Source organism: Urocitellus parryii, chromosome 5 (genome assembly GCF_045843805.1).
Source record: "Urocitellus parryii isolate mUroPar1 chromosome 5, mUroPar1.hap1, whole genome shotgun sequence".
NCBI classification, from domain to species: Eukaryota; Metazoa; Chordata; class Mammalia; order Rodentia; family Sciuridae; genus Urocitellus; species Urocitellus parryii.
Genome location: NC_135535.1, coordinates 196,682,206 through 197,701,843, shown reverse-complemented (window position 1 = coordinate 197,701,843; position 1,019,638 = coordinate 196,682,206). Strand labels below are relative to the sequence as shown.

Here is a 1,019,638-nt window from a genome sequence, read left to right as displayed (position 1 = left end):
GGAGGCCACCGGGACTCTATGTTGTACTGTGTTTCTGGGTTTTTCCACCTGCAGAAGATGGATCATGCATTTATCTCATATCCCTGGACCTCAATTCCCGAGGACACCTGTGCACTCTCCTGAGGTTATCCACGCTTCTTCCTCACACAGCTGTTCATGATGAGCTTCCTGGGCAGCACCCATGGAGGAACAACTACACGTAGAACTACAAGTTTTGCTATTTGGACTTCGGAAGTGGTTTTGTGATGTTTGAATTTTCTGTTAGCCTGTTGCTCAAGCACTACAGAGTGTACGTAGACCCTTTGGCCACCTGTACCCCAGAATATCCTAATAAACATTGTTTTCTTTTTTAAAAAAAAATTGATGATTTTGGTGTCTTTTTCTTTTATCTGAATTCATTGGGGAAATTGCCAGATATTGGGATTTGGGACAGCAATTGGCCAGGACTGAGGGTGAGTGACACAGGCAGATTAATTATTAGCCTGGGGAGAATGGGTTTGTTGGTCCTGTACACTGTCATTCGGTAGCATCCCTGGGTAGCTTCATCCTCAAAACATCTCTAGACATTTTCAAGGGTCCCCTGGGCAGGGGCACAATCACCCTGGTTAAAAGCCACTGCGTTAGACCAAATCTAATACCTCCTGTATGAATACAAAGAGGAATCACATTTATTGTAGAGCCATATATGACAATTATTTCTTGTCCCCAAAATGCAGTTTTATACTTAGAAGATAGAGTTGGTGGACTCTTTAGTTACCATCAGGTTTTTACTGAATGATTTGTCCAGACTTACAGATAGGACATATTTTGATGGAAGATAAAGACTCAGAGTGGGGCTGTTTTTCTTATTTCCAACGTCTAACTCAGTACCTAGTCAAGAGGACATCACTTAAGGTCACAAGGCCAGATCTTATCACTCTGAATTAGGATCGCAGAGGTGGTGGCCCAAATTGTGAGTTCCCCACTTCCCAGAGGAAGGAAGTGACTATCCCCCGAGTCCTTATCACCACCAGGCCTTTCTAAAGCAGAATATTAAAACACCAAACAGTCATTAATTGCATCACAATTAATGTTTGCCTCTGGATGTGACCTATGGTCCAGAGGACAGCAAGTAGGCAGAAGCCTGCAGTTTTACTTGGACTCCACAGGACATATTTTTGTTGTTGTTCTTTTTGGGATTGTTCCATTCAGCTAAGCTCTCCTATTGCTTTGCTTCCTGGGCCTGCCTTCAAATGTCCAGGTTTAGAATGAGTTTGGTCAGATGCCACAGTATCTCCAGGTTGGTTTGGATAAAAGTCTGTGAGCATTTGGACCTGGGTCTGGTGTTTTAAAGGTGTACCAAAAATGCAGGAAAGCCCCCAGGTTCCCAGGCTCACGAAAGGCTCTGCAGAAGTCCCCAAGTTCATTCACAGAGAAATAAACCCCTGCCAGTCAGCACAGGTGGGGAGAAATCCCTGTGGACAGGCAGGAGAACATTCCCAGACACTCCCAGCAGAAACCAAGAGGAAGCAGCCACAGCAAGAACCCAGGGGCCTTGAGGTCCTCCCTTAGTGCCACAGGTTCATATTCTAATCATCTTCTGAATATCACGAAGTCCCCAGGATTCAGGTGATAGAAATTTTAGGAGCTGAAACAAGAAATGTCTAATAAAACTCAGAGAGAAATGCCAAGAAAGTGAATAAAAACTGTGACAGAAACAAGATACAAGACTGCTCATGTTTGATGATATAAATAAAGCATAAACGAAAACACAGTGATGTGAAAGATATGAGCAGGGGTGGCCATAAAAGTCACATAAACTTGCAGGGCTGGCACGTGGAGGGTTTATCCTCATGGAGAATTCTCCCATGCAGACTGGCAGGGAGAGAGAGATGAGGTGCACCATGACCTGGGGATGCTTTGGATCAGTCTATGGATGGGACATTCATTTTAGAAAACCATTGGACAATATGTATCATAACTTAAAACCCACATCTCCTCTGAACTGATAATTCCACTGCAAAAAAATTTGCCCTTCATTCTTACACAGGGTGCCAAGTTCCCTGTGTACAAAAGTATTGCCACCGTGGGGTGATTTGTGATAGTAAACTACTCGAAACAACATGACTATCTGTTGATGGTGAAGGGATGGAGGAGATTCTGGTGTGGGGATAAGAGGGAATGTTGGGTAACTATGCAAACAGGTAGATGTAGCTGCTGATCTACAGTGTGTTATATGAAAAGGCAAGGTCCAGAACAAAGAAGACACGAAGATTACAGTTTAGAAAGAAAGATGATGGACAGTGAATAAATGAATAGATATTGATCGACAATAAATAGGTATAGACAGATAATAGATATCAATACATGATAAGTAGGTGGTAGCTAGAAGGTAAAAATCAATAGATGATAAATGGACAGGTGAGATAGAGATGATAGATGAATAGAAATTGATAGATAAATACATAAAGATACAAGAATATCAACATCTATATGTAGATGTTATAAACGACAAATAGATGACAGATAAATAGATACTAATAGATGATTGATGAATAAATCCCTAGATACACAGTTTTTAGCATGTCCATACAGTATCTTTACTGCTGTGTTGTAGAGAATACAGAGTAAAGGAAGGGTGAGCTGTGGACTTCTGGGAGCCAGGTGAGCGTCTGAGCCTCTGGAGGGGGAAGGCAGTGCAGCCCCGGCTCAGAGCACTTCCAGGGCTAGAAGCAGCAGCCAGCAATGCCCTGCACAGCCCACGAAGCAACCTGCACAACCCCACCAGCAACCCTGATCACCTCCATTTGGGAAAGAGGCACCTGCTGTTGCCCTGTGTGCACAGAAGGGCTTAAAACTCATTCCTCCCCCTGTGGTTGGCCAAAAGAGTCATCTCTAAGCAGAGCCTGGCCAGCCCAAGTGGAGGCTGGGTCAGCTCTAGTACGGATTAACCCCACCCTGCAGATGGTATCCTGAGAAGGCCGATGGTAACAGCTTCTACTGGTTCTTGGATCCTTCCCACAGGCCAGGCCCAGGATGAATGGGCTGTGTGCACATGATCTGACTCAGTCCCCACAGCAACCCTGAGATAGAATTCATTTCTTTATGCAGCTGAGGAGAGTAAGGCTGAGAGAAGGGAGGGACTACTGCAAAAGTTGCACAGCCTGGGCAGAACCTGAGTGCTTCTTCTAATGCCAGCACCCGTTTAGACTATTCTACTCCATTCTCAGACCGCATGGGGAGACCGCCTCCGGACTTCCGAGCAGGAGAGCTCCCGGGTACACCCCACATCTCCACTTCCTACTATCTTCCCTCCACCCACTCTTGGGGCTCCATTCTGAGAGCGGCCCGAGCTGGCATATTGTGGCAAAAGCTTGTCTTCAAAAGATAATTAGATTACCTCCCTCGCCTTAAGGAAAAGAACAGCAGATTAAAAAAGAACTATGACAAGCCATCCAAGTGCCAGGACTGCTCCCCCGAGAGTCACACTTCCATTTCAGTCCTTCATTCCAGACATGGAACCAATTAAAGGAGTTGCAACATACACAGTTAAACCAAGTGACAAAGCCTGCCTAAGTGTTTCACGGAGCTACTTCACCCGCAGTCTGTGCCCTGAGAAATGAGCTGCCTGCTAGTGTCCAACCTCAGGAGTGTGCTCCCCAGCTCTGACGTTGTGGGGTGCCTGGTCGCGCTCCTCACCTCTCCTCTGTAGCCATCACCTCCTGAGCCTCTTTTACCTTCCCGGTCTTGGCAGCTCCCAGGGGACGCAGTGTGGGCCAAGGCTTGTATTTCTGACATCTGGCAGAGGGATTGGCTCAGGAAAGCCTTTTCATTCCTCGTCCCTTCCTGCCCTGGATTTTGACCTTTTCCACTCCTGCCCCACAACTAGTGTTTTACTCAGCTTTTTCACTGCTGTGACTAAAGGATCTGACCAGACAATTGGAGGAAAAGTTTATTTGAGGGCTCATGGTTTCAGAGGTCTTAGTCCCTAGAAGGCTGCTTCCATTCCTCAGAGCTCAAGGTGAGGCAGGGCATCCTGGTGGAAGAGCATGGCAGAGGGAAGCAGCTCACATTGGATCAGAAGGCAGAGAGAGACTCCACTCTCCAGATACAAAATATATACTCCGTAGCCACACCCCTATGAGCCACTTCCTCCTGCCACACGTCACCGGCTTCCAGTTCCCACTCAGTTAATCCCATGAGGAATTAGCTCACTGATTAGTTTAAGACTATAACCTAATCATTTCTCTTCCAAATGTTCTTGCCTTGTCTCACATATTGGCTCTTGGAGGACACCTGAGATCCAAACCATTACACCTAGACAACTTGAGGAGGAGAGAGAGCACTGCTCCACCTTGACAACTCCCACTAAACAGCCGACACAGTTCCCTTTGCCTTACTACCTCAGAACCGGGGCACAGAAAGTGAGCAGACCAAGATCAGTGTGCAAATCAGCTTTCTATTACTGTTACGAATACATGAGGTAAATCACCTTAAAAAGAGAAAAGGTTCATTTGGCTCACAGTCTGGGGAGTCAACTCACAACCGGTTGGCCTCATAGTTTTTAGCCTGTGACAAGGCAGCACATTACGACAGCAGTTCTTGGCAAATCAATTTGCCTATCATTAGGATGCACAAGGGTCGGGGGTTGGCTGGGGTCCCATAAATTCCTGCAAGTGCATGCCCCCCATGACCTAAACCTCCCCCTAGGCTTGGTGTCTTAAAGATTCCACACCCCTAAGGGCTGGGGTTGTGGCTCAGTGGTAGAGGGCTTGCCTAGCATGTGAGGCATTGTGTCCATCTACAACTAAACAACAACAACAACAAAAAAGATTGCACACCCCAACCCAATGCTGCCATGCTGGGGGACACGCCTTGAACACATGGGCCTTTAGGGGATACATAAGAACCAAACTAGAGCAATCAGTGACAGAACGTGGGCATTGACTTGCAAGGTTTTCATTCCAGCTTGAGGAAAGGATCTTCGAAAACTGTTAGACTGAGAAACTGTTAAAGTGAGAAAAAAATGTTAACCAGGTGATAAGAAAAAGGTTACCATTTTGGGATGATGCGTGAGTCTAGTCTCAATTTGCTTCACCGTCCGGTCATTTCAAAGCAGATCCCTAGTCCCCATGGCTGTCCATGAGCACTGGATACCAGAAGGAGAAAGCAACCATATTCTACACCCAGACACACTGGCCTGTGTTCATCCTTCCCAGACATTTCTGTCTCCTGAGCAAGAACTCAGGAGGTGACTCCTTACTGAGAGAGCTTTACTGTTTGCAGGGCACCTGCCAGTATTCTCCCTGGCTCCTCCCACGGATGGTGAGGAGCCAATTGGGGATCATCCCAATTCTGTGGATACAGAAAGAGGCCTGGCACAGCTTTGTGTGGTCAGTAGCAGAGGAGACCCTGCAGCCAGCCTCTCCTACCCCTGTAGTATGACCATCTCCTTTAGCTTCCTGTCTCCCATTAGTGGCATCTTGCACCTCACATGGGGAGTTTCAAACTTTTTTAATGCCCCGTTCACTTCTGCAGAGTATGTCTATGTATTCTATATTCTATATATATCTATTTACTCCTCAAGTCCTTAAAGGCAATTTTCATAGGATATGAATTGTTCTTTGAATAATTGCTGCTTTCATTCAGGGGACAGCCGACTTTAGGCATGCAGCACAGGGCTGTTAGCAGTCTATGCGATGGCCACTTGCTCACAAGCCTGGTGGGCAGGCAAATAGAACAGAGGGTAGGACAGTGACTTCCTTACTGGACACTACAATGCCTCAAGTTGCAAACCAAGGTGTGGGGGTGAGGCAACTAGGATGTTGGTGCTGCCTTTGCTGGAACTCGGCCTCCAGGTGCCGCTGAGGGACCACCCACACCCAGCTTCACTTCACCAGCAAAGCTAGCATAGAGCCAGCAAAGCACAGACTACCCAGGCACTGCCCGGGACCTCCAGATCTGCCGGCAGCCCCCCCATCATCGAGTCCACTTCTGAGTCCCTGCTTGATCTCTCCATGCATAACTAGAGTCAGAGAGTCACTTCCCTAAGGGCACCTGGCTCACCGACAGCTCAGGTAAGCGCAGACTCCTGAGGAACTCTGAGGGTCGCACTGGGTCTTCACAGCTGCCTCCGAGGCAGGTGCTCTGCTGTCTCAACTCTTCTGATGAGAAAATAGACTCAGAGGTTAAGTCACTTGGTAAAGTCCCTCAGGTCAGAGGGACTCAGCATTCAAACCCAGACAGTCGAATTCGAGAGTCCGCATTGTGACCTCAGGATTACCCTGGCTCCAGAAGAGAGTCCTGCAGTTCCCAACATTTGTCAAAGCCACAAAGGGAGTAGGTTCTTAGGGGAACTTGAGGAATTAAATTGGTAATGCTCTGGAACTATGAAGAATCAGTGTATGTGCTTGAACATTTTTCTTGATTCAAGTTTACTGAGAGGGAAGCTGCACCATCCTAGACTCCATCATTTCACTGGGGACATTTTAATGACTTCTGACCCCAAACCTTGCCTCTGTGTCTTCACATACAGCACTACAGTCCAGGAAGTTTTGGCCCCTGTTCCTCTGCTCCCTGAGTGACCTGTCCCCTCTGGAGAGCTCATGCATTCCCAGCTCCTAGTTTCAATTGCCACCCAAAGCCAATGACACACTGCCACCTTCCTTGTGATCTCACCTGGCTTCCAGTACTTCCAGCCTCCCTAGGAGGAACCAATTATCTCCTTGATCTGCCTGACCCCAACAGATAGCACTGTCCCTCCTCCCTCCCCAGCCCCCCAAGACTCCCCACCTCCTAACATATAGTAACCCCTGCCCTCTGCAAAGCAACCCTTCTGGGTGCAGGGGTATAGCCGAGGACATAAGAGGATGGTCCTTTCTTCCCACTGAGCTAACAGTGTAACAAGAGGAACATTTATGATTGCAAGCAAGTAGGAAAATGTGACAATGACAAATGTCATTTGTCAAATGACAAATAAGACAACATGTTGTCAGTGTTCTTCCCTGTGAAATAGGATGCTGAGAGCACCTACATCACCGGTGGTCCTGAGGATGATGGGAGACGATACAGGTAAAGGTGCTTGCAGTAGGAGCACCAGGTCAAGCACTAAGTAAATGTCAGGTGATTATGACTCTAAAATAAATAGGGTGCTGGGACTGGGAGGTGCTTATCTGGGTGACCAGAGGAAGTCTCTCTGAGGTGTCCCCACACTTCAGGTCTAATTGTTAAGAAATTTCCAGAAATGGAGAAAAAGCACCCTGGGCCAGAGATCTGCAGGGTCAAGGTGCTGCGGTAGGAATGCGCATTGCCCTTGGAAGAGAGAATGGCTGGCATGGATCTAGCAGAGGGAGAGACAGGAGCAGCTGGAGAAGCCGGGACCTGGGGTACCAGAGATGTCACAGTGCTGTAGGCAGGAGAGCATTCTCAAGGCAACCCAACAGGCCAAGAGAACAATTGGGCTGCAGCCTGGGCTCATGCAAGAGAGGATGGGGCACATTCTGGGAGGTCACAGAGCCGAGGCCTGTGAGAGCCTATGGGAGGAGAGTGACGGGATTCCATGCCCAGAGGTGGACGGTGGGCAAGGGATGCTCCCTGGGTGGGCTTAAGCTGTCAGGTGCAGGGTGGCCCCTTTGCAGAGGAGGGTACACGAGGGAGCAGCAGGTCCTAGGACAGGGTGAGGAAGAGGCCCACCAGTTCTGTTAAGCACCCATAGTCACCAGCCCCAAATTCTATCATTCCTCTTGCCTCATTCCTCTCCTTCACTGCCGAACTCCCATTGGCCGGCAGCGGGGCCTGCTGTCCCTCTGCTCCTCTGTCTTGGCCTCTGGGTGCTTTCTGTGCTAGCCTCTGCTCTTTCCTATGCCCACTCTTCCTCCTAACTGCACTGTCACATATCATCCTGGCTCCCAGTTCTGCCTCCAAGCTGCCTCCCTACTTTCTCTCCTACTTCTCCGTGTCCAGTGTGTATACCTACAATGCTGCCTTCCAAACATGCCCTCGCCACGTCCATGTTCACCGCTTGCCACCACTTACCCACCCTTCAGTGCGCCTCTGGGAAGCCTTCCCAGTCACGCCAGTTTGCAGTGAGCTCTCCCTCTGGGGCACCCACAGTGCTCACAGCTCACCTGAGTCACTGCTGTGCTCCTGTGTGACCTTCTCACTCCTTCTGTGAGCACCATCTCTCCTCAGCAAGATGTGTAAACACCCCCACAAGAGAGGAGAGACTCCTTGATGCATGCCTGTCCACAGACTCCAAGACACAGACGCCGGAGATAAAGTTGCTTGACTTCTCTGAGCCTCAGTTTCCCCAACTGTCCTATGGGGTAGATAATAGCACATGCTCTGGGGGGTTCCTCTCAGGGGTTGCTGTGAAGTTCCTCTGTTGGTAGCAGCTGCTGCTGTACAGAGAACAACAACAGAAACTGAAGATGACTCTGGGCCAAGCTGGGTGTTGTCAGAGTCTAATCCTGTGCTGGCCCCCAGCTCGATCCTCTGCTATGGTGTGCTCTGACCTCAATCTCTGTCACATGATGGACACCCTTTGGCATGTACAGAGTGAAAGCCATGTACTGAGGGTGGGGTGGACCCTCTCTTTGGAAAACAAAGCTGATCCCGGCCTTCATGGATGTCCATAGACTTTTCCTTCTTCCCTCTTTCCAGTCCTGGAAGAATTCCAACTTCTCAGGCGCATCTTGGGACAGGCAACAGAATCCATGATATCCCAAGGGACTGCCGGGTCTTATAAATGGGATTAAGATACTTCTAAGCTACAGTACCTCTTAAACCCTTGTCCACTGATTTTGTTAGGGGAGGCCCATGTGGAGAAGATTGCCAAATCCCTGCTTCCCTATCCTAAATTCTTTTGAGACAGACTCCTCCCCTAACAGTGCCTCCGCATGTTTTCCCCGCCAAATGAATGACATTGCTTCTGCTCTTGATAGAAAAGAGCCATTTCTGTGTCTACTCACATCCTGTCACTTAATTGTCATTGTGTAGGAGTTCATTAATGTTCCCTTAATCTGTTGTGAAGAGTTAAAAGGCTTTCAAAGCTAGTCAAACTCAAAACAAGTTTATTTGCCTTTTATGATGATTGAAATGATGTGCACTGTAAATAACCTTATGTTCAACACTCGCGATATTAATTTCACTTGACTTCTTGACTTAAGGTCAAATACGTTAATCAAAGCCGCTGTCATTAGCGCAGTTTCCTTTTCTATTAAGCGATTATGATCACTTACTATTAATGAGTCGTGAAGTTTTAATAAATTTTTGCTGGTGTGAAATTGCAAAACAGTAATTATGACACGTACTGTATGGATGGCTTGTTCCACAATGTAAATTTGGTAAAAAATACAAAAGAATGGCAAATAATTAATGAGTTGCTGCCATGGAACCCAATAAGCTTTACCATGACAGAAAGGAAATGAGAAATGAAGAGCTCCTGTCGTTATCAGTGGTCTGTCCAGCAGTGTCATGCAGACCCTCCGAAATACCTGATGCCTGCAAAAGTGGCATCCTGACTTAAGCCAAGGAAGAAATAATTTTGCATACAATTTTTTTTCTTGGTGGAAGTTAATATTTCTGGCTTGCGGCTGCATCTATGACAGCATGGGCCAGGAGGAGGCTTTTGAAATAAAAGCAAATGTTGCAGATGGGTTGATGGCAATGGTACCAGAGAATGGCTGTCTCAAGGCTCAGAGGACCTGTGAGCCAGGGGGAGTCGACACTGCACTGAGAGTTCTCTGCAGAATATATAAGAATCACTACAGGATTATGCTAAACGCAGATTCCTGCACCCTGCTCCTAGAAATGTTAGTTCAGGGGGTCTTGAATGGGGCCCAGGCTCTGCATGACTCATACTTATTCTTATATGGGTAATTTCTAGCCTACACTTTGAAAAATAATTATGATCTAGAAGCCTAAAACCACAATTCTGCAAAACTACAGAGGAGCCATAAGTCTCAGAGTAAACACTTTGGACCAAATTCCCCACATTAAGCTCAAGATTATAAATTTTTGAGATTAAGTTAATAATTCAATGAGACAAGATATGATTTATATAAATAATATATCAATCCAAGATTTCCTGAACCCTTTTTATAGGGTGCCAAGACAGAGCTGAGAATGTTTCATGCATGATTAGGCTTGACCTCACCCAAATCCCATTTTACAGATGTGAACCTGAGTCACAGAGAGATCAAGTACCTTTGCCCAAGGTCACCCAGCCAGCAAGTGATAATGCCAAGAAGGGGGCTCTATTAGGCAGGCAGTAGACAGTGCTGGACATGTGTGGGTAGGGGACGAACACAACCAGGGCACTGAAGAAGGCATCTCTGGTGATGGGGTATACAGCAGAGCCAGGTGACCCCTTTTGGAGGCAGCGGCCTCCCAGAGGCTCCCTGGAGTTCTGTGGTGTGCTCCAGGTCAATGCTGAAGTGAAGGGTTAGGTAGAGGTTCTTATGCCATTGCCCTCCCACCCCAACCCCCCATTCTCCTTTGTATGTTGGCTATTGGAGAATACCACCGAGTGACAAAGTACCTGAAAATCCTTGGCTTAGGGTAAGTGAGGAAAGGAGGAGGAGGTGAATTAGCGATGAATTCGCTAAGTCTAATTCTTAGATTAGCGATGCTTCCAGAATGGAATCGGGCCAAGTTGAAGGTTAGAACTGAGGGTGTCCAACCTGCTGCAGAGAATTTGGGGGGAAGTTACATCTGGAGATTGGGAGACGAGGTAGGAGTTCAGGGTGGGAGGTTTGATGTCTTCTTGGGAATCATTTGAGGCCATGTAACTCATTCTTCTAGAAAGCAACCATATCAACTAATTTCTGAGTGAGGCCCAGAAGGACCCAGTGCCTGCTCCATGCTGGTACTGTGCCAGGGATGGCAAAAACCTATCTCCAGCCCTAGCAGGTCCCACTGTTGCTGTATCTACTGGGCAGAAGAGGCTCACTGAGTCCAGGCACCTGGCATGTGCCACGTGCAGGCAAGGCACTTTGAACAGCATCTCATTGACTTTTCAGAGTGGCCCATGAGGAAAGCACAGTCCTGACCCTATTTTACAGATGAGACTTATAAAGGCTTCTTGCTCTTAAGTGAGAACATTGGGACGTGAGATTCCAGTCACTTGTGTACTTTCCTTTCTATCTTGATGACAAAAAAGAAGAGCTCAGTCTTTCATAAGAATTAAATGACAAAAGGCAGAGCCACTTGAGTTACACAACGTAACCCGTTCAGGTGGGACCTGCCAGTTACTCTTAATTTACAATACAGCTCTGTCACCCAAGCATGTATGAAAGCCCACCGCAGCTTGAGGCCACCATTCCTGCAGAGACACGGGTTGCCCAAACACAGGAAGAGAGGAAGAGGGCCCAAGAAGCAGAAGTCCCACCCAAGATGGCCAAAGGAAGAGAGAAGGGATACAAAATCCAGCAGAGAACAGGCAAAGGGTGTCCTAGTCCCCACCAATGCCTCGTTCCACCCGACAGCTTGCCTAGGAAAGGATGGGTTCCCCTTCCTCGTTGGTCACTGGCCAGGTGAAGTCATGCGTCCTCCCAGAGTTGGCTGTCAAGGTCCTTATAATAGGTCTCAGACCTCACAGCCAGGACCACAGTACCCCTGCTCCTCAGATGCAATCTGAACGGATGCTCAGCAGGGTTGCCAAGGTGAGGGGACAGCCAAGCCACCTCTGGCAAACCCTGCCATCTGTGTTCCTCGAAAGTCGGGTTGTCTCCCTTTTCCTCGGCAAGACTAGCCTCATCCGGCCTTCACTTCATCATGTTTTTCTGGAGCTCTCCCCATCCAAGAGGCAAAACTGATAGATGACTTGAAGACAAGGTCATGCCAACGTAGAAACAAAGATAATGGGGCTGTGATCTGCAAATAGCTCAGGGAAATGGGTGGATTGCCCCTGTCTGGCTGAGGTCACCACCTAGGCTGGAATGGCCATCGGCTTCACTTTAAATGGTAAAAACAGATGCTAAAGGCTAAGTTTGGAGGGGCACTAACGATGTGTACCAGGAACTCTGCTGAGCGCTACTGGGGGCATTTCCTCAGAGGCAGGGGCCACAAGGTGCTGGCCGGCTTCTCTCACAGGAGACTCCTTGTAGCTCCCAGGCCTACAATCTCTGTGGGGTCTCCCAGCCCCAGAGGCCTGCAGGAGCTGCATGACATTAACAGTGGTCTCCATGTCCAGCACCGACGTGATTTCTCTCTACTTTTCTATAAATTCTAAATGTTCAATATTAAATGATTGTACAATTAAAAGAATACCAAAATCTACTTTTAAAATATATATACCTATGAACTTACCAGCTACATTAAAGACCAAGAAAGAGCGCTTGCTCATGAGAAGACCTAAGAACAGCAATATCCCCCAAAGCAGCGAACACACCAGCTGGTTTTGATCTGGGCTTTGAAATCCCATTCTTGATTGACAGCAACTGGAGAAAGAGCAGATCGTAGAAGGGAGAAGATGAGCCTGGACTATTTTGCTGTGTCAAAAGTAAGGAAATACTCAAAAAGTTATGGGGTCATATTATATGAAAGGGAAACCACTGGCTGCATCTGGGAAAATATGGCTGTCAAGATATAAACATAGGAATAAAATAGGAAACCATTGGCCAATATTGATAGTACTAACTATCAATACTAAACTATTGAAAGTTTGGTGAGGATTGGGGTTTTTGTGTAGACTTACAGAATATGTCCATCAATTAATACTTGGTAATTACAAGGCAGGAGGCAGGGAGGGTAACTGAGGTAGAGAAGCTTGACAGTATCTGATGCTGACGTCATCCAAAACTGGTTAAATGAGTGCTGCATTCCACCCGGCAGGAAGCTTAGGCTCAATGTCCGTCACTTCTGAGATGTTCCTGTTGAACACACGTGACTATTGCGGGGAGACCAGCACCCCGCCAGGGTAGGTTCCTGCTCAGGAGGTGTGAGCCACTTGAGAAATGAAAAGTCTGAAATAATTAGTAAGAAATAGAGACAGAGCAAAAAATTAGATAAAAAGAGGAGGGCCTAGTAGGTCTACCAGTCCTGATAGGAGCTGGGACGGAATGACTGAAAAAGGCCCGGATTCTTTATGGAAGGGGGAGCACATCAAAGGCAGGGATGAAGTTTCAGCCAGAGGAGTCTTGCTTCTTGGTTTGGCAGCAGTCTCGCAGAAAACAGGTTGATGGGCATTTGGCAAGCCACACCCATCTCCAAGAGGCTGTGTGGCTCCAGCAGGTCCCCCATCTCCAATGCTGTGCTGAACCTGTGACAGAGCTAGGTAGGAAGTCACATGAACTGGGCACTCTCCGATACCAGACTTTCCTGCCTAATGGCTTCCGCGTCATTTTAATTCACATCACATCATGGATGGCTCATGGATGGCTTCCAGTACATGACCTAGAATAAGTCATGGGGGAAAAAAAATCACACAAACTCCAAATTCTACACACTCCATCAAATACCTGACCTGTGATTTTCAGAAGTATTGTAGTCATAGAAGTTGAGGAAAGATGAAGGCAAAACACACTAAAAAGACAGGTTGACAAAATGTACATGTGGTCCTGAGCTGAATGTTTCCAGATGAAAGATATCATTGGAACCATTCATGAAACTCGTTATCAAGTCTGAAGATTAGATGGTAGCAAAAGAGCAACACTAACTTCTGATTTTGCTCTTTGTACTCTAGTGATGTGGAAGAGTGTCTTCAGGCATGAGAAAGGACCAGAAAGAGTACCTGGGAGTGATGTGGTATCATGGCCACAACTCATTCTCAAGTCCTTAAGACAAAAAAAAAAAAAAAGACATTTTTTAAACTTTTATTAAGGTTTGAGATTGTTTTTACCAAATGTTGAAAAAAAAATCACCAGTGAAGCAGAATGGATGGACCGCAATGGAGGTCCTCAACAAAAAGAGGAGGCCTCTCAATTTCCACTTAGAGGTGACCCTAAGTCCTACTGAAGAGTCAAGATTTCCTTACAGCCTGTCTCCAAAACATCCTCCATGACACACAAGAAAGGGTGGATAAAAGTTTCCTGGCATGTAACAGCTGTAATAATTTTATCTTTGGGCATTTTTTTGTTTGTGATACTGGGTATCACACCCAAGGCCTCATGCATTCTAGACAAGAATTATATCACTAAATGACATCCCTCTTTGTTTTAATTTTTAAAATTGAGACAAGCTCTTACTAAGTTGCTGAGGCTGGCCTTTAACTTGCAATCTTGATTCCTCAGTCTCTTGAGTAGCTGGGTTTACAGTTGTGTGCCAGTGCATCCCACTGTCTTAAGACATTTTTATAGGAAAAAAAACTAAACACCTACCTCATCCATAAAAACACACCTTTGGAAAGCCCGGGGGGGGGGGGGGGGTCAAAGTTGATAGCTCCTACATGAGCTAGTTGCCAAAACTCACTCTAAGAGACCTGAGTGAGGTGAGTTTCTGAAGGGTTTCATTAGCAATAAAGCAGTTATTAATTAATTTTGATTCTGGTAATAATTAAAAAAAGCAGGGCCAATTGTTCAGATTAATTAGATGAGACCATCTAACTGATTAATCCAGGTAAGTCATGGGCGTGGCCAGTGGTCCACAGGTAAATACTGCTGTCATCATCATCATTGTGCTCATTACCATTATTATTATTTCTTGTTGTAACAGAAAAGAATCTCCATGGCATATGTTTTTTCTTCTTCATTGCAGGTGGGCACACTCCAAGCTCATGCCAAAGTGGCGTGCAGTCACTGAGGAACATGTTAGAAAGCTGTGGGTGTGCCAGAAATTGTTTCCTTGATGCTGGAAGTTATTAAATGATCAACCCAGCAACCATTTGTGCTGAGATAGTGATTTACCCAGTGATAGCCCCGTGCAAGCCTCAAAAACCAGGAGACTACATTAAGTTCACACATGTTGGAATATAATTGGTTCCAGCCACAGAGTCAAAGGCGAAGGAAAGGTCTGTGAAAAATAGCAATCTCAAAGTGTTTCTAGTTTATTTCTCCATCTGGAACTCCTATAAAACACTGACCTAAGAAACTCAGGCTCGCTGTGTATTGAGGATAAAACTGGTAGAGTTTTAAATGGCATGCCCAGTAAACTAACTGGTTTGTAACAAGGGAAAGGAAAAAAAAGTAATTCAATATTTATTGCCTGAGAAATAAATAACTAGGTGCCTTGACCATTTTTTCCCTCACTGAAAATAGCTAAAAATGCTGGCAAAACATTGTAAGCACCCTCTGAAGTGCATTGATGAGCTGGCAAGAAAATAAGGAACACTAAGGTAAAATAATGAAGTGAGGATGTGAACCCAAGAAGTAGGTGGAAAATTGAACAGCTTCCTCCCTGGGGGCATTTGTAGAACCAAGTATATTGAGCTTAGATTTTTTTTTTTCACAGCCTCACAAGACACCAGAGAAAAAAATACCAGGTCCACCTGGGAGGAGGGAGTCAAATAAGAGATCTTAACTAATAAAACCAGAATCCCAGGAGAGAGATTTTCAGTGTAAAGTGAATTAGAAACAACTCCTCTACTTCCTTGCCACCAAGGGGACTATGGAAAATGTTAGCACTCTTGAACCCCTGGACAGAGGGAAGGAGGAAGAGAAGTCCCTGAGAATCAATACTGATAAGCTAGCCCTTATTCAGCTCTGTATCCAGAATTCTTAGGAGCTGGGAACCTGAAAATCCTTCAGCCAACAATGTAAGTGATCCCAGGCATCCATTGGATGCTAGATTAAATCCTCTCTGAAGAAGCCCACCTTTATCCCACAGATGAAGACTTGCCATATACAAATTTACAGGGAAAGTGAGCAATTCTTGCCGCGCACACAAGGAAATAAGGGACCTTAAGCAAAAAAGAAAAATCAATAATGATAACATCATATGCTAAAATTACCAGAGACTGAACATAAAATGATAATGTTTGTAGAAATAAGGGATACACTTGAATGTAAGCAGAGGCAAAGAGACTGCTAAAAAACAACAAAGAAGATACAACTGAAGAGAGATAGTGCTGAGGTGGAGAATTCGAGGTCTACGTGGGGTTCCAGAAATGAAGAATAGTGGAGGTGGAACAAATGTAATATCTGAAGAAGTAAAATAAATCAAGTTCAATGAGTTCCCTCAAAAAAGATACTTAAAGGGTTGGGGCTGTAGCTCAGTGGCGGAGTACTTTTCTAGCATGTGTAAGGCACTGGGTTCAATCCTCAGCACCACATAAAAATAAAAACAAATAAAATAGAGGCATTCTGTCCATATACAACTGCAAAATTTTTTTTTAAAAAAAGATACTTAAAAAGAAATGCACAGATATGAAACTTTAACACACTAAAGGAAAAGAGTAATTATTCAAAAATTAACTTATATTAGGGTTCATTATACCATTCTGAATTCTTTGGAATTTTATGGATTATGAAATTAAATAAATTAAGTCCACCCAGAGAAAAAGAAAAACAAAAAACAAACAAAAGCAAAAACAGTAACAACAAAAAACCCACCACCAACAACAAAAACCTGATAACTAACTTTTCAGCAGTAAGAATGGAAACTAAAAGGCCAAGGAATGCTATTTTCAGTGTGTTAAGAGGAAAAAATACTGTAAGTGGAGTTTTATGCCTAGTGAACATATATTTCAAGAATAGGAAGAAGCACTTTCAGTTAAACAAAAATTGAGCTTTTCAACTATAGCCCCTCATTAAAAGAAATTCTGAAGTATGTACTTAAGGCAGAAAGAAAAGGATTTCACATGGAAGGCCTGAGATGCAAGAAGGATTAGAAGAAGGAATGTGTTTAAATGTAAGCATTGATTTCCAAAGTGATAATAGTAATGCCCTGAGGGTTAAATTCCAATCAAAATTTTATTTTGAGAAAGCTTGTGTATAAAACACTGCACCAAAAATGTTTAACATTTACTTTTTTTAAGTACACATGAAGCATTTAAAAAATTCATCACATACTCAATCATAAATATGGTAAGAGACATTCTGGTTTATAGCGTGGTATCAGCTTGTAACTCTTGTCTTAATATCTATCCAGTTTAGCATTTATTCCAGACACAATTTTTTTTGTGTTTGCCCATTGAATTTTATGACAAATTTTAAATAACTACTCTTATAAAAAGTCTATTCTTTTCATAACATAATTAACTCAGATGTCAATTAGTGACACCAAGAGTTTGGGGCTCCCTCCTTAGTTACTAAAATATGTCCCAACTCCAGGGGGGGTGGCCCTATGTTAGTCAAGATTCCGTGAAGAACACTGGGGCCTTGCTCATTAGATGGAGGTTCTGTGCCATGAAGAGCAAACCAAGAGGACTTACTTCTACCGACCCCAACCCCTCACCTAGTGCTCAGGTCCTAAAGGTGGAGTTGTCACTCAGAGAAAACTGTGCTATTGCCCATCCCTCATTGCCAGTTCCATGACTATAGTTCAGAGATTTTTGTCTGGAAGTTGAAGCAGGCCATAAAACAGTGCTGCTAATCTCTTTCCAATGAGACTGACTGACCTCATTGGCAATGGAGTGCGGAGAAATTCAAGCCTAAAGTAGCACTCAAAAAAAGTGAGGGTGGTGAAAGACATTTGGAAGGAGATTTGTAGATTTGTTAGAGAATGTAGGGTAAACTGCTTAGGGAACCAGGAAAAGAGGCAGCTGGGAGAGCCAGCCTAGTGTCATAACAAAGCTAAAGCACTCACCCCAGGAATCTCTTCAGAGCCCTGTAAATTGGATTGAAAAGAGCATGCACATAAATCTATGCCCCCAGGTCAATGAAGTCAACAATAGGACCATCAACTGGTAATTAGTGGAGTTGAATAGCTGGGTAGATTCAATCAAAAGTAGCCCTAACAACAAAAGAGTAAACGCAGAGTGATTGTGGGTGCATCTGTGATGTCCCCAGATAAACATCAGAGGTCTACTCTGTGAGGGGAAGGGAGGGCAGAAAAGGATGTATAGTTACTAAAATATTTCCTCCAGTCATTAAATAATCAAGCAAAGATATCAGTCTCCCCTTATTTATGGGGGTTGTGTTCCAAGACCCCCAGTGGATGCCTGAAACTGCAGATAATACTGAACTATGTATATCTATGTTTTTTTTTCCTAAGGTGTAATTTATAGATAATACACAGTAAGAGATTAACAACAATAACTAGTAATAAGACAGGACAGTTATAACAACATGCTGTACCAAAAGTTTATGAATATAGTCTTTCTTTCTTTCAAAAACATCATACAGTATTGCAGATATGGGGGACTTCAGAATATGATTTCTTTCTTATTAAGTTGAGAAAACTTTTACCTTTTCACTTAAAGAAAGCACTTCATGGCTTCTCTTTGACATACCCAGATTGCTAGCACTGCTACTCTTACACTAAAAGTAAAAGAAGCATTACTTAAACACAAGAATTTGGGTGCCTTGGCAGACCATCTGATAAGAAGAACAATAGAGTTGTACAATCTGCAGAACAGAGAGAAGAAAGAATGAAGAAAAACTAAAAAGCTTCAGAGAAATGAAGTTTCATTAAGTTCACCAACACACAGGTCACAAGGGAACCCTTAAAAGGGACTATAAAGAGAAAGAAGCAGAAAAATATGTTTTGATGAATAAGTGGTAGAAACATTTTTAAATGTGATGAAAACCTTAATCTACAATCCAAGAAGGTTTTGATGTATGCAAAAAGATCCATAGACATATCATTGATAAAATGTAACAATTCAAACACAAAGGAGAAACCCCAAAGCAGAAAAAGAATGACTCATTATATAAAAAGGAACTCTAATAAGACAAACAGCTGATTTCTCATTAGAAACAATGGAGGTCAGAAGTCTGTGGTATGAACATATTCAAAAGACTGAACAAATTCAAAAACTGTCAGCCAAAGGTTTTATGTCTAGTAAAATTAGCTTGCAGATGAAGGGGGGAAAAACAATTACAAGATAAACAAAAGCTGAGATAATTTGTTGCTAGTTGAACTGCCTTACAAGAAATGCTAAAGTTAGTTCTTGAGGCTAAAAGCACATGACTGCCAGTAGTAATTTGAACCTATGTGGAAAAAAAATAGAGTGCTAGTAATCCTGTAAGTAATTATAAAAGACAGCATAATTACATTTATTTTCTCCTTTCTTTTCTTGATTGATCTAAAATGCATTGAATAAAACAACATGTATGTAATTGTATTGTTGGAGTTATAACCTACAGAAAGATAAAATCCTTGACAATAACAGTTTAAAGAAGGTGGGTAGAATAAAAGCCACATTGCAATAAGAACATGACACCAATTATTCAAATCCACAGGAACAGCCATCCTAATGAGCAATGAACAATAACCCAGATATAAAATATCTGCAGAATGATCTGTATCCACAGATTCAACCAACAGTGGGTCAAAACTATTTGAAAAAAAATTCCACACATACATACATATGTAAAGACCTTTTTCTTGTCATTATTTCCTTAAAAATGCAGTATGATCATTATCTGCATAGCATTTACATTGCATTGGATGTTCAAGTAATCTAGAGATGAAGTATGAGGAAGAGTTGTGTAGAGTCTATGCAAATACTATGTCATTTTATAGAAGGGACTTAAGCATCCATAGATTTTGGTATCTACAGCAGTTCCTGGAACCATCCCCTGTGGATATCAAGGGACAACTGTAAAAACTGTAAAATCACATGCTTTTTCTCCATTCTTCTCTTGACCAATTAAAAATGCAATTGCATAAAACAGCATGCACATAGTTTTATGTTAAGGACAACATGCACAAATATAAAATATTTAACAATAGCAGCTCAAAGAAGGCGGGTGGGCAAAAAGTTGCATGGGTGAGAGAAAATGACATGAATCAAATTCCCAGCAACAGCCATCCTGAATGAATGAGGGGTATTTTTTCAGATTCTGTATGTTTAAAGTGTGGTGATTAAGAATGATCTCTGAAGAGATGAGGAGTGATTGCTGATGGGTAACCTGTTTCTTTTGGGGGTGATAAAATACAAGTGATTGGGATGATGATTGCACAATTTTAAGAACATGCTAAAATCATTGAATCGTATACCTTAAATGGGTGATTGTATGGCAGATGGGTTACATCTCCATGAAACCATTAAAAACAAAAGTATAATAAAAAACAATTACAGAGTAAAAAGACAAGGACAAGTCACCAGGCAGAAAAAGATATTTACATCATATATAACTGACAGAGTGATAGTACTCAGAATATAAAAAGAAATTCTGCAAATGGGTAATAAAAAAGGGGGGGATTCAATAGAAAAATAATTGGGAAAAACTACCACAGCTGTAGCCCATAAACACATGAGATGATTAAGTTCATTAATAATCAGGAAATGTGCATTAAAACTGCAGTGAAATGCCATGCAACTCACAAGATAGGAGAATGTGTGAAAGTCCGACAAGACCAAGCCCCAACAAGGATTTAGTCCATTGGGACCATACAATGGTGGAGCAATTGTAACTACTTTGGAACATAGTTTGGCATTATCTAGTGAAGAAGAACACGCACACACCCCACAATCCAGAAATTTTATTTTATTCACATTCTCTAAAGCAGTCTAATTCTGTAGCTACTAGCAACTAATGTACCAATGGAGTTGCTGAAATGTGCCTAGTCAAAGTTGTGATGTACTGTAAGTGTAAATTACTAAATTTCAAAGTCACAGTATGAGAAAAAAGATAATGTAAAATATCTCATTAATAATTTTTGTATTGGCTACACTTTGAAATCATGATGTTTTGGATACAATGAATTAGATGAAATATATGATTAGAACTAATTTTATCTTTATACATTTTTAATATGGCTACTAGAGAATTTCAAGTTACATACAGCTTTCATTTGTGACTTACCTTCTATTTCTATTGGATAATGCTGCCCTAGAGAAACTCCTGCACAGGTGCATCAAGACACATATAAAAAAAAAATTTATAACAGCATTGTTTACAGCAGCAAAACAAAACAAACCACAAAGAAACTGGGACTAACCTAAATACCCTTTAGCAATAAAATGATTAAATAAACAGCAGTATATTCAAACAATGGAATGGTATACAGTGGTGACAATGAAAGAACCAGACCTACTGAATCTGTATAGATGAATCTTAAAAACCATTCCAACTGAAAACCACAAATACCAGAATAATATGTATACCATGACTACATTGATACCATTGACATAAAAGTTTAACTAAACACAGGTATTTCAGTCAGCTTTTTGCTGCTGTGACTAAACACCCAACCAGAGGAGGAAAAGTTTATTTGAAAGCTCATGGTTTCAGAGGTCTCAGTCCCTAGAAATCTGGCACCATGCCTCGGGGCTCCAGATGAGGCTGGACATCACAGTGGAAGAGTGTGTCAGAGCAAAGTGGCTCACATGATGATCAGAGAGCAGAAAGAGAGATCTCCACTTGCCAAATACAAATATATACCCCAAAGCCATGCCCGCAATGCCCCACCTCCTCCAGCCACACCCTACCCACCTTCAGCTACCACTCAGTTAATCCCTATCAGGGGATTATTTCACTGATTGGGTTAAGACTCTCACAACTCAATCCTTTTTCCTCTGAACCTTCTTGCATTGTCTCACATGTGAGCTTTTGGGGGACACCTCACTTCCAAACCATAATAACAGATGTTCAAAGTAAAGAGATTACACACATCAAGATAGAGGTTGTCCCTGGGAGTGGGAAGGAGAGGGACGCCAACAGACACAAGCACACTTCTCGTGGAGGTATGACATATTTCACGACAAAAAAGAAAAAGAAATTGCCTTTGTCTATAAAAATAAGTGATTAGGTAGGACCGTACCTGTGAAGTTGGAAACTACCTATTAGAAAGGACTGGAGGCCACAGTGCTTGATGAGCTCTCTAGGGACTAAAAATCTTACCTGGGCATTTCTAGAGGTTTGGCTTTTTGATCGATCACACACTAAAAGATGACATTATTTGACCTCTACCAGTTCTAAATCAATAACCAGACTTGGTTTGTAGAGTCCCGGGTGTCATTCAGGAGCTCGGTCAGTACAACCCGGCAAGTTCATATCAGTTAACTCTGGCCCAGAAAGTTCTCTCAGGACTGACATGACCATCCAACTCAGCCTTTCTGTGGGGGAAAATTTCCTCTGAGTTCTTTGGGGGAATAAGAAATATTTGGTAAACTTTTAATTTTAGTAACTTGCTAATGGCCACTTCTGACTTTCACTTCACTTGTTTTAACAGAAACCTGGCCCACTGGTAGTTGTTTTGATTATTTTGATATTATTGCTGCTGTTACTCGGCTACTTGAAGTCACTGTGAAACCAGGGTCAAAGGGAGGGGATGAAGTTTTTCTGGGAGACATTGCAGAGAGAGAGAGTTTAGGTCATCCACAGCTATTGGCAAGCAATGAGAAAGGAACTTGTAACCCTGGGGATAGTTGTGAATGGGTCTTTGCACAGGGCCATGACCACATGTGAAGGTGTTTGGTCCATTCCTTTTCTGTTTTTCATCCTCCTAATGGGCTCTGGTCCAGTGACAGTATGGACAGAAAGGAGAGAAAAAACAAGCATGTCCCATCTATCCTTTAAATTTAAAGATGGTAGACAGTAAAGGGAGACTGGCTGTCCCTCAACAAATGTCCTCCTGTATCCCATGGAAATTTCTTACATGGCCAGCCCAGTGATATTAGTACACAATGATTCACCACTCACTTGTGTTTCAGATGTTCCAGGACAAAATGAGCCGAACCTTTCACCCTTCTCCTGTGTCCGGGAGGAATTTAGGTGACAGCTCTGGGAAAGGCCTTTTCTCTCCATGTGGAGTCCCATTATAATGGAAGCCTGGTCAGGAGGGTGTCAACACTGATTCTGGTCAGTAAAGGGATGGTCAATTTTTATACATTGGTCTTGTGGAATAGGCAATATAGACTTTGAAGCCAAATGAATTCCTAAGGACAGATATGTCATTTGAGAGTAAAACTGATCACAGTATTGTAGTCAGTGATGTTTTAAACAAGAAAAACAGCATCGCCTAATCCTGTGCCTAGATTTCAAATATAAGAGCCTATCACTTACCCTTCTAAAAATCACTCTGCCCTATCTATCCATCCATCCATCTATCCATCCATCCATCCATCCATCCAGTCAACCAAAAAGATATTTCTTGAGCATTTCTGTGCTCATCAAGTTCTGGGCACTGGGAATGCAGTGATGAGCAAGACAAGGTCCCTGTCATATTGGAATTGACACTGCAGTGGGAGGCAGTGGATAGGGACACAACCTAGATACATTATCAAACAACAAAAAATGGAGAAATAAATTGTGATATGCTGTGTTAGAGCTTTTTCTTGCTGTTACCAAAATGATAGACACACAGACCTTAAAGGAGGAAAGGTTTATTTTGGCTATTTCAGAGGTCTCAGCCCTTTTCAGGTGACTCTATTGCTCTCGGCCTGAGGTGAAGCAGAATAACATGGTGCAAGAGTGTCTTGGAGGAAGTTGTTCAGCTCCTGGCAGCTGGGAGAGGAAGAGGGGGAGGGAGCGCGGAAGAGAGGTCACCGGTGACCTACTTCCTTCATCCATGCTCCAGAGGCCTAGAGCTTCCACTTCCTCCCAGGAGCCCATTCAAATTATTAACCCATCAAGTGGATTAATCTACGGATGAGGTCAGAGCCCTCATGACCCAATCACTTCCCCAAGACCCACCTTCGGACATAGCTGCCTTGGAAACCAAGCCTTCAACACCTGAGCTTTGGGGGGACATTCCAGACCCCATAACAAGTGCTATGTAGACATTAAAATACGGTGCAGTAATAGACCAGGGAGCTACTCTAGGTTTCCCTGAGGAGGTGACATGTAAGCTGAGACCTTATTGACAAGAAAGAGTGTCCCAGGAAGGGAGAACCACTTGCATTGGCCTTTGATGTGCTCAAGTAACATGCAGCTTGGTAAGAGTGGCCAAGTCCAGTGGGGGACTAAATAAAGCCCCAACCTCCAACCCCTGGAATACAGTCTGCACCAATTTCAGTGGCTTAAGGAAGGACCTGCCCAGCCTTGGTCTGAGAGACATCTGTACTTGCCCTGGAGCACATGAAGGAGATGGTCACTGGGCCAGAGCAGAACTACACAGTCCCCAGATGAACTGCCAGCAGATGACCAGGTGGTTATCCATCAGGCTCCTTCCTCTGATCTTAGCACATCCTCCTTAGAGGTGGCACGGAGGGGCTGGCCATGTGGGGTATGTTTCAGGAGGCCATCTGACTCTCCTCTAAGAGGTGGTTCCATTGGGCAGGTCCATGTCTTGGTCAGTCCATCTCTCATTGTGGGCAACTGAAATGCATACCAATGAATGGATGTGGGATTGGATTTGAGGACTCCTGGGGAACCTTCCTCCCTCCTCACAGACCTGCCTTAATAATTTCCCTCCTGGATGGCTCAAACACACCCTCCTGCTAGGGTTTGGATGTGAGGTGTCTCCCAGAAGCTCATGTGTGAGACAATGCAAGAAGTTTTGGAGGAGAATTGATTGGGTTATGAGAGCCTTAACACAATCAGTGAATTAATCTCCCAGTGGGATTAACTGAGTGGTAACTGAAGGCAGGTAGGGCGTGGCTGGAGGAGGTGGGGCATCAGGAGTGTGCCTTTGGGGTACATATTTGAATCTGGCAAGTGGAGTCTCTGCTCTCTGATCATCATGTGAGCTTCTTCCCTCCATCATACTCTTCCACTATAATGTCCTGCCTCATCTTGAGCCCCAAGGAATGAAGCCTGCTATCTATAGACTGAGACCTCTAAAACCATGAGCCCTCAAATAAACTCTTTCTCCTCTACAATTGTGCTTGTCAGGTCTTTTAGTCTCAGTGGCAATAATGTCACGAAAACAGCTCCCCTGTCAGCACATCCATGTTCCCCACATGTCCTGACGGATTTAGAAATACTAACTCATGCCAGCCTCAGAACCACCTTATGAGTGAGATCCTATGTTATCCTATTTACATGTAAGGAAATTGAGGCACAGGGAGGCGAAGTAACTTTCCCACAGTTGAGAAGCGGTGATGCAGAATCTAGGCCAGACACACAGCCCCTAGTCCCTGCTTCTCTCTTCTGAATAAGCCTTGAATTTTTCAAGCCTTGAATGCTTTCAAGATTATAGATTCCTTTCCAGGTATTCCTGAAGTGACAACTAACATGTTAAATTGGCACCCTTCAGACTAGCTGCTATTTGTCACAAGGATCATTCACTTCACATGGATCATTCACTCTAGGAGGGCCAGGTGGAGTGGCCAGGGAGACCTGGCACAGTTGGTGGAATATGAGCAAGAGGGGGATGTGTGGATTATGTCTTTAGAGGGCAAGCAAAGGCCTGAGAGGTTTTATCAGTTCTGAATTTTGAAGGCTGAGAGCAAGCCCAGAATAGGCATGGGGTTTGGTAGGGTAGGTTGATTGAAAACTGGGAAAAAAAACTTCCAAACCTCCCTGCATGTGTGTCCTTTGTAAAGACTCCTTATAGCTCCTCCACCCAGAAATGACATCCACTTTGCCACCCATGAAGCAGGGCTGGCCTTGTGATGTGCTTTGGCCACTAGAGCACAGAGGGCGTGATTCACCGGGGGCCAGTGCTGAGCCCAGGCTCCAGGGGCTTTGAACACTTAGCCCCTGCCATGTGCATGAGTGAGGGGTGGCATGAGTGAGGGGTGGCATGAGTGAGGGGTGGTATGGAATAGCACAGCCATCCCAGCTGAGGCCATTCTAGAGCAGGGAGCCTCACTGTCCTACCAGTTGACAGCATGGGTGAACCCCACCGAGTCCAGAAGGACCATCCTCTGGGCCAGCTCAAGTTACCAACCCCAAGAATTGTGACCCACAGAGATGGTGGTGGTTGCCAGCTCCCTAGGGCCGAGCAGCAACAGCTGTTTGATGAGGCTGGTGGGGAGCAAGGTCAGGTGCAAGTGAATGCAGGAACAGGGTGAAGTGCAAGGGCCAGGCTGAAGAGGCCTGGCAAGGCGGGACACTTGTCCCCTGCTGGTGTCAGTGCTACCAAGGTGCAGGGGGAGCGGTGGGGAGAGAAATCCTGGAGACTGCTGGTCACCTTCCTTCCATCTGGATGGACTTCAGGCACCTGTGAGCTTCTGAATGAAACCAGCCCTCGTGCTGGTCTGGAATCTTCTGGAATGAATGTTTAGCAGGACCTTCCTTAGTGGTGAGTTTTGGGCAGGCATCCAGAGGAAGGTGGGTAGCCAAAGACCTCAGCAACCCCTGCTTCCCAGATGGGCTGGATGCAGCTGACCCAGACCCAAGTCCCTGACCGCAGACTGCTCCCGGATCAAACCTCAGACAGGGGCCTGCTGCATGTGATGAGTGGAGGCTACTGAGGGCCAGGGACACCACCAGTCGCACACTCAGGACATTTTCCCTGCAATTAGTGGAATGGAAATGTGCTGCTCATAATCAACAGGACCAGAGAGCGAGGTTTGCTCTTTGCAGGTGCCTCTCTGAAGTGCCATCTGCTGCCCCTGGCCTCTCTTCTCAGGCAAGCAGCTTTCTGATGAAAAGAACAACAGAGAAGAATCAGAAGGAAATTCAACTTGTAACACATTTGTGATGCAGTGGGTGGGTCTGTAGCGGGTTATGGAGTTGGTGGTGCACAGGTACAGCTCTTTTGAGCAGGCAAAAGGACCAGCCAGGAGGGTGGGGTGAGCCTTCACAGGGTACCAGCCTCAACCTCTCTGCTCTCCTGAATCCCTCTGTGGACATCAGCCCTGTAGGGCTTCACTTCTCCATAGCCCTGCCCACTCCCAGATGCCAAGGAACCAAACCAACCCATTGGAGTCAAATGGTCTGGACCAGAACCTTGGTTAGCTGAGTGACACTGGAGAAGTCACTTCTCAAGTTGTTTTTCCTATTCTCTAATGGATTTGCAGATGGCAGCTGCTCCTCCTCCTGGGGCTGTAGTGTGGACTAAGTGCACAGCGAGCAACACACCCAACACGGGCCAGCTGACCAAACCCACCCTCAGGAGGTGTGCGGTCAGTTCATTATTCCAATACCTGCTGAGAATTGATGGAGGGTCAGGGGTCCACAGGCTGGGGGTACATCAGATATGGTTCCTCCTCGTGAAGGCAGAAGGAGTTTCGATTTGAGTCAAAAGGCTGTCTGCTGGCAGAATTCCTTCCTGCTTGGGTGAGTTGGTCTTTTTCTATCAAAGCCTTTCACCGATGAGACATGGCCCACCCCCATTATGGAGGGTAACCTGCTTTACTCAAAGTTCACCAATAAATGTTGATCTTATCTCCCAGAAACATTCACAGAAAACATCTAAAATAATATGTGAGCAAATATTTGGGGACTGTGGCCCAGACAGATTGACACATGAAATCAAATGTCACAGGTCTACCCTTCATTATATGGCAATGATGACTAACCACCTACTATGAACAGCGCCAGGTGCTGGGGATACTGAAATAAATGGGATCACCCTCAAGAAGGTCACAGAAATGAAACAGGGACAGGCACAGTGCCTACCTCATAGGGAGATGACAAGGAATAAATGGGGAGAAATGCATGCTTTGGCAACCAGAACCTTGCCTGGTGTCAGTGGGTGCCCAGAGCAGCTTCTACACATTAAAACCCAAAGAGCAAATCAGTACCAGGTGGCATTTTTCGAGATGATGAGAATAGTCTTATTTTCAGAGCAATTTTATACACTAAGCCACTGCCACAGCCATCCCCTGGTACCCTGGAAGAAGCCCTCACCCGAGAGAGATTTACTGCCATAAAAAATATTGCCCTGCTGGCCAGGAGAGCCACGGTGCCTGCTGTACCCGTCGGAGGCCCACTGCCCGCAGCCACACACACCAATCTAAGTGGGATTATTAAAGCATAAATCCCCATCGCTTGTCTCCCGCTCATTGGGCCCGAGCATCCCCATGTTCATTAGTGGGAAATGTGAGGTTATATAATCTAATTTTTATAACTCTCCAAGGAGAGTGTGGGTCATACATTAGACTGAGATTTCAACCTTTAAAGATAAGGGGAATGTCATTTTTATTAAAAAGGACCACAAAGCATAATGAGAATTATTACCCCAAATAGGCAAAATATCCCAGAATCCACACAGAAAGGAGTGCTTATAATTCTCTCTAACACTGTGATCTCTGAAGCAGAAGTGCCTATTAGATAGCTCAAGGGCATTGGCCGGGGCTGCCTGAATGGCACCTGGGCCCTGTGCACAGACCCTGGAGATTTGGTGCTGGGAATTTCTGGCTGCCTGGCAGGAGGCTGCATGGCCCCCGTCTACATTCCTTGCCTGAGCTGGGAAGGGGTGCACCCTGCAGCTGCCCTGACCTCTCTCACCCTGCAAGAATTGAGTGGACTCAACTGAGGCACACATAGCCTGAGGAGGCTGTGGGGCTCACCGAAGAGGATGTGAAGGTCCCAGACTTCCAAGCATGGAAGGACTCTCTGTCCTGCCCCAGGTGAACTGCACAAGCTGATGGTGGAACTCCCAGGACCAGGTGAAAGTGCACCAGGTCAGAAGCCACCCGGACATGGACTTCAAGGCACTCAAGGGAATCACCAGCATTTGGTCTGCCTGCTCTTATGTTCAAAGGACCCCACAACAGGTTTAATGGCACTTCAACTGTGTACAGAACTGGCCATGGGTGGCCAGGATGTTCTTGACCTACATCATTTCAAGAGATTCTAGAAAACTCTTAAGAATCCCACACGTTCACCTAGCAGTCAATGCACAGTGCAGATTTCCCTGGAACTCCCGGCCGTGGGCCTGCCTGCTGGCTGCAAGCCCACCATGCTTGGAGTCAAGGCTTCCCACCTGGGCGGCTGCCCTCTGACAGGCATCTCCTGATCCCCATCCCTGCAGACATGGGTGGGAACTCCTGAGTTAGCTTCTGGCTCTCCCCTCTGACCTGTCCCTGGTCCCCACCTGCCTGCCCTTCAAGGTCCCTACTCTCTGGGTGAGATATTTCTTGAGTGGTGGCCACTGCCTGCCATATTTCCCCCCTGTACTAAGCTTGCCCACAGCTCTGTCCATGGCATGAGCTTGCTGTGCCACCCATGGCTTGCCTCCTTAGGGCACCCTGCACCTAAGAGAAAGAAGCTCAGGGTTCAAGGAGCAGAAGAGATGGAAACCCGAAGGCACACAGGTCCAGCTCAGAGTGTACTCCCACCCCACTCTCCAAACCCAGAGCTGCTCAGCCAGGAAGTTCTGCCTCGGCCAATCTGAATCTTTCTTGTTGCAGTTTAAGCCAATTTCCTGGGCATCTTGATGCGCTTTTCATCAAGGACACATGGGTGGCAATTATCTTTGAGAGTGGCTATTACGGGCAGGCTTAGCGGATGACAGCCTTTTAAGTTTTCAGAAGTGTTGTGTGTCTTTATTCCACGCCATATGGACTTCCTGCTCTGTTGTTCTGCATATTTAAAAAGCCATCTTCTAGCTTATCTATTTGAAATACATTTAATCCATCGAAATAGTCAGGACATCAAGCAAAACTCTATATGCAGCTTCTGATCGATACCCCTCCAAAGGAAGTGCTTAAGTAAGGCTGACTTGTGCCCTAGCCTCGGAGCTAACCTGAGCAGGGCTTGCTCAAGAATGTTCCAGACCTTCACTTCTCTAAATCCCCCAAATCCTGAACTCCAGAGACTTCTGATGAAACCCAGAAACAAATATTATAACCGGATCATGCTACCTTGGAATGCACGTCTCCTTAAGACACTTCCTGCAATTTAAAGTAATACACCATTTCATACCATATTAAAAAGTCATCCTAAGGGAACGAATGTCACTGGGATTTTGGTGACTCCTTTGTCACAAAGAACTCTAGGCTTTGAAAGCAGACTTCTGTAGAAATACAGGGTGTAAAGTAAAACCTCATGTCATCTGTGCGAAATGCTCATATGAAACCGAGCATTTTAAGAAAAATGACTCGATGCTTTAAAACAGATCTGGATGGAGGGCTGATGCTTTAATTAGAAGTGTCTCCTCCACCCTCACTTAGGACGGCAGGCCTGTTTTCTGTCGGGTGGGCTGATTAGGGATATTAATTTTTCATGTTATGTACATGCATATGGGACAGCTGCTTGTTGAACTGTAACAAATCTCTGCTTACTACTCAAAGCAAGGAAAAGTGTTGACTTCTCAGAGCAAGTTTTAAGGGGTGTGCCAAGGCAGCCTTCTGATCTACAGGTGTCAGGCCCCACAAGCTCTCAGGACAAGGTGGCTTCCTGCAGACTAGATGGCATTATTGTTCATTCAGAGAGGGGACGGTCTTCTTGTGGTCATGGAGTCTTCATGGTGTCAGGGGAGGTGTCGGGAGAGTGGCTTTTGAACCTCGGTTCTGGAACATACAAGTCACAGACTGTTCTCTGAGCGAAGAGCTGGAACTTCTTTGAGTTATAGCTTCCTTGAGTGGCCAACCCGTTCTCCTAATGGATCCATGGGAACAAAGTGCCCATAGAACCGTGACAGAAAGAGCACCCAATCCCAGGCAGGAAACCACACCACCGATTCTCAAAGGGAATGGGAGAAAAGACGGAAATTGTTATTTTCCTAATGGGGCAAGAGAGCATTTTTCAACTAGCTGTGACTATTGAAACAGAAATCCTGATTGTTATTAAAAATCAAAGGGATCATTGGTCTCTCGAGGGACGCCATTGCCAAGTCTCAGATCTGAACAAATGGGTTTGGTCTTGGTCCGTTCAATGGAGAGCTGCTTAGTTACGGTGAGAAATTTTGAAAGACTGTGTCCTGCCTGGGTTTTCCTTTTAATTTTCAACACTTTTGCCCTCTTTTGAATTCGCAGCAAATCAACACATATCAGAATCCAGATTCACCTCAAAGTCCCTTGAAAACCCGAATGTGTTTTAGTTGTGTTAAGTTCCTAATAACTAAATCTATCGGTTAATACAAGTAGAAAAATATTAAAATCAAAATCACTTTATACTAAAATATTCCCTTATTTCCTCTTCGCCTCGACCCCCTTTCATTCTACTTTATTGTCTTTATTATAATAAGCACAAGGAGATATAAGATGTGAAGGCAAGAAATTCTGGCTCCAGAGAGGCAATTGCATTTCCAAGCATAAGAATTGATCATCTACTCTTCCTATTCACGCTGTTCAAACTCATATTGGTCTTTCTAATTTTAACAGCAAAAGTCAGCTTGGAAAGAATGAAAGAATGATTCTGTGCATATTTTCACAATATGTTAACAATTCCAACTGTGAGGAGTCAACAGTTACAGCATACATCATAATCGTCGAAACTGCATTAAGGGAAGATCATTATGAATGGAAAAAAATATATATTATTTGTGTCTAATACTAGCTCTGAATGACGAGAGTGGGGCCTTGCTCATGAGAACACATGTTTGGTAATTGAGCTCTCATTTTGAAGATTAATTGTTCGGTGACAGCTGTCAGAGACTCATTCTTGTCACTGACGGAAAAAGGCCCCTCTGAGTCTTCTCTTGCGGAGCCCTCAGCTCTGGGCAGACAGTAGAGCAAAACCACTGTGCAGAGCTGGGCTTCTGCAGGGTCCTGGGTCATGGTTCTGCCTCAGGTAGACTAGTCTCTCCTGGAAAATCCCACTTGGCCACCAGGCTTTCAGGGCTGTGTCCCCAGAAACGTGCTTTGCAACTCAAAGGTAGCAGACAAGATCATTTTTAGATGAGACTCATGTGAGTTTTATTTTAATCGCTATGTAGTTACTTTCTTGTGTATTATTAAAATACAATTAGCACATCCACATGTAATTTCAGAGGTAGGATCGCTTAAATGAAGCAAGGAAACGAAAGTCGGCCTATTAAAGTAACTGTAAAGATGAGCAGTAAGTTAATAACAGTCCAGGAATTGCTCAGGCCTGGCAGGAAACACGAAAATGGTTTGAAAATGGCCTGGGTCTGGAAACCATATCATGAAACTCTGTCCTCTCCTGACATCAGGACAGAATCCCTGAGTCCTTGCACTGGGACAGAAGTCTGGGATGAGAAGAGAAGGTTTCGACTGCCTGTGTCCAAGTTCACATTGAACTCAGATACGTCAGTGGTCTCTCATGGGCTTAAAAACAACAGGAGTCAGCACTCCCAGGGTTGTCAACGTGTGGTCCTCAAGATTACACTGCAGATTTCAATTTTGGCAAAGAAATGGGGAAAAGCAGAAGGTAGACAATATGGGTTGTCTTTGAATTCTGCTTTCATGTCTCCCAAGATCTGCTTCTAAGAATCCTGCTCTCTCAGATCCAAACCCTCAAATTATAGAAACCAGTGGGAACTGCTCTGACAACAGGGCCTGAATTGGAGAGAACTGGGCCTGGTCTATGCCCAAATGATCTCACTCAAGGCCCTGACACTCCTGGAGTCGGTCCACTTTCAGGATGAAGAAACTGGACACCAAGAACTGGCCCAGGAAGAACCTGGACTTGAACCCGGATACAAAGGCTGATCTCAACCATTTGCAGATACAATACTACCTTGAACTCTGGTTCACCTGTCCTCAAATGCTCTGTCCTGGAAATTCATCGAAGCCCGAGCCAGGACCACAATGGACATTTTAGCATCCTCTGTTCTCCCAGTTGCTGGTCCCTGTCCTCAAGGTTGTGGTCCTGGCTGATCTGCCACTTTTTGAGAAGAGTGAAGGTGAGATCCTTGTAGGAAATTGATGGGTGAGTGTTTCCTTTCTGTTTTTAATTTCTGGTCAGTAGGATATTTAATGTTGGGTGGTAACGTGGTAAAAAATGTCTGACCATTATGTCTCAACTTGATCAGGGAAATGAAACCTCTAGCCTTTTCTTTTTTTTCAAACTTGATCTTCTCCCCCAGGTGCCATCCCTTCAAGATACACCTTATGAGAAAACATGATTGAAGAGCGTCTACACATCATTTCTCAGCTTTCCTTGGCTTTTCCCAAAGAGAGCGTCTGTTCGGATGCACAGAGGTGATTCTTCAAATCTCCTGTCAAGTTGCCTATAAGAACAGCTCCTCTTTCAAGGTCAGATTGGCCTTTGAAGAATATTTGGTATCACTGAAGGGAAATTACTGTTAGGCACCTAATGATAGGAAGCAGTAAAAGAACTCCAGTTCCTTTTTAGAGTTATTATGAGAATTAATCAAATGCTAAACTCAGATAATGAGAAAAATATGCACTGCGTGAAGAAAGACACACACACTACTTGAGGTGGATGGTATTCGGGCTTCAAGTAAGTTCTGCTTTGGCCCCAAGGCTGGTTAATGACGACCTTTACCTTACACATGGGGAGGTGGCTAGACCAGAGGCCCTGTGTGTGTTTTCAGGTTCTATAAACCCTGTTAAGTCAGGTTGCAAGAAGCACTCTTGTGCTTGCCTTGGGAGGAAGACAGGAAACTCTCATAGGAAAAGCCTAGAAGCCAATATCCTTTCCCTGCTTTGAGCAAAGGTATGAAAAGGACACTTATAAAGAACCAAACTGTGCAGTTAAAACAGCCCAGTGGAGACTTAACACCAAGCAGCTTTTGACATTGGCATATCCTCCATTCTCTTCCTCCTCTTCTGTCATCTCCAGGTCAAAGCGGCTCCAACCAAAGGTAAACCCCAAACTACATGACCATTCCCCACCCTAAATTTGAGGGATTTGAGGGCCACTTGGAAGAATGGACCTAAGTGAAGGGCATAGCCAAGTTCATGGCTCTGAGGCTTCTTATTAAGGCAGTTGGATGACCCCTGTAGATTGTCATTAAAAGCCCCTAGTGGATTCAGGTTGGAGTATTCAAGTTGGACAATAACAACCCCTGACATACACATTCTCAAATTCATGGATACCAAGAGCCAGCTTTACCCCTATGGTCTACACCTTTCTAGCACTAACAGAATTTTCTAGATCCATCCTGTCCATTCAGAGGCCGAGCACCTCCTGAGCGTGCACTTGCCAGCCAGGCAGTTCTAACAACTTTGCTGCTTTGTCTTTTTTCTTCTCAACAGTGAAGACTCTCCTTTTGCAGATGAGGAAGGAAACTGACCAGGAGAGGTCACCTCACCGCAAGGCACCTAGCCACTGGGCAACAGATACAGAGCCCATGCTATCAATCCTGGGCTCTTGGGGAGTGATTGGATCATGAAGGCTCTGACCTCATCAGTGGGTTGATCCATTTGATTATTAGGAGGTGGTGGAGCTGTAGCAGGTGGGGCCTCACTGGAGGGAGGGAGTCCTCTGATGCGTGTCCCTGGGGACTGTATCTTCTTCCTGGCTCCTTCCTCTCCCTCTGCTCCCAGCTGCCATGAGCTAAGACGCTTTCCTCCACTACAACCCTCAACTGTGAAGTTTCTGCCTTAGCGCAGCCAGCTGACCATGAACTGAAACCTTGAAACTATGAGTCAAAATAAATCTTTCCTCCTTTTAAGTTATTCATGTCCAGATTTTTGTCACTGAGATGGACCAATATTCCTGGCTGGTTCAAGTCCAGCTGAAATTGAGCACCTGAGGTTGGTGCCACCAACCACCATTGTGCCACATAAGTACTTCAGGAAGACCCGCAGTGGAGGGAGGCAAAGCTGTCCTGAAAGCATGCTTATCCATTCCTGAACTCTGCAAATGGATGAGCACCTCCCATGAACAGAAGGTGGCTGTGGACAGGGGTGAAGCGGCAGTGAGATTCTAATGACCGCCCATTCAAAGCCACCAAGGGCATCTGTCCTGAGTCACAAGGCCAAAAGGTCTTCCCTCTTTTATATCTAAGGTCTTCTTTTGCCTCCCACATTCCTGTCCCTTATTTCCCCCTCTCCTTCAGTGATGTGGGATGCAGGTGGGAAGGCCAAAAGCTGGGAAACAGTGGAGGACTGGACAGGAAGGCCCTTCTTTAGGGGCTTTGGGGACATTAATATTTTAATTCCCCAGGTGTTGTATGGGTTTCCAGGGCTCAGATCGAACTCCTTTTTCTGGACTCCATTTTTTGATGTGGTCTCCATTTTTTTCATTGGACTCAAAATCAGACCCGAGTTACCTAACTACACTAACTACCTGTCTCAAGAGGGGCAGCTGCACTAACTGCATTTAAGTAGCTGATGGTTGTCCATCATCCTCCAAAATGAAAGAGACAGAAAGATGCACCTCAAATAGATGTGGGGTGGGTTAAAAGGAGCTTACCTCGGTGTAGATCTCAGGGGAACCTCCCAATGTAATACTGCCAGTTATTGGTTATGGGAGTCCTGCTTCCCCACATGTTGAAGTCTGAACATTAGAGAAGCGCGCCGAGGCAGGCATATGAAGCAGGTTTATTTTAAAGGGGTAACAGAGACTTCTCCTGGGAGGGAGAAGGGGGCCATAGCTGGTATCCTGGTATCTCAAGAAGCGAGGTGTTCTGCCTTCTTATATGTCCTCAGTTTTCTTTGTTCTCCTGCCTCTTCCCCCTGATCTTTGTCCTTCCTGCTTACCTGACTAGGCCCAGGAATGTGTGGTGGGGTGGCCCAAAGGTGGGACACAGGTGGGCTGAAGGGGAAGGGCAGAATAGAGCAGCCAAGGACACTTTAATTAACAACTTCATAACTCCCTGTAGGGAGGGGCAATTCCAGGGACGCGTTACCTTGGCAACAGGTTAGAGCAGGGGAAGGTTCTTGAACATTTCAGTCCCTCAGGGGACAGTCTCCTACTTGCAGAACTCACTCAGAATTGGCCTGACTCATCTGACCTGACTGGACTTATCTACCTAGACTGACTGCCTGTCTGTTTCTGGCTTCAGTCTCACTGGTGACCCAGGGCACAAAAACCTGGAGGATTTTTTCGGGGAATAAGAAAGAACAAGTAGAAAATAAGTCATAAAGGAGAGACAGAGGAATCCAGAGATACCCCCGTGGCCTGAGAGTATCCGAGATAATCTAAGAAGTGCAATGCTTCTTGGCCTTCAAGGATGATGGAACTCAAAAAGTAGAAATAAGGAGGAAGGTATGTTTAGCGCACAGGAAATGCTCAATGAACACTAGAGGCACAGACAACAAATCAATGAATGGGGAAGGGGTGGGAGGTAAAACTGGAAGCTAATTGTGGTCATATCTTACAGAGAGTTGAATACCACTCTACAGCATTTGGTGGAGAATTAAGATATTTCTGTTCATTTTGACCTTTAGAACAACTATTAATATACTGTGTAAATCGTGATCTTATTTTTCATAATCAATCATTCTGATTATATATAGGCTGCTAAGGCTAAAAAGATATCCATGAGTTTAGATTTTTCTTTCAGTGGCTTTGGCCCAACTGTCATTAATAAGACTGGTCAATAAAATCTCGTGATCAAGTTGCATTTTTCACAAAGAATTGGGAGGCCAGGCAAGGCCCAGATCTTATAAAGGAGGCACTCAAAAATTCATAGATAATTGCTTCAGTAGCCCCAGATTCCTGCTAATGTTAGGGATGCATGCCAGAGTAGATTTAAAGTGCTGATAGCCCTGTTTTTTGGACAGTGTCTTCTAACACAATTTTAACACAATTCGATTACACCAAGGCACTTGAAGGAGACTAGTAGAGTCCATTCCATTAGGTGGGGAAATTGTGTTGTTGTTATTGTGGAAAAAGTCTCAGGATAGGTGAGCTGTTCCAGTTCCCCTGAAAAACCACCGCAGCATGTAAACTTCAGAAACGGACCATCTTCGTCCAACTGTCAGGAGAATCAGTTTTGGTGTGAAATTGCAATTTGAACTGAAGACCAATATCTTGCATGCCATATTAAATAAAACATCACACAAAGCTTGGGAGCAGTCAGACAGAAGTGGGGGAAATGTCTGAGAAAATTTAACAGAGTCACAGATGCCAGTTAAACCCAAGACAGAAGCTAACTTCCCAAGACACTGCATTATGGCCTACTGCTTCTAAAAAGGAATGCATAAACATGTGAAATTAAGCCACTGTAGGGCTAGGAACTATTATAGGAAAAAGCGATTTGTTTATTTGATCAACAGAACTCTCTAAAAGCAGCATCTGCACTGCGAGAGGTAATTCACAATCAACATCACTAGGCACTGTGGCTGAACTTATTAAAAATTTCTTAAAAATCAACTACTCCTTTTGTCAAATTTTTTCTGAGGAAAAAAAAGGCCGGGGTTCAGAGTTTCAAGCTTGTGAGGTGAGGTGATAATGGTAACTGCAAAAGTTAGCTTTCCATTACTGCAATAAAATACCTGAGATAACAAGCAAAGAAGAAAGGTTTGTTTTGGCTCATGGTTTGGACAGTTTCAGTCCCACATCAGTTGGCCCTTGTTTGGGGCCTGAGCTAAGGAAGCACACCATGTTGGGAGCCTGTGATGGATCCATTGTTTTCCTCTCCACTGGAATGCCAAAGAGAGAGAGGAGGAAGAGTCTGCTGTCCCAGAATCCTCTTTGAGGCCACACCCCAGTGACCTAAAACCTCCCACCAGGCCCTAGCACCTACAGCTTCCCACTGTTTTGTAATAGCTCCAAGCTGAGGACCAAACCTTTAATACTCAGCTCTTTCAGGAACTTTCAAATCCAAACTGCAGCAGCAACCCCAAAAGAAAATGGCGGGGAAGGCAGACTACAGACTTTTGTTTCCCACCAAACCCACTGGCCTCTCCTTTCCCCAACTCAATGAGGTGAGTCCAAATGCACACCCCCCTCCCCCAAAAGGTCCTGTGTGAGGTCAACGGAAGTGAATGGGACGCTTTTCTCATCTCTTCATTTCTGGAACACTCTCCATCACCAGCAGCCAATCCAGGCGTGGATGCTCCTGCCGCTCTCTGTCCCACCCCACTGCCTCTAGCACAGCAAGAGGACACCTGCCAGTGAAGGTCCCATGTGGATGGGACGCTTGGCTTTCCTGGGAACAATAAAGCAGCTTCTATTTTTGAAAAAGCACATAAAAGGCTAATAAATGGGCGCATCCCCATGCCTCCTCAGGGCCATGACTCAAGTCTCGGCCCAGGAGAGTCAGATTTGATGGATTTTCAGGAGATTAGAGTCAACGCTTCTGTGATCCATCTCCAGAACCACGCGTCGTTGGGGATGGAAATGGGCATATTTCCTGTGCTGATGAGGACTTTATCTTCCCAGGACCAGGAGGAGGAAGAGAAGCTCGACTGCTCTTTCTGATGATGGCATTATTAAAACTTTCTGCCTCCCCTCCCATTCCATTTCTCCCTGAGTCTAGTGACCTTTTTATTGGGTGGTGAAGAGAGAGGCCTTAAACTTATGATCCATTGCCTCGATTTAGTATTCTATTTACTCAAAAACATTATCTATTGCCCAGAACCTCCAGCAATATGTTGGAAATGTGGATGGCAAAAATATGACTCTTATCAGTTTAAGGGCTCAGTCTAAAAAATGGCCCAAAGCATTATCTAGCAAAAAATATCGGACATTGTATGCAATGTATTGTATCCCAGGAGCAAAAAGGTGAAGAGGTGGGGTGGTGGCCAGGAGTCGGGCTGTTGTGTTTACCAAGGCCGCAGATGAAGTCCAAAGGTCCGACGGTACCAAACTGAAGGCAAGGATTTACCCCTTGTGGGTAGATCTTCATTTCCTAAATCTTTTCTCCTTGATGCAATTGTCCCATTTGCATACTGGCTTTGATGAATTATAATAATGTCTCTGAATGGCACAACAGTGCTTACGACATGTATTTATAGAAGGCTAATTTATCCATCTTACGCTCTCCAGGGAAGAGGGCTTGATTGATGGTGTGTAAATCCGTACATAAGAATAAATAACTTTTTTTTTCCTTCTGGTGGAAAAAAATAAATGTGCATTTCTATAGTGACCTGTGGATTTAGAAGTTCCAGGTAGAAAAATTCAACTTGAAAAGCTTGGATCTTCCCAAGAGTGTCTTCTGTGGAATCTAAAACTTGGAAGTGTGTGATTCTTCTAGGCAGTTAAATTGAACTTCTGGTGACCTTGGAGGGGAAAGACAGTGGGTGGGAACCATCCTAAGATCCAGGTCTAAGGAAACCATGATCTTAGGGGCAGCAATGAGGAAATGAAACCAAAGAATCAGAACTTCTGGAGGCCGTCAAGCCTCTGTTTAACATCAGCTCTGACAAGCACATCTCAAGTTCTTAAATGCCTGTGGTGGGAGGAACTGTGAAAACAAAACTTGGTGGCTTTTATCCTGGCCCTCTTGGTGATTATAGAGTTAGAGAGATAAAATTACTGAGGTTTTCACCGGGGTTTTGTTTTTCCCTGAATTAAGATTTGGGGCAGAAACAAAACAAAACAAAAATTAGACAAGCACTTTTTCCAAGACCCTTCTGACCCTAGAAGATCCATATTTACCACTTCATTTTTGTTTATTTGTTTTTAATTGGCTGGACAAGTACTCCTAGCATGTTAGGATTTACAAAGCAAGTGCAGGTCAAGAGAAAGAAGGAAATTTGGGACACAGATAGGAACTTTTTAGATTGAAGGCAAGTTCATGGACCCACTTAAAATTGAAACAGAGGGCTGAGGTGGTGGCTCAGTGGTAGAGCGCTTGCCTGGCACATGTGCCACTCTGGGTTCGATCCCCAGCACCACATAAAAATAAATAGATTTTTTAAAATGTGAAAAGAGTGAAGAAAGGAAGGAGAGGGGGAAAGGAAGGGAAAGAGGCAGGGAGGGAGGAAGGGAGCTGGTTCCAAGTACCAAGGGTTTTAGATGCAAAGGTATGGGGAGAAAAAGTGGGAAGCAAACTGATCTCTGTGCAGGGTGGGTGGCAAACCAGCATGCCATTAGAACACTGGCTGACAGTATCACTGGATTGGAGCTGATGTCTGGTACACTGTCTAGTAATGAAGGCTTCTCTACAGATGTTCCTCCAATAGGTAAGGGTAAGATCCAAGACCAGGCTCCCAGCCTTCCCACTGAAGCTGTGGTTAAATCTAAGCTACACCAGGATCTCAAAGGAGAAGAACTTGACAGCAGGACCTCTTCCTAGGGCAGTGCACTGAGAAGTAGAGGTCAGTTTCCCCCCTTGAATCAGGGCTGGTCCTGTGACTGCTCATCGAAGTGACAATGAGCCACATCAGGGTCTTAAAACTGGCAGCCACAATTCCTTCCTCCTGGAACATGTGTGTTTGAGGGGGGCTGGGCCATCAAGTGCCAAGTCCAGAGACCAGGCTGGAGAGAGCACGAGGAGAGACTGTGAAGAGAACGGCCCTGGGACCACGTGGAAAGGGAAAGAAATCCCACCATCCCAGCAGCCCAGTCGGCCTCCGGACAACTCCAGCCCCATTTACTGCACCCACCTGGGAGACCCAAGTAGGACAAGCAAAGGAACCTCCGTGCTTAACTCAGTGAAACCATACAGCTGTGAGATATAATAAAATAGTTGTCGCTTTAGGCCACTAATTTGGCCTAAAGTTTGTTACACGATGTTGGATAAGTAAAACACAAAGCCACCAGAATTTTTGTTATTTTTTTTCCCCGTCTATTCACGGATTCATTCATAGATTTATCCATTTGACCAATACCTGCTGAGTGCCTGCCGTATACCCGGCATTCTGCTAGATGCTGGGAATCAGCAGGAACAGGACATACCTGATTTCATCTCCCTTAGAGCTTCCAGCTGTACATCAGAGATAGCCATGGTTTTTAAACAAGCAGTTGTAGCCATATGATGCCACGGGAGCTCAGAGCCAACCTGCTGTGGAAGGAGCACAAAATATTCAGCCCCAAACAATGGAAAGTTATAGTGTCTGGTATCTAATTAAAAAATCACCTTGCATGTAAAGAACCAGGAAGAAACAAGCCGTGACGATTATGCTCAATAATAGAAACAGACTCAAAAGTGACACAAATGATAGAATTAAAAAGCAAGGAAATTAACACAAAATTATATTCCATGGCAAAGGGGTTATGAGATGTATAAAGAAAAGACCCCAAAACAAGCTTCTAGAGACAAAAACTACAATGAGGTTGAAAATACACGGGTTGTTATTATTAACAGATTAGATGATGTAGAAGAAAAAATTAGGGAAACTGAAGACAGAGCAATAGAAAATGCCCCAAATGAAGGATATTTAGAAAAATAGACTAAAATCAAAACAAGACAAAAAAACACAGTAATCTGTAGGACAGCAAGTCCTCTGGGGAAAATGTTGAATACACAAATGTTAAAGCACATATCATAATCAGGTAGTTTAAAACAAATTATTTTTAAAAATCTTAAAACCAGCCAAAAGGAAAAAATACCTTATGTATAGGCAAGCAAAGATAAGAATGACAGCAACTTCTTTGTCAGATGGTCAGAAGTCAAGCAAGTCAGAAGACAATCGATTGACATCTTTAAAGTCCTAGGGGGCAGGCAGCAGTGAGCTTCTCAATCAAAAATTCTATAGGCAACAAAAATATCATTCAAAAATGAAGATGAGAAGCTCAGTCAGCTCTTTGTCTCACATCACTGGCTTCATAATTTTTCTTTTGTTGTCCAGAACTGGTAAGTTGATTATAAAATTTATACAAATGAAATGCAAATGACCTAGAACAACTTTGAACAAAAGGTTAAGTTGAAAAATTCACATTAGATTATTTTAAAATTTATTATAAATTTAAAATATTTACAGCAGTGTGGCACTGGAGTAAGATGGACATGTAGAGCAATGTTACACGCTGGAGTCCAGTAATAGATTTACTTCGGTCTGATTCAAATAGTGATATCAAGGCAATTCAATGACAAAAGTATAACCTTTATTAAAAATGGCATTTGATGGGGCTGAGGCTGTGGCTCAGTGGTAGTGCGCTTGTCTGGAATGTGTGAGGCACTGGGTTCGATCCTCACCATCACATATAAATAAATGAATGCCCATTGACAACTAAAATATATATATATATATATATATATATATATATATATATATATATATATATATAAATGGCATTTGAATAACTGGATAGTCATGTGTAAAAAAGTATTTCAACTCCTACCTCGTACCATATACAAAAATTCATTCAGAATGGATGATAGACCTAAATGTAAATATTAAAACTATATAAAACTTTTAGAAGAAAAAATTGAAAAAAAATTTTAAGTGACCTTGGGTTTTTATAAAATTCCTCAAATAGTATACCAAAAACACAAACTATTACAAAAGAGATAAAATCAATAAACTGGGCTTGATCATATCTGAAGTGTTTTTAAAAGACACTATTATAAAAAAAATGGAAGTCACAGCCTGGAAGAAATATAGTAAAACATATACCCTAAAAAGGACTCACATACTGATCATAGAAAGAACTCTTACTATTCAATAATAAGGCAAACAGGCTATTTCATTAGAGAAGATACCTGGATGACAAACAAACTCAGGAAATGTGATTCGACATCATATGAGGGGAATACAAATCAAAGCCATACTGATACACCACTATACCCCAACTATAATGATTCAAATTACATGCAAAATAGTACAACTACTTTGAAGAACTATTTAGCAGTTTCTTTAAAATAAAAACATGTGGTTACCACATAACCAGCCATTCAACGCTTGACCCAAGAAAAATGGAAATTTAAGTTTAAGAAAACTTTTAAATAAATAAATGTTTGTGGCAACTTTATTTGTAATGGGCAAAAAGTGAAAATAAACCATAGGTCAGAGCTGAGTGTGGTGGTGCACACCTGAAGTCTCAGCTACTTGGAAAGTTGAGGCAAGAGGATCTCTTAAGCCCAGAAGTTTGAGGCCAGACTGAGCAATTTAGCAAGACTCTTAAAAAAAATCAAATGTTCATCAAATCATGATATGTCTGTACAATGGGATACTATCATAATAAAAAATGGAATGAACTATTGATAAACATAACATGGATGAATCTCAAAATAGTTACGTCCAGCTAAAAAGACTAACAGGATATATACTATATGATTCTATTCATATAAAATTCTAGAAAATGCACAAATTGATACAATTTATATCAGCTGTTTGGAGGGCAAATTGGCAACATGTATAAAAAGATTAAAGTGCACCAGCATTTAACTTGGATACTCTCCAGACAGGAATTTATCTTCTAAATGTGGATGAAAATGTTAGTACACAATAACTCTAATTTAAAAATGAAAAAAGACTGAGTTCTTATCCAAAAAAGAAGATCTACAGATGGTCAAATAAGTATGTGCTAAGATGCTTAGCATCATGAATCACTACAGAATTGTAACTCAAAATCACAGTGAGATAGCAGTTCACTCCCCCTGGATGGCAATGGCTATTGTACAAGCCACAGCAAGGAAGCATCAAAGCCAGTGTTGGTAAAGGACGGTGGAGAAATTGGAACCCTTGGGCGGTGTTGGCGGGTATGTAAAATGTGGTACTTGCTGTGGAAAACAGGATGACAGTTCCTCAAATACTTAAGTATATAGTTACCGTATGATTAAGTAATTCCACTTCTAGAGATGAATCAAAAGAACTGAAAGCAGGAAGTCCAATTTGTATATCCACAAGTTGGATATACAAATCCATTATACAAATCCACTATTTACAATAGTCAAAAGGTAGATGCCACCCAGGGTCCCTTGACAGGTGACTGAATAGACTAGACATGATATACATGAACAATGGGATATTATTCAGTCTTAGAAAGGAACAAAATTCTGACTTATGCAACACCATGGAGGAACCTTGAAGACATGGTGCTAAGTGGAAAAAGCCAGTCACAAAGACAAATACTATATATTTCACCTCCGTGAGGTGAAATTGCCATCCAATGGGAGTGAAGTGGGATCTTACTGTGATTTTGAGTTGCAATTCTGTAGTGATTAGTGATGCTAAGCATCTTAGCACATACTACCTAGAGTAGTCAAATTCATCTAAGGTAGAATGGTGGTTGCCAGGAGCTGGGTAAAGGGAGAAAATGAGGAATCATCATTGAATGGATGTTTTGTAAAACACAGCATTCTGGAAATGGAAGTTCACAAGGATTGCACAATGGTGTGAATGTACTTAATGCTACTGAATGGCATGGTTAAAATGGTTAAAATAGTCAATACAATATTATGTGTATTTTACCACAATTACAAAGGAAAAAAGTGTTGGCATAAGATATTCTCTGCTGTGTCGTGTGTAAAAAAAAAAAGAAAAAAAGAAAGGAAACAACGTAAGTACTTGTGAATTGAGGCTGTTTAAAAAATTACCACACATTTAAAAATCATAGCCATTAAAAATAATTAGATGGCTGTCTACATACTGATAGAAAAGGATCTTCAAAGCTTATTTACAAGATGAAAATAAGCAAGAGGCAGAATAGTGTGCTCTCCCAATTGTGTAAATATAAAGGGGAGAGGGGCTGAGATTTAGACACACCTGAATGCACACAGAGTCTCATATGCATGGGGTATTTCCAGGAGGATACATAAAGAACGGGCACCAACAGTTGCCTCTAGGAAGGGTGAGGAGACCTCTTTATATACTATGAATTTTTACCATAGGCATGCATCACTTTTTAATTAAAAAAAAAAAACAATTAACCCACTGGTCACCCCGACACTAAGAGACGTCGTCCTGCTACGGCTTCTGGCGAGCTTCACTCCAGTATCAGCTGCTCTCTCCTCGGGAGCCTCCCCAGCCTACCCACAGCAGCCTCTCCTCCGGTCTGCTCTGTGCTCCAGAGATCCCTTTTCTCTTCTTCCTCTTGCTGACATGCCTCCTGCAAACGTGATGCCACCTACTGTCCCCATTTCCTCCTCACCCATCACTCCTGGGGTCTCCTGCTATCCAGCTTCTGTCCTCTCGCTCCCCGTCATTGTGCCCACCCCCGGCAACTGCCATCTTCTTAACAAGTGACCCCAGGGCTGCTTTTCCTCTCTGACTTCCTGGCAGTCTCAGGAAGTCAGTCTTCCTACCCCTGAATACTCTCACCCTCCCTCCTGGACCATGAGCACCAGGAGTCTAAGAGTTGGGTGGCCTTTGATCGTCACCGCCATATCCTCTGTACCACACAACCCCTGGCACGTGGCAGGAACTCAGGGACTATCTGCTGAGCTGGCCAAGCCTTCCTCCTCCCTACTCCTGTCCACCTGCTCCTTCTCTTCTGCAGATTCTTCTCCTCCCTCCAAACTGTGGGTGCCCTTCTCCCCTTCTCTGCGTCAACACAGCTGTGTACCTTGACCCCTTCCATTGCCGGCCATGGATGTGCCAGTTCTTCCTGGGGCTCCTTCTCCAACTCCCCTTTCCAGTGTTGGATAGAAACCACCCCTTAGGTAGCTCACGACCAACTCAGAGTCCAGAGCTTGTCTGCTTCTCTGTTCCTCCTCAGATGTCACCTCTCCACTTTGCAGGAACCCGCAGTTGCTGATTTGCCCCTTTCCATTACACAGTCCTTATGTCTGATGGGCTCTTCCTAGTGATATTGAGGACCCTTCCTCACCCATCTGGCCCCACTTCTGCCTCCCTGGTACCAACTTCTGTCCTGCAAACCTTCAGTCTCTGCTGTAGTCCCCTGCAGGAGACCTCCAACTGGCCTTCAGGTCTCCTCTCTCTAGCCCCGCCCATACACGGATCCTCCATACAGTTGACAGATGGAGGATTTAAAAACTCCTTCTCAGCCACAACTCAAAATTAGACCACTCACTTTACGTTCTTTGAATTTCACTTCAATTTTAAAAAGTCGATTACTGAACAGGTTGTAACAACTTCCATTTTCCTTTCACCGATTAATGAATTAAATGAAATCTTGAACATGTATTCATTAAAAAAAAATTAAGCTCCTTTACCCTCATGTAACCTGCTTAACTGCAATCATTTCCCAAGACACTCATAAAAAAGTCAGTATCCTCAGATGTATGTCAGAACGTTCTGTGATGCTGGAAATGTCCTACTAGTGCTCTGTCCAGTGGGGCCACTAGACACCTGTGACCATGGAGCGCTGGCAATGTGACTAGCGCAACCAAGGAACTAAGCGTTTTATTCATTATCATTTTTATTTTAATGAATTAGAGTTAAATTTCAACAGGCACAGAGCTGTGACTCCCGTATTGAACTGCAAATCTGAGAGATATTGGATTTTCCTTCCCACTATTTCTCACACTTGTTTCCAGCATGAACTCTCCTTCCCAGGCAGGCTGGTCTCTTTTCTCTCTTGTGGAGCAATTGTGTCATTGACGATGTCCATCCTTGGCTTACTCCTTCCCTCTGGCGGCCCCCCTGCACTGCCCTGTCACAGCCAACCCAGCCCATGATGTCTACTTCGTACCTGCCCCTTCCCAGGGGCTTCACAGACATCATCTGCAATACTCACTCTGGCAGTGAGTCTCTGCTCTTGAAGAAATTCAGTGTTCTGGGTCAGTCTGGTCCAGCAGGCCGAGCTCTTGGTGGAGAACACTCCCCGACCTCCCGCGCATCCTGCACCTCCAGCCTACCTACTGCTCACCCTGCCAGAGCACGGCTACAGCACAGCAGCAAAGTGGACAGATGACAACAGTGAGACCATATGCTCCCCTCTGCACTCATGGTGACCTCTAGGATGTGCAAATGAGTGTGCAGTGTTAATGTGAGAAGACCTCCCTGAGTTTCTGCATCCAGGAGGAAAAATGTTTGATAGAGTTGCACGTGGTCTTCCTATTTTTTATTTGTTTTAATTAGTTACACATGACAGTACAATGACCTTGACATATCATACATTTGAATCAGAGGGGATTATAATATCTCATTTTTCTGAGTATACAGATTGCAGAATCACATTGGTCATGCATTCACATATATGCACACAATAATAATAATGTTTCACTCTACTATCCTTCCTATCTCCCCAACCCCTCCCCTCCCTTCCCATCATTTCTCTCTACCTGATCTAGGGTAACGCTATTCTTTTTTTTTCCCTCACATCTTCACACATGTATTTTGTATAACAATGAGGGTCTCCTTCCACCATCCATGCAATTCCCTTTCTCCCTCCCTTTCCCTCCCACCCCTCTTCCCTATCGGAAATCCAAATCCTAGAAGCCTACAGGATGCCAAATGTACAAAACCACAAGAGACCCACACCAAGACACATTATAATGAAAATGCCCAACATACAAAACAAGGAGAGAATTTTAAAAGCCATAAGAGAAAGGATGCAGATTACATTTAGGGGTAAACCAATTAGGTTAACTGCGGATTTTTCAACACAGACTCTGAAAGCTAGAAGATCCTGGAACAACGTATTTCAAACGCTGAAAGACAATAGGTTCCAACCAAGAATCTTGTATCCAGCAAAATTAAGCTTCAGATTTGAAGATGAAATAAAAACCTTCCACGATAAACAAAAGGTCTTCCTACTTTTGTCTAATAGAGGTTTCCTTCTCAGTTTAAACCCCAAGAGTTGCTAAGCGTGTGCCACTGATCATGGTGTTGGGCAGAGTAAAGGAAACAGATGCAGCTCAAGACAGGCAGATCTGTGCTTGGAACCAAGCGAGGGTCAAGCTTGGGGCCACAGGAAAGGCGGGCAGTGGCGTTTTGATGGGGGTGTTTGGAGGAAAATGAAGTTTCTTTAAGTCTGTACTTAAATTTGAGCAAGTTCACAGGCAGAGACAGAGTAATATACTTAGTATCATGAAGTAATATCTGACTGCCAGGTGGGAAAGAAAAGGACAGATCACACACCCAGAGAGAATTGAGAGCTTGGACCATGCCCCCAAAGTTGTCTCCACCTTTGATCACGGTAGAGCTTCTCCTTCTAGTTCTTTTTGTTGACAAAAGTACTCATTTAAAATTTAGTGAACAAGGACCAGGAATTAATCAGACCCTCACCAAACACTACTACTAGGATTATAATATATTATTATTATTATTATTAAGGAATTGGAGAAGGAAGTGAAGAAAGAAAAGGAAGGAGGAGAGAGAAGAGAGACCAGAGGGGAATACAAGAAGAACAGTGTCTCGTACTAAATATCAGAATGGAGTGTAGTCAAACGTGTCATTTCCCTCCACACTGAAGTTTCCATTGCCAATTAATCTGTTGGGCTGTTTTTAGTAAAGATTCCAGAGAAAGAATGATTCTGCTTGCTGTTACAGATAAGTATCTGAACTAGGCAGACCCTGCCTGACATTGCAGTCAAAATTATGGTGCCCAGAGCAGATAAATGCGGGGAAGCAGTCAATTCCCCTGCAGAGTGGTGTCTTAACAAAGCTTATTTCTCTCTAGATAAGTGTAACTCAAAGGCTTACACGGGAGTAGCCCCAGAAGGTACTGGCTCATTCCTTTGGTTAAAGACCTATGTAGCAGGCCTAGCGATCCCCACCTTGTACAATGTTAGGAAGATTAGAGAAAATCCTAGCAACTGTTTGGCATGTGGTAAAGGCTTAATAAGTGGTTGGAGATGATAATTCCAATGATGATTGCTGGGACTTGGCTGAGGAGTGGTAAGGGCCTGTGTACCCTGTGACCCTGGAGACCTGGGCCAGCTTTCTTGGCTTTGAGAGGTTGTGTCAAGCCTGGGTCAGGCAGGAAAAGACACTCTGTAGAACGAAGCCCCCAGACAGAGGGGAGTCGGCCCCAATCTGCCTTCTTTCTAGGGACTCCATGTGGAGGTAAGGAGGTGAATCAGGCTTCCAGTGCAGTTATAGCCCACGCAGGTGAGCGGAAACTCAAGGTGAAGGAGTAGAGAAGAAGTATAAGCCCTGTGAAGGAGGGCATAAGCCTCAGATTTGGCTCCTGTTCAGACACACACACACACACACACACACCCCAGAATGAACATTCCCAATACCCCTTTCCCTTCCATTAATTAGAAACACAAGAAATACATTTCTCTATCTCAGCTACCGAGTTTGGAAGAGGATTAGATGACAAAGGGAGGGCTCAGCAGAACCCAAGGGATCCCAATGAGACCTAGATTCAAATGGACCAGCCTGGGAGGACGAGAGCCACCCAACTGCTGAATGACCAGGAGGCTCTATCCATCCAAACAAACAGGAAGCCACCTGGTGGCCTGTGGCCTGGCTTTCCTCAGGCAGGACAAGGTCTGACGTAGACCAAAGGCACGCATGGCATCGACCGGTGCTGCCCGCAGCAGGAGCGCATGCGTCCTTTTAACAGTTCTGAACAAGACAGAAGAGCCATCAGGAGGGGTGCCAGACTGGCACCCAGGGCTCCGCCTGATGCTGTCAGGTACCCTGTGTGGCAGGTACCACCTTTGTCCTTGACTTCCCTACAAGGTCAGTCTACCCAGGGAGGTGAAACCATTTTGGAAGTCTATAACTCCTGGACAGTAAAGCCAGGATTTAAACATGGGACAGCTGAGTTGAAGGCCTGCTTGTCACCGTGGCTGTGCTGTGTTGAGAGAGAGCCTCCAAGGCTGATGTTCCTCAGTGTTGCCCCTTGGACAGGCTGTCCCCCACCCCCACCCCCATGGACCAGAGGCTCTCACCAGGTACCAGAGGCCTGCAGGCTGCTGGGAAATTGACTTAGGGTGGAGGGTGTGTGGGGGTTAGATGTCTTGCCTCAGTTTCTCTGCCACTGGAGGCGCCGATGCTGCCAGCCCAGTTTATAATTTCCTCTGTCCTCTGTCCTTGGTTAAATTATGACATTTTTTTGTGTGTGTCGTGTCCTCTCTGGGGACGTTTCTTGGCAGACCTAGTCTCCAAACCTTCGATGTCCTATTCCTTCCTCCTTAATAATTCAATGCAAGGACACACCATCTAGACCCCAAGCTTACTCAGCACCGTCCATAAGCCATACCCTGACCGTTCCTGATTGGCTGGCAGGCCCTGAGAGGGTGGGAACTCTTCACTGAAGGGCTACACTGCCCCAGAGGGCAGCCCCCGCCCCACATGGCTCCTGAGCCCTTGCAGTGACTAGACTGAACCGAGATGTGCTGTTAAGTGGAATATCTCATTAGGAATTTGTTCATTTCATGTTGAAATGATGTTTTGAATATATTATCATTAAAAATTTTTACTTCTTTTAGCATTTTTTATATATCTATGAAAAAAATTAAAATTTCATGTGTGGATCACATTCATTTATGAAGGAATAGCTCCAATTTGGCCTCAGCATCCACCTCCCCTAGATCTCAAGGGTGAAGACTGTCCAGGGTGACAGGTCCTGAGCCCCAGGGAGTTAACGCCAAGAGCCCTCAAGGGTCAGCCTCTAGGCATATGAACTTAGGCTAACCTGGAACCCATTTGCTCAGTATATGGAACCAGAGAGGAGTCAGGGACAGGGCAGCGTGGGGTTAAAAATCCAGAAAAATCCACAGGAGCCTCTTACAAACTTTGCCTCCAAAGGAGTTTTGAATAATGAACAAGGGAAATAAAAACTCAATTTGCAAAAATAAAAAAGAGAGAGAGAGACAAATTAAACTAAATTGAAAAAAATAACTTCTTGGGGCCGTCAAACACCAGAAGAGAATTTGCGAGAACATATTATTCTAGTTTCTGGGACTTACCGGATAGATTGATTTGGTGATAAGGGGCTCCGAAAGCTATTTTCTCAGCTTCAGCAGAAGTTAACCACCTCAGAATGCCTCAGTATTTAGCTCTGCGGCTGACAGCAAGCGTGTCGGGGAAAAGCAAGATAAATGAATGAACATACCGGATCAGAGCCCCTAGCAATCTGTACAGCTCCGTCCCATGGGGCCCTGATTAACACCAAGGCCAGTTGAGAAGTCTCACATTGTTATTCTAGGAGCAGGACAGCAGCCAAAGTTCAGTGACATGGAACCTGTTGTCAGCAGCCCCACAAATGGGCAGGAAAGTTTTAATTGGGTTTTTTAGTCGGGCAGACTAAAGGGGAAGTGGGTGCTTTATTTTTATTCTTTTATCTTCTCCCATGAGCTCCTCACAGGCCCCAGTTCCACCTGCCAAAACACACAGGCTCAGTTTTCACTCAGATTTGCTCCGGGTGGAAAAGCAAAGCAAAATCGTTTATTTATGTTTCTTGCCCTGAGACCTAGCCACCGATACACCTATAAACATTTGTTCTTGTGGGGAGAAAGAGAAACCTAATTTCTTTTGTGACACTTGTACAACCCCACTGTGTTTGGATATTTTTGAGACAAGCTATAAAAGCTTTGTCTTCAAAGATGGGTTTGTTCTTGCCGTTTCTAGAAATAAAGGTACTCTCAAGTACACCTCCACCAAGTGCTTGCAAATTCTAGGTGACAATTTCATTCTCTCTTCTTTCCTTCTGCCCAGCCTCCCTGGATAAATTACTAATTTCCCGTCAGATCTCAAACCTCAGATATATAATACTGTTCCTCCAGCCACCAGGGAGAGGGAATGCCTTTTATTAAAGGCTGATAAATGGGAGTGACAGGTTGGAAGGTCTTGATGGAATTCACAAGTCTGAGTGTGTCCCTGGCTCTAGTCATTCTATTTGCCCGGGATGGCTGTCATTCTGACCTCTGTGTGACCCCCAGAATATCTGAGAGCAAAATTCACTCTACTCATTTCTTCATCAATTGACAAACTTGAATGAAGTGACAACTGTATGCCACACTCCTAGGAGACACTGAGCAAGGCTGCCAAGTTTCTGCAGCAGGATGAGCTATGGAGAATGTGTATATGGGGCCCAGGGTTGAACTTGAACATCAAGGGCTTCCAGTAGGCTAGTCCGGGAAGCAATGAGACTTTTAGGATCCATGATGGTGGTATGTGAAACACACCCTTCCTCCAATAGCCCATGGGTGGGCTCTAATCCCTTGTTTAGAATCAAAGTACACTTAGCAAGTCATAAATCTGAGAGAATGCAGTGGTTATGTGTATAGCAACTAGAGCCAGACAGACTTGGGGTCAAATGCCAGCTTCTCCAGTTACTGCCCATGTGACCTTGAGTCATTTATTATCCTCTCTGAGCTTGATTGCCCTCGCTTGTAACTGGAAATAATAGAAACTGTGATGTTGCTCTGAGCAGTCCTGTCCATTGGAAATGGACTAAAATCCAGAAATGTAAACTATACATATAATAGTAAATTTTCTAGTAACAACATTTTAAAAATAGAGAAGATAGGTGAAATTAAATGGTATTCACCTAGCCCAGTAGATTAAAAATAGCAGCCTTTCAAGCCTTATGGATCCTCTATTTTATAACCTAAGTGTTTCTCAACATATATGTAGACTTTCTATGCATGGTGAGTGGCTGCCATATTGAAAAACAGAGCTCTGAAGGTTAAGTGGAATCGATCAACACAAGCCAGGGCACATAAATAGTATTCAATAAAAGCTGGTCACTATGACTGATTGCTAAGTCTGCCCAAGAAACCATGGCCAAGGGATCAAAATCTTCTTTCATGGTTCTGGCTACAGTGGGACAATTTAAATCCCACTCACTCACAAATCAACCAGCAAGGACTTGCACAGTATCCACTAGTGTACTTTGCACCCAGCTTGGTCTCACAGGGTGAACTATACCCACCCAGCACAAGTAAATCTACTAATCCTGCCTCCAAGAAACTTGAGATTAGCTGATAATAGGAGTTAAATCATCACAGAAATTCCTATCAAAATGAAAATAGAACTAGAGAGGGGATGGGACTAATTTAAGGAAGCACAAAGAGCTGGAGGCCAAGGATAGTTGTTGTGAAACAATCAGTTAATTAAGTGCTCAGTGGAAGACCACCCTGGCTGTAAGAGGACAAGGACAGGTAGAGCTGAAACTAACCCCTGAGATTTGGAAAGAGGGAAGGGATAGCGTTGGGAAAAGCCACTTGCATTTGGGTCCCTTTGATGTCCTCTCCTTTATCATCAGAATTCACATGTCCCAGCCCATGCTGGGGAGTGTCCTTGACTGTTTGGGTAAGCACCCCAGTGTCCACCCCAGATATAAGCACACAGCATCACCCTCAGCAGGGTGAGTCTTCTCCACAAACATAACAGTCCATTAATAAATCCAAGTCCCATTGTATTAGTGGAAATCCTGGCCCTGGCGCAGGTCTGTGGGCGAGATGCTTTGGGCCAGGGAGACCCTGCAGTCCTGTCCCATGGTCAGCTACTCTGAGCAGTCCTGACAGGCCACTCAGCTTCATACCCAGCAGCTTAAGTGCCTCCTTCCTTCTTCAGGGGTCAATGTTCTCCTGAATTTACATCCTGAGCAGATAATGGTGCCTGACTACAAGGACCAGGCACGAGCGAAGGGAGGGAGAGTGCATAAGCCAAGCAAATCAACAGCCTTAAACCCTACTCACTGGAGGAGCTGTAGACCCTTCACCATGCTGCCCAGTAACCACGTGTTCTGCCAAACCGCGAATGCTGCTTTGTACAGCACTTTGGAAATACCAAATGTTTTATTTGAGTCCCACGAAGCCCTTATCTCACAATGGAAGAGTGATCATAAGCACTTTTCTAACTCCCGTGTTTCTAGGCCTCTGGCCAGGAGTCAACATAGACCAGGTCTTTTTAGAAACAGATTTGGGCTACCAGCTCTACCAAGGAATGTTTGTGTGTGAATTTTCATGAAACCCCTACACCATGTATAAACATGGAATCATATTGAATTATGCCTATAATAAACCTTACCGAAAAGAAGAAGAATGTCCTAAAGCGTGGCTCTCCTGTCATATCCAGGCTGTGGGACCGCAGCAGTAATATCAGAGGCACTATTTCCAGGTGAACTCACCTGCAAGGATGGGAAGCAGTGAAAGGTGGTTCTCCTGAGCCCAGGTCAAGGTAACCATGGCCAGAGCCTCAAGGAAATCCAGATTCTCAAGGAGGGATCTTCAGATGCCATCAGTGCCACTAGCCCTTTGGGTCAGATCTCCAGCTCTGTCCTCTTCCACCCTTCTCCTATATGTGGATTAAAGGAAAGAGATTGTAGGGAGAGGAGAGTTATTATGTGGGCTCTCTGGCTGGATTTAGGAACCCAATCAATACAGGAGCTGATTAATAAAAAGAAAATCATGGGGCTTGGGATATGGCTCAAGCGGTAGTGTGCTCTCCTGGCATGCGCGGGGCGCTGGGTTTGATCCTCAGCACCACATAAAAATGAAATAAAGATGTTGTGTCCATCGAAAACTAAAAAATAAATATTAAAAAAATTCTCTCTCTCTCTTAAAAAATAAAAGAAAAAAAGAAAATCAGAAAAGTTTTATTAAATTTACATACACATGGGGAGCTTTACATGAGAGTAAGTCCAAAGAAATGACCAAACATAATGTGTGTTATGGTTTGAGTGTGGTGTATACTCAAAAAGCTTACTTGTGAGACAGTACAAGAAGGTTCAGGGGAGAAATGATTGGGTTGTGAGAGTCTCAACCTAATCATGAATTAATCCCCAATGGGATTAACTGAGTGGCAACTGGAGGCAGGTGAGGTGTGGCTAAAAGAAGTGGTTAATTGGGGGTGCGGCTGTGGGGTATATGTTTTGTATCTGGAGAGAGGAGTGTCTCTCTCTTTGCTTCCCGATCACCATGGAAGCTGTTTCCCTCTGCCACACTCTTCACCTTGAGCCCTGAGGAATGCAGTCAGCCTTCTATGAACTATGGCCTCTGAATTTGTGAGCCTTTAAATAATGGCCTGACTGGCTCTGAACAGAAGCTCTGTCCAGCCCCTCCCCGACCCCTCCTTGGAGAGTGTGGAGAGGTCTCATTTGCAAGGTGCAGGCTTGATCCTGGATGGTGACCAGGCTACCTCAGAATCCCCTGCTCAAAGCCCAAGTCACTTTTATAAGGCAATCTTGTGCTGTAAACAATGGGCAATGACTGGATATATGGCCACCCTAACATGGGTTGGGTAGCTCGAGCTGATTAGCACATCTCCCCCTGTTCCAGTTTGCCCACCCTGAAGCTGTGAATCAGCTATGAAAACCAGGTCCTCTCACCCCGTTGACTCTTCCAATCCCGAGATTGTTAAGCCATGAATATTCATTGGGCATCGACCATGGGGTCTCAGGACTGTGTCCCCAGCTTTTGAGCTAAAGATACTTCTGACTCTTTTTATGCCAAATCATATTGGGTAGGAAATGAATGCCATGACATTGCCATCATCCTCTACAAAAGTGTCCAGGGCCCACTATCTTTGTGGCCGTTCTAGCAAGTGCCACCATGGAGTGGCTAAAACAATAGAAATGAATTCTCTCACAGTCCTGGAGCCAGGAGCTTGAAATAGAAGAGTCAGCAGGTCAGGAGGCTCTGGGAAGGATCTGTCCCTGCCTTCCTCCTAGCTTCTGGTAGTTCTTTGGCTTGTGGTTGCACAACTCCAAGGACACTACTCATCAGGGTCCACCCCAATGATCTCATCTCAACTCAATCACCTCTGCTAAGACTGTCTCCAAATTAGTCACATGATGAGGTACTGACGTTAGGGATCCAACATAACTTTTCAGGGGACATGATGCAACCATAATTTCTACCCAGAAGCCTCTTTGCTTCTGGCCTGTTAACCCCAGCCCACTCCCCTCTCTATGCCCAAAGTAGTTTCCAGCTTCTAAAACTATAGGTTGAATCTCAAGGGCTGACATTTAGGAAAAGATTCCTGTCCTTACATATCTATAACTAAAGTCTCCTCCGCAGTGTTTTCCCCAAACAAAGAAACCATTCACCCTACAGGAGTTTCTATATCACCACTTCCTAAGAAATGATCAGTTTGGGCTTTCTTTCTTTCTTTTTTTTTTCAATCATTTATTTATTTATTTATTTTCATGTGGTGCTGAGGATTGAACCCAGGGATTTACACATGCTAGGCGAGTGTTCTACTGCTTAGCCACAACCCCAGCCCTCAGTTGGGGCTTTCTGATGCAAGTTGGGGTGTCCTGGTTGTTTTTTGCCTTTAACTCGGTAAGATTTCAGAAATTTTAAGGTCTAGGATTCTGCTTAAGGATTCTGCAACCGTAATATAAATTTATTTCCTAAGTTCAAATGAATAAACATTTGTGCACATAATGAAGTCAGTCAATGAGAATAAAGAGGCTGTTTTTATGAACATAAAAATCTGAAATCTGGGTTTATGGAAGAAAACGGCAATCTTACATCAGCCTCAGCATGTAATTTCTATATTTGATTTAAGTTGCACGAAATGGGAAAAATCTTGCTTCACACCGGTAAAACTGATACCATAGCAGCTTCATAGCTCATGTTGCAATCTCAGAATAGTTTTCCATCCAACAGCAACAGCCAGAGTTTCATTCAGATAATTGATCTGATAGCTCAAGTTAACCCACTGGAGGTCGACAATGTGTTAAAATTTACTGGGAACCAAATTTGTGTGTGCCGGTGTAATTGTATTACTGTTTAAAATATGTAATTTGGAAAATTAAATTTAAATTATTTACAGAACTCCTGAAGCGCCTCTGCAGTGCCCTGGGGTTCCTGGGAAGAACATAATTAGAAAATCCCTGACCTGCTCAGCCAGGTCCAAGCTCATCTGCATTTTCCTTTCCCCTTCAAACTCATTCCCCTTTTGCTCCCCAACATGCACTTCTGATTCCAGGGGCCTGGGTTCTCAGAGCTCCTGGCTCAAGCTCAGAGCCAAATCATTTTCAGGCTTCTGTTTATGCTTCCATTGAAGCCTGCCTGTTTTACAGGTTCAAGTCCATCCATCCACTCACTCTTCCCACCCACGGCTTGCTGCACACAGAGTGGTACAGAGACAGTAGACCATCAGTCCTGTCTGCAGACATAAGGGAGAGACCCAAGAGGCAACAAGGTGGTCCGAGGAGGGAGACATTGTAAGCAGGAGGGTGTTAAAGGTGCCCTGAAGGCTCTTCAGTATAGCACAGAAAGACATGTTAGTCCTCCCAGCGTGGCATCTCATTGGGACTATTTGGTTGTGCCTTTATTGCTGACCCCAGTGATGATGTGACCTTGTTCTCTCAGGCCTTTAAACTTCAATTTAAGATTTTGCACCTTCAGAACAGATGTGATTCATCAATCCAGAGCCAGTGGTGTTCTGGGAGATGATTAACAAAAGCCCAGATGGCTGACACTTGCCAGTTTCTGTGGTGTAAATACTCCCAGCATGGTTAAGTTCATGCTACCAATATGGCTTCACTGAACAGGGAGCTGGGAAGATAGGCATCCAGTTGGCCAGTGTGAGCTGGCCCAAGCAACTGTTTGGAGTTAACATTTCATGCAAGGCCTCTCACTCAAGGAAGGCTTCTATAATCAAATAGGACATTCTGTCTTTGATTAATTTCAATTGCACTGTCAAAAATAGAATATACAAGGGCTTATTCATAGTACAAGACAGAGAGACAGCCTAATGCCTCCCTTCCTTCTAACTGTCTGTTTTGATGAGTAAATAATGACTGGCTTACAGATGAGACAGATCAAAACCAAGAACAAGATGCTGGGCTTTGCAGGACTCTGAAGGTCCTGACTCCCGAGTGTCTCATTATATTTGTATTCTAGAAACAAAGCCTGTTTTAAGCACCTTTGCAATATTTCTGGAAGTGGGGTGTGCAGACCAGCCTTTGGAGCTGGGAAAATGCAGGTTTTAGTCCCCTCTGAACCTCACTCTCAGATGGCAAACCAATACACCTGTGGTGAGGCCAACAAAATACACTAGAGTTTCAGAACCACTACTCCACAGAAAGATGGTGGGAAGGGATGTGAGAATGTTCAGGAAAAAAACCTACTATGGGCCAGTCTTTGTTCTGCCTAGTAGGGAAACACTGACGAAAAAAACAGACACAGAACTTAAATTTTAATGAGGAGAAGGTATATTAAAACCTGCCTGCTCCCCTTTCCCCACTCCCCCCTTACTCCACCCTTCACCCCACCTACTCTTATTATAAGATCCTTTCTCCCCAGAGGGCAACTGGATTGGCCTTCCCAAGGACCAGAGTGCTGGACATGGCTCGTGCTGCCCATGGAGCTGAGAACCCATCCAAGAGTGAGAACAGAGGATGTGCTCAGCCCGCTGGTTCCCCATGAATGTGCTGCCAGCTGGGGAGAACAAGAATCCCCTACTCCAAGTTCCAGCATCTTTCAGAGATATATGCCTTGGGAAGGATCGGGGCTCCTTTGGGTCAGGTCCATCTATCAGGAAGAAGAATTCTCTCAGGAAGATCCTGCCACCCCAAGTCCTCAACATCCCACCTTCTACGAGGTCGGTGCAGTTCTTCTGTTAGCCTCATCCTCTTTCTTCTCCAGGTCACCAGTGCCCACACACTGAGAGTAGCTCAGTGGGCTGAAGTGAGTTCAGAGAGGTAGGGATCTGTTGGCTACTCTTCAGTGCCGGTTTCTGAACACTGCCTGTAACAGTTGTTGTTCTGACAGATGAGCCCACCTCCAAGAGCAATGAACAAAAGTGACTTCTGTGAGATGTTTATTCCAACTTCTCTTTCAATCCCCGAGCCTTGTCTGCAGTGACTTTGAAATGCAGATGGCAGACATAATTGTTCTGCATCCAGATACTCCCCGTAGAAAGCCTGGTGGATTTGCTTCCCCACCATGGAGGAAGAAATAATCCTCTGAAGTACATGCATTGAAAGCCCATCTGTTGGAGGCCTCCTCTGACAGGCATCACGACGGCACAGGCACTCCTAATTTGTCTATGTCTTCACTGCTGCATGAACCCAAATTCATGAATGGGATTCTTCACTTAAACCTCCTGTAATTAATCTGTGTCTCATTGAGATAAAAACCCAGTTAGTAACAATGCAGTTTGTGTATCTGCGGGCGGACACACCACACCTATTAGAAGTGCACACACCAAGTTCATTTTCCCATTATTAACTCCCTCAGGTTTCTAAAACCAGACAGCTGGGTGAGCAAACCCATGAGCCTGTGAACTGCAACTAGGCCACTTGGTGCATCCTGGGGGAGGACACAGGGTTCAGTGAGCAATGGACGGTGTGCATCCTGCCGGAGGACTTTCTGCTGAATTCCCACTCAGGGAGCACTTTCCTCTCGGCATGTGTCTGCAGCTGAGTGGAGCAGGACTGGGGTGCAGGCTTCATTCAGAGGCAGGAGACCATGGCTCCCTTCTGTGTGTAATGGCCTCTCTGTCTTCCCCTCCCGATTGGCAATTAACGTAGCAGCCATACTGGTTTTTAGGAGGTGCCATTTTTCTTAAGTGGGCTCCATCTGTGAACTTTGCTGAGCTCTGGCACCCTCTGTGGGAGGCAGGAATAGCTCTGAGCTTGGCCATTAACTTTCTGGTTGGCAATTTCTGCTCTCTCCTATCCCCATCCTGCAGGACACTTACATCAGTGCTGGGGAGCTCAGGCACAGTCCTGCTCTATAACATGGTCCCCATGGCTCAGACGTTCACTGCCCAGGTCCATAGGTCCTGCAAGACTCCGTTTGGAGTCTCTTGGTTCATGGAATTCATTAAAAGCAGAACAGATGGGACATAGATGTGGGAGGGGAGGAGAAAAGGTCTTTTCAGAACATGGGTGTTTGTGACTTCAGCCTGACACATGCAGATTATTTTTTGGAGGAAGATTAAAATGGAGACTTTAAAGTGTTTGCCTCCTTAAAATTCCTCTGGACCTGACCTGCTGTAGGGTACCTATTCTTTCTCTCTGGCCCATTCCTCCATCTTTATCTAAAGATTCTTTTATTACTTCCTCTAAAGGACGGCTTGCCTGCTGTGGTCTGAATGTGTCTCTCCAAAATTCATTGTCAGAATCCAATCTACATGGTGGTAGTATAGAGATGAGGGGCTTTTGGAAAGTGATGGAGTCCTCAGGGCCCCACTGTTATGAATGGGATTAGTGTGCTCATGAAAGCATGGAAAGGAGCAGCTTTGTCCCTGCCACCCAGGGTGAATACAACCAGAAGGCATCATCTTTGAGTGGAGAGAACCAGCCCTCACCAGACCAAATCTCTTGGCATCTTGATCTCAGACTCCACAGTCTACAAAACTGTGAGCAATAAATTTCTGTTATTTATAAATTATCCTGTATCAGGCATCTTTTTTATAGTGTCTTTTTTTTTTAAATTTTAACATTTATTTATTTTTTCTTAGTTCTCGGCGGACACATCTTCGTTTGTATGTGGTGCTGAGGATCGAACCCGGGCCGCACGCATGCCAGGCGAGCGCGCTACCGCTTGAGCCACATCCCCAGCCCCTATAGTGTCTTGAATGGACTCAGACACTGCCTTTAAAAATTTTTTCCTGTATTTCAATCAGAGTGAGCTGCATTTTTCCTCTTGGTGACCCACAAATCCCATCAGCCCATACATGCCCCAGACGGACTGATTAACTTCCAGATATTTATCCTACCCTCCATAACCGCTCCAGGTGATTGGTTCAAGATGGCGTGCCATTTCATTGCATTTGCTATTGACTGGCTCAAGAACAGATATGTGGCTCAATCAGAGACAAGATTTGAGGGAAAGCCTTAGAAAGAAGTCGTATCCTTCATTCATCAGAAGCATCCAAGTCCTCACCCTGGCAGGCCAACATATCCTCAATCTATATCCAATTCCCAAACCTACACTTTCAGTCTCAATTTCTTGCCTGAGCATCAGCCTCCTGTATCCAACTTGTCACAGGAATTCCAGTACAATGTCATGGAAAAGCCATGGGCTGGTGGTCATAAGAACTGCTGTCCCCTAGCCTCTGTGAAACTGTGTATCTATTAGATTATTCCATATGACTCATGCTAGGTAGGATTCAATTTTTACAATCCAATTTGCCTCCTACCTTCCTAGCCTTCAGTCCCTAAAGCAACTGGCTGTTCCTTCTGTCTGCCACTCTGTTGGTTAATGTCATTCTATTCCTTCTGTCTCCCAGGCTCAGGTCTAGTTTTAACTCTGCCTGTCCTTTATTCTACTACATTTAACCAGTTTACCCAGGCAGTGTCCTTCCTCATAATTCAGTGGTGATTCTGCCTCTGCCTGTGGGATCTGCATCCTCACCTACACATAAAGGGGACAATGATAACAACTCCTGAATTGGGTGTCGGTACAGTCTCTTTCCTCTCAATTAATCTACCTCATGAATCCCACACAGCTTCTAAAAGCATTGATAGAACTCCCTCTGCCTTGTGTCCAGAAGCATGGAGAGGCAACCCATTGCCTTTAGAAAAATCCCCAAAGTTGGGCACAGTGTTCATAAATCTGTACAATCCAGCACCAATTTACATTTAATGTACATGTCTAGCTTTATCCCATTTTCTTGAGGCATTCTTTACAGAGGCTGAACTTGGTTGAATACTGTCACCCTCCCCCACCAAATTTGTGACTACGCAGAACCTCAGAATGTGACCTCGTGTGAGAACAGGGTTTGTGCAAAACTCATTCGTTACATTAAGATGAGGTTATAACTGGGCTGGGGTTGTGGCTCCGTGGTAGAGCGCTTGGGTAGCATGTATGAGGCACTGGGTTCGATCCTCAGCACCACATAAAGATAAATAAATAAAGTAAATGTCTATCAACAATTAAAAAAAATTTTTAAAAAGAGGTTATAACCTAGGTACTATAGCACTGGTGTCCTTATAAAACTATTTGGAGATGCAGATATGAACAGAGGGAGTCGGCCATATGGAAAGGTGGTGGCGATCAGGGACATGCCTCCACAAGCTGAGCAACACCCAGGATAGCTGGAAACCACCGGAACTAGAATAGGTAAGGAAGACTCCTGCCCACAGCTCAGAGGGATCACAGTCCTGCAGACAGTTTGATTTCTGCCCCCTGAACTCCAGATACGTGAGACGAGTGTTTCAGGCTAAATTTCTGCCGTTTCCATCCAGTCAGTTTGTCGTGTAGCCTAGAAAACCAACACAGAGCCTTCCCACGGGTACCCTGCCTCATCTGTCCCACCTTCCTGCTTTGTTCCATGTCCCCGGAAAGGCCCTTTCCTCTTGTCCTTGATATAGACATATTTCTCAAAATTCAGCTGCAGTGTTATCACAGTCCTATGTGCCTGGAAGGGTCTCTCTACCTACATGCTCTACAGGACGGATTTCCCCAGACTGGGAGCCAGACACCTGCAACCTGCGACTCCACCTGTTTGGAGCCCTACCACCTAGTGTGACCAATAAGTGCATGGCCTTTGGTGGGATCTCCAACAGTAAGAGCTGGATAGAAATAATGAGCAAGCAAATTTGCTCCAAGCTTTTTTTGTGTGTGGAAAAGGGAATGGCACATATGCAAGAAATGTAACATACGTAGTAGGGAGGGCTCTGCTCATTTATTTAGTGTTCCAGGAGGTGAACTTTAAGTTAATTTTTTTTCCAAACTCATAAAAAATACATGTGGACTTCATAAGGATCTGCATCTTTATATTATTTATTAAAATTCTCTTTTTTATTAAATTTTCTAGACAGCTTGATTTTTTTTATATAATTGACACAGAACAAAGTACATGTTTAAAGTATTTACAAACTGAGGCTTTGACATTTGCAAACACCGATCACCATAGTCAACACAATGACCACATGTCATCGCTCCTCAAAGCTTCCCTGTGTCCCATTTTTTTTTGAGAGAGAGAGAGAGAGATAATCTTTTAATGTTTATTTTTTAGTTTTCAGTGCACAAAACATCTTTTATTTTATTTTTTATGTGATGCTGAGGATCAAACCCAGCACCCCACGCATGCTAGGCGAGCACGTTACCACTTGAGCCACATCCCCAGCCCCCTGTGTCCCATTTTTAAATGGTGATAAAATTTACATGACATAAATTTTCCTATTTAACCATTTGCATGTGTATAGTTTGCCAGCATTAAGTATATTCACATTGTTAAGGAAACTCTTACTACTACCCAACTCCAGAACTTTTTCATATTCCCAAACTGAAAGTCTGTGCGGGTTTAACACCAACACCCCATCCATCCCTTTCCCCGGCCTCTGGCAGCAGAATCTTTCTATTTCTTGTTTCCTTTAATTGGACTACTCTAAGAACCTCTTGTGGGAGGAGTCAGACAATGTTGGACTTCTGTGACTGGCTTATTTCACTTAGCATATGTCCTCAGGATTCATCCACGCTATACTATGTGTCTGTTTTAATAGTGAATGATATTCCATGGTGTGAGATATTTGGTACGATAATCTCAAACTGCAGTATCAGCAAGCCCCAGCTCCTGGTCAGCCAGGATCAGGAGAGTAAAGTGTGTATTGTGCTGCTGAGTAGGTTGGGTGCATTCAAAATGTTTTCCACAAATTATTTTCAACTTACAATAGGGTTTATCTGGATGCAAACTCAACATAAGCTGAGAAGCATCTGTACAGTGACTTAAATTGCTGGATTTCCAAATGTTAAACCAACCTTGAATTCCTAGTATAAAGCCCACTTACTATAATGTATAAAGTATCAAATACATTGTTTAATTCTTTTTACTAAAATTTTAAGAACATTTATGTACATGCTTATGAGGGATATTGGTCTGTGGTTTTTTTCAGTGGCTTTGTCTAGTTTTGGTATCAGAGTAATGGCCCCACAGAATAATTTGGGAAGTATGTTCTCCTCTACTATTACCTGTAAGAGTCTATATAGAATTGAGCTCACTGGTTCCTTAGATATTTGGATATAATTCACTATGAAGCCATCGGGGCATGGAATTTTTTGTTCATTTCCTTTGCTTTTTTATGGGAATATTTTAAACCATAAATTTAATTTATTTAATAGTTACAGAACTATTCAGATTATCTGTTGCTTCTTGAGTGAGTGTTTGTAACCTTTGTCTTTCAAATAAGTCTTCTATTCATCCAAGTTTTATATTTATTAGCATAAATTTGTTTGTAATACACCCTCATTATCCTTATAACATCCATAGAATCAATGGTAATATCACCTCTCTTGAGCCTAGTACCAATAATTTGTGTCTGTCTTTTCTATTTCTCTTTTCTTTTTCCTAATTAGCCTGGATAGAGGATTACTAATGTTATTGATTTTCTCAAATAACTAGATTTTGATTTTATTGACTTTTTAAAAATATCTTTCCTATGTCATTAATTTTCACTCTGATTTTTATTCTTTCTTTTCTTTTCTTTTCTTTTTCTGGGGATTGAACTCAGGGGCACTCAACTACTAAGCCACATTCCCAGCCCTTTTAATGTTTTATTTACAGACAATGTCTCAATAAGTTGCTTGGGGTTTTGCTAAGTTGCTCAGGCTGGCTTTGAACTCGTGATTCTCCTGCCTCAGCCTCTTGATCTGCTGGGATTATAGGTGTGTGCTACCATGGCTGGCTATGATTTCATTTCTTCTGCTTACTTTTTGTTTAGTTTCCTTTAATTTTTTTCTAGTTCTTAAAGTAGAAAGTAAGGTCATTTATTTTAAACTTTTCTTCTTTTTCTATGTAGCATTTCACACTATAGTGCTTTTTAAAATAATACTTTAGTTACATTTCACAATTTTGTGTTTATACTCTCAAAGTATTTTCTAATTTCCCTTTTGATTTCTTCTTGGATCCATATGATGTTTAGAAATAAAGTCATGAATCACTTAATGTTGGGGATATATACCTAAGGAAGGGTCAGGTGATTTTTGTCCTTGTACTAGCATCATAGAATGTAATACAAACTATGATGGTGCTGAGGGTGATGACGTCATTTGGTGATTTGACTGTATGAGACTATGATGTACAAGTAGTTTTATTGGTCTACTATTGACCCAGTCATTGTTACACAGTACATTACTGTATGTTATTTGGTTTCTAAATATTTGAGGTTTTTCCAAATATCTTTCTCTAATTGACTTCTAATTTAATTCCCTTAGGGTCAGGGAAATAATTTGTGTGGCTTAAAAGCTTTTGTATTTATTGAGTTTTGTTTTGTAACCCAAAGTATATTCTATCTAGATAAGTGTTCTTTGCATACTTGAAAAGAATCTGTATTTTCCTGTCTTGGGTTCACATTTCTACAAAGGCTACCTGAGTCAAGATGGGTAACAATTGTTGAGATATATAATATATCCTTTCTGCTTTTCTGTTCTTTTTATTCCTTCTTCTATCAATTATTGAGGGAGGGGTGATGAATTCCAAGCGAGAAGCTTGGATGTGTGGACTTCTCTTTGTAGTCTCATGGTGTGGGAGTGTGTAGGCCAGATGCTGGGGTGCTGCACCCCACATCAGGCGTTGAGAACAGAATCCCATGATGTGGCAAGAAGAGCAATGTTTGAGAAAATATGGGAATTCGAGGAGTGAGGAGGGACTATCTCTTCCAGAGGAAGGATGCCCCATGCCTGGTTGGGCTGGAATCAGGGCTAAATGCTCTCCAGTTCCTCTAATGGAGTGTTCTTTAAACAAGAGTGTGCGTCCCTGTCATCTGAGTGCTTGTTAAACTGTGGCCCCACCCTTACAGCTTACAGCTTCCAGCACAATTCCACCAAGTCACAAGGGTCCTCCTTGTGACATTGCTCTAGTGCCACAGCCTTCCCTCTTCTTGGGGTAGCACGTCTGCTCTCCCTTTGTCTGGACCACACCTACTCCCACAGCCCCCGCCCCGCTGACACGTCATGTCTCCTTCATCCCTCACACCCAGGTGAGCTGCACCTCTAGGGACCCCTGAAGCCCCCCTGCACATCTCCATACTGCATTAGGCAGCGATTGACTGTCACCTGCCACCTCCTCGTCCTCTCCATCCCTGGCCTGTCAGATCCCAGAAAGAAACTCTAGAGGTCTGTTTTGTTCACTGTGGGCTCAGAATTGTGCACACATTGAAATACATGCTGCACGATAATGAATAATTCCTCCAAGTTTGAGTGGCCACACAGCCTCGCCTGAGCTTCCCGTTGATTCTTTGAACTGAATATTCATTTTAATGTCGACATTTAAGATATGGGCAAATGGGACCAGAGTGCGATGAGACCATCCTTTCTTTGGGGGGTTAGACTTGGGGGACAGATACATAGAACAGGGTTGAGGGTTTGTAATCATCTCTCTCTCTCTTTGCAGTTTCTCCCCGAAGGCACACATCACGTGTTGCAGGGTGCTGTGGCTCCCGCTCAGAGGAGCTGCTTCTGTCATTTCTTAGTCCCCCAGGGCAGCGTCTGCTTTGTGTCGGTGGCAGCTGCCAGGTCTCAGGATGAATGCTCCAAGGTTCTGCCTTGATGGATAGCTGCCCCCAACAAATTGGCGCATGATCTACAGAGATCTTCTTTAGAAAATGTGACAAATGGTGACAGATGAGGAAGGTGAGCTGCACTTCTGTTTCCAGATATACCAGCTCTAAGAAAGTTTTCTTTGGCGGGTGAAAAATAGTTTACCACACAAGATCCAAAGCAAAACAAAACAAACAACAACAAGAAACCCTGGTTCTAGAGAAATTCCCTTCACTATGAAATTGGGAAATTTTGTACTTCTCCAAGGTGCTTTCACTCAATTTTTATAATTAGCCAGTGAAATAGACTGAATAGGTAGTGTTCTTCCCGTTTTTACTGTGAATAATCTGAGCCTTGAAGACGCTAATGGTCACCATCAAGGTCACATGATATACTGGGAGCAGAGCCAGCTTTCTCCTGTTTCCTGGCATATAATTCCTAAAGTGCTTGGAATCTCTGCAGCGGTGACATCCTCTGTATGTCAATGAGTTGGCTGCTGCCAGGCTGACAGCTCCTAGGAAGCTTCTAGATGGGGCTGGTCAGTGAAAGACCAAGGCAGGATTGGAGGGTCTGGACTTTCACCCCACCTTCCAACCTTTGGGGAAGGTGGAGAGGCTGAAGGTTGAGTAGATCACCAAGGGTCAATAATTTAATCTGTTGTGTCTATGTAATGACACTTCAGAGGACCTTAGGGCAGGACTCGGGTGGCTTCCAGATGGCCAGAACTCCTGGAGTTTCTGGAGCAAAATGGAAGCTCCACCCCACCCCTGCCTCACCCCGTGCAGCTGTTCATCTGTATCATCTGTAGTATCCTTTATAATAACTGGTGAGTGAGTTTCTCTGAGTTCTGAGTCACTCTAGCGAATTAATATTGAACCTGAGGTGAGGTTAGGGGAATCCGTTTGCAGCTAGTCGTCAGGAGCAAAGGTGAAACACTTGGGGCTTAGCCTGGTGTCTGACAGGTCTTTGGGGGAAGCTAATCGTGAGGACCCTGCCCTTAACCTGTAGCACCTGATGGTCTCTCGAGGCAGAGTTTCCCAACAGAGTTAGTCGTCCAGGTGGCTGCTGCGACAGTTTTCATTCCTTACTGGCAAGGAATGACCTCCACAGTTTTTTAAAAAAAATTTTAGTTGTAGATGGACACAATACCTTTCCTATTTTATTATTTTTATGTGTTGCTGAGGCTCAGACCCAGGGCTTGCATGTGCTAGGCGAGCGCTCTACCACTGAGCCACAAGCCCAGCCCCCACCCCCACACTTTCTGAGGTCACAGAAGTCTTCCATGTTGACGAGGTGTGAAAGCGGAAGAGAACAGTTTGTTTTTCTTGCACCCAAGGCCACAGCCAGTCCTTTGATTCCCCATGCAGTGCCCTGGTACCACTGGCAGGGCAGTAGGGTGGGGACAACATTGTCATTTGTTTGACTTCAGAGTAGTAAAGGGAAGTCTCCTTGGTCAGGAGCGTTTGTGTATAGATGCTTTATTCTTGTGGCTGATTTATGGGAGAAAAACACCATGGGAAAGAATTCAGTTGGAACTGAGAATTAAAAAGAAAGGTGGTTTTTGTCATCTCGGGTACTCCAGCGCACTGCATTACCCAGCAAGCCTGAGGTGGTGGCAGCTGCGGTCTCTGCTGCACACCTTTGATGTGGCAAACATCCAGGCTTCCTCCCTAATGGAAAGGGGCCTTGCAGAAGCTGTTCATCCGCTCTCAGACTGAAAAGCCGTGTTCATGGCTTGAGGGGACAAAGCTGGGGACCATGTACTAGCCTCGGGCCAATTAGGCCTAAAACAAATTCTTAGGCTCCTAGAGCACCGATTACGCTTGAAGAGCTGCAGGCTCCATCCCGCAGTGGAAAGCCTGCTGGACGTGCCCCAGTAATTGGGCTGATGCACGGGCTCACCATCCGTGGCTTCCCTAATGACCAGTGGTTCGGCTATTTGTTTAGCAGCATTTAAAAAGCAAAAGGGCTAGAAAATGCAGCTGGTGAGCCAGAAGCCTGCCTCCTCTCCAGAAACCATTTGCTGGACACACACTCTGGATTTTTCTACCAAGTCTAGGTGGCATAAGTGAGGGAACAGAAACGAAAGGTCAGAGAAGCCAGAGTTATTAAAGTGAGAACTGAGAAGTCTCCTAGGGTGAACAGCAGCCTTTAATCAGGTGGGAAAAAACCAGGGATTTTTCATCAAGGAAATACAAGCTCAGCATCGAAGAGGAAACAATTATTCCTACTCCACATGTTGTGAATACATGACCTCTCATCCCACGGGGGAGGGATTCCAAGTGGCTCATAGCTTTGTGTTGATTCATTTGGGCTAGATTAACTTTGTGCTGTAAGCGGATCAAATCCACACACTTTAGAGGTTATGAAGTTGTTTGTTACCCCCAGTGTCTTTTCATAAGCAGCAGAAATAAGAAAAGAAGGCTTAAGCAGGACATAACCCATAGATGTTTCCCCGGTACCTACTACAGGTTGATGTGAATTATGTCTACCCAGGGAAGAAGCAAGCTCCCGCGAGCTTGCCTCTTGGGCATTGGCTGCAACTAGATCAGAACAGATCTTGACAGACATCTCTGCTACCAGAGGTCTCCACTAAGGGATGTGCATCAAAATACACCTTACCAAATCTGTGTTGGGCCCCTGCATGTGTGTGGTTAGCAAACCTCCCCAGGTAGCTCTGCTGGATGCCAAGCTAGTCTAGTTCTTTCATTGTCCAGACAAGAACACTAAAGCCCAGACTGGGGAAGGGTCCTGACTGAATGAACTACTGCAGCCCTGCTGGGGTACAGATTTTAGAGCTTCTAGCACCCTTCTCCCAAGCCCAGCACTCTCTCCTACACCTTCTGTCCACTTACCAACATCAGGCAGAATGGGATGCCCATAGAGGTGAGCCCCACTGACAGATCAGCAAAATTCCAAATGGGCAGATCTGAGAAGGCTCCTTGGCAGAGGTGAGATCTGAGCTTCCCCTTTGTGCATGGGTACTGATAGCAACAAGGCTGTTATTACTAATGACCTGCCTGTCTGATCTCCAGCTCCTGCCCGAGTCCCCCACTGCATCCACCAACACCTCTGCTGACAGGCAGCTCTTCTCTCCTGCTCTGCTTTTAAAGAGAATCTTCTTAATATAAAAATGCCTCTGGAAATCAATAAGAAACAGGCTCTCAACTGAACAAACAGGCAAAGTGCAGGCCACAGAGATCACAAAAAAACACAAATGGCCTGTATGTACACCTGAGAAGATGTTCTGCCTCATGCATAAAAGATTGAGATCATGCTGGGATCCCGGCTTCTTACCCGATAGGCCAGATGTCCCCAAACCTGAAAACACCTAGGGACCTTAGCCAACTGGGCCTTTGAGGGTGTTTTGTTGTTGTTGTTGTTTGTTTGTTTGTTTGTTTTTTATGGCAGTGTTCACTGGCATGATCCATGTGCAGATGATTTGGTAGCATCAACCCAAATTACAAATCTGTTTAACTTTTGATTCAACAATCCCACATCTGGGTCTATATCCTTTGGATGCCCTCAGGCATGTATAAAATCACATAAATACAGGCAAGTTTGGTCAATGAGGCTTTTTTTTTTTTGTAGTCATAAAAGACTGGAAACAACTAAAGAATCCATCAATAGAGAATAAATAAATCATAGTATCTTCACACAGTGAATCTACCACAAAATCTGCTAACAAATAATCTAAAAATCTGTATAGACATGGAGAGATCTCCAGGATGTATTTTAAGAAGAAAAAATTAAACCACATGATGTGTGAAGCAGTGCATAAAGTATGCTAGATTTTGCACAAAAAGGAGGAAAATCGTGTTGTATTTGCTCTGGTTTGCATGAGCAAACATTAAGGATTCTCAATAAATTATACAAGTGCATTCGAGTGTGGCCGGGGAGGGGTGAGAACCAAGAGCAGTGGGGGGTGAGAAAAATTTGTGTCTCCTTTCTTACCTCCTTTTGATTTTTGATCCATGTGAATAAATTACCTTCTCTGAAATACTAAGTTTAATTTTTAAAAGTTCCTCCTCACATTCAGTCCAAATGTCTACCTGTGCCCTGTGATTTCTGTCCCCACCCCAGGTCTGGCACAGAACACTGCACACAAATCCCCTTTGGAAGACAGGTGTAGCCTTCAAGGTCTCTCTGGTAAGTCTTCTTTTCACACTGGCCCTTAACCCAGTGTTCCCATTCCTAAATGTTTCTGGTCTCAATTTCTGTGCTCCAACTCACTGTCAAGACCAGTTGAGCCTTTCTCTACGTGTCATTCTAACCTATGTCACCTCCTGCATCTAGTGACTCCTTAGCCCGCAGGTGGCAGGAGACCCTAGATCTTTACCCCTTCTCGCCACCTTTTAAACATCACTTTTATTTTTGTTTTTTATTCTGGTGCTGGGGATTGAACCCAAGGGTGCTCTACCACTAAGCTGCATCCTCAGTCCTTTTTATTTTTTATTTTGAGACAGCATCTGGCTAAATTACCCAGGTTGGCCTCAAATTTGCATTCCTCCTGCCTCAGCCTCCCAAGGAACTGGGATTAGAATTGCAGCCACAGCACCCGGCCTAATCATCACTTTCTTACTACCTCATTGATGGTCACCTCCAATGTCAGGAGGTGAGACAGAAAAGAACAAAGAGGTCGCTTGTTCAGTTACCTCCCATGACTTGAACAGAAGGAAGAACCGGACTTTATGCAGCCACTGATCCTCTGTGACTTCCATGTTCCCTGTATCCGTGTTCCTAGTGGCCCCTGGACATCTGGTGTCCAGATGGAACTGGGGACCTTAGACACCTGGATGGCCTGTGCCCCCACAGCTCTCACCTGTGGTCAGAGCTGCCAATGTGTGTTTTGCTCATGACATTAGAGCGCCTTATTCTCAGAGCTGGGGGCAGGGGGCAGCCTGAAGGGAGAAGGGTCATTTCCTCTTCTCCGTTTCCGGTTGATGTTCTACGTGGCTCAGGACACATGAGGACTATTAGAACTGAAAACCAGGAAAGTGACAGTGCCAGTCTTCCCTAGGGTTAGGGACTGTCAGAGCCGGAGCTGCACAGCAGGCGGCAGGCCCCTGGGAGCAGAAGGAACCTGGGACACAGAGTCAGCTCCAGGAAACTAAACTCAAGAAAAAGCCCAGAGTCAAGTAAAAACTGCATTTGTTAAGAGAATTCATGGGGAAAGAAAAAAAAAAGGCTTTACAGGAATAAACATGATTTTTTTTTTTTTGACACTCAAAATTCGCCAAGTGTGCGGAGCTCGGAGTCTGATTATTGTCCACAGGGAATTTGAAAATCAGGGGGAAATAATGCACCGAGGAAAAATTGCTGGATCAGGGTTTTGCAGCGGAGAAGCTGCTGCGGGCTGGGAGGCCGGTCATTGCCAATGCAGGGGAGGGAAGGTGTCAGGGATCGGAATATCATTTGGGAAGCTCTTGGGGAAAGGCTTGGAGGGAAGTCAGTGTGCCACCCTTCATCTGCATATTCCCTGCCCTCCTCTCCCTTGCGGCTGGGATCAGAGTCCACCTCAGCCCGTCACTTAGCAAGTCCAGGAGCCCTTCAGCCTGTGAGCATCCTGTCCTTGTGCTCCTGGCAGGGACTATCCCGATCAGGTGGAAAGAGAACATGTGAAAGCGTCTGGCCCCACACCTGTGCATTCCAGGAATTCAATGCCCATCCCTCCGTTCCTTCCTCATCAATCCCTTAACCATTTTTATTTCCCCCCACTGGACCCTGGAGGGTGTGCTACACATTACCAAATAAAGTTTAATTTAATAGCAAATTGAATAGAAATCAACCAAAGTTTATCCTAATCTCTCCCTTTTGAAACACAACCAAATGCGGTACGTGCAGTTGCTTCATGTATAACAATTCTGCCCAAGTTCCTTCCAGCCTCAGCCTGTCTTTCTGTGTGTGTCTGAGATAGATGAGTTAGTGTGTGTCTTAAGAGTAACAAACACTGCTATTTGTAGCATGTTGCCCAATTTTGGGAGCCCTGAATTCTGTGAGCTCCCCCCCCCCCCAGTTACTGAGGAACAGGATGGACAGAAGAGGAGGAACTGCCGACTCCCCCACTCTTGGCAGGCAGACTGCCTCCTCACAGCCTGTCCTCTGCCACCCCACAAATGCTCAGGTCTCCCAGAGTGGAGTCATCTAATGGGGACACGTCTCAGGGTGGCATGGATTCATCCCTCTCTCCCAGAAGCACCTGCTGGACACATCCCTAACAGGGGCACCCAACAGTTGGCTTTCAGCTGACGGAGGGTGAATTGATGCCATGGCAAGACGATCAGAGCCCCATAAAATAGCATCTTCAAATCTTCGCAGATCATTAAATACTTAATCTGGGGTGAGCTGGTGGAGATGTTCCAGATGACTGCTGATTAAACAATAATCAGATGTTGTTAAGAAAATGAACTGGCACCATAACGAGAGCAATGACAAAAACCCAAGAATCGCTCGCTCACACACAGACGGGAGCCACGCAGGTCAGGTTTCGCTCTGTGTCACTTGGTAGTGCTTAGAACCTGATTTACTTACTAGATAGTGACACAGCACACAGGGGTTAGCTCTAGGGTTTCCTTGTAGCACCCCACCCTGCCTCCAGCAGCTCTCCTGAGTTGGAGCCCACCTAGCCCAGGCTGAGTCCCGCTGCCCAGGCCTAAGGAGTCCTTTATTGCTACCAAAGGCTGAGTTTCTGCAAGCTGGCTTCCAGAAGGGTCTTTTGAAAGCCCTTGAGCTGAGAGGCACTCAGAGCTGCTTTAGGCTGAGGGTTTATAAATCCCTTTTCCCAGGAAGGAGCAGAGCCTGAGGAGCATTTCCAAAATTGGAACAATTTGGGACCATGGGATGTTTAGTCTAACGGCCTTCCTTCTCACAAGGCACTTTCCAAAAGTGGGGAAGATTCTGGCTACTTCCACAGAGCGTCCCATAAACTTTCTCCCTGTGCACCCTGTTCTCCCATAGCGGATAGGATCCTTTAGAAAGAACTGAAAATCCTTCACTCTGCAAGCCCTAGGAGCTGGCCCATGGACCTCTGAGCTCTGGCCACAGGAGCAGAGGGAGGCCACCCAGATGGGTGGGAACCAGGAGGTGGTGAGGATCAGCCTGGGCAGGAAGCAGAGTGCCCTCCCAGGCACCTGCCAGACACCCAGGCCTCTCACAGCTGGGGCAACGGCATGGTTAAAAAGAAATTCGCCCCAGTGAGACCAAACAGTCAGTCAACAAGCTTTTAGGAGCATCTGCTAGCCCGCTGGACAGACCAGTCTAGACACTGGCAATATGGAGGGGCACAGAGACCCTGACTCAATGGAAGAAGACAGTGAACATGTGAACTCGGAAAATAAATAAAGACCACCCAAATGAGGTCAAGCAGAGGCTATTTCTGTAAACTTACTCTAGCCAGGGGGTCAGTCTCTGCCACGCACACTTGGCAGGTAGAGGAGTGCTTCACAGGAGGACAAAGGGGGGCTCTAGGCATGCTCTGACTGGAGGCCATTTTCTGGGTGCTTCCTACAGGATTGATTAGGGTTGGACGTTTGATGTTCTCTGGTTGGTTCTGAAGCTGGTACTCATACACCAAGTTCTGACCAATTTGGGCAGGTTGCTGCAGAGGTTGAGGGTCAGTTTAAGTTATGCATGGCCTGGCTACATCTGTTTATATATCATAGATAGATAGATTTTTAGAAGAGATATTTGAAACCTAATTATGGGACCATGAGGAGGCACCACTACACACTGGTTAGAATGGCTAACAGAAACAAGACAAAACAAACAAAAACCTGACAATATCAAGTGTTGGCAAACTGTAGCTCTCGTCTATTGCCGGTGGAGATGTGAAATGGTCCAACCATTCTGGAAGAGTTTGCCAGAACACAGTGATCCTATTCCCCAGCATCTACCCAAGAGAAATGAAAAAAACTGCACAAAACGTGATCACAGGTGTTTCCAGTAGCTTTGTTCACATTCAACCAAATCTGGAAACAACCCAGTTTTCTTCAGTGGAAAAAGGATAAACAAAGAGGACCTATTCACACAGTGAAATGCTATGCACCGATGAAAAGGAATGAAATGCTGGTAACCAACAACACACCTCACCAAATGCATTATTCTAAATGAAAGAAGACAGATTCAAAACTCCACATGGTACAGGATTCCATTTATATGATGCTCTGGAAAAGGCAAAACCGTAAGGACAGAAAAGAGACCATGGTTGGTAAGAAAGAGGTAGATGGGGGTTAACTGCAAGGGGCCACAATGAATTTTTGGGGTGATGTCTTGACTGTGGTGCTAGTTACAGGGTCCTATATTCTTGTTAACACCCACGTAACTATACAGACACACACAAAAAAATCAATGGATTTTATTGTGTCTAGGTCATATGAAAAGTGGGAAAATATAATTGTGGGAAGTTACAATTGAATAAAAATAAAGCAGAATAAGGAGAGGGAAACAGAGAGAGATGCATTTGAGTTTGGCGGCCAGGAGGCCACTGGGACGTGGCCGAGTGAGGCGAGTGGAGCGTGTGACTCTGGGGGGATGGTGGCAAGCTGAGGGTCACAGGGCAGAGCCTCAGGCACATGTTGCAAGAAAGGCGGCTCAGGAGCCGAGGCTGGAACTGCAGGGAGGTGAAGCCAGGGCTGCAGGCAGATCATGGCGGAGCTTGAACACCAGCCTCACTTCAGATTTGAAGGTGGCAGGGAGGGCCAGAAGTTTTCAATCAGGAGAGGGGCATGGTCCAACTTACTCCTGCAACTTGGTTCTGCATGAAGTGTGGCCGGTGGAGGGAGACAGGCAGGAGGGAGTGCCCCGACTCCAGGTGGTGGGTGACCTTGGCTTGACGTGAAGGTGCCCCTGGAAGGTGGGGCACCTTGGGTGGTGGAGCTGGGCTTTGCTGATTTGAGTCTCTGTAGGTTGTGAGAATTAGAAGAGAGAGGAGCTTGGGGAGAGTTCAGCAGTGACACAGGTGGGGGACAGACTGGACATCAGAAATGGCAGAGCAAAGGGCTGCAGGCAGAACTCAGGCCAGAAAGCCACACGGAATCCTGGGGACAGAGGAGGCTGGCAACCCCCATGCCTCTGACTCCCAGGCTCCAGAATCCCCCCTCCTCGCTCCCAGGAAGCCCCACAGCAGCTCACATCCCTGCTGTCTTCTCTGCCCTCTCTTCTCCCTCTCAACCCTGCAGACCCCACCAGCACTCTGGGCCCCAGGCTTCTGTGGCCCCACACCTCTCTGACCACGTTCTCCAGTGCACAGCTGTGCACTTCTTCCAAGCCCGGCCCCTTTCCTATCAGCTGCCTTGCAGCTTTTGCCCAGAGGAAGCTCCTCCATTCCTCAGGGAGGTTCCCTAAGTTGGAGAACTCCAGGGCTAGACCTCTCAGGCTGCACTCACCACCCAACACTGTCTCCCGGCTCCCTCCCTCTTTCACTGACCATCTCCAGGATCCCCTCAGTCTGGGCATCTCTGGTCAAGAGCCTGTTGCCTTCCTGTTGTTGTCACAGTCATTTTCTGGGCTCAAACCCACACCCTGGACCCTGGCCATGACCTTCTCACATGTCCTTCTGCCCCCTCTCTCTTCTAGAGCCTTCCACGTGGTACCAGGACAACCCTTTAAAGTTCACATTTGCTCCCAGAACCTTCCTTATAAATTCTGGCTTCCCCACCTTGCAGGATGAGAGTTCTATTTGTTATCAAGAAGCGCCACCCCCTTCCGGCCTCTTCAGGGTGGTCCTGTACTTCATCACCCAAACCAGGACACTTCTGAGCATGGAGGGCACCAGTAGAAGTCATGCAGTGTCAACGGGCATTCACTGGAACCTGTGGGCACCTTTCTCTAACCTCTCTGCAGCCTCGTCTCCCACCTCTACCCATCACGGGGTCATGGTCATTAGCTCAGCCAAATTCCAGACCAGCCACTGGGTCCCTGGGCACGTTATTCCTTTTGTTAGAAATGACTTTCCTGCTCCTGAGCTAAATTCACCTCTGCTCCGCCCCCAGACCCGGCTCTCTCTCCACTTGTCTGGCAAAGTCTGGAAAACCATCAGGGTGCCCTCAACCACTCACCCTGCTGCCTCTGGCTCCTCATCGGTGAGGCCTCCTGCCCTGAACTGCTTCTGGCGGAGCTACAGTCTGAGCACTTCCTTGAGATTCTCCACCTGTTTCCAAACCCGTGACTGGAACCGCAGCTCCTTCCCCAGGCACGCTCCTGGGGGCGTTGAATGAGGTCATGGGTGTCAATCACTCTGCTGGGTTGGGTGGGTAGCAGCTCTTAAATGCTCACGGCCTTATTTTCTCCTGGCACTTGACCACACTGCACTGTCAATGGTGGTTTCCTCCAGTAAATAATACAAACCCTGTTTCTCTCCCTGCAGCTTTGGGTACAGTCCTGACTCCCTAGTAGGGGCCCAGTAAACAGCTGAATTGTGGACTACCCTGGAGGGAAGGGGACCAAGAAGACAGGCTGCCTGGTTGACCCATTTGGAGACTCCCCAGGAGCCAAAAGAATAATTAGCAGGAGTCCCAGGGAGGAGCTGGCATCCTGGGAAGGTCTGCAGAGGAAGGGACAATCTAACAGGTGCAGACTTGCATAAAAAGTCCACCAGTCCACCGGCAGGATCTCTCCTGCGGGCTCCCCTTCCAGCCATGGCAGCCAGGTACCCTGAGCTCCTTAGCAAGCTCAGGTCATGGTCTTTAGTCGTGTCATATTTCCCCCCAGCCTTCTACACACCCCTTGGATGCCACACTTAACTGTCCTTAATTCTGTTCTCAGCAGAACTTGTGAACGTTTCCTACCAACTTCGACCACCCCAAGCATCCTGTGTCCTAAAGTGTTGTGAGGTGACCAGTGGATTAGGCCAGTTCAGAGGCCAGTTTTTTTACAGTCTCGAATCACCATGGATCACACAAAGTCCTTAATCTAAAAAAAAAAAGGAGAAAAGGAGAGCACTCAGCGCTCTAAATAGAAGCAGAGCTGTTTGCTATTTTGCTAACGCTGGAACAAGGGGGGCTTCTTTCATGGAGGATAAAAGAGTAAAAATCAATGTCAGGGTTGTGTGAAGGCTCAGTTTCATTTTATTTTGGGGGGGGGGAAATCCAACAGGAATTGGCTATTCTAGTCTTTCTCTATTAGATTTAGTTCAAAGATGTCACTCGCCCTGTCTGTCAAGTGGTACAGGCTATTTATTTGAGGGCTACTTGATAATCCATTTGTTTATTGATTTGGTTAAGCAGGTGTATGCAACCCTGTGTACTTGGAAGGAAAAGAGTTCTTGTATCCAGTGAAAGAGAAACTTTGCATGGATTAAAAAGTGTCCTGTTAACATAAAAAGGAAAGAAAGTTTTGGGGGTAGAATAACAAAATCAAGTGCTGTCTAAGCTCTCAGGAAATTCAGAAGAACCCAGAAAGTCACAATGAAATAGTGGCTTGCAACGAAGGGGTAGACTCTCACAAAATCCAGAAATGGAGAGAGACGAAGCTGACTACCTGCAAGTTCGGGGAGTGGAGAGCTTGACCCAGTGGCCCTCGTTTTTCACATTTGATGCCTGCAGACATGAATTCTTGTCAGGAACCTGCGGAGGGAGTTCCAGACTCAGCCATAAAAAAGGTTTTTTACACTTAAGCAAGGTGAGATGTCAGTCTAAAAGGAAGAGAATGTGTTGGGGAACAATCCAGAAGCATCATAAAAGAAAAAGTCAGCCATTTCAGAAAACAGTGGATTTGGGTTTCTTGAAAATCTTTAGGACATAGAGGGCTACGGAAAGTCCTAAGTCAGTGCCTTTCAGCAAAGACTCCTGCAAACACATCTTAGTGACGTGGATGGTCACACATCACAGTGAGTGGCTGTCTCTCCAGGAAGAAGCCCATTTACAAATGACTCCCCAGCCTGGCTGTAAGTTCTGCCCCTGGCCATCCAGAGCCTCCCAGGGGCTTTTCTTATTGGGCTCATAGGTTGGAGCCGTAGTTACTGTGGCTGCCACATCAAGGTGTGGCCATGCACACACCACGGAGCCCAGAGCCCAGGACGGAGCCTGGGTGAAGGCTTTCCCAGGCCTCCTGGCAGGGTCTCTGCCTCTTCATCCCTGGGGCCACTGCTCCTGAAGTCACAGCTCTCTCAAGGGGCAGGGGGCTAACATCTAGACCCAAGCCCCTGGCAGCGCCCAGCCTGCTTCCTTCCTCCTCTGACCAACCCCCTCCCCAGACCGTCCCTTGACCCTCCTCACTCACAACCTCGGGTGCACTCTTGCCTCTGGCCACCTCTGAGTCACAGCAAGCCAGGGAGAACAAACCTTCTCCACGATACAGGCCACAACACGATGGACCTCACAGAACCAAGTGTTGAGAGAAATAAACCAGACAGGAAAGAGAATGGGTCTTGTCATCCATTTATCTGAAGTTTTAAAATAGGCCCATTAATCTGCTGTGATGGAAGTCAAGAGTGCCATTGCCCTTGGCTGGGGACACAGAGCAGTGACAGGAAGAAGACTCAAGGGGTGGCCTGGGGTTGCTGGAGTTCTGGGGGTCTCCATCTGGTCACAGAGTTAGAGGTGTGCTTGCCTTTGTGATGACCTTGAAATTTCATTGAACTGTGTGCTCTTCGGATTTTCTCTTCTGTATATATAAAATGTATCTAGATGTGTGTATACACACACACACACACACACACATATATTTATGCACTATCCTTCAATAAAGCATATGATATTTCAGATAATTGCATAGGAAAGATTAAAAGTAGACGGTAATGAAGATCATGAAAATTTGTTTTATATGATATGTGCATATGAGAATATTTGGAGCCAATTTTGAGTACTTTGTGCCTGAGATACATAAAAACAGTATTTTTAAATTAGAGCTATTCAGGATTGTAAAGGAAAATCCATACTGATACTACCTTCTCTGCACAATGCTTGTCACGCTGCATGTTTTTGGTGTTTGTATTCCATATAATATTTGTAATGGAAGGTTTTGAGGCTGTTCTATAAAATTTAATTCAGAGTATAGAAAGACTAGTTTCTTGATATCTTTATCCAATTATCGTGAATATGGTGGACAGTGAGTCAGGTGAGTTGGTGTGTTCCAAACCTCCCAGGGGTTCCCGCTTACTTCGGTGCAGACTCACCCCAATGCTCTGCCTGAGCCAGGCCTTCTGCTCCCCTCACCAACTGGCTCTCTGGAGCAGTGGCCTCTAGAAAGCCAGCAACTCCCTTGTCTCAAGGCCTTTGCACTAGCTGGTGCTCCTTCTAGAACATTCCCTCTCTGCAATTTCTTTCCTAGCCACCAGCCCTCCCTCCCTCCTTTGTTTCTTCTCTCCAGAACCCTGAACACCTGTTTTTACACGGCACTGTTTAGCTGCTTGGATTTGTGGACTTCTCCTCCCACTAGAATATAGACTCCACGCGCTAGGGCTTTTATCCGTCTGTTTTGTTCACTGCTTTTATTGTTAGCCTCCTTATCCTTATAGTCTAGAAAAGTCTATTTGACCCATTCTAGAAAATTAGTAAGTAGATGATAAATGAATAGATTAATTAATGTTTGTAATGAACTTTGAATCCAAAGTGGCATGAAGCAAACTAGTAATGAAGGCAACATCTAAGTCCAACAAATCAAAGGATTTAGATTCAGATCAAGTCGGATCAGGAATAACAGGAGGGGAAAGGTGTCTTCCCTGAACACCCCCTGAACTCCCAGAGTTCTCACTGGGTGCACCAATGCACCCGTGGATTTACACAAAACATCTCAGGGCGCCTGCCCTATGTGGGACGTGCATGGGCGCCTTGTGAAAGATGCTGAGGGCTGAGAAGGGGTAGGAAGGCTAATGCTTTTCTGCATTATTCACCGTCCCACCACCAGAACCACAGGAGCAGACTACTGTCTCCTGGTTTTATATCCTCATTTTGCAAAGCTTTTTATAACATTAAGTGTCTCATCCCATGTCCTGGGGGCCAGGAAGTGGCAAAAGAGGGGTCTGAGTCCTCCTGCTGGGCTCCAAGCTCCACAAAGCCATGATTCTCTGCTTTTCCAGTGAAGGAGGAGATCTCAGCCAGAGCTAATTTAGGCAGGACTTGCAGTGCCCCTGTTTAAATCAAATGATATGGGCACAGACCAAGCACTGGTCATGGGGGTTGTCAGGAAATGCATGGTCAGAGAAAGACCTTTGAGGGGACCATGAAAAATCAACAGCATCCTAACCACGGTGTAGGAGGAAGGGGCGCAGAATCAAGGAGAGAATCTGAGCAAATGGAACCCCAAGTAAAAGAAACTCAAGGAAAGTCTTTTGGCACCCCCCTACAGTATACATACCACCATTCTGCTCTTTTCCTGAGACTGTTATAATGAGTGTGAAAAGGGTCTGGGACTGGCCTGCATCATTGGCCCTTCTTCCAAGGCTCCAGCTTCTTGGACTGAGCAGCTACTGGCTCCTCCAGCCAGCAGACCGCCACTGTGGGTGAAGCTTCTGATCCTGTAAGCCCATCTAATACACCATGTTTTGAGAATCATTTATATATATCCTGTTGGTTCTGTTCCTCTAGAGAATCCTGACCAATCCATCCCCCACTACTGTTTTTCTCTGGTGGCATCTCTGGCAATGGCCACCCTCCTGTCTTGCTCTGACCATCAGTGTCTATCCCGTTGGTATCTGCTGGGATGGTTAGGCCTCCACCGTCTTGGGCTTACATGATCCCCAGGCTGCTTCCAGTGCCCAGACTTTGAGGCCCCTCCAGCATGCACCTCACAGACACACACACACACACACACACACACACACACACACACACACACACACACACATCTTCCCTGGTCTTGGTCCAAGGACAGAGGAGAGCAGGCAGAGCTTCAACTCCTTATTGAACTCTCTCTCCCACTGATTCCTCTTGGAGTCCAGCCATCTATCATCACCTCCTTCTATGGCTGAGAGTGGGGGACTGTGGCTAAATATTCTGTCAACTCTAGTGCTTGTGTTAGAACCTGGTAATATAAAAAGAAACTGAATATCACTGTATCCTATTTCTTTTTGTACTCTAACCTGGATCTTCTTTCTCTGGGGATGAGGAGCCCGGGGGTGCTTCTCCTGAGGACATCTTTGTCTGGAGAAGTGTACCTCCACGGTGGTATAAACAGGGGCTAAAGGAAAACCTCTGCAGACTCCACCTCTCAGCCCTCTCCATTGGTGGAAGGCGGCACTGTAAGGCTCAGATGTGCCCATGAGTGAGCTGAAGATTGGAAGGTGAACCGGAAATTTTCTCAAACAAAAGAACCAAGGACCAGGAGATCAGCAGAACTGGAGGTGGAGAAGATGGTTCGGGAGCATCCAGACTCACCAGCAGTGACAGAGTGGCGAGGGTGGGCAGCCCTTCGTGACAGCCATTTAGAGGAACACGGAGCTCAGGAGCAGACTTCAGGTCTGAGAGCGCATTTCTGAGAAGAAGCTGTGCTTGCAGGATTGTGACAGCTTCTTCCCCCTCCTTCCCAGCAGTGAAAACAATTATTCTTCACATTAGTCTCCCTCAGTTCAGACCCTCATCCATCTCCATCCAAATGGCCTGAGATGAACACTGTCCAAGAGCCTCTTTAAAAGCCTCCATCAGCACAAACGTGCCAATGCACGAGCAGCTCTCTCCTTCAGGGGGCTCAGGCCTTCCTGTCTGCAGAGTTATGGTCTCCTTGGGCCAGCCTGAGCGGTGGCCTCTGCCCACTCGGCTGCAGTCACCACTTTGCACGAGACCTTCCCTGTCCCCCTAACTCCTCGCCAGAGCCATCTGCTGCCTCCTCGAGGCCACTAATGACCACCCTCTCTTCATTCCAGGGGCATGTTCCGTGTCCTCAGTGCTCCTCTCTGACCTTCTCCGTCTTCATTGTCCCGTCAAATGGTTTAGAAGGAGAAAAGTGCCATTTCCCAGCTCGCCATGGGGTGGAATGTGGACGGCACATGTTGAAGTGGTTTTTCTCATCGGGCCCCTTTGTTTGCATCCTAGGATCATCCGAAGCCAAAGCAAGCTCTGGGTGGGGGTGAGGATTGCTGGTCTCAGGATCCCCTCCTATTGCCACCTGCCCTTTCTGCTACTGGGGCAAGAGACGGTGGCAACCGAAGGCCAGCAACCATCATGGGTGAGGAGAGCACCACTCTAGGGCTTATTCTGACTCTTACCTGTCTAATTCTTACTCTAACCCAATGCAGATTTTATTGTAACTGTGTCTGAAGATCACCTACAAATTATGTTATAATAATTAAAAAGTAACATTGCTGTTTAAAGTTGTGGTTCAGGAAAAGTCAGGGACTGCAAGATGAGTGTTCATTTCTGTGGCTGTTCTAACAAATGATCACACGCCTCGAGCTGAAGGCAACAGAAATGTCTTCTTTCACAGCTGTGGAGGCCGTAAGTCCACAGTGAGTGCTACGGGGCTGGCTCAGGTTGTTGATGGACCAGCTCCTTCTAGAGACCTCAGGGGAGAACCCATTCCTTGCAGCCTCCAGCTTCTTGTGGCTGCCGGCTTTCCTTGACTTGTGGTGACGTTATTCCAGTCTTTGTTCCGTTGTCTGCCACGCTGCCTTCTCCTCTCCTGCAGACAACTCTCCCTGCTTCACGTGTGAGGACACTTGGGGTTACGTATAGGGCCCAACTGGATAGTCCAGAATACTCTTCCCATCTCAAGTCCTCAGGTCTGTCACACCTGCAAAGCTTCTTCTGCAGTGTCAGGTTGTGTGCACAGGCTCCAGGAAGGGACTTGAACTTGTGAAGGCTGATTTCCAGCCCATCACCACGGGAGGCCAGTTTCAGTCTGGACCCTACTCAGAAAGAGATTGTTCCCACTAAAAGGATGAAGGGCAAACAGGCCCATTGCCTCAGCACTCAGGAAGATTATGGTCATGGCCCAAAGGCCAGCAGACAAGGGAGAGAACTGCATGTCACTCAAGGGGACCAAACCGTTCCCTGGCCAGCAGGCAACGTAAGCAGCCAGGATTTTGCAGGACTTTTTGGAGAGAAAGTTGTGGTCCACCTGGTGAAGATTAGAGGCTTGTGGCAACACCAAAGGTCCCCACCTTTCTTGCTAACATGAGCCTGATTTTCTCAAATTCCAACCTGCCCCGCTGTAGGACTGCAGGTGATCCTTATTACCCAAAGATGACGCTTCACACACCTCCACGTGCACGCCATCAGCAGGAGGCCCAGATTCCGACACAGTGGGTCTGAGGTGGTCTGGGACCCTGCCCTTTTAATAAGCTCCCAGGTGGTACCAATGCCCTTCCCCTGAATCACATTTTGAACAGAGAGGGCCTATTCAGACATCACATTCCCCTTTGCCAGAGGCTGGTCCATGGCAAGTGAGTAATTCAGTCTTAGCTATGGAAAGCTAAGGGAAGATATGCTGAAGGGTAAGGTGAACTTCTAAGGAATACTTTCTCCTTCCTGATGAAAGAAGAGGATTTTAAAGGGAAAGGCAAAATGCCCTTTTCCTTACCTTCCTGCTTTGTATTATAAAGTCACGTGAGGATGGGAAGTGTGGAGCCATGGCAGCCATCTTGTAACCAAGACGAACACACTTGAGGGGAAAAGCCAATGCTCTGGAGATGAGGTACAGGGGAACATCTTTTAAACTGCTGACTTTGTCTTCAAATATGCTCAGAAATAAAATGGTAGATTTTCTTTTTAAATTTTTTATTTATTTATTTTAATTAGGTATATATGACAGCAGAATGCATTTTGATTCATTATACACAATTGTAGCACGACTTTACATTTCTATGGTTGTACACAATGTAGTGTCACACCATATGTGCAGTCTTATATGTACCTGGGGTAATGATGTCCACCTCATTCCACATCTTTCCTGCCCCCATGCCCCCTTCCTCCACTCCCTCCTCTATGCCCAATCATATTTCTTCCATTTTCCTCATGCCTCCCCAATCTCTGTTATGGATCAGCATCCACTTGTCAGAGAGAACATTCAACCTCTGGTTTTGGGGGGATTGGCTTACTTCATTTAGCATGATATTCTCCAACTCCATCCATTTACCTGAAAATGCCATAATTTTATTCTCTTTTAATGCTAAATAATATTCCATTGTGTATATATACCACAGTTTTTTTTTAATCCATTTATCTATTGAAGCACATCTAGGTTGGTTCCATGGTTTAGCTATTGTGAATTGAACTGCTATGAACATTGATGTGGCTGTGTTACTATACTATGCTGATTTTAAGTCCTTTGGGTATAGACCAAGGAGTGGGAGAGCTGGATCAAATGGTGGTTCCATTCCCAGTTTTCTAAGGAATCTCCACACTGCTTTCCATATTGGCTATACCAATTTGCAGTTCCACCAGAGATGTATGAGTGTGCCTTTTTCTTCACATCCTCCCAACACTTATTGTGGTTTTTGTTCTTAATAACTACCATTCTGACTGGAGTGAGATGAAATCTTAGAGTAGTTTTGATTTGTATTTCTCTAATTGCTAGAGATGTTGAACATTTTTTCATATATTTATTTATTGATTGTATATCATCTTCTGAGAAGTGTCTGTTCAGCTCCTTAGTCCATTTATTGATTGGGTTATTTGTTTTTTTGGTGTTAAGTTTTTTGAGTTCTTTATCTATCTTGGAGATTAGTGCTCTATCTGAGGTGCATGTGGCAAAAATTTGCTCCCAAAATGTAGGCTCTCTCTTTACTCCATTGATTGTTTGCTAAGAAGAAGCCTTTTAGATTAAGTTCATCCCATTTATTAATTCTTGATTTATTTCTTGCCCTTTAGGAGTCTTGTTAAGGGAGTTGGGGCCTAATCCCATGTGATGAAGACTTTTCCTCTATTAGGTGCACGGTGTCTGGACTAATTCCTAGGTCCTTTCTTGTTAAGTGAATTATACCTTCATAATGGCTTATTTCTGACACTCAGGTGTCTGTTACAGCTCAGTACACCCAGATAAAACAAACAGGATCTTAAGAAGAAACCAACAGAACAGAGACAAGGCACAGGACATGGAATCGAGACGTGCTACCAGAAGGATCCTAATACCCAGCACTTCTTTGTAGGGAGATGAATTCCCATCTGTCACTGTATGGCAATGGGGCTGTGGTTCTCATTCCTGAGTTTGTAACCGAGTCCTAGAATTCTTTAATCATCTTTATAAGTCACAGTCCCAAAGGTCCCTTCAAGTACGGTGATACTCCAACTGGGTAAATCCTGCACAATGGGGTCTGGATGTTCTGTTGAACTGCCCAACCATCTGTGCCCCTCTCCAGCCCCTGCTCCTGGAGACCCTCACAAATGTCCTTTGCCCCGGGCTCATTTCAGACCAGTTGTACCAAGGGTCCTGCAGGCGCTTTCCAAATAACGGTGATGTCCCTGGGCTGCCCACGTCGCAGCAATCAGCCGCATGATTAATTAATCCTGGGTGTAATTTAAACTACTTTAAAGAAAATCCCAAGCAAATAGACATAAAATACCTATTTTTCTTCCTGAATTGTTTGTTTGAATTCCCTCATTGGTATCAGACTTAATTATGCAATATCTCAGAAATACACAAACATCTGCCATTTTATTTCTGAGCATATTTGAAAGACAAAGATTCCAGTGCCCTCCGCGGCTTCAGGAACATGATGGATCTTCCTGAGGCTGAGTGGGGAAGAAAGAAAAAAGGAGAGGAAGAAGAAAAAATAGGTTCCTTTATTCAAATGACACGGAATTCAAAATATTTCAAATAATTGAAGGAGTAGGACCTTGGCTCATTTTATGATGCAGATTTTAGGTGCGATGCTGATTTTTCTTTTAAGAAATAAATCGTAAAGAAATCACTATCTCCCCTGGGCCTTGGTTAAAGGATGCCTGTAGCACTGATTAGCGACATAACTTTTAATCTAGAAGGCTCCTAATTTGTCTGACAACCCCCTACCATCCGGCGCTGTCCTCTTAGTTTCTGAGTCAGCACACTTCTCTAGAGCTCTGCCTGGCATAGCTGTCACTTCTATCAAACACGAGGCCCTCGGGGCTTATGCTCATCATTAAAGAAAGAAACACTTGTTAGAGTATTAGCCAGGCCCAGTGCAGTGCTGTTAAATTAATTTTAGAGATGTATCTAGGTCAACGTCAATCCGCATGTTGCATACAAACACACAAACTAGTTTCCTAGTGTTTGCAAGATTCTAAATTGGTACAGCCCTGCTTTCCAGAGAATCACCCTGTATTTTGGCCCTAAAAAGGAAAAAAAAATGGCTAATGCTGTTCAAGATAACCATAGATTAAATCTGGGTTTTCTTTTGAGAGTTGGCCTCCACGAAAAATATTTCCAACGAACTTTTAGAAGACTGTTCCTATAGGGCATTGCCATCCCTGCCTCTGTTAACTGGCAGTTCTTTATATAGAATCATTTGATGCCCAAATAATTTATGAATTCTCTACATCTCATTTTATCTTCTGAGTAGAAAGAATGTATTTCTTTTTTTTTTAAATATTTATTTTTTAGTTGTAGTTGGACATAATACTTTTGTTTTATATTTCATAAAGTCCCCTTAGAGGTAATGAAGTTTCAACATAGAACTGAGACAATCAAGTTACAATATGCAGTCCTTTGGGCAGAAATTAGGCTTCTCTGAGAAATAAAATAAAAATGTAGGGTTTTGGCAGTGGTGAGTAAAGACTATCTGAAGAGTGCAAAGGTTCTCTGTCGGAAAAGATAAAGAAAACGTGTGAGGAGTTTGCCATACCCCTTTCTCTCTATACCCTCTGATGCCAATGTGAGCTTAACAAGGCTGTCCCCAAAGTATAGGATGAAGCTCTGTGACCTTGTCAATGCCACTCAGGAAGATCATGTGCCATCTTGGGAACATGTATGTCCTGTGAAGCTGAACTGAAGTGACAGGTTCTAGCACCATCTGTTAAGAGCTGATTCCACACCAAGCCAGGAAAGCACAGTAGCATTGTCACCAGGTAAGAATTCAGGCAGGAGCAGCCAGTATGTCCTGAAAAGGGCCTGCATTGGACAGATGAGGAAACCCAAGCTGGGGTAAGAAAAGAAGCCAACTGCCTCGTCCCCTGGACACACTTGAATCAAAATGTGTTGCGTGTCAATTGCTGTCATTAGGGAATCTGTATAGCGGAGACTCGATCGTGTTTATGATGGCAAAGCTAGACAGAGTTCAAGGACAAAATTGTAGTGCCTCTCACAGTGACCTGCGGTGCGATGTGACCTGATGCAGATAGTACCTAGAGCACCTGTGAAAACTCGGGCTTTATTTCTCCAAGGCTGAGAGAGAGAATGTGTGTGTGTGTGTGTGTGTGTGTGTGTGTGTGTGTGTGTGTGTGTTGGGGGGTGGGTAAGAGATGGGGCTTGCCAGGGCTGACTGCTTAGTCAAGGTCTGCAGAGTGGAGAAGGGCTTTGTGCTTAACACAGAGGTGGGAAAAGCACAGTGAGTCTCCAGAGCAGCCATGACCACCGACTGTGCTGGCGAGTTTCTGCACCGGGCTGAGCCACACATTGCAACTACAGTCTGGAGATTTATGAATCCCTCTCAAGTGGAATACCAATAATATGATTGCATCACATCAATATGTAACCTGTAATTGCAAAAGTCACATTGGATTAGATCATTCGCACTTTTGTGACCCAATAATATGACATGATTAGGTCTGAAACCAGCCCATGAACGTGCAGGATGAAGACTGGGTGGTTAACTAGCCAACCCCTGGGTACTGTGGGTCATGGGCATCTGAAAGCTGGACACCGGAACTGGGAACTAGGAAGAGACAGAGCTCGTTTCCTTCCCATGGGAACAACACCAGAAGATAAGGTTGCTCATTAGAAAAAAAGGAGACAGCCCTTCTGTTAAAAATGCTTCTGTCACTGTAAAGTATGATAAGGGAAGGAGGGCAGGAGCTTCACACATCATTTTCCCTGTCGTCCTGTGATGAAGGCATTATGTCAGGGAAGCACAGCAGGTTTGGGGGAAGCAGCTTACGGTGGGAGGTGGGAGAGACTTTCCTATATCTGATACCTGCTGGCCACGTGAGCTTAGGCAGGTCAATGGTCTAAGACTCAGTGAAACTAGGACTCCAATATTCTCTTAATGATGGTAGAAGGATAAATAATGCAGCACAGAACCTGGACCATAGTAGGTGCTATTGAATATTTGAACGCTTAGAAGATGTATTTTACAACAGGGTCATCTTTTGATTTGGTTGCATGTCTACTAATTAATTCCATATTCATGAGTTAACTTTAAGGGAAGAGGTAAATGAAATTAAAGAGCCATTCAAACTTGGTACATGAGAACTTAGTTCTCCCCATCCTCAAAACTACCTTATGATGTGAGAGTCGGAAAGAAACAGCAACATTGACAGACCAAAACACATCATAATTGAACTTTCACAGCGTGTGATGATTTTACAGCTGAGAGACACCCAGGTCCAATTTATGTGCACTAAGGCTATTTTGCAACATTTTAGGCCTGAGCAGGTAGGAGCACCTGCCCCCACAAAGGCTTTATGAATGGCCTTGCCTCTGAAGCTCTAGATAGGTAATTTAAACATCTTTACAAAGAAAAGTTGTAACGAAAAAGATTTGGTGTCTTCAAAGGTGTTCCCCATGCAGAGATGTTAAAATTAATTGCTAAGCCATGTTGAACATAGAGCGTAGCGAAAAACGAACGTTTGTTGTCTCGAATAAAGAATTATCCAGGGCCCTTATCAAAACCACAGAGCCCCAAATCATTCTTTTAACCAGAGGGCTAGGGAACATCCTGGTGTAGCTTTCCATAAGCCGATTTGACTCCTGGCATTTTCCATTAGTAAGGTGTACCAGGTCACCATTTCCATTTAAAAGTTCATTTTCAAATGTCTGTGATTCCTGCAAAGGGATCTGCATGGATTAAAACCCAGACACTAATGTCAACTCTATTAAGCGAGTCTGCCTCTTAACCCCTGCCCCACTCCCGCCTGACTCGGGCCAGAAATCCAGGAGGCCATGTCAGAGTCATACGGAGGCCTGCCTACTTTTTGGCAGAGAACCTGTGGAACCAGATAATGCTGGAATATAGGAGGAGTGCAGCTTCTTTGTTTGCTCAGTACTGCATTTTAACCAGACCATGACCTCCTTGATTTGTTCAGAACAAGAGTTCTCAAATTGGCACCCTGAGTCCCAGCATGGAGATCTCGTTAGACATGAAAGTTCTTGGGTCCCACCCTGCCTTACGGAATCAAGTACTGGAGATTGGAACTCAGCCATGTGTTCTAACGAGATTCCCCCCTCCCCTGTTGATTCTGGTGGCCTCTATAGTTTGAGAACCACTGGCTTAAAAAATCTTTTTAGAAGCCCATTTTTCCACTTACTTCAATTTAGAGAAACGGAAGTTTTTAACTAGTTATGCCTCTTTAGCATTTGTTGGGCTTTTTCTACATTCAGGTAGAGAACGGAAAAAAAAAGTCAACCTTGTTTTCACGTGACTGACATTCTATAAAGCAGCATTGATTTGAAAACATTAGAATAAGACTAAACCTGATCATTAGAAAAGAAAAACAGCGACTCTAACTTCCCTCTTTTGAATGTTGACTTTCATAAAGCAAAGTCATGTGCTAAAGACTTTTTTAAAAAACTAAAAACTAAAACCTAGGGTCTAATCATTAATGTTTCTATGTATGTATTGCAATTTGATTTTAGCTGCATAAATTGATTTTAGCTGCTCAAATTATGAACAGCCACTCAGAGACGGTTGTCCAAGGGACGAAAAGAATGTTTTAAATTTAATGCTCATTCATAATGCATCTTCCATCATTCTTTTGCTACATATATGTAAATATACTCTTACATATACATTTCCTACTTTTACTTGTGAGTATAATGAAGGGGATTAGATGCATGCATAAATATATTCTATATATAGAAAGAAGTGAAGGTTGAATGTAAATTGGCTGTCCACGGGAGAAATTGAAATCCATTGTATATACACACAAATTCATAAAGAAAACCATACTGTGTAATACAATATGCTCTTTTTAATAATCTCGCATTGGTTTATAAAACCAAAAGAACATAGTGAAGTGAACAGGAATCGAAAGCGTATGATCGATGCCTCCCTCATAGCATTTAAATCCCTTCCACTTGATTAAAAATTCCTAGTTCCTCTTCACTGAATTGTTTAGAGTTTTTGAGCAGAGCCTCTGCCCTGATTAAAACAAATTAGCATCAAAGATCCCCTGTTGAATGAGAAATCATTAATTGAGAAACATGCAATGCTCCTTAATTACCTTTAGAACAGTGAGAGAACAAATAATCTCAGGTTCCAGAGGGGCCTGCCGGCTCTGCACTGTGGACTCATTTTGCGTAGCTGCTGGAATAAAAACTCAAGTTGCAAACACTATTGGGGAATATCAATGTAAGTTTCAGTAAACACACTGTAGATTGTTTATCTAAGAGAAAAATATCTAGGTAATGACTAGCAGGAAGAGAGGAAAATGTAGCTTATTATTTTCTTGAGAACTTTAAAAATGTTTTACATATGCTGATATTGAGAAATCATGTGAGCTATTCTTTTGATACAAATTGCAGTGCTTTGTGTGAAATTCTTCATTTGTGTAATTACCTGACGGGAGTTCAGATGCTGATGTACTGAGGAGTAATTTTATCATTTAACAGTGGGACAGAAAGTGACAAAGGGGAAAACTTCACAAAATCCAGCAGCCGATGGAAATTCAAATTGTAGAAGGGCACCGAGTCCTTCACCCCTGTATATATCAGTACAGCAGTTAGACCCCTTCTGTAGGCCAGTGGGCTCTGCTGCATCTCTCCACCTTCAACATTTGGAAAACGTGGAGTGATACCGTGGGAATGTCACTGGAAAGCCATTTTCTTGGTTTGGTGTTGCGATGATATAGTGTCACTGCTTATTCACAGAGGCATAGGAGCCCTCTGATAACAGCCAGGCTGTGGCTGTAGCCGAGCTTCGGAAGGCTCTGGAAGCACATTCCTCATGAGCCCCCACCCCCAGGAGGAAGCAGTGTTCTCATCCTTCAACAAGGGTACATAGCAGGGCAAAACCTGGTTATTCTGCTGGGAAGAGAACCTTGGTTTCATTCTACTTTTGCCAACTTTCCATTTTAACCACTCGATCGTGCTTCCTTGAGTCTTTGAAAAATTGACAATTGGTTCGATTTCTTCTATTTCCCTGGGTATTTTTGGTCATGGCATAGATTATAAACCATTTCACATCAAATAAACATACAATTCCCAAACAGTGTTGCCATTTTTGATCTGTTCTATTTATTAATATGATTAAGATACAATTTGAGGAATTTGCATTGAAATTTTAGTAGCATGAAGTGACATGTCTTACAGGTTAAATTAAACTTTACACCAATAGACTTAAATTCCAAACTTAGCAAAAGTTATTAATCATTATGCTTTGTCATGCATTCCGCCAAGATGATAAACTTGACCTTGCTGCAGTCTTTGCAGATATTATGAATAGTCCCTTAGTGCCTACAATATAAAGACAATTATCAAGACTCCATCAAGAATATGTGATTTGCACCAAAAAAGAGAATATTACTGTGAATCGTATTAATCCTGGAGGACTGGATTTAATAATTTAATAATTGTATTAATTAAGAAGAACTCTAGATATGGTTGTATATATTTTGAAACAGTGAAAAAAATCATTTTTACCCCAATGAGTTCTCACAAAGGTATAATATGCCTTGTTGGATATTCCACTTGATTATAAAAGAATTCTCAGTTCACTACTGTGCAAAACCAAAATGGTTCAGTGATATAATCACCTATGAGAATTCCTAATAAAAAGGCTGCCACATAACCATCTTCTGAGTCTTGTTCAGAAGAATGTTGCCTATGTTGTAAAAACAAATGATACATCCTTGTATGTCATTACCCATCTCCAGGTTGACAAGCTCATCAAAGAAGCAGCCTTCTGAGAAACAAAAATGGTACCATTTGGTGGTTGTCCTTCATAGAAAGGCTGCTTCCTTCAGCAACTGATACATTTTCTTACATTGGAAGGTCAAAATGGAGCTGTCACTTCAGAAATCAGCAAGGAGTGGACATTGTGTGCTCAGTTTGTTCCCTCCCTTCTCCGACGAGTTCATCTGCACATGGAAGTTAGGGAGTCCTTCTTCTCTGACCTGCACTGGGCAACGAGCTCCAATTGACCAGGAGTTCTGAATCTAAGAACTTGCTAAGCATCATATCCTGTTTTCCGGTATATGTTTGTATGGCAAAGCTAATTCATTTCAGGTTGAAATCAAATTGTTTGAGGCTGTGCTAGTGTTTTTACTGGTGTCCTTCCAGCTGGCCTTCCCTTTTAAGTGCCATTGTATTTCAAACAGGCTGATCTAAAGGAAGAGGTTACTGCTGCCAGCGTGCGTTGTCACCAGGGAGCCAAGAGCTGCGACACCTATTTTATGTTATTTATTTATTTTTAAGCACTGATAGAGGTATGAGCTAGTCTGCAGCTGAGGGGTAATGAGCCGACTAGTCAATGAAGGGTCAGGAGAGGGGTGGAATGATGGGAAAGAAAACCTAACAAAATCTCTTAGTATCTGCTGCAAAATGGCCATTTAAAGTTGAGGAAGGGAACTTTTAAAACATGTCATAGAAATTGTGAAAAACCATCCTGGGAACACCTCTAAATCACTAGGCACACATACATTATGGATTTCAGTTACAATTTAATTATTTGAGAGCTTTGGCACATATATGCAGTTTAGTGTCACCCCCAAACCCTGCTTCCCCAAAAAAACAAAATTCAAGGGAACCATCAATGCTCACGATTCACTGGCATTTTAGATCTTTTCATAAGTAAAAGAAAACACTTCCCTATGGTCTATTTCCTATATCAACACCATCGACAACAAAACCCATCATAAAACTTAGGTAAAGTATGTGTTTTCATCCCAGTTTACTTAGAAATGGTTTAGACAATTGGCCTAAGGTATTAAAAGCCAGAGCTAGCATTTAGAGTTTACATTAAAATTGGAGTGTCCCCACTCGGGATCTATTCTGAGATACCCATTATAGTACTGGAAAGCACAAGATTTTAAATATCTTTTAAATAGTCACAGGGGCTATTACATAGAAACTATTACAAGAGTTTGCTTGCTTCTGCTCATTCCTGGGTGGGTTTTCTGGAGGAGGATCCATCCCCCAACTGACCATGCACATGGCTGATTTAATGCTTTGCCTGAGTGAAAATACTACTTCTGCCGAAACCTTTTGCTGGTGAGTTGAATACAGTGTTTCTGCCATGGTCTTTGAGGAATCTGGTTTCTTGTTCACATCCAGTCCTTGAATGAGGAGAATCACATCAACAAAAGGGAGAGAAAAGGCTGGGAACAGGCAGGTTAGAATGTGCGCCTGAGGGTGGTGGGGAGGGTATTAGTTTGCAGAAGCTCATTCAGAATAGTAATGTAAGCTTCATGTTTGGAAAGCAAAATATTTCACTTCCTGCTTCCACAACAGGGCTGGGGAAGCGGAGGGTCACAATGTCCTGCCTGCTCTGCCCAGGCCAGGTACAAGGGAGGAAGCACTTAGAACTGGCAGAAGGAATTGTATGTTCATCCAAAGGGCTCTGGGTTGCAGCTGTAAGGATGCCTGCCCTTCACATAGGCCACCGGCATTTCTAGGAGAAACCTATTCAGGACAGAGAAAATCAGTTTTGAGCTAAAATTTCCTAATGTCAACTGAGCCACTTGTCCACCATCAGGAGGAGAGTGAGAGGGTCCTGGGGCTTCAGAATGGCTACTGCTCACTGTGGCTGAGGAAAGGGCTCCAGGATGTGGCCCTCAGCTCTACCCACGTTGGGCACACCTTCATCCAGGTCTGTCCCAAAGCTTCTCTCTTTTCTAAAGTTCCTGGGAGATGCCAGCCAGGCTGGGCATCTTTCTCTGGGTTGGATGGGCCTTTTGATCCCAGTCCTTTCCCCAGCCTGACCCCTGGAAGGCAAGACAGGTCTCACAGGAGGAACCCCCACTCTATCTCTGAGAGCAGAGGCAGAGCCAAGCTCAAGGTGAGGCCAGAGGTAGGATCCTGGCAGATGGCCTGCCCAAGAGTGCAAGAGGGATCCTAGGGGCTTGATCTTCCTGTGGTGGGTGGAGAGAAGAAGGTCTGGGTCCTCCTTGACTCGCTCCTTCCCAGCAGTATCAGTCTGAGGCCCAGCAGAGCAGCACCGTTCCTAGGAGGACTGGACCCCAAGGGCCACATGGGGACTAAATGCAAAGGTTAGCAAAGACCTTGGAGAAAGCTCCTCGGCTGTGCTGTGGCTGCACTGGAAAGCTGACTTAAGTCAGAACAATCTCTGTAAACACAAGCGTGTGGCCGTGGGCCCAGACCCAGGTAAGAGCAAGGGGGATGGATGGACAGAAAAATGTATTCTGAATGTGGAAATTCAATAACACAATTTTTATAACCAAGTCTTAGATGGGAAGGGGTTTCCTCCTATATGATCTTGGAAGAGTAAAGGGGGGGGGAACCAAAAACAAAAAGCAAAATTGAATTTGGCAGTGGGCGTTGGAAGAGCTGATGATGTTTTTATTTCCAGACTAATAACATGGTATATCCTAAGTTTTGGCTTTTTGAAGCGGATTTGAACTTTTGCACAATCTGTTAACACTGGCATGCACACCTGTGTATGTGTATCCTGATAGTAGCTATGATTCTAATTCTTAATTTAAAAAATTTGATAAAACTAAAATGTTAAATGAAAATACTGATGAACACCAACCAGATGGCTGGTATTCCTTGGGAAATTATTTAAAGCATTTTGAATTGGAATGACAACTTCATTATTTAAAGAACTCCTAATGCTAGCTCTAACAGGCAGCTCTCTGGCCCAGTGCAGTGTGTCCCTGATTTGCCTATTGGTAAGAGTCACTGAGGAGCTTATGAAGTACCAGTCCAGGGCCACCCTGTCCTTCTGAGTCCCAATGTGGGAATCTGCACAAAACAGGGGATTCTTATGATCAAGTAAGTTCTGAGCTCACTCTAATAAAGAGCAAATGGATTTTGGAAGTGAATTTTGTAAAAAAATGTGGGTAGTTGAATTAGTTCATATGATCAGTTCTCTTTTTAGAACTTTTCTAAAAAATATAAAAGACTTTCCAAATCATAATTTTATGTATAGCAACACAATGTAAGATTGACCCCTTCTTGTCTAGTTTGTACATGAAAGACCACAACTGGTGTTCCTTGTCCCAAAGTCATCAAACTGTCATTTAAAAAAAAAAAATGTTCAGCTACAAGTGACTTAGAAAGAATCAAAGTTCTATTGACTTAAATATCAATGTCTTTTTTAGGAATCTGTATGTCCTAGAAATATAGGATTTTCAGGAAGTCTTTTTGTAAAAACCCAACTTTCACCTACAGTGAAAAGATGGATGAAAATTAATAGAAAGATCCATAAGTCCATTCACAGGGAAGAATGTCCCCGGGGTCTCATGATTCACAGCAGCCAGGCTGCATCGAGGGCCTGCTGGCCTGGGAGACTCACATTTGTTGTCTTCTGGTGTCACAACTGCTCTGAAAGGTGGGCACCATCACCTCCCTCTACAGGTAGGAAGACGGGACACTCAAAACCTGCCCAGTGCCTACACACTTCAAGGATGGTCCCAGCATCTGGGCTCCAGCCTGTCCACCAGCTTGCTCTCTAGATGACCCCATGGCATTGGCTAGAGTCGGTCACCTCTATCTTACTGACACCAACAGAAAAGAAGTATTGGGAAGTACAGCAAGCATCGATTACATATTTAAATTTGTCTTAACTCGAAGTTTTCCTATTAAGCAGAATACTGTGGTATATGTCATCTAGATTTCTCCTCTGTGTTTCACTAAAGATAACTTTTCACTCATTTAAAGCAATTGTGAGATTCTTAATTCTCCCAAAATGTATTAAATCAAACTTAAGCCCAAGCAGATTATTTTTTAACAAAAATGTTCCAGTTGTCCACAAAGTATCCCTAGACACTTCATCTATTTAACCAAATATTTTCATGCTTGGCAGAATAAGAAATTCTAAAATCTAAAGAATGTTTCAAAGTCCTTCTTTACTGAAATTTTCAGAATTCCATCAAAGTAAGTTTTCAAGAGAAATAGTCAATTTAAGTGCTAACTTTTCAGAAAACATATGTGTAGTTTGATATTTTTTAAATGAAGACATCCAAATTTGAGTATTTGGGATGTGGGGGCTGGGGGTCTAGAGTAAGCCATAGACCAGTGATTATTCTTGATCCTTGATGTCTATTAGATCCATTTCACCTGAGGGCAAAGAATTTTATTACCTGTGAAAAGCTTTGATACATTGAGAATACCTTCATGATTGGCCTTGGAATTAGCAATGTTTGGTCCAGAAAGGTACGGACGACTTTAGTATTGCATCATCTCCCATAATTATCCAAAATTCAAGTTTGTAGAGATGGGTCTCAAGGTGGATGAAACTTGACAGTTTTTTCATGGTAATACCATTTGCTTAGACTTCCTGAAAAATAGAGCTGAGATAGATTTTATGTACATCTGTATATTTTTGTATTTTCATTCTGTAAGCTTTCTTTAGTGACAATTGTGAGCAAGCAAAACAAATTGGGCAACTGCTTTATTTTAAAATGATTATAGCTTTGTAATCACCAGTTTTGTCAATTTATTTTTAAATGAAAAAAATCAACATTTAAAGGGTCCAAAAAAAAGGCGGATAATTTTTTTTTGTTTTGTTTTAGGAGACATTTACAAACTTAGTCCACTGTTTTTTGGGAGAGAAAATATCATAGGGAAGTGAATCAACCAGCCCGCCCCTTGCCCCCAAAACCCCCACAGGCTATAGATAAAATTACTAAAATTAGTCTAAGAATTTGCATTACTTTTAATGCGTGGAAAATAGCGAAATTATCATGCCAACATAAGGAATAGATACTATAATTCATAAGTGCCTAATTATCAAAATAATGACAGTCATGGTTAGATGCCACCTAGCAATCTTTTATAAGATGCAACTACATATTATATGATCATTCCTGTTATATATTACATTCAATCCTCATCAAATTAAGCTATGTATAAATGGCATCTGAAATAGACATTTAATTTCACAATAGGGTCGTATTCCGCTACTGTACATCCATGGCATGCAATTAACTAGGCATTAACTGTAAAGTGTCATTACCTTCCAGAAATCCAAAGAACATGAAGAGTACATATATAACATATATAGTACTATACATCAATTAGATTTGAGTGACTTTCCTGTTAAACAAAACTAAATTGTATACAGCAGCTTTGGATATTTCTGTCATTTTTCTTATATATTCTGTAGTCACCCCAAAGTCAAAAACTGCAAATCCAAATTGGATCTGTTAATGCTACAGAGCTTAATGAACTGTTGTCAATATTGGGACACAAATGATTCTATGTTCCAAAATAAAATCTGTTTTATTTTAATTTTTCTTTCTGCCATAATTCAGAATCTTGAATCATTAAGAATGTGCTGCGCGTGGCCAACAGTGGACTTAATTTTGAACTGTAGACTCACTCCCATGACACGGGTGTGTTCATGTTAGAAACAGGGGTCTGCTGAGGCCTGCCCAGCGATGCTCTTCTCTTTGTATATGCTATGTGAAATGGCTGGCAGAAAGGATTTGGGGGTGTCATCTCAAAATGCATTTCATAATATTTGTAAATGATAAATAAAATCTAGCAGCTAGAAGAGGAAGGCCCAAAGAAAATGACATGTTCTTATAAAAATGCAGATAGATCATTTAGGTCTGATCCAATGATTCCTAAGCAATTAGAAAATTACCATACTGGAGCAGAAGCTTGCACACTAAATTTCAATCTCCTCAGATTATGGTATCAGAGGCTGTTTTTGGAAGGAGGGGAAAAATTGATTGCTGGACAGGCTTTTCCATGCTCTATCAGCTCTGATAATGACTTAGGCAGTTGGCATGGACGACAGGAATGTCCTCTACACTCAGAATTCTAATAAACCTCCTGTGAAGTTGCACATACCCATCCAGACGGTTCATTCTGGTCTGCATTCCAGGTAGGTGGAAGATTGTTATGTTCTCAAATTGAGTTTGAACATGATATGGTTGTGTGAAATATTTAAATATCTTACCTACATGCTACTAAATCAAAAACTTGCTTTCACATTTACAAGATAAAACAGCATTTAAAGTCATTGTGATTTGTTCATTTCCTGTTCATATACAAGTGACCTAAGTTGGCTTCTGAGGCAAAAACTGTACAATTCTCATCATTCAGGCATTATAAAATGTCTTTCTTTAAAGTCTTGGGATATAAACAGTTGATTTATATGAATTACATATTTTTCATCTGCATTAAGAAACAATATACATCTTTTTCCAGAGTAATTTAACATCAGCTATGATAAGCCTAACAGTCATAAAAACTGACCCTATCACCTGTGACCACCCATACTGTTACTTTTATAAAACTTGTGAACATTCTTTGGCCACTTGGGACATTGCCCACTTAGAGGGAACTGCACTTGGGCCCTGGATCCTACAAAGATTGGCCTCCATAAAACCTGAGGCCAAAGGACAGCTTTAACGGAAGCCAGTTGTGAAGGAAATCAGCGTAGAATATGCAGGAGTGGTTTCCATTTCTCAGACACAAGTTCCTTGACGTGTGGAGAGGTGTTTTCGATTTCGGACCCCTGAAGTCTTGTCTTTATTATCTGAAGGCTTCTGCTGTGAAATATCTATCAGGGCACTGGCAATAGCAAGACCTGGAAGGGAAGGAGAAGGATATTTAAATGCTTGCTTCCCCATTTCTGAATGGCAAGCCCTGTAGCCCAGGGTCCTGCTCACTCTTGTTTTCTGTTAGTTATGAAATGTTTTCCTGATCATTTGCCATCAAGTAGTTTTCTGTTTTCTAAAATATTGCTTAACTTGGTCATGTGCACTTCACACCTGGACCACAAGGATCTAAAAACATTAGTTGACTCTGACTCTGGACAGTCAAGTTCAGTGTTTGACCAACATCATGATCAGTGGTGCTCCCACACCTTCGTCTTTGTGCCTGAACACATTAGCTCTGGATGTATGAAGAATTTTCACTGTTAATATAGATATTTTTTTGTTTTACAAAGTTCATACAAAGATTTTTAAAAACCTGGAGCAGTTTTAGGTTTATCGAAAAACTGAATCAATATTGATACATGATTATCAACGGAAGTCCACAGTTGAATTTTTGGTTGACCCTTTGTGCTGTGCAGTTCTGTGGGTTTTGAGAAATGCCCACTGTCATGTGTCCCCCAATACAGCATCCCACAGAAAAGTTTCACTGCCCTAGAAATCCCCAGTGCTTCACTGAATCATCACACTCTTCCTCAAAGCCTCCAGCAGCTACTGATCTTCGCTTAAAGTCGTGACAGTTTTTCCCTTTCCTGGGTGGTACATAGTTGCAATCCGACAGTGTGGCCTTTCAGATTGGTTTCTTTCACTTAAAACTATGCACCTTCTAGAGTTTGAATACTGAATGTCCCCAAAGGCCCATTGTTAAAGGGTTAGTCCCCAGCGTAGTGCTTCTGTGAAGCAGTGGACTCTTCAGGAGGTGAGGCCTAGTCGGAGGTCCTTAGGTCACTAGAGGACTTCACTGAAGGGGACTGTGGGACCCTGACCCCTTTCTTCTGGTTCCTGGCCATGAGATGAGCAGGTTGCTCCATGAAGTGCTCCCTGCCATTGCTATGCAGCATCCACCACAGGTCTGAAGTCTGCCTGATCATGGACTAGAGCCTCCCAAACAAACTCTGAGCCAAAATAAACCTTTTCCCTTTATAATTTCATTACCTCAGGTATTTTGTTATAGGGAAAGAAAGCTGAGTAAACACATTTCAGGTACTTCCATATCTTTTGGGGAAATGATAGCTCATTTTCTTTTACAATGAATAATACTCTGTTATATGGATGTACCCTGATTTGTTTGTCCTTTCTCCTATTGAAGGGCATCTTAATTGTTCTTACTTCCAAGTTTTGGCAGTTATGAATAAAGCTGTTATAAACGTCTGTGTACAGGTTTTATGTGGGCATAAGTTTTCAGTTCATAAATACCTAGGTGTGCTACTGCTAGATCACATGGGAAGCCTATAACTTTGTAAGAAACTACCAAATTGTCTTTCAGAGTGGCTGTATGTACCTTTTTACATTCAGCAATAAGGAGAGTTCCTGTTGCTCCACATCTTCACCAGCATTTGCTATTGTCTTCATTTTGAATTTTAGCAATTCTAATAGTTGTGTAGCAGTGTGTCATGGTTGTTTTAATCTGAAATTACTAATGATATATGATGCTGAGCATATTTTGATGTATTTATTTACCATTTGTTTACCTTCTGTCGTGAGGTATCTGTTCATGTCTTTTGATCACTTTTAATTGGGTTGTTTTCTTATTGTTGAGTTTTAAAGTTCTGTGTACATTTTGGATGCCAGTCTTTTACCTGATAAGGTTTTACAAATATTTTTTCCCACTCAGTGGCTTGCCATTTCATTCTTTTAAACTGTTTTTAACAAAAAAGCACCCCGAGGGCAGAGCTGTGCTATGCACAAATGGACTTGGAAGAAAGACCACCTGTTGAAGTTTAGTTGATAAATCTCTTAGAAAAGGACTGTAGGTATTATTGGCAGAATATGATCCAAAATGGGTCTCCAGCTATCATAGGCAGTTCTGAAAAATCATTGTGTTGTTATAGTAAATAATTGTTACTTTGTTTGCTCATTGATTGACAGGAACATTCAGTTAGAGACTCGGAGACAATAGACTTTATTAAACTTACACAAGCAATGGTTCAATGGCGGACCCTGCCTTAGCACAGCTACAAGTGAACCACTTCAGTTTCTGTCGATTCCCATCATTCTTGGCTAAAACAAAATATCTCAAATCACCATCCTACATCACAGGGCAGGCTGCTTAGGCTTGTCTAAGAAGTGCTCACTGAGGAACTTCTGACTCATTCTCTTTCTCCAAGGTCTTGAGGCTTGACTTCCAAGTGAGCTGACCCACCCCAAGCCCTCACGGCCATCATCTCCACCTGTTGCTCTTAGATGAAGACTTCTGTTTTGGATCTAACCCCACAGAAGATGTCACTGAATTATTTTATCCCTGTAGGTCAATTTATTCTATGTAAGCTTCAAATATGATCTGGCAAGAACAAAACTCCAGAGATTTATGAATAGAAAGAAATGCCAACAGAGAGGAAGGTCACACAGCCCAGCCCAGGTGTCAGGGAAGTCTACAAAAACGTGTCACATTGGGCCAGCAGGCCAAGGCCTGCAGATGACAGGCTGTTAAGACGCCTCGAAGAAGACCCTAGTGATCTTTGTGCCATTTTCATGCCTGAGGAAGGAAGCCTGACGGTAGAGCAGGGCACGGGGTGGGAGGAAGTGTAGCCAGCAGACATTAAGTCCCTCGTTTAAGATGTTCAGCAAAGGACAGAGACATACAGGCATATCTTCTTGGCAGAAGCAACAAGCCCAAGTGATATGTTGTGATGATGCATGTGATTATATGAGCACATGTTCTTTTAAAAGGAAAAGGTAGACTCAAGTACATTTGGAAACAAAAGAGAAGGTATTGGGGGAGAAGGAGAAATTTATGGAGTCAGAGGGAGGGTTTCACAACATTAATAATGATTGGTGGCTAGCCTAATAATTGTATACATTTACCTTTTAAGGCCTGCTGTGGAGTGGCTTGCTTTTCTAGGATATTAAATATTATCCTGAAATACTTAGAGGTAGCACAGGTTCCAAGTTTAAATTAACAGGGCGAGGTGAAGGACATTAATTATGCTCTATAAAATGGAGGTGAAGGACATTAATTTTTTAAAAATCACAGACTGTGCTTGTGCTCACTGAAAGTTCAGTTCAGGCAGACCTTCAGTTTCTCCAGCTCTCCTGGTATACTTCCGTCGTAACTTACAGCTTCCTGCTCTTTCGTTCCTGGCACCATTTTACGCAGAGACAGCCAGATATGACAAATAATGTATGTTTCCTTTAATGGGCACAGAGACCACTTACACTAATTTCAATGATCACAACATCCAAAGATGAAATCATTTTATTCATTAAACTATTGCATGACCTGGGCCAAAGAAGCTCTGAAAAATACTTTTCCATTTACATATGGCAGCAAATGTTGTTTTCCTTACAGAAGATACAGAGCCAGAGAGGAGTGAACAGTTTTGAGTTGCCAAAACAGGAAATTCTATGCTAATTCAAGGCTGTCACAGTATCTGTGTATTTCAGGGTATATGAAGTCCAAAGCCTAATTAAAGTAGTGTCTCTCACAACATGTCCTGGGTTTACTAATGATTCTGAAGCTTGGAGACACATTCAGCTGAAAAATCAGAAGTCATAAACCATATTTCAGTTCTTAATTTACAAATAAAATTGCAAATCATGCTGATTTTTTGTTTGACAGCTTTTTATCTTTCCCCTGTGAAAATGGGACAACAACCACATTTTCAGGTTCTGAATAAATGGATATAAGTGGTATGTGAATGTCCACCCTGTGCCTTCACAGAGGACTCCCTACCCACTTGCTCAGGTCTTATCTTTTTGATGGGTTCAAATGACAATTTCATTCAGATTTAAGCTTGAGTGCTTTACTAGATCAGTTTGTAACCCACCATGAGTTATCCTTCCTTATAAATCTTGTAATTTAATGATGAACGACACAATAATCCTACTAACCACATTGTGCGTGTACTTACCTAGAATGTCAACTTGAGGATAAATTTTTTGTTACTATTTTTGCATATTTTCATGTTTAAAACATGATGAACTTTACAAAGACAGAAAATAACTAGAACAATCCAGAAGTTCCCAGATCCTCTTTCATCCTACAGGAGGACATGGTTACAAGAATCAAGGTTCCTGTCCTCCCCAACTGCAAAGTGTGGGCAGAACTCAGGGGGAGGGGGAGGAAGCCATTTCTGCCACTGCCCTCAGCTCACTCTGTTATTGTAAGGAATCTAATTTTCTTAATTGATTTAAAGTCAAGTTAGTAGCTCTTTAAAACAGATAATATTCCCTCCCCAAATCCCTAACTGAACTCTATGTGGGGAAGAGACTGAACATACAGATAATGGCAAGACTATATAAAACAACAGAGTTCTGACCAGTCAGCAGCGACATGCTCAGAAAACCAACCCATTATCTACAATGACCATCCCAGGAAGCCAGCCTGCTATAAGTCAGACCAGTAGGAGTTCAAACTGCTATCTCTAGTAACAATCCATGAAGTCAAACAATAACCCTGGTAAGGGTGTGGGGGGGGTGTCCAGATGGCTTGCACTTGATTTATAATTGTCATCCCTAATTTGTCCCTACTTCCAATTTAGGACAACTAGAGGGAGGGAAATGCACACCCAACCAAATGAGCAGAAGGCTCCACTTGTAGTTAACCTGCCTCCAGCTCCCCAGAGCCAGGTGCTCCAATCTCGACCCACCTGGGGCTTGCCTGCTCCTCTGAAAGCTTTCCCAAGCCTCTGTCTGACCTCAAGTGTTTGCCAAAACACAAGCGATGGTGGCTCACTCCCCCTCTATAACAAGCTCCTAATAAATAGCTTTTGCTTGTTTCCATTGTGTTGGTCTTGGTTTATTTCCACACTGGCAATGAAGAGATAAGGGCAACTTAAGGTCTTTCCTGGATTTTTCAAAAAGATACATATCGATCAAATAAAAGCCACCTAGAAGTAGTTTCATCTGGTGCCCCTTGCCGTGCGCTCTTTCTCCCCGGCTAGAAGTCCCAAGGAGCTTTCCCGACGGGAGTCTTCCAGGCCAGACCCTGAGCGCCTAGCGCCCTGGGAGGAGGCGCTTGGTCCCAGCCAGATCCTGCGCAGTGGCGCGTGCTGAGGCCGCGAGAGTTCCATTAAAATCAGGTCACTCCTGAAGATCATTTTTCAAAACGTCACACAAATCATCTGATGAAATCCACTTATTGTGTTCTCTAGGCCTAGCATAGTTCCTTGTTATCAAAGCAATACAATTAACTGGGGGAACAATTCATTATTTTAGACTGGCGGTCTAAAGGAATTTCATTTACCATGTCAAGATGATGCACAGACGCTGCGGGCTAGCAGAATTTACATCAAAATATACCGGTAGATTCAATAAAAATGCTGGGGCTTAAAAATTTATTATAAACTTTACCTCTTTGTACCTTTAATTCTTAAATACCAGACACTGTGACATTTAGATTATTTAAATATGAAGTATAAACCACGTAAGAAAGAAAGTCCATCTTCTATTTCTTATTCCATCTTCCATGTCTCTTGGGGTGTCAAACTGGTCTTTGTCAATGCAGGTGGCTGCTCTAGGTCACCCAGGGCAGGTGAACTGTGAAGGAAGCAGGTCCCCTTGGAACCACCAGAACTGCCTTCAGCAAATGGGCACAAGTCAGTAGTCACAGGTTGGTTGCCAAAAGTCACCACAACTATTTTGTAAATAGGTAGAACAATGCAAACTCAAATCAGACCATTACTCACAGTCTTAAAGAAAAACAACATTTGCCTCCTAAAATTTAAGAACTTGTTATCTCTTTGAACAGGTGCAAGTAGGCTCTAAAGAGAAAAAACATAAATGACTAACAGCTAAATATTTAAATGGTAAATACATCTTTTTCAATTGCCAAATTTACAACAAAAACCACCAAGGAAAAACATCAGGAATTTAGTTCTTATTAGTAAAACTCTGGTTCTCCCTAATGGAAGTGAAATAGTAATAGTAGACTCTAGCAGTAACAATCTAATCATAAAATTACTGATGTGTGTGTTTTTTTTTACAATTATGCAGAACAATTAATAAGTACAGTAATAAAATACTGCACATCAAATGAAACTGCCTTGGAAAGAACATTCCTGCTTTCTATACAAACATAGCACTTCCATTTTACTTTTGAACAAAAGCCTTAGAGAAGTCATTGGTTTTGAAATGCTCTCCTCCCAAGTCTCTGCAAAAGCAGGCACCACTATATATTTTAATTTTCCAGGAAAACAGCTTCATTAGGCGTGAAAGGTTAATTGCAGGTTTAAGTGGAGTTCAGGGAACGGTGCGGGGTCTGTGGTGAATTGCACAGTCTGCGACTCGAAGACTGAATGAGTGCTATAAACTGTTTGCCCTGCTGAAATGTTTTACTACCTCATTTACTATCTGTCTTCTTTTACTGCTTGTATTTGTAGTTCTTCTAAACCTTTAATGGCTACAGTTTTATTTCACTGTAATCAGATTTAAATGGAAATACCATGCTGGGATGTTTAAATGTTTTTCCTCTGATTGTATATAGCCACATACTACTGATCGGAGTCCTGGCTATCCTTCACATGATTAAGAAAGTGACTTTGGGAAACTTTGATGTCACACAGACTCTTGCTATTGTGCAGACTTCATTTAACATTCAGTGTGGCCACCCTTGCCAATATACAGCGAGGTCTAGATGCATAATTAGAAAATACGCATTTCCATTTCAATTTATCTGTTGGAAGGCCAGCACGACTGAAGTCATTATTAGGCAAAACTCCAAAGGTTACATTGTTGGATAAAAATTGAAATGCTTCATGTGCTGAAGACACCAAAATGACAAATGGACTAGTCATATTTGTCTGAGAGTCTTAGGAAATGCTTCCCCTAACCTACTTAAAAACCTACTTAAAACCAATGACGGCTGCAGATGCCAGTGTTTAAATACAAAGAATCATCATATTTTGGTTATAAAGTTGTACTTGGCCTTCAACCCATCATAATATTTTAGAATTTCATTTAAAGACATGCTCTTCAAGTTGCAGAAACTGTAATCCTATCCTAGCACCACAGGCCCCTGATCTACCATTTCCTGTGATGTTGCTGAACACTCTCGAATAGGAACTCTTCCCCCATTGGTTAGGACATGCAAAGCAGATCATGGCCATTACTGTCTCAAGTCATTGTGAAATGAAAATCCTCATGGCTGCTAGCAAATTAAGCTTCTTTTAGATTTCGTCAGTTCTAGTTTTAATTACATACTAAGAAATATTATGTGGTTTGTTTGAAATACTTTTTTCATTTTTCTTTTCCTTTAGAAACTCAAAGAATCAGCCTTGCAGCTACCTTTCCACATTGGTTTATAAATTTGGCACTCAACTGAGAATTCCCTCTTTTTAAGCAGAATGGGGCAATTTATTCTAGTATTTTCTTCTTTCAGTAAAAAACAACAGTTCTAATATATGATAATTCTTTCTTTTAAACCCTAGTCATCCTTAATTTGAATTAATTTAAGTGTTTATCATTCATTGAAGAAACTGGACTCTTGTAATACACAATGATGTCCATACTTTAGTTTCATTTGGCAGAAAATTGTATTTTAGTGTTTCTAGTGATAAAATGTCATTGGTTGCTTTACATTAAATGAAGTTATGTAAGGGAAAGCATTTTATAAAATATTATACAAAATTAGGTACTTAGTGGATTACAAGTACCCAGAAAACTCCAAAGTCCTAAAGATCAAAGTCATTTGAAGAGCAAATTGCTTCATTCAACAACCATTTCTTAGGTGCCGACTATATGCCAGGCTACTGTTCTTGTCCCTAAGGAGAGATAAGATATAAATGATTCTGTCCCTCATGGAGCTTACAGTGTAGGGTGCCAAGCACATGTGTTCTTTGGACCAAGTAATGGTGAAGATTAAATGTAAAAGGCACATAAGAGGTCAAAATGTCAGTTCCTGTCCTTCCCCACCACACCCTCATCGTATCACCATCCTCATGTTGTCATGTAAGAGGGTAAAGCCAAATAGAAAGCAAATAAACAAAAACCTGAGCACCGGAAAATTTTACTGTATCCTGGAGTAGCATTCATCCATTTACTCATTCCAAAACCAGTGTGGCTATTGTGGGGTGAATGTCAATTAAGGGGGAATTGATAGAAAGATGGACTCAGAGACCCGAAGACAATATCAATGCAGGCAGCATTGTCAGGATGGTGACACCATGTGCAGTTCTCCAGGCCAAGTTATTTCGATGCCTGGGATAAAAATTTGAGGATGTGCCCATGAAGACATATAGCACTTACGTCAGTTGCCCACTCTCTAAGGAATGTGGGAATGGCTGAAAGCCATAAGGACCCAGCATTCCATAGAGAAAGCATTACTTACTGTCTATGCTATTGGAAATACGACCAACCAATCATTTACTTTTGAACATTTTTCAGAGTTAATAAAAATGCTTTCCTACCATGATCTAGGTTTTTCCTCATAACTATTCTGTTGAAGTGGGTCAGGAAGCTATTTTTGTCCTAGTTTCACAGATGACCAGAACGAGGCACAGAGCTAGTGAGTGATCCGTGGAGCTCACACAGTCGGGGGTGTGGGGGGACCTCAACCCAGGGCTCTGGGCCCTTGACTCCCACTCTGCTCACTTTGCAGTCCTGGGAGGAAAGTTGTGGCTTGAGCACAAGAATCTACTACAGGATTTGAGCCAAAAGAAAAACTAAAACTAGAAGATATGTGGAATCAGTATGGTCAAAGGCAATAATTAATGATGATAGTAATCAAAGCAACAACAATAATAATAAAAAACCCAATTCTGTCAACACTAGCTGAAAGTCTACAATAAACCAGGTGTTGCCTTAGGACTTTGTATCAATGTATGCACATAGGAGTGGATGACAGTACTGGTAAAATCCATGAGCATGCATAGAGGGCATATCGCAGATAGAGTTGTAGTTGGTTGTTCTTAAAGAACACTAAGCTAGGGCTAAGATGCAAGAGCTCCTAGGTTTGCTAGGGACTGCACAGTCACACACTATGTGAGGGAGGGATAAGGTAGGAGGAAAAGAAAGACAGGGGCAACAGCTCAAATGTGATTGTAGAAATTGAAGATTCCCAAGGGAGATGATCTCTGAGCGGAGTCAAGCCCTGGCGTGAGGGTGTGGTGTGTTCTGGGTAGAAGGAGCACAAGTCCAACAGCACGGCAGGGAAAGGTATTTGGAAATGTCAGGACCTTTGCTGTGGGCAGAACAACAAGAGAAAATGGTGAGAGAGAAGCCAGAGAGGTGGGCAGAAAATGGTCCAAAGGATGGCCTCACATGCCAAACCAGGACATTGAGTTTTAATCTTTAAGGCATGTAGAGTCCTGATCTGATTTTTATTTCAAAAAGACAACCCCTGTCGGTAGCATGGGAGAAAATGGGAGGAAATGGGAGGAGGGAGCCAGGCTACTGTTATTAAACCGGATGGGAAAGCAGCCATCAGGAGAGAGAAGGGGGTGTGCAAGGTGGGTGTTTAGGAAAGGATTACTATGGAGCATGAAAGTAGGGTGGAGTCTGAGAAACTCAGTTTTCTGGCTTGAGTCCCTGGGGCTCACCATCATATGATGAAAAGGAACACCCAGGGTGTTTGGGAGGCAGTGGCTCAGTTGTTTGGTTCTAGACTTAACAAGTCTAGAACATTCTAGGACATTCTTCTACAAGAGCCAGAACTGACCTAAGGGACATCATGGGGGCTATCTAATTGGATATGTAGGGGTGAACCTCTGGAATGAAGTCTATCTCATAGGGCTAGAACTGGGAGTTGTCTGCATGGATGGGATCTGAAGACTTTATAATTGCATGGGTGGGGGTAGTGCTAGCTGGTGTAAAGGTTAAAACCTAATATCTCCTTGGCTTAACAAAATAGAAGTTCATTTTTCACAATACAAAGTGTTCCTGGTTGGTGTCAGAGTGTGTGAAGCAGGCACAACTCTGGCCTATATGTTATTCAAGGATGCAGACTGATGACATTTCTGTCATCTTTGACCCAGGTTGCTCTGAGCATTGACACATAGGTAACTGGTGGGAGATGAGAGGGTAGAAATGGTGTATCTCTCCTTAGACCACATTGGGTCAGAAAAGTCCACAACACCCTTCCAATGCCATTAGCAAATGTTGCTTCCTGGCAACACCTCTCTGATAGGGGTGGGGATAGAATCTGGCAGTCTCTGCCCTGGAGTGGATGAGTCCACCTTGATAGAATAGAGTGAGGAGGGAAAACTAAGCAGGTCACTGTTGGAGCAGAAGACAGAACACTAGGGTGGTGGGGATACCCCCACTGAAACTGGCTGCAGACTCTGTAGGAAGACTCAGCAGTAACTGGTTATAATCTGTGGGTCCTATTTCTGTTTGCAGCAATAGCCCCCAATTTCATGGCAACTCTAAGCCAGAAGAGCTTGTGGCTCCCAAACTTTTCCTGATTTGAAATTCAGAGCATCCCTTGAGAGACATCTCTTGGAAGGAAGTTGGAGTAGGTGGCTTCTAAGGTCACTTCTGTCTACAAACGTATAGTTGCAGCTGCCCTTCTATACAGCAGGCCATCAGCAAGGTCCCAGACATGGCTGTTGTCCCCTGTCACATGTGCTGTCATGTGGTGAAGTCAGGGACTTGCTAGAAATGTGCATTCGGTCTTACTAGTTAAGGATTTGGGAAGGAGTGGACATTTTTCTACAAGAGCCAGAACTGTACTGATAATATGAGCTATGGTTTGTACTTAGGTGAAGGTTCTATGATGTCAGCCATACTGGTCAAGAAACTGGCTGTGAGTCTCAAAGCAAAGAGGCTGAGATCTGATCTTAGCTCCAGTAATTTCTGAGCAGCCTAATAGAGCATACGCAGGTGTGTGTGTGTGTGTGTGTGTGTGTGTTTACATAAATTTAGTTTTCTAACTCTTTATGTTTTAGCATGATTTTTATCTTTATAACTCTGCCTATTCCTTTTGATTGAGAATACCTAAAAAATAGGGAGTATTTACTCTCGGGTCCCAATGTTTATTTATCTCAAGTAAGACAGGTGCTGGATCAATATTGCTTGAATGGGAATGGAGCAAGGTGCCATGGAGCTGTGTGCTGCTGAGGGATTGGATCCTGAAGAGAAGTCTCAGGTCTCCTTTACTCTAAAGTATGTGGAAATACAAGTCTGCCTCCTTCCATCTCTCTCATCTAGTACTTGGTTTCAGTGGGCAGGGTGGGGATAAGTCAGACTGGGGTGGGAACACCGTGGCACTCCTTGGCATCAGTGTGACTGGTTCATTGTGTCCACGAGGGTGACCCAGGTAAGATGATCCTGCAGGTGCCACTGTACTCCCAATGTGTTGATGCCCCTTCCCAAGAACAAACAGGACAGGCCACAGAGAGAGAGAGAGAGAGAGAGAGAGAGAGAGAGAGAGAGAGATGACATAATTATGCTTCTGGCTCGGGATCTTGGTCCACATCATCTCTGAACAGGTTTTAATATTTGTGGCTGTTCGAACAAGATGGACGAAATACAAAAACAGCTGCCACCCTGGCTTGGTGTCAAAAGCCCTAGCAACTCAGCTCTCCCCAGATGCCCTTGGAGAAGCCTGTGGTATTTTAAACCATGTTTGGAATTCCCACCGCCAGCTCCCCTCAGCTCCTAAAAGGATCACTTCCCCAAGACACAAATTAGTTCACCTTTCATGGTCTTATCTTTCTTGGGAGATTTGGGCAAAATTACAGCTGACACACATGCTTTTTATTATTTTGTTTTGTTTTTAGCTTAGATACCCATTTTCAAGAAATTACACTACAAATTTAAGTCAAGATTAAACAGTTTTTGGTGGCAGTGTGTCATTATTTTCTATAGCTTTTTTGTGAGAATATGGGGGAGTGTAGGAGACAGATACAAGGCTTACAATATGACCAGCACAGATATACCACAATGAATATTAAAAGACAAGCTATCAACTAAAGCAATGAATTTTAGTCTTTTCCAAGATGATGTTCTTGCTCCTCTAAGCTCATAGCAGTATTTTTAAAGTTTCAACATTAAAATAAACAGAAAAATACAACTATCTCTGCAAAGTCAAAATATTATTTTAACAAATTCCATTAGTAAAGCAAATTTATGGCTTCTATATAAACACAGATTATGGCAAAAATGGGGGAAGAAAACTAAGTAAAATTATGCAAATCCTCACTCCTAGCCATTTAGATAAAATGGAAGGGAAAATGCTATAGAGAATCATGGCTTTTCCATTAATATTATTTTAAATTGCTTAGACCTTCCTAAAAGTTATTACAGATAACTTAAAGGCCAAAGGCATTTTAACAAAAACAGAGGTGTCTATAGCCACATTGATCCTTGATAAATCTTTGCAGAAGGAAAAGGCCGTATAGTTGGACAGTATGTTTCTCAAAACAGCCTTGAAACCCTTCTCTGATGTTTGCTAAGAGATCTAGGACCCTGATAGTTCACATTCAATGCAGTAATTCAAAACAGGGACTTTTTGGAAGTAGTTTGTTTAACTGACCTTCTTTAATCTGATAGAGCTGAAACCTCCATTCTCTGAAACAATTTTGAGAATCTGAGTCTGTCCCATAAATGCTGACCTCCCTGAGTGGAAAAAAAGTATCATTTTTGCTCTACTTTGCCTTTGGGAATAATCAAAGTGGCCTTTGAGCTACTATAAATTGAGAAGTGTCACAGAGTCAGCATTGGTGTGAACCTTTCAAACTCTATAGGCAGGTAAATCATAGAGGGAAGCAACTTTAGAGTAACTGGAACTTTCTGATGTCATATCCAGGGAGATCAACTGCCCTGCATCCACACCTGGGTATCTACAGACAGGAGTGAATTCTCTTACCTGGCTTCCACAATCCCTGCCCACCTAACTGATTTGCCAAGTGAGTCTGAGAAGGGGCACCTTGCTAAGCACAGGTTCTTCGTAGAGTGGTGATGGAATGGGTTAAGAGATGGAGGAGAGAGGCACTCTTATTATCATGTGTCATTACAGGATGCCACTCGGAAGAGAACCAAAATGTCATCTGTGGGAGAGAAGGGAGACTTTGCCCTCTTCATTAGGCATATTCAGTGTAGATGCCATCTACCTACTCTCTGTAAGTGCCTTAGCTGGCATGAAGATGAAAAAAAAAATATTTTCAGGTCAATAAAGGAAACCTCTTGGGATCAATGGTTGATTAGAGTGAGATCTTCTGGGTTGTAGGCTGTGAGCTATGTTCTATAAAGGGTTTCAAATTAGTCTTGCTCTGAGGTCTGGGCGAGAGGCCAGTTCACCACCCAGCTGCCTCTGACTTTCAGCCCAGTGGTCGATGAGTTCCCATAATTAGAGAAAGTTTTTTTTTTTTTTCCAATAAGAAAAACAAACTTATTATTACATTTTAGAGGCATTAAACATAAGAACAGGTTAAAAATTATAATCTCATCAGATTCAATCCAAAATTTCTCATGTTAGAGAAATACAGATTACAATTTTTTGATAAAGTTATTTATAACTTGCCCCAAAACAATGTAAATGGGGATCTCGAAAGGACATGACTTATTTAAAATCAACTGGTAATTTTAAGTCTATGTCCTTTTTTGTAAAAGTATATATTTAAAGCATTTTGACAAATCTGGATCAGAATTATCAGAACAAATGCAATTAGCACCCATTTTAACTAAATACATTTTATTCCGATTTAATTTTCTAGAGTTAGAAATAGCAAACCAGTTGTTTTTACTTCTTCCTCAGAACTAATTGAGAAGTGGATGGAGGAATTAAAAAAATGCGGACCATGTGCGGTGCACCAGAACACCAAAGGGCTACCTAATATTCCTAGAAAACCAGAGTAGTCTGCGGAAATGGAAAGAGCGCACAAAAAGGAGGTCCTGATGCTCATGATGACAGCACTCTGCATAGGGGATGATAAGTAATGTCACCTGCACAAAATACCGAATGAGCTGCTGGAGACGAAATGTGGCTGTGCCTTTGAATAGAACTGCGTGTGTGACTGGCACGGGCTCAGCTGGAGATAGTAACTCCACCAATTATATTCCAAATCTAATTTTAATGCCAACAAACCCAATGATTGGAGCGAAGGTGGCTGAACTGCGTGGCTGCTTGAACTGTGCCGATCAGAATCCAGTTGTGGCCTCCCCCCTTCATAGCATGTAGGTGAGGTCATGTCCGGAGGGTTATGATCCCGCCAGAGGAGCTGTTCATTCGAATTCTGAGCACGGCCTCTATTTAGACACGTGATTCAACATGGCAGGGTCAACCTCTGGGGAAGGGAAAAGTCCCGCACATCCCTAGGATTACCAGGGGATGAGACAGGCTGCTTAGCAACTTCAACTAATTGGGGGGAAAGGCCTGCTTAAAACGAGGAAGCAAGGAACACAGCACAACAAGAAAAGCATGGAGCACTGCATTGGAATGTGAGCTGCGCTTGGCTTCTCAGCCACAGCCACAGCCCCAGCCCAGGCCCAGAGGAAAGGCCTCCCGCACTTCCTAGAAGGGCCAGTGTTTTCATACACGAGAATCTATACCACATTCCACAGAAGGATTTAGAAACTATAGCACCAGACTTCAAATGGTGTGTCTTTCACAGGGCATTTAACCTTTCTCAAACATTTATATTGAATTGGCATTTGAAAAGTAAGGTGAACTGAAAAGAGAAAAAGTGTATTTTTTAAAATATATAAAAGCAATCTGCTCAACTTTCCATCATTAACATATTGACATATGTTTTGTTCTAGTATTACTCAAAATTAGCTTTCAGATAAAAGTTCATATTAATTATCCCATAATGTAATCTAATCACTGCTGACATTTTGAAAGAAGATGTTCAGACAGACAAGATAAAACCAAAAAGTGGGTGCAAAAATATTCCACGTGTTCATCACCAAAAGCCTACAACCCCTTCCACCAGTTAATTTTCTCACTCTATAGTGACCACATCCAAGGCAAATGCACTAACTGGACTCTCTGATCTACTCGGGCGGGCTGTGTGTTCTTCCCTACTTCACATTTCTCTGGTTCATAGGAACATAAGCCAAGATGATTTTGGATAATGTCAGCATTAATTTCATTATTTAATTAATTTTCATGACTTTTAGTATGAAAAATAAGTTCCAATGTGTCAAAAGATTTATGCTTTAGATTTATCTTTTGAAGTTGAAATGATTAGTCCTAGAATTAAGTGAGCATTAACTCCAATGTACTGAATTTAACAAACATTGAAAAATTTAATATTACAAAAGGAACATTTAATATTACATAAAAATTATAAATCCTAATAAGAAATTAATGTAATCAAACATAGTGTCTCTGAATTTTTCCTATTTGAAATGTGAGTATACATTAGCCACTACAGTTTACATTTAGTCAATATAAAAAGTTGAAATTTCCTTTTGCTGAAATGAGTTAAAACCAAGCCTAAATGTGATGGTGGTACAGAAAGCAAGAGAAGATAATGGTTTTTATTCTCTTATGTTGTTCAGAATAAGTTTTCAAATGGAGTTTGTGAATAGTTAGTCAAAGGACACAAGGATTCAATGGACTTGTAAATATTTTTTGTTGTTGTTGTTTCTTATAATCCCAGTGTAGTATATATAAATCATCTTAAAAATGTGAGAAAATCAGGTTCACAAAGCATGTTTATAAAATCATTCTTAAAATTCTCATTTACTGATAAAGATGTATTCCATACACACACAGAGAGAGAGAGAGAGAGAGAGAGAGAGAGAGAGAGAGAGAGAGGATTAAGCCATATGAATTAACAAGTTGTTGCGAAATATCAAATTTAATTTATATTTGGCATTCTCTGCATTATCAATATAAGCAGAAGCAAAACATTTCCCTGTTTTTTTTTTTTTTTTTTTAAAAAACAACGTTGTACCTCTGCTTTTGTTCAGGATATTCAATCCAGGAAAAAGAAAAGACAGTAATCATCACCAGCTGAAACTGGGACCCCTGATTTGAGATCATTAACTAATCAATACACAATTCTCCTTTCCAGGGACACACAGAACCAGACATTTATTAAGGAACTCTTCAGACTTTCATGCAAGGTAATTAATACAGGCTCTGCTGTAGAAAATTATATTTTAATGACTTTCTGTTGAAGTTACATGAATTTTATGTAAGGAAAATCTTATGAAGTATGAGATTTTCTTTTTACCAGAGTTATTAGAATTTGTGTTTGAATATAGTTCCTTTCATTAACACTAAGTTGGTTAGCTTTAATTTGTGAAAAAGAACGTTAGGTTTCCTACAATAGTTTGTAGAGCTTTAATTTACATTCATGAAAAAACAAAATAAATTAATTTTCTTTTGTTGAGAAAAAAATCTGACAAATGCATTAATCATGAAGGAACTAAATTCAATTTTCTTCACTCTTTCTCAAAAAGATAGATATAGATAAAAGACAACTGATTTAACATTCTTTAAGCAAAATGAGATGTGATGATAATAATGGGGATATTCATAGACCAGAGAATTTTATCATTAGAAGAAAACTTAGAAATTCTCTAGTATAACAAAAAAGGAAAAAACATTTTGGTTCCTAATGGTCCATGGAGCCAGGTAGTGAAGAAGGATTATTTTCATTTTCTTTGTTGTAACTACCACCAAAGTTAGAATTATTCAAGTACTAAGTTGGCTTTTAAATTACTTTGGTCCCTTCTGCCCCACACTACTTGGCCCTAACATTTTGCAAGTGTAGTTGGAGCTCTGAGGAGACCACACTGAATCACAGCATGAACAACTTTCTGCAGAACTTAGATTTTTTTTTTTAAACAATAGCCTGAAAACAGCACTAAAATTGTTCCCAACGCCTACTTTTTGCCCTGATTCTTTTGACAAGACAACACAAATATTGTCAAATATTTGTATCACTGTGAAAAGATCTGGATACAAAAACATTCAACAGAAATAAATCATATTACAAATATTTTTTTATTTGCTGCTTGTTATTTTACTTTTTTGAAGAACAAAACTCTTGCTTTTATATATAGTGCAAACTACAGATCAACTTTTTAAAAATTTTTTTAAAGTTGTAGATGGACACAGTATCTTAATTTAGTTATTTTTATGTGGTGCTGAAGATCAAACCCAAAGCCTCACAGGTGTGAGGCAGGTGCTCTATTACTGAGCTACAGCCCCACCCCTACAGATCATCTTTTTGATTCCACATGTACACACTGCTTGGAAAGGCCCTTCCTACTCTTAGAACAAAGGAAGATCCTTCTATGTTATTGCCCATTTTTCAATTTTAATTTGTTCTTTAGATATTCCTAGGCAAATACAAAGGAAATTACTAAAAACAGTAATCACAATATTCTTAACAAATGTTCACACTATTAATCATTTTTGAATGAAATGTAATTTCAAATTTTGACCTACAGCATACATCTGTATGTATTACCTGTATATGTATACCATATTTTATATATATAATAAAAATATTTTAATATTTATATTATATATAATAAATATTATAATAAAAATATTTAAAATATATATACATATAATTACTGGGTTACATTAGGATGTTAACATACTAACTTGTAGGTCCACTTTAGTAGAGTTACTTCACTATCATTAGAAACACTTCAATCCTTAAGTAAAGGTTTAGACAAAAAAAAATACTGTGACAACAGAATGATCTTAAAAAATGGAAAAGCATTTTGCAATTCATCCATTATGTTGGATTCCTGGGAATAATTCATATTCTCCCTTCACTGTGGGATAAAGAAACACTGATATCCTTAAGGAGAGGAAGAGAATAACTTATGTGCCCCCTCACTGTGCATATTTTCCTTGTGCCAAAGATTCTAAGTTCCCTTATCCTATCAGATCTTTGTTTCTGTAGAAATAAGCTTAGATTCTTCTCCTCTTATTCTGTGTTTTTTTTTTCTCTGCGCATTACTTTTTTATAAGAAGAGGTTACCTTATTTCTTATTTTCTTATTAGTTTTTAAAATCTGTTCTTATATCATCATGTATGTCAACTTGAAAAAGTCAATACTGATGGAGTGTTTTTGCTAAAGATAATCCTTACTGACATTTGAGAAAGAAAACTATTCTGGTTGTTTATTTATATATGTAAAAAGATTGCATTATTTTATTTTAAAGTGTACTTAATTTTGATGAGCTATTTATCTTCAGAAAACTTGAACAATGTTAGATTTTAGCTAAATGATTGTGTACAAACCTACCCTTCATTCCATCTTTTCACGAAAGCACACAAATCTCAGTTAACAAAGGTAAGTATTACAATAGAAATATATCCCCTAACTCAGACATGGTCAAACTCACTAGGAATACGTGCAGAATTTCTTCAAGCAAATGTTAGTGTTAAGAAACTGGTGAGCATGGGGCTGGGTTCAGAGGGGTGCAAAAAAGGGTCCAAAACTTCTGAACCTTCAGTCCTGGGTCATGTGTGAGGAGCAGCCTCAATGGGCTGGTCTAACCTTGACCATGCCTTTCTAGGTGAGCCAGCAATCTGGAAGGCAGGGGAGCTCACAAATGTTTAAGGAGCATATTCACACCTAGGCTTGAAACAGGAATTTTTGATTAACCCTCAATTATCCAACTCCAGTTAATCCTTTTTTATTTTATAATATTGGAAAATGTAGAGTTAGGAAAAGGTTATTAAATTTAGATAACCCATTTAAAAATGATGGGATTCACAATTCTGACACAAATCTTTAGAAAATCAATTGCTACATGATGTGAAGTTTACTAATCCCAGAAGTTTCTTCTGGGATTGAAACTGGATGTGTTTAGGTGGCACCTTCTACTTGTTCTCAGCACCTGAACAATGCCTTTAAGAATCAAACCCTAAGCATGGGGAACAGCTGCCACTAGAAGGTAACTGAGGAATGTATTATTATACTCCAATAGAGTACAAGCCAGAAGTGCAGAGGTGGTAGTTGTAAAGGAATGTGAGAACCTTAATGTTAAAACTCAATGTAACTTGAGCCTCTCTCCTCATCCTCTAAAAAGTGCTTATTTCTAAGATGGGAGCTTTGGTGACATCTGTAATTCCAGCGACTCCAGGCTGAGGACTACAAGTTCCAGACCAGCCTCAGCAACTTAGTGAGACCCTGTCATACAATTAAAAAAAAAAAAAGGCTGGGTGTGGCTCAGTGATAGACTGACATATGAAAAGCAAAGTTTTTATTCTTTAGTACACTTTAGTTCACATATAAATTTCTGAGATAAATGTATTTTATAACGATACCCTACACCCATCTTCTTTAGACTATAATTATTTTCCACTTTTTTGTCATTTATCCTTCTTCTATCTCTTTTTAAGAGACCTCCTTTAGTTCCTAGCTTCCTTTTCTTGAAAAAGCAGGTGGTTGGTGTGTGATGGCTGGTATTTGACATTTTGATTAAATAATGGCATTACCTAAACCTCCTTCTATTCTTTAAGAACCTCCTTTTGTGAAACTACAAAAATGTCTACTAAAATCTCTCTGTATTATACCATCGTCTGTGAGCCACTTAGATTTTCATATCATTATTTGATACTGTGGAACACAGGAAATTTCAGATGGTTTTAATAACCATTTCTGTGATTATGCTATTCCTAACTTCTCATTTTAGTTCAAAGGTAATTTACATTTAAATATCTTCTATATATACACCAGATATAGAAATAAGTACTGATATTTTGATACTTCTTCACATCTTCATTTTTCTCTTGAAACTTTTTTTTTCAATTTTAGTACTAATATCTATACAATATTGGGTTTATATGACTGTTTTATGTGGACTGACTAGAGGAGCTCCCTGTTTTATCAATGTTTTCATGAATTCCATGAATATGATTGTTTTTAAAAGCATGGTGGAAATGAATCGGATTTGGCTAACCACACAAGGTCACTTTAAAGTTCAGCTCTGTCTATTCTAGGCTCTTTGGGGGCTGCCCTTTCCCTTCTCAGAGCTCCTCTGTGGCTCTCTGGCAAACGCCTCTCATCTAGCTCCAGATAGTTCCTGTGCCTCTGAGACTCCACGTACCTGTGGCACAGGTAATCACTTTGTTACAGTTTGGATCTGGATTGTCCTCCCAAGTCTCGTGTCCAGAGGTGGAGGTTTGGGGAAGTGATGGACATGAGGACTCTGACCTCCTCAGTGGGTGCATCCTTTGGCCGACCGGCCTACTGAGAGATAGGACCTCCTTGGAGGGCGTAGGTCACTGGGTGCTGTGCGCCTCCCTCCCTCTCTCTCTGCTCCCTTATCTCTCACTGGGTTTCTCTATTGTTATTTTTAAGCATGACTATTGTTAGGTTTCAGAATCAAGCTGGCATCTCACCCAGCACACCTGAGAGGAATGAACTCACTGATTTACTCCTGACAAGGCATAAGCACACCGACTTGCCCATTACACAGCAGATCACAGCACACACAGCACGTGTTGTTATCATGCCCGACCCTGGGCCCAGCACTGTCTTGAACACTTCAATACATTATATCTGACTCTTTCAAAACCATGAAGTACTTGCTTGTCTTAAAGATGAGAAAATAAAAGGCTGGTAACCCAGGATGTGAACCCAGGTCTGCCACACACTCTGCCGCTCTGCCTCTCAACACAGCTGCAAGCAGCCTGAGCAATGGATCTCAATGCGGAGACTTAGTACCCTCCTTTCAAGGGTTTTATAGTGCTTCTTAGTCTCTGAAAAGTCACAGAACATGTACCATGTCTACGTAAACAATCTTCATTAAAGCAAACAGTGCTCAAACTGCAATATACAGGAGAAATAAGTGGAAAGCAGTTTAAAATAAATGAATGTACATTTCATTAGGCAGTGCTTACATATGGCTATATTAGAAGTAATCTAATGCTTTCATCATTTATAGAATCACCAAGGATTCTTCAGGTAGAAATGCAGATGATACAACTGTCTTTTCCACCATATATAAGTAACTTAATATAATGTTGTCCCTGATGGGCTTTGAAAAACTCTAGAAAGATTCTAAAAAAAAAAAAGAATATAAACTTCTAATGTTTTATATAGTGATTCTATTTCTGGAAAATTCATTATATATTGAAACCATTGAAACATTGAGGTTAGTGTAAAATAGCAGTTCTAAGTTCAGACAACTTTGAGCAGTTTTTGTTTTTGCCCTTTTGAGTGTCAGCAGGCTCTCACTGGCTCTGTCCACATGGCTCAGGCCGGGCAGGGTTCTGGGTCCTGGCTCCTTGCCAGCTCAGCACCTTTGTAGTGGCCCCAAATGTTAGAAGAACCTAGAAAGCCTGAAGCTTTCTGAAAAAATGTAAAAATGGCAGCTATAAGTGTGTGCCTTTGACATGTGTTCTTAAATAGGAAGCAGTGGTAGGTCAAGGTTTGTTTCTTTTCTTTTGGGAGTCAATCTAAAACTAGGGAGATCTTAGCAGGCTGCAGTGGCTCATGCCTATATTCCTAGCAACTCAGAAGACTGAGGCAGGACAATTGCAAGTTTGAGGCTAGCCTCCACAATTTAGTGAGATCCTATCTCTAAATAAATAAATAAGTAAATAAATGACTGGGGATGTAGCTCAGAGATTAAGTGCCCCTGGGTTCAATCCTAGTATCCAAAAAAAAAAAAAGGGGGGGGGGAATTTGGAATTCTTACCTCTTTGTGTAGCTTTTACTTCAGGATGCCACGTTACTCTGTACGTCCCTTTGTATTAGCTATCTATTGCTACATACCAAATCACCCTTAAATTTATGTGCCTAAAATATCAAACATTTACTGATCTCAATTTCTGTGGATCTAAAGTCAGGAGCTGCTTGGCAGAGTAGTTCTGCTTGAGGCCTCACATGGGGTTGCTGTTAAGATATTGACATAGCATGCCTGTAATCCCAGCAGCTCGGGAGGCTGAAGCAGGAGGATCCTGAGTTCAAAGCCAGCCTCAGCAACTTAGTGAGGCCCTAAGCAACTTAGTAAGACCCTATAACAAAATAAAAAATAAAAAGGGTTGGGGATGTGGCTCAGTGGTAAAGCACCCTGGGTTCAATAACTGGTGCCCAAAACAGAAAGGCACTGACAGAGCCACTGTCATCTGAAGATCTGATTGGGACTTGAGGATCCACTTGAAACTCACTCACATGGCTCTGGGCAGGAGCCTCTGCTTAAGTGTCCTCATGACCTGGTATTTCGATTTTTCCAGAGACAGTTGTCCCAGAGAGAGAATGAAGAGCTAAATTGCCCTTTATAATACAGCACCCAAAGTTGCATACTATAACTTCTGTTTTACACTCATACACTGCTGGTGGGACTGCAAATTGGTGCAACCACTATAGAAAGTAGTATGGAGATTCCTCAGAAAACCTGAAATGGAACCACCATTTGATCCAGCTATCCCACCCTTTGGTTTATACACAAAGGACTTAAAATCAGCATACTACATTGATACAGCCACATCAATATTTATAGCAGCGCAATTAACAACCTAGGTGTCCTTCAATAGATGAATGGATCAAGAAAATGTGGTGTATATATATATGTATATATATATATATACATATATATATAAATATTTTCAATGAAATACTACTCAGCTTTAAAGAAGAAGGAAATTATGGCATTTGCTGGTAAATGGATGGAGTCAGAGAATATCTTGCTAAGAGAAATAAGCCAATCCCCAAAGAACCAAAGGCCAACTATTTTCTCTAATATGCAGATGCTAATTCACAATAGGGGGGACACTAGAGAAGAAGAGAGTTACCTTAGATTAGGTAGAGGGAAGTGATGGGAGGGGAGGTGAAGGAATGTGGGGATAGGAACTATAGTAGAGTGAAACAAGCATTATTACTTTACGTATATATGTGACTGCATGACCAATATGATTCTACAACATGTACACTCAGAAAAATGAAAAATTATATCCCATCTATGAATGTTATATCAATGTGCATAAATGCATTCTACTGTCATGTATAACTAATGAAAACAAAAAATTTAAAACAACCCAGTACCTATGCAATTTCATATAGCATAAAGAGCACCAAGCTCCAATATCTTCATCATCCTTTTATCCAAAGAAGATGACATTCACCATGTTCTTATGTGTGCACTTTTCCATGATAATGCAGAAAATAATTAGACATGTGGCAAGTTTCCAATATGCCTTCTGCATCTATCACTGGAGAACTCTGAGCTGAGATCATAATGAGCACAGCTCTATGGGAAGTCGTTCTCCATTCTGCTGTACCTCCTCAGGGCTGAGTGAACCCGTCATTCCTTACCAAGTTTGTTCTATGTCACATTTCAGCCAGCTTTCCAATTTAGCTAACTTTCAGGTTCTCTTCCTAACTTATTTGCTTGTGCTCTTGAATAGAATTTGAACACCTCATTTGCATAACCACAATCTGTTGACCCCCTTATCTATTGAAGATCCGCATGTATAACCTTGAGCATACTGCATACCAACTGGAGGTGGGCCTCAGAAGAAGTGTTTCTTTTTCCTGTGGGGTTATATTTCCTGGAGTTTTACTGCTGAGCCAGGTCCAACCATTTTAGCCATTTGTAGTCAAATTATGAAGTTTGCAAATTATCTCTTCCAGATGATACCATGAAAGAATTCATGGATGCCCACTAAGGTCTAAAACACTTCAGGAATGTGTTACCTTTGCCTATCTGCTGTAGTTTGGATCATGATATTCCCCAAAGGCCCATGTGTTGAAGGCTTGGTCCCTACCTATGGCACTACTGAAAGGTAATCAAACTTAAGAGATGAGCTCCCTGGAAGGAAGCAAGGCCACTGAGGAGGTTTCTTTGAAGGCAATATGGGGATCCTGGCCCCTTCCCATCATCTCTCTCCTTGTTTCCCTGCAGTCATGAATAAGCAGATTTCTCTGCACACACTCCCTCCTTGACGTATTGCTTTGCCACTGGCACAAAAGCAATAGGCCCATTGGCCATGGACTAAAATATCTGGAACCATAAGCTAAAATAAACCTTTCCTTCTCCTAAGTCAGTTACCTCAGCTATTTTGTTGTTGTAACAGAAAGCTGATTAGCACACTAGCTTTTATGGTTTAGACATGTGTCCCCCAAAATCTCATGTGTGAGACAATGCAAGATGGTTTAGAGGTGAAATGATTGGGTTTTGAGGTTTAACCCAATCAGTGAGTTAATCCCTTGATAGGGATGAACTGGGTGGTAACTGTAGGCAGGGAGGGTGTGGCTGTAGGAGGTAGATCTCTGGGAGTGTGCCCTTGGGGTACATTTTTTTGTTCTTGTTGAGCACAGCTCCCTCTCTGCTGTGTGATATCTTGAGCCACCTCCCTCCACATTCTGTTCCGCTGTGATGTCCTGCTTCATCTTGCAAGAGCTCAGAGGGATGGAGCTGGCCTTCTATAGACTGAGATCTCTGAAACTGTGAGCCCCCAAATAAACCTTTCCACTTTAAAATTGTTATTGTCTGGTCTTTTAGTCAACAGTGAAAAAGCTGCTAAGCCAGTAGCCAAAGTGTGTTAACTCCTCCAGGCCCAGCACAAGATCTGCCTTCTCCACCAGCTGTCCTGTTCCCACTGACTTCACTAGAATCTCTCTCCATCTGCGCTTCTTTAGCACCTGAAGGCTGCAATATGATTCCACCCCTGGAGGTTTACTGTTCATTGTTTCATCAGCTAACACCAAAAAGGGTCTGACTATGTGTTTTTTTCCCAGTTTAGCATCCTCAAATCCCTAATCCCTGTATACCTCTACTATGTAAATACTCACTGGTTAATTTTTAAAGATCTCATCATTTCTTAAAAGTTACTGAATTAATTCTTCAAATTATTTAAGCTTTCCCTGAGAACCTCTTAACCTTAAATTTCATGACGAATGCAATTAGCACTATTTGTTGACTATTTAACTATCTAGAAGACAGAGAAGACACTAGAAGATAGATTGCTATAAGCTAAGACACACATTACTTTAATTTAGATTATTTTATAGCAAGCAAGAGACATTCTGAAAACGTTTAAATGTCATATTAATTATTATTTCTGAGACCTATTATTTACTTTTTAAAAAATGATTAGAAATGGGATTTTATGTAAAAAAAGTCAATCAAAAAATACACATTAATAATTATAACAGGCATGATTTTTGCTGTTCCCACTCATTTTGTTACTTGTTTACACAGGGAATACTGGTGAGTCAGCACTGAGCTGACATGAAATAGTAAGAATCAGGCCCTGCAACAGATTTCCCTCTGAGCATTAGTAGGAGCAAAATCTGGTCATAACTCTCTGGTATGCTATTTCACAGGGTCTTTTTGTTTCTTATGACAGTTGTGAAAAACAAGTAAGCGTTTTTGTTTCTTTAACATGTTAATCACATATGAATTTTTTACTCCAGGGAAAGTCTGTAATACACTTAAATAATATCTCCCTCTGAAAATGCAACAAAATGAACAAAACCCAACAACAAATACCACCCCCTCAAAGCCCCACTCTGGTTGGGCAGACTTTTTGCATACTTCGTCATATATAGTTCACTCACTCTACCATGTAGATATCATGGCCCTGTTTTAGAGGAAGAAACTCAAAACTCAGAGATTGCTCTAGGTCTTGTAGGTCTTGAAGGCAGAGAAAGAATCCATCCCAAAGCCTGGACAATGTTTCCTCCACTCTGCTGCAAGGAGATAGCATCTGTAGTGTTGCCACATGTGGGGTGGACTGTCCCACCCGCATGGCTACAGATGGTAAGTTTCTTCAGTTGTATTGCAAAAGCAGAACTTCAAACTAAATTTTTCTGCCATACCTGAGACAATTAGTGACGGAGGCCAGTCCTGATCCTGGTCCTACTAAACATTGTAAATAGCCAGACAGAAGGAAAAGGAGGAGTGTTGGAAGTGTGAAGTCAGGATATCTCAAAGTATAGGAGAAATAACTTTCTTTGGTCAAAAATCTCCTAGCAAAAAGAGGACTTTGAGCTCCCAGGGCTATACTTCTATCAGCCCTGAGAAGTTCTTGGCCAGCACAGAGCAGCTAAGAAGCTGGGGTGCCTGGCTGTCTGCATCATTAGAATCTCTCCCCAAAAGAAGTTTTCAAAAAACACTTTCATTGATTCTAATGCTCATGGTATCACAGAGCGGAAATCATAAAACTTGGATTTGTTTTCTAGAACTTTTCTACGCAGCCAAATGCCATAACACATAGCCCATAGGATGAGGGCAACCTGAAATCATAGCATCCTGCTCATGCTGTGCAAGTTCACTTGCTTTGAATGTTATACGTGCAACCATTTTCCCTCTTTGATCTGTGCTGGTGCATGACCAATAGACCAAGACTATTTGGAGAAAAGGTGTCTGAAGGCTAAGGCTATGCCTTGCTGGGTGGAACAGCAGTCCGAGTTCAATAGGCACTGTAAAAATTTTAATGTTATTTAGGGTTGGTGATTATGATTAGGCAATAGCTTAAATCTGAAGCATTTCAGCAGTAACACTGAGACTAAAATGTGGGGTCATTGCCTCCCAGCATCCACAATCAAATTACTGGTGCCTGGATAAGACACTGAGATTTTAAGGAAGGAGATCACCCTTTAAAATGCTGTGTAATGTTTTGAACGACCAACAATAAAAAAAATAAATAAAAATAAAAATTAAAAAAAAAAAGAATTCTAGCTCTAAAAAGAAAAAAAAAATGCTGCATGCAAACTGGAAAGCCTTCTGGACAAACGAGAAGGAGCTGACTCACTAATGTGCCTGAAAACACTTTAACACTATACTTTAAATGATGCTCTGCTTTGAACAGATAATTGGCCCAATTCTTCCCTTTCTCTGTGTCTGTAACTCCATTGAAATCAATGAGAATTGCATATTCAAAAGGGACAAGAGAACAAAGTTGCAGGTTGAATTAATGGGATAAAGGACTGCAGATCTTTTAAAGCTTGTGCAATTAAATTGTGGCCTCACACAATTCTCTAGGGTCACCAGCAATTTGCTGGCCTAGGAAAGCCAGCTGACTTCACTTTCAGAGGTGTCACAATTTATAGAATGCATTTTCTTAGACATCAACATGTGACCCTTCTTAGCTCAAAATCTACCTTCTCACTCAAATCTCTTAGAACTTGATACCCTGAGGTCTGCAATCTCATTCACGCCCCTGCCACCAGATCATCAATCACTCGGGAGGCAGTCTCCATCAAAACAGTCATGAACAAGTAAGCGCTATGAATATCTTATGTTTCTATAAATATATTTCTTTATTGTATGCCTGTGTATGTATGTATTAATTGCTGAAAGCTCCAACTGGCAAGAATTCTGTCTTATTTTATATCATCAGCACTTGACCTTAGGATTGTGCTTCTCAATTACCTGGTTGTAATGGTCAGATATTTTACTCCTCAAAGTATTTACAAACATATTGACTAGGTAGTTACAAAGCACAAGAACAACATTTTACATTTGCCTTTAAACATTTTTTTCCTTCCACCAAAAGGGAAAGAAAGCATCATTTACTAACCACCTTTTATATGGCTGGTTTCTCACCAAATATTTTTTAATGAAATCTCACAACATGAGGTGGGATGTTATATGTCTGTATTTTTTTGTTACCAATCTAGAAATGGAGGCATAGAGAAATTAAATAACATTGCCAAGGCCACAAATAGAGGATGTAGCAGAGTTGAGCTTTGACTCCTGATTCTGTTTCCCTTTGTCTCACTGCTTGATCTTTGAAGAATCAGGAGAGGGAACGTATTTATAAATTGGAAAGTGCTCAACTAGTCGACAGGAATTAAAAATGAAGATTACAAAATGGCCATAAGCAAGGGTGGGGTACAGTTAAGCTGAAAGGGAATCAGGTGAGGGGAAGGGAAGGGCTTAGGCCTGGCCTTCCAGCAGGAGTCCACGAGGCACCTCCAGCCTTGCATGTCACCCACTGCTGCAGAGGCAGAGGAGGCCTCATGCTGGGGACATTGCGGCATAAATGTATCTGCATCTGCCTGGACAATTGTCAGCCTCTTACAGACTCCAGAACCCCCACTCTTGGGCCAATGTGACTGCAGATTACCATCATTTCCATGTTTTATGGAACATACCAGATGACTTCCTCTCCACATCCTTCTCTGGAATGTTTCTCCTTAAGAAATGTTTCAAATGCTAACTTTATTCTCAACTTGCACTTATACTTGAACTTTACATTGGGGTTGAGTCCCCAATTGAGTATTCACAGCTTGAGAATGTCCATGAGCCGTCTGGGCATCAATAACCCTGTACATCATTGCTGCAAGTTGTCTGCCTTCTGCATGAGCTAACTCTATCCTGAACTCTGCTGGCTGCTTCTAGCCTCCCTCACTGGACCAAGGTGGGAATGTTGGGAGAGCGTGGGCACTGTTCTGTAACTGGAAGCCACCTGTGAGTTAGAGGCAGGGGTAATAATAAAGCCTGCCATTCATTTTTACTCTACACTAACTGTGGCACTAGCTGAACAGTAAGCCCTTTACCTGGATTAATCCTCTTGTGGACCCTATGAAATCAAGGTTTCTGATCCCTTCTGATAGTGCAGAAATGTGGTTTTACAGTAGCTAAGCACCTAGGTTAAGGGTTTGCAAGTGCTATGACAAATTTGGGCTTTGAACCAGGTGTCCTGACCCCAGGGCTGGTGCTCTTAACCACAGTGTTGTCCTGCGGGGTTCTGAGTGGTTCTGTAGCCATCTTTGGGAACTGGTGTTGGGACTGATCAAAGGACTTGGGACTGTGTTAGAGGAGGGCATCTGCATAATTAGGCAATTGGAATTATGTTTAAGATAACTGATGACAGCTGGGGTATGACTGTTCTGTATGTGGAAAGGAATGAAAATTAGGAATCTGTTAAAATATTATCTTATACATAACTGCAATTTAGCTTGTGAAGTACTTTCACAGTTTATTATCCATCTCGCTAATAATTTCCTCTCTCCAGTGTCTGCATTCTGTGCCAACAGCAGCAGCAACTGCAGCTTGCTCGCCACATTATCTCACAATTCCTCTGCTAAGGTAGGCGTAGGGCATACTGGAGGGACTTGGGAGCTCTGGGCAGTCTAGTGACTGCCACAGCCATGTGGCCAGCAAGTGGCAGCAGCCAGGCTCCCTGGACCTCAGCCACATGTTCCCTCCCTGTCTTGTATGCTCACTCAGGTGCAGAGCCACTTTGCCACCACTATCATGGGAAGGGCGATGACACTCTCCCAAGATTTTAGGTGAATGAATTGTGGCTTGACATTTTTCCAAGTCCTTAAATATTCTTGGCATTTTTGTGAAATGTCATGTAGCTATATGATAATTCATGTAAAATTTTCTTAGTGTTGTTCAGCTTTCCTTTCTCCCCCTTACAAACAATGCTGGCTGGCCATCTCTGCTTTGGAGCATTCAACAATACTTAGGATGGTTTTCCCGAGGTAGATACCTTAAAATGAAATTATGGAGCCCAAGAATAGAGACAATTTTGATACACAGCCCGATTTGTTTTACAGAAAGATCTATTATGTCATACCTCTACCAAGATATCTGTTTTATCACATGTCCCCCCATGTATCCGTGTATGTAATATCGATCTAATTTTTCATTAATTTGACAGGTGAGGATTACTGTTTATAATCTATCTAGTAGTCAATAAAATAGATGTTAAAACAGTAATCCTCACTTTTCCTCACTTTCATATATTTTATTCGTTGCTAGTCTATTTGTCAATTGCTTCTGTGAGTATTTTGCCCTTTTTGTATCTGCAGGTTAGGTTGTCCTTATTGATTTGTAAATAAAATCATCAATGTTTTATGGTATCTGTATCATTTCCCTGGATTCCCTGCCTGCTGTAGCTGCCTTTTGCTATCTTCATTATCAAGTGATGACTTCTAGAACCGGGCTGCACTGTCTCCTGTAGCTCTCCAGCCAAATGCTTCCTGTCATTTGAATGGGTGGGAAGCTGTTTAAGTCAGAAGCATGAGATTAAATCATTTAATAGTCTTATGTTAGCACATGGTGAAGTGGTGAGAAAAATAGTACATAAAGGAAGCGCACCATACGGAGCTCTGTTAAGGTATGCAGACGCAGGAAATGAATCATCATGATGACTTCCTAGACTTCAAACTTTCCAACTGAGCATGCAACCAACTACTAAAATAATAGGCAGCTCAAAAAGGAGGCAAAGGGAGGAACCCAGGATGGTTCATGGGAAAAGCAAGGCAGCAGCTCCCAGAGGGGAGCAGCCAAGCTCTGTTACCTGTGTCTTCCTCTTGCTGGTTTGGTGTCATCACATGGCAGATGGATGACCACATTTTCCTCTCCAGTTCCAAGTCATTTGTAGATTTAGATAAGTCATTTGCCTTAACTGATGAAATTGGGCCTCGGTGTTGACATCTATAAAGTGTGCACTGCATCAGTATTATGAAACAAAATGCTTGCCTGTTTGCATTTTATACATAAAGAAAGTGAGGTACAAAAAGAAACAGAAGTACAAACAGAAATAAGAATTTGCTGAGGTTGTCACAGCTACCCAGCTCTGATTAGCGGCATGATCAAGATACAGTGGTAATGATTATGAAAACCTGTGTACTATAAAGCAAAAAGGAAATAATAGTCATGCATTTTAGTAGACTGTTGCTGTAATTGTTTAGTATCTTAAAAGAAAAATTTACTAGCAGGCAAAATGAGAAGTTGTGATTTTCCTCTGTGGTTATCCCCACTTCTTGCCCCTTCATATACATTCAAATGCCTTTAAAAGGCAGGTAACTTGACTTTTATCACAACCAGTTATAGCCCACTGCACAAAATGTTTTCAGGAAAAGTCTGCTGGAAAGCTCTGTCATACACATACATCCGAATAGTACATTAAAGGCTAGCATACAATATTAATTAATGACCTTTCTTTGCTGTGTGTGTTGGGGTGTGGTGGTCATTAGGAAAATCTTCACAGGATGCTGAGTACTGACAATGGGCAGGAACCACCTGGTGTGAGTGGGGAGGGCAGGAGGGAGGTTCAGTTACTGGAGTGGCAATTACAGAGGCCTAGAGGTGTGAAAGGCCAGAGCCTGGATCCCGGATGCTTTGCTGAGAGAGAGAGAGAGAGAGATGATTGTTGGTGAAAACCACCCGTCAAAAATTCATCCTACCCAGAGGGATCAAATGGAGCACCTTGACACAGCTCTTAAAAAGTAAAAGAAGTCCATGCAAAGAGTATGAGGACAAAGAGTGAAGCTGAGGATGTATGGACAACCCCTCTCCCTGTTCCCACAGTCCCCATCCTTTAGGGTCTGGGCACGCCCTCCATGTGGGAGAGACTTTGGGCGGGCATTGTGGCAATGCCCTTCTTGGGTTGTCTTTGGTGTTTATACACCAGGTGGTGGTGCTAAGAAATTGGGGGAATAAGAAGAGGGAACTCAGGAGTGCCATGCCCTGCCCAGAGGTGAGACTTCTCATAGTCTTCACCCCCCAAATCAGAGGGAAACACCCCAAGTAGAAGATGACTTTCCATTTGTTTGCTCACACCCAATGCCCACAGAGTGAAGTGAGGATCAGGCTATCCCAGCTCTCCCATCTAGTATATTTAGGGAAGATAAGATTCAATAATGCTTAAAACATCCTTTGGGCCCTGTATTTCTGACCACCACACAGTCACCTCTCTGACTAGCTGTGTTCTAAACTGAAACATGCATTTTAGCTGAATTTAAACACATTCAGTATATTTCTTCTTTCTCCAGGCAAGATAATTCTCCCTGGGAATTCTAGAAAATCCCTCTAACACTGTTTGACACTTGCCCCTTCCACTCCTCTCCTATTTAAAATTTATCAAAGTGAAGAACAAGAGAACAAAGAGTACATTTACTCATCTCCTGTCTTTGGCGTGGTGGGGGTCTGGCCAGACGTGTTTTGTTGGAGGATGCAGTGGAGGAGGGAGTGGTGGATGAAGCTGAAAGCTGGGTGGGTCTGACTGGGAGGACTCCCATCTAAGCTGAGGCATTTGGCCTGCCTCTCCTGGCTTAATGGTTTTAGGAATCAGATATGTTTGAGTGAGAAACAAAATACTGTTCCCAAGTCTGGTACGAAGTGGAAAAGCTACCCTTACTTACATTTTACACATAAAGAAACTGAGGTACAAGGAGACATAGGACTTTGCAGAGAATATCATAGCTATCGAGTACAGATCTGACTGGCAGTTTTATTCAATGGCTGCCTTTGACACTGTTAACCCACAGAAACAAGGAAAATGAGGAGTGGGATGGAGCACAGGGAGAGAGATCAAGTTCACTAATGAGGTCAGAACATAAAAATTTGAAATGTGTGTGACCATTTTCTAAAAAAAATAGATTTTTAAAATAAAAAGTAGTGAAAAACCAGAGGTAAGGATAGGACAGAAAAATATAACAGTGTGTGTATATGCAAATGTCACACACCTCTCTACACACACTGCTCTCCCCATCTCCTGGGTCTGTCTCACAAGGTTTCATTACCAAGAGAATAAGAGAAAGAGAGGGAATCATACAACTTTCCTATCACTAGTTTAAGAGAACAGTAGTGAGTAGGAAGAGAGGCAGCCGTCACTTTAGAGGCAGACTATGCGCACTAGGGAAACCCTGGCAGAGAATGCTGACATGGATGGCAGGCCCCTGAGAGTCATTTGGCAAAGGCTCAGGTTCCCTGAAGAACCTGTTCACCTAGGGTTGCCAAGTGGGTCTCTGGTAGTCAGAATAACGCCCCCCAACCCCGCAATCCCTGGAATTTATCTTACATGAAAATTCATGGCAAAAGGAGTTTTACAAATGTGATTAAATTAAGCATGTTGAGATGGGGAGATAATCCTGGATTATCTGGGTGGACCCCTTATAATCACCAGGATCCTTCAAAGTGGAAGAGGGAGGCAGAAGAAAAGGTTAGAGCAAAAGTCTCTCCTAGAGACTCCTGGCTATGAAGATGGAGGAAGGGGGCCTCCAGGAGCTGAGAAAAGCAAGGACAGAGATCTTCACTAGAGCCTGGAAAGGAAGTTCTGCAGATCCATTTTAGACATCTGACCTCCAGAGTTGTAAGATGATGCTTTTGTGTTGTCTGAAGCTGCCTAGGTCATGGTAATTCCTTACAGCAGCTTCAGAAAATTCATACAGCTTCCTGAGTACGCAGATGCTGTGCTAGATGCCAGGGAGACAGGGGAGGTTCAAAGTTAAGCAGATGGGCTAATGGAGGGAGAGGGTCCTGTGTGCTTGCAGGACCCTAGGAACTGCTCTCTATTGCTTCTTGTAAGAAATAGTGCTTAGAATCACCAAGTCAAGCATATGCATGATAATGTATACAAAAAACAGCTATTATTTTTTTAAAAATTGGTTACTTAAGAAACCCATAAATAAGACAGTGTATGCCTTCTCCTTTGCCTCTTTCTGTATGAGTGCCCATTTGCAGAGAATTGGGCAGCTTGCTGGCTAATGTGTTGAGGACTGAAGTGACATGAGTCCTAACAACAATACTTAAGTCCTTCATAGGTCCCTCTTCAAGTCACGTCATGCATAGCCAAATGTACTCACATTAAATGTATTTTTTGTCATAAAGAGTTTGAATATTTTAAAAATATTTACAATAAGTATCCTATAGAAAATATGACTGATTATCCTTCAATAGTGATCCTGCCTACTTGAAATTCTAATATAAGCAAATTCAACCTATAAATTGTTTACAAGTGTATTGAAATCCTTATGAAAATTAAATTTTACAATGTATTAGGCAATACATGACATTTAATAGCTATTTCCTAATTTCAATTTTGTAACTTTTTTTAGAGTAAAAAGTTTATTTCAATTCTCAAACATTTTTGCAGGTCAAGGCCTTTGGATTATAGTTTCTGGTTTGGTCACTTACAACTAGCTGAGCTCAACCATAGGAAAGCCTCTTTCATAATGTACACATATGGAAAAGAAGAGTTAGGGTTACTATAGAAACCATGATACAAAAATTTGAGCACTGAATTATTCCTAATTCAGCTTATTACTGCAACTCCCTTTTACATGATGACAATCATTTTCATTAAGGGGAAGCAGCACTGTGCAAGGATTAGGAAAATGGACATGGAAGCCAGGCAGTGTTGGACTTCGAGCCTGGCTCTATCATTTGACAATCTGTGTGACTTTGGCCAGGTCACTTAAACTCTCTGTGCTTCAAATTCCTCATCTATAAAATGGGTATAATAATACTACCTACCCCATAGGGTCATGAGGATCAACCAAGTCAATATCTGCAAAGCACTTACAACAGAGACTAGTATGTAAGATGTTTTATATACATGTTTTCTTGAATTTTCAAAAAATATATATTCGTTTGGCATTTGCTGAGCATGGCTATCTGCCCCTTATTGTGAAGATGAAGGCTAGAATATAGTCCTTCCCCTCAAGGCACTAAATTCTAGTAGGAGGCAGAGGCTGGGACCAAGAGATAGGCAAAACAATTTGAAATCTTAGAAGAAATCAGTTAATTCTAATAATGAAAACTGCTTTACCAATTTAAAATTTATTTATTTAAAATAATTAAAGTATCTCCACGATAATAAATAAAATAAGTCAACATCTACTAAGGGTCTATTTTGTTGCACACCTGTGTTTATACAAAAACATTTAAGTAAGATAGAAGGAGGGCTGGGGCTGTAGCTCAGTGGCAGAGCACTTACCTTGCACTGTGAGGTGCTGGTTTTGATCCTTAGCACCACATAAAAATAAATAAACAAAATAAAGATATTATATCCATGTATAACTAAGAAAAATTAAAGATAGAGAGGGGGAGGGGAAGAAAGAGAGAGAGAGAGAGAGAAGGAAACAATATAGGGAGCGTGCTCTGTGCTTGGGGCTTTTAAGATTTTTTGATTGAATTCTTCTCAGTGCTCAGACAACTTTGAGGTATATGTGATCCTTCCCATTTTATAAAAGAGTTACCTGCAACTCAAATGTTATGGCAGGGAGGAACTTGAATCTAGGCAAAACTCCCAGGCTCAAAGCCAATTTTACTTTTGCTGAACCAGTGGTTTTCAAATGTTATCCACAGAAAGCAGCTTTAAAATAAAATTGTGCATTGTTAAATGCACAATTTTATTAGTAGCTATATGTTATGTTTATCACTTTTTAAGCCAGTTATGTTATTACAACAAACATTTGTTTATCATAGTCAATGAAAATAATATGCCTCTTATGATGAACATAGAATCTGAAATCAGAGGTTATGAATGACAGAGTCATACTGGTCTTGGAATCTGATTTATTTCTATTTTCATTTTTGTTGCATAGTATTAAGGACACTTGATCACCTAATTTTACATTGAAACAGATTTTTAAGGTCCCCTTATAAATAGGTCCCCTGGCTGACATAGAAGCTTGAATGGCATAGGTGGGAATTAAATTCTATTAAATTCTATTTTATTATGACAACTGTTTGTCAAGCCTCTTCTATATTTTAGTAAGCCACTACATACGAGGGTTCCAGGGAACACATGACAGCCATGGTTCATAGCCTCTCAAGGGGGGAAGTACTGGATCAAGAACATTTGCTGGAGTTAAACTTACGTGGTGGGATTTTCCCCCACAGGTATAAATGTACAGGGTCTAACTAGCACGTGGGAGAGATTTTTCTCAGTTGAATTTCTACTTAGTGGTCATGGGTTCTGGGCATCTGGTATTGAGTGGCATCCTTGGAGAACTAAAAACGAGACTTTCTTCATATGCACTTCTTCACTCATTCACCCCGGGCTCCCTGATGCAGTTTTAGTAACATTGGGTATGAGGATTAGTACTTTAGGGGCTGGACCCGTGAGGGCAGGATTGTACTCATTGGAGTGTCTTATGGATTTTCAGATCCCTCAGAGTTAGGCTGTCATTTGTGAAGCATTGAAGGAACGAACTATAGCCACTGTCCTGATGGACACTCCAGGCTGAAGCTGCTAGAAATGCTCACTCCCCCTGGATATCAAGAACCCCAGTAGCTGGCACTGAATAATATCAGAAATCAAAAAGAATGAACTTTGGGCTTTAATTTTTGAAATTTAGCTCATTAGGACAAGAGGATCTGATTGCAGACTGTGTTTTCTTTGGGCTTTCCTTTGTAAGGTGATTAAATATTTAGGCTTAAATTACTCTCCAGGGATTTGAAATGGTAGGGGGCTTGTGTTCCAACTTAGGGCACCCTCACGTGGAAGTCTATTATTAAAGTTTCTCAGAGGACTTGATCTCTGCAACCCATCATGTGCTGTATTAGAAATACAATTGTACATAATCTGGAATTAGGAACAGGAAGTAGATTTTCAGGCTTAGACTTAATGTATCATATAGTTCTCACCGATTTCAGAGATTCTGTGGTTTAAAAAACAAAACAAAACAAAACTATACAAACCATTAGTTACCCCATCGTAATTCCCAAAGGATCAGTAGTTGGTATTGGGAAAATGGCTAGTTGGAGCAAGACTGTCCTGAGAGGTAGATCTCCTCCTCTGGGGGCAACAGCCACACTATAGGTGAGAAAACTAACCACTGGGGGTGGTGGCCTAAAAAAAGTACCAGTCAGCTCCCCTAAGGAACCCTATGTGGCCCCTCTGGATCTGGCACCATGTTCACTGCTGCCAGAGTCTCCCAGGATAGTTCCAGCTGATGCTGAGCAGGGTGAGGACTGGTGCAGGCCCTTTCTGCCAACAGGGGACTTCTCCAGCAGGTCACTGGCTTGAGGACTTCCCATTGGCCTGACTAAAACTTTCTCAGAACTGCCCCCTGCCCACTCAGCCATTCTTCCTCCTGTGCTCCCCGAGCAGGAGCTAGACACATACATCCTGGTCTGTGTTCTGAATCATGCTTCTTCCTGTGTCCCTGCCCTTTACAGGCATCTCCCCCAGGAAAGCTCTTGCACATCTCATCTCATCTTGGTGTCAGTTTTTCAGAATTAACACACTGAGGAATGTTAAGGGGACTAAAACAATTTTCAAAATACAAAATAAAAATGAAATGCTCATTGGGACCTCCTAGCCACCTCTTCATTGCCACCCACGCACACCCAAGTTCCTTTGGAAACATTCTGTAAACCACTCCACAATACCAAATGTGGAAAAAATCATCAATATAGTTTTGCTGTGAAAAGAAAATTAAGATGATTCTTCAAGGAATTCTGATAAGAGCAGATCAAGGTCAAACTGGATCCCAAAACAAAAGGGAGAATATTAAAGGTGATAGATAAGACAGCAGTACAGAAACTTTAAACTAAATAAACAGGAACTCTGGCTAAAGGATTTGAATGTCTCTTGGCTCCAAGGAAAGTCACAGGTAATGCTTTGAAGCAGGGAATTTGTCATAGTTAAGAAAGGAAGCAATTAAAGTAGGAAAATATCTCAGAAGCATTTTCCAGGTCAGTATGAATAGTAACAACATTCCAGAGATGGTGCTAACCAGTCATGGGAAGGGAGATATGTGGAGCAGAAAGTAATGCTACTGAGCCCAGTTTTTACAGCTAAATGCAAGTTGAGGCTAAGGAAATGGAGGTCACATGGAAAGATACCAAGGAGCCGCCTTGTACTCTGAAGACTGCTTCTATCTTTGAAGTGCATTTTCAAAGGTTAAAAACCAATATGAACTTGAAATCTGCCAGATACAAAATGAATGTGTAAATGTTGAGAGAGAGAGAGAGAGAGAGAGAGAGAAATGATAGCAGGGAGCTAGACACACCTTAAACAATTAACTCCTAAGCAATCAACCCAAGAAGGAAATCATAAATAAGAACCTTCCACAGTTTGTGACTTATTATGTTAGTCTAAAATTTTAAAATCTCATAAGATGCACAGGGGACCAAGTGGATCACAGATGCAGAGGCTCTGCTGAGAAGTCAGAACCAGTTTCCAGATTTTGATAGATGTCAGGGATCGTGTGTCAAAAGAGGAGCTTGACACTGTCAGCCAGTCTCCCTTGAAAATTAGGCTTCCGTGTACAGAGTTCGTCAGGTAACCAATTTCCACTCTCACCTCTGCCTCCAGAAGCAGGTCTCCCAGGACGGCACTTCAGCAAAGACCTGTCAAATCCCCCGGATGCTTTTCATCACTGATTTCCTTCTTTAAGTTGTGTCATTCGCGTTAAAATAACAAATTCACATCCAATTGATTTCTGAAGGAAGGAGCTGCCTCCAAATTATTCACTGATTTTCGTGAATGTACAAACAAGCAGAAAGCGTAGGGGGAAAATGCACTTGCAAATTGAGCTGTTTGCTTTTTTGTAGCTTCTCCTGTGGAAAACAGGGAGCTGTTCCTTCCAGAAGCTACTGTTTGGCTAATACAATGGCTTCACTCATCACCATGCAAGGGGTTCCCTTCCACTAATGTTAATGGAAGTCACTCTGGTGTATCAAGGGGAGAACAGACCCCTTTGTCTTTTTAATTGGTCCTATAAAACAATAAAACTCTGTAAGTTCTATCTAGAAATAAATTTTGCCCATGCATACTATGCTGCTTTAAAAAAAAACACTTTTTTTTTTTTTCCAAGAAGATAATAAGTAGCTTCCTGGTTGGACACTAGCTAGGAACCAAACCCATAAAAAAGTACATCAAGATTAAAGGGATAATAGGTAATTTTGTTCTTTAGGAAGATGATGTTACTAAGTGTGCCTGCAAAGCATGGGGCAGAATACAAAGCACAAAGAGCCTGGTAAGATGAAGCAATTGGAGCCGCAATTTAATGGAGGACAAGAAAGCAATTAACAGTGTAAAGTCATTGATGCGAGGGATAGACCTGGAGATTAGAATCTTATTAAAACAAAGGCTGGTACAACTTGATTATAATGAGTTAAGTTGAAAGAGCTCCAAAACAATCTCAGCGTGCAGATGTGGAAAAGAAAACATAATTTACCCTATTATTATACATTGGGCTCCATAAGGTGCTGGTGGCATCAGGATCTTTTAACATCCATCTCTCAACTGAACGGGACAGGAGCTGTCTGCAGAACTGGGCTGGGCTGAGGGGACTGAAGGTCATTGGCCCTCTTTCACTACTAGCTATTCAAAACAACAGAGTTCAAAGCATGATGACTTCTGTGCACTGATGTTTGGAAACTTTCTAGAAAAGTAAGGCTTTTTTCTTCCTTCTTTTTTTTTCAGTTTTTTCCCTCGTTGGTGGCCTTTTAATAACAGCACCACCAAGACTGTTTTGGGGTCAGTCTATGGATATGCTATGGTTTGCAAAGAACTAAACTGTAATCTTCTGACACTTCCCTTACTAGTTCAATATTTTAAGTAAATATTATACAAGGAAAAGTAGAGAAGAGACAGAGGACACCAGATATCGTTTATGATGTAAAACCTACAGCCTAAGATCTTGCCATGAGTGAACAGTTACCATTTTGGTGTATCAACCTTTTCAAGTTGGAATAAAAGTTCTTAAGTTGACATTTAAGAATAAGAGGGCTGGGGTTGTGGCTCAGCGATAGAGCGCTCCCCTAGCATGTGCAAGGCCCTGGGTTCGATCCTCAGCACGATGTAAAAATAAATAAAATAAAGGTATTGTGTTCAACTACAACTAAAAATCAAATATTAAAAATGGGGGGGGATAGGAAGGGTAGCAGAATACAATAGACACTAGTATGGCCCTATGTATAAACGTGGCTGTATAACCAATGTGATCCTGCAATCTATACACATGGAAAAATAAGATTACGTACCCCATTTGAATCAAATGTATGATATGTCAAGATCATTGTAATGTTTTGATCAACTAATAAAAAAATTAAAAAAAGAATGTTAGAAATTTTTTTCTCTCAAATATGTAGTCTGTTTTTAATCAAAATAGACCTGAATGAGGCTCAATTTTTAAAGTCTAATTTTATATTTTATAAGCCATTTAATAAACTCCAAATGCATATTTTATGAATTAAAGCATATTTTCTTCTATTTTAAATGGAACTATTTCATGTGTCCATATGAAATAAAATGTTGTGTTACATTTTAAAATTTGCAACCTACAGAGGTTTTATCCACAAAAATTTTAGATGGTAGGACCAAAATATTAGTGAATTAACTCTTATGAAAAAGATGATGTTTATATATTTATCCTGTGACAGTGTGGAGAAGTCCATGTTCTCGCCATTATTTTACACCCAGAAACTGCCTGTTGACAATTAGGTGGGTCTGATTTGTAGTCCACTGATTACTAGTAAAATTGACTACTATTTAGGTTTTGTAGTGGAATGCCTGTTAAATCTCTTGCCCCTTTACATTGAATTACTAGTATTTTATTATTGATTTATAGCTATTCATATATTTTGCATTATCATCCTTTGTTTAATATACCAGAGTCAGTAAAAATGTAGTTTTTTATTTTTATTGGTATCAGGGATGGAACCCAGGGGTGCTTAACCACTGAGCTATACCCCCAGGCCTTTTAAATATTTTATTTAGAGATAGGGTCTTGCTGAATTGCTTAGGGCTTTGATAAATTGCAGAGGCTGAATTTTCCATTCTCTTGCTTCAGCCTCCTAAGCTGCTGAGATTATAAGCATATGCCACTGTGCCCAGAAGTATAATTAGTTTTGAGTGATTAAAAGAGGGGACTTTGGAGCCAGCCTACCTGGGTTCAAGTTCCAGTCCTACCACTGTGTGCATTGAGCAACTTTCCTAACCTCTCTGTGTCTCAGTGCTATCTGTAAAATAGGAACCATATGCTACTTGTTTCATAGGGTTGTTGTGAAATTAAATGTACTATTATATGGAAAGAGCTTCCTATAATATCTGTCACAGAGTAAATATTAGAGAAACAATATTATTTCTTATTTTATAGTTTATCTTTTCATTTTTCTAAATGAAGGCTTTTGATGAACTGAAGATCTCAATGGTAACTGTTGAATTCATCAGCTTCTTTATAGTTTAAAATTTATATTTTTAAAAATTACCTCCCTTTCTCCAAAGTCATTAAGATCTTTTGTAGACTGTATAATAAGTGTTTTTTGATATTACCTTTCACATTTAAAATTTTAAGCTACGTGGCATTAATTTTGATTTACCATGAGAGATAGGGGCCCAATTTCAGGGATTTTTTTTTCATATGGACAACCAATTTTTCAACATTATTTATTGGAATGTACACTTTTTTCCTTATGTGTCTGCAATGCCAACAGTTGTGAATCATTTCTGAATATATATATTATATATATATATATATATATATATATATATATATATATATATATAATATAGACTCTCCACTTTTTAAAGTTGGACTATTAACTGTACAGCCAATACCACATTGTCTCAGTTAATATAGCTTCACAGATATTCTTTAAATTTCAATAAGCAAATATTTGCATTGCGATCTGTTTCAGAAGTGCCTTGGATGGTCTTTGCTCCACAATGAAGCTTTTAGAAGTAGAAAGATATCTACTTTTTTGAAGGTAGAAGCTTCTAATTAGATTATTTTATATACTGCTTTACGTGGCTCTTAAGCATCTTTCAACCATAGATCATGTAAAACATTATTTTCATTTAACAGGAAATCCTGAGTTTAGGGAAGTGGAAAACCAAGTGAAAAAATGTCCTGTCTTTTGGGGCTGGGGTTGTGGCTCAGCAGTAGAGTGCTCCCCTAATGTGTGAGGCACGGGGTTTGATCCTCAGCACCACATAAAAATAAACAAATAAAATAAAGGTATTGTGTCCAACTACAACTAAAAAAATAAATAAATAAATAAAATAAAGTTTAAAAAAATGTCCTGTCTCTCAACATAGTCACTATCAATAATTTTTGCATCTCTTCCAGACTTTTCTTTAATACATATACCTGCATGGGGAGGGTTTATAAACATGAAGAATTTCACCTTATGCATTCTGTTTTCCTGCTTACTTCCCCCTACACTCAACAATATATTGTAGAAGCCTTTTCATGTCTACTAAAATAGCCATATTTTAAAAATTGCTTAATAGCTTTGCTGTAATAAATTCAACAAGTCAGTGACTTTATAGCTATAAACATTTATTTCTTAATTGCACAATATGTCAAGGGTCAGGGGTCACCTACGTGACTTTGCTTCACACAGTGTTTCACACCAGGATCCAGGAAGTTCCTATTGAGGACAGACAGAATGAAAAGTGCAGCGAACTCTTGCAATGGCTCTTAGAGCTTCTTGGATACACTGTGTCACCTCCACTAATACTTGTGTGGCTGAGCCTGACTCGTGGGTGGGTATAACTGCACACACTCTGCTATGCAGTTCACGTATATGTATATGTAGGTGGGATCCATATAGTGTTTCATGATTAAGAATCATCATAATAATTTAATAATTATTATATTTTATAATTTAAGAATCTGGGGGTGGCATCCTCAAATTTCTAGCTTCTGTTCCAGAAAAATACAAAGTCTGCCAGCCTGGCCCAGCAACTCCTCATGGTAGCAAATAGCTGGAGCTGAGAGCAGCTGTGCCCTTGTGAAGATGCTGTAACATTTTCTACAGTCCCCACCACTCCCTATTGTCTCACACCTGACCTATTTCGCCCACTAAACAAGCTCTGTGATCCATGTAGGCATTTAAGCCTTCACGTTTCTCCTGATTAACATCTAGGATATTTCTAATTTTTCATTATTATATACAAAATTGAAATCAACAGGCTTGAATTCTTGTTCAAATATCCTTAATTCCTAAGAGAGATTATTGAAGAACCTTCCAAATTTTGAGATAAAATGACAGACGGTTCCTCCAACAGTGCTTGTGTGCCTATTTCTCCAAATGCTGCCAACACTGGGTATTATGAATTTGTTTCTTCTTGGCTTATCTAATAGGTCACAAGTGATCATTCATTATAGTCAAATCTTACATTTCTTTGCTTATTAGCAATCTGAATATATTTTCATATTGATATAGGTCATTCCTATTTCTTTCTTTGGCATATATGTATGTATGTGAATTACTTATTCATATCCTTTGCCTAGTTTTCTATTGGCACATTTATTTTTTTAAAATTTAAGTTAAGGATATTGACTCTGTCATAAATGTAAATAGTTTCCCAACTATCGAATTTATGTATCAGTATTGTACTCACCAGTCATTAGTCTTTTTTCTTCCCATATATTCCTTATTAAAAGTCTGCAAAAATATTTACTTATATTTTGATCTAAGGTACTTACATACGTCTTTTTATAACATACTATTTGATCCGTCTTAATATAAGGGATGATGTCTAAATTCACATATTTTAAGAGTATCTCACCAACTATCTATTTTATTTACTTTATTAGTACACTGATTGAACATATATATTTCTATTTCTGTATTCTTTATTTTAATGATTAGTATAGGCTAATCTCCACATGTTTTAACCTCTGTAGTTTTATGTTTTAATTTCTAGGACAATTATTATTTTCCATTATTCTTTAAACTGTTTTTAGTTGTTGATGGACCTTTTTATTATTTTATTTATTTATATGTGGTGCTGAGAATTGAACCCAGTGCCTTATACATGCCAGACAAGTGCTCTACCACTGAGACACAACCCCAGCCCCTCATTATTTTCTTTCCAGAGTTTTACTAATATTTTTGTGCCTTTGCTCTTTTATATAAACCCATGACCATTTTTTTCAGGGTCCTCTCTCTGTGCTCCTTTTGTTGGGTTTGGCTGCGATTTCATGGCCTCCAGGTAAAGCTGACATTTTTCTCTGTGCTCTGAAACCATCTAATGGGCAGAGAAAATTTTACTTCTTGAAGGTTTAAAATAATATCCCTGTAAGACCATGTGAACTTAGCACCACTTTTTAGGTGGTATATTAAAAGAGCTTTCCAACATTACTTCATGATGATTGGTCAATTTAAACTTTCCTACTTGTGGGTCACACGTTTCTTTATAATTTAAAGGTATCATATAAGTAGAACCATAATCAAACATTTTATTTAAGGAAGACAACGCATCACTGAATCCAAGTAAAAAGGGGAATCCTTTTGTTTTTCCATCAGCATGGCTGAACATAATGGGGGAATTTTCAAATCTGGTTTGATGACGACGATGGCCATGATAATGACGATGTAGAGAAAGCTAACTGGGCTCCTACACGTGTCCCCTTTCCTGTTTCCATCCCTGTCATGGATCATGGCGTCCTCATGCACCTGGGAGATGTGGGGGGCAGACACACAGCCATGCTCTCTGCTTCTGCACAGGCCTCTTCTCTGTCTGGTCATGTCTCCACTCCTCATCTGGTCACCTGTCAAAGTCCTTGCATCTTTCCAGACCCCGTTCAAGGCTCGGCTTTTCTGTGGACTCTGATTCCTCTTCTGCACGTCACCTTTGAATACAATTCCATGTTCCCTTTTCAATGAAAAGAGTTTTTATAGTTTAGTGAAATTACTTGTCTAAATGTCTTCATTTAGACTTTCCTACTTGTGGGACAGTTTATGCAGGGTCTGGATCTCACTCAGCCTTCATCTCCCTGGAATTCAGCAGCCTCTGGTATGTAGTAGATGCTTACTACGTGTTTGCTCAGAGTACAGAGCCACTCTGTGGCTTTCCTGAGGGGAGATGGACAGAGGTGGGAAAAGATGTTTCACTGGGGTTTCTCCGATGGAGGAGTCTCAGGAAGAGGAAGTAGGAAGTGATCTTAAACTCTTGCTGGAGATTCCATACAGCTTGAAATAGCATGTTCACCTTAGAAGAGCAGAGGAGCACAGTCACGTGCCACGTGTTGCTTTGTGACCCACTTTTTGGCACCTGGGATTGAATCACACTAGAGAATACTGGATTGCAGCAAGTACTCAGCAGCGTCCCCAGCAGGTCAGAGCAGAGTTGCTCCTTCAGCGCACACAGCCCCCTTGGACTGTCTCTCCTGCTTCATTTCAGATCATTTGTGTGCAAGTTATGAAGTCAAAGGTGTTCTTTTTATTTTATTTTTTTTAAAGAAATGATCTTTAGAGGAGTCAAGAGAACATTAACAATATAACAGCAATTTAAAATAAGAAGCTTTTGATGAAATCGTGCTAATTACATGGCCCACTCTGGCATACTTCAGTTTTGATGGTTACTCTGGATCTCATGCACGTGGCAATTTGAGTTTTATTTAAGAAAACAAGTAAACTAGAATTACCACACACAGCTTGCCAGTGAAACCACAGATACTACTGAGCGATTAGGAGCCATCTAATTGACCTAGAGGTATAGTAATTAACTACCAGGGGATAAACCTAAAAGCTCATTTTGTGGACTCCAAGTGTTTCTGCACAGATCCCACATGCTACTTTAGCTTGCCAGAAGCAACAGCCATTATGGCTGCCTGACTATAAGCAGAAGGAGGTGAATATTTGTGGTGGATTTTAAAGGAAATAACTTCACCTCTCTGTCCAGGTTACCGTGGTAGCTTCACAGGTGCCATGATTTTGCTGCTAACTTAAACAAATAGGACATATAAGAACACATGTCGACCATTATTGCAATGCAACAATGGTCAATATCTTTGTAGGTACTTCAAAAACTAATTTTCCTTGATATTTTTTTTGGAGATTACCAGCACATTTTTATTACAACTCCAGCATTTTTCAGACGTTTGGTATATGTGTTTGTAATTTTCGGGAAGGAATAAAAATTCTCTTGGGTGCTACCTGCCGTACATATATTGCACCTGTCTGCAGCCAATTTCAAAGCTCTTAGATTTTTGTAGAGGTGAGACTAAAGCATTGCTTACTGGATAAATCATGACAAGGCCAGCAAGTTCCTGAGCAAAGCTCAACGTGACTTCCCAAAGAACAACAGAGTCAGAGGAAAGCAGAACAGTGCCAAAGCTCTCTCTAGTTATTAACTGAATGGTCTATGACCCCCACATATCCCCAAAATACACACACACACACAACCATCATTTCAGTCTCATTCTACAACCACTTTGTGGACAGTGGACCATCACCATCACAAACACCTCTGGTGCATCTTCCATCAATCACACTAATTAATACCATTGATTCCATATCAATCATGTTCAAAGCTCTAGGCATTATATGTAGCCTAGGAGTCAGCTCAGGCCTTCCTTGCCCCCTGAGATCTTATTGACTTTTCCTTATATTTCCCTTTACTCTTTCTTTACCCTATGTGTGTCAGCTTTCTGTCATTGTGACAAAATACCAGAGATAACCCAACATATAAAGAGGAAAAGTTTATTTTGGAGGTTTCAATGCATGGTCAGTTGAATGCACTGCTTTGGGGCCTGGGACTAGGATAGTACCTCATGGTGGGAGTTCATGGCAGAGGAAGCTGCTCACAGAATGCTAGCTTGGAAGCAAAGAGAAGAAAGAGGAGGGGCCAGGGTACCCGTATCTTCTTCAAGGACAAGCCACAGTACCTAACTTCCTTCCACTAGGCCTGCCTCTAAAAGGTTCCACCACCTCTAGTAGTGCCATGGCTGTGGCCCACACCTTCCATGCATGGCCCGGTGGGGACATCCAAGATCCAAACTATAGCCCTGCAGAAGTGCAAATTCCTTCTAAAGATTTTTTTTTTTTTTTTGTCTATTGAAGATCAGATGATAGCTGTCTCCTGAATTTTCCTGAATTCGGGTTCTTTAGGAAATTTCCTTTGCTTTATTAATTCTGGTCCTTATTTTGTTCACAGTATGTCCACACTGAACATTCGTAGTTCCATAGACATTGTAAAGTTTATTTTGGAAGGGGATCCTAAGGAACGAATCCCATTTCACACCATGCCAGTTGTTTGTCTCATTGCTGGCCCTGGCTCCCCTCTGCTGCTTAGCCCTGGCTCCTAGCCATCTTTGGGAGTGGCAAGGTCTCTGTGCTCCAAATGCCTTCCCCACAGCTACTCCCTAATTGCTACACTAAACCATCAATGTGGGACACAAAGTCTTCATGTTGGTCAAGACTCTGCCATATAATCTACATTTAATTTTATCCATCCAACACTCTTCTGAATAACGCATCATTATTTAAGTTTTACAGAATCAGGAACAAATAGCTATTCCAGGGACTAAATTCATTGCTTAAAGTCACACAGCTTGCAAATCCAAAGCCTTGCTCTTGCCTCTGCACCACACTCTCAAAAACTCTTCTCATCCCCTTCTGAAACCTTTCCCAGCTATTGACTGTCAATGTCTGTCACTTCTCCCTCTCCACTTGACCTGGCTTCTGAAGGACCCACACAGTCATAGTCTCCACATCCTACATATACTTCTCTCCATGTCATGCGCATTATCTTGAAATCTAGCCTTTCTCTCATCCACATAATGGAACTCTAACCTGCAAGCTTGGCACTGGTTCCTGATTGCCTGGCCTGTGGTCTTTTCATGTTCTCTATCTTCCTGTTGTTGAAGTGCTGACACCCAGTGAAACACGGCCTCCTCCTGAAACCCTCTCTTCCCTAGGATTCCATCTGTGTTTCCTGAGAGAATTCAATAGCAATTTTAAAAAGCAACTTATCTCAATTTTTCTAAAGTATTAATATAATTTTAATAGAAACAACTTATGAGCTAACATTTTATCAGTTTATGAAATATTTAATTAGATCACTTCATTATAATATAGTACAAATATAATTAGAGTTTACAATCACAAGCACAGGGGCACAACAGGCTGGTGAAACAGCTGTTCTTATCTGTTCCCAATCATCTGAAGGTTCTCTATCTAGAGTAAATAGTTCCTGATTATGAATGATTTGAATCAAAATTGAAATTTGTTACATAATATACAAGTGCTGTTTAATACAGGTGGCTTGAGGGGATTAGGTTCTCTGTAATATCCACAAACATACACAGAATGATCTAAATGATGGACTTGTCATGCTGCCTTCAGAGTCCACAGGTCTGACCAAAAACGTATTATCAGCATGAAATGTCCTGAATTCACTATTCTTATTCTAAGACAACAAGGAAAGCGGTATCACATGAAAGTTAAGAACTGACTACACATATTGAAAATACTGGTAGCTCCCCAGGACAGAAAGTTTTCTAACAGACATATAAACCACAAAGAGAAATTCAAGAAGTTTTTTACATTACACTTTTAGAAATGTAAATCCCCCTTTACTGGGTACAGAGTTATGCAGAAGTTTACCATGTTCCTTCAGCAGGAAATAATTAACTCACTGCCATTACTGTCTGGCAAGTCTGTTAGATGAAAGCCAACAAATTTTGCTTTAACAAAAACCAAACCACCTTTGCAATTCCATGAAATTTCAGAAATATTCTTTTGAGAGAAAAAAGGAAAAAGCTCCCAAAGCCCGATTTTAAACTAAATGGAGTGAATACAGCAGCAGAAAAAAAAAAAAAAAAAACAAAACCTATCTGGGGCTTCAGCCAATGCAGTGGACGTTTACTCCCGTTCACATGAACATGCTCTTGATTCCTGAGTGCGTCGAGCTGGACTGGCTTTGCTTGGCCTGTGCCTGTCACTCAGAGTGTGTGAGCCTCGGCACCACTCATTCGTGATGAGTTGACAAGCTGAATTAATAATGTCCACTTGCACTGTAGCATATTTAGAGTATGCAAGGTTAACTGGCCGATGCAACAAAGTCATCTGGGTCTTACTGAGGAAGAACAGTTTTATTAGCTTTCCTAAGTTACGTGATCCACAGTCACGTCGTCTGATCGCCAGAGAACACTGAGGCTACTTCCCTTTCTTGTGATATTTGAAAGTTCCTGTCCATTTGAGGAGACAAATTCTCTAAAACAAGTTACTGAATGATCTTATAGTACTTGGAGGAGATGCATTTTAAAAGAAAAGAAAATGGAGAATAATGTCTACTGAATGCATCAAGGACAGAGGAGCGCCTGAAAGGAGACCCGCAGCAACTCGCCTTGGTAGCCAGCCGACTGCTCCAAACACACATAATTCTCTTTCTTTAAATTATTGTTTTCCCACCTTTTCATTGGTGCATTAGAGTTGTACACAGAGATGGGATTTATTGTTACATATTTGTACTTGCACATGGTATGACAATATAATCTGCCCAGTATCACTCCCCAGTATTTCCCCTTCCCTCCCTTCTTCCTACCCTTTGATTCATTTCCTCTATTGCTCTCCCTTTCAATTTCATGAGATCCACCTTCACCTTTCTTTTCCTTTTTCCTCTCTGGCTTCTGCATATGAGAGAAAACACAGGACTCTTGACCTTCTGAGTTTGACTTATTTTGCTTAACATAATGGTCTCTGGTTCTATTCATTTTCCTCCAAATGACATAATTTCATTCTTCTTTATGACTGAATAAAACTCCATTGTGTATCCAGTCATCTGTTGATGGACACCTGGCTGTCCAGAGTTTGGCTGTTGTGAATTAGGCTGCTGTAAACATGGGTGTGCATCACATGTGCATAATTGTACGCACAACTTATCTTGCTGTATTGTCTGCATGAAGTATTTACATGAGATAATTAGATATCCCGTTCTTTAGCCAAACTCTGTATTTCTAAAGAGAAAAAGCCAGCAAGCCCAGACCCAAGTCTGTCCTTGGATGAAGTTCACGGGCTTAGGCGGGTTAGAGATAACAATCAGACTTTATCCAGAACATTACCCCTTGCCCTCTGCTTCCTGACCTGATGTTTCCTTCTGTGCATATCCTCACTCTTAATTTTCTTCCTCTGCCACTCAGGATTTGAATATAATGATGGATGCTTCTTCACAGATCACAAGCTTTCATTTGCCATGAAAACAATGTGTTTAAAAGAAGAGGAAAATATGACTTGTTTTTTTATGGGGCAGAGAGAACACATTTTACAAAAGAAAATGCCCGTTGATGCTATAGGCAGACGGTATTCACTATCCTCACCTGCCCACACACCTTGATTAGCACCTTTAAAGCCAAACAAGAGTTCTTGGGCATTTCACGAGTCCCCAGTCGGCATCAGCAATAAAAGGTACCAACTGAGATTAAACCAGAGTGACCACCTCCAACTTGATGGCCATAACTCTAATGCATACACTGAATATTCTTCTCATCAGAAACCTCCCTCAACACTAATTTGGCACAGAGGCAAACAGGCCATTGAGCAAACCTGTAAACCAAAGGTGTCAGACACTAAAAGGTACCATTAAGCTGATAAAATATCTCTGCATATGAGTAGGCATCATTATGGGGCTATATTTCTTCGAACCTAAAGTTTATTGGCTCATTCTCCAAACCTGACAGTGTCCTTCATGAACTATCAAACATATCATAACACTAGCTATTAAAGGAAATAGAAAGTGTACATTTCTCTAAATAATCTTTTCCAGTAGCAGGTAAACTTAGTGCACTTGAAAAAAATAATGTGAAATAACAAGCAACAGCAATTTTGAAAAGATGATTTGAGGGAAAAAAACATTATTTTATAGGCACTGTGAGTCACATAAAGGCCCTTTATATGGCACCATTACTGCAAATTTTAACAAAGATACGGAGAATATAGATGATGAATGAGAGGGGTAGAGAAAGATCCTTACTACCAAGTGCTCAATCAAATGTTTCTGTGTTCCATAAACAGTTTTAAAAATTAACTGTATTAGAGCTGGTGAAAAATGAGATCTTTCAACTCCTCATTCTGTACTTAATAGGTTCCACATTGTTAATATTACACAGACTGCCACTTTGCCCCGTGAGCTCGGTAGTCTACCACCTTCAGTGATCTGGGTGCACAGAAAATGATAAAAGGACTTCCGAGGGCTTCTCTGACTTTCCTGTGATGGCCCCTCCATGATTTAATGTGTTAAATAAACACAAAGCTAAGCATAAAGCCAGAAGCTGCTCTTATTTGTGAAACACAAGATGAGTATATATATCAAAGGAAGAAATGACAAGGGACTTTGTGGTCATTGTTCCAGCTAGAAACTTGCCCTCCTACACCTTGGGTCCCACACACCAGAAACACATTATCCAAATAACATTACCCATCATGAGACTGTCACCTTGGCTTTAGAATATGTAACCAATTTAATTAAATGCACGGATATTCTTTAGAATATGGATATAGTCTTGGCAAAATTCTACAAGTGTGCCCTTCCTTCTGGTCATGGGATTACAATGGGTAGGTTAATTACACTCGCTTACATGTACTCATTCTCAGGATTGATAAATAGTTTCATGAACTGCAGTGTGGTGTGATGGTAAGAGCATAGGTTGTAGAATCAGGAAGATCTAAATCCACATCCTGAGGCAGGTGGTCAGGAGTTGGGTGGTCCAGATCAAGACACACAAGCTCTGAGCTAGGAATGTTGTATTGTAGAACGACCACAGTAGATGATACCTCACATACTGTCTAGCATGTAGATGTTATTTTTTTTAATATTGCAGCATAGGAATTTGCAATATTACAACTTGTTTTAGTGGGGTCAGCAGACTGTTGATCAGCTTTCTTAGAATTGCCCAGATGTGTGTCAGCAACTGAAACAAACAGCAAAGGGTTGTGAAAGAGAGGTCTGCTAGAGCTGCTTTTCTGTTTTTTTCTTTCTTCTTATTTTTGTTTCACCCCCCCCCTTTTTATTAATCATGTGAATTCTTCAACTACCCATGGAACCAGCAATTTGTGTTAATTGCCAAATATGTGAAAGGTTGATCACATCAGTGTAATGGTGACTGAGATTTAAACCTTATCTTCTTTCAAGGGTTTATAGCATGGTAGAAATTACTATTTTTTCACTCATCTGGTTCTATGCACCTTCCTGGGCATATGGGAAGACCATACTCCTTTGAGCCATTCATTTGGGGGGGGTCACATTAGTAGTTTCAGCTAATGGAAAGTCAGCAGAAGTGACATGCCATTTGTGGGCCAGAGCTTTCAGGAGATTGTGAGAGATTTCCATGCTCTGAAGCACCCTTGTCAGTAACATGCTAGGACAATGGCATAACTTAGAAGAAACCTAAATCCATGAGTCACTTGATGGAGTGCTTCAGTTGGCTGACACTAAACTGAGTGAGTGAAATTAAACATGTTTAACTTTTCCAGCAAGTTAATTGGTTACTTATACCAATTAACATTGAGAAAAAAGTATAGTAATAATTTTAGTAGAGGGAAATAAATACTATATAAGGATGTAAAGAGAACTTAAGCTGGGAGAAATGAAGGAGAAATAATTTTAGTTCAGTCTTAAAAATCAGGTATTATTTAGCTATGTGACAGTAAAAGAGAAGGGCATTCCCATTCCACATGTTAGAATCACTAATGAACAGAGTTAGGTAAGTACCTGTAGGAAATCACCTCTCATCCATCAGGCCTTACCTGTTGGACTGTCACGGGAAGAAAAGGAAAACATGCATGGTCCCTGCCCTTTTAGAGTTTATTCTCTCATGGGGAAGTCAGATATTAATCAAAGAATCAAATATACCAAAAGAGAAAACCAACATTGAGTTACACCTGTGACAAATATGCATCACAGAATAAGAGGAATGGATCTGAATGAGAGGGACATCATTAACTAGGTACACGTATGAAGACATGAATGGTGACACTCTACTTTGTGTACAACTAGAGATATGAAAAATTGTGCTCTATGAGTGTAATATGGATTGTAATGCATTCTGCTGTCATATAAAACAAATTCAAAAAGAAAAAAAAAAGAAAAAGAAAGAAAGGAGGAATGGATCTAATTTGGAAGGCCAGGAAAAATCCCATGAAGACGAAATGATTGACCAGGATCTAAGGAAGAAGAGGAGTTGATTAGGTAAGTTGCAAGGTGAGGAGAGAGCAAAGTTGAGAGGACCGCTACCTGAGAGAATATGGCCACGAGTGAGGGAAATAGGTCTCTAATATGCAGGTAGGCTTAATTTTTATATAACTTCACAGCAGTCCTGTGATTGATATGCCATTAAAAAGTGAGTATTTATCCATTGTTGGACTTGTCTTACTGTCCTTAGGGGGAAGTTCTGGATTATCGTTATGTAGTATACTCTACATTTCTTGTAGAAAAAAAAGAAAAATAATTTTTGCTTTATTCCCTTTTCTTTGCTAATAGAGTGGTTATCAGAAAAAAGAAAGAAAGAAAGAAAGAAAGAAAGAAAGAAAGAAAGAAAGAAAGAAAGAAAGAAAGAAAGAAAGAAAGAAGAAATGAATAGAATATGGCCTTGGACAAGTTCAAGAGGCAGGTAGCAGTGAGATTTCACACGAGAACATCACAAGTTTCCATCTTTATTATGAGAGCAATGAAAGGTCATTGGCACGTTTTAAGCAAGATGGTGACAAGATCCAGCATTTGTACCTAAAAGATAACTCTTTTCCACAGTTTATTTTGTAAAATAAATTGAAGGGGGCTAAGGATGGAAGAAGGGACCAGTTAGGAAGATTCTGCACAATGTCCAGGTAATAAACACTGGTAGCTTCAACAAAGATGGTGGCAGTGGAGAGAGAGGGAGGAGAAAGAGGATGAGAGCTTGGTCACCTTGGAGATAAATTAGACATGAGGTATATGACTGAGGAAGTGTTCTGCTTTATGTGAGAGAGTGGACAGACAAAAGAGACTGGAAAAAAGAACCTTGTAAGGTGGAGAAAAAAATGAGTGCTGTTCTAAACACAATTACGGCTTGGATGTTCGTGTCCCCCAACTTCATCTGTTGAAACCTCCCCACACCAAGGTGATTGTATGAGGAGGTAGGGTCTGTGGGAGGTGATAGGTCACAGGGACAGAGCCCTCAAGAATGAGATTTGTACCCTGACAAAAGAGGCTCAGAGAACTGTCTTGCCTCTCCCATCATGTGAGGACGCAGTGAGAAGTCATCCCCCCGTGAAATAGGGACACTGGCGCTCACCACAAGCTGTCTTCTGGTGCTTTGATCTTGGGACTGCAGAGCTGTAAGAAGCACATTTCTCTTGTTCATAAGTCATTCCGTTCATGGTGTTTTGTGACAGTGGTCTCGACACACTAGAACACACATGCTGGATCGAGGTGACTTTACTGTGAGCATGCGGAGGAGAGGCAGTCCAGCTCTGGGTCTGATTCTTATAATAGTTCGTCTCAAACAAGAGTGTGTGCTCAGACCACCTGGGGATCTTGTTAAAATGCAGATTCTGATGCAGTAGGTCTGGGATAGTGTCCATGATTCTGCATTCCTAACACATTTGCAGGCAATGACAATGTCTGTTATTTGTCAAACTAAAATCAATAGGTATTGTGGAAAGTATTAAAAATGAAGACCAAACTAAAAGGAAAAAAAAGTAACTTGAGAAATCTGTACTCAAATTTGACAACATCAAAAGCCTTAGAATGTTTATAACATTTGACAGTAATTTTCTGTTTGAGAAATTTCCCTAAGGAAATAATTTATTCTAATGCTATGCATAATGATATAGCTATGAGAATAGTACTACCCTAGTTGAGAAAATGTATGGATCCATTTTAAAAGAAAAAAATTCTTACCCCCACAATGTTGACTTAAATTACTTTTAGTGTTACTTAAATGTGTAAAAATATGAAATTACATACTGACTGTATAAATTATGGTGCTTATACAACCCAAACAAATGTAAAACATCTACAAATTAAATACAATATTTACAAAACAAAATTCAATCAACAACATTAATTTAGGGCAACTGATGATATTTATGTGAACCTTGATTGCTGCTGGTTTATGTGAATTTGATATCAACCACATGGAGGCTTGGGAGTTGATGATTCCCTGCTACTGCCATGTAATGCTCCACCCTGACACCCTTCCCTCTATTTGAGCTTGTCTTCGTCCTGCACACCATGAGGACTTCTGGTGTCACTCACCTGAGAAGGCCAAGCACATAATCATTTACTTATTAAGTAGATGCTGCCCTTTCTCACCAGTCCACAACAATTAAAGTGACAAATACTGCCTCCAGTGGGCTGTGAATCCAGAAGACAACCCAGGCACTGAAGTTGCCACAAAGTAAGTTTTTGGAATGGATGATCTTTAATATGCTTTTCATGAAAACTCTTTTAGAAAATCCTTCACAAGGATTTTCTAAATCCTAAACAACCTAAATGACCTTTAAAAACGGTGGGGAAGAAGGCCAAGCAAATTACATGTATGTATGAATATGGCACAATAAATCCCACTATATGTATAATTATAATGTACCAATAAGAAATGAAAGAAAAAATAAAAGAAAATAATGGATAAATAATTTAGGGATTATCAATATTACAGTAAATAATGGGATCCTGGGAAATAAAAGGAAAAATATTTCATTAGAATGTTCATAATATATTGCTTTTAAAAAGCAGGTTACTGCAGAGAAAGATTCTGACAAAATTCAGAACCCATTAAAAATACTGAAAAAGCTAGGGATAGAAGACCTACCTCAACACGATAAAGGCTATATACAAAGAAACCAAAGTCAATATCATGGTGAATGGGGGAAACTGAAAGCATTTCCTTTAAAATCTGGAACAAGACAAGGATGTCCACTCTTATTACTCCTATTTAATATAGTACTAGAAATTCTAGCCAGAGCAATTAGGCAAGAGAAGGAAGTAAAAGGGATAAAAATAGAGAAGGGAGAAGTCAAATTATTACAGTTTGCAGAAACCAACCAACACATTTCTAGAGCTAATAAACAAATTCAGTGAAGTAGTAAGTTTTAAAATCAGGGTACAAAATAAGTAGCTTTCCTATAAACCAATAATGAATCTTCTGAGAAAGAAATCAGGAAAACAATACCATTCAAAATAGCCTTAAAACAACAAGAACAACAACAAACAAGCCGAGTACAAAATTAACCAAGGAGCTGAAAGACCTCTACAATAAAAGCTATAGAACATTGAAGAAAGAAATTTAAAAAGAAACAAGGAGATGAAAAGACCTCTCATGTTCATGGAATGGCAGGATTACTATTTTTAAAAATGACCACACCACCAAAAGCAATATAGAGATTTAATGCAGTTCCCATCAAAATACCAAAAATATTATATTTTCACAAAACTAGAAAAAAGTCCTAAAACTCATTTGGAAGAATAAGAGACCCATAGTAGCCAAAGCAATTCTAAGCCAAAAACAACAACATCAACAACAACAAAATCCAAACAAAACAACCAAAAACCAAAAACAATGCTAGAGGCATCACAATACCTGACTTCAAATTATACTACAGAGCTATAGCAACAAAAACTGCATGGTACTGGCATAAAAACAGACACATAGACAAAACTGAAGACACAGAGACAAACCCATTCATCTACTGACATAATGATACTTAACAAAGGTACAAAAATATACTCTGGAGAAAAGATAGCCTTTTTAAACAAATGATGCTAGGAAAACTGGTAGTTTATATCTAGAAGAGTGAGACTAGTCCTGTAACACTCAGCATGCACAGAAATCAATTCAAAGACCTAGGAATTACATCATAAATTATGTAAATCCTAGAAAACATAGAGTCAACACTCCAGCATATAGATAAAGACAACAACTTTCTCAACAGGACCCTGAAGCACAGGAAATAATGACAAGAGTTAATACATGGATGGCATCAAATTAAAAGCTTTTGCTCATCAAAGGGAAGAATTAAGAATGTGAATAGAGAACCAACAGAATGGGAGAAAAGTTTTTTCTAGCTACTTTTCTGACAGAGGATTAATATCCAGAATATATAAAGAGCTCAAAAAATCTAACAAATAAGTAAATACATAAATAACCTAATAGATAAATGGGCAAATGAACTAAACAGTTCATTTGAAGATAAACAATACAGCTAACAAATATATGAAAAAAAGTTCAACATTGTTAGCAATTAGGGAAATGAAAATCAAAGTTATACTGAGATTTCATCTCACTCCAGTCAGAATGGCAGCCATCAAGAATACAAACAATAATAAATGCTGGAGAGGGTGTGGAGAAAAAGTAACATTTTTACACTGTTGGTGGGATTGTAAATTAGTACAACCACTATGGAAATCAGTATGGAGGTTCCTCAAAAGAATAGACAGGCAACTACCACATAAACCAGCGATGCCACTCCTTGGTATTTATCCTAAAGAATTAAAGCCAGCATCCTAGAGCAGTACATGCAAACCTCTGTGAATAGTAGCACCATTCACAACAACCCAACTAGGGAACCAGCCTAGGTGTCCATCAGTGAATGAATAAAGAAAATGTGATGTGTGTGCGTGTGTGTGCATGTGCGTGTGTGGGCACGAGAGCCATTATAAGTGAGACTGGAAGCAAGCATAGTAAAAAGCTAACACTGACATGGAATTACAAGTGAATTATATATTTTTTATGTGTTTGACAGTGTTTTTAGAACTTTCTCCAATGAATTTACAAGAACACTGTGATTAGAAAGCAACATTTTTTAAAAATGAATTTTTATCCAAAGCGTCAGACACAAAACTACTAAACGTAATAGCTTAGAGATAGGTCGTTTTTAATGGATGAATTGCAAGGCCTTGATATTTTGATGCACAACCAGGAAAAAGGAGTGAGGAGGTACAACTCCTCCCTGGTGGTGAGACAGACCATGGCAGGCATCTTCTAGACAGTAGGGCAGTACCATTTTCTTCCTAGTTCTGGGGAACTAAGGATATTATTGTAAATTCTTGACATGCTATATAATCTCCTTGAGAAAAATGAAATTTCAAAAAGGTCTGATTCTTTGAATCCATTCACTTATTTATTTATGGATAAGATGCACATTTCACATAAGTACTCTCTACTTGTACAGTCACTGTTCATCACTTAATTATACAGCAAAAGCCATGGATTACAATTGGGAGTGCACAAAGATGTAATTATAGGATAAGTACCTGGTAATTTCTATTCTCCAAAGTGAAAATTGAATGTTAATTAGCCTTAAGCATATTACGGTAGGTGCAATTATCAGGTAGTATTTGGGAATGTGTATTTTTTGGATCAGCATTTATTAAGGGAATCCCATGTAGTTGCTGAGGAATATGATAAAAAATGCTGCAGACCTTTGTGCATGGATAAAAGAATAATTAGCAAAGTCAATTCCACTATCACCTTATTGGTATTATTCTATTCCCATTGATCCCTTGTAATTCTGTCCTTCTAAGTGCTCAATTATTCACTATTCCCAGCTTCCTGGGAAACTGGGAAAACCTGCACATGTGATACATACTTAAGCACAGAATGCCTGAAGAAGGCAAGCCCAATAAATAGAACCTGTTTTCAGCAGTTTTTTTCATTTAAATATGAAATCATAATGAAGTGTCCAGGTGGCAAAATTTTTTTGCTCCAGCAGCTATAGCACCGACTCAGGAATTCAAAAACAGAAGCCCAACAGATTAACGCTTCCCCACAATATTATCTCTGTAACATGCAATTTGTTCTCAATGATAATTAGATATTTAGAGAGAGACATAATTAGGAAGAAGCAGCTTAATGCTTTTTGTTGTTGTTGTTGTTGTTTGCTGAGAATCTCCTGACAGCAGAGGATCCTCTGTGGGAATAATGTGATTCTGGTACTGGAATTTGCAATAGCCAGCTAGGTTGAGATACAGCTTGCACATTTTGCATGGTGAAATAAAACCACCCTAAATTCAACTCTTCCTAGTTAATTGGTGTGTTATATCTCCCATCCTTGAAAATAGGCCAAGATCTGTTTATAAGTGCTTCACAAGCATAGATTACTAAAAGAAATATTGAGCCACATATAAAGAGTAATGAGATGACATCCAGGTTCAAATTCATTTGGAATGATGGTGTTTAACACAGCCACATAAAGGAAAGGTCCAGATGGAAACTTCCTTTGACCTGTTATGACAGCAGGTTTTCTTCTTCCTCAGCTGTAGTATTGCTGCCATCAGAGCCCCAATCTAAATGCACACTATAGTCCCTTGGAATTTTATTTATAGACTCAATCACTAGGTTCCTTCCAATGAATGGAGTGGAAACCAAGCTACTGAAAGTGTCTTTTTCTGTGTCCACCTCTAATGTCCTGCCATGGGCTTTGAAGGGATGGTTTGTAAAGATATACTTTATATCTAATGTCCATCTGACCATTTCTGTATGGGTTAGAGATCCTTACCCAGGCAGAAGACCCAAGCTTTAGTCACAATGTTTACCCCCAAAGTCATGGTTCTTCCTACACCAAAAACCTATAAGAGCCTTTCTGTTCTCTTCTCCCCTAGAGGGACTACTAAACTGACTCCTACCACTATTGAGTATGTGTCCTTTGTAAAGAGCATATAGTGGAACCACACAGTGCATCCTCTTTTGTGGCTGGCTTCTTTTGCTCAGCCATATGTATGTCAGACTGGTCTGCATTGTTGCATGCAGCAATAGTGTATTTGTTCCATTGCCATGTGCTATTCCCATGTGTGACTATATGACATTTCATTTATCCATCTGTTATTGATGGAAGTTTGGCTATTATAAATTAGGTTGTAATGACTATTCCTGTAAAAGTCCTTTGGTACCCCATATATTTCCATTTCTATAGGCTAGATACCTAAAGATAGAGTTGGCCTACTAACTCTTGACAGATGTAATTCACTCACTCATGTACGCAAGAACTTTGTTTCTATAACAGAAGGGAAGAGAGTTTTAGTAAGGATGGGTTTGAGATGGAGTGAAACGCAGAGTCTTTCCCCAACTCAGTCTTACAGACTAGATATGAGCCCCTTGTGCAGGAGGGCAAAGAGGTTATCATCTGGATGTGGTTCATGGTAAGATGGAAGAGAGTCTGAGATCTAGAGGTTGCATCCCTAATTCTCACCATCTGCACAAAGCCCAGTTTAGCTTTGGTGCTTAAGAGAACAAGAATTTGGGATTATCTGACAGCCTCAGATAGTTGTTTTCTTCTGTTCCTGATAAGCGATAGGAGTGCTGTGACATCTGTAAAGGGTTTATGGCAATGGACATGGACAAGGGACTTCTGGAGTCGAGAGCTGAAGTTACATGGTAACCTTGGTTTATTCCTTTGAGACTCCCAGAAATAACTAGTAGCTCTTTGGGAGTCAGTGCAAAAGACTTGCCATCTGTTGGGGTTGAAGGACCTGAGGACATCTCTCTATTTATAAAACTAGTCACCATACAAAGAGGCTGATGCTATAGCAGCAGAATGAGCAAACACCTGAGAGCCCTGTGTGGAGCACGTTCCCTACCTGCTCCTCACTCTCCAGTCAGGCCCCTCCCTGACCAGAAGGCTCTCTCCTTTCTGTTTGGAAACCATACAGCAGCATTTTAACACTACCTAGAAGGAGTCTGAAAGGCTTCACAGAGGAGGTGACAATGATACGTGATCCTGGAGAGTGGTGGGATCTTTCCAAGTGACAAAAGGCCCTAGAGGCTAGAGAGTTAGCATGGGTGAAGAGATGGAAATATGGAACTATGGGTACCCGTAGGGAAGCAGGACTAGGTCAGCCTGGCTAGGCAGTGCCAGGCAGGTGTCAGAGCCCAAATGGGGCTCTTAAGGCCACTCACTTCAGTGAAAGACCTGACTGCTGGCCTTCCTCCCTGTGCCTCCACACACCGTTTCCGTCTGTGCTCCCTGCAGCCATATGCTTGCACTCATTGGCTCAGGGTTTATTCCAGGCCTTTGTGGCTCAGATTCCCCATCCCCAAACCCCTACCTCAGAGATATCCCCTGCTCGTGAATGCTGAGTGCTGATCCTGTGACATCTTCAGGATCAGGACCTCGGTGTGTTGGTCTGTGTGGTGGTATTGGAAATGGGGCCTGAATGTTAGAAAAGGAGGCTGAGAAAATAAGTAAAGGCTGCGTAGCCTGCTAACTTTACCTTTTTAGGAATGGCTAGCCCTAGCCATCCTTCCGTGACAGAATACATTGTGTGTATTTAAGAAAGTTCCCTCTAGCATGAGTGTGGAAGACGGCTAGTGGAGATTAGTTAGTTCTGAGGTTAAGAAATTCATCTAGAGGCAGATCCTGGAGCAAACTGCTGAACAAAGCAATGCAGACAGAAGAAAGAGCTTGAGAGAATCAGACTGACCTGGGTAGGGAGCGCTTAACAGCTCAGGGCCACGTACACAGTCTTCACACTTCAGTTTCCATATTTACAAAACGGACACAATAGCAAAAGACATCTAAAGCACCTAGCACACAGCAGGGTTCTATGGATGCCTGCTCTCTCAATTTTTGAACCACAGAAATAGTGTTTAGGAAATGAGGTGGTCTCAACCCTAGAGTTTCCTGGAGTATAAAGGTGTGAGAAGAATCAAAGATGGTTTAATATCTTGGTTAGCTATAGAGTGAAGTTATGGAATTGGTGGGCCTGTAGGTTACATCTCCCAAGGGAGACATCTGCAAGGTGCTCTGCTGAGATTATCACTGCATGGGGAATCCCAGCTAAGGGGTAAGCACCACTGAAGCTCTATGCCAGGCTTTAAACTCAGGAGCAGGAATACATTTAGTTGAAGGCAATGAACAGGTAATCCGAGACTCCCATGGATGCTGAGAAGCAGGCCCTTCCGGTACTTCCTCTGTCTGGTCATCACAGGTCTCTGGCCAGTAAGCTGGGATTCCTTTTCCTTTCTCCTGGGTCCACCCTCATCCACAGCCAGACTCATTTTGACCCCTGTGATGCAAGTCCTTTGTTCCTTGCAAAATCGGGCTTTCACTACAAGCTACAGGTCTTCTCCTTGGCTGACAGTACCTGCCAGTCTGGGTGAGCACTCTCCTCGAAGACTTGAGCAGGATGACTTTATGCTGGGAACTAATTTGGGCTCCTGGTCTAGTACATAAGATGCTTCCTGTCTGAGGCTCTCCTCATCTCATTTCCAAACACTTCGGCATTACCTCTGTTGTGCTAGCCTTACCAGCTAGTGAATTTTGATTTCTAGTTTCTAAAAATGTGCCCCCTTCCAACCCCCAGGTTTCAACATACTCTTCTTCTCATTTGTTCCCCTCCATCATCCACAGCTGCTTCTTGGCTCCCCTGCTTTCTTGGTGTCTGTGAGTGAATACAACCCAGTTTCAGGGTGAAAATGCTTTCACTACAGCCATTTGAACCACAAAGACCAAATCTCTAATGTTCCTTAAAAAAAAAAAAAAAAAAAAAACCCTCATGGTGATTTTTATTTATTTATAACTCACCCAAGATCTATTTTCTAAAAAAGGATTTAAAGTGGTTAAGTGAGTATTGTGTTTACTTTCAGTGTTAAACATGCTGGTCAGGGTCTGCCTTTTAAGCTTCTCCTCGATTCCTCTCAAAGTCCCCATAGTTCCCTTTACCCTGTTACACATCTTCTCGGAGACTGTACCCACCTCTTCCTCTGCCCACACACAGGGCTCTGCTGACATCATGCTGCAAGACTGACTTGATAACCAGACTGCCCGGGTTCAAATCCTGTCACTTATTAGTCATGTGATCTTGGGCAAGGCCCTTCCCCATCTACAAAATTTCAATAGGTATGTTTATTCCATGGAGTATATTTATTACTGCAGTATTTAAGTGATCATTTAAATCAATGCACATATACCTTTTTAAAAAGTGCTTGGCATAGAATATGTGACATGTATGTGATAGCCATTATCATTTTCCTCTTAAATACTTTTATGCCTCAAAGGCTGCATTTTCATCTTTTCTCATTCCTACCAATGGAATGTCCCTATTCTCCAATAACACAATTTTTTTTAAGTTGGAAAATATGTTATAAACATTTTTTAAAATGTTTATTAGTTATTGATGGACATTTATTTATTTATTTATTTATTTATTTATACGTGGTGCTGAAAATGGAACCCAGCACCTCATACATGCTAGGCAAATGCTCTACCACTGAGCCATAACCCCAGTCCCAGCATTTTATTTTATCAATACTGAAAACACCTCAGAGACTTTGCAGTGGAATGTGTACATGATGCCAGTCCATTTAGTTTCATTGAATCCTCTGAAGAATTCCCTGAGATAGCATTAGAATTCCAATTTTAGTGAGGTTCAGAGAAACTGAGTCATTTATTCAAAGTCACATAGCCAGTGAGTAGAGGAATCAGGCTTTGTAATGTGATGGACATCATTATTCAAAGTACATGTATGAGGACAAATTGATGTGAACATACTTTATATACAAATAGAGGTATGAAAAATTGTGCTGTCTATATGTAGTATGAATTGTAATGCATTCTGCTGTCATTTATTTTAAAAATCAATTAAAAAACATAATTAATATTTAAGGGGTTAGAGGTAAATTATAGGCTATGTTGCTGCTGCTCCAAAAGCAACTTGTAAGCCTCATTTATACACAGTCTCAGGGGCATTAGTATTAATAGCATTAACAAAACACAGAGATTATGCAGCAGAGACTCTTGAAACCATAGGACCTCAAGACAATGTCATATAGAACTTTTTTACCCTAATCATAAAAGAAACAGATCCTTAGTTCTCTGTAATACAAAGACGTCTTGGACAGCTAAGAAAGTGCAAGAAAAGTACTTATAGCCACAGAAAATAGAAAAATATACCCCTGCTCCAGATTAATATACCCAGACTAGAGATATGCCACTCTGTCTAATTATCTAATTGGCAAGTACAGAGTATCAGGTTCACAGCATTTGATGTGTGTGTGTGTGGGGGGGCAGGTATATCCAGATCTCTTGTTGTATCTATTTTTATTTATAGTGTCTTATAGTTACCTAGTTACCTATTTCTAATTATATAGTGTCTTATAGTTACTTAGTTACGTGGTACTCTTGCTGGCATTCTCTCCTGCCTAAGACATTGTGATAAATACATAATGACAAATGGTGTGGCTTTCAGTTGGTGACAATTAAGTTCTGTGTTTTGGTTGTGTGGCCAGTGTGGTGAGGCTGACCAGGATCTGATGTAGAGTTAGCCAGGATGGCATCCTGTGCAGCAAAGTTTCTTCCATTTTTTCTGCAAGCCAGGACCACATGTGAAGTGGTTTCCAAACTAGATCTGCTGCTCCTGACAGAGGTGTGTGGAGAGCGCAGCGAGAAGAAGGCAGCTCTCTGGACCTGCAACCTCGAATCACAGCTTGTCCACTTCCATCTGCTGGATTCCTCTGAGGAGGGAGGCTATGGGGACACCATGTAATTCCTGTCTGTCTCCCTACAGGTGGCCATTTAGTAAGGTATGCCTGGTAGCCCATTTTAGTGTAGGTGTGTACTCCTTGCATAGTACTTAGGAATATGCTTTTGTGCAGTAAATATTTTTGAATAAATGAATAAAATATACTTGAAATCCTCCTGTCAAAGGGAAAATACTGCTGAGTCCCTAGAAAGAGACCAACATGGTATTTATATAGATAGGAAATTGACTGAAATATTTCAAGTTAATTGTGTAAATGTATGTTACTATTTATATTTATGAGATTTAAATATTGTTAAGTAATACTTTTGTTTCTGAAGTCCAAATAAAATAATTTCATTCAGATATTATCAAGGGGAAATAACTGAATACCAGTATACTCTGCCAGCTTCTTGCCACTAACCTATTTGAGCCAACATTTTACACAATATGCATATACATACATGCATATATAGGTATATATAAGGATGATCTGGATGGGGTTTACCCCCATTTCTGGATTCTGGAGGTTTCAGTATCTTTCACAGACATTGTTGGTCTGAGAAAATCTAACCTTCTGCTGTGATTTCTAGAACAGTCTCAGGGTCTGATCAGACTCAGAGATGTCTAAGGTTATGCAGACAGGTTCATTTCTAGTCATATGTATCCACTACCGATTTTCTTTCTTTCTTTCTTTTATGCAGGCTATACTCTAAAAAGAAGTGATATCTCCATTCAAATTTATACCAAATAAAATGACTGCCATTTTACCTAAAGTGAGGCACAATGGAAGGAGCATCCTAGTTTCAATCAGATAGAGCCTCCTTCTCAATTTTGTTCTCATGCTTCTAAGAAAGCCGGAAATGTCTTCTATGATAATGGCAGCTCAAAGCAGAGTCTATTACAATATACCATTTACTCATTGTAGTTTGCAATTGCTTATAAAGCACAAAAGTTGTATGGCTCTTGGCTTGGATCCATAAGGCAGAAAATTTACTGTACTATGCCTCTAATTGTCTACTATTCCTTTTAAAGGGAAAATCATTCTAGATAAATTGTTTAGCTGAAATGCTAGAAATGTTTTAAACAGAAAAAATGTTTCCTTTCCCGGAACTGTCAGAACAGTTTTCTAATTAAAACATGGTAGACATATAGCTAAGAGAATGTTCAGAGAGCAAAAGGTTAGAATTTAGTTTACTAACCACTTAAAAACACAAATTACCAAAAAATGCTTTGAAATTATTTTCTAATGTACACTATCTTAGCAATTAATTAACTATGCTTATCACTGTCAAATCTCTATTATTATATAGTAATCATTCATCCATCAAATGTTAATTAAGCACACCCTAAATTCTATGTCTGAGTGAGTAAATTTACATACCAATCCCTTCACCCTCCCCCCAACCTGGAGATTTTGCTTCAGAGCCTCAAGAATATGAAACATAATTACAAATTGAGCAATAGGTAGAAAAGACTCAGAAGAGCTCATGAACAGCAAAGAAAATGCCAGTTATTAAGCTCATACTTTTTACTAGGTATGTAGTAAAATCTTCAGGTTATTGCCCAGATAAATAAGAACCAAGCAGAATAGTAAGAGAATTGGTGACATGGGAAGGAAGAGCACATATTGTCCATCAGACACTGAATGCGGTACATTATAGACATTATCTCGTTTGAGCCTTTCACAATCCCCAAGAGAGTGGCATTATCCCCATTTTACAGGTTGAAAAATTAAAGCAGAGAAAGGCTAGGCGTCTTCCCAGGATAAATCACTAGAAGTGGTCCACAATTATCCAGCTATAAATCTGAAGCCATGATGCTGTGGCCATTAGATACCACCTTTCCCATTCAGCTCATCATGCTTATAGATTTTGGGGGCAGGTGATAAGAGGACATTTTAGTCATGAAAGTAGAAGGCAGAACAATAGGATAGAGGAAGTCAGTAGGGAAAGGAAGGACAGGAGGGTAAGGGGTGTTACTGGAGACTGAAATTGATCAACTACACTTATACACATATACAGTACACCACAATGAAACCCACCATTCTGCATAATTAATAATGCAACAATAAAATCCATCAAAAGAGAAAACAGTTCCGGTTGTACCTTGTCCCAAAAACTTTAGCCAAATTCCCAATTCCTTCCTTCCTTCCTTCCTTCCTTCCTTCCTTCCTTCCTTCCTTCCTTCCTTCTTTTTAGGTATTTTGTTACAGTATGGAAAGCTGACCAACGCAGCGAGTAAAAAGGTTGCTATTCCTTCTTTATAACTCTATGCATTACCTGCCATATAAGATTATATATCAGTTCATTTTTCCCACCAATAGACCATAACTTTGGGAGGATAGGGGTTTTTAAAATTTTTTAAATTTTATTTACTCTAATTAGTTACATATGACAACAGAATGAAATTCAATTCATATTACACAAAAAGAGTATAATTTTTCATGTCTCTGGTTGAACACGAAATAGAATCATACCATTTTCATATAGGACTTGGGATAATGTCCATCTTATTCCACAGTTTTTCCAACCCCCATGTCTCCTCCCCTCCTCTCCCTCCCCTTTGCCCTATCTAAAGGTCATCTGTTCCTCCCATGCTCCACCCCCATCCCCATTATGAATCAGCATCCTTGGAGAAGACATGTGGCTTTTGTTTTTTGGGGATTGGCTTACTTAGCATTATATTCTCCATCCATTTACCTGCAATTGCTATGACTTTATTCTCTTTTAAAGCAGAGTAATATTCCATTATGTATATATGCCACATTTTCTTTTTCCATTCATCTACTGAAGGGTATCTAGGTTGGTTCCACAGCTTAGCTATTGTAAATTGTGCTGCAATAAACATTGTTGTGGCTGTGTTCCTGTAGTATGGTGTTTTAAAATCCTTTGGGAGTGGGATAGCTGGGTCAAATGGTGGTTCCATTCTCAGTTTTCCAAGGAATCTCCATACAGCTTTCCAGATTGGTTGCACCAATTTGCAGTCCCACTAGCAATGTAAGACTGTGCCCTTTTCCCCACAGCCTCACCAACACTTACTGTTTTTTGTATTCTTATTTTTATTTAAATTTTTTTTAGTTGTTGATAGACGTTTATTTCATCTATTTATATGTGGTGCTGAGAATTGAACGTGATGCCTCACACATGCCAGGCAAGTGTACTTCTGCGAGCCCCAGCCCCAGCCCCATGTTGTCTGTATTCTTGATAGCTGCCATTCTGACTGGAGTGAGATGAAATCTTAAGAGTAGTTTTGTTTTGCATTTCTCTAATTGCTAGAGATGTTGAACATTTTTTCATATATTTGTTGATTGATTGTATATCTTCTGAGAAGTGTCTGTTCAGTTCCTTGGCCCATTTATTGATTGGATTATTTGTTTTTTTGGTGTTAAGATTTTTGAGTTATTTATATATCCTACAGATTAGTGCTCTATCGGATGTGCGTGTGGTAATAATGGGCTCCCATTCTGTAGGCTCTCTATTTACCTCACTGATTGTTTCTTTTGCAGTGAAAAAGCTTTTGAGTTTGAAATTCCCAATTTCTACTGCAAGAATCCCAGTGTATGGTTTTCTGCTTTGCCCTTCACTGTCCTCTCACTGAATCTGGCCCTACCCAACCCCTGCTCTTTAATGATCAGCTTGTTCTAGGCCCTACACTCAAGGAGTCAGCTGTCAATAAACTTGTCTCTTGATGTACATCACATCTTTGGGATGCCAACAGCCAGCCCTCTACCTCTGCAAACCCTGGCCTCACTTTTGCCCAAAAATCTTCCTAAGAGTCTTTGGATAATTTCTGATCATACTTCACGGTTTCCCCTGGAATGTCATTTACTCAGGGAGGCTTCTCTGTCAGTTTCAATAGGCAGTCCTTATTTACTCCCTCCTGCACTCTGTCATTTCCTTCACTGCAAAGGTCACAATTTATATTTTGCTAAGTATTTGTGTGATTATTCTCTTGAGGCCTCTCTCCTATACCAGATCGTAACTTTAACAAAGGCAGGGACTATGCCTGATTTGTTCACTGCTCAGCTCTTACCTGGTTAGTGCTTAATATTTATAAATGAAACCCCCAGCACCAAAAGAGGTACTCAATACACATTAGCAATATTAGTGCCTTATGAATAAATTAACTACAAAGCTTTGGATCTTTACTCTCACAGCACATTCCATTTTCTCTCAGGGACTGATATTTTGGTTTGGGGGAACTCTTTTGGAGTTCCTTTTTTGCCTGTTCTTAGAAAACTTGACTCTGAACTTATTCCTCCATTTGCCCCTCAGGATAACCTAATAATGTGCTACCTGATCTGGCCAATACCTCTGCTTTCCCAAGCGAGGTAATGACAGCGAGTTTTACTTGTCCAAATACTTTATAAAGATCACCTACATTATTTTTGGTGATGGCAGAGAAGATGTCAGTGCCTCCTTGTTTGCTAAGATCCTTAAGGTGGTAATCCCAACAGCTCACTACCTTATTCAACTGGAAGAATTCTGAAGTGCTTCTCTAAGGAACTTTGCTATTAACATAAAAATCTCTTTAATGAGTATACTAGTAGAAATGTATAATGCTGAGATACACAAAGGAATAACTAATTTATTAATCAATTCAACTTTGTCACTAACTCCTGTCAATTCCCTTTTTGCAAAAACTTTCAAATTCATCAGATCCTCTCCTTTTCTACAACTATCAGGACACTTACCTACCTGGATTACTAACTGATCTTTATCTTCTGGTCTTAAAGTTATTTTACAACTGAGCTTATATACTGAAACAAAAGTAATTTTCTTAAAATGATGCATTTGAAGGTCAGAAACCCATAATGGTTTCCCAATTCCCATTAGGTCAAATCAAACTCATCTTGGGATGAGGGCCTTCCTACCATCTTCTTTTGCCTTAGTGATGTCCCACGTCCAAAGAGCTCTGATTCCCTAGCCTTTCTTGCTCATGTATTTCTCTGCTTAGATTTTCCTTCTATTTCTATGCTGCCTGCCCAAGTTCTACCTAGCACCGGAAAAATCTCAAGTTCTGCTGACTCCACATAACTTTTAGTAAGTGTTCTTTTTATCTTACCTATATTTTTATCTTTTGCAGTAACTAGAAGTTTTATTTATTTGTTGCCTCCCCAAGGAGATTATACTTTCTTTCAGAGAAGTTATTATCTGAATTTTATTTTGCATTCCTAAAGTCTGCATATAATTAACATTAATTTCTTTCTCCAATAGTGGCTAGTACATGAGAAGTGGACTCAAGTGGACCCGAAACCAAGCCAGTACCACATGGTAATATGACTACTAAAAGGTGATATTATCACCTCCAGTTAGTCCTGCTGGGTGTCAGAATGGAAACTGCCATGGAGAGGCAAGGGTTCAAGGAGTAAGAGTAAGACTAGAAGGGCTCGACCCCCAAAACACAAGGCTCCTCTAGCCAAGGACTCTGGTTTGTAAGGAAGCCACAGGGCAGATTCAAGGTCCCTGGGAGGGTGTCACTGATCCTGGGAAAAGGCAACGGATCCTTTCTAGCTGGTTGTCAGAGAGACGACAGCTACATCTGTCCCAAGTTGAGAGGCATGGAGATGCATGCAGATCTGGGGATGGGAGAGAAGAAGGCAGGAGTGGTATACCATCCCAGGCACCAGTACATTGTCTCACTTTGATTCTCGCAGAGAATCACCTCTAGCATTTCCTAGTTTGCCTTCAGAATCTTGACATTGGCCATCCTAGCAGTTATTTGCATCCAGGTGAACAACCCTAACTGATGAATGGAATTACTGAAAAACCTTCTTAGAGAATTCACAGTATCATTTCTCTTACCTGCACACCAAAATTAATAAAATCATTAAGTAAAATGTTGGGAGATACTGCATAGGTGTTTGGCAATTGGCCTTTGAATAAATGACTGAAAAATTGCCAATATATTTTTCTCTGACATTCTGATTAAAAATCAAAATGCTTAACTAATAGAAAATCAATAGAATAAATCACAGGCCAAAGCTTTGGAGCAACACAATGTCTTTTCCTGCTTGTCCAGAGGAGCCTCACTCCTCCCTTCCCTGAGGAGGACCTAATGAGCAATATGCAACTGTATGGTAAAAGGTTAACCAAGCCTGAGCCAAATAAATTAATTGTTAATTACAGAATTTCATCCTCTATCAAGTTAGGGAAGTGTTTTATGGATTGACTAAGGTCATGAAGAGACAAAGGCCACAGCCCTCAAAACCATAAAAAATCCAACCCTTCTTGCTGAAATAAAGCTTGTGTAGTTTTCAGTCCTACTAAAAAGCCATGAAATACTCCCAGGAGACTCTTCTATCCCATGTCTGCCACTTTTGGGTTCTGGGTCCTGGTTTTTGGTTGTCCTTGCCTTGGCAACAGCTTTCTCTCATTGTGGCATCACAGTGACTTACAAAAACAGTTTCTCTGCTAACAGCACCGATAGCAGCTCTATGAGGGTCACAGGCAAGCAAACAGGTAGACAGATGAAGGAATGTGGCTCTGAAGCCAGCCACATCCGGCATGTAAGTCTCAACTGCTTATGCTCATCTGTCGCATGGCTTGTCCCTCTTATTTCAGGGCACTTATCTTATGAGGAGGTAAACGATGAAAGGACACGGTGAAACATGATCGGAAGGATCTTCTCAAATGGCCAATAAATAGTGTGCATGGCTAGAATTTAAGGAAGAGTGGCTCTGCTGCAAAGCTTGAATATTCCCAGAAAATCTAAGCTTCCCAGAATTCTGGCTTGATCTACATAAACAATGCAAGGAAATGTTTTACTCCGGGCTCTTCATTATTTCTCTGACAAATGCTGGGAAAACTGGCAAAACGAAGCAGCTGCCTGATTTGCAGTTGTTCTTTCTCCGCGCTCCTGCAGTCAGGATATAACAACAACTCCAGGAAACTGCAAATATTCACTTTATTTCAATTAGTTCTCTCCACACAGTCCACTGCCTCTTCAGCCAGCTCAGAAAACATGACTTTTAGCATTGCTTAAGCTGCTTGACTTGTGAGATAAGCACTGAACTCCTACCTAGTCATTCCTAGCAAGATTGGACCCTTTGTGTCTTATCAGTTTACCAGCTGGTATTTATTTAACACCATTTGTGATGAGCTCTCACTTTTTTTTTTTTGTGGTCCGTTTGAATTTTGACTTGATATTAATTTATCTTTATCTTCAGATTAACACAATTCTACCTTTGTGACCTAGAGTCAAATTTCTCATTGAATAAGGTTGTCAAAATATAAACCTTGGAATTGAACAGTACCCACTTTCGAATAAGACTTTTAAGCTGGCGCGGTCCCGAATAGGCTTTTGAACTTTTAACAAGAGAAAGCACTGACATCTCTCTGTCAACATTTTCCTGAACCACAAATTGCTCATGCATTAGAAATTCTCTAGAAATGACATAAAAAGGCTATGAAGCAAATGTATTCTTGTACTGCAGGTCTGCAACTCAGGGTAATTTCGAAATATACCACATAAGCTGAAAAGATGGCAGATGCAAGAATTGGATTTAACCATAGATGATAACCCAATTTTCTCCCTAGCTCTGTAACTCAATAAGTCTTTAATGGCTTCTTAGATAAACAGATGGATGTCATCAAAAGGCACAGGATGATAAATCTGATTGGTGTCTGAAGAATTTGCACTGCTTTATCCCCAAAACAAGTAAGGCAGGGGAAAACGGGAGAACCCACACTTAAGCCCCAGCATGGGAGTTTAAATTATTTGATTAGAAACGGTTGTATTTTCCCAGTGGCGTAATATTGAAAATAACCAGAATGGCAAGGTCCAGGAAGAGCAATATTTCTTTTTAATTAGAGTTCTTCTTCTGAAGATTTATACTGTTTAGTTTAGCTGTGTTTATTCTGATTTAGTCGACTCAGTTAATTTTTATGCAGATTTCTACATATTCAATTAAAGCCCTTTGGAAGATTATGACTTTCAATTGTCTATGATGGACCAGAGTCCATAGATTCTCGACTCCATGGCCCAATTTCTGCTGGTCAAGCAGTTCCTGACTTTTTTGAACAGCTCCCTTACTTGGATGCTATTCATTCAGCATACTTGTTCCTTAGGATCATTCAGTGGAATTAGATTTCAAATGGTTCATTGTCAGAAGTTACGTATATATGAAGAATCTGACAAGCCTCTCCAGGGCTGATGCTGTTGAATTCCAGACACACTCTGATAACCTTAACCATAGTGAGATTTGTCCAGGTGAATCCAAGAGAAAGGTACAGTTCACAAGAAGTTCTGAAAGAAAGCCTGCCTTTTATTGTTGCTGACATTGTTATATCCGCGTTGTGAGAGCAGGGGAAAATTGTATCATTCAAAAATGTTAATTCAGGACATTCCTGACAGAATACAGGGATAGATTTTATTTTTTAATGCCTTATGATGAAGTACATCATTTGTCTTTGTGTGGATGAGAAAATCTCAGGTGGGATGCTAATGCAAATGGTCCTCACCTCCAGCATAAGATACTGCTTTCAAATATTTCTGAGAGATTAAAAAATACTAAATATAGTTATCATTAAGAAAAATTTTCCAGGAAAGAACTAAAATATTCTTGGGAATCTGATTAAGGAAAAGTTTTCCTTTTATCTCCAAAGCTCAAGCAATTGTTTTAAAATATTTTTATTATCTGATATTAGTTCCTCCGTTGAAGTTATTTTTTAGCAACTTAAATAATAATATGCGAGGTCCTTCCATAGCATTTACTATGAACCCCAAATTATTCCTAGTACTTTATCTTATTATTTTTTATATATGACAGTGGAATGCATTACAATTCATATAATACACACAGAGCCCAATTTTTCATATCTCTGGTTGTATACAAAGTATATTCACACCAATTCATGTCTTCATACACGTACTTTGGATAATGATGTCCATCTCATTCCACCATCATTTCTAACCCCTTGCCCCTCCCTTCCTTTGCCCTCCCATCCTCTGCTCTATCTAAGTTTGTCTAATCCTCCCATGCTCCCCCTTCCTACCTCACTATGAATCAGCCTCCTTATATCAGAGAAAACATTTGGCATTTGTTTTGGGGGGAGATTGTTTAATTTCACTTAGCATTATATTCTCCAATATTCCTAGTACTTTAGATGTATTAACTCATTCTCTCCTCATGACAACTCCAAAGGAAAGGACTAGTATTATCCTCAATTTATAGATCATAAAATGAAAGCACAGATAGATCAAGTAACCTGCCTAAGATCACACAGTTATTAAATGGTAGAATTTAACTTCAGACAGTCTGGCTCCAGAGTTTTTGCTCTGAACCATTTTAATATTTTACTGCCTTTCATAAAAGCTTGACTGATGTATAAAGATATCCATGATATTGTCAGTAATCAAGTCAAGATGAAATTGGTTAGGTCACACTGAACATGAAGGTAATAATCTCTGCTTTGGAATCTGGTTACTCAGTTATGCAGGCTGGGGAGCTCCTGGGAACAGTCCACCAGGATGTTGGGTCCTAGGAAACCATTGCTATTAGGGTGCAGGTGTGTGTCAAATAATAAATAAAGTGCATGTTATAAAAGCACTAGACATAGAGAGGAAAACTTTGCTGCCAGGTCTTTCATATGCTGAAGGGTGACCTTTAGATGGCTTCTGTGGTCTTCTTCCTCTGCAACGCCTCTGCCAGGCTTCTGGTGTGCTGGCTATAGAGGCCTGTGAACCGTCCATTACGATCAGCCCCTTGATTGCAGAACCCGACTGTCTCTCCATGTCCCAGGGGTATTCTCATTAGGGAGGGATGTGGCCATAATTTACTAGAGGGGTTTTTATGGCATTTAGAATGTCTCAGTTCACTGAATAAACTGGTAAAGTTTTCCTAAAAAGCAATTTAGCAATATGTATTTTTAATAAATATGGTTTATATCTACCAGTTTTAGAACTAGTAATGTATCCTAAGGAAATAATCAGAGATGTGGACAAAAGTTTTCTATGTGGATCTTTACCACAGCATTATTTATAATATTAAAAAGGCCTGGGAACAACATAAATATCCAAGAAGAGGAAAATAATTAAGATGTTTATGATACATCCATAAAATGCAATATTATTCAGTCATTAAAATAATGTTTCTGAAGAATTTTTAATGACACTGAGAAATACTCATTATATAACATGCAATGAAAAAGCAGAATACAGAATTTCATTAAAAATGATGCCACTTATACAAGAAAGAAATCTAAAGTTTTCTAAAATCCTGAAATGAAACATGTCTATTTTGGGCTATCTCTAGATTGTAAGACTTTTGTTTCTCTTCCAATTTTTTAAAAATGAAAGGACATTAATTTTATAATCAGAAAGCCAACCAATAAAATATCACAAATACCCACAATTGGGAGGGAGAAGAACTGGCAGATATTTGTGTCTGTGGTTATGGTGGACAGTGGACAGAATTGGGCAGCAGAAGAGAAATGATGCCTTCCTTCCACAGAAAAATCCCAATTCCCCTGTACCCTGCATGTACCTGTATGTGTTCACGCATGTGCACACATCTATAAACACCTGGCTATCAACATCACCGAGCTCTTTCCATAAAACTTGGGTTCCTGGCAACCAAAGTTTTGTGGAAAGACAGGAACTGCCAGATCATCTCATTGAGTATTTTTATGCAAATTAACCTAGCGGAGACCTGAAATCCTGTAGGCTCTAACAGGACAGGACAGGACTATTACACATGGCTTTACACATTTTTGTAATGCACTATAGGTTGTGACGCTCATTGTCTCTCCCTCTTTACTGAACACCAAGTTGCTATACATCTTCCAGTTTCCATGTGGTGAGATCAAATAAAATATATGCAAACATGAGTTCTTCTCCCTCCCAATTCATTTCCTTCCTCCCTCCATCTTTACACATCAAATACTTGTTTTGGAAAGAATATGAACTGAGGTAGGAAGTTTTGGCATTTGGAGAGTAAAAGAAGAAGGGCATCCTGCAGAAGGATCATCATGAACAAAGTCCTAGAGCTGGGGACACCAGCTTTGTGTTATATTTCTGTGGTGTGAAGCCCAAGCAGATAGTACAGAAAGGTGGTTCGAGGCCAGATCATAGAGGCTTTAGGATGAACTCAAATATAAAAGGCACCAATTAAATAATAAATATTTGCTACTACATAGTTTCAAAAGATCTGGACTTTGAAAGAAATTGAAGAAAAGTCAAACTTTTTCATATGGTCTGACACCAACTGGCCTAGGAGTTATGGGACTTAAGACTACCTGTTAAGTTCTGGTGATAATCAGCTGTACAACTTGGGCAAACTGCATGCCCTCTTTAGGGCTTCTGGTTTAGTATGTATAAAATTAGAGAGATGGAATATTCGAACACACTCATTCATTCCTTCAGCTAAGTATTGATGGTCTGTGGTGGCAGGGACCCTGCTATACATAGATGACACGGTGATAAGGAAAGTTTGCCTTTACCTCTGTGTTGCTCATGGTTCAGCCAGGAAGGCAATAAAATAGATAACTGCTGTGCGATGACTGGATTAGGGGAAATGAGAGATCACTAAAGAAGCCCTGTTATGGGGGTCACTGGTGACCCCAGTAGGAAAGTTTGAATAGAGAAGTGGATGCTGAAGTCAAATTCTGGTGGTCTGGGAGCAAAGGTGATAATAGATACTAACATAAGGAGTTTGCTGGGAAGAAGTTGAAAGAGAAAGGCAAGAGCTAGGATGAGTTCCAAGTTCCAGAGTCCTCCCATGTCTAAATGCCATCTCTGCAAGAACACCATTTAACCTCGCAAGGTAGCGGCCTTGAGGGGGCAGCAGCCAATTCAATGTAAAAGCTCTAGTGCGTGTGGATGAAAATCAATCACAAAGTGGCCACATTCCAAACACTAAAAGGAAATTAAGATCTGGAAATTATTGCTGTGAGAACCAGTATAGTCTCAGTCTGTGGAGATGTTAAAAATATGAGATGGAAGCAGCACAGGACGGGAGAGGGGGCTGAACAGGAAGGCCTCTGTCTGATCCTGTTATGCTAATGAGGCCCAGATTGCAAGAGGAAAGAGGACCAGTTTACTGGGAGAAAAGCATCCCAGGAACCCTGGCAGCCCTCAAGGCTGCTGCTTGCAGTAAGAAGTCTCTGTCCTTGTCACCATCCAAAGGACCTCTTTCCACTACAAATGGTGGGGGAAAAAAAAATGGAAGTGCCCTCTGACAATCTGAGACAAAAGGGATGCTAATGCTTCAGCAGTTAGTTGCCTGATATTTCTAGAAGTGTTATCAAGATGACCTTAGAGCCAAGAAGTGGCAACATGGAATTCTATTGTTTTAAGACCATGTAACTATCAAATTAAATTTGATGAACCAGCTAATGTTTTCAACTAAGATTTCTGGTAATTCTCCTATTACAAATTTAGCACTGATCATTTTTTAAAGGACAAATATGGGTTTGCTTTTTTTTTAAAGAAAAAACAAATAGATAACAAATAGGTTTTTTTTGTCTTTTTTTTTTTTTAACCTGTAAAATATAGGGATTGCAGAAAGACAGTTACATTAATCTTTGTGGTCAGAATTCAGGGTTATTAAGGTAAAGATTTGGATTTATTTTCTCATTAGCATTTTATCGATTGAACCAATTAGTCTGAGCAAGACTGAAATTCCCAGTATTTCCTAAAACTGACATCTGTGCCTTCTTAAGCTGCTGGCGACATACATGATGCAAATTTACCAATTACGAGACCCTGCGGCAGACGCGCACCAGAGGTCCTGAAGCCGTGGGAAGCACTCTGGGACAAAGAGAAAATCATGTTTGATCTCTGAATCACTTTAAAATCCTGTGTAGCTTTTCTTCTGCAATTTTTTAAAAACATTATAAAATAGAGCAGATTAAATGTAAGCTTACCATATTTTGTGTAAGTACCTTGGTTTCTTTTTTAGTTCTCAATGCTGTTTTTAATATTTGCTGGTCAGGAAAACATTAGAATACAGGGATTAAAGCCATAAACTAAAGGAAAGAAAAAAATAAACCAGGTTCACATCCTGGTACTTTCCATTATGAGGTCTATAAATATTGGTGAGTTTTTGAGCCTTAATTTTACTGATATTGTTATGGCAGTATCCACCTTACAGAGGTTATTACTGAGAAATTAAATGAGAAAATATAAGAAAGAACTTATTATAGTGATTGACTTAAAAACACTTGGTAAGTGCTCTTGTGGTGTTGTTTTGTTTCTTTTTTGGGATTTGTTCTCTGTGTGGGTATCTCTGCTTATGTGGATACTTAGACTACTTAAACATACTTTCTAAATTGACAAAGAGTCATAATAGAAATAACATTTGCATTAGAAGCCCCGCTCCTTATAATTGCTCAGTACACTGTGTTCATGTCAACATATTTTATGGATGTTTTTAATAGGGAAGAGCTTCTTAGTCTCATATCATGGTCTTGACATGCTTAATTATTTAAACATTTCCAAAAATTTTAACAAAAAAATATGGTAACAGATTGTAAGCACACTGTGATTCAGTAAATATATTTCATCTTGTTTAAAGCTTTTATGAACCTTGTTCCTAATGATGCATTAGAGATTCAACACTGATTCATCTATAAAATATGATTTAAAGATGGAAAGCAGAATTAGAGAAAAAATCCATGAACTATTTAAAATTCAATATTTTGAGAACAGGGCATTCTCATGAACAAAATAAAGGTGAATGTGTAGTTTTAAAATCAAGGGAGTAAAGAGGAGAGCACAGAGGCATCCATGAGATCTGTTCCTTTTCAGGGTCTTGAATTTGTGAACAAGAAGGCTGTCAGACGAGGGGGCCTCAGGTACTTCAAAAATAGTGCTGCCAGGGGGTCACACAGACCTGGCTCTAAAATCAGCTCTGCAGTTCTCTTGTTCTAAAGCCTTAAAATAAAAAAAATCGGGGCAAGTAGAGCAACCTCTCTGAAATTTCATTTCTTTAGCTTAAAATAGGGATACATTTTTGCTAAGGGAACACAGCCATAGGAAATTGTTCACGTTCTAGAATACAATGGGACTAGGAAATAAATAGAGACCACATGCACACCAAATTCCAGGCTAAGTAAGCTTCTGAGGTTCACCCTGGAACCAAATAACCAAACAAAAATTATTTCAGTGATAAAATAATTGCAGCCTATAATCTTAGGTTAACCTTTGGAACATGACCTACTTGCAAATGAGGCCTGAGAAAATACTTTTTATTTTGAGGACATTTTAGACAAAGAAAAGTTTTAAAAAGTTCTCATCTGTTCTTCACCCAGTTCCCCCTAATGAAACATTTTAAATCATTGGAAAAAATGATCAGGAAATAAACATTGATGTAGTATTACTGAGTAAGCTACAGACTTTATCTGAATTTCACCAGTTTTCCCACTTATGTTTCATTTCTGGTCCTGAATTTAATTCAGGATCCCCCCTACATGTATAATCATTACTCTCTAATCTGTGTTGGTGCTTATGTCTTTGATTATCTTTCCTTTCTTGGGCACTGTTCAAGAGTTCTGGCCATATTGTTTTGTAGACTGTTCCTCAATCTGGATTATCCAATTGGGAGATTACACTGGTGTCATGAATTTACTGAGAGTACCACACAGGTGATTTCTGCTCTTCTTACTGTAACATGAGAGAGGGGCCGGGATTTCTCTCATTTTCTATTGGTCATCTTAACCTTGTTCATTTGAATGAGGTTACACCTGCTATGTTCATGCAAAAGTTTAGTTTTCCCCTCTCTAATCAATAAATGACTCCTGGGAAGATATTTTGAAACTATGAAAATATGTTTTTTTCTATCATATTTTGTCCTATTAATTTTATATTCCATTAATGGTTCTTGTCCTTAATAATTACTATTGTGGTTTTTGTCTAATGGTGACCTCTCCATTTCCTTCATTTTTTTCTACACTCATTTGTTAGAATTCTATGGTAAGGAGGTGCTTCCCCTTCTCTTCCACTTCTTTATCTAGTTGGCTTTACCTCTGTTAGTATGGATTCATGGATATTTAATTTACTCTTTGAATTATAATCAAACACTAATTTATTTTGTTTAAGTTGTCACAGCTTTGGCCATCAGCTGGCTCCTTCAGTTCAGCTTCTGTGTCCTTTCAATATGTTCTCATATTGAGTGCTAAATTATTTTTCTGGAACCATAAGGTGTTCCAAGCTCAACTTGTATCTTCTCTTCTTAGCTCGGATTTAACCATTTACATTAAAGCCCTGGTTCCTTTGATTGGAGAACAGTTGTAAGAAAACAAGATATTGGGTGTTAAGTACATTCATTGCTATGGACATTTCATTGCTTCTAGTCCCTCAGTGGACAGAGCTAAGAAACACAGATGTACACTACACCCATTGGCACATCTGTATTTCTATAAATAGCTGCCTATGGGTGAGTGCGTTCATATTGATCTCTCCAATTCCTATCTGACACCCCAGGATTATCTCTAGTCTTCTCACTTTTCTCACGTGCCTCTTTTTTCCCTGACAATGAGAAGCCACAGTGTTTAATCCTTTGTTTAATCCTAGCGTAGACATAGTAGTGTCAGAATCACACCCAGGCCCCTGTGTGTAGAAGAAACAAATGTACCAGCACTAGTGTGTTCGGATATAGTTCTTTGTTGGTATTTTTACCTTTTGCCTTACATAATTCATAAGTAATTAGATCCTGAAGTAACTTAGGTTATTCTTTTCTCCCTGTCCCTGTAACACACTTGTTTATTTATTTGTAGTATAATTAGTTTCAATTTTTAGTTTGTATTCCATGTTAGTTTCTGCCTCATCCTGATTATGTTTACAGATTTTCTGGATTTGTAAAACTTCATGTTTCTGATTTGCTAAGGGAACAGAGCCATAGGAAATTGGCATACTCAGCAAATGTCACCCCTCTGCCCTCTGCTCCCTTTCACTGCCCCATCTTTATAACCCACATCCACTACACTTTCTTCAGTGAACCAGCCTTCTAATTTCTGGTTTATCATTCTTTTATATCTTTTTTTTGAGTAAATGAAGAGATATCTTCAAATTTCATATATTCTCTATTTTGTACATCAAGGGCAACAGAAAATACTTTTAAGAACCTTACTTTTCTCACTTAGCAATATGTTCTTGGAAATGATTTCATCTTAGTTCCTAGCGATCTAGCTTCCTTCCTTCTTTCCTTCCTTTCTTGTTCTTGTATAGAGCCATTTATGAGTTTTGTGCTGTTATAATTTGAATATGAAGTGTCCCCCAAAGGCTCATGGGAGACATGTGCTTGGTATCAAATGCTTGGTCCTCAATGCAGTCATGTCCAGAGGTGGGGTTTTGGGAAAGTGCTGGGATCATGAATGCTCTGACCTCACAGTGACTTCCCTGATGGATTTGTAATTTGATGGCATTATCTGAAGGTGGTAGAGACCATAGAAGGCAAACCCAGGTGGAGGAAGCAGGTCACCAGGAGCAGCCTGGAAGTGCATCTCATCCCTGTCCCTAATCCCTACCCTGCTTTCCGACTACCATGGGATGAGCATTTTTGCTCAGCCGTGCCCTTCTGCCACAATGTACTGCTTCACCGCAGGCCTGAGACAATGAAGCCAGCTGACCGTAGATTGAAACCTCGGGAAACTGTGAGCCAAAATAAATCTTTCCCTATTTAAGTTGTTTTTACTTGGTTATTTTGTCACAGTAATGGAAAGCTAACACATGTACTTAGAAAAAATATTGAGATAACCACTGCATATGTATTTTCATATTGCTGGAGCAATATTACTACAATTTTGAGAAGTAGGATTGCTGGGACAAAGGAATACCTGTGTACTTTTGTTAGATATTTCCAAATCCCCCTCCAGCAAGGCTATACCACTGTGCATTCTCACCAGTGGTATGCTGTCATAATTTTTAACTTTCACCAACATGAAAGATGAGAAGTAGTATCTGAGTAGTGTTTTAATTTGCATTCCTGAGTAATATTTTTAATGCAGATGAAAAAAGAAGGTTGAGGGGAGTCTTGGACAGATAGGCAAGAACTGCATAAAGAGGTAAAATAGAACTTAGGAGAATCCCAAAAAGATTTCAAGTTACCTAAGAAGCCTAGCAAAAGAGATTTCAAGGCACTGGAGAAAGTAAAAAGCAATAATAATACAAGAACTAAAATGGTCTACTAGAGGTGAAAAGGCAAACAGGGAAAACTCTGTGTTGCATTAGGTATGAAATAGGCTTAAGAAGATTGACTTGTTTTTACATACAAGAGAAAAGGCTAATAATAAACAATGCTTAAAACATACTTTTAAAATATTTGCAAAATCTGCCTCAAAGAGCAACTGTGATCTAATAAAAATCCTCAGCAAAGCTATATAGTCAAGCCATAATAAGAAGAAGCTGTAAATGGATGGTCCAGGCATGAGAAGCAGTCTGGTGATGCACCCGTAAGTCACCAAACAAAGAGTAGGAATTCTGAGCCTGCTTTAAGTCATGAGAAGGAAGAAGAATCAATGAACCATTCATTTTCCAGAAAGGGAAAAGGGAGTTTTATAAACAATCAAAAAATGCTCTTATGAATAATAAAAACAATCAAAGTGATGGTTTTTTACATATGGAAAAAAGACTCAAAGAAATCCATTTAACATAGAAGAAAACCAGCTATACAAAATGACTAACTAGTCTTTTGACAAACATGATGGGCTAAAATGACAGACCCAGCAAATAGTGAGGAATCTTTAACCTCAGTAAAGTTTTCAGTCCTAATTTCATAAACCGAATTTGAAGTGAGAGACTTAAGGAGGCTTTTCATTTGTTTTTCAAACTGAGAGGCACCTCGAATTAATTTATATCAAGGCACATAGACCAATTACATGATCAAGTGCAGCAGACAGTATGAATTCACAGCTAGCTCAAGAGGTAGACTCTGGGAAGTTAGTGTCAACAGGTGCAGGTGAGCACAAGAGGAGGAAAAAGATTGACATGCGCATTGACTTCTGTGTGCCTTAGGTGCCATTTACCCCTGGGGATATAATAATCAGGGGAAATTCCCACCCCTAGAGTGCCTAGGTAGGATGGAGAGAGTATAATGAACATTTTACAGAATATGAAAAATCAAAAGTAGTGGACAGAGAATGGATGGAGAAGGGAATAAGTTTCACAGGAGAAGCTTAAATTAGAAATTCTCTTGGAGGAAAAGAAGAGGGGTGTGTGCAGGGGGCCATTGGGAGGCCAGTCCAGGCAGACAGACTAGTCCATGCAAAGGTATAGAGGTGTGGTACTTTTGGAGCAAGGAGAGTTGCATTTTTTTTCAATTTTTAGTTGTATATGGACACAATATCTTCATTTTGTTTATTTAGTTTTCTGTGGTGCTGAGGATCAAACCCAGTGCCTCATGTGCAAGGCAAGCAGTCTGCACTGAGCCCCAGCCCCAGCCCCAGCCCCAGCCCAGGACTGCATTTTTAAAGTCACTCTGGAATCCAGCTCTTTGAGGCATTTGATTTCTCCTAAAATCTTTGTATTTGCAAATAACATCAAAAGGGTCATGGAAAGCCAATGGCATTTTGGATAGGATAGGATAAATTTCAAAAGTGACCCTGGAATATCAGAGAAATCAACTGCCTCTCTTTTCTTGAGCAAGAAAAACAGTGAGGCATATATACAAAATGCAAAATAGCAGAAAAGCCCAGGAAGGAACAGAGAAGTCCTACTGAACTGCCAATGGGAAGATGGAACCAATGGCAGTTGGTTTTAAAGCAGAGGTTAGGCACTGAGAAACAGGGCCCTTGGGCTGGCTCTGCCACACAGGAGAAGGCAAACTCTGAGGAAGTCTTTTCAAGGTGAGCCACAGTTTCCTCATATGTCAAACAAAGGTACAGAACTACCTCTAGAGTCCCTTCATACCCCATGTTCCTGGAGTCAGTGACATTTGGGAAGATTGAAGGGCTCTGAGAGTCAGAGAGGAGAAGCTGGAAGTTGGGCCCTTCAAGGCACAGATGGAAGAAGACTGGAGTCTTGCATGGGACCTGAACCAAAGGCTGGGAGGTGATTTCAAAATTGCCTTGTACACGTGATAAATTATTTAGGGAGCATAATCAGCTGTTCTCTGTTTCTGGAGAGATGAGAACAAGAAGAAAGAGAACAAAAGAGAATAGGATCAAATTGCATGGAGACTGTTAAATAACAGGATGATTTAGCCCCGGAAGTCACAAGCACGCCTTTTGGGGAAGTCTTTAGAAACAGTCTGTCTGTCCAGGATGATTCTGGACAGGGTCACCAGCTGTGGCTACAGGCCATCAGAGGAGCCAGATGTCATTTCATTGCCCTTCCTAGCTCTCTGTTTCTGCTGTTGTATAATATTATGCATAAATAGAGTAATACCAAATTACCCCATTTATACATTTTATGTATCTATTAATATGGACAACAGCTTCCTTTCCATTTTACCAGTAAAGTTTTGAATACAAATGCAACTTGGCCTCTCCCCATTACAGCTCTGCTTTCAGAGCTAATTGCCTTGCAGAACACTTAAGGAGTCATTTTTCATTATGATGGTGAGCAAGGGGAAGGCAGATGGCACAGTCATGTTATTGATTTGATGATCCTTGCCTGGCTTGTTGGATAAATGGAACTGAATGTATGGTCACTACATCCAGACTTTTAGGGGCTTCAAGGTTCAATTCAAATTATATCAGACAGCAGGTCCAGGGGACAAGAATCCATTTATTCCCCAGGGCTTCTAAATGATGATCCTTGGGACCATGTAGGAATCCTCAAACCACTTCTCTGGAGTCCTGTGGACCAATTTAAGTCCCAGCTCTCAAGGAAGAAGCTAAGGAACTCTCTTTTGAGTTTTGCCAGTGTTTTTCAGGCATGACTGCTCTGGACATGCTGTCCATCAATTAAGGAAGTTTGCTTAATTTGCATGAGCTATGCTCATTTGCAGATTATAAGTTGGACAAATGGAGATGAATTACTCATTTTTCTGAGGGCCATTAACTTTTTCCCTAAAAGCCCTTTGAGAATGATCATTGTGGCCTTAAGGTGTTGATGCAATTATAGCCAACGTTCAACATTTGTAGAATGACGTTTCTACTGCTGGTGCTTGCTCCTCCCCTGGGACTTACATTAAGAATAACGGATAAAAATACCTTTGGTAAATGCTATTGGCACCATGATACTATATGTGACAGGATCTGAGATTCAACCCAGAACTTTTATCAAACTTGAACACACTCCCTCTAGATATTCTGTGGAACCTCTGGCCTAATGACATGGTCCTCAGAAAAATGTTTATGTGGGAAGAAGAAAAACCTTATTTTATTAGCATTTCAACACTTTGCTGGTAAGAAGAATTATTTTCTAAGATTACTTAAATTTCTTTTATTATCTAGAAAGTTTCTGTCAGCCTTTCTGGGCTCTGTGTGGCAAATATTGTGCAGTAATGCCTTGTAAGAGGTGAATTATTGTTATTTTCTTTTTCTAGCTAGATTTTGCAGCATGGTACAATAAATGTGAGAGAGGGATAAAGTCCTTTCATGCATGAGGGATTCAGAGATTTTGGTTCTAGTCCCTGCTCACCTACAAACTCACTGATCACAGATGTATCTCTCCCCATCTCTAGCTCTCCAGGTTGGTTTTCTTTTCAAAATATAAAGTAGGAGGCTGGGGTTTTGGCTCATTGGTAGAGCATTTGCCTCGAATGTGTGAGGTACTAGGTTCAATCCTCAGCACCACATAAAAAATAAATAAAATAAAATAAAATAAAGGTATTATGTCCATCTATAACTAAAAAAACTATAAAAATATGAAGTAGAAATAAATGACTTTTAAAACCATTTCCAGAGCTCTAAAAATGCTAACATTCTTTGACACTTACAATTACCCATCCATCCTTAAAATGAACAAAGCAGCCACTATGGACTGAATGTTGGTGTCTCTCCTCACCTTCCACCCAGATTCACGTGTTGCGGGGTGGGGGGGGACTTTGAGCAGGAGTATATAGGTTTAGATAAAATCATGAGGATAGATCTTCATGATGGGATTAGTTCCTTTGTAAGAAGAGACCAGAGCCCTCTATCTATCATGTGAGCTTACAGAAAGAAGGTGACCATCTGCAAACCAGGAAGAGGACTTTCAACATATACTGTTATGCCAGGTACCTTGATCTTGGACTTCCTAGCCTCTGGAACTCTGAGAAATATACATCTTTGTTAGTTAAAGATTTATTTACCCATACATACACTAGTATTTTAATGTACAGATCAACTCACTGAGACAGCAGCTTTCTCTTTAATTCATGACCAATTAAAAGTATAAATTACAATTTAAGTAATAGGCAGTTTCATACAGACCATGGTGTTGGCTATTACAAGAAATACCAGGGGTGGAACTAATTTTTCCTTTACCTTTTATCTAACCATGAAATTCTTATTTTGTGATTTTTGCTTCATAGTTTGCTTACTGTAAACAAATCTTGATTTTCTCCTTTAGCTTTGTAAGTTGAACTTTACTTGTTTCCTGTTTTCCTCTTTGACCACAATAATTTATTAAACCAGTCAATTATTATTTACCAGTCATTTCTAGAAGTACCAGAAAGAATGACAGGCAGGATAGAAGGAAAGGAAAAGAGAAATGTGTTGGCCGTGTCTCAGAGCTGTTGGTCTCATTTTTCACGTCTTAATCTCTGACTTTTCATGTGAGTTTGTTTCTAACTGCTTATCTTGAAAACAGTTGAGTTAACTTTTAGGGCTAACTCATTTCTGCAGCATGTTTAATTGATTGTGTTTTCTAGTCTTTGAGTTTCTTGTCCTTATGTTTTTCTTTGCTTGCATTATACATAGTTCAATTTCTCTTGTGGTAGGGACTTTCTCCAAACAAAGGAAAGATAACATGGCACCATCAGTATCAATGTGCACATACCACAACTCTGTTGTAACACTGTTGCAACTCTATACTATAGAAATAGAATGCCCAATCAGAATGTGTATTACTATATGGGAGACAAAGAGCTGGCAAGTATGGAGGAACTAATAAGAGGTATATAACCCAATGCCTTCTGCTTTCAGTGCTCAGCCTTTGGATGTGAATCTGTTGGGCCAGTGCTGGCACTAATAAATGCTGCTTTCTGCTGAATGTCCTTGTGCCCTGATTCTCTGTGAGAATGCCACAACACTTCAATTAGTCATCACACAAAGATAAAATTTAAAATCTCGAATGGGAGGACTATAACCATATCATGTCACAGTGACACTAGTCAATAAGAAGTATGTGCTATGCTCAAAAGTAAGAGGATAATTTCTCCCCTCCAGCTAAACAAATAAACAAAACTGAAAAGCTTTAGGAGAGTACTTTGGTGTGAGTTTTTCCGGTCTTAAATTCTTACTCCCTAATTATTTACTATGTGGCTACAAGTAAGTTTCCTAAGCCCTAGGACTAAGCAATTAATGCTTTTGATCTATCAGCTATATTTTGTGAGATTATCTGTCCTGGATGTAACTAATATGTGACCTTTATTCCATGAGATTCAAAATCATTTATTTTTCTATTCATAAAGGGTGGAACTCAGATGTGCTCTTTCAAGTTTAAATCTAATGGTTTTTAAAAATTATCATCCAAGGAATAAATTAAAGTTCAAATCATGAAAATAGAATGACTATATATTTAATATGTGCTACATTGAAAAATATTACTTGCTTTATTGTTTTATATCATCTTTCATAATATTCTAATTTTCATTGAGTCTTAAATCTAAATAACGAAATTTTAATAGATATATCCATCAAAAGTACTCTTCTAGGCTTGATTTCAGTTCCCAAGATATGTAGCTTGAATTCAATATGTATCATAAAAACAAAATCTATTTTACCAAGATTATGGGCTTGAGGTGAAATACACGACATTTGTGCATATATATCTTTTCTGTGTCTTTTTGGAGGAAGAAGGTCTATAATTTATTTTACTCATCAATTAAATATTTACTAAGCAATTACTAAGTATCAGGAACTTGTTGGTGAGTCAGGATTCAAGGATAAAATAAGACATAGCCACTGGCCTCAGAGAGCTTACTATCTGGGGAGAAAGTGAAGAAACATACACAGTGACTTTGATAGATGTCAAAAAGCAGTAAAGAAGTGAACCAGCAAATCCTATGAGATTTCTCAGTGAGCAAGGACACTCTTGTATGAGGGGACTGAAATGGCTTTGTGGAAGAGGGAGTGACATATGAACTGGGCTTTGAAAACAGGGCACTGAAAGGAAGAAGGCATTTCAAGGACACTGGACAACAGTAAGTGTGAGAACACATATATACACAGGATCATAGGAAGGAAAACAGGTCTGGACTTGTAGCAGTGATCCCAAAGACATTCTACTAAGTCATCTTCCTCACTTTGTAGATGAGGAATCTGAGGGTTTGAGAGGCTTAATAATTGCCCAAGGGCCTCAGCTGGCCAGTGCTGCTGTACAGGTAGGTGTAGTGAGGATTCTGTGGTGCAGTCTAGAAGGGGGGCTGTAAAAGGCCAAGGATGGACTCATGCCCCAGAACAAATAAATGCCTCGACTTGGTTCAACAGGCCATGAGAAGTCCACCAAGGTTCCCGAGGAAAGGAGTGATGTGACTGGGGTTGTGCTTTCCTTTGGCAGCTTGAACAAAGCCACAGAGGGAGGAAAAATGGAAAAAAAAGATGTGCTTTCTATGGTGCAGGGGTCAGGTCTACAGACCTGCTTACAAGGAAAAGGGGAGAGAGAAGAAGGAGGACTAACTCCAAGGTGGCAACCTGAGGCACTCTGAAGTGGACTTCACAGAAACAGTCAAGGCCGGGGAAGAGCTGGTCTGGGGAAGGGGGGGAGGTGACAGGAGAGGAGGAAGGGAGGGTGACGTCACATCCAAAGAGTAGGAAAGCCAGGTAAGGTGCTGCTGCTCAGCAGAGGTGAGGGGTGTTGGCGACGCCCCACAGGGTCAGGAGCTAGCGAGAGCAATATCCCTGGGAGTGCAGAGGGCCTTCCAGCCCCTGAGGAGGGCCCTGAGGACACCTCCTGTGTGTAACTGGGCAGGAGAAGTGGCCCCACAGAGGGGAGGCACTCTGAGGCCAGGGCCTCTCAGCACATTCCCCTAGGTCAGTGCCTGAGATCCATGGGGGCACCAAACACCACAGGAGGAGGTTTCTGGAAGTTGGGGCCTATTCACCAAACACTAAGAGACAGGGTGACGAGAGAGGACTCGGGAAAGGGCTTTTTTATTTATCACTCTCACTAGAAGAGAAAACTATTTGACTTTCCTTTCTGTTTTGTGCTAGCACCTACCACAAACTTGTCATTATGGGTTTATTTGGGTGATTGTGTCGTGTCTGTATTCACACGGGCTATAACTTCCCCAAGGGTGGAAGCACCGTTGTGTTCATTATTTTATATCTAGGGCTGGCGCTGAGCAGATGCTTTCAAATATTTCTTGAATGAATAAAGGTAATAGATAAAAATCCACATGACCACATTTTGGATAGAAGAAAAAGTTTTTCTTACTGTTGATTTCAGGGTCTTTTGAATATTAGATATTTTTTGAAGCAGAGTAATATTTATCAATAATAATCTCAGACACTTATTCCCATCCCTGTTGTCTTGGGGGCCTTTGGCCTAATTTTATAGTTTATTTTGCCACTTTTTTCTTTCTCCTTTATTAAGACACATGTACTGGCTATAAGAAATATTTGGATTTGAGGGTAAGAACATAACATGCCACAATTTTTATAATGAATTCTTGATACAACTCAGTAGTTCTATTTCTTATTCAGCTCCCTCTAACAAAGGAAGTGCTAAGATTAGATCAACAGATGTGTCTCTACAAGTGTGAAGATATTTATAGAGGCAGAGTTATGAAGGAAAAGGAGTCCAGAGGGACAGAAACTCCAGAGGCTTCTGGAAAATGGAGATTTGCTTTTAAAAACTGGCTTCAGAGGAAAGAATACTCCACTGAAAACCCGCAGGCCTGGAGTCTGTCTCTGAGATCATGGAGAACATTCTACCTCTCACTGGCATTTTGAGATTCCTTTCACTCCCTTCTAAAATAGGGGCATTGTTATAGTTTGGACCTGGAATGTCCCCCAAAGGTTCAGTTGTTGAAGGCTCAGACCCTAGTGAGGCAGTGTTCAGAGGCGGGGCTTTTGGGAAACCACTGGATCCAGAGGGCTCTGATCTCATCAGTGGGTGAATCACAATGGAGTCATCATTTGATGGCAGTATTGAAAGGGGGTGGAGACTGTAGGAGGTAGGACCTACTTGGGGGAAGTAGGTCACTAGGGTGTGCCTGAAAGGGTATATGTTGTACCCAGCCCCTTCCTCTCTTCTTTCTCTGTTTCCTGGATGCCACCAGGTGAGAAGCTTGGCTCTGCCACTCCCCTCTGCCATGAGAGTTGGCCTCACTGCAGGCCTAGAAAGGGAGCCAGCCTCTGAAACCATGAGCAAAATAAATCTTTTCTTCCCTAAGTTGATTTTCTCAGGTACTCCATCACAGAAATGGAAAGCTAATGTTAGCACTATGAACTACTTACATCTTTCAAACATATATTTTATTCCTTATAAGAATATTGAGAAATAGACTTTATTAACAGATTATTTAGATTTTTTTTTAATTTAAGGAGTGATGCTCATTAATTTTTGTCACTGACAAGCAAGGCATAGGAAAATAAGGTTTCTCAAGTAGTCTTGAGTAGTTGGAAAGATAAGTAAAAATACAACTTAAAAGTGAATTACTTGGGGCTGAGGCTGAGCTCAGGGGTAGAGCCCTTGCCTGTACATATGGGGCACTGGGTTCAATCCTCAGCACCATATAAAATAAATAGATAAATAAATATTTTGTGTTCATCTACAACTATATATATTTATTTATTTATAAAAGTGAATTACTTGCTCTTACTTTCCCAATATGTCTTAACATATTTGGCAGTGAAACTATACCAAGGGGCTGGAGTGAAATACATCTAGGAGTCCAACCCAATCCCATCATTGTATACATGAGAATACAGGGCTCAGATACTAAGCAACTTGCCCTGTTCACACAGCTATCCAGTGGCAGAGCTGGGTCTCTATCTCCAGGATTGTGACTCTAAGTCTGTAGTTAAAACTTACAAGTTTAAATTCTTTTCCTCTGACTGCCTGCCCCTGTTGCTATTACATACAGTCATAGTTTCATTAGCAGATGTGCCACAGCTTGCACATATTTTACCTAATTGCTGCAGTTAAATCGCCAGGAAAGATAAATTTGTCCTCTTTGCCCCCTTAAGCCCAGTGCTCAGCAGAGATCTTATTGGGCTTTCCTCTTTAACTGGGTTTAAAGCTTCTTCAAGAATAAGGGCAACCCAGAATATCCCTGTCTTCATCCAGAGAAGCACTGTATCGTTCAGGCTGAGGATTCAATGGCCCTGGGTTTGAATTCTGCTTCACTCAGTCAGTGGCTATAATGGCCATTATAGTGGCCTTGGGCAAGTCATTTAATTCCTGTGGGAATTCAGTTTTTCATCAGTAAAAGCAGCTTCTCAGAGTCATTAAGAGGGTTAAACCAATGAATATACATAGAAAGCTTCTAATACTAGAATTACTAGTTCTCTTCCTCCACCTCTTTCCATTTGGGTAAGACAAAGTTCTTTTTGTCATTGTTATAAATAAGAAAAGCATTCATGACACAGTTGGGTAGACTATTATTTTAAACATTATACAGTGTTTCCAAATTATTCTAAAAAAACTGATCATCCTGCTAAAACTTCTAAGCCTAAAGTAGAAAATTTCAAAACCCTAGGCTTTCCAGCAGTATTCTCTTTGGTAATGTCAGAGTCAATCATACATGGGACAGGATCATGGCAAATTTGACTTTTAGTTGAAGCACATAGCTTCTTTGCAACCATGGACATTTGGGACCCCGGGATTTTTAATCCAAGTGAGAAAAGTTAGTCTGTTTCTCATTAGAAAGGATCCATAAATTGTGAAATCCATAATCTTCCATCACAAAGTGACAGTGGTCATTATCATTTTCAATTTATGCTTTTGAAGAGCTTTATTTGCTTTAACCACATTTCATTGTAATATGACTCTAAAATGCGTGGGGACAGTGCTGTCCAGGGTGACTGGAGATACGCGTGGTTGTCCATGTCATGCACCAGAGTTACTTACTGTGTCCTGTTTTCATGGGAATGCCAGTTTTGCAATGACTTTGAGGTCAGAGGAGAAAGTGGCTGCACAATGAACATGTGCCAACAACAAAGATCTGCATGAGCCCACGAGAGTCTGGCATGCTCCTTGGGGCTTGCTCACAGCAGAGCAGAAGGAAGCCGCAGGGCTACTGGTCGGGGGAGCAGGGAACTGATGAGTCCAGCTCTCAGAATGCCACAAAACCTGTTTAAAATCTTCTGCTTTACTATTCTCAGCCACCTAGAGGGAGAATTGCTCACAAGCACTTAAATTCATTATATTAAAAAAAATTAAAAAGATTAATGCTTGGGTAATCTAAGGGATGAATCCGTAGAGTTTTTCTTTTGATCTCTGATCAGTTGAAAGCCATGGGGAAGGTGGTTCACACGTGTCAGACAGACACTAACAGGGCCATGTCTAATTGTTGCTTGTTAAACATGACTGAAACAGTTGTTAGGAGAAAGAGAATGAAGTCCAAAGACAATGCCGTTTTAAATTTGAAATAAACCACGAGGTACTACTGAAAAGAGATGGCCAGACTAGCACCTGCATGTTTCTAAGTCACTCATTTTTTGGTGCTAACAATGTTGATTTTAATTGTCAGTTTGACTGGGATCAGGGAATACATAGAAACCTGGTAAAGCAATGTTTTTGAGTGGGTCTATGAGGCTGTTGTCAGAGAGAGAAGAGTGTGACTCTGAGTGAACAGGATGGGAACGATCCAATTGTGTGGGGACTCCAAGAGAACAGACAGGAAAGGTAGATCTCTGCCTGAGTATATCCTGGAGACGGGACACATTCCCCTCTCCTCCACTTGGATATCAGAACTCCAGCTTTCCATCTTTTGGATTCTCAATACCAGTGGTTCCCAAGTTCTCATCCTTTGGCCTCAGACTGATAGTTAGACCATTGGCTTCCCCAACTCTGAGGCCTTTTGACTTGGACTCAGCCATAACCAGCACCACAGGATTCTGCAGTTTTCAGACACCGGTTGTAGGACTTCATCACACACACGATCCCCTCTCAGGTACCTACGTGTAAGTTCTGTTGGTTGGGCCTTTCCGGAGCACCCAGACTAATCCAATCTCCATGCTCACAGGTGCTTCTGCTTCCCATATCCCCACATTCTCTCCTAAATGTTTTTATTCATGGCAATGAATAATGCATATGACACTAACATTTAGGGAGGAACATTTCAAAGAAGTAGAAGATTTTTAAAAATATTGTAAGAAGACTCTTAACCTAAAATAAACACTAATCCAATCATTGAATAGCTACATGAATATCTGAAGACATAAATGGCCCAGATGCCAAGAGAAAACTCCTGGGCTCTGCCTTTCACATAGCGGGGGTAAGGGCAGGTATTTCTGTCCATGAAGACTCTCCTGTAACTCCTCCTCAATGTCCCCAACCTCCTACCTAGCATCAGTCCTGAGGGAGGCTCTCTAGAATACAGGGATCTTAGGAGAGGAACCTAAGAAACAATGAATACATTCTATTCCAATTGTTCATTTCATTTAAGTTAACTGAGACTCAAAGATGGAAGTGCTGTTTGAGAGTCACATTTTCCAGGCTTCCGATCACACCACTACCACCACCACCATCTTCATCAACAAGAGCATTATGAACATCCTTTGATAGCAGGAAAACATGTATGGACTTTTTGTTACCAAAAAAAAATACAATAAATCAAATTTTAGCAATGAAATAGCTAATGGCCACCTTTCCCTCCCAAGCTCCCAATAATCATTGGAATGTATCTCTGCTCAAATATTGGGTGGCTGTAGGTTAAGTTTTAGTTTGGTATATACACACCAAACATTTTGATAAAGAGTGGAGAAAATTATCCATTTGGTTTTTATATTGATGTCACTATTTGCCTCGTTCAGGGAAAACAGATGATAACATTAGAACATTTCTTTCTATACATGCTGGCTTCTTTTTGCAATGAAGTCAAAAGAGTTTTTGTTTTGTTGTTTCCTGACATTTTATTATTAAAAAAATTCAATGATATAGAAAAATTGAGGGAATTTTATAATCAACACCAGTATATTCCCATCACCTAGATTCTATCAACAGTTTTCTTGTTTTATATCTGTCCATCTACTCATCTATCATATTTTTACTACATTTCAAAACAGATTCAGACAAGAGATAATACTGTATTTTAAAGGAATAGAATCAAAGAAGAGTCTTACTTCTAAAAGTATAGCTAGAAAAATTATTTGATTTTCTAAAAGACAAGAAACCAGCTCATCCTGAATTATGCACACAGTACTTAACATTCATTCTTCTGCCTCTGGAAGATGCATGTTAGCTGTTTCAGTGTTTTGTCTCCTTTTATCAACCTTGTAGACATTTTCAGTACTCATCCAAGTACTTGGCTTTCTGAAGACCTGAGCTGTCGACTGTAGAGCAGTAAGTTCTTTGCCATAGATCACCAGGAAGGATTACTTGGAAGGCAGGCAGTAAGTATTTTTTGTTCTTCACTATACCCTCTAGTATACCCCCCATCACCAGTCTTTGAATGTAGAAATACAGTGCTTTCTATGCATCATTCCTCTCATTTATGAAGAGAATTTTATATCACCTATTTATAGCCTTATCAAGGAGACCAAATGTGAAAAATAGGAGAATTTTTGCAAAGAGTACAGTTCTACACCATTTAGGATGGCATCAAGAGAGCATTAAGAATCATAAAGCATCTGTAAAAAAACAGCAGAAATGATGGTCCACACTGCTACTTGGCTCTTTAAAATCAGCCAAAAAGGATTTCAAAGGTTAAAGGGACAGAGTATTGGCAGTTGTCTTCACTCTCCCCATCAGTAAGTCATCTTTTCAAGGATCTAGAAGAACCTTGGGGTATATCACAGAGACTTGTTTTCATTAGTAAACTGTTTGTTTTGGAAATCATCCCAGCTTTAAAACAATACTTCCATTAGCTGGGCACAGGACCTATAATTATCCATCTTATCTGACCAGGGCCAAACTCTTCTACTACTGCATGCCATTTACTTTGGTGCTGCTGGAAGGAGAAGAGCAAGACATTCACTCAATGTACAAGAAAGTGCAGAGAATGTCCATTTATTTGCATAAACATCTAAAAATGAACTTTGGCTAAAAATTCCTGCAACAAGATATCATTAGGTATAATGAATGATAGAAACCTTCTGTTTCCATGTATGGGAAACATTCTGCTACTTGAATAGCTAAAGCTTACAAGGTATAAAGTAGTATATTTTTCACTTTTAGTGTGTGGATGAACACAAATCAAGAAAAGTGAGGAGCGAGGTCAAAGCTAACTGGGGCAGCAAGAAAAGATAAAATAATTGGGGAGGCAAGTTCATCATCAATTACTGCTGCTGAGAACCTGCCAGATCTGAGGGGAACTGAATAGAAATATTTGAAATCCCCCTTGCCCTTCAAAAACATCTATTCCCCTAAGAGTTGGGTAGAGAAAACAGTAAGGAGAGAAAAAATAGTAGAAATTATAAATAGATGGAAGAGGATGTATAAGAAGAAAAGTAAGTGTGGCATGTGATCTGACTGTGAGTTATACTTACAAAATGGACAATGTCACAGGAATGAATAAACATCCACAAGGAGACATATAATTACGTCCTTTGCTCTTCAGGTAGCAAAGGAGAATCTGAACAAAAACTGGCTACACTTATTCTAAGGGCGAGTTCACCTGGCCCAGGGACTCCACTGGTCTAGTCTTGGGAGCAAGAATGTGTCATAAATGCACTGAGGTGGTTGTATCAAGCTATCATTCTCTGACGCCACTAAATACCCCAAATGCACAAGTCCCCTAGGGTGAAAGTTTGTATGCTAATAAAATTTTAGCATGCTCTAAATTAGGACCTGTAAAAGTCCTTACTGTGCTATTTAGCAGTACTCTTTCTTCTTTTCAGTCTAACTGCTGTTGGCTCCTCCTTTACCATACCTGACTGCCCAGGTGGTGGGGCCCCTGATGATCCTCGTGGTAGACAAAGAAACACCGTCAGAACAGCAGCTCTGTTTCCTGCACAGGGTTCGATGGCTATGGGTTTGGGAGCCCCCTGAAAAAGAAAACTCAAGTAAGTTTGTGTAGTTGGCGCGACATTACTGTTCTCCTTTCCACTCTGTCCATCTTCCAGTCAGCCCAACTGCACAGTCCTAGTCGTCAGGGACACACCCTGGGTCATTTTAACTCTGCTCCAGCGTAGACATGCAATCCCTTTTTATTAGAACAAATGAATGCACCCCTCTATATCTGATGTGCGGCTAGTGAGCCACAAAGTTATGCAATGTTTGTTGTTTCTTCCCAATTATTTCCCCTCACTAATAACATTACACACAACCCCATTTATTTAATTAAGTGATCACCATTCCAAATATTCTGTTGGCATATCTTTATTTATTTATTTATTTTTTACTTTTTAAATTTATGTTTACTGTCTGTATTTAAAGTGTACAACATGTTTTGGTACATATATACATGTTGAAATTATTACTATGGTCAAGCAAATTCATACATCCATCACTTCACATAGTTAACATTTTCCTTTCTGTGATAAAAGAACCAAATGTCCATACTCTTAGCAAGATTTCACTCTGCCACACAATGTTATTCATTATAGCCCCCCTGCTGAACACCAGATCTCTTGATTTATTTTTCCTATGAAGTACAAGTTTATATCCTTTGACTCCCTGTTCTCTATTCCTCTCTGTCCTGGGGGTACTCCATTCTCCTCTCTGCTTGTATATACTTGGCTTCTTTAAAAAATTCACATGTGAGTTCATGTTGAAGTATCTTTAATATCACTTTAGTGACATACATATTTAATCATCACCCACAAATACACTGGTATATGTAATGTAATAGAAATTAATAGAGTAAACGAATATGTGATAATGAGAATAATAGTAAGCCAGGTATGGTGGTGCACACCTATAATCCCAGTGGCTCAGGAGACTGAAACAAGAGGATCATGAGTTCAAAGCCAGCTTCAGCAATGGTGAGGTGCTAAGCAACTCAGTGAGACCCTGTCTCTAAATAAAATACAAAATAGGGCTGGGATGTGGTTCAGTGGTGGAGTGCCCCTAAGTTAAATCTTCAGTAAACTCCCCACCAAAACAAAAATAAGAATGATAGTAATATTAGTGTTTCAGTGCTAATTATGGATGAGAGTTAAAAGTGACTTACATATATTAATTTACGTAAATCTTACAACAACCTGAATACAATGAGAACCTGAAGGAAGAGGTTAAAAACACTTCCTCAATTCATATAGCTGGGAAGAAGTAGCAAGGCTGGCATTTAAGCTCAGGCAGACTGCCTCCTGAGTCTATGTTCTTAAAACACACAACACAGGGCTGGGGATGTGGCTCAAGCGGTAATGCGTTTGCCTGGCATGCGCTGGGCGCTGGGTTTGATCCTCAACACCACATAAAAATAAAATAAAGATGTTGTGTCTAACTGCAAAATAAATATTAAAAAGTCTCTCTCCCTCTCTCTCTCTTTAAAACAAAACAAACAAAAAAAATCCACACACAACACAGCTTATGACATGTGCCACCCCCACATAAAGATATGCTCAATCACACACGTGTGCACACCCCCACCTGCACACAAATGTATACACAGAATTTAAATACAATGTAATCTTTGAAACAGTGAGGATATCATTTTATCCTAGGAAAGGCTGTTTTGGCTCTATCATTCATAGAACTATAGGTGAGACATGGCTGCTATAGCAAAGTGACATCTCTGCAAAAAGGCAAAATTAAAAAGAAAAAATGCTGCGGCCTTAATCATTAGAACAAATGCTTTATTCAGATTTTTTCCCACTGATAATATTTGAACTTTTCAGAAGAAATATAGATGTATGTAGTCACTCACCTAGAATATTCTAGAATATTGCCATTTCCAGAAAGTTTAACGAGGCATTAAAGATAAAATATGTCCCCTTTCATGTAAAACTTAGACTAAAATTTCTGGTGACAACGGTTTTATGTGGTTATAAAGGATTTCTCCTTTATAGCAACATAAATCTCATGTTTTAAAATTATCCTCATATAGATACATTTTGGGAGTTTTCAATATAAAGGTGAAAGTGGCCATGGTAGTAGAAGCAAAGGGCATTAAAATGTTCCAAGAAAATGCTCTTGGCCATGTTGCATTACTTACATCAAGTGCATGAACTACGGTTTCATACTTTAAAGCTTACATTTAATTTAACAGACTTATTTTTGAAAAATGTTAAGTCAAAATCAGCATAAGCACATAGATATTCTCCAATGATGTAAATATTTAGAGAATAGGCATGTCATAGTCCAAGCTAAAAGAAAAATACTATGAATGTTTCCAACCATATTTCTAGGCAACTAAAATTTATTTTAATTTAGTAAAAGCAAAGTATATTTAAAGGTCAATTGGTTAAAATACACTAAGAGAATGTAAAATGAAGTCAAAGTTTAAATAATAGTAACTTATTAGAAATACCCAAATCCCTTTCACTATGTCTAAGAAATAACTGATAGTTTCCATCTCCAGGCAAGGTTATCTCTCTTAGTTTCCAGTTTTCTGTGTAACATCTGACATTACTTAGAATATACAAAGTCATGGTAAAAACAACTTGATTGCAAAAATTAGAATAAAATTTTATGATTACAGAAAAAATGTTGAGAAACTAGAGTTTCTTGGTTTAGGGAATTTAGAAAAATAGTAAGATTTGGTAGTGTGTCAGCTGATCATGTTGCCAAGCTACCTTAGAACTTTTTTAACACCAGCACAGAAAGATTTTAAATATCAAATGCTGGGTTTAAATATCAAAAGCATCAATGGAGAGAAAAATTAGTAAAAGATAACTGTAATTTCCAGTGGAATATGGCCTAATTATTTAACACTTCAAACTTCAGAGACTCAGTAAAGGACTGTGAGTATAACATCTTGACCTCAGAAAAGGAACAAGGCCTACATAAAAGCTAATTCTGTAATATCTCCCTTAGAGTAATTCTCTCACTCTTACTTGCATTATACAGAAAACATTTTAAAATCTCTTTACATTGATAAACTATATAAAAGATTATAATTCTATCTTAAAATCAAATTGGCTTAAACTTGGTCTATATTTAGCTATAAGAACTTTTATAAGAGGATATTTGCAAAATCATGAATTATTCATTATGTTTAAAATATTAGTTGCTAGCACAGTTCTTTGGCAGTTCTGGAAGGAATTCACATAATTTGTAAAAATGATTTCCAAAGACTTTGTGGGTAATATCACTTTCAGTAAAGGATTCAAATTTTTTAAAAAGGGACACTTAGCACTTGGATTTTACAACAGAAAACAGCAAAACCCCACAAATGATAATATTTCTAGTACCTTGAGGTTTCTTAGTTGTTTTGCAATAAATACATAAGCGTGAATCAGAATCATTTCACAATGACATAACATGTTCACTGAACTGTGCAATTTATCATGCGTTTTTCCATGGCTGCCTTTGAGAGAGATAAGGCAAGGGTTGGTTTGCCTACAGCACTCAGCAACTGGGATTTACTTCGAGGCATTTTCATATTTGTTGTACTGCAAAGAGCTGGTGTTAGACTGTGCCAGAAAACAACCCTGACAGTTATGTAATTAGTCCTTGTTTATTAAGCACACAGCACTTTTACAAAAGACTTATCTAGATCACTCTGGTGTTTTTGAAACTGCTGTACTCTTATTTTCAAGTCATTATTTTCAGGGGCAAAACATTTTATGTTAAACTCTTTCCATTTTTAGCTACCAGAGACAAGTTACCAGAGAAGCTTCTGGAAGCTTAGGGATTTTCAAGATTATGGCTCTTAAAATGCATAATGTGTTCTGAAACGGAGACTGCCAGCTGAACCCAAGATCTGTCCTGGAAACTGCCACCACATGAGTTGCTGCAGGTCTGAGAAACACCAATGGGCAGAGCTGGTTCCCTGTTTCTTCTGCTGCTGGCCCTTGCCAAGGGTGGGTGAGCCAGTGAGCTGCTTCTAGAGATCATGCTGAGGCTAGTCACTGGAAACCTAGACCTCGCAATTAGGGACTCAACAGAACCATGTGGTGCCTTTGGACTAGCCATTACAATTAAGCCAGGTTAACTCTTGATACTCAAGGACTCAGAAGGTTACAAAAAAGATGTTATGTCCCTTCTCAAAAACTTTCAATAGTCCCAAAGTAGGACTTGCAAACTCAAATTCCTTCAAGGCCCAGGTGGGTAACTTAATAATAATAGCTAATATTTATTAAAGGCTTACAATATATCTGGTGCTCTACTAAAATTTACATGATCTAATCATACCCCCTAATGTGGGACTGTTTCCATTTTACAGGTGATGAAACTAAAGCTCAAAGAGTAAACTCTTATATTAAAAGTAATATAACCAGGCTGCCAACCTGGTAGGTGGTAAAATCAGGATTTGGCCTATGCCAGTTACCTTCACAGCCTGGGTGACTAACCTGAGTCTAGACTGTGCATACCAGTTAAGAAGACTGACTTAATTTTCCAGGTAAGACAATAAAAAGTGGTGGGCACTGATTAGCTTTGAAGACATTAAATCATAAACTATCTGCCAACCAAAAGAACATCTGGGGTCCAAATGGACTTGAGGGATGACCCTTTTCTGTGGACTGAGTTCAAATGGCATTCCAGGGCCACCAGTCTTAGGTCTACTCCCTTATCAAACTTTATCTTTTATTTTTGACAATTTCTGTCCTACAATCTCACTGTCCCACAACTGTGTCCAGGGATTCCAGGGGTTCTGCGCCTGCTTCACTCAGAGTCCTTCCACTGTCTTGGACATCCTTCCCCCAGGTCTCTTACTTTTTTGATCTTAAGCATCCCTCAAAGCTGGCTCAGCTGTCACCTCATCCATGAGGTCTTCCCTGGTCTGAGGTTCTTAGTCCTCCCTTTTTACTTTGTTTTTCCTCTTATGATTCTCTTTATTTTTCCCTTGAATGACAGTTGTGTAAACAGTCTATTGACCCATTAATCAAGCTCATCGTGGGTGGTCCTGTTTTTGTTATACTCCCTGTACTCACTTCTCTTTGAAATGCCCATACTCTGTGCCAACTTTTGGGGACTTGTGTCTCCCCATCTATTATTATAGGTATTGATATACATGTCATATGTCCCTGATCCTCTAAGGCAGGCACCATTTTTGATTCTTCTTTGTCGTACCTGTAGCATCTATTATGGTGCCTTGAATGTAGATGAAAAAGCAAAGGGATGAATGAATGAACTTGTCACAGAGGCCACACAATGAGATTACTATAAGGCATGATAATTTCTATCTAAATTATTAATATTAAAGAAAGACGTTCAGAAGAGAAATGAGAAATGATTGGGTTGTGAGAGTCTTAACCCAATCAGTGATTTAATCTGCTGATAGGGATTAACTGAGTGGTAATTGAAGGGGTAGGGTGTGGCTAGAGGAGGTGGGAATTGGGGTGCGGCTTTGGCTTATGTACATGTATCTGTTGAGTGGATTCTCTCCCTTTCTCTGCTTTCTGATCAGCATGTGGGCTGTCTCCCTTCCATACTCTTCCTCCGTGATGTTCTGCCTCACCTGGAGCCCCCAGGAATGGAGCCTGCTGTCTGGGGTTTGAGACCTCTGAAACTATGAGCCCTCAAATAAACTTTTTCTCCTCTGCAATCGTTCTGGTCAAGTCTTTAAGTCACACCAGCGAAAAAGCTGACTAACACACTGACATTATGAGAGGTGAGATGATATTCTCAGGGCAGTACAGCTAGTGAGTAGCACATTCAGGATTGGAACTCATATCTATGTTCTAACTATACCCAATACTAGTGATGCTAGGTTCTAAGTATACATATTACTAAAAATATGTAACTTAAGGCCAAGGAGCTTCTCATTCTCTCAGCTTGGCTGTTTATAGCAGAAACCAAGCTAGGATTTCAGTAATGAAGTTTATACACATATACATGTCCCATTCCTGACTAGCATTCAGAACATATGAATCTAGGGCCAACTTTGGTATTGTCTAGGTGGGTGATCCTGAGTATGTTACTAAGTCAACTGCCCCAAAAGGAACATGAACGATAGATTGGATAATTTTTAGGGTCTCTCTCTTCTTCAACATTCTGTGATTATGATTTATGGATAACCACCAGAGTCAGTGACATACCAATACCTCATACCATGTCTAAATGTAGTGAAATTTAAAAATTTCCAATCCTTAGTAATTTTTTTTCCTGCCCAGGCACTTTAAATGGCACATCTAATTATAAAGAGCGTTATTATACCATATGATGAATACATCACATAAGACTAAATGGCCACCATCGCATGCCAAAAAAGCAATTAGAAAATTGAATCAAAGAATTAAGGATTGATGTGGATATGTTATACCTGTCAGCAGTAATAAGTGTTTTGACAAGAACAGAATAAAGTCTGACAGTGTGCACAAATACTAATCTGATACATGAGTGAAATATTAAAAATGCAAACAACTACACATTAATCATGCCAACATTTCCCTTCTAAAACACATTTAATGCTATTCTTATCAGAACCCATCTATAAATAAAAATGAGTCCTTTTCAACAGTTTGCATGACTTGTCAGTTGCAGTTTAATGAATGTTTATATTGATATGAAATTTAGTTTTTAGTCACAATAGTAAAATTGAATTAATTTACTGAACATTGAATTAAGTCAGACCAGGGCTAGGCTCACAGCTAATCAAGTGTGTTGATCCTGTAGGATCAACAAATACCAAGATTCCAGATCTCAAAACAGATTCTCTGATTTCATTGTTTAGACTTGGGGAAAAAATCAAAGTGGAAATCATATTGTTTCCTCATTTACTTTTTGTTTTACATGAAATGATAAAGGGGAAAATATATTAGCTGGCTTTACTCAGTAGGAGAAAAATTCATACTAATAAAAGAAATTAACCTAATGGGCACTTCCAAAAACAGGGTTAAACTACATTAGAAGCCAATTCAAAGGGAATAAAGTACTACATGTGGGAATAGGTAGAGGAATAAAATATAACATTCACAGAATTAGTATGCAGTTCCTGAGATTCTAAATGTACTCAAACTGTAAACTATTTTTATATCACACTAAATATTTTTCCTTGTTTGAAATGCCTCCATGTTCAAGCTCTGTTCTTAACAGACACAAGCATATGCACAAAAATACACACAAACTGAAGATTTATATTTGCAGTATGAAGATTTATATTTGCAGTAGTTCTTATTTCACTGAGTTTTACTGTCATTTTAACTGTATGGCAGTGACTTGGAGAGTGAGGAGGCCGGATTGTGACAGCGGCAGTGTTGCCATGTATTTTCCCAAGGCACTTAGGTCCCAGAAAAAGTAAAATGGGAAAAACACTATCTCTTTTAGAAATTTAATCATGCTTTTCTCAGAGTCGGTTATTAAATAAGAATGTTCACAGAAGGTGACTTTGAATAGATTATCTTTCAAAATTCATTCCTAACAATATTTTTCAAAATTTCAAAATAGTTATCTATGAAATAATTGTCATAGCTAGATTTTTAATAGTCTGTACTTTTCTCTATAGTTCAGTGCAAAAAGGAACTTAATCACTGTGGTTCATGTGTGAATTTCTTTTAAAAAAATATTTTATTTTTTAGTTGTAGTTGGACACAACACCTTTATTTCACTTGTTCAGTTTTGTATGAGGTGCTAAGGATTGAACCCAGGGTCTCGCACGTGCGAGGCGAGTGCTCTACTGCTGAGCCACAACCCCAGCCCTCATGTGTGAATTTCAAAAGTGACTCCATCCTTTCTGGCCTTGAAAAGTACTGTTAAGTGTGAGGGACCATGTCTTCCCAATCAACTGAACTCCCATGTTGCTCATGCCCAGACTTGTGTTTCTGTCCACCTGGACTACCTGCTCACACCTACCATTTCTGCAAGATCAGACTCCAGCCTCTCTGTCTGAAAGAAGTTAGCCCAGGTCAACCTAGGCCATGCTTGCACCTTCTCTGCTCTATCTCAGCAACTAGGAGTAAATCACTTTCCCTTTAACCAAAATTGAGAGACAGTATAACACAGTGTAAGAGAACAATCCTTAGCTCCCAGCTAACCAAGTTCAAGGCTGTGCTTGCTTCCAGATGTGAGCTTGGTCAAATCATTTAACCTCTCTGTACCTCCAGTTTCTCATCTGTAAAGTGGATCTAAAATACCTTATTCCCAGTGTTGCTATGAGGACTAAGAGAAATGTAGATATAGATATATACTTCCATTAGTATATCTATATCTTACAATATAAATGTATAAACATATAGTAAGTAGTACTTGGTAAGAGTCAGCTATTATTGTTATACCTTTCTATCCAGTTCTCACTTTGCTTTGAAATTGTTCTTTGTTCCATTTGAAGATGCTCAACTCAAAAGTAAGTCATTTGAAGGCAGAGGACATATTTGGAAAATCTCTGTTAGTGGCTTGAAATCAATCAATTAAGAAATTTAGCTGGGCTTGGTGTATCATGCCTGTAATCTCAGCAGCTCAGGAGGCTGAGGGAGAAGGATCAGGAGTTCAAAGCCAGCCTCAGCAAAAGCGAGGCACTAAGCAACTCAGTAAGACCCTGTCTCTAAGTAAAATACACACTAGGTCTAGGGATGTGGCTCAGTGGCCCTAAGATCAAGCCCCAGTATTCAACCCCCACCCCGCAATCAAAAAGAAAAAGAAAATAAATTCAGCCTCCAGGAGAAAATTCTTTTGGGTGTTGGGCGCTTATAGGATGGAGAAAAGCTAATCCCAGTGCCAGCCTTCCTTCCCACACATGGCACATCAACGCTGTCATGGAGGGTCTGCCTACTTTCCCACTCTTGTTCCTGGTCTTACAGTCTTAGCTGTCAGCCTTATCTGTTGCATAGAGTAGAGTAGACCTTCCCTGGCACCTATGACTGGGTTGTTCAATAAATATTTCATGAATAAATGGGTATTGGCTTTTTCCCTTTTGGAATAGTGTATAAGGTAAATCGTAATTTTGTGGCAGAACCTTATGAAGAAAACTTTAATCTAGAGCAGACAGATGTAAACAAAAGGAAAGTTAGAAAATCCAAATCTTAGTATTATTCCCAGAATGGTCCATTTCAAAACGTGTTATGCCATTAATGCAGCATCGCCTTGGGAACATAGCCAGTAGGTCAATTCTATTTAAAAGGCAAACACACCAGCTACTGCGTTAGAGGCCACAGAAGCCACAGAACCCACTCTGGTGGAGCATCCTCCCAAGCTGACTGCCACTCAGATGACTTCTGAGCTGAATGCCCAGCAGTTATGCTCTGAGCTCTAGGCAGGGGAGTGGAGAAGGTAGGAGAGGATCTGAGAAGTGCTGGAAAGATGTCACCTTGCAGTGGATGGCCAGGAGTGAACAGGCAGATGGTTTGTCTGGGAAACTGCTGGGAGTTCTCTGGGGATAGAGCCTTGAAATTGTTCTGAAAAGAGTGATGAGGCCTGAGGGTACAATTAGGGCCCTCCAAGCAATTCAGGCCCTTCATCAGCCCCCTGGCACTCTCCTGGCCACTACTGGGATTATTGCTACCTACTTCACACATCGTGGTGTGTGGTGAGCTGCTATATCAAACGTCATCCCAGAAAGACTTGACAAACTATCAGGAACTTGGCACTCTTTCACTAAACCATTGGCCAAATCTGTTACACCAAGTGCACATTAAATTAAAACATTTACTTCTGAAACTTGAATCATAAAAGTAAATCAAGAAGCGCTATGAAAACCACTGTCAGCAGAAAGAACAAAAGTGCAGATTTGGCAATATTCTTAATGAGGAATCAAGTGTTAATAGATCCAGCATAATAAATGACTTTCTACTATGATTGCTATACCAATCAAACCTTTTATAAGTAACAAAAGCATGGGCAAAACTCCGAATGAAAGAGTTTATTTGACTTGTTCCAGAAATACAGACATAATTACCATTCAGTAAAATCTGTCTGGGTCTCTCAGAAGGGTCATTGTGGATGAAAGTTCTCCTAGAAAACTGAACATTAACCCTACAAGGCCCAAGACATTGCCACTTTAAGTTTTTTTTTTTAAACTAGTGTAAAATTGCTTAAAATAAATATCCTTTGTTTTTCTACCAGACTATAGTACATTTAATATTGTCTTGATGCTCCATGATCAACATTACAAGTATCAGTTTTCACATTCTGCTGAAGATACATGGAACTGCTTATGTGTACATGAGCAGCTGGAGCCTAGGGAATTCTTCTCTTCCCTCCCTCTGCACTGCCCCTGAAGCCACCAATGCCATCTTGCTCAGTGCTTATAGTTTTACTTTATATAAAGGCAGTCTTAGGATCCTGTGGCTGCCAGTGAGTGACATGGCTGCTTTTCCACAAAACACATCCATTATGATGCAAAGGTTGAAATGATATTTGCAAATGCAAATGTTTGATATTCAGAAGGACTTTTCTTATCCTCCACAGTACCATCTTCCTGTTGCTGTGGGCGTAGTAACCTGTCAGCATCTTTCCAGCACAGCCTCATTTCGACATTCCTAGACCCACGGACCACACACATCTCCTTGACAGTTTGTAACAATCCTCATATGTCCCTTGAAGTTCATAGGCAGATGAACCTAACTAGTTTTAAGATTTTGACAAAAGACTTTGGAAATAATCTTACTCTAAAGTCTAGTAATGCTTCACCAGGCCCAAATGGCTTTATGGCTTGTGAAGCAGGCTTAGGTTCAAATCTTAGGGGATCTCAGGAAAATGATTTAATGTTTCTGTGCCTCAGCTTCTCTACATCAAAAATAGAGATATAATAACTATCTTCAAGGTTATGCTGAGGATTATAAAAGCTAATACATGCATAAGACACTTTGCATAGTGACTGGGGAAAAGTAGTTGCCTAAATTTTTATATTAGGTCAAATCATTTACTTATATAATTTCTGTTAGTTAAAACAATTGAATATCAGCATTTTTTATGTTTTGGCCTTATCAATTCCCTTCCTCTTCCTCTAAATTTGTTTTAATGACCCATGGTAGGCAAGTAAGAGAGATTTATATGTCAAGATGTTTTCTGATCCCTCTCTCTCTTCCTGCATCATTTCATTCTCTCAGACTTGGTCCCAAAGTCTGGGAGCAGTATTCTAGTGTGTGTGCATTGAAGTTGGAACCAAGTTCCAAGCTCAGACATTAGCCTATTATGGGGAAGATGATCATTGATCAATGCAAATGTTTGAAAGTTCAGAGGCAAAAGTCATTTCCAACGATACATATTCTACCAACCTTTCTGCTTGCACAGCAAAGAGAAAAAATATTTTATGGATGGATATGCTTAGAAATGCCCCTAAGTGTGTTCTTAGGTGCCTCTAGTTGGCCCAGGAAGTCTCTTTGTGTGCCAGTTCTCTCTCCACTATTTGGTAAATTAATATTTCCTTAATTTTATAATCAAGTGGGCTAATGGGAAAATGAGAGGAAAGATGACAGAAGGCAGAGAATGCTTGTTACACATTTAGCAGTACCATGGGGTCCTCTTGCAGGCACATGGATCATTCCCAGATTCCCTGGAACCCCCAAGACAGGACTTGCTACTCTTTTCTTTGACTTGAGATGTGTGGATTTATTTCCTGTGGCCAAATAAAATATATTCACATAGCATCCCTTTTGATGTTTTCCTCAAACTACTTGATTGTGTGAACTACCTCATCAGAGCTTGCTTTGAAAAGCTAAGTATATGAGAGTGAATAAAATGTCTAAATCGTTTCCTTCCCAAAGCTCCTTTTTGAGTATGACTAAAAATTAATGGCCAGAGTCTGTGTAATGATGCTTCCCCTGGTTGTACTCATGCTGCCGAATCAACTCCCTCTTGGTGCTAGTAATTACCTAATTGATTAAGCCTGGAGGAGCCTTCTGTCACTGGGTGTGGCCTGCTGCACACATCTGGCTCACTATGTTTTCTTTAAAAAGGATGGCAAGAGGATTAAAGTAACCACAGCACAAACACAGATATCAGTGGGAACAAATCTTGCTCATTTCCCCAGCTGGTCTCTGTAGTAGGCTAATTAGTTCTCCCTAAAAGTTCACGTCCACCCAGAACCTGAAAATGTGACTTTGTTTGGAAATAGGGCCTTTGCAGATGTACTTAATCAAGAGTAGTTAACAGGTCACACTAGGTTAAGGCAGAACTGGTACCTTTTTAAGAAGAGGGGAGACCACATAGGGACAACACTCAGAAGAGACTACCATGTGAAACAGAAAGGGACTGCAGAGGTATGTCCACAAGGCAAGGAGTACCAAGGTCCGCTGGCAACCACCAGCAAGCAGCTCGGAGACCAGCAAGGAAGAAATTCTCCCTCAGGGCCAAAGAAGGAATCAACTTGGACAACACCTTCATTTCAGACTCCTGGCCTCCAGCACTTGTTTTAAGCCATCAAACTAATACAAATTAATACAGTTTCCTAGTCTTAAGCCAAATTCTGAGAGAATGGTCAGGGAATATCAATTGCTTGCTATCTTTTTGTTGTGTTTTGGAAATAATCATGTAGTGTGATAACTGGAACTATGACCATTCCCAATACCCCAGCACATTTCCTCTATTTGGGGATGATTCAAGCCACTTTCATTTGAGAAATAGGAAAAATACCACATAGAATAGCAAAAGCCAATGGCAAAATTCATTTAGTTACCTAAGTTCTGTGATCATCATACGATTAATGACATTTATAAAATTGAAAATACCATAGTGACTTCTCAGAGTGTAGACAGTCTATGTTGTATGTTGGAATCTTTAGGAATCAGATTCTGAGACTCGCAGATGAGTGCAGCAGGTTTATTGGGAAGTAGCTTCGGGGACGACATCTGCCTAGAGCGACAGGAGCAGGGATGGTGGAGGGAGAGGTCGGACCCGAGCAGGGTGGTCCTTCCAGGGCTGGTGACCTCCTGGGTGGGGCCATGGGGGGGGACAGACCTAACTCTGGGAGGGGACAGCTTTCCTGGAGGATGAATGAGCTCTGAGCTGTGAAGAGTCAGGCTCAGTCATGAAGGGAGGTGCAGGGCCGCACACCCAGCCCCATTACCACATTTGTGATTTTAAACACAACTCTGCTCATTATTAGCTAAGGAAGTTCTTTGGCCGCACACAGTTCAATGTCATGCTATGGAGAATACTGCTGGATATCTACACTTCCATTTCTCACAGAATTTTTTGAAGCTGCTGTATTGTCACCATTACTATCCCTCGAAGAAGAGGGCTTACTTTTCGAGACCGTAAATTTCTTCTTAAATTTTCTTACCCTATTAACCAGAAAGGTGATTTTTGGCCTCCAAAAAAAAAAAAAAAAGGGATTAAAAATTATGATTTCAGTGCCAGCACCATAGTTAGGTCAATAATCCAAAGAACTGAGTAAGCAGCACTCAGTATTTTATTTCTCATACTTGGTATCAAACTGAGTCAATTATTTTACTTTTTGTAATTCATGAAACTTCCAGAGAAAGAGGCCATCATTATTCTGCGTGTGGGTACAGTGGGGGATGACATCATTTATTACTCTTACTGAGGTCTGTAAGGCATCAACAGGAATGGCAGAGGACAGACCCATTTCTTCAGTTTGCCTAAGTCACATTCTTTTAGGAAATTGCAACTTTACATGTCTTTTCTCAAAAATCAATAATAATGGCAACTGTTATTTATTGGCATTTATTGGTTGTTGAGCTCTCTCTTGGGCTGGCAGAGGAGCAAGAGCAGTTGCTGGACACTGTGCCAACTAGTAATCCATGTTCCCTGTATTAGCAAGGTTACAAGATTTTCTGAACCCAGATCATGATTCAGTCATATTGATTGCCATGAAGCAGATGAAACTCATCAAAGGCAACATTTCCATCACCACTTTCAAGATACAGTTGGTTCCTACCACAGGAAGGCAAAAGGATACACTCAGGGTGGCTTCACAACCTCGAGGAGGGACACGTGGGGAGGCAGCTGGTGCAGTACGGGGTGACAATGCTGTAGTCCTATGAGGCAGGCTTCCTGTTGGAGAAGAAACCAGGGCGGTGCTTTCCTAATACCGATTCCCAGTCTGGCACCAGCTCCAGGCCTGCTGTGAGGCTCCTTCGGGGAAGGCAAGTGGAACTAATCATGTCACCTCACTGAGCTGGCTGGCAGAATGAGAGAATGAAGGAGAGATATCCTGGTCTGGTTTGCACCAGCAGAGTACGGAAAGGGCACATGATAAGAACCTTGGGGACAGCGACCATGCTTTGCTAGGAGTTACAACCCTGGACAAAAGCAACCTATTCCTCCTATAGATGCTCAAATCCAACTTTGCACATTACTGTTTCAGGCCACTTCAGCCAGGGCTACCAGGAAAGACCTCTCACGAGTGGAATTTGAGCATATCCTGGATGAAGTGAAGGAGTGAAGCCAGGAGAAGGCCCGGGAGGAGGAATAATAAAGGTAAAGTCCCCTGGGAGGATGGGGAATGGCCCCTTCAAACGCCAGCAGGAAGATCAGTGGGTTGACTTGGGAAGTACAGGATTTGTTGAAGGTGTGGTCATGAAGTTGAAACAGGGATGTGTTCTCTTTATTATTTTTGTTTTGTCTTCTTCTCTGGTCTCATGTTGCTGCTTGGGTGGAGGATTCAAACAGAGGGAGAACTGGCCAGGGTGGGTTTAACTCAGGCTACAGTGATCATGGGGGATGAAAGGAGCAGGAGAGAGAGGGACACTGCTCCTGGTGTAAACAAGAAGAAGTAAGCAGGCTCAGGAGGAGAGGAAGAGTGAGGAAAAGAATGTGAGGGGGCTGATGCACCCTGAAGTGGTGGTAAGGTCTGAGGACTGGAGGTCTCCATGGAGAGCAGAGGCTCTTTGGGGACAGGTGAGCTGAGTAGGTGAGTTGGAAATACAGAGAACGGCATCAGAGAATAGCGAGTAGGAAATCCAGTATCTGGGGGCCTTGAGGGCATAAGTTTCAAGGAGTCAAAGAAACCCACACCCCACTTTTGATGTACGACCTGCAGGACCAATACTCATGAGAACCCCAGGGGAGTGTGTTCATTAGGGAACAGTCAGGCTTTGATTAGAGCCAAACAACAAAGGGGGTATTCCAATTGGTTGAAGAGGCCTTTGCCTAATGACAAGCCATGAGTTCTGAAAACAAAGAGGGAGAGCCTGAGGGGCTAGCAGGAGGGAACAATCAGGTTAGAGAAGAAGAGGTGCTGAGGGCTATGGATTCAGACAAGTGTGCAAGAACCCAGGAAAGTGGGTTCCAAAACATTCAGGAAAAATAAAATATCGCTATGATCTCATCACTAGAGAATCTAAAATAATATGGCTCAAGGCGTAGCAAGTTTTAAAATGTTACCTGAAACACAATAAGAAGATCAAGAAGGAATACTGTTGTTGCAGAAAGTAGTTTCTAATGGAATGGCAGAGAGGTAAGCTAGTGGAGTACACAGTTCCAGGACCCCAGGGGTGGAGGGGAACATGTTCTCCTAGTGCAGAATGGAGGATGTGAGACAGCTGGCTCTCGGAGCACAGCCACAGCACCTAGATTAACTGCCACAGGCAGCCATTATGTTCAGGAGTGGAGAGCTCTGGTAGGAACTACGGAAGCAGGGCATGTCGGACAGAGGTTCAAAGAAGGGCTGTGGTATAACACCATGATTGGATTCCTGACTCCGCCACTGCAGTGTGAACTTGGGCCTGTCTTTTAACTCTGTGTTAATTCTCCCCATCTGAAATTGATAATAATTGTTAACATCTACTGTACTGGGTCCTTGTATTAAATAAATTGACACAAAGGATTTAGGATGTGGCCTAAATTTCATTTTGTCATTTTGTGATGGTCTGTTTAGCTTACTATGGGATTTTAAAAAATTTTATTCTTATAACTTAATCTAAGTCTTCTGATTTATAATGGAATGGCCCAGGGGCATATATGTGGCTCTGGCTGACACAGACTGTGAGGCAACTCTAGTTCAACACTCTGTACGATGAAAAGCAGAACTGAGTCTGAATCCTAGCGCTGCCTCTTGTATACAGGGCACCTTTAGGCAACTACTCTAATCTTTCCAGTGCCAAGTCTCTTTAGCTATAAAAAGAAAGTAAGAATAGTGCCAATAATTCCTGGGCTTTTTCAATGAGTAAACTAGATAACTTATGTAAAGCATCTAGTTTAATGTGTGGCATACAGTTGGAGCTTAACAGATGGCAACTATAATATTATTTAGCCCTTGCCCTCCTTAATTAAAGATATCTTTACTTGCCTGTTTATTAAAGTTGACCACCATAAATTCTTCTTCTGCTATTTCATTTTTATTCTTCTTTTTTATATATAGTAAAAGATTTTTTTTTTAACTCAGTAAAATGAAATACGGGGGAAGAAAATACTGATGATGCTCGTTTTCCATTTAGAAAACTTAGAAACCTTGCTGCTTAACTTCCTCTCTCCACCACAGGGTCTTTGGTGTTGCAACTTCAGCTCTGGTCAGGGCTGTGACCTGACTCAGGGGCCAGGTAGGCTCAGCCTCAGGAAAGAGGCAGTGGCTATGGAGCCAGCAGGACAGCACAGGTAAGGTGACAGGGGTGGGGAGCAGGTCAGTGTGGGCTCAGAAGTGACACACTCAGAAGTGACATAATAATGGCCATGTTGGCGGCTCTAATGGCTCCTTTGCCTGTTCCAGGAAAGTAGACAAGGCGGGGCTTGAACACAGGTCTGCCATGATTCTAGCATCTGGCTCTTTCCCCCTCTATGCCAGCAGCTAGAAGAAACAGGAGGCCACAGGTGACAGCCAGACACACAGTAGTTAAAGGCCTGAAGCCCCGAAGCCAGCCTCTATGAGATTTGAAGGAATGAAACAAGAGTAAGAATATCAAATTATGAGGAAGTGTTCAGGAACTTCTGAAGACAGAGTGTTTCTGTCCCTCCTTCAGCATTGTCCTATGGCTCTAGGGACAGGAGACAATCTTCCCACTGAGTGGGAAGAGGCTCTGCAGCTCCTGACCAAGATGGGGACTCCAAACTGGAGTCATCAGCGCTGGAGAGTGGCCAGAGAACTCAGGTCTCTTCCAGGTTTACCCTGCCTCTCCTACTGCTCTCTGACCAGGCTTCAATTTTAATTTGAAAAGGCCCAGGCCCCCTTTCCACAGCACCTAAACAGTTTTAAAATGAAAACATAAACTAATCTCTCCAATTGTAGCAACCACAAGCTCTCAAATTTTCCATGACCTTAGCTTTTTTCCCCTTTATTCACCTGATAAAAGGAAAAGTAAGACCTATTAATCTCTGTAAATAGCTCTATATTTTCTGAAATTACCTCGAAAGAAGACTGTTTGAATAAGATGAAATTACTGTTTGTCAGAGAATTTAATCATATTATTTTTTTCTTATATTGGTTGTAAAGTTTCTTAATACCTTTAGTTAATAGCAGGTAGAGAAAACAATTTTAAAGTGTCACTTTCATTGATAAAAAAAAAAAAAGATTGTTAACACCTAAGAGTTGAAAAAACTCTTTAAAATCTCACATGAAAAAAGAATATCTCATTTGACTCCTATAGCTGCTATGGGGGGTGAGCAGAGCAGTATTTTTCTCTCCAAACTTTACAAATGACAGCCCTGGGGCTGTGAGAGGGAAGAGCTTTGTTTGGGGACACAGTAGTTAGTGAACACCTAAGTGCCACTCCGGGGCTCCTCTCTTTACCCAACTCCGTCTCACCCCAATCTCCCTCTACTGAAGGCATTTTTCTTATGAGTTCTTTGGGGCTCGGGGGTAATCATGCAGATCCGCCATCTATTCTTATCTATGAGATATTTATTTCTTTTTTTTTTTATTGTTGGTCGGGGAGGAAACAAGGACAGGGTAGGGACGAAGAGCTTGAGAAGAAGATTTACATTATTTCTGTACTTGAAAGAATAATGGCAAATGTCATCTGTTGAAAAGACTCGAATCTCTAGTCCTCCCTTCTCTAACGGGTCTGCAGGTTGTGGGGGAAATGGAGAGAATGAGGGAGAAGGAAGGACCTCAAGCTGAGCCCTCTGTCTTCCAACTCCTCCTTTCCTAGAAAACAGGGAGTGGTGCAGGAGCCCTTGAGCCCCCACAAAGTAAGGAAGGGACACTAACAGATGAACCACTCTGGGTGTGGCCTAGTGAACAAGAGGGAGGCAGAGCATTTGTTTTTGTTCTCTCACTTTCCCCAACACACAAAATACACCCCTGGGAAGTCTGTGGCAGGTGGGCTGGGGAGGGAGCGGCACACAGGACGCTGTGGATGGCTCCCTGGTAGATGGCTTTCAGCCCTGGAATGGGAGGGCAACTCTTCAACCGTTTACAACTTCCCATCTGCACGTTTTCATGCAGACTAGGGAAAGTCACTCAGGCAGTATGGCTGACATCAAAGGAGCTGTCAAGATGCTATCACAGTGCAATGGGCCAAAGATATTCCATATTCCATGGGAAATAACCAGGCAGCTTTGGCCAAGCTCCCCAAAGAAGAAACTCAATTGTGACTGATTCTTCCATTATGTTTCCAAGTGTTCCTGGTTCTACCTAAAACTGTCAGTGCAAAAACAGCTGCACCTCTGTACCCTGTAGTTGATAAGTGGTAGCTTTCCAGATACTGCTGCATTTTCTGACAGAGGCCTATATCTACCTGGCGTGCATTTTAGGAATTGATGAACACACGCCCAATGTAAACTGTCATTGTCACCACTCATCCCACTCAAGCAGATGGTCAGACTAAAGCCCCTAAAGCTTATTGCTGCAAAGTCTTGGTAACAAGACAGTCATTCAATAAATGTTTATTGACCATGGCCTGTGTGCAAGATCCTGTAGCCACGCCAGATTTCTTATTACTCAGTGTACTGCCCCATATAATGAGAAAGTTGGTCTTGCTGCATTCCTAATGAAGAGATGTTTCAAATCTTACTTCAGTAGCTTCCAGTGATGTAAGCAGCAAATAAGAATTTATTCTGGTTGTAGTTCCACCTCTATATATTCTTAAGCCATTTAGCCAGATGAATTACTTTTTGCTAAAAACCTTTTTTGTTCATTTGTACATCCATACACCAAATATTTACTGGGATCCTATAGTGCATCAGGCACTTCACATATTCATCCAGAGCTGCAGGCTTAGGAGTGTTAGGTCAGGAGAATTTTGCAGTAACAAAGACATACCTGTTTCAGGTCTGTGGATTAGGTAATAGTAGCTAACACTGCACTTACTGTAGACTACATTCAGTCCCTAAATTAAGTGTTTTATGCCTCATAGACCATGATGGAGATGAGTTTCCTTAATGTAACTAAAATTATGGAGTATTAGTCACGCAAAATCCAGAGAAAGTGGGGCTTAGGTACTCCTTTAGGAACAATTCTGGGGGCAAGTAGACAAGAGGTTGAGCTATTCAGAGCACACTTCTAGGATCTTCTAAAATTGGCTGTTTTCCGCTTTAGCTCTTGGGGAGTCCCCAAAATCATGAAGGAAAAGAAAATCTCACCTGTTCTGGCAACAGCTGAAGTGAAATTCCTTAGTGGCATAGATGGAAAAAGGATTCCAGTTTGGGCTTAAAAGAATAAGCTAGTGTATGGGGAAAAGGCACTACCTACACCAGGGAGCACCATGCTGCTCAGCTCTTATTGTAAACAAGCAGTGCTTTGCTTTCTAATTATTTTTAACTTTTAAAAAGGAAAGTATACTGAAATCTTCTGAAGATACTGCGAAGTGGAAGTCAACCAAAACTTGATCATATAATGCAGACTTGACTTTACTTTCTAAAAATTCTCATCTGCTAAAATTTATCTTTGCTCTCTCCCTTATGAAAACTCCACCCAAGCTGAGACTGGTCTCCTTCATGCTCCACCCTCCTCCTGAAACCTCTGATGCTCTCAACTCCTATCTGCACAAATTTTCTCCCCCCACCCCCAATTTAGGGAAATTTACAGGAATAAAGAACCCTGCATATCTGCTCATTTTTTTGCATTTCCCCTTTAAATACTATCTGGCACATCACCTCGTGTTCAAATCTCTTGTAGGCCATCACCTATGATGTCTGGTCTTCATGTGATATTTATAGAGGGAAATTTTGCAGACAGGAAAACTGAAGAAAAGCAAGACTACAAAATAGTGCCCTTCTGCAGCAATTAGGCCCCTTTCTTTATTCCAAGACCCTCTCTCCCCAAAATATTGTCAAATTATATACCTCCTGAGGTTTCTAAAAACACTAGGAATTTGGAAAAGGCTAATAATAGGGCATTACACTTTTTAGAAAAGGAATTTAATAGCATTCTTTTAAATTTGTTGTAAAACTCTTCAACATGCTCTTTATAGGTTGATAAATGTATATACATTTCACTGCCTGCACAGGCTAAAGGTGGAACTTGGCTGCTGTTCAATAGACTATTGTGAAATGTAGGTTTGCAAATAACTTCCCCCAAACTGCTGAATAGTAATAAAATTTAGGGAGGTAAATATAATGACTACAATTTGAGCTTCTTTCAAGAAATCAAAAAGGTGAAACACTAGAAAATCCTGAGAAATGAGGCAACAATGACAACAAAAATAGGTAGACAGCTGCCACCTTGCTATGCAGCAGAGTGAGAAGCAAACATCATAACGTAGCTGCCCCTCTGTCCAAGCCTTTCATGGCGATTGAAATGTCCTTTAGAGTAAAATAATTGACAAGCCATGAAGAATCTCCGCTTTATTTCCTTGATTTCCATTTTCCACAGTGCATTTCCACGCAGCCTTAACAGCTGCATGCATCTGCTGTCCTAGGCCTGAGCCAGGCCTGGTGTGTCTTAAAACACTCATTCTGTCCTGCATGAGGCGAGGCCTTAATGTCCCTGCCCTCTGCTGCAATGAGACTGCTGCAGTTCTCTCTGGTTGACTTCTTTTGGGTGCTGAGCAGGAAATGGCTCTGGGGTCTGCTTTCAAAGGCAGCCCCTTGGGAACCTTCTTTGGTCATGATTTCATTGTGACCACAGCTTCAGGCTGGTCTGAGTTTCATGTCTGACCACTTGCAAGCTCACTGAATTTAGGGTAATTCCTTGTGTCAGAATTTGACAACTGTCTTTGTTCTTATGTCATCTCTTACCTATGCCAACATGTGGCACATGAGGCTATTCTGTTGACAAGGCAGCTCTCATCCCTTTGCTGGATTTAATATCCATTCCGGGCAGCAGGCTGCTACAGCTGTTAGGATGTTGTCAGATTTTTTTGCTCATAAGAAAAGTGAAACCCACTCCACATTGAACAATATGTTCACGATGTGGTCATTCCATTGGATAATCATCAACAAAAACACAGACCAATACCCGGCTCTGACCTCAGAAGGCTTTAGACCCATGCAACAAAACATGGGAAACATAATCTCTGTGACAGCTCGAGGCCTGCTGGCATTGTCCGCTAAAGTGGTATGTGTATCCTTAGATAACACATTAATTGTAGGCACTCGTCTTGCATATTTTAAACTGTGAAATCCCAGAGCACAGGCCAACATTATGACTTTTCTCTCCAACAACAGTTTGCAGGGGTGCAATCTTCAGAGTTGGAAGCCCAAGCTGTAACACTTTGGCTCTTGCCTCGTTAGTTTACATTTTTCATAAAGCAATAAATTTGAGTTATGGTATCAGATTTTTAGACTCCCCTGCCCCCACCTTCTGTCCCATGGCTGGGACACTGTCTTCTGGAGTTCTGAGTTTGGGCATGTTTATTTTGCCTTGTGCGATCCTTGAACAGAGGGTGCCAGTGCCCATCAATTCAAGAAAAACTGAGAGACAAGCAGATCTGATAAAACCAGGATAGTATACTGCTGGATATATTTCTGAAAAATGCATTAAGGAGATGGTCCTAGCCACCCTGACCAGGACAGATTCCCTAGGAAACAACTCTCTAGGGGCGTTTTCATCCTTTGTGTGTATTTCACATTAGTCATCCTTGCAAAAGGCTGTAAGATGCATAACAATAAATGACCAAAAGCTAAATCAATAAAATTTAAAATCTCATGTTCATGGCCATATGTGCCAATTCTGTATATAGCACTAATTTGTTCAGAAATGCATCATCTGTGTGTCAGACTCTGTGCTAAGCACAGAGCCCACCAGATAAAGTAGCTCGAGTAGGAAAGAGACCCAAAGAAACAAGGGGTCGCCATGTAACAAAATATGGGATGTGCGAGCCTGCACTGACAGGCAAACAGTTCAAGGTTGGCTGCTGGAGCTGGGGATCATCCCGGAGAAGACCGCATCGGGCCAGAGGACCAGGTCCCAGGTCTGAAAGGACTAGTATTTATCAGTGTGTGGGAGGTCCAGAGAGAGCTTTGTGTACAGCTTGACACAGCTAAAACACAGGGGTGATATAAACAGTGAAAAGGTAAGAGAAACAGCTGAAGAGGCAGAGTGTGGACAGACAGGAAAGGGACTTGGAAGGCCTTTGTAGTCCAAGAATTTATAACTAACTATCTTCTAGATAAGGGGGAAGGCGGGAAGAGATCATAGGAGGAATAAGGATGATTTTAAGCATGAATGTACCATGTTAATAATGTCCTGGGTGTAGGAAGTTCATTATGTGCTAGGTACTTTTGCAAGGTCAATGAACAAATAAACATATTTATTTTTTGCAGCTATCTGTGAGACAGAAGTTTTTCTCTTCTCTTTTGAAAATGAGGAAATTGAGGCACAGAGGTGAAACCAAGGTGACAAAACATGATAAAGCCAGGACAGTCTGACTGCAGAGCCTACATTCCTTGTCATGACCCAGTTCTTCTCTCAGATGAGGATCTGGTGGGCAGCTCTAGAGATCAGGAGGAATGAACTGGATAGAGCAAACTCTGGAATTAGAACCTTTTGCCTCTGGAAAGGGATAGTCAGCTTTTGGTCACTGTGACAAATAACTGAGAAAAGCAACTCAGAGGAGGAAAGATTTGTTTTGGCTCATGGTTTCAGCCCACAGTCTTTGAGCTCCATTATTCTGAGCCTGAGGTGAGGCAGAATAAAACCAGGAAGCAGGGTGGGGGTGGGGAAGGGACCAAGGACAAGATAATTCCTTCAAGGGCACACTTGCAGTACTTCCTCCAACCATGCCTGTTGTCCATTCGCTATCAATGGATTATGGATTCGTCCATTGAGGAGGTGAGAGCCTTTATGGTCTTATCTCTCCCCAAAGCTCTGGGGAACAAGCCTTCATCACATGAGTCATTTGGGGCCATTTTGTATCCAAACCAAAATAGGCGACAGTAGTTACTGTGTGTTATAGTTCAGGTCTACCAGCTTTCATTAGAAAACAATGAATATAGAGTGAGAGGTCAGCCATTAACCCAGGAAAATCCAAAGTTATGACATGAACTGCAGAAAGCACACAGTGATTTCCTCAAAAGATCTCCTTTGTGGATCCTGATGAAGGAACTGCTTGAGACACTGCAGTTCTGGGCTACCCAGGTAATGGGTTCCCTGCAATAAATACTGTGAAAAACTCGACATGTACACAGTTGGGGAATTCAGTCAATGTATTTTTAAAATTGTTTCTGGTTAATTTACACACTAATTATAGATATTCATGGTACAATGTAATTATTCAGTATGTGTGTGTGTGTGTGTGTGTGTGTGTGTGTGTATATATATAATGCATAACAGTCAAAGTAGGATCATTAGCATTTCATCTCCTTATATTTCTTTCTATTTCTTTGTATTTCAAAACTGATCTTCTCTCTTCTAGTTCTTCATAAAATACATAGTAGATTATTGTAAACTCTTGTCATCTCACTGTGCTGCAGAACACTGGACTTATTTTTCCTATCAAATATATTTCGGTATCTGTTATCCAGAATACATGTGCAATGGAATATTATTCAGTCATAAAAAGAATACAACCCTGTCATTTGTGGCAAAATGAATGGAACTGGAGGATGTGAGGTTAAGTGAACTATGCCAGACACAGAAAGACATAAAAACCACATCTTCACACTCATCTGTGGTAGTTCAAATAGTTGATCTCAATTTATTCCATTGTAACAAAAATTCACTAAATCATACTAGCATGCATTTGATGGGCATGAGGGTGACCTGCACTTAAATATGACAGGATGACAAGTACTGTGTTCTGATACTCCATAACACTTCTATCAATATTAATACCGTAGCATTTTTAGAGTGAGGCTCCCAGAAAGAGGTGTATCCTACCTGTGATTTGAAAGGGGTTTGCATAAATGATAAAGAGAAGGCAGCCCTGCGCTGGGCCAGATTCTGTAGGTCAGCTCTGCCTGTGCTGTCACATTTTCTGGTTTCATCTCCCAGTGAACAGCCTCACTGCTTCCTCCTGGGCCACATGCTATTCCTCCATTTAAGTTAGATGTTAGAATTTTAAAACTTATTTCCTGGAAATAGATTTCTACTTCACAAATGAAAGAATAAGAGCTGCTTATGAGATGAGGTGGTGCTTCATGTTTAGTGTTTGTGGGGCCAGTGACTGAGTGGGCCGCCATGACAGGATCTGTACACTCAAACATCTGTACTATTTTATTTTATAAAATAAAATTCATTTGTCACATAAAGCACATGGATATAGGTTGCTACTGAGAGAGACAGAAATATGGGAACAAAAATAGCATCTTAAAAATGTAAAAGAGTTAATGACAAGGTGATGAATCTCTAGAGAGATTTTGGTGGTATAGTTTGTAGGACTAGAGGTTCAGTTGAATTAATTGCCTTAGTGGTAAGTGGGGCAAGAGAGTCCAGAAAATGTCTTCATTGACTCAGTAGGTATTTGAACACCTAAATATATTAAGAAGTGGAGATCCAGTCCTGGTCACAATAGTTCATTGTCCTCACAGAACTCAGCAGTGAAGATATTTTCTACAAATAGTGATGCTATTTTCCAAGAGAATGAATACAAGTATAATAGGAAAAACAGATCCGAAGAGCAGATGTTAAAGCCAATCTAGTGTGGTGGTGCACACCTGCAATACAAGAGACTCTGGAGGCCGAGGCAGGAGGATTCAAGTTCAAAGCCAGCCTTAGCAACTTAGCAAGACTGTAAGCAACTCAGTGAAACCCTATCTGAAAAAAATAAAATAAAATGGTAAAGCACCCCTGGGTGGTTCAATCTCCAGTTTAAAAAAAAAAAAGAAAAGAAAAAGAAAAAACATATATATCAATTCAAATATATGTTACTATAGAGTAAAAGCTCATCCGTAGAAATTTGAACATATGTAGCTGGAGGAGGCAAGGAGAGACCCTGAGGTGGTGCTAAGAGGTGGTGCTGTCCAATAAACTATAAATTGCAAGAAGAGGCATCGCAGGTATATGGATGGTGGTTGAAATCTGATAAGCAGATATGAGATTCCCCACCATCCAGGGGTGGGAGGTGGAGGGAGTCAGGGGACCTAGGGGGAAAGCCTCAGAAACAGTAATGCTGAACATAAGGAAGACTCATTAGCAAAAGACCTTGAGATAGAGATCTGATAAGGTAGATAAAATCTGGATGGAATGAAGTCATGCAATAAAACTGAAGGGAGCTGTGCATGTAATTGCTTGTTTCTTTTTAAATCTCCCACTGGTGAGAACTCGGAGAGGGCAATGACTATGGCTATCTAGTTTACTTTTCCCAATGATTCCAATGGCATCTGGCACTAAGGTAGCATTCAATATAGATATATTTTAATGACTTAGTGAAAGAGTGGCTTGTAGCATAAAATGCAACAGCCAGGAGGAGTTAAGATAAGAACTGGAAGCATCTACTGGACTTCCAGAGGGAGATCCCTCCTGGTATGAGGAAAGAGTAATTTAAATGGCTAGAAGGAAAGAAGCAGAGTAAATATCACTGGCTTTCAAGATATGAGCAATGTAAAGAACTATGAGGAAAGGCATAGCAAATATAATTTCTAGAAAATAACCTTTTTTTCTGATAATTATTTACTAGAATGGAGTCTCATTATATTAATTACTTGGTGATTGCTAGACTAATATGAAAATAGAATACTGAATAAAACAGCTATAATAAACATATTAATTTTTTAAACAGAGCACTCAGTCATCCATATAATGCCTAGTCATTTTTAAATCCTGAAGAATCAGTAACACAAATAAGCTCCTCCTAGGTCCCCTGACACAAACAGGTTGCTTGACCTGAAAGTCATTGAGGAATGTAACAGGCGAGACTTGCCCTCAGTGTGGCTTCGTGGACCAAATGGAAATCTATTCCACAGAGCCTCAGCAGCCCTGTGCTCTTGGTGTTTATTCTCAGAAATTGAAACGAGTATGTAAGGAATTGGCTGATAGAGAAAAAAACAATAAAAAAATTGAATCAAATAAATCCTGGACTTTAGCTTGGACTTAAGAAAATTTGTTTCTAAACAAGCACTTAGAAGCCCAGGAAAGCAATAAAATGAAAGGCAATTTGCACAGACTAATGGAGCAGCTAAAAGGGGAGGGAGAGAATGGGCACAGTATGATGGATAAAAAGTTTTGTTTTAGAATTTCGTTGTAAAATAATCTCTCCCTGATGATAAAACACTGGCTAATGAAATCTGGAATTTTCTGTTGTAGTCATGATCAATTCAAATATATGTTACTATAGAGCAAAACAGAAAAAAATATACAATCAGAGCCATATATTAAAATGGTATATTTGGGGAGGCAGCCTGTGTCACAGGGTTAAGCATCTCTCAAGTAAGTGACAAAACATTTTTTAATGGGCCATTTAGCTTAGACATTCAATGTTAGGTTAATTCAACCTGTGAAACACCTTGATAGGTTTTTGTTCTTTTCTTCTCCTTGTATAAGAGGCAATTTTATTTTCCTACTTAAATACCCAGGGTAGAAAAAGGAACACTAAGATGAATAAGATTTGTCACAACATAGTCACCCCTAAGTGCATGCTGGGGCCACCGGCATGGCTTAGTCTTCTTTCACAGCCTTGGTCATCTATGTGTATTTCTGTCTTTATCAGACTATAAATAATGTTCAGGGCAAAGGCCATGTCTCATTCATTTTTGCCTGAGCCATAGCACCCTATGTTATATGTAGTGGTCAAACAAATATTGGTTATATAAAGAAATTATGATCATTCAGGTGCTTGGAGTCTTCAGATAACTTAGTTTCATGAAATACTTCCTGGAATCCAAATCATGTTTATTATCACATCATAATACAGAATTTATGATTTCTTTTTTTCTGGAAATTCTATTTAATAATAATAGCTTAGGATAATTGATTGCTGCTCAAGTCAAAGAATTAAAAAAAACCCTTATGTTCTTGATTATTTAGATGAGACTAGGAGAGGGAGGTTAAATTCCTGGCTTTAAGGGAGCCTGGTAATAGGAAAAGAAACCTTGCTAAGTACCTGCTCTAACCTATGTGCCACTCTGGACATGATTCTATTTTAATTTCTGATAAGAGCTGAGAGACATATTATATAGATCAGAGGTACTCACTTTCTCCCTGTGTTCCTCATAGTGTGTGGATGGACTATGATGGAGATATAAGAGGACAGGCAGCACAGTCAGAAAGGTCTGGGTTTGAAATCATTCTCAGTAACTCTGTGCAAGTCACCTGGTATCTTACAAGGTAGTTGGGCTCACCTTATAAATCTTTATTATCTTCAATTGGAAGTGAGAATAAAGTAAGTCTTGAATAAGTATAGGAATGTACTATGGATTTCATACCACATCACAAAAGGACTGATTTGTTTTTTATTGGTGGGTGTTTGTCTGTTTAATGGCCCCTGCCTACTCACATCAGAATTGTGTAGGCAGATTATCTTGGAAATGTGCGCCTCAGATTTTCATCTAACCTGATCATGTATGTGAGCTGTAACTAATATATGCACCATGATTTCCCAGTGGGAAACATTTTCTTTTTCAAACAATTATAAAATTTAGGCAACACAGTATCTGTGTAAAGCAGATATTATGATTATTCTTTAAAATAGATGAAGAAACAGGCCCAGAGAGGCTTGATAAATAACTTGGCTCACATTTTATGTCTAGTAGGTATAAGAGCTAGAACTCAGAACTAATTAACCCCTGAGTGTTTCTGACTCAGCTGGACAGTAAGATTATGAGTATGAAGGCAAGGGCTTTGTCCACAACCATGCCAGTGGGGCCTCCTCTTTGTCCTTCTGCCTTACTCTCTTGGTGGAAGCCCTCCCTGGGTCCTGAAGTTCAGGCTCTGTAGGACCTTCAAGGGGATGTTAAATGTCATGATTCACAACCACAATGAAGGAGGAAAACATTCAGTTTGCCTAGTACAGTGAGCAAAGTGCTCTTTTTAACACTTGGATCTTAGTTGCTTGACCTCTGCATTCCTAGAACACTTAGTGCCCTTTCAAAAATTTATTTTCAAGATTTAAACTTATTTTCAAAAGTTAGAACCTATAGTTTGATTTGAATAAGATCTAATAGATAGATTAAATGATTAAAATGAACATACAATTTTTTTTTTGTTAAAGGAAAAACTGCAAAATTCCAATGTCTAGACAATGCTAAGTTTTGAAAAATCTCTTTGGAAATACTATTTTTAATTAAAAAATATATTTGGGGGAGGTAAATTACCATTGCTGACCATATTAACTTCATGATATTTTCGCCAATGTGGCTATAATGAGGCTCAAGTAGGATGAAAAAGCATTAATTAATTCACTAATTTTACTTTTGTATTTGCTCCTAAATTGAAGTACAGCTATACTTAGAAGGCTGAACATTTGATCATTTAGTTACTTGATCTTACATTTATATGATGTCAATGAATAAATTTTGACCTAATTTATTCATTTTTAAACAAGATGTAGTTTTATCCTCTTTGCATAAAAACAAAACATAATGGGAGCTTCCTAGCACCAACATAATGCAAATGAGATGCACACATGGGTCAAATAAAAAATATGAATATCTCATAAAGTTCCCCTTTTCAAAGCATACTTGATTATCAAAGAATACATTTTGTAGGTACAAGATGTTCTATGAGTGTCTGAATAAAGCTATTACAGTGAGAAAGAAAAATGTGTACTTTAAAAATATCTGCTATAATTATTTTTTCTATAGAGGCAAATCATATTTTTATCAATGCCTATTGCTGCAATTTGCCTTTTGTAAATATTTCTAAACTACATATTGTTTTTTGGATATTTGTTATTTAGTACCATTTTATAATTGTTGCCAACTTGATGTATTAATGGTGATGAATTTGTTGGAAAATTAAAAAATAAAAGACAATAGAATCATGGCATTTGCAGGTAAATGGATGGAGTTGGAGAAAATTATGCTAATTAAGCCAATCCCCAGAAACTAAATGCTGAATGTTTTCTTTGATGTAAGAATGTTGATCCATAATGGGGATGGAGGTGGGGAGCATGGGAGGAATGGAAGAACTTTAGATAGGATTGCCATGGCAATCTTACTGCAGACTCTCCTTTTCAAGGGGAAGATATGTGGATTCATTCTCCAGCATACTTCCTTCTCCAATCACATATAAAATGATATGCCATGACTAAGTGAGGTTAATCCTAAAAAGGCAATGTCAGCCTGACATTGGAAACTCAATCAATTCAATTTGCCATATTATCAGACTAAAAAATTAAAACCACAAGATTATCTTTAAAAATGCAGACAAATATTTCAGTCAATATTCACTCCTGATAAAACCTTGGTATACTAAAATAGGGAGTTTTCTAAATATAATAAAGAACATCTTAGAAAAACCTATAGTTTCATTCAGGGTGAAAACCTAAATGTTTTCCCCTAAGATCTGAAATGAAGCAAGGTTTTTGGCTGGCACTGTTTCAGTTCAACAGTGTACAACATTCCCTAGCCAGGGTAACAAGGCAGGCAAAAGAAATAATAGGCATACTAATGGGAAAGGAAGACAGACATCTTGGTTATTTTCAGATGACATGATTAGTTACATAGAAAAATCCTTAGGAATCCACAAAACACTATTAAAATTAATAAAGGTCACAGGTAACAGGTTAATTGCATTTTAATATTCTGTGGCAACAAACAACTGGAAATTGAAATGGAATAAATAGTACCACTTATTATAGCATCAAAAAGTGACATATATACAACATTTAACAAAATCTTCACTATTTTATTGCTGAGAGAAGTTAAAGAAAACCTAAATAAGTGAAGTGGTTTTATGACATTTGTAGATTAGAAGAAACACAATGCTTAAGATGTCAGTTCTCCCCATATAAATTCATAAATTCAATCCAATCCTAATCATAATCTCAGCATATTTTGCTTTTTTTTGAGAAATTGAAAAGTTGATTCTACTATATTTATGGACATGTAAAAGATCTAGAATAGTCTATTTTTTTTTGAAAAATAAGTACAAATTAGAGGTTTCACACTACTTTAAGACTTAGTATAAAGCCACAAAAATGACATTGTGGGATTGGCATCAGGATACATGTATATCTCAATGGAATAGATGTAGTCAACATAGAAACACACACACACACACATATACTTAAATTTGTGCATATATATATCTCATCTCACACCATATTAAGAAAAACGGATGAAAAACTCACAAAATAACTACACAGACAGACCTACATATAACGGGGAAAGTAATAAAAACTAAAGGGAAGCATAAGAAAATCCCTATGACCTTGAGTGAGGCAAATATTACTTAAATTTAACATTAAAACATGATCAATAAATGGGAAAAAATCAATAAATTAAATATCATCAAAATTAACAGACATAGCCAAGTTATATCACTGGCCAATAAACAAATGAAAATATGTTCAATATCAGCAGCCATCTGGGAAATGCAAAATCAAACCACAGTAAAATACTCCAAAGAATGGTTAAAATTAAAAAGTCTGATTATTCCAAGTGCTGATGGGGTATGGAGCAACTGAAACCTCCATACATTTCTGATGGGGATGCAAAGTGGTATAGCCCCTTTGAGCCGAGTTTGGCATCTCTCATAAAGGTAAACATACTCTTATCATAAAATCTAGCAATACCATTCCTAGATAAGGGAAATGAAAATATTTGTCTACAAAAAGCTCTGTATACAAAGGTTCATAGCAGCTTTATTCATAATAGCTCCAAATTAGATACAAGCCAAAAGTTCATGAAGAGATAAATAGATAAATTATGGAATGTCCATGCTAAGCACATTTTACTACTAATAAAAAATATATATACTAACAATGAAAGAAAAAGTTTACTTCCTAACACTGGCTTAAGTGTTCTACACTGAGAAAGTCATCACATAGAAAATGTTAATGTCGTTTTCAAAGTAAAAACATAACAAATTACCAAATAAAGTCTTTCTCAGTAAAGATCACTTAAACTGGTTCTAGAAAGGGGAAATATACATAAATTTGGTAGCAAATGTATTCTAGTAACTTTAGTAAGATTTATTGCAGTTACTCTTTATTCTTACTTAAATGAAAAGTAATAGCTGAATAATTCATACAGCAAAGATAAATCATATATGATGGAATGATAAAAGTTACTACTCCTCCAAATGCCTTCTCCCTCCCTCCAGAAAAAAAGTTTCTCAAGCTATGGAGCCTGTAAACATAAGAGAAATCTTTAATTAACTTGGGAAATTAAAAATGACTTTTATAAGGCAATTCTAGTAACAAGACATGCTCAGATGAGCACATAAGGACATAATAATAAAGAAGGAGAAGGTATTCCAGGTATGTCACTGACTACTAGGCAGCATTTACACACAGTTCAAATGAAGCCAGAACTGAAATTTTTTAATACTATCAACTAGATAAACAGTACAGTCAAAGAAGTATGGGACTTAATTGCATATTTCATGAGGCCTTTATTTAAATTTCAATGCATATTGATTGTAGGACGAGAAAGAGCATAACTTTGAAAAAGAAAACATAGTTTGAGAAGCCTGCCATCCTCACTGATGTGTCTGAGCTACAGAGCTAAATGCTTGTCACTTCTGTGTTTCTTTGTATATTCTGGCCAATTGCTAACATTTTTCCAAATATTTTTTAACCACAGTTTTATTTTTTATGTTTTTATTGGTGCATTATAGTTATACATAAATTAGGCTCATTCTGACATAATCATGCAAGCATGGAGCATAATTTGCTCTACTTCAGTCCCTAGTACTTCCCCATTTCCCTCACCCCACTTTTTCCCTGTTATAGATATTTTCTCAAAGTTTCTGGAATCTCTGCCAAAGAAATCCTTTTGCTCACTGCAGAAAATGATCAGACACTTGGAATGTGATAACATGATATTGACATGTTGTTTTGTGAGCACAACCACACACACCCTCCGTAGCTGAGGTAAGTTTCCTAGTAGGCCAAAAGATTTTGGGTCCCAGAAATACAAACAAAACTTGGAAGCATTTTTAAATCTTAAGTTTCTTGTCAAAAGATTTTATTTTGGTTCTTGTAGAAATAGATAGCTAAATTAAAAGATAATTTTTCTTATTTTATTTATTTGTGTGTGTGTGTGTGTGTGTGTGTGTGTGTGCATGATGTGCTGGAGATAAAACCCATGATGGCCGTGGGTAGGCTAGGCAAGTGTCTACCACTGAACTACATTCTCAGCCTGATATCTCTTAAGTGTTAATATTGAAGAAAAAACAAATATCAATTATGGTCAATACCTGTGCATTGCTTTCCATGTAGCAATTGTTCATATTAATTCATCTAATCTTTGCACCAGTCCTGTAAGATAGGGATTACTATAATCTACATTTTGAACATAAAGTGGTAGAGAAAGTAAGTAAATCTGAAAATCCCATTGCTAGTAATGGTATAGCCACAATTCAAAATCAGGTTGTTTCCAGAATATACTTTCTTAGTCATTAAAACTATACTGCCTAGAAAAATTTTATATCCTAATCAATTAACTAAAGTTATTGCTTCTATATTATATTGAAATTGATCCCTTCTGGATGTCACTGTTTGTCAATTTTGCCTTAAGAATTGAAAAACTTCATACAATGTATTTTTTTTCAAAAGCTGTGCAGCTTAATTTATTCTGATGAATTTTAGTGACTTGCAACAGTAGCGTGTATTTATTCTTGCCGGCCACCCCCTACTTTCATTTTATTAATTTCCTACAGGAAATTGCAAGTTAATAGAAAAAGCAGCACTGGAACTGCCTCACATCCTATAGTTATTAATTAAAGCAAAGTCTGGTTCAGTAACTTGGGATACTAAAAATATAGAGTTAAACAAAGCTGACTGCCTCTTGAAATGAAATTTCAACTTCAATAGTCTGTCTAAAAAATTTATGCATTAAAATCCACATCTTCCCTTAAAGAAATTCTCCACAAAAATATTTAGTGAATAAAGCGATTCAATATTTAATATTTAACCATTCTTCACTCAGACTTCATAAGTGAAAGGAATCCCAAAACCACCAAAATAAATTACTAACGTTTAAATAAGTATCTTTGAAAAGCAGTAAGTCACATCATTCTACTATATCCCATCCACAGGTTATTACCCACAATCAATAAAGCAAGAAACTGTATAAACTGTCTTATTAATTTTATATAATGGTTAGTAAACTTTAAAATACTGTACTATAAAACTTTTAAATGTTCCTGATGGCTTTAGATGGCACTAGATAATTTATCATTTTATGTGGCATAAAGTGGTAGGTAAGTGGATACCATGCTGGGAAAATGCGCGTAATTTCTGAATGTGAGAATCCATTCCATTGTGGAGTTTTTTTTTACATGATATAAAGTTATTATTGGGATGATTTCTAGAATCTAGTTCCATAAAAGTCCCTGACAACCACGCCAGATGTGTCTTCAAGTCACACAGCTGCTTATGTATACTTGTGTCACTCACAGTCCCCCACCCAGGACCTGTCAGTTGTGTCTGGGTTCTGTCATGTTACAGACTCGGTGATACTCTCTCATCAAACTTTTAGCAATGTCAAGTAGGTGATGCTGTAAGGGAAGGAAACAGATGGAAAGAAATAGTGAACAGTAAACATTTGACCCAATACAGCTAAATATGAGTGGTAGGAAGTGCTCATGTCCCTAACCACTATTTTGAGTTTTTATAAAAACTTCCCTTAAGAATTATTAATGGAAGAAAAAGAGAATGAACCTGCAGAAGTAGACAACCCAAGATGTATATTCAAGGAAATGAGATGAACTACTAGAATCATAGATAAGGCCACTCTGGATTTCTGGACTAAATAACAAGAAAGCATATTTTTCAACCATCAGTAGGGAAATGGAGAATGTTTGGGTGTAGATTGTGCCCCTTGAAAAATACTAAATTTTTCTGTTTTCCTAGAAAGCATACTGCATTGAAATCAATCCTTACCACCCAGTACATACAAATAACATATACAATTTGCAATTTATTCTCTAGACTTACCCTATACTTTGCTAGGCCAGTCTATAAAAAAATAAATGGAAACATGTACATAAGAAATGGTACAGAATAAATTATTTGCATATTAAATAACTTTTTATGTTGACTTCCCTATAATTTTAAAATATTTCCCATTATGGGAGAGAGGAAACCTATACCAGTACATGATAGTCCAACCTACTGAAGTTCTGGCTTTTATTTTAAGGTTCCTGGTATCTTTGTGCTTAGTGTTATATATGAAAAATCTATGACAAATTGCTATAGACTAGGTGGCTTAAACAACAAACATTTATTTCTTGTAGTTGTGGAAGCTAAGAAGTTCAAGATCAAGGCATGGGGTGCTGGCCGACCTGGTCTCTTGAGGGTTCCCTGGTTTAACAATGACCTTCTGCTCATTATATCCTCTAGTGGCTCTGTGTCTCTTCTAATAAAGGCACTAATACCTTCCATGAGGCCTCCACCCTCATGACCTAATCATCTCGCAGAGTTCATTCTGGAGAATGAAAGTTGTTCACCGCTATATTTTAAAGTGAATTTCAGGTATCTGAATACCAGCGAGAATATAATGTAATCTCAAAATGTAACTTCAAATAAGTTGTATTTATAATATAGTTATTGAGTACCTTTTACTTGCTGTGTATCTTAGACCAGCTACTTAACTTTTCCTTATTTTATTGTGGTCCTTTGGAAAGTAATGATAATAAAGGTTCCCAAAAGAACTAAAGAAGACAGTCATGTATCATGCTTACCATAGTACCTGGCCCATAGTGAAAACTAAATGTTTTTAGTTAAATGTCAGCTACATGAGCCTAATCCTTTCATTTAAAATGTATATCAATAATTATAAAAAAACCCAGATTTCCTAGTTTACAGACATCTTTCCTGATCTTTATGCTTTTTGGCAAGGCCTTGAGCCTAAGTACCAAGAGATCTTCATAACTCAGAAGAACATAAGACAAAAAACTGGAATAAGCGTGCTCGTACATAACATCAAATACCTGCCCTAAGTTTGCAGTTGCTAGAATCTATTTAGATATTTGTTATTTTGGTTCATATTTTCTAAAGGAAAAAAAATGGGAAAATGTTCTCTACTGAGAATTTCATTAGAATTCAGTCTGTAGTAAACAATGTACTTAATCATAAAGATATACAAAAATCCAATTTTTTAAACACACACACACACACACACACACACACACACACACACCACTGAGACAAAAATTATGCCAGAGTAAATCTCCCTCTATATTTGTAATGGAAGCTATATATCAGGTGAAATGAAGAACAAAATGTGATTCTATTTTTCTCATTAATAGTTTACATAGTGATGTTTTATCTGCAAGGTCACATAAAATCAAATGTTTTATATATTTTGGTGAGGGGTTAATTCAAACCTTTCTTTAGTGACTGCTGGTAGACTTTTGTCATTACAATACATTGTATCCATCCTTCAGGAAAAAAATGATGCATCATTTAAAAATATTAATACATAAATTTCATTGTATGAGAATTAGGACCAAAGTAATCCTGCTAAATTAATTTGGGTAAGTATATTAGACAAATAAATTAGCACCCTTTCCATTCTAAAAGCACTCCAAGCAATTTCCAGTCATTAAAAATACTTTCAGCTGCAACATGTTGCCTTCTCATGTGGTCTTGATGGTTGCCCGACAGTATCTCTACCACTGGTGGCATGGCTTTTGTGATGTCCTAACAGTAGCTGCATTTTAGAAAACTACAAATAAAATGAAAATCAGGAGTAATTCTGGAACAAGTCTTCTAAAACTGTTAAATAAAAAATGACATAATTGGTGTAAGCTCTTATAAATTCCAATGTTATATATTCTTTTTTTGGGGCCAAATATTCATTGGGAGATGAATTTCTAAAAGGAAATATAAAACTGGTAACAAATTGCAAAGGAGTCCCTGGATAGTGTTCTGGGAAAGTTTTAGGAATCTATCTGATTTGCTGATTTATGAACAAACCTATAGTCTTGTGACTTAATTTCTCTTAAGTCTATGAAAGTCTCTTACAGATGAGTGTCATTATGTTTTATATCTATGTAGAATAAAAGCCAGGTCCCACAAAGCAAGCTGCATTCAATTATTTTCATTTTATACTGCAATTATAAAATAATGCTGGCTTAAAAATGTACTTCTGGAGAAAGAGAATTGTTCACCAACATATTTTAAAGTGAATTTCAGGGTCTGAATGCCAGAGAGAAAATAATTTAATCTCAAAATATAACTTTAAATTAACTGTATTTACAGTGATTTTTTAAAAAAGTTTCCCATGTTTCCTCTGATGAAAATTAATTTTTCCATCTCTGTGATTACTCTTGCAAGCTTATGATAGTATACTTTCTTATCAGAGAAAGATATGATGAAACTGTAACACCTATAAGATAAAGTTGAGAAGTTTCTTTTTTTTCTGGGCAGAAGCAGACCTTTAGTTCAATTTCATAAGTTGAAAGGAAATGGCTTCTAATACTTCCATGTGGAATGGCGGCATTTTATAGCCCATTGCTAAAACAAAGTGAGTTCACTGTTATCACTACAATATAATTCCCTTAACATAGAAGTCTCTGGAAAGAGGGAGCACAATGTTGGGATATTTAATAAGATTTGTGGGGAGGGCAGTATTTCTGGTGTAAGGTGGGTCTTCCAGCAGAGCAGGGCTCAATTGGGATTAGTTCAAGTGCTGTACATGATTTAGGATTGATGGGCACTCCAAGTAGGGTTTTCCAAGTAAACCTTGGATGGTAAACAGTCACATGATGCTATCAATTGAAAGAAATTAATATTCCTTTCAATGGATTTTCACAAAGTTCCTGAAAGGAGCAAGAAAGTTATTCTCAATTTTTATCTTCCTGGGCAAGAGTTTCTTAGAACAGTAGAATCAAGCTGATGAAGACAGTAGAATAGTAGAGTCATTTTAATGAAGACAGCTAAAAAGTAAAGTCACGTTAATGTAGACAGGAGGCTGTGTGGGTGTAGATCATTTGGTTCTTAACCAATATAGTCCAAGAACAATATCCCCCCATCTACAAATTAGATAAAGAATTTTAAAAAGCGAACAATGGTTAACTACATAATTTGCATTTCAAAGATAATAATACTCCAATATCTTTATTACAAATGAAGGGCATAATGGTTTATTAGATATAATTGGAAGCAGAATAATTCACTGAAATTTCAGAACCTTCTGCAGAAAAGTTTATTTCTCTCTTCCTTTCGCTGGCCTCTAATCTTTCTCTCCTTATTTGCTGCCTAAGTGGCAAGTTAGCCTATCTCCCCTTAAGGCCATAATGATGATAGTTCCCAGAGAACTCATATTTCCTCAAAGTCAAAGCAGGCAATCATGTAAAGTTAGGTAAGATGGGGTTAATTAGTTCACTGTTATGAGAGATCTGAACCACTAACAATGGAAAATATAGAGTGTTAAAGCAAATTAGAGAAAGGGTTACCCTTACTAATTACAAGGACCAGCCTAAGACTACATATGGGTAAGCCTTGGGATGAAGTGCTGACAATGACCATGGAGACAAAAACTTCACTGGACGACAGAGATGTGAACCACCTTCTGGAGACAGTACTAGTTGAGCTTATTTACAGAAAGTCATTGCCTTAGCCTGCCTGGGTTGTTAGAGCAAACTCTTGCAGTTCTGGAGGCTAAAAGTCAGAGGTGGGTGCTGGCAAGCTTGGGTTCTGGTGAGGGCCCTCTTCCTGGCTTGCAGATGGCCACTCTTGTCAATTCACATGGAGGAGAAAGGAGAGGAGAGAAACACCACCCTCATGACCTCATCTAAACCTAATCACCTTCCAAATGGCCCCCTTCTTGTTATTATAGCATTGTGGCCTTTGGCATGAATTTTGGGGGGACACACACATTCAGTACATAATGGTACTAGTGAGTCTCTGGTGTGGAAGAACAGGAGGGAAGGAACAAAGATAAAGAAGCAAGCAAGAAATCTCTCTTTCCTGGGCAAAATCAGACCTCTAGGGCATAGAAAACAGAAATGGAAACACACAGCATTTGCTTTTCTCCTCTATTCTCTTCCTGTTTCTTTTCTTTTTTCTTTCCATAACTTGACTACTCAAGGACTGAATTCAATTCTTAGGTCTGCCACTTACTAAGCTATACAATATTAAACTATGGAGTTTTCTTCTCTAAGCATCAAATTCTTTACCAACAGAAGGAAAACATTAATGCCTGTTGCCTTACTGGTTATTGTGAGCATCAGAGATAATGCATGTAAACTGGCTGGTACAATATCTGATCTGTTAATAGAATCTTGGAAAAATTGTTAATCAAACTCTGCCATAATAAAATAAATGATACTTCAAAATTCTGCCGTGAAAATGTAGGGCTTGTTATTTATTCTGATGTTAGGTAAATGACCAAGGTGAACTTGTGCAGCTGGCCATCTTGGAGCTCCTTTTGATCCCAATTCCACCTACCCTGGGCTGAGGTTTGCTGCCACCTAGTGGTGACTGCTCTAGCTTAAAAATTGATGGGTAGGATTCTGAGTCCAGTAACTGGTTGGACTTCTGGGATAGCTGCAGTGATTCTAGAGAGTCAATGCACATCTTGTTGGCCTGATCCAGAGAGACTGGGCTGGGAGAACACAGGGGACTAACCAATGTCTCAGTCCTGGGGTGGGATTGCCTGACTCCCCATGGTCTGGTATCACTTAAGCCTCTAGGTTGCCCTCTCCTTCCTAAAGAATTTGAATAAAGGGATCAAGTAGAGGATAAGAGACAGTTGCCATCCATTCTGTGTTTGAATTCAAGTTATTCTAATCTGCATGTGTATTATTCCATGTGTATTATTCCAAGATTTATTATCATTACAATTAATAATATTAGTTATAATAATAATATTCAATTAAAAAAACATTTTAAGTACCTACTATGTGAGAAGCAAACAGATAGGTATGATGAATGTAAAGATGAATAAGATTGGATCTCTAACTTAAATAAAGCTTATTATCCAGTGGGTGGAGGAATCTTTAGATAAAAGTGAAACCAGGTTAAGCCATTCACTCTAATTGGAGAGATCTAGAAACATTTCAGGGATAAAATACCATTGGGGCTCAGGGTTGAGTTAAGAGTAAAATTTCAACAGTGTGAGACAGAGTGAAGATATCCAGGAGTCATAGGGCTCAGAGTGCCAGTGGGCAGGTGGTACTCCAAAACAGGACAGACTGATTGGCTAGCATCTAAGGCAGGTCTTCTTAGGACAGCCGGAGATGACATGTGGTTCTATGCTCCTGTAGTTAGTTTGTGAAATGTGTGAAAGCCACATAACAAACTAAGACACAATCAGCTGTGTCTGAGACTGTAGCTACAGGAGTAGAGGGGGCATTTCAAACATTTGAAATGGGGAAATAGAAGCCTCTTGTAATGGGTGAGAGGAAGCTGGAGTCTCACCTAGGGTGACTAATTGGGAAAGGAGAAGATGGAACAGATTCTAAACAGAATATTCATACTATGGGGGAAAGGCAGAAGGTGACAGGGAGAAGTCGAAGATAACTTGAGAGAAATCGAACTTTATAACTGAAATAATTGTAGCATTTACTAAAGAGAATGTAAACTTGCTCTTCCCTGCCTGCAGCGTTCTTGTCCTAGGAATCCCCATGACTGAACCCCTAACTGCTCTTGGGTCTTGGCTTGAATATAAGCTTTCCTAACCTTCAGTGTTAAACTGCAACCCATCTGTCTGCTACATTCAATGCACCAAATCCTGTGTTCCTGATTTGTTTTTCTTATTGTCACAGGTCTTGGCACTACATAACAGATACTACACACACACACACACACACACACACACACACACACACATTTTTTATTGAGTTTTCCACTAGAACGTACATTCCCTGACCCAGGAACGTTTGTCTGTTTTGTTCACTCTGGTGTCCTCAGAGACAATCCAGTGGGGGGCAGGAGGAGGAGCCCTGAACACGTGGGCCCTGTGCGTGTGCACCCCATTCCCTACTCCGGCCCCAGGTGAGCCCCAGGGCCCTGTAAAGGCTCACTCTTTCCTGGTATGTATGCCAGTGCTGGGGAAGTGTAAAATTACACAGCAAATGAAAAATGCCACTCAGGTCAAAAACAGACTGGGAAAAAAGGAAAAGGCATCACATTTCAGAACTTTCAAGGGCAACTTCTTCCTATTTCTTGAACATGGGGCCCTTTCTTTTCACTTTGCACTGAGCCCCATAAAATATGTGGTTGGCCCTGAATTGTTAACAATTATGTTTTGAATAAATAAACACATTTCTCAGGAAGGATACAAATAAAGAGAAGCTTGGTCTTGCCAACAAGAGGAAAAGGAAAGACTAAAAGGAAAGGCCTTATATTTCAGAATAAACTCTCCGTTGGCCATTCCAATGTAATACTTCATTCCAAACACCATTTATTTGAGTTCTCCTTCAATGTATTATGTTTATTGAATTTATATAAAATTAAACATATGTAAAAACTACTTTATGCTTTGAAAATAGAGAAAATAAGGCATAATTATGATCAACTATGATTTTGATACAAAGTAAGAATAAAAGCTGAGTATTTAATTAAAATTGTTATTCTTAAACTTAAGATTTTAAAATTAATCAGCAGATTTCATCCACATTATAGTGTATTGCATACCGAAGGCTCAGCTTCTGTGACCAAACAAGATCATTTTGCTGTACTCCTTCAGAAAGGGGTCCTCTTGGGCAGACCCACTGGCCAAATTACTTACGATTCACTTTCTATTAACAAAACTCAAAAGGCTTTACTGAGATCACTGATAAGAGCTAAAGCCCGAAATTATGTAAGTTCTCAGCTTTCAACTGGGCTGAGGCTAACTTAACAAGCAGTTGTTGAGTTCCTAACTCCATATGTCACATACTCTGTTGACAGATGAGAACAAAAAGACGTAAAAAATGTGGTCCCTTCCCTCACAAACTTAGGATTAGTAGGTGGGAAAAACATGTCAAGTTAAAATATAACATGAGCCTTTCCCCTTCCCTTTCCATTTTTTCTCTTTCCTTCCCTTTCTGAACAATTCAGTCCTAAAGTGGGACAGAGAAGGTGTACATCCACCCACACGAGGGGAAAAGGGCATCACAGGGTGCTCAAACAGGGCATCAGAGCCTCCGAGGGGTCAGGGGGTGTCCACAAAGGGGGAGAGATGTGACATCAGAACCTGGGTGGTGACAGGGGCATCCACACGTGGGGGGCTTGATATAAAGCTGTCCCGAGCTGGGTGAAGAAGGCATCTCCACAGATGGCAGCCTGGGCGGGGGTATCAGAGCCCAGGAGGGTGGGGATACATGGTCCAAGTGGGGATCCAGAGCCTGAGTGGGGTGAGAAGTGTGTATCTGCACTGAATTAGGAACCTAGGCACCTGGGTAGAGTAAGGAGAGGCACAGATGGGAGTGGCCTGGCATACAGCACGAGAACATTAGTAGATTGAGAGTGACCTGGGTAGAGTGGCAGCCAGTCAGGCCTGGAGTGTTGGAGACCAAGTAGGGGAAGAATGCGATCTGCACTTGGAGGAGGACAACTGAGATGACAGACTAGTTACATAAAAGCGGGGCTTGAAAGAATTAATAAGTAAGTAACTATATTAAGGACAACAGAAAGTAGTTTCATCATCTGGCTAGAGAAAGGAGTTATGAATATAGAAAAAAGATAAATGAACTCTGGATACTAAGTTGGAATTATAGCTATGTGTAAAATAATGGTTTTTCGATATATAGATAAATAAATAGACATGTAAATGTACAAACACACACACATATATATATATATGTATATATATATATATATATTTTTTTTTTTTTTTCTAGCTCTGCCCCCAGAGAGGCCTGGAAACAGCAACACTTCTAGCAATGAGTACACCCGATGCCAGACCATGGCTTCTAGATCATTCTTCATGAAAAGAAACCAGGGCTTCTTGGAGAAATGCTGGAGGCAAAGAAAGTAAAGTACAAAATGAAACCAGAACATCTTGTGCCAGAAAGCAAGAAAGTGCTCAAAGCATGTGGACACTTGTCAGAAGAACATAGAAGCCACTATAAAGGGGCTTTCAATGTTGATAACCTGGGCAATTTCAACATCATCTTAATAATAGTAACATTATTATTCAGTGACTAAAATGGGGAACTGTGTCTTAAAATAAATAAAAAATTTGAAAAGGGAATGGGCCAATTACATCATTTAAAAATATCTTTGATAAAATACTAATTTTAAAATGAAAATAAGTAACTTTACATTGGAGAAGCCTGCATATATCACCTTCCTCAAATGATCAAAATGCCCATCATCAGTGATGAACAACTAAAGTTTTGTGCATCCCCATGAGACCCAATGAGGAGACCATGAGCTCACTTGTGCTGAAGTCAACTCCAGAAAGACTTCATTACCTGAATGGAATCATCAGGAAACAACGGACAAATCCACATGGAGGGACATCCTAAAACCCATTATAAAATAATTCTTCAAAAGTATCAAGTGCATCAAAGTCAAGGAAAGACTCTGAAACTGCTCCATACTCAGGAAAACAAAATGTGTTACCTGGTTCTAAACTGGATTCTCTGGCTATAATTTTTCTGTAAATGATTGAGACGACTGGTGAAACCTGAATGCAATATGAGGATTAGATGATAGTAATATGTTAACAGTAATCTCTCTATTTTGATGGCTACATTGTGATTATACAGAAAATGTTCTTGTTTTTAGGAAATATACATTAAACTAGTAGAGACATAAGGAGATCTCAGGTGACAAATTATTCTCAAATGATATGACTGCAAAATGTCTTCCTACTTAGTAAAAAAAACAAAAACAGTTTACAGAAAATCTTTAAGTGTAATGTGTCACAAGCCTTCACTTCTTTATGCAGAGAAGAATAAGTGCTAATTCTCAAGTCCAAGTGGCCCAACTTCTTCAGGACTGCTTCTTCATAAACTGATGTACATTCACCTAGTTCATCAACAGTGGCTGAAAGCCAGTAAATAATACTATGATCAATATTGTTAAGATATTGTTGTCTTTCATCAGTAAGACTTTGACTTTCTAGATAGTTTTGCTGAGATACACCCTAAAACCCACCTGTTTAAAGTGCATGTGCATGGTTGACTAGCTACTTGGTTCATTCACAGAGTTGTGGAACCCACATTACAATCTAATCATAGAACATTTCATTCCCTTTTCTCCAAAATCTCACACCCATCAGCAGTCATTCCTCCTTTCCAACCTGACTAACTTTATATTTAAGACTTATTTCATTTTCTACTGGGACAGGGTGAAGTAGCTTATGTTTATATTAGGTAGTCAATAAATGTTTTTTTTAAAGACTGTCATTGCAATTTTTTTATAACTTTATTTTATTTATTTATATGTGGTGCCAAGGATCGAACCCAGTTGCATGTGCATGTGCATGTGCGAGGCGAGCGCTTTACAGCTGAGCCATAACCCCAGTCCTAGTCAATAAATGTTTTATGAATAAATGAATTGCCATCTGATGGGTATTATAGCTATGTCTGACTGGCATCTTCATGGTTGTTTTCCATGTGTTACTTTCTGTATTTTCATTAAAACAAAGTAGTCTTCAAGCATCTTTTTACTAAACTAAATAAAGCTTTCAGTTTATTGAAAGTCATTTTATAGTATCTGCAGTAGGGCTATTCTCTATTGTGCATTAACAGAATATAGATGATGAGCTACTGTTATATCAATATGCTTTGGAAATTGTTGAGGTCACTTTAACAGAGACAATAATAATCAGCATGTGCCTTTGTCACATTGGCCACCTACCAGCAATTTCCTTGATAAAAGACTAAGTAAAATACTACAAATGCAGGATAACTTTATTACATGATTGAGCTGAAGACAAATACATAAAAGAAACTGTCTTCAAACATAACCTATGACAAAAAAAAGCAGATGAGGCACAGACAATGAAAAATCACACAATACTTTTCCTATGTTATTCTTTTTTCATTGAAGACTGGCATCAAGACTTTCTTCTCTTGATCAATTCAGTGCGGAACCCTCAAAAATGGTCAAATTATTATTTTGTGGTAATTACAAGAAATGTTTAAGCCTCTTCTTTAAAGTATCTCCTTAAAATTTTATTGCTTATCTGGATATAATCATTTGTAAAATTACATTATTTCCAAAACTACTTATTCAAATGTGTGCCTGCAACAAATCTCTCAAAGAACTGTATTAATTTGTTATCAAAAGTAGGCACCAGCTCTACCATTTTTCCTCAAATTTAAAACAGTTTCAGTTTCATTTTTTGACATGAGAATTTTTTCTTGTTGTTGTTGTTGTTGTTTAGTCTATTTAAATTAAATTGAGGTTATAATAATCTCTGGTATCATTTAAAAATCTTTGAACAAAGAAAGAAATGCAAAATACTAAAGAAAATAAACAAGAATACCAAACCTTAAATTTCATTTTTTCTTATAAAACTTCAATATTTCTATTATGAAACGAGTTCCTAGGGGCTGGGGTTGTGGCTCAGTGGTAGATCGCTGGCCTCACATACATGAAGCACTGGGTTTGATTCTCAGCACCGCATATAAATAAATAAATAAATAAAGGTCCATCAACAACTAAAAAAATATGTTTTAAAAAAGAGTTCTAAGACTGCATAAGGATAATCTATGGCTCCACAACTTGTGTTAATAGTTAAATACACCCAGTGTAGAAAGAAGGCAGCACACTGGCAAATGCTGCAAGGTAGGTTAATATGTCTACATATGCGGTTACACTTAGTGCACACTGCTTTAAATGGCTAAAACGCAACATTCCCAACAGAAGATTTAGATGCTACACCTAATATATGTTGATAGTGTAGTGATTGCCGAATCTAAGAATTCATTTCAGGGGCCACTGACACAGTGATTGCAGCTATTGTAGAACTCAGATTATAGCTGAATGATACATCTAATTCTAACAACATAAAAAGGAAATGAGTGTGCTTCTTTGGACTCTACAGTGTACAAAAGAAAGGTGGACAACGTTCCACCGAAAACTCTGTCGACAAGAATAATAGCTACCGTCAACCACATGAGAATGAAGGGATGCTTACAAACAGGCAGAGGTCCCAATGATGATAAAGTTTCATTTGCATAACCTCTGATTACTCATTTTGATTGTATATGAAATGATTGGGCACATTATCAAGACAAGATGAGATCATCTGTGAAGCAGTATGTTTGCTGGAATCTTCGGAATAAATCTAAATGGAAATTGTGGCTTGTTCATGTGATAGCCCTAAGCAAAGCAAAGTCACTCTGAGGATTGGACCAGAGAACAAAGAGAGTGGGCTGTCAGAATCAGCCTGTGCTTTCATGTTCCTAGAATGGGTAACAAATAACAGAAACTCTATAATCACTTACTTTTGTTTTGAGAATGGAAGAAATTACTTGCTATTTGCCCAATGGTTACTTTGGATCCTGAGGGGTGAATTATTTTCAGTAAAATCAGAATACTATGGTCAGTTGATCCTGACCTAAGTTAAAAGTGAAGATTATCCCTGATAAGGGAATTGAGGAAGACACTAAAACACCTTTCAGGGGTGAATAACAGAGGTTATTGAAATGAATGTCAAGTTAGTGAAGAAAAAGTTGGGAAGGGAGTTCGGGGAGATTGAGGAGAGGAGATAGAGCCAAGATGGCTGGCCAGGAAGAATGAATTTGGTCCAGAATTCATTTGTACAGAGAACTCCAGATATCATGGTCGGTTGTTGTAGAAAGTGCATTTATTTGGGAGATGGCAGAGGAAGAGGAAATGTGTTTAACTCAGAACCCCTAGCATGCCTTTCTTTACTACTAATGAAAGTTCTGGACACAACATGAAGTATGTGTGAGGCAAGCAACTGAGAATAAAAGAAAAAGGTGCCTTTTAATTTTTTCTACTGTAAGCTTATTAAAATAAAGAGTAGAGAAGGAAAAAAGAAAATGAAACTAGAAAAACAATGGAAATATTACCTAAAATAGGAAATTTCTAAAAATATATTCAAGCTAGGTCTCTCTGACACCAAAATATTCTGTTAAAAGATAGTTTGATTTTTTTTAAATAGTAAAGTTGCAAGTTTTTACAGCTAAATGAAGCAGAGTGTTTCGTTTTTCCTGTCTCCACCCTCTCCCCACTTTGAATAATGTCCCTCCAGTTGGACATAAGCTTCAACTAATGTTTGGCCACTCTTTAAGAACAGATAGGAAAGCAGCTACGATTGAACCTTAAGGAGAGGCCAGGGGATCTGGAGGAAGGATTAGCACAGGAGCCTTTGGATATCTGATAGACGTCTTTGACTAGCATCAGGACCTGCCTGTGGCAGCTTTAGGCATGGGAGTTACAATGGACAAGTCAGTTTAAAGTCAGGAACCTCCTTCAAACAATAAGAGCTTTAAAAAATAATCCTAACAACAAGGCTGCTTTGGGGGCTCCATGAGGTAGAGGACAGCTGCTCACTTGTGAGATGGTCCTATCTGGCAAGACCGACAGGACAGCCTAACTGACAACACCTCAGATCCCACATTCTAGAGTCCCCTGATGAATTTGGGAGACACATACATACACACAAACACAGAATGAAATGTGTTTTGAAAGACTGAAAGCATGAAGAAAATATTTAATGGAACAAAAATATCTTTATTTTCTGGCTAACAAGACTGTTTGATACTGATTCAGAGTAAGTTCTGCTTATTCTTTATCTGTCATGTAATTAATGCCTTTAATCCTTCTCCTATATTATCCTTCAATCATTGCTAAATTTTAAAAATAACCTCTTGGTGCATATTTATGTTGGATACATTTTCTCAGATTTTAATCCTCATTTGTGCTGCAGCATTTAAACTGCTCAACCATAATAGCAGATTTGCATTTGTTTTGACTTTTACTTCAAGGGAAATTTTTCCCAGAGTCCTGGGCATTTTGCTCTGGATTGCAAGGCAGGAGGTCCCGAAGGAAGCAAATGATTAAGACTGCACAGGAGGAGTGGTGGGGAAATACAGGGCAGGGCAGAGAGATTTTAAAATTGGAAAAAATGACAAAGTCGTTTCCCCCTTTTAAATCCCGGGTAAATCACCAATTCTCCTGACACACTCACTCCATATTTAGAAATCTTGACCTCAGCTTTTGCAGGCATCTATCCATGCACAACCCACGCAGCTGAACCCTTTTAGCAGTAGAACTTGAGCTCTGGGAGGAGCGCTGGGTGCTATTACCACCAGCACCATCAAGCACACTATAATTTGTGCTCTGTATACCCATTTTGAAATGTGTCAGGAGATGCAGTGATTCTGGCTTTTTCATTTTGCTTGACAGCAGATTTAATTTTTTCAGGTATTCAGGGTACCAACTTTCTCAACAAATTTTATTTTCTTGTTACTTGAGAGCTAAATTGGTTGACTTGCTGTCAGATAAAACATATTTTCCTCTTTCTACCCCTTCTCATTTACATGGAATAACGAGTTGAGAAACAAAGAACAAACAGCACAATCAGAAGCATCATGGGGCACGGAGCCCGCAGGGATCTCAACAGCAAAACCTGCCAACCACTGGAAGCTTCCTGCTACAGGTGAACTCGCTGAAACGTTTAGCTGAAATCCTGATACTTGAAGAGCTGGTCAGGAGCAGCTGAAAGCAACAACAAAAAAACCACAAATGGTGTGTTCCCAAACCTTTCATTTTACAACATGTGAAAAATGGATGCTGATAACATATCAACAAAAATTGTTCCTCTAGAAAGGACTTCATAATATGCTATTTCCAGAATGAAAGACCACAGTGTCCCCGATGCGGATAAAGTTCATGCCCAAGTTTTCTGGCAGTTTCTTATTGGCACTGGGGATGCTTCCCCAGTTGCAACACTTTACCACAGACCCTCACAGAGGTGGCCTATGGACCAGGGAGGTCCATGACTTGTTTTACTGCCTGAGTTTTAATAGTGTCAAACACATTAAGTCTCCTGCCACTTTCCAGAGACTGGTTTTCTACCAGGTAGACACTGGTACCATTTTGGTGGGCACAGTTTTCATTCTTGTAATTAGTTGTGGGCATTACTAATTGCTTTTCTAATTACCTGCTTGAGAACACCAATTATCTCCTTGCCCCCACAAAAGCACATGCAATTGGCTAATTAGACCTTCAAGTAGGCAAGCAGAAATATAATTAGCCATTTGAGGAACAATTAGTTGTTCCACTAACGTTGCACCCATAAAGGAAGGAAGCTTTGGTTTAATCTGATTTAACTTAAAATGGGAAATGAAAATTGAACAGAACTTGAGGGCTTACAGAGGGAGGAAATATGGAATATGTTGTTCATACCCAGGAAGATATGCCCCCTTTTAGAAGACATCACTGAAACAGTCTCCCGACTTAAAAAAAAAAAAAAAAAGAGTCCTGTAGGGAAGCCCAGAGTTGATTTTGATAGGTCGGGTATTTCACCTAAGGTCAAAGGGAGGGAAGCTACTCAAAGCTTAGTATTGATTCAGGGGATGTGCTCACTACATAGAGCTACTGAGAAACATAACTGTCACACATAAATTCATGATTATAATATACATGTGAACTAGTATACATTTTTGTTAGGAGTATAGAAAACTTACATCTGTTAAGGCAAATATCCCATACCTGTATTAGTTTTTCAAGACTGTTGTGGAAACCCAAACTTGGTGACCTAAAACTATATTTATTTTCCTCACAATTCTGTACACCAAAGATTTGAGATCCGTTCACTGGGCTGGAATGGAGGGGTTACCAGAGCAGCACCCTCTCCAGAACCTTCCAGGGACCATCAGTTGCTTGCTTCTGGCAGTTTCTGGCATTCTTTGGGTTGTGTGCACAATCCAGTCTCTGTCTCTGTGGTTACCCTGTCACTTCTTCTACCTCTTACCAGGTCTCCCTCTGCCTCTGCCTCATAAGGACACCAGTGATTACATTTCAAGTCTACCCTGATAAGCTGAGATGATCTCCCATTTCAACATCCTTCAAGTAATCACATGTGCAAAGGCCCTTTTGCTGAACAAGGGAACATTTACAGCTTCCAGGGGTTAGCATATGATATGACTTTGGGGGAATAAAGGGACGAAAGAAACATTCAACCAGCAGGAAAACTCAAATTAAAGAGGAGCGTGGAGCATGTTTTCATCCACAGCCTCAAGAAACAACTCTGCAGCACAGCTTACAGCAGTCTGAGATGGAGTTTTTAGAGTTACAACCCTGGTCATGGACTGCTATTAAGATAAGACAAGTAGACTCTTACAGGAGTGCTATGAGAGGAGCTACCTGAAAACAGAAAAGACCACTGTTTCATAGGCTTCAAATTGATAAGACAGACATATTTTCTAAGTGTCAAGCAGGTAAGAAATAACATTCCTGGAATTTGCTGCACTGAGTGAAAATAATTAAAACTGTGAGCATTAGTTTTGGTAGTCTGAATGGGAAAAACTTGGCTTCATATCGATGTTGCAAATCTCCATTCTCAAGGGTTCAGAAAGAACGATGAATTTACAGCCATAGATACCATTCTTTTCTTAAAGAATGACCTTCAATTACAAGCAAGGTATAAGACCATTGAATATAAAGACACTTCCAAAATCACTACCAGCTTACACATTGACTTTGCCATTGATTGATATGTTAAAGTAACAAATCCCAGGCTGGGTAGATACGGCAGACCACGTATTAAATATCAATTCACAGAATCAGTTACAGAAACTTGATGATTTCAACTTGAGCAAGTAATTAACCATGAACAGAAACAAAGATTATTATTTGACCACAGTTAGTGGCAGCAGACAAATTAATCCAATGAACTAAAAACAATATTTTACTGTTTCTGACCTTATTTTGGAAAAAAAAGTTCTCATCTCCAGACAAACATAATGTTTGGTTTCTCAAGATGCTGCCATCAGTCTATCTGTCAGTTTAAAGGTTTAACATTTAAGAAACACAGTTTTAAAAGAAATGGGGGATTAGAATGAAGACAGTAGGTCAAATGAATAAACTATCACCATAGCAACCTAATATAGTGTTGTCAGCCTAAAAGAAGATCAGAGAAACAGAAATCTATAAGAACTCATATGGGGTTGAATAGTGCCCTTTCTCCCAAATCTGTGTCCAGAGTGTGACCTTTACCCAAATGATTACTTAAGAGGAGGTTACACTGAATTAGGATGGGCCTTATACCCAATGACTTCTTTCATTCTAAAGAGGCCATATGAAGACGTACAAGGAAGAGGACAAGAGCAAAGCCAAAGAATGCTGAGAACTGCCAGGAGCCACCAGAAGGTAAGGAGAGGCAAGGATTCTTCCTCAGAGCCATCAGAGGGAACATGGCTGACACCTTGATTTCAGAATTCTGGCCTCCAGAACCATGAGCGCATCAGTATCTGCTGCTTTAAGCCCCCTCATCTGTGGTAGTTATGGCAGCCCTAGGAAAATGACTCAGATGTTTGTTGGAACCTAGAAAGGACTGCTGCTATAACAAACACCTAAAACATCTACAAATGGCTTTGGAATAGGGTAAGGGGTAGAGATAGGAAGAGTTTGGGGGAATATGATAGCAAAACCCCACATGCCTGGAAATAGCTATTAGTGGAAACATGGGTGTTATAAAGGTGGTTCTGGTTCAGAACGAAGTTAGGAGGGCTGTAGAGAAAGTGCCTGTCATTTTAGGAAACACATATATTGTCAAGAACAGAATGTTTCTAGAAATATAAACGTTAGAGGCGCCTCTGATGAAATCTCAGATGAAAATGAGTGGCATATTATTGGGAACTAGAGGAAAGACAATACTTGTTAAAAAGTGCCAGAAGAGTTAACTGAATTGTGTCCAACTCAATTGTGTTGGGTGGAAGGCAGAATATATAAGGGATGAACTTGGATAATTCACTGAGATTTCTAAGCAAAATATGGCAGCTGTGGCCTATTTTTTGTTTGTTTGTTTTCCCCCCTTTCCTGCTTATAATAATGCAAACAGAAATAAATAAATTTAGAGGTTGTGGTTATAGCTCAGTGGTAGAGCACTTGCCTAGCATGTGTGAGGCATGGGTTTGATCCTCAGTACCACATCTAAATAAATAAATAGATAAATAAAAGTAAAAAATATACAATAATAAAAAAATCATTCAAAAAATAAAAACAAAAAGAAAGAAAGAAATGTAGATAAAAACTGCTAGGCAAAAAGTACAGGCAATTAATGATTTGGGAAATCACCAGGCTAACTGGATAATAAAAGGTAAAAAAGTGTTCTCTGGAGACAACACAAAGGTTGTCGATGGACAACATTTTGTTGAAGAAATTAAGTATATGACCCATGGATAGAAGCAATGAATCTTCTCAGAAGATAGCAAACAGATGTGGAGTTATATGGGGAAGATCTTTGGAGAACCCTCCCAGAGGATGGAAAATCCTTGTGAATTGGATGGAAAAATCAGCACAATTTTGAGAATTATATACTGATTGACACACTGCCAGTTTTCATTTTGAATTGACAGAGACAATGAAGGAAGAATCAATCACTCTAACATGGAGCCATGGATGAGGAGGCCAGAGAAGGTAGGAATGTGTTGAGGGCCACAAACAAGTCAAGATGGCACCTGGCACTTTGCCAGGAGGAGTGGTTTGAGCTAAAGCCATCGAGCCATTAAAGATGATAGAGATTCCATAATGACTGACTGCTGTATCTAATGATGTTAATTAAGTTAAGCTGTGTATAATTATTAAGATGATGAGGATTCCTTAATGACTGATTGCTGTAACTGGATGATGCTAAATTGAAACAAGTTGTGTATTCAGTTATGTATATATACCTCTGCTGTCCTACAATAAATTGGCTCCCGCTGTTTCAATCTTCACAAGTTGCTTGTCACCCCTCCCCCCCCCCGTTATTTTGCCCAGCCAGACTGGAATGCCCAAAAGGGTCTCAAGATAGGACATCAAACCAGAGAGGATTATTCTTAGGCCTTGAAACCTAATGGAATTTGCTCTCTGGGTTCCAGACTTGCTTTGGGCAATCATTCCTTCCATTCTCTCCCTTTGTAATGGGGATGTCTAAGCTATGCCTGAACCACCAACACATTTGGGAAAAAGATAACTTGTTTCTTAGCTTCACAAATACACAGGTTTAGGAAAATTTTGCTCTAGAATGGATCATTCGCAAAGTCTCACAAACACTTGATTTAGATAATGAGGTTTGGAACTTTCTGAATTCTTCGGTAAGAATTTGGATTTGGACTTAATAGTGGAATGGGTCAAGACTCTGAGGGTTGCTGAGATGAGACAAATGTATTTTTCATGTAGGAGAGCATGAATTTGAGGGGATCTGAGGGAGACTGTTCTGATTTGAATACTGTCCACCCAAATTTTGTGTCCACTCTTAGAATGTGACCTTACCTGAAAGAGGTGCTTTGCAAATTTAGTTAAAATGAGCTAAAATTGCGTCTAGGGTGGGACTTATTAAATCCAATGACTAGTGTCTTTATGTGAAAACACACAGGGAAGAAGGGCATGTGAAGACCAAGACAAAGACTGGAGGGATATAACTAAAGCTAAGGAAAACCCATGACTGTCTGCAGCTAGCTAGAAGCAAGGAGAGAGGAATGGAATGGTTTCTTCCTCAAAGTTTCCAGAAGGAACCATCCCTGTTGACATTCTAATGTTGGACTTCTGGCTTCCAGATATTGAAAGAGAATACATTTCTGTTGTTTTTTGTCCCTAAGTTTGTGGTAATTTGCAGTGACAGCCATAGGAAACGAATATAGATCCCACCTTGCAACTGACACATTCTGCTCTCCTATCAACTCCCAGTTTAGGAGTGGGACTCGGAAGTCTGTTCTGACTCCACCACTCTCTGCACTGTGGGCATGCCTTTTTCCTTTTCTCAGCCCTTTCTAAGATTTATTCTGTATCAACATTATTGCTTTATATATTTTCTTCACAACAGTCTGTGGATTTGAAGGTTGAGCCCACGTCTTTACCTAACTGTAGCCATAGCATCTCAGACAATATCTGAAACAAATAAAATATTAATCCTGAAAGCTTACAGGTTCTATGTGTTGTGACTATACAGATAATACAAGATTTTTAAAATTTTACAATGCTACTTAAGGTATATTATTTCAATTTTACAGTAAAGGAAAATAATGTTCAGAGAAATTAATTTCTTGTTTTAGTGTACAAAATAAATAAGTAACAAAGCTAGGTTCTCCACACAGTTTTACTATAAAGTACTTTATAACTCCTTCTCATTAATATCTGAGCTAGGTTCCTGCTTATCATCTGTCAGTAATTCACCAACACAAATCTAGTAAAGAATAACCACTTTATGAGCCTAAATAAAATTGTATTTGAATGTTAAAACCCAAAGGTTATCTCAATAATATCCTACATTTGTAGGTACTTTGCAATTTATACATATTTTAACATTTATTACCATAGTTAGTATTCACAACAAACTCTCAGGAATTACTGTTCTATTTTTCAAAATGAGCTGCTGAGGCAAATAGAGGTTAAACGGTATGTTCACAGTTATTTAGCTAGTAATTCTAAGAAACTTGAAGCTCTATGTCTGAACTTTTATTCGATCACAACTGATCTCCATATCCCTATGGATCATTATCAACCTGATTTAGAACAGGAAGAGCATTTTTTTTCTTTTTATTGCATACCTTTATATACACTTAAATGTATATGTGTTTACTCTTGTGTGTGTTTAGTATAGTAGAGGCAATAGGAATCCATACATTCTAATTTTTCATCCTGTTCATAAACTACTGGGAAGAGATAACAATTTACCATCACCTTTACAGAGCCATTAGACTTCAGGTGTACAGTTAATTATATTCATTATCTGTTTCTAGGAGAAAATAAATCCATATTGAGTAATACCAACCAGATCATGAAGCAGTTTTCATATCCTTAAATGGAATATCTAATATTTGGAAACTTTAGTTATAAGAGATTAATCATATATACTATTAATAAAAATGCCTCTAACAAATACACTTGATCAATTAACATGCTAACACTTTTCTGAATCTTTCATCACTATCCTATTTTTAAAACACTGTGTAGCAAAAAGATTTGCCCCAAGAGTAAACTCCTAAAACCCGTTTTATTAGCTTTAATCATATTCTTATGACTCCTGCTATGTTAAAAGCCAACATTCAAGACATTTCACTGCTAAGGATTATCACTAATTTACAGTTTGAAAATCTGAAGGTCAGGGAGGTAAAATGATTTTCCTAGAAGTCCTAATAGGGTGAGCAATAGAATCAGGAATATGATAGAGTCCCAATTTCAACCTTGCGGCTCTTTCTCCTTCCAAGCACTGAAGAGTCGCATTGTAGGATGAGCACAGTTATACGCAAGTGGCCTACCATAGTCAGATGAAGGAAATTGGTTATTTCATAACCAGGTAAATGGAATCAGATGGTAGGAAATGGTGATTTGCCAATTAACAGAATGGTAAATTATGATCACATCAACTTTTCTTCTTTTTCGTATAATTATTTTAACTGGAGCAAAGTCAATGTTGGGGATAAAATGTTAGTTGAACCTAAAGGAGTAATAATTTTCCCTTATTGTTTCTTTGATCCAAAATTTAATATGGGCATTTAAAACACATTCTTTGATGTTCCTGCTACAAGTTACTAGGAGCTTGGTTAAATAAACCATGAAGCTGAGGTGGTGAGGTCTGAAGCAGGTAAAGCTGCTAAAGATTTCATTGACGAAAGTTTCCCCAGTCAAGAACATCTGGGCTCCGCAGCTTGTGGCCTCTTTACGTACCATTTTGTATGTGTTAATACAAAGACACTTGAGCCCAGGGACTTTTAGTCCTTCTGTTTTCAAAAGCAAAGTAATATTAACTATTCCTCTAATCTTTCGCGGGTTCATGGATCATTGTTTGGCACAAACATCCTGAATTATCTAAATATATTCATGGATCTACAGGGATTGTACCCTGGGGTAGAAAGGCAACAGAATGAAAAGCACCGAGGGTTAGAGATGGTGGGGGAGTTGATAGTGACTATCCCACCTAGATTTGAGCCAGTGGTGAGAGATTATTACTTTTTATTTGTTCTTTTATGGTGGTGATTGTGGTAGGTTGTTATTAGAACATACACACACACATACACACATGCAGAAAGGAAACTACAAAAGTCTTAAAAATACGGCTTGATAAATTTTCAAGAGGTGAACAGACCTATGTACTGAACAATTCCATTATCCCAGAAGCTTCCTTAGTCCCTCTTCCAGTCATTCCCTCCTCTCAAGGGTAACCATCCTGCTGACTTGTATTATCGCAGACTGGTTTTCTCTCTTGTTGAACTTTATATAGGTGGGATACTCTTTAGTGTCTGGCTTCTTTGCTTGTGAGATTCATCCTTAATGACTGCCTGTAGTTGTGACTTGTTCTCTGTGGTACTGCCCTATGTGAATACATATAATTTATCAATTCTCATCCTGATTGAATTAGCTATCATACACAATGCTGCCATTCACAATCTTGTACACAATTTTGGTGAGCATTTGTATTCATTTCTGTTCAGCTTATTAGGAGGGGAATTACTTTGTTAAATGGAATGTATATGTTTAGTTTTTGAATATATGGGCAGTATTTCAAAATGGTTGTACCAATTTATACTCCCAATGCAACGAGCATTTATGAGGAAGTTATTTTATATCCTTGTTGAGACTTGGTAATGGCTGTCTTTAATTTAGCCATTATTATGGATGTGTGATGGTGTTGAATTATAATCTGGGTTTGTTTTCCCCTGATAACTAATGGAACTGAACATCTTTATAGGTGTTTGGATATCCTCTTGTGAAAAGTCTTCTCTTCATCATATCAACTCCATACTATCTGAACTAACACTTTTTTTGTTGTTTTAGGCTTTTTAAATTGTTGTTATTAATTTACATTTTTTATTTTTTAATTAATTTTTTAAATTTATATATGATAGTGAAATGCATTACAATTCTTATTACACATATACAGCACAAATTTTTCATATCTCTGGTTGTATACAAAGTATATTCACACCAATTCATGTCTTCATACATGAACTTTGGATAATGATATCCATCATATTCCAACATCATTTCTAACCCCATGCCCCCTCCCTTCCCCTCCAACCCCTCTACCCTATTTAGAGTTCGTCTATTCCTCCCATGCTCCCCCTCCCTATGCCACTATGAATCAGAGAAAACATTTGGCATTTGTTTTTTTGGGATTGGCTAACTTCACTTAGCATTATCTTCTTTAACACCATCCATTTACCTGCAAATGCCATGATTTTATTCTCTTTTATTGCTGAGTAAAATTCCATTGTGTATATATGCTACATTTTTTTTATCCATTCATCTATTGAAGGGCATCTAGGTTGGTTGCACAGTTTAGCTATTGTGAATTTACATTGATGTGGCTGTGTCCCTGTAATATGCTGTCTTAAAGTCCTTTGGGTACAGACCAAGGAGAGGGATATCTGGGTCAATGGTGGTTCCGTTCCCAATTTTCCAAGGATTCTCCATACTGCTTTCCATATTGGCTGCACCACTTTGCAGTCTCACCAGCAGTATGTGAGTGTGCCCTTATCCCCCACATCCTCACCAACACTTACTGTTGTTTATATGCATAATAGCTGCCACTCTGAGCATCTCTGGAGTGAGATGAAATCTTAGAGTAGTTTTGATTTGCATTTTTTCTAATTGCTAGCAATGATAAACACTTTTTTTCATATATTTTTGATTGATTGTATATCTTCTGAGAAGTGTCTGTTCAGTCCCTTTGCCCATTTATTGATTTGTGTGTGTGTGTGTGTGTGTGTGTGTTTAGCTTTTTGAGTTCTTTATATATCCTAGAGATTAGTGCTCTATCTGATGTGTGAGGGGTACAAATTTTCTCTCAAGATGTAGGCTGTCTATTCACCTCACAGATTGTTTCTTTTGCTGAGAAGAAACTTTTTAGTTGATTCCATCCCATTTATTGATTCTTGATTTTAATTCTTGGGCTATACAAGTCTTATTGAGGAAGTTGAGGCCTAATCCCCCATGATAGAGATTGGGCCTACTTTTTCTTCTATTAGACACAGGGTCTCTGATTTTATCCCTTGGTCCTTGATCCATTTTGCGTTGAGTTTTTCATTTTGTTACATATGGATTTCCAGTTTTCCCAGCATCATTTGTTGAAGAGGCTATCTTTTCTCCAATGCATGTTTTGGCACCTTTATCTAATACAAGATAATTGTAATTTTGTGGATTAAGATTATTACTGAGTCTATTTTCAGCTTGGGGAGAATTAAAAACATCATTATCACACTAAGTCCTCTGATTCTTGGACATAGTGTATTCCTCAATTTCATAGAATATCTTTGGTTCTCTTAGTGATGTTTTTAGTTTTCAGCAAAGACCTTCATACATTTTTTGTGTTATATTTATTCCTCCATACTTGATAGTTCTGATGCTATTATTATAAATGGTAAAACTTAAATTACATATTGTATTGGTTGTCTGCCATCTGTTTGATTCTAGCAGATTAAATTTGAAAGGTACCTTAGAGGCCCAAAGAAAATATCTAATAAGTGGTATATACATATTTTGGATATATGTTCTAAGGCTAGAGCATTGGATGGGTAGGTGAAAACATGTTTTTGGAATTAATGGGATCTTTGATGAGTCTCAAGCTTTGCCACTGTAATAAGTTACTTGCTCTCTGAACCTTAAATTTCTCACCAATAACATGGGAATAATGTGGTTACTAGACATAATGCTATAAAGTACAGTTGCTATTGATGTGTAATAAATGGCAATTATATCATTACTATTATTATTTGGATTCTATGGACAGTACTTTTGAAATATACTGTGCTAATCATTCTGATTAATCCTTTTTGTATACTTCCTCAATCATATATTCTTAAACAATATCATCAAACCTCACATTCTCAACTATTTATTGTTACTATATATAATCTATACCTTGACAGCTTCCCTAAAATTCAAAGGGTTCTGAAGTCATTAACAGCAAAACTCACACCAGGCAACTAAAAAAAAAAAAAAGGCCTGAAAAAGCAGTCTATGCCCACACAGGCCAACTGGGTTGATTGTTTTATCAAGAGTTTAAGATGAGGGGGCTAATGCACTTGATCATTAAACACAGTCCCGAAATTCCTAGCTGCAAAGATTGAAAGGTATCTTCACTGCTAGACAAGAGGGAGCATACTGGCTCCTCACCTTTCCCAAGGACATGTGTGTGGTATGTGTATAACAATGTGTTCAACACTAGTTGTAGACTATGTTGACATTTTCTACATGTTTCCTACCAATTCTGAAGGAATGCTAGGGAAGGACATTACCCTGAAAATCACTGGGAGTATTTCCTTGGGAAGCTAAGTTCTAATGTAGTCAATGTAAACTATTCTCTGATGTTTATTTATTCTGGTACAAATAATAAATTCAGTGGCAGTGATAGAATTTAGGAAAAAGTGAAAAGAATACATTTACAATTTTCTTAATACTTAGCTTTCAAGTACCAGTGATCCTGTACTTTGGCAGGAGCTGAAAGGAAGGCAATTCAAGATGGAGAGTTCTGGCAGGTGCTCCTGACTACACACATTGAGCACTGTTTGGCTTCGATATGTGGGTGAAGCAAGAAGCATTCTGCTGGCCTTGGTTGCCACCTGTGTGCAGATGACTCCCCACCCTAGGATGTGTGCCCTGACGTCAGCTGAGTTATGTCCACTCTCACATTTCCAATGTTGGCTGTTACTATTTGGCCAGCCCCACAGTAACTCACATTTGATGTGTACAAAAACAAACTCATTTCCAAACCTTACATCTTCCCAATTCCTGTGTTTATGAACACACCCTCAAACCTCCAGGTGCTAAGCTAGAATCAGGGAGCCTTCTTTCAGTGCTTCCACTCCCATGCAGTGGCCTAGCACAAGGTCCCCATGGTGGGGACAGCGGTGTCAAACTGGACTGGATGCACCTAACAAAGTGGGCATTGTTTGCGGGGAATTTAAAAACAATAATAAAACTGACTAAAAACTTGTCTGCCTTTTATAATTCCCATGTATCGGGCATTCTAAACAAAGCCAGTCCCCTACTGTAGCACACTTGGGTAGGCTCTGCTTTCCTCTTGTTCTTTACAGGAAATTAATTTTATCCTGTGAAATAGCTATCAATGACGGCCCTGGTTCAGGCCCTCATTACCTTTGGTTATGTGTCTAGATTTTTCTTCCTCCAATTCATCCTACACAAGCTACCAGATTAAAAATGAATAACAAAAAAGTTTTGAGCATTTCATTCCTTAGCTCGTAATACTTTAATGGCTTCCTATTGCCAGTAGAGTAAAGCTCAAGACATTAAGGCTGGTATTCGAAGTCCTGGTGCTCTGGCCCACTGTCCCTCTCCAACACCTTTCTCACCATCCAAGCAACCGTACTGCTCTTCCGTGGGTGAGCTTTACTTGGCTAGCTGGGTTCTTTTCCTTCTTCTTACTCCTTCACTACATCCCTGGCCACATTCTACTCATTCCTCTTTATAGACAAACCAGGTTTTCTCTTGCATGAAAGCTTACTCTATTTTGTGTAACAACTGCAGGAAAATTTACTTTGCTGAACCTACCTGTTGGGGACCACAAATCAAGTCAAGATGGCGCCTGGCAGTCTGTCAGGAGGAGTGGTTTTCGAGGCAATGCCACCGAGCCATTAAGTTGATGAGGATTCCTTATTGGCTGACTACTGTATCTAGATGATGCTAATTGAGACAAGCTGTGTGTAATCAGTAAGGTATATATACCTCTGCTATACCGCAATAAAGCGGCTCCTGCTACCTTGAGTTCCCATTCAGTTTCCCCGAAATAAAGCAGTTCCCACGCTTCAACCTTCAAGTTGCTTGTCACCTCCCAGTTATTGTGCCCAGCCGGACAGCGGCACCTACCTATCATTTTACCTAGTGTCTTTCCTTGACATTAGCCATTTTATGACTTCTCTACTGCAGACTTTTCTAGTAGAGTGTAAACTTCAACTAGCTGGCACACATGGCATCTGATAGATAACTTTTGTTATTGTTACTGATAAGCCCCTTGAACTTAGGCTGGATGCCATTCATAGTAGCCTTCAGCACCACCCTGGGGCTTCTCATTAACTAGACTCTAAATCAATACTTCTTGAAATGAGGAGGGGTATAGCATTTAGCTGCAATTCTTAGCTGATTAAAGCTAAATATTCTGTTCTCATTTTTCCTTCCTGGCCATAATCTCAAAGAAATCCTGCCCTGGAACACTGTCCTCTGTTCAATTGTGTTTTGCCTTTCACCAAAACCACACGTTCCCAATAAGTTTCTTTCATATTTCAAAGGGCTTAAATAGGCATAGAATGCTCCAGAATGTTCATTTCAAGGCCATAATGATATTTTTCCTCTTCTGAACTTTCAGCTCATATTATCTGTATTATTCATTTGATTCTTAATCATTTACTTCTTTGTTGCATGTTTTATATTTTTAACTCATGTATTGTTCTTTTTTTCCAAGGGCTGGGTATTTCTTCCTAACCACACTGAAAGTCTTTTGTGGGTAAGGGCCTTGTATTAAGCTCCATTTTTTCTCACACAGCAGTGAACAAGGGTTATTTTTTGTTGAATGAACTGTTTTGTTGGAAACAGCATGTTCAGCTAGAATTTTATACTGGATATATTTTTTCTTTTTTTGGTAGTAAACTAAAGTTAAGTTTGAATTTGGTAAAATTAATCTCAAACACATCAAACATCATGGAATTTATATCAATCAATTTGCCTTAGTGTTACAGAATTATTACTGAACTTAGAAACATATTATAGGAAACACAGTGTTTACTTAGTAAGAACTTCATATTTCTTGATGAAACAGTTATAATCACAATTCTTATACTGAAATTAATAGTCTTAATTTAGAGACATTTTTTAAAGAAAGGAAAATATATAAGTAATTTAATTTTATTCTGTTACTGGTCAACATAAACACTAGTTTCAATTAAGATCACTTACACTTTTTGGAAGTTTACTGGTTGTCAAACACCTCATGTTTGTTTACATCCTTCATCTATACTATATGGTAGGTATCATTACATTCCTTTTGTAGAGGACCAAATGAGAGCTTACTGATTTAAATGAACTTGACCAGGATCACACAGTTAGCATGTGGAAGGACAGGAATTCAGCTTCCGTCTGTCTGACTTTGCCACTAGAAAAGGACAGCTTCCCTTTTCTACTGATGAATGTTTTCCAACATTTCATTTTAAAAATGTTCAACTATGCAGAAAGGTTGGAAGAATTGTGTAGTAATTACTATTTACCTGGCACCTCAATTCTATAACTCTTAATGTTTTACTATATTCACTTTTTAACAACTTCATCAAGGATATGTCCATTTATCCATTTATCATTTCTTCTTTTTTTCAAAAGTAAGTCACAGGTATTGGTACATTTCAACCATGAGATCTTCAGTGTGTACTACTAATCGGTATTCTTCCTTGTTCTGAGGAGAATTTCTATTTGATCCGATGGTACTTATTCCTGAGTACATAGACTTTCAACAGTCTTTGGAAAGCCTTTTGTTGGTGTGGCAATTCAAATGTTCCAACTTTCTCTACAGTACCTTTCAAAAAACATGCATCTGTATGAATGATTTAGAATGTGATATGAACATTCTGGTTCTCATTTTTCTTTAAATAAGGGAAGCATTCTACTGCCTAGTTCAATTTTGAGCTGGTAGGCCCAAGATTGAAAATTATTGCTTCTTCATGTTGTTTATTCCCCCAGTTTCTTTGATTTTTTTTTTTTTTTTGTGTGTGTGTGTGTGTAATTAGTGATGTTATGATGTCTCCTTGGGAATCCAATCCAGCAAGAATCCAAATAACATGATCCACATTTTAAAATGTTCTAATCTTTCTGGCCATTCTGACCATATGCACATTATCCCTTATACCTACCCCATACTATGATGGTAAGTTATTTGCTTACTTATATCTGCCAGCAATGTCATATTTATGCTAATATTGGTCTCCTAAGGTCTCCGGAGCATTGTCTTTAGAATTTTGTGATGGTGTTGAGATGACAAAAGTGATCCATATTCCTCTTCAATGTGGGTTTCCCAGAGACTGCTTTTTCTGCTGTGCCTGTCATTATTGTACTGATAATTGTGGAGGCAGCTGTGAGAGAGATTTTTCTAGAATGTTCCTGTTGATCTTATTTATCAGAGTGCCCAGATTACTGCCCTGCCTGGGGTTCCAGCTCTGGCCATGGTGCCTGCTGAGATGGGGCACTTCCCAGTTGCCATGCTCACTAGGGTTCCAGTAGGGAAATCTTTCATTACTTCTTCCATGAAATGGGTCACAGAGGGCAGCTGCATCTGTGGCTGGTTTGCATAGATTGGAGAATCGTGGGTCTGTTCCACTGTGTCCACCTGCTTTCTATTGCATACTCTGGATAATTCAGCAAAATCCTAGAGGAAAAAGTTCTCTTTTTGAGTATAAACTCCCAGTGGCTCGAGGACCTCCATCAGACTCCACAGGGATGCTCACTGAAGTGTAGAACCCTACTGGGGATCAGCCAACACCTTAGAGGAGGTGAGGCTGGAAAGTCACCACTGTAACAGGCCTTTCCCTGGGGATGCTAACGCACATTAAGACATGAGAGTCCACTGGTTTAAAGCAGCAGCAGGCTGCTTCTAGAGAGAAAATAGGTAAACCTCAGTCATAATGTAGCAAAAGTACAACTCACAATGACTTGATGGGCAAATCTCAGAATGAAATCCACAGTTAACTAAGCTGTTTGGAAATGTTTAAATTTTGTTCCTAATGAATTCCCCATAAAATCTGTGGGAAGTGACTCCAACACCTTGGAGTGAATTTTCTTTCCCTACTATAAAAGTGTCTTTAATCACACAGTGAAGAAAAATATCATGCTTTTAAACCTATTTAATTTGTTATTTTGATTTTTTTTAATTAAAAAAATGTTTTGGCCAGGTACAGGGGTGCATGCCTATAATCTCAGTGACTCGGGAGGCTGAGGCAGGAGGATCACAAGTTTAAGGCCAGCCTCAGCAACTTAGCAAGACCCTGTCTCAGAAAATAAAAAGGGTTGGGGATGTCACTCTCTGGTAAAGTGCCCCTGGGTTCAGTTCCTAGTACCTAAAAACAAAATAAAACAAAAACGTTTAGTAGGTCACTGAGAAGTTTCAGTAAACATTTTGGTAGATTCTGAGATGAAAAGGAATATAATCCTATGTAAAATATTTTGTTTGATCATAAGAGAAAGAGATAATGTTATCCTTTCTCATTTGTAATGCAAACAGAATCTAATTGGGTGCCTTCATTAAGAGTGAATGTTCAATCAATGAACAAGTCATTAAGCATCACTCTGTTCAGCATACTGCTAGATGCTGTGGACGATTGCAGAGAAGTTAATTTTTACCAGTCTTTCAGAATATGGTCTATTTAGAGAGATGAGATGTGGATGGAAAGAAATATACTTTATAAGAAACATATAAAATATAAAATACAGAAATCTGTTTTTTCAGCGGTATAGAAACGTATAGGAAATGGAGAAGGAAATATCAACTGCAATTGGAATGACTACAAAAATTGAATTGTCTTTTGATATTAAGTAGAATTTTTAGGAGAATAAGGAAATATTGAAGACTGAAATTAGCAAGAGCATGGCACAGAGGCACACTGAGGTTTAATGTGGTTAAGAAAAGAGGCTTGGCCTGGAGTGTGGAGGGTGATCAGGCTGAAAAGTGAGTAGTGCCTGACTTTAAAGGCACTTAAATGCCAAAGAATTAGAGGAATTAGAACTTAAAGGTTCTGGTCAGCCCTTTGAGAGATCTGGATTAAGAGAATGATTGAACAGCATGATCACATGGCATTTATATCTCTAGGAAGATACAGCTAGATGGAAGAAACCTCTATTTAGAGAAGCTGTTTTGCCTAGGACAATATAACAGTATCCTAATTATCCTAACTATCCGTTGGTGGACTTAATGCCAATTTAGCATTTGAAACCTTCTTGAATTTACCAAAAAAAAAAAAAGGATTATTTGACAACTGCATATTATTGGGAAGGCTTCTTCAGTCTTCACCAGGTCACATTCTTTCAGGAAGGCCAAATGACACTTGTATGGTGACATGTAATATCTAGTTATAGCTACTCCATGTTGGGATCAATCTGTGCCTTGTATAATTGGAGGCAAAGGTCTGCTTTTGTAAAAACCGAGCTTAGTGCTGAGTTTACTTCCTAGATAACACACTACTTATTCTTAACTATCTCATTTATTTAGAAGATGTGTTATCTTGCATTTATGAGTAAGCTGGGCAACTGAGAAGATCATGACATAATTGGCCATGTCACCAAGAAGGCAGACAGCCTGTGTCACTCTTACTAGAGTTCCTTCAGTAAAACAGTGTTTGCCTTTTCTGGAGATGCAATTTCTCCTTAAATACTTTACCTTAAACAAATTATTATACTGACTTCTACTGATTCTTACATATTTTGAAGTCCATATAGCATACTGTCCTTTTAAGCTCAAATATTTTAACATCATATTTTGTTTTGGGGCTTTGGTTTCATGTTTATTTTGTTATATTGGACTATAACTAGAAGGTTATAAAATCCTAGAAAAAGGTTCAATTCGGAAGAATGCTCCAATACCATAAAAAAGTAGTTACTGTACAAACACTTTCTGATTTAAGAGAAAATACTATTTCCTAAAGTCAAAGTAATCTATTTATAATGGAAGACTATGTATACAACAAATTGAATTTTTAAAATGAATATAGTTTTTGTTAGTGTTTTCTATAAAATAGACAAAAGAATAAAACTATTTTTAAAAAAATCCAGCCAGGTATTTAAAAGCTAATTCAACATTATAAAAATGGAACTATTTGAATTCACATGCCAGCAAGCTTCCAGGCTAAGGTGATGTGTTTCAGAAGGGAATATTTGGAGGCAAGCATTTCAGAAGTATGCACTTAGCATTTCATTAGACATAATGAAATTACTCAATATATATGACTTAGAAAAAAAAGGAGTTTTAAAGGTTCAACCCTGACCAAAGCCAGGATTTATCTTTTTTTCCTAAAGTGTACTATTAAAAATTAAAATAGTAGATCACTCAAAACTTGCTGCTCATTTCTCAGTTAATGTTTTAACTCTGAGTCAGCAGCATAAAAATTGCCATTCTTTCATTTCACTTCCATTGTTGCCTGTGGGATAGGGTCAGGAGGAAGAAAAGACAGTCTTACATTAAAACTGACTTTGGTTACTCCAAACCAGTTAGTAAATGATTAGGAAGAAGACTTATGAGTGAGTGGTAACTGATCTTAAAAAAAGAAAGACAGTTAACGAGGGAGAGAATCCTGGAGCCTTTTGTTGGTGGTGGCAGGATTAATGATATACTACTAATTACCATGGTGTGTGAACGAAAGACAAAGAAAGAAAACTTAATAGAGGACCAAAAGCATCCTCCTGTCTGGCTGGACCAGAGATGAAATGTGCTACAAAGGAAATCAACATCGCTTTGCACAGAAGCGCACTCAATTTGAGTTGGCAGATGGAACCTCTTCTACCCAGAGGTGCTTTTTGTAGCACAGGTGACCAAGAATCCTGTATGCTTAATTCCCCTGTTTCTGGGCCTCTTGGACACCTTGCCCTAAAGGACCCCTACCTTTCATCTACTCTCATCCTAACCCAGACCTGGAGCTGGGAAATGGCTGGTTGTGTTAGTGTGAGTGCTGGTTTGGAAAGCTACAGAGAGCAGTCCTTGGCCTTCCACAACTGGGTGGCTCAGGAGTTAGAAACAGTAAATGAAGAGCAGTCTTTTGAACTCATGTTTGAGGGGATGGGCTTGGAGTGCCAACTTTCTAAGAAGATAAGGTGGGAACCCATGAATCCTATAATTCACACAGAAATCTGATAATTAAGTTATAAGAAAGATAGGGCTGGGGTTGTGGCTCAGCGTTAGAGCGCTTGCCTGGTGTGTGCGAGGCCCTGGGTTTGATCCTCAGCACCACATAAAAAAATAAATAAATAAAACAAAGGTATTATGTCTAACTACAACTAAAAAAAAAATTTTAAAAGAAGAAAGAAAAAAGTTAAATTTAGAGATTTCTAATGCCCCACATTAAACTAAAAAATGTTTAGGTTTAAATATTTGATATTAGGATTGAGGGTTCACAAGTCAAAATATTTCAGTAATCTTTAAGGAAACATTCTCATTAACCAAGTTTAGAGTTCACTCTTTCCACCACTACAATGAATAAAATGAGGGCTGACTTCATGGGCAGGTAATCTGTGACCTTAGAAGGACCCCAGGCTTGGCTGAACACTCTGCTGAAATTCCTCCTGTCTTTACATGTTGCACCACAGATTTTGTAGCTGGTCCTCTATAAAATTCATTGTGACTAGGTTATATTCTATTGATTAAAAAATAAATAAGTATTAAGCAAAAGTGGAAGGTTGGCTAGGCTCAGCCATTTTGTGATTTCTTTTGAGCACTTCATTTTCTGCCCCCCCAGAGCTGGGAATCAAACCCAGGGCCCCGATAAGAAACAGCTCTACTACTGAGCTGCGCCCCCAACCCCTGCACCTCACTTTTCTAAGGCTTGATCTCCCCAAAGCAATTTTCTTGTGTTGCCTCTGTACTGAGTTTAGATAAGAAAGGGCCTCCTGCAGGAAGACTTCAAACCTTCTGGGGATGTGAATTTCAAAGGTAACTGACTAGCAAGCCTGATGAAGAAATCTGAAAGGAATACATTGCTAATGGTAGACATTTAGGGGAAACTTTTTGGTAATGGATTTTTCTTCATCTTTCCTGTATACACAATGCTCACTTGACTTACTTTTAATGCCTGAGCTGAGCAATATTAAAAAGAGCGATTCAGCCTGTGCTTGCTCCCTACTTTGATTTCATTTTTCATAGCAAAGGAAAGTCCCTCTCTTTTCTTGCTTCCCTACAATGGTTTTCTTTACTGAATTTTCTCTAATGTTCTTTGCTAGGTCTCTTTATAAAGGGTGGCAAGAAAACGATGACTCCCCAATCAAATACCAATTGAAACTGCCTGTTGGCTGTGGTTGATTTTTACCTTAGTCACTAGCCACGATTCCCAAGACAATTTTCCTTTATCCCCTTTTACACCACCCCCAAATCTCTCCTCTCCTAGCATTATGAATCTCAATGCAGCTGAATCATGAAGGTCTGATTTAGCCTGCAAAAATGTCAGTCAAAGCAAGCAAGATGTACTCTTTGGCCTTGAGTGCTCTAAGCTGCTATGAATCACAGGTTTAGTTTTTGCCAAATGAAAAGCAATTTCACTTGCAAAAAATATCTGTGGAGATACTTATGGCTTTTAGCTCCTGGGAAAAACATACTAAAATTGTCCAGGGAAAAGGAGATTTATATATCTATATATAAATTATATGTGAATTTATAGGTATCATATATATGTATTTATGTGTACATATAACCTTAGTATTTTTATGAAATTACAGAAAAAAAGAGCCAGCATTTACTTCATTTGCTTTCAATTAAAATCTTTTCTTTTCTGAGCTTCATCAAACAGGTGTTAATCAGTAGACTAATAAATTGCTTCTTCAAATGGACCATATCAATGAGGTAAATACTTAATAAGGTTCAACTTTTTGTAAGGAAGCAATTCAGCAAGACTTAGGAAGAATTTGGGTAATTGATTGCTAAAATATTGAGCAACATGATATTTTCTTTAACTCCTACTTACGTACCAAGCATAGCAGAAAAATGCCATTGTAAGTACTGTAATCAATTATTTTGGAATTTCTGTTATTGGGAAAGAAAGACTTTACAAAAATTGTTCACCTTGTTTTTTACCTTGGAATCCAAATGCCACAAAATGAAAGCTTTGTTCTGTTAGTCTGCACTTCATCTCTAGCCACAGAACATCTGTAATGGTCAGGAGCTTCCATTTCTTAGGAGGACTGTCTATCCTGACTTGTAAAGTGCAGCTTCAGACATTGTTCGATATGTTCCGTCTTCACTAGCCTTCAGCTAATGGGGGACTGCTCTAAACAATGGTTATCTAGCACAGTGGCAGCCCATTAAGCTGTCTGAAAGATCTCATCTTATTTTTTTTTTTTTTACCAAAGATTGTTCTTGTTATGAACAATTTTTGTGATGTAGAGAAGAATTGTGAAGGAGTAAGCATTTCAGATAACATTTCAGATCCAGCTATTATAGTAAAATTGAACATCCCAAATCAAGTCATTGAGCTTCTGAACTGATTTACTACATCTATGATCTTTTATGTTTTTAACTCGTTGGAAAAGACAGAAAACTGTAACTGATTTCTCTCCTAGAAATATTCTTCAGGAAGGAAAGCATAGAAAAGAGAGAGTAAAGCTAGTATATTAGAGTCACAACCTGCTGAAAACACAATAAAAAGGGCATTTCCTAAAAATGCTGAGAGCTGATGCAACCTAAAAGGATTAGGAATCCTGTGAATGCCAGTCTTGGTTGTACCAATAACCTTGGAAGAGTTGCTCACCCCTGGTTGCTCTGGAATTGCTTTGTCTTTAAGATGGTAAGGATGTTTCTTATCATAGTGCTAGCATAACATACTTGATGAATAATATAAGTCTTTTCTTTTATTAATTCTATGCTTCAACTTGTTTAGGACCCAACTTCTTAAAAAAAAGCCTTCTATTTTATAAGATTGGAATTTCATATTTTTTAGATGAATTATTTTAAACACTATTTTGAAATGGATAGAAACTTTAATGGGGAGGGCACACATTTTAAAAGTTCTTGCCTTGCACATCAAGGATATTTTTCTGAACTGTTTTGCACAGTGAGTTTTTTTCTTCAAGTTTTATACCTACCAAGCATATAGGAATAATGAAAAAAAATCCATCAATTTTTTAAAAAAAACAAATATAAATAAATCACAACTTATTTCCAGTGGTTTTATGCTAACTCACCAATTGATGTCACAAGAGAAAGACCTAAAACTTTTTTCTCAAGGTTTTGAAGCTATCAATTTTAAATGTGAATACAGCTGTGGACTACAGCTTATTTTTAAAATACCAGAGTTTGTCTTATTGATTTCAAATATGTAATTTTCTCAGCTTCAATTATTGAATGTGTGAATAATAGATGTTTAATTTATAATTTGTTGGAAGATCTATGCCTCAATATGCTTTTGACACACACTGATTTGAAGAGGGCTGATATTTATTTTGAATAAGTTTAGTAAGTTAGCTTTCTCACTGATCTGCTAAAACTGTCTTCCTTTACTTTGGAAAAACAGCTTAGAAAATATTCAGTAAACAAAATTAGACAATTCTACATTATTGATTGAGTTTTACTGACATATCCAAGTTATATCTAATTTTCCTTGCTTAAACATGCCATTTTTGCCTTAGATATCATTTTGAATGGCCATAATAAACTTGAGATTTCGGCTTAAAAATAGCAGTTTAATGTAAACATTGCTATCATTAGATGGCATCAATTTCCCTGATAATTTTCAGCTTAAAAAAGACACAAAATCTTCACAGTATTATAACATAGATTCAGCTGAAATGTTCAGAATTTTGTAGGTCTTTTTTTTTAATTGACTTTTTTTCTTAAATACACGACAGCGGAAATGTATTATAATTCTTATTACACATATAGAGCACGATTTTTCATATCTTTGTATAAAGTATGTTCACACCAAGTCATATCTTTATACATGTACTTTTTTGCATTACAATTCTTATTACACATATGTACCACAATTTTTCATATCTCTGTTTGTATATAAAGTAGGTTGACACCCAATTCCTGTCTTCATACATGTACTTTGGATAATGATGTCCATCACATTCCACCATCCTTGCTAATCCCCTGCCACCTCCTTTTCCCTCCCTTCCCTCTTCCCTATCTAGAATTCATCTATTCGTCTCATGTCCCATGTTCCCCCTCCCTCCCCAATATGAGTCAGCCTCTTTATATCAGAAAAAACATTCAGCATTTTTTTAAAGGAAAAAATGTAAAATTAAGAATGCAATATTAAGTACCAGTTTGGAAGTGGCCTGTACAAATGAGGGGCTTTTGGGATTAAGCTTATTAGCTTCAAAGTCAATCTACTCCTAGGACAGTACTTATTGGACCTTGTTCAAAGACATTATACATAAGGAAATCTGGACCCCAGGACACTCAGTTGACCAGTAAAAATAAGAGAGATCATAACTACCACTTAATGAATGCTTACGCTATGTCCTAGGTACTGGAAGGTTCTTGAGAGGTAGGGTCTCACTCACTTCTTAACACCAAACTATGATGAGGTTGCAGTTACTCATTCTGGGGTTATTCATGAGGAAACTGAATTCAGACTGTTTGCCCACATTAGCCCACCATCGGGTGAAGACTTGGAGTGTGAAGCCAGATATGATTAACTCCAAAGTGATATTCTCTCCCCAGTCATCTTCTCAAAACAGCAGGGCCCATTATTATAGTGTCTGAGTACCATGTGCCAGGCCCCGTGGTAAATGCACTAAACCTTTTAACTATTTGGTGAAGTGAATATCAATATGTTACAGATGAGATGAGACTCATACATCTGTTTGTCCCCTTATATACACTGAAAGAGTAATTTATAAAATTCCTTAATTATTTTCTTATAAATATGATGCCACAGTGCTATAGACATCTGTATAAATTTCAGCTACAATTATTTTGGAACTGAAAATGGGCACTGTTTAGCAACATTATAATTTTAGGTTTTGATTCATTTTAGGAACAAATTTAGTGATTAATAGTCATTTCAAGGAAACCTGTATAGTTTCAGGAGGGGCAGGTCTTCATATGTTACTTTACAATTTTGAAACTGAAAAGATCACTGGTAAATGTAAATGTCTCTGGTTGAACAAATGATTTATTTCTTTTAACTGCTTTGGAAATTTTGACAATGTGCCACTTTGGTTATTTTATTTCTAATAGTCTTCACCTAACTTCATGGTGACAAGTCACTAATGAATACTTGTTTTTTTTTTTTCATTTGTCTGTATTTTTTACTTAAAATACAGTTTTAATTTTAATTTGTAAATTAGTAAGAAACTAAGATGAAAAATGACTCATTTAAAGATACAAAACTTAATAATAAAGGTAATTTATAGACTGTCTTCTTCAGAAAACAAAGTACTTTATATTTTCTTGCTAATTCTTGTAGGAACATTATAAATGCATTTAAATGTAATAGAATAGTGTTATTATTCCATTAATTTCAAAATTAAATGAAAAAATATACATTAAAATAAAATGGGTTAAATTAGCAAATTAAAATCTTTCTTTAAAATGCAGTTTAGGATTAATAAACAGCCACTTAATAATGTCAGGTGAAGTAAATGAGAGATGTAAACTTAGAATCTTCATGGTTGAGAGTTGCTGCTGACAAGCTAAAAACTAATGGGGCCTATTTTCTTTTGACCAAGGGAACAGTCAGTGGAGAAGTGAGTGGTTAAAAATGAAATTTTCTCCTTGAAGTAAGAAAATGTAATTAGATATAAAAGACATAAAAATTGCACTTTGATTTGATAGGACCTTAATGTTGTGTCTTCTTAATCCTGAAATAATGTAAATTAGTAAATTGGCAAAGCATAAAATAGCAAACTGTCAAAGCAAGCAAGAAAAAAAGGTTTTAAACATCTTGAAAGAGCAGAAAGGATATATAATATTAGTAATAATAAAAATGGCCACTACTTAGCTCTGATAGATGATTTCTAGGTCCTAGTTCTACTCATAATTAACATAAAGCAACATATATGTTATTATTCCCATTATCCCTACATATGGAGACCTAGGCTTAAAGAGATTAGGTAACTTATAACATCATGGAGCCAGAAACAGGACACAAATCATGGGCTTTGCAGAAAATGAATAAGAAACATTTGATATTCAAGCTATTAGTACATAAATTACTGAATATGTATCTTTAGCATCTTACCTCCAAGAAACTCATAAACTTTTTTAGAAAAGACAGCATTTAAAATATCCATGAAAGTGTTTAAGGCATTGGCATCGAAACTGTAATGGGCAAATTCCAATGAGAGTTAGAATCATCAATGTGGTCACAAACTAACAAAACACTCCTCAGATGATTCTAATGTGCAGCCAACATTGTGATCCACTATGACACATGAATTGAAACTGGCTAGGAACAATGAGTTAAGTGGTAAGAGATCTGAGAATGCTGAAATATCAAGAAAGGGAGAACATGGACTAATACAGATGATGCAGATCTTGAAAGACAATGCTGGCTTATGGGCAAAGGAACAAATAAAGGAAATTCTAGGGAGGAGGAACATCATGAATGAGAGCAAAGGTGCAAGAAGGAGTCTTGTGCAAAGTCAGGAGAACATACTGATGAGGGTAATGAGCAGTGCTGAGAAAAACACTTTGTGAGTTTGATGTGGCAGCTAAGGGAGGACTCTTGTGGCTATAGTGAGAGGGACTGGAGAGGACTGCAGGAAGTCGGTTCTGGTGCACAGGGTCAATGCGACAGGGAGCACAAGTCTGCAGATGACTGTGGAGTTCTGACCCTCATGACTGGGTTAATGAACGGTGTTGACAACAATGGGGCTATTGGGAAGGAAATGCAGTTTGGGGGGAAACTAATGATGCTTATTTAATGTACACTGAATGAATGAATGAGTGATGAATCTACCTGGAGTATGGAATATTATGTTGGAATGCATAATAGTCTGAAGATAAAAAATTATAAAGCTTAGGTATTTTATGAAAGGAATTGCACTGTAATGATTTAAGGCTACAAAGCTGAAGCTACGGTAAGGATATAAAATGCCTGTGTTTAATAAATAAATGAGTGAAAACAGTTTGAAATGATTGCAGAAGCACTGAGAATGGAGAACCTCTCGGGACACTACGAGCCATGAGATACAGCACTGGGTCATAAAACCTTCATAATAATTATCATAAGCCCTTGCAATTGTGAGAGACCTTGCAGCCTAAAAAAATAATTCTTACAATAACTCAATGATGTACAGAGAGCAAATGTTATCCACAATTTTCACATAAATAAATTGCAGCTCAGAGTTTATGTGACTTCCCCAAGGTAACACAACTAGTAATTAGGAGAGCCTGTATTTAAATTCACAAGTCTTTTGAATCCAAATTTTGTTCATTCATCAAGGCCAATTGATATAATTCTATAGAATATTTGGCCCATGAATGCATAATGGTCTGAAGATAAAAAAATTTTATTCTTCATTAGATATTTTAACAAAGGAAAATGAGAGGAAAAATCCTTTCTTCCCAGTCAATTGTGGATTTCATATCTTCACTCTATCCTAGTTGCTCCACAATGGAAAACAAAACTACATTTATCATTTCATGTACAATGCTAGGATTTGTCACAGAAAACAAATGCTTTTGTTTTATAGCAAACAAAAGTTCTAACCAAATGTGAATCCAGATGCAAGTTAAAACTATGAGTACTTGTCACCATCAGATTTCAAAGAGCAAACTGTTTGCTAAAACATGACATTTGCAAGGCTGTGGGGGAAAAGTCACAGTCATAATTGTTGGTAGGGACCTAAAGTAGTATATAACATTTATAGCAGTACTTCTTAACAGGACATTTAGTAATGTCTGGAGACATTTCTTTTTGTCACAACTGGGGATATTAGTAGCATCTGGTGGGGAGAGACCAGATATGCTGCAAAACAGCCCACAGTGCACATTCCTCCTCAACAAAGAATGATCAGACCCCAAATGTCAGAAGTTTCAAAGATGAGTCACTCTGCTCTGTAAAGATCAATCTGACAACATCTGTCAAAATTACAAATGCATAGTCTTCTTGAACTAGCAATCTCACATCTATTATTTTCTCTCTATATAGTTTTATCTGTGCAAAATTCATTCTTTTTTTTAACAGTTTTTCTCTTTTATTTTTCCCCCACTTTTTAAAAAAATTGGTGCCTTCTATCTGCATATCCTAATGAGATTTATTGTTACATATCCATAATGCACATAATACACAATATAAGGACATAATTTGGCCAACATGATTACCAATCATTTCCCCCCTCTCTCCCCATCACCTTGGGTTCAAATGGGATCATTTGATATTGGTGATGACAATGGTATTATCCTCGTGTTACTATAATAAAATGACATACTTTGATTTTTACTAAGCATTTGACAAAAAGCACGTGATGTTATTCCTGTGGACCAGTGGGAGACAAAAGGTTTGGGTTGAAGTGATAATAATTCCTTCGTTGGTATTGCACACCAGGCTACAGTGTATGCTTGTTTGCTGTCTTGCTTTTTTATTAATATAATACTTTAGTAAGGTCGTCAGAGCAGATGAAAGTATTCCTATTTTTCAGACAAAGAAGCTGAGACTCAGGGTTGCCTCAGGTCACGGTCCCATTGCTAGGAAAGTGATAGAACTGGGATTTCAACCCAGCATTTCTGCCCCTCAGAATCCCAGGGCACAGCCCCATGTGGGACAGTTGTGTGCAGTCATACCAAAATTCATTCTTTTAAGAAATATTCTAGGAGCTGAGGTCACAATAGGAAACAAACCAAAGAAAAACTTCTGCCTTTTAGAGCTAACATGCTAGTGTGGGGAGGACATCGCCAATGAAACAAATAAGGAAAATAAATAGTGTATTAGATGATGATAAGACTTTATGGAGGAGGAGAGGAAAGGTTAAAACCATTCTGTCCCATTGTGCCAGATGTGGAACAAGTGAAATATAGCAAATAATATAAATCTATAAATATGTAATACAAAAATATAGTTACACATAATAATATGATTATGAAATATAATTATGATAGCATAAAATAATTAGAATGCAATAACATTGATATTAACTAATATATATATATATATATATATATATATATATATATATATATATATAAATTTCAAATTATGATCTCCAACCTATTTTAATGCTCCTGGGTTGATTTCACTAAAATATTTGCAGGATTGAAAACTTGAGATTTAATGGTGTTTTAATAAGAAGAGAAGGAGAAGAATATTTACTGCAGCATAGATATAAATACTAGAAAAAGTCTACTGAATATCAATGGAGGACTAGTTAATTATAGTTCCATGGAATACTACGCAACTATTAAAATGAGCTAATTAATACTTTACACAAAAATTAACTCAAAAAGGATCACAGACCTAAGTGAAAACACAAATCTATGAAATTCCTAGAAGATAACATAGGGAAAAATATTAGGTGACAGTGTTAGTTAGCTTTTTCTCACTGTGACCAAAATACCTGTCCAGAACAACTTCTTAGAAGCACATGGTTTCAGAGGTTCACTCCACGGTCAGCCCTGCTCCATTGCTCTGGGCCCTGAGGTGAAGCAGGACATCATGCTGGAAGGATGTGGTAGAGGAAATTCACTCAGCTTGTGTCAGCCCATACACAGAGAGTACAAGGATCCAGAAACAAGTCATACCATCCCCAAGGACATGTCCCCACCGATCTACACCCTATCTGCCTACAGTTACCACCCAGTACAGTAGTCCTTTCAAATTATTAATCCATCAAATGGATCAATCTACTGATTAGTTTATAGCTCTCATAATGGAGTCATTTCACCTCTAAGCATTCCTGCATTGTCTAACATGAGCTTTGCAGGGAACACCTCTTATCTACACCATGACAGTGACCTTGGATATGGTGATGACTTTTTAGATACAGCACCAAAGGCATGATCCATGAAACTGATATATTGGACTTCATTAAAATTAAAAACCTTCTGACAATGTCAAGAGAATGAGAAGCCAAGCCAGAGATGGGAAGAAAATGTATGAAAAAGAAGTTATTCAAAACACAGGATGAACTTAAAACTCAACAACAAGAATGGATCAAACACCTTAACGGACACCACACCAGAGAAGATATACAATGAATAAGGAGTATATGAAAAGATGTTTCACATCATGTCATCAGGAAAATGCAAACTAAAACAAGAACCACATACACAACCCCAAACACCCCAAAACACCCCAGTAACTGAATGTTGGAAAGGATGTGCAGCAACAGGAACTCTATTCATTGCTGGTGTGACTGCAAAATGGTACAGTCACTTTTAAAGAGAGTTGGGCAGTTTTTTACAAAGCTAAGCAACACTTACTGTATGATATAGGAATTGCACTCCTTGGTATCTCTCCAAGGGAGTTGACATTTATTCCTGCACAAAAACTTGCAAAAGGATGTACATAATGCATGAGATATGGAAACCAGGATACCCTCAATTTGTGAATGGATAAATACACTCATTTTTCAGATAGTGGAGTATTATACAGTATTAAAAAGAGATGAACTGTCAAACCACAGAAAGACATGGAGGGAATTTAAAAGCATATTAATGAATGTAGCATTCAGCCAGTCTGAAAAATGCTACATACTATTATATGAGTCATACTAAAATGTTTCAAATTATATGACTTTCTGAGAAAGGAAAAACTATGGAGACAATAAAAAGATAAGATGTTGTCAAGGGCTGGTGGGTGGGGTGGCAATGAATAGTCAGAGAGCATGATTTTTAGGGCAGTGGACACATACTGCAGACTGGTAGATACATATCATTATAGACTTGTCCAAATCCCTAAAAATGTACAAGACCAAGAGTGAACCCTAATATAAACTATGGATCCCAGCAAGTTCATTCCCTGTAATAAATGTACCATGCTGCTGTGGTTGTTGGTAACAGGGAAGGCTGTACATGTATGGGGTTAAGGGATATATATGGAATCTCTGTGCCTTCCTCTCAATATATTTTTTTTTAATGATGGACTTCATTCTTTTTTTTTTTTTGTCAATGGACCTTTATTTTATTTATTTATATGCTGAGAATTGAACCCAGTGCCTCAAAACATACTAGGCAAGTGCTCTGCCACTGAGCCACAACCCCAGCCCCAGGTGTTGATAATTTTAATGCATTTTTTTTAAACAAATGAGGTAGTTCCATAGGTGCTGATATGGAGTTATTTAGCAAGGCGAAGAACACTGTATCTGACCTATAGTTGGAAATCCCATATTTACTGAACTAAGGAAAGAGTGAATGAGTAAACAGTTTGCTTACTCTGGTTTCTTCCCTGACCTAAGTTGTAGCCTCCTAACATCTTTTTCCGCCTTTAGTCTTTCCTTCAAATTTATTCCCCATAACCTTGCCACCGGGCTTGATCCAAAACACGTATTAACCATGCTGGAAATCTCGTTTCCCATTGTCCACAGGACCCAGGATCTTTGTGACCGCCATCTTACTCACGTCTGGACTCTCACCATTTTTCCTGAACTCCACATGGCAGCTAGACCAGTCATACCATGCGTCCTCTTGAAGGGAATGGCCTCTGTTCCCCAGGAGAACTATTTCTTTTCTTTTCTTTTTTATAAGGCTCCTGTTTAAATATTGTCTTCTCACTAAAATAATGACTCCATGTCTCTGAGCATAATTAGTTTCCCTTTTCTTTCTGTTCATAGATAATATGTACATGTCTTTATTTTCTGTCAGTGGCCAAGTGTCTCTGTCTTTCCCTCAGATTATGAATCTCAGAGACAAGATCTGGCTTTATTTGTGTTTATATCTCCAGACTCAGAATAGTACTGGGCCTAAGACAGTTGTTCAAAAAATATTTTTAATGATTAATAAATGAATAAATAAATAATTCATGGATGAATCGTAACCTTTGATACAAACCACAGTGATAGATTAAAATGTATATATAAACAAAACAAAAAACTCTGATAGAATTTGAGAATATATATATATATATATATATATATATACATACATATATATATATAGCACAGGTTCTGCGATTACCTTTATGAATTATGAATTATTTAAACATTTATAATCCACACAAAATTGTATCCAATATTACCAAAGGCCTTAAAAAGCATATTTTAATATAATGCCTTTATATTTTAACCATCAATGCTTCTAAAGACCTAATTTTTATTTAAGTTGAGAGAGAACATTTCAATAATTTAAACAAAAGTGGGCAAAGGTATTTCAACACAACTAGAAAAATTATGAGCTTTCATTCTCCAAGCCCCTGAAGAAATTTTAAAGTAATGTTGTTAGGGAATGATCATTTTAATAATTAACTGGTTACATTCAAATTTTCTCTGTAATTAGAATCTGTCAATATAAATTATTAATAGTTTCTAAAGTATAATTTTATATTGTTTTATAATAATTATACAGCATATTTTGAGAGGCTTACTTTCAGGTAAAATATAAAAACACTCTTTCTCTCTATCTCTATCTCATGTTACAATCAAGAGAAATTGGATAAAGTTTCAGTCTTCCTGGCAAGAATTCATTAAGTTGTGATTTTTAAAGATATTGAGTTCACTGTGTTGTTTCCGCTCACATTAAGTAACTATTCTATCAATGAATCCTTAGTCTTGAACTTTTCATTACTATCTAGGAAGTACTAGGTTTTCTGCTTTAATTAATCTGTCTCTTCTATATACTTCCAACCAATATGGGCGAGGTCATGAGAATTCTAGCAAATCTGCCAAAAGACTAGGCAGGTTTTTTTTTTTTTGAACAAGTTGGCACTGCAGCCAGGAGGAATAAAACTTCTAAGCATAATGACATGTCTACTAACAGTTTTCAAAACAGGAAGGAAGAAGGAAACCTAGTTTTTTGAAATTCTTTTTTCCCCAGCAACAAAGATCTCTCTGCTGGGGCTGGGGAAGGCCCGCTACTTCTCGAGTTCCCCACAGTTCTCACCTGAGGGTCTGACCCCGAGTAGGTGCTCAAAAAGCTCTGATGAACAAATGAATGCTGCGATGGCCCATTTCTTTCATACATAATTTGGACACTCTTTCATTATGATGATCTTAGATACTTAAAAGGTAATGCTTTGCTGGAAGACAGGGAGAAGGGCTGCCTGAGCTGCCTGAGGAGGAGAAGCAGAGGGAGGGACTATTTATTGGGGGTGTCTATTTTGTTCCAGGAATGAAGCTAGGTATGTCATGTATTTTAGTGCATTGAACCCTTGTGACACCCTAAGGTAGTCCTTATTGTACCTGCTCTTATTTAAGGAAACAAAATTCAAAGACCTGAATTAACCTGACCAAATCAAACAGCATATTAGAGAAAAAGCTGGGGTTTTTATCCAACTGTTTAACTCTACAGTTGACTCTAATATGCCAATCTTTCAAACAAATAAAACAAAATACTGTCACCATCAACACAACAACAACAAATGTGTTTTTATTTTGTCTGTCCCTTTTATTGTAAGTCACATCAACTCCTTTGGGGAAGTAGCTAAGAATATAACAGTAATCAAAAAAAAATCCTAATGCTTTCAAAAAATATATTGCTCTTCAATCTCATTTGCATAAGTGGAGAATTTAGATCATCAGCAATACTTAGAGGGGAAAGTTATTCATGCCTTTTTTTTTGTCTCATCAGCACATACACTTGGACCACTGGGTGGGTCCAGTCACAGGGCACTGAGGAACCCTGTGCTAACATTCTGCTCATCTTGCCCATCTGTGTCTCCCACCTCTCCCATTGTTCCAGGAGGAGATGATGACAAAGGGTGCCGACAAACAGGCAAATTTACAAAGCGTAATTATCGTCTTCTTTAATATGTGCTTTAATATTATTTGAAGCCAATTTCAAGCACTTCACATAATGCATTATTATAATAGAAGAAAAGTTTTCCTAATAAAACCAGCCTTTTGCTATCATTTTCAGCTTTCTTTTGATAATGTGAATTGATTTTTTTAAAAAAAGAGCTCCAGCAGCTCAGTCTTTGAAACTCTCCCTCAAATAGGTCAGAGTCTTACTTCCCTGGTTGTGTTGTACAGCATGAAAGGCTGCCCAGGTTTTCTCAGGATTTTCCTCCTCCGGGGACCTCCCATGGATCATTTCTCTTAGTAAAAAAGAATCCATTGACTGAGCCTATCCTAAAGCTAACAAACTGAGCTTTCCATGGGGAAACAACGGCAAATGGAGTGCAGCTATTGACCAGCCCTCTGTAGTTAAAAATACAACAAACTCTACCTTGTCCGATTTACTCTTGAATTACTGGTCATTTTCATGCTCTGCTGGTAGTACTTACCAGTTGATAACCTCTGAGACAAGCAGAGCAAAAGTAGCAGCTGATTTTTGTTTCTGTTATCTGTTATCCCATGTGTGTGTATTTAAAATTATTTCTCTTACTCATAACTAATAAGCAACTGTTTGATAATTCATAAATACATGTTCTATTTCAAAAGAAATGTTTCTAAAATTCAATCGATTAATTACACAATGTATTTATCTTTCTTCTGATCCAGGATAATAGGATAATAAGAAAAGATATACCTTAATAAATGATTCAATTAAGCTATAAATTGTTTTATTCAGTATTTAAATATCACTAAGACACTCCATCTAGGGGTGTCTGAAATTAGTTACAAGTTATTTTTATTTAAATTTTAGCACCAATAAAATATATTTAAAAATACACATATTTTGCATTTATATACTGATTTTTTTTTTTGAAGGAGGGAAAATTTGGTGTTACAGGGTCTTATTACATGTACTAAGGAAGAAAATAAAAATAAACTTCTTCCCTCTTATGAGGAACATTCTAGAATTATTTTGTATCAAGCATTATCTAACCAGCATTTATAAAAACAAACCAAAACCACAAATATATGTAATTTGCATAATTTGAATAAAACAAAATACTGTTTGAGTCTTTTTGTTTTGTGATAAGGGTGTAATGGACAATGTATTATGGGAAGCATTAATTGAACAAACCTTTTGTAATGACTTATATGGAAGAAGGAATATATATATACTTCATTTTGAGTAAAATTAATTTTTATTTCTGTAAATTTTATGAGGCCAATGTCATATGTTCACAATGAAAGTCCTGTTTACCCAAATATTTAGTGACTATATCACAAGATAAAAATTGTCATGGTTTACTTACTAGTAAAAAACAAAACATTAATCAGAATCTAACTAATTAAAACTTTGCCATGCTACAGTTTAAAGCACTGGTTCTCAATTTTTCTTACTCATTTGTTCAGGACATCTCCAGTATTTGGAAGGAACACTTGGGTGTCATACTGGAGCAGGGGTGCTACTGGCATCTAGCCTTGCAACAAAGACCCACCTCAGTGACAGTGCATATTGAACCTGGCTTAAGGGCAAAGGCAGGCAAGCAGAGGTTTATTTAAAACACTGGGTTCCCCAATTCAGAACACATTGGGTCTGACTACTCAGACCTCCTGTATTTGCGTAAACGGTACAGTGCAATGAGCACTAATTTTTAGAATGAAATTTTACTCATGTGTGATATGAGGAGGATCTATAATATAAAGCCTATATTACTGGGCTGCTGTGATGGAGCATTGTAAAATGAATAATGTACAAATATATTGTTATCAATACTATTAAAATAACAAAAAAAGATTTTTATTAAAAACAACTTATTCTGTTACATGTACTCTACTTGATAAAGTATGAAAATGGATTAAAGCATTTTAAAATTTACACAAAGCCAGAAATATGAAAGTATAGGTAAAGAGAAGATTTTTCTATTGATAATAACATGTCATGAGTTGCTTCAACAACTATGACCTGTGCATCTCCTCTCCTGCTCACAACATCACTGAGGACAGATGTTACCATCCCTGTCTTCTAGATGTGGAAATGGAGCTGTCGGTAAACAAACTCACCTGGTGTCACCCCACAGCAAGGGCCAAGGGGTCTCCCATAATTGTTCCTGCCCTTGACCAAGCTCATGGTAAACAGTCTCATGCAGAACACAAGACTTTAATTTATCAAAGTGCTAGAAATATTTTGCTTTAAGGAATTTTATTGACAAAGCAAATCAAATAAAAAAGATGACTTCCATACATTCTGCTGAAAAAATAGGTCTGTTCCCAGGGAAGACTCCTGAGCTATAGGACAAGAACCCATAGGGTGGGGATTCTGAGGAACATTCTAGAATTATTTTGTATCAAGCATTATCTATAGATTAAATTAATAATACAGCTTTCTTATATATGTCATATTCTTTTAATATGTATATTGGGACAAAGGCAAATTAAATTACTTTTTACAATTATTGCTAATTTTATTCCAGCCTTTAACAATTGTTGACAATATATTTTCATTAATAAAATGAAACAATTAATATATCTAAAGAGTTGCAAGAGCAAAAAACAAATTGACTTTTTTTCTTTATTTTTCTTTAACTTAACAGTAAAATCTTGAGTTGTAAGACTGCTACACATGACTGAATAGTTATTCACACATATCACTTACATCCATGTTATTAATAGATTTAAAATTTATGAATTTAATTATTTTGATATTGAAAGATCTATGATAAAAATTATTTCTAAGGCCATAAGGTGTTGATTGTTCTTTGATGAGTAGAAACATTGGAATTTACACTTATTGAGTATTGCTATCTATTAAGTGCACAATATCATGAAAATTCTAAGATCTCTTAAAAAGTAGAAGGCTTATAGTACACTGCACAGCACTTGGTTATGTGATAAGCATCCATGTCCCCCTGCAGGGATTCTGAGGGTCTTGAGGACAGGAATGTGCCATAGTCAACAGTGATCTGCACAACACTAAGCATAATGCTCAATTCTGTTTTCATCTTTTAAAAATTGTCTGTTGCTCTCATCCCACCAGCATGCAAGCTGTTCAAGAAGGAGTTTTGAACTGCTTTAAAAATGGGTGAGCCCCAGTGCCCACAAGAGTTGTGTCCATAAGATGTGCTTAGCAAATATCTAGATCAATTACTGACTAAATGAATATCGCCTTCCCCGCCACTGTCCTGGGTGGAGGTGCTCTCTCCTTTGTCTGAAAACCCATCACACTCCTCTTCTGGATGTTTCATTATCTTCCCTGTAGAGTACTTATATATCACCCAATTCCCTTTTTTGATCAAGAGACCCTAATGGGTTCTGAATAAATATTTCTTAAAGAACTCCATTCTTTATTGATTCTGAGAACTGTTTTCTAAAAATTCTCATAAACTGCATTCTTAGTTATGTTCATTCAGATAATAATTTAAACTTTTGCTTATTCATTAGATTTTTTAACCTGGAAAACTTTACAGTTTTAATATATTTAAATAGTGTTAGGCCCAGATCTACAAAATAAAGTACAGTTATAGAGGTTCACTTTCCATATCTGCCCCCTTCATAATGTTCTCTTTTCAGCCTTCTGAATAACCACTAAAAAACACACAAGTAAAAAAAAAAAATTTAATTTGCCCTTTCATGTTTTTAAAAGCAACTATGTGTGTCTGCATATGTATATTTATAATCTCTGCCTGCTTAATCAAATAATAATATACCATATGCACTTTTTTCCACTTTGCTACTTTCATGTAATGGTACTGTAAGATCATTTCACAGCAAAATATAGCAACACTTGTTATAGCTGCACAATATAGCATTATATCACACTCAGTTTTTTCAACTAGTACTACTGATAGATACTTGGATCACAGTAGCTTTGTGCATATCTTTTTTGTATTTTTGACAGTGGCAGAGGTGGGTCGTGGAATCTAAGGGTAAAGTGTATATGTAAATAGAGTAAAATTCTCCTACAGAGGAGCTATCCAATTTTTATTCCCCCAAACATATGAACATATCTGTTTTTCTACAACCTCTATCTTAGGTTATTGTATCAGTTGTCTATTGTTATGGTAACAAATATCCCAAAATTATCCCAAAATTAACTAGATTAAAACAATACAAATTTATTATCTTCCAGTTCTGGAAAGCAGAAAACAGATCTTGATGGCTAACATTCAGGTGTTGGCAAGCCTGTGTTCCTTCCAGAAGCTCTAGCAAGGAGATGTATTTCCTTGTGTTCTCCAACTTCTTCAGATTGCCCACAATTTTTCCTCATGGCCCTTTTCATTTCCTGCACCAGCAATTGCATCACTGTGGCTTCTGCTTCCCTCGTCACATCCTCTCCTCTGACTGACTCTTCTGGCCCCGTTTTCACTGACCTTTGTGATCACAGTGAGCCCATCCAGGGTAATTTCCACAGTTCATAAGTCTTATACTCCTTATTTTAATTGTATCTACAAAACCCCTTTTGCCATGCAAATTCTGGGGACAAGGATGTGGACATCTTTGGGGGTCCTTTTTTACCAATCACAAGTATGCTGTGAATCTTGAAATTCTGTCAATCCTACTGATAAATAATGGTAATCTCAGTTAATTTTAATTTCTTAAAATTAAAATTACAAGTAAATTTGAATATGTCCTATGCTTAAGGGCTCTTGGCATTTCATTTTTCTATGAATGGTCCATATTTCTTGCCAATTTTTATAGACTTGTGGGTCCTTTGTTAATTTTAAAATTCTCCGTATTTTTAAGGCCTATCAATGCTTTGTCCATGACATAAATTGCAAATATTTTCTACATTTTTCATTTATTTTACTTTTTTTACCATAGAAATTTAAAGAAATTATGTATGATCCACTTTATTAATGTTTTCCTTATTGTCTCTGAATTTTAAATCAAAGTTAGGAAACTTGGCAACTCTGAATATAATATAAAGTTCCTATTTTTAAATTTTGGATCTTTTCATCATTTGATTTTGTTGTATTTGGAATAGATTTAGTTACGTTCTTCCATAAAGCTATTCCAATCCCACATACTGAGAAGCAAGCCCATCCTTCTTCTACTGATGGATAGGCCACTTTTTCATATACTAAATTTGCATATATAATTTGACCTATTTATATTCTAATATGGCTTCATTTTAGATTTTTTTCCTTAAACCATCATAATATTTCTTATTATATTACAATTACTTCAACTTGCAAGCATTCAACCAACAACTTGTCAATTGAATCAATGACTGAAATGAAAGTATTCTATTTTCTTTCATATGGCCTTTCTTCCTAGAATTTGAGGTGTTTGGGTATTATCTAATTCCTTTTTATTTCCCTAGTGTATAGCAGTGTTCCTTACACATTGAAGGAAATCAATAAATCAACATTAAAAATGAACAAATGAAAATGGTTGACAGTAGATCTCTTCTGGAATGCTATATGTTTAGATAGCAATGTTAAATTTGACATCAAAATACAGCAACAAGATCCAACAAGAAGACTGACACGCAGAAGGGCATTTCTTTCCTTCACTTTATAAGTGAGGAATTCGAAGCTTAGAAATGCTTAAGTTACTTTTTCAAGGTCACACAAGTGCAAAGTAGAACTGGAACTGGAATTAGGTCTTCTGATTTCAAATTTAATGATCTTTGTGTTAGAGGTAAGATGACTACATTTTTTTTGCCTTGATTTCATTTCTTTTTATATACCTCTCTTTGAATTCCGAAATAACTTTCATCCTAGAGACATACATGCTACTAAGTTCTGAACTTGACTGATAATGAGATGAATCAATTTATTCTCCACAAAAGAATGCATGAAACTGAAAGAACATTTATAAAAGATCACTTTTAAACATTATTCTGAGGGCAATAATATTAATTACATGTCTAAAGAACATAAAAGATTATAAAAGACACAGTATGAGGGTTTTGTTAAGTATCTTTGCTGTACGTGTGTTTTTTTACCCACTTCTCTATGTCACTTATTTTCTTACCAATAGATTATGAAAACTGTAGATCTATGTGTTCAGATACTAGTACCACACAAAAGTCTCAGAAATGGCAATACTGTGTTTCTAAGTAAAATTAACAGGACAAAAAGGAAGGAACTGGAAGAAAGACAATTAATGAGGATTAGTGAGTTGTCCTCATTTTGAAATTGCTGGTTTATTGTTTCTAGTGATAAAAGGAGAGAAAACAAAAGAGGAAGAAAAAAAATAAAATTATTTAAACAAGATTGTTAAAATCCACCATATTTTTACATTTAAAACATTAACGATCTGTTTAAAAATTACTCTGACAATCGAGTATTATGTTTTAGTTTGTTAGACAATATATTAACTATTTAATTTAAGAACATCAGTTTTACATTAAACTCTGTGGCTCATCTAGAAAGATTTACTGTAATATTTGCAATTTAAATCAATTTCATCATGATTTAAAACCATCATAGACTCTAATGAAAAGACTTATACATTTTATTGTTACTCTATGGATCTAACATTTAAATATATATTGTGTAAGCAAAAATATACTTGTATTTTATAAATGAACACTCTGAATCTAGTGGAATGCTCATTTCCAGAATTAAGGTTCCTAAGGGAAAAAAGAAAATTGCTGCTGGTGGAAGCTAAACATAATGCTGCATAATCGATTGGTTCACTTAAAGGCATCAGCCATGCTCCCTTTGATGATAGATTAAGTAAATATGAGAGTAGACAGCACGAACATCATGGGTATTATACAGCATATTGTAGTAAAGACTATGAAAATTGGTCACGCTCTAGAGCAAGCAATATGGATGAAAATGCTTTATGAGAAATATATTTATAAAGAAATTGAGGGAAAACATTTGTATTAATTATGTAAGTGGTGAACAAATAGTGATATATAGGGTAAATTAAAACCAAATTAGTCTTCAGGGCTTTCTGGAGGCAAAAAAGACTTTCTAATCTTAAAAATAGCCAGAATGAGAAAAAAATCTCTATTTGAAAGTTTAATGGGAAAATCCAAACTGAAGAAGAAACTACAATCCCTGAGAATTTACAGCAGAGAGGCAAAAGAGATGCAGCTAATCACTTCCACCAACTGAATGAATTATAGATCAGATAAACAGGAGGGCTCTTAGCCTTCCTTACTGAGATGACTTTAAAGCTTTGGGGCATGTCAGGGTGTGTCAGCACTGCTGGATGCTTAGGGGTAACATACTTGGTGAAGCCATTTCCAGAAAGCAGTGTGAACTCTACACTGTACAGGATGCATGGGCTTTATCAACAGGGCCTGGGTGTAGCCACTGTACAGTGGCTGAGTGCTTAGTGGCTACAAAGAACCAGAGCTCTTGCTATGGTCTGCATGTTTGTGTGCTCCCCAATCCTAATCCCAGTGGGTTGCTATTAGGATCTGGAGCTTTGGGAGGTGATTAGTTATGATGGCAGAGCCCTCCCTCATGAATGAGATTAGTGCTTTATATAAGGTGAGCTTATATTTGTGCGTTTATAAGGAGAGATTGTTTACTCCTCCCTCCATGTGAGGATACAATAGAAAGCTTCTTCTATGAACCTGAGGTCGCCCTCACCAGACATGAAGCATCAGGGCCTTGATGTTGAACTTTCCAGTATTCAAAGCTGTTAGAATTAAATTTCTTTTGTTTATAAGGCCCCTGTTTATGGTGTTTTTTGTTACAGCAGCCAGAATGGACTAAGATAGCTCTTGATGATAACCTTTTCCTCCTCTGATTTTATTAATCCCTCCTGTGATCTTCATTAGCTACCACTCTGAAGTCAAAAACAAAAGATGTGTAATATACAAATACAAAGAATGATACAATATTACATCTCCTCTTGGTTAAAAACAGTCCTCTGAAGAAGCACACAGTGATCTTTCAAATAATCTATTCCCCATGTCACCACTGAGACACTGATCCCGTTTTCCCACCTGCAAGATGGAGCCAACACCTTGATTCCCTTTCTTTCTTAACAAAGATATGATGAGAGCAAATGTGAAAACATGCTTTCAGCTATTTGGAAGAATGAAGCACTATTGCAACTGAAGGTGTTCTAGCTGCAAATGGAAGATAACAGGACCATCATCCTAATGCCAGTCTGGGAGTATGAATAGAAATGAATTTGAACCCAAAGCTGTTATCAGTAGAGGATGACATGACCCAACAGGAGAAGGCTGCAGCCTGTGTTTTGTTTCCTTCCCATCTCTGATAACTGTGTGCCTTATTGAAGCAAAGACCAACTCCTACTGCTCATTAAGACTGTCATGTTTTTCACAGTCTCATCTGCCTTATAATTGAAATTCTTATTTTAACGGCATTATCTTAATGTTATTGCTAGCTATGGAATGTCTTGAGAAGAGTGCAACATTAAAGTTAATTTGGCCCTACATCTTTGGTAATGAATACTGTCTGGAATATAATAAACTACAGATACTCATATTTGAACTGAAATGTGTCAAGGTTACTTCCCCAATTACTGTAGTTTGTTATAGGCAACCCCTAACATGGTTATCATTTCTTACATCTTACTAATCTCATATTGCTCATGGTCTTTTTGTTGTTGTTGTTGTTAGAGAAGCAAAAATCAGAATTCCTAATGATGTGGTTTCTTTTTTTATTCTTAATTAAAACCAGTTATACACTTCAGTTGAGCTTCCCAGTGAGAAAAATTAGATCAATATTGTAAAAAGAATTAAGAAAGTACTCCTAGGATTATAGTCAATGTGTAATTTAAAAAATATATAATATAGTAAATAAAAAATCAAATGGCCTATATTGTTAACTTAAGTGGCAACTTCCATTAAGCAAAACCTGCAGTTCTTATAATTTAATGTCTATACAGTGCTATTAAAGAAACTATATACACAGTATGCTAAGTAAAACAATCTCACTTAATGAGCTTTTATTTCCATTCAGGTGTTGTGGTTTCCCATAGCATACTGAATCAATACCTGAAAAAAACTGCACCTAGAAAATTCTTCACATGTAAATAGGTCAAACAAAGAGATCACTGAACCTTAGATATTAATACTAGAAATTAATTTTTGAAATTTAAACACTTTTAAAATAATTATTTTCAATACTAATATGATAAATCAAGAAATATGAGATTCAATTAAAATTTAATCTTTAGATGCCTGGGATTTACTTCAAATAATCACTGGTGAGGTTGCAAGAGACAAAACTAGATTGGTATGAGTCAACTGTAGAAGCTGAGTGACAGGATTCATTTCCCCATTCCTAAGTATGCTTACATTTTATTATTATAAAAGTTAAAAAATTCTTAAAAAGTTAAAAAAACTTTAATATATTATTTATTATTTAATGTCATTATTTCATGAAAGAAGGCTTCACAGGAAGCTGGAAAAACACAATTTTTTACTTTATGAAGATTTTTTTTTCCAAAGGGACAGTTTTGGATTCTTGTTTTAGGAGTTCATCTAAAAAGACTCCTGACCCTTACAGCTGAGTCCTCTAAAGTCCACATACAGAAGGCTTTGGCCCCAGGGTGATGCTCTTGGGAAGTGGCGGAACCTTTGGAGGGGGGCTAGTGAGAGGTTTTACGTCACTGGGGGCACATGCTCTCCAAAGGTAGCTTACCTAAGAATTCTTAGTAATTTTTATGTGACCTCTTGAATTCTTACAAGACTATCTTTATAAAAGGAGCAAGTTTGGTTCTGCCCACTCTCTTTTCTTTCTGTTCCTGTTCCAGATATGACTGCTTGCTCTCACATGATCCTGCCAAGATATGCAGCTATCTGCTGCCCTTGCCAAAGGCTAAACCAATAGGGCCAGCCTGATTGTGGACTTTAAACCTCTGAAACTGTGTGCTAAATAAATCTCTTCTATTTATAAGTTAGCAGTCTTAAGCATTTTGTTGTAGTAACATAAGGCTGACTAATACATTCATCTATTTTTTTCTTTAGAATATCCCTCAGTTAATGTCTATGCTATAGAAAAGTTAGAATTTGAAGATATGTATACCTATAAATGGGTAGCCAGGTCCCACATAGTTGGAGAGTAATTAAGGCCTCCTCAAAACTAAATACAACAATCAGATAGATACCACCACGCCCCCATGAGAGTATCAAATAAAAAAAACAAACAATACCTAGGGCTGGAGAGGATGTGAAGTCATTGGAATTCTAATACGTTGCAAATAGGAATACAAAATGGAATATCCACTTTGGAAAACTGCTGATGTAAAACATACCATTACCATAAGACCAACAACTGAAGACACATTGTTTTTACTAAAGAGAAATGAAAACGTACTCCCTTAGAAAAATCAGTATGAAAACATTAATGGCGAATTTACAATAGCTCCAGATTGGAAATAATACAAATTTTCATTACCTGGTGATCGGATAAATAAATTGTGATTCATATACACACTGGAATAAAATCAGCAATAGAATAAACTACTGATAAATGCCTTAAGCTATGTGAGGAAAAAGTCCCAAAAAGCTACATAGTATATGGTTCAATTTATATTATTTTCTGAAAAAGAAAAACAAAACAAAACAAAACTGTAAGAATATAAATCAGCTCAGTAGTTCCAGAGGCTTAGGGCAGAGGGGCAGAGAAGCACAAGTGAACTTTCCCTGGTGATGGATATGTTCTAGATCTAGAGAAGGGGGATCACTATACAACTGCACACATTTGTAGAACAGATGGAATATGGATGAGAATTTATATTTTTATAACATGTTTTCTGTATTTTTTAAAGTATTTACAATTAGAATGTAATAATTTTCTGATCCAAGGAAGAAACATCACTTAAAAATTAATAATTGATATGATAACTATAATACCTTGACAACTCAAGAATGCACAGGAAAATAATCAAAGCACATCAGGCACATTTTCTCTCAATACTTGATAAAATCTGTATAAATATATGTGTTTTGCAAGCATGTGTCACCTCATTCAACACAGTGGAAGACTAAGTAAAAATATTTTGTCAGTCAAGTATTATAGCAGAAAGAGAGCTCAGATAGTAACCTAACTATAAAAATAATTGCTACTAATTATACCAAAATTAGACTTCCATTGATGAATATTTTGGAATGACATGGCATTTCAGATTTAGCATCATAGGCACCGGATAGAATGCATGAGAAATTATGGGCTAACAATTAGAAAAAGAAGAAGAAAGAAGAAAATGTAGCAGAAGAAGGGAATAATTTGAGAGGGGAGGCAATTAATGACATTCCTAGCAGATTCAAAGATATTCATTCAGAGACACCAACTGTATCATAAACATCCTGTGATGACTGGAATGCCTAGTTTAGTGCATTTTTTGGTTAATTCATTATTGTTGTTGAATAAACAGGGTCATCAAAATTTAATGTACTCTTAATAAAACGTTATCTGGAACTGCTTGAAATTCAATTTACATAAGCTAAATTATTCTGTTGTGCAAACGTACATTACTAAAAATGCCCCCAATTTCCCCAAACACAGAGATGTCATATTGAATCATTTCAAAGAGAGACTCAAGCCGGGAGTGGTGGAACATGACTGTAATCCCAGTGACTGGAGATGCTGAGGCAGGAGGATTGTGATTTCAAGGCTAGCTTCAGCAACATAGTGAGGCCCTAAGCAACTTAGTGAGAACCTATCTTAAAATAAAAAATAGAAAAGGCTGGGGATGTGCTCAGTGGTTAAGTTTCCCTAGGTTCAATTCCTGGTAACAACAACAAAGATTCAAGAGGCCACATATATAATACCTACTTCAAAACTTTGAAAGAGTGACTCTTCTGATAAGAAACTATAAGCCAAAAATTTATTTTGGTTTAATAATATTCAATATTTACATACTCAATATTTATCCACATTTACTCTTGTTGAGTACATATTCACTTACACTTACTTCCTCCCAGAACAAAGATGTATGGTGCATGAGTACCACAGACTGCTTGAACAACATTGTCCAAAAGTATTGGTCTTTTTACTTAAAATCACTATATTCTCTAAACAAAGTTATTTTATTGTTTTCTTCTTATTTTTTTAAGTCTCAAATATTGTGTGTACATTTTAATGGATTCAAGTTAAGTAAGAAAGTTTACAAAAAGTGAATGTTCTATAGAGCACAGGTCTACCTAATTGAGACTAATCAATCAATAACTCTATTTACTATCTTAAACTCTGAATTCCTTACTCCTAAGTCAATTATTCATAAGAATAGGGACCAAGCTCCTATGTTAATGTCTCTATCCCCAAGTTTCCAACAGGGTAGTGCAAGTAGATTTGCATGCTGGAAAGGTCACTTCAGTTGCAAGTGGAAGACAGCCTGGAAGTGGCAGGGAAAGGCAGAGAGCCAGGAAGGAGGGTAGCAGGACAGTTCAGGGAAGGACGGTGGAGACCTGCTTGGTGTGTGGAGGCACAGAGCACATGCTGGATTAGTGAGTGAAGAACAAATGGGCTAATTAAGGAATCTCAAGTCTAATCCGCAGTCATCCACTCTGTCAGCCATTCGACATTTGCCCTCACCACCAAGCCTCTGGCCCTGCCTCCAGCAGTGAGTTCAGAAGAGGCCCTCCTATCAGTATCCTGAAGCCTCTGGAAAGCTGGACTCTCTGTCCTTCCTTATCTTGTCATTACGGAACCTTTTAATTTTTTTCTCATTCAAGTGTATGACCTAAAGAACAAAAAAGAACTTCCAAAATTCAGATTCCTCCTTCTGTCCCAGACTCTTTCCCTTATTCAGTTTGTTATTTAAGTTCTGTACCTTTTATGTTGTCACAGTTTAAATTAAAAGATTTACTCCTTTACATTTTGACAACCACTGCTTCGGGGAACAGTCTCCCAACTTCCTTCTCTGCTTTAATTATTCTTCAAACCAACTGTTGCTACAAATTATTACCCATATAATTTTTCTAAAACCAATTGTAAAACTCTTCTGTTCCAAACATTTTGTGTGATACTTGGCATCTTGTTAAAACCTACTCACTTCCATAATTCAGGCCTATATTTTCTAGCTTAACCCTTGCAACTATTTCCCCATTCAGGAATGCCACCCTCACACTGCTTCACCTACACCACAGATGTCTGTCGCAGTCCTTGGCTTACTTTGCTCCCAACTAGGCATCATCTTTACTCCTCCCAAATCCCAGTCTACTCTTAGCTCCACCTACTTACCTCTTACCCATCTTTGAAGGCCCAGATCAATGTCTGTAATCTTTCATGAAAGGTTGAGCAAAACATGGAGTATTACATTCTTTTTTTCTCTTTGTGTTTATTGTCCCTTTAGCACTAATAACATTATGTGTTTATTTATTTGTTTTTTTTTTCCTGTAAGTCCATACGTTTTTGGAAGAGAAAGACAATGTCTTGTCTATGTCCTCCTCCTGCACTGCTTTGCAAATACTGTTTAGTAAATGTTGAACCAATTATTCTGAGTATATAGTGTTTCTTTATAAGGTAGAATTTCTAGTATGAAATATGGAAAAACAAAACTGGGCTAGCATTACTTTTGTTTTCTGAGATGTGTTGGGGATAAGAGAAGAATAAAAAAATACTTCCTAAAAAATTGTACCCAAATTTATATGTATAGCATTTAGTCTTCCCCATTTTTATGTCATTAAGAATAATCCAGAGTCATCTTTCATGAAGCAAATTAGAGTCAAATAATAAATATGAACAAAATTACAAAGTATAAGTATGAACACAAAGGTCTCTGGTATGAGAAGTACAGGAATTACAAATTGATAAAAAAAATTTATTAAGATTTGAGTAAATTTCCAGATTCAATACCTTAAATTTTGACCAATATGTTATTTTATTTTCCAAGAGAGCACAGTATGAGAACACATGAAAATGTTTTCTTGGCTAAAGTAAAACATTATTGGTTTCTTAGCTTCAACATATAAAATATCTAGCTCTACATTTCCAATATCTTGTATTTTACTTTATAAGATTTCTATTTGATTTAATAGCATTTTATAGAACTCTTATAGTCAGTTATTCCATTGAAGATATAAACTTGAAGGGATTATTTACTAATGTATGTAATGGAAAGAAGAAAATATAAGTTAAATTAGTTACTGATTTTATATGAAACATAAGCAAAATGTATTAAAAATAAATTTAGTGTAGAAGCAACTGTCTTAGGAAATGATGCCTTTATAAAATATTTAAACAAGTATCAGAAAATGATTACTGAAGCAAAACGAGTGCTTCAAAACAATCTAAAATATTATAAAAAGCAGCATAAAATATTATGACTAGCTTTTTATTATTCTTACTGACAAAACTGTATTGATTAAGATATTAATACTAGTCATGTCCATATATTAAACACATATTTTCACATAGATAGGGATGAATATTACGAGAGTTGGAGAGCACACAGATCCACTCTACCATATTTCCAAGACACTGGAATATTTTGGTTACAGCTGACGTAATCTGCTTATTCTGTTGAGTGCACCCTTATCAGAGAGTAGGGATAATTGGGGATAGTGTTGGAAATTCAGTCTTATTTACCCAGAGCTGGAGTAATTCCCCAAGAACTGCTGAACTATATTTATAACTTTCCAATAAATTATATTATAGCCTTGATTTACATAGCCACTTTTTGAAAAATTTTACTGACTTATTCTTTTTTAAAAATACTAATGTTCATTTTTGACAAGGATGCGGGCAAACAGGGATGCTCAGTTTTCTGAGGATAATATGAATAGGGATATTTCTACAAAGTAAATAAGCACTATGTCTCACGGTCTATAGAAGGTCATTTTTTTTTGGCAGAGCAGTTTTTCTTTCATAAGTTCAGATCAAGAATTATATAAACATTATTTACAGTTTTACTGATAATAGTGTAAAATTAGAACATACTTAATCAAAAGCAAATAAATTATGGTATACTACAAAATAATTAAAATGATATTTGAATCAAACATAGAAGTGAAAAATATTCTTAATATAATACAGAAGCAATGCAAAATCATATGTGTACTGTTTCTGGTTTTTATAAACTATGGATATACAAAAGGAAAATGTTATTGGAAAGACGTAAACAACAAGATTTCTGATAGTGGGTTGTAGAAATGTGTAAGATTTTAATTTTGATTATTTCTGCATTAGTTTGTTATCTAGAATGAGAATATTATTTATATAGTCAGGATATGATGATAAGTGATAATAAAATATTTTGAAAATCAAATATAATAAGAAATCTAGAATACTGCAAAAGAGGAAACTCAGGAAAATGAACTAAGCTGTGCAGGCCAACCACTGGAACTGCTGTCTGTGAAGATGCCCAGCCAGGAAAGAAGAACTGGAGGGTCAGTGGTCTTGGCCAAGGGCAGAGAACTGAGCCTGTGCTGTTCTGGAAGGGTAGCCACCAATGCTCTTAGCAGGAGAGCTGCTTCACCGTGTCTGGCTTAGATTTGAACAAAGTATTAAGTCACCTTGGGAGAGGTTTCTTACATAATAACAGGCAGAACTTCTCAATAAGCAGATTTCAATGCAGTGTCAACATTAGCAGTGGTATGGCCACCACAGGGAAAGTAGATTCCAAATTAGACTATTCTATCTAGAGGGGATTGAATTCATCAATACTTTTCATATATCCAACATGTTTTTTTTTTTCAGATTGTTAAACTTTTATTTTTTTTTTATTTTTTATTTTTTTCATATGTAAAGTAGATGTTTTAATTTTTTTTTTATTGGTCGTTCATAACATTACATAGTTCTTAATACATCAAAGAAAGCACTCCAAAGTTATAATTTTCTTTACATGGGGGAAAATTAAGACATTACAAATATGTGGGTTGAAAACTCGGGTATAAAGTGGTTAAAATATATGCCCTGATATACTATTAAATTTATTAATTTGGTCAAAATTAATCATGCTGTATATACTGTCTTTAAAATTGTTAATAAGCCTACTTGACTATAATGACCAAATAAATCTGTATTATACTTTGTTTCTAAAGCAAATTACAGGACGACTCTGATATTTATAGCATAGAAATAACTATAAAAGTTATTTTAATGAGAAACATCTAATATAAAAAAATAACAGAAAACTTATGTACTGAGTTTATTGTGGTTTAGTAAACCATCCTAACTTCTTTATGGCAATTTAATTACAACTGCTGGAATTTTTGATCTACTATGTCATTCTATAATCTTCCAACTGGATGTTTTTAAGATCCACAATTATCTATGACTATTTGAACACATGGAATCAAAGAGACTACATGGACTTTCAGCAACTTGTGATAATAGCTTTGCAAGAAAAAAAAATTCCATTGCTATACAAGAGCCCAAGTTATATTTTCAGTTTGAATTTAAATCAGTGTGCATTAAATAGTGGTGTGGGAAAGGAACCTTAGGGGCATCTGCAATTCCAAATTCGAGTATTTGCTCTACTGACTGTTTAACTTTAATGAAGGTCTTAAGCTCTCTGAGCCTCAGTTTCTTCAAAAGTAAGGGAAAAAAGGAAACCAGCTTTGCTTATAAGATTGACCTAAGGTGCAAATGGTTGAGACAGAAAATAAATTTTGAAAACTCAGCATTTTAAACTTGATTTAAATATTTTAATTGTCTGCATGACCTGGGAAGAACAAAGTCAAGCTTCTTACCTTGGCATATACAATCTCATAATTAGAATGCTTTTTCAGGGCATGCTATGTACACTTAAACACTAATCTTCTAGAACATATCCCAAAGGACATCTATATTTTCAAAAATTTGGAATGTGGATAAATTAAATATCATGAGTTAAAAGGTAACAGAGCATTCAGTGTATTTACAATATGCCTAAAAGTTTCATTTCCTAATGTAGCAATAGTAATTGGAAACACTCATTTTGAATATCTGGAAAGATTCCAAACACTCAATACATATGAAATCAATATATGAGGCTAAAAAGTGGGAAAAAAAGAATCCATGATTTATACTTTCATCTCACTCTTTTATTTTTTCTTGTAAAAACTAATACATGTAATTATAGAAAGGATAATACAGATATTCAAAAAGAATTCCACATACATACTATCTATGAAGATACAACTATTAAGAAATTAGTGAACAGATCCTTTTCTTAGATTTTAATAAAAAATTAGATTGCTATATATATATATATATATATATATATATATATACACTATTCTATAACATATAATGAATCAATTAAAAATCCTTAATTGTTGGATTAAATCATTAAAAGTAGTTTCTAGTTTTTAAGTATTGAAAATAGTAGAGTAAAAATAAATGTCTAGAATATTATAACTAAAAAAAACACACAATGAGTAATCTATCCTGGTGAAAACTGTGAATGATGCTTACAGACTCATAGAAGGTTATATAAAGCTGACAATTCCTTAACACACATTGCCCTGCCCTTCCAATGAAGAAAAAAGGAAACAGGAATGGGGGATGAATATTTTCAACATTTAGCCTTTCAACCTGACTGCCTATGAATAACTTATTTTTATGATGTAATTTTAGGGTCACATCAGATCTAAAAAGCTCAGACAATCTAAGTCATTTAAGGGCACTAGGTGCTTTTACCTAAGTTTCTTATAGCATCTTTTATTTATTTAAGAAAAACACATGCTGTGCTATCTGAGTGGATGTGCTGGCAGAGACTGGTGCTATTATCCATTACAACGACCAACAGACAACTAGAGCATCAGAAGCTCTAGGACTATTATGGTGCCAGTAAAAGAAATAAAATTACTACCATCTTGCTATCTTGACCTTACAAACATAAAGTCACTGGATAGATCTTGTAAATGAGAACACCATACTCATAATAAACCTCAATTTTGGTCCAGACTCTGACCATTTCCCATGGCTCTGCTGTTACCCTGGTCTTGCCACCATCATCTCTGGCCTGGATTCCTGCAGAAGTCTCCTAAGGAGTTTCGCTTCTTCTCTTGTTGCCCATGCTGGTAGAAACTCCAGGATGATTTCCAATCCCTGGCTTGTATATGCCAAAATGTCTGGATTTCTTCAAATAAGGGCTTTCCCTGGCCTCCTACAGAGTATGCCTCAACTAGTGACCACAGGGATGTGGGATATAAGTACCCTACACCAGCATTCCCTGGTGTCAGGGAGTTTGAGCTGTGTTTGACCTTGGCTCTCGGGGTTCGCCATGGGTAAAGCTCTAGTCATCCACAGTGGAACAGGCTCCTTCCATTTCCCCTTTCTTGCTTTCCTTCCTTACCAGCATATTTTTCAAACCATAGTGAGAAAATTGTCCTTATCTCACTTCGTACTTATCAGGGAACTAGTTGAAAATATCCCTCATTAAACTATTGTTAGTCCAGAAAGCAAGTGATTTTTAAAAAGCAAAGTCAGATTATCTCCTTCTCTCAAGACCCCCCAAAGTGGCTCTCTTCTCTTGGAATTGAACACCAACATCAGTGGTCTATGAGGCCTGACATCATCTGCCTACACCTGCCCTTCCCTTGGCCTTGCTGATCCCTGGGTTTGCCAGCCATGCCCACTTTTGGGCCTCTGCTCTAGCAGGTCTCTTAGTCTGCAACTTTCTTTCCCAAGACTTGCTGGTTTCTCACTGAGTCTATGCAAAGTGACCCTGCCCCCCTCCCATTTGACACAGTCCACTCTCCCCAACCCTTCAAACCATGTCCAATTGCTAACATTAAATAATTTCCTTTCTCTGGCTAGAATGTGAGCTCCAACTGGACAGGGTTCTCTGCTGTGTTCCCTGACATTTCTCAAGTGCCCATACAGTGCCTGATGCATGGGAAGCATTCCATAAAAGCCTACTGAGCAACAGCTATAAATTCTCATGTTATTGCTTGGGAGAAAAGTGACAAAATATATACTATGGGTCATGTGGCTGTTAAAAAAGTAATTTTTTTTAAAGTAAGTTTAAAATCAAATGAATTATATTTGTGGATAAACTCACATTCTAAATGCATTAATGAATAGTATAATAATACATTTTGTCACTATAATAATATAGGAAAATACAACAATCCAGATTTACCAATAGAAAATTTAGAGTGATTATTCATTCATATTCATAGTATAATTATTTTTATTTTACTCACAAAGAATTTTGCACCTTAAAGGTCTTGTAAAGATTCAATACTTCTCATGCACTAAAAACATATAATTACCTTACAAAACATTTTTAGGAACACATCCACTTCAGAGAATAGGACATTCTAGTGTGTAATGGTGCACAATCACCCAAAGATGTATAAAAGGTAATTCATTTCTTATTCCTTAAATTTCCCCTCTGCCTGTACAGAATGAAACTCAAGAGCTGCACATGAGAGTCAAATCTAATTTAAAGAAATACTTCCCTTAATTTACCACATCATGAGTAGTCAATAAATGTTTACATAACAGAAACAGCCATTGCTTTATGTTGAGTTTAAACATTGAATTTTAAAAAGTCTAGCAGAAAACATTAAAATTGCTTTAATTTTTAGATTTAAACAAAACTTATGATTTCAGAATAGTCCTATGCTAGCTACACATGCATGTAAATCCAGTAACTTGGGGGGCTGAGGGAGGAGGACTGCAAATTTGAGGCCAGCCTCAACAACTCAGTAAGACCTTGTATCAAAATTAAAGAAATAAATAAATGAAATAAAAGGATTGCAGATATAGCTCAGGGGTGAATGCCCCTGGGTTCAAACCCCAGCACAAAATAATAATAATAACAACAACAACAACAACAATAGGCCCAGGCTTCAGAATCTACTATGTGAGAAAATCAACACTAAGTTATTATACTAAGCATCATGCTAAGTTATAAATATACAAAAGAGATTTGGGACAGGTTTCATTGTTCTGTAATAATGGAAAACAAATATCACATATATGTGGATATGTATGGATTTGTATGTATGTGTATGTAGATCAGCTAAATAACTTCTACGTAGTAATTATTACAAAATGCTTAGCAATATAATTTTAAACATTCTAATTCTATCTCTATTATTTTCTAAAAGATGTCAAAGGAAGGAATTAGCAGTTAGCTGCTGAGATTTACTTTGATGTTTAATTTTAATAGGAAGAAGTAAACAACCAATTTAAACTCTAAAAATATCTACTGAACAAAAAATGTTTTCAACTTGAATTTATTAGAGAATTTCTTAGTTGTCAATTAACTTGAGATCATTGGATATATATCGCCATAGGGAATTTAAAATATCAGAAATCATAATTATTTGCCAAGATGAAGGAAATCTAATATTAAATTTAGGATTTTGAGAATGGAGCCCAAAGGTACTTAATTAACAAAATTACCCCCTTAATAAAGTGAATGTTTGAAGTGATGTACATATCCAACACTATCTCTGTCAAAATACTAGCAGTTTTCTTGACAGAAATTAAAAAATAGATCCCAATATTTACATGAAATTTCAAGGGACCAGAAGAGTTAAACAATCTTTAAAAAGAACAGCATGGATAGCTGGTATTTTCCAGTTCTAAAACTTATAATGAAGACATGGTAGTCAAGACAGTGTGGCACTGTTGTAAAGATAGACATGTAGATCAACAGAATAGTTCAGAAACAAACTCACATATTTATGGTTAAATGATTTTGAACAAGGGAACCTGAGACCATTCAACAGAGAGTCTTTTCAACAAGTAATGCAAAGATGTCATGTGTCCTAGTAATTCACCTTTAGGTTATAAACCCCCAAAGAAATTTAAACATGTGTCCACACAAACAATTTTCCGCAGATGTTCATGGTAGTACTGCTCAGAATATCCAAAAAGTGTAAACAACACAAATGTCCATCAACTAACTGATGTAGTGGAAACAAAAGGTGAGGCTTGCATGATGGAATGCCATTTTGCAACAAGATAATGAAGTGCTGACATACGCCGCAATGCGTCATTTCGCATTGTGCTATGCAAAAGAGCTAATTACCAAAGACCACATATTATATGACTCTATTTGTATAAAATGTCCAAAATAGGATAAACGATGAAGACAGGAAACATATTAGAGCTTGCCCAGGGCTGCCAGGGCAGAGATGGGAGGGCTAAAGAAAGCCTGGTGGATGCTAATGGGCATGGGATTTCTTTTACGGGTGATGAAATATTCTAAAGTTGATTTTGGTGATGGTCACACAACTCTGAATATACTAAAATTAAATTACATGGCTTAAGTGGGGGAACTATGTTACATGAATTTTATTTCAATAAACCTTTTTATAAATGATGTACATTAATAACTAGAACTTTACTCACAGATTAAAAAAAAGCTTAGCTAAATGAGAATCTACATGTAATTATGTTTTTTCTTTTTTCCTTTGACATCTTGAAATTATGTTTCTGAATAGAAGGGGTACAAAAGGAATACAGGCATGCCAGTTATTCAGAGAACTGAGTATTAATAAAATTAAGAAAAATATCAAGAATTCCAACATTTATGTAATGCTGTAAGGTACAGAAAGCACTGGCACCAATGGCCTTTTAGTCAACGAAACAGCAAACCAGAAAGTTGCTTGTCCCTCCCCTCACTGACTTTGAACAAGGAGATCAAATAAGAGAGATAAATTTCACAAAATCTTCAGGAGAAACTTAGGAAAAAAAATACAAGGAAATGGTAGCCTGCCTTAGGAAAGGGACAGAGTCACATTGTCCATGATGGACTGATACCTGCTCCACCTGCTGTGCAGCACGGAAGCAGAACCAGCCAGGTGCCAGCCCAAGGCTACGGAGTATCCATGTTAACTCCAGAGGTCAGCTTGGGTGAGAATCTCACAGCCATGAAGGCAGAGGGCTGGACCACTCCTAAGCCTTCACTTCTGCCCACCTCAACTGGGGGCTTGGTGATTACATCAGTGTATGTGTACACTGTCTAATACTTAGGAAAAAATCAAATATTTATTTTGATCCATTGAAGCTAAATTTAAGTATTACTAAGAGAAATTCCAGAAATAAGATGGAAACTGTTTATAAAGGACACTCAAGTTGACATTAAACTGTTTTTAAATTTTTAAAGAAGGAAACTTTAAACTGAGTTTTACATACCATTAAATTGTTTGTATTTGTGTGTGTGTGTGTATACTCACACACATGTATACACATTTGATCTTGCAAGAAGAATGCCACATTAAAAAAAAAATCTCTAGGAGGGTTATACTAGTGAAAAATGAAAGAAATGAATGAGCAAACAGCTAGAAATAAAAATAATAAAACATTCATTGTTATTAAAATATTCCATAATAAAGAAGGAAGTACATCCAAAACATTAAGATCAAAATTTTCAGGTAGTGTCAACATCTGGAAGGAGAAACAAGGAGCTGAGAGCATTCTAAGCATTAATCTTGTTTGAGACTGGCAGTGGAGGAATGTGTTTGTAAGGTTTAGACTTGCTAAGGAAAAGTAACCACTATGATGGATCTTGCTAAGTAAGGGGTACTATGAGAAACAAAAATATGATATGAAATACTTGGTTTGGTAGACAAAAGTCAATTTATCCAACAGAAGCTGGGAAGAGAATCACAAGGAGGCATGCTAATAACACGCACGTGCACACACACACACACATTGGATAGCTGAAATAAGTATTGTTCTTGGTAAACAGTAACTTCTGTCAATGTGTACACCAAACAGAGATTCACAGAGTAAAGGGGGAAATATAAACCAATCGTCTCCTCTACCAGAGAGAAGTGCAAAACAGAAGGACACAGAGAAGGAAGGACTGCCAGCAAATAGAAACTGAACAAAGGTGGGGTCGATACTTCTAACTCCACAAAGTAAAATTTAAGGTTAAAAAGTCACGGTGATAAAGAAGAAAGAAAAGTTTGGAAAAACTGAACAAGAAGATATAATGAACATATGTGCACTTGATAGCAGTTTCTCAAACCCCTCCAGGGAGCAACTGAGACACAGGCAGGACCTGTGTGAGCTTCCTGGTTCTGATAACTCCTCCTGCTCTGGCTTATGTCTGCACTACTGACATTCCTTTCCCCTTTGTTCCTTGGCTTCAGCAATATTTGAGAATGTTTTAAACAGATGAACAAATGAGAATTTGGATACAAATAGTCCAGGTTTTCTATTTGCTAAGGGTTTTGAACTAACATTTGAACCAAGGGGCCAAGATGAAATGACAGCACTCGCTGTAACTTTCATCTAATCACTGTATCTCTTTTCCAATTTCTCCCCAAGCAATGGAAGAGACACACATAAATTTCCTAGTGTTCAAAGCTTCCACGGCAACCTGTGATCTAGAGTAGTAAAAAGTCAAGAACACAAAAGCCAGACACAGCACACATTTTATTGCCTCCCCGAACAGGCCTTTTGGATAGTATCCATGACGCGTAACAGTTTCATTTTTTCAGAATCACCAAAAATGTTACAGAATCAATTATATTTGTACCTAGATTTGGGGAGGAGTTTAATTTTATATACCTTGCTTTCCTTAAATAAAAGCAAAATCTTAAAAATATCAACATATAATTATTCAAATGAGAGCATTTAAAAAAGGGAATAAAATATTTCAATATGAGAGTGCTTTAATTTTTCTACTTAAATATTGTGATACAAAGAAAATAAAAATAAAATAATAAGCACAAAATTGAATTGGTGTGCTTCAAAAGCACACCAATAATTTAATCATTAACCACAATCTGTGAGCTTTTACTATTTGGGGTTTTGTTCTCAGAAACCATTTCATGCATTGTTTGGGGGTTTTGACACCACATTTACCTATGTATGATGATTTGTTTCACTGTACTCTATTTCTGCACAGCCATTCTTCACACACAAGAAAAAAATTATACTTCTCAAAATTTAAAAATAAAACTATAGTGCTACTCATGTCCTTCCATTTTTTATGGTAAACTTTGCTAATAAAGGTAGAGATGAATTGTTAACTAGGGGCCAGTGGATGTACCAAGGACTAAGTGTCTGTGCTTTGTTTCTCCCATCATAACTATATCTTAAATTCCTTCAACTCCTACCTGTCAGGGAAAGGCTGCCAGGTGAGCAGTCTGTCAGTCTTGCCTAGGCTAATAGATTCTCCAGTGGCTTTTGTTACAGTTCATGTCATACCATTAAAACTGTGTGCCTTGAAAATGGCATAACATATGTAGCTGAATCTTGTCAACTCTAGATAATCAGACTCTGTGTGGCTTCACAAGCAGATGCAGATTAGAGAAACAATATAAATATGTAAATCACTGTGGTCCCCTTTCGGCACCACTGTTCCTACCTCTAATGGCCCTCGCAGAAAGTCTGTTTGTTCGGCTCCTACTTCCAGTGCTACATCAACAGAAGCAAAGGGACGGCTGGCCATCTGCTGTCGTTCTCGAAGCAGTTGCTGGAGGGGGTTAAAAATGATCTGTTTAAAATAGGCTTGAAAGCACATTAAACTCAACAATATCTGGTTTCATTTTTGAACAAATGGCACTGAAAATTTAGGAACCATTTCATATACACATCCATATCAAGAGAGATAAAGATGAAAATTACCTTCTCCCCATGGCCTGGGTTATATTTCCATAGGGACATTAAATGTATAGAGCCTACAAATAACTTTTCCCCTGACCTCCATCCTACAAGCTTAATAAAATGTTCTCAAAAGCACTTTGAAAACCTTGGGTGAGACGTGCTAGTTAAATAATAATAAAAAAATGCTATTACAATGACAGCTTATGCCAAATTTTCCCACTCAAAATAACCTATGCTTTTGTCTTAGCTGAAAGAAAATAACAGTACAAATGTCTAAGAAATGATAATGAAAAGTTGTCAAAATGCATGAATAGAGATTAAAGGAACATATACCCTACAAGACTAAGTATTGTAAGATGTCAAGATCCCCTGTCAATTTCTATGGAACTGGTAGGAATCATCATTGTTGGTATTTATAACTTTATTCAAAGCTTCCAAGTTCATTATTTTAAATTAGAAATGATTAGTAAATTGTAGAAGTTTTGTGCCTGTGCTTCTAAAGCACCCTCGATATTTTTTCTTTCTCCTTGTACTTATTGTGGGATTTGCCCAAGTTAAAATCAATAAACCTTAAAGTCCCAACCAACTACCAAGATAATTCATATTTCTGCCTCTCCTTGTAATTATAAAATTCATTAAGTCATGATAAGAAAAAATTGATGGCCAGTACTAGATATTGCAAATCTTGCCCCTCTCATTCAATACAGCTAATAAAATTATTATTAAATATTAAAGGAAGATGAGTGATGCAATTAAATATTCTTTCAAATGAGAAGAGAATCATATCATTGGAAGAAGGCACAATCCTTGAACACAATGAATGGCTTTATTATTTATACAGACTTTTAAAGATTCACTGGCTTTAACTTAAAACGTTAACTACTGGGCTCTGCATGCAAATGGATGCAGCCCTCTGATGCATCATTCATAAGATTCCCTGTGGAAGACAAGGGACACAAGGCAACACCCAGTGGCAGTTTATTATTTACATATTTAACACTTGTGACATAGTGGTGATGGTATTCATGAAATGAGGATCTGAAATATAATCTCAGGCTTTGCTTAACCACTATTTAAAAGAGATATCCACATAATAATATAGGATAACAGTAATGCAATCATTAATAGCTTAACTTACTAAATTATACTTTTCCTAGAAGTAATAAATCCATACTAAAAACTTATTCAAAGTAGATAGTAAATGTGATTTAATTATCAAATTATTCCTTTAATATAAATTAAAAATTATTTTATTAAAAATGTAGTTGTTAGCAAATAGAATCTGATCTGCACCTCTCAATAGGAGTGGCTAATGGATCTGAAGAGAAAGACTATGCAAAATATCAACACCATGCTGAGTGATACTAAAAGTGGAAGACACTGTGCTCTTGGTCTTTGGTAGAAATATACACACAGACCAACATGCACACGTACCCCCCACCACACACACAAATACACAATCGACCTTTCCCAGAGTAATAAACAATTAGCTCGGAGAAAACTGCAAATCATAGTTTGTGTTCACAGTTTTCTAATTTTTATATTAACACATTTTTTCTTTTTTTTTAAGAGAGAGAGAGAGAGATAAAGAGAGAATTTTAATATTTATTTTTCAGTTTTTGGCAGACACAACATCTTTGTTTGTTTGTGGTGCTGAGGATCGAACCAGGGCCAGATGCATGCCAGGTGAGCATGCTACCGCTTTAGCCACATCCCCAACCCTATATTACCACATTTTTCCATTTGTATAGGTTCTCCTTAACTTGTACAGGGCATCTCACATGATTAAGTGATTTTTTTAACAAATGAGAAGTTTCTGATTCCTCATCTTGTCTTTTCTATACACATGAAAGTGAAAGGTCTGGAGTACACAATCAATACACACTACCAAAACTCACAATGTAAATTGATAAACATTCCAAATTCACTAACTTTAGATATTCCCTGGAATATCATATATTATTATAAACCCTAATCCTCACAATAAAGAAAAAACAGTGATTAATACTTCTGTTTAATTTTTGAAATTTTATTTGTAGAATGCCAAACTATTTTTAAAGATTCCAGTTTGTCCTCTGAGCTTTGAGTTTCTATCACATTTTAAGAATTGAGTGCTTGCTACAGTACTTTCTGCATAGACAATGTTTGTTTTTGCCCAGACTTTAACATGGTAGTTTGTATAATATAACATGATGAATGATGATGATAATAACAATAGTAATAATTAGGGCATAAAGAGAGGGTATCAGTAAAGATAGAAACAGAGAATAAGACATACAAATTTCATCTGGGCCACTTAGCAGATTAGTTTGGGGACTCTTGCTGACATAGCTGACTTTCTGACTTTGGGAATTAAGGCAACTGTTGTTCCTGCGAAATGGATGAAGAGTGAATTGCATTCTCCTGAAACACTCTTGCTTTGCTGTGGTGACCCAAAAATAATAAAGTGGAAGAAATTACAATTATCTTTGCTACCAATTTCTGGCTCTAGTCCTGTCCTTAACACCTGTCCTCCTTCTATCCAATTAATACCTGGATGTATTACTTCCTGCATTTTGCAGAACAAAAGGAAATGTCAACAACATGCTTACAATTTAAATTTGTCAAACAGCATAAACACCAACAGGTGAGTGACACAGACTCTGGATCTGAAGAGCCTGCCTTTGAAGACCAGTTTCTCCACTTCTTAGTGGAGCACAGCCCAAAGATTCAGACCTCTGGAAGCCTCACTTCTCCCCGTCTGTAAAGTGGGGTTCACCATAGTACCTACACCTACACCTGTACCACAGAGGACCTGCTTTGAATCCCAGTATCTCTACTCACTCACTATTGGACCATAACCAAATTACTCAGGCTTTTCAAACACTCATTCCTTCCCTCTATGAAAGGGGAACAACTAGCATCTTCAGGTCCTAAGGTTAGAACTAATGAAGCTATGAACTTGGACCCCTCAGCACAGAGGTGGGCGCTCTGTGAGCACACAATGACTCTTCACAATCATGCTGTTGAATTTCAAGCATTAGTTTTGTCTTTGAAGATGACACTCTAATTACCACAAGCCCATTTTCTTTAGCACTGGTGACACATTTTGCTTTACGAGTCTCCCTTTTACCAAATGTTGCAAATTTATGAGACAGTTGGAAAATGTCATTATTGTTGTAAAATGAATTTATATTTGGAACTTCTTGGTGTGCCATTTGTGATGAAAAATGATTAAAAACACAATCTGAAAATTAGGAGAAAACATATAGTACTTTAAGAAATTTTGCAAATTAATTTACTTTATGTGATTGTTTTTTTTAAATGAAGTCTAAAAATGTACATCTGTAAGAAGCCAAATAGCACATGTATCTGTTTGTAACTATTCTTCTACTGCCAATTATGCAGCAGAACTCTAAAACCAAGAGAACAAGTTGATCATAATACAATAGATTATAATCATGCTGTCATAAACATTGATGTGAGGAAAATTTAAAAATTAAAGAGATGATCTTAGTATCATATTAGTTGTCCAAAATAACTATTACTATTCAAAATCTCTTACAGACCACACATGGAATTAAAAGTAATGTGAAAATCCACTTAAACTTGACAACTAGGTGTAATAATTGCTCCCGTCAAATTTATACATGAATACAGATAATTCTTCCTCTTCCTACCTTTACTTCAAATCCTGTATTATTTCCCAAGTTCACATTAGACACATTCCAACTATGACAAGGCACATAGTCTCTAATAAACTGTGGGACAATGACCTTCCAAATGCACATGCACAAAACACACTTGTTCCTGCCCTAGGCTCCTCTCATCTCTGTGGGGAGAGGTTCCCACACATCCTCCTCCTTCACCTCTAGATACCCTTCTGTTTCACCTCTGCTACCAGTATTCACTATATTAGCATGATGCTGCTTCTTTGTATCTCTATTCTTTTCTAGAATCTTCTTTGAGGTCAAAAGTTATTTTTGGCTATTTCTTAACCCCCAAGCACTTAGTGGATATTCAATAGGAATGAACTATGAACATGTGAATAATTTAAAGCATAAAATTTTGCATCATATAAAAATGGGTAAAGGCAAGTTTTAAAATTGATTTTAATTATGATTAAATTTAAAAACTAGGATGCATCCTTTGATATTATGGACTTTATGACTTATATTCCAAAGTAGGTTGGCATTTTTTTTAATGGGGCAGTTTTGTGGATCTGTATTTCAAATCTACATACGGCCCCTATTGTTCTTCACCTACCTTATTGTAATTAAGGATTATGGGAAAAGCTGTCATAAAACCATCACAATGTATTAGTATATCTAACAGCAATAAATTCCTAAAATTTTAGAAAGTTATAAAAGGAGAAATTAAAATGATTTTTCATTGGTCTTGAGTTTATGTACTGAAATGAACCAAGAGCTTGAATCAGTGATTAACAACAAACTTTATAAAACGGTGTTTCTATTATCAACACAAACACATCTAACAGAGCAACAATAAAAACAGTAGTTTTTCCTTTGGTGTTACAATAGTATAAAGAAATAAAGAGTTCTGAAATACCTTTCAGAACCCTCAAAGCAGGAGACTATATGATTCTATCATTTTACATAACTAGATCTTCAAGGCACAAGGCTCTTGTTCAGAGATATTGGGAATCTTTTGCTTCCAGTCTTCTAATCTAAAGCTGGTTTTTCTGGAAGTGGTGTTAGTCCTTTATGGTAGTGGTTTGGCAAAATGTCTTTATTCAGGTTACTCTGATTACTTTTTTCTAGGTCTCTACAATTTTTGAACAACTGGGGATGTGCTTACTTTTGAAATACTGTTGTCTACTTAGAAATGAAAAATTTCAAGTAGCTTTCTGATGGGTTCTCACTGAGTTTATTGAAAATATTCACTTCCATTGATTTTAAAATGTCTTTGCCAATTGATATTTTTGCAATATTTGTACTAATTTGTAAAATAAACTTCAGCGACTGCCCAGAAGAGCCCCAATCCATGGTAGTACCTGCTCTTGGTACTACTATGAAGCATGCTACCAGAGAAAGAATAAAGAAAGAATGGAAAATGTTCCCAGAATTTTCATTAAAATGTAAGTAAAATAAAGTGATAATAGTTTATGTTAGCTCATACAGGTGCACAACACATAATACACACACAAAAATATTGCCAGGGCATGCCAATGTATGCGTGAAAGCAAAATCATGAAAATGCATATAAATTATACAAATTCTAATTCAAAGTAAATACATTATAATTCAAATTAAAACTTGGACATGTGAAAGGCCAAATTAAAGATTAAATAATGTCAGCAAATGTCTTTGCTGTCATTTGGATAACACTGATCACATTCTTGGTATGAGTGAGACACAATCTTCATAGATTTTTAGACCTGTAAGGAACCTCATAGATTCAGTAGGCCAGCAATTTTCAACCTAGACACCAAAGACCTCTAAAGGGCACATAGACAATGCATACAAAGTCCATAAACTTGTCACTAAAACCTTTTTTCCTACAATTTCAGTAGTTTCAATCATTGAACTTAGTGCTGTCTTTGGCAGTTAACTGCTCCTCAGTCAGAACCTAAATATAAGTAATACTATACCTTTAAATTCTTTCAACAAACAAGTCAGTTCACATGTTTTAAAGCAAAATAGAGTATGTTCAGAAAGCAAGTGAGAAAGTCACTTTAGAATTTCTGACATCCCTATGTGTAAGAAATGAACTTGAAAATTATTTTAAAGGCAGAATGGATTTAAAAGTCAAACATCTAATTCTAAAATTCCCTTTCATTTCTTTGCTTAAGCTATCTTACTGGTTCTCACACGTTGGTTTTTATGCAAACTTTGGTGTACATGCAATGTCACCTATACTGTGTGCAGAATGATCTGGTCTATACTAGATATCAGACTTATACACTCATTTTAGATTATAATTTCAACGTAAGATTAGTTTCCTGGAACTCTGGAATTGTCAATATTAACAAGAGCATGATGGTAAAAACTATCTGGTCAGACCTTATTTTCATGTAGTAAGGTCCTTAAAAGGCTTTTTCTACTGATAGAAGTGAAATACACTATATCTGATTTTATAAGTATGGTCATTTTAAATATGGGCTGTCTTGGTTTAGGTTATTTTAGGAACTATCAAAGAAAATAAAGTATAAAGATCCTCTTCTTCACATATTCATAGTTACGCATTTTTAGTTAAATGTCCTAAGATTGAAAGCAGTACTTCTTTCATGGATGGTTCTTCCCCATGGAAAGTTGAAGTCAAGAAGATTGAGGAAACACCTGCCAACTGTCTGTTGATATGTCAATCACCATAAGTCTTCATGGAAAATGAGTTTAATTTATCAGGGAGAGTTTACCAAAATTTGAATTTTTCTCAAAACAAAAGCTGTATCTTGAAGCATTACACAAGGTTGCATATCAAATAAGTTGAAGCTTCATATCACTGTATAGACCTCGGTAACATTTTGTTTGGAAAGATCAAGTTGGTTATTGATGTGAAACAAACAGCAAATAAAAACCAATATCTCTGTCAAATGATCGTATCCGCTCCTGAAATTGCAAATATTTGCTTCCATTTTTTCCTAATATTTTGAAGTAAATTAGGAGATAATTGGAAGCTTCATCATTACCCTTTAAATGAAACACCAACCCTCCTTATCATAGCCAGCTCCTAGTTTTCATCAACTGTGTGTCTGTTGACTTCATTTATAAATATTCCCAATGCATGAGGACTTTTGAGAGGTGTGTCATCAGGGGTGGGCCCCGGAAGGGCTCATCCTCCCGAGGCCCACCCTCCTCTCTCTGCTTCCTGGCTGCCAGGAGTGGACAGTGCTCTCCCTGCCCTTCTGCTTCGATGTGTTACCTCACCCTGGACTCAGAGCCATGGACTTGGCGGACCATGGACTACAACTCTGAAACCGTTAGTCAAAAACAAATTTCCCCTCTTCTAAATTGTTCTTGCCAGGTATTTTGGTTACAGAATTTTGAAACGTTAATGCAGAAATACACCTTTTTATCCCCCAGTGAGAAAGGAAGCACTGTAGATCATGTGGTAGATCTCTTTATGAATTAGCAATAACAAAATAATTCTCAGAAAGTTTTATTACCTTGTCAGAAATCTCATTATGGATTGGAAGCGGATTATGAAGTTCTTTGCTTAGCATTCCAAAGGAAGATTTGAAGAGTTTAGACTAAAATCATGAGCTGATTTTTTTCTCTGTTTTCTTTCTATTAAAAACTAAAAGCCCATTCTTAAAACAATTTTATGGAGAGTACTTTCATATCTGCACTTGATGAATAAATTTTACTATAATCATTCATTAATTAAACTCATTTTTAATGAATTAATACTACATGCCAGATACTTCTCTAGGAATTGATCACACACACACACACACACACACACACACACACACACACACCTACATATCGTAGACTTTTCTAAGGCATCTACTGGGAGGCTACAGGCATACAAGTGTCAGACAATGTATTTTGATATTGAAGGAAGGATTCATGTAGCCTTGAGTTGAGAGTAACAAAGCCTCAGTGGGAAAAGCCTGGGCTATATGTAAAAATTTTGTACAATTTTTCAAAGCTTACTTTGGGCAATTTAAAAAATTAAAATTTAGATTCATAATCCCTTCTTTGTTGACATAAATGTCATCACTAACACAGACTTTGCCAAAGATGACCTCATTTCAGGATAAAAGAAATCATACAAAATGGATTCATCCAGAAGAGTTTTAAAAACTCTGCCACTGAATGATGCAAGACTGTCCTTTCTGGTGAACAGTGTGAAATGCAACAGACCTATGCAAGAGAGTAGTAGTTTTGTCTTGTTTTTATTCTTGTTGACATTAAGTCAAAAAGAAATGCTATTACCAATTTCAAAGATTACTCTGGCTGGGCATGGTGGCACACACCTAGAATCCCAGTGGCTCAGGAGGCTGAGGCAGGAGGATCCTGAGTTCAAAGCCAGCCTCGGCAACTTAGCAAGGCCCAAGCAACTCAGTGAGATGCTGTCTTTAAATAAAATACAATAATGGGCAGGGGATGTGTTTCAGTGGTTAAGCCCTCCTGGGTTCAATCCCAGTTTAAGAAAAGATTACTCTTGTGGGCACTTAAAAATCATATTAAATGGCATATGTGTGTTTTATTTGTTCAACATTGACTCATATGAACAAGTAAAGAAAATATTACCAAAAAATGTAATGGGAAATGTAAGATGGTAGGGGGAGAGTGGGGAGGGGAAGTACTTGGAGTAGGGTAGTAACAGTTCTAATAAGAAATGGCATTTGCCCTGAAACCTTGAGTAGTCAGACAGAGTAGGCAAGCATCCCTCAAACCCCCAATAGATTAATATAGAAAAGTTTACTTCTTGCTCACACAGGATCTATAGGTCTAGCTAATGCCCAACTGGTAATTCAGCAACACCATCAGCATCAATTTTGTGGTTTTCCAGATAAACCCAGAATTCCATAGTATCTTGACAGAAAAAGAGATCAATGAATGGTGCATAAACTTTTCAATTCTTCACCCAGGAAGGATGTACATCACTTTCCAGAAATAGTCACACAGCTCAACCTAATTACATAGGAGACAGAGAAGGGAGCAGAGCAAATGGAATACTAGATGAGTGGAACAAAGGAGGACAGAATAGAACATTTCAGGCAGAAGAGTCAGCAAGCAAGAAAGTTCCTCAGGCAAGTCAAACTTGAATTTTTCAGAAACAGAAAGAAGGCAAAGTCTAAATAAGCCAGATGGAGAGAAGCAGAATGGCCCAACAACAACATTGGCTTTATCAATGTCAAGAGAAAGCAAAATTACATCTCTACATTATCAGGAACATAGGAGTTGAATAAATTATATTTGTTAGTTTTTAAAACATAATTTCTCATTACAGTGATCAGAGTGTACATTCCTATGTTGTTAAAAGTAGCTTGGCACAAAAAGGTGCAAGAAATAAGCTTTATCATCCTCAAATAAAGTAATTTAATATATAGCTAGGAAAACAGCAACAGCAGTTAATCTCAAATACAATGAAGCTAGCTCTCCCAATAAGTATCAAAAGGTCATTTTTTGTACATAACCTTCTTTAATACAAAAGGCCAGGTGGTTGTAATTTACCTGAGCAAATCAAAATGAGCAAAGGATGGGTACTGAAAAGGTCATTTGAAAGCTAGATCCCCAGATTGGATGTTAATACTCAGAACTCCTCAAAGAGCAAAAAAATGGGGAAGCTGGGTAATTTCAAATTTTAAAACCTACTACTTAAAAACAAATGTTCTCAACTAGAATGCTTCACTGTCATGCTGTAGTATATTACTGGCCCAACTTAGAGGTCTGAGTTGTGAGAGAAATGCTTGTCCTGCTCTCAAAAAGAAGAGCAAATGAATGCTGTGTTTGATGTCATGAGGTGCGTAAGACCATCCAGACAGCCTCGATGAGTGGAAATATAAAAGCAGCTGATTATAACAGAAACAGCACGAGGACTCCACTTGCCTGCCAGTAATTTATGACTAGAGGCTCCTGCTACAACAGAATCCCCCAGCAGTTCCCCTTCTCCTCTTAAGAAGTAATTTGTGAAAGATCAACCCCCTCCCCATTCTGAGAATCAACACAATGCTCAGGATTCTATTCTGAACCACTACATTAGCAAGCTTCCAGGTTATGAAAATCTAAATGCACATAATCTGGTTAGCTTTTTTCATCAAGTGAAGGAAGGAGTTTGTGTTGAACACTTGAGTTACTTGTGACTATAATTTTGAAGTTCTTCAAGAGATAATTAAATCTCCCTAGGTAAGTAAATGACCCAAATGCTGGCAGTTTCCCTCTTAATCACTATTCTAAAATATTTTTTTTTCTTAAAAGGAAAATGTGATTATTTTTCAATTAGCTAATGGAGTCATTTTCAGTTCAATATTTAGAAACTTTAAAAATGGTTCTTTTGTAAAATGTTCCTTTGTTAAAACATCTGCTAATTAAAGTTTTTAAAAGCCTCTGTTAGAATATACCTATGGTGTTCATTGACAAATGGGTGTGATAAATGAATATGGAGTCTTATATTCAATATTTTGTGAAAGGAGGCATGATATAATTAAAATAAACTAAATTCAATTGTTTGAATTTTTAATATGATGGGCATTTTAAGGCAGGACTAATACAAATTGGTTTTCTTATGTACTTAGAAGAGTGTGTTAAACCACAAAAGTCAGAATGTAAGAAAGTCATGGTCATAACAGACTCACTGGAATGACTCATTCTCTGAGACGGATGGACTCCTAGGGGTTACCTAGTCCAGTGCTCTATGCAAGCAGGGTCAAAGCTTTCTGAGCAGTGGTCATCTAGCAAAGGACCGCGTTTTACTAAGTTAGCATAGCACTATTGTTCATTATACTAAACAAAAATTATATTCTTGAACTCTTTGTAGATCATTAAATTTAGGCAGTGTGTTTCCAATTTTATTTATTTAAATTCCTTTGAAAATATACTAGATATTTGAAAATTTTTCTCACATTCAAATTAAACAGTCCTAATATCTTAACATTTTCATTCATTATTTATGTAACAAACAGTTATGGACTATTCCAATGTTCTGGGAAAAGGGCCAGGCACTGGCATTTAAGAGTTATAAAACACAGTCTTGCCCTCATGGGGCTTACTCATCGTCTCATGAGTACGGCAGAATTGTTTCTCATATAACATAGTTTTCACTGTTTAGTTTTTAAATGTTCCTCTTAAAATGTAAAATGAACATAATATTCTAGATATGATCTGACTCGTATAGACTATGATAGAAAACTACATCTCTTACCCTAAACTAATTTGCATTTTTTTCCCTTATCAAAATAGTATTTTTATGTTTTACTTTTAGAATCATTCTGTTTTTGGCCCTAATCAATGTTTCTAGGTCCTTCTGACATAAACTTTAATCAAGACAAGTCTTCTCCAGTTAGCACTTGTATGAATGAATTTTTAAAACCAAATTCAGAACTTTTCATTGGCATTTATAAATTTTTCATGTTTTCTTATTGTTATTTTGTTAACCCATTTTTCCTTGAGTGTAGAATTCTCTTTGAATCTTGAATTTCTGACATGTTAATTTCGTTCCTCACAGAGTCATTTGCGTTGAGCCTCTCTATGCCTTCCCTCGATTAGATCAACATCTTCTACTGGCAAAGAACATTCAGTACAGTGAGCTGCCATACTCCTTGGCCTCCAAGGCAAACTACACAATTCTCTAACAGAATGACTTTGGCCTTTTCACATTCCAGGGTTCCCTCCCTACAGTTACACAGGTAGAACAGATCAAGTATACAGATTTCAAAGCATTGACTTTGTTTTCACAGGCTATGTGCCCTCTGAAAAACAAGACACCTATGCTACCTAAGGAGATCCTTAGCTAGGAGACTAGGTACACTTTCCTTTATTTTCAAACCTAGTGAAATCACCCTTTACTCACTGCAGAAACACCTACAAAATGTATCCTCCAAAACACTGCCCTGAAGTCCACCTTTTTGGATCATTTGTTGCCTAATTAAAATTTTTATTCTTTGTATACCTAGAGCATGAAGAGTGGGTCCCGAAAGGGGGTAACTAACTGTAACAGGGTCTATATTTCTGTCTTAGCCAATCTCTCAGCAACTGATGACTAAGCAGCTTTCTTAGCTCTTTCAGTCTCATAGACTAAGAATGCATTGGAATACTCAGCCTCTCCCTGTATATCTCCACTGCTTCACCTATTGATGGGTACACATCTTCCCAGATTTACAGATTTATGACAATTCCTATTGCCAAGAAATATCTGATGATAGAGTTGTTTTTCCTTTACCATACATATTTTCATTTCTCACCAATATATTCTATATAACTAATAATTAATCTATACTTTCCCTTTATTCTTATCTAATATATTTCCTCTCTAACAACTTGCCCATAAATCTTTAAATTTTATAATCAAGTCATTTATTTCTTAGTTGATGAAAATTTTAAATGGATCATAGAAAAGAAATGAATCCTTTATTACCGTATTAAAGCCCTTTCTCTAGAAACAGACACTTATGGAGCAATCAGCAATGAATCTATTGACCTGTTGGGGTCTCTGGTAAGACTTCCATTTAAGTAGACCTTATTATCCACCTGGGATTTTGAACAAATTGAAAAATAAAAAGTGAAGATAATGACCATAATATAATCTTTATTATTGATGCTGTTTACTGCCTTCAAATTTACAAATTAAACAAATGACTCCACTTCCTATATGTCATGGGCAGTCTAACAAAGATGATCAGTGGGCTTCAACCAGGCCCAAAGCCTTAAGGTGCAGCTCTCCCTCAGCAGGTACAACTGAGGCAATGACTTAACTTGTAGAAAAGAAAGCCTGAAATTATTGGGCAAAACAATATTTGCTATTATTAAACTACAAAGAAGTCCAGATACTACATCTAGATCTAGCTCTAGCTCTAACAGAACCAGAGAGAGTTACATGGTTTGTATTAGGCCTAAGTAGTCACACTAGTTACTTTGCATAAAATTTCATTTTGTGTTTCTTCCTTGACCACCCCATTAAAATTTCAATTTTTCTCTCTTCAACTGCCAATATTTCTCTTCCCTCTTTTGTTTTCTCCATCGTATTCTTCGTAGAATGGCATGCTATGTATTTTGCTTATTGTTTGTCTAAAATCTGTCTCCCTACTGATAGTACAGGGATTTTTACTTATGTTAAAATCTCCACATCTACCAAGAATCTGATCCATGGCAGATGCTCAATAGATACTTGCTGAATTAAAGAATTCATTGAGAACCAAGGAGCAACCTATTGATGATCATTAAAATAAAGTAGCTTGAGCACAAGTTCAAGATCATTCTAAACCGTGTGGTCTCAGGTTGTCTTTGAATTCCATAATTATATATGAAAAACATATTTACTGTCAAAATGTCACAGTAAATAAAATAAAACTGAAGTGCCTTCTGGTTTGTCACAGTTTAGTCAGTGCTATTCACCAAATACAGTCACTCTAGATTTAGCATTGGGGTGAACAGAAAAAAGGAATCTGAATGAGATGTATTTGGGGCTGAAACCATTATGAATTTCTAAATTTTGCAAGATGGCAGTAGTGACTTTCTAAGAAATAAGTATAGAAAATGTCCAATTACCATTTGCTTTGGGGTTGTTTTCCACTCAGATATATAAACTCATAGGACATGAGTTTAGGACAGTTTTTAAAGACTGATAGGCAACCTGGAAAGATTAAAACCAAGACTTCTCAGTCTAGCCTTCTCCCCTCATATGTCTCGAGTCTCGGGTATGGTGTTCAACCATACTAAAAACTAAGTATAGGCAACATTGTTTTGCCTAAGATAACTTGTCTAAGGATTGATTCTATTTTCTAAATTTTGTGAGTATGAGATCAGTCACAAAATAATTAATGAAGTTGCTTAATATATCCCGTTCCAACCCATTTCAGAGGCTTCCAAGTATAAAATCAAAACTGACCATAAATGGGAACCTGGGAGAATACCCAAAAAAGTCAATGGACTTGGCTCCTGAGTGCCAAAGGCAAAAGAGCTGCCTTGTAAAACTGCTGGTCTCCTCCCTCAGGGTGTATGACCACTTCCATGGTTGACTACAGGTCTTGTGCTTAAGTCCAGGGTGCTAAGACAACAAAGAGTTGGGGCAAAGCTTTTGCCACTCCTAACTCCCATGAGGGGTATTGTCCACGAACACTCCCCTAGCTTCTCTCTGGTTCTTTATTGTGCTCATCAGGAGTGTTGATTTCATAGATGCATTGGGGTATATTCAACCCACGTCTGCCTTTCACCCCCAAAGCTAATCAGACTGTAAACAATGTGGTTTCTGCTCTGATTCTCTATCTCAGAAATTCTTCTCTGAGAGGAACCACATGCCATAATCTCACATTATCCAGGGTAGGTGACTAAATCTGCCTAATTCGGGGGTTCAGAGTCAGCAAGCTCATTGGTTTATGGACCCAGTCATATCCTTCAGCATGGTCTTTATCAGTAATAAAGATGATTTATTGACCAATACTTGCCAATTAATTATTTAGTTTACATTTGTTTAGAATCCAGAGAAGGGCTCTAGTTTTTGTTTCCCGCTCCCCACCTGAGAAGCCACCAACAAGAACTCAGTGTCCACATTTCCATCTATTTTAGGAGAACATTGTATATTCTTAGATACCTTGATAAGATCAAGATGAATCACGGCTGCAGCACACACACCGCGCTGTTTCAGTCATGTTATCCTAATTATCCTAATGTTTGTACGTTTTGACTTTCTAAAACTTATTGTTCTTATGAATAAATTAATACATGAATTAATGATTAATTAGGGTACTTTATTTTAGAATTTGTTGCCATGTGATAAAGCTTTTCTGTAAACATTTTGAAATCAATGTTGCTAAAATCTAGGATGTGTATGACCTCCCTCTATTCCTTTTCCTATTATATATTCTAAATGACATGATCAGTTTTCTCTCTCCCAGGAAGTCCACATCCCCAACCTACCTGGTCATTTCTTTCACTATTCTCTCTGCTTTCTGAAAGTTGGGGCTGTCGGCCCAGCACATCAAGAAAGAATCACATCTTCAGCTTTCAGAAGTATGTCCAAACACTTTCTATTCCCCTACAATTACTATATCTTGACTCACAGCCAGTTTTGTAACCTATCTGTGGGACAAAGACAATTTACCACAGGTCATACAATTAATGATTATACTTTCAGCTCAAGGGAGATATTTTGGAGTGAATTCAAGTGCAATACTCCTAAGAACAACCATCTCTAAAATGTAAATAATCTGATTCATGTTTCCTTTTCCATTTATTGTACTCCTATCAATACTTTCTTGGCTCAATGACCCTCCACGTCAGGACTATCACACAAACAATAAATAACTTAGTGATGAAATACATGTTTCAAAGCTTCTAAATTGCATTTGATTCTTTGCATGCTTTTAGTGCTATTTTATCTTTTTCTTTTAATATAAGGTTAAGTGACTTCCTTGGGTGAAGAACACTCTATATTATAGCCAATCAATCATCAGACAATTGAGACCCCCTCCACAATGCAAGCCATTTTGCTAAGACTATAGAGTATAGTAAGAACTAGGACAAAGTGCTTGTCTTCCAGATTTATAGTCTACCTAGAAAATTGAGATTTAGAGTTAAATAGATGATTTTAATGACAGAATAAGTCAGAAATGCAAATGTGCAATCAGATGTCAAATATGTGGCACAGCAAGTGCTGTGATTTCAGGAAAAGCCATTGCTGTGCATGTGAGAAGTACCATGGCCTGTGATAAGGTGATGCTTAAAGGATGCATAAGACTGAAAAACTACTATCTGATAATTAAATGATAATTTGGGTCAGAATTATTCTTTAATTTCACAATTCTCTAAGTTTTATGAAAGTAACTGAATACCTTTATGTTTTTCTTAATACTACAAATGCCTGAGCATTATTTCTTCTCATTTGTTAAACTACAGTTGTTTTTTTTTCCTCCCTTCTTTCTTTTCAACTCTCTCAAATTTTCTCATCTATGAATCCCATAAATCTTTATTCGCCCTGCCACAGGACATAAGTTTTCACCCTTTATACTACTGGTATAAGCATATGATACCAGTATTTGAAAAACCTAACTAAATTTGCATCTATCATTTATTTGACACAAGCTTTGCTGGCCGTATGATGCAAGCTATAGTCATTGAACATGCAAGGTATCTGAATGTGTGACATGTCCAGATAACACCTGAATTCTACCACTGTGGTGGACGTTTTAGGGTTTCTTAATTAAGAACCACTTTTTTTTGCTTAATGAAAATTTGAAGACCAGGGAGGTCAAAATTTAAAAGTAATATTAAAGTTATTGGAAAATGAATTAATTTTTATAAATACTATTAAAATGTTCCTGAAGATCTAACTGGTTTTTGCTAACTTTCAACCAACTCTTCTCTTCATCAGTAATAAAATTAATGAACATAACATAAATTATTATTAAACCCATTGAATGCTACAGTTATCAACAAAGCACATGGGTTTGTTTCCTTTCTGGGACTCCCAAGTAAACAATTATAATTTACTTTCCCAATTCATTACCTGCTTTCCTTAAAAAAGTGAAATTAGCCAAGCAAATTTTATTCTAATTTCAATGTTGTCTTGACCTCAAGATCGACTAAATCCATATTTTAATTCAAGTTAGAAACTGCTGTAAGCTCATCAGTCTAACATATACCACAGATACTAGCAAAAAAACAGAGCCAATAGAGTTTAAATGCTACATTTTAGCAATTCTCTTAGTAATATTTCATCTTGAACTTACAATAACATTTATGATAATTTAGTATATCCTGATGACATAAAACATTTAATTGGAAACTATGCAAACCTACCTTCAGAGAATAAATGTATCAGATCTGCTAAGATTTTCTCTAGTGCAAATGAAAGAAGAGGAACATCAAGTATAATCTCACTGAAAGTATGCCCCCTTCCTTTAAAAAAAACTCTCAGCCTTTTCAAATGAAGAGCATGAAAAAGGAAGCAAGAGTTTATAAATACTCAAACATATTTTCTTTTATACTTACACACCTTTTTGTTAATATAGTAATTCTCGTTAGGAAGAGCATAGTTGTGAAAGTGAATGTGTCTTCACAAGAACCTTGCAAGTTCAGGCTCCAATTTTTGCAGTGAAAAGTGAGTCACACAGCAAATATGGGACTTGCTAAAGGTTAAGGACAAAACAACTGATGTTAATATTGAGTTACTTTTACTCTCATTGTCTTTCTGTTGCAGAAACAACACCTTGGATCTGCTCAAAATAAGAAACTAGAGAATCTACACTGTTTCATTCTGTGATCCCTGCCACCTTTAGAAATGACATTGATCTTCCCAAATATTTACTTTCTTTCATAATATTAGTGCAGCTGGCTGACTAATGATGATTTTATTTGCATTTTATTATATATGTAACAACTTAAAAGGAAAGAGATTAATAAGACAAATTAGTAAATAAGAGCACATCAAAGAATATTTTTAAATTATTTTTTAGTTATTGATGTACCTTTATTTATTTTTATTTATTTCTATGTGGTGCTGAGGATTGAACCCAGTCCCTCATACATGCTTTCAAGTGTTTCTGCCACTGAGCCATAACCCCAGCCCCTCAAAAAAGATTTTTATCTAATTCACAGACTTAAACTAATGAGGCACACTGTTAAAGAGTGCTTAGAGAATGCAACTGACTTGGCCCTTTTAGAAAGCCATTTACTAACAGGTATCAAAATTATCCAAAATGCATGTCTTTGACCTAGTAATCCCACTGCTATCAATGAAATAATGAGAGATACAGCAAGATTAATTTCTTCCTTAAACAAAATAGGGGAATATTAAAAAGGAAAACACTGTATTATCATTAAAATATTTTCAAAATGTAATGACATTCTGAAATGTTAGACATCTAATTTTATGCAAAAATGCAGAATAATAAATAAATTAATATTTTTATGCATTCATAGATATAAATATATGAAATCATATATATTATGATAAAAATAAGATTTGGAATGATGCTTTCTTTAGGTTGAAGGACACAGAGAGATATAATAGAGAAGGATCAATAAAATAAATCTGATATTTTCAATGAGGTTCAAAAGAAAAACTACCACTGTAAAAACATGAAATCAATTATATACCATCTACAACTATATCTTTATGGCTGGAATATACAAGAAAGTTTTATCTTTAGAACATGAATTGGAATTTATTTAAATTTATATTTTGCCCAACTTTTCTCTAAGAGGGAAGAATAATATTATTTTGTGCCACTGAATTATTTACATTGTTACTGTAAGAATGCAAGATTTGGGGGCTGGGGTTGTGGCTCAGTGGTAGAGTGCTTGCCTAGCATGTATGAGGCACTGGGTTCGATCCTCAGCACCATAAAACATAGATTAAAATATAATGATAAAGGCATTTTGTCCATCTACAAGCACAAAAAAAATTTTAAAAAGAATATAAGATTTGGGGAAACAAAAACAATCCAGTAATAATTAATAACATCTGCTATTTTAAAAATCTGGCATATTTACATCTTCTACTTATGTATTATATGGTACTATAAAAGTGGCAAAGGTTAGTACCTCCCTGAGATTTCTAGAAGTCTTGTATATGAATACTTATAATTGTGATAAATAATTGACCCTATTCAATAAAACTTAGTAAACCCATAAGAAGTTACTAGAGAAACAGAAGGATGCAAAAAGATTGGAATAATCTGTGAAGTAGAAAATGCATAATAGTTGATTTTAGAGCTAAAGTAGTTATTTGTTTCAGAGAACATTAAAGTAGCTCATGGGACAGTTCTTAAATCTGATTACGTTTGGCTGTCTCATCAGAAATGGCCTAGTATGGTAAAAGTTCACTTGAATCCAAAATGCATGTCACTATGACTGTACATTGGGGTATTTAACAATGTACGCTAAGAATATAGTGACAAAGTTTGCCATCTGGTGGTCAGTGTGATACAAGGGGACATTTTTACATACACTTGTTCATGTCCAAACTTAGAAAGTGTCTAAAAATAAAAAGGTAATATAGGTACTAGAAAGTTCATGGATAAAATTGAAGCCAAGGCAGAGAAAAATGTGTGCTGTGACTTGGTCAGAGAGCAGCTGTGGCAGGCTGAATGAATCATGCTCCTCAAGGATGGACAGGTCCTGATCCCTGGAACCCATGAAAGTTCTCATGTGGCAAAAAGGATTCTGCAGAGCATTTTGAGATGGGAAGATTTTCATGAATTACCTGGATGGCTCCTAAATGTGATAATTGTGCCCTTATAAGATTGAAGGCAAAGAGAGATTTGACTACAGAAAATGACAGTAAAGGCAATTTGTCCACTGAAACAAGATGTAGTACTCTGAAGATAAAGGGTCCAGAAGCCAAGGAATGGATTCTCCACGAGAGCCTCCAGAGGAGGTGTGCCAGGCACACACCTCAATTTCAGTACAGCAAAACTAAATTCAGAATTCTGATCTTCAGAATTGTCAAGGAATACACTGCTTTAAGCCATTGAACTTGCGGTGACTGTTACAGTAGCCTGAGGAAACCAATGCAACAGCAAAGTGGAAGGGGGTCTGAGGTTGGGATGATATAAGAGGGTGTCAAAAGAGATGTGAAAAGTTAACTCCGTATATGGACTAGATGGTAAAGGCTAACAATGCAACAGTACTCACACTGACTTTTTTCCAAGCCTATAAAAAGCTGTCAATGCAAAGATGACCAGGAACCCACCAGAAGCTGGGGGAGAGGCATACATAGCCCTCCAAAGGAACATACTGATATCTGGATCTCAGATTTACACCTCCAGAACTCAGAATACATTTCCATTGTTTAAGGCATCTAGTTTGTGGTATTTTGTTGCAGTATCTCTGGGAAACCTATTCAATCATACAGTGATTATCCAGTCTTATCAAGTGTTTCAGAAAGAGAACGATTGGTATCCTGGAATTTGGGTGCATCTCTCTCTTTCCACATGAAACCTATATCTAAGTACTGTGGTAATTTTTCACTTTGTTTTTGAGACGTTTACCCATATATACATGTATTGCTAAATGATCTTATTGCTTAGCTGTGGGTGGGTGTCTTCTTTATGTGTTATATACATCCCTGATATTTACTCTCATGTACGATCATCTATTTGAGATTTATTCATGTTGACACTTATCCTTATAATTAATTCTTTCTTAATATGACAATATTCCACTATATAAATATAGCATAGTTTATAAATAGATCTCTGCTCTGCTTCCAGGGTTTTGGCTTCACAAACAACATCACCAAGAATATTTCTGAATACTTTCTTCAAGGTGAATGCGGGAGCATTTTATGTATATCTTCAATTTTGCAAGAGAGCTCTGATTTATTTTCCAGTCATACCAAGTAACATCCCCACCTCTCTATATAGACAGCAATATTTGCATTGTCAGATTTAAAACTTTCCTAATATTGTGTGTGTAAAATGGTTTTTCAATGTCATTTTGATATGCTTCAGTAATTTTGATGACTGTCTTTTCATCATTTGTAGGGTTTATAGTGTAACTATTTGTTTCTGCTTCTGTGATATGACTACATATCTTGCTGAAACTTCTGTTGACCTAAATGCTCCCTCTCAGTGACACCTCCCTGCTTCCTTGCTGCAGAAACACCACTGTAGTTTTGTATTTTTTACTTTGGATATTTGTAAAAATGTTCTGGCTTTATAAAAGCTTACTTTTACTTAGGCTTATGTTTCTAACATCCATCTCTGTAAAGCTATCACATTCATTTTTTTACTCAACGATTTACACTAACATGTCAAGTTTCCAATTTTGTGTGGGTTAGCTGTTGACTTTATTCTGTTCCCTTGGTCTCACTGTCTATCCCTGTGCAAAATTTTAACACTTCCTTAATTAACCTAGTTTTATAATAAGGCTTGATGTCTTGCAAGGCAAGTCATTTCCTCTTGTACTTCTTTGTACAGAGTGTCTTGATGCTTTCCTATGTAAATTTTAGTATTACCTTTCAAGTTCTACAAAAACCTGTTGCAATGGGAATTTCGTTAGGTCCAGAGACCAATTTGAATAGAGCGGATAATTTTATCATAAGGAATTTTCCTATCCATGCAGATGCTGTTTCTCTCCATTTAGTTTGGTCATCATAATGTGTCTTAATAAAGTTTTATGAAGTGTTATAATTTTATAACTTCATAATTTTCTACATAAAAATCTTGAACATCTGTTTTTATCTTGAACATCTGTTTTACTGGTTAAAGGAAATACTTTTGTATTTCTCCTTGGCTGAAATTATTTTCTTAAATAATTATTTTCTTAAACCTTATGAAAGATATTGAATTTTCTACATCTATTGAGATGATCATGTGATTTTATTTTATAAAAATAATTGACATTAAGATTCAGGAGTCCAAGAAGGGAAAAAAAAAAAAAACCCAACACTGAGGTAGTTAAAGAACCAACACAGCAGGAAGTTACAGAAAGTAAGGGGAAGGAGCTTCCAATGATAAGTCTGTTGGCATGTGGAGGTCACACACAGCTGCTGCCCTCTTTTCTTTCCTTGACAGCCTGGCGGACCCAAGCACCATGCCTCCTACTCCTCCTGACATTGCTCTTGCCTGGTATCTCCAACACCATCTCTTTCACTCTTGCTGCTAGTATATAATGCATCTGCTTTACTGAGATGATGCCAAGGTGTTTTTGAAATTTAGATTGGCAACATGTTGTTATTTCTTAAAGATTACTGCTTGCTTGGTTTGAATTTTCTTGGTCCAGAACTGCTACTGTTCTCGCGATAACTTAGGTGTTCGATAGGAAGGGCTTGGTTCTCTGCCCGTAAGTTTTCAGACAAGAACCTGCAATGCCCGTAGGCTGCAGTTGCCCGCCAACCCCTCGATGCACTCCTCAGCCCTTCAACAGCACTCACTAGTTCCTACTGTCTAGGACTCTCGTTGTCCATGTGATTTGGTATCATTACGATTGCTTATTAAAAATGAAGCTCAAGGGCTGGGGATGTGGCTCAAGCGGTGACACGCTCGCCTGGCATGCGCGGGGCGCTGGGTTCGATCCTCAGCACCACATAAAATGAGGTGGAGATGTTGTGTCCACCGAGAACTGAAAAATAAATATTAAAAAATTATCTCTCTCTCTTAAAAAAATGAAGCTCAATACAAACATACATATGGCAACAACAACAAAAAGCAGTTACTGCAGAAGAGATCATGGTGGATTTTCAGGTTTTTTTAGTATTTATTTTTTTAGTTATAGTTAGTCATAATATCTTTATTTTATTTATTTTTATGTGGTGCTGAGGATTGAACCCAAGGCCTCACAAATGCTAGGAAGCACTCTATCACTGAGCCACAATCCCAACCCAAGGATTTGCAGTCTTATTTATATCGAATAGCTATTTAATTAATGCTTTGGAGGTTTGGATAAAATGTTATTTTTATAGAGTGTCACTTACTGAATGTACCTCATTTGCATCATAGAAATGTGATTTCTGATCATATGATTAAAGAAGAGCTCCAATATCTGAATTCCAATTTCCATGTACTAACAAATTTAATGATTAACAGTGTTAGTATAGCACCTAGCACTTCTGTCAAATACCAAAAGGTGTAAGACTAGAGTTTGAAAAAAAATTTTTTTTTCTTGTTCCTCTCTGTTAGCTAGCTATCTTGTAAAGATCATGTGAGAAGAAATCACAATTATGTGCATGAGCAGTATTGATGATCTTTTTGAAATAACCTAATGGAAACAGCACTGAAAAGAATACTGCTGTTACAACAGTCCCCAATAGCTGCCAAGTTTTTGCCTTAACACATTTCTTCCTGATACCAGAAACAATTATAGCATCTTACAAGTTCAACTGAACTCTATCAGTGTGCCATATGCTAAGAAGACTCATCATGCTGAGATGCCTACATGATCTAGTCTCTCCTTACTTGAAAATTCTGACATATATTCTGGTTCAAGAAATTCAAATTAATCCAAATTCTTACAATTCATGATCATCCAAGTCTGGTAGTACACCTGGAATTTTTAATCTCTTTCTCTTTTAGATTATTTGTTTCCATTGTATCTAACAATTGTATTAGCATCAAATTGGTAATCTCCTATTGCTAAATCATGTTTCTCTTCTCTTTTAAACTGATTGCTCTCACATTATATTTATGCTGGGTTCATTTCTTTGATTGGAATAGGCATATACACAGAAATGATAAAAGTCTCAAAAAGAGTTAATTCCCTTTTATCTATCAAGTACAGTGAGTTTTCCAATATCATTGTGACAAAGAATATAAATCAAAATTCTCCGTCTGGCACTTTAAGCTCTATGCGTTATGTTTCAAAGGGGAAAAGTGAAACAATTTATAGTTCATCAATTATATCACATTAAATTAGCCTCCATCATTGACTTGGCTCGACAGCCTTCATTTATTTTAATTTACCACAAAAAAGGACAGCCAAGTACAGGATGGTAGCAATGACACAGTTGAAAGGAGGCTCTGTCTTCTTAGTTATGAAAAATGCTTTGTTTTGTAGCATTAAGAGGGCATTAAGATAAGAGTTCCTAATTGAAAGAAAGTTTCAAAATACTATATAATATGTTCTATAGTGTTCACATTCAAAAACGTTGATTACAGTAGAATTCTATGTCTAACACATTGATATTTTTCATGCATTTAAAAAATATGTGATACTTGCATTATAAAGTACAAACTCCAACTATGATATTGTATTCTGTAAACATGGCAGAACACATCCAGTTTTCCACAATATTCTCCACTCCGTTTCTTCAAGAGACACATACTTCTCATGGAACACAAACAATACTGTATAACAACCACTGGATGATATCAGCCTACTTATGACACTGAGCAGGAAGACTAAAATATTACTAGTTTCGATAACAGGAAGAAGCATGGCAAATGTGAATAATAGCCAAGACAGGTTGTGCTGTCTTGGTTTGTCATGGAGTTCTTGGCTTTTCAAGTTGAATGATAAAAGCAGATACATGGGGAGAAGATGACAATATTAACTGACAACTCCCAGAGGCAAAGGAATAAAATATTTTGTATAGCAAGACTTATTGTTACATTTTACATAGTAGAAAACAAGAAAATTCAGGGAGAGGATAGTTATAATCCTAGAAAGGCTGTAAAATGCGAAGCCTTTGTATATTTAAAAACAATTTGAACAATTTAATAATCATTAGTTGAATATCCTGTTATATGCTAGGTACTGATTTTACAAAGGTAAATGACACACAGTCCTTGGTTTCTAGGAAACTCACATAATTGAGTGACAAGAAAACACATAATTAGAATATAGTACAGTAAGTGTGATGTGAGGAGCATGTCCCAATCTAGAGCTCCACACTACGTCAGCATAGAAGCTTAGCAGCCAACATTATAAGAGATTATTTTTTATGAGATAGCACACTGATTGAAAATATTTAATAAGTGTTTCTTACAGGCTAATATTTAAAATTATAAAAATTCTATCTATTCTTTATGAAATTCTTCTGTGTGTTGGTATTTTATTTCTTATGGTAATACAGTTTTTAATATTTTAGTATTGAAACATTTATTTTCTAAAACTTCATGATTCAAAACTTTCACTAATTGTATTAAAATGATTACCTTTTCTCATAGTTGAGTTCTCTCCTGGTTTTCCACAATAGTTTTTCTTGGGAAGGTACTTTGCTCTAAGATATTACACTAGGATACTCACACTATTTCTGATCTTCTAATCCTGAAGATTAGTTATCTGTTCTTATAGCAAACTGAAATATGTCCTATTCTGGTCAGATCTTGAACATTGTTTTTTTCCCTGGAAGCCCTATTTTCTTTGTGTGTGTCTGATTCCTCTTTTAGCATGATTCAGTACTCAGTTCCCCATGAATCCCTTCTAGATATCCTTCCTTGCGTTGAGTATGAAAATGCTAATCCTAAATGCCAAGTCATTTTCTCAGTGCAACAGAGCTGCTATTCACCTCTCCTCCCTCAGAATCATCCTAGACTATATTTGCCAGCCTTGCATAGCACAATGAGATTATGTGACAAGTTCTGCTTAAGAAAATGTGGGTGCCAGTGATTTCAATCACCTACAGGCCCCCACTGCACCTCTCCTTTTGCTTCTTGTCCGTAGGAAGCATAGGTTGGAGGGGATGACTTGGAGGATCTACAGCACTACTGAGTGCCTGATGGAAGAATCCGGCATCCCTAAATTACTATGTGGCTGTTTCTACTACTGTTCCACCTTGGACTGTGTCCTGTGTCCTGTGTCAAGCCCCTAGGAGTGTGGAGTTGATTTTTAAAGCTTTGCACAGTACTTACTTTAGCTAATATACTTTCTGATTTTGGTTTAATGATTGCTCATAGGAGTACCAGCTCTAGGCATAGAGAGTAACTATGTAAGATAAACTTCATTGACCTGAACTAGGAATTTTAAATAGAAACTTATAAAACAAAAGAATTTTGAAAAAATAATGCCATGACATTTATTTTTCAATTATTATATTACTGTTATATTGCTGAGAATTCAATTAATTTCTTATTATTTTATAATCTCTCTCTTTACCTCTACATTAAGATACACATATTCTTTATTCAATTTAATGTCATTAGTATTTTGTTTGTTTTTATTGTAGAAAATGATGATATAGTTCTAATAAATATATGGTTATCAACATCATCAGTGTATACTCCATACCAACATAGATTAAAATACAAATCACATTTATTCTTCGTGGGATTTAGAATGACATTTTGTTAGGATTAAAATGCTGAGAGCTTGAACTGAATACTGAGATATTCAAATCACCACTTAAATGTTACCAACTTCACCTTCCATCCTTTCTAAAATGATTTTTGAACTATTATTCATAAATACTTGCCAGGCTTCAGATTGAAACTGCTATAAAATAATCTATGTTATCAAAGTATTGAATTTCTGGAGCTGTTTACATTCCTTACTTTGATAATGGTCCCTTGATTTTAGAACTAGCTGACAAAGATAGAAAACTATCTTTCAGATTCGAACTGCTGAAGTTGAATTTGGAAGATGTAATGTTGCTGACAACTGTCTTTCTAAACGAAGAGAGGGTTTGAAAATGTTCTTTTCCTGCTTTTGTTTTTCCTTTTTTTTTTCTTAATTTGTCAGTTAGTTGATTTTTTTCAAAGCACAGTTTTGAAAGCCTTACTTTTATTTCATCAAATTGGCATCCTTTTTATATTTAGGAAATATTAACTAAATTCAAACAATGTTCCACAAGCCCTTTAATCTCTGAGGAGTCATATAAATGGATTAAGATTCACAGAGTTTGCATGGTGGCATTTTATAACATTTGTAATGGACAAGAGAAGTAAAATGCATTCAGTCACTTGAAGCTGCATTTCCATCATCCTTCTCCACCCTTCTAAAATAAAACAAAGAAAAGTGGTCCATTGTTTAGTCTATTCGTAGCAAATGCCTTATTCCCACATTGGGAAATCTTTTCTGAATGTAGTCTCTTTTAAATAGTATTTTTGTGTTCCACTTACAACTTTATCAGTTGTGCTGGAAATCAAATCAAGTTTAAATAAGCTTTAGTATCCCCCCAAATATCATTTATTTACTATCAAGAATTTAGAAGAATGTCAGGAATGACATTCAGTGCATACAAAATGAATATAATAGTATCAATTTATTTGAAAATGCATGCTACATAAAATTCAAAAGTCATGCTTCTGTGTAGATATTTACATTATGAAAATATCCTGTTTCAATGGTCTACCTGAATTTTACTTTAAGCAAGATCCCTGTCAAGTACTTACTTCCTAAGAACTAATCCTCATTAGCTCCACAATACTGGAACACTCAAAGTCCAATTCTAATTATTTGTATGTATTCATTAACTACTTTTATATACCATGCATTTTTTATGAATTCATATTGTATATAAATTACCAGTATGTGTGTGTTACTATAAGTATGAACATGTTACAATTATGACCAGTCCTGAGACAAAGCCGGTTTTTTGTTATTTATTAGACATGTCAAATCATGAAGCCTTTTCAGCCCTGGTTTCATTAGATGAAAAATGGAGATAGAATAAATGACAACACACACACAAATTTTTATGTAGAACCAATGAACTCATGTAGCTTTCCAAATTGAAGTAATACCAGTATTGCTTTTGTAAATTTTGCAAGTTCCTATTACTTGTCTGATGTTAATTTGTATCTACTCATCTTTACATAAGCAAATCTATTTCAAAATAAAATTCACACCAATGTGAGACTTTCTTTTTGAGAATTAAAAGATAATTTAATAATGAATATAAAATTTGGTGTTATTTAATAGCAGGTATTTTTATATCATCTAAAAATGCCTGTTCACTACCCAAAATCATGTCCCATATCAGTGGTTGTCTGGCTCCCATATTCTGGGAAACACTAAATTATTATATAGAAAATAACTATAAAAATATAAGATATTATATAATTTAAGTGGCCACTTAACTGCACAGTACTCATAAAAATATTTACTTAAGCAGTCCTCTTACTAAAGAGTTCAGGAGAACTTAATTCTTCATAATATGCAATTAAATCTTACTTTTGGGATATAAAATACTGTGAGAGAGGGACCTAAATTAATTCATTATATACTATTTACAGATTAAGTCTCTGTTTAACAGATGCCTGTCTTTTATCAGGGCTTTGAGCAAGAGTCCCAATCTAAGGTGGATTAACTTGGATAGAGAGCAAGCAGTTCAAGCATATAGTTGCTATCCAAAAAAAGAAGTAATGGTCAAGTTCAGCTGGACGAGGAGACTGCTGAGAGAAAATATGAGTCATGGTATCAGCATCTTCTTAATCTACTCTAAATTCTACTTTTAATCTGAACTTTGGCCACCAAAGTTTAAGAAGTTGGCAGTGGTCATGGCTGGGAAAGTATGTGTGTGTGCATGTATGTGTGTCTGTGTTTCTCTGCATAGATTGTGGGGGTGATAGTGGCAGTAGGGGTGGAAGTGAGAAATTGAAAGTGGTATCTAGGAAAGGGAAATGTCAAAAAGAAGGAGGCATGGATCAGAACTGGGACTATGACTGATTCAGGGATTATAATTAGGTTGCCATATGGATAGTCATTTGGTACTATGACTACATAGTATACGGATAGTCATTTGATTTATATGTCATTTTTTTCCATTCAGTTACCCTTTTTTGAAGTGTGCTTTGATGGTAGAGAAATGTAGATGAGAAAATAGGAGGATAAAAGCTGGCAGGGCTCTTGTGGCTTCTGACCAATCACCCCTACAACTATAGCTTTGTTTTTTTTTTTTTTTTAAGAGAGAGAGTTTTTTTAATATTTATTTTTTAGTTTTCAGTGGACACAACATCTTTATTTTATTTTTATGTGGTGCCAAGGATCAAACCCAGTGCTCCACGCATGCCAGGTGAGTGCACTACCTCTTGAGCCACATCCCCAGCCCATAGTTGTTGTTTTTTTCCTTGTATTTGTTTCACATTTGCTTGGGACAAAGGGTACTGAACTTAATAAAAAGTGTGAGAAGCAATGTTCTATAGAAAAACTATAAAATGGCCACTAAATAAATAGATATGCCTGGTCCAATAGCTTTACTAAATCCTAGCCAATGTTTGCTTACATGAAATAGGGATTCATTCAGAGCCATTAGAGCTCTGGTAACAACTTGAATTTAAGTCCCATCTCACTTCTACCCATAATAGAACATTAAAAACTAAAGATATGTAAAACATTTTGAAATAAGTAGTTACCTCTCAGCCCTTTAAATAGTCACAAACCTATTACTATACATCATAAAGAAATGGTTGGAGAAATGCTCTTATCTGAATAAAATTTTCCCTTTTACCCTATTATACATTAAAAAAGTAATTTAAGAAAGAATTTCCCACAGAAATTGGTCGTTGGTACACAAATGTATCAAATTTCAATTGTTTTCTAAGCACCTTTTTAAGAATATGGCAACTTAGAAGCACTAATGGCTACATGTAAAGATGTTAAAAGAGGGTATGGAAAAAACAAGACCCTTTCCTTGCTCATATATTAATCTATGGCCAATGATAATGACATATATGAACAATAAGCTCAAATACTGTTATAAAATATCAAACTTTTGCCAGACATGATGGTGCATGCCTGTAATCCCAGTGGCTCAGGAGGCTGAGATAGGAGGATTGGGAGTTCAAAGCCAGCCTCAGCAACAGCGAGGCACTAAGCAACTCAATAAGACCCTGTCTAAATAAAAATACAATATAGGGCTGGGGATATGGCTCAGTGGTTGAGGGCCTTTGAGTTCAAACCCCAGTATCTGCGGGGGAGGGGGGGAAAAATCAATCTTTTTTTTTTTTTTTTTTTTTTTTTACAACTACTATGTGGCTTTACATTTTATGTTTGCCTGGTCAATTAAAAAATTTCTAAATAAATAAGTTTATAAAATACATTCTATTAATTCCTTATGGGACTAATTTTAAAGAGTGCTTTAACAATCTAACGTCTGTTTTCATATTAAACATTCCCAGGCCCACTGACTCATGAAGGTGATAGAGTGGCCTTCACCTGTAACATATCCAGTAAAATGTGTACTTATGGTTCATGGCTCCTGACAACAACTTTGTAAGCTGCCAGTGCTATATAGCAATTTATTCTGTAAGTTCCTGCATTATCTGGTTGCTGACAATTATTCTTGAACTCTTGATTCACACGTCTAGGAATGAAGGAACAGTTCTGGTTGCAATGAGATCCTTGCATCAATAAGGTTTCATCAGGCACCTATCAGCTTCACACATTATTATAAAGTGTTCAGCTGTTTGCTAATAGCTACAACTGCTTTACTGTAATTAAGGAAATAGTGTTTTCTTTTCTTGTTTATGAATTAGGAATTTAAATTATCTTATTTTATTCTACGCTAGGGAAGAGTCTCAGAACTCTATTGAGTCCAAAACACTGATCAGTGAAGTTCAGAATTTTATATTTTGCTTTGGCAATGATTTCTTGGATACGACACCAAAAGCATAGGCAAATAAAAGCAAAAATGACAAATGAGATTACATCAAACTAAAAAGCTTCAGAGCAAAGGACATAACAACAAAATTAAAAGGAATGTACAGAAGGGAGAAGATCTTTGCAAATCATATATCTGATAAAGGGCTCATATCTGAAATATATTAACAAATCATACAACTCAATAGTAAAAAGAAAATAATATTAGAAAGTGGGCAAAGGATAGACATTTCTTTTTTTCTTTTTTGGCACCAGAAATTGAACTCAGGGGCACTCGACCACTGAGCCACATCCCCAGCCCTGTTTTATACTTTATTTAGACACAAAGTCTCACTGAGTTGCTTAGCGCCTCACTTTTGCTAAGGCTGACTTTGAACTCATGAATCCTGCCTCAGCCTCCAGAGCCTGAATAGATATTTCTTCAAAGAAGATACACAAATGGCCAATAGATAAATGAAAAGTGTTCAACATTACTAATCATCAAGGAAACACAAATTGAAATAATGGTCAGATATCAACTTACACCTGTTTGGATGGCTAACAGTATGAAAGCTCTTCAAAAATTAAAAATAGAAGTACCATATGGTCCATCAATGGCAATTCTGGCATATATTTAAAGGAATTTAAAACAGTACTTCAAAGGGATATTTGCATTTCCACATTCATTTTAACATTATTTACAATAGCCAAGACATGGAAACAACCTCAAACTCCATCAATGGATTAAGAGATAAAGAAACATGGTAATATAATACAATGGGATATTATTATTCAGCCTTATAAAAGAAGGAAAATTTGCCATTTTCAGCAACATGGATATAGTTGGAAGATATTGTGCTTAGTAAAATTAGAAACAAAAGGATATGTTACCACTTATGTCACGCATGTAAAATGTCACACTCACAACAGAGAGCAGAATGGTGGTTGCCAAGGGCTCTGGGAAGGAAAAACCAGGGAAGTAATAGCCAAAGAGTGCTAGGTTTCTTTTATACAAGATGAGCAAAACCTAGCTCTATTATATAACATAATGCCTATAGTTAAAAAACAAAGCATCATACGCTTAAAAATATTGGTAAAATTGTAGATCTTACATTAAGTGTTCTTGAAAAAGAAGGAAGGGGGATGCTTTGGAAGGCAATGGATAGGTTTATGACAGAAGGGTGATAATTTCATAGGTGTACTCTTATCTTTACACTCATTGAGTGTATACATTAAATATGTATAGTTTTTTGAGTATCAATCATACCTCAATAAAGTGATTTAGAAAATTCTATATTAATCACTCAGTACAGTGCTTAGTCAACTTGTGTTCCAAATGCATTAGTCAGTTTCTGTAATAGATCTAGTGTGGATATGAAGCCTGTGAGTGTGAAACTTGAATTAACAGACTCAGTTAAAAGTGATGATTCAAAATTAATCACATGTTTGGCATGTTGCTTTGATCCACTGACTTAAGATCCATTCATTTTATAAATGTTCACTGAGCAACTACTAAAGTATTAAGCATCATACTAGGTACTAGGGATGAAAATATAAATGACATAGTACCTTCCTTGTCCTAGTTCATTTTCTGCTGTGATAACAGATTACCTAAATTGGATAAACTATAAATAACAGATATTTATTTCTTGAAGTTTGAGAGGCTAGGAAGTCCATGGTTGAAAAGCCTGCATCTGGCAAGGGACATTGTTATGATTTAGATATGAAGTGTCCCCAAAAAGTTCATGTGTGAGACAATGCAAGAAAGTTTAAAGGTAAATTGATCAGGTTATGAGAGTTTTAATCTTATTAGTACATTAATCCTTCAATAGGGATTAAATGGGTGGTAACTAAAGGCAGGTAGAGTGTGGCTGGAGTATGGGGCGGCGTGCCTTTGGGTTCTTGGTGAACTAAATTCTCCCACTGCTTCCAGGTTCCATGTCCTGAGCTGCCTTCCTCCACCACACCCTTCCACCATGTTCTGCCTTACTCAGGCCATGAGTCATGGAGTTGGCCTTCTATGGACTTAGACCTCTAAAACCAGGAGTCCCCAAATAAACTTTTTCCCCTCTAAAATTGTTTTTGCAGGTTCTTTGGTCACTAGCAGTGAAAAAGTTGAGTAAAACTATCTTCCTTCTGAGTCATTTCTAAAGTGGAAGGCAGAGAGGCAAGAGGGCAGGAGATCCAGAATCAAACCCTTAGCCTCCACTTTTTTCTAGCTGGCATTAATCTATGATGATGCAGCCTTCATGACTGAACACTTCCCATTAGGCCCCACCTCCCAACACTGCTACAGTGGGGGTTAAGTTTCCAAACTCTGGAGGACACATTAAAATCACAGCATTACCATTTAGGGTTTGTATACTAGGAAATAAATTTTGTTACCATTGGAAAAGTATAGATGAATGAGGCTTAATGACAACTCTTGCCAAGCCCTCCCATTCTGCCATGAAGATAAAGGGCAAAGCTTTTGTACTTAGGAGAACTCAGACTAAGGTTTGTAAATGGACGTAGCTCAAGAAATGGTCAAATTAGAATTCTCTAGAACTAAATCTGTAAGGCAGCAGTTCTTTTCACTAAAAAGAAATAATTTGCAGCACTGTGCTGTTTTCTTCCTCAAAAAGTTCTTCTTCCTCTTCAACCATCCAAACATGTGGATGAAGGTTTTTGTTTTGCCCACAGTATGGTATTAATAATTCAGGATTAACATAAGAATAACTCTTTCTACTAAGAAAAATGGAACAAATGCTATTCAAATTAAAGGAAATGCTGAGCTATTTTAACAAGTTATCTAATTATCCTGTTTTTACCTTGTGATGTCTTATAAGAATATTAGGAAGAGCAAATTATGAATAATATTCTAAGTTTTCTAAACCTCTAGAAACAAACTATGTGTAGTAATTCAATGTGGAAAAAAATGAAAACTCATACCTCATCATCAGCAATTATTTTTATTTAAAATAAAACTACATACACCTTCATCATTATGTGGTAAATGCATAAAAAATCTTTAAGAAATAATGAATAATTAAGGAAAATTTTTATAATTAAATTTTAAATATAATGTGGGCATCAATTATATTTCTAAACATCACAAAAGCATCAAAAACCTAGTTGAATATGAAAACAGACGTTTAAAATCACCAAATAAAATATGGATTATATTTAATGAAAATGTTCAATTTATTGCAGCAAATAGGGTATATTTTATAAAATATCTTAACATTCAATAACAATCTCTGTGTACAAAGGGGATCTCTAGTATCATTTCATCTGTAAATATGGATTATTAAAAGTTATTTTGGTATAAGATGAATTACCTAAATGGATAATTCTTGCAGTTCAGATTTCACCAACTAATGATAATGATAGTAATTTTAGCTCTTACAGAATGTTTATTATGTGCCAGACTGTTCTACAAGTCTTAGATGTAATATCTAATTTTATCTTCATAATGATCCAGATGATAGTTGTTATTGGTATTCCCATTTTACAGATGAGAAAAATTTTTTCCATAAGGAGTTTTAATAATTTTCCCTATATCACCTAAGTAAAATGGCAAAGTTCATATTTAAAAGAAATTTTTAAAACACATTTGGGTAATTGACAGAGAAATTCCAACTTTTCTATTATGCTTAAAAAAGGATATTAAAAAAACTACTATTTTTATTGTCATTTCACACAAGAACTCTGAATCACAACACAAAAAGAACAAAATAACTGAAATAAAGGGGGATTAATGAAAATATTTCTATATTATACTTATTTTTCTAATTGTAGAGTGAAAATGTGATAAGCACCCATCCATAGACTCATGGTGGGAAAGTGTTGATGTGCTTTGAGTAGCGAGTTTGCAGCTATTCCTTCTGCATGTGTTGAAGATTACTATATAATAAGTTTTATTATAAAATATACCAGCTGTATTCTGTAATGACAGCTATAAAGAAATTACATTAATAGAAAAAAATGAAGATGAAGATTAACATTTAAGTACTATAACATGCTAGCCACATAGGCATACAGTATCTGCTTCAGTTTATTGAACAATTCTGTAATGGATATACTTTCATTCCAGTATTTATAAATGAGGAAATTAAGATTCGGGGAGGTTAAATCATTATCACAAGCTCATCGATATAGTTACATTGTGGAAGCTCATTTAAATTTAAATTATACTATGAACTATGATCCATTTGAATGAATGGATTAGTTCATAGTATAATTTTAATATATTATATTTATATAATTTAAATATATTATATTTATAAGCAATATTATTTCTTATAAATATCCTAGTCCAAAAGATTAAAAAATTAGACATATAAAATGGGGGAAAGTCAAAGTAGATAGTAAGGTTTTTGAAAAAAAAATGTACTTGCAATAACATTATACAAATATACAGATAGCACAAAATCTCATAGTAGGTCATTAAAGAACAGAAAAAAAAATATATTTCCTACTATGCTTCATATTCAGGTTGTAACATACTCTTAAGTGCACTGATTTTGGAGGACTTTAGAAAAATCATTTTCTTAGAAATACCTTGAGTTCATAATATATAAAATATACTAAGGAAACATCAAATTGCCAAGAAGTAGGAAGTTTAATTTGGAAAAAAAAAATCTAGATTATTTTCTCAAAATCTAATTGAGCATATAGAGACATAGTGGTCAATGAAAATTTCCTTGGCCAGAATTTATGCATATGCTATTGCCTATGTTTATATGCTTTATTAATGATAATGTAAATTATTATAAATCATCTTAAGATACTGATGCTTATAAAATATCAACTTAGGAATCCAGCTACTAAGTTCTATAAAACTGTTGATGTTTCATGTGAATATTCTAATACTCTCTGGGTTGTGAAAATAAATTTGTACTATAATTTGTTTATTATATGAATCTTAGTCAAGTATTTTTATGGGTAGGTCACCTAGTCTGTGGGGTTGTTGTGAGGTTGAATGAGTGAAGGTAGTACTGAAAAGCATTTAATATACAGGTCACACAAACACTAGTTCTGTTCTTCCCACACACCTTATTCTTTGTATGGTTCCTTCGACACAAATGCTTCATACTCCTTCATTTTCTAAGAGGACCTGAAAAAAAAGTCTATAGGTACAGAGAGCAGAAAGGATAATTTCCTCACAGAAAATAAAATTAACATCAGGCCAAGTAACAATAAAGTCAGCATTATAAAAACTCATTAATTTATCATAATAAAAATTAAATAAGTGACACTGTCTTTCTTTTTTGCTTTGTCTTCTAGGAACTGAGTTAACACTAAAATGTAATATTCATACCTTGTTGGTCCAGAATTCCATGAAATAAAGAAAAAACATTTTAATATAGAATAATATATGTGCTGAAGGAATGTATTTATAATTGTTTTCTAATTTTACAATTTTATAATTGTTTTCTTACGTTAATCCTGATATTTAATAACAACTTTCTAAGAAAGTGTTATGATTCTTTCCCTGTCCCTTTTTATATAAGGGGTAACTTGAGTCTCTTTGATACTAAGCAACTTGTCTCAAGTTCTATAGCTATACTGAAAGGCAAAGCCAGGATTCAAATCCAAGTAATCTTCTTCCATATTCTATGCTTTTAATCTCTTCTCCAATACTGCTTCTGTTGTGATAGTTAAAGAATAAAGTGTAATTCCTTTATAGACTCCTTTAGAAAATTGCCTTAGAGGTCTAAAGCTCCTAGCAGTTCTCAGATCCAGCTGTGTTGTTCTGGCAGAGGGAGATTCCGCTATGGAGGCAGTAGACTTTTGTAAAGGAAGGGAATTAACTAGCTCTTCTTGCATCATAATTGTCTTCATCATCACATTGTTATATGTTGAGTACTTACTATATAATAGGCACATTTCTAAGCTTACTGTCACTATTTGATTTTTACAACAACATATGAAGTACATTTTTTTTCCTATTTAGCAGATTAGGAAACAAAGACACAGAATCATAAAATAACTTGCCTAAGTTCACACAGTGATTAAGTTGTGGTGCTAGGAGGTGAGCCCTGTATTTAGCTTTTCTATATCACTAATCAGAGAGAACAGAAGGAAAAACCAAAAAGACTTATCTTCATGGCTAGAGTAGAACCAGTGTGGGCCAGTCTACAAACACCTTTACAACAACGAAAGGCGGTATAGCTGTGGGATCATGAAAATCCTTCACTCTGAACCACTGCATTATATTTCAGGACCAATTTATGGCAAATCTGCCTGATATATCTGTATTTCTTTTACATGTTACCTTCTCTGTACACAGCAAAAAAAGTTAACACAAACAAGAGCAGTGAAACTCAAAAGATGCGGTGGTTGGATAGTGTATTAAAATAACATGAAAGTACTTTGTTAGAGACACATTCACCTGAGTGAATATGTGGGAGTAAGCAAAGTGGGGGAAAAGATCTGTGTCACTTGGAAAAAATTCCATTAGTTTAGTATGACGTAACTATTGGTTAGTGAAGGAACACTCTCAAGATGGCTGCACTCAGTGATACACCACAAATACAACCTTATACCACACAGGAGGAGACCAGTGTTCATACAGTACTAATTAGCAGTGAAGCCCCTCAGAGTCAGACTGATTGTGTTTGAACACCAGTCCTGCCCCTTGTTTTGTGCATTTAGGTCTGTTGCTGAACTGACTTCTATCCATTTTGCCATCTTCAGAGTGGGGAATAATAACTTTATTAATTCATTAGATTGTTATGAGAAATACATGAAATAATGCATACAAAATACTTAGTACCTTAATGAATAAAAAATAATTATGGCTAGTCTGTCCAATATTTATTTTGTATTAATTTTAATCTATTAACTTTTTAAGATCTTTGCCCATAATTAACAAATTACATAGAAGACCAAATAAATCTATTTTCTTTAAAGAGCCTATTAATTAAAATTCAAAGCTATATTTTAAATTCTTCAATTTTGTGAGAATGGTGGATTCATCATGATCCTTTCCTTAAGTAATTTAGAATCTCACTACACAATGTCTGGAAAGAAGTATGTAACATAAATTTTAGTAATTCACAAAGGCACATCATCATAGACTTCCATTTAAAGCAGAATCACATTTGACTTCAAATCTATATATGCTATGGTGTGAATCATTTCTCCTGAAACACACAAACGGTGTTGTAAGGTTTCCAGAGGAGTTTCATTCCTGGGAAGCCATGGATCTAGTCAGTGCTGGGAGGATCTGCCTGTTGGAAGGCATGGTGACCACATGGCCATGTATCCAGACATTACTTCCAGCACCAACTTGCTTCTTACAGCCTACATTGCTGTCCTTAGCGATGCTGTTTTGAGCACATCTCTTTCTTGACTTACTTAATTTTTGTCCATATCATTCTTTGAAGACTTTACTAAGTATATTAACCGATTGGCCATACAATTGGTTTTATTTATCTAAGCAACTTACAACTAGGCAGGGCCATGTGAATAACTTTGTCTACTAATCTGTAAGAAGAAATAACACAGTTTATTAGACAGAATTGCTTTTTGGGCCAAAGCATAAAGGATGTGAATTCTTCATTTACTCTCTACATCTGCCCTAGTGATCAGTGAGAATCTAGACATAGATCTTCTGTTAGCCTGGGTCTTTGAATGACTATGTGGATGAAAGACCCTTGGCTGATATGCTTTAGATATGTAATAGGGGTGAGAAATGCACTATCATCATGTAAAACCAGTGAGATTTAAACACTAAATTGTTATCACAGCATATCAAAGCTTATCTTGACTAATCTAGACATTGGTACCTGGAGTAGGGCACTACTATAAACAAAAACCTAAACAATGAGGCACTGATAGCCATCAAATTATTAATATTAGAAGATGGGTAGAAAACAATTCATGTTATTTATGAAAAAACATTTGATAAATATTGTCTTTGATAAATTGGGAGAAAGTGTACAGATCATGTATGCCACAAGGTATACAGGATGATATTAGAAAACAGTATTAATAGACTATGTTGATGACTTTTGGTAAGGTAATAAGGAAAGCTCTTTCACCAGGAAATAGTCAAGTGGCAAAGAGACATGAAATAGAAGAGAGAGTCCAAATATGTGAGGCCTTGCAACATTTCAAAGAGTAACTGATATAAACTACACAGTTAAGAAATAAAGCGAAGGAAGACTTTGGGTCACAAAAACCCATTGAAATTTAACCTATCTCAAAGAAAAAAATTAAAGCTATAGTCTTCCTGCATATTAAATTATAATTTCAGGGTAAATATCACATTATAATGAGGCTCCTTAAAATATTTCAACAGGATAAAATAACAGGGCAAAGATCACATTGAAAGTTTTGCTTTTCCACAGGGGTCAGTAGTCTCAGTGAAGCCCCCATCAAATATACAGAGTGTAGGAAAGAGAAAGCAAATCAACAGAGAAAGTATGTCCCTAAAGAAGCTTATGATTACTGGCACGTGGAATGTGATGTGATTGAATAGCTTGGAAACCCAATGAGTTTCTGAGGAGATTGGACTACCAAAGGAACCACAAACCTGTACTAAGAACACTCTGCTACCATTCAAGATTACCAACTTTCTTAAGCAGAAAGTGAGAAGAGAAAGCTTTGTAAGTCCTCATGTAAGACATATTCCACAGCACCTGCTTCAATGTGGAAAAGGAGGGTAATGGGAAAGACATGCCTTCTTGAGAGTTCTCTGTAGACGCGGAGGAACAGTGTGGGAGGTGTGTCCTCCAGAGAGTCAGGACCCCTCACCCTCATGACCACCACACAGATTACTTTAAAAATTCCTATAGAACAGTGCCAACCATTTCTTCTGTTGTGATGGGGAATGGTACTGTTTATTCTGTTCCTCTTCTACCATTTTCCATGAAATGAGCACATACATGCTCCTTTTAGTTCATAAGTCACAGGACCCAGAAAGCCAAGTAGAAACCTATTGTAGAAACAACATCATATCACCAAAATGTCTACAATTGAGCTAGGTGCAGTGATTAGATAGAACTTTGCAATTGTTCTCCTTTGCTGGCATCTACGATATGTGACCTTTGTGATAGCTATGACATGTGTAACATTTGTGCATTCACAGTATTTGACATAAAATCTAAGTTGCTTTGGGAGTTAGGTAAGACAAGACAAACATAAACTCTTGTCCTGAGTATTGATAATCATGGCTATATCATGTGCTTAAGAGGATTATAGATACTCATATGATACTGCACAGAATTATAGACTGTCTTTTTGTTAAAAGAGAAGCCAGAAGTGAATTTTCCTAATGAGTAGATTGGTAATAAAGAAAATGTAATTATGACTTATTTTTCTTCAGAGGGTTTTATTCATTTTAACTTCACCATATTTTTTCTTTATATTAACAAAAGCGTGAGAGTTTATGTCATAATCAATTTTATAAAAAATTCAGTTTATTTTTTAATATATAGAGATTGGTATTTAGTGTTCAATTTTGCTCTTATTGAAACTCAGAACATAGGAATTATCCTTAATTTGTGTGAGCGTACAGTGATGTAAACCTGATTCTTAGTATGATAAAACATTTTAGTTTGATGAGCCTAAGGAAATAAAGATATGAAATAATTCTTGATAAAAGCCAATAAATTCATTTCTTCTCTCTCCTAAATTATTTTTATATCATATTTACGTACTGTTACATAAATGAGTCAAAAATGCTTCCTGTATGTTTGTCTCTTGGTTGTTTAATTCTTTAGAGAAGGCTAAGACCTGGTAGCTCAAAAGTCTGCCATCATCAAACTTAAAGTTTTACATGTCCACTTGTTTCAAACAGAGTCTCAAATAGGATTTAGTGAATGAGAGCTGATCTGCCTTGCATAACCCATACACCTTGACCCAGTATCTACTGGCCATATACTATAGATAAGCCCTGGGCTATGAATTCATCAAGGCACTGATATCCCTCAGGACTCTGACCCAGAGACTCACTGCGGTGGTCACTGTGGATCATGGCCTGGAAAGCTAAGCTCTCCATTCCCCCACTCTCTCCTCTGGGACTTTCTTTGCTATCCTTCTCTCCTGAATGGTGGCTCCTGCGTGGTAGCTTTTGTACAATTCCATGTTATGAGGGGCTTCTGCATGCAAACCTGTCAAACTGTTACCTAAATTAAGATGGTGTGTGCTGCTGCCACCTCGTGGTCATATATTTTTCCTTGTTTGGATCACACATTTCTGGAACTTCTTATTTTTGTAGCATTTATTCCATTTATTTTTTGCAGCATTTATTCTAGACTATACATATCATACTTTATCAGTTTATTTTGTTTTATTTATTCATACATTTTGTTTATTAATTTATTCAACATATGTTAACCAAATTCCAACAATGTATAAGACACTATGCTGTGTGCTGAGAAAATAATGATAAATAAAACATGATCCATCCTCTTGTAGGCTTACATATTTGCCCAATCTTATTTGTAGCTTTGTTTCCTGAGGTTTACTTTCCAGTGGTTGCAGTTGCCTGTGGTCTCAATTACCTGCAGTCAACTGTGATCCAAAAATATTAAATGGAAAATTCCAGAAATAAAAAATTTATAAGTTATAAGTTGCATGCTGTTCTGAATATGAGGAAATCTCATGCCATCCTTTTCCATTCCACTTGGGACACATGTCACTCCTGTGCCCAGCATCTCCATGCTCTTTGTTCCACCTTTTAGTTACTCAGTAGCCTTCTGGATTGGCAGAATGACTTCAAGGAATCATATTTCTTGTGTTCAAATGAACTTCAGTTTATTTAATAATGATTCCAAAGTACAAGAGTAGTGATGCTGGAAACTTTTATTACAGTATATTGTTATAGCTGTTCTATTTTATTATTAATTGCTGTTAATCTCTTACTGAGCTTTAAATTAATACATAGCTATGTATTGAGTTTAATACTACACAAGGTTTTAGGGTCTTGGAACATATGCCCACAGATAAAGGGGGACTTGCATGTATTGGAAGGATAGCCAGAAAAAAGTTTCAGCTATGGAATTAATATTGTTAAAATAATAAAAGCATGTAGCAGAAGCTAGAGCAACTCATTTACCTTTTGTCTACTTTCTTGTCTGAGACATGGGTCATGTAGAAAATGAGGAACCCAGAGACAAGTTCATGTACCCAACATGAACTTGTAATAATAAGTAATCTGACATCACTCTCCTTATTTACTCTCTCCAGTTCTCATCTCTGTTGCTACTCTTTATCTTTATTCTTTCTCCCTCCTCTCTAATATCTAGTCCCATGATTACAGCAGTTCCCCTTACCCAAGGAAGGACACATTATAAAACCCTTAGAGGATGCCTGAAACTTTGAAGAGTACCAAACCCTATCATTAATACCTTTTCCATATTGACTAAGCATGTACCATGTACTGTGGCCATAACTTTGGTAGTTTGAGGTGCAACAGCAAAACTGACACACATTTCTTTTCCCTCTTCACAACTTAATAGATTCTTTTTTTCTCACTGTACACCTTAGCAACCTCAGTTGATATTTTTTTTCTTTCCTTAAGCTAAGAATGTTCAACCTTTTCAATTAAAGGAAGCACTTCATGGCTTCTCTCTGATACATCTGAAGTGCCGCCTTCAGTGCTCTTGCACTTTGGGGGATTATTAAGTAAAATAAGGGTTATTTGAACACAAGGTGCAATACCTTGCCAGTCAATCTGTTAACCTAAGTGACTAAAAGATGGGAAGTGTATACAGGCACACAGGAAAAAGGGGGAGATTTTATCAAATTACTAAGAGTAGTAAATAATGCAAAACTTAGGAATTGTTTATTTCTGGAATTTTCCAGTTTTACCCTGGGTAGCTGAAACCACAAAACACAAAACTGGATGAGGGAGGACCTATCATATATTTGTCTTTTTTCCCACTTTTCTCTTTAAAATAATTTATTGTAGTATAAATTGGCATGTTAGAAGTTAGTTCAGAATTGTGTTCCTAACTTCATGCCCATATATACATACATATGTATGTGTGTGTGTGTGTATGTGTGTATATATATATATATAAATATATATAAATATATATAAATATATATATATATATATATATATATATATATATATATATATAGAGAGAGAGAGAGAGAGAGAGAGAGAGAGAGAGAGAGACCCACACAGAGAAAGAGACAGAGATGGAGAAATACAGATCTCAGTCACTCATTTAAGGTCACATGTAATTTACCTATCATTCTTGTTTCTAATCTGCAAAGGGAAGTCACATGACTACTGTTTATTAGGATAACTGAATAAATTCTATCAAATTAAATTCTATCAAATTTTGTGTTTAAGAGATATTGCAAGGTATCGTTGAGCCTATCTACTGCTAATAATTATGGAATTATTCAGGGATATTTTTACTATTTTCTTTAATTGGTTAAACTGTGTTCTAACTCTGACAAAATATACAGGGTCTTGGAAACAGTTGTGATCCTAGGCAGATCACTTGGAACACCTATTTTCTTTCATTTTTATAACTAAAAGTTTTGTGTATCATGACATCTCTTCCTTAATGTCACTATGCTAGAAATAAATTTCATCTAACTTTAAGAATTATCCTTAGGAATCTATAATTTAATGCACTATTAACTTTTTGTTATAATGGAATAGTCACTTAAAGGGCTATTAGATTTCCCTTGCAGAAAGACTGATTTTCAAAATTTTTCCTCAAGTTATTCAGGGATGACTACTCAGGCTTTAGAACTTCCTTCTGTGCTCAGAGCATTGTCACAGGTGCTTGCTGTGGGATCCTGGGATCCCGGCTCACTGTCTAGGGAGCTTACCAGCTTTCTGACCTTGGGTAATTTATTTAATCTTTCTGTATAAAATGTTCTTCAACTATAGGATAAGGAATATAAATATCTATCTCATAAAATTAATTTGAAATTAACATTGAATAATATATATAAAGCATATACATGTCTACCTGGCACATAGTAAGCACTCATAAATGCTAGCTATTATTCCATTATTAATGATATCTGGCCAGGGTCATAACCACAGCAGGTAACAGACTAGAACTCCTATAGCCTTTTCCATTCTTCCATTGTTATTTGTTATAATAAAAAGGTGTGGTGAATGAAATGAACAGTGAACCTTGGAAGTTAATACATCTAGAAAAATGTCTGCTAAAAGAATTTTTGTTACTTTATATTTCCCGGGAAACAAGAACATAAGGCAAGACAGAAGCTCTTAAAAGTATGTTTGACTTAAGAAAATAAATAATATGGCCCAGGACAGAAAATGAGATTTTCAATTAGAACCTGTGAACTTTACATTTTATTTGGTTCACATCAAATGTTAATATATTTTAATTTCCAAGTTTTATTGGATTTCAAAGTCAGAATACATCATTTATGTAGCTAAGTTGACTGTTTTCTGTATAATAATCTGTTTCTAGAGATTAAATTTGTTGGTATAAAAACATTATTAATTTTAAATGCATAAATAATTGATAATTGTCATACAGATAGTTTAGACTCATGAATTTTGTATTTCATAGTATTATTAGTACTGTTGTTTATTAGATTAGTGTTGTGTAAATAAAGCATGATCATATTTCTAGTCTTTTTTCCCCCTCATTTGAGTATCAGTTTTCATATAGTAACCTTTATTTCATAACAAAAGTGTTAAAAGATTGTAACTGGAAGCTTATTTTTAGATATTCATGTTGATATCAAGTTTTACCCAGTACTTTTCAATCACGGTACATTCATGAACAAATGCTGCAGGTGCAGTTCAAAATGCTCCTTTCAATCAGTTCAGTGCAACAGATAGATACCTGTAAGAGTGTTTCTAGTGTGGTCAGATTTTCCTTCAGACAGTTCAGAGAATATAGAAATTAAAAAGTGGTTCTAGTTTCCAAGGAACTTACAACCTAATATGGATGAAGTACAAAGAAATGGACACAAATCACCATTGAAGCTTTAAAAGGGAATAATATTTTACTTGGTAGGACCATCAGGGAATATTTCATGAATAGGTAGTATTTAATCCAGGTCATAAATGGTAAGTTGAATTTTGACGAACATAGCTAATTTAGATCATTTTAGGCAGAGTTACTGCATATGCAAAAAAAAAAAAAACACAACAATTTAGAAACACTTCATTTCTTAGGAAATTTCTTAGGAAATGAGATGTCTTATGTGGTTGAGGTATTGTAGAAAATAGTACAGGTATGATAATTAAAATCATATTTAATAGCCCTTCATTCTAGGTTGATTAATTTGGAATTTCTTCTGGAGAAAATCTGTAAATGGGCAAATAAAGTTTTAGTCTCTTAAAATATGGCTTATTGTTTGTACAGTTGTGACTTAAGTTTATTTTTTATTAATTAAAAATTTAAAATACCCCAGATGTGATCTTGTGATGATAAATGTCTGTGAAAAAAAATCAAAAACTAGTCCCTTGGTAGAATTAGGAGAAACAAAAGTCAAGAATTTTGAAATGGACATGCAAGTGTGAATGTCAAGAGCCAGGTGGCAAGGAAAGAAGGTTAAAGAATCACGGAAGAAAGAGGAGACTAATTATTTGAAGATCTAATAACAAACAAGGCTTCTGCAATTAGTTCAAGAAGAGCTTATTCCACAAATCTATGGAACTCCAGCAAGAAAATTTTCCTATCCTTAGAACCAAGGGTTGAGATCTGGGGGGAAAAAGCATGAAATATGTAATGTTTCCTACCCTGGTTCTTGCATCTATTAGTTTTAAATGTCTCAGATTTAAGTAATTTATGTTGAGTGCTTAATTTAATTAGGCTTATGCAAGTTATGAAGGGAATTAGAAGCCCCACAGTAAATTAGACCTCACCTGGGCTCACTGTTAACAGAGCTGCAATCATTGGCTCACTTGTCTTTCTAAAAGACTTAGGCACTGACAGTGCATAAATTCTGTCTTTTACTTCTGTTTTTCTAGTCATTACTCAATGACTGGTATACAATCACATCTCCAAATATATTGACTGAGTCATATAAAAATGCATACATAAAGTTGACTAAGGTGTTGTGGTTGTGGCTCAGTGTGAGGCACTGGGTTCAATTCTCAGCACTGTATATAAATAAATGAATAAAATAAAGGTCAACAAATAAAAAATATATTTAAAAAAAGTTGAATAAGCTTACAGTTAGTTCATAATAGTATAATCACCAAATTACAGAATTTAGGTTCACCCATAATTGTATACACTCATAAAATATACATCCTGGAGAATAATTATATAAGAATATGAAAAGCAAAAATAGAAAAATGCCAAATCACATAGACAGTTTGATCCTAAATTTCTTTTTTAAAAACTGGCAGAATCAACAAAAGTATTGGTTAAATGAATAAAACAAACATACCTAACTTCATAAAATAAGATACACTCACATACCTATATGTTATTTGAAAGCATTTTCACTTTCAAATAACATATAATCTATTCATTTTTGTGATAATTAGAAGAAAAGGTTAAAAGGATATGCAATAACAATAGGTAATGACTGTCTCTGGAGTTCTCAGAGATTGTTTGCCTTTAAAAACTTTGTTTTCAAAAACAAAAATATAATTATTATATTATTATATTATTTTTAAACAATATTATATATAGCATTTTATAATCAGGAATAAATAACTAAGTGAAAAAAGATTCTGTTCAAGGCATTGTGGTAAACAGATATAAATGATTTTTCTTCTCAAGAAACATTAAGTTGAATCAGGTAATAGTATATCCATAAAGGATGATATAATAACTACAATATGAAAAGATACGAGAAGTTATGGAAACTTAGAGCAGAGGGATAACTAATTAGAGACATGATGAATGAGAAAATCTTCTTGGAAGAGGTAGCATTTTATTAAAATTCTAAGGGATAAATACAAAGAACAGGGAACACAAAATGTATTCAAATTCTTCATTACATTGTTTGAACTGGGAATATTAATTTTGCTTAAAATTTTAAAGACATATTTAGTTTCATAACTTTATGAGCAGAAAAGTATTTTATCTATTTTAGTTTTTATATACATAAAAGTAGAGAATTTTTAAAATCATCTAAGTATTTGTGAGATTTCTTTTTTTATTTCCTTTATAGAGGGCCATTTCATCACTCAAGTTTAAAATTACAGTCTTAACATTTGAAAAAATACAGTGGATAGTATGGACATACCTCAACATTGTAAAATCTATATATGCTAAACCCAAGGCCAACATCATTCTAAATGGAGAAAAATTGGAAGTATTTCCTCTAAAAACTGGAACAAGACAAGGATGGCCTCTTTCACTACTTCTGTTCCACATAGTCCTTGAAACTCTAGCTAGAGCAAATGGAAGAAAGAAATTAAAGGGATACAAATAGGAAATGAAGAACTCAAGATATCACTATTTGCTGACAACATGATTCTGTATTTACAAGACCCAAAAACTCCACCAGAAAACTTCTAGGATTCATAAATGAATTCAGCAAAGTAGCAAGATATAAAATTAACACCCATAGATCAATTGTGTTCCTATACATCAGTGATGAATCAACAGAAAGAAATTAGGAAAACTATTTTATTCACAATGTTCTTGAAAAAAATAAAATATTCAGGAATAAGTCTAACAAAAGAGGTGACTGACCACTACAATGAAAACTGCAGAACACTAAAGAAAGAAACTGAAGAAGACCTTAAAAGATGAAAAGATATTCTATGTTCTTGGATAGGCAGAATTAATATTGTCAAAATTGCCATACTATTGAAAGAAATATAAAGATTTAATGCAATTCCTATTAAAATTCCAATGATATTCTTCATAGAAATAGAAAAAGCACTCATGAAATTCATTTGGTAAAACAAGAGGCCCAGAATAGTTAAAGAAATCCTCAGCAAGAAAAGTGAAGCAGGAGGCATCACAATACCAGATCTTAAGTTATACTACAGAGCTGTAGTAATAAAAACAGCTTGGTATTGGGACCAAAACAGACATAGAGACCAATGGTAATGGTACAGAATAGAAGACACAGAGACAAACCCACATAAATACCAATTATCTCATACTAGACAAGGATGCCATAAACATACATTGGAGAAAAGATAGCCTCTTCAACAAATGGTTCTGGGAAAACTGGAAATCCACATGCAGCAAAATGAAACTAAACCCCTATCCCTCACCATGCACCAAACTCAACTCAAAGTGTACCAAAGATCTAGGCATTAGACCAGAGACCCTGTACTTACTAGAAGAAAAAGCATGCCCATATCTCCATTATATTGGCTTACAAACTGAATTCCTTAACAAGAGTCCTAAAGCTCAAAAAGTAAAATAAGAATCAATAAATGGGATGGTATTAAACTAAAGTCTTTTTCACAGCAAAGGAAACAATCAAGAACATGAAGAGAAAGTCTACAGAATGGGAGAAAATCTTTTCTACCTATATCTCAGATAAAGTATTAATATCCAGGATATATGAAGAACTCAAAAAACACCAAAACCCCAAATAACCCAATCAATAAATGGGCTAAGGAACTGAACATACACTTCACAGAAGAAATATGAATGTTAACAAATATATGAAAAAAAACGTTCAACATCTCTAACTATTAGAGAAATACAAATTAAAACTACATTAAGATTTCATCTCATTCCAGTCAGAATGGCAATTATCAAGAATACAAGCAATAATAAGTATTGATGATTATGTGGAGAAAAAGGTACACTCATACATTGCTATTGGGATGGCAAACTGGTGCATCCACTCAGGAAAGCAGTATGGGGATTCCTCAGAAAACCTGGAATGGAACCACCATTTGACCAAGTTATGCTACTCCTCAGCATATACCCAAAAGACTTAAAATCAGGATACTATAGTGACCCAGTCACACCAATCTATATAGCAGCTCAATTCACAATGGAACCACTTAGGTGCCCTTCAACAGATGAGTGGATAAAGAAAATGGGGCATATATACACAATGGAATATTAATCAGTCATAAAGAAGAATGAAATTATGGCATCTGCTGGTAAACGGGTGGAGATGAGGACTATCAGTAAGTGAAATAAGCCAATCCCCTAAAACCAAAGGCCTAATGTTCTCTCTGATATACAAATGCCAACATATAATAAGGTTGTGGGGGGGTTCATTGTATTACACTAAGAGGAATAAAGGGAAGGGAGAAGGACTGAGAATAGGAAAGAGTAGAATGAGTCTGACATAACTTTCCTATGTTCATATATGAATACGCAACCAGTGTAACTCCACATCCTGAACAACCAACCACCAAGAAAAGGAAGTTATACTCCATGGATGTATGATATGTCAAAATATATTCTATTGTCATGTATAATTTAAAAAACAATTTGTTTTAAAAAACTACAGTCTTAAATAAGCATCTTATGTTTAGACCTCACTTGAATATTCCTGAACACCTGTGGGACTCTTCTGGTAATGCCCAAGCCACTTCAACATCTAAAAGCTTCACTTAATGCTTGGAAAGAACACAAACTTCTGGGGCATCTTTAAAAGAGTCCATATTCATTCCTAAAATCAGTAAAGTGAAAGAGTAACTGGACTGGAAATGGGAATTAAGAAAAAGGAGAAGTGGCAGGAATTAGCACAAAATAAAGCTGTGACACAGTTGTGGCAAGGGTGGAAGAAACACAAAAACCTCATAAATTGGACAAAAAGATTATCTAACTTCTGTGAGCACAGACTTTTAGTATATCTGCAGATACAGAAAGAAATTTCTTTCATCTTTTTTTTTCTTTCCTCCAAACTAGATAGGAGCACTAGATAAAACATGGTAAAAGAAATACAGAAATGGGTCAATATAACTTATTCAGGAAGTTGGAGACATTAAAAACAGATGACTAATCTTTTTTTCTCAATAATCAGTATCTTACATAAAATGAACATTTTCTGCAATAGGAAAGGTTATTACTTTGAAAAATCTAAGAAGATTATATTCTTATTTTAATATTTCACTTATATTTGCCTAAACTAATATAATTGCCTTGGGCTATTTTTATCCATTTAATCATTTTCTTTATACCAGTCCAAATATGTTTCACTTTTCTATATACTATATTCTAAAATGCTATAATTTAAGATTCAATTTATGAGATTATAAATATAGAATTAATAGGAAATTCTTCTATGAGTTATTCTTAAAATAAGTCATGTTTATTGCAAAGAAATATTATTAAGTTAGAACAGGCCTTGGAGTTGCCCTCAATGGAGACTCCACCTCTGCCTATCCTAGGCTATATGTTCTGCACGCATTGCTTCACCTTCTTTTTCTTGTCTTTAAAATGGGTGTATCAATGCTTACATATTTCAAGTTGTAAAGATGAGATGATATAAAAGCACCTAGTATAACTCCAGGCTGGGCAATCAGAAATAACAGAAGTAATAATCAAAAGCACATACATTATGGATAATTATGTTGCTTTTATATCTCTTCATCAAAATTTTAAAGTAAGCATCATGCAAAAATAAACTATTATTTCTCAACATAAAAATCATATCCAAAAATCATTCCCAGTTTCCACATATTCCAACTCAAACATATTAAAGTGAAATATGAAAGTTCAGTGATAGTTTCTTTAAGATAAAAAGAGTGAGTCATATTACTTACAAGCAATTTCAGAAACAATCTTTGAATCTCTTGTCCCTGAGCCCTACATCCTTTGGAAACTGCCCACCACTCTCTCACTTCCTGTTGAGTCAGTGGCCTGGCTAACCTCTTCCCTTCTCCAAATCACTCAGGCTCCTGTCTTCCCTGCACTCAGTGACCCAGTTAGGAAAGTGATGGATCCCTTTTAGGCAGATTGGGAAAGAGGAACATAGACACCTTCCTTGATTTTTTTTTCCCTCAAGCAGGATCTCAGAGACTAGGCTGAGCTGATCATCTTTGCAATGGCATGAAAATATGAAGCCCAATAAAAGTTTGTTAAAATAACAAATGTTCTTCATTTTCTTACACAGTACTCAACTAATAGCATTTAAAAAATATTATGAGCATCTACTATGTCCATTATGTTTTCTTTCCTCCTTTATGTTCTGGAGATATCAGCATCTCTAAGTAGGGAGAATAATCAAATGAAATACATTTGAAATTTGTGAATATTGTCATTTGTAATAATCCTTTGAAGAATATTTGAATAAGAGATGTGTCAAAAGCCTTTGGACAATAATAAGACTTATAAGTCACCTTTAGATACCATTGATCTGACTCCTAGATTGGATCATTTCTGTCAAGAGCAGTCAGTGCTTTATCACCACAGAGTCCTCTGGAAGCTGATGTACCATTCTAATAGCCTGGAAATCATTATTATTATTCTCTCTGTGCAAGAGCATCAGCATGTTCTGCAGTACTCCAACCCTAATTCATACAATGCATATTAAAAGTCGTTTTAATTTCTACCCTCTTCCATAGGGAAAACAGCTATTTCCAACCAAAATAAACAATGATACTGATTTTTATTTGTATGATGATTTCAATATCCAAAGTACTTTTGCATTAATCCTTATAATTGATTTTTACAATAATCACAGCAAGTCTATGAAGAACCTGTGAGTCATGAAAGTCAGAGATGAACACAGGAAGTAAATGGCAGAGCTGGGTGAAGAACTCAGGTGTTCCAACTTTTACTCCATTGCTCAACTTACCATAGCTCATGAATCACAGTGGCATGCTCACAAGGAAATATATCTTTAATTGTTAGGATATGTCTTAATTTCTTGTCAGGTGAAAAACAGAAATTTGTCCACTATTACATACTTAAAATATAACATATACAGCTTCATAAAATGGGCTGATTTTAAAAAAGAATACTTGTTTAGTAGTTAAAGAATGTGATTTGCTTTGCCTGGTTAGGTAAATTAAATTATTAAATTCCAAATATCTAATATATTATGAGATATTGTGAGAGATTTCATATGTAAAGATAAAAATGAGACTTAAAATATCCAAAAATGCAAAGAGAACTGTTGCATTTTTTCACTACAAGAACATCAAATGAATTAATAACAATAAATGGAATAACTAAATGAACAAATGTGCTTTCATTTTCTTTCAATAGCAACAATGATAGCAAACCCATAGAATTTGTTTTAAACACTTCACATATTAATACTTGATTAATAAGATATCATAATCTATAGATATACGAATATTTCCCCAACTTTTTTGATAAATAAACTGAGGTATTGAGAGAATAACTGAATTGCACATGGTTAAAGAAAGGAACAGAGCTGAGATTAAAAACTCAGACTATGTGGATCCAGAGCCTAAGATCTTAATCAGTACATGAAAACATTCACTCTCAGATTATCCTATTTTTTTGTATATACCAAATGTGAAATAGATTCAAATTAAAAAGCTTCTTTTCAGCAAAAGAAACAATCAGTGAGGTGAATAGAGAGCCTACTAATTGGGAACAAATTCTTATCATACACACACATCAGACAGCACTAATCTGAAGGATATATAAAGAACTCAAAAAATCTTAACACCATAAAAACAAATAACCCAATCAATAAATGGGCCAAGGAACTGAGCAGACAATTCGCAGAAGAAGATATATAATCAATCAACAAATATATGAAAAAAATGTTCAACATCTCTAGCAATTAGAGAAATGCAAAGCAAAACTATTCTAAGATTTCATCTCACTCCAGTCAGAATAGCAGCTATTAAGAATAAAAAAAAAAAAAACAGTAAGTGTTGGCGAAGATGTGAAGAAAGAGGCACACTTATACATTACTGGTGGAACTGCAAATTGGTGCAGCCAATATGTAAAGCAGTATGGAGAATCCTTGGAAAACTGGGAATGGAACCACCATTTAACCCAGTTATCCCACTCCTCGGTCTATACCCAAAGGACTTAAAAACACCATACTAAAGGGAAATAGACAAATCAATGTTTATAGCAACACAGTTCACAATAGCTAAACTGTGGGACCAACCTAGATGCCCTTCAGTATATGAATGGATAAAGAAACTGTGGTATATATACACAATGGAATATTACTCAACATTAAAAGAGAATAAAATCATGGCATTTACAGGTAAATGGATATAACTGGAGAATATAATGTTAAGTGAAATTAGCCAATCCCAAAAAACCAAATGCCAAGTGATTTCTCTGATTTAAGGATGCTGATTCATAATATGCTGTGGGTGGGGGGATTAAACAAACTCTAGATAGGGCAAAGGAAAAAAGGGGAGGGAAGAGAAGGAAGGAGGTATAGAAGTAGGAAAGACGGTGGAATGCACTGGTCATCATTACTCTAAGTACATGTAAGAAGACACAAAGGATGTGACTCTACTTGATGTACAACCAGAAATATGAAAAATCATGCTCTACGTGTGTAATATGAACTCAGGGTGTCGTGTTATATATGACAACAGAATGCATTATGTATTCTGTTGTCATATATAAAAAATAAAAATTGTAAAAATTGTGGAAATCTCCACAAGCATAAGACATTTCTAAATAAAAGAGAAAGGAAATGACAAGTTATGAAATTAGAGAGTTGTTAAAAAATCTCCAAATAATAACACTTCTTATTATTACTTTTATATTCAACTGGGAATTCAGGTGGAAAACACATGGATGTATATATGAAATTAAAAAATATGACTAAGTATAGAATTAAATACCTGAAATTTTACCAGTTGTTGAAGAAAGGGCATGTAATCAATCAAAATCTCCATAGAAGAATATCAATTCTACCTAGTATACCAATGATTTGTGCTTCAGTGACTATGATTTGTTGCATGGCAGAATGTTCCTGGCCTATTGCTACAAAGTAATGCTTTGTTGGAAATCTTTTGCACTTGTGTTATGTCAATAAAAAAGTCACCCCAGTTCACAAGAAAGAGATTCTCTCATGAATGGAAATGATGGGAATATGTCAAGAGCACAATGAACCTGAACATAGAATGTCAATTTCATAAAGTGATATGTGTCATAAAGTTAGCTTTACCTTATGATAGGTCATTCACATTTACTACAGCTGCAAGGAAATGTAAGGGACATGATCATAGTAATAGAAATCCAGTTGTTCTGCATCTAGCTACACTCCAATTCTAGTGTTTATGATATTAATGGGCTGCATCTCCTACATTCCTACTAATACATGTTGTACATCCTTAGGCTATTTTCACATTCTATTGGAAATACTTATAAAAAGCAAAAATACAGAATTTCAATATGTGATATAAATATTAATAAATTATTTAATATAAATGTTCTCATGAACCTCAGGGTAGAGGTCTTCTTTAAGTAAGCTAAATCCTTTTTATTATTTAATGAGTAAAATAATAAAATTTAAAGAAAAATAATGTTATCAGATACTTATAAATTAAAAAGCAATCATATGTAAATTCATTTTTATGAAAACTCAAAAGAAGAAATTACTCCTCCTTTTCAAATTGGAAGCTTTGCCTTTTTTCTGGATCTAGTTCTACAAATCCTAAAAGAAATAATACCAAGAAATCACTATGTTTGATGGGAAACAGTGAAATTTAGTTTTTAAAATCCTGGATCCTTAAAAGACCAAGCGATCACATGATTATCTTGTTTAAACTTCAGTTGTTTAAACAGAAATCAATAAGTCAGAACAGAAATGAGAAATGCTGAGAATGGTGACAGAAATGTATTCTGCCAAACATGGCCAATATAGAAAGGTTAACATGAAATGCTTGGGGAACCCTTTCAGGCACAAAAATAAAAGAGTAATGTAATTTTATTTAAAAAATTATAGATTTTAATGTGCTGATGTTGAAACTGAACATAGAACTGAGTCATGCAATTGGATACCATCAGCCCAGTCACTAAGGTCACAGATGTTACCAAAATCATGAGATATAAGAAGTATGAAAAATAATTAATATATATATATATAATAGTTGAACAAAATATTTATTCCCAAACAAGATTAACCCCTGAGGGCTGGGACTGTGACTCAGCGGGAGAGCGTGAGGCCCTGGGTTCGATCCTCAGTACCATATAAAAATAAATAAATAAAATAAAGATATTATGTCCAACTATAACTAAAAAATAAATATTAAAAAAAATTAAAAATAAGATTAACCCTTGAGCAACCCTTGAATAGTGGTAGGGCCTTTGTCCATCATGCAGGAGGCCTGAGATTTAATCCCCAGCCACATACATACTGTTTCTTTCCCCTGCCTTTCTCTCTCTCTCTCTCACACACACACACACACACACACACACACACACACACACAAACACACACATACACATACACACACATAAAGAAGGGAATACAGAAGTTGTCTGTGAGTGATAATGTGTTTTTGGATATAACAAATGTATGATCCATTATAGAAAGAACAGTGTTGAGCGGAATTTATCAAAATTAAAATGTTTCCTGGAGAAAATGCGGCTATAAGAATAAAAAGACAGGAAACAAAGTATTTGCACTCAGTATTCCCAGTTTGAATTTTAATGTAAGGAATTAAAATGCTGAAAACATAAACTCTAGTTGTATGTACTAAAGATTTATTTATTCATTTAAAACTATAAACATATATTTTTACATATATATCAAAGAGCTTTGTTTAAAAATACATAAAAAACATTCTTCTCCTTGTGTAAATATTCTTGAGATACAAAATATATACTATACCCATTTAAAGTGTCCAACTCAGTGTTTCTTAGTATAGTCACAGAATTGTACAATCATTACCACAATCTAAATTTATGACATATTTGTCACTCCAAAAATAAATTCTGTGCTCATTGTCAGTCACTCCCCATTCCACCCTTTGCCTTACACCACCTCCCCAGCCCTAGGCAAATACTAATCCTCTTTTTTTATAGATTCACCTATTCTGGAAATCTAAATCATGGACCTAAAAATCATAAACCTAAATCATAAACCAAATCATACAATTTTTGGTCTTCTATGACTGGCTGCTTTCATTCCACAGAATGTTTTCACGTTCATTCACATCCTAGCATTTATGAGAAACTTCAATCATTAAAAAGGAATTTCATTCTTTTTTTATGTCTGAATAGGACTGTTTGCTGAGATACCACATTTTGTTTATACTTTCTTCAGTTAATGGATATTTGGGTTGTTTCAATTCCTTGACTTTTAAAAACTACTTTGACAAATGAAAAGTGTATATATTTGTGGTGTATAACATGACATTTTAAAATATATATATGAAATGGCTAAATCAAGATAGTTAACATAGAATATTCTGACATTGCCTCACATACTTCTCATTTACTTGTAGTTAAAAATACTCTTATAGCCCATTTCAAATATATAACACACTGTTATTTTCTATTGTCTCCATGTTATAGAAGACTTTATTGAACTTATTCCTCACACCTAACCCAGAGGACATTAATGGGAAAAGTGGAGACATCCAAATAAAGTCTGTAGTGTACAATATCATCTTAATTTTGACAAGTGTACCAAGGTAATATAAGACTCTAACAATGAGAAGAGTTGGGTGAGGAGTATTAGGAAACTCTTGTACTTCCCCATAAATCTAATATTAACCTAAAATTAAACATTTGAGGTAATATTATTACTTTTTCTGTGCTATCTATTTGACAAGCTCAATATTTCAGCTTTTACTTTTTATTTTAAGATGAAGGTAAGTATTATTTTTTCAGTCTAAAACTCTAAGGGTGCAGAGAGTGATATTGGGGAGCTGGCAATCAGTGCCATGTTAATTCAGTGAGCAAGAGTACTTCTAGCATGCTTCACTCACTCTGTTAGACATTTCCTGGTTTTTACCTTACCAAAGTGCAGTTGAGTAGTTTGATTTTAAAGATTTTAAACTCTTCAGTCATGTTTCTCAACTTTGGCACTATTTACATTTGGGGGCCAAATAATACTTTGCTTTTTTTTCCCCTGGGATGGGGGACCGTCTCATATGTTGCAGGTTATTTAGCAGCAACCTGGTACTCTATTCATTAGACGTAGTACCACTGAATTGTAACAATCAAAATGCAAACTGACCTTATAGAGTATCACCAAGAAGTCAAAACTGCAGGTCTATCTTCTTGACTGAAAAGCATTTAATAAGGCATGATATTATCTGGAGGACATGTACAACATAGGAGGTAAATTATTTTTCATAAGAATATGCTAATTGGGGGCTGGGGTTATGGCTCAGCCGTGGAGCACTTGCTTAGCACGTTCGAGACCCTGGGTTTGATCCTCAGCACCACATAAGAATAAATAAATAAACGTATTGTGTCCAACTACAATTAAAAAGTAAAAATATTTAAAAAAAGAAAATGTGAATTGGTTATGTGCAATGGGATAAACTACTACTATGTAGAATACCATTTCTTATGAAATCCTCCAAAATTATCTAACTTTGAGACACTAGCCAAGTAGTGCAAAAGAACTTGATCTAGGATTCCCAACTTGATTTTTAAAGTAAGAAATTAAAAGTGTTGAAAATATAAATCTCAGCTATGTATACTAAAGTTTTATTAATTCATTTAAACTCTAAACACTTATTTGTAAATATTTGAAGCCTTAAAAAACATAAAACAAATTTGTTTTCTTTTCTTCATAGGCAACAAACAATGAGAACAGTCTATTTTTTCCCAAATACTGGTACATATGAAATAACCGTATTGTCTTTGCATTATTTTAAAAGGGCAAAAGAGAACTGGCTAGAAGTCATGAGATGGGTTTTAATATTGGCTAATTACTAACTGACTGGGCTTTATTGAGACAGCATTTATTTTCATTGTGCCTCAGGCCTTTTTAGAAAAATGGAAATTTTGTACTACAGATCTTTAAAAGTCTTTACAGCTGTAATAATCAGTGAGTTCACACTATATTTCTACAACACATATAGTTCCTGTCCCTTGTTCATATCAGCAGGCTTTAGCTTCTTGACAACTTTTATTTGAATGCTGGCCATGACACCAAACCTATTGCCTCTTCTATAGCTGTATTATCTGGATTAATGAGAAACTATTAGATGTTTCCCATCTGGTCTTCAGATTCAATAGCCAGATGCCCAAATAGGAACAACATTTCTGGGATAATGTTTCTATGCTGAATGAAATTATCTGTGGTTTTAAAATTAAATAAATAAAAACTCAGAATTTAATATCTGTGGCATATATTTTGAAATAACAGAAACAGTGAAGAAGGGGAATAGCCTGACATAGGGCAAGGTGACCTTGATCTAGTAGACCTCACCACTGGATAAAATTACAGTTAGGTAAATTAAAAAGCAAGCATTAGGAGAGAATATCTACAAATGGTTTGGGTTCTAGTTCCAGGAACAGAAAGGAGGAAGAAAATCTATTTCCTTTTCCTGCATCTAAAAAGCAAACCCTGAAATGTGAAGACAGTGGCATTTTATATCAAATTATTTATATGATAATTTTCATGTACTGAAAAGTGATTATAAACCCTTGATAAAAATAGACTCACTTCAAGATTGTGTAACTACTTTATGTCTGAATTTTATTTTACTGGTAAACGTTAAATTGTTTCAAAGTGGTATGTTTATTATACATGGTGACAGGACATAAAGTTAATAAGCAACCTAATGACTCACCACCTTGAACAAAAATATTTTCTTTCCATTTATGTATTAGTCATAGCAAATTAGAAATAGAAATTATGAGAAATGTACATATTATCCTCATAAAGTATCATTGTTCATATCTAATAGCACAGAAAGGAAAAATGAGGTCTGGGACCTACAAAGGAATCATGATTAGCTGCCTCTCTTTGGATGCTTTTTCCATGGTCTAACTGCTCCTGCCATTTACACTCAAGTTCAGCATATCTGACTCTTCCACAGAGATCACAGCAAACTGCTGTGAGGCTTCCTGTAGGTTCCCACAGGGAGTCAGCAAGTGCTGGGGCAGCCTGCCATAGAAGTTGGCAAGGATAAAGTCACTTCTTTATTGGAAAACATGATTAAAAGGACCAGGCAGATAGGCCCAATGAAAACAGGACCAAGGAAGGATGAGAATACACTTGAGCCTGCCAGGATGAAAGCCAGTTAAGGTAAGAGCTATGGACAAATAGGAACCAAGCAAGAGACTTGTCAATGGCAAGGTGGGTACCTGAATTGCAAATAAAGTGCCTAGGATCTATCAGACCAATAGCCACAGAGCACAGATTCATGGGGCCTCTGTGCCAAAAGTGCCTCCAGGCCCAGGAAACTCATAACCCAATTCAGTCTTAGAGGGACCTCAATCTTAAAGCATATGGATCACAGCAGGCCCATTTTGTGTATCTACATCAATTCAAATATTTTGCATTTATTAATGCTTAGAACTCATGTCCTGTAAACTTTCTGTAATGACAGATGCCTATCTTGAACTCTTTTATTTAAACTCCTATAGGGTTTACTGTCTCTAAAAAATATATTTTTCATATTGTACCATTGTAAAGCATAAACTTTGGACTATACTGTTCACTAATTATTTTACTCATGGATGTCACCCTTTTGCAGCTATATTAAAAATTCCTGACATAAATAGCACTATTAGGCACATTTTGTAATTCAAAATGCCTGATGCAATTCTTGATATAATAATAGGTATTACATATTCTTTAAATGAATTTAAAAGATATATGCAAATATGGCCAATTATATTATGCATGAACAAATATGATACTGAAAGTATAAGTGAAAACATTATAAATTTACAAGATTATAATACATATGATAGTGCCTAGAGTATGGATTTCAAGTCACACAAATCCAAGTGAATCCAGTTTGCCCAGTTACTAATGTGGGACCAGATCAAGTTATCCACACAGTTTCCGAACCTCAGTTTACTTATTGGTAAAATAATGAATCACTGTGTTGTATAGACTAAGTGAAATGATATTCATGAAGCACTCAGCACAGGTGCAGATGTACACTGTTACAGTCAAGCAGATTTAAAAAATACTATTTTTTAAAGTGCATATTTATCCACTTTACAATTTCCATGTTTAAAATTATTACTTTAAGTGCTAACAAACTAATCTGATACATATGAGTATATGTCAAGGGTATGTCAACTTTTTTCTTTTATCCCTTAAGCAGTTTCAATATATGAATTTCAAAGTGTGTATATGGGTCAATGTCAAAATTAATAAAGGAATTTAGGTAAAGTATTTTTCTTATATGGAGTATTATTTTTATGGTATTTGAAAATCAATAGTCAAGTTAATATTTCTGTATTTGGAATGATCAGATGGTTTGAATTTTTCTTTTCTTATTTCACCAAGATAATTATTTTTACTGTATTTGAAATTCTGTTATGAGGGTTTAAATTTGCAAATCAGATGTTATTCTTAAGTAAGTGTTTTTCTAGAAGTTCCTCAAAACTAAAATATTTTTAATAAAGTGTGATTATTCAATATCATGTAGAAAGGAAGGATGACAAGAAGGCTGCACACAGCTGGGCAGAGTGCACATCCCACCCCACGCAGCACAACTGAATGAAATTTCATTTTGATTGAGTCATCACAGCTGAGCGCCATGATATATAGCATGAGTTTTTATTATAAATACAGATTACTTCTAATAGTTTATTAAATTTAAAACTTTAGAGTGACAGAAAACCATGTGGCTAGTATATGGTCTAATCTAATGGAAACGTACTTGAATCTCCAGAAATAGAATCAGTCAATAAAGGAGAACAGGTGGGATACAGGAACATGAGAATAAAGCTTTCTGGACACAGTCATCCTGTTCTTACTACTGGAACCTGTAGATTGAGGGAGTCTTTGCCACATATATTGATGTGGTCATAGAAATAATATAAGTTCTTCAATTTGTATTTTATTAAATTTAACCACATTGATTTAACTGATTTCTCACATTTATCACTTTCTTTTTTTCATTTAGTGAACATTAGAAGAGCACTAAAATAATAAACTTAGTACTACTTTAAACTTATTAAAACTGTTGTCTAATGTCCCAGTTGGATACTTTAAAAGCATTTTTATAAATAAAATACATTTAAAAATATACATTTGACAGTTTTTGAAGATGGGATACAGTGCCAGTATTTTCCAAGGGTCAAAGAAGAGCTCTGAAGTAAATTAACTCACCTACCACCTTACTCTACTTTTTTCCTTCCACTGAAATATAGAAAATCCTAGTAATCCCTAAATAATGTCTTAGGTACTGAGAAAGCAAAGAAACATACAGCTTCTGCCTTTGAGGGTTCAGGTTAGTAGGAAAGAACAAAATAAGTTGGTAACAATATTGTTTGTTTCCTACCTTCCCGTAAATCTAAATCTATTGGTTATTCTCCTTTTCGTGTACATTTAATCTCTTATTTCTACCAACATTTAAAACTCCTTAAGATCTCCCCATTACCATACACAGATACATATTCACATGTGTACTTAACTATGTAAATAAATGCATATGTGCAATCCAGGTCCCTGAGCCCACCCAAACTAAAACCAAATCTCCTCTCTTTCAGAGAAAAGGCACTCAGAAGAGTCTTGTATACTCTCTCCTTTTCACTTTACCTTACTCCTCTAATCTAGGCTTCCATCCACTATCACCATGGAAACTGTTTTTAGTCAAAGTTCCTTGGTCAGCATGTTAAATTCTTTCTCTGAGTATTTTTCAGTCCTTATTTGTTATTGTAAAACATTCTTAAAACACCTTTCTCGGCATGCAATACAATCATTTTCTTCAGATTTATCTTCCCTATGGTTCCATCTTAATCTCCCTTCAATCAATGATCACTTCATGCAGAGGGCAGATCTTCATCTCTCTTATAAGCCCAAATTGTTTGTGTGTGTGTGTGTGTGTGTGTGTGTGTGTGTGTGTGTGTAATGGGCCCAAGATAAGGTTTTCTCCAAATGCAAAAGCAACCCTGTGAGGTTGAGCATTCCAGTCTATACTGTTGTCCCAAAATGGCAAGAAAATGGAAACAGGGGTAAACCCAAATGGAAATTACAAACAAATGCAAACTTCAGAACTGTTAGACCTCTCACTTAGATTCTCCACACCTAATGTAGCATTCACCAACTAGTTGCCTGGTCTTGAGTTTATAGATATATCCTCAAAGTCTCCCTCAATCTCTGGCATCAGAAACTCACATTTCCCAAATTCCAAAGAAAAAAAAATTACTATGCCTTACAGATGTTGTCTATAAAACTCTTGGGAATCTGATCATTTTTCTTCTTCCCCACTGCATGTGTGCACATCAGTTCAGCCCTGCACATGCCATACTTCCTATATTCCTCCCTCTGTTCTGGGTTTCCTCATATACAATCTCTACAACTCAGGATATTTCAAAAGTTAAAGCATGTTTATTTTTCTTACTTTGATGATGCCCATTAGAGGAGAGGTAAACTTGGCACCATTTAGTATGTCTCCCCTAATCTGCCCATGGTTATCCTCCAGCCTGATGCCTTGGTTCACTTCACTCATCCTAAACACTCCATCTCTTACATTTTTATTGCCTAGTAATGCATATCTTTATTTCTTGGCTCTGTAAGCATATTTTTCTTGACCTGGAAAACTCCTTTCTCACTGTCAACTCTTTCTGTGGGACTAAGTCTTCCTTATTTCTGGTCTCAGCTTACATCTCATGCTCTTCAAGATAACTTCTCCAATGCTTATTAAGTTAGGAGTCTTTCCCATGAGCTCCCATAGCACTATGCATTTCTCTATATACAGGACTCATTAAATTAAACAATAACTGCCTCTCATAGTACATAACTGCCTCAGTATGTTTCATGAGGTCCCAGGAGACTGTCTGGTACTTACTGGATCCATAACAAATACATATTGATTTAGGTAATGAACACATGATTAGAAGGGCTCTGTGCACAAAGTCATGCGAACACAAGTGCCAGGAGAGTGTATCAACTAGTGTCCTAACAGGAAACAGAGGACACTCAAGTTAGAGGAATTTGAGGAAAGTTCATAAAAAGATTATTTATGAATGTGTGAGCAGAGTTCAGGAGAACACAGGAGACTGTGTTGTACTGGTCAAGGCACAAGGAGAGGAGGGAGAGGCTACTAAAAAGCACAAGAGGAAGCTGTGTGGAGAGTGCCACTCTTGGATCAGAGATCTGATCCATGTCAAAGGATTGAGGCAACCCCAAAGGGAAGGGACTGAGAAAGTGTGTTGTATGCTCCAAGTTGGTGCCCTGAATGGAGGTGGGCACTGTTGATAATTTGAAACAAATGGATTAAAAATTATCATATGATTTATGTGTTGTTATATGTGATGAAACATCCTAGAATCACAGTAGCCCCCTAGAAGACACTAATAGAATAACCTATTTTCATCCACCCACTCAACATATATAACCAGTGTTCTACGTATTTATCTGTTATGAGTAAAGGAGTCCTGTATAAAAATTTGCTATTGCCCTTTGAGACATTATTAAAAATGAGAAGACTCATACAATCAAATAAATTGTAAAAAAAAATTGGGATGTATGATACAATATGATGAGTAATGTTGGTTAAAAGGTATAGTAAACATTTGTCAGTATTTATATACATAGAATATATTTGGTAAGAAATTTTACAAAGGGAAAGATATAATTATAACTTAAGTTTGGCAACATTTTGTACTATGTTTAGTAGAATAATTATATGTGTAAACTCAGGCAATTCAGGAAATATGTTCCGTCAGCAAGATAAAGGAGTAGAAACAAAAAAGATGAAAAGAATGAGAATGTTTAAAGCACAGGTTCTTAATTGTAGGGATGCCAGCCCTTGCATGGGATGTTATGAAAATGTGTTAGGTATGTATTAGTGAATGTCAGTGTTTTCACAATGAATGGGAAAATTGCTGGGCTGGCAGCCTTGTGCAGAAGCCTGGGATTCCAAAGGTCCTGCACTGCTGAAGCAACTGCCCCCCAACCCTCATGAATCTCCTGATTCCTGTGCAACATTCAAATATCTGACCACACAGCCACCCATTTAAAATGAGACAAATCCAACACCCAACTACATTTTTATATAAACACAGAATATGTTTTTTACAGTTGCCGTTAATAGTGAAATTTTCAGGACTGCAACTGCCATGTATTTGAAAAGACTGCCCTTTGCTTTGTTTAAATGACTTTACCATGAGTCATTTACTCCTTCTGAAAAATCACATCACTGTACTGCAAGGCTGCTCGTGGTAGATGAGTCACCAATACCACAACCTCTATCTGTCAGCATCTGTAGCTCTCATATCTGTGATGATCTTATGAATAGATGCAAGCCTCTGACTACATAATTATGTTTATAGCATAGTCATAAAAGTATTTAGTCACTAAAATATGTTGATTTTTTTTAGAAATTACTTCCATTTTATGTCTCTTTTACATTAGGATACTTTTTAAAAAAAGATATATATGTATATATGTTATATTAGTGATAAGTTTCATCTTATGTTGATAAAAAGGATACTTTAAAATATTTGTTATAATGGATAATAACAGAGCTGAGAATCATCAGTTTAAATTCTTGGGAGCACAAGAATGATATAAGCCAATAATACTGTTGGAGATCAATTAAGCACAGCAGAAGGCTTGGGTAACCACAAAGAGTAAATTCCCAGTTGTGCTGGTCACAGTCCCTGACTTAAACTAATAACATCACAATGATAAAGCTTATGCACAACTAAAGGGTACTTATGGGCATCAGTACATACTTGGTCAGGCTTATTTTCTACTTAGTGCATGGTATAAGGAGGACACATTTTTGTAGTAGACAAAGGATAAAATCAGAAGGCAAAAGACTTAAGTTACAAATAAAGTGCATCGAGTCTAACAGTTCAAAATGTTCTCGTTTCTTCTACTGACAATGATCATTGTCATGGTAAATAAACTGAGTTGACTTCACATTGCCTCATAATTTTAAGTTCTAATCATTAATATATAGCAAGAGTCAAGCTGATCTGGACTACTAGCATTTTGCAGCAGCTTATTGCCTTAATTGCTCTCCCTGATCTTGCTGCCAACTTAAGTGGGCTGGGCTTACCCAAAAGGTGTAAAAGAAAGTCTAGAAATATAACATACATATCAAAGAAAGTATTTAAAAAATTCAGAAGAGATAGCTATCAGAGAAGAAGAAGGTCATCTTCGATTCTACTTTACTACTAAAATTTTATTCCTCAGAATAAATTCAGCTCTTCAAACTTTTTTCATGTTAATATTGCAGTAAAAGGTATAAGTTGAATAAATATTAAGTAATAAGAAATAGAAAAAGAAACTTTTGGCAACATATGTCTATTGATAAGGATGCAAAAGATAGGATCACAACCCATTCTTTAAGCTTTATCATAAACCATTCCTTAACAGTTTTTAAGAAAATAAAAATAGTCTTGAAAATAATATTTGTGTATTTACTATAAATGAATAAGGGAATAAACTATGTTAACCTTCCATGTCATTTAGCAAGAAAATCTTTTGAATAGATAAAGAAAATGTGTTATATACAAACCATGGAGTTCCATTTAGCCATAAAGAAAAATTAAATCATGTCATTTGCAGGGAAATGTATGGAACTAGAGACCACTTAGTTAAGTGAGATAAATCAAACTCAGAAGAAGGATCCTGTGTTCTCTCACAGGTGGAAGCTAGAGAGGAACAAAGATAAGAAAGGTGGGGGTATATCTCATGAAAATCAAAGGCATATCAGCAGAGAAAAGGATTCCAGGAGTGGGAGGTGGGGACAGAGATAGAAAGTGCTGGGGAGTGACACTGGCCAAATTATATTGTGCTCATGTACAAATATGTAACAAAAATTCTATCATTATGTACAATTGTAATGCACCGATAAAAATGTGGAAAAAATTTTAAAAATGTGATCATCCATTGTTCTGATTATCTATTGTTGCTTAATAAACTATATCAATACTTAATTCACAATGATGATTTAGGAATTTGGGGAGACCTTGGATAGGTGGTTCACCCATGATTCATGTTGTGTCAGCTGGGAACCAAAACAGGAAAATCCACTTCCAAGAGGGATTCACATTCTTTATTCACACATGTGGCATTCTGATGTCTCTTCGTGCCTATTGTCTTTCTAGTTCCCTCTCTCCACGTCTTGAGCTTCTTGCAGCATGGTGGTCCTAGGGAAGACAGACTTCCTCACATCAGCTGGCTTACCCAGAACAAATACTCAAAGAATGAGTGTTCCAAGAGACAAGAAGTGGAAGTGGTCAGTCTCTTGAGGTCCTGGCAGAGACGCTGGCACAGCATCATTTCAACCGTATTCAACCTGACAAAGTCATCAGGGAGGGAACCTAAATGTCATTTATATTTGTAAATAACATCAAAGAATTTGTAGTCATTTTAATTCTACCACATCTTATTTGCAGACATAATGAAAATGGCTCTATTTCCGACCAGCAATTTTCATTGTTCTATCAAACAAAAACACCAATTACATATAATTCTAACAGCTATTAAAAAAAGTCTCAAAGAAATTTAAAATATAACATAAAAATAGAATATGCAACAGTAAACAGTTAAAAGTTTTCCAGTTATATTACCAGTTGACTAATAAAAATTAGTCAACAAGAATCAGAGAATGATAAAAGTGATAAACAGACTTATTAGAAACACAGAGTTTCATTCTGTCTATAACAGTATGCCAATCTTTCCCATGTGCAAATAACTGAAAAACACTGTCTGCTTTGAAAAAAAATGTTTCAGAATGTATACACTGAATTTACTTATGAGCATAAAATACATTTTTAGAGACAAATATGATGGAATTGTTTCAAAATGAGAAACCAGAGATACTATATTTAATATTAGTATTCATAATATAGTTATGAAGACTCAGAAGTCAGGCATATGAAAAGATGTGACCATAGGTACATTTAAGATTGTATTTATAGTTGGAACTCACAAGTGATTTTACTTGATGAGCACTAATGAAACAACTTTATTGAGTGTCTACCATATGCCAGAACATTTTGCTGCATTGTTTGGAAATATAAAGACAAATAAGACATAATCTTTGCAAAAAGGGAGCTTAAGAGTGTTGAGGAGAGAAATAATGGGAAATTCCTGAACAGAATGATTAGTCCCCTCACAGAGGTAAACAAACACAGGCAGTAGATGGACATAGGAGAAATACTTAGCCCAGATTGAGGGATGGCATGACTCGAAAGACCCTCAGGAAGACAGTGATAACTTGAGAGCTAACAGTCCATTAGAAAGATGCTGTTATAGTATGAGGATGGAGGCCAGTTTGTGGTAACAGAGGAGTCTGCAAACCTTCTAAACAGAGGGGAAATTTTTATGAACAGATCTAGAAAAGGGAATCTATGATGGGATCAGGCAAAGCCAGTGTGAAGTTAGGGTAATATCAGGGCAGGGAGACACATTGAAACCACCTCGAGAAAGGAAACAGTGATCACATCACTTAGAACCTTGGTATTTGATAGATTTCATACTAAAAACCACAAGGAGGCACTCATGGACAAAGAAAATGTATGTGATAAATTCAGATGAATATTAACACATACATAACCCAGCCCCGCCCCCCCCGCCACACATAAATAGCCAATATAACATTTTTGAAAGGTCATACATCAGGACTCAAAATTATAAAACATGAAAGCTTTTACATTTAATATCATAAATCTGAAGTGTTTAATTTCTGAGCCCCATGTATTTTTTCAGCTCCTTGCATTATTAGATTACTTACTGATTTAGCTCACAGTTTTAGTATTATAATTATTTCATGCAGTGACAGGTAAAAATTATTTTTAAAACTACTAAATCAAAGGCTTCTGTTCTAGTTTTTAACTAGAAACCACATAACTACAACATTTAAGCTGCTAATCAACTTTACTAAAATGAAGGGAAATCTCCATGCACTATACACTTCTAATAATTCATATACAATAAATGACAAATAATAGAAAATAAAATAATCTCAGAAAAAGGTCAATTTTACTTTATCAAAATAAAATTTAAGTAAATAACAAACCTTTCTTATCTAATGGTTTTTAGGCTTAATATATAATTGTCCCTTAAAAATAAAATTTATGCAGGAATTTAAATTCCTAGTTAGATGCTTTTAGAGTATGAAATCTTGAATATATACTGCTGCTTTATGATTTTGCCCTTAAAAATTAAGAACATTATATTATCAATCAAAAGGAATAGTTGCATGCATGTTTCCATTTTCTGGTTCTCTTAAATATGTTTTCCATTCTATAAGTCCTTGATCACTTGAACTGTCCATGTGCATCTCATGAATAATTAAATGTAAAGCAGGTAGTTATTGATATAACAGGGACAAAATATGCATCAGCACCTATTTACTCTTGGTCAGTATTGAAATTTTCTAGGCATCTGGCTCATAGTCCACACTGAATTCAGTAAATTATTTTCTAGTAATTTAGAATGAAGAATGAAGAACTATTTCACCATCTCAAACATACAATGAAAAAATACAAAATAGAAAAGCTCTAACTTTTGTTAGACTGCATTAGTCTAAAGGTAACACAATATGATTACTGGCAGGTACATTTGGATAAAGAAATGTTAATAACTATTATTATAACTATGAAAATATGTATTATACATAAATATATGTATAAATAAACTGTAAAATATGTCTTTACTAAATAATTATTTAGGGTTCTACTTTGCAAAATATATTTATTAACATCAACATCAAACTTATGAACAAGATAATTATTTAGTGTACTGAACTGAAAAAAATTCCTATAATGTATTTAAATCCCTCTAACATTTTTTTATTTTTGGTACCAGGTATTAAACCCACTAAGACACATCCCCTTCCCTTTTATTTCCTTATTTTTTATTACTTTTGTGAAAAGGCCTCACTAACTTCAGGGCCTCAATAAGTTACTGAGGTTGGCTTTGAACTTGTGATCCGCCTGCCTCACAGGAGGAATTTATAATCCATATGTTGCTGGGATTACAGGCCTGTACTACCACACCTGGCTCCTATAACATATTTAATAAATTCTTTAGACAAGAAAACTATAGTTGTGTAAATCATCACACAGTAGTAGCTAACTAAATAGTTCATCCTGGTATAGATTTCCTGTAGTATCATTTGTTTGATCAATTGCAAATTTTTTCTCAGGTAACTTTTGTAGACTGCTGCCACATATGTGTAAAAAATTTAACACCATTGATAAATATGAAGAGAACAAGAAAATTCAACTTAAAAATAAATAAAGCATCCTTTTTTCCTCCATGCTAGTTTTTACATATGAGAAAAATATAACACTTGTCCTTCTGAGTCTGGTTTATTTCACTTAACATAATGCTTTCCAAATCTACTCGTTTTTCAGAAAATGGCACAATTTCATTCTTATTTATGGCTGAATAAAACTCCATTGTGTGTATATTCCATACCTTGTTTATTTATTCATCTCATAATGAACATCTATGCTGACTCCACACCTTATATATTTTGAATTGTGTTACAATAAGCATGGGTATGCATGTAACTCTAAAGTATGCTGGCTCATTCTTTTGGATGAAAAAGGAATGCTATGAAAGTAAAAGGGAAACCACTGAAATGAGGAAAGGGTTAGCAGAAGAAGGAAAGGAAGGTAAGAGAAGGTACTGGAACAAAATTGCTCAGCATTTTTTTTTTTTTTGGTGGGGCGGGGTACCAGGGAGTGAACCCAGAGGTGCTTAACCACTGAGATACATCTCCAGCCCTTTTTATTTTGAGACAGGGTCTCACTAACTTGCTTAGGGCTTTGCCTGATCGATATTTTTATATGCAAGTATGAATATGCCACAGTGAAAGTCCCCAATCTCTATAATTAATGTACTGATAAAAATAAAACAAAATGAGCCCAAAATAAATAAAATTGTGTAAAGCATCCATTTGATCTTCTAATGAATCCCAATAAAACATTTAATAATTTCTAGTAAGAAGCTTTCATAAATATCCCCTTCTCTAATTTCTCATGATCTTTATGAATAAATTTTTTGCTTATTTTTTAAAGCATGCTTTTGCTTTTAATTCATGTCAACTCTGGGATCCTCTCTTTGTACTCTAGGTGGTGGGCAACAGCTGAAGTAAGGGCTTGTGGTTAGGAGTTTCTCCATAGCAAGGCAAGGAAACATTCTTCCTTTTGCCTAGAACTAAGTACAAGTTCTGAGGCATATATGGACATTCTCAGCACATGTTCCATAGGTGTCAGATTAAAATATTTTTAGGATTATACATTCAGAGGTTTATTTTAGCAACTGGGCTGCAAAAGCCTGCTTCAGGTAAGAATTATTCAAGTGGGAAATGATTAACCAACCAGAAGGTATAAATAGGAATAAGTTAATGAGGAAAAACAAATAGCATCCTGTTAAGTAGCTTTTAGTACTTACAGGATGCTGATCTAACTATCTAAGTATACCATTTAATTTTTATTGGGAGCAAAATAAATAAATGAAATTTAAAAAGAAGAAAAATTCACCAAATTGTGTGATATATATATATATATATATTCATATACATTCATATATATATATACACACATATATATGAATATATCACAGTGAATTTCACTTTTATGTATATCTATAAAAATCCAATTAAAAAATATAAACAAACAGAAGGAAGAACAGTAGATTAGAGAAAGAGAAAGAGGTGATAAGAAGAAGGAAGATAAAGAGCAATTACTAGGGATTGAACAAGAAAAATTATAACCCATGCATATATGATTATGTCAAGATGAATCCCAATATTATGTAGAACTATAGTAAACTAATTAAAAAATTAAAAGAGAAGACAAAACAATAAGCCTAATCCTTTTTCTTTCAGATTTCTTTAACAATTTTTAAAAATATATATCTTCAATTTTTCTGTTCAAATAGACATATACTTGATATATATTTGACATATATTTGTTTTGCTTTGCTCATTTCATTAAATATAAAAGTATCATCCAGAATTGACATCTCTGTTATCACTAATAACAAATATCTTGAGTTATGTAAAAATCTTCTAAACAAAAAAATTATATTTATATATAAATCATGATGAATAAAGATAAGAGAAAGTCTCTATGACATGACAAATAGCATATAGACTGAATTACCAAGAAGTTTTGACAATCATGTCCAATTGTTTCAGCTCCTCATATGTCATGGTTTCAAACTCTTGAAGCATATTGCAAGAAGGTCATTGAACTGATTTATTTGCATGTGCACAGCTTAAGTACTAAAATAACAAAATCATGCTTGCTTAGAAGAAAATTGTCCAATGTTAAGTTGCCAATGGCCATTTTAATAAGGCTTTTCACCGAACTTGGCTGATAGACGCTTCCAGATCAAATACTATTAATTTATTTAGTAATTTTAAAACTTACAAGTGAAGAAAGGAGAGATACTTTCTAAAGAAACACAGATAATTCGGGAGGTCTATTGTTGTTCTTCATAACAATGGAGCTTTTAGCTCTATTCTCTAATTTACTGTCACTTTATCACTTTTATCTTCCACTTTAAGTCTGTTCCTTTTATTGGACTATCTATTCAGCTGATAATTCATTTAGACTTTTGAAGTTCCCTGACATAAAAACCCATTTAACTGCTTCCAAAATGGTAGTTAATCTGTACAAATTTTAAATTTGACCTTAATGGAACAGTTTATTCCTGAAGTTATTAGGACATTGGAAAAACAGACCATGTCCTTAAAAGTGTACTTATTTTAAGTTTTTTTTTTAATTCAGAAAATGAATTTTTCAGAGAGATATTTGCAAAGTACCTGCTTTTATAATAAAACACAAAGTCATTTTCCCATTTGAATTACATCTACATAATGCATAATCTCATACAAGCATCAGATGATGTGTCAAAGTGCTTTTTTAACAAACTTATTTCCCAGATGTGGGTAGAACAGGGACAGAAGGCTCAAATGCTCTAACATACCTAACAATTCAATTACAGTTATCTTATAATGCCATCACATATTTTTCTTCAACAATCAAACAACCTCAGCTGGAAACTTCCAGCAATAACATAAATAAAGGACCATCTGGCTAGAATAATTAAGGAAGGCTGAAAATAAAACATTAATTAGCGCAGTATTTCAAATGACCTTCAGAGGCCTTATTATGAAATCATATCCAAAACAGGTAATCATTTCTTTCATGTTGCTGTTAAATTTAACTAAGCATGAATAAATACAAGTACCAAATTTTTACTCTTTCAATAGAACTACTGGCTCAAAATGAGAATGACATATTTCTTAAGTATTATAATTAAATTGAAGCGGCCAATAAGAAAGAGAAACAAACATGCCTCTACCAACTTTTAAAAATTTGCCTAACACAAATATTGGATTTTGACATTGAAAAGACCTTTAAAGATTATAACACCCTATTGAACCTACTTGATTTATATGGAAGAGGACACACAGGCTGGAGAAAAACCAAATGATTTTCCCAAGGTTACACTTTTAGAGAATAGTAGAGACTAGAAGTGTACACAGATCAGACTCTCATTTTAGAAATACTATTTGCATGGACAATGAGAATTTACACATAAATGTTCTATCACAAAATGGCACCTATGTGACCCATAACAAAGTGTGGTGGTAGTCACTTTAACAGTTAATCGAATTAAAATTTCACAAAATATGTTAATATACTACATTGCAAGACTGCATAATGAGATAATACCAACAGAATATACTACCTTAAAGAGGATTTGTGCCAGAGATGACCGGCTGCTCACCAGTGGTTCCCTGTAACAGCTGATTTTAGGAGACAGCTGACCAGGAAAGGATGGTGGGATCTGTCCCTTGCAGCCAAGTGTGATCATATCACTACTAATTTCTTGCTAGTGAGTTGCAGCAGATGTGAGCAGTTTTTTTAAGACTTCTTTGTCCACTGTTTTTACATTCTATATTTCTGCTAGCTGTAAGGCCTAGTGAGTGAGGGAGCCATGGATAGAAGAGTGGCCTCTGACCCACTACAAAGAAGAGAGTTCGCTGACATGAACATCCATACTAAACTGGTCCACAAGAAAGAAATGAAATTCTCTGGTTTTTAAAATTAATGTTATGCATTATCTAATAGATAATGGACACTAATTTTATTAATGCAGAATACATTATTATAAAATGATAGTAATATATAATCTTAAATGAATATTACAATAAAGTCATACTTCATTTTAAAAAATCATTTAAAAAACTTTAAGGCTCTTTTAATAAAGATCATCTCTTTTATACAGATTATCCATAATTTCTGATATTCCTTGGCTTAAGGGCATATATAATGCAAGGGTTTTTTTCCCCTTAAATACTGGTGAATTTACTTTTAAATTTTTGATTGGCACCTAAAGTTGTATATGTTTATGAGACACAATGTGATGTTTTTGTTCTCATATACATTGTGTAATTAAATCAGGGCAATTAGCATATCCATTACCTTAAAATTTTTCATTTATGGTGATTACATTCATAATCTTCTCTTTTGTATATTTTGAGATATATGATGCATTATTGTTAAGTTTGAAAAAGCCTGAAACAGAGGACAGAATGGGATGGAGTAGAGTAGGTGAGAGAACAGAGGCTGGGGAAGAGCACTGGTTTCAAGCACTGTTTGTCTCCAAAGCTGCCAAGGACTATGTGTGCATTCCTGCCATCCTCACTCTTCAGCTTTCTAGCAAGCACATTGGGTTGGGGTGGAAGGAAATCAACGGGACTTTAAAAGCAGCTCTACCCTAAATCACTGCCAGAGACAAAAAGAAGAAATAAAGCCACTAATACTATAAACATCTGCCTTCGTCATGTCTCCCAGCAGGCATACTAGGGATCCACAGAGTTTGACTCAGAGCTTTTTACCTTACTGTTTGCGCCAAGCAAAAAACTTGTTTGGTCAAATATTAAAATTTTTTAACTCTGGTGTGCTTCTATGTGCATTAAGAATAGGAGGGCTGGGGCTGCAGCTCAGTGGTAGAGCATCTGCCTTGACGTGTGAGGCCCTGGATTCGATCCTCAGCACCACATAAAAATGAATAAATAAAGATATTGTGTCCATCTACAACTAAATAAATATTTTTAAAAAAAGAAAAAAAGGAGAAATCTCTGGAAGGATATATAGGGAACTAATAATAGGGGAAATTCATTGAGGATGGGGCAGGAACTGTGTAGATGAGGACCAAGACAGGAAATTTTTCACACCATTACTTTTTAATAACTTTTTTTTGAAAGAGTATAGTTAAATTAAGAGAATGCACTTTTTTAAGATAATGGGTTTAAAAAGAGAAGTATCCTATACAGTTTTTATATAGGTCATGAAATCTCATGGAAGTGTGAATGGACTAGACAAGCTTTATACATTCCTTCCAGTTGCTGAACATGGAGAAAGAGTGAATAATGAGAATCATACTGAGTATGTGCCAGAGTCTCTTAGATGAAGAAAATATTTTAGCCTGTCCACAGCTCTTGAGTGCTGATGCAAAATCCTGATGTACTGGGTAACATTCCTGACCCTATATTATCTAAAAACAGTTGAGAAATAATGTTGGAAGTAATGGCATCTGCTTTTGTTCAGAGCTGTGACTGTTTCACCAGAAATTTTAGATGAAAGGCAGACTACATTTTAAGAATGTGTCTATGAATCTACTAGAGAATCAAGGGATTTTCCTCAAATAATCACATATGACAAATAACAATACTAAAAATTGCAGCTACCATTTATTGTTTGCTAACAACATGCCAGATATGTTGCTTCTGGGCCCCTCATACATAGGTTTCTAATGGTCATGGAATCCCTATTCAGTAGAGAAGACATAATAATAGAAGTTAATATTTATTTAGTGTTTACTTTGGAAAAAATACAATTGTTCATTTGTTCAATTCTCACAGCACAATGAACTAGTGAAATAGGTACTATCCAAACTTCTATTTAATAGCTCTCAAATATTTTTTAAAATAATTTTTTATTTGTTTTAATTAGTTTTACATAGAGTACAATGCATTTATGCACTTTGATATACATAGACGGGATATAATTTCTCATTTTTCTGAGTGTACATGTTGCAGAATCATATTGGTCATGTAGTCACATATATATATACAGTAATAATATCTGTTTTATTCTACTATCTTTCCTAACCCCACATCCCCTCAACTTCCCTCCCATCACTTTCCTCTACCTAATCTAAGGTAACACTATTCTTCCCTAGTGCCCCCCACCTTACTGTGAATTAGCATCCACATATTAGAGAAAACATTTGGCCTTTGGTTTTGTGGGATTGGATTATTTTGCTTAGCTTGGTATTCTCCAACTCCAACCATTGACTGACAAATTCCATAATTTTACTCTTCTTTAAAAACTGAGTAATATTCCATTGAGTACATATACCACATTTTCATTATCCATTCATCTACTGAGGAACACCTAGGTTGGTTTCATAGTCTAGCCATTGTGACTTGAGCTGCTATAAATATTGATGTATCTGTATCACTATAGTATGCTGATTTTAAGTCCTTTGTGTATAAACCAGGGAGTGGGATAGCTAAGTCAAATGGTGGTTCCATTCCCAATTTTCTGTGGAGTCTCAATATTGCTTTCCATAGTAGTTGCACCAATTTGCAGTCCCACCAGCAATGTATGAGTGGACGTTTTTCACCACATCCTTGCCAACATTTATTGTTGCTTGTATTCTTGATGATTGCCATTCTGACAGAAGTGAAATAAAATCTTAGAATAGTTTTGATTTGCATTTCTCTAAATGCTAGAGATGTTGAACACTTTTTCATATATTTGTTGATCAACTGTATTTCTTTTTCTGTGAAGTGTCTCTTCAGTTCCTTGGCCCACTTATTGATTGGGGTATTTGTTTTTTTGGTGTTGAGGTTTTAGAGTTCTTTATATATCCTAGAGATTTATTTTAGAGCCAATAAACCTCTCAAATCTTAACAACAGTAAATAGGTAAGCACAGATAAATGCAGGTTTGTCTGACTCACAAGCTTGTATACTATACAGTAAAGGGAACAGGCTTTGAAATAAGGTCCTAATATAAAGTCTTTAGCTGTGTCACCTTGAGCAAATGTTTGTCTTTGAAACTCTTTCCTATCCCCACATCCCTTCCCCTTCCCTGATTTCAAGTCCTTTGGGTATAAACCAAGGAATGGGATTGCTAAGTCAAATGGTGGTTCTGTAAAAATGAATTTCAAATGTCTACACACAACATTGTTCTGGGAATTAAATGGGAAAGTATAGCAGTATTTGGTGTAAGCAGGTGGCTAAATGTCATATTAAGCTTGGCTGTTGTAAACAAGGGAACCAAGAATACACTGATTAAAGAATAAAGACTTCTCTGTCTCACAAAACAATCTCAATCTAATTGGATCAGGCTTTCTCCATCTACAAGAAAAAATTCCAGGAATAAGCCTAATCAAGTTGGTTAAAGACCTCTACAATGAAAATTTTAAGACATTGAAGAAGTTAACTGAAGAAGACAATAAAAGATGGAAAGATCTCCCATGTTCATGAACTGGAAGAATTAATTTTTTTAAAAAATGGCCACACTACTAAACACAATCTACAGACTCAATGTAATCCCCATCAAAATGCCAATGACATTCTTCACAGAACAAGAAAAAAATTCTAAAATTCATGTGGAAGCACAAAGACCCTGAACAGCCAAAGCAATCCTGAGAAAAATGAATAATGCTGAAAACATTACAATAACTACTTCGGGTATTAGTTTAGGGCTATTGCAATAAAAACTGCATCATATTGGCATTAACAACAGACACATAAACCAGTGGAATTTAGAATAGGGACCCAGGAATAAACCCATGTATCTGCAGTCATGAGATCCTTAACAAAGATACCAAAAACCTATGTTGGCAAAAGAGAAACACTTCAACAAAGGTATTAAGGAAACTGGACATCAACTTGTAAAAGACTGGAGAGCTCTCTCTCTCACTCCATACAAAAAAACCAATTCAAAATGGGTCAGTCCTTAACCAGACCTGAAACTCTGAAATTACTAAAGAAAAACAAGGGAAATATTTCAAGATATTGACTTGGGCAATAATTTCCTAAGTAGGACTTCAATTGCTCAGATATTAACAGCAAGAATTGACAAATAAGACTATAACAAAGGAAACAATCAACAGAATGAGGAAACAGCATATAGAATGGAAAATAATCATTCCCAGCTATTATCTGACAGAGAATTCATATCCAGAATACATAATGAATTAAAAAGAGTTAACACCAAGAGAACAAGCAATTCAATCAGTAAGTGGGCAAAAGAGCTGACCAGATAATTCTCAAAAGAAGTACAAATAAGTCTATAAACATATGAAAAAATGCTTAACATGTTTAGCTATCAAGGAAATACAAATCAAAGTACCTTGAGGCTCCATCTCACCCCAGTCAGAATGGTTATTAAGAAAAGTAAAGTAACAAATGCTGGAGAGGAAGTGTGGGGAGGGGGAACCCTTATACAGCTAAAGTGGAATTTAAATTAGTACAGAAACTATGGAAAACTATATGGAGGTTCCTCAAAAAACTAAAAGTAGAACCATCATATTATTAAGCTATCCAACTTTCAGGTATGTATATGAAGCAATCAAAGTCACCATCCAAAAGAGAAATATGCATACCCATGTTTATCACAGCATTAGTCACAATAGCTTAGTTATGGAATCAACCTAGCTTCCCCATCAATAGAAAAATGAATAAAAGAAATGTGGCATGTATCATAATGGAGTGCTATTCAGCTATAAAGAAGAATGAAATTATGTCATTTTCAGGGAAATGAATGAAACTCAAGATCAGCTTGTTATGTGAGATAAACTGGACTCAAATAGAGAAGTATCATTTATTTTATCTCATTTGTAGATGCTAGAGGAAAAGAAGGGAGTGTTAACATGAAAGTAGAAAGGGATTAGGGAGGTGAGGAAGAGGGCAGGAGAGAGTATATAAGATCAAAGCATGGAGTAAGGAAATATAATGAAGCCCATTAATTTGTATCATTAATATGTACTAATAAGTAAATTAAAGATGGAATCCTCTACCAGCAGCACTCTAGAAGCCCATTAGACATCCAGTGAATACCACCCTTCACATGTGTAATCACTAATCTCCATGTAGCAAACTAATTAGTTCTTTTTCTAACTTTATATAATCTTAAATTATTTTTATTTCTGATGTATATTTCTCTGTGTGTATGTGTGTATGTTTATCAAACCAGGTTATGTGTATTACTAATAATGCTACTCTGTGCATACATGTATGTGGTTTTATAAACTTGTGTTTGCATTCCTATTGGTGTATTTCTAATATACTGACTTACTGGAGAGTACATGATCAGCTTTAATAGATATTACCAAATAATTAACCAAGGGAGTTGTATCAATTTACATTCTTAATAATAATAATAATAATGCTTTTATACAGTAGAAAACCAAACACTTTCGGGGGCCAGAGTTGTGGCTCAGTAGTAGAGCACTTGCCTAGCATGTGTGAGGCAGTGGGTTTGATTCTCAGCATCACATATAAAATAAAGTACATAAGATAAAGGTCCACCAACAACTAAAAAACAGTTTAAAAAGACTTTAGACTGAACACTGTTCTAAATTTTAAGGGATGAGTATCCAAACTACACTTTTACTTAAATTTTGGCTTATGTGAATGTAAATCCATTAGGCTTAATGGACTACTAAATTATATAAGATTTTGACATTTTATTTGCTTACTGTCTGGTGGTCAATTAAACTCATTGTTCCAGTATTAATTTCATCAGCCATAAAATATGCTATGTTTTACCAGAATCTAAGACCATCAGTATCCAAATATATGTATCACTCTTCTTTGAACCATCCTGGAAATAGGTCAATGCTTAATATGGTTGATTGAATTCAAGTGCCTTTATAGATACTAATGAATTGTTACTGGGTAGCATGAAATGGAAAATCTGTTCCATTATAGTAACTTGGAAAATGATAAGGATAATTTGGCAATGATAATAAAAGTGCATAATAATCATGGCAGGTTTCATATATCAGAAGCCAATTTTATATGTTTTATTGTACACAATTTGATCGACTTTTCATAGATTCTAACTTTAATTTTCAGATCTTGGTAATATTAATATTTCTTGTTAAGTATTACATAAATACTTGCTCTTTTCATCAGGGAAAATAAAATGCCAAAATTGTCATATTCAAGAACTTTCTTTTCCTTATTATAGATCTGAGAATAGACTCAACAATGCTTTGAAAATTGATAGAGAATAAAGTTAAATTTATTTTACAATAAAATCTTTTTTGCAAACATCTACTGAAAAAAAGGTCCTTCTCATATGTCTAAAAACAGAAATACAAAACATCTCACTTTCTGAAGAATCACTGGTGTCAGAATACTCCAAGGCCTCTATTTTTGATTATATCCTGACATAACATGAGTAAAGGACTTATTAGATAGGCAGAAGAATTAATAAGGGAAAAAAATTCATATACATTCTTGTTTTCAGAATCTGCACCTTTCAAACTAGATACCACACCCACATAGGATGGCTTGGAAGTTAGTTTTAATAATTTTTTATTCATTTTTTAATCTTGCAAACAATTAACACAAAATGCAAGTAACCAGCTATTAATATTTCTAAGTAGACATTTCTGAATCAAACCCCATGGCTATGTAGTCTACTATCAAAACATTTCAACTCAAAACTTTGAGATGAATTTCCAAAATGATTAAGATCAGAGCAGAAATAAATGAAATAGACTGAAAATACAAAAATCAATGAAACTAAGAGTTGATTTAAAAAATAAATAAAATTGGGGCTGGGGATGTGGCTTAAGCAGTAGCGTCCTCGCCTGGCATGCGTGTGGCCTGGGTTCCATCCTCAGTACCACATACAAACAAAGATGTGTGTCCACCGAAAAACTAAAAAAAATAAAAATAAAAATATTTAAAAATTTTCTCTCTCACTCTTTAGAAAAATGAATAAATAAATAAAACTGGCAAACCCTTAGGTAGACTAATAAAGAAAGAGAAGACTCAAATATATAAAATCAAAGATGAAAAAAAGAGGCACCTGATACCCCAGAACAATTGTATAAATAATTATAATATGAACAATTGTTATTATTCATAATTATAATGAACAATTATATTATTATGAACAATTATACTATGAAAGAAGTTCTAAGAGGAAAGTTCATAGCATTGAGTACATACATCATTAACAAAATGGAAAGATACCAAATAAATAATCCAACATTTCATCTTAAGGCCCTAAGAAAAGAACCAACACCAAAATCAGCAGAAGACAGGAAATAATTAAAATCAGAGTTGAAATTAATGAAATTGAGATAAAAATACAAATAAAAAATTGTTTCTTTGAAAAATAAACAAAATAACAGGGAGAAAAATGCATATTACCAAAATCCTCAATGAAAATGGAGCTACCACTGCAGGCACTACTGAAGCACAGAGGATAATTAGAAGCTACTTTGAAAATCTTAAACTATAATAAGCTATAAAATATTGAAGACATTGATAAATTCTTAGAGACATACGGTCCACCCAAACTGAACCAAGAATATACAGAAAATTTAAACAGATCAATTTCAAGTAATGAGATTAAAGAAGTCATCAAGAGCTTTCCAAAAAAGAAAAGCCCTGGACCAGATGGATCTTCAGTCCACTTCTACCAAGTCTTTTTAAAGAAAACTTAATACCAATGCTCCTCACACTATTCCACAAAAATAGCAAAGGAGAGAACCCTCCCAAATTCCTTCTATGAAGACAATACCACCCTGATACCAAATCCAGACAAAGACACATAATGGAAAGGAAACTTCAGACCAACATCCTTGACTGTCAATAGAATACTAGCAAATCACATACAAAAACACATTAGAAAGATAGTGCACCATGACCAAGTAGGTGTCATCCCAGGGATGCAGGGCTGGTTCAACATAAGGAAATCAATAAATGTAATTCATCACACCAAGAGACTTACAGACAAGAATCACAATTATCTCAACAGATGCAGAAAAAGCATTTGACAAAATATAGCATCTGTTCATCATTAAAACACTTGAAAAAAATAGGAATAAAAAGATTACACCTCAATGTTGTAAAAGCTATATAGCACAAACCCAAGGCCAACATCATTCTAAATGGAGAAAAATTGAAAGCATTCCTTCTAAAAACAGGCACAAGACAGGAGTGCCCACTTTCACCAATTCTACTCTACATAGTCCTCCAAGCTCTAGAGAGAACAATTAGGCAAAATAATGAAATAAAAGGCATATAAACAGGAATTGGGGTTATAGCTCAGTGGCAGAGGCCTTGCCTAGCATTCGTGAGGCACTGTATTCAATCCTTAGCACCACATAACAATAAACAAAATAAAGGCATTCTGACTATTTAAAAAAATGGGATGGGGTATGAACAGGAAAGAAGAGCTAAAACTAGCTCTGTTTGCTACAACATAATCCTATATTTAGAAGACCCCAAAAAACTCTACCAGAAAACTTCTAGAACTCTATAAATTAATTCACAAAGTAGCAGGACACAAAATGAACACTCATAAATCAATTGTGTTCCTATACTCCAATGACAAAACAGCTGAAAGAGAAATTTGAAAAACCATTACATTCACAATAGTCTCAAAAAATAAATACATACCCAGGAATCATTTTAACAAAAGAGGTGGAAGACCACTACAATGAAAATTACAGAACACTGGAAAAAGAAATTGAGGAATATCTTAGAAGATGATATTCTTGTTAGTATGGCCATTTTTTCAATATTAATTAATTATGCCTATCCACTTGGGACTTCTAAATATAGGATCATGTTGATCATCCACATGGATAGGCAGAATTAATTAATATTGAAAATGGCCATACTACCAAAAGTGCTGCCAAAAAATGAAGCAGGAAGCATCATGACAACAGACCTAAAATTATACTATAGAATTATAGTAACAAAAACAGCACAGTATTGGCACCAAAACAGACATGAAGACCAATGGTATAGAATAGAAGACATGAACCCACAAAAATACAGTTACCTCCTACTAGACAAAGGCGTCAATAATATACTTTGGAGAAAAACTAGCCTCTTTAACAAATGGTGCTGGGAAAACTGAAATTCCATGTAGCAAAATGAAATTAAACCCCTATCGCTGATCCTGCACAAAACTCAGCTAAAAGTAGATCAAAGACTTAGGTATTAAACCAGAAACCCTACGTCTACTAGAAGAAAAGAGGTTCAACACTCTAACATATCAGCACAGGAAGTGACTTCTTTAATAAGACACCCCAAAGCACAAGAAATAAAATCAAGAATCAAAAAATGGGATAGCACTGAACTAAAAATGTTTCTTCACAGTAGAGGAAACAATGGAAGAAAATCTTTCCCACCTGCACCTCAGATAGAGCATTATTTTCCAGGATATATAAAGAACTCAAAAACTTAACACACACACACACAAACACACACAAACACATACACACACAAATCAAATCAATAAATGGGCAAAAGAACTAAACAGGTACTTCACAGAAAAAATAACAATCAATCAACAAATATATGAAAAAATGTTCATCTCAGGTAATCTGAGAAATGAAAACAAAAATAAGATCTCATCTTACTCTAATCAAAATGGCAATTATCAAGAATACAAGCAACAATAAATGTCCATGAGAATGTGGGGGAAAATATACTCATACATTGCTAGTGGAACTGCAAATTGGTGCAACTACTCTAGGGAGCAGTATGGAGATTCCTCAGAAAACTTGGAATGGATCCACCAATGACCCAGTTATCCCACTCTTTGGTATATACCCCAGGGACTTAAAATCAGCATACTCTAACACTAATCGGACACATCTATGTTTATAGAAGCTCAATTCACAATAGCTGAGCTATGGAGCCAACCTAGGTGCTCTTCAACAGATGAATGGATAAAGAAAATGTGATACATATACACAATAGAGAATTACTCAGCTATAAAGAATGACTTTATGCTATTTTCCAGCAAATGGATGCATCATGCTAAGTGAAGTACTTTTTTCTCTTTTCATTCTGTTGCTGATATAATACAGCAACAGAATAAAAAGAGAAAAAAAACAAAGGCTGAATGTTTTCTCTGATAGGTGAAAGCTAAGATTGAGGGGAAGATTAGAAATACAGCAGATTAAACAATGGAGAATGGAAGGAAGGGAGCAGGTATAAGCAAAGGAGAACAGTGGAATGAATCTGACATAGCTTTCCCATGTACATATATGAAAACAACAGTGCATTCCACCATCATGTACACTATGGGACTTAGAATGGGACTCTTAACTAGAAAAAAATATATTCCATGCTTGTATAATGATATCAAAATGGATTCTGTCATATATAATTTAAAAAGAACCATTTTAAAAAGTGATAATGGGGAAAAATCAACATGAAAAGGTAGACATGTAACTGAAACCACAGAAATGCTAACAGACCAATAATAAGTAACAAGATTGAATCAGTAATTAAAAGTCTATCATTCAAAAAAAAAGTCAAGGATCAGATAACTTCACTGTTTAATTCTACCAAACGTGCAAAAAGTATTAATATCAATTCTCCTTAAACTATTACAAAAAATCAAATAGAAGAGTATTCTTCCACATTCATTCTTAGGCCTGCATTTCCCTGATGTCAGACAAGGACACAACAAAAAAGAAAAGACAGAAAGGCAATATCACTGATGAACACAGATGCAAAAATCCTCAACAAAATACTAGCAAACAGAATCTAAAAAGATTATTCACCATTACCAAATAAGATCATGCCTAGAATGAAAATGGTTCAGCATCTTTTCAATTTGATGAAAATTAGTAAATGTGATATAATACAGCAACAGAATGAAAAGAAAAAATCATCATCATCTAAATAGAAGTACAAAAACCAATTCATAGAATTCATAACTCCTTTATGATAAAAATACTGAACAAATCAGGTATAGAAGCAGCATAACTCAGTGTATTAAAAGCCATTTATAATAAGCCAAAAGCTAACATGATAATAAATGGGTAAGAGCTGTAATTTTTCTAAAATTTGAAATGAGACAAAGATGCCCATTTTCACCATTTTTATTTAACATAGTGATGGAAGTCCTAGCCAGAGCAATTAGATAACAGAAAAAATAAAGGACATCTAAACTGAAAAAGAGAAAGTCAATCTGTCATTATTTTCAGATGACAAGATTTTTTTTATTAGAAGACTCCAAAGATTCCACCAAAAAACTATTAGAACCAAGAAATTAATTCAGTCATGCTGTAGGACACAAAATCCACACACACAAAATCAATAAATATTTTATACTTCAATAGTGAATTATCTGAAATAGAAATCATAGGTATTTAATTATTTTGCAATAACTACAAAATAATTAAATACCTATGAATAAAATTTAACCAAAGAGCCAAAAGATCTTAATAAAGAAAACTATAAAACATTGTTTTAAAAAATGGAATCAACACAAAAATGAAAAGACATCCCATGTTAATGGATCAGAAGAATAAGTACTGTTCAAAGGTCTACAATGCCCAAAGCAATATAAAGATTCAATGCAACCCCTAACAAATTGCCAATGACAGTCTTCATAGAACTAGAGGAAACAATTCTGAAATTTGCATGGAATCAGAGAAAAACATGAATAGCCAAAGCAATCTTGAGCAAAAAGATCCAAGCAGGAAGCATTATACTACTGACTTCAAATACACACCAAAACTTTAATTTTGAAACCACAGGGTATTAACATAAAAAAAAGACACATAGATCCATGGAACTGAATAGAAGGACTGTAAGTAAACCCACACATTTATAGACAACTGATTTGACAAAGGTGCAAAGAATATGTATCAGAGTAAAAACATCTTTTTAATAAATGGTGCTGGAGAAATTGGGTATCCATGTATGGAATAATAAAGTAGATCCCTCCCTATATCTTAATAGTTACAAAAATCAATTCAAAGTGGATTAAAGATTTAAATGTAAAACATGAAGTTATGAAACAATGGGAAGAAAACATAGGGGAAACAGTTTGGAACAGTGAAATGAGTGATAATTTTTTTTGGTACATGCTCCCCAAAGCACAGGAAGCAAAAGCAAAAATAGAGAAATGAGATCACACTAAACCAAAAAATTTACAGAATGGGAGAAATGTTGCCAATTATATATCTGACAAGGAGCTGATATACAGAATATTCAAGTAACCAAAAACTAAGCAAAAACCATCATCATCATTATCATCACCATAATTAAAAATGGACAGAATTAAATAAAGATTTCTCAAAAGATGATCAAAAATGGCAGGAAGGTACATGAAAAAATGTTCTACATCACTAATAATCAAGGAAATGTAAATCAAAATCAAAATAAGATATTATCTTACTCCAGTAAGAAAGGGTATTATTACAAATTCCAGGAGAATACAGTGGGTGGGAATGTAAATTAGTGAAGCCACTAAAGAAAACAATATGGAGGGTTGTTAAAAAATGGAAAAATAGAACTACCATATGATACATTCAAATACCAAGTATATAAAAGGAAGAAAATCAGTATGTCAAAGAGACATTTGCACCTTAGTGTTTATTGCAGCACTCTTTACAATAGCCAAGAAATGGAAAACACTGAAGTGCCCATCACCTACTGAATGGAGAAACAATGGTATGTTGAATCAACAGATTATTATTTAGCTATAAAAGAATGAAATCCTGTCTTCTGTATCAACACATACCTTTGTGTTAAGTGGGCTCTGCCAGGCACAGAAAGACAAGTACTGCATGATCTCACTTGCAGATGGAATATAAAACAGTCGATTTCATGGAAGTTGAGGGTAGAATGGTGGTTAATAGACACCGGGAATAACAGGAGGCAGGCACAGATGTGAAGAAGTTGATCCATGAGTACTAAGTTATAGTTAGATGTGTTCTGGTGTGCTACTGCACAGTAGGGGAAACATCAATTATTACAATGTACTGAATATTTCTAGAATAAAAGAGTTGGGATGTTTCATCATAAAGAAATGCTAAATGTTTGAGGAGATAAATATATTTAACTTATTTTAACATTACAAAATGTATGCACGTATGAAAATATCATGCTATTCCATAGATGTTATGATTTTTTTGTTTCAGTTAAAATGCATTTAAAGTTATAATAAAAACCTCTAAATTGTGTATCTAAAAATATTACTCATTGAAAATCATAGGAAAACAGCAAGCAAGAGTTTTCTTTCTTTATCCAGGCATGAAGACATGGGGCTCCTTTCCTAGTAACAATTATGAGATTCATTCTATCCTATTTGCTTCCAACAATATAAGTCATATAGTAGTATTTATTTCTTCATACCCAGGTAACTGCATTTTTTTCCTATGTGGTTTCCTTGCCTCTACTTAGATCTTAAACTAAACTACTTACTCCTGTAGGTTTATATAGTTAAACTGTTATTATCCAGAAATAATTCTTTCCTTTGTGTAGCAAAATACTTTGAATTTTAGACAAGTCCAGGAATGCAAGCTAAAACTCATACTTCCTCCTTTGCAACTAGTACTTAAGTTTTGGTCAGGGAAGTATGAGCAGAGTGATAACTGCAAGTGCTGATAAATAATCTTCCAAGACAAACCAAAGTTCCAATTTCTCAATTCCTTTAACCATGCACTGGAATATGGAAGTGGTACTGAGAGCCAACTTCATCCCTGTAAATGAGGATAACACCATATTACATGGCAGAGAATGAGGATGGGTGATCCTCAATCCCTGGATGAACTTGTGGAATGAAGCTGCCTGCCTGCCGTGATCTGCTCACCAGGCCTGGGATAATATGCTAGTCCAATGTGTTTCTATCATTTGGAGTTTGGGAATCTCCATCATGACTGTTACTCTGTGCTCCAAATAATATTTATGATACACCTATGTAATGACAATTTAAAGATGTGGACCCATGTTTTAACTTTTGTTAAACACTTATTTGATATGTGATGCTTATGTTCTTGAGAAGACTAATATTCAAGGGACAAAAATACACTATTATGCAGGTACCATGTTTTCAAGGAGATCTTTCTGCATCATCTCATAGCAGAACTTGTTCTAGAATGAGGAACAACCACATAGTGGGGGGTATGATTGTTTAAAGAAAAAAAATGTTGATTTTTAACTAGCCATTATATCGGTGGGGGAACATCACATTTTACTTACTTACATAAATCCTAATAAGAGTATTGGAAATCTTATATCATTAATAGAGTGAGATGACCAAGGGATTATGGAATCAGGTCCCAAGCCTAATGGTTATTCCCTCTGTGACAAGGGGAAATTCACTTTGATTCTCAGATGCTATTTGATTGCTCAGACGAATACCTCACTTACTCTATTATGACCCAATGGATGCATGATAGTGATACAGACCAAGGGCACTGGCTAGCTGCTCAAGCAGCTCTTTATCAGAATAACCTCCAGATGACTCAATATAGTATGACTTCTGGTCTGCAGATTTGTTGACCTGGAAAGTGTTTTTATCAATGTTTCAGAAGGAATCAGGCTATATAATAAATGATTTCTAATAGAATAAGTTTTAGAATAATATCTTTGACTACTAACATTGTGCTAAGTCATGCAGTAACTCATTCAAGTCCTAAAATAGTTAAATAAAAAAGGTTTTATAATTATTATCCATCCCTTCATTACAGACAAGGAAACTAAGGAAGAGAGGTTAAACTTTTGTTGGCTACATAGCTGATACCTGAGCCCAGGCATTTTGGCTCCAGAGTGTACCACATGAACAAATATCTTACTGTTTTATCAGAATCAAGAATCAAAGACATAGAAAAATAAAATAGAATGCCAATTCATTACTTTATATTAAAAAAACTATTGGGCAAATCAGCAATTTTGTCAACATAAATCATGCTCCTTCTTGCAATTCCATCCTCCTTAACCTCTTAACTACTAGTACTTGTTCTTTAACATTCAACCTAAAATCATCTTATCTAGAAACCTTCTGATCCTTAGTCATACATGTGTTTGTATATGTACTAGGGATTGAGCCCAGGGGCACTTTACCACTGAACCATATCCCCATCCCTTTTTTATTGTTTATTTTCAGACAAGTCTCACTAAGTTGCTGAGGATGGCCTTCAACTTGGAATACTCCTGCCTCAGCTTCCCTTGTCGCTAGGATTATAGGCGTGCACCATGATGCCTGGCTCCTTATTCATATTTTGATGGATTTCCAGCACTGTGGTCCTTCTAATCAGATTTCTACCTTCAAGAAATAAAACTTCATGTTCAAACTAAAATAATAATAAACTAATGAGATCATGTAAAAGGAAGACCTAAGGTATATCAGACTTGAGTTTGCAGTGACACCGTCAGGATCCAGTTCAACTTCACTGTCTGCAATCTCAGTGGGGCTTCATGCAAATAGTACATTTTGGAAAATATTTGGGAGAAACCAGCTTGCTATGACTTTCTCTTAAAAGTAACAACACTTCATATCTACAACATATTTGGTAAACTCTTCTGGGGCCTCTCATCGTTTAAAGTAATGTTCATGCCCTTCTTTACAAAGAAATTTCTGGTAAAGAGAATAGGATTCATAATAGTTTTAGACCAATAACATAGGTTAGAAAAGAACTAATGAATGCTTTCTATGTCCCCAAATCTCCTGTATTATTCTGTACTCATCTCAATCTTACTATTTATTTTATATATTTTTTTAGTTTTGATAGACTTTTATTTATATGTGGTGCTGAGAATCAAACCTAGTGCCTCACACATGCCAGGCAAGTGCACTACCACTGAGTCACAGGCCCAGCCCCTCAATCTTACTATTTTTGAGACTGAATTTAAAATGCTGATTTACTTATGTCAGCCCCACATAAAATATTAAGCTTTTCTTCAAAGTAGGGACAGTGACATATTCAATTTTATTTTGTTCTTCCTAACACAGCTATAAATGTAACTGTAAATTAATTTTAAACTATAAATTTAAAAATGTAAAAACACTCTTTCTAATGCATAATTTCAGTTTTATTTATCATTGAATTTTTTGGAAAGATAAATATATAGGCCAATGAAATAAAAATGAGACTCCTGGGATAAACTTATACATCAAGACAGCCAATTGCTTTTAGACAAAGGAACCAAGAACACTCACTTGGAAAAGAACAGTTTCTTTAAAAGAATAGCGGTGGGATAAGGGAATATCCTTCTGCAAAAAAAAATGAAGTTGGAACACTATCTAATAACATATAAAACATTTAACTCAAAATGAATCAATGACCTAAACACAATAGCTAAGAAAAAATTCTTAGAAGAAAATAGGAGAAATCTTCACAACCCTGAATTTAGCAATGAATTCTTAGAGATGATAGCAAAAATACAAGCCATAAAAGAAAAATTACATAAACTCATAAGATTATAAATGTTGTACACCCAAAACATTCAAGGCCAAAGTTGATGATACAGGCCAATACGGAGGCTAAAGCAAGAGAATTGCAAGTTTGAGGTCAGTCTAGGCAACTTAGCAAGATCCAGGCTCAAAATAAAAATACAAAGGGTGGAGGATGTAGCTTATTGGTAGAAAGCTCCTGGGTTTAATTCCTAGTATAAAAATAAAAATAACAACAACAAAACATATTCAAGAAAGTTAAAAGATAACCTAGAATGGGAGAAAATATTTGCAAACCACATTATCTGATAAGTATTTTGCATCTGGAACAGATAAAGAAACTTCAAAAAACATCAACAAAAAGACAAACAATCCAACTAAGAAACAGGCAAAGGATTTGAATAGACATTTCTCCAAATAAGCACATAAAAAGATGCTCATTATTAGTCATTAAGTATAACCACAATGAGATACCAAACTCACTATGATGGTTATAATTGAATGAATGGGAAAATAAGTCCTGGCAAATATACAGAAAAACTGAAACTTTCAGGCATTGCTAGTAGAAATTTAAAAAGTTATTTTCAGATTATATAAAATTTTGGTGGTTCCTTAAAAAGTTAAACATAGAATAACCATATTAACCAGCAGTTACACCCCTAGAATTTATCCACAAGAACTGAAAAATGGCACTCAAATAAATACACTGATATCTGTTGCAGCAATATTCACAATAGTCAACTGGGAAAACAGCCCAGATGTCCACTGATGGATGAACTAATAGATGAACTGTAGTACCCACATGCAATGTGTTAGTTATTGATATATACGACAATATGAGTGAAACTTGAAAACATTAAGTGAAAGAAGCCAAACACACAAAAGATCATATATTATGTGATTCTACTTTAGTGAAATATTTAGAATAAGTAAATCTATGCAGACACCTCTGAATGTAGTTTTGGGTATCTGGCAGGGGAACGGAGAAATGGGGAACAACTGCTTACTGGGTACAGAGTTCCTTTTTGTGATGATAAAAACATTTTGGAACTACACAGAAGTAGTAGTTGCACATTTTTGGGAACATAGAAAACAACACTAAATTGTTACTTTAGAATAGTTAATTAAGTTTGTGAATTTTACCTCATTAAAATTATTACATAAAAATTATCCCCCATTTGCCTGCCTAATTATACCTCTATCATTGAAGTGTGAAATATGGAGCTTATATGGAGATAAGGAAAATTAAATATCAGGAGATGGAAAGATACATGTGCTGAGGATCCTTAAAAGTGTACCAGAAGCTAGGTACATATGTAGCATATACCTGTAGTATCAGTGATTTGGAAGGTGGGGACAGGAGGATTGCAAGTTCCAGTCCAGCCTCAGCAACTAAGTGAGTTCCTAAGCAACTTAGTGACACACTGTCTCAAAATAAGAAAATAAAATAAAAGAGCTGAGGGATATAGCTCACTAGTAAAGTACTCCTGGGTTATATTCTCAGTACCCTCTCCCTAAAAAAAGAGTACTATATTTATTTAAGATTTGTGTATAAGGAACTGATTGTCATGCAGGTGCTAGCTGATAGATTCCATCATATTCATACAAAAGCCCGAAGTAATATCTTAATTATGGAAATGTGTTTTTGTATCATATCCATCTATATAAATAAAATATTTTCTTGGCAATTCACCTATTTTTATTTCAAACTAGACTTAATTTAGTTTGTGAACTCCGAGAAACTAATTTGAAAGTTCACTATTGGTATCAAATCTGAATAAGATAAAGCAGATATACTAATAATGACTTAAAATAATTTAATTTTCTAATTGTTTAAGGGAACATATTAAATATTACCAAAGGATTCCTTGGAAAATTCTATGATTTAATCTCATTATTGTAACAGAACCAAATATGCCAAACACAAACCAGAACACTTTGAAACACTGGAAAAATTAATTCACTGACAGATGCTTAAGCAATATAGAGACCAAAAATAAATTATTTGAGCCAAATTACTGTTAACTCTAAGTATGATAAATTACCAGGACAGCTGATGTTTGAAATGAATCTATGTGGCTTTGGCTACTAAATCAATAATTACTCCTAATCCCCCTTTTCACCCCTCATAAACAACAATGGATACATGAATACAAAACAAACTATTCATCTCAAAATTTATAGGCTATATTTGTCATCACTTAGGTTCTCAATAATTATGTATGTGTGCATATGGTGGTTGTGTGCAACAAAAATGATGACCAAATGTACCCAAACTGCTTGAGAAGGGCTTACTACTGTTTGTATCTTGTTTCTAGAAGTATGGAGAGGAGAATTTATAGGAATTATTATGATATTTGCTCTGCAAGGCAGGCTGGAGCAAACTGAGAAGATGAGAGAACAGTGATAATTGAGAAAGTAGGGCACAAATAGTCGAGGTCAATCCATGGAAACATAGGGGCAAGATGCTGCTACTTGAGGGACTTCGGCTTGGGGCTTTAAAGTTCCCTCTGGAAAGAGAACAACCTGTTATAGGACATAAACATACAGAGACATCTATGCACTTCCACCTTCTGATCCTAAATTCTCTTTGATTAGATTGTTCTACAGCAAGAATGGAATCCACAGAGACATTGTGATTATTCCCCTACACTAAATTTTGATACTATAAATAGGAAAATACGATGAGTAAATGGGTAAACAGAGAAAATTGTGTAAACAGTATAGTATATTTAGAATATCAATAGAATTCACAAAACTTTCACCAATACTAAATTTATATACAGTAATATTTGTTATTAAAAGATTGAAGTTTTCATCTGATTGCTTGAAGTATATCCCAATTTCAAAATAAGATAATGCTATAATCTTTTCAATATCACATGGGATTATTGGATAAAAACAAATGCATTATTCACTTAAACTGTAAACTATCAGAGAGGACAACATCATGAATCCCATATTATTGCATTTCTGCCAAGTCGGTAGATAGGGGATGTGATTTTTGTTATTGACAGCTTACACAGTTTCCTTCCCAATCTCCCTTTCCACAAAGGATCACTTTGAACATCAAAAGGCATCCTGTTTTGGCTTTCACTTAGTATTACAACAGTAAAATTTATTGCCTGAAAACATTCCAATCATCTAAAGAGAATTAAGAAGTAGTTCTGGTTATGAAGTAAAAGACACAACACATCCAATTTAGAAACTGAGAGCCTTAATGAAAAGGAAATAGGTTTTGTAAAAAGAAGATTTCATACAAAGATAATCCTTTATCCTCTATTTTATGTGCTGGCATTATAGAAACTACTTTTATGTATCATATATTCCATAGAATAGTGTGGAAGTAAATGTTTAAAAATTGTCCCAAAAGATAGGGGAGTGTTCTGATTTGCAGGGTTTGCCTATTTCTGTGGCATAAATATTCCTACCATGGCCCATTTTAAGCTACCAACGTGATGCCACTGAATGCAGGATGGGAAGAGATGCATAGAATAGGCTTCTAGAAATCTGTTCCAGCCAAATCCTGCATCCCATTGTCACATTGTTTTTATACCTTATATAAATTTTACACTAAAATATAGTATTACTTAGTAACACTTCCAAAATCAGTGCTATTCAAAACATATTAACATACCAGTCTTATAATTTATAATCATATGAAAAATATGTGTATTGCTGACAATTCATTTTATAACATTTAAAAATTACTCTGAAGAGGACATTAATAAAATGTCATCTAGTATTTTGCTTTCTACTTTTATAAAACGTTATTTTAATGTGAAGTTGCACAGCATATTAAGAGGCATTCTTAAAAAGTTAAACAGAGAAAATTGTGTAAACAGTATAGTATATTTAGAATATCAATAGAATTGATAGTATACCATTTTATTGTGACTTGAAATATTTTAAAATTTTTAATTGTTAAAAATTATTGAATCAAGGGCTATATTTTGACCTTAGTGGAACGCAAGCACTTCTGCCTTTCTTGGCTCCTTCCTCCCTAAAAATATAGTTAACAAAAAGAAGAAGAAATTCAGTGAAGGACATGAAAAAAATAGACTTTATTACTTTATTGGTATAGAAAAAAATATAATCCTTCTTAGATTCATTATTGCATATTTATGTTGATCATATTCATTCTCTTCTGATTTCAAAATAAATTAAAATACTTTTATGAGCTACTACAAATATTCTGAGCCCTGAACATTGTACCTATGGTGCCTAATGGATACATTGGTCCTACTGAAATGTAGAAAACTTGTAAACATATTATTCTACTAAATATCTATTATTTTGATTTACTAGAAAATACATAGTATTCCTTCACATTTGCATTTTCAAAACAATTATTGATTATTTGTTTCTTCTCTTTAAAAAGCTAGCTAATCTCTTATATTTTATCCTTTAAAAAAACCTGATCATGGGATTTGTTTACTATTCTATTAATTTTTTTATTACTAACTTCATTACTTTTTACTCTCATTTATTTGGGTTCATTTTGTTGTCCTTAAGTTCCATGCATTAGATTTTCAGCTCATTAATTTTTAGCTTGTGTTTATATGTGTTTAATATGAATATTAAAGCCTGTAGATGTTGCAGTAACTAATGCTCTTTTGGCTATATCTCAAAAGTTTTGATAAGTCATTCAGCACAAAGTATGTAAAAATTTCTACCTCAATTTTTTTCTGTCATATCTGGTAGTGTTTACATTTAATTTTTTTCTAATTCTTGGCATTTTTCAGTTAGATTTCTATTTTTCATTAGACTAACAATTTATGTTCTGTGTGAAACCAATTATTTAAAACAATCTGAGACTTGCTGTTTGGTTCATTCTTATAAACACTGTAAATGTACTTAAAATTTTATGTTCCCTTTTTTGGATCAGGGTTTCATCATTTCATAAGTCAAGGATATTAACTGTATGTATTATCAGATCTTCTCTTTCCTTAATGATTCTTATCTGCTTGATCTATCTACTGAGAGAATTGTTGACATTTTCCACAGATTGTATTTCTAATTTTACATTTTTTTATACAGTGAGACTATGCTATTAGGTAGTTATAAATTCAGTAAATCCAAGTTAACAGTAACAGCATACATATGAATGATCAGATTCACTAGGTAACACAGAATTATCAGATTGGATTACAAGAACTTGCCTCTTTTTCCTTCACAAAATACCCTAAAACAAAGAGACAGTGCTGGTGATAATAAAAAGATGTAAAGATTTTGAACCACTTGTGCAGGACCAAATTGGCTCTCCAGAACTTTCTCAGCCTTTTTCCCTCCTCCCACTACTTCTCCTGTCAGCTCTGTGCCCTACAGGAAGACAGATCCACTCTATGGACATCTACCAGACTCCCTTGCCCCTGGCTTCTGCTGAGCCCAATCAATGTGAAACACCAATAGGAGTTAAAGTGATTGCAGGAGAGAAAGGTCAGAGTGTTCTACCAACACCCTTCCTGGGGGATCCTAGTAGTTGTGTTCCTCCACCAAAAGCCACAACTTTTGTTAAGAGGACTGACTGCATCTCTGGGTTCAGCTAACTTCTCAACTACTCTCCCTCCTGACTTCATGCTTTTATTGTGCAATATTTAGTTGTAATTTTTTTTCTTTTGTGGGAATGCTGGGGATCAAACCCAGGACCTCAAGCATGCTAGGCAAATCCTCTATCACTAAGCCATATCCCCAGTCCTATAACATTTAAAATATTTTAAAATTCTAGGTATATAAATAATTATTTAAAAATTAACATATATTAAAATTGACTTAATTTTTCATTTTATACTTCCATGAATTTTAACATATCTACCAGTTCTATAAATTCTAGCCCTCATATATAACACAGGTATAGCATTTTTTTTAAAAAATGAGGAGATCTGATGAAAATAAAAGGTAGATCACTGAAACAGAGAAAGAGGATGGAAAAGGAGGGAGGAGGCACAGGAAATAAAAGAAACTGAAGAATGAAACTGACTAGATTATGCAATGTATGTGTATGAATATATCACAGAGAATTTCTCCTTTAGCTGTATCTATTAAGCACCAATTAAAAAACAATAAGCAAATAGAAGGAAGAACAGAAGAACAGAGAAGAGGAACAGGAAGAGGGAGGAGGGGATAGAAAGATAGGGGGCCAGGTATGTCTGTAATCTCAGTGACCTCAAAGGAGGCTGAGGCAGGAGGATGGCAAGTTCCAGGCCAGTCTCAGCAAGTGAGACCCTGTGTCGAAATAAAACATAAAATAAAATGAGCTGGGGATGTAGTTCAGTGGTGAAGCATCCCTAGGTTAAATCACTAAAAAATAAAAGAAAGTACTGGGAACTGAAATGCAGCCAATTATATTCCATGTATGTATGATCATATCAAAATGAACTCTATATTATGTATAACTATAATGCACTAATAAAAATATAAGAAAACAGGGCTGGGGATACAGTTGGTAGAATGAGTGCTTGCCTCTCATGCACAAGGCCCTGGGTTCAAACCCCAGCACCACCACATTTTAAAATCATTTTCATATGTATATATGATTTTAAAATTTAGTAGAAAAGTTCTAATACATCTATCCCAACAACAAAGTCCTTAGAGTATTGGCTTTGATTTCTTTTTAATAAAATAGTACTCAAAATTACAAATGAAGTTTCAAAAAATATTATCTTTTTAATGTCTATATGCATTAGATGACAATTGATGGCATTTAATGAAATGTTATCACCACACAACTTAATTATTAAAATTGGCTTCCTGAAATCAATTAAAAATGGAATTGTTAAACATGATACTTTCCCCCTAACTGCATAAATTTTTATGATATAAGAAAAACACCTGAAACACAATATTTAAGAAATCCTTCATGAGTGCACTGAACCTGACTAAGATATATGCTAAACCTATTGTATTATATAATCCTAAAAGGATACACAGTAGCCAATCTATCAATTTATACTTGCTAATGCCTACCTCTATTTAATTTTAAATGTTATATTTTGACAATATCTACTAAATGATACATGAAAAAGAAACTAAACAACCTGATGTGGGTAAAAATTTTTATTTTACTAATCTCATGAAGTATACATATTTTATAAGCCATAAAATATTACCTATAATTAAAATAATTTTCCAATATTATTATTTCCTTTCTTTATGTTACTTATATTAATTTAATATTTAACAACTCAATCTCATAGACAATTAAACTAATACCCACAGAGGTATACAAATTTCCAATCCAATCAGCTCCACTTTTTAAGCTCTTCTTTCACATTTCACTGTATCAAGAGGTACATGGTATAAAAAGAAAATCCTTTGAAATACCAAAGTATTGGTTGTAGAGAATTTATATTTTGAAATTGTAAACTTGCATAGTGTATCATCTACATATCTGAAATCATAAAACAAAGGTTAACATTTATATTTGTCACTTCATTTACATAATTTTCACTAATTCAAATGTTACAATACAAGTAGTCTTCTTTTTATTATTATGAAGCCTCAATTATTTAACTCAAATAGAAGATGTTTAGCTGAATATTGTTAAAAATAGAATTAGCCTCAGTTTCTATAACTCCAACATGCAATCCTCCAACAATGGCTAATTAGATCACATCTTTTGGTAAAAAAAAAAAAGTTATTTATGTGTAGCAATTTATTTTCTAATCACACAACTTTATGACTTAGATACCATTTACAAAGAAGTTTAACATCATGACTGAGATATGAACTCATACAAAAGGGCTCTCATCACTATGGTGCTATAATTCTATTAAAGTTTAATCAGAACCAAAATTACTTTATATATAAAAAACCATAAAAAGCTACAAATATAACTTTGGAGAGTACTCAGAGGAAACCTCTTGATACCTGCCCACCCCTCTTTTTGGGCACTGTGTAACATGATGAACAAAAGAAAACAGGCAAGAAAAAGGTTTTTGTGCTGTGTAGGTCCATTGAAAATGCATTTCTGAAGACAGAAAACTAATTTTTTCTCTTTAAAATGTGAGTTATGACACAGTTTTGATGATTATAATAAAATATATTATAATAAAACAGTGGTTCACAAAACAAAGATATAATCATTGGATTTTTTAAAACCTCTAAATACTCTTGTCTTATAATTACAGCCAATGTTACCTCAACTTATAGATTAGGTCAAGTACCCTTTGGATGCAACTTCTAGCAGATCAGAGTTCGGTCCTTGGATTTCCCAGTGGTCCCAGCAGAGCCCTGTCTTGCACACACCCTGATCACCCTATGGTGACACTCTCAGTGTGCTCCTCATGTCTGTGGTGTTCACTGACTAAAGGAGTATTGATGTTTGTAAAGAAAGCTGTGATTTGGGTACAGTGAAGCCTCTGACACCCTATTGAAATAATATACCTTTGTAAAAATCTTAGATTTTGCACAAACCATAACTCATATTAGTGTTATGGCATTTTAGTAATATTCAAATACCCATTTCAACTTTACTTCTACATTTAAATATCTTCATTACTTAACATATAATAAGTTCATGATAACCAAACAATTGAAAATGAAAATTCCCAATAACTATTATCATTTTAAAAATAGAATTAGCCTCAGTTTTAAGTTTTAAACAAAAGAAAGCAGGCAATAAAAGTTTTTTTTAAACAAAAGAAAGCAGGCAAGAAAAGTGTTTGTGCTGTGTAGGTCCATTGAAAATGCATTTCTGAAGATAAAAAACTATTTTTTTCTTTTTAAAATGTGAGTTTTAAAACAGAAAAGAAAAGTTTGAAACAACATGTTTTCTAATTTAGTCTACACTTTCTGAACCTACTCCTTTTATGAACAGAACTTAAGATTTCACAACAGAAAAATAACTTAAAATGTCCATCAATGGAAATTTTTCTAATGGCAGTAATAAATAATCTTTGTTTCTAATTAATTAATTAATTAATTTTAATTAGGTACATATGACAGCAGAATGCATTTTGATTCATTGTACACAATTACAGCAACTTTTCATTTCTCTGATTGTATACAATGCAGTGTCGAACCATATGTGTAGTTATACACGTACATAGGGTAATGATGTCTCACTCGTTCCAAATGGTAATAATAAATATTCTTGATATATCATTCATTTTAACTTTGAGATCTTTAATTAGTAATAAAAATCTAGTATTGTTCATGCATAACAATTAAATGGATAAAAGATAAATGCATGTTTTTAGGAATAACTGAGAATCCACTATGACTTATTTGGGCTTCTAAAATATTTGGTTATAATAAACTTTGTCCCAAAGTATCACAGTAGGTAGTGCTCTCAATTCTTCTTATTTAACCTACAGGAATCTTTCAAATTCAAAATTCTGAAAAATTAAGGTCTGCTTTTCAAATTGTTTCTTCATACTATTTCTTGAGGATTTTGAGTACGAGTTTTGATTTCCAAATTGTACATTTTATTCTTTGAGATTCTTCAGTATAGAAGGTAGCTATACATAATATAATTGATGTATATAATGTAGCTAAGCATATGGAATTTAAAAGATTTCAAGAATCTTCTTTAAAACTACCACTGGCCAATGTAACTTTCAAATTAAATTATCAAGTCTTTAAAAAAGTCTAAAAATGTTGGGAATAATTAAGGACAATTTATGATGTATAAAAGTCATTTGTAATTGAAATTATAGTATTAAACCAATAGCATATATCATTTTCTATTAAATAAAATAAAATTATCCCATGCAATTATTGATATTCAATATGTGCTCTGCTCAGTGAAATGGAATGACCTACAGTAAATGAAAATACAATGATATCTCTTATTGGAGGTAAATATTTCAAATGGAAGAATATGATTTCCATATATGAAGGAAGAATAGGGTTGGCAACAAACTGTTTCACAAACAATGAAATAGCATCATTAGAGTGGTGATTTAGAAAGATTAATCCAGAAGCAGTAAATATTTAATTGCACTAAGGGAAACTCTGTTATCCTATAATAACACACATTATATATATTATCAGTGATACACAGATTGTCAAGTAAAAGTGGAACAGCAGAAAATATACTAGAATCAGAGAAAAAACCTTAGACTTAAGTTTAAGCTGTGTGAATTTAGGATGCTAAGATCACTGGTATCAATTTTCTCAAAGAATTCTGATCAGGTTGAAAATAAACACTGCTATGAAAGCAAATTGAAACTTTAAAGCATCGTAAGTAAGAGACAACTGCCATATTTATATCATGAATGGTTGGTTACAATATAATTAACATTTTAAAATACTTTTCATATCATAGGCTCATAAACAAAAATTTCAGAGAAGTCAGAGAAATAGAGTTCTATGTCAAGTGACATTTTCATAGGTAGCAATAAAATCTCTTAACTAAAGGATGTTACATTTATTTTGAAAGATGAATTGAAAATGTTTTTTAAAATATAATTAAAGTATAAAAATGAAGGGGTCACCTCTAAATTTCATTATACATTTTCCTCAAAATATAGAGAGTACCAAATAAACTTGAACAAACAGGATAAAGTGGAAATATATTAATCAACAACAAATGGTTGAAAAATACAGATGAATCTCATTATGTTGACCTTGAGTAAGAAGTCATTGGGAAATATTATCAGTGCATTAATACATTTAGCAGTGCAGGAAGACAATGTCCCTCACATTTTATCATGCATCACTGAACTGTAACAAATGCTGACAGTTAAAGAGCATACCTCTAAACATTATGTCACCATCTTTGTGACAGCTAAAGAAGAAAACTAAGAACAATCATTGTTTCATATTTACTAAACAGGAAGGGTTAGAAAGCACAAAAATAAATTGATTGAAAGCATTCAGATAAACATCTTTAATTCTGGCACCGAGGAAACAAAAATGGTAGATGCAATTTTTAGTATTTTACCACCAGCAATTTATCTTTAGGTCTTATGTATAATACTGTCATAGAAACATCTATTTAAAAAGTAGTGTTCAATAACCTTGCTGCATTACCAAGCAATTCATAACAAAGGTCTTTTGCGACCTTTTGCAAGTAGCAATAATATTTGCATAATAATTACAAGCACAGAAAAAAGCTTGAAATGCTATAATAGTATTCCAAGAGTGTTCCTTTCTATAAATTAAATTTTCCCAAAAAGCACTTCCAAAACTCAATGTTATTTCTAAAATTTGTTACTTAAACATTCTCTCTTAATAGAATATAGCATTCCATTGTTGTATCTTGAAAATGAAAAGCAGATAGGAATACTTCTTAAGGAATACTTTTGATTGAATATACTGAGCAGGAAGGGAGAGATTTTCTGTGTAGCAATAAATTAAGCATGCAGCCTCCATTAACATTTTGGTGGCAGCTGTGCATTTTATTCTATGAGTACCATGCTGAAAATGTACAATCCTACAAGTCAAATATGCAAAGTCTAATCTGTGTAACTGCTATCTGAACTTTTGCCTCTCAATAAGGGTCTATGTGAAAAATATTTATGAAAAACCAAATATTGCACATTTGCAAAATGACAATACAAATCATCTCTAATACATTTCAAATTATTGCAGAACAGTCAATGTCAGGTAATGAAGTTTGGACTTCTAACACAGATGGATATGATAAACTCAGATAAAAAATCTTTCTTTTTTTATCCCTCCCTTTTTTTCTGTTCATTATATGTGCAGCTTTCTTTCTAATGGGGTAAAAATTATTATATTCAAATTTCTATTTACAAAAAACAAGTTATATAGTGATTCCGTCTTCAAAAATTAACACTAGAAACTGAAAACACTTATCATAAGATAAAAAGATTAAATATTTTGAATGACATCCACTGATGTTTTGCATATATATTTCTCTATCAACATACTGAAGGACACAGGTTTACTTAATTATTCACTATTTATATAATGAAATATATTTGAAATATAAAGATAAGAATAATTTTGTATAATCTATGCATCATTAATATTATATATATATATCTGTGTGTGTATATGTATACATGTACTAAATATAACTACAGAACATTTCTATTATGAGTTAGCGTGTTTTCACATTCTTCAAGAAATAAGCCTGATTTAACACCAAGATATATTATATTATTTTTAGTTTAGTAAGGCAAATTACTACTATCAAATAGAGAAAGTGAAAATCTGGCCCAAATTACAGGTATCACAGCTGATTATTTCTGGTGAATGAAACATTGGACATCGAAAAACTTTCTGAGCGAAGGCATTAAAGAGTTATTATTTGGGCTGGGGATGTGGCTCAAGTGGTAGCGCGCTCGCCTGGCATGCGTGCGACCTGGGTTCGATCCTCAGCACCACATACAAACAAAGATGTTGTGTCCGCCAATAACTAAAAAATAAATATTAAAATTCTCTCTCTCTGTCTCTATCTCTCTCTTTAAAAAAAGAGTTATTAATTATTATTATATTAATGTATAAATTGTATAAAAATTATACTGAACACACATATTTGGTAAAGAGTTGTCATGCATTCTTAGCCATCTCCTATTTATTATTATTTCATGTAAAATAGTTAACATTTTAAATAGTAGAAAATGTTACAATTCTCATTATTTAGAACTTTTCTGAACAAAACTCACAATTTAGAAGAAATATAATTGATAATACATATTTCAAGTACCTCTTTTAGAAACAAAATTACAAATACAAAAATATGATCAAATAAAATTTTCACATCTAGTCATAATTGAGTATCAGAGGTCAGATTTACCCTCACACCAAACTAGAAAAGTGAGCAGAATATATACTGCTTCCAGGCCCTGGATAATATAGTCCATGCACACTGTAATTTTTGAGGAAAAAAAGACAAATGAAGAAAGCCAACAAATGCTCTTGTGTCTGGTGGTACCTCACAGCCTGAGGGGCAGGAAGAGCATCCTACATGAGAACTGACTTAAGGAGTAGAAGATCTAAGTCCAGAGAGGCTGAGGGAGCTACCAACTATAAGATGCCAATCAGGAGAGGAGGGTTCTCTGAAGAAAAGGAGCTAAAAGTAGCACTTTGAATTTTTACTGAATACTAAATGGCACAAAGCCAGACCAAAAAAAAAAAAAAATGATCAAAGAATGGTGAGCTGGATAGTTATCCTGAGCTTTCAAAGGGCTGAAGACTTTTGAGCTTCTACCAGTCAGAGTGGAAAGTCTTTGCTGATCTTTCAGGGTACTCAGTAGAGAACACAGAAAGGATACACTTTAGTAGTGTGCTGAATCCCAATCAAAAAAATGAAAGTCTGGACTGTTTTGATAAAATTCCAAAACAAGCCTTAAAAGATCTAAAACTAACCTTAAGTAACACCAAAGGAACAATAATTGTAAATGTGTAATTCTTAAATAAAATCAAAATGCATTAGCCATGCCAAGAAACATGAAATATGACATAGACCCACAAATGACATATAAAGAATGACACATTACATGCAGATGAACAGAGATAAGCAGATACTTCACTTTATCAGAAACTAAGGAAAAAAGAAAATCAAAAGACATTTTGAAAATATCTTTGAAACCTTTTGGAAAAATAAAGAACCTTCCAGATAATGTGGAAATAATTCATTCCCCAGCAGATCTGTATTAAAGGAAATGTTTAAAGAAACTGTTCAAGAGTAAAGAAAATGACACTAACTGAAAACTTGGATCTACACAGGAATGAAATTCTTAGATAAATACAAGATTATTTTTCCTTATTTTCACGTTTCTTTCAAAGTAAATTGATGCCTGTTTACTTTAATATTTATAAATTAAAAAACATACCAGTAGAATGGGATGAATGAGGAAAAACAGAAATTGTTATGTTTTCTATATTTTATATGACATTGCATAATATAATTTGAGAGTAGACTGCTGTGACATAAGAAATATGCATTTGGTTGCAAGTCCCCAAACCCTTATACTTGCATAAGTCATGGGGTGAAAACATCATTTTTTGTTGTTAATTCTAAGATTTGGACTTTGAACATAGTTCCTGAAACAAAGCTCTAGAAACTATTAATTCCCTGAATGGTGGGTTGATAGAAGAAGCATTTTCTAGTGTGGAGATCCTTGGTGGATTCTTGAATAGCTTTATGATGGGAGCTGGTGACCAAGCTACAATTAAGAGCTTGGAATGTTTAATCCCACCACCAGCTCTTCAGGGAGGGGAGAGGGTTGTAGATTGAATTAATAATTGATTATGCCTATGAGATAAAGTTTCTGTAAACTTCTTTCAACTGATAGTTGTGCTGTAGCTCAATGGGAAAGCAAATGCCTAGCATGTGCAAGATCCTGAGTTCAATCCCCTGTGCGTGGGGTCGTACACATGCACACACGTGCACACACCACACAAAATGAAAAAAAAAAAGAAAAAGAAAAAGAAATCTCTCAAGTTTGGAGGGCTTCTGGTTTGGTGGATCCATCTACATGCTGGGAGGGTGACACCTCACCCAACTCTATGCAGACATATGTGCTTGTGCTAAGGATGCTTGTAGATTTTGTCTTATGTGCCTCTTTAAACAAATGTGTGAGTGTGTGTGTGTGCATTTTATATAATATAGCTGTAGATGAACACAGCACATTCATTTTATTTATTTATTTGATTATCTATTTATTTATTTATTTTTAATGTGGTGCTAGGGAACGAACCCAGTGCCTTACATATGCTAGGCAAGGACTCTACCACTGAACCACAACCTCAGCCCTTATGTGCCTTTTTTTTGTAGATGCTCACAGAATTCAGGGAAGTATTTAACTTATATTTACTATTCTACTATAAAGGATATTTTAATTACAAATGAACATCTACATGATATATATGCATTTAGCAACCCAAAACTCTCCAATCTCTATACTTCAAAGATCTTCTTCTTTTACCTTTCTGTTATAATATTGTTTATAATAAATATAAATAAATCAATTCCCTCAGTGATTGAGTTCTTCTATCAAAACCAGATAAACTACTAGGAAACAGTAGTTCAAAGCCAGACTAGCAGTTGGCATCTGAAGAAGAGGAGCTGACTTAAGGGACTGAGACATAAGTCTGTGGAGTCTAACACTCAAGGTAGGTGGTTAGTGTCAGAACTCTATTCATGTAGATGACTCCCAGTTGGTGTCTAGAGAATTGATGAATTGGTTGGCAAGGGAAAAACAAAAATAAACAAAAGTCCCTCACATTAAGTATCAGAAGTATTTTAAGTAGAGAAACAGTTTTACTTTAAATGTGATAATTTCAAAATGCATAATGTAAACTCTAGAGCCACCATGAAGAAAAGTCAAGATAGTTAGATAATACTGAAGATAAAGTGAATTGAAAAATACTCAATTACAGAAAAAGGAGAAGGGAAATGAGAAAAATGAAAAAAAGAGAGAAAAAATTAAAATCATCTCTATGTTGGAGACAGCAGTATTGATAATTACATTAAACATATATAGTTTAATTACTATAATTACAAATGCAGAAAGAGGACAGGGGCTGTAGCTCAGTGGTAGAGCACTTGCCTAGCATGTGTGAGACCTGGGTTTGATCCTCAGCACCACATAAAGGTAAATAAATAAAATAAAGATGTTGCATCTGTCTACACCAACAACAAAATGTTTTTTTTTTAATGCAGAAAGAGATTATTGTGTTGGATAAAAAGACAAGATACTGCTATTAAAAAAGAAAAATAACATATTGTGCAAACACTAAGCATAAGAAAGCTGAAGTGACTGTATTAATACTAGAAAAACAGCCTTCAAAACATGGGTTGTTATCATATCAAAAAGGGATATTTATAATAATGTGTCAATGCATAAAGAAATCATAAAACTGTATGCAATCAATAACAGAGCTTCAAAACACATGACGCAAAATTGATAGAACTAATCTGAGAAACAGATTAATAAAATAGATTAACTAATCTGAGAAATATAGAACTAATTATGAGAAATAAATGAATGTATAATTACAAACTAATACTTTAATACTGCTTTCTAATGACAAGCATAAGTATACAGAAAGCAAGATTATAGGAGACATGAAACTACAAGCAAACATTATGTTACCTAATTGATATTAATACAATAATTCAATCCACAATGACATTCTTTTCTAATACATATGGAACATTCATTAATGTAGATTCTATTTTGAGCCATGAAATAGGTCTCCGTAAACAATGAAATCATACAAAGCATGTGATCTGAAAACTGTCAAATTAAATTTGAAAGTAAAACCAGAAATATATGGGAAACAATGTAATACTTTTAGTAATCCCCAATTTTTGATAAAAATTTTCATCATATTCATCAAAATTAAACTTTCTGCATTTGAAAGACACTTAGAATATTGAAATCAAACTTACAGATATGGAGGCATATTTGAATTGCATAAAACTTACAAAGAACTTGTAACCCATAATATATTAAGAACTCTTACATCAATGGCAAGAATAATATTTTAATTTTTCAAGTTTCAAGATGACGGACCAGAGGGAGGCAGCATTCTGTGTTGCTCTATGATCCAGATCTTACCTAGTCGGAATACTGCATCTCTGAAGAGTGTTAGAGGACCCCTATGCAGATACTCTCTGCAGAAATCACAAGGGCTGTGACCCTGCGCTGGGCTCCAGGCCTCAGTGTTCAAGCAGGACTGAAAGCAGGACCAAAAGCCCGCGGTCCCAGTTCGTGAGTGTCTTAGAGAATCACCTATCAATACATCTGCAGACTGCCAAGACATTACTCCACTATCACACAGGTCACTCAGCTGCTACCTACCCCCAGCACAATGCCATCACCCAGCTCCTCTAACCTCACCAGACACCTGGGCTCTAAAAGCAGACTGCCACCATCTTGGCTCAATAGACTCAACATATTAGGTGGAGGCAGTTCCCAGATCTGATCTCCAGGAGCCAGTGAATTTTCACAGAAATCACCAGCGCAGCGACCACCCATGCAGAAATCAGAGCCCCTATGTTCCAGTAAGTCTCCAGACTCCGGACCTAAAGCCCTCATTTCTAGCTCACGCATGACTCACAAGCAGCTTAGCGGAAACACCTATTAGCACTTCTGCAGAACTCCAGACTGCACCCCACTCCCATGCAGATCACTTGGGTGCTACCTACCCACAGCACAAGGCTATCGCCCAGTTCCCTCCACATCACCAGACACCCCTGTGCTGGAAGTAGACTACTCCATCTTGGAAAACCTTCCTCTCCATTTTGTGGTGGTCGTGGCTACCAGACTGGATCACCATTTGAGCAGGAGAGACCTTGGAACCCTACAAGAGCACTAAAAACTCTACATGGTTTAAACAATAACACACCAGATCCACAGAGATAGAAAGGAAGGCACATGAGCAACATGAAAAGACAAGGGAAGAAAGTACCACAAACAAATCAAGACAACACATCATTAGAAGAATTGGCAACTACAGCAGAAAAAAAATTACAGAGAAAGATTTCAGGATACACATGATTAAAATGTTTTGGGATCTCAAAGACATAAGAGAACAAATACAGGCAGTGAAAAATCATTTGACAATGAGCTATATAAACAAATCCAAGAAGCAAAAGATCACCTCAACAGGAAGATAGAGGTTATAAAAAAATATAAATCATTGAAATGAAAGAAATAATAAACTAAATTAAAAACTCAAATGAAAGCATCAATAAGAGAACAGACCACTTAGAAGATAGGATAGCAGACAATGAAGATCAAATAAATCATCTTGAAATAACATAGACCACAGAGAGAAAATGATAAGAAACAATGAACAGAACATTCAAGAAATATGAGATAGCATAAAAAGATCAAATTTAAAAATGGGAGTTCATAACCCACTTGAATCAAAGTGTGAAATATGATATATCAAGAACTATGTAATGTTTTGAACAACCAACAATAAAAAAAAAAAGCGTATTTGGGATAGATGAAGGCATAGATGTCCAAACCAAAGGAATGAACACTCTCTTCAATAAAATAATATCAGAAAACTTTCCAAACATGAAGAATGAATTGGAAATCCAAATTCAAGAAGTGTACAGGATGCCAAATGTACAAAATCACAACAGACCCAAACCAAGACACATTACAATGAAAATGCCCAACATACAGAATAAGAAGAGAATTTTAAAAGCCACAAGAGAAAGGAATCAGATTACACATAGGGAAAACCAATTAGGATAACAAACCAATTAGGATAACAGCAGATTTTTCAACACAGACCCTGAAAGCTAGACGATCCTGGAACAAAATGTTTCAAGCCCTGAAAGAAAATAAGTACCAACGAAGAATCTTGGATTCAGCAAAATTAAGCTTTATATTTGAAGATGAAATAAAACCCTTCCACGATAAACAAAAGTTAAAAGAATTTATAGCTAGAAAACCAGCACTACAAAACATCCTTGGCAAAATATTTCATGAAGAGGAAATGAAAAGCAGCAATGAAAATCAGATAACACAATCAATAACTTAGACTTAACTGACATATATAGAATATTTCAACCTGCATCAATACACTTTCTTCTCAGCAGCACATGGATCCTCCTCTAAAATAGACCATATACTATGACACAAAGAAATTCTTAGCAAATACAAAAAAGTAGAGATACTACTATGCATTTTTTTAGACCATAATGGAATGAAATTGGAAATTAATGACAAAATAAAAAATAAAAATTTCTCTATCCCCTGGAAACTAAACAATATGCTACTGACTGAACAATGGGTCACAGAAGACTTCAAGGAGGACATTAAAAAAATTCCTAGAGGTAAATGAGAACATAGACACAACATATCGAAATCTCTGGGATTCTATGAAAGTAGTACTAAGAGGAAAATTCATTGCATTCAGTTTATTTCTTAAAAGAAGAAAATGTCAACAAATAAATGACCTCACACTACATCTCAAAGCCCTAGAAAAAGAACAAACCAGCAGCAAAAGCAGTAGAAGGCAAGAAATAATTAAAATTAGAGATGAAATCAAAACAAAAGAAACAATTGAAAAAATTGACAAAACAAAAACTTGGTTCTTTGAAAAGATAAATAAAATTGACAGATCATTAGCTATGCTAATGAAGAGAAGGAGAGAGAGAACACCAATTACCAGCATTCGTAATGAAAAAGGTAATATCACAACAGACACTACAGAAATACAGAAGATAATTAGAAATTATTTTGAAATCTTATACTCCAATAAAATAGAAGACATTGAAGGCATTGACAAATTCTTAAGTCATACAATTTGCTCAGATTGAGTGTCAGGAAGATATACAATATCAAGTGAGGAAATAGAAGAAACCATCAAAAGCTTACCAACCAAGAAAAGCCCAGGCCTGGATGGATACACAGCCAAGTTTTACAAGACCTTTAAAGAAGAACTAATACCAATATTCTTCAATCTATTTCGGAAGTAGAAAAAGAGGCAGTAATTCCACACTCATTCTATAAGGCCAATATCACCCGGATCCCAAAACCAGGCAAAAACACATCAAAAAAAGAAAACCTCAGACCAATATCTCTAATGAACATAGAGCAAAAATTCTCAATAAAATTCTGGCAAATCAAATACAAACATATATCAAAAAGGATGTGCACCATGATCAAGTGGGATTCATCCCAGGGACGCAAGGTTGGTTCAAAATATGGAAGTCAATAAATGTAATTCATCACATCAATAGACTTAAAATAAGAATCATATGATCATCTCAATAGACGTAGAAAAAGCATTTGACAAAATACAGCTCCCCTTTATGTTCAAAACACTAGAAAAACTAGGGATAACAGGAACTTATCTCAAAATCATAAAGGCTATCTACACTAAGCCTCAGGCCAACATCATTCTAAATGGAGAAAAATTGAAGGCGTTCCATCTAAACACTGGAACAAGACAGGGATGCCCTCTTTCACAACTTCTATTCAACATAGTTCTTGAAACACTGGCCAGATCAATTAGACAGAAGAAATAAAACAAAGGGATGTATATAGGAAAAGAAGTACTTAAATTAGCCCTATTTGCTGATGATATGATTCTATATCTAGAAGAACCAAAAAACTCCAACAGAAAACTTCTAGAACTAGTAAATGAATTCAGCAAAGTAGTAGAATATAAAATCAACACCTATAAATAAAATGCATTTCTAAATATCAGTAACAAAGCCTCTGAGAAGGAAATGAGGAAAACTACCCCATTCACAATAACCTCAAAAAAAAAAATAAGATACTTGGGAGTCAACTTAACAAAAGAAGTGAAAGATCTGTAAATGAAAACTACAGAACCCTAAACAGAGAAATCAAAGAAGATCTTAGAAGATGGAAATATCTAACTTGTTCTTGAATAGGTAGAATTAATATTATCAAAATGATCATACTACCAAAAGCACTATACAGATTTAATGCAATTCCAATCAAAATCCCAATAGCATTCCTCGTAAAAATAAAATAACGCAACCATGAAATTCATCTGGAAAAGTAATGAGACCTAGAATAGCTAAAAGAATCCTTAGCAAAAAGAATAAAGCAGGCGACATCACTATACTAGACCTTAAACCATACGACAGAGCAATAGTAACAAAAACAGCATGGTGTTGGCACCAAAGCAGATTGGTAGAGCACTGGTACAGAACAGAAGACACAGAAACTAACCCACAAAATTACAATTATCTTATATTTAGACAAAGGTGCCAAAACATGCATTAGAGAAAAGATAACGTTTTCAACAAATGATGCTGGGAAAACTGGAAATCCATATGCAACAAAATGAAATTAAACCCCTATGTTTCACCATGTACAAAACTTAACTCAAAATGGATCAAGGACCTAGGAATTAAACCAGAGACTCTGTGTCTACTAGAAGAAAAAAGTAAGCCCTAAATTTCATCATGTGGGATTAGGCTCTAACTTCCTTAATAAGACTCCTATAGCCCAAGAATTAAAATCAAGAATCAATAAATGGAATGGAATCAAACTAAAAAGTTTTCTTCTCAGCAAAAGAAACAATCTGAGATGAATAGAGAGCCTGCATCCTGGAAGCAAATCTTTATTCCTCACACATCAGAGCACTAATCTCTAGAGTATATAAAGAACACAAAAAGCTAAGCACTGAAAAAACAAATAACCCAATCAACAAATGGGCCAAGGACCTGAACAGACATTTCTCAGAAGAGCATATACAATCAATCAACAAATATATGAAAAAATGCTCATCATCCCTAGCAATCAGAGAAATGCAAATCAAAACTGCACTAAGATATCATCTCACTCACAGTCAGAAAGGCAGCTATTATGAAGACAAACAACAAGAAGTGTCATTGAGGTTGTGGAAAAAACCGGTACTCTCATACATTGCTGGTGGAACTGCAAATTGGTGCAGCCAATATGGAAAGCAATATCGAGATTCCTTGGAAATCTGGGAATGGAACCACCATTTCACCCAGCTATTCCTCTCCTCGGACTATACCCAAAGGACTTAAAATACTACAGGGACACAGCCACATCAATGTTTATGGCAGCACAATTCACAATAGCTAAACTGTGGAGCCAACCTAGAAGCCCTTCAATGGATGAATGGATTAAAAATGTGGCATTTATACACAATGAAATTTTAGTCAGCAATAAAAGATAATAAAATCATGGCATTTGCAGGTAAATAGATGGCAGTGGAGAATATCGTGCTAAGTGAAGTCAGCCAATCCCAAAAAAACAAAGGCCAAATGTTTTCTCTGATATAAGGAGACTGACTCATAATGGGGTAGGGAAAAGGAACATGGGACGAATAGTGAATTCTAGAAAAGGAAGAGGGGAGGGATAGAAAGGGAGGAGGCAGGAGCTTAGCAAGGATGGTGGAATGTGATGAATATCATTATCCTAAGTACATGTATGAAGACACAAATTGGGGGTCAAACTACTTTATATATAAACAGAGATAGGAAAAATTGAGGCATATATGTGTAATAAGAATTGTAATGCAAAAAAACAAGGACATGTATAAAGGTATAAGTTGGCATGAACATACTTTATACAAAGATATAAAAAACTGTGGTACATATGTGTAATAAGAATTTTAAGACATTCCACTGTCATGTATTTAAAAAAAAATAAAATCAATTAAAAAAGGAAAAAATAATATTTTAATTTTTAAAATTAACAACTAATCAAAGACATATTTCACAAAAAAGATAAAAGCAGATAAGAACATGAAAAAGATATTCACAAATTCTATCTATGAGACATTATTACGAAACCACTAGCATGAACAAAATTTAAAATATTGAGAATACTACAAGTTGGCAAGGATGTAGAGCAATTAGAACTCTCATAAGTTCCAGGTGGAATGTAAAACTGCACAACAATTTCGTAAGTTTGGCATTTTCTAATAATATCAAACATGTATTTACAGTAAAATCCAGAAATTTACCTATACATCCTGTAAAATACAGAAAATTTACAAAAAAATGTGTTCTTACTATTCTTACTAGGTTGGGTGATTTTTTTTCTTATTACAAATTGAAATGGATAATTTTAGAATACCTGCATAACTTAGTGAATCAATATTTTCCATAGGACCAATGTAGGATACAACAAAATCGTGCATGGGTATATAAATAGTGAGGTTAACTTGATACTTGTCAATTCAAATGAAGCATCAAATAAAAATACCCAACTATCTGAAAAGACAATTTAAAATGTTTTCATCAATACAATATAGTTATACATAAAAGTGGGGTTCATTTTGACATAAACATCCATGCATTGAAAGTAAATTGCTCCATTTCAATTCTCAGTACTTCTACTTTCTCTTTTCCTCACTCCTTCTGTTCCTCTTCCTCTACTCTTTTCAAGTTATATATCTGAATAAGAGTGGGTTTTCTTCATATACTTCAATCCAATCAATTTTCACAGCAGATTAAATGTGAGAGACAGGCTAAAGAAGTCAGCTGCCTTCTATTGAGCCACATATTACTAAGATTTATAAAAAATGAAACAATGCCACTGTTCAATGATTTTTTTTGAAAATGCTGTTATTTTTCATATACTTACTATAACAATAAGGGTGTTTACTGTTGTTTATAAAACAATTTTAAATAAACAAATTAAAACTTTCTCAATTTTAATTTCCAAAAAATTAAATATCTATAGCTATATCTCACATAAATAAAACTTTTCATAGGTCTTCAATAGATTTTATGATGGTGTTCTCAGACCAAAATGTCTGAGAGCTGCTGTGTCCAATGGAAGAATACTACAGTCAATGTGACAATACTATGGATTGCCTTGGATTGACCTCAGCTTGCTTTCCCCCATTTATTTATTCGAGTTCCATGCAACAATTAGGCAAAGTTCTTGTAACACTCCCTACTTCTTCACATGCATCCAGTAGGAATGCATTCAGTTAGGGACTGAAGTTCCATATGTAGAATATGACAACTGGAACTTTAGTCTCTAAAGGAGTCACACTCCCTTTTGGTGAGAGGTAGAAAGAAAATGAAAAAAAAAATGTTCTTTCACTGTACACATGAAGAAACCGACGTTTGATTAAACAAAGTACTTGAAGAAGACCTTATAAGGTGGAAAGATCTCTCATGTTCTTAGATAGGCAGAATTAATATTGTCAAAATGGCCACACTATGAAAAGTTCTATGCATATTTAATGCAATTCCTATTAAGCTTCCAAAGATGTTATTCATAAAAATAGAAAAAGTAGTCATGAAATTCATTTGGAAAAATAAGTAGCCCAGAATACCCAAAGCAATCCTTAGCAAAAAAAAAAAAAAAAAAAAAAAAAAAAAGTGAAGCAGGAGGCATCACAATACAAGATTTTAAGTAATACTACAGAGTATAGTAACAAAAATAGCTTGGTACTTGCACGAAAAAAGACATGAAGATCAATGGTACAGACACAAACTTAGTTATCTCATATCAGCCAAAGGTGCCATAAACATACATTGAAGATACCCTATTCAACAAACGGTGCTGGGAAAATTGGAAATTTACATGTAATAAAGTGAAATTAGACCCTTATCTTTCTCCCGACACAAAACTCAACTGAAAGTGGATCAAGGACTTAAGCATTACACCAGAGATCCTGTGCCTAATAGAAGAAAAAGTAGGCCCAAATCTCCATTATATGGGCTTAGGAATCAAATTTCTCAACCAGACTCCTAAAGCATAAAAAGTAAAATAAAAAAATCAATAAATGGGATTGTATCAAATTAAAAAGCTTCTTCACTGTAAAGGTAACAATCAAAAACATAAAGAGAGAATCCACAGAATGGGAGAAAAATCTTGGCCACCTACACCTCAGAGCATTGATATCCAGGATATATAAAGAACTTAAAACCAAAAAAACAAATAACGCTATCAGTAAATGGGAAAAGAAGCTGAAGAGATGCTTCACAGAAGACTATGAATGGTCAACAAATATATGAAAAAATGTTCAATATCATTAGCAATTATAGAAATGCAAATTTTCTATCATAGAAAACTATGAGAACCTACTTAGCCCATATCTCCAGCTCCATTTATAATAATGTTTTTTATGTAACAATTATTTATTAAAAGTTAAAATACAGTTTACAGATAAGTATAGACCTATACATGCATTTTGTTTAGAAATTCTTTTGTTCAATATCTTTGCCCCTCACTCATGAACAGGAAAAAGGATATCCACATCTCCACTGGTGCAACTGTAATTGAGACGGCATATTGGCCAGTTTTAGACTTTGTGTTATATCATATGTTCAATTATTAAACATCATTTATGACTTAAAAGAAAAAAAATACACTGAGGTTTCATCTCCCTCCAATCAGAACAATTATAAAGAATACAAGTAACAATAAATATTGGCAACTGTGTGTGGGGAAAAGGTACACTGATATATTGCTGGTGGGACTGCAAATTGGTGAACTACTCTGGAAAGCAGTATGGAAATTCCTCAGAAATCTTGGAATGTGACTACCATTTGACTCATTTATGCCATTCCTTGGCATATACCCATAGGATTTAAAATCAGCATACTACAGTGACACAATTCACAATAGCTAAGCTATGGAACTAACTAGGTGCCCTTCACAGATGAATCGTTAAAGACAATATGGTGCATGTACACAATGGAATATTACTCAGCCATAAAGAAGAATGATATTATGGCATTGGCCAGTAAATGGATGGAACTGAAAACTTTCATGATAAGCCAATATCCAAAAAACAAAGGCCAAAAATTCTCTCTGATATGTGGATGCTGACTCACAATAGGAGGTGGGCTAGGAGGAGTAGAGGTTCACTGGATTGGACATGGGAAATGATGGGAAGTGAAGGAGGTGGGAATGGGAAAGACAGTAGAATAAATTGGGAATAACTTTCCTGTGTTCATATATGAACACATAACCAGTGTAACTCCACATCATGTACATCTACAAGAATGGGAAATTATATTCCACATATGTATAATATGTCAAAATAATTATACTATCATGTATAACTAAAAAGAAAAAAATAGTTTAAATTTTTTTAAAAAAAAGAAACAAGATTCACAATCAGTAAATATTGTAAATATTTACACTAGTAAAGAATGATAAATATCAGGGCTGGGGTTGGGGCTCAGTGGTAGAGCACTTGCCTCACATGTGTGAGGCACTGGGCTCAATTCTCAGCACCACAAATAAATAAATTAATAAAGTAAATATTTATAAACTAAAAAAATTATTTTAAAAAAAGAATGATAAGCATCAGAAGTATACAGCCCAGAGTGTATAAGTAGGCAACACAAGGGAATGATGTGAAGCTTTAAGAAGTTGTAAGTTGAGGCCATGAGAAAACTAGAATGTTGTGGCCTACTTAAGAAGAGTGGGTGAAATGCACGTCTAGTTAATTTGTCACTATGGATCCGGTCTATGGCTTTTGTTTCAAATGATACTGAATAGAAGCTAGATCTCTGGATTTTTATGAAGTATTTTAATGTTTAAAACTAAATTTTAGGTTAACAAAAGGTGATTTCATGCTTAAAGCAATCTATACCTCTCTAGTTTGAAAAGTTGAGTAAGCTTATACCTACTACCAAAATTAAACACTTTTGTTTGAAATATCTTTATTTAAAGAATTTGTATAATTCTCAGCAGTGTAAAAAATAACACTAATTTCAATTTCAAATAAATAAGAAAAATATCAATCTTGTATAAATGAAGTATTAGAGGCCAAATTTTCAAAGCATTTTCTGATATTTTACAATACATTTTTCAATGTAATTAAGACATCTATATTCAACTGAAATTCTAATTCACATAATGTAAAATTTTTAGTAAAGCTAAAATATCATTTTCTATTTTTTTCATAAATATATATAGTAAAGACATAGACAACACCACTATACATACATGTGCATTATGTTTAATTATTACCCTTTAAAAAACTGAGAATTATGTCTTTTATTATTATTTGAACTAGCATTAAAATTAACATATAAATAATATTTGTGTTATAGAACTTATGAGACTCATATCTTTTGGGTAACAATGAAAATCAGAAGAAATTCAATCTGTTCTAGAGAAAAATTTTTCAGCAAAGACAAAACAAAGAGTGACACCTCACTTCTTAAATGATTGAATTCTCTTACCTTTCAGGTAAATATAAATCAAAGTGTTTTGCCAGACTATTTATTTTTTAGACTAAAACTGGTATAAGGCCAAAATATTTAGTTAACTGTGAATTGTGAACACCAAAAAAAAAAAAAGTCAATAATAGAATGAAGGTTACTCTTTCTCTAACATTCTTTTGTTGTTGTCCATACTTATTGTCAACCAACAAATAAAAAATTAATGTAACATTATAAAATCAATTGATTTTTTATTTACTTTTTGAGACTGAGTCTCAATGTTCTGTCCAGGCTGGTTTCAATTCCCTGGACTCCTAACTCAGTCTCCCAAATGAACCAATTTATATATATAGCAATAAATTTAACTTAATTTTTCTTTTTTTGTGTGTGTGTTTTTTTAATTTATTTATTTGTTTTAATAAGGAAGGAGAGTTGAATTATAAAATAAAACATGATTTTTTTTATTGTTGGTCGTTAATTTTTCAAGACCAATAATGTAGTACTACTTGCCAAAGAAATACTGATTTCTAAGCAATATTTTTCTAATATTACACATTCTTTAATTATCTCAATAAATTATTAATAACTAACTACTGCATATTAAAGTTTGACAGAGTACTTGTCCACATACAGTCTTCCCATTATCTATCATATCAATTCATCTGAGCTTCACAGGTCTCCAACACTGTACTTGCTCTACCTTTTAACCACTTCTAACCAATAAACCTGCAAAAAGACCCTCTATTTAAGTAAATTTTCCCACTTATTGAACATGATTCCTCTAACTTCTTTGTTACCCATTTTTACTATTGTAAAATGTTAGGTGGAATTCTTAATGAAGAAAAAGCACAAAGAGTTTCCTTTATATTTGTTAATCCTTTTACTTATTAATGAAAATCTGTGGACATCACTGTGTTTACTGAGTTGAAAATATTCTGTGGACATATATTTGAATGATAACCTATGCCAATTGATTCAAATGAGAAAAATGACATGATATAAATTTAAAGAATTAATAAAAATAAAAAAAATTCTTCTGAACACAAAAAGGAACAATATGTTCAAATACAAACAACATAACTCCAACTATCATCACTCTACTCTTACTGATAACACTTAATAAAACTCATATTGTTTAACTAGTTATAAAACCACATAGAGGAAAAATTGAAGCATAACTTAAATATAGCATTATCTTTAGATTGGGGTTGAAGTAGTTATGATTGATGATTATCTGGTATATTAGTGAAATCTTCAGTCCATTTAGGAAGCTTTACAATAAATATACTGACATTTTGATTTCAAGTTATAATTATCAATCATTAGTGGTTCGTTTTTAACCTTTCAAAATTGAGAGCAAATCATAACACTTGAAGAATAAAGCAATTCATAAAATGCTGAGTCATAAATATAAAAAATTGAACAAATGCTATATTTTCATGTCTCAAATGAATCAAATGTTACTATGACACTAAATCTTAATTAACAAAACAATATATAACTCTACCCACTCAATAAAATAAGTTGGAGCATAATATTTAAGTTGGAGCTTTTAACCACTGTCTTAACTATTAACATGTTAAGAGCTCATTTTACAATTAAGGAAGGAAGAAAAGGAAAATTAAAGAAAAAATTTTCAAGCCATAAATGATTTTAATAAAAATATCAGAAAAGTAAACTGTATTTGTGGAAAGGTATGATTGGGAAAGGGTATTATTTTGCATGAAGGGAGAGACGGGTGACAATTTCATTCTTCTGCATGTGAATACCCAGTTTTCCTGGCATCAGCTATTAAAGAGACATTTTCCCCATTGTCCATTTGTCTACAACTGATTCACAGACATCAGCTGACTCTGTATGTATGGATGAATTTCTGGCTCTCTATACCATTGGTCTATGTCTATTTTTGTGATAGTGCCATGCTGATTTGATTATTATAACTTTATAGTAGATTTTGAGATCATGTAGTGTGATCTCTCTAGCTTTGTTCTTTTTGCTTAACACTGCTTTGGCTATGCAAGCCTTTTAGGTGATTTAATATGGCTTTTGAAATCATTTTTCCCCTATTTTTGGAGAAAATGTCACTGGAATGTTGATTCAGATTACATTGAATTTGTAGATCACTTCAGGTATTACAGACATTTGAACAATATTAATTTTTACAGTCCATAAACACAGGGTGGCAAATAGCTTTTATCAAAAAGGTAACCAGTATTGGTGAGGATGTGGAGAAAAGGGAACCCTTGTACACTCTTGGCGGGATGATAAATTAGTATAATCATTATAGAAAACAATATGGATGATTCTAAAAAAGTTAAAAGTTGACCCAGCTATTCCTAATCTGGGTATAAACACAAAGGAAATAAAATTGCTATGCCAAAGACACATCTATATTTCCAAGTTCAAGCAACATTATTAACAACAGCCAAGATTGGACTCAACCTAAGTGTTCATCTATGGAGATTGATGGATAAAGAAAATATGTTACATATACAGAATGAAATAGTATTTAGCCTTAAAATAGAAAATCCTCTCAATGCAACAACATGGATGAACCTAGAGGACATTATGTTAAGTGAAATAAGCAAAAAATGTAAAGGCAGATACAGTATGATCTTCCTTATAACATGGAATCTGAATGAGTTGAACTCATAGAAGTACAGAGTAGAATGGTAGCTGCAGGGGCTGGGAGTAGGATGGTGCTTAACAGGGACTGTAGGAGAGTGTGTGGGGAGATGTTGGCACCAGGGTACAAACTTTCCTCTTGTACATTTAAAAAAAAATTGGTTTACTATATTTTCACATGTCAATGTAGTATACTAGCATAAACTTGCTACTAAACTATTAATTCAAGGTTTAGAATCACTTAATTTTGTGAGAAGTTCTCTGAAATAAAACAAATTAAGTGTTTCCAAACCAAACTCTTTGCTCAATTAAATCCATATACTGCAGACATTCAAAGATTTGTAATACTCTAAAATGGCTAATGAGCTAATGTTTCTTAGTGGATCTCGGACAAATTACTTTAGTAAGAATATTATACTGTGTTTGACTTGGAGGCTAAACAAATTTTAAGAATACTGATTTCTCACTAGTAATCTTGTTATGTTCAGATTTTTATCATCAATATATCAGTACACTTTTGAAACAACTCATTACTTTCATTACATAAAGGGAATAATTTTTCTCATAAGTAAGCATGCACAATTCTGTGAAACAGTTCAAAGCTACTGAGATCCTGATTACCTCATTCATTTTCTTAAAAATGAGTTGCGCATTGATACAAAGGACAAAGATCATGCTTTCTTTCTAAAGCAGATATAATTGTTGATCACAAATACTCTTCTTGCCACTACATTCCTCCCTGACATGATTTGGAAGTATTCTTACGTCCATTAATTTGGAGCTTGATTGTGAACTTGACTGGTCAATAAAACACATGAAAATAAGATATATGCCACATCCTGACAGAAGCTTTAAATGCAATTGCAGAGTTTGTCTTGATACCTCTGTTACTTCTCTCAACTAAAAACAAACAGCATGTCCTCTCAGATAGGGAATGCTCTGAAATCAAAGTCTTTGGATGAAAAGACATGGAACAGACTCACTATCAATGTGTAGTCTGAAGTAGGGCCACAATCAACTGCTTCAGCTGTTATGTAATAGGAGTGGTTCATACCCATTATGATTTTGCGGTTGTTACTGAAATAAAAGCTAACAAAAACATTTGGTACTTGGAAGTTGGGTGCTATAATGCTAAGTATCTAGCACTGGCTTCAGGGATAGAAGAAGGGTAAATATTATGAGAAATTGGAAAAAGGCAACCCTTGTCATCCAGTAGGAAAATAACTGGCAAATTTCTGATGTTTCACATGTTATCTAACCTGTGTAATGCATAACAAACATTGCAGACAACATGGTCTCAAAAGACAATATTACTGATGTGAGCTGCTTGATATTGCTAAAACTGTTAAGCTAATATAATAAAGAGGTAAACTCAGAATTCTCTTTATTTTCAGGATGAGATAAAATAGGAAATACGGCAGATATTCAATGACTTGGCACACCTGCTGTTAAAGTCTGTCACTGGATTATTTTGGCACCTAGCAAACAAACATTTAAACAGATACTTTAAAACAAAATGTCTTAGGGAAGATAGATGGATCAAGGGTATAAAACCAAAGAAGCCTGATAAAGAAAGGGAGAGGGAGAGGGAGAGGGAGAGGGAGAGGGAGAAGGTGCAAGATAGAGGTAGGTGGTATTGCTAATGGATGTGGGATTTCTTTTTGGGGTGAGGAAAATATTCTAAAATTGTGGTGACAGTTGTAGAATTGTAGAATTCTGCAAAGATCCTCAAATCAGTGAATTATACACATTAAATAGAAGAAGTGAAGGTATACATATTATATTTCAAAAATGCAGTTATTTTAAAAGAACCTATAAAGGACCCAAAGATGGTCATTTTAAAATAACTTTACAGGCAGGAGACGGGCTGAGAATGCTTCTCAATGACAAGAGACAACATGAATATTTCATGAATATTTTCATATTTCTGCATGGTCAGGGCTTTCTGACAAAAATATTCTAGCAATCTTGGTACCAGATGATTGAATAGCAAATAAATATTGGAAGTTAAAGATAAAGAACTTGAAGAATATTTAGGGGCATCTATCTTGGAGATATCTGCTTATATTCCATGGTGGTGAAGTCAAGACCAAAGAAAATTTACTTATATCTGTGAGCAAGAATCCCTCTATATATGAGATGAGGGGTACATGTGCAAGTTGCCCTGTACAAGTTCCAAGATTTATAATTTCAGAGTCCCATAGTGTAGAGTCTATTGCAATACAGGATACATCTGTTTCTCACTATGTTATCCTGGAAAATGAGGCATAGAGATGTGATACCAGCTAATATGTGAGTAAACTGTTTTAAAAGGTTAAGTAAAGATCTCAAACCAGGTATTATTCGTTAAAACATGCATGCATCCGTGTGTACATTTGTATGGGCAAGTACACAAGTACAGTGGTATCTAGAAAATTAGATAGTTTCAGACTCAATAACTAGACTCCAAAAAAGATATATTCTCCAGTGTCCTCTTCACGTATGAGCAAGCAAGATAGCTAACACAGAAGGGTTTCTCAGCCAGCAGAGTCAAAAGCCATGAACAATGTAGTAGGGAGTTGCTCCTGGAAACCTAAGTAAAAATTTTGTACTCAGAGAGAAACAACTGACCAACCCATGTGCAGAGATGGTCAGGAACTGCTATAAGCCTTCCATCCTTACATATCCAATAAGAGCATTATCATGGAATTCCTGTCCCATTTCATCACCAAATGTGAAAAATGGGGAGTGGGTGTTAGCTAATGTTCATCTTTTACTTTAAGGCTGCTTATTAGATGGGACTTTTTTTGGATTCCTTCCTGGGGTAGGGATCTGGGCAGAGAATATAATGCAGATACAAAAGAAAGTGAAGAACTTGTGAGAGAATAGACTGCATTAGATTTTATTATTATCCACAAATATTCCTCTTCCCCCTTTCCTACTCCATGGTAGTATATTTTATGTTTATATTTACTTACTTTTTGGACAAAAAATGGATTTAGAACACAAATAATGGAAAGCACAAGCTGAAACTACATTAACTATCTACTAAAGGAAACAATAATTGGGCAAACAAAAGTTGATACAAAGAAAGCAAAGTGCTAAAGCAAAGAACTTGGAAGATGAAGATCAAAAGAGGGTGACACTGAAGATGCAAGCCTGTTGTTCAGTATAAAGAACAAAAGCACAATTCATGTGCTTGAATGAGCTTATTAATCCTGTTAAGATATGCATTCATGTAAAATTAGTCTCTGCATCTTGGTCTGAAAGGAGTATTTAGACCTTTATAATTTTTGTGGCCTATGGCAGTAAATGATTGTATTCATTTAACAATCAGACTCTTTACAATTCAGATTTATTCTTAACACTGGTGAGTCAAATTTTCAATTTAAACAATAAGCCCTGTTCTTATTTATTTTGCCACTATACACACACACACACACACACACACATACACACACACACTATAACTATGAACTTCACAAGGCTAAAGTAAGATGCTTTCTTAAAACTTCCTTACAGAGAACCAAAACAAAGCTGTGCCAACTTCATATATAACAGGATAAATAACAGCAATGGAGATGGCCTGTTACCAGTATAGTTGTCTGATAAGATTGCTACTGATCTTGATCCTCTCATTTTTCTATTGGAAAGCTAACAACTTCATCTTCATCAATAACCAATTTGACATTTTTCTATCCAAAAGACTTTAAGAAATTATGTATTAGATTAGCAATTTTAACTCAAAATATGTCTTTAAAGTTCATTCAAATAAAAATAAAAATTGATGACTATTGATAAATTTTTGCCAAAAATCATTGCCTCAAAGATAGCTAGAGGTGTAGATACATGATCTAGGCTCAGTAAATATCTAATCCTGACATTCTAATAATAAACCAGAGAGGGAAACTTCATTTTTGTTGTTATTGTTTGTTCTTTTTTGAAAGCATTTGGAAACAGTTTTTTTTTACAATGAAAATTTAAGATTACCTGTGCTAAGTCTGGTGCTTTTACATGATTACGGCCAAATGACCAGATAGTGAAATACAATCCCTATGACAATTCAATGTGCTTTATTCATTGAACAAGTGAGAATATATCCAATGGCAAAACAAGTATATAATCATAAAAGAATATGAACAAATATGATATTCCCCATACTGATCTAAAATGCCTTTCCTACAGTGATAAAAACTTTCTGATCAAGATTATTGCTCAACCATACTTGATTTTTAAATTGATCATTTCACTATACCCCCAGCTTCCTATAAATAAAAACTGTTGCTCAAAATTCCTTGAAATTATTGGCAAAATTTGGTTTATGCTGTATAGATTATAAGTATATAAATATGTGCAAGTATTGTTACACTTATAGTTTACTTTTACTCTAAGTTATTAATTTTTCCCAATATCTATTATCACAACTCATATATGTCTTGCTTGCCATTCTCAAAAACACTAGTTGTCAATTTACAGAGATCTAGAATAATAATCATAACCTCTGTAATACTCAATATTAATAGTCTAATCACCTGGAAAAAAATCTGTACATGGAAAATGCTACAAATGTAAGGCAATCACTCAATCTTTTTCTTGGCAATCACTTATTCTTGTTTTAAATTTATATGAATCCCCATATTAAGGATGTTTTCAGGGCTGATATCTACAGGATAGTGGAATAGGAGGCTTCCAACTTTCCCTCCTCCCATGGATGCACCCAATAACATACGCACAAGAACCAATTCCCCTTAGAGAAAGCCAGAAGCATTAGTGACATTGTGACAAATCTCTATATAATAGGAAATGACAAAACATTCACATCGAAACAGGAAAGTTGAGACACACTCATGAACATTGGGAATAGTGCCTCTTAACTGGGAAGGAAACTCCACTGCCCAGCTTTTCCTTGAGGAATAAAGGATTTTGACCAACAATGTAGTAGCTCAAACTTTAGAATTCCTCCCAAAGGATTTGACTATGAAGCCACTTTGCTGAGAGCAGAAGGGACTCCACGTTTATGAGTCTTCCAGGACTACAGAGAATAAAACAGATGGTTTTCAAATGGACATACTTCCACTACCACCCCAGCATCATGGTATGAGGTCTGAATGAAACTAAGATCCTTTCCATGGCTCACTGAAAAATAAGTCTGATATAAGATCCAGCTCCCAGCTTCTCCCTAAGAACTAAAGGAACTAGAACACATATCTAATATGCCAACTTTCACAGCTGTATCACAAGGGACTGGTTGTCTTGCTTTTTATGATTTTTTTAAAATTTGTTTTAATTAGTTACACATGGCAGTATAATGATCTTGATATTTCATACATTTGAATCAAATGAGGTATAATTTATCATTTTTCTGAGTGTACAGGTTGCAGAATCACATTGGTCATGCAGTCACATATATACATACAGCAATACTAGTGTCTATTTTATTCTGCTGTCCTTCCTATCCCCCCTTCGCCTCCCCTCCCCTCCCATAACTTCTCTCTACCCAATTTAATGTGATATACTTTTAAAAAATTTTTTAGCCTCACATCATCATACATGTATTCTGTATAATGATGCAGGTCTCCTTCCGTGCAATTCCCCTTCTCCCACATTTTCCCTCCCACCTCTCTTCCCTATTTAGTGGAAATCTTCTTCTCATGCTCTTCCTCCCTGACCCATTTTGAGTCACCCCCCTTATATCAGAGAAGACATTTTGGCCTTTGTTTTTTAGGGATTGGCTAACTTCACTTAGCATAATATGCTCTAATCCATTTCCCTGCAAAAGCCATGATCTTGTTTTTTTTTCTGTTTTTTTTTTTTTTTTTTTTTTTTTTTTAGTGCTGAGTTATATTCCATGTGTATAAATGCCACATTTTTTATCCATTCATCCATTGAAGGCATCTAGGTTAGTTCCACAGTTTAGCTATTGTAATTGTGCTCTATAAACACTGATGTGGCTGTGTCCCTGAAGTATGCTCTTTTTAGGTCTTTTGGGTATAGTTCGAGAAGGGGAATAGCTGGGTCAAAAGGTGGTTCCATTCCCAGCTTTCCAAGGAATCTCCATACTGCTTTCCAAATTGACTGCACCACCAGCAATGTATGAGTGTACCTTTTTCCCTGCATCCTTGCCAGCACTTGTTGTTTGACTTCATAATGGCTGCCATTCTTACTGGAGTGAGATAACATATTAGAGTAGTTTAATTTGCATTTCTTTGATTGCTAGAAATGATGAGCATTTTTTCATGTATTTGTTGATTGATTGTATATCCTCTTCTGAGAAGTGTCTGTTCAGATCCTTGGCCCATTTGTTGACTGGGTTATTTATTTTTTTGTTGTTTAACTTTTTGAGTTCTTTATATACTCTAGAGATTAGAGCTCTATCTGATGTGTGAGGGGTAAAAATTTGTTCCCAGGATGTAGGCTCCCTATTTACCTCACATATTATTTCTCTTACTGAGAAAAAAACGTTTCACTTTGAATTCATTCCATTTGTTCATTCTTGGTTTTAACTCTTGTGCTATAGGTGTCTTATTAAGGAATTTAGGAAGCCTGACCCCACGTGATGGAATTAGGGCCAACTTTTTCTTCTATTAGACGCAGAGTCTCTGGTTTGATTCCTAGCTCCTTGATCCATTTTGAATTAACTTTTGTGCATGGTGAGAGAAAGGGATTCAATTTCATTTTGTTGCATATGGATTTGCAATTCTCCCAGCACCATTTGTTGAAGATGCTATTCATTCTCCATTGCATGCTTTTAGCACCTTTGTCTATAATAAGGTATTTGTAATGTAGGTTGGTCTCTGTGTCCTCTATTCTGTACCGTTGGTCTACCAGCCTGTTTTGGTGCCAGTACCATGCTGTTTTTGTTACTATTGCTCTGTAGTATAGTTTAAAATCTGGTGTAGCAATACCACCTGTTTCACTCTTCCTGCTTAGAATTGCTTTTGCTATTCTGGGTCTCTTATTTTTCCAAATGAATTTTATGATTGCTTTTTCTATTTCTGCAAGGAATGCCATTGGGATTTTGATCAGAATAGTATTGAATCTGTAAAGTGCTTTTGGTAATATGGCCATTTTAATAATATTAATTCTGCCTATCCATGAGCAAGTTATATCTTTCCATCTTCTAAGGTCTTCTTCTATTTCTCTCTTTAGAGTTCTGTAGTTTTCATTGTATAGATCTTTCACCTCTTTTGTTAGGTTGATTCCCAAGTGTTTTTTTTTTTTGTTTGTTTTGTTTTGTTTTGTTTTTAGCATATGTGAATGGGGTAGTTTTCCTCATTTTCATTTCAGAGGATTTGTCACTGATATACAGGAATACCTTTGAATTATGGGTATTGATTTTATATCCTGCCATTTTGCTGAATTCATTTACTAGTTCTAGAAGTTTCTTGGTAGAACATTTTGGGTCTGCTAGGTATAGGATCATGTCATCAGAAAATAGTGCTATTTTAATTTCTTATTTTCCTATAGTTATACCTTTAATTTCTTTCATCTAATTGCTCTGGCTAGTGCTTCCAGAACTATGTTGAATAGAAGTGGTGAGAGAGGGCATCCCTATCTTGTTCCAGATTTTAGAAGGAATGCCTTCATTTAAGCTGGCCTGAGGCTTAGCGCATATAGCTTTTACAATGTTGAGGTAAGTTCCTGTTATCCCTAGTTTTTCTAGAGTTTTGAACACAAAGGGATGCTGTATTTTGTCGAATGTTTTTTCTGCATCTATCAAGATGATCATATGGTTCTTATCTTTAAGTCTATTGATGTGGTGAATTACTTTATTGATTTCCATATATTGAACCAGCCTTGAATCCTGGGGATGAATCCCACTTGGTCATGGTGCACAATCTTTTTGATATGTTTTTGTATCCGATTTGCCAGAATTTTATTGAGGATTTTTGCATCTATATTCATTAGAGATATTGGTCTGTGGTTTTCTTTCTTTGAAGTGTCTTTGTCTGGTTTCAGCATCAGGGTGATGTTGGCCTTGTAGAATGAATTTGGAAGTACTCTTTTTCTATTTCCTGAAATAGATTGAAGAGTATTGGTATTAGTTCTTCTTTAAAGGTTTTGTAAAACTCTGCTGTATATCCGTCCAGTCCTGGGCTTTTCTTGGTTGGTAATCATTTGATGGCTTCTTCTATTTCCTCACTTGATATTGGTCGGTTTAAGTTGTGTATATCCTCCTGACTCAATCTGGGCAAATCATATGACTTAAGAAATTTATCGATGCTTTCACTATCTTCTATTTTATTGGAATATAAGGTTTCAAAATAATTATCTTCTGTATTTCTGTAGTCTCTGTTGTGATATTGCCTTTTTCATCCTGTATGCTTGAAATTTGGGTTCTCTCTCTTCTTCTCATTAGCATGGCTAAGGGTCTGTTGATCTTATTTATTTTTTCAAAGAACCAACTTTTAGTTTTGGCAATTTTTTCAATTGTTTCTTTTATTTCGATTTCACTGATTTCAGCTCTGATTTATTTATTTCTTGCCATCTACTGTATTTGCTATTGATTTGCTCTTCTTTTTCTAGGGCTTTGAGATGTAGTATGAGATTATTTATTGTTGACTTTTTCTTTTTTTGAGGAATGAACTCCATGCAATAAATTTTCCTCTTACATTGCTTTCATAGTGTCCCATAGATTTCGATATGTTGTGTCTGTGTTTTCATTTATCTCTAAGAAGTTTTTAATTTCCTCCTTGATGTCTTCTGTAACCCATTGTTCATTCAGTAGCATATTGTTCATTCTCCAAGTGATGTAGGAATTTTTCTTCCTTATTTTATCATTGACTTCCATTTTCATTCCATTATGATTGAATAAAATGCATGGTAATATTTCTCCTCCTTTATAGTTGCTAAGAGTTGCCCTATGGCATAATATATGGTCTATTTTTGAGAAGTATCCATGTGCTGCTGAGAAAAAAGTGTATCCGCTTGATGATGGTTGATACATTCTATATACGTCAATTAAGTCTAGGGTATTAATTGTGTTATTGAGTTCTATAGTTCCTTTATTCAACTCTTGTTTGGAAGATCTGTCCATTGGTGAGAGAGGTGTGTTAAAGTCACCCATGATTATTGTGTTGTGGTCTATTTGTCTCTTGAATTTGAGAAGAGTTTGTTTGATGAACATAGCTGCACCATTGTTTGGGGCATATATACTAATGATTGTTATGTCTTGTTGGTGAATGGTTCCATTTAGCAGTATATAGTGTCCTTCTTTATCCCTTTTGATTAACTTTGGCTTGAAGTAAATTTTATTTGATATGAGTATGAACACCCCTGGCATGCTCCCGAGGTCCATGTGAATATTATGATTTTTTCCCCAACCTTTCACCTTCAGCTTGTGTGTGACTTTTCTTATCAGATGAGTTTCCTGTAGGCAGCATATTGTTGGATCTCTTTTTATAATCTAGTCTACTAGCCTATGTTTCTTGATTGGTGAGTTTAAGCCATTAACATTTAGGGTTACTATTGAGATATGGTTTGTACATCCTACCATGTTTGTTTATTTTTGTTATTTAACTTGATTTGTTTTTTCCTCCTTGATTAGTTTATCCCTTTACTGTGCTACCTCCCACTGTTAATTTTCATTGTTGTTTTTCGTTTTCTTCTTCGTGTACTGTTTTGCGCAAAATGCTTGCAGTGTTGGTTTTCTAGCTATGAATTCTTTTAACTTTTCTTTATCATGGAAGGTTTTTATTTGTCAAACCTGAAGCTTAATTTTGCTGGATAAAAGATTCTTGGTTGGAACCTATTATCTTTCAGTGTTTGAAATACATTGTTCTAGGATCTTCTAGCTTTCAGCATCTGTGTTGAAAAATCAGCCATTAACCTAATTGCTTTACCCCTGAATGTAATTTGCCTCCTTTATCTTGCGGCTTTTAAAATTCTCTCCTTGTTCTGTATGTTGGATATTTTCATTATAATGTGTCTTGGTATGGGTCTCTTGTGGTTTTGTACATTCGACATCCTGTAGGCTTCTAGTATTTGGATTTCCATTTCATTCTTCATGCCTAGAAAGTTTTCTAAAATTATTTCATTGAATAGATTGCACATTCCTTTGGTTTGGACCTCTATACCTTCCTCTATCCCAGTGACTCTTAAGTTTGGTTTTTTTATGATATCCCATATTCCTTGGATGTTCTACTTGTGGTTTCTTACCAAAAAGACTAGACTCTTTTTGAGATGATATATTTTCTCTTCATTGTCTGATGTTCTGACTTCTAATTGGTCTACTCTACTGGTGATACTCTCATTTGAATTTTTAATTTGGTTTATAATTTCCTTCATTTCCAGGATTTCTGTTTTTTTTTTCTTTGTATAACCTCTATCTCCCTGTAGAATGTCTCTTTTGCTTCTTGGATTTTTTTTATGTAATTCATTGTCAAAGTGCTCTTTCATTGTCTGCATTTGCTGTATAAGGTCTGCCTTATGACTCCATAACATCTGAGCATGTATATCTTGAAATATTTATCTGACATGCTCTCTGCTGTGGCTACCACCTCCTCTATTGTTGAGTTGCCCTGCATTGTTTGTGTTCCTTTTTTTCCTTGTTTTTTCATGATGCTCACATTTCTTTCCAGCTCTGTGTGGCTGCTGTATTATTATTTTCTCCTATAAATTTGTTTTGCTTTTGTATAGCTCCAAAATCTTTCCTTTCTGATGGGAGACAATGTCTAGACATGTTGGGTTCAATTGTAATTTAAAGTGAATTCATTAGTTTCACAGAAGGCATATAGATTCTGGTGGTGTATAGAGAACTGACGGTTGGTCCTAGGACTTTATGTTTAGGGGGAAAGATGTGAGGATATGGAAGTTAGTATATCTTAGCTACTTTGGAGGAGAACTCTAATGAAGGGTGATATTAACAGGAGAATAGTCAGGAGTATTCGGAGGTAGCTAAGTACTTAGGAGGACTATAAAAAGCCTAGAAACATTCACCTATTTGCATTTAGTAATTTACATGTAGTAGAAGTAGTAACACTTGGGAAGTTGGGAGGAGAAGAGACGGAAGAAGTAAAGTACAAAGAAAAGAAGGAAGAAAGAAAGAGAAAAGAAAAAGAAAAAAAGGAAGAAAAAAAATGCACTCAGAATTCTGTTTTCTTCTCCTCCAGTAGGTGGCATTGTGCTTTCCAGGCTAAGTCTCTGCCCTCAGGATGTAGGAAGCAATCGGTGTGGGGCAACTCTCCCTCCCCTGCTGGGTGTCTCTCCAATCCTGGTCTCTTTGGGTTGCTCTTGGTCTCCATCCCCCTCACTTCTCCTGCCCTCCAGGCCCTAATTACTGGGGCTCCTCTCCACAGCTCTAGTTTTACTCTGGTCATGCAGCGCCCTGGCCACCCTGAACTCTTGAGCAACTGGGCGCTCTCTTTGTTTGTTATTCACCCAGTCATCATGGCTGTGGATACAGGGAGTTGGAAACCGGGAACCTGTTCTGTCATATCCCCTCTGATAGCCACGCAGCTGGGGGGACGGGGAGTTGGAGGCCAGGTGCCTTTTCAGTTTCCCTGGGCTATGATATTCACGCCCACAGAGAGCTGGAGAGAGAGTTTTTGAGTTATCCCAGTTGGGTGGAGGGGGGGGCTAGGAGTCACACACCTGATCTGTTGACAAACTCGCTGCTGTGTGATCCACCCAAAGCTGATGAAGTAGATTCTCCAAGATGCAAGGGTGTCCAGTAAGGAGGATGGACCTGGGCCTCCTCTCCACTAAGTCCCAACTTCAGTCCTCTGGTCTGGTGCCCTGTGGAGAGGCAGGTAGCAGATCTTCACAGGATCTGAAACTCTGCTTCTCCACACTGCCAGAACTCCACAGGGCTCAATTTCTCCCAGCTGCGGTGGGCTGCTGTTCAGATGGTTGGGTTCCACGCACAGAGCATCTGGGATTTTCTTGCGTCTGGACTGCATTTGTGACCATCTGTTGCTTAAAAGCCTGTCTCAGACTCCATGAAGGTTAAATTCGTTGAATATTCTTGGTAAAACAGCAATTGGACATTCTGAATTCACACCCTAAGCAAGAGACACCTGCTGAGTGAATAACATGCTGAGTTCACAGGTGGCCATCTTGTGCCCTCTCTATCTTGCTTTGATATAGTTGGAAACATGCTAATCTCATAGGGATCACCAAGAAAACAGACAGAGCTTTGGACTAACACAAGGGCTTGAGAGGCACCTAGACTCTCTGGTTGGACTGATTTCTGAGGTCCATTTCCTTAAAAAGACCAGTCTAATAGCACAGTTATCTAATGTGCAGAAATAAACTAGAGAGTCAATAAATATAAGGAAAGAGAAAAATATCTTTCAAATAAAAGAAAAACACTCCAGATACTCACTTTAATGGAATGGAGATATGAAATTGACCAAACAGAAAATTCAAAATTATAGTCATAAAGATGCCCATCAAGGTCAAGAGAGTAACATGTAAATGAAGTGAGAATTTTAATAAGAATAGAAAATAGAAAAATGTACCAAGCAGAAAGCATAGAGCTGAATATTATAATAACTTTAATTATTAATTATAATAAATAAAATAAATAATTTAAAAAATAAAATTAAAAAGGGGTTCTACTAGATCAAACAGAAGAAAGGATAAATGAACCCAAAGAGAAGTCACTGAAAAATATCAAATCAGAAGAACAAAATTTAATAGCAAAAAAAAAAAAAACAACTAAATCAATAAATGGGCTAAAAATACTTCACAGAAGAAATACAATCAATCAACAAATATATGAAAAAATGTTCAACATCTCTAACAATTCAAGAAATGCAAATCAAAACTAAATCTCCTCTTACTCCAGTCAGAGTAACAATTATCAAGAATATAAGGAACAATAAATGTTGGCGAGGATGTGGGGGAAAACTTTGTACACTCATACATTGTTGGGACTGCAAATTGGTACAACCTCTCTGGAAAGCACAATGAAGATTCCTCATAAAACTTGGAATGGAACAATTTGACCAGTTATCTTCCCTTTCTCAGATTATACCCAAAGGACTTAAAATCAGCATACTACAGTGACGAAGCCACATCAATGTTATAACAGTTCAATTGACAATAGCTAAACTATGGAAGCAACCTAGGTGCCCTTCAATAGATGAATGAATAAAGAAAATGTGAAATATTACTAAGCCTGAAAGAAAAATTAAATTATGATATTTTCTGGTAAATGGATACAGCTGGAGAATATCATGTTAATTGAAATAAGCCAAACACAAAGAACCAGAAGCTGAATGTTTTCTAAGATATGTAGATGCTAATTAACAATAAGGAGGTAGGGCTAGGAAAGAAATAGAGATACTTTAGATTAGACAGAGGGTAATGAAGGAGGGGAGGGATTATGGGAGTAGGAAGGATAACAAAATGAATTGGACATTATGACGTTAAGTGCATGTATGATTATACAACTGGTATAATTCTGCAACATGTACAATCTGCATCATATACAATTATACCCAATTCATGTATGCTGTGTCAAAGTGTCTTCTACTGTCATGTATAACTATTTAGAACAAATTAAAAAAAAGGAATAAAAAGCCTGAAGATAGCTTAAAAGATTTATAGGATATCATCAAATGGAAAAATGTATTCATTACTGAAGGCCCAGGAGGAGAATAGAAAGGGGAAAAAAAGACAAAAAGCTTATTCAAAGAAATAACAGCAGAAAACCTTCCAAACCTGGAAAAGTAAACAGAATTCTAGATCTAAGCCAACTAAGGTATACCACATAAGTTGAATCCAAAGAGACCCACATCAAAACAGATTATAATCAATTTGTCAAAAGTTAGAGACAATTCTGAGAGCAGTGACAGAAAACAGACTTGTTACTTACAAGGAAACTGTCATAAGATTATGAGATGATTTTTCTACAGAAACCTAATAGGCCAGAGGGGAATGGGATGACGTAATTAAAGTGCTACAAGAAGGGAAAAAAACTGCTAACTAATGATATAGTAATCCCATCAGCAAACTATACCTTCAAAAATTAGAAGGAGAGAAATACTTTGACAGACATATAAAGACTAAAATAGATTATCAGCACCAGTAAGAAATGCTGAAGAGAATTTTTTAAGTTGAAAGAGAAAGAAGTTAAACAGCAACATGGAAATATAAAAAAGTATGAAACTCATTAGTAAAGGCAAGTATACAGGAACAAAAATAATTTATTACATGAGAGTAGTAAATAAATCTATAGTAACTCTATATAAAAATTGAAAGACAAAAATATTAAAAATAACTACAAATAAATAATGTGAATATATATACATAACAAAAAATATTAAACATGATATTGATAGCATATAATGTGGGTAGATAAAAAATAAAAGTAGAGTTATTGCATTCAAGGAAAGTTTTTAATCAGTTTAAATAGAACTGTTAAAATATTAGATATTTTATGTAAGCCTCTTGGTGACCCCAAACAAAACATCTATAGAAGTTACACCAGACCAAACAGGAAATCAACACCTACAATTCAAAAACAAAAACAACAGCAAAAGATAGCCAAAAGGGAAAAAAAGAACCATAAGACAAAAGCAGTTAAAAATGGAAATGAAAAAAAAACTTATTTGTCAATTTTTATTTTAAACATGGGTGGACTAAAATATACTCAATAAAAAGCCATAAAGTGGTTAAATTGATAAACTAAATAAGAGTCAACTATATTTTCCTATGACACTCACTTGAGATTCAACAGCACACATATGCTAATATTGAAGTGACAGAAAAAGACATTCTATGCAAATGAAAGCCCCAAACAAGACAAAATAGGGAAGCAATACCAATGTAAGACAAAATAGAATGTAAAAACTCTAATAAGAGTCATTGAAGGAAATTGTATGATGATAAAATGATCAACCCAAAAGAACATGTGATAACTATAAATGCATATGTTGAATATCAAAGCACCTAAACATATAAAGCAAATATTAATAAACTAATGAGAGAAATAGACATTAGTACAAAATAGTACAAAACTTATAAATAACATCCCACAATGACTAGATTCCTCAAATAGAAACCAATAAAGAAAAAAATAGAACATGTGGAAATTACACACACACCTGAAAAGCTAGTTCAAAAAAAGAAAGAAACAAAAATCAAAAGTAACTTAAGACAATTAAAAATGGAAACTCAATATATTAAGACTTGTAGGATGTAGCAAAAGCAGTTCTAAGAGTACAACTTACTGTAATAAAGGTCTGCATTGAAAAAGAAGAAAGAATCAGGTGCAGTGGTGTGCACCTGTAGTCCCAGCAGCTCAGGAGGCTGAGATAGGAGGATTGGGAGTTCAACACCAGCCTCAGCAATAACGAGGCACTAAGCAACTCAGTGAGATCCTGTATCTATATAAAAGACAAAAAACAGGGCTAAGGATGTAACTCAGTAATTGAGTGCCCCTGAGTTCAATACCCAATATCCCCCCGAAAGAAGAAAGATCTTGAATAAAAAACTTCACTTTGCTTCTTAAGAAACTAGATAAAACACAAACTCAACCCAAAGTTAAAAAAATAAAGAAAATTATAAAGATCAGAACAACAATAAATCAGATTGAGAAAAACTTTAGGAAAAAAAAACAACAAAATTGAGTTAGTTTTTGAAGGCAGAAATAGAATTGACAAAGTTTTAGCTAGACCAAGAAAAAGAGAAAAGATTCATACATAAAGACAGAAATGAAAGAGAATTGTTTAAGTTGAAAGAGAAAGACCATATAATAGATGCTCTAAAATTTAAAAGAAATCATAGGGACTTATGGAACAATTATATGCCAATAAATTCCTCAGTGAATTCCTGGAAACATATAACCTACCAAGACTAAATCAAGAAGAAACAAAATTCCTGTATCCAATAATATAATGAGATTGAAGGAATAATTTAAAACCTCCTAGCAAACAAAGCCTAGACAGATGGTATGACTGAATTCTGACATATGTCCAAACAAGAATTAATATAAATTCTTCTTAAACTCTCCCCAAAAATTTAAGTGGAGGGAATACTTTCCAACTCAGTATGTGAGCATCATCCAGAGTTCAAACCCAGAAAATGATACCATAAGCAAAGAAAACTACAGGGCAATATTGCTGGTGCATCAATCCAAAAACTTAACAAAATACTAGAAAACTAAATCAACAACACACCAAAAAGGATATACTCTGGATCAAGTGGGATTTATCTCTGGGATGCAAGGAGAGTTTAACATGCAAAAAAAAAAAAAAAACAAATGTAATGTATAACATAACATAAACAGAATGAAAGATTAAAAACCACATAACTCTAACTATATGCTGAAAAAACAAGTGACAAAGGCCAATATCCCCTTCTTGATAATAATATTTACAATCCTCTTAACAAAATAGGTAGAGAGGAAATTTCTTCAACAGAATGAAAGGCATTTTTGAAAAAAAGAAAGCTAATATGATAATAAACAGGAAAAAATCAGAAATATTTTCCCTTTAAAATAAGGAAAGTGTTTCCATTCTCATTCATATTTAAGGTAATATTGGAAATACTAACACAAGCAATCAGACAAGAACAAGAAATGAAAGATCTTCAAACTAGAAAGGAAGAATTAAAATTTTTCATGTATGCAGATGTAATGATCCTCTATGTAAAAAAAAAAAAAACTACTACACATTAAAAACATAAAATTAATAACCAAATACCATGACATCAAATACAAAGTCAACACAGATAAATCAGTTGTAATTCTTTATACTAATAATGATGTATCTAAAACAAATTAAGAAAACAATCCCATTTATTCTATCACTTATATCAATATAAATTTAGTAATAAATTTAACCAGTGAAAGATCTGTGCAATGAAAACTATAAAACATTGATAGAAGAAACTGAAAAAGAAACATGCTATTCTTTGGATATGAGATTTCTCCTGAAAAGCTCATGTGGTAATGCAAGAATATTCAGACATGGAATTAGATTATAAGGGCTATAATGTAACTTGTGGATTGATCCATTTGTTGGATTAATAATTTAAATAGATTACTGAGTGGGAATATAGGTGGGTGAGACATAGCTGGTAAAAGCAAGTCATTGAGAGAAATGCCCTTGGGGATTATATTTTGTCAATCAAGTATAGATATATGGTATGCAAATAATTTTCTCCCAGATTGTGAAAAAATACTTATCTGCATATTATACATCTGCAAGAAATTGCTATGCAAATATATGAGACTCATTCAACTCAATAGTAATATAAAATAGGATTAAAAAATGACAAAGGGCCTGAACAGTCTTGATATTTCTTCAAAGAAGACAACAGTAAAATGTAAATCAGAACCACACTTGAGATATCACCTCACACCAGTAAGATAGTTCTTATCAAAAAAGACAAGAGGTGAGGCCAGTCCCCCTGCCCACATGCCAACCTACACAGGAGCCCAGGGCCAGGCATAGGCATAGGACCACCTAAGCTGACCCCTGCAGAAGCCCAGATCCAGTTAGCCCAGGTCCACCCCACCAACCAGCAGACCAGGCCCAGGTCTAGCACCACTCCACAGGCCCACCTAGGAGCCCAGGCCTAGCGCACTTCCATTTTGGGAACTACAGCCATCAACATAGCCCTCCCCAGGAAAGCGCCTCTACCTTGCAACAATAGAATGGTCATAGAAGCAGGCAGCCCAAAGCCATTGTAAGGCCCACCCTTTCAGCCACATCTCTGAAAGTGGTTGTGCCATCTTGGGACACTCCCACTACTATCTTGAGTTACATCTGCAATTGCCACCACCACCTTTAGTTGCAGTAGCATGCGTCCTGGGACTGGAAGTTCAACACCAAAGTGAGACATAGGTAATCTGCAGAGATGTTACAAGATTATCTGATAAAAATTGTAAGAGCTCAAATCCACACTGCATAAAAGAAAAACACATAGATAATATGGAAAAAAAACAAGGGAAGAAAACAAAACAAGACAACAAAGCAAGACACTACAGTAATAGAATCCAAGAACAGTGCATTGGTGAAATGTCAGAAACAGATTTAATAATGTGCATAATTAAAATAACCTGCAAATTAAAGAATGATCTAATGAGCAAACAGCAAAAATTGATCACTCCAACAAAGAGATAAGAGAGCAAAAACAAGCAACCAATGATCACACCAACAAAGAGATAAGGGAGCAAATATAGGCAACCATTGATCATACCAACAAAGAGATAAGGGAACAAACTCAAGTAGACAAAGATTATGTCAAGAAAGAGATAGAAAAGAAAAAATGATGAAAAAATAAACCAAATAAAAACTCAATAGTAAGCATTATCATCAGAGTAGAGTTGATAAAAAAAGAGATGAAAGAAAAAATAAACCAAATAAAAACTCAATCAATAGCATTATTAACAGACTAAAAAAAAAAAAAAAAAAAAAAATAATGGAGACAAAATATATAATCTTGAAAATAAAGTTGACCATACAGTGAAGATGGTAAGAAACCATGAACAGAGCATCCAAGAATTATGGGACAGCATCAAAAGGCCAAATCTATGATTTATTGGAATAGAGGAAGACATAAAATTCAAACTGAAGAAAGGTAGAATCTCTTCAATGAAATAATATCAGAAAATTTCCCAAACTTGAAGAATGAATTGGAAAATCAAAGACAAGAGGCTTATAGGACACCAAATGTACAAAATTACAACAGATCTACACCAACATGCATTATAACAAAAATGCCTTGCATAGAGAATAAGGATAGAATTGTGAACGCTGCAAGAAAGAGGAATCAGATCTCTTATAGGGGGAGACAAGTTCGTATCTCAGAAGATTTTTCCAACCCAGACCTTCAGTGCCAAGAGATCCTATAACAACATAAACCAAACTCCAAAAGAAAATGGGTGCCAACCAAGAATCTTATACCAGCAAAATTAAGCTTCAACTTTGATGGTAAAATAAAAATCTTTCATGATAAACAAATGTTAAAAGAATTTACAGGAAAAAGCCTGCACTAAAGATCATCCTCAGCAAAATATTCCAGGGGGAGAAAATGAAAAACAATAATGAAAATCAGCAAAGGGAGGAACTACGCTAACAGAAAGGCCAATCAAAGGAGAAACCAAGTCAAGTTAAAAATCAAAATAAACCAAAGTATCTGGGAATACAAATAATATTTCAATAATAACCTTGAATGTGAATGGCCTAATAAAAAAGACCCAACAATACGCTGCCTTCAAGAGATTCATCTTACAGGAAAAGACACCCACAGACTGAAGGGGAAAGGATGGGAAAAAAACATAGCACTCACATGGACCATGTAAACAAGCAGGGGTTTTCATCCTCCTATAAAATAAAGGGGACTTAAAACCAAAGCTAGCAAAAAGGGATAAAGAAGGACATTTCTTACTGCCTAAAGGATTCATACATCAGCAAGACATAACAATCATAAATATCTATGTCCCAAACAATGGGGCATCTATGTATATCAAATAAACCATTCTCAACTATAAGAACAAATAGACTACAACACAATATACTGGATGATTATAATGCATCTCTCACCACTGGATAGATCTTCCAAACAAAAACTAAACAAAGAAATTATAGAACTCAATAATATAATTGATAATTTGGACTTAACAGGCATATACAGAATATTCCATCCATCAACCAGTGAATATACTTTCTTATCAGCAGCACATGGATCCTTCTCCAAAAGAAACCATAAGTTATGCCACAAAGCAAGTCCTAGCAAATACGTTTTATCTGACCATTCTATCTGACCATAATGGAATGAAATTAAAAATCAATGATAAAATAGAAAATAGAAGCTACTCCAACACCTAGAGACTAAACAATACACTATTAAATGCTGCTTGGAAAACAGAAGACATTAGGGAGGAAGGAGATAAAAAATTGTTGAAGGTACATGAGAACTCTAATTCAACTTATAAAAATCTTTGGGACACTATGAAGGCAATGCTAAAAGAAAAGTTCAAGGTGTGGAGTTCAATCATTGAAAGAAAAAAAAGTCAGCAAATAAAGGACTTGACATTACAGCTCAAAGCCCTAGAAAAAGAGGAGCAAATCAACCCCCAAAATAATAGAAGTCAGGAAACAAGTAAAACCAGGGCAGAAATCAATAAAATTGAAACCTAAGAAACAATTCAAAAAATGACAAAACAAATAAAAAGTTGGTTGTTTGAGAAAATAAATAAAATTGACATCCCCTTAGCCACCCTAACAAAAAGGAGAGAAAAATCTAAAATTACTAAAATTTGTGATGAAAAAATAAATATCATGACAGATGCTATTGAAATACAGAAGACAATTAGAAACTATTTTGAAAACCTATACTCCAGTAAAATAGAAAACCTCAAAGAAACCAGCAAATTTCTAGAGGCACATCATCAATCCAAACTGAGGCAAGAGAACATACACAATTTAAACAGATCAATTTCAAGCAAGGGAATAGAAGATACCATCAAAATCCTACCAACCAAGAAAAGCCCTGGGCCAGACAGATTCACAACTGAGTTCTACAAGACCTACAAATAAGAAATAATACAAATACTCCATAAATTATTCCATAAAATAGAAAAGAAAATAACCCTCTCAGACTCATCCTATAAAGCTAATATTATCCAGATATCAAAACCAGGCAGAGACACATCAAGGAAAGAAAATTTCAGATCAATATTTCTGATAAATATTAATGCAAAAATTCTCATAAAACTCTGGAAAATTGCATATAAAAACATATTTTAAAAAATAGTGTACCATGATCAATAGGGTTCATTCCAGAGATGCAAGGTTGGTTCTACATATGGAAATTAATAGTTATAATTCATCACATCAATAGATTTCAAGATAAGAATAATTTGATTATATCAATTAATGCAGAGAAAGCATTTAACAAAACATAGAACCCTTTAATGTACAAAACTTTTGAAAAACTATGAATATAGTAATTTACCTCAACATTGTAAAACCTATCTATGCTAAACCCAAGGCCAACATCATTCTAAATGGAGAAAAATTGGAAGCATTCCCTCTAAAAATTGGAAAAAGACAGGGATGCCCTCTTTCACCACTTCTATTCAACATAGTCCTTGAAACTCTAGTCAGAGAAATTAAACAAAAGAAACTAAAGGGATATGAACAGGATAAAAAAAAGAATTCAAACTATCATTATGTGCTGGTGACATGACTATAAATAGAGTATCAAAAAAACTCTACCAGAAAACTACTAGAATAAATGAATTCAGCAAAGTAGTAGAATATAAAATCAATACCCATGAATCAAATGCATTTCTATACATCAGTAATCAATCCTCTGAAAGAGAAATTAGGAAAACTACCCATTCATAATAGTCAAAAAATAAATAAATACTTGAGAATCAACTTAACAAGAGGTGAAAGACCTCTACAATGAAAACTATAGAACACTACAGAAAGAAATTGAAGAAGGCTTTAGAAGATAGAAAAATCTCCCAAATTCTTGGATAGGCAAAATTAATATTGTCAAAATGGCCATACTATCTAAAACACTAAACAGTTTCAACATGATTCCAATTCAAATCCCAATGTCATCCCTTATAGAAATAGAAAATGCAATCATGAAATTCATTTGGAAATATAAGAGGCCCAGAATTGCCAAAGCAATCCTTAGCAGGAAGAGTGAAGCAGGAGGCATGAAAATACATTACAAAGCTATAGTAACAAAAACAGAATAGTATTGGCACCAAAATAGACATGTAAACCAATGGTACAGAATAGAAGACACAGAGACAAACCCACATAAATACAGTTATCTCATACTAGACAAAGGTGCCAAAAACATAAATTGGAGAAAAGATAGGCTCTTCAAAAAATGGTGCTGGGAGAACTGGAAATGCATATGCAACAAAATAAAACTACTCTTTCTCACCATGCACAAAATTCAACTCAAAGTGGATCAATGACCTAGGAATTAAACCAAAGACCCTGTGCCTAGAGGAAAAAATAGGCCCAAATATTCATCACTTGAGATTAGGCCCAGACATCCTTAACAAGACTCTTAAAGCACAAGAAATAAAATCAAAAATTAATAAATGGGATGGATTCAAAATAAAAAGCTTCTTCTCAGCAAAAGAAATAATCAATGAGGTAAAGAGAGAGCCTGAATTTTGTGAGCAACTTTTTGCTACATGCTTATCAGATAGAGTACTAATCACCAGGATATAAAGAACTCAAAAAACCTAACCCCCCAAAAAACAACCTATTCAATAAATGGGCTTCTCAGACACTTCTCAGAGGAAGATATACATCTGACCAAAAAAATATGAAAAATGTTCCACACCTCTAGTAATTAGAGAAATGCAAATCAAAACTACTCTATGATTTCATCTCACTCCAGTCAGAACAGTAGTTATCAAGAATACAAACAGGAACCTGCGACCCACGGGCAGGTCAGGCCCAGCAACCTGCCGAGTGACAGAGCTGCCACAAGCGCCTGCAGGGAACGCGGACCTGCAACCCGCCAGCAGGACAGGTCCAGCGGCCTGCTGAGGGGCAGGCCCGTCCCCTCCCCCAGTGTCTGCAAAGTAGGCGGGACTGTGACCACCAGCAGATCAGGCCCAGCGGCCTGCTGAGGGGCGGAGTCAGCCCCTCCCCCAGTGCCTGCAAGGTAGGCGAACCTGCGACCCACGGGCAGGTCAGGCCCAGCAACCTGCCGAGTGACAGAGCTGCCACACGCGCCTGCAGGGAACGCGGACCTGCAACCCACCAGCAGGACAGGTCCAGCGGCCTGCTGAGGGGCAGGCCCGTCCCCTCCCCCAGTGTCTGCAAAGTAGGCGGGACTGTGACCACCAGCAGATCAGGCCCAGCAGCCTGCTGAGGGGCGGAGCGACCCCTCCACCCGCACCTGCAAGGTAGGCGGACCTGCGACCCATCAGGAGGTTAGGCCCAGCAACCTGCGGAGTGACAGAGGTGCTCCTCGCGCCTGCTGGGTAGGCGGACCTTCGACCGGCCAGCAGAGCAGACCTAGGGCCCGCCAGCGTGGTAGACGGATCACACCAATTGGAAGAGGATCACAGCCACTACCTGCCCTGCAAGGGAGATTTTTCAACTATACAAGAGCAATATAAATAAATAGAGGGAAAATTTCAAAAACACGACAGTTTCACCAAGCAGAAAGGAACACCAGCAGTATGAAAAGACAAGGAAAGAAAGGACCACAGGCAATGCAGGTCAACTCAACTTTAGAAGAGGTAATAGCTGCAACAGACGGAATGTCAGATAGAGAGGTCAGGATATACATGCTTCAGATGATCTGGAGTCTCAAGGAAGACATGAGACAGCAAAATCAGACAATGAAAGATCACATTCACAAGGAACTACATAAACAAATCCAGGAAGTAAAAGGTCAATTTCACAAGGAGATAGAGGTAATAAAAAACAAACAAATAGAAATCCTAGAAATGCAGGAAGCAATAAAGCAACTTAAAAACTCAATTGAGAATACTACCAGCAGAGTGGATCACTTGGAAGATAGAACATCAGACAATGAAGACAGAGTATTTCAACTTGAAAAGAACATAGACAGCTCAGCAAGTCTGCTAAGAAACCATGAGCAGAACATCCAAGAAATATGGGATAATATCAAAGGACCAAACTTAAGAGTCATTGGGATACAGGAAGGCACAGAGCTCCAAACCAAAGGAATAAACAATCTATTCAGTGAAATAATACGAGAAAACTTCCCAGACTTGAAGAATGAGACAGAATCCCAAATCCTAGAAGCCTACAGGATGCCGAATGTGCAAAATCATAAGAGATCCACACCTAGACACATTATAATGAATATGTCCAACATACAGAATAAGGAGAGAATTTTAAAAGCTACAAGAGAAAGGAAGCAGATTACATTTAGGGGTAAACCAATCAGGATAACAGCTGATCTCTCAACACAGACTCTGAAAGCAACAAGATCCTGGAATAACATATTTCAAACCCTAAAAGAAAATGGGTTCCAACCAAGAATCGTGTAACCGGCGAAATTAAGCTTCAGGATGGAAGATGAAATTAAAACATTCCATGATAAACAAAAGTTAAAAGAATTTGCAGCTAGAAAACGATCTCTTCAAAAAATCCTTCGCAAAACATTACAGGAAGAGGAAATGGAAAATAACAATGAAAACCAACAGTGGGAGGTAGGACAGTAAAGGGGGGAAAATAATCAAAGAGGAAAACAAATCAGGTTTAGTAGCATTAATAAACAAATATGGCTGGAAGAACAAACCATATCTCAATAATAACCCTAAATGTTAATGGCTTAAACTCACCAATTAAGAGACACAGGCTAGTTGAATGGATCACAAAACAAGACCCAACAATATGCTGCCTACAGGAGACGCATTTGATAGGAAAAGATATACATAGACTGAAGGTGAAAGGTTGGGAAAAATCATATCACTCATATGGACTGTGGAAACAAGCAGGAGTGTCCATACTCATATCAAATAAAATAGATTTCAAGCCAAAGTTAATCAAAAGGGATAAAGAGGGACACTACATACTGCTCAAGGGAACCATACACCAACAAGACATAACAATCATAAATATATATGCCCCAAACAACGGTGCTGCTATGTTCATCAAGCAAACTCTTCTCAAGTTCAAGAGTCTAATAGACCACCATACAATAATCATGGGAGACTTCAACACACCTCTCTCACCACTGGACAGATCTTCCTTCCAAACAAAAGTTGAATAAGGAAACTATAGAACTCAATAACACAATTAACAACCTAGACTTAATTGACATATATACAATATACCACCCAACATCAAGCAGATACACTTTTTTCTCAGCAGCACATGGATCCTTCTCAAAAATAGATCATATATTATGTCACAGGGCAACTCTTAGACAATATAAAGGAGTAGAGATAATGCCATGAATCTTATCTGATCATAATGGAATGAAACTGAAAATCAACGATAAAAGAAGGAAGGAAAAATCATGCATCACTTGGAGAATGAACAATAGGTTACTGAATGATCAATGGGTTTTAGAAGACATCAAGGAGGAAATTAAAAAATTCTTAGAGTTAAATGAAAACACAGACACTACATATCGGAATCTATGGGACACATTGAAAGCAGTTCTAAGAGGAAAATTCATTGCTTGGAGTTCATTCCTTAAAAAAAGAAAAAACCAACAAATAAATGATCTCATACTTCATCACAAAATCCTAGAAAAAGAAGAGCAAAACAACAGCAAAAGAAGTAGAAGGCAAGAAATAATTAAAATCAGAGCTGAAATTAATGAAATAGAAACAAAAGAAACCATTGAAAAAATTGACAAAACTAAAAGTTGGTTCTTTGAAAAAATAAATAAAATTGACAGACCCTTAGCCATGCTAGCGAAGAGAAGAGAGAGAACTCAAATTACTAGCATATGGGATGAAAAAGGCAAGATCACAACAGACACTTCAGAAATACAGAAGATAATCAGAAATTATTTGGAATCCTTATACTCCAATAAAATAGAAGATAGTGAAGGCATCGATAAATTTCTTAAGTCATATGATCTGCCCAGATTGAGTCAGGAGGATATAGACAACCTAAACAGACCAATATCAATTGAGGAAATAGAAGAAACCATCAAAATATTACCATCTAAGAAAAGCCCAGGACCGGATGGGTATACAGCAGAGTTTTACAAAACCTTTAAAGAGGAACTAATACCAATACTTTTCAAGCTATTTCAGGAAATAGAAAAAGAGGGAGAACTTCCAAATTCATTCTACGAGGCCAATATTACACTGATTCTGAAACCAGACAAAGACACTTCAAAGAAAGAAAACTACAGACCAATATCTCTAATGAACCTAGATGCAAAAATCCTCAATAAAATTCTGGCGAATCGGATACAAAAACATATCAAAAAAATTGTGCACCATGATCAAGTAGGATTCATCCCTGGGATGCAAGGCTGGTTCAATATATGGAAATCAATAAATGTTATTCACCACATCAATAGACTTAAAAATAAGAACCATATGATCATCTCGATAGATGCGGAAAAAGCATTCGACAAAGTACAGCATCCCTTTATGTTCAAAACTCTAGAAAAACTAGGGATAACAGGAACTTACCTCAACATTGTAAAAGCAATTTATGTTAAGCCTCAGGCTAGCATCATTCTGAATGGAGAAAAATTGAAGGCATTCCCTCTAAAATCTGGAACAAGACAGGGATGCCCTCTCTCACTACTTCTGTTCAACATAGTTCTCGAAACACTGGCCACAGCAATTAGACAGACAAAAGAAATTAAAGGCATAAAAATAGGAAAAGAAGAACTTAAATTATCACTATTTGCAGATGACATGATTCTATACCTAGCAGACCCAAAAGGGTCTACAAAGAAACTATTAGAGCTAATAAATGAATTCAGCAAAGTGGCAGGTTATAAAATCAACACGCATAAATCAAAGGCATTCCTGTATATCAGCGACAAATCCTCTGAAATGGAAACGAGGACAACCACGCCGTTCACAATATCCTCAAAAAGAATAAAATACTTGGGAATCAACCTAACAAAAGAGGTGAAAGACTTATACAATGAAAACTACAGAACCCAAAAGAGAGAAATTGAAGAAGACCTTAGAAGATGGAAAAATATACCCTGTTCATGGATAGGCAGAACTAACATCATCAAAATGGCGATATTACCAAAAGTTCTCTATAGGTTTAATGCAATGCCAATCAAAATCCCAAGGGCATTTCTTATAGAAATAGAGAAAGCAATCATGAAATTCATATGGAAGAATAAAAGACCCAGAATAGCAAAAACAATACTAAGCAGGAAGTGTGAATCAGGTGGTATAGCGATTCCAGATTTCAAACGATACTACAGAGCAATAGTAACAAAAACAGCATGGTACTGGTACCAAAACAGGCGGGTGGACCAATGGTACAGAATAGAGGACACAGAAACCAACCCACAAAACTACAACTTTCTTATATTTGATAAAGGGGCTAAAAGCATGCAATGGAGGAAGGATAGCATCTTCAACAAATGGTGCTGGGAAAACTGGAATTCCATATGCAACAAAAGTGAAACAGAATCCCTTTCTCTCACCATGCACAAAAGTTAACTCAAAATGGATCGAGGAGCTTGATATCAAATCAGAGACACGGCATCTGATAGAAGAAAAAGTTGGCTACGACCTACATGCTGTGGGGTTGGGCTCCAAATTCCTCAATAGGACACCCATAGCATAAGAGTTAACATCTAGAATCAACAAATGGGACTTACTCAAACTAAAAAGTTTTTTCTCAGCAAAAGAAACAATAAGAGAGGTAAATAGGGAGCCTACATCCTGGGAACAAATCTTTACTCCTCACACTTCAGATAGAGCCCTAATATCCAGAGTATATAAAGAACTCAGAAAATTAGACAATAAGATAAAAAATAACCCAATCAACAAATGGGCCAAGGACTTGAACAGACACTTCTCAGAGGAGGACATACAATCAATCAACAAGTACATGAAAAAATGCTCACCATCACTAGCAGTCAGAGAAATGCAAATCAAAACCACCCTAAGATACCATCTCACTCCAGTAAGATTGGCAGCCATTATGAAGTCAAACAACAATAAGTGCTGGCGAGGATGTGGGGAAAACGGTACACTTGTACATTGTTGGTGGGACTGCAAATTGGTGCAGCCAATTTGGAAAGCAGTATGGAGATTTCTTGGAAAGCTGGGAATGGAACCACCATTTGACCCAGCTATTCTCCTTCTCGGTCTATTCCCTAAAGACCTAAAAAGAACATGCTACAGGGACAATGCTACATCGATGTTCATAGCAGCACAATTCAAAATAGCAGGACTGTGGAACCAACCTAGATGCCCTTCAATAGACGAATGGATAAAAAAAATGTGGCATTTATACACAATGGAGTATTAATCTGCATTAAAAAATAGCAAAATCATAGAATTTGGTGGGAAATGGATGGCATTAGAGCAGATTATGCTAAGCAAAGCTAGCCAAGCCCTAAAAAACAAATACCAAATGTCTTCTTTGATATAAGGAGAGTAACTAAGAACAGACTAGGGAAGAAGAGCACGAGAAGAAGACCAACATTAAACAAGGAGGAGAGGTGGGAGGGAAAGGGAGAGAGAAGGGAAATTGCATGGAAATTGAAGGAGACCCTCAGGGTTATACAAAATTACATACAAGAGGAAGTGAGGGGAAAGGGAAAAATAATACAAGGGGGAGGAATGAATTACAGTAGTGGGGGTAGAGAGAGAAGAGGGGAGGGGAGGGGAGGGGAGGGGAGGGGGGATAGTAGAGGATAGGAAAGGCAGCAGAATACAACAGACATGAGTATATCAATATGTAAATCAATGGAAGTGTAACTGATGTGATTCTGCAAGCTGTATACGGGGTAAAATGGGAGTTCATAACCCACTTGAATCAAAATGTGAAATATGATATATCAAGAACTATGTAATGTTTTGAACAACCAACAATAAAAAAGACATAAATTGGTGTGAATATACTTTGTATACAATCAGAAATATGAAAAATTGTGCTCTCTATGTGTAATGTGAACTGTAATGCATTCTGCTGTCATAGATAAATAAAAAATAATTTTTTTAGAAATGTATTCCTAGAATGAGCATTATGCTTTCATTTTGATTTAATTTTCTAGAGTATCATGTTGCTGTTACTGTTGCCTTTTGAGCATTAACATTTCTGAAATAAGGTTACAACTAAATACAGAAGTGTATATTTAATGTTACAGGCTTTTGTTTCCTGAAAATTGAAATATCCCAATATATTATAAAATTGATATTTTTTATAGTGTGCTACTTTTCAATTTATGTCTCTTTTATTGTGCTTAACATAATGTCCTCAGACTCATTTATATTATAAAAAATAGTAATATCTACTTCACTAAAAATTAAACCCCTATCTCTCACCATGTATAAAATTGATATTTTTATAGGATTATGAAAACATGGTATTTATCCAGTATCATAAACTTTTTTTTTACTCCACTGATAATGTATGTAATCCTTAGAAGTCACAAAGGTTCTCATCATGTAATATAATAAATACTTGTCTATTGAGGAAAATAAACATTTAACTCATTTAAAAAAAAAAAGAATACAAACAATAATAAGTGTTGGCAAGGACATGGGGGAAAAGGCACACTCATACTTTCCTGGTAGGACTGAAAATTGGTGCAACCACTATGGAAAGCAGTATGGAGATTCCTTAGAAAACTTGGAATGGAACCACCATTTGATGCAGCTATCCCACTCTTTAGATCTATACTGGAAGGACTTAAAATCAGCATACTATAGTAACGCATCAACATCAATGTTCATAGCAGCTCAATTCAAAATATCGAAATTGTTGAACCAACCCAGATGCCCTTCAATAGATGAATGGATAAATAAATTGTGGTTTACATACACAATGAAATACTACTCAGCAATAAAAGAAAATAAAATTATGGCATTTTCAGGTAAATGGATGGAGTTGGAGAATATCATGCTAAGTGAAGTAAGCTAATCCAAAAAACCAAAGGCCAAATATTCTCTCTGATAAGTGGATGCTGATCCATGATGCGGGGGGGGGGGGGGCATGGGAAAAATGGAGGAACATTGGTTGGGCAAAGGGAAGGGAGGAGTTTGTGGGGATGGGGGCAGGAAAGGTGGTATAATGAGATGGACATTATTACCTTGGGTACATGTGTGACTGCACAAATTGTGCTATGCTACATCGAGTATAACTAGAGAAATGAAAAGTTGTGTTGCAATTGTGTACAATGAATAAAAATGCATTCTGCTGCCTTATATACCTAATTAAAATAAGTACATTAATTAATTTCTTAAAAAAGACAAGAGGTAACAAGTGTTAACAAGAATGTGGAGAAAAATAACACTTGTATGCTGTTGATAAGAGGGTATATTGCTACAATTATTATAGAAAACAGTATGTATATTCCCAAAAATATGAAAAATACAACTACCATGTGGTCTAGGAATCTCTTAGCTGGGCTGAATATATGCTCAAGGGAAATTAAATACACACCTCATAAAGAAAAATCTGCTTTCGTATTCACTGCACCATTATCACAACAGTCAAGATATGGAAACAAGTGTCTGTTGATGAATGACTGGATAAAGAAACTGTGACACACACACACAAAATAAAACATTACTCAGTCAACAAAGAAGACACTGCTATGTGCAGCAATATGGATGATCCAGAAGGACATTGTGTTTAGTGAAATAAACCAGACACAGGAAAAAAAACACTTCTTGATTCACTTATTTATAAAATATGAAGATTAAAAAAAAGTCCAATAGGTAGAAGTAGGAAGATTATCAAGTATGGGGAAAGGGAGGAAACAGGGAGACACAGATCAAGGAGCATAAGCTTGCAGTTATGTAGGATGAGTAAGTATAGACCCAGCATTTATCAGGAGGACTATAGTTATTCTTCAATATAGTGTTGTATATTGAAAATTTGATAAGGGAGTAGATCTTAGGAGCTTTTTACACATAGCATGCATGCACAACGTGACTATGGAAGATAATATGCTAACTTATTTATCTGAAGTAAATACTCAATTCATGTTGAAAGATCCTGTTGTATGGCTTAAATATATACCATACAAAATTAAAATCACACACATATAAATAAAAGAGGATGTTTGCAAAAACGAAGTTGTGGCAAATAAGGTGTCATTAAGCATGCAGAAAGAAAAAGGTTCCAACACTTGGAAGACACCAACAGGAATGGTAAACAGCTTTGTCATCAAGGAAAGTGAATAAAACACATAATAAAACATACTGAAAAACACTCCAGATGTCAACAACACTAAAACTTTAGACATTCAGATAATAATAAATGTAACAATGTACACAGAGTTTGTTCTCAACATAATCTTAGTTAGGCAGAATTCTGACACTATTCTCTGCTTCACTGCAAATGAACATAACATTCTTTAATGAAATGCATTCTGTTTTAAAAGGTCTTACTACATGCATAATTGTTTAGATCTCAGTCCTCACTTAGTAAACAAAATGACTTGAAAGTGGATGGTCCATTAACAACACTTATTTTCTAAAACTGAACATTAAATGGAAAAGGGTGAAATATGCATAATATTATTTTCTTAAATTGCCTTCTGAGATCTAATGTTTTTAAAGTATATTTTATAAATTCTTGAGGCAAAGAGCATTTAAACACCTTATATTAAAACAGCAATGAATAAGTAGTAGTATTAATTAAAATTCTATATTTAGAAAACATCAATAAGTTCTGCTGTATTACTATCATGAAATTAGACATAATATATATTAGTTTTGAAATATTGTCTAAATAAATTTCCACAAGTACGGTTGTTTCAAAATGACTTATGTTTGCTTATTAGCAATTGTAATTTGAGAATTGCTTCTAATGGTTTTCAAAAAATGGGCTACATCTAAAATAATAAGTAAGAATCAAAAGATGGAAAATTCTGTTCCAGCATCTATGTGCAGAATAATTGGTTACCAAGAATAGGATTGAGCAAACTTTATTTGATTGTGATATCAGTACTGGCCATATAATTTCTGGGGCTTCTGGAATCTGAAGGTAGAAATGAGCTAAGAAGCATTTGGTACCCATGTAACATAGGATTCAAATGCAACTAAAACTGAAGAACTCAGCAATGTATTTATCAAAGAATTTCAGCTAAATATTCAGCACAGGTTTTAGAAAAAGTATAAAATTTACATTAGTAAGTTTGATATTAAATAGTCTTGACAGTTCATGATATACCAGTATTGTCTTTTGATAGACGTTCATAAAAAAAAAAACACACATACATACATACACACAGATAAAGTAAATTTAAAGGAAATACTTAAGTGAAATGTTAGTGACAAGCATTTTTTCTTGAAAAATGAACAAAGATGTTTGAAAAATGTACTCATGCTTCATGTATATATGGATACTTACTGTAATTCATTTGCTTCTTATCAAAAGCAAGAGAAATGGGATCATGGTTTTGTAAGGAATGATTGAGATAACTATTTCCTGAAGAATTTACTGCTTTAAATGGTTCGTTTGATCTAGTTTTCTCATTTCCTTTACTCCTGTCACAAGTTCTACAACTACACACAGAAATATCTTTTTTCAGCTTCAACTTTCAACTCTTGTTTCTTAATCATAGACCCCCATTTGATTATTCAATGTTTTTCAAGCAATGGATACTTTCATATTGCCAGTATTTTCCAATGGCACCCTCTTCACCATATTGACATTTAATAAGACCCTAACCGATTTCTTCATTGAGCAAAAACAATATTCTTGGCAGCTCCAAAAGTACCTATTCTGTGAGTCCTCTTCTGACCACGTCTCCACCTAGTGGTGAAAACTTAGCACAGCTTGCGCATACCTACCTTCATTCACTGAGTTCCCTAAGGACACTGTAACCTTTGCCTTGAGAATAATCAAAACACCACTTAACATTTACATAGTCTTAGGCCTTAAATATCATTTTTATGGCAAATTTATATTCTCATCTCAGTCCTCTCCCTGCAAATTCAGGCTTGGATATCCAACTGGTTTCATGTCCAACTGCCTATCTGAACCTTGTGCCTTTGAATATCTTCTAGGCACTTCAAACTTAATGAAAACAAACAGCACTCTTGATGGCTGCCTAACTTCCTTCCGCACATTTTCCCCTTCCAGTTATTATTTCAAATTAAAACACCACCATGCACCCAGGTGCTGAATGCAAAAACCCAAGGTTGCATAGTGAGAACCAATCACAACCATTATATCCAACCTAGCAGCAAAGAGTATACATTTAACCTCTAAAAAACATCCTGAATTGGTTCCTGTCTCTCCATCTCCATTACCACCCACCTAGTCCAAGCAACTACCATCTCTTACATGGACTACCATTATACCTTCCAAATTGGTCTTCATACTTCTGCTTTTATACCCTTTATTCTCCACACTGTAGGCAGGGCTATCACATTTCCTTTAACAATTTTATTGCAGTAAAAATATACTGCAGTATAAAATATATACACCAAAAAATTCACTGTAGTGTACAATCCAATGCATTTTAGTATATTTAGAAATGTACACAGTCATCATCACATAATCCAATTTTAGAATGTTCCTATCACTATCCCCCCCAATTAAAAAAATCTTGTCTATTAACAGTCATTCTTCATTCTAATACCCATCAAGGTAGTCTAAATATATTTGCCTTTTCTGCATATTTCATATAAATGTTAATGATACCATATGTGATATTTTGTGTCTTGCTTCATTCACTTACCACATTTTGCTTATATATTAATAAGAAGAGGGTTTGGATTATTTCCACTTCAAGTCATTATGAAGAATGTGTCTATTAATATAGGTACAGATATATTTTGTGTAGGCATGTGCTTTCATTTCCCTGAATAGATATCTAGGAGCAGAATTGCTGGGGTATGTGGTAACTCTGCTTAACATTTTTAGAAAGTCATTCCCAACATCAATGCATGAGTTTCCAGTGTTTTCACAACCATGCTAATACCTGCTATTATCTTCGGTTGTATCCTTCCTAGTGAATATAATCTGGTATCTCATTGTGTGTTTACAGTTTTTTATTGTTGTAAGATATATATGAATTTTCCATGTTAATCATTTTAATCAAATATTCAGAAACATGATATATAGAATAGAAACTGTGTTCCCATTTGGCAACAGGTTCCTATGCCAAAATCTCCTTGTGGTTTTAACTTGAACTTCCCTAAAGACATTAAGCTTAAATATCTTTCTGTGCTAATTGATCATTCATATGCATTCTTTTCAGAAATTTCTAGTCTAATCCTTTGCCAATTTTAAATTCAGTTGTTAAGTGACTTTATATATTCTGGACCCTAATTCCTTATCAAGATATATGACTTGCAAATATTCTCTCCCATTCTGTAAAGGGGAAGAGACCCAGACTTTGGGTTTTAAAACAACTCAATAACAATATATATCATGTTAAATTTGCCTCAGTTTGAGAAGTTTACATTAATATATCAAAAATGTTATTGCATAACATTTCTACATAAAATCAAATGTCTTCCTATCCTACTTTAAATGAAATCCAAATTTGCTGAATAAATGAATCCAACAGGGGTAAGTCATCATATAGGAAGAAATTTTTGAAGTGACTTCTGAAAGAAAATGGGTGTTCACAGAAGAAATGAGAAGCCAAGTAAGAGCAGCATCTCTGACAGAGCGAGCAGGTGTGAGGACCTGCAGTTGTCTGGATTAGCTCCCCCATGGTTTATCAGCTTTGTCAAAAAGCCAACTTTAGGTTCACCAATATTTTTATTGTACATTATATTCTATTTCATTAATTTCTATTCTTATGTTTATTTTATTCCATCCATTTCATTTGACTATAATTTTGCTCATTTCCTAATTTTTGATATGAATACTAATGTCACTGACTTTCAACATTTCTTTTCTGATGTAGGACTAGAAACTATCAACTTCTTATCAAACACTGTTTTATTTGCATGTAAAAGAATTTTAATATGTTTTCTTATACTTATCATTCAATCAAATTCTATGATTTATTAAATTCCCATTGTGATATTATCCTATACACAAGCATGACTTTGAATGGATTTCTTAATATCCAAATACATAGAGATTTCTGTTGTACTCTTGTTATTTAGCTCTAGCTTAATTATACTTTGGTAAATTAACAAACTCTTGAGTTTGCAGTTATTTAGCACATTATGCAAATAACCATAACAATCAGAATAAAATAGATAATTCTCACAGAAAAAAATTTCAAACCAACAATTTCTATAGGAATAGAAAAATTTTAAAAACACAGTTAACAGCCCCCAAAACACAGCCCAGAAACTTTCTCAGAGAGATTTTAACACACCTTTAAAAGAAATTCCAATGGCATGTGGATTGTAGCAGAGAAGAAGGATCACTTCCAAAACTTATTTATGAAGTGAGTATAATAATACTAAAGGCTAAAAAATAGACAAAAAAGAAAACTATAAACTAGTATCTCTTATGGATATTGGCATGAAACTCCATATTAAAAAAGCAAAAAAAAAAAAAATCCAGCAACACAGCAAATCAATAACAATATCTTGGAGATTTATCACAAAATTATAGGGGTAGTTAGGCATTAGAAAATGTCATTACAACATAACACATTGTTTGATTTAGGGGGAAATGATATATATTCGCAGACATTAAAAGGTATTTATTTGATCAAATTTAATGTAAATTTTAAATAAAATACTTACTAAAACAGAAATATACAATTTAATATTATTTCATGGATAAATAGATGAATCAATCAATCCAAAGCCCCAAAGCAACTGAAAAAGTCAGGAACAAGACATAACTATTCCATATCACTCTACATTTAACATTTTACTATGAATATTAACCAGTACAATCAGACAAAAGAAAGAAATCTGAGGTCTAAATATTGCAAAATATGAGGTAAAGCTATTTTCAGTTGATATGACTGTATGCCTAGAAAACCTGAAAGAATGAACTGAAAAACTAGTATAAAACTATGATAATTCAGTAAAACATCAGGATCAATATTAATACAATGTGCTAAACTAATAAATATGTCAATAATATTTATAGATATATTTGCATATGTGTATATAAAAACTTTAAAGGTGGAAAACCTATTAAAATCCTTAAGGGATTATCACTATTTGCCAACAATATGATTCTATAACTAGAAGAACCAAAAACTTCTACCAGAAACCTTCTAGAACTAATGAATGAATTCAGCAAAGTTGCAGGATATACAGTCAACACCCATAAATCAAACGCATTTCTGTACATCAGTTGCTAAATCCTCTGAAAGAAAAACTAGGAAAGGCACCCCATTTACAATAACTTAAAAAAATTAAATAATTGGAAATCAACGAAAGAGGTGAAAGACCTCTTCAATGAAAACTACAACACACTAAAGACAGAAAATAAAGAAGACCTTAGAAGATAGAAATATCTACCTTGCTCTTGGATAGGCAGAATTAATATTGTCAAAATGACCATACTACCAAAAGCACTATACAGGTTCAATGCAGTCCTAACAAAAATACCAATGACATTACTCATAGTAATAGAAAAAGCAATCATAAAATTCAAATGGAAAATAAGAGACCCAGAATAGCCAAAGCAATCCTTAGCAATAAGAGTGAAGCTGGTAGCATTACTATACCAGACCTTAAACTATACTACAGAGCAACAGTAACAAAAACAGCATGGTATTGGCAACAAAATAGACCTGAAGACCAATGATAACAGAACAGACTACACTCCTATAGCACAAGAATTAAAACCAAGAATCAATATATGAGATGAATTCAAATAAAAAGCTCCTTCTCAGCAAAAGAAACAATCAGTGATGTGAAGAGAGAGCCTATATTCTGGGAGCAAATTTTTACCACATGTACATCAGATAGAGCACTAATCTACAGGATATATAAATAGCTCAAAAATATTAACACACACATAAAACAAATAACCCAATCAATAAATGGTCCAAGGAATTGAACAGACACTTCTCAGAAGCTGATATACAATCAATCAACAAATATATGAAAATATGTTCAACATCTCTAGCAATTAGAGAGATGAAAATCAAAAATACTCTAAGATTTCATCTCACTCCAGTCAGAATGGCAGCTATTAGGAATACAAACAATAATAAGTGTTGATAAGGGTGCAGAGAAAAGGCACACTCATACATTGTTTATGGGACTGCAAATTGGTGCAGCTAATCTGGAAAGCAGTATGGAGAATCCTTGGAAAACTGGAAATGGAACCATTCGACCCAGGTATCCCACTCCTTGGTCTATATCCAAATGACTTAAAAACAGTTTACTACAGGGACACAGTCACATCAATGTTTACAGCAGCACAATTCATAATAGCTAGAGGCCCTTCAGTAGATGAATGAATAGGGAAAATGTGGTATATATCCATAATGGAATATCACTCAGCATTAAAAGAGAACAAAATCATGGCATTTGTAAGTAAATGGATTGAGTTGGAGAATATATGGTAAGTGAAGTAAGCCAATCTCAAAAAACCAAAGGCCAAATGTTTTCTCTGATATGAGGATGCTGACTCATAATGGGGATGGAGGTGTGGAGCATGGGAGGAATGAAGGAACTTTAGATAGGAAAAATGGGAATGAGGGGATGGGGGGTTAGAAAAGACAGAGGAATGAGATGGTCATCTTTACCCTAAGTACGTATACGAAGACAGTGTGAATATACATTGTGTACAACCAGAGACATGAAAAATTGTGCTCTAAATGTATAATATGAACTGTCTTGCATTCTGCCATCATATATAACAAATTAAAATAAATAATTTAAATTTAAAAAATCTTTAAGGACACAAAATCAGGGTATGTGGTAAAATAGGAATATATTTCATATCAATATTATTTTAAATTGTGACTAATAATATTGAATATGATAGGAAGGTTCAAAATATTAAAGGTAACAATTTCATTTCTATCAATTATAATACTAATCATTCATTCCCTTCAGAATGTGACAAATTGATTATCAAATCTATTTAGCAAAATAACCATATAAAATACATAATAAAATTATTAAAGCAAAAGAATGAGAAGAAGCTAAGTTACTAGACAGAAACTACACTCTTAGCCTCAATATTTATAATAACATGGATAGACAAGCCAGTGGAAACTAACAAAAAGCCCAGAAACATATAGGAATTTAATAGTTGGTAATAAGATCATCTCAAGGGCTGGAGTTGTGGCTCAGTGGTAAAACACTTGCCTAGCATGTGTGAGACACTGGGTTCAATTCTCAGCACCATATATAAATAAATGAATAAAATAAAGGTTCATCAACATCTAAAACATATTTTTTAAAAAGATCATCTCAAAATATGGGTGGTAAAGAGTTTACTAACAAATGATGCTGTAATAAATAGCCACCTGGAAAAAGATACAGTTGAATAAAATATTTAAATGTGTGATGAATTAAAGATAGGAAAATATTTTTCCTCACTTCTTTTAGGAAGATCTCAACAGTCTACACCTATGAATGTGAACTGGTCCTCATACCCTTTTTGCTACAGGCCTAGTCTTGACAAGCATCTACCATTTCCTAATAATACCCTCCTAATATTCAGATCCCATCTTTAAGAAATACTAGCAACCACATGAATAAACCCATGTGAAGGAAACTGACAACCCCCCCCCCAACAGCCAACAATCCCAGCTGAGCTTTTAGCCAAAGTCTGACCACAACCATAAGAGAGGCATCCTAGTTGAAGGTTCTCTAGCTCACTGAAGCTACCCCATTGATGCTGAGTGGAGAGATCGCAATCATCTCTGCTGAGACATAATACACACATTGTGAACAAATATAAATTTTGTGTCTGTAAGTCACTATGTTTGGGGGTGGTGTAAAACAATGTAGTAGTCTATGGAAACAGTACATTCTCTCAAAATTATTTGTGTTAGCTGGGAAGTTCTGCCCCTTGTGGTATCATCTTGAGACCTGGGATGGCTGCAGTCAATTGGAGGCTCAAGTGAGAGCACACCTGGGCTGGAAGATCCAGCTCACCTGGATACTCTGACACCTGGAGGTTAGACAGCTGAGGCCACTGTCTACCAGTGTTGATTCTCCTTTTGGAAGGCCTCTCCACACGGGCTCCCTTAATACATGGTGACTATGTTCCAAGAAAGCACCTAATTAGTAAGCTCCAAAGAAAGAAGAAAAAGAACTGCAAGTATTATTAAGGGCTAAGCCTCAAATTGGCTACATATCACCACCCCACTCACATTTGATTGGTCATAACAGTCATAGCACAATCCTAGAGTCAATAGAGGCAGTACACAATGGCACAGATTGTGGGACACTGGGGATTATCAAAGTCAGTCTATGCAAAATGAAAAATGAAGTCAAAACATTTCCAGATAAAAGCATGGGCAGTCCTTCTAATTATGAATGAATTCCAAAAGCCAATAAATTAAGTTTGGGAAATTTGACTACATTGAACATAAATAAGATCTCATGCATGCTATTCCCTGAATGTGTTCCCCACACAAAAAAAGAAATTTCATATGTTCAAATCCTAATTCCCAGGTGATGGTGTTAAAGAGGATTTAATTAGTCTCGGGAGGTGAGTAGTGCCCTTATAAAAGAGATGGTAGAGGGTTAGCCAGTTTCTTCCATCATGAAAGAAGAACTTAGAAGGTTATATCTATGAACGGTAATCTGCCCACATCTTTATCTTGGAAAAAATCTCATAATCTGGGACTGTGTGAAATAAATGTCTATGGTTTATACAGTACCCAGTTTATTCTATTTTGTTAGAGTGACCGGAACAGACTAAGATAATGTTTAATATAATAGATGAAGAATCAAATGGCAAGATAGGAAAAATATTTACAACTCATACCAGAGATAAAGGGTTAATATCCCTAAGTAGAAAGAATACGTAAAAATAAAGAATAAAAAGTACAGCAATATATAATAGAAAAAAACATGAATTGTTTGCAGAAAAAAGTTTTAAATGACTCTTGAACACTATAAAATATTCTTGACCTTTCATTCATTCAAGATGTACAAATAAGAATGAAACACCATTTCTCACATTAATGAGCAAAATTTCAAAGTTTGACAAAGACTTTTCAAACAGTTGGTGGAAAAAGGAAAGTACTAAAACCCTCTGAAGGGAAATCTACTAATTGTTATAAAAATTACAGATATGATTACCATTAAGTCAGCAAACTCATCTGCAACTCATCCTATCATTATACCTGCAAACATATAAAATGGACTAAGTATAGTTTCAAATACTAAAATAGTAAAGGAGTAAGTGTCTATTTACAGGGGCTAACTAAGAGTACAATCACATCATAAAAAATCATGTTCCTATTTTTTAAAAGGGAATAAAGAAGGTCTGCAGCATGAAGAATCCCAAGTTATATTTTTAAGTGATGAGAACAATGAGTAGCAGAGGTCACATACCATATTTATGCAACTCCAAGATGTGGGGGTTTTACATTTTAATATTCCTGACATTGCAACACACTTTATTATCAATGTTATATCAACATTTAATTGCCAATTTTTTTCTTCCTTGGTGGTTCATAAAAATGTCCATCATATTATATGTTGTCTCAGGTTTGACAAAATATGAAAATATATTATTTTGTATAAGAGATGATAAATATAAAATTATATAGTTGCATTTGATCATATTTATATAATTGAAATCTTGAAGGATAAATAAGAAACAAGTGTGTATAGAAGCAGGGCACAAAGGGGTGAAGGAAGTTATAGAAAGATTGAAACATTGCAATTTAAACTTTTTATTTAGCTCTAATTTTATATTACACTAATGCATTTTTATTTTAAAAATTTAACTTTGTTAAAACAAAACATGACACTGCAAAATCAAATCTGTTTTTAAAAATTCTTATTCAAAAGAATCAGGTGCTGTGGCTGCACGCCTGTAATCCTCACAGCTCAGGAGACTGAGGCAGGAGGATCCCAAGTTCAAAGCTATCCTCAGCAATATAGCAAGGCCCTAAGCAACTTAGAGACCCTATCTCTAAATAAAATATAAAAAGAACTAGGGATGTGGCTAAGTGGATGAGGGGCCCTGGGTTCAATCTCCAGTACCAAAATAGTAATAATAATAATAATCAACACTTGCTTTTTAGTTAACCACTAAGAACATGTTCTTTTTAAGATAAAACCCGAGCTTTGCCCCAGCATTGAGAACTTATTGAGAATTGTGTTTAGAATCTAGATTTTGGGAAAGAAATTTAGGATAACTTTCAGCCTCTATTGACAAGAATGTTTACCTTTTATGGTCAACATGATCTGAAAACACTGCTATCAGAGTGATGCTGCTGGCAGTTAAAGTCTTCAATCAAACAGAAAGTTAGAACACACCTTCACTACATGGACATTCTAGCGTCAGTGAATATGCTTTATTTTTTTTAGCACTCCTGTATTCAGATTATTAAGTTTACTTTCAATATTAAATTTTTGGTATTAAAAAAGATTAAGCCAATTAGAACTTATTCTGTTTCTTGTGAACTTCAATATTGAAAAAGGACTTATAATATCCTCTTTTTCTTCTAGCTAAAATGACACATACCACCATGATTTAATAGTCGGCAAAGTGTGCTGGCCACTTACTATGTATTACAATAACCTCTGCCAGACGTGATTCTATGTACCCATATTCATAAAAAGTTATTTCACTGTTATCATTAACTGCCAGCTTTCAATATCAAAGTCACCTTCATCTGAAATCCAACAAACATTTATCTTAAGAAAAATAAAAAGTAACTCTAAGCACAATAATGAGGCATATTAAATAGAGTAACAACTAGATAAAGGATGATAGTACTCAAACTGCCTCTAAATATTTCACTCATCAAGCAGCAAGAGTATAAAGGTTTTATAAAGGTTAAACAAAAAGAGATGACAGACATTACAACTGTTACTTATTATGCATTATTCTCCTTGCTAGCACTGTCTTGAGAATTTATTTGGTTTTCACCATCCTAATTAAACTAACTGTTATTAAAATATCTTTACCTTATTCACTAATAAGTAGGTAATTACTTAATTAGAAGACATAAAAAAGAATAAGTTTTAACAAAGTAAGGAAAAATATGTTCTTGCATTAATAGAAAATAATATCTTAACAAAACTTGAATCAATATATGATGAAATTTTTGGAATAAAAAGACACTAAAACTATCAACACAGAGGGCAAAACTGAAATAAAACAATTACAAACAAGATTAACAATTCTTAATCTTGTAATAGGTTATTGGCATGTATGGAATTCTTGATCACATTATCTGAGATGTATTTTTAATTGATATAAAAATTTCTTTGTAAAATAGATGCCACAAAATTGAATGGAAAACAAAATTATTTAGATGAGCTCGAATTTTGAATTAATCTGAATAATAAAATGAGATATGTTTTCATTTGGAAAAAATTATCCAGATGTTTCAAAAAATAATTAAAATAGCAGTCCATTTTACCACATATATTGAAGAAAAATCAATACAGTGATCTGAAAAAGCTCTCTAATTTGTAAAATATTACACTTGCTAAACAGTGATCCAAGATATTTAAATTCTGGATAACAGCAATCATGTTTCCATAAATCATAAGATTCATATTCAATGTTCTTCAAAATTTCAAGACATTTTTAGTTTTAAAAATTAATGCAACAGAGTTATTTATCCAGGATCCAGTAGTTGCTAATAATCTGTGTTAAATGAAAAGAGGTTTGTGATAAATACATTATGACGTGGCTAGACAAAAAGGCACACCATACCATATCTTCTCCAAAACAGGATTTTAGTTACCTGGATTGGAGCATGATTCACTAGTGAGTGTGCCATTAATTGGTTATAAATGTGTTGATGTCCAGAGTTCTTGGGCAACCCCCTGGGGTCTATGTCAAAAGCCCTGGGCAAAATAACTAGTCACAATCAGCCTCACCTACTAATCTTAGTCTATCTTATAAATTTAATCCTTTAATGTCTCCTCAACATAAAAGGCTAGATAGCCCAATTAGGCTAGGTAGCATAATACAGCAAATATAGTATTATGTCTAAATACAGTTTATGTAAGAAAAAATGCAGTGCTCTAAGTACTTTGGCAGTTTCATTTGTTTCAATTGATTGAAAAAGTGGCCAAAAGTAGTCCATAGAGGTTATAATTGAGTTTTCTTATATACTCCATTCAGAGTCCTCAAATACTCCTAAAAGTCAAAATACTACCTTTTAGAAACACAACTGTCCGAAAATAATAGTGAATTTAATTAGACTTTGCATTTCAAAGTACTTTCTATATGGAAAATAATTTTATGCAACTTATATCAATACCCTAGGATAAAAGAATAGCAAAAGGTTATATGTAAATTACCAATTATCTAAAGGAAGTAAAACTGACTTACTGCTTAATTTATGTTAGCTCATCTGCTAGGCAAATAACTATTTTGAAAGTAATAATAAATTGTCCACATCTATTTGAGATAAATGTTTCATATTAAATGACATAATACAAAAATCAGCTTCTAAGAATAGCATATTTCTCTCACTTTGATTAGAAAACTGTGAGCCTTACATAGAATTGTTTAAACAATTATGTATGGTTTTTGAAAGTCAAAGATAATGTTTCAATTATATACTTTATGAAGCCCATGACTTCAGTACTTCAGGATGAATTTAAGGAGAAATAAAAAGTTATTATTTTTACAGAGGCACTTTCAAAGGATAGACAAAGTAGAATCTTGCTAACTTGAATATTTAAGAAAATTAACGCCATTATACAATAACTTGGCATATTTTTTAAAAAATGCTTTATACTAGTAGACAACTGGACAGATAGTAATAATTAAAAATAAAGATAGCAAAAGAGAAATTTCCAAAGTAGATAATGATTGTTTAGGTTTTTAATTGAAATCTAATATATTTTGCTTAAAAATGATGACCAGGTATGAACTTTAAATTTGGGTTCTTTTGTACTTTACATTCTATACATTATAATACAGGGTTTGCCTAAATACCACAGTTAGAGTACACAAATCATTTCAGTAAATAACAATAAGCTAAATTAGATCATAATTATAAGAATATCAAAATAATTTAAAAATAAATAAACACACTATGCAACAAGAATACTAGAACATTTCTAGGTGAGGACAGTACATGTCAAATACTGATTTAACATGATTTCCAGTACAGTGAAACTCTTGAAATGAGGAATCAAGAATGGCTCCACTAATGAGGATACCCAAAATCAAATTAAATAAAGTTTTTTTTTTCAAATTATACTATTTTTAAATGTTCCTTTGATTGAGAATCTCTGTTATAATGAATAACTGCTAGTAACAAGTTTGTGCACAACAGCTGCATCATTCAACAGATTACCTATTTTCATGTTCCTTATTATATGGCTGAATTACTGAATAAACCAATTCTTCAGGATGCATTTTATGATAAAAGCACTTTTACTCTGAAATAAAAATACAAGACAAGCGACTAAGATTACTGTATACTGTTAAGTAACTAATCTTATTTTTGGACAATTAGTAAGCAATGCATTATAAAAGTTATGTTCTCAAGTCATAGTAAAATTATTTTGCTGGAAGCATGTTTTTCCTAAATTCTAATTTAGGAAAAAAAACATATTCCATATGTTTCCTAAAGTAAACTATGTTTACAAAGCTCACAGTGAGAAGAAAGTTTAGCTCAAAAAACAAAACCTCTTGCTCAATTCTGTATTAAGTTTAAATGTGTGTTTAAGTGCCTATGTGTTAGCAGTATGTAGGTAGCAAACAAATTATACTGTAAGAGAAGTAGGAAATAGCAGGAGGGAGACTCAACAAAGATGGGAAAATTACGGCCTAATTTTTATTTTAAGGCAGAAATTGCAGAATATGAATGAAGTTAATATAGAAAGCTGGAAATATTATCACATACAATATTCAAATTTTAATGTGTTAAATCAATAAAATTCTAAGAAATGTTATTGCTGTCTTCTAATAATAGTTTATGTAATAAAAATAACCATACACTACAATGATATTATTTTAACGAAAGCAATGCAAATCAGAAAAAAATTCTTCCCTTACTAACCAAATATTTAGATGTACACTAGTTGCCTAAAATATTTAAATAAAATAAAACAGCTTTTTCTTTTAAACTTCAATTTTCTTTCTCATGTTATGAAAAATAAATCATATACATGATTGTACATTCTCATGTATATCATGCTATGTCAGGCTTCAAGGATAAGATTTAATTTACTTGCTTTGTTGTACTATATTAATTAAGGACCTATTTATAATACAAAATACCAAAACCTGCTAAAAAGTGTGATCTTTTCATTTTGGGTTAACTATTTGGCTGCCTTATCTAGATGATTCAATCAACTATTTATGGAAATGGAAGGACAGACAGTAGAAGGAAGCATCAGGGAAACATCTCTTCCATCACAAAAGGCAGGAATACAGACAATGTGGCTACTAAGAATACCACAGAAACAAAGGCCCAAGCTTGTGAGTATCCTTTGAAGTTCTTAACCACAATTATTTCTTGTTCTCTCCCCCTCCTCCTGTTATCTTTAGTTCTCTCTGGGGATCCTTCCTTCCTTACCTCTGTTCCTACTGACCCCTTTCTCTCTAGCTCTTCTTTCTAAACAGGATTATTGAGATAATTCATATACTATACAACTTAACCATTTGGAGTACACATTCAATGATATTTAGTTTAGTCAAAGCTGTATAAAAATTGCCACAGTCTAATTTTAAAACATTTCATCACCCCCCAAAGAAATCCTATATCCATCAGCAATCACTTCCCTTCAGACCCCCATGCCTCCTACCTAGTACCCTGGAGATCCACCAGTGCCTATGTCTCTCTTTCCTTCTTTATTTTTTTATTCCTCTTTTAACTGAAGATGATTATTTAACTAATCATATTATTTCAAAATAAAACTTCATACTTAGGTTTTCTCAAAACCTCAAAATCTAGAAGGGACTCATTTTGAAAACATTTTAAATAAACATTTACCATGCATATACATTCTGTGTCCATAGATTTGCCTGTTTTCAAAGTTCTATTGTTGTAGCATGTTAGTACTTCACTCGTTTTTAATGCAGAATAATATTCCCCTTATAAGTACACAAAATATTATTTGTCCACTGATCAGTTGATGGACATTGTAATGTTTCCAGTTTCGGGCTGTTATGAATAATGTTGCTATGAACACTCATGTAAGTTTAGTTAGATCTATATTTGAACATTCATGTACAAGTCTATGTATATGTTTTCATGTCTACATTTTCTGTTTTCATTTACTTTAAGTATATACTATTACATGGAACTTTTACCCTTGAGAGGAGTTGGCAAACTGTATTTAAAGTGATTGCTCCATTTCAGAAACCCAAAAACAATGAAACAGGGATTCAATTTCTCTATGATATCAGAAATATTTTCATTGGTGATAATTTGTTATTTTATTGGTAAATGGCAGTGGTGACTACTGGTTAAAAATAATAACATAATTATTGATCATAACCATCCTAATCATACTCATAGGGACTTTGATTTCTGTTTCCCTGACAACTAATGTTTTTGAACAAGTTTTTAAGCTATCTTGACATATACATTGGAGAAATGGCTATTCAAATCCTTTGTCCATCTTTAATAGGGAAATTTGCATTTTGAATACTGATTTGTAAAAATCCTTTGCATATTTAGATGCAAGTCTCTTAGCGGATATATGATTTGCAGAAGTTCTCTCCCATTTTGAGGTAGAGCCTTTTCACTTTCACCCTGGTGTCTTTTTCAGCACACAAAAAAATTTGATTTTGATAGGTTGTAATTTGTCTGTTTTTCCTTTTGTCACTTGTGGTTTTTTATATCTAAATTTTATGCATTTTTTAAAAAATTTTTATTTAATTAGTTGCACATGACAGTACAATGACCTTGACATATCATAGATTTTAATCACATGGGATACAGTATCTCATTTTTCTGAGTATACAGGTCACTTGTGTTTTGATGCATCATCTAAGAAGACTTTTCAGGAAGATTTATTCTTGTGTTTTCTTCGACAGGGCTTATAGTTAGGCTCTTCCATGTAGGTCTATTGACTTTTGGTATATGATGGGAATTAAGGTTCCAAATTCATTCTTTTGCATGTGGCTTTCAGTTGTCCAGTTGCCTTGGTACTCTTGTAAAAAATCAATTGGCTATAAACATAAGAATTTATTTCTGGACTCTCAATTATATTCTATAGATCCAAATATCCATTCTTATGTCAGTGGCACACTGTCTTCACTCTTGTAGTATTGGGCTAAGCTTTTAATTTGGGAAAATGTGAGCTTTGTTCTTTATCAAGAATGGTGGGGCTTTTCTAGAACTTTTGAATTTCTATATGAGTTTTAAGATCACTTGTCAATTACTACAAAGCAGCCTGCTGCTATTTGGGAAAGGATCATATGAAACTATTGATCAGTTTGGGGAGTATTGTCATATAGCAATATAAAATCTTGGAATCTAACAACATGGAATATTTTCCATTTATCTAGGTCCTCTTTAATTTTTATCATCAATTATTTTAAAGTAGATGAATCTAATTGGCAATGTTCAGTTATGACTCTCTTTGACCCAACAACAGCCTTTGAGATGATTGATAAATACTTTCTTTTTTATATTGTTTTCTCAGCTTCCAGGAGCTCACTCACACTCATTTAGTTTTTCTTCAATTACATTGACAGTTGCTTTCCATTCTTTGCTGTTTGCTTGTTTTCTTACTGAATTATTCCTAATCAAGTCATATAACTTTAAATGCTATTCATATGCTAATAAGATTCCCAAATTATCTCTCTTGATCGGATCTCTTTCCTCAAGTCAGACTGAAATCCTACTTCTTTGACACATCTAGCTGGATGACTACATGCCCCAAATTCAACATTAAAAAGACAGCTACTGGGCTGGGGTTGTGGCTTAGAGGAAGAGCCCTCGCCTAGCAAGGGTGAAGCACTGTGTTCAATCTTTAGCACGGCATAAAAATAAAATAAAGGTACTGTGTCCACTACAACTAAAAAATAACTGTTTTGCAAAGAAAGTCAAATACTGTCCTTAAACCAATTTTATTTACAGTCACCTTCAATGGCAACTGTATTCTCATAGTTGTTCAACTGAAAATCTTGAAGTAATGTTTAATTTTTCCTCATACATCCTTATACAGCTAACCCTGTTTTCATCTAAAAACTACACCATAATCTGTCCACTTCCCACCACATTCAATGCCACTCCGTAAACTGAGCCATAATCACTCCTCATTGTGTTCTTGTGTAATTTCCTAATATATAGTTATATTATTTATTATTATATACTATATATGTTATATATTAATATAGTACATTTATATATTTAATAATATGTAATTTAATTATGTACAATATAATTAAATTAATATGTATTACTAATTGTATAATATTGTATCATTATATATTAACAATTATATTATATAGTATATATAATTTATATTATATAGAATATATTGTATATAGATGCTATATTTTCTCCTATGCATGTTTTTGGCAGCTTTGTCTAACATATGATGATTGTAATTTTGTGGGTTAGTGTCTGAGTCCTCTATTCTATACCATCAATCTACCAGTCTGTTTTGGTGACACTAGCATGCTGTTTTTGTTACTATTACTCTGTAGTATAGTTTAACATCTGGTATAGTGATGCTACCTGCTTCACTCTTCCTGCTAAGGATTGCTTTAGATATTCTGGGTCTCTTATTTTTCCAGATGAATTTCATGATTGCTTTTTTTATTTCTATGAGGAATGCCATTGGGAATTTGTTCGGAATTGCATTAAATCTGTATAGTGATTTTAGTAGTATGGTCATTTTGATAATATTAATTCTGCCTATCCAAGGTGGATCTTTCCATCTTCTAAGGTCTTCTTTGATGTCTTTCTTTAGGGCTCTGTAGTTTTCATTGTATAGATCTTTCACCTCTTTCATTAAGTTGATTTCCAATTATTTTATTTTTATTTTTTGAGGTTATTATAAATGAGGTAGTTCTCCTCATTTCTTCTCAAAGGATTTGTCACTGATATACAGAAATGCCTTTGATTTATGGGTGTTGATTTTATATGTTGCTATTTTGTTGAATTCATTTACTAGTTCTAGAAGTTTCGTGGTGGAGTTTTTTGGGTCTTCTAGATATAGAATCATATCACTAGCAAACAGGGCTAATTTAAGTTCTTCTTTTCCTATACATATCCCTTTTCTTTTGTCTAATTACTCTGGCCAGTGTTTCAAGAACTATGTTGAATAGAAGTTGTGAAAGAGGGCATCGCTGTCTTGTTCCAATTTATAGAGGGAATGACTGTGCTGGGAAAACTGGAAATCCATATGCAACAAAATAAAATTAAACCCCTATCTCTCTATGCACTCTCCGTCTAATAGAAAAAATGTAGGGCCTAATCTTCATTATGTGGGATTAGGCTCCAACTTCCTTAATAAGACTCCTATAGCCCAAGAATTAAAGCCAAGAATCAATAAATGGGATGGACTCAAACTAAAAAGTGTCTTCTCAGCAAAAGAAACAATCTGTGAGGTGAACAGACAGCCTACATCCTGGGAGCAAATCTTTACCCCTCACACATCATATAGAGCAATAATCTCTATGGTATATAAAGACCTCAAAAAGCTAAGCACCGAGAAAACAAATAACCCAATCAACAAATGGGCCAAGAACCTGAACAGACACTTCTCAAAAGAGCATATACAATCAATCAACAAATATATGAAAAAATGCTCATCATCTCTAGCAATCAGAGAAATGCAAATCAAAACTACTCTAAGATATCATCTCACTCCAGTCAGAATGGCAGCTATTGTGAAGACAAACAACAATAAGTGTTGGCAAGGATGTGGGGAAAAGGGTAAACTCATACATTACTGGTGGGACTGCAAATTGGTGCAGCCAATATGGAAAGCAATATGGAGATTGTTTGGAAATCTGGGAATGGAACCACCATTTAACCCAGCTATCCCTCTCCTTGGACTATACCCAAAGGACTTAAAAACAGCATACTACAGGGACACAACCACATCAATGTTTATAGCAGCACAATTCACAATAGATAAACTGTGGAACCAACCCTTCAGTGGATGAATGGATTAAAAATGTGATATATATATATATATATATATATATATATATATATATATATACACACACACACACACACACACACACACACAATGAAATTTTACTCAGCAATAAAAGAGAATAAAATCATGGCATCTGCAGGTAAATGGATGGCGTTGGAGAATATCATGCTAAGTGAAGTTAGCCAATCCCCAAAAAACAAAGGCCAAATGTTGTCTCTGATATAAGGAGGCTGACTCAGTGGGATAGAGAGGGGGAGCATGTGAGGAATAGATGAATTCTAGATAGGCAGAGGGGTGGGAGGAAAGGGAGGGGCAGGAGATTAGCAGGGATGGTGGAATGTGATAAATATTATTATCCAAAGTACATGTATGAAGACACAAATTGGTGTCAATATACTTTATATACAACCAGAGATACAAAAAATTATGCTGTATATGTGTAATAAGAATTGTAATGCATTCTGCTGTCATTTATTTTAAAAAGGAGGAAAAAATAGAATATATTGTATATATAGTATATATTATATCATTATATATTAATAATTTATATTATATATATTATACAGTATATTATGTTATTAATAATGTAAATTCAATTTATTACCACACTGTATGTTAGTAATATGTGATGTATTAATAATAATTATATTATGAAATATATAATTAAATTATATTATATTTAATTATGTTATATACATTATATTTAATTTATATATACAATATACTATATTATCTTTATATATATTATATACTCTCTATTTATAGTGTGTCTAGACACTATACATATATGTGTGTGTGTGTGTGTGTGTGTGTGTGTATAAATTTAAAGATCCACATGTGATGCTGAAAGTTCTACTAGATTGAAGAACTTTGTCAGAGCAATATGGAGGAAGAAGAAGTAGTTCAAAATACAAAGGAATTATTATTAAGAACAGTAATATATAACATTTATAATTTTTTTATATATTTGCAAATATGATGTCAAAATTTGTCACTGTCTGGCAGGTAAAAGGCAGTGGGTGAGGCAAACACTTAGCATGTATTACCTCACTTATCACCAAAAGCCTTAAGTTGGCTCTATCATATTTTATTGTTTCTAAAACACTCTTCTCACATTTTAATTTCTCTGAAATCTGATGTTGTTTCCCAATTAATGACATCATCTGGTCATTGCTGGCCAGATGACAGTTATGATGTGCTTGACATTGCCTACATGGATACAAACCTAATTATCTTAGTAAATGATAATATATGAAACCAACATGTTTTTACTTGAGTTGAACAAGATTTATGAAATCCTAGATTATGAAAATGAACACATTTTAGTAATATTTTAACAAATTTAGTTAGCTTTTATTTTTCTTACTACATACAAACATGAATGATACATGGCTAAATATTTCTAAAATAGCACGTTATATGAGTATAAGACAAATATTTTTGGTAGTAAGGGAGCACTGTGCAGTAGTTGAATAAGCACTGCTTTTTCTAAATGGAATACCAAATCATGATTGATCATGTCTTCTTATTAGGCAAAACAATATATTCCCTGCACAATAAATACATAAACAGTTTACAGTATAAAAGGCCAATAAGAAAAATCAAACCTGTTCAAACTCATACTGTTTTTGAAGGTCTTTGAATGTTTCAGAGAGCCTGGATTCTGGAATCTGACAATATTTAGTTTTAAATTATAGCTTCTCCATTTCCTAGTAGCACACTTAGACCACTGCACTGAAATCCCTTATATAGAAAGAGGAAAATCTATACTTTTAAGGTGAGAATTAAATTTTATTCCTAAAGTGCCTAAATTTAAAATATTAAGTCATATTTAGTTATTTATAATATAATTACTTTAGTGTTACAATTATGAAATACTAACATTCTTCTTCACAAAAATGCTCATTCCAGATCTAGAAAGAATCTTGGTGTCTCTTAGAATATCCATGCATATAATGATCAGGTATGTATGATTTCTACAAGTAGAAACATATCATAAAGTTTACATAATGCATTTTGAATTAATAATGTAGCTTGAAGATCAGCAACTTTTTGAGGGCTGACATTTTTATCTGGCTCATTCAATGCTTGTATGTGGCTAAAAGCTGATAGGAAACAACAATTGTTACCAAATAGTCTTTTGAATGAAGGAGTAAGTGGCTTTGTATTAATAAACACCCATTTATTTCATTGTTTGTGTTTAGTTATATAACATCTCACTGTAAGAAAATGAAATTTACTTAAAAATTCTTTTTGGATGATAAGAAATTGTTTTGATATATAAAAGCTCTTCTGTTTATATTAGTATCTTTCTATAAACATACTTTGAAAAGGTAGGTAGGTATACATCTGCAGAATATATTGTCAGAAATCTAATTATTGGTTCACATATATTTTCTTTTAATTTTGATGGATAATATACAAAGTAAATATTTTTATTTCTGGTGGCCTAGTATAACGCCCATTTTTTTTTAAGAGAGAGAGTGAGAGAGGAGAGAGAGAGAGAGAGAGAGAGAGAGAGAGAGAGAGAGAATTTTTAATATTTATTTTTTTTAGTTCTCGGCAGACACAACATCTTTGTTGGTATGTGGTGCTGAGGATCGAACCCGGGCCGCACGCATGCTAGGCGAGGGCGCTACCACTTGAGCCGCATCCCCAGCCCTAACCCCCATTTTTTTAAAAAAACATTCAAGATTTTACTTTGAAGAATTGTTCCTTTCTCTTTCTCTTACTTGATATGAATTTTAGGGGAATGAGCCAATTCCTTGGGCTCCAAAGTAAGCACTAGAAATGAAATAAAGATGCCAGATAGAGCAAATTAAACCACAGGGTACCCAGTTAAATTTGCAGTTTAAATAAACAACAAAAAGTTTTGATATAAAATGCATAAATACACAAATACATCAAACACACAAATGAATAACTAAACTACATTTTAGAGTATACGAGAAAAAATTCCATCAGAACAAAATTTACTGAGACAAAATTTACAGTATCATTGGCCATTTATTAATCTATAAATAGTTCTAAATGTAAAGATAATGACTTACAGTTGTAAAATAGGATTTTTAAACAAATATTTTCATATTGTTTATATAGTTAAAACAACTCCACAAGTTTTTTGTTTTGCTTTATTTTGCCTTTTGAAATTAATTCTATATATAATTATGCAACAGTTTATATTTACTTCCATTACTTATCTCACTTCCAAATCCATTTTGATATACCATATCCCCCTAAGTAGGACCACAATAAAGCACACACAGGTGTCCAACTAAGCACTGTGCACATGATATGTAGGTGTGTTTGTTCTATCAAAAATGTTTTAAAGTTATGAATTTCCTAAAAATAGAGTCCATTTTTTTCTTTATATCTTCAGCATTTATGAATCTCTCTGGAATATAGCAAGAAATTAATACACCTTCCCTCAAATTAAGCAAAAGAGAATCACTCCATTTAAAATAAGATTTTTGAGACAAGGTTTACAAACCAAGGATTGGTAAATTTTCAAATCCTATGCTTCTCAAATATATTTGACTCTTCAATCTAAGTTATTTTATATTTGGGTTAATTTGAAAAACTATGACAATATAAACAGATGTGCTGAACACCGGTAGTTTCTAGTCTTATATAATAAACTGAAAATGAAAATATTTATACAATAATAATCACTAGTCTGCAATTCAATAAAAAGCAAATGAGGAGCAAAAGAAAATTGTCATGAGGTCATTAACTGAAAAGATGCTTATTTGAGTGTTATACTAATAATTAAGAAAAAGCATGTTTTCATGAAATTTGTATTTACTAAAATGTTTAAATTTATATGAACTATAGATATTGGGATGATTATGATTAATTTTTGTTTTCTTTTCATGCTACTAATTTTTTTTGTAATATAGATTTTTAACTACTAAGAAATTCTACCAAAAAGTTGTTTGCATTACCTACCTAGTCTATTAATTTTAGTTTGTCCCATCAACTGTGTTCCCAATTCTCTCTCTGTAAATAAGTTGAGAATCCAAGAAGGTGAACTTACTGAACTGATAAAATTGCTATTTCACATTAGTAATATTTATTTATAAATTCAATTACAATAAATGTAGCAACTCATGGAATATCTTATCATTAATTATCAAGGAGATGTCATTATTCAGGGATAAACAATAGCATTACTTCCTGTCTATTTTTTTTGTGTGCCCACTAAAACAACTATAAAGAAAGGACTAAGGTGCTTGCCTCTAGAAAAATACTTTGTTATGTATTCAAAGTATTGGAACCCTTCTTATAGAATTTAGTTTGTTTACTTCTAACTCATGCTTTAGGTTAATAATGAAAAATCCAAATGTAGGTTAGATACTGCATGAAATCTAAAGCAAAGCAGAGCATAATAAAGATAAGTTCAATTGCTATAGGGCATTATCTAATTCCAGGCAATTTTTCATATTAAATATAAAAGAAACAAAATGTACTTAAAATAGCTTTAAATAATGTGATAAAATTGTAAATTAAAGTATTTTTAAAACATTCAAAAACTAAGTTTAAGAATTAAAAAAAAGGAAAATTACTAGCACAAGAAATGTAGGGATCAAACACAGACTCACTAGTAATATGAAGTTCATATTTTAAAAACTCTCCCTTTACCAATAGATCTTTTACTTTATAGATTTTGTAGTTAGATATTAACTGAGATATACTATAGTTAAGCCCCTACAAACATACAGAATGTTTTTGACAAAAAAAATTACTTCTTTTAACTATTAAGATATTCATGATATTTTTACCCTTGTTAAGCACATGATTAAAGATCTTCATTGCAAGGAAGAATTATAACATCTTGACTTTTTTATGTCCTATGACGCCTATTAAAAATTCAAATTTCAGATAAAAATGAAGACTACTAAGCAAGGAAATATTTCAATAAACTCCTTTTAATATATTTTTGCTCCAAACAAATATTTTTAAATTGAATACACCATTTAAGCTATATGTTCTCTATACCTCTGTAAAAAGACAAGCTTTAATGATTAATTTATCTTTTTAACTATATTATAATATTTCCACTGACAAATACCCACTTACTGTTTTCATTTCTTAGCACAGCCTAAAAGAAAGTTTTCACATTCTTAATAAGTTACCATAGAAATGAATTTGGTGCTACCATATGAAGGGATAATATCAAAACTCAAGTCCTCTGTGGGTTTTTTGTGGTTTATTTCAAGAACCCTTGAATTCTCACGGGTGTTACTCAAAAAAAAAAAATAACAAAAATAATACGTCTCAGGTACTAAAATTATACCATAAAAATTACATGTGTGTTTAAGGGAACCAAAGTTTTAAATACTTAAAAAGCAATATGCCTAGTGGAATTAACACAATATATTTTAAAAATTTCCAAATATTATTTTCATCTTGAACAGCATTTAAAAAGCAAACAATATAACTACTATAACAAGATTACAGAAATACTAAAAGGAAAAATCTTATGAATACTTTTCATTTACCATTACAAATTCTAATTCTGTCAATCATAGGTGTCTTTGGAGTTTTATACTTACTGATCTCTTAATGTCTCAAAGAGTAACATTCTCGAACAAATAAAACTACTAGGCCCTTTTGCCTTTGGGAATATTATAATTAATCTCATAGAAAAACTAAAAAAGAAGGTTTTTAAAAAACACATTTTTACCTTTACACATTAATTCATGTATTTAAAAATCTTGTGACTCACAAAGTTAAAATAAGAAATAATCTTTCAACAATATAAAATGTATCACTTCAGAACGTATCTCTAGTCAATCAGTGAGGTTAATAATCTCTGGAGCTCATAAGAACATAACTAGAAATAATCTTTTAAAATACAAAAATTATTATCTAATAATCCATCTCTGAAAGTCAACAAAGACAATGTCATCTCTACTTCCAAAAATAACACATAAATGATTTCTAAGATATTTAGCATTTTTCATTTAATGTTATTTAGCAAAATTAAGTTAGAGAAAACTCCTCAAAATATTTTTAACATATATTGTAGCATAATAACCTCTCAACAACATAGATTCTCTGCCTTGATAAGAGATTAAAAATTTAAATGGAAACATCCCTGTGTTCTTAAACAAAAAGAAGCACTAATTAGATAAGTTTTAGGTAGACAGGATTATACTAAGGAATATCCAGCGGACCTAGCAATATTTATAAGCAGACACTAGTTCTGATATACTGATCCCTAATCTACTTTTCATATTTTCCTTGTCCTTCTCATGATCACCTAATATTTTGAAAGCTTTTTACTATTAACCAAAATATATATTCATTTTCATACATCTAAAATTAAAGTAATATTAGTTTGACAGAACACCTACTTAATATGTAATAAATTGTATTACTATAACTGAGGTGATACAATATTAACTGAAATTAATTTGTCATTTTGAGAAGTGTGAAAGTTTGATAGCTAAATTAATGATCTGCATTAGGCATTTTCAAATATTACATATTTATATTATTTCTAATCTTCACTAATTGTAATTACACAATGAGCATTTCAAGGGCTCTAAACATCCCATGCTGAGGATTAGTTATTTATAGAACAAGTCTTTCTTTTCAGAGGTAAGTAAATTCAAATTGACTGTTGACTCATAATTAGATGCCAGTTAATGGCAGAATAACACGTTTACTTTTTGACAGTGCTGTGTTTACAGAACTTCACTTTATAAACTTCAAAGATTAGAAATCTAAACATTGCTCAGCATAATACAGTAGGATTAGAGACTCCATATTAATTCTGAGTTGTTTTCTAATGTTTAGGGACATAAATGGTCACCAACTCTATTTCTTTATAAAAGGACTTTGACTTCTTGATTACAATTATGGTTCTCCTTCCTAAATCTATACTTTTGCCATAGTATATCATTAAAATACCCAGAAAAAAATTAAGCTTCACCCCCAAATTCACCAACTATCAAATATGCATGTATTTATATTTAATAAACTCCTTTTCAATTGGATTACTTTCTATCATAGGATCTCATCAAAAAAATTATCATTGATATTGCACTGACTACAGGTGGAAAACCACCAAGGCAGAGAACCTAAAGAATAATAATCTATTTCAAGGAAAATGACCTCAAGTATGCAAATAGAAGTATACATGAGTTTTGGTGGGTGCCATTGAAAATTGGAGGATAATTAAGAAGGATTCATATTGCTTGCTACTTCTATTGATGAGAATACTCTGAACTGTTAAATATCTAAAGTATATTTATATATGTGAAAAACCATACATATAGAAATATACTAGGAAAGACAATGACAAATAAAATACTAATAATACTAATAGTAGACTGCTAGTATTCATAATAACAGAACATAATAAAAATTCTAATAAAAACAGGAAAATGCTTTTTCATTATATGAGGTATAGAACAATAAATCTACTAGATATTTTCCCCCAGATGATTGTTTCTTTGTTTCTTACAGTTAATTTACATACATAAAGTAAATTTTTTTACTTATTTCATCTGTTGTTATTTCATAAAGTATTACTGTTTTCATCAATTTTAGGATTATTAGGAATATCAGGATTAATTCTGATACAGAAATGTATCAAACTGATGTTCTCTCTAAATAGTTGGATTATCAGCTAATCAAGATGTGGAAAAGATTTGATTACCCAGAGTGTGGGGGGAGACAAATAAAACAAAACAATGCTATAACAAATTTCTAAGAGAAGATTTTTTTCTAAAGTCAAAAATATTTACCATGCTGAATTTTCTATTAATTTAAAAGAGAGATAATGGTGAAAACTATATTATGTTTGTATAGCATAACTAAATACTTAAGCTAAATAAATTACAGATTACTTAACTAGATGAATTAATATATATATATATATATATATAATATCCACTAAAATTCTAATACTATCATAAAACTGCAAATAACCAAACCTTCTACACATACTGACTTAAAATGACATGGGTAGTTTTACCTGAAGCTTTAAAATACTGATTGTGCAATATTAATTAAGTAAAATTGATTTGAAAAAAATCTGTACTTGAAAGAAGTATAATAACAAAACAATGGAGATTTTGCTCAAAGACTTAAAACAAAGATTAATAACACACTGATACCTCTCTCCGTCGTGAAGCCCAACAGGTTTGTTTGATCTTCCACACCACAGCAGCCACCAGTAATAAGGATAAAAAGCAACTGGAAAATAAAGCAAAAATGATTTTGCTCAAAATATATTTGACATATATACTTAATTAAAAAAATACATGGAAGATTAAAACATATAGAATAATCATGTTATCTTAGTAAATAATTCAAAAAAGTATCTTGATACTACTCCTTACTTAGTTCCTTGACATCTTGTTTCTGACTTGTAATATTAATAAAAATGTCAATACTAATAATGCTTACTGTTTACATGATATTCAACATTTTAGAGGGTGCTTGCCTAAGAATATTTTTCAACTGAAGGTCATCTAGAAATTAAATGTACTAGTATTTTCTCTATTTATAGAATCACTTCAAAATTGACCATACCAACAATTCATTCTTTGCAACTTTCTTCTGAATACTTATTTTTTTCTTTCATCCTTTCTTAACCAATATACCACAAATGAAGGTAGGTTACACACCAGATTCCTTCTTTTTAAATTACAGACATCCCTTAAAACTAACATCACAGAACCATGTTCCTTTCATGCCTCAGAAATCTTCATTATTCTCATGGTTTCAAGTATGGCCTAACTAGAATGATAGAAATGCCAAAGTTATAGAAGCTTACTATTAAAAAGATCTAAGAATTTGTTTAGTTCAAATTCCCTCCAGGGAGAAAATTCCCAGTACATCTCTTGACAGTGTCTGAGCACCTATAATATCCAGCATAACTGAGAAGCTACAGACTTTTAAGTCAGGCTTTCCATTTTTAGTGAATTCAAACCATAAACATCCTATTTTCTATCATTTGGTGCCATTCCTGATTTCTGGGTAAATGTGAATCCATCTGCAATTTGATAAAATGTCTGCATCTATCTGAAGAAGCCCACAGGATGCCCTGGTCAAGTGGTTCTGAACCAGTAGTGACTTTGCCCCCAAGGAGACATTCAGCAGAGTCTGGATTGGTCTTGTTGTCACCATACAGTGAGAATCTCTTAGGATGTTGCTAATACAATAAACCAGGTCACCCCTGCAACAACAAAGGTCTTACCAGCCCCAAAGCACAATAATACCCAGGTTAAGAAATCCTGTTCTTGTATGAATTAGTGGTTGCACTTCTTTTGTTATTACTAGTTATCAATGTAAATGCCAAAATATAGTACTGAGAATTTAAACTTTAGATATAGTCTGAAGATCCATTTATCTGAATTTCAGTTAGACGCCCATGCCTTTAAGAATTTTAGCATGGGATGACTGGGGATGTGGCTCAAGCAGTAGCACGCTTGCCTGGCATGTGTGGGGCCCAGGTTTGATCCTCACCACCACATACAAACAAAGATTTTATGTCAGTCAAAAACTAAAAAATAAATATTAAAATTCTCTCTCTCTCTCTTTCTTAAAAAAAAAAAAAGAATTTTAGCATGGGAGACACAGACCTACCATGTCCAAATTGAACTCATTAATAGCATTCATAATAATCAAAGCAACTGACATTTACTGAATAGTACTTAGTAAGAACTTTGTTGTGTTTTACATTAACTTTTTAAACTACCATAATAACACTAAATATGCCATGTACACTGTCATGTGCTCTTTTACATTAACTTTTTAAACTACCATAATAACACTAAATATGCCATGTACACTGTCATGTGCTCATTTAAAAGAAGAGAAAGTTGAATCAAGGAGAATATATGTGAGTTTTCTACTCCTCAAAAGTACTTAATTGCAAGTTTTCCTCTTTCCCTTGTTTTTTTTTAAATCACTATTACAACTAAAATGTAAACATACATTCAATTTTTCATCCTTTATACTCAGATTCCAAATCTTGCTAACCATTTTTTTCAATTGTCTGTAGTAGTAGATGGTAATAAATATACAAAACTCTTTATATTAACAAATTAAATGATTTAATTACCAAAATGTATTTTTATTTGATAATCTGATAATCCACAATATTCCCTCCAAAATGAGTGAACCTGATATTCAGTTGAGATGCTAAGACAATGAATTTCTGGGTATTTTATTTTTATAAATTTTATTAATTTTTTATATATGACAGTGGAATGCATTACAATTCATATTATACATAAAGAGCACAATTTTACATATCTCTGGCTGTATAAAATGTATATTCACACCAATTTGTGTATTCATACATGTACTTTGGATAATGATGTCCATCACATTCCACCATCATTTCTAACCCCATGCACCCTCCCTTCCTCTTGTACTACTCTGCTCTATCTAGAGAGTTCAACTATTCCTCCCATGCTCCCCACTCCCTAGGTCACAATGAATCAGCCTCCTCACATCAGAGAAAATATTTGGCCTTTTGTTTCTTGGGATTGGCTTACTTTGCTTAGCATGATATTCTCCAACACCATCCATTTACCTGCAAATGCCATGATTTTATTCTCTTTTATTGCTGAGTAATATTCCATTGTGTATGTATGCCACATTTTTTTTTATCCATTCATCTATTGAGGGGCATCTAGGTTGGTTCCATAGTTGAGCTATTGTGAATTGTGCTGCTGTAAACATTGATGTGGCTGTGTCCCTGTAATATGCTGTTTTTAAGTCCTTTGAGTATAGACTGAGGACAGGGATAGCTGGGTCAAATAAATGATGGTTCTATTCCCAGTTTTCCAAGGAATCTCCATACTGCTTTCCATATTGGCTGCACCAATTTGCAGTCCCATCAGCAATGTATGAGTGTACCTTTTTCCCAACATCCACACCAACACTTATTGTTGCTCTATATCAGTGAAAATACTCTGAGAGGGAAATCAGGGAAACTACCCCATTTGCAATAGCCTCAAAAAAATAAATCAACAAAAGAGGTGAAAGATCTATACAATGAAAACTACAGAACCCTAAAAAAAGAAATCAAAGAAGACCTTAGAAGATGGAAACATCTACCTTGGTCTTGGATAGGCAGACTTAATATTATCAAAATGACCATACTACCAAACCACTATACAGATTTAATGCAATTTCAATTTAATGCAAGAAGATCAAAGTCCCATTAGCTTCCTCATAGAAATAGGAAAAGCAATCATGAAATTCATCTGGAAAGATAAGAGACCCAGAAGAGCTAAATAAATCCTTAGCAGGAAGAGTAAAGCAGGTGGCATCACTGTACCAGACCTTAAACTATACTACAGAGCAACAGTAACAAAAACAGCATGGTATTGGCACTAAAACAGACTGGTAGACCAATGGTACAGAATAGAAGACAGAGACTAACCCACAAAATTACAATCGTCTTATATTAGAATCATATAATATGTGGTCTTTCTTTAATATTTGGCTTCTTTAACTTAGTGTGTTTTCCTGGATCATCCATAATACCTCTTGTATCAGTATATCATTCTTTTTATGGCAGAATAATAATGTACTTTCATTAACTGGTCAGATTCCTCAGTATTTATATACTAGAATTTGGTTATCTATTATCTGTTTATGGACATTTGGGTTGTTTCCACTGTTTGATTATTGTGATATATGCATGTATTTTTTTTTGTGTGTGTTTATGTGTGTACCTGTTTCAGTTCTTCTGAGTATATAGCCAGGACTGGAGTTTCTAGGTCATATGGTAATTTTGTTTCATTTTTTTGAGGATCCATCCTCCACAGTGCCTGCACCATTTTGCATTCCCATTAGCAATGTATTAGGGTTTCTGATGTAATTTCGATACCATATCTTCTTTAGAGTTCTTTTCCTCAGGCTATTCCCATCTTATTCTCTGCTACAACTATGAAAACTGCTTTAACTCCCCTTACCCCCATTTTACCCATTGGGAAAGCAGATAAGATAGAAATCGAAACTAATTAAGGGGGAGACTTTCAATTAAACATAGCAGATTGAATACATGTGTTCACTATATTTCAAGCTGCTCCTAAAATGCCACATGAACCTTGAATAAAATCATGGCATTTGCAGGTAAATGGATAGAGTTAGAGAAGATACTGCCAAGTGAAGTTAGCCAATCCCCCAAAACCAAATTTTGAATGTTTTCCGGAGACACACCACACACCAACCGAAATCCCTCCTCCTGCACTTCCCCAACCAATGCAAAATCCCCAGGAATCCCCACAAGAACTCCAAAGTAGCCAGTGCCTGAGGCGGCAGCAAGGGTCTAATATACAATTGAATACACAGCTTAACATAACCATCATCATCTCAATGGCTTGCTGGCATCACCTCTCAACCACTCCATTCTGGCAAAAATGCCATGTGTCATTCCAACTTGGCTATGGCTCTCAGCATTAAAGAAGTTGGGGCCTAATATGACATGCTGAAGACTGGGCCTGTTGGGAGTCGCCCCTGCTCCAAATATGGCGCCAACCACGCTTCTCTTCTGGTACTAACTTCCCCATCCCCCAAACAGCAGTGGGAAGAGCCACAAAATGGTGAGCCCCTGCTGACCCTCATGATCCTTACCCACCAATCAGAAAGCACCCTGTGCCAACTGTTAAACCACTCCTGGCTCTATAAATGTGCAAAACTGTTCCTCAATAAACAGGTACTTCTCCGATGATGAGCCTTGTCTGGTCGTTCTTTAAGGGCCTAAGTTTTCTTCTATTAGACACAGGGTCTCTGGTTTAATTTCTGTGTCCTTGATCTACTTTGAGTTCAGTTTTTTGCATGGTGTGAGATAGGGGTTTAATTTTATTTTGTTGCATCTGGATTTCCAGTTTTCCCAACACAATATGTTGAAAAGGCTATCTTTTTTACATGTATGTTTTTGGCATCTTATAAGATAACTATAATTTTGTGGCTTAGTCTCTGTGTCCTCTATTCTATACCTTTGGTCTACCACAGCCTGTTTTGGTGCCAATACCATGCTGTTTTTGTTACTACTGCTCTATAGTATGGTTCAAGGTCTGGTATAGTGATGCCACCTGCTTCTCTCTTCCTGCTAAGAATTGCTTTAGCTCTTTTGGGTCTCTTATTTTTCCAGATTAATTTCATGATTGCTTTTTCTATTTCTATGAGAAATGCCATTGAAATTTTGATCAAAATTGTATTAAATATGTATAATGCTTTTGATAGTATGGTCATTTTTATGATATTAATTCTGCTTATCTAAGAGCAAGGTAGATCTTTCCACCTTCTAAGGTCTTCTTTGATTTCTTTCATTAGGGTTCTGGTTTTTTTATTGTACAGATCTTTCACCTCTTTCATGGATTCACAATTTTTTTAGGCTTCTGTAAATGGGGTAGTTTCCCTCATTTCCCTTTCAGATGATTTGTCACTGATATACACAAATACCTTTGATTTATGGGTGTTGATTTTAGATACTGCTACTTTGCTGAATTCCTTTACTAGTTCTAGAAGTTTTCTGGTGGAACTTGTTGGTTCTTCTAGGTATAGAATCATATCATCAGCAAATAGTGCTAATTTAATTTCTTCCATTCCTATGCATATCTCTTTAATTTCTTTCATCTCTCTAATTGCTCTGGGTAGAGTTTCAAAAACTATGTTAAATAGAAGTGGCGAAAGAAGGCATCCCTGTCTTGTTCCAGTTTTTACAGGGAATGCCTTCAGTTTCTCTCCATTTATAATGATGTTAGCCTGGGGCTTAGTGTGAATAGCGTTTATAATGTTGAGATATGTTCCTGTTATCCCTAATTTTTCTAATGTTTTGAACATGAAGAGGTGCTATATTTTGTCAAATGCTTTTTCTGCATCTATTGAGATGATCATTGATTATTATCTTTAAGTCTATTGATGTGATGAATTACATTTATTGATTTCCATATGTTGAACCAACCTTGTATCCCTGGGATGAATCCCACTTTATTGTGGTGCACTATCTTTTCGATATGTTTTTGTGTTCGATTTGCCAGAATTTTAATGAGAATTTTTACATCTATATTCATTAGAGGTATTGGTCTGAAGTCTTCTTCTTTGATGTGTCTTTTCCTGGTTTTGGAATCAGAGTGATATTGGCCTCATTGAATGAGTTTGAAAGTGCTCCCTCTTTGTCTATTTCCTGAAATAAATTGAAGACTATTGGTAACAGGTCTTGTAGAATTCAGCTGTGTATCCATCCAGTCCCAGGCTTTTCTTGGTTGGTTTACTTATGATGGTGTCTTCTATTTCATCGCTTGATATTTGTCTGTTTAAACTGTGTATATTATCCTGATTAAATTTGGGCAAATCAGACTCAAGAAATTTTGTTGATCCTTCAATACTTTCTATTTTATTGGAATACAAGTTTTCAAAATAATTTCTAATTATCCTCTATATTTCTGTAGTTTCTGTTGTGATATTATCTTTTTCATCATGTATGTTAGTAATTTGAGTTTTCTCTCTCCTTCTCTTCATTAGCGTAGCTAAGCATCTTTTTCAAAGAACCAACGTTTTGATTTGTCAACGTTTTTAACTGTTTTATAGTGCCAGTTTTCAAGATGTAAATTCTTTTAACTTTTGTTTATCATGGAAGATTTTTATTTCATCATCAAATCTAAAGCTTAATTTTGCTGGATACAAGATTCTTTGTTGGCATCCATTTTCTTTCAGAGCTTGGTATATGTTGTTCCAGGATCTTCTAGCTTTCAGGGTCTGTGTTGAAAAATCTGCCATTATCCTAATTGGTTTTGCCCTATATGTAATCTCTTTCCTTTGTCTCATGGTTTTTAATATTCTCTCCTTATTCTCTATGTTGGGTGTTTTCATTATAAGGTGCCTTGGTATGGATCTGTTGTTATTTTGTACATGTGCATCCTGTAGGCTTCTTGAATTTGGTTTTCCAATTCATTCTTCATGTTTGGAAAGTTTTCTAATATTATTTCATTGAATAGATTGTTCATTCCTTTGGTTTAGAACTCTCTGCCTTCCTCTATCCTAGTAACTCTAAAATTTGGTCTTTTTATGCTATCCCATAATCTTGAATGTTCTGCTCATGGTTTCTTATCATTTTCACGATGTGGTCTACATTCTTTTCAAGATTATATATTTTGTCTTCATTGTCTGATGTCCTATATTTCAAGTGTTCTTACTCTGTTGGTGATGCTTTCAATTGAGCTTTTAATTTGGTTTATTGTTTCTTTCATGTCAAGGGTTTGTATTTGGGTTGTGTTTTTTTTTTTTCCTAGAACCTCTATCTCCCTGTTGAAGTAATCTTTTCTGTATTTGTTTATGTAGCTCCTTGACAAAATTATCTTTTTCTGCCTTTATTTGTTCTTTTATATCACCCTTCAATTCACAGATTATTTTAATCTTGTACATCCTGAACTCCTTCTCTGTAATTTCTTCTGCAGTGTTTCCCATGGATTCTAATAATGTGGTATCTTGATTTGTTTGGGGCACTTTCCTCCTTTGTCTTTTCATGTTGCTCATGTGTCTTCCCTTCTAGATCTGTGCATCCTGGGTGTTACTGTTTTTATCTTATGGGCTTGTAGTGCTCCTGTATGGTTCCAATACTTCTCCTTTTTGGGGAAGGATAATGTTAACGGATCTCAATATCATACCACCTATAAACAATTTGTTGCTATTAAGATGTTTACCATTTGGTCACAATGCAGAGAAATGTTGAATTTGATTATTCTATAATAATATATTATATCTATGATATAATCAGTAGGTTTGTAAAAGGGTTCACAGACCATGATCTGAGGGTGAGGTGTAGGATAATATGCTGAGGAGGTAGGATGCGAGAAAATAGAGTTAATATATCTTAAAAAGTGTGAAAGAAATCTTACAAAGAATGTTGGTAGCAAGAGAATAGAAAAGAAGTAGTCTTGCGGGCTGGGGTTGTGGCTCAGTGGCAGAACACTTGCCTGGCATGTGTGAGGCACTGGGTTTGATCCTCAGGACCACATAAAAATAAAGGTATTATGTCCATCTAGCAATTAAAAAAAATTTTAAGGTAGTAGTTTTGAGTAGACAAGTGCATGGGAAGAGAGTATAGTACATAAAAAAAACACATATATGTATTTAGAAAAATAAAGGATGTTAAAATAGTTAAAAATTGGAGGGGAAAAGTAAAAAAAAAAAAGAAAGAAAGAAAGAAAAGGCATATACAACACACCTATAGTGTATTATTCAAATGTCTTGCCCTCAAAATCCTAATTCGTGCAAAGTACTTGGTTTCACATATGTTGGGGATGTGAGGGCAGGAGGATAGAGGGGGAGAAAAAAAAGAAAAATGGAAAAAAAAGTATCGAAGGAAAAAAAGAGAATTGTTGATAGTTTTCGAGATCAGTATCTTTCCTGCTTCCCTTCTCATCCAATAGGTGGGGTTGTCTGTTGTAAGCTGGTGTCTCTGCCCTCAGGATGGTGAAGGTAACCAGAGTGGGGCGGCTGGTCCTAATGCAGGGCACCTGGAAGTGAGGTGTGGCACCCACCAGTCTCTGCAGGGAGACTGCACCTCAAGGGTCTCTTTTTGGGTCCACTCATACGACTTGAGCGCCCAATCCTATCTCCCTATCTTGCCTGAAGATTTCCCAGTTCCTGGTTTCTGTTAGTCTCCACACTTTTGCACCATCTCCTCTCCCTTAGCAGTATCCAATTGAGGGACCTCTCTTACCAGCGCTCCCATGGGTGGTGCCCAGGTTGCACTGTGCACAGGTCCCACTCAGAGCTGTTTTCTGTTGCACGGTTACTGTGCCGGGTTACTGCTGCTGGGCAGAAAAGGGAGTTGGAAAGCCTGTACCTGGCCAGCTGGAGTTCCAATATGGAGCAGTCCTCATCAAATATGTCGAGGAAGGTAAGCCAAGATACAGGCGTCTGTATCCAGTGATGGGGGTGTCAGTTGAAGTTTGGGGAGCCAGGTGATGGTGTTGTCCAATGTGTTCAGAGATGAGCTCTGTGACGTTCAGTACTATGGCTTTGGGTCTCTTCAGAGCCTGTGAGATGTCCACAGATGCAGGAAGATTAACGTGAAGGGGACTATGGCAGTGGCAAGATGAAGTGACTGGGGGAGCCCCTTGTTGGTAGATGGATGTCCACACAGGAGTAGTGGCCAGAGCTCCTGTGGTAGGTAGAAGTTGAGTGTCCTGCATGGGAGCGGAGCTGCATCTGGGAGTTCTGCAGCGGTGCTGATAGGTGATCCTGCTGAGGACTTCACAAGCCCTGATTGGACTAGAACTTTAGGAGTTGGGGTCTGGAGCCAGGAGACCTGCTCAAATGCTGAGGCCCGGAGCCCTACACTGGGGCACAGTGCTAGTGATTTCTACGTGACAGCAGCTGTATAGGGGTCCTCTATCACTTTCAGAGAAGCAGTATTACCACTAGTTGAGACCCAGGTCATGGAACGACACAGAATGCTGCCTCCTTCTGGCCTGCCATCTTGAACTCTCCAAGACAATGAATTTCTTTATGAGGAGTTTAAATTCTTTCTAATCTACATTGTATGACTAAGGTGGAAAGTATCACTTTTACAATAATTCAGGATACCATAACATATGCAGTCTTCAATAATTTTGCTTTCTTGAGAAAAGTAGACACTTTTGTTTCAAAAAATGCTTTCTATGCTAACTCCTCTTAGGTCAGCAGTGAAAGTTGAGAGACAGCTTCATGATGGCTTATCAATCAATAAACAGTTTAAAAAATAACTTTCTAAAACATATTCTAATAAATTCCCATAGATACATAAAACTCAGCAAAATATATCTCAGTGCGTAGTGTATGGTAGTTGTCAATAAACTTGCTAAGTGAATAGAATTGGTACTTTAGGTGATTTGAATAATACCATTTTTTCTGACATTGAAAGCTTCATTGGCATTATTATTTCATCAGTTATACTTTATAAATGTTCTTGATGTCTAAGAAACTGTATTGCAAAAAAAATATGGTTCTTTTAAAAATTAACATTAAAAAAACTAGTATTAAGAATACTTGCTTCACGAAAAACCAAACTAGGAAGTAGGCAAACACTTGTCAATCTTATGCCAGGAGAACACACAGTGAGAAAGCAGCCATTTTCAAGACAAGAAGAGGGTACTCACCAAAACCAACCATGCTGGCACCTGGTCTTGGACTTTGCAGCCTCCAGGATGAATAGAGATTCAATTTCTATCATTTAACTCAACTAGTCTATGGTGTTTTGTTATGGCTGACTAAGGCCCTCCAAAGGAAGAATAAGATTTGGTCTGATCAGGGACCTAACTATATTTCTTTCAGATAGTATGGACTATATAATCTGCAGGGTATCAGCTTTATTCTCAGGCTTTTTTCTCCTAGCACCAAAAATGAATGCTGCAGTTCCACGACCCATATCTCACACTAAACACATGCGCACTCCTCATCAATCATTAAAGATGTACCAACTGGCTTTAGCCTACGCGTGAAGTGGTAAGTGATCAATTTCAGTCCAATTGAACGGCTGCTACACAGCCATATGGAAGGAGTTAAATGAAGGCTTGGAAAGAATCCATAAAATCCACTAGAGATATCATTTATATAAAATTCATGGGAAAATGTACCTAAATTAATCTTCCCCAAACTGAAAGTCTTCCATCCTTTCTTGACATTCTTTCCAAAACAATAGGGTATTCTCAAGCCTCTGGCCTAAGATGGAATTAGAAAGATTAAAAATATATAGTAAGGAAAATCTTCCTTCTTGACTCCTCCTGTTACTGATAAACTGCATGGATGATATCTTATTATTTCAATTTTGCAATAAAAAGTGTCCGAGGACAACATAGTGGTCCTACCTATATACAACATTTTTTGAAACACAAAAACTTGTTTTTGATGTTACAAGTATTCAGTATAAAATTCCCTTACTAAAATTTTAATAGTAGTATATGATCATTTTCAAATCTTCCTTAAAACATTAATACATAAAACACAGAGAAATTTAAGTGCACATATAATGAATTATCACAAAGGTAATACACCCAGAAACAACCTTCCCCATAAAGAAATAGAAACCAACTCTTCTTCTCAAATGGAACTACCATATTTGGTTAACAGGTTAACATGTTAGTTTTGTCTGTTTATGAACTTTCTACAAATGGAATCCTATAATATTTTTCCTTTTATTTCTGCAACTTTCATTCAATTTTATGTTGTTATTATCCTTGTTCCTTTAGCATTCACCTGTTCTTTATTGCTCCATATTATCCTATTATTTGGCTATATTTTTCCATACTACTATTTTTGGACATTTGGATACTACCAGGTTTTGGCTTCATGAGACATATTACTTTAAATATACTTCAAATGATTTTTAGTAGAATGAAATAGCTAGGCCACAGATTACATGTAAATTCATCTTTAGAGCATAATGTCAAATGGGTTTCAAAGATGTTCCAGGGAGTCCTAGTGTGCCAGAAGTGTTGTTGGTTCCATATCCTCTCCAGAACTTGGTATTGTGTTTTTGTTTTTGTTTTCCGTCACTGTAGTAGGTATAGAGTAGTATTACACTGTAATTTTAATTTTAATTCCCTGATAAAATTGAGCACATTTCCATATTTTGTTGGCCTCTTGTATATCCTTTTTTGTAAAGTATATGATCAGTCTGTTGCCACTTAACAGTGGAGAGGCTGCGTTTTCAGACTATTTCATTGATTTACATATGTTATACTTTATGAATATAAGGCTTTTTCCCTTTATATAGGTTGGAAATAGTTTATACCATTGTTTGGCTTGAATTTTCATGTCAATGGTGTCTCCAAATAACAAAAATTTTTAGTTTTTCTGTAGTCTAATTTTATGATAGTACTTTATGTCTCCTGTTTAAGACAAATTTTCCTATCCCAAGTTGAAGAGGAATTCCTACATTATCTTCTAAATGCTTCATTCTTTTTCTTTTTCTTCTAGTATTTTTGTGTTCAATATGAGGCAGGGGTGAAATGTCAATTTTTCCATATGCATAACTAATAGACCCAGTCCCTGATAAAGCTTTATAAAAAGCAATAAACACTGATAGGCAGTCCTTGACTTGGTAATAAAATTTAAGAATGTTCCCTTTAATCCATCTCTCTTGTGCTTCATTGACTTTACAGAGGGACTGAGGTTTTATTTATATTCTCTAGATAATGTTGATGTTCTCTATACAGAGATTTTATTTTAGCCATCTATGGGCAGTGGCTGCCATATATTGGAAGCTTTTGCAGGACTGTCTCTATAGCAAGTCAGTCTAAGGCAAGAGTGCAATTCTACCTTTTAGGTTCAGTTCTCAACTTTGTTGTTTAGATTATTAGAATCAGATCTTCACACAGGAAGCTCAGGGATCAACCTAAGATTTCAAAGACAACTTTATGGGATGATTTTTCTCTCTGTTATCTCCCTGGTCCTTTCTGTTTCCCAGCCTCCACTCTTCGATTCTTTGACTAGAAACAGTCCACTTCCATAATTGTACCAAGTTCCATGTTGGGAAGACAAAGAAGAGAGAAAGCAATGTGGTTTATTTGACCCTCTGTAACCACAGTTCCACGATACATAGAGAAAAGTTGCAGTCCCTTTGAATTTGGGCTTTTTAAATTTCTGATTCTGAGCCACTTTTGCTGCTGCCAATGTTCTTACTGTGAGACTGCCTGGAAGAGGTGTTAAGTGAATTGAGGAAAAAGAGAAAAGAACTGGAGTCAGGGGTCCAAATGTTTCCGCTTGAAGAGTTCCCTTTTCTAGGAGTTAGAAATAGAGGATTTTTCCCTGTGTACAGCACAGTAGCCCATTTCAAGTTTTAGACTGCACTGCATTCTAATCAGAAAATACTAAAGGGGGAAAAAGTGGCAAACTTCCAAATAGTTCAGTTTTATTTAAAATTCTGGTGTCTTTCCCTGATCTGCCTGCTGATACCAAATACCAAATAGCTACCTACGCATTTTTGTCCAGGATTTATGGATGATTTCAATGGGAGAGAGACATGTGTTCTATGCACTGTTTCCCGAGACTAGAACTCTATTCATGATAAACTGATTTTTGAGAGTGCTGTGAAGGCATATCAAAGGAGAGAGGCCAGTGTTTCCAACAGATCATGCTACAACAAGTGAAATCTATTGAAAAATAATGAACCTGTGTTACATCTCTGTCATAAACAACAATAAGAAAAAAAACAAAATGATTGCCAGACCTAAGCATAACACAAAAATATGAATCCTGGACTTGGGATGTAGGTCAGTGGTAGAGTGCTTGCCTAACATGCCCAAGGCTCTGGGTGGGTTAAATCCCAACCTGAGTTGGGCAAAGAATCCTAGGTCTATCCTAAAAGCATAAAATTAAGTTGGATTTATTTAAAAAATCAAAACTTTTTTCTCTATGAAAGATACATTAAGTGAATGAAAATACAATTCAAAGGTTATTTGAAAATATTTCATATAATAGAAGAAATACATCCAGAATATAAAAAAAATCATTTAAAACTCAATAAAAGGTAAATGAAAGATGGAAAGAAGATTTGAAAAACACTTCTTCAGAGAAGGCAGAATCATAGCTACTAAGTATGTGAAAAGAAATTCAGCATCATTAGACATTGGGTAAATTAAAATTAAAATCACAATATACCATCACACATTTATCACAATGACTAAAATAAAAAGTATGACAGAACCAAACACTGGTGAGGTACCACATGCTCTGCTAGTGTCTATGTGAAATGATACCTTGGCAAATATGAACCAGTAATCAATCCTACTTCAAGGTGTTTAACTGGAGAAAGGAAAACTTATATTTGCATAAAACCTATACAAATATATGTGTTTTCTTCATGGTAGCATTATTTAGAATGCAAAAGGTGTGACAATCCATATTACTTAATCTCTCAACAAGTGAACAAATAAACTGGAATAACCACTATGTAGCGATAAAATGAAATAGGCTGTTTATACAAAAACCAAAACAAGACACAAAAAAAAAACAACTTGGATGAATCTCAAATGCAGTGTGTTAAGGGAAAGAGCCAATTTAATTACATTCTAGAAAAGGCAAGAGACAGCAAACACGTCAGTTTTGGGGTATATAGAGAGAGTCAGTCTACATGAAGAGGTCCTATAATGATGTTCTTTAGAGTGTGGAATTCTGTATCCTAGTAGACCTGTTGATTGTCAGGAGTTGTGAATGAATCATGGAACTTTTTGAACTTTTTGCACCAAGACAGAGGCGACAACTCCCATGGGAATTTCTCAGGTGCAAAGGCACTCCAATCACAGATTGCCCGCCCTGCTCAAAGGAGATTCTGTGCCAGCCTCAGAATTTATTAGTTCATGGCCTTGGGTTCGAGTGTCTGCTGCCTAGAGGTAGAGAGTTAAGGTGCAAACTGATAAGTCCTAATTTAGCTGGCATTACCCTCAACTTCAGCTCTGTTTATCTTGCAGAAAACACACAAGAAAACCTTTTGATGTTTAAAGCTATATAAAAATGTGCTGAACTTGCTTGTGGTCAGTCTTCCTCCATCAAAGGCAGGCTGAACCACCAACCCCTGCTTTTTCTCTACTTTTGTTTCTGTTTGTCATTTTCCTAATCCCCTCATCTACCAGTCCTTGTAGCCCTGAATAACAGGTGATTAAAAAATAATCATAGGACTGTATCAAAAAAAGTGAATTTTACTGCATAAAAATTAAGAAATGTTTCACAGTAAGGTTAAAACAAATGTGGAAACAAAAAAGGAAAGAAAACAAACAAGCAATAATACAGCACCCCTACCCACCCTCCCACACAAAAAGAAATGTGAATTTTTCAAATATAAAGATAATAATTTGAGATGGGACAGATAATTAGACCAATTTATGTAAAAACCTGAAGCCATAATGTGAACTATAAATGTGAAAGGAAGTTTGAAACTGCAGTGTTACTTAGTTTAGTTTAAAAAAAATTACTTTGGCTGTTTTAAATATAATATCGATAAAAGAAGGTAGGATTAGGGTTTGTAGGATACTCAGGAGAGTAGAGTACCTGGCTACTTCTCCAGTACTGAAGTTAGGTAAGTACTGATACTATAACTGAGCTAGAGAATACTGGAAAGGAAAGGCTGTCTGCCAAGACAGTTAGCTTAAGTTGGGACAAGTTAGCTTGGAGGTGCTACACCACAATCACCTCTAAGTGAGACTTACTGTCAGGACTCCAAGAGAAGTCTGTTTCTGCCTCTCATCTCCAAACCTCAGCACTGTAAATTAGATGTGGAACAGTGGTAAAGCTAAATGGCAATAAACTTTGCATTGTCACTAGTTTTTTCCTACCATACTGAATACTGTGATTTACAAGAGCAATTGGGACATAAATACCTAGTTTCTTTTGTAACAAAGCCACAGAAAAATTAAACAGTTAATACAGTAAGTCATTATTACGTCTACTTAGTTAAATCTGTACCTTCAGGTCTCATTTCCAATAATTTATCCATCATCATAAGCTCGTTTCTGAAAAACAGGACTCTTATTATTTTTCATCCTTTATATTGATCTTTTTCTTTACACCATATTTAAAAAAAAAATCTTTAGGCCAAATATTCCTTCAATGTAGAGATATTTCTTATTAATGACTTAGATTTACTTCTTTTCCACTAGGAACTTACATTTCTTCTTTTTTCTCTTTTAAAATATCCTATGTACATACAACATGATTAAATGTCTCATTTCCCCCATAACTTGATCACTGTATTAATTTGGCATTATTCTTCCCATTGGCACATTCATTTCCATAGTCATAGCTGACTGCTTACCTCATACTGTTTATTTTGCTTTTGTATTCCCCAACTTCTACCTAAACCATTTCTTTTTAATTCCTGCAATAAGTTCATCTCTCTTTCCCTTTGTAGTTACTAAGATGGCTATAATTTTAAAAAGAAACAGTTATTTACAAGAGCTGTAAAGATAAAGAGACTGGCAGTCTTTTCCTTACTGGTGAGAGTGAACCATAACACATCTATAGAAAAAGGTTTGGCAATTTCTTAAAATGACAACAATGATCAACAATTCTGTTCCTATTTATAAACTCAACAGGAATAAAAACATTTCCATATAAAATTTTATATGCAAATGTTCATAGTGGCATTATTTACAACAGCCAAAGGAAGTAACCCAAATATCTGCCAAGTGATAAGTGGAGAAGTAAAATGTATTATATCACAAAATAAAATATTATTTAGCAAAAAAAGGAAATAAAGTACAGATCCATACTATATTATGGATAAGCCTTGAAAACTTTATGCTAAATGAAAAAAGCCAATCGCAAAGTAATACATGCTATATGATTCCATTTATATTAAATGTCAATAATAAGCAAATGTATATACAGAAGTAGATTATATATTGTCCATAACTGAGATTTGTGGGAGGGAAGGGGAGTGATTACTAATAGGCATTTGGTTTCTTCTTAGAGCAATGAAAATACATAAAAATGATTTTGATGATTGTTACAGAACAATCAAATAGTGCATTTTAAATGGCTGAACTATATTATATTTGTATTTTTAAAAAGCTGTTTAAAAAATTAAAATCAGAAAGCACATTTATAAATGAGACAATGATATTTAAAACTGAAAGTTTTAGTTTCCTTGGACTCCTATACAATCCAGGAAGAAAGGAGATACTGATTAACATTAGTATTGGTATGCTTGTTAAAATTACTAGTGATTGTTAAATTAAAAATTGTACAAGTCCTAAACTGCTAGAAGGAAAAATATAAGAAATATAAGAAACACATTCAATTTAATGGAAAGCACAGGAGAAGAAAAAACATGATTTGAGAAAGCATTTTAAAAATGAAAGTTAAGATAGATAAATTACAATATAAGCAACAATCAAAATAACAGAAATTCACTAAATTTTCAATTCCCCATCACTAAAAATTCAGAGGTTCTTCAATAACTAAAACAAAGACACAACACTATTCAAAAATTTATGATGTAAAAGAAATTCATTGAAAATTCAAAATAAAAAATGTTGAGGGGGCTGGAGTCATGGCTCAGTGGTAGAACACTTGCCTAGCACATGTGAGGCACCCCAGCACCACATAAAAATAAGTAAATAAAGACATTGCATATCTATATCTACATTTATTTTAAATCAAATATACTTTAAGGCAAATTACTTATTGAAATAAAGAAACCTCAAAATGATTAAAACAATATTTCAGCTTCACTCTTAGTAATTAATAGAACAATCAGAAGATAAGCAAGGAAATACAGGGCTTTAACAACACAGTAGAACAACTATGTCTAACAGATACATACAGCCCCCTATATCTAAGAACAATAGAATATACATATTCTCCTCAGGTCAAGGGGGCATTTTCTAGGACAGACCACATTTGAGTCACAAATCAAGTGTCAACAAATTTGAAATGATAGATATCAAACAAAGTATCTTCTCTAACAAAAAGATGAAAGTAGAAATCAACAACAGAGGGAAAAGTAGAAAATTCAAAAAATACAAAAATTAAATCATATACTCTTAAACATCCAGTGAATCAAAGAAGAAATAACAGGAGAAATTAAAAATTCTTAGAGAAATATAGAAGTGAAAACAGAACTCCAAAACATATAGCAGATAGTAAAAGCAGTGGAGAATGGAATATTTATAGCTATAAAGGCATACATCAAAAAGAAAAAATTTCAAACCATAACCTAACTTTGTAATATAAAGAGCTAGAAGAGCAGATAAACTAAATGCAAAACTAGTGGACACATAAAGGTAAATAATAAAGTTTAGAACAGAGGTAACTGACATACAAAAGAGAAAAACATTAGGAAAAATTCAATAATGCCAATAGTTAGTTCTGCAAACAAAATAGACAAATTACCTAGATTGCTAAAGAAAAAAAGAGAGAAAACTCAAACTACTAAAATCAGAAAGTAAGGAGATTACTTCTGATTCTACAGAAATAAAAAGTTATTTTAAGAAAGTACTAATGGTGCCACAAACTAGATAACTTAGATGAACAGATTTCTAAAGCAACAAAACAAACCAAGACTGAATCCCGAAGAACTAGAAAAACCGAATAGATCTATAAATAGTAAGGAGATTGAATTGGCAATCAAAAATTTCCCAAGAAAGAAAAGCCAAAGTTTTGATGGCTTTATTGGTAAATCTTACCAAACATTTAAAGAACTAACACCAATCCTTCTCAGCTTTTCCCAAAAATTGGAGAGAAAGGAACAATTTCTAAATCATCCTTTGAGCCCAGTATACTACATATATTGAAGTTCTTGGCGTGCAGATGAAGCAGAATTAGCAACAACAACAAGAAAAACTCAGTAGCCATAAATGGGTGTATTAGAAACAAACTACTAGAAATCAATGAGGAAGAAAGGATTATAGTATCAAATAAAGAAGTTAGAAAAAAATAAGTAATAGAGAAACTCCAAAAAGTAGAAATAAAAGAAAATAGTTAATTAGAAAACAATAACTCAATGGCTTGTGATGTGATTCCCAAAACTTCCAAAGCTCTTGCACAGTTGATCAAGAAAAAAAAACAAAATAGGAAAAAATATGAAAAATCACATTAGAAGTGGAAACATAATTCTAATACAGGAGAAATTTTAGAATGTTATTGGAAAAAAGTGTGTCAATAAATTTGAAAAATAAAATAGACAATTTCCTAAAGCAATTACCAACTATGCCTAGAAAAACCAAAACCAGTGAGGACTCATAAATATTAATGAATGTAACACAACTGAAAAATCTACCCATAAAATAATATTAAAAAATTAAAAGCCTTAACAAATGCATGTATGCATGTAGTCTTTTTTTTTTTTACTATTTTTTATTAGAGCATTACAGTTACACATAGTAGTTTAATTCATACCAACACATTAGTATGTGCATGGAATTTGATTTCAGTTCACTTTCTCTCCCTTTTCCTCCCCTTCTCCCTCCCTGCCATTCTCCTTCCTCTACTCTATTTATCTTCTTTTCCCTCATCTATTTATTGACTTTCGATTGGTTCTTTCTTCTTATACATAAGGTTGAAATTGCCTGTTTTATACTTATATATGCACAAAGCATGACTTTTTAAAATTGCTTCTGCATTTCCTCCCCCTTTTGTTCACTCCTCCTTCCTTCTGCACCTCTTTCTACTCTATCTTCCATTGTCTTTATGATATCCAATCTTCCCCTCTTTCTTTCCCTTATTTTGGTATAGCTTCCACATTTGAGAGAAAACTTTAACTTACGATTTTTCTGAGACTGGCTTCAAATGCATATACTTGTACAGGTCAGTTCTACCAATTTTTGAGCAACAAATACCTTTATTGGGCCAAGCATTAAAATGTTTTTAAAATGTGCTCTTTCTGATCCCTAACTACAGAGAGCATAGGTGATCAGTGTGCACAGCTTCTGCCCGCTTAAACTGATCACTGTATTATTCATGCTGAGGCCACTCTCCCTAAAGGCTGTTCTTAGTCTGTCAGCATGGCAGAGATATCAATGCAGCCCCATTCCTGGAAAATAAAAGTCTTTCTTGTAATTTAGTTCAAGGACACACATTGGTCTTGGTGAACTTTATTAGTGCTCCCTGTACTCTTGGGTTCTTTCATTCAACTTCCCTGTCTTTTTTTTCTCCTTCACAAATGTGTCCGCATTGTGAACATTTCTTATACTCCCTTCCAATTTTCCCTCACAAGAGGTTTCTCTACTTTATTTACTGCTTATCAAATCCCATCTGAGAGTCTGCTTCTCTGAGGAATTGTCTGAATAAATAGAAGATGGGGATTTGAAACTGACTCACTCATTGCTTGGGAGGCTAAAAGAATAGCATCCATGTTCCTAGGTGGGGCACAGATAGTCCCTTGAAGAAGGGTTAAGTTGTCAAACATTTCAACAGTGGTTACCTGATTGGTTCCTTATGAAGGAAATGTTAGGGTACACAGAACAGTTTAGGTATTTGAACGATGGGAATAACACCTTCAAAAGAAAGTATAATTGACTTATTACAGTGCATTGATACTTTCATAGGGAAACTGAGAGAAGGCCATTAACAAACATGACTAGCTAAACCAATTAAACTTGTCTATAAGGCAGGCCCAAGATGGTTATAGTAGGTTCCCTCACAAAGGCTTCTAGCGGACTATGCTTTTAGTATGTAGCCAAAGTCATGAACACCTTAATTCAGAGTATGTACTCAAGGCCATAAAATATTCTCTTGTGAGCAAACACTGATTTATGCAACCTGTTGGCAATGTGCCATTTGTGTCTGGCCTGCATATTAAAAAACACCTATGGAAAGACTCATGAGGTTGGGGGATAAAGGCTGAGGACTTGGGGCTGTGGTTATCTCCAAATAAAGCATGTCTACTATCCCATCTGCACCTCACATCTTTTACCTGCCAGGATACCTCATCTGTTTCCCAGGGACTGAGCCCCTGCAACATAAGTTCTCTTAACTTCAAATGAGGTTCTTATTCCTGACAAAGGAGCCAACATGGATGATCAGCAAGCTGATCTGGTAGAGCAGTGGAGCACAAGAGATGACAGAATACTCAAAGCATTTCTGTCATGTAAAGGTAAGGGCCATGGTTTGGAAGACCACGGGCAGTGAAATATGGAACATCTTGGATGTATGCTTCTGAAGATGTTGTTTCTACAGATCCATAACTTAGCAATAACCAGTATTTTGCCATGCTAGAAGACACCGAGAGCCCCTTTTAATCTGAGGCAACAGTTGCTCCCCTCAGAGGCTATCCCCACTTCCTTTCCTGACTGCCTGAGCAATGGGAAAGTTTAAATCACTATATAACCCAGTTGAGCCTGAGAAAAGAAGAAAGAGAGTGTATACTTGAAACAGCAGCAAGAATTAGCCAGCTATACTAGCAAGGGCCATTGCATTTGTATGCTATTTAACCAAGTGAGATAGAATGTAAGATTGAATAAACAAAACTTCATTGATTTTAGTGTATATTTTCAGGAACACAAGAGATGAAATGTCCTACTGAGGATTCCAGAAAAACGGTAAAAAGTTGTTATGGAGTGACTATTAGAAGCCTGGAAAAGTCAATGGCCAATACAAGTAAAAGTGAAACACCCGAGATGCCCCAGCAGGTGGAAGAGAAAGGGATAAAAAAACAAGAGACAGGAAATATGCTGGAATGGATATATTATATAAGGCCAAAAGGACTATGGAGCAGTCCAGCTTCATGAAGGCCTGGAGGCCTTACCTTTCACCAAGATCATTAGGAATATACTATGATACTATAATATAATATGCCTTCCTTTTGTAGACTAGAGCTGAAAATAGGAAAGGCAGTCACAGGGACAGATGTGTTAATTGCCATGAGGTGAGGGACATGGGTGCCCAGAGTAATAAAGGACAGATGTCAATGCTTAACTGCCAGACTCAGGAGCCATAATTACCATAATTAAGTTAACAAGAATGTAGGTGCTGCCAAGGGGATTGGTCCACAAAGAATTGTAGGGATGATTAATAAAGCATGGTTTCTTGAGAGGTGAAATAGGTAGACAGCCAACAATGGTGCTTTTGGGTGTCTGGTTTTCCATTAAGCAAGGAAGGTGGAACAGGAAGTTGAAGGTGGTTGCTTCAATGGAAAGTCATGATTCTCTGCTCAGTACTCAGACTTAATTTTCAAATCCAGAATCCATTGAATAAACAGGTGGCTGGATCTGAGGGTAAAACACTAAAACGTCTTGAAAAATTTATAAAATGATGCCTGAAGATATTTTATGCCACAAACTTGAGAATATATCCAATAATATACATTGCTATACAAATGGTGCAAGGGGAATAAACAATCATTTTGTCTATTAGCAGACATGAGATCAGAAGTGACACACATACCCATGGACTCAAATTGTCATCATGGCACCTTATTAGGGTTGGGGTCAAGGTGCAGTGGGGGTGGGGTGGTAGAGGGAAGCAAGTAACAGATGGTTGCTCACAGTGTACCAACTGTGTCTGTGAATCCATCCAGTGATAATTTCCCCAGTCCTTAAGTGTGTATTTAGAACTTATGTTCAAGGTAGTTGGAGTAATCACTGTATTATGTTCATGGCTCTTACAATTAGATGAAGCACAGTGGGGAAAAACCAATTGACAGTCTCTGAAACTGCCCCTCCTGATCACAACAGTACTAAATGGTACAGTGAAAAAGAGTGCCACCATTGAAAATTTACCATGTCTCCATTTATTTTTTTAGGTAAATAATTCAGACTTTTCAGATTCAGGCACTTTTCCATTTTATACAACTGAAAAACTATTGAAAATAAACAATTCTCATCAGTTTTGTAATTATTTGTTACATTATATTGCACACCCTCACTAGAACCAACAACAAAATCCCTTTAATCTATATCTGAAAAGAGAAGCTAGGTGGCCAAATGAAGATGGAATAAAACACTAAAACTGGAGCCAGGCTATGTCTGTGAATGATCTCTTCAGTACCAGCCCAATGATACTTACCACTGGAACTCTGACAGTACAGAGGTAAAACACTGGCATAGAATCTGAGAACTGATTCCACAGAACAATGACCAAACTGAAAGCTGACACATTAACTCGTCTTTGTTACCCATAAACCAGCTTAGAAAGAGCAATAGCAGCAAAGATGGCCTGACTGAAAGGCATCTATGAATGTTAACCTGTTTAAATCTCTTAAATTTAGCAGTGGCCTTCTAAAAAATAAATAATAAACTTAAAAATATTCTGTCCATGTTATTCTCTTAACAATGAAATGATTTTTAAATTGTCTAATTTACATTTCACTACTGGAAGAAATTTAAATGACAAAAAGCCCATCAAATATATTTGATCTCACACAATGATTAGAATATTTTATTTTACTTTGCCCATGGTGACAACCTAATAAATAGGATTATCTCTAAGGCATGGAAAACATTAATACCAGCCTTCTTTTGCTTAATAAAAGAGGTACTAAACTTAAATAAGCACACAAATCCAAAAGCTTAAAAATAAAACCCTAAACATTTAAATCATTTACATATATATTCAACTTTGTGAATTTTTTACACTTAGCTGAACTTTTCAGGTAAGTATATATTTTTATCCACAATATTCTGCATCAAAAAGTAGTTTCATTTTGATACATTAAATAATTGTAACTTCTTGTGCTTTCTAAAAATTACAGTATATCTTTGTTAGTAGCCTTAAAACTCATATATTTTGAAATATAAAATCATAAATCACAACTACATATATTTTCTCACATTTCATTTTCAGGAAACATTTAAATAATGAATGTACTTTTGATATATATCAGTAATAAATATGTAAAAATATTAAATACAAAAAAATTTAATCATTTTAAAGGACACAGACAATCATTATTTTCAGAGTAAAGTGGTCAACACAACAAAGGCTTTAGCAAGAGAAATGGATATGTGAACAGGGAATATGTAAATTGAAGAAAAGAATTTAAAAAAATCCAAAGGCTGTAAGTGGAGATGAGAGATTAGACATGTTATGTATGGTCCCTATGGATGAATTAGATAAGATATTATAGAGAGACAGATTTCCACTCAATTATAAAGAACAGTTAGCTATCTGATGATAGAAAATGCAATATCAGGAGATGGTGAGTTTCTGGTCATTAACGGTACTCAGACATAAGCTAGATCAATGGCTGGGTAAATTATTTCCACAGGCAAAATTCAGCCCCACCAGATGTTTTATAATAAAGTTTTATTGGATCACTACCACTCCCACTCATTTCCATACTGGCTCTGGCTGCTTAAGCAGTAGAGGAAGAACTTTGTGTAGATACAACAGGCTGTAGAGACCACAAATCTTGAGATATTTACTATCTGGCCTTTCAAAGAAAATAATTTTACAGACCAATGTGGAGAAGGTAACAGGAATTCAAGATCTGTATGGGAATCTAACAACCCCTAAGAGAATGATTATTCAGTGTTTAGGAAAGTCCTAAATTACCACATGTCAAAAATTGAGTTGTATAGGTTCCTAACACTGTAAGAGAACCCAGCTAAGTTTGTGAATGGGATTCATAATTCACACTGCACTCAGTTTTCAAGTTGTATGCCATGAAGTGGGACTTTGTCTGCCAGAGGAGAAGCATTTGTCTAATTTGCACAAAGGCATCTAAGGGATCAAAATTTGCTGCACACATCTCTAATAATGTTTACAAAAGTAACACCTCTAAGATCTTACAACATGAATATTCTTCTGCTAAAACTCAGTCTCTCCTAACCCAGTTCTGGGAATGAAAGTAAATGTTCCCTAAAGAGTTTTCATTTTATGAAAAATTCTTGCAAATACCAGTCTCTTTCAAAAAGATGCACTGTAAGTTGGCATATTAAGGGCTCTGAGAAGTAATGTCAGTTGAAAAACAAACAACAGAGCCATTTTTAACTTTAGTATATGCATTTTCCAAAACTGTTTAATTATGCAATGCTTTTTTATGAACCTATCATTAATACCTCACATAATTCATGTTCTGGAGAATGACGTTCTATGCGTCATTTATAGTACCTCTGGGTTACAAACTCCTTCAGGAAAGAAAACACATACTTTTTCTTATTCATCACAGGCTTTAGCACACTACCTAAGAAAGAAATGAATTGACTTAATTCTAGTAAATGCAAATAATCCGTGTGGTACCTGAAATGCTTAATTTCATTAATTAAAGCATGATTTAACTATTTATGTGACAGGAACACAAAGTTATCCTATTTTCATGGAATCCATTAGCCATTTATTAGTATAACATTAAAATAATCCTGCACAAGTATATATTTGAAGTATGTTCCCTCTGCTCTGTGGTAAGTATTTATTTATATACATATTCAGAATATAGTATATATTTTAAAGTTTGATAATTGATAAATTACCTAACAGATTGACAAATTCAGTCAGTAAAAGCAAATTACCTGAAGAACGTGACAAAAAACTGCACAAGATCCATGATTGTATTGTGTTGTGAGAATGCGATCTGAAAAATCAAAATGAAAGAAAGTTTGAAACTTACAGAATCCAAGTTCTTCTTGAAAACCTGAGGTGAAGTTTTATGGCAATTATAAATACAGTTGGATCTCCTTATTAATAATCAAAAATATGCTGGCATTAAAACTTTATCTAAAATGCCTAATATATTCAACTACTAATGATACTCTTTGCATAGTCTATGACATTGAGTGGTTAAAACTATTATAAAATTATTTTAAGAATGTGAGCTAACAGTTCTATGTAAAATGTTATGACAGATTAAATATGCTTAACTAAAATATGCAAATGAGTTTCTACATTTAGTAATAATCACATTTTCAATTAATGCAATTGAAAATTCCTTGTGAAATGAAACAAAAATTCAATTTTATTACAGGAAACTGAGAAAATGTTTTCCCCTCCATACCCTTGTCCAGGGAAAAGGCATACTCACATACAAATATTTTGCTACGCACCAACAAAGAATAAAATATGTCATATAATTATAAAATCACATTAACAAAAGATAATTGTGAAAGGTGAAATAAGCAAAAAAGCTACAACTGTTCCTGATTTCAATTAACATTACAGAAATTACACTGTGACGCTTCTCCTGAAGAGGTATTATAGACTGTATTAGGCAACAGTGGCACATCTAGAGAGACAATAACTAATTTTGAAAGATAGCTCACTGACTAGCCATGTATATTTTAGAAAACTAGGTAATCTACTCATATCTCAGTTTCCCCATATGTAATGGTAATGATAAATGCAACTACCACAGAATGTGAGGATAAAATATATAATTAATCAGAATTAAAAATAGAATTAATAGAAATTTAATGTGTATAAGAATATATGGTAGGGCTGGGGGTATAGCTCAGTTGGTAGAGGGCTTGCCTTGCATGCACAAGGCCCTAGGCTCAATCCACAGCACCACTACAATAAAATATATATATATATATATATATATATATATATACATATACACATATGTGTGTATATATATATGTTTTATGTGCATATATATGTATGCACATAAAAACATATATATTATAAATGTTTTTATGGCATATAATAGGTATAATATGCTTTATTGCATTTTTATATTATGTATAAATGAGGTGGTCAATATAAGTTTTTTCACATAGTTGAAGGCTGAACAATAAAGGTATTGACTATTCTTCTAGGGACTGCCATTTTCTTATAATAATCTTTTATGAAAATCTTTTATATATGTAACAGAATTTCTATTTTTGTCAAAATAGACTAACAGAGATGACTTTTCTCTCCTGCTTTAAACAATTAAAAAATAAAGAAAATATATAAAACAATCAATTTCAGACAATGAACAAGTGACAAAGGAGGACTTTAATCCCTGAAACCAAAGGAGATGAGCTCTACATCTGTCCCAGATTTCAATGCAAGGAAATAACACCATGAAAATTAAATATCTTTCTAAAATGAGGAAGATCAATTGTTTTCTTGTTTGCAGTGCTAAACCTATCTAGAACAGCGAAACATTTTATCTAAAATATAAAGTATTATAAAAGACTTAAGAACCACTAAACTAACAGATTGATTCATAACTTATTAGACTACAAAAACTAACTGGCTGAAATTTTTCATTTAGTTGTGCAAAACTAAGTGCAATCTGTTCTATGCCTAGGCTGGTAACCCCATTTTGCTTTTCTATTTAGTTTCCTGGTAACACCTGTTGAGCTATTTTAGTTGGAGGTTATGGAAGAGATGAGGAGAAAGTGCTCTAGTTCAGGGTTTGGTTCCTAAAATAAGATGGTGCCTAATCTATTTAATCTCCATGTCCTGTTTACTTTATTATTATTCCAGATTAGAAGGAAACATAACTGATGGGCAACTTCAAAATCAACCCAAAATAGATTGTTGGTAAGTATATCTTGTCAAGATGTATTGAAGTGCTCTTTTGTTGATAGAAGAGAGTGTAAATAGTTGAAAAATGTTAATAAAGTTGAACCATTTGGTTATGGAATTGTGCATGCTGTTAAGAGGGTTTCTGTTTGTGAAATGCATATATTAAAATAATAAAATTTGAGAAACTAAAAAAAGACAATAACAACAAACACACAGAACAAAATATTTAAAATGAAGTGAAATTCAGTCAATACCTAGCTTAAAAAAAAAGAAGGTTTAACAATAATACACCTACAAGCACCAAAAACACAGTCAAAATAAGTAGAAATACAATGTCTTGACACAAAGAATTTGACACGAAGAAATTCCTAAGATGTATATCTCTTTTGGAATTCATCTGATCAAGCAGACCAAACATTAATTTCAAAGAAATAAAATAAAGTCTCTATTCTCCTGCAGCTTGCTTTCCAATAACTGGAGAAAGAAAACAACCAGGTATACTTGTTAAGTGAGTATCATAATTTTCAACAGTAGTAAGTGTTCTGAAGGAAAAACCAAAGTGATATGATGAAGTAATTGTGTGGCTAATTTAGATCAGGACTACAGAGGTGACATATGAGCTCATATCCCAATAATATGTTTAAAGCCACCACAAAGATCTGTTGACAAAGGCATCCCAAGTATAAAGATGATGCTTAGGCTACACATATTTTAAACAACTAAAGGGAAGTCACAAGAGCTCAGGGGACACAGTAGGTGCAAATACATATGGATTGGCAAGTGGGAAATAATCCCCTAGTCCCTGGCCATGATAGTTTTAGACATATTATAAGAGCAATAGGAACCTCTGAAGTTTTTGAGGTATGGAGTTACATGATTTATCAAGAGAAAATCACACTGGGTATGAAAGACATAGATAGTATAGGAAAGTGAAGAGCTAAGACAGGAGGATATTTGATTTTTCTAGATATGAGGTGATAATAATTTGCATAACAGAAGTAGTCATGGAGACAAAAGAGTAAGTAGTTAGGGACCTAGTCTAGAGAGAGAAGACATGCTGAAAAATATGATATGACAGATGAATGAAAGGGAGGACTCAGAAGGAATATTTAGGATTGCTCTGAGCAACTGGGCAGATGACATTCTACTTAATAAGAGGCAGAAGACAAGAGAAGGTCCATATGACTTAATAGATAAAGAAAGAAAAGCATGTTTATAATATGTTAAATATGAGATACCTATAAAATATTTTAAAATAAATTATTAAGTACTAGTTTGGAGAACAGTGGAAAGATTAATTTTAAGTACTTGGAAGTCAAAATAAAAATAAGGTAAATGTCATTTAAAATAATATATTGGGTGATATTTCTTAAAAGACAGGAGAAACTGTATGGTATTTTTTAGAAAATAGGCTAGACAACAGAAAAATAAAGTCTAAGAGTAAGCTCAAGGGTATCCCATTATTAGAACTAAAATGTTTAAAATGTGTAAAATTATCCAGGAGGAAAACAAGAGACCATTATGCTGAGATTGTAAAGGAAGAGCAATGGCACAAGAAAAAAGTACTGGTCGATTTAGTCTGTTAAGTAAGATGAAGTTGGAAATATGAGTATGATATCTGGCAATATGAACTTCAAAATTAAATAGATGTACTTCCAATGAAGTGTTGGAGATTTTAATCTGAAAGGATAACATGGAGAATACAGACTAGGAGAAAATACAAACTACATACTGAACTTCTAGTGAAGTCTGTATGAATCAGAGCAGAATACTCTGGAACAAAGGCTTTTAAGAAATCTTTTCTTTGAACCATAGAATATAAAGAAAAATAAAACAATGTAAACTAGTACTTAAAATAGTAGTCTTCTAGGTTATATTATCAGATTCAAATATAATTAAATTGAAACTAAATACAAATATGACAAAAACTAGCTGAAGCAGTGGAAAAATTTAAAAATACAATCCATGGGGCAGCATGCTAGGTAGGCAGTGATACTCCTTGCCTAGTTTTCAACATTCCTGAATGCCCACCTAAAAAGATACGGCAAGTGTAATATTTTAAAAAATACAAACTGCGATATTTTTAAAAAATAGGCAATAACTTCAACAAAAATTAACTGACATATTAATTAGTCCCTTAAATGCAAAAACACAGAAAGGTGTACATAAACCTCAGACATAAGTTGTAACATGATACCAGTGTCTGTGTGGGAAGAAAAAGAGGAAATAACAGGAAAATCCAAAAAGTCCAAACACTATTCACTGGAACCAATGAGGCAATTTTAATACAGAAATAAAGGAGAAATAGCTCTGCCCAATTTAAAACCAGATGAATACTGGGTTCCTTGGAAAATTCTAAAAAGGGTTGGAACATTTAGACCACATAAATTTTCAGGAGCAAACAATCATATCTTCATTTCAGGATATACCCCAGATTGAAGAGAAACTACTCAACATGAAAATCAAAATTAAGAATTCAGGGTAAATAAAGGCAAAGGAAAGAAGAACCAAATAAATGGGTACAGGAACATAACCAGGAAATCTTAAGAGAAAGTGAAATATTTTTAGGAAAAAAACAATACATATTCAGATTATGGACTTGCTATCAATTTCTTTGTGCACTGCCAATTTAACTTAGTATTATCACTCTAAAATACTTGTTAGTCTTTAACATATAAATCATTCAACATTAATTTCATTTAACTGATGCCTAAATAGTAGGAATAACCAACAGTATTATAATAAATTTAAATGGGCAAAGCACATGATTCCAAGCTGGTACTACAAAATTGCATTATGTTATATTTGTTTTTTGTGGGTCCATATAACTAAGAATTTTAGAGCAAAAATCACAATTTGAAGTAATTAAGCAAAACATAGACACATGTGAAAATATCTATGATTTCCTACATTTGCCCAAAGAATATTTAGTCAAGGAAGGCTATAAAAGTTATAAACATGAAGTAAAGCACTAAACAGTCTAAAACTTGAATTAATTACATTATTGTATCTAGTAACAATATAGTTTAAAAACTTTAAAAGTTTTGATGAGAGATATGAATGCTATTTTGATTTAAGCTTTTGTTTTAGATTATAAACTGAGATGCCACTACTAGGTGTTATATAATCCTCTGAGTTAACACTAGTTTCCAAATTGTCATAAACGATAGTTTCTCACAAATTAAGTTGCAATATAATATCTGCACACTAAAAAAACAGACTGAAGACCTCAACCAATTTCTGTTACAAACAATATTATCTTACCTTTCTGGGTAAGTAAATGGTAGGATAAAATTAACAGGGGAGGTCACTGTTAAAAATGGTAACTGAAATATAAATTGCCTTTAAAAACTGAAGCCAGGAATACCTCAAAGGAACCAATCTATTAACAGAATAGTGCTGATGAGTAAATGTAGACTCAGCACATATAGGCTGAACAGTGCTCCACACTGAGTATTCAACAGGAGAGTCTACACTATAATAATTGTGCAAATATTTCAAAATGCGTCCTCATTTTTGACTCTTTAGGAAATTCCACAGGAGATAATCTAGAGAAAACCCTGTCTCAGTCCAAGCAAGGCCAAACAGACAGTCTACTGTGACACAGGCTCTAAAACCAAGACTGGGCTGGGTGTAGTACTGCACACATGTAATTCCAGCAACTCAGGAGGGTGAAGCAGAAGGACTGCAAGTCCAAGGCCAGCCTCAGCAACTTAGTGAGATCCTAAGAAGCTTAGCAAGACCCTATCTCAAAATAAAAAACAGAGAGGACTGGGGATGTGGTTCATTGGTAAAGCAGATCTGGGTTCAATCCTCAGTACTAGAAAAATAAGTCAGTAAGTAAATAAATAAATAAATAAGACGGGACTGATTCTAGAAAAGAAAGACAGATTTCAAGAGTAATTTGGAAAAACTGACAAGCGAGACCAAGCAGACAATCAGATTTCCTTTTGCTATAGTTTGAATGTGTTTTTCACATTCAAACTGAGCTGATAATGCTTTCCTTAAAATTCATGTTTATAGTATTAGGAGATGGAGCCTTTGGGTGCTAATTAGAGTTAGAACAGGTAATGGAGATGGGGCCCAAATGATAGGATTAATGGCTTTATAAGAAGAAAGACATTTCTAAGCTCTAAGGCTCCCTCCTACTCACTAATTACATCCTCCACTACATTATAACACAACAAGGAGGGCTTTAATAGATGTCAGAAGTTTGGTATTGGACTTCCCAGCCTCCAGAATTATAAGAAATGGATTCCTTTTCCTTACATGTTACCAAGTCTGTGGTATTCTGTCATACCAAGAAAAACAGACTAAGATACTTTTTAAGATTTCTCTTATTGTATGTCAATTTATTCATTCATTAAATATTCTATTAAGTATCTACTTCATTCTGGATTCTATGCCAGGTACTTAGATTAAGTGACACGGAAAAAAGAGTTCTTAGTCGAAGGAGCAGACAATTAATGATGATAATAATGAATTATATCTTGTTTTGCAACTTGAAAAGAGCTAATGAAATAAAGAAAGGAAAAATATCCTATCTTTCATTATGCAAGTGGTTGGGACAAGAAATCATTCCTTAGTGTATAAAATACATCTGTCTGTACTCAATTTTCCTTTATGGAGAATACCATGCCCTAACTCCAAACCCCTTCCAATGAAACCAGAGGCCTGTGGGGAAGAGGAATGCATACAAAGGGAGGGCCACTCTAGATGGGGTTGGAACTGGTCTTTACGGGGTTTTCTCCTCATAAGTCAGGTCTCACCTCAGGTCTCAGGCTTCTCAGAAACATGCATCAAAACTAGTCCTTCTCCTTACTCTAAACTATTGTGTGAACATTTTCTTTAATACTGTAACTTGAAATTATTTTACTGGGTGATCATTAAACTATCTTTTCCCAGTAAAATGTAGGCTCTTTGAAAAAAGTGAATTTATTCATTGTTGAGAGCCACAGCCGAAAGGGCCCCATCAAACTTCCAGCTGCCAGCAAACTTCCAGCTGTCAGCAAACTTCCAGCTTCCAGCAAACTTCCAGCTGCCAGCTGATGATTGGCTCACAGCAGCCCCAGCAAACTTCTAGCTGCCGACTGATTGGCTCCTCTGCGGTGATGCTCATTGGGCTGTTTCCCCGCCCTTTCAGACCACAGAGCTGCTCATTGGGGGACTTTTTTGGCTCCGCCCACATGACCAAGCCAATCGGCCTCAAGAGCAGGAGGAGTGGGGGAGGTGGAGAGGCCTGTGGGAAGCCAGTGGTGGCAGTTGGGCTCTGAAGGTTTTCCTGAAGAGCTGTGTGGTTTGGCGTGTATGTTCTAAAAATAAAGTTCGTTTCTTTTGACAAGTGGTTCCTGAATTGTGCCCAGCCAGACTGCGGCAATTCATATTGTTTATTGCACTTATTCCAACAGTTAGAACAGTATTTGGAACATTGTACATAGAAATCATTTCATTAGAACTGGGGTTGTGGTTTAGTGGTAGAGCACTTGCCTAGCATGTGTGAGGCACTGGGTTTGATCATCAGCAACACATAAATATAAACAAATAAAATAAATGTATTGTGTCTATTTACAACTAAAAAAATTTTTAAGAGAAAACATTTAAAGTTTGCTGAATCAATGAATAAATTCCATAGCAAACTTAACACTAAGAATATTATCAGAGTTTCATATGCTGTTACTAAGGTACAGATGCTATTGAGAGAAACATTAAAAATTTATATTTATCTGAATTTCTTACATAAATAATTCAAATAAATTTCAAAATTACTTTCCAACTTCAGATCGTAAACTGATTTTTCCTAATAAAACTGATATTTCTTATAGAATTCAAAGCATTGGGAAACATACATTTTCATATACATGTATATGTTTCTGTTTTGTTACAATTCTAGCTATACTATAAGTAAAATATCAAAAATATATTTTGTACCTCAGTTTCTTAATCTCAGCAATGAACACTCTAAACTATGTTGTTTCTAGCAACTTCTTTCAGAAGGTGAATGAGATCAGATTTCAATCTTCTAGTTTAAATTAAGTGGCACTACCTGAAGCATTATTTCTTTGCCTATGAAAAACAAATGAGATTGCCTTAAAAGAATGGTTTTTTAGGAAAGATCCAAGATGGCAGGCTAGAGGAAGGCATCATTCTGTGTTCCTCTGTGACCTGGGATTCAAGTAATAAACTAATGCTTCTCTTCCAGACATAGAGTACCCCCTTCACAGGAATCACAACCACTGTTCCAATGCAGGAATCCAGAACTCAGCATCAGAGCAGGGCTCCCAACTACTTGCACACATAGACTCTCAGGTGTCTGAGCAGGTCCACCAGCATCAGCACCCACGCAGGACTCCTGGCTGCCCACCTGCACAGATATCGGGGCACCACTCCCTTGCCGGACACCAGCCGCTACCTACGCACAGGAAATCCAGCCGCCACTCCCGTATGGAACCCCATCTACCAACGTGGGGATCCCCTGGTTGCCTCCATCTTGGGACTCTGCAGCCACTGCCATAGTCCCCTTTGTGCAGTAGCCTGCCTGAACCCAAGAACATGGCACGGACTCTGAAGATAGTTGACAGCCACAGTACTGAATGCCACAGAGCTACATCTCTGAACATATCGCCCAAAGCCATTGCCCATCCCCCCCACCTGACTCAATTCCCCATTTCTGAAAGCAGCTGCCTCCATCTTGGGTCAATTTCGTCACCATCTTTAGTCGGGGCAACTCCCAGTTTGGAATACAGGCTTGGCAGGTACTGACAATTCCCCAGTCAGCCACTATCCTGGCACAGTGACTGCCCAAAACAAAACAGCTCTTCAAGGTGGGTGCGCAGCCCCCAGAGCACAACTCAAAAGACCTCTGGAGAGGAAGGTCCCCATTAGGAAGTAGAAAGGGAGAGAATGAGTGAGAAACAGTTTAGAGACTAACTTAGAGACCAGGAACTGTGAGGTCTTCAGGCGAGATAAGGAGATAAGATCAGGTGCCCACATCACAGGAGTAGAACCCAAAGGAGATACTTGGGGGGCAGTTCCGATCAGGACCTGTGAGTGCCATACCCCAATTCCAGGTGCCCTGTACTCAAGATGAACCCACCCAACTCTGGTAAACTTCACCATCCTGAGGAAGGAGATACCAGCAAACAACAGACAATCCCTCCTATGGGACAAGACGGGAATCAGGAAAGATACTGATCTCCAACCATAACAATCCTTGTTTCTTCCTCTGAGATTTTTGCCCCTCCCTCTTTATTCTCCGGCCCTCACATCTTCAACATATGTGAAACCAAGTACTTTGCATGAATTAAGACTGGGATGTCTAGATAGTAATATTACACTTGGGTTGTATATTATTTTTTCTCTTACCTTTACATTTTTTATTTTTCTTAATATTTATGTGTGTTTGTTTTATGAATTCTACTGTCTTTACATTTGTCTACCCCAAATCACTTCCTCTTTCTTCTCCTGCTACTAAGTATCTTCTTTAGATTTCTCTTTCATTCTTCCTAAGATCCAGTAATTCTATACCCTCACCTCCTACCCACTCAACATCTCATCCTACACCTCACTACTGGTTCTTTGTCCACCATCAGAAACTGTAAACCCTTTTGCAAACTTACTGTTTATATTGTAGATAATACTGAACTGACCAAGCTGTAAATATCTTAATAGCAACTATTTGGCTTAAGGATGTATATACTCTGTGTTGGGATCTGTTAACACCAATCTTCCCCTCAAATGAGAGGTAGTGAAACCCTGCAGGGGCACTATAATGGCTCAAATATGCAGTGCTAGAAGGGAAGACACATGAACAACATAAAAAAAAAAAAAGAGAAGAAAGTGCCCCAAACAAATGAAGATACTATACTGTTAGAATTCATGGCCAGCACAACAGAAGAAATTACAAGAGAAGGAGTTCAGGATGTACATAATTAAAGTGTTCTGTGAATTAAAGAATGATATAAGAGAGCAAATATAGGAAGCAAAAGATCATTTTGACAAAGAGCTATAGAAACAAATACAGAAAGCAAAATATTATTTCAATAAGGAAATAGAGGTTCTGGAAAAAAAACAGTCATCCTTGAAATTAAACAATAAACCAAATTACAAACTCGATTGTAACCACCACCAATAGATTAGACCACTTGGAAGACAGGACCTCAGACAATGAAGACAAAATAATCTTGAAAAGAATATTTATCACACAGTGAAGACAGTAAGAAACCATGAGCAGAACATTCAAGAAATATGGGATAGCATAAAAAGACCAAATTTAAGAATTACTGGGATACAGGAAGGCACAGAATTCTCAATGAAAGGAATGAACACTTTATTCAATGAAATAATATCAGAAAATATTCCAAACATGAAGAATAAATTGAAAAACCAAATACAAGATGCTTACAGGACACCAAGTATACAAAACCACACAGATCCACACCAAGACATTATAATAAAAATGCCTAGCAAACAGAATGAGGAGAGAATGTTAAAAGCCACAAGAGAAAGGAAACAGATTACATATAGGGGGAAACCAATTAGGATAAATGCTGATTTTTCAACCCAGACCCTGAAATCTAGAAGATCCTGGAACAACATATATCAAGCTCTAAAAGAAAATGATGCCAACCAAGAATCTTATATCCAGCAAAATTAATCTTTAGATTTGATATTGAAATTTTAAAAATCCATGATAAACAAAATTTAAAAGAATTTAAAATTAGAAAGCTTGCACTACAGAACATCATTGGCAAAATTTTCCATGAGGAGGAAATGAAAAACAACAATGAAAAACAGCAGAAGAAACTATTACACTAAAGGAAAAACTAATCAAAGGAGAAACCAAGTCAAGTTAAATACCAAAAATGGCTGGGAATACAAGTGATGTCTCAATAATAACACTGAATGCTAATGGCCTAAGCTCACCAAAAGATATAGACTGTCAGACTGAATTTTAAAAAAAGAACCAACAATATGCTGCCTCCAAGAGATTTATCTCATAGGAAATGACGTACACAGACTAAAGGTGAAAAGTTGGGAAAAAACATACCACTCACATGGATTGCAGAAATAAGCATGGGTTTCCATCTTCATATCAAATAGAGTGGACGTTAAGCTAAAGGTAATCAAAAGGGACACAAAAGAACATTTCATACTGCTCAAGGGAACCGTATACCAACAAGACATAATAATAATAAATATATATTCCCCAAACAACGGAGAATCTATGTTCATCAAACAAACTTTTCTCAAGTTCCAGAGTCCATTAAATAGACAACAACATGATAATTCTGGGTGACTTTAATACACCTCTCTAAACACAGGATAGATTTTCCAGACAAAAGCTGAAAAAAGCAACTGTAAAACTCAATAATTCAATCAATAACATAGACTTAACTGACATATATGGAATATTTCATGCACCAACAAGTAAATACTCTTTCTTCTCAGCAGCACATGGATCCTTCTCTAAAACAGACCATATATTATGTCTCAAAGCAACTCTTAGCAAATATAAAAAAGTTGAGATTCTATTAGATCATAATGGAATAAAATTAAAAATAGATGATAAAATGAAAAATAAAATTTACAACAATACCTGGAGACTAAATAATATGCTGTTGAATGAAGAATGGGTTGCAAAAGACATCAAGAAGATTAACAAATTCATACTTTATAAGCAGATATATGTAAAATTGTGGTATATAGGTGTAATAAGAATTGTAATGCAAAAAAAAGTACATGTATAAAGACATGAATTGGCACGAACATACTTTATATACAAAGATATGAAAAACTGTGTTCTATATGTATAATAAGAATTGTAATGCATTCCTCAGTTGTGTATTTTAAAAAATAAAATCAATTAAATAAAAAAAGGAATGAGAAATAAAAGAGGTAAATGAGAACACTGATACAACATATAAAAATCTCTGGGACACTATGAAGGCAGTTCTAAGAGGAAAGTTCATTAATGGTCATTCCTTAAAAGAAGAAAAAGTCAACAAATAAATAACCTAACATTACATCTCAAAGCCCTAGAAAAAGAAGAACAAATCAACACCAAAGCAGTAGAAGACAGGAAGTAATTAAAATCAGAGATGAAATCAATGAAATTGAAACAAAAGAAACAACTAAAAAAACTGAAAGAACAAAAAGTTAGTTCCTTGACAAAAATAAATAAAATTGATAAACGCTTACCATGCTAATGAAGAGAAGGAGAGAGAAAACATAAATTACTAACACACATGATAAAAAAAGGAAATATCACAACAGACACTACAGAAACACAGAAGATAATTAGAAATTGTTTTGAAAACTTGTACTTCAATAAATAGAAACTATCAAAGGCATTGACAAATTTCTAGAGTCATATGATTTGCCCAAATGGAATCAGGAGGATATACACAATTTAAACAGATCAATTTCAACTGATGAAATAGAAGATGCTATCAGAAGCCTAACAACCAAGAAAAGCCCAGAACGGATGGGTACACAGCTGAGTTCTACCAGACCTCTAAAGAAGAAATAATATCAATACTCTTCAATTTATTTCAGGAAATTGAAAAAGAGGCAGCACTTCCCAACTCATTCTATGAGGCCAACAACTCCCAGATTCTAAAACCAGACAAAGACACATCAAAGAAAACTTGAAACAAATATATTAATAAACATAGATACAAAAAGTTCTCAATAAAATTCTGGCAAATCAAATACAAAAACATATAAAAAAATAGTGTACCACAATCAAGTGGGGTTCATCTCAGAGATGCAAGATTGGTTCAATATATGGAAATGAATAAATATAATTCATCACATCAACAGACTTAAAGATAAGAATCATATGATCATCTTAATAGATGCAGAAAAGGGATTTGACAAAAGATAGCACCCCCTTTTCAAAGCATTAGAAAAACTAGGGATATGAGGAACATATCTCAACATCATAGAGGTCTATGCTAAGCCCCAGTCCAACATCATTCTAAATGTAAATAAATTGAAAGCATTCCCTCTAAAAACTGGAACACGACAGGGATGCACTCTTTTATCACTTCTATTTAACATAGCTCTTGAAAGTCGACCCAGAGCAATTAGAGAGATGAAATAAATTAAAGAGATATGCATAGGAAAAGAAGAAATTAAATTAGCACTATTTGCTGACAATATGATTCTATACCTAGAAGAGCCAACAAGTTCCACCAGAAAACTTCTAGAACTAATAAATAAATTCAGCAAAGTAGTAGGATATAAAATCAACACCTAAAAATCAAAGACATTTCTGAACATCAGTGAGAAAACCTCTAAAAGACAAACTAGGAAAACTACACCATTTACAATAGCCTAAAAAAAATTAAATATTTGGGAATCAACATAATGAAAGAGGTAAAAGACCTCTACAATGAAAACTACAGAATGCTAAAGAAAGAATTTTAAAAGACCTTAGAAAATGGGAAGATCTATCTTGTTTTTGGATAGGCAGAATTAACATTGTCAAATTGACCATACTACCAAAAGCACTATACAGATTTAATGCAATCCCAATCAGAATCCCAATGACATTCCTCATAGAAATAGAAAATGCACTCATGAACTTCATCTGGAAATTTAAGAGATCCAGAATAGCCAAAACAATCCTTAGCAAGAAGAGTGAAGCTGGTGGCATCACTATACTAGACCTTAAACTATACTACAAAGATATAGTAACAAAAATATCATGGTATTAGCACCAAAAGAGACTCATAGACCAATAATACAGAATGGAGGACACAGAGACAAACCCACACAAATACAGTTATCTCATATTAGACAAAGGCATCAAAAACATTGAAGAAAAGATAGCCTATTCAACAAGTGGTGCTGGGAAAACTGGAAATGCATATTCAGCAAAATGAAATTAAAACCTTATCTCTCACCATCCATAAACTTAACTCAAAGTGGATCAAGGATCTAGGAATTAGACCAAAGATCCTATGCATAAATCAAGAAAAAGTAGGACCAAATCTTCACCATGTTGGATTAGGCCATGACTTCCTTAACAAGACTCCTATAGCTCAATAAATAAAATTAAGAATCAATAAATGGGGTGGATTCAAGCTAAAAAGCTTCTTCTCGGCCAAAGAAACAATCAGTGAGGTGAATAGAGAGCCTACAGAATGGGAGCATATTTTTACCACATGCACATCAGATAGAGCACTAATCTCTAGGGTATACAAAGAACTCAAAAATCTTAACACACACAAAAAAAACCAAATAACCCAATCAATAAATGGGTCAAGGACCTGAATAGACACTTCTCAAAAGATGATATACAATCAACAAATTTATGAAAAAATGTTCATCTCTCTAGCAATTAGAGAAATGCAAATCAAAACTACTCTGTGATTTCATCTCACTCCAGTCAGAATGGCAGCTATTAAGAATACAAACAAAAATAAGTGTTGGCAAGGATGTGGGGGGAAAGGCACACTCATACATTGCTGGTGGGATTGGAAATTGGTGCAACCAATCTGGAAAGCAGTATGGAGATTCCTTGGAAAACTTGGAATGGAACCATCATTTGACCCAGTTATCCCACTCCTATATTTATACTCTAAGGACTTAAAAACAGCCTACTGCAGAGACACAGCCACATCAATGTTTATAGCAGCATGACTCACAATAGCTAAATTGTGGAACCAACCTAGATGCCTTCAGTAGATGAATGAATTAAAAATAATGTGGTATATATATATATACAATCGGATATTACTCAGCATTAAAAGAGAATAAAATCATGGCATTTGCAGGTAAATGGATTGAGTTGGAGAATATTATGCTAAGTAGAGTAAGCCAATCCCCAAAAAACAAAGGCCCAATGTTTTCTCTGATATGTGGATGGTGACCCATAATGGGGATGGGTGGGGAGCATGGGAGAAATGGAGGAAATTTAGATGTGGCAAAGGGGAAGATGGGAAGGGGAGGGGGAATAGGGGTAGAAAAGACAGTGAAATGATAGCCTAAGTATATGTATGAAGACAGTAATGGTGTGACTCTACTTTGTGTACAACCAGAGACATGAAAAATGTGTGCTGTATGTGTGCTATGAATTGAAATGCTTTCTAATATCATATATAACAAACTAGAATAAATAAATTAATTAAAAAACAGAAAAAAATGTTTAACTCTATAAAGACATAATTTTTTTAAAAAAAGAATGGTTATTTAGCTAACTACATTTGTCCCACTACCAGTGGGACAAATCAATAACAACGACAACATGCTAAATATGTAGTTTCCCTGAGGATATATTCTCAGGATATGGACTATTTCTAACTCTAAAATCTATAAATATCTAATAAGAAAGATTTGTATTGACCAATACCATGATTAGAACAAGATTCTCTACAAAAAAAATAAAAAATAAATTTTTAAAAATCAGTTTTAAAAACCAGAGACATGAAAAATTGTTCTCTATATGTGTGATATAAGTTGAATCATATAATATATAACAAGTTAGAATAAAAATTAACATTAATAATTAAAAATAAATTTAAAATCCACTTTAAATTAAAAACAATGTACTTTTCATTTTGACTCTGTGATCATTTCCGTGAAAAACATGACATATTTATACAAGTAGCTTTTAAGATTAGTTTAAAAAATTTAGGAATTATGAATGCATGTTAACATTTTCTATTCTGGAATGATTGCATTCAAATCATCCAGGCATTATGCAAAGACATATAATCAAAAATCAAGAGACTATAAAATTTTACAATATTGTCACTTCCTCCAATTGTTTAAAAAGCCCCTCCAAATTAATAAGGTAACAGACTAAAAACTCAGCTGAAACTACAGTAACATTCATAATTATATATTTTTCCATTTGAACCTAAATGCAAGATTATATCGAAAACATATCTGAAATCTAAAAGCTGAATGTAGAACATGCTATATTTTCATGAATTAATAATGATGATCAACATTTTGAATTTTATTATTTGATGAAAAAAAGTTATACATATGTAGTATGCTTGGATGGTGTGGTAGATTAATAGCTTGATATTTACCACAAAATGTCAGAATTGTAAAAGGGAAAAAAGTTTTTATTTTATGAAGGACAAATTGATACGTTTGTGAAAAATGCCAACCTGCCATACATAATAAACTCTCATATAAAATGTGAGATAAACAAAAATGAAAATATAATATGAAAGAATGTTTTAAATTTTCAAGTTCATCTAAGAAACTGAAGATAAAAGAAAGGTTCTTTCAACACTGTTTGAATTATAGTTCTCCAAAATGCTGACAGAAAAGCACTGTTACATAATGGAGGTGAGTCAACTATTGAGGTCTTAAAGGGAACTGGGTTAGGTTTTAGGCAAGCAACTTACAATCTCATCAGGTTGTATTCTTCTTTATTCTTTTTTAAAAATAAACATAAGCACACTGAAGCTTAAATTTTCAAAGTTAGCATAAACTCTCTATATATAATTAACACACTACTTTGATATAATATGTATAATTTATGTTAAAGTAATAATTCAAAAATATGGAAGAAGATAGCTGGGAGTGGTGGTACATGCCTGTAATCCCAGCAACTCAGGAGACTAAGGAGGATTGCAAGTTCAAGACCTGCCTCAGCATATGAGCAAGGCCCTTAGCAATTAGCCAGACTCTTCTCAAAATAAAAAGGAAATTAAAAAGGGGTAGGGATATTGCTCAATGGTTAAGTACTAGGGGTTCTATCCTCAGTACCAAAAAGGAAAAAAAAAAAGAAGAAGGAGGAGAAGGAGAAGGAGAAGGAAAAATGAATAGTTTTAAAAGGATAATTTTTTTTTTTTGGTTTAGTCTTGGTTTGGGTACCAGGGATTGAAGTAAAGGGTGTTTAATGACTCAGCCACATCCCCAGCCCTTTTTAATATTTTATTTAGAGACAGGGTCTCTGTGAGTTGCATAGTGCCTCGCTAAATTGCTGAGGGTGCCTTTGAACTCATGGTCCTCCTGCCTCAGCCTCCAGAGCTGCAGGGATTACAGGCATGTGCCAAAATGCTCGGCTAAAAAGGATAGTTTTTAAGAAATAGAATAAAACATTTTTCTGAATTCAAACAGGAGGAATAAACATAATAGTCAATTCTCCATAAATATTACAAAAATTACTCTGATTATAATCCTTGAATATAGTTCACAAAATGTAATGGCTTCAATTATTTTTTTTTTCTTAAAGCAAAGAAACACTTTAAAGAAGACACTTAATAACCTAACTCCTGATTTAATACAGAAGCTTATCTGTACTCCTTGCTTTACAATCTTATGACCTTCTGGTAATTCCTCACACAGCTGAAAAAACTGCTCTTTTCTGAACTGAAAGGTTTCTATAGTTCTGCTCACACTTTGTACCCTTGCCTAAATTTCCGCAGTGTTTCCCCATCACTTTTAGTTTAGAGTCCAACCTCCTTAACATATTATATAATAGTTTTTAAAAACTGATCTTTGCCACTTCCTCTAGAGCAGTGACACAACAGCTGATCAGAAAAGAATTTTGCATTTCCCAAAGTGTGACACACATTACCAAGACTCTGTACTTGTCTGGCACAAACTGTTCCTTGTTGCCCTCAAACGTCCTTCTCTTGGGTTACAACTACCCAATACTCATTCCATGCCAGTTCTGGGTCTGATCCATGGCTGCCCCTTATCCTGTGTTCTCTATACCACACGCTTGTCTCAGCACTGTTGAACAGAGGTGGCACTGATGAGGTGCCTGGTACTGCCCTGTGCATGTGCTTTTCACACATTAATTTATCCTCATGATATCCTATATTAATTAATATCAAGTATATTTGCTAGATGAGGAAACAAAGGCATATAAAAAATATATAAAGTTTTAATTTATAAATATTTTGCATTTATATTTTTATATTTAATTAAATTCATTGCATTTAATTAAATTGATGAAATTATTAAATATAATTACCACACTTATTTGCAATTATATTTTATATTTATATTTACATATTTAATATAACACACATTTATAAAATAATATTTTTAAATTAGCTCATTATTCTCTGTATTAAACCTAGACTAATAAAACAGAAATATAGGAAGGGATTTTTCAAAGAAAGAGTTTATAGAGATAATTTTATAGGTTTCCCACAATTGCCATGAAGTTTTTGCCCCTATACAAATAGATTTACATTTTTAAACTATATAAAAACAAGGCCATCAAATTACTACTGTTTCATTATCAAAGATGATAAATTTTTAAACCCAAGTTAAAGGATCATTGCTTTTCAGATTTAAAAAAGTCATAAAATCATATGGTTATTTGATTTAATTGAAAACCTTACACCTTACAGGAATTTATTTGTACTTTTGAAAATCTTTTCACCTGTGGTCTATACTAGTCCCTTTACATCAGAATATTTTAGCAAGGGAAATATAATGGACAAAGGAGATAAAATTTAAATTGATCAACAATACCAGGTATACATATTACTATTACATAGTATTTAATGTATTTTCTTAAATTATTGAATAAAATATTAAGTTGAATCCAATGTGCAAAATAGAAAAAGATGCTGCTGGTTCCTGTCCAAATCCAGATTTATTATCAATTTAATAAAAAAAGCATTTTGCTCTTTAAGAAAATTACTTATAAGTTTTCATTCACTAATAATTTAATGTTCCTGCTGATTTTTAAAAATTATGCCACTATTATATTTATTCTGGCTATGATTACAGATCCATACAAATAGTCTAAATAACAAAATGTAATAAAACCTTCTAAATAGTGAAATTTTGGTTTTACATATGAGTAGAATAGTGCCTCTGATTCATTGAGAGGGTCTGAATTACAGAATTTTTTCAAAGCTGATTTCTCCACTGAAAAATTTTTCGGAGATAACACTTTATGGGAATAATTCTAACAATAGCTAGCTTCTCCCTAACCGCCTCCCAATCACTGTATACACATACTAGAAATTTGCTCGAGCACATTTGCAGTAATCTAAGAATTCAAATCATTCCAAAAAGTGTCCAGTCTAGGAACTCATACTTCAAAACAGAAAACTAAGGTGTTTTCCAGCTTTGACAGAGTATGAAATTATGCTGAAGACAGATGAGCAATTAGAGGTGAAATATAAGCCTAATGTTAACTCCTGAACTAGGGTGCTCTCATTTCTACCACTGGCTATGGGCAGAAGTCAAAATTTGGTTTAAGCGGACCCACTGGACTATGATTGTGGCTAGAGTGCGCTTGCCTAGCATGTATCAGGCTATAAGTTCAGTCCAACAATGCTATAAAACTAGAATCCAATAACTGTAAAACATTTGAAAGCTATATAAATATGTGGAAATTGAACAAAACATTCTGGACATCCAATGAGTAAAAAAGAAGTCAAAAGTGAAATTTAAAAATATCTGAAGACAAATGAAAATGGAAATCAACATATCAAAGCTTATGGGATACAGCAAAAGCAATTCTAAGAAGGAGCTTATAGTAATAAATGCCTTCGTTTTAAAAAAAGAAGAACAATCTCAAATAAATAACCTAACTTTACACTTGAAGAAACTTGGGGGGGGAAAAGGAAGATGCTAACCCCAAATTTATAATAAGTAAGGAAATAACAAAGATCAGAGCAAAAGTAAATGAGATAGATACTAGAATATGAATGGAAAAGTTCTATGAAACTAATAGATAGTTTTTTTGAAAAGATAAATGAAACTGATAAACTCTGCAAAACTATGAAAAAAGATTCAAAAAGATAAAATCAGATACAAAAGAGAAGCTAATTATAATTGATATGACAGAAAAACATAGATCATGAGACTATTCAGAACAATTGTATACCAAGAAGTTAGCCTAGAAGGTAAATTCCCAGAAACATAAATGCTACCAATTTTGAATTATGAAGAAATAAAAACTAGGAACAAACCTATAAGAATTAAGGAGATTAAATAAGAAATGAAATACCTCCCATTAAACAAAAGTCTAGGACCAGATGGCTTTACTGATAAATTCTACCAAATATTTAAAGAATTAATAGCAATCCTTCTCTAAAAAAATCAGAGAAGGGGATACTTAAGAAACATTTATAAAACCAGCATGACCATAGTATCAAAGCTAGCCAAATGCACTATAAGAAAATTTCAGGCCAATATCCGGGATTAACATAAATGGGAAAATCTTCAACAAATACCAATAAATCATATTTGAAAATACATTAAAAAGATAACAGGCCAAGATCAAACAGAATTTATCCTTGGGGTGCACTGATGGCTCAACATACAAAAATCAATAAAATATGATACACCACATTAACAGATGAAGAGAAAAAAAAGCATGTGATCATTTCCTAAGATGCAGAAAAAGCATTTAAGCAAAGTTCACCACGCTTTCATATTAAAAAAGATAAAATATTTATACAGTGTACATACAAATGTACACTATTGTAATATGTACTATTGCTGACAAAGCATTAACACTTTATGAAAAAAAATCTATGGTAGGAGAGAAAACATAGAAGATGCTATTAAAGGAGAAGTTAACAAAACATTCTTAGTAAGACAGACTGGGGTTGCAAAAATAAATCAGAAGACACCCAAACCCTAAACAAATGTTTAAATAAGATACATCTTATGGATATATACAAAGCTCTATATCTTGACAACAGGAATACAATTTCTCACCATCTGTAGACATGAGGAAATGTGATATCGTTACTTTTTAGTTTGTCAACAAAACATAAATATTTACTTTTATTTATTCAAATTCCACAAAAATTGACCTAGTATATAAAATGCTTCAAAATCAAAAATAAGGAATAGGCTGATATATAATTAATAATATTTGTATTAAGCTGTAAGATACAGTTCCAACTAGCTAAACTGAAACAACATAAACATGAAATAGGCTGTATAATTTATTCTACCAAGAAGATTTCATGAAAATAAAGTGTGATAAAATTGATAAATCTAAAGTAATAACACACTGGAGTTACAATGTGTAAAAATAGGACTCTAATTGTACCATAATTAATGTGGTATATGGGTATTTGTATTAATTTTCCATGTTACTGTTATATCAATTTATCTTAAGTATATTTGGTGATAAGCCAAAGTTAATTGCACTAAGTGACCAGAAAAAAAAGGTATTCTGAGAATTAAAAAAAAAAAACTAAAAATAAACTAAAAAATAAGCAGTGATAACTTACATTAGTTTTATCTCTAATAATTACAAAACAATATCATTGTAATTTCCTAAAATTGCTTAAAAATTCAAGCAAGATGTCTCTGGTGCAGTGACGCACACCTGTAATCCCAGCAGCCTGAGTGGCTGAGGCTGGAGGACTGTGAGTTTAAAGCCAGCCTCAGCACTTTAGCAAGGCCCTAAGCAACTCACTAAGACCCTGTCTCTACATAAAATATTAAAAAGGGCTATGGATGTAGCTCAGTAGTTAAGAGCCCCTGGGTTCAATCCCTGGTACCAATATGAAAATTTTTTAAAAACCAAGTGTTTTTATATATTTGATTCAAAAAGTAGACTTTCATTTTCTAGATTATTGCTGATTTATGAAGGCATGTGAAATAAATCACATGTCTGACTCATAAGATGCAGCTATTCCCTTACTGGAAATTAACATGGAGTAATTTGCTTTTCCACTGAATTTTTATTTATGGAATCCAGTAACATTATATAGCAACATGAACAAGACTCCAGAATGTAAGCACAATCTTAAGTATCAAGTTTATTTATTAACTGTTGACAGCTGAAATACATGCTATATGCTGTCATTGTATATTAACATCTCATTGATCCACTCTTTTAAAGAAACTGTCATCACAGATCATGGACATTGATAAATTTTTAAAGGTATGCAGAAGCTCACATTTGAATTCAAAATGTAATATATTAATCCTTTGCCAAAAATTAATTTATTTTTTTAATTATGAAATGGAAATTCTTAGCAAACAATTTTTTCAAATGGAAAAATTGAAAATAGTCTTCATGAAACATTTTCTTTTGAAAATATTCTTCATAAGACATTTTCTTTAGAAAACACATTTTACACTTATGCAATCTTACCTAATTCAAACATTGCTAATAAAAAACAGTATTAGAGGGGTTGGGGTTAGGATTGTGACTCAGTGGTAGAGCACTTGCCTTGCACATGTGAAGCACTAGGTTTGACCCTCAGCACCACATAAAATAAACAAACAAAATAAAGTTTAAAAAAATAGTTGGGACATACTTATTTTAAAAAAAGAAGAAGAATGGTATTAGATAATGGTATTTTAGATAAGGAGTCAACTAACATTTTCTCTAAAGCCAGATATAAAATTTTCAACTTTTTAAAAATTGTAGTTGAACACAATACCTTTATTTTATTTATTTATGTTTATGTGGTGCTGAAGATCAAACCCCAGCACCTTGTATGTGTTAGGCAAATGCTCTACTGCTGAGTCACAATGCAGCCCCCAAATTTTCAGCTTTGTGACCAATATGATCTCTTTATACTGCTCAACTCGGCCCTTACAATTTAAACTTGAGTTGTCTTCCTTCTCTGAATCTCTAAAACATTTATACCTAATAAATCCAGTTTTATCTTGAAGCTTCACTAAATTTTATCTCTTTCTACCTATTTAAGTACTGCTTATCTATTAATGATATTTATATATATATATATATCAATAAGCGTAGTTAATATAACTTTTACTACTAGTTTTTGAACTTATAGCATGAAAAAGATTTAAAGTTTAAAAGAAAATAAAAAGGCATATTTAAAAATATATATGATAAATTCCTTCAGCTTATTAAAATTTGAAAGATAGCAAAAAAACAACAATAATTAATAATAATATATTTATTAGTTGCAACTAGTTATTGTAACTAATGAGTTATGGAGTCATATAAAAAAAGATATAAGAGCATTAGCCCCAAATTTAATGATAACCCTTACTGAAAATTTCAAACAATACACATATGATAAACTATGTCTTTACTTCAATACCTTCTTAACCAATAGTGTACAATTTTATTTTGTGTTCAAATGATTCATTGTCTATGTTCAAACTGCTAATACATTCATGATAAAAGTGTACAGACATGAGCATTAAGATTCAGTTGTCTATTTTCTTCTGCATAACTTAACCATTATTAGCAAGGGGATTTCACTAGTCTAGAGTGAAAATCAGAATTGCAAATTAAAGATTGATTCTTAGGATCATAAAAAATCAAATCTAAATTATGACATCAGTTTGCAGATTGACTTAATAGTGAATTACCGAATCTCATTTTCTCAGAAACAGGTAATTTAGATCCAATCTAATTAAATTTAATTTAAACTGTGATGTATAAATGTTGATGAGCAGCACTATTGTTGGGGAATACGAAGTACTTAAGTTCAATGCACTTTCAGATTTTAAAGTTATTATCATAGCAGCTATAGTAATATATATTTTCTTTTTTATTGTTAAGATTCACTTGCATGGCATTATAAGTCATAAAGAGTGTTACCAAAATAAAATCTCACTTTAAAAACTCATGATAATCAATTCAGTAGCATGTTTCCCAGCACTCCAAAAGAAAAAGATATTTTTCCTATCTAATTACCAGATTATTGGCACATTTATTATTATAGCACTACTATTGGTTTCATAGTCACTAAAAATTGTTAAGAATATTTCAATCTCCAGTTCTGGCTATATAAAAATCTTTATAGAGGACAATGAAGAAAATTTGCTTCAAAATAAAATTATTTTCATGAAATTAAAACAGCTTTCAAAAAAAGGTTTAAGTGAAAAATTACATTAAAATGGCAGAGGATCTCCATAATTAATTAAAGTCTCCATGACTAAATAAACTATGTAAAAATAGTCACCTACTTAAAATTGCCTACTCCGGTAGACACATTATGTATTTGACATGAAACACAATCCTTTTCTTGATTTCTAGACCACCATTAGTAAGGATAAAGCTGATAGATTTATAGGAACTGAACAATTATAACATATATAACTCAGGAACCGGAACTAAAAGAAAAAAATCACAATTCAGTCATAAAAAACTTCGTATGAAACTTAGAAAAAGTAAAAACTCAACTAAAATGTTTATTGCTTAGTCTTCATAAACATGAAAAAAAAGAGCCAGTAGATTTTTAAAGAGCAATGCTATTAGAATAAAAAGACAAACTTCACCCTTTCAATTTAGCAGTGATCATCACAAACTTCACCCACAAGCCGTTTTTATACCCTAAAAACTGCCTGTATAAAATGTAGTTGACACTGAAATATTTTTTGAATATTAATTCATAAAAATAAAATAAAAAATTTAAAGGTATTTTTGATGAAAAAGACAGGAGGCAAGTAAGAAGTGAAAACATAGTTGATAGTACAGCTTTGATAAAATCTATTTTATTAAAAAAAACTATTACAACTAAAATTTAAGTCAAGATCTTTACTGTATGAACAGACTATGTTAAACAATTTTCCAGCTATTTTTGATTACCCTAACTCTAAAGCTATTAAAATTTTAATATTTTTGCATGCATACATATTATATGTGTAATTTTTATAATATTTATTTACTTTTTGGACACAATATATTTATTATTTGTTTATTTTTATGTGGTGTTGAGGACCGAACTGCCTCACATGTGCTAGGCGAGCACTCTACTGCTGAGCCACAACCCAACCCCTATATGTGTAATTCTAATATTCATTAATACCTTAATATTTTAATATACAATCCACCAGTTTCCAAAAGAAGCTTAAATGACTGTTTTACATACAAATAGCATTTAAACTCTATATTATCAGCTCTGACTTTTTCAGAAATCTACTGCCTACCTAAAACAAAGTCAGAAAGTGACAGTAACTCCAAAGTCTCTAACAAGAAAACTCACCAACCAAATGCATAACAGGTTTCATAAGCATTCTAATAATTACCATATGTCATCTCTACAGTATCTCTGGCTGTAATAAAACCTGTACTCAAACATTTTTAAGGCAGAGCTCATTATTAAACCTGTCATTCTTTTGGACAGCTCTATACACTAGTAATTCTATCTCAGACTGCAATCCATTTCTCAATAATATCTATTGGCTAACCTTGATCCCACTCTCTACAGATACATATAAAGAATTAAAACTCTATTCTATGTAAAAATTCTAATTTCGTCAATCTTCTTATGATATTATTCCCTGATACAGTTTACCTTTTCTGGATGCATTTCAATTTGTCAATGTCCCTGTTAATACATGGCAACCAGTACTGAGTATCTTCTATATGTTTATAATGTATTGAAATAAAGCATGTTCTCTGAAATGTTATTTGACATCTAAAGGCAAAAATTAAGAAAGATAGATGGACAAAAAATTCTAGAGTGAAACTATGCCTGAGTTGAACTGTAAGTTTGAAAGTTACAGCTTTCAAATTCCAGTGCTCTGAATCACTGCTACTGGAGCCTTCTACTTTTACTTTTTAGAGTACCGGTCTCCCTAGGACCAAGAATTTTCCCAAGAATTTTAAGTTATCCTCATAAATCTACTAAGAAACGTAAGGGAAAATATGAGTAATACAGAAGAAAAGACAAAAATATTTTACAACAAAGAATAGAATGAATTGATATATGAATATAACAAATTAACATACTGGAAGACAAGACTGAAGAGAAATAAAGAGTTGAGGTGGGGGGTAGAGAAGAAACAAAATGTAAAAGAAAAGCTAAAAGATATGGAAAACAGAAATCGAAGTGTGATCAGTCAAATAATAATCTCAGAATGTCAAAGAAAATAGACTGGAAGAAATAGTTGAAGGCAAAATGGCTAAATGTGACTAACCTATACATTTTATTTTAGTGACTTCCTATACATTTTATTTTACATGTGTTACCTTTTTAACCTGCCTAACTATTCCATGACATTGTGATAGGTAGAATTTTAAGATGGCCCTCAAGATATCCATCCCATGGCGTACATTTCCTGTATAGTTCTTCTCCTCTGAGTGTAAGTGGAATCAAGAGTATACAACGGAAAAGCACTCCTAGTGAAAATGATGGAATTGTCAAGCCTCTGATTGTATCAAACTTCACTACAATAGATCTGAGAGATGTAAGGTAAAAAGAGATTGTACCACTGAACCTGAAGAAGTTCAGCGTCATGTTGTGGAGAGGACCCATGGCAACAGCTTTTTGGAGCTAAGAGCAGCTCCTGGTTGACAGCAAGAAAAAGGATCCCAGTTCTACAGAACCAAGGAACTAAACCCTGTCAATAACTAGTGAGCTTGGAACACATCCTCCTGCCTCAAGGAGATTCTAACCTCACTGATGCCATCCTTTAAGCCTTATGAAACAATGAACAGAAGACTCAGGTACCTCTCATGCAGATTCCATACCTACAGAAACTATGAAATAGACAAAAGGTAATGTTTTCAATTGATAAAATTGTGGTAATATGTTACTCAGCAGGAGAATTTAGTAAAGGCAGGCGCTATTATCATCTCTAATTTTACAAAGGAAGAAATCAAAGTACTGAGACTTAAAAAAAAAAAACTTCCAGTCATATTAACTGTAAATGGAGAATTTTAGTTGAAGGTATCATAGGAACTCGTTTGTTTTTTTGTTTGTTTGTTTTTGGGGTTTTGTTTGTTTGTTTGTTTGCCAGTTGAAATGACTCTAGCTTTATTGCTGTTACTTTGTTTTTATGGGATAACATTGATCATATCTACCCTCATTTACCACTGCACTTTTGGTCAGCAAGGAAACCCTCTACCTTAATGTACTTATTGAAATTTTAATGTTAATCATGATAATAAAATAAACAGCTGACATTTATTGAGAATTCAGTGCGTCAGGCCATGTGCTAAGTACCTCATATATATGATCTCATTTAATCTTCAGCATTGGAGGCTGTAGCTGTCAGCATTTTACAAATGAGGAAAACAACATAATGAGGATAGGACTCAAGATCTCACAACTAATAGTGGACTGTCATCATTCTTTCTCTTAAACAAATACATGAAATATGTTCCGTTGCTTCTGAACATGTGAAGCTGTATGTCACATGGATTCTATGCTTAAGGAGCTTATGATACAGCAGGTGAAGTAAAACAATACAGAGGTACCTAGAAGGAAGAGTGAGGTGTGTGGTAAGCAGCCTGAACTTATGGACCCTTCTGGAAACTACCCCATTATTGTACATAGAACTTGAAGCATAATTTTGCCACTTGAAATGACTCTAGCTTTATTGCTGTTATTTCGTTTTTTGGGATAACATTGATCATATGGAGATGTGATGGTCATCATTATACAAAGTACATGTATGAAGACTTGTATTGGGTGCCAGCATACCTTCTATACAAACAAAGATAAAAAAAATGTGGTATATATGTGTATTAAGAATTGTAATGTAAAAAAAGGAAACTGAGAAAACAATTTTGACCTATGGACCAAGAGAAGAATATCACATTATAGATGGGCATTGATGGAAACTGTGCATGCAATTTCCCTTGTACCAAATTAATTAAATGCATACTTTAAAACAGTATGTCTCTTTTCGCACTTTCAATAGCAATTGCATTTTTCCTAGTCAAACCTAGGACAATTTCCAAAAATAAACAAATATTAATTCCAGAAAAGTATTCTTACTCTCTATATATTGATATGCTTTTATTAAGATTACTCAAGATAATGGATATTTGTAATTTTTGGTCACCAGAAAATATCTCCTTCTTCAACAGGAATAACTTTCTTCAATTTTTCTATTTCTTATTAGAGCAGGGAATCCTAATCCCATACTTTCTAGTATAGAAGTCCAAAAGACCTTTGTAAGTAAATTTCTTTTTCTCTCATTTTCCTGGTACAGTGGGTTACAGAGATGACTTACATTTGTCAGGTGAACTCATTCACTAAGATTTTAGATGGTGACTAAGGTATGTTGTGCTGATGAGACCAAGAAACTTCACTTCTTAGAGCAGCTATGCCCAGTCACCAATGTCAAGCAATTCATATATCTGAAAACTGCTGGAACTGACAGCTTTCTGCCTATTGCAAACATGATGATTTATTCTTATCTTTCATTTTGTTTACTGTACCTTATGCTAATAATATATCTCCCTTCCTTTTGTTAGTCATATGTGATTTGTGTATCTTACAAAGATAAAACAATTTACTATACAAATTCATTTTTGTTACAGAAAGAATCTGGGATTAATTTTTCAATTAAGAGACGAGTAATGTATTGCTCTTAAGGGAGAAATTATGGGTAATATGCACTTTCCTATACCTTTTCAACATGTAAAATGGATAGTTTATTAGTGCATATTACACATTCTCAGCACCATATAAAATTAAAATAAATGTCAACTACTAAAAATAAAAAATTTTAAAAATATAAATTTTAAGGGGATCTATCCCTCATATTTCTAAATAGTTAATATTTGTGTACAAAAATATATTTCATTCTTATTGTAGACACATTTTTTAAAACTAGAATTCCATACATATAACATGAATGATTTCACATATATAATAGTGAAAGTAATAAACCTTCTTTCTAGCACAGTACATACTATATGGTACCATTCATGTGAAGTTCAAAATCAGACAAAAGTCATTCATGGTTGTAAGGACAATGGTAGTTACGGGAGGGACAATGACCCACAATGAATGTGTGAGGGAGGCTTCTGGGATACCTGAGTCGTCCATATCTTGATTATGTGGGGTAAGTAAAAAGTTCATCAAGCTCTATGGTAAGAGTTACATGCTTTATTATATTCCCCAGGACATAATATAATATTATTATATTTCTCAGGACTGATATAATCTAAAAGAATGTTTTTATAATAAACATTAAAAATATAAAAGTGAAATGAGATAGTCCTTAAAACATAAACATAATAAATAATGTAAATTTCACATTCTATTACATATTATGACACATTCTATTTTGCTGTTATGAACAAGTCAAGAATATTGGAGGAACTGGGATTGTGGCTCAGTGGCAGAGCGCTTATCTTGCAAGTATGAGGCACTGGGTTCGATCCTCAGCACTATATACAAATAAATAAATAAACAAAGGTATTGTGTTCGTCTACAAATATATATAATTATATATATATATATATATTATTTTATATATATTATATATATATTTTTTAAAGGATATTGGAAAGAACATGTGGAAACTGATTATTCTAAATTAAAAACACCATTCCAGTTTTCTCACAAATAAGATAAAATGGAAAAGAACATGAAAGGCCTATTCTCTTTATGTTTTCACAAAGCTATTTGAATTATTTTTAATACTAGGTTGTTAAACTCTACATGGCAATATGCTGAGGACTACTCTACAGAGCTTTAAGATGAGAACCTGTCAGTATTCATTATTAAATTCTAAAAAAAAAAAGAAAAAGGTGAAAAAAATGAAGTATGGAAAAATTGGTACATTTCTAAGATTAATTGTGTTGACATTTATTGACTTTCAATTACAGATTTAGGCTTTTAATATTCGAAAAATCTAAGAATGGGAATTCTAAAATTATAGCTTATGTGCTAATAGTTTATAGAACTCCTTTATCTAAATGTTTTACTAAAATTTGAAATTCAACGAAACTGAAGACTTGATCCTTTGCACCTCAGATATTCCCAGGAAGATATTTAAAATCAGAATAACTCATTCTACTTAGGAGATAAAAAAGGTCAAGTAACATAAAATTAATTTTTAAAACTGTCTATTATAATATTACTATTTTATGTATAATAATTGCTTGATTGTTAAGACCTTTAAATAAACATTACATGCTTTATTATATTCCTCAGCACTAATGTAATATTATTCTGTTCCTCAAAACACTATAATAATAATAGGAATTAGGCTCTACATATGTTGGCTGTCCCAATTATTTTCCATGTTGTATATTCCCATATTGTATATTGGAAAGGTATATTCAAATTTCATTATAAAAATTCTAGTTTGATCTAAAAAGAGATTATAAGTATACTCTAAAAGAAAACCCAATCTACAAAGTTAATTTCTAACCATTAAATATCTATGTATATTGTAAAGTAAATACATAATTTAAAGTATAATTGCATGATCAAAATTAAACTATGGAAAAATTAAAATTAAAACAATCATACCAATTTTCATTACTACTCAGTAATCTCTATAGATGAGTCTTTCTTTCCTTCAATCATAAACTGAATAACTGAAATCTGATCGATATTTGTGTATGAATCCTAGAAAATAAATTATACATCCTCAATGTTGTTAAGTGTTTGAAAGATTTCATGGAAATATTTCTAATATTCTTATATCAATATCTAAGTCAATCACTAATAATTTAGAAAAAATTCTCAAATTAATTCCCATAACTAAATTTACTGTATAGTAATTTACACTAATTTCTGAACATTTAAGTTTCCTTTATTTAGGTGATACATCAAATTTACAGAAAGAATGTTTTCCATAAATGTGTGATTTTAAAAATCATTTACCCTCCAATAGATGATCACATAGAAATGAACACAAGTGAAACATGAAAGTACTTCTAGTCACAGGAAATAAGCTGTCTATTATTAACATAAAAGATCTGTAAATCTTTAAAAGATTTTACAACCTAACAATCTATAATCAATCAATCTTAAAGAAATAAATGAATGGGCAAACTCCAATATCAACATTTCTTTCATGAAAGCACAGAGTAGGAGCACAATCCTTGACTATTTTAGACAGAAACAACATCCAAATGTTACCTAGAAATAAATTGGAACCTGTCAATAGCCTAGCTCTAACCATAATAAAAGTGAAACATATGAAACACAGTACAGATGAAGAAATCAATTATGAGTGGTTGTGGGTCTTAAAGAAGTAACTACCAATACTGATCACCTTAAATCTTTAATGAAAGATTAAATTATGTTTAGTAGGCTATAGCAAAAATAAATTACTAAAAATAGCTAATAATTTCAAGTGGAATTGTAAAAACCATCTTTTATATCTTTTAGTATTGTTCAAGTCAGTAATATATCTTCATTTTGAACAAAAACAGTACTCTTTTGTAATGAAAATATTCAGTAATCATTCGAAACAAATACTCTTTAAAACTTACCTGTATTTTAATGGGCCAGGAAAAGTTGCTGACATACACATAGAATGTAATGTTAGGATTGCTTCTGAAGTTAAATTTTTCATAGGAAAAACTATCTCTGTATTCCTTTATATTAGTCTTAGAAACTATAGGAGTCTCTTCCCCAGATATTGTTCCAGCTAAAACATAAATAACAAATTTATATAAGTCATATTAGGAAAAAGGAATCTTTATTAATTTATATACATATGATATATTTAATTTTATAATTGTTCTTATAAAAAGACTATCAATATACATTCATATTTTTAATTTTGAATGACAAAGTAGAAAAGTTTAACATAAATTTAATGGGAATAGATTTAGTATCAATATTACTTTTGCTCTATAGGTGTAATATGAATTGTGATGCATTCCACTGTCATACATAACAAATTAGAATTTTTAAAAAATGGTCTCCACCTTAAAAAAAATTACTTTAAAAAATGGCACATACTGAGGCAAGAGGATCAAGAGTTTAAAGCCAGCCTCAGCAATTTAGCAAGGATTGCTAAGCAACTCACTAAGATCCTGTCTCTAAATAAAATACAAAAAAGGACTGGGGATGTGGTTCAGTGGTTAAGTGCCCCTGAGTTCATAACATAAAAGAGGAAATAATGATCTGTAAATCTTTAAAAGATTTTACAATCTAACAATCTATAATCAATCAATTTTAAAGAAATAAAAAAAATACTACCACTAATTAAATGCTATGTAGTAGACTGACTTCAAAATTTTATCTTCTTTTCTAATAATAAATTGCATCCCATAAGTATAATCTTTATTTTTCAATTTGAAACCCGAACCTCAGAAAGATTAAAGCAGTAGCCCAAAATTTATTAGCTACTACCAGCAAATTCTTCTTTGGAATTCAGGCATATATGGCTCCAGAAACTGAGCTTCTTCTACTAACTACTACTTCACAGAGATTTCCAAACAAATTGGACCATATTTTCACATGTCTCAATCCAATTAAAAAATGAAAAAAAAATCAATTTATTTGACTTACCACAAATTGAACATCACTAATTTAAATATATTGGGAGAAGGCCATAATTTAAAACATGAGCTAAATGCTCAATTAGTTAAACACATATTGGTCACTCAATAAGTATTCAATGAAGTTAACCGAATGTAACAAAGTGTTTCAACAAATCTTAGCAAGAGTTCCACCTTAATAAATATTAGAAGTAATTAGAATTAGTATTCTAAGTAAATGAATTAATTTTCAATTTAGTATTGCAAATCACATTAAAATGTATATTCTTGGATTTTTAAAATATATATTCTTGGATTCATCTCCTACATAAGTAGTGAAAAATGAGCATAAAATTTCACAATTTAACATAGAAGTTTAAACTTTTTCATGGTTAACACTTTTCAAAAGTCAGAATTTTCAACTGAAAGCCTTACTATGGAAGACATTTTGTGCAGTCTTTTCTTGATTTCCTCTTAGCACTAAAGCTGACAAGAAGTATATTTCTAAGCTTGAAAACAGTAGATTAGTTACTATTTTTATCAGCATACATAGAAGAATTTCATTGTTTTATGTAAATATTAAGGTTAATAACTAAACACAGTTTCAATTGTGAACTGAATAACTGAAATCTCAATCTCTTCAGTCATTAATCTATATTAATTAAAATCACAGCATTTTATAACATTGCCATTTAAAAATAATTAAGAACTATATATTTTTAGCCATCTAATTTTAATTGAATAAGGGTAAAAGGTAACAAAGTAAGTTCGATTCATGTTGCTATTTATTATCTTTATCAATACTCACACAATGAGTATAGTATATAATTTTTATTTGATTTGGCTAAGTGAACAGAACTTCAATATAGAAGCTTATCTGAAAGAGAAATAACACAAAAATTTTTTTACCTGTTGAGCCAACGGACCATGTAATATTGAGATTAAAGTTGTTTGATGCATTAATTGAAATATCCAAATTTTTGTTTGACTACAAGAAAGAAAATATAAAAGTTAAAACATTTAAAGCATAGCAAAATACATATTATTTAGTCTACTAATTTATATTTGTCTATGCTATATTTTTCAAACCATACATTATGTAAATATTCAACTGAATAGGTATAGATGTCATTCATGATTTTTAAATGAAAAAAAGTCTGTAAAAAAATTCAGAGTAAGATTTAAAACTCTTCATTTATCTTCTCTACTATGACTTGGACTTTTGAATAAAATGGAGATATAATGACCTCTTTCAAGAAGGGACCATGAAAAAAAAAGCAAGGCTCCAGCCATCATGAAGATAGGTAGGTGTCATCGATAATATTAGATATGGGGAAACAGAATGCCTTCATTTTCTTTCTCTTTTTCTTCATCTTCAGCCAGAGAACCAGGGGATTAAGAAGGAGAACTTGCTCATCAATCTCTATCTAAAAGGGGTGGAATTTTTTAAACTCTCAATGATATGACTCAAAAATAATCGCTATTTTTATAAAAGCAACACATGTTCGGAAACAATGTGTCCCTAGGAAGCGTAAATCCTATTTTCTCTTGAAGCCCTCTTCGTAATTGTTTGCATATTATCATGTGCAAAATTAAATATGAAAATAACTTGTCGTAAAGGTTATACAAGATTTCCAATTGATTAAAAAAAACTACAAACCTCTTGTATTTTCAGTTCATCCTCTATAAACTCCAAGTTTAGGTATTATTGAAATAGGTATTATGGACCATGTAATATTGAGATTAAAGTTGTTTGATGCATTAATATATGCCATAACTGAAACCCTATGAAAACCACTTAGGGTGCTTTTTCTCAATGCTGTTCCAAAAGATATAATTCTATGGTTATCCCAGAAAATTATTAAATCCATCATTAAGAATGTGGGTGAGTTCAATAATGTGATTCAAAAACCTACTTAAGAAACTGCTCATATGAAAGACTGACTAGAAGTGGTCAACAATGGGTTGAACTTAAGTCTGTTGTTAAAATGCAAGAAAATGAATAAAATAACCAAAGACATCTGCTGTTTGTTACTATTTTTTATAGAATAAGTAGGAAACCTTGATCTATAACCCAATATTAATATTAGAGATTATTCCCAGGTGAATATATCCTTAATTAAAGATGACTAACACAAAATGATGTCACAAGCATTCTTGTGACACTTCTCATGATAGTTTAGCATCAGAACATGTGTCTGGGATCTTGGATTCAATTAGCAAGATAGCAAACAGTAAAAGTGAAAGCTTGGGGCTGGGGTTGTGGCTCAGCACTACAATGCTCACCTAGCACATGTAAGGTCCTGGGTTCTATTCTCATTACCACATAAAAATAAATAAATAAAGGTATTGTGTCCAACTACAACTAAATATTATATATATATACAAATATATATGTATATATATACACACACACACAAACACACATATATACACACACATATATATGCATATATATTTAATATATAAGCATATATATTAAAAAATATATATGCATATATATTTTTTAAGTGAAAGCTGGGACATCTTAAAGCACTAGGGATGATAAAGGAACACACTGAAACTGTAGCAATCTGATCATGCATGTATGACATCATGGGTGATATTGGGAGGAATATTACTATTGAGTCAAATATCTCACTGGATTTAAATTTCTTATATACTCAAAACACCCCACATATTTGCAATTACTATTAACAATCAAGAAATGGTAAAGAATGAAACTCTGATTCTGTTATAGCATGCTTGAATCCTAAAAACATTACATTAAGTACAATAAGCCAGATACAAAGGGTCAAATACAGCATGATTATCTCATTATGAGATACCTAGGACAAGAAAAGTTAGAGACAGAAAGTACAATAAAGGTACTAGGAGCTGGGGGAGGGAGAATGCAGAATTATTTCACAATAGACACAGACTTTGTATTAGAGACAAATGAGAAGATTCTAGAAATGGATAGTGGCAATGACTGTATATTATAACTATATTTCTTTTTTTTTAGTCATTGATGGACCTTTATTTATTTTATTCTATATGCAGTCCTGAGAATCAAACCCAGTGCCTCACATATGCTAGCCAAGTGCTCTACCAGTGAGCCACAACCCCAGCCCCATTATGATTATATATTTTTTTAATATTTTCTTTTTTAGTTGTAGTTGGAGACAATACCTTTATTTTATTTATTTTTATGTGGTGCTGAGGATCCGACCCAGGGCCTCAAATGTGCTAGACGAGCCCTCTACCGCTGAGCCACATCCCTGGACCTATAATTATATTTAATGCTACAAAACTGCACACCTACAAATTGAGTGGTTAAAATGGTAAATTAATTTATATATTTACCACAATAAAAAGCAGCCAATGGATTAACATGGACTTCTAAATACCTACACATTGATAATATACTTGCTGACATTATTAACGTATTTTTATAGAAACACATAGGGCAGACAGGATTGTATTTGAAATAAAATATCTTTAAAATATCTATAAAAACCATTTAAACGTCAAAACCTTAAATGTATTTCTAAGAATTCCTTAAACCTAGGGAATAGCTAGGTGTGGTGGCTCACACTTGCAATCACAGCAACTCAGGAGTGTGAGACCAGAAGATCACCAACTTCAAGGGCAGCCTCAGGAACTTGGTAAGACCCTAAGCAACTTAGTGAGACCCTGTCTCAAAATAAAAATTATATATATATAAAATAATATAAAGTCCCTCTAGGTTTAATCACTAGTACCAAAAAACAACAACAAAACCCTAGGGAATAAGGAGTAGCAGAATAAACCTTTTATTGTGGGAAGGCAAGATCCTATTTAACTAGAAAAGGAAACTTTAAGAAATTATATAATTTATCAGTAATTCTAATGACATTTTTTACTGTTTTCATTTCAAATTTATTCTTTGCTGGGTCTATTACATGAATAAGATATTTTTAAACTACATATGTATTTGCTTACATGTATGATTCAAAGACATAACCTCTAAAATATCATGATAAAAAACTATAAAACTTTTGATATTGGTGTTTGCCCAGTGCCTAGAGAAAAATACAAAATACATATTTGCCTTATTGAAGGCACTAATCTGAAGGAGGACTTAAGTACTTACTAAAGAGAAAAGTTATACAGCACAGGTTCATCTTTATGCATGTTTGGTCATTTGTTAGAGTACATTTTTTACTATTATAAACATCTGACACAATCACTTTATTAAGCTTATTTTGGTTCATATTTTTTAGGTTCCAGTTGGTCCAACCACTTTGGGACAGTGGTGAGGCAGACAGGTTTTAAAGAAAAGGAGCTCAAAATTTTCAGAATATATTTAGATGTTTCGCCTCTTGAATACTAATACATAATGTGGATTAATATATAAATTAAAATGTATATGTATAATGTACTCATTTTTAAATTAGTTATTTTTGTTTCCAAAAATTAAAATTCCACAGAAATAAGCTATATGGTTGATATTTCTATTCCTCAGGCTTTTTAACTTATAAAATCTCAAATGGATATTAATATATGTGTTATTTCATGACAAACTTAAATCCTTTCCTTAAACTGATATGTTTATATTAAAATTTATAATTAAATTTTCATACATTTAAACTTCCTAAGGTTGTAAAATTATATCACTGACGAAGTAAGCACTGTACAGCTCAGCCAAACCAGTGGATTTAGAAAAATGACAATATGGAATGGTGTAAGGGAAAAAATACACGTTTTAAAATCATGCTTTGATTTGTAGCTTTCAAATTTGTAGTCTCTTTCAAAAGAGACTACTCTGATTTTGACTGCATATTTATGATCATAAATTGTTATAAAAGTAAACATACAAATAATACATAACTTAAAAATAGGAACATTTGCAATAATATGAAATACGAATTTTCTGAATTAAAAAGACACTTAAATTGTATGAAAAGAAAATATTCATAGGATTAGTTTTTTCTATAATATCCCTAAAATTTGACACTTTGAGAATGAGGAAAGTCACAATTAAAAACAGAAAAGTTGTATCACTTGATCCCAGTATAATTATATTATAAAGACACCATTTCCTCACCTGTTCTGGGTTTGCTATGAAGTTTATGGCAGTATGGTGGCGATCATCTTCCTGTAACAAGCTGAAGGTGAACTGATAGTCAATCAAAAGGCTGTCTGCAGGGGAAAAAAAGAGTACTCATGTGCACTTTTAAAAAACTGTAAAACTAAAGTTAATGGAAAATATATTATACACTATATTTAAAAATTATCCTCATTAAATACTAGTAGCCTATTGAAGACTAGCAAAATAATTATTACCTTTAACAGTCTTAAAATGATTATTGATGAACACATAAGATTAAAGAAATTCACAAAAAAGACATTTTTAAATCTTTATCTCTAGCAATAAACATCAAAACATACAGTTCATCCTAATTCCTCAAAAATCTATTTGTACAATTAATGTTTATAATTAAAACAACAGAATAACCATAATAATTATATTTTTAATTCTTTTTTGTGATTACAAAAGTACTTTGCAAATACCAGACATTCTAGAAACTGTATAAAATTAAGAAAATAAAATAAAAGCCATCCATAATCTTATACTAAAGAGAAAAGAAATTAACCTTTTGGTGCATTTTATTTCAGCTAAAATTCTATAGACATAAAGATAGAACTTTTGTTATCCTACTTTCCTAAAATTTTAATTCATTGAAAACATGAACTCTAATAATTATATTTCATTATATACACTAATTCATTTACTTGTTCATCTTGTGATAATTATTAGCTTTAACAATTTTAAAATGATTATGTGATGAGCACTAAGATTAAAGCAATTCACAGGAAAGACATTTTTAAATTTTGTCCATACATCATGCTAAAACCAAGATAAAGAATTGAAATGTTATAGGATCTGCAAATCTCATGTGCCACACAAAGTGGAGTCCTACTCATAATGTCAAACTGCCAGCATTGTAATAAGTGCTTTAAATTATTTTAAGTAATGTTTCCTCAAACTCCAGTCATTGTCTAATCAAATTTTTGACCACATATTCAAGTGTAATTTTGAGGCCTGGACAAAAGGACAGTCAGTGTAGGTAATGAATGACTGAGTCAGGAAGATGCAGGCTGACTTGAAGGAAATAAAATGCTAGTACCTCCAGAGTTCATCCCCTTCCTCCAACCTATTGCTAAGGTTACCTGTTCATCATAACCAGGAGTTATTAATATGTATCCCTGGGTGGCTTCATTCCTACCCTTGGATCACTTCACCTTTAGGTCGTGTAGGCAGGATGGGAGGAGGGGGCATGAGAAAGTAAAATCTAAAATCTATAAAAGGGGCAGGACAACACTCTCATTCCCTTGGGCACCAGCTTTGGAACCCCTCCTCTGTAGAGAACTCTGCTTTTCTCTGTCTCTCTCTATCTCTCTGGAGGACTGCCTCCCACCCCCTATCAGCCCTCTGTTCTATCCCTTAAATAAAACCTTTTGCTCTTGCTCCAGTGTTTCTAGGGTGTTGACTCTTCAGCACCAGGGGATTTGGGACCCGGATCTTGATTTATTTTCAACACTGGTATCATCTCTGGTTTCAAATGGGCGCTCATCCAGGATCATGACCAAGGTAAGCTCCTTTGCATTCACTCCACATTTTTCTGAATTGTGTCTTTCTGTGTCTTTCTTTCTTTCTGGAGGACAATAATGTGCACTGCTTGGCTAATTAAATGCAGTTAGTACAAGCCTCAATTCTTCAAGACTCAGGTTACAGTTTCATGGCATAGGTGGCTTCTAAATCACCTATCCTGTAATTCAGGCATGTTGGATTTTGCCAAATGTTTCTCACTATCTTATCCAGGCTCAGAGTGCATTTGGCCTGAGTACACAGTGTCTCTAATCCTAATGTGCCTTTGGATGCATGGAGATGGACAAAGGGTTGGGACAACTGTAAGGATCTGGCCAAGACCACTCCCTGGTGAACCTCAAAGATTTCTCCCCCAATTCCCTCTCCCTGCCGCCCTTACGGGATATCTGTGGTGACTAGTTGATAAAGCAGCACTGATTAAAAGCCCCAAAACACATGTACCTCCAAATGAGCCATACTGCATTGCCCCACAATCACTCCTCCCCAAGCACCCCTCTCCTCTCACTGATCAGACTCTAGCTGCTCAGACTCTAGGGTTGTGATAGGGACATGAACTGGTTCATAAGAAATGTCTGCATTCATTTTGTTCGAATATTAAGCCTTTACAAGCCTGTAGGGATTCCCATTGTTGTTTCTGTGCTCCTGTGTGCTCTAGGAGCATCTTTGGCTGCAAAAAGGAGACACATTCAATTCACCCCTTAAGTAAACTCCTCTAGGAAAAGAGTATTAAGCATCTAAATGACCACTAGATGTTCTCCATACCCTCTGGTGATTCTTTTATCCCACAGGGCAGAGAAATGCACCCCATTATAGGCTTTTCTTCCATGGGTTATTACATTGGAAGTTTATAGTGGCAGGAGAGTTCAGTCATGCCTCTGAGTCTGAATTTCCCAGGGTCTTTGGCATGGGGCAAACGAAGCCCTTGATATTCTGCCAAGGAGCCAGCAATAGAGTTAGCAGAACCAGGTGGTGAAAGACAGGTTTGCTGCACTGTCAGAAGCTCATAGGGAGATGTCCCTAGTGAAATGGGCAGTTTTCTCTGGCATGGTCACCTGAGTTCTGTTTTCTCATACTCAGATGGGAGCTTCATTCTTAGCCGTTATGCCAGGTTCACCACTAGCCTGTATAATGAAAAAATTGGGATTTTTACTTTGTTCAGAGGGGAACCTTGTCCTCAAAAAGGAGACGTGGAAACTGCTAGCCACTACAGGCTCTCGGAGCTAGATGCACAAAAAGTGTCTCATTTTCTTCTGCTGCCAGGCCAGTGAAATGACATAATCACAGTTGGAAAAAGGATATCTCATAATTTTGTGCATCCAACCTAGCCTGATTACAAACTGGAGAGATGAAAACAAGTCTCTGGAGGATAAAATATAGGACCAAACCTTAAGAGACTGATTTTACAAAAGAAAAAAAAATGGTTAAAATGCCCTATGCATAAAGTTTTGCCTCTCAAGCTTGAAAGAGCAGCTTCCCTTACTTCTTAGCTTCTGCCAGATCTCTATCATCAACAAGGATTACATTTGAAATGTAAATTACAGAGCATACAGAGCTTTCAAGACTTTCAGGGCTTGCAGAGAACTGGCTTGAGACCAAAGCAAGGTCTTGCACTCTACCACCCTGCTTTCTTAATAAGTTCCTCCCTATAAACACTGCAGCACAGGGAGGAGAAATGGAATGACCTCATGTATACAAGTCTTTTGATAATCCTTACCTGAGGACTTCAGGACCCTCACATTCTCTGAATATCTGAACTGACTCTAATCTGAGCCAAAAAAGTGAACTCTGATCTGATAAAAATGTACTATATGCTCCTTTATTAATTACAGTCATGTCATTTTCTTAGAACATCTGTTTTTTTTAAATTCTATATTTTTGAGATCATGGTTTTATGGTGAATTCATACTTGATCCTGCACACCCAAGTTAATATATTTTTATTAGTCTTATTTTATCTAACTAGAGGTTTTTATACTCTGTTTTTGTTCAGAGGCCAATTTTAAGGGTTAGCTCTCAAACACATTAGAAAATACTACAGGGACACAGCCACATCAATGTTTATAGCAGCAGCACATTTCACAATAGCTAAACTGTGGAGCCAACCTAGATGCCCTTCAATGGATGAATGGATAAAAAAATTTGGCATATATATACACAATGGAATTTTACTCAGCAATAAAAGAAAATAAAATCATGGCATTCACAGGTAAATGGATGGCACTGGAGATAATAATGCTAAGTTAGCCAATCCCCAAAAAAACAAATGCCGAATGTTTTCTCTGATATAAGGAGGCTGACTCATAGTGAGGTAGGGAGGGGGAACATGGGACGAATAAATGAATTCTAGATAGGGAAGAGGGGAGAAAGGGAGAGGGAGGAGACAGGGGATTAGCAATAATAGTGGAATGTGATGGACATCATTATCTATAGTATATGTATGAAGACACAAATTGGTGTCAACCTACTTTATATACAAACAGAGATATGAAAAATTGTGGTATATATGTATAATAAGAATTGTAATGCAAAAAAACAAGTACATGTATAAAGACATGAATTGGCATGGACATACTTTATACAAAGATATGAAAAGATGTGCTCTATAGTGTAATAAGTTTTGTAATACATTCCACTGTCGTGTATTTTTAAAAAATAAAATCAACTTAAAAAAAGAAAAAAGAAAATCTCCTTCACAAAATCCTAAGAAGGACATACACATAGTAATGTTGGGAATAAATCTGATAGCCATCGAAGACAAGTGGCCATCTGATTTCATTGTCCACTATTGCTGCCAGACCTTACCCCTGGCATTTCCAACTCTATGTCATAGGGAGACTATATTTAAGACTATATTTAAGTCATAATGTGAAAGTTCAAATAAGCATTATTTTAATTTCTAACAAGTTATCTATAGAGGCCTTTTAAAATTTTTTTTTAGTTGTAGATAGACACAATATTTTTATTTATTTATTTTTATGTGGTGCTGAGGATCGAACCCAGTACCTCACATATGTGAGGCAGGTGATCCACCACTGAGCTACAGCCCCAGCTTCTAATAGAATCTTTTTTTTTCAGGTATGAAAAATGTATTTATTCATTTCATGTAACAAATATTAAACACTTAACTATGTACCAAGCATTTCAATAAATCAATGAACTTGTTAAGATGTACTTGTGAAAAACAATTGTACTTAAAAACCTTTTATTGGTAAAAAGGAACAAAGCAAATATCTATACACTCTAAAATTCAAACTGATTCATCTTTTTATCCATTCACATTAGAAACTATGAAGTTTGGCTTCCTGATTTTTGCAGTTGACCCTTTGAATTTTTATACAGTTTTCTCAGCTTTGCTGTAGTCTATGATGAAGTAAGATAGTTTTTGTTCCTACCTAATAACTGTTCAGATCATCCTTTAATAAACATCTGTAGCATTGCTTCCTTCTTGTGGAGATCTACCTACAAAAAGCTACAATATATTTTTCCCTCTCTGTTTTATGTATGTGTTGACAGCTGTGTATTGTACTACTGTATCTACATATGTGTTTGTGTCCATATATCATTTACATGGCATCAAAATTGGTATACGAACACTCACAAATCAAAATTTAAAAGAAAAATGGATCCAAATATTTTTTAGTTCATGTGACTTAAAAAAGATTCAATTTAAATTAGGTAAACATATGAGAGTAAAGATGTGAGTTCTTCTAGGTAGTCATAAAATTAACAGCATATTGGTTTCTACAAAATTTATAGAATGCAATATCTATTGTTTCTAGGATTTGTCTTCAACAAGGAAGAGATGGCTAGTACTGTGAACTACAGTTGCCTGATATCTTCTCGGTTTTTACAGTTAAAATGAGTAAATTAGATTTAACAACAAGGAGATTAATCATAAATGTGTTTGTTAAAGGAGACATCTAATTAATTTGCAAAGTAAAAGTGCTAAAACATCAACTGCTAAATACAAAATCAAGTACTCTTGACTTCTTAAATTCCACAGGTAATATATTTAAACATTATGTGTTTTCTCTATGAGCACAACTTTATAGCCCAGAAAGTTACACAAAGAGGGGTATCATAGTTGTGCCCATAGTTTTCATAAATGGGTAAATGAAAAAAAATGTTGATTTTGCTTTGTTTCTATGTCATCTCTAAAAAACAAGGTTATTAAGAGTTAAGATTCGATCAGGTGTAATTATATACAAAGAGTACAAAATGTTTCAGTTGAGTTTCAATTAAAGTACTATGAAAACAAAGTTTTTCTTTATATTAAAGTGGAATAAAGTGTCTAAATTCAGAAATTTCATAAAGATTGCTACAAAATATGAATTTAAAAAGGGGTCAATGATAAACCCAGCCTAATTCCCTCTTAAGATTGGGAGCCATCTCGCCACAAAGGCATTAAAAGCTAATTTCAGCTTTACTATAAATTAATGTGATTTCTAAACTTGCTTGGAATGCCTGCCTGTGCCTTAAACTCACCCATGCCCGGCTTTCCCTGACCAGATAACAATCCTCTCTGAAACTTTAGTGGCCCTCATTTCCCTGGCCAGATAAGGACCCCTCTGAAACTCTAATGGTGCCTCATAAACTCCATGCTGAGATCTACTACCTGCCTTTGTGTTATGCTTGTCAAAATTTTGTTATCTGTAAGTTCTCAAGACACCCCCCTTTGTGTAACTTTCTGGGCTACAAAGTTGTGCTCATAGAGAGCTGCCGGGCTGTCTTCTGTTCCTGCGGTTTTTGGGAGAGGCAGCCCAGCCTGTCAAAATTATAAGCTTGCTTTAATTTGATTTCAATTGGAGTCGGTGGTCTTTTCTTTGTGCCATGGTCTAACAGTCAAAAACTAGGAAACATATATAAGAAGGTTCCAGGCATGGACATATATCTGAATATGGAAAGCAAAAGGAAAGAGAAATGTTTTTGGATAAAAAAGTTTTGTGTGGTAAAGTAAAAAGCTGTAGAATGTCTACATTATAGGATGTTTGTGGAGGTCACATTTCAAAAACCTTATTATATTTAATTAGGTTATATATAATTAGCACAATCAGTTAAGGTTATTTAAGGCTTTTTCCTAAGGTGAAATATTAATGTACTGATATAAACCAAAGTTTAATCCTCTATGGGTTGAAGAAACAAGGATTTCTTAAACATTAATCTGCTCTTATCTATCAAGATAATTTCATATCTGTTAAGTTTTATGCTTTAGAAGCAACTGGTCTTAAAAGAATTAGGGTTTGCACAAGCCTGGTTAAACAACAACTGTTATTACACTAGAGTATTACACTACATTACGGAGTCTGAATTTTTCATTAAAAGCTAAACTTGGTTAATATAATGACTCAGTGTAATCATGGTACTGTTACAGGCTTCTTTGTATCTTAGATGTATTCATATCTTCCAAGTATGCAAATATTTAAAGCATAAGGTTAAGAAGAACATTTTATCAAGCTGTGTTCTTCAAACTAAGATTTAAAGTAAAGATTTGAGATTATAAAAATATTTTCTTGATTTATAGATATTATATATTTTTACTCTTCTTAATTCCATTGTATATTTTTCATATAAACTTCATAACCATTGTCTGTTAGTGCCTTGCAAAAGTACAACTTTCAATAAATCAACCTAAGTTAATTTGAGATAAAAAACCATCACATAAAGAACAGACAAAATGTAAGGCTGACTTCCAGTACTAATACTAATCCCAATTAAATAGAAGGAGTAACTACTATTCAATTAAATAAAAGCGGTAAAGTAACTATAAAGTCATAGACATTAACAGTAAAACCTAGTACTCTTACTGGTGAAACTGGCTTGCTGGATGTTTAAGACCAAAACTTGAAGACTAGTTAATAAAGTAAAAGGGCCAAAAAAGAAAATAGTCAATTTTTGGCTCTAGCCCTCTGAGGTCAGCTTGAGCCTGGGGGAAAAGGGCTTTGCAACTCTGCCACGTGAAACTACCAATCAGGGGCATCAATGAGACCCCTAGAGAATAAAAAGCTAACCAGTGTACATGATGCAAAGAGGAGAGTCATTGGAGAAAGAAATGTCTCAAATGTCTCTAAAGGAAGCCATGTAGTCCAGGAGACTCTGACCCATCCTGACAAATGGCACTGGAGAAGCTAAGAGGTTTCTCTCAAGTTCCCAAGAGTGACCCCCTAAGTAAACTCAGCTGACTCTCAATGATAGGAACAAGGTCAATGTGACCAGTTTGTTCTTAAACACCAAGCAAAACAGAGCCATACCTCAACATTAAAAAAAAAAAAAGACTTCACTTAATATAACTTAAGATATACACTTGTGTTAGTCCCACCAACAGTAAGTAAGCTTGGAGGCTACAAAGGGAGATTCTTAGACAGGAGTGCCTGATAACCATCAAAACATACTATAACTCTCAGAAGTTTTCTTAGTCATTTTAAGGCCTACAAATCTTCCTAACTTCCTACATAGGCAGATTAGATCTGTTTGCTAGAATGATTATCTATCCTAAGTAACAGAAATAACAGGATATCTACTAAACACAGAGATTATGCCAATAAAAGATATTTTACAAAAATCAATGACATTAGATATCTTAACTACGTCTTATAGGGGCATCTGTGACATTATAAAAACTAAGTCTTGTACTTACATTCCTGATAACTCTGGCCATGTAACTAATATCCTTAAAGATTTACAGTCCCAAATAGAGACCTTGTCCTCATTGGCCTTGACACTGGAACAACTTCTTAGTTCTTACACCTACTGATGAATTACTGGTTTCTATCATCGTCATGATATTCATTGACATATTCCAGAAGGTGCAACATTTATTTTGTGTTAGTCTTATTCCAGCACATATGTCTTTTTGTCTTTTTCATAGAAACACCCACCTCCCAGATGACTTTACAACTGGTTCTTTCCAAACCAGACTTTTACCCAAATATTCCTAAAAGGGAAACCTAAACTGCTTGATCCACATTGCCTCCTCTGAGCCTAAAGCAGCCAAAGCAGTCATCATCTATTTATCCTTACAGCAATAAAGGTCCCATTATCAGAGGGGGATTGACACCAGAGCAAAAAGGATAGTCAATGTATGTGAGGAATGAGTGGGTCAGGAAGATGGGAGGCTGAGTCAAAGGAAATAAAATTCTAGTGCCTCCACAGTACTTTCCCCTCCTCCAACCTGATGCCAAGGTTATCTGCCTCTAGGGAACTGTTCCTCCCAACCAGGAATTATAAATGAGTACCCTCCTGCCTGTATCCCTGAGTGGCTTCATTGATGCCCTTAGATTACTCCACCTTTAGGTCTGCAGGCAGGATGGGAGGATGGGGCATGAGAACAAAAGAAACCTAAAATCTATAAAAGAGCAGGACACCCCATTTCCTTGGGATTCCTTTGGAACCCCTGCTTCACAGAGGAGTCCCTTCCCACCCCCATTTTATCCCTTAAATAAAACTTTAGGTATTCAATCTTCAACACCAGGGTAATAAGGACCATATCCTAATTTATTTTCACTATTAATATCATCTCTAGTCTCAATTTCACTTTTTGACCTTTCATATACACTCCTTTCATGTTATACCCTTAATAAAAACTATGAATATAAAAGTAAATATAGGATTACTATAAGTGAATTATTAAAACTATTAAGGTATCATTCTCTATGTTACTTACTTATGTACATTTTCTTATATACTTTTTAAGATCAACCAGATATTATTTCTTCTATAATTTACTATAAAGTAACATTTTTTAAGAATTATTACCATCTTTACATCTGACATTCAGAGACATACTTTCAATTTTCAACTGACTGACAAAGAATTGCAAAGAAAAATTCAATGGACCAGTATTATTGCAGGTGTAAGGTGCTTGCTTAGCATCTGGACAGCTATCTTAAGTGACAGCTGCCATGTTTAAGAAAAAGTTCCTCTTTCCCACACAAGGACCTTTCTGAGAAAGGATCACCACTTCCTCATACCAACCCCACCTTTAAACTCCTGCATTAGGACTCACCCAGCTCTAATCACTAAGCTACCCTCTAAAAGTTGTGAAACCCAAGCCTGTATTGCCCCTCTCCATCTATAGAGAGGTTTGCCTTTATTTTTCATCTCTGACAAACTCTGGTGTGTATCTCTGCCTGGTCTCTGTCTTTCATTTCTCGTTCATCTGTCTCTCAGCTACTTACTTTCCCTGGAGATACAATGAGACACAAAAATTTCTATCCTTACACAACTTAAATTCAGTTGAACAAACATCAGAAGTTAATAGTTTAAGTATATAGTACATAAGATAACTAAGTCTTTTGGAAAATAATAAATCAGGGAAAGAGAAACTACTGTCAGGATAGAAGTACACTTAGATTTTTGAGAAAGAACATTTAAAGATAAAAGATTGTAAGAGAATAAGCCATGGAGTTTACTAAAGAAAATATATAACTGTTAGAACAAGTACAAAAAGCTCAAAGCAAGATCAAGTTTAATGGGGCTAGGGCTCAGTGGTAGAGCACTCACCTAGCATGTGTGAGGCACTGGGTTCCATCCTCAGTACCACATAAAAATAAATGAAATAAACATATTGTGTCCAACTTCAACTAAATATATATATATATATATATATATATATATATATATATATTAAAAAAAAGATCAAGTTTTAACTGTGATTCTCCTAGAGGCTGTGGCAATAATGGAAGCAAGAAGTAATGGTGGTAATTAAGGTGGACATCAAAGGAGGTCATGGGAGGTATTCAGATATAGGAATGTATTTGGAAGGCTCAGCAAACAGGATTAGCTGAGTAAATGTAAGAAAGGCAAAGTTGGGCTGCTATTGTTGTTTTGACTTTTATTTCTTAAATAAATTAAGGAAAAACTCACCATTAACCAAGGAGGGGAAGAATAGGTTTTATTGTGGTGCTAACTGGATGAATAATTAGGAGCTTAGTTTTGAAAATGTTAACTTTGATATACTTATTAAATATCCTATGATAGGCTGAGTCAATGTCAGGTGCACAACTAGTAGATAATTTGTAGATCATCACCATTTAAATAAAATATGAAATAGGTTTTGCAAATTATTGCCCACAGGCCAAGTCTGGACCACAGCCTGTTTTCATAAGTAAAGCTGACTTGAATGGCCACACACAATCATTTGCATATTGTCTATAGTTGTTTTTTTACTATATTTGAGAGTTGAGTAGGCCTAACAGAGATCATCTGGCATATCATGGCTAAAATATATATTGTTTGGCCCTTTATAGTTATGTAAATGTTACGAAGTGGGGGATGATTTAGATATGGTACACAAAAGAAAATAATGTGATGTGAAAAATCAGAAAAACACCAGTGGAAAAAGTTCCCAATAAAGGAACAGCAAGGTCAAATATGAGGACAAGATTGCCCTGTTGGAGGAAAAAAAATTTTTAAATAAAATATATATATATTTTTTTTCTCATCATTAATCAAAACACTTAATGATTTTAAGCATTGAAATGATTTATATAGAAATGTTTAAAATGATTTTTTGAATTGTAAGAGAAAAGGCCATACAGCAGGTAAGACAAAGTACTGGGATCTGAAGTGGAGCAAAATATATTGCATGCATGTAAAATTATGTCAAAATGAACCCCAAAATAATGTATAACTACAATGCACTGATAAAAGCCTAAGAAGAGAAACTGTATATATAAGGAGGCTACCTCAGAAATTACCAGTCATATAATAATTACTCAATAAATGAAAACTTTTTATCATTACAAAAACAAAACAAAGAAAGGAGGTAAGAGTCATATCATACGGCTGGGGTTGTAGCTCAATGGTAAAGCCCTTGCCTTGCAAGTGTGAGAAATAAACTAAATGTGACCTTAAAGTGTGAGGAACTGAGTTCGATCTTCAGCCTCACATAAAAATTAATTAATTAATTTAAAAATTAATATTATAGAAAACCTTTGGATAGTCTTAAGCTGGGATGAGAGGATATAATTTAAAGTTTATAAATGTCACTCTAATGGCAGAGCGGAGAATAATCTGTAAGGATTCAAAACTAAAAATGGGTAAACTACTCAGGAGGCTTCATAAAATGTCCAGACCAAAAGTGGGGGAGCTTCTGACAGGCTAAGAGGAGTCAGAAGGAGAAAAATCTATGCCTTTGACATGTATTTTAGGTAAAGCCAGTAAGATCACTAAAAGTCCGTGGGTGAAAAGGAGGGAAGACATTAGGGAGAGCAACCAGAATCAAAGGAGACTCCTAGACTTTGGACACAGCAATTGAGACTTTTGGTACATTGGCTGAAATAGGAATATTTGCGTGAAGAATTAGATTTTGGAAAGAGAAAAAGAACCAAGAGTTTTGTTTTAAATATGTTAAATATGACTTTCTAATGGAATATCTAAATGGTGGTATTAAACAGGAAATCACAGAAAAAGTTTATAGCTAAGAAAAGTGATCAATCCTAAAAGATTTGGAACATCAGCAATAAAGATGGTATTTAAAACCATAGGATTCGATGAGATTTTCAGGGACAGTTTAGAGAGAGAAAAGAAGGCTCAATAGTTTCTAATGTCACTCTAGTGGCAGACTGGAAAATAATCTGTAAGGATTCAAAACTAAACTAACCTTGAACACTATGGCATTTAAAGATCAGGGAAAAAGCAAACCAAAGTAGACTCAAAGGGGACAGTCAGTGACAGAGTAGGAAAAATTGGAAAGCATAATATGAAAGGCAAGGAAAAAAAGTTTCAAAGGTTGTAAAGAAGCACAAATGCTGCTTTACAAAAGCAATCTGTGTGGAGTCATTGGGAGTGAAGAGAAAAGGGGTGGCAAGATTTGTTGACATGTTTGAACAACTTTTTAAAGTTTTGTTCTGAAAAAGAGAAATAGTGCAACAACTGGAGGGATATAAAAGAATTCAGAAATTTTGTCTTTAACTTGGAGTTTGTAGAATATATATACATATGCTGAGTGAGTCAGAGCAACTACTGATAAAAAAAACTACTGTATAAAAAAAATGGGGAGGGGGGAGAGCAAAGACTCTTTAGAGTGAAAGGAATAGGATATAGACAAAAAACATATTGAGCACTGGCTTTTGTTAGAAACACAGTCATTCTTTCCTTGATAAAGGAGTAAAGGCAGAGAAACAGGTACAGATGCAAGAAATCTTATGTATTGGGGTGGCAAGAAAGTGAGGACATTCCCAAATGTTTGGTTATATTTTCTCAGTGAAATACTAGATAAAATCATCAGATGGTACAGATGAAGTTTTGAGAATAGAGACAAAGTTTGAAAATAATTGTTTGGAGATCATAGATGCTCCTCAACGTATGGGGGGGTTACGTTCTGATGTATTTAATGCACCTAACTTACTGAATATCACAGCTCAGCAGCACAGTACACTGCATAGTATTGGTTGTTTACCCTCAAGATCCCATGGCTTGGGAGCTGCAACTCATTGCCCAGCATCTTGAGAGAGTACCACACTGATACTATATGGCTAGGTGAGAAAATGATCAAAGTTCAAAATGCAGTTTCTAATGAATATATATGTTTTTGTACCATGGTAGTAGGAATTTGGCACAGGACACTTAACCAATGAGCCACATCTCCAGTCCTTTTTATTTTTTGAGACAGGGCCTTGCTGAATTGCTGAGGCTGCCCTCAAACTTGGGATCCTCCTGTCTCAGCCGCCTGAATCCTTGGAATTACAGAAATGAACCACCATGCCCGGCCCCAAAAACATCTTAAGTTGAACTTATAAAAGGTGAGGCCCATCTGTATTTAAAATAAATAATTAGGAAAATACAAAATAATTACCAGGTAGTTTCGTATTTTCATTGGATAAATGCAAACTTCAAGACCAATTAATTAGCACAACTGTATGATTTCATTTTTATCCTCAGAATTGTGAAGGTGAAAAAGCTCGGACACCGACCAGTGAAAGGTTAGGTTTAACCGGTATTTGAGTATTGCTACACAAACAGAATGAATAAAGGGGAGCAACAAAAGAATAGGAAATGCTAGCTATGAATTCCACAAAACCTAAACTGGTTAAGGATATAAGAGAGAATAGCAAGGCAGGGGTGATAATGGCACAAGGAGGAGGGTTGATGGATTACAAATCTCAGTGAGTGAGAAGAATGATGGCATTGGTACCTAGTGCACTGGAACATCTGGAAGTGGAAGGATATCTGAATATGATATTTCATAGATCTATAGTAAGACCATGTTATACACAATTGCAGAGGTCAGGGCTCTAGAGGCCCAAATGCCAAATCTTGCCCATGACTTTAATAAATATTTTTTTAATTGGAACACAGCTACATTCATTTGTTCATGCATTGTTTAAAGAAGCTTTTATATAACAATAGCAGAATTAATTAGTTGTAACAAAGATTGTATCATCTGTAAAGCCAAAAATATTGTCTATCCCTTTACAGAAATGCACTTACTTCTAATATCATAGCTTTTCAAAAATGGCAATAAAAAGACTAAGATAGATCATATATACTGCATAATATTAGTAAATCCCATCTAGTTTAGACTGACCAAATGGTGTACTCCAGGGCTATCAGGAGTATTACAAGGACTAGTGGACAATAGTATACTTATATCTAGTATACTAGATATAACTAATATTTTATAGCCACAGAGCTGAGATTTGCTTCGAGGGCTGTACATATCAGTCTGTCAGCACTATTTAGTAATAAGAATTAGATTATTTATGACTTGTACAGAGCCTGAGAATTTATAATGGTTAAAGTTGGTCATGTAACTAGAATATCCTTTGTGACCAGTTCATTATAGAGACTTTCACAGTGAGGGTGAGCAGACTTCACTTCCGAGTCCTTGGGCGTTTTGCACTCCTGCTGGGGGTGCCTGAACACCTAGAGCAAGAGCATGTTCTATGTGACCCAGCAATCGGGGCAACAAAAGCCTGAAACTGAGATCTCCAGATGTTTTGCAATGTATACCTTTTGCCAATAATAAAGCTGTCCTATGACTACAGAGTGAATGATGTTAATCTTTTTGGCCACTGAATACTTACATAATTGATGCATATATAATTGAAGGACATAGGGAAACTGACATCATCAAGATTGACGTCAAGAGATAATAAGGGAAGGAGAAGGAATGAGGTGATAAAGTACTAAAGACAGCATTCTAGAGTTCAGTGAAAGGTGGTAACAAAAAGAAGTGGGATATTGCCTCAAAGAAGATCAAGATTTCAAATGGTAAAGTAAAACAACTATTTATCAATGTCAAAAAGGAATGAGGTGAACACTTATCTCAAGTCTAAACTATAAAGTATTTCTTGTAAAAGAAATAGCCAATACTGCCATTGGATAATATCCAAGTTTTAGGATATACCAAGGAGGAGGGGGGAGAGGGGGAGGGGGAGGGAGGGGGAGGAGGGGGAGGGAGGGGGAGGGGGGAGGGGGGAGGGGAGGGGGAGGGGAGGAGGACGGGGAAGGGGAAGGGGAGATGATGATGATGATATTTGGTGACTGAATTTAACAAATAAGAATTTATTTTTAAAAACTAAAGAAATAATAATACCCCAGAACCAACAAGCACACTTGGCTTCTGGGTTTTGATTTCTAAATACCATTCTTCAATTTAAGAAATCATGGGTTCTTGGGAAAATGGCCTATTACAGAGTTGGGACAGGGGAAGTACAAGGGAGGTCTAAAATATTCTGTAGTTCCAAAAAATAAAGATATTCTCAGAAAATGATAGAGTCATATCAAAAGGACAAGGGACTCAATCTGAGAGCTCTCAACAGCCAAATATGGAACATTCTGAATTACAAATTAATCATATTACTATAAATTATAATCATTACTATATTTATATATTTTGTATATTTATATAAATATATATTGTTTGTATATTTATTTATATATATTATATATATTTACATATATATTTATAGACATTTACTATATTACTATAAAATAAAAGAGATCCATGAGTCTATACTAATTTAAATAATAAGCGAACAAACAAATACATTGGGAAAGGGATACCTCTTCCTTACAGTTAATAAGTCTAGAACAAATGATAGATCAAAATATCATAATTTGTTGAATACATTAATATTCCTTTCAGGTAATAACAGCCAATATGTGGTACAAGCTGTCTTTTCCAGCTTCTAAAGATTATATCACATCTCCCCACCTGTTGTTTCTATCACCACATCTCCTACTGCTGAAGTTAAGTCTCTCTCTGTACACTTGGGCCACAAGGTTAATCCAGGATAAATTCCCATCTCAAAAATCCTTAATAAAATCTGCAAAATCTCTTTTATAGTTATGGTAAATATGTATCAAAGGTTATGGAGCATTAAAATGAGGGCATCTTTGAGGATGCATAATTCAGGCTACCCCCAAAAATAGTACATAGAAAACAATTAGGAAAACATGTAATACAATGTAAGCAACAATATTTCTCTGAGTAGAATTATTAGTGATTTTAATTTGTCGTTTCTCTCTTTTTCTAGAATAAATATGCCTTACTTCCATAACTGCGCCCATAAAAAGGAAAAGAAACTTAAAAGGCCACTTCAGATAGCTGTTTCCTTTTGATTCTTGATCTTTAATATGTTTTTCACATAATGAATATTTACATGTTAATAATTAGATGCAGTTCATTATATTTCTTTCCCAGAATGGCATATTTCATTTTTAACTCATTTTTTTAACAGACACATATGAGATAATCAGTCTCTCATCCTCCTCTCACATGCTAGATCATCCAGGCTAAGTTCCAAAGGCAGGTGCTTTTATGACTCTTGAGTCACAAAGGGACTAGTGGTGCCTTTTTACTAATAAGAATAAAGAACAAATTATATACAAAGTTAAGCTGATGAATAAAACATACTGCATGATAAAAGAAGTTTAAGCAAATAAAATATCAAATGAAAAGGTAGTTAAACTATAAAAACATTTAAAGAGGGACACTCTACCAAACTACTTATCAATTGGAGCATGAGAACTAAAAACTTAACATAGAGAAAAAGATATTTGGAAGAAAACATTAAATAGGAAGATATTTCCTAAGGACATTATATATTTGGGATGATGAGTACAAAGCATTAAATACTTGATGTTTATTCTTTCAACAAAAGCTTCATAAAATGATGTATTTTTAATAAAAAGTGTCCAATAATAAAAATAATCAGGATATATACTGAAAATATCTATATATCTGATCCAAGAAGTTAGACATGGCAGGTAATAAAAATAATCTTGATTTGTGTAGGCTATATCAATGACACTGCTCATTTCAGCTCATTTGGAAACCAGATTTGATATACATAAATTTTGATTTGTTTGAGAAATTTTACATTTGAATTTTTTAGAAAGAAACTGGTCTATTATGCTTTTTCACCATGTTTATGTTTCAAATAATGTTTCTTTTCACTTTTAATTTACATTATCCATATCATTTAAGGAGATCTTATTTGTAATCCCCAAATATCAACAATGTTTTTGTGTGCAAGTTAACTAACCTCAGTGAAACTCAAAGGTAAAAACGGGGATAAAATTGCCAATCTCACCAGGTAGCTCTGTGGATCAAATGCAATTAGGTGAGTGTATATTTGGCTTAGAGAAGACTATCTCATAAAATAAAGGCATTCAATAAAGATTATTTTACTATTTATTCATGATATTTTGTTCTGGATGAATCTACAAAGATCCAACATCAGAGTCTCATATATGTATTCACTTATAGATATGTATTTATAGATATGTATTTGTTCAAGATCATATAGAAATTGGCCATGCTTGAGGAGTCTAAAAAGGATATATATAGACTTTGACAACAGTATCAAGATTCCAATTTTGTCTTAAATAGTGGCATTCTTATAAGCATTTAGATAATTCTTTAGTACATGATAAAACATATATGAATATAAATTAAAGTATATTCATAATTTCCACATGTCAGTAATATTTAATAGGTAGCTGCAAACATATACCTCTGAATATGAAATAAAAATGGTCTCTTTCATGCTATTTTGTACCACCAACCTATTTTTTTTTCTCTTTTTGGTACCATGAATTGAACATAGGGACAACTTAACCACTGAGCCACATCCCCAGCCCGTTTTATGATTTATTTTGAATAAGGATCTCAACTAAGTTGTTCAGGGCCTTGCTAAGTAGCTGAGGCTGGCTTTGAACTTGTGATCCTCTTGTCTGAACCTCCTGAACTGCTGGGATTACAGATGTAAGCCACCACGCCGGGCCCCCTAAGCTATTTTATAAACTACAAGCAGGTGAATTGTTCAAAAAATAAAATTTTATATTTTACTCTTCTCTTAATACCTTATGATGGCTTTTCCCATCTCTTGATGATGGAGAGCAAATCTTATGTCTTATGGAAAACCACATTATAATTGTCCTACAGATCTCAAAAGCCTCATCTCTTGACTTCTTTGTTCAGAGCATCAGTGTTACTGGCTTTCTTTTAGCAATTCAAACATCCCATGCTCTAACTACAAATCTGTGCTCATGCTGCCCCCTCTGATCCTATTCCATCCTATTCTCACACCACCACATTTCCTCAACTATTCCTTACATCAAAGCTCTATCATTCTCTGACCTCACCCACTTCCTGTCCCACAAATTAGGTGAGGCCCTCTTGTAATACATTCCCAAAACATCTATAATTCTCTTTCAGAGTTATTATAATGATCATACCTAGGTAACTATGTAATAGTTTACTGTAATAGTTTACTGTCTATTTTCCTTAGTAGTCTATAAGTTTCAATGGAGCAGAACCCATTTGTTCATTGTGATATCCCTGAAGTCAACAAAGGAGTTAGTAAATAAAAATAGGATGAATAAACAAAAGTAAATTCTGATATTTGACACTCTGCAAACGGTCAACTTCAGAAAATAAATTAAGGTGAAAATATACCATCACCTTTGTGACTATTAAATTAAGTAATAAATTATTTTTCATGTAATAAATATTCAATAAATGCTAATTCATCCTTGTTTGCCGAAGAGCATCTCCTTTGTTTATAATTATTAAACATTTCTGTTGGACTTGGAACACTAAGGATAATTCCAAAAGTAACGACTGCTGTGAAAATTTTATGAGTTCAACATTTGTTAGATATATTATCATAGAAAAAGCATGAAGTTGTTATCCTAACTCTAAATGTAAATGATTACATGACATTGGGTACACACTCCACACTTAAACTCCCTGGGTCTTCATTCATCAATCAGTAAAAGAGGATGAACAATTATCACCAATGCCTTTACATGAATGATATTAATTAAGAGATTTTCACATAATGTATTATGACCTATTCAGAAGCCACATTCCTTTATATTATCTCAAAATAGCTAAACTTTCATTTTTTAATAACAAATGACATCTGTTTAAATTTTTATCTTAATCAAATGTTCCATTAGCCAACTTAAAACAAACAAAAAACACCAAAACACCAAAGCTTGAAACTCACTTTTTTCTTTAAGTAAATGACTGATCTTTAAAATTGTTCAGTGATGTAATAATCCTACCTTATGTCCATAACAAATTTATTTATTTTTTTATTATTTCTTACATACGTGACAATAGTGGAGTGCATTACATTCATAATTTTTGCATTACAATTCTTAATACACCTTTATACCACAATTTAAAGCAACTTTTACTTGATAACCTATCACATGATCTGCAAATATTTTTGTTAAGCAATACCATCAATAAAAATGCCTGCACATACAGCTAACGTCCATGTGTATCCATTTATTTATGAATACTTTATATGAGTATACTGCCATTCAATAGTTACTGTAAGCTTTGCTATAAGCCACACACACTTCTAAGTGCAGGAACCCACCAAGACAAAGTCCTGGGTTCACGGAATTTCATTTTAGTAAAATTTCATTGAAAAATCTAGATTCAATAAACAAACAAGGAAGATAACTTTCTACAATATAAGTGTTAAGATGAAAACAAATGATTTGTAATATCTGTAGGAGGTCTTTTTTGGTAGGATTGGAATAATAGCTGGGGATACAGTAATGGAGGGAGAAAAATAATAAATGTAAAATCCACAATTAAGATAAAGTTGGTATGTTTAAAAGTAAGCAGATTAGCAGGCACAGTGGTGCATGCCTATAATCCCAACAACGCAGAAGGCTGAGGCAGGAGGATCATAATTTGAAGATCAGCCTCAGCAACTTTATGGAGATGCCAAGCAGTTCAGCAAGACCCTGTCTCCAAATAAAATAGATAAATAAATAAATAAACAAAACATACACATACAGATTAAGAAAGGCACTTACAAAAATAAAATCATGTCACATAGTCTGTTTTGTGGTGCTATAATAAAATACCACAGATCAGGATATTTATAATGAAAATTTGGGGCTCACAGTTCCAGAGGCTAGGGAGTCCAAGATCGGGGACCAGAATCTGGTGAGGGTCTTCTTATGTCATCCCATGGCAGAAAGCAGAAATCATTTACACTTTGTAGGATAATGTTTGTCAGAGCATATCTTCAATATGTTAAATATAAGAGTTTTGAATCTCTGTGTACATTAGGGTTACATCAAGCCTATTTGCAGGGGAACCAACCATATCCTATTTGAAAGCACTTTATATTCAGTGATTAAAAATGTCATATAAAACAAATGTCTTCTTTGATATAATGAGAGCACCTATGAACAGAGCAGGGAGGAAGAGCAAGAAGAAAAGATTAACATTAAACAGAGACATGAGATGGGAGGGAAAGGGAGAGAAAAGGGAAATTGCATGGAAATGAAGGGAGACCCTCATTGCTATACAAAATTACATATAAGAGGTTGTGAGGGGAATGGGAAAATAAACAAGGAGAGAAATGAATTACAGTAGATGGGGTAGAGAGAGAAGATGGGAGGGGAGGGGAGGGGGGATAGTAGGGGATAGGAAAGGTAGCAGAATACAACAATTACTAATTGGGCATTATGTAAAATTGTGGATGTGTAACCGACGTGATTCTGCAATCTGCATTTGGGGTAAAATTGGGAGTTCATAACCCACTTCAATCTAATGTATGAAATATGATATGTCAAGAGCTTTGTAATGTTGTGAACAACCAATAAAAAAGAAAAAAAGGTTGCCAAAAAGAATAAATAAATAAAATAAAACAAATTCACTAACAAAATAAGTTAGTTTGAGATATGAAAATTGTTTTATCCGGATATGGAACAAAAACCAGTATAATTTCACTAAATATAAGAATTAACTGAAGTGTTAATTGCTTTCATTATTTTGGATGAGATAGATTTTAAGCAGTTGAGATTGACAAATGTTTTTTTTAATTTTCAGCTGTAATAATTGGCTTATTATTCAGTTTCTCATTTTGTGTGCTAAAGTTATATACATTGAAATGTTGGGATGTATTAAAACAACAATTAAAGTTGTTACTATAATTGAGAAGAATTTCAGATTTTTAAAAAAAGACCATTTTATGACTAGCATCTTTATATTTTCCAAGAACAATTTAGTATATGACTTCTACTCTCTTTTAGAAATATGAATGAGCATGACAGCATTCTAATATGTTCTTAGAAATATTATGTCTCATTTACCAAACAAAAGAAAAATATCAAATCCAATAAATAATATGCTTATAAATAACTTCCTTCAGTTATTTATAAGACATAAACAATAACAGCTAAAGGAATTACAGTGAGATGAATGGATAAACACTTAGGATTTTTAGTAAGATACACTAACTTATATGTGAAAAGGGGCAGAGATGAGCACTTAATATAAAAATAAATGTACTAATTAAATTCCTTTCAAAATTGGTAGTAGAAGATTACAAAGAAAACCCATCCAGAATTCTAAATAACAGTAAAAGAAATTCAAAACAATAGTCATTTATCAAAAGGTAAAAGGTAAACTAAACCAAGTTTGTCAGATAACTTGAAAATGTAAGAAAGTACTGCCATTAGTAGTTTGGACATTACATATACTTGAAGAGTAAATGAAACCGGTATAAAGTAAATGCTTGCATAAAGTGACTTTCTGTGCTCTAATTCTGTTCTCTGAAGTATATCATCTCTGAAGTATACAACATTTTCACAATTCAGTCTCTCATTTTGTGTGCTAAAGTTATACACATTGAATTGTTGAATGTATTAAAACAACAATTACAGTTGTTCCTATAATTGAAAAACATGTTTCAGATTTTTAAAAATACCATTTATGATAGTATTTTTATATTTCTCAAGAACAACTGAGTATAGTACCTCTACTCCCTTTTAGAAATATGAAGGAGCCAAACAAATTATCTTTGCTAGAAACTTTCTTTTTCTAAATAAAGCATGACAGCTTTCTAATATATTCTGTTTAGGGTTTCAAAGTAACATTGAAAAACTACTCCAATGGTATACAGGGTATAATTGCTACTGTATTACTTTCAATTAAGTTAACCACATTGCATTCAACTACTTTGAGTTATAGTATAGACCTGCATCTTAAATTTTGATAGATTCCATTAACACTATCATAAGAATCACTGCACTTTCCCTTTCAAAACTTCATAAGTTTCAGAGGCCTTATAACAAATGACAACACTGCCATCTAGTGCCCCATGACTATTCCTTCCACATTCATAAAAGGGAGTGGTGTACAACCAAGAGAGGACCTAGCCAAAAAGGTAGGCACTAGACACATGTAGCTACTACCTGAAGGGTACTAATTTGAACTCAGGTGTGCTTGAAGTACTGAACATTAATTGAAATTCAAATAATTAGTGCAAATGAAAGTAGTTAAGTATCTCATTGATTCTCACTTTGATATGTATCTCTTTAGATTTTCTATATCCTCTTAGTTCAATTTGGGCAGTTAATATACACCTAGAAATTTATCAATATGTTCTATATGTTCCAGTTTTTTGAAGTATAAATTTCCAAAATAGATTCTAATGATCCTCTGGATTTCAGAAATGCATATAGTTTTATCCATACCTCCCCTTTTTTTTTTTTTGTCTTGATTTTTGTTGATTTGGGTCTTATCTCTCTTTGATAAGATTGGCTAAGAATTATCAGTCTTGTTTATGTTTTCAAAGAATCAACTCTTCCTCAAATTATTCCATGAAATACAGAGAGAATGCTCCCAAATTCATTATACAAAGTCAGTATCACCTTGATAGCAAAAGAAATAAAGATGCATCAAAGAAAGAAAACTACAGAATAAGAATGAACACAGAATACAAAAATCCTTAATTAAACTGTTTTTAAAAATACATTAAGAAGACAGTATATCAAAATCAAGTGGATTTCATCATAGGGATGCAGAGCTTGTTCAAAAACCATTCATCACATCAATAAAATTAAGAACAAAAGTCACATGATCATCTCAATAGATCCAGAAAAGGCTTTTGACAAAATCCTATACCCATTCATGTTAAAACTGAAGAAACTGAGACTGGGGTTATAGCTCAACAGTACAGTGCTTGCCTCACACATGTGAGGCACTGGGTTTGAGCTCAGCACCACATAAAAATAAATAAGTAAGTAAATAGATAGATAGATAGATAGATAGATAGATGGATAGATAGATAAAAGATATTGTGTCCATTTGCAACTAAAAAATGTTTTATAAAAAAATGAAGAAACTTATCACAACATTATAAAGATGCAAATCCAAGGACAATACCATACTGAATGGAGAAAAACTGAAAGCACTTCCTCTAAAATCAACAAGACAGGATGTTCATTCTTACTACTTCTATTTAATATAGTTCTTGAAACCCTAACCAGATTGTTTAGATGTTAGAAGAAAATTCAAGGAATATTAACAAGGAAAGAAAAAGTTAATTTATTGCTGTTTTCTGATGGCATGATCCTAAATGTAGAAGACAATAAAAACCCCACCAAAAGACTTCTAGAACCGATAAATCCAGCAAAGTAGCAGGATCAGAATATAAGGTCAACATACAGAAGGCCATAGCTTTCTATACACCAATAATGAATCTACTGAGAAAGAACACAAGAAAACTATTCTATTCAAAATAGCCTACAAAAAAAAAGAAAGAAAATATTTGGGAAAAAAATTTAACCAGGAAGTAAAAGACCTCTACAATGAAAACTACTAAACACTGAAGAATGAAATTGGAGAAAACCTAGAAGATAGAAAGAACTCACATGTTCTTAGATAGGCAGAACTGATGTCAAAATGGCCAAACTAATAAAAACAATATACAGATTTAGTGCAATTCTCATCAAAAATACCAATGACATTCTTTACAGAACTATGAAAAAAAAGTCCTAAAATTCATTTGAAGGAATAAAAGACTCAGAATATTCAAAGCAATCTGAGTAAGAAAAATTAAACTGGATGCACTACAACACCTGATCGCAAAATATACAACAGAGCTATAGTAAGAAAAACAGCATGATATTGTTATCAAAACCAACATGAAACCCAATGAATAAAAAGAAGATGCAGAGACAAACCCACCAAGATACAGTCAACTGATATTCAATAAAGGTGCCAAAAACATATGTTGGAAAAAAGATACCCCTTTTAACAGGTGCTAGGAAAACTGGATATCCATATGTAAAATGATAAACTAGATTCTTAGCTTTCACCTGAACAAAAGTCAACTCAAAGTGGACCAAAGGAATTAGGCTAAAAACTTTGCAACCGGTAGAAGAAAATGCAGTATCAACATTCCAACATATTGGCCCAGGCACTGACTTTCTTAATAAGATCCCTAAAGGGCAAGAAATAAAACCAAGAATCAAGAAGTATGATGCCATAAATTTAAAAGCTTCTGCATAGCAAGGAAATAAGAGCATGAAAACAGAGTCTACAGAATAACCACCTCTCTGATAGGGGATTATTATCCATAAAAATATAAAGAACTCAAAAAAACTTAACAAAAAAAAACCCCTAAGTAACTCAATCAATAAATGGGCAAAAAAGAAAAAACTAAACAGAAATTTTGCAAAAGAAAAAACACAAATAGCTGAAAAATATGTGAGGAAATGTTCAATATCCTAGTAATAAGGAAATGCAAATCAAAGCTATAATAAGATATCATCTCATTTCTGTTAGAATAATAATCATCAAGAATAAAAATAAAACCTGGCAGGGGGCAGGGAGCAAGGGGCAAAGAGGAAAGGAATGACATCATCCAAGCAGCTCTGGAGGCCAAGACAGGAGGAACAGAAGGATCACAAATTCAAGCCACCCTCAGCAACTGTGAGGCACTAAACAACTCAGTGAAATCCTGTCTCTAAATAAAATACAAAATAGAGCTGGGGATGTGCCTCAGTGGTTGAGTGCCCAAGTTCAATCCCTGGTACCAAAAAGAAAAAGAATACAAATAACACTAATGACTGGCAAAGGTGTGAGAAAAATGGTATTCTTTTTTCTTATTGGTTGTTCAAAACATTACAAAGCTCTTGACATATCATATTTCATACATTAGATTCAAGTGGGTTATGAACTCCCATTTTTACCCCAAATACAGATTGCAGAATCACATGGGTTACACATCCACATTTTTACGTAATGCCATATTAGTAACTGTTGTATTCTGCTACCTTTCCTATCCTCTACTATCCCCCCTCCCCTCTCCTCCCATCTTCTCTCTCTACCCCATCTACTGTCATTCATTTCCCTCCTTGTTTATTTTCCCATTCCCCTCACAACCTGTTATATGTAATTTTGTATAACAATGAGGGTCTCCCTCCATTTCCATGCAATTTCCCTTTTCTCTCCCTTTCCCTCCCATCTCATGTCTCTGTTTAATGTTGATCTTTTCTTCTTGCTCTTCCTCCCTGCTCTGTTCTTAGTTGCTCTCATTATATCAAAGAAGACATTTGGTATTTGTTTTTTAGGGATTGGCTAGCTTCACTAAGCATAATCTGCTCTAGTGCCATCCATTTCCCTGCAAATTCCATGATTTTGTCATTTTTTAGTGCTGCGTACTCCATGGTGTATAAATGCCACATTTTTTTTATCCATTCATCTATTGAAGGGCATCTGGGTTGGTTCCACAGTCTAGCTATTGTGAATTGTGCTGCTATGAACATCGATGTGGCAGTATCCCCTTTTAAGGTCTTCAGGGAATAGTCCAAGAAGGGCAATAGCTGGGTCAAATGGTGGTTCCATTCCCAGCTTTCCCAGGAATCTCCATACTGCTTTCCAAATTGGCCGCACCAATTTGCAGTCCCACCAGCAATGTACAAGAGTACCCTTTTCCCCACATCCTCGCCAGCACTTGTTGTTGTTTGACTTCATAATGGCTGCCAATCTTACTGGAGTGAGATGGTATCTTAGGTGGTTTTGATTTGCATTTCTCTGACTGCTAGAGATGGTGAGCATTTTTTCATATACTTGTTGATTGATTGTATGTCCTCCTCTGTGTGTTTGTTCAGGTCCTTGGCCCATTTGCTGATTGGGTTATTTGTTATCTTATTGTCTAATTTTTTGAGTTCTTTGTATACTCTGGATATTAGGGCTCTATCTGAATACATTGCTGGAGTGGCTGCAAATGAGTACAACCACTTTGGAAAGCATATGGAGATTCCTCAAAGGACTAGGCATTAAACCACTATATGACCCAGCTATTCCATTCATAGGTATTTATCCAAAAGAGCTAAAATCAACATCTATGGTGATACAGGAATATCAATATTTATGCAATTTATAATACCCAAGCTGTAGAACCAGCCCAGGTGCCTGTCAAAGATTAATGAATAAAGAAAATGCAGTATATATAAATTGAGTTTTACTCACTTGTAAAGAAAAAAATTATGACACTCACTGGTAAACAGACAGAAATGGAGAACATGTGTTAAGTGAAATAAACTAGACTCAGAAAGTCAAAAGTCTAATGTTTTTCTCTCATATACAGAGCTGGAAGAGCTAGGAAAAGTATGGAAATAAAAATAGGGAAATCCCATGAAAACAGAAAGCAGATCAGTGAAGTACAGAAAGGGGACTAAGAGGGATGGAAGAAGGACAGGAAAAGGAAGAAACTGTGGAATCAAATTGGCCAAATTATGTTATGTACATTTATGAATATACCACAGTGAATTCCACCTTTATGTGTACCTATAAATCACCAATTAACACACCATAAATAAATAGAAGAAAGACTAGGAGAAGAAAATAAGGGGAACAGTTGTTAGGAAGGAGGAAAAGAGGAAGTACTGGGGACTAAAATGGAGCAAATTGTATTTCATGCACATAAGATTATATCCAAATGAACCCCACTACTATATATAACTATAATGCCCTAATAATACATTTTTAAAAGAATTTAAAAGTGTTCACCAAAGCGGAAGACTATAAGATCAAGAAACTAAAATTAATTGTATATGCTCATATAAAACAAAAATTAAAAAATACAATTTTAAAAGATACAATTCAAACAACAAATGTTGAGAAATAGGTATACATCTAATAGACCATGTTCAAGGTACGAACACATGAAATTGAGTTCAATAGTATTAGTCATTATAGAAAAGAAGATTAAAACTACAACGTTCCACTTAACATACTCTAAAGTATGAATAAAAACAGAGAATAGTAAGCATTGATGAGGATGTACAAAAACTGAAACATACATAAATTGTTAGTGTAAATGAAAAACAGTACCTACAGGATGTACGATCAGCAGCTTCTTAAAGCATTAAACATAAGTTTGCCATACCATCTATCAATTATACTCCTAGAAAACTACTGAAAGAAAACAAAAACATAGGTCCACTGAAGAACATATGCATGTTTATAATGGCATTTTTATTAACAGTCAAAGCATAGAAATAATCACAATGTTCATCAACTTGTACATGGACCAAAAAAAGGCATTGTATATATATATATAATGCCATTCACTAATTTAAAAACTAAAATCAATATATTAACAAAGTAAAATTAAAACTCCTATGATCATTTAAATTAAACAAATACACATTTCCAATAAAAATGTTCACAAAGTAGGAATAGAAGGGAATCTCTTCAAACTGAAAAAGTCAGCTTGAAAAACAACCATGGGAGGAAAAGACTAACTCTAGATAGGGCAGAGGGGTTGGAGGGAAAGGGAGGGGGCATGGGTTATTAATGATGATGGAATGTGATGATCATTATTATCCAAAGTACAGGTATGAAGACATGAAATGGTGTGAATATACTTTGTATACAACCAGAGATATGAAAAATTGTGCCCTATATATGTAATAAAAATTATAATACATTCTGCTGTCATATATAAATAAAAAAGGTCCACCAACAACTAATAAAATATTTGGGGAAAAAGAAAAAAACCTTACATCAGACAAGAGTTCCAAATAAGAAAGAAAGAAACACACTGCCACTAGATGTAGAAGACCTTATTAGTATACAGAAATTCTAATAGAATCTATTAAAAAGGTATATAAACTAAAATGTGAGTTTAGCAACACTTTAGGATATGAAATCAATTATAAATACTAGAAAAAATCAGAAAAGAAATAGTTTAAAATACCACTAGCTATAACATCAAAATATAAAATATGTAGGAGAAAATCTGACAAAAAAATGGAAAGCCTAAAATATAGTGAAAACTATGAAAAGTTGCTGAGATAATTGAAAGAGTAATTAACAAAAATAAAAGACATATAGTGAGTCAAAAACTCATTGCAGTTAAAATATCAACTCCTCAAATTCATCTATAAATTCAGCTCAATCCCAGTCTAAATCCTAGCATGTTTTTTGTGAAAACTGACAAGCAGACTCTAAAATTCATATGCAAATGCAAATGAAATTTAATAGCCAAAATAAATGTGAAAAATAAGAACAAGGCAGGTACAGTGGCACATGCCTGTAATCCCAGCAACTCAGGAGGCTGAGAAAAGAGGATCTCTAATTCAAGCCTGGTCTCAGCAAATCTGGCAAAACTGTCAGCAAGTAAAATGACCCTTTCTCAAAATAAAACATATAAAAGACTGGGGATGTAACTCAATGCTAAGGCATCCCTAGGTACAACCCCCAGTACTTAAAGAAAGAAAAGAAAAGAAAGTTGAGTTGAGGGATAAATAGCACCTGATTTCAAGGCTTATTTAAAACTACATTAGCCTATAATCCCAGCACTTGGGAAGCTGCAGCAAGGGATGGCAAGTTCAAAGCCAACATCAGCAATTTAGCAAGGCTCTAAGCAACTAAGTGAGACTCTGTATCAAAATAAAAACTAAAAAGCTAGGGACATGGCTCAGTGGTTAGGCGCCAGTGGGTTCAATCCCTGGTACCAGACAAACAAACAAACAAAAACCTACACTAAAAGTGCCGTTGGTATAAAAAGTAGATTTATCCATGTAATATAATAGCACCCAGAAAGAGATCTACACATATACAAACAGCTGATGTCCTATAAAGATGCACAGGCAATCCAAGAATACCTCGGGACAGTCTTTAAACAAATTGACTTGAGCATGCTTAAACATTTAGATGCATAAATTGAGTGAAAAGAACTTCAACTCATCACTTATAATATATATTAACTCAAAATGACACATAAGCTTAAATGGAAAACTCTTAAATATGAAACTTCTAGGAGAAAACCCTTTGGAACCTTTGGTGAGATTTGACAAAATAACAAACTGGTAAGTAGAAGTTCATCTTAATTAAAAACTGTTCAAGAAAATACTTTTAATAGGATAAAAAGACAAACCAAAAACTAGAAAAAAAATTACAAATCACACTTTGATAAAGGTCTTGTATCTAGAATAAAGTATCCTGAAAACTCAACAATATAAAAATAAAAGTCCATTAAAAAATTTAACAATGTATTTAATAGGATACTCCATCAAATAAAATATGCACATGACAAAGGATCACATGAAAAAAAAGATGCTTAACATCATTAGTCATTAGGGAAATAGAATCTAAAATGAAAATCAGGTATCTTTACACAATTATTACAATAGTTAAATTGTAAAAGGCTAACTGTACATAGGGTTAGAGATGTAGAAGGACCAAAACTCTCCTCTACTGCTTAAGGAAATGTAAAATGGTACAACCATATGGGAAACTGTTTGGCTGGATCATTACCAAATGAAAATATCTATTGGCACAAAATCAGCACTGTTTTTGATAATTACCAAAATTATTCCCTAAAAAACTATCATAAAAAACTATTTCTTCAAAAATTAATCATAATGAAAAAGATTGCACTAAAATTACCTGAGTTTTCTTAAGTCTTATATTTTGTTCCATGTTCAAAATAAGATCTATTGTTACTTTACAATTCAGAGTAGGAAAAAAATGCCCCAAATACAATTAAGAGAATTTAAAAATATATATTATCTTTCTTAACAATACATATGGAATTTTGTTGGAAAACCTAAGAAATAGAAATTCTGAGATAATAAATGAAAATTATAGTTATCAAAGATTATTTTATTATATGAAACCAATAATGCCAACCAATTATTTAAAATGAAAAAAATAAAATACTTACAATAACATGTTCCCCTAAGTGGATTACCAACATAGCGATTTTCAGAGTCACATCTGTAAAAACAAAAACTTATTTACTATTAAAAATGTAATTCAAAGCCTCATGCTTTTCTTTATTTAAAAAAATTAACTTTATGTTAAACATCTTAAAAACTAAATTGCTAGGTAAAATTTTAAAAACAAGGTCTCACTAAAGTATAAGGGAGACCAATAGCATAGAGATTCAAAGGGGAGGGAGGACAGCAGAGCATGGGGAAGCACTGAGTAATGAAATCTACCAAGTTACTCTATGTCCCTGTGTGACCACACTACAATAACTCCTGTTTATATATAAACAACCATATGTACTAATTAAAATAATAATAATAATAATAGTAATAATAATAATAATACAAGGAAGATCAATAGAGTACAGCAAGTGGATCATAGGGAGGGAGGACAAAAGGGAAAGGGCAAGTCCTGGGAAATGAGACTGATCAAAGTACACTATGTGCATGTATGATTATGGCATAATGAATCCCAATGTTATGTATAACTATAATGCAACAGTAAAAAAGAATTACAAAAGAAATGAGTCTTCAAAGACTTATTTGTAAAGACGTTTGTGAATGGAATGAAAGAAAACTACATGGAGAGAAAGAAACATACTTAGGAGAAATATAAAATATCAAAAATATGGGACATGATTATGAGTTTGGCATATGTATCATTCCTTAATAATATAAGGAGAAGAAGTTGAAAGTCTGGATGAAGACATAGAGATATTTTTAGGTAGAAGAAAACATTGAGGAAATTCATAAATCTGTATATTCATCTTGTGATATTTTTGAAATTAACATATTTTCCCACAGTTTCTATGAAAATTAATCTGCATTTTAAAAATATCTTCTCAGTTGTGTTGGGAAGTTTTCTCTAAAAAACAAAAATCCCCCCAAAAGTAGACTAATATGGGTTAAACTCAGAAGCTCAAACTATTGGTTCATGTAAGGAAATTATTAAAAAAGAAAAAAAGAGCATTCAAACTCATGAACTCCAAGTTAAATACATCAAAACTATGGTTAACAACAGCAGTGGGAGAAAAGCATGGTTTTCAAAATTATTGAAATATACAGTCTCCATTCCATTTCCAGAATAAAATTAAAATGACAATTTATACTTAATAGGGTATAAATTTTATACTTATAGCTTCATTTGCATAATATTATTTCTTGAAATATTTTCTACAATAAATATTATGAAATATATACAGCAGGGTAAATTAATGCAGTGACTTAATATTTAAATTAAATTAAGTTTAAAATTTAAAGAGGTAAGACAGCTTCAAAAAAGTCTTTGGTTTTAGGAGATCTCATTAGTACAGAAAAATATTTTAATATAAATATTTTAATTCATGAAGAAGCAAATATTGGGAGATAATTGGTAAAATAATCACATAACATTCTCACTGTATTTTTAGTGGTGTGTCTCCTAATTATTATACCATCCAAAAAGATGAACAGTAAAGCTTTTCCAAAGATTAAAGTAATAATGTTAATAATTAAAATAAAAATTTGATAGCTTTCTATACCTCTAGCTCTTTGAAACAAAGAAACATTGGGTATTAGATTGTCTGTGCTTTCTCCAAAGATTAATTTTTAAGTTGTAGATATATAAGATATATAACAGCATTCTAACTTAAGAAAATAATCGTTATTGCTAGGTCAAGCACTTCATAATCTACACTATTCCTATGCCATTGCTAAATTCTTCAGGCTTACCTCCTTAAATCCCATCACTTCACACCAAGGCTACACATACACTGAAGGGCTAATTTACATATGACTTTATAGATAATGTGACTTGTCATAAACAGCATCACAATTCTACAGTTACAATGGGAAATATTCAGCATAATATTCCCTGCATATCCTACATGCCCAAATAAACTTCAAAATTTCACAGCAATCTAAAAATTATAACTCTCACAAATGACAACAGATTTCAAGTAATTTTTAATTGATTATATATTGCATTTAAGAATTTCAGGATATGAACGTATTTCTCCAATATATGGCAGTAATAATTTTCTTCTTTGTTAATAACATTTAGTATATTCAAATTACAAAATTTTATAATGAGCTGAAAATTAATGTAAAAATATTTACTCTAAACACAATACAAGTTTTACAAAGAAATGGCTATTTTTTCTTTCCAAATCACAAATTTTCTCAGAAGGAGGAAATTACAGAATCTTGCCTAGGAAGTAAAACTTAATCTTTCACTAGTCAAACTCAGAATTTTATCAGAAATAAGAAACCAACACCACATTTTTGAGTATTAAATGGAAAGGGTTAGAGAATTTTTAAAGTTGTCCAACATAAAAATTACATTCTATTTTTAAAGTTTTTATAAATGCAAATTAGAAACATCTTATCTAAAATGCTTTGTATTAACCAATGATTATCATGAGAATTTTCACTGTATTAAAAGTATTTTTAAATATATGAATTGAAACAGCAACCTTTGATAGTTTAATTTTATGTATTAAATGAATTATAGTCTCCTGCAAATAGCCAATAAGATAGATAGTTCCACAGGAAACATAAAAATGAGATTTTAGACAAACAGCTTAAAAAATACAAAAGTGCATGCAAAAATAGAAAGACATTCTTTATTCTTCATTAGGATAGATCAACATCATGATAGCAATTAAATTCAAAGATAATTTTAATTCAACTTAATTGAATTAAAGAACTGCAATGAGATTTCAGAGGAGCTAAAAAAGTTTATCTAGTTACTCACCTGAAAAAATAAACATATAAGAGTAGCCAGGAAAAATAAATGAAAAAGAAAAACAGCTTTAAAGGGAGCTAAATTAAGATATTAAAGTATACTCAAAGTCTCTATCATTAAATAGTACTGCATTTAATATTAGCACATCAATAGACCAAAAGTATACAACGGAAATTCCAGAAACAGACTCAACTATCATATATTGAACACTCAGTATATGATAAATAGTGCCTTAAATTACTGGGGTAAGATGGCCTTTTCGATAAATAATGCTAAGACAACTGGATAGCCATTTGGAAAAATGTAAAAATTACATCTAATTTTAACATCTTACACAAAAATCAAACTCCAAATGGATGAGAAATTTGAAAGTAAAAAAAATAAAACTTTATAGATACATGAGAAGAAAATTTGGGTGAATTACACTATAACTTTAAAAATTATATAAATTTAAAAATTTCAGAGATTAGACTGTTGACTCATTTGTTTGGACTTAAGCTTAAGTAGCTCCCTGAATGGGCAATTTTAAAAAGGCTAAGAAATATGAGTACATTTAAAAAAGTTTGCATAGCAAAAGAATATGTCACTAAAAAAGTTAAAAAATTATGACAAATTGAGAGCAAAATATTTGCATATATGTCAGAGAAAAAGAAATAATCTCTAATTTACAAAGAACTCTTTAAATATAATGGAGGAAACTAACATACAGAAAATTTTGCAAAAGACATGAATGCACAATAGACAAAAAGTGACATAAAAATAGCTCTTAAACATATAAAAAATGCTCAACTTCAAAAATGTACTTGCTGTTAAAATTATACCAACAGGCCCATTCTTTCCTACAAGATTGAAAAATGTTTTCAAAAGCATACTCTGCTACAAATCTGTGAATAAAGAAGCCCACCCATATTTGTCTTCTGGAAAAATAAAATGGAAAAAAAAATTCACTATGGAGGGGAATTTGGCAATACCTGACAAAATTATATATGTATTTATTCTTTGACCCAATAATCTCACTTAATGGAATTTACTCTGAAGATAAACCACCAACATTATAAATAAACACACACACACAAACATAAACACCCAAATATTCAGTGTAGCATCATTTTGATTACAAAATATTAGAAAATACCTAAATTTACAGGCATATGAGATTTATTAAACTATATACATGCATACCATGTTTACTTCTTTAAATGAAATAAAATCAAAGAATTATGAAGATCTTTATGATCTGATATTGACTGAGTTCCAGAAGATATTTTAAAGTAGATATAAAAAGTAAAATTCAAAAGAGTATCTATAATATATCTATAATATTTTCATTTGAGAAAGAAGAAAAAATCTAAATATATAATGTTATGGTTTGGATATGAGGTGTCCCTCAAAAGATCCTGTGCTAATGCAGGATGGATTGGAGGTAAAATGGTTTAGATTATGAGAGCTATAATCTAATCAGCCCTTCCTCGTTTGAAAGGACTAAGTGATAACTATAGGCAGGTGGGTGTAGCTGGGGAGAAAGGTCACTGGGACATGCCCTAGAAGGTACACCACGTGGCCCCTTCCCCTCTTTCTCTGTGCCCTGAACCCCATTCAGCAAGCTACTTAAGCTTAAGTCCAAACAAATGAGTCAACAGTCTAATCTCTGAAATCATGAGGCCCACATAAACTTTGCCTCCCCTAAGTTGTTCTTGTAAGAAATTTTGGTCACAGTGATGAAAAGTTCACTAAAATACCTACTAAATAATGTGAAAAATTAAATTAAATCAGACCTTGCAGCACACACCTGTAATCCCAGCAACTCAGGAGGCTGAGGAAGAAGGATCACAAGTGCAAGGCCAGCCTCAGCAATTTAGAAACACCCTATCTCAAAGTAAGAAATAAAAAGGATTTAGGGATGTAGCTCAGTAGTAAAGGATCCCTGTATTCAATCACAAGTACAAAAAAAAGTTTATTAAAAAGTATAATAATGTGAATATTGATACCCCACATCCAAGACAATTTATTATTAAAAAATTGAAATCCAGGCATAAAAGTATGATAATACCTCCAGTAGTACAAGAAGTGTAAATGCTAAAATTATAAGGCTGTTTGTGATATTTCCAATAATTGTTAACTTGAAGTAACTAGATAATCTGAGACAAACTTAAAAAAAAAATTTTAATGTTTACAAACACTGAGGAGCAAGAAAGTAAAGAACTATTATACCAGGATGTAAATCCCAGAGTATTGAGTCTTTTGGAGACTTGGAGACTCAATAATCCAAGGGCTCATAATCGGGAGTCAAGGTTGAGAACAGTTATTTCAGAAAGAAAGAAAAGGAAGGAAGGAAGGAAGGAAGGAAGGAAGGAAGGAAGGAAGGAAGGAAGGAAGGAAGGAAGGAAGGAAGGAAGGAAGGAACGGACGGAGGGAGGGAGGGAGGGAGGGAGGGAGGGAGGAAGGACTAGAGTCTAGGCCAACCAAAGGTCTGTGAGCTAGCTAAATACTTCTCTTTTGGGGTTAGAAGCTCCGAAATATAGTCATGGAAGGTCTTCCAGATCCTGTACATCTATATTGAACCATACTCATCTCTGAAAATGATGAAAATACTACTGCCCCTAGGCACATAGAAGAATTAAATTCTCTTTTTTAAAATGATTTCATCCTAGGTATCAGGCCACCTATGAATAGATTTGCAAATATAATATCTGATACAAAATAAGAAATAGCTAGGCGCTGGGCTGGGGTTGTGGCTCAGCAGAAGAGTGCTCACCGAGCACATTCGAGGACCTGGGTTGGATCCTCAGCACCACATAAAAATAAATAAATTAAAGGTATTGTGTCCAACTACAATTAAAAATATTTTTTTTAATGGCTAGGCGCAATAGTACACATCTGTAATCCTGGTTGCTTGGGAGGCTGAGTCAGGAGGATTAAGATTTCAAGGTCAGCCCCAGCAGCTTAGAGGGGCCCTAAGCAACTCAACAAGACCCTGCCTCTAAATAAAATATTTTAAAACGGGCTGGTGATGTGTCTTAATGATTGAGCATCCCTGGGTTCAATCCGTGGTAAAACAAAAATTTAAAATGACCAATCGTGAAAACAGATAAAGAATCAAAAACACAAACCATCAGAAACAAAGGATGATAGAAAAAGAGCCAGGAGAATTCAGATGGTATCAAGGAGAAGGTATAGACCTTCAAAGAACAATACTTATTATACTTAAGGACATAGCAGGCAAGATTCAGACTCTGCCTTAAAAATTGAGAACTATAAAAGACACTTAGGGATTATAACAAATAAGATTAAGAATTTAGTATGAAAAAGTAGAAGTAAAAAAACACAATGAAAATGCAAGAAAAATAAAAATTATCCCGAATAGATGAGATTCACAGTGAATTAGACAAAGTAGAAACGGGAAAGATGAACTGAGAAGAGGTGAGGAATGTATTAAAAAGTATAAGAGATATAAAAAATATGGTACCAGTGAAGTTGAGAGAGAAATGGAGAAGAAGCAATGTTAAAAGAGTAAGAGTTGAACTTTCTGAATCTCTGCAAACTGATAAATAAGAATAAAAATAACTACATACATCATGGCAAACAAAAGCAAATAAGTTAGAAGGTAAAAGAGATACAAGAAGAAACTGAACTCTACATATTATATATCTTTTAAGAAAACTGAACAATTAAAATATTTCAAATACACACAAAAAAATCCAGTCAATTGTCTACCTTGATGAACAACTTGATTATGGGAAAAACATGTAGTTTTTAAAGAGAATCTTTAAAAAGCCCCTAACAATGTGTAACACAGGGATGTATGAGATTATTTTAAAATTAAGAACCTGTCAATGACATATGACATAAGAAAATCCAAATTACAAAGTGATGTTTAATACACTTAAAACCAACAAAAGATGTGTATCCATAATATTAAAATAAATTACTACAAATAATTTTTAAAAAATAGAATCCAGTGGAAATAAAAATCACAAAAAACTTGAAAGACTACAACTTCATAAAGAGAGAGTTCAATTGATGATAATTTAAAAACATGTACTATTTTAAGGATTAAACACGTTAAGCTTTCAAGAACAAAAGAACTTCTTTAAATAACATAATTACATATCCATCAGAAATGTTAAACTGTTTTGAACATCGAATATAAGTAAGATTGTAGAACATCAAGAAAACTCATGAAGCCCTGTGAACAACAGTACATTTTGTATAATCACTTCACATGAGATAAAAATATGGATATCAACAACACATAAATGTATAAACTTGTGAACCTGAAGACATATACATGAATGTTTATAAAACATCAATGGTAATGATTAAAACAGAAAAGCAAAACTTGTAATTCCACATAGGAAAACAGAAGAATAAATGAATGAGGTATCTTACAATGATTTATCCTACAATATTGAAAAGGATCAAATTTCAGAATTGTGGGTTCAGTTACATGGGATGACTCCCAAAACATCATGTAAAATAAAGGATACTAGTAATTAAAAATAAATCTATATTGCATTTTGCATCTTTTTATGCATACAAAAGAGACTAATGAATTTAAGCATAGAAAAGCTCATTGATGTGATTCCATATTACATTTAAGAAACCTTGTCAAGTTTTAGTGTAATATCAAAGAATAGCCATAATTACCTAAAAAAAAAAAAGTTGTTAAAAAAAAAACTTCCTTTTCCACCAATCATCCGCATGAGACCAGATACTTTTACTTATTTCAACCAACTTAATGTATCATAAACAGACTGAATGCAAAAGCAGGTATGAGAATACAGCTATCTTCTATTCAAAAGTCAGATGTTAAAGATATTTGTAAAACAATATCATTTGTTTATGTTTTGTTTGATACAATACTTATTTTTCAATTAACATGCAAAATTTATGTTAACAGATAATATATTTGTAATTGTTTCATATTATTTAATAAATGATTATTTTTAAATGTCTCATTTTGTTTTTAATACAATCAATATTGCCTAATGTAATTTACATATACAAAAGCTCTTTCAGATATGGACCCACAATAATTTTTAAGAGTATAAATGGACCTCAAGACCAAAAACCAAAGTCTTCTTGAGGAAGACTGACCTCTGGGATTCACTCAACTAGGGTCAGTCCAGATATTAATTGGTCAGCTTGGGGCTCCACTATCATGTGGGAAATGCAAATTTGTACTCCACATCAGTATGTGACTCTGGTGTGGCATGTAAATTCTCCAGGTAGCTTTCTTACACAGAACTCTGAGGAGAGAAATTCTGATTCTTCAGGATTACGTCTACTGCTTACATTCAGGGAATAGGTAGGGACTCAAGTATTCTGTATTTAGAAAGAGGTCTTGGTTCCAGCTTTGCACCTTACTTGAGTATAAAAACAATCATATTTCTGCAATATAACACAGCTACCCAGCATAGATTCAGAAGTCTCTCACTTGGCTTTAACTCACATTTTTGTTTCTGGTCATTAGGGATAACTTCATTTCTTTCTTTATCTCAAACTCAGCTATATATCTTCTCAGTTTTAATACTCAACTTTACCAATCATTTCTAGTATCTTTGGAGTGGACAGAGTCCATACTAGCTGTTGTCATGTAATTTACCTGCTATTTTCTGTACATGTGCACAGACAATATTGCACAAAATGAGGATATTATATCCTAGAGGATAAATACATATATTTTGACAATTGCACAAAATGAGGATATTGTATCCTAGAGGATAAATACATATATTTTGGTACAAATGGGACATTAACAAAACCAGTCCCATTTATAAAAACTAAAAACAATGTTACTACCAAAAAGTACAATGTACTCTACATTCCCTGGCTGAAATGTATAACAACAGAACATCCTAAAAAAATAATAGCTTAATGTCTTTGAAGTTAACAAAATTCTTTATATGAAAACTAGTAAAAAATGAAACCAACTGGGCATGGTGGTGCATGCCTATAATCCCAGCAACTCCAGAGGCTGAGGCAGGAGGATCACAAGTTCAAAACAAGCCTCAGCAAAAGCAAGGCACTAAGCAAGCACTCAGTGATACCCTGTCTTTAAATAAAATACAAAATAGGGCTGAGGATGTAGATCAGTGGTCGAGTGCCCCTGAGTTCAATTGCCAGTCTCCCCGGCACCCTCACCCAAAAAAAAGAAACCAAAATTGAAACTACTGATAAAGCATTTTTCATATATAAAAACAAACTAAAATGAATATAATTAGCATAGTTTGAACACAAGCCTCTATTGAATCAAGTCAAAATATATATAATACAGTATTTCTAGAATATGCAGTTTTAAGAATTTTCCTATACAAAGAAAATTTAATTTTCATTAGCTAAATATTAAATATTGGTACTTTAATATTTAGAATTTAAAATAATAGTATAAAGCTCACTAATGAGTACACACAAGTTTCCAAATTGACAATACAAAGCATAAGAACAATTTTTCAGTGTGAAAATAGTGCCTCAACTTTCATTTGTAAATTATCCTTAGTAGAAAAGTGATAATATTTAATAAATAAAAAATAACCTTATAAAATAGGTAAAGGGCATTCATTGTTTTTATAAAAGAAACTGAAGTGGATGTTCACTCCAACACTAATTAGGTTGTAACCTTAGACAAACAAACTTTTGCAAGCTTCAATTTCCTTTATAATAAAATGGGGATTAAAAATGGAACCTACTTCACAGAATTTATTCTTTTAATAAGAATTAAAAGAATTCTTATTAAAAGAGACAGATGTTTAACATGTCTCAATGTTGGTTTGCTTGATGATGATGATAATGGTGGAACAAAGGAAAAAATAAATAAAAATAAAGAGAAGATACCATGTTTGCAGCTGCCAAATATCAAAGCAAGACCAAAAAAAAGAAAATTATTTCAGAAAGAGATTACACAGAAATGTTTTCGATCATTTATCATTTTCCCCTAGATGTTAAAATGCTCAACTATACAAAAACAGCCACTGCACTGGAGCCACCAGAATGAATCAAATTGACATAGCAGCATATACCAGTGATTCATTTTGTAACACACATGCATTCCAAATGAGTCCATATTTTGATAAAACACCTACACATTTACCAGATATATTTTCTAAATTACAATGCTAAATCTTACTGTAATTTATTTCTTCATAGAAGTTTAAGGTAGAAGACACTAGGAGACTATTTATTTCATCTCCTGATATTTCAAGATAACTTTAAGTAATAAATATAGAAGACTAACCAAAATAAACTGTTTAAATGCATTCTCTTTCTTGGATATATATATATATATATATATATATATATATATATATATATATATATATATATCTGCTTCTTTTTACAATTGTTTTCATTTGTAATTATTATATCCTACATCTTACTTTGATATTATTTTCCTTATTGTTCTTCTTTTTTTAACTAACAATCCCAACAATTCTATGTGTACAAGGGCCTATTAATACCATCTAGGGTTAAGACCATCAAACTTTGTTACACCTGTTGTCAGGGTAATACTCAAGTGAAGATCATGGACTACTCTAGACTTCTAAAAATCAGCCTCCAGTGAGAACAGCTCTTTTAAAAGAGCTAGAAGATTCATGAAAGTTCTTAGAGAGGAATAGTGATCAGATAACAAATTAACCCTAAACACTCCACAGACAGTAAGTAGTTTCCCACTTGATGACTTAGTCATTAAAGATGACTAAAGAAGTTAAATTAAGTGCTAAGGAAGCAGAAATTTCTCATGGAAAGGTATACTAACTCCTGCAGCAACCAACCTTAAAAGAGTAATAGTTTAACACAATACAAGTTGCTGAAAACACTGTCCAGCTTGTGGTGAAGGTTGAGTTAGCGAAAAGAACTCAGGCTGTTTCAAACTATTCCAATTTCTCTTGGCCCTCATTTTCCTCTCTGTTGAACAACTGGGGAAACAAAGGCTATATGGCACACGAAGGAGCTTTTCGGAGAGGCAGAATTACAAGTGGTGAAAATTACTTCAGCCTATTGGCCGGAATCCAATAACATGATTTCTAATCCAACTCTAAGTATAGAAGTATAGAAGTCACAGTTGTACTTAGAAAGTGTTCACAATTAACAAATGAAATTCTCTCTGGAACAATTATGAAGGATGAGGTGTTAGCTACAGGAAGCCCGATGGTAAGCTAACACAAATTATACAAATTCAGAGAGACAAGTCTAAAATCCAAGGATTTTAAATTCAACAAGTCATACTATAAAAGAACTCAAACGTTTATCTGATATAGAAGTTTTGTACAAGTTGGATTTCTTAACACCAGGGTACCACTCTGGAGAATAGGAATGAGGAGCAACCAATATGGATTCATATTGAGCAAACTTAAACTGGCCCGTAGTTTTAGTAGTGTGCTTTCTGAACTGATATTTTGAGATCTGTAGCTTTTGATGCATTTTAGGCACTCACTGAATAAAGTGTGCAAAATAATATGAACATAGGAATTCCAAAGTATTTTATTTCTTAGACAACAAGGCCATTTGGCTCATCAGCAAAAATAAAGCATTAATCCTATCTGAAGTTGCAACTGAAATGCCTAAATCGATCCATAAAAATCTTAACAATACTTAATGTTACTATATGAAGACTGCTTCACCAGATGCTTATCCAATTGTGCTTATAAAACTAACAATCTATGTGCAAATTATGTGTTATAGAAAAAGGCAGGACATATAGCAAATGATTCTTCCTCTGTATTCTTATATAACAAATTAATATATATTAAGGCACAAAAATAAAAGAATTTCCTTTCCCACTATTCCCAGTATAGAAGGTTTTAAAAATGATAGGAGTAATTAGGAAAAATAAAAGTCCTGAGATGTATTCTTTTTTACACATAAGAAGTTACTGCTAAGTGCCAAAAAATTTCCAGAAAAGAAGGTACAAGGTTTACCTTTCTAAAATGAAAAGGACATTGGCATCATCTTCTATCTGCCCTCCTATTCTTCCACCCAAAACATACTTGATACAACACAGTAGAAAAATACACATAATAATCTTAGACACTGCTGGACTAAATGTAACTCAGAAAAAAGCTCAGGAAGAATCTCCTATGGCAATATTTCTCCAAGTGCATCGAGGATTATCATTTCACAATCACTTAGAGTATTTGTTAGTAAAACAGGATTGTGGTCCCATGGTTTCAGTCATCATATTCCAGAATATTCTTCTGCACACTGATTTTGAAAACCAATGTCTTAAGCCTAACATAAGTAGCTAAGAAGTGTGACATCAGTAAAAAAGGAAAGGAATGAGGAAGACAAAAGAGGAGTCAATCATAAATTAAGTTATTCAATTAAAAACCTGCTAAGCAATATTTCCATATATGTTAGGGAATCATTTTTGTAATTCCAGATGGGTTTTTAAAGCTTATATTCAGTTTACTGTGGATAAAAAGTAAATGGTTCTGGATCAAACCATCAATTTTGACAAATCTACCAACAAAATAGCTAACTATACCATCAATATATTTTTACCAGAAATTAACAAAATCCTCTAAGATCTCATATAAAAACAATGACATAATAAAAGGTTTTTAGTAGGTAGAGGACATACTCATTGATTAGATCACTGGTTCTCAACAGACATAAATGTTTGGGTAACAATTACTCCATAATGGTGGAATTCTAATAAATTTTACAGAAAGGACTGAAAAAGAGATGAGGAGTGGTAGACATCCTAAATGCACACGGTGATCCAACAAATCAAAAAAAGCGACACAAATTCTCCGTGATTTAAAATATCATGATAGGTGTTTAGGCAAAAATAAACCAAAAACCTTTATGATTTATTGTTTAAGCTATTTTCCATGTAAACACAAAGTAGTTTTGCATGTTTATAATATACGCTGAATTTTCTAAGAATACAACTATTATATACATAAAATCTATAACATAATTTTATTCAAGAAATAAATTCAAGAATTTAATCAAGAAATATTTATCTTTTCAAAAAATTCCATCACAAATAATTTGTTGTTCATAGTATGCACTATATACATTTTTGAGTATCTAATATATCCAAAAAAATTGAGACTTTTTTAAAAAGACTAAGAACCACATATTATTAAATCAATGACAACTTATGAATGGTACCAAATATCATGAAAAGGGGATTAAAATTATGTTATAGTATTCTTATCCTGTGTAAAAGACAAAACCCTTCAGGATATTGGCATAGGTGGGAGATGTTATAATACCCATCATATAAAATCTAGGTGGCAGATGTTACATACTAAAATTATTTATTTGAAGTTACCAATTGTTACTCAGTAGGGGACTCTGACAATGTTCCCAGAAGTCTACAACATAAGTTGATTGGCTTTTGTCAATATCTTTCCCAATCTAATCCCTATCTTTTAGAAATTAATAGTCTTCAAGATCTTTAAGTACTAGAAAGTAAAGGTATGTTTTAACATGTGGTAGGATTCCAGGACAGAAGATATATTTTCCAGGAACTTTCATCACAACCATGTCCATATCTGAAACTAGGGAATTATTTTGGCAACTGCACTTACAAATAAGATTCAGCTCACTTCTGAGAATATCCCTTTTTTCTCCATTTCAACAGTTTATTTGTGTCAGCATGAGATTCCTCATTCTGATCTACCATCTGAGTAGGTCCACAGTGAACAGAAGTAGTTCCAGGTCCTTCCTCCTCTTGACCTTTTTTACCTTAATGGCTCTTTCTCCCTAGGTCAGGAAGCCAATATGAAATATCTGCCAGTGCTACAATATCCATTCCATACTCAGGGAAAGGGAAAATGACTAGAGTGGACATCTAGACCCACTAGGCTCACTGAAAGAGTTTTGAACTATTACTCATTTATCCATATATCCCCTGGTCTCTATAAGCTCCCACTGTAACAAGAGGCTAGGACTAGACATTCTTTAAATGCAAACAGCACTCCATAAGTTTTAAGATAAATAATTGTGAAAATCCATAAAGTTCTAGAAACTGCTGGTCCATTTCCACTGAGATCTACTAATCTAATAAATTAATGTTTTGTTTGAACAAAGTAACGCTGGTGTAAATTAGATATTTTCTGGTAATTAAAAATACATTAAGTTAAATAAAAATTGGGTGTCCAAGGCAAAAGAATGAAACTAGACCCCTACCTTCCACAAGTTAAAAAAAGGAACTCAAAATTAACTATAGATTTAAATGTAAGCCCTGAAACTATAGAAGGAAAAGAGAAAACCCTTCAGGATATTGGCATAGACAAAGATTTTTTGGAAAAGACCCCCAAAACACAGAAAACAGAAGCAAAAATGAAAAATGGTATAACATCAAATGCAAAAGTTTTGAAGGAGCAAAGGAAACAATCAACAGTGTGAAATCACAACCTACAGAATGAGAGAAAATATTTGCAAACTACACATCTGATAAGGGGTTGATATTCAAAAAAATTAAGGAAAAAAAATCCAGTTAAAAATAGGCAATAGACCTTAACAGACAAATGGCCAACACAAATTTGAAGAAAATACTCAACATCATTAATCATCAGGGAAATACAGATGAAAACCACATTAAGATATCACTGCATTCCAGTAGGAATACCTGTTATCAAAAACACTAATGATAACAAGTCCTGAATAGGAATGTGGAATAAAGGGAACCCTTGCACACTGTTTGTGGAAATGTAAATAGTAGAATGACAGTGGAAAACAGTATACAATTGCCTCAAAAAATTAAAAATACAACTACCATATGATTCAGCAATCCCACTACTGACTACACACTCAATGAAGTGAAATCAGTAGGTCAAAGACACATCAGCATGATGAAGACACATCCCACATTCCTTGCAGCACTATTCACAATAGCCAAGAACTGATAACAACCTATGTAACCATCCAATTAATAGATAAAGAAAAATTTGGTATACATACACAATGAAATAGTCTTCAGCAACTAAAAATTATAAAATGCTATCATTTGCAACAAATGGATATAACTGGAGATCACTATAAGTGAAATAAACAAGGTACAGAATGATGAGTACCATACAATCTCCCTCATACAAGACATATAAATAAAATTTGATCTCACAGAAATTGAAAATATAATGGTAATTACAAGAGACTGGGAAAGTAGCGGGGAAGAGTAGGGAAAGCTTTATTAATAGGAATTAAGTGGAACCTAGAGAGGAGTAAGAAGTTCTGGCATGCCACTGCACCATAGGGTATACCAATAATGACCATGTACTGCATCTCCCCCACCTACCCCGCCAAAATAAAAGGATTTTGAAAGCTTTTGTCAAACAGAAGCAATAAACGAGAAGATAGGCATGTTTAATTTGATTATACAATGTATATATGTATCAAAACATTGCATGGTGCCCCATTAATATATACGATTTTTAATGCTTTTTTGCATTGGCTAAATAATAAGTTTAAGATTTTAAAAAGTGTATGAGACAAGGTTTATTTGGTAGGCTTATCCAGAAACATGGTTTATGTTTGGTTTCATTTTTTACATGCATTAAATGTTAACATAAAATTTCTGAACAGTATTATCTGAAATATTAATGTAATGCCTTAAGATACATATTAATGGGGCTGAACAACTTTTTTTTTTAAGAGAGAGAGAGAGAGAATTTTTTTAATATTTTTTTTTTTAGTTTTTTCGATGGACACAACATCTTTATTTTACTTTTATGAGGTGCTGAGGATCGAACCCAGTGCCCTGCACATGCACTACCACTTGAGCCACATCACCAGCCCAACTGAACAACTTTTTTAAAGAGACAGAATCTTGCTATGTTGCCCAGGATAGCCCTAAACTCTTGGACTCAAACAATCCTCCTGCCTCAGTCTCTTTAATAACTGGGACCATAGGTGCATACCACTGCAACTCACTTAAACAGATATTTAATTTAATTGAATTAATGTTATTTTGAAGAACAGTAACAATTCAAATGTCTTATCCATCAGGCCTTGAAAATAAATGTGTGTTTCCCTTTCCAATTGCCAGTTTTTCGGCCAAACAGCTTCCAGTCCCATTGAAGATTAAAGTAGGGGAATATTCATCATATGTATTCCTGCATTGGTATAGGTACTTCCTCAGAGGAACCCAGCTTCCACTTTAATTGATGGGCTCTAGAAATCAAGGTCCAGGTCAGATCCACAGAGTGAAGGTCTTAGTTTTCCACTAGGGCAGCTGATATCAATGTTCTACTTACTGGCTAGTGGTTTGGGCTTTTTCCTGGTGATAAAACTAAATAATAATCTAATTTGCTAGACATTTTCCTCATCCTTTAGAACTCTTAGTCATTACCATAAATCCCTGCCAACCAAGACCTTCTGGTGGCCATCTATCAAGGTAACTATACCTATATTTAAGAGTTAAATACTGTCACCTATTCTCTACTCTTCCGAAATCCTGAAATTTCCTTTGACACTAGGGCAACATATTCTACTATACATTAGTAAAGAGAATAGCCACAGCTGAGTTTCAAAAACTATGGAGTTCCCCTTACTATTGCACTCACTCCCCATTGTCCTACCTGAAAGACCTTTCAGAAATATAGTTATTTAATGGGTCCGATGGTTTGAATGTTCCTACCAAAATTCATGGTGAGATTTAATCTCCATTGTGAAGTATTAAGAAATGGGACCCTTGGGGCTGGGGATGTGGCTCAAGCGGTAGCGCGCTTGCCTGGCATGCGTGCAGCCGGGGTTCGATCCTCAGCACCACATACCAACAAAGATGTTGTGTCCGCCGAGAACTAAAAATAATAATAATAATAATAATAAATATTAAGAAAATTCTCTCTCTCTCTCTCTCTCTCTCTCTCTCTCTCTCTCTCTCTCTCCTCTTTCACTCTCTCTTTTAAAAAAAAAAAAAAGAAAGAAATGGGACCCTTAAGAGATGATTAGGTCATAAAGGCTCCGCCCTCATGAATGGATTAATCCACTTGTGGATTAACAGATCAATAGGTTAATGTATTATCTCAAGAGTGAGTCTGTTACAAAAACCAGTTTGGATCTGTCTCTTGTATGTTCCTTCTACTTTGACCATGTTATGCCCTGTGCCATTCTGAAACTCTGCAGAGAGTCCCCACAAATAAGAAGGTCCTCACATTATGTGTCCCTTCAACCTTGGACCTCCAAGTCTCCAGAGCCATGAATTGAACAAACCTTTATTATTTAAAAATTCCACAGTAGGGGCAGAGGATGCTCTGGAAGAGGACAAACATCTTATGAAACATAGCCTTCATGTAAAACTTTGCATTGTATACAGGGAAAGGGAAGTTGCTCTATTCTAGCAAAAGACAAAGACTCTTCTTCCAACTAGTATTTTTCAGGAGAAGCTGAGGGTTCCAAGTGTTGAAGTCATATTCAGGAGCATCCCCATTAAAGGTCTCAAAGTCCTATTCTTCTTTTCAGGCAGACTTTGGCATAAAAAATCTGTCATGACTGAGGCTTTAGTTTAATTTATGATTAAATTCTGGGCATGATTAGCAACAAATTCTGCCCTCTGGCTGCAGAAGATGAAAATTTTAAATGCTATCATTGAAGACCTGCTGATATTCACAGCATGCCCTTAGTTAATGAAAATCTCTTTCTTTAAGGCTTTTCAGCAGCTAGCAAAAGCCAGCCAAGTTTACAGCCTTTATGATTAGTAACCCTCATACTTTTCAAGTGTTAAAGCTACTACATAAACACTAGTGCTTTTTCAAACTATGTGTTATTATCCCAAGTGACCACACTTAAGAGTCTCAATAATTATGATACTACAGCACATTGGAATAATCTGTGGAGAGCAGTGACTTAAACCATGGTCTCTGTCTGCCTCTTGGCTGTGTTTGCGCTGGGAACTTCCTTGCCAAGGTGCAGATCAGGATGACCCAGTTGCTATGGTGATGCTGGCCTGAGGAGGCTCCCTGCAAAGGCCTAGAGCTGTATCAGTCAGGACCTTGAGCTCAGGCACCAACTCCCAGGGATAGAGAATTCTGAGCATAACAAGTGACCCTAATGTCTCACCAGTCCTGCATCCTTCAGATTGCCTGCTTTGCCTAAACTTTCCCTCAAATCACCTTTTGATGAAAACTATATAATAAACATGCTGAACTAGCTCTGAGTCATTCATCCCCCATCATTGGTATTCCATTTATCTCCTCTTTATAAAAATGTACTCTTGTCATTCAGAACTACATATTTTCTAAATTTCATATATATGTAAACCAATGTAACTCTCCATTATATAAGATTATAAGCTAATGAATTAAACTACTGGTTGTTGTTTTTTTAATCTAGAAACAAAAATGTTACTAATACACCACATTAAGAAAGGAATACTATTATGGATGGTTATATGGTTATATGATACATGTAAAATTTCAGTAAAAATTGTTTTTATTATTACGGTAGAAACTCATATATTTGTCAATATATAGTACTGTGACTACAGTACTGCTCATATGGTATACAGAAATTATTTTCACTGCTGCATACTATATCCATTCAATACAGAATTTGGTCAAGAGAAACAATGTTGTTTATGACCAAAACCTGATACATAATTTGAGAGAATGGGGGAGGACAATAAACAATGTAAATGTAGGGTTCTTGGTAAACATTTCTTAAGAATTTAAAGATGGTGATGGCAGAACATTAAACCAAGTGCGATGTCTAAGCACAGGACTATGCAGATTCACAGACCACACACCCATAAAGTTGGCTATGTTTATGACGATCAGGTTTTAGTGTTGCAAAATAGTGGAGGCATCCTTCTGACTTAGAGCATATGACTGATTTAGATCCACTGATTTAAAACAAAACTGCCTTCCTTGTAGGAACTGCCCTAAGAGCTAAAATGCATTGACCTCACTTTTAACTTCAAACACTATGGAGAAGGCAAAAAAAAAAAAAAAAAAAGAAAGAAAGAAATGGTTGTGCTCACCTGCTCTAAATTAGAAAACCCCTGATCCTTCAGTGGCTAATCAAAGACATAATCATCCTACTTGAGACATTTATGATAATTCTAGAGCAATAATCTATTTACTTTAAATAAAAATAAAATATTTTCTGTGGTTAACACATTCTTTAAATATAACTTTTTGTGTATTTATAATTTTGAATATTTCTTTATTGTTTTCCTATAATCATATACTTGTTACAGTTGAAATATGATTTTTTCAAATATATGTGAAATAAACATATTCTATAACAAAAATTCAATCCATGTAAGTTCTAAGAAATCATCTGTACTTACAATTGGCACTGATCACCTTTTATTCCTTTAGTCGTGCAGAAACATTTTCCTGTGTGCAGATGACAAATATTTGCATGGCCACTGCATGTACAGGCTGTAAATCAAAACCAAAATGATACTGAGTATTCTACAACACAAACATGCAATGATATTTCAGGGACATTATTATTATTACCTGATTTTTATATAAGGTTGTTTTCTCATGCCATCCCATAAACAAGACTGCTATATAAGTTATTTTTATCTGTAAGGATGAAAATCTGCTTATTTAAAATTCTGCAAAACTCTTTAAAAATCTTTGATGGTATCTTAAATCTACTATGGATCTAAGTATTTCTCTAACTCTAGGCCACTTTCCATTTTTGATTTGGTACATCTACTTAATGAAATGAGTTTCAAGAATTATAGCAAAAACTTCAGAATAAACAGCTTAACTTCAGAATGTATTCTACAATCCCAATGTGACCTTAGAAAATTTACTTAACCTTTCTAGGCTTAGTTTCTTCAACTACAAAAGGAAAATAATAGTACTTAGTTCTCAGGATTGACATGAGATTTAAATGAGATAACATTTTAAAATAACTGACATATCCAGCTCTTGATAAATGCTGCTATTACTTCTATTTTTACTACTCTAAACAATAACAAAATATAGCCACATATTATATAAATAGTTATGCTTTTTTGCCCTAAAATCATTCTTCAAAGCTTCTGAGATCATTTCCAGTGTAATTATTTCAGCATACTAAATGAAATATTGCATTGCATAATAGTTGCTCATGATCAATTTGCATATGAACTCAATTGAGCAGTAATCTGATTATTCAGGACACAAACCTTACATTGTATTTTGCCAAATATTCAATCAGTTGGTAGACTCTAATTTCTACACACACCATCTCTCTTGCATATGACCCCTCCTTTTCATTCTGACAGGCACCATTCGGGTATTGCCATCCACTATCTCTTACTGGCACAAACACAACCATATATCAGAACTATCTTCAGTTTTTTTAAATATTTTTTAGTTGTCAGTAGACCTTTATTTTATTTATTTATATGTGGTGCTAAGGATTGGACCCAGTGCCTCACACTTGCTAGTAAAGTGCTCTGCCACTGAGTCACAACCCCAGCCCTATCTTCAGTTTTTCTAAGTTACCATTTATACTCCAAATGATATATTCTAAAGAGACAAAGCTGATCATGTCAATAGCCCTTTCAAAAACCCTTATTGAAAACTTGTACACCATTAACTACCTAAACCAATCAACTGATAAAAACAAAATAATACAGACTAGACAAACATATGTAAAAAATGAGCTGCTGATTCAAATTTTCCCAATATTCAACTTTTTGTTATTTTTTCTTAAATATCAATAGAACTCCAATGTGTATGCTAATGGTTAGCAATTGCAAAAAAAAATCAGATAATCATATCAGTATTTTGACCAATTCTCCAAAACACAATGAATCTTGCATACCAAACCAGAGTTAAGTGTAAGACCAGTATGAATGTTTTCCAAGGAGGAGACTAAAATAGTTAGAGTTTCTCAACTTGGTGTGTGTGTGTGTGTGTGTGTGTGTGTGTGTGTATTCTTCTTTCTTATATTCTTTTTAATTATGATATAACACCAGGATATACCTTGACATGATCACAAAAACATGAACTCAAGAAAGGAAGATTTGCTAAGAATTAGAAAAAGCCATTTCAGAGTTATAAATGGGATAGACCTCCCAAGAAAGTGGCTAACTGTCCTCTTACAAAGCCTAATGAGGGACTTCACATGAGCTCTTTGAAGAGCTTGAAGTTATCCCCTAGAATCCAGTGGCATATTAGAGGGGAATCTGAATTAATTGGGTAGGAGTAGCTATGGCTATTAACTGAAGTGGAAGGACAGATGGGAAGGGCTATCTTGAGGAAGTTATTAGCAGTCTAGCTGAGGTCAAGAAAAATAATGTATGTTCTTCCTCTAGACAAACTGGGACTGCTGAAAATTCCAAGACTGCATGGGAGCATTAGCAGTCTCCAGCAGAAAAAGCTGAGGAGAAAGCTGTGAGTGCAAGAAGAAAGCATGTATCACTGTCATCATGAGAACTGTACGTGGACAGGCCAAGCTCTGAAGAGCCCCAATAGATACCTATTCATGTCACATATATGAGGAAGGATCAGCCACAAATGACAGCTATCCATCCCACATAAGACTACACAATTTTCTCCTCTCCCCTACAAAAATAAAAAAATAAAAAAAAAACAGTTAAAAGCTGGGGATGAAACTCAGTGAAAGAACACATGCTTTTAAATGTTTGATCTGCTTTGCATTTATACAGAGTAGAAGCATGTAGTTTAAAGTGCATTAAAACAAAATTTAACAAATTTTTTACACACAAGTAACCCTAACCGCAATCAAGATACACATTTCCATTGCTCCCGAAGGTTTTCTTATGCCCCTTCCCTGTGGCTTCCCTATTTACCCCTCACTTTAGCTGAAAACCAGATATAAGGCATTGAAAATTTTACTCTTTAAGGCCATAATACATATTCTAAGCTTTGTGGGGCATATGTGGTTCAAAAGTAGTCATGTGTAAGATTTAAACAACAAATGAAGCTATGTTCCAATAAAACTTCTTTTATAGAAATAGAAATTTAAATTTTGTATAATTATCACTTTATGAAATTTTATGTTTTTTTAGCCATTTAAAATTTTTAAAATTTAAGCTTATAGGCTACACAAAATCATAATGCAAACTATATTCTGCTTGTGGGCTGTAGTTTGATGATCTTCAGTAGAGATTATATTTGTTATAAAGTTTTGCATGAAGAGAATCACAAAGTTAGAATATTTGTTTCTGGCTTCTTCACTCGATGTTTTTACTTTATGTGTCAGTAATTTATCCGTTCTTATGCAATTTAAAATTTATTTATTTAAAAATGCTTCAAAAATTAGAAATAGAGGGAATTTCCTGTACCAGATAAAGGACATTTTTTTAATAAAACCCACAGGTAACATCATGCTTGATAATGAAAGATTGCATTCTCTTCCTAGTTTCAGGAACAAGATAGAGGTGTCTGCTTTTCCTACTTATTTTTATCATTGTACTGAATATTCTAGTCAAGATAAGAACAGAAACAAAAGTTAGCCAAATTTGAAAGGAAGAAGTAAAGCCATCACTATTCACAGAAGAAATGATCTTATAAATCCAAAAAAAAATATATAAAAAAGTTATAACTAATAAATTAAATAAGGCAAGCTTATAGGTCATAAAATCAGTATACAAAAACCTAGTATTTCTAGATGCTATGAACTAACAATATGAAAATGAAATTAAGAAGACAATTCCATTTAAAGTAGCATCAACCAAAATAAAATCATTGGACTCAGCAATGAGGATTTGCCTAGCATGCATAGAACCCCAGTGCTACAAAAAATTAAACCAATTGATTATCTTTTTATGTGTGTGTGGTACTAGGAATTGAACCCAGGGCCTTGTGAATGCAAGGCAAGCACTCTACTAACTAAGCTACATCCCCAGCCCAAACTTTTAAGACATAATTGAAGGAAAGAAGTACAAAACACGTATCCTGAAAACTAAAATAATGTTGGAAGAAAATTAAAGACAATATAAATAAATTGAGATATCTTCTTTTCATGTAGGAAGAATTAATATTGGTAGAAGTATTGACAAATTTGATCTACAGATACAATGTAATCCCTACCAGAAACTTAATGAGAACTCTTTTCAGAAATTGACAAGTTAGTGCTAAAATTCATATATAATTACAAGGAGATTCATATAGCCAAAACAATATTTAAAAGAGGAATCAAGTTGGAGGACTCAGACATCTTAACTTCAAGCATTAGTCTTAATTTCAAATATTACTTCAAAGTTTATAATAATAAACACATATAAGTTGGACACACTGATACACACATGCAATTAATTTTATCCAGCTACTCAGGAGGCTGAGGAGGAGCACTATAAGGCCAGCCTTGGCAACTTAGCAAGTACATGTCTCAAAATAAAATTTGAAAAAGGTCTTAGTGGTTGTGCACTTGCCTAGCATGTACAAGGCCCTGATTTGAATTCCCAGTATGGCAAAACGCACATGCACGTGCATGCTCATGTACACACACAGATATGCACACATATATATAATACAGGCATAAATACAAAATGCATATCAATTGGATAGAATTGGGAATCCAAAAATAAACTATTAAATGTATGATGCCGGGAAAAATAGATAAGGATGTGCAGAAGAATAGAATTGAATTCCTACTTCACACCACACACAAAAATCCACTCAAAATGACTAAGAGTCCTAAAAACAGGAGCTAAATTATAAAATTATAAAGTCCTTAAAAAAGAAAACATACAAATAAATCTTTGTGACACTGATTTAGATAATAGTTTTTACAAACAAACACACATATAAAACACACATATAAGAAAGAAAAAACTGACTTCATCAATATTAATAAATTTTGCGCTGTAGGGGACACTATCAATAAAGCAAAAAGACAATAGATAAGGAGGGAATTTTTGTAAATCTTGTCTTATTTTATCTAGAATATAAAGAAAATTTCAATTCAATAATAATAAGATGAATTGCTCATCTTAAAAATCCAACAAGAATCTGAATAGACAAGCTCAGAAAAAGAGAAGTCAACATATTGTACATTAGAGAAAAGCAAATCAAAACTCCCCATTAGATACCACGTAACACTTCCTAGGATGATTACAATTTTAAAAAGGCTGAGAAGAATAACTGTGTGAATGTGAAGAAACTGGAACTCATGTAAATTGTTATCTGAAATATAATCTGGTACAGCTGCTCCTATAAAGACTTTGGCAATTAATAAAAAGATTAAATATAGAAATAACATATGACCCAGCAGACCTACTTTTAGATACATACTCAAGAGAAATAAAAAATGTATTTCCATACTAAAATTTAACATGAAAGTTCACAGCAATGTTATTCCTAATAGCCAAAGGGAAACAGCCCAAATGCCCACTAACTGATAAATGGAAAAATACAATATGGTGGTATCCTAATAACTAACTATTATTTGGCAATGGAAAAGTGAATAAAGAGATGGTATATGCTAGCATATGAATGAACCTTTAAAACATTTTACTATATGAAAAAAGACAGTTACAAAAGATTACATGTTCCATAATTTCACTTATACAAAACTTCCAGAATAAAAAAAAAATCCATGGAGACAGTGTTTTATCAATAGTCTAGAGTTGTCAGGGACAAGGCTGTGAGACAAGGGAGCAAAGGGAACAACTATGAATGAGTTTGGCTTTTGGGGGGTGGATAATTAAAAATGTTTTAAAATGAAATTATGACTATGCATAATTCTGTGGATACATTAAAAACCATTCAATTTAAACTTTAAAACAGTGATTTTATGGTATATGAATTATCTAAAATTTTTTAAAATAATTGGTTTTGATAATTTTATATTTTTACTAGGGAACATAATATAAAATACTAGGGAACACTAAGCTTGCTAATTGCTTATGATTATTACCTTTGAAAAGAGATGATTAATAAAATGTAAATGTGCATACTCCCACATATACATATAAAATAAGGTTTGTATACATATGAAGGTTTCTAAGAATTTTTTTTTTAAGTAGGAGATAGTTCTATGCAAATGTTTGGGTTTTTCTTCCTAAGTATTATTTAAGTAAATTTGCATAATTTTCCTTTTGAGTTGTAGAATTAAATACGGGAATACAAGATATGAGAATTACAGAAATTCAAGATGTGCAAATGCAAGGAATAAAGGAAACTATCATGAAGAAATAAAGGGACACCTAGATAATTTGGTACTATGTAGCTTATTAAATAATAAATGAATACATCATGATATCTTTTAATATTAATCTGCTTCAAATTAATACTCTCTTATATTCATAAGTTCACTATAAAAGATGCATATTAATATTTTAAAACGTGAATATGCATTTTATTTATTTTTATGGCAAAACTTGATAATACTTATGCTTGCAGAGTTTCTTAAAAGAATTATCAGTGTATAGTAACTTGAATAATTTCTGATATAAAACATGCATTAAAATACCTTTTATGTGAGCTCAATTTGAGAGAACTCCCTTGTGGCACTATACTTCAGAGTAAAATAGCACAAATACATTTTAAATTCAATTGTTTAGAATTTATACATCATGACAGTTTTTAAATTATTCTGTTGTTGTCAGCATTTGAGGCTCTTTTTATGCTGAATAAGCACCTATGAAATCATCATGCAATGGCCTTTTGTTTGGGAAATTTTATATGACGGTGATTTTACAGCCTAGATGTATACACTAGAGGGACATAATGTGGTCGCATGATATTTCTCTCCCCCATAATATCAAATTATAAGCAAAACTAGACAGCAAGGATTTTTAAAAAAAAATACTATAAAGGTTATGCAAACAAGTTGTACATAAAGAATACATTTTAGGAACATGAAACCAAAAAGTCATCACTGGTAGTACTTGTCTCAAGTCAGTTTACATTCCTGCACCCTTTCATTGCCACACCACTGCTCTCATAGTTATATAACAATGGCTTCTTGAGGTTAGGAGATAATGTCAACTTAATTTCTTCTGTATTCTTCTAGCATAATTATACTTAATGAAATGAATAGATACATTATAGATTAGATTCCAAATACAGTAAAAATTCTAGAAAAGAAAAATTAAAAATAGCCACATGGTTTAAGATTCTACAGAATTGCTAGGACCCTCACCCATCTTTCAGTAGTATTGCTGATCAGTCCTAACCAGATCTTGAGGAAGCCCTGAATCTCAGCTTTGTCCCTTCTCTGCTGTAGCCTGGAGTAATCTCACCTGTTGAAGAAACCACTGAGGACAGATTCTCTCATCTATGCCTATGAAAGGAACTGCAGAGTCAGTCCCAAAGCAGATCTGGAGGACAGCCATGGATATTGGTCTTAACTCTTTTCAGCTACAGTTGGGAAATAGTTCTGCCCAGCCAGAGATCACTGGGAGAAAAGCTTGTAACTTCTCTCCCACAGCAGATTTTAAAATGGCCTGAACCCAGCCTCCAGCCCCTCTTAGTTTCAGTCTGGAACTTGCAGAGGGATCTCTTGGCCCTCCTGGGTATCTAAAGGGATTCATTCCCGTTCCTCCCACTGCAGGCTAAGCTGCTGATTTCTGTCCCACTGATAATCTTAAAACAGTCCTATGAATCAGCTCTAGTCCCATTCATCTATGATCTGGGAGCACATTCACCTGGGCATAAACCCACCAACATATACCTACATCCATTACCCCAGACATAGGTCTGAAGAATGTAATCTCAGCTGTGAACCTGTGACTTGGTTCTAGCCCCTCGCAAATGTGAATGGGGTAGTACTGTCTGCCCAAAACCCACACAGATATGTATAAGGAGTCCCTGAAAGAATCCAGAAGAAGCCATGTCAGCCTGCACATGTGGTACCAAGCTTGCTCTCTGTGAACCCTGAAGTGGACCCTCACACCAGCATCAGCCTTATAAACCAAGATGTTGGAGAGAGTCTAACCTTCCAGAGACTGGAGAGAGGCTACATCCACAAGACATCCTGATGAGAGCGCATCAACAGTGGAACCTACTGTGGATAAAGCAACAGCCAAGTGATCGGTGCCCACCAGAATCAGTTGTGGCACCACCAGAAGAAAGCCTTATTCAGAAACATATAGACTTCAGAAAATACTCCATAGAGATTTGAAGAGATGTTTGGATACCAACAAGAAACTAATAAAGCTCCAGTAATTCAACCTAGAGAAATGAAGATATATTAATCATGAAAAGAAATGAAAAAATCACCTTTAAAGAAGCTCAATGATATTCAAGAAAAAAGCTAAACACCTAAATGAAATTATGAAAATAATGCATGAATAAAATGAGTAGTCTAATAAAGAAATAAAAACTATTTTTAAAAAAGAACCAAACAGAAATTTTGGAACTGAAAAATGAAATGAAAGAAGTGAAAATCACAATAGAGAATTTCAACAATAGACCAGATCATGAAGAAATAATTAGTGAATTCAAAGAGAGAAAAATTTGAAATTAACAAATTAGAAGGACAAAATGAAAGATACTGATAAAGGATGATAAAGGCATAAGGGATTTATGGACACCATCAAATATACAAACTATGGCAGCATCAAAAAGAGAAGTGAAAATACCAAGTTAAAACTTCCCAAATCTCAGGAGGGTTATGAATATCTAGGGTTATGAAACTTACAGGACCTCAAGCAATATAAATACAAAGAATACTCTCAGACATATCCTAATCAAACTGTCAAAAGCTAAAGACAAATAAAGAATCTTGAAAGCATCAAGAGACAAGAGAATTGTCATGTATAAGGGAACCCCTACAAGTCAATCAGTGGGCTTCTTGAGAGAAAACTTACAACTCAGAAGCAAGTGGGATAATGTCTTCAAATGGCTGAAAGAGGAAGGGAGGAGAAGATGGTAGAACAGAGCTCACAGCCCCAGTCTCTCCAAAGCTCAAAAAGGAGTCAGTGAAGGAACATCTGACTACAGAGATGGGTGACAGAATAAATGCTATAAGATAAATGCTAATAGAACAAATGTTAATATTGATTAGACAGTGTGATACCTACAGAGACTTGAAGTTTCATTACCAGAGAAGAAAAAAAGGATAGAGTTTCTTAACTCCAAACCTGGATCAGGGTAGGGTGAAAAGGGAAGAGCAACAGAGGAAAAAGCACATAAGCTCACTCCCTTAAGAATAGCTGGAAAGTAGTGAGGTCATTGAAAGAAATCAAGCAGTTTAATGACAGCTGCGTCAGGCAGGGCAGCCTACAGCCTACCAGCTGCCTTAGAGGAAATTAAACCAACACAGCATCCTCCCACCTCCAGAAAGCACAATTTAAACCAGAGGGCATACCTCTGCAGTGGGCAAATTAAATTAAAGGGTGTAGCCCCTTCAAAGGGATGTCTCAATAATCCATCTAGAAAGAACTTGCAGAGGGATCTCTTCTTGGTGAAAACTCCTCTCCTCACTATAGACAAAGGGAATGGGGTAAAGCAGATCTGCCCTGGGAAGCTTAACCCCTTGCCTTGCACAATCTCCACAGAAGCGTAAGCAGAGAGAAATACAGCAGATACCCACTGTTCACAGTAGCAGGATATGAGATATCAGATCCAAGCTGGGAAGCAATTTGCAACCCTAACAGCAGAAAGGAATAGTAATTGAACTGGTGGCCACAGGTGTCAGGTGTTTGGACATGGGTAAGGCATGGGCTACAATCCTCGTCAGCAGACGGGCAACTATCCCTGCAGCTTGTGACTTTGGAAAGATAGAACTCAGGCAAACCAGCTGAGTCTTTTTATCCAACAGTAGGGACAATGCCTGAATGACTTTGTGGGTCAGAGAGAATGCTTCTGCACCATAGACCCTCCATGGAAAATCCACAACCACAAGTCCCATGCTTGCAGACAGTCACCAGGCTCTATGCCAGTTTGAAAAGGATCCTGTGGAGAGGAGTGAGTGCACCAGTGACCTACAGCAATCAGTGAAACAGCCCAGAGACATGCATCCTGAACTCCTACACAAAAGAGAAATACCCAACAGACACAACACTGCACTCAGCCTCCGGCCCCTGGGTTGACAAAGAGAATGGGTTGATGGGAGGTCCTTAGCAACTAGGCGAGTGGCTCCAATACCTCAGCACCTCTGAGGGATACAAAACCAAAGAGTGATGGACACCCTCTAAAAATCTCAAATTCTGATGAAATCCAAACCAAGACTCAGCAAGACTTTTCTTCACCTTGGCATGGTTACTCCAAATAGCTCTATTCAACTTTGATCATACATGTCACTGTTTATAATGATTTGACAGTTGTTACCCTAATAGCCAACACTTGCCCACAAGCCACTTGATTGTATTTTTTGTAATGCTTTAAAGCATTATTAGGAATCATTCTCTCCATCTTTATTTCCTAGCTCATGCTTATACTAGCTCCTCTTACCCAATCTTTGCCCTCTTACTTTACTTGCTACTCCCTAAAATAACCCCCCACCCATCTTTTTATTCTTTTATCATGGTGTGAATTATTCTTTTCTACCTTTTCTATTTTCTTTCTTTCCTCTCTTCTTTCTTCCAATGTTTCTCTCCTCCCATTTTCATCCCTATGTAATACTATAGCAATTTTACTATATTTAATAACTAATTTTACAAATTATTCTACAACTTGACTACAAGTTTATACCTGAATTAGAGGAACTGTGAAGAACAGTATCAACAAAGTTTTCCCCCTTTAAGGTTGAACAGTACCTGGCTTTGCTCTGAACTTATTATAGAAAAATAGGGTTCAGTGTATTCTCTCAAAGTGAAATTGATAATGGGAACAATAGAGGACACACATTGAAGTTAAAGTATCAACACCTGGATATTAGCCCAGCCCAGACCTCATAAAAGAAAGACACCCAACAAATAGTCCCTTGCATTAAAGAAGAAACAATAATCACCCCAATAAGTAGGAAAACACACAAACAGTAAGAAAAAGTAAGAGAAAAAACCACCCCAAATAACCCACAACACTTCAACAATTAACTCCATTGACACCACAATAGAGGAAATGTGAGAGAAAGAATTTAGAACATTCACAGTTAAAATATGCAAAAAGCTAAAATAAAATGAAAGGAATAAAATTAGAGAGAAACTTTAGAACATGAATATTTCATGTTCATCATTTCAATAAAGAAACAGTCTAAAAATGAATCAAACAGAAAACCTAGAAATGAAAGACTTTCATTCAAATTAAAAATTCAATGGAAAACATCACCAATAGATTAGACCACTTTGAAGATACATATTTTTCAGGCTTTGAAAACAAAGTAGATAATCTTTTTTTTATTTTTTAAAGTACATAATCTTGAAAATAAAGTAGACAATAAAGAAAAGATGTTAAGAAACCCTGACCAGAATATTCAATAAATCTGGAATAACATCCAGATGTCATATTTAAGAATAACTGGGGTAGAAAAAGGCTCTGAAGTAGAAAATAAAGGAATGCAATATCTTTTCAATGAAATAATATTAGAAAATTTTCAAATCTTTGGAACAAGATGAAAATCTAAATATAAGATACATAGAGAACTCCCAAAAGGCACCCTCAAAAAAGATCTTCTCCAAGACACATTATAATGAAAATGCCTAAAATATAGAATAAGGATAGAATTTTAAAACCCTTTAGAGAAAAAGAGCAGGTCCCATTTAGAGGTAAACCAATTCAGATTTTTTTTATTTTTTTAATTTAATTTGTTTATTTTTATGCGGTGCTGAGAATCAAACCCAGTGCCTCATATGTGGCAGAAAAGTGCTCAACCACTGAGCTACAATTCCAGCCTAACCAATTCATATTTTTTAAAAACTATTTTTAGTTGCCCATGAATTTTTCACTTTATTTGTTTATTTACATGTGGTGCTGAGAATCAAACCCAGTGCTTCACATATGCTAGGCAAGCGCTCCACCACTGAGCTACAACCACAGCCCCAACAATATACTTTTCAGTGAGGAATGGATAGCAGAAGAAATCAGAGAAATAAAAACATTCACAGAAACAAATGAGAATACTGATACAACATACCAAAATCTCTGGGACAGGATGAAGACAGTACTAGGGTAATATTTATACTACTGAAATCCTACATTAAAAAAAATAGAAAGATGCCAAAATAAATAATCTAACATTACACCTCAAGGCCCTTGAAAAACAATGAACTAATACCAAAATTGGTAGAAAACCAGAAATAATTAAAATCAGAGCTGAAATAAATGTAATTGAGAATTTAAAAATATATATATTCAAAGATCAATAAAACTGAGTTTGTCTTTAAAAGGATAAACAAGATTAATAAGCCCTAAGTCAACTAAACAAAAAGAAAGAATCAACAAAATTAGAGATGGATAGAAAATATCACCACATACTCTACTGAAATCAGAGGATCATTAGAAACTATTTTGAAAATTTAAATTCCAATACCTAGAAAAACTCAAAGATATTGAAAAATTCAGAAAGACAGATGACCTACCCAAATATAGAAAATATAAATAGACCAGTATCAAATAATGAAAGTGAGGCAGATATTAAATGCTTGTCAGTAAAGAAAAGCTCAGGACTGAGATGTATTCTCAACTGAGTTCTACTGAACCAAATGCCCACAATTCTCAAAATTATTCAATGAAATAAAAAGAAGAGAGCACTGCACAATTCATTCTATGAAGCCAGTATCACCCTAATACCAACCAGAAAGACACATCAAAGAAAAAAAATTCCAGGCCAATACCCTTGATAAATTTATTCTTAATAAAACATTGGCAAAACACATTAAGAAAACAGTGCACTATGATTAAGTGTGCTTCATCCCAGACATGCAAAGTTGATCAACACAAACTGTTATGGGCCAGGCTATAAGGGCAATGACCAAACAGACTCCATTTACCTTGAGATTCATTATCATGTAAGAAATGTTTCTCCCATGGGAAAGCCCTGCCTCTGTACCCATTAATACTTACCTAGCATAACATACTTGGCAACACAAATGGCAATTCTTATACAATGTAAAATTGTTCTCTTTAGTCCCCATTTTTCTTGGGCAAAGTACCCTGTCACAGATTGATTGTCTAGACATTAGTAACCATTCTCTAACTTGTACTCAACTAGGGTCATTTTGACCCACTTCCCTTCTGCTTGCTTGCTATTGTGGCAACCTGAAAAGTCCGGTGGGAAATACCAATGTACCCATTGCATTGTTTCGCTAACTGCTCAATTCACCTTCTGTACCTCTGTTTGCTTGCAGCTAGGTCAACCCAGATGTGGTTTTTACCTTTAAATACCCTAAAATGTTTGGGCTGGGGTTGTGGCTCAGCCGTAGAGTTCTTGCCTAGCACAAGCGAGGCCCTGGGTTCCATCCTCAGTACATAAAAAATAAATAAATAAAATAAAGGTATTGTGTCCAATTACAAAAAAAAATACCCTAAAATGTTGAAGCCTGAGGCGGTTTTCTGCAAAGACAACTTGGTCCTGTATGAAGCAGTGTCCAGGCCGGTCAGAATAAAGACTCTCTAATTCAGACAAAACTGGGACTTGGTGTGTTTTCTGAGTGCCCTGCCCCACAACAAAAATAAATCAATAAATTTAATTCACCACATAAAATGAATTAAGGTTAAAATAATCATAAATCACATGATTATCTCAAAACATGCAGAAAAAGAATTTAACAAATTCCAACACCCATTCATGTTTAAAACAGAGGTAGAAGGAACTTACCTCAACAATGTAAGGGCTATTTATAACAAATCCAAGGACAACATCATAATAAACAGAGAAAAACATCATTTCTTCTAAAAACAGGAAAGAGACAAGGATGTCCACTCTCACCATTCCTATTCAATATAGTTTTTAAAACTCTAGTCAGACCAATCAGGCAAGAGAAGGAAATTAAAGGGATACAAATAGGATGATAAGAAATCAAGTTACCTCTGTTTGCTGATGATATGATCCTATATTTAGAAGACCCAAAAAACTCCACTACAAGACCTCTAGAACTGATAAATAAATTCAGTAAACTACCAGGATATCATATCAAAATACAAAAATTAGTACCTTTCTCATATTTCAATAATGAATTTGCTGAAGAAGAAATTAGGAAAACTATCCCATTAACTAACCCCCCAACTCTTCCCAGAAAAAAACCCTTCAGAATTAATCTAACAAAGGAGGTGAAAGACCTCTACAATGAAAGCTATTTAATGCTAAAAGAAATTGAAGAATTAGAAGATGAAACAACTCGCACCTTCTTGGATAGGCAGAATTAATATTGGCAAAATGAGGATACTACTCTAAAAGTGATATACAGATTCAATACAATCTCCACAAAAACACTAATGACATTCTTCACAGAACTAGAAAAAAAGCAGCTATAAAATTCATTTGGAAGAATAAAAGAACCAGAATACCCAAAGCAATTCTGATCAAGAAGAGCAATGCGGGTGGCATCACAGTACCAGACCTCAAATGACACTTCAGAGCAATAGTAACAAAAACAATATGGTATTAGCACCAAAAGAGACATAAAGATCAATAGAATAGAAGACACAGAGACAAACCCACATAAATGCAGTAATCTGATATTTGACAAAGGTGCCAAAATCTATATTGAAGAAAATATAGCTTTTTTGAAAATGGTGTTGCAAAAACTGGATGTCTACATGTAGAAGGATGAAACTTGATCCCTATTTATACTGTGAACACAAGTTAACTCAAACTGGATGGAAGACATAGGAACTAGACCAGAAACTCCACAACTTCTAAAAGACAATATGGGCTCAACACTCCAAGATATTAGCACAGTAACAACTTCTTAACCAGACTCCTAAAGCACATAAAATAAAACTAAAAAACAATAAGTGAGATGGTATCAAATAAAAAAACTTTTGCATAGCATGGAAACAATTAAGAGCATGAAGAGAGAGCCCAATACCTCTGTTATAAATAATGAACCATATAGTACAGTACAGCTTTGAATATGAAGGAATTAGATGTTGACACTAGAATAATACACAAAATGTGCTTATAAAATAAAAATTATATGCTATAGTAAAGTATTAGATACTTTTAAGTTGGCTGATCACATATAATAGAAAAACACATTCTGGCTGGGTACAGTGGCATATGCCTGCAATCCCTTTCAACCAAAAATGCCATGCATCATATTACTTGGCTGTGGCTCTTAGAACTACTTTCCAAAGTAGTTGCACCAATTTGCAGTCCCACCAACAATGTATGATTTTGCCTCTCTCTACATCCTCGCCAGCACCTATTGTTGCTTATATTCTTGATAACTGCCTTCTGACTTGAGTGAGATGAAATCTTAAGAGTAGCTTTGATTTGCATTTATCTAATTACTAGAAATGTTGAACTTTTAAAAAAATATATTGGTTAATCAGTTGTACTGTTCAGTTCTTTAGCCCATTTATTGATTAGGTTATTTGGTTTTTTGATGTTAAGTTTTTTGAGTTCTTTATATGTCCTGGAAATTAGTGCTCTGTCTGATGTGTGTGTGGTAAATATTTTTTCCACTCCGTAGGCTCTCTCTTCACATTATTGTTTCTTTTACTGAGAAGAAGTTGTTTTCTTAGTGCCTGTTGGAATGTTACATAATTTTTTTTTAGCCACCGTTGCCAGAATTCCTATCTTCATTCCAGTGCCGGTGAAGACAAAGATAAAACCAAACTACAGCTTCTTCGATAGGTATCACAACAAACTGTATAAACTGATGCATCAATGAATAATAACTCAACAAGTAATGCTCATTCAAGGATTCGATTTATTTTGGGAGGAAATGGACATATTGACAGATTCCTACGCTTTGAACTGCTTGCAGATCTTGCCTGGACTATGTATCACTTGTATGCATTGTGAACTATCTGTTAATGCAGCGAATTAGGGTAGTGCTGGCATATCTTTGCTGATGTGTTACCAGTGATGCAATTTTTCCTAAGGAGCCGTCAATTGTCTTGGTGTCCTGGCATTTCTGTATCCTCCTCCCTTCTACTAGTGATGGTCTAATTTTGGGGGCCAACAGAGATGAGGCAAAGAACCTCACCCCCCCACTGGTGCATAGGCCTATCCACAAGTATGGCTATATGCTGGACCAGTAGTCAGTGACGGGTATGATCCAATTGCAGTGGTATCAACCTAAGACAGGAGGCTGACGCCTAGAGGTCAGTTCATCCGATGACGGGTAAGAACCATAAGTTGAATTGGACAAACCTAACAGGCACAGTTCCTAGCCACATTGCTTGTTGCTTAATTAAACAGAAGGGGGGAGATGCTAAGAGCCACAGGCAAGTAATATGATGCCTGGCATTTTTGGTTGAAAGGTGACACCAGCAAGCCATTGAGATGATATGATTATGTTAAGATCTGCATTCATATGGATATTGGACTCCTGCTGTCCACCTCAGCCTGCTACTGGACTCCTGGAGAGTTCCCATTGGTTGGGGAAGTGTGGTAGGAGGTAATTCCGGAGGAAGGACTTCCTGTTGGGGGTCCGGAAGAACGGCCGCATGGGTCGGTCGGCAATCTGGCCGGGAGGGTACAGGGCATTGGCAGCAGTTTCAAAAATAAAGTTTGTTCCTCTTTGAGTGGCTCGTGATTTGTGCCCAGCCAGACTTTGGCAAAGTAGTATGAAGATTCCTTAGAAAACTTGGAATGGAACCACCATTTGACCAAGCTGTCCCACTCCTCCTTCTATACCAAAAGACTTAAAATCGGCATACTATAGTGAGGCAGCCACATGGGTGTTTATAGCAGCTCATCTCCTGGTAGCTCAACTACGGACCCAACCTAGATGTCCTTCAATAGATGAATGGATAAAGAAACTGTGGTGTGTGTATATATACACAGTGGAATATTACTCAGTATTAAAAGAGAATAAAATTATGGCACTTGCAGGTAAAGGGGTAGGGTTGGAGAATATCATGCTAAAAGAAGTAAGCCAATCCCAGGAAAACAAAGGCCAAAAGTTTTCTCTGATAAGTGGATGCAGATCCACATGGGGAGGAGCATGGGAAGAATGGAGCAATGGTGGATTGGGCAAAGGGGAGGAAGAGAGGAGGGGAAATAGGAAAGATGGTGAAATGAGATGGACATCATTACCCAAGGGACATGTATGATTGCAGGAATGGTGTGACTCTGCATTATGTACAACCAGAGAAATGAAAAGTTGTGCTCCATTTATGTACAATGAATTGAAATGCATTCCGATGTCATGTATAAATAATTAGAACAAATTTTTTTAAAATCCTCATTCAGAGCAAATATAACATACACATTAGAACCAATATTGCTTTTCTGTTGCATCTACTATTGAAAAGTCGGGGAGGGGGAAAAGCAGAAAAAATGAGCAATAAAAAAATTACAAATACTTTTTACCTTTTTCTCTAAGGGGAAAATATTAGCTAAAATTTGAATAGGTCTAGCTAGGCTGAATTATTATTTTTTAGGCCATATGCAAATGAGTAAAACAGGTGACACAAAAATAATTTTTTATTAGTCATGTTAATATATCAAAGTGTTAACTATGAACCAAGCATACTAGCACTACCTAGGTAATGAGGATACAAATATAACACCTAAAAAATACAAAAACACATAAATTTTTTTTCAAAAAGTCCTCAGCCTGCTTAGAAAGACAAAATAAATGAAAAGCTGGTAAGAGCACTGATGGCTAACATGAAAGAGGTACAAATTTCCTGAAATAAGGATGATGCTATGACAAGTTTTCAGGCAGAAATTTCTTCTCAGCTGAGATTTAAAAAATGAGTAATCAACTTCAAAGGCACAACACTGGACAGAGAGAAGCAAAGTGGAGTTAAAGGAGTAAAAGAGCTAGGTTTACACAAAAAAGTGGTCAGATAGGTGGTGCAAAGCTCTATGGTGTTGTGAATGTCCTAAAAGCAAAATAAAGATCAATTAAAAGAAAGAAAGGGTTATCTGCTTGGAAACTGTTACAACAGTTCAAGCTAAAGTAACAATAGACTTAAGTATATATACAGCAGCGCAAAGTCGTTGCTTTAAAATTGGTGAGAATTGAGTACCGATCTTATGTGCAATTAAAAAAGATGTAAAAGCATACTGATTTGGAGCACTATTAGAATCAAACAGTCCAAGAATAGAATTCTGCTTCCAGCATTTGCTGATTTAACATTTCAAATTAAATATAAGCCTATATCATTATTTCATTTATCTGTGAAATGGGTACAATAACTGTCTACTTTATAAGATGCCTAGTATTACATAAAACCATTAGGCAAATATCTTACCATTATATCTGACATAAATAAATTATTAATAAATATTAGTGATTTTTAAATACAAGCTTGGCACACAAGAAAAATGTTAGTGTCTTAATTGTGATCTACAAAAAAATAAATAACAATAAATAAAGAGTGGTAGAAAATGAAAAAAATGGTAGGATATAAAACTAGAAAAGTTACTTGAGGAGCTGTTAATTTATTTTAAAGATAACTGCAGGTAACTGGAGATATAAGTGATGGTAATAAAATTATTTGAATGGTTTTAGGAAAAAAAATTATGCCTTTTCCGATAAAGGAAGTATAAAGAAGGATTACAAATGTAGGGATTATATATAGTAAAAGCATTTATGCAATAATTTAATAAATGTTTAATGAGAACCCAAACCATGACAAATAATCTGTAATTTCCATAAGCAACAAAAGAGGAGGGATAATGGAGACCTCAACTAATATAGACAGCAAGCTACAAGCAGAGAATGGATGTCATGGACAATGTACAGCCAGAATTGTGTTGATATGGAGCATTGAAGTCAGGAATACAGGATCACAGGTATTGTTGAAATTCAGCCTGAAAGGGTAGAAGTGTTTTTAAATAAATATGTAACTGAATGCCATTTTTACTTGGAGCAGTAGTAAACCTTTAGAGAAATATGAAACAGGAAGTTGAAAATGTTAAAAAGTGCCTAATAAAATAGTCTGTAATGTCCATTAAGTATACAATTAATTGTTATATATTTCCATTATAACCTAAAAATATAGACTATTAATATAAAATCAACAGATTGGCCAGTACAGAAAAAGCAAGATAAAAGATATAGATATATGATACTAAAATAAAAGTAAATATTTGCACCCATGTCTGATAGTATATAAAAATGGACTTTTAAAAGAACAGGCCTTTCTTCTTTAATAATATCTTATGGGGGATTTTTAAATCTTATGAAAGATTTACAGAAAATATTTATGCTAATGCTTGCCTACACCTGCTCTAGGCATTTCTAATATATTATTAACTTCTCTACCATCACTAATTAGTCTTGTGCATTATTTGAGAAAGGCAAAAGTATGTGGCCAAATGGATAATTAGCTTCATTTTGTTTTTTAAATAATAAAAAAATCAAATGTATGCTTAGAGTTTCTTAGGTTAACCTCCAATCTTCTATAGTGTACTAAATAAATGCCTTATGTTTTAGAATATGAACAGGATGCCAAACCTATAAATTTATCTTTTAATTTTTACCCAAGTCCTGTCATTTCAAGCCAGTAGAAATTATTCAACCATTTTAGGTTAGTATATACTGATTTATACAGTTAAGCTAAATTATAGTATCTTAAATCACTTTTTAAAGAATCAAATAGTGCCAAATTCTTGTAACACAAAATGTCAAGAATACACATAAGATAACTAAGTATTGCATAAATTAAAATTAAAAACAAATGCTGGTTTCAATCTGGCCAAAATTAGGCAAATATTCTACTTATAGACCTAAAAATATTGTTTTCGAAATTCCATTAAAGGCATATTAGTGAAATTGTTAGTGAAAAGAAACAATGCAACAAGACACACTTCATGTGAACACTTGTAAATCAAAGAATTTATGTTAGGAAAACATCCTATCACAAATGACCAAAATCCTAAAAATTGTGAATACATGGAATATTATGGAAAATGGTCTGGACTATCAGATCTAATCACCTAAAAATCATGTCAAAATATCAATACTTGAAGTAAAAGTTTATCAGAATTGAAGGGGGAAACAGACTTTGTGCAAATAAATATTAGGAAAAAACACCTTATTGAAGGGAATAGTTGGGGTGGGGCAGGACAGGGGGGCCAGGGAACACGGGAACACTTAAAAGTTCAATGATTTGTCTCTAGCAGGTTTATGGACATAGGACCACAGGCAGTTCTTTCAAAAGTATTCAGCAGAAAAAAAAATCTTTTAATATCCCAGTAAAGTCACTCTTAAATACTTGACAATGTCAGTACCAAAGTTTTCATAGTCTAATTCTCCTCATTTTTGAAATCCCTTTTATGAAAACAAAAAGAGTAAATAGAGTTTAAAAAGATGAACACTAAAAATTAAAAAAAAAAAAACATCTTAGGGTATAGAGTATCTGAAGTTCAAGGGATACTCTGTAGTAGCTCCCCTACAATAGAGGAGTCATAATTAAGCTTCTCCAAAGACTCTCACCATAATTGTTCTTATCAACAGGATATAAGCAAAAAGTTCTGCAGAGAGTTCAATGTGATCTGAAGCTTCCTATTTCCTATAAGGGCTCAGTTGCTCTTTCTTGTAAAAACTAAGCTTTCCCACAAGCTTGATACAATAAGAAAAAATTACTATTTCTGCATTTCATGGTAAAAACTTCTGAAAACCTCTGTAAAGTCTAAGAAAACAAAACAAAAAGTACTTCTTCAATGTAAACTCCCATAAAAATTGAAAACTCTCTCCCACTGGATATAAAGTTCAAAGAATTTTCATCCTTAGGGTCCAGAGATTTTTATGAATTAGCCCCTTTGGACCACTGTAGCTAAAATAAAAGTGCTTCTTGCTAATTCCTTGGTGTCCAGGCTCATCTGTCCTACATCAACTCCATCCAAGGAAAACAAAGGGCTCCAAAAGTTCTTCAGAGCAATAGTAACAAAAACAGCATGGTAATTCACACAAAAATACACTTCTAGACCAATGGTACAGAATAGAGGACACAAAGACAAACTCGCATAAACAGATATCTCATATTAGACAAAGGTGCCAAAACATATATTGGAGAAAAGATAGCCTCTTCAACAAGTGGTGCTGGGAAATCTGGAAATCCATAAGCAGCAAAATGAAATTAATACCCTATCTCTCATCAACTCAACTCAAAGTAGATCAAAGACCTAGGAATTATTCCAGAGAACCAGCAACTAACAGAATAAAGAGTAGGCCCAAATCTTCATCATGTTAGATTAGGGCTCAACTTCCTTAATAAGACTCCTATAAAGTAATAAATAAAATCAAGAATCAATAAATGGGATGGATTCAAATGAAAAAGCTTCTTCTCAGCAAAAGAAATAATCAGAGAAGTGAATAGAGAGCCTACAGAATGGGTGCAAATTTTTACCACACGCACATCAGAAAGAGCACTAATCTCTAGAACATATAAAGAAATAAAAATAAAATAACACCAAAAAAACAAATAACCCAATCAATAAATGGGCCAGGGAAATGAATAGAGGGAGGGATTACACTAAAAAAAAAATCTAATCAGAGAAAAAACCAAATCATGTTAAATACCAAAAGTAAACAAAAATGACTAGGAAAACAAATCATGTCTCAATAATAACCCTGAATGTTAATTGCCTAAACTCACAAATCAAAGACACAGACTAGCAGATTGGATTAAAAAAAAAAAAGACCTAACAATATGCTGCCTCCAAGAGACTAATAACATAGAAAAAGAAATTCACAGACTGAAGGTGAAGGGTAGGGAAAATTATACCACTCACATGGACTGCAGAAGCAAGCAGGGGTTTCCATCCTCATATCAAATAAAGTAGACTTCAAACTAAAGTCAATCAAAAAGGATAAAAAAGGACACTAAATACTGCTCAAGGGAATCGTACACCAACAAGAATTAACAATTACGAATATATATGCCCCAAACAACAGAGCAGTTATGTTCATCAAACAAAGTCTTCTCAAGTTCAAGTGTCAAATAGACCACAACACAATAATTTTGGGTGACTTTAACACACCTCTTTCATTACTACATAGATCTTCCAAACAAAAGCTGAACAAAGAAACTCTAGAACTCAATAATATAATCAATAACTTAGTCTTAACTGACATATAAAGGATATTCCAACCTTCAATGAGAGAATATACTTTCTTCTCAGCAGCACATGGATCCTTCTCTAAAATACACCATAAACTATGCCACAAAGCAACTCTTAACAAATATAAAAAAGTAGAGATACTACCCTGCATTCTATCAGATCATAATAAAATGAAATTAGAAATCAATGATAAAATAAGAAATAAAATCCAGTCCAACACCTGGAGACCAAATAATGTGCTACTTAATGAATAATGGGTCACAGAAGACATCAAGGAGGAGATTAAAAAGTTTTTAGAGGTAAAGGTGAACACAGATACAACATATCAAAATCTCTGAGACACTATGAAAGCAGTTCTAAGAGGAAAGGTCATCACATGGAGTTCATCCCTTAAAAGAAGAAAAAGTCAACAAATAAATGACTTAACCCTACATCTCAAAGCCCTAGAAAAAGAACAAATCAACACCAAAAGTAGCAATAAACAAGAAATAATTGAAGTCAGAGCCGAAATCAATGAAATTGAAACAAAAGAAACAATTGAAAAAATTGACAGAACAAAAACTTGATTCTTTGAAAAAATAAATAAAATTGACAGACACTTAGCCAAGCTAACAAAGGAGAGAGAAAACTCAAATCATTAACATATGTGATGAAAAAGGAAATATCACAACAGACACTACAGAAATATAGAAGATAATAAGAAATTATTTTAAAAACCTGTACTCCAATAAAATATAAGATATCGAAGGCATTTCTAGAGTCATAGAATTTGCCTAAATTGAATCAGAATGATATATATAATTTAAACTCATCAATTTCAAGTGACAAGATAGCAGATGCCATCAAAAATCTACCAATCAAGAAAAGCCTAGGACCAGATGGATACACAGTCGAGTTCTACAAGACCTTTAAAGAAGAACTAATACCAATGTTAGCCAATTTATTTCACGAAATAGCAAAAGAGGCAGCCCTTACAAACTCATTCTATGAGGCCAATATCACTCTGATTCCAAAACCAGGCAAAGACACATCAAAGAAAAAAACTTCAGACCAATATCTCTAATGAACATAGATGCAAAAATTCTCAATAAAATTCAACAAATCGAATACAAAAACATATCAAAAAGATCATGCACCATGATCAAGTGGGATTCACCCCAGGGATGCAAGGTTGGTTCAACATATGGAAATTAATAAATGTAATTCACCACATCAGTAGACTTAAAGATAAGAATCATATGATCATCTCAATAGATGCAGAAAAAGCATTTGACAAAATACAGCTCCCCTTTATGTTCAAGACACTAGAAAAACTAGGGATAAGAGAAACATATCTCAACACCATAAAGGCTATCTATATTAAGCCCCAGAGCAACATCAGTCTAAATGGAGAAAAACTGAAGGCATTCCCTCTAAAAACTGGAACAAGTCAGGGATGCCCTCTTTCACCACTTCTATTTAACAGACTTCTTGAAACATTGGCCATAGCAATTAGACAGACGAAAGAAATTAAAGGGACACACATAGGAAAAGAAGAACTCAAATTGGCACTATTTGCTGATGATATGATTCTATACCTGGAAGACCCTAAAATTTCCACCAGAAAACTTCTAGAACTAGTAAATGAATTCAGCAAAGTAGCAGGATATAAAATCAATGCCCATAAATCAAAGGCATTTCTATATATCAGTGACAAATCATCTGGAAGAGAAATGAAGAAAACTAACCCATTCTCAATAGCCTCAAAAACAATAAAATACTTGGGAATCAACTTAACAAAAGTTGAAAGATGTATATAATGAAAATTACAGAAACCTAAAGAAAGAAATCAAAGAAGATCTTATAAAGTGGAAAGATCTACCTTGCTCTTGGATAGGCAGAATTAAAATTATCAAAATGACCATACTTCCAAAAGCACTATACAGATTTAATGCAATTCAGATCAAAATTCTAATGACATTCCTCATAGAAATAGAAAAAAGCAATCATGAAATTCATCTGGAAAAATAAGAGACCCAGAATAGCTAAAGCAATCCCTAGCAGGAAGAGTGAATCAGGTGGCATCTCTATACCAGAACTTAAACTGTACTACAGAGCAATAGTAACAAAAGTAGCATGGTACTGGCAACAAAACAGACTGGTAGACCAATGGTACAGAATACAGGACATGGAGACTAACCCTCTAAACTACAATTATCTTATATTAGACAAAGGTGCCAAGAATATGCATTGGAGAAAAGACAGCCTCTTCAACAAATGGTGCTGGGAAAACTGGAAATCCATATGCAACAAAATTAAATTAAACCCCTATCTCTCATCATACACAAAACTCAACTCAAAATGGATCAAGGGTTTAGGAATACAACCAGAGACCCTGTGCCTAATAGGAAAAAAAAGTAGGCCCTAATCTCCATCATGTTGGATTAGGCCCCAACTTCCTTATTAAGACTCCTGTGCACAAGTATTAAAATCAAGAATCAATAAATGGGGTGGACTCAAACAAAAAGGTTTTTTCTCAGCAAAAGAAACAATCTGTGAGGTGAATAGAGAGCCTACATCTTGGGAGCAAATCTTTACCCCTCACATATCAGATAGAGCAGTAATCACTAGGGTATATAAAGAACTCAAAAAGCTAAACACCAAAAAATTAAATAACCCAATCAATAAATGGGCCAAAGACCTTATGAGACACTTCTCAGAAGAGGATGTACAATCGATCAACAAATACATGAAAAAATGTTCATCATCACTAGCAATTACAGAAATGCAAATCAAAACCACTCTTAAGATTTCATCATCACTCTAGTCAGAATGGCAGCTATTATGCATACAAACAACAATAAGTGTTGGTAAGGATGTGGAGCAAAAGGTACACTCATATACTGCTGGTAGGACTGCAAATTGATGTAGCCAATAAGGAAAGCAGTATGGAGATTACTTGGAAAATTGGGAATGGAACCACCATTTGACCCATGTATCCCTCTCCTCAGTCTATACTCAAAGGACTTAAAAACAGTATATTACAGGGATACAGCCACATCAATGTTTATAGAAGCACAATTCACAATAGATAAACTGTGGAGCCAACCTAGATACCCTTCAATAGATGAATGGATTAAAAAATGTGGCATATATACTAATGGAATATTCCTCAGCAATAAAAGATAATAAAATCATGGCATTTTCAGGTAAATGGATGGAGTTAGAGAAGCTAATGCTAAGTGAAGTTAGCCAATCCCCCCAAAAAATAAATGCTGAATGTTTTCTTTGATACAAGGATGCTGACCCTAGTGGGATAGAAAGAGGGAACATGGGAAGAATAGACAAACTCTAGATAGGGCAGAGGAGTGAGAAGGAAAGGAAAGGGACATGGGGTTAGAAATGATAGTGGAATGTGATGGACATCATTATCCAAAGTAAAAGTATGAAGACACAAATTGGTGTGAATATATTATATTTACAACCAGAGATATGAAAAATTGTGCTCTCTCTCTATATATAGTAAGAATTGTAATGCATTCCGCTGTCATATATAAATTAAAAAAATAAATATATTAGGTAAAGTAGAGCACAAAACCCTAATGGACATAGGCATTAAAACAACTTGGAAAGTATATATGAAATCATTTTTATAAAAGTAAAACATACACAACTATTTATTAAATATATGAGAGTCTATAGATATAAATTATAATGTGAATTAAGACATCTCAAATTATATTTTTATTAAAATGGTGAAAATAATATATTACTATATATAAACCATCTATCTGAAATATACTTATCTTCTAGTAAAAATTCTTAGCTACAGAAATTTCAGTAGCAGAAAAGAGGATATATCCAAATCCTTGGACTTTTAAGTTGATACACATAAATAACAAAATACTATGACTGCAGTAGATCATGACTAAATCTCATGGATTCCACTGTGCCCACAAAGACTGTACCTTGTGTATCCACTGGACACAGTACTAAGCTATGGCTTTTGTCTAAGAGCTTCTGGACCTTCCCTGTACCCATTAATGTAGCAACTACATTGAGGTGATAGCAAGGCCTAAGAATCAGACATGTTACTTATTTGTGCACTTGTGTTCTTATGTAAAACGGGGATAAATAACACTAGCCATACAATTTCTTGTAAAGCTAATATGATGTAGCTAATATAAAGTCATTAGTACAGTGCCTAGAACATAGAAAATGCTAATGTCAGCCAATGCAATATCAGTGCTTCAGAAAGGCCAGAGTATTCCACAAAACAAAACTCCCCTCCACCAAATCTGAGCAATTTTATTAACTCAAAAGCTAAGTCAGTCATCACCCACTAGGGTGTCTCAACCCAGAGTGCAAGCAACAGTCACTTGGGAAACTTTGAAAAAGAACCAAGGCCCAAGATTCACCCTATAACCCCAATCCAGACACTGATTTAATAGTTCTAGGAAGTGGTCCAGACATCCATATTTTTAAAGCTAGTGTTATAAACTTATCTAGACCAGGCTGTAGTCCCTCCTGAAGATTGCTTTTCACTGCCAACAACTGAGGTCTTTTCTCTAGACACTATATGAAATCTCCACTTAGAGTAGTTCAAAATTTTTTTTTTAAATGGCAAGGTCCAATCTAGAGAGAAAGGCTTAAAATAAAATTTCACTTTAAAACAAAATTTAAAAGAAAGGCCATAAAGAAAGCAAAAGAAGCAAATAGGAAGCAGAAGGAGAGAATGGAAGAAATTAGGGTTTACTGAAAAAAAAATGTGACAATTTTAGCTAATATTTACACTGTTATTTTCATGTGCTAAAATTCCCAAGATCTGTATTCCATATGGTCTCATTTGAGCTTTATGACAATCTAGTGAATTATCATCATATCCCTTTTACATGTGAGGGGAATGAAGCACTGAGAGGTTAATTATCCAAGGTCATACACTGAAACAGTGACAGACTTGAATTTCAGTCCAGGATTGATTCCAAACCCTTCCCCTTAAATGTTATGCTATGCTATACCATCACCCTGCCCAAAAATAAGTCTTACCTGATATGAGGCATATACCTATAACCTTTAATTGATTTTTATTTCAAAAGTCAAGACAATAATATACTATTAAAACAAACACATCAGCAATGATAGTTTTTGAATACTGAGATTATAGGTAATTTTATTTATCTACATTTGATAAATTTCCTATAATGAATACGAATTCATATTTTGAAGTAAAAATTATCTTTAAAGCAAGCTTATCACAGAATTTTTATAGTTCCCAAAGTCCGTGACAAATCTATATTACCCTCCAGAAATACTGAAACTGAGTATCAAAGAATTATTCTTTAGTGATACATACAATCACCACAAGGGGCAACTCTTTCTCAATTTTCTTTTCATTTGTAAAAATACATGAAAAATATGTACCTGTGCACTGTCCTCCATTGGTTGGATCTCCATAATAACCCGGCATGCAGTCTTGACACTGTTTTCCTGTGGTGAGATTTTTACAGTGTTCACACACATTGTTATTGATGCAAGTGCTGTGTCCATTACACTGGCAAGCTAAAGAAAAATAGTAAAAGTATTACAAATATCTACATAACGAGAGCTAGCTTAATAGCTAAAAAGACAGGAATTTATTTTAAAAATCTGAATCCCAGCAAACTCCAAATGGTCATTTTCCAAGTTTTTTTAAAATGCATACACCTGTGCCTCACAAACATTAACAAGACAATATAAACAATGGATTCTATGCAGAAATTTTACCTTATCTTCTATATAATGCAGATATAATATGCAACATAAAAATGATAACTAAGGAGGTAATGTTTTTAACATTTTCCTTAAAAGTCCTTATGAATGCTTTCTAGTAAGTTACAAAAACACAAACTAAATAATATAGCTTTATAAAGGATGTTAAATGCATCCTAATTACATTTACAGTTGAAAAGAATAAAACAAACAGAAAATTATACAGTAATAGATTCTTCAAGAAAATGAATTAGTACTAAAATGAACAAAAAAAAACACTTTTAAATTAATTTGCACAAATGGTATCTTTTTGAGGCTAGAAAAGTTTTAAAGCTTGTGTTTACTAAAATTCTACTTGAATTCAAATTAAACAGCATAGAATTTATAAGCTCTTTTTGTTATCTTCATAAATGAGACTTAGTCTGTTTGAACATTGATATAACAACAGAATCCAAAAATTTCAGATTGAATAAAAGTTGATACATAAAAATATATATTCTTAACACATATTTGGGGCACTATATTAACTTAGTTTGGAAACTATCTGCCCAATCAACATCATTGTCACCCTCATAAACATTTTCCCTTGTTATAATATAAAATGCATTATGAAATAATTAAGAGAAAATTTAGTATCAAAGGAAAATGTTACATAACAATGATACAAAAATATTACTTTTAGAATAGTCAGTTTTATTTTTGAATGTAGAAATATGCCTTTGAAAAAGTCAATGATGGTTACCTTATTCTAGTAAGGTGTTTCTACATCAACAGTTTTCAAAAAGAAATTTATATAATTTTTATAAGAACAATGATATTATTAAAAGCTTTTGTTTTTAGTGTTATGCTTAAAAGATTAAGTTACTGCTTCATAAAAAATTTATTACTAATAAAAAAATTTATTACTAATTAATTTACTCAGTAGAAAACAAAATTTATTGAGTGCTCACTACATGTACTTAAAGATCCAAAATAAGGAATGGAGTATGGTAAGTACTTTATGAAATTTCTGTCCACATGAATAAATCATCAGGAAAAAAAAAAAACTCCTTTAACTATGAATAAGGGGGATGAATTTAACTCCCAACATCTAACATTTTCCTCATAGATTATCACTAATAATAATAAAATTTGCCAACAACAATAGGAATTTGGGTAGGGTGACAGACAAACAAAACTAGAGAAGAGTAACACATGCTACCTCTTACACTAGTAAGAGGTAGGGTTGCATATGCCTGTAATACCAGTAGCTGTGGAGGCTGAGGCAGTAGGATTTCAGGTTTGAAGCGAGCCTCAGCAACTCAACAAGGCCCTAAGCAACTAAGAAAGACCCTGACTCTAATAAAATATTAAAAAGTGCTGAGGATGTGGTTCAGTGGTTATGCACTTCTAGGTTCAACCCCCTGTACCTAAATAAATAACCCGATACAATACTATTCAACCTTCCCTTCTAGAATGTTGGATCAATACCTAATAGTTCTTGCAGAATACATTTTTACTTTACAGGTTCTAATACCAACCTGTGGAACGCAAATAAAACTGAAGAGAAGTCATCAATTCTGTTTTGTTTAAATTTTAAAACCATCCCAGATGGCTTCTCATTTACGGATACACAAACAGAAAAATATCAAAATAAAACATAATGACAAATTCAGCATATAATATGCAAATAAAGTACACAGTTTCGGAAAATGTTTACCCTCTAAAACAGATGTGCAACTTTAAAAAATATCTTCTTGACATTCTCAATAAATTTTAAAAAATGTATACACATAAATTCAAGGCAAAGATTTACACAACAGCATTTTTAACATAGGCTACCTTAAAAGAAATGAGAATTATCAGGTGCTAAAAATGAAGCAGGAATTTAAAGCAAGAATAGTAAAGTTTAAACAAGCAACAGGAAGCATGGGCTTTAAATCCAGCAAGGCCAGGAGATGTCACTGCTGGCATCCTCAAGGAATGGAGCTAAACCGAACATGTTCATAAAGTGAAGCCATGAACTGCAGCCCCTATGTGTGAAAAAAAGTACTAAAACACATCATGAACCAAAGAACCTGAAGTCTACTGAAGTATGTGCATGAAAGCAAAAAGACACTTGTTAAAAACTTAAAGCCCATGGGACACATTATGTGTTGGGTGGAAATCCATAGTAAAGGAGCTCTAAAATCAAACCTCAATATAAAATCTTCTTTGCAAGAAGAAATTTCTCATAGGCCTTAGGAAAAAGGTAGAAATGGCCTTTTAAGACAATTCCACAGCTCAGGACACATAAATATTCCACAGGACATGGACTAAAACCTTTTTTTGTAAAGAAATAGATAGTAAATATTTTAGGTTTTGCAAGCCATATAGCCTCTGTCATAAATACTCATCTCTGCCACTCTCTGTAGTACAAAAACAAAAAAATAAACAAAATTAGGCAGAGGACCAGATTTGACCTCCCAACCTTGGTTTGCCAATATCTATCAAGGAAAACAACCACTTACTGAGTTAAATCTCACAATGAAAAACTAAAACAGACCATAAAGAAGAATCAGGAGTAAAAAGGAATGAATAATAAAACTGAAAAATGCCAGATAAAAATTTTAAACATGTTTAAAGAAATAAAGTAAGGCATGAATATAATGTCATCAAATAAAGAATATGAAAAAATACACAGAAATTATTAAACAAGAAAATTATAAAGTTGAAAAGTACAATAACTAAAATTTTTTAAAAATACACTAGACATACTTAACCACATATCTAAACAGGCAGAAGAAAGAATTAGCAAACTTAAAGATGGATCAATATAGATTATAATCTGAAATACAGAGAGAAAAAAGAATGGAGATGGGTTAACAGAGCTAAGAATGCATAACATCATTAGGTGCACCAACAGGGTGCTTTGGGAGTGAAGACAGAAAAGATGCCAAAATTACTTGAAGAAATAATCTCTACAACTCCTCAAATTCAATAAACAACACAAATCTACATATCCAAAAAGACTGACAAATTCTAAACAGGATAAACACAAAAGATTCACAAACAGATGCATTATAATAAAAATGATGAAAGTCAGGAAGAAAATCTTGACAGCAGCAAGAGAATTCACTGTGAGCAGGTCCACCTCTCAAGAAATATTACAGGACCCCTATAAGAGATACCAAGAGACCATAGAGATCCCTTCAATGTCATACAAAAAAATAAAGAGCACTGGTAATAGTAACTATTTAAAATAAAAGAGTAAAAATTCATATCTCTTCTTTTTTCTGTTACCTGATTATAATATATATATGTATATATATGTTCAATATTATATGTAAATTTATATATTTATACATAACATTAATTATATATAACATCATACATAAAAGTAAAGGCTAAATGCTTTCTATTTACACCTGAAGTCCACCCTCACTAATTCTGTTCCATGTTTTACTACAGTTTCTAGCCAGTGCAATAAGAACAAAAGTAAAATGCATGACTTGGAAAGGAAAAAAAAAACAACCCAACAACCCTACTTATTGCTACGCAACTTTAAGAAAATCCTTAAAAATATCTGCAAGAAAAGCTACTAGAGTACAAATAAACAATATAATAAAGTAAATTGCAGTCCTACAAAATAACAAGTAATTGGAAAATTAATCTCTTTAAAATTCTAGGCTTTTTCTTTTGTTTGTTTTTATTGTAGTTTTTGTTGTTTATTTGCTTTGGTACTAGGGATTGAACTCAGGGAAGCTTTATCACTGAGATACTTTTCCAGTACTTATTAATTTTTAGATAGGGTCTCACTAAGTTGCTGAGAGTCTTGCTAAAATAGCCGAGGCTGAATTCAAATGTGCAATCCCCTTGCCTCAGACTCCCAAGTCTCTAGGATTACCAGCTTGCACAACTCCTTCTTATAATAATTCCATTTTAGTGTGATAAAGAAATAGGATAAAACATTTTGATAACTGAAAACCATAGAAGCTACCTATGCGGTCTCCCAATGTCCTACAAAGGAAAAGAAAAAATAAGAATTTTTAAAAGAAAACTTCACCAAAACTACACAGTCTTTATAATCAGACAACAGAAATGACAGTCTTCAAAACAACTGTAGGTTAAAAAAGAAAAAGACAAATCCAAGGAAGGAATCTCTTTTGTTTCCACACCACTGCAAGGATTTGTGGTGTGCTAGGCTTTACCTAGATACATCATGGAAAAGAGAAAAGAGTGGAGCTAGCCTCAAGTCTAAAGTTGATACATAGGTCTGTGTCACAAAGAGAAATATTGCAGCAGTCCTTGTAGACCAGGACACCCCCTATAAGGACAAGACTTAAACGTGGGCCCAATTTGAAGGAGCAGTCTCAGGTTTAGTGTCAGGGGACAAATAAAGTACAGGGCACAAAAGGGAAAGGCCTTTTGGTAACTGGCTTTTTGAGGCATAAAGAAATATAGTGAAAAAATTAAATTCTTGCAAAAAATTTTAAAAAACCATATTCAGCGTACAGAGCACATATAACCTTAACACTAACACCAAATGTTTACTATTCTGACAGAGGAGATTACCTCAAACTAGGAGTCTTATAAATTAAAACAGTGCCCCCAAAATTTAGTGAATCTATAGTTATTATTTTAAAAATAAGAAACCAGATCCATCACTCTCAAATCAATGCATACTCCTCTGTAAAATTCAAACACAAAGCAGAAGACTCTAAGCTCTCTAAACAGAATTAAATACAACCAAGCCAACATTACAGTGCTTAAAAAACCATCTTAAATCAGAAATTCAAGCATTACAAATTAGATATAAAAGAGAGAAAGAAGAAAACAGAGTTAACTAAACTCTGGTAAGAAATGAGGGGGGAAGTATCTCATTTTATGAAGTACACAAGGAAGAACAGACTCCCCTGAAAGTTTAATGAGGCATTTTAAAAAAGGAGAACAACCAAGAAAGATGTAATAAAGGAAGAAACAAAGATGGGCAGAAATGGAAAAGAATTAATATTTAAAACTATGATTCATAAATACTTCTCAGAAATAAAAGAATTCCCCTGGACATGCTTATGATAACTAGCCCCCATCTTCCAAAAGTAACCTCTACCCTGATTTTTTGTTGGTGGCAGTACTGGGAATTGAACTCAGGGGCACTCAACCATTGAGCCACATTCCTTGCCCTATTTTGTATTTTATTTAGAGACAGAGTCTCACTGAGTTGCTTAGCACCTCACCATTGCTGACTGAGGTTGGTTTTGAACTTGAAATCCTCCTGTCTCAGCCTCCTAAACCAATGGGATTACAGGCATGTGCCACCATACCTGGCTCTACTCTGACTTTCCTTTTTTCTTTTTTCTAGTTGTTGATGGGCCTTTATTTTATTCATTTATTTATATGTGGTGCTGAGACTCGAACCTAATGACTCACACATGCGAGGCAAGCACTCTACCACTGAGCCACAACCACAGCCCCCTCTACCCTGACTTTTCATCCATCAAATAGTTTTGCCATCTTTGACCTCTAGGTAGACTGATTAATAGACCAAGTCCTGTTTTGTGTCTGGCTTCTTTGTCTCAATGTTACAAATTTGTTCCTGCCATCTTCATTGTTCCAGTATATGGAGTTGTTCCAATTTCTGTACTGATCTGACTCTTGATACAAAACACCTGGGTGACTTCCAGATTCGATCTACTGAAACCATGCTGCTATGTACATTCTTGTACATCTCTCCTAGACAGCCTGAGTAACTCTCTGCTGGGTATTAACCTCTAGCAGAGTTGGCAAATGTTTTCTATAAAGGACCAGAGAATAAACATTTCAGATGGTGTGAATACAGTCACAAATTCCTCCTGTCCTTATTTCCCTCCTTCTTTCCACCATTTAAAAATGTAAAATCATCCAGGCTTAGAGGTAATATAAAGTCCCACGCAAATTTTTCACCTGGTGTGCTACACCCAGAATTCCTGGATCACAAGCATACCCTAAACAATAGTTCCAAAATATTTACCATTTGGACTTTCAAAACACAGAACATGAAATATCCAATTGTTCCACATTAATGCCAACACTTAAAAATTACCACTTCATTTTAAATATACTTGTAGGTGAGCGGTGGCATTTTAATTTGCTTTTAATTTACATTTCTCTCATTACTAAAGAAGTTAAACACCTTATCAGATGTATGAGCCTTTTGAATATTGTCTTTGTGATGTACCTGTTCAAGTGTCTTGCCCATATTTCTATTATACATTTTATTACTGGTTTGTGAAAAATCTTAATTCTCAATAAGTTTTATTTGTGAGGTGTATGTATTATAAATACCTTCTCCCATTTTATAGCTTACTCTGTTAACTCTCTCAATAATGCTTTTTCAAAAATAGAATTTCTCAATATTTTAGTACACTATATCATAATTTTCCAAATAGTTAATTTTTTGTATTCTGCTTAAAAAAGCATTGCCTACTTCAAAGTTCTTAAAAATGTCATGCTAATGTCATATACCAGAAGTTGCACTGTTTTAGCTTCCACGTTTAGATTCAAAATCTGAATGGAATTAATTTTTCCATATGACATAGGGGTCTAGATACAAATTTCAGAGATCCAATCTAACCCAGCATCATTTATTCAAAAGACCATCCTTTCCTGTTGCATGTCATTGTTTTATTTCCCCCCATATTCAATGGTTTGGATATGTGCCCCCAAAAGTTCATATGCTGGCAGTCTGTTCAGTGTGGTGGTGTTGAGATGATGGAGCCTTTAAGAGGTGTGGCCTATTGGAAGGTAATTAGGGCAGTACCCTTAGAGGGGATCATTGTAGTTCCCCCAGGACAAAGTTAGTTCTTTTAAGAGAGGATGTTATAAAACAAGGCCACCCAGTGTGCTTGGCTTCTTCTACACACTGCAGTTTCCTTTTCCATTTCTCTGCCACATTGTGATATACCAGAGGCTGAACAGATGGAGCTGCCTGATCCTGAACTTTAAAATTATGAGTTAAATTAATCTCTTTCCTTTATGAAGTACCCAGCTTCATAAAGAACAAAGAAACCATAAACACAGATGTTCCACGATCATGGTGGGATTACATCCCAATAAATCCATTTTAAGGTTAAAAAAAAAAAGCCTTACTTCAAAAATGCTTTTAATACAACTAACCTACCCTACTTCTCAGCTTAGCAACACTGTACACTGCAGTGTATCAATTGTTCACCCTAGTGACAGCATGGATGACTGGGAAGTCAGCTCACTGCTGCTGCCCAGCATCACAAGAGTATTGTGCCCATCCCTAGCCTGGAAAAGATTAAAATTCAAAGTACAGTTTCTACCAAATGCCTATTGCTATCATACCACTGTAAAGTCAAAAAATAGTTATGTAGAACCATGTTAAGTCAAGGACTGTTTTTAATGTGGGCATGTTTTTACAATTTCTATCATGTTTCATGGGTTATCTGTCTGTTCCTGTACCAATTCTACACTGCTTTAACTACTATGGATTCATCATAAGCACTGACAACAGGTAATCATAAAAATTTGTATCTATACTTTTCTATTCTTGCTTTTTGAATGCTCAACGCAAAATTATGATAATACCAGTCACAGAACTCCAGAGACCATCTCTGGATCATTGCTAACTGAAATTTTTTCTTGACAAAGAAGCACTCATTTCTCTTGTCACATATATTATTCCTGCTCATCCCTTTAAAAAAACTGTAGAGACTTGTAGGATTCATATCTTTTTCTTCTGCAATGCCACTGCATGCAGAACAATTATGTCTGACTTAAACACAAATTTCTCGATATTCAAAGAATTTATGAAATCACATGCATTCCTCTAACTCTTGAATTACAAACTTTTCCTAGCAAATCCTATTTTATATTTGAACTGGATGGTAGTAACCGTGTGTGTGGTGTCTATATTCCCATAGCATTATGAGGTATTCAAATAATTCCTCTACCCTTTTCCATTTTCTCCTTCTGAAATTTCTATTAAAAATATTCAGAATTTTTCATTATATCCTCCCTATCTTTAACAACCTATTTTCATACTTTGCATCTTGTATTGCTTAATTAATCTCTTTCCTTTATATATAAGAAATATATATTTCTTCTGAACTCTGAATTTCAGTTTCTTCATATTTACCTTCTAGTTTATTAATGATCTCTTCAATTATATCTAATCATCTATTTAATACATCCACTGATGGCTGTCAAACTTCTAGACCCTCTCAACAAACAGAGCTAGGAAACAACTGCATGAATACTAACTCATGTACACACACACATATTTACTTCTATATACTTTTTAAAATAAAAATGAATTCATACTACTCTCTTAGGCTTTTATCTAGCACCAAACAGTTCATTTAGCCTTAACTCTTTGCTTATTTTTAACCTTTTATCTGAAAGTAAGAAGCCTAGCTTCCATTAAATACAAATTACTTATTTGTTCAAATCCAGTATACAAATAAAGTATTGCTAGAAACTGTTAACTTGTACCTGTGAGAAACAAATTTACCAGAGTACAGTGTATTTATGTATGGGTTTCTCCTTTTAGTATCAAAAAACTGTTTTTCCAAAAGTTAAGTAAGTCATTTTTTTGTGAGATTATGGCATTTGCAATAATATGGGTAGGTTCAATTCTCACAATTTACATTTCAAACCTGGGATCCCCTAACTTCATGGTTAACTTATTTTTAAATTTGTGATATGCAGCAAGAATTTGGAGGGGGGTAGATAGTCATAGGGATCAAACACAGAGCCTTGCACATGCTAGGCAAGTGCTCTATCACTGATAGAGTTTGGATTTGATATGTCCCCCAAAAGCTAATGTATAAGACAATACAAGAACATTCAGAAGTGAAAGTATCTGCTTATAAGAGCCTTAATTAATTCCTTGATGAGATTAACTGAGTGGTAACTAAAGGCAGGTAGGGTGTGGCTGGAGGAAATGGGCATTGGGGAAGTAGTGGGTATATACTTTGTATCTGGCAAATGGAGTCTCTCTGCTTTCTGATCATCATGTGAGCTGCTTCCCTTTACCACACTCTTCCACATGATATTCTGCCTCACCTCAAGCCCCCAGGAAAAAACTTGCTGTGTATGGACTATAACCTCTAAAACCATGAGCTCCAAATAAACTTTACCTCTTCTAAAATTGTTCAGTTCAGGTCTTTTAGTCACAGCAGTGAAAAGGCTGACTAAAACAACTACTGAGCTACATGCCTAGCATAAAGCATGGATTTTGATAAATGCATAGAGTTACATATCTACTAAATCAGTAACATACCCCCAGAAGTTCTGTCCCTCATAATTTCACAGTGATGTCTCCTTAAAAATCAATCCTTAACACTACTCCTAGCAAATAACTGATTGATTTTTCATCCACATACTTTTGTCTGTTTCAAATTGTCTTCTAAAGGAAATAATACAAACTGTAGTCATTGGATCAAGCTATTCCATTAAGCAAAATACATTGATGATTCATCTATCTTTTTCTGTGAATCAATAGTTTGATCCATGTTATTGTTTTTATATATATAACATAGTCTTTGTATAGGGTACTGTTACAATATGTGCCACATTCTCTTGGTTCATCTGGTCTCAGTACTGTACATTGTCAGTGTCTCATCTAAGGCATGTTCTGCAGCATCTCTCCATTTTCTGCCTCGGGGTTTTCACTTGTGCCAGGGAAAGCTATTGGTCAGACATGCTGATATACTTCTGAACTAGCAGGGAATTAATATCTACAAGAACATTGCTTAACCAGTGGGGGATAGGAGGCAATGGTTATATGCCCCAGCCTCCCAGTACCTCAGTGGGATTAATTTTGAGGAGCATTCAACATAGTTCTTTGTAAATCCTTGCTGGGTCTGAGTCCCAGTTTCCCAGTGTGGTAGCCAGATTCATAATGTACATATTATTAGTTTTCTGGTTACTTTTTGAAACTCTCTTCATTCCCTCACTATGCCTCCTAAAATCATCTCCCAAATAAACCACCTCACCCAACTACCTTTGGCAGGCTATTACCTCTTCTGGACCACTCTTTACCCAATTAACCCTGTGATTTGTTTCCTCATCTACTTCAGGTGTTTATTTCACTTTTTAGTGTGGTATTTTCTCAATCTACTTTAAATAGCAAGCCTTATCCTCTTCTTTCCTTTATTTAGATACTAGCACTTACTACTATTCTAACTTCATTGTATGAAATTAATTTTATGAATTTTAATTAAAATGAGTTACATAAATGCAATGATTTCAGTCTAATTCATTAATTTTTGTGACTTTAATACCTAAAATATTCTTTAGCACAAGTAGGCACTCTATAAAAATGTCTGAATAAATTAATTTTCAAGAAGATTGATTATATTTAGCATAAGTATTGATTTCCTATAAAGTAAGCTCCTGAAAAATTACATTTAATTCTTCAAAATTGATTAGTAATGAATACCACTGGCAGCTTTCAAATTAAGGCCAGATGACTCACAGATGTTATAGGCAACTCTACAATACTTACCATAAAGTTTCAGTGTGTATACTGAATTTCTAGAGAACTCTAAGATATACAATGGTATGAACAATAAAACTTTATAATATATTGGTTCATTCAAGGATAAACTGTAATTATTTTCATCACATTTTGATTACCTGGACACTGGATAAAGGACCACTCATAGTTTCTTTCTTTAGGGCACAGACTGGTGTCAAGTACCATCTCACTACTGTGAATCCCAGCAGGCTTCACTGGTCCCCGTGAAGACCCTTCAATGCAGTGTCCTCGTCCTGTATTACTAGGATCATTGCACCAGCCACATCCAGGCTGTTCTAAACACTGTCCACAGGTTCTCAATCCAGAACAATTCTGAGCTGTGTGATAGAAACATTAAAAAATACGTTATGTGACTTTATAGTCAAATAGAATTGTAAGCTAAAGGAAAAATAAACTTAATTATGAAAAAAGATAGTGTCATCAACTATAGTTAATGAAGTTAATGTATTTTTGCACTAGTATCTATGAGATAGGAATTGGCAAGCAAATAAAATGTATATAATGAACAAAGATGAGATAAATGAAGTTAATTGGGCAATTTTTTTAAAAAGGGGATGATAATCATGACATGGAGAAAAATGAAGTCAAAACTTAGAGACTCCTGAGGACCTTCTCACTAATAATACTTTTCAGGAGCTGATCCAGGGGCCTACAAATGAGCTGTACCATTGTCTGTGATACAGAGCTGTGTTAGCCACCCCTATTATACATCCTATGGGTCCTTCAATGAGAACCTCTGCACTTTCCCTTTGGACATCAAGTATAAGTGATGCCTGCCCATTCCCTGAGATTCCTGAACCCCATTTAGACTGCTTCACAAAACCAATGCTCTTCCCAAGGGTCCAAAATACTAATATTTGCTTATATAAATAAACTCAATTTCACCCCAAGAGTACACCGAGTGGGAACAAAGGAACCTGATACTCTGTTTCAGTAACAACCAGCTATGTGTACTCTTTCAGGGCTGCAGGATATCTCCAAGACTGATTTGCTGAAGCTCAACTTTTTGAGGTATAACCTATGAGACTTGCTACACTTACTTTTGTTGTGATGTCATGAAAGTCTGACATCATATTCATAATCATTGCTATGTGATGCTTTAAGCTTTAATCCCAGCATCCTATACTGGGCTGAAATATTCTGTAATTCTTTTATTTTTTATTTGCTATGACTGGTATACTTTATTTGGGAATTGTTTATCTATTAAAAAAAATAGTGATAGACATATAAAGCACCATGATGATGTTTTCTATCACTTGCTAGAAAAGCCCAGAGCAGGGGAAAAACAAGGTAAATTTCTGGCAGACTCAGTTTCATTAGTGTAGTATCAACAACTTAGCTGGCACTCAGTGTTTAACATTGCTGAAAGAAAAATGTTCCTCAGATTACTATAAATAGGAATGGTGTGGGTTTCTTGATGAATATCAGGAACTCATTATGGTAGCTGTGTAGACACACTAGAACATTAAAGATCTGAAGAATTTATCAATGATGATATTCTTTTTTGTGAATTTTTTTCTTTTATCCAATCTCAAGAGATTGGATAAAAGAAGATGGAGAGTAAGTACTACCTCTTATATTTCCTTAATAAGAAATAAAAAAGAAAGACTACTCTGAGTCATTGAACACAAACAGCTGATGTTAACCTTGTAGACAAATAATTCATTAGGATGAAGAGTCTTCCCTTTGAAATTCACATTTCTTCCAACAGTGCCCAGTAGTGAATGACACTTCATTTAGAAGACAAATGAACATTCCATATTCTGCCATCTCTCCTTAGTTTATGTGGTTTGAAATATTTCTCTTATGTCTATGTACTTAGTCCACGGTACTATTAACTGGTTTACTCCCATTGTCCTCAAAACTATCTTGGCTTGCTGTATAATTCATAGGACATAATGCAAAAATCAAATTAGTTATGGTATGTTCACATTCCAATTATTTACTATCATGTGATGGTTTGCAGTAAAATTTACCTAGGTCTTGCGCAGAATAAATTTGATTTCTAATATACTATAGCCTATGTGTATTTCCTAGGAAAACAAATTTTATCTTAGAATTATTTTTAAGGAAAAATGATCATTAAGATATCTTAGCATTACAAACAAATTAAATTATTCTCAATACAACACTCCTGCTAGTGCTTTCTAAACAGGTAGGGAAATCTTAGGTTAAAGAATCCTGGGTTTCTTGCCCTGAATGACAAACTATTAATCTTCTTGTTCTGTTTATCTATTCAATTTTAGGATTTAATGACAAGTTATAAAATGTCATGTTCAAAGCAACATCTAAGTCTCTTGGATTTCATTTTCAATATAAAACTATTGAATATGGTAATGTTGGTTTCATTTTGGTTCAGGAATGGAAAATAACATGCACTGTTGAAAAACTTTTTTAAAAAAAATCATTTTTTTAGTATTTAATAATGACTCAAAAACTAACAGATTTTGTTTTATATTTTTCTTACAGATAAATAGTATTACAGCACAAATTGGGTGTCAACATACTTTATATACAAACAGAGATATGAAAAATCATGGTATATATGTGTAATAAGAATGGTAATGCAGGGGCTGGTGTTGTGGCTCAGAGGTAGAGCGCTTACCTAGCATGCATGAGGCACTGGGTTTGATCCTCAGCACACATAAAAAAATAAAATAAAGATTTGTGTTCACCTATAACTAAAAAATAAATGTTTAAAAAAAAAGAATTGTAATGCATTCCGCTGTCATTTTTTTAATAAAAAAAAAAACAGTATTACAGGAAAGGTTATATATGCTGTGCTATTGTCCTTAATGTTATGGATAGTGTAGAGACTATACTTGAATTAAAGAACATTAAATCAATCATTTTATTTTATTTATTTGGGGGGCTTTGAATGTCAAATTATAAAATATTCATTGTGATTTTTTAAATGTGTAAGAATTGGAAAAATCAATCCACAAGAAAACTGTCAGAAAATTTAAGAAATAACTGCCTTTAATTGTTAAAAAATATCAAGTTTTAAATTAGACAAGTAAATAAAATCTACAAAATACTAAAAGAAATACAAATTTTTGCCAAGCACAGTGGCACACTCCTGTAATCCCAGAAGCTAGGAAGACTGCAAGCAAAAGGATAGAGAGTTCAAAGCCAGTCTCAGCAACTTAACAAGGCCCTAAGCAACTCAGCAACACCCTGCTAAGTGGTTAAGTACCCTAGGTTCAATCCCCAGAACCAAGAAAATAGAAATACAGATTTGTGAGAAATATATTCTCAAGTCTCTTATTATTCTAGTTTTACTATTTCACTTTGGTTTCATTTTCATTTGAACTTCTATATATTAAAAACTAAATCTTCTATTATTACTTTAAATAATGCCCTTAGAAATTCATTTTCACAAATAAAGCATCTATTTTAAAGCTATCAATTATTAATAATCCTACTTATTAACAAAGCTTTCTCAGAAGCCATTAGGCAAAATTAATCTTAAAATATATTTCCTTTCTTCAATTTGTGAATTTTAAACATTGATGCCGCAATATAGTAGTAACTGGAGAATATTGCTAAATTCACATTTGCCTCTCATTTCCAAAGACGAGTTTCCCTTAAGTTCCTTTTTCCAGAAAACCAATCACTGACACAGTTTTCTAAAAACAACATGAAACTTAGTCCTTTTCTAATATAATGCTTTATTTGAAACTATAAATATTTTTTAAAGATTACTGTAAATGGTAAATAATCAGGCACCTATAGTAGAAAATGATAATATAGATCTATTATATATAATTAATCATAAAAAGATACAAAGCTAGAGATAGGGATATAGCTCCGTTGGTAAAGTGCTTGTCCCCCATGCACAAAGCCCTGGGTTCAATCCCTAGCACCACAAAAAATTAAAAAATAAAAAAAAAATAAAAAAAAAAAATATATATATATATATATATATCTAAAAGCATGAAAAAGTCATCATCCAAAGGTCAACAACTTGAAAAAATAATAGTTGCTTTAGTTCTTAGATTTTGAGCAAGAATGTCATCTTCACCCCTACTCACAATTTTATTTTTTAGCATTTTTTTTAAAAACTCAGTACAAATTTGCTGGTTAAAAGTACAAGAAAAAAAATAATAATAATTGAAAATAAATTTGTTTTTCACAAAAAGCGGATCAGTGCCAGGTAAGTACTACTTGCAGAAATAGGAGGTTGCCTTGAGGTAAGATACAATACCCTTCTTCCCCACAATGATGCACAGACCATATAATTAAAAAACTCTGCAACAAAAACAACCATTATAGTAGTGCTGACATCATCAGCACAAATGAAGCCTACACAGCCACAGGAATGGCACACATGACAGAGAAGATAACTCAGATTTCACTCTAAGTAACTTATAAGTTCTTAAGAGAATAAAAGCTTAGAGACTTTCATTTAACCTACCTTTTTTCCTTTTTTAAAGTGAAATATATCACACATATGGAGTAGTACATAAAGAAAAATGTGAGACTAATAAAGTATTATAAATAAACACTCTGTTCCTGTGCACAGCTTGAAAGTGAAACATTGCCTCCCTTCTGCCACTTCCCAGTCAGCACCCCAATCTTCTCCCGGAACTACCTACTACCTGACATTTATGAGAACAAGTCTGTCCCTTACTCTATTGCCACCTACATATGCATTCCTAAACAATACAGTTTAGTTTTGTCCATTTTTTAATATTATCTAAATGAACTCTATCAGTACCTAGTCTTCCATGTTTGGCCTCTTTCACTTAACATCAATGTTTGTGGAAAGACAAAGAGGACCACTTAGGATAGGAGAGGCTAAAGACCATCTCATCTCCTCAATAGTCTCCAGCCCTGATAGTCAACTCCCCTAGCAGCTGGCCTCTAGTTATAAGATGATTTCTATGCTACCAAAGCTACTTCAGACCAACAACTCCTCAGTATCTATACAAAGTCCCTAAAAGGAGATAGCAACAAGGAGCTCAACCTATAATATACCCAGCAGAAAGGAACAAAAGGAAGCTGGTGAACTGATGCAAAACCCTGAACTGGACCTAAAAGAGTTGTAGGATGGGAGGAGAGGCAAGATAATAACAGTGGAGAACTGAGAGCTATCTTTAAGAAAAAGGATTTAAACTTGGGATAAAGATCTAGAGAGGTTTCTCTAGTAGAGAATTGAAATAGTTTCTTCCTCTGTCCATTTAATAACTTTCAACCATGAACACATACATGCCTGAGTTTAACAGATATTGCACCCCAAGTAATTATCTGTGTCCCCTTTGGCTGATCTATAACTGTAATTGCTTTGGGGGCTGGCATAAACACACCAGCATATTCACTGAATGCAATCTTTTCAAACTTTGCTTTTTACAGGTTTAAGTACTGGAAAAAAAATAAATTCTAAGGACTCTTGATCCCTCTGTCTTGACATTCAGCAGTTGAGAAATAGGAAACTGAGAAAGAATAAAAAATTCCTTTCATTTTATCTATGCCTGTTAACACTTAGCAAGTAAATGAATGTTTTGCTTTGTTCAAATCAAGGAGCCCTGGATGAACATAAATTTGGACACCAACTCTATCTCAGATAATTCTACAGCTACCTGTGGTGATGAAATGGTAACTCTTGGGCCCCTACAAAGCATATTATTTTTTTAAAAAATCTAGATCAATTATAAGATGGACAGTACCTTATGAGTGGGACATGGATGCAACATTGAGAAGTGGGTGTCAGGAGCAGCAGGAGTTACCTTTTCATCTTTCTAATTCTGAATATGAACAGAACAATTAATTCAGGTCCCTATGGACAGGCACATTTTTGATCAGCCTCAGTTTGGGAGACAGGATTATGGGAAGACAAACCATATTCTCTGTTAGCAAGGTACTAGCTAGGGCAAGGACCTTCTCCCAAGCAGAAGGAGCTGCACAGGTTCTGAACTCCCCCCAGGCCACCAAGTGCTATCAGAAGAGTGATGTAATTCTCTTGGCAGCTGCATTCTGATGCAGTCTATTTTGGCAAGCAGAGCCACTCTCATAACCATAGGATACCCAGTATCAAAACTTCAGTCAGATGTATCCTTATCCTGTACTCCATATAAAATATGGGACCAGCAAGGGGCAGAGCTTTCTCTTGAAGAGTAACCCACAGCAAGTCCAGCACTGCTCTACTGCCATGACTCTCCATTTGACACCAAGATTCTGCATCCTGCATTTGTAATATGTGTATCAACACTGGTATTTTTTGATCAAAAAAATGCTTATATGAATCTAATCATAAAAAAAATAATTAGACAAATACAAATTTACAGCCTTATAAAACAACTGACAAAGATTATTCAAAAATATCAAAGTCATGTAAGAAAAAGAAGACAGGAGAACTGTACTACATTAAAGGACACTAAAGAGGCACAACAAAGCAATATGTGATTCTTGAGGTGAGCATTGCCATGAAGTGTCATGTCGCCTCTCATCTACACTCAAGAGTTCAGAGGGAAGAGACTATAAATGTGGCAAAATGTTAATTTTTAGGGGAAGATATTTAATGGAATTCAAAATGATGATACAATACAAATCAGAGGCTAATACCACTAGCAGATTTTAAACTTGGCTGTGACAATATTTTTTCTCATTAGTTGAAACTTCCTAAAATGTCTTATTACTCGTTCTGTCACAGAAATGATTTATGTTGTTGTTAAATAAACAGTCACTCTAGATGAACACTTACGGGAGCAGGTGGCAGTCTGCCACTCCAGACACTGTCCATATGGAAAGGAAATGATGTAGGCATTGGAGTCGACGCACCGCCTTGTACTGCTGCACCACATGCACTCCATGCCATTGCTTGTGCAGTTGGAACACGACGTCCTTAGAGAGCATGGCTTTTTGCATGGCCTTGCATTTTGATTTGGGCTAACTGGAATAAATCAGCAATATAAGTATTTCATTAATTAAGTGCATTTTAACACAAATGTATGGGTTTCATTCTGTTATTTATGGAATGTTTCAATTAAGCCAAGTGTGTCATCATAACATAATGTGATAAATAAAGATGATATGTCAATACTACTAAAATTTACTATTAAATTTGAAAATCTGTAATTCCTGTATAGTTTTAAATTCCTTACAAATAGTACCGTTCTAAAAATTATGAAGGTAATATAATCTGCAACCTAGTTTTTCTATGTACTTGATACTATGCATTATTTACTTCCCAGCCACAATTTTTTATGTAAATATTCCACAAGTTATCACAGCAAACATCTTGGCAGTAAACATGTGTCTGACATAAACAAACAATAAAAATACAACTCTCTGTAAAATGTCTATGCAAATACAATATTCATAATACCCTTAGGATAGTCTTAGGATAGTTATTATCTTTTTAAAAAAGTAAATAATAAGGATATAGAGAAAGTAGAAACTATGCACTGCTGATGGGAATGTAAAATTGGTGCAGTCTCTATAGAAAAGAGTATAGCAATTCCTTAAAAACTCAAACAGAATTACTATATGATTTAGCAATTTCACTTTATACTATGTACCCAAAAAAAGTGAAATCAAAAACTCAATATTTGTGTACCCACATTCATAGCATCATTATTCACACTAACTAAAAGGCAGAAGCAACCCAAGTGGCTGTTGATGGATATATGGGTAAACAAAATGTGGCACATACATGTAACAGAAATGTTATTCAACCTTAAAATTCTGACACGCTAAAACATGGATGAACTGTGAAGACATATGCTATGCTAAGAGTAAGCTCCTCCCAAAGGTATAAAAACTATGATCTACAACATGTGATGCCTAAGTCTCAAATTCACCAAGACAAAACAATGCTGGTTTCCAGGCTCTAAGCAGGTGGAAAATTGGCAGCCATGATTTAACGAGTTCAGGGTTGTGGTTTTGCAAAATAAGAATGTTTTGGAGATGAATAGGTGTTGATAGTTGTACAACAGTGTGAATGTCCTTAATGTCCTTAAATGTACCCTTAAAAATAATTGAAATGATAAGTTTGTATTATACATATTTACCACAATAAATATGCAAAATTTTATAAGAAGTCAATATTACTTTCTCACTTAATGAAAATCCATTTCAAAAGATACAAATATTTCTGTTTACTTGACAACTAAAACATTTATCTATAAGATTAAAAAGTCTCAATCATTAATCTTAAAGACAAATCTTTCAAACACTATGATAAATGTAAAAGACATTAGCAAATTAAGAGATTATTACTATACTATAACTACAACCATATATTCATAATCACACTATTTTAGTAAATAGATTTATAAAACAATATAATTTTATTTTTAATTAATGCTGAGATAAATAACAATAAGTGGGGAATGTGAATAAAAATAAATATCAGGGAATCAGTGTATCATAAAAAGATGGTGTGAATTACTTCAGATTATACCCTGGAAAAAGGTGGTGCAGAGAGGGCTTGAAATGCATTTTTAGCCCAGTGTGGTGGTGTATGACTATAATTCTAGCAGCTCAGAAGCCTGAGGCAGAAGGATCAGGAGGTCAAAGCCAGTGAGGCCCTAAGCAACTCAGTGAGACCCTGTCTTCTAAAGAAAATACAAAATAAGGCTGGAGATGTGCCCCTGAGTTCAATCCCTGGTATTCATCCTCCCTACCCCCAAAAAAGAAAAAAAACATTTTTAAATAAATGCTAATTTTCAGGAATACTTACCAACAGGTTTTTCACAGACAAGTCCATCTGCCATAGATGTGCAAGGATTTGCCTTTAAGCCTGCGACTGCAGCCCTTTCTAGGTATGCACAGAATCCAGAATCATTTGGTTCACCAGGAAGCCACTGTAAAGTCGTATTTGTAAAAGGAGACATGTCCTCCCATCCCCAGTAGGATATATTGATTTTGCGTAAGCCTACCCAAGGTGACACTTTCTGTAAACAGGAAAAGAGGCATTTTTAAAAGTTAGATGTAAAACTACTGACTCGTGTTCTTCATCAAATAAAAATATGATTTCAATTTAAAATTACACTGGACAATATACAGAACCACCTGTGTAGTAGTCAATTTTAGTACCAATAATAATTAATAATCCTGGCACATTTTAGATGATGTAGAATAGAACACTATTTTAAGTATAGTTTTATTGTTTATATACATGTTTAGGGTCATTTATTTAGCCTTTATGAGTCTGTTTTCTATGGAATGGGGGTATAAATAAATGCCTAATTTAAATATCTATCATACGAGGCAAAATCATTATAAAACTGAACATATTGCTACTGCTGCACCTGTCAGTATTATTACTACTATCAAATTAAAGGGTTAATTGGTTATGGGGTTAAGAATCTAATGATAAATTGTCACCATCTGCATTATACAAAAACAGAAAACAAAATCAACAAACACAGTATAGAATCTAAATGAACACTTCATAACATGATTTCACACAAAAAAAAACTGAGAAAGGAGTAGTTGACTCTCCTAATTCAGACCTTCACTACTACAAAGTTCATTTTACACAACTTCAGATTAAATGTCATCCACTTTCATTAATAAAGTACTCAAGAAAACTGATAACATATGATTCTTGTTCTGAAATTTTAATAGGTACACAAAAACCACATAACTATTCTTAATGCTTTCAGCAATATTTAGACTTAATTAAAACAAAATTAGACTTAAATCAAAATCTAATCTATATTTACATACTTTATTTTAATCATTATTGTGATTTAAAATATGCTATATAATGTTATGGTTATCCAAAAAATGATATATTCTTGATGCAAATCACTATCATCACAAAATTCTATTAGATTATAAACACCGTTGTTTTAATATATATAATACATATATATTCTAAGATACTAAGCTACCAATATTTATTATCATGTAAGATCGTTTCAAAATTGCACATCATTCCTTTTTTAATTATTAAACTATGGGGTGCCAGGGTAGAGAAAAGATATGCCTCTCCATCAATATAAAAATGATATTTATTCCATTATTAATTCTAATTATGTTGTACAAATGGTCCTAGAGGTGTAAAAGATAGCTTTAGAACTAGAAATTTGCAAAGTACATAAATACAATGAATTTTATACAGATATTCCCAACAGATATTTCTTCAAAAAAATAAAATCCCTTATGAATTTTCATCATGATATATCTCATATTGCCAATGGAGTACAGTACACATAGTAATTAATCAAGGAATTTTTCTAAACAAAGTTCATTAGAATAAAAATGGTTATTTCTACCATCTTGCAGAATGCCTGATACAGCGATGGAACTTATTAAATGGTGTTTCTAATTTTGAAAACACACATATTGCTTCACATTGTGTCCTCATATATTTCACACATTATTCTAAAAGATATTTTGATAATAAGCTATAACATTTTTAAAGTTCTTGGTAATAACAACTTCTGTATAATCAATCCAACATAGATATTTCAGATTAATGACTATGTTTCACATTACAGCAATTCTGCCTATATTTCCCAACTATCTATGGTAAAGACAAGTCATTTAAAATGAAATATTACTCCCTAACTCATCATGATAAGAATAATATAGGAAGAGAAGAGAAACAAAAATGAAGCAGCTGATAAAACATTTAAAGTAACTATTACTCAGTAAATGAACCAGACAGGCAGTTGAAAATGAAAGATAAATTACTATATTATGAAAATTTATAGCAGCACACCATAAATCACTGTAACATTTCATTAGCCATTTCTGATAAGTAAATGATCATTTGACCCAACATATCTCTTTCAAGTGCATGGATTTGTTGATCTTTATTTGCCAAGGAAGGGTTATCTTAAGTTTATACAACTGCAATGACTCGGGATATAATTCATTTTATATAAAGATATGCCTAATGGAATGTCACCTTGCAGAAGTTTCCACTTTGAAATTCTGCTAAAAGCTTGGCTTTCTGATAAAACAAAACATTCTTCACTTACATAGTTTACTAGTCGGCAAACTATCAAGTCTAAGTTCATCACAGATTCAAAATAATTATTAGCCAAATTTTTATGATTTATAATAGGCAAGAAAAAATAGCAACTGACACCAAAAATCCTGAGATATGCAACTTCTAAAATGGCATATTTTAAGATTATATGATAGCAACTAAAAATAATGTTTTAAACCAAGAAAAGATAATAGAGCTTTAATGCTAAATACTTTCCAAAACTCTGAAAATGTGGTTCTTGCAGATAATAAGGTCTTCCTAAGTAGCCGATATTTAATAATTTTTACATGTTTCTTGTAATTACCCCTCATTTTTTTGTAGTTATAGACATGAAACTCCTAACAAGAATATAAACAGATTTAATTTATGTTGTAAATTCCATATGCTTAAAAATAAAACTTAAATACCTCAGGGGCTGGGGATATAACTCAGAGGTAGAGTTTTTGCCTGGGTTCAATCTTCAGTACCACTTAAAACAAACAAGTACAGGGCTAGGGATGTGGCTCAGTGGTAGAGTGCTTGCCTAGCATGCACAAGACCTGGTTCAATCCTTACCATTACAAAAATAAAACAAAAAAACAATAGAATCTTTTAGTTTAGGGATGGGGACTTGGCTCAGTGGTAGAGAGCTTGCTAAGCATGTGCAAAACCCTGGGTTCAATTCCCAGTACAACAACAATAAAAAAAGAAAAACCTGTCACATATTTCCAAAATATTTTTAAAAATCAATAGATCCTCCCTATGTCACCACATTCATTTTTCCTCCAGCCGTTAAGCTTATAGCTCTCAAAGTGTAAAAAAAAAAAAAAAAAAAAAAAAAAAGGAGGAATTTTCTCAGACTGCCTTACAAACATCCTCAAGTACTGGCCTACTCCAACTCCTACAAAACTTAGCTAAACCATTTCATACAAGCTCTCCTTAAGTACACATTACTGACTAGCTGTCCACCCTCTATCATCTCTTACCACCCTGTGCACATCTATCATTGCAATTATCAATTTAGTATAATTGTGTTTGTTTCCCTCTAACTAAAATCCCCCTACACTAAAATCATTTAAAAGCAATGATTGTCTTTTTATTTCCACATTCTCGGCAACCAGTAGATTGCCAAGTACACTTAGGGTGCTTAATAAATGTGTACTAAATAAATAAATACCAGTACATCATTCAAAAAACATAACTATAGTTCACAAAACAAAGTTTTATGAATCAACTGGTAATACAAATATAATTAGTATAATTTTTTATCCTATTAGTCCCAGGCATAAACAAAATCTGTCATGAGGCCAACAAATTTCATATTATCAGATGAACTTCAAAATACTTGAAAGCTAAAAAATATAATTAATATATTAAATTAATGAGGCAGAGAGCTTTGGACTTAAAGATTACAATTAACATTAGAAACTATATTATCCATTATTGGGGTTTTTTTTGAGAAATATACATGTTAATATCATCACAAAAATTGGGATAGGCAATGAGAGTGAACTGAATGTCCCTGCAAAAATTTTAGTTATTTATCATAAAAAAATAAAAAACTAGTATAGGGCAAATAGTTTTCTCTAATCAATTCTAATATTAACTACCCATCAAATAAGTTAATTTTGTTACCTAATAATTAATCTTCTAAATGATTCTTGGAAAGAGTAGTAATAGCAGTGCTGGGGACAAAGACAGAAAAGTAATATTCCATAAATGGGAATAATAATGATGATCATAGTAAACACTCAAAAATAAAATGTATCTTTATATGTAATATCTCATTTATTACTTTAATAGTCCAGATAGCTATTTTTATCATCCAAGTTTACAAATGAGTAACACAGAATTAGGGAGGTTAACTTGCTATTAAGTTGCAGAGATACTGTCCACAATATTGCTTAAAATCATCTATACCAACACAGAATTACTTAAGTGTTGCCATAGCAAGTAACTGATAATCTCTATTCTGAAAATCTTCAAGCCAAAATCATCTCTGCCCCTCTATACAAAGTGGTATTAAAATTATTAAATTATATGCAAATGTTAAGAGTATGTATTCATATGAAATCACTTCTTGGTATTGCTTGGTAGTGCATTGCTTTACTGTGTAAAACATGAGATAAGAAACTTATTACCAAATATACATATAGAATCAATCCTCTGCCTGTTATCATTTTAAATCAATTCCACTTCCATTTCTAGAATTTAGTAAGAATGTATTTTAAAAAAAACACGTAGAATTAATCACTTCTAAGAGTTATGGGGTCATGACAGCACAGTTATGGTTACCTGTTGGGTATACTTCTGTATTTCATCCAGAACAAATTCTACTTCTTTGGAAGTTGTTAATGAAGCAAGATTTCCACTAAGATTATAGCAATAAAGTTTTGCATTGTCATAACTTTCTCTACTGGAGTTGATTTTTAGACAAGCATCCCCAATATGACTCCATCCTTCTCCACAAAGATGAGCTAGTCAAAGAAAAAAATTGTCTTATTTTGAGAGCATATATATTTTTTAATTATTTCAGAATTGTAACATAATGTTATATCATTTAAATTATATTTTAAATAAAACATTTTAAGTATCTTAACATAAAATTTGTCTAATAATTTGTTGGAAAATGAAAAAAGAAGACACTATTTTTTCTTTAATTATCAAACAAGATGAGTTATAGCTCTATAATAACTACTAAATTGTACTGACAGCTTGCTAGATTTTCAGTAGTGTATTAGCATTTAATACTTCATTCAATAAACAAAATCACTACTATATTTATGTCCTAAAGTCCAGCTAAGATCACCTTAAGAGAAAATTATCAGAATAAAACAAAAGCAATTTCAAAGTTAATTCTATATGTGGGCTAATTGACCTCCAAATCTAATTTCCAGGGACCAGGTATACTGTTTTAGTATGTTAGGTTCTTTGATTCTTTAGGCATGAGTAGATCATTTCATTCCACTTGTGTTTTGTAAAAAAGCTATTAAAAAGCTCTAATTTTTGCTTTCTAGAATCTGTTTTTACATAGCTCTTCTTGCCTTACTAGAGTTTAAATAACTATTCAGCAATAGTTTATCTACAGTAGTCCAGCTAAGCTTAAAACAGCACCTAGTCTCTAAAACACATGTTATAAACACATAAAGTTCTGCTCTAGAGTGTACTAATGAACAATGCAGTGTCTCATGAACACACTGATCTACTCGGTAAGATTTTTATTCTCCATATTACATTAAACACAGCAGTGCCTCTTGCAATTTAGAAAAGGACTAATGTACTCCTGCAACTCTTAGGAACTGTTCTAAAGCAGTAGTTCTGAAATATCTTAGTTTTTAACTCTTTTTTTAAATATATTTTTAGTTGTAGATGGACACAATACCTCTATTTTATTTTTATGTGGTGCTCAGGATCAAACCCAGTGCCTTCCACATGCAAGGAGAGCACTCTACCACAGAGCTACAACCTCAGTCCAGTTTTTAACTCTTAAAAAACATTGAGGGCCCCACAGATCTTTCTTAATGGATATTATATATATAGATTTTGATCATATTAACACTGATAATTTTAAAAATATTCATTAACTTAGAGTAATAATTTTAAATCCCATTACAAGTATACTCTTCCAGATATCTCCCAATAAATTATAATTATCATCTAATATCTATGGGTATGACCTTGCTTTCTTTCATTTTGAGATCACATGTGCAGCAGTCTTTTGGTTTTAAAGAAGATGGAGTACCAAATCACTTTTCCTTATGAAAATCTTGTTAAATTGTGGGGATTTTTTTCCTACCTTACTGAATCAAAAAAAGATTTAGATTATTTTTGCCTCTTTATTTTTTTCAATTAAAACAAAAATAACTGATTGACAAATCATACAAAAGAAAACAGATGGGCCTTTAAGCTAAACTAAATTATACTAATAAACCAAATATTTTTATTGGGCTTTTATAAAATTGAGTGTCAACTCAGCCATGTGGTTAAAAGGAAAGCAGTTAATTTTTTTAGTAAGTTTAGTGAGATAAATTCAAATTGTCTAGCTCATATGTGATTGACGCTAAAAAATAAAAAAAGGAAGTTCACCAATTTTCATGGAAAAATGCTCTTTTGAGTCCACTTTTGAGAGCACTTACTTACTGAGACAAGCTAAATGGAAACCAGATGAGATATACCCAGTTGTCTGCTTATTAAATACTAATGTAGAAAGGAGAGTTAATGTATATATAAAGTAGAATCCATATACAAAGTAATATTTAATTCCTAAGGAATAAGGAGATGGGTACTAACAAAGATAATTTCACTGTTATTTTTTCCAAACTTCTAATGACAACCAAATTACTTTATGATTGAAGCAATCTTCCTTTAAATATATACATTCTTATAGTCAAATTTCATTTTGGTCCAGAATTTTGTCTTTTACAGGAGACTCTGAAGCATTATAAATGATCTACATGTTAAATGTTGTAGCTCAACTGTTAAAGTTCAATATTACTTCCAACTTTTTATTGTTATCTCATATTGATTCACAAATCCTGCCTACCAAACTAATATTCTCTAATTTTCTCAAAATTATAACATATGCACATATTACTATTTAAAAGCTTTAAAGATCAGTAAATAAATAAAATTCAAAATTTGAAGAAATATCCTGCTATAGTTTGGATATGGTTTGAGAATGTATGTCCCCCAAGTGTTCATGAGTTGGAAGTGTGGTCACCAGTATGACATCAGGGGAGGTGTTGGAACCTTTAAGAGGTAGAGCTTAGTAAGAGGTCATTGAGAGGACTGCTCTCAAGAGAAATTAAGGTAGTCCTCCTGGGACCCTAGTTTTCACAAGACAGTTGTTATTAAGAGTTTGGTTCCTCCCCAATTTATGTTTCTCTCTCCTTTTCTTTCTCTCTCTCTTCTCTCATTTCCTTTCTTACCTTGTGACCTCTCCCTCTCCCATGTGTTCTTAACATGATGCCATTTGTCATAATGTAACATATCCAAGGGGAATCTCATCAGAGGCTAAACCTAGGGAGTTGCTGGATCTTGAATTTTCAGACTCCAAAACTCTTTATTTTATATATTACCCAGAATCAGATATTGTTATAATAACAGAAAACAGACAAATAAACATTCTAAAACCTCAATAACATTTTTAAAAGCAAAGAAGTTTTTATTTTATTACATGAATTTGTAAGAAAAATTATCTTTCAGACATGAAATCTGATTAAATTTTTCAATATTTTTTAGAGTTATATCAGTTCAGAAATTTTTTTAAATACTTTTTAGTTGTTGATGGACCTTTATTTTATTAATTTATTTATATGCAGTGCTGAGAATAGAACCCAGTGCCTCACACGTGAGGCAAGTGCTATACCACTGAGCCACAACCCCAGCCCCCAGTTCAAAAATTTTTCATGAGGGGAAATAGGAAAATTAAACAAAAATAAAACACCCTTTTAATAGTTACAACTTTGCCATTCACAACACATGAGGTTTTGAGCTAGTCATTTTGCCACCATGTGTCTAAATTCATCTGTACAACAAAAAGATGAACCTCATTAAACACTTAAATTATTTTCTTTTTACTTTCTGACATTATCTTTCACATTTAAAAGGAAAAGTACTTAGAATCTAATAAGAATCCTAACTGAAAATAAAATGTAATCACTTAAAATGAGCTTTGCTCTGGACTGTACAATTTAGATTCTTATAAAAACAAATAATATTTATATAATGTCATAGTTAATAAAACTAGAAATATTCAATGAATTTTTAAAATAAAGGGCACTTTTAAATCATAACAAATATGACAAAATGTTAACATTTGTTAAATCTGGATAATAAGTTTTGAGTACCTATTGTTGTCTATTATTAAGATATCTTAAAATGAAGAGGTATCTGACAAAGTCCATAGTAATAATAAACACAATAAAATGATAAAAAGAACCAAAAACAATGTATTATTATGAAACTTTTCTTATAGAAACAACAATGTTATTATTCCAATATTATAATTTGATCCTTGCTCATTGCTTTAATTTTAGAAAATATAACATTTACACTAGAAACACTTTACTCTAATGGTAGTCATCTGTAAACTAGACAACTCATTTACCAAATTTTGAAATTTTTACCTGGTAAAGCTTGGCATTCTTGTTGTCGCTGATCCCACTGACAATTCAAATTCAGTGAACAGCTTTTACAGCTAGTAAGTTTGTTACAAATCTGTTCATTTCTCACATGACATTTGGTGTAGTTTCTGACAGACTAGAAAATCAAAAGATAAAGCATGTTGTTTTTCATCATTGCACAAGTGGTGATTCTTAAACATCAGTGTATTTTAAGTCTCCTGGTGAACTTTATAAATACATTTTTCCAACTCTAAATCCAATTCTACTGAATCGGAATTCTCTTACTTATGTCATTCATTTATTACATTAAATTTGGTACTAATTTACCTTTATACATAGTGCACTGCAAGCTAACATAGTAAGTAAGCAAACTGCAACTTACTTATTGAGTACATGCTTGCAATAGATAAATGATCTCAGACAATCACAGGCTGCCAGCTGATCAGACCATGTCCATATAAGGCAATTATATCATCACACCATTCCCAAGTAAGGCAAGCATCCATGTAACCAATTGAGCTATTTCTGTATATTACTATTATTGTCCTGCTATAAATACCAACTGATTTGGGGAGGAGCTCTCCAAACCTCTATTGGTTCAAAGTTCTGCCCAATTCATGAATTGTTCTTTGCTCAAACTAGGCTAAATTCCATTTATTTGATTTTTTCTCTTAGCAAGTTTAACTATTGTTGTAGTAATTAGAATGAGTTCTTATTGAAAAAAAAATTTCCACTTCTCAGAAGATGATATACAATCAATAAACAAGTATATGAAAAAATGTTCATCATTGCTAGCAATTAGAGAAATGCAAATCAAAACTCTTAAGATTTCGGACTGGGGTTGTGGCTCAGAGGAAGAACTCTAGCCTACTATGCATGAGGCACTAGGTTCAATCCTCAGCACCACATAAAAATAAAATAAAGATATTGTGTCTTCCTATAACTAAAAAATAAATATTAAAAAAACTTAAGATTCATCTCACTCCAGTCAGAATGGCAGCTACCATGAATACAAACAAAATTAAGTGTTGGCTAGGATGTGGAGAAAAAGGAACACTCAGACTCTGCTGGTGGGACTACAAAGTGGTGCAGCCAATATGGAAAGCAGTATGGAGATTCCTTGGAAAACTGGGAATGGAACCACCATTTGACTCAGCTATCCCTCTCCTCAGTCTGTATCCAAAGGACTTAAAAACAGCATACTACAGGGATACAGCCACATCAAAAAACAGCAGCACAATTCATAATAGTTCAACTGTGGAACCAATCTAGATGCCCTTCAATAGATGAATGGATAAAAAAAGTGGCATATATACACAATGGAATATTACTCATCAATAAAAGAGAATAAAATCATGGCATTTGCAGGTAAATGGATGGAGTTAGAGAAGATAATGCTAAGTGAAGTTAGCCAATCCCCCCCAAAAAAATGTCGAATATTTTCTCTAATATAAGGAGGGTGATTCATAGTGGCATAGGGAAGGGGAGCATGGGAGGAATAGAGGAACTCTAGATAGGGCAGAGGGGTGGGAGGGAAAGGGAGAGGGCATGGGGTTAGAAATGATGGTGGAATGTGATAGACATTATTATCCAAAGTACATGTATGAAGACACAAATTGGTGTGAATATACTTTGTACACAACCAGAGATATGAAAAATTGTGCTCTATGTGTAATAAAAATTGTAATGCATTCTGCTGACATATATAAATTCTAAAATTAATTTTAAAACTTGTGCAAATTGTACAATTTGAAATTGAATCTATGTAATGAAAACTTTTTTAAAAGAGTTTGAAAACAGCTTACAATTAAATAAAATCAATATATAAAGTCATTTCCCTTAATGAAAACATGATATGATTCTAGTCTTAATAAAATATCATGCAAACCCTTGGAAATAAAGCACAACATGATAAGTAGTAAAAAAAGAGAGAGAGAGAGAGAGAGATTTATGAAAATCCAATACAATCTGAAAAAAAATACTTTCACAATAACTCAAAATAATTTTACTTCCACAATCCTAAATAAAAGTTAATGTGTCTCTTGCATGTACCTGTCATATTTCCTTCATAGAGGTTAAAAAAAGCTTCTAAATTTTTTTAATACTACTACATAATATAATCATTTCAACTTGAAGTTAAAGATTAAAGGTCAAGAAGGAAAAAAAGGCCATATAGGAACTTTGATTGTAGTTCCTTATTAAAAACCTAGGTTCAACTACCTCACATGACTTCATTATCTATGACAAAGTCTACCTCCTGGAAAATCAGCTATTAAAAATTTTTACTCAATTCTTCCTGTGATTCCATTTATGATGAAAAAAATACAAAACAATTAATTCTGCACCCTAAGCCTTACAACAATCTTTCCTGTGTATTTGATGCAAATGTTTTCCTTAGACCTTCTCACTTAAAAGAGTTAAATATCTTCAATAAATAGGCTAAAATTAAAATTAAGGAACAACTATCCTACATATAAAATTATTAAAACAATTTTTATCTTTTTAGGTATTTTAAATGTCACTCACTAAATATTTATTCACAAAGAATCATACTCTCCTTTATAAAATACACAACAGTCACTCCATTTCATAGGTATTAATTTCTTTAGAGCACATTACGTTTACTGTAATAGATAAAAAAATACCCATATATAATGTTCATCTTTAATTTCTATAAAATATTCCATTTTATACATATTTATAAATTTCAAGTTACTTTGTGACTTATTCAATCACCACATTTTCATTATGAACATATAAACTTTTTTCTGGATATTTTTCTGATTAATAGATTTTGTTGACATTATTTTACACGATCATTAAATGTATAGTTTTAAACATTTGCCAGCTAACTGAAAAGAAATAAATCAAGTTTAATTGTTAAGTAGAGTAATTTATAAAAATGACAGGAGTGTGGCTAAACATGTTGGAATAAGAGAAGAAATAACAGCTTAATGTTGGTCTTCAAAATAATGACAGTAACATCAGAATCCCCATCCAATAATTCTACTGCTCTTCATTAAGAACAATAGAGTCATTTACTGATACTGAACAAGTACAACAGATGAAACTGCATTTCTCTCACAGGAACAATGTACCAATAACAGAAGAAGTCTGACTGTTATTCTGAAACATGGCTACATTTTTGATGTAATGAACCAGATGTGCATTAGTAAACTGACTATGGAGAGTAACCATTACGCTCCTAATCTTCTCATATTAAGATGTAAATTTCAAATGTAAATCCAGGAGAAACATACAGATTAGTTGATGTATTAGAAAACAAATTATGCAACTTGTAGAAAATATGGCTAAATAATGAAATAGAATATCAATACACATAATTTTGTCTAAAATTCTATAGACCTTTTGTATCCAGTAGCACTTGGTTTAGCCTAATCACCAGACGTTTTGATAAAACTGGCTAAAAGATTAAATTAAAACATTAAATTCTAAATTATAAGTGCATACTATCTCCTCATGTACACTGTCATCCAATGCATTCCTTGTTAACACATTATTAAAAATAAAATATAAAGCAAAAGCACACATTATAAATAGTATTTGATAGCAATTTTACATAATGTGATTTTTGAGACGTGTATTTTCACCTAGCGTGTTCATCTTACACATACAAATGTCTGCATGCATTGAATGTATACCCCAAAATTCATATGTTGAAGCCTAACCCCTAAAGTGATGGTATCAGGAGGGTAGGACCTTATGTGTGATTTTGGTCAGAGGGGCGAAGTACTCAAATTTAGGATTGGTAACATTAAACAGAGCTGAAGGAACAGTAGCTTCCCTTCTGCCATTGGGAGAAAGCATTAAGAAGACAGGAATCAGGTCCTTCTATGAACCAGAAATCAGGTCCTCACCAGATCTGAATCTGTAAGTGCATAGTTTAACTTCCTAGCCTACATAGAGAGCTGTGAGATATAAATTTTTATTATTTAACAGTTATGCAGTTATTCAGAAAGGTTAAAATAAAATCTTTTGCAATTTTTTTTAAAAAGAGAGTGAGAGAGTAGAGAGAGAGAGAGAGAGAATATTTTTAATATTTATTTTTTAGTTCTCGGCGGACACAACATCTTTGCTGGTATGTGGTGCTGAGGATCGAACCTGGGCCGCACGCATGCCAGGCGAGCGCGCTATGGCTTGAGCCATATCCCCAGCCCGCAATTTTTAATCAATAATTTTTTCTATTTTAATTACATGAAAATTAATTTTAAGTGTAAATTTGACCAGGATACAGATAAAATATTTTGCTAAATATTATTTCTGGGTATGTCTATGAGGATGAGTCCAAATGAGATAACCATTTGAATCCATAGACTTCAGAAAAGCAAAATGCCTTCCCGAAGATGGATAATCATTCAGTACACCAAGGGCCTGAATACAACAAAAAGGTTAAGAAAAGAATTTCTCTGTTCCCTACTACTGAGCTCAGGCACAGTCTTTTCCTGTCCTTGGCCAAAACTTACACCACTAGAGCTACTGATTCACAGGCCTCCATTCTTTTTGAGAGGGTACCAGGGATTGAACTCAGGGGCACTCAACTACTGAGCCACATCCCCAGCCTTATTTTGAATTTAATTTAGAGACAGGGTCTCACTGAGTTGCTTAGCGCCCCGCTGGTGCTGAGGCTGGCTCTGATCTCAGGGTTCTCCTGCCTCAGCTACCCAAGCCAATGGGATTAGAGGTTTGTGCCAGGCCCAGCTTCACAAGGCTCCATTCTTGTACCAGAATTTACACCACCAATATTCTTGGGCTTTCAGTCTGCAGATTATAGGCAGATCATGGGACATTTCATAATTTTCATAATTGGCTCATGTGAGCTAATTCCTTATTATAAATATTATGTACATAGTATCTATCTTACTGGCTCTGTTTCTCTGAAGAACCCAAGTACAAGTCCTTTATTCCTATGTCTTATTTACCTAGCACCTATTTCCATTAAAATAAATTCCAATTAATTGAAAATATAAAACTATAATTTAAATTTTCAATGCATAGTTATGTCATATTTATGTTAAAACTCAAACAGAACTGAAGCATAGCTTGTTATTAGAGCAACTTATAAAACTAGAAAGTATATACCAACAAAATATGTATGAAAGAAAAAGGGTTCAAACTAATCAGTCAATAACTGCTAATTTTTCTCCTTTTTAAGTTTGAATACTATTTTAGAATAAAATCATAAAATCTAAATATTTTGAAATATTATTGGTTATTGAGGAAAACTTTTAGATGATATAACCATAAGTTTTACTTATTTTCAAATCCTCCTTTTTTTAGTTATCAGTTTTTTTTATTTATTCTAATTTGTTACATATGATGGCAGAATGCATTTCAATTCATAATATACATATATAGCACAATTTTTTATATCTCTGGTTATACACAATGTAGAGTCACACCATTCATGTCTTCATACATGTACTTAGAGTAATGATGTCCATCTCATTCCACCACCTTCCTACACACATGCCCCCTTCTTTCCCCTTCCTCCCCTTTACCCTGTCTAAAGTTTGTCTATTCCTCCCATGCTCCCCCCAATCTCTATTATAAATCAGCATCCTTATATCAAAGAAAACTTTGGGTTTGGGGGATTGGCTTACTTCACTTAGCATTATATTCTCCAACTCCATCCATTTACTTACAAATCCTTTTCTTTTTTTTTTAACCTTTTATTTCTATTATCTTGAAAAATATGTGGACCATTTGTTGACTAGTAAAAATTTAGAAATAGTAACACACTAAATACTGTACTTAGTTGGAAATCTATGTACACATTATTTCTTTTTACTTAACCTATAGACTAATAAAAAAAGCCTTTTAATCCACTAAATACTACTTTTTTAAAATTTCCCTTTCATTTTTTGATATATTCTTTTAAAATATGATACTTTGATTCTATCCACTTAAAATCTTAAATTTGCTGCTCCTAATTAATTTTCATCTACTATAAATATAATATTGGAATTTTTTTTAGTAGTCCTTCATTTAAAAAAGAGGTTCAACACTATTGACATTTTGAGCCAGATAATTATTTGCTGTGGAAGGGGTATTCCATGCATTGTAAAAGAGTTAACAGCATCGCTGGCCCCTTCATGCTAGATGCCTGCAGCAGCTCTATAGTTCTGATGACCACAAAGTTCTCCACACATTGCTAAATGTCCCCCATGGGACAAATTGCTTCAAGTTCAGAGCCAATAATCTAAAGACAGAAGAGAAACAACTATCAACATCTCTGGTTATATTTCAACAAAAAGTATATGAACAAAATGTTAGCCTGACATCACTTTTGATACAGGAATCCCATGGAAATGATTTCAACCACCTAAATAATCCTATTTCTATCAGTAAAGAAGATAACATTTAAAGTTAGTCTTTTTTTTAATTTTTAAAAATTTTTGAGTCTTATCCACAAACATAAATGAAAATTACTATATCCAAAACAGAATCTAGACTGAAAAATCTGAGCAAAAAACTCCAGTCTGACTTTATAATGTACCAATAAGTGAATGATTTCCTACATATTTAATGTATTAATGTGTAAAGTTCTATTTCTGTACTGTACTACCAAATGGTGGGTGAGTGAGGGAGTGATGTAATGCAGCAATGTTAAGTACATCACTGTTCACCCATAATACTAACCACACTGCAGTTACTACTGGCTGAAATACATTTCTTGTCATCACACCATTGGCACCCATTCGTATTGGCAGTACAGCTGGCACAATCCGAATATCTGTAACATCTGTCATCAGAAGCAGCTGTAATACAAATGGGAGATAAAAAAAAAATTGGGACAAAAAAGAAAATTGCCACACTTCTTAATTCATACATTTATAATATCTATTTAAGGATCACTGAGACATTTTTAACCAAAAAAAAAAAAAAAAAAAACCTACGCTGGCAAAAAAAGTTCTCTAGGATGAAGTTAACCTGGTAGCTTATTTGTGTTTACAAGATTTTAAATACCTACTTTCTGCATCTTAACAATTCAATCTATCAGAATCCTCCAGACATTTAAATTTATACATTTTGGAAGATAAAGAACTGAATAAATTATTTTTTACTGTCCTTTAAACAAATATATTCAGAGAAATTTAAGTTAATATAGATTAGCAAAACTTAAAAAATATATTTGTTGTTGTAGCCTCAAAAATGTATAGAAGCCTTCACCAATTTAAAGCAAACTTAACAATTTTTATCCAGATTATAAGCAAATAGACATAAATAAAATAATGCTGACTGATAATTTTTATAAACCTGATTTACTCATTCAACATTTTACAAGAAACATAAAATTAGAACACTGATCATCAAATTCTAAAAAAAAAATTTAACTTTAAGATTTAGGAAGAAGAAAAATATCAAATGCAAAATAAATCATTTTGTATTATTTCTTTGAAGTATGTAATATTTCTTAAAATGATATATTTAAGGCATTTTAAATTTATATTACAAAATAATTCATGCATATGGATGGTGTTACATATAAGATAGATATAATACATAGATTTCAAAAATATAGTTAAAAGAAGCTAACAAAGATATTAAATTATTAATTCCTATTGAGTCACATATTATAATTCAGAGGATAATAAGTTTTTCATTTCTGAAATCTTCTAGGGTAATTCATATTTAAAAAATGAATTTCTATTTCCAGTCAGTTAGAGTCGTTTCAATACCAGAAAGAGGGAAAACAAAAAATAAAAGCTTACCTGTCTTAGGAGGGCACTTTGCTCTAAGAATATTATTAGTATTTCCAGATTCCCAAGATTCACAGTGATTTTTATTCCAAATACATTTTATCCCTGGACCAGCATTTCTACAAAGTTCTTCATCTCTGAAAGCCTTGCAATTTGGAGGCTTATATACAAGGATATCATTAAGGAGTACACTAGAAAATCCCCCAAATATATACATGGACCTATTAAAAACAAAACAAGAATCTTAAACAAACATATTAAAAGTCTCTAATTAGATTTTAAATAAATTTGACTATAAATTTTATATTATTTTTAAATACTATGTACCTTAAAATCGTATTTCTAACGTGTAATATGATGTGAAAACACCAAAATAACAAATATGAGATTTCTTTATGACTTGCCAGATACAATCCAAAATGTTCTATAAATCATAAAGAATTAAGGAAACATAAGTTGTCAAAACATAATGTGAGAAAACTGAAGGACCAAGAATTATGACATTCCTTTTATCAGAAAAATAACTACTGCTTTAATAAAGCAGAAAACAATTTTTTAAGAAATAGTCAATAGCTATATTAATGATAAGATGCATTTTAGAACTGCAACCTGAAATAATTTTTAATTAATCATTCTAATACACACAGTATTAAGAAGTTACATACAGAATTATTCTTGTAGTTATTTACTTTTAAAATAAAAATATCAAGAGTAAAATATCAAAAAGATTTTCTAAATTTTAATTTTGAAAGAGAAGCCTAGACAATGTTAAATTAATACTAACCACTACCAAAGAACTTTCACATGCCCCCCCAAACAGCATAATTTTTTATTTCTCAAAATATGGTTAACATAGTAAATGTAAAAGGTCAGAAAGATGTGTTAAGAAAATCTTTTATTATTAAAAAATAAAATAAAAATCAAACACAATTTTCAACAGAAAAGGCCTGAGGTTTTATATTTCACACTGAATTCCATTTATTACTTTTTTGAGAGTCAATTGATAATATACACTGCTTCACTGTGGTTAACAAGCCATTATGTGGCAATAGGTAAGAATTTTTACATAATTAGGATAAGGTAATAATAAAAATGTCATTCTGAATTATACATTTTAAGCTAATGAATAAACTGCATATTGTTTACTGTTACCTAAGTCCACACTACAGAATTTTTCTTATTGAAATATTTAAAAACCATATTAACTTAAAGGAGAAAGGTAATTTAATGACCCTCCAGCTTAGTTTCCTGAGGGATATAAGGATAGTCAAGTCTGGAGAAGTTAAGAGACTTGTCCAAACAATCATGTATTTATTTAGTCAAGGACAAAACTAAATGAGAATCTAATTCTCACTTTCTTTGTTTTCATTGGTAGAAACAGGGGTTAGCCTCTCCATCACTTCAGTTAGATCCTTTTAAAGGAAGAGTCATTCTTTATCTGATCTCTGGAAAAAGTTAAAAAAAAAATCAGAGGACTTTAAAAGGTACTCAAAGTTTTATCTCAGCATCTTTGCTTGATCACTCTCCTACCCCTCAAATATATTTAAACAAAAAATAATGAAGCATATGGTTAATAAACCAAAATGTATTCCACAATAGAATAGGGGTGCATAAAATCCAGTGCCATTAAATACCAATGGATGATTTTCACAAAGAATACGAGAATGAGTAAATGCATCAAGCATTCACATCCTTGACCCTCTAAAAGTTCAGAATGTTCTTTTACCCATTAATGACTACTGCAGAGTGTCCAAATCTGTTGACATCTCTATGAAGATTTGGTTTCGGTAATGTTTTCCATTCATCACAAGCTAGAAAAAAACAAAACAGGGAAACAAAAAATGAATAAAAGAATAAATTAAGATGAATATGTAAAAAAAAAATCACTGGCCAAATTAAACATATAATAGTTAAAATCAGGAAACCAACAAAATAGTAATTCTCCATGACCTATAATTTAGAATCATAAGCCAACTTTCATTATTCCTTAAATAGAAACAGCTCTTATATAAAATCCTCACAATAATTGTAAGTATATGAGAATAAAGGAAATGAATGAAATTATATTTTACATTGGAAGATAATTTCAATGACATATCTTTATATGTATATCAAAGTTCATATAGTAAAACTCACGAATATCAATATAAAGCATACCTTTGGAAAGTTAAATACTACAACAAATATTACATATATGTACACAGACAAATAGTATATATAATATTCACTGAAAGAATGCCTGAAAAGAGAACCATCAGAATAAGATATCTAAATCTTTACTAATGTGATATTTCAAAAGAATAGTTTTTACTTTAGATAGAAGGAAATAATTTTATTTCAAAAACCTAGATAGAAAATGAAAAAAATAATTCATCATCTATATAAAAACTATAGACACTTCTCAAATAAAAAATACAAATAGCAAACAAATATATGAAAACCTGTTTCTAGCAATTAGGGAAAAGCAAATCAGAACTACATTGAGATTTCGTCTCATTCCAGTCAAAATGTCAATTATCAAAGAATACAAATAACACATAGTTGGCAAGGATGTGGGGGAAAAGGTACACTGATATATTGTTGGTAGGACTACAAATTCATGCAACAACTCTAGAAAGCAGTATGGAGATTCCTCAAAAAACTAGGAATGAAACCACCATATGACTCAGCGATGCCACAAGTCAGTATATATCCTAAAGACCTAAAATCAGAACATTACAATACTACAGACATATCCATAAATATTTATAGCAGAATAATTCACAACAGCCAAACTACGGAATCAACCTAGATGCCCTTCAACAAATGAATTAAAAAGAAAATGTGGTGCATATATATTCAACTGAGTATTTGTTGTAAAGAAGAATGAAACTATGTAATTTGCTAGTCAATGGATGAAACTATCATGCCAAGTGAAATAAGCCAGACCCAAAAGGTCAAAGGACAATTTTTTTTCTGATATTCAAAAGATAGTGCAAAATGGGGTGGGGGAGATAAAGAAGAAAAGGGAAGGGGGATTCCATTAAAATAGAAGAAAGATTCATAGACTAGATGAAGGGCATTGAAAGGGTGGGAGGAGGGACAGGATAAGGGAATAGTGGAATGAAACTGACCTAACTCTCCTATGTACATATATGAATATAACGCAGTGAATTTCGCCATCATGTACATCTATAAGACACTAATTTAAAAAACAAACTAAAATTAAATTGCAGAAAGATCAGTAGAGTACTAGATAGGCACGGGGGAGGGAGGAGAGGAGGGAAAAAGGAAGTACTCAGGACTGAATTAGAGAAAATTATATTCCATTCTTTCATAATTGAGTCAAAGTGAATCCTAATGCTATGTGTAACTTAAAAAAATAAAAAGGAAAAAAATATAGAAAACAATGATTGAAAACAATATACATATTATTTCAGTGTAATCTTAAAATTTATATTTATTAGCACAGATTTTGAGATTTCGAATAATTCAGCATTCAATGTGTAGGGACATTTTCAGGACAATGTTTCAGATTTCATCTTCTTAGGTAAGTCATATCTAAAGGCAGTATTTAGTAGAAGTACATAAGTACATAAGTAGAAGTACATAAGTTTAGCAAGTTTTACAGAAACATTTTTTAGAAAGTTTAGAAGACCTTATGAAACAAGAAAATCATCTAAAATATAGTTAATTGTAAAAATCAAAGTCGTAATGTAGTAATTGCTTTCCTACTTAAATAATCATGTCTCTAAACACATATAATAAATTGGTTTTAAGTATTCTTATTAATGAATATAAAATAAATTATAAAAACCCAAATCATAGTTTAGAAAAAGAAGCTGGAGGACTGAAACAATAAAATACATCTTTAGTTGTATTTCCCAAAGTGTATTTCAAAGTACATATATCTCCCAAATGGAGGATTCCTTAGTTTGTATAATTTCTCTCTTATCACAAATTATATTTGCCTATTATTCTCAAAAGAGAGAATATAAGACAATGGAATATTACTCAGCCATAAGAAGAATGAATTTACAGCATTTGCCTATAAATGGATGGAACTGGAAACTATCATGCTAAGTGAAATAACCTAATCCCCAAAAACCAAAGGCCAAATATTCTCTCTGACAATAAAGAGGGGAGAGACTGAGTTCATTGGATTAGACAAAGGAAGGAAGAGAAGGAAGAGAGGATGGGAATAGGAAAGACAGTAGAACGAATCAGATATAACTTTCCTATGTTCATATATGAATAACTCCACATCATGTATAACCATAAGAACGAGAAGTTACACTCCATGTATATATGTCAAACTACATTCTCCTGTCATGTATATCTAAAAAAAAATTTTAAAAAAACAAAGAGTATAAGTGTACAGAAGCCTAACTGAATTTTGTTTAATCCAGGGTTTTCTCAACACTTTACCCATAGAAGCACCATTCACATAATATCTATGAATTTCCGTAACAATCCATGTTCTATTTTAAGTAATACTATAATAAATGCCTGTGCACAAAAATAGTCTGCCAATTTTACATTAGATTAACTTTAAAATGTACATTATATATGTGTTGCACTATAAAAATTTCAAAGTGTTTTCATCCACATTACTTAAAATGATCTTTATAAGAATCCAATGAAGTTGACTTTAGACTCTGTCTAAAACTTTTTAAAAAGGGCTAAGGATGTATCTCAGTGGTCAACTATCACCAGGTTCAATCCCTGGAACCAAAAACAGAGAGGAAAAAAATTGCATAAGGTCAATTTGATTACTTTTGTTTTTCCATAACTTAGGTTTATAAATGTTTGAAATTAAAAAAGTAAATGACAAAATTCTGAAAAATTATTTCATTTTCCAAAAGGAGTTGAGGATGGATAATTTATAAAGGGTATAAACTCTGAGGAAGAAAGAAATGGAAATGTCAAAGAGTCAGCTAATGAGAAGGCAATTTGACTTCAGTAATTTCATCCTATCCCAACACACACACACACACACACACACACACACACACACACACACACAAACACACCCTACATGTGCCATGACTTATAAAGTGTACATTTATTATATTATTACAACCACATAATTATTTTTTAAAAAAGAATGTGCATAAAGGGAATTAAACAGAAAAAAAAAAGAGTCAGATGGAAGAGCAGGGCTTATACAAACCAACTTATTACAAAATTTTCAGAGAACTTTAAGATCATTTTGAAACACCCAGAGTCAGAAAAGACAGTGACCCAAAAGAGTCTACCTTGGGCTAAAGTATAAATAATTTGGGTGAGTATCCAGCACAAACTAGGAACAGAGAGAGAGGGAAAGCTGATTTTCAAGACAACTACTATAAAATAAGCTCAGAAAACCATGTAAGAAGTGAGTCAGGAAAAGGATCTGAGAGAATAAAAACAAGCATTAAAATTAAAAATTGGACTTTTTGAAGATTTCCTTTAAGTCAATAAGCTAGTCTAGCACACAGAATAGTCCAAAGAATGACATTACAAATACGACTAGCCAGATGTGTCAAACTCAATATTTTACCATATTTAACCCTATAGATTTTTTAAAGAAAGAAAACTTAACCAACATGATTGAAACTCCCTCCAATTTGAGTTTCTTTATTTCTTCTCTGGAAGCAACCACTATCCCATACTTGCTTATAAATATTTCTATATTTATGAGACATAGTTCTTTTGTAATTTGCAAAACTTTACTCTAATAAATGGCATCACACCATATGCATACTCTTATGACTTGCTTTTTTGTTCAACCTATTGAGTTTGTTTTTATAATTTTAACCATCTTTAAATACAGATATTCCTTGATTTATGATGGGGTTGCAGCCCAACAAACTAACCCTAAATTGAAAATATTATAAGTCAAAAATGCATTAAATACTCTTACTCTATCAAACAGAGCTGCATAGCACTGTACACTTTAGAGTATCTACTGTGCACCCTCATGATCACACAGCTGACTGGGAGCTGAGGCTCACTGCCACTTCCCTGAACATCATCAGCCTACGAAAAGGTCAAGTCAAAATATTTCTCCTACTGAATGCATATTACTTAAACACTATTATAAAATCAAAAAATCCTAAGCCATAAGTACAGGACTATCTGTATACAATCCAATGACATTAAGTACCTTGGCACTGTTGTGCAGCCATGACCACCATCCAGTTCCAGAACTTCTTCATCTTATGAAACCAAAACTCTGTACCCATTAAGCAATAAATAGCTCCCCATTGTCCCATTCTCCTAGCTCCTGGCAATCATCAGTCTATGTTTTGTCTCTATAAATTTGACTAAACACCTTATATGAGTAAATCATATAGCATTTGGTTCTCTTAGAAATGATACATTTCCTTTAGCATAACATCTTCAAGGTTCAAAAAGTTCATTCATGCCATATCATGGGTCAGAATATCCTTTCTTTCTACAACCATTTAAATGTACATACACACACATTTTGTTTATCCATTCATCTATGGATAGACACTTGGGTTACTTCTTTGTTTTGGTTACTTTGAATAACACTTGTATATACAAGTGTGTGCACATTTCTGCTCATGTCCCTGCTCTCAATTAATTTGGGTGAATGTCTGAAAATGAAAATACTGGAAACTCTGTTTAATTTTTAAGGAACAGTCAGACTATTTTCCATAGCAGCTGCACATTCTACATTCCAACCAGCAGCAAACAATGGTTTAGTTTCTCCAAATTCTTGTCAACACTTGTTATTATGTTTTGTATAACAGCCACACAAAAGGGTGTGTAATATCTCATGTGGTTTTTATTTGTGTTTTCCTAATACTTAGTGATGTTCAGCACTTTACCTTGTGCTTATTGGACTTAGGTATATCTTCTCTGGACACATGTCAACTACAAAACTCATTTAGATTTATAGATACATATGATACTCTATGTTCATTCTAAACATGTTATAACATTTAATTCTATTACTAGACCAAATATTATCCACTAAACTACTAATGGTAACTTAGCCTATTTTTCAGATTTTTCCTATTACAGTTCATGTTGGTATATTCACTGTTACACACACCTTCTTGTGCACATTTTGAGAATATCTCTAGATAGGTTTCTAAGAGAAAAATTACTATCATATTTAAGAAAACACAGAAATTCAATTTTACTAAATTTTGTCAATTTGGTTCCCAAAGTAACTGACAGTTATTCATTTCATCTTCTCTCCAACATGTAGCCTTATCAGACTTTAATTTAGTAATGTGATAAAAATGGCTTTATTTTGCATTTTTCCAATTATTGGTAGGATAACTTTTTATGTTTGCTGGAGTCGTTTTCATTCCTCTGTGAAATTATTGTTGAAGACTTTTGTCCATTTTCCTATTATCTTTTTGTCTTTTTCTTAATAATTTAAAGCATTCTTTTTTTTAAATCATTCTGAATATAAATCCACCACTGACTACAGAATATGTATTACCATGTCTTCTCCCCTACTATAGCTTGTTTTCATTTAATTATGGAGTCTCATTTTACTGAAGCTTTATACATTAAATTTATCATCATCCTTGTGATTTTTTGCTTCTTATTCTATAACTCAAGATTTTAATCATCTCCAACTTTCCTCTAAAGGTTTTTCAGTTTTGCTTTAACTGTTTTGGCTTTCAACCCATCTGAACTTATTTTTGTATATGATGTAGGGCTTTAACTGAATTTTTCCCATATGTCAAATTTTGGATATTTCCAAGTATACTCCATCTGCCAATTTTGCCAGACAATTTTTTGAATATCTATACTTGACCCACTAATTTATGTATCATTTAATATTTTTCCTATTGTGGTTTCTTATTTTTCTTGTTTTTAACTAAAGATATACATATGCAAAGTTTAAAAGTCAAATAACTCTGTAAGGCTTATCAAGGAAAAGTCCCTAGCTCCCTATCTTACCAATGCCTTTTCCAGAATCACAGAGAACAGCACTTTCAATTCTGAATAAATAGCTAGGATTACTTTTGTATTTGTTTCCTTACTCTAAATAGATTTCTTCATTCTCAGTTTCAGACAATATCCCTGGCTGCCATCTTTAGAAAATAAAGATGAGCTCTTACACAGTCATAGACATGTGTTCCCTCTCCAGACAACCTGCATATCTATAACTTTATTTAAATCAATATGATTTGCAAGTAAGACATGTAGCATTGTATATTTTTATTACAATTTTTCTTAGACTCCATTTTTATCTGTATATATTTATTTAACACAATATTTTAGAAAAATATAGTAAACATCATTTCCAGAGAAAACATACATTGGAACTATACTTTTGAGAACTACAATTTGTAAAATGTCTTTATTCTACTCTAATGCTTAGTATTAATTGGTTGAGCTTAAAATTCTAACATGGAAAGAATTTTCAGATATTGAAGCTGTTATCCACTGTCTTTGGGAATTTTGTATTGATTTTTCAGGGTGCTGTGCTATTGAGTCCCATTATTGATTTTTTTTTTTCTAGAAGCTTTTAGTCTCTTCTATCTCTACTTTTCAGGTTGAATTTTGGTGTCTTTATTTTTCTGGGGCTTGTTGACCTCTTTTATTCTTCAAACACATATACTACAATTCTTGAAATGTATTTTGAATTACTGATTTGTAATTTCCTCTTCATTTAAAATTTTATGTTATTTTTATAACATCTATTACTCAAAAATCAAGTTTTCTAAAATAATCAAATTTCTTATGTTTTTATCCTAGTTTCTACCTGACCATTGTAAATAATACTCACCTTATCTTCAAATCATCAATTGATTTACTTTCAAAATTTTTATTTCTAGGAGCCCATTTTCCTTTTTTGAATAATCTATTTTTATTAAAAAAATTCACACTTTTAACTCATGAATGTAAGATATGTCCATAAAGACTGAAGTTATAATCTTCCCTACATTATCTCAATTTCTTTTATCCTTCACAACATTTTGAAAAAATAAACAATAGTTTTTTGCAAATATCTAAATGATAACTGGCTATCCTTTCAAATTTAAGAGGGAAGCACTAGAAAAATGGGAATTTTGTGCCTAGGTAAGACAAATTGACTTGGGATTCTCATCAGAAGGGGGCATTACAGTCGGAGGCCTCCAATCGTCAACATTTATATGTGCTTTCTACAGCTGGTCAGATTCCACAAGGTAAATTCACCAATCTCCTACTTGGAAGCAATAAATTTGGCTAATAGCATTCTAAAATTTAAGTGAATGAAGGGAACTACCTGTCTTACTACTAAGTGTGAATACTTAATCTCACTGTTTACAAAATAGTACTTACACCTTTAGTCATGCTTAGTAACATTAAGTATTAGTATCTTGGTCAACATTTGCAGAGAATAAATCTATCTTCAAGTAGTGTGGAAGCCAGGCACATAGTCAGCTATACAGGATAGGAAAGGGATTTGGGGACTGAACAGCTAAATTTATGGGGTTTTAATCAAAATTTCTATTTTCAGGCCCACATGCATCCTTGTTTTTAGACATACTCTACTCCAATTTGTAAGAGCTGTTCGGCTTCCATGTTACATATGTTCTTCTTTCAGAATGTTAGCTTAGATTCCAGCTATCTTAGGTTCTTCCAGGTCAGATATCACTTGCTTTTTTGCTGTTTTTCAGTTTTAGACTTTTTGTCTTATATCACTCTTTTTGCTGCCATTAATGTGTTCTTCATATCTTCTTTGTTTGTTTGTTTTTATTTTTATTTATAAATAGCAGTGGAATGCATTACAATTCTTATTACAGATATAGAGCTCAATTTTTCATATCTCTGGTTGTATACATAGTATAATCACACCAATTCATACATGTACTTTGGATAATAGTGATCATCACATTCAACCATCATTAATTATCCCTTGCCCCCTCCCTTCCCCTCCCACCCCTCTGCCCTATCTAGAGTTGGTCTATTCCTCCCATGCTCCCTCTCCCTATTCCACTATGAATCAGCTTCCTTATATCAAAGAAAACATTCAAAATTTGATTTTTGGGGATTGGCTAACTTCACTTGGCAGTATCTTCTCTAACTCCATCCATTTACCTGCAAACGCCATGATTTTATTCAAGGTTCAAGTGGCATGTTAGGAGCAGCTTGAAATATAGTGAACACATGTATTCAATCTGCTACGTTTAATTGAAAGTCTCCCCCTTAATTAGTTTCGATTTCTATCTTATCTGTTTTCCCAATGGGTAAAATGGGCGTAAGGGGAGTTAAAGCAGTTTTCATAGTTGTAGCAGAGAATAAGATGGGAATAGCCTGAGGAAAAGAACTCTAAAGAAGATATGGTATCGAAATTACATCAGAAACCCTAATACATTGCTAATGGGAATGCAAAATGGTGCAGGCACTGTGGAGGATGGATCCTCAAAAAAATGAAACAAAATTACCATATGACCTAGAAACTCCAGTCCTGGGTATATACTTAGAAGAATTGAAACAGGTACACACATAAACACACACAAAAAAAATACATGCATATATCACAATAATCAAACGGTGGAAACAACCCAAATGTCCATAAACAGATAATAGATAACCAAATTCTAGTATATAAATACTGAGGAATCTGACCAGTTAATGAAAGTACATTATTATTCTGCCATAAAAAGAATGATACACTGATACAAGAGGTATTATGGATGAACCAGGAAAACACACTAAGTTAAAGAAGCCAAATATTAAAGAAAGACCACATATTATATGATTCTAATATAAGACAATTGTAATTTTGTGGGTTAGACTCTGTCTTCTATTCTGTACCATTGGTCTACCAGTCTGTTTTAGTGCCAATACCATGCTGTTTTTGTTACTATTGCTCTGTAGTATAGTTTAAGGTCTGGTACAGTGATGCCACCTGCTTTACTCTTCCTGCTAAGGATTTATTTAGCTCTTCTGGGTCTCTTATCTTTCCAGATGAATTTCATGATTGCTTTTCCTATTTCTATGAGGAAGCTAATGGGACTTTGATCTTCTTGCATTAAATTGAAATTGCATTAAATCTGTATAGTGGTTTGGTAGTATGGTCATTTTGATAATATTAAGTCTGCCTATCCAAGACCAAGGTAGATGTTTCCATCTTCTAAGGTCTTCTTTGATTTCTTTTTTTAGGGTTCTGTAGTTTTCATTGTATAGATCTTTCACCTCTTTTGTTGATTTATTTTTTGAGGCTATTGTAAATGGGGTAGTTTCCCTGATTTCCCTCTCAGAGTATTTTCACTGATATAGAGCAACAATAAGTGTTGGTGTGGATGTTGGGAAAAAGGTACACTCATACATTGCTGATGGGACTGCAAATTGGTGCAGCCAATATGGAAAGCAGTATGGAGATTCCTTGGAAAACTGGGAATAGAACCACCATTTATTTGACCCAGCTATCCCTGTCCTCAGTCTATACTCAAAGGACTTAAAAACAGCATATTACAGGGACACAGCCACATCAATGTTTACAGCAGCACAATTCACAATAGCTCAACTATGGAACCAACCTAGATGCCCCTCAATAGATGAATGGATAAAAAAAAAATGTGGCATACATACACAATGGAATATTACTCAGCAATAAAAGAGAATAAAATCATGGCATTTGCAGGTAAAAGGAGGGTGTTGGAGAAGATAATGCTAAGTGAAGTTAAAGTTAGCCAATCCCCCCCCAAAAAAAGTACCAAATATTTTCTCTGATTAAGGAGGGTGATTCAAGTGGGGTAGGGATGGAGAGCATGGGAGGAATAGATGAACTCTAGATAGGAAAGAAAGGTGAGGGGGAAAGGGACAGGACAGGGGGTTAGCAAGGATGGTGGAATGTGATGACCATCATTATCCAAAGTACATGTAGAAGACACGAATTGGTGTGAACGTACTTTATATACAACCAGAGATATGAAAAGTTGTGCTATATATATGTAATAAGAATTGTAATTCATTTAAAAAGTAAATTTTAAAAATTGAAAAATAAATAAAAAATAAAGTAAACAAGCCCCTTAATGAAATAAAAGGAATACTGGGAGCTTGTCCAAGACTTAAAGTCAGTGTGATACAACCGATCAGATCACTTATCTACTGACTCAATCATACTGATAACATGAATGAGCAAGACTTCTCAAAAGTACTTGGCTTCCAAGATGTTCTTTGTTTTAGTGAGTTTCTTCCTATTAAGGTCATATTTGCTCACACATCTAAAAACTGAAGATAATAAATTGAGTAGCCATGTTGAATACCAAAAGAACTTATTCTACAAGCCATATTTCTTCATAATATTATATCCTAAAAATTAGAGCCAAGAGTAAAAAGATGAATTGCCTTGAGTGCTTCAGTCTAAAGAAAAGAAAACTGAGAAAAATCAACTGTTCTTAACTAAGAATAGAAGGAAAATCTACAAAATTTAGGAGAATAGACTTACATAAAACCTAGGAAAAAGAATTGTCACTATCTAAGTAACTCAACTTTGATGTAATAATGACTCTAGGACACAATAATGGTATGGATATGAAGTTGAATAAGACTGAGTTCCAGCCCTAAAGGCATTACAACAGTATTAAGGGGGGGTTATTAAAGAGTGTTATGAAAATCCCCAAAGGAAAAGCACATAATTGTTTGTCACAGTAGAAAAAAATTTTAAATTACTACAATAATATTAACTTAAAGAGTATCAACTTGTGGTGGCACACACTTGTAATCCCAGCTGCTTGGGAGGCTGAGGCAGGAGGACTGCAACTTCTTTCAGTCTGGGCAAATTAGTAAGACCCTGTCTCAAAACAAAAAATAAAGTTCTGGGGATGTAACTCAGTGACAGGTTCAATTGATTGAGTGGTTCAATCCCCAAAACCACCCAAAAAAAAAAGTTAACTAAAATTTTCAAAATCTTAGTCTTTTTAAGTGGTTAAGTTTTCTAATATGAGTGGCCATAATACCCTTTAACCTAATAAAAATAACATCTCAATTATTAATCAGTGTTATATATTATTTAATTCTTAAAACAACTAAGGAGTAAATATTCTTGTCAACTTGTTATAGATAAGGAAACAAGATCATTAGGTAATTTCCTCAAGGTCAAACATCAAATGAAGACACAAACGGTGTGAATATACTTTGTTTAAAACCAGAGATATGAAAAATTGTGCTCTATATGTGTAATATGAATTATAATGCATTCTACTATCATGTATAACAATTAGAAAAAAATTTTTAAAAAACAGATTTTCTTTACCACTCTATTAAATCGCCTCATCACACCATCAATATAGCTTTTTATATACAAATATTAACTTCATGGAAATAAAAAAACACTGGCTTTAAAAGTATGCAAATCCCTGCAGAAAAACATTATAGTACAGTAATAAAAATTTAATTATACATGACAGTAAATAATGTAGATAAATAATAAAACAATTCTACTTTAGAAGTTCTTTGTCTTTTAACATATGTAGCAGTAGAAAATGAAGAAGTCATTACTATTTCTAAGACATCACCTTTAATTATACTAAATCTTTAAAAAGAATCATATACAATATTTATGGTAGACACTGGTTATATTCAACAAATATTCCAGGACTCTTCCTTCAGGCAGAGGGTGAAGTTTTATTTCCCAATCTCTAGATGTTGAGTATGCCAATGAACTGCAAACTGGATGCAACCCTTTGCTAACCAATGAAAGACACTGAAGAAGCCCATGGCCTCTGTCATTCTGAGTTCCTAAGTGTTGTCAGCCCACAAATCTGCCTTTTAACCAGAAATAAATGTGTTAATCAGCTTTGCATTTCTGTGACCAAAATACCCAACAAAACAACTTAAAGAAGTAAAAGTTTATTTTGGCTCACAGTTTCAGAGATTTCAGTTCATGATCAACCAACTCCACTGATCTGAGCATGAAGTGTTGCTGAGGGCCATTGCCAAGTAGGAATGACGCATCGAAATTTCCTTGCCAGCGTACCCCATGTTAAATGGACTTGCCTTGGAAATTTGCTGTGACATTGCATGTGTGTTTGAGAAAGGTGACCCTGCTCAAGGACGAGGGTGGATCCAGGTTTAGGGTGTATCCTGCAGGTTTTAGGAAGTATCCCGGTTTAGGATAATTTGGGTTTAAGGCATTCCTGGTTTAAGACAATCTGGGTTTAGGGAATTTCCAGGTTTAAGGTTATTGCTGCTGGGAATAGGGAGTTCCTGCTGCCTGAGTACCCGTTGAGTTCTCGTGGAATTCATAAAGTATTTGGGACGTGAATTGTGCGGCGGCAGAACTTGGATTTCCCCAGAACGTGTTTGTAGAGGGCTGGTGTGAGTTTGGGAATAAAGAATTGCTGTTTGAATCTACAAAGCTGTGAGTGGCTTGTGATCTTGTGCCCAGCCAAGACTGCGGCAAAGTGTGGCAAAACATTATGGTGAAGAGAGAAGGAGAGAGGGAAAGAGCAAGGGACTGGCTATGGAGAAGACAAACTCTTCCAGGTCACATCACCAGTGACCTAGTCCCTCTAACTAGATCCAACTCCATCTATCTGATGAGGTCAGAGCCCACATGATTCAATCATTGCCTATAAATCCCATCTCTGAACTTGTTGCATGGGGACCATGCCTTTAACATATCAGCTTTGTGGGGGAGGGGGGGACATTCCAGATCCTATTTCCAGAAAAAATAAATTATTCAGAGTAAATCTTCTGAACTTCAAGTATTTGTGGTAGACATGGATATGTGCTGCTCAGATCATCATCAGGGACCAGTGAATAGTTATCAGTTGTATGTTATTTCAGAAACTGCCTCAGTAGCAGAGGCCCACTTCACTTAGTCACACTCTACCAAAAATGATCCACATGCAATGTTTGATCAATATAGGGGTATAAAGCCTTGGCCGTTTCAGCCCAACATGGGATAGCTCTGATCACCAACTTTACCTCCAGAGATCCTTGAGGGGTTAAGGTTATCTGCTCAGGACCACAACTCAACTTTTGCCTTTGTCTAATTCTGTTTAATCCCCTCAGCTCTCTCAAAGCCATTGATTCTTAGGATATTCTAATGAACATCATGAATACTACACTCTTATCCCAGAGTCTGCTTCCCAGAAAACCCAAACTATGACTGGGCCAAGGAGTGGTACAAAAAAGTAAGTAGTAAGATGGAATTTAGAAACTAGATCACGTATTACCAGACTAGCAAAGAACAATCCATTACTGGTGATAGGTGGAGCACAGACAGCCTTAACACAGAGGCCAATCATTCAATTGCTCAAACTTAAACCAGTGGCAGATTAAGAATAATAACTTAGAATGGAAAGGAATACTCCAGATGTTTAGTAACATTTCTTTGAAAACTACAGGAGTAAGAGAAGTGTAAGAGGAAGGAGGAGAGGAAAAAAGGAGGTATCAGGAAATAAAATGGACCAAATTGACCAAAGATATGAAAAATTGTACTCTATATATGTAATATATGTAATGCATTCCACTGTCATGTATTTAAAAAAATAAAATCAATAAAGCTAAAAAAATTCAAGGCTTAAAGGAAAAAAATAAAATTGACCAAATTTTTATTATGTGCATATACAAATATATCATAACATATCCCATTATTATGTATAATTAGAATGCCTCCAGTTAAATTTGAAAAATTATGTAATATTGTATACATAAGAGGCATAAAAAAATAAAATAAGGCAACATTATTTGATGGTGATAAAAGTCAAAAGACTTTTTCAAATTGGGAGCAGAGAGGGATTGTGGCATGTTGTTAGTAACTGTCTTATCTAAGTAGTAATTGCCTTGATGCCATTGACTTTATAAAAGTTCATCTACTTGACTATGGACAATATATGCTTTTTCTGAATGTGTATAATATTTCAATAAAGAGTTCAGTAGATTTTTTTTTAAGTATGAGGAAAACTGTAACTATTATGATACTAAAATTGCAGGCCCACTGCTTAGCCGCACTTAATGAAAGGCTAAGAAAGACAGAGGGTCTTCTTAGTTTCATATAAAGAGACTATCAGTTATGGAAGGTCTGCCAATTAGAAGGCCTGTTATCCGAAGGTCAAGGCCCTGAAGAAAAAGAACTGATACATGGAATGAGAACATCTAAATTGTTACCTGTGGAAATCTTGTCAAATTCCGAATTCCCAAAATTTCCTAAATCATCTGAAGCTATAGAAGTACATCATCCTATCTTCCTAAAAGCCCTCACCTTTTGCTTGAACACATCGCAGAGGCTTCTATCCAGGAAGACCTGTGCCCTAGCTCAGAATCTGCTCACACTTCCCCTACTAACCACTGGGTCTAGATTGTATGAGGTATCAGCCTAACTCATCCAGAGCTAGGACAGCTATGGAAAGAAAGATACTAAACCTCAAAGGATCTATAAGACCCAGAAAGCATATATTGGTAGGAGCTAAGGGAATATACAAAGTAGCAAGTGCAGAGGGGAGCTTGGCCAAGGTGGCTAGAACCATATTATTGAATTAGAGTGAATTTACTGATTTGAAAGTACTCTCCCAAGACGCAGGATTTATCCCTCCAACAAAAATGCCAAGAGATGGTGTGAATTTACTGTTAGATGAATCTAGAAATTTGGGGAAATATAGCCGATGCCAAGTAAAGTCAAAATGCCAGAAATGCCATAGCAAGGAATTTTTAAAAATCTATGGATGTAAGCATTCTGGAATGAATATACCATTGAGTGCCAGAAAAGCTAACAGGTCATTGTATCTACAAAAAAAAGCCAGAAGGTATGCCATTTACCAAAGCCATGAAGAATGTGATGGTGAAAGAGTCACTAGCCAGCCTCACTAAGAATGCAATGACTACTTCACAGGATAAAACTGATGGTGATAGAGACACAGGACAATGGAAGCCAACTAGAGATACTTAACCACTGGAATCCAATCCAAGTACAGGATAATTACCATAATGAGTAGCAAGTCAAACAAAGTATCAGGCAGGGGAACCAACAGAATTATACAGATGTTTAACAAAACACAGCATTCCTAGAAGGAAAATACATATGCAGCCAAGAAGAGCATTACCTAACTTACATAATCAAAAAAAATGAAGGATAAATTATCAGGACATTAATGGCAGATGCTACGAAAAAAGTCACAACTCATCACTCAGTTTCTGGACTTGAGCTATTTCTGAAAACCAGAACTAATAATTATAAAGTTCTGGGACCCAAGAGATAGGATCCTCCTATACCACTGCAAGTATATGTGAAAATCCCCAAGTTCTTCCTCGAATTACTTAGAGTAATTTCACTGGGTAACCGAATCCTAGAGGGAAAGACAATGCAAACATTTCGAGTACTGTTGAATACAGGTCTGAATCAATACTGATATTGAGAAATATGAAATGCTACCACTGCCTCTCTGTATAGCAGGGATACATGAAAATAAGGAAATAAATAGCATCTGGGAAAAGGTCTTGCTCAAAGTGGGTCTACTGGGGCATAGATTCACCCAGGAGTCCCTGAATAAGTCACTGAAATACATATGCTTGGCAAATGGTCCTTGATTATCACAATGGAAACTGCTGGAAGTGCTATACCTGAGGCAATGTAATAAATTTTAAAATATTACATTCCAGAAAGAGTGGGTGACAGAAATTAATATCAGCTTAATGAACCTAAAGAATGCACCAGGACAAAAACTATCGAGTTTCCATTTACATAATTGGTCTGGGCCCTGAAAACCAAACAAAGTCTAAAGGATAACAATTGCCCACTACCAAGTAATAGCCTAAAGTGCAGGCACCACACAAGATACATACATTTGTTAGACCTTACTAACACAGCCATTGAACTGTCAAATGAGTTGTTAATCTTATTATAAAACAAGAGTTGATAACAGTCTGAAAGTTCACATGGAATAGAAAATATTATACTTCACAATTTTGCCTCAGAATAATATTATTTCTCTCTCCTTTTGTCATAACAAAGATATCCAACTGAATAGCTTACAAAATACTGTACCAGACTATACATTTGTGACAACATACTATTTGGACCAGGTGAGCAAGAATAACTAATGCAAGGGAGGATTTAAGACATACATGCTTCAAGGGGTAGAAGATTAAAACCTAAAAATATTAGAGACTTTCCATATTGGTGAACTACTTAGGGGTCCAGTGGTCAAGAACATTCTGAACCATCTTATGTGAATTAAAACTCAAACTATTTTATCTCACAACTCCACTTACAAAGAAGGAAACAAACCATCTGGCAGGCCTCTTTGAGTTCTGTGTAACTTTTGTTTTTCTTTTTCGGTCTTTTTAAGATTATCTTTATGTTGCCTAGGCTGAGTCTGAACTCTTGAACTCAAGTGATCTTCCCACTCAGATTCTCAAGTGCCAGGACTATAAGTACCTGCCTCTATACCCAGGTTCTCTTTGAGTTCTAAAAAGGCATCATATTCCACTCTTAAGAATACTATTCCAATCCCCACACTGGAAGACAGCATAGGACTGTCAGCTCTGACTAGATGGCAATGGAGGACAAGAAGAGCACTGCTGAAGGTCCAGGCTACACTGCAAGCAATGCTATAGCTAGGGACATATGACCCAGTAGTCACTCCAGCTATTGGTAATGTTACTGCTGGAAAAGGTAGCAAGTGAAATTTATGACAAGACCCAGTGAAAAGTCACCATACAGACTACACACATGTCAAAAACCATGCCATTTGGAGTAGAAAATTATACACCTCTATTCATCTACTGGACTCTGGAAGAGACAGAATGCCTGGCCACAGATAATCAAATGACCATTGTTCCAAGTTTTTCATCATGAGTTGGCTCTGACACCAATAAGAACTCAAGGTGGACATAGTATCCAAGATCAAGTATGATCAAGACCACAGGGTACAAGCAATCTACATAAGCAGGTAGTCCAAGCTCCATGTCATCCACCATTTCTGCACCAGTACCACTCCCTCATCTTATAGTTATGGCCATATGGGGAATCCATTCTGCTCTGATAACAGGAGGAAATGTAAATATGCCAGTTTTATATTTGGTTAAAAATTAAATGTCTTAAAAATCAATGTTAAAGTAATTTAACTTGTTGATATGTAGTCTATTCCCATTCTTACATTATGAAGTCTTCTACATTATTAGTCTCACTGCATACTCAATTCAAGGCCAAACAAAACTAGAGTAAATTCTATATAGTTAATGACATCATGAAAATGGACAGAAATACCATTTCATACCAACAGAAAAGCCACAGAAAATAAATAAATAAAATATATTCTCTGGAATAAAGATTTTTCCCTAAATTCTATGCTACAAGGTATCAGTTTACAAACTATATATATATATATATATATATATATATATATATATATATATCAAGAGTTTTTATATATATCAAAAAAATCAGGGTTACTATTCTCTCAAAACCAAATTTCAACAAATAATACTATATCATCAGAACTATTTACCCATGAGGCTGGCCACAATTACAAAAAGAACTCAAGTTGAAACTCAGATATTAGCTTAGCAATTGAACATAAAATAATACAGATAGAAAACTCATATTGATCGCCTAATTTTTCTACAAATTCTCATGTCTTTCCATAAAAATATGCATTTGTTATGCTCTACAGAAAAACCTTGAAAATTGCTAATATTCCATTTTAAATGCCAGATCATAAATTAATATTGTAAATTTATATTGTATAGCACATAAAACAGATTTTATGTGCATGAGTCTAAAACGCTCATATTTCAAATTCTTGTACTTAAAATGAAATGGATATAAAAAAAATATTAACCATTTCAACTCATTTGTAATAGAAGAGTAAACTTTCTGAATATTGCCCAAAGTTTTTTTCCATTGTCCCTTAAATGATGGTACTTCACTAAGATTTTGTTTATCTTCTCCTGTAGGTCAAAACTTCTTTCAACATTCTAAATGTGCACAATGTCCCCTAGGATATCTCATAAATACTTATAGCATCCCCTCAGGATTTTTTTCCCTGGCTTTCATGCAATAAACATTCAAGGATTTTCCTACTCTCTGGCAGGAAAGGTTGGCAATACTATTTGACTCCCAATCCTAACTGAAATCAGTTTACAGTATTTTAAAAGACAATGATATTTCTTGTTGGCTTCAATAGCCTTGATATAAAAATTATAATTGTAAGTTTCCTGAAAATAAATAATAACTGAATCCCTAGAATAAATTCTACTTGGTCATAGTTTATTATACTTTTGCAACATGTTGGACTCTATTTATTAATATTATATTTGAAATATTTGAGTTTAAATATACTACTATATTCTCCGGCCTTTCCCCCGCCCAGGGGTTTCATTAAAACCTTTAAAAAATTCCCTTTCAGTGTATGTTTTCTTTCAAAAATCTTTATAATTTTTTTTGTTTCCCAACCAATCTCTCAAAATGCTTAGAGATTTGTTAAAGATAGAAATTCATTGTTTAGAAGCTGGGGTTGTGGCTCAGCAGTAGAGCACTCACCTAGCAAGTGCGCACCCTGGGTGCGAACCTCATCACCACATAAAAATAAATAAAGATATTGTGTCCAACTACAACAAAAATAAATAAATAAATATTTTTTTAAAAAAAGAGATTCATTGTTTATTATTAATTTCTTTCTCCTTGATTTTCTACCTTGATCATTATTTCTATTTTGTGGGAGGGAGCAGGCATAATAAAATCCAAATGGATGTTAAATCTAGAGATAAAAAATATTTTTGAGTTTTTCATTATATTAATAAATATCATATGTCATCATCCCAATTAAAAGATCATTCAAAATTTTCCTGTTAGATCAGGAAAAACTAACATCATAGTATAGTGGTAGGCTCAAAACACTTTGAGTTAATTTATTTTTTTATTTTTTACATACATGACAATAGTGGAATGCATTACACTCATTATTACCTATTTATAGCACAAGTTTTTGTAACTCTGAATATAAAGTATGTTCACATTAAATTATGCCATTATACATGTACTTTTTTTGCATTACATTCTTAATACACATACATACCACAATTTTTCATATCTCTGTTTGTATATAAGGTATGTTGACACCAAATTCAAATCTTCATACATATATTTTGAACACTTTGAACTTAGACTTCACTTCATATTCTGAATATGCCACCTTATGACCTATATGACTTTGGATTTAACCATGGTAAATAACACTGTCTTCCCTATGAATTGAATTTAATAATACACATGCTAGATAGTTAAGAATTACATTATAAAGCATGTATAAAGTACCAAGCACTATATAAAACCTTACACAGATAGTTCTCCCCTTTGTCAAAATGAAAAATCACTCTTTTTAAAAAAATTATTGGCTTGGTTTAAAAAAAAAAAAAAGCTACTACCCAGAGGGAAAAAAATAACACCTTGAACAAAGGATACAGCTTAAAATAGTCAGTGGTTGGCTACTTCAGGGGGAGAAAAAAAATGTGTGAATGATTTTAAGGGTTTTCCTAAAATAATACAAAATTATTTTAGGTGGTCAGGCAAGTGACAACCAATTTCAATCAAGGAAGAGTCCTAAAAACTCATAAATGCATAGATAAATATCAACAGAAAGAGAAACTAATAAAATAACCTTCAAAAAACAAAAATAATTATAAACATAAAGAGTAAGCAAGCTGGAAATTTGACCATTTTGTTGGATTATTCTAAAAATTGATAATTTAATTTGAATATGATTTTGCGATGAAATTATATGCCTTACAAAACTGTATCCATTCTATACACCTACATAAATGTCACTCCACAGGGTTCATACAAAATCATGTATGCTATGCTTCATAAATGAATTGATTTTTTTAAGGGTAATGGAACTATGACTGCACTATATTATAAAATGGCTAAGCATATACATTATTCTGAATTACCAATTAAAATTATATTCCTTCACATACAGAATTACTTTTCAGCTTTTATTAACTTTGTTTTTAAATAATCATCTACCAAGAAATTAATATCATAAGTAAAACCTTCATGTTCAGGAAATTTATTTTTAAACGCCATTATTAATTCAATCTGGTTTGAAGTGTCAGCTAGTCTTCTTTCTGCAAGATATATTTCTCATACAAATCTTATCCTTGCCTGAATCTGAAATAATCTAACTCAGGAAATTATATTTTCATGTTTCTGTTATCTTGTATTATCTTCCTAAAGAAAAATATATTAATAAGCTATTTTTCATCTTGTTTAGAATTCTATCTGAATTCTGAATAGAAGACTATCTTTAGTAAAAAGATCTCTTTAATCTTAAAAAGAGTATCATGGTGGCTTTCTGAAAGCAATAATAATACCAACAATAACAACAAAAATGAATATCTTTTTCATATTCTAAAATTTGACTTCATGCTAGATTTACAAACAAGAACATTAAGTATGTATTGTGTTATATGTTACAGTTGATCCAGACTCATTCACTAACTCTGGTTCTATTATTAGCTGTATTTCAGTTACTTTTTGAAAACAGATGTCCAGGACCTAATATCAAAGAATCTGATTATATAGTTCAGGTGTTTATTTCCCAACAATTTTCACAGAAATGCCTAGGTATAGCCATGTCTGAAAATCACTAACATATACTCTCTACATCTATCATGCACAATAAAATGAGAACAGTGAAGGCAAGGTCATATCTTAAAGATTAATGATACTAATAGTATATAACTGATTAGAGTCCTAAAGTTGAAATTGTACATTTTAGAGCAGAAAAATTAGAATTGGCCCAAATATTCCTGTTCATTTAAAAATCATATAACAATGCAAGCCACTAAGTCATCAGGTGCATTACAGTTAAATATACTAAAAAGTCCTAGCATACCATACTGAAGAGAAAAATAAGCAACATATTTTTTCAAAACAGATCCATTTTCTATTTGGTTCACTTTGTGATGCTTCTTATCCATTTCCACAAAACCTACTCCATAAGGAAAATAATTATTGTGAAAGACATTTTCTAATGTATGAAAAATAATTTTCTCAAGAAAATATTCCCAACACTGGGTGCTACCATCCTAGGAAGATAAACACAAGCTATATGGGGGAAGTTTACTGGGAAATATATACGAATCATCAAATAAGATTAAAAAAACTTTCACTCTATGTTGATTTACATGGCTGCCTTTTGTGTGTTTGTTGTCAATATTATTAGCTCAGGGCCAAAAAAAAATCCTATGTTAAAATATAAAACTGTTTAAAATATGTCATCCTTCCTCTTGTCTCAACAGTTTGTTTAAAAAATAAAATTGATATTTTCTTCTATCTACAGCATTAAAAATCAAACATTACTAAATATAGGGTGTCTGATAATATATGTGGAATTAAAAACATACAATGGACCAAATCAATAAGCATGATGTAGTTGAATAGGAAGACTAGCACAAGTTTCAGGAGTTACAAAAGGCTAATCTATCACTTAGGACCTATATAATTTCAGATAAGTTTCTGTTACTCTTGTCTGTTTAATATTCTGAGGACAATAACATCTTGTTACATGGTTAGAAATATTACAGATTTCTGTAGATAATTCTCTTGGCATAGTATCTCACACTCTGCTAACAAGGAATTAATAAAAACAGTACTAATTAGAATAATGATAATCTAACCTCTTTCTTCCTCTCTTTTATGAAACAAAACCCTCTAATATTCCTTTACCTTAGTAAGATTTTTGGACACATAAGACCTAAGATATAATCTTCAACAATATAAAAGAAATAAAAATAAATCCCCAATATGTCAGCTACCAAGTAGCTCAATATTAAATACTTCATCAAAGTAGAGACACTGTGTGGAAGCTCCTTGAAAAATCTTTTACAAGTTTGAAGTCCCATTGGGTGGATTTTTAACAATAACAACATTCTAAACTTTTCCTAATATCTTCCCCTAGAAGAAAAATGAACGAACAAATAAATAAAGTTTTAATCTTCCTCCAGAAAAATAATCTATCTCATTACCATTGCAAGAATAGTATACTGATAGCCTCAGTATGTCAAGAATAAACCATAACAAGGTCACTGCCAGCCTGGATTCAGTGTTTCATCTGAACCGCTTTGCTGGATGCCAGATACTAATTTATGAGGCTTCTAAATGCTGAGACAGTCTCATGTTCATCATTAGTCACCATGTCAAATTATTATTTCAAAAAGGTTAAGGTTATCCAAGCATGCTGGTATGCACCTATAATCCCAGTTATCCCAGAAGCTGATATAGGAGGATAACAAGTTTGAGGTAAGCACTGACAGTTTAGTGAGATCCTTCCTATCTTAAAATAACATAAAAAGAGCTGGGAACTTAGCGCAGTGGTGGCACACTTGCCTAACATGCATAAGGTCCTGGGGTCAATTCCCAGTACCACTCCAAAAAAAAAAAAGGAAAAGATTTAATTATTTAGGATCAAATGATTAATCACAGACCAATGCTCACAGTTTTATATACTTAACTTTATTACTGGTAATTTCCTACAAAACAAATTTACAACACAACAAATATCAATGTGCCTAATTAATAGTCACAAATTTCTTCATATGCTGCCACTTGGAATAATTTATCAAAGCAGACTATGCTTAAGAGCAAATGTATATTTCTAGCACTTATTCAATGTGCTATTTTTTTGGTCTCCTTTATTTTTATCTATCAAAATGTTTCCTGATATTCTCAATTTGGTATACTACATTATGCCATCCTGGAAGGTTCTCTTAAGTAATGCTAAATATATTTTAAATATCAGCTACATTTTCTCAATAATATAATACACAGAGAAGGAATGATGTCATTACAATGAGCTCCTGGATAGCTAAATTTAGTATTTCAATAAATGAATACATTTAAATATTCAGAAATCAACAGGACAGTAGCATAATTTAAATTAAATGGAAAATATAAATGTACTTTATTTCTGAATCTCTGGGGGAAAACCTTATTTAGTTCTTCTATTCCGAGGTTTGTTATACATTTTCATTTTGTCTCATAGACAATCTTATTTCTTTAGCTGTACCTTCTCCATACTCCTTTATCTAGTTCTATCAGATTCCTATATTTAGTATCTGGAATATTTAATATAAATTCAGTTTTTCTCATTCCTACTAAATCTAAAATGTATGCATTCCTACTATTTGAAATTTACATAATTTGACAGCATTCCATATCTTATCCATTATCAAAATTAATAGAATAATAAACACAATAGACTGATACAGTATTCACATAGGGAGGGATACATTATATATATAAAAGCCTTCAAAAAGGACATTCAAAGCTGGATTTCACTATTTTCTGTATCCACCACTAACTCACTCCACTACTTCTGTTCCCTTGGCTCTACACCAATACTATTTTGCTGCAATTAGAGAGAATTCCATTCATAATCTATCACTGAATTTACCTCTAAAATGACATATAAACATGCTGTCAAATGTATTTGAGAATATTTATGGGGAAATTTTCTGATATTTCCTACTTTATACAATCCTAACAGATACATACCTATGTCATATGCCAGGAAATCGGCAGAAAAACATTTTGCACCGTTACTCAAGGAAGTGTCATTATGGGTATTTCCTCCAAAAATAAGCATAGCTCCATTGATAAGAACAGCTGAATGAAGATATCTGGCAAACCCACTTTCTTTCAAAATAGTCCTACAGAATAAAATTTAAAAATGTATTACAAAAGATAAAGAGACCTCCCTGATTATATATATAAATTATATAAAGGGTTGAATTTGCATATAGAATTTTTCCTAGAATTGTGGAAAAAACAAGGCTTTCTTAACCATTTATAAATGACCACTTAAGCTTCAATATTTTTTTAAAAAATTGAATATTCTCAGTATCATAAAATGCTTTTCAAACAAGTATCAAACAGAATTGTTAAAACTCAATTCATTTTTGAATTATCTTTGCATTTATAAAGGTAGGAAATAAGTCTTCTTTAACTAGAGGCCCAAAACATCATAATTTTTAAAAATTTTTATTGGTGCATTATAACTATACATAATAGTGGGATTCATTGTGATATGCACATTGTGATACATACATGCACATAACATAATTTGGAAATTTCATTCCCCAGTACCCCCCTTTCCCTTCCCTCCTCCCCCTCCCTGACCCCCATTCTCTATACTACTGATCTCCTTTCTAATTTCATGATATCAGTTTTATTATTTATTTATTCTTTCTAGCTTCCACATGAGAGAAAATGTATGACCCTTGATTCTCTGGGTTTCATTTATTTCACTTACATGCAAAACATCATTGCTTTTAAATACTAAAATAAGTAAAAAGTTAACCATAGTAAACTTACTAAAAATTCTATTTGGTTGAAATTATAGAACTCATATGGACCCCTAAATAAACTTTTTTATTTAAATATAACATGCACAAAAGTGCAGATATCATAAGTCTAAGATTCAGTGAACTTTCACAAGATGAACACAACTAAGTAATCAGCAATAGATAAAAAAAATGAAACCAAACATTACTACTATTCCAATTCTAAGAGCATAGATTTGCTTTGCTGTTTTTGTACATTACACAAATGGAACACATATATTATACTCATTTGTGTGTATGTTCTTTTGCTCAAGATTATTTTGGGACACATCTACACTTTTGTGTGTACCTAAAAATTAAAATTACAATGCATTTTTGAGAAATGGTAAATATTCAGGTTTTTTAATTAAAATGTAATTGAAAGTACTATGAATATATGCTCACAATTATAATTTCTCTGAATGAATATATAATATAGGCAAATGATAATAAGAATTAATATTTTATAACTACCATGAATAAACACCTGGCCAAACAAATATGTATAGTATATATAGTTAGTACTATATAAGTAGTATCTCTAAAATTGTGGATTATAATGCTATTTTAATGCTTTAAAATGTAAGGGTGGGGCTGGGGCTGTCGCTCAGCGGTAGCACACTTGCCTAGCATGTGTGAGGCACTGGGTTCGATTCTCAGCACCACATATAAAGAAATAAATAAAATAAATGTCTATCAACAATTTTAAATTTAAAAAAAAAAAAGTAAGGGTGACTTTCAGAATGACAATAGGAGGCTTTTCTCAAACACCTTCCCAGGGGAAAGAACTATAGTTAGCAGTTAGTTTTAATATATATTATACATATATATTATATATTCATAGAAGCTAAAGCTAACACTAGTTACGTGTGTGTGTATATCACTAGTTACATGTATATATATAAATGTAAGATCTCAGAAATTTTTAAGTAAAAGAGTAATAATTAAAGAATTTTTATTCAAGAATGGCTACTAAATTTTGGTAAGAATATTAACAGTGTATGGCATCAAATCCATTACATATTCCATTACTTGCCCTCCTCCTCGCCCTAGACCACACACAGTTCAGAATGACAGAATTTCTACCCCAAAAAGGAAAAACAAAAAGCTCCTTCACTCCTTAGCTTCTAGTTCAGGCCAATGATATCTTACAGAGTGTATTAGGATACCAGCATTTTTCATGCCCTCCAGCTCTGGGTTACAGAAGCTCTACTGCAGGAAAAAGCATGAAAAATCTGGATACTCTTACCCTACCCAGGCTGGATTCATAGGTGTTAGCTACCCACTAGGCACAGCAGGCCAAGAACAATAATGTTTAATCCTACCTCACTGAAAAGGCAGAGGTTCAAAGCCAGACAAGACAAGCTTAGAGTACCACAGGCCACAATCCCCATGTAACTGCCTGCACAGGAAGCAGTGAGTGATACTATCCAATGGGAACCAGGCCACTAAGTTCACCTACCTACAACCCCAGAGTTTCAGCACATAGGTTTTGCTTAGGAAGAGAACCACACTAAGAAGATAAGGAACTCTAAAGCTCTCTTAAAGGAATTGACTTCATTTAAAATAGAGGATGGAAAAACTCAAAAGACTAATTGCAGACTCAAAACCAATGGAGATTTTGCTTATATGCAATTAAGACTAGTATTAGCTTCACAGACAGTGAGCTAAACTGCAAACCAGAAGTTTAACAGAGAGAACCAGGGGAAGGGACAGCTAATAAAAGCCCTCCTATGGTCAGAACAGACCTCCAAGGCAACCCTATAAAGTTCTCTAATTGAATTCTATTAAGCTTTTTAAGTCCCACAGCCTTGCTAAAAACATTAACAATCAGTCAGCAATTGGTGGAGGCTAACAGCTGGATGTGATAACAGAAGCAGAGCTTTACAGAGCTTAGAGAAAAAAAACAGAGCCTTGCTGAAATTACTATCATCCAAGGGTGAAAGTGTGTCTCCACACACTCTGAGGAACAACATTGGAATATGCACATGGAGGAGGAAACAAATTTCACTACAAGAGTCCAGCCAAATGACTTAATAAATAAAATAGCAGTGGTCCTGGAAAAGGCAAAGGAATTAGGTTCCAGTGTGACTACAATAAGTTATCTAAAATACCTGGGTTTCAGGAAAAATTACAATATACAAAGAAACAGAAAAGTGTGACCCATAATAGTAAAGGAAAAGTAGGCAAGACAAATTGCATTTGAAAACTTCAAAGTACTTATTAGAAATAAGCTCTTACAGATAAATAAAACAGTGTTTAAAGAGTAAAAATATGACAATGTCTTATAAAGTATCATATTATGTCAAAATTAAGAAAAAATGGAAATTTTTGAACTGCAAAATATAATAATTGAAATTGAAAATTTTATTAGAGGAGTGATTGACACTCCCATCAGCAGGCAGAAGAATCAGTAAATTTGAAGATAGATCAATAGATTGTACAATATTAAGAACAGAGAGGAAAATGAACAGAACCTCTAAAAAATGTAGAACACCATTAAATACACTGTTCTGATGGGAATACCAATACAGAGGAGAGGGAGAAGAAAGTTGAAAAGTTTTGTTGTTGTTATTGTTGTTGTTTTCAAAACAAAGCATAACAAATGCTGACAAAGATGTGCAGAAAAAGAAATTCTCAACCACTGTTAGTGGGAATGTAAGTGAGTATGACCATTATGGAGAACAGTATGGAGGCTCCAAAAAAACTAAAAATAGATCTACTATATGATCCAACTATTTCACATCTCCATATATACAGAAAGGACATGAAATCAACATACCTAAGCAATATCTGCAAGCCCATATTTATTGCAACTCCAGTTACAATAGCTAAGACATGGAGTCACCCTCATAGCCATCAATGAATGAACAGATAAAGGAAACTTGGTATATACACACAATTAGGTATTATTCATCCATGAAGAAGAATAAAATCCCGTCATTTACAGCAAAATGAATGGAAGTAGAGAATATTATGTTAAGTGAAATAAGTCAGGCACATAAAGAGAAGTGTCAGTATCTCTCCTGTGTAAAGGTTAAAAAAAAGTTGAGCTGAGTAGAAAACAATGATTACTAGAAGTTTGGATGTGGGAAAAGGCTGTATTTGATCTATGCTGTATGCATATTCTGGAATATCACATGGAACTTCATTAATATACAATCAATACGTGTTAACAAAAAAATTTAAAAATAATAATGGCTGACAACTTCAAAATTTCATGAAAAACTTTAATCCACACATTCAAGAAACTAAGCAAACTCCAAGTAGAAAAAAAAGACATAAAAATCCATACTCAAATACATAATGGTAAAATGTTGTAAGAGAAAATTCCTGAAATCAGCAGAGAAAACTGACTATGCACACAAGGGAACCCTAATGAGATGAACAGCTGACTTTTTTTTTTTTTTTTTTTTTTTTGCTGGCAGTGGGTGTTACTGGGGATTGAACTCAGGGGCATTCAACCACTGAACCATATCCCCAGCCCTATTTTGTATTATTTAGAGACAAGGTCTCACTGAGGTGCTTAGCTCCTCTCTTTTGCTGAGGCTGGGTTTGAACTCACGATCTTCCTGCATCAGCCTTCTAAGCCAATGGGATTACAGACATGCTCCACCATACCTGGCAACAACTGACTTCTAATCAGAAACAATAAAGGCCTGAAAACAATGGAATGACATATTCAAAGTACTGAATTTTTAAAAAAAATGTCAACCAAGAATCTTGCATACACAAAAGTGTCTTTCAAATGTGACTAAAAAATAAAGACACTGCCATATTGACAAAAACTAACAAATTTGTTGGTAGATCAACCTTACAAGATACAAAATGAAGTTTATTCAGTCTTATAATTATTTAAACCTAGAATGCTAGCTAAGGCAACTATAAACCAAATTACAAATGCATATTTCTCCAACTATCTTTTTCTAATAAATTTGAAAAGCAATTTATATAAGAAAAATACATATGTAATTGGATTGTTGAGGGCTAAAAGATATAGAAATATATTTCACAAAGAGGTAAACTGAATAAAAGCTCCTCTGAAGTAAAGAAATAATACCAAAACCTCAGGATACCTCAAGATAGTATACTTTGCATACACGAGGTTCTAGGTTCAATCCACAGCACACTCATTCATACACACGGAAAAAAAGAAAAAAAAGAAAAAAAACTACTACACAAAATTATTCAATAACAATGATTTCCCTTTCACTCTTCCTATAATCTAATACTTCTATATTCTCACATCACAATCTACCCCTCTCCCTATTCTCTCTCTGTCCACCATTAGAAACTGTAAACCCTTATGCAAATCTACTGGCTATATGGTAAAAGATAACCAAACTCATCATTTCTGTTTATAGTTGACATTAAAAAAAAAACCTTTAAATATACACTTGTTTTCCTTGTATTTTTAGCTTCTTTAAAAGATAAGTCACAACACATAGTTGAGTTTGTAACATGTATTCATGTTATATATATATATAACAACAATACCACCAAGGAAGATGGAAGAAAGAATAAACTCCTACAAAAGTAGTATCTCTATCTCTCACTAGAATAAAGTTAATATAAACTTGAAGTATATTCTGATGGATTAAGATATATATATGGTAAGCCCTACAACCAATACTAGAAAAGAAGCTTTTTAAAAATTAAAATGTTTAACTTATAAATAATTTCCTTAATGCTAAAAAGCAGCAAAGAAATAGAGCAACAAAAGAACATGAGGCAAGTAAAAAATAAATAAAATGGGCCAAGACTGGAATACCCGCACTACCCGCTCAGAGAGGAACATGGTGCTATAGTTCCCTATCCACCAATAGGCGGCTTCACCCAAACTGACTTCATCTTGAGACATTGTAACCACCACCATAGCCCTTCCCTCGTGGTAATCTCCACCAGGGGACATAATGATAACCAAACTCATTAGGAGGCAGCTGCCCATTGCAGCACCGCACACCTGTGGCATCATGGAATAGGCCACCCAAAGACATCACACTAGATCATCCTTCCAGCCCATCTCTAAAAGGGGTTGCCTCCATCTTGGGATACCTCCACTGCCATCTTGGGTTACCGCTGTTGCCAACTCTGCCATCTTTATTTGGGGCAGCTTCCATCTTGGGACATCAACTGGGGCCTGGAAGCCTTACATCAAGGTACCTATAGGTTTGATGCTACTGCAGTCACTAACTAGAGACTTGGCTGCTTCCATCTCAGGACAACAACCAGGACTTGGAAGACCATCACCAAGGTCCCTGTGGGTCCAGGTGCACAAGAAGTATCCCTTCTAGGTATGCTAACAGACATCAACCTGTTGCAGAGGCAATAGGAAGCCTTGCATGGGGTTACCTCTCTCCTTTTCTCTTGCTAATAGCCAACTTCTTTTGATTTCCCTTTCACTCGTCCTATAATCTAATACATCTATATTCTCACATCCTACTTCATAAATATCACAACCTACCCCTCTCCCCATTCTCTCTCTGTCCACCATTATAAACTGTAAACCCTTATGCAAACCTACTGGCTATGTGGTGAAAGATAATCAAACTCATCATTTCTGTTTATAGTGACAAAACTGTAAATGTCTAAATAGAAGCTAATTGATTTATGGCTACATATTGGTAAAATTGAATTGGGTATAAACATTGATTTCCCCTTTAAATAAAGTTATTGGTAACCTGCAGGGACATTACAAGATTATAGGGTAGAAACTTCAATACCTCAGGACCACACTGCAAGAGAGGAAAGCACACAGACAACATGAAAAAATAAGGGAGGGAAGTGCCCCAAACAAACCAAGATACTACAGTGATAGAATCCACTGACAGCAGAATAGATAAAATGTCATAGAAGATGTTCAGAATGTACACAATTAAAATGATCTGCGAATTAAAGAATGACTTAAGAGAGCAAATACATGAAAAAATTGATCACTCCAACAAAGAGATAAGAGAGAAAATACAGGCAACCATTTACCACACAACAAAGAGATAAGCGCAAATACAGGTAGCAAAAGATTACTTCAAGAAAGAGATAGAGATTCTGAAAAGAAAAAAAAAACAGAAATCTTTGAAATGAAGGAAACAATAAACCAAATAAAACACATAATAGAAAGCATCACCAACAGACTAGATCACTTGGAAGACAGAACCTCAGACAATAAAGTTGACCACACAGTGAAGATGGTAAGAAATCATGAACACAGCATCCAAGAATTATGGAATAACATAGACCAAATCTAAGATTTATAAGGATAGAGGAAGGTACAGAGATTCAAACCAAAAAATAAATAAAATGACAGATATAAATCAACTATGTCAAATATAACATTAAATTTATAGCATTAAATACATAAATTAAAAAAAGATTAGGAGAAAACAAAAAAAGTAGGTTTGAACTATACATTCTACATTGAACAAAATTTAAGTTGAAAGAGATAATAAAAGTAAAAAGATACAAAAGATATGTTGACAACAAACAAGAATCCCTATAATAACATCAAACAAAATAGACATTAAACATGTTTCTAGACTATAATAAATGTTTATAACAATTAAATTTCTTCAAGAAAACATACCAACATTTTTAGTTTGTCCTAACAAATAGAGCCCCAAAATATATGAAGCAAATACCAACAGGATTTGTGAGAACAGATATATTAACTATAGGAGCAGACATTAAAATCTAACTTATAAAATGAATGAAATCATAATAAAATAAACAAGGATATAAAAGACTTCAATGATACCATAAATGAACTAGATATACAAAAAATATGGAATACTAGATGGCCAACATGAAAATACATATTCTTCTCAAGTACACAAAGAACATTCTCTAATATAGACCACATGCTAGGTCACAAAACAAACCTCAATAAATTTGAAAGGACTAAAATCATACAGAGTATGCTAACTACAATTAAATAAAATTAGAACTCAAAAGCTGAAAATTATTTGAGAAATTCACGAATATACAGAAATGAAATAACACATTTCAAAATAATCAAAGATTATTTTGAATCACAAGGATATCAGAGTAACTGTGGATGTATCTCAGTGATATAAGGCTTGCCTAGCATGTGCAAGGCCCTGGGTTCTATCCCCACTATGGGGGGTGGGGAAGAAACACCAAGAATATTAAAAAATACTTTGATATAAATGAAAATTAAGACAAGACATATAAAAACATATGCCACAAACCAGAAGTAAAGCTGATAAATGCTACAACATACATGAAATCTGAAATTATTACATCAAGAGAAAGAAGCCAGACACAAAAGGCCACATTTGGTATAATTCCATATATATGAAATATCCAGAACAGACAAGTACATAGAGATACAGAAAGTACAGTAATGGTTGCCAGGACATGGAGAGAGGGAGATTAGGGAGATACAAAGTTTCTTTTGGAGGTGATGGATTTATTCTGGAATTAGACAATGGTTGTACACTATGAACATACTAGAAACCACTGAATTGTGCTCTTTAAAATGCACTCTTTAAAATTTAGAATTTTATATTATACAAATTTTATCTTAATAAAAAAAGATTTTTTTCAAAAGAAAATTTAACTTTGTAAGTCATGAAAGGAGAACACAACATTTTGGTATTCCTATGAAAAATGCAAAATTTGGATGAAATCAGGAGGAAACATCAAAGCCAAATTGGGTGCATTCTTCAAACAAATGACTAAGATTGTTCCAGATTAAAGAAACCTAAAAAGATATGTCATAATCTTGGATACAATCTTGGATCAGGAATAAATATGAAAACCTGGCAAGGAACAAAATATCAAAACCTAAGGGGAAACCGCACTTCTATCAAGTCACAAGCAGAAAAAAGAAATAAAAAGATACTGTCCTGGTAGAATAAATGGTATTCCCTCAAAATTCACACCTGTATGTGGCCTCTCTTGGAAAGAGAATCTTTGCAGATATTATCAAGTTAAAATGAGATCATGTATTAGTTAGATAAAAATGAGGTCACATTAATTTACTACTAGGTTAATGTGTCCTAAATCCAGTGACTGGTGGACTGGTGTCCTCATAAAAAAAAACCATGTTTAGACAGAAGCTAAGACTAGAATGTGGCAGCTACAATCAGAGAAAGTTCAGGATTTTCTGGCATCCACCACATGCGGGAAAAAGCAAAGAGCTTTCCTGTAGAGCCTTTGAAGGAGCATGGCCCTGCTGATAACTTGATTTAACACTTTTGGCCTCTAGAAATAGATGGTAAATTTCTGTCGTTTTAAGCCACAAAGTTTGTAGTAACTTGTTACTATAAACTTAGGAAGCTAAAAATATTTCATTTAAAACAGCATACAAAACCCAACCAACTAGAAATTATTCTACAAAATAATTATTGGTACTGCACACCACTAAAGAACATTTTCTATAAATGTTCTGGGAGTACTCACTGTCCTCATTCAACATGCTTAGTTGACCAAGGGTTTATACTCCTAAGTAAATAGCTTAGAGGCACTGGTGTTAAAAAAAAATAAAGACTAAATAAAAACGTTTATACTATAACTGTTCAAGATTGCAAAAGTTGACAAAAATTCAATACCCAACCACGGAAAAACAGAAATTAGTAAAAGGATCTATGTTCAAATGGTAGGGTTTTTCATATGGGGCAACAATCTGCCAACAACCCTACATTTCCCTAACCCATTCACTCTGCCTCCTAAATGATTATTTCATACTGAACCCAGGGTGCTTAACCAATGAACCACATCCCCAGCACTTGTTACTTTTTATTTCGAGAGAGGGGCACCCTAAGTTGCTGAGACTGGCTTTGAATGTGATCCTCCTGCCTCAGCTTTCCAAGCCACTGGGAATTCTACACAATATTCTTAATGTGCCTGAGTTTTGAGAGTGAACTGTCTCATGGATCAGTTGAGGAATTTTCTACTTGTAATATCACATTGGTGCTCCAAAAGTTTCAAAATTTGGATTTTGGATTAGAGATTCTCAACCTTTATTACTTTGCCTATCAATAGCTTCTGATAATTTCATTCTCTTTTGAAATGCTACTGGCCTCAAATAGAACACTCTCCAGGTTTTCTTGCTAAATAATTAATGGTTCATTCTCAGTGTCCTTTTCTAGTTATTTCTCATCTCTGACAAGAAAATTAGTGTGTTCGGATTCTGAAACTGCTGAATCCAGATGACTATTTAATATACCTTCTAGGATGCATAACAAACATTGTAAATTAAATGTGTCCAAAACTGAGCTTCTAACTAGGAATGGAACCGCCACGTGACCCAGTGCACCACTCCTTGGTATTTATCCCAAAGAATTAAAGCCATCATACTATAGTGACACATGCATATTCATGTTTATACCACATTTCACAATAGCCAAACAATGGAATCAGCCTAGGTGTCCATCAGCAGATGAATAGATAAAGAAAATGTAGTATAGATACACATGTGGAGTTTTATTTAACCATAAAGAAGAATAAAATTATGTCATTTGCAGGTAAATGGCTGGAACTTGAGACCATTAAATTAAACAAAATAAGCCACACTAAGAAATATCAAGGGTTACATGTTTCTCTCACATGGAGAAGATAAAGAGGAAAAAGCAAAGAAAGCTGGAATTGAAGGAATCCCATGAAACCTGACAGGAGACCAGGAGAGTAAAGAAACCAGAGAAAGGGAAGAGGGAAGGAAAGGGGGAATGATATTGGCCAAGTTATATTGTTATATTTTTATATGTACAAATATGTAACAACAAATCCCACCATTATGTATAATTATAATGCACCAACAAAATATGTGGAAAAATGTATATATAAATAAAACTGAGCTTCTAACCTTTCCCTTTGTTTTGAAATCTGAATTAACCACAATTCCATTCTTTTGGTTATATTCATCTCTCACTCCTTTCTTTCTCATCTGCTCCATATACAACCCCTTAGTGTATCCAACCCATGTTGGTTCCATCAACCAACTCTCATCGCCCTCCCATTGCCTCCTTGATCCCAGATACCACCATCTCTTTCTTATATTATTACAATCCTCCTAAATCATCTTGCTGCTTCTGCTTTTACATCAAAATCACAACACAACAGCCAGAATGCTATAGCCCAAACCTACAATCACAACACAGCAGCCAGAATGCTCCAGCCCAAACCTAAATCAGACAATGTCATACCTCTGCTCAGAACCTTTGGTGGTCACCCATGTGCTGTGGTTTAGATATAAAGTGTTTCCCAAAAAACTCAAATATTAAAGACATGATACCCAATGTAGCAGTGTTCAGAGGTGAAATGATTATATAATGAGAGCTGTAATCTAACTGGTGGATTATATACTTGATAGATTCGTAATTTGAATGTATTACTTGGCAGTAATTATAAGCAGGTGGAGCATAAATGGAAGAGGTAGGTCACTGGGGTCATGACCACAGGGATTGTATTTTGTCACCTTTCCTTCCCTTTCCTCTCTTTCTCTCCCTCTCCTTTCTGGATGTTGTCCTCCACTATGCCCTCACCTTGGCCCAAAGAAATACAGTCAGAGACTGAAACTTTGAAACCAAGATCCCAAAATAAATTTTTCCTCCTCTAAATTGTTCATGTCAGTTGTTTTGATCACAGCAACAAAAAGCTGACTAAACACACCATGTCAAAATAAAAGCCTTATAAGGACCACCAAGACCCAACATAGTAGGTTCCCAATTACCTAAGGTCATTTCCTACCACTTCTCTCACTCTACTTTAAGATATTTTTCTACACCAGCTATACTGGCCCCTTACTGTTACAGATGACAAGAACCTTCCTATTCTCAAAGCTGTTGTACTAGATATCCCTCTTCCTAGGACACCTGACCTCCATAGGTATGGCTCACTCACTAACCCCATGCAAATTCTACTCAAATGTCTTCTCAATGAGGTCTTCTCTGGCCATTCTTTAAATGCAACAACCTGAAACTTCTTATTCTCTTTCCATACTTTCTTTTTCCTCCATAGCACTTATTACCATATAAAATACATTTTGCTCTATTTTTATTATCTGCTTCTCATCATTACAACATATCTCCAAAACATAAAATATACTTTTAAAAGTCTCTGAAGAAAGTGTAATGTTAACCAATACATGAAAAATTCAAAAACAGGCAAATTAATTGGATTGTTTGCAAATATACATATGGAGAATTTTTAAAGTCTATAATAAAAAAGAAGTAATCAACCCAATATTAAAATAATGGTTACCTCTCTTTGGGATAATGGTGGGAGTGTCACCATGGAGGGACACATAAGGGCTTCCAGGGTGTCCTAATGTCCTTTTTATTGGCTTAGGTGGGCAGTGTTCATTTTCTTGTGGTTCTAAAACTGTTAAATACGTTTGTGTGTGTGTGTGTGTGTGTGTGTCTGTGTATACATATATTCATATACTCTTTTATATGTAATAGTTATCAATTTATACAATAAAGTAGGAAAAAAGTACTATAGATTTTAAATCACTTGATAAAAGTAAATCTATAGAGTTTTTTAAATTATCAATTTATAAATTTGTGATTTTAACTAGGCACTCCAAAAATCAGAAACTATCATGATGTTTATACATATAACAGTCTTTCTTGTCTGTATAAACATTTTGTACTAATTTTAATAAATCTCCCTGATGTACTATTTTTTAACATGTGGGTGTATCCTTGTGTATTTCTATTACTTCCCACATAAATATGTACTATAAAATTTTATATTATCAATCTCTTACTAAGAATATATTAGGATTACTTCCAATATAGAGTTTGACAAAGAATCAATAAAATTTTTATTTAAAACACTTCAGATACTCACTAAGCAGAGAAATAAGAAAGAATGGATAGCATATTCATCAGGATTTAGTGAAATGTGATTTAACTAATAACATATTCATAAAATTGTTCTATATCACTTCATGAAACTTCTGACAGCTAAATTTCTTAGAAAAATCACAAAAGTTCAATAATTTGATTGGCTTTGAATAATTCAATGTAAAAATAACTCCTATTATATCAAATTAAAGCCAGAATAGTTAATTTCATATAACTATGAATAGCCTCCTTATGAAAATATTTTTATGTATATGTAATTCAAAGACTTTTTAAAAGTACAGATCTAATATAGTACCACAGAGGCATTATCCTTATGTTCATTACTTATCCTTTTATTATCTTTAAAAACATAGTTGAAATTTTTTATTTTAAAAAGTTGATAATAATAATAAAGCTGCCAGTTGTAAATAATAATATTTAAAACATTCCTTATTTATTAAAACTTGAGGTTTTTCACAGAGTTAAAAAAACACACACACAATAGAGGAGAAGACCTACCTACACAATAGGCCAAGAAAATCTGAGGTCTCTGTTATCAGAGTAAACCTTGGCATAGAGGAATTAGGACGACGTAAGTGGTCAATTGTAAATTCTATACATGCAAAAATGTTATGAGATGTCTCATTTAACAAGGTTACAAAATCCTGTCTACAATGACCTTGGAATCTAAACCCTTGCAGCAATAAGAATGTTCATTCTTTTAGTCTTTAATTGTGAAGAAATCAGACCTAACTACCCCTGAGGAATTGAGGTGGCAGCAATGACTTGTATCCTGAACTTTAATGTCTTGATTCTTTTCCAAAAGTGGCAATAAAAATGTATTTGGTCATTATATACTGAAAATGACCCTCTTTGTCAAATTATCATAAATTTGTAGCATACTATGTTAAATTTGAGAAGTCAAATCAAACACAGACTTCAATTTCAACAACTCAACTAATAAGGTTGAGTACCTTATAGTATGTATTTTGACCACATGGACAGCTTTTTTGTGACATATCTGTTCAAATCTCTTGTCCATTTCTTTATTGAGTTTTCTTATATTTTCCCATTGATCTGTAGTACTTCTCTACATTTTCAAGATGACAGTCCTTTGCTGACATTATACATTTCTAAATAGATCCCAAACTGTGACCTGCATTTTTATCTTCTTAGTGATGATTTTAGATATATAAATATTGTTCATGCTATTATTTTTCTTTATGAATACCACTACTCGAATCATTTTTAATTTTTTTTTACCTATTGAAATGAATATACTTGCCTTTGAACCTTCTAGAATACTAACTATCTTCCACATTGAGATCCATAATTGGTCTGACATTGATTTCTGTGTATGCTGTGAGGGAGAGCCCAATATTCACCTTTTCCAATTGTACATTCAATTGGCCCAGATCAAATTATTGAAAAAACTGCTCCACAGTGCCAACTTTGTCAAAGATCAAATGTCCATAAATGTACATGTGTCTATTTTCCTATTTTTACAATAATAATCTTATATTGTATGAGATTTGATAGAAGTCTTCCATGTTTGATCTTTTAGAATTTGTTTTAACTATAGTTGGCCCTACGCATTTTCAGATAAATTTTAGAATCAGTATGTTAGTTTACAAAGGAAAATTATCTGCTAAAATTTTATTAGGATTATATTAAACCTACAGATCCATTTGGGCAGAATTTATATCTCTGTAATATTGAGATTTTTCAAACAATTATCAAAATGTAGTCTCCATTTATTTAGTTCTTCTTTAATTTCTCACAATACAGGCTTATAGTTTTGTTTCTGTAAAGATCCTTCATATACATCTTTAGATTTGTTCCTTAAGTTGTTAATGTTTTCTAATGGCAACATACGTTATATTGCTTTAAAATTATTCCTAGTATACACAATTACATTTTGTTAATTTTTTATATTGATCTTTTATGCAACAACCTATTGCTCATATTCCGTATGTATGATATCATATTTTACTTTAAATGCTTTTTTGCATTGCCTAGAAACTCTAATACAATGTTGAATAAAACTGGTGTTTTATTCAAAAACCCTCATCTTCTTCTCCAACCAAAAGAAAAAGCTTTCAACATTTCACTGAACATTTGCAATAGTTTTTGTGTTAGAGTGCATCTTTTATCATGTGAATTATTTGCTTCTCCTCTAGTTCACTACAATTTGTGTCATGAAAACATGTTAAATTTACCTAAATATTTTTCTACATCATTTAAAAATATTATAGGACTTTACTTCTCTATTCCTTTAATATCTTAATTACCAAGGAAACTTCACCCATGAAGTGATCTAGGCCTGGAAGGTTTCTCATTTTGTTTTGTTTTTGTTTATATGTATGATTGTTTACTTTCTTTGAAGCAAGAATTTCAATTACAGACTATTTCATTGATATGAAATTACTCCAATTTCTATCTTTTCATGTGTCATTCTGGAAAATTTTGTTTTTCATAGAAATTTGTCATGATTCATCTGATTTTTTAAATTTACTGTCTTACATCTGCTAATCATATGCTCTTCTTAACTTCCAATGTCTACACAACCTTTAGCAATGACCCTTTTCAATCCTGACATGTTATTTGAGTGACATCTTTGTTTTTAGGTTCTGTGTGGAATTTGTTTATTTTATATTATTTATTGTATTACTCTTTACCAACCAACATATTTGGTGATTACTGGTGACTTTATGGATTGTCTACATCATTCTACTTCATTAATTTGTGATCTAATCTCATATTCCTTTCCTTTTCCTATCTTTATTTTCTTTATCCTTACTCTGCTATTCTTTATGTAGCTTCATAAAAAGATGCTTTGGACTACTGATTTTCAGGCTTTTAAAAGCATTTTCTAATAAATACACTCAAAAGGTATAACTCTCTCTCTCTTATTCCCTAAATCACATATATTTTAATGTGTTATCATTCTGTACAAAATATCTTCTAATTATTCCTTGACCAATTATTCCTAAGGAGTTTATTAATTTTTATATTAAGGTTTTTCTGATTTTTTTGTGTATAATCACCAAGAACTCACTTTTGGGTTCATTTCACTGTGATATGTTACTCAGTAGGTTTTCAATTCTTTTTAATCTGTTGAGACTTGCGTTTAAACCCAGCATATGGTAAATTTTGGAAAACTTCCATAAGTACTTAGAAACAATGTGTATGCTGCAATTATATAGTTCTATGCTCTAAAATATCAAAACCAAACTGTTAGTTGTGCTACTCAACCTTTGATATTTTTGTTTTTTCAATCTACTGATCTTGTGTCAATTACCAAGGGAACTGGATTAAAAATATTGTACTATGATTTGTTCTGTTTTATTCTGTCAACTTTTACTTTATTAATTTTAACATTGTATTATAAGGTCTACCTAAATTCAGAATTATTATATGTTCCAGGGAGACACTTGGCTCAAATTCGTACTTGTCTCATTTTAGCACAGCTGTGCCAATTTTCTTTTGTTTGATTATTAGAAGACATATCTTCCTTCTATCCTTTTATTTTCAACTTTTCTAAATATCTTTATTTCAATCTTTTCTAGGAAACAGATGACTAGATTTTGTTTTTATATTCAGTTCAAAACCTGTTGGCCTTTAATTGGAATATCATTCTCTCACTTTAGTAAACTTTGATTTCCTCACATCTATATGTAGTCATCAAGTGCTCTGTAGTTAAATGCACCATCTCAGGAAATCCTAGTTGACACACCTACTGTTCCTTTTCCATGTCTTTCTTGCCTTCTTCCAATTCCAGGGAGAACTGGTCACCATCCTCATTTTCCCATCTATTCCCTTGCTAGATATACAAAGATGCCCTTTTATGCTGGTTGTTACTTAATAATAAAATCTCAAACCCTTACCTATTAATATGTAATATTAGTTTATCAATTCCCATGTTATATGAGGATTTGAGGTTTTCACACCCACTCATCTCTCTTCCTGAAATACATGCCGTCATTTTCATGCATTTGAATTATATGTGTATTTGAGCTTCTATTATTATCAGACTTTTGTAAAATAATTATTTAAATTTATGCTTTTTATTTCTCTATATTCTATCAATTATCTAGGACTATTTTTCTTCTACTTCAATAGCATTTACTTTATTTATTATTTCCTTTACTCCCAATCAGCTATACTCAAATTCTCTAGGTTCTTGTTTTCTAAAAATGTTTTTATCTCACTTATTTTTTAAAAGTATATTTCACTGGGTATAATTATAGGCTGGTGATTATTTTCTTTCAACCATCTAAAAATATCATGCCTTCTTGATTTCATGCTTTCAGTTAAGAAATCAGTTGTTAGTATTGTCCCTAAGAGAGGGAACATGCCTTTTCCCCTCTAGCTGCTTTTAAATTTTTTTCTTCCTGTTTTCAGCAGCTTTACCATGATATCTCTTAAGTTTCTTTGTACTTATTCCCTTGGTTTCCACAGAATTCTTCAATCTGTAGCTTGATATCTTCTGTCATGTCTGAGAAACTCTTATTTATTTCCCAAAAGAAAAAGTCTAATAATCCTATTTATTTTTTTCAAAGAATGTAGAAATCTAGGTATATTTTTGAAAGTAGAGGTAGCAGAAGAAATCACAGCTTAGTGGAAAACTGTTCTTCCTTTAAACATATAAAGTAATTTTATGCTAGAAGTTCAAAAGAATGTATTCTGTCTTAAAATATTCATTTCCCAGATTTTACAAAGGGAAATAAATACAATAATTCTATAATAAATTCTATATTAAAGTTTGTATACTCATAAAATCAATAAATGAAAAATAAATTAACAATATTTCAAACATAAAGAAAATGCTATATATAAATAGGCAATTTATTAAACAAGAATCAAATGACTACATAAAATAACACTATTCATAGCAGTAATTGGAGAAATGCACATTACAATATCAGTAAGATATTACTCATACCTACCACATTGACAAAAGTAAAAATCCTGATAGTTGTATTGGTGACAACATGAAGACACAAAGACACTCATACCCTGTTGTTGGAAGTATACATTACCACAATCACCTGAAAAGTAATTCAGCAACATGCAGTCAAGTTGAGGGTGTTAATACCCTCAGACACAACAATTTCACTTTTCAGTGTATACCCTAAAGAAACTATTGCACACGGTCACAGGAAGAACAGAAGACATATATTGCAGCATTGTTGATAACAACAAAAAAGGAAAATTGAACCAAATATCATAAGCTTTTTACTTCAGAGGAAATTAGATGATGAAACAGAAGAAATATTTTTAAATTTGCGAATATCAATAAAATATGAGTTCAAAGAAGAACAAATCCTAGGAAAAATTCTATCAGAGCTCAGTTACAGTGTTAAATAAAATTCCTCATCTAAAATTAACATGATATAAGCACTTATCAGTATAAGTAATGCACGCAAAATGGTATTTCTGTGGGATTAGAAATCATCTTAAAGTGAATCATTTATATAAATGATGGCTACACAGAAGAGTTATTTATGTATTTTATGTTATTGATACATAATAACATGTTGTTAGTTGGTATAAATATGGAAAAAAATCCAAGATTTCTGTGAAAATATTTGGTACATGCCACCACAACACAAATATGAAACACAACAAATACCAAATCTTCTCCTTACCATGCTTCTGCCCCATCTACTCACCAAGTCTTAGGGTTAACTTCATACTTATAAAGGTCATCTACCAATCCATATTTGTTGCCTGGCAATGCTTTATAGCCTCCATGAACATAAATGGACTTAGTTATCTCATCATACACACTTGTATGCCCATATCCACCTTGCACAATAGCGCCTTTTGTTTCTGGAACAAGCCAAGTGTTTGACGCTATAATGGAAAGAAAATAAACCATAGGTGTTTAAAAATACAATTCATATATCACCAAAACTGTCAACAAGTTAGTTTTAGTGACACATTTTTATTAGTAAATACTGTATACTTAATAGTCATTTAGTATTAGTATTATACTAATCAACAAGTTAGTTTTAATGACACATTTTTATGAGTAAATACTGCATACTTAATAGTTATTTAGTATTACTTAATAGTCATGAAATGTATTAAAAATGTGCTAAGTGCTACATTAGATACTAAGTAACACTAAAGCTGAGTAACACTTGTCCTTCGGTAGAAAAATTTATACTCTGAAATACTGAAAATCCGAATTTCTGTGTGCAAGAGAAAAGGGAAATTTGTCACATTTGAAAACATTATCATAAATTGCATCTTTATTCTTCTACACATTTTCGGATTCAAATATAAGCCTAAATAAACTATTTAGCAAGTATTTTATGAGAGCCTATTATGTGACTAACTTTTAATTAGTCACTAATATTACAAAAATAAAAATTATATGACAACTGTCTTTAACTAAAATTTACTCAGCAAATTTTCAACCAATGCTGGTCCTAAAACTAAATTTCCAAGGCTCTTGACAACTGTGTTATTGTTAGGATCCACCAATTTAAGTAACAATAAGAGATTAGAAGACAAAGGAAGAAACATCTTCTTCTTATGTCTCTAGAAGCAATAAGAGACAGATGGCAAATAGAAGTAATGGCAGTGTTGGCTTCATAACACTGAGTAGGGGTATTTCCAGCTTAGGGACAAAAGTGGCACTTGCAGTAGCTCAGGAGCTGATGTGATCACAGGCTCCAGCCTTGCTGTATTTCAGCTTCTAGATTTCCAGGTGATCCCACTGCCTTGGGTATCCTTAGCCCTTCTAGCATCTGTGTAGTAAATTCTCTACATTAAATTCCACTCTACTTGCTGTATTTAGCAGAGGCACTTACTCCCTATTGCTGGTTCATTTATAGAGATAACCATATGCAAGGCATACTTATAAGAACATGCAGATAAAAAGCATGTAGTTTGTTGGCCTTAGAAAATTTAGATGATAAAGAGCAACTATAAAGAAATCTGTCATTTGTTTTTTTTTTTTGTTTGTCTGTTTTGGGATTTTGGTACCAGGGATTGAACTCGGGTGAATAACCACTGAGCAACAACCCCAGGCCTTTTTTGTATTTTATTTAGAGACAGAGTCTCACTGAGTTGCTTAGGGCCTTGCTAAGTTGTTGAGCCTGGTTTTGAACTCGCAATCCTCCTGTCTCAGCCTCAACTGCTAGGATTACAGGCATGTGCCACCACACTGGGCTATCATTTGTTTTTAATATGCTCAAGTATGTCCAGTAACATTGCAGAGAAATGGAAGATTTTAAAAAAAGAATAAAACAGGACCCAAAGTTTAGCACAGTGGTAGAGTGCTTGCCTAAATGCACAAAGTCATGATTTAATATCCAGGACCTGCACAAGAAAAAAAATGAGATGCCTAGAAATGAAAAATACAGTACCTAAAATGAAAATACATTTAAGAGTATTAACACAAGATTAGATATTATATGGGGAAAGAACTTAAAATATGTGGTCATGGTAGGGTAGAAAGAAATAATGTTTGAAGAAATCATTTCCCAAATTTAGTGAAGCCTTAATTTCATAAAACCAAAAAGGTGAAATACAAATAAAGGGGGAAAAAATATCAAGAAACCCCCATCAAAGAAAATCCTGAAGTAGAGGATGAGCAAGCAGAAGAAAAAGGTAAGAAGGGCCATGAAAGTAATTTTAAAACTACTAAGACAAGGAAAAAACTGTCAACCTAAAATTTCTGTTCCAAAACCAAAAATAGGTCTGGGTACGAGGCTTGGTAATACAGCACCTACCTCGCATGCTTGGGACCCTGTGGTCAATTCCAAGTACCACAGAAATTGAAATTAAAAAACAAAAGACCATCAAAGTAGAATTCTATGCCCAGAAAAATATTTTTTCAAAAATAAGAAAAGTCTATTAAGACAAAAATGAAAAAAGCAAGCAAAGACATACCCTATAAGAGATGGCCACAGAAATTCTTTAGACTAAATGAAAATGATACCTAATACCAGATGAAATCTACTTATACAGACAAATGAAGAATATAGGGAAAATTAATATGTAAATAATTATAAAATAATTCATCTCTCAATTTTTGTCTACTTAAAATTTTCAAAACAAACATAACAATTTCTTGTGATGTTTATAACATAGAAATATGATATCAGCTCAAAGAAAAGGGAATAAAATACAGATATACTGTTGCCAGGTTCTAACACTATATATATAACATGTTATAACTTTATTTTCAGGCAGAATATGACAAGATTAAGGTATATATTGTAAATCATAGTGAAATCATACAAAAATAAAACAAAAAGTAAAATTAATGAAGTAATAGTCCTATTGATTCAAAAAGATAAGCAAATTATAAACAATATTTTCAAAGAAATTCACACCAAAAACATAAACTACTGAAAACTAAAGATGAAAAAAATATAGTGGAAGTGACTAGGAAAAAAGTGACAAATTACTTATAGAAGAACAACAATTCAAAAAAACTGTGACTTTGGGCCAGATTGTAGCTCTGTGATAGAGCACTTGCCTAGCATGCATGAGGCAGTTGGTTCAATCCCCAGGACCACATAAAAATACACAAATAAAATAAAGATATTGTGTCCATCTACAACTATATATATATATATATATATATATATTTTTTTTTTTAACTGTGACTTTAGACCACAGAAGCCAGAAGGAAGTAGCTCAACGTTTTCCTTTCTTTGTGTGTGTGTGTGGCTCAACATTTTTTAAATGCTGAAAAATAACTATAATTCACAATTCTATATGTACAAACATATCCTACATAGACATGTATAAACACATTTTCATATGCAAAGAAGATAACCCATATATTTAATGGAACTGTTCTAAAAGAAATGCTAAAAGAAGCTCTTAAGAACAAGGGGAAATGGCAAAGAAAGAAAACTTAGAATGAAGAAAGAACAATAGATGAGATAAATACTTGGGTAAATAAAGACTATTTTCTTCTTCCTTCTTGTCCATTTGATGGGGTGAAACAAAAATAACAACATGTCCTTATGGTGTTTCCAATATATGTAGACACAGTAAGTAAGCAGCTACAATATAGATTGGAGAGGGTAAACTGTGGTAAGGCTTCCACATTCCAACCCAGAAGGCAAAATATTGATGCTAAATAAAGTGTAAAAAGTTAAGGACGTATCTTAAAATCCAAAGAAAAAATTACTTTTCAAAATTACAAAGATAATGTCAAAATCACACTAAATAAGTTTAAAGTGGAATACTGCAAAAAAAAAGTCAAATAATACAAAAGAAAACAGGAATGAAATGAAAGTAAACAAAGAAGAAATGAATAACAAACTAGTAGACCTAAATTTAAGCACTTCAACAATTATGTTAAAGAAGTTAATAATAAAGAAAAATGAAATTATATAACATATTCACATAGTAAAAAGGAAAAAAAGATGGAATGACAAATAGAGGACAAAAATCAAAATAGCATGATTAAAGTCAATCACATTGATAACCACACTAAATGTAGATTGTTTAAAATACACCAAGTAAAAGGCAGCATCTGTTTTTCCAGAGTTCTAATTTTAACTATTTTGTCAATTGGATCTGCTCTCAATAATAGCTCTTTTCCTTGCTCCCATCGCCATCCCTTTTCTCTCTCCTTCATTCTCTTTTCTCTCACTCTATCTTCTCCCCTCTCTGTCCATCTCTTCTTTTTTCTTTCCTCTTTTTTATTAACTATTTTCCTTATTTTTGTCCCTTCATCCAGTTCAACTTAGTATATTATCATTAATGCTTAATCTTTTCAGCATGTTCTATTTTATCTCTGACCCACTTTCTCATTGGTTAATAGTTTTTTATTAATAATTTTCATAGCATATGCTGCAATATGGTTACCCCTTCCTCTCATAATTCATGAGGATTGCTGAAGTTAATTAACGTTTGAAATATGCTGATCAGATATATTCAAGTTAAGATATAGCCCCTGTCTAAGGCTTATCATAAAAAAGATATTCCACAAAGGACCCACATATTAAAGAAGAATCCACCGGAACAGATAAACATAGGAACTAAAAAAGAAAGAAAGAAAATAAATAAATAAATGAAGAAATAGGTTTAAAGACATTCCAAAAGTTTATAATGCCCCAATAACTATCCACAGATATTGAAGCAAAGGAAACACTAAACAAATAATTCAAAAAATTTATTGCCAAAATGATCAATGAACTAAAAGAAAACCTAAGGGATAAACTAAGATGGAAAATATAGAACATAAAAGATGATTTCAATAAAGAGATAGAGATTCTGGAAAAGAATCAAATGGAAATCCTGGAAATAAATTGAATAAAAAATTTAGTTGAAAGTCTCATCAATCGATTAAAGCATGTGGAAGGCAGAATTTCAGGACCTGAAGATAAGTTTTATGAACTTAAACACTCAGTAATAAAGAAAAATAGAAACCATGATCAGAATACACAAGAATTCTGGGACAATAATAAGAGACTAAATTTAAGAATCTTTGGATTTGGGAAAGCAACCAGGATTCAGGTTTATGGCTTTATTAATCTTAGCAATGAAATAACAACAGCAGATTTTCTAAACCTTGAGAATGAAATGGACATCTAGATACAGGAGGCACTTAGAACCTCAAATAGAAACTTTTTTATAATCTGCATGAAAAATTATTAAAAGGCCAGAAATGCAAAATAAGGATACAATTTTTAAAACCTCAAAAGAAAAAGATTAGGTCACACTTAGAAGTAAATTAGTCAGGAAAGCATCTTATTTCTCAACAGAAAGTCTAAAATCCACGAGAACTTGGAACTATGTGTTTCAAGCCCTGAAAAAAAAAAAATTGACAACCAAGATTGGCATAGCTACTAAATTATTCTTTCAAATCAAAGAAGAAATAAAAGTCTTCCATGCTAAGCATGTACTAAAAGAATTCATCTACTAAGCCAACTTTCTAGAAAATATTTGAAGAACTCCTCCACATAAAAGAAATTAAAAATAAATTCCAGGGCTCAAGAAAGGGGTGAATGTCATTAGAAGGTTAATAAACCAAATAAGAATTAGGTCTGAATTGAAGACTAGAAATAAATAAAAATGGCAAAAAATAAGTAAAATCCTTTCTATAATAACACTGAATGATCACAATTCTCTAATTAAAACTGGCAAGTGTATTAAACAACAGGACCCAACTATATGTTGACTGCAAGGAATTCAACTCTTAGGCAATGAAATGATGGAAAATGATATTCCATGAAAATGGAGCCTGAAAGCAAGCAGGAGTAGCAACACTGACAAAGCAGACTTTAAAATAAAATTTATTAGAAGAGATAAAGGTCACTTAATTCTGGTAAAGAGAAAAATATGACAAGAAGATGTATCAATAGAAAATATTTATGCTCACAATGTCAGTGCACTTAATTATATAAAACTAATACTACTCAACATGAAGGCTCCAAAGATGCCAATATACTAATACTGGGTGATTTTTACACACCTCTCTCATCAGTAGTAGTTCATCTAGGCATAAAATCAGTAATGACACATAAGATCTAAAGAATATTATAAATTAAATGGACCTAACAGTCATCTATAGACTATTTCATCAATTACAGTTGAATTTCTTCTCAAATGTTCAATGATCTTTCTCCAAAACAGACCATATTTTAGGTGACTAAGCAACTCTTAGCAAATTTTTTAAAATGATTTAATTCCTTACATTTTATGTCAGTCTTGTTAGAATGGCTATCATCAAAAACAGAAATAATGGGTTGGGTTGTGGCTTAGTGGCAGAGCTCTTGCATAACATGTGAGGCACTGGGTTTGATTCTCAGCTCTGCATACAAACAAATAAAATAAATGTCTATCAATAACTTAGATAGATATAGATAAAGATATAGATAAGAATACAAATAATAATACATATTGGCAGTTATATATATGGGGGAAAAGGAACACTTCTACAGTGTTGATAGGAGTGTAAATTACTACAACCACTACAGAAATCAGTATGGAGCTTTCTCCAAAGACTAGAAATGGAACTAACATATGACCCAGCTATATCATTTGTTAATATCTATCCAAAAGAACTAAAGTTAGCTTACTATAGCTATATATACATATCCATGTTATAGCAGAACAATTCACAATAGCCAAGTTATGGCACCAGGCTAGGTATATATGAAGAGCTAAATGAACTAATGAGTTGCGGTATATATATCCAATGAACTTTTACTCAACCATAAAGAAGAATGAAATTATATCATTTTAGTAAAACAGATGAAAATGGGGGCTGGGGTTGTGGCTCAGCACTAGAGCGCTCACCTAGCAAGTATGAGGCTCTATATTCAATCCTCAGCACCATATAAAAATAAATAAATAAAAAAGATTTTCTTTAAAAAGATGAAAATGGAGAACATCATGTTAAGTAAAATAAGCCAGACAAATTAGACTTACAAAGTCAAGGTCATACCTTTTTCTCAGTTATAGAAAATAGAGAGAGAAAAAAAGTGGAAAGGGAAAAATGAGAGACCAGTAAAGTACAGGATAAGGATGAGAGAGGGAGGGTGAGGGGAAAGGGAAACACTGGGGAATGAAATTATCCAAATTATGTTATGTGAATGTACAAACATATCATAAAAAATAATCCCACTATTATGTATAACTATAATGTACCAATTTTTTAATATTTATTTCTTTCAGCTGTACACAATAACTTTGTTTTTATTTACTTATTTTTATGTGGTACTGTGGATCAAACCCAGGACCTCGCATGCACCTGGCGAGCACTCTACCACTGAGCCTCAACCCCAGCCCCAATACATTTTTTGTAAATTAAATTTTTAAAAAGATTAAATTCAGATTTTGAAATACAATTTCTACTTAGTTCATATCACAAACTAGAAAAATCATAAACTGAATCAGTATAAGTCAGGGACTATCTGTAATTTTTGGCTTTAAATAAGTAGGAAATACTGTCATTTACAAAAATAGGGTTGAGCCTAGGTATACTCACCTCTTTTAAAGAAAATATAAATAAATAAAAATATTTCTCACAAAGGAAGCTGCTGGGCATAGATAGTTTCACTGATGAATTCTATCAAAAATTAATACCAGTTCTACACAAATTCTCACCAAAACAATTAGGATGAAAGACTCTCAAAATATTTTAAAACTACCCAGAGTGCAAAGCCAAAAAATTACACAAAAATTAAAAACTGTAGTCCATATCGCATATGAATATAAATATAAAATTCCTAAGATCATTTTAGCAAATAAAATCCAGCATTATATGAAAAGGCTAATCACGCCCAGTATAACCAAGGGAGGCAAAAATGCAGAGATGGTTTAACTTGAAAAAAATCAAAATAATTCACCATATTAATAAATAAAAAATGAAAACAAAACTACCTTCTCAACAGCTATGAGAAAATTATTTGAGGAAATTTATCACTATTTATGAAAAAGACTCTCGACAATCTAGCAATAAAAATAATTTCCTCCATCTGATAAAAGGCAGTTTTAAAATATTACTAATAAAATAATTAAAGAACTGAGGCTTTCTCTCCTAAAATAAGAAGAAGGAAAAAAAGTCTACTTCCACTACTTCTACTCAGTATCATACTAGAAATCCCATCAGTACAAAAAAAATTAAAAAGCATATAAATTGAAAAGATAGAAGTAAAACAATGTTGACTACCATACCAAATTATTTTATATCTAGTCAACAAAGAGTTTGCCAAAAATTCATAAAAATATCATGTGGAAATTTAGCACCTGATAGCAATATCTAAAAATAAATTATTTTTGTTTACTAGCAATGGACTATTGTCAAATGAAATTATAAAATACCATTTCAATAATGTAAAAATATGAAATAGAAATATTGAGTAAACTATTTTCAACACCAGTATACTGAAAACTATAAAACATTATTAAAATAATAGATATCTAAATAAATAGAGATGCATTATGTGAATGAACTAGAAGACAATATTGTTAAGAATATGATTTCCCCATCTATAGACTAGATGAATCCCCTATTAATGTCCTCACAGGCTTTTTTAAAATAAATGAATGGGCTCATTATAAATTTTTATGTAGTCGTATAAATAAACTGGAATGGCCCAAAGTTTTTAAAAAATAGAAATAAAAAAGGACATATACTTTAGATTTCTAAATCTATAGTAATCTACAGAATGTGGTTTTGAAGTAGGCAGAGTATGCATCAATGAACCAGAATATAACACACAAAGTTACCTACACATATATGGCCAATTGAGTTTTCAACACATGTACCAAGGTAATTTTATGGGGAATGAAAAAATATTTCCAAAAAATGGTTCTAGAACAATGTATATTTATTTTCTTGAATCTCAGTCCTTACTTCATACTATATTTAAAAATTAGCTCAAATGGGTCATATATCTAAGGATAATAGCCAGAATTACAAAAGATATAATAAAAAAACTTAAGAGAAAAATTTTTGTGACATTAAACTTAATAAAGATCTTTCAGATAGAACTTTGTGTTATGTCTATGCTTTTGTAAGAACAGATATAAAAACATTCATATATTATAATAAAAGTTAAAAGCTCTACTTTTTAAAAAAGATGAAAAAAAGTATCTCACAAACCGGGATAGAATATTTCTAAGACATGTATATAAAATAACAGAATTACATCCAGAATATAGAAAGAATTCTTACTACTCCATAATAATTCAAATCCAAATGACTTCATTTATTTAAATGGACAAAGAAAATTTGTATAAATTTAAAATATATTATAGTTTAAAATTTATATATATATAAATCATATATAATTTATATATTTTAAAAATCCAGTCATTTAAATTCGAATTCTGTTTTTCAAAAATCTCAGATCTTCATACCATATTTAAAAATTGAGTCAAAATTACAAAACATATGTATATTGACTGTATATTCACCAAAGAAGATATTCAAATATCAAACACTGAAACAGAAAGATGCCTGAAATCATTAACCATCAGAAAAGTGCAAATAAAAAACCATACTAAGATATCATCACAATTCCAACAGAATAGTTTAAAACACTAACAAGTTTTGAATATGAGAATATGAAGCAGAAGGAATTTTCAAACACTACTGGTAGGTTGCAAATGGTACCACTGCTTTGATAAACACCATGCAACTTTCTTATAGTCGCATACCTAATTACCAAATAACCCAGCAATCCCACTCTTCAGTAGTCACACAGAGAATAAAAACCCTGCTCTCAGAACAACTTGTAAGACAATATTCAGAACAGCTTTATTCAAATGACCTCAAAATTGGACCCAAATGTCAAGAAACTGGTAAATGCATAAACAAATTGTGTTTTATCCTTACAATAGAATATTCTTCTCAAGAATAAAAAGGAGGGGCTGGCAATTGTGGCTCAGTGGTAGGGAGGACTTGCCTAGCATGTGTGAGGCACTGGTTCGATTCTTAGCAACACATAGATAAATGAATAAAATGAAGGTCCATCAACGTCTAAAGAAAATATTTTTTAAAAAAAAATAAAGAATAAAAATGAGCAGCCCGGTGCATATAATACCTATAATCCCAGCAGCTCAGGAAGCTGAGTAAGGAGGATTGTGAGTTCAAAACCAGACTCAAGAGCTTTGTAATGTTTTGAACAACTAATAATAAAAAAATAAAAAATATTAAAAAAAGAATAGATTGGCAAATTTAAAAAAAAAAAACAGACTCAGTAATTTACCAAGGCCCCAAGCAGCTTAGCAAAACCCTGTCCCAAAATATTAAAAAGGGGCTGGGGATGTGGCTCAATGGTTAAGTACCTCTGGGTTCAATCCCTTGTATCAAAAATAAATAAATAAATAGTAGCAAAGCACTGATACAGGAAACATTGTGGATGAATCTCTGAATCTCAAATTTACTGTGCTAATTAAGAGAAGCCATATAAGACCACATACTACATGATTCCATCTATAAAAAATTCAAACTGAGTCAAAACGATTCCTCTTTCTCCGGTTCCACATATGATCACTCTGCCTATTCCACTTTCAAAACAATAAATACTCCAAACACTTCTTTACCAACTCCTCTACTAATACACTATTTCAAAACAATATCATTATTCCTCCAAATTTACTGATCACTAAAAATCCACAATACAGGATGAAATTTTTATTTAGTTAACTGTTTAGTGATTTATAATAAAGACTGCTAAGATAGCTTGGGATTCTAATAAAGCACCTATTAATAGCTCCTCAAACTTTTAGCTAAGATCAAGGGTAGTATCTGCACACAGCCACTTAAATCACTATTTGTATTGCTCCCTCAATGATGCTGATGAGATTCTCAAGACCTTACCTGCATGCACATAATAACCTTCAACTTACCCCCACTCCTAATCATAACAAAAGCCAATAAGCAGTCCCTTTGTCTTCTTCTCTCAAGCCATTTTGAGACTTACTTGGAAGGCTTCTCTGCTCTCCCCAGAAAGCCTCACAGTACGAATAAGAAATCTTCATACCCTCTTGACATGTAAACAACATCATCACTCGCAACATCCAAACCACATTTAGTGAGAGAAGAGATGCATTTTACCTCTATAAGATGATTACAATATTTCAAATCATAATAGATTTTATGACAAAACCATTACCAATGACAGAGTACATCACTACATACTGATAAAAAAGATCAATATTCCAGAAAGTAACATGGCTTCAAGATATGCAAAGCAGCAATTGGATGCATTAGAAAGAAAAATGTACAAAATCAACAGCATCTTGGTTAGGTTGACATATCTTTTCCAGTAGTTAACAGACAAGCAGTCAACTTATCAGTAAAATCTAAAATTTAAATGAAACAGATAATGAACTGAACTTAATGAACAAATATATTATGCCATTTTGAACAAAAGGTATGGCACTTTCTTAAAAAATTAAAGTCATATTTTTAAAGATAATGATTCTCAAAAACATGGTAAATGAAAGAAACCTTACACAAAAAGGGTGCATAATGTATTATATACATGAAATTCTAAAATACATAAAACTATTTGATGGAGAAAATAGCAAGAATTGCAAAAGGTAAAGGATAGGAAAACTCATGAGAGAACTTTCTCAAGTAACAGTAAATGTTCTACACCTTGACAGGAATTTGGGTTTCACAGATTTATATATTAACAATTAACATACTACCTACCAAATTATGTAGGATATAACTATAACCATGTTTAATTTTATTACATTGCATCTTTAAATGTATATATTTATAAATCTTTAAAATAAGAAAACCTGAAAGACAATGAAGTACCAACATAATGAAGGGGGGAAAGCACAACAAATCAACTATATTAAAAGGAAGATATAATAAAAGTAAGAACAGACAAACAAATACACAAAATTACAAAACCTGGTACTTTGGAAAGTGTTGAGATTAAAAATCTTCTGGAGAGTGTGATGGAGACAAAAAGCAAGAAGGCTCAGGGATCCAATATTAGGAATGTAAAGGAGAAAAAAATTTTAAAGTTCACTTAAAAATATTATGAATGACTTTTGGTTAATATATTTAAAATTTTACCTAGAATAGACAGATTCTGAAAAAGACTAAAACCTCAAATATGACAAGAAAAAAGAAAACTGTAGTGGTACTGTAACTCAGATACTTAAAGCTATGACAACAGAAAGTCTTTCAGACAATAAAAAAAGGAATTACATTTACATAACAAGCAGCAGGGATAGCAAAAGAGAAACTATTTCAAGAAGTAGTCATGGTCCTATGTCAAAATCCTAAAGGCCTGTGACTGTGAATTTTCATCCAGGAAGTATCTAGTTGTTATTGAATTTCTAATCATTTTATAAGCTTTTTTTAAAGTTTGTTGTAATCAGGTCCTAAATGAGATCTATACTTTGTGGTTGTCTGATAAGTTCCTCAAATGTCTTTAATCTATAGGTTTTCTCCATCTCTTTCTTTTAATGCCATTGTTTTGCTAGTCAACACTTTTTGTCAATTCAAGGACAAAGGAAAAGAACCTGTACTCAGTGGTAGAGTCCTTGCCTAGCATGTATAAGGCCATGTTTGATCCCCAGAACCACCAAGCAAACAAAATACACACACACACACACACACACACACACACACACACACAGGGTGGGGGGGGAGAAAAAGAAAGTGGAGGGAAAGAGAGAGAGATGTTATACATTATCCTATCATCTTTATTTCCCTCTCTGGAAAAAGTATACCTTGTATTGAACCATTCAAACCCACAAGCTTAACAGAACATTCTAGTTAATTACCACCAACCAGACCAGAAGAGGACCTAACTATATCTTCAAATTCCAGAGTTGAAAATCAAAAGCAACTATGGGCCAAAATTATTTTAATGGTAAATATCAAGTCATTCACCAAGGTTCCAACACTAACCACACAAGTACAGGACAGAATATATCTTGCTTCACATCAGTCATTTAAAACAGAACCAAAAAACAAAATGAACTAAAGTAAGATATTTTGCTACTAGTCAACCGAATCAAAGTAGTATGAAATACAAACTTAGACTGGATTAATAAGATGAATAAAACATCTTATCTAGAACAAGGTATTAATTTTACATTAAATAACAAACTGTAAGCTGTTAGGTTTGAATGGTTCATTACAAAAAATAGTTTATCCAGAGAGGGTAATAAAAACAACAAAGGGTAAACAAAGAACATATGCACCTTTTGTACTGTGTGAGTGTGTGTGTGTGTGTGTGTGTGTGTGTGTGTGTGTGTGTGTGTTGGTGGTGGTGGTGGTGGTGGTGGTGGTTCTGATGATCAAACACAGGGCATTGTTTGTGTTAGGCAACCATGCTTTCACTGAATACAACCTTATTATTTATATAATCCTGATTTGCCACTTACTGGGGTAACCATTGGTCATTTTTGTGAAACATCTGTGCTTCCAGTCCCTCATCTGTACAAAGGTATAAAAATAACATACATAGTCCATGGTCACTTTGAGAACTAAATGAGGTAACATATTACAGGGTTTGCAACACCTGCCACAGATTAAGCATTCAGCAAATGTTAACTACTGCTATTATCATTAGAAAATATTCTTTAAACCATTAGTTTGTATCAATGTAAGGTGTTATCAAAAGGATTGGAATAGAAAACTTGACATGTGAAGACCTAAAAATGTTACCTAAAAAATTGAAAACAAGTGGAAAATAAAGATATTTCAAAACACTTTAAGGGTTAATATGTGAAGAGTGGTTAAATTGCACAAGTACAGTTCCAACCAATCATGAAAAACCAGGAAGTGCAAATTACAGTGAGTTCATGTTTCTTCTAAATGTAAGTCCAAAATTTAAGGCACTGATCTCCATCAAGAAAAAAATATCACAGAGATAAAAAGACCAGAAATTTCTGAATTCTAACTGTACAAGTATTGAAATAGTTTAGAACAGTCAATGCCTATTTTAAAATATACATAGATTTATATAGCATATAAAGTTTTAAAATCATATGGCTTAATAATTTTACTTACCAAAACTAGTCTTCCTATTGTGACATTTTTGAAACAGTAAGTATAAAATCATAACAGTTTTAACAGTAGCCTTGGTCCCCTAGAAAAAGCAATTTATTAAAATAAAATTTGACTGAATATATTGAAACTGTTTCACTTTTCCTAATTAGTCCTGCAAAAAATCTTTTCTAAATTAAATTAACTGTACTGCAAATGGTAAGCCTAATTTATTTGTTTATTTTCTGGTACTGTGGATAGATTGCTAGGCCTGATTTAAGCACACAATAAAATCCTGCATTTTATAATTCCTATTATTTAATTACTTTTAAATTGATAATTACTTTTATTAAAAATTCCTAATTCCCACCTAATACATCTGTATTTTCAAATGCTAGTTTGCTGAAAACCAATGTCTAATTTACACTTAAAATTCATTATGAAATTTTTAAAAATATGTGATGTTAGGAGCTGAAGAAACATACATTACCATCACATTTTACAAAGAAAAGAATACATTTCTATATACAATTATGTATCTATCAAAATTTTTTTTAAACTATTGATTTTTTAATCAAAAGAAGTTAACATAAAATTAAGAATGGCTTCCCAAATACACATCCCAAATTCTAAATATGTGAAGAATACTAAAGCAAAACATTAATATTATATTCACCTTGAGACTCACATTGAGATTCTTAGAAACTTTATGAGGTATTGCTAACCTAAAGTGAAATAAATTTCCCTCAGGACTAACCCAGAAGAGCTTTATGATCCAAGTTAGTAAAATCATCCACATAACTCCCTCAGAGATTTATAGATTTTCTTATAAGCATAATTCAGTTTAGGAAAAAAGGACAAACTGACATTTCCTTTACTGCCACAGCAATTTCAAGGGAATTCTTATAATCTTTAGTTAAATATATATTCTATATAGCTTCTTCTATTTTTAGCATTTCTGCAAATAATTTCAAAGTTAAAAGCAAGTTGCAAGAATAGCCAAAGAACGCCAATATCCCTGTCAGTCACAACCATCAATGTGTCCTATTTCTTTTATCATTAGTGCATATGTTTCTCTCTCTTACACATGTATACATCATTCCTATTACCTCTAAATATTTAGATGTACATTTCTTAAGAGCAAGCACTTTCTTTTTATATAAGCACATTACAGTAATCAACTTCAGAGTCAACATTTAATACAATGCTTTAATAAACATACATATTTCCATTTTGTGAACTGAGCCAATAATGTTTTTGTTCAATATAAAATCCATTCTGAGATCACCAGTTCTTATCTCCATGTTGTAAACCAGTTGTCAGCATTCCTTTATTGGGTTTCTTTAGCTTCCTTTTAATCTGGAATGATTTTCAACCTTCTTTTGTCTCTTAAGATACTGACATTTTTTAAGAATAAAGCCCTCCCACTTTGAATGTTCTACATTTGACATTTGTCCAGTACTGCTTAATGTTTAGATTCAAGTTATACATTCCCAGTCAGAAAACTGTCAGCCAAGGGTCAGCAGCCTATGAATCATGAGCCCAATCTAGTCAGCTACTCATTTTCATTTAAAAAAAAAAAAAAAAAGGCCACTCTCACCACCAGTGTACAGGGTTCTTTGTCTCCACATCCTTGCCAATACTTGTTATCCGTTTCATAGCAGCCATTTTAACAGCTTAGAAGTAATATCTCATTGTGATTTAATTTGCATTTCCCTGAGATGTTAGATATTTTTTTCATGTTTGTTGGATATTTCCAGAAGCATTTATTCAGGTCCTTTGTCCATTTTTTAATCAAGCTATTTGTTTTCTTCCTATCAAGTTTTTGAGTTCCTTATATACTTGGATACTAGGCACTAAGATGCATGGGTTGCGAATATTAACCCCATTCTGTAAGTTTTCTTCATTCTATTGGCATGAAGGCATATTTCATGAATCTACACATTATCTAGGTCTTGCTTTCATGATATAATGGCAGAATGAGTAAATAAAACAGTGACATATACTGCATAAAATATAAAATATTTACTATTTAGACCTTTTTAGAAAAAGTTTACAGAACCAGGCTTCCTATATGTCCTACCCAGTATCCAGCACCCAACAATTGATTTAATTTTGATCAGACAAGGTGTTAACAATGTTTCTTAACTATGTAGCTGTGTTTCCCCCTATGTCTTATGAACAATATATAGGGAAGAAAATTAAAGACCATATACATCTACATATACATATGCCAAATACTCACTCCCTACTGACAGATTTAGCATCCATTGATGATTCATTTCCCAAGTGAGTTTTTACTATGATTGTTATGAAATCCATTAAATTGGTCTAATGTTTCTCTATTCTTACATTATTAATTATAGCTTTTATTTCCTCCATAGTAATAGCTCTTTAATTTCCTCCTTTGTTATTCCTTTCCTAGATTTGTAATTTCCTCCTGTTTGTTATTACTTTCCTAGATTTTTTGAGTTTGGAATGTGGAGCATTTATTTTCACTTACAAAAGTAAAGTCCTTCAGTGTTTTAAATATATCCCATAGTTTTACTGTTGCTGTTTTTGTTGTTTGTGGTATTAGGGACTCTACCTAGAGGCCATCTACTACTAAGTCACATGCCAACTTTTTTATTTTGAGAAAGGATCTTGCTAAATTTCTGAGGCTGGCCTCAAACTTGCCATCATCCTGCTTCAGCCTCAGAGTCCCTGAGATTAAAGGGATGCATCACTAGACCCAGATATCCATAGATTCTTAAACCTGTTGTTTTTACTGTCATTTTTCAGAAATTCTGTAATACTTGCTTGTGTTTCCCCTTTCACCCAAAAGAAAAAAATATTTAAATTTTATTTTAAATATTTTATTGAAAATATTAAAAGTGTTTATTTTTATTTTTTTATTAGCTACACAAGACATTACAATGATCTTGGCAATTCATACATTGGAATCATTGGGGTATAATTTCTCATTTTTCTGATTGTACAGATTGCAGTGCTTATTTATTTTAATATCATCTTTGAAACTGCTGGTGTTTTCTTTGCATCTTAATATAAAATCAATATTTGTGAGTTTTCTATATAATAGTCTCTATAGATAAACTGTATGTTTCAATATATATTTTCAGTATCAGCTTTCTTGGTTGTTACTAAAGTTTTTGTACCCTCTCTTATACTCTGTCCTGCCATGTACTAACAGCAATGGGTAACCTGCTTTGTATTAACACTTAGGCTATTTCTCTTTTCATCACCTGAGTTTCTGTTTTATATAGGGACTGGTAGCTTACAAATATTCTTCTATTATATATTTTGCATATTAACATTAAGATGTGCTTGTCTCATACAATATTTTGGTGCCTGAGTCCCACTTTCTCTGGTATTAAGATCACAACCCCCACTGTCTTATTGTCATCATTTTTCTAATAAACCATTCTTTCTCTGTTCCTTCAATTTCATCCTTTTTGAATGTTTAGATGTATCCTATATAGCAGAACTTGGTTTTGCTGCATCAATACATTTGAAGATTTTAATAGGCAAGGTCTGTGGGAGGCCATCCTTGCACGTGATTGAGTTACCTCCCTGGCTGGGTGTGAGGCGCTTGGATACTTTTTCATGTGTTAAAGCTTTCCCTGCCCTTCTTGGGTTCAGGGTTGTCCTTGTGGAGGTGTGTCTTACCACTGCCCTCAAAGATTCAATCATCTCACTTGACCTTGGAACACTGCCCCCTTTGACCTTCATTGGATGGGATTTTCCCCAGAATTTTTTGTTCCCTAATAAAAGCCCTCACCCTGGTGTGCTCACTCTCTCTCACTAGCCTCTTCAGTAAACCTCGCTACTTCCCTGGGTAGCTTGAGGCTGAGGGTTAGAGGAGCCGTCCTGGAGCTGGCTTAAAGGTAATTGGAGTCTGTGTCTTTAATTTAAACTTCCTTAGGATTTTCCCACGTGACCAAACCGAACCATTCATACCGTCTGCACTGGACACAGACTAAATGTGGCGCTTTTGAACGTGGGACTCGTGGGTTAAATCCTCTAGGTTGAGTGGAGAAGCACACGCTATATAAATTTAGTGCATCCTGACAAATTTGTAGGGTCACAGAGGTAGCAGACAGTTTGGAGCCAAGGATATTAAGGATTAATAATGGGAAATTCAACTTCAACAGATGAGGACATGTATTTAACTATTTTAGAGACTGTAATTAATCAAAAGGGAAACAAGTCAAAAGGACCCAGCTATCACAGTTCTTAAAGACGGTTGGCAAGTTTTGTCCATGGTTTTGTGATCAAGATTTACCGGATTTACGTACTTGGGAGAGATTAGGAAGAAAATTACATAAAGCTTGTTTTTCTGATGAATTGCCTAACAGTACTATTGATAATATTCAGAGGGTTTAGACTGCATTAGAAATTTGCCTTTTTGATAACTTGGACCAGAGTCCATGGCCCCTGAAAGATCTATTGAAAGGTATTCAGAGGGCAATCAAATCTACACAAATGGAAAAATTGCCTGAGACTAAAAGAATCTCTCTTCCTTTTCCGAGGTTGAGAGCAAAATCCAATTCCATTCAAATTTATCCATCAAGCAGATAACCTTGGAGCCAGCATAAAACTGAGAGATTAACTCTACCTGAACAAGACTGGATTAGTCAGGAGAAAACCATAGAGAAGAAGCCTCCAGAGGGGTAGATAATCCCCCTCGGAGAGAGGAGTGGAGAGGAAATTCATAGAGAGGTACAGAGTCCTCCTCCTCCTCCTCCTCCTCCTCCTCCTCCTCCTCCTCCTCCCCCCCTCCCCCTCCCCCCAACTCCCCCTCCCCCTCCCCTCCCCCTCCTCCTCTTCCAGGCTTTGGGAAACAAAGCCAAGATGACAAGAGGAAGGACACATGGATGAGTCTCAGACTGAGGAAATGAGTCAGACATTGAAATCCAGGAATTATCAGGAAATTTTAACAAATTATGTCTAGCAGGACCTGCTCCAGCCATTCAAATCTGGCCACTTCCAGTTAGGAGGACAAATTTTAACAGGTACTCTGAGCTAGCAATGACTTTTCTCCCACTGTTACAACATGGATTTAGGAAGGCTCAGGAAGCTGGGAAGGACATTTAGTGGATTTCAGTCTTTCCCAGTTTTTGCAACAGGTTAACAACCAAGACCAGTGTGTCCCTATCCATGCTGTAATTCCGTTGAAAACTGTCAAGGGGTTAAAAAATGCTTGATGTATATGGTCCTAATTCGCCATTTGTGCAAAGCTTACTCAAAACAATTTGCCATCAGCCACTTCCTCCCAGCAACTGGGTCTCTATCACGCGCTCTTGTTTAAGCGGTGGAGATTTTTTGCTTTGGAGGTCCTATTGGACTGATTATTGTTTAGAGCAAGCAGAAAGAAACCAAAAGCAGGATATTCAAACCCCCATGGACATGTTTTTGGGGACAGGTGAATTTGTGGACTTGGAAAGACAGTTGAATTACGAATTTGCAGTCTACAATCAGATAACTGCATATGTTAAACGCGCAAGGCGACAAACTGACTCCTGGGACCAGTCTAGTTTAGTTCCAACTAAGGTTAAACAGGGCGCAGATGAGTTGTACTCAGACTTTGTAGATAGACTATATCAAACGGCTAACAGATTAAATGGAGACCCAGGTTCTTGTGAATTTATCGTTAAGCAGTTAGCATTTGAAAATGCAAATAAACTTTGTCAGGATGTTCTCAGACCCCATAGAAAAAAAAGGAACAGTTTCAGAATTCATTCGCTTGTGTTCAGATATCGGCCGGGCTCAATTACAAGGCTTTATCCTTGCAGACACCTTGAAACAAGGATTTCAACCGCAGCAGTTGGTAAGCCAATCCCGCAGGTGATATTTTATTTGTGGAAGAAATGGTCATTTTGCGCGAGACTGCAAAATCCTGCGCCATAGGCTTAGGGCTCTTCCTGCTTCACGTCATTGCCATTATAGGGGAAGAGACCACGTGGCGGGGGAGGAAATCGACCAAGATGACGTAAATCCACCTCCATTTTGGCCTTTGCTTCCTCCTAGTATGGAGTCAAAAAACTTCCGATTGGCGACTGAGCCGAAAATACAGGGGAAACAGAAGGGAGGTCACAAGGCCTGACGTCATCACGGCCAGCCATGGTGATCCACCCAAACAATCTTTCTGCAACCAGCAATGGTAACTGACCTAGTGCCTGAAATGGGGCCGCAGCAATTTCATACCCGACTTTTGGGGCCGCTTCCTATAGGAAAATAGTAATTTAAAACAGGCGATCGAGGTACTACCAGGAGTAGTGGATTCTTATTTTAGGGGTGAGATAACAGTTATTGTAAAATCAAATTATGCCATCAGGCTTTCTACTGAGAATACAATATCTCAATTAATTCTTTTACCTTGTGATTCCACCAATTGTCCAGGTAAAACCTCAGCTCCTAAAGGGCCGACAGAGTGTACTGGGGCTCAATTAGTGTGACAGGAGCGCCCCCTGTCAAAATTAATCATAAAAAACTCAAAGGAGTGATTGACACTGGCGCAGACAGATCAGTCCTGTCTGGCAACTTCTGGCCTAAGCACCAGCCTTTACATATAGCACCAGTTAATTTAGAAGGAATAGAACAGGTTTTCATAGCTGCTCAGAGTGCCAAATATCTTCGCTGGTAGGACCAAGATGAAAATAGTAGAGTTTTTAAGCGTTATGTGTTAGATTCTTTACCAGTAAACTTATGGGTAAGGGATATACTAAGAAAATTAGGATTATTATGGATAACTCCAAATTCTATGAGGTCATTTGAGGAATTTAATCAAGGGTTTCTTCCTAGGAATAGTAAAAGGAATTTTCAGGATGAATATCTGCTTTTAAACCAGTCTCCTCAACAGAGATTAATAAATGCTCCAGACCAAAATTTTTATTAGGGGCCCTGAATCTCTCCCCTATCCAGAAAACAGCAGAAAAAAAATCATCTGGCTCACAGAAGAGCCTATATGGATTTCTCAGTGGTCTATCTCAGGGGAGAAAAGATAATTCATATGATGGTTGAGGAACAACTTCAGGCTGGTCATATAGAATCAACGCTTAGCCCTTGGAACACCCCCATTTTTGTTATTAAGAAAAAAATCAGGTAATTGGAGGTTATTACAGGATTTAAGGGCCATGAATCATGCAATTCAACCTATGGGATCATTACAATCTGGACTCCCTTCTACAACGATTCCTTTAGATTATAGCTTAATGGTGATAGATCTGAAAGATTGTTTCTTTTCAATAAAATTACATCCTGAGGATTGTGAGAAATTTGCTTTCAGTGTCCCAGCAATTAATTTTAACGAACCAGTTAAGAGATATTGCTGGAAGGTTTTGCCTCAGGGAATGCGTAATAGTCCAACTTTATGTCAAAAATTTGTGGCTCAAGCAATAACGCCTTTAAGAAATAAATTTTCTGATGCATATATTATTCATTTCATGGATGACATATTATTAGCTCATGCTAATCCAGAAGTACTTTCAGAAATTTTTACCCAATTAGAGGCTTCGATTACAGCAGTGGGTTTGTGCATTGCACCTCTAGAGGTGCAAAAGATGCCTCCCTTTCAATATTTAATTGAAGGACGTACAATTCATCCTCAAAACTTACAGATAAGAGTTAAAGAGATAAATACCCTTAATGATTTTCAAAAATTATTAGGAGATATTAATTGGCTAACGCCATCCTTAAAGCTAACTACTTCTGATTTAAGTCCTTTATTCCATATATTACAAGGAGATCCTTCTCCAACTTCTCATCAGTGACAATAGAGGCTAGAACAGCCTTGAGAAAAGTTGAAATTACAATTAAAAATGCACAGCTCACTAGAATTAATCCTCAAGAGCTGGTATATTTATTAATATTTCCAACTGCTCATGCCCCCACAGGAGCTATATGGCAAATATCGGGAGTTATTGAGTGGCTTCATTTAGCCCACTCTCCCCAAGAGACATTAATTCCTTTTCATGACTCTATTGCTCAATTAGTAATAAAAGGTAGAACAAGAGTTTTACAACTAGTTGGATTAGAACCTGATATTATAATCATTCCATTTTCTGTTCAATAGAATTATTGGCTTTTTCAAGCTTCTAAATTTGTGGCAAGTAGCTTTTGCTGATTTTCCTGGTCCGACAGAAAGTCATTATCTTCGTGATAAAATTATTCAATTTGCATTAATAACGCCATTTATTTTTCCAAAGATTGTGCGTACCCAACCAATAGATGGTGTCCTAACAGTGCACTGATAGCTCAAGTTCAGGTAAAACAGGTTTTTATAGTCGTGTTCACACAGAGGTGATGCAAACCTCACATGCTTCTGCCCAAAGAGCAGAGCTACAAGCTCTCATTTGTGCTTTAGATTACTTTGCAAATGAGCCTATTAATATTTATTCTGACAGCTTATATGCAGTCGGAGTTACCAAAAATATTGAAACTTCAGTTATTGGGTATACATCATCACAAGAGTTCTTTAAATGATTTCATAACCTACAAAGGGCAGTGCAAATGCGAAAGCACCCATGTTTTATAGGTCACATACGGGCTCATACTAATCTTCTAGAATCTCTGACTTCAGGTAATGACAAAATTGATAAATTGGTAGCTGTTTGTCAACAAATGACTACATATGATTGTGCATAAGCCTCACATTCTTTACATCATCAAAATGCTTCTAGTTTATGTAAAAAAATAATATTACCAGAGAACAGCTCGTCAAATTATATCACTGCCCCAAGTGTGTTATATACACTCCATCTCTGTCTTCAGGGGTAAATCCCCGTGGATTAAAACCAAATCATTATGGCAAATGGATGTAACTCACATTCCTCAATTTGGTAAATAGTGTTATGGCCATGTAATAGTAGATACATATTCCAGGTTTATTTTTGCTACAGCCCATACAAAGGAAAATGCTCAGCATATGCCTTCACAGTATTAGGATGTCCTTTACAGATTAAAACAGATAATGCACCAGCTATGTAAGCTCTTCTTTTCAACAGTTTTGCCAAGAGTTTCGGGTTGACCATAAAACAGGTATTATAACCCTCAAGGTCAAGCCATTGTGGAAGGAGCTCATTTATCTATTAAGCTGCAAGTACAAAAAGTAAAAGGGGGGATAGGATTATGACTCCCCAAAATAACCTTAATCATGCTGTTTGTTTTAAATTTTTTAAATTGTTACACAGAAGGTCACACTGCAGCTAAGAGACATATGTCTTCCACAGCAACAGGCCCTTTAGGCCAAGTTTTGTGGAAAGACTTACAGACTGGTCAATGGAAAGCCCCAGATCCAGTGATTATGTGGGGCAGAGGTCATGCTTATATTTTTCCAGAAGGTGCTTTTTTTCTTGTTTGGGTGCCTGAACGTGTGACACGGAGGAAAGAGAACCAAGATTCAAACGACTGAAGATCAACCTAGAGAAGCCCTCCCTCAGAAGGAAGAGATTTCGAAGAAGAAAGAGGATGACCCAGCAATACTCAGCGGAAAAGCTATTCTCGTGGGAAGACATAAAGAAGCTGACAATACACGCTTCGCAAATGATTCGGCTCCTAGGGAGAAATAAGACTCCACTGATGATGATTGCCACAGTAATAGCCTTACTGGGCTGTCAGGTAAAAGGGAGTCAAGCACTTATTGGACTTATTTCCCAGATCCACCTTTGGTACACCCAGCTGTGTGGACTGGAGAATCCATCCCAGTGTTTACTAATGACTCATTCATGATGGGAGGATTTACAGACACTCGTATTATGCCCAATCATGTGACTAGATTTAATTATTCTGGCTATAGTACCAAATTACCTTTGTGTTGGTTTCACCATAAACATGCTGGCTGTCTCAGAGTATCATTTGAGGAAAAGACAGCAATTGGGAAATCTAGACTAGACTAAATAATCATACTATTAATGGAGACTTAAAACCTTATACTAGATCAGTTATTAAAATGGGACTTTCCCATAACAAACTGATCATTTCTACAGAACCTCCACAAATACCTTATTGTCCAAATAGTTCTGCAATAGAAATTGGCACCTTTCCTAGATGGACAGATTGTGTAAATACCTTTCCAGTGCAACATAAGGTGTCTAAAGGTAGAGGGTATATTTTAGATTGGTCTCCAAAAATTGATAAAAGACAATTATGAAAAAGTTCTGCTATGACACCTGCAGGATTTGTCAGTTTTTGACCTACAGTGAAGGTGGTATTCAAAAGGATGTTTGGCACTTTATTGCTGCCTCAGAATTTTTACCTTTTTACAGACAAGCCTTTACTGGAATTTGTTGGCAAGAACTGTAAGGAAGGTTCTTGCTATGGCTTACGAGCCTGTGTTCAATCTCCTTATGTTCTAATTATTGGAAATGTAAAAGTTAAATGGGTAGATGATAGATATATTGTAACATATAACAAATATAATCTAACTAATTGCATTACCAGATATAATAGAGGAAAAGAAGTGCTGGTACTTCATCAGCCCACTTTTGTTTTATTGCCAGATAATATTTCAGAGCCATGGTGCGCTGATGCTGGTTTTCAAGTTTTACAACAAATACATGCCCAGCTAGCAAGACCTAAAAATGTGCCATTGGAGTTATAATAGTGGGTGTTGTCACCTTGGTTTCCTTTATTGCCTCCACAGTCCCAGCTTCGGTGGCTTTATCTCAAATATTCAACATGCAAAATTTCTTAATAATTTGGCTCAGAATACTTCCAAGGCTCTTCACAATCAAATAAATATTGATAAAAGAATTGAGACTAAGTTAAATGCCTTAGAGGCAACTGTCATAAATATAGGTAATGAGCTTTTGGCTTTAAAGTTTAAAGAAAGACTTAAATGTCACACAAGTTATAAATATGTGTGTGTTATAGCTGCCAAGTACAGTACTTCTCTGTGGGATTGGGAGAAGGTTAAAAACCATATTGGGTATTTGGCAAAATAATAATAACAGCTTGGATCTTTTGGAACTCCATCATCATATTCAAGATATTCAAAATAATAGAGCTGATTTTTCGGATCATTCTTCCTTAGCTAATAAAATATTAAAAGAATTAAATGGCTTTTACCCCAAAAACATTCTTAAACACTCCGCCTAGTACATCTTTGCACTGTTCTCTTTGCTGTTAATTCTCTTTTGTGCTGTAATTATAGGATGCTGAGTCTTCAAAACAAGAATTCAGGGGCTTGAGAAAGTAAATCATCACCTGCTTTTCAAAGAAGGGGGAATATATAGGAGGCCATCCTTGCACGTGATTGGGCTGGGTTCTGAGGCGCTCAGTTTTTTATGTTAGAGCTTTCCCCACCCTTCTTGGGTTCGAGGGCTTGTCCATATGGAGGCGTGTCTCACCACTGCCCTCAAAGATCCAATCATCTCACTTGACCTTGGAACACTGGCCCCCTTGACCTTCACTGGATGGGATTTTCCCCAGAATTTTTGTACCCAATAAAAGCCTTCTCCCTGGTGTGCTTACTCTCTCTCACTGGCCTCTTCAGTAAACCTCGCTACTTCCCTGGGTAGCTTGAGGCTGGGGGTTCGAGGAGCCGTCCTGGAGCTAGTTTAAAGGTAATTGGAGTCTGTGTCTTTAATTTAAACTCCCTTAGGATTTTCCCACATGGCCAAACCGAAACATTCATACCGTCTGTGCTGGCCGCAGACTAAAAAGTTCATTTTATTCATGTGTACTAATATTGTGGATCCCAACTCTATCATATTCTTTTGTTATAACTACTGTGTGCAGTATGATGTATTTTTCTGAGTTTCATTTTGTTTGTTTTAAGAAAATGTCTATCTTCATTCTAGTGGTTTCTTCTTTGTTTATACTTTTCATAGTACCCTTCTTTCTTACTTCATTCATATCTGGTTTGTCAGTTTTGATCCTGAGTATAGCAGGAACATCAGTAATCTACAATTACCACAATTCAAAGTTTCCCTCTAGTTGATTTATGTTCTCAAGTCATGTTATAAATTACTTACAGAAAAAAATAGCATAAGTGAAAAAAAACTTTGTACAAATTCCAGTAGCAATTTAAATACAGTAAACCTCTTAGATCAAATAAATATTGGGGCACAAACAATAAAAAATATATTGTTTTCTCCCAGATTTGTTGAGTTTGAAAAGGATTCATTAAGGATATCATTTTCTGAAGATTGATAACTTGTGATTTACTTTAAGTGATCAATTTCAATATCATTAAGGTTTGGAGAGTTGCTCTCTGTGTCTTTGCATTCATCTTACTTTTCTATTAAAAGATGTGAAAGATCCTCTCTCCATTTCTTCTCTTTACCATTATGGGCAGAAAAAAAAATCTAAATTCTAAAATGTGTTCAACAAAAGCTAAGAGCAGGATACAATGATGCTAACTCCAATCTTCTTTAATGCCTTCTTTAAAGGTTACAAAACACTTAGGGCATTGCAAAAAGAAAACTGAAGGATGACGGTATTTTACCACGGCATCATCTTTGAAGCAACCTTTATTAACTAAATTTTCTTAGCATGGTTTGAAATGACTGATGAGTAATAAATTTATTTCTAGGATAATCAAACATCAAAATGCTTCAAAATACAGGAAAAATAATAAAACTAAGATCCCATAATGTAAATTAGATTTATAAAAGGGTCCAAAAAACCCATCTAGTAATTTCAGGAAAAATGTTTTATATTCTTTTTTTAATATTTTTTAGTTGTAAATAGACATAATACCTTTATTTTATTTATTATTTTATGTGGTACTAAAGATAGAACTCAGTGCCTCACATGTACTAGGCAAGCGTTCTCCACTAAGCCACAAGCCCAGCCCCAATATTTGATATTCTTCAAATAAGCAAATATTCTGATTGTTCTTTGAAAGACTTCCAAGACAAAATGAAATAGTCATTACAAATAGTTATATCTGCTTAGAAAAGGAAAAAACTAAAATTGTGTCCAAGAGACCCTATGGCTCACCTGAAGTTAAACTGCATCCTTGATACTATTTATTACCTAAGCTGTAACCAATGCTATTTTCTTTTTTCCTTCCCTCTTTTCACTTCTCTCATTTTTAACAGCACTTTTCAACTTAGAATGAACACATATCTACCCATATACCAACCCAGTCTTTAGTCCTAGCTCTAAAATTAAATACATAAAATACTCTCTATCAGTCTTTTAACTGAAGTGTTCCCATTCATCTTCTCACTAGAGTAAACTCATTCTCTACAACAGGGTTTAGGAAATAACAATCCACAGGCCAAATCCAGCCCACCAATTGCTTTTGTAAATCAAATTTTACTGGAACACAGCCATACTCATGTGTGTATTTTATATGGCCGTTTGTATAGTTTCAGTAGCTGAACTGAGTAGTGACAACAGTCAACAGAACTCAGTAGGCTTCAAAACCTAAATTATATATACTCTCCAGACCTTTTTTTTTTTTAAAGGAGGAGGAGGAGGAGAAGAAGTAGTAGTAGTAGCAGTAGTAGTAGTAGAAGTGTTGTCTGCATACCTTGCATACGTTTACCCTGGATTCCTCAGGTAAGGGTGCATACATACAGTATTACCTGAATTTTTACATGGTCAAAATTGCTTTCTATAACCTTGCCACTTGAAGAAGAAAATTTCAAATATTATGTGTGGTTAAAGCCTAAATAATTAAGCTCTGTTGCTGCCATGGTGGTTAACTTTAACAAACCCTTTAATGGCCACATTCTCATCCCTGCATGACTTCTCAATTCCCCTAAATAGTGTTACCTACATGGTCCCAAATAAAATTCTCTCACTTAAACACATTTTAGTCTCATGGTATGTTTCCAGGAAAACTCAAGCTAAAAAGGATATTATATATCCTGCCAGTTTCTGCTCACTTCTTGTTTTCCTTTGCAAACAAATTTACTTGAAAGAGTTGGCTCTATTCATCATCCCCACTCCAACATGGTTTTTCATTCTCTCTTAAATCCAATACTGTCAGGCTTTTACAACACTCCTACCCAAAATTATTTCTGCCAAGATCACCAATCACTGCATAGTACTAAATGAACTCATCAGTCAATCCTTGGTAATCATTTGCATCATGTATTAGCAGCACCTGGCACAGATGCTTCAGCTGCTTAACATTCCTTCTTCACTTGGCTTCCAGTTCTCCACAACCTTCTTTATTTGTGTTTTCTTTCCATCCTCTCGTTATTGGAGCACTCTAGGAATTAATACTTTTCTTTTCCATTTTGTATATACCCATTTGCTTAATGATCATAGCTTTAAATGGCTTTAAATATTCTAAGAACTTCCAAGTCGCCAGCCCAAATCCTTCTTTAGAACTCCAACCTATACATACATACCTATCTACATTTTCAGCTGGGTATCTAGTGGATATCTCACATATAACATGTTCAAACTGAACTTAAGTTATACTCCATGTATGAATAATATGTCAAAATATGCTGTCATGTATATCTAAAAAAATTAAAATTAAAAAAAGAAAATGTAAAGAATCTATAATAATCAACCTTTTAAAAAGAGCAAAAGTTAAAATATTAAAACTTGAAACTTTCATGAATTTAGAAGAAACCTTACAAAAATATCTTGAAGGATAAGAGCAGAGAGAAAGATTACTTAGGACACACAATGCAGTCACCATAAAATAACAAAAATTAATTGAACTTCATCCAAATTAAGAATTTCTATCATGAAAAGACATCACTAAGAAAATGCAAGGCATAAATTGAAAAAAATATTTTATATACCTGTTAAAGATTGTGTATTTGAATATAAATCATTAATTAAACCTATGAAAACTGGACAAAAAAATGAAGCAACACTTCTCAAAAATAAGATATAGGCATGTTCATGGAGGATATAAAATGGTTCTTATTAGACATCTAGAAAACACAAATTCTAAAAAAATACCATGAGTTACCATTTTATACATCCTAGAATACGTGATATTAATTGTTGATAACACTAATTATTATAAAGGATAGAGAGCAACTAAAATGTTTACATATTATTGATGAGAGTTTAAAATTATATAACTACTTTTGAAAAATGTTCAGGAGTTTTCTTAATTAAGTAGAACATTTCATTACCCTATTACCAACAATTCTACTCTAAGGTGTTTGCCCAAAATAAATTAAAACATGCTCACAAAAAGACCAGAATAAGGATGTTTATGGGAAGAAAAATCACAGCATCTCTAAATTGAAAACAAAACAAATATACAACTGTAGTGATTTTTTAAATTTTTTTTAGTTATAGATGGACATACCTTTATTTTATTTATTTTGTAATAAATGAATAAATAATTTTTTACAATGTTTATTTATTCTTATGCAGCACTGAGGATTCAACCCAGTGCCTCCTACATACCAGGCAAGCACTCTATCCTAAGCCACAACCCCAGCCCCTGTAGTAAAATTAGTAAACAAAATCTACTATATGCATATAATGAAATACTATCCAGCAGTAAAGAAATAAAATAAAAATTTATTTTAAATATAAAATAAAATATACAACATGGGTAAATCTGAAAATGATGTTGAACAATAGAAATATTATACAAAAGATCACTGTATACAAAGTTCCAACAATCGGCAAATTGATCTATAGTGACAGAAATCAAAGCAGAGATGGGCTGTGGGATTTGTGGATTGACTGGATGGAAGTAAGCGGACCTCCTAGGGTGACAAAATATTCTGTTGCTTGGTGCACAGGTCTGATGGCTGTGCATTTGTAAAATCTCCATTAAATTGTACACTTAAGAGAATGTATTTCAGTGTTTATAAACTTTATCTTAATAAATTAAAATAATAGTTTTTAAAAAAACTGAACTCCTGGCCTTCCACCACTTTCACCTCCAACTTGCTCCAAGTCTTCTACCTGTCATTTGATGGCAACTTCATCTTTTTAGTTGCTCAGAACAAAAGCCTAGCAATCATCATCAATTTCCTTCTTTTTTCCTCAGACTACATCCAAACTCTCAGCAAATACTATCAGTTTTACTTTAAAAAACACATAAAGCAAATAGTCTAATCCTAACTATTTCTGACACTACCACTCTGCCCTAAACCACCATCATTTTGGCCAAGATTACTGCAACAAGTTTCCTAACTGGCCTCCTCTTTTCTGCTCTTTCCTCTATAAAATTTATTTTTCAACACAACAGCTAAAATGATTAATTTAAAACTGATCATGGGGTGGGGTGGGGGGAATCCAAGATGGCGGGCTAGAGAGAGACTGCATTCCTTATTGATCCTTAACCTGGGATTGAAGCAGTAGGAATACTATTTCTCTGCAAGTTATTAGAGATCCCTCCCACAGCTGCTCCCAAACAGGAATCCTGGCCTCTCTGTCCACACAGGTCCCCTGGCCACTGCTCCTGTGTGGACCCCCCTCTACAAGCATGGGGCTTCCCCAGTCTCCTCCATCTTAGGACACTGCAACCATTGCTATAGTCCCCTTCACAGGGTAGCCTGCACCTGGGGACAAGGGACAGGATCTGGAGACAGGCACCTGCTACAACACTGCCAACACAGGGCTGCATCTCCGAACACACAGCCCAACACCACCACCCAACACAACCCAACACCCCATCTCTGAAAGCATCCACCTCCATTTTGGGACACCTCTGTTGCCATCTTCTGTTATCCTCACTATCTCCACTGCCATCTTTAGTTGGAGCAACTTCCAGCTTGAGACACTGGCTGGGGACTAGAAGCAATATCAAGGTACCTATAGGCCCCCAACTGCCCGCCCTCCTTGCGGCCACTAACCCGGTACAGCACTTATATCTATGGGGCAAGCCTTTAGCTCACAAAGCCTGTTCCTGGTCTGTCTGACACAAAACAACTCTCACAGAGGTCTGAGATGCTGCCCTCTGTGTCCTGTCAAAGGTGCACAGAACACAGAGGGCAGCACCTCAGACCTCTGGATAGAGGGGTTCCTGATTGGGAAGTAGAAAGGGAAGGGGTGAGTGAGATAGAGTTTAGAGACTAAATTAGAGATGGGAATTCTGAGGTCTACAGGTGACATATGAAGATAAGACCAGGCACCCACATCACACAATTGGGCCCCAAAGGAGATCCTTGGGGTGCAGACTTCCAACAAGACCAGCAAGTGCTATTCCCCCCACCTCCAGGAGTTCTGCCTCCAAGACCTCCAACTCTGCCACCCTAATACCCTTCACCATCCTAAGGGTGGAGATATCAGCAAACAATAGACAACCCCACCTACTGATGAGATGGGAAGCAGGAAACATACTGGAACTCCAACAGAAACAGTCCTTTAATTTTCCTTCAAGATTTTTTTGTTTGTTTGTTTGTTTCTCTCCTCTCTCTGTCTTTTCCCACCCTCATATCCCCAACATTTGTGAAACCAAGAACTTTTCATGCATTAAGCTACTAAGTAATGGGATATTGGAATAGTAAGTATATTACAGTTAATGTTGTATATTCCTTTATCTTCTATTTTTATATTTTTTCTTTTTCTTAATTTTTATGTTTCTTTTAGTACTCTGAATTGTATTCCCACTTACTTGTCACCCCAAAATCTCTTTCTCTCTTTTATCCTGTTATTAGCCAACTTCTTTTGATGCCTCAATCACGTTTTCTAAGATCTAATAACTCTATATCCTCACATCCTACTTCCTTAACATCTCATCCTACAGCCCACCCCCGGGTCTCTCTTTGTCCACCATCAGAAACTGTAGACCTTTTTGCAAACCTACTGTTTATATTGTACATAATGACTGAATTAACCATTTCCGTATATTGGGGGGGGCATAAATGTCAAAAGATGATATAAGAGAGCAAATACAGGCAGCAAAAGACCATTTCAATAAGGATCTACATCAGCAAATACAGGAAGCAAAAGATTACTTTAATAAGGAGATAGAGATTCTGGAAAAAAAAAAGCCAAACAGAAATCCTTAAAATGAAGAAAACAATAAACTAAATTAAAAACTCAACAAAAACATCACCAACAGATTTGATCTCTTAGAAGATAGAAGCTCACACAATGAAGACAAAATATATAATCTTGAAAATAAAGTTGACCACACAGTGAAGATGATTAGAAACCATGAGCACAACATGCAAAAATTATGGGATAATATAAAAGACCAAATTTAAGAATTATTGGGATAGAGGAAGGCACAGAGTTATAAACAAAAGGAATAAATAATCTATTCAATGAAATAATATCAAAATATGTTCCAAAAAAAAAAAGCAGGAAGATGGCAGCGAAGGGAGTGCATCACCCCCGTGTACCGCATCACTGTTCGGGAGAATGATGAGAACAGCTAAAAACTATCTTATTAGTGATTTCTAGCAAAACTGGGGTGCTCCAAAACCTAGTGGAAGGATTTTCATCGCACGAGGATCAGCTACAGGGGCTCAAACGCGAGCGATTTGTCCGCACGGAGGGTCACCCTGCTTATTCAGCAAATCGCCCCGCGGCTAGAATCTGCGGCACCTGCTGGGAAGCAACGAGATAGCAACGCAAAGATACAGTGCTGCGGATTCTGTGGGCTCCTGCCAGCTGTGCAATCACTGTACACAGTGCTGAATTCTGGGTTTGAGACAGGGGAATGAAGTGGTCCAGTTTGGTTCTCTACACCGGTCAGAACACAGAGGAGGCCAGCGGCCACCATCTTGGAGAGCTGACGTCATCATCCCTGTTTTCGACTGATCGCAGCTCATTCAACTATAGAACAGGTAATTTCAGGCTGCCATTCGCCTGCGTCTCGCAGACAAATTACTCAGGCTCAGTGCTAAAGAACCCGTGGAAACTGCTTCTTGGAGCCTGCTCCTATCAGAACATACACCGAGCCCGGAGCGGCCGAATTCTGGCTCCCGGAACTGCTCTGGCCCAGGGCTAAAGAACCCGCTGAAACTGCTTCTCGGTCCGGATCCTGCTGAATACTGTGGAGGCCAGAGGGGCAGAGCAGAGCCGCAGCCCGCGCCTGGAACAGCCCCAGCGACCCGCCGGCATGGTATCACTTCACCCCAACTGCAGTAGGGGCCAAGCAGAGCCGCCGCCTGCGCCCGGAACAGTCCTAGCGACCCGCTGGTGTGGTATCACTTCACCCCAACTGCAGTAGGGGCTGAGCAGAGCCGCTGCCCCAGCCCGCAAGGTAGGCAGACCTGCGACTGACTGGTGGAACAGGCCCTGAAGCCTGCCGGCATGGTAGACACATCACACCAATTGGAGTAGGGGCAGAGCAGAGCCACCACCCGCGCCCGAAACAGGCCTAGCGACCCACTGGCGTGGTATCACTTCACCCCAACTGCAGTAGGGGCCTAGCAGAGCCGCTGCCCGAGCCCACAAGGTAGGCAGACCTTCGACCGACCGGAGGATCAGGCCTAGCGGCCTGCCGGCATGGTAAACACGTCACCCGAATTGGAGTAGGGGCACAGCAGAGCCTTCGCCGGCGCCCAGAACAGGCACAGTCGCCCGACGGCATGGTAGTCATGTCACCCCAATTGGAATAGGGGCAGAGCAGAGCCGCCGCCCGTGCCCAGAATAGGCCCAGCGGCCCACGGGCATGGTAGTCACATCACCCCAATTGGAGGAGGGGCAGAGCAGAGCAGCTGCCCGCACCCTGAACAGGCCCAGAGGCCAGCCGGTGTGGTAGTCATGTCACACCAATTGGAGTAGGGGTAGAGCAGAGCCGCGGCCCACACCCGGAAGAGGCCCAGCGACCCGCCGGCGTTGAAGTCACGTCACCCCAATTGGAGTAAGGGCAGAGCAGAGCCGCCGCCCGCACCTGTAAGGTAGGCAGACCTGCGACCGATCGGCAGAACAGGCCCAGGGGTACGCGGGCATGGTAGACACGTCACACCAACTGGAGGAGGGGCAGAGCAGAGCCGCCGCCTGCGCCTACAAGGTAGGCAGACCTGTGACCGACCGGCAGAACAGACCCAGCGGCCCGCCAGCGTGGTAGACAGATCACCCCAATTGAAGGAGGAGCACAGCCACTGCCCGCCCTGCAAGGGAGACTTTTCAACTATACAAGAGCAATATATATATATAGGGGGAAAATTTCAAAAACACAACAGTTTCACCAAACAGAAAGAAACGCGAGCAGTATGAAACGACGAGGAAAGAAAGGACCACAAGCAATGCAGGTCAATTCAACTTTAGAAGAGGTAATAGCTGCAGCAGATGGAATGTCAGATAAAGAATTCAGGATATACATGCTTCAGATGATCTGGAGTCTCAAGGAAGACATTAGACAGCAAAATCAGACAATGAAAGATCACTTCGACAGTGAATTACATAAACAAATCCAAGAAGCAAAAGATCAACTATACAGGGAGATAGAGGTAATAAAAAACAAACAGAAATCCTAGAAATGCAGGAAGCAATAAACCAACTTAAAAACTCAATTGAGAATACTACCAGCAGAGTAGAACACTTAGAAGATAGAACATCAGACAATGAAGACAAAGTATTTCAACTTGAGAAGAACATAGACAGCTCAGCAAGACTGTTAAGGAACCATGAGCAGAACATCCAAGAAATATGGGATAACATAAAGAGACCAGACTTAAGAGTCATTGGGATACAGGAAGGTATAGAGGTCCAAACCAAAGGAATGAGCAATCTATTCAATGAAATAATACGAGAAAACTTCCCAGACTTGAAGAATGAGATAGAATCCCAAATCCTAGAAGCCTACAGGACGGTGAATGTGCAAAATCATAAGAGATCCACACCTAGACACATTATAATGCAGATGCCCAGCATACAGAATAAGGAGAGAATTTTAAAAGCTACAAGAGAAAGGAAGCAGATGACATGTAGGGGTAAACCAATCAGGATAACAGCTGATCTTTCAACACAGACTCTGAAAGCTAGAAGATCCTGGAATAACATATTTCAAACACTGAAAGAAAATGGGTTCCAACCAAGAATCGTGTATCCAGCGAAATTAAGCTTCAGGATGGAAGATGAAATTAAAACCTTCCACAATAAACAAAAGTTAAAAGAATTTGCAGCTAGAAAACCATCTCTTCAAAACATCCTTGGCAAAACATTTCAGGAAGAGGAAATGGAAAATAACAATGAAAACCAACAGTGGGAGGTAGGACAGTAAAGGGGGAAAAATAATCAAAGAGGAAAACAAACCATGTTTAGTAACATAAATAAACAAATATGGCTAGAAGAACAAACCATATCTCAATAATAACCCTAAATGTTAATGGCTTAAACTCACCAATTAAGAGACACAGACTAGTAGAATGGATCACAAAACAAGACCCAACAATATGCTGCCTACAGGAGACACATTTGATAGGAAAAGATATACATAGACTGAAGGTGAAAGGTTGGGAAAAATCATATCACTCATATGGACTTCGGAAACAAGCAGGAGTGTCCATACTCATATCAAATAAAATAGATTTCAAGCCAAAGTTAATCAAAAGGGATAAAGACGGACACTACATACTGCTCAAGGGAACTATACACCAACAAGACATAACAATCATAAATATATATGCCCCAAACAACGGTGCAGCATTATTCATCAAGCAAACGCTTCTCAACTTCAAGAGTCTAATAGAGCACCGTACAATAATCATGGGAGACTTCAACACACCTCTCTCACCACTGGACAGATCTTCCAAACAAAAGTTGAATAAGGAAACTATAGAACTCAATAACACAATTAATAACCTAGACTTACTTGACATATATAGAATATACCACCCAACATCAAGCAGTTACACTTTTTTTTCAGCAGCACATGGATCTTTCTCAAAAATAGATCATATATTATGTCACAGGGCAACTCTTAGACAATATAAAGGAGTAGAGATAATACCATGCATCTTATCTGATCATAATGGAATGAAACTGAAAATCAACGATAAAAGAAGGAAGGAAAAATCATGCATCACTTGGAGAATGAACAATAGGTTACTAAATGATCAATGGGTTATAGAAGAAATCAAGGAGGAAATTAAAAAATTCTTAGAGATAAATGAAAACACAGACACAACATATCGGAATCTATGGGACACATTGAAAGCAGTTCTAAGAGGAAAATTCATTGCTTGGAGTTCATTCCTTAAAAAAAGAAAAAAAACAACAAATAAATGATCTCATACTTCATCTCAAAATCCTAGAAAAAGAAGAGCAAAACAACAGCAAAAGAAGTAGAAGGCAAGAAATAATTAAAATCAGAGCTGAAATTAATGAAATCGAAACAAAAGAAATAATTGAAAAAATTGACAAAACTAAAAGTTGGTTCTTTGAAAAAATAAATAAAATCGACAGACTCTTAGCCATGCTAACAAAGAGAAGAAGAGAGAGAACTCAAATTACTAGCATACGGGATGAAAAAGGCAACATCACAGACACTTCAGAAATACAGAAGATAATCAGAAATTATTTTGAATCCTTATACTCCAATAAAATAGAAGATAGTGAAGGCATCGATAAATTCCTTAAGTCATATGATCTGCCCAGATTGAACCAGGAGGATATAGACAACCTAAACAGACCAATATCAATTGAGGAAATAGAAGAAACCATCAAAAGACTACCAACTAAGAAAAGCCCAGGACCGGATGGGTATACAGCAGAGTTTTACAAAACCTTTAAAGAGGAAATAATACCAATACTTTTCAAGCTATTTCAGGAAATAGAAAAAGAGGGAGAACTTCCAAATTCATTCTAAGAGGCCAACATCACCCTGATTCCTAAACCAGACAAAGACACTTCAAAGAAATAAAACTACAGACCAATATCTCTAATGAACCTAGATGCAAAAATCCTCAATAAAATTCTGGCGAATAGGATTCAAAAACATATCAAAAAAATTGTGCACCATGATCAAGTAGGATTCATCCCTGGGATGCAAGGCTGGTTCAATATACGGAAATCAATAAATGCTATTCACCACATCAATAGACTTAAAGATAAGATCCATATGATCATCTCGATAGATGCAGAAAAAGCATTCGACAAAGTACAGCATCCCTTTATGTTCAAAACTCTAGAAAAACTAGGGATAACAGGAACATACCTCAACATTGTAAAAGCAATCTATGCTAAGCCTCAGGCTAGCATCATTCTGAATGGAGGAAAACTGAAGGCATTCCCTCTAAAATCTGGAACAAGACAGGGATGCCCGCTCTCACCACTTCTGTTCAACATAGTTCTCGAAACACTGGCCAGAGCAATTAGACAGACGAAAGAAATTAAAGGCATAAAAATAGGAAAAGACGAACTTAAATTATCACTATTTGCAGATGACATGATTCTATACCTAGCAGACCCAAAAGGGTCTACAAAGAAACTATTAGAGCTAATAAATGAATTTAGTAAAGTGGCAGGATATAAAATCAACATGCATAAATCAAAGGCATTCCTGTATATCAGCGACAAATCCTCTGAAATGGAAATGAGGAAAACACTCCATTCACAATATCCTCAAAAAAAATAAAATACTTGGGAATCAACCTAACAAAAGAGGTGAAAGACTTATACAATGAAAACTACAGAACCCTAAAGAGAGAAATAGAAGATCTTAGAAGATGGAAAAATATACCCTGTTCATGGATAGGCAGAACTAACATCATCAAAATGGCAATATTACCAAAAGTTCTCTATAGGTTTAATGCAATGCCAATCAAAATCCCAACGGCACTTCTTGTAGAAATAGAGAAAGCAATCATGAAATTCATATGGAAAAATAAAAGACCCAGAATAGCAAAAACAATGCTAAGCAGGAAGTGCGAATCAGGCGGTATACTGATACCAGACTTCAAACTATACTACAGAGCAATAGTAACAAAAACAGCATGGTACTGGTACCAAAACAGGCGGGTGGACCAATGGTACAGAATAGAGGACACAGAAACCAATCCACAAAACTACAACTATCTTATATTTGATAAAGGGGCTAAAAGCATGCAATGGAGGAAGGATAGCATCTTCAACAAATGGTGCTGGGAAAACTGGAAATCCATATGCATCAAAATGAAACAGAATCCCTTTCTCTCACCATGCACAAACGTTAACTCAAAATGGATCAAGGAGCTTGATATCAAATCAGAGACACAGCGTCTGATAAAAGAAAAAGTTGGTAACGATCTACATACTGTGGGGTCTGGCTCCAAATTCCTCAATTGGACACCCATAGCACAAGAGTTAATAACTAGAATCAACAAATGGGACTTACTCAAACTAAAAAGTTTTTTCTCAGCAAAAGAAACAATAAGAGAGGTAAACAGGGAGCCTACATCCTGGGAACAAATCTTTACTCCTCACACTTCAGATAGAGCCCTAATATCCAGAGTATACAAACAACTCAAAAAATTAGACAATAAGATAAAAAATAACCCAATCAACAAATGGGCCAAGGACCTGAACAGAGACTTCTCAGAGAAGGACATACAATCAATCAACAAGTACATGAAAAAATGCTCACCATCTCTAGCAGTCAGAGAAATGCAAATCAAAACCACCCTAAGATACCATCTCACTCCAGTAAGATTGGCAGCCATTAGGAAGTCAAACAACAACAAGTGCTGGCGAGGATGTGGGGAAAAGGGTACACTTGTTCATTGTTGGTGGGACTGCAAATTGGTACAGCCAATTTGGAAAGCAGTATGGAGATTTCTTGGAAAGCTGGGAATGGAACCACCATTTGACCCAGCTATTCCCCTTCTCTGTCTATTCCCTAAAGACCTAAAAAGAACATGCTACAGGGACACTGCTACATCAATGTTCATAGCAGCACAATTCACAATAGCAAGACTGTGGAACCAACCTAGATGTCCTTCAATAGATGAATGGATAAAAAAAAAATGTGGCATTTATACACAATGGAGAATTACTCTGCATTAAAAAATAACAAAATCATAGAATTTGGAGGGAAATGGATGGCATTAGAGCAGATTATGCTAAGTGAAGCCAGCCAATCCCTAAAAAACAAATGCCAAATGTCTTCTTTGATATAAGGAGAGTAACTAAGAACAGAGTAGGGACGAAGAGCATGAGAAGAAGATTAACATTAAACAGGGATTAGAGGTGGGAGGGAAAGCGAGAGAGAAGGGAAATTGCATGGAAATGGAAGGAGACCCTCAGGGTTATACAAAATTACATATAAGAGGAAGTGAGGGGAAAGGGAAAAATAATACAAGGGGGAGAAATGAATTACAGTAGAGGGGGTAGAGAGAGAAGAGGGGAGGGGAGGAGAGGGAGGGGGGTTAGTAGAGGATAGGAAAGGCAGCAGAATACAACAGACACTAGTATGGCAATATGTAAATCAATGGAAGTGTAACTGATGTGATTCTGCAATCTGTATACGGGGTAAAAATGGGAGTTCATAACCCACTTGAATCAAAGTGTGAAATATGATATGTCAAGAACTATGTAATGTTTTGAACAACCAACAATAAAAAAAATAAAAAAATAAAAAGGAAGGGGAAAAGTTTTAGAAAGTAAAATTTAAGAAAAACTAGTGTGCATTATTTCCATTCATGTTTTTATGCTTTTATGACAAATTTGTCATCTCTGTCGCATGCAATTTCAGATTACATAATTTAATCATACATAAATGCTATCATTATCTTTATTTTTAAGTTCTACTATTTTTCTTCTGCTTTCTCTAGGCTTAAATTGCTTTTTTAAAAAACTTCGTTTCCCAAGGTAGGTTAGATTACTTGATTTTAGAGCTTTCTTCTTTTCTAACATATGTATTTCATATTATAAATTTCTCTCTATTGTTTTTGCCATACGCCACACACATTTTGTTATGTCTTATTTTCATTTTCTTTTAGTTTAAAATTTCTCTGGCTACTACTTCTCTGACCCATGTGTTATTTAGAAATGCTCTTGTTTAATCTCCAAATATTTGGGGACTTTTTTTGCCTCTACTGTTATTGATTTCTATTTTAATTTCATGATGGTCTGAGAACATATTTTATTCTATTTTTTTAAACTTGTTAAGGCATATTTTATGGCTCAGAATATAGTGTATCTTGAAGAATGTTCCATGAAAATTTGAAAAAAATGTATATTCCTCTGTTGTGTGGAGTATTCTATGAATGTCAATTGTTGAACGTATTAGTTTTGTTCAGGTAAATTATATCCTTATTGAATTTCTAGATATTTCTAGATATTTAATCTATTAATTACTTAGTCTATTAATTACTTAATTAATTAATCTATTAATTACTTAAAGAATGATGTTGAAGTTTTCAGCTCTGTTAGTTTGTACCTCATATAATTTGATACTCTATTGTTGGGTACACACATGTTAAGGGAAATTATGTCTTGTTTTGTTTTTGATTGATTTTTTTTTTTTTTGAGAAATTTATCCCTTATGCCCCTTTTTATCTCAGGTAATTTTTCTTGTTTTGAAATGTACATTGCCCAAAATCAATATAGATGCTCCATCTTTGTTTTCAACCCATTTACCTTTTTTTTTTCTTTTTTTTTTTTTTTAAGAGAGAGTGAGAGAGGGGGAGAGAGAGAGAGAGAGAATTTTTAATATTTATTTTTTAGTTCTCGGCAGACACAACATCTTTGTTGGTGTGTGGTACTGAGGATCGAACCCGGGCCGCACGCATGCCAGGCGAGCGCGCTACCACTTGAGCCACATCCCCAGCCCCCATTTACCTTTTAAAATGATTCATTTCCCCCAACTTTACTGAGGTATAATTAACAATAAAAAATGTATATATTTTAAAAGAAAATGTTCCAAACATGAAGAATGAATTGGAGAATCAAATGCAAGATGCTTACAGGATGCCAAATGTACAAAATCACAACAGATCTACACCAAGGCACATTATAATGAAAATGTCTAGCATACAGAATAAGGAGAGAAATTTTAAAAGCCACAAGAGAAAGAAATCAGAGTACAGATAGCGGGGAACCAATTAGAATTTCTGCAGATTTCTCAACCCAAACACTCAAAGCTAGAAGAGACTGGAATAACATATAGCAAGCTCTGAAACAAAATGGATGCCAAAGAAGAATCTTATATCCAGCAAAATTTTAAGCTTTAGATTAGATAATGAAATAAAAACATCCATGATAAACAAAAGTTAAAAGAACTTACAACTCAAAAGCCTGCACTACAGAACATCCTCGGCAAAATTTTCCATGAGGAGGAAATGAAAAACAAAAATGAAAATCAGCAAAGGGAGGTATTACACTAAAGGAAAACCGAATTAAAGGAAACACCAAGTTCAAGTTAAAAACCAAAAATAAACAAAAATTACTGGAATACAAATCATGTCTCAATAAAAACCCTGAATGTTAATGTTCTAAACTTATCAATCAAAAAACAAAGATTGGCAGATCGAATTAAAAAAAAAAAAGACCCAACAATATGCTTCCTTCAAGAGACTGATCTCATAGGAAAAGACAACTACAGGCTGAAGGTGAAAGGTTGGAAAAAAACATATCACTCACATGGACTGCATAAACAAGCAAGGGTTTCCATCCTCATATCAAATAAAGCAGACCTCAAGCCAAAGTTAATCAAAAGGGATAAAGAATATTTCATGGGCTGAGGTTGTGGCTCAGTGGTAGAGCACTTGCCTAGCAAGTTTGAGGCACTGAGTTCGATCCTCAGAACCACATAAGATAAATTAATAAAATAAAGGTATTGTGTCCAAATACAACTTAAAAAAATATTTTAAATAAAGGAGGATATCTCATACTGTTTAAAGGAACTATTCATCAACAAGACATAACAATTATAAATATATATGCCCCAAACAATGGAGCATCTATGTTCATCAAACAAACTCTTCTCAATTTCAAGAGACAGAAAGACCACATCACAATAATTCTGGATGACTTTAACACACCTCCTTCACCACTGGATAGATCATCCAAACAAAAGCAGAACAAAGAAACTATAGAAACTCAATAATACAATCAATAATTTAGACTTCACAGACATATATAGAATATTTCATTCATCAACAACTGAATACACTTTCTTCTCGGCAGCATATGGAACCTTCTCTAAAAGAGGCCATATATTATGCCACAAAGGGAACTCTTAGAAAATACAAAAAAAAAAAAAGTAGATATACTACCCTGCGTTCTATCATATCAAAATGGAATGAAATTAGAAATCAATGATAAAATAAAAAATAGAAGATACTCCTAAACCTGAACACTAAACAATATGCTACTGAATGAACAATGGATTGCAGAAGACATCAAAGAGAAGATTTAAAAATTCTTAGAGGCATATCAAAATATCTGAGACACTATGAAAGCAGTACTAAGAGGAAAGTTCATTGCATGGAGTTCATCCCTTAAAAGAAGAAAAAGTCAACAAATAAATGACCTAACATTATATCTTAAAGCCCTTGAAAAAGAAGAACAAATCAACACCAAAAATGATAGAAAACAGGAAATAATTAAAATCAGAACTGAAATCAATGAAACAGAAACAAGAAAAACAATTGAAAAAACTGACAAGACAAAAAGTTAATTATTTGAAAACAAATAAATAAAATTGACAAACCCTTAGCCATGCAAATGAAGAGAAAGAGAGGAAAAACTCAAATTACTAACATACATGATGAAAAAGAAAATATCATGATCGACCCTACAGAAATACAGAAGATAATTAGAAACTGTTTTGAAAATTTGTACTCCAATAAAATAGAAAATATCAAAGACACTAACAAATTTCTAGAGTCATATGATTTACCCAAACTGAATCAGGCTGATATATACAAGGAAAAACAGATCAATTTCAAGCAATGAAATAGAAGACACCATCAAAAGCCTAACAACCAAGAAAAACCTAGGACCAGACAGATTCACAGCTGAGTTCTACAAGACCTACAAAGAAGAATTAATACCAATACTCCTCAAATTATCCCGTAAAACAGAAAAAGATGGAACACTTACAAACTCATTCTATGAGTCCAATATCACTCTGATTCCAAAATCAGACAAAGTCACATCAAGGACAGAAAACTTCAGACCAATATCTCTAATGAACATAGATACTAAAATTCTGGAAAATCAAATACAAAAATGTATTAAAAAGAGAGTACTGCGATCAAGTGGGGTTCATCCCAGGGATGCAAGGTTGGTTCAACATACAGAAATCAATAAATATAATTCATCATATCAACAGACTTAAAAGATAAGAATATGATCATTTCAATAGATGCAGAAAAGGCATTCGACAAAATACAGCACCCCTTCATGCTCAAGACATACTAGAAACAAATCTCAACATTGTAAAAGCTATCTATGCTTATCCCAAGGCCAACATCATTCGAAATGGAGTGAAATCAGAAGCATTCCCTCTAAACAGTGGAACAAGACAGGGGTGTCTTCTTTCATCACTTCTATTTAACATAGTCCTTGCAACTCTAGCCACAGCAATTAGACAGAGGAAAGAAATTAAAGGGATACAGATAGGGGGGAAAAGCATTCAAACTATCACTATAGTTTGAATGACACAATTCTATACTTAGAGGATCTTAAAAATTCCACCAAAAAATTTCTAGAACTAGTAAATGAATTCAGCAAAGTAGCAGGATATAAAATCAATAACCATAAATTAAAGGCATTTCTGTACATCACTGACGAATCCTCTGAAAGAAAAACTAGGAAAACTACCCAATCAATTTAACAAAAGAAGTGAAAGACCTCTACTTTCTTTAAAAAAAAAAAAAAAATATATATATATATATATATTAGTACTTGGACGCAATACCTTTATTTTTTTTATTTATTTTTATGTAGTGATGAGGATCGAACCCAGGGTCTCGCACATGCAAGCCACAACCTTAGCCCCAAGACCTCTACTTTCAACTACAGAACACTGAAGAAAAAATTTTAAAAAATTAAAGAAAACCTTAGAAGATGAAAAAAACCCTGTATTAGTTACTGTTTCCCCACACCGCCGGGGACAGTCCTATCTTTCTTTCCCTTGCTCTACAGACTTAGTTCTTTTGAACCTCTGTTCATTTGTATTTATGTTATTTAGTTCTCTATTCATTTTGAATATGCACTTTTTATGGTCTAGATAGGCAGAATTAATATTATCAAAATGACCACACTACCAAAAGCATTATAAAGATTTAATGCAATTCCAATCAAAATCCCAATGACATTCCTCATAGAAATAGAAAAAGCAATCATAAAATTCATCTGGAAAAAAAATAAGAGACCTGGAATAGCTAAAGCAATCCTTAGCAAGAAGAATGAAGCAGGTGGCATCACTATACTAGAACTTAAACTATACTACAGAGCTATAGTAACAAAAACAGCATAGTACTGACACCAAAATAAACTTCTAGATTAATGATACAGAATAGAGGACACAGAGACTAACCCACATAAATACAGTTATCTCATACTAGACAACAGTGCCTAAAACATACATTGGAGAAAAGACAATTTTATATTTATTGATTTCTTCAACAAATGGTGCTTGGAGAACTGGAATTCAATATGCAGCAAAATGAAATTAAGCCTCTATCTCTCACCATGCACAAAACTCAACTCAAAGTAGATGAAGGATCTAAGAATTAGACCAGAGACCCTGTGCCTAACAAAAGAAAAAAAAATAGGCCCAAATCTTCATCATGTCAGATTAGGCCCCAAATTCCTTAACAAGACTCCTCTTGTGCAAGAAATAAAATCAAGAATCAATAAATGGGATGGATTCAAACTGAAAAGCTTCTTCTCAGCCAAAGAAACAATCAGTGAGGTAAAGAGAGAGCCTACAGAATGGGGGCAGATTACTATCACATGCATATCAGAGTACTAATTCTGCAGGAGAACTCAAAAAACTTAACAAAAACTCCAAAAAAAAATCAACAACTCAAAATTAAAACTCAAAAACAAACAACCCAATCAATAAATGGGCTGAACTGAACAGACAAGTCTCAGAGGATGATATATATTCAATCAACAAATATATGAAAATGTTCAACATCTCTAGCAATTAGAGAAATGCAAATAAAAACTAAGATTTAATCTTACTCCAGTCAGAGTGACAGTTATGAAGAATACAAGCAACGTAAGTGTTAGCAAGAACCTTGGGGGAAAGTCACACTTATACACTGCTGGTGGGACTGCAAATTGGTCCAACCAACCTGAAAAGCAGTATGGAGATTCCTTAGAAAGCTGGATCAAATGGTGGTTCCAGTCCAAGTTATCACTCCTCGGTTTATACCCAAAGGACTTAAAAACAGCGTACTGCAGTAACAAAACCATGAATGTTTATAGCAGCATAATTCACAATAGCTAAATTGTGGAATTTACCTATATGCCCTTCAATAGATGAATGGATAAAGGAACTGTGGTATATATACACAATGGAATATTATTACTCAGCATTAAAAGAGAACAAAATCATAGCAATTGCAGGTAAATGGATGGAGCTGAAGAACATCATGCTAAGTGAAGTAAGCAATCATAAAAAAAAAAAAAAAACGCTGAATGTTTTCTCTGATAAGTGGATGCTGATCCATAATGGGGTCGGGGAGCATGGGAGGAATGGAGGAACTTTGGATAGGCCAGAGAGGAGGGACGGGGTAGGAAAGATGGAGGAATGAGATGAACATCATTACACCTAGGTACATGTATGAAGACACAAATGGTGTGATTCTATTTGTGTAGAACCAGAGAGATGAAAAATTATGTTCCATATGTGTACTATTAATTGAAATGCATAACAAATTAGAACAAATAAATAAATAAATTTTAAAAAACTGATCTCACCGCTGTGCTCAAAATCCTGCAATGTCTCCCCATTACACTGAGATGAAAGACAAAGTCCATACCAAAACCTGGTGATCTGGCTCCTTATTAGTTCTCCACCTTCCTCTTAATTTTTATTCCCATGCACTCACTCTTCTCCAGACTCCTTGCTATTCCTTGAACCTGCTCCACATACTCTTACTTACTGGTCTTTTGACTAGCTGTCCCTGTTTTCAAGAAACACTCTTCCCCCCAGATATCCACACAGCAAACTCCTTCACTTCCTCCAATTCTTTGCTCAAAATTCATCTTCTCATTGAGACCTGGCCTGCCTTCCTTTTAAAAACATAACCACCTCAAATTCTCAGTATTTTCAATCTCCTTATCTTGTGCTATTTTGTAAAAGCTTATTATCTTCTAACACATCACACGTTATACATACTTATGGTTACTGGATTATCTATATTGCTCTGCTAGAAATCATTTCTGCAAAGGTAGGGGAAAAATGCCCAATGCATCATTTACTGGGGTGCATTACCCACTAAGTCTGACAGCAGGTGGAGCCAGATGTTTTTTCCTCTGTGCAACAAGGTCAACCCAATGTTTGAAGGTACTCCTGAACTAGACAGGTACCCTAATCCTCATGAAACAGTAAGGTCAATCGTTAACAGACAGCCACTGAGAGCCACAGTCTCAACCGTCAAGAAGTATTCTCTAGTATCTTGGATTTTTTAATGTTAATGTTTAATGCTCACACTAAGATAATTGAAGATAAAGTACTTAGATGGCTCCTATATTCTGGAAATAATTTGACAAAATCTCAAAGGCAATTCATAATACAAAGTATAAAACTGATAAACTTCACAATTATTTACAGTATTATTAAAAGTTGAATAAGTGATCATTTTGGGGTATGTTAACTGTAAGTTTATCCCTCTCTAAAATTGCTTCATAATAGTGAGATCATTATCCTTGGAGTATCATCCAGAGTAAATTTCTGTCAATTAAAATACCCAGTTTTCATGAATTACTCAGCAATAATTTCAGCTTTCTTTTCATTACATATACTACAATGCTGATTAAAATATCCTTCTTTAATACAAAAATACTTATGTTCTTAGCTTTCTTGATGCTTTAAACATATAAAGATATTTAAAAGTAAATCCAACTTACTTTGGAGTAGCTGATACCATTAAAATCAGTCAGGAAAAATAGGATAAAATAAAATAACATCACAATATAGTAGCTCCTGCTAAAAACGGGATAAAAGGATATCTCTGTATAATAAGCACTTACCATATAAATAAAACGACAAATTACCCCATTACTTACATTTGAAGTAACCCTACTTAGTATAGTACCATCCCCTAAAGCAGCACTTTTCTATGGTATAGTAAACTTAATTATTCTGACAACATCTTTAAATTGCCATTCTGTTATCAGATTATCCAAAAATAAAACGCTCAGGTAACAACCTGTCAACATCATTCATGGCAGGTTAGAATAGATCTATTGTGCCTTCCTAACCATCTCTAGACAATGTTATGTTGACTATTTCTCATGGCTATAAGAAACTGTCATTCAATAAAGGAAACATGAAAAGCCTGAAATGTATTCTGTGAATTGCAAATGACATTCAGTAAAGAAGGCATATAGCAATCAGGTGGCCTACAGATTCGGAGGGCCCATGCAGGCTCTGGATTCGAGAGCTTTGACAGGATCCCTGAAGAGTTACACTCTCAATGAAAAATGCAAGGATTTTAAACTCTGCTCTGCAGAGGCAGACAGACATAATCTGTTTCACCCTTGGTTCCAAATGGAGGAAAAATATGCTGCCCCTGAGAATTCTGGGCCATGAACTAGAACATACAATGTCCAAAAACACCACATAACAAATTTTAATTTAAATTAGACAAGGGTTGTTAAGAACCTAGAAGCATATGCTCTATCTCAGGCTCAGGGGAAAGTAAAGCAAAGCCCAAGGCCAAATAAGGCAACTTTAATATCTTATGAGAATAATCATGCTCTTTGTTTATGTACTGTCTGTGGCTTCTTTCATGCTGGAGCAGCAGAGTTCAGCAGCATGACTCACAAAGCCATCTAACCCTTCACAAAAAAAAAAAAAAAAATTTGCTTACCCTTAGTATTGAATGATGATGATAATGTCATTTGTGTTTGAAAACAATTAAAACAGTAAAGTGGAAGCCTCACAAAGAGTGAAAGTACTGACTGACTTTAGATTTAGTTAAGAATTTACTTTTAAAACTTCAACAAAAGTTCCTGGACATGGGGGGCACACACCTGTAATCCCTGGACTCACGAGGCTGAAGCAGAAGGATCTCAAGTTCAAGGGCAACCTCAGCAACTTAACAAGCCTGATGATAGTTTAGATCTGAATCTTTCCATTCTCCTCAGGGAAGACATATAAAGCAAAAGGAAAATGTGAGGGAGACGGGTAGGGTGAAATATAAAGAAAATTATATTTTCCCAGAAACCAGGAGCATAAAAATTCAAAAAAAAAAACAATAAAACCCTACAAATTCTAGGTTAAGTATGCAAAAAAGTAAGGGAAACCAAGACAGCTAGATAAGGATGCCACAACAATGTAGAAAGGAAGATGAGAAACAATGGAGAAAACCGTGGTGGCAGAGCTACCAAATTACCACACTTATCCAACAGAAACAGGGGAGGCTAAAGATAAGACCTATAAGTAAAAACAAAGAGAAAGCAAGCAGAGTGACTTTTAAAACTATAATATGTACAAAAAATGCACTAAAAACAGATGCAAATTACAAAGTAAAATCTAACTTTTCTGTATATGAGACATAAATTTAATAAAACAAAGTGATTCTGAAGCACTAAATAGTAGATATATTAGTAAAGGAATGGACAAAGGTACACCAAGAAAAGACTGACAAAGCAGGGGCATTATATGAATATCAGATATACCAGAACTCAGATCAAAAAGCATTAAGCAAGAAAATCACGTCAAAATGCAACAGGATACAATTCACAATAAACACATAAGTTATTAATATCTGTTGATAACACCAACTTCAATAAAGCATAAATTAGAGAACATACAAGGAGAAATAGACAGAAATAGGCTAATATTTTAAGACTTTCAGAAAAAGATCAAGCACAAAAAGTATTACAGAACCTATACAATATAAGCAATAAAGTAGATTACGTATGTACCTATTGACCTGCATGATGTTACAGGATTTGCCTTCTTTTCAAGAACCTATGGAATATTTATGAAAATTGAGCCACACATAAATTTCACTACATTACAAAAAAGTAGAACTAATACCTACAATATTCCTTAAATGCTATAATAAAACCAAAATACAGTATATCAGAAAACAAAACAGCCCTTCTCTGAAAAAAAGTTTGTAATTTTTTGGGGGGAGTGGTGTACTGGGAATTGAACTCAGGGGTACTCGACCACTGAGCCACATCTCTAGCCTTATTTTGTATTTTATTTAAAGATAGGGTTTCACTGAATTGCTTAGCGCCTCACAGTTGCTGAGGCTGGCTTTGAACTCAAGATTCTCCTGTCTCAGCCTCCTGAGCCACTGGGATTACAGGTGTGCACCACTGCACCTGGCTGTAATTCTCGACTAACAACTCAACTCCCAGGCTCACCTGAAAAATCAGAGTAACTCAACTGTGTTTGCTTCAGGGTCATCATGAGCCTGTCATGACAATAATATAAGCAAGCTCAGGCAAGGCAGCTCTGCTTATTAATCTTTACACTCCAACACACTCCCATAAGTACAGGTTCTCTTTTGATTACTTCTATTTTCTCAGTACTTAGGAAGTAAGATCATTAGCTGAAAGTGGTGATAAAGAAGAAAACGCTGGAAGTTTGAAGAAAATGTATATTTCTCCAGAATAGTTGGGTGACCAAAGTAGACTAAAAAGACTTTCAGACATTGTGAAGGACCAACTTGAGAAAGTGGAAAAAGTGAGAAAAGGTTCATGGACTAAAGGCTCTAGAAAGGCCCAGAACCTGTAAGACTGTGAGTGCTAGAAGGGGGAAGCTGGTAGTGCTTGAAAGAGAAGACATCTGAAGTACACAGCATAGGACCTGTAGGTTCTGGTATGACAAGGTCAAGAGTATGGCATAGGGAAAAAAATGGATCAAGTAGAATGGAAAACAAGAGCTTAAGGATAGAGATCAATAAAGTAAGAGACTATTGGAAGAAATATTTATGTGGCTATTTTTAAATCATAAAAATATTTGATTTATATTTGCTGGACAGAGTGACAGCCAGAAACTCGATTCTTCAAGATATAAAACAAAGTGATCTGAGAAGCAAAAGATGAGTGCAAAAAGGCAAGGTAAGGGGCTCAGTGGTAGAGCGTTTGCCTAGCATGTGTGAGGCACTGGGTTCAATACTCAGTAGTAAATAAATAAATAAAACAAAGGTATTTTGTCCATCTACAACTTAAAAAAAAAAAAAAGAAAAAAGAAAGAAAGAAAAAGGTTTAGGGCCTGGCAACACAAGATTCAAAGCCAGGTGATTTACAGGAGGAGAGATTGAGAACAGAGTGGAAATGATAAGAGAGACTAAGAAGAATACATTCCCCACTTTCAACCCAACTGCACTGAGGACATAGAAGTAAAACAGTCATCACCTAAAAGAACTGCAGGGGAAACTGGGAAGAGGAGTCTTCCTCTGAGCACAAATGAGTGTTCTAACACTGCACAGAAACTCTTTAATCAGATACATTTGTACCCCCCCCAAAAAAAATTCAAGTACTTGAGGTTCATTACACTGGCTAGAATCAGAAATGGAGTATGTTCTTGAAATTTGTAAACAAATTTAAAAACATTTTTAAAAAAGGTTACCACTGCTTGAAAATGCCATAAAAATTGCAATAGAAAACAGAAAAGCAAAAAAAAAAAAAAAAAAAAAACCTAGGTTTATAGTACAGAAAGTCACATGAAGATTGTCCTAGTCACCTTCATAGACCTGATAATAATCTCTAAGAAACCAGCACAGTATACTCGGGAAGCTTACTTTAAAGGAGTAATATATACATACAGATATAGCAATAAGATTAGGAACAGAGGGCTGAAAAATGAAAAGTCCTGAAATCATGGAATGCATAGTAAAAAGATTAGGCTACTTTCATTCTCTGTTCATATATAAAATCCAAGGAAATAGCACCATCTACTGGGTTCTCTCATATTTAAAAAATATTTTGAGATTTGGGGAAATTAGAATAGTGTGTAACAACTTTCCTCATTTGGCTAAGAAGATAAACTAAAATAGTAAAGGACAAAGTCTAAAACAATTAAAAAGGTCATGTTTAAAAAATTAATTCTCAGTTTATAATTCCAATCTCAAATCACCATTTTGACTAAATTCATGTGAAGATTTTATTTAAAATAATAATATTCTCAACCAATAAAAAAATTACATTTTTAAAGAAACTCACAGATATGGTATTCCTGTATGCTGCTTGTATAACCATATATTGCAGAATATCCAAATATTATGATCATGACAACATCTTTACTATCCAGCTCCATAATATGTGCTGAATGTCCCTCCACAGCATACTGCTGACCATGTCCAAGAACAGTAGGAGTTTTTGTACTCCATGACTGACTAGGTATGTTAAAAACCCATAATTCATCTGTGACATTGCCATCATTTGTTTCAATTCTGCCTCCATACATAAAGATGTTTTCCTGTAAATTAAAATACATATGTTAATAAACAAAATAGATAAGTCTCAGCAATACACATTAATTAAAAACAAAGACTACAATTAAACATTACAGTTCATTAACTATTCACACATCTATAAGGCACAGTTATTATTTGTAAAACGTCAAGTGAGGAACACACAAATAATGATAACTAAAGTTTTCACACACAAAAGGAGGGTATGTATCTTGCTTTTGAAAAGTTACTTTAAGGCATTTTATTTTAAATGGTTGTACTATATGATCAATTAACCATATTTTAAATTATCCTACAGGATAATTAAGTTCAAAGTTCTCAGAATGAAAAATGCAGCCAACTGATCAGAACCTTAAAATTAAGGGTATAGTAGCTCTATAACTAAGAATAATTTATTCCTCACATACAACAGGAAAGTAACACACTAAGTTGTTAATTTCATTACTCAGTCTTGGAAGCTTTGAATGATCAGAACCCCCACTTATTAAACTTGAATTCTGCCATCTATTTGTACTGCTGTATGCTCTTCTCGATTATTCACTGTTTACACTAAGTACTATTCACCAAAAAAGATCACATTTGTACATAATGTAGAATACACTTTCATTAACATTTTCTCATGACTATTAGAAAATATTCATACCTTCGATTCACCCATGGTAATTTTTACAGCACTTACAAATAATTTCACTTACATCTAAATGACATATAAATCATCACTATTTCAACAAACTGGGAATAAAATAGAAGGAAACTTATTCAATCTGATAAACGGAATCTAAGGAAAACACAGCAAAATTTATGCTGAATGGTGAAATATTGACGCTTTGCATTAAGGTCAGGAATAAGACCAAGAGGCCCATTTTTTACTACTTCTACTCAACAAGTGCTGGACAATAGTCACAGCTAGGACAAACAGGGGAAAACTTCTAAAGGCGTCCAGATTAGAACTGAAATTAAAAAAGTAAAATTTCTATCTGCAGATGTTATGATCTCATATGTACAAATCCTAAAAAATGAAAAGAGCTAACTAATTATATTGCAGGATATAAGATCAATTATAAAAATATATTGTATTTCTATATGTTTGCAGTGAACCATGGAAAAAATAAAATAAGGAAAACAATCCCATTAATAACAGTGTAAATTTTAGAAAAATACTTAGGAATAAATTTAACAAAACAATTTCTAAACTTCAAAAGTTACAAAAATTTAGTGAACAACTTTTAAAGGATCTAAATAAACAAAGATATTCAATGTTTAGGGATCAGAAGATTTAGCATTAAGATAACAATACTCTCCAAATCTATCTACAGATCCAACACAAGTCCTGTCCAAACTTCAGCTGCCTTCTTCATAGAAATCAACAAATTGATTCTAAAATTCTTATGAAATTGCAAGAGATATGGAACAATAATCCTGTAAAAGAAGAACAAAATTGGAGGACTCACACTTCCTGGAAACTTATAAAAGCAAAAGTAATCAAGATAATGTGGTATTGGCATAAATAAATGGAACAGAACTGAAAGTCCAGAAATAAACTGATAAATCTGTGCCTGGCTGATTTTTGACAAGAAGGCCAAGACCATTCAAAGGGGAAGGAACAGTACCTTCAACAAATAATGCTAGGAAAATAGAAAGCCACATAAAAATGAATGAAGCTGAACCCTTAATGGCCACCATATTTAAAAAAAAAAAAAAAAGAGCTTAACCCTAAATGGATGAAAGAACTAAATTTAAGAACCAAAACTATAAAACTCTCAAAAGAACAAAATCTTTATGACCTGGGATTTGACAATAGGTAGATATGATAACAAAATCACAAACAACTACTAAAAAAGAAAAACATAATTGGACTTTATCAAAATAAAACCCTTTTGCAGTCAAATAACACCATCAAGATAATGAAAACAATTCACAGAATGGATGAAAATATTCATATATCTGATACAGGGAATATTCATATATCTGATATCTAAATATCCATCGACTAATAAATGGATATATAAAATGTGATATTTTCATACAGGGAAATATTATTCAGTAATAAAAAGTAACAAAGTACTGATATATATGCTACAACACGGTTAAACCTTGCAAATTATCATGCAAAGTAAAACATGCCAATCGTAAGTCACATGGTATATGATATCATTCATATAAAATGCACAATAGACTAACCTTTAGAAATATAAAAAAGATTTATGATTGCTTAAGACTATGGAGAATGAACAAAATGAGGGAACAGTTAAAGGGTATAAGGTTGCTTTTGAAGTGATAAAAATCTTATAAAATTGATTACACAAGTCTACTGAGACATTACACAAATCTACACGAGATGGTTGCACAACTCTGAATATACTAAAATCACTGAATTTTATATTTAAAAGTGAATTATATGGTACATCAATTATTTCAGTAAAGCTGTTACAAAAAGGAAATAATGCAAAAACCAAAAACCAAAACACAGAACTAAAAGAAGACAAAGAGACATATATATGTATGTATGTACATAAACATATAATAATAAACATACATATAAAATAATATTTTATTTTAAAAACATGCATAGAAAAAATAGTACTTTGTTTTTTATACTACTCCTGTATTTTTCAAAAATTTTGCCTAAGCACAGAAAAAATTAATCCTGAACTGAAAGGCCTAATCAAAGACCACAAAACATATCTTTTCCAGTTCAAAATAGAAGCCAGAAAAGTATCTTGTCATATTAATCATGTTAAATTCATGAATCCCACAAATATATAAAAACAAATTATTCAAAAGCAACCTCTATCAAGATACTAATATTTTTTATTGGTATAATACTCTACCCTAAAATTTACATGAAATTTTAGGGGATCTTAAATAGCTAAAGCACAATCTTGAAAAAACAAAAACAAGTTGGAAGTCTCAATAGTTTCTGACTTTAAAATTTACTACAAAACTATGGTAATTAAAGCTAGCATCAAGACAAACATGTATCAAAGAAGAGAATAAAGGACCCAAAAATAAGCCCCCACATATATGGTCAAATGATTTTTGACCAGGGTGCCAAGACCATTTAAAGAGAAAAGAATATTCTTTTCAACAAATGATTCTAGGAAAACCTGCTACTCACACACACAGAAATGAAACTAGACCCTTACCTAATACCACACACAAAATTAACTCATAATGAAATGAAGACCTAAACATATGAACAAAAATTTTAAAACTCTTAAAGAAAAATCTTAATATGCTGGATTTGGCAAAGATTTATTTTATATCACACAAAAAGAAAAAATAGATAAATTAAACTACATCAAAATCACAAAACTAAGTTAAAGATATAGCTCAGTGGGCTGGGGATATGGCTCAAGCGGTAGCACGCTCACATGGCATGCGCGGGGTGCTGGGTTCAATCCTCAGCACCACGTAAAAATAAAATAAAGATGTTGTGTCCACCGAAAACTAAAAAAAAATAAATATTTAAAAAAAAAGATATAGCTCAGTGTTAAAGAATATGCTTAGCATGGACAAAGCCCTGAGTTCAAATCCCAGCACCATTAAAAAAAAAATGCATCAAAGGACACTGTCAACAGAGCAAAAAGACACATCACAGGAGAGGAGAAACTATTTTTAAATCATATCTGTTAAGGGGTAATATCATAAGAAAAACTCCTAAAACTAAAGGGCAAAAAATACTTATCAAAAAATTGCAAAAGACTTGAATTTATATTTATATATCTTTTTTCTCAAAGAAGATATATAAATGATCAATAAGCTCTTAAAAACTACACAACATCACTGTTATTCTGTAAACACAAATCAAAAGCACAAAGAGATAACACTTTGTACTCATTAAGGAGCCTATTAATAAAAAAACAAAACTGGAAAATATTAAGTGTTATGAAAGCTGTAGACAAACTGGAACCCATGTTCACTGCTGGCGGGAATGTAAAATGTGCAGCCACTGTAGAAAACAATATGGCAATTCCTGAAAAAGTTACCTGAAAGAATTACCATGTGATCCAGGAATTCCACTTCTGGGCATACACCCAGAAGTACCGAAAGCAGAGACTCAGTTGTAGGTACACATATCTTAATCTCAAAAGTCAACAAGTGCGAGCAATCTAAAAGTCTATCAACATACAGATGAATTTTAAAATATGTGGTTGTTATATGTATGTATATGTGTGTGCACATGTGTATGTGTGTATATATGTATATATATACATATACATTAGTACTATTATATATACATATATCAAAATATTATTCAGTTTTTTAAAAGGGCATTCTGATACACACTTAGCATGGATAAATGCTGAAGAGACTATGTTCAAGGAAATAAGCCAATAACAAAAGGATAAATGCTATGTATTTCCACCTGCATGAGGTACCTGAAATAGTCAAATTCACACAGACACAAAGTAGACTGCTAGTTTCTAAGGGTTGGGGGAAGAGTTATTGCTTCAATTTTGCAAGATGAATAAAGTTCTAGAGACAATGATGGTGATAGTTACACAATGATGTGAATGTACTTAATACCACTCTACATTTCAAAATACTTAAAATAGCCAACTTTATGTGTTATATGTTACCACAATTTTTAAAAAGTGATTAATCTGATGATTAGACATAAAGCCATGTACAAAACTCAATCCTTATTTCTTTACATGTTCAAATGTATTAAAAATCTACTCTTTTCCTAAAATAATATAAGTCCAAGACATCTTAAATAATTGTGATCCATTATGATCTACTATCCTAATTAGATATTTGAAATAAATCTGAAATTTGAGACTTTCTACTCTAAGGTAAATTCTGAGGAAAAAAAAAAAACTTAACTTAAAAAGCAGAGCCATACCTGATATAAAGCAAGAGAATGTCCATATCTCTGAAGAGGTCCCCTTGACAGAGTTACTACATTCCATATACTGCTTTCTAAATTGTAACTAAAAATAAGAAAAAAAAATAACTTCTTAAATTAAGATTGATTTTCAGTTTTATCACTTGCATATGCTTTTCTTCACTTGTATCTAAATTCTCATAAAACTAAAAAATAATTACAGTAAACTCATAATTTCAAATGCCATATTAAAAATTTTTAATAAGAACTTCAGTCAAGAAATACCTACTCTAAATTACATTCATTCACTTAAAGGTATATTAACTTAAGTAGAATATTCAATACTAGAATTAATTTGTCTCGTTACCTTTAGCAATTTCAACCAATTAACCTAAAAAATAGTAAAGTTATTCTATATTTTTAAATTTAAAAAGCCAGCTTTCTTGGAAGTATATGAAAATTCCATTTTTACAATAGGCATTTACTTTAGAAATTCACATTACTCTTCATACATGCTTAACTTAGCTTATGAATTAACCAAGAAGCATATATTTCCTTGCAAAAATATATTTTGCTCACTGATAACTTTTTGAATTCTGTAAAATAAGTACAGTAGTATAAACTCAAACCTTGTTTTTTTGTTTGTTTGTTTTTGGTGGTACTGGCAGTTTAACTCAGAAGTTTTCTACCACTGAGCTGCTACATTTTCTTTTTTTAAATTCTGAGTCAGGGTCTTGCTCAGTTGCCCAGGCTGGCTTCAAACTTCCCTTTTCAACTCCCCAAGTAGCAGGGATTATAGGCATGTGCCACCACACCTGGCTTACCCTCAAATTTTGATTTGCCAACACATGAGAGGAACCACCAAGCCAAGAAATAGGGTATTCCTTCAAAAAGATCAATATAAACTGTTCTCTCCCACTTCTCTGCCTCCAACTCATCAAGCAAAGCAAAAAACTGTCCCTTCACAAGAAGGGTTACCAAAATGGTTTTCAGCATTGTTTCCTAGTTTGAATTACAAGATAAGACATAAATGACAAAATATGCCAAAATATAGCTCCCACAGAGACTTACCACCAAATCTACCTGCCTATCAGCATCTGCAGCCAACATGCTGCTTCCCATTGTTACTGAAAGTTATTGCTTGGCAAACTATTTCTATGAAGAATCAGACAATAAATATTTTAGGGATTGCAGGCCACATTGGTTTCATAGAATATGTTTTACAACCTATTAAAATGCAAAAAAAAAAAAAAAATCCTTTCCTAGGTCTCAGGCCCTGGGCCCCAACTCACTGATCCCTGCTATAAATGAGCTATTCTTGTTTCTCATGCATAGATCCCAAAACACTCCAGGAGTCCCCTCATCTCTTCCCTACATCACCCTTTGTCTTACTAGATCATTGTCATCAGCATACAAATATTGTGTTATTTAAAAAAAAAAAAATCACTTGACTTCACTCACTCTTCAAGCTACCACCCTGCTTTTATGCTGCCCCATTCCTTTATTGTCCCCACCCCACCTATCTTTCCATTCTCTCTTAAATTAACTCTAGTCAGGCCCACCACTGCAGAGAAAACGTTTTTGGTAAATTCAACTTCCTCATGTCCAATCCACGGTCACTTTTCTGTCCTCATTTTCTTTGAGCTGGTTTATCATCAGCATTTGACACCTTTAGTTACTCCGTAGTCCACCTGTACTCTTTCCCTTGCATTCAAAGACACTGCATTCTTTTGGTTTTCCCATCTCACTGGTCACTTCTCTCAGTCCTTTGCTGAGATCTCCTCTTATCCCCAATCTTCCAATGATATGGAGTCTCAGACTCAGTTCTTCATTGTCTTCTTTAAAGCTCATTCCTTTAATAATTCCATTTTAACTGAATCCCACTTTCTACTCTTTCTCCAAAATCTCATAAATTCAACAGTTGAGAATAAAAGAATGTAATGTTATGGGTGGTTTGATCTCTTCAGACCCCTAAAATTTTCTCCATATCAGCATTAAGCCTATTTGATTACCATTCCTGTGTTCACTAGAGTAGCACTTTGAGTCTTCTTCAAGAACTTTTCCATTGTATTCACAACTTGGCTGACTAGCACACAAGGCCTAGCTTTCAGTCGGTTTCAGTTTTGACATACCTTCATCATGCTGCTTCATCCTTTCTAACTTTCAATTTAAATCAAGAGAAAGGAGACTCTTCCTTTCACTTGAATATTTAGAAGCCATTGTGTGTGGCCACCATGACTCTATTTCAAAGCTTAAGGCAACACACAAAACCCACACACAACAAAAAACCCTCCCAAAAAAACTAAAACAACCTACATGATCTATCTCTGCTATCATCCTAATTTCATGTTGCCCTCTCACATACACCAATCACATGGCCTCCTTGTTCCTTTTCAAATACTTCAAAAAGCTCCTTCCTTGAGGCCCAGGTCTGGCTCCTTTCTGCACCTACAAATTACTACAGTGCCAATACTCTGACCTCCTCCAAGACCCTATCTAGTTTTCACCTTTCTCATGAAGCCTACTTTGACCGCTATATTTATAATTGTGATCCCTCCTCTGTGGCATTCCAGATTAACTCATCCTGCTATCTACCTACCTCCCTATCTAGCTATGTATATATTTGCATGTACATAATTTAGTTCAGTAAGTAGATTTCTTTTCATTGCCAGTCTTTCCTCATTAACTTCACAAAGATAAGGACACTTATATGCACTAATACATCCCAAGTACCAAGTACATGGTAAATATTCAAAAGTGTGTTATGCTCAGGAATACATGTCAATTTTCATTAATGTTAATAAATAGGTATTCTTTAAAATAGTATTTTTCTATTTCAATATACACTATACAGAACTTTAACATTATTTACAGAATGCTTTTGTCTTAAATGTAACATCTATACCCCAATTAAATTCTACTCTAGGGCTGGGGTATATAGCTCAGTGGCAGTTTGTGGCAAGCATATATAGAGCCCTTGGTTTAATGCCTAGCACCCAAAAAAAAAAAGTCTCCTCTAAAAAATAAATCAAATTATAACTGACACTATCACTTCTAAAAGCTTTTTAAATATCCTTACCTACACTTGAACTATATTCAGAATGATGAAAAATATTCTCTAACCTGTAAAAAGAGCAACAAATTTATTTCTAATCTGATATTCATAGCTTATAACCATAAGCTTAGATTATATATGTATATGCTTATATATATTTATTGTTTATATCTTTACATGTACATAGAGATACTATAAACACTGTAACCACAAGAACCAGATTATATACACATACAAAAAAGTTAAACTCTCTGGTTCAGATGGAAAATATACAAGTTTAAGAGAATATCATAATATTCATCACTTAATTTGAAACGCTCTATTCAACTTGCATAGAACATGTAAGATTTCAATGTTCCTTTGACAATTTTGTTGTCATCATAACTCAACTTTGGGAATAACACAATTTTAATTTAAAGTTCAAACTATTTTGTAGGCATTTCATTTTTTAAAAAATCATAGTTCATTTCCTTTTACTTTCCACATTTAAATCTCACTATTTTCTCTGGGTCATTTCATATCTTAACAATTCATTTTTATCCCAGCAACTCTCAAGACTTTTAGCTGTATTTTATTCTTCATGTATTATGCTACAGAATTCTAATTTTTCATTTAAATATTTACTACAACTCTTCCTCTCTCTCCAGAATTTATTTTATAGTTTCACACTCAATCATTGTTTTAAAGCAGACTCCTCTTATACTCAGAATTTTTAAATCTTCAAAATTAATAGGGCTAACATATTTAAAGGGTAGGGTTGGCAAAAAATATATAGAATGTGCAGTTAAATCTGAATTTTAGATAATTAACAAATAATCTTTTGGCATAAGTATGACCATACAATATTTGGGACAAAACCACACACACACACACACACACTTACACTAAAATTTTATTTGTTGTCTCTCTGAAATTCATGTGTAATTGGCAGTCCTATATCTTCATATGCAAAAACTGATAATTCTATTGGGTACACACCATTATGATAAATCATCTAGGGCCAGATCTGACTTGTTGATGCCCAAGTTATGCCAATTATTACATATTACAAATATCAACACTGAAAGTGAAATTGATAATCAAATGATTCTTCGTATTTCCTCTTCTATTCTGTTATTAAAGGGCTTACTAAATACGATAATCAGCTTTAAAGGAAATCAGATAAAGTTGCCATCCATGTGGTTCCCTTTATCAATCATGCAAAGAACAATACTATCATGCATGCACTGTTAGTAAATGATCTGTTTTAAATTGCTGGCATTGTTATCCCAACAAACATTTATAAAGTACCAACTAAGTAAAAGTTCAGATAAACTATACAGAAAAAAGCAAAAGTATTTTTATATCTACAATTACACTTTACTCTGGAAAAGTAAAAAGCAAGATTTATTATGCTGAACATAGGGACCTCCCGCCTTTATGTAGCATTTTCTTACATAAAATTAACTAAAAATGTTTTAGAAAAAGTGAAATAACTACACAAAACAAACTTATATGCTCAATAACAAATAATTAACTGCCGACAACAGTTCATACAGTCCCAAATCAGTCCTACTCAGCAAGTAGAAAGCATTACAAAATAACCACTTATATGTTTGGACAGAAAGAAATTCCAGTTTAAAAATAAAAATTGTGAAGATCTTAAAATAAGTACTTACTTCAGGACCATTTGAAAAGAACTGTAGTTAAAAGTATATCCACCAATCACCCACATAAATTTCCCATGTAAAACTGCTTTATGTGAAGCCCGACCTACAGAAGGACTGAAGGGTTTAACATTTGGTAGAATCCAGTAAGACTCAGTAGAAGGAACATTGAAAGAGCAATCAGGACCTATTGAAGAAAAAAATCAAACAACACACTGGATTAACAAAGAACTGTGGTTATAGAATGAGATACAAATTATAAAAAACAGCAGAATGCACAGATTAAGAGAATTTAAGAACCTGATGTTCATCATCCTAACAAATGTAACTTATAACAATAAAAAGTCTGAAATATAATGTGTAAGGAAACTACTAACAGCAAATGTAATGCCTAGAGGGGAAAAAAATCAGACATGAAGATGTTCAAATAAATGCCACAATCAAAAAAAAGTTATTAAAATATATAAAATTTCAGATTTACTTTAGTATGCTAACAGAATTTAAATTGGAAAACAATATACTCATATTCTATTTCTGGCACTTACTAGCAGTGTGATCTTAAGCTAAACTGTTTACCTTTCATCGAGCCTTCATCCATTAAATTGAAATTACAGTCTACTTCCAAGGGTTACCATAATTTTTTAAAATATGAAAATGAAAGTATTTTAAAAAATACTTTTAAAATTATAAACTATTAAACAAATATAAAGATTACGTTTAAGATTACGTTTTTCTTAGCATCTTTTTTTTTTTTTTTTTTTTTTTGGTACTGTGAATTGAACCTGAAACACTTAATTACTGAGCCACATCCCCCAGACCTTTTTATTTTCGGGCCAGGTCTCACTAAGTTGCATAGGGCCTCACTAAGTTGCTAAGGCTGGCCTCAAACTTGTGATCCTCCTGTCTCAGCCTCCCCAGTCACTGGGATTATAGGCATGAGCTACCATACCCAGCTTAGCTTCATTATTAACAATGCATATCCCCAAAGGAAAAAAAAATGATTATGTATACAAAAACCAAAACTATCAATTAGTATAGAATAATTTCAAATACTATAATTGAACATAACTGAGTTAAAAACATAGCTGTATCTTAATCCATATTCATAATGTTACCCAGGACTTCTGGTTTCCTCATCTATAAAATGTACATTAGCCTAATTAGTGTTTCTCAAAGTAAAAAGAAAAATAACTACAATTAAATATAATGGAAAGAACACTCTTGAAGAAAATATATCTTCATCAAAAGTGAGCTCACAAATTATTTGAATTCTAATGTGACTAAAATGTGCTAAATAGTAGACATAAACTCACTGAGCTTCAACTTATTTTATAAAATATAAGATCCACATAGTTTTATAAATTATATACAAAAAAATTAAAAAGCAATAAAATTAACATTTCCTGGCATACTTTGTTTTATTACACTTTGCAGATATTACCTATTTTACAAACTGAAAGTCTATGGCAAATCTGCATTGAGCAAGTCAATTTCAGTACCATTTTTTTCCAATGTTATGTGCTCCCTTCATAGTTATGTCTCATTTTGGTAATACAATATTTCAAATTGTTTTCATTATATCTGTTATGGTGATGTGTAATCAATGATCTTTAATGTTACTATAAGTTTTGGGGCACCCTAACTATACCTATGTCCGAATGCCAAGTTAACTAACAAATGTTATGTATGTTCTGACTGCTCCACTAAAAAGCCACTCTCCCATCTCTCTCCCTCCCCTCTGGCCTCCCTATTCCCTGATACAACAATAAGTCTATTAATAATACCACAATGGCCTCTAAATATTCAAGTAAAAGAAAGAGTCTAGTATTTCTTAATTTAAATTGAAAGCTAGAAAGGATGAAGCAGCATGATGAAGGTATATTAAAACTGAAACAGACTGAAAGCTAGGCCTCATATGTTAATCAGCCAAGTTGTGGATGCAAAGGAAAAGTTGTTGAAGAAGACTCAAAGTACTACTCTAGTAAACACAGGAATGGTAATCAAATAGGCTTAATGCTGATATGGAGAAAATTTTAAGGGTCTGAATAGATCAAACCACCCACAACATTCCTTTAAACCAATGCCTGATTCAGAATAAGGCCCTAATTCCATTAAATTCCATGAAGGCTGAGAGAAGTGAGGAAGCCACAAAGAAAAGTTTGGAACTGGTAGAAGGTAGTATACAAAGTTTAAGAAAAGAAACTATCTCTATAAAATGAGAGGGTCAGGTGAAGCAGCATGTACTGGTGTAGAAGCTGCAGTAAATTTATACAAAATAGCTAGCTATGATAAAAGGAGAAGCCATTACCTAACTTCAAAGCTTCCAAGAACAGGCTGACTCCTGTTAGGGGATAATGTAGCTGGCGACTTTAGGTTTCTTTAGGTTTCTCTTTTACACTTCCAACAATATAACAACTCTACCTCCTCAGCATATTATCCTACTCCTCGCCCTCAGTACTTTGTCCACCATCAGAAACTGTAAACTCTTTTACAAACCTGCTGACCATATTGTAGATAATAATTGAATTCACCATTTCCAAAATGCTAGGACCCTTAAAATTTGAACTAATCTACTCTGCCTGTGCTTTATAAAATAGAACAACAAAGCCTAGATAATAGTAGATTGTTTACATCATGATTTACTGAACATGTTAAGCTTACTGTTAAAATGCTGCTGCAAAGGGAGGATCCAAGATGGCGGGCAAGAGGGAGGCAACACTCTGTGTTGCTCCATGACCTGGGACTCAAATAGTGAGAACACTGCTTCTCCGCAAGCAATATTCCTGCTCCCGCAAGGGAATCACAGCCACAGTGCCATGGGCTCCAGGCCAAAGCATCAGAGTAGGTCTCCCAACAACTAGCCCACACAGGACTACCAGGTACCCCAGTGGGCACCATCAACACCCAAATAGAACTTTTGGCCACCCACCAAAACCACTCCAATGCAGAACACCCGGCAGCTTCCCACATGCAAAAACTCCGGCCATCACTCCCGTGTGGACCCCCATCTACCAACACAGGGCTCCCCTGTCGCCGCAATCTTGGGACTCTACAGCAACAGAGATAGTCCCCTATATGCAGTGGCCAGCCTGCACCCAGGAACTTCACACAGGCTCTGAAGTCAGCTAACAGCCACATACTGCAGGACACAAGAGCTCCTCTCTGAACTCACAGTCCAACAGCATCACTCAGCTCCCCCCACATACAACCCGACAGCCCACTGCTGAAAGCAGGCGCTTCCATCTTGAGTCACCTTCATCTCCATCTTCAATGGGGGCAACACGTCTCTCCCCAGCAGCCACTACCCTGGCTTAGTGACATCCTGGTTACCTTCACCATCCTAAGGGCAGACATGGCAGCTAACAACAGACGATCCCACCAACTGAATAAGAAGGGAGGCAGGAAAGATCCGAATCTCCAACCGAAACAATTCCTATTTCTTCCTTAAAGATTTTTTTTTCCCTCTCCTCTATTCTCCGGCGCTCACATTCCCAACATATGTGAAATCAAGTACTTTGCATGAAATAGGATTTTGAGGACTGAGACTCTAAATATATATAATAATGTCCTCTAAATATATATAATATATTAAAGTTGTATATTTTTTTTCTTTTATCCCACCAATTTCTACTATTTTAACACTTGTTTATTTTTTCCTAATATATATGTGTGCTTGTTTTATGTACTCTACTATCTTCCCACTTACTTGTTTACCCAAAAGTACTTCCTCTCCCTTCTCCTGTTACTAATCTTCCTCTTTAGGTTTCTCTTTCATACTTCCAAAGATATAACAACTCTACCTCCTCAGCATATCATCCAACTCCTTACCCTCAGTACTTTGTCCACCATCAGAAACTGTAAACTCTTTTACAAACCTGCTGAGCATACTGTAGATAATAATTGAATTCACCATTTCTGTGTATATTGTAACCAAACTGTAAACATCTTAATAGCAAACATCTGTTTTTAAAGTGTATACTGTTTATATTGGGATCTGATAACATTGTCCTTCACCTCAAAGGAGAGGTTCTGGATCCCTACAGGAGCACTATAAGCCTGTAGGGTAAAAACAGCAATGCCTCAGATCCACAGTGCTATAATGGAAGACAAAAAAGCAGTATGAAAAGACAAGGGAAGAGAGTGCCCCAAACATATCAAGATACCACATTATTAGAATCCATGGGGAGCATAACAGAAGAAATTACAGAGAAGGAGTTCAGGATGTACATGATTAAAATGTTCTGCAAATTGAAGGATGATATAAGAGAGCAAATACAGGCAGCAAAAGATCATTTTGACAAAGAGCTATATAAACAAATACAGGAAGCAAAAGATTACTTCAATAGGGAGATAGAAGTTCAAAAAAATAGAAATCCTTGAAATGAAAGAAATAATAAACTAAATTAAAAGTTCAATTGAAAGCATCACCAACAGATTAGACCACTTGAAAGACAAGAACTCAGACAAAATATATAATTTGAAAAGAATGTAGACAACACAGTGAAAACAAGGGGAGAACATTCAAGAAATTCAAGAAATATGGGATAGCATAAAAAGACCAAACTTAAGAGTGATTGGAATACAGGAAGGAACAGTGTTCCAAACCAAAGGAATAAGCAATTTATTCAATGAAATAATATCAGAAAATTTTCCAAACATGAAGAATGAATTGGAAAACTAAATTCAAGAGGCTTATAGGACGCCAAATGTACAAAATCACATCAGATCCACACCAAGGCACATTATAATGAAAATGCCCAATATACACAATAAGGAGAGAATATTAAAACCCACGAGAGACAGGAATCAGATTACATATAGGGGGAAACCAATTAGATTATGTGCTGATTTTTCAACAAAGACCCTAAAAACTAAAAGATCCTGGAACAACATGTATCAAGCTCTGAAAGAAAATGGATGTCAACTGAAATCTTATATCCAGTAAAATTAAGCTTTAGATTTGATGATGAAATAAAAACCTTCCATGATAAACAAAAGATATAAGAATTTACAACTTGAAAGCCCACCCTACAGAACATCCTTAGCAAAATATTCCATGAAGAACTGAAAACCAACAATGAAAATCAGCAAAGGGAGGTATTACACTAATCAAAGGAAAAACCATGGGCTGGGGTTATGGCTCAGCAGTAGAGCGCTTGCCTCGCACATGTGAGACCCTGGGTGTGGTTCCTCAACACCACATAAAAATAAATAAGTAAAATAAAGGTATTGTGTCCAACTACAACTAAAAAATAAATATATAAAAAAATGAGAAACCAAGTTAAGTTAAATACCAAAAATAAACAAAACTGGATGAGAATACAAATCACGTTTCAATAATAACCCTGAATGTTAATGGCCTAAACTCACCAATCAAAAGACATGAACTGGCAGACTGGGATTTTAAAAAAAGAACCAACAATATGCTACCTCCAAGAGACTCATCTTATAGGAGAAGACATTCACAGACTGAAGGTGAAAGGTTGGGAAAAATCATACCACTCACATGGACTGCGGAAGCAAGCAGGGGTTTCCATCCTCATATCAAGTAGACTTCAAGCCAAATTGAATGAAAAGGGATAAAAAAGGACATTTCATAATGCTTAAGGGAACCATTCATCAACAAGACATAACAATAATAAATTTATATGCCCCAAACAATGGAGCATCTACATTCAAACAAACTCTTCTCAAGTTCAAGAGTTAAACAGACCACAACACAATAATTCTGGGTGACTGTAACACACCTCTTTCACCACTGGATAGATCATCCAAACAAAAGCTGAACAAAGAAACCACAGAACTCAATAATACAGTCAATAACTTAGACTGAACTGACATTTATAGAATATTTCATCCTTCAATGAATACACTTTCTTCTCAGCAGCACATGGATCTTTCTCTAAAATAGACCATATATTATGTCACAAAGCAAATATAAAAAAAGTAGATATACTACCCTGCATTCTATCAGATCATAATGAAATGAAATTAGAAATTTATGATAAAATAAACAAAAAAAAAAGCTACTCCAACACCTGAAACTAAATAATATGCTACTGAATGAACAATGGGTTGCAAAAGACATCAAGAAGATTTAAAAATTCTTAGAGGTGAATGAAAACATAGGTACAATGTATCAAAATCTCTGGAACACTATGAAGGCAGTACTAAGAGGAAAGTTCATTGCATGGAGTTCATTCCTGAAAAGAAAAGAAAGTGAACAAATAAATGACTTAATATTACATATCAAAACCCTTGGAAAAGAAGAACAAATCAACACCAAAATCAGAAGACAGGAAATAATTAAAATCAGAGCTGAAATCAATGAAATTGAAACAAAAGAAACAATTAAAAATATTGATAAAACAAAAAGTTGGTTCTTTGAAAAACAATAAATAAAATTGACCTTTAAAGACATTTAAGGAAGAACTATACCAATACCCTTCAATTTATTTCAGGAGTGAGAAAAAAAAAGGAGCACTCCCAAACTTATTCTATGAGGCCAGTATCACCCTGATTCCAAAACCAAGCAAAGATACATCAAAAAAAGAAAACTTCAGACCAATATCTCTAATGAACATAGATGCCAAAATTCTCAATAAAATTCTGGCAAATCAAATACAAAAACATATCAAAAAGATCATGCACCATGATCAAGTGGGGTTCATTCCAGGGATGCAAGGTTGATTCAACATACGGAAATCAATAAATGTAATTCATCACATCAATAGACTTAAAGATAAGAACCATATGGTCATCTGAATAGATGCAGAAAGGGCATTCAAAAAAATACAGCACCCCTTCATGTTTAAAACACTAGAAAAACTAGGGATGACAGAAACATATCTCAACATAGTAAAAGCTATCTATGCTAAGCCCCATGCTAACATCATTCTAAATGGAGAAAAATTGATAGCATTCCCTCTAAAAACTGGAACAAGACAGGAATGCCCTCTTTCACCACTTCTATTTGACTTAGTTCTTGAAACAATGGCCAGAGCAATTCAATAGATGAAAGAAACTAAAGGAATACAGATAGGAAAAGAACTCAAATTAGCACTATCTGTTGATGATATGATTCTATACCTAGAAGACCCAAAAAAGTCCACCAGAGAACTTCTACATCTAGTAAATTAATCCAGAAAAGTAGCAGGATACCAAATCAACACCCATAAATCAGAGGCATTTCTGTATATCAGAGACAAATCCTCTGAAAAGGAAATGAGAAAAACTGCCCCACTTAAAATAGTCTCAAAAAAAAAAAAATACTTGGGAAAATAACCTAACAAAAGAGGTGAAAGACCTCTACAACAAAAACTACAGAACACTAAAGAAAGAAATTAAAGAAAACCTTAGAAGATGGAAATATCTCCCTTGTTCTTGGATAGGCAGAATTAATATTGTCAAAATGACCATACTACCAAAAGCATTATACATATCTAATGCTTTAGATAAGTATAATGACATTCAAAATCCCATTGACATTCCTCATAGAAATAGAAAAAGGAATCATGAAATTCATCTGGAAAAATAAGAGACCCAGAAGAGCCAAAGCAATTCTTAGCAAGAAGAGTAAAGCAGGTGGCATCACTATACTAGAACTTAAACTATACTACAGAGCAATAGTAACACAAACAGCATAGTATTGGCACGAAAATACACTGGTACACCAATGGTACAGAATAGAGGACACAGAGACTAACCCAAATATTATCACAGTTTCTTATATTAGACAACAGTGTCTAAAATGTACATTGGAGAAAAGATAGCCTCTTCAACAAATGGTGCTGAAAACACTGGAAATCCAAATGCAACGGGATAAAATTAAACCCCTATCTTGAACCATGCACAAAACTCAACTCAAAATGGATCAAGGACCTAGGAATTAAACCAGAGACCCTGTATCAACAGAAGAAAAAGTAGAACCAAATCTCCATCATATCAGATTAGCCCTCAACTTCCTTAATAAGATCCCTATAGCGCAAGAATTAAAATCAAGAATTAATAAATGGGATGGATTCAAACTAAAAAGCTTCTTCTCAGCAAAAGAAACAATCATTGAAGTGAATAGACAGCCTACAGCTTGTGAGCAAATTTTTACCACATGCACATCAGAAAGAGCACTAATCTCTAGGGTATATAAAGAACTCAAAAATCTAAACACCAGTAAAGCAATAACTCAATCAAAAAATGGGCCAAGGAACTGAACAGACACTTCTCAGAAGGTGATATATAATCAGTCAACAAATACATGAAAAAAATGCTCAACATCTCTAGCAATTAGAGAAATGAAAATCAAAACTATTCTAAGATTTCATCTCACTCCAAACAGAATGGCAGCTATTAAGAATTCAAATAACAATAAGTGTTGGTGAGGATGTGGGGAAAAGGCACACTCATACATTGCTGGTGCAGCCAATCTAGAAAGCAGTATGGAGAGTTTTTGGAAAACCACCTTTTGACCCAGCTATCCCTCTCCTCAGTCTATACCCAAAGGATTTAAAAACCACATACTACAGGGACACAGCCACATCAATGTATATAGCAGCACAATAACTAAACTGTGGAACCAAACTAAATGCCCTTCAATATATGCATGAATGAAAAAAACTGTGGTATATACACACAATGGAATATTACTCAGCAATAAAAGATAATAAAATCATGGCATTTGCAGGTAAATGGATGGAGAATATAATGCTAAGTGAAGTTAGCCAATCCCCCCCAAAAAAATACCAATGTTTTCTCTGATATAAGGAGGCTGATTTATAGTGGGATTGGGAGAGGGAACATGGAAAGATTAGACAAACTCTAGATAGGGCAAAGAAGAGAGAGGGAAAGGAAGGAAGGAAGGGGGTAAAAAAAGATGGTGGAATGAAACAGACATCATTACCCTCAGTACATGTATGAAGACACAAATGGTGTGAATACACTTTGTAAACAACCAGAGATATGAAAAATCATGCTCTATATGTGTAATGTGAATTGTAATGCATTCTCCTGTCATATATAATAAATTAGAATAAAACTTTTTTTAAATGGCTGCTGCAAAGAGAAAGAATACTTTTAAAATATGAGTGCTTATTGACAATACACCTGGACATCCAAGAGCTCTGATGGAGATTTACAACAAGATTAATGTTTTCATACCTGCTAACACAATAACCATTATGCAGCCATGGATCAAAGGCTGATTTTTACTTTCAAGTCTTATTATTAAGAAATACATTTTGTAAGGTTACCACTGCCATAGATAGTGATTCCTCTGATTAATCTGAGAAAATAGATAGGAAACAATCTGGAAATAATTCACCATTCCAGAGGCCATAAGGAATATTCAAGATTTCTGGAAAGAGACCTAAATATCAACATTAAAATGAATATGGAAGAAGCTGATACAACCCTCATGGATGATTTTGAGGGGTGCAAGAATTCAGTAGAGGAAGCAACTGCAAGTGTGGTGGAAACGTCAAAAGAACTAAAATTCTAAGTGGAGCCTGAAGATATAACTGAATTGCTGCAATCTCACAATAAAATTTTATCAAAGTAAGAGTTAAATTTTTATGATGAGCAAAGAAAATGGTTTCTTGAGATGAAATCAATTCCTGTTTGAAGATGCTGTCAACATCACTGACATGACAACAAAGGATACAGAATATCACATGAACTTAGTTGATAAAGCGGCAGCCCACTTTCCAATTTTGAAAAATTTCTGCTGTGAGTAAAATGATATCAAACAGCATCACATACCCCAGGAAAATCCTTCATGAAAGGAAGAGTCAATGGATGCAGCAAACTTCACTGATGTCTTATTTTAAGAAACTGACACAGTCACCCCAACCTTCAGCAACCAGGACTCTGATCAGTCAGCAGCCACCAACAAGGAAGCAAGACACTCTACCAGCAAAAGGATTCCAATTCAAATGAAGGCTCATGTGATTTTTAACAATTTTTAGCAATAAAGTATTTTAAATTAATTAAGGTATGTATATTTTCAGTATAGTGTAAACATAACTTCTATGTGCACAGGGAAAACAAATCTGTGTGCTCACTTTATTGCAATACTCACTTGATTCAGATAGTCTGGCAACAAACCTCCAGTATCATGAAGATATCCTGTACTTAATATGATGGGGATGGGTTGTTTCGCTCTAAATAAATAATTTGTTCCCAGTTTAAAATGAAACTAACTCTTACAGAACACTTTTTACATAATTTTAGCACACTTATTATTTTGACAATATAATTCTCCTATCATTTTTCTTTACTCCACTTTTTACAAAGCTTTTTAGTTCATACAATATAGCATATTTGTCCCTCACTCTTCACAGAAATATTAATACATTTTAGTTGTATGATTTTTACCTATATTATATAAGGAATACTACTTTTCCCCAACTTAATATTGTCAACACAAATGCTGATGGTGCCATCAAGTGGCAGTACAGCTAACCTTCAATTTGCTTGTATCAGTAAGTTCTACATTATCATTTAGTCACAATACTTTAAAACTTCCAAGCAGATTCTGATTAAAAAATAGTTGCCCAGTTTTCACTTGTTCATTTGTGAACCTACCCATATATTCATGTACTCATCTTCAAGATCTTTGAGCATACATTATATGGATTTGTATTTTTCAGGTACAAACAAAAACAGATTGTCTCTTTGACAGAGACATAGTCTTTTAAATTGGATAATTAAAACTTTATTATTCCTGGGTGCAAAGACTGTGAACTATTCTCACTAATCAGAGAAATCAAACGAACCTGCTTCTTTAAAAAGTAAATTTTAGCTGGGCATTGTGGCACACACCTGTAATCCTAAAGGCTGAGGCAGGAGGATCATGAGTTCAAAGCCAGCCTCAGCAATTTAGAGAGGCCCTAAGAAACTCAGTGACCCAGTCTATAAATAAAATACAAAAAAGAGCTGAGGATATATTTTACTGCTTGAGTGCCCTGAGTTCAATCCTCAAAACCAAAAATAGAAAAAAAGCAAATTTTACAGACATATGTCTAAAATTCTAATTGCTTTTGTGTTGATAAGGTCATGCTTTGCTGTCTTGTTTATTGTCATCTTAGCATAATCCCTGCCCTACATAAGCCTTGTCCAGTCACCGGCCATCCGCCACTGTGAGCCTCTGCACTGCTGTGATATTGAATACCCTTAACCATCCATGCCCCACCTGATAGAGAATAAGGACTTTGAGTCACTTCCTCCAACTTCGCCCTCTTTCATCAGGAAGCAGCTTGGAGATGTCATTGCCCATTTTTCCATAGAAATGGAATGCAGAAATTGACGGTGGGTAAATGTAATAGCAGTCCACTTTGTACTTTGAATATAGCCCCTGCTGCCACTGCAACTTAAAACAGACATCTTTCTTTCTCTTCCTCTCTACCTAATCTCCTCCCAAATCTCAGGTGAAACAGGATTACCTTTCTTCCCTATCCTAGGCAGAGTTAAATCCCTTGAACACACATCTACCACAGGAATGAAGTAATTCAGAGATTGGGGATGGCACCAGAAGATCTCAAAATTGACTATCTCCCAAATTAACAAGTAAATTACAACTTAAACACAGAACACACATAGAATGTAGTCTTTGAATCTCCTCTTTATAAGCCCCCTGGTTCCCCATGATGGGCAGAATCACAGGCCCTGGGACAGAAGTCCTCTGTGTTTCTCCTTTGCTAGCAAAGCAATAAACCATCTTTATTGCTTTTTCTAAAAAAAAAAGCAAATTATAATTCTAAATCACTTAGAAATCAATTAACTCTCAATGTAGCTCACTACCTGTCTTTGGAAATAAAATTTCATTAGAGAACAGCCATGCTCACTCAGTTAAGCATTATCTATGGCTGCTTTTGCACAAAAACAGCAGAGTTGGATAGTGACCCTACAGACCATATGCTTGTGAAGTCAAAAATATTTACTATCTGGCCTTTTACACAAAATTTCATCAACCTCTAATTTAACTGAAGAGAAAAATGATCATGGGGACATTATATAAGTAATACATAGATAACTGTGATTATTCTACCTCTTTAAAAAATAAATGTGGAGTTATTTTAAATCATGCAAGTTGAAGATAATAAAGCAAATAGAGTAAAATGTTACCAATAGGCAAATCTGGGCATTACAATAGTATTCTTGCTGAAGGCTTGCAACTTTTTATAACTTTGAAATGATTTCTAAATATAAAGTTAAAAACAGACTACCAACCAAAGGCAAAGAGCTAGAAGCAGCCAAACAATATATAAGTATTACTTAGAAAAGAATCTGATAGAGAACAATGTCATGAAAAACCTTTGAGACTCACAGACATGTTTAAATCACCAGTATAATTACTAAATCTGCCTTAAAGTAAAATATTGCAAAGCAAGTCTGTATTAAGCGAAATAACAACCCCAAGGATAGCCAGGTCCTCATCATCTTAACTCATAAATACTACCTTAAAGAAACTTTACAGATGTAATTAAGAATTTTGAGCTGGGTTATCATGGATTAACTGAATGGATTCTAAAAAGAAGTGTCCAAATAAGAGGTAGCTGTGACTACACAAAGGAGGCAATGTGACCCCTGATGCTACACTGCTGGATCTGAAGACAGAGGCCATGGAAAGGAGCCAAGAAATGCAAAGAAGGTAGCTCCAGGAGCTAAAGAGTCAAGAAAACAGATTCTCTCCTTCACCCTCCAAAAGAAATGAGGCCCAGCTAAGAGCTGAATTTTTAGCGCAGTGAAACTAATTTCAGACTTTTGACATCCAAAATAGCAAAAGTTTAATAAATGTGTACAGCTTTAAGACACCAAATTTGTGGTAATTTATTATAACATTTCTAGGAAACTAAAATAATAATTTATTAATGTAAATAACTTAAACAAAATATTGTTAATATAAGAAATGGGATCCTAAAGATATTTTTTATTTCATTTTGTAATCTAAATATACCTAATTTTCTACACAGAATGAAACAACAATCAAAATTCTTGCTTTGTTACTAAATCATTTTACGTAGCTTCCAGCAATTACCACATTAGAAGGAATGGTTTATAGGCAAACTCTGTAGATTACCTTTATTTTTACTCAAACTAATAAATTTATGAATTGAATAAGATTTATGAATATGATTTTTAAATTTAAGGAAAATCAGTGTCTTAATTTGTTGCTTTCAGAATTCTGTCACCAAAATGATTAAAAATATAAATTAATAAACTGAATATTAATTATAAACACAAATAACCATAGAGAGCACTTCATACATATAAAGGCTTATCCATTGATTAAAAATTAAATATTGATATTTACATTTAAACACAGTCTTTGCTGTGTTTAAATGTAGATATCACCATCTTTTTATAAAAACATATCCATGAAAAATTTTCTACGACTCCTACCTGAAATAACCTAACCAGACCATGCCAGCACACTGATCTGACTTGAAATCTCCAGAATGTAAGAAATAAATGTATGTTGTTTAAGTGACCCATTCTGTAGTACACTACAGCCTGAGCTAAGTCTCCATGCTTTGAAGGCAATCTGTAAACCATGGTTAAGGGTGTTAGAAGAGGTCTGAGGGTGTAGCTCAGTAGTAGAACACTTGCATAGTACATGTCAGGCCCTGGGTTTGATCCTCAGTGCCACAAAAAAATAAATAAATAAAATAAAGGTACTGTGTCCATCTACAACTAAAAAAAAGTTTTTTAAAGAGTACTAAAGGGCAATATGTAAGCTACCTTGCAAATTTCTTCAAGGCAACTCATGATTACATGTGTACCCTGAAATAACTTATTATGCCCTAATATGTTATATGACTAACCCAGAAAAAAATATACTACAGGGTAAAATATGAATTTGGATTAAAAGATTTTGCATTTTCTAAATAAAACAAAATTATCAGATTTATTCAACTGCAAAACCACAGTTTAAGTGCTCTTTCTGGTAGTAAACACTGCCACCCAATGGCAAATGTTAAAATCTAAAACCAAAGAATTGGAACAAATATAAGACCAAGGACTCACTCAAGAACCGAAACTTTAATAAAATATTTAAATGCTCCAATTTTGTCTCTCTAAATATTTAGAATTATGTTTTATATGGAAATAAATAATAAATACCTATAATTGAATATTCACATATTATTCTACTAGTAAATTAGCAGGTTTCTAATTCATTCATTTGATAATAAAAAGAAAAAAATGGAGTGCCTACTACATGTCACAGACTATATTAGATTCTGGGGATACAAAGATCATCAAAACAATATCATTTTAACCTCGTGGAGCTTATATCACAATGGAAAAGATGATGAATCACACAAACACCATTATGAACTGTGATGAATGCTATGATTTTAAAAAATAGGGTCTAAAAACCTCACAGAACAGGGGATCTGACCTGGTCTTAGAATATTATTGGGATGGGGGTATTCTAGAAAGAAATTTAGAAATAAGACAGGTCTTGAGATAGAAAGGGACTAAGCACCTGAGAAACAGAAATAAGTCAAAGTATGACTTTACATCTGTAAAGTATGACTTTACAGATCAGAGGTACAATGCGACGAAACTGTTCCATTAAATGACTTACATATTCAGAGTGTGCCTTTTAATCAATAATTTAAGGGCTTAAAACAAACAACTTCAGTCCTTACATGAAAACTGTGTCTGAATTCAAATTAGAAAAATATGGAAAACATAAAAATATTTAGAAGAATTAAAAACATGTAAAAGGATTAAACAGCCTTGAACAGGATGGGCACTGAGACAATGAGATACATACATTAAAGATGGCAACCTGTTTTTCATCTCTCCGTAAAAATCACATGCTGAAGCCTGCTGAGTATCTCTTTCACGTATCTACTCCTACCATCCAGTCCACACTGCAGTTTTTCTGAGTAGACAGGAGAGAACTACTTAGCCCATTTCTTGTCAATTATGGCAACAATTTATACTTGAAATCTTTTATTTGGATTTTCCATTTATTTGAACTTCATATGTCTGGGGAAAACCGTATTGTGTGAATTTTGTTCAGAAACAGGACCCATTCCCACCATACATGACAGGTTAAATTCTCTATATTTCCAAAACTACCTAAGGTATGGATAAGACCTATATTTAGCCAACCAGATGTTTCTAAGCAAGACTTTCCATCTTCACAAGTGATACAAAGATGTGGTACAGTTTAAAGTTCTTTCCATCCATGCCTGCAGCTTCGAGAATCGACATAAGGATGCCAATGGTGGTATGCCAAGAAGGTCCAGTAGCAGTGATAGAAGTATTCTAATTTTCCTATTGCTTCATCTTTGCTATAGACCTATCCTTCCTTTGTAGCTTCCTTTTTTCAAAACTGCTGTTTCCAGCATTCCCATCTTGCTTGTGAGTTGTCCAGTATCCTTTTCTTTTTTTCTCCCCCGCAACCCCCGCCCCTAGGGATTGGACCCAGTGTCGCTTTACCAATGAGCTATATCTCCAGCCCTTTTTCTAAATTTTATTTTGAGAAGGGTCTCACTAAACTGCCCAACCTGGCCTGGAAATCGTAATTCTCCTGTTTCAGACTCCCTATAACTCAAATGACAGGTGTGTGTCACTGTACCAGGCTTCAATATCCTTTTGTTAGGAAATAGGCTAAAAGAGCCAAAATAAATTGCTAAAATAAGTTAAAAATTCATGACCCTCTCTTGACACATTCTAGAAGTGAATGGGCTAGTGTCACTGGTTCCTACAGTGGTTGCCATTTACCAGTCAAAAAAAAGAACTGGACAACCTAATAGTTGTATACAGCATTCCCACCCACAGCCTTGAAAACAAAGCCACACTAGCTGAAAGGTAGGATGAGAACTGTGTCATGAGGCTTTAAGGCCAAGGGATAAACTAAAAGCCAGTGGATCTTATTTCCAAAAGAAACAAAGGCCTCGTACAGTAGCACATGCCTATAACCCCAACAGCCCAGGAGTCTGAGACAGGAGGATCACAAATTCAAAGCCGGCCTCATCAAATTAGTGAGGCCCTAAGCAACTCAGTGAGATTCCATTTCAAAATAAAATAAGAAGTGTTGGGCATGTGGCTCAGTGGTTAAGTGTGTGTGGGTTCCATTACCAGACCAAAAAAAAGGTGGGGGAGAGCAGGATGAATATTGGAAAATGGTATTCTCTCTCCAGTAGCTGACTTTTCTAATTCAATAAGCAAGAACTACTTCTGTTGTTTTCAACCAAAGACTCCCAGGGATTCAGAAACACACATGAGAGAAAAACCTGAAGCCACCATGATTAAAGGAGTTGGTGGGGGAAACATCACATTTTGGAGTCCACTTTGAAAATCACCGTACTATTATACTCTCTATATATGAACATAAATTCAATTTGTTGTATTTTTTATTTTGATATCTTTTTAAAAATTTCTCATCTATTTCCATGTTTCAAAGTCATCTTAAGAGAGCAATTCTTTTCAAAGTTGACTTTTTCCCTTATGTGACTTAACTAAGATTTAAATAAATTTTATTAAGTGAAAAATGTCAGGGAAACCACAATGTCCTTCATTCAGTAGGTGAATGGATAAACTGTGATATATCCATATAATGGGATATTATTCAGTGCTAAAAAGAAATTAGCTATTAAGCCATAAAAACACATTCTGGAAACTTAAATCCATATTACTATGTGAAAGACATTAGACAGAAAAAGTTACATACTAAGTGATTCCAATTTAAGTCACATGCCCCATAGTAACCATGTTTCAGTCAACAACAAACGACATATACAACTATGTTTATATCACCTAGTGACACCATACAAGTACACTATTAGGATGTTCACTCAAAAACTGCCTAACATATCTTTTCTCAGAATGCATTCCCATTATTACACAACACATGACTTTATATGACATCTAGGAAAGGGGAAACTATGGCGAGACAGGAAAAAAGATCAGTGGTTGCCATGGACTGAGGAGGGAATGATGACAAAGCAAGCACAGGGGATTTAAAAATGGATTCATGTCACAATACATTTATCTAAACAGAGAATGTACAACACCAAGAATGAACCCTAATATAAACTAGGACTCTGGGTGACAGTGATTTTTTTAGTGTAGATTTATCAATTCTAACATCTGTACAGCTCTAGTAGGAGATATCGACAATGAGGGAGGCTCTGCATGTGTGGGACAGAGATTTCTGCACCTTCAGCTCAACTTTTCTATGAACCTAAAACTGCTATCAAAAATGAAGTCTATTTAGGGCTGGGGCTGTAGCTCAGTAGCAGAGCACTTGCCACCCATGTGTGAGGCACTGGGTTCAATCCTCAGCACCACATAAAAATAAACAAATATAATAATGGCATGCTGTCCACGTACAACTACAAATTTTTTTTTAATGAAGACTATTTAAAAAGCCATAGAAGTAGACAATGTCATACAGGTGTCTCTTCTTTTATCAATATATTACACATGTAAATATCATTATCTTTGAGAAAAATAAATTATGACAAATTTAAACATTACACAATATAAACTGATGTGCTTTTCAAAATGCTACACTTAGTATTTTTTACATTCTTTACAATTACAATATGTCTTGTCTGTTTGGGTTTGTTTTAAGTATTTTTATAGGAGAAGGGTGACACTTGGCTTTACTTGTGTCACCTATCTTTAAACTCCTATGTAATTTGGTAAAATGCATCAAACAGTAAAAATATGAAAGCAGATGATTAAGAAAGAATTCAATGAAAAAGTTAAGGCTGGGGGATAGAGTGATGGCTGAGCAGAAGTAGTAGAGATATTGTACAGAAAACAAGGAAACACAAAACTCAGGCAGGACAAACATGAGGCTTGTCCTCTGTGTTCTCTTAATAAGATCCCAGTTTCTGGGTGGTAACGTACATTTTTAAAATGACAGAGAGTCAAAGAGAGAGTCAAAAAGAGTAAGTAAAGTCAAACAATATCAGAGGACAAAATATAATGGAGGCAACAAAAATCTGTTATTCTAACCCAGAGAATCTAGCTCCAAATAACACATTCTATAAAACTGCCAGTTTTTGAATCTCATAAAGATTACCTATGCAGCCCTCACTTTAAAATGTCTAGTTCTTTGATTATTCCCTATTTGTCCTAGAAGCAAATATTTCTTTCCTTTTTACCTCACTGACTTCTCCTTAGTCTATGTATCGGAAATAAAAATATCATTTTCCCTCTAATAATTTTGTTCATAATTACACCAACTTTTAATTCTACTTTTTTAAATGCAGAATCAAGACTGGGTTTGAGACTTCGTCAAAGAAAACTATCTGCACATTGTGTTAACAACAGCCTTCCACCTGGCCCTCTACCCTCAAAATATTCACTTTCAAAGATCAAATCCTTAATTAATAAATAAGAATATAAATAAGAACAATATAAAATTTGTGTGACTTCTACATAATACTTTATAATTTATAAATTACTGTCACATTATTCTTATTTCAAATGTGTATACACAAACACACATACATATACATTTCTTAGGCTGTTCATATTATAACTTTTCTTTAAAGTAAACATGGCAGTATTATGAGTATTTGCTTCCCCATTTCTATTTGCTTATAGACATATCAGATTCAGGAAATTATATGATTTAAGGCATTTATACTGGTGAGAATAATAGAATGTGAAAAAACCAATAAACAAAAACTGGGAAAATGAAAGGCAATATTTTGAACCAGGTACATATTACAAAACCCTGAGAAAATAAAGCATTTCAAAGATGGCCTAATAGAAGAACAGAAAATGGACAGAGATGTTCATAAAGAATTTCATACAACATATTATTCTTTTGCTTTCAAGACTAGCATTTGAAGACCAGTTTGCAAACATTATGTGTATGAGTTATTCTTCTATTTATTTCTCAGGCTCTAATTTAAATTGATCTCAATGTACTATTTTGCATATAGAAAAAGAAGTAATCTGGGTTTCAGATTGAAGTTTTTAAAGAAACAATATCTCCAGGAACTAGAAAAAGGAAGGAAAAAGTCAGAAATGATTAAAATAGCCAGTAAAATATATACCCCTTTAATCAAAGAACTCTTATAAATTTGTAACAATCTATCATAATCACACTATATATTCAAATTCAATTTAATAAGAAATCACTTAATCTTTTGTAGTTGTCATATCTAATATTCTAAAATGTGATAACATGGGTTTAAGATAGGAATAACTTATACAAAGCCTAAATAATTTACAAAACCTAAATAATTCCACTAAGAAAATACTCAGCATACTCAGTACACTTTTTATAAAATGTCATCTCAAGAATGATGAATACAACAACATGAGGAGAACCTTCTCTTTGGTTTTTCCTTAGAAAAGTCTAACAGAAACTAAAGCTACTATTGCTGCATGGTGTTATAACAACACACCATCATACTTTTGTAATCAGTGAGTTATGCAATTAGTGAGTCAAACTCTATTGACGAAATTAATACATTAACACAGGGAAGCCTTTCAATATGTGAACAAAAATATAATTAGCAAAAGGTAGGCTCTGGGTGGGCAAGTACATAGATGACTAAACCTATTCCTTAGTTTAACTCCCCAATGAAAAAAAATTATGACTTTATACCCAGATGCTGAAGTAAATAAAAACTCCCCAGCATAGTCTAAAATTAATTGGTAATGATATATATTTATAAAAATTGTTATTAAGTATTGTTTCCCAGGAATCTTTCTTTTATAATAGGCAGCCAAATACTTAAATCTTTTAAATACCTTTTGAAATATTCTCATGTTCTTTTTAAAATAGCCACAAGAGGTCAGTGTTCCCTAAGAAATGAGTAATATAATGCAGTACCTTGTGAGATAACCATTTATTTTTGCAACACAATACTTAAGTTACCCATTATAAAGTAAATTTGAATGTACCCTATGTTGAATATAGTGAAGTCTTCAACTCTTTGGCGATTCAACAAAAATTACATTAGATCATGGTGATCACACACCTACAACTTTAAAAGTTTCATATATAACTTCATTTAATCCTCAAAATAGCAAGTAGACAAAATCTTTACCATTTCTATTTGTGAGGATGAAAATTATTAAGAAGTTAATTGTTATCCTGAACATTCTAAAAATAAAAACAAATACATGTGATTTGGGTATGCAAACTTCAATAAAATGAAAATAGAATTTGTACAACTAAATACATGTTTCAGAAGCTATTACACCACACAGGCTTACCTTGCCAACTATCATTACAGACACACAGTTTTTCTCCTGTCAAGTCACAGTACCCATGATCTGGACTGCCACAGTTGGCTTTACAGTAAGGAATGTCACAAGCTTCACCCTTCCAGTACTTATCACATTCACAATACACTTGACTGGGAACGGAAACACTGGTTGTACACTTTCCATGGCCAGAGCAATTGTTAGGACAAGAATTGATTCTGTAAAATATAATTCATATATACTTAAATTCAAGATAATTAAAAAAGAATTTTGGTTGATATTTTATAAACTTTCTAGTTTTTATATTAAGTCTTATTTGCTTATTAATTTAATACAGTTTCACAATGTAGCTTCAGCCCGTTAGTCTGTAAGCTTTAACTCTCATGCATTTATTTGCAATTAGTCTTAGTTTGTTCAGTAAGTTTACTTTGCTACCAAGACTCCAAACATCTAAGGACTACACACTCAACATCTACAGAATCTGTATGGTTCCAAGAACAATTTTTTGTAAATACTTAAGTATTTTTAATAAATATTTTATAGAAAAAATTTAAATTCCATGCATACCTGAAAATCTATAAGAAGCCAAGACATAACTTGGTTATATAACAGTTAAAGAACATGCTACTACCCATACACTCTTAAGAAAAAAAGGGTGTTTACCAAATTTCATTTTAAAGTTTTTAAACTAATTATATTCTATTATTCATTTTATAATATATATTATATAATAATATATATTATACTATAAACTAATTATATTCTATTATTTATTCTCCTTTGCATACATTTTTGTATATATTACATAATAAAGAAATCCTTTAATAAACAGATAGTTCAGGGATATTTTGAATATTTTATTCCTGGCTTAATAAAAAAACCCTAGTTATCAATTTCTACCTTTACGAAGAAAAGAAGAAAATTAAGGTGTAGAATTTCTCTGTGGCCATTCCTATGAAAGCATCGCTGGCTACTTTACTTCACCTTGGGATTTCTAGATGTAAGTGCCAGACACATAATAAATTCTCATAAGTATTGTTTTTTGGATTTTTAGAGGGAGACAGTAGTATAGCCACATATTTTTATCTCCTAAGCTGATTCAGTGTTCTTACATGTGACATAGGAAAAAAATACCAACTTGAGAGAACTGATTAAAAAGAAATTAAATGACATAATGTATTATGTCATTTAGGACAGTCTCTGGTCTAGAGAAGGACTACCAAAACTTAGCTTCACACCCCTCTTCAAACTACAAAGAAAATACATTAGAAATACAGAAAGGCAGCTCTGCACTCCCTGCATGTTCATGTATCTGTTGCTACCAATAAAGCTACACTGGATTTTAGGCATCTGCCAACAATTTTAAATTTTGTAATTAATATTCAACCAAACTTAACTTGCCACCATAACATCCTCAGACTTAGATATTATCCCAACATGGGCTTAGATAGCATTTGGTAGTACATTGTTATGATTTCATCACTTAAGAAAGGATCCTACATATAATTTGAGTAACACACTAACCTGCTCCTGACACATAACACATATTACAAAGATAAGTTTTGTAAAAAAAAACTTACGAATAAAAAATGTTGAAACCAGTTAGGTTATATGCAGCATCACTAAAGAAGTGTAACAGTGCATAGCCAGATGTTGTAACAACTTCAGGCACAGTTTCATTTCCCCTTACTTCAGGAACTATCAAACCACTAAAAAAAGAACAAAATTAAATATTTTATCTATACATTGTATATAGATGACTATTAAATTATGTAAAAATTAACCCAAAAACATTCTTATTACAATCATTAAGCAGCTATATTAGAATGAATAATTCTAAAGTAAATAAATCCAAAGTGAGTCATATCCATTTCTACCCAGTTAGCTCTACTCCTGCTGCAATACACAATTACTCTCATACCACCTCACTCTTTCTCATCACCATAGGACTGCATGTTCCATTTCTCCCTTGATTGTGCTATCCATCCTGCCATAATACCAGTGTGGTCTTCTACTTAAATCATATATATTTTCACTCAGAGCTATCTTGCTACTCTACCAAGTGATCCCATTGGTTGCAAAGTCCAGTAAAGCTAGAAGAAATGCTCTACATTAACTGATTACAATAAAATTCTATTTCACGGGCTGGGGATGTGGCTCAAGCGGTAGCGCGCTCGCCTGGCATGCGTGCGGCCCAGGTTCGATCCTCAGCACCACATACCAACAAAGATGTTGTGTCCGCCGAGAACTAAAAAATAAATATTAAAAAATTTCTCTCTCTCTCTCTCTCTCTCTCTCTCTCTCTCTCTCTCTCTCTCTCTCTCTCCTCTAAAAAAAAAAAAAAAAAAAAAAAAAAAAAAAAAAATTCTATTTCACACTGGATGCAAAGACACATACCTGCCATCCCAGAAGGAGGATGGCAAGTTCAAAGCCAGCCTCAGCAACTTCACAAGGCCCTGTCTCAAAATTTATAAAAGAAAAAAATTCAAAAAGGGCTGAGGACGAAGTTCATTGGTAAAAGCACCCCTAGGTTCAATCCCCAGTACCAAAAAAATAAAATAAAATTCCAGTCCTCTAGTATACTTCCAATACACTCATCTAGGTAATTTTAAAATACATGCTTTCTATGCTCTTTAAAATTCTGTATATTTATGCAAACTGTATTATTAATATATAACTATTTCAAAACAAAATATTGTTCTTTGAGACCTATATGCACACATAAGAAAACTAATCTGGGGGTAGAGGAATAGAAATGTGTAAGAAGTAGCATTTCAAGTAACTGGCACTTATCTTTAACCTATTTATTCATGGGGAAAAATTATCTATCTTCACTTTCTTATACCATACTACCCTCTTTAATTTGTAAAAACATGCAATGAGGAAGAGAATAAGCTGCTAAAAAAGTACATAAATCAAAATAGCAAATTCCTTTAAACCAAATTAAATTTGTTTAGGCACCATTACAAACTGAATTCCCTTGAATCATATTTTACACATATTAAACATTAGTCAAATAATTTATTTTTCAAACACAAACTAAAAAGTAATCAACTCTTGATTTAATGCTTTAGTAATTATCATTACAAAAACTAGGTTATAATTATATGACATCTACTATAATTATTGTATATATGATTAAGTCATATAAAAACCTTCACTTGGTTCTACCTTGCTACTCCAACAAGTAATCGTATAGCTTTACCTTTTCCCACTGGTTGCAAATTCTAGTAAAGCTAGCAGGAATGCTCCACACCTACAAGGAAACTAAGATTTTTTAAAAGAGACTGTCGACAGAATTCAAATTCTGTAATATCAATCTCAGCTACACATATAGTGATAAAGAACTAAAGCCTAAAATCACATAACATGGACTCATATTCTGACTCTATATCACTTATCAGATAGGCAACTTGGCCACTTATAGAACCTTTCTGTGCTTCAATTCTCCATTTATAAAATGGCAGTGATAATACCTAAAGGATAATAACTTGTACATAGTGATCCTTTAGGTATTATGTTTGTTATAAATAATTTGTTCATTGCCTGGCACTAAATGAATACTAACTAGATGGCCAACTGCTATTTACTGGTTTATGTGGGTCCTTGCGTATCCCTTCATATGTTTTATGATCAAGTTTTCAAAACTACTTACTATTGTCCTAAAATATAAAGTCTTTAATGTGTCTACATCTTTATACATGTTTTTCTCTACCTAGAATATCCTATCTGGCCCCATACCACGTTTCTACTCATAAAATTCACTATGAAGGACTGGTTACTTTTTCTGAAATTATATAGTCCTCTTTTATAACCTGACTAAAATACACTTTTTCACACACTATTATGTGTGAAAAATCTGGTTTCATGCCCCACCCCCCCTTGTGCATGACTAGTACATACCAAGGAATTTGGCTGGTTTTTGTTCTCAGTTCTTGGAATGCAGCCTTTAAGTCCTTGGAATTTCCCAAGTCTTTGTTACTCATGGTAGGCCCTGGAAGTTTTTGCCAGTGAGGTGACTTATGATGGGCCTCTAGAGTTAAGAGACAATTTAGGATGGGGGATAGCAGCACCAACAAGATAAGCCACTGAGTAAAGGGTTGGGCCATATATGGCATCAGCCTAACTTCTAAAGAGAAGAGGGAGGCTAAAGCCATTGAGTTCAACCTCACGGCCAAAGATTCAATCAACCATGCCAACATAATGAAACACCAATAAAAACTCCGAACAACTAAAACTCACGTGAACTTCCTTATTGGTAATACACATTGACTAGTTGGATGAGTGACATATCCCAAGAACACAAAGCTTTGTATCTGTAATCGTTCCCAACCTCATTTTCTTCAAATGCCTCTCTTTATTTGGCTGGCTCTGATTTCTATCCTTACAATAAATCTATAGTCAGAAGTTTGGCACTTTCCTGAATTCTAAGAATCATTCTAGTCATTATCATCCCCAAACTCATAGCGAGATGGTTATAAGTGAGGGTGGGGACCTCCAAGCTTACAACTACTGTCGAAAGTGAAAATAGTCTTGTAGAGGTGAGTGCCCTTAATCTAGGAAGTTTGGCCCAACTCCAGGTGGCTGGTTTTTAAACTCACTGCAATGACTTGGGCCTTACTCCTTACTATACTATACCCACCCAGGCTTAAGAAAGTCTCTGGAACCAAGCAGGTTAGTAAATGCGTATTGAGTAATAGTACCTACCCAACTGGTACAATTCAAACACAATTCCAATTAGATTCTGATTCTTAGCAAAATGAAGTACAAACAGTAAAAATCCTAACTGGCTCTATTACCTATTAGAAGTAAACAATTTCTGATTCTTAATTCTTCAATTATGAAATGGGGATACTTTGTGAGAATGGGAGATCTTTGTGAAAATTCAATGGCATTTAAACTATTCAGAACAGTGCTTAGCATCAAATGGATATTTAATAAACACAAGTTCCCACCTCCCTCAAGACAGGTAACTAGAACACTTCCCAAAGAAGTCATCAGTTCCATGTTCACAGCCATATACTAACCCCATCATGCTATTAAGTTTGGAACCATTCTTTTACTAACAGGAAAAGGTTGGTAAGAACGTTAATGAATCAGTGTTAGTTAATGCAAAGTCATTAGAACTACTAGAAAAATAAATGAAAATACACACAAATGATGGTCAATTGTGTCACAAAAAGAAAGCAATAATAGCAAAGTGATGTTTAAATTGCTAAAAATAAAAGTGTGAACCCAGGATCTTATCTAATTGCATGATGAATTGTCTTACAACACAATTATTCAAGGATCTACTCCATTTTCTGTTGTCTTCAGATACAAGACTACTTGTAACCAAGTAGTTTATAATACCCAAACAACTCAAAACAAGAGTTTTTAAGAATATTTTCTGCAATACCAATATCACAGAGTAAGTATCTAAGCACCTACGGGTTCACTCTGAAATAGTAATTTGGAAATGTAAACCCTCATATGTCCAAAAAATATTTCACATTCTTGATGAACAGGAATACAAACAGTAAAATAAAATTAAAACAAGCCTTTATTTATACCTAAGTGTTCAACTGCTAGAATACAAGAAAGAGAATGTGCAAGTAACAAAATTAAAGAACATACTGAGTACTTAGTCAACAATCATGTTACTTACTTATCATGTCTCTAAAATCTATAAGTTTATAAATTTTTCTATACCTAATATATTTTTCTTCTACTCATAAAACTTTATAACATCTATAGACATACATAGAAAATATTTTTAAACTGAGACTTAAAATGCCATAATAAGTTAAGTCTATGTGACTACTAAGAATGAAAGTTTGAAGCAACCAAGATCCCTACATTGTGACAATTGATAGAAATACCTCCTTTACTAAGCCATCACACAATGCATACCTTAACCTTTTCCCTCAGAATTTAAAATTTCAGCATTTCACTAAATAAATAGACAACTATAAAAAAAAATCTATTTCTCAAGCTAGAACTCACCCTGATCTACCCAAATATATAGTTCAAAAAACATATTCAAACCATTTTAAAAGTATAAACTAAATAGAAAAAAAGAATATTTATAAAGAAATCTACAGACCAATATAGTACTTATTTATCCAGGCTATATTAACATTTAATACACACACACACACACACACACACACACACTCTTAAGCTGACAGAATACACAAAATAGTATTATAATCATCTTTGAAATTTAGCCATCAATATGTGCATTAAATTTATTTTTGAGTATAGGTCAATATACTTCTAATTAACAAATTATAATACTCACTTCCCTAAAACAGACTATAAATTCATCAATTAAATTTACATAATTACTCACCTAAGAACAGCTATTAAAGGTGCATATATTGAATCTCCATCATACACATACATATGATCCCAGCTACATTCTGTGGCAAAATGATTGAATCTTAATCTTAACACTGCATTTGGACTGAAAAATATTAAAATATTTTTAAATTAACAAATAATACACAAAACACAGTTAAGAAGTTTTAGATAGAATATTTTATTAAAAACCTATTTACAGATCATTTTTCTATATCCTCAAATCACTAAAGTAAAAGATTAATAAACTGTCATATCTAATTTGTAAAAATGAGACTTAACTTTCAAAATCTGTTAATAGGCCATATGCAAGAATCACCATTTTCTAAAAATTTAGTCAACAGATTCTGTCTGGATTAAGGTAGAGATTACATAGCTTATACACATTACTGAAACCTTACTGAACTGCCTACTAAAGTGGGTGCATTTCATCATAGCCAACTGTATTTCTATAAAATTGATTTTAAAAATTCAATGTTCATAATGAATCGCACATAACTTTCCTAAGTTCATATATAAACATACCACAGTGTTACTCCACATCATGTACAATCACAAAAATGGGAAGTTATACTCCATCTATGTCAAAATACATTCTGCTTTATGGATAACTAAAAAGAACAAATTTAAAAAGTTTAAAAGACACACATTAAAAAAATTTCAACACTCAAGAAGCAACTATTCTTGGGCTGGGGTTGTGGCTCAGCGGTACAGAGTTCGCCTAGCAAGTGAGGAGCCCCTGGGTTCGATCCTCAGCACCACATAAAAAACAAATAAATAAATAAAGGTATTGTGTCCAACTACAACTAAAAAGCAAATATTAAAAAAAAAAAAGAAGTAACTATTCTCATTTCTATAGAACCCTTAGGTGGAGATACTAAGTTCTCCAAATCATAATTGAAAGGTCTCAATGCAATGCTATTTTTTAATGATTATTCAGTATTTTATTGAAATAAGCATACTGTAACTGATCCAATCCAGTAAGTTCTGATGGAACTAATTTATACCTCCTGTAGTGATTCCACCAGCTATTCAGAACATTTTGGGAGGGATCTCTTTCAAAACTACCTTCAGAAGCTTTTGTCTGCTACATGCAATATACTATTAACAAACAGAAACTAGAGATACACAAGAAAAATTAAGAACCCTAAATTACATAAAAAATCTTTTTTAAAAACTTGGTTTTCCAAATACCATACTTTTAAAAATCACAAATCCATATCAATTTACTTGTGATCTATTCACAATGCTTACATAGATAAATTCAATTTCAAGTCCTAATTAGGATATTAATTCTTTCTTCTATAAAATGTTCTTTTTTAAATACCCTTAAAAATAAAATGCTAAATAATATAAATCAATGGCATAAGTCACCATGGAATATTTTTAGACTTTCTATGGAGTGTTTAATTCCATAACAAGATGCTTTAAAAGCACCAAAAATGCCTATTTAATGCCATAATAACTCAAAAATTATTTACATATACATACACACACACACACATATATTCTTTATATATATATATATATATATATATATATATATATATTTATTTTTCAGTTTTCAGTGGACACAACATCTATATTTTTTATTTTTATGTGGTGCTGAGGATCGAACCCAGTGACCTGCGCATGCCAGGCAAGCCCATTACTGCTTGAGCCACATCCCCAGCCCCACACATATATCTATTCTAATATCACAAGTGAAGGGGTACTGCAATTTATAAAATATGATTTCTAAAAATTGTAAATCCCATCAAAAACATTATGAAAATAATGTTAATAAGCAATTAAACTATAAATATAAAATTATACTTTTTAATAAAAATACTTTTTATACTATACTATTTAATGGCATTAAATAATCACTTTTATCTTTTTAGAATAAAATTAATTCAACTCAAATTGTATACTTACTAGCCTTCAATTAGCCATGTACATTTAGTTTTATACTTATAGTTAATTGGACCATCAGTTAAATATCCAGAAGGTTCTGTTAACCTAGAAAGGAAAAATTATGAAAATAATTACCTTAAAGTAACTTTAAGACATAATAAAGTAGTATGAGAAAGTTCAAAATATCATTAAGCCAAAGAAAAAGGACAGCTGTTTTCAAAATAGAAGATATATTTACAACCTAAGAAAACTTTCAAATTGCCATATTTCTGAGAGAATGTGAGAATTTACTTTAATTACTTAAATTAGGCATAAGAAAAATACAAGACAACAAAATAAGAAGCAATAAACAATAGGAACAAACTCACAAGATACTCTAATTATTGATATTATGAAATGCATGCATTAAAACAAATATACTTAGGGCAAGATCAGGTCATTCCACAGGGTAAAATTCCAGTGGAACAGATGGTAGAATAACAAAACTGCAGACATATATAAATCATGGCATTGTAACCAGTTATAGAAACAAGGCCCATAATAGAATTGCATGGTTTCAATTTGCTTGTTATATATATTTTTTTTCTCTCTCTCCTTGACTATTTTATTTTATATACAAGTTGCTGGAAGTTAACTTTATAATTTAATCTTTGGATAGAATAGTCAGTGTGACTATGACTGAAAATGAAAAAAAATTAATATAAGCAATGATCAATACAATGACTTGGAGTCTATGTTTCCTCATTTTCTGGAAAAGGTAAGAACTTTTTTCACTTTTAAGAAATGTGACTTCTTAAGTAGAAACAGTGTTGTTAGTTGTGGTTGGGGAATTTAAATATGTTCAGAAGGTTGCTTATGGAAGCTGAATCATCAAAGTGTGCACTGTGCCAGTTATCCATCTGTTGCCTCTCACCTCCAAATTCATCCTATTTGCCTACTCTGCGAAAATAGATCTGGGCCCTTTAAATATCTTTTTCTTTGCCAGATGGCAAGAATTTAAGCTGGCATGCTTTGTCAGAAGAGTGCCCAGGAGAGACTGCAGGAGGAAAGGGTCTTTCTTACTGGTTCCAGTGTGCTCAAGCAGCTCCTATGGTTTCTCCAGCACTAGCCTATAGTACAGACTCCTATAGTACACATTGGTCAACAACACCCAGCTAACAGTCTCCCAGAGCATTTCCTCTAAGGCAATTTTGTAGCAAAATGCCCACAGTGAGACACCTCCCCATGAACAGTTTTCCTCAACATTCTAAATAATGCCTTTATAGCAAGTTCTACAGGGAAAATGATAAGCAATTCTCACCAGTGCAGCCCTGAACTGACTTTTCTCCCATTCATTAAATCAGAGCCATGCCTTCCCAGCAAGAGTGGGTCTCAGGCTGAGAGGAGGAGGGGTTCTTGGGTTTTCTATCTGGGCCATTAAAGCAGCAGTGGCTGTTCCTTGTATCTATTATTTCCGCCTTCTTCAGAGTTCTCCATTTCTTATAAGCCATTTTCTCCTATCTCCATTCATTCTGTTAATTCTCATTTACATTAAACTTTTCCTGTTAAGATTATGATTATTTCCTAAATGAATCCAAACCAGTACCCTAATAATCAAAGATATGCAAAATAAAATCATAGTAACATAATATTTTGCACACAACAGAATGGCTAGAAATGAAAATAATGAAGATACCAAATACTGGCAAGGAGGTGGGGAAAAAAAAGCTCTAATAAGAATAAATCCGTACAACTACTTTAGAACATAATTTGGTATTATCTCACATAGTTCAAAATGGACACAACTCAGTGCAGTAGCTGATGTTGTTTGTGCTACACTCACTATATTCATATCCTCTAAGACCACCTTACCATTCCTATACACTTCAGACTTACTTCTTAAATCCAGTACCTCCATCTTTGTTGAAGGGCTCTGAAGGCAGGGTTATAAGTAACCTAGCTACACACTCAAGAGTATACCACAACACAGAGCTGATCTGCCAAGACTCAGGAGGTTTTCATTATTTCTTGGTTATAGACAATCAAAGAAATCTGTCAAAATACTAGCAAACCACTAGCTAAATGAGTGGAGACTTCAAAAACCACACTCAATAAAGAATACAGTCATTATGGAATATTTTAGAAAATTAACAACAAAAACAAACCCTGAGGATGGGGAAGAACTGTGATTTCTAGCTATCATATTATAAAGATTAAATGTCCCATTTCTGGCAAAAAAAAATAGATAGATAGACAGACACACACACAACATGCAAAGAAATAATAAAGCATGGCTTGGTCAAAGGAGAAATTAATAAAACTCTCCCTGAGGAAACATAGACATGGGTAGGCAAATACTGTAAATCAACTACCTTAAAGAACTATCAGAAATACAAAAATAAATAAATAAATAAAGGAAACAAGGAAGGTAATGTCTTAACAAATAGAGAACATTAAGAAAAATTTAGAAATTTCCTTATTACAACCTCAAAGTCATATATTACTTCCATATTAATAGAAAAGCAAGATAACAAAAGGGCAAATCCTGTTTAAAAAAAATGTGCTCTTTATGGCTCATCAACAAATCCTTGTCAGTTTCTAACTTAAGAGTTGTAACAAATTACCTTTAAAATCAAAATACTGTTATAATTTAAATTGTGAAACCTTCCAAAATCAAGAGCTGAATCTAATGTTACAAATTATAAGTCTCAATTTAAAGTACAAACATATTTTCAGCCTATGTGATAAATAGTTTTGTGCCTCAGGGACTTAATTTTAAAGAAAATTTTAATTTGTTTCATGAACCTACCTTCCTAGCTACTTTTATTTCAATTTCTTTTAAAAAGAAGGAATAAAAGTTTAGTATGTTCAAACAGCACCTTAATAAATAGTTAAGAAATATATAACTCTTTTTATAAGGAAATAAAGCTGGAAATTTAAAAGTAGGCAGCCCTACTTTCCAAATATCACCCACAATTTAATCTACCACCATCCTAGCTGGGAATATACCTCCCAAACTGCAGATGAGGGAATCACCTCCTCTCTCTACTGCCACAAAAAAAAAAAAAAAAAGTCCCCCAGCATCACAGTACTAAAGCAATCATGATGCTTCTAATTTATCCTCTGCCCATGTTTCTGACCCTACAGTCTTTTTTCTATCACCCTACTTCCTCCAACTACCCAGTTCTGTCCTATGTTCCCAATACCTTGCCCTTAGTTCAAATTGAGAAAAAAAAAAAAATCCTTCCTCCAAAGAAACATATACTCTGGGAGCTACAATAGCCCTTCTCTCTGCACTGTAAGAGGGAAGGAGCTGTTATGCCTCCCCACTGAATGTACACAACAGGAAAATCTGAAAACTACACACCCTGTTCATTCTCCCTACCCTCACCTCTCATCCCTAGCACTAATAATCCTACCAAGAGCCTACCATTCCCTTCATCTACCACCAAGAGATTTTCTCTTTGCCAATTCAAATCTAAGTATGGAAGATTGCCACAATCAAGGAATAATCAAATTCAATCAGGGACAGTCTTTATGCATGGTCGCCATTGTAAGTCATCCTCAAATGGACATCCTTTTAAAATAGGTTTGCTAGTTTAAATACTATTTGCTGGTTTATTGATTCTTTTTTTTTCTTAACCTCCTTTGGCAAATAATAGTTGTACATATTTATTGTACAAAGTAATGCTTCAATACATGTATACACTGTGAACTGAGTAAATCAGACTAATTAAAATACCCATCACCTCACATACTCATCATTTGTATGTGATGAGAACAATTAAAATCCAGTCCTTTAGCAATTTTGAAATCTACACTAACTATAGTCACCGTGTTGTGCAATAGAACACCAGGACTTACTCCTCCAAACTGAAACCTCCCACCTTTTGAACAACTTTTTCTCCTTCCTACCCAACCCAATCCCTCAGCTTCTGGTTACCACCAAGCTGCTCTCTACTTCCATGAATTCAAATATTTAGATCCCATTTAAGTGAGATTATGAGTTATTTGTCTTGCTGTGTCTGACTTATTTTACTTTTCTATAATATCCTTTAGATTCATCCATGGTATAACAAATAACATAATTCCATTCATCCTTTTTTAAGGCTCAGTAAGAGTTCTTCTGTATATATATGCCACTTTTTTATTTGTTGATGGTCACTTAGGTTCTTCCCAATCTTGGCTATTAGAAATACTGCTGTAATGAACAGGGGGTGAAGACATCTCTTCAGAATACTGATTTCAATCTCTTTGAATGTATTCCCAAATATGGGAGTATTGGATCATATGATAATTTTATTTTCAACTCTTTGTGGAACCTCCCTATTATTTTCCAAAATGGCCAATTTACTAATTTATAATCCCACTAATAGTATATAGGGGCATACTTTTCTCCACAACCTGGCCAACACTTGTTATCTTTCATTTTTTTGACAACAGTCATTTTAAAAGGTATGGGGTGATATCTCATTGTGGTTTTAGTTTGCATTTCCCTAATGATTAATGGTAAACAACTTTTTGAACAACTTTTTCTTTTTATCTGTTTTTTGGCTTTTTATATGTCTTATTTTGAGAAATGTCTATTCAAGTTCTTTTCCTATTTTAATACAGTTATTTGTTTTCTTCATTTTTTTTTTTTTTAGTTGTAGCCGGACATAATACCTTTATTTTATTTATTTATTTTTATGTGGTGCTGAGGATCGAACCCAGGGCCTCACATGTGCTAGGCAAGCGCTCTACCACTAATCCACAACCCCAACCCCTGTTTTCTTTATTATTTGGTGGAGTATTTTGTTTGTTTTTGTTGGTTTTTGTTTTGTTTTGTTTTGTTCTGTTTTGGGGGGGATTTTTCTCGTACTGGAGATTGAACCCAGGGGCACTTTACCACTGAGCCATGTTCCCAGCCCTTTTTTATTTTTTCTTTTGAAACTCACGCTTACTTCAACTACCATGCAGTATCATCAAGATATACCATGCTCTCACTTCAACTGACATGCAGTATCACCAAATATACCATAATTTTCTGAAGCTGGTCTCAAACTTGCAATCCTCCTGTCTCACCCTCCCAGGTCACTAGAATTATAGGCATGCACTACCACACCTGGATGTTTTATTTATTATTAATAGTTTTATTTAATATTATTTAATAATAAATAATATTTTATTATTTATTTATTATTAAATAGTTTTAGTTCTTTAATCATTTTGGATGAGCCCTTTATCTGATATATGATTTAAAAATATTTTCTCTCAACCTGTGTGTTTTCTCTTCAATCTGTTAATCCTTCAGTTTGCAGAGAGATTTTAACTAGTATATGGTGATGGCCAACCCAAGTACTACTGTTAAACCATCTTGGGCAATGATTCTGTGGTCAGGATATGATTTGTATAGAGTGACCTCCAAAGTGGGATGGGACCCAAGATGACTTTACTAGAGTACAAGAAGAGAATATCACAACTTCTGTTAGTATTATTAATAAAGCACCCATTCAAAATGTTGTATTCCTTCTTCAAATCACTCACAATCCCATCTTCAAATTGCTAACAGGACAAAATAGTACTTTCAGGATGAATGTTTCTAAAACCAATAACCTAAAGTTTTCAGCACTTTAACATTGTAGCTATTGTCTTATCAGTCTGCATCTGTGGGTTAAGTGGATTCACAGCCACTGTTCTTCAGCAATTACCAAAGAATCATCAATTACAAAGAGGAGGTCTGTTCACCAAGAACACAAACCACCTAATTATACACACACCTACCAAAAAGCTTCAAAATACAAGACGTAAGACCAAAGGAAATGCAGCCACTAACAGATATATTCACAATTATGGTTGGCAACATCAACACTCCTCTGTTATAAATAGAACAAGTAAACAGAGTATGGGCAGAAAAGCAAAAGACCTGAACAATGCTCAGCAGCAGACACGCTCACTTCAACTGCCATACAGTATCACCAAAATATACCATGTTTTGTCCAGAAAATAAGTTACAACAGATCTGCAAGAAGTAGAATCACACATGGAATATTTTTGGATATAATGGAAAAATCTCTGGTAAATTAAACAACATAATTACATATAAGCCATAAATCAAAGAAGGTATCACAAGGAAAATTAGCATATTGAACTGAATGAAGACAAAATATATCAAAATATGTGAGAGGCAGCTAAAGCAGTGTTTAAAAGAACCCACATAATGTTAAAATTATTTTATTAAAAAGAAAGAAATATCTCTAAGGATCTAAGCTTTCACTTTAAGAAACTAGAATAAGAAAATCAAATTAAAATACAATGAAACAGCATAAATGAAAGTGAAAAGAGCAGAAGTCAATGAAACCAAACATAATCTCCAAAAATATCAATAATATTGACAAATGTCTTGCTAAAATAAACAAGAAGAAACTAAGCATAAACTACCCAATATTAGGAATAAAGAAAGAATACCAGCAAAGAGAAATTTTCAAATGATTGGTCACAATATATTATATTTTTATGTTTTGCTAGATTTGAATTAATACTTTGCTAAAGATTTTTTTGTGACACTGGAGATTGAACATAGGGCCTCACAAAAAGACTACTGCTTCTGTGTTTACATGAGATACTGCTCTTCTTGCTGTGTTTCTGGTTTTCTTATCATGGTAATCCTAGCCTTATCAACTTAATAACTTAATCTGTTTTCTGGTATAAAGTTCTTGAATATTTGGTAAAATTCACCAGTGATGTCTCTGGGCTTGGAATTTTCTTTGGGGAGAAGGTTTGCAACTGTGGATTTAATTCCTTTAATAGATGTAGGAATATTTATCTTATTTATTTCATTTTGAGTGAGTTTTGATAACTCGAGTCATGTAGAGAATTGGTCCATTTCATCTAAGTTTGCAAATTTACGAGCATAAGGTTGTTTATAATATTCCCTTACTATCCTTTCAAAGTTAACAAATAAATGGAATTGAAAACAAAAGAAATACTAGCAATTACAAACACTTTAAAAATATATTTCAATATAAATCTAATGAAATACATCCAGGATTTGTTTCTGAAAACTACAAAACATTGATGTTAAAAAAAAAATGAATGAAAGCCTAAATAAATGAAGAAATATTCTGTACTGATGAACCAGAAAATTCAATATTATCTAGATTATCAATTCTTCCCAAAATGAGCTACTACAGCAACACAGTTTCAACCAAAATCCCAACAAGATTTTTTTTTTAGAAATTGACAAAATAATTCTAAAATTTATATGGAAAAGCAAGTGAGCTAGAATAACCAAGTGAACCCTCAAAAATAAGAATAAAGTTGGAGGAATCTCATTATCTAATTTCAAGACTTACTATAAAGATACAATTATAAAGCCAGTGGGGAATTCATAAAAAAAGACAAACAATTGGATGAATGGAGCATAATAGAGTCAAAAATAGATATGAAGGTAAAAATATTCTATTAATTTTCAACAAAGATGCAAAGACATCAGTGGAAAAAGGATAATGTTTTCAAAAATGGTCATTTTATAATGTTAAAGGGATCAATTTACCAAAAGAACATAATCAAAAATTTTATGTACCTAATGGAGCTTCAAAATACATGAAGCAAAAACAGATACAACTGCAGGGAGAAATAGGTAAATACAAAATTATTATGTAGGATTTCAATGCACTTTTCTCAACAACCAACAAAGCAGACAGAAAATCAGAAAAGTTTTAGAAGATTTGAACTATCAACTAACTTGAGCTAACTAAAACTATACAACACTACACTATCAATAGCAGAGCCCTCACCACATGTCATGGAATATTTACCAAAACTGACAATATCATGACAATAAATGTTAAAGAATCCAGGTCATATTGCCTGATACGTATTAAATAAATAAATTGAATTAGTAGTTTATAAATCCATATTATATATATATATATACATACACACACACACACACACACATATGTGTGTGTGTGTGTGTGTGTATAAATTCTACCAAGCACATAATGAAGAAATAATGCCACATTCACACAAACTTTTCCAGCAAATAATCAGGAAAGTCCCAGCTCACTCTATGGGGCCAGCATTAACTCCAATACCAAAATCAATGAAACTTCAAACTTATGTTCTTTGAACAACTCTGTTAGAACAATGAAAAGACAGCTCCAGAATGGCAGAAAGTATCTCCAAATGATAAGAAAGTAGTATACAGAAAGTATAAAGAACACATAAAAATCAATAGTAAGAAAAAAAAATTATTGTGTAAAAGATTTAAACAGACAAGTCACTAAAGAAAATCTACAGATAGCAAGTAAACACACAATGAAATACTAAACATCATTATTCATTGGAAAATGCAAATTAAACCCCAAAGAAGTATCACTCATCTACTACAATTGCTAAACTTTAAAAAAGACTAACCACACCAAGTATTGGTGAGGATGTGAATTAACCAGAGCATTCACACACTGGTGGGAACACAAATGATAGAACTACTTTGGAAAACAGTTTACCAGTTTCTTTTAAAAGTTAAATATATATATATATATATATATATATATATATATATATATTTATATTTGCCATATGATCCAGCCATTCCACTCTTAGGTATTTCCCCAAAAGAAATGAAAATACATGTCCATTCCAAGACTTGTAAATGAAAGTTCAGAGAAATTTTATAAGGAAAAGCCAAAAATTAGAAACAATCCAAACACCCACCAGCAGGTGAAGGGACAAATTGTGGTATATCCACACACTGGGACACTATTCATAAATAAAAAGAAATAGTCTACTGATAATCATTGATGAATCTCAAAATAAATACACTGTACCTAGAAGCTAAGCAAAATGAAGTACATAATGTAGGAGTCGACTTATATAAAATTCTAGAAAATACAAACAAATATATATCAAGAGACAGTAGATGCATAGTTATGCAGGGACAGGAACAAGCAATTAGAAGGAAAACGAGGTATTTAAAGCTTTTGATGTGACTGATATCTTTTATGATTTTTATTGTGGTGGTAGTTTCAGATATATATAGATATATAAATATACAAAAAATACAAAACTTAAGATTACAAACTTAAAAAATTTCACATTGTACATTTTAAACTGTACAGTTTATTGTATGTCATTATACTTTAGTAACTCTTCAAAATAACTTAAGGATATTACACCTGTAATTAAAGTCCTTCATTTTCAAGTACTAAGAAGGAAAATTTGTGCTTTAAGAGTATATAATAATGTGTGGCTGGGGTTGTAGGTCAGTGGTAGAGTACATGCCTGGCATGTGTAAAGCACTGGTTTCAATCCTCAGAACCACATAAAAACAAATAAATAAAAATAAAGGTAATGTATCTACCTACAATTAAAAATTAAATAAATTTTAATAGGTTTTTTTTTGTTAATGGACCTTTATTTTATTCACCTATTTTCATATGTGGTGCTGAGAATTGAACCCAGTGCCTCACACACGTGAAGCAAGTGCTCTACTACTGAGCCACAACCCCAGCCCAAAAATTAAATAAATTTTTAAAAAAGAGTAAACAACGTATAACCTAATCTCAGGAGTCAGAGAAGCCTCCTTTATAAAGAAAGTAGTACTTAAGAAGTAATAGTTAAGGGGCTGGGGTTGTGGCTCAGTGATAGAGCATTTGCCTGGCATGTGAGAGGCATTGGGTTCGATTCTCAGCACCACATATAAAACAAATAAATAAATAAAGTGACATCAATAATTAATAAAAATATTTTTTTAAAAGAAGTAATAGTTGGGCTAGGGATGTGGCTCAAGCGGTAGTACACTCGCCTGCATACGCAGGGCGCTGGGTTTGATCCTCAGCACCACATAAAAATAAAAGATATTGTGTCCACTGAAAACTGAAAAATAAATATTAAAAAATTATCTCTTTCTCTCTCTCTAAAAAAAAAAAAGAGGAAGTAATAGTTAATATGAGAAGGCTAATCAGTTTTTATCCAAGCAAAGACCAGGCAGGAAAAGAGGCTCAAAGAAGTAAACCATATAAAATGCCTGAAGCCAAAAGGAAAGAAACACTTTTCAAGGAACTTTTAAAAACAAAAAGGAATAAAAGAGGGGTGCCTCTTATCTGTCAAAAGGTGTCAGGAACATCTTTCTTCAAAATCCCACTGTATCAATTTGTAATCCTAGAAAGAGTCCATTTGAATTATTTTCAATTCCTATTGTGTGTATAATGTAAAAGGAATCCATCAATATAAATTATCTATTAGACTCTTACTTTGAAGTAAAGACCTGTGGACAAGGAACATTCTGTTTAACTTTATTACAGTTACTGAGAGTTTCCCTAAAATTAATAGAAAGAATTCCTTGTGTTTTTTAAACAACATTTTAGAAAAATGTTTACACATTTAATCCTGCCTATCTTTGTTTACAACAACCTAATTTCTGACATTATATCTTCATTTTGCTGTCACCAGAAATAGTTTCATTATAAATATGTGAAATTCAGTATCCAAGTCTGAGTAATCTAAGATATTTTTTTAAATTTTATACATTGATAAAACAGGTAATTTTAGGAAAACATTGAATAAATATAATAAACTTACATTTATAAATAATTCGCAATATAGTGAGATGTTTTCCAATCTTAGAACATTAGGTTATTTTGTTTACCTAAAGAAATTAGAATTATTATAAGTCCCACATTAGCAAGAAAATGTCTAAGAACACAAAATGGAAATTTATATAAATATGAATCTCAACTATTTTACAAAAATAATTCTAAACTATATTCTAAAAAAAGAATGTTGCTCACTCAAATGGATTATAGCAAAATGTTTTCTAGCTAATTCTTTGTTTTTTTTATTTCTTAGTTAGACACAATTACTTTATTTATTCATTTCTATGTGGTAATGAGGATCGAACCCAGGGCCTCGCACTTGCTAGGCAAGCTAATTCTATACTAAGCTACTCAAATGTAATTTGAATTAAAGTCTATCATACCCTTCATTATATTTCAAATTGGTACTGTCCTTTCTGATTCTCAGTCCTAAGACCTTTAGTCTTAACTGAATAAAGATCATGCTCATTTGTTTTACCCGGTGAGGATTAGCCTGTAATCGTGAATGTTTTAGTCTTTTCAAAGGGAAACAGAGACTGGAATCAATGATAGAAACTTAAGTATCACTTGTGATGCCATATTTGCTTCAGCATTTCTTCCCCCAACCATCAATCTTCCATTGTAAAGAAGTATACTTTATTCCCTAGTGAAACTCTACAGTAGAAAATAGCTAAGTTACCATGGAACCAACCAATTAATTTTGACACCTGCTTACCAAAATTGATCAATCATTTCTGATGTCTGTTTGTAAGGCTGCTATCCTTCAGTTTCATAAAAAGATTTTCAAGGTGATTAGTGAAGTAAGAACTTCTAGTTAAATTCTTTCCCACTGTATTACTATTCAAATAATGGAAAAACAAATCACTATCTTTGAGTAAACCTTTCATAGCTTAGCATGTACATTTTACCAGTAACAAGTCTTTTTTTCTAAATATGATTCTTCTCTATAACATTAAATACATCTTCTTTACCCCTAAGAGTATACGAGAGAAATAGCTGCACCAGTTATATTTACTCTAATTAACAGCTTGTATTCCACAGAGAAATGAAAAACTATTTGCCAACAGAGTACAATGAATTGTAGGAAATAACAACTTCCAAGGAAATTGTAGGTATTCAATGATTAGTTCAAGGTTTATTGTCATATAACCATATCAACATTAAAAACCTATTCTCCTTATACTCAATAACACATTTTGTTTATAAACACCATCTCTCAATATTATATAGGTTACTTTTAACTTGATCTGTAAGTTCTCCTACTAACTGAGACAACAACTGCTAGTCAGATTGCATGCTGCTAAGTCACAGGCTGATAAGTTCTCCTACTATAAAACATAGATACTATATGAGCTTCTCAGGACTATAATTTACATCCTTTTTAGAAAAACAGAACAAATCCACCCACACAAAGGCCAATATCCCTAAACTGCATATGAATCAAGCAATCTCCTCTTTATGTATAAAAGGATGCAAAAAATGAATGCAGCTCTTTTCATTGTTGACTGCTAGTTTACATGTTCAAACTCTCTTGCCAGGCAGGTAAAGAGGCTGGCTGCTTTTGTCATAATCAAAGTGCAAAAACACACGTAAAGAAGTCTATACTAAAGACACTGTTCAATAAAATCTTTGTCATCTTAAAACACTCTTCAAACTTTTAATTAGCACCTCTTGCAAAATATTTTAAATGTATTTTAAACTGCAGTTTGTGAAATCATGAACTCTGAAAATATTTAACCTACTGCTACAAATGAATTTCATAAAACTGCACTTTGAGATTTCACTTCCAAAACCTTGCTGTAATTTAAATAGCAAAATCTACCTAAAACTTTAAAGTGCCATTTTAAAAACATACATGTTTACATTGAGTTTTTAAGGAGAATTGCTTTAACCAACAACAAAAATGAAAGGAAGAAAATAAAAAATATTCTGTTTAAAACTAAAAGAAAATTCTAGAATATATTAATAAGGTAAACCATACTCTCACCTTTGCCTTAGAGCCCAAGACACTTCACCTAAATTTTGCTATCATCCTGACAATAAATGTTAGCAATCTACATAGTGTAATTTCATAGCCATAAGCCAGTCAGCAAACTTCAGATTAAGTATCTAGAAGGCTAAGAAGCTGAATTTCTGTTACCTGCAAGTTGTCAGGCTACACTAATGGCCTCAACTAATTATTTATTGCTCCCCAACACCTACCCAATTATTTTTATAATGGTCAGGAACCTAATAAGCAACAACCAATAGGGAGAAAGTATCTCAGCGAAGCAAACTCCTTTAACACCTTTAGCTTCTGAAAACCCGGAGTGAGTTCCCACACAATACCTGATTAGCTAATTAATCAGTTCGAAAACTTCATTTTCTTCACCACACACAAAATAAGTCCAGGTATTCATCCTTTTACCTAACATAATGTCACCCATGTATTCCTCAATATAAGCCTACTCTAGCAAAGTCAACATCGCCTACTGGCTAAAGTTTTGGGATAATTTGGAATCACGACCCATCGATTTCTAATGAGTAGCCTTCAGCGAGTTATTTAAATTCATTGCCTGATTTCTCTGGGTATCTAGTATAGACATCCTGTAAGTCATAGGATTACTGTGAAGAGCAAATGGGATAACCTAAAACGCTTAGAACAGTTGGACACTTTGAAAGCCCATCATAAACCCTACTTCTTATGGTCACTGGGTACTAAATAAAACGTCAGCAGTGGTCACGTCTAGAGAGGAGCAGGATGGGAGAGGAGTACCGGTAGACCACAACTTAAAACCTTTACAGTTCTGTGTTCCAATTTTTCATAATGCACATGTATCTCATGAGTTACTTGCATAATTTCTCATTTTTAAAACACTGCCCTAACGAAAATGGTGTTTGGCACTGTAACTGAGTGCGAAAATGTTCTTGCTGTGCAGGGGATCAGAAGTCGCTGTGAGCATCTGGAAAGCCCGGGGAGCCTTCGCTGCGCGTCTGCCAGAGTCTGCCAGCACCTCGCGCGGGCCGGAGAGCCTCGGGGCGCCCACGGCCGGAGGGGTGCAGCAGGGGTGCAGCGTGGGCCCCGCTCCCGCCCGCTCCCAGCCCGGGGGAAAGCCGCGACCGCAGCCGGACGGGGCTGAGGGTCGGGATCCAGCGAAGGCACTTACTTGAACCTGCCCTGGCAGTGCTGGCACTGGTCCCCCACCCAGCCCGGGTCGCAGAGGCAAGTGGAGTTGACACAGCGGCCAGAGAAGCAGGAGCCGGTCCTCTCGCAGGGCTTAGACTGGGACACCTGCGCGTAGAGCGCCAGGTAGAGGAAGCCATAGCACAGCAGCCAGCTGTTCCCGTCCAGCAGCCAGGAGGAGGCGCCCCCGCCGCCGCCCGCCGGCCGAGCCCTCCACAGCCCCGGGGCGGCCGGCTGCGGGGCGCCCAAGCGGGCCTGGCCCCCGGGCTCCATCTTCCCCGCGCCCATGCCCGGCCGGGCTGCGCTCGCGGGCGCGGACAGTGATGCTCCGGAGGGGAATCCCGGCCGCAGAGAACCTCGCCGCCGCCTCTCCTCTTTCTCCTCACCGGCGCCAGCCCCAGTCCCGCTCTCTGGTCAGGAGGGACAGATCCCGACCGCCGTCGCCTCCGCTTGGCTGCCTCCAGCCGCACTCGCGCATCGCCGCCCAGCCTCCTGACCTTGTCCGCAGAGGGCCAACCCCACAGCCGCGGCGCCCCGGGCCGGACCAGAGGCGGGGAGCGGGCGTCGCAGGCTGTGCCCGGCGCTCCGGAGGAGACCTGGCTGCGCGGGGGAGGGGGCCCCGCGCGCGGCCCCGCCTCGCCCGCGGCCCGCGCCAACTGCCTCGGCTCCGAGCGCCGCGCGCCCGGGAGGGCGGGGGCGGAGCGGGAGCCCCGAGGTGGGCGCGCCCACGCGGGAGGGGGGGACGGAGAAGGGGCGGTCAGCCTCGGGCCGTCCGCCGGGCGGTCGGCTGCCCCCCAGCAGCCATTTTCTCTCCTGTGCCACTGGCCAGCTCTGGGGCCGCAGCCCTGGTCGGCAGAGCGTCTGGGCGGCCCCGCACCGCCGAGCGTGTGCACGCTCCCCCCTGGCCCGGCGCGGTGGTCTCGCCCCGCCCCTGACAGGGACCTGGGACTCCCCCCGCGCGCGCCCACCCCGCGTGGCCCGCGAGCAGAGGGGCGGCTGGACCCCAGGTGTGGCCCGCGCGCCCGCGTTGCCCTTTGCTGGGCGCGCGGGGGAAGCCAGCCCCACCCGCACGGCGAGCCTCCCGGGCTTCACAAATGAAAGACCCAGACGGGCTTCAACAGAAAAGAAGCCCTTGGCGTCCACCGTCTGCAGCTGCAAAAGTGCAGCGCTTTTTTCCTACCGCTTCTCCCTTCCTTCAGCCCAACCTCCTGCCTATTTCTTCTTTTTTTCTTAAAAGAGAAAAACTCCAACTACACACACAAAGAGCTGAGCATGTGCAGCTAGCAAAAGTCTTAAAGGCACCGCAGTCTGACCACGTTGTGGGGTCCGCAAGGACAGGGAGGGGCGGGGGATAGTGACTGCCAGCCTTCCCGTGAAGGGACCTCTCCAAGGGGGAGCCATTTCTTCAATAGAAACACGACTCCCCCGCCCCCAACAAAGAACTGAGAGGCTCTAAGCCCCCAGCGCGCCACCCCTTCCCGACGCTATCTCGGAACCCTGCGGTCTCCCTTTCTGCCTGTCAGTGTTTCCTTCTCCATCTGGGACGATATTCTGCCTTGAAAATTTTTGCAACATCGGAGCTTTTTTCAGAGGAGCAGAAATCATGCCCAGAAAAGAGCCGTTTCCCTTCCTCAGCGGCAATCTTTCTTCCTTTATATGACTTTCCAAGATTTGATGGCATATACTGAGATTTTTGCTCCGTACTTTTATGCCTTCTTCACATCAGCTTTTTATTTGAACCCTTGGGAAAGGAAGCAGAACACAAATTGCAGCTATGCATCCTCGAGTTACAGCAGTGTTCTGGAGCACCACCAAAGAAAAAGCAATATGAACAAGAATGTAAAATCTGCCAAGGACATTTCTGACGGCAAAAGGAGAAAAGTTTTGGTTGTCACCACACAGTCATAATATTATTGTTAAGACAGAATTCGTGTTTATTTTGGGAATAATGTGCTGGCGTCATCTTTTTCAATCTCTATTATCCCCACTTTGCAGATGAAATCCTCCATTAACCCCATTTTGCAGATAAAGAAAGAGAAACTCAGAAAGATTAGTCAATGGCAGGTTAGGAATAAGTCATGAACAGAAGCTTTAAATGCAAGTCCTCTGAATTCCATGCTTTTTCCACTATTTATCAAGCTGCTTCTTTTAGCAGATGCTTTGTTCTCCTTTGGTGAATAAAAAATATCAGTGTTGACTTAGTCTGCAAATGCCTCAGTGGTGACTCAAGGAGGTCCAGAAAGAAGTGACTCCCTTGCAAGAGAAAAAGAAAACCATGTCTGTCATTGGCATAACAAATCATAATTTCCACTTCATATCTACACCAGTAATTGAGGATGCTCAAGCCTAAACTTTGGACAGGCCATTCCTAACTTGCACATGTTTTTCACATTGGGATACCTCTTACAGACTTCTTTGGATGGGAAAAGAAATGAACCACAACATCCTACAAAAAACATTAAAAGGAAGATTTTGTTCTGGATCATACTTTTTAAATTTCCGAGACTGAAATCCAGAACTCTTTCTAGTATCAGCAATACATGAACAATTTCCGCTGCTCTTCCATTCTTCTCTTTCTCCTGAAGTTTAAAGTCAGCCACATTTTTCTCACATCTAATGCAGAATTGCTTTCAGACACATGGAAAGTGGCCAAGCTCTTAAAAACCTTTGGTAGGTGTGAAGGTAATTGAAAGGGTACACTGGAGTACAAGTAACAAGAGATAGATCACAGCTCAGCCACATACTGACTATAGCCTATATTTGAGCAAAGGGTGTGCCCATTAAAAATACATATTTTTTTAATCATCTAACCACTATAATCAGCTTGCTACTTCACCTTACCCTGAAGAACATACAGCCCCACAGGCCTTCTCTCAACATTGCCTTTAGAATCCAGCTGAATATATTAACTTAATATAAAATTATTCTCATAAGAATCTAACAGAATTTCCACTTGCCCTACATCCTATTTCTCTTTCAAATTGCTGTGATCAATATTTTCTAGGTAATTATTGTGAGTTTAAGCAAGAGAAAACAAAGATAAATAAGCATGATTTCTGTGATTCCTACCCTGGAGGGGTATCACTAAATTGTGAGCTCTTCATACAGTGTCATATACTTCACAAATGTAGACACAGGACACTTACATAGTTTTAAATGGTCACAGGAAAAGTCAGTGACAAAGCTTTCCTAGAAACTTGACTGATCTCTCAGTATCTTCTATGGTCAAGAAATTTTAAAACTTCCACATTATCTTTTTTTCCCTAAAGAAGTCAGCATCCTAGCAGTGCTACGCAGCACTGAGATAATTTATAATATTGGTAATAGCCATCATAAATCTAGCAGAAAGGTGAAAAATTACTCCAAAGAGGTAATTGAAGAAAAGTCAGCTTTATTGACATAGTATGGAATTATTCTGATAAGAATTACCCATTAAAATTTCTCCAAGGGGAAACATAAGAAAAGTAAATTTGTTTTCTCCAGAATTAGCCTTACATCAGGGCCTTCAAATACTTGGGTAGTATGTTTCATTTCCATTCACTATGAATGTGGTTTTATCATATTATGGACAAAATTATGTGGTTTTATAATATTATGGACAAAATCTGACACTTCACATCACCAGGTTGTTTGAAGGAAATTTGAATGATTTTTTAGAAAGAACAAGAGAAATAATAGATCCACTGATCTTTTTGATTACAACGTAAAAAGTAAAAGATCCTATTTGGACTAGTGAACCAAAGTAGACCCTTCTCAATTGCCTGATTGAAAATGATCGCTACTCCAGTTATTGTTTCCCATTTGACTCATATGAGACTTCTGAAAGCAGCCTAGAAAATGAGAGCTGCAGATAGCCTGGCCTCAAGAGCCAGAAATGCATTCATTTGAAGGACCCATAGTGCAAGTGGGGCTGCATTGTTAAAACACTAACAGTACATGAATGGTCTATGAGGCTAAACAGAAAAAAAATCAAGTTTAGATACTGATGTATTGATGATATTAAAAGTATTGATGATATTAAAAATGTTTATATGGTTATGATCTGAAACTCCACCCTTCCTACAACCAAAATCTAACATTCTGCTCTCTCTTGGATTCATTCTTTTCTTCCATTGGTTTCTCTTGCTGTCACACTTTAAAACACACACATAGACTCATCCATCTGCCAATTTTTCTACTTAACACATTTCAAACATATTGTTATAAGTAAATCCAAGGAAATAAATCCAAAGATACTCAATTGACTATGCTGGGCTAATATATTTTTTAACTGGGAAATAAAATGAACATCCTTACACTTTTCTTCCTAAATATTCAGACTTGTCACACACAAAAAAAAATGTTGATTAGTAATAGTCAATTGCAGAAATTTGTCTTTTGTAAAATTTAATTTAACAAAAACATAGGCAGGGAGCTGGGAGTTTGGCTCAGTGCTCTACCTGACATGCACGAGGTCCTGGGTTCTATCCCCAGCATTGGAAAAAAATGATATCAATCACATAGGTCAAGGGTATGATGCTTGTGCCAGCTACTCAGAAGGCTAAAGTAGAAGGATTGCAAGTTCAAGGCCCACCTGGGCAACATAGTGAGATCCCCATCTTAAAAAATAAAAGAGTAAAATAGGAAGCAGTTTTAAACAGAAGAATCACAAGTTTGAGGCCAGCCTGGGCAACATAGAGAGACTCTATCTCAAAATGAGAAGTTAAAAAAAAAAAGTACAGAGTTGTATCTCAGGGGTACAATGCCCCTGGATTCAATCCTTGGTACCTAAATAAATAAATACATATATAAAAACATAGGATGGGACCTATTAAACAGTTGATCAAGTATGTACATTTACTTGTTCCCTCTACAAACTCCACCAACATGACAGGAAAGGGGTTTTTGGTGTGTATGTGTATTTTGTTTTGTTTTAATTTTTGAAAATAAGTTCACAATGACAAAGAAAATGAGAAAAAGATCAACTTGTAGATGAGAGGTGGCAATGTATTTGGAAGTATCAGTGAAGGAGGACAGCAAAGGGACAAATGATAATTAAAACATACATGCCTGAAGAGATAAGAAACAAGAAACAAGTCTATTTCTCCTTAAGAACCCAATAAAGCTCAGGACTCAGCAATTCATTAATGAGTTACCATGGAAGGTAGAGTTCAGTGTCTAGGATGAAAACAATAGAAATTGTTGAGGGCAGAGTAAGAACCCATAATCCCCTCCTCACCCCAAGCAGCTAAAGACTAACCCAAACAGGAGGCTTCATTTCCTGGAAAATTGAATCAGAGACTCCAGATGGAGAACTAGGCATAAAAGAAGAGAGTGAGGTACACAGCAGAAAATAATGAGATCAAGTGATAATTTACAAATTGAGTTGCAAAATTTTCCTGCTGTCTTTTCCTACCTGTTCCCAGAACACCTACAACCAACTGAAAGATACTTATCTGCAAAATTTGAAAGATTCAAAGACAAAAAATGCTATCATTTGTGGTCACCTAACCAGCTGACAAGTCAGTCTCTGGATCATCCTATAAAGAGTCTATTAGTCAATAAGCCTTACCCAAACCTGATCCATTTTTCATAATTCTCTCTTAAAAGTAGACAGTAAAGTGTTACTCGACATAAAAGATAGAAATCTAGGGGCAGGGGATGTAGCTTGAGGGTAAAGTGCATGCTTAGCATGCTTAAGTCCATGGGTCAATCCCCCAGCACCAAAATCAGAACAAAAGACAGAAACCTAAACCAGTAGGGAAAAGGCAACTAGAGGAAATGAAACCAAGTAATATGGAAAGATTTACAACCATGAAACAAGAATTGAGTACTCCTTTTTTTTTTTAAAAAAAAAAAAAAGGTACATTCAGAAAATAAATAATAAAGTAGAATAAATAAAATTAAAATGCAACAATAGGTTTGGGAAATAAAGTCCATGAAATCTCCTGGAAATTAGAATAAAAAGGGCAAAAAAGGTTTTCCCTTTAACATGGAAGAAAAAAACTAAGATACTTAGAAGAATCTATTAATGATTATGCATAATACATGCTATTTTTAATTAAACATAAAATGAGTGCATGTATTGGTTTGTTAGTGCATTAATGCACAACATAGAGAGGAGCAGACAAAATTTGTTAATATCAGTTCATCAAAGTATTAGCAAGGAAATTTCCTAGAACTTAACTGAGTCTCTAGAAGAAAGACCTAGCTTAAAACAAGGAAGGGAAAAAACTCACAAATTGAGGGGGAAGAGGCAAGTGCAATTGATTAGAAGTAAGAACATCATTAATATTCTTAGCAGCAAAGCTAGAATCTAGAAGTATAAATATAAGGAAAAATATTTTAAATTTAAAATTCTATACCCAGCCAAGCTGTCAATCAAGTATGAAGAAAAAGACATTTCCAGACATCCAAGCATTCATAAAAATCTCCCAATGTACCTGTTTTTAGGAAACTACTGAACTTTTCTTTCTCTCTCTCTGTCTCTGTCTCTCTCTCTCTCTCTCTCTCTCTCACCAGGAATTGAACTCGCAGTTGCTGAGGCTGGCTTTGAACTTGTGATCCTCCTGCCTCGGCCTCCCAAGCCACTGGGATTACAGGTGTGCACCACCACACTCAGCTTGACATTTTTAATAAAGGAAGAGGAGCCTGAATATATGAGAATTATGAAAGAATATCCCATGATGATACACAGCTGTGCCCAGGCTGACAGAGAGGTAGTACACCAGGAATCAGGAGCTAGGAGGAGGTATCCAGGAAGATAATGAATATGAGCACTTGTCACTGTTGCAGCTTTTGGGGAAAAAAAAAATTAACAAGACGTTCCAGGTCTTAGAGAATTTGGGAAGAGACGGAATATCACATAGAAACCTAATGAACAGAAAAGGCAGTTTGTTGGCTAGAAAAATAAGTGAAAACCTCAATAGTGACCAGTACTTACTTTCATGGCCATATTAAGGTAAACATTAAGGTGACCACTGAATGGCCCAAAAATTATGTACACTTTTAAAAGATGGGCATGAATAAATGGTAGTGCTAAATCCTTGATTCTTTGTACTTTTTTTTCCAGTACTAGGGTTCAAACCCAGAGTTTCTCACATGCCAGGCAAACACTATACCATTAAGCTCAAATCCTTGATTCTAATCCTTGATTATTTAATAAGAAGTAAGTACAGTCTAAAATTGATAAATCCAGATATAACAAGATAATCATAATACATTAAAAATATTTCAAAGCTGCTTTTTCTGAGGGATTAGAAAGAGAGGCAGGAAATGCAGCATTTTATTACAAGGCTTTTATTACTGTAAGATGGACTGAAAACTAAAAATTCAACTTGGAGATGCAGCTCAGTGAGAGAATTTGCCTACAATGTGCAAGGCCTATCTTTGACAGAGAGATACATAAAGATGTAGAGACAGAGAGAGAGAGAGAGAGAGAGAGAGAGAGAGAGAGAGAGAGAGAGATATTAATGTTAAGGCAAACAAGAATAATAAAACTTTGTGTCTGTTCCTAAGAAAATAAAGATAGTGGCATAGAGTTTAACATAGAGCTTAACCTTGAATTTATTTGTAATTCCACCACCTATATGCTGGTTATCCCTAATAATTCATTAACCTCTGTGCCTTGGTTTCCCTACAGATAAGATAGGAGTAATCAAACTATCTGTCAATATCCATTTGGGGCTAATAAAGGTCCAAACAGGATAATTTATGAAAACACTTAACAAATGGTAGGTACAGCACTATATAAAGTTTGATATTTGGTGTTCACCAAAACTTCGGAAAAGAATCAGTTCTGCTTCGGATTATTAAAAGATTTGGGTCAATGCAAAACAAAAAATCCAGGCAAACCTATAAGAAAACTAAATAATTCTAAAGATGAATCTGGACTAAGGTATTCATTTCACAAATGAGATGCTGGGACGTAAAAAAGTGAAGTGTCCTATCCAAACTCACACAGCTAATTAGTGTCAGAACTGTTTGAACCCCCATTTCTACTGAAATCAGACTGATTTTCTTTGTCCTATCATACAATTCAGGCTATTAGGAGAAATCTTCGAGTTAGTCATGCATGCCTAACCCCAAAAAGGCCTTCTAAGTCTCAATAAAATTAAGCAACTTGTCCAAGGTCATATGATAAGTAAGGGTTGACAAAGGCAAAACTAAATCAAATAAGAGACAGACAACCAAAGAATGAAATTGAACCAAAAACCCGAACCAAACAAAAGTTCAGCAGAAGAGTGAAAAGTATTCATTAAAAGCTGAGCTCGAAGTCCATAACACAGCAGATGATCAATTAAAATCAGATGACTATTTGACTAAAGTTCCTGCCCAAGTATGGGGAGAAAATCAAGAAAGGATATGGGTATTTGTTAAAAGAAAAAAAAAAAAAGGAGGAAGGAAAAGAAGAAAAATAAGCAATTAAGTAAGCAGAGTTAGCAGAAAATTTCTTTTAAAAACGAACGTGTAAGAATTTACTGAATGGGGGGGTTGTGTGAGAGAGAAAGAGGAAAGAAGAAAATGGAAGAAGAAGGAGGAGGAGGAGGAAAAACAAAGAAAGAAAGGGCATGGTCTAGTGATGACAAAATGTGTCAAGAAAGAGTGCCAAAACCTGGAACTGTCCAAGCTTTTCAAGACATCTAATAGGCTTCGCTACCCTCTTCCCCTTGGGACAATATTGAAAGGCGGGAGGGCATAGGGTACCTAAAAAGGTCATGGACATTTTCTCCATTCCTAAAGGAAATTGTTTGATGGTACTTTCCTTCACCTAAAAGGGGAACAAAACTCTTTTTAAAAATACAGCTTTTATTTTTTTAACCCAGCTACCCCACTCCTTGGTCTATACCCAGAGAAAATAACCTAGATGTCCTTCAGTAGCTGAATGGATAAAGAAAATGTGGTGTATATACACAAAGGAATATTATTCAGCATTAAAAGAGAATAAAAGCATGGCATTTGCAGAAAAAAATGGATGGAGCTGGAGAATATAAAACTAAGTCAAGTTAGCCAATCCTAAAAAAACAAATGCTGAATGTTTTCTCTGATTTAAAGATGCTGATTCATAATATGGCGGGTGGGGGGGGCATGGGGGGATTAGATGAACTCTAGATAGGGCAAAGGGGAGGGAGGAGTAGGGAGAGGGCGTGGGTGTAGGAAAGATGGTGAAATGAGAGATGGACACCATTTCCCTAAGTACATGTATGAAGACAAACACACCCATACACACAAAATACAGCTGCTTTTGGTTGGGAATGTGGCTTAGTGGTAAAGCACAGTGCTCAGGATAAGTAAGTCCTAAGTTCAATCCATGGCACCACAAAAAATAAAATAAAATAAAACAAAACAAAACCACCTAGCTCTGTCAGTAAAAATGAGCAAAAATTCAATTTGAATCAGATACTAAAAAAAGAAATATCGAGATAGGATTGAAGAAATAAAAGAAATGGGTATAAGGGAGACATAAATGAAGGAGAAGAAAATAAAATTTTAAAAGTTCTACACTTTTCCATGACTAGCACTCCCAGGTTAGTCACTCTCAAATTCCTGGAAGATCTACAAGTCTTAAAATTGATCATAAATTCACTCATAATAATTAACTTGTGTTCTGTTAATTAGCCCACCAATGGATTAAGCGAAAAAGAGATATGAAATTTTGAGCGACCTTTAATTTCAGAGATTTTCCACCTTTGTCTATTGATAAGATCGAAGAGCACATCAGCCTAAGGATCAGAGGATTAACAGACCACCATAAACCATCCTGAGATCCCCAGACTGATGTCATCCCTACATACGTTTCCATACCCACCCTTCACCAAATTTCTTTAAGAGCTGAGAACCCCCAAATTATTGAAATAGCAGGCATTCTCCCTTGAATATGTATCTAACTTTCCAAAATAAGGCTGTCTATGCATCTGACTAGCAAGTGCTGGAATTCTTTTCTATCACATAAACCAAGGACCCTGGTGATCCTGGATTGAGATTCCCCCCAACCCTGAACTCCTCAGACCCTTCTTCCAGAGATATCTCCTCTCCCATTATAATACATTATTTTATTTTCAGAAGTCTACTTTTTCCCCTATAGGTCATTCTAATTTTTAAAGAGGACTCATTAAGAATCACTGCACTGTGTTACATTATCTCAAATCCAAATAAACCAGCTTTAAGATGGGTTATACAGTGAGAAATAGTGCCATCAGACAGAGAGTGATATTTGTGATTTTGAGAAATAGAATTGTTGGGTTGTGATAAAATCCCAACAACTGCTACACTCAGACTCTTAATGTGTCACTCATACAGATCAACAGATAAAAATGTATACCTTAGTGGAGGTTTGCTTCATGTTCTTTCTGTTTAAAGAAAAAGTCCGTCATGATAGGAAAAACAGGAAGTACTTAAAAAACAAAAGCTCCCAAGCAAAATAAACAATTCATAGGAACAATAACCTACTAGCTTTCAGAAAGCTGCTTGGGGTCCTGACACAGGAAAATATGTTTATGTTTACAAGGAATAGAACATGAAAGAGAATTATGGTCCCTCTCATCTTGAGAGACTAAGCCATCAGGATGCAGGGAGGTTTCCTTGAAAAGAGCTCAGAGACAAAGAGGACCCACAAAAGAGCACACATATAAAAAAAAGAAAAATATCTGACAAATGATAGCCAGGCCCCACAAATCTCGATAACATGACATTCCACTTATTAAAAACATCAGTCTTGGAAGACTCCAGGCACAGTAATTTTGAAAATGTACACAAGTAAATTAAAACCAGGCTTATGATTCTTCTTATTGGAAGTCCCTCACCCATATTCCTCTGCAAAGCTAATGTGAAATTTTAAATTAAATGGAAGAAAAGTCACCATGAGCATTGCTGATTTTAAGCAAGAGCCCCAAGTTTACCATTTTTCAATTAGAATACAGTCTGAAAGTCTTTTTGCACATGAAGAGGACACATACTTTTCCAGGAAAATTTGTTCCCGGGGTAAACAGAGAAAATGTTAAATGTACAGCTAGGAAGGAAGCATGTGTGAAACTTTTATTTAATTTATCTGAACCACTTGGTAGCAGACACTTTATGGCCTCATTCTTTATTGTTGGATGCAGTTCTTTAGTTTATGGAGATAGCAAAAGGTAGAACTGAGAGAACTACACAAAGAACAGAGGATTCCATCTCTACAACTAAACAGTGAAAACCTAATTCATGCTCAGTTTCTTCATTTGTAAAATGGCAAACCACATTGGCCCTCCCTGAACATTGTTGGAGGTCCAAAATTTCCAAAGAGGTAAAACATAAAAGTTATCACAGAGACTGCAAAGCTCTTTTTCACTCTGCTGCTGGAGGCCCCTGTGGGGGTGGTGAGATGCTGGAGCACCGTCCAGCAAGCTCTGTGATTCCTGTCTAGATCCCTCATTGCCTGTCACTCAGCCAGCAGCAATTTCACAGCCCATTGTTTCCTGCCTAGGTGTGGGACTGCAGTGACCATCAGAAAACCCAGAGACATACTGCCCTCACACTCTTGCTGTAACTTGAAACTCCACCTAGGGATTTTTTGTCCTTGAGCTTAAGGATTTAGGGGCATTTTCTCTACTGGGAGGGACACTGAAGGGCCCATGATCAAATTGTTCCCATCATGAACATCTTAGCATAGATTCCTTCATACTTATTTCTGACAGCAGTTCTGATGAAGAATATAAAAGTATAAAGATGCAGTACTTCCCCGGCCAACTCTGACACTCCCTGGCCCCTCCAGCACACACACAGCATGCCCATAACTTGATCATTCAACTGTTACCCAGACTATCAGAGGGAACATGAATCTGAGAAATCATGAACATCCTTTAGTAATTTTAGTGCAATACATCCAATGGAAGAAATATCCGTATATTTTTAAAAGAAGACCCAAAGAGGGAATGAATACAAAGGAGTTAAATGCCAATGGCAGAAGTTTAGACATAGTGGCTCCTGGATGAACGATTTGCTGCGCACCTCAAGTCAATTATGGTTGGTACTTACTTACTTCCCCTAAGTGGGAAATTTTCCTGAGAGTAGAATTTGGCATCTCTGACTATATAATGAATGAATCTAAGGGGAGAATTAAAATAAAGGTTAAGTCTTAACTGGGAAACACCCTCCCCAAACTTAAGCCTGGCAGATATCATCAGCAGCAGGCCTGACTATTTTTAATGGCTAGGAGGATGCTTAAGGAAATGTTAATCATTACGGTTATCCCAAGTCTTCTCTGCATAAATAATAACATCATTACCAACAGATTTTTGGCTCGACCAATTTTCTTTTAAGCATGCAGACTAGTCAAAATGAAATACTTATTAGAGAAGGATTGGAAAGGGTGAAACTTGAAATGATCACTCAAAATAAGAAAAAAAAAATCAGCCTCATTAAAAGGAGAAAAATATGGGCATTCAGAGCTAGCCAGACGCCAAAAATATGTATGAATAAACAGCAAAGCAGCAATACTGTGTTGGTATCATGGCTGTTGAGGGTGCAGTGACTCAAAAGACGTCACCAGGGAAGTTGGTGCCAAGCCCCAGCACATGCTCAGAACGTTTATAGATGCCCAGCCGTCCCGGTGGGTTGAAAACATTATTTCCAGTGGGAACATTTCCTTTGGCTTATGATCACTGTATGACCTAAAGCCTCAGACTTCCTAGTCCTTGTTATTTTTATTCTAACTCCTTTGCTGCAAAAGCTACCCCATTTAAATGAATGTCTAATTTTTTTTCTGAATCGTCCTAAGCTATCTATAACAGTTATTCTATGATCGAATTTCTAAAGTTAATTGTTAAGTTAAAAAAGACTCATTAGTGTTAAATTTTTATGCCTTTTCATTTCATCAAGTGTTCTTTGTTATTAAAAATTAAATAAAAACACCCAGCTATCCTTTTCTTTAGGATATTATTTTAGAGTGCCTTTCAGATTTCTACTTTTATTCAAATTAAAATTTCCTACCTATTCACCTCTGTACTCTATCTTGCTACTTGGACTGTAATTATTTTAATTGACCTTTCCTTAATTGTTTCTTGTCCAGCTCAGGCAATTTTGAGATGAAGAAGATGAAATGACCAGGTCACTTAAAATTTGAAAACATACTTTGTAAAAATGAAAATAAATCTATCACATTGTTTTCTGTAACTCTTTTAACCCAGGAGAGCCTCTTATTGACTTATTTGATAACCACTTTTCTTTAAGAAAATTACTCTTTTCATTTTCCATGGGAATGTCTTCATGCTTTTCCAAGAAGGATTAAAAATTCTTTCAGTTGTCCTGAAGACATTATTTAGGTCATTTCCTTCAGAAATGCATTAGAGTCATAAAATCTCAAGACAAATTTCTGTCTTTGGTGAAGTCCTCTACTTGGTTAAATAAAATGTCAACTGCCTAGGTCCTTCTAGATTTCCATGATTATGGGTTTTTTTTTTTTTTTAAAATATTTATTTATTAGTTATTGGCGGACACAACATCTTTGTTTGTATGTGGTGCTGGAGGATCGAACCCGGGCCGCACGCATGCCAGGCGAGCGCGCTACCGCTTGAGCCACATCCCCAGCCCCTGATTATGGGTTTTGAATGACCCACTAGTACTTAACTCCAGAGAAGCCCTCAACTCCACCAATAAAGCCCACTTAGGCAGCCACGTGACATCCAATTCTGTTTAGTTGGCTACTGATAATTAGAACAGAGGCAGGCACCAACCTGAGGGCAGGCAGTCCTTAGGTTCCCCCACAAATTTATGAGGTGACTTTGGCACAAAAATGCCACTCAAATGGGAATGCACCAGACAATCAAATTCTCACTTTGGGGAATTTTAATTAGGAAATGTAGAAAGAATGAAGAAAGAATAGAAACTAAGGCTGAAAATGTATGCAGAAAATGATGAGAGACCTTTAGACAGAGGAGGGACCAAAAGGCACAAGTATCTCAGATTATAAGAAGGTCAAACCTATGAATAGGAAGAAATTATAGGTTAGTAGCAACTATGATATAGAGAAATGAGAGAATCGAAGATGAAGAGATTTCTCCCTACTTTGTGCTTAGAGAGATGCAGACACGTGGAGGAATGTTCAGTTATTATTTCTTGTTATTATTTCAGTTATTATTGCTAGGCAAGTGGTGATGATCCATGAACTCTTGCTGCTGAGAATCCTAGAGCTGCCTTGGATTAAAAATGGTGGTTGAATTCCAGTCTCTATGCTTCCCATTCATGGATTTCTATGAGATTTTTATCTTGCATATCAATTTATGCAGCAACTCCATACTGGAACTGGCTTGAGTGAGTCTCTGCTCCTAGAAACTCAAGAACCCAACCATAGTAATCACTTTGATCTCTTCTTCAGCTGATCTCTTCTCTAGCTGAGGTCCATCCCAATTGCTTTTTCCAGATGTGTTATCCAGCCTTCCCTTGTGCACCCACTCCCATTCCCATATTACCAAATCTACATCATTTCACTTTATGTGGTCTTCCTCTCTAGAAAGTGAGCCTGTAGGAGGAACTCCCTTGTTAGTCTTGTTTTTGCCACTAAAGTCTAATGTCATACCTAGGAAATAGTTGATAATTGATAGATATCGATGAACTTAATAAATAAATCACTCCATAATCTATACTTTAATATTCACTCTCTCTTCCAGGTTACTAAAAAAATACATCAAACTTAGAAGTGAACATTGGAAACATGGACAGTGTTCAAAAAGAGGCAAAAATTTGAGTAGATCCTTCACAAATGAGAGTATCCAAATGGAAAAATAAGTATATGAAAAAGTGTTTAACATCAATAGTGGTCAGAGAAATGCAAATTCAAACCACCATATCACAACATAATGCTAAGAATAGCTATGATTTTCAAAAACTAATAATGCTAAACATTGCCAAACATGTGGTACCACTGGAGTTTTCATACGTTGCTAGTGAAACTAAAGTTGGCGCAACCATTTTGAAAAATAATTTGGTAGTATCCACTAAAGCTAAATATATACCTGCCTGTAACATAATAATTCTATTCCTAGGTATATACCCAGGACAAGTAAATGGTTTATCCACTGAAAGGCAAGAATTTTGTAAGAATTTTGTAAGAACTTTATTCTTTTTTTCCAGTGGTGCTGGGGATTGAAACCAGGGCCTTTAAGATGCTAAGCACACACTCTATCACTGAACTATATCCCCAACCTCAAGAGCTTTATTCTTAATAGCTCAAAACTGGAAACAACCAAAATATTCATCAACTATAGGTCAAGTGTATACATGCATGTAAACATACACATATATCCCCCCTACACACAAATTTATTAGTCATAATATATTCATTGAAAACATTGCAAAGCAATGAAAAAATAAGCTAGGATATATGCAACACCATAAATGACTCTCACAGATATAATATTGGAAAAAAAATGCAGGCACAGTAAACGCTATACTGTACTCCTTTCAAATGAAGTTTACAATAGGCAAAACTAATATAGGATGATAAACATCAAAATTATGGTAACCTCAGAATGGGGATGGCTACTGAAAAGAAGCTCTGGAGACTTAGTCTGAGTGGTGGTTACACAGAAGTATACAAATATAAAAGTTCATTGATCTACATATCTAAGATGCAAACATTATAATACAGGCATGTTATAATTTAACTTTAAAAGGCAAACATTGGAAAGCATATTTCTTCCTAGGAAATGTACTTTGTTAGGATGCTTTGAGGATTAACTATATATGTGAATGTTTAAGCCTTACAAGAATGTTTTTCTCAAGAATAGTACCTGGGGTTAGGACTGTAGCTCATTGGTAGAGCACCCGCCTGGCACATGTGAGGCACTGGGTTCGATCCTCAGCACCACATAAAAATAAATAAAGATATTGTGTCCAACTACAACTTAAGAAAAATTAAAAAAGAATAGTACCTGTACTATTAGTACCTGAACAGGAAATAAGGAGGGCAGGAGTGTGAGGGACTTGTGATTTCTAATAGTATAGTCAAAGGAAATGCTCACTGATAAGATGACAGTTCAGCAGCAATACAAAAGAGGGGAGGGTGAGAGAAGTATCAGATGGAAGAAGGTCCTAGATGAGAAGAACAGCGCAACTGTCCTTTATTGTGACACCAACCCGTCTCCCAACCTGCATCCAAGGTCAAACACCGGAGTCAACAGGAAAACAGGGTTGAGAAGTCCAGAGTGCCTGCAGCATGGTGGAGAAAGCAAGGTTGGACAAGGGCAGAGGGTGCAGGGAGACGATGGAGGGTCTCCTAGGCCAATACAGAGACTTTGACTTACCAGAGAAGCCATCAGAAGGTTGGATATACCTGGAATGTGATCTGGCTTAGGACTTTAAAGGTTTTTAGACAGCCATTCTAGCTGCTTCATGAAATTATACTGCAGAGGGAGCAAAGATGGAAGAAGAAAGACAAGTCAGGAAGCTGTTATGATAATCCAAGTAAAAGGGTGATGGTAACTCCAGAGATGGAGAAAAGTGGTGAAATTCTGAGTATATTTTGAAGATAGAGGCATCAGAATATACTGAGAGATTGAATGTGAGACATGAGAAATAGAGAAGTCAAAGATAACTCCAAAGTTTAGGGCATGAGCAATTGAAAGGATAGAATTTGCATTTATTGAGATGAGAAAAACTGTCAGGTTTGGGAGGGAAGATTAGAACTTCACTTCTGGTCATGATCAGCTTGAGATGCCTATTAGAAATCCAAGTGAGGATAATGACCTGGCAGATGGATATTAGAATTTAGAGGTTAGGAGAAAAAATAAGGATAAAAGTATTTATCTGATAATTATAAGTATATAGTTTTATTTTAACTATTTTAAATGATGACACTGGGTACAATAACTCAAGAGTGAAGATGAATGGAGAAGAGGTCCAAATATTATATAAAATATTGCAGGTAAAACCTGAACACAGGAGGTATAGACTCCTGGGGTTTGAAACACTTCCCAACTACCTTTTAAAAATCATGAGTTGTAACCTGATTGTTCAGTTTCCAGGACATTGACTAGGCATTTATACTAGCGTTCAGGAGGACTGTGGCTTAAAAATTGCATATGTGGATGTAGCAGTCTTCCCAATCGGTAGGCACTCAATAAGCATTTGTTCTTTTCTCTTAACATGCCAATAATTCCTATTAGAGAGACAATAGCCCAGACATAAAAGGGAAGGGTGGTTAATAAATAGAAAATTGACCACTTCTTTTGTCCTTCATTGTGACACCAACCCCTTTCCCAACCTGCATCCAAGGTCAAACACCAGAGTCAACAGGGAAACAGAAGAGTGACAGAAGCACAGGTGAAGAAATCACAGACAAGCAGTTTTGGCAGCTCATCTAATAGTGTTCCCACTTATGTGTACATACAAATGTGGCCAAATCCAGGGAAAAAAAATGGTGCAAGAATCATGGGGGAAATGTATAGGGAAAGCTTCAAGCCGCCACTTTGGGAAATTCTTCCATTCAGGGGCATAATGGTCAGGGTGGAGGGAAGACAGGCTCCAGCTGGTCCTCAGTCACTCCCAGGGCACTTGCCATGCTGGATCCCAGGACAATTATCTTGCCGCTTTCTGAGGTTGTCTCCCCAAACTCTGAACTCTCTTAATTCTACGCAAGCCAAATACATCAAGGTCCTGATATGGTGCCCGGCCTTGATAGAAACATAGGCCATTTTCAAACCTGGCTCAAAGTTCTGTTGTGCTAGAGTCATTCAGTCTATTGTAATCTTCAATGGAACACCAGAAAGGGAGAAAGCAAAATCTTTTAATGTGATTTATCCACATGTCCTGTACGTGAGGCTATCCCAATGGCCCTCATTCATGGATCTACTCATCTGCTACAAGTTCCTCATGCCTCTGTCTTCCTGTCCATCTCCCCACCCAAAAACTCGGTCCTGCCCTGGATGTCAGACAGAAACTAGTCAGACACCTAACCTCTCAACCTAGGGAGGGTGGGTAAGCTGATTGAGAAAGAGTGTCCCCGCAGTGATCACTGGGCTCCCCAGTGCCACCCTTCCTGTCCTGCTGAGATGAATTCTTTGTAACCTAATGCACTCAGGCCCAGATAGAGCAGATGCTAGGTAGTATAAATGCAATGTCCAATTAACTCACAGAGCATTTACATTTCAAATTCAGTTTCAAGGTCATGTACAGCTTAGCCTGCTGAGATTCTGTTCCCCACCCTGAAATCCCAACATCTTGAGTGGGTGCCACCAATGTAACTACCTAAGATCTCTGACAAAGATATTTCTGTCAAAGGGAGTTGACATGTTCGCTCTCAAGCCTAGAATTTAAATGCATGTCTCAGGCAGGATTCTGAGCACTAAATTTATGCCTCTATATACTAAATCTAATCATTCTTGATAACAGGATTTTTTTTTTAATCCTCCAAGGTGCTCCTGGTCCTTGCTTAACTGTTCATGACTTAAGAACAACAACAATAATAATAATTCAAGATAGTGTTTTCTAGTTTTTCATGTTTTAAAAGAAAAAAAAAGTCTGATAAATATAACTTAAAAGCCAGGCTCACTCCTGTCATCCCAGCAGCTCAGGAGGCTGATGTAGGAGGATCACAAGTTCAAAGCCAGCCTCAGCAATTTATAGAGGCCCTAAGCAAGTCAATGAGACCCTGTCTCAAAATAAAATACACAAAGAGCTGGGGATGTGGTCCAGTGGTTAAGTCCCCCTGGGTTCGATCCCTGGTACAAGTATGTGTGTGTATGTGTGTGTGTGTGTGTGTGTGTGCGCGTAAATACACCCCCAAACACACACACATATAAATTTAGCATTAGAAATAATGGAGGAAAGTTTTTCCTTTCTGTGAAATAAATGTGAATGTTTTCAATGTAGGTTAGAATTTTAATATATTAACCTTAGACTTAAGGAGTAAGTTGGGGTGGGGTTTTTTTTGCCTTTCTCTTTAAAAAAAAGCAGTTTACTTGTGATATAATAAATATTGTCTCATATTCACGACCAACATTTAGCATAGAAGCTCCTACGTTACCAAAAGATTTTCTTGAAATTAGAAAGAACATTTAAATTATCTGAACTGTGGCTTTTACACAGGTATATACTCAGTCATTATAAGGTCCTTTAAAATTCCTTCTATTATTTCTGTCTTCTGACACCATAGTTAAAAACACCTCTGACAAAAATTTCTTGTATAAGTAACATTCTTTAAATGCAACCCAAATGCATCCTTTGAAAAGACTTGATAAACATACTGTGCTCACCAGGGATTTCAAAATTTTGTTCCTACTGTCAACTCCTTGTTTATTGGTCCATCCAGTGATAAGAGGCATTCAACATTATTTACAAAGAGTTTTTTGCATCCACTTGAGTGATGGCCTTAATTTCCAACATCTATGCATATTTATCAACACAGAATATTTTCCAGTCAAGTAGGAGCTGTGTCAGGACCTGGCTAAAAGTAACATTTCAGATCAAATTCAACAAATAAGAATATTTTTGTTATGCTAAAAATATAGATAACTGGAACTTTTCCAATAAAGTTTATGAAAATCTCCAGATGTGAATTTAACTTCAGAAGACAGTCTGTTTTTAGTTTTAAGGGATTTGATTTGTTTTGCTTGTTTTAGTGCAAAAACAAATTTCCCTTGGCAATCAGTATTGCTGTTTTCTTAAACTATTTTTTCCCTAATTTTTCCGGCGAAGGGAGAACTATTTTAATTGACATTTATCACCAGACAGAATAAGAATCATTTCAATTCTGAAGTTTTGGAAGAAACATTTCCCATCTGTTTCAATAACCCAACTGGCTAATTACATTGCCAAGAATAATTTGTCACAAACGGAAAGACCATTCTTTGGGGGAAAAACTCTTACTGCTTTATCTTATATCACAAACTCACTGATGAGCATCATAACTTATGAAACTAACTTAAGCTGTGGATATAGTCTACATAAAATAGATTCCAAAGGGAATCACAGAATTCTGGTTAGTAATTTACATTGCCTTCAAAAGAGCAGGTGGAATCTCTTGGTTAGTTTATATCAGAGAAATCTATTATATTAGCTATATTCAGGCCACTGGAATATGGAGAGAGAAAATGCAGGAGTGTGTCTGTCTTCAGTGTCACACCCACCTTCTGATTTCAGCATTGCAGGCAGAAGTACAGTGTGGTAGCAATGAGTATTGAATCCTAGCTTGAGCATATGTTTGGCAAACTATATAAATTTTGGGTGCCTTGGAGTCCTTATTTGTAAAATGGACAAACCCACAGTAGTAGCAACTATCTCCCAGTGTTGTTGAGAATTAAATTAGCAAACACATTTAAAGTTCAGTGAATGCTAGCTATTAATATTAATAATATTATGATGGTGGTGATTAATATTATTATACTCCTTTGGTTATTAACAACTTACTGCTCTTCCAGATCCCCAAGAGAAGCACACTCTCCAGGGCTTGTAAGCCAGGGCTTGCTCCTTGAGTTTTCATGATCAGCGTGACTCTCGATTCTGGCTGCACATTAGAACCACCTGGAAAACTTAAGAGGAAAGAGATGCAATGCCCAGGAGCCACCAGGAAGAGATTCAGATTTGGCAGATCTTGGATAAAGCCCAACAACAACAAAATATTTTATTGTTTTTAGTTTCCCAAGTTTCCCTAGTGTACAGTCAGTCTCAGAAGGACAGCTGAATGTTAGCTGGGAGGAAAAGCACACTTACAACTAGGACAGGCAAGTAAGAAGGAGGGGGAGAAAACAAGTGGGACGACTCTCAATACTATCCAGAGTGCTCGAATTTTAGGGCTCCTTCTAACTTAATTATTTCTTGATGTGGCTAATATTAGGTTTGACAAACAAGCTTCCTGGTGACCTCTGCCCTATTCTCTGCCTCCAACCATACCTCTTTACCTTTCAGTGCCCCCACTTAAGAAATATCAGAAGGGGTAGTGGCAGGAAGATCACAAGTTCAAGGCCAGCCTCAGAAAATTAGCAAGGCTCTAAGCGATTTAGTGAGACACTGTCTCTAAATTGTAAAAATTAAATAAAAAAGGACCGAGGCCTGTATCTCAGTGGTAAAGAACTCCTGATCAGAAGCGGTCTTCATTGTTGTTATTTTTTTTTATGTTTCGCAACAAGGTCCTGTTATATTGCCTGGGCTGACCTAGAACTTGTAATCCTCCTGCCTCCCCATTAGTTGGGACTACAGGTGTGCAAACCAGCACCTGGCTCCAAATCCATCTTTGAATATTTAAATTGTAAATTCCAGCAAGAAACCTCATTCCCTTAGTGAGACCTTACAGCTCAGACAGATTAATCGTAGTTCATGAGGAATGATTTCAACTCAAGGGACTCAACCACTAAACAGACGTGCTTGTTCTTTTCAGGGAAAGGAGCTCCAAACCATGAGGATGAACTGGATTGCGGTTCTTGTCTTATAAGAGCTTCAAAAGCTCACTTTACTCTTGAATAATAAGAGAAGGAAAAGAGAAAAATTAGGACAATACCCACATTCAGAGTTGGTGAAATGCACCATACAAGAAGAAGCAGGGGAAAAGTCCTACATTTCTGATGTTTTACAAAAACCTGAAATTCTGAGTGATCTTATTCTTTCATTTCTGTCTTCATCCCACATATTCATTATAGAAAAATATCAAAAAGTAGTAGAAAGTACAAAAAGGAAGCTAAAAATGACTCATAAATCCAACATTTTCTTTCCTTTATTCTTTGTATAAGAATAAAGTGAAAAGTTTAACATTTTACATTTCTCTGAAGGTAACCCCTTCCAAAAATGTTTTGCATTTATTTGTGTATATTCATCTTAGGTTTATCTTGTGTTTTAATTATTATGCTAATCACTTTATGCAAAAAAATGTCACTCAATTCCCACAGTGACACTTTGCTATGGTTTGGATCTTAAGTGTCCTCCAGAGTCTTATGTGTTAAAGGCTTGGTCATCGTCCTGGCTCTATTGAGAATTGGTATTAGGGATGGGGTTGAGTAAGAGGACTTCAGGTCACAGGGGTGTGCCCCAGAAGGGGATTGTGGGACCCTGGTCCTTTGATGTCTCTTTTTGCTCATTGACCATGAGGTAAGTAGTTTGCTCTTGCCAGGCTGCCAATTTGTGCTGCCTTCAGAGAGGCCTGTAAGCAATGGGACAATTGACCATGAACTGTAACTTCCAAAACTGTGAGCCAAAAGAAAATATTTAGAAGTTGATATAAGTTGATCATCTCAGGTACTTGTTACAGTAATGGAAAGCTGGGTCATGTGCCCTTGGAGGTAGAAACTATTGGAATAGAAATAGCAGATTCTCACTCCCACTTTAGAAGTGAGGAATCAGAGCCTTAGAGAAGTTACTGGACCCAAGCATTCATGCATTCACTTAACAAATCTTTATTGAGTCCCTACTATGTGCCAAGCAGGATGCTGAGGCCTAAGGGATATAAGACCCATAATCCTCTCTGACCGCCCTTACTGCTCTCAACCAGCTCTAAACTAGCATCACCTTCTTCCTGGATTGCTGTAACAGCTTCCAAACATTCTTTCCACTTCTGCCCTTCCTCCTCTGAAGTCTGTTCTAAAATAGTAATTATGTCACTCCTCCACTCAAATACTTTTGATGATCCTCCAGGTCCTCAGAATAAAAGCAGAAGACCTTCAAGGGGTGAAGAAAACCCCACACATATCTCTTGCATCCTCTCATCTGCCCACTCTCCCTCTCTGAGATCTCTGTTCTCAACACTCTGGTTTCTTGCTGTCCATGCCAGGTGTCTGAGCCCCTTTTGTGCTGCTATAACACAATACCAAAGACTGGGTATGTTACAAAGAAAAGAGATTTATTTCTCACAGTTATGGAGGCTGAGAAGTCCAATATCAAGGTCCTGGCATCTAGCAAGGGCTTTCATGCTCCATCATCTCGAACTCCAAGGCAAGGGAAAATGGGGGAGAGAGGAGGGAGGGAGAGAGTCATAGTGGAGAGGGGGCTAAACTCATCCATTTATCAGGAACCCACTCCCACAATGACTAATGCACCCCGGCAGTAAGGGCATTAATCCATCCAGAGGGCAGAGCCCTGATGACCTAACCACCTATTGAAGGCCCAATCCTTGAGGGTTAAGTGTCTAACACATGACCTCTAGGGACTCATTCAACCTTAGCTCCAGGCCTCCCTTTCTCAGAGCCTTTGCACGCCCAGCACCCTCAGCCTGGACAGCCCCCACCCCACCAAGGGGCTTAGACATGCCACTGCAAAATATGTCACTCTGGCATTTATTTTGAGATGGAGTCATCTGAGAAACAGTAGAAGCAGGAAGGATTTTCAGACCCACATTTCCCACTTCTACCTAAAAACAAGTCAGAAAATATCCCACGAGAAACGTTTCCCCCAGCTTTGCAATGTAAGCTTTCTGAGGGTAAGCACCCCTTGAAGGTCTTCTGCTTTCAATCCTTCCATTTCATTGGAATGACTGTTCTACCCTTTGAAACATTTATTTATTTAACAAGTACTTAGCACTATGTGCCAGACACTGTTTAAAAAAAAATCAAATTCTTAATATTCTTCTGCAAATATCAACTCATTTAATCTTCACAATTCCTCTGTGGGATAGGAAGTATTGCTATCCCTATTTGGAAGAGGAGAAATCAGAGGCCCAGAGAGTAAGGTAACTTGCTCAAGGTCACAAAGAATGAATCTAGCAGTCTGGCTCCAAGGTCCAAGCTGTTAGCCACTTCACCTTCAAACCCATACTCTCTTGTGAGCATCAATGCAGACAGGACCTGAGACATGACCTGTCCTCCTCATTTCTACAGTGACGATTTTCTCCAAACCCAAAATATAAATTTACAAGTTAATTACTTTAGCTAAATAATACTTAGGAAGTAAATGAAAATCAAGGTTGTGACCTACTTTGATTTCAGTGAAGATTGTAATAAATAAAACACACCTAGATTATTTTCCTGTAATGGAAGCGAGGTCTATGGAGTCTATGGGTTTCCTTCTTCATCACACATCTTATTTCTGAAGCAAGAAAAACTGAGGTTCAGAACTATAAATGTTTACGTTTCAAGTCTCATGTAAAATATACAGCAATAGGCCTCACTAGTTGACTGCCATGATGTTGAAAGTACTGTTTAATGATTCAGGGAAGGAGCAGTAGATTAAATGTAATGCCCAAGAATTGAATGAAGTGTTTCAAGGATGGTACAGATTGTTCCAAGAACTTTCTATTTAAACAACATGACACTGTGCAAGAGATGCAGATTGGATCATATTTTACTTTTAATATTTTGGGATAAGCCAAGGATAATAAACGTATAAACTAGGCTCAGGTCTGTCAGCTCTGAAGTTCTTTAGCTTCTGGTGCCATTCTTTTGTTAGTTTATTTTAATTTTATTTCTTTTTCTTTTTTGCAGGATTACAAATCAAACCCACAGCATGTACCTGCTAGGTGAATGCTCTACCACTGAGCTACCTATACCCCCAGCAATTTTTTTCCCTTTTCTATAATGGACTTTCAGTTGCCAATTATGATTTAAAAAATCATTTTTAAGAAATATATTGAAAATTGATAACACAAGACTATCAGAGATTTTGCTTTTTTTCCAAATGTTAATTTGTTATGGAAACTATATTAACAAGTGCAAAAGGAAATGTTTTAAATAAAAATGGTCATCCATTACCCTATTATCAAAACACAATAGTTCTGTTCATGTTTTTCTGTATTTTTCTAGTCTTTGTTTATAGACTCATTTGCTCAAAACAAAACAAAACAAAAAAAAATCAATAAATCTCTGATTAAAGGAAGAGTTGGGTCAGTCATACAGTTGAATTCAGTCACTGCCACGCTCTCGCTAGGAACCCCCTTAAACACAGCAAACACTTGGTGTGCTGAAATCATGTCATGATGGAGCATGCTGAAGGGACCTCAGAGATTATCTGGCTCACTGTCTGCATTTTAGTGGTGACTGTATTGTCAGAAGTAGTTATAACAGCTGCTGCTATTCATTCAACATCAGGGATATGGGCTGGATACTTGCTATGCATTACTTCCAATCTTCCTGGCAATTATGCAAATGAGAGAGTAGAAATGATCTAGGTTTGAGACCTGAAGCATAAGGACAACAGAGAACTAACTTTATGGGGTTACAGGGAGGATTAACTGAGGTGAAATATGTAAATCATTTGGTATGCAGCCTAGGTATTTTTATTTTCTGCAGCCATTTATGAGATGAGGAAATCAAGGCTCAAAAAGGTGAAATAACTTGGTTAGAGCACTTGGTAGAGCACTTGCCTAGCATACCTGACACTGAACTAGTGCCTAGCGCAATGTTTCACAACTATACTCAGTGGACCACGTGCTTTGGAATCCCCTGGGTGCACCATAAAAGTTCAGTTTCCTGGGTCCTTCCCCAAATTGCTCAGTCAAACCCTCTGGAAGTAGAGGACAAGGATAAGCACTTAAATGTTCACCAGGGGCTTTTACCCATTACAATTCAGAAGTACGGGTGCTCAGCTTTCCCAACTCACCAGCCACGTTCCTGGACTCTGCCTCAAGTTTCCCCCTCTATAAACTGGGAATAACATTTCTTCCCCTTAAACTAATTGAGAGGATTACATTAGTGATTACATTAGAGGATTACATTAGAGGATTACATTAGTGAGGTTGAACTTTCTTTGTATACAAAAAATTATCGTTTCTTTATATCTGAATCAAGACCTTGACAAACAGCAAAGGACAATGTCCAATGTCTCTAAGGTAAGAAGGCCATCTCACACACAGGTCTAGCCAGGTAGCCAAAAACATTATACAAGTACAAGTTGAGCAACCATAATCTGAAAATATGAGATCTGAAGTGCTCCAAAATTCAAAAATTTTTGAGTCCTTGCATAACCACAAGTAGAAAATTCCATACCTGAATTTGTGTGACAAATCACAATCAAAATATAGATGAAGTAAAAATGTTGTATAAAATTACCTTCGGGGATGGAGTTGTAGCTCAGTGGTAGAGCACTTGCCTGGCATACCTGAGGCACTGGGTTTGGTCTCTAGCACCACATAAAAAAAACAAAACACAACAAAACAAAAACCTAAATAAACAAAATAAAGGTATTATGTCCATCTACAACTAAAAATGTTTTTTAAAAAATTACTTTCAGGCTATGTGTATAAGATACATATGAAACATAAATAAATTTTGAGCTTGAGTCCCATCCCCAAGATACCTCATATATATGCAAAATCTGCAAGGCAGAACACTTCTGGTCCCAGGCATTTCAGATAAGGGATGCTCAAATTGTGATCTGTTTTCTTACATTACTCCAACTTTAGCCCTAAACATATAGACACTGTTTTGAAGACTTGATGTCACCTTCCCCTTTCCCTGCTGCCATGGTCTTCCCAGATGAGAATGACATTGCCATATTGATGCTGTTCTTCACTGTATTCTTTCCTTGCCCAGTAGAGTCCATTCTATTTCTCTGTGGATGACAAGGAAGCCCAACATTTGCTGAAGAGGTCTTTTGACTCCATATTTATATTTGAAGCTATTATAGTATGTCTGACATTTTCTTTTCCAGGTATATGATTATGAGTTAAATCAACACATAATCAAACCAGCTCACTTAGCTAATCTCCCTCTTAAGGCAGTAGCTTTTAGTGAGGGGACTATGAGCATCAGGCAAAGAAAAAGCCCCCAATCCATAAGAGTAAGAAATACTATGTGAGCTGTGGGCAGAACAGGACTGAACAGCAGGAAGAATGGGCCCCAGTGAGAAGCAGCAGGAACTGGTTGCTGCCCACTCTCACCCACGAAGCTAGCCTCTCCATGGAAACTCCTCACAAAGAGAATGGAAATTTTTTTTTTGCTAGGAGAATGTGGGTTTTCATCTGCCTCAAGGAAAATTTTCAGGTCCATCTTGGCTCTGAATGCATGCACGGTTTCCTAGACCCACACCCTCTAAGGTCATTGGACATATTTGTTTTCTGTTTGACTAGTTCCTTCTTTGCTCCATTTTTGTGAGTCTTGAGGAACTACAGATTGTGATTCTGAAGTCCCCTACTTCAAGTGATTTCTCTGAGGTTGAACCTGCAGTCCAGGCCTACTCAATAACTGTTTTGCCCTGGGATTGAGATATATATATATGCTGGAAGAGAAGCAGCTTTGCATTTTTTGCTCACAAAGCTGGAAAGATGAAACTTAAGGGACATTGTTAGTTATCATCACAACTGTGGAGAGAAAGTCTGCCTGAAGAAAAAGGAAATAAAGCCATGCAGAATTCAGAATTGGAACCAAGAGGAAAGACCTGCTCCTGGTAACTCCTTCGTACCCTCTAATAAAATCTCTTATGGCTTCAACTAGAATGAATTTGCTTTCTATCCCTTATACACCAAGTTCTTAGTTCTCTCTTGTTTCCTCACCCGGAACCTGGATACACGCTATTCCTGATTTTCAGACCACAATATATAATAAACTGTCTCTACATATTCCTCATCTTGGTCAACCATCCTCTTGGAAAACACCATTGAAAGGGTTTGGAAGCTTGACATATTAAGCATGACAGAGCCTCGCTTAATATGCTACTTCTCCCAGGATGCTATGCATCACCACCACCACCAACAACAGCTACTCTTTATTGAGTAGCAAGTACTATGCTAAGCACATTATATACATAAAATCTTTTATTTCTGATAACAATTCTAATATTCCCATTTCATAGGTAAGGAAACTGAGATGCTGTGGTAAGAAAACTCAACCCAAGAGACAGTACCAGGTGGGTGATATAGGGCACATCTATAATCCAAGCTACTGGGGAGGCTAAGGCAGGAGGATCACAAGTTGAAGGCCAGCCTGGGCAACTTAGCAAGACCCTGTTTCAAAATAAAATAAAAAAGGCTCATGATGTAGCTCAGTAGCAGAGAGCTTGCCTAGTACGCTGGAGACCCTGGGTAGAAAAAAAGAAAAGAAGGGAGGGAGGGAGGGAAAAGAAAAGAGTCTCTTATAGAACAATCACAGAAACTTGGAACTAGAGGTTGTCTGCCCATCACTCCTTAAACCTATGTCGCCATCCGTATGGTCTAGTTGCCCACACAGCCAGTGAGGCAGTGGGGCAGGGTTGGTCAGGGAGCCCCATGTTTTGCTTTTTATCTGGGGACTTAATGGTTAAGAGAGGCCATAGTTCAGCATTTGCCAAGCAAAAAGGAAGGCCATGTACCATCTACTCAAAACAAGTGAGAAGCAGGCTGAATGCCCAGGAGCACTGGCCAAAAGAGAGTGGGGCAAGACAATATTCACCATATAGTGAATATGTGGCTGAATCACCTCAGGAAAGGGACCAATGATGTCGGGAATGTGACCCAGAAAGGTGAGCCGGTGTTTTCTGGTCAAGCCCCTTGCAACACTGATTCTTGCCAAATTCAGGAGCTGCGCAAGCACCACACACAAAGTTTCTTGCCTCCTATTCCTCTCTGCATCCATCCTTCCTCCTGCTTTCCTTTCTTCAGTTATTGTTTTGTGAGCCTCTATGACATATTGAGAGAAGATTCCTGCCTTTGGGGAGGTTATAATTCACTGGAAGAACAGGCAAAAAAAAAAAAAAAAAAAAAAGACAGCATTAATAACAGAGCCTACACAGGGAGAGAGAAGAAGCAGCATGGGTTTAGGAGCCTAACAGATTTAGCTCAGAACCATGACTGTGCCTCCTACCAATGGACATGATCTTGGGCAAGTTATTTAACTGTGTGTGCCTGCATTTTCTCATCTATAAAATGAGGATAATAATCATCTCTATTTAAATAGGATGTTGGAATAATTAAATGAGGTATACAATCCATGTGAAAACCCTAACATGGTACCTGGAAAATATGAAGTGTTTAATGTTTCTACTATATCTCTGCAAATGTCTGTCCTGAAGTGGCAAGCTCATAAGACAGCTCTTCTTCATTTCTGATTTCATTCAGCCAACATTAAAAGCCTACCTGGAACACAGCATATAGGAATAATCAAAGATTATAAGGCCTAATCTAATCTCTGTCATCAGGAAATAAGTAAATTAGCAGAGGAACAAGATAGATTCATAGGAAGCTGTTTATATATAAACACTAAAAAGTATGATTAAAATAATAAATGTCACAGGGTATGATGGCACTCACCCATGATCCCAGCAACTAGAGAGAATGAGGCAGGAGGATGGCAAGTTTGAGGCAACTGATCAGCACCCTGCCTTAAAATTTAAATAGAATGGGCTGGGGATGTAGCTCAGTGGTAGAGCAACCCTGGGCTCCATTTCCAGTACCTCAAATCTAACAACAACAGCTACAGCAACAACAACAACAATAAATGTCCCTGGAGGACTAAAATGGTCAGAAAATGTTCCATGGAATTGATGGGCCTGAAGCTGGACTTTGAAATAGGGATGGGGAACCAGAATGAGTAAGTTTTTTTCTGGGGATGAGAGAGGCCAGCCTGCCTAGGGTTTGCTTCTTCCTGGGAATCTGTGGATTAGAACATGGGAAAGGTCTGTTTGGTTCCTTTTATAGGCTAGGGAGCATTAACTTGATCCTAGATTCAGTGGGTAGCCACGAAGGTTTGTACATTGGAGAGCAGTCAAGTTCAGGAATATCAACTGCTCCATGCATACAAGGTAGAATCCTGGGGACCAGCTCCCAAGGGAGTAGAAGTGGGAGATGAATTTGGTGACTACAACGGCTCATATAGGGGGCAACAGAGACCTGAACAGGCTGTAGTATTAGAGAAGAAAAACAAGCTGTCCAAAACAGACATTTTTAAACTATTTTTTAAAATCTTAGTAAAATGCGTGTAACATGAAATTTATCATCACATCCATTTTGATGCATGCAGTTCACTTGCGGTAAGTTTACTCACACGTCGCTGTGCAACCAAACCCCACAATCTTTTCATCTTGCAAAGTTTAAACTATAACCATTAAGCACAAAGTCCCCATTTCCTCCCCCACCCCCACAGCCCCTGGCATATACTTTTGCACAACAGAAATTTTGTATCATCATTTAGAACCCTAGGTTTCAGGAGCATAAAACAATTTAAGCTAACATACAAAGAAGATGCAAAGAGATTACGGATTTGTAAAAGAAGATCATGATGCAGAGAGGAATGCACCTCGGCTTCTAAACTGATTGGAATCTACCAGAAAGGTATCAGCCTCCTCTAAGTCCATATCTGCTTCTTCATTCTCTTTAGTGAGAAGGAGAGAGAGAATAGATTTGATTGGCTTTACTTGCAGCAATTGCCTGTCACTGTTCCAATCAGCTATTGATTGCCTACAAAAGAACCATGGACATAGTTCTATGCTAGGGCTGGTTTCAAGAAAGGGCAGTGGTCTTTGTGAACTTGGAAGATAAGGTAGGGAAGACGAGTTATACAAGACTCATTCAACTCAGAGATGACTGCAAAGAACTCAGCCATTTTCAAATTAGCTATGGTTGCTGTAAGTAGCTTTTGGAAGTACTGAACAATCTTGTAAATCAAATAAAATATTACTGGACTGGGAAAGAAAGACTATATCATTCATATTTTTCCTGAGACACAGAAGAGGGAGAGGGGTCACCTCTAAGGTCACTGCAAAGGGGTGTCGGACACATCTCAGGCTGCAGCCTAAAGGCTGAGTGAGAGTCATCAGTTCTGACAGATGAAAATGCCATTGAGGTCAGGGTAGCTTCTTTTTTTTTTTTTTTAATGTTTATTTATTTAGTTAGTTAGTTCTCGGCGGACACAACATCTTTGTTGGTATGTGGTGCTGAGGATCGAACCCGGGCCGCACGCATGCCAGGCGAGCGCGCTACCGCTTGAGCCACATCCCCAGCCCCTAGGGTAGCTTCAGTGGCCTTTCTCCAGCCAGGTTTCCTAGGAAGATGTCTGCAAAGTCACAGTTTGTTCCTATTAGTAAGGGGGAAAAAAGATAAAAATGAAAAGGCAGAATTCAGAGGACCCACAGTTAAAAATAAAATTCAAATCCAATCAGTCTCTGATACATCCTGAGAACCTCCCACAAACCATTCCAGACTTTGTTATCAGCAGATCAGTGACTCCAGCTGCACTTAAAATGCAATAAACATAATTAAATACAGGCTTCAGAGGGATACAGTCACAAAGCTACTGGAGGCTTCCTATCTTCAGAATATTTAAGCTCCAGCTTCTTTAAATTTAATTTTACCTGAAAATTTCAAGAGACCAGGTGAATTCTGAGATTACATATTCCATTTTAGATGAAAGCTGAGTAGTTCGGTGAATTGTATGTCAACTCATTTCTCTAGACATCGGTTACCAGAACCCCTTTTAATGAAAGCTTTGAGGACTGACTGTCCATTATGCTGCTAAGGAGCCTGAGTCAGCAAGCTCATTCAGATTTAAAAATTTAACTGGCCCTCATCCAACCATTAATCAAAAGCTAATGCACTTTCCCAACCTAAGTCCTTTGCATTCACTAGAGGATGCTGGATAAAACATTCTAGGGAAACAGCTAGTGCAGTGTGCAACTGACATCACAGTTAATGTTGGGGTAATGTTGTGTGTTGTATGTACATTTGTGTGTATGTTATGCATGTGTGTGTGTATGCATGTGTGTGTGTGTGTGTGTGTGTGTGTATGCATGTGTGTGTGTTTAACTGAGTGACCTACAGAAGGTCTCCACAGTCATGGAGCATTAATGAGCCTTTATGAGGTCAGACGCAGCAAATGCTTTTTCTCCTGCTCTGAAAATGCAGCGGATATAGCTCCTTTGCCCTTGCAAGGCTCCCAGAGTCTGTGGGTATAATTAACAATTGAATGTCTCTAGGTACAAGCAGGGGAGTTCTTCAAAGAATCTAAGTTCCTTTCTGGAAGAGCTTTGGGTAAGAATGAGTTTATCCTGGAAGGCAAGAAGTTGAATATTTAATTCTCTGTAGCTAAATGGATCACAAATGAGGGAACAATTACTATGTTGGGCCCTGGGATAGCATTTAATGAATTGAAAAGGTAACTACTACATAAACCCCTGGTGGAATGACATCCCCAGGATAGAAGAAGTGTTCTCAAAGAGACATCTGATTTATTTCCTTTGGATCACTAAAAGACCAAAATACAATCCAGAGTGGTTTTTAAAAGAAAGCCCTTGACACTTATCTCAGTGCTTGTGCCAGGTGAGATTTTTATGGCAAAGCTACCTTTCTGCTTCTGCATAGGTACAATGGTCAAAGAGATCAATATTGCCCATTTGAATCAAGATAATTCTCATCATAAAGAAAAAATAATACTTTTTAGTAGAATCACAATGACCTGATTAAAGAAATATTTTGTTTCTCACGGTTCCTTTTATCTTAGTTTCATATTGGGCAAAACTAGCCTGTTCTTTTACTTGCATAGATTATATTTTTATTTTCCTTAGCTAATGATTTCCTTGTTATAAGTTGGCATGGAAATTGACAGATCAGTGTTTCTCAGCCAATCCACAGAATTCTTTACATATGAGAGTTAAAGAGAAAAGATTTCTAGATCATATTATGCAATGCCCCTTCACATATAAGCCAAAAGCCTTAACACATATAAAACATTTACACTTGAGAAGCACAGTTCTCATTAATATACATGTCTTAGCAAAGCTAAGTGTTTCATGTTAGAGAACTATGTGTGAATGACTTACAGGAAAATTGTACAAATTATCGGTGAATTCAAAATAATTATGCACTAAAATTAGGGGGCTTGTAAAAAGCAAGGTTTATCTGAAAAGCTCAGCTTTCTTATTTCTCATGATCCAGCACAGGCTATAGAGCTCCAATGATGGCCACTTTCTGGGACTGTCAGGAGAACTTAACATTTCAGGTGATGGCTGAAGGATTCAGGCACTGACATTCCTGTGGGGAATCAGCAGGAAGCACAGCTGACTTCTGAAGGAAGGAAGGAAGGCCGGGGGCACCAAAGAGATATTTTTCCTTTTCTGAGGCTGTGCTTTCTGATGCCACATCAGAATACCTGAGTCTGGGTAATTTATAAAGGAAAGAAATTTATTTAGCTCATCATTCTGGAAGCTGAGTAGTCCAAGCTCATGATTCTGGTATCTAGTGAAGATCTCATGCTACTTCATCTCATGATGGAAAAGAATGTGGTTAAGTGAATGCCTGTGAGATAAAAATCATGAGAGTGGACTCTTTATAACAACCCCCTTCCCGCAATAGCCTGCTCACTCTCATGGGAACAGCATTAATTCATTCATGAAGGCTCTGTCCCCATGACCCAAACATCTCTTTTTTTTTTTTTTTTTTTTTGAGAGAGAGAGAGAGAGAGATTTTTTTTTAATATTTATTTTTTAGTTTTCGGTGGACACAACATCTTTCTTTGTACGTGGTTCTGAGGATCGAACCCGGGCCACACACATGCCAGGCGAGTGTGCTACCGCTTGAGCCACATCCCCAGCCCCCCCCAAACATCTCTTCAAGGTCCTTCCACTTCTCTGTACCATTACATTAGCAATCAAATTTCCACATGAGTTTCAGAAGGGACAAGCCTATAGAACCACAGATGGCTATATGTGACTGACCCCATGGACATGGCAGACTTAATGGGTTTTAGTGTTGGGCCTTAAGCAAACCTATTAAAGAATAGGTTAAATGTCCAAAATACAGCTCTCTAGAACATTCCATATTTAAGAGGGCTCCCTACATTCCAAGAGCAGCTTGGTACTGGTTTCAGTAGGGGAATTCTTCAGTTAAAGAACATGAATAAAGTTTATAACATGCCAAAATAGTCAGTTTCTTGAATGTCCATTGTTTTATAGGCCTTTTGTTTCACAAGAATAGCTAACCTTGGCTAAAGTGAAGAGCCTGCAGCATGATGAAGGATAATCTGAAGCCATTGGCCTCTAGGATAATAACAAAAGCAAAATGACAGTCCCAGTCTCAGAGTTCAGAAAAAGAGGAGCATCAATACTGTGAAGAAACAGAGAAAGGAGAAAATCCTAGGAGGAGGCCAGCTTGGGAACAGCCCTGTAGAAGCTTTTTATAGAGCACTCACTGCCTCAGGCATGGCAGTAGATGAGCTTTTAAAGGCACTGGGTTCAAGACAGAAGCACCTACTAGTATAATTCCTGTGTTCTTTCCCCCATGTGCTACTTTGTTGGAAGAATTTACAAATTTTAGGAAGATATAATGGAAAATTATTTTTAACATTATGTGTTAGTCCTTGTATTCATCTGTTTAGCCATTCTACCACCCCAACACAAATCCCTTCTTCTGATAAGACCCCCCCTAACACCATCAACACTTCAGCACAGAAAGACCACAACACTGGATTAAATTTAGTGAAGCTCCCTCTACTCTGACTTCTCCATGAGAAGGTTACATGAGTCAATCAATATATTTTCCTTTTTGACTTAAGTTGGTTGTTTTGAATTGAGTTTCTGTTACTTATAACCCAAAAGTTCTGAATAATATACATGGCAATCGAGTTTTCATTCTTTCTTTTTCTCATACAAATAAATATGTGCTTACCATAAGCACACACCAGAATACTCAGTACTCATGCTGCTATGATTAAATAAAATAATGATTTTTTTTCTACATCTGACCCCTTTGCTATAGGGATTGAATCCTCATGAGGTGGGTGGGGGAGGAGATGACCAAGCAAAAATCCCACAACCGTGGGGCATAAGAAGTCCTACCTGATATCAGGAGGATTTATATTTGCATCTCTCAGTCCTCCACTTGCTGCTATAGGAATAGAAACATAGCTTCAGGTAAAGCTAAGTGCTTTCTCTGGTATCTGCATGAATATATTTGAAGTGATAGGGGGTAAATAAGGAGAAAATGGAACATCAGCCAAGAAAGGTCTGTCATGTAAAAGGTGAAAGGTCTAGTAGCTACTACATGAAATCTACAGATGGATATGGTATGGTCCATCCAAGACCACATTCCATTTGGGGAGATGAGACATGCACACAAACAATTACCCCAAAAAAGAAAGCAAATACTAAAGATTTGTATGTGGATTAGACAGAAAATACTGTACAAGTTTGGAAGTAACAGATCATTGCAATCTGGTGTTTATTAGTTCTCAGTTGCAAGAAGATTCTGGCTAACTTTAGCCCAGATAGGAGTTCATTGAAAAGGCAGCTCACAGGACTAAATAATGAATTGGAAAAATAGATCTTCAAGAGGACAGAAATCAGAGTAGCTCCAAAAAATCTCCTCAGTGGTCAAAATAATGGTAGGCATGAAGAATAAGGGCCCAGACTTAATAGGGAGGCAGCACAAAGGAAAAGGTACAAGAAAAAGGGAGTTCTTCTGTCCTCTATGAGAAAATGTGTATCTGTCACTCATAGAGACTGAAAGAGACATTGATCAGCAATAACTGATTCAGGGATCTAATAGACTGCAGAAAGTTTTGTGTGTATCAAGGGTAAAAATATCATAGCATAATCTCAGCCATAACTAAGAATTCTTCAGACTTAGATTAAAGACCAGCTAGGGATTTTAACCACTTAAGAACAAGAGAAATAGTCTAAAATTGACTGCCTAGAAAGCCCTTCTGCACTGGGAAATCTAACTCAGCAATCAGTATGCAGAAGGAAACGCTTGGCCTTCTGGCTTTATTGAACACTATTGACAAGCCCAGGCATCCATGACAGCTAATCACAAAGTTCCAATTAGCTCTTGCCTCCTAATGCCCTTCCACAGGGTGTCTGCTGTCCAAATGAGGTTGGCACATACTTTGGCCTGGAGGGGACCCTATGGGAGACAAAGCCAGTGAGGTGGTGTGGAGAGAAAGTAGCCCAAACCCTGAGAAAGATCAGAGAGCACACAATACATGTGCAGGTTCTGACACAGAGCTGGATTTTATAGAAAATGAGACATATTTTACTTTTTAAAGAACACATTAAAGGGAGTCTCATGGCCACATGAGAGGGCGTTAAGGAGTGGGAGCAGCATTGTCAATATCATAAGCGGCAGCCACAGATGGCTCCTTTCAACTTAGTCAAGTAGGAGGCAGAACAAGTCAAGAAAGACTCCTTGTAATCCTCCTGAGCTATTTCTAAATGACTGATAGAGATGATGAGTCTTCACTCGTAAGAGAGAGAGCTTATTCTCCCGAATCTCATATTCCCATGCTCTCATTTGAATTCCAGGCAGGTAAAGCTTGGGAGGAAAACTTGCCCCTGCCCTCTCCACACCACCTCACTGGCTTTGTCTAGAATGAACTGAGTCACTGATTACATGGGCAGGAGGACCTGGCCAGCTGTGGTTTGGAGCTTTCTCTGCTTTGTTTTTTGGAGTAATCTGTCCTCAGTCAACTGCTCCTCCACCATTGTGCAGTAAGAGGTCGCTCTGTGGGAGAGACACAATGTGTCCAGCTCTCCCTGTGGCTGGGTGGGTAAGTCAGTCCCTTCATTCAGTCATGAAGTAGTAGGAAGTCCCTTGGGGCCACACTCCTAAACCACATTCCCCAGTTCAAGTGGCATTTTTATCCTCCTCCATTGGACTTGGGTATGAATCTCAATCACTTCAGAACTCAGGGCAGAAAGAGAGGAGTGGGTGTTTCACAGCCCCAAAGTTCTCCACAACCTCTAATAGTAGTCAGAGATCATTACAAATGGTGTTTCCTACCCTAAGCAGCCATGCTGCGCATGTGTACAGCACTGTCTTGCGTTCTATGCACCTTGCAAAGCCCTGTGAGTTAGGGAGACCAGATAGTATTATCTCCATTCTATAGATTAGAAAACAAAGCTTCAGAGGAGTTGAATGAATTCTCCCAGGTTGTTTGGTTCCTAAGTATGAAGTCAAGATTCCAACCTGGCTTCCAAATCCCAAGTTCTAGAAAACAGATAAGTGAGATAGTTTTATAATGCAGGGTGAAGAGCCAGGTCCTCTAAACCCAGTCCTTTTTTTCTTTGGACTGAGTAGTTGTACAAACCTTCCTTTTCTTACCTTAAAATAGGAGTAATTGTAGTATCATTTTGAGAATTTTGTTGAATAATGAAAAGCTCCAAATAAATGTATATTAAACATTTAGCAGGTGTAGCTATTTATTACAGGTTTAAAACATTTGAGTAAGAAATCTGTTTACAAACTTTGGTTTAGTACAAATCAACCTATAAATGCATATTCAGCCCAAACTCTGTAAGATCCCGTGAACAACTCACTGCAATTATTTAAAAGTTAAGCTGAAAGCACTCTATGTTCCTGTTTCCAATACTTTAGACATATCATCTCTTACGAGGTCTTCCTGAACAGAAGCTAATTTTGTAATATTTTTGAGTAGTACTTTGTGTAACATATAACAAAAAATGTAAATTGGTGTAATCCTCTTAAAAAGCATTTGGGCAATTTATATTAAGCAGCAGGAAAAAAAACGTTCATACTTTTTGACTAAGTAATGCCACTTCTGGCAAATTATGTAAAATATGTAAAATGCCATATCCATACACAGGCATGCACAAGATATTTATCACAGGAGTATTCAAAATAATAAAAATAACCAAAGTGCCTAGCAACAAGTCTATCATTCAGCATTCTTCTTGGTCTCAAAGAACAGAAAATAATGATCTTCAGCAAAAGAGAATATTGGAAAGATTGAATTGTTCCTGGAGTGAATGGCTTCAGGAGGAATGAGAACTAGGGTTATCTCCAGGGGCCTCAGTCTTAGGGCCTCACGAACAATCTTCCTTTCCAATACAGGTATCGGAAATACCCAACTTCAATCGTCGTCTCCTTCTGTTCCTCTCCAACCAAACCTTGGGTGGGGTGAGACTGTGTTCAAGAACCCAATTTTCTGGAGCTCATGTCTAGCTGGCCTGGCTTGGGTCCCCTGCTTATCTCTGGGTGAGCCAAAATGGAGAGTGAGGACACTCTCACCAGCCCCATCCAGACCCCAGGCAAAGCAGGGAGACATTTTCCTAAAGGAAAGGGAGACTCTGAGCAGACAGAACATATGTCTACTTCTGAGGCAGAATGGTCAAATGAATGGTCAAATTTTTATATATAAATTGAACTGTATTTTATTGTTCTAAATATGACAATTATAGAGACTATGTAGAATGTTTATTATGCCTTTTCTTTTCAGTTCTGGAGATTGAACCCAGAAGCACTTTACCAGTGAGCTATATCCCCAACACTTTTAATTTTTTTTAATTTTGAGACAGGGTCTCATTAAGTTCCTGAGGTTGACCTCTAACTTTTGATCCTCTTGCCTCAGCATCCAGAGTTTCTAGGATTACAGGTGTGGATCACTAAGCCCAGTTTATTATGCCATTTTAATCCAGAGGCAGAATATTCAAATACTTGTGTGCTTGTACCTATGAAAGAAAAAAACATCCTGGGAAATTCACCCAAATCCTGTGAATGGGTATGTTTCTGTCCAATCTAGGCTCATCAAATAGGGGCACTGACCTCTTGGACTAAAATTACGAGAGCAGCCTGGGGGTCAGAGCTGATTCTGAAGGAGACCCCTCCAGTTCTCACACGTGGCTGGAGCCAAGGGTGAGAGAAGCAGGAGGGAGGGAGGGAGGAGCGTTAACCAGCAAGCCTGGTAAGTCCCTCAGGCCCAAGGACAGGAGGAGAAGCAATGCCAAAGTCAAGGGCTGAGAACTAGCTGGAGGGGAGAAAGTGGAATGGTTAACATCTTTGGTCTAAGCAGATCTGTGTGGTCCAGACTTCCCACTTGTGGAGCATATGCCTAACTAGGGGTCTTGGTCTAAGGAGAAGACAACAGAATTGGAGACAGGTGAGGAGAGGGGAAGTGGGAAAGTGGATGATTTGCCCCTCCTTTCAAACATTTTGTGACCATTTAAAATGTTTATGTGACGCTGGGGTGTATGTATCTCAGTGGTAGAGCACAGGATTAGCATGAACAAGGCCCTGGGTTCAATCCCCAACACTCCCAGCCCCTCAAAATTATGTGAGTAAGGAGAATTAATAAAAAACACAATACAATTTTAACGCGTTCTATTTTTTTCTTAAATGCCTACTGCTGCAGTATCTCTATTAGCACATTAGGAAAGTTTTAAATTTGGAATGGAAGAATCCTATTAATTCTAACTGCTGTCAGTATTCTTGAATTGTAAAATTTTACTTGTTTGACTCACAAGTTACCTAGTGTTCTCTGTCTCTCAAAACATAACCTTTCTATTCTATAACTTAATGATCCAAGAGGAAATTTTGCTTATGCTTAAATGTAATAACCCCATGATTGGTTCTCTTACAGTTTCAGTAATCTGTTTGTTTTTATAACTCCCCAAAGATTCAGGGATAAAAACATTGCCTAGAGCCTTCTTTAAAATTTCTACAATTTTTCCCTTGTCAATATGGGGACAAGGAAACTGTGAATCACAAATTATACCTTGCCCAAAGTAAAGGGCCTGTTTGCAAAACAAAGTCAAAAATAGAGCTACAGGATTTCAATATGTCTATCTGGGAGCATAGCACCCCTCTCTCATCTATACGTAATTTAAGAAAAGACACTGGTCCAGGTGCCATGCAAAGAAACTTCCAAGTTTCTGGAAGAGAGGGAAAAAAGAAACAAACTGTAAAGAAAAAATATTCATGACTAGGTACAGGTTTTTGAGGACCTTGATATAGAAGTAAGGAAAAAAAAAAACTGTTTTCTGACTGCTGATATTCACATTTTACAGTACACACTTTCTTTAGAGCATGAGAGGAAAAAAAGAGAAAGCTGTATTTTACAAAAAGACTGCCAGCCTTATAGTACAGAGCTATTTAACACTTCCAGGAGGGAAAGATGTGTCGTAAGTCAAATGAACTTCAAAAGACATATCATGAAACTCCCTTTAATATAAAAGCGTATCCTCTATTCTCTGACATGTCCTTCAACCACTGAATTTTTTCTTTTAAGAAAATCTTACAGAATATAAAGAGAATATCAAGAAATACTGGTTTTGAGATAGAAAGAAGCTCAATGCGCAGACTCCTTCACAGGACTGAGAACATCTTGAGAAGAACCCCACCCTTTAATCTTCAACACTGTCATCTTTTCATGATGAAAGCTTACAATCTTAAAATACAAACCAAAAGGTTCCAAGGAAAATTAATTTGTTAAATTAGAAAGGAAGAAAAAAAAACCCAACTTGTCATTTGAAATAATGAACACCATATTTCAGTGCTTACAAGATATGTCCTAGACTTGAGTATGCAAACACCCATTGGGCTTTGAATTCAACTTTTATGTTAGCTGAGTTTTCTTCTTAAAAGAGAAATGGAAAAAAATACACGACAGTCTTTTTTTTTTTTTTTTCTTTTTCTGCCCTCTATACAAGCTGTGGTCCATAAACCTGCAGAGGTTAAATACTACCTTGCACCAGGTTGGGAGGGCTCTCTTTGCCCTCCCTTGCCCTGAGATGAACTTTCATGCAGACCCCACCCAAGCTGTTCAGGTTGCTAAGAAAATAAAAAGAATTCTCCTAACTTCAAACTACAAAGTACAGTCTAGGTTTAATAATTAAAATATCAAATCCCGATATAGTCAAAATTTAAAATGCTCTTAAATTAAATAATAATTAAATTTTCAACTTCAGAAGGGCACCCCTCCCAACATACAATCCCTGTCAAGGGCTGCAGCAAAAAAGAATCCTGCAGTTGAGAAAGGAGGAAGAGTTTCTGCTCTTATTTCCCTCCTAGGGCTTCTCCTCTTCTTCTCGCTGCTTGCTAACCTTGGGATTGGAGGACAACGAGGAAGAAGAGATAAGGGGAGGTGGTGGAAACAATCTTACTTGCCAGATACCCTGGTAGTGGTGATTTAGTGTCTCAAGCTTTCTGAGTTTACCATATGTTTACAGCTGTGTGTGCGTGAGTGTGTGTGTGTACGTGTTTTGTGGGGAAGTGGTAATTGCTAGAGATACCCTCACTCCCCATCTCTGGGGCTCTTTCCCATGTAATTCTCCAGAAGGAGAATTGAATTCAGTGAGCAAACAGGAGTTCACTGGAACCCAAACCCAGGTTCCAGCTGGGTGCTTACTCATCCTTTAACACCTCCAGTTCCTCTCTGTTGCTGCTTCCTCCTCCAGGGGGACCTCTTGACCAAGAGCAAAGTGAACACTCCTGTGGCCTTTCAGGCGGGCCACCTTCTGGGCTCCAGCATCCTAGCAGCCAGTCAGCCTGTCTCTTCTCAGCGGGGAGTCAGAACCAGACTATTCCATTCCCTGCCCCCCAGCCTCCCACTCCAAGCATCAGTTTCTACCCCTGAGGCTTGTGGAGTGGTCTCCTTGAGGTCCCTTTCCAACTGTGCATGGACAGAAGACAGACCTCACTACCTATCTCCGTGGGGTAGGGTGGGACCATTCATGGCATTCCAATATCTCTCTCCAAAAATATTCTCCACCTGATTTCCATCATCCACCTCATATATTCTCATGGAGAGAAAATAATTAAGAGTTGTATGCTGTTTTCCCTCACCCCTTCCTATGCCACATTCTTTTTTAACTCCTGTATGGTGATCTGGAATGCATTTTGGAATATGGTATTTTTATTGTCTTCAGTCTGAAACAAAAAACTTCCATTTTAATATCTTATATCATTGTTTATAAGAATATTCTAGTTTGTTGAGTACGTTATTTAAATGAAATAAGCCAAACTCAGGTCAAGGGTTGTGTGTTTTCATATGTGGAAAGTAGAGAGGAAAAAAGGAAAATATAGGTAGGAGGGGGAAGGAATCTCATGAAAATCCAAGGCGGATCAGTAGAAGAAAGGGGTTGGGGGGGATGGAGTGGGAGAAGTGCTAGGGAGTGATATTGACCAAATTATATTGCTATACTGTGCAATATGTACAAATCTGTAACAAATATGATTATGTACAACTATAATGCACCAATTAAAAAAAAGTGGGGGGGAAAGAATGTTCTAGTTGGGCCCCTAAGCCTTCAGAGAATGCAGATCTATGTCAGGTATTTGATGCTCCAGATTTTAATAAAAGTTACAGATCCTCAGCCTAACCCAAAGGTAATATCAATGTGAGTTATGATACATTCAATAATGTAAAAGAAAGATATCAGAAAGGCAATGCCTACAAGCCACTGTGGTTCTGCTATTGTCATGTGAAGCAAGTCAGTATCAAAGAAAATATGTTCAGGACGTATTAGCTGCCGAAATTATTTACTTTTACCAAATAGCCATTGTCTTCATGCCTGTTCCCTCTCTTTACACTGTATCTGCGGCTTCTTAGAGTCTGCCTCGTCAATTACATGCTCTTCTCCTCACACTCACATCAAGGCCAAGAGTAAACTGCTCCAAGCAAAATCAGCAGCCTGTTTCTTTTGAAGCAAATAAAATAGGACCATCGTTTTCAATTTGTGTGTGTGTGTGTGTGTGTGTGTGTGTGTGTGTGTGTGTGCTTGCCTGCGTGCGTGTGTGCCTGAAAAGTGACAGGATAAGAATAAGGCTAAAGAGAGAAGTATGAAGAAACATTTTCTTCCGGAAGGCTGAACAGTACTATATTAACAATATGTTTCCTGATGGGGAAGCAGGGAGTTCTTTTGTTTGCTAAAATACCTCAATCAATTTTTCTTTTAATGACTTTCATCACCACTACCTACAGGGTGCTGCTGAAGGGCATTTTAGTCCTGAATCTTATCTTTCCTCGTGTTCTTTATTGTTCAGAACAAGCACACACCGTGGTCATGTGATATTCCTTATTAGCTGTAACTGAAGCTTAACGGATATAATTAATGGATTATTCCAGCCCTCTCTGTAGTTCCGCAGTTCCTTTTATTCTTAAAGAGATGAATTCTAATAGGGGCTTTATCAGATTCTAAATACAGTAGAGACATATTAGAAGAATGAAACACCCCTTATGATTTACCATGTGGCTTATTATAGTCATGAAATAAATCTCCATCCAGTGGGATATTGTTAGATTTTACCACTTCCGCCTTGACTCTTTGCTGAGACTGGAAATCTGGTTCTAATGTCCTCCTAACCCCCTTTCAAGCTGTGAGAGATCATCAAGTCACTTATTCTCTTATTTATGTCATTTGCAAAATTACCCTATCAAGAAATGTCTAGCTAGATAATTTCTTAAGTCAACTGTGCCACTCCATATGTTAACCTTTGATGCTGCACTGTGTTCCTACTTATTCAGAGCTTATGACTGTAAGGTTAAAAAAAATGTAGGTACAATTATGGGTAATTTGTATTTTATTCCTTTATTTATCTGCCATCTTCTATGATTTCTACAATTAATTACTACAATGATGAATTTATTGAATTGCTATAACAAGAAGAAAAATGTGATTTTAAAAAGAACAAAAGAAAAATTAATATTAACAAAAATATATTGGAATTGTATATATCCCCAAGCCTAAACTAGTTATATGTTACAATAAAAAACAAATTGATGCCCGGTATGGTGCCCCATGCCTGTAATTCCAGCAACTCAGGAGACTGAGGCAGGAGAATCATAAATTTGAGGACAGCCTGTGCAACTTAGTGAGACCCTGTCTCAAACTAAAAAATAAAAGTGACTAGGGATATAGCTCAACGGTATTATGCCTGGGGGTTCAATCCCTAGTACCAAAAGAAAAACAAAATTGTTGTAAAGAGATCCCCATGATACATTTTTTAAAGATCAAATCAAATATAACATTGAAGTCGATTTTAATAATATTTATGTAGCATCTATCTGAAGACTACATGTACAAAAAAGAATTTTAAAGACAAATCATATGCTATTTTGGTTCTGGGTAAGTTGACAATTTCTTTTTTTTTTTTTAAGAGAGAGCGGGGGAGAGAGAGAGAGAGAGATTTTTTTAATATTTATTTTCTAGTTCTCGGCGGACACAACATCTTTGTATGTGGTGCTGAAGATCGAACCCGGGCTGCACGCATGCCAGGCGAGCGCGCCACTGCTTGAGCCACATCCCCAGCCCCGTAAGTTGATAATTTCAAAGTGCACCACACTGTGATCAGTAAACCTGAGTTCAGTTTTGTTCATTCAACATTTATTGAGTTCAAGGCATTGAAGATTGAAGATGAATGAGGGGATGATGGCAGAGTGGAAGACAGATATTTAAACAACCCCAAAACCAGTCAGACTGGCAAATATGCTACATAGCCAGAAGAGGGACCCTAGAAAATAACCAGTTCATTCTGATTGAGATCAAAGACCCTGGAGGATGATTTGTGCTCTGTGCTCTCGAACAAGTTATTTAGCCTTTCTGACCAATTATTTTTCCAGCTGAAAAATAGTGAATTGGGGTTTGTAAATTTCAAGTCATTTCAGCTTTAAGATTCTAAGATTCCATGATTTTTATGTTATGACAATAATGAGGATTCTCTATCTAATGTTTCTTCTAACTTCTTTGTCTGGTCTTCCTGATCATTCACTATTATTGATACTTGCTATAATTAAATTGAATCTGAGGTTAACCTGGATGTGTGTGTGAGAAAGCAAATTTGGCTCAGAACTTTCTCTTCTTTGTTATTTCTCTTTAAGAATTATTGACTAAATGCTGGTCAGAGCAAGAAACAAATATGAAAACCTGTTAATTTCCTTGTTTTTATAATTAACTGGTTTGGGCTGCCATTCTAATTTAAAGGCATGCAGGGAGTACTGACTTTCTTTTTAGTTAGAGTGATTTTTCAAGTTTCTATAAATCTTACACATTAACCTTGAAGCCATGTGCTTTTCTGACATTCTTTGAATTCTTTAAATAGATCTGGGGGTTGGATTCAGGGATGGTTTTTATTAGCATTTCAATTTCAGCAAATAATATCCGCTCTACTTTCTTTGCTAAGAGCATTTATTGGATCCATTCAAAGGGAAAAGCATGTAGTTGAGCATTTGATCATGCACTCAAGACAGATACAAGAATCAGTTCTACGTATGAGAAGTCATCTTCTCTTTATTTATTAAAGCACATGGGAAATTAATGTTTTAATCTATGCACCATTTAATTAAAAATATATTTTATAGAGTTCCTGCTATGTGAAAGGCAAAACATCATTAAACAAAATGACACATCCTTCCATATGAATTTACTCTTTTCTTGTGACATTAAAATGATTCAGCCCTTTAACAACTCTCCACAGACTGCTGGGGGCAAGAGACCACTAGATGAATCCTAACATTGAAAGGGCAACAATCTATTAGAATGGAAAAGGCCAGGAGAAGTTAGGATGGGCTTTCTCAACTTCGGCACTATGAATATTTTGGGGGACAATTTTTCATTGTGGGGGACTGTTCTGTTTTGCAGGGTGTTTAACAGCATCCCTGACCTCTACTCATTGGGTGACAGTAGCACCCCACCTACCCCCGCCTCTACCCCTAATTGTTACAAGCAAAAAGGTCTCCAGACATTGCCAACTGTTCCTTGGAGTTGAATAACTCACTCCTGGCAGAGACTCACTGAGTTAGAATGAGTCTCTGATAATGGGCTAATCTCTATTCACAAAAGTTTATTCCTCTTGCTGCCTGGAGATGATAGCAAACCCAAGCACTTCAAGCTGTGTGCATTGGAATTTCACATAAAGCAAATCCAATTCTGTGCCTCTGTTTCTGTTACTAGGGGTAATGACACATTGGGTGGTTCCTTAATGAAAGAGATTGAAAAAATGGCTACCAGCCTGAGGTCAGGGTTAGAACTTAGTTTTCCTAAATTGGGGTAGATTTTTACTAATATAGATCTCACAGTTCTGGAGGCTGGAAGTCTGAGATCAGATGCCAGCATGGTCAGGTTTGGTGGAGTACTCTTCCAGATTGCAGACTGCTGACTTCTCGTTCCAACCTCACATGGTGGAAAGAGAGCCAAAGAGCTCTCTGAGGTTCCTTTATAAGGCACTAACTAATCTCATTCATGAGGGCTCCACCTCCATGACCTAATTACTTCCCAAAAGTTCTGCTTCCTAAGACTATCACATTGGGAGTTAATGTTCCAACATATGAATTTGGGGGAACACAAATATTCAGTCCATAATGCCCTTCATGATTAATGTGTGAGTCATACAGGGGAGCTGCAATTCAGTGCCCCCAGAAATTTAAAAATGCAAGTGCTTTGGGAATTAAATCAAGAAGTCAATGTATTTCTGAATCTAGTGGAGAAATACCAAGAAACCTCCAAGCTGTGGTTCTTACACTGCAGTGTGTATAGAAATCGGCTGGTAACATGTTCAAAATGCAGATTCCTGGGTTCCACCAGCAGAAATTCTGATTTAATAGATGCTTAAGAGAAGGCCTACACATCTGCATTTTAAAGATACATGCATATGATCCTGATACATATGCCCCATCGCCATAAACTTCTCTTGGAAAAACACTGCCTCGAAGATCAAGAATAGCTGCCAACTCTTGACAGTAACCCAGTTGAAGGCATTGGCATGAGTCAAGGAAGGGTGAGACCATCAGTAGGTGACCGGGGAGCAATGTTAATTTAATTTATGCCACAAAGGGAAGAGTCTCTGAGCAAGATGGACAGTGACCCTCCCAAGGTGAAGAAAGCCCTGCCCAAGGACTTGCCTGCCTCTTCCTTAGGACAGTTGGTGCTTCCCTGGCAGAACTGGATATTCTGTGTCACCTTAGCCTAATGTCATTCAACACTCAAAATGCATACCTCACTCCTTTTGCTTTCCCTTGGGAAAAGCCCTAGGGCAAATCTCATTGCAAATTCATCAATTGATATTCTTATTGTATATATATCAGATTTCAAGCCTGGGTGATATGAAGCCTAGAAAAAAAGCCTCAGTTCTTGAAATGCTGGCAAATCCAGGTTGCTGAGTCTAGAGCCAGATCCTGGGTTATAGTAAATTAACAAAGGTAAAAACATCGGCATGTTGGTAAATTTTTAATAGACAACTCCAGGAGAGGGGGGAAATGGCCTAGATCTATAGCATTGGCTGACCTCCATGGTACAAATTCTTACACTATCACGTGGCCAACTTTAAGCCACTAATTCAATACCAGACTATGTAGAGTTGAGAAGGGATACTCATCATTACCTGGTATTGTCACATAGACAATCAATGTAAATCATCCCAAGGCACAGAATATAAAATAATTAGGAAGGGGAAAGTGTGAAAGATGGATATTTTTTTTATTAGTTGCTCAAAACATTACAATGACCTTGACATATAGATGGATATTTTTTAAAATTTTCTTATCTGCTATTATTTTAAATTTGTTTATATAGTTTTATTTTAAAATAATGATCATTTTAAACAACCAGCTGGCAAGATTCCTGAAGATTTGGCAATTGGCCCTCAGGAGATAGGTTCCAGCACACCCCTGGAGGACTAGTCTATATGGACTGGTTTCCTTTTCCTCAAGTGTTTCAAATGTGCAATTTTTTTTTTTTTTTTTTGTACTGGGGATTGAACCCAGAGGTGCTTTACCACTGAGTTACATCCCTAAACCTTTTTATTTTTTATTCTTATTTTGAGAGAGGGTCTTGCTAAGTTGCTGAGATTGGCTTCCAACTTGCAATCCTCTGCCTCAGTCTCTCAGAGTTGCTGGGATTGATTATAGGAATGGCTCAAATGTTCATATTCTTTAGAATTTCCATGTGAACACAGAACAAGGTCAATCTCATTACTCACTCTACTCTTAAAACTATCAACCTGGTCTCATTAATCCCTTAGAATTGGGAGTACAAAGATCTTTCAGCACTTAATTTTAGCTGATTTCTATGACCACCTAATAATCTGAGAACAACAGATATTATTCTCATCTTATGGATGAAGAAATAAATTGAGAACAACTAAATTACTTGCTTGAGGTTAACCAGCTAGTATGAGGCTGAGCAGAGAAACTGTCAAACTGTAGGCCAGAGACCTTGATGCCTTGTCTAGTCCTCAACATGACCCCATGAAGCAGATATTATTGGACCTGCTTTAAATATGAGGCAACTAAACTCAATGAGATCATGTGACCCATTTAGGATCATATTCCTGGTAAATATAAGGATAGGCTACACAATGCTTCTCAAACTCGAATGCACATCACCATCACAGGAGAGCCTGCGAATTAGAGACTTCAGAGTCCTCTCCCCCACACACCTAGGGATTCTGATTCCATACATCAAGAGTCAAGTCCAAGAATCCACATTTCTAACAAGCTCTGGAGGATACCCAGGAACTACTTTGAATAACCTTGAGCTGCACCACAAGTGCTTCCTGGAACACAGGTATCCTGACTCCTCTAGTTGGTATCCTGCCCACTACAACACATTGCAGAAGTTTATTGTAGCCTCTAAATTAATCAGAAATAAACAGTATTGTGTATTTGCTAAATACTCCTATTTTCTTTTAATCAACTGATATAACACAAGAGTGTGAACTTTTGTATGGATTGATATTATAGAAAATTTAATTGTCATGAAAACCATTAAATAAAAACATTAAATAAACCTCCCATTGGGACTTATTATTGAGGTTCTAGTCATTCCTGGAAGTAAATATTTTGAGTCAAATTTTGTTGTTAATAATCTACATAGGAAAAAGATTATGAATGTGTTGCGAATTTTCTGGAATCATATATCACAAAATGAATTTCCAAAACTTGTGTTTTTCAAATTCCAATTTTGCTTCAGGGAAAACTGAGTTCTTACTCAGCTATATTTATATTTAGAAGATCTGCATTGAAGCAATACTCAGTGATAACATTAATTATAATATTTATAAGACATCTTTTCAGAAGGTTCTCAAATAACTGCAATTGTGTAATCTTTTTCTCAGTAAGGGCTCCATATAGAGAGAGAATTATCGACTCTGTCTTGAGGATGACAAGCCTGCAGTTCTGCACCGACCTTAGGTGTCTTGCTGAAGGTCATTCACAGACTTAATGGTAACAAGAGAATCAGAACCTAAGCCTTGGGAATCCTCATTCAGAACAGGTCCAGGCCCAGCCCCAGTAGACAAGTACTCTTTAATTTAACAGATGCAAACTCTGCACTGAGGGTCAGAAAAACAGTGAACATTCACAGTGAGACTCAAGTCAACCAGCATGGTTACTTGGAGATGAAGAAGAATCAACTGTTGGCTAAAATTAAATCACTGGTTTGAATTACTCATTTCCTTCTATCTCATAGTACCACAGAAAAATGTGAATCAGCATTTGTTCTTTATAGCTTATCCAATCTGACCTGGAGAACCTACTTTAGCTTCTGATAATTGATGTTTTATTGAAACAGCTTAAGTTCAGCTTTTCATATTTGCACACTAACAATTAGGAGGCAATTCATTTTCCAATAATAAGGCCCTATAAAGGCTTACCCAATTAAAATGATAATTTAATTCTCTTCAATTGCAATATATGATTGGAAGAAATCTCTTTAAAGTCTTTGGCCCACTCTCACTATTCTTCCCTTTGCATTTTCTTTAGAAACACCAAGTATTTCTGGGTGAGTATTCATTTTGCCCTGTTCAAGGGTGCTACATCAACTTACTGAATCTTGTAAGAATGTTCATTTCATGATGACTGAAAAGAGTGATGCTCCTTGTATTTCAGGGATGCTACCCCGTCCAAATGACGAGGGGCTTTATGAGTTGAGGAGCTTGGAGTATTATTGTTCAGATCTCCATTGTGGCTAGAAAGCCCAAGTAGCATTCAGAGAGTTCTGAAGTCCAGGCTTCACACTGCTGGGAAGACTCAACTCAATTTATTAAGACCTTGGGTAGGTCCTTGAATTCCCAACAAGCACCATGAGGGTAGCATGGAGCCTGAACCAGGCTTTGGTGAAAATCTCTCCAATCTGGCCCTTCTTCTTATCTACTAATACCGACGAGTTCAGGCTCCCATCATGTTCAATGCTTAGTGCACCCCCTGGCCCTTCCCAAGCACTCAATATTAGTTCCTGTGGCTACTGGTTTGCAGTCTTTTAAGACCACCCATCTTCTCTCACTGCCAATGGCGTTTCCTCTGCCCTGCCCTAGCCACCTGCAGGTTTCTACCTAGAGGCAAGCCTTCACTAGCCCTCCAGTGTTCCACCAGTGTTTCTCAAAGGACATCAGAATCACCTGGGCTGCTTCTTATACAATTTTCAGGCTTTACCCCCAAATCTACTGTATCAGACCCTTGAGGAGTTGGTCCTGGGAAATGGAATGTTTAACATACTCTACAGGTGTTTTTTACACTTTCTATTAATAATTTAATCCACTGATGAGGCAGAATTGTGCCCATGTACCCCTGCCTGGCATTCAGTATCCCTATGACATTTCCCCAACCATCTCCAGTATCACTTCCTGCCATACAGAATCCTTGATACTCCCTAATCAGGAATGTTGTGAAAGCCTCTGAAATGAGGAAAACAAAACAAAATCCGGTGTCTGCCATGCCCTCTGGGTTACCTCTGTTTTTCATTGTTTTTGAGCTATTTTAAAACTGATAATTTAGGAAATTGACAATTATGCAAACAATCCCTGTCTATAAAAATGCAATTGAACCATGTTGGATAGAATGGGACTAATGACTACTCTGTGGACAAATCATCTTTCCACTACCTGCCCACCCTCGTCTCCTTGTAGGGTTTCTCATTGCCTACCTATGTTCCAGGTGGTGGAGAAGCTGGAGTTGTAAGTGTAGTCTTCAGTGAATACATTTGATGACTGTCCTGACTAGCACCCGGTTACATTGTTGTTACTTTATATAACTTCATTCTATGAAACAATGACTGCCTCAGGAACAGACAGGACTTGTAGCAATATGTAAGATTTGGAGAAAGAGAAAAGAGGTTACTGTGTTTGTAGGGGCCCAAAGAGGGTGGCTATTGATATAACTTCATGCCTACTCCCTTCTGATGAATGAGGACTGGATGTCACAACATAAGGGTGCACCTGGCACCCTGGGCCCACAGTGAGCACTCTGGAGGCACTTCCCTCCATTCCATCTCTGGGAGCACAGCCAGAGATGGAATGGAGCTGCAGCTTCTTTTTACCACTGTCAGGAGCAAGGACACTGACCAATTAAGCAAGAGTACATTCCTGTGCTTGCAGGCAGGAACAATGCCTCGACCTTAGGTATTTCCTCTAGTGTCTGCAATATGTCCCTTTGAGCCTCTGCCAAGTTATCATTTCTGAGCAGTTACCCAAGGGGTTGAGAAGCTGCCAGCGGGGAGATCCTTTGCTTCCTGAGTAGTGTAGCTGGCGTGGCCTTCTCAGACGTTTCTCTGCTCATTTCCCTTCAAGCAGCTCTTCGTATAGTTGCCCGTGGCTCAGCTTCAGGAAGACAGCTCTGTTCCCACTCTGCAGATCTGCCAGCCCCTGGCAGGAACCTTTCTATTTGATTTCCTTTAGAGGACTGCTTCCACCTGGCCTTTAGGCTGTGCAAAGATAAAGATGGGAAGCATGGTCTCCATGATTAAGAGCAAGACTGCCCAGCATGGTTTCCATCAGAACGGGTTCCTTTCCAAGGGACACAGAGCAACTCTATTACTCCTGGAATGAATGAATGAGTGTGTGCGCACGCCTAGACAGAGACAGAAACAAGCCGTGGGAGCAAAGAGGGATGGAATAGATGAGTGTTCCCTCTGATGAATAACAGAATATGTAAGCATCTTTTCAGAGTCCAGCTCACTTTTAAATACTGTGATTTTGTTTGTTTTGCAGTGCTGGGAATCAAATCCAGGATTTCATGAGTGCCAGGCAAGTGCTCTATGACTGAGCCACATCCCAGCCCTAAATACTGTGTTCTGAGAAGTCAGACTTTCTGTGTCCTTTTCCTCTGTGAGCATTTCACTTCCTCTGTCTGCTCCGCAGTTAGTTGAGGAGCCTTTTCCAAGAAGGAAAATATAGCACAGTGAGTGACCCGGGGGACTGCTCCATCCAAACCTAAATCAAAAGTCATTAATTAACAGTCTGATGGCTATTTGGCAGTCTCTGTGAAAGGAGTCCACAGGGGTGCTACCACCCTCTCCCCCTCCTGACAGCTCTGATGGGGATGGAAGCATCGGCTACTTTGGTGCAACAGGCATTGAAGGTAAACAGGTAAATCCTAAGGCAGGTGCATCTTGGAGAGTCACAGAGAGTTTGGAGGCCACAGTCTGAATAGGACCTGTGACCCAACACTCCCAGGCTAAGAAAGTAGGCAAAGGAGTGGGAGAGTGAGTCACAGCACATATTAGACCTCCAAAATGTCTACTGTGACTCTTTTACATCTCTCAATGGGTAAAAATAGGAGAACAAATACGCTTGCTCTCTCCATACCATAATTCAATGTTGACTAACTCAGGATGGACCAAAAATTATTCACAATTATCTGGAGGAACATGTCTAATACATATGAACTGAGTTTAAATTACTGGCATATGAGGCATACAGTGAACAGGCGTGGCCTGGAGAGAGGGTGAACAATCACTGCACGACTAAGAAATTTAAATAAGTCAACATGAGTGCTATGAAGGAAATTCACAGGGTGCCGTGAATGAGAGCAACTGGGAAAGACCACCTGAACAGGGTGAGGAGATATCAGAGTCCTGAGGGAGAAACAGAGAACTTTATGAGTCGGGTGTGGGGGATGTCTCAGAGAGAGGAATAGCAGGTGTGGGCTTGGAGGCAGGAAAGGCATGGATCAGAGAAAAAGCCAGTGTGGCCAGAAGGTGGTAATCGGGAGGAAGAGAGAAAGCAACAGAAATAGCAGTGTATGAGCTACCTTGTGTCCCTGGCAAGATACCTGAGATAATCAGCTTTAAAAATATGTATGTTTTAGTTGTAGATGGACACAGTACCTTCATTTTATTTATTTATTTTTATGTGGTGCTGAGGATCGAACCCAGGGCCTCATAAGTGGGAGACAAGCACGCCACCACTGAGCTACAACCCCCCCCCCCCACGAGATAAGCAACTTCTAAGGAGGAAAGGTTTATATTGGCTCAGGATTTTGGAGGGTTTCAGTCCATGGCTGTTTGGCTCTGTTACTTTGGGGCCTATGGGGTGGCCGCACATCATGGCAGCAAAGAGGAGGCCACACACCTTGTGACAGCTGGAAAGCACAAAAAGAAAGAGAGAAAGGGGTTCCCTTCAAGGGCATGTGACCTAAATTCCTCCTACAAGGCCTCACTTCTTAAAGTCTTTAGTACATGGGTTTTGGGGGGATATTTAAAAGACCCAAACAATAATATGGAGGTGTAAGGGTCCGGCGAACGTCGGAGGAAGAGACCACCAAGAGACTGACTCATGCAACAGCAAAAGGGGTTTATTGCAGATCCAGCGCGCTGGGGCTACGTGCTCACTCAAGAAGGGAGAGCAGCCCAGAGCCCCGAGCAGGGGTTGAGCAGTGCTTAAGTACACTTTTTTAGGGAGGGCAGGGACTTTGCATACATCACAGTCTCCTTTAACAAATCACCATACACCGTGGGAAAATCAAACAACAATTCTCAAACATGATTAGTACATTCATTGGCGGGAACAGGTCGGGCGGGAGTGATAGGTCAGTCCTAAGAAGAGGGGTACATTCAAACTGATTGGTTTGGGCCCTGAGATGCCTATGTGCCAAGCTGCACAGGGTCCTAGGTTATTAAACAACTAAATAGTTAGGGGGAATATCTACTGGGCAGTCCCAGGAATTGTCCTAACAGCTACAGGAATTTCAGGTTTTGAGTGTAGCATAGGAACTTAACAATACCTGGTCCTTTACATTTTAACTCAGGCTTTGCAGCTTAGAAGCAGCTTTACAATGCCTGGTCCTTTACATTTTAACTCGTGCTTTGCAGCTTAGAAACTTTACCCTTTCAGAGGAACCAGGGCATGCAAGCCCCCTACCCCAAGCCATGGCAGGAATGGATTGAAGGGACATATGTTACCACCTGATAGGAAAGAACTTTCCAGTCATTTGAGTCATCCAGATGGAACAGGCTGCTTTGGCAGGCAGAGGGGTTCCCATCACCCAGAGCTCATCTCCACTTCTCTCAGAAGCGTGAGGCTGGAGACTCTGGGCCTAGCGCTTGGCTTCACAGTTATCCTTAATCACATTTCATCCTGTTAGATCCAGTCCCTCCTTTAGCCCGAGGAGCTCTGTTCAGATAAGCGTGCCACCAATGTTCTCATCTAAAAGCCATGGATACAAATACTGGTGAGAGCATAGCTTCCCCGGCTGGCAGCCAAACCTGCCCTCCAGCAGCCATAGGAGGCCACTCTTAGGGGGCAGGCATGGGGGGACAGCATGGTGGTGTTCCTGGCTATGCAGGGGAACCTGTCTTATGCAGATCAGGATGGAAATGTGAGAACTGCAGATTTCTTTCTCAGTAATATTAAAATAGAACAATTTTTATTGTAAATGATTGGCATTTCTTTTTATGCCAATAAAACACTTGTGAAAGTGCCCACTATGCATGGTATCTTTTGAGCAATTGCTTTAGCATTTGAACCCTGATGGATGTTGTGAAATAGATAGGCCACCCTTCCACTCATCACCTAAGGAGAACTGTGTGAGATAATCCTCGTGTGCTGGGTCTCTTTGCAACCTGGTAGCAGTTTTTATTTTTGCTTCTATTAGAAAATGTTCCAATTTAAGGAAGCTAGGCTACAAACACTGCATTTTGTAGCACCACTTCCCTTAAGCATTGAAGCACAAAAGGCAGAACCAATTCTTTTTGGAAAATGCAGAGCATCCAGCAACAGATCAACGTTTGCACTGCGGCCAAAGTCCAGTCTTACTGCAATGAGTCACCTGGAGTGAGGAGCACTCACCTTTGGCACCTTGTTCTCCCAAGTGCAATGCTTGTGATTTTTTCTTATTTACAGATTAGAAAAATGGAATTCATTTTTATAATAAAAATTTTCTTTAAACAAAATCTTGTCCCTTGAAACTACAGAAGTATTAGAGAAGGAAGCTGATAGATGGGTCTAACAGACTTGGTTCTGACCATGACAGTGTAGACACAGCTCTGTGGCACAGGACACTGCTGTGGCAAATCAGGGGTCTCCCTGCCTCTCAAAGAAGAGGCCAAACTAAATTGAGCAGCAATCCTAGAAAAAGACCTTTCACAAAAAGACTAGAGAATCTCTCCCGGTGTTAGATAGGCCAGGTAAAGGCAAGGGATGCAATCAGAGCCACTTCTCTATGATTCTCTTTCTCTAAGTGTGGTCCTGAGATGACTGCACAGAATCATATGGAATGGAGGTGAAGGGTTCTTTAAAATGAAGAGGCCTGGGCTCTGGCCCAACCTAGTGCATCAACATCTCTGAGGATGGAGCCCAGGCATTTCTATGATAAGTTCCCCAAGCGATTTTTTAAAAGACATGCTAAAGTTTGAGAACTAAAACCAATGTGTTTTGGTCAGCTGCCCACTGGAAAGTAACCAGAACAATTTTAGGGGAAGAAAAGTTTGTTAGAGGGGGCTCATGGTTTTAGAGGTCTTAGTCCATAGAGGGCCAGCTCCATTCCTCAGGGCTCAAGGTGAGGCAGGACATCATGGCAGAAGAGTGTGGCGGAGGGAAGCCCCTCACACAGTGATGGGAAGGAGAGACAGACTCTGCTCTCCAGATGCAAAATATATACACCATAGTCACGCCCCCTCCAGCCACACCCCACCTGCCTCCAGTTACCACTCAGTTAATTCCATTAGGATTAATTTACTGACTAGATTAGGGGTATGCCCCATTCATTTCTTCTCCAAGCCTTTTTAGATTTTCTCACATGTGTGTTTTGGGGCACACCACATCTAAACCATAACACACTGGAATTGCTTTCCTTAGCTGGCCTTTTATGTAGATAGTAGAAGTTCCCACTCAAGTAATAGGAAAATGGTCAAAAAATTAGGGTTTACTCTGTGCTAGTGATCATTCCAAACATTTATATTAATGTATTTAGTAATTTGACTCATACAGCAACTTTATGAAGCAGGCATATTATAATTCCCACTTTGTAAAAGAGTGAGCAAAAAAGAGCACAGAGAAGTAAAATCACTGACCTAATGTTACACAGCCAAGATTCAAACCCAGGCAGAGTCTGGTTTCAGAGTCCACATGCCTAACCCTCCCACAAGCTATTTCATACCTTGACTCTCTGTGATGTGGCCCTGACCTCTATGTCCCATTCATCTAACAAAAACACCTTTCCATGTTTCCAGAATAGCTTAGCATGTCGGCCTCTGCAAAACCTGCCTTTACCCCCAGGATGCAATCCTTCTCCTAATGTGAGAAGAAGGGAGGTGCAGACTCAGGCAAGTGGTTAAACTAGAGAGGTAGTAAGGGCCGGTTCCGGGAGGATGAACTAGAGGGCGGGGTTAGAAGGAGCCAGGCTTCACACTGGAGCTAGTCAGGTGAGGTTAGGGAGGCCTGGAAGATCACTGCAGGGGTCTTGCCTCTCACTTTCACCCCTGACACTGAGATAGAGATGACCTGATAGCATTGTCCTTGAAACCACAGTTCTGAGGTTACTGAGAATAATGGTAACTGTCATTGAATTTAATGGCAAGCAGACCATAAAAATCTGTGTCAGTTTGCTAAACACCAGGTGAAACTTCCCCTGATTTGCTAATTGGAGTGGGTCAGAGTAAAAGAGTGACCTGAGGGACGGTGGCCTGGGCCAGTGTGCTGGGGGGGTGGGGGTCAAGGTATTCATCATGTTTCCAAATGCCAGGCACAGAGTGAGTTGATAGATGTGTGACCAGTGAATGAATGAATGAATTCTGAATGATCACGTGTCCTTTTCTGGTATCTCATCTGTAGATATATCAGAGTCAGAGCAAGGAACTTCCTGTTTTTATCAAACCTCCACTCCCTAAAAAAACCCCCAGAGGTTCTGCTTTGCTAGGATGGTGATTACCTTTCCTGCACAATTGGAAATGTGCCAATTGACATGATAATGACTCATATTTATGTAATGCTGTGGCCCAAGGAGACCGTGAATTCTTTGTAATTGTCTGACCCATCCCACAATAATGCTGGGAATTGGACGTCATTATCTATCCTCCTCATTGTGTATGCAGAACCAGTAGACCTGGAGGAAGGTTAATGACTTGCCCAAGGTCATGGCACAGAGCAGCCCAGCCAACCCGAGAGGCAGGCTTCCTGACTCAGGGGCTGGCCCTGTTCTGTCCTGTGGTCTTTCTATTCTCTTTGGCTCCTAATGCCATTTGCTGCAGGGCACATCTGTGTGCTCTGGTCACTTACACATTTCCTGGAATCTGATATGCTTTTGCTCCCCAAATATATTTCCAGTGTGACAATTACTCCAATTGGCCACTCCAAGCAGGAGGATTTGAAAGGAGGGCTGCTATTTTCCATGAGTGCAATTATTTATGTGCACAATTATTTGTGCACATAATTGGCTAATGGAGAGTGCAATCGGCCACATGTGGGCATAATTAGCCACTTGCCCCTCATTTGGAGGGTACAATTATCAAGGCAGGCAATTTTATATCCATGGATAATTGTACATGCAGGAGAGAAAGACGGCTAGGAAATCCGGTCCTTAATTACTTTTCATGTCCTTATTTCCAAAAAATCATTGTAAGGTAAAGGTAACTCTCTTTTCAATTGCCTGATCAGATCAATCATTAGATCTAGTTACAGAGAGGAGGCAGAGAGCAGAGCCTGGAGAAGAATGAGCCAGGATCTCGTGGATAAAGCCGAGATTTGAATGGCCCTTGCCAGAAAAACCCCAGCAACCAATTACCCTGGCGGTTACACTGAGGCCCTCCTAGTGGTCAGCCATCTGCCCAGGCAGACAATAAAGTCCCATTTCTCTCCTTCTCCCTATTGTGTATCATTTTTGCTTTAGCTGTTTTAACGTTTTCCTCACTTTGTGGTTTTATAATCTCACAAACGCCAGTTGGCTTGGCACAGTGAGTGATTTTGTTCGCTGCTGGAAGTGGGTCATTTAAAATGCTTTAACAATACCTTTAACTAGTCATTCATCCGGGGATGTACATAGAATAATAAATCAAGAACACGTCTCTCTGTGGTTTTTCCAAGACCTTAGATGGCAGAGATTTTACAGGCTCTGCTGTGCCCCCTGCATTCTGGTTTCAACAGCTCTGCAAAACTTTTCCCACTCTCCCACTCCATCACACAAAAATACACTTGCTAAAGCAGGCCCTAAAAATACATGTCACATGCAAGCACAAGGGAAATTTTTTTTAACATAAATTGACTCTTTAGGAATATGCAAGCTGAATTTTTTTAAAAGGAACTCCAGATCTCTGACCTCTATCACAGCATGAAGGGGAGGTAGTGTGGTACTGTGGTTTGGGGACAGACTCCTGGGTATTAGACACACGTGCCAGGTTCAGCTCTGCATTACCAGTTGTTTAAATTTTGTGACTCAAACCCATGTCTGTAAAATGGGTTGTTCTAAAGATTAAATAAAATTCAGATAAAGCATTTAATACGATTCCAGGCACATCTGTAGGGACTCAAACAAGTAGCGTCTGTCATTAATGCTAAAAGCCTCCCTCTAGTACACCTTATCTGCACCAGTCACGTGATATTTTACGTCGCTTGAGTAACAGGTCTTTCTGCCCCACCACATGGACAAGAATCTTTATTTTCCACAAAGTGGCATGCCCACAACTTCCATGACATCACCCCTGGATGATGATCCACAATGACACATGACATCTCACTCTAACACGCACTGACTTTAGGCACAATGTCACACTCGCTTCTGTGGCTTCTAGGCCTGAGCTCTTTCCTCTGCTCTTTGTCTATGGTCATCCTCATAGATTTAGTGGCTGGGAGCAGGGTTGGGGGGGTTGTTTCTCATCTGTGCTCATCTCCTCAGCCTTGTGACCTCTGAGGTCAGCCCAACTGAGCCACTCCAACCCGGCCCCTCCTGAGACTTCAACATCCCTCACACCTGAAGCACCACAGGATCTTGAGTGTTCTTTGACATCATTAGTTTCACCTTCCTTACCTTCCAAGTTTTGGGGGACCAATTGTGCACCTCTCTTTTCAACCTTGCTTTTAGAGACTCCGTGTTGACAGCGTATTTACATACTGGAAATTAGCACATGCTACAGGTCATGGCCTCTCCCCACCTCCAGGACAGCCAGTTGTCAGCCACCTTGCAGTACCACACTGCGCTCACAACCCCCAATCCACCCACACCTTACTATCCCCCACCAGCCCCCATTGATTTAACTTACTTTCTGATTTTGTACCCCAGAATCAGCTCTAATAATAATACATCGTCTTAGCGTCTCTCGTCATCTTAGTCAACAGAATACCTAAGACTGGATGGAGATTCCCTGCAGTCTGGGGACTGAGAAGCCTAAGTTTGAGGGGCCCACATCTGGCAAGGTCCTTCTCACTGGGACATTTCATGGCAGAAGGTAGAAGGACAAGAGTGTGTGCACACAAGAGAGGGAAAGGGCTGAGGTCATCCCTTTATGGGGAACCCACTCCTGGGCAGCTAACTGTTAGCTGCAGGACAGGCTGAACTATGTTGTCTGCAGGATAACCCAGGCACCCCAACCTCCCTCTGTCTCGCCCTTTATCACCTGTTTGCGTCAAGTCTGAGCACTCAACCCCACTCAAGGCTGAGCACTCAACCCCCCTCTGTCCCCCGCTCAAGGCTGAACACTTGTGCCAACAAGGCAGCTTGCAGACCCAGAGACCCCATTAGATTTGGGCTATAAAAACTCCCTCCTGCGGGGCCTCTCTCTCTCTCTCTCTCTCTCTCTCTCTCTCTCTCTCTCTCTCTCTCTCTCTCCTCTTTTGCACTGCTGCAATTGAAAGGGTAAAGTTTCTAAACTGGAAAGCTTGAATGTAAAAGATTAGGTATTATTAAGTTCCTCTGTTATACCCAGATTCCTGAGATAGTTAAGACAACACCCTACTGGCCATTTAGCCTAGGGCCCTGTGCAGTTTGTCACAGGGCCCGGACCAATCAGTTTGAATGTGTAACCCGCTTACGAATGACCAATCACCCCCGCCCGACCTGTTCCCGCCAATGAATGTGCCAATCACGTCTCAGAGTTGTTGTTCAATTTCCCCGCGCCTCATGATGATTTGTTCTGATGTATGCAAAGCCCACCGCCCTCTCCAAAAAGTGTACTTAAGCTCTGCTTGACCTTTGCTCTGGGCTCCTCTCCCTTCTTGAGTGAGCACGGAGCCCCAGCGCGCTGGAATGGATCCCCAATAAATCCCCTTTTGCCAATTGCATGGAGTCAGTCTCTTGGGTGGTCTCTCCCTCCAACGTTTTGCCGTACCTTTACACAATAAAGTTCTCTTGGTCGCTCTGAGTGTTGTGGTCACTTTCCTTTCACTAACTACTCCCACCATAGCAGCATTAACTCAGGAATGAGGGCAGACAGCAGAACCCTCAGGACCTAATCCTTTTTTTAGTGGGGGAGGGGGGCAGGTAACTGGGATTAAACCCAGGGGTCCACCACTGAGCCACATCCCCAGCCCTCCTTTTTTTATATTTTATTTAGAGATAGGGTCTCGCTAAGTTGCTGAGGCTGGCTTTGAACTCATGATCCACTTGCTTCGGCTTCCTGAGCTGCTGAGATTACAGGCATGTGCTACATTGCCTGTCCCTAATCACTTACAGACACCCCGCTCCCCTTAACGCTATTGCCTCTGGGCATTGAATTTCCAGCTGTGAGCTTTGGGTGACACATTAAATTGGGTTTCATCCTCAGCACCACATAAAAATAAACAAAATAAAGAAATAAAAAAACTTAAGAAAAAACAACACCAGGTAGACCATGGCAGACTGTGCCCAAGGGTCTCTACTTTTCTAGTCTCTTCCTATGGATAGCCCCACATTGTCTGATTCCACTCCTTCCCCGTTTTCCATCTCTGCCACTCCCAATGCACTTCCCGTGGTTGATATTCTTAGCCTTCAGTTCCTGATGCTCAACATTGGCAGTGTTTAAACAGATATTTATTTATGTTTTTATACATGAAGAATATTTATGTAGTTTTTGTACAGATATTCACATTCTCTCTCAAAAGGAGAGAAGGGGAGGAGTCCCAAGCAGGTCTTTTAATGGCTGGCCTATTTGGTCCCTTTTCTGATCTAGTTCTAATACTAATGTAAACCTCCAGGCGGAGGCTTTCATGTGCTATTTGATGCTTTTCTTATTCCAAAATGGACTTCTTGACTGTGCAAGAATGTAACTCAGCCCTGAAGTGTTGGCTAACCCTGATACAGCTCTTCCCTGAAAGAAGCAAATTATAAATATTTCCTTGTTTAAAATTAAAAATCTACAGTGAAGTGCTTACCCCAAGAAGGAGTCTAGAATTTACTGGTGAATGACACTCCAGGTTCCTCCCTGAACCCAGGTGAGATGGGAAGGGATGGGGGGAAGGTAAAGACAGGCAGGAGGCAGGAAGCAGGAGGCAGGAGGCAGGAAGGCATAAAGGAAAAGTGCATCCTGAAGGGGATCTCACCAACTCTCTCTCACTGCCCTGCTCAAGGACCGAGAGACAGACTGCAAACGGAGCTGGGAACGTTTGGCCTATCGTTGGAGATTTGATAGGGTTTACACCAAGATTGAGATTGCTGGCTCCTCCCAAGGAACCTTCAGCACTGGCCACACTGGGGCCGCATTTCTTCGCTGGAGCACAATTGGCTGAAAACGAGTTGCAGCTGCCCGCTGTCAAACAGGGTGCTCGCTCCAGCTGGAATCGCTCCCCACAACTCCCCGTAATAGTTCAACACCCAGCCAGAGACACTCATTTATACTGTCAGCTGGGCCTCTGCAGGCATTGGAGTTTGTGACTGCTAGCCAGCCTGAAGAAAGCCCTTGTGCTTGCCAGGATTTAAATTTTTTCCCCCAAATGTTAGCTTATGGGATCAGATCATGGGACCTCATTGTTTCTTCATTTCTGAGGCTCACAATGCCTTATACAAAGTAGACGCTCAGTTAACCAGAATGAAGTGCTCATCGGATTAGGCAGATTGGACATTGAGTATGTCGACCCTGAGTGGCCTTGCTGAGGCTCAGGCATGCCACTGCCTCTGGGAGGTAAGTGGCAGGGTCACTCAAAATACTCGAGGCTCTGCTGCCTTGGCAGCAGAGTAAGGTGTCCTCTGTTGTATGTGACACAGGCTCCTTGAAGAGGACAGGTTAGAACCAGTATGTCAGGGAGATGTGAGATGTACTTAGATTTTAGAGCCTAATTAAAAGCCCAGAACATTAATTTGTCTTTTCATCCTGGCTAAAATAGTTTCTCACTGTCGGCCTCAGTTTCTTCATTAGAAAAACAAGGATTTGTTGGTGGAATAAACATTCTATATGATTCCACTTTGGCTTCTCAGAGAGGAGAGGTTGGTAATGGAGAGTTATCCAAGCACCTACACAGTATCTGTCTATAATTAAGCTTGTAGCTGACTTTAAAATAATTTAAATTTTTTTAAAAAAAATTCCAGCTCAAATAATCAACTTTGTGTCTCTGATGCAGGAGGAAGTGAGAGAGTTGAAAATGCAGTTTTTCGCACCATCTTGCCATGATCTTTATGGCACCTGGCTTAGGCTGCTGCCTTCCTGAGCCATTCCTCCAGCCCAGACACAGTGGCAGCCAAAGTCCTGCGCAGAGATTGATGGAGACCTGTGTCACACCGCCTTCAAAGCATCTGCCTGCTCTCTAAGTCATGCACCCACTAGCTCTCAACTAATTAGAGCGGAACAAAATGGGTGACTTTCCTTTTTGGTAGAAAATTAAAAACCAAGAAACTGTTTCCCCCTCCTTTGAAGTGACTTGACACCACCTAGCCTGTGAAGCGCCTCTTCCATTGAAATGAAAGATAAAGAAAACACCAAGGTGCTAATTGAATTCATATCTCCTCTCCTCCACAAGCTGAGCTAACAAAGCAGTTTCCTTGCTCAGGCTCTGCAGAACCCAAATGGGCCCCTTCTCAAATTAAAACCTTTTCCAAACATCCAGAACTGTTGCTGATCTGATTTGAGGGTTCATATTGCTGTGTACAAACTGTTCTAGGAAGGTAATTCCTAAAATAGAAGCAAGGATATTATTTTTGCAAATAATTTGTATAACTAACATAACTAATGACATAAAACCTGTGAGGACTTAATTAAAAACTGCCAGAAGCTCTTGTATCAAGTCAAAATAAACCAACAAAGATGAATATCTCAGATGGAGACAGGTAAAACATATTTAGATGTCATCAAAGCTCTTGAATAACTAAGAATATTTGTTTATCAGTTTTTAAATTTTTATTAAAAATTTGAACAAAAAATTTAAATAACAAAAACTATAGGGCTGGAGTTGTGGCTCAGTGGTAGAGCACTTGCCTAGCATGTGTGAGGCACTGGGTTTGAGCCTCAGCACCACATAATAAATAAATAAATAAATAAATAAATAATAAATAATAAATAAATACATGTACTGTGTCCATCTACAACTTAAAATACTTAAAAAATAAAAACTATATGTAATACAACAAAAACTATAATTCAAATGAATTTTCAATAGTAGCTACTACTGTTGATTGCCTATTACCCACCTGACACTATCCTAAATGCTTCTCAGAAATTTATTCCTCTTTGCAATCCATGGTTATTCCATCTTATTTATGCAGAAAGAAAGAACTGAGAGAAGATAATGTATTTAACACCATTCATTAAATGAACGCATTGAGATTTGAATCTAGGTCTGATTAATCCTAAAGCTTTGCCATCTCTTTAAAGAGTAAAAAGTGTCCAAGAGTATGAATTTGACAATAAGTACAGCTTTGACTGCATTCCATAAATAAAGAAATTTGCTGTTCTTATCATTTTCTTAATTGCCTACGATAAATTTTAGTTCTTCCTTTCCAGATATCTCTCTTGAGATCTTAACTTTTCTTTTCTTTCTTTCTTTTTTTTTTTTTTTTGCTTTTATAAATTCATGGCTGGAAGTTGCTATAGTGCACAATTATTAGTTTTTGTTTATCATGCATGCCTTGACTATTTCCTTCTAATTCTCAATTCTGCCTGTCAAAAATCTGTTCTCCCTTGTTATACAGTCTGCCATTTTTAATTTTGTTTTTGATGGGAGAATGAACAGATGTGAGTAAATAATTAAGCAGGGTATAAAGTGTAAATATACCAAGAAATGAAAACAGCGGTGTTTATATAGGCAAGGAAAAGTGCAAAAATACCATAAAATAAAAGGTTTTAGAGGACATAGCATGGCAAGGTTTTAAGAGTTCCCAGCTTTTCTAGTAGTTTTTAACAATTATATAAAAAAGTTACTCACATTTTATTCATTCATTCATATGTAACACAAAAAACAATAGCATGCTTCTCTAATATAACACCTAATCAAGCTCACAACAAAACTTAAAGAACAACGGATTAAACAAAGTCTATGATATTTATCTCTATGGTCACAGGAACATCCTTGCTGAGTTTGTACTTACCTGTTCTCAACTTACCCAGTGAGCAACTTAAGGGAAGCTACAATGTTTAGTAGCCCCTCTGCCTAGCAGAATGCCCAACACAGAGTTGACACCTGGACATTTTTCACTGAATAAGTACAAGCATTGCCTGAAAATCACCACTAAACACTGAGCTGGACATGTGCACTGGTCTTGGTCAAGGTCCAGTGCAAATTTTCTAAGCCCTTCTGGATTCCAACTGCTTAGCTGTGAGCTCCCCCTGCAGACCTGAGGCCTGGAGATGGGTCAATTTCTAGAGCCCTGGCCTCAGCCACTTGTAGCTGCTTCCTCCATTAATGTGTGCAAAGATGCATAAATTACAGCATTAACTGTGTAGCTACTTGGAAGATATGTCATAGGTAATGGGATGCTTGAGCACTGACCAAGGTGCAAGGTGGAAGTGTGACATCCAGGCTGGGTAGGTTGGCAGGAGACAGCCAATTAAAAAGAGAACTGCACCAATTCCCTTAGATTTGCCAATTGGGCTGGAGGGCATCTGTAATCTTTGCTGTATAATTTAGCAGATGAGAAAATGGAGATAGAGGGCATAAAACACAGCTTTAAAACCTTTTGTGCAAAAGAAAAAATATATAGGATGTTGGCCAGCAGGAAAACCAGAGTCAAGGGAGATCTTGTTTATTTTCAGCTTTTGTTGTCTCAAATCCTTGCAGTAGACACAATCTGGAGCAATGGAAAGACAGATCCCCTCACCCTTAGAGCTCACACTTAAAGAGGCCATAATAATTTAAAAAGTGATTTGAAGTCAGCGTGACATAACCTTCAAAGATTACAAGAAATCAGAGGGAGAAGCAAAGGCCTTAGAGAATGTGACTCCATAACTAAATGTCATTTTGACAGCTTTTTTCTTGGAGGTACATTTACGATTATTTGAGTTGTCATTTTCTCTAAGAAGACTTCACTTTAATTATACAAATATTGAATATTTTTTTCCAGATAAAAATGGTAAAGAATCTGCTTTGAAGTCCTTAGCCTTCAAACATGATTATGTGAGATCCTCGTTGGAGAAACAGTGAAGAATATGGAAATAAGTGAAATCAGGTCTCCTAAATGAACTGTGAATGTTAATGGTGCAGTTTTACCGAGGCCTTTCAAAGGGCCCATAGAGGGTTTTATTATTTCAAATATCACAAGTCTGAGGGGTCCCGAAGGGAAATAGTGATGAATATTGGTAAAATGCCTATAAAGACAGTAAGAGAGAGGGAAAAAAAAAAGCTGAAAATTTGAGCTGGCCATTTAAAAAGCTGCCTAACCTTTCATTTAATTGCCTTTTTTTTACAGCAAACCAGAAACGAGATCTAAACGTCAAGCGTGATGGCTGCCCCTGAACATGCTCTGAAATATCTGCTGTAAGGGGATTTAAAGTGCAATTGCTTTGCTCTCGGCTTGAGTGCAACCAACTGGGGGAAAATTGAATTCTGCCTGCTAGTGGATGGGGTGGCGTGTGTCTCTGGGCAGGGGTGGAGCTGGAGGGTGAAGGGGAGTCCTCAGAGGTGTGGCCTAGAAGAGCAGAAAGAGCAGGGCATGCATTTCAGTCCTGACTCTTCCACTTTGTAACTGAGGCTCCTCCGTAAGTTCCAAATCTTCCTGAAGCCATTTCCCTCATCTCTGTCTTGGTCATATTAGTATCTAAGGTAGAGGCCCACACTCAGTATTAAAAGCCAGGGAGTGGTATTGGTCAAGTTATATTGTTATAGTTTGTTACATAGATTGTTATAGAGACAAACGTGAAACAATAAATCCTATCAGTATGTACGACTATAATGCACCAATTAAAAAATATGGGAACAAAAAGACAGTGTTCATTTATTTGGCAAGTACTTAATGAATACTACGACATGCCAGACTCTGTGCTAGGCTCTGGGATACAACAAGGGGGGAAAAAAGGTTGGGGGAGAGCTACTTTAGGGCAGAAGTCAGAGAGCACAGGAAATGCCTAAATCAATAGATGTGTTTAGGGCTGATGGGGAGTGCAGAGGTGTGGCATGGTGAGTTTTTGTTACCTGGTAACAATATCTCCCTTCCTGCCAGCTCTTGTTATAATGTGACTCTGATTCTTCTTCAATTGAGAAGTGGGATCTGTATTTCCTCCCCTTGAAACTAGGTTTTGTGACTATCCAATCAAATAGATGATGTGGAAATGATGATGTGAGGATTCTAAAACGAGGTCAAATGAGAATACAGCTGCCACTTTTCTTGTGGGCACACTGGCCTGTGAAACCTTGGGCCACTGTGTGAAGAGCCCATAGCCCTGGGCCAGCCTGCTGGGGAAGTTCAAACCCGTGGTGTGTGGGGACCCAAGGCTACTTGCAGTCAGATCCAGCTCCATGAACCCCTGCATCGTCCCGGTTCTAGCCACAGTTTGCAACCACATGAGACATCCTAAAACTAGAACCTTCTAGAAAAGAGAATCCCTGACCCTCTGAGACCATGAGAAATAAAATGACTGCTGATGTTTTAACTTTCTACATTTTGGGGGTGATTTTTTTGGATAAGTAGGATGGTAAAGAAGAAGAGTAAACAATGAGGAAGAGAGAAGAGACTTCATTGGGACATCGGTTATGAATTGGTGAGCTAAGAAATGGAGGCAGAGAGTGGGCCTGTCCACTCCCTGGACAGCAAAGAGACCAGAGGATAGCTGGAGCAGAGTAAGGGAGGGACACAGAAGTGGCAGATGAAGTCCAAGACCCGCACAGAGTAGGGTCTGACAGAGTCCTCTGAAGATCAGTTTTTACTCTGAGTTAGGAAGCCTCTGGATGGTTGTGGGCAGAGCAATGAAGGATGTGATCCACGTTTTAACAGGAATGCTCTCAATGCCCTCTGAGGCTGGTACCTTGATTGTGACTTTCATTACACCATCTCTAAACAGCAAAGGTCATTTCAGTAAGGTCAAGGAATGCATCCTAAGCCACTAATGGGAGTTGTGATACAAACCCAGCTTATCTCTTTCCAGCCCTAAGAAAGTAGCCTTAAAGGAACTCAGGCCCCCACGATAGCTTTGTGACTGGTAGTTGCCACCTCTCCAGCTCCTCTTGTGCCAGTTGCCCCCTTTTTGGAGGATATAAAGCATCGTAGTTATTGTTGTGGTGGGAACTGATAAATACAATCAATAACAGTGTAAATTATATGTTATAGATTAGTAAAAAATATAGATTACAGATATGATTTTGATAAGTGAGATAAGAAGACAATTATAAAGCAAAAACTGTCATAGACAGGCCTAAGACTCCATTTTGCTTCCTTCTATAAAATACTGTTTCAAGAGCTGTTTCTGAGAAACTGAAATGAAAGCTGTTTTCTTATTTTTTTTAAAAAATTGTCTTCCTGTACTTTGTACCCCACAAATTATATCCTGCTCAGGATGCAGTGGTGGTCATGGTGAGCTACGTCCGTCCTGGGTTTGGATGCCCTTGTGGGTCTACATGACTTTGTAGTAGATTCTTGCCCCGCCGACCCCCCCACCCCCCAAATTCAGGATGCGACTGTCTAGCACCTGCTTGAAGCCAGGACTGTGGTCAACTGAACTGCAAAGCTAATGCTTTTTTTGCTTCTGTTTATCACTTGCTTGCTGGCTGGAAAATTCCAGTCCTGCCCAGAGCCCACAGGTCCCGCTTATTAATGTTTTAATTTCTATGACTGGCTACCTTACAGGACAATAAGCAAGTCACTCAGTTGTGGTTTTTTGCTTCTATTCTCTTTGGATGGACCAGGAAACTGCTGTCCTCCCACAGAGCTCGAGTCTCTGTGGTGGGTGACAGTCCCTGGTCAGGTAAATAAAGCTCTCTTTTGATTTGAAATTTGAATTTAGAGTGCTTTCTGAGGTGTCTCCCTATAACAGTTCCAATCTTAGTCTCTTGGGTCAGGCTGAGTTCAAATCCTGGTTTTAGCATGTATGATCTGTCACACTGTTACCTTAACTTGTGCCTCCAAATGAGGATAATCACTGCACCTCCCTGGAAGGATCACGTGAGGACTAGCCGACAAGATCCTCAGGTACCTCGCTCAGTCCCCAGATCCCAGAGGTGCTCAGTCACAGGCTGCTCATAGGCACAGGCACTGCGCCCTGCTCTGGCATTCTCCCTTGCCTAAGTGGCATTAGAAAAACCACCCTTCTCCCCAAATCACTATTCCCAGCCACCCCTACCCACATCCTTTCTTTTTAGCCCAGTAGCACTTCCCACCACTTCCCTACAAAGATCTCCTCATCTCATCCTCCAGGTCCCGGGGGATTCTGCTCCCCCTACCGTGATGTTGAACTCCCCTCACTGCAGGTGTGATTAGCTCAGATTTGGTCATAGAGGAGTCCAGTGGCCTTTGATCCAATATGAGTGGGTTATTCACAAGACAAGGAGCGATACAGACCCAAGAGGGGAGAAAAAGGGAGGACACCATGAGATGATGGAGGTTAAGATCAAAGTGCAGCAAGGCAAGGAATGCGGATGATGGTCAGCAAACCACCAGGAGCTAGAAAGAGGCAAGCGGGGAGTCTCCCTCACAGATTCCAAAGGAGCAGGGTCCTGCCAGTGACCCTGAATTTGTGGACTTCTGGCCTCCAGAACTGTGAAAGAATATCTGTTGTCTTAAGCTACCCACTTTGTGGTATTCCATTATGGCCGCTGTAGGATATCAATAAAAATCTTCTACTAGGGAGGGAACTCCATCCTACTTAATAGTAAAAAGATCCATGCAACAACAAACAAACAAACAAACAAAACAACAAAAGATCCATGAAACAAAATACCTTGAAGAAAGAACTTATCTAGATTGTCAATCCTACTCTTCAACAGGCCTGAAGAAGAGAATGGGCTCCCTGCAGCATGTGGTCCAGGCTGGAAGCTTCTCTAGATTCAGCCACCTCAGCACAGTTGGGTCACTTTGGAGAAAAAGAGCTGAACATGGACTTAGAAAGAATGAGGGCTATTATGTAAGACTAACAGTTGGCTGGTATTCTCTGCAGCTCTGATCATTTAGGGCCAATGCTATATACCAATATTTAAATATTCTGATATCATACCTGAACTAACTTACAACATAGACACAGGACACAACTGCACCTTAAGCAAGAACCTGGCCCAGCAAAAATACCATAACAGAATGTTCGAGAGCAATGGACTGTATGTTTAGATCCTCCCTAATTCACATTGAAATTTCAACTTCAAAAATCACGGTATTAGAAGGTGATGCCTTTGGAAGGAAATTAGGTCATGAGTGTAGATGGCTCATGAAATGAGAATATTGTCTTCATTAGAGAGACTCCAGAGAGATTTCTTGTGGCTTCCACAATGTGAAGGCTCAACCAAAAAGTCACCAGCCTGCGAGGAATGGAACCCTCTCTAGAAACCAAATCTTCTGGAGCTTGATCTTGGATTTCTTGGTTTCCAGAAGTGTGAGAAATAAATTTCCATTTTTAATAAGCCACCCCATCTAGGGAATTTTTGTATAGCAGCAAATGAACTAGAACAACAAGTGTCTGCAGATTTACCAAGGACTGGTTTTCAAAAGTGACACCAGGTGGGTGACAGTAGCTCTAGTTTTTTCTCTTCCTGATATTTAGAAGTAAGACTGAGAAAAGGAAGTTCTCAAGAAGATATTAGACTTCCTGCTAATGAGGGGAAGTGGGAATTCAAGCAATTAATTAGAAAAATAAAAGAGATTTTGTTCTATTTATATCCCAAGTTGAAAAAGCAGGTCAGAGTGACAAAGAGAACACAGTGAACCACCAAACCATCTACAGGCTAAGCTGTGAAAAATGAAGTGTTCCAGGAATAATAGATGAGAAAATCTGTTATTGGAAGGTTCAAAAGAGATTTTCTGAAACCTAGAGTCCAGTTTGTTGAACCAAATCTCTGAATAGACTTCAAATAAAATCTTTCTACAGAAGTGAAGCTATTACTCAAAATCATCCAAGAGCAAAAGAGTCACATAACAGCAATGGAAATTGGTCAGCTGTTTCCATGCAGAACTGAAGGCAGAAAAATAGCCATTTCCTCAGCAACAGCTTGTCATCAGCTACAAGTTCTGCTTGGAAAAAGCAAGAGATGCTTCACAGTCTGACATTACAGAGATATAATATAGATGCAGGAGCTACTTGTCCATGTGCAAAACAGACAAGATATCAAGAAATTTGACTAAAGGCATCATTTGCATCCCCGAGTACTTGAAATTGGCATGGCCACTGATCACCTGCTTCAGCTGGGTCCCTGGGGGAACCCAGTTAGAGTGGGTGCTGTGTGTGTACATGCTAGGCACTCACAGTGTTTAAGGAATACCTGCTGTTGGTGTTATCAGATTTGTAGAGGGGATGTTACATGGGGTATTATAATCCTAAGGATAGTGGGAAATCAATATATTTTTCCTATTCTCAAGAAAAGCTCTTAAGTCTAGAGGAAGTCACAGGAATGTGAAGAGTCACAAACTGGGAATCTGAGTCCTCTCATCAGTACCAGGCAGCTTATGCTCTATTTCTTGCCACATGTCCTTGTTAAAGTCACTTAGGATAGAAGTTTTTCATCTCCCTATACAATGAGCACTGCAGCCCTGTCATCTCCAAGGATACTGGAAGCCTTAATGAGTTGGCACCTTCCATGAGAGCGCATCAAAACAAAGGCGCAAAGGAATGAACCAAGACAAAGTGAAGAAGGGTTGTGATTCACCTTTTCTCCCTCCTTGGGTACTACTGCGTAAGAAAGCTGCTTTTCTTCTTCGTATTAGGATTCTGTTTCATGATTCCTTTTGTTCTTTTCTCTTGATCTCTTTCACACGAATACACATAGTATGATTTTTTTTCTCTCTCTTTTCAATAGGAACTCCTACTATTGATGTTTCCAGGGCAAAACCACGGGAAACAGATCTGGTTCTTCACCCAGCCAATGTCTAACCACGGCCTTTAAGGGATGAAGACAAACAAGAAAATCAAGCAAGTTGGCAGTAAGTGCTAAAGGATTCACAAAACAACTCATAGACTTTCAGAAAAGGGAAAGTTTCTCTTGAAAGTGGATAGAAGGGAAAAAAAAAAAAAAACCTAAAGGCCAAATGTTTTTCCTGATAAGTGGATGCTGATCCAAAATGGTGGGGGGAGAATGGAGGAACTTTGGATAGGACAAAAGGGATCAAAGGGAAGGGGAGGGGGTACAGGGGTAGGAAAGATGGTGGAATGAGGTGGACATCATTACCCTAGGTACATGTATGACTGCACGATGGTGTGACCTACTTCGTGTTCAACCAGAGAAATGAAAAGTTGTGCTCCATTTGTGTACAAGGAATTGAAATGCATTCTGCTATCATGTATAATGAATTAGGACAAATTTTTAAAAAAAGAAAGTGGATGGAGGTGCTCAACTTTCAAGTGGCTTTTAAAAGTTGGATACAGAATTCAACATGGGAAGATGAAGTCAGGAAGAGGCCATGGTGTGAGAGACACGTTGACACATGCTGACTTGATTCCCACGGGTGACAACAATTAGTCTAGTTATGGTTAAAAAGGTGGCTGGTCTTTAGTTAGCTGGCAGCATTTTAGGCTGGAAAGACATTAGTATCTGCTTGGAGAGGGCATTAAAGGTCAGTTCAAGGCTAAATAAGTAGTTTAGTAGTTTTCAAAACTTTTTTTTAGCTTTTTTTTAAAAAAAAATTTACTTTTTTACTTGGACACAATACCTTTATTTTGGTGCTGAGGATTGAACCCAAGGCCTCGCATGTGCTAGGCAAGCACTCCACCGCTGAGCTACAGCCCCAGCCCTTTTTTTTTTTTTTTAATTTAATTTTTAAATTTTTTTATTGCTAAAGACACAGGGTGTGTGACAAAATACGATAGGAAATTATTTCTTCTTGTCTCATTCACACCTATCTTTGGCACCTTTAAGGAACTATGCAGAACCCTAGGATTCTACAGAATGTATTTTTCAGTAGCTAAATGTTTCTAAGCACAGGGATGACAGAATTAGCATAGAATATTCAGGAGATACACCTGGCATCTCTGTTGAGTTAATTGGCAAGGGACAAATTAGAGACAGGAAAACAGAAATAAAAATGCACTGGCCAAATGCTTGGCATATAGATAGCTCTTAGTAAATACTTGCAGAATGCACCATAATTCCAAGGAAGGAAATAGAGATTTTCAAAGAGTAATAGATTACACTTGCTACTGATTAATCACGGGAGACAAGAGAGAGTTATGATGACAAAAACTCAAAGTTTCAAGTCTGGGCTCCAGAGAGAAGGAGTAAGAGAAGCTCAAGAGGAACTGAGGGGCTAGGGACGATTATGTGTTGGACATGGAGCAAGGTCAATACCGTGGAGGGATATCGAATTGTAAATGTCTAGGGACATTTGGCAATGGAAGACTGGAAGACTGGCCAAATGTCTCTTAAGAGAGAGACCAGAGTTACAGACATAGAGATGATCATGTGATAAAGACACATGCATGGATAAGACAACATGGGGAAGTCAAAGGCAAGACAGATGCCGGACATTGAGAGAAAGGGAAGAGGAAAGGAAGCTTAAAAAAAAAAACAGTGGAAAATAAAACCATGATTGTTCAATGTCATAAAAAACAAGTGGGAAGCCGGGCATGGTGGCTCATACCTGTAATCCTAGGGGCTCCAGAGGCTGAGGCAGGAGGATCGTGAGTTCAAAGCCAGCCTCAGCAAGGGCAAGGCCTTAAGCAACTCAGAGAGACCTTGTCTCTAATAAAATATAAAATAGGGCTGGGGATGTGGTTCAGTGGCTGAGTGCCCCTGAGGTTAGTCCCTAGTACTGGAAAAACAACAACAACAACAAAAAGGACACTTTGAAGAAGGGACAACCCACACTCAGCTCTTTTAAGGGCATAAGAAGAAAGAGAACCAAGAGAAGGTCATTATATGGCACATACCATCTACCTTCAAAAGGTCAGCTTCAAGTGTGAGGAAGGAGCTCTGCTTAGACTTGATTATGGAATAAAAGGACAGACCAAAAAAGGAAATAATGATCATGCACAAGTTAGGCTTTCCAGAATTGTAAGCAATGAATGGCACAAAGGAACCAGATGATAACTAGACTGCAAGAAACTTTTTCTTTCATTTTTGAAGCCCAGGAGAACCCTGAGCATGTTTATAGACAGATAGGAAAAGAGAAAAGAGTCAATAGAAAGGAAACTGATGGGGGAAAAAAAGAAATTAGAGTCAAGTAAAATTTTCAGTGATTAAAAGTCATATTTTTCAAAGTTGGAGATACAGTTAGTGAAAACAGAGCGCGCAGAATGTGACCATCATTCTTGTAATTGGACAATTATTGCATATAAGGCTGCAGCTTAAGAAATCCCATGAAATATGCTTTACCTGGAAAAATGCTCCTGCGTCCCCAATTAGTCATCTGGCGGGAGGCTAGGCGGCAGTTCCTTCAGCTGCACAGAAAACAGAGATGTTTATTGCCTTGAAACACGGCTATGAGCCATCAGAACATTAGGCTGTTTGGATAAGTGCTTGAAAATATTGAGCTGCAATTTCAAAGAAACTCTGCAGAAGTCCTCAGGCTCTGCAGAACAGAGATTAAAACAGCGCTAGCCATCAGGAGCCAGAGGAGACATGAAAAGTAGTTGTAACATGGTGTCCTGGATGGGTTCCTGGAACAGAAAAATGACATTAGGTTAAAACTAAGGAAATCTATGCAAAGGATGGATATTGAAAATAACAATGTATCAATATTGACTCATTAATTGCCACCCATGTAACATAGTAATGCAAGATGTTAATAAGAGCAGAAATTGGGCGTGAGGTAAATGGAAACTCTGTAAATCTAAAAATGTTCTTAAAAGCAAAATCTATTAGAAAGCAAGAAATTAAAGAAGACCTTAGAAGATCTCCCATGTTCTTGGATAGGCAGAATTAATATTGTCAAAAAGACCACACTGCCAAAAGAACTATACAGATTTAATGCAATCCCAATCAAAATCCCCATAGAAATAGAAAAGGCAATCATGAAATTCACCTGGAAAAATAAGAGACCCAGAAGAGGCAAAGCAATCCTTAGCAAGAAGAGTGGAAGCAAGTGGCATCACTATACCAGACCTTAACCTATACTATAGAGCAACAGTAACAAAATCAGCATGGTATTGGCACCAAAACAGACTTGTAGACCAATGGTACAGAATTGAGGACACAGAGACAAACCCACATAAATACAGTTATCTCCTACGAGACAAAGGCACCAAACACATACATTGGAGAAAAAGACAGCCTCTTCAACAAATGGTGCTTGGAGAACTGGAAATCCATATGCAGCAAAATGAAACTGAGCCTCTATCTCTCACCATGCACAAAACTCAACTCAAAGTGGATCAAGGACGTAGAAATTAAACCAGAAAACCTGCCACCTAATAGAAGAAAAAGTAGGACCAAATCTCCATCATGTCAGATTAGGCCCTGACTTCCTTAGTAAGATCCCTATAGCTCAAGAAATAAAATCAAGAATCAATACATGGGATGGATTCAAACTGAAAAACTTCTCAACAAAAAACCAAACCAAAACAAACAAACAAAAAACCATCAGTGAGGTGAAGAGAGAGCCTACAGAATGGGAGCACATTTTTACCACATGCACATCAGATAGAGCATAAGCTCTAGGATATATAAAGAACTCAAAAAACTTAACACCAAAAAACCCCCAAAAACCCATTTAATTGGTGCATGAAACCAATTTAATTAAGGTATTTCTCCTGGGGGTTGCTGCTTACAGCCTGAGCTTGGCTCCACCCATTCTTTCTGGCTTCCTGTTTGGAGAAGTGGTCTCCTCCCATTAGAGCTCCTGGCATTGTGACATCATTTCACCATGAGGTCCTCGGTAGAGCTGAGCCGATGCCTTGCCTTTGAGCTTCCAGAACTACGCGTTAAATAAACCTCTTTACTTATAAAGTTAGCTTGCCTCAGGCATTTTGCTATAGTTATTAAAAAAAAAAACTCATCCAGGACCTCTGGAAACAAAATGAGATACATACTAGTAGGCTCTGTTCATCATGACACTGTCTTTCTCTGCCTGGGGATGTGCTGATTAAAGGGAGTTCTGATCAGTCCATTTTGTTGTCAGGTTTGTGGCCCACTTCTGGCACCACTGATACAGCACATATTCACTCAGTGCAGCAGTTGGTTACATGGCCCTGGATCCAATGCTTGGATGCAAATCCTGGCTCCACCACATACTAGCTATGAAATTGGGCCAGTTTCTCAGTCTCTCTGGGTCTGCTCTTTATCAGCAAAATAAAGATGAACATAGTGAGAAAACTTAGAATTTGACACAGTTATTCCACTCCTCAGTTTATACCTAAAGGAGTTAAAATCAGCATCTTATAGTGACACAGCCACATCAATGCTTAAAGCAGCTCAATTCACAATAGCTGAGCTATGAATGGTTAAAGCAAATGAGGTATATATACACAATGGAACATTACTCCGCCATGAAGAAGAATGGAATTATGGCATTTGCCTGTAAATGGATGGAACTGGAGAATATACTAAGTGAAATAAGCAAGTCCCAAAAACCCAAAAGGTGGAATGTTCTCTCTGATATGCAGATGCTAACATACATTGAGGGGTGGAGAACAGAAATTCATTGAATTATACAAAGGGGAATTAAGGGAAGGGAGGGAGAATGGGAATAGAAAAGAGTAAAATGAATTGGACATAACTTTCCTTGTTCATATATGATACACAGCCAGTGTAGCTAGCTCCACATCATGTACAACCACAAGAATGGGAAGTTATACTCCATGTATGTCTAATATGTCAAATACACTCTAATGTCATATATATATGGAACAAATTAAAAAGACATTAAAAAAAGATGAGCATAGTGCCTGCCTCAGAGGCTTGCCATGAGGATTAAATAAATTAATACAATTGTCCCACAGAGAGATTGGTTCCAGGACCCTCTGTGGATACCCCAAATCCACGGATGCTCAAGTTCCTTATCAAATGGCATTTGCATATAACCCATGTACTTGAAATCTTGTCTAGATTATTAATAATACCTGGTAGGCTGTTATACTATACATTTTAGGAAATGGTGATAAGAAAAAAAGTCTGTACAAGTTCAGAACAGGTGCAATTTTCCCCAAGTATTTTCAATCCATGGTCAGTCAAATCCAGAGATGCAGAGTCGTGGATATGGAGTGCCACCTGGGTGCATGACGTACTTGCACAGGTGTGTGGTTAGAGCTTAGCCAGCCAGTGGTAGCTGTTTATTTGGGGCATCTTGGGTTTTAATCTTACTCCTTGCTTTATTCATTTCCCAGCCCTCAATCTGTCTGTGCTACAATATCCTCATTTACTCTTTTTATCCTGTCTGTCCTTTTTGATATATTTTCTTTCTTTTTTTTCTTGTGGTGCTGGGGATTGAACCCAGGGCCTTATGCATACAAGGCAAGCTCTCTACCAACTGAACTATATCCCCAGCCCTTCTTTTTGATACAGTTTTTTAAGCCATTTTGAGTCTTTAACCATATTAATCTTCTCTCAGGTAACAGTTGATTATGGAACTGCTGATACTTTTATCAGTAATTTTTTTTTCAGTACTGGGGATCAAACCCAGGCCTTGTGTAGGCCAACCAAGTGCTCTGCCATTGAGTTGCATCCCCAGCCCTTGAGTAGTAATTTTAAGAAACAAAAATATACATATCTTATGCATGGTTATGGTTAGGATGTGGTCTGATTTTTAAGTTTAGGACTGATTTTTAATGTACTTTTAAAGTGTATTAGTTTGTATTTTTAAAAATAAGCCTATTGAAGAAAAGAGCAAAGGGTATAATCTTTCTAGTCTGAGCCAGGATCATTTTGGCATGCTAAAAATCTCCAATATAGCTGGGTCATGCCTAGTAGTCACAGCTGCTCAGAAGGCTGAGGCAGGAGGATTGCAAGTTCAAATCCAGCCTCAGCAAACTTACAAGGCCATAAGTAATTTGGCAAGACCTGTCTCAAAGTAAAAAAAAAAGGCTGGGGATGTGAATCAGTGGTTCAGTCCATGGTAACAACAAACACAACAAAGGTTAATGATTCAATACACTGGTGTAATCATATAAGTCTCTGTGCAGGTATACTGGACTAATTTTGTTTGGTGTTAATGGATGTCAGAACTAGTTCTGCTTTACCTGTAATTCCCTATGCAAAAAGCTACTAGGGACCTGGTGCTTCAGCTGTAAGGCTTAGCTTTAAGAGGACCTAGAAGACCAGGTCACTCATTTTTTAACATAAGACCTGAAGAGGTTGAGTTCATCATTTGATAAGTCCTGTATTAATGCTCCTTCATGGAGTCAATGCAGAATTTATTAAAAGTAAAATTATTTTTTAAGATAAAATGCTTTAAAAATTGGGTTCTGCTAATAGTTCTGCATCCTTTAAAAAATATTTATTTTTTAGTTTTAGGTGGACACAATAATCTTTATTTTTTATTTTTATGTGGTGCTGAGGATTGAACCCATTGCCTCATGCATGCTAGGTGAGCGCTCTACCACTGAGCCACAACCCCAGCCCCAGTTCTGCATCTTTATATGATTTGGGGCAGGGCCGGTTCCAACACATAGTCTTAATATTTTAAAAATATGCATTTAGTGCACACAGAATTATTTTATCCATCTCTAATTTATTTAGCACAAGGAAGATGATAGGAAATAAGCTTATTTCTTCCCTAGCGACCAGCCAGTTACCTCAATAATTACCGCATGATCAATTTTCTCCCACTGTTCTGCATGCCATCTTTATTTTCCATTAAATTATTTTATGCATTTGCAAGTCCACATTCTAGCCTTGATGTTGGTCTCATTGATCTGCAGGTCCATTCCTACACCAATTCTGATTTAATTACTTTAGCTTCATCATACATTTTAATACTTTGCATTTCCCTCTACAGAAATTTGATTTAATATTTCCTGTGATTGGGATGCTCTTGCAGTACAACTGTAGGAAGGATTTAGAACGGTGGACATAGGTCAGGAGTAGATCTTACAGCTCTGAAAGTCCCCAAGCTTCTCTTTTAACAGGGTAGCTCCCTTCGTTTCCATCTAAGATAGTTGTGATTTTACAGAGTGAATAGTAAGAAAGCCAGAGTGTCCTGCCAGAGAGGACAGAACACCTTTTTTCTTAGGTCTTCTGTAATCCTGGCTATATTGAAACCAAGCCTTAAACCTTCTGTAATTTGAAGGAGACAGCAACATGCAGGAGGCACAGAACCTGCTATGGCTTTGCATTTTTTAAAACCTCCTTTTACTTGTACTCAGGAGCAGATCAAACCTCTCTACACATTTTATTCTATAGAAATATACATGATTATAAACAATATCTAGTTTCTCTGATGTTGGTTTTCTAACAAATAGGGCCATTTAGATCATTATTTCATTATTCTCTTTTTTTTTTATCCCTGTCAGCTTTTTTAAAACACTTATTTTTTAGAAGGAGTTGGACATACCCTTTATTTTATTTATTTATTTTTATGTGGTGCTGAGGATCGAACCCAGGGCCTTGCACGTGCTAGACGAGTGCTCTACCGCTGAGCCACAATCCCAGCCCTCCTGTCAGCTATTCATGAAGAGTAATATATCTTTTCATGATTGCTTAATTTGAACTCATGTTTTTCCTATTCATTTTTAGCTCTTTAACCAGTTTTCGTTTGGTAAAAGGCAAAAGTTTGGGTGAAAGGCTTCCATGATTTTCCATTTTCAACAGAGAAGAGGAAGAGGTAGAGAGCCTGGCCTAATCAGAAGAGGCTGTGAAGTCAGCACCCTCAAGGCAGGAAGGCCAGCATTGGGGCACTGCCTGTTGGAGGGGCTGCCAGAGGCCATTACCACTGGAGCAGGAGGACCTTCTTCCATCTGCTTCTCCCTTTCTGTTGGGAGAGGCCCTTGTGTCTCACTTTGCCAGAAGAGACCACCTTCCAGCAATTCCGTGTGCTCTAACTCAGATTCTATAAAGTGGGGGGAGAAGAGGAGACCTCCTTGAGTCAGAAGTCCTCCTGGTGAAAGATGCCAGGGTGGACTGAGTGGCTGTGGGTTCTTCCAGTGAGCCAGCCTCTGTGGTGGTGGTAGACACGGCAGCCCTTTCCTAGGGCCTGGCTCCATGTTGGCATGAGTGCTCTGCAGAAAAGAGGACCTGGCAGACTTTTAGGCCTCTCGGTGCGGTCAACTCCAATGCCAGTGAGCGGATGTGGAATGAGCCGTTCTGGGGAGCCAGAAGAGTTGACCTGGTTTCCTCATCACCTGGCAACTCAGAGACTGATTCCTCTAGGAAGCTCTCCCTGAGCCCTGGTATTTCAGGGTGGCTCTGAGTCCCCACAGTCCTGGACTCCTCTACCCTAGGATGGATCAAGTTTCCTTAGGTAGGACTGTTCCCACCTTCCTCTTGCTTCAGGCATAGACTACATCCATTTGGAGTCCAAGTCCAGTGACCTATCACCCACCTGTAAGGTCCAGGGGGCGCCTCCTTTCTTCTCAAATTTGCTAGGCATTATGTCCATTTAGAACATGGTCTCATTGCACTAACCTTGGGTGTTCTTTTTAGGAATAGAAATGAAATAGGGTTCTGTGAACTAATTTGAAGACTCAGAGAAGTTAATAGCAACTGGCATGCAGTCAAAAGATAAGACACACTGGAAACAGAGTATGTTAGAAAATCTTTATTAGAATAGCCAAGCTGACCTACAAAATAATAAGAGCAGAAGTTCAACAACAAGAGGTGAAATATTAGTCAATAAAAATTAGGCATACATTTTAAATCCCACCTTAGAGGAAATATGTAATTTGAAAGAAACATAGCAGCTACACTCAACCTGTTTTTTGAAGAAAAAAGAAAGGAACCAGATGATTTTTCAAGGATACTTGTTGAAAATCTTACTTATATGTACTACTTCCAAAATAAGTGATGAGATAAGAAGGAGGCTTGAGAAACAAAATCCAAGATCTGAGAAAACACAATACAAGACTTCTCCAAAGAATTCGAACACAACGTGAGGGCTCTTGTGTCACACACAGCTAAAAATTTCTTCATATATGGAAATTTGAAGCATTTTCATAGAGCACGATTCATTAGTTACTCCATGTAATGTTTAACATGTAACTGGTGTCAAAAAAAGTTTCTTAAAAAGAGAGAGAGCAGATTTATTCTACCAGATTCATGTAGGAATAGAAACATAAAGTTCAGTCCTTTTTGTTGTTCATATTTGGCACGAAGAGTCTATTAACTTTCACAGATTTAAGGGCCGCAGACAGAGCTTCTAGCCTCTTGTAGAAAGCTTGGGTAGCAATACTCAGTCACACACTCAGCATCTGTCTATCCTTCTCTACTCAACCTCCACCCCTCTCCCCAGAAAAGGAGGTAGCTGAGATCATTGGCAATTCTCCTTTTATCCAACGGGTGGGGCCATTGAAGATGTGGCTCTTGTTCTGAAGCTCAGGGCTCTGTAATTTCCTGTTGGTAGGATGTAGCTTGGGCTGTGGTTAATCACACAATTCAAGAGGCACTAAGGCCACCCTCACTTCCACGACATTATTCTCCCAAGAGAAGATGTGGATGCTCTGTGACTGTAGCTTCTTGGTTTGGTACTAGGTGATTCCATTTTCTGCTTGACCCAAGGGAACTGACAGCCAGTGGGAAGAAAGGCAGTTGGGCTGAAGTCAATATTACCTAAAGACCAAGACAAGCAAAGAGGCGAACCAGCTGCTAGCAGCAGCCCCTGAAGGGAATGAGTGAACACAAAAACACAAACCCTCCCTGGCTTTGGGCACACCACCATCCACCCTACTATAATTCTGACTTGTTTGACTTGATTTGGGGGTCACTGTCAAAATAACAGCACACTGCTCCTGGGTTATTGTGAAGATCAAATTCAATAAGGCACCTACCACACTTTGGTACTGAACTTGGCAAATTGTGAGCACCAAAGAGTCATGGAGTGTTCCCTAGCAACTAGGATCAGAGACTAGCACCCAGAGCAACAAGACTGGATCCTAAAAAGACCTACTGTGGTGAAGAAAGACAGACACATCACATAGCATCATTAGATTAATTTAGAAAAGACACAATCTATAGATACATGCAAATAAATACATGTACATTAAATATGTTAGAACAATTGCCTCTGGGCTAGGGTTGGGGCATCTTCAGTGAGCAGGAATGTGGAATAAATACATGAAACAAGAGCAGGGGCTGGTTGAGATAACCACAAAAATGTGCCACAAACTGAGGGATATAATTAACTCCCTGCAACTGAGGTTAAAAATAAAAAAGATAATAGTTATGATCACTCCCCGACTTCCACTGCTCTCAACTTTGGGATGCGGGAATATCCTTTAGAGGTCCCCTCCTTGCACCTGCTGGGGCTGGGGAGCTTTCTCCTCCAACTTTCTGGGTGATTTTGCCCACCAGGGAGTAAGTATATAAAAAGGCATTGCGCTCCCCAGTGAAACCTTTCTTGGACTTCAGAGCTAAATTGCAAAGTCGGTTCTATGTGTGCAATTTCATCTATGAAATTAGGGCAAGGTAGGAAACCGGCACAGAAAAAGAGTGATTTATTAGATTTTTATTCTATTGTTATTATCCCTTTTCAAGCGGACTGTCAGCTGCCTCTTTCTGTCCATGAGTTGAAGGCAAGATAAACAGGACGTGGCTTTTATCACATCTCTTCAAAAGCGCAGTCCAGTCCCAGGGCTGCCAGAGCCCGGAGCATGCCCATCTGCATGTGCAGTGATAGGGTCACCAATTGTGGTGCCTGATGGTACACATGCTCTCACGTAGCTCCATCCGTGCTGGCACAGCAGAAAAGGAGGGATCCAAAGATGTTTGGATTTCCAAGGCAACAGAGATTGGAAGGCAACGGTTGACCAAGGCCAAGAGGTTCACTGCTGACTGCTCCTGTTCTCCGAGGATGGTTGGGAGAAGCCTGACTGTGTGGAGCACCTTCCTTCCTCAAGGTCACCTGATCAGTTCACTCAGGAAAGCAAGGAATGGATTTGGGGGCTCAGGACTGTTGTCTTGCCTCTACAGGACTCATGATACGTTTCCCCACTAGGTGTTCTGCTTCTGACCACCACGCTGGCTCCTAACCTACCACGCGTGCCCGAGCATTATTGCTCAGAGACACAGCATTAGCTCCCAAAGGACCACTGTCCTGCCCGCCGCTCTGCCTGCATGAGAGGTCTCACCTGCAGGGCTTCACCAACGATGTCCCTGTCCCTGCTCTTTCTGTCTCTGATTGGCCCTCTTTAGAGGCTCCTTTTTGTTCCATCTTTTTCTGCCAACCGGGCAGGTCAGAGATTTTCGTGTGTGTGTGTGTGTGTGTGTGTGTGTGTGTGTGTGTTGTGAGTCTGTGTCATATTAGAACTTGGACTTTAGTGTAGAGCTTGAAAACCAAGCAGCATTTCCCCCCATTGTTTTTATTTCAGACATAATATTTAATATGACTTGGATTATCAATAGTATTAAATGAAGGGTGAGACTCTTGTGTTCATCAAGGCGGGTGTGAGCGTCCAAGAGGAGGTGAGGTAGTCTGAGAAAGCCAGCTCTGTGGGTATTTTCAGAGGCTTAATTCCCAGCCAGTTACCAGCTCCGCGTCTCTGCTGGGGGAGGTCTGTCTCTTCTACACTGATCTGCCTCCCCCACTGATCTTGCCCACTGTTACAGGTTTCCTTTCCACTTCTGTGTAAACAGCTTGTAATTCTCTAGCCCAGAGGCTCCTTATTTATTTTCTTCTTCTCTTTTCTTTTTCCACAGTCATCTTTGAGCACCAATCTGGTAATTAAAAGAACAGGCTACGGGGGTCAGACTGCCCAAGTTCACACCGTGGCTCCACACTGACTAGCTGGTGTAACCTTAAGCAATCTCCATATCGACTTCATTCCTCTGCCTCCAGGTCCTCCCCGTCCGAGTTACTTACTCCATAGGGCTGCTGTGGGAATGAAATGGGGTAACATGGTGCTGGGCAGGTGAGGACTGCTATATAACTAGTAGCTTTCTGGTCTTTTTGCCTGGAATAATATACACACCAAAAAATCCTGCAAAAAAATTTCAAGTGGCTTCTAAAATTACTCTTTTCAAGGTAACAAATCCCCTTTCTCCAGGTCCAATGAATACAGTTTGCTCTGATCTTACTTTCCTCAATAGCCGTGTCTTACTTCCCTCAGGAGCCAGTCTCTCCTGCTGGAAATACTTTACACCTTGATCCCCAGGATTCTTCTCTCTCTGGAATTCCTTCCTGCCTTATGAGCCTCACTTTGAATGACTGAGGGCTCAGAAGTCCCTTTTGCTTCACTGTCCCTGGAGTGACAATCTAACCCTACTCCCTGGGTTTAAGCACACTGATGAATCTCAGACCATCAGCCCCCATCTGTGCTGTGAGCCTTAGACTCAGCTAAAGACCAACCCTAACAACTCTCACACCCTGCAGTCTTCATTTCCTCTGAACTTCCAAACCTGCCTCTGCCCCAGTCTCACCTGTCAGTGGTGCAGACAGTGGACTCCTGCAGAGAGAGAAGGGAACCCACCACAGGAGCTAATTGAGAGCTGTTGGTGGCTTGGGGTGGGGCTGTGGTAGAAAGATGAACAGTGTCCATATCCCAGATTCCGTGCGCAAGGGGTGGGCCAAGGAGCAAGGCACACCAGGAGTCAGGTGCTAAAACTCAGTGTAGGTGAGACAGGGGAGGTGAGGCAAGAAAGACAGAGTAAACTTCATAGGAAAGTTGCTAAGAGCAAATAACTTGAGACTCTCTCGGGGCCCCAACAGATGGTGCACCTTGCTGTCTACCGTAGAGTAGGCATGGGAGAAAGAAGACTCTTCTCGTGTGAGAGCTTTTAGGGAAGCCAAGTCACAGCTCAAGTGAACGGCGTGTTGTAAAGAAGGTTAGATGAAGACAAGGCAGGAGCTCCGCAACAAATGCCCTTAATCCTCTAATTCTCATATCCCTTTTTTAACTCTTAAAAATGGTAAAACATGTTAAATGTTTATAAAATTACAGACTACTGTAACAACTATCCTTACATCCACCACCTGGCTTCAATGTAATACAAACACTTTGGATGGCACCTACCTATGTACTCTTGAATGACTATTTTATTCTTTCTTCTCTGGATCATAGAGAAGCACACTGAGGGCAGAGCCTGGCTCTCCCCTCTCTCTCTCTCAGAGGTACCTTACATACCTACATCCCCTTTCATATATCAGGCACATAATAGCTGCTGGATTGAATTGAGTTCTTAAAAGACCTCAAAGAGACCTTCAGGAAAAAGGAAAGTGTCTAGCAAGAAGCATATGCTACTCTCCCAGATTTGAGAAGCTGCAGCTATTTTTAAGGTATGTTAATTCAGAAGAAATTAGCGTAAGTGAAAATAGGACACTCACTGCAACTCGGGGCATGAAACATCAAAAACTTATTTCATTCGCTGACATTCCTGGCTAATTATTTCTGATTCGGGAATCAAAGCCACATGCAACCCAAATCCAACTTTCCTTGGTCGGCCGCCAGTTCCTGACCCTTCTACAATAGCTAAATTCATTTGATTTATTAAGAAAGATGTTTAGCCAATAACAAAAATCCACTGTCAGCAACCTCGGACTTATTATTAGACCATGTTTATGCCCTTCATCTAATCTCAATTGCTTTGTCTTGTGCCCTAACATGTCTTTTACCAGCTACAAATCCAAGAAAATGTTCTACTGCCTGAAATATTAGAATTCCTACCATATTGCTCCTTGGCACAGAACTACATCAATGACTTCCCAGAATTTCCAGAATTTGCTACATAGCAATGTAAATGAGACCGTTAGAATCAGGGGCAAGTTTTCTAGTTAGAGCACTGACGACTTCTGTTTTACCCTGGACAGTTCCAGTTTCTACCTGTTGTAGATTAGTGTCTCTTAGTTATTTTAGCGCCCCTTTTCACCGTCACAAGTGTGTTTTAGATGATAATTTGTACAGTCACCTTTCTAATCCCCGCACTTGAACTTTTTACATAGCAAGACTGACTGCCTTGTGTGGATGGGACTTTTATATTTTTATTTTGTTTGTGCAGTGTTCTGTCAAATGGATGAAGTGAGGGCTTTTGCTTTGTTACGGGAAGCCACACTGCACAACACAAGAAGGTCTTCATCTTTGCCATGCTTTCTGAACATAACACAAACTAAAATAAGCTCATTCTCCCAGATGTTAGCAGCACAGATCATGCTGACATGACACAGCTGCCTTTTCCATGGGGAAAGAGTGAGCTATCAAAACATAAAGATAATTAAAACTTAAATTACGCGGTAAAAATGCTCAACATTGAAAGTCTAGGACTGTTTACCAAATTTAAGTGAAAACCAGCTTAAATGCCAAAAACAGCAACAACAATCCAGGCTGGCTTTTGATTATAGATTGGATCTCTCCAATCTCTTCATCTGTATCAGCCCTCCAAGAGGAGAAAAAAAAATCACAACATTAGAATAATGTGTAGTTATAACTATATTTTTAGCCCAGCAATTTCAGCCCAATTTTCAGCAGTAACATTTCATTAGAATCAAACATTTCCTAGATGGTTTAAAAACACAATGAAAATTTCACACTTTGGGAGCTTATGTGAATACAGCTTTAACTACTTATTTTCCAAGAAAAATGAGATTAAGATAAAAAAAAAAGCAATGTCCCCAGAGGCTCTTTAAAAAAAAAGAAAGAAAGAAACTCAACCTGCTGTACACATTAAATAATTCAAATCAATGATCCTTTTAAGCCTTTAGCAACGCATGAACCAATGGGGAAAGCAATCTAATACTTCATGTATCTAGGGGATTGCATTAGAAAGACTTTTAGCCTGCTTCTGCTTTTATAAATGCAAATGTATGCAGAGCAGACAGATTGGGATCTGTACAATTTAGCAATGATCGAAACTTGTAATTTTTGAAAATGGGACAGATGTCCAGACTAGTTATATTAACATGCTTCTCGTTGATGAAGAAACCAAACCAAACAAACAATCCAATTCCACCTCCTCCTTTAAATGGAAACGGAGAAGTCACCACAAATTAGAATAAGTTATATATCATCTTGTTTCTTTCATAGATTCTTAAAATTGAGAGGCAGCTTAGAGTAGTGGAATAAATATTCCCAGTCTTAAGACACAGGGATTGGGGACAATCTCTCTATGCAAGGACAGGGGTCAGCTGAGGTCTAACATAGGCAGCAGCTTCATTTCCAGTTCCTGGAACCACAGACAGGAAAGCAGGGGAGCTAAGCACACAGCACGCATGTGATGATGAAGGCCATCTCCTTTATCCAAACCTGCTGGGGGCCTGTTATCTTCTAGCATTTGTAATATTATGGCTCCCGAGTTTTATTTGATGATGTTGAGTGTCTAGAATGTGCCAGGCACTGGGGATATCAAGATGAAAACATAGCATTTGTTTCCAAAGAGCCCACAGTCTGGTGGGGAAGACAAGCAGGTAAGCGTGTGATTAAAATGGGGTGCTAAGTATAAAATAAGTGGACCTACCTGGTGCCATGGCAACCAAGATGAGGATGAGTTCATTCTAACTGAGCCATCAACAAAGATTTCATTATTGTAAACTTTAAGCTGAGCCTTGAAAAACCAGGGATGGTTTGAATGTAATTTGAGTGCACACCCCAACAGTTCATCTGCCCAAGGAGACTTGGTCTTCTGTGTGGTGGTGTTAAAGAGGCGATATCTTTAAGAGGTGGGGCTTAGTGGATGGTGATGAGGTCACTGGAAGCACCACCTTAAGAGGGATTAAGTGTCCTCATAGGATGCCAGTTAGTCGCCACAAGTGCAGGTTATTATAAAAAGAGCAAGTCTGCCCCCCAAATCTCTCTTGCTTCCTATCTTGCCCTGAATCAATGCCTCTCAGGTGTGCTCCACCATGACACTATCCACCATGTTGTGATGTAGCCAGAGCTGAGTGGAGGCTGGCACCATATTCAGGAACCTCCAAACCTGTGAGCTCTTTTCTGTACCCATCACTCAGCATGGGGTATTTTGTTAAAGCAACACAAAATGGACTAAGACAGTGGACAAGGGAGAAGAGCCACCTTCTGGATAGAGGTTAACGTTAAGAAAGGCACAGAGAGGCAACTAGGAGAGTGGAGGCATGAGGTTGCCTGCATTCTGTCAGATCTTCATGAAGAATGTCTATAAGCCAGGGGGCTGGGGTTGCGGCTCAATGGTAGAGAGCCCGCCTAGAACATTCAAAGCCCTAGGTTCGATCCTCAGCACCACATAAAAATAAATAAATAAAATAAAGGTTTTTAAAAAAAATTTTTTTTTTAAAAAAGAATATCTATAAGCCAGCATGGTATGAAGCACCAGGGATGCAGTCAACTACAAGGTCTGCTCCTTGCCATGTTTTGTTGTATGAGTGATAGGAACGTAAGAAGAGGAGTGTTTCAGAACACTGCACTCTGGAGACAAGGCAGAGGACAAGGATAGAAGGAGGGCGGAGGGCCCTAGGTGCTGTAATACGAGCTCAGGTAGGAGCTGAGTTGGGCCTGGCCCAGGACAGAGATCAGCACTGCAGCACGTCTTTGATGAGAGAGATTCAACCAGGCTTTCCCATCGGCCAGCCCTGCCTCCCTCCCAGTCAGCTCCTGTGGTTGCAGAGTTTGTCCTGCACTGGGCTACACTCCACCTCGCTCTGGCTGCCATGGCTGGCCTTGTGCACTGTGGAAAATTTCAGGAGTGACAGCTCCTCAGATATCAGGCTAGTGTTCATGCTTGATTGCCACCAGCAAAATTCAAATAAAATATTTATATTCCTCTAACAAACAAACAAAAAAAAAGGCAGGCTCAAGGCATAAATTCTTAAAGCTTTCTAAATTTTGTGCCCTAAAAATTCAAGGCAAGAAGGTGAAATGAGGTCTTCCTAGAGAGGCTGAAAGAGAGATGTTGTCTTTTGAAACAAAAAAAAAAAAAATTTTTTTTTTTTTTCAGTGCTGGGGATGGAACCAGGGCTTTGCAGGCGCTAGGAGATGTCTACCATGGAGCTATACCCCCGCCCCCGCCCAATTCTACACTGAAAAAAAAAAAGAAAGAAAAAAGAAAAAAAAAAAAACATCTTCACAAATGCTGGCTGGAGTTTAAAAAACTTTCACTTTATGGATGACTCTTCTTGCATCCCAAACTCAGGCCATAAGGGGAAAGTGCTTCTCCATTCAAAAGAATAAAGTTCAGTCATTCCAAAGACACCTTTGCTCCATGGTGGATATTTCTACTAAGCAGGGACAGGAGGACAGTGAAGGGCAGTGGGCAACAGCTCAATGACCTTGTCCTCACTCTCTCACCTCAGAAGCCCCACCTCTGGGAGCTGCCACAAGAGACCGACAGTTTTAAATGTTCCTGATTTGCACCTTCAGCTGTGGAGAGGGTGTTTGACCGGGACCACTGGGCATCTGTGGAGCCGGATGGCTGACCTTCCCAGGCCCTGGGACCTAGAAGTGAGCCCACTGGCAACAAGGCCTTTCTAGTCATCGGAGCCCAGGGACTAAGTTATATTCAGAAAATAATTTTGAGTTTTTTGTGAATGTTTTCAAACATAAGTAAAAGTAGGAAAAAAATAAAATGGACTCACCATGGCCTTACTCGAGATTCCCCATGGTCAAGGTTTGGCCACACTGCTGCAGCTTTCCTTTCTTCCTCTCGACTTACTCCTTCCCCTCCTTCTGCTTTTCCTTCTTCCTTCTTTCCTTTCTCTCCTCCCTTTCCCTGCTGAAGTATTTTAAAGGAAATCTTCTTATCTCTGGTTTGCGCCTATATTTGAATATAGAACTCTTAAAAATGACGTCTTCTTGTCTAACCCACGGTTTTAGTCAGCTTTTTCACTGCTGTGATAAAAAGATCTGACCAGAACAATTTTAGGGGAGGAAAAGTTTATTTGGGGGCTCACGGTCTCAGAGGTCTCAGTGCATGGACAGCAGGCTCCATTCCTGGGGGCTCAGGTGAGGCTGAACATCATGGCAGACCTTGGCCGAGGGCAGCAGGTCACATGATGATGAGGAAGCAGAGAGACAGAGACTCCACAACAGGCCTTAACAGATCCCTCACCAAGAACATTCTAGATGCTCAGCTTAAGTTTTCTTCCCATGACTGCACATCAGGCTCCAGGTGTCCTGTTCAGGAACTAATAATCTCCCTTTTTCATGTTGACACATTTCAGATATTTGTTTCCATGTAGCTGGTCTCTCATATCTTATTCTTAACTGTACACAGTTAATTCTTTTTGTGCGTAGTTAACGATGTCGTCAACTACACACATGTAACTCTTTTACTCTTTCCTTTTAAATCAATCCCATCAGTCCCTTGGTCATTTCAGAGCTGTCTTTCCGACTTCACCCAGCTGGTTTCCATGGGCGTAGGAACAAGTGGTCCAGGACCAGGTGCAATGCTCCCAGGGCAGTCCCACCCACACCGAATCACGGCCCACCTCTCTAAATGCTCAAGCCCAACCCAGGAGGGCCTTGTTCCCTGTCATACTATAACAGAAACAAATGTCTTGTTTTCTGCTTTTACTCCTAGTTGTTTTTTTGGCATTAAGGCATATGTTTCATCCCTCCCATGAAACATCTGTCCCTCAGAGCTCTTTTCTCCAGATGTGATGTAAACGAAGAGTACAAGCACCGGCTCTGCCACGCTGGCTGGGTGACTCAGTGAGTCATCTGGTCCTTAGTGCCAATTGGAATTGTTTACCTAAATAATAGGTAAAAACAGATCCTACTGACCTCACAGGGTTCTTGGAGGCACAGACAAAGGATGTAAATGAAAAGGGTTTAGAGTCCCCACCCTATCCACACAAATGTGTCCCAGTGCACACCTCAAACCATGGACAGTACTGACCCTATGTATACTAGGATTTCTCCTATATATAGGTGCCTGGTAAAGCTTAACTTATACATCAGGCCCAGTAAGAGAATAACAACAGTTACTAGAAATAAAATGGAACAGTTATGAGATACTATAATAAAGGTTATTTAAAACTTGTGAATTCCTGGGGTGGTGGCACATGCCTATAATCTTAGGGTTGGGGAGGCTGGGGCAGGAGAACTCCAGTTTGAGGTCAGCCTTAGCAACTTGGTAAGGCCAGAACAACTTAGAAAGACCCTGTATAAAATTAAAAAAATAAAAGGGCTGGGATGTAGCTCAGTGGTCAAGCACCCCTGTTCAATCCCCATTACCAAATTTTTAAAAAATAAAACTTATGAATTGTTTATTTCTGAAATTTTATATTTTCAGACTGTGGTTGACAGCAGATAACCGAAGCTGTGAAATGAGAAACCACAGAGGGGTGGACTGCTGTACTTACTTCAAGGCTGTGTATACACACTCATGTACACACACACACACACACGTACACACACACACACTGTGGTGCATTTTAATACACAAACGCCCACCACCTCCAGAGCCACCTTGCTTCATCAGTGGCCTATTTCACAGTTTCATCATCTTTGCTGTCAGGAAATTCTTTGTTTCCTTTACAGTTTTCTTACCAAAACAGAATCAAATAAAGCACCTTTGAAATGGATCGCTTGACTTCATAACACGGGGTCAGGTTCCTCCTGCTCCCCTGGCGGGTAAGTCAGCATGTGCTATTACCCTCTATTATTTACTGCCGACTGACTGCTCCCTGGTTTCTCAGAATCATCCCAAACTCCACCTGAATGACCTAATTAAGGCTTCATAACTTGGTGAAGTCGACATTATTAATATCCCCATTTTATTAATGAGGAAACTGGGGCTTAGGGAAGTTAATTAACCTACCTACGGTTAATAGTGGTGATGAGCAGTCGGGCTGGGAGAATCTCTGACACCAAGAGTCCACGCTCCCGACTACTGGCAGGATTTAATATTTCAAATAATAATTAGGAAGCCCCAACTGGAGACCGCCTTCCGAGTTCCTCCTACATGCCACACCCTGGAGAGAAGTGGAAAGGCACAGTCCTCTCTGGGTGGCTCTGTGTTGGTTGTAAGAGGAACATGCCTGGTAGTTGTCATTGTCCTAGGCAACTGTGCCAACAGCTACCTAGTGCACACTACTCATACAAGAATTTAGATTAACTCCCTTTAAGACAATTAATTTCATGACTATTGCTAGTCATTGCTTTCCACGGCCTTCAATTATTTAGTAAATCATTGGATACCATCAAGTTTCCTTTATGCAGTTCACTGAGACCTCACTATCTGATGAGACTCTCTCTAGTCCTGAGTCTGTGACCTCTGGCCTGCAGGACTACACCTCACTCATTTCTAACTGGGTTCTGTGCCTCCAGTGTCTCCTGTTTCTACCTATTTTGCTTTTGCCACACTTCACTGCCAGGGTAATCTCCTTTAAATAAACCTTCCCTATGAACCTGTGATTTGTCAATCAATACTGGCTTTCAGGGCAATCCCAAATATGCAAATCCTTCTCTCCATCCTCTCTCTGTTGCCACCCTTCTCCTTCCTCGGCTGCTGCTTCTCTTAACTCTGTGGGTTCACTGTTCAAGGCCAACTCAAGGCCTTTCTCCTCTCTGCTGATATCCTGCTCTGTAGTCTCCTCGTCTGTTTTCAGTAGAAATTCAACAGATGTTTGCAGAAATGAGTTATTGCTCCACTAAGCATCAACAGCTTTTTGGCAACAGCACTCACTGATACTGATGTATTGTCTTGTACCACTACAAATCTTTTTATATGTACATTTCTTGAACTCCCGTCTGAAGCTTCTTAAAGGCCTGGACTGTGCCTTTTGTGCCATATATTGTTTCTTCACTCAAAAGGTACTGTGAATATTTGACAACTAACATATTCAAATTATATAGAATAAAATGACCTACTCATCACCTTTTGATCATACTGCTAATTCTGTGAGCCAAAAGAGTATTAATGACTTAATGATATCTGACCTCAAAGCCCTGTCCTTATGGATGCAATAATCTGGAGTTTGCTGAGGTTACTTTCCTTTTCCATGCCCCACCTTTTCTTCCCTTAATGGAAGAATTGAAAATTCAAATAATTTCAAAGGACCTGAATATATGAATGCTAATTTATTAAAATTTCTGCCATTAATTATTAGATTATTTTCTAATGATATAAAATTAACTATCACATTATATTGTTGCAAGTCAGTTTATCTGTCTTAACCATTCTTAAGATACGGAAAATTTCATTTCTAGCAAAAATCTTGGACAAAGTGACCTCAAACCTTTCTAACTATAAAAGCTGGGGGCGGAGGGGAAGCATTAATTAAGCTTCCACTTAGGTATAAATAGCTTGAAGAGAATATCAATTCCATCCTAACAGTGTGTAAAAACTAGAACTTCTTAAGCCTATCAGAAAGTTAAGGCTGCAAGATAAATTGAATTCAAAAGGGTGACAAGTCTCCCAAGGAGAGATAGGGAAAATGAAATGTTTCACGTTTAGCAGAGTATACAGAAGGAACTGGCAGTCACAAAAGCAGGTATATTAGTCCTGATCCTTGAGAGAAACAGAATACCAACAAGACACGGACAGGCAGGTAGACAGATAGATAAAATAGCCTTTTTCTGATCTTGAAAAGCATTTCTTTCTTTCTTTCTTTTTTTTTCAGTTCTGGGGATTAAGCTCAGAAGTGTTCTACCTATGAGCTATATCCTAGTCCTTTTGAAATTTTATTTTGAGGCAGTGTCTTGCTATATTTCCCAGGCTGGCTTTGAACTTGCCATCTTCCTTCCTCTGCCTCCCAAGGGGCTGGGATTACAGGCATGCACTACTGTATCCAGTTCTCCCTTTTAAACAATGAAGTGCACTGTTAAGTATAGGTTTTTCAGAAACACTCTTCATCAGATTGGGAAAATCTGACTGTTGCTAGCTCTGGAGCATTTTGTGGGTGTGCTTGAGCTGCTTGCAGAGCCCAGTTCCTAATGTGCTGAGATTTGATCAGGAATGGGTTCTTTTTTGGTGTTTTTTCTACATCTACTCAGATGATCCCATGGTTTTTCTGTGTAATTTGTTGATGTGGTGAATTACATCAACTATTGAACCTTGAGTGAACTTTGCATTCCCCAGTTAAACTCTGCTTAGTCCTCAGGCATTATCCCTTTTCATACATTGTTTGCTTTGGTTTTCAAATCCTTTGTTTTGTTTCTGTGCATCTGAGAAATGCCTGCTTAACTTTTTTTGTAATCCTGGTCTTGTGCATGAGGGTTTTGTATAATGTCTGTAATAGTTACAGTGATGTCTCGTCTTTCATTCCTGATATTGGTAATTTGTATCATTTTACTTCACTGATCTTTTCAAATGATCAATTTTTCCTTTACTGATTTTTACTATTGTTTTTTCTAATTTCTATTTTTCGTGTATATATTTCAGCTCTTTATTATTTTATTTCCTCTGATAGCTTTGGGTTAAATTTTCTCTTTTTCTAGTTTTTTGCTTTGTTGTGTTTTTGTTTTTGTTTTCATTTTGAGATGGGGTCTTGCTATGTTTCCCAGGGTTGTCTTGAAATTCATGGGCTCAAGAGTTTCTCTTGTCTCAGTCTCCCTAGAAGCTGGGACTGTAAGCATGTAACACCACAGAAAGATTTTCTACTTTTTAAAAAACTTTCTTTTAGTGTTTTTAAAAAATTTGTTCTAACTAGTTATTCATGGCAGTAGAATGCTTTTTGACACACTGTACACAAATGGAACTTAACTTCTCATTCCTCTGGCTATACATGGTGCTGACTCATACCAGTAGGGTAACTACTTTTCTAATTTTTAAGTGCAAACTTAGGTTACTTTCTTCTTATCAAACATAAGCATTTGATACTATTAATTTTTCTTTGAATACTGCTTCTACTGTGTCTCATGAATTACAAGTTGCAGTTCAATTTAATTTCCATTGTGATATCTCCTTTCACCCATTAGTTATTTAGAAGTTTGTCATTTAACTTCTGAGTATTGGAGGATTTCCCAGATAGTTCTGTAATTAGTTTCTTGTTTCATTTCATTGTGGTCAGAGACCATAAAATACATGAATATAAAGCGTATGATTTAAATTCTTAGAACTTTATTAAACACTTGCTTTATGAGATAGAGATGGTATATCTTGCATGTACATTTGTTAAAACCCTATTTTTGCTGTTGTTGGGTGGATCATTCAGGTCATTTGGTTGCTCGTGTTCAAGTTTCCCATAGTATCACTTTTTTTTTTTTTTTTTGGTCTACTTGGTCCACCAGTCACAGGGGAGAGAACTGATTTCTCCAGCTCTAATGGTGAATTTGTTTATTTCGCCTTTCAGTTCTATACTTAGTATTACTGTGTATTTGGAGGCTCTATTATTAGGAAACTATACATTTAAGATTTGGAATAGTGATATATCTGGTGTGCTTCACAAAAGCAAACTCCAAACCTCTCTGGAAAGATACTCTAGACCCAAGTACACAGTTTTCCAAAAGTCTAACAGAATTAACTCATAATCCAACTCTGCAACATCAAGGACACAATTTTGCCTTGGTTGAGAATTAGGAGATTTGGAAAATATTAGAGCACACTCCCTAAAAATGTCAGGTAACTACACAGAACTATTGGACCAGTAGACAATAGGACTAAATAGACCAACAGACCAGGCAATCAGACTAAATAAATAAATAAATAGAATAGAATAGAATACATACCCCCCCACACACCCCAACACTCTAAAAAAACAGGGAAAAGCTTATTAAAACCACAATGTGATTAACTAAACACCCACCTAAATGGCCAAAATGTAAAATACTTAGTGCTGATGGGTGTGAGGAACCACCAGAATGCGCACACACTGCTAGAACAGTAACTTTGAAAAACTGCTCTGGTACCAACTAAAGCTTAACCCATCTATACTTTAAAACCTAGATTTCATTATTAGAAATGTCCAACTTCAATGTGTGCATATTTTCCAGGAGATCAGTACTAGATCACTTATAGATCCCAAACTGAAAGCTAGTGAAGTGCCAGCCTATCATTCAGAAAAATGAATAAACAGGGGTAATACTAAACACAATGGAATATTAAGCAATAGTGAGAATTACTAGCTTATGACTATAGGCAGCTGTTATAAAGCAAATGCCTGTCTCCCTCTGAAGTTCCTATATTGAAGTCCCAGCGCCCAGTGTTATGGGTAGGAGGCAGGGTCTTTGGGAAGCAATTAAGTTTAGGTGAGTTCATGAGGCTAGAGCCCTCATAATGGGATCAGTGCCCTGTAAGAGGAAGAGACAGAAGAGCTTCCTCTCTCTGCCACATTAAGACACAGTGAGAAGGTAATTATCCCCAAGCCAGGAAGAAACCCTTCACCAAGAACCTGACCTTGTTAGCACTCTGACATTGTATTTTCCATTCTCCAGCATTTTGAGAAATAAATGTCCGCTGATTAAGCCACCCACTGTGGTACTTTGTTATAAGCACTCTGAGCTAAGACAGCAACATAAAATGGAAGAACCTTATAAATGTAACTTTGAACTGGGAGCAGTGGCGCAAGCTTGAAATCCCAGTTATGCAGGGGGCTAAAGCAAGTTCTAGGCCAGCCTGGGCAACTACTTAGTGAGATCCTGCCTCAATAAAAAATGAAAAGGGCTGGGGATGTAGCTTAGTGGTAGAGGGAACCTGGTTCAATGCCCATAAAGCAAACAGACAAAAAAAAAAAAAAAAGCATAACATTGGGAAAAGAAGCCAGGCATGAATACTATTTATATAAAGCACAAGATTGGCCACATTAATGATCTATAATGCTAGAAGGGGTTACCCTTGTGGGGGGTAGGAGTGGGTAGCTGGTGATTGGAAAAGAGCTTCTAGAGGGCTTGGGGAGAGGGACTAGTAATGATCTGTTTCTTGATTTAGTTGCTGGTTACACGTTTGATTTGTGAAAAAAAAATAATGCTATATAGTTATGATATGTGTGATTTTTTGGTATAACTAATAAAAAGATTTAAAAAGGTTTACCAAATCCCTACTGAAAGAATAAGACAACACACAAAAAGATTTTGAAAAACAGTTAATGTTCTAGGAATAAAAATAAAACACAATAGCCACTGAAATAGAGTTGTAAACAGTAAATAAAAATAGCAGAAGAAGGAATTCTTTATTTGGAAAGAAGATTTGAGGAAATTTCCCAGGATGAGGAATAGTGGGATAAAGAGATGGAAAATATGAAAGAGTAATTAGACATAGACTAAAATGTGAAGATGTAAATAGGACTACTAGCTGGAAGAGACGTGATATGCAAAGAAATGAAATTTTCCAGAATTGATGAACAAGAAGAAGACTCAGTTTCATGAGGAATGAGTTCCTGAGCAGAATAAATACAAATGACCTACACTCAGAACCCTAATATTTGACTGCTGGAAAAATTCTTAGAGAAAAGTTTGTCTCCTTTGTTTTAAAGATGGACAAATTGAGGCCTAAAATGATTAAGGGCTTTGCATAGAAACGAAGAGCAGATTAAGGCAGGGAGAAAAATAATCTGATATACTGAATTTTAAAAGTAATGGATAAAAGAGCAAAATACTTTTCTGACTTAAACCTTTCTACTGGCATCACTGTTGAAAACAGCAATCTGAAAATATTCTCTTCAAAGAATTTAATTCACAAGTTGACAAATGAAGGTGTGACTGATTTGAGTGCCATGTAACAAGTGTTTGACAATGACATAAAATGAACCAGCAGGGCAAACTGGCGCTGCTCACACACACCTTAAAGAAAGAAAATTTCAATACAATCCTATTTAAATTTTAAGTACAAGGCTATTATGACGACTTCAGAGCTTATTATCCTCTATTTAATAAATGTCCTAACATTATAGAGTGCTTTTGAATCACATCTTCTATTTTATACCTCAAAAGGTCAACTGTTTGCTTTCTTTGAAAACAGAACAATCCACCACCTAATTGAACCTCTATATGTCCATTTTAAGTCCAATACAAATTTCAAACAGGTCAGAGTCATAAGATGTACTGAAGACCTGACATAAAGCACTCTTAGCAGAATCATTTTTGATGATGAGCCAGTGGCTTGTCTTGATTCAAGTATTTGAGAGGAAAAGATCTGGTCAGTATAAGACACTGTGAGTTTAGCTCTTACTCACATTTCTCAATCTTGAATTTATCGACAGCAGATTTCTATTATTTTAATGCTCAAGGATTTAAAGATTTTTTTTTTTAGTTGTAGATGGACACAATACCTTAATTTTATTTATTTATTTTTATGTGGTGCTGAGGATCGGACCCAGTGACTCTCGTGTGCAAGAAAAGTGCTCTACCACTGAGCTAAAACCCCTGCCTTAGGGCTTAGGGACTTTAAGACCACAAATAAAATAATTCTAAAGCCACTTTGTTGGTCTTAGGTTAGGACAATATTTTTCAGTAATATAAAAGGCTTAAAGTGTCCAAAATGTAGAGATTTGGTATATTCCAGGTTAAGACATTTTTAAGAATTTCTAATTTATCTTTTGCTTATAAGAAAAATAACTGTATTATGGTATGAAGCCTTAGGCCTGAAATATATGAGACATAAATACTTCTTTAATATTTTTGATTAAAATGGTGGTGGGGAGAGAGCTGGTACTTAAATTCCAGACTGGATGAATCTTGAATTTTTCAGATCATCTCTATTAGTTTTAGCTACTTGTGAGAGTTACAAGAATATTTTAAAGTTTCAGTAAAATTTAACCCTTAATACTTAACACACTTGATGATGATAAAAGAGAATGAATTCATAAAATAAGTTAGCAAATCTAGACAGCAAAATGAAAAAAAAAGCCTTAAGGTTTACAAAAGTCATGATAAACATTTTTATCAAACATTTACTGCATAAATAACTCATACAGATCAAGAAACCATTAAGACATTTATTTATTTAGATGTACAAAGTATGCAGGTAATCACACAAAAGCAATTTAGAGAAACTTTGATTTTTCTCTTATTAAATAACAACAGCACATAAAAATCCCAACACAAATGGGACTCTGTGAGGTGTAACAATTCTGGGAATGCAATAAGGCAACATAAAACATAAAAGTCAAATAATTTCACTGAATAATCCCACTCTGAGAATTTATCCTCATAAAACAAAACAATTCAAGTATTTTGTCATAGGAAAATGATTCAAACAAATTATGAGTAGGTAGGAATATGATTACAATAATTACTATCAAAACTAAATATGGATAATATCAAATAAAAATTGTCAATAAAAAAACTATAGGTGCCTGCCGGACATGGTGGTCACAGTGATATCAACTACTCAAGAGGCTGAGGCAGGAGGATCATAAGTTCAAGGACAGCCTAGGCAACTTAGCGAGACTCTGTCTCAAAATAAAAACTAAAAAGGGCTGGGGGTATAGCTCAGTGGAGGAGGGCCCCTGTGTTTAATCCCCAGTACCAGTTTTTTTTTTTTTTAAGTAGTATAGGTGACTTAAGACTAATTATCTGAACAAAAAGGAAAAAAATGGTATTATAAAAATCAAACTTTGAAAGTTAGTGCATTAGGATGGTAAGGACTAGAGGTAATTTTTCTATTTGGGAAAATTTTCTTCAATGTTTTCAATATAAAAGAAAAGGACTGGCTATCATTTTTGGAAGTTATTTCCTTCTCAAATAATCTTGACATTTTCCTAATCAGTAAATTGTACATGTCAATTTTTAAGATGGAAAAAAAAAGTAGAACTACCTCATCCATATTCTAAAACTGAAACATTCCCCAATTTGGACTTTGGCAATGAATGAAAACATATTGTAACCTATGCCACTCTTAACAGGCAGAGGTAGCCACTGCCACCTTTGGTTGACACAAATTGTAGAGTACTACAAATGAATAAGTAAAATAATAAATTTTCAATTTATAAATTTATGTGTTTGTTATTTTATGTTAATGCAGCAAAGTATCAGTATGCTCAGTTTTGGGTCTCATACTAAAAATTAGTTTTAATATTTTCATTTCAAATGTTGCCAATATGCTGAAGATGCTTTACTGAAGCACCTAACTTTGTATATTAACCACAAATAGATAAACCACAAATAAAATCACTTTAAATTTAAATGTTAAAATGCTGAGTTGCAAGCAGGCAACCACCTTTAAGAAGAAAGGTAATCAATAAAAATCCCAAAACTCAAATTTTATGAAATTTAAAATTTTCCTTTTGAAATTATATTTGAGTAAATGAAGAGGAAATTAAACATTTCTGCATATCAGTTGCATAATACAGTACATTCTCAACAAAATTATGAAGGATGCATTACATAATATTTACTATTTTGTAATTTTCAAAATTATGGGAAAGAGGGATTTGTAACTTTCCAGCTATTTGAACAAATTTTAAGTATTTGGAGCAGAAGGGATCAGCTGGAATGCACAGGACAGCTATCTCCAAGTCTATAAACTTCACTATAAAGAGCAAATCACTGAAGAAACCAGAGAGAGAGAGAGAGAGAGAGAGAGAGAGAGAGAGAGGGAGAGAGAGAGAAATAAAAGTTAAAGATCAGAGAAAACCTTAACTTAAGATACAGTCTGTAGTTTAAATTTTTAAAATTATGTTACTTAGTAATTTGGCACAAAGTAGTTGATTGGGTTGATGAAATCACACACACAAAAAAAGAGCACACAGCTGCACAAAGCTATTGGAGGAGGAGCTGTCTTGGACTCTAACAGAAGAGAAATTAATTCAATATTAGTTTTTATTTACATATTGTAAGTGGTAGCAGCAATGATTGGTTCATTTACAAATATTTATTATAAAACTTTATTCATTTCTAAGATCTAAACACACACAGCAAATACTAGGTGAGTGAGTACAGTCTTTTTAAGGAAATGTTTTTTAATAACAAACTTTCCAAAGGCAAGAAGGAGTTCAGTAATGGCCATTTCAAACAGAGTTAGAGAATTCTTAAACAATGAAGCCACATGGAAATCCAAATAAAATCAAAATCACATTTAATGATGCTACTCAGACACATAGCTCATAAATCTTTGCTTAGAAAATCAGTTCAGCTTTTTCATAGAAAAAGGCTGAAGAAATCAAACTCAGCATCAATATCCTAATTCCAATCAAATTCATTTTTTAATATAAAAATATCTTAAAAGAACAATTGATAGTATAGAAAAGAATTGAACAAGTGCAACTCCATTCATAATGTATAGTAAATAAATTGTAGGCTATAGAAACTAAATGATGGTCATTTTTATTCATGCAAAAAAAAAAAAAAAAAAAAGAAGTAGTTAGAAGAATCAGTTGTCCCTTGCACGTAGCTTGTCATTCTGCATCTACACACAGGATTCAAATGTCAACCAGGAAATGATGATATTCTCAGGTCAACTTCAGAATGTCTTATTAACATCATCTTCCCCCTTTGTCTCGTTTAGAGTCATATATTCACAGCTCAAAATCTGCTCATTAGACTCTTCGGGTTTTGATTTTTTAAGTGTCAGCTCTGCTGGCAGAAGAGACGAGCAATGCTCAAGAGACTGTGCAACGTCATCAATTGTCCATTTGTCCTCAGGAAGGGCATGTTCTTCTAGTGTAAATGGCCCCTGTTTGGTTCGGGTAAGCTCTAGTACATTGGCACAGGAAGAGAGCTCTACAGCAACAAAAGGTGAAAATTCCATAAGATGAGTGTTTCAGTATTTCACAATCTATAATCTTTCAAATGACAAAAGAACTTGACTCAAACCTCTCAAAACCATCCCAAAAGCCGACCTGTAAGTAAACCAGTAAGAGCCAAGACCCCTGAGATAAACAAATAATTAAGTGGCAAAACAATATAATAACTCATGAACTGCTTTAAAGTCTACAAAAAACTGGCACATATTTATTTTTATTCAATTCATGAAGCAACCTCATGAGGTCAATTTTACCCTTACTTTGCACAGGAGATATACTAGTCTAGTGTTGTAACTGCCGGGAAATAGCAGAGCCAGAATCACAACTTCCTGGTGGATTGTGAGACTATGGTTTCCAGGATTTTTTTTTTTTTAATGTGATTTGCATCAATAAATATAACTTTTAGGAGGATACATCTTTTTTTTTCTGATATCTACTTGGAGTTAAAATGTTTTGTACTTAAAAAAACATTGGCTCTTGCATTCATTACTCCTGCCTTCATCTGCCATTCCTTTCTCTTCCTGTCCCATCACAAGTCCCTCACTATAGCTGCAGAGGATGGTAATTCCATGCTAGAAACTGACAATGCTCCCAAGGCTGAAAGCAGTAAGAGCTCAGTTCCACAGGCCAGTACTCAGAAATATGAAAAATAGAAAATTCCCTCTTCCCATCAAAAAGGAATATTACTCTCTAAATGATAATTCATAATTCATTTTTCTGCTTACCTTTGCCAATGTCACTGACCAAGCTTCTGATATAAAAACCTCCTCCACATTCAACATCTGGAATGTTAACAGTGACATGGTAAATTGCTAACCTCCTATGAAATCCACTTTACATAGAAATGATGCCCCTAAACAAGTGTAAAAAATGCACTATGCAAACCATTGAGTGATAAAATATTTATGTGCTGAAACATAAATTATTCATCCTGCAGCATATGTGTTTGTGAGATTGAAAAGTCAAAGTGTGGAGAAAGCAAACAGCAGAAACTCATGAACACATTTTAAATTAACTGGCGAGTCATACCACTTTAATACCTCAGCCTTGTTCCCTTAATAGGTTTTAAATAGTCAGAAATCTCAGTTTTGCTGTCATGAAATACAGACATTAAAAATACTTTCAGATACATGAACCTTGTTCATTTATTAGGTTTTAAATGGTTGGAAATATCAGCTTTGCTCCCATGAGCTGTAGATATTTAAAACCTTTCAGATATGTAAGTTCAAAAAAATATAACCAACAAACCAAGCAACAAAGAAATCCTTTCACAATGATAAGAATCATGTTTGTGTATTATACTATACACAGAAAGCTCAGGATATGTAAATGTTATTTTTGAAATATTTTTGAAAAAAATAACAACATAACTTGAAATTACACAAAGTCCTAGGACTGACTGAATATCTAATCAGCTTGTTAGCATAGCATTTACAAGTTCATCAGTGGAGAGCAGGGGTTTGCTTCATTTCATTATCATCAAGATATACCGAAAAGAGCTGCCGCATTTCTACACAAAAGGACTACATTCTTGCTGTTTCTAATATCAAGGAAGGAATACAGCCATCAGGGAAATTAATAAAAATTCCCCACCTGGAGATTTTAATTATTCTTCTTTCTTTCCCCCCATGAACTAATGGTTGGCGACACTGATAAAATACAAAGGAGCACCAGGATGGAATCGAGGTGTGCTGACAGTTTTTGCATTATATCTGACTTCGGTGAAAGACAACTCTTTGGCCTACTGCAGTCTCGAGTCAAAGAAATAAGGCATTTATGACATATGAAGTCAGAAAAATAGGAATTTTCTTATTTTTGTAAATAATACTCACTCTGCCAGGCCAGCTGTTGCATTTTCAGTGAATGGAGCAAAATACTTTTCAGTGTGATTTTTTTTTTCCATTATTTGTCAGTTTACAATCAAGGTACTTAAGAAAATGAGTTTCTTTAACTATATAACACCACATTCTGCAGAAACCTAATACACATTAAATAATAATGCCAGTGACAAAAAGCAACAAAGTTTAGGAATAAAGGTTTTGGAAAGTTATTTCTAAAAGGAATCCTAACTATATGAAATTAATGGTGGGATCAATGTCAGAGAGCTTGAGCATCAAGAACTACACCTCCTGATACTTCACAGCTCTTAGGTGCTCAAGACTTTACCTACAACTTGCTGCAGCCAGGAAGCACATAAAATTTCTAAACAACAAAAACTAGCTTTTTAGTTTATTTCAAATCTGAATTATATATTCAAATTGATGGCCTGAATTAAAATGTGACCATGTTGTCAAAGATACATTCTGCCTTATCTGTTTCTTCCATATTTTCAGGATCTTTAGTAGTAACTTACAGGAAACAAAGGGCGGGGGGGCGGGGGAATGAGTCCATTCTTAAAATTTGTTTTTGTCCAAAAGCTAAAAATATTTTATTAAAGGATAAAATTCTTTAATAAAGAATTTTTTCTTTATTAAAGGATATTAAGAGGACAAATTAACATCTATTCTAAAACCAAATGTATCAGTAGTAGTCAAAAATGGAAAGAAAAGCATTCTATAAGATAAAATTTTAAGTCTAAAACATTGAAGATATATACTGTTTTCTCCATAGAGAGCTTTTTCTCTTTTTGCAGTATTGGGGATGAAACCCAGGGCCTTGGACATGCTAGGCAGTGCTCTAAACTGAGCCACGTCCCCAGACCTTCTCCAGCGGGATGGATCTAAGGTATGGTACTTCCAATTTAATAGCAAGATGACATCCTATAACATGAAAAACTCAGCCTAGTGAAAAAAGACATTTCTGAACCTCCATGTAGCTTGAGGTATCTCATTAAATGTGTAACCAAATCACAACCTTTCATAAATTCAAAATTTAAGAAGAATCTCCAAAAACATAGGGAACCATTGGAATTATTCAACAGCAACTAAATATAAATAAAGGTACAGTAAATACAAATGATTTCAGATTTCTCCATCTTACCTAATGTGAAAAATGGCGGCTGGAAATTTTGAAGGGAGATACTGTATACAGTTACTGGCCTGGCAGGTTTTGCTTCTACTACTTCACCTCTCTTCATTAAAGTTGAAAGTCTCTGTCCATCTTTCTTTAATGCAGAATAACTTACAAGATAAGAGAGGGAGAGAGGGAGGGAATAAGAGAGGACGATCTGAGGGAGATTGAGAGAGAATGAAAGATGGTAATTCCATATGATGGCATGAAAAGAAAGAATATCTAGCAGCCCTTTAAAGTGAAAAGCCCTTCTAAAACTTGAACTGGTTTTTCTTCCAACCCACTCCAAAATGTTTTCAGGGATAAAGCTCCTAAATATCTTAGAGGCTAATTTGAGCCCATTCTGGCATTCAATGAGCCCTTCTTTAACGATCTTCCTGGAGATGGGCTATTCATACATTCCCTTCCCTAGTCTCTTTCTAAGTCAAGGGCACAAGGAACTCAGTAGTAGCCTCTGGTCATAATGATCTCAGCTAAATTTCCTTGAAATAATTTCTACTATAATAAATTTCACTTTATATTAAAGTTATCAGTGTTTCTAAAAAGCTTATAAGCATAAACTCTACTTCATATATTTTAGCTTTGTGTAATAAAATTTTATTAGGTCACAAAATCTTTGGATAGTCAGAGCAAAGAAAATCTAAAATGGTCCTTATAAGTTTAATTCAGTTTAACAATGGCCTAAGTTAATTTTTATTCAGGCCTTACTAAAATTTTTAAAGTTTTACATTTGAGGAAATATATGAAAAACCATTTTTCCATAGGTAGTTCAACATTCTTAAAAAGAGGGAAAAAAGACTTAAAAATGCAATATGAATACAAAATTCTAAAATAACTCTTAGTAACTTATCCTGACTTAACCTCAGCCATTTAAAAAAAAAAAAGTGATTTGCCTGAAATGGTCACATGCGCACAAATATGGTTAAGTGGTGTTATGGTTTTAACGTCTATGACTCTTCCGAATTTAAAAGTTGAAATCCTAAGTACCAATATTATGGTATTAGGAAGCAGGACCTTTTGGATGGTGATTAGATCACAGAGCATAGCCCTCCCAGAAGGGGTCACTGCCCTTACCAAAGAGGCCCCAGACAGCTGTATTGCCCCTTCAGTGTGAGAACACAGTAAGAAGGCACTGGCTATGAGAAAGTTGGCCCTCACCAACAACTGAACCAGGAGTCCCTTATCTTGAACTTCTCAGCATCCAAAATTGTGAGAAATAATTTCTGCTGTTTCTAAGCTATAGTTTATATTTTGTTATAGCAACCTGAATGAACCGAGTGGTAAAGCAAAATATTTATATTTTTAATATAATTCTCATCTGTTCCATTTGTCATAGAGAAAAATTCTAGGCCCCAAAGGAATGGGCCTAACTTCTGAGAGGCAGTGCATATTAGGACATATTAGCACAACTCTGATGCTCTCAGTATGGTCCTTCATGGTAATTTCTGGGAAAATGACATCTCTGAGCAGCAGAACTGCCTTGATATCTGTAGACAGAATTGGAAAAGCTGATAAAAACACAAACAGCCCAGATGCTAGACTGTGGAACACCCAAGGACAGGAGACCACGCCACACTACCTCCTAGACAGAGCTTCACGTGAGTCTAAATCTGGCTCACCTTTACACGATCATTCCCTATGGCAGATTTAAAATCTGCCTTGCCATATAACAAAAGGAATCCCATTCTAGTTTAGAGTGATGTTAAGCAGTGGAAAGTAATTTAAACATTTAATCAAATCAATAATTGAACTCACAGAGGGGGTACTTGCATTATTGTCCCAGTAAATTTCTGTAGTATGCCTTCAATATCTTCTTGTGTTATTTTATCTGCCAAAAATGAACAACAACAAAAAAAGTGACACTAAAACAATCACAGAAATACATGCACTATTTTTATAGCACCAACAGCTCTGAATTCTTTTAAAAATTTTTTTCCAACTAAGCATATTAAAATGTATTTCTTATAGACCAAATTCTACCTGGTTGAGAAGAATAAAATATGTGTTAATGAGATAAAATGGATAGAAAATCTCATATTGTTCTTTGTTAAGATTAAATTTCTATTGCTTCAATTTTTTTTTCTTCAATAAAAATGGCCCAATCATCATGTATGCACTTTGCTGGTTCTGACTGTGGCCTGTAGGAGACATGAGAAAAATGCACATTAGCTATAGTAATGGTCCTGTGGTGATCAATAATGGGGTGATCAGAAAGCAGGCAGAAAAGTGATGTCTATCAATTATTTTCTAAGTTTCTAGACATCAAATATTGTAAAAACTTAATGTGAGACAGAAGATTATAAAATATTATCCACATTTTAAGTTTTACCTGAGAAGAGTTTAGTTACATAAGGTTAAAAACTGAAAACTATGATATATAAATTGAATATCTGGAATTTTCATACTTACAGATGGTTCATTATACATATTTCATATTCAGTAATAAACTAAATTTTAGAAATATTCCATAACTTGTTTAAGTCATATTTAATGGAAAGAAACTATGGTGCTTTACAATTTTGCAGGAAATTTATTTAAACTTTTTTTTTCTGGTATATGTCTATTTGATTTTAATTGAACAATATTAAACAAAAATTAATTAGTGTGAATTTTTTTTTTTTTTTTTGTATCAGGGATTGAACCCAGAGGGGCTTACCCACTGAGTCACATCCCCACCCCTTTTTATTTTTCATTTTGAGACATGAATCTTGCTAAGCTGCTTAGGGCCTCACTAAATTGGTGAGGCTGGCTTTGAACTTGCAATCCTTCTACCTCAGCCTCCTGAACCACTGGGATTAACAGGCATGCAGCAGCACATCTGGAAATTAGTGCACTTTTAATTATAGTTCTAACACCATGTTAAAAATCAAATGATAACATGGAATACTGTGTTCAGACTGTAGCAACAACTCAGGAGGACAGTTTTAACCTCTGTATGACCTTGAACCTTAAAAACTAAACACAAACAAAAGACTAGACTCTACTAGACTCAAACAGATGATGAAAAGCAACAGAGCTCAAAAGTACTTCCCCAAAGCTGGGCCTGGTAGTACATGCCTATAATACCAACAACTTGGGAAGCTGAGGCAGGAAGGTTGCCAGTCTGAGGATAGCTCCAACCTCTAGCAACTCCAAAATCACAGATCTCAGATGTAAGTCCTGTTCATACTGTTTCTCCAACAGATGTGTCTCATAATATGGGTGAGGATTTGTCCACAAAAAAATTTTACTCTGCTGCAATATTAAGACATAATTACTGGTGGCAAAACTTAGTTATGCAAATCTACAATTTTCAAACTTGACAGCTAATGGAACAACTGTGCAGGTGCCCACCCAAAGGAATGCCATTGCTGATAAAACTGCAGTAGTTCATAACGTAGCCCCTCATTTTAAAAACAAGACCAAACTGCTGTCTGCTTCTGCTAGCTGAGCTCTTCACTGACATTCCTGCAAATGTGTACTCCTTTGTCCCGCTTCAGTGGCTCTCTTTCACTGATTTCCCCCACGCAAGATGACAAGATGTGCTCTTTCTCATTCTACTTCTACCACATTGTCTCCTCCTCTGTGCTCACATTTCAGGCATTTATGGTGTGTGCTGTTCATTCTATAATTAATCATGCACAATTTTTAACAATATTTTAAGGTATTATCTCACCAATAAAATTCTGAGCCTTTCAAAGGCAAAGACAGTTTCCCTTCTTAGATAACATTCATTATTAAGATGGTGCTCAAGACATTCTTGCTGAAATTTAATTTGCTAAAAAATAATAGAATCTCAAGGTTGAAGGACATTTAAAAGTCACTGAGGCCAATCATTCATCTGATGTTTGAATTGTCAGACATAAAGCTTACCTAGCGAGTTATAATAAAAGCTAACCTTGCGATACATGGCTAGAGAATAAAGCATGCTGGCTACATCTAAAACATGATATTAGTCCTATAACTGTTCCTATAAGAATAACATCTCTACTTCGAGAGGATTTAAAAAGAAATGCAAAATAAAAACTTCTACAGCAACAAGATCCAATAACTAGCCAAAAGATGCATATTTGGTAAAAGAAGACTGATATGACCAAAGTGTCATAGGACTTGAATAATTATTCTTTGTTCAGTAAATTAAAAAGCCATCAATGTGACAGCATTCATTTGAAATAACTTTTTTTTTGAGAGAGAGAGAATTTTTAATATTTATTTATTTTTTTATTTTTTAGTTTTCGTCGGACACAGTATCTTTGTTTGTATGTGGTGCTGAGGATCGAACCTAGGCTGCACGCATGCCAGGCGAGTGTGCTACTGCTTGAGCTACGTCCCCAGCCCCTTGAAATAACTTTTAAAGTCATTCTCATAAAATTAATATATATGAGATCATGTAATAAATCATAATTTGCTTAAAACTTACTGGCTTTTTCAGTGAACTTACAACATAATAGTTGATGCTTAAATGAACTGGGAACTAAAAGTAGTATGATGGAGTTAAAAATATTCGCCCATAACATGGTAACTGTTACTAGACAAGTCCCACCATCACAAACAGCTGTAGCAAATAGATCAAGAGAATAAAATAAAGAATCTAAAAATAAAAGCATACATATATGGACAACTTGTTTTTGACAGAAGTTCAAAGGTTAGTAGAGAAAGGGCACTCTTCGAAAAATGAGTGCTAAAAAATTTCTAACATCCATTTGTAAAAAAATAAACTCAGACTCATACCTGAGAGCATACACAAAAACCAACTCAAAATGCAGAGATAACCAAGGGACATATGGCTAAGCATCTCTGGGGTGATTTAGAAAAAGTTATCTGCTCTATTCTTACAATTTTAATCTAAGTTTGATATTACTTCAAAATAAAAAGAGATCAAAAGAGAACATTATAAATAACTTTAAGACAATTATGTTTGAAATTTTAGACAAGACAAATTCCTAGGGGAAAAATTATTTATAATGATGAAAGAAATTTAAAAATAGTAGTCTGACAGCTAGTTAAAAATCTATAATTTAAACTCTTCCTTAACAAAGAAAATTCCAGAACAGATGTCTACCAGAAAATGCTATCAAATCTATTCTAGAAATATAAGTCTAGCTTCATATTTCAATAAGGAGAAAAACTTAATAGATTCAGAAAAATATTTGATAAAATTCAGTATCTACCCATGATTTAAAAACAAACCCAAACTCAGCAAATTAGGAACTAGGAACAGAAGGTAACTGCCTTACTTTAATAAGAAAGCTACAAAACAAACCTATAGAAAAAAAAAAAATCTGTAAGAAGTACATCTATCCTTTTAGATGTCAAGACTTAGTCTAAAACTATAGCAATTAAGATAGTTTGGTGTTAACACAAGGATGGAAAAACTGATCTGTGTAACAAAACAGATTCCAAACAAACCCAAGCCTGAATAGTGCTTGATCTGTGGCAAAGGAGGCCATGCAGAGCAGTGGGGAAAGTGCAGGGCCAACTGGATATCCAAGTAGGAAAAAATGATGTATTACAATTGTGGATGCAACATGAAAGAATGATGGATGTAATGTGAAAGGCAAAACAATAGAAACTTCTAGAACACAGGGAAATATCTTCATGGTTTTGAGGTAAGAAAAATGTTCTTAAACAGAATGCTAAAAAGACTAACCATAGAGAAAAGACTTGTAAACTGAACCAAATAAAGACAAGAACTTCTTCTTTTTGAAAAATACAATTGAGAGAAGGAAAATGCAAGATGCAGAATAAGAGAAAATATCTAAGTAGACATCCAAAGTATATAAAGAACTCATATAAAGCAATAAGAAAAGGCAACTCAATAGAGAGAGGAAAGAAAAAAAGGAAGGAAGAGACCTGAACAGTCCATGAAAGATGGCTAATAAGCCAAAAAATCCAAATAAAATGCTGAACGTCTTTAGCAATCAAATTAAAATCACAACAAAACACCACAACATACTCACCAGTGTGGCCCAAAGTAAAAACACTGTTAATAGAATGTATTTCTAATATCAAGATGTTTCAAACAAGTGGAACTCATAAATAGCGGGTGGAACTACAAAGTTACACAACCACTCTGGCAAACTATTTCACAATTTCCAATACTGTTGAATGTACACTTATTCTATGACCCAGCAATTAAACTTAGGTATGCACAGGACAAAATATAAATAGCGTTTTATTTATAATGTCCCAAACTGGGAACAACCCCAAATACCTACCAACAGAAGAGGACTGGGTGTAGGTCTATGGTAGAGTGCTTGCCTATAGGCCCCGGCTTTGATCCCAGGGTACCACACACACAAACACATACACACTACAAAGAAGGAATAGTATTGTAATGTATACATATATACATACGTGTGTGTGTGTGTGTGTGTGTGTACTAGTATATTCACACAGTGGGATACTGCACAGCAATAACAAAGTCCAAAATACTGACACAAGTAACACTATGCATAAATCTCACAAATATAAGTGGAAGAATCTGGCCACAAAATGATACATACTGTTTAAGAACTATCACCATAATGTTGGAAGTTTGAATAGTAATTATCTTTGGAAAAGGAGGGGGTATGACTCCCATGAGGTACAAGAAGATAAGAAGATGTTCTAGGACTCTTTTTCTTTTTTATTTGCCTCATTCTTTTTTTTTTTTTTTTTTTTTTTTTTTGGTGATGAGGATCAAAATCCAGATCTTGCATATGCTAAGCAAGAACTCTAACACGGAGCTATACCTCTAGCCCTGGAGTCTTCTATTTCTTGGTAGCTGCATGAATGTTTAGCTTTGTGATAATTCATTAAGCTATAAACTTATCCACTGTTCACTTTTCTTTACTTGTGTAATACTTTATAATAAAAAAATTTTAAGTGTAAACAAATGGCACCATTGAGAAGATTGATACCCAGCTACACACTAATCCAATCTGAGACCAAACTCAACTCTTCAGCTTCCTATACCATAACCCTAGAAGCATAGGCAACCTGAGAAGCTGCTCCCATTAGACACATTAGTTGAGACCATCTGCAAAGACTTTGGTAACTTCCTAGGCCAGAATTTCTGTATAGACCATTGTGATTAGCTTGAAATATCACTTCACTTTCACATTTCTTACCTCAAAATAAGTCATAGAGGGATAGAAAAGATAATCCCTAATAGAGGAGCAGATAGAGCTTCCTAGTAGCTGGGCCCACATCTAGCCTCAGGGCCAGAGCCCTAGTGTCCTGAGCTCAGTGGAGAACCAGTGAGCACAATGAAGCCCTGTGTCCTCAGGGACACAGCAGAATTAATACCCGGATGTGGGAGAAAAGGCAGCAGAAGGTAGGAAGATATTTGGCTTTACCTAGGACTTATCTACTGACATCTTCATAAAGGATGCATCTGTGGCTTGCCTTACTAACTCACATACTATGTGTTTTTTTCTACATGCCACATAATATACCAAGAATAAAGTGAGGAGCAAAAGAGACAGGGGTTTTTGGCCCCATAGCTCAAGGGATTAACATAAAAGATATATTTGTGAGCAATAAAAAATGCTATTTAGGAATATCAGAGGGTGCTATGATAGAGAACAACAGGAAGGGCCTGGTTCATATGGTCTTGAAGTCTACTAAGCCAGAGACTCATTTATTTATTCCTCTAAGCTAACTTTCAGCTATCTGACACAAAAGCTAAAAACAGTGCTTGTGTATTTAGGACAAAATGATGTAAGAACATTCATCTGTCATTGATTGCAGACTGCCTTAGCTACTTCATTCAAATGCCAGTTGGTGTGAACAGGTCAATTAAGAAATGCATTTTTGGTGATTACAATTACTGGTAGGGTGGCAGCTCCAGTGGCCTTTAATAGGTAGAGGCCAGGAATGCTAGATGTCCTGCTATGCTCAGATCATAGAACATAATAAAGAACTGTCCTGGGTACTGCCTGACTTCTGGATGTCTGCCAGATATTTGTGTAGGTGAAACCCATTTATAATTACCTGAGGCTAGAACTTAACTCCATTTTATATTTAAGCACAAAAGAACTTTTTTCCAGTCCTGAGTCATTACTATGATAAACCTATGTGAGTCTGCATTTGTACTTGTGTCATTCACAATATTTTTTAAAATACTTATTTAGTTGTAAATGGACACAATACATTTATTTTATTTATTTTTATGTGGTGCTGAGGATAGAACCCAGTGCCTCACGCATGGTAGGCAAGCGCTGTACCACTGAGCCACAACCCCAGCCCTCGATTCACAATATTTTAGTGTGGACATCTTCATGAAGACTATTAGTATAGTAATACATAAATATACATATAATACATATCACTATATCCATTTTATTAAAAGCTACTTTTATTTTTTTCTTTATATTTCATTTACTGTATTATACTGTTTTGAAAAAACGTATAGGTAAGTTAGAGTAGTTCTCAATTTTAGTTCAGAATAGTAATGAAGGCATATAAAATACTGCTCATAGGTTTCAGAATTTGTTTTCAGAAGGTCAAGAACAGATTTCAGAATTTTCCATTAGCTATTAAGTTCCATAAGTTCTCTATGATTTTATTTATTTATTTATTTATTTGGTACTGGAGATTAAACCCAGGGTGCTTTACCACTGAGCCACCCAGCATACCATCCCACCTTTCAAAAAACTTTTCATTGCTTGGGGTCCTGCTAAGTTGCTGGCTTTGAACTTGTGATCCTCCTGCCTCTGCCTCCTGAGTTGCTGGGATTACAGGCATGACCCATCATTCTTGGTTCTCTCTGATTTATTACACCATTATAATGAGACTATTTTAGCAAACTGAGCTTTCTTTAAGGCAAGTAAATAAAGTTACAAATTATGCAATGTAGGGCAGAGTTCTTTCAATTCCTAGATGCTAAAGGCTAGGAAGAAAGGGTAGATTTTTAAGTATTTTTGTCAGTCTTGTCTAGTAATGTTCCCTATTCATTGAGTGGCAGCATCATGTAACCAGTTTTAAAACCCCCAAACCCTAGGTCGTGGTTGACAACTTTCTTACTATCCCCATCCAATCAACAATCAGCAAGTCCCACCAATTTTACTTACTGACCACTTTTCTAATTTGAAAATTTCCATGTCTCTCACTGCCATCACCCTAGTCCAAATTACTACCATCTTTCCCAGAACTACTATAAGAGCCTCGTGATTTGTTTATGAGACCCCCATATCCATTCTCTTCCAATCAGTCCTCATAGGACTATGAGGCTGGTCTCACTATCATCACTTTGGACATGAGGAAAATGAAACAGAGAGAGACTAAGAAATTTTCAAAGTTACACAGCTAGAAAAGGGTCCGAGCTAGAAATCAAACTCAGATTTGCATAGTCTACAGCTCTATGCTTCACTGAGCTGCCTCCCATTCTTAGTTCTATGATCCCAGGACATTAGTGTGAATATCAATCACTCTCCTTATTTAGACTTGGAAAAAAGAGAGACACTGGGAAACTTAATTATATACATGCTGTCAGTGTATGTTAATATACTCTGAAAATCTTTCTGTCCTCTTATTGCCCTAGCCTCTTTAATCTTAAGTCTTCTAGTTGAAAGTTAGAGTTGAATTTCAGTTAAATCTACTTATTATTTGCTAATACTAATAATAATTTCAAGGATCATTCAACATGTAATTTTAAAAAGATTTAGAAATAAATGAATTATTTTTCTTTACCTTATTCTTTTGATTAATTGAGCAAGATACGAAGCTCTATATAAATTATACAAAATAGATGTATGAAGATTTGAATTTGGGACCAACATACCTTATATACAAACAGAGATATAAAAAATTGTGGTATATATGTGTGTTAAAAATTGTAGGGCTGGGGATGTGGCTCAAGCGGTAACACGCTTGCCTGGCATGCGCGGGGCACTGGGTTCGATTCTCAGCACCACATAAAAATAAAATAAAAATGTTGTGTCCACTGAAAACTGAAAAATAAATATTAAAAAATTCTCTCTCTCTCTTAAAAAAAAAGAATTGTAGTGCAAAATAAAAAGAGTACATGTATAATGGCAAAAGTTAGTATGAACATACTTTATATACAGAGATATGAAAAATTGTGCTCTATATGTGTAATAAGGATTGCAATGTATTCCACTGTTGTGTACTTAATAAATAAATAAATAAATAAATAAAGGAAATTGGGTGTACAACCAGAGAAGTGAAAAACTGTGTTCCATTTGTGTATAACGAAGAGCATTCTGCTTTCATGTATAATTGATTAGAACAAATAAGTTTAAAATAAAAGGAAATTGGAAGCCAAAAAATAATTAATTAATTAACAGGATAAGTGAAGACATTATTGACAAGAAAAAGGTTGGTCTTGCTACTAGGACAACTTGTAATACATAATAGGGACAATCAACACAAAAACTTAGGGAAGCCAGAGGCCAGACTGCCTACAGCTGGATTAAGGAGAAACAACGTTCAATATGGGGGGAAAACCCAGAATGCCTACAAATAATTCACAGCTGGTGACACAATAATTCAGGTGAACTGACTGACAAATCCACAACTGCTGCATTATAAATAGCTCAGCATGGTGAGAGTTGCTAGGAGACCAATTCATTTATCTATCCTTTCTTAAAGTAGTGAAAGAGGAAATGGCAGAAAAATTAAGGTGAGCCCCAGTGAGTTAGTTCCAGCTTCACTTCAGAGAATGAGCTTTCCCTTTGTCATTCTTTTTACTCCCAAAGTATAAGATAATAAGTTTTAAAGGCCTAAATCCAGCACATTTATATTAATAGCTAAGAAATAATTATTTCTTAAAAATTTAAAAAGGAAAGACACAAGTTAAAATCTAGCAAGACAGTATCTCTGCTTTGTTTCTCATTTACTAAGGAAAAATACTCTAAATCCTATCTATAAATGTTTTTGGCAAGGAAGTTTTTTGAAAGAATAATTCTGAACATTACACAAATTCATTATAGGAAAAAAGAAAGAATACAAAGTCTTTGTTCATAAATTCTTACCAAACAAGTAAAAATGTGATTAAAAACAAAAGTTCCAATCTTTTTAACTTCAAGAAATGTACTGAGAACTAAAATCACCAGAAGCCAGGTATGGTGGCACATGCCTGTAATTCCACCTACTTGGGGGAAGCTTAGGCAGGAGGATCACAAGTGTGAGGCTAGCCTTGGCAACCTTGTGTGACCCTGCCTCAAAAAAACAAACAAACAAACAAAAAACAGGGCTGGGGATGTCACTCAGTGGCAGAGCACTTCCTAGCACATCTGAGGCCCTGGATTCAATCCCCAGTACCACAAAAATCAATAAATAAAATAAAACCACTGGAAATATCAAGTAAGACACTTAGTTTTAAATTCTGTGTTCACAGAAACATTCTCTAAATGTGAAAAAGGAGGACACTTTTATACAGATGAGCTTCATACCATAGGGTTTCTCTTCTGTCACTTTCCCTGTAGAATCGAGTGTGTCAGTGGCTTTCCCCAGCTCTCCAATGGCAATGTACCTCTAGAGGAAGAAAAACAGAAAAGTGGGGCATGAGGTTGCGAAAAACTATCCTGCATGCCTTGAAGTTTATTCAGAATTTTATTAATAATACCAACCAGATAGAGAATGAAGGCAAAACAACACACTGAAATTGTTTTTTTTGGTTTCTTTGTTTCTGATAGTGGGAAGCATTTGTGTAAACTGAAGAACATTCACAAACTTTCCATACTGGTCAACATGAGAAAGAAAAACCCATTTTAATGTTAATTATGGCTTATAAACATACTAGTATTGCAAACAAATTTCTAAAACCATTTTTATACTGGCAGTTTTTTTTTTTTTTTTAAAAGCATTTCAAATATATTTGGCCCTCTGTATCTATGAGTTCTGCATCTGCAAATTCAACCAACCACAGATTGTCATTATTCTCTACACAATACAGTTTAACAAAATATTTATATATCATTTACATTGTAATAGGTATTATAAGTAATCTAGATATAATTTAAAGTATGAGAGGATATATTTAAGTTATATGCAAACACTATGCCATTTTATACAAGGTACTTGAGTATTCATGGATTTTGTTATCTGTGGAAGTCCTGAAACCAATCCTCCACAGATACCAGGGGCAGCTGTTTGCCCATGAGTAGAGAGAATGGTACAATTAAACACAACATGGCCATCACAAGAATCAATAATAATTTTACCACACATATAATTAAAATTCATTTTAAATAAGCCAACTCATTACTTCTTATATAAAATACTAATATCAAGTTTAGTAACTAGATCATGCATTTAAACAAAAGCTAATTATGTAGAAAATAAGAAAAACTAGAATAGCAGGGGTAGTGCACTTACCTATTACATGTGTTTTCTCAATAAAAGGAACTGACACTAAAGCTCTCTGAAAGGAAAGGTCACTTCCAAGAACTGATCAATATCCACAAAAGAATAAGATCTGTCTTAGTCAACTAAGTATTGTCTTCTTCTCATCTTAGGGCACCCCTGTAGTACACATTCTTGTTACTACTTATTTGAAGCAACCCATAAAGCAGTGAGAAGAGTGCAAGAACTATTATTTCTGACTGAAAATAATCTGTTGTTATGTATTTTTTATTTTATATATAATATATATATATATTTAAATTTTTTTTGCTATTGGGATTGAATTCAGGGGCACTCAAACACTGAGCCACATCCCCAGCCCTATTTTGTATTTTATTTAGAGACAGGGTCTCACTGAGTTGCTAAGCACCTCACCACTGCTGAGGCTAGCTTTGAACTCACGATTCTCCTGCCTCAGCCTCCAAACCACTGGGATTATAGGCTTGTGCCACCATGGCTGGCTATTATGTATGTTTTTAAAAGAGAAAACTCAAAAGTATTTTGCTAAAATGTAGGTTTATGAATGGCAAATCTATTCTGCTAATGAAGGGACCCAAGACAATAATGAAAAAATTAAAAATTTAAAATCCCATAAATACACAGACATTATATACAGCAGCCTAAGATCCTTGAGAACATCACCTTCATTTTACATAGCTTGAATATCTAAAAAATGAAGAAGGGAATTGTTCCAATGCATTTAAATTAAAAATTTAAATATTTTTAAAATTAAAATTTTTAAATTTTTAAAAAGATTTCTTTAGGATTAACAAAAATTAGTTTCCTGTAAGTAAACACTCAGTCTCATCACCTGATGCCCAGTTCTTGCTTCTATATTTGGAACACTCCACCTTGAGTGAGCAACCACAGGGTGAAGGGTGAGAGCACAGGCTCAGGCCCACCCTGGCTGGGTCTGAACTCTGCCTCCCCTGCAGGCAGTGAAGGCAAGTGGTCAAGGTAGTCTTAAGGGCTCCAGCATCAGTTGTTTATCTTAAATGGGGGAAATATCAGTGAGTACTTCATAAGAAGACTTTAGAACAATAGGACCAGCCCTGGTAAGCAACAGATAACAATACTATTTCCACTATTATTATGACTGGGAGGTGGAAATGGGAGAGAAGGGGAGAAAGGTATAGAATGATTCATAGTAACAATGGTTACAGTAACTGATCTGGTTACAGTAACTGATCTGGTTACAGTGAGTTCTCATAAAAAACAGTAAAGTAACAAAGTATCCTGATTTTTCCCTTAAACACCTATCTAGTGGGCTCAGCACAGTCCTAGCACTAAAGACGCTGCAGCAGGAGGATCACAAGTTTGAGGCCAGCCTGGGTAATTTGGTGAGATCTTGTCTCAAAATAAAAAATAAAAAGGGCTTGGGATGTCTCAGTGTTAAGTGCCCACTCACGTGTGTGTGTGGGGGGGGGTAATCTAGCTACATGAAAAAAACACAATGTAATCTTGTACACTGTGCTGCAACTGTACCCATCACTCTGCTATGTAATAGGTTTGAACTAGGGACCTTAACATGTTTGCCAGTATCCAATGACCATTCTGGCCTCCGGATTCTGGGTATTCTGTGCCTTGGCACAAACTACTTCCATGGCCTAGAACCCCTCTCTTCTCTATGGATCAAACCTTATTCATCTTTCAAAGCCACACAATTAAACCACCCTACTCCCAAAACATGGCTAAGAGGAGGTGCTTAATAAAAATGAGGCTTACATCAAACCTATAAAATCCCATCACAGCTCTTAAGGAGTATGAACATATAAAGTATTCTCCTAGGTGCATGTGACAAACACAAACACAGACTAGAGATGTTATAGTGCTCTAGGCCTCTAGGAGGTTACAGTTTAAGACATAAGACAACAAAAACAACTGCAGGGGAAGAAAAAACTGCAGGGGAAGAAAAAACTGCAGGGGAGGGAGCCCAATGGTGACAACAGATAGGGGCTGTGGCCAGCGGTTTATTTTACTGAGCACTCATAACACAGTGCTTGGCACATCATCATCCATGTGTGTCAACTGTCTGCTATGTACATTTTATATACTGATTCTTGCCTTCTCAAACTATTCATTACATCATAATTCCACTACAATAAAACAGAGGTCCTATAGAATATTCCATTTAATTGTGTGCTCTTTGGGACTCGTGGTTTTGCTTACAGTACTCTATTCTCCTTGTCCTTGAGTTCCTTGAGCCCCACAGCAGGTGTTAGCTAGACACCTAAGAGCAAATCACCACCCACACCTTTCAGGAGGAAATATTCTGTAGTTCACAAAGTGTACACAATCATTTTCAAAAGTTTGTGATTCAAAGTTTCACAAATAAAACAAAAAGATGGATATTTTTAGAATGAGGAAGGATATTTTTTATAATCCTACCAAACCAAAAACATGTGGCTTTGAGTGTCTTAAGAAGGAATTGCTGTTTACAGTTCCTAAGTGTAAATCCTTCAAAATTTTCAATATAAATAAAATATCTGAATATTCATAAAGGATATAGAAAGGGTAAAATTAGACTACACTCTGGAGAAGGCACTGGTATCTTAAAGGTCTGCCCAAGTTTTGTAAAACATTATTTAAGTCACACTTCTCAGTTCTCATGACTGGGTAACCTAAAAAATGCTAGTGTGTTCTTAGGGAAAGCCTCTGTCCTTTGACCACATGTTGGGTGGGAAACTTTGTGCACTCCAATGATAACACTTGTTCAGCTCTTGGGGGTGATATAAAGCTGCTTTCTGAGGAAACACTGGCTTTGTCTACAGGTTCTACTACATTTTACTGCCACATAGATGGGGGATAACTTCATGCCTTTACAACACTAATTAGATTCAAGTTTCCATAATAGGACATCAACTCTTCCATCTGTTGATCTAGTTCCTAAAACATCTATAAAAGTAACCAACTTTAACAATCAATACAGAAAACTAATAAAAAGAGCAATCCAAAACCTCATCAAAGATGGTTACTCCAAAGCATACCATCTGTTATCCAGCTTCTGCAAATAACCAGCTTACAGAAGGTATAATTTAGGAATAACAGTAGAGGGACTAACACCTTCCTTTAATCTACATACTCTACTTAGACCAGGTGAGGTCAGAAGAACATATTGGTCTCATTTCTCAGAGTTGCTTTGCCTGAATTATATTTTATGTAGATCTACTTCTACATCCGTTATAAACTATTTTTGAGGCCAATAATCTGTCATTTGATACCCTGATTGTAAGAAATTTCTTTCTGAGATTAGGCCCAGAAACTCTCCCTTGAAGAAATAGCATTCTTTCTCCTTCTGATGCATATCATATTTTGTCAACAGCACCAGAAATCACTGATAGGAATAAAAAAGTAAAATTAGCTATATTCAAGAAATACAGCAGAACTTGCTTGTGAAAAATTATTTTAGGTGTCTGACATGTAACTAGAAAAATCTAACAGGCCTGGAATTCAAGAGAGAAAGGATTTGGTGAATCCTGAAGTAAAATACTCAGAAACAGTAATAACATTATTGTTATAGTGCAAAGAAGGCACTAAAAAGAAAATTTAGATGCTTTTTTACAAAATTATACATGTAACCCCCAAAAATGTAGTGGGAAAAAATATATAAAACACTCAAGAAACATGACCATTGTTAGAACACGGGTTATTATAAGACAGGAGGACAAGATAATGAGGAACACGGGGAAAGGGCTCTTTTCTTAACTTTTAAACCTTGATAGTCACTGTTCTTTAGAGATGGAAGCAAAATAATCTGGTGACCTGGAGATTTTATTGAAAAACCCAGCACTCCATATTAATTGATTGTGGTTCTAGGAAGTGTCACTATGTTAAAAAGAATTCTAAGGATGCTTCTTGATTCTGCAGAAAAATTATTAGCCTAGGTGTAATTAGCAAGGTCTCCAATTAGAACTTGTTGGTGAGGGAAAGGAAAGTTATGTCTGTATCAAAAATACTGAGTATCTATCATCCTAGAGAAAATATTTCTACTCCTAGAGTAATTCTGAAAGTAACTCTACCCTGCATATACTACAAGTGCAATTTTTCCAGTAACACTGTGAAATAAACACCTGTAAAAATAAGAAGTGGAGAAGGAGTAAGCATTAGATTGAACACCAAGTCAGGACTAAGTCAGAAGGCTACAGCCACCAGTGTTTTTTTTAATGGGAAAAAAAAAAAATATATATATATATATATATATATATATCAAAAGTACATCATACCTAGGTTTAAAGTTGTTCAATGAAATTTTTGCTTTTTATACTTGTATGTGTACATAGGGTCATGATGTAAAATAATTTTTTTGCTATGAATCTCGGTCAAAAAAAATTCTTTTTTTTTTTAAATTTCAATATTTATTTTTCAGTTTTCAGTGGACACAACATCTTTGTTTGTATGTGGTGCTAAGGATTGAACCTGGGCCGCATGCATGCCAGGCAAGCGTGCTACCGCTTGAGCCACATCCCCAGTCCAAAAAAAATTCTAAAGTCATTGGATGAGATGATCTCTCTCTAGTACTAAAAACAATAATCAGAAAAATATTCATTAATAGTTTTACTATTTCTGACAAAAATGTAATTTTCAACATACTTAAAGGTAAAATTTCAATTATTTAGTTCTTGCAACAAATACATAACAAAATTAAAATGAGAAACGGCTATCAAGATAATTGTTAGGTCGGTGGCGGCGACTTAGAACAAAGCAGCCCACGCTGGAAAAGAACATCAATAAGATGCCAGCGGAAATGCCTGTCAATCAGCCAGATCTCCTGACTAACGCTTGTCAATCAGCAGGACCCCCTGGCCAATCCTGGAGTTCAGCCAACTCCCCTGACCAACTCCAAGGGGGCAAGGGACTCTAAGAACACCTTTTCCTGTCCCAAGCCCTTCCCTTCCTGCTGTAAGCCCCATAAAAGTCCAGTCTGTCGAGCTTCCATGCGGTTTCTCCTCAGACCCTTCCCCTGTCCCCTCTGTGGGTCTGATCAATAAAGCCTGTTCAGCGGCCCTTTTAAATCTGCCTACTTTGGCCATTGCCTGCCCCATCTGATCTGACAATAATGATGCCTATTTTTGAAATGTGAAACACCTAAGAACTAGGTTTCTGTAACGAGATACAACTGGGATATTCTATATAAGTTATAGTCTTGTAAGGATCCCTGATGTCATCACATGACATTCAGCTTTCCTAGATGGGCAGCAAAATGATTTGTAAGTAAAACTCAAATGAGAGTCAATGATGTACTTACATTTTCAGTCATCACATTTCTGAAAATATGCCTGGAATTTATAAGTAAAATCTTTCAATAACATATATTTTTTTGTATATATTTGTGGTTTGGGGGGAAGGGGTGAATAAAATATTTCAATGAACCCAACAGATTTTGTCTTAGGGATAAAAACCCAAAGTCTTTAATGTAAATAAATAAATTATATTTATATATATAATTATACACACACACACACACACACACACACACACACACATAAAAGTGACTTGTAAGGATTTTAGAAAAAACAAGTAATGTGAAAAAAGAAAATAAAAATCATATTCCCCTATTAAATTACCATTATTTATATTTTGAAGATAAGAAACAAATATTAAGCAACTGGCAAAAACCTGTATCAGAAATAGACTCTCAACTCTGTGCATTAATAGGTAAGCACAATGTATAAAGTTAGTGGAAAACAGTCAAATGCTTCCATTCTAACACAATTTCTGTATTGTGATTTTTCAACAACATTAGTTTCAAGATTATAGAGCAAGCCACATTAAAATTTTTCACTCATCTAAGGCATTAAGAACCCTTCAACTTGAAGGCATATTTTTAAGCCCATTGATTTTTCCAGGAATTTAATTTTAAGAAAAGCTTAAACAGACCACCACCACTCTGAAGTGTGGTCCACGAGCCAGTACCCGTTAATAAGATAGATTCAGAAAATAAGGATGTTTAGAAACTTATTTAGCAATTTGACATTGCTATAAGGTTTTAATTACACTTTACAAAAGTCATCCATCAGTCTGCAATGAACTGGAAATTTACTCAAGCAGTCTTTGACCACATTTATTTTTTAAGAAACAATAAGATAAAAATCAATTTGCCAACTATTTATATTACACTTAGAGCAAGGGTTTTAAAACATTTAGTTTAAGAACTTGGCGAAATCCTTCTGTACCTTCTGGCATAGTAACTTTCTTCCACTGACATTTTCACTGGACCCCCAGCCCCAGCTATCATAACCAGGGCCTGACTGCTAATTAAAATACACATATAAGCTTTCCTTTGAGAACTGGAAGAGACACTAATAATCTTTCCTAGGAAGGTCAACTACTTTGACATCTGATTTGTTTCAATGTTCCTTCTGCCACACTCAATGCCCAATGCAGTCCACAAGTTTCTAGCCTCTCTTGTCTGAGTAAACTCTCTTCTCTTTCCTACCAAGGATCTAAAAAAGTGCTTCTGGATCTTGTCAGGGCTACCTTCTTTCTTTTGGGGGGTGGGTGGGTGGGTACTGGGGAATTAAACCTGGGGCGCTTAACTACTGAGCCACATACCCAGCCCTTTCCATATTTTATTTAGAGACAGAGTCTCACCAAGTTGCTGAAGCTGGCTTTGAGCTCTCAATCCTCCTGCCACAGCCTCCTGACTGGCTGGGATTACAGGCATGCATCACCATGCCTGACCAAAGCTACTTTCACAGATGAACAATATAATTTGTCATCTCAAGGCCATATTCTTTTCTTTAATAAACATTTATAACCACTGAACAAAGTATGATTTGTTAAAAAGTACATGGTTTATAAAATGCTAGTTTTATAAAAATTCCAAGGTTAAAAAAAATCTTCCAACAGAAATCATAACCTATAAGTTTGCTTTCATCTAAAGATTAATTTTTTTAAAAAAGCTGCATAAAATTTTTAAAAATTATATGCAGATATTTTTGTTTTTTAAGTCTAATTTGTTTTTCAATTCATGAATGTTTGTGACATTTTGATTAATAAGAGTGAAACTTTTCATATAATTTAAAGTTTGTTTATTCTTTAATTGAAAATATTCAAAGTATAGTTCAGTAAGAAAAACATTAAAGATAAAAGAAAAATATTCCAGTATTCTTACCTTGGATCCTGATAACATACTGGTCAACATTTTTGTTCCCCTTCCAATTCCAACCACTACAAATCAAAGAAAGAAATACTATGACACTCTATTTTGAAAATTAGGTTTTTAGAATACCTACATATTTGGTCTCTGACCTATATAATGTGAAGTTGGAAAGAGATACAGCTAACATAATTTGAAAGTTCCTATTACTCAGATCAGTTGAACTTCTCATAAAATTAAGGAACTCTGAAGAGAAAATGGGAGAGAGACCCTTTTTTCTCCATTCTCAAAGTATTAAAAACTACAGAAACCTCAACCTAGCCAATTAGATGATGAAGTTTTAGAACAATCTCAAAGGACTCACTGGAATTTTATATGGGCACCAATGAAAAATACATGTGGCAATTAACCATGTTCAAGTGGTGTGATGAGATCTTGTCAGAGTTCATTACTAAACAAAGCAAAAGCCATCATCCTAGCTAATGAACCATTTAAAGATGATTAGTGCCCGGCAGGATACAATCCAGAAAAGAGAAACAAAACAAATCAACCTAACACAAAGAAAACTACAGGCTAAAATGAGGGCCTAGAGAGAGTATTTTAACATAGACCAACTCTAAAGTACAATGGCCTACCTTTCTCTTCAGTTTCAAACACATACTTATAACCACACATTTCATCAGGTGAGATTGAGAGGCTTTAATAATTTCTTCACTTAATAGCAGGCAAAATTTGATAGACTTGGTTATTTATCATCAATGGACACAAGTGTGTGTAAGTACACAGTATAACCACACAATTCAGAACTCAGAAGAAACTGCAGAGATGATTAACAAACTAAAAAAACTGTCATCACTATTTGTAGCAGATATCATTCAATGAGTTCATCATATATCAAATTCCACTCTGGGTTTCATTCATTGTCTCATTTAATCCTTAAAACGACCCTAAAAAGTTATAATTACCCCCTGTTTTATAGATGAGGAAACTGAGGCACAGAGAGACTAAGAGCTTTGCCCAGCATCTCACAACTAACACTGATGGAGTTAAAATTCAAACCAGACTGGCCTCACCTTTTCATTCCCCTGAATCTTACTGATCCATGCTTGCTTCCCACCGCCACAGGCCCAACTCACTGCAAACATGACTGTTCCATAATCTGTCCCTTCCTTTTCCAATTCATACTATTTTATAACTATTTCTCAAAACCCATTTTGCATACTTCAAAACCCCCAACAACTTAATAACATTCCAATTTTTACAGTACCAACCCCTTAGTATTCAAATCTAACCTTCTAAACCCAGGTAAAGACCCAACTCATTCATAAAGTCACTTCTACACTTCTGTGGCACTCATTTCTATTGATCCTTGGTCTCTAAATAGAGTCACATTAGTTCTAGAACTAAAACCAAAAACTGCCCTCCTTTAATAAACTCTGAAGAACACAATATCCTTCAAATGACAGGATGTGTTGACACTTCTCCCACTGAGGCAAAAACTTTGTACAATAATAACAACAAAGATGCAATGCAATTTGATTCCATTAAAATGAGTCCCTAATCAATACTCTTTGAACAGCTACTATGTGCACATTTCCAAGAGGAATATTTCTAAAGGAACAAAAAAAGAAAACTGAGACACATTTCCTGACTTTGAAAGAGTCTATAATCTCAGGGGTAAAACATCATACAGAAGAGGAAAATCACAGTGCTCAAGAATTATTGCCTGAATTAATAAGTGAATAAGGCAATATGTGAATATACCATTAAGCATTAAAATGACCACAGAATAACTGAGGCAGGAGGTCACAGGCAAAAAGCACTCTAAATGCCTAAAACCAGAGAATGCTTCATTCAAGCATTCCAAACAATTCATGTAATAGCATCCCATTGCATCACAAGGGACAAAGACACTGGTGAAATCCATATGCAGGCTCCCTTACTTCCTCCCTCCTATGAGGGGGACACTTGAGCTTGCTCCTTTTTCCAACAGTGAAAAGACAGTAATATATGTGCAATGTTTCTCTCAGAGAAGCTTAACAGCAACTCAGTGCCCAAAGTTTTTATTGGAGGTTTAGGAATGGTCACCCAGGCATCCTCTGCTTATGTGCTGGGACAAAATTCCAGATTCTTGGAAGAAAAGTAGATTTTCATGCAAAAAGCTTGGCACAGCAAACTGCCCTTATCCTACAGGGAAGGGTGGGAACACTCCTAAAACTTAGGTTTGCAGATGCCAGCCCAAGACAAACCTTATAAGCAGAACTTTCTAAAGATAGCAATTCCAGGCCTGTGATGGTAACTGTTTTCTGTACAGATACAAACCTTTTCTCAAAGCCTTAATCCACACATGAAAGTATAACTTTCTATACTTTGTCAGGGTTTCTTTAGAAAATAGCACTCTAATCCAGTAAAGTAAAGCATTCCAAATTAGGCTAATACTGGCATGGCTTTAACCAATTAGTCTGCATTCAACCAATCTTTTTGATATTAGAGGCAGTTCCATTTAGCTTTCTCATTTCTTACCCAAAACGCCTCGAGCTGCGCTGTCTAGAGTCCCTCCGTGTCCAATTTTCAAAGTCTGCTTTTTCCTCTTGGTCCATTCTGGAGAGGGCATTCCAGCTTCTATGAGAGTAATTGAGATGAACGAAAGTAATTACCAAGATGAGTGAAGTAGAGTTTCTATAAACTTGGGGGAAGATAGGATGATATTCAAAACAAATAACACATTATACAAACTTAACATATTAAGACTATAACATTACTAGCAAAGAATAGTTTTTAAATGTACACACTTCCCTAAATTACAGAAAAAAATATTGTTCCAAAATTAGTTGTCTAGAAACTAGAATTCAAGAAAATGAAATCAATACTTTAAAAAAATGGGTAAATATCAAAGACAAGCCATAAAAAATCTAGTAAATTCCTGGTAATGTGATCTGTGAGAGAATGATGAAAAGAAGTTAACTTTGATATAGACAACTAGTTTTAAAAGTCCTCAATTTGCATTTCTAACTCTCTTCCATTACCTGGTGTTCTTCACTGGTAGACTAGCCACCTAACATTGTGAGTACATCTCATTCAGGGATACTGCCACAGACACTGAGATCACAAACTACTTTTGTTTGTTTCCCATCTTCTAATTAAAACTCAGTTCCTTAAAGAAAAAAATCTCAACTAAAGGTTATGTGGGAAACAGGTAACAGTTCAGTTGTCTCTTGACCTCTAAAGCACTTAATTTTTTTAAAAAAAAAAACCCTGATTTATCTCTCACATGCTTGTCATAAAGATAAAATTAAATAATGTTACCTGACAATGCTTTGGAAAGTACGAAGCACTTAAAAGTTATGCTGCTGCTGTTGATACTTAACAATATACTGAGAGAATACTGGCTACTGATTAAATGAGAAAGGAGAGAACAAGACAGCTATAATGATCTACATCCCATCCCCTCAACCTTTCAAACCCAGGAGACAGAAAACAGCAAAAGGCAAAGAAAGGAAGAGAGAAAAGATGAGGGGAAATCAAAGCAGTAGTAGAAATGGAGAAGCCAGGTAAAACAGCTAATATGATGTGCTGGGTTGCTCAGCCTCACTGCATAATTACCACCCTACTGAGTCAGAACCACGTTATCAGGAACACAGCCCCAGTGTCACTCTCTAATTACGACATCACCATGCTTGGAAGAACATGGCTGTCTGCTTTGACATAAATTCCTAAGGTTTGGCCTAGCCTTCAAATGCCTCACTTTTCACTTGCAATCTATCATGGATCTTTCATCCATGAATTTACTGAAATCTTTGGGGGGTATTTTCAGCTTGATACTTCTTGTGTGAATGCTCTATAAACTTACTGTATCATCTGTAGCCAAATTTACCTCTTTCTAATTTACAGACATACTATTTCCACCACATTGAAATTTGGCTCAATTTACTGAAACAAACACTCATGGGTGAACATTTGTTAAGGTTTTTTCTAGCTATAAAATTCTGATGTTTCAGGCCTTGAAGGATTCAGACGGAGAACAGTGGGGATTATAGTGTGGTGGGAATCAATATTAAAAAAAGACATGGGGCTGAGGATGTGGCTCAAGCACTAACGCGCTCAGCACTAACGCGCTCGCCTGGCACGTGCAGGGCACTGGGTTCCATCCTCAGCACCACATAAAAAAATAAAATAAAGATGTTGTGTCCACCAAAAACTAAAAAAAAATAAATATTAAAAAAAAGACAAATGATGTTTATTAGAGGCCATGACCATTAACTGCGGTTTTAATTGGTGCTTGTCAAACAAGGCCATTATCAGAATGTGAGTATCATAAGGAACCTTCCCAGGTAATTCTGTCAACTAGTCAGAATGGCACTTGGGAAACCCCAGTTTAGTTAACATAAATAAAAAATAGCTCAATCACAAACACTGTAGAGATGGATGGCACTGAGAATATCAATATCTGAATGAGTGGTTTCCAGAAAACAACCTAGCCATAGCATTGAAGCAATCAATTTTAACTAAGTTTCAAGAAGAACATTCAGTTCTTGGAGGTGGACTAACCATAAGGCCAGAGTATGGCTTTGATCCTGTCAGAAACTTTTTGGAACAAAAGAATGGTAACCATTACCTTAAGGATCAAAAAAGCCATAGTTCTGCTAACAAATCAGGCCAAATGAAGGCAGGAACTCTATGAAGGAGGAAAAAAAAAACTTTAATGATAATACTATGCTTACCCTTGATGCAATTCCTTGCTTCAACATCCCTATATGACCCTTTGTAATAGGCAACAAAAGTATAACAAAACAATGAGTAGGTATAACACTGGAATTCAACTCTGTTAAGTGTACCTGTTAGCCAACAAACATTTAAATCTGTATTGTGCCAGTTATAATTAATTTCCTATCAGAATAATTTGGTTTTGCATTTTTTTTTAAATGTAGTTTGTCAGGGAACACTAAACAATTAAGAAAGTTCCCATTCTGGTTTAATGGCAAGACAGGCTAGGACCAAACCCTGGAAAGCCTCAAATAACCTTAATAGTTTTACCACTAGAGCCTGAAGAGGTTATTAGACTGTGAGCTCAGTTACTGGAAGAGATAGTATGTTTCATCTTCTTGCCTCTTTAAAACAAGACAGATCTAGCTTAGTGTGGGGTCCAATATAACTAAAGTTCTGTTGGGCACAGTGGCACATGCCTGTGATCCCAGGGGTTCAGGAGGCTGGAGGAGGATTACAAGGTGAAAGCCAGCCCCAGCAATGTAGCAAGACCCTGTCTCAATATGAATTTTAGAAATGGGCTGGAAATGTAGCTCAGTGGTTAAATGTCCCCTAGGTTCAATCTGGTACCAAAAAATACAAAAGCAAAAATTAAAGTTCCGTGATACTACTATCTGTAATGATCTAGCGGGCTGATGAACTCTGTGATCCTTCAGGCTCTTCTAATATTTTCCCAGCGTATGTGACCCTCAGAAGCACAAGGTTCTGGAGGGCAAGGGTTAGGAATCTGCTGTTGTTCAAGACTCTCAATAATTCTTACGCCCACTAAAATGTGAAAAAGACTGTAGTAAGTCTTGCTTAAGTATATCTGCTATAATATATTTTGAAGAATGCAACTTTGCGGGTACAGAGCCAGAGCTTCCTCTGAAGAGGTTCATCCACATGAACAGAACAAAACCCTCCTGAGGCATCAGGTTGCAGAAAATTGGTGTGCTCACTGTAGGGTAGAAATTTATTGTGTATGAGTGTGTGTGTGTGTATGTGCGTGTTTTAATCTCCCACTCCCCATCATGATGGCAACTGGGTTTTCAAAAATTTATGCAGGCCGGCGCGATGGCGCACGCCTGTAATCCCAGCGAATCCGGAGGCTGAGGCAGAAGGCTCCCGAGTTCAAAGCCAGCCTCAGCAATTCAGCGAGGCCCTAAGCAACTCAGATCCTGTCTCTAAATAAAATACAAAAAAAAAAAAAAAAGGGGCTGGGGATGTGGCTCCGGGGTTAAGTGGCCCTGAATTCAGTCCCCGGTACATTAATTAATTAATTAATTCACGCGAGGGCAAGCCCAAGCCCGAAATGCCTGATTTCTGTCCAGGGCTAATCTGGGGGTCGTTCTCCCTTTCCCTTCCTCTTCTTTCTCCAGCAATGCGTATTGCAAAAAGCCCAACCTAGTCCCCTCCCGGGCTGTAGTACCTGCTAGCAGCTTCTCCTTCAACCGATTCAGCAGCTCGGCTGAAGTGGGCCCTTTGGGCTTGTGCACGGCGAACACGCCGCTAAGGGACAGCAGCTTAGTAGCCAAGGCGGCCTTGACGACCCTGGCTTCGCATCCGGTCCTAGCTGCGGCTGCAACCGCCACGGCTGCAGCCGTTGCTGCCGTGGTCGCCGCCGTTGTTGCGGCTGTTTCGGCACTTTCTGCAGTTTCAGGGGCTGGGTCTGTTTCTAAAGACGAAGACGACACCACGGCCGCCTCTGCAGCTGCCATACTTTGACGGCCCAGTCCTGTTACCGGGAGGCGCATATTGATGACGCAACAAGATTGCGCTCGACAGCCGTCTTTCCCCAGCCGGGCGAACGCGCGGGGCCGCAAGGGCCTGTGGGAGTTGTAGTTCACGGCTCCCTGCACCCGCCAAGGGTTCGCTGAGGCGCCCCTGGGTTCGTTTTTCTTCTAGAATCCTTTCTGCTTCTTACCAGGGGTTAGTTGCGTGCCGAAGAGGTTATTTTCAGTTGCAATCCTAAACTACCAAAACCCAAATACCAAATCTATGTTTTAGATGGAGGAACCTCTCCGTATCCCACCTGCACACCCTCGCCTGAACTAAAAGCATCCCACATCAAAGAATAGAAAACCTGATGACCTTTGATGCGGCTTGTCAGGGTCCACGGCCGCCTAGGCTCACTGTTTCGTCCGATTTGCAATCAAGGTTTCGAATTAAAATACACCTATTGTAAGCCCAGTTAGAGCCAGGAACCTGTGCCTGGCTGTATCTCTATTGCCTCATGCCTAGTAGGTGCTTAAATAAATATTTTGAAATGAATAAATGAATAGAATTCAATCCCACAAAGAAACTTATAGGCCGAGCCAATGGCAAATCATTCTGGCCTATTCTGGTACCCCGCTTCTCCTGTCTCCCCCACCTCCCCATTTCTTAACAATTTGAAGAGTTTCCGTACTAAGTCTTCATTATGCTGCATTCTTTAGAACATTGTTAGGATGTGAAAAGCATTATTGAAATTCACAAAATTTATCTACATTCAATTTGAGAAATTCAAAGTTACTTATTTCAATTCAAAGTTACTCAATAAAATCCAAAGAGTATTATTCTGATCCTAGCACAGGCAAAATGGAGACAGTCAGACTCTTGCATTTTATTTCCGCTCCACACACTAAATACTGTACTGAATATGGTGAGACAAATAAGTTTGTTTTCAACATTTTCTTACAGCCACTTTTTCATCATCCTCTTGGACCTTAGTATTTAGTATCCTAATGATGTCTCTTAGCTGCTCAGAATCACCAGTTAGGGGATCCCATGTGAATTTGCTACCATTCATGCAATGAGCACATGTCACAACAATTATTTTAAATACAATATTTCTTCCTTTCTATATTTTCACCCTTACCCATTTCAACTAGAATATGAAATTCTAATTAAATCTTTATCTGGAAAATACAAAAATGCGAATGTACTTTAATGCCACAGAACTATACATTTAAAATGGTGAAAGTAGGAAATTATGTGCTGTATGTAGTATATATTTTACCACAATTTTTAGAAAGGCAAAAAAAAATCTTTGAGGAAGTTTTTATAGGGTGGAAAGCTGCAACTCCTAGAAGGAAGCCCGGTATACTTTTGACCTATTTCAAAGCCTAAGCTAACTGAAAGATGAACATATCACAAGATTAGCGGATATCTGCACCTGCATCAAGATTTTCTCCATTCCAGAATGTGACAGGACATAGAAGGGATGGATGACTGCACCCTGGGAAGCAAGGGATATTTTGTCTCAGCCAAGCTTTATGTGTTCTCCTCTTAGCTTGGAAGCAAAGAACCAGGGACTTTCATACAAGGTTTCTGGGTTAAACGATTATTTGGAGATTTGAAACACAGCCCTTCCCCATTGTCCAGACATCAGTAAGCTTCTCTAATTCTATGTGACTCTGGGGTGGGGATGTGAAGGGAGGGCAGAACTAGGGGAGACAAATAATGCTTAATTAAATTTGAATTTTCTACCATCCCAAAGCAGAGTCTGAGTTAATTTGATTTAAAGAAAAAGAAATGGATTTTTTCCCCATTTGATTTCTTGGATGCTAGGGCAAAATAAAATTAATTCTGCTCTGATAATCAAATGCGTATTGTTGGCATCAGAAGCTCCAAGCTCTAATTTTTTGAGATAACTGACATTTCTCACATAGGGCAAGCCTTAAATGCAACGGCCTTTTTACTTGATGCATACAAGTTGGGATTCTTATGTTAGAAGCAACAGAAATCGATTTATACCAGCTTGGAAGGAGGTGGGAGGATTGATCAGAAATACACTAGAATACTACTCAGAACCTGAGAAGGTTAACTGTCTCCCCCACCTCCACCTTTTTTTGCTATATTCTTGTGTTTTCTTCTTTCTTCTCTGTTGCTTCTAATAGCTTTTCCTCTAATCCTCATTCCACATTTGTTGGGTAAAACCATCCTGTTTTGATCAGCTTCCCAAAGTGTTCTGAATGAGTTTGCTACTGGCCACCTGTAGAACATCCCTCTGCATAACACTTTCCCATTCACATTCCTGCTTTTTCTCCACAGTACCTCATCTGAAATACTACATATTTTACTCATTTTGTTTAATGTCTGATTCCATCTACCAGAATATAAGCTCCATGAGAACAAGAATGTTCATTAATTGCAGAATCTCCAAGGCCTGAAATAGCAGCAGATATAGCACTTAATGAGTATTTGTTAAGTAAAGTAAATGAGAGTTCCCCGAGAAATCTCCATTAAGGGTTTAGTTCCAGTTCCCAATAAAAGTGGAGTGCTGAACACATAAAATAATAGTTGTGTGTAATATACGAAATTTACCACACTTGGCTTCAAATGCCTTAATCTCATAAGTATGGCAAAGAGAATAAAATTACTAAATGCCCGTGTAACAAGACTCCAACTTTCTAAATCAGCTTCCTTCCTCAGCCACCCATGGGCCACTAAAGATTGTTCACCAATAAGACTCAAACATCAGCAAGAGCCAAATCTACAGCTGCATTCCCAGAACACTTCTCTGCTCCCTGACGTAGGCATGTATGACTGGAAAAGCTGTTTTTCACACGGTCTTCTCCAAATTTTGTTCATCCATGGAACTTCCTATAGATGGTAGAATCAGTAGTACATGATGAGAATTTAGAGCTCCAAGCCCTAATTTTTTGAGATATATATAGTTCATATATAGTTCAAGGCACAAAAAGGTATTCCTGATATCCAAGAAGAGAAAACTGAGGATGCTCAAGCCTGTGCCATAAACTTGAGAAAACCATAGTTTTTAAAAAGTTCAGAGAAAAGATAGATCCATGTTCTATCTGTCCATAAAATTTGGAAGAGCTAGAAAATTATTTTTTTAAAAAATCTGTGCCATTGAAATGAATCCCAATAGAGAAGAAAATGGTAAGGTAACTAAAGAAATTAGTGGTTGATTGCACAAGGAATTCTGCTATGAGCTGAGGGGTCTAAAAGAAACACACTGCAGAACCTTCAGGGTGAGTGACTAGAAAGTTAAACTTTTTAAAATATAAATATCTGTAATGTTTTGGTTTTGACCTTACATTGTAATTAAGAAAAATAGTAGCAATAAAGTAAAACTTAAATTCAAAGAACATTTTTGGTTTTGTTTTTTTAAAAAGAAGGAAGTATAGATGATAAAATACTAATACCAGAAATCATCACAAACCCGTAGGAGGTCAGAAAAGCCAACATCCAAATGACTTGGAAATGGAGAAAAAAATCCAGGTATATTAAAAGAAAACAAAAATAAACTGTTTTTAAAAAAATCAAGAAAGAGATTTATTTCTTAAGGCTAGTAAGATAAAGGAAATGAACAAGAAAGATGAAGCAAAACTCTGATTGGCCTGTTGTCTCTATCAAGGAGAATAATTTTGGGGGTGGAAATGGAAAAAGCAAAGAATTGGAGGAGAGTAAAGTTCCTGGCGGTGACAAGGAAGAGGCTCTCCCTGTGATACTGGAGGTTAGAGCTTCTGGTCTAGAAAATTCTGTCTTGAGGTGGGGGCATATGAAAACTTGCAAAAGAGATAGCTCAAGGGGACAAACTTTTGTTGAATATATGATATGCACTCACACTTAACATTGGCCTGGAAGTTCTAGAGTAAATCTCAAGTTATGTTTGTGGAGACTCTGGAGTATAATGGGTGCCAAAACTTGACCACAAGGTAGGTGGTAGTATTATTAATATGATGATTATTATTATTTAACTAAAAAAGAAACTGACACTTAATGAGATTAGTTAATTTGATTAAGGCATAGAGTTTGTGGATATGTTGGGAGTCCCCAAGACCAGCTTCAGGCTGGATTCACTAAAAAGACTCAACGTTCAGAAAAGCTGCAATACTCATAGTTGAAGTTTATTATGGTGAACGATTAAAATTAACAAAAGGAAACGTATGTGTAATTAAACCAGGCACTAGCTTCCAGTTTCTTCTTCTAGTGGAGTTGTATATATGGAGCTTGAGTCTCGTAACACTGAAGTGTAACAACATGGGTGAAGTGTTGCCAGTCAGGGAAATTCATCTGAGCCTTGGTTTTTATTGGGGATTAGTGCCTGCGGGACTAATCCTACTTGGCTACTCAGTCTCTGGCTCCACAGGTTAAACTGATGCAGTCTAGAATAGGTGCCTAATAATTTAGTACATTCTTATCAGGCAGGATATTCCAGGGGTTCAGAAGTTGTTTCAGAGCCAGTCTTTTCTTTGGAATGTGCAGGGATCAAGTTTCCCAAATTTGCTGGGTTAACTTTTTATAGCACAGCAAACAATCTGGTACTGGAAATCCAAGACTTACTCCAAATTTTCCAGAGCCTGCAATAACCACTGCCAAAGATCTTGGAGGTATAATGGAGAATTTACTTCTGGAGTAAGTCCAGAGGACACCATTTGGCTAAATATTATTTCAATTTTCAAAAGTATTGAAGGCAGATTTAGCAACCTGCATATAAGAAACCTGGGTAGGAGTCTAGAATAGGTGGCTAATAAGTTAGTTGTATAAAAAGGAGGTTGTGATTATAGAAAGTCAGAATGGGCTTATTAATTCAACAAACATTTAACAAGGCTCTACTCTGTGGAAAGCATCGAGAATTCAGCAGTAAGTAAACAATCTCAGTTTGTGCTCTTGTAGAGCAAACGAGCCTTGAGTTTCTATATGCCAGAGGTAAGTGACAGGCAAACTTCCTACCCTCAGAACTCCTTTTAAATAAGTCATTCTTGTTTAAAAATAATACAGATTCTCTTTGATAACTTGCTAGGCTAGAAAGTAAAAGATATTAGTATTTGCACTTAAGAAAACCACTTGAGAAGGTTTACCATGATGTTCTTAAAAAGAGGGTGAAATGTGGGCATTGTAAGGAAAGGCAGATGGAATAACTTTAGAGAAAGGATACCATTTAATGGATTAATGTCACCCAAAAGAGAGATCTCTAGTGTTGTGTAATGGGCAGCATCTAGGGCTGTTTCCTCACCACAAATTTGAGTATCACTGATGTGGATGAAAATAGAGAAGTTATGTGTATGTCATATGTCTTTGAAAAAAAGGTGGAATTTGTATCTGACAAAAAGAGAGTAAATGCACTTGAGGACAGAAAGAGCTTCCAAAACGATAAATTCTGTGTAGTACCATGTCCCGTGCACAGTGATTGGCACAGTAACTCATTTAACCCCACACAGCTCATCTTACCCCCTGAGAAATATTATCAGAAAGTAAAACTGAGCAAATTGAAGTCCAAAATGATTGAGCAGATTGCTGAAGGCTCAATAAGTAATACATGGCAGTTAGATTTGGTAGAATCGAGGATCACCTGAGTCCAAAGTTCATCATCTTAGAACCCACAGAGATAGGCTGGAGTGCTAGGGTGAATTTAAATAAATTTCTATAGAGATAGCCATTAGATCCTGGAATATGAGTCCTAGTACAGGTCATAGAAAACATATTTTAGAATCAACCTAAATGAAGAAGCCTGGGTAATTCAGTCCAGAATGAGCCTTACACGTGGGCTTGATGGGATAGATATAGAGGGCCCAGCAGGGCAGCTATAGTGATGTTGGAAGCAATGGTAGATTTATCATGTCTAGCATGAGAGGATGTGACCAGGTCCTGATAACATTGCAGTACTTCCTATGCCAGGTCTTTCCCTATCTCAAGATTTCTTGTCCTCTGTCTCCTCAGTTTGATAACGGGACAATGTGATGAATTACCCCAGTTTCAGTTTTCTGAACCAACTGAAACTGCTGCTTCTTGTAGGTCAAAAAATTTGCACACCTGTGAGTTCAATATAATATTAACACGTGACACTAGATTGAAGTGTTATTCCTCTAGGGGCATTTGCATTTAGCCAAGGAATCCAAGAGACAATAGTCCAGATTAGGAAGGGGAGGTACTTGTGTACATGGAAACATTCCAAAACTTGCCGAATCACTCCGTGCCCAACCTACATCTCCTCAACTGTGTGTTCCATTAAACCACACCAATAGCTCTTATTGCACTGTCAACCCATGTCCACTCAAATAAACGAATGGTCCTATCTCAGCTGACTCATTGGCAGTAGAGCTAGTCACTGACCAGCACGTTAGCTGGTGCACACAACCTCTCTTATCAAAAACCATGCAGCATGCTTTCATATCAGTGCAGTGTGTGCCCTCCCCCACCCCAACCTAGGAGTTCAGAGTAAAACAAATGTGACAAATTTAAAGGGCCAAGAGGTAGAAAGAGGGGACACAATGCAGAAGGGCTAGGGGTGTTAGAACTATTTTACAATGTATAAAGAGGACTTGATTTTTTTTTTTTTTTTTGCTTTTGAGGCCCATATGAAACTGCTGTTATTACTCCTGAGTTCACAAAACATTCATGTGAAGAATGTAATTGATTCACAACCAAGTACAATGCTATCAAGGGGTATTCAAGATGATTAATAACATCTCAAGTTAAACAGCTGTATGCATTATACATGTTGAAATTTTATTAAATTGCATTAATAGTGAAAATATTTATAATTTAATGTAAATTACATCTATGTGATTATATGTTAGCTTACAAATCAACAGAACAGACTACTGGAATCATCATATGTTGTCTTTAAACACTACCAAAGAAACAGAATAAAACTGATTGTTTATATGTTAACATTCATTTGTTTAACAAATGTTTATTATGGACCTTCTGACTGATGGGTACATAAAGTAACTTTCACATGGAATACTGCTGTAAATAGGGTCATTTTTATAAAGAGCTTGGAGAAAGTGCTATCAGTATTTTGAGTAGGCTCTGAGGAGTTGGAATATTTAAAACCATTCTATATTCACATTCCAAAGATAATGTACAAATTGTCTTCATTGATTAATCTACACGCTCATAAGCCAGGGAAATGTCATTCTGTGACTTCAGTTTTCTTTAAGCGTTTAATAATGCTCTCCACTTGAGGAAGAGTTTAAGGCTGGCCTCAGAGGCAGGGGTGATGGATGTGACCCATTACCAGGTTGAATGAAAAGCCTCTTATTTAGCATGGACTAGGCCTGCAGGCTAACCCTGGGAGAGGCTTAGCTCTATCATTTGTTATCTCGAAACTCCTGAAGCTTCAACCTTTCCTATTACCACTTAATTGAATTTAGAAAAGCATGATCTTTCTTCTTAATATTTCACTTGTTTTTAAATGTAAGATTGATTTTTTGAGGGGAGGGGAGACAGGACGGAGGTTTGGATATGTCCCTCCTAATCTGTGATTTGGTATCTATTCCACAGATGAAAACACATCTAAATGTTTTAGCCAGTTTGGAAAATAAAAATGTGTTCTCATTTTTGGAGTCACAGCATATCTGCCTAAGTTTCTAGATTTCTTGTGGTTAACCTAAAGTATGGAAACACATTTCAAAAAAAGCCAAGCTCGCATATGGATTCTAAAATTACTTTTTACTGTTTAACATTGCATTGTATTGAGTACATTATATATTTATTGCTTTATGGACTTTACAAAAGGACTTACAAGAATAAGGTCTGACCTACACCCACATCTTACATCCACAATAAATGTTATTTTTTTCCCTTTCTTTTCTATTTTGCTCTCATACTTTGGACATGTAGTAATTAACCATGAACATCTGACCAGTCTTCTCTCCCAAAACAAAAATACTTCTCCTTCACAGAGTTTCCAAAGAGAGAGAATATAATACTCATTTAGTTCATTTGAGACCACACTCAAATTCAGTATTGCTGGTCTCTGGTCTGTTTCTTTATCTGTGTCGTGAGAACTTCAAGTTTATACTGGGCTTGTGAATTGGCTGTAACTCCTCCATCAATGGCTGAACTGATAAATTTTTACCTATTTTGCTATATTCTGCTATATCCCACTCAACAGATTTATCTTTGATAATAAATAACTATTCCCAGGGCACAACTCTGTCTTGTGCATTCTCTCTCTCTCTCTTTCTCTCTCTCTCTCTTTCTCCACCTGATAGCTATATCTATATCATTTTTATAACAATATTGAGATTCTGCTATCTATATCATGCATTACATATTATATACCTTGTCAGAATTTTGAACCATTGTGGCATTCACAAAGCTGCCAGTTTGTACATTTCATAAAACAAAAGGCAAGCTAACTTGGGAAGTTTTAGCCTTAATCCATATCGGAGTTTATAGCCAGCTTGTTTTGTTAAATGTAGGTATCTGATATTTACATATTTCATGTGCATAAACTCTGTTGCCATCACTGCGAAGGCACCCTTATTTCACTCTGTAGCACATAAATGGCATTGAAAACAGCCCAGTGGCCTCGCCTCTTTCCTTGTCTCCCACGCCCGCACACAGTTAGCCAGTGCACCCCTAGAACCTGCCTGCAGAGAATCACAATCGGCAGCCTGACCTCACCGCCATTTATCTTCCACCCATTTTAGGGGTCTGAAAGAAGGAATCCCCAGGGCACGTTCTCCCCTAGCTCTGAGTCATCCTGTAGCTTCTCTAGTCACACCACAAGGAGCAGCCTGTGCTCTCACAGCTGGTCTCTGGGGCCAGGGCCACTCTGCCACTGTTGCCTCAGATTTTTCCATGAAGGATTCTTGCTTGTCCCCAGTCAGCAGGGAATGGACCCCAGGAACTCTAGTGAGGTGGCACTCCAGGCAGAAGAGGTTTTCCCAGCCAGGACACCCCTGGAAATAAGGAGATGACACGTGCAATCAAAATCTTAAATATATTATCATCAGGGGTTTGAGGAAAGAATTCTCTTAAAAGCGTTCATAAAATAACATTTTCTACTAGCCGCAGCATTTTATCACCAGTTGCAATAATTGACTTCTTAAATGCATGACTTTCCTTCCCAGTCATGAATAAGCCAATTCCGATTCCTGGGTACATAAATTTTCCTGGATGTCTCTTCCAAGTACCAGATTATATGTCTGTATTCTGCCTAGAGAATAGCCCTGAGAGAATCTTATCACCTTGTATTATTCCCTGAAATACTCCACCACGGGAGGCTAAAGGACACGACTCTGATGTTGTGGATAAATCACACCACTTAAAGATATTGTCAATGTCTGCCACTAAGTCCTATGATCAGAATTATTGGCAGATTCTCTGATATGCACATGCTTAATTTCTTTTTTCCTGAGAAATATAAATCAAAACTCAAAAAACTTTTTTTTTCTTCTTTTTAACCTCACAGGTCACTGGTTATTAATTGGTCCATTTAACATGCATCCAATATTCCTGCAAACCAAGACATTGTTCCAGTTTCTGGGTAGAGTATCCAGGGGCAGATATATCACCAAAGTGGCCCAATGCTCACAAGTTCAATATGAACAGGCCTAGAGAAGAAAAATCATCTATTCTGGGAATCATGGTGGCATGAATGGAAAATCAAACTGGTAACTTATTAACATGGTTTAAATGTTACATTACTCCAAATGACCTAAACCAGTGTTTCTCAGACTACTGTGAAATGGTTTTTTTTTTTTTTTTTTTGTTGTTTTAAATGCCCCATCCATTGCAGATAGATATTTTTTATATGTAATGAAAATCAACTACTATTTAGGGGGGATTAAAATAAACTTTAACCCCCCCCCTCAAAAAAATACAATGCCATGCTCATTATTATACTCTGTTAAGTTGCTATAAAAGTCCCCAAGCACTTATTCTCAATTTCTATGTCATCAAAAAGTAATAACACACAGTTCACTGCTTGGTGCTGGTCTATAGATCAGACTTTTGCTTGAAGTAAAAAACTGACTGACCTAAGCCTTTTTCCTTTGTGCTTTATATTTCCTTATATGCTGAAGCATGTGTTTTATACCTTATAATCAAACTGAGATTCAAACTTTTTCCGGGAAATCTTCCCTCAGAAGAGGAAACATAATTCCTTATTCATGCAGTGGCCAGTATCATCCAGCCTGGAGCTCCTATTTTCCTTTCCAGTGGTAGAATATTATTGTGGAAAAAGCACAGGTTTGGTATTCAGACCTGGGCTTGAATCCCAGACTCTCATTATGAGCTGTGTGACTAGGGACAAGTTACTTAACCACTTTGAGCTTCCGTCCTAATCTGTAAAATAGAATGGTCATGATGACTTCCTCTCAAGAGTGTTATGGAGATTCAATGCAAAAGTGCATAAAGTATATTTAGCATGACGTAAACATACAATGAATGGAACTATCGTTATTATAAATGGTAAACTAGGAGTTCGCTGAGGCAAGCTGTGTGTGTGTGTGGGGGGGGGGGTTACCTTTTCTTTGTATGCCCAGTTCTCAGCTCTGTTTCCAGTTGTACATGCTCATGGATGTAAAGAGGAAGGGAAAAGGAAGCAAGGGAAGTACAAAAGGAGAAGGAAAAGAAAAGAAATCAAAGCAAAGACAATGCCCATAGAGGTAAATTGAAGGGTTTTCTCCCTTCATCTTGTTTCAGAAAATGCTTCCGTATCACTTGCAGAAATTGGAATGGATGAGACGCAAGTTCCTTGGTTAGCTGTCAATAGGGATTGAAGTGGGGATCACCTGTTTTTCACCATACCTCTGCCCTTGGACATGCTCTCAGTGGGTGGTACCCAGCATTGCACCAGGCAGAGAGGTCCTGAGGCTGTGGTATTTGGGAAGTATTTAATAATGGGGTGAGAAAAAGATTCCTAGCTCAGGTTGGGGTTGCAGTGCAATGGTAGAGCATTTGCCTAGCATAGGTGAGGCACTGGGTTCCATCCTCAGCACCGCATTAAATAAATAAAATAAAGGTATTGTGTCCATGTACAACTAAAAAAAAAAAATGGGGAAAAAAAGATTCCATAGCTCAACATCATCTAGAAAACTAGAAACTGTCCATAGCTTCAAAAGGAGACATAGTTACCAGGGTTTGTTTGTTTGTGAACAAATAGAGTGTCAGTGATTTCTAATGTGTAACTTACAGGCAGGATCATTATTCAGAAGGCTGATCTACTGGAGCCAAGCTTGCTCTGCAGACAGAGCAGCATGAGAGGCCAAGCAAGGTTATTTATCACCTGGCACTGTTCAGAATTGCTGAAGAGGAAGCAGAGTAGTATTTCTTTTTATAGATGACGTCAGTTCTTTTGCTGTGTGTTATTGGAACATGAAATTTTCTTAAAAGTTGTTAACTGGCCACAGATGCAATAGGAAATGAGGCTGGTCTTTGGCCTTTTGTGATTACAGTAATAAAACCTGTAACTGGGTATTAATGTTCAATGATTCATTTTAAGACTACAAACCTTTTCTTTACTCTTCTTTAGTAGGGAAGAATTGCCACAGGAGAAATGATGTTCTGTTCTCTTCCACAGAAGAATCATATTTGGATTTTTAAAGTCCCTAGAAATATATAACACAATGATCTTTTTCTTACACTTAAATAAAAAGCTTTCCTGTGATTTTTAAAAAAACTACTTAACTTGCTATGTCCTGTAAAAGAAAAATTTCAGTTTTTACTGAGGTTAAAGTAAAATATTCATCTAGTAGCAATAATCAAAGCTCTGTGCTGTGAGAATACTTAGTATGGTAATTACTTCTATGGATAGAATTGATAATGACCACTATTCTCTGAAGTAATTCTCTTTTATTTCTAGGGATGAGTAAAAGAAAATATGTGGGTTCACCAGTGCACTAAGAAATCAGTCTTCAGTCCCATGAGGTATTCTAATTTTCATCACAGTGAATTTAGGAAGTTTTTTTAGCATCCTTTAACTATGAGTTTTTAAAAATTAATTATTCAATTGGATAAATTTCTGTAACTGAAATCCAAGAGGAAGCTAAATCCTGGAAGCTGATAAACTCAAGGCCTTTATTAATAAAGGCCTTTTCCCTTATGATGCATTGAACATTTGTAAGCATCAGAATTCTGTGTGTATCATCAGTAATGTACATTGTAATGTCTTGCCTTGCCTATCTGCACGGTTCAGCCCATTATGACAAGATAGCAGGCAGAGTCTGACATTAGAAGAATCAGACCGCCCAGGGGAAAATGAATGAAATACATTTTACAGTCCCTTGATTTCCTCCTAACTCAGTGGGGCTTTGATTCCCGTTTTAAATTTATAAGATTTATTATCCATTCCCCTTGCAATAAAAATATGCTCATTTTTCAAGTAGTAATAATCTAATTAAGAATAGAGGAAGGAATTACTGAGACACAGCAGAATGTAGACCTTTAAGGGCTTTCAAAAAATTATCAAAACAAACAACTGGTTATTTGTTCTGGCAGGATATAAGAAAGAAAAACAATCTCTGTAGTTATCTTTCTTTGTCAGTGATACACAAAAATGGAGATGAGAACCAACCCTGACACATACACACCATTCTTAGTGAGTGGTTTGTTTTATGAAAACCTTAGCACAACTTGGCTCTGTATTGAAACTCTGATGAGCCCCAGATGTGTTTCTTAAGTTGTTTAAGAAAGCAATGTCCAAGGTTTAACAGCACCTTGCAATTTGTAAATGATATCTGGAGACACCCAGGTCACTCCCTCCGGATCTCCCAGTGACCCTCTCCTGACCTTTGGTCCAGATTTAAACCTTCAAAAATGAGACAGAATCAAGGTGATTTCTCATGGTTCATTAGAAGATCCAAACTACTCTCTTTTTCTTCATTGCCTTCTACCCCTCTGAGGGCTGTCCCTGGCTCATTCATTGCCCCAGTCAGCGGAAGTGCCACCGTAAAGTGTACACGTTCACGCATTTGGTTCTTTTGCAGGCTCTGCTGGCAAGGCCCGGGAGAACAGTGAAGCTGCATGTTTTGTCTTTCTCTCCAGGACTGACTGCCTCACATGCCTTCGTTTTAGGAACTATTGTCTTCTTATTTCTCCTAGTGCCCCGTTAAACTGTTTCCTTTGGATCTTCATGTACACGAAGGTTCATGTAACTGACAACAGCCTAAATCAATGGTTGCTGCCAGTGTATTTCAGAATCACATGGGGAGGAGAGAGACACATGGCTGGTCCTGGTCCAGACTTAATGAATCAGAGTCACTGAGGGGGCAAGCAGGAATTTTGACTTTTAAAAGGCCCATGGGCATTCCTAAGAATTACTGACCTTTCATTAGAATCCACATTATAATAGGCTCAAAACCTGCAACTTAACCAGTATGATCAACTGAAAAATTTTTAGTAGTGATGGAAGAGAACTACAGAAAGCTGAGAATTCCTGGAACACAGTGGCTCCAAATTCCTTGTCTTTAACAATTTCTTTTTTCAACAATAATTTTGTCCCTGACTAAAAACCACATGCTCGTTGCAGGAAATGTGAAGAAGAAAGTGAGAACTATATAATATACAGAACTCCATATTTCAGCTATTTTTTTGCAGTCTTTTCTAGAGGATTCTTTTCTTTCTTTCTTTCTTTCTTTCTTTCTTTCTTTCTTTCTTTCTTTCTTTCTTTCTTTCTTTCTTTCTTTCTTTTATAATATAGGTCTTTTCATACAATTTTATGCCAGTCAGCACTCATTTTGTTCTACAAATGTAGAGTTTTTATCTTCTCCCCCCCCACACACACACACTATCTAACACTGCCCCTAATGTTTTATGTACTCAATAGATACATGGAGACTGAATACATTTGGTGACCTAGTTTTGACTCTTTTCTGAGCATTTGTGGAAACATAGTAACAAATACTGTAATGATGTCTATTCCTTGCTTTCTCGGTCAGCTTCAAAAGGTATTTTAGGATAATTATGAAAAAAATGTAAAATGGAATTATTAAGTACAATTCAAATAGCTCTTTGATCTTTCAACATAACGAAATGGCAATTTTTAAATTTAAAAAAATCATCTTCTAAGGAGTAAGACTTCAGTTTCTAAATTTCTTTCTCAATGGATCACTTTAAATGCTATTCAGCAGCTGGCACGGTCAGGATTAGGTTTAGTTATGTGTATCAATAAACCCAGAATAGTGACTTCAACAAGAAAAAGTGCAGGCATAGCCATTGCTGGTATGGTGATTTCATGGTCAGAGACAAACTCCTTTCTCATCTGCTCTACTTTTCTTTTATGCTTGACTTCCATCCCTAAAGTTACTTATAGTCCGTGAAAGCTGCCAGAGCGCCACACTTTACAACCATATTCCATGTGGGAAAGAAGAGGGAAAAGGAAGGATAAAGAGAGCACTTTGCCTGTAGGTTTTGGATAGGCAACCAGCAATCTCTTCTATTGCAAATTATGTCACTCAACAAATAAGATGCTTTTGGTGGCAGATGATAGAATACCTATCAATAAGTGGTTATGCAACACATTTTATCCTACAAAGTGGATCAGGATGGTTTGAGATTAGCTCGGCAGTACAAGGATATTATCCAGGTTCACTTACCTTCCATCTTTCTGTTATGCCAGTTATAGGGTATTAATAACATCTTTATGATCAAAAGAAAGACCAAAGTCTGCATCATATCCTCATATTCTAGCTTCCAAACAGCAGCAGGCACAAGTTCTCATTTGTGTCCCCTCCCCTTCCAGGAACCTTCCTGGAAGTCCTCAACAGACTGGGCCTCACGTGCCCATACTTATTATTAGAAAGACTGACAGAACGCAGCCTGGCGGTGGTGCACGCCTGTAAGCAGGAGGATCGCCAAGTTTGAGGCCAGTCTGAGCAACTCAGTGAGGCCCCAAGCCACATAGCAAGACCCTATCTCAAAATGAAAAAATAGAAAGGACTGGGGATGTGGCTTGGTGGTTAAGTGCCTCTAGATTTGATCCCAAGTATCAAAAAAAAAATGACAATTACAGCTGATTTCGAGTGAGGAATCAGCAGTTTCCTCCCAGGATGAGTACATGGGAAGGTTAAGTGGACAAAATTAGAGCTCAGCAACCAAGGAAGAAAGGAGGCAGCGAGCGGGTGGGATGAGTGGTGGTTGGACAGACGCTAGTACATTTGCTACATCTTTTCTGTTTTATAAAACACACAGATCCAAGAACCATCACATGATTTTCATTTCTCCCATGTAGATGAAAAGAAAGGCATTTTCATTAGATGTTGCATTTAAACTGCAAAGGATTGTAACTGGTCAAGGTAAGATTATCCTTTTCTCCTCATAACACTGTGCGTGTCCAGAGAAAACAATCTGGTCTCCTATACTGAAGGCTGAAACTTCCTTAGCTTCAAGAAGAACATGCGAGCTGAATTTTCTCAAAACCCGGACCCCCAGGGGTTTTAGACCAAACTTATCCTGGATGGAGGAAGAAGGTGTATCTAGGGTTTGAGGAAGAGACAAGAGAACCAGCATGGGAAGTCCAATCTCTTGAGACTGAGGACTTGGGTAGGGTGTGGTGGCAAGTTCTACAGGGTATGAGGCCCATCCCCACCTAGCCCACTGGAGATCACTGGCCATTTGAGGACTGTCCAGCATCGACATCTATATAGAGACTGAAGCCCCAGCACTGTGGCCTGGAGAGCAGACTCTGACCAATGGAAACTTCTGTGGCCGCCTCTCGGAGCCCACCCAAAGCATGGGTACCAGTAGCAGAGCATGTAAGTGAAGAAGCACCAGGAAGTCTGGCCTTATACAAGCAGGACCCCACTCACTTTCCCAGTGTCCAGTGAATTCTTGGATTGTTATACTCCAGTGGAGATAGGGAGAGTCTCAGAGTGACAAGGACTAATAGTATCTGCCCGCTATTCATTCTTGCTTACTAACAAAACTACTGTTATTCCAACTCTTTCTCCCAGTCTGTTAATGAGAACAGGAAGAGGTCATCGAGAGGCACTTCTGGAAAAGTTCCTGTGCTTCCTGGGCTTCTGGCTGGAAATAAGGAAATCGTGTCTGCAAATCCAGAAGATATGTGTTAACCTCCAGGATGGGAAACCACTCACTAAAGTTGCAAAACAAAAGTATAAGAAGGCTCCAGTTCTGAGGACTTCCTGGAGCAGCCATTGCCAGCTTAGGGCTACTTTCATGAAGACTTTTACACGAGAAATTAACCCTCATCACTTTTAGCATTATAGCTGGGTCTCTGTTACTAGCAGAGGCATTAACCACCTCACCAGTTTATATAATTCTCACAACAACCTTGGAACTATCATTATGACTGATCCCATTTTTTTCATATGTTGTGGGACTGATAAACCATGGATTCTGAAGTCAAGCACAGTTTTATCCATCTCTAAAGCATATACTTTTTACTATCAAGCTACCTGGTACCTCAAGCTGGGATAGACACATTTAGCAAAGAGAGGGAGGAATGTAGATACCAGGGCAAAAGTCAGGTAACCAGAAACCGTGAGAAGAACTCTTGGAGGGGTATGTGTGTGTGCATGCACATGTGTGTGTGTGTGTGTGTGTGTGTGTGTGCACTAAGCTTCAATAAGTACAATCACCCTAAGGTTGCCACATCTATTTCATATATTTTTTAAGATCTGATCATTGCACTTGAGATATTTCTTAGCTTGAAACCTCAAGTCAAAATTTAAAATATGCTTAGCAGTTAGTCTGCTAATTAAGTTAATTTAGATGCCAGTCCTGATAAGTCAAATCCTGAAGAAGAAATTTTGATCTGAATTAACTAGTTTAATTGTCTGCGAAGTTCAAATTGACCAAATAATTGCAAGTTAATCCTTTCATTTAATGCTGGGCACAGCCTCTTGCTTTGATTGGAAATGGGCCATTTGTATTCTTGGAGTTCTTTGCTTCTATGTAACAGGTATGACTCCTTTCACCAGCGAAGGGCGTAAATGTCCAGGGGCACTTGGAAATGTATGGAGACTTCTGTTTTTTCAGATGAGCAATTTATTGGCATCCAGTGAGTAGAAGTCAGGTACACTGCTAAATGTACAGAATATCCCCCTCCAATGGAAATCTATCCAGGCCCCAAATGCCAACAGTTGTTGATACTGAGAAACTGGGCTCTAGTCAAAAAGGACTTAGTGAGAGAATAATTGGGTACTTTAAATTGTTAATGACAGTCCAATTGGTTATTCCAAGATCCAGAGTCATACTTAAATTTGTCCTATTGAGGAATGGGGTCGTAGCTCAGTGGTAGATTGAATTGTTGCTTAGCATGCACAAGGCTCTGGGTTCTATCCTCAGCATCACAATAAATAAATAAATAAAAGTGTCCTGTTGATTCATCAAATGAAGCAGGTAATTGATCATATTCAATTTCACTTTTCCATTGCAGACATAACCAAAAAGTAGAGCTGATAGGTTTCTAAAATCCTTTATCTTTTCTGTTTCCAGTCTGTGTTTACCGGAAGGTCATTAAGTTGCTTTGCTTTTGAAGTGCATTTATTACTTCAAGATCTAGTGGTCTATTTAGTCTTTCTTAATGCTGTCTAGTGAAACATTAATGAGATGCTCACGCATAGTCATAGAATTTGTCTGATTACTTCATTAATTTTTAATGAGCTTTCTGCTTACACTTCAGGATAACAACATAGAAATTGGATAATGTAATTCTTTTTGGGTGGAGTGCCCCTAAATTTTACTCTAAATTATTAATCATATAGGCTGGGGACATTAAAAAGTCTTTCTCCTCATAAATTTAAATCTTTGACTACATAATTTCTATCAATAAATTCTATTCCCAGAAATTTCTTTTAATCAATTTTTTTTGTGTGTATGTGGCTGAAAACATCCAATTTTCTTCAAAATGCAGACTTTAGAATTTAAAACCTGAGAAACTGAAGTTCATTACACAATTCAACCTTGAGGCTACTGACAGAAAACATTATAATCATATCAGTTTCTTACAAAGAAAGGTGAGTCATTGTTTTTAAATATTAATTTATGATTTTAAGAATCAAGGTAATATTTCTAGTTCAATATATTTACGTGCCTAGGTCATCTGAGTGTATAAATATTATTTTAAAATTCTTATCATATGGATTTTGGGCACAAATTTTCATAAATATTCTACTAGTTTTGCAACTATTGAATAATCTAAGTCCCAGGGTAGCAATGATTATAAGATTACTCAGCCAGTAAGTTTTTTTTTTTTTACCCCTGGGAACACCTCAGTACAAAAAAGAGGTTAAATCAGTTGTTCCAGTCAATAAATCTAGAACTTCTGCATCCCAGCTCTTTTCCAAGAGTGATAGCAACCATTTCTTTCCAAGAGAGCAGGATAATAGTGAAAATCAGACTGTAAAGGACTATAAAGACCCTTACATAATCCTGACTCTACCCAGGCGGATTACCCCATGCCAAAATGACAAACTAATTCCTGTCAATTCGTGGGAGCTGTAAATCAATTCAAGCTCTGTGTTCATGTGCTTAGCCTAGCATCATTATAAAACATTACAAAGGAAGCATCCGACGGAATTAATCAGCCACGGCTCATCAACACAGGAGTGCAGTCCGGGTGACCAGTACTCGCAGCCTCTGCTAATCCAGTCATCATTGCTCTCAGCCGAAACCAATCGGTCTGACTAAAGCCCAAGTGACAAAGTCACAGTGAGCCCTCTGCAGCATCACACTACGGCACGGCCTCCAGGAAACACAAGTTGCCCCTCCCGGCCATGTAGATTCAATTGTTGGGGATGGAGGATGGCATCATTGTACTCTCTGCTGACTCTGCTGAGACAGGAGATCAAGACCAATGGAGATCAAGATACCAGCTTTATTGCTACTCAAGCCAGGCTAGAAGAAGCCGCTTGAGCCCATCATGAAGTCAGGCTCCCCGTTCCCCTTTCCTGAGTCCTAGACAGATGCACCCCTGAGAGCAAGCCCTCTGCTGGGGTGGGGCTTGTCACAAAGCCTGTCACCAGAAGAAGTGAAGACAGCAGGCGCCCTGTGGACAGGCTGGCTGAAAAAAAAATGGATGCCAATCACTCAGGACTCTTCTAGAAATTCTACCACTGGAAGGAGTCAGAGACGGAAGGAAGGCAGAGCCTTATCCAAAACTTCCAAGAGCCTGGAAGTTTCTAGTTCATGGGCTAAGACTGGAAAACCAGAGCAGAAGATGACCCCACCTCCCCACACATCTCATTGCTTTTCAAAATGAGGGACTCAAGCTTTTGGTTCTTAGTAGACTTTAGGCACAGAAACAGAAATAGCCTTTATCCTTAAAACTGACTGATTTTAAGATCATTTGAAAGGCACCATTGAATTGATGGCTCAGACAGAGCTGGATAAAGAAATTCATCAATCACTGCTTTTTTTGTGAGGATGGCCAGATTCTGTCAATCTGAATTACCGAGTAAATCTACAATGTCTCTTGCCTTTGATGACAAAGACTAAACACTTAAATAACAGTATGGTAAAGGTAAGTTGGAGGGCTGGGGCTGTAGCTCAGTGGCAGAGCACTTGCCTCGCACATGTGAGGCACTGGGTTCGATCCTCAGCACCACATAAAAATAAACAACAAAATAAAGATATTGTGTCCATGTATAACTAAAAAAAGTTGGAAGTGATTTCAAACAGTGGTTCTCAACCTGCACATTAGAATCCCCATGAGGTTTAAAAAGTAAATATTAAAGTTCATCCCCATTCCCAGGGATGATCTAAGGTGTGGGTGGCCCAAACATCTGCATTCGAAGATTTAGGGTCTCCTAACTTGCAAAAGGGTTCCTCCTGGCAGGTACAGCCCCAGCTTGGCTCAGGCTGTTCCCCACTCCCTCCTCAGCTGGCCCTCTCTGATCAGTACCACAGGGAGGCAGGTTCCACCTAAGTCCTCTTAGGATTCTGAGGCCCAGAGAATTGACTTAAAATAGATTAATAGGAGAAGAACATACAAATTTATTACATAGAATTGTACATGGCATGGGAGAACTCACAGGGAAACAAAGACCCCAAAAGTAGTTGCAGTCAATCGCTTAATAGTGAACCGGACAGGGATAGTGAACTGTGAAATGTGACAAGGCAGAGGAACTTGGGCTAGGGTAGTTAATCTGGTGAAGTAATCAGGAGGATAAGGGTTAGATTAATGAGGTTGGTTTTGTATGGATTTCCCTGGGCTTCCACTTGCTGTCCTTGATAATAAAATGCTGTTCCTTTTAGTGTCGGGAGGACATCACTCATATGAGGATTTCTTCTCTTGCTTTTAAGAAACAGAATATGCTCAGAGTGATCTTCTAGCATCTGCTATTTTTCAAGTGCTTTTAAAATAGCCATTACGCCAGAGCCCTGTATTTGGGGTGGCATGCTTTTAATTTGTTCAGTACAAAATTGCATGAATATTCATAGCAGCCTTCTCCCCAGGCCCTACTCCATGATGCTGAAAAAGTAAAGCTTTGAGTTCTTGAGGAAGCCCAGAGTCGGAGGGAAACTGAACCAAGTGGAGCCACAAAAGTACTGAGTTTGAAGCAGCGGACCCGGGAGCTGGGCTGAAGTGTGTCCCTTCCACAAGGTGGAACGTCAGAGACTTCTGCTCCCTGGGTCTCTGTCTCCTCCTTTGATAAATATTGAACCACTAACATCCTCTGAAAACTTTTCAGTCCTCTTTTCATGCTTCAGTGGGGTCAATGTACAATATTATTGTTAGTCAGAAATAAACTTCTCATTCTATTTAGCCACCCCAATACAAAAATATACAACCCCCTGATGCCACACAGAACGCTTGACCTTATGTTTCACAGGTTAATATCACAAATAAAGATCACACTGAGATTTGATCCTGCATATATTCTTCGGTTCCACGTGGTAACTATTAGTTTTTTCATAATATACCTCCCTCTCTACTTATCAAGAAACCGATTTTTTTTGCTATGTAAACAATGCCTCAATGAGTGTATTTTTATATAATACTTTCCCCCAGCACTTTGTATTGCAGATAGAGCTAATGTCATACTGAGTGAAATTATCCTTCATGCACAGTTCAGAAAATCCCTCCCGCCTCACTCCATCCAACTTCCAACTCTGGGACCTCATTCAATTGTGATTATACTATTTGTTCATTGAAACAGTATTTACTGAGTACTTATTCTGCTTCTGTGCTAGATGCTAGTGATACAGGGTGGACAAGACAATCATGGTTCCTATTTTTATGGAACTTACATACTTAGACAAGTGAGAGGGAAAGGAGAGGATCTAGTCATTGCAAGTTAAAATACTATGAAGGAAAAATGAGCTACTGAGATAAAGATAAATAGATGTGGGTGGTCACCAAGGAAGTCTCTCCAAGGTGATATTTAAGCTGAACTAAGAATAGGGAGTAGCTAGATATGCTATTATGGGTAGAACATATGAAAGCGCCGAATCCTAGCCACTAGACCACCAGGGGGGGACTGGGTAGAACATATGAATTAAAGGAAAGTGCATATACAAAGGGCCTGTGGTGGGAAATGTTTTTAGATAGAGAAACTGAAAGAAAAACCAGTGAAGCTAGAACTGAGGGACCAGTGAAGGGAAAGGAAGGATTCCATAGTAAAATGCTTTGTAACCATTATAATATGTTAAAATTTTATTCTCAGTAAAACATACGCTTTTCAGCAGTGGCCAAGTGACCATATTTATTTGAAGAAGAACACTTTTACTGTGGAGTGAAGAAAGGATTAGGGAGGGAAGTGTGGACGTGGGGAGACCAGTTAGAAGGCCACTGTGGCCTCCGTGTAAATGGGGGTGCAAAGTTGAACCAGGCGGAATTGTGGAGGTGGTCAGAAAAGACAATGTATTTGGAGGTGAAACAATGGGATTTCCTGATAGATGGGAGGAGAGGAGGAAGGACAGGTAGGGACTGGGGTGGACTGCTACATTTCTGGCTTGGGTAGCAGTAGGAGTCGTTGTATAATTTACAGATGGGGTAAGACCTGGGAGGTGGAGACAAGGTGGCTTGTGAGACAAATGAGCCATTTTCCAGGATCTCCCTCTCAGGAAGCTGGTCAAGGGGGAGACTGCGGAACCTACACCCCACTTTCTCTTCCTGTCTCCACAATCTCTCTCCCTGGAGATTCTTCTCCCCCCAAACCAGGATTCTGGGATGCAGTATCTTCTCAGTCACCCTCATACTCCTTGAGACCACGGTTCCTCCTGATGAGTCTTTCTTGCTGCCTGTGTCACTCTCAAGGATGTTACTGCTAATTACAAAGGGAAAACAGAGAATTAAAAACTTACAGTTCTAATTTCTGGCTTCTTTATTCCAATCAGTCATGGTAATGAGAAGCCCAGATGTGTTCTGCACTTTGAGATTCTGAGAGGGACTTGCTGTAGTCTGAATGTGTCCCCCCCCCCCATTCATCTATTAAAATCTAACCCTCAAGGTGATGCTATTTAGAGACTTTGGAAGGGACTAGGTCTTGGGAGCAGAGCCTCTTGAGTGGGATTAGTGCTGCTTGTACAAAAGAGGCTTGAGGGAGGCTGCTTGTGCTTTGGCTGTTTGAGAACACATTGGGTATCCCTCACAAACATCAGTTTTACTGGCACCTTCATCTTGAACTTTCCAGACTCCAGAACTGTAATACGTTCTGTTGTTTATGCAGTACATTACCCACTATTAGGTATCTTGTTATAGCAGCCCAAACAGACTAAGACAGGACTTCAGCTTCCCCATCTCCATCCTCTGATACACAACTACGCCCTTTGGATACAGCCCTAGGGCTTTTGGGCCTTTTCCCTGGATCACTTTGCTTCATACACTGTGGAGTGTAGTCATCACATATCTGTTCTTCTTATATGTATTAGCATTCTAGCGCCGCCATAATGGTGTACTACATGCTGGATGGCTTGACACTACAGAAACTGGGTCTGGAGGCTAGAAGCCCCAAATCCAGGTGTTGGAAGGGCCATGCCGTCTGTGAGTCTGTAGGGGAGGATCCTTCATTGCCTCCCCCAGCTTTTGGTAGTCCAAGGTGTGTCTCGGCTTGTGACAGCATCACTCCAATCTTGCTCCATCTCCACATGGTGATCGTCCTTCTGGGTCACCCACCCTATTGCAACAAGACCCAATTTCAGCTTAAATAATTATTTCTGTACTGGCCCTCTTTCCTAATAAGATCACTTCTTGAAGAACCTGGAAGGAGGGTGCCTATGGCTTGGGGTAGGGGAACACAATTCAACTCGTATCAATGTGAAATTTGTACCTCTTTTAATTATGAGTCATATGACATCTATCTCCACAATCTCTCCACCCACAGTGAGCCACAGTGGACTGGTTCCATTGGGTATTCTACATCAGCCTGGTAGCCTCAGAAACCTTACGGGGGTTCTAGAGGTGATGGATCTGTGTAGCTCACCCCATGTTGTCATATAATTGTGGTACCTGCTTATCAATTTTTAATATGAAAAATAACCATTAGACATGCAGAACATTCTTGCTCACCTATCAGAGCATTTCTCTCCACATGGGCAAGCAGCATGGGCAGAGAGGTTGTCAGATAGTTGCTTGAAGAGAAAAGGCAAAGCTGGAGCTGTGGGGGATGGGAGACAGTTTTACACCCTGAACATTGGGTGACATCTGCACAGGGTACGCGAAGAAGGCAGTCCGAAGGGTGTCCATCTTTGGCCAGCAGTCAGATAGACTCTGCTAGTCTTCCTCTGACAAATGATTTCTGCTCCTTGACTGACCAAACCCCCCTCCAACCCCCATCCTATAGATTCATATTAATATCTTCAATCTGGTTAATATCCACTCTTACTGCCTGGGGAGCCATCTGACCACTTTAAGGTCCTTGCTCATCTCTGCTCTGACCCATTAGGAATTCATTTAGAGATGAACTCTCAGAGGGCCACTGCATTTCTAACATCTGAGGGCCACAGTGAAAACCACACTAAAGAACTGAAAAGTTTTCCCACCTTCCAAAGAGCCTGGTGCAGTCTCTGGTTGAACCGAGGAAAGGAAGGTAGAGGCTTCTGCAAAAGGGGCTGCCTTATTGGGCCACTATGCTGCAAACCCTCAGGATTGTGGGGGGATAACAGAAAGACCCTAAGGAAATGAGGCACTCTGAGTGAGGGAGCAGGGGTGACAAACAGGGAAAAGGAAGAGAGAAAGCCAACCTCAGCTTCCAGTGCTCCCCTGGGCCAATTCTGACCTACCCTCCTCCCTCTTCACAGACAGAAGCCAGCAAAAACGGAGATGACAACATTTTTTTTTCTTTCTTCATAAAGCTGGGCTCAACTGAAAGCAGAATATTAATGGCAAAAGGCTCAATATCTCATTACCAATCCCTGTGGGCACAGAGACCCCGGAAAAGAAAAATATTTGAATAAGTGACGATAATAGGTATGATCATTTATAATCAGCCTTCCACATACGTTTTCCTTGAATCTCTTATTTTAAACTTTCACTTTGGAATGAAATTTGCAACAATTATATACATATATATATATATTTTTTTTTTTTAAATTCTGAACCCAGGTTTTAAGGATTGTTAAGCCCCTACAAACCTTCAAAAAAGAGCAGCTTCCTTATTGATTTACTGAGGACAGGCAACACAGTGTCTAGATTTTTTTTTCCTTTTGCTTTCAGGTCATTGAGTAAAAATAGATTGAGGCTTACACCAGTTTTCTCAGAATCTTGCTTGAAGGTGAACTTAAGGTCACCTTAATGGTTATCAAAACCACTTCTGAGTGCCAAGTTTGGAAACTTTCCCCCATTCTCTGTTTGAAATTGTCTTGGAGGGGGGGGGGACTTTAACCTCTTTTTGACTTCTAATTAGCTTGTCTTCAATGACAAAAGTTCACAGGGAAGTGAAAATAGTGGGAGAGGCTGCCCGGGGCACAGGTTGCAGAAGTAATGGGCGTCTTTCATCTCTTCCTCTGAGGTGATTCCTTTGGATCCAAGCCTCCCAAGGAAGATATTGATGTACATAAGCAGACACCATTCCCAGGGCCATCGGTTGATTTATACTGACCCAGGCACCTACTCCCACAGATCTGTCTTCAATGTCAACTCTTAGAAGATGAGTCATTCTTCCACGCACTTTCCGTACACAGCCTGGTATAGATCCTTCCAAATCTCTGCAGTTGGTGCATTCTGGAGCCGAGTACTTTTCCATTAGGTGGAGAAATATTTTTCAAGTGGAAAAGGAGTCTTCCATTGGACATAGGGTAAGAAAGACTGGCAGAAGACTCATTGTCTCATAAATATTCCCAAAGAAAGCCCTTGTTTTATTTTTTTCATTATTAAAAGGCCCAAATGATTTTTTTTTAAATTAAAGGGTATTCTGTTCCCAAAGATAAATTTATCCCTTGATTCATTCAACAAACACTTGCACCATATCTACTGTGTTTCAGGAAAATGTATTAGGCTTAAAGTTTAACTTCAGCTCTCAGAGATGACATTCTAGTGAGAAAGATGGATAAAAAGCAAAGTTACAAATAAATCCAATAGTTAGTAGTAATAGGGTGTGTGTGTGTGTGTGTGTGTGTGTGTGTGTGTGTGTGTGCATGTTTGCTTTTGAGACAGGGTCTTACTATGTTGCTCAGGTTGGTCTTAGACTCATGGGCTCAAGCAATCCTCCCACCCAGCCTCCCCAGTAGGGTAACTCATAGTAGTATAGGCCCATACTATCACAGGGTGATCATGGAAGGCCAACCTGAGCAAGTGACATTGAGCTGAAACCTGAATAACGAGAGTAAAGTAAAGGTCTTTCTTGAGAAAAACTATCAAAGAGCAACTATCCCAAATCCAGTAAAATCAGAAATGGATTTTAGAGAACATAAAGGAGCCAGAAAGCCTAAGTCAAGGTGGATGAGATTAGAGAAGTAGGTGGGAGCCTGGCATGGGAGTCCTGGTAAGCCTCTGATCAAGAGTTGTCCGAGAGCATCGAGGAGCCATTGAGGGATTTCAATAGTAAGTCACCTGGTCTGACAAAGGAGCCTGTCCAATAATGTAAACATTGACCGAAAACTTTTCTTTAGTTTATAAAGTTTAGAACAACATATAGTGCATTTTGTCATCTCAGTTTTGCAGCCTTTTGAATTTGATGTGATAGTTTTAACAAGTTTCAAAGATTCCTGTGAACTTTGGGTTGACTGGTTCTGATTTTGTCTATATAGCAACATATTAAGGAACGTTCGAATGATCAATGGCTATGAATTATAGAATGGCTTGGTCTTCAGTTAAACACATTTAATATAAAAATCAACTGTAACCAACACATTAACATTTCATTGAGAAAGTTTTGTTTGTACTGATTTCTAATTATTTGGCTATCATTTTGAAGTGTGATTTTCTGTTTTTCTACTAAGTTAATATTTTAAAAGACATTTTCTGCATTTTTTTTTCAAGTAGCAAACCAAACTTTTTTTTCTGCATATGATTTTTGCTATTTATATCCCTAGTTTACTAGATGATGTGATTGTTCTTGTCACTTTTCTGGTTTAGCCTTTTTAGGGTTTTTGATCCTTTTGAAATTCTTCCTTGACAATTTTATGTTTATGGCTAAGGTAACTCAAGTTTGAACTTTGAGTCATAGTCAAAGTCTTTTTGGTGTTCTTTCCACTAAATTGAGTAATTGTATTTTTTCACATTGAGTCTTTCTTTAAACTGGTACTGGGTCTATAATAAAATTTTCTTGATTAGAAATAAAAATTTTAGCATTTAATACATGAGAGAGTTGTATAAGCTACTTTTCACTTATTTGGGATACTCTAATGTTAATTTAATGTTTGAAAAGTAAGACATATTAAAGAATTTCTTAAACAAGTCTTTTTTAAAATAAATTTGGAAAATTGTTTACTGGCAAATTGTCATTGAGTGAATTAAATTTCTGCAAATTGGCCTTTGACAAGTTGATTGTCAGATAATTCATCCAGAAATCATTCGATTTCCATCAATGAACAAAAAGCACTGACATAAATGAAAAATTTATATTGAATCCAAACTTGCATCTTTTGAGAAAAACAAAACCTGTTTACAGACTTAAATTGGTACTTTTTAAAGCTTCCAATCATCAAAGATGCAGAAAGTATTTAGGTTCACTCTTAGCAAGGCATGTCTTTATATACAGTTTTATTCAATTTATAAAATGTCATATTTTCTCTATGCTTTCAGGGCAGGCTTTTTAAAAAAAAATGCTCACCCATCATAAAGAATCTTTTTCTGGGGTGAAAACTCAATTACTAAGGTGAGCTGTCAGCTTCAATACAACAGAAATACATTTATTAGTGCTTCTCATTAAGTATCTTCCTGGATTTTTTTCTCCAACAAATTTCCTGGTATATTGCCGGATGACTACCCAAAATGCTGTTACGATTGTGGGGTTTTATGATTTAAAAGTAATTTAAAAATCAATTGCCTTTGCCATTTACTCTAAAAGACACTTACTTGCTTGGTATTGTTTTGAAATGTGGTCAAATGGAAGAAGCTTTCTCTGGCCCTCATCATCCTCCAAGTCAGAGGTTAGACCTTCCTCTCATTCAAGCTTTATGAGTATGGGAAATATTTTTGTATCTCTTTCTGCAGCGGTGCTAGAAATTTCTTCTGCAGTGTTGTAGATCTTACGTTCTACATCTTGCCCACATAGTTCTGTCCTTCCTTGTCCCTACCTCTATTTTCCTTCTTTGCACAAATGCAAATAAAATGAGTCTATTGTAAGAAAAATAGGAGCAGTGTCCTCTCTGCAAAGGAAGCAAATGTGTGAAATTTCAGTGTCTTTTCCTCACTCCAAAAAATTAGAATGACAAACTATTTAATAAGGCTTTTTTATTGAAACACAAATATTTCCTTTAAATGGGTGACTTCAAGTCATTCTCTATTACCATTACATTTTTTTTGCCACCCAATTTTTTAAATGAGTATATATGGGATAGGCTAAATAATCTCCCCCTAAAGACATCCACATTCTAATCCCTAGAAATATGAATTTGTCACTTCACATGGCAAGGAACATTGGCGATGTGACTAAATTAAGAACCTTGAGATGGGGAGATTATCCTAGATGGACTCAGGTGTCCAACGTAATCATAAGGGTTCATATGAGAGGGAAAATAGAAGATCAAAATCAGGAAGAAGGGCTGGGGTTGTAGCTCAGTGGTAGAGCGCTTGCCTAGTATGTGTGAGGCCCTGGATTCAATCCTCAATACCACATAAAAATAAATAAATAAAATAAAAAAATAAAATAAAATTTAAAAGAAGATATTGTATTCATCTACAACTAAAAAAATATTTTAAAAAATCAGAAAGGAGATGTGAAGATGAAAGCAGAGGTTGGAGGGACACCTCTGCTAGAGGGGACATGAGCCAAGGGTTGAGGGCAGCTTCTAGCCCCTGGAAAGAGTCAGGAAGCAGCTTCTGTCCTGGAACTTCCAGGAGCAACACCACCTGCCACCCATCCACTGCTGACCCCCAGAAGTACACCATGGTGAATTGGTGTTGTTTGCAGTCACTAGGTTTGTCATAATTGGTTGTTGGCAGCAATAGGAAACGAATACAAATTCAAGACAGGAGTCCTTTATGGTGGGCAAGTTATCTGTAAGAAAATATTTTTATATTTCTTAGGACAATTAAAAAAAATCAACCCCTTCATAGTCATTCTTCATGAGGTCTCTTCTCTTTGGGAGTTTTGGCTCCCAAGATAATCAGTGAAACCAAGGGCAGCTGAACAAGGGTAGGCAGACTCTGAGAAGGTTCCCAAACTTGAAGCTGTAGTCTAGGGAACAGGCGTTAATATTTTAATGTTTGTTGTTGTTGTTGTTTGTGGTGCTGGGGATAGAACCCAGGGCCTTGCACAAGTGATCAAGCAATGAAAAGCGCTAAGGCTTCAGGTCATAGTTGGCTCTGAAACCTCAAATTGTTATCAGGCTGCTTTTCTCTCCTTAGCTTTCAAAAAGCTCTCTCCCGTACGCCTAGCATGATGGCTGTGGAAACCCAATACTCACCTAATTAACTTGGGCAAACCCTGAAGAAAGAGCACTCTGGAGCAGCTGGAGATCCCAGGAGGACTCCGGCCCATTACTATTGCCTGGAAGGTGACACACTCCGATTGACTCGTCTAGGAGATGATGACATCTTCTGATGGCTGGGAGACTTGCCGAACCCTGTGGCAGAAAACTGGGCCAGCCTCAGCTAGATCTCACAGAATGTATTCCCCTCAGAAGTGAGAGATTTAAAAATTAAATATCAATGAAAAGCAATTTTAAAAATACCATGTAATTGTGGAGGAGGAAAGAGAAAAGGCTGACTTTCTAGTTCTTAGATCATTCTTTGTGAGGCCTACGTAGACTCACTGCCTGTTGATAAAAAGGAGTATCTATATGCTTCCAATAAATGTGCTCATTTCCTTAAGTTGAGACTATTTATATGCTTGGCAGCCACATAATTGCTGATTAAGAAACACCAAAATAATATTTCTTACTAACAATTGTGTTATTGATACCTGTGATGGAATCCTGTCTCCAAGTCCCCTGATTTCCTATGGGCAACACTCTTAGTCCCTTGATTTGGGTGCTTCTCACCAAAATAAGATTTCCAGGAGTGGGACACGTGACTCCTATTCCCTTGGTCACAGCAGTTTGAGGATGGGCAAGTAATCAGGATTTTTGTGCTAAAAGAATCAGTTGGAGCTGTGAGGACATAATTGCTGCAGGAGACCTTCTTCCTGCATTGAAAGAAAAGAAAGTCTGCCTGGGGATGAAAAGTAGACTAAGATGGAGAAAGGGAGACTGTTGAGCCTTGGGGTTGAATTTGAGCTTATGGATCTAGTACTTAATCAATTCCTAGACTTTTCGGATGTGTAGACCAACTAATTCCTCTTTTTTATTGCATTAGTTTGAGTTCGATTTTAGTTTAGTTAGATTTTAGTTTACACAAAAACTTATTATCAACTGGTATGTATTTTTAGTTATTGTCTCAGTATTTTCCCAAGTTAATTGATGTTAGTATCACTAATTTATTACTGTGCAAAAAATTACTCCTAAACTTAGTGTCTTAAAACAACATTTTCCCTCCATGATTCTGTGGGTTCCCTGGGTGAGCTCACCATGCATCCGCATTTCACTGGTGTACCAGCTCAGGACTGGGCTAAGCCCTTCATGTGAGTGTCCATTCGCCAAGAGGGAGGCCTATGTGCTTCACGTGACAGTATCAGGGACAAGCCCCATACAAATGCTTAACAGACTTCTGCTTTCTTCACATGTGTGATGTCCCATTGGCCAAGGCAAATGGTTTTTTTTTTCTATTTATTTATTTATTCTTATTTGTTATATATGACAGTAGAATGCATTTCAGTTCATATTACACATGTAGAACACAATTTTTCATGTCTCTGGTTGTACACAAAGTAGATTCACACCATTTGTAGCTTCATACATGTACTTAGGGTAATGATGTCCATCTCATTCCACCATCTTTCCTACCTCCATTCCCCCCCTCTCCATGCCCTCCCCTTTGCCCTATCTAAAGTTCCTCCATTACTCCCATGCCCCCCCTTCATCCCCATTATGGATCAGCATCCTCATATCAGAGAAAACATTCAGCATTTGTTTTTTGGGGATTGACTTACTTCACTTAACATAATATTCTCCAACTCTATCCATTTACCTGCAAATGCCATGATTTTATTCTCTTTTAATGTTGAGTAACATTCCATTGTTTCTTTATCCATTCATCTACTAAAGCGCATCTAGGTTGGTTCCACAATTTAGCTATGGTGAATTGAGCTGCTATAAACATTGATGTGGCTGCGCAACTGTAGTATGCTGTTTTTAAGTCCTTTGGGTATAGACTGAGGAATGGGATAGCTGGGTCAAATGATGGTCCCATTCCAAGTTTTCCAAGGAATCTCCATACTTCTTTCCATATTGTTTGCTCTAATTTGCAGTCCCACCAGCAATGTATGAGTGTGCCTTTTCCCCCACATCCCTGCCAACACTTATTGTTGTTTGTATTCTTAATAGCTGCCATTCTGACTGGAGTGAGATGAAATCTTAGAGTAGTTTTGATTTGCATTTCTCTAATTCCTAGAGATGTTGTACATTTTTTCATATATTTGTTGGTTGATTGTGTATCATCTTCTGAAAAGTGTCTGTTCAGTTCCTGGCCAAGAAAAATATGACCAAGTCCAGAGTCAGTGTGTAAGGAATCTAGAATAGCACTAATACCGGAAGAATGTTACACTAAAATGCCACTAATGCAACAATTTATCAAAGTGCTTTCTTTTCTTTTGTATTAGGGATTGAACCCAGGGGCACTTAACCACTGAGTCATATCCCCAACCCTTTTGATTTTTTATTTTAAGACAGGGTCTCACTAAGTTTCTTTGATCCTCAGTAAGTTGCTGAGGCTGGCTTTGAACTTGCGATCCTCCTGTCTCAGCCTCCCTACCCATTGGAATTACAGGCATGCAGAACCACACCTGGCTTCTAAATGTTTTCAAATACATTTGCTTATGTGAATATCATTATAATCCTGTGAAATAGTCAAGATCAGTATCCTTGTTCTATCAGTCAATGCCTAATCAGGAATAACCTAGGAATTAGGGAAAGTAACCAAGAAAAGAACAGAGTTGGACAAGGGACCATGTTGGGGTTGGAGGAGTGTGCCAGTGGCCCAAAGGATGGGGGAGAATTTGACTGTGTTGTCCCAGCCCAGAGCTGGTTACCAGCTGAGGCTGGTGTGCAGGAAACCATGAGGCTCTCGTTAGAATGCCAGCAGAATGTGCTGAAGCCTGAGTACCCTGGGTATCCTCCATAAATGCCTGTTAGGATATTGATGTGGGGTGTTCCCCCAAAGCTCCTGTGTTTCTGCAGGAATATTTAGAGGAGAAAAGATTAGATTATGAGAACCATACCCTAATCAGTCCTTCCTAGTTTGAATGTAACTGTAAGCAGGTGGGACTTGGCTGGAGGAGGTAGGTCACTAGGGGCATATCCTGGCGGGTTGCATCTTCCCTGCGGTCCCTTCCCACTTCCCTTGGCTTTCTGCCTCCTGACCCCACCACGAGCTGAGCAATTTTCCTTCCCTGACCCCTTTCCCCATGACACGCTGCCTCATTTGGGGCCTAGAACAATGGAGCTGGCCACCTATGGACCGAGACCTCTGAAAGCACGAGCCTCAAATAAGCTTTGTCCTCTAGGTTGTTCTTGCAAAAGCTGAGAAAAACAGTGCCATCGGCAGCTGTGCCAAAGGGGGAAGAAAATAACAAACCAGGAGAGGTTCCATCCACCTACAGCATCTCTTCAACACTCTCCCCTGACAAAGCTTTATGCAGCACCAAGTGACAAAGGAGGATTGGACAGGTCAACAAAGGGAACCGAGAAGCAATAAATCGACGGCTAGCACAGTCCACCCCTTTGGCTTCTTCCGCATGCCCCTTTTACAGACATTTGAACATCCACACAAGAATAAAACACCTCTCTGTTTCCACCTAGCAAACCACAGCCTGCCTCTCTTCATAAAAATGAGGGTGTGCTCCATGAAAATGACGAGATGCATAGTGTCAAGCAGCCATTGGCTCCACTACTGGCTGTATGGATAACTCTCAAGTCAGTCACAGACCCATGGGACATTTTGTTACCTAAAGACTACAAAGAACCTCCCCAAATGTACATCTAAATATCTGCAAACAAATAGATAGCAGGAAGGAGAAAAACATGTTTATCATATCCAAGTGACTATATGCTTGTAAGAAGCAGAGAAAATATGCAAAGCTGCTACAGTCATTTTTGTCATGAGGCCATAGTTGATAATACATGGTTTCTTTCTTCCACAATCCATTCTGTATTTACAGAACCTCAGATGGTAGAGTTGTTTACCTGGTGAGATGACCCAAGCCTCCATTCCCTTTAGTCAGAGCCCTTAGTCATCCTACTTTTTGTCTTCTTCTGTCTATGGTTTTCTATTACCCTATGCTTTTCATCACGGAGGTACCAAGAGGAGCTCCAGCAAATCCTCTGGGTTCCAGACTCAGTCCTTCTTGCCCCCACTGTGGAGCAGCAGCTCAATCCCTTTGGTAACTGGGATCAATCATTGTATTCAGAACAGTAACATCTTTTCTGTTCATCGGTTCGGTGGTATGTCACCTCAAAATGGCCAGGTGGCGATCTCACAGCAAGCTGCAGTATCACTTAGTGGAACAATAAAGGGTGGCTTTGAAGTTGAGAGAGAATGATAAACTGAGAACTGGCATAGTTGTCTTGGTTTTTCATTTGAGGATCTAGAGAGGTTAATTGACCTGCTTGACATCACCTGCTAACAAGAGGCAGGTTCAGGACTTTGGCCCAGGTCCTCAGCCCTCAGATCTGAATGTGCCTTTCTGGTCCTTTAAGGAAGGGATTTCGGGTAGTCTGGGTCAAGCACCAGCCATGGAGATGAAAGTCCTGCGTCTGAATTCTCCCAGGTCTTAAGTTCAGTGTGAGACCTTGGGCAACTCACTCGAGGATTCTGAGCACCAATTTTCATAGCTATGAATCCAAGATACTGGTTCCCAGTTGCCCAGAGTAGAATGAGAATTGAATGAGTTACAGGTCTATGAAAGCACTGTGCAAACTAGCAGATTATTAGGAGGCTAAGGATGATTATTAAGGATTGTGCAGACTCAATTTACTGCTTACTCACGGAAAATTTTGATGAATTCCTTAGCACCTCTTATTTTATGAAAAAAAATGGCCTTTTTTAGGGGAAGTTGCTGCCATCCAGGCCACAAACAGGGGGAATTCTAAAGTCAGCAGGAAATGTAGAGCGAGTGGGCCTAGTCTGGGGTGGTGGGAATTGATAGAATTCTTTGTACCAGTAATCTCTGAACCTCAATTATTTTTGCCAAATAGTTTTTTTCCAAGTCATTTTGGGAAATGGCTCACTGCCTTTTTCTATTTTATTAAATCTAAGAACCTCATTAAGTCAAACTACCAGCCATGCATTGTCAGCAGGAAGAAAATGGGGAAAATCCTCTTTTAGTGTTTGATCATGAAAACCTTTCTAACAAACCCAAGACAAACACAGTCCCCTCCCACTGCCTATTCACATGAGATTAACTATTGTGCCCTTCACAATATTCAATCATCATTTCTTCCCCATTTAAGAGCTGCTTGCATGAATTAGGAAATGGAGAACAGCAGGCTCCCAGTACCTCGTTCCACATTCTCGGCACTAGAAATATGGCTTAATTAAATGCAATTAGGACACTGACACTATTTTTATTAAGAAAAGAAGCTTACGCTTCCCCCCCCCTCCCCGCAAAATGAAGAAGGTAGTAAGAGAAATTAAAGTTTGTTCTCCACGCCCCCATTGCCCACTCCAGGCTGCTCCCAGGTCTTGATTATTGCTCATCCATAGATCACGATTCCCAATCCCGCCTCACAAACACCTACACTTTGCTTCTTGTCCTTACTTGCTATATGGATGCTCCCCCAATGATAAGCACTTGAATGGGAAGAACACAATTTCATATTCTCAGTAAAACTCGTGAAAATGTTCTTTTCCACATAGTTGTCAGGAAAGCATTCCATCATTAAGGAAGATATTAGGAGAAATTAAACTTTATTTTCTACACTCTAATACATACTCCAGGTACTGCTCTCTTAGCAGCTAGTGTCAGGTGCAGACACACAATAACTATGTTGGATTGAGACCTTTGGATTCATTTATATGAATCCTTTGATGAATAAAAGAATCTTATCAGAAGGACTTATAAGAAAGCCCTAGAGGGCTGGGACTGTAGCTCAGTGGGAGAGCACTTGCCTAGCATGTGTGAGGCACTGGGTTCAATCCTCAGCACCATATAAAAATAAGTAGATAAAATAAAGAAATTGTGTTCATCTATAGCTAAAAAAAAATTAAGAAAAAACCCCCAGAAAGCCCTAAACTCTTCAAATGGCATTTAATATTAACTGATTAATGCTATAATGCTAAACTAAAATTTTTTTAAAGAATCAGTTTCACCCTCATTATAAAAGTGATAAATGGTCCTTGTAGATTTTTTTAACTATAAGGAAAAATAAAAATAAAAATCATCCATGGTCTGACAGCCTAGATTTTTAAAAAACACTTTGGTGTATTTTCCTCTCTTGCTCTGTCTCTTATTAAGATTTACAATACATGGTTTTGTATTTAGCTTTTTCACTTATTTTGAACCCTCTTTTTTTTGTCATTATGTAGCCTTTGAAAACCAGATTTTCATTGAATGCATGACATTCTGTAACATGCTTGTAGATGTGTCTGTCTGTCCCTTCAGTGTGTGTATACATACACAGGAAAGCAGACACACACATACCTGAATTATTGCTCATTATGGTAAAAGGACACAGAATACCACACATCACAAACATGAATTCATTGCTCCCAGCAGTGAGGGAAAGCTGGGCTGATCAGGCACAACCTCACAGCAGAACAGACTGATGATGTTAAATGGGACTTGGGGGAAGTGTGGATTTCAGGGATTGGCAGATTTTCAGGATAAGTAGATGGACATCAATTTTAGAAACATGATTATTCCAGTTAAACGTTTGTTGATTGGCTCATATTTAGAAGCTTATTTATTGGACTGCCTCCGTTCCTGATTGGTTGACTTTCAAATAAACTATCACTGGTTGGTTTGCCAAATTGTGTTCACTGAAGCAAGTTACACTGACAAGAGGTTCTTAAGACCCAGTTATAGTGGTACTCGTTACCACAGCTACAGAACTGCTTCTTCCTAGGAGTATGGGAAATTTTTTATTGTCAACATCATAATTTATCTAATCATTCCTTTGTTGTGTGATAACTGGATTATTTACAATTTTCCACATTTATAATGTGCATCCTTACACATCTTTCATGTGCTCTTCTGAGTCTTTTCATAGAAAAGATTCCTAAAAGTGTGTTGGTGGTTCAACAGATGATTCAAAATTTCCATAAAAGTAACATAGGTTTGTTACAAAATGCTTAGGAAATATAGATACATAAAATGGAGAAAATTAAAATCATCAATAAAATGCCCCCCTCCATGCCATACAATCCCTGTTCAATGTTTACTGCTTCTTCCCCTGGTCCACATTTTTGTGCTTCTATAGATATATTCTTTGAATATAAACACAAGTGAGAAATTCTGCTGGTACTCTTTTTCCAGTTTGCTTTCTAAACCTAATTAATTATCATGCATATGGTTCCTTGATATCCTACAATATTCTGTAACGACTGAACAGCATGTGTGCTTATATCTGCACTTAATACCACAATTTATTTTACTTTTTTCTGTTGTTGTATATCCAGGTCTTCCTCCTCCTTTTGTTTATTCCTCTATCCCTATCTCCCTGCCTTCCTGTTTATTTTATTATAATTAGTATTATTGTATCATTTAAAATTGTTTTGTTATTATAAACAATGATTATTGCATGTATTTGTATCTACATGTTCACATACACCTATCTTTTTTTACCTCAGGATAAATTCAGAGAAGTTGGATTTTTGGATCAAGTACTGGGACAGTTTAAAAATGTTTGGTAATTATGTTGCAAAAATGTTCTCCAGAAAGATTCAAAATGTAGGCTTGTCAGTTTAAATTGTCCATTTTTTGCACTCTCTGAAATACTTTATTTCATTATTTTTCCTACTCTGCCAATTTTATAGAAAGAAATAATATCATGATATCATACTAATTTGTATTTCACTGTGTGGGAAATGAAAATTATTTTCCAACTTTGTTGTTAAAATATTTCTTCTAACAACTTTTCGTTTATGAACTGTTCTTTTTTTGTGTAGGCAGGCTTTTATTTTCATGTTTAGTTAGAATACTTTATATATATATATATATATAATATCTTCACCCTTGTGGCATTTCCAATTATCTTATTTGGTTTAAATTTGGTTGTTTGTATTTTGAAATTTCTTTATCCTGTAAAATTTCAAATTTTCAAAGGTGTTACATTGAATATGCAACCCTAGAGAGAAGAGTATAAGGAATCCCCATAAGTACATTACCCAGTTTTAAGGATTACATGGTCCATCTTGTCTTATGTGTCCCCCTTTTCCCTCTTACACTCTGGATTATTTTGAAACAAATCTGAGATAGTGAATGATCTCATCAGTAAGTATTCCTGTATGCACATATTTAAAGCCTAACAGTACTAATATTACACCCCCCAAAACACAATAATTCATTACTAAATACCTAGTTACTATTCATATTTTCCTGATATGTATACATATAGATATCCAGAAATTATTGGATCGTCAAGTTAGACTCATGCAAGTCAAAGATTCACCTAGTATCAAACTTCACAGATAATTTCAAAATTCCAGGCTGTCAAGAGGCTCAGAAAGGAGTGTATGGGCACTTCCAGGGATAGGACATGCCCACGTTGGGATGGATTTTGGAAACCTGGCAAAGCAGTGGTCAGCTAGGAGGAAAATGTAAAGGCCTGAGTTGCCCTGACAGATGCTGGAGGAAGGAACGTTAAGGCAGAGGTTAAGGCAAGTGAGCACGCGTAAGTGGATATTCACTGTAGGGCTGGAGGACTCCATCCTTGGAGGGCTGAGAGGACGTGCCGTTGCCCAGGTCATTAGAATGTGGTGAGCGGGCACCTGCACTGCTAATACATTCAGTGGCCGCTCTTTACCGCAAGACTGGGCAAAAGAGTTCAATGTAGATAAACTTCCTATTTTCGTGTCACCCTGTTTACTTGGCCACTGGCCGAGAAGATACTAGCACTCCAGGTGCTGGACATCACCTTACTAGTTTTTCACAAACATATCAAGTATAGTAGTTTGTAGAAATGTGCAAACAAGGCCTCTGGCCTTGAGCCGAGCTTCACAGAGATGTTTACATTTTTAAGATAAGTTACAAATGGGCTCCATGGTAACAGCTGGCAGGGGGAGGAAAGAAAGGGGAGAAGAAGCTCTCCCCTTCTCAGGTGTTGTCCTTGAAGAGTTAACTTACCCAAAACACTGAAAGAAAAAGCTGCTTTTATGTGAACTTCTGCAAGTTGTGAACTTCTGAGCCCCTCCCCTTACATGCTGGGTATAAAACTCTGAAACTGGGCTGGGGATATGGCTCAAGCGGTAGCGCGCTTGCCTGGCATGCACAGGGTGCTGGGTTCGATCCTCAGCACCACATTAAAATGAAATAAAGATGTTTTGTCCCCTGAAAAGCTAAAAATAAATATTTAAAAAATTCTCTCTCTCTCTTTAAAAAGAAAAGAACTCTGAAACTACCTGAATTGGGGGTTTAGGGGATTGATTGATTACAGCAAAAGCTGTGCCCTCTGAACCTGGCTGCAGCCAAATAAAACTGTTTCCTGCTATCTTCGGTGCCTTGTCTCGTTTATCCCTATTACATCATCACACATATGCTGTTCACTATTAATGAAATTATAATGTGGGCTGGGGATGTGGCTCAAGCAGTAGCGCGCTCGCCTGGCATGCGTGCGGCCCGGGTTCGATCCTCAGCACCACATACCAACAAAGATGTTGTGTCCGCCGAGAACTAAAAAATAAATAAATATTAAAAATTCTCTCTCTATCTCTCTCTCTCCTCTCTCACTCTCTCTTAAAAAAAAAGAAATTATAATGTAAAAATGTGAAGTGTTATAGTGATTTGTGTTGTTATTTATGGCTGTGACTGGGATCCATCTGGAAGTTATTAAGGTGCTCCTGGGTCTTTTGCTGGTATTCTCAAAGTACATATGCACATATATAATAGTATCTGTTTAATCTTATCTCAAAAGGAAAGTGTGGTAGAAAATTTATGAAAAATGACTTCATGGTTTCCATGTGCAGGGCAAAGCTGGAAGCTGTAGGAAATGTGTGGAATTATGACCTTTGTGTTGGATAGACTTATGATTCAACTTTCATCTCCCCCACCTACTAGATATGTGAATTTTTTTTTAATTTGGGTACCAAGGATTGAACTCAGGGTCACTCAACCACTGAGCCACATCCCCAGCCCTATGTTGTATTTTCTTTAGAGACAGGGTCTCACTGAGTTGCTTAGCACCTCGCTTTTGCTGAGGCTGGCTTTGAACTCGCAATTAGATATGTGATCTTAAGAAACTTTTGTTACTTCTCTGATCCTCAGAGTCTTCACCTGTTAAAACAGAGAAAATAACATCTACTTTACAGAATCATTCAAAAATTAAGTGAGATAAAACATGTGATAATGCCCAATACCATATTTGGCCCACTGTAGACATTCAATAAATATTTCAGTTTTTTTTTCCTCAGAGAAAAATTTAAGGGCACTTTACAGATACAAACTAATAAACACCAAATAAAACCCCAAATAACTAGTCACTAACTGAACATCCGAATTAGTCAATATGTACGTTTACTATCATGGACTCCAAAGTGTGCTACTGTTGTCTGAAAGCCAGCTCTATCATGTAATAGCAGGGTAACCTTAGACAGGTTATTTAATGACTTTGTGTTGCAGTTTCCTTATCTGTAAAATAGAGATAATAATAGTAACTCTCTCGTAAAGTTGTTTTGAAAATTAAGTAATTTGTAAAATGTGAAATGCTTAAAGTAATGCCTAGCATCTCTAAGTATTTAATAAGTTTAACTTCTCCACTTTTTCTTCCTCTTATTGGTACCATTATTGTTTTTTTGCTATTTGACTGAGCATTAAAATAAACCCTAGAAGAGATACCAAGGTACTTCTTAATAGCCCCTGCTACTAAGAAGATTGTCCTCTTCCACCTGAGAAGCCCCTTTAATGGAACCATGTTCATGTTGTCCCTTTAGGTTGCTAGGAAGGTTTCCTTTGACAACCGTAATGACAGGTACACTATCAGGATAAACAAAGCCCTGAGATTGCTGAGACACGGAGGTAGAAAGCCTGGCACTTCCTCTGCGCTCTTTGCCACGGGTTATATTCAGGCCCTAGTTGAGAGAAAGACTGATCGTCTAATACCCTCAGCCACAGAAGAGGAAAAAGACAGAAGATTATTCCTGAAGGGGCTACAGAAGGTGCATCTTTACAAGCTTTGTGAATGTAACAAACTAGATGGTGGGATGAACTGCACAGGAAATACAAGCACAGAAAATGGTGATTACATTGTGGCAGGATTGCTGCACAGAGACCTGACTGCACCTTGGCTTTACTGGCATAAGAACCTTCAGTGTCAAAGAGCCAGCATATCAGTGCCAATGTCATTAATTCATATGCCTGAGCATCCAAACTCTGACGGGTGCTACAGAGTAAAAATTACTAGCATTAAAATGAAAAGAGGATGGATAAAAAGGGCCCTCAATTATTTTTCATGTTTATTTTCCCCAGGAAGGTGGACAGTAAGTCATTGGATTCATTTACAAGTATTCTTATAAGGAAATGTAACAAACATCGAAATGATGATCATGACAGCTAAAATTCATTGAGCTTCTACCATAGTGGGCCATTTGAGACAGGTGGTTATCCTCATCCCCTAAAGAGTGGAGAACAGAGTAACATGTATCCAGTGCTTAGAGAGTCTCTGGCACTGTGCTACCTTCTTTTATACCCACTCTCTCATTAAATCTTTAAATAGTAATCTTTCAGCTTTGAAAAAAAAAGGGGGTTCAGAGTTATTTGCTAAGGTCTTAGCACTAGTAAATGGTAGATCAGTAGTTCAAATTTAGTTTCACCTGACCCCAAAATACTGGAGTCTTTGTTTTTAACCACATTGTGTTCTTCTGATAACATTACAGAAACAAGTTTCAAAGTTTATATAGTAGCTGCGTAAAGTTGACACTGACCTTTTGTCCAGAGAATATTTCCTTTCTCCTGAGAAGGGCTTTTTCTAACCCACTGAGAGCTACTTACCTCCCTATCCCTCTTCATTATACCATGGTCCTTCCCCAAATGAGGTTTTTCTTAAACTAATGCGAACTGAGTTCCTGACGTTTTCAATCCAGGGTATCCCAGTTGATTCCCCACTGCAATTTTAATGATGGGGCAGGTCACTAATTCACTTTTGCCTATTCTCTTTCATAGTGAAATAGACATATTACCCTTTCCATGATGTAACTACAATCAGGCAGATCTTTGTGTTTGGAGGATGGAAACCAAACTCTTCACTATATGATCAGGTCTTTTCTGAAGGAAGCGTGGTTTGCCCTGTATTACGAAACAATCTATGTTTATCATACTAAGCTAGGGTGGGATATCGCATTTATTTTCAGGGCCAATCTTTTTTTTTTTTTTTCCCTTCTAATCATCAAGAATTGTTTACGCTAATAGTAAATAACTAGGGCTGTAGGAAGTGTGTGTTGGGAGGGAGAAAGAATGTTCTACAAAGCATGGTGCCTTTGACCTCAAGGAATTTATAGTATGGGCAGGAAGATAAGATACATAAATATGAAAAGATGTCCAAATTGGGAGTCATTCCACATCTTGCAAATTAACTGACTGTGTCCTAAAAGTCCCTTGGAAAATGAATGTGTGAAACTTGGAATATTTTCACAAAGGAAGAATGATCTTGCTGTTCCAAGTTTTATCTACAAAAATTATCTAGCAGTATCACGTCACAAAATTATGCTAACTTCCATCCTTCTTTCCAAAGTCTGGACTCTCCCTCTTCCTGGGTCCACTCTGTCATGCTGACCCTCTTTCAATGCCCAAGGCTCTGCCCTGCCACAAGCCTTTCCCCCATCCTAGTGCCCCTTCTGGACGGCTGTGTCCCACTGCATCCCTATCTCACACCTTCACTAACCCTGAGCCATCCTTCTGGATCCAGACTACACATGACTGGCTCAGGCAGTGTTTCATGACTCCCAGGCCAGCTCCTTCAGACACTAGCACAGAACTTCCCCAGTGCTTACTGCACTGGGAGGGATGCCTGTGGTATCTGTCTCCTCCCTCTGTTATCTCATCTGTACAAGGAGCAAGAAGAGGTTGGGTAGGCACTAAGTGGGGTTGTTCTGTGGGTAGGAGGAAAGGCTGCAGATAAAGGGCATGCATGCAGTAGGCTCTCCAAGTATGTGATCTCCTGTCCTGGAGAAACGACATGCTGGGGACCAGTCCTGTCTTGTGCTGGCTCAGAGGCATCTGCCTGAGGCTGCTGCTGAAGGCTACTGGGAGGTGGTGAGTAATTACTGCCTGGCTAAAGCTCATCAGAAATAGCCCAAGAGCATTTCTTCTATCCAGGGGTGAGCAGATGTGCACTTAATGGCACACACAGCTGATTCGGGTCAGTGAGCCCTAGTTTGTTGCTCCAAATCCTGGCCAAACAGTGAGACCCAAAAGCAGCCTCATTAAACCAAAGCCATTGCAAAACTCTCAGGAGTGTGATGTAATAACTGGGTGTTGACTCTCTTGGAAATGGATTGGCCACTTGGACTTACAATAAACCAGGTCATGTTTGGGTTTACCAGGAGAGAAGGAGATTAAGGGTGGTGGTGGGGGGGATGTCGGATTCTAGCACAGCCTTGAGGTGCCCTAGAATGGGCATTCTGGGAGAACTACTTGGCTAGCCATCCTTGAAATGCTTCTATCTGTCTCACTCTTCCTGCCGAGGCTCTGCAGGCGATAGGCACTGTCACAGTGAATTAGTGACTCCATAAACCCAGCGTCTATGGCTGAACGGCTGGGGCAAAATTTTCTGAACTCTCTTACATCCTAACCGGCTTGTCTGAAATATTTACAGCTAGCAGGCAGTATAGCATCGCCTGGGGCTTGGAAATCTGGGACAGAGGTCCAAAATGAGCTGGGTAATCCTGGGCAAATCTCAAGTTCTCAGAGTCTCCTTCCTTGAGCTACAAAAAGTATCCAATAAAGCCTTGTCAACCTGACAAGGTGACAGTGAGAGCCAGGACACAATCAGTGTCTCAGTCACTGGTAAAGTCATAAACCACAGGGACTGTTTTTCAAATATTGCTCCAGTTCATCTTCTTTGCCCTTGAAGGCTTCAGTAAGGCTCTCCAAGAAGCTGTGACCTAGCATTCCACTTGTATTTATTTGTTGAGAAGCTTCTGTAAATCAAAGGCATAAAATGGGACCCTGTTAAAGGAGGTTTTTCTGCTCTCTGGGAAAGAACTATCTCAGACCTAGGCAGGGAGCTGAGAGATGGAGAACTTTCTGGTGAGTTTATCTCATCAAACCCCCTCTTTGGGTCAGGCACAGTGATTGTCTGAAGTCCCCAAGGCACCCTCCAGGAAATAAGCAAGGTCTAGTGGGTCAGCGGTTTGCCATCGTTTCCAGGGATTTCTGTTATTTTCATGTTGGAAAGGGTCCCTTGGTCTCTGTACGAATGGAATTTTCTATAATAACTGAGATGGCCTTGTAAGAAGCTAACATCCCTGTTGCTGCTACTGCCAGAAAGACGGATTGACTGGGAAGCCCACAAGCAAGGGGAGCTTTTGTTTTTCTCTGAAACCGTCTTTTACAGAGGTTCCCAAATGCCTGCCTGGTACCTCTCAAGCATCAGAATCACTGGGAGTATTTCCTTAAAATACCGATGGCAGTGCCCCACACGAGATGTATGCAGACCTTGGGGAGGAGCCCAGGAATCCTTGTTTCTAACCAGCTTCTCAGATGATTCAATTGCCCGGCTAGATCTGAGAATATTCCATGGGGGCTTACCCTTGGGTGTCCAGTGCTCAAAGAAAAAGACAGTGAGCTTCTTTGGAGTCTGTTTGGTATAATCCAGGGTAGGACCCACAAGGGTCCCGAGGAGGCTGACCATGTAGCTTCCTTCAAGCCAATATTCTTTAAATATGCACCAAACACTTACCTAGAGGAGAGACACCTGGTGTTAGGAGGGGAAGACAGTGGCGCGTGCTACCTTTCTCTGTTGCCTGCTGCCAATCAGCTCTTGCTCCAAACTTGCAAACTTCACTCTAAAACCACACATTGTATGATTCCATTTACATGAAAAGCCCACGGGAGAGAAATCCATAGAGACAGAAAGTAGATTTTTTTGGTTCCCAAAGGCTGGAAATTGGGGTGGGAGGATTGGGAGTGATAACAAGGGAAGCCAGATTTCTTTTGGGGTGGCAGAAACGTAAAATTGTGGGGATGGAAGCACAGTTCCGTGAACAAGCTTAAAGTCCTTTAGCTGTGCACTTTGAACGGGTGAATCGTATGATACGTGAACTGTGTCTTATTAAAACTGTTGAACATTTCACTCTGCAAAAACCAAATCCCTGTAGTTAACCATACCCATTGCTCCTTATGAGGCAATTGAGTAATTATACTCTGTTATTGGGGAAGGGGAAATTAATACATCTTGTCTGGAACCCAGAAATCTGTGTTCTGGGGTAGGAAGTGAATGAACATGTATTTCAGAACTGCAGTAACATGTTCCACTGCAGAGGTGATTTTTCCTGTATCATTCACGGTCTTGAAACATGCTAGTGCCCCAGTGTGTGTGTGTGTGTGTGTGTGTGTGTGTGTGTTTCAGCATCCCATGTGGATTTATTCTCCTTACTTTAGTCTGGCTGAGGTATAACCGCATTTCAGAGATGAGATCAGCTCCCTTCTCTAATGTGATTTTGGGGCTTACTCAGGCCAGGGGAAGTCCCAGGGGAAGGAAGTAAAATAGGGATTAACAGCTTCACTGTATTTCTTCAAGACACTTTAAGCTGATGCCCAATTTTCTGAGTGTTTTCCAGGAGACTGTTCCTTCACTGAGATAGGGTCACTGTAGGATTATGAGAGATCACCTGGCATTGTGCAGACAGTGAGGGCTTTGGCTGCCTGAGTTCAAATTCTAATTTGCCCCTTTAATAATGGTCACTTTACCATTATGAAATGGTAAAGTTTTCTCAGCTGTATCTGGAAGGTTGGAGCCTTTCTCACAGTATGATTCTGAAAAGTAAAATAGTAAATTTATGGAACCTGACACACACAAAAAAACCCTGCTCAGTAAAAAAAGTAGCAAATATTACTCTTATTTAAATTCCACATCCAGTATGGCTGACAAATAATGTTTTCCTCATTTGGAAATTCCAAGCTCTTTTGAATGAAGTCCTTCAATGCCCACACACCTTGTAACATAGTGTCTCACATGCAAAAGCAAAGAGGGAAGGAAGGAAAGAGAGGCTGCTGAGAACACCCATGAGCCACCTGCTCAGGCACCTCTGTTCTAAGTCTCTTCTATCCTGACCTCCACTGTCCATCCACTAGGTTAGAGAAGCAGGCTCCTTGGACTTCTATGTGTGGCCTCACGCCTGCTCACCCCTTATTCCCAGCCACAATTGGGCAGACTAGGTGAAGTCACCCAGTCCAAGCTTGGCTAGTGAGGTTCTCTTTCTTCTTCTTCTGGGAATTTGCAACTGGGTCCAACAGATTCCCGTGTGTGCCTTCTAGGGCTCTTAGAAAAATGATATGTAAACCTAATAACAATCGGCAGATATTTTCTGCTAGAAGCATAAACATATGGCCTACAGTAAGATGCAGGCATGAAATAGACACATGCTCTTGTGTTCCCCCACAGTTGTGTTTGCAGTATATTCACACAATCTAATTCTAGACAGCCATTCATACTACTCCTAAACTCTCTAAAGCACACATAAATGTTTATACTATAATGTTAGAAGAGGAGGATAAGTCAGATTAAAATATACATATATATGCACAAAATACTGGAAAGAAATTATATGAAAATATCAGTAGTGATGGGCTGGGGTTGTGGCTCGGTGGTAGAGCGCTCGCCTAGCACATGGGAGGCACTGGATTCAAACCTCAGCACCACATAAAAATGAAATAAAAATATTGTGTCCACCTAGAACTAAAAAATAAATTAAAAAGATAAATTTTTAAAAATCTACAATTCTTTCAGTAGTGGAAGAACTGCAGATTGTTTATTTTAGTTTTTAATATTTTCTGATTATTCCAAAAAAGTCTATATGTGGAGGGGGGCAATATGCATTTTTTTCCTTCTTCCCTTTAAAAATTTAGCTCTTCTGACCTCAGTTTTTTTCAGAATCCCATTTTGATATCTGACAAACTGACTCACACATAGATGTTAATAACTTATTGCCTTCCTAAGGGTATTATTATTTGAAAGTGGCCTTCCAGCAGCAAGATGACATCTTGACCACCTATTCCTTCTAAAACTAGGCTAAACAGTTCTACTTCTAAAAGTCAAACCTGACACAAAAACCTGCTCAGTAAAAAAAAGTAGCAAAGTACAATTATTTGACTTCCATGTTAAATCAGTAGTGATTTCCCAAGTTATGGGAGAAAACATGATATAATTATCTAAAATTAAATTTTTCTCCCATAAATTTTCTCTTGATGTCTGCTACCAGTGTGTTAATTTGAGTCTTGAAGGGTGAACCTTAGAATAACTGGAAAGCTTTTAAAATATGCAGATGCCCCTGCTCCATCTTCAAGAGATTCTGATTTAATTGGCCTTTGGAGCCCTATGCAGTGGCCCTTCTGGTGAGAAAAGACTGTTTGGAGACATCGCCCTCCAGTGGCCACATTTGGTAACTGTTTTGCAGTCTGGTTTCACCCTTGCTTTCCATTGTTCCTCTGCTTCAAGCAGGAAGGCTGCGCTGAGACCCCATGGTCAGAGCCTCCAATGGCATCTGCACCCCCTTCAGCCAATGAGTGGCTCCGTGTGGGCCTCCCCTTTGAAAGGTCCCTAGAGTTAGTTGTTCTTTTGCCCTTGCCTGCCATGTCAGCAACAGACTTTGAACCATCAACCTGGGACAAAGTTTCCAGACTCGTTCTTAATTGTCAGGAGTAACAGTAGCAGGTAAAAGCTGCAGAGTTTCTTTTCCACACTGGAAATGCTGAGCCAGCTAGAATTATTCCAGTCCCTTTATAGAAACAAAACAACCCAGTCAACAGTTACAGGATATGGGAAGGAAGGAGAAGAGCATGGAGACACATAGTCAAAGATTCAGCTTCTTTTTTTCCTTTGGGTAGGGAAGCCCAAGGTAGGTGGGACACCTCGAGGGTGGGGCAGCTGAGGAAAAGTCTCCCCCGAGTGGGCAGGGACAACAGATCCTACTGCCAACCGGCCCCTGGAGCTAGGGACTGGAGAGAGCAGTCTCTGTAAGCAGTATCAGATAGTCCATCAGATCCACTGGGAAGCTTGTCCAGAAAGCTGCCGGCAAGCCTGTTGTTACAAGAGGACTCTGAGAAGCAGAAGCAGGCTTGCTGTGGGTGCAGTGCTGACTGTGTACCCGGCAGGATCCTAGGCAGTATTCTTTCATAGCATTCTTACGACAACCTCTGAGGTCGATGGGAACACTAACGCTACTCAGGGAGGGAGCCTTAGGTCCCTGGACTGCAGTGCCATGGTGTGGGAGCTGACGACAGGAGCAAGTCAAATTCTTTTTTTTATTTCCTTATTTTTATTTTTTAGTTATAGATGTTCATAATGCCTTGTTTCATTTATTTTATTTTTATGTGGTGCTGAGGATCCAACCCAGGGCCTCATGCGTGCCAGGCCAGTGCTCTGCCGCTGAACCCCAGCCCCAGCCCTCAAATTCTTAATTACTAAGTCCAGTGCCAAAGGTCAGAGTGGGGCCTGCAATGAGATGGACCTGTGTTCCAAGTCCATGGAGCTCCTGGGGCACCCTATGTTCTTCCTGAAGAAAGGGTGGAGTTGGGTGGGGATGCAGAGGGATGCAGTGGGGAGAGAGGGGGAGAGGAGGCAGGGCCCCGCAACTGGGCAGAAGCCTGCAGGATGTGGGAGTTTGGGAGGCAAAGAACCCATCAGCAGGGAGAATGGGGGGCTGGGTCTCCTCTGGTCCTCCTTCAGCCTGTTTTTGAGTCCCCTTCTTCCTTCCAGATCTTCTCATGTTTCTCCTTTCTTGTTTCTCCCCCATCCTAGCTTTCTGTTTCTCTTCTTCCTTCCGGGAGAGGTTTTCTCTTCCCTCACGCAGCAGACCATGTCCTCACAGCACGCCAAGGACTCCTCATGGGATGTTAAGGAGAAAAAGCAATCAATCAGTCCAGGAATGGAAAGCACAAGATGAGATTCACCTGCAGTCCAAATCCACCCCAGCTTTGGCCCAGTGCAGCAGGGCCTCGCCTGGCCAAGGCCCTTCTCAGCCCAGAGAGCTGAGCTCATCCTGCTGCGAGGAGCCGCCTGCGAATCCCTGCGGCAATCACACTTATCCGTTTCTCATGTTTAATGCAAGCAGGCTCCTGAAACAGCGAAGCTTTCAAGATACCGCCTAAGATACGCGATGCTGCCCTTTGCAGGGCAAACACAAGCGTCCAAAGCCAACGTGGGTTCCCCTACTTTACAGTAATTGTGTTCTCATCTGCACAGATGTAAGCAAACCGATTCTGTCAGAAGCAGAGAAAAATCCATATACAAGGGCCTCCGTGTCCTAGAGAGGTTTGGATTACCTCCGTTTTCTGAGTCCCTTGGTAATTTCAAAATGAAGAAATGCCAATATAGGTTAGGTTATAAAAATTGTAGTTCATTGAAATGTTTATCATTAGCAAGTTGATGTTTTAACACAAAAGAGTTAATGCAATATAATTGTTCTAGCTTCAAGCTAATCACAGGGCTCATACAAAGTGATCATTCATAGGGCACTGAAGTAATAGGACAAGGTGTAAAGCTGTATTTTGAATAAATTCTTTCAAACCTGTCAGTATATGACTCCTTTGGAAATAACATAAAAGATCTGAAATAGAAGGATTTCCTATGGCCATGTTCAAGCCCAGGATCTTGATCATTAGGGCGGTTTCCCTCTGCTGAAATAGGCCTCTTCTCTCCCAACAATTTCTTCTTTCCCCACGGCCACTCATTCTGGATAGTTCTGTTAGCTTGTGTCCTCTGGCCTGTGTTAAGAATGTGCAGATTCCAAGGACTTTATAAATACCATATGTTTAGTCCAACAGTCCTTCCTGGGCCATTTGTGTCCAAAGCAGCACGCTGGGTCAACGCATCGGGGAGTTCAGATTCTTAAGACAACCCTGCTGCTTCCTAGAGAAATGGCCGATTCTAGGACTGGGACAGGAAATACACCAAATGAGCCTAGAGTTGCTTGAAGTTCCCCAAAGTAAAGAAATGCTCAAATGCATGCACACGCGTGTGGGCACACACACACATACACCCTATATTTATGAGGGTGTGTCAGACAGACACAGGAGCCAACTGAAAGAGCTCCCACCGGACAAAGCTAGAAAAATATGAGCAACAAAATCAATGAGTTAGCACTGGATTATAACCCAAAGCACACAATAAATATCCATGAGTCCATATTGATATAAATTATGACTAGGTCAATGGATGAGTTGGGGGGCACAGAAAGAATCCCAAATAATTTACGTGGGTCCCCCCACCCTCAAGAAGGCATAGTGAATGAACTCCCCACTTCTGAAGCACACCACGGTGACCTGCTCCCCAGAGGACAGTAGGGAAGCGGAAGGGAGGGAAGGAGTAACTCGGTGGAGAAACCTGACAGACGCTGCCTCAGCCAGGGGACTGAGGTCAACAGCAGGCTGAGGATTCTCCCCTGTGATGGGATCATTCTTCCCAAGCCCACAGTCCCAGTGCAGTGGGGGGACAAATTCCAGTAGGGGGGCATCCTGCAAAAGAGTTGACTGACCCTCCCCAAAACTGTCAGGATCGCCAAACATCAGGAAAGTCTGGGAACCGCCACCGACATGGGGTCTGAGCTCCACCCCCCAGGCCCCCTCCTGTCCTTCTAGGGTTTGATAATCTCAGCTTCTCACCTTGGGATCCTCCAGGTTTGGGTGGTGTGCTTCCTGCTGTTACCTCGGTTTCCCCTAAGCTCATTCAGCCCTCTGACATTGAACTCCCTGTGTCGATTCCCTCTGCTGAATTCCTTGGGCAGTTTCCATTTTTCTAACTGAACTCTGACTGATCACAGTGCTGGGTACTGGGAAAGCCCCTTTGGGGTTGGTTTCAGGGATGGATTTGATTATGCCCTTGGCCTTGTGGACTGGGCTCAGTCCTCAGTCAATGGCAAACACTACCCTCGTGCCCCACTGCATGCGAGGACATAGCAAAATTCAGCCGTCAGAGTGATCACCAGGGAGAAAATGTCTACTGAGACCGGGGGCTTAGGGGACGGTGCAATTTTTATATATGCATTGAAAGGGAAAAGGACAACAGGCATGCATTTTTACCATCCCTAGGTTACACTGTAGTCACACAAAGCCTTGGAGGGGGTGGCCTTAGCCAGCTGTGCAGTTGCAGAAAGGATAAAACCAGTTTAAGCTGATAAATCCAAGCCCCAGAGAATCAGAGACATTCTATGGCAGCCCTAAAATGACCCTTCACGTTTCTTTAGCCATAAGGTCAGTCTCACACAAAAACAGGGTCACCGAATTACAATGTACGTTGAACCTTATGTGAAAGCATGGTTTGACAGGGGGGACTCTGGGATTCGGGTAGATTCCCAAGAAACTGAACACCTTGAACCCCAGGCTTCCAGGCCACTGGGAAATTTTGGCCTCTAGACCTGTCTGATGAGGGTCAGCTCTCAGCCTGCTCCCGGGGAGGGCAGGCTAACCTGGGAGGAATTAGCTGGGAAGTCAGGCCTCTCAGAGGGGTCTGCTATGCGGCAGCTGCTGCTGCCATGGGGGGGCTTCATGAGATGGCTCTTGGGGGACTTAAGAAATATGAAGACCAAAACTAACCATTGCAAACCCATGACTGAGGGGACACAGATAGAAACAAACTGAAAGGAAGCTCCTTCTTCCCTCCTATTTCTCCTTCTCTGTCTGGAAGCCCCGCTATGGACACACCTAGTGGAAAACCAGCTACTGAAGGAAAGATTTCGTTTTGAGAATCGCAGCTCAGCAACCACAAAGCAGAGCATAGAAGAGTGAGCTTGGAACTGAAGGACAGTACTGTAATCCACAGAACTTGGTGGAGGAGTCCCCTCTACCTTAAAAAGCAAACCTTAAGGAGATAAGGGCTTTCTTGAAATTTCCTTCGCTTGCCAGAGTCAGATAGGATTAGGAGTTATGGTTGAGATGTGAGGTGTCTCCCAAAAGCTCAGGTGCGAGACAAAGAGAATTTTCAGAGGTGAAACGATTAGAGTATGACAGGTATAAACTAATCAGTGGATTAATCCACTCATATGGATTAATGGGGTGGTTACTGTAGGTAGGTAGGGTGTGGCTGGAGGAAGGAGGTCTCTCTCTTTGTTTCCTGGTTGCCGAGTCCTGAGCTTCCTTCCTCCACCACACCTTTCAGCCATGATGTTCTAACTCACTTCAGGTCCAGAGGTATGGAGTCAGCTGACCAAGGACTGAGACTTCTGAAACTGGGAGCCTAAGAAACTTTTCCTCCTCTACCTTGTTCTTGTCAGGTCTTTTGGTCACAGTGACACACACACAAAAAAAAAACTGATTAAAACATTTAGTAAATGTTTGCTGAACACGATGGATGATGTTATTTTGTCTTCGTGACAACAGAATCCATTAGACCTCAGACCTCAATATTTATGATGATAGTATTCAATTATGGTGTTCAATGTATTTAGTTAGAAAGTTCCTTCCAAGCAAGATCATTCAGGAAAGTTCTATCAGGAGAGCAGGGCCTACCCTTGTATAAATGGAGTCTCCTCTGGCTGTCAGTGGCTGATACCTAGAGGTGTTGAGGGCAGCTTAGCTGCTCCTATGGAAAACAAAACAAAACACTGGTAAGAGGCAGGGAACAGCTCCCATGGTGTTGTGAGAATTTCTGGAGTGTCTGAGACTCCTGTAAGGTCTTTCTAACCCAGCACCTGCACCAATCCAGCATCTTTTTAACCAAATAAGGCTTACAGTGATGATTTCTGTTTGAAGAAGTTATTGGTAGCTGAGTGATTGATACACAGATTCGTGGAGGGAGGGCCAAAATACAATGACCTAGTATCTTCAGAAAACATAGCAATAGGAAGATGCAAAATGTACAAGATGCAAAGAACCTTGAATAATGCCGTGGGTTTTAAATAGCGTTGATTTTTAAATGTTCAGCCCAAAATTATCTATGTCAATTTAATTATACTTCCTTAGTCTTTTTCTTTCCATTGAAATAAAAATGACAATAAGAGCAACATGGCTCTGCAAGATACATATCAGATTTTTTTTCTTTTAAATACTCAAAATTCAATGAATATCAATTATATTGTATGTTTTGCATGAAAAGTCTCCAACCATTAAGAACTGTGCAAAATCACTTTTATTTCAATGTCAAATTCCAAAGAAAAATGCCCAGAAGTTGCTATGCACGTTTGTTTTAACAGGTTTTATTTTTAGGATGCAGTTTGGAACCCAAATTCCAATGAGTCCCATGGGCTCTTCCCAGTCATGTGTTCAGGGAGAGGTTGACTTGAGTCTGTATTACACTGGATTATTTTATGGAAACAAAAGCCTTTATAATGAGGCTTGCTTACTGTCAAGGCTTCTAAGGCACATGGACTACTGTGATAATGTTTATATCCTAAAAATAGGTTTTTCCCTCTCAGCTTCATTTCTGCTGGAGCCCCAAACCAACGCAGCTGAAGAAAAGACTAATAATTTCTAAAATGGAATGGAAATAAAGATCACAGGACATTCAAACAATTTAAGCCGTCAACAAAGATTACAGAAACAAAATGCCCCGCTTGCCATTTGTCAGTAAGAGCAACAGAATAAAGAGATTTAAGCAGAAAAGCACATTTTAAACATGAAAGAAGAATGCTTAAGGAACGGGGTTAGCTTGCTTCCTTGTAGAAATCTCCAGTTTGTGGTTCTCTTGGGGAAAAAAAATCTAATCAATTAAAAATGCTATTCCACTTGTGAATGGAATGAGGAATACGTTTCTCCTGTTATTACATAAATGGAACCCATCCTCAGGGCTTTGAAATATAGCTTTACTCAGACTACACTGAATTTGTGTGTCATCTCATCTTTCTGCATTATAGTAAAATTGATTTTACGATTCCTTTCTCAAAAATTACAGTCTTGAGATGCTTTGGCTTGTCTTCCCTGATCTCACAGGCTGGGCATGTCATTTGTTCCTTTCTTCTGAACTGCATGTAGCTCTTTGGTACGTGGCCAAATCCTGGTTAGAGTTCTCAACCCTAGAAAGAGTGGTCTTTTTGGTAAAGCCAGGATACGTTGTTGGCTGATTTGGACTCTCTAAACTCAGTATCATTCCTGAAACCTTTCGCCCATCACTGGAATGGAATAGTTAGTGAAAAATTAATAATGTGATCACCATGCAAATGATGCACATGGCAACGTGGGTACTAGTAACTAACGCTCATCCTCACCTCCTGATACGGCAGCTAAGAGGCCCACAGTAGTATTCAGATTCCTGGCAGTGTGCTGGTGGGTTCTACATTCATCTAACGATTTGATTACTCAATCAAGAGAATACTTTACTGCCTTTTTCTTTTTAAAGAGACTCCCTGTCTGTCCCTTGATATACTGCCCAGTCTAAGTAGAAGGAAGAACAAGGTCATGTGTTGGCTTTTCATCACTGTGACCAAAATTCCTGACAAGAACAACTTGGAGGAAAAGTTTATTTTGCTTGTGGTTTTTCAGTTCACGATTGGCTGAACATCATGGTGGAAGAGGGAGGCAGAGGAAAGCTGCTCAGGACACGGCAGCCCCGAAGCAAGAGAGAGAGAACAAGGTGCCAGGGACAAGATCTAATCCCCAAAGGCACGCTCCCAGCGACCTACTTCCTTCAACCATCTGCCTACAGTTACCATTGAGTATAATCCATAGGATGGATTCATCACTGATGAGGTAGAGTGCTTGCCAAGCATGCACAAGGCCCTGAGATTGATCCCCAGCACTGCTTATATATTAATTTATACATATAAATATTAAATCAATGAATTAATATATATTAATATAACATCCAATCAGGACCTAGGACTCAGATCTTCCCTTTTAGATAATATGCAACATACTGACCCCTGGTGCTTACACCACCGGCATATTATTTCTCTGACGTCCACCACATATGTGCACTGGATTTGTGTGAACACATTGAACTGCCACCAGGACTGTGACTTCTTGGGGGCTGAGATGGCTTCCATTTGTCCACACCTTAAATAACTGGTTCATAAAAAGTTCTCAAAAAATATTTGTTGAATAAACACAATTATTATTTTATTTTTAGATGAAATATATGTCTTATTTCTGGTATGTGTTAAGAAATAACATTTTTAGAAATGAAACATTTCGAATTGCATGACACTCAAACTATAATGGTAGTGAGTGTAGAGGAAGCAGGCATAGGTAGATCTCCCTGAGGTGGCAAGAGGGGCCTTATCAAGTAAGGTTAGAACCCAGTCTCCCACAAGGCAGCCCACAGGCAACACCTTCCTTTGTTAAGGCCATCTAAAACATTCTGTTTCTTTTGTGCATAACTTCAGCATCAGCATCAAACTGGCATGAAGTGTTTCTGCTCATTTTGATTTTGGGGAGAAGAGGTATAGCTCTTACTCCAGCAAAACTTCAACAGTTGTGTGAATTCTTTCAATTCCCTCGGGATCACTAGTTTTTCTAGATAAAACATTGGAAGATATTTAACAGCAATTTGAACCAGGTTTTAGACTGGGAATTCAGTTATGCATTCCAAAAAAGCAATTTTCTTTTGAAGTAGCTCAGGGCAAAGAGGGTATTTTCAACTTTGGGGTGCCTAAACTCAGCCTCCTTCATCCTTTCAATCTAGTGTCCTTTATTTTCTTCTAAGACTATTTTGAATAACACTAGCTGAAAAGAGTCACTGGTGGTTGAGATTAATAAGTGGCTTTCTTTCTGGTTATGTCAAGTGTTACATGTTTTCTTCAGTTTCCATTTAAGGGACCTGGGCACATACTCAAGTGAATAGAGTAAGTCTAGAGTCTGTTTCAAACGTCAGCTAAAAAGAAAGGTTCCAACATGTGTTGGAAAATGTTAAGAAATAATGCTTAGAACTAGTTGCTTTTCCTTCCTTTAGGGGAGTGATTATTAAGGAGGCCACTGGAGGACATATATGAGATTTACCCAGGGAAATTGTTAGGCTACACAGACCTCCTCCATAAATATTTACGTATTTCTTTTTTTTCTCTCCCTAGATTCAATACTGCAGTGATCCACTGATTGGTGTGGACTGTCTCTTTATCAAGGGTGAAGTTAAGAACCATTGCTTAAGACTTATCAGTAGATAAAGCATTTCTGATTTGAATTCTACAAAAATGTAAGACAATATTTTGTTTTAAGTTACAGTATTTATTCTTTTTTTTTTTTAATTATCCCTCTTAGTCCTGCATGCATTGTTAGCACAAAAAGTTGAACTTGATTGCAACCTCCTTTGAAGAGAGGGTAGGTACACAATTGCCATCTGAATAGCTTTTCCCTAGATGGCCCACGAAGTCCAGACCTTGATAATACTGTCAGTAACCTACACAACGTTCATAGAAAAATTTACTAAATATCCTCTGTTTAATGTAAACAAGGCAGGAGGCCAACAGAGTATTACAGTAACACTATTTTACAGGGCCCAGAAGTATGATTATCATGTTTTAACATACCAAGTGTCACAATGACATGCATATTTTGACATATTGTACAACCCAAAGTGTAATTACAATTTGTGGTTTTAGCACTTCACTGTAACTTCTTCTGTCAATACCTAAGAACTTCATAATTAAATGTTGAATTGTATAGTAATACAATAATTTATGAAATGTTACCATGAATTTATGAAGAAATTCCATAATTTGTGCCCCATAAAATTAAGTGTAACAATCTTTACACTAGCAACAGTGTAAGCAAGCTAAGGATTTTGGTCCTCATATATATATATATACACACACACATATATACACACACATATATATACACATGTACAACACAATAATGTACAATTAAACCAAAAAGCTATGAATCCACTCACAGCTTCCATATTGCACAAACAGATGCTTTATGAGAACATTAAAGGGTTATGTGAGTTCTACCATGAAATTGGCTAAGACAAATCTGAGTTCTATCAAGTAAAGAACGTGGCTCATTAACAAAAATAAACCCAATGACTATACTGTTAGAATGTTAAAAAAAAAAAAAGTGCCTACCTATTTATACAAATGTGAAGCAGGGCTAAAATGCAGTTTGGAACTTGGCTATGGCAATCAATGTTTGAGGTGGCACTTTCTACGCAACACAGTGCATTTTAGTCATTGTTGTGGCAAGTACTGAATAACTGAAGTATTCAGCTTCTGAGAAACAGTGAGGAAAAGATTAGTGTTGTACTATGTTAACAAATTCAACTCACTGTGATAACTTGTGCTGACTCTAGGTCTGAACTAAATATGAAAAAAAAGAAAAGAAAGAAGAAAACTAAAACTTAAGCCTTAGCTGAGAACAAATAAAAGTCATTATAACTTAGGAAAATTACATTTTTAGAAGCAGCATACATATATCAAATATAAGAATTAAAGCTTTTCTGAGCTTGGTTCATGAATTAGCTATAAGGTCCCTCTGTGAAATCAAGGATAAGAACATATTTGGTTTGAGACATAATATCATCGCTACTACACCTATTAAACACTACAAAAACATTAAGAAATATCTAATATCTCTTAATGCCTTGTTTTAAATACATCTGTAGATTGTAACTACCACCTATAGTGGAGACATTGAAGTGTTCCTTGAGTAAACTACAATAAATATAGCAAACTGAATGTTTTCCTATCACTCAAAATCTCTGGAAGAAAATCCTGCATGAAGTAACTCTCTCACTTTTTTTGCTTCACTGTTTTACTTAATGCATTTCTTATGAGCTAAGAAAGATTTGCATCAAATTAGAGATAAAGTCTTCTTGTTTTAACAATGGTACACATTGTAAAGCTGAGACTATTCATGATATAGTTTTTTTCTTAATAGTAAAAACTAATTATAAAGTAAATCAGAAATAGTAATACAATAAAGTAAGCAGATAAGTGTAAAACATGCTTCTAAGCACAGGACCACATGATGTGCATATGCAAACATGCTACATAAAAGGGCTTCTCAGGAGAGTAGAGATACATCTCTCCAGCTGGAACATGACAGTCTCTTCTCCAAATATTAGTGAATGGAAAGATGCAGAGGAAAGTGCTGCTGCTTAATATTTCAACTTAAAAAAAAAAAAGCTTAAAAGTGACAACTGAGGGATAAGTATCATTTAAAGACAGAAAAGAAAGACATAGCAAACAAATTGTGCAGCCCACTTGGCATGCTGTGCACAGCGCAGCTTGGCTAAACTTGTCACCCCATGTGTGCCCACTCCTGGACACCCCGAATTCCCACAATCCTTTAACATGTAAACAGGACATTCAAAGACTGTTTTGTTTAATCTCTTTAGAATCATTGCAGACCAGCAAAAAAACCCAACAAAATGAAAAAAATGTAAACAGTAAGAGGCCATTGGCATTCTGATTGCTAAGAGTTATCAGTTGGTTCCCCACCTGGACGCACTTCGATAACAAAAACAAATTATAAAGCAATTTCATCAGCAATTTTCAGAAAGGGAGGGAAAAAAGCTTCTCAACCCAGTATGTGTTAATTTAATTGGGTTAAAAAAATATCATTTTAGCAAATGCTACCAATGATGAGCATAAATTCGATGTTGCTGCAAAAAATGACAATTTAAATCAACTGGGACCCAGACATGGAAATCAACCACTAACATGGCTATGTGCACAGAGGAGTAAAAGAACATTTCTTTAAAAATATATATATTATATTAATCAAGAATTTATCATATTAAATTGTTATTCTTAGAAAAGCTGAAGAAAGTTAATGTTGCTCTACACATTTTTATCTCCTATAATTAACTCAATTCCTTTGTTGGTTCCTGAATTATATATATTTTTTCTCATTTACAGTTTTTTAAATATTTTTGTTTGATAAGAATCATAACCGTAAAAAGTTATAAAATTAGTAATTTTTTTGCTGCTTATTAATCCAAAAGAATATAAGCATTTGAGTCCCAGAGAATGTAAATGCCTTGCTGCCTAAAAGGATATTAAAAAAACAGAAGTATCATCAAAGTCGTGACATCAGAAATTGTGCAGCTTTCACACAGTTGTTGGAAATGCCTTATTTCCTGCAAGTCCCTCAACTGCTTCCGGGGTTCAACAACGTGCAAATCTATAGAGAGAACCACTGTGATAAATAAAGCAACAAAAACAGGTTGCCGCATTTTATTGCGTGTTCACTCAATGGTTCTTAACGGTTCTGTGCAGTTTACTTCCTTTAAAAAGGCTTTCGTCCTCTCTCGGCTGGGTGGAACTGTCTTTTCTGATGGACTGTACACAATCGTCCGGATCCCTAGTGACTTGAAAGACGTCAGTCATGGTGTGGAGGAAGTGTGGTATTTCACAAATGCGATGGCCGCCAGCTCCTTACAGAACTCTTCTAACACAATCACACCCTCTAGCAACGTGATGTGGTCGATACTAGAGAAAAAACAGAGGACAGATTGACTATCAACAGATCTTTACATTGGGCGAAATATTTGGATCACTGAGCACATAAAATTTGGACTTACATAGGACCTTCAGGTTCCAAACCAAGCAACCGCTTTCTGACTAACAGCAGCTTGGGGGTGAAGTCTTGAATACGCTGAATTCGAACCATAAGGTCACCAACAACCTGCAGCAGAGATAGGGAGCTCAGCTCCTGAAATCAACTACATAAAAGTTCTTGGATAAAATCCTCTCTCCCTGTCACCAAATAAAGAACCCCAATTTTCACTACTCTGTAACCATCTTTGACCAAGGACTCATATCTGTTCTTTAAAATATTAAAATTATATATATTGTTTAAGCAAATAAATTTGTCTCCCACTCCCACATTTTGTAATAGTTCAGAATGTATGATAATTGCTTTAAAACAATAGATACACAATACTCTTCACTGGGTGTCACTAACTACATACAGTGATATGAAAAGGTTCAGCCATGCCAGAGAACATAAGAGAGTGAGACTCACCCTGACGATGACAGAGAAGAGGGATCGACAGCCAGAGGCCAGGTTCACGTAGGGGTCCAAAAGGTACTCATGTGTATGTGGATGAGGGAAGAGGGAAAGTCTGGACAACACTGAGGTCACCTGTAAATTCACATCGTATGGCTGTGCAGAAGGACAGAAAGACAGCAAGAGTAATGTACAACATACACACTCTATGTACCTAATTTACCACTTGGATTTGTCTGAGAAAGAAAAATCCATCCTCCACATGTTGTTCTTCAATGAAAATATCTATAACCAAACTACCTCTGACCATTTGCATCAAAGCACATATAGCACAGTCCTAAAACTTAAAAAACAAAAAATAGGAAGCGTGCATAGAGACAAAGTTCAAGAGGGCATCAAACCCACCAGTGTGTCATATATAATATTAATTACAAACCACAGAGGACATATTAAGTCCAAGATCAAAGAAGAGAAGGTATTCATCTTCTTAGATAGGGTCACATTATTCCAGAAATTATATTCCCCACCTCAGATTATCCAATGATTGCCAATTACCAAAAGCACACGTACAATAAGATAAAGTCCAATCACAGAGCCTTATCAACAGAATAGAAGTGGATGGAACAGAAATGGCTGCTACTCTATAACTCCAGGTCCTGAGGAGATTCAAAATGGCGCTTGCAGACAAGGAGCAGCTTAGCGACTACATGAAATCCGCTCTCCCTGCAATTGTACACCTATCCAGTACAGTTCCTCAGACATATTGTGTATACAATACACAACTTTACTTGAATTCTGGTTGTTAATTTCCATTTATTCTTCATAGAAGCCAGCCTGAAAGTACTTTACAGTGTGTCAACATCAGAGCAAAAGATCTACTAGACAAAACAAGTCCTTATTATTTGCTTAGAACTTTCAAAAGAAACCTCTTGACCCTTCCAGTTTTCTTTTTCCAAGGAGCCAAATGAAACCAATTGGCTGAAACAACATTGAGCTGGATGAGAACCTAGGTGAGTGAAACAGAGATGGCATTTCAGGGAAGGAAAGGGTGATTTAGGACCAAGTTTAACATTAGCAGTGGGAACTGGAAGCTTTATTCTCATCCTCTGAGCAGACTTTAAACCCTTGATCATAATGGAATATCAATTAGAAGTGAATCTCTGACATTCATAGGAGAATCTTAGACATTATACTGAATATCTTTTGTTTTATGGGCATAAAATCTCAACTCGTAGGCCTGAAGTACAATCTTAGTCTTTCTTACTATAAAACTCTTGAATGTGGATGTTTTAAAAGAAGAAAAATTATCCAAGTCACTCTTTTTCAAAAATGTAGCCTTAAGCAAGAAAAATGAAAGGAAATTTGTATTTATAATAGAGTCTAAGAGTTTATTCTACTTGATAATATTTGTGATCCAATAGTTTTCTTCAAGACTCAATAAACAATTAAATTGTATTTTAGGTAAAAAGAAATGATTTATAAAAATAAATTTTTAAAAATGCATTTGATAAAAATGGGGACAAAATAATTTAAAATATAACAAGTCCAGAATTGTACATTCTTCATTTCAGGTTGTTAAGATTTTTGTATCTCTAAAGCCTGCCACTTGTAGGTGCCACCATTATTTGTCTTTAAGTAAGGCTATTTTATGATCTAGATTTTGTAATTTCTCTGTATGGTACTACTTTGGTTTGAAACTTTATTTGAACAAAAATCTAGGTCTTGAATTCTTTAAGAATTTTTAAGGCTGACGCTGATTCTTTCCTTCTTCTTTTTTGCAGTGCTTGGGATCAAACTCAGGGCTTTGCGCATGGAAGGTAAGCAAGAAGCACTCTCCCACTGAGCTATACCCCAGCCCCAGCCCAGATTATTTCTTTTCTTGTTTTTTTTTGTTGTTGTTGTTTTTGAACCCACAGGTGCTTAACTACTGAGTCATATCCCCAGCCCTTTTTGTATTTTTTATTTAGGGACAGTGTCTCACTGAGTTGTTTAGGGTCTTGCTAAATTGCTGAGGCTGGGTTTGAACTCATGGTCCTTCTGCCTCAACCACCTGAGCAGCTGGGATTATAGGTGTGTGCCACTGTGCCTGGCCCAGATTATTTCTTAATGATATCAAAATAAAATTATTTTCAGCAGAATAGAATTATCTCACTATATTCTGAATCGGTCTCTTCTTTGTAACCTTAAAACAAGTTGATATTTGGGGGGCTGTTAGTAGTGTTTATATCTATTATTTAGGATCCCTTTATTTTGTGCTTTATACAGTATTCACCTGAAAGGAAAGTTAATCAGATTCTCTGATATGTCAAAAGGACTTGGTCCATTTTTTTTACTGAACTCACACTGATTATAAAATCTGAATTTTGGGACGATAATCTTTGACTTGAAAGCAATTTGCCAGGTGCTGTGGTGAATGAGTATAATTCTAGCAACTAGGAAGGTTGAGGCAAAAGGATCACAAGTTCAAGGTCGGCCTTAGTAATCTAACAAGACCCTGTCTCAAAATAAAAAATAAAAAGGACTGGAAATAGAACTCAGCAGTAAAGTGCACCAAGGTTCAATCCCTAGCACCAAAAAAAAAAAAAAAAAAAAGAAAAGAAAGGAAAAGCACACTGCTGTCACCAGCAGTCAACCCTCTACTAAAGGATAAATATGCAGATAGTCAAAACAAGATGGAAACTATTTTTAAAAATCTCAATCGATAATTCTCTAAAATTTCTAAATATTCCTGTTTTAAACAACAATTTATATTTTAGAAGTCTTTTAAATTGCTTATTTCATTTAATTCTTACAAGCAAATTTGAGTAGGAAATTAGGTCAAGTAGCATCAATCTCACTGTAACAGTATGGAGTGGGACAAATGACCAAGTTCCCCACCTAAGCTCACACTCTTCATTCTTGGAGCAGGACAGGACTTGGCTTCCTTATTTTTCCTGACTTTCTTTACATTATGTTGTGGATTTTGGCATTTTGCTATGTTTTTAAAATCACCACAGCTAAAAACAATACTACGAGTGACAACCACAACAGTGTCTGTGAACACTGGATTCTTTAACTTCTCAGCTCCACACTAGGACACACTGGTGCTTTACTAACTATCCACACTGAATGTTTAACCAGCTTCATTACCTTGGCCTTGCTGGGGATTCACCCTATGAAAATGCAAGTACATATCATTCTCAGAAAAAAACATTTAGAAGAGAAAGAAAATGAAATGAAACCAAATACACTGAGTACCCTGGACTCACGCACTGTCTTTGAGATCATATTGCCCAGGTTCTTACCAAAAATGCTTGGAAAACCAAGGTGCTAAAGAATAACAGTGTCAGGCTGGGCTTCAGAGCTTACTAGCTCTAAGTTATATAAAACAGGGACTCCTCATTTATAAAATAACACTGGAACTCTGTCTTGCTATGCTATGGGGTGACAGGAGGAACATCAGCTCTGCGGGGAGCTCTAAGCCTTCGGACATTCTCTCCAGGGACTTCTTCTGTGTCACTCTCCAACCAGAGGAAGAACACCCAAGTGTGATGACCACTTGGGGGATTTTTCAATTAAAGCCACAAACAACTATTTAAAATTTAGATTCCTTTTTTAGTGCTTTTGGTCAAAATATCCAAAGATCACTAACTCCATGCTGACTGTTAATATCTCTTGCTTGTTAGCTTGATCAGATTCAAACTAATCCTGGCAAATTAGAGCAAAACAACAATCAAGTGATGAATTCCGGCCACCCAGGAGATTTACACAGCTGCAACACCAGACCACACTCAGGAACGCCAGATCTGCAGACTCGGGCTGTCTGGCTTCAACAGCAAAATGCTAGAAATAGCCCACATGCTATTAAGTAGTTAGAACAAGGACCTGGTCTCTTTATTGGTAACTGCCGGAAGCGGGCATGATTGAAGATGCTAACCTAGTGAAATACTTCTTAAATTATAATTCTTCCTACTTTCTGGTCACTAAAGGAAGTCTGCTTGTGGAATAAACTTCCTTTGTAACTCCTGACGCTCTCACAAGTATTTAACTCTAATGCCAAAAGAGCAAGCACTTTGATATATAAATTTAAAGTTAGTTCTAAATTGGTTAACTCAGCTTCTGTATTGAGGCATGTGCCAGCTGCTTTATTTCAAGTGCATCTCAATCTCGGTGTGCAAAACTCTATTGTCACTGTTTGTCAGAGAGGGAGGAGGGAGTCTATAACCGGAATTCATTTCTCATGACAGTTGCAAGATATTGGCTGATGGCGATCTCCATCCACTTTTTGAGCAATTTAGTAAATTAACCTTTTTTATTTCTCTTCTCTCTTAAGAAAATGAGCATCATAAATTCATAAAGACCCAGGCTACTCCCTTCATAAATTCTCTATCTGAAGACACAAGTTCATTATCGCACTGAGATCAGAGTGTTCAAGATTCTATTGAAATGACATATGGGGTTTTCTGAACTAAGCTTGACAAGTTTTACTCTCTATTTTTACTCACTGACTGTAACACCTAAAATGCTAAGTTACTCAGAAAGGAAGTCACCACAACATGAGGAGTAAGATACACAATTCTGTGGTGTCTAGTAGGCCAAGTGATGGCCACTAGGCCAATAGCATACTCAATGCATCAGAAATTCGCCAGCTCTTGGCAACTAATCCATATGCAAAAGTCATCTAGTGGAAAAATAAGAAAACAACAGAAGTACTTAACAGAAAAATCTAAACAAGGATTGAGATTGTACCATGCTAAATGCTAACAAAATAATACAAAGATTAGTATTTTAAAATGCATTACCTGGTCAAGAATTCGGCCCATTCTGTCAAATAAAACTTTCAAAAAATGACCTTCAAAAAAAGCTTCTTCTAAATTGCACTTTTCCAATGCTTTTGGAGACCCAGGCCACTCCCATCTTAAGCAGATAGCACAGTAGTCCCGGAACTAGGGGGGAAAGCATTTGGATCATTAAAGAACTAACAAAAACCACATTGACATAGAATATAAGTGACTTCCTCAAGTAGGCATATAAAGAAGCATCTGAATGGGTGAGGTACCCTAGGGGAGGAGGCAGTTAGGGGGCAGGTGACACCCAACAAGGAGGGGCACCAGGAGGACTCTCTCCTGCGGTCACCAGTATACGCTGGTGGGAAAGGCAGGTTTAACATGGAGAAGATACTTCCTTTAATAACTGTGCTCTTGCTCTTTCTTTAAAGCATTTAATCATTAGTTATTTTCATGTCAGATTTGAGCACTTTTTATTTAATTATTTATTTTTTAGTGCACCACAGAGGTACATAATAGTGGGATTCATTTTAACATACTCCAAAATGCATATAACAGTTTTCTTCATTTAATTCTCAGTACTACCTCCTCCCCTTCCTTCCTCCTCCCCCCCACCCCTCTTCTCTACTCTATTGGTCTTCCTTCAATTTATTTATTTTTTAATTGGTGTATTATACTTATATAACTATAATTATGGGCTGGGGATGTGGCTCAAGCGGTATCGCGCTCGCCTAGCATGCGTGCGGCCCGGGTTCGATCCTCAGCACCACATACCAACAAAGATGTTGTGTCCGCCAAGAACTAAGAAAAAATAAATAAATATTAAAATTCTCTCTCTCTCTGTCCCCCTCTCTCTCTCACTCTCTCTTTAAAAAAAAATATATATATATAACTATAATTATGCTGCAGAAGCCCTAAGAAGGTTAATGTTTTAAATAGGAGGGGCTAAACAAGTTCTGCAAAGTTGCAGATACAAGATCAATATATAAAATCAGTTGTTTTCTATACACTAGCATGAAAAATCAGAAAATAAAATTCACAAAACTATTTCACTTATGATAGCATTGAAAATAATGAAATGCTTAGGAATGAATTTAACAAAGGAAGTACATGACTTGTATACTGAAAACTAGGGCATACTGTTGAAGAATCTTGGCCATCCCGTGCTCCTGAATGGGAAGATTCAATATTGTTGAGATGGCTCTGCTCCCCAATTACATCTATAGACTCGGTATAATCCTTATAAAATTCTAACAGTGCCCCCCCATTTTTTTCTTTTTAGAAATGGACAAAGTAATTCTAAAATTCATTTGGAAGTACAAGGAACTACAAGTAGCTAAGTTGGAGGACTCATACTTCTTAATTTCATATTGAATAATCAGACAATAATCAAGACAGTCCTGGGATAGGGACAGAAACATAGACCAGTAGAACAAAATGGAGTCTTGAAATGAACCTTATGTTTATGGCCAATACATGGGAACGAACTTTTCAACAAATGGCACTAAGGCAACCGGATATCTACTCCACCCCACACTATATACAATAATTAATTCAAAATAGATTAAAGACCTAAAAAGAGCTGGGGGCACATGGTGCAGGTCTGTGATTCCAGAGACTCGGGTGGCTGAAGCAGGAGGATCACAAGTTTGAGGACAGCACAGGCAACTCAGTGAGACCCTGTCTCAAAAAGACTGGGAGTAGAGCTCAGTGGTACAGCGCCCCTGCATTTAATTCCCAGACTAAACAAAAACAAAAACAAAAACAGCCAGGCACAGTGGTGCACACCTGTAACATCAGAGGCTTGGAAGGCTGAGGCAGGAGGATCATGAGTTCAAAGGCAAACTCAGTGACAGTGAGGCACTAAGCAACTCAGTGAGATCCTGTCTCTAAATAAAATACGGAAAAGGGTGGGACATGTGGCTCAATGGCTGAGTGTCCCTGAGATCAATCCCTGTACAAATAAAACAAAAAACAAAAACACCTAACTGTACATGCACAAGCTAAAACTATAAACTCTTAAAAATTTGCATAAAAATCTGATTTTAGACTAGATGATGATTTGTAGGCATGAATATTCAATAGAATATTTGAAGCCACAAAACAAAGTACTGATGCATGCTATGACATGAATGAATATTAAAAACATCATGCTAAATAAAAGAAGCCAGACATAAAAGGCTACATAGAGGGGGCTGGGGTTGTGGCTCAGTGGCAGAGCGCTTGCCTCGCATATGTAAGGCACTGGGTTTGATCTTCAGCACCACATAAAATAAATAAATAAATAAACAAAATAAAGATTTTTTTTTTTTTAATTTTTAAAAAAAGGCTACATATAGTACGATCCCATTGGTAGAAGATAGCAGAAGAGGCAAAGCCACAGAAACAGAAAGCAGACTGGTGGCCCAGGGGGTAGGCCTGGGAGGAGGAGTGGGAAGAGGAAACATGAAAGGGACTGCTTAACTCAGTCAGGTGAGTGACAAAAATGTTCTGAAGTGAGTTAGTGATGATAGTGCACAACACTGTGAATGTACTAAAAGTCATTGAATTGTATACTTTGACATTGTTAAAATGGTGAATTTTATCTTAATATATATTTGTTAAAGGAGTGGTATTTGTTTTTTACATTTTTCAATGTAAAATGCTATAGAAAGGAAATCAGAATGAGAGAAGACCATTTAATAATTAAATCTTGGAGAAAGCAGCTTCAGAAAGGTAGAAGAAAGGAGCGAGGTGGGTAGTGGAGCAACACATGTCAAATACTAGGGACCGGGAATTGAGGATAACAGCCCGAGAGTTGGGCACCAGGGTGGGGGGTGGGCAGAATTATCATGCTATCATGTGTAGGATCAATAGGGGAAATGGATCCAGGTGAAATTTAACTTAAAGAGAAAAAAACAAAATTAACAGAGCATAGAGAAAACTTGAAATAGAGACCACAGTTAGTTAAAAATGCAAAGTAAGGTCACAACTGGACTACTTGATTTGGGGTAATGGCTGTGGGCAACTAGGCAATGTGACAAGGTATGCAAGTGCACTTAGATCTCATTTCCAAAAATTAATCATGTCACTGACCTGCCTGTGAGCGTCTCGGAGGTAGGTATCATATCCAGTGCCCTCAACATGGTAGGATGATTTTGCTTCATCCGGGACCAGACAGAGAAAACTTGAATGAAAAAGACCACAATTAAAAACAGAAATACTCTCATAATCCAATAGTATTTTCGTATCTATTAAAGTATCTAGTAATATCTTAAGTTTATTCAAGCGTTAAAAACAATTGGAGCCAGGTGCAGTGGCACACATCTATGATCCCAGCAGCTCAGGAGGCGGAGGCAGGAGGATTGTGAGTTCAAAGCCAGCCTCAGCAAAAGTGAGGTGCTAAGCAACTCTCTGAGACCCTGCCTCTCAATAAAATACAAAGAATAGGGCTGGGGATGTGGCTCAGTGGTCGAGTGCCCCCAAGTTCAATCCCTGGTACCTAATAACAAACAAAAAAACAAAAGGATACTTGAAAAATAAAATTATATTTTAAGTCCTTATTATGAATCAGATTTCCAATTCACTGATTAAATACTCTGATTATTTAAAGTTTTATTAAACAATGATTAATTCCACTTGAGCTAGAAGTAAGCCTAAAAGGGACTTTTGGTTTTCTTTTTAGATTGCTTCACAATGACAGATTGCCATGGTATCTATTAATCTCAGGAAACTAGCTTTTAAGTAATTGAACTTCAGAAATTTTTATGCACCACAATTTTTCATTTGAGCCACATGCAATTTTTTTTTTTAACATCAACTGCCATACCCAGGCATATCAGTGACAGGACTAAAAGGACAGGGGAAAGAAAGAAAACTGCCACAGAAAAGGTACTTAAAAAAACTACAAAATCATGAACTAAAAACAAGGAATATCCTGTTTAACACATGCTTAATAAGCACAGTTTGTCAAATTGGCTATTCTCAAATGTTTTTATAATTGGAAATTACTTAAAATTAAGTCTTTTACATATATAAACCTGGATACTCAAGGATTCAATTAACCACTACTATTTTTAGATTTATTTTTCTATTAAGCAGAGCTGTTCTCTCGGCATCCACAGCTACTCCTAGGCTGTCATGGGCTATATAATAAATTTAAAAAGCTGACATACTATCTGAAGGAGACTGAGTTTTGAATATATTTTAAACAATCTAGGAGCAGGGCTAGTATATATTATAAAAACAAATAAAAGAGATATAAGTCAAATTTATATAGCAACTCACCTATTTACAATTTTATGGACTTCAGTTTTCCCATCATTTCTAGGGTGGTCTGGAGTAGCAGGAGGTGAAGAGTTAAGCCACTCTTGGTTTGATAAAATATTATCTGGTGGAATGTCAGTAAATAATGGATCTTCTTCCAGATCTCTATGTTTAATTTAATGATGCATAAAAAAATTATTATGACATTTTCTAAACCAAAGGGTCTTTGCTATGTTCTGAAAAAAATTACATAATTTTTCTAATATAAAAAATTGAGGAATAATATCTTTTATAAACAAATTACTATTTTATACTAACAATATCAAGACTATGCTAATTTTGTTATGAGGTTTAATGAATGTCTTACAATTTTAAAGGATGGTAGGTAGTATCAGGACTTCTGGATTTTACTTTTAAAACTTGTAAGCTATTAGAGGTACTTTTTAAGCATAGGGAAAGAACTAAGAAAGTTCTGTCTCCAAGGTGAACATTCAACTCACAGAATCAAACACATACTTACACTGCTCCTGCTATTAAGCCATTCTCTACCACGTCTTTATCTTCTGGGCACAAAGGTTTATATTCTGTATAGTTTCTTTCTTCAAGATTTCTTAGGACTAAGTTGTAAAGAATATGCTCATTGGGTTTTTGTAGAAGATGTTCAAACATTCTCAATGTCATGATGCTTATCTGAAACCAAAGTTGATAAAAGCTGACTGAAAAATATCTTCACACATATATTAAAATCAGTACTTTAAAGAATCCAAGCCCAATACTAAATCATTACACAACTTACCTCATCAGATATGTGATCGCAATGCTCAATTAACCTATGTCTTAAAGGATGTCTGCTAATTTCCGCCAGAGTTTCTGGTTCCCTCTGTTCTCCAAGGATAAAAACCACCATTTCTTGAAGCAATACATCAGAGGTTACTTGCCGAACGATACGATGAAGCAGAGCAGTTGATGTCAGAATACCCATCTCAGAACTGAGCACAACAAACAGGTCATTAGAGGGCAGAAACGACAGTCTTTTTTTTTTTTTTTTTTTTAAGATAAGAAGGTACTTACGTTTGCATTAACTGAGGTTCCATAACACCAACGAAAAATCTTTCATGAACAGCTTTGGCAAGAGCAACAGCAGCAGTCTAGAATATAGTATGAGCGTAATTATTTTTTAAGGGAAAGAGATTAATTTGTAATATCAGCAAATCAGTTTGCACTCCCCAAGTTAACATAGAAAGTAAATGCTTGCCTATCAACCAAAAACCTAAATTAGAAGTTAGCTATTTGATTATTCACATTTTTTAATTTCCCAAAATAAGAGGAACAGAATGAAAACATTATCCCAATAACCTTGGGGAAGAAGTTAACATCTTCCCCAAAAGGAGAACCAGAGGTAGACAATGTTGTGAAGTCAGTGTTTGTTAGCACTATACTAGAATACTCAAAGAAACAGAAAAGGACATAACTTGAACTTTGGTTGGGTCAAGAATTGTTATACACACATATACATACAATTTTTAAAAATTTATTTAACTAAACATAGTATCCTAAGACAATTAGATTTACTTGGGGATATAAATTATGGATTCAAACAGATTACTTAGTTGACATATTCTAAATTTATCAATAAAAAACTAAAAACTTCAAACCTTTTGCGCTTCCTTAATGAGTTGATCACAATAATCAAACCAGGAAAGAAATGAAATTAAGGCTCGTTTTCCCGGAAATGCTGAAGCATCTTCTTTGTGACTGTACGAGTCCAAGCTGTGGACAGAGGGAAACAACAAGCCGGGGTTACTCGAGGGCAGGAGCTCATGCAGCACACATGGGAACGCCAGGGCACAGGGATGTTCATTATAAAATGAACTCAGAACACACGGTATGTCATGTCCACAGAGGCAATGCTGGATGACAATCACAGGGGACTTTTGGCAGAATCACAGGTAAGAGAAAACCTTTTAAATCAAAGATGTAAATCATTTTCACCCCTAAGAGGGAAAAGAGACTACAGCAGGATGGAGCAGGAGAAAAAACAATTACACAGCGCCTCATGCTTCTGCCAGCAGTCTGACCAAGGGATGGCAGTGAAAGGGGGAGGTTCTCAGCTGCTGGGATGTGAAGAAAGGGGGCAACAGAGGATCTGCAAAGAGAAAGCGGCTGCCCAGCTGCTCTTCTGGCCTTAAAATGCAATCCAGTCCCAATGTCTACCTGCAAGGTGACAGAACACAGTCTGGATGGAAAAGCACATGAAAAACAAGGAAGGGTCAAACATCTGGAGAAAAATAAAAGGGAATCATGTCAAAATAGCAGGCTGTTAATAGGTGGTGGGATTATGAGTAGTTTTGTTTATGCTGCTTTTTAAGAACTTATAAAATGTTCTACAATAATCATATATTCTTATAAGAATCGAGTGGGGAGTCCAAAAAGGTGGGAAGAGGAATGAAAGAATGAAGTAGGAGACATTCCACTCAAGCAGGCCACAAGACACACGAGACTGCTGTAGAGGCTATGTGAGTCATTTATCAGAAAAAATAGAGTCCTCCTTTAGATTTTTTTTTTTTTTTTAATAAAAAGAACCGGGTAAAGATACTGGGTATGTTTGTTTGGTTTTTTGTTTGCTTCATGGCATTATGGATTGAATCCACAGGAGCTCTACCACTGAGCTGCATACTCAGCCATTTTCAGTTTTTATTCTGAGACAGTATCTTGCTAAATTGCCTGGCCCTGAACTTGTGAGCCTTCCAAGTAGCTAAGATTATGGGCATGGCCACCACATCATACCACAGTTCCTGGTCTTAATGTAAACCCTCAAAAACTGATCAGCATAATAGACAAAATAAAAGTACCTCAACTATATAACAGCTGGACTGTCCCCACACCACCTTGTTACCACTCGATAAATTTAATGTACGCCTCCATATTCCATTTAGTGTCATTAGTAAAGATCAAAACTAAAGATTTTTATCATTGTGAAATAAAAACATTTTTTCGAATGTAGGTATAAGAGGTCACTTTTAGGGGAAAATACAAAGAATGGTGCTTACCCCCAGTTAATTGCTTCCACGGTTTCAATATCTAACGGGTCCACCGACTGAGGTAGGGCCTTGTACAGGGAGGCAAGCCTGTCAGTCAGGAGCTCACACAAGCAAGTGCTCTCAGTAAGGCACTTGGCGGCCGCCGGCTCTGGCAGACTCACCAGCAGCATCAAGCCCTCGCAGGCCTTCACAGCTATCCGGCCATCCTAAGGGGAAAGACATACCCTCCAAGTCGTGAACTAGACACTCATCAAGCTGGAAAAACTCAATATAAAAGGATTCAGTGTTTTACATTATTTTGACATTTATTTTCATTACTTGGGATTGAACCCAGGGGTACTTAAAACTGAGCCACTTCCTCAGCCCTTTTTATATTTTTGTTGAGACAGAGTCTTGCTAAGTTGCTCAGGGTCTCACTAACTTACGGAGGCTGGCTTTGAATTTGAGATTCCTGTCTCATCTCCAGAGTTGCTGGGATCATAGCTCTATGTCACCATGTCTGATGTTCTCTACTTTACATGCATGTGATCATGTTAAAGAGAAAAAGTCAAGAGGACGACTCACAGGACTTCTGGTGAGATTTAACAAAGAATTCACTAAATTATAGTCCTGGTGTGGACGAACAACAGGGGCCTCGGGCAGTGAGGTGACACTGAGGTCATCCAAGCTCGTGGACAGGTCGTCCATCTGATGAGGGGGCTCCTCCTCTGACTCCGCGGGCTCTACTCCGGTGGCACCATGCAGGTCCTCTGGCTGATGGGACTGTCCTGTGTCAGCTGACAAGGAATCTTCACCTTTTAATATGTCTTCTGAAATTACATTTGTTGCTCCTTTGGAAGTCAATGATTTCAACTTGTTCTGAAAAGAAATACAAACATATGTATGTTTGTATATTTGATAAGGTTCATATTATTAAGAACTTTATAACCAGAAATCATACTTTCATGGATTTTTCTATAACTAATATACCACATGTCTAAATAGCCATAAGTATTATGTAAAATGAAAATATCCATTTCTTTTCTCAATTATTTTAAAATTTTTGATGGTGCTAGGGATTGAACCCAGGGCCTCACACATGCCAGGCAAATGCTCTACACTGAACTACATTCCCAGCCCTTTTTATTTTCAGACAGGGTCTCACCAAATTGCCCAGGCTGCCCTCAAACTTGTGATCCTCCTGCCTCAGCCTCCCAAGTAGCTTGGATTACAGGTCAGTGCTATGGTGCCCAGCTTTGGACTTTTAACAAACCATGCTTTATATATAATTTTACAATTGCATAGAAATTAATGATACTCTTCATATTAACTACAAAATGTTTTACCCTTACCATAATGAAAAATATTAAAGATAACTATTTGATCACAATTAAAACCAACTAATAATAGTGTGTGCGTGTGAGGGGGTTCAATTATAGTTATTTTTTTCTTTATTACTAGGCTACTATAAATACAGTGTCTCATTGGCAATTCTTCTAAGATCATGAGGGTAGAAGACATAAAATTATAAACAAAAATACTTTAAAATCAAAAGTTCAGTTAAAAAGTTAGACTTAATTACAATTTCCACCAAAGTTCTCAAATTTTCTTAAATATATATGAACTTTTTCCTTATACTTCCTTATCCTTCGGCTTCATAAAAATACAAGAAATCACTCTGAGACATTTTTATTTGTATCTGAGGATAAGAAAATGTACTTGAAATGTTGGTGCCCTCTTCCACACACCCAAAGAAAATCTTAACTGCCGAAATTAATTAGTTTCAAGGGAAGATGCTATTTCTACTTAAATGTAAGAATAAATATCAGATCACACAGACAGGCTAAGGCGATCACAGGCAGCTTCCACACAGGGCCACCACAGCACTTGCTCATCTCAGGAGCTCGTTAAAGCTGAAGGAAGTCAAGGTTCTACTTCCAAAGTTACCGTGATTATACATCACTTTTACTAAGTTTTGTTTAGACCAATCTTCTTGAGAAATTGAGCACACATTTATTAGAAAAAAAACAACTCTATGGAACCCAGTGAATACGCCAAATAATTCCCCCCCCCTTTTTTTTTTTACAAATTCAACTTCAAATCAAAGTTTTTATGAATGTAAGATATTTCACTCCATCTAAAATACTAATAATATTGTTGGGGAAACTATCTTGAATAAGAACAAGAGGAAGAAACTCTCCATATAGTAGTATTTCTCAAAGTATAACCCAAGACTGTTGGCACCCTGGTCTTCTGTGGGGCTTGACAAAAAAACAGATTCCTGGGTCCTGACCTGCTGAGAATGTCTAGAGGTGGAACCAAGGAATCTGCATTTAGACAAGTTCCCTAGGTGATAGCAACTGCTGCCCAACTCTTGCAAAGTGCTTCCACTAAAAATGTCTCTTTCCATGTAAGGGATCTCACTGGTTCTCACAACACTTTTGGACACACAACTGTTGAACCTCTAAAAACCCAGACTTCCCTCCTAAATCACAGATTAGCAATACCAACCACCTGCTCATTGTCTCAGGGAATCATGTAGAGTACTCAAAGCATCCAGAACCAAAATTATCCTCTTTCCCTCAAAACAAGCTCCTTTGGGGCTCCCTTCTTTCCATGGGCAGCAGTAGCTTGACTACTTCAGGATCTGCTTCCTGTACCTTAGCAGTTATACAGCCAGGTAGCGCTTACCTCCAGGTCTTCATCTCAACCCTCTGCTGTAACTCAGGTACAGTTCTTTTTTTTTTTTTTTTTTTTTTTTTTTGTGGTGGGGGATACAGGCCATTGAACTCAGGGGCACTTGACCACTGAGCCACATCCCCAGCCCTATTTTGTAGTTTATTTAGAGACAGGGTCTCTGTCTGAGGCTTAACACCTCGCTTTTGCTGAGGCTGGCTTTGAACTTGCAATCCCCCTGCCTTATCCTCCCCAGCCATTGGGATTACAGGCATGTGCCACTGCACCTGCAGTTACAGTTCTTATTATTTCTTGTCAGGGTTACTCTGGCAGCTTCCAAGTTGGTTTCCCCACTTTTCTCTCTCCTACCAAAGGAACCCATTGTACAAAGTGCTGCTACCAATTTCACTTCTTTGTGTTTTGGGTTTTTTCTTTTGTTTTGTTTTTTGATGCTAAGAATTGAACCCAGGTATGCTTAACCCCTGAGCCACATTCCCAGCCCATTTTATTTTTTTATTTTGAGACAGGGCCTTGCTAAATTGCTGAGGCTGGCTTTGAACTTGCAATCCTCCTGAGTGGCTAGGATTTAGGCATGTGCCACTGTGCCTGGCCCCAATTTCACTTCTTAAGGGGCAGAGACTGTCATGTAATAATATTTCTGCTCAAGAAATATTGGTGGCTCCCCAGTGTCCACAATTAAGCGTGAATCTCCATCCTGCCATTCAAATCCTTTGGCAGCTCCTAGCCTGTCCAGGCTACTCTTACACATCTTAGTGTTTTCTGAACATATTTTATTCCTTATGTTCACCTAATCTTACCTAAACATCCATCAAGGCTCATTTCAAAGGTGACCTCTTTCATGAAGTCTTTTCTGATGACCTAGAACAAATGTCACTCTTCATCCTATGAGCACTTAGGGAATTTCATTTGAATCATTTTTATGATCTTCACCTTATTTCACCCTCTATCACAGTATCTGAACATTGATCGTCCCCTCTTCATCACACTGTAAACAACTTTGGGCAAAAACTATTTCTAACACAACTATCATATGTATGCACTTGGCCCATAGTAAGTGCATGTACTAGCTAATACGAATGAAAGAGATTTGACTTCAGGGGACACATGCTTGAGAAGTGCAAAATATTTTCACTACCATCTGTATTAAAGTATAAAACTGCATTTCTCTAAAGATCCATTCTTTCAAGGGTTAATTAAGCAGTTATTATACTGTACTAGATACTAGAGAAGCTAGGGAAAACCAAAGATTAATAAGACAGAGTCCTTATCCTCAAGGAGCTTATTGACCAGCAGGAGAATATGAAAGGCACATAAATAACTCCAATGCTAGGAATGCTATAATAACTGACATTAAAAGCTTGTGAATATGCGTATTTATTCAAAAAAGTGGAGACATCTACCACCTCAGGCTTTGGAGAAATATGTGCTATAAAAATGCTGCAAAGGGGCTGGGATTGTGGCTCAGCGGTAGAGCGTTCACCGAGCACAGGCGGGACCCGGGTTCGATCCTCAGCACCACATAAAAATAAAGGCATTGTGTTGTGTCCATCTTCCCCTAAAAAATAAATATTTGAAAAAAAATGCTGCAGAAAGCAGGCATGTCACCATTCTGAAGGGTGTTCTTCATAGTGGTTTAAATGTAAGTTTCTCTGAAGGCAGGAACAAAAAGTACATCTCACTATTTCTACCTATAGGCCTGAGAACTTCTTCTGCTTCTGACTTGTAGCTACATACTTCTGAAACAAGTTTTAGAAATTTTAAGAAAGAAAGAAATCAAACTTAAGTTTGGGGGAAAATCCATATCTCTAAAGTACACAAAGGATCTAAGAAAACATTAGCAAAAATGAACTTTGAGAAGAAAAATCTCATACTCAAACTGATCTATTTATTATAAAAGAACTGGCAAATATTTAGAAATATAAAATCATAAGACTATTCGAATCATTTTGAATCAAACTTGTAAAATAATAATGTATAAAATATTATGCACACCATGAAAAACAGGCATTCATAGTCTTTAACACTACCTACAAATTAAAATTCATATAAATTTTGTCCCTAAACCACTTACCTACCTTCAGTTAACAGTGCCTAATAGGGTCCTAAATTATTTCTTCAAAAGTGTGAGTAGAAGACAAACTCATCTATTAGAGTGGCTAACAAACACACAAACACACACACACACACACACACACACACACACACACCAAAAAAAAAAAAAAAACAACAACAACAACAATAAACTTGATAACACTCAGTGCTGGGTGAGGACAGGGAACAAAAGGAACTTCCAAATATTGTTGGGATGTGAGATGATAAAGCCACTTTGGAGAACAGTTTAGCAGTTTCTTATGAAAATAAATACATGTATATATGTATACAACAAACTAGTAATCCTGCCTCTAAGAATATTTCCAAGTGAAATGAAAATCTAAATTCAGACAAAAATCTGTGTGTGAATGTTTGCAGTAGCTTTTGTTATAACTGCTCCAAACAGGAAAAAACCCAAAGTCCCCAACTGATGAACCAAAACCTGTGGTACACAGGGACCTACTCACCTGAACAAGGGAACCAGAGCCTGGACAGATGTTGGCTGCACTGAGCTAGGTGGAAAAGCAGGCTCACATGCTTTTGAAAAGAGAATTGTCAAGACAGAAAACAGGCCATTACTGCTGGAGGCTGGGAGCGGAAGCATGGACAGCCAAGGGCCTGGGGGTGGGAGATGGGGGGCAACCTTGTGCCTAGACTGTGGTGGTGGTTACCCTGTTTTATGTGTTTGTCAGTTCACAGAGATATAGACCAAAAGGAGTAAATCGTGATGCATATAACTTACACCTTAATCTAAAATGAAAGACAGACAAAAGAGATTTTTTTTTTTTTTAAATAAAAACACTGTAGCTATTTTTTTTTTTTTTAACATACTCCTGTTTTCACTACTGGAACAAAGAAAGCAAATGCAAGCAAAGAATGCACAAAATTTAATTTATACTTTAAGACTGAAAGTGAAGTCCAAAACATCAACTGACTTAAGTAAACTATGATTTGATGATTATGGCTATAAAACAGCACAAATAATTAGAGCAAACCCAGCTGCCATATGAGGTTGAAGAGTGATTTTTCACATCTTTCCAAATCTGCACATGTCCTCTTTGCCCCACGCTAGATTACCCCATCACACAGTGGAGCAAGCCTGGCTGAATCCGTCTGATCTGAACTGTGGTGACTTCTCCAACAAGCTGTAATCAGATACTGTCTAGACCTGGTACCGCCCTATGTATCTGGCTCAACTGCATTCTTTGAAAATCTCTTTTTCCCAGGAGATTTCAAATTAGAATAAACAGTGATCTTTTTTTTAAAATATTTATTTTTTAGTTATAGGTGGACACAATATCTTGATTTTATTTTTATGTGGTGCTGAGGATCGAACCCAGTGCCTCACGCATGGTAGGTGAGCGCTATACCTCTTAGCCACAACCCCAGCCCCAAAACAGTGATCTTAAATGAAAAACAATTCTGTGAAATGAAACAAGCTTTCTGTTAACTTGCAAAGTGTAATTCCTCCTTAGCTTACTCACAGAACTCAATTTTCATAACGATCTGCATGGAGGCATATTTGGGGTTTGAGAAGCATAGCATACCTCCAGAAAAAAGTTAACCAAGTAGGGATCCTGTTTCAGCTTCGCACACACAATACAGAGGAACTGAATCTCTTCATTTTCCGTTGGTGTTGCAAGGACTTCACCACAGAGTCGAATCAGTTTCTGTCAAGAACATTTTTAAAACCTTGAAAAAGTATGTAAATAGCCACTCATTTGCTTTAAGGATATTTAAATATTTCAACTAATGCAAATACCTTGCATGAATTAGAACACTAACAATATTTATAATCACATATAAAAATAAACTTAGTAATAGTAAATTTTTCAAGTTCATTAATTTAAAATTTTAATGGGGTACATAATAAACTCTTTTCACAATATCATAGACATAAAGTAAAAAAAAATATAATAATGTATGAAACTTGAAGAGAAATAAAAAGACATAAAGTACAAGTAATATAACCATATATAATGAAAACTCAAGTATTTGCTAATTTGCTTATTATTTTTAGAATAATTTCCTTTATTGACTTTATTCTTGGGAAAATATCAAAATTATTCTATACCAAAAGAAATCAAACCAAATGATTTCATGCAAGGGGAACAACAGACCTGCACTGGCCTGTGCACGTTGATGTGTGGAAGCAGAGGCTGCCGGATTCTTCCCAGGAGCTTAGTGTAGAACACCAAAACCTGCTGTTTCATTCCTGGAGGGCACTGGTTAGGAAGGAAAGCAAACAGGAAGAGAACAATAATGCAAACACACCTGAACGCCTAACACAGAGGAGGAGGGACACTTGCAAATGCGTTCCACCTCCAAAAGACAAAATGCAGTTGGCCACTGACTTTGTCAGAACAAAATTTTCAATTAATATTAATGTCTGGTATTCTAGAAAAAAAATTATACATCTGAGTCCATAATATAGTGCAGAAAACTATAGCTTCGAGTGATTACAAACAGTGATAATATGCTGCTAAGAGTTGGTTCAGGCAACATTAACCTATAAATGCAAGGGTAACACAAAACTATAGTAGTTGATGCCCTGCTGGAGCAAAGGCAGAAGCTTCTGACTTATACTAATGACAGGTAATCAATAACATTCTATTATCCACACACAGGAGCAAGAAAGCCTCCTAATACACATACTAATGTAAAATTAATCCTATGGTACACACTGTTGTGATTTATTCTAAATTTGCTGCAAAAGTATTTACAATGTGATAATTATAGGCAAAGAATATTCACTAAAAAAATATTTGTAACATGCCAGTTATTTTAAGTATTTGCTGAAAAGTAGGTAAACCTAATGATAACTCACACTGTAGATGAAGAGAACATGAATCAGCAGCTTACATGTTCTATAATTAAGCACTGATACTTCCTTCCATTTAAAATATGATCATAAAAGGAATCTTCCCAAACCATCATCATAGATGTGCTACCTGGAAATAGTATAAACTGTAATCTCAAGGACAATTTTTTTTTTTTGTACTGGGGACTGAACCCGGGAGCACTTAACCTCTGAGCCACATCCCCAGACCTATCTATTTTTATTTTGAGTCGTGGTCTCATTAAGTTGCTTAGGGCTTTGCTAAATTGCTGAGGCTAGTCTCAAAAGGGTATCCTCCTGCCTCAGCCTCCTAAGCCACTGGGATTATAGGATATGCCACCACACCAGGCTACAAAATGATATATTTTTTAAATAATTTTTTTCATAATACCTTTATTTTATTTATTTGTTTTTATGTGGTGCTGAGGATTGAACCCAGGGCCTCACATATGCTAAGCAAGTGCTCTACCACTGAGCTACAGCCCCAGCCCATACAATGATATTTTTTAAGATAATAAGTTTCTTGCACTATTCAGGTAAAATGCTAATAATATTTATAATCACCTGTATCAAAATAAATTTACTAGGAGTACAATTACTCTTTGCTAAAAAAAAAAATCAAATAATACTTATACAGTTTAGTGTTGTAGAATCACTTTCTCCAAGGATAGGGGTTGGGGAGATAGGCAGAAAGACAATGAATTACAGGTTATTAGGAATTTGTGGCTTAGAAAATATAAATTGAATGCATTTAACCTAAAATTGAAATGTATTATACACTTAGAAGGAAATTGTCTTTAAAACTAGTCAGAATTCTCTTTGGTATTAAAGTGTGTCCATTATCGTTTCAGTTTGCCTTTCACATGTTATAGAAGTTCACAGAATAGAATCAGAGATTTTTAGAGTTAGGGGAGGCTCCTGATCAATCACTTCCATGCTCTTTTTTTTTTTTTTTAAAGGAGAGAGAGATAATTTTTTAATATTTATTTTTTAGTTTTCGGTGGACACAACATCTTTATTTTATTTTTATGTGGTGCTGAGGATCGAATCCAGCGCCTCGCGCATGCCAGGCGAGCACGCTACCGCTTGAGCCACATTCCCAGCCCCACTTCCATGTTCTTAAAGAGCAGGAAGATTAATCAAAGAGACTTGCCAAAGGTCACAGTGTGTCAGTGACAAAGCTGAAATGGGAAGCAAGGCCTCCTACCCAACCCTAGGCTCCTCCTCTTCCCTCACACTACCAAGTGGTCTCAAAACTGCTCTAAGTACAGTCGTGCACTGTGTGACTTCATTTCAAAGATGAGCCACATATATAAGGATGATCACCATTAGCTTAAAATGGTGCTGAGAAATTCCCATCACCTACTTTTACTATACCTTTTCTATGTTTCAATCCCCATCAGTGTTTTACAACTGCCTACTGTTCAGTACAGTAGCATGCTGCATAGGTTTGTAGCCTAGGAGCAACAGGCTGGACCATATAGTCTCGGCGCGTGGTAGGCTATACCATGAAGGTCTGGGTAGACACACAGGAAATCACCCAATGACACATTTCTCAGAACATATCCCTGTAATTTAGTGATGCATGAATATAATTTGAAAGTCTCATGGCATAAAATGTTATTTATAGGACAGTATTACCTTTGCAAAGATATTTTCAAAATTCATTAGGCCTAAAATTTTGAATTGGTTCCACTCATCAGTTCCTTTAAATGTCAGAATAATCAGTGACATTCTCTTCCAGGACTGTGAAAAATAATTTTTGTAACCCAATTGTCCCTAGGTTTTTTTCCCATTTTCTTTGATTCTGGGCACATGGACTTGAGTTTATTTTCATGAAAGTTTACCCTGGAATCCAAGTGGTCCAGGTACCAGCTGTTGTCTGGAGCACTTGAGAGCTTTGCTATCTCAAAGGATGGCACCTTTGTACAGGCCATACAACGTTTATGCCCCAGGATCTGGACTTGAATCCTGCCATGTGCGATGTGGACCTCTATAATTTAACTGGCCATTTCTTTATCTCTAAGACATCACTGTATGTATTACATGCCCAAGAACATGTTGTGGAGTAGGAACTTACATCAGCTTTCCCTAAGGTATATAATGTTTCCAAGATCTTGTGATGGAGCAAATATTCCATACATGGCCCAGTCTCTCCGGATTCCCGCTCATTTTCTTCCTGAACCAGTATATCTAACATCTGTTCCAGATGGGATGGAATGTTCGTGTCAGTCACTGGGGCTTTGTCATCTGGATAGTAAAAAACAAGCTCATCAAAGAAATATTCAAACATTTTAAACTGCATATTTGCACCTAAAACAACCTCTATTTTTCCCTATTCCTATTCACACAGAGAAAAATCTGAACTACACACTTATGTTAGGTCTATATACATGGTATGATGACCTTTGTGAGAATTAAGATGATGCTATTCCATATTCTTATTCAAAAACTCAGATTCTGAAATAAATTCTATCAGCTAATATTCATCCATGATAATATAGAGTGAGTCATTTATGTGGAAAATGGGAAGATAATTGGTAAAATATATGTAACATAAAAATTTTCTATGTACCTGTAATTTGCCTTTTTTTTCCCCACATAGCTTAGAAGATGTGAATTTTAAGTCTCTTCATATAAAAATAGGTTGGCTTTGACTATTGAGCTGAGAAACCCAGGACATATGGAAATGACAGGTTCTATTTTTTTATTGCTACTACAATTACTTTGTAGCTTTGGGAAGTCGGTCACTTAATGCCCTCAATCCATCTCCATCTTTTAAAATATGAGGAGCCAAAAGGAAACCTACTATTAAAATTTCTGACATCTCCTCTCATTGATAATAGCTATTACCAAAGTTTGTTTTTCAAAGTTGCTTCTTAGAATTCTTACTAAAATTACAGCTTAAAAAAAATAGAAGTTGGATATTTTTAACATCACAGTTGGACTTGGTTTTACTCATCTTTCCATACTGCATGAGGGTTAAATTATTCTTAATAAAATACAAAACATTATAGGCCATTTAAATTCAAAATATTTTAGGAAATGCCAAGCTCTAAGTTCACTTAATCCTTCTACAGCTTGTGCAACACAACCCCTATGAGCTATGTATTGATACATTGCTTCATACATAAGCACATATGGGTACATAAGCACAGTTAACCATAAAACTAAGCTGGATGGAGAAAACAGCGGAAAGAGAAGGGTCACCCTCGATTCCCAGGAGAATACACATATCTAATTTGATATGGTATGGACAGTTGTGAAAAGCACTTGGACTCAAGTAGTGGTTGTTACTTTTAGCTGGATGACTCAGTATAGATTATTCAAGCCTCAGTCACCAACATCTATAAAACACAACTAAAATACAACAGTATGTGCTATTATGTTTTCAGTGAAATAACACATGTGAAGTCCAGTGCCTTAGCAAACAGTAAAAATTCAAGAAATGTTAGCTTATAGGTCTAATTCTGTATTCTTCTAAAATGAGCAACCTCACACTAATACAAGACAATTTATAAATTTGTTTGTAATTTGATTTTTAAAAATGTTTTCCCTATAAATATATAGCTAAGTATAAAATACTCCAGGAAACAATGAGTGTTCAAGCATGATTTGATTATAACTATTCATGGGGAGAAAGTGACCAGAAAGACTTTTTAATTTAAGAAATAAATTAACTAAATTTAATTTGACAGTATCAAAATCCTAGCTCTCTGGAAGACAAGACTTAGTTTCTGCCATCTAAACTATCAATGTCCTTGTACCTCGGCACATGCTAAGTCTTCCACCTGAAATGCCTTCACTCTCCCATCTACCTCACGAACTCCTACTCATCCTTTACAGCCCAGCCCAGGTCAGACACTGCTGCTTCTATTTCTTCCTTCCTCATTCTCTTTCTGTACCTGACACTCTTCTTGACTCAGGTTTTGTTATTTATCCCTTACTTCATTGCAACATACACACTTGTTTCTGCTACTAGGTGGGGAAAACAACTTTTAAAGCAAGAACCTGTGCATTTGTTTAAAGTCCTGAAGAAAGAAAAAAAAATCACAAGGGCTAACTAGGAAGAGTCATTTGAAAATGCAGACATATTAAAAAAACAAAAAAAAATCACTTTTGTAGATCTGTTTGCTAAACAAATAAGTTAAAAACTAAATTTTACATTTAAAGATATATATTTTTTTCCTAATTTTTACTCATTGCATAAATATGAGTTGTGCTATTAATGCAGGGATGCTCCTTCTTTTATGTTGTATTGACAGCTGCTTTTGTGTTGTGACAGCAGAGCTGAACAGTTGCAAAGGAGACTGTATGGCTGACAAGGCCTCAAGCATTTTGCTCTCTGACCCTTTACAAAAAACTTGTCAATTCAAAGGGGATATGGGGTGGGGAGCATGGGAGGAATAGATGAACTTTAGATAGGGCAAAGAGGAGGGAGGAGAAGGGAGAGGGCATAGGGGTAGGAAAGACAGTGGAATGAGATGGACACCATTACCCTAGGTACATGTATGAAGATACGAATGGTGTGGCTGTACTTTGTGTACAACCAGAGACATGAAAATTGTGCTCTAAGTGTGTATTATAAATTGAATTGCATTCTGCTGTCATATATAACAAATTAGAATTAAAAAAAAAAAAGCTTGCTAATATCCTTGATGAAATCTATTCACATTCCCCATATTTATCCTCCATTCTTTCTACTCAGTGAGAAAAACAGAAGCAACCAGAAGGTAACTTGTAGATTCCCTATCCAACTTACCTCCCTGCTGTACTGGTCCTAGTTCTGCTTCCTCCCTTGTTTTGGCAGGAAGTGTCCAGTGCCTGCCGAAGGATGGGCATCCGCCAGCACACTGGATCCTAACCCTCTTGCCGACTGAAGGTACTACTCAGAAACCACCTTGGTCGTTCTTGCACCCACCTTGTCCTCTACTAGAATGTTGCCATCAAAGTACAAAACTGCCACGTCTTACATCTTTATAAAAACATAAACCCCCTCTTATCCCCAATCTCCCTCTTGCTTTATGCTAGCACACCTCGAGAGAGCAGTCTATACACATTGTCTATACCTGCTTTCCACCCATTTTCTTCTACATTTATTCCAGTCAGTACTTCTCTTTTCTAGCTGCCATTAAAATGGATTTTATCAAAAACATTAATGAGGTCTGGGGTTGTGGTTCAGAGGTAGAGTGCTGGCCTGGCATTCATGAGGCACTGGGTTCAATCCTCAGCACCACATGAAAATAAATATTTTAAAAAAAACAAAACACTAATGAATCTGGGCATGGTGGTGCATGTCTGTTATCCTGGAGACTCGGGAGGCTGAAGTAGGAGGATCTTGAGTTTAAAACCAGCCTCAACAATAGAGAGGCACTAAGCAACTCAGTGAGACACCGTCCTTTTCTAAATAAAATATAAAATAGGGCTGGGGATGTGGCTCAGTGGTCGAGTGCCCCTGAGTTCAATCCCTGGTACCCCACCCCCCAAAAAAACCCACTAATGAGCTCCTTGTGGCTAAAGCCAGTGATCCATTTTTCGTCTTCATTAGCCTGCCGTCAGCATCATGAGACAGAATGGACTCCTCTTCTTTGAGCACACCATTCTCTCCTGGCTGTCTTCTACCTCGCTGAGAAAAGCAGTTTGCTTTGCTGTTATCCTCCCCTTCCCAACCTCCGAACACTGAGCCCAAAGGTGTTTTTTGAATACCTTCTCTTTCATCTCTCCTTCCTCCCTAGATCTCGACATGTGGCTTTAAATCCTACTGACATACTGATGACTCAATTTCCTATCTCTGAAGTCTAGATGCCTGTTGGAAATTGTCTACTTGAGAAATCCAACTACTTGATAGGCCTCTCAAACTCAACAAGTCCAGAATTCTCTTCCAAACCCACTCTTCCCTCAGAGCTCCTATTCTCAGTAAGTGGCACCTCTAATTTTCCAGCTTCTTAGGCCCAAACCTTTAGTTACCTCCTATGACTCTTACATCCTCATATCTAGTATCCACCAACCAACCTTCCTTCAAAATACATTCAGAATACAATCAATTCTTACCTTTTCCACCCAGTCTAAGTCACTATGATCTCTCGCTTGGACAATCCTTGCCTGACCCTTCCACCAGCTGTAACCCACTGTCCCTTCAATCTAATCTTTCTCATAGGTCAAAGTGATTGGGACTTGCCAAGCAGGCAGTTCAGCCCCAGGGTTTGTGACCTTGGTCCTCTGCCTGGGACACTCCCCCGGTCATCCAGCTGGCTTAGTTCCTCTCTTCTTTAGATTTCAGCTCAGATCACTTTGGGTGTTGTGGCTTTCCCTAACTTAAAATAGATAACTGCCCATTGTTACCCCAGACACATACTTCTAACTCCATAGCTGGCCTTATTCTCCCCTTTATACCATCTGGAACACTATGAATCTGCCATTATTGTTTGCCTCTCTGCTAATCAATCCATAGAATCTATCAGGACAGGGAGTTGTCTGACTATTCTATCCCCCATTGCCTAGAGCAATGCCTGACACGTAAATGTTCAAAAAGATACATTTTAAAATGAATAAATGAAGATAAAAGACAAAGTAAAGTTAAAAATGTTTAAAATTAAATATAAACTAATTTTGAAATTTTATTTTAAAATATATTTTAGTATACCATAAATTTTGCTTAATTAATATCAGCATCATTCCTTACCTGAAGTCTCTATGTAGTAATGGGTAATTGCCTTCCAGTGATAAACAAAATCTTCTTGTAGAGGAAGAGAAGGAGCGAGCTATACAAAAACAAAGAGACCAAACATTTATGAACATGGCATTAAAAGTTTCCTATAAAGTCTAACTCTATGTATTATGCAAATGCAGATTAAACAAGGTTGAGCTTTAATTTGACTTGATGCCAGATATCAAAGAAACAAAATGAGTTGGATTCAAGAATTAAAAATGATTTATTCAAAAAGAGGAAAATCACATTTATCAACATTATTAAAACATGATATTGGGCTTTGCCCCTTCCCTGTAAATCTGTGGCTTCAAAAGTAGCTATATTAAACAAAAACACAGCAATATTCTATACTGAGGGGTCAGCAAAATCAAATTATTGAGGGGGCTGGGGTGGTGGCTCAGTGTTAGAGTGCTTGCCAAGCATGTATGAGGCACTAGGTTCGATTCTCAGCACCTCATATAGATAAATAAAATAAAGGTCCATTGACAACTAAAACATATTTTTTAAAAATCAAATTATTGATAACCAGAGATCTTTGTACTTAGGACTTTGAAATACAGAGTGGTAAAGAGCTGCTATGCAATTAGTTACACATCACCACTATTAAAACACACAGCAAAAGCAAAGTCATAATCGGATTAAACTGTTCCCTACTTTTGGTGACATATTGATGCAAATCTTTTTGTGTTTAAGCCTGGATTCGGCAATGCATCAAAATAACTACATGAATGAGACGCTATCAATTTAAATTCCACAAAGTCAAAGATGTTTTACATTTTAAGCTTTGAAATTCACTTCAGAAGTTTTAGACCAAAATTACATCCCTCAGTCATCTTCCTGCAAATGGACAAGCATTTCAAATGGATGTGCCTTCCCCAACATATTCTTTTCCTGAGATAGAGAGCGAGTGCTCGCCCAGCCATACTGTTGTCAATTTTTGTAAGAAGTACAGAGTTGACGCAGCTTTAAGAACAACGAGGCTTCTCTTCTGGGAACCTGCAGGACAGCAGAGGAATCTCCCACTTTCATATGCTTCCTCCAACCAGAGGGCCTAAGGGAGGCCAGGTTACTCTGTACTCCTGCTTGTTCCACTTTGACTTCTAGATGCCCTCACTATTGACCTCAAAGTTGACAACCCTTTCAAAATAATCTCTAAACTACTGTGCAAACTAAATATCAGTCATGGACATCTTAGGTGTTTCAACCCAGAAGAGGAAATGAAAAAAAATAGATCTGAAAAATGCTCAGTGATCAGCACATCTTAATGCTAGTGGCTCTTCCGCACCAAGCAGAACTGGGTTAAGAGAACCTAAATGTGCACCTCGTTTCTCCATAAAATGCTGTGAAACCCTTTTTAAAAGACTTTAAGGAGTTAAAACCTGTGGGAGTACCACACTTCAAGGAGAACATGGGGAGAGAGACACAGGAAATTGAGAAAAAAAAATTGTGAAAAAGGAATAATCTTTCTGAAATTTTCAGATGAAAAGAAAAAAATCTTTTAGTGGGCTTCTTGGTTTCATAATCTTCTTCAAAATACAGAACATTTCCCTAATTTTTTGGACCTAGCTTTTATAGACTACCATTCTATTGCTCAATGTACAAAGAAGCAGAACAAGCAAATGGAATTCCCCAATTCAAGACCTGAACCTCGGTTTGGTTTGGTTTTCATACCCAAGACGCTTCCCAACTCAGCGACATCCCAGCCCATTTTGTTTGTTTGCTTCTTAATTTTTTAAATTTTGAGACAGAGTCTCTCTAAATTGCTTGGGGCCTTGATAATTTACTGAGGCTGACCTTGAACTTGTCATATTCCTGCCTCAGCCTCCCTAGCCACTGGGATTATAGGCTTAGTTTAAGTGCAAATGTGGTGGTGTGATAAATTTTTCCAAGGAAACTCTTAGGACTCTATGGAATTACAGCATCCCTTTTCCAGGTCATTTTACCAGTGGGACTTAACTGTAAGTCACCAGACCACAGAAGTCTTTCAGGATTTGTACTGCGACCTCTGCTGCAGAATATAGTCAAACTCAAAGCAGAACAGTGTTTAGTTACCTCTCCCCAGTGGGTAGATAGACAAACAATTCCAACTAATTGCTAATATTTGAGATTAGCAACAATTTTACTCAAACGTGAATAAATTTCCTTATGCCAAATTTCCTAGTTATTAATTTTAATATGAAAATTACTTGTTTCATCATTGCATTAAAATATCCACACTCTGAGGATGGGGATATGGCTCAGTTGGTAGAGTGCTTGTTTAGTATGCGTGAGGCCCTGAGTTCAATCCCAGCACAAAAGAAAAGAAAAATCATGCTCTGGATTTTAAAAGAGAAAGAAATGTGTGTGAATCAGCACCAGGAGATTCTAATTTAACTTTTTGCTATACAGAGATTAAATTTCTAAAAATTCATGCAATTACTATCTGAACCATGAACATCCAACTGGGACTATGTTCTCTGGGAAGCCTCTCCCTTCAGTACGAAGGTTCCCTCTATCAGCCTGATGCTCTCCCCCAGTCTATCCCTTCATCAGTGTTCATTAGCCATCTCCTCCCCTGGACTATAAACCCCTGGTAGATGGGATGGTGTCATCATTTTCATCCTTCAACCTCTGGTTTTTGGCTCAGTGAGGGCACAACGTCAGTGTTCAATAACATTTGTTGAATGGCATGGCAGTCTCCACTGTTTGATGAATTGTTACATTACAAAGTTTACACACACTATATGGTCTTAAATTCTCATAATAAACTTCCATTTCTGCTCAGATGCCTATAAAGATCCAGACCCAATTAACTGTCTTGTCATTAGGATACAGTGCTTTTAAATAGAAACCTGGACTTTCTCTACAATGTCCAACACACCAAAGAAACTACATTGATAATTCAAATGACAATTGGCGTTCAACAGCCGCCTCCGCTTTCACTGTCACAAATCATGACATTCTACTCCTGGATTTTTTTAAATGCCTCTTCCCCTCCCAGCTTTCTTAACATCCTTTCCTATCTTCTCTGCCTCTCCATAATCCAGCAAGTCTCCATTCCTCCAGACATTCTCCAACTGCTCCAAAGTGCTTGTTCCCAACCTCAGACCTCACTGGCCTGACCAAACAAATCATCCAAATAATAACAATAATGGTCAGAATTTACTGAGCACTTACTAGGTGCAAGGTACTGCTCTAAGAACTTCCTGTACATCTCATTTTAATCTCTCCAACAATTCTAAAAAATGGATCTAATTCTTTCCATTTTATATCAAGGAAACTGAAATGTATGATGACTTTGTAACTTGTCCAAGTAAAGAAGTACTGGACAGGCAAGAATGGAACCCTATTGTGCCTGGCTCTAGGGTGGAGGTCACATTCTTGTGTATTCCTTATTCTAAGATTTCATTTGTTTTGTTTGTTTGTTTGTTTGTTTGTTTGTTTTTAGAGTGAGAGAGAGAATTTTTTAATATTTATTTTCCATTTCTCGGCGGACACAACATCGTTGTTTGTATGTGGTGCTGAGGATCGAACCCGGGCCGCACGCTACCGCTTGAGCCACATCCCCAGCCCTAAGATTTCATTTGTGTATTTGTCTGGCTTCCTAAATTAGACTATAATCACTGTGACAGATATACCTGGTTTCCCCAGCACTGTGTCATGCTTTTATGGCAGCTCATAAAACATCTGCTAAATAAGAAAAGGACTGAGGTCAGAGGTCACCTGTTGGACAAAAATATACCTAAGAAAACACCACACACAGCTAGGGATACAGCTCAGGGGTAAAGCATGCTTAAGACCTAGAGATCAGGCCCCAGCACTGAAAGAGAAAACATTACATGTGTTTGATTTGAGGTTTAATTCTCAACACAGAGTAGATTTTTTAAAGAACTGCTGGTCCCAAAAATTATCATCTATATTCATCATTATATAATTATCATCTATAATTTGAAAACACTGCATCTGAATGCTAAAGAATGACCTCCATGAAATTCCTTAAAATAGATAAAACTTTCTTCCCTGACACTGTCCTTTATCCTCTCTGGAATAAATCTGTCCTCAAGGGTGGAATTGCTTGGAATTTAGGAGGAACTAGCGCCTGACACAAAGACTAAATTGTACTGAATGAAAAGTGTGTCCTTTATTCTTTGGAAAGGTTGTGCTAACTATCCAATCCAGCCTGGGAACTAACTTTACCAGAGGCCTAACTTCAGACTTGAGACATGTGGCAACTAACAGAACTCAGTCCATTTCACAAGACTCTCCCCAGCCAATCATTTCCAAACTGAGGGAAGAGTGTCCTTTCTGAAAAGGAAAACAAGAATCACATTACAGTTCTTGTTTTTGAGCAAGTGGGAATTTCTCTCCTACACTCAAAATACAGCCTATCAGCTTAGTAACACATTTTCAAATACTACTCTTTGAAATGTGTTTTTTATATTTTCCTCTTTGTAAGTAGTTAACAAGAAGTGAGGAGACCCATTAATTAAACAAGAAGGAAAACTCCACATCTACCCTCATTTAGGTGAATATGCTTCTGAAAAACCTTTAAAAAAAAATGGGAAGCATGATCCAATTGAGTATAAAAACTTAAGAAAGTGACAGTACAAATGGTTGACAAAGCCTTATTCTGCAGACCCTCACAGTAACAACTGAAAAAATGTCACATTGGCCTCCAGGTACAGGGTTCCATCCAACCTCCATACAACCCTGATAATTATATTAACAGGAATGCATCAGAAATTAAAAGGAGTACAGAGAAAAGCTAATGAACTGAGGGATGGTAAGGTAAGTTTTAGAGAGGAAACTATCAAGCAAATAATACATGGAATTGAATAAACTAATCTTGGGTTATGAAAAAACATTCTTCAAATTCCATGAGATGGCTTATCTGTCATGACATATGAGTTCAATCCCAAGAGAAAGTTAAAAGGGGAAAAAAAAAAAAGATACATCAAAACATTTTCACAAGCTGTACCTCCTCTGGAAGTAAACTGGGTGAATGGTATCACAGCTACAAACATTAGCAGAGGGCAAATGAAACAGTGCATTTCCAAGCTGACACCTTACTTTGGAGGGACAGGGGAATATAAGCCACTCTAACCTCTCACTCACCTTAGTAAAGTCAGAAGTGGATATTAAAGAGCCAGACTCACATAACTTACGGGGATAATTTGGTAGATAATATATACAATCATAAAAGATTATGACAGAAAACACAGGCCTCAGGACAAAAATGAATGTTTACTGAAGAGTGGGAAAGCCTCTTTCTATGTGCTTATTTCTGTAAGTAGCCTGATAGGAAAAGGATAAAAATAATGGAGGGCTGGGGCTAGCTCAGTGGCAGAGCTTTGCCTAGCATGTGGGAGGCACTGGATTCCTTAGCATCACATTAAAAAGTAATAATAATAAACAAATAAAATAAAGGAAAAAAATGGAATAAATTTTTATTCCCAATTATCCCAGTATCCCAGTTCCGTTGAGTGCCAAAAGTTAAATGATTTCGGGTGTTTTAAAAAATAACTCAAAATATATCATTTTCCTTGTCAATTTTAAAATCTTTCACACCATGCCTGTGTCTAAAGAAATAAAACTAAAAATCGTGCCTTAATATCCAACTGTCCTGTCCCTCCTGGGTAGCTCCAAGACACCTGCCTTTCCTGATCTGATGTTTCCTCAAGAGCTTTTTCTGGGGCTAATTATACTCCACTTTTTGTTACCCGACCATAAAAATATTCTGTCGTCCTTGGGTTTTTTTTATTTTTTAAAAATCGTGTGGATTTTAAAGTGCTGTATCACATAATCGGAACATCAAAAGAGAATGACTTTTTTTAAAAAATGGGCGAGGTAATTGTTACCTCACAGAATGCATTATTCAATATGGGAAATTCTCGCAGAATAAAGTAAACAACTGAAGTAAAGCAATTGGCCCTTTCATTACTAAAACAGTGACAGGCTATTCTGTTGGGTTTCTCCTCGTTCATTTGTCTGCTAGGCTCTCTGAACACTGTCCCTCTGTGCTGGCGTCTAACTCCTCAAAGGAGGGCACAATTGCAGGATAAACCAAGAGTGTCCAGGAAGCGCTTTAGACAAGGAAACAGATGGTCTCTGCTGGGTGAGCCTGGACGCAGTGGGAACGAGCTCGCCGGGACCTTGCCCAAGCCTATAGCAGATCAATCAATAAGGTCCAGCTGAGCTGGCCGCCAGGCCCGAGCAGGCAAGGCTAGCACGTTATGAAACTGGGTCTGGCCAGCTGCTTCCTCGCCTGTGTCCCCTCGGCCGGATCGCACCTCTCCCTGCCCACCCTCCACCTCGCAAAAAGCAAAACAAAACAAAACCCAGCCCCGCCGCGTCCGCTCGTTTCTTTTGTCCTGCTCGGCGCTGGCCACCTTTCCCCGAGGGCTAACGGTCGGGGCGCCGGGGCCTCCCCGGGCCGCAGGTGCGGTCCGACTCCCCGACCCCACCGGCGGGAGGAGGCGCCCCGCGAGCCGGGGGCGGCCGGTCTGCGCTCCGCTGCGGGAAGGGGTCCCCGTCGGCTCCGAGCGCGGAGAGGGCCCGCCGCTCGCGGCGCCCCCGGCCTCCACTCCGCGGGCCGCGCCGCGCGCCGAGCCCCGCCGGCGGGGAGCGTAGGCCCCGCCATCCCCGGCCTGCCGCGCGCCGCGGCCCGGGCCTTACCGCCTCCACGGCGTGCTGCAGGATGGAGGTGAACTTGGAGAACATCCTGTCCCGGGACTGCAGCAGCTTCTCCCGGGACGACCTGGAGAGCTCCTCGATCCGCCGCCGCCGCCCCTGCTGCGGCTGCCGGGGCCGCTCCAGAGTGAAGGCCGGTGCGAGCGGCGAGTAGGAGCAGAGACCGCGGCGGGCCCGACCCGGCCGCGTCGGTGTGCGGGCGGCTGCGGCGGCGCAGGGGCGCGGCGGGCGGCTCGGGGGTCGTTCGGCGCGGACTCGGGCCCCGCGGAGCTGTGGCGGCGGCGGCGGCGGCGGCGGCGGCTTGGACACGGTGGCAGCCCGGCTCGGGTTCCTTCCGCCCGCTCTGCCCGCCGCCGCCTGCAGGGGGCGCCGCCGCGGCCCGGGGAGGCCCCGGCCAGGCCGGCCCTGCGGCTGGGCGCCGGATGCCACGGGGGCGGGCGCGGGCCCGGCAGCCGCCGCCCTCCGCGGGCTCGGCGCGCCCCGCAGCCCGCGCGCGTGTTTGTACTCGGCAGCGGCCTTCGGTTTTGTTTCTCTGGTGGAAGTGAAATGCCGACTGTGTAGGGCCACGGGGCCCTTCCCGTTTGTGCACCATGTTCAGAGGGTGGTCATCTGAGGACAGGTTGGAAGACTGGTAAAAACGCACGCCCTGATGGACAGGCCAACGGACCGGAGGTGCAAATGCCGAGAATTCGAACAAGTCAGAAATGCAGGTGAAATGGCTTTGCTCACTGTAGAACTTGCCATCATTGTTATTCAGCAATAAAGCAGGAAGTCCCCAGTGAACCAGCGGTAGTTCAGTTACATAAATATGGTAATGTACTGTCATCGTTAGTAGTAGTATTTGTAGTGGGGATTGAAGCCACGGACGCTTTACCACTGAACTACATCCTGGTCATCTTGTGATTTTTGTATTTCGAGACAGGGTCTCACTAAATAGCCCACTCTGGCCTCAAACTTGGGATCCTCCTGCCTCAATCTCCCCAGTGGCTGGGATTACAGGTGTGCACCACCGTGCAGGGCAATCTACGCGTTTGATACATGCAACAATTTAGTAGAGCATTTTCTGTTCAGTTATTGGATGATACTGGAAAACATTAGTGAGGAAAAGAATCCGAAAGGATTCTAGGAAATGACTAGGACTGATAATGGAAGCTACAATGTAGGCATTTAGGTGGCTTCTTAACATACTGTGCAACAGTCTATTAGTCAAGCCTGGAAAAAACTGTACAGGGTGGAAGATTTTAGCTTTTGTGGATACAATTTTACGAAAACGCCCATATCCTGGAGAGCTTTGTGTTTGCTTTATGCTAGTTTTGGTGTTTTACCAAAAGAAACAGCAAGTTTTTGATAAGGGTGGAGTAAATTTTGCACAACCACTGATGAAAATATGTATTTACAGCTGAAAAAAGAAAAAGCAGAAAAAGTCACAGCCCTGGGGAGGAGAATTAAGGAGCCGGGCTGTGGAGCTGGGTAGCCTGTTTAAATCCCATCTGTCACTCACCTGGGGCAAGTTTGTGCTTTGTTTTCTCATCTGCAGGAAGGGGAGAGTCACACCGACCTCATTGTGGAAGTTAATGACTATCAATCACTTCAACAGTGCCTAGTCCATAGTAAGAGATGCACAGGCTTTAGTTATTGTTAGTAAGAGTAGTTGGCAAAATTGTTGAGCCCCAAATTAAGATTTAAGGAAGAGATTTAGTCTTGTCTTCTTTCCCCCTGCTTTTGTTGCTTAAACCCCTGTTTCACTCAAGGGCCAGTAAATCTGACCTAAAATTTCTGTAGTGAAGCCCATGCTGGGAGTCTTCCTCTGTTGTTTGCTAAACACTGAATTGTTTTCCTTCTCAAATTCTGGCTCCTGTTCCTGTTTCAACTAAGAACACATCATGTTATTATTATTATTATTATTCACAAAGTTTAAGATGGTTAGTCATATTATTAACCATAATTATTTTCCTGGCCTAATTGTCATGCATTTATATGGCATTTTGTATTTTCATAATTCCTTGCAACCACAAATTGCATGCACAGGTCTGTTTAAGAGGCTCAGAGTTGTTCCCATTTGATGCCTATCACTGCATTCCTGTTATAAGTGCAACACTATAAATATTTTGGTCTATATTAACGTTAATACTTAGGGTAATGATTCATCTGCTTGATATCTAATTTCCAAGACATACGGACTAGAATTATCACTGAGCAGATATTCCTATTTTTTATTGTCATCCTGCAATGCCTGCAGTGACATGAACATCCACATCAGCCCAAATCCAGGGTGCAGTGAGACCTACTTCAACCCAGCATGATTCAAGAAAACATAGAAAGGCTTCCCTTAGCCTCCCAAACACTTAGGTTTGGCTTCCTGAAATTCCTGAACTACCACTTTATCCTTTATTTATTTAGCATAAGCCAAACAAGAAATTTAGTCCCTGTTAAAATACTATTATTGAGAGAAAGAACACTTAAACTTTATCATCCATTATCCTGAGGGTGAATGAATTTATGAAATTCTTTTCTAAAATGAAGTTTAGCCAGTGAAGTCACAGAAAAAGGGATTCCGCCTTTTGGGTCCCCTTCTTCCTCCAGGAGTAAGTCTTTTTTGTTATTCTTTAATAAAGCCTTTCTCTTTCCACTCAAAAAAAAAAAAAAAAGTCACAAGAAAAACCCTAAAAACTGAAGCCTGATTGGGGTGGAGTTGAGAAAAGGGATAAAAGAAACACAACTAGATGATATCTGCTTCTAAAGTTTGGCAGACTTCTGGCTAAATATGTGGGTGGACACATACATTTAGCAACATCTCCTCCCCAAGCTTCACTAAAATGACAGTAAAGGAATTTTTCAAAGGATAAATCCAAAAGAACAAATAAATTGGGAGAGGAGATAACAGCAACAAAATTTCGAGAACTGGAGAGTAGCTGTAAAGTGATCAACTGATGTGACTGAACAAAGCTGAATCCTAAGGCAACAATAAAGAAAGCCAGGAACCAAAGTAGCATATGGATATGGTCACAACCTCTAATGGCTCAGGAATTGGTGGCATTCAATACCTCAGAATGTAGAGGTAAAAGTAGGACCAAAACTAGCAGAATGGATTGAAAATTTAATATTAGACTCCACCCTACTGCACAAGATTGGCTGACTGCCCCACTACCCCCTTTCTAATACTGATATATGATCAGAGACTTGCTCTGGGTACGATCAGAAGTTGCATTTGGAGAGGGATGATAAAGTGAAAGTAAACACTGTGACTGTTGAGAAATACATCCCCAACCCTTGTTCTCCTCTTGATCCTTCCATGTAGAGGACAGGAAAGGTCTCTGAAGCTGGGGTTGTGGCTCAGTGGTCATGCTCTTGCCTAGCATGCGTGATGCACTGGGTTTGATTCTCAGCACCACATACAAATAAATAAAGTTCCATCAACAACTAAAAAAATAAAAGATAGGAAAGGTCTCTGAAGAGTCCAGAGAAAAGACCTAAAGATACAAAGGGAATCTCTAATGACACCGTCCATATACTCAGAAATTCTAATCAGTTTTATAATGTGTTTCTCCTAAATCTGATTGGATAACCCTGGGGTCATCAAACATTTGAGGAAAGCTTATAACATTAATGACAGAGACCAAAAGAAACAAACAGGACAGAGATGGGGGGGGGGGAATTTGGAAGAAACACTTGCTTTCATTGATCTGTTGGGAGGAGATGGGGAATAAAACTTTGAAAAAGAAACACTACCAATGACATTCTCAAAGAGATAAAATAAGATATTGCAGTCATAAAAGAAGACTCATGTGCTATTTCTAAAAAAGCAGTATGTAGACAACAAAAAGTAACTTTTAGACATTAAGACCATGATAACAAGTAGGGCAGGATGGTTCACGCCTATAATCCCAGCAACTCAGGAGGATGAGGCAGAAGGATCACAAGTTAGAGGCCAGTCTCAGGAACTTAGTGAGGCCCCCAGGGAACTTAGTGAAACCCTGTCTGAAAGTAAAAATAGAAAGGGCTGGGGATGTGGCTCAGGGGTTAAGCACCCCTAGGTTCAATCCCCTGTACTAAATAAATAAGTAAGTAAAAGAAAAAGAAAAATTAATATAAAAGGAGGAAAATAAATAATGTTTCCCAAAGACTATTGCAAAAGTGATGAAGGCATGAACAATGGAGGAAAACACATTATAAAATTATAGGGCCTCTCCAGTGTGTATAATATCCAAATAGTTGGAGAGAATACAGGAAGACATCAAACTAAGTAATCAATAAAATTGAATAGATTTGAAAAACATAGTTTCCAGATTGAGATGGTCGGTTAAATAACAGAACAATGAATTAAAACAAACTCACTCTAATTGACATTATTGTGAAACTCCAGAACACTAGTTTCAAAGAAAGATGATACTTCCAATGAGAGAAAACAAAAACAAGTTTAAACAAAGAATCAAGGATTACTGGCATATCACTTTTCAGCAACAACAGAAGAAAGTGAGAAGGCCTTGGGGGCAATGGCTTTAAAATTCTGAGGTAAAATTTCCAACCTAAAATTCTATGCTAAGACAGCAAGTGTGAGGATGAAATAATTTATTTCAGATGTGCAAGATGTTGGAAGTTTTTCCTGCCTTGAACCCTTTCAGGATAAACCACTAGAAGATGTGCTGCAAAAAACCTCAGGGAGTAAATCAAGGGGGAGATCCCATCACAGAGAGAGGGGAGACCCACAAGCTAGTTCAGGTGAGAGCAGGTAGCAAGGCTCCAGAGAGGTTTCCTGAAGACAAAACTGGAAAATGGAATATCTAATGTGTCTGAGAAGATTTTTCCAGACAGGGGAAAGGTTGATATTGAATTAGCAATGGATACAAAGAAAAGGAAAGAAAGAGGAAGAAGAATTAAAAAAAAAAAACACACCTAGATTATTATTAACACCAAGAAGAATAAAATGTTAAAAAGTGCAGAAACAGGTAATCAGAGTACTAGAGGCAAAATTGTGCATATCATTTGCACAGCCACTGTAAACAGTCAATACTGATCTAATTAAAGCTCTAGTATTGCTATTGCTTTATGGGGAAGATGAAAAATGGATATGCATTGGGAGTGGAATGTCCCAATGCAAAGCTAACTCCTCCTCCTCTGTACTGGGGAAACACTAGATATTGCTTAAGACAGAAATATTAAAAA

At 36.6% G+C, this 1,019,638-nt stretch overlaps 3 protein-coding genes across 3 annotated transcripts; all 3 read right to left on the bottom strand.

The window, feature by feature from the left end:
- Positions 1-98,363: 98,363 nt before the first annotated feature.
- Positions 98,364-793,223, bottom strand: Atrnl1 (attractin like 1). The gene is made up of 29 exons (XM_026389193.2): positions 792,934-793,223; positions 779,250-779,333; positions 777,325-777,438; positions 772,571-772,699; positions 771,000-771,208; positions 750,810-750,984; positions 746,115-746,202; positions 741,015-741,270; positions 690,100-690,283; positions 671,791-671,945; positions 648,067-648,151; positions 646,353-646,561; positions 645,280-645,398; positions 638,623-638,755; positions 634,790-634,971; positions 630,251-630,464; positions 628,271-628,459; positions 621,666-621,884; positions 610,737-610,874; positions 583,633-583,726; positions 564,619-564,671; positions 534,603-534,697; positions 530,444-530,522; positions 528,539-528,696; positions 497,508-497,569; positions 472,728-472,806; positions 297,573-297,680; positions 193,355-193,469; positions 98,364-98,485 (listed from the first exon to the last, which is right to left on the bottom strand). Exons 1-29 carry the CDS (start codon positions 793,221-793,223, stop codon positions 98,364-98,366), a joined length of 4,137 nt encoding a protein of 1,378 aa, XP_026244978.2.
- Positions 793,224-891,007: 97,784 nt separating this feature from the next.
- Positions 891,008-922,637, bottom strand: Trub1 (TruB pseudouridine synthase family member 1). The gene is made up of 8 exons (XM_026389177.2): positions 922,333-922,637; positions 918,684-918,782; positions 916,176-916,231; positions 908,110-908,191; positions 898,487-898,559; positions 896,702-896,841; positions 894,448-894,504; positions 891,008-893,699 (listed from the first exon to the last, which is right to left on the bottom strand). The coding sequence occupies exons 1-8, from the start codon at positions 922,619-922,621 to the stop codon at positions 893,440-893,442; spliced, it is 1,056 nt and encodes a 351-aa protein (XP_026244962.1). The 5' UTR covers positions 922,622-922,637; the 3' UTR covers positions 891,008-893,439.
- A 55,091-nt stretch (positions 922,638-977,728) lies between these two features.
- Fhip2a (FHF complex subunit HOOK interacting protein 2A) lies at positions 977,729-1,014,691 on the bottom strand. Its single transcript, XM_026389182.2, has 17 exons — positions 1,014,461-1,014,691; positions 1,007,780-1,007,858; positions 1,003,178-1,003,347; positions 1,000,379-1,000,483; positions 999,806-999,928; positions 994,056-994,349; positions 993,501-993,697; positions 992,106-992,220; positions 991,522-991,598; positions 991,247-991,439; positions 990,971-991,140; positions 990,472-990,615; positions 989,281-989,371; positions 986,221-986,364; positions 981,455-981,595; positions 981,012-981,115; positions 977,729-980,919 (listed from the first exon to the last, which is right to left on the bottom strand). The coding sequence occupies exons 1-17, from the start codon at positions 1,014,503-1,014,505 to the stop codon at positions 980,814-980,816; spliced, it is 2,298 nt and encodes a 765-aa protein (XP_026244967.1). The 5' UTR covers positions 1,014,506-1,014,691; the 3' UTR covers positions 977,729-980,813.
- Between the last annotated feature and the right edge of the window lie 4,947 nt (positions 1,014,692-1,019,638).

Excerpts from the sequence above, each read along its gene's own strand:
- Fhip2a (XM_026389182.2), bottom strand. The coding sequence starts at position 1,014,505 with ATGTTCTCCAAGTTCACCTCCATCCTGCAGCACGCCGTGGAGGCG. Across the intron at positions 993,698-994,055 it reads TAAATCTCACCAGAAGTCCT|GATGGCCGGATAGCTGTGAA; the intron begins GTGAGTCGTCCT and ends CTTTCCCCTTAG. Across the intron at positions 990,616-990,970 it reads GGCTTAATAGCAGGAGCAGT|AGATCTGGAAGAAGATCCAT; the intron begins GTAAGTATGTGT and ends AATTAAACATAG.
- Atrnl1 (XM_026389193.2), bottom strand. The coding sequence starts at position 793,223 with ATGGAGCCCGGGGGCCAGGCCCGCTTGGGCGCCCCGCAGCCGGCCGCC. Across the intron at positions 630,465-634,789 it reads TACAGAAGTATACCCAACAG|AAAGTGTCACCTTGGGTAGG; the intron begins GTAACCATAACT and ends TCCTGTTTACAG. Across the intron at positions 528,697-530,443 it reads ATGGTCCGTTGGCTCAACAG|CTGGAACAATATCTGGGGAA; the intron begins GTAAAAAAATTT and ends TTTATGTTTTAG.
- Trub1 (XM_026389177.2), bottom strand. The coding sequence starts at position 922,621 with ATGGCAGCTGCAGAGGCGGCCGTGGTGTCGTCTTCGTCTTTAGAAACA. Across the intron at positions 918,783-922,332 it reads GAAGGAGAAGCTGCTAGCAG|AAGCTGGAATGCCCTCTCCA; the intron begins GTACTACAGCCC and ends TTACTCTCATAG. Across the intron at positions 894,505-896,701 it reads GCCGCCATTTTTCACATTAG|ATGTTGAATGTGGAGGAGGT; the intron begins GTAAGATGGAGA and ends TTAACATTCCAG.